At 44.7% G+C, this 975175-nt stretch overlaps 9 protein-coding genes and 4 long non-coding RNA genes across 31 annotated transcripts; 8 read left to right on the top strand and 5 right to left on the bottom strand.

Moving 5' to 3' along the window:
• Positions 1-1341: 1341 nt before the first annotated feature.
• Positions 1342-165377, bottom strand: UNC5B (unc-5 netrin receptor B). 2 transcript variants are annotated; one of them, XM_083441380.1, is made up of 17 exons: positions 164763-165377; positions 52776-52997; positions 42907-43050; positions 40333-40436; positions 34729-34909; positions 33671-33838; positions 32131-32295; positions 27635-27667; positions 22761-22955; positions 21371-21760; positions 20105-20192; positions 18618-18786; positions 17049-17282; positions 12872-13021; positions 11690-11854; positions 10505-10683; positions 1342-8155 (listed from the first exon to the last, which is right to left on the bottom strand). In XM_083441380.1, the coding sequence occupies exons 1-17, from the start codon at positions 164857-164859 to the stop codon at positions 7990-7992; spliced, it is 2850 nt and encodes a 949-aa protein (XP_083297506.1). In that variant the 5' UTR covers positions 164860-165377; the 3' UTR covers positions 1342-7989. The 2 variants fall into 2 exon arrangements, with proteins under 2 accessions (XP_083297506.1, XP_083297507.1); XM_083441381.1 differs by lacking the exon at positions 27635-27667 and having other exon boundaries at positions 164763-165344.
• LOC310678116 lies at positions 101410-564969 on the top strand. Its single transcript, XR_014511618.1, has 2 exons — positions 101410-101523; positions 563613-564969. It is a non-coding gene; the product is annotated as an uncharacterized lncRNA (long non-coding RNA).
• Positions 114335-522429, top strand: LOC310678124. Its single transcript, XR_014511633.1, has 4 exons — positions 114335-114397; positions 514982-516761; positions 517989-518114; positions 519357-522429. It is a non-coding gene; the product is annotated as an uncharacterized lncRNA (long non-coding RNA).
• Positions 150635-153247, top strand: LOC310678128. The gene is made up of 2 exons (XR_014511637.1): positions 150635-151067; positions 153024-153247. It is a non-coding gene; the product is annotated as an uncharacterized lncRNA (long non-coding RNA).
• Positions 550018-562698, top strand: PCBD1 (pterin-4 alpha-carbinolamine dehydratase 1). The gene is made up of 4 exons (XM_083441489.1): positions 550018-550287; positions 558573-558704; positions 560642-560722; positions 561992-562698. The coding sequence occupies exons 1-4, from the start codon at positions 550285-550287 to the stop codon at positions 562088-562090; spliced, it is 315 nt and encodes a 104-aa protein (XP_083297615.1). The 5' UTR covers positions 550018-550284; the 3' UTR covers positions 562091-562698.
• On the bottom strand, positions 563875-603374 carry SGPL1 (sphingosine-1-phosphate lyase 1). The gene is made up of 14 exons (XM_083441409.1): positions 602742-603374; positions 592297-592462; positions 590188-590255; positions 589791-589938; positions 588611-588690; positions 586809-586937; positions 573073-573161; positions 571704-571809; positions 571409-571507; positions 569297-569446; positions 567929-568167; positions 566863-567009; positions 566054-566174; positions 563875-565929 (listed from the first exon to the last, which is right to left on the bottom strand). Exons 1-14 carry the CDS (start codon positions 602742-602744, stop codon positions 565786-565788), a joined length of 1689 nt encoding a protein of 562 aa, XP_083297535.1. The 5' UTR covers positions 602745-603374; the 3' UTR covers positions 563875-565785.
• Positions 603375-609239: 5865 nt separating this feature from the next.
• On the top strand, positions 609240-631307 carry TBATA (thymus, brain and testes associated). 4 transcript variants are annotated; one of them, XM_083441456.1, is made up of 9 exons: positions 609240-609579; positions 616629-616868; positions 617554-617724; positions 619614-619702; positions 623091-623255; positions 625573-625654; positions 627660-627831; positions 628691-628743; positions 630362-631307. In XM_083441456.1, the coding sequence occupies exons 2-9, from the start codon at positions 616649-616651 to the stop codon at positions 630439-630441; spliced, it is 1032 nt and encodes a 343-aa protein (XP_083297582.1). In that variant the 5' UTR covers positions 609240-609579; positions 616629-616648; the 3' UTR covers positions 630442-631307. The 4 variants fall into 4 exon arrangements, with proteins under 4 accessions (XP_083297582.1, XP_083297580.1, XP_083297583.1 ...); XM_083441454.1 differs by lacking the exon at positions 609240-609579 and adding an exon at positions 610070-610209; XM_083441457.1 differs by lacking the exon at positions 609240-609579 and adding an exon at positions 610071-610209 and having other exon boundaries at positions 619617-619702.
• A 446-nt stretch (positions 631308-631753) lies between these two features.
• LOC310678066 (microsomal triglyceride transfer protein-like) lies at positions 631754-651429 on the top strand. The gene is made up of 18 exons (XM_083441388.1): positions 631754-632248; positions 633813-634000; positions 634725-634859; positions 636885-636992; positions 637578-637694; positions 638190-638329; positions 639108-639258; positions 639557-639714; positions 640523-640691; positions 641728-641835; positions 641965-642177; positions 642935-643149; positions 643842-643942; positions 644146-644267; positions 645748-645969; positions 646705-646829; positions 647410-647580; positions 651266-651429. Exons 1-18 carry the CDS (start codon positions 632182-632184, stop codon positions 651414-651416), a joined length of 2661 nt encoding a protein of 886 aa, XP_083297514.1. The 5' UTR covers positions 631754-632181; the 3' UTR covers positions 651417-651429.
• On the bottom strand, positions 650828-726334 carry ADAMTS14 (ADAM metallopeptidase with thrombospondin type 1 motif 14). 7 transcript variants are annotated; one of them, XR_014511593.1, is made up of 23 exons: positions 725700-726167; positions 722522-722943; positions 706917-707070; positions 704546-704742; positions 687859-687942; positions 686287-686443; positions 680277-680382; positions 679300-679443; positions 678898-679030; positions 677893-678006; positions 675464-675612; positions 674418-674593; positions 672616-672749; positions 670743-670866; positions 669814-669897; positions 667491-667654; positions 666776-666941; positions 664530-664662; positions 663278-663485; positions 661456-661585; positions 660881-660991; positions 657566-658510; positions 650828-650858 (listed from the first exon to the last, which is right to left on the bottom strand). XR_014511593.1 is itself a non-coding variant. In XM_083441378.1 (23 exons), the coding sequence occupies exons 1-22, from the start codon at positions 725785-725787 to the stop codon at positions 659317-659319; spliced, it is 3219 nt and encodes a 1072-aa protein (XP_083297504.1). In that variant the 5' UTR covers positions 725788-726334; the 3' UTR covers positions 656085-658510; positions 659301-659316. The 7 variants fall into 7 exon arrangements, 5 of the variants coding, with proteins under 5 accessions (XP_083297504.1, XP_083297505.1, XP_083297501.1 ...); XM_083441378.1 differs by lacking the exon at positions 650828-650858 and adding an exon at positions 659301-659357 and having other exon boundaries at positions 656085-658510; positions 725700-726334; XM_083441379.1 differs by lacking the exon at positions 650828-650858 and adding an exon at positions 659301-659357 and having other exon boundaries at positions 656085-658510; positions 686296-686443.
• A 31490-nt stretch (positions 726335-757824) lies between these two features.
• On the bottom strand, positions 757825-865276 carry PALD1 (phosphatase domain containing paladin 1). 5 transcript variants are annotated; one of them, XM_083441386.1, is made up of 20 exons: positions 864534-865276; positions 813730-813924; positions 812935-813037; positions 812134-812313; positions 810984-811148; positions 809271-809431; positions 807919-807994; positions 806326-806477; positions 805212-805308; positions 804212-804316; positions 801147-801242; positions 799602-799736; positions 798071-798187; positions 796719-796898; positions 794599-794796; positions 793539-793679; positions 792598-792669; positions 791445-791585; positions 770538-770693; positions 757825-758210 (listed from the first exon to the last, which is right to left on the bottom strand). In XM_083441386.1, exons 2-20 carry the CDS (start codon positions 813909-813911, stop codon positions 758061-758063), a joined length of 2607 nt encoding a protein of 868 aa, XP_083297512.1. In that variant the 5' UTR covers positions 813912-813924; positions 864534-865276; the 3' UTR covers positions 757825-758060. The 5 variants fall into 5 exon arrangements, with proteins under 5 accessions (XP_083297512.1, XP_083297509.1, XP_083297511.1 ...); XM_083441383.1 differs by lacking the exon at positions 864534-865276 and adding an exon at positions 856091-856883; XM_083441385.1 differs by lacking the exon at positions 864534-865276 and adding an exon at positions 853752-854410.
• LOC310678123 lies at positions 854488-860105 on the top strand. Its single transcript, XR_014511632.1, has 3 exons — positions 854488-854594; positions 856881-857052; positions 858486-860105. It is a non-coding gene; the product is annotated as an uncharacterized lncRNA (long non-coding RNA).
• Positions 865277-871281: 6005 nt separating the features above from the next.
• Positions 871282-893191, bottom strand: EIF4EBP2 (eukaryotic translation initiation factor 4E binding protein 2). The gene is made up of 3 exons (XM_083441480.1): positions 892590-893191; positions 882075-882251; positions 871282-879478 (listed from the first exon to the last, which is right to left on the bottom strand). Exons 1-3 carry the CDS (start codon positions 892741-892743, stop codon positions 879447-879449), a joined length of 363 nt encoding a protein of 120 aa, XP_083297606.1. The 5' UTR covers positions 892744-893191; the 3' UTR covers positions 871282-879446.
• Positions 893192-895661: 2470 nt separating this feature from the next.
• On the top strand, positions 895662-969111 carry LRRC20 (leucine rich repeat containing 20). Of its 5 annotated transcripts, none has more exons than XM_083441476.1 (5): positions 895662-896532; positions 901387-901502; positions 911077-911226; positions 927691-927858; positions 964381-969111. In XM_083441476.1, the coding sequence occupies exons 2-5, from the start codon at positions 901421-901423 to the stop codon at positions 964524-964526; spliced, it is 546 nt and encodes a 181-aa protein (XP_083297602.1). In that variant the 5' UTR covers positions 895662-896532; positions 901387-901420; the 3' UTR covers positions 964527-969111. The 5 variants fall into 5 exon arrangements, with proteins under 5 accessions (XP_083297602.1, XP_083297601.1, XP_083297604.1 ...); XM_083441475.1 differs by having other exon boundaries at positions 895663-896532; positions 901384-901502; XM_083441478.1 differs by lacking the exon at positions 895662-896532 and adding an exon at positions 896566-897421.
• Positions 969112-975175: the final 6064 nt, after the last annotated feature.

Below are 975175 nucleotides of genomic sequence, written 5' to 3'. Positions count from 1 at the left end.
TCCCCAAGAGCTTGCTGTGATATCTTTAACACAAGATCATTGCACTTAATATTGCAATAGTTGTGGCCAACTCTGATACATTAAGGAAGCAAAACTCTGATACATTAAGGATGCTTCTCAGCCTCTCTTAAGAAATGTCAGACCACACCTAATGTTAGCCAAAGTGTTAAGCAGCTGGGTAATATAATAAATGTTTAATAGATCTATGGCTGTGACTTCTGATCAAGCAGGAGCGATGGAGTTAGCCCCCTTCACCTTATCCCAGCATAATAAACTCACTGCAACTGATCAGTGGCGGAAGAGCAATGCTGCCACCTTATGGACCACTTGCATAATGGCAAACTGCAAAGTGCAATCGGATCCTCCCTGTTTAATGAATTAGAAGGGGAACACCATAGGAGCTGAAGATGATATAGTCCAGTATTCGTGTCCAACAATTCTTATGAGAAAACAGAAAAGGAAATTTTAAATTGCCTTGATTGAAGCATAAGTAAGAATGCCAAAGGAGAGAAAAGAAGGAAAGATAGTTGGATTTCAATAGTTAAGCTGGTTTTATTTATTTAGAGCTAAGCTGAAATTGCTCGGTTTTTTTAAGCAAACAATTTCACCAGTGCTAAAAACAATGTGTACAAGCAGAGTTTATTAGGAAGTTTCCTATTTGCAAAATCTAGCTGATTTCAGGAGAGGGAGAGGACTTGCACACTATCAGAATTCATAGTTTGTCTTTCCCTGCCTCCTGGAAAATCAAAATTGAAAAGTACTCAGAACAGTTCTAATAATGCTATTAAAAAGCTGCAGCCTTGAGGAAGTACCACTGCAATCCAGAGGTGACTTCATTGGAAACGACCTGTGTGAATGTTGGCTTCTGGGTAACTGTGGCTTAGCTGATAATTATATTGAACACCAACAATATGAATGATGACCACTGAGGCTGTTTAGGTGCTAATATTGCCCTCTACCTAAACATATGGCTCCTGGCCTGGATCCCTCAGCCTACCTGTCAGCACTAAAAGTGCCACCCAAGTCCCAAATCTTACCTGTGTAGCAGGGAGCTTTCTTTTTTCTTTTATTTTGACAAAGTATTAAAAATAAGAATAAAAATGTGCACCCCACACCTGAGACCATTCCGTTGTAACTATCCAACCTCCCAAAATTTCAACACCTCTTGCGATGGTTTTGACCCCTTTCCGTTTTGGCAGAACAAATTCTACAGACCCCTTCCATATCTCCTCAAAATCATTTCTCCTGCATATCCCCCATCTTACCTTAATCACACATATTAATTTATCAGGGAGCTTTTCTGTCCACTGGGAGCTAAACTAATGAGTCACACACAGTTGGTTTTAATTTTAAACTTTTTATTAGACTAGGAAATATAATTTATTGCATAAAAATTAATTTGTTACAATAGGAATGCTAAACCTTATTTACAGTTCTTAGTTTACAGAATAAACAGACACGTGTTTTGAGGATGCTTCCGGACCCCTCCCCCCACCAAAAAAACCCCCACCTGGACGTATAAATATGAAAACAGAATGGAGAGCAAGAGAATGAAGGACACTCTTAAGGGGAGAAAGGAAACCATGGTTTGCTTTCACCCAAACGATGGCATAGGCTGCCCATGTCACAAAGCTCAGTGTGACCACAGAGAGCACCTTAAGAGACAGTGGGGGAGGGAGAAAGACAGGCAGAACTCTCCTTTGTGTGAGCAGAGGGTGCTTTCCAGGCAAAAGGGCTCCCTACTTGGTCAACATACACTCTTCTGAACAAGAAGCAAAGAGAAAGAGGGTGAACTCTGCACACTTCCTGACGCTGCTCCCTATTGCACACCCACGGATCCCTAATCTGTTACATAGTACTGATCTCTCTCTGTCACCCATACCAGATTTCTACTTCTGAATTCTCTCTCTCTTACACACCTGAATGCACATATCTGTACACCCAGTATCCAATTCACACAAAAGCAGGTTGGCCTCTTAACAGACCACTCTCTCGCCACCAGCTCCCTCAATTTATATGGCAGGCCCACCCATGAGACAATGTGAGGTGACTGCCTCAGGCGGTAAGACCCACAGGGCCAGCAGATCCTGATGTAGATCTTCATTCACTCCTTCTTCCCTGGCAGGGAGGGGGATGCCTTTTTGTGGTTCGTCTCAGGTGCCAAAATGTCTTAGGCCTGTCAGTGCCAATATGAATTTACATCACTATGTGTACTACTGAGTTTCAGCTTCTCCACCCACCCATCCCACAGCCACACAATCGCATCGGCTTGCAGAAGATACACAGTAAGCAGGAGCTAAGCACATTCACCCCAGATTTGCGTTAAAGGTATTAAGGTACTATTCAGACATATAGAGGAAGTGGTCTGTTCGCTTTAACTGGTCTCTGGATTACTGCAGGGATATATGCTCAGGCGACTGAGAAAATTGTGAATTGGTAGAAACCTTCACAGATTCCATGTGGCCACGTGACCAAAGCAAAACAGGGACAACAACAGAATATGAGAAGCAATATTGGGTGGGGGGGGGGTGGAGATGCAGAGAGAGAGATGCACACACTTTTAACACGCTCTGCTCCTGGAATCTAAAGGCAGGTAATTTAAAAACTGATCAGCCTATTTCTACAGAAAGTAGTAACGTTCACTTACTTAACTAAACATTTCAAAGCCTAAGTGTCTAATTGTGTTTCCAGCCTGAACCTTTAACTTAATTGACTAAATGCAATTCTTAAACAAATCACCCTGACGTACACCAAGAGATCAGGTTAAAGACTGGAGCCTTCTTTTTAAATTTCTCACAAACTCCTAATACAATCTCCCCTACGGCCTCACCTTTGTAAGTGGAATGTGTAGACGAATTTCTTCTATTCAATTTATCAGCAAGCAGTTCAGTCATATAATATATAATATTCCAGCTAGCTGGAAATGTTACAAAAAAAACCCTATCGTGCTCTCATCTGATGCCATGTTGAAGGAAAGCAATGCCTGCAGCACTCCCCAAATACCTTGTGGTTAAATGATTACAGTATCTATTTTTGATAGAGGATTGATTTTCTTTTCTTTTACTGCCACACAGGAAGCAAGCACTAATAACTTCGCTCTAAAAAAAAAAACACACAAAAAAACCCCCAGATGCAATTCTCAGAAGGTTCATCATTTGGTTCCAAAAATCTGGATATTTTTCCAGATTTGTATATTGCATATGAGATCCCTGACAACTACAATGTGAGAAAGAAGAAAGTATGCCCTACCGATGGGTATATAAACTATACAGACGAGAGAGTTACGGACCCTGCATCAAGCAGGTCTAGTCCTTTAAATATGTTTGCCAGGTACGGATAAAGATACCCAAGGTCTCCAAATCCATGGTCACTAGAAGCGCCATCAAAACCCCCAAATACTGACATGTTCTATCTTGTATAGATTGCACCATACTCTTGAGAGACCTGAGCTGCAACAGGAATGTTGCTTTGGTGTAAAAGAATTTGAAGAAGCGTATAGTTTGGACTAGGAGGTTCCGTGCACCTGAACTCTACAAATGACACAAATTCACAAAACATCCCAACAGGGCTGCAGAGCTAGTGAAAAGGACTTGTTGCCTGAGGAAGAGAATGAGTGAAGAAAACTTCACACCTTGAAAACAGGCCCTGCGTTTGCAGCGCTTAACAAAACACACACACAGCACCTTCCCCCATGGATTTGCCTTCTGTGTAAATGTCCAGGCTCCAAGCAACAAAAATGTCTTCTTGAATTAAGAGTCCACGTTTAGCATTCTATTTGTTTTCTCACTGACCTCTAAACAATGGGGCTATATATTCTGATTAAGCAGGCATTGCCTGCAAACTATTTGTAGTCTCTGGGTTCCTGTATGAAATGTTTGCTGTCATTACGGGAACACGAGGCAGCAACTAGCTTTCGGCGCCTTCCTTGGGCACGTAGATAAAAAATTGCATCCTGAGAAACGACTGCAGTGATGGGGAAGCTGCTGCTTCCAGATGCTGTCTGGGCTCTCTGTGCCAAGATAGGCAAAGGTCGGGGACCATGAGAGTCCAGCCACATCTGGAGGGTCACAGCTTCCCCTTCCTTGAACTACTGGTTATCAAGCTGCCACATAAAGACATAACGTTCCCATCACGTTCCCGCTCCCTGAGTAGGTGTGCCATTCAATTTTTTGTTTGTCTTCAGCACCTGTCTTCCCCCAAGAGCATGCTACCGTTTAAGGAGAATGAGGTAATTGCGAGGGTCTTCTGGTGCAAGACTTGCTATGTCGTGCCATGTCTTTAAAGTTATTGCCTACGAACGTGTCCTCGTGGGAAGGGAGAAGAGTTAGGAATGAAAGGATCAGCATGATGAGGCAGTACTGCTCTTGGTGCCATGCTATGCTTTATGGAAGAAGACAATCTTTTTAAGAGGTAGTGACTATAAGAAAAATACCCTGCAACTACACAGTGCTTGCAACAACCTGAAGAATAACGGATAACCAAAGGCCAATGCAAATAGAAATATATACATATATAAATATATACGAAAGTAAGGTAATACGGGTGCATTTGCATTAGAATTTTATGCTGGAACTACCCTTATACTGCAAGGTTTGTATCCCTTAATCTTGGTTCTGTACCAAATCTAATTTTCTCATGGTGGAAAGATCTGGCAAAACAGAATAGGCAGCAATGGCGAAACTGAGACCTACATTCCTACTGCCAACTCAAAAATCTGCTCCCTATTAGTTGTAATTAATATCCGAGTACACTGCAGACGTCTAGCAAACACTGCCAGCTGCTTTCTCCTGTGATAATGAGGGCTAGAAACCTCATTGAAAGGAAAGTATGAAGAACTACCTGAACTGGGCACTGTGTGCGCAGCAGCTGCAAATCTTTAAAAATATTTCCTGCTAAGAGGAAATGAACTGCTGCTGCATTTCCACCTAAGATCTTGTTGCCATACATTTAATAAGGTTTTTTTTAATCATTACGCCTGGTGGCTGAGTTTATTAATAACTTATTTCAATCTGGGGCTATTCAAACAATATCCTTTCCTCATTTCAGTAAGCTATCACATACAAGGGAGCCATTTGCATTGTTCATGAATACTCATTTAACATTTTTGTTGTTGTGTAATTTACTTCTCTTCTAATAGAATGCCTGCAATATAGAGAAAAAGGTAAGGCACTGCAAAGCGTTACCGAAAGAAACAAAAATTATCACAACACCACCCATTATTAGCTTTGAGTCCTTGTGGAATTCTGTAGCTAAACTGTCCGGAATGAGAGTCACCTATAACAAGCTCAGAGATTCCAAATCTCCCTCCCTCCCTCCCCCACACGGATGGGCTGCCGCTGAAATTGCTGGCACTTTGCTCTTCTTCTCAGGCTGTACTGCCAGCAACCCTGGCTTGTCATATCATCCAAACCTGGGACAACAGTTTGTTTTCCTCCTAGCAAATCACAGACAGAAACCAATATTTGTTCTTGGTGTACTTCTTGTGGCTTGTTTGGAGGCAAGCAAACCATTATCCTGGGTTCCTATGTCAAAATTCAGACGGTGGCTTGTTTCTTGGCTGTGTGGTAGTAGCAGCAGCAGTGGTAGAACCAAGTGCCCACAATTTCAGCAGTGTAGGCTTGTTCACATTCGACTATGGCTGAATGTGGCATGCAAACCAGGTCTTTGAGATACTCCTGTGTAGTGGCTGAAACATTTTTCTCAGATTTTTTTTTAAAAATGTGACTCGAAACACAGCTCAAAACAAAATTGGTGGGAAGTTTCTGCTCCTCCAGTTTGAACTGTCACCATTAACATTTCTTATTTCTCTTGAAGAACTACACATTAGGCGTATCTTTGTTCAGTCCTGGATCCTGTCCTGGTCCTATCACTAAAAACAGTGGGACTTTTACTCATGCTTTCAAAAATTCAAAATGGATGTGATGCAGACACTTGCAGATAACTTTATCCACGAGTGGAAGCAGTAGCACACATTCATCTCACCTAGCAGGTGTCATCTGCTTGATGCCTATTCAGACACTGCAGGGAAGTTAGTACAGTGGTACCTCTAGTTACGTACTTAATTCATTCCAGAGGTCCGTTCTTAACCTGAAACTGTTCTTAACCTGAAGCACCACTTTAGCTAATGGGGCCTCCCGCTGCCGCCGTGCCGCCAGAGCACGATTTCTGTTCTCATCCTGAAGCAAAGTTCTTAACCCGAGGTACTATTTCTGGGTTAGCGGAGTCTGTAACCTGAAGCGTATGTAAGCCAAGTTACCACTGTACTACCTTAAACAGATACTATCTTTCCTACGAAGAAACCTGGAAATAAAGTGCCTCCTATTAGGAACAGGTTCAGAGCGCACAAGTTGTGTGAGGAATGTTCTGGGGCATATGAGAACATTGGCTGACATTCCCCAAGGAAGTGCCCGTGCGCACTAAGAGCTGTTTGACAGTGGAGCGGACTCCCTCGAAAGATGGTGGACTCTCCTTTCTTGGAGGTTATTAAGCAGAGATTCCTGGACTGCAGGCTAGATAACCCTTGGGGGTCCCTTCCAACTCTATGATTCTATGATTTCATGACCTGGATATGGCATTATGAGGTGGAATTTCACCCAAAATTAGTGACAGACTGAACACACCCTTGATTGCTAAGCCTTCGCCATCTCAGTTGGGATTTTTGAACTCCAGCTTCCTGGGCTGCATAGCATAGCAAGAGTCCTTGTCTCAACCCAACCCCCCCTTGGCCAAAAGTCATTCTGAGCACAAGAAAACCTTTTACACATTCCTCAATGGAGCTATCTTGATTCTGGCCTGAGACTTGTTCCTTGACTAACTGGACTTCATTCTACTGAAATGGCCCACACAAGGACAAGTAGGTTAAGCAAAGCAAGAATGGCTCCAAACACAACTGAGACAAGACCAGAAGCAAATACCAGTGGATATTTGGTCAGGCATATGTGGGCACTTCACCAGATTCTGAGGTGGGCCGGAAAGAGTGTGAAGGGTTTGTATTGGTCTGTCAAGAAAGCTCCCCAAGAAATTTCTCTCAGCTTCTTTTCCAGAAACAGGTTAGTTCTCCTGTGAGTGAATTTTCAGACTTATTCCCATTCATTCTGCTATAGTCAGAGAAAGAGATGCAAGCAAAATGTTAAAGAGAAGAAAAAGTTTTCCCTTTAAGACACATATGAGGCTCAAGTTCAATGATCAATCCTACCTGATCAAATTTCATAGGTTACCACATGAATTGATATTGTTTAATTTTCACTAAAACATCATTGCGTTTTCTCTCTCCCTCTCCCTTTCTCCGAGTGTCATGATACTCTTGCTCTCACATACATGAAAGATTCTTATTGAATTTTTAAAAAGGATGCATCCAAAGATCTGGATAATAAATTACTTGCGTTTCCTAAGAAACTGTTTTCCTTTTTTTTCCTTTTCCATTTTTTAAATGTGCCTTAAAGCTGTTTGAAGCTTTTGACAGGAGTAAGCAGTCTTTTCTAGATTGTACTCGACTCTTCAAAGCATAAATTGCCAGCAAAGAAGAAATAAAGGGAGAACAAGGCAGGGAATGGGAAGAGGACAGGAAAAGAAAAACAAAACAAAACAACCCCAACCCAGATTCTTAGCAGCCCTCAGAAGCCACACGAGGCAGCAGAAGCTGAGGAGACCACAACTGCCACAGGCTGCGGTCACGGAGAGCAATGATACATTGCTTTTGTGCCCTGGTTCAAAGGCTTTGAGGAGAAGGAGGAAAGGAGTCTTTAACACTTGGATTGCTTGTAAACTGCGCAATATGGATCTCTAAGGCTGATTGTGATTTGAGGAGGGAGGAGTGCGAGAAGGGAGAAGGAACCCCATTCCAATCTCTTCAGAGTTACGCTACGTCTCTGCTTCTTCCTTGCGGCCCTTTCCCCATCAGTTCCCAAAAGGGCTGCTCCCGCCATTTTCTCTCCCTCTCTCACTCCACCTTCCGCTCGGCCATTGCCAGAAGTCTTCTCGAGAGCTGCATCAGCAGTCCCCCTCTGTTGCCATGACAACCAGCATCTCGCTCTTGCCCATCTCTTCCAAGGCACTGGCCAGAGTATTAAGATCCCCATCATCTTGGTGCTGGGCTTCCCATAAGTCCAGGATGACTCCTGTTGGGCTGGCTTTGGTGGCAAAGAAATTCAGATACCTGTGCAGGAAAGAAAACAAATGAGGGAGGGAAAGAGAGGGAGAGAGATGGTTGGCGTCAGTGTTTTCCCATTAGATCTCTGTGATATCACGGGGCTCATAATAAAACTTGTCGATGTATTCCCACACGTGAGATTACAGATCCCATGAGAGCACAAAAGGCAGGGATGTTGGGCTTCCCATTAGCTCCAGCCAGCAGTCCATCAGCATCTAGAGAGCCACAGGTCCCCATCCCTGAACTAAGGGCTAGGCCTTTAGTGATGAAGAAGAAGAAGAAGAGTTTGGATTTGATATCCCCCCTTTCACTCCCTTTAAGGAGTCTCAAAGCGGCTAACATTCTCCTTTCCCTTCCTCCCCCACAACAAACACTCTGTGAGGTGAGTGAGGCTGAGAGACTTCAAAGAAGTGTGACTGGCCCAAGGTCACCCAGCAGCTGCATGTGGAGGAGCGGGGAAGCGAACCCGGTTCACCACACTGCGTATGACCAGTGGAAGGACGACGACACAAATTCAGAACAGGACTTGAGGGGGAAACAGAGATGAAGTGCCTGATTTTGGTGAAGCAGCTCCTACCAAGTCTAAAACATAACATGTAAACTCACACTTTTAAAAAGCTCTTTGGAGCAAGGTAGAGCACGGCATGATTGTCATTCACCTAAGGACACTGGCCAGAACACTGCTGAAGGAGGGATATTATGTACTTCTTTCTGAGTGGATAGCTCAGTTGGTAGAGGATGAGACTCTTAATGTCAGGGTTGTGGATTCAAGCCTCATGTGGGGGGGGGGGAACCGCAGGTCGTGGTCCCTTCCAACTCTATGATTCTGTGATTCTAAAATTAGGCACAACGCTTTTTTAAATAAAAAGAAAAGACAAACTTTTAGAGGAGCCTGGAATATACATGAGGAAACCAGGGGTCAGCAGGGTGGGGGGAAAATAGATCTGCTACCAATTTTTACTGACACAGAGGAGCTCAGGGTTTTTGCTGACCTAGTTTCTTTGACCTTTTCTGGGATGGTACCCCAAGGGCCCCCGATATCTTTAAACCAAGGCCAGTGACACTGACAAAGTCTCCGCAGGAAAGTCGCTCAGCAAATGAAGGCCGCTGCTTTAACAGAAAATGGATTCTCTGAGTTGCAGCAGTATGGAACTTACTGCTCACAGTGACCAGGGTGAAGCCAAGTGCCTTAGCTAGGCTACATGGTATAGAAGCCCTTGGCTTGGCAGTGGCTTCCCAGCTCCTACATCTTATTCTGGGGAACCTCCAACTGGCACCCTTTTCACTGTTTGAATGAAATATACATCCATGACAATGTTTCAGCAACTGCTTAGAACACCAGCAGACACCAGTCATTTGGGAACTGGCAAGGCACCCAACTGTTTGGGCACATAGCAAGTTCTATTTTATTTTATTTCTGCTCTGAGCACCTGGGCCTGAAGACAAATAACTGAATCAACCTGGGTGACTTTCCTAAGAGAGTGGCTGGGCTCTGCCTCCCCAGCTAGAGACAGCAATGTTTCTGAATACTAGTTGATGGAAACCACAGCAGGGGAGACTTGCTCCTGTGCTTGCTGTTTTCTCTCAGGCATCAGGTTGGCCACTGTGAGAACAGGATGCTAGATGGGCCATTGGCCTGATCTAGCAGGCCCTTCTTATGTTCTTCTATCCTGCCTGCTGGAAAACTCTTCTATATTTTTAGTAAAAGGTAAAGGTACCCCTGACCATTAGGTCCAGTTGCGGACGACTCTGGGTTTGCGTGCTCATCTTGCTCTATAGGCCGAGGGAGCCGGGGTTTGTACGCAGACAGCTTCCGGGTCATGTGGCCAGCATGACTAAGCCACTTCTGGTGAACCAGAGCAGCGCACGGAAATGCTGTTTATTTTCCTGCCAGAGAGGTACCTATTTATCTACTTGCACTTTGACGTGCTTTCGAACTGCTAGGTTGGCAGGAGCTGGGGCAGAGCAACGGGAGCTCACCCCGTCACGGGGATTCGAACCGCCGACCTTCTGATTGGCAAGCCCTAGGCTCTGTGGTTTAGACCACAGAGCCACCCGCATCCCCTATATTTTTAGTAGGGCAGTAAAAATGTTGTCTTTCTTATAGATATTCGATACAGGGAGCGTTTGGCTGATAGTTAATGTTTAATGTTATTTATTGTTTGTTGTTTTATGAGGTTTTCCCCCTCTCTTCTAGTGTATTGCACCATTCATTGTCTTGAGCAAGGATTTTGATCCAAGAGGCAGCCCACAGATACCAGAATAAAGAATTAAATAAGTGCAAACAAGCAGCTCCTTTGGCTCTTGTGTTTCCTGCAAGGATGGCTGACGGCAAAGCACTGAAACAAAACCCACCGGTCCATGGAAAGTTTCTGAGCAAGGAGCCGCCAGTCGTTTCCTCTGGAGTTGGGGGCATCAAGGCTGTTGCAGATTTTCTGTCGTATCGACAGAGGGATCTTGAAGGCATATGGCCCCAGCTGAGTCGTCAGGGCACTGCCAGGATAGGAACGCAAGGCATCAAAGGAGTTGGAGTTCTGGAAAACAAAACAAGGGCTTAGGCTCACTGGCATCTGTCAGATTTAGAGGCAATTTTTTTTTACTAATTAAGTAAATAAGTAAATAAGTTATAAGCTGCCTTTTAGGGCCCAATTCCCCTCCCCAATGTATTGTAACAAAATGGCAAATATACAACATACAGATAATCAACAACAAAATGGGAAATATACAACATACAGATAATTAGGCAACCCAGTATGCATGGATGGTCAGAAATAGAAACAATGGGAAAGAGAAGGGTAAATATCATGCCTTTGAAATATGTAACATTGACTTGCATAGTGGCATCACATTCTCCTGCTTCACTGAACCCAGAGAAAAATCACCCTTCGGATATCAACATGCATGCTTGAACAATAGCGGGTCTTAGAGAGTCAGAGGATGTAACCAGGACAGAAGAATTAGGTTGTTTGCAGACTGTTGTTATTTTGTGGCTGGGATTCAGTGGCAAAATCACACTGTGCAATTAAAATGGTCTCGGCAGTCTTGTTCTCTTGTGCAAAAGACCCCCTCCCCACAACTGAACTTTCTGTAGTAAGGGAAGTGATGGGGAAATGCACTGGAAAATGGAATAACGACTGCTTGATGCAACACTGTATAACCTCCCTGCAAACAAATCAAAATGAATGTTCAATAAGCAGTCGATGCCATATGGCTTCCTCACAAGTGGAAGGAAGGCTGCATTTTCCTGGGTAGGGAACTTAAATGTGTGAGATAATAGGGTCTGCTCTACATATTCCTGCAGACTACAGTGCCACATCCATGTCAGAGAAAGCAGGCAAGAAGAATGTGGCCTTCTTTAGCAAGTTCTAGGAGTGAGCAATGGCTCACAATGTGTGTCAGGGAAGATTTTGCCAGTTAATTCTAGCCAATAGCTCAGAGAGGCCACTGGGATTCCTGTTAAATTTTATTCTGCTCCACTTGTCTTCTACCAACCAACCACACAGCCTGCTTGCTTCTGCAGCCTGGATCCCCTTGGCTCACCTCTCCAAGGGTAATGTGCAGCTGAAATATCTGCCCTTCTCCTTCCACTTGCCGGACACAAATCTTGCAGGTAAGTTCCGTGGAAGCTGGGCTGTGTCTCTCCAGAGTGAAGGTGCAGTGAAGTGCCCGCTGGCTGCCACTCCAGATGTGATAGAAGGGGATTTCCTGCAGCAAATAGTAATAACAATAAATAATAGTAATAAGAATAAGAATAATAATAGTAACAACAACAACAACAACAACAACAACAACAACAACAACAACAATATGACACGTCAGCACACTGGATTGCCATCACACTGGAAATGTGCCAGTGGGTCACTGTGGCAATGGAACAAGTCTACACAACCAGAACAAGTCTGCACGCCTTTTGGTCCTTCAAGTGAAACACAGCCCACCAGCCAGCTCCTCAACAAAGCACTGATGTATCGACAAACCAGTTCCAGGCTGGTGGGGAGAAAATGGATTAAGGCGCTCCTGGTGGGCTGTATTTGTTTGGCTTGATGGTTCTTAAGTTATTGCCTTCCAGTCCTGCTTGTGGGTTTCATGGAAGCATGACTTTTGGTCAAGCAAAGCAGGACTCTTCCTATTCTCTTAAGATGTTCAGGCCTGTTCTGGAAAGCATTGTCGCCTAGTTACAATGATGTGTGCGTGTTTATGCAAAGGGGTCTGGCTGAGATGTTTTTGTGTGTGTGTGTGTGTGGAAGGAAGTGGGCTATAGGTGCTATTCAGATCTTTTGTAGGACTCCTAAGCACAGTGCACCCAGGGATGGGCCCATATAGGGTCTCCCATTCATAGGATAATTTGGGTCTCACACCTGTGTAGTTGGGTACCACAGGAGACTGGAGAAATGAAAGGATGCCAAACCTTCTGGTAGAATTCATGAAGTAAGGATGTGGGAGAGGACAAAGCAGTCACAAAGTCTTGCTAAGGTATATGAAATGTATCTTCCTGAAAAGCCAGTGGCATAATTATCTTGAGGTACCATTTCACCAAGGATAAATCTGCAGAAAATAAAAACTGGGGCTGGCCTTTCAATGAGTGTATGTGTGCATGCGCTCTTGTTTTGATGGTGGATGGAATGCTCTGGAAGAGAACAATGATGAACAAAAGCCGTTTTGCTGGTGGTCCCATTGAGGCACTCCCTCTGTTGCTGGTATGCTGGCAACTCAGCCACTCACCTGGTACTTGGCCAGGAGTTTGCTCCTCCAAAGTGAATGAGGGATATCATGGATGGAGAGGCGCAAGTTGTGATAACTGTCCTTAAACAGCAGGGGCTTGGGTTCTTCCAACAGGTAGCCACCAAGAGTCCTTTCTAATTCAAGTACTTCCTGTGAGACAAGAGGGAAGGGGAGGAGAGGAAGGACAACTGTGAGGCCCAAGGTCAAATGATGGCCATTTTACCGGCGAGCACCTCCCATGCTCCCAGATCGCCATATGCTGCCAGATGGGGCACTGGTAAGTCTCTATTTTGCACAGCAGCTCCTGAAGCAGAATTGCTCCTGGTCAGACATTGTCTCTCTTCCTTTATTACATTTACCTTTACCACCATCACTGCCACCAGGGCTGCTTGTCATGGGGAGGGGGGGGGACCACAGGCACTTTAAGCTGCAATACTAAATAGCACAGGCAACACATTCTGAAAGGAAGCCACTAGGCTCTCTGTGTTTCCAGGCTGCTTGCTGGTAGCTCAAGCACTGGATTCCCTGACACTCATAGGTCTAATGCAGTTTACCAGTCATTTGTGGCACAACCCCAGATGTATCTTTCTGGCTATGGTAGCTGGACTTTGCCAGCATCTGGGCTTGGGTGCCTGGAAGCACCTCGTGCTTTCCTTGTGAACGTCTCCTCTGCAGCCCTCTAGACACCGTCAGTAGGAAGGATGTGGAATTAGATGTAACATTGATTCAACCCAATGTACCGCTATTCCTTTGACTAGTGCCATAACAGGTTGCGACTGATTGGTGCTATAATTCAAGCCAATCAACCAGGAAAAAAAATCCCATCTGGAAACTCATACCCTTTTGACTTAAGTCATATACTCATCTCCGTTTTGGAATTCTAGCATTTCCCCCTGTATAGTTTTCTGCAGTGGTCCAGTATTTAGCAGACAAACCAGCTCAACAATTCTTTCAGCCCTCACAACGACATCTTGGGGGGGAAAACACCAACCTTCTACTTCCTGCACCACCCTGACAATAAACATGACAATGTGAGACGCAGAAATGCAGAGTTTCTTTCCCTATGATCATATCCTAAATCAAAACCTCAAAAAGCTGATTTCTAGAGTCCTCTTCTGGTTCTTTCAGTGTATGAAGAGAAGCTAGACACCAACCATGACATCAAGGTTAAAAACACACAATGCAGCAAGATCGCTAACACCAGCTTGATCACTGGAGCTAATCACTCTTGTAGGATGAGGGCAGATGGAGATTTATACTTCATTAAGAATGATGGGTCGCTTTCATTAGTCATGCAAAGCAGCGCTACTATTATTGATAGGCTTTGGAAATAACCTGAAAAATAGATATTTTTCAGATTGAGAGCAAGCAGGCAGTTTTCCAGTGGGTCTTTAATCCCTCATATTTTAACTCTGATTACAAGACAAGCTTGCATATGAAAAATAATGGGTAAGCCTCTAAGGCCTGCACAATTTCTGACCCACTGTCAGAGCCAGGCAATGCCACGCCTGAACCCAGAGATGCTGTCCTGATGAGCAAGTGAAGGCCAAAGGCCCAGATCCTAGTACCTGGACAGGCCAATCTGCAGGCTTTGTACTGCCTGCCAATCATACTGGGGAGTGTGAGTATATTGCACACCACTGTCTGGTTGTGTGGGTGAGGAGGGCTCTGAATGTGCGCAGCATGCTAGCAGCACAATTGCATGAAGGCTTCCTTGGAAGTAAGCCCCACTGTGTTCAGTGTCTAAGACTGCAGAGAGATAATTTGCCATAGCAGCAATAGTAGGGGGTGGGGGGGAAGCCCTTGTGTTTTATCTTCAAAACAGGGCATAGAACAGTCTCCTTCAGACACCCTTTCTTTCCCTCTGGAGACCTCCATTTAAAGCAAGGAGGCTGGTCTCTGAGGAACGGGTTAAGGGAACCTATTACTGAAACCAAACCGCAGGTCACTTTTCAGTGCATTGCATCAGGCAATTTTGCTCCCCAGAGCAACTCTTTTCCAAGTTGCATCGCACGCTACTTTGACTGCCAGCATGGCCATTTTGGGCAGCAGCAGTCCAAAGTAACAGCAAATGGGGAAGTCGGACAAGTAGTACTGAACATGCAACTTCTGCAGAGTTTTTCCCACCCTCTCTGAGGTATGGCCCCAGAGCAGGAAAACAAAGAGGCTGACATTTCTGTTAGCTGAAGTTTTATTCCTAGACACTTAAGAGGTGCGGATTCCAAAAAGGTAGGTCATGTTAGGTCTGGTTCCTCAATACCCTAGTGATGACTTGAATGCAAGGATGATACTACAGTACCAAAGAAAAGAATTTTCACACCACCTCAAACGCAACGCTTCTGAGTGGAGACAGTTCACATGTTCAGCTGCATGTCCCCAAGTGTATAGTCAGCGCAGAGAAATCAAATGAATAAGGTTTTAGTCTGCTGCAGCAAAGACAGCAAAGAATTCCAGCAGAGAATTAAAGATGAGCACACTTTTATTGTGAACTTAGTTTCAGAACTGACTGTTGTTAGATGCATGAAAAGACTAATGTCTATGACAGCTTTTTTAAAAGGTACTGTAGGATGTTCAGAGCAAATCTAGGCGTAAAATATAAAATAGGAAACTGCCGTATATGAATCAAATGACTGATTTAATCTAGCTCAGTACTGTATGCCCTGACGAGCAGCAAATCTCTAAGGTTTCAGAGAGTGATCTCTCCAAGCTCTGCCTGGAGACATCTGGGACCTTCTGCTTGAAAAGCATGCACCTACCATTGAGCTACGATACTACCATCATTCCAGGGAATTTCAAGAAACAAGGGTGGTTCAGACGTGTATGTATATCACTTAATGGGTTGCAGATGGATGCCTTAACAGCCCTCAGTGAAAAATACTGCTCTCAAAGAGGTATGGAAGCCTGGTCTACAATACTTATTTGGTGATGGCTATTTCACTTATGCAAGGCGCCACTTAACTGCATTACTGTCATCGAGTGGTGATTTCACCCTTAGACGTGCCAAAGGAGAAAAGTGCTTCTAGGAACCCTTTGTTGTTGACAACTCTGGAGCATACTAGAAACATGATGGGTGTAGCCAGGGCAACTGATGCTTAATTGGCCACAGGTCACCTTGTCTTTGCTGAAGCAAAGACTATAAAAAAAATGGTGCTGATTGCATCGCTGCCTCACGTCTGACCCTCAGTAGCCTATTCCTGTGACTGCAGTTGGTTGTAAATGGTTTTAATTTCTGAAAATTAAATTGTTGTAATCTACCCTGGGACCTGCTGGTGAATGGCAGGTAGTAAATTTAGCATAGGTAATAATAATAATAATAATAATAATAATAATAATAATAATAATAATACAAAAAAGAAACATGATTTTTTTTTTGAGTAAGTCTATGCCAAAGTCTCAGCTAAAGTGGAGTGATCACTGTGAATGTTAGGATGAGTGAATCAACATTCAGTGTCATGAAGGAAAGCGGCTGAGAGATTTTCTTATTGGGGCCGCGGAGTGCAATCTAAAGAGTAGGGCCGGGGGGGGGGGAAAGTCAGATGCAGTTTACATTCAAACCTCTCAAATTTGCACCTCCCAAAATAACATGTGAACTGAAATGCAGGCTTTCTTCAAGATTTGCACTTAAACGAGTTCTGTGCTGCACTTCTCCAACCAAACGATGTTTACAAAAATGCACATGTTAAGAGAAAGCATGCATAAAAACGAACATATTAATGAAAATTGGCATACAAAGATGCATTACATTAGGGGAAATGGCTTCCAAAAAAAAAAAGTATATATAAAAATGTGCTAATAAGGAGAAATTCACACTGCTAGAGAAATGCGGAGAACTGAATTTAAGATTGGTAAAATTGATTTATTTATGAAATTTCTATGCTGCCCTTTGTCTGAGGATCACAGGGCAGTTTACCATTCAAATAAATAAAACTGAAATGAGAAACCGAGAGAACTGAAATGGACATATTCCATTTCAACCCTACAAGAATCCCGCCGAATTTTTAAGTTAGGTTCCAAATAGCTACTGGGATCAAGGAGACTGTTCAGAATGGAAAGTTTTCCCATCAGAAAAAAAAAAAACTTATCTGCCTGATGAATGGTTTAATTAAGTATCCAGAAAGGAGGAGGAGTGCAAGTCAAGTGCAAAGAAATGCAAGAGGGGCAAACTGAGCAATGTTACCTTCAGGGCATCTGGTGTGTCTTCCAGGCAGTATACTTTGACATTGTATTCCAGCGAAGTACAAAGGGTGGGGGCAAAGATGGCGAGCTGGAGTCTCTTGATGGCCGACCGGGAGTAGGACTCTCCCACGAGGACGTATGTCCCAAGCTGGTCCAGCAGAACATGGCAGCACTTAGGTTCCAACTGGCAGTAGCAGGGCGTGTTTAAAGTCTCTTCATCCAGAGTTACAACTTCCTAAAGGAGAAGAAAGGGGTGGGCAGAGCAAAAAACAGAAGTAAATTTCTTCCCGGTGCCTACTTCCATTGGCTGGGGCCAGTTGGTTAGCATGTCAGATTTTTATTGTCTGTATTCAACGTCCATTGCAACGTAACACAGAAAAACAAAAACACCCAAGAGTAAGTTAAACAAAAAAATTCCAGAAATACAAGTTGTCAACATTTTAAATAGTAAAAGTCCCCAAATTATTTATATAAAAAAGAAAGAAATCCCATTGGGCAGTCAACACTGTTTTGGGTCAAAAGACAGTGACTTTCTTGCTGCTGGTGCACATGAGCAAAGCTGAAATTATTATTCAATAGATTTATCTCCCTGTTTACTAGCACCAGGGTTGAGGGTGCTCTGATTAACAAGAAGTAAAACTACAGTATGGTCACCTAAATTCTGAAATTCAAGAAAACCGAATCCTGCAGCTTGCATAAAAAGGTAAAGGTACCCCTGCAGCTTGCATAAACTATGCCATTAAGCAAGATTGTTTATGGCTCTTCATTTTTTTGCACAATATGTTCTGCAACTTTTAACATTATTTAACATTTTCTGAAATCATTTTGCCCAATTTATTCTGCTATCATCACTCACGGCAAGAAGGCGAAGGGCACTAAAGTTGTGATCTCTCGACGACTGGAAATCTATTGCTCATGTGAGTTCATCAGGCCCTTTCCCCACATTTTCAAGTATATTTTCACAACAATAAGGGTTAACATATATTTTTTTTTGTGTGTGTGAAAGCTGTGATTCTAGGCCAGTTGAATTCTATGGCTGGTACAACATTCCAGGCTGCAGCTTTTCAGCAGAACTGCCATCACACACACACAACCCTGATTTATAATACTTCCAGGAGGGCAGCAATGCAATACCTGCAAGGTCTCACCTGCCTTGCGTAAATCTGGTGCTGCACTGGCATACATTAGCTTTTTATCGACTTTAAAAATGCTGCTATCCTGACTTTTCACTTCTGCGTTGTAAACTTCCTAGATCTCATGATTCTAGCAATACGTGTTTAAAAGGGGTTTCTCTACCATACAATTTTTGAAGGGAAAGTTCATCATTTTGAGCAATGGGGTTTCTTATCAGCAGAGATTGATTGATAGGAGATGTTATAGAGTTGTGTGGGGAGGGAGGGGTGGACGAGAAAAAAACCAACAAAAACGTATCTATCTCCTTACCTTAAAATGCTTTATAACTGATAAATAACCATACACTTTTAAGTAATTGGCCTGACCCACAGATTGCATGCGGTGCCTTCACCAACGAAACAGCTGATTCTGTTCCCAAATCATTGTGATGCCTTACCTCCCAGTTTCCTTGGTGGGACTGGGTTTTCAGTTGCAGCATCCAGTCTGGGGAACTGACTTCTGCACAGTGGGGGACGGTGAGGATGACAGGGCGGCATAAGAGCAGCCCGGTGGGGCCACAGGTCACCATGGGGCTCAGCACCGTCTGTGTACCTTCGGATGGAAAGCTAGATAGGGCAAGGAGAAGAAAGCTAAGTTGCTTCCAGTGACACAAAGGAAGTCAAAGAACTGGGCTGTGGCATCTGTTATCTGGGCCTCAGAGGAAATGGATGGCTTGAATGAAATGGGGAAAGGCTTGAATCTAACCTGACGAGAGCAATATTTGCTGAATAAAGCCCCTGAATGCAGTAAATATTAAATTAGTTAGAATTATCCACCTGCCACAATCTCCCCTCCCTTTAACTTCAATGGGGTTTTAAGCAACCGAATGGTGTCCTGGATTGCTGCCCTTGACACATATAAAGAAGAAATACTAGGAATATTTGGTGTTATGTTGGAGGGGATGCCAGAAAACCAGGACTTATGGTTCACATGTGGTGGCGGTGTAATTATGTACTTTTGTGTGTGTGTGTGGCAAAGGGTGTTTAAGGAGATAACAGACATCACTCGGTTGAAGCTGATCGAAAGTCCCGAGGTAGCATTATTATCAATTTATGATGGGGTGGAAGGTTCACAGGCTATGAAGGACTTGCTCACAATTTTATTGACAGCTGCGTGAGTTATTATAGCTAGGAAGTGGAAGGGGCAAAGTGAATATAAAATGGAAGAATGGCATAAAGAGGTGTGGGATACACTATTAATGACAAATTAACATGTGCTATTAAGGGAAAATGGGGAATGTGCAGTAGAAATGATTTTGAGGAGATATGGAGGGTATTTGTAGAATTTGTACTGTTAAAACGGAAAGGGGCCAAACCATTGCAAGAGGTGTTGAAATTTTGGGAGGTTGGATAGTTAGAATGGAATGGTCTCAGGCGTGGGGTGCACATTTTTATTCCTATTTATTTTTTATTATTATTTTGTCAAAATAAAAAAATAAAATAAAATTGAAGAAATACTAATGGTAAGCAGAAGAGAAAATTAAAGGCCTTAGCTAAGATCCAAAGTAATACGTCCAAGGTGGATTTGGGTTGGATCCTGACTTACAGCAGAATCCTAACTGTGTCTACGTTGCTCTCTATGAAATCAATGAAATGCTTAAGTTGGTCTTGACTATCATGACACAGTGACTTCAATCAGACGTTAAGTGCAATCAGTGGAGTCTGGATGCAAGTTTGTAATGTTTCTTGAACGAAACACAGTTTGCTGAAATCAAGGGGACTAACGAAAGCAGACTGTGGAATGAATGGGAGTGGGGTGGGGAGTGGGGAACATCTTACACTGGGCATGCTCAAGCCTTTGACCATGCCTAAAGCAGCTCTCCTGGATAACCTCTGATAATGCAGGCCAGATTGCAAAACACAGCACGTTTTCTGCTTTACTTACAGGGTGTTTTCTGCTTTGTTGATCATCAGGTACATTTCGTAGAATTTCCCTTGAGGAATTGCTCCGTGTGGCACCAAGAGACTCACCCCTATGGACCAGAAAGGGGTGGTGGATGAGAAGAGAATGAATAAAGGGTTTTACTAGATTTAAAAATGATACAACCCTCAGCTCTGCAGTACACCTTCCCTTCTCTCTGATCTCTCTTCCCCCAAGTCAGTGTATTAGGTCGCAGGCACAGAGCTAATGAGAAGATGCAGGGGACTCACTCTGCATCACCAGCAACCCTCTGCAAAACTCCCAAGCAAGCTCATCACCTGGTTTCTCACCATTACCTCGAAAGCTGTGCCTAATTATTCCAAAAAGAAAAGATGGCCTCTCTGGACATTGTTTTAGTAACTGTCAATACAGTATATCACTGTATTGGTGCCCATTATCTGCTTCTGCCCAGACAATACCTGGGGAAGGTGCCCCTCTCACCCACTCTGGTTTTATTTAGCACCAGAGCTAAACCAAGAAGCTTCTTCTAGCAATGTGCATTATGCGTTCCTTTTTGCTCCCTCTGCAAGAAAGGTGCAGAAAGAGATGAGCCATCCCACAGCAGATGAGGCCCACAGTCAGGGATCTTCCCCTTGTAATAATTTAAGATGATTAAAAATTCCCAACCATTGCATCCTGGAAGAACATCTAAGTGAACAGGAAGCCTCATTCCTGAACGACTGCTTAAGGTCAATAATAGCCTGGATGGGGGTGAATAACTTGAAACTCAATATAGGCAAAGATGGAGATGTTTGTGGTATGTGGACTGTTGATGGCAATAAATATCTCTGCTCTGGACGGAATGACACAAACAGGAGCAGGTTCAGTGTTTAGAGGATACTAATGGATCTGGGCCTCTTTCTGGAATTCTAGGTGATGGCAATGCTTTTTACCAGTTGTGCCCCTTTCTAAAGTGCCTGGCATGAACAACTGGAGAGGCAACAGAGCGTGGTGCTCTAGGACAGATTAGTATCCCTTTAAGGTTCTCCACTCACCAGTGAGGGGGAGAAACCTGGAAGAGACGGTCACAACTAGCGAGTACATAGGATCTCAGCTGGGTTCCGACACCTCCCTGGAGCAAGGTGTCAGCTCAGAGCTGTCCAAGGTGCTGCAACCCCAGCTTGACCTAATACAGACTATGTTTAGGTCAGCCTGCCCATAACCTCTTGGTTCAATAGACTCTCAGATAAAGTCAGGACAGTAAAAATTTCCCTTCATGCTGACATTTACCTGTGCCAGGGATGGTGAGCCTTCCTCCCAGGCAGCCGAACGTCCCAGTGGCACTGTTCCCAGGCTCCCGAGGCAGAGTCAAGAGCTGCTGAGAGCCCATGGTCTTGTTCCTTAGGTTCATGAAGTGATTATCCCTGAGGTTCTCCCCTGGGAAGGTGCCTGAGGGCATGACTCCCAGCAGGTCTGTCCCCTCATGCATCCCGGGTGAGGATGATGTTGTGGAGGAATTGTACACTTTGATCTTGAGGTTAGGGAGCGGGTCAAGCAAGGGAGAATTGGTCATGGGGATCTTGTCAGAGGAATCTTGCAAGGCATACATGGGGCCGCGGTACACGCCGGCATTGGCTGTCAGGTCAGGCTGCATTGAAGGGTGCAGCAATTGGGGGGTGTCTGCAAAAGAGAAGGTGGAAAATGCTTAATGGTATGTTTCTCATAGAAGGAAATAGACACAGACAGCACGGCTACTCCTTGAAAGCTTTCCTGAATGGTTAAAAACAAACTTTAACATACACCAGAAAACATGCAGGGAGATTTTATTCCAAAGCGTGGGCCTCCACTTGCAATCTGAACGGCTTACAGTTCTACCACCTCCTCCTGTTGGATAATGTGTCAGATTTTGACAAATGTCTGCAGGCTAGCTGATGTAGCTTTCTTCTGAATTTAAGCCACTTCCTTCTATTTATTTATTTGAAACTTCTACAGTTTATTTCACACTTTCCATCTTGTTTAGTCTCACAAATGATTTAGTTAATTGAGAAAAAAGAAAGCACCCAGAGAGTTCCAGGCTATAATAATAATAATAATAATTTATTATTTATATCCCGCCCATCTGGCTGGGTTTCCCCAGCCACTCTGGGCGGCTTCCAAAAGAATATTAAAATACAATAGTCTATTAAACATTAAAAGCTTCCCTAAACAGGGCTGCCTTCAGATGTCTTCTAAAAGTCTGGTAGTTGTTGTTCTCTTTGACATCTGGTGGGAGGGCGTTCGACAGGGAGGGCGCCACTACTGAGAAGGCCCTCTGCCTGGTTCCCTGTAACTTGGCTTCTCGCAGTGAGGGAACCGCCAGAAGGCCCTTGGTGCTGGACCTCAGCGTCCGGGCAGAACAATGGGGGTGGAGACGCTCCTTCAGGTATACTGGACCGAGGCCGTTTAGGGCTTTAAAGGTCAGCACCAACACTTTGAATTGTGCTCGGAAACGTACTGGGAATCCAGGCTAGCCAGGATTTGAACCCAGATTGCCCTGGACCAAGTCTACCCCTTTCTCCACAATGGGTTCTAGCGGCCTTCAGTTCAAATGCTTGGTTGTATCTGTTTTCTCCTTCTGCCTTGTGAGGTTCAAGGACGTACGAAAATGGATGTGAGCCTTGTGAGTAAGCTGGGGTCTTACCATGTCTTGAGGTCTTGAAATTGACTGGGTGGAAGCCTCCTGTCAGAGCAGCGGAAGAGTCTGTTATGTCAGTGTCGAAGTCCCGGCAGCTACGCCTGTACACAACCACCCCGACAGCCATCAGGATAACAATGAACACAAAGATGGCAACCACAACACCAGCGTACAAGGCCACGTCACCGGTAGCCTCCAGTACTAGAGGGAAGAGAGAGAAAGATTAAAACAGAAATTGAAAAAAGAATTGCCACTTTCTGCTTGCTTCTTTATTTAAATGATGTTAGGATGCCTTTCAGAAATATTATGGGTACAACAAAGGCATGACTCTTCCATTCAGGATTCAAAACCAAAACGTTCTACCACATTTCCGCCAGCTATTCTGATTCCTCCCCCCTCTGTCTCAGGATTTTTGGAAAGGCAAGGAGGAAACAATAGAAAGTCCAGCTGAAGAGAACTTAGAAACAAAAGACAGAGATTGCCTTAATGTCTGAAGCTCTCTGGCCCTCAGGTTTTCCTTCAGTGACTCTAGTTAGGAAATGTTTGCTCAGGCAAGTCTTTGCTTTGCGGGACTTTGCATGCGACTGCCACTCAGGAATGTTATCTGTTAGTAGCATGTTCCCGATTGTCATTCTTTACAGCAAGGGTTGGACACACACACAAACCACCAAATGCCTTTCTCTTTAGGTTACGGAGATCAAGCTGGAAGCTTGACTGATTTGTAAATGGAATACAACACTGGGACAAAAGTTATGATGACATCATGGAATTGTAAAGTTGGAAGGGACCCTGAGGGTCATCTAGCCCAACCTCCTGCAATGCAGGAAACTTTTGCCCAATGTGGGGCTCGAACCCACAGCACTGAGATTAAGAGTCTCATGCTCTACCAACTGAGCTATACCAGCTACAATAATCACAAGTCCTTTTTTTCTTTTTGTATTGCTGCGTTGGGCAAGTGGTGGAAGAATTAGGCTCCTTCCCAGACAAAGGCAAGCTTATTTTGGTGGTCTGGAGAGGAGAAGATAGGCAGAAGCCAGAAGGAAGCCAAAAGGAAAGGAAGGTTAACAGCAAAGAGGGAATGGCAGGAAGCCATTATAGCAAAGCTATAATCTGCTGTTCAGGAAAGAAATTTAGAGAAATTTATGGTATCCAGAGCCAGGAGCCAATGAGGAGAATAATTTTTATTGCATTACTCCTTAGACCATACTAGCACAAAGCAAAACAGGAGCCCTTGAATTAGGATGGGGCAATTAGGGGGGTGCAATAAGGTCTATAGGGATGCGGGTGGTGCTGTGGGTTAAACCACAGAGCCTAGGACTTGCCGATCAGAAGGTCAGCAGTTTGAATCCCTGCAACGGGGTGAGCTCCTGTTGCTCAGTCCCAGCTCCTGCCAACCTAGCAGTTCGAAAACACGTCAAAGTGCAAGTAGATAAATAGGTACCGCTCCGTTGGGAAGGTAAACGGCGTTTCCATGCACTGCTCTGGTTCGCCAGAAGCGGCTTAGTCATGCTGGCCACATGACCCGGAAGCTGTATGCCAGCTCCCTCAGCCAATAAAGCGAGATGAGCACCGCAACCCCAGAGTCGGTCACGACTGGACCTAATGGTCAGGAGTCCCTTTACCTTTACTTTTTAATAAGGTCTATGGATCTTTGACTCAGTGATAAGAGAAATGATCACCAGCCACAAGGCTGCTGTTTCAAGATCAGCAAGCCTGAATGCGATATTCTTAATATACACCTGCCTATGCTTTAAATGACCTAGTCAGAAAACCTTGGACAACCTTAGCACAGTCGCAGACCCCTAATTAACATTGCCTCTGGAGCTATCTATTTATACATGACACGTGCTGTGACTCCTTGGTCTCCCTTGGTGCACAGAAAAGAGGACCGTGATAAAAGTCATCTACCTTGAACTTTTATAAATGTGCACACGCCTGAGGAGAAAACAACAACAACACTGCTGCTCTATGGGACTGGATGCACAGAGATGATCAACAGTCCATGAAACGAGTCAATCTCTCCTGTAGGTTCGTTTTGGTAGCAAACAGGTCCTAGATTGCTCTGGACAACTAGGCAGCATCAGCTCCTGAGTGGCTGAGCTCGCCAATGATGTTTGCTGCCTAGTGCTTCCCCCCTGCCCCCAACCTCTACTAACTATGTTGAGTTTCATCTTTAAGATCGCCCCGGCTTTATAAAGTTTATTTATGTCAAAAATTCTGGGCCTTGGATTCAACACTTCCAAAGTTCCGCAGATCAATTTGTTCAAACATGCCCAGGAAGACCTTTTTTTTTTTGGGGGGGGGGGGCGGGATGGGCGACATAAGACTATAGAAAGAACTGAAGCCTCATCCCACCACTGCCTCCAAAAGAAATGCTGTATGGATTTGCTAATAAAAAAGCATGGCTTTTTTCCCTCTAACATGCAATGTTTAGTTTTGTTTTTAGTTGCTGCTTTGTTACCAGTGTTTTATAGATTGTAATTGTTCCACTAATGCTTTGTTAATTATTCTGTATGATTCATGTTGTATTTGTGATGTTCTATTCTGTTCTGTTACTGATTATTTGTAAGCCGCTTTGGGATTCATTTGAATGGAAAGAGGCATAGAAATATATTCAGTCAAATCGAGAATTACTCCAGATATGCCAAGAGACTGGCATTTACAATGATCTCCTCCCTCCACCCCTGTCTTTGATTTAACTGTTTCCCTCTTCTCCAAGCTCCCCCCATTACCGTGCCCTGTTGTCACAGGTTCCTTCTTTCTGAAGGGGACTATGTGGAACTGAATCAAGGTGTTTCCCCCCCCTTCAAATATTCTTTATTGGTTTTTCAATTTCATACTCCACATACACATATTGTATTACATTTTACATTTATACTTGCTCTTAAGGAGTTGTTGATTTTAAAAATTGTGATTATATCTGGACTATGGTCAGGGGTCCCTTTACCTTTACCTGTATGATTGTGTGTGATCCCCTGGGAATTTCTTTCCTGAGGGCACTACCGGAAAAGGTACAAGGAAGAAATAACGGGGAATTTACAGGCTTTGAAGTATCCAATCAGCGCCATTTCCCAATCTATAGGGATTGCCAGAATAGACAGAGGAACGTTCCATGCCAAGCTTCCATCACTGCTTGCTACAGAAGTAATTTCCCTCCCTCTGACTAGAAGGTGAAATACAACAGCAAGGAATACTGCTAAAATAGTTAGGGGCTTGGGAGAGTTGACTCCCATGCTAATGTTATTTATCAAGGTGTCACCATCAATATGCATGGCACTTCAGAGCAGGAGCAGGAGCAGGAGCAACAGGGAGCCCCAGGGAGCTTGCAGCCTCAAGTTTGACAATGGAAATAAAACAGAAGGGAGGCAGCAGGCAAGGGATTTGCGTGACCAAGGCATGGAGGCTAAGGTGTTGAAATGCATAGGCTTTGCAATAATAGTTTTGAAATATCTTTAGAATTGAAGGGGGTGGCGGGGTAGGGTAGGGCATTCTGGGAGGTCATTGTGGGCATAAGGAGAAGCAAGGGAGACTGAGCAAAGGTCCTTTAAAACAGCAAGAGAATTTATAGGTGGCAGAGATCGGCAGAATTGGAAGAGTAGCAATTACTCTGCCACCTTTATCCTCCCTTTATTTGATTTTCAGTCTGCATTACAGAAGATAAGCTATCACTGATGAAGCTAATAAATATTCTGCACTGGATGCTACTCATGCAGAAACAGCTCTGCTTTCTATGCTTCACGTTCACAGACGTTATCACGTTTTATTGCCACACAGTGCAGCAACTGATGGCACACTGCCGCAAGGAAAAGGGAGGGATGCGCAACAAGAACACCCCCATCTCTGGCAAAATGAAAACAAAAACAAAACAAAATAACGTCACCGCTATAGCCCTATGTCAAGGAGTTACAGAAACGCCAACAAGTTACTTGAGGGTGAGAGAGAAAGAAAGGTGGGAGGGGAAGAGCAATGCTTGCACTGAGCAAAAACCGAAAGCAAAGCGTTTCTCTTTCTCGCTCTTGTAGATGAATGGATGAACTAGAGCTTTAATTTCCATTGAAACATTACACTGAATTTAGTCAAGGGAATAACAGGTGTTGGTGAAGTATAGTTTTTGATTTTATACAAAGAACTTTTATACAAAGAACTGATACTTTCATCATCATCATCATCATCATCATCATCAATTCATTCCTATGACCCAAAATGTTGTGTGTGTATGTGATATCCTAAGGTATACTGGGAGAACTGTAATAATAGGTCAAGGCAAAACTGAGAAAAACAAAAATAAGAATGGCCTAATATTAACTTTTTTACAGTTGCACGTGGCTGTCAGCCATCCCAGTGCGTTTGCCGCTGCTATCCGCAACACGAGGAACAGGTTTGTTTTACTGGGAGCAATTGGGTAGAAAATGGCCAGCACGTTTTCCATTATATCTCTGTAAACAAAAAGGCTAGAGAGCTTTCTTTAAAAAAATAAAAAAGCAAGCAAGCAAGCTGAGATGTTCAGGGAAGGAGTCCAGAACATCACATGCATCTCCTTCCTTCTGGAGGCTACAAAGCTTTATTATTTAAACCATCACTGAACTAAAAACCACCACAGTATCTTTCCTACTGAATTGGAAATAAACCTGGTTTGATTCTAGTTTCTAAAACAAACCCAGTTTGCTTTTCAAGGTCCACCAGGCCTAGCAATGTCTACATTCCCCCTCCCACTGGCTTTAGCTCCCTTGAGGCTGCTAGAGTCACACAGAGATGGTCCTCCAGGAATGTTTTAATACTGAGGTAGGGCAAATTTTCATGTACAGCACACAAACCTGAACAAAACCAAAAGCTTAAATGTACAACAAATGAAAGAAAATGGCTATGAAATGGAGACTTACGGTGACTTTTGGGCTCGCTTACAAATCTTTTATCTGTCGGGGAAAACAAAGTTCAAAAACAAAGGTTGAAAAATGAGAATGGCGACAATGAAGATGGTAACAAAAGAAAACAAAGGGCAGTTTAGCAGCTCTGGCAAACCGAGGACTAAGGGTATGGTGAAAACGTAAGCACAATGGAACAATTTGTACTGAAGTTACATGCAAGACAAAGCCACATAAACTGCAGTTGGAAGGGAGGGGGAGGAGGCTGGCATATTCACTCCACAAGCAGCACCTCTCAAATATCTGCACTGCTGTATCTGCCCACAGTGTCAGGAGAGTGCTTGCGAAATGTAAAACCAACATCATGGTCTGGGATGCTGTGCTAACATGCCTAAGAGCAGAGCAAGAGTCCATCTGGTCCAGCGGTCTGTTTCTTAGGTTGGCTAGCCAGCTGCCTCCAGCAAGCCCACAAGCAGGGCACAACGGCAATAGCCGTCTCCTGTGGTTCCTCCCCCCAACCACTGGTATTCATTGCCATACTTCCCATGACCATGGAAGCCCCCCACGGCTGTGTGGCCAGTTGGTACGAACCACCCTACTGCACTTCTATTGGTTCTTCACAACATGTGACCCACAAGTCCTCTCAGGCACAATCCTACAACCAGTGCTTTTTTCTGGGGGGATGCAGGGGTACGCATACTCCTAAACATTTTGTGAATCTTTGTACTTTTGTCCATTTACTGTATTTATTTTTCCCAATTTGAACTATAAAATGGTGGTTTTCTTGAGTCAAAATGAGAGTACCCCTAATTTTTCTTTTAGAAAAAAGCACTGCCTACAACTCATCTGGACAGAAGCAATGAGCTGCCATGTTTCTCGGTTGTCCTGTCCTCTGTTAGTGGCAGTTAGTTACCCCAATCACCACCAAAAACATCCCCTACCCCCCACCCAATCAACGTAAGAAAGTGCTGGAAGAAGGAGTAGCATCTAATTTATTTTCCTGTGGGGGAGCCATGCTGGTCTGTTGCAGTGGAACCCAACAGTGTTGTAGGACGTTAAGGATGAGCACATATATTACGGTGTAAGCCTTGAATGGTGCACTCCAGAGATCAATGGACTCCAACTCCCATCAGCTCCAACTCCTGGCATGGCCTACTGCCAGGAATTATGGGAGTTGTAATCCACCAAAACCTAAAAAGCGCCATGTTGACTGGCAGAAGCTTTCATGGGCCTGTGTCCACATCATGAGATGAATGAAGTACAGTGCTTTTTTCTTTTTTTAAGGGATACTCTCATTTTCCTACTCATATATGGACACATATGGTTGGGATGGTGGAGGAGGAGGAAGAGAGGAATGAGGGAGACAAAATGCTAAAGAAGAACAGACTAACTCCAATTCATCTTAAAGTTCTTCAAACTTGCTACATGTTGAAAGTTCCCATACACTGGAAAGGTACTGATCCTTGTTAGGCAATGGGGAGGTGCACAGAGCACAGTGTTCCTTGCCTCTCGGTGTGTTGCTGCTTGGTTTTCTTCTCAGTACCATTTGCCTGTTTAAGTGTTAACAGCCAGCAGCAGGCTGCCATGGTGCGCAGTTTGACTGTGCCTGCAAACTGCACCCGACCTCGGCTGTCATGATGCCTTAATTTTTCCCAGCAGTGAGCTTCTCCAGAGCCAGCAGCTACTGGAGGGAGGGGGAGATGCTTTTTCCCTTTTTCAAAAAATAAATTGCGTCTCTGTACAGGACTCCCCCTCATCTCTGCTATCTGCCAACATGGATCAATCCAGTGATTCCATTTAAGATGACACACATACATTCTCATGCAGCAGCGGCATGAGGTTAGAATTATAGCATTTTTGGGGGGTGAGCAGATTGCGGTGGGAGGACAGAATTCAGGAAGCAATATAAATCCAGGCAAAATAACAAGCCAGGAAGGTATCACAACGGAAATCAACATGACTACAGCAGGTGGCAGCACTGTCACAATTTTTATTTATTTATTTTTAAAAAGCAGGGCTGCTCTTGTAGCAAAGTTTGCTTTTTTGCTCATTAAGGCAATTTATTTTGATGCTCTAAAGCAGGCTTCTTCAACCTCAGCCCTCCAGAGGTTTTGAGACTACAATTCCCAGCATCCCTGACCACTGGTTCTGCTAGCTAGGGATCATGGGAGTTGTAGGCCGAAAACATCTGGAGGGGCGAGTTTCAGGAAGCCTGCTCTAAAGAGAGATGTAAATAGAGTAATTCTCCCCAGCCTTGCCTCAAGTTTAGAGTACAAGGGTTAAAACCAAACATCATCTGCCTCCTACCTTCCTGTGACCACCCAACGAGCACTTCAGATACTGGCTGAGCTACTGTGATGTCATGGAATGTTCATGAATGTACAAGCAGACTGGATTGAAGGTGTCAGCAAGAGAATACTGGCAGAGCAACGTGCTTTCCTGAGCTATCAAATATCCTAAAGGGCTGTAGGACAAGAGCTGTATTCTGTTGGCAAAATGACTCAGGCAAAGGTCCTTTGCAGGCTGCAGGACCGTTGAGCTAGAGAGCAGGTACACGTGGGGGTAGGGAAGAGGCTGATGGTTGTCATGTAGAGCCAAGGAAAATTCACTCTGCACTTGTCTAAATATATTTTTCTTCATTATTGCTTCTTGGCTTCTGGGGCTTAGTCCTAGCACTGAAAGTAACTTCTGTAGCCTGAGAGATCTGGATCAAGTTTAAGCCAGGTGTTCATGAAAGCAAAAATCCCACTGAGATACCACCAGGACCCATTTCTTTAAGGGACCACATTGTTGAACAAAATTCACTGGATTGCTTTCCCCAACACTAAGACAACTGATGGATTTCTGAAGGAAATGTCAATGAAATAGAGGATTTCTCTCTCATTTCAATGGGAAATGACACTATCCACAATTGCTTTACCCTGCCCACCTGTGTTCTCCTTTCTTGTATGAAGAGGAGACCCCGTTCTACTTCTCATAGTTTCACTCTTTGAGCTCTACAGGTGGCAGAGGGATCCTGCCATCATGGGTTCTGAATGACAGTTCGTCCATCTTCTTCAAAAGATTCACATTCAAGATTAGGACTCAAACTTCATTAAGGAAAGGCTGGCATTTCACCCACTAACCTTACCATACACTTCTCAAAATAGTTCTCTTGATCTATCTATCTATCTATCTATCTATCTATCTATCTATCATCTACAAAGGCAGCCAGCAGTTCATACAGATATTCCTTCTAACTGAAATATTCTGCTCTTCTGAATGATCTACATATCGTTTGAGTAATACAGGTGTCTACATCAATCAGCAGTCTCAAGTTGACTGTTGGCTGGGCAGCAGCACAACTGGAACCCATTCAGGTAGGCTGCAAGGATCTGTAGCCCATTCCTAAGCAGGTGGACTCAGAAGTAGCTTGCACCTCAGTTGGGTTTGCTCGCCACTATGCCCTAACGTGCTATCTCCATGCACCTCCAAGATTTGAAACAATTCACCTAGAAGGCTGGTACCAACCAGAGGCAGAGGGAATGGGATGATCTACACATTACACAGTGTCAAATGCAGGATTGCTATGGAGTGTGCACTCAACAGGGAGTGAAAAATAATCACGGTTCTGTGACAAGTGTACCCAGTAATTATGTGTGCAACAATAAGTTTGATCACATCCATACATCTTAGGTACAGAAGAAATATTTAAGAAATAAAGTTTATGGAAGGGAAGTTTTGTGTCTCTTCCTCCTCTCAGCAGCCCCCCTTGGTAATCCCTCCAACACAGTTCAAAAGGGACCCCAAGAGAGGCTTTCTGTGGGTCTCAGGTAACCACACTGAGGCAGAGCGGAGAGGAAACTTCCATTCCTTAAATGACCTTAAGTTAACTTAAGTTTCAAACTTGTGAATTTAGGTGGCCAGAGAACTTCATTGGGACTGGTAATAGAGCTGAAAGAATGCAGCCGGTGTTCTCCCCCTGCCATAGATATGTTGGCAAAAACAAACCCCTGTGTTGCAATGAGAACCAATCACAGAAACAAAGACACAACATGTAGGCTAATAACTGTTAGAACATATGCAATAGAATAATGATATCAATCAAAAAGTAGGAATAAATCTATTAGAGTTCATATATATAATGTAACAGATTAGTGGCGCAGAAGGTCTTCTGTTGAAACCTTTGAATGACCATTGTGAGACTGACCTTTGATGCCTGTCTTGAACGCATGGCCTTGACATTCTGCACCACTAGTCTGTTACATTGTATATATGAACTCTAATAGATTTATTTATACTTTTTGAATGATATCAAAAATATCATAAAATAGTATGATATTCTATTATATATACTCTAACAGCTATTAGCCTACGTGTTGTGTCTTTATTTCTGTGATAAGTTGGCAACAGAAGTTTGTCACTGGGTCTTACATGCCCACCTGCAGAGCTTTTTCAGTACAACTGAAAAACCTGCCTCCCTTCTGTCTTCCCTTTCCCCTCTGCTTCTTATTAGGCACAGCAAATTGACTCACTTTGCATACAGAGCCCATCGGTGCAGTTTTTGGAGTCAAGCAGCACTCCGCTGCAGTCTTTGCCTCCGTTCCTGGGCGAAGGGGCTGTGCATTCTCTGCTCCTCCAGTGCGTGCATTCTGTGCTGCAGGCTGACCACTTGCTCCATTCCGTCCAAGCTCCGTCTACTGCATTTCGGGAGGGAAAAGACAGTCAGGGACTAATCCATCACCAGAATCACCACCGTAAAGGAAGGAAACTAATTAGAGACGCACAGGCAGAAGGGGTTGGTGGGGGGAGGCAGGGAGAGAGGAAACAATTTCTTGTAGGACTAGCTTACTAACTCCTGAAAAAAGCAGAATGCTGGGATGCCCTTGTGAAATCACCTGCTGGCACCACCGTCCCCAAACCAAAAAGTAAAGTGATACTGGCTGGCAGGCAAGATCAGACTTAAAACACTGCAACCTTCCAACACAGGAAGCTATTCCACATCGAAAACATGCACTATCTCCCACACGTAAGTGTTTTTACACCACAATTTTGTTGTATTTTAAGTGCGCCTTAATGTGACGCATACTGATACAAGCAACTATTTTCAGGCGTGCATCTAGTTAGAATTTCTATGCTGCGTTTTAGCAGTCCTCTGAACAAGTCTGCAATGTAGATCAGTATCATTAACCCCATAATGCAGCCGGTGAGCTGGGGCAAAAGACTGTGGCTTGCTAAAGGTCACCTACCAAAAAAATCAGGTGACATCTTGAAAGCTGTAGGTTCTAACTACTACAGCAGCTTCCTCTTTTTAAAGCATCGCCTGCTTTCTTGCCACATCTGCCAGTTGTCATCCCAACCAAGCATAAAATGTAATTTAAAAAAACCTAAACTAAATGGAACAGATTTGACGAGCACATGCATTCCCAAATCTGCCTTTCTTAAGGTTCCAGCCTCCCATCATCACATGTATGATTATTTCTTTTTTGCTTTCTTTTGAAGTCTAAAAAGAGCAGCCAGACACAAAAGTACATTGAATTCTCACAAAACAACCCGCTTCTTTATTGTTTATCCTGTTTCGTCCCTCCAGGCCGCAAGTGTTAAGAGCATTGTTATTTTCCTCAATTCCTTGCAATAACACATCTTGCTGCTAGCAGATGCTGTGATGTTAGCAGTTCTTCCTGTAAATTATGAGTCTCACTTCAGTTGTGACTCAACATAAATATCATTGCACTATAATGTACACAGAACTTTCGTACAAAACGGAATATTGGATGCCTTTCCCCAAACCCTTGATATTTAAAGGTAGTTCTAAATAAAGAATGAGCTGTTTTAATAAGTGACATTTGGAAACTGGTGGATTGTTTTCTAAAGCAGATATGGCTCCCAAATGCTCTGCTGCCTGGCTCCTGCTGCTTCAGATACTCTAACGCTCTGTACAGGGTACTGAGTCTAAGTCAACTGGCTACATCAAGCTTTGCCATCAGATTCTGTGCTATACAAACAGAAACAGTCCTGTGTGCGAATACAGCTCACTGTGCAGAGTCCAGGAGTGGCTGTCCGAGATGTCCTCACCTGGGCACATAGTGCTGCAGGAGATCTTCTGCAAGGACTGTCCATCGCAAACGGAGCCACCGTTGAGAGGCGCAGGATTGGTGCAGCTCCGGGTGCGCTTTTGCCATCCTCGACCACAGCGGTTGCTGCATGGGGACCATTCTGACCAGGTAGACCAGCCACCATTCACTATGAGCAGGCAAGAGAAGCAAAGGATGTTAAAAACCATGAAAGAGCAGACAAGTGAGGCTATCTCCTCAATACCAACCTAGCTGACTTCTTTCTCCTGTAGCCACTTCTAATGTTACAGCTGCCCACACGAAATGTGCTGGGAAATGCCCACATCGTGTTGGATTCCTGTGGCAGCTGTAACATTCAGTAAGTCCTCACCACCATGGCTGTCCCAATCATGCCAGTGTTGCACATTTTTGGTGGAAGCTGACACCAGACTGGACACTCTCCATGTGCAATTACCACAAGAGGGAAGCCCAAATGCTGCATCTTCTCCATCACCAATCAATAATAAAAAAATGTACCTCTGTAAGAACACACCTATTAAGGAATATCTGCAAAATTGTAACACCTGTGCAGCAGACACCTGCACTGGTTGTCAATTAACTGCTCAAGGTGTTAACTATTGGCACTTACAGCCCTGAACAGTTCAGGGCCAGTTTATTTGCGAGATTGCCTTACAATGAAGCAACCTATAACTTCTAAGAAATCAATCAATCAATTGATGGGGAAACTGCAGAGGTAGGGACTCTTAATACAACAACAACAACTTATTATTTATACCCCGCCCATCTGGCTGGGTTTCCCCAGCCACTCTGGGGGGCTTCCAACAAAATATTAAATACAATTGCAAGTGCTATTAAATTCAGTGGGACTTCCTTTTGAACAAACATGCTTAGAGGATCAGGTTGTTAATTGCATTCAATGTGGATGTTTACATACTGCATGAACCAAGTATTTAATTATACATGCACACATATATATGTTGCAGAAAACTGTGTTCTCATCTTCTCCTTACCCACCATGTGAATAAGCCCCCTAACCTGCCGAAAACAAAAAGTCAGTACCATAGACAATGACGGTGGCTGTGGTGCTCCTCCGTTTGGCGACAATGTTCTTGGCCACACAGGTGTAGTTGGCAGTGTCAGAAAGTCTGGCTTGCTTGATGATGAGGTTATGGTCAATGGTTATCAAGAAGTTGGTATCCTGGGCAGTGTCAACCACATCATCATTCCTCAGCCACTCCACCTAGAGAGAGCCACGGGGGGAGAAAAACAGGGAGGAAAGGAATAGGGAAAGAAGGTGTTGGGACAGGTAAAAAAAAAAAAAATGAAGGAAGGAGGAAGAGGGAGCCACTGTTAACTACACACACAATACATGCAACATGTGATCTTCATTCCAAAGCCAGATCTATAACTATAAGTTTCTTTTTAAAAAAGTTGTAAGTTTCCCCAGCAAGCCATGGAACTTTGTCATCCAGAGCCTGGAATTCTGTTGGATAACCCTCCAGGGGTAGAGTCAAACTGCGGGAGAATCACAGTGCCTGCTGTGGTCGCAGAGACTGCTAACTCGTAACTGCTGCCTTCTGTGCTGTTTTTGCTTCATTAGCAACACCGAAGCAACCTCTCCAGGAAGCAAGCCTGGGCAGTGTGTATGGAGGTCCCGGGCTGACCCAATTACAAGACACCCCCCCACACACACTCTAGGCCTCACTGATGTAGTCCAAAAGAAAGCAGAGCAAAATTTGCCACAGGTACCCATGACAGAAAACTCCATTGGGTTCCTGTGGCATGTATACGTTTGCCCATTTGCCTTGCACTGGTACATGCAATATCCTACGTAGAAGTAATACTGAGTAAGCATAAACAGGCCTTATTTATGAAGTATCCTGAATCTTGTGATGTTCAACCCATTTTTTAAATAATAAACAACCCTGCCTGTCACCCCAGGAGGCCCTAGTACCATAATGCACCTGGGCTTTGCTCATTGTTCGAGAAAGGACAGACTTTCTTACAGATAACCTTTCTATTTTTAATTTTGTTCCCATCTGCCACACCAGCTGGATGTGGAATGGCCCAGTTCAACCACCTCACTGTTTTGTTAGCAAAAAACAAAACAAGGCCAGACAAATCGTGGATTAATTTCTTACATTTGTATCCTGCCCCAAGTTGCTGAGACCGACAGTTTTAGCCCGACAACAACTCTGAAAAGCAAGTTACGCTCTGAGAGTGTGAGGCTGAAGGCTTCAGGCCTCATCCACACTGGCAACAAAGTAAAATGGGAACGAGATTGTGGAGTCCTGAAGCGGTAGACTAGACTGCAAATTTCGGGCTGAAAGTGGTGTTTTGCCATTTCAGCGAAAAACACAAAACCTTGCACATAGAAAACTGGCTCTGAAGGGGCTGGACTAGGATATGCTAGCATCCCCCCTCCCTTTCTAAAACTTGCCAAACAGGGTTGTTGTTAAAACATATGTGTGCACTCAAAACTAGTACAGTATTTTGCACCTGCAGCCTGAAGCAGAAATATCCATTCTGCCTCCTCATTCACCTGCATGCATGGACCAGGCCTCTTGGTGTTCTAGAGGCAGAAACCAGGTGCTACCCTACAGGACACTATGGTCTACCTGCCCTTAGCTTGGATTGACCTGTCTCTCCATTGGCACTCAGTCGCCAGGTATATGCATGTGTGTGCTTGACTGCCTGCACTCCATCTAGACTGAGCATCTTTACACCCCAGGCACCTAACATTAGCTGCACAGCCATATGATGCTATGTTGGCAGCGGTGGCAGCGTTACCCTGCCACTGCAGTCACAAGTCGCTGGAAGCTTCCTGCGGTAGCAGCAACAGCAGAAAATTTATGTGCCTGGGATGGTGCCACACACCCAAACAACTGCTCTGGTATGCGTGTTCATATAGTGCCAGCAGGGAGGTGGCACTGCCCTCTGTTTGAAAGCATGCTGCACAACACTTGCAGAACCAGCAGATTTGGGGGCAGCTGTTTGCCACCACTTCTGTGATGCTCCCCAGGGGCTGCCTGAAGATGCAGCCTCACTCTGCCTTGTGACAAGGCTGCAACACCCTGAGAGCATCACGGAAGGGAGCCGGGGGTTGGAGTTTCCCCAAACGCAAGCTAATGTTCCAGCCGTTACACCAGTTGGGCCGTTTACACGGGAAGTACCAGGTCACAGGGTGTCAAAGGCTAAAGATGACCCCTGTGCGAAGTTCTGCCCCTGTCAGGGGAATTCCAGGAATGTTGATACGTCCTAATTCTAATTGCTCTCCCCCTCACTGGAAAACAATTCGTTCTGTGTTTTCGTTGCTAAATCCTGCGAGGAGTTAATGGCTGATCAGCCCATGCGGGAGGGAGGGAAGGCTGGGCTGAACAGGTGTTGAGGTTAAGTACATTATTAGGTGTCAGAATAACAGATCCGCTGCCTAAAATAAACACTTCTGCTGAATAATGAAAGCAGACGGCCTCGGTGCGAGGCTATCCATCACGGCCCCGATCCGGCTCCGGGAGCCGACTCATTTACCTCATGCACACTTTTTTCCTCCTGGCTGTAAACTGGCAATCTGCTAAGGTGCCAACACTCCCAGCTGGAATTTTATGGCAGTTGCTTGGAAGAAGCAGGCAGATGTGTGTGTGTGTGTGTGTGTGTGTGTGTGTGTGTGTTTCTGAGGTGTGCATAGTGGGGAGAGGGTGGCTGGGCAGATATCTGAGAGAAGTAACAGCTCCCCGTGATTTATTAATGGGCTGCAATGGGAAAAATTGCATCCTTGCCTACAATTATTCACATTCACGGTGTGCCTTCAGGGAAGGCGCAGATGTGCCCAGCTGTAGGAGGAAGGCAGGAAGTTTCTGGTTACCAACCGCCAGCAAATTTGGAGAGTAGTTGGTGGGTGGGTGGGTGGGGGACAGATATCTCAGCAACCAAAATCTATAAAACAAGTCTGCATGTCTGAGTTAGAATAACACCCTAAAATTGAAAAGGGGAAAAAAGCAGGAGACAGATATTTCAGGAGGCTTTTAAACATTTATTCCAGCATCTGTCTTATGGAACAGGGGAAAGTAATACATTTAATGGGAGGGCAGCAATCACCATTGGAGGCAGTGCTACAGCCCTAGCTCATGAATCTCAAAGCATTCTGCCAGAACAAGCCTGGTAGGAAAAGATATATATCACTGTCAGGGAAAGTGCTCTAAGTCTCCAGGTGCAATCTCAAACCTGGGTCCTTTTGAGAGCTGGTCTTGCTTAGCAGCCACCTCTTTCCCAAGCAGACCATGGACCTCCTGAGCACAAGTATTTATTTGTGACAGCTCCCTGTCACTCTTGCTGCCCCCAAGTAACTCCCCCTGCTTTCTTGCCCAAAGGTTTTGGGTGATGTCAGTTGGCCATTCACCACGTGATTTTATGCATGTTAAGTTGCACAGCATCTTCACCACCATCTAAGAAAATGTGGCAAGAAGAGGCAAGGAGTTTTTGCCACACCCTTGATTGTGTCTGATTGGGTGCAGAAGTGTGGTAAAGTTCTCCTCACCACCTAATAGGATACAGAGGGATAACTTATTGAGGGGCTATGTCAGGTGTGGGGAACCCATTTGACCCTCCAGATGTTGCTGAACTCCAGCTCCCATTAGCCCCAGCAGGCATGGCCAATGATTATAGAAGTTGCACTTCGGCAACACCTGGTGGGCCTAAATTTCCCAACACCTGGTTTGGGAAATGAACTCACACTTTAGACTCCATTTCAAGATGTACCCACTGTTGTGGCTGCCTCCTCAGTTAGTCTACAGCAACCTTTGCCAACATAGCTCCCCCCACAATGTTTTGTAGTACAACTCACTGCATCTCTAGATAGTATGGCTGCCCAAACCATCCATGGATCATCAACATCTCTGGATGCTGCCCTTTTGTCTGTTTGCAGGAATATTTGTCCCCATCATCGGTTTGCACCTACAGTTTGTTTATTGCATTCTTTCCTGCCCTTCTTCCAAGGAGCTCGGGTCAGCCTTCATAGTTCTTCCCTGTATTTCATCCTCAGAACAACCCTCTGAGATACGTTAGCAGAGAGAGTTGCTGAGGGTCACACATTGAGGTTTGTGGCTGTGCAAGGATGCAGGTCTCACCTGCCCTAGTTTGACTGTTTATACAGACACTCTCTCTCTCTCTCTGCTGTGGGCCTGAACTGTAATTGTGTCAGCCAGCTTTCTGCTCTGCTCAGAGAGGCTTGCAGCGTATCTTCTCTCTGCTTGTTGAGCACTGTGAGCCGGTTGCGCGTGTTGATGAAGTGGAGGGCCTGATCTGCTGGATGGATGCTTCCACCTTGCAGCGGGAGGTTGGGAACAGGATGATATTTGGGTGCTTTCCAGCTCTGCGTCTATGCCCTAGCCTGATAGCGGTACTGTAAAATAAAATGAGGCTAAGGAGAGTTATCTTCTGTGGCTTTTTGCATGAGCAGCCTTATCCTAATGGGTATTAGCAGCATCACACACTAATCCATGTACTTCTTGGCAGCTCTGGCTATGTGCCCAGTCCACAGCCAGCACCACCAGTTTCGAGGAGATACATGGTGCCAAGCTGAAGCGACCTCTTCAGAAACAAGATTCGCCCGCCTGCCTCACCGCAACCCTCACTGAAGAGTTCAGAGCTGTCTACAAGGGCAATTCCTGATCGGAAGCCATGATGAGCAGCAGAAATGCCAGGCCATAGTTGTTGTTGCTATTATGTTTTGGTTTATTTTTTACAAAGCGGAATAAACCTCACTCCACCAAGCTTCCTCCCCTTAGGAGAGACAAATATGCCACAAAAGCCTTGAAAACTGTTTGTAGGGAGTGCAAACGAGAATTGCAGCTGCCTGACCTCCATGTGACATGGATAAAACTGTCCAAAGTAACAGGATAGAAGAAATAGGGCCAAAGGCGACACTGAGGTTGGTGGCGACGGGGGTGGTGGTGGTGTAAAACAAATAAATCCAAGCTCAATGGCAGAAGTGCATTGGAAGGGTAAGATTCCTTTCTGCAGCTCAAAAAACCGGCTGACTAATGGAAGCTTAGTATTTTCACAACCAGGCAGTTGAAACAGGTTTGAGAACTCAAGGCTAGGCTTCTTTTAGGGCCTGCGTGGGCCCAACTAAAGAACTACAGAAAGCAAAGAAAAATTAAAGCACCTGTTTTCCCCCTAAGGGTGTGGGGTGGGGGTGTCAAAATGGCTAAAGTGTACAGTTCTCTAAACGGGGAACATCCCCAAAAGCCACGTAGCCTGGTCAGTGCCACCCTACACAGGCTTACTTGTGTAATGGTACTTTCTTTTGAGTAAACAACGCCCTACGCCTAGGACTGAAGTGTCAGTCTATTTTCTGCTAAGCAGGTACCTACAATGAGCCAAAGTGAAGGGAGACAGTTCACATTTATGGGCAGAGGAAGGAATGAAAAAAGCATAGAATGTTCTCTTTCTCAGTGATCTGAGATAAGCCCTGCACATCCCTTGGCACATGGGAAAGTGCTGCATGTGCGCTTTAATAACAGTGATGCTAATCATCACGCAGAAACACAACACGAGCTTGCGTCGTCTTGTGGGAATAATAGCGATTCAGTTCCGCAGGCTCCTCCCAGCTGGCGGCTGCTGCCACCAACGCGCCCCCCCCCCCCCGTGGCCTGCCTTGCTTACCTCGGCTGTTGGCACTCCTTCAGGAGGGCGGCACTGCAGAAGCACTTCATGATCCAGAGGAACCTCCTTCCCCAAGGGCTCCTGGTCAAAATTCTTTCTCAGGTCTATGAATGGGAAACAAAACAAGCACCAGGCATCAGTCTAGGAGTCACTTGCAGAGCTCAGTTGCCTTGTCATACCAGCTGAGAGAGGGCGGCATGTCAAGAGCTCAGCATGACCTTAGGCTGGCCCACAACCCTTGGAACTATAGTTTACACTTTAACAGAGCTACAACTGCAAGCGCCCTTAACCAACTACGGTTCCCAGGCTTCTTTGGTGGGAGAAATGTGCTAAATGGTGTTCCTTACTCGGCAAGACTGCCAATTCTTACCGAAATGAAGATGTGGAGATTTGTGGGGAAACGCACTGTTTAAAGGTCCTTGTGGTGCCATTCTGATGGTCTCGCAGATTATCTCAATAAAGGTTTTCAGAAGCACTCAGATGATCCCATCGAGGTAGTTAACGGAGGGAAGGACATGCAGAGTTTGTATTTTACACCCCAGATATATTTACTTGGGAGTAAACCACTTCTACTTCCAAAGATGTATGGGCTTGCAGGCAAAAGGAAGTCTCTGCTGCATGTGAATGTATGGACTGTATATCCCACAGATCAAATGAGTGAAACAGTTGAGAGAGGACAAGGTCTCAGAGCCCTGCGTAGCTGTTCTCCATAAAATGTAGGACATGATATTTTTGTGTGTCTGCTCAGGGCCTGCCCTACCATTAGGTGGTGATGAGCTGCTTCAAGCGGTAGAATCTGGGTGGGCGGGTAGCAGTGGTGAAGTGTTGGACAACAGAGCTATGTCTGCTGTACATCATGCCTTCCAATATCTAACTAATCTAACCCAAGTGCTGAAGTAGGAGACAACTACAAGTCCAGCTGGCTTTAGTATACGGTGTGAAGAGAGGACTTCACTTTGTGCTTGCTTCAGACGGCAAAATTTCTTGATCTGCCTCTGCCTCTACTAATTCTACTCCCAAACAAAATATCTCCATTCCCTACTATTCCTTCCCCATGCATCAAAACCTTTGCTAAAATGCTCTGAATTCTGTACATCAACATTAGAGAATGATTGTATCGCTTGTAGCCACAGGGAAATGGAATATATTAGCAATATTAAGCGGCTTTTCTTAATACTTGAATATTGCATCAGTTTCAAAGAACTTTGTGTGCTTAACTAAACTGTATCACGAGTGAACAAGCCCCAGTATTAACCAGTAGGTGGCACTAAAACCCACCTAATTTCTCTCAAGCAGTTTTGACAAACTGTTCCAATGAAAATAAATGCTGTCCAAAGTAATTATTTTTGAGGATGATTATGATGATGACAATGATGATAATTTGCTGTCTTGTTTTATGAACAAGACTTGATCGTTGTAGATCTTATCACAGCATGATCTGCTGGAACGAGAAAGTTCACTGGCTAGCATCCCTCAAACAACCACTGCTTCTAGAACTGCATATTGCAAGTTTATAGTGCCTGTTCGCACAAATTTCTAATCCTTGCATTTCTAATCCTTGAGAATACATTTATTTTTATTTTTTTGTAGCATGGGAAGGGAGACATGTAGAAAATAAAGCCACATATTTTGAAACTAGTGTGGAGTGCCCGGATATATAAGCACTGCATATTTTTTAGAAATAAAAATAACATTGTGCCGTTTGTGAGATTGGATGTGTCACACCCAAAAATGGGTGGAGTCAACCCAAAGTCATGTTTAGTCCGCCATCTTGATGCAAAATGACACCTGGCATCTGAACATTAACAAAAATTGCCACTCTCACCACGGGTGCCACCATGCCAAAACTGGAGATGCTATATTGAGAAGCAGCCAAATCTATTCTATGCTGAAAAACAGGGGAAGTCATGCCAAAGGGACATTGCGGTCTGCCAGCTTGATTAAAAATGGCAGCGAGTGTCCAAATATCAGTGAAGAGCACTGCTCCCACCTAAAGAACTCTCATGTCAAGTTTGGCAATATTTTTCCAAGCGGCATCCGAGCATAAAGACTACAAACTTCCCCTGACATCGAAATACCTTGCCTCCATCCTCGATTATTAAACACACAGTAAGGCCTAATCTTTGCCATTCTGATCCCACCGTCAAGGGCTCTCATTTTCCTCCATGAGAATGGGCTAGTAAGTATATGAACATATGTGAAAAGCCCACTGAAATCCTTAAATCAAACAATCCAATAAACTATGATGAAATGAATTCTCTTTTGTCTTGTTCTGCTCATTAAAACAAAAAAAACCCCACAACCATCACCAAGGAAAATGTAACATAAAATTCTCCTTTCCAACAAAGGGTATCCCTCCTTTTTTCTCTTACACACACTCACACACCCCAACATGCCCCAAAATGTATAGAACGGCTCACATTTGAGCAAACATGAACTGCTTACAATGTGGCTCTTGGGGGGGTATGTTATGTCCATCTCTGTCCCTACATACAAATAGACTAAGTACCTGGGAGAAATGCACAGTATGAAAAGTACCCGTGTGAAGGATGGTTAAACACACTCAAGACCTACATGCTATCCTGACGTAAGCTCTTCGGCTTTTGGTGGTCCCAGCAGAGCTCCATGCCACACACTGGCACCAGTAGTCTTCTAAGCCAAAGAGTTCTTCCACTTGCTGTCGAGAGACTTCAATCTGGACTTCTCTTACAAGGAGCCCTGGAAGAAGAGAAAACAAGGAGGAGGGTTAATGATGAGAGCCGGGAGGGGGGATGAGAAGCTAGGACAGTGGACTCTCCTTCCTTGGAGGTTTCAAAGCAGAGCTTGGATGGCCATGGGCCATGGATGCTTTAGCTGAGATTCTTGCATTGCAGAGGGTTGGACTCGATGACCCTTGGACCCCTTCCAACTCAATGATTCTATGATATGGGAGGATATGAGATTCTATGATATGGGAGAATATGGGAGGATACAGAAAGAAACACCTGCATGGAAGCGAGAAATGCATACACATGGCTGAAGCAAGGGTAAAGGGGGAAATGGTGGCCCTACACACCAGAAAGAAGGCATGGTTGAGTATAGCATCTATGGTTTCCTCACTACCTATGAAAAGAGCTTCAGTTGATTTCATGATAGCACTTGTCAAATAGGGGGCTGGGGAAGAGACTTCAATCTCAAACCCTGGAGACCTGCTGCTAGGCCATGTAGACGAGAGTGAGCTAGATGAACCAATGGTCTGACTTCAGTATAAAGCAGATCTCAAAGTCCACACATAATTTCTTTAATTGGCTAGGAGGCATGTACAGTCCAGGATAAAAGCCCAATATCTTGATGGGTCGTTGCCCCCCTTTTAAGCTATCTACAGTTGGTAAACAGTTTTCTTGGTCCTACTAGGCCACATACTTTCATGTGGTACTTTCATGTTATAGGGAAGATAAACTTCTACCAACCCTAGGGATAAAGTGGGGCAATAATGGTTGCCATGTCTGTCTGTCTGTCTGTCTGTGTCTGTCTCTCTCTGTGTGAAAAGAGGCAGTTGCAAAAAGAAAGAAGTGGAAGGAGGCGAGAATTTTAGACGATTAAGAACTGAGTACCAACAGGCTGAGCAAATGAAGTATGTTTTGAAAGAAGAAGCTCCTCAAGTCATAAGGGAGGCTGTTTCTGGTCAAATGAACTTCCCATCGAGGGCAGAACTCTATAGAGTCACCCAAGGGTGATAACTCTGATAGAGCCATTATCAACATTCAGCTGTTTTACGAAAGAGCCGCTATTACTACTGGCTAAGATATACCCCATTACTCCTCCTGTTTTAGTGCAACCTTAATCGCTTCACCGTCGCATTAAAAATCACAGCCTCAATTCAGCAAGGCACATAAGCATGTGCTTTAATCTTATTGCCTTAATATAGTAAAACCTCGCTGCCAATTGTCTACAAATGAAGAGCAGAGTGGATTCAGCAGCAGTTGAAGCAACTGTTTCTCTTGCCTTTTCCATTATGACAATTGTATTTCATTTGCTTATAAAACACACACACACACACACACACACACACACACACACACACACGGTGGTACTAAAGATATGCAACGCGAACTGAAGATGTTTATGCCCTCAATAAAGATGGCTGCTACTTTAATGAACATGGTAGGTAGAGACAGATAAAGGATTTAAGCCTGTTATGGCTGACATTTCCAACTGCTTTCTGTGGGTCTGGGAAGCTGCCATCTTATTAATAAGAATAGGTCTCAGAAGCCTCTTTCTTTATACTTTAAGGCATCTGCTCAAATTCTAAACTACCAGGACTGACCTGTTCTATAAGTAAATGGTGTATTTGCTCCATGACCTTCAAATCACTGCTGTTTTTCAAACCCAAACTTAATTACCTGTAGTGTTCATAAACTGAAGGGTGACCATGCTTCAATTGTTATATCCACAGACAAAGTTTGTTTACCCTTTCTGGTGCTCTTCCCTGGTTTTCTCACCAAAGAATATTGCAAATTGTAGCCTGCATGCATTAGTCTGTTCAGAGATCACTGAACACTCCTCACTGAATTCCCCGGGAAGAGGGCATGTCTGTTATAGCCTGGTGCTGCTGCTGAGAATCAACTTCTGGAGATCTCGACCCTCTTCACCAAACTACAATTCCCAGAATTCTCTTGAAAGACAAGATTGCTCATTAAACCCGTTTAAATCAGGATATAGTCCTTTAAAGCAGGATATAGTCACAGTGTTCTCTCATTCTCTCCTTAGACTCAGCAACTAGCCCAAGTCCCAGCTTTTGGAAGAAAGTAATTGGGAAGCCTGGGTTCAAATCCCCATTCAGTCATAAGTTCACTGGGTAAAGTGGGACCAGTCACTATAGGGTTGTTGTGAGGATAAAATGGGAGTGGGAAAACCATGTATGCAGGGCCGTTTTACCAATAGGTGCTAGGGGTGCGGGGCACCTGGGAGCCGGGCTCTAGGGGGCACCAGGCCGAGAGTCTGGGGCCTGAGAGTTGAGTCCAGGTAAGAGCCCGCCCGTCGGTTGGAGTGTCGTGGAGGGCTTTTCTGCTGTGGGCAGCTCTGCGCTGCAAGTTTGGTGGCGACCGAGCCAGCGAGATGCTGAGGTGGCTGGCCGGCTGGCTCCGGCCTCCTGCATACCTGGGACTGGGCAATCTGGGGGTGGGGGGCAGGTGCCAGGCAGATATTTGCACTGCAGCGCTGCATATGCTTAAGACAGCCTTAAGATGCATGTATGTCATCTTGGAGGAACAGCTGGGCACAAATGTAATGAATGATGGAGGGGGAAACAGATTTATGGGCAGGGATAGAGGCAGGCAGGCATGTGATAGGAAGTGGATCCTCAGAGGAAGCAAATAATAGTTGGGTAAGCTGAGAATGAGAGCAGCATGGGGAAGATACAGATAATTGTCACTCATCTAGGCCATCCACTGCCAGTCCTGCAGCTTATATGCCTCCCACATTGTTTTTTGACCTCTCTGGGATGCAAGCCTGGGCAGTGCACATGAAGGTCTTGGGCTGCCCGAACGACAAGACCTTGTGGTCCAAAGGAAAGCAGAGTGATACATGTGGCACCAGCTTGGCTGTAAGAGTTGCCAGAAGGAGGCATACAAAGTGCCATCTAACTATCTTAGGGATGCCACCAGCTCTGCAACTGGAGACTGGCAAATGGGTCAGTTTCAACTGATCTCTGACAAGAACACACTCTTGTGTGTGCTATTTACACTAATAACGCATGCGTTTTCATTCATGCTTTGTCCTAGTAGATGCATTTCTGCACACATTGGTTGCAAAGTTTGGAGAAGTGTGCATTTTGAAGAAGGGTTTCAGTCCGAGTAATGTTTGGGAAACGGCAAGTTATGCAGTTTCACCTATATATGCGAACGGAATTTAAATTCCCCCCTTCCCTACCTGCAACCCGAGGACAAGACTTACTTATTTTCTTGACAATTAAGTGCTTCTTGAATTCTGAACGTAAAGTAGAAATGGTATGATTGTGTGTGTGGCTCCCTACACCAAGTCCTTTGAGAAGGATGGAATGGTAGTCAGTTAAAATATTTAAGAAATGTTAATTCCTCCAACTTTCTCCTTTGCTGTTCAGTGCCTGTGGATCACATCCTAACATGTCTCGCTCCTTTCGCTGGTGTGATGGTAGCGCAGGCGGGATGGCAGGAATGTGTGGCAAGTGGTCTCCTGGGACATTAAAGCCTCTTGCCCGCCTGTTGCAAATCCATTTGCTATTCATGCTGGCAACCTCAATCCTAATTAAATAATTTAGCCCTCGAAGGCATTTAATGTGGACTTTTTGCGCGAGTTCAACAGTGCAGCGCGGACTTGTTTAATGGAAGCTTTAATTACAGTTATATATTCATTTAAAATTGTTTTACAAAGAGAGATTGCACTGAGCAAATGGGAGAGGGAGAGAGAGAAAAAAAGAGAGAGAAAGGGGGAAAAAGAAATATTTTCTGCCTGTTAATAATATACATTGCAACCATTTCTCGCTAATGTAAAAGAAGATGATGAGAGCCCAATTCATACCATGGCTTTTTCTTAAAACAAACAAACAAACAAACAAACAAACACCCAATACAGTGGTACCTCAGGTTAAGAACTTAATTCGTTCCAGAGGTCCATTCTTAACCTCAAACTGTTCTTAACCTGAAGCACCACTTTAGCTAATGGGGCCTCCTGCTGCCGCCATGCCACCGGAGCACGATTTCTGTTCTCATCCTGAAGCAAAGTTCTTAACCCGAGGTTCTATTTCTGGGTTAGCGGAGTCTGTAACCTGAAGCGTATGTAACCCGAAGCGTCTGTAACCTGAGGTACCACTGTATAGACAACCTCTTGCAAGATCCCTATCAGCATGACTAAGAAGGTGGGGAGTTTGTACAAGACACTGGCCCAGTTCATACATAATACTAAGGTTTGTTCTTGGCGTACCACTCATGATTTTTTGGGGGGTGAGACAAACCTGGTTTTATACACAACACTAAGCCAAACCATGACTTTTTGCTCTGGGTAGTATGGCAACAGTAGGACTGAGATGGGTGGGGGGAGGAAAAAAATTCTCATGCTGGGTACCCCATTCTTGCTCATTCATGCAAAACCACTGGGTGTTGGTGGGTTGGGACCCACTACTGTGGCCTGATCTAAGGTGGGTCACAGCAACAGCAGCATCACCACCATGCAAACATATGGCAAAGGAAAATCAACAGATGGGTCTCTCAAATGCATTTTTGGGTTGAAGGTGGGTCCTGGCTCTGAAAGGATTGGGACTACTATGCTATAACACAGTTTGGCTTGGCGTTGCATGTGAACCAGGCCATTCTCTTGTGGAGAAATTGCATGGACTCGTTGGGGAATCTTGCAAGTGCACCAGCTCAAATCGACTATTAGAGTTTTGTTTCTGTGGAATGGAGGGAACTTATCAAATATTAAGCACGCAGAAACACGTCTCCTCTAAGAGACAAGTCATGTGTGTGCATGGACTCTTCTCCTGTGATCATTCTTCGTGCATGTGAGTGCATTATACATGCTTATGGTGACTGTTTTTGTCTTTCACAGTGCAGGTCTCCAGAACGGATTCCACAGTTAACAGGGTGGGTAGGGTAGGAGGGTGGCGCTGTGGTCTAAACCAATGAGCCCAGGGCTTGCCGATCAGAAGGTTGGCAGTTCAAATCCCCATGACGGGGTGAGCTCCAGTTGCTTGGTCCCTGCTCCTGCCCACCCAGCAGTTTGAAAGCATGTCAAAATGAAAGTAGATGAATAGGTACTGCTCCAGCGGGAAGGTAAACGGCGTTTCCGTGCGCTGCTCTGGTTCGCCAGAAGTGGCTTAGTCATGCGGGCCACATGACCCGGAAGCTGTACGCCGGCTCCCTCGGCCAGTAAAGCGAGATGAGCGTCGCAACCCCAGAGTCATCCATGACTGGACCTAACAGTCAGGGGTACCTTTACCTTTGCGTAGGGTAGGCGTACTTGCTTGCAGAGAACCAAATCTTTTAAACCTCTAGTCCCACTACCCACTGCTATCCCTGAACCTCTTCCCCCTGTATTGGCCACTGCTGCTAATATACCTGCCACCAGTGCTCTGCTTTTTAAAAATTTCACCGTGGATGTACGTACATGCATTTGCAAGGGGCCACTTCAATACACAAAGAGAGCAGAACTCTAACAATTAAAGTCAGTACACATAGCAGACCATTTTGTTTGATGCTTGCACAAACTTAGAAATAAAAGTGATGGCAGCTGATGTATCAGCGAAGGAGGATGCCCGATACTGAGTCTGAATGTTGCTACATCTAGCTCAGCGATGTCCAGACTGACCAGCAGGATTCTTTCCCAGCCCTGTTTAGCGACGCCAGAGACTTAACCTGGGACTGTTTGCATGCAAGGTACGGGCTCCGCTGCTGAGCTACAGCATCTCCCAAACAAAAGGGTTGGGGAGCAGGAGTGAGGAAAAACAAGAAGGCACCACAAGGATGAAGGATCATGTAATGGAATTAGCAACACCTCTCTGAAATTACCAAGATGGCCACACCTGTTTAATCAAGCCTGTCCCTTGGCAAGGATGCACACTCAGCAGTATCAGACATTTACCAATAAGGGCAACCAGCCACCCTCTCAGTCTCCTCCGCAAGTTGGCTGTTGGTACTTGTTTGCCATTTCCAAAATGGATCTTATCTAGGGCAACAGGGCAGGTTATATTTGCACCTTCAGCACAGCACCCAAGTTCCATTGCTGATCAGTAATGGGGTGGGGGTGGGGAGCAGCTAAATGTGAAGCTGACTGTGTAGGTAGGTGAAGCTTTTTTGATATGTCAAAAGCCGCCCTGCATTTCCAAGGGTGCAGGGATTGCTCATTGCTCACAGAAACTATCCTTTGGCCAGAAAACATAGGCTGCGAAATCAGCCCTCAGAGATGATTTCATGAGATTTGAATTATGGTGGTGCAGGTCACACACTTTTCTGAACTGGTCATAAGTTGACTTTGTTTCTGACGTGTGTAAATTCAGTGCTTGGCCACAACGAACTGATCAGGCCTAGCTTGTCAAAGTGTCATCAGTACCCACACTAAGCACCTCAGAAGATTTACCATGTGCTATTACACTGCTGAAGCAATTAGCATACTAAGGAGCTTTTCTTACATTCTAAAGGAGCAGAAAATGCCCTCAGGTGGAAACCATACAATGAGCGACCTTGTAATGAGTTCTTGGAGTGAAACTGACAAGAGTAGTTTTAATGGGCAGAAGTTATAATGCTATTTATAAGTAGCTGGCACTGTATTAAAATCCATCCCAGATTATGCCACCCATTTAGCTACCTCTGTTTTTTAGAATATTTCCTCACTTAACAAAATGACCCAAACCCTAAAGACCTCATCTGGACCATTTTGTTTACAGGTCTGGCCCTTCTACTAGTGACTCCCTTTTCACAGTGGATCTTGAAGACTCCTCATCCATGACTGAGGAAACTCTAGAGAAGTGCTCTAAGCAGAACATGACTTAGGATCAAGCTGGGCTGAATATTCCCCTCTTTTGTGGAACCATTTGTCCTTCACAAGAATGGGGGGGGGGGCATATTAAGCAACTTTAAGACAGGGTTGGGGAGAGAGAGGCAGGTGAATGTTGAGATATTTTCAGACCTGTTTTTAAACATGAGATGGCTGAGGGGTTATCAGCTGAAGTGGTGACAAGTGTTTTTTATTATAAGAGAAAAGGCGGAGATTTTTGAAAGCTAAGATTAAATATTACTTAACATTTGCTCCACCCCCTGAAGTCAGAGAAAAATAGTACTTCAGCCCTGGATCGGTATGGAACAAGTACTTAAACTGAGGCCTACCAGAATCTTTCACATCTGCCTAACCATGCCTAGTTTGCCTGTGTGGGAAGAGAGAGAGAGAGAGAGAGAGAAAGAAAGAAAGAAAGAAAGAAAGAAAGAAAGAAAGAAAGAGACAGAGAGACAGAGAGACAGAGAGAAAGAAAGAAAGAAAGAAAGAAAGAAAGAAAGAAAGAAAGAAAGAGAAAGAGATCTCTCTCTCTAGATTTTAGTATGCTAGAATCAATCAGAAAAGTTGGTATGAACATATAGACAATACAGGATCCCTTACTGTATTTCAAAAGGTATAAGAACATAAGACTGGCAATGCTGGATCAGATCAAAGGCCCACCTCATCCCATCATGTTTCTGGCAGTGGAAAGTCAGGTCCCTCTGGGAATCCCACAAGCAAGTTACAGGGACAGTCAGTGCTAGTTTGGGGGTAAGCCAATTCCATGCACATGTAGCCCATTTCCAGGGTTGTGCTAGGATTCCATGACTTAAATCATGAAGCTTGGTACTGGGACATCGCCTGATGAGCTTGTTTCAAACAAGACTAAGACGCAGTTTCTCATGGCACTGATCAGGTGTGGGCACAATACCCTTGAACTGAATTTGAACCAGTGCGAGTTATCTGAGGATCTGTCTGTCACAAAGCCAAGGAGACCCAGTTCTATGAAGTTCAATCGCAACAAGGCTTCTAACGTCCTGAGGCAACAATCTATAAATCATTCACTTTGGTGGGCTAGCCCCATTCAAGTTCACAACAGAAGGCTGCTGGAGGATGGCTGTAAAATCCTTGAAAATCCCCCAACAGCATCTCAGCATAAAACTGAACTTTCAGTCTGGATTCTTGTGGGGAACCTACTGCTAACCTCTTGCCACGGTAAAAATTGACTATGCTTCCCCACTGCTTGCTTTCTTGTTCTTAGCAAGTTTCTGATCCATGGCAGAATTTTACCAACCCTCGCTTTTAAGATTATGTGATTTTCTTAAGAACCTCTTGTGAAACACTTTACTGGAAAATCTAATGAAAATATGCCTAAACAGTTGTTATTAAATACTAGCATGAATTTGCACGTTAAGAGTGGGACTTTGTTTCTTCCACCACAGACGTGTTGATACAATTCGCCCTAATAGGATGTTGAAACTAATTACACCGTGATTCAGTGTTATCAAGGGCTTATCTAAACAATCGGGTGTAGTACATTACTACTACTCTGGCTTGCAGACATTTTACCTCCAGGAAAACCTTTCTATATTAGTCTGCTTTCAGAGAACCATGTGAACTGCAGACGATTCTGGGGGTTCCCTTTAGAGAAAGAGCTGGCCAGGCCTGTTCATGAGCTGAGTGTTTCCCCTAGAACAGTATCTCTCAAACTTTTCAGACCTGGGACCCACCTTTAACCACAACAAACAATTGTAGATCCATGTGTGTCTATGTCTACCTCTATCTCTCACTCCACATATTTCAATGGTGGTAGAGTTGCTCTGTGGTTTAACCCACAACGCCACCCGACACAGATCCTAGGGCTTGCCAATCAGAAGGTTGGCGGTTCAAATCCCCGAGATGGGGTGAGCTCCTGTTGCTCGGTCCCAGCTCCTGCCAACCTAGCAGTTCGAAAGCATGTCAAGTGCAAGTAGATAAATAGGTATCGCTGTGGTGGGAAGGTAAACAGAGTTTCTGTGTGCTGCTCTGGTTCGCCAGAAGCGGCTTAGTCATGCTGGCCACATGACCCGGAAGCTGTACACCGGCTCCCTCGGCCAATAAAGTGAGATGAGCGCCGCAACCCCAGAGTCGTCCGCAACTGGACCTAATGGTCAGGGGTCCCATTACCTTTACCTTTAGAGTTGCTCTGCTTTTGTGCTGTTCTACTTTAGATCAGACTATGACCCAATGGCAGGTCTTGACCCACCAGCTGAAGACCACTACCCTGAAACACACCCAACATTATCAGGTGGCTGCTCATTTCAGGGGGCAACACTGGTGCACAAGCTGATTGTCAGAAAGGCTTCTTTCTGGTCTCCTCACTGAAGAACCTCTGCTAAGCTTTCATAGAGACAGGAGTTTGGAGAGAGAGAAAAATCACTTGCTTTGGCCCAGTGCTCTTCCTCTGACCAAGCATCCCAGAACTGCTCTGAATGAGAGACAGGCTAGGAGAACCTTTGTCAGTTTTAATTCTCAGCTATCAAAAGAAGGCAACGTATTTTTTAAAAAATATATTATATAACATATGGGGACGTGCTCTGCAGCATATGCCTCAATGGAGAAACAAAAATATAAGATATAAAATATCATACTTGAAGGGTAGAAAAGAAGAGTAGAGCTGACACATAGAGCCGGCCCAGGATATTTTGGTGTCTGAGGTGAAGGTATCTTTCTTCAGTACTGGCAATGGAACAGTGCTCTCCTCTGCACCTGAAGGCAGCAGGCTAATCTAGGGGGCTAATTTAGGCTGGTTTATGGTGTAGGCAGGCCCTGTGGCAAATACAGTTCTGTCCTCTAACTTCCTCACCACCGCTCCCTGATCTCCAAAATGTGCCGTCTGAGGCAGCTGCCTAACTCTACCTAGTGGTAGGTCTAGTCCCAGGTGGGCCTGAGAGATGGTTTGATCCTCTAAGCCTTCTCACCTGTGATTTCGTCCAAGCTCTCTGTGGTGATGTGATCGTTCTGGTTCACCCACTCGCCGTTGCACTTGAAGTAAATCTGGGTGGCAGGGTTGGCTCTGCAGATCAGTTCCACTGGCTTGTTCTTCACAATGTAGGCATCTTGTGGCTCCAGTAGGAAATGGGGAAGGGACTCTGCAGGAGCTGATGGGAAGGAATCTGGAAGCACCTCTCCATACTCAATCCCTGCAATGAAAGAGGAGAAATGCGGGAAATTTAGCTCCACGTGCTTCAAGCAGCAATGCAGACCTCATAACCTGACATCAGTTCTTGGCTTTGAGAGAACGGTGTCTGATGGACAACAACCTGAATTTCATAACTTTTTGACTCCTTGTCAGTTGCAGCTTCCTTTATTCTTACCCCCACTTCGTAACTTAATATATTTGCATAGTCATTGGCCCAATTCAGATACCGTATATATATACCGTGGTTTGCAAGCAAGGACTGTAGTCACTACCGTTTCCTGGTTTGGGATTCTTGCATTAAGGCACTCAAGGGAAAAGAAAGGGAGGATAGAGAGTGCAAACACAACTATTGTTCTCAGTGCAATGCTGCATGGTTTATTGGGTCAAGAATATCATATCTGAACCAGGTCATTGTCACTTCCTTTCTCTTGGGACACCAATCCTTAACAGAGATGCAAGCAAGGAAGCATACTTCTTAGTGGGACAATTCCTACAGAACCAGCAGAGCGTGCTAATTGAAGACCCATTTACATATGCTTGATAATAACTAAATCCCATGGACTTCAATATAGGTTACTCATGGGCAAGTCATGAAAGCTACTATAACACTGTGGGAAAGAGAGAGAATCTGGAAGTCTCTGGTTCTGCCATGGACCATATAGATGGCTTCAGACAAGACACTATTGCTCAGCCACCTTCCTCCTCCAACCAACAGTATGGGGATACCACCCTGCAGGATTAATGAGATATAAAGTATTTGGATGTCCTAAAGCACAGGTGGACAATCCAGAGCTATGGGGATCAACTTTAATGTAGGTAGCCCCCTATGCCGCCTTGAATCTGCCCCCGGTAACTGGTTAAAGAACAGAAAGCATAAAGTAGGGGTAAATGGACAGTTCTCACAAAGGACATGGGTTCCTCCAAAGATCAGTGCTGGGACTTGTGGGGTTTTTTTTTTTAAAGTTCTTCATAAATGATGTAGAGTTATGAGTGAGCAGTGATAGGGCAAAGTTTGCGGATGACACCAATCTGTTGAGGGTGGTAAGAACAAAAACAGGTTGCGAAGTGCTCCAAAACGATCTCTCAAAACTGCGTAAACGTGCATTAAAATGGCAACTACTATTCAGCAGAAGCACAGTGCGCACTAGGGCAAAATTAAAATAAAACCCCAATGTCATATATATGTTTATGGGATATGAACTTGTGGTGCCTGACCAGGAAAGGGAGCAGATCAATAGCTTGATTGAAATGTCGACCCATCGCTGGCATGCGGCCCGTGTCAGATTACCCCTGAGAGATGAGATCTTCAACCAAAGAAAAAGTTGCCCGCCCCTTTCCTAAAGCATCATACAGATGCTAAACATATTACTGCCAAGTGGAGGTAGGATAGCATCCTTCATGTGTTACAGCCACATGGCAGGGATCTTGACTGCACTCCAGTCACTTAGCAATACAGTGAGAGTTGCATGATAAAACTGGAGCCAGACTGGCAGGCCCTGGGAGACACAGGACACCCCGGTCTGGGTGCTTCGCTCCTGGCTTTGAGCCCTGAGGAGATATATGTACTCAGACTCTTGGGAAAGGGCAGCTGCATACACAGAAGAGAGTATGTAGGGGGAGATACATAATGTGTTTTCTGTTGGGGGAAAGACTCCAGGGGATATTCCTCTGAGATGGGCAGCCCTGAAGGATGAAGAGTGGGGAAAAGCCTCTTAAGTATAGAATATAGGACAGAATATAAGTAATAAGCATTTCATATTCAGAGAACATTCTCCACTAGGCTGTAGCAATTTTGAAAGGGATTACAACACAGATCGACCCTGCCTGCCAACTGCACCATATTTCTCTCTCTCTCTCTCTCTCTCTCTCTCTCTCACACACACACACACGGTAGGCACTGTGTGCTGCTATTAAACCCTCTGAGTACTGGCAGAGCTAAGGCAAGCATGGTGTTCCTATGATGTTTCATGGTTCAAGCATGCTTTGTGTCCAGCCTGCTTGGCACTGCCAAGGGTCTTCCTGGGCACTGCAGGATAAAGACCAAAAGTAAACAAACAGTTGCAACGAAGCAAAAATTTAGGATTGAAAGATAGCAGGCAAATCTAGGCAGTCTTGGGGATGAGCTTCCAAGTTACAAAGAAGAAATGAGGTCTTGGATAATATATTGCCTTCAGCTGCTGGGTCATGCCACACAATAGAGCTGCACAATCATTCTCTCTCTCACACACACACCTCTTTTTAAAAGGGGGGTTTATTTATTAAGTAAAGAAAGAAGAGAAAGTCAGAAAGGCAAGAATGGAAGAAAGAGAGCAGGAGAGCAGGAGAAGGAAGATGGGCATATATTGTAATAGTTGAAAAGTGGATCCCATGGTACAGATTGAACTTGTGAGATTGGACTAAAGGGAAATGCATTGGGAGTAGGGTTGCCATATTTTGAAGAGCAAAAAAGAGGACACATTTGCCAGTTTCTGCTTTTAACTATGGATCACTATGGCGACTCTCGTTTTACACACCCATGAAAAAGAGGGCCTGCCCTGGAAAAGAGGACACATGGCAACCCTACAACCCAAATCTACAAACCCAGCCAATCTTGAGATTGCCCACAAATCACCAGGGCCTGCCATTTTGAGTCCTTTAGAAAACAAACCCCGAAGGGAAATAGGCCCAAGGAAGCCAGAGATGTATCCTGAGGGGGGGGGGGGGAATCAGCCTGTGAAAATACACACACACAAACACACACACAAGGCTGGCCATTTAAAATCCATTTAGGAAAATTGACTTTCCATTTCCATTTTAACACAGCACTAGGGAAAGCAGTAGGACATTTGTCATAATCCATTAACTGCTCTTTTGGAAACAACGAATTAAACTCCAGGCTAATCTCTCTTTCTCTCTCATGCTCCCTGGTTTCTTTGGTGCTGCTGCTGCTGCTGCTGCCAGGCATCCCCTTCCTAATTTCATTTGCAGGTCTGTAATTTTCTCAGCACCCGACCAATTGCACAGGGATGCAGAGTGTAATTAGGGCACACAATGTCCTCCTGGCGAGCCCTTGTGAGCCTTTGCACAGCTGCAGCCCAAAGCAGTTCGCTGGGTACCCAGGAGCACCCCAGAGCGGAACGGAGGAGGCAGGAAGTTGCAGGGCAGGCAAGATGATGGTTTTGTGATGAATGGGCCTTTCTGGAGCTAAAATTGAAAAAGGCTCCAGTCCAAGATGATCATTTGGAATAAAATGCCCTGCAGTGTAGGTCCCATAGCTTAAAGACAGCCGAGTGGTGATTACAGATTGTCCTCTCTGACCGCCTGTTGTTTGATCTTTGAATAAAAACCATTCACACACACAAACAAAAACAACCCCCAAAACAGAAGAGAATGCCCTTAGCAGAGGAAATAACTAGCATTCAAGTTTGATGAAAGCCAGGATCATCAGAATTCACTGGTCCAATGAGAACAAGCATTTGGAGATGGGGAAGACACGTTAGATTTGAAGGTTTTGTTATAAATAAGGTGCCCCCCTCCCAAAAAAATTGCTCGTGAATATTCTTGGACAATTTGGGCTCAAAGCAGCCTGTACTGCCACATCTCAAATATTTCCGAAGATATCATTAGCCAGGACAAAAATTAAGCATCATGCTTTTAAAAAAGATGGGGCAACTTGAATGATTTTTCTAAATCAAAACCATTTTGTGAATCAATTGTCTTATGCTTTTGAACCCATCAAACAAGCAGCTAAGAAATAATGCACGTGGTTGATCAACAGAACAACCTTCTAGAACATCTCAGATGTTTTTTTGCAGCAGATGCTGCAACCACAACTATCTAATAGCTGTATTTGGCAATTCGGCCTCAGATAATAAAATGGAACCAGATGGTGACGCAAATCCCAGGGTCTGGTCTGAAGGCATGGGAGTCTACCACCTTGCTGAAGCTAAGCAGGTCCAGGTCTGGTTACGTCCTGGATGGGAGCCACATGTACACCACCTTGGGGACCATGGTGGATGAAAGGCAGGATATAACTGTGATAAAATACAATAATAAATGAATGTCCTCTGGCCCAGGGGAAAAGAGGAAAAAGTGGTTGTGGTCATCAAAGCAAGGGAACTCCATAAGTGACTCTTGGCATATGTGGTTCCAGACATGCCACAGGCACCTATCAGGAAGTGGTGGTTGTGGGAAAAAGTCTCAGGGCCAACCCCAGAGGTTGGTAACATACCTAAGCCTATGCGCCATCTCCCTGACTGCACCACGGAAACACAGATAAGGCCCATAAATATTGATTGCTCTCCACTCTGCCTCTCCTTCATCTGCCTGAGGAAAAAGGCATTTATGCTCTATGCCTGAGCTGCAGGCTGTTTTTATGACTTTGTTTTACAGCTATAATGCCACGATCATTTATAAAGCAGGTTTGTATATAAAGAATGTAAACATTAGAAATCCATTAGTCTCTTAAAGTGCGTCTGGCAAAGTTCTTCTCCCCCAAGTCACTCCTCTCCCTCCGCCCCTTTGGTAATCTCCACGTCCTCTCTCAGGCTGGGCTGAGGGGAATTTCAAAAGATTACAAGTACTTAAAGATATATTATCCCTGGCCAGGGTTGTAACACAGGCCTGAAGCTACCAATTAAGTTTTCTCGTTGCTGTTTGCTTGTGCTGATGTGTTTCTGTTGCTGGAGTTTTTATGTTGTTGCTGGCATGTGTGTGTGTGTGCGTGCACATAGCATCCGATTTAAACCCCAGGATAGAGGACTAACCTCACAGCACTTTGCAAAGGAAAAATGCCCGCACCTCTGCCATGGAAGAGACATCTGGAAGGAGAGCACAATTCATCTTCCAGCTCCTGACATTCCTTCATTGTCAGCCTCTAACTCAGGGCACCTGAGCTCATGCTGAAAGATGCCCCTCAGCTAAAGGGATGTCCCTTATTCCTGAACATGACAGCTCCATCGGACATAATGGATGCCCCGTATTTCAGAAGCGCCTTGCTCAATACGTGGCACTTCGCAGAGCAAACTCTTTGCTGCTTTTCTCAGTGTTAGCTGCTGTCTTGGTCCCAGAGAACAAGGCTCACAGAGCCCGGAATGTCAGGATGTGTCAGGATGGTGCTGGGGGCTGCTATCGAAAACAGCAGCAACACCTCCCCACCCCATGTTAACATCTGGGTTACTCAATGCATGTTGCAACATCGTTGTGCTGTAAATTTCCCTGAGTCTGTATCAGGCAATCAATGAAGCGCAGACAACGCTTGCAACATTGCAATGTCATGACCCTAGATGTTATGGGGCTGAGGAGAAGGAACCGCGGGGCTGCTGGTTAGGACAGCACCCCCCACAACTTCTGTAATCTCTAGTTCTTGCCTGAGGTGGCACATTTTACTTAAAGCGTTCAAAATGTTTGCATGAAACATTGGAGTTACAATGAATTCACACTTTGTGCCCTCCAGATATTGTGGAACTAAGAATCCCCAGCAAGCAGGACCAGTGGGCAAGGATGACGGAAGTGACAGCCTGGGTAAGGTTGACTTAGATGCTCAGATTGTGGGAGGGAAAGAGGGAAAGATTGATACTGCACTGCTAGACAGATGAAGTTTGAAAGAGAAGAATCCTGCATTTACTACTATTTATAAAACATATAAGGTTGATCTTTTATTACAACAGGGTGCTACAGAACTGTAAGAACATAGAGCAAGTCAGACACTCTTCACCTTTGCACTAACTAATGTTTAAAATGCAAGGTCTGGAACCATAAAAAGGAGTGCATTTAATTAGTCTGGGTTTCTTGCAGCTTCATAGCACCTCACTATTTTGGGACACTTGATTTGCCAATGCTATCATGAATGTCCACAGGACAACACCCCAGGTTAGTATGCAGTACTCAAAAGCCTGCTTTCCCCCAGCAAAATAGTTTAACACTACTGGGTAACTGCCCACACTCTCTGTTTTATAGGTATAATAATGATAGGCTTAATCTGCTTTGGCACTGACAAGGTAATTTTTTTAAATGTATACAAACTCAACTACTCTAGATTTCTGGATGTCTGAATTCTTTTTTTATTAGGGAGCAATCACTTCTACACTAGGTAGAGCAGCATGAAAGGCTTAAAAATTAACCAAGTTCCTTCTATAGACAATGGACGTTTCACTCTAGGCTTCTCTTTGGCTAATTGGCTTTTCTAAATGTCAGTAATTACTATGAATTCTTTCATTGGCTAAGAAAATCAGCCCTGAGTGGTCACTAGAAGGACAGATCATGAAGCTGAGGCTCCAGTACTTTGGCCACCTCATGAGAAGAGAAGACTCCCTGGAAAAGACCCTGATGTTGGGAAAGATGGAGGGCACAAGGAGAAGGGGACGACAGAGGACAAGATGGTTGGATAGTGTTCTCAAAGCTACCAGCATGAGTTTGACCAAACTGTGGGAGGCAGTAGAAGACAGGAGTGCCTGGCGTGCTCTGGTCCATGGGGTCACGAAGAGTCGGACACAACTAAATGACTAAACAACAACAACACACTGAAAGGAAGGAGCAAGCTGGTTTCTCACAAACAAATGAGCAGAACAGTGACTCCATATTTTGCCACATATATTGGGTTCTACAAGGGCTAAATGCTTCCGAAAGAAAGAAAGAAAACTGGTAATCTAGAGACTATAGTTTATGGTGTTTGTGTGAGCTGTTCCTTCTTGCACCTTTTCCTTGACACTCATGAATACTCTCCTGAGACCTGTGGAAGAGAGGAGGTCCATTTGCAAACAAGAGTTTATTCACATAGCTATCAGGAAAAAAATGTAGAATTTTCCTTAAAGAATTTTATCTCCAAGTCCTGACTCGCCTTCAGAATGTGAAAGCTTCCTGCATGTTGATGCTACCCCACAAAAGGAATAAAACTAGCACACACTGCCATGTAATATGGCTGCAGAAAGTCACTTGAAATAGCCGGCTCACTTGTTTCGCCAAGCAGGAAAAGAAAAAAGAAGTAGGTGACAGACTGCTCCACTTTTGCACAAGGCAATAAGAACAGCCTCCTGCGGGGGTATGTCAAACGCTCACTATTAATCTAAAAGAAATCAAGGCCATTTTCTTTAGCCAACTAGACACTTGCTGCTTCTTTGCTGATTAGAATTAAGGCTATCTGGTCATCAGAAGTTGGGGTTCTGTGCTCTCTCTCTCGAATGGAGAAAATCACAGATGAGTCAGAGCTTAATTTGGAGAAAATTGTGGGCTTGTGGGTTCATTCCCAATTATGGTTTTCCTTCCCCCTTGGTGATCTGGATCCTTCTCTTAACATTTCTATCTGTTCAAAACTCCCTTTGGACCACAGGAAGAGAGAGCAAGCTCCTAAATAGGGATTGATGAGAATGTAGAATGGTTCCCCGGAAAGCATGGCATGGACTCTTGAGATAAGGCATCATTTCTGCTCTGGAATGAACACCAGTCTTCTAAAGTGAGAACATAAAAGAGGATCAGACTCACTTATGGAGGACAAGGCTATCAATGTCTACTAACCATGGCATTTAGGTTCCACTCCACTGTTGGAAATCACATGCCTATGTTACACTAGTTGCTGTAACTCACAAGTGGGGATAGCGACGTTGCACTGACGTTGTGCTTTGGGGCTTCCTATAGGTATCTGTGAGAACAGGAGGCTGTACCAAAGGGGTCTTTGGGCTGGCTCAGGAGGTCTCTTCTCATGTGCCAATGCTATTAGCCCTTCATGCCCTTGCTCAGTTCATAGTAAAGCTATTAAAAATCACTGCCAAACAGGGCAATCAGCTCCCCAGGCTTTTTCGTTTAAAAACATGCCCCTGTTAAAACAAAATAATAATTGGCTGCTGCTCAGGACCTTAAGCTGACCAAAGGTTATCGAGGAGGCAGCAATGGTTGCCTTTTTTCTTCAAAAAAAACCAAAACAAACAACTAAAATACTAAATACTGCCTGGTCCAATAATGCTGTATAAAACAGATGAAGCGCTAGATGGATAATAGAAGTGACAACGGGGGCAACGGGGAAAAATTGCCTCTGCCTTGCAGGTTATGCAAGCTGGTGTTCAAGTGAATCATGGGCGGGGGGGGGAGAGAAAGAGATGTTGGGCTGGAGAAAGAAGGATTTTTTTTGGGGGGAGAGGTGGGGGGAAGTAACACGCAGAGCACATTTATCATAAGTAATCAAAACAGTCTTTCAGACCCCTCGTTCCCAACCCTTGCTCATTCCAGCCAGCCTGACCACCCACCGCATGGGAAACCTCTTGCATTTTCTCCACTCAGCTGATGCTCTCAATGGGGGGAAAACCCCATTTATTATTTTGGAGTTGGGGGGGGGGGGTTGCAATGCACACAAAACAGCCTCTTTCTCTTTCACACAAGTTGCATTGTAGGCGAAGGGATTAATGGTCTTGGCTTTTCTTCATGGGGGTGGGGGGAGGAAAAGCAAGAAGCAATCTCTGTTAAGGGGGACTTGCATGAAGGAAAAAATAAAACAAAATCCAGTATCAAACAAAAGCTGATGGTATTTTTTTGTGGGGGGGGGGGAGCAGTTGTCACAGTGGGCGACCCCTTATGAAGAGATGGAATCCGTCTCTCCCACCAACACCAGATAGTTTATGGGTCCCATTCAACAACCTGTTATTTTCAGCTGGTTTAGCGGGGGACATACCATTGCCCCATGCCTTTTAAAATACATTGGAAGTAGCATGAAGGAGAAGAGAGATTGTCAGAAGGAGTGGGGGAAAGGATGGCAAAACAGAAACAAAACAAAAGGCAGAGCAGGTGCAGGGCACCCAGACCACACCTGCACAGCTTCAACCTAACAAGTCAAAGCGAGCCTATTAGTCACGTTTGCCCATGGCCCTACAAAGCCCTTGCCTGCTACCTGCTGGGAACTACAAAAGCAGGGATGTGGTCAAGTTCCTAGTCCGGCACAAGGCATAGCTGGTGGGTTGTGAGTTGGGTAGGCCTGGTCTGAAAATACTTTAGGAGAAGCTGCACAGAGCAGAATCCGCAGTTCAGTGTTGGGGGAAGCGCAGAAATTTCTCAAGAGAAAAAGCTTTAAGGAACGCAGCAACAGTGAAAATATATTTGGGGGGGGGAGGAGATGTAGTCTGCAGTGTAATCAATTGCAATTTCAACCTGAATTCGTCCAAAGGATCGTCCTTTTAATCTTTCCATGAATCCAGCCCCCACCAAGTTCTCTTTGTCCCTCGACCAATGTGTGCACAGACACACATACATATACACACTGAGGTATACTTTCACACAAACACACAGAGGGCTGGAATGCTGCCCTCCTGCTTGTGTTGCTCTCCTTGTGCTCTATTCCACGGCAATTGAGGTTGCAAAGAACATGCCTGGAGAATGAGAGAGATTCTGATACACACACACACACACACACACACATACACGACAAGCGCTCCCTATGCTTTTTCAGATGCACAGCATAAAACTATTTGAGGCGGCACACACTATCAAGTATTGCAGACCACAGAGGGTCAGAGCGCTTCTGTCCTGATCTGAAGAAGTCACCGCAACATTCTGTAATTTCAGTCAGATAACCAAGAAAGTAATGTCTGCCTTGTCATCGTTCAGCCCTTGGAACTCTCTCTGTCTCTCTCTGTCTCCCCACACCCTCAAAATGGTGTAACTGCATGAACACAAAAATGTGTACCCAATCAAAGACATCAAGAGTGAAGGGCAAAGTCCTGCAAGGACACAAGCCGGTGGCAGTCAGCGAAGCTGACTGTGGGTCACCTCGTGACAGTGCAGTTCTGGGAGAATAAAAACACGTCCTTTCCTCTATCAGGGTAATCCTGTGTTCTCAGGCTTAACTTTGTGTTTTGTTTATTTAATTTATAAGTCGCTTTGCCTCTAAACATTTTATTTTTTTCCTGTTTCATAAAATGTATACACTACTTGATTGTTAAAAAATATCCTCAAAGCAGTTTACAACGCCCCCCCCCCAATAAAATCAGGGGGGGGGGAATCACAGCCATACTTTGAAACATGCAAAAGTTGAAATACTAAAACAGATTAAAATTGCCTTAACATTCTAAGCATCTGGAGACAGTTGGTAGAGCATGAGACTCTTATTCTTTGGGTCTTGGGTTTGAGTCCCACGTTGGGCAAAAGATTCCTGCATTGCAGGGGGTTGGTCTAGATCAGGCATCCCCAACCTTTGGCCCTCCAGATGTTTTGGACTACAATTCCCATCATCCCTGACCACTGGTCTATTTAGCTAGGGGTCATGGGAGTTGTAGGCCAAAACATCTGGAGGGCCGCAGGTTGGGGATGCCTGGTCTAGATCAGTGTTTCCCAAACTTGGGTCTCCAGCTGTGTTTGGACTAGAACTCCCATCATCCCTACCAAGCAGGACCAGAGGTCAGGGACGATGGGAACTGTAGTCCAAAAAACCCAGTTTGGGAAACACTGGTCTACATGGACCTTGGGATAACTCTACAATTCTAAGTTTCTATGGGAAGGCTTGTCTAAACAATAATGTTTTTAGCAGGCACCAAAAAGAGTACTGTGAAGGTGGCCTGCTTGATCTCAATAGGCAGGGGGTTCCAAAGTGTAGGTGCTACCACATAATGAGACGCAGAGCTGGTAGTCTGTGTCACCTGCAGAAGTGCCAGCTCCACCAACATGCATAGTGGACGCATGTGGGTTAAAGCCATCTCATAGGTAAACTGCTTCCAAGTTGTTGAGGGCTTTATATGCTAATAGTAACACCTTTAATTTGACCCAGTAGCCAGCTGGCAACCAGTGTAGTTCTCTGAGCACAGGTGCTGCATGCTGACAAGGCTTCCCTCCTGTCAGCAATCGTGCTGCAGCATTCTTGTGTTCCTATGTGACCCATGGAGTTCCTTCCCTCCCCCGGCCACACTACAGTGGTACCTCAGGTTAAGAACTTAATTCGTTCCAGAGGTCCATTCTTAACCTGAAACTGTTCTTAACCTGAAGCACCACTTTAGCTAATGGGGCCTCCTGCTGCTGCCGCGCCGCTGGAGCACGATTTCTGTTCTCATCCTGAAGCAAAGTTCTTAACCCGAGGTACTATTTCTGGGTTAGCGGAGACTGTAACCTGAAGTGTCTGTAACCTGAAGTGTCTGTAACCTGAGGTACCACTGTACTCACTTGCCCTGCCTCAAACCAGTAGTATTTCTGCCTGCCTGGAATGCGTCTTTGAATTCTGACAATGCCTCCTGCTTGCCTGGATGAAAGTTAGAGAGAAGAGTGCAGAAATCTTTATAGTCACCTTTATAGGTAGCTCTGCTGGCGGCACTCATCCATTCGCTGGAGAGACAAATGGACTTCCCTAGCAAGAGAACAACTTATAGGGTTAGCTAACGAACGCTAAATGCCAAATAGCGGTCTAAGCAGAAACGAAAGTGTTCGAACAACCTCCGACTCGAAGCAAATGCAGAGTTTAGAAGGAAAGACAAGTGGCACCAGGTTCCTACCCTCTTTGAACTCGGTGGGATTTTCCTACTTAAATCCCGAGTGCAAAAACACAGCCGATCTATTTCTCAGCAACTGTCAGAAAAAAGACCCCTACACCACAGCCATGGGCCCCCTCTTCTCATTGTGCCGAAATAAAGCAACACCATGTGCTCGGGTTAATAACTTGAGTTTCCAAGATAATAAACCGTTCCGCTGAGTCAAAAGAAATTGTTCCCTCTCCTTGTCTTCCTTCAGGACTAGAACAATGACTGCCTAACATGACTAGGGCTTAATAATGTATGGGACTTAATAATGCACGACTCGGCAGACACCCTGCGATCGCGCTATTGAGCTCGTTTTCAGGCATCACCAGAAAGTGGATTCATGTGGCTTCCTATCTCCCAACTTTGAAAAGCCGCAAAAAAAAGGGAGAAGTCTTTTTTTAAAAAAAACATTTGCTTGAATTTTTGGCGTCATTTCTTTGCAGATAAATAACGGGGTTAGGAGGGGAGAGGTGATAAAATAAAAATAAAAAAAGGACAGAAAGTTATATTCTTCTTCCCCAACTCACCAAATCTTTCCACACTGGCTCGCTCTCATCATACGCACAGCTATTGAGCGAAAGCTAAACGATGACAAAGGCCCTCTGTAGTTGTGAAGTGCTTGATTGTTTTGCCCTACACTGTGTTTTTGCATGGCTAGCATCCATGGGTCAGGGCCTCCATCCCCCTTTCGCCTGGCCCTATTCAGCACACGGGACAATTCCCTCAGCAAGGGGTGTCACAGAAAAGAAAAGAGAGAGATAGAGAAAGCGGGGCATCTCCTTCAGGGCTGCTCTGAGGGGTGGAGAAAGGAAATGAAAGAGGGAGAGGGAGAGAGCGTGCAACAGATGAGAAGCAGGGAGCCAGGAGTGAGGGAAGGAGAAAGTAGCTCAATACATGACACATATCAAAAGACAACACAGCTCAGAGCTTTCTTCTACTTCTGGTGATTTCTCTGTGATGACAAGCCTCTTCTTGCCTTACCAACATGTTCAGCGACCAGCTCTAAAGGACAAAAAGTGCAACACTCCCTTCTGCCAGGTTACCTCCTCTGCACACTCCCATGCTTTCCCCTCTTTGCAATGGTTTCGACTTCACCATCACCCTGGTGCCATGAGCTTTCCAGGATGGGATGGAGAAACGCCACGCCGCCAGACACAATGCACTGCAAAACCAATACCAGACTGAGATGGAGCAAGAAGCAGGCTTGAGAAATAGTCCTGTCTCCGGTCTTCCCAGAATCAGTTTCTTAAGGTACCTACCCTTTGCGAAAGAAAGAAACTGGGAGCGCTGGAGGAAGGCTAACAAGTGCTTTTGCCCAGAACTGGGCAATGAGCTTTGCGTATTATGCAAATCACTTGCTAATAATGCAAACTGGGCACATTCATTGTTGCGCTGCCTACCAGTTGCTTTGTGTCTGCCCTTGGCAACCACCTCAAAAAGTTGGAGAAGGGTTCAGAGGAAGCATCTCATTCACCTGCCTAGTGGCTCCTGCCAGGATCTGCTTAGGCATTCTTCTCTGACAACAGTGAAGGGTTTGGGGGAGAGATGCAGCCAGACGATGTGTCCCATTGTCTCTGATGCGGTTGCTCCTGTATCACATGGGTATATACCCAATTAATGGGCAACTAGCAGTTACATGCGTGTGTGCTCAGAGGCAGGAGCAGGCTTGTTTTGACAGGGCACAACACAGCTTTCACATTTTTGCTCCTATCTCCAAATCTGCAAGAGCTTTTATTTTAAGTGCATACTGAGACTCTGGGCCAGATAGCGTCCCAGATAGGCAGCACAACACAAGCAAAATGTGGTGATTTGGGTCACATGGCAACCCTAGACATAGACAAGCATGAGCCCCCTTTCAGCAGATAACAAAGCAGTTAGTAATATAGTCACATAACAAGGAAGTTCGACTTAATTTTTTTGTTGCGGTCAAGTCCACTGTAGAGTTTACTTCTCCTTGACTTGGTCCCCTCTAAGCAGCATGTTATGGAGCTAGTCACTTCTGTGCCATCACTCTCTCAGCAGTTTATGAAAGATGCCCTAGGTTTCCAGTAATACCTAGGACTCTCAAGACAATATAAATCTCAGAGAAAGATTGCCGCTCAGTGGGAGAACATCTGCTTTGCTTGCAGAAGGACCCAGCTTTGGTCCTCAGCATCTCTAGGCACAGCTGGAAGACACTCCTAAATAAAATTCTGGGAAGTTGCTGCCAGGTACTGTAGACCAGCCTTTCCGAAACTTGGGTCTCCAGCTGTCTTTGGACTACAACTCCCATCATACCTAGCTGGCGGGACAAGTGGTCATGGATGATGGGAATTGTAGTCCAAAGAAACAGCTGGAGACCCTTGGTTTAGATTATACTGAGCCAGATGGCCTGACTGCATATAAGGCAAACCCCTTTGTTCCTATGATCAAGCTGTCATAAATGGGAGGCCATGTCCTACATTCTTTTTCTGTTAGCGCTTTTCTTTTTGTTACAGCATCTTGCTAAAGAAGGATAGCTACAGAAGACAATGCTGCTAGGTCAGAAGACCATTCCTTAGCAGGATGGGCAGGACAGAAAGGGAACTAAAAGAAGGGAAAGCCACTCTTCCTCCTCCCCACCCCACCCTCTTCCAGAGAGTCGCTTTTTTCCTCAGACTTGAAGCAGGAAAATGGTTAGTGCACAGCATATTTGATGGGATGCATTATTACACATTTTAATCTGATGTTCTTGATCCGGATTACCCACAACATCTGTTTCCCAGTGACTTATTTGCAGATGTCTGCAGCTAGCCCTCTCGACTTGTAAAAGACGGAAGACGTAGAATGTAACAATGGGATAGAATGGATTTTTTTTTAAAAAAGAAGAAGAACCCAACAACAACAACACTGTTTAAAAATAAAGGCACCGACGTAAAGTATTTCTCCTCACTCAAATCCTTGGCCTATCTGTGGTGCTATATTTATAGTAACTGTCACCTAGCCACAAGCCATATATCTGCAGAAGAGGCATTAAAAATCCCCTCTCCTGCAATTGTTTCCCATCAGAATGTCAGAGCATTAGCAACCAAAAGACTGGGAGTATTAGTAAGCATTAGAGACCAAGATGGGTGCTGGGGAGAATAAACAACATTCATTCCTCCATTCCTATGTACACAGCTTACATATACAAAGCACCCACAGGTCACATCCGTACCATGCATTTAAACACACATTTAAAGTACTAGGCTTTGCTCAAAGAATCCTGAGAACCACAGCCTATTCCTCGCAGAGCTATAGTTCCCAACACCCTTAACAGTTCCCATATTTTCTGGCATGGGGGGGCGGAGAGCCAAGTGCTTTAAACATGTGTTTAAATGTGCTGGAAATGTATTGTGTGGATGTGACCACAGAGAGAGCTGGGGTTCTGAGAATGCACCTAGCAGTCAAGGTAGGATGGAATTGCAGATTATAAACACACACATGTCATTTTCACTGGCAAGTGTAAAAATTCTGTTCAATTTACCCCATGTTCAGGTGCCATTATGATTTGCATTTGCTCACTCCTTTCAGTGGCAGCAGAAACATTCACCAGAATGCTGCTTTTTACAAAGGGGAAGGATTGGCAGAGTAGCTCCTTATTCCATCTAGCAGGCTTCCTGCTAAGGCCTTACATGCACCAAACTCGTAAGTTTGGGTTTGTGTGCCATGCTGGGGTCAGGGATGGTGCTACACATCATTCCCTCTATACCAGCAACTCGAAACCTGCTCAGATATTATAAAGGCACAGGCAAAAGGGGAGCCCAACTGAGCTGGTACTCTGGGGTAATATCTAAAGTGACATAATTTCAGGCTTGGGGATCTCACCATGTTGACTTTACAGGGAAATGGTGTGGAAAGCAGAAGCCGGAGCCGGGCATTCCAACTGGAACTTGAAGCCAGCAAGTAGAAACTGCCATTTGGCCCAATAACAGAAGTGTAAGACCTATTGCTCCCTGGGCATGCTATGTGTGAATGCAACTGATGTTTGAAAACATGTGTCCCAGGGAGATGCATTGCATCCAAGAGCCAGGGTTGGCTGCAGCTTCCTGCCATGCTTGCTGCTGTATACTGTGTGAATCGGCCCCATAAGCATCATCCTGGGGTTGGCAAGCACCTCAGAAGGCATTTTCCCCCCACAGTGCATGCTGAAGGAAAGTCTGCAGCACAACTCTCACCTGTTCCCCTACGCTTCCTCTAGAAGAAACATATAAACAGGCTCATTTGTGGATTATTGCTTGCTGCCATACGTGTCACAGCTCGAGCAAATTATAGTGGGGAAACCACCCATTTCATGTCCCCTGCCTTCTCCAAGCTAAGCCATTGTCTCCGAGGGAGACAGAGACAGATAGAGCCACCACCATCATAACACAAAGAGACACTGCTGTGGAAAATAAATGCACACTGTTTAGTGGGACTTGGGTTACAGGTCCAGATTAGCAGTATGGACTCAATACCAAAAGGGAAGCCGCAGGGAGTCAAAGGAAGTAGGAACTGGAGTCTTTTGTATGCATGTTTTGGGATGTTGCTCCAGACAACAGAGCCAAGGAATCCCATCAGGACCAGACCACACCCACAACTCTGCCGGTGTTCTCCAGGCTCGTTTCCCCCCATGGAGTTGCACACAACAAAACCGTGTGGTGGGAAGCGCATGTGTATTGCTAAAGCAAACTGTGCCATATCGAAAAATGGAATTTCCAAGAGCATAAAAGCACAGGCTTGTCATGCAAACTTTCCAAGGGCATCCTGCTTCCACACTGGGATAACATACACCTGTTTCTTCATGCCAGCATGAACTCTGTCTGCTGACTACTCTGTCTGCTATTGCTTTGTGGAGGCTAGGGATTGAGGATAAATTTTACGCACTCAAAGCCAAATCTATCAAATCTGCAGGTTTCTGAAGCAATATGCAAACTGAAAATGGCTGTTCTTTGAACGTCAACACTGATCTGAATTTAGCAACCGCTTTGGGTTTTTCTTTCTTTCTTTCTTTCTTTCTTTCTTTCTTTCTTTCTTTCTTTTTCACAGGGAAGCAGTGTATAACTTTTATGAAAGAGATAATAGTTAAATACACAGTGTTTACCAAAATGAATATATCAGAGGAAAGCATGCACAAAAACGAAACTGCATGCAAAAATGTGTTTATTAGGCAAAAGTTTACGCTAAAATGCTGAGGAATTTTCATGATGATTTTAAAACAAGCAAATAAACGAACAACTGCAAATTGCTGCAAAATGTAGAGAACTGAATTTATGACTACCTTTCCCCATTTTCCCCACTCCATATTACCCCCCCATAGCTTTCCTTCCTTTGGGGGGTTTCCTTCCTTTGTGGGATTTCAAATGTGTGTGTTTTCTCTGACATTTGAAAACGCACAGAGGGAGAAAACCCAAGCGGGTGATTTGGAGCATGGGAATAGCAGGGCACCTGTTTCCTCACTTCCAATCTCCCTTGCTAGAAGCAGCTTTTTCCTCTTCGACAATGGCCATTTAGCTACCAGTAGATGCATTTGTGCAGTGTGGGATTCAGAAACCGAATAGAAACCAAAGTGATCCTAACTATGGTTGCCACATGCCGAAGGGAGAGGAACAGCCTGGTGCCTTTAATAGAAGCTTGACGTGCCGGAATTAGTAAGTGCAGCTTTTTTTTCATGGCACAAACCTGCTGTTTGTTGCAGTTACTAAAGCAGGAAGCTGAGAAGTCCCCAGCTTTGACATATTTGCTTTTGGTGCTGCCCACTCCACCCAGCGCTGGAAATCCAGAGCGCAAGTTCCCAGCCTCCATGCGGAGCGAGGCTGATGTTGCCTACAGGTCTGATTTTAGGACCCCCTCTCTGCATTCAAGCCCCCTGCCTCCCATCATCTTCAGATTGTGTTAGAAACAGTAGCTAATTAATGCAGGCATCCCCATTCATCCCTCACCTTCCTCACAGGGGTGTTTTGAGGCTTAATTAATGTTTGTTCAGTGCTTTGAAATCCTCAGATGAAAGGCCTTATAGAATTGCAAAGTGGTGTTGTTAGACTCTGCTAACCCGCAATGTTCCCTGCCCCGTAGGCAACACCTATTATGATGCCATCCTGCTGAGACATGGCAGCATGAAGTGGCTCCTGGGAAATTTTCTGAAGCTGAGCCCACAGCTGCTGGGAGATTTTATTTTCCAAACACACAGAGAGAGAAGAGAGAGAGAACGCATGTGTGTATATACATGCCAATAGGCAGCATATATAAAATGTTTATGGACCCTTTCCTTGTTTATCGGTATAAGTTGTTTAAACGTATCCATACTTTGGAAACCCTGAATGCAAAACTGAGCTGTGTGAAGCTGCCTGCATGCCATACAATGGGAGTGTTTGAGAGAGAATGTGTGTGCGCAAAAGCAAGGAGGCAATGTGTGTGGCATTTGGAAGATAAAGAAATTATTTATTTAAGAAGAAATTGGGACTTTTAGGATAGGATGCCGGCTCTACAAACATTTTAAGAGAGACAGGGTGCCTCAAGAATGTTGCACACTTATTCACATCCCCTGCCTCACTAAAGGGGCAACTTGGCTTGGTTGTAAACTAAAGGGTGGAAGTCAAAACTCAGCATGATGGCATTCTTTTTTGTGCTCGTTTGGCTGGGCACGGCCTCATCAAACTTTGACCATTGCTGGGCTGCGTCTTTCAGCTTCTATCTTTCTCATGCTGTTGCCTTAAGGGTGACTGCGAACTGTATCTATGCAACTCAAACTCAGAAGATGCAGGCAGATATTTATGTGCTTCTCAAAAGCAACTTGCCAGGAGGCCTTAAGTTGCTGTTGTTGAAACTGAAAGAAGAGAATTGGTCAAGGAATTGAGCTTTGGGAGTTGCAAGCAGACCACTACCTTGCATAGACTTGCAAAGCCCCATGCGTCAGTTTTGCCCAAAGTTGCAAAATCTCAACAAACTTTTTTTTTGACCTCTTTTTAAAGGAATTTCACCAAAATATACACTTCCGACATGGGTTGCCATACATCCAGATTTTCCTGGACATTTCAGCATTTCCACTCAGACACTGTTTCTGACTGCCAAATCCCATCAATGTCCGGGAAATTCTGGACGTATGGCAACCCTACCTGCCATCATGTCTGATTCCTGCAACAACTGTGTACTTCACATTGTTGTCTGTAAGGAAACCCCAGTGTATAAGCTTTGGGTGACAGACCCGCTGCATACAATCAGGGCCCTTCACATAGCTGCCTTTTTACAGAATACTGCAGAGGAGCAGCTGTGACATTGGGGGGTGAGGCTGTCAGCCCTGCTCCTGCCCTACACATGAGTAACACGTGCCTCAGGCTCGAGAGACTTGAAGCCAGAAAGTGTTTGCAGTTATTGGTAGCATAAACGTGAGCTGAGCATGCTTTAACATCAATCTCTATAAGTTGCATCCTGGCAGAATAAAGAAGACGCTTACAAAAGTTTATTGCATTTGCAACTCTCCTGTGCCTCATTAGATTTTGTATTATTATACATCCACGATAATGCTTTGTTTGTTTGTTTGTTTTTAATTACTTTGCCCCTCGTGATTTGCACCAACGCATACATTTAAATGGACAAGAATAAACGCTTTTGGTCAAATGTTGTAACGCACGCTTATTGGCCTACTTTTTCATGCACCTCTGGGTGAGAGTCAACTCGGTTTACTCAAGAGTAGACGCACTGAAATTAGTGGACTCAACTTAAGTCATGTCCATTAATTTCACCGTGTCTCTTCTGAATAAAACTTAAGTTGAATACCACCTTCTGTTTCTGCTTCGTGGTTGGGTCACACATAGAATTTTTGCCTGCAAAAAGTATCCTTGCCTGGCTAGGCTCTGAACTATGCTCTCTGTAGCCTTCAGGGTTCTGTCAGCGTTAGGGTGTGGTTTGGCAAGAATCCTTTTGCTACATGGTCTGGCGCCACTGAAGTGTTGCTAGCAGCGGAGCTCATGGAGCTATTCTTAGTTCTCACAGCCAGGGAGTATAAATAATGAGGGGAAGGTTTATTGATCTTCAGAAGAGCTTTGAGTGTCAAGAGGAACTTGAAGTGTAACTAAGAGTTTCAGTCCCTGATTGGAAAGAGAGTAGACAAGGAGGAGGAGGAGGAATGGGAGTGGCAAGCACTGAGATCCCATCTAGATATATCAACTACGCAGGTGTCATGAGGCTTGAAATGCAGGAGAGGAAGCATCATAGCAAAGTTAAACTCCACAGATGTGCCTTTTCATGCAAAGTATAACTGTTTTGCATTGGACTGAATTTCCTTAGATTCTGACCCAATTGACAGGAGATGTGTGAGTACAGCCCCTGAATGGTCCCAAATACTTTTGTTGCACTCTGTGGCAACAACAACAAAACCCTCCAGAGTTTCTGCAGTTAGGAAAGTGACAGGGAAATGCATTTTTTAAAAAATGGGATAAATGACCGATTAATAGGCAAAAGTACAACCTCTACACAAGCAAATCGAGATGAGCACTCATTTTCGTATAACCTCCCTGCAAACAAATCAGAACAAATGCTCCCTAAAAACCAGATACTGTACAGCCTCTACATAAGGAAAACAGGACGAGTGCTCAATAAACATGGCATCTGGAGGGGGTGCCAAGTGGTGTGATGTCATCAGACATTGCCCAGCCCTGCTTCATTGGCTGCCACTTGCAGGTGGGTGGAAAATGCTAATGCAATGACATCATGTAATGTACCTGTTTCAAGCATGCATCAGGAGGGTTCACACAGAGTCATCTATGCACTGAAAAGAGCACAGGCCAGGGCTGCACTATCTAGTATTGCCCACCACAGTTTGCAGTAACTCTGCTCTCTGTTGCATGGCTGCTCCTGGGTTAAACCCTCCTAATAGGCAGAAAGTGGGGCTATAACATTAGCACAGCGTTAAGGTATTTAAAGGCAAAAATGCACTCTTTTGTTAAAGGTGCCACTGTCCCAGAGGAGGAGATGCTAACAACTTTGGTGCTGTATAAGTAATGGCTTACTTCTGGGTAAATTCAGAGAAGCCTCTTCTATTTTCAAAAGCAAATGCAGGCATCAGGGGAAACCTGAAATCAAAGAGCTGGCATTTTGCAACTAACTTTAAGAATATTTTTTTTATTAAAAAAATGCAAAGTATAATATGCATCTTTAGTAGAGCAGGTACAGTGTAGTGGTTAAGATGAGTGGGGACTGACATGTACCTGCTTCAGTCTTACCTCAGCCACAAACTGACCAATTGGTAAGTCTCTCAACCCTCTGGGGATAGTACTAGCATACTATGGGATGCAGGTGATGCTGCATGTTCCATTGCGCCAGTAGCAGTTTAGTCATGCTACATGACATGGAAAGCTGTCTGTGGACAAATGCCAGCTCCCTTGGCCTGAAAGTGAGATGAGCACCAAAACCCAATAGTCGCCTTTGACTGGTCTTAACCGTCCAGGGGTCTTTTACCTTTTTTATTTTTAACCTTAGTACTAGCATACCATGCAAGGCTTTAGTAAGGACATCTGAGAAAATGGATAAGAAGTGCTTTGAACACATGACAAGTGCTATAAAAAATAGATTTTTTTAAAAAAGTGCTATAAATATGCTAGTGAACAATGAATCATTTCTTGAAGTAGGATGCTGGAATATTTACTTCCTCGATTCTGCAAGTTCACTTTTTGCAAGAATAGTGCATGACAGCACACCCAGTCACCAGTTTTAATTTTAACAGCATTTAATATGCACAACCGAGGAGTGAAACAATACCTATTTAAACAATAGGCGCAGAAATGTTATGTTAAGAGACTCGCCGCGGTAAACTGTGAAAATACATAATGAAACAGAGTAAGCCAGAGTTGGCTGTGAAAATACACAAAGTAAACACTCTCAAACCAATGAATCCCACTCACATTTCCTATTCATTCAGTTTTAAACAATGCGGTAATACGTTCCTTGCAGAGGATTAATTACGTTACCTGTCATACATTTCCCTGATTTTCTATAGCCCTTTCCCTTTATGTTTGCCTTTGCAAGCTGATGCAATTGGCGTTTACTGGTAAAAGTAAAACGTTAGAACTTCTCTTGTTGTTGTTATGGAAGAGGGATATTAGTGTATATATTTTAGCGCTGGCAATTTTCCTCTTCGAAATAAACACCTAGCAGATCTTGGAAACAGAAGGCAGACACGTAAGTACTCTGAAGGTGTGTCCACAACCATCTTATTTGGGGGGGGGGGGGCTTTAGAGTTGTGGTGGTGTTTTTAAAACAAACAATGAAAGAGTTTTCATTTACAACACTTTGCACAGAATGAGAGAACCCCCGCCAAAGAGAGTCCAAGTTACTTCCTCCTAGCATGGCATCCCTAGTTATACCTGGGAAAAACAACATGTACCCAATTATGCATGAATGATGGTGAGCCTGTCCTTTTTGGTACACTTCCCAATGCATATATCTGGACAAAAACTAGGCACCCAGGAGTGGCCATTCACAAATCACGAGGCGTGTCTTATTGTCGTTTTCTCTGAGGGAGAGGGCAGGGAGAGTGTGAAATTGCCATATGACCATCACAATGGAGAGTTTTCCCATTGGCCTGGGAAAGCGTTATCTGCTATGAATCAATGCTCTTATATTCACCATCATTTAATGCTTGTTAAGTATTCATAACTGGCCGACATCGAAACACAGTGCAGGTGCTGTCCTCCCTAGGAATAGACCACGAGAGCGGAAGAAGGAGCAACGAAGCTCCACTGTGGTTGGTTTCCATCTTGAATGACCCAGAAGCAATCTGGCCAGGGCTGATTAGGCCTGCTATAAGAGAGGCACAATGAGATAAACGCCCTGCTTTTTCATAGTTGGGAAGAAAAGCTCAAGCGACCTGGCTTACTCTTTCTTTTACTTACGGCATTTCCACACACCCCACTGGGTGGTATTCAACTAGATTTTACTCAGAGTAAACTCAATGAAATGAATGAACATGGCTAAGTTAGGTCCATTCATTTCAATGGATCATACCCATTGTTGAATATCACCCATGGGGAAAATAGATTCCATCTTCCCCCTCCACTTGCCAAGTCAAAAATATGAAGCTGTGCATATTCCCCCATCAGCAACCGTTGCAATTTAATACCAACTAGCCTGCTCAGGTTACTCCACCTTTAAACTTCGATCTGGCTGCAAACCTGTTGCCATCTATGGTATGGATTTAAGCAGCCTTAATGCAGGCAAGATTGCTGCCTTTGTTGAATATCCTTTCAAATCGTTCAGGCCGCCCCTGAGCGTGTTGACTCCTAAAAGCCAGCCCCATGGATTTCAACAGGAGTTATTAGGGACTAAGCTATCTTAGAATTTCCAGCCAGAGTTTATTTCACCAATGCAGGCTGCGAAGCAAATATACCCCGCTTCAGTCCTGCTAGAATTCAGCGATAGTTCTGTGTCTACTTGCACCCCCCCCCCGAGTACATGTGCCATCTCTCGCACACGGAACATAAGCCGTCCCAGTTCAAGAACGACTTGGCACAACTCTTGTCCTAAGGACTGGGAAGAGAGAACACCTCTCTTTAGCAGGGCTGAAATGCTTATAAAGCCGCCTCGCAATGGTAAATCACAAAGCTACAAAGCAACAAAGCAGCCAATTCCTCTCTCTATCCTGTGATTCCAGCTCTGCGGGAAGCTTGGAAAGCGAAAGATGCTAGGGGTTCGCTTTTCTGCCAGACTTGCATTTGGAAAGCCAAGCAGGGTGAGAAGCGATTGAGGAGGCACGGTAAAGGAAAGGGCAGCAACCGGCAGGTTTGTTGGTGTGCCTTTCTTATCCTCTTGATAAAAATCAAGTTCTGCCAAAGACATGACAGCAATCTCTGAATGGGCAAAAGGGTCCAGGACGGACCTGTGTGTGTGTGAGAGAGAGGGGGGTGGCGCTTGACCCCGTTCATTGATGAGAAGGAGCTGCAAAAGGCTGATGCAAGTTGGAAACAGTCGATGAAACCGAGACACAGAGGATATAATGGGGCCCTGTCAGCGGCCTCCTGGGACGGCTGCTGTTACTTGCTAGCTGCTGTTTGCAGCTTGCTGATGTAATCCCTGGTCCTCATTAACTCAGTGCGCGGAGTACATTAACCTCTTTTTCTAAAGTGAGGAGTGGGAGGGCAGGGAAGGGGGGTGCACACAAGGCAGCGACAACAGTGTCTTACTAGGGTAAACAGACAGGCCTGCATGACAACCGGGGTGGGGGAGTTGGGAACAGGAGAGTCACTGGAAGTTTGGCTGCCAGTCAGAACCACATGTGCACTGCAACTGGTAAGTTCTCAATGGAAGAGAATTAACAGGAGGGAAGGATGTGCGGGGGACGGGGGCAGAAGAGAATTGTTGCAAAAATGCTTGCAGAGTCATGGCTGACAGCGCATAGGAGGGTGTGTTTGTGTGTGTTGAAGGAGCTGTGCTTAGATCGCCCTGCATACATATTTATACCACACTTGTCACCATAGCACCTGAAATACCTTGGTGTATATAAATGTGTGCGCACATGTTGCACCAATTCCCAACGCTCACGAGGCCTCCATATTTAACAGGAAGGCAGCAGGGAAGGAGATAAGCTGGAAGCTGGGTTGAATGTATTTCTGATGGCAGCCACCATCCCTTTCAAGCTTTCGTAAAAGGAAGGTGGAAAAAAACGTTCCAACGAGACGTTGCCCTGAATGAATGTACTTTCGAGACCGCAGCACAAAGAGAACTGTATCGTTTTCTGTGGCATCAACAAATTGAGTTACGCTGGGGTGAATCAGGGATGAATCAAGGCAGAACCACATGTATTTAAAACTGGCCTTCAAAGTCTGTGGCCAGAGACTGGTGCCACAGAACAGACCTACAGACGTCTAGCAGGCCTAATAAGTAGGCCCTGTATGTCTCTGCATGATCTGACGAATCCAATAAAAAGATGTCACAGCTTCGCTTCACAACTGGCGTGGGGGACCAGCAGATGCACCTTTTGTTTTCTGGATGCCCTCATCTTCCCTCAGCCATGAAGGTGAATTCCCACCATGACCACACGGCAACTTTTCTCAGTCGCCCTACAGTGAGAGCCAATGGAAACGGGTTTCTGCAAAGAGCTCAAATGGCTTTCTTTCCACTGCGTAATAAGACTTTTAAACTGGATATCAGAACGCCGTATTAAATTCAAACATGTTGGCCCAGAGGCCACAGAGAGCAGGCAAAAATTGCACAGCAAGGGGGTGAAAATGTATTGTGAATCAGCCACAAAAGTATATAAAATAAAATAGCAACTTTGCCAGGCAGTTTTGTTGTGGGAATTGCTACTGTGGGCAGAGTCACTCAGGAGAGAGTGGGGGATTTTTAGTGGACTCCTCTTCCTTCTAGCCCAAGAATAAATAAACCCCATTACATCAATTAGTTGCAATGCCTTTGCTTTCAAGGCTTTCCAGAGCTCCAGGGAATATTACTGGAGGTGTTCCATGTCTCAGGGAAGAATGCACAGGCAATCCTTCCCAGTAGACAGGGGTGGGAGCAATGAGAAACTTCAGGTAGTGCTATTTCTTTCTAAAACAGTTGCCATTGTTTACGTAGCCTGATCAATGCACACATAATTGACACAACACCATTAGGGTTAGAACAGTCTTCCCCCAAGCTGGTGCCCTCCAGATGTTTTGACTACAACTCCCATCAGCCCCAGTATTATAAGTTGTAGTCCAAAAACATACGGGGAGCGTCAGGTTGAGACGATGGCTGCTTTAGAGGGTAACATAAAGCTCCGGTTCTAAGAAGCTTACAACCTAAGTTTCTATTTGTAGTGGGATAAGAGAATCAACCTTGCTCCATACCAACCTGCATAGCTTTTTATAATGGGTTCGTCCAAACAATTTCCCCAAATGGCTTACAAAAATAGGGAGATGCTGAATTAGATCATTTGTCCGTCTAGTTCAGTACAGTCTATACCAAGAGGTGGCCAATACGGAAACCTCCAGATGTTGGATTGCAACTCCCATAAGCCTCAGCAATTGTGGCCAATGGGCAGGGATGTTGGGAGTTGTAGTCCAACAACTCCTGAAGAACCACAGGTTCCCCATCACTGTCATAAGCCTGGCCTTATAAGCTGCCCGATGTAGACTTGCACAGCATGTGAATTGAAGTCTGCAGACACCTTAAGGATCCTAGATAAAAGGCATTCTACAGCTGTGCAACAATAGCTATTTCTTTATTCAGGTTTTCCCCCTTCCTGCAGGCATTCCTGCATCAACAGTATCTACTCAGAAGTGGTAGTTATGGGAAATATGACTGCCAGGTCACACAGCAAAACTAGCAGGTAGGATCTTGCACAATTCAGCCACTCAAGTAAAATGTTTCAGCTTCGCTGCGATTAAACATTCTGAAATTTCACTCTCTCAAGCACATGTGTTCATCATTTTGTAAAAGCTAGATAGAGCCACACAGAAGTGACTTTGTTCATAAATGTGGGTTTGCAGATAAATACATGATATCATAAGCCTCAGATACTATTACATACTCTCCAGAAATATCACATTTCCTTATCTTCAAGGCTAACTCACTCAGTACCCTGAATAATGTCCAAGAGGGTTTTGTGTGTTGTTTTTTAAAGAAAACAACACCATATTTGCTTTAAGTATGAAACACTACCCCAGAACACCGTTCCCTACACATTGGCTAGTTTTGTGTCCATCAGTTGCCTTCCTCCTGTGTTGCGTTTCTTTTCTTGTCAATGGCCGATTCTTCTAGCTATCTGACAAGCTCCCAGGTATATTAACAACTTGGGTCCAGGGTAGCTCAAGGACTGCCTAATCCCTTGTATCCTTACCCAATCACTGAGGTCTTTAGGAAGGGGGGGACTCAGATGCATGGCTAGTAGTAGTAGAAGAGTTTGGATTTGATATCCCACTTTATCACTACCCTAAGGAGTCTCAAAGCGGCTAACAGTCTCCTTCCCCCTACTCCCCCACAACAAACACCCTGTGAGGTGAGTGAGCCTGAGAGACTTTAGAGTCTAGCCCAAGGTCACCCAGCAGCTGCATGTGGAGGAGTGGGGAATCGAACCCGGTTCACCAGATTACGAGTCCACCGCTCTTAACCACTACACCACATCTGATCCTTCCATGAGAATCTGCGTGGCACCATCCAGTACGAAGGCTCATCCTTGGACACCTTCCCTCCAAAGAACGGAGGGAAGTACCCATCAGGAGCCATGTGTGTGCCCCATTTCATGGCAACCCTTCCAGTTGAGGTTAGACAGGCTCTCTTCCCATCCTCAAAGCAGAAATCTCTCCCCCAACCTCTTAGCCGTGGCTAGAAGATCAGCAGCACTATAACTGCAATGGGCAACTGCTCAATGGTAGAACACCAAAGCTCTGCATGCAGAAGGTCCAAGGGCCTGGTCTCTGGTGGCTAACAAGGCCTGAAGCCCTAGGGGGCCATTGCCAATGGCCTGATCTGGTAGAAGGCATCTTCCTGTGATCCTATATTTATATTGGGATGGGACACAGGGTATTTTGCTTCTTCCTACCTCCTATCTTCTTTCAAATACTTTCCCTAAAATATTTGAGGAAACATTTTGTTCTTCTCCTGTACCTTGCTGACATCAAATAATATGATCATAATAGCAATGAAATAATCCTGAGCAGCTGTTGCTAGGCTTTCCCCTGTTTGCTCTGGGTCATTTGGGGCCCACCACAGCTACAAGTGTGGGGTGATGTGAACCAACACTCCACTAAGGCAGAGCTTTCCAACCTTTTTGTGTTGGTGACAGACTTTTTGGACATGCATCATTTCGCAACACAGTAATTCAGTTTGACTAGCAAACCGGAGGTTAAGCTAACCCCTTTCCAGCTCCGGGAGGAGCATGGGGAGCATTCGCACAACACACCTACACACTGCAGCCAACACACTAATGTGTCGCAACACACAGTTTGGAAAGCTCTGCCCTAAGGTTTTCTTGGCAGTCTATTTGGAGCTGATTAGAGCAGCAAAGGGTCCCAAGGACACCTAGTTATTCCATGGCTAAACTGGAATTTGAGTGCACATGAAGGTCAATGCTGGATCTCCATTTCAGGCATTATCCAACTTGTGCTGAAACCTCATTGGGCTGTCTTTGGTTTTTCAATAGTGCAAGAGTCCTTTCGCACCAACTCATTCCACTATGGCACCTTGATAATGCACTAGTGACAATTTGCCTGCGCTGTAGCTTGAGGAAACTGCAAACAGAGAGCTCCTGTCTGAACCCCATGCTTTTCTTTATTTAGGGTTGCCATATTTCAAACGGTGAAAATCCAGACAGGAAAGTTACTGGGTGTTTTGGGAGGGGGGCACTGCCAACATGGGCTGCCATACATCTGGATTTTCATGGATATTTTGCTGATTTCCGCCTGGACTGCAGTATTCCAGATATGTCCAGGAAGTTCCAGACGTATGGCAACCCTACTTTTATTCCTTTCCTTTCATGCTGGGCTGTAAGAAAATTATGGTTGCTGTTAGTGACCTTTCTGTTGATGGGATAACTTACTCTGGGATACATTATTTTCACCAGTGTGGAGAGTCATCTCACAGCTGGAATGTTCTCAATAACGTTTGAAAGGTTTTCCCTTTCCTTTAGCCCATGCTTTGGGGACTCTGGGGGGCTTTGCTATTTGATACATATTTGCTATTTAACTTCCCATGTTACCGAAGACGACTCAGGAATAAGAACTCTATGGTATGGTGCTCTGAGAGATCACGATAAAAGGATCTATTACCATCATAAAGGTAAACGTACCCCTGCCCGTACGGGCCAGTCTTGACAGACTCTAGGGTTGTGCGGCCATCTCACTCAAGAGGCCGGGGCCCAGCGCTGTCCGGAGACACTTCCAGGTCACGTGGCCAGCATGACATCGCTGCTCTGGCAAGCCAGAGCCGTACACGGAAACGCCATTTACCTTCCCGCTAGTAAGCGGTCCCTATTTATCTACTTGCACCCGGGAGTGCTTTCGAACTGCTAGGTTGGCAGGCGCTGGGACCGAACAACAGGAGCGCACCCCGCCACGGGGATTCGAACCGCTGACCTTTCGATCGGCAAGCCCTAGGCGCTGAGGCTTTTACCCACAGCGCCACCCGCGTCCCATTACCATCATAGTATGTTCCAAATTTGCCACATTGCAAGTTCCCTGATGAAATATGGTCTCAGCAGAAAACGTGGGCATGTGTGTAGATAGTTTGCCAGTAATAAATGTGCTCAGGATTTGTTTTTTTCTGTGATCCAGTTGGCTGAGAACTGAGGGAATACTCACCTCCTTTTTTTCAGTAGATGATCCTCTGGCTTTTGAGACCCAAGAGCAACAGATCCCTTCCCTTTGCCCTCGCCTGCCTCCCCCCTCCCCGCAGCTCTCCCTCCCTGCAGCAGACAAATGCTGTAATTACACAGCATTCCTTCCAGGCTCCGGTAATGAGGGGGTGCTTTGAGCCAGCAGTAATTATACAGTTTTAAAATAAGCAGATTCTTCTCCAAGCAAAATTAAAAGTCTGCAGACGGACTCCCTTGCTGTGCACCTTTATTAAACAGGGACTGAGATGCAGAGGAGGAAAAAAAAATAGAAAAGGGAAGTCTATACAAAGAGAGAGGGGGGGAGAAGCGGGGGTGGGGGTGGGGGAAAAGAAACTTTCATCAGCCAAGCAGGGTGGGATTTGGGGCTTAGCAATGCCGGCTTGTGTGGTGGCCTCTGTTATTTTATTGGGTTGAGCTCTCCCCATCTCACTTACTTTTAAGAGTTTAATGCTGAGCTAAGCGAAGTGTAGATAATAAGAATTGCAGTGGAGCTTGGGCGGGGGGGGGGGGGGGGCTTGTCTTATCCCCTCCTCACTTGCAACAGGCTTTTGTGCATGTAAACATTGTGCTAACCGAGGAATGCGGTGGAAATGTCTCCCAAGAAAGAAGCTAACACACACACACACACAGTGCGCCACATAACAAGATTCACTCTAAGTACTGCCAAGGACACACTCCCTGCTCAATAGAAAGTAAAGGTAAAGGGTAAAGGGTAAAGGGGACCCCTGACCATTAGGTCCAGTCGTGGCCGACTCTGGGGTTGCGGCGCTCATCTCGCTTTATTGGCCAAGGGAGCCGGTGTACAGCTTCCGGGTCATGTGGCCGGCATGACTAAGCCGCTTCTGGCAAACCAGAGCAGCACACAGAAACACAATTTACCTTCCCGCTGGAGTGGTACCTATTTATCTACTTGCTCTTTGATGTGCTTTCGAATTGCTAGGTTGGCAGGAGCAGGGACCCAGCAACGGGAGCTCACCCCGTCACGGGGATTCGAACCGCCGACCTTCTGATCGACAAGTCCTAGGTTCTGCGGTTTAACCCACAGCGCCACCCGCATCCCAAAGGTAAAAAAGAGAGAGGTTTGATTCCGGGGCATTAGCAGTTCTCCTCCTTTCCCAGCCCTGATGCCTACTCGTTTCATATCTCTGCATTAATATCTTTGAGTCCCCCTCCTGCTGTGATTTTCTAAAAACAAACACCTCCTTTAGCAATTCAAATGGCACCTTCCAATCTCCAGCTGCTCCATTTTCTAGAAACTCTTTCGTCTCTCCCCCCCCCCCCCACGTCATTCTCCTTTCCCACAAGTGGTGTATTAAGTTTCACTGAAGTCTGAACCAGCCCAGTAACCAGCTTTCCTCCCACACCCAGCTTCTATATTATCCATTTCCTCAGCTCTCCTCTTTGTACACTTGCCTCCCATCCTTCCCTGCACTGCTTTCTGGATTTCTCAGGTGTGCCTTCAGGTAAATTGTAAGTCAAATGCAACACACAGGGGAGGGAATTCTGCTTCCTGCCAAGGCTTCTCCCATGATGCCACTCTTATAGAATCGAGGGAGAGAGAGAGAGAGCAATAATTACAGGCAGCTGAGAGGAGATGGAAACCATGACTTGCAAAAGGAGGTAGTATTCATATTTACATATGCACAGTAACACAGTTAAAAGCTTTTTCTATGTGATGAGCAAGAACAGCCTCTTCTTACGTGAACAGCCCAAACAGTAGTTAAATAAAACACACCACGGCTTAATCCCTTTCACTGCAGCATTGTCCTGCTGAATTGTAGGAACTTGGTCTGCTCCAGATTAAACAGCGTGGGGGCTGCAGCCAAATATTTCTCTGTAATAGTAGCCATCGTAAGACAGTAGATTAAGCTTGGATTCCAAGCATGTTGTAAAACTCTCCAGCTGCCTTGAATGCCCATACGGAACAAGAGTAATAAACATGGCAGAAATACTACTGCTGTTATTAATCAGCACAGAACATTTGTGCAGTTCTCGGTACACAGTAAAGAAGGCAGACACGAACGCTGCCCAGAGATCTCTCCTCTGACTCCCTCTCCTCCTTGACGTTCCAGCTTTTCTAAACAAGTCGGTCTAGCAAGCATCCGTGTCCGAGGTTTTAGAAACAAAATAAAAATAGGGAAACAGGAAAAAAACAAGGTAGCTTGATGAGATTGATCCTGGCTTTCAAAACCCAGTAGTAACGGGAAATGTACAAAGGTAGGGAGACAAGTCTTGCAGAGGTCATTTATCTAAATTATAAGCTGAGCTGTTCAAGATGGCCCTATGAGTCAGCATCCCTGGTCAAGGTGAAATTGGAGCAAGTTGGCACCAGGATTACCTGGTCAAAAACATACAGAAGTTGGGGAGACGATGGAGCTGCAGAGTCTTCTTTTCAGATTTCTACAGAGCTAGTCAAAGGAATACCTACAGCTCCCGAACTCTTACAAAGTGTGGTTTTCGACCCTCAGTGTTCTTTAACTTCAATCCCCAGAAGCTGCTGAGGCTACAATTCCTATCTTCACTGACAACTAGCTAAGATGGCTGGGGATGATGGGAGTAGTAGCCCAACAACATCTGGATACCCAAGGTTGAAAAACACTGGTCCAGACTATATAAACCAGGAAAAGGTGGACTTTTCTTACAGGATCTACTTTGCTTTTTGGAAAAAAAAAAACCCACAACAAGCAGTTCCTGGTGGAAAAGATGTAAACACAATTAAGGAATTATTAGATTTTGTGTGTGTGTGTGTGTGTGTGTGTGTTTGTTTGCTTAACTTTTTCATTTATTTCCCATGTGATGTGTAAGAGTAAATCACTGATATCCAGTGCAGGAAAGTTATGCAATGAGCATACAGCTGTAAATGCTTTTATGGAAGCAAACATATACTGTTGATATTTTTTTTTATTAACTCTGTTTTATCTTATGCTCTTCAGCATTTTATCTTATGCTCTTCAGGCTGGTTTTTCCGGCTGGGTTGTTATGGCGGTCTGCTAACATAAAAATAAACTTTCATGTGACGTTGTGGTTTACTTCTCCCACATACAGGGTTTGCTCACAAAGTTTCTCAGCATGGGAAGTTTGAAATGTTGTACATATACAGATAGCTTGGGGCAAAAAAAAAAGAGTTTAATATGAGAATAAACAATTCTTGTTGGTGCAAGTAAGACACATGAGCAGGTGTGTCCAGAAAAAAAGGCAGATGTAAGAAAGTCTGGCTCGGGAACCAAAAGCGAAGGGATTGCAATATCCAGCTCTCAAACAGTGAAAGGTCTTTCTCCTACATGTGACCAATTTAAGCCTAGAGTCTGACCTTGTTTTGATTTCATCCTGGGCAGGAAGAATAAGCAGTGGCTGTCTGAGAGCCTTTTGTGTTAATGAAAGGGGTATATTGATTACGTATCATCCGCTGTGCCCTTTTATCTCACCTTCCCCCTCCCCAGCAAGCCATTAGCTATTAACCTCTCCAGTAGCAAAGAAGTACCTCTGCATCCCCCCCCCCCCACCATTGCTGTAGTTCTAGCCAACTTTCCAATGACGTTCTTCTGCCAAACATCAACATGAAGTCATGGGGCTTTAAAGATACCGGGATAGGGGGTTGCTCCCAGAAATAACTTACACCTGTACCTTTCACACTCATAATAAAGAATGCAATGTGGTCATGAATGGCCAAAGAGGGAAAGGGATAGACATTCTGCTTTATAGAGTATACATCTCTCTTGATCCTCACCTACAAAGCAATCAAAGTGGACAGAGAGATTAACATTGCAACTCCTAACCATGTCTACTCAGAGGCAAGTCCCCATTAAACTCAAACTGGTTTTACTTTTGAACAGACAAAGCAAAGGATTCCACTCTGCCAATACCAAGCAGTGCTATATGATACCACCGCTTCCTTTCATTTGCCTTTGCTTTTGAAGCAGTCTAGGCATAAACATTTACCAATCCGTAGCACTGATTAAACAGGAAGCACTGTCCAACTGATGTGATCAACTAAGCATGATTTGAATATCTGTGGGCAACCAAAACAGGGATCCTACAGCAGGGCATGATTACTGGCGCAATCATCTTATTAGAGTCAGAAAAACTCTATAACGGTATTGACCAAAACCCCAACAGAAACCCTGTACCATGGCAATTAAAATTCCTCCAAGAAACCTGAATTGCATGACTTTTATATATTGTGCAAATCTGAAGCAAACTTGGTTTTATTTGCATGGTTTATTTTGCAATTTTTACTGTTTACTTGAACTGGCACTAAAGCCCTGCTTCAATCATGGGAAATCTTACTCCACTATCCTGCTGGTTTCTGGGGTTTCAGCAGAATTGTAGAGTTGGAAGGGACCATGAAGTTCATCTAGTCCAACCCCCTGCAATGCGGTAATCTTTTTGCCCTATGTGGGGCTCGAACCCACAACCTTGAGATTAAGTCTCAGGATCTATTCACTGAGCTATCATCACCCTAGAAAGCAGTATGGAGACATGCAAGTGGCCTCACCCCCGTTCTCCCATTCACCCAGTTGCTCTGAATTCCTGAAGATTGTGTCTGTGAATGTCCTGCAGCAGTAGGAACAATTCCCACAAACCTAGAGTGGGTGCTTTTAGAGAAGGGCTGGCTAACTTGTAGCCCTCCAGTTTCAAACTCCCAGCAGCCCCAGCCAGCATCACCAACGATGAGCAGCAACTGTAGCCTAAGATCTGGTCAGCCAACCCTGATTTACTGCCAGGTAAGCTTACCAGATAGGGATGCGGGTGGCGCTGTGGGTTAAACCACAGAGCCTAGGACTTGCCGATCAGAAGGTCGGCGGTTCAAATCCCCGCGACAAGGGGAGCTCCCGTTGCTCAGTCCCTGCTCCTGCTAACCTAGCAGTTCGAAAGCACATCAAAGTGCAAGTAGATAAATAGGTACCCCTCCGGCAGCAGCAGCAGGCAATGCATTCCTTGGAAGCTGGATCTGCTGACTCTATGGATCCTGCCGCCCAAGTCAATTGCCTCACCTTGCCTCATAGGCAAGCTAGCCCTGACAGCTGTGGAACTGGATAAAATATGCTGGTCTTATAAACTCTCCAGCCTTGCTGCCATCCATAGGCACTGAAGTGCCTCCAAGCATATATTCCCAGTGCCTACTGCTTAACATCTTGAAGTGACATGCTAGGTTCTATGAGACACAAGAATTGGCAAACGGCATCCCTAGCAAGACTCTTGAGAGGAATCTTGGCAGGAATCGGAAGATGACTGCATAGCCGAGAGACCATATAATGGTCTTGCCGCTACTTAAAAAAAGTCTTCTTTGGACTGGAATCGACTTCACCTTGCAACTTTGTCCTTCCAAGCTTCTATGTGCCAAGCCAAAATAATATCCAACTGGGGATCCCCCCCCCCTCCTCCTACCTACAGCTTTGACCTTCATTGTTCCAGGACTTCCAAGCTACATTGAAGGACAACACAATAAACTGAAGAACTCAAATATAGGTTTCCCCAAAGATTTGCGGGGGTGGGGTGGGGAGAACGGAAACTAGAAATCAGCATGTGATTTCTTTTTACCAAGCAAGTAAAATGCTTTCCTCTGATGAGCAAACAAGATACAGCAGTTTTGAGCAATCCCCAAAGGACTTTTTTTCTTGGCTGATCCCAGCTTGTTGGTGCATCCATCTGTATAACATACAGGTTTAATACCTTGTATTTTCTTGTGCTTTCTTCACGTGTTGAAATTACACAAGCACTTTTTTTTTGGCCACATTAGGAACATGAATCAGATCGCAAATCCACGTATCTCAGTATCAACTACACCAGATGTTGCAAACCTTGTGTCCTCCATATGTTGTGGCCTACAATTCCCATCAGCCCCAGTTCACATGGCCGGTGGTCAGGGAGGTATAGTTAGATGTAGCTAGTGTCCATTAGGACGGCAGGGCAGAAGTCAGGGAGGCCAACAGCAGTTGGTCAGAGTCAACAAATGGCAGAACCAACTAATTTAATTTTGTCCCCATCTTCTACCCTGCCGAGTTCTGCAAGGGTGACATTGAGACTAAGGAGGGGAAGCTGACAGGCAGTGCCACCCTCTGTGGTTGGTGGAGGGGCATGGTCCCCTATTCACCTGTAAGGATCAGTGTATACCAACCTGGATGGTTTTAAGGATGAATTCATGGAAGATGGGTTATCAGTGGCTACCAGTCACAATGGCTATGTTCTACCTCCACTTTCTGAGGACCAGCTGCTGAGAATCTTAAGTGAGGAGAGAGCTGTTGCTCTCAGGTCCAGCTTGCAGACTTCCCTCAGGCATCTGTGAGAACAGGACATGGGACTAGATGTGCTGATGTCTGATCCAGCAGAGCTCTTCTTATGTCTACAGTTCCCTATAGCACCCAAAATAGGGAACGGTGGCTTCATGTTGGGTTTACAAACCAGGATCAAACTGTGCTTTCAGAGACTGGTTAGTCAACTGACATTAATCTGCAATTCCCCACTTTGGATGTAATGGGAAGCTGTGGTTTAGACTCCAGAATCACAGGACCAAAGTCAATGTGTGATAGCGAGGAGCAAGAACCCCGGCACCCTCTCTCAGAACAGCGAATGACTCTGTGGGTTAATCTAGTGAAAATATTCCTCTATAGTTCCATATTGACACACTGGGAGCTAATAATTGTGATAAAGGAATGCATCCTACCTCCAAGGAGCTCACAAAAGTTAACAGATTTTAGCCTAAGTGTTCCGCAAGCTAGGTTAGACTCAGAATGTTACTTGTCATTGTTATTAAATTTATATACTGCTTACACCTCAAAATGTTTTTTTAAAAAAAACATACCTGAAGTCAGCCATGTATAGAGAATTAGTGTTTGATGTTTTATTGTGCTTAATGTTGTTATCTGTTGGAAGCCACCCAGAGTGGCTGGGGCAACCCAGTCAGATGGACGGAATAATAATAATAATAATAATAATAATAATAATAATAGGAAGTGTATGAACCTGCCATTCAATCCTGACTTCATGGTTTTAGAATAAAGTTGCAGTGTTTGGGGGCAGAAGGGAACTCCAATCCCTTTTCATCTCCTCTTCACTTTCCCAGCTACATCCCTTCCTCCCTCCCACTTTTACCTTTCATGTTTTCTGCTGTCATCCAACACGCCTTGATGGGAATTATCTCCTCATGGCTCTGTGCAGCTTGCCCATTATAACATAAATATACATCTGGATGGCACCAGTGGGGAATAAAAGACATCAATAAATCACAGCAATTCTATATTTCCTCCACCACCACTATTGATAACATGAGCAACTGCACTGATAGCAAAAGAAGGTTTATCCCTGTAGGTGCTCTTCTGCAGCCCGGCTCTCTGGTGTGGAATAAATGGAACACGTGACACTGGGCAGCACGACAGTCTGCTAGCTCTGCTGATTTTAACAGCTACCTCTAACACAGTGTTTCCTAAACCTCTTTCAGCCAAGGCGTACTTCCCCACCCCTTTCCAAAATTAACAACAGAGGCACACTTCGCTCTTGCAGGTTTTACTTTTAGGACACACAGGGGAAAGAAATTATCCTCCATCAGAGAAGCAACCCCTTATGCTTATGTACGCATTGCTGTTCCAGAGCTATCTCCTGAATTGAAGGTGTGCAGTCCAGATCAGCAACTCACGCAGAGATGCAGCTCCCCTAGAGGACGGGCGAGTCTGCTCATCTGAAGCGACTGAGTTATTTCATCCCACCTGATGCTGACATATAACAGAATAATCGGTTTGCATGCATTGCCATGCACAGGATCTGACTTTCAGCACATTTCACCCAGTGCTTGAAAAAAATAATCAATGTTTACCCTGCCAGACGAAACATTCTAGTCTTCATATCATTCTGGGTGGATGCACACGACCAGCTCACCACAGGCTCTTCCAGATTTTATCCTGTGGTTACCATGTGCCTAACTGTTGTGTGAACAGGCCCCGAAAGGGGCATAAATGTGACAGTGATGATGCAGCATTCTTCCTACATATTGTTAAACAGAGAAGATTGTCCAGTACATAACAAATGCTTTTGCAGAGTTTCATGCTGCACCTCCCATCTCCTCCCTTGTTTCTCAGCCCTTCATAACTGGTCAATGGGATCAATCCATTCTGATGGATTTACATGCCAAGAAAGGAAGAAAGGAAGAAAGGAAGAAAGAAAGAAAACTGCTTGGCAGGTGCTAAACCTCCTGAGGTGCTATTCCTAGTGGACATTTTTTCAGGCCTACCTGTAAACATTTAGTAACAATCTTTGAGGATGACTTATGCTGAATGATTTAACCCAGGGGTCGGCTAATTTTTTCAGCAGGGGCCACCTTGTGGGAGGGGCAGACTATATTTTTTGGGGGGGATGAACGAGGGACAATGAGCTTCAGAGGGAGGCTGCCTTAAAAGGGCTCCAGAGAGGGGCTGCTTTAAATGGTGGCCGCTTGAGAGGGGTGCTCAGCCAACTGTGGCTCCTGTGTTTTGTGAGCGGCAGGGGCTGGCGGCGGTGGCGGGGGACGATGAGCGGCACGCAAAAGGGCTCCGGAGAGGGGCTGGCACCAACAAAGCCCAGCCCCCTTCCTCCTCTAGGCAGGGTGGGGAGAAGTCAGGAGGAGGGAGGGAAAAGGCACCGTTGCGGTGTATGTGTGTGTGTGTTTGGGGGGGGGGAATGGCGCAGCCCGAACGATCAGAATCAGATCCACGCCGATCTACCCGGACTGTCCATAAGCCAGATCCAGAAGGCAATTGGACCAGATCCGGCCCCTGGGCCTTAGCTTGCTGACCCATGACTTAACTGGTATTCAGTGTTGGCGAGCCTCAAACAAGCTAAGAGGGAAACTCAGCTGAAATTGGAATGATTCAAAGTTCAAGGTTGACTCATGGAGTTCGAATATTAAAAAGACACAGAATTCAGCACAGTTGGCACAGTTCTAGTTTAAACGACAATACAGGCTTCTGAAAACTAAGCATTTAAAAAGCAAACCCACAATGTCAAGGTGACCCCCCATCTTCCCTGATGTAGGTGCAACACTCCCAGACGATCATTTAGGAATTAAAAGCTAGCTGTTACATTATAATATGCTGACAATGTTAATATTTAGTCTACATCACATGTACTAGCAGACTATTTTCTTTCGCGCATATATATATATATATATATGATATTTTTAAAAAACTAAAATGAATCAGGAGGCAGCCACGTTAATCCCACGAGTTCCAGGAGACATAATGTAAACCACGGCTAAAATTGGTGCAGATGTAATCTTTAATCACGCTTAAGGCTGCAGGGAAAAGGATGGGGAGAGATTAATATGTGAGAGAGGGAAGAACGTATGACCCCGAGGCCCACCCCCCAAGCTGTTGAATCATGGATGCCCTGGACCACCCTCCGACTGAAACAGGGGGGGTTAATCTGTGGCCTTCTCAATTCTCTTGGTCTCCAACGTCCATCAGCTCCAGCCAGAACACCCAATAGCCAAAAGTGACAGGTGATGGGAGTCCCAAGAACTGTAGAGTTGGAAGGGACCCCCAGGGTCCTCTAGTCCACCCCCCTGCAATGCAGGAATCTCAACTACATGACAGATGGTCATTCAACCGCTGCTTACAAGCCTCCAAGGAAAGAGAGTCCACCAATCCAGGAGCAATACATTGACCGAATTACTGTGCATCTATAAACATGTGCATTACTTTTCCTGGAATTACTGTGTTTCCCATGTTATACCATTGTTCCTTAGAAATTTTCTGAACAGCAGCATATTCTAAACAGCAGAAAGCTTATCCTGCTTCTCACCCACCTGCCCCTCCGGGCACTCAGAGTTATACACACGCACACACCCCTGACTCTGGGGCTGGCTTCATCCCCTTCTCTTGGCTACCCCATACATTCTGCCGAAAAAGCTGGTTTCTGAGAGAGCCCAGTTGCACCTGCCACTGGAAATCTCATGCCTTGCTGTTATTGATGTTTTCTGTTTGTTTGCAAGACAGAGGAAGCGGATGAGAAAACCCAAACGTTTCAAAAGGAAAGGAAATCGACATTGAAAACCTGACCCCTTGCCTCCCCTCCCATGCCCATTCACTAGGAGCCAGTCACATCCTCCGATTCTCCCCTGTTTGGTGGGAAACCTTGCAGATCTCTCCCCACCATCCCCTCCGCTCCCACTGCTGTCACACTGCGTTGCCTGGATCCTGCTAAGTTTCCTCTGGGAGTTTCCTCAAATTGTTCAGGATGCATTCGCGGCAGGCGACTCTCCCCTCCCCTCCTTCTCGCCCTCCCTGGGAGCAGCTGGGCGATACGTGGCGTCTATGCTTTCACCATGTATTATTAACACTTACAAACAGGATCTGACTCCAGGCAGTGCTTGTGCCACTGGATTACTTCCTAATCCAAGCAGTAAAGGGATACCCCTGCCTGCTTGCCCCATTTTATTATTATTTTAGACAGAGCAAGCTGGTGTGTTTTAATTGGTGATTTTCCAAATGACTGCCTCTATTCCTAGCCTGCAAAAGAAACATGCCTCTTTAACCAGTATCAATAACCCTGGGTCCGGCTGCAATCCTAACCCCAATTTACTTCAGGTTGAACCCAACTGAATTAAACAGGATTTACTTCTGAGTAAAACATGGTTAGTATTGCACTGTTATTGCTCTCTTGAGTTTTCCTTCAGGAAAACAACAACAACAACACATACACCTTTTTTCTTTCAAAATACCCTACACTTTTCCTCTGTCGATTCTTTTTCAGTATTCCCTAAACTATTTCTGGTATCTGTGAAACTATTTCTTCTTTTAAAGTAGCTTTTTCCCTGAGCTTTTATGAAACACATTTTCACTTGGACTTTTCGAAAAGAGCTGCAACGGATATTGCCACAATGTGAAATGACAGCAACCACAATGAGGATTGTGATGATGATGATGATGATGATGATGATAATAAATAATCTCCGCTGTGGATTGGGAAGGGGAGGGAAGACAGTGATATTCCTGGGAGAAATTAGGCAGTGAGAACCAGGAACTTGCAGACAGCATCCCCAGCTGCAAAAGAGAAGCACGTGCCAACAAGACAAGTGTGTATATATACACACACACACCCTATCACTGCACCATGAAAAATGTCATCTCCATTTGTATATTGCAGCACAGGGTGTTTGGGGAAAGGGGTGTCATTCAATATGGGGCAGCACCAGAAGCAGATAACAACCCCCCAGATATTCATTTTATGGGACACAGCTACTGTGTAGCCTCAATGTGAAACTATAATCCAGTTCACATAAGATTCTCCAGTGTGTGCTCATGGAGGATAAGGCTATCCCACATGGATTTGAACTGCTTGTGAAACACACACACATACCAATCCATTCTTCAAGGAACTTAAGATGAATTATGCCCTGAAAGGTATGGCACCGCCACCACCACAATGTGCAGGAGTTCTAGCAAGTATGGAAGTGCCATGCATCACCACTGCCACGGACTCCTGTGGAATTATTAAACACACCTGTCCTTGAACCATAGCACCAAATAATCTCCACGTGCAAATACAAGAGCAGCAAGTTCCTGCCGGTACCGATCAGCCATTCAAAATGCATCTTCCACCATCCATCGCCACCACCCCGCCGGGGGCTGTAATAGTGTTCTTTAATAGAGCACTCTGTACATAAAACTGCAGGAGCCCTTTTACTTCCTAGAGGTGCACTGTAGGTAATGAAGCTTTTGGAACCCCATGCCTGCTGGGCTCAAATCTATGCCAGCTCTGTGGAATGACACTCCAGAGAGTGACTGAGGACAGGAAATGCAGGCTCTGGCTTTCATCCATGTCATTGCAAGGAATGAACATGATGGCATGACCATGTTGCACTTGTGCCCAATAATTCTTCTGCACACCCACCCACTCACCCTTGTTCTCAATCAGGTTTTGTACACTCTGATGCTTAAATGCTTCCAAGCTTATAAAACACGAAGTAGCGCTGGCTACTGTAATATAACATAATGGCAGCAATCACAGCTTGGGAAACGTGAGTTAAGAGGTTTCTGAAGGGCCCATCAAGCTGGCGAGGTTGCTATTTTCACACTACGCACAAGGTTACCAGGAAAAACAAAAGCAGCCCTGCTCTGGCCTTCTCAGGAGCCTAGCATAACATGAAAGTAACCTTCCTCCAACTCCCTTAGGAGTGCAAAGAGAACAGGGGAAATGGGGTGAGATTTCTCCCATCCCACCGGGAAACTGGGAGATTGTAGGAGTGTGATGCAAAGGTGAGGAAGGGTGCTGGGGCACCTGGAAGGGATAAATAAATGTCCTCTCTCCCTAATAATAAGAATCCTGGAACCAGCCTTTCAGTTTCATAAAGGCAGAACAACATACTCCAAAGCCAAGGACTGAGAAGCCAGCAGATTCCTGGACAGTTTGGGCACAATCAAGGTTTTGCTTTTCCTTGGCAGTTTGAATGTTAAAAGGCTTTCCAGCCCATGGTAATGAAGCCAGCATTTGGAAACCTACGTGATGAGGAGATACATAGCCATACCTTCAGCAGAGACTGAAGTAACATAAAATAAAATACACACAGTAAAAGGGGAAGCAAAGCTGCCTGTTTGCTGCAACCGGTCTCACTGGCCAATGCCTGCATTTGGAGCCTTTTACGTTACTGTTGCAGATATTGCCTGCACCAAGGGAAGAAAACCAGGCTGCCAGGCTGGCTTCTGCCCATCGTTACTCCACATTGCATCAGTAGCTACACCTCCCAGAAGGGACCGTTTCACGCTACCAAAACCACACAAGTCTGGTCCAAGGGATTTACTAAAGGGTGCAGATTCCCATTTCAAATATTGCAACTGTATATTGCAAGGATACAGGAGAGAGGTGGCAGAATTGTGGGGGAATAGAATGGATATCTACCTCGTGGCATAAACTGGTGCAGAAACATCCAAACCTTTTATCTAGGGTTCCATCCCAAGAGCTTCTTAGCATCACAGAGCAATTGCAAGGTATATGTCACATGCCCTTCCCACTAAACACACCAACATTTTAATTGTGTTCTGCATGAGTTTACTGCTGCTCCATGAAATCTGCATGCTATATGTTATGTACTGAGTTGAATAGGATCCAAAATGCAGCAGTTTGCTCGGTCCTAGAACAATAGGCTTCAGAATGCAGCAGACTGATTGGTCCTAGAACAATAGGATCCAGAATGCAGCAGTCTGATTGGTCCACAGGAGCTACCCAATCCAGCTCCAGGTGGAAGTGAATCCGCAACCTTATTGGCCTACAGGAGAATCCCAGAATTAGCCAATCATGTGGGGCCCATTGTGTAAATAATGTATATAAAGCAGACATTCTGGGGGGGGGGGGGGAATTCCATTCCTCCTCACCACTATGAGCTGAATAAAGGGCATGAAATCCACTCTCGACTCCGAGTATGTTTCACTATACTAGCAGAGGGTGCACGGGCATCTTAATTTGACATGGCAAGTTAGCAGCTGTCCATGATGGGTGGGGTTGCATCTACGATGCAACATTAACAAAGAGCAAGGCTGAACATTTTTTCATCTCGGATACAGATAAGGGGGAAGCAGGTATGAACTAATTAGAGAACACTTCTTTGATTAAATGAACACCCACCCCATGTTTTGCAATTATTATTTTTAAACGAGAAGGCCAGGCTTCCCATTTGAATCTCGGAGCATCGCTAAGCCATCTGTCTGCATTTATCCAAGGCGCTGCTGACTCAGTGCCTGCCACTCTTGATGCTTCCCGTTATCTGCCTGCCTACCCAGCTTCACTTACACGAGTCAAAATTAAAACGGGTAAGTGTCCCAGAAGGAAGAGGAGGAAAGACAAGCCTGATGACAGACACATTCTTACATACAAGCCCTATCTGGTGCTTGCATCCTCTCCCCCAGCACACATGATGTCCTTCCCATCAGCACTTAATAATAATAAATCAGAGGTGGAAGTGTGGGGTGGAGAAGGAAGGGGTGGAGAATGGGAAGAACAAACCTAGAGATGCCAGATGTCCCGTAATGCATTGGGCCAGATAACTTGGCAAAAGCAACAAAAAGAAAACAATGAAAATATGAGGATGGTAGATCCTAGTCCAAGAGAGAGAAGAGCATCCTTGTATTGCAGTCTGTGGGTACATCTCTGCATTACTTGACCATCTGTTCTGATAGGGTGGCACAAGGAATCTGTGGCTCTCCAAATGCTACTGGACAACAACATACCATCCTTCCAGACCACTGGCCATTTGGGCTAGAGGATGATGAGAGCTGGAGTCCAACAACATTGGGAGGTCCACGGTTTCCCCATCCCTGAAAACTAGATATGAGAAAGTGTTTTTCCAACCTAGCCTTCTCCTTGACATATTAGCTTTCTGAAAGTGAGGACTGGTTTTATTTTTTTGGTATGGAGACAGGGATGATTGGTTCTGGCAATTTCTAGTCCATGCAAATTTTGCATCGTAAGTTCTGTTCCTGCATTAAACTGCATTTAAAAAAAATCCAAACAGAAAATAATATTTAAATACTTGTCTATCTCAATGTATTAGTTCCAAACTTAATTTATCCTAAAATATCCGTGTTAGGATGTTAAACACATGCCTGCGTATTTTTTTGAATGGAGAACTGTATTGCGAAATTCAGACAAATGAGAAATCCAAAGGATAATTGTGCTTCAGTCTGCAGATTAGGAGGTGGCGATCATGCCAGTTTGCCTTGGAATTCACAGGAAAGTATTTTCTCAAGCACTCCCAATGTGGAGGAGCATGGGGAGGCATGCGAGCTCCCACCCACCTGAAGTGACATACATTTCACACTTGGGCCAAAGGTTTTGCAGAATTTTTAATAGCCATTCAAGCATTATTGATTCAATAGTGGGGGTTGTTGTTTTGTTTGTTACTATGGTATGCATTTATGTGTTTTTATATTGTACGCAACCCCGTGATCCTCAGATGAAGGGCAGTATAAAAATTTAATAAATAAATAAATTTCAAATGCAACAAAATTGCATACATATCTGATTTGTTTTTTACCACCTCCAGATCAAAGTGATCATGATAAGTTGATCAACAACTTGTTATGATTTTATTTTATTTTATTTTCAGAACTATAAACAAACTGGACAGTGATCAGTTTTGCAGTAAAGTATCAGGAAGAGCAGAAATGGGGCTTGTAGAATAGGTTCAGGTATTTATCATTGAAGAGCTAAAATACCTGGGACACGGTCCAAACAACCTTCCCCCACCTTGATATTTTCCAAATCCTTCTGCCTACAATGTCCAGCAGTTCCAGCCAACATGGGCACGGATGGTGGAGTGTGCGCATTTTCAAACATTTTTGGTAACTGCATCTATGCACATTGTTTAGTTGAGAACTGAAAACGGTAATACGGTTGTACCTCAGAAGTCGAATGGAATCTGTTCTGGAAGTCTGTTCAACTTTCAAAAAGTTTGGAAGCCAAGGTGCGGCTTCCGATTGGCTGCAGGAAGCTCCTGCAGCCAATCAAAACCCATGGAACCCGTGTCGGGCGTTCAGGTTCCAAAGAACATTCACAAACCAGAACACTCACTTCTGGGTTTGTGGTGTTTGGGAGCCAAAACATTTGACTCACAAGGCGTTCGACTTCTGTGGTACGACTGTACACTCATTCTCCTAAAATACAGAATGCTGTGATTTAACTTTCTCAGGCTCATGTCTCTGGATTCAGTTTTAGCTCCCATGTGAATTCAGGCCTGTGTGTGCCCCTTCTCTAACAGGAAACCTAATTTGGACCAGTCTGCCTGCTCAGATTACAGCCTGTGCCTGCGAGAACGACAATAATGAAAAGCCAGCAATGGTTGTCATTTTCTAGTGGACATTAGCCATTAAGATCTAATAAAAGGTGATTTGCCAAGCTAAATCTGCCTCCATAGAGACAGAAGTCTCTGTAGCAGTGAAATAATGGGTGACTGGCAAGTCATGAAATTGGGTGTTAGTCCGTGACAGCGAGGAGCCTGTCAAACTAGGACTTCATCTCACAATCATTCATATAGTGAAGAAGTCAGGTTAGGAACTAGATAACATAGATGATTTTTTTAACACAAGTTAGCAAACTCTCTCCAAAGGAAAAGGAAAATTGACCCTGGCACCGCAGAACTCAGGAGAAGCAACATTTTGATTTGGTTTCATTCACAATGGCTGCAATTTCCAGCAAGCTGACATGTCCGCGCAATGCAACAGGATCTAACCGAGGGCAATTTTCTGATGTTCTATTCCATGCCAAACCTTGGTCTAAATCGGTGTTCCAAGCTGGGGACTTAAAAAAAAGCAGTGGATAAATGGGGACAAATCAACCAAGATGGATGCAGGGATATACAAAGTATCAAAAGAATCAATCTGCTCAAACAATGTCTGGCTTCTGATCTTTTTCTCTTTTTTTAACTACCTGCTGCCCTAAGAACTAGAAATATATTTTTGGAAGTAAAAATAAAAGCGGAGGTTTTTCCAAAGCCCAACTTTGTGCCAGACACATGGGATGGATGTTTGTGGTCCAGTTTGGAACCTGCAAAGTTATCCCTGCTGAGCATCCCAGTGGAAGTGGTCGCATGGAGGAAGCAATGTCTGACTCAGAATGACCACACTGATGGGTGTTTAGAAGACTCAGTATGGAAAACATTATAGCATCTGAACCAAGCCTATGAGCCAGACAGTTCAACTCCTGCCCCAAGGCAGGATACCCTCTATTTAAAGCAGCCACCTAACATTTACGGCCTCCCCCTGCTAAAGCCCACAATGGCCAATATTTGCTTTCTTCAGCATGGCACCCTTTGAAGCCTATAACTCTGCCGATCTGTTTTGAGACGGAACGCAAATGGCACCACAGAAACCTCATCCTATTTTAGCAGCCTCTCAAGGAATACACGAGGCCCCATTTCCTCTGCTAATGCTATAATCTGGCTGTGGCTGTATGACATCGTATTGATGGCTCTTGATCCAGAATGCTGGGTTTTATTGGAAGCATAAATGCTGATTGGCTGGAGCTGAGGTTTATTTTGTGTGTGTGGCGAAGAAACTATTACTGCTGGAGCTGAAAGCAGGGCCAGCACCATGACAAAATGGCCCAAGTCATAGGTTGTATATATATATATATGTATATATTTATTACAGGGGGACACAGGTGGCGCTGTGGGTAAAACCTCAGTGCCTAGGACTTGCTGATCGTATGGTTGGCGGTTCGAATCCCCGTGGCGGGGTGAGATCCTGTCGTTCGGTCCCAGCTCCTGCCCACCTAGCAGTTCGAAAGCACTCTTAAGTGCAAGTAGATAAATAGGTACCGCTTTATAGCGGGAAGGTAAACGGCGTTTCCGTGTGCTGCGCTGGTGCTGGCTTGCCAGCTGCAGCTTTGTCACGCTGGCCACGTGACCCGGAAGTGTCTTCGGACGGCGCCGGCTCACGGCCTCTAGAGCGAGATGAGCACGCAACCCTAGAGTAGGACACGACTGGCCCGTACGGGCAGAGGTACCTTTACCTTTACCTATTTATTACAGGCACACAAAGCTTCTATCAAAGGCCAACTCAGTGCCAGTTCTGTCTAAAACTGTTTGCAGCAAGAATATACCTATATATCAGAACACACATGCATAGCACTCTTTGTCCCCTTTGAAATATCGAAATATCATAGCCACAATTTTCCAGGCACATAATGCCCTATAGAAAGGAAATTTGGGATGACTGTACACACAGACAAATAAGAAGTAGGAATGAGAATGGTCCTCAGTGTGCATGTGTGATCCCATTGTTTGGTTTATCCCCCCCCCCCCCCGTTACAGTATTAGACACCTTTCTGCAAAATAAGCTTTTAAAGGGACTTACAAAAAACAATACAAAATTTACATGCTCCTCCCATGTTAATTAACTTGGGCTCAAGCTGCTACTCTTCAGAGGCCTCAGGAGGAACAGCCAGCTGTTCAAGGAGTACCCTGACTTCCTAGCTCTTTTGGAAGGTGGCAGAACCCAGAGAGTCACTTGCAGTCTCTTCAGCTGCCTGAGGTTGAATGCCTGGCCATTAAACAGTCATGGAAGAGAAACGCACATCGTCCTCAAATAAATAGTTCTCAGCTGCAGATGAGAAGAGACAGACTGGCAACCACTCTGGAATCTAATGAGCACGAACGAAATCACTTCACTGCTGATAACACAAGCAAGCAATTATATTAATGAACAAACCAAAAAGCCAGCCCCGACCTCCTGTGGTTTACACGGCACCGGAATCAGCTGTGTTTCACAAGCTGCATTGAGTAAGTCCCTGTCACACTCACACACAAAAAAACATTTCTGTTTATGGTTCCATTTCCCAGTGTGCACTTCTCCTCTGCTCTGCTGACCTGCTTCTGTTCTATTCCCATCTCCAGCTTTTCTTCTTCAGCTGGTCCTCCAATTATCTTCAACAGACCTCTTCTCCCTTTACATTTTCATAACACGCGTCCTACGATCTCCCATGAACATGCATTGTGTACCTCTTCATGTAAGGACATTCTGGATCCCTCCTAGATCAGACCAAAGGCCTGTTTAGTTCTGCATCTTGTTCTCATGGTGGCCTTATATGTTGCCTACGGGAAGCCCAAAATTAGAGCTTGAGTGCAACAGTGCCCAGCAACTGCCTCTAATAACTTCCTTGACTTTGCTTGTTAATCATGCTGCCTTTTTCTTGGCCCTGCAGGGACCTTTCCTGATCAGTGGTATACATTACAGCTGAGTTTCAATAACTGTGGTTTTGACCAAGCATTCTGGAGATATAATACATGTCATCCTGGCAATCTAATGAGACCTTCCCCAATATTTACTCTTGGACCTGGAACACCTTTACCCCAGTAAAGGTGTTTTTCACAACTCTCAGATGGTCAAAGACTCTGTGGATTCGTTTGTTGGCCCCATTAGATGTTCCTTCCTAGATGCCTCTTGTTCTACTGGCATTCCATCTTTTTCCTTATTGGCATTCCACCTGAGGTCACCTTCTCCTGAAGGCTTCTCTCACAATCCCTTTTGCAATTCACCAAGCTCCTGCCACGAACATCCATCAGCCGCCTTGCCCCTTTGTAGGCCATTCTGTACCATCTCCAGCTGCCTCTCTACACTTTCCTCTCTGGTTCTTCTGCACAACTCAATTTTAATTGTGTCTTATATTAGTTTGCCTGTTTTATTGACCCGTTAGCTGTCCTGGGAACAGCAGTGCTGAAGGGCAGCATGCACATTTAATGCATAAAAAAACCCCTGGCCTCTCCAAACTCTGACTCACCTCTGCAGCATCCAGCTGTCAGTGTGGGGATGAAACACCTCAATATGCCACCCACATGTAAAATCTACTGCATATAGGCTAGGAAAAGATCTGGTAATCAGCTTCCTCATTTTGGCCTATACAGATTGGATTTTGCAAGCAAGGCCAGTTTGAATGTGATGTCCCCCTCCATGTTGGTAGCTCGGGTTGTGGAGGTGGGTCCAGTGTGCTGGTTAGGTGGGGGTGGGGTGCTTGTGATTCCCAACACACGATAGGTCCAATCAGGGTAAAGCATCATCCAATTCATCTCTGTTATATAAACAGAAGGATATACAGTGGTACCTCGGGTTAAGTACTTAATTCGTTCCGGCGGTCCGTTCTTAACCTGAAACTGTTCTTAACCTGAAGTCCCTTTTTAGCTAATGGGGCTTCCTGCTGCTGCTGTGCCGCCGGAGCACGATTTCTGTTCTCATCCTGAAGCAAAGTTCTTAACCCAAGGTAATATTTCTGGGTTAGCGGAGTCTGTAACCTGCAGCGTATGTAACCCGAAGCGTATGTAACCCGAGGTACCGCTGTACGCAAAAGAATGCACAATCAGTTTCCTTGTTAGCCTAGAAACAAGGAGCCTGCAGCAAGCAAAGACCTCACGTGCCCTGTGGAGACATTAAAGTTCTGAGGCTGAGTTTACACAAGGCCTGTATATCTGTTCTTCCTAACCCTGAAAGGGTGCCACTGTTTCCATGCTTAAAAAGTAGAGACCAAGACCCAGCTCTTGGCCAAGATTAGATAACACAAGGACATCCATTCAACTCATTGTTTTCTGTAAAGCTCACTGCAGAGCAAGGCACACATATTTACACAGCAAAGGAGGGTGGGCCAAGATTGGGGTCAACAACACAGAACACAATTTCCCCTACCTTATAGAAACAACTTAAAATATAGGGATGTCTTTGCTTCCATTGCTAACCAAACTTTAAATCTCCAAATACAATTGGGTTAGTATAGGACAAGGTTTGATAATCTGGTGCCCTCCAGAGGTTTTCAACTACAACTCCCATTATCTGGAGGGTGCTAGGCTGCTGAAGGCTGGTATAGGAGAATCAACTCCAGTTCTCCAGTGAGAATTAGGTTGGCTTTCAATCCAGGCCTTTCCCCAAGTACTTGAAAATCTGCCATCTTTCTTTGTGAAGATGAAGATAAGACTACTAGTCTGTTTTTCTCTCCCACCGCCCCAACACACACACTTTCCCACTCCTCCTCTGCCGCTGCCACTGCATGGAAAGAGCTGCTACAGGCAATTAGAAGAATCTCAAGTAAGACGGTGTCAAAAGCAGGCAGGCTTCCACTACATTATAGCTATAGAATCGCTGTGGCAGAGATAGCAGATGACACACAGGCGGACAGGATGTCAAACAAGGACACTGCCCAGAATGAGGCTTCCTAAGAGCTATTTACCGAAAGCACAGGAGCCTCTGGAAGGCATTGGCAAAAGCAATACCTGGAAGGCAGTTCTTAAAGGAGCAGCTTTAAGATTAGGATCCTCAGAGTGAAAGAGGCAGGCATCCTCACCAGGGACCTGGAGAAGAGAGGCACTGCTTCTTCAAATCTCACCTTCCCAGGCTAAAGTATCTTCACTGGATAGATTAACTTTATTCTAATCTGTTTAAGGGTCAGACAGGATGATAACACTGGCACAGTATCTGTGCCCTCAAGTGCAGGGTTTGGTGGTTGTTGTTCTTTACTAAAAAAAACAAACTCAAATTGTCAGCAAAAGTCCCATGATCTGAATCAGGACCACAGTCCCAATCAGTCCATTTCAGCTTCTGCCCATTTCTCATTTTTCCAGTCTGAAGTTCAGTTCCCCACATTCCCATGCCAATCAGAGAATTTGGTTTTTAAAAAGAAAGAAAGAAAATAAGTCCCTGCGAAAATTCACCATACTTTTGCAATTTCCCCCAAATAATGTATTCTTGCATGATAGTGAAAACATGATTATTATTTTTTAACAGTCACTTTACCCGATTGACACACATTACTTGGCAATGTAGAACTGCATTGCAAAATTCAGAGAACTGCAAATTTTGAAGGATGGCTGTGTTTTGGTTGTATCGTGTGTATTTTTTAAGGAACTATGAATGAGGTAAAGGGACCCCTGACCATTAGGTCCAGTCGTGACCGACTTTGGGGTTGTGGTGCTCATCTTGCTTTATTAGCCGAGGGAGCCGGCATACAGCTTCTGGGTCATGTGGCCAGCATGACTAAGCCACTTCTGGTGAACCAGAGAGCGCACGGAAACGCCGTTTACCTTCCCGCCAGAGTGGTACCTATTTATCTACCTGCACTTTGACTTGCTTTCGAACTGCTAGATTGGCAGGAGCTGGAACTGAGCAACGGGAGCTCACCCCATCGCGGGATTTCGAATCGCCAACCTTCTGATCGGCAAGTCCTAGGCTCTGTGGTTTAACCCACAGCGCTACCCGTGTCCCATGAATGAGGTAGGTTGCCTTTAAAGATGAATGGAATTGAATTTCTCACACATCCCTATCTCCCCTGCTGAGGCACTGATCTAAATCAGGCCTCTCACAATGGCAAATCAAGTGCGGAAGAGGGTGGAACCCTGAATAACTTGTGTACCTTTAGCATCTCTATACTTGTTTTATTTATTTCATTTTACTCCCAATAAAACCCGTTACCTGCTTTTCAAAATCCAAGATTTTATCCAAGGTGGCCTACAACATCTGATAGCTATTGTTGAAGGGACACTGTAGCATTATGGCAGAAAACCCCCTCATCTCTACACACAAAGGCCAAGGTATCCACCTTCAATCTGAAAGCAGACACTTTCCTCTGAAAAACATACCCAGCCCCAGAACTACCTACTGTGAAAATTTAAACACCAAGAAAAAGCTTGCCACATGAAACTTCAGCTATCCTTGTTGGGCTGTCCTGGGAGAAAAGGAACGTGGAGGAGTTATTCCATAAAGCAGGGGTTGGGGAACCTTTGGTCCTCCAAATGTTGGCCCATCTATCATTCCTGGCTATGGGCCATGATGGCGGGGCAAGCCACACCTGCTGAAATCTCTTCCACACAACCATTAAAGGTACAGGAGCCTTGTCTTCTTTTTCGCCTGACGACCCTTACCTATAGTTCAAGCAAAACCAGATTGGATGGGCCTAGCAGACCACTGAAGCCCCCACCCTCACTGCGATTTAGATTCCTTTTTTAAAAAAAAATACTGAAGAAGCAATAAATATCCTCTTCTTTGCTGCCCCTACTGCCAAGAGAATGATCTCAAGGCCTGCAGTGGACTGATGAACAGGATGCAGTTGTCAGAATTTGCACATGAAATAGGCAGGTCGAGAAAGATGGGCTGCAGGCTTTCTAAAGGGAATGTTGAGAAGGGGCCTTTTCTGTGCAGCACAGTTGAAAGTGCAGGCGCCTGACGGCACGACACAAAACTTGAGAATATGAGTGTGAGAGAGTCGAGGGCTCTTCTGCGTTTCATTATTCTCCATGCACCCATTTGTGGAAGCAACAAGAATGCAACTGTGCACTTGCGTGGCACGGAGGACATGCAGCCTGCACATGCTTTTCAATGCACAGGCTGGTGTGCGTGTGCATGCAGCCGAGTGCCTATCTGCCTCGCTCTCTCTGTGTGTGCTTTAAAAAGCTATGAAGGTGTAAAGAAATGGATCATATTCCAGGAAAATGCACAGCAGTGTGGCTTCTGCCGGTCCACTGGGGCCCATTATACTAACAGCGTGTCCATTCAGTCTGATATATAAATTACTAATGTAAATTAATGGATAATTGAAGCCCTTTAGTCCTAAATATTTAAATAATTTAATGGGCAATTAAGAGAGGGGAGGGCAGGAACAAGGGAGAAAGAGAATCTTTAACTCCATAAGTAGAAGATGCTGTCTTGGGGTTGGAGGAGAGAAAAACAGCTGTCACATGTCTTGAACGGATCCTGTCTGTTGGCATGCTGATTGCCAGTTCTGGAAAAAGCATCTTGCACCAGGGTTGGAATTTTAAAAAATAAAATAAAATAAAAATATTTAGGAGCTATTCAATGAAACCACACTGAAAATAAAACTGTATGCTTTTCCTAGGCACCAGCAGCAGAGTTTTAGAAGCATACACAACCAGATAGTGGGGGTTTGTTTCTCTTGTGAATAATATTCAGCTCCCTCTGAATAATAATAAAGATCCCATTCTGCACACAGAGAGAAGTTTGGCAGGTGCAACTTTCCTCACAACAGCAGCAGGATGCCGTGAGAACATTCACCTGTGGCATTACCCTCCCTCTTCCTGCTTATGTAGGAAGGTCTTTAAGAAATGGGAACACTTTCTGGGATGGATCCAGCCCTCATTATACATACACTTACTGCAGCTCTGTTCACAGAACACATTTCTCATATTTGTTAGCTCCTTTTTATTATATTTCCCCCCCACCTCCCTGTATTCTGCATCTAAATCAAAATAAATAGGCGGCAGATCATATTCAAAGCGCTACTGTGACTTGCGATTCATTTTCTGTATCGTTTCCCACCCCCCCTTCTGTTCACCACACACAAAAACACACACATTCACTACCACACTATGAGCATACAGCGGTCTGTTTTGCACACTGTTAACCAAGCCATTTATTCATTCAGAATATTCTGATGTCCTGGGCACATTTTTGTATACATAAGGCAGTGCTAGATACTGTACATGCTCATAACTGCACAACTACGTAATTATAAATCATGAGTGTGTGTGTGGGGGGGGAGTGCTTCTTATAATGTCAATCTACAGACCTCAGAGTGCTCTGTAAAGGGAGGAAGTTTTGGTGAATGTGCATTCGCTTTGCACACACATACACGTGGGCTGGTCACGTACTTTCTAAAACTAAACCTGTCTCTATGATGCTGCCATAATTTCAGAATTTGTTCCCAAAGATACAGCATTGGGAGTGCTCTTAAAACCCTGGGACACCCACAAAAGGACAAAAAGAAGCCCTGTGTTACCTGGACACTGAGTGAACAACAAGGCAATGTGTCTCTTTGTGCATTTCATACGCACCTGCACACCAACGCAGATCACTGCAATAGACGCAGATCACTGCAATAGACATTACCTACCTACCTATAGACCATGGGTAGGCAAACTAAGGCCCGTGGGCCAGATCCGGCCCAATCGTCTTCTCATTCCGGCCTGCGGACGGTCCGGGAATCAGCATGTTTTTACATGAGTAGACTGTGCCCTTTTATTTAAAATACATCTCTGGGTTATTTGTGGTGCATAGGAATTCGTTCATCCCTCCCCGCCCAAAAAATATAGTCTGTCCCCCCACAAGGTCTGAGGGACAGTGGACCAGCCCCCTGCTGAAAAGGTTTGCTGACCCCTGCTATAGACAAACACAGGCACGCACACACACCTTGCCTGTCACTACGAATGATATTTTCCCAGTAAACAATAACTAAAGCTTTTGTTGACTAACTAACTAGTCAATGCTTACTAATAATAATGCACAGGCATGTGCCATTGGGGGGGGGGCAGTGGTCGGATGCAGCAAAGTTGCTAAAGTTTCTGCAAACTCTGCTGTGGGTTTTTCGTTTGAGAAACGCTGCACTACGCCATTCCCAGCCTTTCACCGATGGCTGGAAGAGATCACAGCAAAGGCCTGGTGACACAATAAGAAAACATGTAATGGTGTTGTTTGGGGGGGGGGGGGAGAAAGAGAACAGAAGACATTTAACAAAAGCAGGGGGGAGAGACACAATAGTTCCTCAATAGTATACAATAGTGAATAGAATTCAAATTGCATCCTGAACGATCTCTCTTGGGGAAAGGATTATAAAAGACACCCCCTCACTTTTTGTTTTTGTTGTTATTTCTTCTTTATTTGTAGTCCAAAGCAAACATGTTCATTTTTATATTCTAAAAAGGCTAAATGTGGAGGAGCCAGACAGGAAGCGAAAACCATATGGGAAACATCTGGCGCTGCTTTGCTGCAAGACATACAAGAGCAGTAGTTCTTGAGATACCTGCTGTTGTCTCTACAAATTAGGCAGGGAAACAGTATTGTCAAATGTTTGGTGTTCCTCTCCGCCCTCCCCCCTCCATTATTCCCCCCTCCTTACTTTACTTTCTCTGAAAATGCTGCTTTACACAGGGCTCATGGCTAATTTTCCTTTTTCTTTTTCAACAGGGACTATCCATATCTTACGCTAAAGAGCAGAGCAATTTCCAAGAGAGACCTGGAAGTGTACAAGGTTTCCCTTCCCATACTGCCCCCCTCTACCAAAAAGCTCTCATTTTGCCGTACTAAACTAGAAAGCCTACTGGGCTATAAACACACACTTGCCTGCACCTGCAGAAACATTTTCATGCACGAAACAACAGCAGAGGTGAATGGCAACATCAGCCCCCCCCTCCCCGCCATATTGCTGCAGGAGCCAATGACAATGGATCCATTTCCCCCACCTCTAAAATAACTCATCCCAGCAACAGCCCACAGGAGACGAGAATGAAAGGCATAGGGTATATCTGTAGCAACCAGAGGGACCCCTCAGGACGCTTCAGGCAATTGCGACAGCTCTGCGGTGGCCCAGCTGAGAGAGGCAAGCCACATGCATCGCCTTGACAAGCAGCCTTAAATTCATTGCAATGGTGCAGGTAATGGGATACAAGAAACATATGTGCCTCTGCGATAAACCGAGACGGCTCTAACTATGGCTTTTGAAGAATGCAAGGTCCGCACATGGCCTTTGTATTAGCACAATTTGTGCGCACCCATGCAAAGCACCTCAGTATTCTGTTTCCGACATTCTTTAATGTGAGGCATACGAGGAACTGAGGAAACTGGAAGGAAGAGAAAGAAGGGCCAGGATGCATTTTGTGTCCCCACTTTCATTAATTCCCACCATGGTTCTTCTGTTCACATGCGACTGCAGTTGTGCGGGATTGGTTTTCCCTGGGGTATCACAGAATCATAGAGTTGTAGAGTTGGAAGGGACCAGGTGGGTTATCCAGCCCAACTCCCTGCAATGCAGGAATCTTTTGCCCAACGTGGGGCTCAAACCCATGACCCCGAGCCTCAGGCTCTGCTGACTGAGCTATACAAAGCAAAGCAATATTACAGCAGCTGTGGCTGGAATGAATTGCAATAATCTTCTCTGCTTGCAGGACCGTAGCTAGGGGATGGCGAGGTGGGCCCCAACCAGGGGTGCAGACAATTGGGGGGCGGCAAAATTGGCTTAAAAACATGTCCATAAATATAAATATTGATTATTGCCTCACAAGAAATTGTTTTAAATAGAGGGTGGACTGAATGGACAGGGGTGGGGTGTTGGAGGATAGGCAGAAGGAAGAGCTAATTTGTCCGTGACTAGGGGGTGCAATCTGGACGGTTCTGCCAGGGGCGCAAGATCACCTAGCTACAGCTCTGCCTGCTTGATCGTCACTCAGTCAGGAGAAAGAGTAACAACTGAGGGGAGAGAGATGCAAACAATTGGTTCCCACCAGCATGGTCCCAATATTCACATACATTCTACAACACTGCGGACCGGTACAACAGGGAAGGCAGAGCCTCTGTGTGTGTTTGTGTCTGAAGGAGGAACAAACTTCAGCTAGCATGTTGGGTAAACACATGGTTGGGTAAACACCCAGGGACAGGTGTGCTGGCTCTATTCACACATCACTGTTCTGGTTGTCTCCCATCGTGTGGAGGATGACCACATTCAAGAGGGGACTGCCCTGTAATCACAAAGGTGTCTCACACTTCGCCAGGTCCCCTTCATTGGTTGGAAGGTGTCTGGACTCGGGAGCAGAGCTAGCGCACCGATCCCTGTAACTCCCCATCATGCACTCCCTGAAGATGCCCACAGAATGCCTGAAGCTGCTCTCAATTATGTGCAGAGCTACCACCCTCCTTGAAAACATCTCAGACACCAGACCCTGAAGACACAGGGAAATTGCTATTGGATGGGAGAGGAAATGCCACGAGGGGAGCACCAACCTTTTAGGGGACAAGAAGGGGCAGGAAATCAGGCCTGCATACCCCCAAATTCTCACCAGAGTAGGATTCCTCTCCAGAGTAAGCCTAATTTGGACAGGCCTTAAGTCTCTTAAGTTGCCTCAGAAATCCTCCCTTCCCACGCAGCTACTTTCCTGGAATTTCTCTTTCAAAACTGTCCCCCATATGACCTTAATTTCTTAAGCTGTCCCTCAGTATTATCCTCACAGAATCCCGTATTCTCCCTGATGAGCAGCCGGTTTGCCTGCAGCTGTGACTAATGGCTAATTGAGATGATTGTGCGGCCTGCCAAACCAGTAGCAAAGTGGTCTCCAGCCAACTGTTCTCCCCGCAGAGATCCAGGGAAGGGAGCAGCCTGGAAAAGGCAGAGAGGAGGGAACCAAAGGGCACCTGTAGCACTGAGGTAGGGCAGGTGGGAAGGATCCAGTACCAGGCAGGTTTAGTCACCCAGCGGAACAACTGCCTGTGCTTAAGCTCAGCATCGGCCGTCTTTCATTCCATGGCACCGCAGTGACTCCACTTTGGGCTTTGACGTTGTTTACCCTCCACACCCTAGTAGGGTGTGTTGGATTTTTCAACACTCCAGTTCCAAAAAATGAGGGTTGCGTGTGAAATTGCATAGACATCACTACAAACAATTGCCAGATGGTGGACAGAATGAGAATTAATTGCCTCTTCCTGCTGTTTGGCTCTGGCTCAAGCTACTGCTGGTCCTCCTGCTTTCTATCCTACCATTCCCAATGGACGTTAGCCAACATGGCAGAGAAACTGCACATACCCTCCAACATTCCTCCGATGGAAATAGGGGTGTCCAGTGCTATTTTTCTAGAAAAAGAGGTGCCAGAACTCACCATGAACATTTTCCTCGTTCTCTTAGAATGGCAATGGTGCCCACCTGAGATGTGCTGGAACTAAGTTCCAGTGAGTTCCTGCTGAAAAAAGCCCTGCCAATAACTTTTGAAAGGCAACATGTCCGATTCCACACCTTCCAACATTTCTCTGATGAAAATAGGGACGTCCTAAGGAAAAGCGGGACATTCCGGGATCAAATCAGAAACCGGGACGGCTTCTATAAATGTGGGGCTGTCCCTGGAAAATAGGGACACTTGGAGGGTCTGACTGCACTCCCTTCATGCCTCATAGTATAAAACTTCCATATTTCACACCTTCATTGTGCTTTCAAAATCTTGAATTGTCAGACACTGTGCCATCAGGTTCCCTTCTATAAAAGTCCTTAGCCCAGGGAAGGCGATGGCCTCTTGGAAAGCTCTCTCCCAGACTGTCAGAACAGCCAGCAAGGGGAAGTCAAGAGTTGGCTTGATGTCCCCTCTACTTTGCCTGCCCCCGACTTCCTTCTTTGGAGGAGAAGATCCTGACCAGAAGGTCCGGGGGCAGAGCTTTAGGGTTTTGTTTGTTTTGCTAATCTCCATTAGCTCTTAACATTTAGACACACCATCAGAAATCTCTGGCTGCTGTGGAGATTACGGACCTGATTCTTGGGCCTGTTCCCAGCGGACAAAGCATCCAGCAAGCTGGTTTATCCGGCTCGCAGAGGATTCCCTTTCAGTAAGGGGAATCCCCAGGTGGCAGCCAGCCAGCTTACTGTCAGCGTTCAGAACATAGGAGATGCTCCACAGAGAGCGAGAGCCGAGATGGACAAGTTGCCTTCAAAACTGGGGCCAATCTGTTCTCCTCAAGAGTCAGGTTCCAAGACAAAGTCTACTGAATTGTTTCACAATTCGAACCATGACGTAAAGCCAGGCTTGCCTCGTGTGAAGCCTCACAAATACACTTTATTTCCTACAGGAAGACATAACCCATTTATTCAAGTCAAGTCACAGGTCTGAAGTAGTTCTCAGGGCCTGGGGATTAGCAGCAACTGAAATCAACTGGGGCCAGAATCTAGAATGGGGATAGCTGACATGGCATCCTCTCAAAGTTGCTGGACTACAACTACCATCATCCTTGGCCTTTGCCCATGCTGACAGGGGCTGATGGGAGTTTGAGTCCAACAACATCCAGAAGGCCACAGGTTCCCCATCCCTAATCTAGAGAACCAGGCAATTCATTCCTGCCTCGTAGTCGTATTGACTATGGAAATGTATGTTATTATGTCCATGACGTCACTGACAAAATTACACACACAATCTATCCAGTAGAAAGTAATATGAAAGACCCTGGAGAGCTGGTTTCAGTCAGAACATGACATCCACACCATATGTTTAAAGCATATGGCTCCCCCCAAAGAACTCTGGGAGTTGTGGTTTACTATTCACAGAGCTACCATTCCTAATACCCTTTAAAAAACTAAAGTTCCCATGATTCTTTTTTTTTGGGGGGGGGGGGGAGCTATGCACTTTAAATGCATGGTGTGGATGTGGCCAAAGCCCAGGTGGCCAAAGAGTCTGAACTGGTGGAAAACAGTTTCCGGTATAAACAAGCAGCGTATAGACAACTGAGGCCAAGGACAGTGAGTGCAGCAGAGCAGCACAGAGGAGAATGGCACTGAAACAAACCTAAGCCTGTTTGCAATGAGTGCAGGAGCAAGTTTCTGACAATTCTGAAAGTGAACAACGGGCCAAAGAAAGTGACGGGCCGAACTGCCACTGACGCTCTAACCCATGTGTGTTGTTTCTAAATGTGTGTGGTGCATGATCACTGCTTGTGGCTTATGAGCACATCCCAATTATACAATCTGAGGCAAAGGAGAAAGTGGGGGATTTGTAATGCACTCTTTGCTTCGTTTAAATTGGAAACCAAATTACAAACAATTCAGCGGATCGAACAAAGGACGAGATTATTTCAAATCAGCCTTGTTGGATCAATTCCCTAAAAGCATTTTAGAAATGAACCACCCACCCCCATATCTATTTTCTGAAGTGGGAGAGGTTTTCCACTCCCTCTTAAATCTGGAGATTAGGGCTCTGCATTCCCTAACAGTGGAGGGGTTCTCTCTCTCCAGCTCCTTCAGCCACAGCTCTGCTGGACCCAACAGGTGTCAAACTGATAGCAGCTCGCCCGGACCACGGAACATCTGGTGTCCTGCTGTTCATTTGTTAATGCCTTGCATATGTGTGAGGGCAATGGCTACTTTAGGCTTCTGTTTACAATACTCAGAGTATTAGCACTGCAGGCTAGCTGGCAAGCTCTTCTAAGACAAAAGAGGTTTTATAGCCCTTGACACGGGCTCTCTCCAAATCTTAGCAGCTGGCAAATCTGGGGAAAAATGCACATCATCAACCTCTCTGGCTGTGTACACACCATACATTAAAAGCACCCCTCTCAAAAGAACCCTGGGAACTGTAGTTTGCCCCCTCACAGAGCTACCATTCCCAGCTTTCTTAAGAAACTGCAAATCAATGGGTTGTTTTTTTTGGGGGGGGGGCGGGGGTGCTTTAAGAAAAGTTCACTGCAGATTGATTCTGTACACAATGGGAGAGGGGTATATCCCACACCTGACCCATAATGTTGTGAGTATGCTACAAGTTGGAGGGACGTGGGTGGCGCTGTGGGTTAAAGCCTCAGCACCTAGGGCTTGCAGATCGAAAGGTTGGCGGTTCGAATCCCCGCGGCGGGGTGCGCTCCCGTTGTTCGGTCCCAGCGTCTGCCAACCTAGCAGTTCGAAAGCACTCTCGGGTGCAAGTAGATAAATAGGGACCGCTTACTAGCGGGAAGGTAAACGGCATTTCCGTGTGCGGCTCTGGCTCGCCAGAGCAGCGTTGTCACGCTGGCCACGTGACCCGGAAGTGTCTTCGGACAGCGCTGGCCCCCGACCTCTTTGAGTGAGATGGGCGCACAACCCTAGAGTCTGTCAAGACTGGCCCGTACGGGCAGGGGTACCTTTACCTTTACCTTTTTATGCTACAAGTACCATTTTGTTCTTCATTCACCTGGGCCATGTAATGGGACAAAAAGGCATGGGCAACCTAATTAAGGGGAGCATTTTCAAATGCATATACAGTAACCCCATGCACTATTTGGGGTGACAGAACCTAGACTGAAAGAGGAATGTTGAGGATGAGCATGAAATAATAATAATAATAATAATAATAATAATAATAATATATTATTATTATTATTATTATTATTATTATTATTATTATTATTATTTATACCTCACCCATCTGGCTGGGCTTCCCCAGCCACTCTGGGCGTCTTCCAACAGAATATTAAAATACAATAATCTATTAAACGTTAAAAGCTTCCCTAAACAGGGCTGCCTTCAGATGTCTTCTAAAAGTCTGGTAGTTGTTTTTCTCTTTGGCATCTGGTGGGAGGGCATTCCACAGGGTGGGTGCCACTACCGAGAAGGCCCTCTGCCTGGTTCCCTGTAACTTGGCTTCTCACAGTGAGGGAACCACCAGAAGGCCCTCGGCCCTGGACCTCAGTGTCCAGGCAGAACGATGAGGGTGGAGACGCTCCTTCAGGTATACTGAACCAAGGCCGTTTCTAGCTTTAGATTCTAGCTTTTGAAAAACCACACATTTTCACTACAAATGAGTTAGTGTGTATGTACACAAGAAAGGATTTTTTTTGTGGGGAGAGGGGCAGAATGAAGAAAAAAGCTGCACCAGGCTACATACCAGAGGAGAAGGAGCTTTAGTAAAACACAACAAATTGAAACAGTGACTGCTAACATGCAACCGAGAGAACAGATGGATTACTGATGCTTTTAAAGACTTAAAGATCAGAATTTTCCAGGAGAAACTGGAGGGAGTGGATAGAGCACCATGTGAATGGGATTTCAATGTCTAAAGTCTGCAGGCACTTTGCAAATCCCTGCCTAAATATATGCATTTTATTTTTTTCCTCTAAAATGAAATGCCAAGCTGATTATAAAGAACAATGCAAGCCAGGAGACGGAGGCTGTTTCTTTTTAGCTCCATTGTAGAGAACCTTTCAATTTATTAGGTCACACATGTCTGTCAACGCACAATGAAAACGGCCTCCACAGGAAGTGGTGCGAGCTCCTGGGACATGTAAAGCTAGCTGGGACAAAGCGCTAGAACAAATGTATAATCCCACCAGAGGTAATGGAGACTCTCTAACAGGTCTTTTCTGATTCACCCTTTGCCACCCTTTTAAAAATACAGGCTTGTGGAAAGCGGTCCCTACAAAGTCACTGAAAGAAAAAGTTCGACTCGATTGACAAGTTGGAATCTTAGTTAGAAGTCGGTTCTGACAAAGCATTTCCACGCTGGGAGTATTGCAGGGTCGATTCTTTTGGAAGAATTAACATCATGTTGCAAACTGAAAATCCACATGGATTGAGGCAGTGAGAATAATTTAAGGTTGAATACAGTGGTACCTCGGGTTAAATACGCTTCATGTTACATACGCTTCAGTTTACAGACTCCGCTAACCCAGAAATAGTACCTCGGGTTAAGAACTTTGCTTCAGGATGAGAACAGAAATCGTGCTCCAGCGGCACGGCGGCAGCGGGAGGCCCCATTAGGAGCCTTAAGACCCAATCCCCCCTATCCCCACCATCTGTTGTTGTTGTTGTTGTTGTTGTTGTTGTTGTTGTTATTATTATTATTATTAATTTATATACCACCCTATTTGTTACATTTATATGCCACCTTTTCTTCCAAAGATCTCAGTGTGGTGTACATGGTTCTCCTCCTCCCCATTTCATCCTCACAACAACCCTGTGAGGTAGGTTAGGCTAAGAGATGGTGACTCGCCCAAGGTCACCCAAGGAGCTTCATGGCTGAGTGGGGATTCAAACCCTGCTCTCCCAGGTCCTAGATCAACACTCTAACCCTTTTGCCACAGTGGCTCTCACTGTAGCATATTAGCAGTTTGAAAATCTTTGGGAGGGTATGTACAAGAAATAGTTTTTAACTATGTGAGCAGTTTTAGCAGAACAACCCACAATTCATTATCCCAGGCTTTTAAATGTATTATTTTAACGTGCTGTAACCAAATTATGACTTACTTTGATCCCTGAGCTTTATCTTAGTTTTGTCAGCTGCCTTGGAAACATGAAGGGCAGAAGAGAAATATTTTAAATAAAGTGTTCTTTCCCTGTGGTTGCAAGATTGCATGGGAATCTGCTGCAACTACAAAATCCCAACTACAGACCTAGTCCTTATGATCATTTTTGATCACCAGGGGAAAACTTAAGACTTCCAGAGGCCCATTTCTGCATGGGTGCGGAAATATTAAAGAAGCAACAACTCTCAATTTCTTGTCACTGCACACCTGTTGCCATTGCAGAAAGAGAACAAACTAAAGTCCTGAACTCTGTGCAGTTAAGAAATTGGCCCCTCTTTACAGCCGTTTGCCAATTACAGTGCCCCAACTCAACAGTTGCCTTCTGCTTGCATTCCAGCGTCCCCTTCTGTGGACCACTCCTGAGTTGTTGTCTTTTGCTTTTTAAAACCTGCTTCTTTTTGCAGGTAACAGCAGAGAGAGAAAGCTCCAGAACAGCTGTGCGAAGCAATCACTGCTGGCCTTCCTGGGGAAAAGTGTGCATGCATACACCTGGGAGGGAACCACGCAGCAGAAACCCCATCTCAGAGCACATCATCCTTAATTAAGTCATTTTACCTTTCCATTGCCGTGCATAAAAATCTGTCTCCTCTCCCCCTCCTCTTTCGGGTTAATAAAACAAGAGAAGCTTCAACTTCTTCAGTTAGTTATTTCAATGTGATGCACATGATGGCCATTATTTTCTTAAATGCTGCAGAGGATTTAATTGTGGGTACCTGAGCTTCCTGCTGCAGCACTTCTGTCTTGCCACCTCAGGAATACCATTACATCCAAGGAGTCACCCTGGCTTCCTTCACATCATTCTTTCAACATTTTCTAGAGCCCAAATTGGCCTAGGATCTGGCTATGAATGGCCTTGTGGCTGCTCATCTAGCCCTGTTCAGTGTCTGCAAGTCACATCAGTTGCCACCTAGATGTTTTTTCCCCCCATTCCATGAAGCCTAGACACGTTACAGATGATTATGGATTCTCTCTTCCATAGCACTAGTACTTGGAGATGTCCAATGAACAGTAGAAGATGCCACACAAACAAAAAGGATCTACTTCTTCACACAGTGCATATCTAAATCACAGAATTCAGTTCCACAAGAAGTAGTGATGGACATCAACTTTAACAGAGGGCTAGACAATTTCATAGGAATCAAGGCTATCAATGGCTACCAGCCATGATGGCACTGTTGTACCTCTACTGCTGGAGGCAGCATGCCCCTGAACACCAGTTGCAGGAAATCACAGATGGAGAAGAGTGTTGTTGCACTCAGGTCCAATGTTCAGGCTTCCTCTAGGCATCTGGTTGGCCACTGCGAGAGAGCAAGATGCTAGGCTAGATGGATCCTTGGGCTTGATCCAGCAGGCTCTTATATATCCTGAGGTGCACACTCAGTTCAGATACAGCACTCCTCGGGCCTTGTTGAGCCTTGCCTCTGTCTTGCTCGAACTCAAAAGAGTGTGGCTTAGGAAGAATGGGAGTGCTTGGCAAGCTCTCTTCCCAGGAAAACCTGTCCATCATGCCAGCTATTCTCATTCAGCTACCCCTGCTATAAACCTCCAAGGCTGCCCAGGATTTATCAGAACACAGTTGGCAAATCGTAATTTTGTGGGCAATTACTCAGCAAAACCTGGAGTGATCATCTACACCTGTCCCTCCAGCTGCACATTTATAACACCCTGCATTGCACACACAACCGCTTGCCAAGGGGCGAGAAGAATTTTAACACTCCACTGGTCCTCAGCATTTCTGCTCTGGAGTGGAAGTCTGGTAAAAATTCTCCTTGTCACTTGGCATTTTTATCCCTTGGCACACAGCTGTCTATATTCATCCATCTTGTTTTGCATTTCTAGCATAGGGCAGATTGCTTTCAATGTCTCTTGAACACTTGGCCTTGCCTATGCCCAAAGTCTACCCAAATCACCATCTGGCCACATGTCGCGTGGGTAATTAGTTACACTTTGGTCACATAATTTTGGGTTGTAGCCACTCCATCGTGAGCCAATCCAGGATCCAATGACTATAGCATGGGAGGAGCCTTAAAATCTAACACCCGCGCCCCGTGTCCAGCGTCAGTGCAAGATACCTGTAAATAATTAACCATTAAGTAGACAGGAAGATAATACTGCTTTGGCAAAACGTACAGACAGGCGACAAGACAGAGCCCCATGGGAAGTTTTCCTTCGACGCAAACACTTTATCGGTCTTCCTTATTTATCCGAATGGTTCCCTAATTTCCAAATGTCAGAAAGTTATGAGCGGCAGAGCCAAGTTAATAAAGCGCCATGATGCCAGGATTCTGTGCCCTTGCTTTTGGTTCCCACCTCTCCTTGCACAGAATAAGTAAGTGAAGGCTGCCTGTCGTAATTACTTACAAGACCGTAAAAACCCTAAACAGATTCGGAAATCAAGTTCCCATTAAATGTCCCACCTTCCCAGCCTCTTCATCCCCCATCTTCTCCTCCTGCTCGCTTGCATACATATAACCCAGAGCTCCAAACTCACTGTAATTAGGAAGAACTAATCTAATTTCAGTTTCTAGTATCCTTTATCACTCTAACACAGGCACTAAAAACTTTATTAAGAAAGCCAAAGCCATCATTACAGCGTGTAGGGAGGCAACAGCAGCCATAGAAATTTCTGAACCAATCACAAGGAGGAAAGGAACAGCGATAGGAAGGGGGTGTTTTGATAGGCATTCTCTTTTAATTCAGCATGCAAGCACAACACTCACTGCGGCGGCAATCGTTACTTGTGAGTAAAGTCCACAGAAACATGCTCAGCATTTGGCTGCATGGTTGAAACCATATTGATTACATAGACAACTAATGAATCGTTACTGTAGGGCTGCAACCCAATCTAAAATGGGGTCTGGCTGCAATGACACTGCTATTTTTTTGTGTTTTAATAAAAAGAGAAAGGAGAGGGAGGGAAAGTGAATGATAGATCTATTGTTCCCCCCTATATTTGCAAACATGATAATTTTATGTGCAGACATGTTTGGCAGGAGAACATGGAACAACCACAAACCAGGAGGGTTTTCCTGCCTGCAAGGCAGAAAAGAATCCCAAGTTGTGCGGGGGGGGGGGGGGAATCAACAATTGCTCCTTGTACAAGAGGCCTCAATCTCACAGAGAAAAGCATCCTGGAAACAAGTGCCACTCGGTTGCTTAACCTCAAGGACAGCCTGTCCCTTGAGCTAGTTGTTCTCTGCAAAGAAACCTCAGACCTTGCTCCTGCAGAGAGAAACATTAAGTACGATCCCTTAGCAATGCTTCAAGCCTATCTGGATTTCAGTACTCAGTGAAGCTTCAGATGATTGTGACTAAAAGTGTCAGTGCTAGAAGCTGCATCACAGAGTCATTACATGTTACAGGCAAAGCAGTTGTGGCCCTTCATACAGATGGAAGTGGAAATGGAAACTGGAAGGGGGTGGTTGGGTCTTTATTGATAGATACAGCCAGTAACAAATATCCATTTTCCCTTTCTCCATTGGGAAGAGCTGGGCCTTTGAACAGCCTACTTGCCAAGAGCCAGGTCAGTGTTGCTTCCCATTTTTCAGATGGGGAACTGAAGATTAAGGGTTCAAACACTGATGTAACTCAAAATTAGTTCATAAGATGAATCTACTACACTGTTGCCCAGCTTTGGGTTCCCAGATGTTGTTCAACTGCAACTCCCATAATCCATGACCACTGGCTAAACCAGCTGGGTCTGGGGGGAACTGTAGTCCAGCAAGATATGGGGACCCAAGGTTGAAGAACACAGATGTAAGTAGGTACATAATTCTCAAATGTACGACTAGCCCTGACTTTTGGTGAAACAAACTTTCAATTTTTTTTGCAATTCAAACCGAGATTAATTGTGAGTTATATTTCCTGTACTTGTGTGATGTGTATGGTGGGCAGGATTCAGCGGCCAAATTCTACCACCTTTGTGCATGCTTGCCTGTTTTCTGCTGTCTGAACGAAATTCAAAATGTACCATTTGCAAGGCACGTGGAATGGTTTTACTTTAACCCTTTAGCCTTCTCAACAGCACCAGCAACATGCAGATTCCTGCAATGAATAAACAGGCCTTTTTGTTGCTGACGTTCGGTCTGCTTCAGTAACCACTGCCTCCAGCCATTGCTCCTGCTCCATGTGTATCAACTATTGTAAATAAAACACATGTGATACCAGCCATAAAAAGGATGCGCCATGATCGTATTACGCCTGCCAAAATATTCTTAACATGCACTTTGGTGATGCTCAAATGCAGAGTTAGTTTGAAATTTCGTAGTAAAAAAAGGGAATGAACTTTTTGTCCCGGTTGGACTTGTAACTTGACAAGGAAGCTGCTAATGATGACGGGGTCATCACTAGTCGAGAGAGATATTTTGTGGGGCTTTAGACAAGCAGCAACCCATCCATGGCAGTGGTGGAGCTCAACCCCAGCATCTGCTAGGTCCAAGTACCTCTCTCCATCCACTTGGCCTTGAAGGAAGATGCTACGGTTTTTTCCAGGATGCAGAGGCACCTAAATCCCAGGGCCAAGGCAAAACTGCTGCTAAGGAGAAACATTTACGATCTTCTGAGCCGGAGCCTGCTGACAGCTTAATGACCATTTTGTTTTTCAAGCAGTGGTTTTATATTTACGACCTAAAAGGGGAGAGATATGTGGAGGCAGGCAATCAGAAGGCCATCAGCCCTTTGCTCCTGACCCACTGCTGTCCAACTGCATCCAACAGCAGCTCCAGGAAGTCATAAAAAACGATTTTGTTTCCATTTCCCCCCCAAACTTATTTTTTGGGGGGAGGGGGCAGGAGGAGACGGGGAGGACAGAGGGACTGTATATCTTGAATATTCATCCCAGGAAACAGTATCAAATATTAATGCCAGGAAGCGTCACAAGAAAGCACACCGGAAACCAGAGACCATGTATGTTTGCAGTCTGTCTCAGAGGAAGATGTCCTGCCATAACACATAAGTTTTTCCCTACTATTTGGACAGAACGTAAGTTGTTTTCAAGAGGGATAAAAGGAGTAGCCTTTGGCAAGGGATGCAAGATGGGCTTGCAACAATGCTCTGCAGCCTAGGGTTAACTTGAAGGCCTCATTGGTGACTTTGGTGCTAAAAAGAAATATTCTTTCTGGGCAATAAGCAACAACACAGTGGGCATATCAATAGGATTTAAGCTTTCTATATATAAAAAAAAGCTTGGCCCCCAAATGAGTGAACTTAATAACTTGGGGGATTTTTTTTTTTTTTTGAGGTGGTTGGTTGCAGAGTCTCATTCTGAGGATGTTCATCAAATAACGTTCCATTTAAAATATTCATATGTTGGGACATCTGTGTGAAACAGGCACCATGCGCTTCAACTCCATAAATGCAATGTCCAGTCTTCATAAATGCTTCAGATAGGAAAAAGTTTATTTCACAGTAGGACATTATATTATAATTATGATTGATTTATATCAATGCACAAAGTAACATTGTTTCTTTATTTCAAATATATATCTATACGCCACTTGGTTGTAAAAACAAACACACAGACAAACTCAAAGTGGGTTTACAAAAGGATAAAACAATAAAATTGATGAAAAATTCACAGCCGCACTTGAAAACATACAAAAGTTAAAATAACTAAAAATGGATTAAAAATACCTCAACATAAGCAAAAGAGAAGGGAAAACCCTATCCCAAAGGAGTTTACAACCTCAAGTTAAACAATACAGACAACAACAGGAGAGAGGAAGAGGAGACAAGGATAAAGAAGGGATGAAAAAGAACAATTGTGTGCAGACCACATCACTTATTTAAGAACTTCAACGGTTATGGGCTCCCACAACGAATCTTGGGAACTGTCGTTTGTTAAGAGGTGCTGACAACTGGAAGGAGATACCTCACAAAGCTACAGTTCCCAGAAGACAATTCCCAGCTCCTAGGACTCTTCGAGGAAAGACATGGATGTAAATGTGCTTTAAATGCTTGGTGTGAATGTGACCAAGTTGTGGATGAAGATGACTAAAAGGATGGAGAGTGATCAAAGAAGTAGGCTTTGGGGATCAAAGGGAAAGAGCTGGCACCATGACTGTGTACTGGAAGCAGGTGTTCTAGGCCTAAAGGACAGGGAGGGAGAACGGGTCCAAACATTTAAGACCACCAGAGATTTGTAGCTGACGGTGGTAGGGTGAGTGGGGAGCAACGGTCATGGGGCAAAGATATGACATGAAAAGCTTTGAACTGAATGGCCAAAAGGGCTTTCTGTTGCTTGAAGAGGAATACGTGAGAGTCAGCATAGCAGGGATGGCACACTTACAGCCTTCTGGGTGTTGCTGGGTTCTAGCTTCCATCATCCCTGACCACTGGCTATACTAGCTGGGGCCGATGGGGAGCTAGAGTGCAGACATTTGTAGGGTCACCAGATCCTCATCCCTGTTAGTACGGGGGGCTTGAGGAGGTGTCACCCCCATTGTCTGAGAAGCCCAGAGGTACAGGTGAGTGTGGCAAACAGTAAACAACAGGGATACCCTCGAAACTTGCTGCCCCCTCCAAACTTAGGCTACTGCCACACACTTTTGCTAGCAGGTTCTTTTGTGTACCAGCGGAACAGTGGCAATTTAAGCAAAAATATATATTCATCTTTGCTACACAGGTACTTCGCAAAACTGCTTCAAGGCTTCGCTGGATGGAGCTGTATTGCAGGTGAAATAAGAAACTGAAAGAAGCTCAAGGCATTCTTTTTATCAAGGGTTACATAAATATTCATTTAAAGCAAAGAACGCTTAAGAATCAAAAATGAACAAACATTAAAAAGGCATGCCCAGCATTTCTTTACTACGACAACAACAACGTGGCTCCAAGACAATTTCCCAAATGTCACAGAGGTTTTCTCTGGGAAGCAAATTGCAACCATTAGGGGTGGGGTGGGCAAAGAGAAAATATCCTCCTCTCCCTTAGCTTGTGTTGTCGGTAGTCCGGGTGCAGGAGATGAAGACAGATGGTCTTCAAACACCCACGCTTCCCAAGATCCAGTGTGCCTACAAAGTGCTTCCATTGGTCTTCTTACCCGCCCACAAGGATTTGGAAATCTGAGCTGGATTTTGTCCATCTGCCACATCAAGAAGGGGCAAGGCTGAAAAGGGACAACACACGATACCCAACCCACAAAGGCTCTTTCAGGGGAAAGACAGTACAGCACACCTAGCCTTCACTAGAAGAGGGGGAGAGCACACCAACCCACAGTTGAAGGGGGGAACTGCATAGAGTTTAGAGCGCAGCTTGATGGCCGAGAGCTAAAATCTGAAAAAGAGAGGTGTGGGGAAAATATTTCTACTGGAGCTTTTAAGGATTCATGCCACCCATTCCCACCTTTTCATCAAGAGATCGACATGCAGAGAGAGACTTAACAATAAATAATTTGACACTATTTCTGAAGCTATGCATAGGGCAGGAGGGGAGATAGAGATGGGGCTGTGACAACAACGGTTCAGATCATTCCTTGCAAGCTCCAATATTTACCATTGCAATGAAGTACTTGGAGCTGGAAAAGCATTCTGGTTATTAATATGCAAATGAGCAGCGGTGAGCGGTGGGTTGGGGGGGGGAGAGAGAAAGGCTCCCTTTGCTGCAGGGAACAGAACTGTATGGGCTTTAAATAGCACAGCACAGTTAATGGGTCAGGACTCTGCGCACAGCCAGGGCAAGGCCAGGGAAGGGCCTGCCAGCCTGGCTCAGCACTTTGCCCTACAGCAGATGATGCAGTGAAAATATATACAGACTGGCCTGGACTTGCAGCCTCTGTGCCTGGTGTTTATTTACCCAGCATGAAGATGCGATTGCGTTTTACAACTCCTGGAAGCTGAATTACAATGTATTTAAAAACCAGCTCCACCTTGGCTTTGGTTAGAATGGCACTCTCTTCCTTGCCTGCAGTGTTAGCCCTGAATTTGGGGGGGAACAGGGGTTGGGAAAGATGCATGTTTTATGTGGTCTTTGAGAGGGAAATCTCAGGGGTGCTGGGCTCCTCTGGCTGCTGCCGGACTCTAGCACCCATCATCCTGAGTCACTGGTTGTGGCTGATGAGAGCTGGAGCTCAACCTCGAAAGAACCATGAACAAGGAGAACAGACAGTATCGGGCTGGACTGACCAACAGTCTGACTCAACAAAAGACTCCTGTGTTCACACTAGTCTCTCTCGCACACAAAGAGAGAAAGAAAAGCCTCAGAGAAAGCCTAAATATTACATTGCTGGCTTCGTTTATTTTGGTCCGACTTCAAGGGAACCAAACCAAACCCACAAAACTGCAAACTGGTTTGAGCAGCTTTCACCACATTGTTGAGATTCGCCATTTGGAAGCCCCATGAGCAAGTGAGCAACTATTGCCTGTACAATCCTCTCTCCCTCTCGACTTCCATGCTGCAACAACCTTGCATTCGCTCACCTGGCTTTCCTCTCTGAGAGTTACACCAAGCGATGGGGTGGGGTGGGGGGTGGGGGTACCCCAAAGGCCCCTCTCGGCCCGACAGATCTGAAGTCCCTGCGCTGACGGCAAGCAGTCCAGCAGCTGTCTCTCATTAGCACGTTGGTTTCCTCAGTTCCATCATGGAAGAAACGGCTCAGCAGGAGAAAACTGGACAGTGTTACACTTTTCTTCTGCCTTCATTCCACGACTTAATTTGATGAGGGAGGGGGAATGCTTCAAGGGACGTCTTTTGTACTTAATAAAGGCATTCATCCCACCTAGGCCTTCCCCAGGATTGCTGCCCTCTCATTCCACCCCCTGTTTTGATCACCGCTGGTGAAGCCGGTTAAAACTGCTCCTTCTAACAGAGGTGAACTCCCCGCCCCTCACCACAGTAGCGGCATTAATACATCCCAGTAGGGTTTTGTCCTGCCCCAGCGAGCAGAGCAGACAGGCCATGGGGGGGGGTGAGACTGGCTGTGGCTGTGGGCCTGAAGAATGCCTTCCTTCTCTCTTTATCTGTTGCCTCGGGCTCTTCTACCAGGGCGTCTGCAGATAATCAAGGAGCAGATTTGAAACCCAGGCGCCAGACAGGATCTTTATCTCCCTGTAAAGAGGAATTGGATCAAGGCAACAAGTACAACTCTCTCCCTCTCTCTTTTTTTTTTCAGAAGGAGAAACACACCCTCCAAACAAACAAAATGTAATAGGAGGAGGAGATGGAGGAGGGAAGCTGCTTTCTCAGTGGGTGAACATAGCCAAAGCTGTTCATGCTACTGGATAGGGAAATCAAGGGGGGGGCACTTAGCAAAGTTACCAGAGGTGGGCCAATATGGCAACTGCAGCAGCAAGTCCATTCCCTTTTGAGTAGCATGGCTTCCTTCCATAACTCCACTTGCGTAGTATGGAGAGTTCTGCTGTAGGAAGCATATTACGACCAAGTAGTCTCCACTCAACAATTCCCCTACACTTTTCCCAAATCAAATGGATTCAGATTCCTAATTAGGCATATCCCAATGCAATTGGCTTGTGGTACCAGTTTAATTGAACTGAACGGCGATTTGTTGGCAATATATATTCTGCATATATAACTCCACTCTCCCACAAGGTCTTCTGCCTTGTCCCTGGGGGTTTTCTCTTTATTTCCATCATCTCCCGGTCTTCATAAGGTTTGCAGGGACATACATTGCACAAGTCCCAGTGCCTAAACATCCAGGGAGCATCGTGAATCCCAAGTAATGCATCTGGTCACAGTATAAAATTCCCTGGACTCTTTGAGCAGCTATTTTGCTACCTTGAAGAGGTGTCCCTCCAGTATTCCAGATGTCAAAAGGTGTCCCTCCAGTACTGAGCCCAGTTGGTAGAGAATGAGACTCTTAATCTCAAGGTCATGGGTTCGAGACCCTGTAGGGCAAAAGATTCTTCCACTGCAGGGAGTTGGATTAGATTCTCCTCATGGTCCCTTCCAACTCAACAGTTCTGTGATAGAAAGCTGCCTTTCACTGGTCCACCTAGCTCAGTAATGTTTCCACTGACAGACAGTGGCTCTCCAGGGCAGCAGTCTCTCCCAGTCCTACCTGGAGATGCTGGGGATTGAACCTGGGATGTTCTGCATACAAAACAGGTGTCCTGCTCCTTTGCTATGGCCTTTCCCCATGGCCTTGATGCACCATTCAGACACCAAACTCCCGCCTTCGTGCACCAAGCTTTAGTCAAGCTTCTTCCTTTTAAATAGGTAAGTAAATTAAATCATCAAAGGTTGGTGTAGAAATGGGACAGACGGACTTACGGACACATGTGAAACTGGCATGGACTAGAAACAGGTGGAGCCATCCCTACTCCTGCATAAACATGCCCTGGGTGCCCTGTTGGAGATGGAGTAAATTAAACAGGTTTAAGGTGTCTGAGAGTAGAGAGGGAAGTTAAACAATCTGGGAAACTCAGTAGCTCGATGGAAGAGCACATGCTTTGCCTTTAGAAAGTTGTGTGTTCAGTCTCCCAGCATCTCCAGATAAGGATGGGAAAGACTGCCTGAAACCCTGAAGAGATGCTGCCAGCCAGCGTAGGCCAAAGGGTAAAGCATCTTGTGGACCACTTTCCTTCATGGTTAATGATAGCGGTGGGCAGGGACAGTGGCAAAAGCTGGTGGAGCATCAGATGAGACTCTTGGTTTAGGCAGTAAGCTACATACAGTCGCAGTCTATAGTACAGGTAATAATGATAATACTGATAATAGTTGACTTTGACTAGTGGGACCAAGCCAAAGAGTTGGAGGTGGCGCTGTAGAGTTGGGGGCTTTCTTCCCATTCCAAATTGTAAGCACAAGGTGCTTGTAAGCCACTGTGGCGGTGGCAAAGGGTTAAACCTCTCCTGCCCACTGTGCCTTGGTCCCCATATGATTCAGGGTACCCTGTGCTAGATTTTGGTTGAAGAAAATCCCGGTACTCAAAGGCAAACTATGACACTCCAGCATAGTGCTAGGCTAGATGGACCAGCAGTGTGACAATCTGCAGAAACTTCCCACGCTCCTTCTGAGTCCCTGGTTTGGTGTGTTTAATGCAGAGACGGCAGAGGCAGAAATGAAGAGCTGGAAGTATTCTGGCAGAGGAGTACGTGACTAAGTTCAGAGGTAGAAAACCTCATCGACTGGTTCAGAGACTCGCATGCCTGTACATGCCCAATGGGTGTGAATTAGGAAACTGAGCATTTTTGGATGTATGCAAAGTAACGTGAAACGAGGGCAAGGAACTTTCAGAATCTCATATTAATGCTCTATGCAAACACTTTTGCAGAGAGAGTGTAAAGTTCTAAACAATTTCTGCAGCTTAACCTTTTTGGCACCTCAATTCAAACCCAATTTATACATGGAGCGAGAAAAGTCAGAGACACTTTTTTTTTAATAACAAACTGGAAAATATGTGATGATTATTACTTTTAATTAGAAACCGAGACCTTTAACCAGCTTTGCAGGAGCCCATCACTCTAACACATACAGAGTGTATTTATGCAGGTGATTCATTCATTTCCAGTGCTATGCAGAGGTATTTAGATACGCTGCTCCCGTTAACAAGACTATCTGTTGCCCAGTCCCAATTTGTGTTAGCAAATGACTGTGCAACAAATCTATGTGTTGCTGGGTTTTTTAAAAAACCACACACACAAAAGAAGCCAATAGACATGTTAGTGGATTTCATGCAAATCATTCTTTTAAAAAATAATTTAAAAAGAAAAAAAAGGTTCTTATCTGCGCTTTGGGACTCAAAGGGATTTTGCATTCAATTAAAGGGGAATTTGCTGAAATAATGGAAGGATGATGAAATTTGGCAACTTCAGATATACTCAGCATAGCAGGTGCTTCAGTAATGCTTTAGGTATGCAGCATGTATATATAAATTGGAGAAAAGGGTGGGGGGAGAAAGTAGCCTGTTTTTGAAAACATTTTCTTTTTTTGAAACTAAACTCCAGTGAATTAAAGGAAGATGCAATCTTACTGCAGGATAAAAGGAAACTCCAGGGATTGAAAATAAAAGGTTTTCTTAAATGCCCAAAGGTATAATGCTGGAAGGCCACAAATTGAGAAGTCCTTTATATAGGACCATACTCAACTTTCCACAGTGCTAGACAGACAGAAGAAAACAAGCAAGATAAAAATGGACCAGTGGGTTCTAAGGCACACCTCAGTGAAATATGCTTTCTTGGCTAAGTGCACTCCACTGAACACTCCTTATAAATTGAACTCTGGACAAGGACGTTAATATCCTATAACCAGCATCATAATCATCAGCCTACTACTACTACTGTTATTATCATTATTCATTCATCACCACATATTCAAAAATGGTGATTTACAACAGGAGTCACAAATTGCACTCAGTTATATCTACAAGCGGTGGGATGTGGGGGCGCTGTGGGTTAAACCACAGAGCCTAGGACTTGCCGATCAGAAAGTCGGCGGTTCAAATCCCTGTGACGGGGTGAGCTCCCGTTGCTCGGTCCCTGCTCCTGCCAACCTAGCAGTTCAAAAGCACGTAAAGTGCAAGTAGATAAATAGGTACCGCTCTGGCAGGAAGGTAAACGGTGTTTCTGTGTGCTGCTCTGGTTCGCCAGAAGAGGCTTAGTCATGCTGGGCACATGACCTAGAAGCTGTACAACGGCTCCCTCAGCCAATAAAGCGAGATGAGCGCCGCAACCCCAGAGTCGGTCACAACAGGGCCTAATGGTCAGGGGTCCCTTTACCTTTACCTATATCTATATCTACAAGCAGGGGCTGTTTCTTGTTACAGAAAAGCATGGTTGGTGGTATCCCTGCATCTTGTAAGAACATAAGAAGAGCTCGCTGGATCAGGCCGGTAGCCCATCAAGTCCAGCATCCTATTCTCACAGCAGTCAACCAAGATGCCTGTGGGAAACCCTGCAAGCAGGACGTGAGCACAAGAGCACGGTTCCCTCCTTGTTTCCAGCAGCTGCTATTCAGAAGCATCACTGTCTCCAACTGTGGTCATCACCTTCATGGCCCATGGAGGAAGAGCATAGCCTCCATTGTGGGTAGCAGCCACTGATAGCCTATACACTGTGCGAATTTGTCCAAATCTCTTTTGAAGCCATCCAAGTAGGTGGCCCATCACTGTTCCCTGTGGGAACGAGTTTCACAGATTAACCACACGCTGCATGAAGATGTACTCTCTTTTATCCGTTTGGAATTTCCCAATGTTCAGCTTCTTCGGTTTAGGTATTATGAGAGAGAAGCTTTGGATCTATCCATTCTGTCCAGTCTACTCTCTCAAGAAACTACAAGCATGCAGATTCCCAAACTGTGGGCTGGGGGCCCCAGGAGTGTATTTGTAACTAGGGAGGCTGAAATGCACCATTAAAATTGTATGCCACCCATGTTGAAGTTTAAGTCCTCTGGAGTGGAAAGGCCCTGTGCAGAACTGATTCCACCATGCTACTGGCACCCTGCAATGGCATCCCCAATGGAAGAGGGATGAGCCAAGAGGCCTTGGTGTGGCCCAGGGTACGCCAAGACGCACGGAAGACGCACTCAGCTACCGCGAAAGGAGAGGTCAAAATGCTGGATACAGTATTAGCTGGGTTACCCTTTGGTGGCACAAATGATTGCCATTGTTCTCTAGAAGATGATCAAGAAAATAGGATTGTATTTTCCTGAGTGCAGGAATAAGATCCGCACCCCAAGTTTTAATCGGGGGGGGGGTGCCCTAGGTTTGGGAAATGCTGACCTAGCTTTTCATCAGATGCCACTGCAGCTTCTTAGCTATGTCTTAAGAGCATTTAACATCCCCAATTAAACCCGTTTTGCTAATTGCCATTTGTCCCAATTCTCTGCACTAACGTGGGCTAAAATAATGGTTGGGGGGGCAGGGAGCCAAACAAACAGACAACAAGTCAGCAGAACACAATGGGCCTGCAGTGATTTTGTTTCTGACTTATTTATTGAAATGCGATTTACAGATTAACTTTCTTTGCTCGGCATTTATTATCTTTCCACCAGCCTTGAAAATGGGAGCTCCAGGCACTTCAGTTAATGAAATAAAAGGCTGCTTTGTTTCTGCAGAAACATTATTTTGTACCAATGCCCAACGAACCGCAACAGCTATCACTCTGGTCTCCCATGGAGAGAGAGTCAGGTGTGTGTGCCAAGTCCCTCTGATGCACTGTTTCAGTTGCCACATTATTACCTCTAAAATAACACCAACAGGTGTTCTTACTTGGGCTTTTCGTGTTAAACAAATAGGCCAAATATGCTTAATTTTCTCTATCATATCTTCTTGAATGAACATTTCAAGACTCACTTTCTTGTCTCCTTTACTCTGCCCTTCCCATCTTCCACTGCTGCATTTTTAATGTTATTTTTTTTAAAAAATGCCTTGTTTTTAATAAATCTTTGGTATTAGAGTGGACATTTGGAAAAAACCAATGCAAGCATCACTAAAGAGTATGAAAGTTTTCATCATCATAAGGAATGTAGGTTCTCGACACTAATCCACATCAGGTGACTTTGGCATCAGCCTGAATAAGAATGCACCTAGCTAGGCTCGAAGAATTTTGTCAATGAAGCACAGCATAGCTACACATGCACATTCTCAACAGGCAGAGTGATCCAAACTGCTGCAGCCTGGCAACTCATGCCAGCTGTGGAAAGGAAGGTGGGGAGGCTGATTGGTTTGATCCCTGTACCAATTTCAGGATGGTGCAGCAATCAGGTTGGTACCAGCTGTGAGAACAGTCTAGGATTCACTGGCTCCCAGGCTCACTCAGGCTCGCTGGGAGACCCAATTTGGAGCTTTCCATTGGACTCTGCCAGCAGAGATACCAATGGCAGGCTTTCCACTTGCCCATTCCACATGTGGAGGGGGTAGTTCTGCACTGGCAGAGCAACACAAGCCAGCGGAGCCAGAAAAAGCGAGCGGAAGGATGCCTATGCCCAATCCAAACTGTCCACAGCCTGGCATATAAGAGGGGTTTGGATTGCAGCCCAAATTCCCCACCATAGCTGAAACTTACAAAGCAAACTTAAAAAAAAAAAATCCACAGCAGGAAACATGGAGGAAGCTGAAACTGGATACACTACACCCCCCCCCCCTTTTTGCAAGAAGAAGTGTTTTCCAAGTGCATCAGACTCCTTGGGCTGAAGCCAATATTGTTTGCCCCTTCAAAGAGTTTGAAAAGGAGACAGCACATGATGTTGAACTTTTGCGGACTATGTGTATCTCCCCCAAACTTTAAATTATACCTTTAGGCTTTGGGAAGCTCTGAAATCCCATTTCAGCCCAGAGTATGTGTTTTGGGAGAGCACTTGTTGTTCATTTACTGCACTACTTTCCCATTAACAATTTCAGATTGCAATTCTATCTTATCACTGGCGTTCCTATAATCAGGCCAGTGAAAAGGGGAGACCGATTTTCTCAGTAATTCCACAATGAACATCCATTCCTACCCTTTCTTCCCCACCATTTCCTGGGCTTTAAGTAACAATTTTGTTTTGTCATTACTTCTCCATTTACCATAACTAGGCAAGCTCCAGGGTTTCGGTGCCTTTTGTGTCCTGTCCCTACCAGCCTCTCTGCCTTTTCCATGCAATTTCAGCCAACAACCATTGTTCTAAACACACACACACACAAAAGTCTGAGAGGTTTATATCGTGCTTTTCTTCCTCTGTCTCATTTCTGGAGTTATTTTTGGTCTAAACAAATCGAATCAGATTCTTCGCTGTTGTTTAAGAAATAACAGTGCTGGGTTTTTCTATGTCTTTATCTGCAGTATTAAGCCAAGTGTGAGAGGAAGGTTCAATATTGGATGGGTCCATTTATTTTCCCTTTTGAGTTCCTCTCAAGTATCTGTGCACTGTGTTCCACGAATGCTTTACCAAGTCTCGCTTGCAAAACTTCTGAAATCAAAAAGTGTGTTGGTCATGAATGGTCCAAAAAAAAGAAGGGGGGTGGGAAAGAGGGAGAATCAATTTTCCATCGCTTTCCTTCCAGTGGTCCCAAGCAACTGAGAGGTTGTTTACAACAAGCCTATACAAGCAACTATTCCATGGAAGCTCAGTGACACTTGCTTCTGAGTCGGAAGGATCACAACTGAAAGGTAGCCGGACTTGCCATTTCATAAGCTGCAGCCAGTTAAGGGCAAATTGGAATTGCTGGTAGGAGACTGCCATTGTTTTTGTAGAATATCTTCAACCACAAGAACAAACAACCTTTTGTACTTATAAATTTGTGCCCCAGAGGGTTTTGCAAAGAAAGCACAATGTGTTAGCATAGTGAGCAGGGAAGAGCCTTTGGTCCCATAACAGTGAAAGGAGGGAGACTTGGCTCGTGGTCCTTGCTGAGAGAATAGGATTGTCACAAGTTACACATGAGCATCCCTCCAGCTATCCTTGTGCTGGGAGACGATGGAATAGCACAGTTTAAGCTCCAATGAATCTGTTATACGGTCTGCTTTACCAAGAAGCTACATGAAAGGCTCTCTTGTGCCATGGATTCTGGAGACAGCTCTTGCTTCTGCACCTTCAGGTCAACAGCTGTGTGCTCATGACATTTAGAGCAGTTCCAGTCCACAGCACATAGAAATAAACCACCGGAGGAAATGACAGTCTTGACTTGTAGTTGTCTAGAGCAGTTTTCCCCAATCTGGTGCCCTTCGGACATTTTGGACGACAACACTTTTCAGCCTTGTCTGTTGGCCATGCTGATGGAGGCTGATGAGAGTTGGAGTCCAAAGCATCTCAACTGTACCTGGTTGAGAAAAAGCCTGATCTAGAGGATGAAGCCTCGTTTCTGCCTGCAGTGTAGGTGCAGAGGCTGCATTGACCATCTGAGAGAGAACACAAAAGAGCCATGAAAGAGCCATGGAAGTTGGGTTAGGAAGCAGAAGGCTGCCTTTGTAAGAGTTTTTGTGTTGGAAAAAGGTACTGCATTTGAGATGTTTTGAATGTTTGAGAAGGATCTGCCTCAAGAAGTCCCAGCTATCTCCTAACTAAAACCACTGCTGGAGAGCAGATGACAGAATTTTTGGAAGCTTTAAAGGGGGGCTGAGGGGTCACGGTCTCCATGGTTGTTGCCTGAAGACAGAAAAAAACCTAGAAGAAGTAAAAAAACAAAACCCTGAGAAATGTATCCCTCTTCAGAGAAGACTCAGTGTGAGCAAACAATCCATTTTTAAAGAGCCAGCAGTGGGCAAATTACCTGCAGTGAGAAGACAGAAGGATCAAGATAACTCATGAGGAACTCTCTCTCTCTCTCTCTCTCTCTCTCTCTCTCTCTCTGCTAAACAGAGATGGTGAACAGAAAGCTGAGATCCTAACCTTGCAGTGGTGGTTTCTAAAATCTCCAGACTGCAATTCTAGGTTGTGCCCTCAAACACATTCCAGACTGTGTGACCAAATATTTATTTGTTTTATTTATTATAACTGGCAGCTTCATACCTCGAGTTGCTCAGAAATTATGAGAACGCCCCCCCAACAAAATCTGTCCAGTTATAAAACCAGCAGTGAAAATCAGTGCAGTTATGAAATCAGTCATTAAAACCAGGGTAGCTTTGACAGGTTTGCAATTCAAAACTGCGTCCAGATGTGTTCAAACATTGATTAAAGCCTGCTCCTTGGTCTCAGGAACAATCATGCAAAAATTTGGCTATGATATCGTAAGAGGTGTCCAAATGCATATTGAACATCCAAACAAACTTTCCAAAATATATAGCAAATTACATTTATACCCGATATTTCCTCCAAGGAGCTTCTCATGTCATCCTCACAACAACCCGTTGAAGCAAGTTAACTGAGAAATGATGATGTTGGGCCCAAGGTCAGCCAGTGGGCCATAGCTAGTGAGCTTAATGACTGACTGGGGATGCAAATCCTGGTCCCCCAGGTCCTAGCCTAACACTCTAGCCCAGGCATAGGCAAACTCGGCCCTCCAGATGTTTTGGGACTACAACTCCCATCATCCCTAGCTAACAGGACTGGTGGTCAGGGATGATGGGAATTGTAGTCTCAAAACATATGGAGGGCCAAGTTTCCCTATGCCTGCTATAGCACACTTGGAGGAGGAGAACACCCAGGTTGCTGTGCTACCACCTGGGTTGCTGGAACAACTCGCTTGAAAGAAACACAGCAGACCCTGAGACACCCAGGGGAAAAATAAATAGCTCTTATACTGTAGTAATCTAGTTTCCTCTTTAACAGGCAGAAGAAGTAAAGATATGGTTGATATTATACACCCTTGGTTTGAAAGCGGTGCGGCAAGTTGTCCAATCATAATTGGTTTTTTGTTTTTCAGGGGGCGATTAGGTCAGTGAGATGGGGGTGCAGGAAATGCTCACTCTCAATGAGCCCAGACCCTGGGTGGCCCAAGAATGACATTCAGTGCAATATGAAACAGCGCACACAATTAACTGAATCAGATTCTCCCTTAAGAACCATTGTTTACTTTGCGGCGGCAATAGGAAGATCCTCTAAGGAAGAGGTCATATACAACAAGATTCTGTTTCTTGTGATGTTTCCGTTTTCGGCAGTAATCGCAGCAGCAGCAGCAGAGAGAGGCAGTAAAGCTTTTTTATGTACTGAAAGATTTCTTCGCTCGCCCCATCCTGAAGTCTTTGGGAAAGTAACAAGCGGAACAAATTTAACGGCCACCAACCAGTATTATCACCGTTCTTCTTAAAATGCAAAGAAAGCATACCTCTGTGGAAAGCAAAAGGGAATAAGACAGAACTTGGTTTCCTTTGCCAGCGGTTTTATGTTCATGCTGATTTCTTTCTAAACAGGCGTCCATGAAATTTAACTGCACCCCAAATGACATCAAATGTTTCTGGCAACACAAGCATAATTCTTTCCAACCTTACCTAATGTTTTTCAGCTTGCAAGTTGGGTTTTGTGTGTGTGGTTTTTTTTGTTCCCATTTCCTTGTCCAAGGGTAGTGCTGGGGAAGAGAACAGGGGACTACAATTCTTGCTTCTATGCAAAAGGCACTGACCAACAAAAAAAATGAATGTTTATTAGCTATCCTACTTCAAAGCTCTACAGGTTTTGTCCTGGCTCACAACACCCCAGAATTATTCCATTCTATTTTGTTAACTGTTCCCCACCCCCTTTAAATTTGGGTCCAAAATCACTCTTGGTTTTCTCACTGCCTAAAGTGGGAAGAATCAGTACAAGCTCTTTACAGAAATCAACACAGCCAGAAATCTCAGCTTTAAAACACCTTGAGGTCGGCTCTCAAGAGTTACTGGCTCTCTCCCCTCCCCATGGCTACACGCCATGCACTAAATAAATAGCATTTTAGCATTCTTTCCTTTAGACTTCATAACCTGGCATCCTTCTTAAAGAAAGTTTCTCAAAGAGTTGTAGCGCACGACCATTAACATGTCATCTGAACCAGACGATAAGCTTACAATTTAAAAGAATCTGATATACTCAGTTTTATACTATAAGCAAGGACACTAAGTACTCTGTAGGAGAAATTTCGCTATCTCAGCACACAAACTCTTAAATTGTTTCCCCTTTCTCATATACGTATTAGGTATAAACATTATTTAAAGGGCTGGTTTTCTGCAAGTGCACACTCCAGTACATTTGAGACAGGTTAGTTTTTCGGGATCTTCTCCAGTCTCCAAAACTGGTAGTGCTGAAAGGTCTGCCAAAGGTCCGAGACACCTGTGCCCACCTACTTTCTGTGCTCTCTGCTCTGTCATAATACTATAATACAAGTAATCCTAGAAATCAAAAGGACCAAGGTCCCCATCCATTTTTCTAGAGTAAAATGGGAATTAGGTCAGTTGAGAGCTGTGTCACACCTATAAGAGCGATGGATCTGAAAAATGTGGTTGCCTTATACTCAAGTCAGACCATGGACGCATCTAGCCCAATATCAACATAGATTGGGATTAGTCATGGGGGAGAAATTTAAAGGCAAACCCACCTAATTCACATTTTCTGAAACAATTCACAACCCCAAAACACAGACATCATCATACCCCATGTCTCCAAATTTTGCAATGCAGCTCTCCAGCCAAATAATATGTTTTTTAAAAATGAATTATTTTAGGGTAAAGTGTCAATAAAATGCAAATATTAGTGAAAATAACACAGAAACATGCATTTCAATAGGGAAATTGCTTTGCAAAAATATATATTGGGGGGGGGAATCATACTAAAATGCTGGTGAATTTTCATGAGAACTCTAACTTTAATTCCTGTCCCCCCCAACTGATATGGGAATGTGGAGAATTGAATTTAAGACTGAAAAAACCAGAAATGGAAAGGGTCAGATTCATCCATCCTTATCCAGGATCCTTTTAACAATGGGAAGGAATCAAACCTGAAACTTTCAGAATGCAGGGATGTGCTCCACATCCCTGAACTATGACCCTTCCTATTTTGGTGTGTGTGTGTGTGTGTGAGAGAGAGAGAGTGAGAGAGAGAGAGAGAGAGAGAGAGAGAGAGAGAGAGAGAGAGAGAGATTAAAGAGGCATTTTGTGTCTGAAGCTAGAAGACTGGAACCAGTCCATTGAAAAAATGCTGAAAATTACATAGAGAAGTGGAGTACTGGATGACAATGCAGTAGTTGAAAACTAAATTCTATAGAGGTTGACAACACCCAGGTAGGTGTGTACAAGATTGCAGCCTAAATGTGGCAGCTTTGGTTTAAATATAGAATGAGATCATGAAAGGCAAGACAAATTAGACAAAAGAATAATTTCCTAGAATTGTCAGAACAGAGTGAAAAATTAGTCAAGCCTAGAAAAACATTTATGGATTTCTGTGACAAATACATGAGGGAATGGAGGGGGAGCTATGAATGCCTGGTGTTGAAACATGGGTGGCATCCTTATTTGAACCACAGGAGAGACACACTGCAGCAGGTGCAACTTCTCAGCACAAACTCTTGATTTTCTGGATCAGATGAATGGCCCTGAATAATTCTGATGGAAGTTTACATGACAAAAGCCTAATTCAAGAGACCCTCTGGCAGAACACTACTCTGATGATCCATTAACCACTCATACTTCCACAGAGATGCTTAAAAGAGATCATTTCATTGTATTACTTTTCCCTTCTTTGGTAGTAAGCCACTGAATATTGCTGAGTGTCAGGAGCAAGCCAGCAGTAAATCACACCGTTCACGCTGGAGATAAACTCTTTATTAGCAAAAACACAATATGCACAGAGTAGGCGGAATGTCAGGCCTAATGGGCACAGCAGCTCATCCTCGGTAGGTCAGTTGCTGAGACCTCACCTCTCCACAGCCATCAAAGTTCCCTCCTCTCCAGAGCTTTTCCCAAGCAATCAGAGATTCTGCATGCATGAACCCTTCCTCTGCCCTTTTCATGCCTCTTCTGGTTCTGGGAGACCAGAGGGGAGTAGAGCTCATCACAGCAGGAAAGGGAGACACCCTTGACTCTTCACCAGCCTGACTCATCTCTGCCTCCTTGACCTACCTCCTTCTTTAATCCTGTTTCAGCTTCTGCCTCTGATTCTGGACTCCTCTCTGCCACAGACTCTCCCAGCTCACTAAGCCCCATTACATCCTCAGCTTCCAACACCACCTCCTCCCAGTCTTTTCCCTGTGACCAGTCATCATTGTCCCACCACCACTCCCCAGGCTTCTTCCCTTGGGGGTTCCGCAGCTGGTTCCTCCCACCTTTCCTCTGCGTCCAACCAGTCCATGATACCAAGGCACTTCAGGGTGTGCAGGCTCCCCGGTTCAGCTCAACTCCTACCCTGCTTCACCTAAGACAAATCCAAAACCCCTCCAGGCAACGTCCTCCACTTCCTCTTCATGGGATTCATACAAACCCCTGAACACTCTTGACTGTTCTTGACCCACTTAGTGGGTCATATTATGTCCCACCAAGCGCCAGTCCTGTTCTGCTGAGACTGTTCTGCTCCTGGCTACCTGCATCCCCTGTACAGATAAGTGCAAAACCTGCATCAACTGATGTGTTAACACTTGATAACCAATGGGGATTCCTACTACAGGTTTGAATCCAAGTCATGGTGCACTTGTGAATGCACGCTGAAAAATGTATTTACCTCCTTTTTAAAAAAAAGATATGATATGCAGGCTGTACTCTGATTCATATTAACAGCTTGAACAGTATACGCAGCAGAGTGGTTATTCTGTATTAAAATTAACCTAATAACTTTCTCAGCATTTTTTTTTCCAGTTTCCCTCCACTTAGTATCGACAACACATTATTTTTTTGTTGTACTTAGTATTGGCAATATTTTGATTGCACATGCCTTCAGAAATGACAGGGGCTGCAGCACATCCATCAATATTTATGGTTACTTTTACAATAACCCAACATAAAGCAATGGAGCACCATTGATCTTTTACCTATAAGTGGGTTTAAGAAGTGTATGTTGTACGGCTTCCAAGGATGGAAGATTCTTTCCACCACACCCACATGACCCACGTCTTAAGTGGCAGTGTTTACTAAAAAAATAAAAAATTATTGCATGATTCAAACGTTTTCTTTCCTTCAATATTACTATTGTTTTATTCAAACATTTTGAACTCTAGTTTCAAGCAGAGTGCCTTTGCCTTATCCTAAGTTTCCTTTCTAGAGGCAGAAAGCAGAGCTTCAAAACCTGGTGTGGCTTCCAGGTATGTTGACAACCTCAGTATCTTACACATTACAGAGCAATTCTAAACAGGTTTACTCAGAAGCAAGCTCCTAGTAAGAATGCTGGGAACTGCAGCCTTGGTGCATTAAAAACATATTATGAACGATGGAGAGACTGTCTGCTTTTGCACATAACGATGAGCCAGACTTTGTGGCTTACTGTGGTTTACTGTGAATGAACTGTGTGTGCTTGAGTGCTACAGCTTCACTCTTCCTCTGGTGCAAGCAGGAGAAACAAGCCAGGAATCCTTGGATTCCCCTTTACATCTGAACTAACAATCATGGTTGTTGCCACAACCAGCAAACCAACAACAAAGCATGGCCAAGGTTGGCTAACCACCATGCTTCATTAAGGGTAAACAAATTCATGGCACCTAGCTTGGAAGAAACAGAACTCAAATTGCCCTGGTTTGTTTATCCTGATTATACCAGGGACATAAAGTGGGAGCAATGGGTCAGCATACACCAGCATGCTGTTTCTTGAAAGTAAAGTCTAGCTTACCATCAAGAGCTGCTAATAAAGAGAATACCTCTGATGCATGTGGAACGTTTTCACCAAACGCGCCAGCCACTCTTGAAAACCAATGGTGGGCAAGGAGGAAGCTGCTCACAAAGAAGCTGCCAAGATTATTCAAGCACCCTTTATTCACCTATCCAGATCATGGCTGACCCTGTGCCTCTTTCACTTGCCGCTTACAGGAGGAGCTTTCTTGAACAGAACAGCATGTTCCTTGCTTCAGTGGCTCTCAAGTGGAGACTTTAGTCTTGCCATTATGAGAGCTTTGGCAGTGGGTCACTAGGTTGCCAACAAAGGTTGTGGAGACGAGAGAGACTTACGTCTCTTAAACTAGGACAGATTCCCCCCTCCCTTCCTTTGGGGCTGGAGTATGTAATGGCAGAGGATGGGGGTGAGGAGGAAGAGAATCAGAGTGATTCTGACTAGGAGCCCTGTTCTAAAATAATAGTTGTGCCAAGAATGCATGACTATTTAGTGGGATCCAGCACGGCAAGGCAAATGCAATAAGCCGTTACGCAATGAAGGAGGCAGGCAGGGCTGTCAGGCTGTGAGGGGCTTCCTTTGGTAACCTATTCTCAGAATAAAGAGCAGCAGGGATGCCTGGCATTTAAAGAGGGAGAATGGGAGGTGGCTGCTGCTTTAGAACGCTGGGCTCTCTGGCTGCAAAAGGTTCTGGCCAGAAATTTGTGTCCGCTGGCTTGAAGGCCTCTACCTCTCCACCCTGGCTCCATCCAGCTGTCCTGTGGCCAGCTGGAGCCAGCACCTGTCTCCACAGTACCTAACAAGCCATCCCAGTTTGCTCAACAGTCCCAAGTTCCTCCAAAAATACCAGTATTTCCGCGTGACATACTTAACAACTGCAACACGTTGGAATATAAAAATGCACATATTGCTAAATATATCATGGTGCAGGGTAGCCTGGGCACGCAAGTCTAGCTAAGCAGCAGGAAGTGTCTCATTTTCCTCCCCTCTTTTAAACTGTGCAAGCAGAGCCTTGTGGGAGCCCACTTTGCATCCCATCTTCGAGTCTATGTACACACCGATATATTTCTTCCCCGCGAAAATCATACACTCATCTCTTTATATCACTCTCCAAAGGCATAAGACAGACTGAGGCAGAATTAGATGGAGAGGCTGGCAGTAAAACTCCTCAGCTGAGACTACTAAGTGGTCTTGGCTATTGCATGGAGGGGTCATTAACAGCCAAGCTGGAAAGACTGCATTCCCTTACAGCTAGTACATAAATACTAATGAAAACAGACCCAATATGTCATTTGTATATACAGAAACAAGGACAGGCTAAGTGAATACCAGATGAAATACCTGACAGGCCAACATCTGCCCTGAACACTGAACTCCAGCTATTTACAAGTTCGCTAATATATTACTTTTAAAAAAATGTATGTGTACTTGTAGTTCTTGGGGGCGGGGAATAAAAGGCCCTGACCAATACCAATCTAGGACACAGATCAATCTCCCGAACCTGTAGAAGTTATATAGCGATACAAGGATAAAGACTGCTATTTGCAATATTTGGACATTCAAGATATACAGCAGTGTAGGTTTTCATTTATTTACAGAATCACAAAGTGGAAGAAGCAACTGCTCAGAGTGCAGTCGCTGCAACAATCTCTGCTTTCATATGCACGATTAAGGCCTGTATCCAGCGCTGCTGTTCCACTCGTGTAGCAGACTCCCACTTGCGCAATGGAATTTCCCCCTCCTTACTTCTGCAGCTCCCCTTGCACCCTCAAAATCTGATCCAAAGAGCTGATTTTGAGAACTCTTGGGAAGACAAAAGGAAGACGTCCTGTTGCACATACTCTGCTCATGCAGCACTGGGTAAAACTCCAAGGCTTCTTTTTAAATTTCTCTAAAGCCTATTTGACTGAATTATTTGAATTACTGCCTGCTGGTCATATTCTGGTGTTGCCCTGTTACTTTAATTGTATTATTGCTGGTGTAATAATAATAATAATAATAATTTATTTGTACCCCACTCATCTGACTGGATTGCCCCAATCACTCTGGGCGGCTTCCAGCATATATAAAAACATAGTAAAACATTAAACCTTTTAAAAGCTTCCCTATACTGGGCTGCCTTCAGATGTTTCCTAAACGTTATATAATGACTCATCTGCTTAACATCTAATGGGAGAGCATTCCACAGGGTGGGCACCACTACCGTTAATATTTTTTCCATACTTACATATTTTATACTTTTTTTCTGTGCACCACTCTGCTGCTTTATAATGTGTTTCATAAATATTTTAAAATAAATAAAACAGAAGAATTCAATGCCAAGAAGCCTCCAGAGAGCTTTGACGTGCAGAATTTTCGTAGAACTAAACGACAGCCTATATTACAGTAGGCATATCCTTAAGCTGTACAATTACATCACTGCTGCATCATCACTCAGATGTTACGCAGAGTGAAGTTAGCAACAACCTCCATGCCATTCCAGGCTTCTCCCCACTGCAGCTGTAACATGTAGCGTTGGCCATTGGCCCATCCTGGTATCTGGCGTGGAGACATTCTGTGCTCATGCTATTGGTAGTACTTCTGGTTGACAGGCAGCAAACACTGGCATGGTAAAATCATCAGTGCCCAGCACTGGAATGACAGTGTACGGTACTGTACGGTAAGTTATGACCACAGCAGGTGGCATTAAGCTATCCTGCCTATTCCCAAGCATCTGTGGTTGTATCTGCAGCATAGCCAAGCCAGCTCGGGGGAGCAGGGTGTGATGAAGGCTGGGTTAAAAGCATTTACCGTATTTTTCGCCCTATAGGACGCACTTTTTCCCCTCCAAAAATGAAGGGGAAATGTGTGTGCGTCCTATGGGGCGAATGCAGGCTTTCGCAGAAGCCTGGAGAGCGAGAGGGGTCGGTGCGCACTGACCCCTCTCGCTCTCCAGGCTTTGCGCACCTCTCCGCAAGCAGCGGGAGCCCAGCACTGGGCTCCCATGGCTTGCAGAGAGCTGCCTGTTTGGGGGCTGGGGTCGGGGGAAGCTCGGGCTTCCCCCACCCCAGCCCCGCACCTGGGGAAAAAAATGTTTCCCCCCAAAAAAAACCTAGGTGCGCCTTATGGGACGGTGTGTCCTATAGGGCGAAAAATACGGTAAACAAACACGCTTAACCTGGCTACTTTTATTTTGGTGAAAAAGCGGCCTAATGCAATTTAATGCCCAATGCTGGTTTACTGCTGAAAACTGTCCCATATTCTACTTACCCTTAAAGGGGCACTTTCAGAATCAAGCAACAAAAAACAGTACGGGACCCTAATCTGGACACACAAACATGAATGTTTTTACTACAAAATAGAAGCAGCCAGGTGAGAACCAGCTGACATGCGAAAGTGAGGTGCAAATAGTCAATTAAGCTAAACTGTATCCAGCAGTTGGAAAGAGGGGAGACTAAACAAATATTCCCCAAAGCAATTCATGATATACATATGAAAATCAACAAAACTTGCATAAGGCCACAATAAAGGACCAAACCCAAAAACAAGCATATCCAACCCACTTCCCAATGATCTGCTCCTTCCCAGATGTAGTGGTTCGAGAGTCGGACCAGGACCTGGGAGACCATGGTTCAAATTCCCACTTGACCATTAAACTCCCTGGGTAACCTTGGGCTAGTCGCTGCCTCTGAGCCTAGCCTACATCACAGGGTTGTTGTGGGGATCCAGTGAAAAGTGGGATATAGATGCAACCAACCAATCAGTTGTAACCCAGGAAACAGAAACAGGAAAGAGAAGATGGAAAGTGAGCTTAGGGAAGGGAACTGTGGCTAAAGCTGGGCAGCAGTTCCAAGTCTCTTATCCAACTAAGTCTAAAAATCACATCTAGATCCAAATCCAGGGTACCCCATCTGAATATATTTATTTTATTTGTAGGTCAAATGAAAGTCCTCTGTTCCAAGTCCTGCTGTTGGGACTTTCTTAGGCATTCAGTGTTATGATTATACATTTAGCTACCAGGGCAGCTTTAAAATAGTATATTTTTCATCATATTCTGGGAGGCCCTAAACTGCGGGGATATGGCTCAAGATAAGATGGTTGAAATGCAGAATTAGGTTAAGCTTAGGTCTGCTGCTGTGAGGCGGACTTCACTGCTGACAATCCTTTTCTAAAATTGTATTTGAACCTGAAATGTATTGGTCAATTGATTCAGCGGCTGAGTGGCAAAAAAAGAGCTCTCTGGTCCTGTTAGACTAGAGTATCATGTCACAGCATCACCTTAAGGCTACAAGTCAGTTCCCCCTTTGTGGGCAGGAATCCGGGTCCTTGCAGCAACCCTGAAGTGGGCAGAGTATTGCAGCAGGAAGCCCGGCTGCTTCACGCCCCCTGGCCGGCCAATCGGGTTTGCCAGGAGCGTGGCTACGACAGCTTAAATTGTGGCACGGCCAGGTAAACAGCCTCTTTTGCCTCCATTCTTGGGATTTTGCTGCTTGCCTCCGAACTTGGCTGCATTGCTGCTGCTCGCTTTTGCTTCTGATGACCAAGAAGAGGAAAAGTATTTGCATTGCCTCACTTTACCCACACAGTGGTATTTTTGCACCTTGTTAAGAGAAGTATCTTCAAAAGCATGTGTGAACATCTTAGCCATCCCTTAGTCTTCTCTCATGGGACTTCAGCCATCTTCTTGCAAACTCCATCTTCTTGCAAACTTCAAAATCGTACACACAATCACACAGATAAGCAGTAGTTTGAAAGGCTTAGAGGCAATTTCCAGCCTTTCAAGCTAGTCACACCGCATGACCCATGGAATCATGGTTTTGTTTACACTGCAGCTTGGAAATCTTTCACCAAGAGGGGCATGCTGACAAGCTTAAAACATATGTTCCTTGATAAGACATAACAAACAGACATTGCTGTGTAACACTCATGGACAACATCCATACTACTTTGACATGCTATGGCTTTGGTCCTTTATCGTTTAGAATGAGACAGAGATCAATTCTGGGATGCCAAAAGGACTGGAAGCCCATGAGGGGCCAGCACAGAGGAGGACCCAGGAACCAAAAGCTGCCAGGTGAAAGCTGCCAGGGTAAATGAATGACCCAGGTACCATAGCTGCTTGCTGGGGATAGGGAAGAAAACTGGTACCTAATTTACACTTGCTCCAAAAAATATGCAACCCATGACCTATGAAATCCAAACTTCTCTGAATGTTGTGGCAGGAGTTTTCCAACCGAAAAATGTGTATTAGAGGAATTTGTATTAGAGGGAATTGTTTGTTAAATTGCATACAGAAACGCATTAGAGAAAACTGCTTGCAAAAATGTATATATAAGGGGGGGGGGGAATACTAACTAAAATGTTTATAAATTTCCATGAGGACTTTTTTAAAAAGCAAGCAAGCAAGCAAGCAAGCAAGCAAGCAAGCAAACAAACAAACAAACAAACAAACAAACAGAAAGCTGAAGTGAAAAGCTGAGAAATGGATGAAGAGAAAAAATGAGAAGCTGGACATGACAGATTTATCTAGCCTTAATAGCTACAGTTCCAGACTGTTCTGAAGTCGCTACAGAATTTCATATGACTGTCTAAATTCTCTCATTTAAGAATATCCCTAAGTCTCATGGTATTAATAGTTAGGTTAGAATAAACTGATCACCCAGAAAGGTTATATTTTTAGTGTGCACTACATGTATATTAGAGACAGTGTGGTATAGCGAGTAGAGCAAATTACAGTGTCTGCTTAACTGAGAACCTCAGGCGTGATGGCATGGAAGAAAGGTGGGATATAAATGTGACAGGATGCATAATTTATTCAAGAGTGAATGAGGAGAGTAACCCAAAAATGCCAAGTGGTGAACAGGATGAAATCAGCAACTACCTTCAGACCAGCTCCCAATAGTAGATCAAATGCCCACATTAGTGAACCCACCATCCAAACAGGAGTTAATTAGCATGCTAATTGGGAGCTTTAGCAAAGAGTGGTCCACCTCCTAACCCTACAGGTTGTCCCTCTTTGGGAAGTTTGCACAAAGGCTTGCTTGTGTTACAATCCCCCCCCCAACAGCTTGAGGGACACAATCTGCTACTTTCCCAGGGCAAGGTACGCACTGTCCAGTTGTTTGCCTGAAGCACACATTCTGGTTTGTCACTGCCATTAACGCCACCAAGTAACCAATATTTTACAGCGAGCAGATTGCCATAGCCAACACTTGAGCAATCTTGCATCCCAGAGTATGGGTTGGCGGACAGGCTGGTATTCTCTCTACGCACCTCTTCAAGGCTGTTTGTACGAAAACAAGCCGCCACATCTGCTGCCTAAGCCAATATTGCCTCCCCTGTTTTGTCAGTGTATGCTAGAGCCTAGTCAGGTTTAAAGTGCAATGGCCATGTGGATTTTGATCACGTTTGAACCCTACATGCCTCCAAAGAGTGCAAAGTTGTACGCATGGGATTATCCCTTTGCATTCACACACTGGGCCTGTTAACTGTGTTACCAGCTTGTGACCCTTCTTCTTCTTCTTCTTTACAGTTTGCAACTGCAGTGGGAGACAGTGCAGCAAAAGTACCTCCTACCTAGTGCTTACTCCCTGGTTCTTCTCCCCACCTTTTTCCTTTGACTTCCCAGCAAGTGAGACACTCAAAAATGCCCTAGAGCAGGTAGCATGGTGAGTGGCAGAACTCGTTCTCCAAGCTGCAACATGGCAGCCATACCTGTGAAGTGGATTAGGCACAGTGAGCAATGGCGACTTGCCCAAGGCCACCTGGTGAGCTTCGTAGATGAGCAGGTAACTCAGCTTCAGAGCTAGCTCAAGTATAGTTTCAAAATCCCACACCTGAAACTGAATTTAAGAGCACATGCGCAGGTTCCACCTCATACCCAGATGAATGGACTGAACCAGGGTATCCCAAACTTGGGTCTCCAGATGTTTTTGGACTACAATTCCCATCATCCCTAGCCACTGGTCCTGCTAGCTAGGGATGATGGGAGTTGTAGTCCAACAGTAGCTGGAGACCCAAGTTTGTGAAACCCTGGACTAAATCCTTAGAGTGATCACGTGAGAATACAAATGCCCCATAGGTTTGCTTATTTACAAGGTGGCGCCAAATTCCATTCGCAGGTCATCTTTCTCGATCTAGTCTTTCCACATCAGTAGCAACATCTTGGCTTATCTTGCCGACACCGGTGGCTGCCATTCGACACAATGGAATGACTGTCTTGGTACAGAACAAAGTCACAGGATCTCTGTCTCCCGCTTTGATAACAAAACAAAAAATCCTTGGCTCGACCAAGTGTTTATTTGCCCACCCATCCCAATCACCTGCACCCTGAAGTTTAGTACAATACTGCATTGAAGTCAGCAGTAGGTGGGAGAGGCAAACATTTTTATGACATCAGCGCCTTTTGTTTTCTGTATTGTTTGGAGACAATAATGTTCACCAAACATGGCCGTGTTCAGTTATTCATCGGGAATAGTGAAATCATGAGAAAAAAGCTCTCTCCCTGATCCCAACACCACCGCTACCTCATTTGGTTCCAAGAAGTGTCAAATGGAAGACCAAAAGGAAGAAAAAAGATGGAACTGAACTAGGTCAAATCAAATGAGAGGATAATTGGGGACAAGTGGAAAGGTGAACAATTGTTGCAAAGCTGAGTCATTCACAAGCCCAGCACAGGGCGGGCAGTCAAGCTCAATATCGAGAGAGGGGGAGAAAGGGAGGGAGAGAAGGGATTCTGAGGGTCCAACCCCTACAATGCAGGGATCTCAACAGAGGGCCATCCAACTTCCAATGGAAGAGAGTCCGCCACCTCATATCCACTGATCCATGCCTTTTACTATCAGAAAGTTCTTCCTGGTGTTTAGCTGCAATCTCCCTTCTTGTAACTTGAAGTTGTTGGCTTGGGTCTTAGCCTCCGAAGCATTAGAAAACAAGCTTGCTACAATTCCAGGAGACTTGCAGCCAACCCAAAAAACCCAACCATGTTTGGAATATAAAACAAAGTTTGATGTTGCTTGAAATATTCAGATGACAAGGGGTGTGGGGGTGTAGGTGGTGACCAAGTGAGAGAAATTAACAGGACTCACGTTTGGCACCTGACATCCTAGGTGTGAAAGCATGTTGCTTGGGACCTGAATACTGAGCCCAAATGCTTTATTTATTTTCACTTCAAGAACAATTATCTTGTGAACATCTTTAGCTCCTGTCATTGGGTGCTGGTTATGGAACGCTGTAGCCCCTATGCCCACCCCCAAAGGAGTAAGCCCAATTGAACATATGGATTGTTTACTGTCAAGTACAAGAGTGGGCTGACAATCTTTTAATATATATATATATTTAGATTCAGTCTAACGTACCCCTTTCATATACCTAGCTTTCTTCTGGAGTGACAACCACCTCCTAATCTATTAAAGTATTCCACCTGCCAGATTCTGTTCTCAGATACAGAGTTCTACTTGAGCTCATGTGTTAACTGGCAACAATCAGAAAATGTTTGTGCTTTGATCACACCTTTCACCATACTTCTCATTAAATTATGGTGCAATATAATAGGTCAATTCTTGAGTAAGACCAAAACCTATGTATAATCCCGCCCCATATGTGCAATAAGTATCAATTGATTATAAAATTACCTTTCTGGACAAATTGCTAATCTTATAATTTATAACTTTCTGATCAAATTATATAAAAAATCTCACTATAGTAAACACCAATGTGGACTATTCTTCAGATTTTTCCTGAATATCACTTTACGGGAGGGATCGGGATCATTTTTTAAAAAATATGTCATCCTTAAATGATTTCAAAAAACATTTAACTTCCTTTAATGAATAACCAAGTTAATAAAGGAAATCAACTAACTATAATTGATTATCACCAGTAAATACTAGAAAGTTCTTGAATCAACATCTCTCTCGTATGAAAAAGTTATCAACCCTTAAAAACAGATTAAGGGAATCCTGTGGGATAGCTCAGTCGGTAGAGCATGAGTCTCTTAAACTAAGGGCCGTGGGTTCAAGCCCCACATTGGGCAAAAAGATTCCTGCGAAAGGTCCTCTCCAACTCTCCAACTCTATGATACTCATCTGTTATAATGTAAATGCATTGTTCCTTGCACACACACATCATTAAAGAGACAGGAATAGCACAATCCTAACCATGCCTACTCCTAAGTAAATTCCACTGAATTCAACTCTCAGGCAAGTGGGACTAGGACTGCAGCCTCAGTTAATGAAACAATACTTTCCTACCCATAAATGGCATATATCTTTGTCTAAATACTGCTGTAGGGTTATGCTTTGAAAGACTCATGGCAAATGAAGAGGCCTACTTCTCAGGAACTACAATTCACTTAAACCGTTGTGAGATCTTTTGCCCACATTACCTCTCACTGAAGAGTGGTGTGTGTGTGTGAACATTTCCCCTGTCTCCATCTCAGCCCTGTGCCTGTGTCGGATTATTATTGTGCTGGATTCCGGAGGTCTCTCCTTCTCCTCTTTTCGTGGCCTCAGCACCAAAGAAAAAGAGAACTCGCCCTGGAGGCAGATGGGTCTAATAAGCATTAAACTTCTCCAAATGAGATTTTTCACGCTCTTTCACAAGGAAACAATCCCCTCAGTTTTGGTATTCATCAAATGCATGTGAGAAGAGGAACAGGGAAGAAAAGGATCCTTGACACATACATGCGCGCAAACACACTAAGAAAATAAAATAAAAAAACATACACCCCCCACCTCACCGCCCCGGAACACCTTCTGCCCTGGAAATCTGGCTCTTTGTTCCTGGAAGGATGGGGGTTTTTTTTTGTAATGGCCTTCCCTTCTGAGGGGGCTGATTTTTCTCTCCCAGCTCCTCCAGAGGGCTTGCTGCCATTGAGATGCACACTCTGCTTTTAAGAACCGAACAACTAGCGTGAAAGTCAGCAGAGGAATCTTCCTGCAAGGGGGCCTTTGGAGAATAGAGTGGGGTGTTACCATCTGCAGAAGACAACCGATCACTTCCCACAGCAGGTTTTGCTCTGGATGGAAATGCCACCATTCATCCCAGAACAATGCATTCCCCCCCAAAACACACACACACAACAACAACAGCAGGCCTGTTGGGTCGAACTCAAGCCTTCCCCAATCATGGATAATACAAAGGGCAGGAGCACGGTGGCCCAGTTTTAAGAACAAAAAATACTTAGTTGGGGAGGAGAGTGAACCCTCCCCTTCTCCACAGCTTGCCTTCCCCACAGTCCATTGTCTCTGACCTCTGCCGGGCTCCTTTCCAGCATCAGAGGCAAGATCAGAAACGGGTGGAGATGAATGGCGTTCTAGCGATGGACTCTGAAAAAGAAAGCTGCACTACAGGGGAGATTTTAGATAAACTCTGGTCTGCACATCCTTTCTACACTTAAAGGCATTCCCCACCTGTTACTTTATATGGAAAGTGGCAAGCCTAGCTTGATACCAGGTGTGGTGAATTCCAGTTTCCAGATGTTGTTGGATTCCAGTTTCCACCATGGCCAATGGGGTTTTCATATTGCATTTTGATGTTGTGAACTGCCCTGAGAGGGCCACAGAGTTCTCCACCATTTCCAACCAGTAAGTACTTAATGTCTCACTCTGTACCTTTGGGAAACCAATGGAAACGCTTCCTGTTTCATTGATTATATATAGTTTTTCTTTTGCTTGGCCTGCATCAGAGATCAGGCTCTAAGCAGCAGAGATGGGGGAAGAACTTCTTCCTTTCTTTTATACCTCTGCAGGTTTGATATTTGCTGACAAAAGAAGCAGAACTTGTCCTGGAAGAGACAGGGACAGCGCAGATGTGCTGTCAAACTTATTTCACAGCTTACAGAGTCATACATGCCAGAGGCATTTCAGATTTTTATAGCTAATATGCAGCTCGTTGTGCTACTTTTAAATGTGTTTCAATCCACAAATCCTGCTGCCATCCAAAGTTTGAGCCCACCCACCTTACTGAAAAAACCAGGGTTTAACTCTACTGTTCCCGTGGGTGGAATAAATTCAGTTGCCGGTCGGAGGGAGGAAAGGAGTGGGTTCAAAGTTCTTTAAATATATTACCCCAACTGAGCTCACCGCATTTAACTAGCTGTCCCAGTGGTTTCCCATGATATTAGCTGATGATGCAGCAATATGGCAATCTGTCTTTGTGGTCTCCTCCTCTTCCAAGTATTCTGTTCACCCTGCTTCTCAATGTACATCTGGCCAATTGGTCCTGACTTGGGGGACAGGCTTCGTCACAAGTTCCCTGGCTTCCAGTGGCTTAACTGCTGTGATGTCATGAAAGGACCAACCAGGTTGGAGATTGAGGACTGTGAACACTCAATGAATTAACATGAGAATTTTAAAATTCTGGATTTCAATATTCAGAACCAAAGGTCTTATTATACATGCCTTCAGTTATCTGCAGATTCCTTTATAACAAAAACCCATCTCAAACTTATGAGGTTCTCAGAGTAGTTTTCCATGTTCTTTGTGAACCAATAATGCTTGTATTTTGTGTTCTGGCTTTCCAAATTGCACTTTAATAGTTCCTCCAACATTGAGAAGGTAGCATAAGAAGAAGAACAATAATTCCCATAGCTTAAGTAGGTTCACTGCAGGCCTATCAGAACATGATTAGGCAAAAGGTGATTGGCCTCTATTTAGAAAAGGGTCAGGGAGTGTTTTTTGTTTTTTCAAAAGCCTGCCAGTGATGAATAAAATAGGCTTCCCCAAACACAGAACACCCAGGAAACTAAAGTGACCCAACAGGATAGGATAGTGTAGATTCCCAGACTATAATATCAGGCTCACAGGACATTTGTCACAGTTAATGAGAGGGTGTGGATTTCCGAGGGTCAAAAATAATGGGATACTAAAATGGACAAGCTTGTGCAAGGAAACATTTTAATACTCACATAAAACTTGCCCTTTCTTCCTAGTTCTCTGTTATTGAACTTGTCCAAACCTTGATTCTCTTTTGCCTAGATTACAGAATTCCCATTCTGCTGGGGTGGGGATCCCACTAACAATATCAGCCACTTTTTTCAATCCTGCAGTCGGGATACCAAGTCATGTCTTTGGTAAAGGATGCAAAATCTCACCCAACCCGGCCTCCCTGTACAGCTAAATACACCTCCCCCCCCCCCAAGACCGACACTGTACAAGGTGGTAGTGTTGGCAGCAGAAGGGCTGGAGGTGAGCATGCAATAAAAATGCCTTTGGACACCTCTGTAATGAATGATGCTAATCATAGGGAGGGGAGGTGACCTCACAGGAGGGGGCGTGTACCCTGAAACACCTGTTGGGGCAAGAAGCCGATCTGTCACACAGGAAACTCTCCTGGCCTAACAGCACAGGGCGTGGGGTTCCGGAGGAGAGAAGCGAAGGCAGAAGAGAACAAGGGAAGGAATTTTAAAAGGCTTGCCGCGGCAGACGACGAGAAAAAGCACAGAGGATTAAAGTGACTCAGTAACATAGGGCGATATGGGACAGCCTGCAACAAACCCAGAATTAAAGGCTTAGTTTTATTCCTCCTCCCCCTGCTTCTTCCTCCACTGCACTTATACCACCCACCCCCGAGTTTAATCTTTTAGCTTCGCACTAGATCTTTAGGCCATAACATTAAGTGCTAGTGCGCTAGTCCTCTTCAGCGGCAGGTCTCTGCCCAGCGCCCGTGCCCACGCATGCCCGGAATCCCCAAATGGAAGGGAAGGAGCTGCAACATATGGCTGGGGAAGAAGAGGTGGGAGACTTGTGTGTCGGCTGCTACCGTGACCTATATCACAGCCAAGCAAGCTTCCCCCGTGGCTGGGTTAGCCAAGTCCTGCATGAGCCGCAGAGGCAGGAGCAGTGCCAACGGGAACCCGGATGTTCCAGCAGCACCAGAGGTTGACAGCAGTCCCTGGGTCAAATGGAAGTGTGCTTTGTGCCCAGCCTTGCCAGAACCAGTTGGGAAAACAGCGAGTCCTACAAAGCCCAAACTCCCTGCACCCAAAGCGATGATGGGTACTGTCAAATTATATTTTATCATCTCAGGTATGCAGGATCCCTGGCAGTTCTGCGTATTCCAGAGGCTAAAATATAAGGTCACTTCACTTCCTTCCCCTCCAAGTTATGGTCCAGGGATATGTTTTACCCCTAAGGCATCTTTGATGGTTGTGAGCATCTTTAATCCCAAAAAGCGAAGAGAAAGGGTGGGGGAGAAATACTAGAGGGGAAATGTCCAAATTAATGTATTTTGCCTTACCTTTTTTAAATATCTAAATTTTCTCTTTTTCCCCTCAAGTTCGGTTAAAGACCAGACAAGCCGCCAGACAGCAGAAGCCTAGTTCCGGCCATGTCAATGCAAATTACATTATTCATACGAAAATATAGCAGGTGAGATATGCAGGTGAAAGCTAGGGCTGCAACTTTGGCTAGTTGGCCTCTGGTGCCTTTGGCATGTTGATTTCTCGATTTCTGCATCTCAGTGCCCTTAAAAGCCTGCATCTGCTGAACCTCTGCCATTCAAACAGCTGTTACAAAGCATAGGAGGTCCAGTAGCAGCTGAGGGGATACAATAAAGGCAGCATCATAAGCAGGGAACAGCGCTTGAAAAGCTTATCTTCCCATATTATGCATAGGAGAGCCCCTCTTAAACCAAACCCTAAATTTCTACAGAGCAAAGTAAAAAACACAAGGCCTCATTAGAGTTCATTGCAGGTGAAGGAATTTACAGAAGTCAGCGAGAATCACAAAGGGTGGGGAACTGCTTGGAAAACTTTATAATGATACTGAATTTTAAAAGCCAAAACTGCAAAGGGGACCTTTGGTCCCATTCCATCCACCTTCCTTTACTGCTGCATATTCTCCTCCTGTGCTTTTATTTTATGGTTGTGGTGGGAATTTCCTGTTTCCTCTTTTTGCAGAAACTCGTGTGTGTGTGTGTGTGTGTGTGTGTGTGTGTTCTCCCTTGCATGGCAGCCAGCGGAGGGGTGTCAGTTTAATCACGGTGGAACCTAGAAAAGCCTTTGGGGGAAACAACCTTTTTTGGGGACACAAAACACAGGTTTTCATTAGCAATCAAATCAATGCGATAGCTCGGCCTTAAACTGGCAGAGTGAACAGAAATCAAGGTCTAGCAAGGAGGGTAGGGGAGAAAGGGAGAGAGAGAGAGAGAGAGAGAGAGAGAGAGAGAGAGAGACTCCTGCTCGCTCAATACCAATACTTCATTTCTGAAAAAAATGCCACTTTCAAAGTGCAACCCTCAACCTAAAAAGAAGCTGCCATCCCCTGGGGCTATACAAGTTCATTATTTTTTGTTTATGTTCGTGTATAATAAAACAGTTATTGCCATAATGGTCAAAGCGAATGAGATACGTGAAACAGAGAAGGTGACATCTTTGAATGGGCTAACTTCTGTTGGCGGTTGCAGCATCCATGCTGCTGTGTTCCTCAATGGCCCTTTGTTTAATGAAGAGTCCTATTGAACTAGAAAGCTTGCATACTCCTGCACACAGAAACACACACAAAACCAGCCCAATAAAAACTTGGCCTTAACAGTTTTATGCTGCCTGTTTTATGTGTGTGTGCGTTTGCCTTTTAGATTATGCGGTAGAGAATGATACAAGGTAATCTTATAATTGAAGATCAGAGCATAACATACTGTTAACACTAAATAATTAGTGAGGAGGAGCAGATTATAAAGAGGTGTGGTCATATGTAGGGAGGGGGTGGTGGCAAGAGTATCTTTTCACACTAACATTTTACAACTTGTTTATGTAAGCGCCCCACTCCCTTTGGATTTACATTTCTTGAAAGCAAGATTGGTGTCAAATCAAGTGGTGAAAGATAAAATGGTAGTTGTTTCCATACCAGGAGAGCTAGCAGGAATAGAGAGCAGGAATGGTTCTCCAACAATTTTTGCAGTTGCCTGGAGCACCACTAATCTAACCCAGCATCCTTTAGTACCAGGATGAAATAGTAATTCGCTACTTTTAAAAAAATCACCAGGCAGCGCATCATCATCATCATCATCCCACACTACTCCAAAGTTACAAGGATTGCACCACCAGATCTTAGAGGGAACAGAAGTCTGCAAGCGTGCAATTTTGTGTGGTGCAAAGGAGTCTGCTTGGGAAGATGGGGCAGTGAGTGTCAAGAGGCAGAAAAAGCCTTGCAGAGTGTAACAAACTAGTGTTTGCTGATCCTCACTGAATTAAATCCACAGTGCTAAAGAGATGCTAATGAAGTCTCTTTTGTTTCAAGGAGGTTTGGTGGGGGGGAGAGGAATGTGCTGGGTTGCCAGTGATTCCCAAGTGCTGTTCTATGGGAGTGAAGAAAATAGGCAAACAAAGTGAAAGAGAGATAAGAGAAGGCAGACAAGGAATGTGGGGGAGGGGAGGAGACAAGAGGGAAAGAGGACTGTGATTTATGTCTCCACTTCAGCAAATGTTTTCACTAACATTAGCATTGCTAAAGCCTAAAGGATGTAAGTGAATAAGAAACAGCAGGAACCTGTGGCTTTATGGCACTAACATCTGCTCTAATGAACTCCTTGCAGACTATGTGCAGCCCTCTCCATCAGTGCCTCCATGCTCAGGGCTTCCTGCCAGTTCTCCAGACAGACTTCCAGCAAATCATGGAACCCAAATAATAGCAGTGTGGAAGGACCCTCCTGCTTAAAGGCATCAGCCCACCCAGTAAGCCAGGGAGACATTAAAATACAGAAGTGCTTGTGCCATATTGTTTCTAAAGACTACATGGGAACGGCTGTTGGGTTGAAATAAACAAACGCTCAACTTTTCCCCCCTCTCACTTTTAAACCATATTTCTAGCCATCCTTGCTGTGGTCAGGTGAATCGGAACTGCAATGTTTGAGCCTGTGTCCTTCAAATATCTGCTTCTCTCAACACCTCCAGTCATTATTTTTTACCAACTCAGCCCATGCAATCCATTTATCTTTTTGCAGCAAGCAGCATTATTCCTTTCCTCCACCACCCACCCCAAAAGGGACCAAGAATCAGCACCTACTCAAATGTCAGGTTCAGAATAAAGCCCTGACACTGAGTAGCAAGTTCATCCACGTCCGTTGAATTAAGTGCAAAATCATCATTAGTAGCACCCTACTGATATGGAATCAGATCTCAATAATCTCCTCTGGATATGCTGAGACAAACCACTGCTAAGCTAGTGTCCTCCGTAAAGCATTGTTCTAATCAAAAACGAATGTTGGGGTTTGTCCATTAAAGGAGTCACCATCTGCAAGAATGCCTGACCTATGACAGTCTAACAGAACGATTCCTGTGAGCCACCGGCTGCTTGTTCTGTAATACTGAAGAGAGTAGGTCTCCATCCAGTCAACCCTTGACAAACAAATTAATAAGACCATCTCTGAGGATTTATCTGCCGAAGCAATGTCATCTGATGGACCAGGTATACTCAAAATTACTTAAGAGCTGATCTATATATAGATCAGCTGTAAGTAGTCTTGAGTATACCTAGTCCACATACACATAGGGATTAGCATCCTTGTGTTTCATTTCACACACATACATAGCTATATTGTTTGGCACAAATCACTACATATATGGGAGCTACCATAGCACAGTGAATTTCCTTGTACATGACATGCTCCATGGCAACATTATTTGCTAGTAGAGATAGGGAAACTCATTAGGAGCAAGCTGCCCTAAATACTGTCAGGAGATACCAATTCCCAGGGTATGTGTTCAAGAGCAAGAAAAGCTCCTCCCCACCCTTGCTTTCTCTAGTCTTAAAATGATTGCATTGATTAGTTTTGCCAACTATGTCATGGACACAATAATGTGTGTCTCTGCAGCCAACAGGGTGAAGAGGCAGGAATGAATTGCTTCGTTCCCTTGACCAGGGATGGGGAACTTGTGGTCCTCCAGATGTTGTTGGACTCCAGCTCATATCGTTTACTAGACAGCATTGTGAATGACCAGGGATGATGGGTGTTGGAAGTCCAACAGACGCTCTGGAGGGCAAACTATATTGGCACAAAGTACAAGAATAAAAACACAAGATAATGCACAAAATGTATAAGTTGATGGAACGAATGCCCTTAATAAAGGTTCACTAAGTCAGAGGTAATCCAAGTTACACTGTTTAAAACAGCATACTGTATGTCTAAAAGGATACAAGCATGGAAAAATACAATCAAATTGATAGCAAAAGTTAGCTTTCCAACGAGAACACCCCACATTTTTAACCTTATGAAAATAAGAGTGAGTTCCATATCTACAACCGGTTGTATTTTGTCTTGAAAATTAGTATTCCATGAATTTATAAACAAGGCCCCTTTTCAACAAAACAGTTAATCTGTTTCTTTGGGCAGCATTTCGAAAAGTTAAGTCAATTTTCTTGATAATGCCATTCCTCAATTTCTTTTTATCCAGTCTGAAAGTGTTGGAAGTGTGTAGATTTCCAGTATGTCACTACATAGCTTTTATCAGTGGTTAATTCCAGATCCACTGTCTCCATTATATTAAGATCAGCTCTTAGTGCAGATAGATAACCACCCTAAGCTGTGCTTGTAGCAAAAGGCTGATTTATGATGGATTTTACCCACCCTTTGCAGGTATGGTAATGAATACTCCAGGATTCTTGAGAGTCTGATGTTCAAGTCACACCTCAGCCATATTTTGAGTGTCATCAACCACCATCCTTGGTTCCCAGCTTGTAAAATGGGAGTAATAATGATTTCCTACATAGGTTTATGGTGAGGGAAAAGCATAGTAACGTGTATAAAGAACTCACCAAACTGAAACAAGTACCAGTGATTCCAAATAAGGAACTATAGGGCATGAACGAATGAATCATGGAAGTCTCAAGGATGGTAAAAAGAGGCTTTGGTGCCTCAGATACAAAACCCTGCAAGCCAGGGCTGTCTGGGGATGTGTTGGCCATCCATCTTCAAATGCCAGTGAAGGATCCTGGGGCAAACATTTCTAATTCCACGCTGTTTTACCAGTGTCCCAGATATTGCTGTCACAGCTCCCAAGCAACTAGTTGAGTTTCGTGTGCAGTCATCAAGTCAGCCCTACTGCCAAAGCCACCTAGCACAAGGATGGAGAACTCTTGGCCCTCCAAGATGTTACTGAACTACAGTTGCCATCAGCCCCAGCCAGCATGGGCGAACGCCAGGGATGATATGGGTTGTAGTTCAGCAACATCTGAAGGGCCAAAGATTCCTCACATCTGATCCAGCCAGATACAAGTTTCGCCTTTCAAAATAATCTATAGCTGGTGGCACGAAGACAAGCAGAATCTGTGCATCATTATTAATTAGTAGCAATGTATTATTATTACCGTTGTTGTGGTTAGAGCACGTTCCCAGAAGTGGTGAACAAGGAGAAAGTGGGCACATCTCCAGCAGCAACACATACCAGTGTGCAAGGAGTACTTTAAAGTTCTGACAATTATGGTATATAGGAAACTGTTTTATACTAAGTCAGACCCATTGCTCCATCTAGCTCAGCAGTCTACCCTGATGGGCAGCAGCTCTCAAAAGTTTCAGGCAGTGGACATTCCCAGCTCTACCTGGAGACACTGGTGATCAGACCTTGGACTTCTCTGAAGGCAAAGCATATGCTTCAGCACAAAGTTGCAACCTTTGCCTAAGAAGTTCCCTTCTTGGACCGTTTCTGACCACACAGGTCATTCTGGTTTCCTTTGCTGACATGACGGCAATGTGAAGGGAGAGGCATCCCTGTTGGATTCACATGGATGGACCTAGGGTGCACTAATAGGAGATTCCCTCACCAGTTAGTTAGAAATGAAGCTGGCAGTAGACCGTGGTAGGTTCCTTCCCCAGCCACTTGCCCACATGCTGATCTCTTTGCCCTGGGTTGCAGCACACTGCACCAACTTTCAAAACAAGGTGGTGATGTAGGGTTAAAAATAGCAAGTTCCTAAAAGGAAAGCTGTATCTGAAGTCACAAAAACAAGTTACCTCTTGCTGCCATTTCATCCCCAGCTCCCCTCTCCACACACCCAATTCCTCCTCAAGCAGGCCTTTTTTTCCATTTTATTTTTAAGCCCACTGCACCAGCCCATATGTTCATCAAACACAAACAAGAGTACTGCTTTGTAATCAGCCATCGCAGGTTCACACTTCCTCTGGCAAAAGCATGTGCACTGCTAGTCACATTCACAGCAGCATCCCATCCCAGATTTTAACAGCTGCTCAGGCAGCCCACATGGCAGTTGCCAAGGTGGGGAGGGTGTGATGGGAGGGGAAGGCGAGAGAAGGCAAAAACAAGAGAGGCTGTGATCCTTGCACTGGGCTGCTTCGCATGCCACTCTTAATAAGAAACAAACATGGAATCTAATCAAACATGCAATCAAATCAGCAGCATGGCAGAATGGCCAGGGACTCAACTCAAGCACAAATCGTATCCCAGGAGGTGAACCCCAAAGACTTCCCTGCTTCTAAACAGCATCCTGCCACACTAAGCTTGGAAATCTGAAGTTTAAACACAGTGTTTGGGTAATAATACATAAACATGTGTCCAAGGGATCAGACAACTTGACTACATCCCTGGAGTTTGTAGGTATGAATCTCAAAGGGGTAGGGTCACATCACACAGGAGCCCAGCTGTTTGTTAATGGAAGTTGAGACCCCTTGTGTCAAGATGTTAATGAGACCCTTAGGTGATAATTATTATTATGCTTTCTTGTTTGGCCTGATTTGTCTTCATGGTTTATTTAATCTTTTTGTGGTTTTATAAATTTATATGTTGCCCAAGAGCCAAAGTATCTCACACTAGTTACAAAGTTGCTATGATAAGTTATCAGTCTTCCTAGACTAGCTTTCCTTTCCACCTATCCTCTGCTGATATTGCTCCTAGCTATTCCTTATATAGTACCAGGCATGGAGAATCCATAAACCTCCATCTGACAATAGGTAGGGATGAAGGAATTTAGAGTCCAACATCACCTGTAAGGCCACAGGTGCGTCATTCCTGTTATATAACTTTCAAATCCACATCTCAAATCAAAAGAAGGTTACCATCTCCCCCCTCTTCTAACAGCTGTGTAACAAGTAAAAATGCAGTTGGCACAGCTTACTCCATCCTGATATTTCCATGGCAGGGAAAACACTTTTGCTTGTCCCATAATTTCTGGAGGCATATAACCTCTTCCAGGAGAAAGGTGGTCGCCCAAATTTCACATCAGAAAAACCCTGTACAGCATTATTATGATAATGATGATGATGATGAAAGTGCCATTGACTTTTGCAACTTTAAGTATTCCCAAAGAAAGTCATTAACTTTTAAAACAGTCCCCTCCAGTTACTTGTCTCTCCAATTTCTTCCTACACAGAGAGAAGGATACCAATACAGTACTTCAATAACAGGCTCCTCACATGGAACAATTATTTTCTGGTATCATCCTTAATAACAATTTATGGAGTGGATTCAGTTGTCAACAAGTAAAGTAGCGATTTGGATGGACCGACATGTTTGCAAGCTTAAAGCTACAGGAAACCAAGGAACTTCTTGCACACCCAAAAACAGCATCCGAGGGGCAGACCAAACTAGGATCCATTCGGTGTTCAGTCATTAAATGCTCAGCTTGTACACTGAAGTAGTACACATGATTCCCCGGCATGTGTAAATCAGCCTCAAGACCACGAACCTTATCCTTTTCGTACTCTGCACAGTACCTATCCCTATACTGACAAGCAGATGAAAGTAAAAACAATAGAACCGGCAGCATAGTGCCCCCAATGAGTGCTACAGACGCATACAAAAGTGAACAGTCCAGACCTATTAGCTCTTTTAAGTTCAACCAGCCAACAAAGCAATTATCTCTTTGGTATCTCTACTGTCCCCTGCTTTCCTTACTAGGAAATGGCAGGAAGGAAGATAATTTTAGGATTAATCATTTCAGTAGCAACGGACTGCAAACTACAGGAGCTGAATTGGTAGCCGTGAACATTAAACATGGGAGGGAAAGATTCAGCAGTTGTCAGTTACTATTTCCACACTCTGGTGCACACCCAGTTTTGGGATAATACCTGTGCTGAAAGCATTTCCTAAGCAAAGCATGATATATAGCTAAAAATAAAATAAAACCACCCTTCCCATTACAACAAGAAGACAGACGATAGGAAGCTAGGAATGTGGAGCTGGGGGGGGGGGAATGCTGCTGATTGAGGCATGTCCTATAAGCTTTTCCTGAACTTTTAATTGCACTGTAAAAAAAATGAATGCCTCCCATCAACATGCTTGCAAGGCATGCTTGCCGCAAGACGCTTTTGGCATTGATCAAACAAACGCCACAGGCATGCCTGGTGACACATCCCCACACCTAGTGCATTACGCAGGCCCCCTCCAGCTTTACAAGGTGGAAAGAAAATGACCAGTTAAGTTAAAGAGGCTTCAAAGTCTTTTTAAAAGGAAAGCTTACAAGCAGACTTGCCTGTCACTGCCTGCCGGGGCACTCCAAGCCCCTAACAGTTTATAGCGATGATCTTTCCCAAACTCTGCAGCCATCAAACTTTATGGTTTCCTGACTCCTGAGATGCGCAGCTAAAGACATCTCTTTATAACTGCACTTAAAAGAGGGGGAATGTCTCACCGGCATCTCCATGTCTCCCCTGCTGGAGCTTGACAATGGATATATGGGACAGTATCCTGGATAAGAAGAAGGGAATTGGTCTGAAGCCATGAAAGAGTGCTTTATCTCCAGTGCTCTGCTTATTAATCCCAGACATGCATAAAGGTAAAGGGACCCCTGACCATTAGGTCCAGTCGTGGCCGACTCTGGGGTTGCGGCACTCATCTTGCTTTATTGGCCAAGGGAGCCAGTGTACAGCTTCCGGGTCATGTGGCCAGCATGACTAAGCCGCTTCTGGTGAACCAGAGCAGCGTACGGAAACGCCGTTTACCTTCCCGCCAGAGCAGTACCTATTTATCTACTTGCACTTTGACGTGCTTTTGAACTGCTAGGTTGGCAAGTACTAGGCTCTGTGGGTTAACCCACAGTGCAAGCAGCAAAAGAGAGAGAGAGAGCATTCTGCATGTGCTTCAGGAGCTCTGTTAAAGTCACAGGGCTCAGCTGTGACACTGAAACTAGGTTCTCAGGTCATGTCTCGGCTGAAATAATACCTCTCCCCAACAGTGAGAAAGCTGGTGACGTTAGGAAAAAAGGTGTATGTGTCACCCCACCCCAATGCATGAATTTATGTGGGTGAGGCATGCTCTTTGGTTACAGCATGGAGTCACAATTGCACACCAGTTTGGAGTAGTGGAACCTCGAGTCCAGAGGTCAAATGTGGCCCCAAGTCTCTCTCTATAGAACAGGCATCCCCAAACTTGGCCCTCCAGCTGTTTTGGGACTACAACTCCCATCATCCCTAGCTAACAGGACCAGTGGTCAGAGGTGATGGGAGTTGTAGTCCCAAAACAGCTGGAGGGCTGAGTTTGGGGATGCCTGCTATAGAATCTTCCCGAGGTGGGATAGCTCATTCTGTAGAAAGTGACACTCTTAATCTTAGGGCAAAAGATTCCTGCGGTGCAGGGAATTGGGAATAGATGAGTCTCATGGTCCCTTTCCAACTCTTCAGCTCTATGATTCTATAATTCTTTTCTCCCCACTCCTAACCCATCACCAGTCCTTCCTTGTGCCCCAAGTGCCTTGCCTGGCTGGAATGTATCCTTGAACCGTGATGATGCCTCTTGCCTGCCTGGACAGAGGACAGACAGTGGTGTATGTGTTTGTGTGGAGAAAATAATGCACCCTACCCTGCTCTGCCCACTTTTGCTCCTGGTCCCACGCTCCACTGTTCATTTATAGACCACCTTTTTCTTCCAAGGAGCTAGAGGCCGTGTACATGGTTGTCCTCCTCCCTATTTCATCCCCACGACAACCCTGTGAGGTAGGTTAGGCTAAGAGGTGGTGACTGGCCCAAGGTCACCCAGTGAGCTTCATGGCTGAGTTGGGATTCAAACCCTGGTCTCACAGGTCGTAGTCCAACACTCTAACCATTACACCACCACTATGCATGCAGCCTTCTGAAGTTTGCCCAGAAGGGAATACAGTATGGCTCTTGCATTGGAGAAGGCTGCCCCACCCTTGGTGTAAAGGGTTTAAGCTTCCATATCACATGCTCACCATTACAGTTTCTCTTGGCTGCACAAGGAAAACTGCTGGAAAAGGCTAAGGAGACCTACAAGCCTGTCCCTACCTATTAGTTCACAAACTTGGAGGGAGAGCAGCATGGGGCGGATATAATTCAAGTCAGTGTTTGACGCAATGGCAGGGAACCAAAAGGTCTGCAATTAAAAGGTAATTCTCCGAGTTGAGATGATTATTACCTTCACTCATCCCATCATTCCCACAGTACGGAGCCCCCACGCCTGAACTTTTAAGCCGCACTTCCAGCTATCATGGTTATTAAATGAAAGAATGGAATCCTCAACAGGGTTATCATTTGCTCAGCTAGCAAAAGAGAACATCAATAAGATTCAAATGCAGCGCAAAGCTGGAAGTAACAGCGGGACCAGCTAACAGCTTCACTCCTACCCTCAGCTGGCTACCAAACTACACACACACACACACCCCACCCTCCCTCCCCGCTGGTGCCTATCTCTAAACCATCACATTCAATGCAATACAAATTTGCTATAAATATTATTATTTTTGCAAGACGACAGTTCCTACTTCAAACCAGGGTCTCAACATATTTTCATTGCACTCTCAAACCTTCCTTTATTCTAGCAGATGTTCGGAATGCTTAAGGAATGCAAAACAGTGCCCCTGCTTTGGAAAATTCTGCTCCTTTGGTTGAGTCCTCTTTAATTTTGTAGCAAAGCATATCTATAAATGTACTCTCTGAGAAGCCCTTCAAGCAGCGCTCCCATTTCACATTCCAGAATCCCTTTAAACAATGTCCTCTGTTCACTATAGGCTCTTTCTCCCCTATCATTAACTGCAACTTCAAAATACATCTTTAAAGCGCCAGACTCTGAGCAAATTATAATTTGATTCTGGTTAATTACAAGCAAGCTCTTTGGAATGAGAGCATACTGCACCCTAAAAACAATGCACTCAGTGTACTTATTAGTAGCTGCGCAACATACAGAGTTGCTATTAGCAATTATGAGCATTCTGATCCATCATCAGCTTTCACCCAAATCATCGGATACCAGGTTCTAAGGTTTTGGTTTTGCATTGAAAGGGCCACCCAAAATAAATCTTTGGTTTTATTTTTTATTTTTTAAAAAAATCTTAGTTCAAATAGCACTGTCCTTTACAAATCTACACAGCCCCTGCTGAGTTTCAGGAGGACTTGCAGCAAGCAAGGATTACAGAGCTCTGTCAAAACAGCCAGAGATAAACAGGAAAACATAAAGGTGTGTGGATTAGTTCGCCCTGTCAGGCCTGGAATGCAGCAGGGGTCTGCTATGACAGACCCTAAAGCAAAAGGATATTAAAAGAGGATGGAGTACATGAAAACAAGTATCAGTCCAACAGAATATATTTAGGCCACAACTCTCCAGCCAAACCAACTGAACAGGAGACTCTTCCCAGGGAAGGCGGTGAGTGTGTTTTTCCAAGTAGAAATCTCTCCCTAATAAACACATGATTACGGCTGCACAGACCACAGAAATACTTAAGAATCCTGAAGAAAGACAGAAGCCCACATTACCCTCCTCAAACCAGCTCAGATGTCTTAAAACTTCAAGGGTTAGCCCCAAACACACATGCAGACCCCCTTGCAGTTTCCTGTTAGAGCCTATTTTGACAATTAGAAAGATTCTTCTTCTTTGACCTTTCAGCTTTATCCTGGAGAGAGAGAGAAAACCGGCCCGATAATCACTCTACACTTGATTCCCCCTTCCTAAATGCGCTACATAGAAGTCCTGTTGAACTCTGTGGAACTTGTCTCCAAATAAGCTGGTCAGGAAGATAACCAACACCTCGCTCTGGCTTCCTCCTGCTGCAACAGATTACTACAACATATCCTAAAGTGATGTGTGGAAACAGACAATCAACAGGGCTTACTCCCCGATATAACCTATTTCAGATAGCAGCTTAACAGCACAAACACTATGGTGTTAAATTGGAAGCAAGCCCCACTGAGTTCAAAAAGACTTCCTGCTGAAGCGAAAGGGTGCATTAGGGATGGAGTCTAAAACAGTAAGGCTGTGGAAGAGAGTTCATGCAGGAGTCGCCTCAAATTAGCAGCCAGGTTTGAAGTAGGTGATTTACTTTGAATTGCAGTCTCTCAGGCCAGCAACTTACTCAGATGCCACTCAGGGAGGGGCGGTTACATCCCAGTCAGTTAGTTCCTGTCGCAGGAGAGAATCCAGATTGCTTTTGCACAGATTTTTTTTAAAAAGCATTGCTTTCCAAGGGGTAATTCATGCACAGTGACTATTCAATACAGATAGTCTCTGAAAGAGTCAGGCACATTGCTTTAGGGCTCTGACAATTTACTTTTTTAAAACGTTCAGATTTCCACCATGGGCACTCATGACAAAGATTCAGAGCAGTATCACCCACTTCTGCTTGAATTAGGAGTGGAGTCAGTCAACCCCCATCACCTGGCAAAAAGTATAAGAGTTATTGCTGTCAATTAACCAGGAACCTGGATTTCAGGGGAAATGTGTGCAGTTACTTGCATATATATAACAGATAAGTGCATTTACTCAGGTGCAAGTGTAGGTTCCATGGGGTTTACTCCCAGGTAAGCACGCACTGGCTGCCAACCTAACGCCACAAACTTATGCACACATGCATCACGACCCTGCAGAACTCACTCCTCCGAAGTGTGAATCCCAACGCTGCCTTCCTCGGAGTAAGTGAAACGAGGAGGCTTTATTCCCGAGTTAACCGTACACAGAGGACGAGCATCCTTCACATGCACCTGCCCCGAGAGCGGGGATCCTGCGTCCCCCTTCCAAGCAAACCCTTTTTTGCAAGGTGGACTGGGTTATATATTCACCTTTCTGGGAGGCAAGAAGAAGAAAGAAAAACCTTTCCTAAGGAAGCTTGGAAAACGCTCCTCCGACCTGCACTCAGAGGAAAGGCTGCGCCCTGAGCGCTAGTGCAGCTACTTCCGAGCATTGAGGGGGGGGGGCTGTGTTTGGGAACTACTCCCGATGCACTTGTGGAAACCTCTCCTCTTTGGGTCCCCCTGACTCAGGCAGCACCACGACGACTTCTTTCCCCCGACTTTCCCCGTCCCTCAGACCGAGGCAACCGCGCCTCTCCGCCACCCTCTCTTCAAAACCGCGGCGTCTGAGGAGAACAGCGGGGGGAACCGTCCCGTTGTCCTACCAGCGCGGGGCAAACTCGGCCAGCCGAGGCCCCCGCCCTCCCCCGCTACGGCTACCGCTTACTAGCAACGTTGTTTGGGGTGTTCGATTACTAAAAGAGGGGTGGGGGAGAGCGAGAGAGGGCGAGAGCGCAAAACAATTATTTTCGTTTCTTTACTGCCCCCCCCCCAAGTAATCCAGCTCCCCTTCTCGACGCCGCCGGAATAAGCGCGGGCAGAAGAATCAATATGCACAAGCGGCAAAGTGGGGAACGGGCTCGAGGTAGGGGTGTGGGGCTGTTTGAAAGTCTGAGGTAACTTTTAGGAAGCGGGTGGGAAACCAGGAGAGGATACAAGTCTCTCTCCACCTCAGCAAAGTCCTGAAGAGACGAAGCAGCGCTACCCGCCTTCCCCCCCCCAGCCCCTCTCGCGTTCCCACGAGCCGCGCCGAGTCTTACCTGCGTGGCAAAGCCTCAGGTTGCAGATGCCCCCCAGCAGCAGGAGCAGGACGATCCCGCCGGGGCCAGAAACTCCCCGGCTCCAGGCAGGAGCCATCGCTGGGCGCGGACGAGGCTGCCGCGTCTGCCGCTCTCCTGCGCCTCCTCCTGCGCCGCCGCCTCCTCGCCCTCTCCAGAGGCGCCCTCCTCTTCTGCTTCTTCCCTCGGCAGCCCTTCCAAAACTCCAGCCTCCCCGCCCGGCGCCCCAAGACTGCCCTGCTCCCGCCGCCTCTCGCAGCCACGCTGTGGGGACGGGGGTCCGCGCAACTCTTCCTCTGCCCACAGCGGGGAAAGGGGAGACCCGCCGCCGCCGCCGCCGCGCGAGGAAGAGGGTCGCCGGTGCCGCCGAGCCGCTCCTGCGGTGCCAGGCTGGGCAGCTCCTCCCCGCTCTCCAAGTTGGTAGGAGCGGCGCTCAGAGGGGCAGCCACGGCTGCTGCTGCTGCTGCGGGGCTCTCATCGCCGGAGGCTCCTGTCGCTGCTGCTGCTGCTGCCGGCGCGGCGCTGCTCCTCGCATCCTCCCCGCGTCCAGCCTCCTCCGACAGTGCCAAGGTGTCCCGCGCGCAGGGGAGCCCAGCCGCGAGAAGGGGACGGGCTGGCGGGAGGAGGAGGAGGGAGAGGAGGAGGGCTCCGCGGGAGGGGGCGGGCGACAGCCGCAGCGACAGCCGGAGCCGGGCGAAGGAAGGGGGGCGCCGGGGAGCGAGCGACGGCCCACAGGCCGCGCGGAAAACACGGCGGCGGCGGCGGGGATCGGCTCCCCAATCACGGAGCTGGAGCCTCTCCAGACGAGTTGGCGGGAGGCCGGAAGAGCAGCCGCCCGATCTCGTGCACGTGTGTACTCAGAAGTTTCAGGCTGCTTTCCCCCCTCTCTTTTGTAAACCGCTGTGAGGTTTTTAAGGTGCATAAATGTTATGAAATGGACGGATACGCGCTGCCTTGGTTGAAGAGCATTTCCCTTAACGCACGACATTCTTGCAATCCCCACTTTTAAGTTATTTCTGCAGCAAAGCTCCGGCGCCGTGGACCATAAACGCGCGCTCTTAACCACCGGTTCAGAGTCACTCGGGACACGGGAAATGTTTGGATTTGGCGCGTCAAAAGAGGTTCTCCGAAGGGTGGCGATTGGCGAGCCTCTCCACTGAGCCTGGGAAGCAATAGGTCCCGTTGGTACCTAAGGACTGGCTCCGTGTGTCAGGCTCTTCCCCTTCACCCTACGTGCCCGTGTTCCGTGCCTGATGCTCTGCTTCCTAACTTGATTGAATGTGGCCTCCTCACAGGTAAGAGATCCCATTGAAAGTCAATTTCACTTCCAAGCATAGGTTGAGGATTTTGGTACTGTTAGTTTGGCCACTATCCCTCTGCACCTTCACTTGACTAGCTTTTCCTATTATCAACTCTGGTGCTAAGGTAAAAGAGAACTTATTCGCAGGTAAATTTAAGATGTGGGCTGTGAAGGTGACAACATGGAGATGGAATTATGATTTTTACCTTTGCATTCCTCCTCCCTGACTGAAATCACTGATTTAAAAAAAAAAAAAAATTAAGGAAGCAGTGCCGATAATTCAGAGCTATGCCCGTCCTGTGTAATATGAGGCAATGGTTTCCAAAAAATGTGATCCCTGGGCCAAATAGCTCAATTGGTAGAGCATGGGACTCTTAATCTAAAGATCATGGGTTGGAGCCCCATACTGGGCAAAAGATTGCTGCATTGCAGAGGGTTGGACTAGATGACCCTCATGATCCCTTCCAACTCTACAATTCTATGAATTCAATGATATACAAGTGTCTGGTACAGTTTCAAGGGGACCTTGAAACTATGCTGCAAACAAATGTTTCTTTGAATTTTCCACCACATGCTAAAGAGACAAGCCACTTTCCAGTTCCAACTTTATAGAGTGGTTTGCCTCTTCAGCTGTGCAAGTGACTGTGCAGCCTTAAACTTCATTGATGCAACTCAATAACCCTGTGATGGTAAACGCACTGAAAACTCTCCCTGCTGTCAGCAATCCTTATTTCTAAGCAAACATAGGATTTCATTGCACACGGGTGCTATTGTCATTTGTCGCACACTTTATGAGCGGGTGGGTCGTAGAATCATAGAATTGTAGGGTTGGAAGGGACTACAAGGGTCTTCTAGTACAATATTTTGCCTAACTTGAGGCTCAAACCCACAACCCTGAGATTAAGAGTATTGTGCTCTTCCAGTTGAGCTATCCCAGCTGCTGTCACTTCTGCTCTATGTACAGCACCTAACACAAGGATGGGGACAGAGCCGTCTTAAGTATATTCGGCACCATGGTGCAAAGCTCCCTCCGGCGCCCAGCCCCCTGTTTCCCAGAGTTTTTTTAGGGAGGACGGCGCTGCCAGCGGGGCTGGAGGAGGCAGGCAGCAGCTGGAGGGCAGCTCCTCCAGCGGGGAAGAGGCAGAGGCTGGATGCGGCACCTCCCAGCTCAGCTGGCCACTTCGTGCCACGGTGGCCACGGCAGACGGAGGCTCCGGGCGTGGCACTGCTTTGATGCGGCATGGCGAAGGCAGCAAGCTGATGCTGGGAAGCACCGCGTCCAGCCTCCGCCTCTTCCCTGGCGCCCTCCAGAACTTGGTGCCCTGGTGCCCCGCTCCACTAGCCTCTATGGGTAAGATGCCCCTGGATGGGGAACCTGCCCCTTGGCCATGCTGACTGGAGCAGATAGGAGTTGGACTGCAACAGCAGCAGAGGACCACAGCCCTCCACCCCTGATCTAGTATGTAGATGCTAAAATAAACATGAAATACTAGTCATTGTTCTTTGGCTTCACTGTACCAGTCTTCTTGAGGGCTGATCTATACATAACCTGAGCAACTGCTTCCACATGTGGCAATTTTCAACTATCTCTATAACATGTAATAGGAACTACTACCTACGTTTAAAAACAAACAAACAGTGCAAGAAGTTTCTACGTCACTGCTGGGTGTACCGAGAAGAGTATGTCACTGGTGTGGAAACTTCTTTGGGTCATCGGGAGTTGTTGCCATGTGAGGAATGCTGTTGAACCACAGGGAAAATAGCTACTGCACAGATCAGGTACTATGTAGATCCGCCCTGTGATAATGACACAATCCTTAAATCAGTGAGACTTGTTTTTAAATGAAGTTGTAATCTTAAGGAAGTTAAGAAGGAAGTCACGCCAACAGACCTAGCTGTGCTTAGAAGGGCAGCTTTTTTGTGCCTTTTGCTGCTGGAAACTGATAGGGTCAGAACAGAACTCTGTGTAACCTGGGAGCCTGCATGGTTTTCCTAGCAGCAGAAGTGGATGTACCATTCTACCTCTTCTGTATGAAAGGACTGGTTTTTATTAAAGAAGGGCAGGCCTACAAAATTAACTGCCTGCAGGGGACTGCTAACAGGGCTGCCTCACACAGGGCACATTTCCTTCAGTAATCTTAACGGCTGCATGCAGAAAAGCACCAGAAAATGTTCTTTGTTTGTCATATGTGGAAAAGGAGACAAGAGGACTATCTCAACCCATTAATGTTCAATATCCCTAAATAAACATTCCCCTCCTTCCCCTTCCCTTCTCAAAGATGAATTATGAGTACAGGGCTGAAAGTGTACACTTCGCTGGCTGCTCCCCATTCCCTGCTCCTTTTCTGGATGCTGGGCACCCCTCCCCCTCCATCCCAAGCAAGTGTGCGTGTTAAGGAAGGGGGATGCAGAGACCACAGAGGTCTCAAATGTCCAGGAAGCATCGCTGGTGGTTCTGATTTTTGTTTTGTCTGTGACAGATGAAAGCAGGCAAGATTAGCCTTAGAGGGGTGAATAAAGAAATAACCCCCTTCCTACCTCTCCACAGCACTGTTAACCCCCCCCCCCAAAAAAAAAACCAGCAGCACCTGATAATCTCAAAGAGATAAGGAGAAAAGATGGACTGTTTGCACTCTGCTGACGGTTTTTAATGTGTCTTTCCTCCTGTCTAGAAAAAAGGAATTATTGCATTTTTACAGAATGGGATTTGGACAGTGGAAGAGGCAACTCCACTCTCCACAGCTCTGCGCACACTTTTCCTACCTACTTCTGATGGTGGGTGGGTCAGAAAAGCATACAGCCTGCTCCATAATGTCCATTTGTTTCACCTATATATAACCCACTCTGCCTCCAGGAAGCTCAGGTCCAATCTGTGTGGAAGATCTGCAAGAATGGCCTGTCTTGAAATGCAGGTATGTGAGGGAGAGAGTGCCAGCAATTTTGGCCATAGTCATGGCAGTGGTGTTTGTGTGTGTGTGTGTGGGGGGATTTTATCCTTCCACTATGGCGCGTTTTCAAACACCTCCTCCCCAGCCCTCAAGCTGCAGTTAGCTTGCTGTTTATTTATTTGTTTGTTTGTTGCTTTTCTAGTCCACCTTTTTCTCCAAGGAGCTCATGGTGGTCTACATGGTTCTCCTCATTTAATGTCCACACGAACCTTGTGAAGTAAATTAGGCCGAGTAGCAGACTAGGCCAAGGCTTCATGGCCATCTGGAGATTGGAACCCTGGTCTCCCAGGTCTTAGTCTGACACTTTAACCACTACACCACACTGGCTCTGTAGGCTGCATGGGAGGGCTGCAGGTCACATATTACCTCAGTCACATTGGCAGCCCTCGCAGCTGCATTTCAGTAAGATAGACTGAGAGGTCTAATCATGGATTTACTGCATGAAGCTTACTTTGGCTCACACAAGGCTCCCGTGGTCTCTCACTCGGGCAATGACCGTGGCCACCATTTGCTTAAGAACAGCATGCACCAGTGCATTCTGGGTTGGCATTTGGGGCAAGAGTCTGTGGCCCTGTGCAGTAGAATGAACAGGAGGACCCCCAAACACAGCTTACCATTGCAAAGAGTGAAACAATATACATTCCTATCTAACCAAGTGGAGTCCTTCAGACCATCAAGTCCAGAGGCTTAAATTAGCTTTATGCACCTTTCATGGATTGGTTGGATGAAGAGGAATGTTGGGAGGAACTAGCTGGGGAACCCCCAAGGGAAGAAAGCTCAGAGCCCAGGGATTGGGGGTGGGACAACAGTGAGAGGTCAGAGGGAGAAACTGGAAGAAGGTGTTGGAAGCTGAAGAGGTAACAGAGCTTAGTGATCTGGGAGAGTTTGTGGCAGATTGAAATGCAGCTGCCATTACCCCTGGCTATTGACCATGCTGGCTGAGGCTGATGGGAACTTGAGTCCAATAACATCTGGGGGGCACTGTGTTGCCTATCCCTGCTTGACTATAAATGAAATGTTTAGCTTCATGTCATAAATTCACTCCCAAGGAGGGAGGGAGGCAGGGGGGAGAGAAACACACAACTCTATCAGCATAAAGTATGCAAGAAAGTATGCAAGCGACCAGCTCTCTTTTACTGCCCTGTCCTGAGATTTAGTAGTGACCAACTGGACTAGAGGCTTGCACATCGTTGGGAGGCAATGGGGTCTTCAGATATGACTTCCACCATAAAGTTCTCAACTCCACCACAAGCACATTTCTCTCATGTGATCAATGAGAAGTTATTCAGTGGCTGAGTCCTTGTTGTCCAATGAGTTTTGAACTAGCATTCAGCCATGAACAGCAGCAGCTGTTCTCCCGACCAAAAAGAGGGAGTCAATAATGAGCAACTTCACAGGGTTGTTTTCAGTTGACCAATCAGGGGTGGGAATATCAGCCCAAGAGACACTTCAAGGGCAAACTTCAACCACATGATGGTGGTGGGCAGGGTCAGAAGCAAAAGTGGGCGGAGCTCTGGATGAGCCGCGTTGGACATTCCAGCCATGCAAAAGGGCAGAGGGTGCTGCCCCCAGCCACCATCTCCCTACCCTCCTCCAAAGCAAACGAGGCACTATCACAGTTCAAGAATATGCAGTCCAAGAGCAGAGGAAGATGAGCAGGTGCAGTCTGGAAGCACATGGGCTGGGAGAGCCCTGAGGGGCAGACAGAGAGGCCCAGAGGTCTGCATTCAGTCTTTAGGTTTCTCTCCCCTGCAATAAGGCAACTATAGCACTGCGCAACATTGAAGATCCATGCAACCATATGAGTGAAGTTAACCATATAATAATCATCTGGCAGGTGCAGCAACCACACCTGCCAGACGTCTCTGTTTTAATAGCCCCGCGACGATTAAAGAGGGCCTGGAATGCTTCAGGCCAGGAGAGCAGAGTTATCAGATCTGCACTGCCTAGGCCTCCTCCTCCAGGCGCCAAAGATTGCACTGAGGCACCTTTCTTCCTGGGTGGCTGTATGACTTTAGTGGCTGGCAAGGGGATCACAACCATCCAGCTCATCTGTTACGTGCAATCTGAAGCCTTTCCTTGATATCCCTTCAGGCTTGACTATGGCTGCTTTTGAGCTGGCACCAATGGGGCAAGCGCAAAGGGAAGCAGGCAGGCGGTCACTTGGCGATGTTGCTTTTTGACAGTCCCATTTGTAGAGCGCTTCCACAGCCTACTCCTCTGTGCAGTCTTTGTGGATGGGGGGGAACACCTTTCATTGTGTTGCTCAGGAAAAGAACACCCTGCACTGACCGTGTGAAATTGAATCACCATCACCAGCATTATTTGTATACCTTTATGCGCACAAATGTCATAGCAAGTTACAGTCGGGTCGGGGAACCTGTGGCCCTTCAGAGGTTGCTGCACTACAGGGTCCCTGACCATTGGTCATGCTGGCTGGGGCTGATGGGAGTTGGAGTCCAGCAACATTTGAAAGATTCCTCAACCCAGCCTTACAACAAGCCTGCAAGGTATATTTTCACTTGGAAAACCATGTTAGTTTGCTGCAGAAAACATCTGGCAAAAGAGTCCCATGGCACCTTAAACACTAACTAATTTGGCATAAGCTTTAATGGACTAGACCCCACTTCACAGATACAAGATGGTGTGGCTGCTGTCACATTTTGACAGCTTGTAGGAGCCACAGGTGAGAGCTGAGGGCGAGGACCAAAGGTGGACCAACTATCCCAGAAGGAGCATAATGTGTTCCCCACCAGAGGTACTATCCGTCCCCTAACATTATAAACTTCCAGTTAAATCTTTCCACAACTTCAGTACCAGTCTAACACCTGGAAAAGATGTAAACTGTCTTCATGCTTGCCCATACAAGGAAAAGAGCAATGTTAGCATCTAAGGCTCAGATTGCTTTTTTCTCAGGTGCTGTTTCTCGAACTTCTGAGCTACACCCTAGGGAAGACAAACGAAGGCACCTTCCACTGCCCCAAGGCTTTCCGCTTGACTCCAGCACTGATCCTTCACACACTGTATATGAAGAATGGCAGCAGAGCACATTCTGAAGCTTGAGGGAGACTGGTATAGTTCAGGCTCTGAAGTAACAACTATATATTATGTAGGTACATACCTAATCTGACCACCTTTATTCTTTTATGTGTGGGGAAATGCAGCCATGGGCCCCATAGCAGGAATATGCTCCTGATACAGCACTAGTTTCCTGCAGACAGTCCTCCACCTGTCCCCAGATGTGCTGGTTATTGCAAACAGCACATTGAGGTGCAAGTAGCAGCCAGGCAGGGGGCAATTTGCACCAGGAAACTGGTGTGAGTTTCTCCATTCTAGATCAGGAGCACATTCTGGAGCAGGGGCCCACAGCCTTTTTTCCATGAAATGAAAAATGCCCTTAAAAAAATCATTATAAAGTCTAAACCTAAATTGCTTCTATAAAAAAGCACACCCACCATCATCCTGAAATGGAGCATCCTCCTAATCAAATTTATTCAAAATCTCCTTCGTACACCAGATTTGTTTCTTTGCTTAATGTCTGAGATCAAGGCTGTTGTAAGCAACAAACCAGGCTTTAAAATTGAATGTACGTATTATTTCGGCCCTCTTTTTTAAATCATGTCATGGTTCTCAAAGTGGAGTTCACCGAACATACTTTAATAATGCAAACAGAATTCCAAGCAGAAAGACAACATGAGGCTAACATGATGAGCCTGGCACCAAAGATGACCAAACATTAGCCACCCAAAGCCTGTCCAAATGGAAAGGCAAGGGGGATGGGCTTGTTTCTGGTTCTGTCACATAGAGCTAAGAAGCAAATAGAGAAGTTCAGGGGCCAGCACCAAAAAGGTCAATTCAGTTGTAGCCACTACTTAATAGAAGGCCTTCCTAATCAGAAGCCTCTTATCCCTATATCTTGGTCTTCCTGAAAGTTCATCTGGAGCAGGGTTTCCAACCTTGGGTTTCTAGTTGTTGTCAGTCTACAACTCCCATAATCCCTAGCCAGCAGGATCAGTGGTCAGGGATGATGGGAATTGTAGTCCCAAAACAACTGGAGACCCAAGTTTAGGAAACTCTGATGGCTTAAAAAGCAGGAACTTCACTGCTGGACTACATTCCTGACTGCTGGGCCATGCTGACTGGGGCTGAGGAGTGTTGGAAACCAACAACTTCTGTTTCTTGCCCCTGCTTTACAGGAAAACGTAACTGATCGCTGTGACAATGGCTGACTGGACAAACGTCACTCTGAAATGCTGAAAGCTATTATAATGCTAGAAACAAATGCTGAAGGTTCTACGATCCCCATTTTTAAACAAAATCCTCTGCTACTTTACAGATTGAAAGATACTACTCCCATGGGCACCCACAGGAGTTTCTCTAGGGGGTGGGGGAAGTAAAACACTGAAAATGGGGAGCAGGCTAATCTGTCGGGGGCGGGGGGGGGGGAATGAGAATAGTGCCTGTACGTTTTGTCTCATATTTCAGGTTCTACAAATGATAGAAATAAACTCTAACATAAAAAAGCTGGAAATTATGGTTCATCTGAGTGGTGAGCAACAGCCCCCTTCCTGCCCCCCCCATGGGTGCCCATGATTCTCCCTAAATCTTGCTCAGATTCATTTTTTTGAATCCTATATACTATTAACAATCTCATTCTGCAAGTGTGGATATTTACGTAGCCCAAACAGCACCACTTATATATAAGAAGGAGGGATCAATAGGTGGAATGCCAAGGTCTGCAGAAGTAAAAATAAAATAAAATAAACCAGCTCAGTTGGTTAGAGTGTGATGCTGATAATGGCAAGGTTGCAGGTTTGATCCCTGTATGGGACACCTGCATATTCCTGCATTGCAGGGGATTGGACGATCCTCAGAACACCTGTGGGGAGGGGAAGACCTCAAAGCATGCCAGCGAGGACTGAGCATGCTCATTGGCCATAGAATGTTGCGTGATGAGGCCAAGGAAGAACACTGGGAGGGATGGAATGGAATGGAGTATTGGAGTGGGGGGAGAGACATGGCAGACTTCCTGGAACTACAGAGCAACATGTTGTTGCAGATTCTGCTTTCTTGTTAAAATCCCTTTTCTGCATTCTTAACAGCAAAACCCTCTTTCTATCCTCTGCCCAGTATTTCATGCTGCTGCAACGTTATGCAACGTACAGATTTTTCAGTGCTTTAGAAATAAGCATCTTCCCTCCTGTTTAAATTCTAGCTCCATAACATTTTGTTCTGATTGCATATGGGGTGGAAGTCGTTAGATTAGTTAACTGCCTAGAAACTCCCGGCGTCGATGGCTAGTTTGGCATCGCCGTTTCTCATTCATTGCTGTGTTGCAACGGGGGTGGGTGGGGCGGAATTCCAGCTCCCTTTTAAGCTTCTTGCTTTCCTCCGGGTTCTTTCCTGACACAGTTATTAACGAAACACAGAAAACAATGATGGACCTGAATGATCAATGGAGCGTGCAGGGCCAGCAGCCCCCCCACCCCCGTCACACACACACACACACCGTGCTTTCTGTACTGTGCTACTTCAGTTTAACCAAGCCTCAACTGCAGGAACAACGGAATTTACTGCTCAGTTAAAAATAAAGGGGATGGGGTGGGGAATTCGACAGAGGAAATAAACGCCGCTTTAAAGCTCCAGTTTCTCCCAAACTGTCCTGCGGCAGTAAAACAAGCGAGCACAAGGGGGCGCTGTGCAACCTTAGCCTCAGCCAGGCTAGGGACACAGCAGCAGCAGCTGCAGCAGCAGCACCCACGACCACTGTCTAATTAAGATCTCTTGTTACAAAACGCACACTTGCTTCCTGGTGACCTCGGAGGAAAGTCAGGGGGTGGCTTGGCCGCGTAACCCTCAGATGCCCAGCAACGAAAGTCTTAATCAGCAGCAAAGCCAAGGCTTGGGATGAGGCTGCGGTCAAGCAGCGGCTCACGCTGTCAAGCTCCTAGGACGTGCGAGGAACACCAGCAGCCCGGAAGCAAAGGGTGTGAATGAGAGCCTGGGACTTGGGCAACGGGGAATCGGCCCATCAGCAGGAGACATGGAAAAGCACTCCTAACACCCTACAGGTTTGCCTCAAGTTCCTCTTTTAAGAGCCTCTGTTTGGCTAGGACATGCCCTGGGGAGATGGCAGAATGATGGTGCTCCCCCCACTACAGAACATTAATTTATTGCTTCATCCTCATGTATGCCTAGCAAAGTGCTTATGAAGGGGAAACGCGACTGGTGGTGTGCTTTTGTTTTGTTGTTTTTTTAACACATTAGACCACGTCAGTCTCTCTCTCTCTCTCCCCCCCCCCTTTCCTATCATTAGTTGATGTTAGCACCAATGGATTAGGGAACGGGCCATTAATTCTCCCAAGTTTTGAATATCCTGGCAGTTAAGCAAACAGAGGAGCCAAATCAGATGCACGAGGATGTAAGCAAGTCCAGTCTGTTTGTCTTGTTTGCTCAGAAGGAAGGCCTTCCAAGTTCACTGAGACTCAACTCTCCAGTTGGTTTGCTAGGACTACACTTTGTATTTTCGGGTGCAATCACAGCACCCAACTGCAACTCTTCCACAGTTACCCCAAGGCCTTTTCTAAGACAGATCTCTCATGCATAGCTGTCAAGCATCCCTTATTTGAAGGGACAGTCTCTTATTCCAGTGCCATGTCCCGCTGCTGTCCCTTATTGATGGATGTCCCTTAAATGTCCTTTAAATGATGTCCCTTAAATTTCAAAAGAAGCAGCTCCTCTCCCTCCCTCCTTGCCTGCCAGGGAGGAGGGAGGCTCCAACTGTGTTGCTTGGCTGTGTTGCTCACCCAATAAGAAGTCTAAGAATGACTGGGGGGGGGTAGAGCTTGCATGCCTTGTGCTGATCAAATTGGCTGTGTTCCCTGGGGACTCGCCTTTGCTCAGTGCTTCCCAGTGGAGAGGTGACGGTGGTTTTCCTTGAGGCTTCGTTTGGCTGCTGGCTGGGCTTTCTCCCTTTGGCTCAGAAGTTGAACATACCTGTGCTGAGTGCTCGGATCAGAATCGGATGGATACGTCATCAACGGCCCACTCACCCTTGCTGGCGAAAAGGTCTGTCTGGAGCGGGGGCACATGGTGGGGGAACAGGAAAGGAGATCTCGTGGAAGGGGGGGAGGCTGTGTGTGTGTGTGGCTAATTAATGCAAGCTGAGGGGGTTTTTGAATGCTGGGTGCCATTTTGTTGCACGTGCTGCTGCAAACTTTGCAGTGCAAAGCCAGGCCGGGGAGCCATCTTAAGTTGAGGCTGCATAGGCCTTGTGGTGCATGTCATTCAGATTCTATTCAGTTGAACCTCTGGTTACAAAGTTGTTTGGACAGTGTTCTCGAAGCTATCAGCATGAGTTTGACCAGACTGCAGGAGGACAGGAAGACTGGAGTGCCTGGAACAGGTGAGGCTGCAGGTCCCTTATTTTCAAATCTGTAAGTTGACAGCTATGCTCATGCCAAGAGACCGGGTAGCACAGACTATAGGGCAGGGCTGCCAAATTACTGCTCCCTTTTTTCCTGCACCGGAGGATAAGTCGCTTCAGACCTGGCTGGCTCCTTTTTAGAATGCAATAAATACAGAGAATATTTCTTTCAAGGTTTCCTTTTAGGCCGCCCGGAATAAATGTCTCTGGTTGCTTCCGTTCTCACAACCACGTGCGACGGATAATAAACACAATCTGTAGTCTGCTTTCAAGCCCACTCGCCAGAAGTTAGTGACCCTCAACACACTTGAACCATGCACTTGTTCTTTGGTAAAGACGAGAGTTTTGCACTCTCCTGATGAATATATAAATGGGGAGAGGCTTCACAATCCAGTTATGCTCTGTGTCATTTATTCTGAGCATATTAATTGTTCGCATTCATAAAAGCCCAACAGAGAATTAGACTCTTTTTAATGGCTCTCTGAAAGACTGAAAAAAAAGCCAGTTCTTTAATTGCTCTCTAGCAACACCAGCCCTGTTATTAGGCAGAGGAAGGCAGCTGCCTCACGCAGCAGGTGTTGAGGGTGGGAAGTGTCAACAGGTGTTGAAGGTCAGAGCTGTGTGTGCCATTGGGTCTGCTCTGCATCACCCAGGTTCACGTGAGCCTTGAGATGCTGCCCTGTCACCAGCTTCTATATGTGAACTGGATGGGGGAATGCGATCTTGTCCTTCATCTTAGGCTGCAAAAGGACTTGGACTGGCTCTGTTCTTTAGCCATCATGAATGGACAGATATTTTTGTTTATTTATTTAGCAAGAATATTTACCACACACACACACACACACACACAAAAAAAAACAAACAAACTTGTTATAGAATAATATATGCTATTAGATATATAGATGATAATGATCTATTATTATGCTATTATGAATTATAGGTAATTTCTGCATCACCTTTTACACGTGTGCCAAGGCAACTTACAAGCATATCAGAAGCACAGTTAAAGTAGTTCTAAAAACAGCACAGAAATAACCGAATGTTCATTCTGTGTTGTTTTTTTAAAGCCAAGGCAGAGATATTTTCTTCCAGCTGCTCTTATTTCTGGAAAGTAGAGATAGCGGGAACCTGCTGTTCCATAGAACCCCACTGAAAGCCCTGTTCCGAGTGACTGTGGAATGGGCTTCTGATATTTTGGGCGCTTGCTGGATAAACCACTTGCAGAATGTAGTGGTTCATGTGGCATGTGAAGGATAAGGTGGTCCCCCAAGCAGCCTGACCTTGAGCTGTATAGGGCCTTAAATGTTAGTGAGAAAAACCTTGAACTTGGCCTAGTAGCAGATTGGCAGCCTCGGCGAATGCTGCAAAAAAGGTGTTATATGCAACCTAGCAGTTGTGTTCTGCAGCCTCTGAACCACCCTCAAGGGTAGCCCTAGATAGAGTGCATTGCAATGATCCAAGCTTGAGATTACCAGTTCATGGACAAGTGTGGCCAAGCTAACCCAATCCAGGAACAACTATGTGTTAAAGAGGAAGGGAGAAATAGTTTTCCAAGTGCTTCTTCAAGGCTAATTCTCATACACACACACACACACACACACACACACACACGCTTCCTTTCTTGTTTTTTGTAATGGCTGCGCTAATGCCCCTCCATCTTTTTGTATTTGTTGGATGCAGATTGGATCCCCCAACATGTCTATTAGAGGATAAATAAAGCAGATTAGCACAGCCATTCCCTTGTTACTGTATATTATATTATATTATATTATATTGCATTTGCATACTGAATATTTGGTCTGTATGTGCATTGGGGGTTGGTCAGCAGTTACCTGTTTAAAGAAACCTGAGGTACCTTGAGAGGATTCATAATATCATTGGGAATGATGGGAGTTGTCGTCCAACAACTTATGAAGGGCCGAAGGCTCCCCAGCCCTGGTATAAAATATTGAAAGTAGAGAAGTAGTTTCATGCGGAAGTAGTGAAGTAGTTTCATTCACTACAATAATGAATAGCGAAGATGAAGTACAATGCAATTAATAAAATGATACCCAAATTACCCAGTTATAATGTCCTTAGCTATAATAAATTTGTTGTCAATAAAGTGGCCTTTAAGGCTGTAGTTGCCTTGAAATTAGATGGGCTTTGCTAAACTAAATGCAATAAACTGTAATGGCGATTCTCTGATATCATCAACTGTAATGGTTATTCTCCCATATAACATGCAATAAGTAAAAAAGATCCATTCGCTTTGATACCGGCCAGGGTATTTGTCTAGATATATTTTAGCTTTGTTCCTTTCCGTGTTCCTGTTGTGATGACCTTCAGTCTGAACAATTTATGACTGACAATAATACTCAGCTTAAAAATCTGCTGTGAGACTGAAGTCCAACTGTGATGAAATCCACCTCAACAGGAAGTCTCTGCAATTGCCTGTTTCAGCTGATATTATAAGCATTCAAGTGGAGGGGAGGGGAGAGAAATAATGGACACTCCAGACGAAAATATCCATAGTGCAATCACAGATTGCCTTTATATAACATTGGTAAATCTCAATACATTGGCATGTGTAGCAACCTTCAACCAGTTTCTTAAAAAAACCAAAAACCACCAACCAACAATTTTGCCACGTTTCATTGTTTTCCTTTTAAGGAAAACACTCCTCATTTTTTTAAAAGTGAATCTGAATAGGAAGACAGATCAGGAGAAATCTCTATTGTTGGCATGTTTCAGATCTTGAAGAGTTCAGTTTTAAAAAGGAACTAGTTCAAGTTCAACACGTCTCAACAGCAAGTCATTCCAATTCACATTCATCCCTTTACAAAATGAATGAGTTCAATTCATGTTCAGTTCACAGTTCTATTCAGTTCATCCAAACGATCCTTGGCCATTCCCCCCCCCCCAAGTTTTCAGGGATTTTATGTGCTTCAGAATCTTAGTCCAGAGATGAAAGTTGGACCAATGAAATGAGTGCACAGACTCTTAAGAAACAATAATACCTACTCTCTGGAAAACAACAACAATCTATTGTCTATTTCAAGTCTGGGTATGCACAGCACCTGGTGGTCCTTCTGTAACATGCTTTGGTTCACCCAAGCTTCTCATTATGAAGCTTTTAAATCAATGGGTTATCTTTTAAAAAATGGCTGTTTCCTCATTTTCTGTGATAAACTCAATTTAGTGCACCTGCTTGGTCTGCTTTCTGATGCTCTAAGACAGTGTTCCTTAAAGTTGGGTCACTAGCAGTTGTTGGACCAAAACTCTCATCATCCCTAGCTAGCAGGACCAGTAGTCAGGGATGACCAGAACTGCAGTCCAGCAACAGCTGGAGAACCAAGTTTGAGGAACACTGTTATCTAACAGCATTAGAAAAAAGGAAAATGGCACTATGCCTATTTATCTTTCTGCAAGAGATGCATCTTGCTTTCTGTGCAAGCCCATGCTGTACTAGACGTCTCTTAGCCTGCTCACTCTCTGCATGAGTCTTTTTATGTCTCTCCCCACACTTTATGCAATGCTGCATAAACCAACAATGCTCTGAAATCCACAACAAAATCAGACCAGAATAAATCCATTTTTTAAAAAATAATAATCATGAGAATAAAAAGCAGCTGCAAGGTTTCAAGGACATCCATTGTTTGATTCAAAGCTGGGGCAATGAGTTCTTCATCACTGTTGAATGGAATACTTGGCTTCTTTGGAATTAAGTAAAGTATACTTAGCCTGGAGACAGAAGATAGTTTCCGAGAGAATCGCTTCCCATGAAGCAAAAGCAGGATGAGTATGGACACCACTGGCAATGATTCCTCTTTCAACCCAGCTCTGTGAAGGAAGGGGAGGGGAAGCAATCGTCTTCAGCTATAGTTGTGTAGAATCATAGGCTGCTTGAGTGAGACATATCAAAACCAGCCCCCAGCAGGAAAGAGCGATCCTTCACATTTCAACTGCTGAATCATATTACCCATATCTTGTGTCACAAGCAACACCACACTGCACCACGCAAAAGATGCCTGCAATGCAAGGTTTCGTGTTGAGGGTTAGAAAGCGTAAACAAGGCAAGGAGGGCTGTGAAACAACTGAATATATGACAACAAGACTCTCAGACTTGCTCCGGCTGCACAGAGGTCCCACCCAGCTTCTAACTATGAAACCTTTTGCCCTTCAGATCCTTGAAAATAAGAATGGTGACCAAAGAGATTAACCGAAAGAGAATCATGAGGAAAACATCTTCCCAACGAAGCTATAACAAGTAGCTAAATGCAGCATTTGGGGGGTCAGAGAGCTGCAATCCCATTGGCCATGAAGAATCGCCCATCCTATCTAATCCTCTCTCAATGGTGCAGCAGAAAAAGGGAGGTGGTTTTTTTTTTGGAAATCTGCATGCATGATAGCACCACAGCACATTTTAATCTGCCCATGACAAGTCTGTTTTCTTGTGCCGTGATACCACTGCTGCAGTACTGCTTTGCTGGTAGGCTAGGGTGAGCGTGGTGACTCGCAAGGCTATGACTGACAGTTTCATTAAGCAATTCCATTGAATTTAGGGCCATTCACGTAGCCACTTTCGGGTGCAGTGACCCATTTGTCAACTTGCAATGGCAAGTTCAGCCCTCCCTGTGTAACATTCCGAAATGAATGGTGTGGTTGGTCCAGCACGTTCCACCCAAACTGTGCTGAATGACAACCTTGTTGTCTCCGTGTTGGCCATTATTCCCTGCATTCCAGTAAGCACCAAGGTAGTTCCATCAGATCAGCATTGCTCGAGGCTGAAACGTGCTCCTTCTTCTAAGCAACAGAGGCTGGTCCATGGGTGCAAATGAGACAAATGGCCCTCACAGCCTCAACCAGCTCTTGGCTGCCTGTCTTCTTACTTATGATGAGCAAAGGGATGACTGTACCTGTCACTGACTTCACCTCTTGGTTTCTCTGTCTTCTCCACTTCCAGTCCCTACAGGCTGAGGTCTACTATACTATACCTCAAATACATTGCTCTGCAATAGCTTTGTGCTACCATTTCAGGAGTATACAGAACCGTGCATGGATCTATTCTTTATGAATTCACTTAAAGCTTTTAAAAAAGCAAAGTAGATGTTGGCCATCTACCGTTTTCAGCAACGATGCACCCGGATCCCCTTCCCGCCATGTAAGATCTTGCCATAATTACCCATGTCTCAAAACCACATTCTGCATTTGTCTGCTCCATATCTTTGGCTGTGTGAATGGGGCAGAAATGTGGGACAAAGGGGCACAGAGTCAGTTCTACTAGACATTACTGCTGCTGGTACTGGACAGTATTGTAATGCTGTGGAATGGACATGTGGCTGTCATTTTAGGGTTGTTCAGTCGTAATCCCCTAGTTGTCATTATTAGGGTTGGTTCGGTCCTTAGATGTCTTAAAAAAGAATTAGACAACATTATGGAGTATTAATCTATGACATGCAATATATTTCTGACTACCAGAAACTGGGGTCAAGTTATCTATCTATCTAATTTATATTTCCACCTCTCCTTCAGGGAGCTCAAGACGGTGTGTACACGTTCTCTTCCTCTACATTTTATCTTCACAACAACCCTGTGAAGTAGGTTAGGCTGAGCGACTAGTACTGTGAAACCCAGTGAGTTTCTTAGCCAAGCAGCGATTTGAACCCTGGTCTCTCAGGTCCTAACCCAGCACTTTATAACCACTAGGCCACACTCCTCTGTGGGCTTCCCAAATGTATAAAGGTGGGGTATAAATAAATATATATATAATAATAATGTATGTGGCCAGCTGCTGTTAGACTGAAAGAAGTGGACTCAGCAGGCTAAGAGAGCCAGTGTGGTGTAGTGGTTAAGAGCGGTAGACTCATAATCTGGGGAACCGGGTTCACGTCTCCACTCCTCCACATGCAGCTGCTGGGTGACCTTGGGCTAGTCACACTTCTTTGAAGTCTCTCAGCCCCACTCACCTCACAGAGTGTTTGTTGTGGGGGAGGAAGGGAAAGGAGAATGTTAGCCGCTTTGAGACTCCTGAAGGGGAGTGAAAGGCGGGATATCAAATCCAAACTCTTCTTCTTCTTCTTCTTCTTCTTCTTCTTCTTCTTCTTCTTCTTCAGTTGGTTTGATTCATCATCGACGGTTCTTACGGATCAGAGTTTTCCTTTGATTCAACGGGGTCATGGAATGCAATGATACAGTACTAATGGGCATCACCAGGACCAGTGGAGCAGTAGTGCAACTGAAAACTGCAGTACAAGAGAGAGCTGGAGTTGGATTTAATAGCCATACAGCGCACCAGCCTATTATATGCAAGGACAGTTAGAACGAATCCAGCCTCACCTGCCTAAATCTTGGCTGGGGAAAGGATCATGGTGTTGTTTCCTGCACATCATAGAGTCCCTGCCTCGCAGGGCAAGCACAATGAAGATTGCAGAGTGCTTTGCAAATCAAAATACAAGAATCAACAGCAGCTTAAATTGCACCAAGTGCCCTAGCTAAACTAGTCTGGCTGGTAGGTTGCAAGAGCCCTGCTGCTTGAAAATGTTGAAGGTTGCACTAGACAAAAGCGTTTTAAAAGCCTGATACTGTGTTTTCTGCTTCTTCAAACAACCACTGCTTTTTCCCCCCTGGCAGCCTCTGTCTTAATCCAGTTTATCACTTCAAGATGCGACTGATGGTTCTCAGGGAGATTAGCACACTTTGGATTGTTATTTTCAGCCCTGGTCAACATGGAAGGAGCCTTCGGTAGGGACACACTAGGTTAGCTAGAGGCCCTTGTCCATTCCATTCCGAGGCTGCTTTGGTCTTCAAGGCAATCTGCATAAATTACGCATAACTACACTATTGTGTCTGACAGTCACTCCAACCTAATTAGGAATTTGCGAGGTGAAGGAAGAAAAGGAACATGCGCTGAGAGAGTAAAATGGAAAGGCTAAGTAAAGATATTGATACGTTCTATGGCAGCTACATTTGGAATGGATTGGATAAAGAAAATGACTCCCCAAGAGTGTGTAAAAGTGGCACAACGTAGGCATAGGCAAACTGGCTTCAAAACCTCCCTTAGCTTTGAAGCCTAGGGCGAGTCACGCTGCCTCTCTCAAGTTTGCTGTGTGAGGCTAGACCATCGCTTTGAGGTCCTTGGGTTGTGTATGTGTAGGGGAAAGGTGTGATACAAATGAAAGAAGCCAATTCCATAACTCTTGTAACCAGAGCAACGTCCTCCACAGACTCTGGTTACAAAGCAGTCGCTTGGTTCACTGCCCCTTCCCCACCAGATCAGTACTGAGGTATGGCATTGACTTATGGGCAGACCTACCAACCTAAAAAAGCCATCTGCTCACATAAATGGAGACTGGAACAACAATAGGACAGTAGCTCAATGGTAGAGCATCTGCTTTGCATGTAGGGGGTCCATGGTTCAATCCCCAGCATCTCTTAGTAGAATTTCTCTTTTCTGAAATCCTGGAGAGATGCTGCTTAGACAATACTGATCTGGGTGGACCAATGGTCTGAGTCAGTATAAGGCAGCTTCCTGTGTTCCTGTTATACCGCTTAGTAGAGTTAACGTCAGATATACCAAACCCAGACATGACCGTTCTTCAGCCTATCAAGTACTTATTTGAGTCACATTGAGTCCTGTTCAACCAGCTGGTCTGTCAGTCCCACCATCTCTGTTGCTGGGGCCTTCAAACAAGGGTTGAATCACACAGAACTGAGAGCAGTCTTGTGGAGGTTCTGACACCGGTCAAGATCATACCTCAGCCTTGGGAAATCTTTAAAACATGAATGGGGTGGACGGGGACCTGTGACTCTCCAGACAGACTTCAGCACCCAACAGACCCAGCCAGAGGATTATGGGACTTGTGGTCCAGCCGCATCTAGAGGACCATAGTTTCCTCATCTCTGCTTCAAAGAATAGTTTGGGCCAGAGGGTCACCAACAGTGGAATCCTGTGCAGGTTGACTCGGAAGTGGAGTTCACTCCCAAGGAAAAGGGTAACAGATTGTAGCTAAAGCCATTGCTGAGGAACATTCTCACCAGTCATCCCAATTCCACTCCTCCCCCATAACGTCAGCTTGTGATGACTTCATGCAATTGCCCTGCGAAAGATGATCATCCAAACTGTCTCTGTGTCATAAAACCCACATGGACAACCCACATCTTCCTGGGAGGAGGAGAAAGAGGTGGAGTCATATGAGGCCTTGGCACGCACCATGACTGCTAGAATAGGTATGCGACCAGCAGGGTGAGTGTCAGAAGACAGACTTTGCAAATGCAAATGTTTTGGAGTCATAGGAAACCCTGAGCTGACGCTGTACTCTTGCCAGAGGGTGCCACCTACTGGGATGAAAAGGGAGGGCGTACACATCCCCAGCATAGATTTCCTGTCGTTCTGCATTCTGCACTTCATGTCTGCAGCGTGGGACTGTCGTTCCAAGGAACGTTTTGTATGGTCGAGACATTTCTATCCCGTTCTTCATCAAGGATGTTCAAGCAGTTCATGATACATTTTAAAATACAAATAATATGCATTAAAAATGATATCAATAAAACAAGCAGATTCTCTAAAATTAAAGAGAATATTGTAATGACCTAGTTACATTTAACTCAGCATTTCATAGCTGGTTGCCCGCCCCCCCCACTTATCCCTGTGGTTGTAAAGGGTCGCTGTGTTTATTTTGCAAGCATTCTGGCGCTAATTGAATTGTCGCTATCTGCATTTTGTTGCATTTCCTTTCCTTTGGACCTCCCCCAAGGTGTGTGTGTGCGTCTATCTATCATCTATCTATTTATCTACCTATTTATCTACCAAATCCCCTGTAACTGTGGATTACACTTCAGCCAACTGATGGATTCTAGTCCATGAAAGCTTGTCACAATAAAGCCTTTAAGGTGCCACAAGCCTCCTTATTGGTTTTTCTGCAACAGAATAACAGAATGCCCATTGGGAAATGACCCAGGACAGTCAACCACTCTCCAGGGGAAATATTCATCCAAGTAATAGTGGCTTGACTCGGTGCCTAAAAACAGGAAAGGAGGGAGTCAGGTGTGTCTCATGGAGAAGCCAGTTCCAAAATTTTGTGCCGCTACCAAGAAAGACTCTTCATATGTACCCACCCAATGCACTTCAGATGGCGGTGTGACACTGAGCAAGGTCTTATCTGAGAATCACAACACATGGGTTGCTTATAGGCAAACATAGTCCTTTAAACTTTTGTGATAAGGATACATGACCACTTAACAGAAGGCACTGCAGATCAATGCACAATTACTAGTAATGAAGCCCCAGTGAACACAGTGGACTTTCATCCAAGTAAACACGCACAGGTTCAGGCTGCAAGCCTAGCAGTTTTCACTTTATTGCATCCACAAATTTACAAGGAGATGGAGGGGGGAAAAACTTTTAACATCTGTAAATGATTACCGCCAGACACAAAGCAAGTCATTAGATCTGCAAAGTTCCATCACATTCTAACTCTGAGGCAAACCCTCTCCAAAGGAACAAAACATCAAGGAAATAATTTTCACTGTGTTTTATCTGTCGTTGGATGACATAAAAGCCAGTGGTTTAGCCAGCTGAATGCAGTAGAGACTGCATTTAACACACTTCTCCTTGGAAAAGGGCATGACAATAAATTCTGGGGCTCATAACTTGACCCAGAGGAAAATTCTCGGAGTCAAACTCTCCCTTAGTTCAACCATCGAGGCGCTCCAAAGTACTCTGGGAACCTTCAGATGCCTTGTGCCTAAAGGCATCTCTTCCAGCCCCCCTCTTTTTTTTGATGAGAATCTAGAGCTTATAAGCTTCAGCACAGCTGAAATTCTATGACCAGATCCAGCAACAGATACTCTGTGCGCATTTGAAAACACTCTCTTGAAATAACCAGACCCACAGTCCCAGTATCTGACATTATGACTTCCTCTTCTCTGCATTACAAAATTTAATTTGACGCAATTACCCAAGTTTTAATTTGGAAGAAAATGTGATGCTTCCGAGATAAAACTCCTTATCTCATTCACCTGTGCAGTCATTGTCTTTCACCATCCCTATCCACTGTTTTATTCACTCACTTTGGCTTCCTTTTCTCTGTTCGTTCCTTCAAATGAATTATATCATCTTCAGCTAAATGCAAACCTGGGTATTAATATTTCAGGTTCCCCCTGACTGGCAGATCGAGACCCCAGAATGTTAAACCCAAATGACTGGTTTATAAAAGCACAGTAAAGAATCGTGGGAATTAATGGAATTTCTAAGCTTTCTCCTTCCTTGAGGCTATCATTGTGTAGACAGCAAGAGCACTAGAGTTAAAAAATAATAATTTTAAAAACTGACACCCCACCCCTTTCTGTAATCCCTCCCCTTTCATCCAACCATTTTTCACCTTCTGCAAACATGGCTGTAAATAATACAGTCCCTCATTCTTCCTTTCCCCTTCCCACCATCTAATCTCATCTGTGTGCTTGCTTAAAGCACATTCAGTGCACATTGAAAGCACACGGATTCCCCCAAAGAATCATGGGAATTGTAGTTTGTTAAGGATGTTGAGAATTGCAGCTCCATGGTAGCGGTAAGTACCATTCTCAGGTTACTTTGGGGAAATCCATGTGCTTTCAGTGTTTCTTAAATGGTCCTGGCATTGGGACACATGATGGATTCTGCAGGTATATTGCCCACTTCACTACCCAGCAGTCTTCCTCCCTGAGCTGGTCTCAGAGGCAGGGTTGAGGACTTGCATGCACACAACATGCAAACTGAAACACAGTCATCCTTCAAAGTTCGCATTTCTATGAATTTTGCAATACAGTTCTTCAGCTGAGTTTTGTGGACAAGAATGCATATATTATGTTAGCATGTGTACATACTTGCATATATCAGTATGGAAAATATTTTAAAAACTCATTGTGTTGTGCAAAAATGCTTTGCAAAAAAGTGTATTTTAGGCACAACTGTGTAGACTAGAAGAAATTCGAACTGAAATGCTGGTGAATTTTCATGAGGACCTTTTAAAAAATAAACTGCAAACCAATGTGGAAATGCTGGTTCAGAACCATGGTTAGTAGCTGAGCAGCTGAAAGAAGAAGGACAAGCCAGGTTTATCATTTCAACTAGGTAGTAAAAATGGAAGCCCTGTGCCCAGATTGGCTAGTGAAAAGTTTGGAGCCTTTTTCTGCAGCCACCGGGTTTTAAGTGGGGTTTTAAGCTGTGGAGAGAAAGCTGCTCAAGGCTTTTCTGATCCTCCGAGTAACCCGTGGTCCAGTTTTCAAGAAGCTTTCAGAAGCATCCCTCAGGGTTCAGGGGACAAGTCGCAAGCTCTGATGCCTGTGGATTCACATGGGTAAGGCCAGGGAGTTGACCAGCTTCTCATTTGTAAGACTTTGTACTGGCAGATTCGTAGTCTGGGGCCGTGACACCAACTTATTGAAACTTGTGCAGAAAAATAAAATATCAAATATTTCCTTTACGCTCTTGTTTTCCTTCTTTTCTCCTTAGGTTGCTATGCTATCCCAGGTGTCAGTTCTGTGGCCCCAAACATTTTGAACAGAATAGACTCCTCGCCCCCACCGTCCTCCCAGGAGCAGCACCTATAATTGCCTCCTGGCTCTCAATGCACCAGATTCTCCCAGTCTGTTTGTCCAGGGGATTTGAGACCCCATTCCTTTGGCCAATGCGGCATTTCCAGATTTCTATTTACCATGAGATTTGGCTGCCAAATTGCAGGAAGCTGAGCTGCAGAGATCAAGGCGAGGGTAACGTAAGGCAGAGAATGAGCAGCAAATGCGTATGACTGGCTGCTTTTCCTTCTCTCAAAGCTTGTTCATGGTGGGAAACAAAATCAGAAAAGAAAGGGGGAAATTATATATATTTTTAAAGAACCCAGGAAAGGGTAGGAGGGAGTGGTTTGCGGTTCAGTAACTTCAGAGTTCTTTCTGCTTTGCAGAGCTTCACAAGTGACACTAGCGTGTGATTCGATTAGGGAAAGCACTTCACTTTCTACTGATTCCAAAAATCTATTTGGCTTTCATTTGAGATGATGATATAAATCCAGTTCAACAGCCGGCGAGAAGCAGAGGCTCTTCCTCCCTAGATCATTCCTGTAAATCCAAGATCTGTGCACTTTGCTTTCCTAAGATAGCTGACCCCATGGAAGGGTGACCGGTTGACAGGGAAACATACATCAGAGGGCACTGGGATCCCCCAGCATCACAAGAAGAGCCGTAACTCAGCATCTATAAGGGCAGGAGAAGCATCCTTCTGTTGTGATACTTGCAGTTTTACGCAGGTACGTGTGTCGGAGAGGAGGACTGGAATGAGATAAAGTCACGCAATAAAGAAGAAGAGTTGCAGCTCTCCTATGTAGGCCAGGCCTGAAATATATTGGTACCTGAGATGGAAAATCCAAATGGTGCTCTCTACCAACTTCAGGAATTATACTGCTACACAGTGAAGGAGAATATATTTTCTTTGAATGGCTGCCCCTTTTAATAGTGCACTCAGTGGCTGTTTCACTCTGCCTAATGGTAGTCATGGTAATGGCCTGGTTGTCTTCTTGACTCCACCCCTGAGATCATTCAACACAATGCTCAAATTATTATGCTCAAATCTGTTCTTCCCACCCTTTGACATCCCACTCAGCCCACCCCCCCCCCCATTTTGGGCTTCTGAAAACAGCAGCTTAGGGGGCTGTCAACAAATAGTATCCCACCCCCTTGTAATTTGACGACCGATTCAGTGGGCTTCTTTGGAAAACAGATGCCTTGAAGAGAGAAGCTGAGGAAGTAGGCCAAGAAAGACATAGATGGCCTGGGTTCAGGAAGGCAATGTCTAGGACTCCTTCAGTTGATCTCCTTTGGGGCAAAACCTTCTGAAACCCAGCCAAACGGCATTCTCCTTCACAGAAAATGTCTCTTAAGATGACAAGGATCCAGCCTTGACGTCCAGGGAGACGTGCCATCCTATCAGTAGCTTGATGTGCTGTAGCTGCTGCTGCTGCAGGGTAACACTTCAGGCTGCAGGTACGAGATGGAAGGTTTAAACGCCTCCTTGCAAAGAGCAAATAAACCCCAAATGCCCTACAAAAACAACATGTCAGGGGGAAGGGTTTAATGCTGACCATTCACTTCAGAGCCAGCAGATCTAAGTAGCCATTTCATCACACACACATACACACTCCAAAGAAAAAAGCAGAATTTGGAGAAAATGAGGAATGTGGGGAAAAAGATCCTCTTTTGTATAGGACCAGGTCAACAGAGGCACAGGACAGTGGAAAACTGTATGCATTGTCATAAAGGGACAATAGTACAGAGACTATAAAGTGACTTATATAACTGTGTAGAGAGCTGAACTCCATGCTTTGGGCAATAAGCAATCAGCACTAGTTACCTGTTCCCTTTTGAATCTGATGTGAAGAAATGGGCTGGAACAAAACCGCATAGAAATAAGGTTGTGCTTTGATTGCACTTGAAGAACCTTGTGGCCCAGATCTGGCAAGGGGAGTCCCCATGCACAGCTGATGAGCATTCGAACATCCTTCTGCACTGAATGCTCGTAATGGTCCCCACTGGATTTAATGGATGAGTCTGATGAGGATGAGGTTGGCACCTCCATTTGGAGTCACTGGTGACATGCAAGGAAACATGTCTAGAGCTAGATTAAGACCAATATCCTTGCCACTGTTTTGAGAAGAGGTATTTTATACCAGGGATAGGCAACCTTTTTATGTTGTGGGCCACATGCTGGCAGTGATTGGAGCCCGAGTCAATGATGGATAGAGCCTTGGTCAAGCACTATTTTGGATTAACTCATCCTGAATAAAAAAAAACTACCCTGCTTCATGATAGGTATAATGAAAATAAATAGAACAAATGCAAGCTATTGCTGACTGCAGGATGCAGAGAGCCCTACTGAAAAGGGAGGGCTGGAAATAATAAAAAAGGCTTTAAGAAATGTTGTTTAGAAGAGGGAAATATGCCAATTTATAAGGGAACCAAAGAACATAAGAATCAAGTCAGACCAATGGTCCACATGGACTTATTTGGTGCCTGAGTTGCTTAGGCTTTAAACCCTATTGTGAATTTGTCTGGAACTGAACTGGGAGCCACTACAACTGTTTTGAAAAGGAGTTCTGTGTCATCTGATTGTAACCCCAGTCAGTAATCTGGCTGCTGTGCTTTGGACCAATAAAAGTTTCCGAGTCATCTTCAAGGGCAGTCCAACGGAGAGCACATTGCAGGAATCAAACCCTTACGCGAACTGAATGACTTAGTAGTCCTTCAGTTAGCACAAGGAGTGCTAAGTAGTGTGACGGTTGCATCCACACCACACATTGAAGGCACATGGCTTCCCCCAAAGAATCCTGGGAACTGTAGGTTGTTAAGGGTGCTGGGAATTGTATCCCTCTGAGGGCCAGAGTGCAGTTCCCAGGATGCTTTGGGAGGAAAGCCTTGCACGGTGTGGATGTGACCTTAGCACTATATTGGATCCAAGCCTTTGTGCTTCGTTCCGTGGTTGTGAGCATTGGAGAAAATCTCAAGCTTCTCCACTTCCTGGCTGGTGTTCTGCTCTTCATCTTCCACTAATAAACACAAATAACCGGATCCCTGAACCGGAATTCTGTTGGATGCTGGTTGCCTGGGACAATGGCGTAAACCAAGGCACTGCGATCAAAGGTCATGTTTTAGGCACTATCAACACAGCCCTATAGGTGCCAGCTCTGAACCAAGCTCAGTGGGGCTTACTCACACAGGTAAGTGCACTTATCATTGCAGCCTATCTACATCTACATTTGACCTGGGAATGGAGTCTCATGTCCTGGGGAGGTGGGGAGGAGAAAACAACAACCCGGATCTGCAAGCTGTAAACAGAGGCCACAAATCCCTGTCAGTATGTTACCTAAATTATTTATTGTCCAGAGGGTACAATAACTATCAAAAATTCATTGGCAATAATGTTCTACAACCTCAAACTGACAGTTCTGCTATTTTGAGTGTGTGCAGCCTTCCTGGGGTGTCAGCTCTCAAAAGTTTGCTTCACAAAAAACACGCACAAGGCATAAGCACGACGACATGGAGACTTGAGGCCCTGCTTTCGTGTAGGAAACGTGACACCAAACTACTGCTTGGAAGGGAGCGATTCACTTATTTATAGCCCTCCTGACTTATGGCGTTTCCATGTGACCTCTTTATTTGGCATTCCTCCTCTGGAGGGAGATGAGAGGCTGTCTTTAATTCTGACCTGTTTGCGAGGATGTTAGATGACGTTATGTCAAAGCAGGCATTACCAACACGATTTCCAGAACATTTCCCCCTGTCACTTCCCTTAACACAAAAGTCCCGTCTTTGGGGAGGTGGGTTTGTTGCTCAAGAGCTTTCTAATCAGCTATGATTGTAAACCTGAGTTTGGTAGTAGGAGACTGAATCCGGCCCCCCCAAACAGTGGCAGTCTGGAAGTCCCCCGATGGTAAGGTTCTAACAATGACGGCTTATTGTATTTCACCAGGTCTGCCGAAATTTCAGAACTTCAGTAAACACTGCAAAGATGTCCAGCTTTGACCTGCAATGCAGTGTGCACACATGCAGGCAAATGGACGAGGCACACTCCAGTTGAGGGAGCACCCTAATGAGAAAACGCTCCATGCCTCGCCTTTGTTGCACGTTGGGTTTTTATCCCCACCCTTCAGTTAAAGGAAGATCACTCTGGGTCTTCTCTCTTCACATATGCAGTATAATGCCTGAACAACAGCCATCTGCAGCTCCCCCAGAGCCATTAAGATTTAACACGTAATCTGACAATCAACGCCATTTTGCAAACACTTCATGGGCTGGCCTCATGAATGGAGGACTGAGTGGCAAAATCGACTGCAGCACTTCAGAGTATGGGTGAGAAGATGCTTAAAAAAATAAACACCTCCCTTCATTAAAAACAACAACAACTCAACAACACAGCAGATAAAGGACTGAACTGGAGCTTCCCCTCATAATGTGGAAGTTTCCAATTTGTAGGCTTTCTTTTAATGCAGAAGGACATTAAAAAGAAGATCCCCTCTACTTATGTTTATTTGTTTAACGAGATTGTCGTGCCGATTAAATCAGCAAAACCTCTCTAAATGGCTTTACATAAAGCGATAAGAAATATTCAATAAGATTACAGATAAAAATCAAACCTAGGAAACAAGTTGATCAAAATGTAAGCAGTTTTAAAACAAGCATATGTCCTAAAAGTACATGTGGAAAAGTACATGTCTGGGTAGGCTTTGCCAAACAATTCTCTCTCTCTCTCTCTCCCTCCCTCTCCCTCCCTCTCCCCCCCCCCCTCTCTCTCTCAGGCATCAAAAACAATGCAGTTTCTAGGGCCCTGTCTAATATTAGTGGGCAGGGATTTCCAAAGTGTAGGTGATACCAAACTGAAGGTTTCATTCCTTGCAAGCATAGAATGAACATGACATGGCACTTGTGAAAGGAACACCTGTATACTCCACCCAGGCAGAGGGCAGAGGGCCTTTGTGGTAGTGGCGCCCACCCTGTTGAAGGCCCTCCCACCAAATGTTAAGGAGATGAGTAATTATATAACATTTAGGAAACATCTGGAGGCAGACCTGTATAGGGAAACTTTTGAAGGTTTAATGTTTTGCTATGTTTTTATATATGCTGGAAGCTGCCCAGAGTGGCTGGGGCAACCAAGTCAGATGGGTGGGGTACAAAAAATAAATTATTATTGCTATTTCTGCTGCCTCAGTCGGCTTTAGGTATAGACCAATGCCTTCTTCAGATATTCATTGTGGACATGAGAAGGTAAAAATGTGCAGAAGGAAAGAGGTGCAGGCCTTAGCCTCACCCTCAATATTGTGGGGCTCAGCTCTTCTACTTGCAAGTTTTGCATGTTTAGTACATTGGTCTGAAGGGGGCCTTGTAAACAAATGTGCTTATAAGCATCTTTGTGATCATGTGCTAAGGATGCATGGAACTGTCCATCTCAGTTCTCTCAAGTTCCCATTTCCCAGTGTTAAATCTAGTTCTCTGCATTTTTGCAGTGATTTTTGGTGTGTGTGTGTGTGTGTGTGTAGCGCATCTTCATCAAAACTTCCCTGCCTTTTAGTGAGAATTTATCTTAATAAAGACATTTTGTATGGCAATATACAGATTTTTGTAAAGACACTTTCGTTAATGCAATACACTTTTTGATTATTTCCCCCTATATATTTTATGCATAATTTCCTCTCCTAGACACACTTTTGCACACGTTATGCGGCTGGAAATATGCACTGCAAAATTCAGAGAAGTGCGAATTTCATGGGATGGCTGTGTATGGTTTCAGGCAGTGTGAGTTTGGCAGGTGCCTCCTTCAGTGTGAGCTGAATCAAATTTCTCCCCCACCAGGAACCTTGCTTTACCAGGATTCTCAACCAAAAGGAGACTTGTAAATCCATTCAGGCTAACCTCAGAAACCCCTACCAAACCTTTGTGCTAAATATACAAAGGTTAGGGACTGAATAGATACACTGGGGTGTGTGCTTGATGCATGTGTCCCCATCCTTCTACACGTTTGCCCGCCATGTGCCCATGCCATGCCTGAAAAGGGTGCACGCTTTGTGGAGTGGAAGGGAGATGCTACATGCGTTTGTGTGTGTGTGTGTGTGTGTGTGTGTGGAGATATGAAGATTGGGTGAGAAGAATGGCAAATCAGGATTAGGAGAAGCAATGCAGGCCAGCCTTTGCTAGCCTGGTGCCCTCTGGAGACTTTGGACTACAACTCTCATCAGCCCATGCCAGTAGTGGGCTGAGGCTGATGGGAGTTGTAGCCCAAAGCATCTAGAGGGCACGAGGTTGGCAAAGGCTGCTGTAGCCAAAGATGGAAAGGCAATAATCCGAGCCATGCACTCTGTGTGACTACAGTAAGGCAAATCTGCCTGTGCCTACAGTTTGTTGCAGGAAATGCCCTTTACGAATTCATTGCATTCTTTCCGAGTGGCTGTTCGCACAACCGACACTTAAATCATTTTTGCCGTTTTCCACATTGGCACATCCCTTTATTCTAGAGCGGCGAAATAAATCAGCAGTTGATTAATCACCGAGAGCCAATGCTAATTGGGGAGGACAAATTTTAATTGGTGGATCTGTGAGTTAAGGGCACACTTGAATTTTGCTTCTGGGGCTTTATTATCAAGTGGGAATGAAAAAGCCTTTTAGTAAGACACAAAATTGGTAGGTTTTGTTTATTTGTAAGTTAACACACCTCTTTTAGTAACTGTAAAGCTATTTGTTTTAAGGCTTTGGTAATATATGCAGATTTTATTTTTTTTTGCAGTTAACCGTTTGATTAATTAGTTAAGGTGGCAGTCCTATACACAAGTAGCAATAAGTCCCATTGAATATAGTGGGACTTGCTTCTGAGCAGGCATGCATAGGATGACACTGTATACATCTCCAGTTAGCCGACAGCCGCACTTAATTCTTAAATCAATGCTAACATCCAACTCAGAAATGCTCTACCTTGAATTAAAGACATTTAATGACTGAAAACTTACCACTTCCCATCTAGAAACAGGGATGGAGAGCATGCAGGCAGGAACAGCATAAACAGGGTTTTTCTACATGGTCTGGGGCACATGCATGGTCTCCAAGGGATTTTGAAGGAAGTGTGCAAATGGTCAATGGCAGTTGGGTACTCAAGAAGAGCCTGCTGGATCAGACCAATGGCCCATCTTGTCTACCAGCCTCTTCTCACAGTGGCCCACCAGATGCCTGCAGGAAACTCATGAGCAGGATCCAAGCACAAGGGCTCTCCTTGTAGTTTCCAGCAGCTGGTATTCAGAAGCATTTACTGCCTCAGACTTTGGAGGCAGAGCTTAGCTATCATGGCAGGTAGCCATTGGTAGCCTTATCCTCCATAACTTTGTCCAATCCTCTTTTAAAGCCGTCCAAGTTGGTGGCCATCACTACCTCCTGTGAAAGGAAGTTCCATAGTTTAACTGCACTGAATGAAAAGGTACATTCTTTTATCTGTGTAGTAGATTCTCCTTCTCCTTCTCCTCCTCCTCCTCTCTTCACCCTAAGGTCCCTGGGTTACAAAAGCAATTTAAAATACTATGCACTGCATAAAAAGGTCCATTCATTTATCTGTGTAGTAAGTCTTCTTCCTTCTTCTTCTCCTCCTCCTCCTCCTCCTCCTCCTCCTCCTCCTCCTCCTCTGTTCACCCTAAGGTCCCTGGGTGAGTTACAACAGCAATTCAAAATACAACATGAAAAGCAATGGAAAATCTTACAATTAACAAATACAATCGCAGAAAATAGGATGGTTCCTGAAAATATACATGTCAGGTATGAAAGGCCAGGATAAAGAGATATACAGTTGCCAGTCAATATACATATCCTCCACTGAGGGACAATGCAAATTGCCCAGGTAGCGTACAGAATTGACTTAGAAGCTACACATATTAACTGGTCCGTGTACAAAAGGTATTCTGCAATCACTTAGTTGGCTTATCCGTCTCTGTTCACATTCTCCATACCTTCATACCTCGTGAATCTTTGTGTGCTGAACCTTTGTTTGGATTCTGTTCTAAACTGATCAAGCTTAGACTTCTGTCCTCCAGATCTTGCCCTGCCTTTGTTCAGCGGATCAAGCCCTCTCGGCTCAGGTTTTGATTCAGCCTGTGCGCTTGGACTCTGCGACAAGGCATCCCTTTGCTATTTCAGAAATTGCCCTCTCTCTTTCCACTCCCCACCCCCCCCGCCCAAGCAGCTTGAAGAATCGCTGAACTGCAGTTCAGGGCATCATCACTCAATCACGGCTGAACAGCTTTTGATCATTTCCAAAACAGACAGACTAGGGAGCGCATTTGACCACAGGTGTGACATCACTGATAGGCAGCCAGGAGGTTTCGCGGGTGCAAAGCCCATCTGCCAACCGTGATGGCTAGTATGTCAGCACAGGATGTCTGCAGATATGAAATACATCACACAGCTGGGTGTAAATCAGCACTGATTGTGTGCAGCTGAGATAGGTCCTATGCATGGCACACAGCAGGAGTTCTTCATCAGGAAGAGATATTACGTGGCCCATCTAATGGCAAACTTTACAGGAGTGCAGGATGCATGACAGATGGTTCAGGTGGGAGTTGGCAAGTTCTGGGAAATATATGAAGGAGCAAGGGAGGGCTCAGGCAGTTAGGAAAATGGAAACGACAGCCAAAGGCACGTCCAGGTGGTATCGTGTTACACTGCTGGTTTGTACCTTTAGCACAAAACCACAGAGATGGGAAGCCAGACCAACGACAACAAAAAGAAGGACAAAACTGCAGGATACTCTTGAACTGTGCCACCTCCACTAACCCTATTAGCATCCAGTATAGTAGGTATCAGATAGTAAGTATCACCATAGGGATCTCCACATCCCTCTTACAGCTTGTGACAATGGAGCTGGAGAACATGCCACATCCCACCATTCCCATGTCCTCAAGCTAGATACATCCAGTTCAGGGGTGGGGAAACCTGGTGTCCTCCAAATGTTGTTGGACTTCAATTCCCTTAAACCTGAACAAGCATGGTCAATGATCAAGCATGGTGGAAACCCAGTCCACCCATCCCTGATCTAAGTTATTCCTTCTTTACCATCAAATTTTCTACCCCACTTCAATATAGAACGATCAGTTATCACATAAATTATTTTGTTGCACCCTCCCTGCAGAGTACCTACCACCTGCCCTCATATTGCTGTAATTATTGCCCCCATATTGCACATAAAGAGCTGAGAGCATAGCAGCTTGCTGAAAGCTACCAAGTGAATTGACGTCTTAGGCAATATTTGCACCACACTCTTTGCTCATACTCTTAGCTGCTCTGCCACCGAAGCACAGAGCAAGAGAGCAGTCAGGAGATGAATCGCTGGAAGTGGTAGTGGAGGTGGGTGGTGATGTGGTCTAAATCACTGAGCCTCTTGGGCTTGCAGATTGGAAAATTGGTGGTTCGAATCCCCGCAATGGAGTAAGCTCCTGTTGCTCGATTCCAGCTCCTGCCAACCTAGCAGTTTGAAAGCACGCCAGTACAAGTAGATAAATAGGTACCCCTGTGGCGGGAAGGTAAATGGGATTTCCGTGTGCTCTGGCTTACATCATGGTGTTCCGTTTCACCAGAAGCTGTTTAGTCATCTGGCCACATGACCCAGAAAGCTGTCTGTGGACAAACGCCAGCTCCCTGAAAGCAAGATGAGCACTGCAACCCCATAGTCACCTTTGACTGGACTTAACCGTCCAGGGGTCCTTCACCTTTACCTTTTTATTCAGGATGTCCAGGACCAGCCAACCACACCCACACAATACATTTAAAATACATGGCATCCCCACAGATTCCTCAGAAGGGTAGTTTTCCCCTCACAGAGCTACCGTTCCCAGCATCCTTATAGTTCCCAGGATTCTTTGGGAAAAGTTGTGTGCTTTAAAACTGTGGTGTGGACATGACCACAGAGTAGGATTCAATCTACACCAGTTCTGTTCTGTTTTATTGTTTAAAGACAGATGGGCAGGAGGTTTTCTGAGGAAATGCAAGGACAGCTGCTGCATCAGTTCCCCAGCACCCTTCCAGACTGATTTTCCTAAAGGGAGTTGGGATTAGTGACAGGATGATAATTGGCAACAATTCCAGAATGAGCAGGTATTTCCCTTTGTGCGCAGAGGAGAGAGTGTATGTGGAGTTCATAGATGTTCTTTCCCCCCCTGGACTTTTTCTCTCCTGTCTCTCTAGAGCTCATCCTGTTTTTGCATTGACACAAACCTATTAATTAGATTTGGGGGGCTAAAAAAAGAAAGCATTTAAAGTTACTGGGCTCTAATGCCAAACCGGCATTCTCATGTCATAATAAATCACGGCTACAAAGATGTCACTTGACGGAGCTGTGTGAAATTCCCCGGGCAGATAAAGCCTTTTTCCCTATGAACGTTATTATAAATAAGAATCGCTCCCTCTGTTCCAGAAGGAATCCATTTGAGGGAAGAGCTTTTCAAAAGTTGCATTCAAAATAAAGTTCAAGCAATGCAGATTTCTCAAATAAACAATCAAAACATGCAGAGCAGACAATCCAGAGGGCAACCTTGGGCTATCTCTAAATGTCACTGAAGAGCATTAGGCCTAATGCCTGCACAGATACATCAGCCTGGCCTCTCTGCCACTTCCCCTCTGGTTCCTTGCTTTATTTCGGAAATGAATTGCAGAGGTGGGTCAGACCAAAAAGGCCAGTTAGCCCAACTCGGGACTATGAGGCAGAACTATTCACCAGTCATTCAACCTGCACAATCTAGATCAGGGATGTCCAACTGGTCGACCATGATCGACCACTTGATCCCCAAGAGCTAGTGGTTGATCGTGGACTCTTCTCCCTTCGTGGGGGGAAAAGGAACTTCTGGCCCTGCCCCTCACTTTGTCGTTCATTCGTACATAATCAGAAAAACAGAAGACGGAGTTATCGCTGCGAGGTTTCTTCTTGTTTCCTGAGCGATGGATCGGTGACCGACTTTCCCCTGGCCCCATATAAAAAGCTCCACAACTCTCACCAGGCCCTCTAAAAAAAAGCTTTAAAACTTCAATCTGGGCCCTCCCCAAAGCTCAACAACTTTGACTTGCCCCCCCCCCAAAAAGCTCAACCACTTTGGGTCCCCCCCCCCAAAAAAACCGCGTAGATCACTGCCAGTTTTTTATTCTGGGAGTAGATCACAGTCTCTTGGGAGTTGGACGTCGCTGATCTAGATTACAGAATTTCACCAGCCAAAAAAACAAGGCTATCAAATGAGGGGTACCTACTGAACAAGGAAGACTCAAGCAAGATAACTGAACCATGTGTTAAAACAGTGGAAGGTAAACTCTTGCAACAAGCCACTACAAGTAACTTACGTCTGACACATCATAGTCTTTCCAAAGACTACAATGCATGGAGAGAATGATGGTTTGAAAGTACCTCCAAGTCGAAATCTCCTGGCAAATTGAAAGCTAACTCATCAGAGACATGGCTTCTTTCCCTGGGTGTATAATATTCTTCCATGTTTGTTCAGAGGTGATACCATCCCACACGAAAGAGTTGTGCCATGGATACAGCTTCCCATTGGGACCAGCTCTCGGATCCTGAGTGTGAGCAAATTAGGGCAGTTTCTGGGAAATGGGGGGCGGATCCAAAATAAAAAGTGGAGGAGTGCGACTTTTAAAAAAACAACAACTGGAAGTATCAGGAAAATCAAGTACCAACTGAATTGGAATTGAGTGAGTGAATGAATAATTAAAGAATGAATGCAAATTTAGCTTGTCCATATTCCTCTGGGATGATCAAAGCCAAACTGGGATGTGAACAATGGTAGTTCCTTGTCAATTACATTTCTTCCATGATGATCACCATTATCAACCAAAGGATCTGATAAATGTTGCAAGCTTGAAATAGGTAGAGTAACTAACTGATCCAATACCCAATATTATCCAAATTTCATATTTTATCTCTAGGGTCTGATATATTGATATCAAAAGGTATTGGCTCAGGGTAGCTACAGAGCCATGGTTCTCAGTTTTCATGTACCTCTGTTTACATTCAGTTATGACCAATAGAAACACACACACACACACACACACACTGGCTTTTTTCCTGATTCCTCTCCAAAATCAAGAGTTTGTCATGACATATATATAGTTCAGGGAAACATGAATTTTAGCAGCTCTGAGACAAAACCATTTGTGTGTGTGTGAACAAAATGTATCAGCAGAGACATCTGCAAATGGATATTAAATATCACATGAGATTATAATTCAATTCCACCTTCACCAATAGGAATTTGTTTTTTGGTTTGTTTTTTGGTGAAGATAAATATAATGTAGAAACTAAATCACCCCTAAACTCTCTTTCGTACAACACTTACTGCCTGCCTTACAAACAAATTAATAATTATGTGTAAACACACCTTTCAAGGTTATCCAACACCAGATTTAACAGAGATGCCACAAAACATGTATGGCCTCTCCTGAAATATTAATACACCACCATCAATGTTTCATCAGTTTGCTATCATATATCACCCTTGACAAACTTCAATCATTTTCAACCAGTTCATGAAAAATAGATATGTTTTCTCGCACACCATACCAAAAATTTCTATACACTGCTACCTTAATTAATATCAATTATCCCACCCAAATAGAACGTTCTTTATGATTCCTAATCCAAAAGCATCCCTATGCTAGAAACATTTATAACAAATGTGGCTGGAATACGAATGTCAATTTGAAACATGTCAAATACTGAAAGATTAAATGGGCTCAGGATATTGGAGGAAACAGAAATCCCTGGGGAAAATATATCTGGGTCCCTTACATTCAGCGGTTAACAACTCCATTTTGTTGTCTGAAGAAAAAGAAAAGTCTGGAAAGGCCTTTGGGCCCAGTTCCGTTTACAAAGACAACAGGGGAGAGAAAAGCTCTTTAATGAAAAAGTAGTTTTGAACTGTAAGGTTTCTGCAGCTCATATGGCTAATTGGGGTTTAAGAGGCTTCCCTCCCTTTTAAAAAGAAGGATCCAAGGTATTTTAAACTCTCTCAGACTGCAGCCTTGGTGCAATTCCATATTATGTACCATTGCCAGACAGAGAGGGAGATGGAGGGAGGGAAAAACAAAGTGCCTTTTTACTTTTAATTGAGTCCTATAAATGTCAATCTTGTTTCTGAACTCTCTGAAATCCCTTCTTTTAGTGTGGAACTCCCTCTGGTTCAGGATGGGAATTGACTTCTTGTCACGAATAAGGTAATTAGTTCCTTCTTATCAGCGAATATGGCATTTTTATCTTATTTTTGGCTTGTTGAGAAACAAATACTCTAGGCCAAATTAAGCAGGATGGCAAATGTGACAGCTGCTACTGGAGAGAAAGGGGAAAAAACCCCACAAAATAGCCAGGCAGCTAGCTCTGGAACACCCAGTAGAGTTTACCTCCAGCATCTCAGTGACTGTCTCCATTTGCAAAATGTGTACAGGTCACAAAATTCTGATCTCCTCCCCCTTTCCAGCCTGGGATTCCCCTCTGATTTGGTGATTCCAACCTTTGTTCTACTGGCAACATAGATAAGGGGCTTGTTCACACTTCCACTTGCCCCTAGAAAGCATGGTTCGGAGAGGTTTTCTGCTTGATCTGTGCTTTCTAGGCTGAGCAGTTTCGACCTTGCCCTGCTCTTTTCCCAGGGAAAACCTGCTCTTTAGCTCTAATCAGAGCAATCGTCAATCCAGAGAAAACCTGAATTGCCATTCACTCCGATTGAGCACTAAAGAGTGTCTTTCCATGCGGGAAAGCAGTAAGAGAAGAGAAAATGTGGATAAGCTCCTGGTCTATTTATGTGGCAGAATGAAGTGGTAGAATCCTGAGATAGTTGAATGAACTGTGCCACTTTGGGATGCATGGGGGGGATTAAAAAAAAAATCTAGCTATTTATATTGTAAAGGATCACTGTAATAAAGGGTGCTGGCTCCATAATGGGGCACATGATTTGCACAGTTTCAGGGTGCTCCTGGATCCAGCTCTGAAGGTGCAGGTACCTTTGGTGGCTGGGAACATCCTTTTACCAACTTCAGTTGGCAATGCAGTTATGGCTGTTCTTAGATCAGGATAGCTTGACTGCAGTTATCCATGCCTTGGTAGGATTACTACAATGCAATCTATATGGCGCTACACTTAGAGTTGGTCTGGTGCCAAATGCAGGACCTAGGTTGCTTGGGCGGGTGAGGAACTGCCAGCATATAACACACCACTTGTTGGATTGGCACTGGCTGACAATCTGCTACTAGGTCAAGTTCAACGTGTTGGCGTGAATATACAAGGCCATATACAGCTTAAGACCAGGTTACTTGAGAGACCACCTTATCCCTTACACACCCAGGAGATGGCTGTGGTCTCTAGGAGAACTTCTCCTGAAAGTTCCAAAGATCTCAAAAGCTTGCTGCACTGTAACTCAGAGAGCAGGGCTTTTGATACGGCTACCCCATTCTGTAGAATAGCATCTGTGTGGAGATACGACTGGTGCCCGCTCTCTGCACTTTCCAGAAACAACCAAATATATTTTTGTTCTGACGGGCTTTCCCCAGCTTGATGAATGGGCCTTTGGCATGGGCCTTTGGCATCTTGTAGGGTTTCCATTTTGTTTTGAAATGTATTTGTGATTGGTTTGTGTCCCATACACCTAGCCTACCTGGTGGCAAGTCAGTATGTTGATTCCCTAGTCCAGGGTCAATCTATGTTGCCCAAAGTGCAGTCCCACAGAGATCCAGGTGCACCCAAAGTGGGCAGTTGAGCAGACACAACAACTTAGCTCTGCATCCCTTTTGTACTTTGCCTGCTGATTGCAGCATCCGGGCTTGAAGAGGCAGGTGACTCTCATCTGTTCTGGCCAGGTGGGGCTCACTAGCTCTGGGAGGAAGTGTGTGATTCCTCAGCTGGAGTAGGCTCAGAACAGTACATTATACATAATATCTTCTCATAAGGTTGCAATTAATCCCCCCCTCTGCTTAATATTCCAAAGTTCTGTAAACATTGCTCAATCTTGTTCAGACTTATTTTTCTCCCTGTTAGAACCAAAGGATCCAGGTGATCTTACTCAAAGTTGCTAGTACCCATAATTTAACGTACTATTCTCTTCAATGGTGAAGTCCCTATCTGTATGCAACAACTGGACAATTAAACGGTTAGAATTAAAACCATATAAAATCTGTTTAAAATGCTTCCCCAATGGTATTTCTAGATATTTATTGGAATGGATATCCCAACAATCTCCTCTTATTCTGGAACATAATTCTTGGGGTGATTGCCACACAAATAAGTAGCAATTTCTTATATTTTGAATATATATTTTTGTGTGGCAAAGCCACTTATCCCCTTAATCCTTCTCTATGGCTCCTGAGCCAGTAGTTTAAGAAATCTCTAATTTGAAAATATTGATCTAAATTGAGCTGTATATTCCTCAAACCTCACCTCATTTGATCAAGGGTCTTTACTTGATTGTTAGTAATCCAATCAGTGAATTTCTCGATTCCTGCTTCCTGCCAGTTAGAAAATTGACTTATAGTGCCAATTTAAAAAAAGTAAACTGTGGATGAAACAAGACTGGGGCAATAAAATCAGTTGGTTCACACAAATTTGTCCCATATTTTCTAGATATACAGCTAGACCCGTTATCTAATATTCTGTTTCCATCCATAGCAATGCATTTGGTGGAATCCTCACAAAGCATTGTTCTGGTTCTCTTATATAATCTTGACTCAACTCATGATACCAGTTGGCAACGAGGAAGAAATTACCGTATTTTTCGCTCTATAACACGCACCCGACCATAACACGCACGTAGTTTTTAGAGGAGGAAAATCTGTAGGCATGCCACCCATAGGCATTCCCTCCATAACACGCACAGACATTTCCCCTTACTTTCTAGGAGGAAAAAAGTGAGTGTTATGGTGCAAACAATACGGTAATTTAGTTTGCATAGGAATCTACCAAAGTCACACTTCCCAAACTAATACATAACTTACCTTCAAAATTCGTAACATTATGGTGTCCGTTCTCTAACCAAGGAATGCACAAGGAAATGTGCATATTGGTGTAACCTGCACAGAAAAGAGCATATATTAGCAAAAAATTGTAAAATAAAATGCCTTCTTTTAGTGGAAGGTTGTTTGCAAAAATGTGTAAACTAGTGGAAACTGTATAGAAAAGTGTATGTGTTCCTGAAAATGTATATCACTTAAAAGTTTGCAGAAGTATGTGGAAGTGTAGCAAACTGAATTTAAGATTGGGAGAATGAAAAACTGAGACAAACCAGAATTGGCAGATTTTCCACTGCTATTCACGACAGTTTTACCTGTCTCAGGAGGAACAGCCAATGCTGCTGACCCTTTAGGCCTTCCTTAATCCAAAATAAGTGCTGATTTTGACCTTTAAAGCCTTAAATGGCTCGGGACCACAATACCTCAAGGACTGCCTCTCCCCATATGGGCTGACGTGGACTCTGCAATCACCATCTGAGGCCCTTCTTTATGTTCCTCCTTAATGAGAAGTTTGGAGGGTGGCAACGTTTTCTGTCATGGCGCCCTAGTTGTGGAATGCTTTCCCCAGGGAGACTCACCTGGTGCCTTCATTACATCTCTTTAGTTGCCAGGGAAAAACATTAAAGGTTACAAGGCCTTAACTTTGACTTTGGCTGATTCACATATCTTTCTAAATGTTTTTTTTTTGGGGGGGGGTTATCGGTTTTATTTTGTTCGTGTTTTTGTTTGGTCCGTCCTTTTGTTGTGTTCACGTTTTTTGTTCATGTTTCTGTTCTCATTTTGTATTTTTGTCTTGTGAACCGCCCTGTTATCTCTGGAGGAAAGGCAGTATACACATTTAAAAAACAAAACAAAAGAAAATTTTTGTTCCTTAGCATGCCCCCTGACTTCCAATAAAATAATAAGAACTTCTCAACCATGGTCATAGTGAAAACGGTTGTTGCAGCTGATCTACTATGCCAGCAAGAGTTGTCAGTGCAACGGTGCAAATTACATTTGGGTCCGTTGTCTTCCACCATCCCTGCCTGGGGCCTCTGCAGAAGCCAGCCAATTCTCCTCAGCCCTGATATGTTATATCCATGCTATTATATTCCAACAGACCTCCTAGGAGGAAAGCAATATAACTGAGCTTATTTAGTTGTGGGTTTTTTACACTGGGAGCCTCACCAGCCTCCACAAGGAATTAAGTTGAGAAACTAAACTCATTTTCATTTGTAACCAGACAAAATTGGAAGCCCGTTCTCCAGGGTGATGAAATAAGTACATTAACCCTCCCCGCCATTCACCCCCAAGTCGTACCATTTAATGTGAAATCTACGTTGGGCCTCTGTCCGCGGACTTTCTCCATCCTGCTCCCTCTGGTCCTTTAGCTAGCGTTGTTGATCACATACTCTACGCAATGCATATACGCCACTGAATTGCATCCAGCCTCTTACACAGAAGAGGAAGCTGGTGCCCAGAGTAATGAAGTTATTGCCTTTTGCGTGGTTAATTTGCCTTCCGTTGTAATGAATGCTGAATAGGGTAGCTCATCAGTAATTAAGCTTTCTATCATTTTGTTAGTAAAAGTGTTTGGAGAAGAAATCGAGCAATTTAAATTAATATTGAGGTTTTAAAAGAAAAGAAAACCCTGTGATAAGGGAGAGAGAGAAAAAAAACACATTTCTGGTTGCTGCATTCTTTGGTAAACAGTGAGCAAGAAAATATTTCCTTATTCTTCAGCTAGGAGAAGAAATAAATTTGTTCCGTTTGCAGTTTGATGTACACCAACACAGGTGACCATAAAGAATAAACAGTAACACAGTCAGGCACAGAGTTATGGATTTAAAATTGGCCATAACTTTATTGAATAAGGCTAAGCTATAAATCAGGGCTTGCCAACCAAGTGCCCACAGGTTCCAGTGTACCCATGGGTACTCCTGGGCCATGCTTCCATGCTCTGAGCTTTGTGTACCCATTGGTACTCCTGGGCCATGCTTCCATGCTCTGAGCTTTTCCCTTCCAGATCCACCTCTGGGAGGAGGTTGTCCTTAAATGCCATCTAAACCCTTTGAATTGTGTCCAGAAACAGACAAACAGACAGTGTAGCTGTTTAATGAACTGGCGAGGTGTGTTCCTTTCAGCTGTGCCCACATAGCAACTTAAACTGAAGTTTCTGATAAACCTGAAAAGGGAGCCCCACATACAACATGTTGCAGTAGTCAAGTCTAGAGGTTACCAGACACCGCAGAGCAGCCTTTGCGTATGAAATGATGCCACTTGGGCCTCTAGTGACATAGCTGAGTTAACCAGAACCTTCAGATTGCAAATGTATTTCAAGTGGTGCACACCTATATCCATAGCAGGTTGAATGTCACTTCTTCAGTGAGACCAACCACACTCCAACAGGAGATCTGTGTTGCTTGCATTGAGCTGACATTTGTTGGCGCTCCTCCATTACTGATCCCAGAAACTGAATAATCAGACACGATATAAAAGCCCTATTGGCAAGTCAGTCATTAGCTTTGCTTCGTTTATGAACTTGACTCTACTCCTCCTGAACCACTGGTGAGTTTGTGGTACTCACAAGAGAACATAGTTTTCTCCACGGTGCCAGCTTCAATAGAAATTTGAATTGGAGTGCTGTGTTTAGATAGGAGTGCTATCAAAACGTGAGTGTGACCCAAGCACACTCTGCAGCTCATACCAGTCTGACTGAAACCTGAGTCATGCAGTGAGGATCTGGTATGGAAGCAGTGCCGGTAGAAAACATGGAGTAGCAAGCTTCAGATAACCGAGAGATGGAGATGAGGTATGCAGAGTCTTGGAAAATGAGGGGGACATGACAGAGGTTCATAAGATGGTGTAGATATGGAAAAGATCTCCCTTCCTCACAACTCGAGAACTCAGGGGAATCCAAAGAAGCTAAATGTCGGAAGATTCAGAAAAACCAAAAGAAGTTCTTCTTCCCACAGTGCGTAGTTCAGCTATGGAATTCACTCCAACCCAAAGTAGAGATGGCAGCCAACTTAGATGGCTTTGAAGGAGAATTAGACAGATTCATGAGTTGAAGACAGTCAATGACTATTAGCCATGATGCCAAGGCTGGGAATCACAAATGGGGAGAGCTCTGTTGTGCTCAGGTCCTGATTTAAGGCTTCCTGTAAGTTGGCCACTGGGAGAACAGGATACTGGAGTTGATGGGCCTTTTATGTAGCCTGCTGCTTGCTCTTCAATGGCCTGATCCTCCAGTTCTTGTTTGAGTTCTTTACCACAGTGTGAAAAATGCAAAACTCTTTCTTTCCCTTCTAGCTGGCTGGTAAAAAAGGGGGGGAAATCCACATGGCCTTTGTTCTCTTCCATCAGAAAACAAAAATAAAGCATTCACTATTGATCTGAGTACTACTCAGGGAAATGGAAAAAGTATTCCATTCCCTTTTTGTGTTTATTATTTTGCTAAAGGGGGACATGAGTATGCTCCTTTCCTTGATTAACTGTCAACGTATCTGCAGTAAACAGCCATCAATATTCCTCTTACCAGGAGATCTGAATTCTGCAAAGCAGTGTTATCACCATCAAGTAAGCCCAAATTTCCAGATTAAATTATTGCATGGTTTTCCACAAATAGTTACATATGATAATATCCTGAATGAGGCCTGACTCCCTTTCTCTGTCTACCATCGGAGGCCCAAGTAAGTTCATTACCTAAGAGCATTTCAAGTTCACAAGCAAAGCTTGCCCACTTCTTAGAAATTTTAATGCTTCTCTCCATTTCTCTTGATTCAGGGCTCTCTCGGTTTATTGAATTTTCAGCATTTGTGAACTGACCAGTAACAAAAATTCTCTAGGAGAATATTTATTTTTCTTTTTTAAAAAAAAATAAATAAAATACAAAAATACAACATGAGAACAAAATCTAAAGCAGAATAAAACCAGCTGCAGATTAAAACAAGACTAGAAGAATGAGTACAACAGATATAAAAAGTGCTAAAAAGCTATTTAAGAATGAAAAGCCTGGGAATTTTTTCAAAAAGGTCTAGCTTTTATTTTTAAGAGTTTGCTAGAAACACTGGCTGTGCTTCTCATTCTAACTCCTCAGGTGCTGCAAGGGTTAAGACAAGCCTATCCTGTTTCCTTGTTACTTTGTCACAGATCTAATGGCCATCGATAATAGTTGAATAAGAATTGATGGAGAGATAGATTTAATTAACCCTGGTGTCAGCAGCCGGCATTGCCGCCTGTTTGTCTGTTAATGGAGAGATGCGGAAAAAAGTCCTCCTGAGCTTTGCAAACGGCTCAGCCGGAGGCGAATCAAAAACAGTTCTCTTCATCAGCATTGCCTCCCTGGTACACCCGGGTACCACTGTGTACAAACCGCCAACCTCCCCCCCCCCCCAAGGTACAAAGCAATCACCTAACTGCTTGCAATCACATGCCGCTCTTTGCGCCGTCTGCAAACTAGCTGGGGGGAAAGGAAAAGGAAAAGAAAACAGACCGCGGCGGCACCTTGGAGGCTGAGTGTTAGCAAAATGACAGGGAAAATGAAGGCAGCTGCCAGATGCAGAGAAGAAGCCTGGGGAAGGTGGCAGAATGGGTCAACGTGAAGAAACTGGATGTGGAGGGGGGGGATTTCTTTATTTTTATTTTTATTTTAGTTTTTTGCTCATAATACCTATGCCAGTCATGAAGACTAAAGGCCTGCATATGTGTGTGTGTGTGTGTGTATATATATATGTATATGTATATGTATATATATATACACACACACACACACACACTCACACATACACACACTCTCTACATGAAAGTGATATTTGTGTAGAGAAATCGACTCACGCAGAGCAACCCAGAGTTTTCTGAAGAATCCGTCCATTTGGGACTCTCACTTTGACTTCATTCTGAACACATGGAGGCAGGCAGGGTGGCTTAACAATCTGCTTAATTGCAGTTGGATAATGAGTCCGGTTTTATTTTTCATCTTACTGGCTTGTGCCTGTTTCCCATCCCTTTTGAGAACTCGGAAGTAAGGCAAAGCGATTCAGCAGGAAGGGGCAGAGCTCAGCGGAAGAGTCCCTGAATTGCGCTTCTCCTGCCAGCCCTTCTTAGGCTTAGCAAACCAAAGTCAATGTAGAACACAATCACAATGACATCTTGGTCCTTTGTGGGCTGCATCTTAGCACAACTATAGAGTGGATGCCGTTTGTGGATGTGAAGGATTGTGGTTGGCCCAAGATATTTTGCTGCCTGAGGCAGAGCAGTAAATGCCCCCACTCTAGCAAGGTGCATAATACCCAAAGCTAGTCAATATGTTTTGGCACCTGAGCAGAAAATCCCACAAGTGCCTCCCTATCAGTAAATGTACTTTCACGACACCCAAGGCACCCACCTCTCTCTGCCTAATGGTAGGGCTGGCCCTGTAAAGGATTGCCAGTCTCAGCTTGGCCAATAGCAGCTGCACAGCTACAGCTTTCTTCAGCTGGCTGGTTAGCTGAGGAAATACTAGGCTTTCCCGGGGGAACAAAAATAAATCGGAACATTTCTGCTATGGAAAGTTACAGGATTTCATCAGGACATGCACTGGTTGGAAACGAAGTAGTATGACCACCCCAAATCTTTTGCAGACACCAACAGTATCGGAAGCAAGATCGTGTGTGACTGCTCCAAAAGCATCATGAAAGCACAATAGAAAGGTTGCCTGGAGGAGCTCTGTGCTCCAGGGCAACAGAAGAAACAGAGGCACTATGGAAGGGCCCTGAGGGACTGCAGAGGAAAAGGAGGTCCTCTGTATAGAGCCTTTGAAATCCTGCTTATATCGGGGCCTCCCCAAAGCAGAGCATTTTCAGAAGGGGCCTCCTTATGCTCAAAAGAGTTTAGTGGAACACCATGTCCAAGCTGTGCTCTCTTGCCAACGTGGAATAGGGTTCTAATGAGTTAACACAAGATATCCTTAGTGCTGCTACAAGCCCTGTTTTAAATTTAATAAGACAGGTGCGAACAGGCTTACACAGGAATGGAAATGTGCAATGCCTAATAGATCGCGAGCCCCCCTGCCTGATCAGTTCTTATGGGGTAATAATAATCACTCTTCCTGATCAAGAAAGGAGATCTGGTGATTCAGTGGCAGGAGAATAACCACAGAAGAACACAATGCAGGACTATCATGGTGGGGACAAACCGACACCATCCAGTCCTTCTTCACACCTCATCTTCTTTTCATTTGCAGCTGTGATTGGTTTTCTTGTTTAAACACATGCCCCATTCTTTTGTCCTTGACCAGAGTGATGGATTCCCTGCCACTCAAGGTAGTTCTGCCTGGCATGCAAGTTCAGATCTGTCCTCTGCATTGTTAGCGGCAGAGGGAAGAATGGATGTCCCCGTGTACATTTTTGTCACTTATAAAGATGGGTAGATTTCCTTCACCTTCATTACAGAAAGAGCAGTGCGAAAGGACTTGCACCAAAGCTTGTGATCTCTGAAAGCTCCACCAGCAGGCAAGTGCTTATGTTTGCATTTTGGAAGCCAAGTTCAGTTCCACAACAATTTTCACTTAAATTCAAAGGTCATAGTGACACAAATACCATATTGGCCCAAATATAAGCCACACTCCCCCCCCCCCCCAAATTCCAACAGTGAATTAAAGTGTGGCTTATATTCTCGACCTTATGTCACCAGCAAAGCAGTGCGGCTCCCCCCCAGAGAGCAGCCCAGGAACGTGGGGCAACAGCACTCAGCCTGCCCGCTGCTCCCCAGCCTCCTCTGAACTGCCTAAGGAAGGGGGAAGGGGGGGGAGGCCGCTGACAAAGTGTTGCAGCTCCCCCCCCCCCCAGGAAGCAGCCTGAGTATTGTCTCCCCCCTTCAATTTTAGAGGTGCGGCTTATTTGTGGATGCGACATATTTGGACCAATATGGTAATATCTTACTTGAAACGGGCAAACACTTCCACATAATTTTAGAGCCCCCCCTCTTTTTTGTTCATTAAATTGCTTCCATACAGTTAACATGAAAAAACACCCTTTCAGCTCAAGGCACTTTCATGCTGTCACTATTTTGGGGTAGGATACAATCACACACCAGCAAATTAAGGTGGCGTCATTATAGTTGATTAAGTATTGCGCAAAACCCCTACTTCCCTCCAAAATCAGACTTTTTGCAGTAAGGAAAGTGAGGGGAAAGTGCAATGGAAATTGTGGGGGGAATGCTTGCTGTGGCACAAAGTCATCTAACTGCCCTGCAAGCAAACCCAGACGAATGCTCATTAAATAGCTAATGTCATCTAAACTCTTTGCAAGCAGATCAGGATGATTGCATAATAAAGAGGTCAACTGGAAGCAATTTAAGTCTTTAGTACAAGGGATAAAATGTATCCACACCAAATGCTGTTAAAAATACACTGGTGATTTTTTTTTAAAAAAATGTATTGATTTCCCCCTCTTCGTTCTGTTTTTTCCTTTCTTAACAGCAGATGTATAAAGTAAGCACTTGAACAACTTAACCTAAGAACCTAAGAACAAAGAGAGAAGAAGAAGAAAGAATACACAGGGCAAAGGGAGTAAAGGGAAGAATTTCAGGCATCCTACTTTTTAGTGTTAGATCAGCGTAAGAAGAATGAGAGCAGGGATGAGCATGCTAGCTCCACTGCCCCATCACCACCCTGCCATCATTCACAAGCTGTAGAGTGGCTGTCTGCAGAAGGGAGATTGATCTACTTGTATAGGTGTAAAACCCTGGGAACTCAAGTTTCTACATTGCAGGAGCAAGTTGTACTGCAGCTTGTAGATAGCAATGTGGAGAGTGAGTAAAGGGGCACTAATAGTCTTATTTCCTATGAATCCTCTTTTGAAGCTTTGGTTGCCATCTTTGTCTCTTGTGGGAACCATTTCCGGAGTTCAATTATGACCTGTGTGAGTTTTCTTTTGTCTGCGCTGAATTGTGCAATATTCAGCTTCATTGAACATCCAGGAGTTCTAGTGTTGAGAGAGGGTGAAAAACTTTTTACTATCCACGCATCATGCTATACACTTTTGCGTCTCTTCCTACTTGACTTTTCTCTAAACGAAAAAGCCCCCAAATTTTGTAACCTTTCACCCAGTGCTATTTTTCTAGAAAAAGAGGGGCCAGAACTCACTATGAACACCTCCCTCTTTCATTTAGAATGGCAATGGCCCCCACCTGAGAGGTGCCAGGACTGAAGTTCTGGTGAGTTTCCCCTTGAAAAAAAGCCCTGCTTTCACCAAAGAGGTGTTGCTTCACCCCATTATCATTTTGGCTGCCCTTTCCTGAACCTTCTGAGGCAACCAGAACTATACACAGTGTTCCAAGTGTGACTACGCCAAATATTTGTATAATGTCATTATTATATTGGAACTAGAAGTAGATAAACCACCCAGAGTTGAAACGTTTACTAGATAATATGTTCCAAATGGCTAAATTTAGCAGTGGGGGTTGGGGGGGGAATGAGGACAGATATGGCATATGTTCTGTGATCAGACATATTTTGACAATTCTGCTGAAAGGGCTGACAGAGTTATGAGCCAGGAGGAGGAATAACACAGACAGGGGAGTGTCATCTCCCCTCTGCCTCGATTCAGGCTGTTCTGCTAACAATGAGAGTCACTGCCCAGTTCTGGGAAACATCCTTTCGTTGGCGTCTCCAAGGTAATGCAGAGCTTCCTGATGCAGCAATATACCTGCCAACAGCAATGACCAAAAGCAGATGAAGCCGATTAGCGGCATCCACCAGAAATGCCAGCCCTGTGAATCGCAGAAAGGGGAAGAGGGTAAATGTTCAGACCACTCACTCCTCACCCAAAGAGATGTTGACCCCCCCCCCACATCCTCCACACCTTGTACCTTGTTTCTCTCACTCAGCACAATAAGGAACCTGAGGTCATTCTGTACTGTTTCCAGCGAAAGCCGCAGCTAACATTTCCCACTGATTTCATTGGGACCCGTTCTCTCTGAACCAAAGCAATTATATTCACTGAAAGTGTTGTGCTGTCTCCTGCCCAACCAGAAGAAGGCCCTTTTGGGCACATTATGAGGTGCCTTCTTTTAAATTATTGGTTCACGTGTTCTGGGGTTGGGTTGGGAAACCTCTGACTCATGGGCATAAGTTTGGTTTGGTCCCTGAAGCCATTTCCCCAAATCCATGCCCAATTGTCCCACACCTGATGTCATATGGGATATCATCACAGGTGGGGCAGGTAGAGATGCTGTGGATCCCTGCATAAAGCAAGGTTGAAATTACCACTCATCAGCTGGTGGGCAGGGACTCCAAGCCTGTTGCATTGGTTGGAACTGTAGGGATAACCCACTTTCCAAACACTGTGACATCAGGTGATGGGTTGGTGGGTTGACTTTCTCAGCATTCAAACCTGGCCAGCAGGGTTGGGTAAAAATAAGGATCGGGTTGGGCTAAAAAGGTCCCCCACCCCTGTTCTAAGGTTTGAACCATGGCACTGTAAGCAGGTCCCATTGCTGAGGAAACCTGGACCAACTGAAGCCCAGACCATTTTGATCACTGTTAACTACTATTTAGTATTTTGTGCTAACAGTGCCAGGCACTGTATGGTATAAAGAAGCAATATTCAGCTAAGGTTTATTCAGGCTACACCCATTGGCATTAATTAGTTAGGCTCATTGCTTTCAGCCAGTCTACTCTGAGTAAAACTTAGTTGAATACCACCCAAAGACAAGGCTGAAGAGATGTGTTTTCAGGATGTGATGGAAGCTAGGCACTTCTGTGTGGAGGATATTCTGCAACATTAAGGACTGCCACAGACAAATCTAACTCCCAGGCCGCCATGACCTGTACTTCTGAGGGTGGTGGAGCTACGAAGAGACCCTCTACCAATCTTAACACCTACAAGCATCTGCAGGGATGCAGGCAGTTTTTCAAATATTTGATTCCCCTCTCCCAAACCAACCATATGAGGTAGGTAGGTATGTAAGGAGGCAGCAATTTCCTGGGGTTCCATGCCATTAGTGCTGTTTTCCTTTCACTACGGTTCAGCCTCTCCTAAAACAAACATTGTTCGTCTCACCATCAGCTATGGCTGAAACGTACACAATTAATCATGTGGTTAATTTCAGTGGAAAGGAAATGCCGAGAAAGATTGAAAGCAGTATAATGAAATTAATTACGTTAACATTTGCGAACTGAAACACCAACAATAGTGAATACTGCTTGTGCTAGCTTGTGTCATTTCTGTTCCTGACCTTGGGCAAACATGTCGTTGGTCTGGATTTCTAGTCCTGTTTCTGCTTCTGTCTAGAGGTTGGTGAGGCTGAGAGACGGCGACTGGCCTGAGGTCACGCAGTGAGCTTGAGAGTTGAGGGGGGATTGGACCCTGGGTCTCCCCAGTCCTCACCTGACACTCTAACCACTGCACCATACTGGCACCCGGCCTTTTGAGTGAAGAACAGTGTGACAATATTTGTGGGCGAAGACAGCAAAGGGCATTGAGGCTGGCTGAGGGGACTGACACAGGAAAAGGCAAGACAAGGAGTGGACGAACCAGAGGTTGCCATGGGAGCAGAGAGAGCAGACAATGGCTTCTTCAAGGAAAGCTTTTCCTCGCCAGCCAGAACATCAGGTGCCTACTGTGGCCATAGCAACACATTTGATATGTGTCATCGGAGTAACCTGGCTCTATTCACTGGACCATTTTTTTAAAAAAAATATTTAGCATTGAAGTCCCCAGAAGTAATATCTAACATCGTTGTTGTTTATTAAAAAAAAAAAAATCATTTCTAAAAAAATCTACCAGATGGATGCAAACACATTTTCGAGGTAGAAAGTCATCTTAACCTCCACGGAACTTATTTTTTTTAAAAGGTCACTTAATCTCACAGCTTCATGAAGCTGATAGAGAAGTTAAAGGGGCACCACAACTCCTACCTGGACCAGTAGTGATGATTCCTTAGGAGCGCCTACATTTCCATCCAGCGCATCACCATTGCAATCCAACGACCCCATGACCTCCAACATTTCTCTGATGAAAATAGGGACGTCCTATTCCATAACAACAACAACAACAATTTTATTTATACCCCATCCATCTGACTGGGTTGCCCCAGCCACTCTGTGTGGCTTCCAACATATATAAAAGCATAATAAAACATCAATCATTTAAAAAAATTCCCTTTTTTGTTGAATGTGTTTGGGTTTTCATGGAGTCAGGCTGGCAGCTCCAAGTCAAAACGACTTTATGTTTGTGCTCAGTTTTTAGCACAATAAAAGTGCACAGGTTACTAGATGAGTTTACAGCCAAGTAAGATGTAACTTTGATTTCAATTGCAAGTCTCTGTATGTCACTATTGGCTCCCTCCCCTTTCCCTATTCATTTCCCAAATAAACTTCCTTTAAATACATGCCCTGCAACTCCAGATTCATGTTGAAAATCCTGCACTTCCAATGCATCCTGTTGCCATTTCCCATAAGCCAACATCCCTGTTGAAAACATGTCACTCAGCACTGCATGGCTCATAAAAAAGAAAATCCTAGTTGAAACAGGACATGACTTCACTGATCTATACCTCGTGAGTAGCCAGGCCAGGACATCTGTGCAGACAGCTTGGGGAGGAAGCCGAAAGGATGAGTCAAGCAGAATCAGAGTCTGAACCAAGAGTAATGATAGAGATGAAGTATGGATTGAGGGAAAATTGGAGGTTGAATTGTCCCACATCAACATGCCGCACCCCAATGGGAGGTAAACATGGGGTCCAGCTTTGGATCTGGGCTAAATATTGCTTTGCATAGGGGCTTACCCATCACCTGCTACTCCTTCCTCCCTGCCTCACCTCACCTTACCTGATGGCAAGATAGAGTGGTAGTGGGATCAAGGCCCTTATTCCAACAACTGGATTGCTGCAACAACAGTGTACCTGTTGTAAGGAACTCTGGAAAGTGTAGCTTTCCAAATCTCCTGATATTGCAATAGGGATTCAGAGGCCCTCGGAAGCCACATCTCTTCCTAGGTTATGAATGGCCTGGAGAGAGTGGATAGAGAAAACCCCTCCCCCCCCCATTCATAACAGTAGAAATTGCGGACATTGAATGAAGCGGAATGTTGGAAGACGCAGGCTAGATGCAAAAAACGGTTTCTTCATTCAGTTCATAAAACTATGGAACTCACTCCTGCGGGATGGCTTTACAAAGAGAAATATGTGGAGAGCGAGGCTATCAGTGGCTACTAGCAACGGTGGTTCTGTTCTGTCTTGACTGCCAGAGGCGTCAGGTCTCTGAAGACCAGTTACTGGACACCACAAGTGGGCAGAGTGCTATTGTCCTCATGTCCAGCTTGCAGGAATCTGGCCAGCCACTGTGAGAACAGGACGCTGGACTCAATGGGCCTTGACCCAGCCGACATGGCTTAGGCCATCATGTGCTTTTACCTGCACGTTTGCGTTAGTGACCGTGCCAACAACAGCTGGCCTGTAAAAGCTGCCATGGCTTCAAATATGAAGAAGGTCGTTCAGTATGGGCACATGCCAAGGGCTGCTTCTCGTGATTTTCAGCTTTGAGATGGAACTTGGGTTAGTCTTGGATTGCTGGCACAAGCCAAATTAATTGCACCCAAGGGAAGTGGGTGACTCAGACACTTGAGACGAACTTTTCCATTCCCCTATACATGCGTAACCCCATACAAATAAGGTCTGACTCGGTCCCATCAAGTGTTAATTGGTCTAGAGGAAAACACATGCGCACACAGATGCGGGGAGCTTTGCCGTTTTTACAAAGCCCCCCAACACTTCTTTGCTGTTGTGGGGGATTGAAGGCAGCCTTGGTCCTATTCATGCTCCACTCTTCATCAGCTGCTCTGCGGGAAGCAGACCCTGTTAGGATGCAAAATAATGTAAAGATGCAGAAGGGGTTCTGGCTGGTTAAACAGAAGACGCTTCAGTGAGAATTATCCAATTAAACCTTCCTACCCCCCCTCAACCCCCCCCCCCGCTCCCACATCCCCCTATTTGCACCAGGAACTCTATCAGCAAAACCAATATAAACCAGCCCTGCTCAAATGAATAGCAAATGAAGTAATCATAAGGTGCAATGCACATCCCCATATGGTGCTCGCTGTTGGGGACTCTTGCTGCTGGGCTGCTGGGGGAAAGCAGCAAGCGCACAGAATGAACCTTCACGGGGCCGTGAACTCCCTTAACGCTATCAGCAGAGGCAACAAAGGGGAACCGAGTGAACACGGGCAGGTGCCAGATGCCAATATGGCACTCTTTAGCAGGGATTGTGCGTGCAATGCAGAAGGAAGATGGAATTCTCATGGGCTAGGAAGGGAAACAAAGGCAGAGGGGCTGCCTCCAAGTGCCAAACCATGTTTGGGTTATACCTGGGGTGTCACTTTATGGGGTATTTCTTGTACTTCCTAGTTCATTGCTGCAAGTCAACCTGAATGCAGTGACTGCAAACAAACAAACAAACAAACAAACAAATAAAAACACAAAAAAACAGGTGGGTTCAGAGTGCCTCAACTTAGTGGGTCTTCCTTAGTCTTTAGAGCATGGGTAGGCAAACTAAGGCCCGGGGGCCGGATCCATCCCAATCGCCTTCTAAATCCGGCCTGTGGACGGTCCGGGAGTCAGCATGTATTTACATGAGTAGGATGTGTCCTTTTATTTAAAATGCATCTCTCGGTTATTTGTGGGGCATAGGAATTCATTCATTCCTCCCAAAAAATATAGTCCGGCCCCCCTGCTGAAAAAGTTTGCTGACCCTTGCTTTAGAGGCAGCCATCTCAGTCTAAATTTTAACCAATGAACTTTCCCCAGTGAGAGTCCTGTGATTTCCATTCAGATGAGCAAGCACTAAGCTTGGCATGAGATTTGGCATCTGCTGCAAGGGAGAGATTACAGTCTAGTAGGCAACCAGCCACACACTTCCCAAATGCCTTTGGGAGGGCGGGGGCTGGTCTTGCTGAATGTTGGCACTGATGTTTGCAGAGAGTACTGATGGCATGAGATGGAGCAAGCTGCCCAGCCAGTAACTGCAGAGTGTTTGCCACAGATATTCCTCTGCCCATGTGCCAACAGATTTTTCTGGGCATTAGGCAGCAGCAGCGCATTCTCTGTATTCAAAGCCTAGGGATATGGACTGACAAAAGAATCCAAAGGGAGATACTTTCAGTTTTCAAAATGTCCGCATGGAAATTCCTGTGCAGATCCAATAATCTGGCCTATTCACAAGGCTGTACCAAAAGATATCAAAATTTGAGCTGGATCTCAGGTTTCTAAACTTAGAGCAAAGTTTGAGAGGTGGAGAGGCTTGTGATGGGCTTCACTGTTCAGGAATTTTTTGGTGGTGTGTGTTTTCTGAAACTCACACATAAAGTTTGCATGTTTTTAAACACCAGCCCTCTGGGTATAGGGTAGTATATAAATTCAACAAGTAATAATAATAAGTAAAAAAGCATTACATTGTGCGGTGGTGGTGTGAGGGGAGAGGGATACATGCTATTTCACTATGCTAGTGGAATGACCACTGTGCCACTTACATATTCAGAATCAGGAGAGGAAGGGAAAACACCCTGCTCAAAAAGGTAAGAAAATGATGCAAAAATGGCATACACATCCCCAACTTCTCTGGAATCACCAATACCCATCGATTAGGGATTATGCAGACAATGACACCCACATGCTGCCTACACAATGAGCCCACAACACACAAAGCACTGTTACAGAGACCCCCTCTCCCCAATCCATCAGCCCCAGTGGCTTAGCCAGCAACAACCCCAGCAAGGCATATCCCCAGGTGATCCTACAGACAGGGGTTCAAGTCCTCTTATGCTCCTCATAAGCACTGCTTTGGAGAGCAACATGTATTGGGTGTGTAGACATGCATGGGGCTGTACTATGACCTCTGGTGGGCCTCTTGTAGAACATTCCTAACCTCTTATTTCAGTAAGGCTTATGCCCGTGATTTTGATTTCGTTGGTGGTCCAGTTTCTAAGGTTGCATCCCAGTGCTTCCCTCTTTTGGCTTCTCTGACCTTGCAGAACAAAAGAGTGGCTTCTTTCTCTTTCTAATGATGACTGACTTTGCTGATTTTCCACACCTGCAGCTTTCGTCCACACTGCTGTGAACCCCAAGAAGTTTGCTTTTGTTTTCTCCATTGGAGCATTTAACATAGGTTGCATTCGTGTACACGCCTTCCTGGGAGTAAGTCCCATTGAGCTTCTTTCTTGAGTGGATATGAATGGGATTGTGCTGTGAGAGGAGAATTTGGCCCACTTAGACTGCTTTCTCTCTGCATGGCGATTGCATCCCACCTCTGACTTTGTCCTGAGTTTTTGCAGTACTTATCTCAAATGTCTATTTCCCCCGCAAAGTGTTTTTCTACTGTATTGTGGGTTTCGAGCAAAACACTAGCAAAGGAAATCAGAGCAAATATGTGGTTGCCAGACCCCCTGGAGACCAAAGTATAGACTTAGAGATCAGCTGGGGTTTATTTTATTAGACATAATACTAGGCTATCTGAAAAAATAGAGACTTTAAAAGTGAAAAAAAGAGTTAAATACTATTGACCCATTTAGATACAGCCCCTCTCCGATATAATAATAACACACCTGAAGGACTATCTAGACAGTTTTCTAGTCAACGCAACAAAATTACTTTAAGATTATGGAAGTCCACTGGGGCATTGTGTATGGTAACTGACATAAGTTCTATGCATTTACAAGATGTAGGGTTGTATTATGAGAGGAGACATTGTTTCCAGGACACAATCATGTGACACATAAAGATTAAATGTCTGGATTGTAATTGCAGAATATTACTACTACTACTACCATGAAAACTGCACCAGATGTTCTTTTTGTTTGATTTTTTAAAATCACAAGTATTGCAGTGGGAATATATTTTATACCAACCCCTCCCCCCTTGAGAGAAATTTGTTGGGTTTTTTTTAATCCTGCTACCACAATTGTCCAGGGCATATGTTTGCATACATGTTCTCACTTTACTTTCAGACCCTCCAAGTGTCCCTATTTTCTAGGGACAGCCCTGGATTTTACAGAAGCCATCTCAGTTTCTGATCTGATCCTGGAATGTCCCACTTTTCCTTATAGGGTGTCCCTATTTTTATCGGAGAAATGTTGGAGGATGTGGAGTTATGTGACACCCCCCCCCTCCAAGCCAAGGAAATAAGTAACTATACAACCTTTAGAAGACATCTGAAGGCAGCCCTGTACAGGGGTGCTTTTCTAATGTTTAATGGGTGGCATATAAACAACAACAACAACAACAACAACAACAACAACAACAGCAACAATGGGATGTCTCTATTTCCATCAGAGAAATTCCATCAGGGTATGTACTTTTCCAAGTTGAAGGAATCAGAATCTGAGTGACTGACTGAGGGAATCCAGCTCAAAGGGTGTGTGAGGGGAAATACATCTCACTGTGACTGCAGACTCTATTCTGGTGGAGAACAGGTTATCGTCTGTCTGGGAAATCTGGCCTCAAACCTAGCACTCAAACCAACCCCCAGAGGATCCAAGTGTATGTAATCTTAACCATGCTTACTCAGAAGTAAATGCTATTGGATTAAATGGAGCTTAGTCCAAGCTTCTGCCAACCTAGCAGTTCGAAAGCATACCAGTGCGAGTAGATAAATAGGTACCTGTCAGGATGCTGCCAGAGGTTCCTGACTCATTGCACAGGAAAGTATAAAGACAAGGAAAAGTTTATTACAGTCCTTTTTTATTTCAATCTTTACACAGAGAGGCTATAGAACCCAACCTCTTGGATAATGGCATTGTCCCGAGTGAATCTTCACCTCCCATCTCTCCCACTCAGGATGCGGAGGCGATCTCCACCATTCCTCCTCTGCCCAGTCCCTGGCAGTACAGTGCCACTATGGCCTTTCTGTGTGCTCTATCACAGTGTCCCATTGCACCAGAAGCGGTTTAGTCATGCTGGCCACATGACTCAGAAAAGCTGTCTCCAAACGCTGTCTTCCTTGGACTGAAGCAAGATGAGCACCGCAACCCCGTAGTCGCCTCTGACTGGACTTAACTGTCCAGGGGTCCTTTACTTTTTTACCTAGTCCAAGGCATCTCTCTCTGCCTGCCTTCAGCCAGCCAGCCAAGATCATTCTTCCCTTACTTCAGCTATTCCAAGTGCCTTGCCAAAGGCCCTGAACTCTTCCTGTGACATCTAGCCCAGTTATCCTGGCAACCTTCCAAATCTCCTGCCTCTGTTCCACCTCAGGGCAGTGGGGAAGGACAACAGCCCCCAATGCCCTTGTACTGTTTCTTAATGGCCAGGTCGTTTTGTATAGGCTAGCCCAGAAATTCTTCTGCATCTTGTATTTCCCCTTCCTATCCCAAATAATCAAAATCCTACAATTTATTAATTTCTACTCTTCACTAAGAGATTCTGTTACTTTATATCTGTAGCAATATATATGTATAGTACAAGCCAGCGTCCTATGTTTCTCAGAGTTGAAGAGGGAAATAAAACTATTCTTCTTTCAGATTCTGTTCAGCAACCAGAGAAAGTGAGTAATGATTCAGAAGGAGAGAAGCTCAACTGGGACTCTGAGCAGAGAGGCCTCATGGACCCTGAGCGAGGAGGGAATACTTAGGAAGGAGGAACAAGGCTCAAAAGAGGCTTGTGGGAAGAAGAGAGACCTAAAGAGGGCAAGCATTAACTCAGGGGAAGGACACTGTGGAATTCTGGCGTGCCAAGAAGCTTATAGACTCTGAAAACACAAAAACTTTGTTGAGCAAAAGGGCAATCCTGGAAGGGAAGATTTCCAGGTGGATTCCTTAACAACAGTGAGACATCTGGACTTGCAGTATAGTGTACAGTGCTTGTGGGAAGAGACACTTGAGGGGTCAGGGTTGCCTACTGGTCATTAATGAGGTGGCACAGTGAGGGTTTGATTATATTAGAACTGGAAGGTTTTGTGGCTGTGGAAATAGATCTGACCCACATTTGGGTAATTAACAAAAGAATCAACAGGGTACCTAGATTCAACACGCAGGGCTTTGCACATTCTCCAGCAGGAGAGAGCCCCCAGCAGAGTTAAATACATTCTCAGAGTTAACCAGCAGCACAGCGTGGAGGTTAGGTTGTTTAACCCTTTTGCATATTCTGTTTAATTTGCTTTAAAACTCTTGCCTGCCTTTCTCTACCCCTCTAGCAATGAACAGACCACATACTCTTTAGTAAGTTCAAAATGTTTTAGTTACTAAATCCAAAGGTCTGGTTTATGTGTTATTCCATGCAGCAGCAAGGAGAATGCAGGTAGATTACTCTTGGGTGCAAAATACAGGTCACAGTTTCAAACATGAGGTGGATTACATGGCAAGAAGAGAGAGTGAGGAAAGGAAGAGAAGCAGCTTCATTTCCTCCCTCATGGAGGTAAGGGGGCATGACCTAGCTGAGTCTAGGAACAGAACTCTCTGGTCTTAACCCCTTCATGAACTAACTAGCATTTATGCATAGCTATGTTTGGCATTAACAAACTCCAGAGTTTCCATGCTAGCTGAAGAGAAGGTGATATTCCGTTGTCCATGTTGACAGAAGCTTGCAGTGAGAAACTTACAGCACAATTTGCCCTGGTCAGCTTTGTCTCTGCTAACTCAGCCTCCCTGGCACAATGAACCTTTCTGAGCTAATGCCCTCATGAAGAGAAATATTGAATGGTGTTGGATTCTTGCTCTCTGGCCATATGGCATTCATTCTGCATCATTTCCTGTTATTTCTTCTTTCTGCTTCCTAGAGATCCTAGCCAATCATGCAGTGAACATGATGATGTCACTATTCTGCGCAACCAAGTGTCCTTGGGTATACCCCAAGAGCAATAGGCAAAACATTTCACCTGCTTTTCAGGCCATCACTAAACTGCTTTGAGGTTTGTTTTTACAACCAAGTGGTATATAAATTTTAATAAATAAGCTTAATTTTAAAAAACCACCCAAAATGGCCAGACCATTTTTTAATGCTGAAAAAATGTTTGCAAAAGACACACACCCTCCTCTGATAACTGCCTTTCTTCTTCTTCTTACAATAGGCACAATGTATGCGAAGCACCTTGAACACTTAATTTGTGCAATATAAATGCTAAGTTTTATATTATCGCTATCATCATTCTCTCTGGAGTGGGAAGACTGAGAGACGGGATTCGCTTTTCATTACTTTTGCAGCTGAGTGAACACTGGGTTACCAAACTTGTTTGAACTGCAAGTTGTGTTGAATTAGAAATTCTCAATGGGTTTGGAAAAACCTGCCTTTGTCTGGGTTCCCCACAGGACGTACCTGCTGGGTTACAAATACTCTCTTTCTCAAAGGTGAGAGCCTGTGCCTACGGCTTTCCCGCATTCACATTTTCTCTCTGTGTGCCTCTCTCTTTCTTGTTTTGTTATTAATACAAATCCCTCTCCACTCAGGAAACAGGGCTGCCTGAGAGAGCAAAATTAAGTTCTAGGCGGGGGATTCCCCCTATCGCCGAGGCCTGCTCTCTCCAGCATCCATTTTGTACCGCCGCCAGGCCTCCCCCTGCAGCCACAGTTCACTCCAAAGGGAAACCGGCAAACGAAATTGCGTTAACCTCATAAGCCATAGTGTTAATTTGTTTCCCCCAAGGCCATCTGACACCCTCATAAAAAAAAAGAAAAGAAACCCGTCTAGTCCCTTTTGGTGGCAGGCACAACCTGTGGGGAAGAAGGAAGGGCCTCATCTCAAGCAGAAGATTTGTGTCTTGCATCTTTCCCTCCAGAATCGTTGATCGCTTTTGAGCATTCCCCCAGCCACAGATGGGGAATAAATTATGCTGAGATGGAACTTCTGATGGTCGGTGGGCCTTGTGATTTAAGGCTGATTCATTGAACATAGATAAGGAGAGAGTTCAGTCCAGAAATAGGCAAACTCAGCCCTCCCATCATGTTTTTGAGACTACAATTCCCATCATCCTTGAACACTGGTCCTGTTAGCGAGGGATGATGGGAGTTGTAGTCCCAAAACATGATGAGAGGGCCAAGTTTGCCCATGCCTGGTTTAGTCCTTTGCTGGTCACAGAGCCACAAGCACTGTATCCGTGGTTGTATCTGGAAATCCCTGAGTCCGTGTCCGGTAGGTTCAGATAAGGTGTCCATCTAGGCCCAGCTTCACGGTCTATTTTGAATATTAGGAGTCAGTTCCAGAACATATGAAACGATAAAAATGGAATCTTTGAGCATGCACAGAGCGTTCGTTCTCACTGTTTGGTGGCAGTTCACACTCAGGTGGTGTGATGGGACATCTAACCCCACTTCCAAGCAGGATCGAGCCTTTTGTGTCTTATAGAATTTAACCAGAGCTAGCAGCTTCCTCCGTCTGCACAGCCTGCTGGGTTTTGGTAGCCAGTGTATCCCTATAAAAGCTGGAGCTACATAGCAATCATGATGCTCAAGCGTGGGACACATTAACGGGGGCATTTGCAAAGCTGTGCAAATGCAACTTCTTTGGGATGAATGTTGTGGAATTAGGATGAAAATGGAAATCATTGCCAATATCAGAATCTTTAGGGCACTCATAGAATCACAGATTTGGAACGGACCCCAAGGGTAATCTGGTCCAACCCCCTACAATGCAGGAATCCCATCACCTGGTCCACCTTCCATTTTGAAGCCATACCAGGCCCTGCTTAGCTTTGCAAATGTGCTAGCAGTTTTATTGCTGCACCAGTGGGAGCAGAAACTGCCAATTCACTGCTGTTGTTGCTTTCAGTCAGTAAACAATACTTAATCATATTTGCATTGCATTTCCCTTGCACTGAAATGAATGGGGTAGACTAACATAACGGCAATGCAATCTGCACAGTTCATTATGCAAATTGTATAAATTTTGTAACATTGCAGCGGTGGGCAGTGAGATTGAATAATAGAGTTTTTGGTGGAAGATGGACTGCAATGGAATGGGAACAATGCTGCATGCAATAACCGGGCTGTTGTTGTTGGTCGTTTTACTCAAAGCAACTTACAAACACAACAGAAATACTAAAACCAGCTACAAAAAGCACATCAGTACAAACCTAAGAAACGCACCCATCTATACAAATAAAAGAGAGGTTCAGCAGTTCCTGCCCTACCATAAGAGGCAACAAATACTTTAAAAGCCTTCATACTAGGGGCCAAAAGCCTGGAGAGAAAAAAGGAAAGTTTTTGCCTGGCATCTCTAAGTAGACGAAGAGGTGGCTCATTCCTCAGGAAGCTAGATAATTCACTCCTAATTAACGGCTGCAGTAATATGTACCCATGATGAGCAATATAGCTTTCCTATACACAACTGAAATGGTGGCCTCTTCTCACAGTTCTTAGGAACCTGCCTTTTATGAGTCAGACCATTAGTTCTGTTGGGAAATTTCTATTCCACCTTAAGGAGCAAACATGGAACTGTTACGTGTCACATGTCTGTTTACATTCCAGCACTGTTTTGCTGGTGTTAGTGGAACTTCCGCTGTGTTATTGCTTTTGCCTCCCTCGCCAAGAAGGCAAAGAGAGAGATGACATGTTTCTTTGTCCTGATTTATGATTAATAAATCCGTAGTTGTAGTATGCGTCCACAAGCCTCACACCTATTCTGTGCGCGCAGTTTGCTCTGCTGATATAGTGTGCCCTGGCTTTGAAGCCTGGGTCGCTGATTTACATTGGAGCAGAGGCTGATGGGTCTTTGCAGCGGGACGGCTGGAAGGAGATGACCCAGCTGGGGCTAGCCAGCTGGCCTTTCGCCCCTTTGCATGCTGACAACTTCCTCTGGCTTCCCTGTTGACTAGCAGCTGTTCTTTGTGGCTTCAGACAGAGGTCTTTCCCTGGGGGTCCTGGGGTGGCATGGGGGTTGAACCTTGGACCTTCTGCATGAGAAAACATGTGCTCCACCACTGAGATGGAAGCAAGCCAAACAAACAAGTGGCAAAGTTGCCCACTGTGTATGAAATGTGCAGATCCAATGGGCAGAGTACAGCCCTGGTTGGAAAGCACAAGTGATGAAAATTCTGCCTCCCTCATTATTTCTGCTCTATTTGTAGAGATCTGCAAAGGCACCAAGAGAGTGTACTGTGGACCCAGGCTGGGATTATGTAAAGAAAGAGCTTTTGCATCAAATGCCCAGAACCTCCTGAAATTCAAGGGGATTGTGACTGGCCGCGTTCCCTGCTGCTCCACCCTGAAGAAATTGAGTGCTGAAATATGGCCCCCCTACCCCTGCTATTATATGTGTGTGACTTTTGTTCTAATTACGTGGACACTTCAAGAAAAGCACACGATAAGGCTTCCATTTAGTTCTAAGTCTGTCCAAGGAAATTTCGTAGGTCCCTCCCTTCTTTGTGAGCTGTAGGGTTCGTATGGCAACAGAGAGATTTTCTTCCTTTAAAACAAAACAAAACAAACAAACAAACAAACTGGGGACAGAAAATAAAACGAGAGCCAATTCCTTCCCCCTTAAAATAAACAGTTTTAATAATATTGTTCCAGGCAGACAGGGATCAAAAAAATCCATTAAGCAGGAGAGTGGCTTTTGCCATAGGAAAAGCGCTGGCACTTGTCCCCTTCTTGTCACTGCCTCTCCTGCCCCCCTGAAGGGTAACCTTTAAAAGACACACTGCCATGTGGTACTTAAACCTCTGGCATTTACCTTCGTTTCTGCCTGGCTTTCATTCCAAGCAATGGCGAGGAGGGTTTTCTAATGTGATAAACAGGTGGCGGGGAAAGGGAGAGAGAGAGTGAAGCACTGCTTCTTGCGGCTTGACAATTCCCTTTCCTCTGTGTCGGGATGCTCGCTGCCTCGGTTAGCGCTCAGCAAATGAAATCCCTGCTTGCGTGCGCCCTCGTCGTGTGGCTTTCAGATATCCTTGTCCCAAGCCGCTGGGCAAGGCGGGCTCCTGTCTGAACCGGAGAGGGTGGGGGGAAGCAGCGGGATATGAGTTTCTGTGGATGGTATTTGGACAGCTTTAGAACACTGAAAAAGGAAAGGAAAGAACAGCTCCTGACTAACAAAACCGAAGGATTTCATTGTTTAAGAAATAGGCAGACTGGTACAGTGGGATGGTCATAGTCTCTTGGCAGCCAGCCCAAAGCTGTTAGATCCAAATTTCACCTATAATTAAAGGATAAAATTACCAGCATCACTTTTCAGGGCTACTGTATTGGAGATAGCTCAGTTGGTAGAGCATGAGACGCTTAATCTCAGGATGAGGGGTTCGAGTCCCACGTTGGGCGAAAGATTCCTGCATTTCAGGGGGTTGGACTAGATGGCCGTCGTGGTCCCTTCCAACTCCACAATTCTATGATTCTATGTGATAAAGTCTGTGGAACACACACACACACACATACATACACACACACACACACACACACACAGAGTGATTGTTCCTTGGACCCTGAGAGACATCAATGGAGGGAAAGCTTTCCATCCCCTCTTTCTCCCAGCAGCTGCCAGCAACCTCAGAAGAAACATCTCCAGAAGATCAGGGGGCCCTCTTGAAAAAGTTTCACACCTCTAGCCATGAGAACATTGGCTAGAGGTGTGAAACACCAGCCATAGTGGATGGTGTCAAGGCAGCAGGAAGGTTGGTGTGGTGCAAATGCACCGGCAGATCAAAGCTGGCAATCCTGGTGGTGCAATTTCACCTTGCTGACCTCCACACTGCTACACCTTTCCCGCTCTTCTTGCTGGTGAGCAGCATTGTCTCAGAATGCCACTGCGCCACCATGTCATCTGCTGCTGCTGAATGGCAACTCTGAATTTCAAAGGAGGAAGACTCCTTTCCAAGTAGCTGAATGGGTGGCTGAACTGGACCTGAGAATTATTAAATAACACAGAGGAGACAAGATGAACTAGGATATAAAGATGAACAACAGCATATAAACACACTCTTAAGAGGAAATGGATACTATTTCAGGCAATCAAGATCTTCCCATGAATGTTCTTCCAAATCTTGGATTTGGAAAGCGAAGGCACCTTTCATGCAATTTGTGTAAAATAGTGATATTTGGGCTACTGTGTGAAAGGCAGCTCTATCAAAATCCATGCTTGAAACGGTTGTCTGCTTGCTTGCTCAGATAGCAGCTCATTGTGTACCCTGAAGGAGGGTAGAGTGGGAATATGCTCAGTGTGGTATGTATTTTTGTTACCCAGTAAGCATGTATTTACTTGGCAGGAGAACTGTGTTGCAAAATTTGGAGTGAACATTTGGAAAGATGGCTGCATTTCAGTTCATGTATCATTTTTGGAAAGGATCAATTAGGTGAGTTCACATTTTAATTGCAAACTGAATTGTATGCCACTGCCCTCTATCCCTACTGATTATGCATGAGTAGCTCAAATATAAACTGGTGCTTGGCCCAATAGGCGACTGAGCAAAGCTAAGTTGGGTCAGAAGTACCCAATTCAATCCATTTCAAATGGACTCTTCCTCCATCCCTCGTCTCAAGACAAGCTTGACTCTCGGCAGATCAGAATTCCGACCCCCTCTTTCCTTCTGCCCAACCACCCAGCTATTGCAAAGGCCCCCTCAGTGAGTCTCAACCAAAGAACAAGGGTAGTATACTTATCTCTCTCTGCACTCAGCTCTCTAAAATGTGGGTTAAACAAAAAAAAATCAAAGGGCTAAACTACTCTGCTGGCAGCTCAGAAGAACTCAAAGTTCTCAAGTTGCTGAGAAATATAACTAGGTATGACACTTGTACTAAAGACAAAAAAAGCAGAAAAATGAGAGAACATGGCAAGCAAGGATTAAAAGACCTTACATATAAAAATAAAGATGTCAACCCTCACACCTTATTTATCAGAGATAAATAACTGCTGACTACTTTCCACATAGCAAAAGGCTTTAATCTTCATTCGAGCGTCAAGGCAAAATTAAGGGAAAGACACAGCTAAGGAAGAAGATGAGAGAAAGGTTATCCACATGCCTTATACTTTGGGAATTCTTATGCTCTGGGATAGCCAATGTTGCTTGATAAGTTAAAGCAAACTTCAAGATCTGTTTTGGCAAGTCAAAATGACAAGACATCACCATGGCCTCTTTCCCTCCATGGGAATGGGCCAGGAAACATCTCTGAGTCCCGCCCGCCAATATTGACCCTTCAGTCAGCATTTGAAACGGAACAAAATGGGTGTTAAGATTACAAGGACATATCTGAGGAAAAGAAAAGGGTGGGGCACAGCAGCCCAAGGTGGCTGGTTGAATCATGCTGAATCGTGCTCTACCAAACTGGGTTTCTGTCAGCAACAGTTCTACTGCCATTCAGATTTGGGTTCCTAACTGGAAAAGCTGTGAAATGGAAGGAGAAACAGAAGTATGTGCTGTTGGCCACTCCCCACAAATCCTTACATAGTCAGACTTGCTGGTTTTGTGGCATCAGTACTGGTCCTACTGGGAAGCAGCTTGTGAAGAAACCTGTGGGCCATACCACTTCAGATTGCAGGTGGGGGAGTCCGTGGGTGGGATTCATCTAACTGGATCAATCAGCAAAAGCCCTGTGCAATGACTTCTGCTTGTGCAGCAGGGCTTTGCTTCCCATCAAATGTCTCTTGAAATAGGCTCGGTGTGTGTGTGTGTGTGTGAGAGAGAGAGAGAGAGAGACAGACAGACAGACAGACAGACAGAACACCCAGAACAGCACATTGGGGAGGAAGTGTCATTCCATTTGGCAAGTTGGAACGCTTGTGCAGACAGAACTGGAAGAGGATTATATCAGAGTGCAAGGCAAGAGGCAAGGGGGACAAATTTTGGTGTTACACAGGGCACTGCTGGAATTTGAGACCCCAAGGCCTGCCACTGTTGACGTTGAATTCCCACCCTGTGATCGCTTCCCTGTAGAGAAACCATTCTCTACACATTGCAAACTAAGCCCAAGAGTCCTTGACTCTCTCCTTTCCCCTAACTTGCTAGTTGTGTGTGCAAGAATTTCTTTTCTTTCTTTTTTTAGAAAAGGGGACATGTAGAATCATGCAGTTCAACACTGGTGGTTTGAACTGGGCCTGAGAAAGAGAAAGGAGCATGTCAGGGTTGCCAGATTATCTGTTTGGAGCCTCACATAGTTTAGGATTTTGTTTGGAATTCTTGAAGGGAAGGGAAGAGATACTCCAGCCATCGGCTCCTCCTGTACCCGTTCTCTTTTTCCTCAGAGCAACACTGCCTTTTGGGAGCAGCCCATCGACTAACATTCTCTAGCAACTTCCCCTTCTTAATTCAGGCATTAGTGACCATATCAGTGAGTAAATCTAATGCAAAGTAAATCTAATGCCTGTCCTTATAGGAATGGACGAACCTGTTGATTCCTCATTTCTTCCACTCTTAAATTCTGCTCTAAATTTCCACATCAGTTTGTGATTTATTTATTTTTAAGTCCACACGAAAATTCATTAAAATTTTGGTTTGGATTGATCCTCCTATACACAATTCTGATGCAGTGTTCCTCAATATGCACATTTTTGCAGAATGAACTTCCACGATGTATGTACTTTTGCATGTTACTTTAAACTAAAATATGCATTTATATGACTTGGCTAGAGAAGAGCATTGCAAAATTTGGAGAAGTGCAAATTTCAAACAATTCCTCAGCTTCTGCTTGCTGGTTGCTTTCTAAAGTGCAGAATAGGCAGGTTTGCCTTTAAATGCAAATGGAATCCAATTTCTGCACCTGATTTCTATGTCCCTGCCTCTGCTGTCTTCTCCCCTCACCCACTCCTCTCTCTCTCTTGCAAACAGTGACAACGAAAACCCTCAGCCTCTTCCGCTTCCACTTCACTTCCTTGGCAGCACTGCCAGAGGAGAGAAGCTGACCATAATCTGCTTTGACAAACAAAGGAAGAGAGAGAAAGAGGGAAAGAAGCCTCTGCCTTCAGAGAAAGGAAATCCTTGACTGGAATTCTCCTTTGCACAACAAATCATCCCCAACTGGCCAGCAGAAGGAAAACGGGCTGCCCACCAAATTCCTCTCCCGCTTGAGGCTTGCTGGCTGCACATAAGGAACTGCTATGGTTTCCTCCAAGTTAGTGTTGCACTGTGCAAGCTTCGGTCCTGATGTATTTGCACACCAGAGTTGCAAAGCAGTTCATACACTGTATGGAGGTTCTTAATTCCCATACATATACAATAATTCTGAAAGTTCCACATGGAGCCATGTGGTTCTTGTGATGAACAACAAAAGTTGCCAGTCACTTGTTACACAGAAAGGTCTCCACGTGAAGGACTGTAGCTCAGTGGTAGAGCATCTGTACAGTACAGAAGGTACAGAAGGTTCGAGTACAGAAGGTCCCAGCTTCAACTCCCAGCATCTCCAGGAAGGGCTGGGAGAGAATCCAGTCTGAGATCCTGGAGAGTTGCTGAGAGTCAGTTTAGACAATACTGAGCTACCGTATTTTTTGCTCTATAGGATGCACTTTTCCCCCTCCCCAAATTAAGGGGAAATGTGTGTGCGTCCTATGGAGCGAATGCAGGCTCCTTGGCTTCAGCAAAAGGAACCCGAAGCCTGCAGAGTGCAGAGGGAACTCCCGCTGCGCTCCGAAGGCTTCAGGGATAGCCGCACGCAGCCCCCCAGCAGGGAGAGGCTGCACGCGGCTATGGCTTCTTTAGCCCCGCACAGCCTCTCCCAGCTGGAGAGGTTGCACGCAGCTAAAGAGGAAGCCAAGACAGCAAGCGGGATCCATCCCACTCGCTGTCTTGGCTTGTGCCATAGCCGCACGCAACCCCTCCTAAAGAGGAAGCCAAGTCAGTGAGTGGGATCCGGCAGCCTGTACGCTGCTCTTTGGGGCTGGGGGGGGATAATATTTTTTTTCTTGATTTCCCCCTCTAAAAAACTAGGTGCGTCCTATGGTCTGGTGCGCCTTATGGAGCAAAAAATACGCGGTATATGGGTCTGACGCAGGGTATGATAGCTTCCTTGGGACGTGGGTGGCGCTGTGGTCTAAACCACTGAGCCTAGGGCTTGCCAATCGGAAGGTTGGTGGTCGGTGGTTCGAATCCCCACGAGGGAGCGAGCTCCCATTGCTCTGTCCCAGCTCCTGCCAGGGGTCCTCTACCTTTTTAAAACCTTTACCTATGATAGCTTCCTAGCTGATTTACAGCATATTAAAAAACTTAAGCCTAGGTAAAAGTACATAGACTCATGCACACAAACACACACACACTTCATGATAAATACATAGCACAGATACCTGCCCCAGCCCCTAAGAGCAGCAAAAAGGTTTAGCAGCACACTAACCACCAAAAGCGTGGGAAAAGGTAAGTCTTTACCTGGTAATTTTTAATCCATACCTATAGGATGCTTGAACTGATACATTTGATCAGGGTTTCATTTAGATGCAAGTTTTTCCATGGCTTTTTATCTCCAGGCATTGGTTTGAGGAGCAAAGCAAAAAATAAGATTGAATAAGGCAATAAAAGAAAATCCTTATTAGCAACACTTACACTAGGCTTCCTCAAACTCGGCCATCCAGATGTTTTTGACCTACAACTCCCATGATCCTTACCTAGCAGGACCAGTGGTCAGGGATGATGGGAATTGTAGTCTCAAAACATCTGGAGGGCCAAATATGAGGAAGCCTGACTTACATTGTATGGGTGAAAGTTCATGTTAGTCATACTCAGAGTAGATCCGTTGAGATCAATGGGTTTAAGTAACTTTATTAATTTCAACGGGTCTTCTCCGATGACTAATGTTGAATGCCATCCTATGTGTCTCCTTCCCTCCCTCTCCATCAATACTGATTTAAAAGTGTCCAGAAAAGCGGTAGCAATTCTGAGGTGTTATGGATTTTTGCAGCTTACGGTAGAAATGGGTGATTATTTCACAAACACTGAAGTGACTAGGTGGCTAATGTTTCTATATCTGAAGAGTCTGACCTTGTCCTTCTGGTAAGCTGGGATTTACCTGTGCCTATGGAAGTTAAAAAGTTGGTTGGAAGAGTTTGTATTAGTCTGCCAATGATAAAACAAGAGTCAGTCTATGTGCAAACAGTGATAATAACATTCAACAGTAGTTTTTCATCCACCTGGAGTGGATTGAAAGTACATTTTTAGGGACAGAAATAAGAACTAGGGATAGATGGATGGATTAGCCTAGTTTCATTCTATGTTTATGTCATAAGCACTCAATCATAAGCCTATTCTGTCTCATTTCCAGCACTTAAAAAATCTCCAGGGAAAATGTTGCATTTAAATTGTACTCCTTTTTGCATTCACTTCCCCATAAAACACACATTTTGTATGCTTCTCTGTGTATCCCTTCCTGCAATATGCATTCGTTTGCATTTCCCCATAAATACATTTCCCCTGTAAGATACACATTTTTGTCCACATTTTTGAACCGAAACTTGAGCAGAAAATTCAGAAGTGCTCAGTCTGATTGTTAATCATGTTTCTGATCAGCATATAAGCTTGGGAGCTGCAAATCAGGTCTGTCCACTTAAAAAAATTCTCCTTCATGCCTAATACTGCTCCCTCATGTTTCAATGAGGTCTGGTGTTTCAAAATTTCAAAGAATTAAGGGGTGCTGGGAGGCTATGAATCTCTGTCTCGTGGAGCTTTGTGCTAACTACTGCAAAATGAAAGAAAGGGGCATCTATTATGTTTTGTGGGTTGGAATACGCAGCACTAAAGCTTTAAAAAGACTCTCCTCCCTGAAAGAGAGGGGAGTGGTTGTGGACGGGAGCCTGAGCACCGCCCACAGCAGGGGGCTCAGCCCCCTGCCTTTCTGTTCCCTGGCTGGCGCTCCTCCCACCAACCGGCACCCAATCGGGTGCCGCTGGGGGGTGTGGTCAGCCAAGTTCAAATTGCAGCGCCAGCCCTCTCCTCAGCCTCTTTCCACTCCGTCTCGGGGTGCCTCTGTCTGGAGACCAAGCAGGGGCTAAGTGGCAGCCCTGTTGGGTTCATCCCATAGTGTATGCCATAGTGTGACTCCAGAGGCAGAGCTAGCTGCTCTGGCACCCAGAGTGGCACACATGGTGGGGTGGGGCTAGCTACCCATGGGGCGGGGCGAGCATCCTTTCCCTTACTGACTTCTGATTAGTAGAGTCCTTCGCGGTTAAGGAGCCAACTACTAGGATTCTAAAACCCTCTGAGAAACCCTTCCAAAGATAGGATGCTGCACTTCCGTCCGGATGGATGGACAAGTGTTTTTTTTTTTTTTTTTATGGTTTAGGAGGCTTGCGTGCGCTCATTGCTTTACTGCTTTTAAAAATCCAGGTTTGCCTTGCAGCATCCTATCTTTGGAAGGGTTTCTCAGAGGGTTTTAGAATCCTAGTAGTTGGCTCCTTAACCGCGAAGGACTCTACTAATCAGAAGTCAGTAAGGGAAAGGACGCTCGCCCCGCCCCATGGGTAGCTAGCCCCACCCCACCATGTGTGCCACTCTGGGTGCCAGAGCAGCTAGCTCTGCCTCTGGAGTCACACTATGGCATACACTATGGGATGAACCCAACAGGGCCGCCACTTAGCCCCTGCTTGGTCTCCAGACAGAGGCACCCCTTCCCAGACCCACCCCCCTTTTGAGATTATTAGGCAACCAAATGTATCATTCCATAACACCTCATACAGGAATTATTTTTTCCTGGGGAGCCTGCCTTTTCTCCCAGATCAACTACAAGAGCAAGACCACAGCTTTAACAAAATGACAGCCCAAACAGGAAGACACATGGGAGCTTTGAAGTGTTCCAGATCCATTCCTGTTCTCCCAATGAGCAGGGCAGCTGTGGGCAAAATTGCAAAGAAGTACAATAATGATTTTGTCCTCCGTCCTAGAATCTAGTAAGCCTTTAAGCCCAACAGTCGGAATCGCATAATTTCAGTCCGTTAACCATATTAGGGAACATGTATAGTTAGTAAACAAATTGCTAGTTTTGTGAGAAATAACACTTCACTGAAGTGGATAACGCTTTGGCTAAGAGCTCACCTTTGGCAATCTTCTAGAACATGTTGCATATGTAGCAGTTATTTCTAGCTAGAGTGAAACTGAAACCTGACATTTACAGTATCAAAACACACACACACACACACACACACACACACACACAAAAAACCCACACAAAAAACAAAACAAACAAAAACAACAGCAGCAACAACAACAAAAACCCTTCCCAAACCTGCATATATCGCCCTTGGGCATCGTGCCGAAGAAGAATCCCGGGGAATTTCGGCTCATTCACAATTTATCCTATCCGAAGGGCGGCTTAGTAAATGACGCCATTCCACCAGAGTTATGCTCGGTGAAGTATGCCACCTTCGATCACGTGGTTAAATTGATCAGGAGTTTTGGTCAAGGGGCGCTTTTGGCGAAGTGTGATATTGAATCGGCTTTCCGCCTTTTGCCGGTGCATATTTCAAGGTAAATATTAGGTGGATAAGGCCATGCCAATGGGCTGCTCTGTAGCCTGTTCGGCTTTCGAAACATTTAGCACCTTTTTGGATTGGGCCTTAAGATTTAAAACAAATTCCATTGGGGTTACGCACTATTTGGATGACTTTCTCTTCATGGGGAGGTCCGGCTCCGGGGAATGCGCCTCACTGCTGGAGGCCTTTGCGGCCTTAGCACAGGACTTGGGTGTTCCTTTCGCAGCGGAGAAAACAGAGGGACCCACTACTTGCATCACGTATCTGGGCATCGAGTTAGCTCAATCCTCCCGCTTACGTAGGGCAAAAATTGACAGCCTTAGGGAAATAATCCGGCCCACCCTTCTGCTAAAAAAGATTACCCTTCGGCAGATCCAGTCCCTATTAGGTCATTTTAACCTCGCTTGCAGGGTGATCTCCCCGGGACGCCCCTTCTGCACCCGCTTGGCCAGGCTGTCAGTAGGCCTCAATCATCCGCACCACAGGGTTAGACTCCCAAAATCGGTCAAGGAAGACCTGGAGGTTTGGGGGACCTTTTTAGATAATTATAGTGGAGTCTCGCTATGGCAGGATATTCTTAACTTAACTTCAGATTTTCAGGTCCAATCAGATGCGGCAGGGTCGCTAGGTTTAGGTGTGTACTTTAGGGGGTGATGGTGTGCTCAGCGGTGGCCAGCAGGATGGCAGGGTGAGGCTATCACGCGAGACCTGACTTTTTTCGAGTTTTTTCCGATAGTGGTCGCGGTGCACATCTGGACGCAGGAATTCCAAAACCATCGGGTGTGCTTCAAAACCGACAACCAGGCGGTGGTAAAGATTTTGGAAAGGCAGTCTTCTCGATCTTCAAGGGTAGCGGCCCTTCTGCGGTCGTTCGTCCTCCGGTGCCTTGAGTATAATATAATCTTTTCTGCCAAATTTGTACCAGGAATCAATAATAACATTGCGGATGCCTTGTCTCGCTTTCAGATGTCTCGCTTCCGGTCGCTGGCACCTGGAGCGCAACTGTTGCCCGAACCCTTTCCGGAGCACCTGTGGAACGTTGGAGACGCAAAGTGATACAGGGAGTATTAGCGTCCGTCTCACCATCCACCCTCAGGTCTTATAAGAAGGCCTGGTGCGATTTCCTGGGTTTCAGGTCCGGGTCATCGGGGCTTGCTCCTAGCGTGCCACCGTCCTCCGACGACGTCTTAAGATATCTTTCTCACCTAGACGACCTGGGCCGAGCTCCCAAAACCTTAAAGATTCATGTAGCTGCCATTAGTTTCTTCTCCAAAGCTACATTCTCCTCTGACCCGTGCAATGACTTCTTAGTCCGCAGGGCTATCGAGGGCTGGAGCAGGCTTCAACCTTCACGGGCTGGGGGCCGTAAGCCGATCTCTTATGCGCTATTGTCCAAAATCCGCACAAAGTAAAATCCATCTGCTGGTCCAAGTATGAGGCCCGCATGTTTTCCGCCGCCTATTCGATTGCGTTTTTCGGCGCCCTACGGGTGGGCAAGGTTGTAGCCGAGGCTGGCGCAAACGGCTCAACGCGCGGCCTCTTATTGGACGATGTGCAGCTATCAGAGGCGTCCATGACACTCAGGATACGCCAGTCAAAAACAGATCAGGCCGGCAGGGGGGTGTTTGTGAAGCTGGTAGCTTCTGCGGAGTCGGGTCCATGTCCGGTAAAGGACACCAGACGATTTCTCTACCTCCGGCCTCCCGGCCCAGGTCCTCTTCTGGTCCACCTAGACGGTTCCCCGCTTCTAAGGCATGAATTCACGAGGGTGCTCCGCAGAGCCATTGATTCCTGTGGGTTACCTGCCCAAGACTACGCAGCGCACTCCTTTCGGATCGGCGCTGCAACAACAGCCGCTCATTTGGGCTTGCCAGTGGATAGGATTAAGGAGATGGGCCGGTGGAAATCTGATGCATATAAAGCCTATATCTGCTAGATTACATTACATTAACCCCCCCCCCCACTTACCTGTCGCTTTCTTCTTTTCATCCTCAGCTGCTGCCAAAAAGATTGTGTGGATTTGCGGCCACAGTATCGTCCATTGGGCCCGTGCAAGGGCGTGTAGTTCCGGCCTCACTGTTAATCTTGGCCTACATCCGGGAGTCCGCTGTTTCTGGTTCATGAAATGGGGCATGCGTTGGCAGGAGCTTATGCCTATGTTGCGGGAGAAAGTGGCCTTGTTCGGCCCCCCCGACATCCTTATTGTCCAGCTAGGCGAGAATGACCTCGTTACCAGGAGTACGGCGTACTTGTCATGGAGTATAAGAACTGATTTGGGCGAGATTGCTGTCTTGTGTCCTGGGACTACCGTGTTTTGGTCCTCCCTCCTGAAGAGAATTGTGTGGCGAGGGGCGAAGTGTTGTATGGCCGTGGAGAAAATCAGAAAGACTTTGAACCGGGCCGTGTCCCGTTGGGTGCGCTGTCGGAATGGCCAAGTTATTGTGCATGATCGTATTCGGATTGGCAACATGGATAGAGATGACGGGGTTCATCTCTCAGACCTGCGGAATGACCTGTGGCTTGACAGCATCATCAGTAGCGTCAGGGATTGGTTGCAGCTGTGAGGGTATTGGCGGCGAGCCTTTGGCTCGGGTGGCGGTTAGGCATTGGATTATTGCGTTATGGTGTGTGGGAAGGCTAGGTGTGGCCATCGGCCTAAGCCTTCAATTTTGGGTATTCCGTTAAAGGAATCTGGGGGTCGTGTATTCCGTCCGATGCCTGCTTGGCGGGAGGCCATGGCACGACCCCTGGTGACGTCAGGGGAGAGCCTATAGTTGTATTATCATCAACAGGCTCCGCCCCCCTGGTGATTCAACCCCTGTGGTGGACATCCAATGCCTAAGCCAATACCTTTTTCACTGCTGTAACCAATAAAGTTGTGGCCTTTTCATGCCCATAAACCATATATCACGTGTCCTTGTGTGTTCATTTCCACGGGGCGGGGGTCGGGTCCTCGAACCACAAAGACTCTCCTCCCTGAAAGAGAGGGGAGTGGTTGTGGACGGGAGCCTGAGCACCGCCCACAGCAGGGGGCTCAGCCCCCTGCCTTTCTGTTCCCTGGCTGGCGCTCCTCCCACCAACCGGCACCCAATCGGGTGCCGCTGGGGGGTGTGGTCAGCCAAGTTCAAATTGCAGCGCCAGCCCTCTCCTCAGCCTCTTTCCACTCCGTCTCGCCGAGAGTCACCCACCCTCCACTCCCTTTAGCTTAGGGTATTGGCCTTGCTATGGACCTTAGGTTGGTCGCCCTGGTTAGTCGGGGGGCCTGGTAGGAGTTTTTCCGCATGGCAGTAGGCCATGAGGTTTTTTCGCCTACCTCGTAGCAATCGTCACAACTTTTGTGGTATTGGTGGGTAGGTTAGGCATTGGATTATTGCGTTATGGTGTGTGGGAAGGCTAGGTGTGGCCATCGGCCTAAGCCTTCAATTTTGGGTATTCCGTTAAAGGAATCTGGGGGTCGTGTATTCCGTCCGATGCCTGCTTGGCGGGAGGCCATGGCACGACCCCTGGTGACGTCAGGGGAGAGCCTATAGTTGTATTATCATCAACAGGCTCCGCCCCCCTGGTGATTCAACCCCTGTGGTGGACATCCAATGCCTAAGCCAATACCTTTTTCACTGCTGTAACCAATAAAGTTGTGGCCTTTTCATGCCCATAAACCATATATCACGTGTCCTTGTGTGTTCATTTCCACGGGGCGGGGGTCGGGTCCTCGAACCACAAATAAAAAAGTTATTTAAGGATCACCGTTAAAGGTCCTTCACTTCTCGTCAGCTGCTTTAAAAAAGCTGTGAAGATTAAAGGCACAAGTAAATTCTAAGCATGTATATTAATCTCAGGTTTATGGTGCCCAAGGAATGAGAGTCTGCCCCATAGAAAGTGCTGCAGAAAGAAGCCAAAGAAGGAAGTGGCTGGGCTCCTGCCCTCTGATGTGGTTGCCTCATCTGGCTGATGTGTGGGCTGACCCTGCCTCCAGTATTATTTATGGTGGCAGTCTGAAGACAGGGGAGGTGGAGAAGCAAGCCAGAAGCTACCACCCTTAGTGGACCAGTGGTGGCAGAAACCTTCTTGGCAACAGTTGAAGTGGAGGAAGAGAAGAGATGAAGGTGGAAGACAGGTGGTGGGAGGCAGACAGTGGAAGAAGAAACCTGCCTTGTTTTACTGCATGATTAGCGGGGAATTGGCAGAGCGGGAGAGACAAAGGCAGAAGGGAGGTGGAGTCAGAAAGAGAGATGGAGGCTGAACAAAAAGGCTAGGATGGAGCTGGAGTGCAGCTTCAGCTTCTGCCTGCATCTCTCTCTCTCTATCTGCCTGCTTTTGCCTTCAGCCTTTGCTTCTCTCCCACTGCAGATTCTCTACTGGCCTTGCAGACGAAGGAGCTGGGTTACTTTTTCCTCTGTTTGCCTTCTGCCTCCCTTCTGCCTTCATCTCTCCTTCTCCTCCGTTGTAGCCAACATACCAAAGGCTGCAGCTGCCACCACCAGAGCCAACCATGTGTAACTGAAATCATGCAAGTTAAATGTGCATTTGATGCTGCTACATTGTATAGATATGTCCGCTTTCAGCAATCCAAACAAAAAGCTCTGAGCAAATAATTTATGGAATCTGTCAGCAAGCCTGCCAGTGTACCCACTATTTGAAAGGATATATTAATTAACTGCTACAAATAATTAGGATTTTCAAAGTGCTCAGAAACCACATCTAAAGCTAGAGCCTGATGGTTTCAGGTGTGCACAACATACACCTTTTGTTTTGCTGGTTGGGTAACTTGTTCAAGTGAGAGTGAAGTGTATTTCCAAGCAAACTGTGAGTTTCAAATTCGAAATTAAATTTGCAAATACCATCATTATCAATTTACAGCTTCCAGATTGTTGGAAATATCACATTAAAGAAAATGCTTGTTTTGAGTTGGGGCAGACATCTATAGTCTCTCCTACATATGGTACATGTCTTTCATGCATGCCTACGGATGATTTGGATTTTTTCAGTGCCTACTAGTTATTTCAGAATGTTAACATCTACCTTCCTTGATTGCTTTCTCAAACATCATTGATTTCCATCTGCCTTTTTGGCAAAGTACAACAAGAGTACCAGTTATTGCCAGCAGCTCTTCTTATTGCCAGCAAATGTTCTGCTCCCAAGATTGTGCACTGTCACGGATATAAAAGCACACAAAAGATGGAACAGCGGCTTTTAGCTCCATGCTACAGTAAGACGAAGTAACAGATAGCTTACAAAAGCCCATGCTTGTTCTGTAAAATCATTTCAGTGAGCCTTAAAAGTCTAATCTTATTTAATAACTTTTCCACACTTCCACTTCTGCAGATTTCAGTGGGGATGGGTAAATCCGTCCAGTTCAGTATTCTTCTGGGGTAGTTTGTCTACCTTTGGTCCCCACCCTGCACTCAACTTTCACCTGTGACTCCTAGGGGTTGTCATCATGTGACAGCAGCCACATCCCGAGAAACGGCTTCAACTGGCCAGCTAAACCAGATGAAGGTAGCCAATGGGTCTCACACCTTTGGTCTCACACCTTTGGTGAGTTAGGGACCTCCCCTGCATGTGAAGACAGGCTCTGGTGGATGGAGCGGACAAGACCAATAATGGCTCCAACGGTCAAGAAGGCAAGTGCTGTAGAGGGAAGTGAGGGGCAGATGGGGCTTGTCAACCTGTGAAGGTAGCTCATCTAGGAGAAGGAAAACTCTGATCCTAAACCTCTGCTGCCTTGCAGGACATATTCGGGAGAAGAAAAGGAGTAAACCTCACACAAATCTGAAGTGGAGTCCCTAAGGCAGTTGGATGGTGCCTCATAACCTCCTTCCAGCAACTCCTGCAGCCAAGCTGGTGCCAAACGTATTGCTCTGCTTTCCTTTGGACCACATCAGTGAAGATGAGAAGGGGGCCTCATCATCTAGGCAGCCCAGGACCTCCATACACACTGCCCAGGCTTGCGCCCTGGAGAGATCACTTTGGTTCTGCTAATACAGTAGCTTGATTTCACCCCAGAGGAGCACTCCATTGTCTCTCAGAGGTCAGCAAAGACCTTAGTGGAGGAGACAGGAAAGGAGATGGGATCTACTGCTTTAATTCTAGTAGTAACACATGTGGTGGGGCAGTGCCATAGCGCCACCCCTCTTAGCACTGACACCTCTGCTGCTTACCTGGATGAGGGTGGGGCATGCAGCAGCAGGTGGGCTGTGTGAATGCATCAGCGGCAGCAGTGCTGCCATTCTGTGTTGCATACCTTTCCCCTGGTTCTCTGTACATGTGTGTGCACGTATATATTTATCTATATCTATCTATTGCATGGTATGTATGATTAGCTGTTGCTGGAAAAGCAGAAGGAAGCCCTTTTGTTTGCAGCTCATAATTTCCATGGAGCTGCCTGATCACCCCCCCCCCCCTCATCTCCTTTTAACCTCCAAGACACTCTGCAGTCTATCTCTTTAGTCAGGTTTTTCCTAAAGGGGCAGATTAAAAAGGGAATTGTGCTTTCTTCCTTTTGCAAAAGAAGGTAGTCCTGTTGGATTACGGCTGGCCTGCTGCTTCGGATGGCTAATGCCCCAGAGATTTAAATTTTAAATATACCTAGGCAAATGATGTGGCTGCATCATATAAGCAGGGAAGGAAGGGAAGGAAGTAAATAAAACATCCGCCCCCACTGGAAACTGTGGTTACGAAAGCATTTTGCGAATGCACATTCTAAATGACGAAGATTACTGGTGGTGGGATTAAAATATGTAACCAACCAGCATAAAATATGTAACCAACCAACACTTTGAAGGGCTGAAGATTTGGCACAGAACTATGGGATCGCTGCAGTGATTATTTTACCTGTTCTGGAAGTAAAACCCTGGGCAGCTGCAACAATTCAGAAGCCGGAGACAGACAACCATCCTTTCTCTTCTTCTTTTAGAGGGCTGAAGGCATCTTTGCCCATGAGGGATATTTATAACACCAGTTTGCACTTGCTTTAGTGCCATTCTGTCTTCCCAGAAACAGTACTTCTAGAGTCTTTCCAGTGTCTACAGCAAGCTAAAATCCCTGGATTATTTGGGAGGAACCGTAGTACAGTCGTACCTCGGGTTACATACACTTCAGGTTACAGACGCTTCAGGTTACAGACTCCGCTAACCCAGAAATAGTACCTCGAGTTAAGAACTTTGCTTTAGGATGAGAACAGAAATCGTGCTGTGGCGGTGCGGCGGCAGCAGGAGGCCCCATTAACTAAAGTGGTGCTTCAGGTTAAGAACAGACCTCCGGAATGAATTAAGTACTTAACCTGAGGTACCACTGTACTTGATATATGTTCTTGGTGTAGCAGCCTGTGATAGGTACACTCAAATCCCACTTTCATCCATGTCCACAGGTTTTTTGCAAGTTTAGGTAGCGCTTCAAAAGCCTGCAAAATCTATTTAACCTGAAGTGTCAGGTGGGACAGTATTATTCTAGTTTGGGCTCTTTCATAGCATCTTGAACCACACAGTAGTCCAACGCTTGCAGCTTTGCATATAAGACGTAAAAAAGAAGAAGAAGCACTATTATCTATTTAATTTATTCATTTCACCACCTCTTTCACCCCTGCCCCGGACCAGTTTTAACATCTGTGTAGCATGATCACAGCTAATGGAGTTTGCCTCATCAGTTCCTGCTTCCTTCATTCCCAAAGATGTCCCTAGAGGGAATTGCCCCCCCACCCCACCCCTACCCGATAAAACAGCATCCAAAAGCCAGATTAGCCATTCTCATATTCTGTCAAAGCAGACTGGCACCGGAGGACAAGGGGGGGCAGCGGAGAGAGAATAGGCAAAGGGTGGGGTTTGGTCAGCCGCAATTGTTTGTGCTCCTTGGAATGGTTTAAAGGGATTACAGGCCGCAGGCCTCTGGGGAAGATGTTGGGGTGGGGGTGAGCCCCTCAGAAATAGATGAGATTCTTTTTTGTGTGTGCTTTATTTCTTTCCATCATGCATGCCCAGAAGGGCTGGGGAGAGCAAGATAGATAGAGTGGATAAGAGGGCAAGTGATTAATTCAAATTTAAACCCCATTTCATTTGCTTTATAATTAAACCAGCAGGCATGTTTCAACAACTGATTATCTGGCCTGGACAGTTGTTTATATTCTTCTTCATTTCTTGTTCACAGTGTCTAAACTGATGTTAGTTTAAATTTAATTTTTTTTTATTTTGAACATTGGTTGTCTTCTTCTTCTTCTTCTTCTTCTTCTTCTTCTTCTTCTTCTTCTTCTAACTGCAGGGAGCTTGCTACTATTTCTTTGCTACTATTTTGTTCTCAGAGAAAGAGCCTCTGCAGTTCATCTGGGAAATAAAATGGGCTGGTATTTGGAAATGCTGCTAGGATGTGGGAATGGGAAAGCAAATCGCAACTGAAAAGGCAGGATGAAGACTTCAGCCCAGAATGTTAACACTTTTTCACTCACCAAAGCATTCAACCAGGTTTTCCATCACAAAAAGAAATATTTAATAAAAAAAACACATGTTTCATGAAAATTAATGTTAAACATTATCCTGATGTCTTATTTTAAGCAAGAGATACATTTTAAATCTTGTATGTGTAAGAGACATCACCTTGCCAACAAGCAGAGACATCACCTTGCCAACAAAGGTCCGTATAGTAAAAGCCATGGTTTTCCCAGTAGTGATGTATGGAAGTGAGAGCTGGACCATAAAGAAGGCTGATCACCGAAGAATTGATGCTTTTGAATTATGGTGCTGGAGGAGAATCTTGAGAGACCCATGGACTGCAAGAAGATCAAACCTATCCATTCTTAAGGAAATCAGCCCTGAGTGCTCACTGGAAGGACAGATCCTGAAGCTGAGGCTCCAATACTTTGGCCACCTCATGAGAAGAGAAGACTCCCTGGAAAAGACCCTGATGTTGGGAAAGATGGAGGGCACAAGGAGAAGGGGATGACAGAGGACAAGATAGTTGGACAGTGTTCTCGAAGCTACCAGCATGAGTTTGACTAAACTGCGGGAGGCAGTGGAAGACAGAAGTGCCTGGCATGCTCTGGTCCATGGGGTCACGAAGAGTCGGACATGACTAAACAACAACAACAAATGTGTAAGAGAAATGAGATCTGGAGTGGGAAATTACAGGGGAGACAGATACAGTGCCCAATGTAATTTTCTGCTTCCATTTTCACTCACTAGAAACAGCGATTGAGCACAGGGCTACCATTACATGCATCTGCATGGTGTAACATGCACTTTGTGGCCTGATATGGGTCACCAATGTTCCCATTTTACTAGTGCTAGGATAGTTAAAATTTTAAAAAGAAGCTAGCTCTAGTTCAGTTTCATCCTGTCCTAAAAGGCACTGGTTCCTGTTCCAGTTTGTCCTTTTTATAAAACAAACTCATCCAAGTTTCTTGTCCACATTCCTCCCCCCCACCCCCGACAGAATGTTGACTTGTAAAACTTTCCCCATAATTGTATCTCCACGCTAGAAAGGCTTGCCCTGTTTAATTTGTGCCACCCAAACAGCTGTTAAAAGCACAACCCACCGTTCCTTTTGTTCCTGTACTGGTACTTCTTGCTGCAAGCTGCTCCTGTTGGAAAAGAGCAAATCTCTTCAGCAGGGAAGATGGAGGAAATGCCTCACATTCCTTTCTTCCAATTCCTGAGCAACAGGGATTAAGTGACGAAGCAACATTAGCAACAGCAATGCCTCTGCACCTGCCTAATACACCTTAGAATGTTGCCTCCATGTCCCCCCCCCTAACTTTATTTATAGATGTCTGACGGACTTACTCTTTAAAAGAAAAGGCAAAAAAGCAAAGAAAGCTGTTCTCCTGCTAGGGTAGTAGGGGGGACAGAAAGCGAAAATGAACTAGAAATTATGAACTTAATCCCCCTTTAGTTCACCCGGCAATTACAGGAACAACTTTCAGGTATAGTTCAGAGATTTCTGAAGCACTCATTATAAAGAGTAAACTCTTTTGTACAAGCTCTCACATTTAATATGCTTTGATCCCAGTGTGAGTGGATACTGTCATGCCAACCTCCAGATCTCATTTACTTGAAATGTTGTTGTTTAGTCGTTCAGTCGTGTCCGACTCTTCGTGACCCCATGGACCAGAGCACGCCAGGCACTTCTGTCTTCCACTGCCACCCGCAGTTTGGTCAGATTCATGTTTGTAGCTTCGAGAACACTGTCTAACCATCTCGTCCTCTGTCGTCCTCTTCTCCTTGTGCCCTCCATCTTTCCCAACATCAGGGTCTTTTCCAGTGAGTCTTCTCTTCTCATGAGGTGGCCAAAGTATTGGAGCCTCAGCTTCAGGATCTGTCCTTCCAGTGAGCACTCAGGGCTGATTTCCTTAAGAATGGATGCGTTTGATCTTCTTGCAGTCCATGGGACTCTCAAGAGTCTCCTCCAGCACCATAATTCAAAAGCGTCAATTCTTCGGCGATCAGCCTTCTTTATGGTCCAGCTCTCACTTCCATACATCACTACTGGGAAAACCATAGCTTTTACTATACGGACCTTTGTTGGCAAGGTGATGTCTCTACTTTTTAAAATGCTATCTAGGTTTGCCATTGCTTTCCTCCCAAGAAGCAGGCGTCTCTTAATTTCGTGGCTGCTGTCACCATCTGCAGTGATCATGGAGCCCAAGAAAGTAAAATCGCTCACTGCCTCCATTTCCTCCCCTTCTATTTGCCAGGAGGTGATGGGACCAGTGGCCATGATCTTCGTTTTTTTGATGTTGAGCTTCAGACCATATTTTGTGCTCTCCTCTTTCACCCTCAATAAAAGGTTTTTTAATTCCTCCTCACTTTCTGCCATCAAGGTTGTGTCATCTGCATATCTGAGGTTGTTGATATTTCTTCCAGCAATCTTAATTCCGGCTAGGGATTCATCCAGCCCAGCCTTTCGCATGATGAATTCTGCATATAAGTTAAATAAGCAGGGAGACAAAATACAGCCTTGTCGTACTCCTTTCCCAATTTTGAACCAATCAGTTGTTCCATATCCAGTTCTAACTGTAGCTTCTTGTCCCACATAGAGATTTCTCAGGAGACAGATGAGGTGATCAGGCACTCCCATTTCTTTAAGAACTTGCCATAGTTTGCTGTGATCGACACAGTCAAAGGCTTTTGCATAGTCAATGAAGCAGAAGTAGATGTCTTTCTGGAACTCTCTAGCTTTCTCCATAATCCAACGCATGTTTGCAATTTGGTCTCTGGTTCCCCTGCCTCTTCTAAATCCAGCTTGCACTTCTGGGAGTTCTCGGTCCACATACTGCTTGAGCCTTCCTTGAAGAATTTTAAGCATAACCTTGCTAGCGTGTGAAATGAGTGCAATTGTGCGGTAGTTGGAGCATTCTTTAGCACTGCCCTTCTTTGGGATTGGGATGTAGACTGACCTTCTCCAATCTTCTGGCCACTGCTGAGTTTTCCAAACTTGCTGCTACACTCAATATGCCAGCAAGTTTGGAAAACTCAGCAGTGGCCAGAAGATTGGAGAAGGTCAGTCTACATCCCAATCCCAAAGAAGGGCAGTGCTAAAGAATGCTCCAACTACCGCACAATTGCACTCATTTCACACGCTAGCAAGGTTATGCTTAAAATTCTTCAAGGAAGGCTCAAGCAGTATGTGGACCGAGAACTCCCAGAAGTGCAAGCTGGGAATGGGCTTCTTTTAAATGGGCTTCTTTTAAATGGGCTTCTTTTAAATCTTTGAAATGGGCTTCTTTTAAATATGAAGGCTATAGGACCAACTTTTGTGAAGTCAGCCTAGTGTTGTCTACTCTGGCTGTTAAAGCTCTCTGGGGTCTTAGCCAGGGTTCTCCTCCTGCCCTTCTAGCCTGCTTTGATGAAGATTCTGGGCATTCAAAGCATGTGCTCTTCTACAGAGCTATTAGGCCCTCCTGAAAGAGGGATCATTTCTTTTACCATAGCACACAAATTATTACAATCCGTTGCTGAAATTGAACTTTTTCGTAATGGCTCATTATGGAAGAGACATTCACATGATTAATCAGGAATTTGTAGTTAACATTTTCAATACCTTTGGAACAAGGCTGAAACGAAGCAGCCACAGCCATAATTTCCTCCAACAAATCTTCCACTCAGGTAGCAGCAAAAGAAGATTCATGCCCGTTTTTGACTTTGTCGAAGAAGAAAAAAAGAATGTATGCTTCAGAGTACTGAACTTTGCATTTGGCACGGCTAATAAAGCAGGAACGTGTGCGCTGCTGCTTTAAAAGGAGGTTGACCAGGCCAAACCAACTCAAGGAGCTGTCACCCCAAGTATTCGTCTGGTATACCTTGTTCTACACAGCAACAGCTGGTCCACCAAGCAAAAATGTGCAGAAAGAACCAATGAAATATTGAAAAATATTAAGGAATTGAGAAGCAGGACATGAAGATCCCATTAAAACTACCACAGGGTTCCGAGAGAATAAAAATCCTTTGCAAAGGTCACTTTCAAAGTTCACTAGGCATTTTTCAGCTTTCCATAGGGTCATCACATCTTGTCCTCCGACAAATCTTCTGCTCCAGTGGACCTAGTGACACTGCCCACCACAGTACCAGAGACATGAGCAACCAAGTAGTTGACCGTCTTCCAGCCACTTATCTGATATTGTATCCCTTTTCCTGTTTCCACCTGGATAGTGGTGTTGTGTCCTGGGAAGAATTCAGATCTCTCTGCCAACTCACTCAATGTTTCAAGAAATTCCTGAATGTTCTATACGTGATTTCACTCACTGCATTGCATGAGAATTCTTCAGCTACAATCATTTTGCTTACTATGATCCGTTCTACCATAATCTTGTTCGAGGATCAACCAAACAGAGGAGTTGCATATTGGAGGCTGCTTTGAAAAGACTTCCAAAAGTTGGATACTTCTGTTTTCAGTACAGTGGTACCTTAGTTCTCAAACTTAATCTGTTCCAGAAGCCAGTTTCAAAACCAAAGCGTTCCAAAACCAAGGCGCACTTTCCCATAGAAAGTAATGCAAAATGGATTAATCTGTTCCAGACTTTTAAAAACAACCCCTAAAACAGTAATTTAACATGAATTTTACTACCTAATGAGACCACGGATACATAAAATGAAAGCAAAAATCAATGTATTGTACTATAAAATAAGTAAGACAGTATTGTAGATGATAAAAATTAAAAATTATTATTTTTTTTAGCTGCACTGATGATAGTCACTGGGGGGCTTTTATCCATTTCCACAGTCACACAATCAATCAATCAATCAATCAATCAGTAGCTGAACTGGGTCCCACACAGTCACAAAAACAAATTAACTGAAAAAGCTTCAAAAACAAAAAATGCAAAATAAATAGCAAAAACAAAAGCGCCAAACTTAATCCATTCCAGAAGTCCGCTTGACTTCTGAAATGTTTGAAAACCAAGGTGCAGTTCGGATTGGTGAAGATGCCCCGGAAACAATAGCCGACAGCGGCATCGGATGTTCAGCTTCCAAAAAATGTTCGAAAACCAGAACACTTACTTCCAGGTTTTCAGCATTTGAAAACCAAGGCATTTGAGTACCAAGGCATTTGAGAACCAAGGTACCACTGTACTATATATATAAAGGTTGCGACTTTTCCATGTGTGTGTGTGTGTTAAAAAAATCTTAGTTAAAAACACCTAGCACAATAGCCCCTGGACCTATTTGTCTGAATTTTGGCACTTTTCTTGCCCAGGAGCACATCCCTCATGTCCTCAGTTTTCCAAACTGATTGTCCACATAAAAACTAGGGGAGGGAGTGTGAGTTTTGTGTTCCTACTTTAAACAATGGTAAAGTCTGCCCTTTAGGAGAATGGCTGTACTTATCATCCTCTCAGGAGGGATAGCCATCCCTGTAATTTACATCCAATTCTGATAGGGGGGGGGGAAATGGCTAGACACTTTTCCTGAAGAAAAAACAATTAAAAAACCCTGCAGAAACCCTTGGAGATGGAGATGCATGTCTTGACCCTCACTGCCAGATGAAAAACTCAAATTCCCAGCTAATGGGTACAAAACTGCATATACAGTCATATCTTGGTTTTCTAACAGCTTAGTTCTCGAACATTTTGGCTCCAGAATGCCGCAAACCTGGAAGTGGGTTTGCAAAATATTTTTTGGAAGCCGAACGTCAAACAGTGCTTCCATGGCTTCCGATTGGCTGCAGGAGCTTTGTGCAGCCTATCAGAAGCCGCACTTTGGTTTCTGAACGTTTTGGAAGTTGAACAGACTCCGGAATGGATTCCGTTCGACTTCCGAGGTACGGCTGTACTAAAGTAAAGTGTACATATAGATAAATGCAGATGTTAGTAAAAATAACAGACAAGAAATGCATTACATTAGGGAAAATAGCTTTGCAGAAACATGCAGATTCAGGAAAATTGCACATAAAAATATGTATAATAGGAGAAATTCACATCTTCATTGTGAAATAACTATCTTGCACACTTTGGCCATCCCTGGCACAGTTCACAATGCTAGAAAGTAATTAGAAACATAAGAGACCTAGGCTACAGGATCGTCCACATGCCGACTACGGTTTTTCTGTAGCTAACATTTAAACAACTCTTTTGTTCTTTTCTCAACCACTGCTTTTCACCTTTTGGTCCTCAAGTGTAGGGTTGACAGCATGCACTGCCTTAGCCAAAGAACACAATCAACGCCTCTTGCAGCAATATAAGCTGCACTGCGTGACCCTGCTAAAGGGTCAGCACTCTGACCTCAAGGAAGTACACGGGTGGTCTATTTTCCATGCACATTCAGTCTGGTGTCTCCCCTGAGGCTGCCAACAAATATAGTATTTAGTGGCTATTGTACAGGTGTCGTTTCTAAAGTGGCTGCAGACCCATTAGACACTGGAATGAGTCCAACAGCTCTCTCCACGCAGATCCATGACATTATATTGTTAATAACACGGTGGTGATGGAACTCACACAATATGGTGATCATACTTGGCCACTCGAAACATGGGATGGGTTTCTACCGCAAACAAATTTTTGAGTAAAAAGGCCTAATAATCATGAAAATAATATTTGCAGTTACTTATGCAGGGCTCACACACACTATCCTGTAGTCTTGACAGCTTTACCTATAATGTAAGCTAGCATTATTGGCTTCATGTACCAGATTGTTGGCTGAAGCTAAGAAAGTGTGGCTTCCCTCAGAGCCAAAGTAAGCAGGAGATCTATGGCTATATGATCCTAAGGATTTTTGAAGTATCAATGGGGTTGAGGATATTCTGTCGACAATGACAGGAGAGTGAATTATTTCCCTCAGTGCCACTTGGATCATTAAAATCCCCCAATGTACCATTTCCATTGTGGAGCAAAACACACAGGTGTCTTAGCAGCAGCAGCCAACGTGGCAGGGCAGAACCACCCTCCCAACACTCACAGCACTACAACTTACCTGGACGAAGCTGGGACAAGGTCAGGGATGTGTGGACACAACCCAGTGCTCTCGCTGGTGCACCTGTGTGGTTTCACCATCACTGCTACCCTGTCCTGCCTCGGGTCTCCCCAGGTAAGCTGAAGCGATGGCCATCTCAAGAGGAGGGCAGTTCCTCTGTCCCACTACTATGTCCACTACTGTTATATATTTCACCCCAGGTAGCAAATGTGTGTGTGTGAGAGAGAGAGAGGGAGGGAGGGAGGGAGGAAGAGAGAGAGAATTAAAATGGGAAAATGTCACAGGCAAAGAATTGAGCATCTCTCCCCTGGTACCCCCTCCTAGATGAGGGCCTCCATGGGTGATGTCAACACGACAACCAACAAATGTGGGAGTTCCTATTTATGGAGGGACCTCCCAGCATCATGCTTTACTGGACCCTTAGGTCACCAAGTGAATTGACCAGACAGGCAGTATGATAAGCAGGACTCCATTCATACCCCAGCCACTTTGCCACTGTGCAATGCCAGTGATTATACTGAAACAATGTTTTATTTGAAGCTAACTGCTAAGCAGTTTTATTCAGAAATGAATACTTTGTGTGACCTCTGCTTACATTGACTGCAAAAAGCTTCATCTCTCAAAAGACTGCCAGAGCAGCACCAGCGTCCTTCAGAAGACTGAGATGTATTTGGAAAACAGAATTTCACAAGTGCACATTTCTCCACAGTGTTTACTGAATTTAGAAATCCCCCTTCTCAGTTATTTCAGCTCTAAGAGTCACACCAGACCAACTGCATAGCTAGCAGACATGTTCTGTTCCCCCACTTTAATATCAGGCACTGGGAGGAGGATTTTCACTATGGGGAGGGGAGGTTTAACCTTTTCCCTTATAACCTACAATCCCAACAAAAGTCTTCCTGTGTGCCAAAACCAGTGCTAGAAAGTAATCTCTCGTTGGCATTCATTGTACACAGTACTTGGCTGAACAAGTGCATTGCAATATTCAGAGAAGTGTGGGGTTTTGTTGTTGTTTTTTGGAAGGATTTTGCTTTGGTTTGCATGTTGTTTCGGAAATGCAAATTAGGTAGGTTCGCCTTTAAATGTGAACTTAATTTCTCCTCAATCCCTAATCACAAGACAGTGCCAAAGAAGGTCAAATGCTTACTTCCAGGCAGCCGGATCAGGCTGCTCTGCTAATCCCACTAAAAAGGCATCTTTGTAATTAGGAGATTCTTCATTTGTTGATGACACTTTTCATTACAGCCCCATGCAACAGAGAACTAGCTAGGCTGCTGGTTTTGTCTCTTGGAATTGATGGTATCAGCTGGCTAGTGACTATAATATATCTTTTGGCCCTTCCAAGTCGGTGACATAGTTACGACCTGCGCCAGCCTGTACAGTGACTCCAATCACAATAAATACATATACAAGCTTATATATATGTGGAATAAATGATCTGAAAAAACAACCAAATAGCGCTGCGTTCAATTGAGTTCTGGATCCTCTGCGGGATGTAGTTAATCACAGGAGTTATAGGTGAGAAAGTGAGGGACAAAACAGAGATAAGCTTAAAATTATTTAGGTGGATGTTTTGCCCTTCCGCCTTTGTCAGTAAACACAATGCTGCTGAGTTTCAAACTAGGCCCAGAGAGAGCCAAAATGATAGATCTAAGAAGAGTGGTAGGAAAGATTCTCAGGAAGGTGAAATCTTGCATGAAAGTAGACAAGCAAGGCTTAAAAAAAAACTTCCATAGGTAAAAGTTTACATATTAGCCTCCAAGGTGTGGGTTGTTTTTCCATATATTCAGAAGTTCTTTCTAGTTTTTGGCACCTTGGGATTAGACTGTTTTTTTTCTATTTATTTCCATTCTGAAAGGTTGCAGTGAACCAGATTGAAATGTCTGGCAACAGGTTCCTGATGTTTTTCTTCGTATTATTCACTGATCTGTGAATTCCTAAATTGGTAAAGAGATCTGTTTACCCAGAATTTTGCATCTGGCATCTGGAGTATTCTGGAACGCATTATATGGCCGATATTCTCCTTAATTAAATAGGTTTATCCGGCCATTTTATTTTGGAAGGGGATGATTTCTCTTGGATTGGCACTTCAGCTCTTGCAAGGAATCTGCATCGGTTTGGAGGATGGAAAGCAATGAGAAAGGAAGCTTGCTGTTGGCTTTTGCATGGTGGAATGAACTGGCTAGTCAACTGTAGTGAATTGCAAGGTGGTAGTTAGAAGATGCTGAATCTTCCACCAAAGGGATACGATGTTCCTTGGTAATGTCTTCCTCACCTTTGTGGAAGAAAGATTATTTGAACAAGGATAATTTATAAAGTTAAGGACATGAGGGACATCCTCTGTAGAGAGTCTGTTCAAGTTTTTGGGTTAAAGTTGAAACAACTTTTCTTGTTGTTCCATTTGTGCTTAATTCTGAGGGCCAAACTGCAAGTGATATTACTCTTGATATGCTGAGGATGTGAGGAATTCCAGTTTCAACAAATGGGAACATCAGTTGGTTTACTGTACAGATTTGACACGATCTTCTTTTGTTCAGTGGAAGGAAGATTATCTAGTAAAGGGATATGTGGATTCCCTGTGTTCTTACTGATTGTGGAGTGGACAGAGTCTATCTGGTTCTGCAGTTGTCCCAAACTTTCCTTTACCAGTAGTCCAGATTATATATATAATCACACTCTTAATACAATATGCAGGGAGTTTAAAAACATAGGGAATGGTTCTGAAACTACTGACTTCCAGCAGGGAAAATGAGAAGCATGCAAAATAGCCACCGTGTTATGAAAAGGTTTCGTTTTCATGTCATTTTGCAACAAATGGGATGCGACAGTTCATAGTTAACAAGTCCAGGAGGAATATAGTTAAAATATAAGGTGTCATGCTGTATTGTTTAAATATCAGGAGAAGGGGCCAGTTCAGAAAATTTAATAGCTTGTGCTTTGAAAATACCTGAACTAGGTTTCAGGCTGTGGTTAACAAATCTATGAAATATATGGATTTTCCGGCATCCTCACTCAGACTCTGTCTTATCACCCACGGGAAATTTCAAAGGCAAAAGTGGAAACATTTGGGTTTCTTTATGTGTGGTTTTGATGTCAGGTTTTGCAGCAAGCAAGACAGCTTGGGGAAGCGGGAGTTTTGGACTGGCAGCAAGGACGCCTGCACGTATTTACGAAAGGACTTTTGAGTATTCCAAGGCAGCCTGCCCACAGGCATCCATCTTGGCTCAGTCTACCTTTCTGGATGGCATCGATCTTCCTAGAAAAACACTGCTTTGGGGGATGGGGAGAATGCCCTAGCCGTTTTTGTTCTTAGCAGCAGAAGGCAGCTTTGGGTCAACAAGGGTAGGGAACCCTCAGCCCATGGGCCTAATTGGGCATGCCAGGTCTCTCCCCATTTTGCCCATAAACCCATTTCAGTTAAACCACACCCACCTGTCCTCCACCTGATGTCATATATGAGGTCAGGTAAAGGGTAGCTAGAAATGGGTTTTTGTAGGCACGACTGCTCAGCTGAGTGGCACTGTATGCAAACCCCCATTGAAATGCCTGTGAAATACAGTGCCATCCCAGTTTGAGACACGGCCTTGATGGAAGCCATGCCCTCTCACACTCAGGCCCTGTACCCTCTCTCCTAGCTCCCTCCCTTGGGACTCACCACTTCCCCCCTGTACCATTTCACTGATGGGGCCTTATGCAGCGTTCTCTGCCTCCACAGTTTCCTTGGAGAGGAAGTAGGACCTCCCAGAGGATGTGCACACTGCTGGTGATTCTGAGGATCCACTGCCCCATACCAGGAAGGCTTCACACCTGCTGCCTGGGTTTCTGAATGGCTGTCAGACCTTCCCTTGTCTCTCCCAAGGCAACTGGAGCAGAGTAGACAGTGCTCCAGGTCCAGCTAGCTGCAGGTGAAGCAACTCAGGAGGAGGAGGAAGAAATGCATGGAAGGCTTCTTCCCAGAGCTGGGCTGTGAGCCAGGAAGTGAGGTAAACCCTCCAGCTGTTCTATAAACTCCCAATCTGAGCTGCTTCATTCCTGAGGCAACAGCTCCCTTCCAGGATGCAGCCTTCCTGAGCTGGGGAAGTGGACAGCTGTTGCAAAAGATGGGCATCAGCTTTTGTACTGACGGCAACGATGAAGACAGATGCAGAATTTCCCTACGAAGAATTAAATCAGAAGGTTTCCCCCTCAGACAATCGGATAACAAAGACCTTTCCCTCGCAGGAAGTAATGTTTTATGGATAGCCTCCTCCTTTACGAGGTGATATTTGTAAGAATTTAAAACACAACATGAAATCTTAAAGCTGACAAGGGAAATTTAGTTAGCAGAGCGTCTGTTGTGCCCAATTTATTACTCCATTGGAGAAGTCTATAGGCTTAAGGGCTGGAGGAAAAGTGGCGATGGGCGGGCAGGGGGTGGGAGGGAGAGAAGACACCCAGATCCTCGCTGAGTTATGATTCACAATTTATAAACTATTATGTGTGGTGGATTTCCAGCGATATTTATTGCAATATGACTGCTAGCGGTTCAAAAATCAATTTGGTAAATGTGCGGGGAAAGGGTACAATTATTGTGTCACACATACACACACGAACTTAGCCTTCCCTTGCAAAGCAAATGGGAGCCTGCTATCTCCCCGCACCCCCCCTCCCAGGCTCAGTGCCGAAGCAGGGGATTCGTCACCTACGCCACTCTGCTTCCCTAGCAAGGGCAATCCTGGATTGTCTCCAGTGCCTCTTGAACAAGCCTCCCGACTTTAGAGCAAGATGCTCTGTTTTCTTGGATGTCAGCACTAGGCAAGAAACAGCAAAGCAAAGAAAGCTGGAGGTGGCTGAGTAATTGACTTAAAGCTGCACTCCGAGCAGGGAATCTACTGGGTTGTGATTCAGCTCCCCTCTGCTGGGGGAATTATTGCTTAAAATAGAGTCATGGCAAGGTATCGAGAAGGCCGTCATCACGCCGTATGGACACTGTAGAGCTACCGTTACTTGGAAAAATCTTGGCCCTCGCCGCAGTGTCTTGTGATGAGAAAGAGGTCACACGCAGACCCAGTGTAATGAAAGGGTAGGAAAGCAAGACCAGGTTTTGTGTAGCGGGAGGAAGTAATGGACAGAAGGAAAGGAGATGTGGAAGGTCTCAGCGTGCAGCACGGAGAGGCAAGATAGCCTGTAATACAGATGGATTACTGAGTCTAGGAGAGAGGGGCATTTGTGTTATGGGATTACTGAGCACTCAGGAGTTGGGTGGGTGAAGATAATTGACTATGTGGGATGCAGGAGGAAGGAGGATTGCTAGGCTTGTGGAATACTGAGAGCAGGGGGATTATATACAACACAGCAGACGCTCATAGCACTGGCAACATTACTCCAAAGAGGGGTTATAATGAACGACAGAGGTGGAAATAACACTGCCAAACACAGCGACGGCTCTGACAAAAATGAACTGAACCTAAGGTAATGACAACATCCATCACCACAAATGGGGCCCAGGGTGATTCGCCACTCATGAAACTTGCCCTCCAGGTGCTCAGTCATCTCCTCACAATTGTTATGTTGCTATAACGAGATAAATCTCAGGCAAGGAAGAACCCGGAGTGAGGATGACCCGGTGTGTTAGCAAAAGCCGGAACTGGTCATCTTCTGTTCCAAAACACACATGACCTGTTACAATAGACACACGGGTCCACTGGAATGCTCGGTCAGTCATTCCGGTCAGGTCAGCCTAAGTTCATTGTCATTCCAACTGATGGAGAGCAGCACTAGCACAGGGAGCGCTGGCAGAGAGAGGCACATGGTCAATGAGTGAACTGTGATAAGCTAATTGCTTGAAAGTCATCATGAAAGACAGAGGGGAAAGTTGCCAGTGAAAAGAGGGGAGTGTGAGGCTTCATGGGGCAAAGCAGCAACATGGACAGATGAGGCATGGAGGAGAATCAGCAAGGAAGCAGACTATATTAAGCAAGCTCTCTGCCTGATGCCATACATGCAATCATTGTGTTAGATTGGAGACAGCAGGATGTGGCTGAACAGGTAACAGGACACAGCCCAAAAGGTTTGCTTTGTTTTTCTAGACTTAGCCAGATGGTCATCAAATGCATGCCCCTATTGCAGACAGTTGTGGCAAGAGTTGACATTCTAGGCTTAATAGACAAAATAAAAACTTCTGGGTATGGATTGTAGCCACCTAAGGGTTCTTTTAAAAAAACAACCCCCAAAGGTGAAATTGCTGATTTTCTAACAGAAATATGTAACTTGTCCCTACCTGAGGACTGGAAAACAGCTAATGTAACATCATTTTTCAAAAATGATCTAGGAGGGAACCTGGAAATTACAGTCTGGTTAGCTATATGTCTGTCTGGTTAGCTAAATGTTTTCCTAACTGGTGGAAAGTATTGCTGAAGATAAAATAGCCAAGCATATACAAGAACAAGCCATGCTGAAGCAGAGTCAGCTTGGCTTCTGAAGGGCAAGTCCTGTCTCACATACCTATTAGAGTTATTTGAAGGTAACAACAAGCATACAGATAGAGGTGATCTGGTTGATATAGTGCACTTGGACTTTCAAAAAGCTTTTGACAAAGTATCTCACCAAACATCCCTGAGTTAGCTTAGCAGTCCAGGAAAAAGAGGAGAGGTCCTATTGTGGATCAGGACTTGGATAAGTTGCAGAAAGCAAAGAGTGGGAATAGATGACATTTCTCCAAGGGGAAAGATGTTGAAGGTGGATTCCCCCAAGAGTCAGAACTGGGACCTCTTCTTTTTAATTTGTTGCTGAGGATACTGAATTGTTCAGGGTCATTAAAATGAAAAGATTGTGAAGAGTTCCCAAAAGACCTCTCCAAACTAAATGCATGGGCAGTAAAAGGGAAAATGCAATTCAGTGCAAACAAGTGTAAAGTGATGCATGTTGGGGCAAAAATTATGCTCATGGGGTCTAAACTGGAGGTGACCGACCAGGAACAAGACCTTAGGGTCATAGTAGGCAGCTCACTGAAGATGTTGACCCAGTGTGCGGTGGCCATGAAAAAAGCAAATTCCATTCTAGAGATCCTTAGGAAAGGCATTGAAAATAAAACTGCTAGTAACATAATGCCATTACAGTGGTACCTCAGGTTACATATGCTTCAGGTTACATACGCTTCAGGTTACAGACTCCGCTAAGCCAGAAATAGTGCTTCAGGTTAAGAACTTTGCTTGAGGATGAGAACAGAAATCGTGCTCTGGCGGTGCAGCGGCAATGGGAGGCCCCATTAGCTAAAGTGGTGCTTCAGGTTAAGAACAGTTTCAGGATAAGTACGGACCTCCGGAACGAATTAAGTACTTAACCTGAGGTACCACTGTATACAAATCTATGGTGGGACCACATTTGGAATACTGTGTACACTTCTCATTGCCTCATTTCAAAAAAGGTACTGTAGAGCTAGAAAAGTTTCAGGAAAGGTCAACCAAAATGATCAAGGGGGGTGGAGTGACTGCCCTATGAAGAATGGTTGCAGTGTTTGGGACTTTTTAGTTTAGTGAAAATGTGAGTAAGAGTCAACATGATGGCATGCACGGCATGGAGAGTGCTTTTGTGCTCAGATGCTGCTTAAGGGCACCAAGCACAGGCATCTAGTTGGCCGCTGTGAGAATAGGATGCTGGACTAGATGGGCCATTGGCTTGATCCAGCAGGCTCTTCTTACATCCTTATGGATTATATCTCTTTCACAATATGTCTCAATTCAAAGATAGTAGTGAAATACAGTCCACATTGTGAGTGTGAAGATATTCTAAGAAGAGTCCTGCTGGATTCTAGCCTGCTGGACTCATCTAGCCTGGCATCCTGTTATCACAGTTCCCAGCCAGATGCCTGGATAAAAAGTAGCAAAATAGGGATGAATGGGGTATCTAACTTCCATGGTGGCCCAATATTTCTTACGTTATTGATCCCCCTCCTGATTTTCATCTGTTGTACCAAAGACAGGGGAAAATAATACGTTGGGGACAATAAACACAGCCCTTTTCTTCTTGTTGCCCAACGCGCACACAGAAAGTATTGTCAAATCAAATCAGCAAGTTGTAGCTGTTCCTTCACTTTAAGTCTCATAAGTCTGGGTGACCAAGCAGAGTACTCTGGCAAATTGTTTTCATAAATTACAGTTATGTCCGGGCCAATGAGGAAGAGAAAAGCTGCAGTAAATGACAAAGCCGTATTACTTCCAGTGACCTTAATTTGTTCAACTGAAGCCCGGGCTAGTTTATCAGCCATCTCGCCTGTAAGGAGCACAGAGCCAAAGATTTGGGAAGGAGCAGAATTGCTGCAACATCTGGAGCTAAGTAAAGGTGATGATGTTTGCAGGTACCTGTTTGACAAGGTGCAGAGAATGCCAGTTGTTTCTTGCAGATCGGCCAACATCTTGTACTCATTTCATGCAGGTGCAAAGGATCTACTTCTGTATAAATGAATGTAAATGTGGTCTTATGATTTCCCTAACTAAATCATTATTACTTCAGGGTGGAAAACAACTGCAAAAGAAGGGGAGAAGGTGTGTGTTTGTGTTTAGGGGAAGACACATGTATTCATCTGAAAATTACCTCTTCCCTCCCTACCCAGGGCTAGGTTTACTCCATACACATTGCCCAAAAGGGGGACACAGATTTGCCAAAGCTTATTTATGTATATAGATGCAAATTCATAAATAATTATTATAATTTAAGCGATCTTACTGTGGTGAGAAAGATTGTGACCAGATGATCTCCTGTCCAGTTAATGAGAAACCTTAAGGCCTCTGGTCTCCATGCTTATGGTTCTTTCTAAACCAAATTTGGACCAGAAAGCCCTTCAAACAGAGGACTGTCCTCTATCCCCAACTTGCACCTTGTTCACCTTGTAGGTGTCAATGTGGACCTCGGGGGTGGCTACTGTAACATATTATACAGGGGACAATTTCGAAGACTTTTTGAAAATTGCAGTTAGTTTTAGAATACATCCCTGAGGCTGCTCACTGGAACCACTTGTTAGGACAATGTTTTGCTAGTACTTCACATATCATTCTACGTGCTGTGCTTAACCTTTAATGCCGAGGTCATTTAGCACCTGAAATTGACTCCCACTTCAAAGGCTGTCCTCAGTGCCTGAACTGAGGATCTTCTTGATTGCGGCCCCCTCATTTAGAGAAGGCTCTCCCCAGGTGAGTACCTCCTGTAGTTGCTTTTTTTTTTAAGTGGCAGCAAAGAACATTTTTTAACATTTTTAACACCTCAGGTTTCTCACCATGGATTATTATTATTTTTAATTCTGCCATTTTATATGGCTCTTTTTGATCATTATTTCACAGTTGCACCACATTTTTATCTCTTTGTTTTCATGTTGGAAGTGTTTTGCATTTCAAGGCAGGATAGAAATGTATAAAAAGAGTAAGCAAATAAATCCTATAGCATGCCTTGAGTTGAGTTCCGGAACTCTGGAACCCAATCCTAGAACTTATTTGAAAGCCTCGGCTTCAGAATATGTTGCCCCTTTCTGCAACATTTAACTTGCGGAGTTGAAATAAGCATTTCAGAAAAGGCAAGGCATGCTCTCTCCCAGAGCAAATAGAGCCAAACATACAAAGCAATCACCATGCAGGGATTTCAGCCCCATCCTTTGCCTTCCTTGATGTCAATACATCAGTGCCCAGCACTGCATGCCAGTTGTTAACCAGAACAGCAGGCCAGAATTTTCCCTACCTGCTCCTCCCTTTCCATCCCACTGTCGAGGCTGTGAATTTACTAGGGTCTGACATCATGCATGCCAACTATCAAATACAATAATATCAAATACCTCTGCATATCTAGGAAAATATAGTTGAATGCATGTCAATGATCAAATATTGGCACTCCCATTTCATGATTAGGGATGAGTTGATCTGCCAATTTCAGTTTGCTTAGTTTCTCAGTTTTCCAGTCTTAAATTCAGTTCTCTGCATTTCTGAAGCAATTTGCATTTTTAAAAAAACTTTCATGAAAATCTGTCAGCATTTCAGTGTGAATTTCCTCACAATAAAACCCAGCTTTGCTTGGTATGGACATTTTTGCAAAACATTTCCCCTTAATATCATACATATATGCATGTTATTTTCACTTTGCATGCTTTAGCCTAGCATGTGCATTTTTTCTTACACATTCCTTGGTGGGAGAACTGCACTACAAAATTCAGAGAAGTTCAAATTGAGAATGAGGGCTGCGGTTCGGCTTGTGTCTTGTTTCAGAAAGTGCAAATTTGATAGGTTCGCCTCTGAATGCAAACGTAAATCAGATTTCTCCCCCATCCATACCAATGAATGAAATACTGAAGTCAAACTTCCCATTTATTTTCGGCTGCCTAATACTGACCCTAAAATATCGGACGTTTGCCAAGCGTTACGCAAATGCCAGTTGACAGTAATGTTTTGCAGAGGAGGATATTGGAAAGATTTGGGGGAGCAAATCCATTTTAGCTCCAGTACCTTGGCTTGCTTGCATGAGGCTTCAAGCTATTTGCTTTGGAAGTCCCCCTCCAGCAGTCCATCTGTTCTCTGTTTGTGGCCAAGATTCCAACAGTTGATACGTGAGGGGTTGGTAGGTTGATGCTGCAGACTTACAGCTGGGGCTTTAATTAGATGGCCTCTCCTTCCAGCTCTTTGTTTCTGTGGAGTAGTAGCGAAGAAGAAAATGCCTCTAGGCATAAGCAGAGTGACCTCCCAGCAACAGTGAGTTTCAGTTCTTCAGGTTATTTAAGGAGGGATTTCCATTTTGGGTGCACCATGCTCATGAAAACTGATCTGGTATTTCCAATGAGTTTGGTCCCTTTCAGCTCTACAATCCTATGATTATAGAATTTCCTTCTGATTTTTCACTGATCATAAGAATCGACTACTCATGCGAGTAATTAAAAGCTCAAATAATGTAATCCAGAGCCACAAGGCAGTTGTTTGAGATTAGAGGCTAGACATTCAAAATATCACTTTGTTTTATACTTATATGAGACTACAAAACCTATGTTGCAGTGCTACCTACAGCGGAACAAGAACGAGCAAGGCTTGTTAATGCAGCCATAGGAATGCAACCAATTACAGTTGGGTACATTGTGCCCTCAACTCAAACATATGCATGGGGACTTCCACAAAAACATTCAGGGGCTTAAGCAAAATTTGACAATAATAAAAGTTTGCAAGACCAATAAAACTGGTCCTAAGTTGGTCAGACAAATAAATTCTCCACAGGGTTTTACTGATTTGGAGTTAGGAAGCAATATTATGCATATGTATTTCAATACGTGTCCCATTGCAACACAAGTTTTGTAGTCTGAAAGCTGAATAAACACACTTCTCCATGCTCATGGATGTGCTTTTTGTACTAGTTTGCCCTGATATGAAAGGATTTAGGCTGCAAACGCAGGCATGCTTACTCCCTAGTACTTACTGAAATGACTGTTACACACAGTACTTAAGAACTTAAGGACATAAACCTTGCTGGACTACCTAATATAGCATCTTATTCCCATGGGGGCCAATCAGATGATAATGAGAAGCCCACAAGTTGAACATAGCCATCATGGTTTGAAGCCACTGATTGCCTCATTCTTCATGATTTGTCAATGTTTATTTAAAGCCATCCCGGTTGGTGGGCATCACTATTTCTTGTGGGATTGCATCCTAGAGTTTACTTTCGAGTAGCTTGCACGGAGATGGTTTGCAATTCTTGGCCTGTAAGAATTTGTAACAGGGTTGCTATAGTTGTAGATTTCCTTCCACAGCAGGGGATTAGAAGATGTAATCTTTGAGGATTCTCCCTGCACTATGATTCTATGGTATCAATATAATAAATGCAGTCCTGTGGGGAATATGGAAGGAAAGCTATGAAAATACGTAATATTCTAATTTATGAAAGCCTGGCAAGAATGAAAACTTCCTGGGTCAATATGAACATGGTAGGCGGGAATTTTTGGAGCCAGATTGAAAAGTCACAGGATCTCATTATTTGACCTGAATTCAATTTTCTGCATATTCTGGCTGAAAGCCTGCTATGAATTTTTCACTGCCAGATGAATTTTTCACAAATAGCTAACAAAAAAATAAAAAAAGCTACACTTCATGCGCCTACCAAGAGACTAGAAATCATGGACATAATTTCCTAAAAAATCATATTTCAGTTGCCTTGCAGCTCATAGATTTAATGATTTAACATGCTTGTCCCACGCATGGCTAAAAATGATCCCACACGTAATATATAACGTAAACTACAAGAAGAAACCGCTTCACCTTCATTGATGCCAAACACGGGTAATTGCTTAACAACACATGGCAGCCAAACCCAGCAGCTTTTGAGAAGACAAGCATATCCAATTGAAGCCACACAGGGGAATCCATTCAATTAGAAATTGGCTGGTGTTCAAACACACCTCTCTTTGCGGGTTGCCACCCCCTGTCTCTCCCCTCCGCTGCAATTCGCAGAGCAGAGAGCTGAATTGAAATAAACAAGGGTAAATATTTTCTTGGCCTCTGCTGTTTAAAATGAATTAACAAGTTTCTACTGTAATTTGTTTGCCACCAGTGAGGTTGAACTGACTGACAGTTTGGGACTGGGGGAAAAGGGAAGTTGCTTCTCCCCCGCTCTAATCTACATTCCAGCAGTCCTTGGGAAGGAGGGGATAGACTGTGGCTCAGCCCCGCTAGCCTCACCCCCTTCCCTCTCCAAGTCCTGAGCTGATAGCATTAATTGAGTTCGCAAGATATGCTTGTTTGGAGAATAAGGCCTAGGCTCTGCGGAGAGTCAGTAAGAATTAGGAACACGTTTTCTAAAAAAAGGGATGCATGACTCTGAGAGAGTGGAAACAAGCCCAAAGCTCAAAATTCACTGGATGGTTGGGTTATGCTGCTGTGGCTTTATGCTGCTGTGGGTTATGCTGCTGTGGCTCTATGCTGCTGTGGCTTTCATAGCAACCTGTCATACAGGCATGCAACAGAGCCCAGTGCCTGTCCCCACCCCATCGAGGAAGAAACCCATCTCCAGAGGGCAGGATTTTGAGCAGAGAAAGTGGGGAATTAGGGGTGACTGCTGATTTTTCACTTCCAAATCATTCTCTCCAGCTGCCCACTCCTGGCTTGGTCTGAGAAATATTGCTGCCTGAGCAAGTACAGAGAAAACGAATCTCGCTTTAACCCTGATGACAAGGCAGAATCCTCTACCATACCTGAAGGTACCTTTGGAGATGCAGGGCAGGTTGCTTTGCACACAACACTGCCACTGCTTGCCGCCCAACATCTGCTGCTTGAGCCTTCCGCCTCACTCTGTCTAATGGTAGAGCTGGCCCAGACCAGACGCCTCTTTCAGGCCCCAGGTGGGCATTTTTGATGCTAACATCTGCTTTAGCCTTCCGTGAGACTTACACACATCTACTCAGAAGTAAGGCTCACTGACACAAATGACTTACTCGTGTGTAAGAGTGAAACCCGCCTAGGATCAGGCTGCAAAGTTTTAATATAAACTGGGATTTTAATGCTTTTTTACTCCCCTGTTTCCAAACATTTCCCTTTCTCTGCACAAATATAAAGCAGCGGCTGGGAAAAGTAGAACAGAAAACAAGAAAAGTATGCTCTGTATAAAACCATGATGCCTGAACTTTTGTGACATTTATCTTCGCTCATCAAAAGAAATGGATGTCGCTGGTGGCCAGTTTCACCTGGGCTGTCAAGTTTTCACTGTTACGCTTAAGCCTCGGGATGACAGCTGCATTTTCACCAGCTAAGGCAGCAGTTCCAATACTGTGGCAAAAGGCTGCAGTACTGTTCAGGCCAGTAAAAGATACCGTGCAAGCCAGCTTCGCCTGTTGCCAGTGGAGGACAGGGACCCATTGTGCCTTTCCTTTTCGGTGTGCAGAAAGATCACCCATTTTGCAGCCTGAGGCAAAGGGCAAGATGGTGCCCATAACTCACACAGAAGCCAATCAGAGTGGCAGGTGAGTTTTATCTTGGTGCTGGCGATGGAGCAGCATTCTTCACATCACCCAAGGGCAGCAGGCCTGTTTAGTGGCTGCAAGGCAGGCTGCGTGGTCCCCAAACACCTCATCGCCACTCCGTGCTTCCAAGTCTTTATCACCTGAGGCGACTGCTTCTCTCTGCCTAATGGTAGGGCTGGTCCTAAGAAAGGGGAAAAGTACTTTGGGCAGGAAATCCCATACCTGCTGAAAATCTCTCTCCCAGAAGCAAGGCCAAAGGAGCCCTGTCTTCAGTTGAACCTTGCAACCTTCTTCAAAGGGCACCTTTGCTTTCTGAATGGAGCAGTGGTGTGAAGAATTAGGAAGGGGATTCCTTTTCAATTCCCAAAGAGAAATTATTTCGTACTGTTATGCCGCTAAAGTAGCAAAAATCCCCACACAAACACTTGTCTGCAAGTAGGGATTTGTGAGTCTGTCAATTTTGGTTTTTCTCTCAGTTTCTTGGTTTAAGTTCAGGCCACCACATTTCCACATTAGTTTGCGTTTTTTTAAAAAGTCACCAGCGTTTTATTGCAAATTTCTCCTAATACACATGTCAGTATGCAATTTTGGCTAATCTACACATTTTCGCTCCCGTCGTTCGGTCCCAGCGCCTGCCAACCTAGCAGTTCGAAAGCACTTCCGGGTGCAAGTAGATAAATAGGGACCGCTTACCAGCAGGAAGGTAAATGGCGTTCTGTGTGCTGCGCTGGCTCGCCAGATGCAGCTTGTCACGCTAGCCATGTGACCCGGAAGTGTCTGCGGACAGCGCTGGCTCCGGGCCTATAGAGTGAGATGAGCGCACAACCCTAGAGGCTGGCAAGACTGGCCCGAACGGGCATGGGTACCTTTACCTTTACCTTTACCTTACACATTTAAGCAAAGCAGTTTTCTCCAATATAATGCATTTTTTATGCATTTTCCACTAATGTAGCACACCCTAGTATGTGTATATATAAAGTATAACTTTAACCCAGTGTGTGCATTTTTGCATATGTCACTTAGCTGGAGAACTGCATTTCAAAATTCAGAGAAATGCAATTTTTGAAGGATGACCGTGTTTTGGTTCATGTATCATTTCAGAATGTGTGAAATGGATGGATCTGAATTTAAATCCAAACTGAGCCAAATTCCTCCTTTACTACTAGTTGCAAGAAACTTGCACTCTTGGAATGCTCAGTGAATAAGTGGCAAACAACAAGTAGGGTTTTCAGGAGCTTCCTTCTTAACATGTTATAACATAACATAACATGTTATAAAAAGAACGTTATTTTTACTGTTAGCCACTCTGAGCCCAGCTTTGGCTGGGAAGGGTGGGATATAAATAAATTATTATTATTATTATTATTATTATTATTATTATTATTATTATTATTTGTTGCTCTAGGGAATAAAGCAATGGCAGCTTCTATCTTAACATGGGACACAGTATTTAGATTTTCTTTTTGCATGCTCACACATCCCTAGAAATAAAGTGAAACACACCACCATCTTCATTTCTGCATGCCATGTCTAGGACACCCAGATGGACAAGCAGAGATGGAGTCCTGTTCCTTAGCTTTATAGAAGAGATTTTAGCAGGTGAGGCTTGCCATGCAGCTCTAGAATTCAGAGCATGTTTAAACTGGTTGATCTCAATAGGTTTAAAGTGAGCATTGCAGTAACTTCCTCCAGATTTCATCCTGGGGCTGAGGCCCTCTTTGGAATAATCCTATTGTTTACCACGCTTGGCAACTGTTCTGTCACCAACTTTCCCCCCCTGCTAGAGTTCCTGAGCAGTTTCACGACACACACAAATCAAGCAGGCTAATCTTTCTTCATCATTGCAACCAGAACACTGGAGATGGGGATGAGCAATGGCACTTGCAGAGTTTCTGCTTCTACAGCTGTAGAAAGACACAGGTTCCTTGCCACCTTAAGTCCCCAAAACCTGCTCTTGGAGCCCAAGAGTGCTCTTCTTAAGGATCAGGAGCTGGCAATTTCCTGCGGTGTACATTGCTTTCGTTCTGCTACCTGACACGGCATCATACGCCGCAGTAAATGTGCTTTCCAATCCAAAGGTGCCTAGAAATGGAGGAAGCTCCATTCTCCCCACACAGCCATTTTAGTAATGGAAGGTAAGTAGCCATCAGTTAATTAAAGGGCCTAACTGAAAGGTGACTCACCTTCCTGAGTGCTTGGGAAAGAGCTAATAAGCATCAGTGCACTAATGGCAGATCGCAGGGTGGGAAAAAAGGGTTGACACTCCAAAGCAATGCCTCAAAGTGCAATTTCTAATCCAATTCACCGCATTAAAGGAAGATAAAACAGCAGGAGGAAAAGCAAACATACTGGGGCTTCGGAAGTGGGCACAGCTGTGTGGTTATATCATCCCCAGCGGTCATTAGCACTGGCTCAGAGATCTATTTCATCCCATCGTTGCAACATCTCACAAAAGGAGTTGTGAGATAAATGAAGGCAGGTGGTGGACAGAAGAAAGGCCTTTATGGACCAGGCGAAGGATCCATCTCATCGAGTGCCATGTTGCAGTCAATGGTCACTAGCTTGATGCCTCTGAGGAACCCACAGAAACTCAGCCTTTGCCAACCCGTTGCCCTCCAGATGTTCTTGGAACTACCAGCAGCTCTGAGCCAGAGAGCACAAAGAGCTCACTGACTCTTGTGGCCTCTATTTTGCCCTTGGCAGTAAACAAGTAAAGGTAAGGATGAGGAAGAGTTTACATTTTGCAAACCTATCTAATCCACACTTCCCTGACCAACAAATGGACCAAAATGTGGCAATCCTTCAAAATCTGCACTAAATTTTGCCACAAAATTCTCCATCCCCTCAAATGTGTACAAAAACGGAGACAATGTCTACCAAAATCCATATATTACTGAATACAATGTACTGTACAACAATGCATTAATTATATATGGGGAAATTGCCTGCAAAAATGCTTTCATTGTTCAAAACCGGTGCATATATTAGGAAATATGCACACTTATGGATTTCCATGTAGACTTTTAAAAAGATTCACAAATGGATGTGGAAATGGGGAAAACTGCACTTAAGAAACTGAGATGAACTGAAATGAATAGATCTGTCCATCTGTAGCTAGGGGTTCCACACGTCTAGTCAGGCAGAGTCATTTACAGTCATACCTCGTGTTTCGTTTGCTTCAGGTTGAGTGTTTTCAGGTTGCGTCCTGCAGCGACCCAGAAGGAAAGAGTTACTTCTGGATTTTGTCACTCACACATGTGTAGACGCGCAAAATGGTGTCACGCGCATGCGCAGAAGCGGCGAATCGTGACCCACGCACACCCAGATGCCCAGACGTGGGTTGCATTCTGCTCATATTGTGAAGGGGCTCTGGAACAGATCCTGTTCACAACCAGAGGTACCACTGTACCTGTTTTTAGTGAATATAACATCTGGACATATGAGACTGGAGTTCATGCCCCAGCTGAGTCAGAGGCCCATGAAGTGGTCTGGAGGCAAGACAATAGACCACTCACCTTGTCCACATTGGGGAGTGAGGATTGCAGCTCCATGTGACTCACTGCTGGGCTGGGCCTGCCTTTCAGGCCCAATATGGCTGGTGGAGGACATTACTTCCTCCTCTGCCCAACAGCTCAGTCGGACTATATGTTCCCTCTTCAGTGTTCCAGGTGGAAACTGGAAGAACTGCCCCTGCCTTCAAAGTGTCACTGCAATTTTGAATGGAAAAATAAAGAAAACAACCTTGTAAATTACATTGCACACTGGAAGTGGTATGTAAAAGCAGTAATCACAGTAGCAAACAAACATTATCAAGGTAGGAAACAACTATCCTATTATGCCCAAGATTTATTCTCTACCAGTTTTGTCCTCCTGACTCTAACTGCAGGGATGTTTCATGGGTCTCAACCTACGGTGTAAAATCCTGCCAGTCACCCATTCACATACAGTGACTTTGGATTCCCTCCTGAAGACCGTGAAGGAAAAACCCTGCTCAGGGAAATCTCTAGCACAGGATACACGGAATAGGAAGCCGGGGGCTGCGTTTATATATACTGTGCATCTGATAGCCTTTCATAATGAAGAGATGTTTTCTGCTTTGTGAGTGTTGCAACGCACCTCTGCTGCACACAGTGCATGAATCAATGTGTTTGCTTGAGGATTAGGAGTTATTCCATTTTCATACACCGTGACAATTTCTTTTTTTAAAAAAAGCAAAAGCAAAAACACGCTACCTTGACTAATTTCCTTCTTGTAACTTTCACTTGAATAATTCCCTGCCTGTGTTCCCACCAGTAAGTGTACAGAACTGACAACTGCAAAAGTATTGATCAGCTGCTGAGTCACTGCTGTGCATGTGCAAGCATTTGGAACGCAAAGTTGGGGGTTGGGGGGAGGATAAGATCTCCAAAGAAACAATCTGTTTAAGTAGTAAAAGGAAACGAACAGAGAAAAGGCTCCTAGCGTCCGCGTTCAATGCAATTCCTGCTAGTTCCATAAGCCCGCCTTCATCGATCCCTCCAAGGTGCACAAATGTAAAAACTATTAAGCGGTATCTACAACTCACAAGAACCTTGAAAGATTCATTCAGTACAAAGTCAGTTTCAGTTTGCTAGGCTTCCTTCACCTTTCTGCTTTGTGTACTAGAAACAAACAAAACTCCCAAGACATTAGATTCATATGCGACCAATTTCTGTATGTCAGCTAGCAATGGACAAACCTGTCATTGCTGGTTTCGCTCTCTGTTTCTCTCATTTTACCATCGGCTCTTCACATTTCTGGAATTAGTCTAAGGTTAATTGGTGTCTCCCCCCCTCCCTGAGCCCTGATGAAAATTTGTCAGTATTGTTGCGGGTTTGCAGGAGCCAAGGACTCCCTCAAATTCCTAAGTGCCAGGTTCTCCCCATAATTTCTGAAATTTCTGAAATCTGAAAGTATAGGTTTGGGATATTTGTTGAACCACAGAAGTCCACGAACCAGAACTTCTTGGCAGGTAGGACTTAATATGACCAGGGTTCCTACTTAATAAATAAGTAAAAAAACTGTCCCTCTGTCTTTTGACAGTAGCATGATTTGAAGATGTTAGCAGATGATGATGCTTCTCTGCATGCCTGCTGATTTCTGAAGGCCCAATTGCCATAAAGAGAGAGCAGGCAGAAGGTCCGCTGTAGCACCAACAGCTTCCAAATCGCTGCTTTGGCCCAGATTTTGTGCCATATTGCCATGGCTTGCCATTTGCTGCTCTGCAAGGCACTGAAAATGCTTTGATTGTGCTATATGTTCGCTCTGTATTCTCTGCTGTCTCTCTGTATGCACAATTCAAAACAATTCAGTTTTGAATTGTGTGCTATAGTGAATACTGCATTTACCCCCTTTCTGTACAATTGCATCTCTCTGTTTGCAGCATCTGGGATTAGGAGGAATGAGGCCCAGGTGAGGTTGCCAAGTTTTGAACCAGCCCCTGTAGCTGCACCTTGAACCACCATATGATCTGCAGCAAATTATAAGGACTGGCTTTGTGGGATGAAAAACTTAGCTCCCCACCCCTGCCCAACCTCGGTTACGCCAATTCTGGAGATTTTTTATTGACCGGCTTCAAACTTTAGTCCCATATCTAATAATGAATAAGGCTACAATCCTAACTCCTACTGGGGCAGAACTGTGAATGATTTCTAGCTCATCTTCAATCTTATTCTCTTCCTTGTTTTTTTTTTTTAAAAAAAACACTTTAGACTCTTTGTGCCTTGGAGAAATAAACAATTCACATTGTATGTGTGTTTGAATAAGAGCATTAAAAAGAGAGAGAAAGGAAAGTGGGGGAAATAGAAAGAGAAAATAAAGAAGTTCAGAAATGAAAGAACTTCTGATTCTTTGTCTGGCTCTCATTCACCTCAACTACTCCAGCATAACACCTTACAAAGACACTTTCTATAAACAAACATTATCTTCCACTCTCAAATCCAAATGTCATTATTTCTTTTTACTTTTTCACGCAAAGAAAGTATACGAGAGGTTTCCTGACATTGTGTGTGTGTGTGTTGTGATGTTCTCTCAGCTTTCTGTTATGCCAGAGCCATCTACTGAGTCCTGCTAGTGGAAGCCAGCACAAGCGAATGCCAATCCAGTGCTCCTGACGCAGCGTCCGTTCCATGCCAGGTTTCCTGTTGCCTTGCCTTTTCCCCTCTCAGTCCCTGGCAGCAATGCCTGTTACTGGTAAGGCAGGGGAGCAGCGCAGACCCACTGGATCTGCCTCACCGGCTGCTCCTGTGGGTAAGCAAAGCCCGATCCCATCTCAGAAGCCAAAGGAGTAGCTGAATTAGATTCCTGTAGGCCACATGCCAAGTTCCATGCACCCATCTCAGGACTAGTAGAAGCAGAATGAATAGAACAGCAAAACAGCAGAACCTAGGAACATGTTTTATGCTGACTGGGTCCAACCATCCAGCCTAGTATTGTGACATTGACTGACAGTGGTTCTGCAGCATTTCTGACAGGGGTCTCTCCTAGTCTTGGAGACGCCAGGGATTGAATCTGGGAGCTTCTGAACATATCCTCTACCACCAAGCAAACACTATGGTCCTTCTGAAGTTAAGACCTTCCCTCCAAAAAGTGTTTTTCTGGCCTGGATATAAAGGGAAGGGAAACAGGCTGGTTGTTCCCATAGTCAGGATTAGGTAGTGCACCTCAGAGGGGCAGATTCTGGTGCCTCGTTAAAGCGCAGTAAACTGCTAGTTATCTAGTTGGTGGCTATGTTTCACTTCCATGCGATGTGCCCTTTGGGTTTTTGAGCTGCCTCAGGTACCCAAAGGTGTTGGTCAACTCCTGGCATCACCTCCCCAATTCTTCCACTCCAGGCTACTATAAAAGCTGTGGGAGCAGAGCCAGTCAGTTAACAAACAAACAAATGGCAACTGCGTGAGGCAAATTTGAGAAATGTTCTCATGGAAGGACCGAGCATTTTACATAGATGTAGGTAAATAAAAATAATTAGTTTAGTGCCGGCAGGCAATGTACCTTGGAAATGGGAACACAATTAGTGAAGCATTAAATGTCACGAACTCCACAACGCCATGTGTGTTTATCTGACACGCCGGATTTTTTTAAAGATATATTTATGCCTTCTGTAGACTCTTCCCCAAAAGCACAATAGCAAGTTTCACATTGTATTACATGGTGCATCTGTTGACGCTTCTCAGTCAAGACTTCCAAGCACACAATATCCTTTTGACTCAAAAGCGGTGCATAATTTGATTCTTTCATTTCTGTTTCCTGCTTGCGTTTTTATGGAACACGCTGGGCAGCTTTGCTTTGTAATGCTAAGCGAAGTGGCAACAGGATGGGCAAATACCCCCTTCGAATATGAAAAGGCTCAACTTTCAGCTGGTGTTTTTCCTTCCCAACTGCAGTTGCTCACCATAGTATCCATGGGAATTTGGAAGCGGGGATTTTCATTTAAAGGGGCAATGGCATAGCTTTGGGTTCAGCAGGGAGAGCGAAGCAAGCCTCTGGGTCTCTTCCCAGCCTGGTTCAAGAAGAGCCTGGGCCCTGCACTGTTGTTCTGTTACAACCATCACCTCCAGCCAAGGGAGGAGCGATAGTCTGCCACTTTTAGCTTGCCTCCTGGAAGCATCTACAGCTGGCAGAAGTCGCTTGCTCTGTGGGATGGAGCCACTATGCTAGCTTTGCAGCAGGTGAGTCGCTGTTGCTCACTGGGAGGCAGATGGGCAAGGGGTTGGGGAGGTTGGCCAGATACAAACACACTGGAAGGATTCTCAGATTGGCTCCACCAGTGTGTTTTGCACCAGGCCAATCTGCCCATTGTATCTTTCCTGGTAAGAAGCAGTGACCCTTCTGCCAGGAAGCTAGCCCACACTCAGCAAACTGCTCCTGCCAGCTAGTAGTTTCTGTGGCAACCAGTCACACAAAGGGATATTTGCTCTCCAGTATAGGGTGACCAGATGCAAAAGGGGATGGAGATCCTGTGCCTGAAATAGTTGCGCTGAGGATGTAGTTTGCATAGCAAAGCTACAGGGAGAGCAGGATGTACAGGCTTCTGGAGAGGCGCCATAGGATGTGGTGGAGTCCATGCTTTGTATGCAAAAGGTTCAGCCCTTTGGCTAGATGGAAAAATATTAGTTTGGTCTGGTATATGGTAGATCTTAGAAGAATTGTATCCCTCGTTGTTGTTTTTACACATCTCTCACCTGCAAATGATAAAGAGAATGGATAAAAAGTGGTGGTAAAATGTGAGGTTTTTTTTAAAAAACTTTGAAGATAAAACCTTGAAACTTATACAGCAGGAAGGTGGTCTAAGTAAGGATGGGTGAACCTTGTCAATTTTGGTTTCTCATGGTCTCCTGCTTAAATTTACCTCTCCACATTTCTGCAGCCATCTGTGATTTTTTAAAATTAAAAAATCAGCGCTTTGATGCAGATTTGTGTGCATCACTTTGTGTGTGTGTGTGCAGCTTTTGCTAATGTACACATTTTGCAGCCGGTTTCCCCAATAGAACACATTTTTGTACATCATTTCACAAAGGTACACATTTTTGTACACGTCTCACCTAGTTACGTGCATTTTTGCACATATTACTTGGCTGGAGAACGGCACTGCGAAATTCGTAGTAGTGCGAATTTTTGAAGGACAGCTTTGTTTCAGTTTGCATGTTGATTCACAAAGTGCAAATTATGCGGATTTGCCTTTAAGTGCAAACTAAACCAAATTTCTTCCCATCCTTAGGATGGCCGCATCAAGTAGCCTCTTGTGACATAATACTAATTACTATGCTGCTGTGACACGCTTTACAAATGCTAGTCAGTACGATTACTGCCACGGTTGTTATTCGTGTAAATTAAGTTTGTTTGTTTGAAATAAAGTTTATTTGATTAATTGCACTTGGAGAGGTCCAAAGAGTCCCTCTCCTCCTTTTTTATCAGTTGGGAAGGCCCATTGCAGTGAAGCCTGACATTCTCTCCCGGAACTGCGCTGCACAGCGAGAGCCAAGGTTGGAATGGCAGAGGTTGTTGGAGGTCAGGAATGTAATGAATTGGCACAGATGGTTGAGGAGTCCCTCATCCGGAACGCAAAGTGGCTGGTCAGGGACCAGCCTGGAGAGTCTTGGCAGCCCTGCGAGACATGGGATGCTCCCAGGGTCCGTTCAAGTGTGACCGCCACTTAAGATTAAGAAGCAGTGTTGGCAGAGAGATCTGAACAGGCTTCCTGGACTGGAAGGACAGGGACCACAGAGACGAGCAGAGGAAAAGTGGGGGTGGATAGAACAGGAGAAAATATAGTTGGATGTGTCAGGGTGGAATGAAGGCTGCAGTCCTCATGGGAATAAGCAGAATTCAAAGGGGCTGACTTCCAAGGAAAAGGGCATTGGAACAAGCTATGAGTCTTTTTCCCCCCTTTGCTTTTCCTAAAGCAAAGTCTTCTCTGCACAGATGATCTCAGGATTTGATTGTGTCAAACACAGAAAAATATATGCATTTCTTTCCCTTTTGCCTTAGCTTCACCCATAGTACAGTCATATCTCGGAAATCGAACGCCTTGCGATTCGAAAGTCTTGGCTCCTGTATGCCGCAAACTCAGAAGTAAGTGTTCCAGTTTGTGAAAGTTCTTTGGAGCCCGAACGTTGGAAATTCCTGCAGCCAACTGGAAGCCGCACCTTGGTTTCTGGACATTTTGGAAGTCGAACCGACTTCCAGAACAGATTCTGTTCAACTTCCAAGGTACGACTATAGAAGTCAGCAAGGGCGGAGACAAGAATAATGCATTCATCCATTGCTGCAGTCAGTAAACTGTTGCAATGGAAGAATCCTTCCTCCTCTGAACCTGTCCTTAGTGTTGCCCATGCTCTGCTTTTCGATGGGGGGTGGGGGTGGGGAATTGACTCCTTGGCCAAATGCAGAACTTTCAGGAGTATTCAGCCAGGGGTGGGTTTAGGAAGCAGAGGGCTGCAGCTCAATGGTTGAGGACCTGCTTTGCATGCAGTGAGGACCTGCTTTGCATGCAGAAGGTTCAATTCACAGCATCTCCAGGTAGGACTGGGAAACAATCCTGGCTGAAAGCCCTGTGAGTTGCTGTCCTTCAATGCATGTAATACGGAGTTGCATGCACCAATGGTCCCACTTGGGACAAGGCAACACTGTATGTTCCTAAGTCAACAAGGCCATTGGCCAAATACTTGCCCATGTGCTGTTCATGAGGCAGAAACAGTGACCAGCTTTAAACACCTCCTAAACATGTGTCTTTATAAGATGCACTGATGAGGTTAATCACATTGTTTTCTGCTTTATTATTTATTGATATTTCATTGAACCTTTGTGTTGATGGATTTCCTGTTTTTACTGATTTATTTCTGTGTGTATTTTTTGTTTGTTTGTTTTAAATGTTGTACAGCGGTACCTCGGGTTGCGTCAGGTTACATACGCTTCAGATTACAGACTCCACTAACCCAGAAATAGTACCTCAGGTTAAGAACTTTGCTTCAGGATGAGAACAGAAATTGGGCTCCGGCGGCGCGGTGGCAGCAGGAGGCCCCATTAGCTAAAGTGGTGCTTCAGGTTAAGAACAGTTTCAGGTTAAGAACAGACCTCTGGAACGAATTAAGTTCTTAACCCAAGGTACCACTGTATATGCACTTTTCTTTTCCTAATTATCTTACTGCACTTTATGTAAACTGCTTAGGGATTTTGCATATTAAGCGGTATATAAATATTATTGATGAGGATGATATGGGAAAAGCTTGAGGGAAGTGACAAGTTTTAAAATGGAGGATTTGCACTAAAAAAAGAGTGACACCCACAGTTGTTGTTTTTTGCAATGACACCAGGGAACCTCTGCTATTTTGCCACAAAGGGCAGTGCTGGAAGTTTCACTGGAACTAAATTGAGGGTTTTGGTTTGCAGGAACACCCCACAGTTTGGTAAGATTAATCAAATCCTTTTTAAAAGATGTATTTGTATGTGTGCATGTTCAGACCTCAGGAAAATGTCAAATGGAAGGCGGAAGGGTGTGGGTACATCATCTGTCAAGACCAACAGGATTTTAGCAGCTCATTGTGACATAGTAACGGGGGGGGGGGGGACTTGGAACCACCACCACCAACCTTACATAGCGCAGCATGAGAAATGATGAGACGGAGGGCCCCAGGGAGGGGAAGGGAGGAAATAAGTGACAAGAAGAACAGATCCATGGGAGAAATGGATGAAAATGAATATTTTCTTGAAGTTGCTCAAATGTCAAGAGTCAATATTGCATATTTTTACACACACACACACACAGAGAGAGAGAGAGAGAGAGAGAGAGAGAGAGATGAGGGAGAACATAGTAGTCAACTCCTATAGGCAGAGGGGGCTTCAGCCCCCACAAAGTTGATAGGCATTCCCATTCAAATGGTGTGTGTGCACTGCATCTTGTGATCAATCATGCGGGGCAGGGCTTGCCTGGGCTCCCCACAATATTCAGATTGGCACCCCTGAGGGAGAGGGTGGGTGAGAGGTAACAGTGTATAATCCCCACACCCCAAATCCTCACTCCTGACAATCCTCGCTTCCTCACAAGGCCCTCACAAGGCCCCTGTTCAAGGCTGTCTGGACCCCTGAATGGGAACACCCCATTGAAGACAGCGGAACAGATTCCCTCAGAAGGTGGTGCACTCTCCTTCGTTGGAGGTTTTTAAATAGAGGTTGTACAGTCATCTGTCAAATCCTTTAATTCCTGCGATTCCTGCATTGCAGCAGTTGGACTAGATGACCCCAGGGTCCCTTCCAATGCTACAGCTCTATGATTGTTTCACAGCTGTTGTGTATGCAGCACTGTCGTCTCATTCAGTATTCCATGGGCCCATTGCAGAAAGCCATGGCTGTTGAATGGGCTGCATCCTGCTGCCCTCCCAATGCAGATGCAGACTTTTTTACATAGCCCCCATCCTTGCAACAGCCTCTCACCCCATCTCCTCCGCTGAAAGTTCCTTCCCTACTCTCCCTCCAGGTCTCTCTTAGGGCTGCTTCTGATATTACTTTGTTAAAGGTCACATACATTCACAGTCACTCAGTAACAATAATTAAATTATCTCCATAGACCCCAGAGGAACCAAGCAGAGGAAGTAATAGGATGGGAGGTGGGGGGAGTGAGTTGCTATAATTGGCATCTGATAAAAAGTAAGTACCTGCGTTACCAAAGCTCAGATCATGTAGGACCATGTAAAATGGCAAAATGCATGGCTGAGCTGCCTGCAAGATGTTTTGCTTCCTCTCCTTGGAATAATATGCTTCTAAGCTAGGAGACTCTCATTTAAGGGCACCTCCAGGCTCTGGCTGTTTTGCAGGAGGGATCCAAGGGCACACCAGAACTTTAGGTTTGCACAATGAAAGTGGATTAAATGTCCCTGTTCCCCAAGCACAACAAATCCACTTAGAAAATACAGTGACTTTTTGCAGTTTTTGCTGAGTGAGGTATCCCCGTCATTCCCACTGTATCCAGTGGCTTACACATAAGGATGGGAGGTTCCCCTCCCTCCTTAGCCACCCTGCCACAATGGCCAATGGTCCCCATTAGCAAACTGCCTCTCCCACTACTGCTGGCTAAGAAAATGCAGAGCATCTCCGTAAATATGGCCATCATCCTTAGGTTCTGTGTATGTTTGGATTAGACAGGAATGGGGAATCTGTGGCTCTGGATTAAACATATTTGTGGGGGATTGCTGTCTCCTTGGCTAGTAATAGCTACAGTAAATAGAACTTTCATGTTTAGAAGCAGTGTATACCTGAACACGAAAATGCTCAGAGTAAACCACAGGGGACAGTTGTGGATTTCCTCCCCTGCTTGCAAGCTTTCCAGAAGCACCAGGCAGACTCCTTTGAAATAGAATGGCGGTGGGCTAGAAGAATGAATCTTTGGTCAAAAACATGGAGCAGCGGTCAAAAAATTTTTTAGAAAGGTTATCTGGTTTAGAAATAGGTAAAAAAGAGAAGTCAAATATTTGGGAATCTGGCTGACAGCTAGGAACCTCATTTTTTTTTTTTTAATAATTATATTAAATTGTGGAAGGAGGTTAAGCAAGACTTGGAGACATGGAGGAGGATGAAACTTTCCCTGCTAGGTGAAAGTACGCCCTAGCTTGCTGTTTTTATTCCAATCAGTTCCAATTGTAAATAATGCAAGCTGCTTCAAAGAATGGGAAAAAGATATATATGGCAGAGGAAAAAGCCAAGAAGTAAATATTTAATTTCGATAGATACAAAAGGAAGAGGGGGCTTTGCCCTGCCAGACTTGCAATTGTACTATGAGGCAGCTTGTTTGTGTTGGTTAAAGAAAGGGATTGTATTGGATAATGCAGATGTTTTACACTTGGAAGGCCGTGACTTAAAATCAGTCTAGCATGCATGTTTTTGGTATAGGAAAGCAAAAATTTATACGAGTTTTATGAACCACATTTTCAGAAAGAATTTGTATAGAGTCTGGGAGAAATATAAAAATCTGATAGAAAGAAAAACACCTTTATGGGGATCCCCCATTGAAGCAATTACAATTAAGAGAGTTAATGTGGACAGACAATGGGCGACTTACAGGGAATTGCAGGGCTTTTCAGGGGGTGAACCCAGACTGAAGTCTATGGAGAACCTAAGAAGCCAAGTTACGGATTGGTTGCAATACCACCAGATATATGATATGTTTAAGGTAGACAAAAAGGGGTGGTGGTGGACCAAAGCTCACAATTTGAAAAAGAACTGTTACAAAATAAGGACAAACTTCTGTCTAAAATGCATAATTTCTTATTAGAATGGAAAACAAAAGATGAGCTAGTTAAAGCATCAATGACACACTGGGCAATAGATATAGGACACAATATAGACCCGGCATCACCAATGTGTGGCCCTCCAGATGTTTTGGCCTACAACTCCCATAATCCCTAGCTAACAGGACCAGTGGTTAGGGATGATGGGAATTGTAGTCCCAAACATCTGGAGGGCTGAAGGTTGGGGATGCCTGATATAGACCTAAATCTCCAGGAGAAACTTTGGGAAAGTGATTTGAAATTTACTGTTTGTTATTCTCTGAAAGAGAACTATTTGAAAATGATTCATAGATGGTATTTAATTCCAAGTAGGTTGGCTAAGATGTATAAAGCAGAATCAGATATGTGTCGGATATGTAAAGAAATGGGAGGAACTTTTTTCACATGTGGTGGACATGTACAAAGGTGAAAGAATATTGGAAAATTATTTATAATGAGTTGAAAAAAATGTTTACATTTACCTTTCCCAAAAGACCAGAGTCCGTTTTGTTGGGAATACCCCAGACAGAAATCCAAAGGTGCTAGAAAAGTTTATTTATGTATGCAAAAACAGTGGACCGTGTTCTGTTAGCCCCAAAATGGAAAGTGAGCGAGGTCCCATGTAAAAAGGATTGGCAACTTAAGATGCTAGAATATGCAGAACTTGCAGGTTTAACACAGAATAAGAGAGCAAGAGGAACGTATATTTAAAGAAGAGTGGAAAATATTTATTGAATATATGGAAAATAATTGTACACAGCTGAAAACGCTGGCAGCATTAAGATAAATTCAACAGAGTAAACAATATTTGATTGTTGTAAAAGTGGAAAATTGATTTGAATGGTTATAGTAAAATATGCAGGAAAGTATGATTTGTAATATGAACCATGGAAGGAGAAGAAGGGAAGTCACTGGCTATTGTAAAGCTTGTAAAATGTTTAAATTGAAATGTAGAAAAATGAAAACTCAATAAAAATCATATACATATAAAATAAAAATAAAAATGGATCTTCTGTCCAATCCATCTGAGCTCTTTTTAGCCCTTGCGCTAGGGTACTGCAAGGAGGAATTCAACTATCTCAGCAGATTTCTGAATATTTAGAAACTCATGCAATAAGTATCCAGATGGATCACTTGCTCACAGTCACCATTTGGAGCCTGTCCATCACAGGGCGTTCAGAAGAAACCCTCCCACCTCCAGGCACTGAAAGAACACATGAAAGTGCTCATGGAGCCATGAGGACTAGTCACATGCCACGAGCCACACATTCAGATCAAACAGAAGGGACTTCATATGTGTACTGATTCCTGGATAGCTCAGTTGGTTAGAGTTGGTGCTGATAACACCAAGTTTGTAGGATATGGGGCAGCTGCAGGGGGTTGGACTAGGCCAGGGGTAGGCAACCTAAGGCCTGGGGGCCAGATGTGGCCCAATCACCTTCTTAATCCAGCCCGCGGATGGTCCGGGAATCAGTGTCTTTTTACATGAGTTGAATGTGTCCTTTTATTTAAAATGCATCTCTGGGTTATTTGTGGGGCATAGGAATTCATTCGTGTGTTTTTTCAAAATATAGTCCGGCTCCCTGCTGAAAAAGGTGGCTGACCTCTGCACTAGGCAATCCTTAAGGTCCCTTCCAACTCTACCATTCTATGATTCTATGTGTGCAGCAGTCTTTCATGTGTGTGTGTGTGTGGGGGGGTGACCCTGTGTCAATCAGGGGCCACATCCCATCAAGGAGTTTTATGCATGTAACCCTTGCTATGTGCTCCATGATAGACTGCATGCTTTTTTCTTCTTCAATGCATGGAGGGGGTCACCTGAGTCTTCCAGTAGGGCTTGGCTGAGCTGTCTAGCAGAGGCCTGTGAGCTAGGCAGAATGTGTCTGCCTTGGCACTGGAGAATGAGCCTGGGGAGGAGGGGTTGAAGTGCCTTTGAAAATAACAGGCAGGGGCTGAGTGAGGCAGCAGGCCTATAGAACAACTGGGGCCCAGGAAAGCCCTGGTGTTGAGTTCATGGAATCTCTAGTTTTGATGGATCTTAGGTACCAGAGTTGGAAGAGACCTCTGACTAAGAAAGGGGCAGGGGAAAATGTATGGCCTTATAAATGGCCAAGGATGATGGGAGCTGTAGTCCATCAACATCTGGAGGATCATTTCTTATCTCAGACTTTGGAGTGCTGCTGTTTGTTAAAGCAGACAGTCCTGGGGTTAGTGTGACTCTGTGTTTATGGCAGCTTCATACCTTCATAGAAGAACTAGTCCCTACTCCAGATGATAAAAAATAATCAGTGTTAACAGGATTAGGAGACGAAGAACAGAAACATTTTTTTTCTCAGCGACATGGCAAAATGCATCAATTTCTAGAATCAGAATTTCTATGGCTTCCGGAACAGCGTCGATGATGTAACACATATATTTTGTTATGTTTTAATTTTGCTTCTTCCTTTCAGTTTAAGAGTAGTGGAATTAAAAAGGGAAAGGAAAGCGAATTCTTGTTTAGCTTTCTTAGGTCTGTTTTCCAGGGGGCAAAAGTATTTTGGGAGGGGGTGGATGTCACACAATGCCACTCACAATCCCCAGAATTGCTTCTCCCTCACTCCAGACATTTTGGTGATGCTGAGAAATGTCAGCGGCTCCAGAAATGTCACCCTAATCTCATCCTGCTCTACCAGCTAATTTATCACATACTGACTCTTGTCATGTAGGATTTCGTGTTAGAGTTAAGCCTGGCATGGGGTTTTATCTTTTCTTTTTTTCTGTGGGTAGGCAGTGGGGGGAGAAATAGCAAAAAGTAGTGGTGCTTCCAGAGAGGGAAGATGTGAACCACAGTTCTTCATTTTTACACAAAACATAATGCGTTTTAACAAGAACAGCACTTGGAGCCCATGATGAATGCAGAGGTTCCCACCCCCCCAGCACAGTGTGTTCATCCATCCTTTCCACTGGTCAAAAGTATTTGTAAACTGGAACGAAATGTCACAGCAAACATAGTGTCACCACCCAACACAGCTGCTTCACTGTGTCTCATTCTCCTGATCTCTCAGGTAGGTAGGGATGGAGGGACCTGCTTATCCCAGATTTGTCCAGTCTTAAATTTAGCCCTCCACATTTCTGCAGCAGCTTGTGAATTTCAGTTGTGGGAAAGAGGGAGAAGTAGAGGAAACAAAAGCAAATGGGAAGAAGTTGCCGGGTAGTCTAACATTGTGTGGAACAAGATTCTCTCTGCCCTTCTGGCCCAGCAGACAGGGACTTTCCATGGTAGGCTGCCTTGCTGACTAATGCCCTCTTCAAAGCTGTGCTCCTTTTTCTCCCCCCTCCCCCCACAGGGCCCTTTCAGTCAGTAATTACAGCTGAAGTGGGCAATTTGTCTTTTTTGTTTTTAGGCCTGATGCGCTGCCAATGATCATGACATTGCAGACACATGGAAACCTGTGGCAAATGCAATGAAGACTCACATACTCTGAAGGTTGCTGTTCAAGTACTCTGACAGCAAGTGTACGCTGCATGTACTACATGTAAGTGGAGCCTCTCTCTATATGACTAAGTGCATTTGTATGTTTCTTTCCAGGACTGATTTCTGTGTGCCCACTTATTCACAGAAAATGCATTCATTTTCTCTGCTTGCTTCCGGGTGAGATGACAAATTGTAATACCAGCTTATGCTCCAAGTAAGAAGGAGAACCTTTTTAAAAAATATATATTTTCCATCAGAAAAGGAGAAGAGGAAACTCTTATTTTAATTCTTTTAAGTGGGAGGAAGTTAGCTACCTGTGCTGTTTGCATGACGAGCTCTTATGGCATTGCTGTGCCCCACTGGGTTTTCTTTAATCTGGAGAACAAGGAAATCCTTGCCCAGCTTGATCATCTTTGTTTCTTCTTGCAAACAAGCCTACAACAATGTGATGTGCTCTGGTGCGGTGAATGTGAAAGGGCCACTTTCTTGCAGTGGGGTGAGGAGAGGACCAGAAGGGCAGAGTTTCCTGTTGCTGCGGGGACTTGCCCAACCACTACAGCCACTCAGAGGCTTCCTTCCACATTAAGTCAATGTGGGGGGCAAACTTATGAACCAGGGCTCTGTTTCAATTTTCCACCAAGAGTCTCTGCCCTCCCCAATTCATCCGATAAGCCTTGCTGTATTTCAAGGAAGTGACAAGCCTTACAAAGACGGAGTCGTATCGACCACACAGATGTGACCTTGAAGGAAACGAATGCCAGCTAGCACAGGAACAAACAGAACTTGTGGGAACTGAGAAGCAACAGATGAATCCGCCAAATGAAGGCAGGGGATGTGCTGGACGTACAGCAAAAAGCTGTGTGGTAGGAGTCACTTCTGAAGAGCGCCATTCTTCTGCTCCTACTCGCTCCTCGTGATCCACCGTGCCGTGCTAAATGGCATGGTTAGCACTTAGCAGGGATGCTGGGTGGATGCACAGCTGATGATAAAGCAAAAATATTGTAAATGAAAGATGGGCCGGAAGCAGTGGGATAGGCAGCTGGGTGGGGAACAGGGTAGCTTTGGCTGGGAGGGAAGAAATTCAAAGCGACTGTCTTTCCCTTACGGGCAAGTTTTATGTTTTATCTTCTTCCAGCTCAACAAGGCGGCAGAGCAACAAATAAAACTATAATCTTGCGGTTAAGGATTTCTAAATGGAGTGGGGAACGGGGGGCGGGGGAAGCAATTCCTCCCCCTTGCTTCCTTGTCTGCGGAGTGCTGCTACCTCTATAGATCAAATGTTTGCCAGTCTCATTGGGCGACTGGATTTGCTATTCCGGTTATTATCTCACGATGGCAAAGTCCCTGTTCCCTGCACCTGCATCCCCAAGGCTGTGATTAACTCACAGTTCTGGTGAAGCTGGGATTGAGATCTGTCATTGCTTCAATCCATTATGGCATGGCGCTTTTCATGGAGTGTGGCGCCCATCAAAGTTTTAAAGCATAGGCCCTCTTTCTGTGCTTGCTCATTCTCCCAGGACCTTTTCAGCACCAACTATGTATCTGACCGGTAAATGTGCAGAGACCTTCGTGTGCACATCCTAGCATTTCTATGCTGAGCAGAGAGATCTGTGGTTTGGGGCGCAGAATATTAAGTACATTTTAGCTAGAGTGCCACCTACTCTATTTTTTAGTACAGGTATGGAGAACCTGTGGCCCTCCAGACATTGCTGATCTACAACTCCCATCATCCTTGGCCATTGACTATGCTTGTTGGAACAGATGGAAGTTATAGTTCAGTAACATCTGGAGAACCAAAAGTTCCCCACACCTGCCTTAGTGGGCCACTCTTGTCCTTCTGCTTAGCAATCATACTTCTCCAGCATTAAACATGGTTGGTGCTTTGCTTGTTCTGGCCACTGGAATCAACCACATAGCAGATCATGGCATCTTCTGGTGGGTGACTGATGTAATGTTTTCCATAGGATATGCAGAGAAACTGTCAGGGGAATGAATGACTTTCTGTTGGAGGGTCAATGAAAGGGAGGGTGAGAGGGCATTTTCTATCCTACAAACTTATTTCCAATGTTCAGGCTATGAGGCCTGTTGCTTATGGAGGCAAAAGAAAACCACCCGTATGCACAAGAGATGCGCACGTAGGTTTGTCATCCGTTCTAAGAAAAAACATTATTGTTCTTTCTCTCTTTTTTTGAGAAAAGTGTCAAGTGTCCTGCTTAGACTTCAAATGGGACACCTTTTTCCATGGGATGTGGGCAAAGGGTGGGGCTGAGAGGAGGAGTCAGAGAGAGAGAGAGTGTGTGTTTTTGCGCAGGCAGGAGGGGTGGGTCATGGAGAGCCAAAAAAAGGGGGGGTTGCAGCTCTGGTGCCAGTGGAGAGAGCTTTCTCTTTGCTCATGGAGAGGGCTCATGGTGGGTCAGACTTGGAAAGTCAGAGGAGCGCAGGTTGGAAACTGACTTGCTGTGGTGGAGAGCGGGAGAGTTTGCAGTGCATGGGCAGCAAAGAAGGGCGGCCGGCCTAAGAGCAAGATTGAAGGAAAAAGAATTCATAGAGTGCACTCAGTGCAGCTTCTGGAGTGCAGCGGAGCAGCTAAAACATGAGGGCACTTGCTCTGAAAACTCCTTCCTCTCAGTGGTGGTGGTGGTGAATCGGGTGTAAACTGTGTGTGCCATTTGAAGTCATTTCTGCAGCAGGCAAAGTAATTTTTAGCCCCCCAATCCATGCCAAACTGCACTGTACAGTATTTTGCCCAACCTGTCCTTTATTTTGCCTGACCTGACCAAAGGTGGCAAGCCTATACGCATACTTAGGGAGACTTCTCCCTCCTTGTGTGGTTCACACATGGCTATAGCAGCACGGTACCCACCAAATAAAACTCCCCAGCCATGGCTTGGTTTTGTGGTAACGAGGGACATCAAGTGAGCATTCATCCTAGGTTGCTACTGCTAAACTCTGGTCAAAGGAAGGAAATACAGGCTGGCCAGACAGACCGGCAGAAAGAAACTTCTCAGCAACAATAAGGCAGCACAGGTCATGATCCTGACCTCCTTCCTATGAAAGCTGCTAGGTCAGGCGTCCTCATGAGCAACAGGGCGGGTTTCTCCTGTTGTTTCCCCCAGTTCAGATTCCCTTTACAGTTTCCTAGTCCTATTGGCATAGAACAGGCTGCAATCCTGACCATGTCTGCGCAGAAGCAATCCCTACTGAATTCAGTGAAGTTTACTCCCAGGTATGTGGGGTTAGGGCTGTAACCCCAAATTCAGCAGGGGAAAGATCCCTGCACTCACAGCTACACATGAGAATGTCTCTCAGTTGAGCTCCATACCATTCGGGAAATGATTTAATTGCTAAGCTATCCTCATAGCAAATGGCACTATCCAGCTTTAATTATGTGTACGGGTGAGCCGAATCCAATACCACTCTTTTAATTAAAAGAAGTTATTCAATCTTACAGAGCTGCCGGCCTAATATGTAAAGGTAACAATGGCAGGTTATTAAAAAGTATAGGAGAAGTAATACAAAACTAATGTGATCAAATCGGTGTCATGATTAGATCAGAATAACTATTGCTATTGATTAGATTACTAATATTCATGCTGCAACAAAAGATCAAATATAGTGAATCAGAATGGGTAATTTGTTGCTTTAGCCATTTCCTGCTTTCTCAAAATCAATTGCCGGCAGCAAAAATACTAGTCACAGGCATGTATTTTATACCTTCTCCTGTTTTTTTAAAGGTTTTCTCTCACTCACCTTCTTACAACTCTCATATTCAATCCATTTCTCTACTGTATTCAGTCCTTTTTTTCTGGGGGTACGCAGGGGTATACATACCCCTAAACATTTTGTGAATCTAAGTTTGGCCTCATTGAGGGGCAGCATTTCAATATGAGTAGTAAAATGAGAGTACCCCGAAACATTTTTTAAAGAAAAAAAGCACTGGCTGTATTTAATGTATTTCTTTTATGCAGGGGTTGTGTGGCGGGGAGAGACTTCAGCCTTACAAGATAACAAATGGCACCCCCCTCTTTTTCCCCTCCCATGCTACGGCCAAAATTAAGGATAGTCAACAGAAGATGTCGGGTTTTTCAAGGTGGAATTAGCTGTTGCGCTCGAATAGGCTGCCCCTGAAAATGGCAGCCTTGTGTCAGCTCCTTCTCCTCTCACCCATAATATTTCGGCCTACATCCATGTCACTGTACTCTCCGATTCACATGATTAGTTTCTGCCAGGGGGCAAGGGGAGGGAGGGAGGGAGAAAGAGAGAGAGAGAACCTCATGCAGCATGGTGACATCACATGGCTAACTATCTAAACGTTACAGGAATTACAAAGAAGCTGATACATGACTGCCATTTTCAAGTTCCTTTATTTGCACGAGTTAGCAGCCATTTTGACATTTCTTTTCCTGTTTTGTTGGAAACACCGGGTTATTTTATTTTACAAAAATGCATTGGTAGCTTCTTTCTTTGTTATATAGCTGCCCCATAACAAGAAAGCTCTGGGAAATTCACAAAACGAAACAAAAATAATAATTAGAATTCAAAACAGTAAAAACTACAACAGCCATAATGAATTAATTAAAGTTGCAGTCCTAAGGGTGTGGAAGGGGCAAGGTTAGAAGGTGAACTTGAGGGCCTGGAAACCAAGCCTTATGATAAACAGTTCAAGGAGCTAGATATGTTTAGCCTGGAAAAAAGGAGACAGAGAGGAGATAGGATAGCCATCTTCAAATATCTCAAGGGCAGTCACAAGGAAGAAAGAACAAGTTTGTTTTCTCCTGCTCCAGAGGGTAGGACTCAAACAAATGGCTTCAAGTTATAAGAAAGGAGATTCTGATTAAATACCAGGAAAAACTTCCTGACAGTAAGAGGTGTTTGACAATGGAATGGACTCCCTCAGGAAGACATGGACTCTCCTTCCTGAGAGGTTTTTAAGCTGAGATTGGATGGCCCTTTGCATTGGATTCTTTAGTTGAGATTCCTGCACTGAAAGGCATTGGAATAGATGACTCTCATGGTTCCTTCCAGCTCTACAATGCTATGATTCTATGAGCACTGTGTCCTTTTGCTGACTGATTGCTGTAGAGGTAGGGTATGGAATGGAGAACCCTGGAAGAGGTCATCACAGACTGGCTGGTACCCTAAATAGGAGCACTCCATAAGGCAACATTTTGTTGCAGGCCCCTTTGCTATCATTCTGTTCCAGAATCATAAGCCTAGTTGATATATCTTAAGCAAAGGAACTACAAAAGTAATGCAATGCATCATTTTTAAACATATATAACCTCAGTACTCTTCTTGTAATTTAGTTTAAAACCATCCTGGATGGTTGACCTGAGGGGGAGGCGGGTGGGGAGACTCAATGAAGCACATCAATTATAGATTGAAAAGGCCTACCCTACTGCCATAGCGTGATTGTTCCCAGCCTAAAATTATTTTTTAAGATAAAGTTACGGCCGGGAATATATTAACCTTTAAAAGAGCCGTATTCAGATGTTATATAACTTTTAAAATTATCTAGAAGCTCAAAACTGGGGAAATTTGCAATTCACTTCTCCATCTGGGAGAGTAGGCCCTCAGGAAATATCTGCAAGTCTTACACAATGAAAGTGCTTCACTTTGGAAATCTAAGACCGCTATGTCAACTTTGGGTGGAGCCACACATAGTACATGTTGCTTGCCCAGGAAAACTGGTTGCAAACTCTTGTTTGAGGCCCATCTACAAATTCAGAATTCCTGAGCATGAATTAATTGCCTCTTATCACAGTTTATGCCATTCTTACACTCACACAGCAAAGGTGATCTGAAATACAGTAGATTCCCCCATCTCAGTACTTGTTTACTAAACAGGGAGCCATAGCTGTTTCATGCACTTCCAAATGTGTCTCTCACACATGGCTGTTTACAGCACAGATGCTTCTTTTGTGGCGGGTCTTTGCAAACAGATGCCTCTCAACATTACTCAGCTTTCTCTTAGAAGTCATTCTGAAAGCTGCCCTATAACTCTTTGGATTTCTCAAAAAGTAGCAACAGCAGTCAAGTTTCATTATTGCTCAAGTGGGACCTCTTGAAAGGAGCTCCACTTTCCCCCAACACATTTTCCTGGTGCCTAGCAAATCAAACCACCACCCCTCTCCACAAAAAGCCATCTCTTCTTTCAGATTGGTTCGGCTTCCCTCCACGTGTTCAATGAACGTGCACAGGGTGATGAGCATCAAGCTGGCAAGCTCTGCCCTCTCTGCTATAGATTTGTCTTTTTGTTTATCACATGCATATCCCACTCCTCCAAGGAGCTCAAGATGGAGCGCGCAGTTCTCATCCTCCCCATTTTATCATCACACCAAAACTGCAAGGGAGATCAGGCTAAGAGACTGCGACTGGCCCAACCTCACCCAGTAAGCTTCACACTCTTGGGGCATGTCAGCAATGGCAGGGTTCTTGGTGTGCAGGGGTGCAAAATTGCCAGCAAATATGGATGCAGCTGCATAATGCATTTCAATGGAGTGGCCCAAGCATGCTCAAACAGTTCGTGTTAACACTGAAGCACCACAGCCTCATCTCCTTTGCTGGCCCTGTATGTGGAAGAGGTTGCATTTCCTTTTCAAGGCCTCCTTGATGTTAGGATTTTTTCCCGTGCTTGCAGTCATGGGATTGGTTTTATCACATGACGGTGTGTGTTTTCATTCCACGTTGTGGGAAGTGACGGAGACAGGATGTTTGTATTACTGTGTTCCGTGATGTAGGACTTTTGTTCCTTTGTTATTTCTCTTTGCTGTCTGATGCTGAAGAGGAAAGAGCTGAGTTATGATGCTCCAAGTGTATTATATGTAAAGAAAGTGTTTTAGCCAAAGCTGTGCTACTGAGTCTGTTACATTGACTACCAATACTCTGCAGAATACTGAAGTGCGCTGATGCATCTTGGTATCAGTCGCTGTGATGTTCGGGCTAGAGAAAGCTTTTGAAGCTCCCAAACAACCGAGGAGGGAGAGAACATGCCAGTTGGGCATGTGTCTCTGCTGGATTCCTACTCATGTGTAGGATGCTCCTGACACTCCCAGCCTCTGCTCCACATTTATATGGATGTCAGTATGGTTTTCAATTGATGCTGGGCATGTAGAAACAGACATGTCAGAGCATGTCATGTTCTGACCAGGTCACATTATTGTACAGTTTATTAATTTATTTTTTAAAGTCCTCCCCCCGCCTCCATTACATTTAAGTACCCTCGTACCTTGGTTTTTGAACAGAAAGTGTTCTGGAAGTCCGTTCAACTTCCGAAATGCTCCGAAACCAAGGTGCAGCTTCCAATTGGCTGCAGGAGTGCCCTGCAGCCAATCAGAAGCCACGGAAGCCAGTCTGAATGTCCGGCTTCCAAGGCAAAGTTCGCAAACCGGAACATCTACTTCCGGGTTTGCAATGTTTGGGTTCCAAGTTGTTTGTGAACTAAGCTGTTTGAAAACCAAGGTATGACTGTATACATTTTAAAATGATTTTTTTCTTAAAATACACATTTCTAAGCAGACTTTAAAATTGCATATATATAAAAATAAAAAATAGCTGAGCACTGTATCAGAACATTCAGGAAGGGCAAAAAATATTTAATGGATTATTTCCTGTCTGCACATTAGTGCAGGAGGTGCACATGCAGTCCGTTGGTACCAGAATGTGCAAAGATCCAATTCCTCAAGGATCCTCCTTACACACACAGGTATCATCAAGCTGGTTTGAGTTCATGAGCAAGTTGATGCTATACACGTTTTTATGCCACTTTGTAGCATGGCCATTCCTTTTCAACTTATTCTACAAACTCAGAGACATGGAGATATACTGTTATTACTCTGTGTTGTTGCTGTTCATAAGGCTTTATTGATTTTAATAAAAGGAAAAATAGGCACAAGGCACCCATCTAGAAATGGTCATCCTAAAAACTGCATCATCAGGCTGGTGTATATATATCTCGAAACATATAGCAACATAGTTCTCTTGTTTCAATTTACTGGATTGCTAGGCACACTTACTTGGGAGTAAGTCCCATTGGTGCATTGGGGGCAGGCAATGAAGAATTTGTTTGAGAGATCTAGGGCATTGACTTCATTTATAGAGGTGATCAAATATAACACCATAAAGAGTCTGTATTTATATATCATTACAGTTAGAATTGCCAGGTCAGGAGCATCCCAGACGCTGAGATTCCCAGGCCCAAACCTGAGGATTAGGAGAGGCCCCTGGTGAAGGCCCAGGGTGGGTCCCGGTGACGTCACAAAGCATGACACATTAAGCGTTAATTGCAGCTGCTGAGAGCATGCTGTTCAAATAAAAAACACAACGCCTAACAAATAAACAAACATGACGCTGGTTGGTAATTAAGATACAAGCTTTAGCTAAAGAGGGTGTTCTCAGCTTGAGCTCAAGTGAGGGGACCATTATTTCACTGTGCTTCCTCCCACCAATGAACCATGGAGATGGAAGTTAATTGGGAGAGGGGAGGAGGACAGAGACTCCGTAGAGTCTATGCAATGGTTTGCAGCTGGCTCCTGCCAGGCTGAAGCTTGCAAACTGCATGCACAGTCTTCTTATTTTCTTTTTCTTTTTAAGGCACTCTCATCCATTTGGAGGGGGCCCTCCCATGCTACTTGGAGGGCGCCAGACAAACCTGGAGACTTCAGGTCCGGCCTAGAGATGTGGCAACCGTAGTTACAGCACACTGAGAGGAAATTAGATGAGGAGTTGCAAAGTTTTGCCAGATAGCAAATTTCTGAGACTTAAAACTCAGATGAAAGGGGCAGTATCTACCAGTATTATTATTATTATTATTATTATTATTATTATTTTATTATTATACCCAGAGGTCTCAGGGCAGTTCACAGAATAAAATCAAAATACAAAACCACAAAATACATAATCAAAATTAAAAACAACCACCCAATAATCCCCCCAAACCACACCTTTTAAAAGGGCATAGGTTGGCAATCAAATAAAAAAACAACCCGACATTTTAAAAGGATGTCAATCAAATCAACCAAAGGCCTGGTTAAAAAGACATGTTATGGTGTATAATGAAGGCGCCAGGCGAACTTTCCTGGGGAGAGTATTCCACAGATGGGGAGTATAATGTACTGAGCATGCAGTATGTAGTACAGAAATTAATGAAGTGGTTCCACTGTCAGCAAATATAGTTGAGTTGGTTTTCAACAGAACTATTTTCCTCCCTGAAAGCGTCCTCAAATCTATCCAGTATAAATGCCGATGTCCAACCACTCCCACTTAATAGTGAAATCACGTGTTGAGTGCCAGACAAAATGCAGTCAAAATGGGACCACTGAAAAATAAGAAGGGGGGTCATGCTCAGGGAGACCTTGTGGATTGCAGAAGTCAATCCTAAAAAAATTACCCCCCCCCCCAAAAAAAATCTTTCTACCCAAGGAATACCAAAAATGAGCCCAGTGTGGGTTGAGCATACTTAGAAGTCATGGAATGACCTGCATGAATTACTTACAGCCTATATAGTACATTGGATGAAGGCATGGTGCTGAACACCAGCAATCCTTTTAGAAAGAAATGATACAAGGCAACACTATGTTGCATGTTACACATATAATCTCTGAATTTTTATACTGATGCAAAGAAATGTCCTATCCTACTTGTTCCTTTTATATATAACTCAGACAAGTTGATCTGCTTGCATTTCCAAAGTTTAAATTTGGGGGCATGAAACCTGATTCATTATTAAGCCCTGTTGTTGTTGTTGTTTAGTCGTTCAGTCGTGTCCGACTCTTCGTGACCCCATGGACCAGAGCACGCCAGGCACTCCTGTCTTCCACTGCCACCCGCAGTTTGGTCTGTTAGACTTGGTAAAAATTAAAGTATGAAGTGCTCAAATTAATGATTTTGCAAGACCTTTGCACTGCAGAAGGGGTTTGAATATGTTCAGATGAATGCCGGAGGCAGTCAGCCAGCTCTGGACGTAGCTCCGGATTGATACGACACAATGTAAATTACCACTAGATCCTCTTGCTTTGTTATGATTGAAAGCTATAAAAGAGGTTATACCAGTTGACGACCATGAAGTTTCATTGTTGGGGTGATCTTTGTACAATGCTAGGAAGCGCCAGTTGTTTTGCTCAAACAGGGACGGTTGGGTAAAATATTGAAAATACTCAAGATGAATGAATTAACTGGATCTAGAAAGACAATGGCTGCAACTCTACGCACACTTATCTGGCTATAAGCCCCACTGCACACAATGGGGACAACTTCTGAATAAACATCCATTATGTGATCAGGCTCGAGGAATGGAATGAGCAGGCAGATATCCATGGGCATTACATAATGAGGTATTTAAACCTGCATTATCTAATATAATATGTCAGCTTGTATTATTTAAAAAACGATCTGAGCACTCACTTTCTCAGAAAATTTATACAATCTCTTTGTAAGATTGTGATTAAAGGAAGAAAACAAAAGCAGGGAGGAGGAGAATGGTTTTCTGAACTACGGGATGGAATGAAAGAAACAATTCCTTAACAATAACTTTGTCTTTTTCAGGCTTAAGAGTCTTCCGTAGGCAAGCGAGACAGAGGACAAGTGCAAGGACCTCTTGCAATGCCTGCCTCAGACATTGATGTAGCAGTTCATGGTGACAGAAGTACCAACCTAGCATACCCAAATATTGAATTTATGTTTCCGAACCCCGGGAAGTTTAGATAGTCAACATCGGCAGATGCCTCAGGCATAGAAATAACCTGATCCATAAGCTTTGTGTTGCTCATGATTGACCCAAAAGAGCATGGTATTATATAATAGAGTTATGTAGAGATCATCTTTGGCTATATACTGAGGGAGATATGCAGCTAGTGACATAACTTAACTCATTCCGTAAATTCAGGAGGCAAGGCTTGTTAGACAGATGTTTATTCCACAAATGTTTTTATCTCCTTGATAGGTCCCAACAGTATTTCAAATGCTAAACTGCTGACAATGCCCATTTTCTCATCTCAAAACAAGGGAGGAAAAGTGATCACGTGCTCTTGGTACGCTCTCCTCTCACATCCGCAGTCGTGCGTTAGTTTGATGCGTGCAAAATGGCCACTGCCTGTACTTGGCGAATCCTGTTACATAGTGGCTTCAGATGTTCAACAAGCTGGGTGTCCTTATCCTTCCACCTGAATAGACATTGCAGGATAATATAGTGCTACATAAAGCACCATGTGGAATAATGGCTTTTATTGCCCTTTCAGCTGATTGTTGTTGTTGTTTAGTCGTTTAGTCATGTCCGACTCTTTGTGTCCCCATGGACCAGCGCACACCAGGCACTCCTGTCTTCCACTGCCTCCCGCAGTTTGATCAGACTCATGTTTGCAGCTTCGAGAACACTGTCCAACCATCTCGTCCTCTGTCGTCCCCTTCTCCTTGTGCCCTCCATCTTTCCCAACATCAGGGTCTTTTCCAGGGAATCTTCTCTTTTCATGAGGTGGCCAAAGTATTGGAGCCTCAGCTTCACGATCTGTCCTTCCAGTGAGCACTCAGGGCTGATTTCCTTCAGAATGGATAAGGTTTGATCTTCTTGCAATCCATGGGACTCTCAAGAGTCTCCTCCAGCACCATAATTCAAAAGCATCAATTCTTCGGTGATTCAAAGGCATCAATTCTTCAGCTGATTACAGAAAAGCAATGCTGCAACAGCGCTAAAAGGCCCAAGTGCGGATGCAGCCTCAGATTAAAGGATTACCCTTCATTAACATGCAGGCTCTGAGAAAGACCTGTCTGTCTTGCCACTGATATTGTGTCTTTTCATCGGCAAATTGGAGCATAGAGGGTCCAAATTTATTTCTGACCTATGAGCAGAAGTATGGGGTACAAGTAATGATGGCAAACATATGGCAAGGGGAGAAAGATTTAAGAATACATTTGTTGGAAGGGTGGAGAGAGAGAAAACAACAACCAGGGAAGTTAGCAGAGGCACAAAGAACCAAAAGAATGAATGACCTTCCGTTAAGAAAGACAATTAGCCACATAGTATAAAAATATATGGAAGGACTTGGAGGAATCAGAAGTTTCAGACAGCAGAGACCTTATTACAATAAAGACGTTTTAAAAAGAGCTGGCACAACATTGACCATAGGAAACAAAAGGCATGAAATGAATTAGGCAAAACCTTTTGGGGGGTGGGCAGGGGGAAAATTCAGTTGAGGAAAACGGACTCTTCTATGCCACACAGAACAAAAATTCAAATCACTATCCACTTTATGTAGAGCAAGTTTGTTTAGAGATGCACACCAAATAATGCCCTGGTGGACTGATATTCTTTCAGGTTTGCACCATAAACAAGCTCAAGTCCAGAGCATGCTGAATTGGAAGTAAGGCCCAGGGAACTCAAATGTAGCTACTTATGAGTAAATATGACTGGAGTGGACCATAAAACATGCATGTATGAAAGAGGTGACATGATAGAAGTTCATAAAATGGAGAAAGTGGTTGCAGAATTTCTTTTCTTCCCCTCTCATAACATTAGAACTTAAGGTCACTCAGTGAAGGTCAAATGTTGAAAGATTCAAGAAAGAGGAAAGAAAATACTTATTCACGCAGGACATAGTTTAGCTATGGAACTCCCTCCCACAGTGTGATGGCTTGTGTATGCTCTTCGCAATCAGCACCTCTGCTCACTCAGAGATATTTACAGTTCTTTATTTTACATATGTACAAGCAGCACAATACAATTATGTGTCCGAATCATCCGGTTCAGATTCGGGGAATGGTTTTCTCCGGCTTCTCCTCCAACAGAAAAGGTGGGGAAGTTTCATGGGACGTCTCTCCTCCCTGCATTTTAACCCCCTCCTCTCCTGTGCAGACAGCACAGGGACCAGCTCTCCGTCTGTTCCTGAGCTCCCTGTGCGGTGCTGGGGCTCTGTTTCAGCATCAGTGAGCCTTTCCGCCTCTTGGCTCTCTCCCTCTTCCCCATTCATCACTTCCTCTCTGTCTCCCTCTGCCACTCCTCAAAGGCATTCCCTGGCAGTACTGTGACACACAGGAGGCAGCAATGGCCACCAACGTGGATGGCTTTAAAAGAAGATTAGACAAATTCATGGAGGACAAGGCCATCAAAGACTACTAGACATTATGGCTGTGTTCTACCTCTACTCTTGGAGGAAGCATGACTGCGAAGACCAATCGCTGGGAAGTGCAGTTTGCAGGCTTCTCACAAGCAACTGGCTGGCCGCTGTGAGAGAATGGGAAGCTGGATCAAATGGGCCATTGGCTTGATCCAGCAGGCTCTAGGCTCTATCATCTATCTATCTATCTATCTATCTATCTATCTATCATCATCTATCATCTCTACACACACACACACACATGCAGTTCTCATTTGCAATAGCTCTTAGTACTATAGTACTCAGTACCGCAGATATTAAAACAAATCATGCACCAAAAAATGACTAATGTACCCTATCAACTGCCTTGATGAGAAAAGAGCTAGACAGCTAAATAACACACAGCTGGACCATGTGCAGTGTGGGAGGAGACACTTGGAAGAGGACGAGTCTGATTAAGGGTCAGAGCACCAGATGGAATGTAAGCAAAAATGCTGAACTATTCATACCCTGTTTTTGAGCTTGGCCAGTCCACACGCAGAGAGCCAAGAATGGAGAATTAGGGTTGGAGACAGACTCTACAAATGTTAGAGACCTCTTGTGCTTGCTCAAAATTAGTCAGGGTAAAGCCTTCTTGAAATGTTTAATCAGCGGTTGGCAATTGCATCTGAGGCCCAGTATTGAGCTGTGAGGAGGATAATGTCTAACCTGCTAACACTTTACCTGATTTCAAGACATCCTGGTACAACTATCAATTGTCACAGCCATGTCTCCTCCCACCAGGAACCCATCAGAGCTTCAGACTTTGGTGGAAAATGAACTCAGTTGATTAAAGATCAGAACTGACATTATAAAGTGATTTCTTTAGAACTTTGTGCACTTGAACATTTTAAGTCTGGCATACTATGGGCTGGAAATGAAGAATTTATTCTTGTTTTGGAATTTAATAAATATATCCAAAGGGGGGGGTGTATTGTGCATTCTGGTAACCACTTTCCCAGTTCGCAAGACTGGATTGAAGGGAACTGAAGGTAAACAAAGCAACTGCTTTTGGAAAGCCTTAGCAATCCATTTAGCAAAAGTGTGGCGCTTGAAGAACCTACTGCATGTTTGCTTGAAGAAGTCCAACATGCAGATGGGATCGCCAAGCACCATCCAACTTACAACTCAGCTCCAGATGGATATCACCTATACGTTTCAAGAAGAACCTGCAACATAAGAAGTCCACCAGATTTACCACAAGGGATTAAATATTGCAAGGCTATTTTCTGTTCCTTCATATCCTGCCAGCATCAATCATGTTTGGCTGAGACATGGGCCATATAGTTTTCTCCTGGAGTGTGGAGCTGCCTTCTGGAGGAAGTCAGCCTTGCCTCTTCCATAGTCACCCTTCTACCAGCTCAGAAACACTTTTCTCATCAGGTATTTGACTCACCAAACTGCTTTCTTTTGATCCCTTTTGTGGCCATATCGTGTCTGTTTCTTGTATTTAACAACAACAACAACAACAACAACAATTTATTATTTATACCCCGCCCATCTGACCTGGTTTCCCCAGTCACTCTGGGCGGCTTCCAACAAAATATTAAAATACAATAGTATATCAAACATTAAAAGCTTCCCTAAACAGGGCTGCCTTCAGATGTCTTCTAAAAGTCTGGTAGTTGTTTTTCTCTTTGACATCTGGTGGGAGGGCGTTCCACAGGTTGGGTGCCACTACCGAGAAGCCCCTCTGCCTGGTTCCCTGTAACTTGGCTTCTTTCAGCAAGGCAACCACCAGAAGGCCCTCAGCACTGGACCTCAGTGTCCAGGCAGAACGATGGGGGTGGAGACGCTCCTTCAGTTATACTGGGCTGAGGCCATTTAGGGCTTTAAAGTTCAGCACCAACACTTTGAATTGTGCTCGGAAATGTACTGGGACCCAATGTAGGTCTTTCAAGACTGGTGTTATGTGGTCTCAGCAGCTGCTCCTAGTCACCAGTCTAGCTGCCACATTCTGGATTAGTTGTAGTTTCTGGGTCACCTTCAAAGGTAGCCCCACGTAGAGCGCATTGCAGTAGTCCAAGCTAGAGTTAACTAGAGCATGCATCACTCTGGCAAGGCAGTCTGCAGGCAAGTAGGGTCTCAGCCTGTGTACCAGATGGAGCTGATAAACAGCTGCCCTGGACACAGAATTGACCTGCACCTCCATGGACAGCTGTGAGTCCAAAATGACCCCCAGGCTGCGCAGCTGGTCCTTCAGGGGCACAGTTACCCCATTCAGGACCAGGGATGCCTCCACACCTGCCCGCCTCCTGTCCCCCCAAAACAGTACTTTTGTCTTGTCAGGGTTCAACCTCAATCTGTTAGCTGCCATCCATCCTCCAACTGCCCCCAGACACTCACACAGGACCTTCACCACCTTCACTGGTTCTGATTTGAAAGAGAGGTAGAGCTGGGTATCATCCACATTTAACTGTTGCCATAAGTTGCCTTGAGCATTTTAATAGTGTAAGGCTGGGTGTAAATTTTTTTTTAATAAACACACATGCAAGTTCATGAAAACCCAGCTACGGAAGAGTAAATAAAACTGGTCCACAAATAGAAATGTGTGTGTGTGTGTATCCTGCTAATCTGAGTTAGAAGTGCTTTATTTACTTCTGCTAGAACAAATGTCAATAATCTTAAGTATTTACAATTAGCCGTAGGGTATAAAATAACTAGCTAATCTGAAAAGGAAGCACACTGTCTGTAATCATGGGGGGGGGGGGTTATTAAGTGTGCTGCTCCAATCATTCCCCTAGTCCCAACATTGTAGTCATTAACTTCTGATATGTAGAATAAAAGGGAGGTGGGGAAATTAAAAAGTTTCAAATGCAGACCAAAATTATGGATAAAGTTATCAGATTGTCGAACTGTGTGCAGAAAGAGAAGTTCAACCACTGTGCACTCAAAGCCTGAAGAAAACAACCTGACTTTAAATAAGAACTAGTTTATAGATTTGGGGGGGGGGGGAGGTTCATGTCTATATCTGAATAAGCATTGGGCATAATTTATCAAAATGTCTGTCTGCTTAATTCCTTCCCTCCACCCTCTGCTTCTGGGTTTTGTTGTTTCACGATGTCTTGGACAATGTCATAGGTTGGCTCTTCGAGCAGAATTAATCAATGAAATTCCCACGCAACTCCCCTCCCTACACAACTCCGTAGGTTGGCAAAAACTGGAAGACCGCGATATGCAATTATGAAACAGCAGCTATATAAGTAATGCAATTGCTCCGGGATTTCTCTAATAGCACATTCATATATAAAGGGCATGGCAGAAGCTAGACAGCCACCTGAATACTGGCAGTGATTTTCGGAGTCTACTCACGGTGCCTACGAAACCTTTGTGCCCTGACGAAGATTATTCTTTGTATCTGGCATTGGTGTCTTGATTGGAAACCTGTGCCCCACATTATATGCAATTAAAAACCCAACAGTGCAGAATATTAAGTAGCAATCGTTCTCTCTTCCGCTCTGGGCTCGGTATCATTTCTGCAGTTTGATTGCAGTGTGGCTTACAGATTTCATTCATGCAAGCCCTGGTGCTGCCCACTTTGACCAAACCGATTATGCGCTGCTGCTTCCGAGCCTAGAAACGGGGGGCGGGGGGAGGGAGAAAGAGAGAGAGAGAGAGAGAGAGAGAGAGAGCATTGAACGTGAATCAATCTGTATATTGGAAGAAATTCTGTTCCGATGACATTGTTGCCCCCAGCAGCACTTGTCCATGCTCTGAAGAACAGGGGTGTTATAATGGAAGCCATTATAGTTAGCTGTCAATATGGACATATCCTTTGGGTTCCAATAACAACATCACTGTTTGTCTGTTCCCTTATGCAGAGTGTTCTCTTCAGCAGAGCTTGCTTGGAGGCTGTTAACTCCTGAGCACTTCAGATTTGACCTTCTGTCTTCATCATCATACTTTCATTTTATTGCTTCCATCTCTTTGCACTTACTTTGCAAAGATCCCACGTTTCTATTTTAGGATGAGTTGGGGACTATGTAGCAGGAGAACAAAAAAGTGCCAACCTTTCTTGTGAATGCACACAGTCATGACAGATTACCAATGTGATCATTTCTCAGAATGTGGCAAACTGCACATTTGGCCACATATTGTTAACAGAGAGGAATTCTAATCAGTCATATGAACATCTTAAAACATATGTATGGTTGTACAATCTTTATTTTGATGTTTAATCTTAATTTATTTCCGGACAACTGTATATAAGGACCCTCGTACACAATATATATTTTTTGATTGAGTTTTTAGAATACAGAAAGAAAAAGGACAATATAAGAGTCCACAAATACAGTTGCCCAGAAATAAATTTAAATTATTATTAACATTATATTCCAGGAGGAGAAGGAGAAGGAAGCTGAAGAAGTAACAGGGTTTAGTGAGCAGGACAATGCTGGGGAAGAGAGTAGACCAGAATCAGAGGCAGGAGAGGAGGAGGGCTAGGAGACAAGATAAGGCAGTCTGCTGAAGAATTCAGGGAATCTCATCCTTCTGCTGCAACCAGCTCTCCTCTCTTCTGGTATTCCAGAACATGCAGAGAAATGAAGAGGATGCAACAAAGAGAGACAAGACAATGGAGCCTTAGGCTGCTGGGGAAGGAACCCAGGGAGGAGTCTTAGAGATTCGTGGGAAGGCAGGGACCTTCAGTCTTCACAACTGCCTCATTGGGGCAAGACCTACTGGGAAGAGTTGCTGGGATCACTAGGCCTTCACTGTTTTCTTTTCTTTGAATAAACAGTTAGCTTCACTGACTCCTGAGGGTTTTAAAAAAATTGCTGACCGGCTTCTGACTCCGGCTCCTGACAGCAGCCCTGAATATGTTACTAGGCTACTTCATTGAGCAAAATGTTCCATCCATTGTAGGGATGGGCAAAAAAAACCAAAAAAACCATGGAGAATTTTGTTGGAATTACTGGAACAGTAATGTTCTGTTATTTTAAACTGCTGATCAGTTTAATACTTTTCTGTTAACTTATTGGAATGTTTCCTGGTTATGCTTTTAAACTGCTGTGGTTATTTATTTATTTATTTGGTAACTGTTGTGAGTTTTGTTTTAAGATTTTTTTAATGTGCTTCAGTTACGCTGTGTGTTGAGTTAGCTGTTTCAAGAGGACTGGGTCCTAAAAGGCAGCCTAGAAATACTTGGCTAAATAAATAAAAATAAAGATATTTTGCGTGAGAAAGAACACTGATGTTCAATTTGATTTTTTTTTGTACCCAGCCATTCCTATGACCCGGTCCCCTCTGCTCTTTAAGAAGTGCCTCAAGACATCTATATTTTCTTTTGTCTTGCTAAATTAAGAGGGGTCTGTCTTCAGCATGTTTTATCTTCCTTCCCCTTTATTTTAGTGTGTGTGTGTGTGTGTGTGTGTGTGTGTGTGTGTCTTTATTTAGACTGCAAGCCTGTGGGCAAGGGATTTTTTTTAAATTCTGCTTTTATAATACAAAGTACATTGCCACCACCCCAAGAAAGAGACAACACATCAAAAAAAGAGGGCATAAGAGGAAGCAGAGCTGCATAAAATTTCAGGTGCTAATTTGTATGCATAAATGCAAATCTAGAAATAATTGCTGTGATTTAAATAGGAATAAATTTCACTGTAGTGGGGAAGAGTGTGACCAGGTGACCTGTTTGGTCTGCTGTCCAGCTGCTAACACTTGATGGGCGACTTCAAGGCCACTTCTCCCCATCCTTATGGTTCTTTATCTTTAAACAGAGCTTGGACCAAACAGCCCTTCAAATAAGAGACCTCATTAGAAAAGACACCACATCACTCATTGTAGATGAGGCCACACACACATGGCCATGTACCACAGTGCTGTCAGACAAAAATGTCCAGAATCAACTCTTTCTTGTCAAAAATACACTTACAAGTTAGAGAAAGATACGTCCATCCATCCTATGTCTCTCAGATACCTCTAGGTGTGCACTTGATGAGATAGTGGCTCTATCCCTTACCATGGATTATGCCCCTCCTCTAACTGAGCTGCACACAAGCAGACAAAGACTCCACCTGCATGTAACCATCTGTTCCTCCCTCTTCAGTCCTGTTCTGGTCCTGGGAGACAGTGGAACAGGAGAGGTGGGGGAAGGAGGAGGTGTAGATTACCGTGACTCTACACCAGCCTGATCTGTCTCTCCCACTTCCTGCAGCTGTTCTTCACTCTCCAATCCTGCAGCTTCTCATGCTTCTGACTCTTGTCTCCTGGCTCTTACAGGCTCCTCTAGATCTTCTTCCAAGCCAGTCTCCAACCCTGCTTCCCCCAGGGCCCATTCCTCAGTGTCCAGCAAGTCCCTGACACCATCCTGCACTGGTGGAAGGAGAGCTGTTTGAGGTGAAATAAGACACAGAAGAACACAGGTAGATCCTCATCATCTGCATTTTCATGCAGATGGGGAACTTAATATTGAGTTATCGTTGAGGAAACAGTAGACATCTGTGCATCTTATGGGGTAGTTTCATCACATTTCAGACATGGGGGGGGGGGGGTCACAACCATGTGAGTAGCGTACGGTGTGGTGGCAACTTCTTTTCCCTGAGCAAAAGTTGTGTGAAAACATGTCTTCAAAGCAAATGATTCACAGGTCTAGAAAAAAACACCAATACAAAGGAACAGCAGCTTCCCATGAGCCTGATGAGTAATAAGAGCATTTAATTAACACTTCAAAGTATGTCTGGAAACATTATCTCCACAGCCTTGCAGCAAGCCCTAAAACGCGCATCAATATTATTATCCTTATATTGCAGGTGGGGGGGAGTGAGGCAGAGAGATAGCGGTTTGCCTGCAGCCGCCAAAACCATCACCTGGGAACATAAAAAGAGCCCTAGTGGATAAGCCCAACAGCCTGCCTAACGCAGCATTTTGTTCTCACAGTGGCCGACTAGATGCCTGCGGGAGGCATGGAAGCGGGACCTGAGCACAAGAGCTCTCTCCCATCCAGCAGTTCCCTGCAACTAGCCTTCAGAGACAAACTGCTTCTGATACTGGAAGTTTCGCACATCATTACCAGTAGCCACTGATATCCTTATCCCCATGAATTTACATCCTTTAAAAAGCCATGCAAGATGGCTTCACCCTTATCATCCAGGTGGGGCAAACAAGTGCACTGCCCTTCTTAGAGTTGTGCTTTGCTCTCCCACCCCAGGCAGTGGTGTGCGGTCATTGGACTAAGGGGACTAGGCTAGCCCCCCTAAATGCTTCTCCTTCCCAAAGCCCCAGAAAGCTTCTGCCCAGCTTAGGAATGGAGGTGTGAATCTCTGATGGGTCCAAGATGCATCCTGCCATCTTCCGAAAGCCCATCCAGCTTTTGCAAGGAGGCAGGAGGGCTCCAGAATCCTGTCCGAGCTCTGGCATCTCCTTTGCAAAGCCTGGGAAGCTTCTGACCTGCTTAGGGAGGCAGGTGCGATGCTCACGTGCGTGATATCAAGACGTCACAGTGTCACATGCATGACATGACCCTCCTATCCCCCTCGCAAGCTAGTGCTTCTGGCCCTGTTTCCCTATGAAAAAAATTCATCTTACGCCACTGACCCCAGGATTTATTTATTTTTTAATCGTCTTTTAAATTTGTGACATGACAGACAGTGGCAGTCTCTGCTGAAAGAATGGCAGCTTGATTTAAGAACAGGAGCAATTTAACAATGTTGTTGTTTAGTCATTTAGTCGTGTCCGACTCTTCGTGACCCCATGGACCAGAGCATGCCAGGTACTCCTGTCTTCCACTGCCTCCTGCAGTTTGGTCAAACTCATGCTGGTAGCTTCGAGAACACTATCCAACCATCTCGTCCTCTGTCGACCCCTTCTCCTTGTGCCCTCCATCTTTCCCAACATCAGGGTCTTTTCCAGGGAGTCTTCTCTTCTCATGAGGTGGCCAAAGTATCGGAGCCTCAGCTTCAGGATCTGTCCTTCCAGTGAGCACTCAGGGCTGATTTCCTTCAGAATGGATAGGTTTGATCTCCTTGCAGTCCATGGGACTCTCAAGAGTCTCCTCCAGCACCATAATTCAAAAGCATCAATTCTTCGGCAATCAGCCTTCTTTATGGTCCAGCTTTCACTTCCATACATCACTACTGGGAAAACCATGGCTTTTACTATACGGACCTTTGTTGGCAAGGTGATGTCTCTAATTTAACAATAGGACTCTGAAAAATTCAGTGAGAAAGGCAAAGCGAGTGCACAACAAAAGCCTGATCCAGAAGGGTCACCAAAACTCTGCTCACTCAAGACTTTCCTGACTGTGGGTTGATTTTTCATGAACACAATCACCTTATAACACATAAGGGATTCTTGAAAACCAGCCTGTAACAAGACCCTTTGAAGAGCTAACTCTTAGAACTATCAGTATTATGGTCTAGAATTAGACTCCATCTCTTGCCCTTTGCTCTGCTTTGTCGTTTCAGTTGTGTTCTCATCCCAGCCAGCAATAAAGTAGCATGTGAGAGAAATAAACATTTGTTTATTTTGCAGTTATGATGATGATAGGGTGCTTACTGCTAACGGGTGCAATAAAGAGAAAACTAATGACTTTTTGGGGGGGGGGGGTCTACCCTAGGTTACCTTTACTCTTTTAAAGCAATCACTATACTCACAATCATAGCGGTTATTTATTCTTCGTTTTCTTGAGTACTTGATGGCAAATAATAGAAACACAACTGTGCACACTACAGGGGACTGGCTGGTCACCTAGGCTGTAACTCAGGCCTAATTTCTGATTTTCCCAACATGTGCAGCTTAGCATGAGGTCTTTTCAGGGTTTCTGGGCAGAAAAAAATCAACCCGGCAACCAAAGAATAAAAATTGCTTCCCACAGTTAGTTTGCAATCACTTTCTTAGTCCTTGATTGTCCAACAAGAAGGAACAAGACTAAAGGTCAAGAACAAGACTAGAAGTTAACAAACACATCCTGAAGTATTTACCATTTTGTTTCAGCCATTCCCCAAGCTTGTAGTAGGGCCAAGTTTGTTTTTCAGGTGGAATCTAAAACTGAATTGCCTAACCCGGTAACTGGGTACAGTTGTACCTCGGAACCCAAACGGAATACATTCCAAAAGTCCGTTTGACTTCCAAAACATTCTGAAACCAAGGTGCGGCTTCCGATTGGCTGCAGGAAGCTCCTACAGCCAATTGGACCCCACAGAACCCACATTGGATGTTCGGATTCCAAAGAATGTTCACAAACCGGAACAATCACTTCTGGGTATGCGACGTTCAGGAGCCAAAACATTCGACTTGCAAGGCGTTCAACTTCCGAGGTATGACTGTATGTCTGAATGGCATATATAGATCAGATTTTGCACAGAAAATGACCTGCCCCAATGGATTGTGTTAATGGCTTAAAAGAATGCTGCAGAACATTTGGGTTCATAAAATACTTTCTCTTGGAACTCCCACTTTCTGTGGGGCCTTCCATGTACTATGGAAATGAAGCCATTGCAGTTTCATTTCTTTTCTTTAAAATTTAGGTAGACAATTTCACTGTACTTAAGGCTCAGGGTAAATACGGCATTAACTGTTTTTTTGCCACCTCTTTCTCTCCTCCCAACTAGATGAATAAAACAATCAGAAACCTTTACTCAGGGGTCTGGGAGGTTCAGTTTTCTGAATCATTTTGTTAATTCAATCCACGTTTTTGTAAAGAGAGCAGACCTAGGTCACAATCAGTATTCTATTTTAAATAGTTAGAATAAAGCACACATTACTTAAATTAATTTCCTCATTGTTTCATAATAGGCTCCCTTCCCCACTCCTCCATTTGTTCCTTTCCCGCTTCTTTGTTGCTATATAAGATCATGCAGAGAGATAGTTTTATGAATGAAATCTTTTACCATTCCTGGACTCCTGAATCTTCTCCTTTGTAGTTTGGTTAACAAAAGATCCCAGAGATTTCCAAGCAGTAAGAGGCAGGTTTGAAATACCCGACTTGGTCTCGTTGCCCATAACATCCACCATTATAGGATTCATAACTATTTGTAATTATGTTTCATTTAAATCCAAACCCATTTGGATATAGACCAGCAGTAGGTAAATTAGATTTCATGGGGTTTGAAAAAGTCATAGCAACAGAGATTATGGGAAAGCATCTGAGGCGTCTCTTAGTTTAGAGGAAAAGGCAACCAAGGGTTGGGAGAACATATCAGAGATTTATGAAATTAAAAACAGTGTGAAGAAAGAGACACTTTCACCTTTCCAGTGTTACAGTGGATGATTCATGAAGCAAGGCTTCTTCTTTCGTAGCAGGGACAATGAAGTCTTCTCCAGGGGTGCTATACGCCAGTCCTTTTCATGGCAAACAAATAAGCTTTTCTCAGAGAGAAACTGACATTAGTATTCATGGCTAAGGCCGAAACTGCCACTTTTGTTTTGAAACATTTCAAAGTCTCTTTATTATGACCAACCCAAATGTCACAAAGTCATGAGCAAACGTCTGAGACTCCCAGAAGTCTTCATCAGACTTAATGTTAATCAAAGCAGTGGTAGGTGGAGGAGAAGACCAGCTGGTTTGGTACTGAAAGCAGAATCTTTGCATTGGTCAAAAATTCATATTTGTTATTTGGTCTTAGAAGGCTATTCGGGGTTGTCATGAACAGCAGCTGCACTTCCAAATTGACCACTGCTCCACTGACCCTCACTCTCATAATGCTAGAACTCAGGAAAAACAAGCCACTTCTTCAGCATCACATATAATTAACAGAATTAATTGCCACCAGATGTAGTGACAACTGCTTGCTTAAAAACTATGCAGATGTTACCACCAGTGGAGGTCGTGTGTGCATGATGAATTTGGCCAGTTTCACTTTTTTAGTATACCTGGCACCCATATGCTAGGCATCAGTGAGATTTTGGGACTTCCCTTATGTGCACCTTAAGATGACATGCATTTCCTTTACACGGAATGCAGAGAGACGTTATTTCGGTCCCAAACCAACCTATAAAGATCTGCAGGAAAGCGTGTGCGCCCACCCACCCACACATCTCGGTTAGTTTGTTGGCATGATGGTCCCTGGTCAAAAGAGATCCCCAGCACTGCATTGTGAATGTGAAATCCCCACCACACCGCAATGTGAAATTCAAGGTAAATACTGAAACAAAGGGAATCCAGGGTGCATTTTTCTAGAAGCACACCAGCTAAAGAAATGTTACTGTTCCAAGACTGGTATGGGCGCTATAAATATTGGGAGAGGGAAAGAGAAATTTGTATGCATAGTTGCTCTTATTAAATAAAATTTCACTTTCCCCAAAATATACAGCAGGCATGTTAGCTCAAGGCAACATTTTCTTAAAATGATTATTAATGGTGGTGTACTTCTTCGTAATGGGAATGAATGAGCCCCCTGTAACTCATGTACGTATTACTGCCGTTCCTTTTGCTCCCTTTCCATATGCTTTGCAGCCTCTCCTTGCACATAGCCCTGAAGTTACAAGCTATGCATCCTATAACTTTTAATGTTTCTTTTTTCCTGGAAATGAAACAATAACAATAATAATAATAATAACCCAAGCCAATCAACTGGAATGAAAAATAAGGTATAAAATGTACAATGTACAAAAAGCAATGGTGGATCTAGTGGGAGAATTATTATTTTTTAATGTATGCTGTATTTAAACTGGACACAAACAATCCATCTACCTTAACAGCCCCCACCATTTTCAAATAAATTACATTCCCCACCATGGTGGAACCATGTGGTGATGCAGGAGAAGAAGCGAATAACTCAGGAGGAGGAGGAGGAGAAACTAAGAGGCACAGAAGGAAGCAGGACCCAGGGGCACAGCAAGTTCTACCGCAAGGGCATATAAGAGAAATAAATGTTGTTGTTGTGTGTTATGCTCTTGTGTTGCACAAAGGAAAGAGATGGTTTTCTCCTCGGCCTAGTATGTGGGTGGTACCTGATGATGGGCATGACTGGGCAAATGGGCAGGTCATTCTCTGTGTTTACATGGCTGCTTTTCTCAAACTAGAGATGGGCGAATCTGTCAAGTTTGTTTTCTCCACATTTCTCATATTCCCAGTGTTCAATTCTCCTCATTTCCACAGCAATTTGCACAAAAAATTAAAACAAAAATACTCACGAAAGTTCACCACATTAGTGCAAATTTCTCCTAATAAACATATGTGATTTTTTTTTTTACTAATAGACACACTTTGGAGAGCAATTACCCCTAATATAATGCATTTTGCCTGATTTTCTTAAAAACCAATATGTGCCTTATGATGCACATTTCCTCCTAATATATGCATTTTTCTACACGTTGTTTGGTTGCGGAACTGCATTGCAAAATTCAGTAAAGTGCGAGTGTCAGAGTATGCCTGCATTTCAGTTTGCATATTGGTTTAAGAAGTATAAATTAAGTTTCTGCTTTGTTTAAGTGCAAGCAAAACTGAACTTCTTCCCCATCCCTACCTACCTCACTCACACTGTTCCAAATCAGGCAAAGGATAGTATGGGCTCCTAAACTGCTATGACTAACTTGGTTATGCCAACCAACTGATTCCTACCAGGCTAGGAACTGAAGCCATCATCTGCCTGAACTGGACGCTTGTGTGAAAGGAGACCTGAAAAGCAGCAGTGTGAATTGGGCTTGTTATATTTAGTATCTGGGGGAATTGGCTAATGCTTCCGTCAGTCTTGTACTGTATGCTTGTGAAACATGGACCACTTACAAACGCCATCTCCAATTTCTTGAAAGATTCCATCAATGGTGTCTTTGAAAAATCTTACACATCACTTGGGAAAACAGGTGAACTAGTATCAGTGTACTGGATGAAGCAAAGATCACCAGTGTTGAAGCAATGATTCTTCAACATCAACTTTGTTGGACTGGTCATGTTGTGCGGATGCCTGATTATCATCTTCCAAAGCAACTACTCTATTTCGAACTTAAAAATGGAAAGCGTAATGGTGGTGGTCAACAAAAGAGGTTTAAAGACTCTCTCAAGGCAAATCTAAAAAAATGTGGTATAAACACCGACAACTGGGAAACACTGGCCTATGAGCGCTCCAGTTGGAGAACAGCCTTTACCAAAGGTGTCATGGATTTTGAAGACACTCAAACTCAGAATGCAATGGAGAAATGTGCTAAGAGGAAGCACACTTGGCAAATCCACACCATGATCAACTCCCGCCCAGAAACCAATGCCCCCACTGCGGAAGGACGTGTGGATCCAGAATTGGCCTCCACAGTCACTTACGGACTTATTGTTAAAACCGTGTTTATGGAAGACAATCTTACTCAGCTATGAGTGATTGCCAAAGAATAAAAAGAAGACTGCTTAATACCTCTCCTCAGCCTGCACAACAGATAATGCCCCAAAACACACTTAAAGGCTCTCACCAGTGCTTTCTTCTCCAAAGGAAACCAACAGTGTTAAGGCCATAACAACCCATCAACACACACTTTCTGGGAGCAGGGTGAGTGGATTCTGTGTTTTTGTTTGTTTGTTTTGTTTGACCATCTCTGTAGACAACAGATTGTGGGATTTTGGTAGATTTTATGCAGCTAATGCAAACTGAGGTCTCCCTTGTGCAAATTCAGTTCCCAGTAACTCTTAGCAAACGACAGTGCCCACAACTCTCTGAGGGAAGAAAGCATTTTGGATGTGCTTCATAGTTATAGTGTGTACGCAGCCTAGGAGAAAAGGGTGCTGCTGCTGACTGGAAACCCAAACCAGCCAATTCTGCCTTTTCTGCACACACAAAAATAGCAGCTGGTTTGAACTTTCATCTTAACTGTCAGCCGATAGACCAACACTTCACTTCAGTAGAGAAGCTGGCTTCTACTTTTGGCACATGAAGCGAAGTAATGGAAGAGGAGGGCAAGAGAGGTGAGTTATGTCGCATGTATTCCAGTTTATAATCAGCACAGGGAAGGAGAGTACAAGCTTTGTACTCATTTGAATCCCACTGAATCCTGGCACTTCTCTCGGCTGGGCCTGCCAGCAAAGGAGGGTGTCAATTGAGACCATTGCTAATGGGGGATTTGGGGATCTGGGCTGCTGTCTGCCAAGAACAGGCAAAGAGGACCACTAATTCCTTTACAAGGATTGCTGAACAGTTGTCAGATAGCAGCAGCACCGTTTAGGAGCTGGGCAAGATAAATCCAAATCAATCCAAGCACGGAAATGACCATCTCCAGATAAAAGTTTGCACAAACCGTAGGATGAATCCCGAGCTTGAGCAAAGAGGAAGAGCAAGTAAGGCAATCTGATTTTAAGTAAGGGTGAGTGAATTTGATGATTCACTTCTCAGCATTTCTCATTTTTCCAGTCGCGAATTCATTTCTCCAGATTTCTGCAGCTATTTGTATTAAATGAGAAAAATTCATTCGTGAAAAATTCATTAGCATTTTAGTGGGAATGTCTCCCAATAATCACAATTTTTTTGTACGAAATATATACACATTTTGCAATCAATTCCTCCTATTTTCAATAGTATTTAGTTTCACTATTATCTGTTTTCAATTCTATTTGTATGCTTACACATGCTGGACAATTTTGGTCCACATTGTCTGGACAGAGAACTGCACAGCAAGTTCTGGAGATGTGCACATGTCAAAAGAATAGCAGTATTCTAGTCAGTGTGTTGGCTCAAGAAGTGCAAGTTTGGTAGCTTCATATGAAAGTGAAAACAAAACTGAATTGCTTCCCTATCCCTACTCTTCCAAATATGGCAAATGATGGCTTTGTGCATGCGTATGTGTGTGTGTGTGTTTGTATATACATGCATGGGAGACCCAGGATTTGCTGCTGCCTTCTGTGTCATTCCTCTCCCTGCCAGCTCAAATGATGACTCAGGTGAGCCTGAAGGAATGGCAGCAGCTGTGGAGTATTGTCCAGATGTTTACAGCAGCTGCACAAAAGGCGGCATGCCAGCATGTTGGGGAGATGTCCCAGGGATAAAGAAAGAGAGAGAGAAATGAGAACAAATGGATAGCTGAAGGGGTACAGACCTCAGACAGGCTACAGAGCATGGAAAATTAGATAGAAAAACTCAGAGAGAAAGAGGGGGATTGCAGGGAGAGAGAAAGGTACAGTGGTACCTCGGGTTAAGAACTTAATTCGTTCCAGAGGTCCATTCTTAACCTGAAACTGTTCTTAACCTGAGGTACCACTTTAGCTAATGGGACCTCCAGTTGCTACCGCTTTGCCGCTGGAGCACGATTTCTGCTCTCATCCTAAAGCAAAGTTCTTATCCCAAGGTACTTTTTCTGGGTTAGCGGAGTCTGTAACCTGAAGCGTCTGTAACCCAAGGTACCACTGTATTCCTGAAGGGTTGGGAGATCCTCAGAAGCATATTTTATAGGAATGTGCAGAAAGAGGAGAGGAAGTCACACAGTGTGAGTGGAACTCTGCGCCTGCCGGGTTGGGTATGACCTCAGGTAACAGATTTTTAGCAATGGATAAAATACTAAAAGGGTGTGAAGAAGCAAAGTATAAAGAGAAGCAAAGGTGGTACAGAATTATTCAAACCCTCTAATTGCAAACGTTGCCTATGCAATTTAACGTATTTACCTGTGCAGCTGAATTTAACTGTAGGAGACCAACAGCTAAGAAAAGTGAAGTGAATATGATCAAGGGCTTGGGGAGAAAATGGACAGGTGTTTGTGACCCTCACATCATGCTAGAACTTAGTGTCATTCATAAAATTGACCGGGAACAGACCACGAAAAGAACTTTTCCAGGCAATGCTTAATTCACTTATGGAATTCCCCATTACAAGGTGTGATAAGGGCTACTAGCTTGGAGGCATTGAAAGGAGATTTCACAGATTTGTGGAGATGGAGGCAGAGGAGAGGTCCACCCATGAACATTATCCATGGCAGCTATATAGAACCTGCAGCTTCAGAGGCCGCAAGCCACTGAATACCACTTAAGACAGGGAGGGGATATTTCATACATCAAGATCATTGGAGAGTGATCTTGCTCTCCCCACTCCAATGACCCAAACGCAGCCAAGATTAGTGCTCCAATCAAGGATACAACCACAAAACAGAAGCAGAAGAAATTCTACTTACACCTTTAACATTTTGCAGTTTTTCTTCTCAGTTGTGTCTCACCACACAAATACATGTGTCTATTTATTTTCTCTCTTGCACACAAACTCACTCTCTCCTGTATATATCCTGCCTCACACAATATTTGACTCTCTCTAATGCCTTCACACTTGATACCTCTTGACTACCTAACTTCTATGCCACCAGCAAGTGATGTCACAAGTGTTAGGTGTCAAAGCATCCAACCCCCACAGTAGGTTGCCAGGAATGGGTGAAGAAGAAGAAGAAGAAGAAGAAGAAGAAGAAGAGGAGTTTGGATTTGATATCCCGCCTTTCACTCCCCTTCAGGAGTCTCAAAGCGGCTAACAATCTCCTTTCCCTTCCTCCCCCACAACAAACACTCTGTGAGGTGAGTGGGGCTGAGAGACTTCAGAGAAGTGTGACTGGCCCAAGGTCACCCAGCAGCTGCATGTGGAGGAGTGGAGACACGAACCCGGTTCCCCAGATTACGTGACTACCACTCTTAACCACTACACCACACTGGCTCTGGATAAGTCAAGGAAAGTTCTTACAACTGCTTTTTATTCAATATTCACAGAGAGAGGCTTAGAAATGCAGCCTCTTGGAATAATGGTGTTGCCACAAGTAAATCTCCCCTTCCCTCCCACTTCCTCATTCATCATCCCTTCTCTGGGTGGCAATGAGAGCCCCTTGCTTCTGAGCCCTTTGGTCTCCTACTTTAAAGGCTCACCACGTTCTGGGAGATGGTGGGTCTGGAATGCTTTCTAGTGGTAATGTGTCTAGTGGCCAGCTGCTCCAGCTCTGTATCCTCTCCCATTATTTCCCAACCTTTCCCCTCATCCCCTCTGAGCTGTGATCTCCCTCAGACCCCTGTTGTAATTCTGAACTGCCTTCTTCTTCTCTGGAAGGGTCAGGCTGGGGATGCAGTCTCCACCATTCCTCCTCTGCCCAGTCCCTGACACAAAGGAGGCCATGTAATTGTTACTTTATCAACCAACCTACCTTTGTTCCTCTAGAGTCCAGAAGTTCTCCACCCCACCCCACAACACTGAAGTGCCTGCTGTTCTTTCTACCAGGTTGCTGAAACAACTCTCTTGATTTTCATTTCTCCATTTAGGGTGACCATCCTAACCTCCTTTTAAAGATGGTAGAAAGGTTGGAACTCCCTCTACGTTGCCTTTTATCCAAAGGCAAGCAATCATCTTCTTCACATGACCCGAGGAGCCATTCCTTTATTTAACATACAATATAGAAAAGGCCTTTTAAAAATAATAATGCAAGTAGAAAAATTCTGAATATAAAGGGAGGGAAACTTCCTAGTACTTACAATAAAGTCCTCGGCAGTACAGTGTGACCTGCCCCGATGCTCAGTGAAAGAGACCTTTTTTATATAATTAGTTTTTTCATCTTGTATAATAATAAAAAAAAGCTTTAATAAAAATTATGCAAAAAGAATGAAAAGGTGAACTGGGGCTGCACGACATTCCTCTTATGAGGCATACGCTGTGTCATGCACAGTTCAGGCGTGAACACTAAGAGAAAAGCATGCTGCTGACTTTAACACAAAATAAGCTCCAAATTCTGAGCTTTCTGCAGGCACAAATTTTGCTACTTGCCCAGAGGCCAGAATTCCTATCAAATTTGGCTAGAAACTTTCATCTTAACCACCAATCAATAAGCAAATACTTTTCATCAGGAGATAAGCTGACTGCTTATTTTGACATAGGAAGCTAAGTATTAAAATAGGGCAATTGAGGTTTGGATGTGTGCTGCAGTTTGTAGTCCTGTGTATAATCTAGGCAGGGAGGAAAATACAAGCTTTGTACCAATCAAATCACCTTTAATTAAGATGTGAAGTCGATTGAATTTATCCCTTATCCCTACATGTGTGTGTGTGTGTGTGTATTCTCAGCTCTGCGAAATTTCAGAGCCAATCCATGCCAAGAACTGGACCACTTTCATCAATGCCAAACATAGTAGCTGTGCACCCCTTGGAGAACCACAAAGTTGAGAAGTTGCTTCAAGAAATTTATAGAGCCATCAGATGCCCAAGCATGGTGCACTTCACCATAATTGCAAAAGCCAATAGCTTGCAACTCAAAACATTTGTAAATGTAACACACTGTTTTGGGAGTACAGCAAACTGTAGAGTTTCTTTTCTGCTCCTCCAAAGAGAGTCCTTTGCAAACAGAAAATCCCATAAAGAGGGATACCCAGTATAACAGAGGGCCAGAGCTGTGTGCCCCCTCTTGCTGGTGTTGGGAATTTCTGACACACCCATTCCCTTGTAGGGGCCTACTATCAAATTAGGAACAACTCTTCAATAAACTGCTGGCCATAAAGTTCATTCTTCCATTGATGGCTGGACTGATGCAGGAGTTTGTTACAGAATAAAAACAATAATACCCATCACCATTTTTTTCAGGTTAGGTGAGTGTCTGCACAACAACTCAACAATTTCCATTGATTCCTAAGGTGGAACTTCTAATGCATTCCTAAAGATGAAATTCAACCCCCCCCCCCCAAACAAAACAAACCTTCCCCCACCTACATCAGAAAATCTAGGGAGAGGAGAACACTCTCTGATTTGTCTGATTGCCTTTTGCTGGTTGGCTGAGGAACAGAGGGAAAGGGGAGCAAACAATAACCTTAAAAATGCTCTCTGTTCAGATATCTGAATCTGCAGTGTACATAGTAAGGTTTGGGTACTAATTCATTGTGTTTGGATAAGGGAATTTTTGCATAGCGAATGTTCATAAAGTAAGACCTGCATGTACTTCAAACAGTAGCATACCTAAAGGTTCAGTGAAGGCCTGCAGGCCTCAACAGAGTGATCCTTTTCAACTTTTCTAATAAGAGGCTTGGATCCTCTTGTCTTTTACAGATTAATCTATGACTGCTCCTATGGTGCTGGTGTGTGTATGTGAGTGGGATCCTAGCTTCTTCTTTTTCAGAGCACAATGCACATTTTCAGCCAAATTAGAAATGTCCCATCGATTAACATTAGCAGAGTCTTTCCTTCTGCTGAGAGCTGGGCTGTCTGAGGACAGGGTGGCCATTTCAGCATCACCATGAAAAGAAGTTACACTTTGCAAAAAAAAAAAAAAAAAAAAAAGGCAAGAGAGTACAGATTTGCGTAGAATCTGCAAATGCCAATTAATATGTACAGATGCAAATTTAGAAAGAATTGCAATAATTCAAACAGAAGTCCATCAGCCACAAAAACATTTCTCAGCATTGTGGGGAGGCCTGGGAGCATGGGACAGAGGTGTCCATGTGGATTTCATTGAAAAGCCTACTCTATCCTGTTTCAGTGTGAATTCTTTTTTTCTAGGTTATTATTTTTTAAAACAAACAAACATGAGATGGTTTGAGAGCTGACTCTGACACACACACACTTGTATTTTATTTTATTTTTCGCAGTTACTAACCACCTGAAGCAGTGAGAAAGTGTGACTCGTGATGTGCCTGTTGAAAACAAGGCTGCATTCCCCCTGGGAGCAACGGGATGTGATGACGCTCTGTCACTCTCAGGGAGTTTGTACCTATGGGGAGAGGCATTTTCCCTCAGCGCCGCCACCACCCCATGCAATTTCCCTGGGAGTGGTGGCATGTTATCACATCACCTCACTCCTGAGGGAACTGCTGCCACAATTTCAATGCAAGTAACAGGAGCCGTGCGCATGCCAACCGCTCCAAGAGGCTAGCACTTATATATAAAAAGAAAGAAGAGCAGAATCAAGCCTCATGCCCTACCTAGCCTTGCAATCCAGTAGGATAATGGATTGGGAAGTAGGTCAGGCACATGCCCGATCCTCACTGTTATATGGGAGTTATGTGAAACAGGCCATTGTCACATTAGTCCAGGAGTTTCAAATCTGGTGAGTCTGTTTTGCAAGTCAAACTCACTGAGGCATCTCTAGGTGAAACCTCGTCTAAATCGTGCTGCTAATAAAGTTTACGGCATGTAATGCCTTAAGAGAAAACATAATGAAAATGATTTACAGATGGTACATGACACCAGTCAAGCTAGCAAAAATTTACCATATGCCTGATAATAAATGTTGGAAATGTAAAGAATCTGAAGGTACCTTTTTCCACCTTTGGTGGACATGCCCAAGGATTAAGTCCTTCTGGGAGATGATATATAATGAATTGAAAAAGGTGTTTAAATACACATTTAGAAAGAACCCAGAAGCCTTTCTCCTGGGTATGGTCAACCAACAGGTTCAGGTGAAGGACAGGACATTTTTTATGTATGCTACAACAGCAGCAAGAATGCTCATCGCACAGTATTGGAAGATGCGAGAACTACCCACGCTGGAAGAATGGCAGATGAAGGTTATTGACTACATGGAACAAGCAGAAATGACTGGCAGAATCAGAGACCAGGGAGAAGAGACGGTGGAGGAAGATTGGAGGAAGTTTAAAGACTGTCTACAGAAACATTATAAGATAAAGAACGTGTGAGGACATCAGATTGAATTTAAAAGAATATTAGCATAAAAATTTAACAATTAAGAAAGATTAATGTTTTAAGACATATCGAAATATAACTATGTTAAGATATTAAGTCAATTTGAACCGAAGATATGTCAGAGGGAAAGAATTTACTGTCAGATCATAAGATCTAGAATATAGAATGGGAAGGTTTGGGGAAGTCGCAGACCCAGGTTAATGCTAAATAATGTAAAGACACAATGATTGTTTTTAACTTTTTCTTTTATTTTTTCTTGTATTTCGTATTTTATAATGTTTGTATGTGTTGTTTTTACACTTTTTTTGTGTATTTGTCTGTTTGTATTGTTTGTTTACTGATTGTTAAAATAAAAATATATCATATATATATAAAAAAAAAATCGTGCTGCTTATCCCCACATTCAAGCCCACCACCAGTTGCTACACACAAATACTCATAACTATTAGTTCACTTGACCGTCGCAAGCCCTGGGCTAAAGCGCTATCTGTATATCTGTATATTCAGTAGAATGCATGACTCTTACGATTTAACATTTATTAAGTTCCAACAGCGGGCTGCGGGCTGCAAGATGCAAATGAAAGGCAGCGACACTTTAAACATTTCAGTGAAAAAATAAAATAAAACCCAGCAACAATTAATATTATCTGGCTTGGGTCTCTGCAGTATTCCACAAAGAGATACGGGCAGAAGCATTAATGAGGCAACTCCGGTCTTGTAAGCACTGTGTCCAAAATATCCTCCTATTTAATCAGATACAGTTTAGATCTGCTTTTGTTTGGCCACCCCTGTTTGTGGCAATCATTTTCGGAAGATCACCAAGGGAAAGGAGTCCTGGCAGGCAGAATCCCTGACTCAGTTTAATACACTCCTTTATGGAAGCATTTGGTCTGGTTCCAATGTGACTGGCCTTATTGAAGTGTCACTGGAAAGCTGTTCGTGGTGGTGGCAACCAAGGCAGAAATGGACTTGAGAACCAGCTACCTGCAGGGCTTCCTGTCAGGACTTGATCTCCCTTTATTAGCCCTCATCCAGGGCTAAATTAGATAAATTTATTGTTAAATTTATATGCCACTTACTTGCCAAAATGGCTTCTACTGGTTCAGCTCCTGCATGGCCTCGCCTGACTCTGATGACAAAGAGAAGTAGAGCTTACTGCTGACACCTTGCTCCAAATACTGTGATGGCCTCATCCAGTGGTTTCATAAAGATTGGGGTGGGGAAACTGGATCCAGTCAGTGGACCAGATCCTTATTTTTCCCCACCCCTCATGGGTCAAATTTGACAGGTGAGCAGGATCACTCACCTGCCAATTACCTGATGTGGCAGTGAACTAGGTGGCAGGTTTTTCTCCATGCAAGCCCTGACAATCAACTGCTTTTCAAGGCTTGCAAAGAACTAAGCATGGCAAATATTAATAGACAAGATAGGCAAGGGTAGACAGGTAGTTGGTTGGCCTTTTCTCTATCACCAATCCCACACAACCTGACAAGACACTGTGTACATGTCCCTAGGATCTGTAGTAACAGCAGCATCAAATTCAGTACAAATTCAATGAATTTAGTCTTCAAAATGCCTTGCAAACTTGTCACAACAAGCTTCTGAGGGTTCTATCACTTCCACTCCTGGGTCAGATTTAAAAGCCCTTTCAGCATACGAAAAAAACTCTGTTAGATGTCTATTCAAGGACTCGGTTGCAAAGTGAGCTTTATTTGCTGCTGTCACTGCCATATAGTAGGCATGATAATGTGCTCTTACCCATCTTTGGTTGCAGTCCCTGTGACACTTTTGTCACTCAAGCTGTTGCCCTGCTTGTTTCATCACCTGGAGAGTTCCTCAGAATATGAGAGAGTTGAACAGATTCCACCATGCTAGAGAGGGTGCTTTGGGGTAATTGTCTAGCTCACTGTTCCACAGTGATAGACTAGGGGCTTCACATCTGCACCACATTCTAGGGGGCAGACCATATTAATTGGTCCCCCGCCCCTGCAGGAGTCAACTCAAATCTTACCAGAAGGTAGTCTGGCTATGACAACAGAGTTACTGCATTTCCCTAATTCCAGACCACCAACTCCTTGGCCAGTTGCAAGGACCCAGTACAGAGCATGACCTGCCAAACATGTTGGGCCACTGATGTACTGAGACACCTTCATGGTTGTCTTGGTGACCATGAAGTCCTGAGCTGCCAGCCGTGACATGAACATTGAAGTCCCTCAGGACAAGTTCCCATGGGTTCTCCGGCATGACACACTGGACAGCATCTCTGCCAGCTTGCTCAGAGCTATTGCAGGGCAGAAAAGGTTGTGGTAGACGAGCAACAGCCCTATCCTGTCTCTCTAACCCAACATCAGATGCAATGCTTCACATCCAGTAGGGACTGTGAGCAGACAGGTCTGCTGACAAGGGGGACTGAATCTCAATGGATTATTGTGCCTCCCAGAAACCTAGCTTATACTGGTGCTGAAGTGACTACCAGGATGGACAAAGCTGTGAAAAATCAATGCCACCCCACTCACCAACCCAGGTCTTAGAAATATGGAAGAGGTCAGTCCTCTCATTAACAAAAAGATCATGGATGATGTGAGTCATATTACTGACCAGCTCAGTAATAGCACCAACAAGCTAAAGGGCTGGTTGATACAACCATGAAGTTGGTTGGTGCTGTGGCTAGACGAGGCGGTACCTGAAAGATGTCTTTCCTCTCTCTTCCTCCTCAACACTCTCTGACCTCCCATGCTGTTTCTTCCTCTGCAGACCAGTTTTTTAATCGCCTCCCCCTCTCCTGCTGCCCTGACACATATCTTCTATGTAATAAATACTCGCCCTTCACTGATGCACCCACAAACAATACCCCATAGCAATAATATAACTTACAGAAATATAATTCAGTAATGTACAAGTGCAACAACATTAGCAGTATCACGACCATCAATATAAATGTGACGACATAAATAGCAACGGCAATTGATCTTAGATGCACTGGTCTTTGATTGTACAAAGTGCCGTGCAGAAAGAGAAATTGATCTCATATATATATATATATATATATATATGCAGGTTTTGGTGTCCTCGGGTGTCTTCCCGTGTAAAAGTTGGGGTGTCTAGGCGACGTTTCGACGAGGTCTCACTCGTCATCTTCAGGCTGGTGCTTTCGGCTTCTTGTTACTGGAACAGAGCAGGATCTCAGTGTTTGAGTTCCTATAAATACTGTTGAGGAGGTGTGGTGTATAGCCTCCAAAGTTCTGGGCAGAGAGGAGGTTCCCAGGCTAGTGTGCCTTTTCTTCTTTTGTTCCTTAATTACTTGAGGGATATCTTGAGTGATTTCTTGAGTGATTTCCTGAATCCCACTTAGGTGGGTCATTAGGTGTGGATTAGTTGCTAAAGCCTTCGTGTCTTGAACTCTTGAACTTTGTGAAGAGTTTTTCTGAGAAGATGGCTGTACTGGGCCATTATATATATATAATCTGTGATCTTATAAGAATTATGTGAGAGACTTACATCTGTGATCCTCATTTGGATATACTTTGCTTGTTGGTGTTTTATGTTACTGTTTACTGGAAAATAATTTAAAAACCTCTTTCAAAGAAAAGAACCATCTAGTCTAGCTTTCTAACCTCCAACAGTTGCCTTGACAGATGACTTTGGGTACTCAAAAGCAGGGCATGAAGGCAATTGCTCCCTAGCAAATGATACTCAGAAGCATACTGCATGCAGGTTCCATTTAGCCATAACTGGATAGCTCACTACAAAACAGCCCAATAAGGATTGAGCAGGCTCAGTGGTGACAGGTTGACTGTTGAGGATGGGAAAATGGGGGATAGGGGATGGGGAATGGAATGGAATCATTTACCCTGAAGAAGGGCTTGGCTGGCTAGCTAAAACTTTGCACTGCAACTTTTGCTGCAGGCCCCACTCATCATGGCTCATCGTTTTTATTGACAGGCTATCCTGCATGTATTTGTTCTGTCCTTAAGTGGGGGAAAGGGTAGCTATTGGCCTTCACTGCATCCTATGGCAGTGCTTTTTCAGTAGTGCTCACACATAGGACAACAATGTTTCAACTGATGTTTAACATCCTCTACTATTTTTGGGCTGAGAGAGAAGGTGGCACCTCTTTGATTCTCTCCCCTTGCACTGTTTAAGGATGTCAAGGCCCCCTATTATTGTTTGCATTCATTTAGCATGAAATGCAATGCACATCCATTTATAACACCCAAAGTCAACAACAGGGGAAAGCGTGGGCCCTCTTTTCCAAATTTGTTGAATATCTGTCAAATTTTATATGGTGCTGAATGGTACATTTTGTGCTTGACCGTCCCTAACATGCACCCAAAATGTGAAGTAAGGGACCAAACTAGATGGAGATTCATGATCAGATCTCCCACTTATTTACATTTTAGAACCTCCCCCTTATGCTGTTTCCCCAGTAATAATTACTACTCTTATATACCCCACCATGGTAGCATGACCCCTCTCTGCCCCTGCTGGTGCTGCGACCCCAACCCAAACTTCCCCATTGATTCCATTTTACAAAAATGTAACTAGAAGGGGAATCCAATCATGAATCTCCAGAATCCCATCTAGTTTGCTAACTATCAGCCCTTAGAGCGACCAGGCAGGCATGAATTCACATATCTTCCTAGGCTGGGTGCACCTAGAACAGCTCCCTCAAGATCTCAGCAAAAGAGGTCCATGTGCTGCCATAAATCATTAAAAAGAAGTCACTACAGACCCACAGAGGAATTACATCATCTTAATTCAGTCACCTCTTTTTTAAGTTGCGTTGATATATTGTCATGAAGCCAAACAATCTGTCTGATGCCTTTAATATACACACACACACATCCACCCCTTTGTACTCGCAAACAGAGAGGGTGCATTATTCAGTATGACATATGGCTATAAAAATCAACTACTCAATCTCCATCTCCATCTCTTTCCAGGGACATTGGTTTATTGTGTGACCGAGACGGCATCATGAATTGCAAAAATCTGGCTTTCAGCACAGAATCGGGAGCATCCATCAGACACGTTGAGAGCCATGCTTTCATTTGTTAAAGACAACAACAACAGGTTTCTAGCCCTCATGGTAAATGGGAAAGACACAGAAGGTTAAGAGAGTCTCTGCTATTGTTTTTTTTTTGGAGTAGAAGTGTTCTCTGAATAGTGTACCAGGGACTAGGAAAGGGTTTACATAATAATAATAATAATAATAATAATAATAATAATAATAATAATATCAGAAGTTGCACCCATCTTAATAAAGTTAAGCAAGCCCAGGTCTGCTCAGTACCTATGAACACCATTTACCCACCACTGAACTTCATGATAGAAGACAGGTGAGATAGAAATCAGAATATAATTTGTCTATCTGCAACAGGTGTGGGGAAGCTTTGGCACTCCAGAGGTTCCTGAACTCCAATTCCCATCATCCATGACCCTGGTCATGATTATTGAGACTGATAGAAGTTGTAGTTCAGCAACCTCTGGAGGGCCAAAGGGTTCCCCACACCTGATCTACAATCTGACAGAACTGATAACAAACATTTGATTGATCAGATCAAACCATTTGATTATTTTTTTTGCATAATTTAATTGAGATTTGCATGGTGCTCTCTGAACTCCTCTCCACCTCTCCGCATAGTGAATTTGCTGAATATCACTTTTTTTAGTTGGTTGACTAGCAGCACACCAGTTTGCCTCTCCATCAATAGGAGTATTTAAGATTTTAGATGGTTCCATGTCTTCTTGACCCATTCTTGCACATCACATTTCAAACCTATAAATGCCTTGCATGCGTATGTGTGGTTCTCATATCTGCGTGGTCGAAAGCCCAAGTGGAAGCATTTCCATTGTTTACCATTTTTGGCATCCTTCTGTCTCAGGAGACAACAAAGGAGTGCACCTTTGTAGAAGACATCTGAAGGCAGCCCTGTATTGGGAAGTTTTTTATGGTTGATGTTTTACTGTGTTTTATATATGTTGTAAGGGATGCGGGTGGTGCTGTGGGTTAAACCACAGAGCCTAGGACTTGCCGATCAGAAGTTCAGCGGTTCAAATCCCTGCAACGGGGTGAGCTCCCGTTGCTCAGTCCCAGCTCCTGCCAATCTAACAGTTTGAAAGCACGTCAAAGTGCAAGTAGATAAATAGGTACCGCTCCGGCGGGAAAGTAAACGGAGTTTCCGTGTGCTGCTCTGGTTCACCAGAAACAGCTTAGTCATGCTGGCCATATGACTCAGAAGCTGGACGCTGGCTCCCTCGGCCAATAAAGCGAGATGAGTGTTGCAATCCCAGAGTCAGTCACGACTGGACCTAATGGTCAGGGGTCCCTTTACCTTTATATATGCTGTAAGCCACACAGAGTGGCTGGGGGAACCCATTCAGATGGGCAGGGCATAAATAATAAAAGTATTATTATTATTATTATTATTATTATTATTATTATTATATTAGTGAGGTTGGAAGGTTACCACGCCTTCTGTGGCTGTAGGGACTGCTGTGGGAGAGACATGTTTTGTTGCAGCTGGGGCAGATGAAGGTGTGCGGTTGTGTTGCTGCAGATGCACCATGGCATTTATTCTCCCTGTACTCCTCCCAGCGGTCATTCTTCCTCTGGTCACTGCTAGGAATACATGATCTGATTGTACCTATGTATTAAAATTAGGAGATTAGAAGTACATACTAAGGGGAATCTGTGTTTCATGCTGTCAAATTCATTGTTGCAATCTTGAGAGCTAGAGACTAGAGAAAAAAAGGAGACTATGGGGTTGCGGCACTCATCTCGCTTTCAGGCTGAGGGAGCCAGTGTTTGTCCACAGACAGCTTTCCAGGTCATGTAGCCAGCATGACTAAACCGCTTCTGGCACAACGGAACACCATGATGGAAGCCAGAGCACACAGAAATGCCATTTACCTTCCTGCCGCAGCAGTACCTATTTATCTACTTGCACTGGTGTGCTTTTAAACTGCTAGGTTGGCAGGAGCTGGGATAGAGCGATGGGAGCTCATTCTTCCATGGGGATTCAAACCGCTAATCTTCTGATTGGCAAGCTGAAGAGGCTCCATGGTTTAGACCACAGTGCCACCCGTGTCCCTTTTACCAACCTTAATAAAATAATGGAAACTGGAAATTCATACAATTCTAATAACCTGAGTTTGTAAACCTCATAAAGGTGCTTCGGAAGTACATCATGGGGAGACATTTGCTGCTTATGCTATAACATTTTCCACATTTCTTGTGCATTCATGACAAGAAAATTGGTCTTTCAGACACATGTTAAATGCTTGTACCAATACACATGCACATTCAAATATTTTGCAGTCATTAAACTAAAGTGTTCGTCATTCTAAACATGCTCTGTGCCTTCCTCTTACGTCCTGCCATGAGCCTCTGTTTAGAACAACTCTCTACAGACAACAAATGTTATGTCTTACCCAAGATGTCCAGAACACTAATATTTTAGTGTGCCTCTGAGTATTAAATATGCATAGCCAATTCTGAACACATCATGCTTGATGTGGGCACCCAGATAGTTCTTCTTACATAATGATCCTGTGTGTTTGTGCAGCAAATTGATTAGATGCTTACAACTTAAAATGATTTATTTCTGAACAATGTAGTTAAGCCCGTGGATAATCTGTCTCGCAGAGACAGGTTCTTTCCCTGAAGGGGTCTCAGTCTCAAATTAGACAGTCACATTGCATTACTTCCACCGAGTTAGCAGCCAAAGCCTCTCTCCTGTCCCACCAAGTGGATGGGACAGCAGACACACTGATCTACGTAGCACGATCCGGATTGTCCCAAGAGCTGGGTCCCAAATCTCCCAAATCAAAATGGCCCGAGGTGGGAAGTGGTTGAGGGAGCAAGGAAGACGCAAGCAGACGGTGAAGCAAGACCGTTCTGAATGGTCCAAAGTAGTGGGAATTCGTCACTCTGATAAGCTCTCTTTCTCCCCCTCCTCTCTTTGAGCTTCACCATAGAAATTCCCTAGAGAAATTTCACCATGTTCAAGCTAATCTTCTTACAAACATTGTTATTTATTTATTTTATTTTATCTGACATGTGTCAAGCAGGCCTGCTAAGCCTATTAGATCTCTAGGGAGGCTGGGGTCCCCCTCCTCCGCTCCCCGCTCCGCTCCGCACAACCGCCTTAAAACTGCCTGTCTTCGTGGTTGGCTGCTTTGGACATTTCTCCATCACTGAGAACAGACCAATTTTCTTATAATTAGAACTGGGCCTTACTGGGCTTAGAAGTTAAAGATGGAATAAACACCCACAACTGTAGCTGCTCCTCTGGATGGTTTGAGTGGAATGAGTGACTTACACAGTGCAATCCTAAACATTTTAAATTAATTCATTAGCATTCTGGCTAGCTGGCAATAATGAGATTCACCAGGCAGCTTATAGCACACCAAATATCAAAATACTAGAATTTTGTAAAAGAATGTACAGAATTAAGAGGATGTATACTACAACTCAGTTCTTTCTTTCTTTCTTTCTTTCTTTCTTTCTTTCTTTCTTTCTTTCTTTGAAAAAGGTGGTGTTACTCACCTCAGAGTTGTTATAGTAAGTGCCACACTTCTAACATTTTTAAAAAATGTGCTGGTACTGCATAACCTCGAGTACTCCCAGAAAAAAACACTGCTTCTACTGATTTGAAGGCTCCTTTGCTCATGCTTGTGTGCAAGCACTCAACTCAAGTGCAAGAGAGAAGGACCAGCAGAAATGGGGCAATCCTAAGGTCTGCACAGTACAGTAACAGAAAGAATCATCTCCTTGTATAGGTCACTTCTAGGTTTCCACTGAAACCTTCATTTTGATGAAGATGTGTCCTTACACATCAATAGGTTCCTTTTTATTTTAACATAGCTGGGATTGTGTCTCCAACCCTGTCCCACCCACCCCAAACAAAAAATTTAGTGGCACAAAGAACAGATCCTGTCCTTTGTAATTTGGTTATTCGCGTGAAACATTAAGAAAACTCATCTAATGCAAATTCTGAAGGAAATGCGGCATCAACCTTTTGCAATTCAAAATGGAGGAGGAAAAACAACAACGAATCAGGCCAATGAAGACTAAGCATGCAAACCGAGTGTTGAACATTGACTGACTACAGAAGGGGTGGAGGTGTAGGAAACCCTTTGGAGAGAAGGCATGAAATGGAGAGATTTGGATCTTGAACTGAAGCACTTAGCACAGCAGTGCTTTGTTACAAGGCCTCACTTGTTCTAATACAAAAGTGAAAAACTCACAGCCCACTTGATAGCATTTAGTGGCCCACTGGTGGGGGCGATCTGCTCCTGCCACCTTTTTTTGCACTCCAATGGCATCTCACTGAGAAGTGCCTACAGAGTAGCAGACCTTGATAAAATAGCTCTATGAGTGGCACTCTTTTAAAATACTTTATGACAGTTTAAGAGGCGGCATGAGGGGAAGCAGAATTAATGGAGAACATACCATAATGTCGCATTTGTCAACCCTGTATGCTGTAGACAGTGGCGGAGTTTGGGCTCTCAATTGTGCCCTGTGCCTCTCATGCTCCATTCCACAGCATTGTTTTGGTGCCCCATGCAGCACAGCGTCAAACTTGTCCTTGCCTGATCTCTGAAGTGGGCAAGGCTACCAGAAAATATCTGCATGTCCAGAAGTACTGAAATGTGTTGTTGTTGTTGTTTTTGAAATATCCTTACCCTTTCGTGCTGTACTAAGAGGAGATGAAAAAATGTACAGTCAAGTGTTAAAAAACCCATTGACACCAGTTCTTGTGGGTTCATCTTTCATAACGGCTCTGTGATTAGATGTGGGAAGATAGATGGGGAGATGGTTGGACAAGTGAGCAACATTCTGCTCCTGTGCCAGGGACCTTTGTTTTCTTATTAGTGTGCGCACAGGGTGTGGATGAAGAGATAAATTGTTCATTCTGGACAGAATCATCTTGGACAGAACGAAATTTATCACTGACCAGAGGAAGGGACAAGATGGAGAAAACGATTCTTTAAGTGGTCATCTTGCAGAGGAAATGTCAGGTGATCACCCTTTAATGGAAGATTAGAAATACAGAAAGAGTTAATGATAGATGCACTTGCGCACACACACACACACACACACACACACACTGCTTCGTACAAAAAAAAATCAGTAGGAGCTTATCGGGCTGCAGCAGAGTTGGGACAATTAAACACATGCCACACAGCCTCGCAGTTATTGAATTTAATTTGGGAGTTGTTCTGATCAGTGCACGGAATAAGGAGACAAGGATCTCTCTAAGCTCGAGTTCCCTTATGGATGAAACAAGCAAGGAAGCAACAATAAAACACTAACCATCTATTGCCAGAGTAAAACCTTTCTACCTTTTCTGTTTACTGCTGTGCCTCCACTGTCCTCTGCCACCTAAATGCCTACCAGAGTCCATTATTCATTATGGATATATTTTCGAGCCAGGTCTGAGCCTGCCTGCATCCTTTGTTTAATGTTCATGAATTATGTTCAATGGTGCTGATGATTTGGGAACTGTTTCTTTATGTTTGCTAAGCTATTATAGCCTTAGTCAATCTTTTAGAACTTGGTCTTATGGGCAATTGTTTCTTTTCAGTTATGTAGGGACTGCCTGTGGTTCTGAACCAACTATGTACGTACTTAGTTGGGGGAGCTATGAATACTTTACAGAGGACAGTCTTCTGTTTGAAGGTGTCCTCTATTTGAAGAGCTCTCCAGTCCTAGTCCTGTTTAATGAACCCTAGGAAGTGAGAGCAGGGACCTTGAAGTTGCCCGTCAACAGTTTGCATCAGCGGTTGCCTGCTGACAATCTTTCCCGTTACATATTTCTTCTGTTTGGTGTGTTTCTGTTTGAATCATCACAATTCCTTCTTAATCCACATCCATCCAAAGGATGATGTGGCCGTCCAATCCGGACGGTCCGGGGGCAAGGCATGGGCTAGTTAAACTGCCCACGACTGAGGACTCGCCCCTGTTTTCTCCCTGCTTGGTCAGTTCTCCCGCCCTCCTGCCCTCAGGTTAGGCTCTTTATTTCTTGACCTTGCTATGGACCTTGGTTGGTCACCTTGGTTGTCCAAGGGGCCTGGTAGGAATTTTTCCCCACTTGGCAAATTGGTACCAGCCATTTGTTTTTTCACCTACCTCGTAGCAAATTCTCACAACTTTGTAAGTTTTGGCGGTTTGGCATTGGAGTATTAGGTTGAAGGGGAGGGGAGGTAGTGGCCATCACCTACCCCTCCTAATTCAAGGGTATTCAGTTAAAGGAATCTGGGGGGCGTGGTCTCTGTCCGAAGCCCCAGATGGGAGGCTAGGGCCATGGCATGACCCCTAGTGGTGATCCTGGGGGAGTTCCTAGTTGATGTGCATCAGCAGGCACCTCCCTGCTGGTGGTTAACGCTTCCAAGACTCCTGCAGATGGGTTGGAGTCAGATATAGTCTTGTGGTTTCCAATGCCTAAGCCAATACAGCTCACATTCTGTAACCAATAAAGTTGTGGCCTTTTTCACCCATTAACCTAAAATGCTGTTTCATGTGTCTTTATTCCACTTCCTGGGAGGGTTTGGGACCTTGCCACGCAACATGGGCAGCTGGGAAAGCTGCAGAATGTAGACAACCAGAAAAATGACTTGCAAAACTCTTCAACCACCTCAAAAGTAAGGAAAGCACAACAAAACTCCTACACCTACCCACGAGCATTTCATTGAAATCTTCCCTCCCCCTTAATTTCTTCTGCATGCGCTTTGTTTTCTCATTAGCTGATGGAGAATGGTTAAAGAAATGCAGTAGAAAATTTTGGCAGGGCACTCATATTTATCTATGTAGCCTATTTAAGCAAGGGGAGCAACGTTTGCTCCTTTTTATTTCAGGTAACTCAGCTGACATTGTTATTGTAATACAATATTATAATTGTAATACAATCAGAAATAGCCTTTCCAAATGATATACCTTTACCTGGAGCAAAAGCAAAGGGGGGGGGGGGATCCAAGAGAAGCATTTTGCTTATTGTGAGCATAGCTTACAGCATCTCTGGAGCTTGCTGAGCCATCAACCAAAGCCAAGGAAACTGAAAAGATGTAAAAAGAAACCTTTACAAACAAAGACTGGCCATTGCTAAGCCCCACTTGTGCCTCTATTGAGCAGCTGTAACAGAAAAGGCTGAGAAAATCTGATCAATACTCGACAAAAGTGTGTTAGAATTAGAGAGGCTCACAAATGCCCACTCACCCTGATTTTCTCCATGGGAAGCAGACTCGAGCAGCCCATCTTCCCCTGGTAATAATACAACCCCATAAATAAGTGGCACTTAGTTGCGGAGTAGCAAGAAGCCAAATGGCCCAGCTCTGTCCCTGCACTTAATCTCGTAGTGTTTCTGTATTGCCTGTAATAACTCCTTCTGGGGGGGAAAAGCCTGTCTCTCTTGACTCTCTCCTTTTTTTGTGCCTATTCGCTGCTCTCCCCCCACTTTGGGCAGAGTTCAAAACACTTTGGAGTCACAATCAAGAACCCTTTGCATTGCCAAAGCATTGGACAGGCATTAAGCAACTAGTCATAATGGACATCAGTCCAAACCTGGGTAATTTTTTTGCTTTATGGTCCAGCAGGCAGATCTGGGTGTTGAGTGTTGGAGTTTTGGCTTAAAGCCACAACTCAGCTAGGAATGCTAACTGGATAGGCTTGGTCAAGCGACTGACTCTCTCATTTAATTCACAAAATGTCTCACCAGACATGATATCTGATTAAACCATGCTGATTAACTAGGAACAGGGAACTCATACAAAAACTGCTTCTTTTCCTACTTGTGCTTTGGAAATGTACGCAGCCAACCTTTGCTCATTTTCTGGCCGCTGCAAAACACTTTATATACAACAGTACAGTAAGAATGCCCATCTTTGTAAGGACGTGGATTGCTCTAGAACTGTTCTCTAAAGGCTACGGCCCTTCAGCCAGACCTTACCTAGATTTAGAGGTTAGGATTCCCTCCTGTACAGCACAGGAAATACTTCCAGCAGCATCTGTGGACCACAGAGTTTGGGCTCTCCAGCAGTATCTTGTAAATAGCCAATGTTAGAATAAGGGTGACTCTCCCTGCTCCCAGTTCCCCAATTCTCTCAGGTGGGGAGAATTCGTTACCTTTCAGTCAAGATGCAAACAAATACTAATTGTAGTCTACCATTGTTTCCTACAGACCAAAAATAGTTTCCTCCTCCTTTCCTCTACTAACTAGTCAAGATACTCTAAATGTTGAGAGAGGCCTCCATCTTTTCTTGCTGTTTCTGAGGAACTCTCAGAATAGCTCGAGGAAATGTGAGAATTGGAAAATGGCCTTTTCGTTTTGCCACATCACCTTGCCACATCACCATCTCTGATCATTCCCACACGACAAACCTGGACTTCTGCATCCATTTTCTGGCCGGTTCTCTACTTGCATTCTTCAGAACCTGAGTTAAGATAAATTAAGGTCACAGCCAGCTCTTTAAAAGCCATTTAAATGTGGACTTGGGGGGGAGGGGAGGGAAAGTGTAAGCTTAAAATCTAATTTATCTAATTGCCTGGGATGCGGAGGAGGAGAAGCTGTGGTATTTCCCTGTGTCCTGATCTAAATAATAAATTATGGTGGCAACAGGCCAAGCAAGAGCGCTGTAATTCCCTGGAAAGGGGCATGATGAAACGTCTGGGTGTGAGGAAGCTCCCCTGGGAAGAAGCTGAGTTGTTATCTCTTGTCACTGTGCAAAGTCAGCCCAGCCAGTTCCCAGCGTGACCCTGCCTCCTCCCTCGTCACAGGGTGGCTTTAATCAGGGAGGGCAAGAATGCCAGCAGATAAAATGTGTGCTCAGAGGCCTGATTTCAGCAACTCATTAAAGGCTTGGGTCTCAGGGTGCGACCAGGGTAAGACTAAAGATGGGAGGCCATGAGGGTGGGGGGAGGAGATAAGAGCAGGCAGGCTTTCCCTTAATTAACCACAGCCCAGTTATCAAGGATTTAATGCAGGGGGCAGGGGGGAGAAGGGGGGGCAGAGGTGCTGGAGGAGGCAGGTGCAAGCATTATCACTGGGGAACAGTCTTATAGATATGATTGGAAAATCATTGGCTGGGTTAACGCTCTTCTTCTTAAAAAAATAATAATGTTTTCTTGAGCAAGCAAGGATCCTTTAGGGCCTTAATGGAAAAAAAGAGAAAGAAATGAGGAACAGCAACATCATCTTTGCTTGGTTGGGAGGTAATGAGTTCTCGTTGTTACTTTACTAAAGGGCTTGCCAAACTCAGTGGGAGGGATCTAGAGCACCAGTCCTTTGTCTGCTATTCGCTGTTCTTCTGTCTGTCATCAAGGCCATTTCAAACTGGCTACCCCACTCTCTCCCTGTTGTCCTCCTGCTGGCAGGTGAAGACTGTCTTATTCCAACAGGCTTCCGGGAACTGATTGTGTTTAAGGTTAAGGACAAAGGTCTGTATAGTTAAAGCCATGGTTTTCCCAGTAGTGATGTATGGAAGTGAGAGCTGGACCATAAAGAAGGCTGATCGCCGAAGAATGGATGCTTTTGAATTATGGTGCTGGAGGAGACTCTTGAGAGTCCCATGGACTGCAAGAAGATCAAACCTATCCATTCTTAAGGAAATCAGCCCTGAGTGCTCACTGGAAGGACAGATCCTGAAGCTGAGGCTCCAATACTTTGGCCAACTCATGAGAAGAGAAGACTCCCTGGAAAAGACCCTGATGTTGGGAAAGATGGAGGGCACAAGGAGAAGGGGACGACAGAGGACGAGATGGCTGGACAGTGTTCTCGAAGCTACCAGTATGAGTTTGACCAAACTAAGGGAGGCGGTGGAAGACAGGAGTGCCTGGTGTGCTCTGGTCCATGGGGTCACAAAGAGTCAGACACAACTAAATGACTAAACAACAAAACAACAACAACAAAGGTTAAGGAAAAGGCTGGTGTTGTGGTGCTTATGCGCTCTCTCTCTCTCTGTGTATAGATAGATATAGATATGACTTCCCCTGCATGCAAAGACAGCTTCCTGTGGATTGGGCAGATGTGGCCAACAGAGGGTCCAATGGTCAAGAAGGAGGTTTCTTCACATGCTGTAAAGGGAAGTGAAGGGCAGATGCGGCTCCTCAACCTAGGACCCTAGGAAGGTAGCCCATCTCAGAAAAGGAAAACTCTCATCATAAACCTCTGCTGTCTTGTGGTTCCCTTCTTCATTTGTGAAAAAGGCTTCGAGAGTAAATTGTATGGAAAAATCCATACCCTCTGCATTGCAGGACATCTTGGGGAGAAGAAAAGACTAAGGAGTAAACCCTGCACGAATCCAGGGTGGAGTTCTTAAGATGGTTGGATGGTGCCTTGTATGCCTCCTTCCGGCAACTCCTGCAGCCAAGCAGGTGCCAAATGTATTGCTCTGCTTTCCTTTGGATCGCATAAGTGAAGCCGAGAGAGGAGTCTTGTTGACTGGGCAGCCCAGGATCTCCATTGCCCAGCAGCTTGACTTCCGCGCTGGAGGCACACTCCATTGTCTCTCAAGAAAGATGGATGCCAACTACGTGTGTGTGTGTGTGTGTGTGTGTGTTTACATTCTATTAGTTTAATTGGGTTTTTTTATTATCCCTCCTCATTTTTTCAGTTGTTTCTATTTTATCTGTTGAGTTCCTGTCTGTAGAAAAGGTGGAATATAAACAACAACAACCATTTTAGCACATGGTGCTCATAGGAAGTGCCTGATGACCCCTATCAGCTCATGGAAAGACAAGTGAGATTCCAACACCATGAGATGCAGCTTTTGGCCAGGTCACCACACATACTGAAAAAGCAGCAGCTGGTGGACAGGTCTAAAGGTAAAACAAAACAACTCCGAGAGGAAATAGTATAGACAGGCTATTAAATAAATAATATCTAGCGCTGTTATTAAGACATTTGAAAGGTCACATCCCTCAGAATGGATGAAGACCTGGTTGTTAATCTGTTAACAATAGCAAAGGTGGCTATTGTGCAACCCTGGAAAAGTCCTGACCTTATTTCCTTGAATAAATGGCTTTCTAAAATCTGGGAAAGGGCAAAGATGATGATGTTTGAGTAACTCTAAACTATTTGAGTACCTAGCAAAGGACTAGATCCTTCTTGTGAGTCAGCGCCCCCTCCCGCACCAAGAGTGGTGAGTCTTAGGCTTGCTCTTTGCATTCCTTACAGTACAATCATAGGCATGTCTACCCAGAACTATTTCATAGAATGGTAGAGTTGGGAGGAACAGAGTTGATCTAGTGACTAGTCCAACTCCCAGCTCAAAGCAGAATCTGCAATGCAGGGTGCAACTCAAATACAAATAATGCAGTTGTTTTCCTTCAGAATTCAACATCTGTGCAACTTTGTCATCTGAAGTAATGGAAGTTGTATCTAGGACTTGCTTGGAAGTTTGTTCTGTGCATATTGGCTGCATTTCCTAAATGCAAATACTTAGACATTTGCTTTACTATTTTCTGGCAATGTTTGTCCAGCTCTGCTCTTGTCAAATAATCCTTCCCTCGTTTCCCTCTTCAGTTCTGCTTCCCATGTCCCGTCTTCTGCAGCTCAGCCGAAATGTAGCCTTTGAGAACGGCTACTGCATTGTTGGTCTCACGCGGATCATAGAGATGATACATTAAATGTCAACACTCATTGTTTCATATCTTCTACACTCCTAATTAGATAATTAGCAGAATCCTATATTTAAAATCCTCAGAATCATCTACCCTATTATTTCCATTGTCAGCTGTTTCAAATTGCTTAAACTGATAATGGTTTTATCTTTGGGGGTGAATTAAAGGACTGGGATGGAATAGGTAAGGGAAACCATGACCGCTATGTCTCTTACTTCATCTGGGAGTTTAAAGTTATTAGAGTGCAGATGGAATCTCCACATTGTGATGTAAAGGTAAAGGGACCCCTGACCATTATGTCGAGTCGTGACCGACTCTGGGGTTGCGGGGCTCATCTCGCTTTATTGGCCGAGGGAGCCGGCATACAGCTTCCGGGTCATGTGGCCAGCATGACTAAGCCGCTTCTGGCGAACCAGAGCAGCGCATGGAAACGCCGTTTACCTTTTCTGCCGGAGCGGTACCTATTTATCTACTTGCACTTTGACGTGCTTTCAAACTGCTAGGTTGGCAGGAGCTGGGACTGAGCAATGGGAGCTCACCCCATTGTGGGGATTTGAACCGCCGACCTTCTGATCGGCAAGTCCTAGGCTCTGTGGTTTAACCCACAGCGCCACCCGCGTCCCTCTACATTGTGATGTAGTGCCAACCTTATCTGAGAAGAGCTGAAAAGAGAGCCAGTGTGGTGTAATGGTTCGAGTGTTAGACTAGGACTGAGGAGAGCAGGGTTCAAATCTCTACTCAGCCATGAAGCTCACAGGGTGACCTTGGCCTGTCCCTGCATCTCAGCCTAACCCACCTTGCAGGTTTGTTTGGAGGATATAATGGAGGCGGGGAAGAGAACCATGTATGCCATCTCAAGCTCATTGAAGGAAAGACAGGATATCAATTTAGTAATGAATAAGAAGTGTGGGTTTTTGTGTTCCCCCTTAACCATTTCAAGTCATGCCTGTCTGGATGTAGGAATTGAAGGCTGAAGGCTCAGAACCAAACTAGGCAGGATGCTGAGAGGCATTTAACAAGGGTTTGTTTTGTTATATATATATATATATATAACCCCTGAAGTGAAGTAATGACAGGCAGCAAATCTGATCAGCAGTGAAAGGGATGCTTAACCCTTTCTCCTTGAGTCTTTTCAGCAATGAAAATCTCTCTTGTGCATCCCACTCCAAACTGCTTCCCTGTTTTCAAAGAAAAATGAATATGGGGTCTTCCTGGCCCAGTGTAAATTGGTGCACGCAACCTAAACTTAGCAGCTCCAATAAAGGATGATGGAATTGTGTAGCTGTGGATATGTGTGTGTGGTCAGAAACTTGGCGCCTTGTTTGTGTATCTCTTGCTGCCCTGCCAACCTCCCTCTCATGCCAATGAGCCAGAATAACTGAGCCCCCCTCTCTTCTGCTGTTTATCAAGTGTCACTAATTAGGCCTGATGTAATTCAGAGGGGAACTTTTTCTCTACATGTGGTTTAAACCCACATGTGGCTGTGGAGGCTGAGAAACTGGCATATCTTGGCTGTGTATCAAGGGAGCCGATTAATTATAGGAGCTAAAGATGAAGCAGACGAGAGTATGAGGAAGAGAGGGAGAGTGAAACTGGAGGAGGAGGAAGAGTGGGACTTGGCATTGATATATGACCCTAATGCATTGACCCATTGCATGCTGGTGTAGAGAGAGCTATTGATTCACCACTGCAGTCTGTTTGCATTTTGTTTCCTCCCAATTCCAGTCCGACACTTTTAATTTAAAATATATATATATATATAAGAAAGTGGCTATTGATTTCATGTAATTGATACGGTAGCAGCTCATCTTATTCTAATCAGCGTCAAGGGTATTAGATGAAGATATAAGTCGTGTGTGCTTGCAGAGGGGGGAAGCAACGGAGTGATGTAAAATGGTTAATCTTGGTGTCATCCTTGTAATTCAGAAATTGGGTTTCCATTAGCAACTGTGCCGTTCTGCACTTGGGAAGAAAAGGCCCCAGCGAGCAGCCTCTGAGACCCATCTCCCTGTCATGAGTGGGACAGAGTACCCTAGAAGGCAGGGACCGCTTGAGATGTCCTCAGCCTGGACTCATAACTAAGAGCACCATAGATGGAGACGTTCATCAAAGGCTGTATTTGGATGGCCTCCCCCCCCCCCCATCCTCACGACGTTGCCTTACCTATTCATCTTTGCACTTTATCAGCTCTTTCGCAATATATAAAAGCCACTTCTGGAAATCTCACGGAATCTTCTGGAAGTTTAGCCCCCATTTCCATGTTGTTTGGGGGGGGGAGGTCTGTTTGCAACCCCATTAACTTGGAAAACTGTGTGAGTTTTGCGTTGACAAAATTTGGATGTTTGTGCTTTCAAATGAACTTTTCAATGATATGGCATACACAAGCTCTTGTGATTTTTTAGTATTGTGTTTTTAGTAAACCAGTTTAGAACTTTTTGTTGTGGCAAGTGGTATATGGTAAACCTAACCTTCACACATGAGTACAAAACTGCAAAACTGAGTTACTGCAGACCAGAGATTCTAGTGCCTTATTTGGGGTGGAAGAGAGCCTTTTTGTTACACAGTAGAATAGTGATCAATTGTATCTTGTCCAGAGATCTGCCAGTAGATCCTGCATGTAGATATCCACTTCTGACAAAGGAAGTTCACCATCCTTCAGCAACATGTTGAAAGAGGAGATGACTTTACCTGGCAGAATCTGGACAAAGATTTCACTAGCCATTTGCGGGGTGTTTAAAGTGTTCAGAACGGGTGTACTAGCCACAGGCAGCCTGTCACTGAAAACTCACTGCCAAACAAAAGCCCTGTTCAGACCCAATTCATATCATTGCAAAATAGAAGGGGCGGAATGCGAATGAGATCAGAATCCATTTGCTTTTATCAGAGGAACTGTGGAGATGGGAGCATTAACCAGAGATTCCAGATGGTCTCTGATGCTTGTGACTTTGTCAAGAGCGAATTTCTGTTTAATTATTATTTGCTGATGTTTTGAGAGTTAATTTTATTGCATACTGTTATACTCTAATAGATTGTTGAATATTACTTTATTTGATATAAGTCATTGCATTTTAAAGTTATGCTTGATTATGGCTTTTTGTATTGGATAAGGCATGTTCTTTGTTGCATATTTTGTACAGTAATATAGAAAGGCTGTATACAAATGAAAATGAAATGAAACCAGTGTATTTTACAAGATGCATGCAATAAGGGAGAGAGTGACCCCTGCTTTTTTTCCTCAAGCAGTACTCCTGGCATGCGTCTGATGGCGCCTTTACAAAGGACGATGTCAGAAGCATACAGGAGTGTGTGAAATAAGCTTCTTGCTTCCCCAAAGTTCAAAGGTAATCCAATATTATTCAGAATGGCTCCTGCTGCCCTTTAGCTGTTTTTGCCACCCAGCGTGTTGGCATAGCATTTCCTTCCACCAGCTGCCTGACGGCGAGCCTTACTTTGATGGCTAAGCTATTCCCAAAATATGACATGACAAGGTAGGAGAACAATCTTCTCTTTGGGAGGCAATATCGCAGTTCAATATGTTCTCTGTTTAAGACCTTTAAAACCAATAATTTCTCCTGTGGAATGTGGAAGCAGCAACACAAGGGCCGTCGTTTCTGTTATTGTACACTCTAGCTTATGGAATATGAGATTGACATATAGACATGGTTTCCTTTTCTAGCCTCTAGTTCTTGCCCAGAGCCAGTGAATGTGTTATGGGAGGGGGGGGGGAGAGTGCTGGACACAGGGCCAAGTTCCCACACTGCACATTAATCACTCTGCAAACCCCAAGTCCACAACGCACACCTTATGTTGAAAGTACTCATTACACCACATTGAACAGTCGAGGCTTTCCCCCAGAGAATCTTGGGAGCGGTATGTCATTATGGGTGCCAAGAGACCCCTGTTCTCCTCACAAAGCTACAATTCCCAGAAGAGGAGGGATTGACTGTTAAGCCACTCTACAAATTGTATCTCTGTGTGGGTAATAAGGGTCATCTAACAACCGTCAGCGTCCCTAACAAACTACAGTTCTCAGATTCTTTGTGGGAGAAGCCATGACTGGTATAAGAGTGCATTAAATGTAAGGGACAGATGTGGCCCAAGTGATGACTTGTTGGATGTAGTAAAAAAATGTAGTATAAAAACTGACAACTGGGAAACACTGGCCTGCAGGCGCTCCAATTGGAGATCAGCCTTTACCAAAGGTGTCATGGGCTTTGAAGACCCTGAACTCAGGATGAAAGGGAGAAAGGTGCTAAGAGGAAGGCATGCTTGGCAAACCCTCACTGTGTTCAACTCCCACCCAGAAACCTATGTCCCCACTACGGAAAGACGTGGGGATCCAAAATTGGCCTCCACAGTCACTTACAGACTCCCTGTTAAAACTATGTTTGGAAGACAATCTTACTCAGCTACTAGTGATTGCCAAAGAAGGATGTGAAATACCACCTCGTGTTTAACCGCCAGTGGGTTGTACCACATTATCCTGCCTTGGCCAGACCACACATGGAGTACTGTGTCCAATTCTGGGCACCAGAAAGACATTAACAAGCTGGAATGTGTGCAGAGGAGGGTAACCAAGATGATAAAGGGTCTGGAAACCAGCCCTTATGAGGAACGGTTGAGGGAGTTGGGTATGTTTAGCCTGGAGACTGATAGGAGATATGATAGCCATCTTCAAATATCTCAAGAGCTGTCACATAGAAGATGGAGCAAGCTTGTTTTCTCCTGCTCTGGAGGGTAGGACCCAAACCAATGGCTTCAAATTACAAGAAAGGAGATTCCTATTAAATACCAGGAAGAATTTTCTGATGGTAAGAGCTGCTTGACCGTGGAATGGTCTCCCTCAGAAGGTGGTGGAGGTTTTTAAGCACAGGTTGGATGGTGATCTGTCATGGATGCTTTAGTTGAGATTCCTGCATTGCAGGGATTGGACTAGACAACTCTTGGGGTCTCTTCGAACTCTAAAATTCTATGATTCTATGAGGGGAGAGGGATGGAAGAAGTGGCATCTCCAACTGCTGGTGCTGTGCTCTTTGTGAAAAAATGGGGTGATGTTGGAAGATCTCTGGGGTTGTGGTGGCCTTGCAGGTGCACCTCACCACTACTGCCTTGCCCTGTCCTATCCCCATCCTATGAAAACAGTGGCACAGGGAAGAGGCTATTGCCTCTGTCCCCTCATACAAGTCACCACTGCAATACACCAGAAGTGGCTAACTTTTGGAGCTCCAGATATTTCTGATCTACATCTCCCAACAACCCCTAGCCATTGCCCATGAAGACTGGGCTTGAGGAGAGTTAGAGTCCAGCGTTTGGATGTCCACAGTTTAACCCCCCCCCCACACACACAAACATTAAATAATACAAACGAAATCACCACAAACCTAACGATTTCATTGGAGCTGGTCATCAAGTGGTGATTGTGTTTAGGGAAATGTTAACTCTCCTCTTAAATAAAATATTCATATGGTGGGAGCAATGACGTAATAAATAAACCAATAGTTTTATAAAATAGCACTATCCAACAATGAACAGTAAATATGAGGGGGAGAAATGACTGTGAACAGCCGTGGCAAACGGTTATTGCAGTTCTAGCTGGGATATGATCCAGCAGTTGAAAGCTAATTGCAATGAAAAGGCTTTAATGTTCACTTAGGTGGACCAAGCTTCTGGATCTGTCAGATTTCATGTAGGACGTGGTTCTACCATCTTGGGGACATAAAAAGTATGTACTGTCCTGGAGAACTGGCATCACATGCTCTCTCTAACCAGCTTTGCTGCTGGTGGAGATACCCAGTTATGCAATGGTAAATTTCGAATTTCTTGTACAGTGGTACCTTGGTTCCCGAACTCAATCCATTCTAGAAGTCCATTCGACTTCCAAAACGTTCGCAAACCAAAGCATGGCTTCTGATTGGCCCCAGAAACAATGCTGGCAGCCGAAATGGACGTCCGGCTTCCAAAAAATGTTTGCAAACCAGAACACTTACTTCCGGGTTTGCAACGTTCGGGAGCTAATTTGTTTGGGAGCCAATTTGTTTGACAGCCAAGCTACCACTGTAGTCATCATGACAGCCCTCATACCCATGCCCCAAGAGTAAGAAAATGCAGACCTCTGTCTGTCTGTCTGTCTGTCTGTCTGTCTGAGTAATTGCTACACATGGCAATTAGCAGTTCATGGCATAATGCCTAGTTTGTTTGGGAATCTTGTAAGTCATTGACTAGGGTATGTGACTGCAACATTCATAGTTACCTTGGAGTAAGTTTCATTGAACTTGATCATGCTTACTTCTTGTTGCAAAGGTTTAGCTTTAACAAAAGACTTTCATTCACCTGAAATGCCACCTTTCCCTTCTAGAGGCCTTCCCTGATGCCCACATGTCCCCCCCCCCTGCTGAAATTAGGCTGGGAAAGGGGATAGAATATGCTGTGTAGTGTGCTTGCAATATGTAAGTACTATCCACAAGTTTCCCCAGTTTACAAATGTACCCACAGGCCCCCAAAGTTGGCAATCATCGTTTTAAACTTACCTTCTTAGCATGTCAGCTCTTTCCTTTCTTTCCTGATTCAAGAACTGCAAACGCTTTCTTTAGTTTTGCAGGTGAATTTTGGGTGGCCATGCTCAAATTGCAGATGCAGGGATACACACATACACACAGCCCTTTAAGTATCACTTACAAAAATGGCCTAAACATTTTTTATTCAGTGACACCCTTTGATCCTTCAGAAAAGGTTGCATTAAAATAAAGGGAACATGGATTCTCCATTAACAATTCCTCAAAGCCAGGAGGGAAGAAAAGAGTTTATTAACGGCTAAAGAAAAGGTTTCCCTTCATAATGAGCCTTCCTCTCGTATTGAAGAAAAGCCATCTCTTTCCTCTCCTTTTCTAATAAATGGCTTCTTCGGGGTTTAATTAACTTCTCTCCACTCTCCCTTTGTGGAGAAATGTCACCCTAACCACAAGACAAACTCTGTTTGCTCCTGCACCTTGGAGAGCCGCAATGTCAGATAACTGGTAGCTGTGCTGGAACCTTCCTATCTAAACACAAATGATAGGATTAGGGATACAGGGTGTTTAAAACCAATAGCAATGTCCAAGCCAAGATTTTTTGTCCCCTGGTTATTGCTTTTAAATGCTGTGTGCTGTAGGACCTTTGCCTCCTGCTTTCATATGCAGCAGGGAGCCTATTCCATCCCTTGCCATTGGGATTTGGGCAGAAATGGTGACTGTGGGGCAGCTGAGGAGATAGATTTGGATATTCATGTATCACATTCCTCCTCAATGCTTAGGGGCAGGGCAGGTTGGTTCTATTAAATCCTCACAACACTTGTTAGGTAGGTTAGAATCATAGAATCATAGAGTTGGAAGAGACCACAAGGGCCATCGAGTCCAACCCCCTGAGGTTAAGGTTAAGCCAAAACTAGTATTAATGTCCCCCAGTGCGATTTTTCTAGAAAAAGAGGTGCCAGAACTCACTATGAACGCCTCCCTTGTTCTCTTAGAATGGCAATGGCGCCCACCTGAGAGACACCGGAACTGAGTTCCTGTGAGTTCTAGCTGAAATAAAGTCCTGATGTTCCTCATCTGTAAAATGGGTCAATGTTTTTGAAAATTCATCAAATGCTTATTAAGTTGGCTAGGCAAGCACATTATATATTTGATGGGACATGTACTCTGCACCTGGGCACAGCTGCCTCTGCAATCTGCTCTGCATGCAGTTTTCGTTCTTGTTTTGTGCTTGTGGCACAGTTTTAGTTTGGATTGTGTTAGATTAATCAATAGTGCTTGTACAGTATATCATCTGTAGGGCTCGGCAGCAGGGGACTTGTAAGCACAGGCAATAATTGTACGCTTTTAGATTAAAAGTGCATTTTCTTCAGGCTCTAAGCCCAGATCCACCAGGCTTATGTTCAGAGTGTAGGCTGAAGTCCAAACCCTTTATTGAAGGAAGTGGAGGTCTCCCTCTACTTCCTCTACCCAGCCCCAAGCTGCCTTTCTCCCATGGGGTGATGCTGGGGGTCACTCGTCCGGGGCAAGGCTCCTCATTCCATCAACAGAAAGTGCAGGAGTGTAGAAGCACTTCCATGGGAATTTCCACTGCTGGTAGTCCATGGCCCTCAAATGGGTGGTGGTGGTACCAAGAGAGGGAGGGTCTGCGCCCAGCCCCCTTGACAATATTGCATTCAATCCAGGTCTGACTGCTGCACCAGCTCTAGGCTTGAAGGGCAGAGCTGTGGATATGATAGCAGCTATGCCCTTCCATCATAACCCGCTATTGCTCAGCCAGGGTTGCTCTAACCCTGCACCCTGGATATGGAATCATAATGGTTAGCCCTGGAGACACACAGTCAGGTTGTGTATCCATAGCAGTGACCACAGGAAAAGGAATGACCCCTGGGAGGAGCGTAAAGAGAGAAAAAACGCCATGGTTGTATCTGCAGCAGAACAACTGGATGCCTTCATCTGCCTCAGCTGCAACAAAACATGCCTGTCCCATATCGGTCTCTACAGCCACAGCAGGCGCCGTAATTCTCCAACGGCTTGACTTCAACCCTGATAGGCACACTCCTCAAAGACAGACGGATGCCAACTTTAACTAGCCCTTGTGTACATGCTAGTGCAGTGGACCCTGATCTGGATCATAGCTAAGGCATGGGGGGGAGGAGGATTCTTAAACCCATTCCCCTGAACGAAGTAAGGCCTTCCCAATCACCATCCCCACTCAATGTTGCCTGTTTATGTTTTCAAAAACCATGTACATCAGGACTAGCATCATGTCTAGCTTGGTCCTTACCTGCATAAGGTCATTTTTTCGCTCTATAGGATGCACCAGATGATAGGACCCACCTAGTTGGGGGGGGGGAGGAAATAAGGGGGGGGGGATTCTGAATCCCGGAAGCCAGATCAGCAAGAGGGATCTGGTTTCTGGGATAGCCTCTTGGTGTTCTGGCTTCTGGGATAGCCGCTGGGATAGCTGGTCTAGCTTTGCGTGACACCTCCGCAGGGCACGGGGAGCCTTCATCCCCATGCCCTGCGGAGGCTTCTGGGACAGCCCGCGAAGCCTCCGGAGGGCAGCGGGATAAAGGCACCCCACTGCCCTATGGAGGCTTTGCGCTGCAAACCCCGAAGCTATTACAGCAAGACAGAGCGCTCCTTCTCCCTGTTCTGGCTTCTGGCTTAGCCGCGCAGCCTGCATTCACTCCATAAGATGCGCACACATTTTTCCTTACTTTTTAGAAGGGAAAAGGTGCGTCTTATAGAGCGAAAAATACGGTAGGTTGATATTACACAGTTCTCTTTGGCCTGGATCAGGCCAAAATCTCCTCTCTCTTTTTTTCTTCTCAAAGTCTCCCCTCCATTCCCTTGGAAAATACATTTTCTGTGCTTTCAGGAGTTGAGGCTGTTGCTGTTTGGGTGTTTTGGTTTTTTTAAAAAAAATCCTTCTATAAAGAAACAATCAATATAAGTAAAATTGGGTCATTGCATTACTGAGGAGTGAATTGCAGGCAACAAAGCTAACATCACCTGCACTTTATTGTCGCTGCTGCTGTCATCCAAAGGCAGCAGGGAAATGGGCAGTGGGGAGGTATCCTGCTGTCTGGTTCACAGGGACTAAATTGGGGCTCTTTGTACCTCTGGTATGCAGGATAAAGTCCCATTCATATTCCACAGTAAGAGAAAATTAGCTAAATGCGAGAAAATGTGTCAGCCTATTGCACAGCAGGCCTGCATATTTTACCATTCTCAAGTTAGAGAAAAAGTGCCAGCCGGCCAGCACTGGGGGTTCCTAATAAAGAACCTTATTTTGCCTCATTCTAAGTGCAAACCAAATGGCATGCAGATTGAGCAAGGCAGTAAACCTGCACACCGAAGCTCATGCATGAACCATGTACAATGTTCTTGGGGTATGAGACCGAGTTTGTCCATTACTGGCTTGCCAGGTTAATGTCTGTGTGGTGTCTGAGGCATATTATCCTCTATCACACACCCGATGTGCATATGGGTGTGTGTCTTGGCACCCCTTTCAAAGCTTAGGAACATTTAGTGAAATGGAGGTGCACACAGCCTGCTCCCCTTCAACCTGTTTGAATTCATTTGGCCCATGTGTTCCTTGTGGGGGACAGCACAAGCACAGACTAATTCTGCTGGTGTAAGCACAATTGAGTTCAGCTGGAATTTCATATTTTGTGCATTTAAAAACTCCAGCAACCTAACGAAGAAAACCCCAGAAACTCTGGACTGTCCCCAAACAGGTGAATTGGCTCTGAGTTTTGATAAGAATATGTCTTGTTGATGATCAGAAAACAAAAGTGGCAAACGCCGGGTGGACAACCTGCAAGGACAATGACATTATTAGCATCCCAGAGCAGCAGGCTCAAGAAGATTTTGTCCACGTGTCCATTCAGATTCAGTCAGTGGGGTTTTCAGCAACGTTTTAGCAACTGGCTGGAGGAAGCCTGAGGCAGATTCTAATCTCCAGCAGTTAGCAAGAGGGCTTGTTTACTCTGTTCCCTGCCAGAGTTATCGACTGCACAATGACTGATCGATAGCTGGCATTGCTGGGTGCAATTTTCAATCCTTCCTCAGTGGGCTTGGCACCATTACTCTGGGAAAAAATAAAATAAAAGAGCACTGAGGATCGCGGAATGCTAAAGCTAACAGAATGGGCCTCTTTGAAGAATAAATTCTCTCCTGCTCTAAAAGGGAGTAGCACAGGCCTGAAAACCCTGTCTGCATTTGGTGCCTATTAGATGCCTGTCAGAGGGAGAGAAGCATCGAGGTCGGGCAAGGTTTGCACATTAGAAATACCACTAAGAGAATTATCAGTAAGCTCATGCAAGGGTACTGCCTTATTTGCACTTAGAGCATATATGGTGGTGAACTTGTCTAGACTGCTGCAGACTGCAGATGAGGGCTCATGCAACTGTGTGCCTCTTGATATGGACGGGAAATATCTGCAGGTAGGAAACTATCATGTCTTGCAGAAGGCTAAGATCATACAGCTGGAGAGAAACCTGCATCCTATAAAGTCTAACCCCCCTGCTAAAGAAATGCCTGACCTGCCTTGAAGACCTTCAGTGAAGGAGAGACAACCCCCTCTTTAGGTCAAAGGTTCCATTGTCCAACAGCTCTTGCTGCCAAGGGAATATCCAGTCAATCTCTACCTTCATGTAGCTGGAACTTATTCAATCTACTGCTTTGTAGCAGCAGTGAACGAGATTCAGTCCTCTCCTATGCAGAAGGCTGTTAGGCATTTGAACCATGCTACCATGCTCCTAGGGATGCGGGTGGCGCTGTGGGTTAAACCACAGAATCTAGGACTTGCTGATCAGCAGGTCGGCGGTTCGAATCCCTGCGACGGGGTGAGCTCCCGTTGCTCAGTCCCTGCTCCTGCCAATCTAGCAGTTCGAAAGCACGTCAAAGTGCAAGTAGATAAATAAGTACCGCTCCGGCGGGAAGGCAAACGGCATTTCTGTGCGCTGCTCTGGTTCTCCAGAAGCAGCTTAGTCATGCTGGCCACATGACCTGGAAGCTGTACGCCAGCTCCCTCGGCCAATAAAGCGAGATGAGTGCCGCAACCCCAGAGTCGGTCACGACTGGACCTAATGGTCAGGGGTCCCTTTACCTTTACCTTTACCATGCTCCTACTGCCCTGCCTTCTCTTTTCCATTGTCAGTTCCTTCTCCTCCTCCTCACAAGGCTTGTTTTCCACACTCTTGACCATTTTGTTACCCTCCTCAGAACCCAGTCTAGTTTGCCTACACTTTTTGTAAAGTGTGGCTCTAAGACAAGTTGTTCTAAATGACTAATGTGTACTAAAGTGGAACTGATCTTTAAAATCTTTACTAAAAGCTTGCTTGAAAGCCTCCTCCTTGATATGCTGGTTTTCTATGTGTGTGGCAACGCGGTGGAGGCAAATCATTTGAAGGCACATTTAGTCACACTAGTCCCCACCTGCAATCTAAAATGGTACTGTCCAGACCCATGGGGGTTTTTTTGTTCTGTGTATGAGAACCAGCCAGCTACTTGCAGGTGGAACTATCCGACCCCTATAACGCTCTCAGTGGAACTTGTGATGGGCATAAGTCCCCCATCCTTGGCCTCTCTCCATCTTTAACAAGCATAGAAAGGTTTGTCTGAAGCAGGAGAGAACTTTCTTTAACCTTGTCCAGGCTATATATATACTGTAAATAATAGTTCTGTACATGAGTGGAAGGAATCATATTGGTTCACTGTAAGCATGTACCGGCATGCTTACACGCCTGATAAATGAAGCTTTCACACCAATCTATTGTGCTTTGAGAAATAATGGGAAACTAAAAACCATCTATCTCATACTGTATTTAAGACTAACATTTAAAATAGAAATGTCTCGGGGGAGGGGGGGAAGAAACCAACAGTTCAGTTGGGTAGCTTGATAAAAATTCCTTCTGTTATGGTATCTTTGGTTTGCATCATGCCACATCTTGGTAGGGCGCTATCAAAGAAACCCCCCTACATAATTGCCCCAGCTGTGTTTCTTTGACTAAGATGAAAAAACTATACAGTCCTGTTGGACTAAGTGCTCATGTTGCAATAGTTTCCAATCAATCCAATATGAAGTGCCAATATCCTGTTCTATAGCTATTGTGACAACAGCTTTTCTCTCTAATATATAACATTGTAAGGATGTTGTCACGCTTTAGTCCATCTGACCATAGGCAGGTGGAGTTGCGAACTACAGTGTGGCAAGCTGCTGGGTTGTTGGGTGGTGAGTTTGCTGGACCAAGTAAGGAGGGGAGGAGGGATCTGGAGGACAAAGATGCAGGTCCAGGTGAGGTGAGGAAGTGGGAATTAGAGGATGAAGAAGTGGGGCAGTGGTGCTCACCTGACCTGAGAGAGGGGTGAAGAGGTCAGCATGCTGCAAATGCACCAGCAGAGCCAATCTGGGACTCCCTGCCACTTCACCACCCTCTCCTGGAAAGCAGCAGAGACTCAGCTGTCAGCTGCTAACTAATCGCACTGATCCCATGCAGTTTAATTTCCTGAAACACTGAGAGGTTGTTATTCTGTATGCTATATGGCATTGGCAGGGCAGTGGCTCTGTAGGCGTGCATGGTCTTATGTAGAGAAAAGTCTGGCAACAATGGAAGAAGAAACTCTGAAAAAGTAGTGCCAAACTGTTTTGGAACAAATGTAGGTTCTTTTGGCAGCCCTAACATGACTTGACATGAGCTTGATTTCCTTGCTTGAGTGATGTAAACTCTTGGCTTCAATTAGAAGTCCATATATCCACCACACTCCCAGCTCTCTGGTCTAAACTAAGCATCAAGCCACCCAGCTTCCTATTTTTCACGTTGTTTCAAAGCCATTTCTTCGGCACTTGACAAAGTACTTGCCTCGAGTTAGTCAATATCAATTAGCATACTTATTAAATGCAAGTATTTGTTAGCAATGGCTTTCTAATTGCCCTTGCAAATGCGACAGTGGTCTCTGCAAATGGCGCAGGCATTGCTTTCAAGCAGTAAATTGAACTCGGGTGACTGTTAAGGGTGAGGAGCCAAAGAGACAGATTTATTAAGCAAGATGCATTTATTCAAATTTTGCTGTAGTTTTATTATGTTTGGGAAGCTGTAAAGAGCATCAGTGAGGCTTAGTCCATAAAGGTCTGCAGGATGAGTTAGACAGAGGAACCTGTCACTAAGGGCATCAGCAAAGGCTGGATTAATTATAGACTACAAGGGCTAGTTCCAGAGACCCCATTTCTCTCTCACATTGCCTTCCCCAAAAAGAAGTGTTCCCATTTCTCACATAACATCAGAAACACAAAAAGAGGAAATTCACACACTTGTGTACCTTCTCTCCTGCCAGAGGCAACCTGGCTCTTAGGAAGATGGTACTTTTAATGGGAAGTAGTTAGTCATAGATAGATAGATAGATAGATAGATAGATAGATAGATGATAGATAGATAGATAGATAGATATAGATGATAGATAGATAGATAGATGATAGATAGATGATAGATAGATAGATAGATAGATAGATAGATAGATAGATGATAGATAGATAGATGATAGATATAGATATAGATGATATAGATATAGATATAGATATAGATATAGATATTTGTTTCTGTCCCACGTACAGAGCAACATGAGATGCCTAAATTGTTGCACTTCCATAAAAATGAATATTTATATATCTCTCCTGCTTTATAAAGGATTGCTGGTACTTGCCCTTATGATGATGTCTCCTTCTGGGTATGAAATCAATTAATCTCTTATTAGTCAAGTAAGGCAATTGAGGTCTGCACCTTCCCTTACCACTTTCACTTTTTTAATGACTGCATAATGTCATGGGCTCTGCTTCCAATAAGTGTGGTCAATGAGCTGCTTAACATTCTGAGCAGTTATCGCTGTTCCATGTGCTTGTATTATACCCAGCAAACGGTGTTTAATAGATCCACACACGGTGTGCGGCAAAACTGGTTGCTCTGGGTTGTAGGAACAACCCAGTCTTAATAACTTTTGAATGCTACCCACTGCGCCTACCTGTGGCTAGTGAATTCCCCCTGCCCCCAAAACCAAAGCCTAACATACCCACCAACTATTACTATTCTGTATATTTGGTATATTCAGTATAGTGTGGGTCTCCTTTGCCTTCAAACACTGCATGTTATCAGGGACAGCTAAACCTGTGGCCTTTCAGATGTTGTCAGACTACAAATCCCATAATGCCTGACCATTGGCCATCCTGGCTGGGGCTGATGGGAGTCCAGCAACATCTGGAGTGCTACTGACATAGACGGAAGCATTTCAACCAAAACACTAGGACTGGAAAAGCTGCAGCCAATAAAGAAAATTATTGCTCCACCAAAAGGAGAGCCCATAAGCAGGAGAAGGGTAGTAATTTTAATTGGCTGTCTGGATTTGGGTAGTTAAGCCTATTCTTATTGTGCCATTTAAAAAAAAATAATGTTGTTACCCCTTAGAACTTTCAGGATGGAGGCCGGGTAGACATTTAAGTAAGAAAAAATTGAATGAATGAATGAACGAACACAGATCCAGGGAAAGGGTTGGAGCAACCATAAATCATCTTTCTGAGCTTAATGAAGCCTCTGCCAATACATGTGGTTAAGCATAAATGAGAGTTAATCAATAGAGTAAGTTAATTAAGGGTATCTGCATTTTGTAGATGCCTATATGTAAGGGGTGGTTGGGGAAGGGAGAGAGGTTAATGTGTCTTTAACGGAAAGACTCCATAAAATACGGCCTAGAGACTGATCAGCTGCAGAAAGAGAGGCTGCAGGAGAATAATGAACCTTCTGCTGTTACCAGCCCCACCGTTCGTCTGTCTGACAGAGCTCGTGACAACAGGCACGGCTGCCTTTCCTCCTGGTTTCAATAGGGGATTTAAAGGGCAATGTCAGCAAGGAGATGGCACCCGTAGTAGTTGGAGACAGGGGAGAAATCCAGTTATGTTCTCACTGTAATTCAAACCTATCGAATCTGCTCTGCCTCAAATGGTAGGCAAACTCCAAAATTCGCACTTATGTGAATTTTGCAATGCATGTCTCCAACCAAAAAATGGGTGCAAAAATATTGGGGGAGGCATATTCTATTATATGTGCTATATTAGGGGAAACTGAGCCAGATCAGGCCCATTTGGAGGTAGGTAGGTTCAGCCCTGGATCAGGATGATCTGGGGCTGTCAGGGAGTTGGAGTGTGAGTCAGGAAGGAGCAATATGGCATAAGTGAGAAGAAGGCTAAGAAACCACAAAAGTTCCTGTTTCAGTCTCTGCCATGAACTCACTAGGTGGCTTAGACAAACCTCTCTCTCTCTCTCTCTCTCTCTCTCTCTCTCTCTCTCTCTCTCTCCAGCTCAGTCCTCCAGTATTTGGGGTATTAATACTGACTTATCAGCAGTGCTTCCTGAATATTTTGAAGTGGAATCTGTCTGTAAACTTACTTAGCCTTTCGGAATCCACTTGAAAACTAATTTCTCTGTCAGAAAGTTCTTCCGTATGTTTAGTTGGAATCTCCTGCCTTGTAACTTGAATAGATATTCAGATATATATCTGAATATAATTTAAGCATGATACAACTTCAGAAACACTGGCCAAGTCTGCATTTTTCCTTTCCCCTCCCTATCACCATTCCTTTAATGTCATGTAGTTTAACAGTATAAGATGGCAGGGACTGTCTTAACAATGACATGTGCAAGCCACTTTGGGACTCTGAGCCTTTTTAAGCCATAATAGGATAATAGAAGGAGGAAACTGTTCTCTTAAAGGGGCCATGCAACATTAATGGTGGTTTGTCAGTTGGATGAAGGGGGGCGGACCTCTGGAAATGGTGGGGTGGATGAGGAAACCTCTCATTGTGCAACCCACTCAGAAACCCTTTGGGGCCTCCCTATAGATTGTGACCCCCTCACTTTGAGATACACTTCTTACAATGTTCTCATAAAGGTTTATACCAAGATTACGAATGTAAAGCCCTTGGAACCTTTGAAAGTGAATTTTATTAAAAGAAGGCATCTATTTGTGGTGTCTGATTAATTGTGTAAAAATTACCGCATTAAAGTTCAATAGTGCACTTTTCATCCAAAGAATGAAGGACATTTCCTGCGGTGAAAGCAAATGTGTTAAAATTCCGTAGTGTTGGCTCAAACAAAAAGATCTTGTTTGAGCCAAGCTTAAAGGCCACATTTTGACATGTTCTTTTTCAGCATAGGAAATGTCACTCCATTTGTGTTTTGTACCTGTACTATCCAAAGGGATGTCTTGAATTATTCATCCCTTGCATTAATTCTACTCCACATCAAGTCAAATGTAACTTATGGGGAAATTATCTAAACATTTGCACGTCTATATGAAAGCATTAAAACTAAGCTCTGTAGCCAGGGGTGGGAATGGCAAGCTTGTGAAGTAACCATGTCATCATTTGCTGATACAGAGCTCACTTCTCGTAGATTAGCTAAGCCTGTTTACTCGGAAGTAAGTCCCATTCAGTCCCAAGTACAGGAGTGTGGGATTTTGTCTGAGAGAATTATGGGTTAGCTGCACCAGTGCTTATCTCGCTCAGACTAATGAGCAATAAAAGTCATTCTGCAGGAGCAGGATCATGTCCAGCATGCTGACACTAGGTTCATGCACATCTGCACTGAAGATGGATCCAATAATGGTGCAGAATATTTGTGAGCATATCTGAAGGTCAGATGTGCATGGAAGTATATATTATTTACTTACCGCAGTTGAAATACAGTGGTACCTCGGGTTACAGACGCTTCATGTTACAGACTCTGCTAACCCAGAAATAGTGCCTTGGTTTAAGAACTTTGCTTCAGGATAAGAACAGAAATCGCACAGCGGTGGCGTAGCAGCAGCGGGAGGCCCCATTTGCTAAAGTGGTACCTCAGGTTAAGAACAGTTTCAGGTTAAGAACGGACCTCCAGAACGAATTAAGTTCTTAACCTGAGGTACCGCTGTACAGGTGTCTCCCCACCTATGTGGGGGTTACCTTCCCAGGTACTGCACATATGCATGAAATTGCATATAGTGGGGAACACCATCTGAAAAACCTTGCAAACACCCTCTAAACCTTTGGCAACGCTTGGAAAAACCCTTAAGAAACCGGCAGCACTTACCAGACAGGCACAAATGGTGGCTCGTCGCTGGAGGATGATGTAGAAACTCTGCCAAACTCTGCCAAAAATCCACAAAAATCCTTCAAACTCCACCAGGATTGCTCCCACCAAACCTCCTTTCTCTGACATCTCCAGGCCTCAGAGGCTCCTGGGATTGCTTCCCTGCTCTTTTTGCACCAACCCCCCCCCCCCCAGTTTTTCTGCTGTTTCCGGGCCATTTTTGCCCTTTTCATGCCTTTTTGAAGTTTAAATCGGTTTACTTAATTATTTCCTGGTGCTGCGCATGTACGCAAGTGCGAGTCAAACGTGCGTAACTGGAGAGACCCCAACAACAATTTAAAAGACCATATAAAAATCAAATCACAATATCAATCAATCAATAAAAGCCACAACCCTGTGCAAATGAACAATCACCAGACGGAAATATTTTAACCATCTTAGGAACCTGGGAAGCTGCCTTATACTGAGTGAGACCATTGGTCCAGCTAGCTGACTGCTAGTGATATTCCAGGATTTCAGAGAAGTGTTTCCCATCCCTATCTGGGAACAGGAAAGCAGGAGGTGAACCTGGATGCTCTACTTCATGCTACAGACCTTGCTCAACTTTTTGAGAGTGCCCCTAGGGGCGTAAGTAAGACAGCCCTTTAAGGAGAAGGGAGAGTCTAGCACAGAGAATGGTCAGCTGCCTGTTCTAATTTAGGGGACTGTGATTTTGTACAAACTTACACGGCAAGCGCAACATGCAAGAAGCCCTTTTTTTTAAAAAAAAGAGGGGATGTTATGGTGTCTCCTTGGTTTATCCCTTGCATGGACGCCCTTCAAACTTCTGATCACAGTTCAGTCAAATACATATTTGGCTGCACAATCTACACATCCAGACAGTTTATTTTCTATCTTCTATTATTTTATTTATGCTTTTCAGGTTTCTACATTTCACTAATTTTACAAACATTTTAACATTTCAAAATTTGACTTCCTTCCCCCTCTTTCTGCAGTTCCTTAAATTTATTTTTAATATCTTCTGCATATCCAAATTAACTTGATTTGCTCATTTATTCATCTACTTTAAATATATACTCTTATAAAATTGCAAGTTTTTAAATAATCCTGCCAATGTTCTTATCTGTTTACAATTTATCTGTAAATATTCAATAAACCACTTCCATTCTTTTACCTTGTTACCTTGGTTTCTTATTCTTCCAGCAATTTTTTGCCATTTCTGCATATTCCATAAGTTTTTGTATCCATTCTTCCTTTGCTGGGACTTCTGCTTCTTTCCATTTTTCAGCGAGTAACATTCTTGCCGCTGTACATGAATAAGTTTCTATACAGTTTCGGTAGTTCTGTCCCTATAATTCCCAAAAGAAAAGCTTCTGGGTTTGTTTGTTTTTACAAACGTTATTTTAAACATCTTTTTCCATTCATTATATATCATTTCCCAGACTCTCTCAACAATTAATGGGTTTCTACTTAGGCTATTTTATTCTAGTGTCCCACAAGTTTATCTATTAACAGACTTAAGACTGCTGCAGTTTGTGACTTTTCTTTTTCCCTTTATTACGATCTTGTTGTACAGTTATTTGTGTTTTTCCTTTTAAAACAAAAACAAACCCCCTGTTTTTTAACTTTATTTCAAAAATAGGATCCCATGTTTAAAAGGGAGAGAGAGAGCTATTCTTCACCATCAACAATTGGGGGAGAAGCATAGGATGCTGTCCACCTGGTTATAGGTGGCTATAAAGAGTGGTTCAATATAATGCCCTTTTCTGTCACTTGGAATATATTTCCGCTTGCTTGAGATGACCTATTAACCTGCTTGTGTCTCTGTTTCACTTAATAGCCACTTAATCGGGTCAATGCTAACCTGTGTAAGTGTATGTTTTTGTGGGGCTTTTTTTTAAAGAGAGGTCATTTATTTGTTCTTTTGTTTTTGAGCTTGGAAACAAATGCAGCCCGTGGAAGTTGATACTGATTTATTTTTATTATTTTTTTGCTGCAGAAGAGCATTTAAGTGTAAGAGCAGAGTGCATTCCCGTGTTTTCAGGAGGCAAAGCCTCAATGCGTAAATATTTCCAACTTTTTTTGAGTCTACATATTGGTATGTTGTAGGAGAGAAAGGGGTGGGAGGGGAAGAGCCAAACAGACCTGTCTTATACTCACTTACCTTGAAGTAAGCTCCATTGAATTTAGTGGGCCTTGGAGGAGAGATTTTGACACAGTGTTCACTACAATGCTGTGGATGTAGCCTATCTTGACTTAAGTAAGGCTTTTGACAAAGTCCCCCATGATATTCTTGCAGCAATACTGGTAAAATGTGGACTGGATGAGGTTACTGTTAGGTGAAGTTGTCGCTGGTTCACTGGCTGAACCCAAAGAATGCTCACTAACAGTTTCTTGTCATCCTGGGGGAAAGTGACAAGTGGGGTGCTGCAGAGTTCTGTCCTGAGCCCATAGTTGTCCAGCATCTTTATAAACAACTTGGATGAAGGAATTAAGGAGGTGCTCATTCAATCTGCAGATGACACCAAACTGTGAGGGGTAGTTAATGCCACAGAAAACAGAATCAGGGCTCAAGATGATCTTAACAGTTTGAAGAAATGGGCCAAAATTAACAAAATGAATTGCAATAGGGAGAACTGTAAGGTTCTGCACTTGGGCAGGAAGAACCAGCTGCAAAAATATAACATGGGTGACATCTGGCTTGCCAGTAGTACATGTGAAAAAGATAGAGGGGTCTAAGTAGACCAAAATGAGTCAATAGTGTGATGCAACAGTAAAAAAAAAGGATAATGCTATTCTAAGATGCATCAACAGAATTATAGTGTTCAGATCAAGGTAAGTAATAGTACTGCATGATCCTGCCTTGGTCAGACCACACCTGGAATACTGTGGCCAGTTCTGGGCACCGCAATTCAAGAAGGATACTGAGAAGTTGGAATGTGTGCAGAGGAGGGTGACCAAGATGATTAAGGGCCTGGAAACCAAGCCTTATGAGGAATGGTTGAGTGAGCTGGAAAAGAAGAGCCTGAGAGGAGATATGATAGCCATCTTCAAATATCTCAAGAGCTGTCACATGGAAGATGGAGCAAGTTAGTTTTCTCCTGCTCCAGAAGGTAGGACCTGAACCAATGTCTTCAAGTTACAAGAAAGGGAATTCTGACTAAACATCAGGAAGAACTTTCTGATGGTAAGAGCTGTTTGGCAGTGGAACAAACTCCCCCGGGAGGTGGTGGACTCTCCTTTCCTGGAGGTTTTTAAGCAGAGCTTGGGTGGCCCTCTATGATAGGTGCTTTAGTTGAGATTTCTATATTGCATGGAATTGGACCTCAGCGTTCCTTCCAACTCTATGATTCTATGATTCTACAAAATTCAAAACTGGTTTTAATTTGCAATTCATGTGTGCTTAAACTGGAAAAACGAATGATGCTCCCATTAGCAAATATATACATTTGAAGAATAGTTGTGCTCAGACAGGAGAGCTCCTTAATCAAGACTAACTGAACGTCCTCATGAGATAATTATTGCCAGATCAATTCCTTCCTCTTTTAGTGAGCTAATACGCAGATCCCACCCCTGTCACTCACATGGAAACAAACAGGGAAACTTGGTCAGGTGACCAAACCCCTCAGATGCAGGTTTGCGCTGGGAACCATTTGCATTTTGAGTTTTCTGCGTGACAGATTTGATTTAATATGAACACAGGATTGATAGACTTGATTAATATTAATTAAGAGAGGCTTGTTAGCCTGTCCATGATTGATTAAAATCCACATGTAGGCTTCCAGTGGGAGATTAAAGGGAGATCGGCAGATCCATTCTCCCCTCTTGAAGCCTCATTTGTAAACAAGCCAGCACAGAGCCTGCTATGGACCTGGGCCAGTGCTCAAATTACTCTTCTCTGCTCTTCATATGATCAAGAATGCCCCAGGGCAATGTAAAGATGAAAACATGTCCAAACCTCCTCCCTGCCCTGCTCAAACCAAGTCCTTGATATAACTGACCTTGAATGAAGTCAGGCTCTGAACTCTCCCATGGATCCTCAGCGGCCAGCTGACTATTCAGTGCATACCCCAGACAAGGGATGAGGTAAATAAAAGAAGAAGGTAAAAGTAAAGGACCCCTGGACGGTTAAGTCTAGTCAAAGGTGACTATGGGGTTGTAGCACTCATCTTGCTTTCAGGCTGAGGGAGCTGATGTTTGTCCACAGACAACTTTCTAGGCCATGGGACCAGCATGAGTAAACAGCTTCTGGTGCAATGGAACACCATGACGGAAACCAGAGCGCATGGAAATGCTGTTTATCTTTCCGCCACAGCGATACCTATTTATCTACTTGCACTGGTGTGATTCTGAACAGCTAGGTTGCCAAGGGTTGAGGAACCCTTTTTCAGCCCAAGAGACACATTCCCACCCAGACCATCTTCTTCAGGGTCATATGCCGGATGGTCGGGGTGTGTGTGTGTGGAGGATGTAATTGTGCAGCAGACTATTTTCCACCCATGCAAAACCCAGGGGTTTCTGCACACTCTACCATGCTTGTATCCCTCCCAGGCAAGCCCAATCCACAATAAAATGCTGACAAACCTTCACAAAGGAAAAAGGGAAAACCACAGATCCCTGCAGAAATGCGGAGGTATCTAAATGCGGAGGAAAACATAAATTTAGGTTTTCAAAACACAGAGAACTGACATCAACTGATTTCTCCATCCCTGGATTGGAGAGTGGGAAAAGGTTCAGAGAGGGGCAAGCGGAACAATCAAAGGGATGGAGAAACTCCCTCATGAGGAAAGTTGGCAGCATTGGGGACTTTTTAGCATAGAGGAAAGGCGAGCAAGAGGTGACATGATGGAAGTTTATAAAATTATGTGTGGCATGGAGAAAGTGGACAGAAGAAATAAAAGAAAATATTAAGAATATCATATAGTTAAAAGGCCAGAGGCATTCCTTTCAGGAATTTTAAATGATGATATTCCAAAAGACAAAACTATTTTTTTCTTATACGCAACGTCTTCAGCAAGAATCCTGGTTGCTAAGTACTGGAAAGGGAATCAGTTACCCACTAGGGGAGAGTGGCTATGTAAGCTCTCAGAATACTTAGAATTAGCCAAATTGACAGACGTAATAAGACAAAAACCAAAAAGTGAAGTAAAAAAAAGAATGGGAGTGCCTAAATGAATACCTCAAAAGTCAAGGTTCGAGAGCAGAAATCTGGCTGAGTCTGGAATAACCTTGTGAAGTGAAAGGATATGAAAGAAGGATTTATATCTAGATGTTAGGATAGAGATGATAGAGAAAACAGGAAAGACACAATGAGAGATAAAAGAGGTGCTGTGGTATTGGTGGAAGTCAATGTCTTGTTGTTGTTGTTTTAGTGTTTATAAGATATGGATATGGATTTGGGTTTTTTTGTTTTTTTGTTTGTTGTTTTTAGTTTTCGAATGTTGGTTTTTGTGTGTTGTGCATTGTTATTGGATAGTGGATAGAATGAAGCTGGATGCTGGAAGATCCAGGACAGACAAAATGAAGTATATATTCATGTATTGCATAGTTAAACTATGGACCTCTCTCCTATAGGCCACCAACATGCTTGGCTTTAAAAGAGGATTGAACAGATGCATGGAGGATGAGGTTAGCAATGGCTACTGGCCCCGGTGGCTATGCTTTGTCTTCCTGGTCAGAGGCAGAAATGTTTCTGAACAGCAGCTGCTGGCAAGTACAGGAGGGGAGAGTGCCTTTGCGCTCCCCTCTCACCTGAGAGTTTCCCACAGTCATCTCAGTGGCTACTTTGAAGACAGGATGTGGAACCAAGATGGGCCATTGGCCTGATCCAGCAAACTCTTCATGTATACTTATATAGTAAGTGGATCTGTTCCATCAGTATTTGGACTTATTGAAAATAAGTCTGGAAAGGGCATAATTAGCAACCTCAAGGTATAAAAACCATATCTTTCTCCTTGCTTAGAAGCCGCCACTGCAGAGCTCACACTTCCATCTCATTTGGAGGGTTTTCCTCTCAGCAGAAAAATGCTTTATTTTATTTATTTATTTATTTTATAAAAAATGAAGGGCGAGATTCTGTAGAATCTAAATACGCCATGTGGGTCTCATAAAGGCATCAAGCAGGCAGGATCCAGCCAATGTGGGAGGTATTTGTCACCTTTGGTATGGAGCTTTTAACTGAATGGCCCCCTTGGATTATTAAAAGGTCACCAGAGGCAGCTGAGGTCTTTCTTTTCCTATTACAAAGTGTGGCACAAAAACACATTTGTAATAAATTCTTGACAGGTGCTGCTATGCATAGAGATCAAATAACAGGCAGCTGTGAATTATGAGGCTATAATTTCTATAGAAGGGTTCAAGTGACATCATAAGTGAAGCTAAAGCCACCTTGGAATAGAGCTAGAGATCAACCTCATCCTTCAAAATGCACCTGGCCTTAAAAAATATTTAATATATTGGGCATGACTCCAGTAGATGGAGAATGAGAAACACTTCCTGCTCTGTTGTGGCTTTAATTTTCAGTCCTCCTGGAGCACCACAATAGCCAGACCATTGGAGAATAGTCTATGTAGGTATGTAGCTCTGCATATTTATTTTTTAAACCGAATACAGGAGTATACAATATCACACGCTGATACTACAATCAGACTAGGTGGTATCAGCAGGTAAGTTTTGAAGCCATTCAGAGACAGAATACTGTAGAGAGTTGCACTTCTGCAGCAAGAACCACAGGAAACATGGAAGTCCACAGGGCTTGGTGGTGTCTTATTGAAGCAATGAAAGGCTAGAAAGGAGTTTCTTGCAGCAGGTGGGCAGGCAAGGATTCACGTAGTCCTGGAAGAGTAAGCAGCAGCAAACTCCTGGAATCCAGAGGACACGCCATTGTCCACCAGCCTTTTGGGGCCCAAGAGCACATTTGTCAGGTGCATAGAGGGCCATGTGGACCACAAACACACACATAATCATGCGTATGCCACAACCTGTTCTGTTTAGTACAGTACAGTGGAAGGCTTTGTTGAAGCTGAATTTCAGCAGAGCAGAACCAAGGATTCTGCAAGTTCCAGGGAGAGCGTCCGTGGCTGGATGTACATCGGAGGTGCTGCATTGGCAACTCCTGGTTTGGGATACTCAGGTAAAATATACTTTCAACCAGAGAGCTGTCCATATGGGCACTCCTATGGGTTGGGCTCCGCTCAAAGTCTGAATGCTTTCCATAGCAGCCGGATGAAGTGCGTGTGTGTTTCTCCTCATCACTATTCATTTAGCTCTGTGACAGAGCATTCTGTTCATGGGCAACACTTGTGTTTATCCAAATGCTTTAAGTGTGCCAGCTTGTCAGTTCCATGGACGCAGCTGCATATTGCATTCATTTCTCTTCCGTCTGCCCATTTCGCTGAGGCCTGTGAGCTGACCTTTAAAGTTTCACTTCCTAGAAGCGTTCTGTAATGGCCGTAGCCGGCTAGCACCCTATCATCTCAGCAATTTAAAACACACAGTAGCATCCATGAATAAAATGAATATATGCTTGCTTGGTTTGCGACAAACCTCACCGTGACATAATTAGGAAAGAAATGCTCTGAGCTAAAACGGTGGCCTTGGTGATTTTTCCCAAAGGCAGGCCTGAGGCTCCTTCCCTTTCTTACCCAGGAGAGATGGGCGTCTCCTTATGGATGAGTGTCTGGAGATTGGGGGGGGGGCGGCTGGCGGATCGTATTGCATTGTGCCGCCTTACGTTCTCGTGGCCCCCTTAGCCTGCCTTGCTTTGTGATGTAGCCTAACATGATGTGACACCCGATAATCAGCATAATGTGATGCCGCTCACTGGAAATTTAAAACAATAACAAAACAAAAGAGGACTTGATTGGATCTCGAAGATGAGCTGCAGCTGGAGTTGAATGCACTGTGGCATAGATTACAAGGAGCAAGGGCTGATGAACCAGACATGCTTTCATAACAGGAAAAAGGGGGAAATTTGCTTCCTTGCTTTTCTCATTTCATTTTTTTTAAGACTTCAGTATATTTCCACTCCTTGAGGAGCATGGGGTATAATTTACAGGCCGAGGCAGCTTTGTGTCTGTTAGTGGACAAAAAAAACCCCCAACCTCCACAAAGGCAATAGCTCCAGTCCAGCTAACCATGAGTGAGCCCCATTGAAAGCAATGACACCTATGTTCCTCACACCAAAGTTGGTTTACATGGCATGTGGAGTCCAAAGATATGTATGTTTTCTCAAAAGTAAAGTTTCTCCATGTTGGATGAAGGTTTCTCAGCCCCAAGTGAGGTTGCAGCCTTACAGTATAAGCCTAACCATGTCTACTCACAAGTAGGTCCCACTGAATCAAATCAGGCTTACTTATGGGTAAGCAAGGTTAGAATGGCAGCCTTTGCCATGGTTAAATTTTGCTGGGTTAGGTCCAATGTCATTGAATAGAACTTGAACTGACACAACAGGCATCAAAGCTCAACTGGCCAAGGACAACATGTTCTGAAACATGACTACCTAGTACGGGTCCCATTGTAACAAGGACTGCCAGCTTTTGTTTGATTCTGTGTTGGTGTCAACAGAAGAATGGATGAGAGCATGTCTGCCCAGCTCTTTCTTCAGGCACCATATTATCCATTCAGGACTAACAATGGTCACAGCCTACCACATGCAGGTTTTCAACCTGTTTACCTCATGATCTTGGCATTTGATGTTGAGGGACAATAGCTGGAGGCAATAGCTGTGTTGCCTCCACAATCTTGGGAAGCAGTGGCTGAAGACTCGTGATAAAGTCAACTGAGACTACCCCAACCTGTAGGGAAAATCTGTAGGGGACAAAGTCCATGGTACCAATAAGGATGTCTGTGTTTCACCTCTGTTCATTGCAAATCAAGTCCTTCACAGATCTGAAAATTGCAGTCCCTGAATGGCACGCCTGAGTCACGCTGCAGATATCATAAATTTTGGTGGGCACCTCATTAGTAAATAGTAATGAATATGTAAAATGCTACAAAGCATTTGTAGTCCTGAAAGCCTAGTTAGGTGTCTTCATTAATTACCGTCTCTTTGGCAGCTAGAGTAGAGAGGACCATCAGAATATCCTCTCTCTTTACTTCCACATCCTTGCAGAATCAAAGAAACCAACTTTACATTATTCCCATGAGGACTTACCTGGGTTGTGACTGCTACTACTTTATCGAAGTGCTTGTGTTATAGCTGCTTGATTAGAGCAACTGCTGAAATGTCACAATGGATGCATATTACGGATGAGGAGCCCTTGCTAGGAACCCCATGCTCTCCTCCTCCTCCTGCAAGGGATTGGAGGGGGAGGCTGCAAGGAGTCACAGTATATCAAACTAATCAAGAAGCATGTCTAATCTACTGGAGATGCCACTGACCTGTTCATTGCTTAGAACAAAACATATTCACCATTACAATATAAAGGGGGCATAGTGGCTGCAGTTACATGAATGGGAGAATGTGCAAAGATTCAGAGGCTGACTCTTTGAGGTATGGCCACCATGCACCTAATCGTTCCAAGACTTCTTTGAGAGTGATCACAAGGCTGGAGATACCAATACATTTCAAGCCATGTACTCAAACCATACAAATTAACTTGCGCAAATAATTCCTACCATCGAATTACAGCTTCTAGTTTTCAGATTTATTTATTTCATTTCCGATTTAGCATGGGATCCATAAAAGTATGAATAACTCTTGCAGACACCTCGGGATAATATGCATACTTTGTCCTCCTGTGTAATAATAACACAGGCAATCCAGGGTTCACTGAATACATACGGCACAGGCAACAACACAAATAACCCAGGAAGGAACTAGGCTTGGAAATTAATCTACTTTCCCTCCTGTCCATGCAAATACCTGATATGCACATACTCTATCTGCAAAATTAAGAGCATACAGCTGTGCACACAAAAAATGCACATGGCTCTTTGTCTTCAGCATGCTGATGCTCCATCCCTTAAAAACGCAAACATTAATTATACAATTGCATGGCCTTTCAAGCTCTAGCAGTCTTGGGGCAATGGGTCTTATTTAGAGAAAAGGTTGCCCTATCTTAGAGGCAGAATTTATTTTCTTTCTCTTCCAGCGCTGAATGCTGTCGTATAGAAAGGTATACCAAACAAGAAAAGCCTTACAGATCAGATGGGACCAGGGTGAACTGGCGCTGCCTACAATATCAAGCTGGACACCTGAAAAGTGGGGCAACTATGCTAGCTGCAGTTCAGTTTACTCAATCTTCATTTCACTTCTCACTAAAAAGTCCAGAAGTTATTTATAAACAGGAGGGGGGGGTGGAATACAGGGCTGAATCCAACAAAGTTCCACTCAGAGGAGACCCACTGAAATGAATGGACCTAACCACGCCTATTTATTTCCATAGGTCTTATGCTGGATCCAACCTAATATAATAAAATAACAAAGTAACAACAACCCATCTGGCTGGGTTTCCCCAGGCACTCTGGGTGGCTTCCAACACATATAAAAACATAATAATGTCAAACATTAAAAACTTCCTGACACAGGGCTGCCTTCAGGTGTCCTCTAAAAGTTGTGTAGTTCTTTATCTCCTTAACATCTGATGGACGGTGTTCCCCAGGGAGGGCACCACTCCCGAGAAGGCCCTGTAACTTCACTTCTCTCAGTGTAGTTAAAACAGATGATTGTGAAATGATATGATATGATATGATATGTTATGATATGATATATGATGATACGATGTGGTTGTGTGTAGAACTATGAGTCACTATCTGGAGTGATGCTCTGTGCACCACCTCTTTCAGAAGCTAGGGACAGGAAGCTTAAGGAACTACCTTATATCAGGTCAGACCAGTACTGACCACACTCAGTACTGTCCACATTGAGGAACAATGACAGGCCCTATGCAGTGGTGGCCCCCAGGGTAATGGGAACTCACTCCCAAAAAGAGAAGGCAGGGAGATTGCAAAGCACAGACTACTCATGAGATGATTTGCAGAACAAAATTAATGGAACTCGCCAATGCCCCTCAGCCACCTCCAAAGCAAGCTAAGTGCATCAAAAACCTGGCAGCCCCCCCCCCCCCCTGAGAATTTCACCAGACTTTTCTTTCTCCCTTGGGTGATTTTCAAATGCAATTTCTTTTCTCATTACTTGTTGGAAGCTGGTTAAATGCAACACCCTCCCCACAAAGTAAAATCCTGGCACCGTACTACTGCAGGACAGATTTCAATGTTGGGTTTTGAGAATTTTATTTTTCTCAGTTATGGAAGGAAAGACAGCTGGAAAGTCCCCCATTTATCTTGAACAGTGTTATTCAGGGTCAAGATGCCATGACAAAGCCTCATAAACATCACACAATGATGGAGAGCGACAATACAGCATCTTAATATGCTGCTGGAGACCTGGGTATCGAGCTCCTAATAGCAACTTGACATTATTATTTCATCCTGCATTATAAATATATGGGAGGCCAGTAGAGATAGATATATATATATATATATATATATATATATATATATATATATATATGAAGTTGTATCTATAATGCTAAAAGCAGCCTTTGCTGTGAGAGAAGAGTGAATAATTGTTCTCTGATCACCACTTTACTTGGGACCTACATCAAATTCCCTCCCTCCGCAGGATGTAAAAGCATTGAGTTTGGAAAGCTGGCAGCTTCACAATATTGCCTTAAGATTTTTCAACAGGGTTTTGCACAAGTATCCCTCAGTGTCAAACCTCAAGAGCAAAAAATGGAAAAACTGGAAACTAAAAATTCTTAAAATTTGGCTGTGTCAGAAAAACTAACAGAGAGGTTCCATTCACTGAATAATACAAATGATCTAGATGATTTTGTTGAAATGTGGCATCCTCTTATAAAACACTTTACTGATAGCTCTGAAGAACGGCAACCACTGAAATCACAGGCTGGATTTTGGCAAACTTAAATAGACTGATTTGTCTTGGAGAGGGGAAGGGGTATGTTGGGATATAAGTTGGGATTTTGCATTTGTGTGTTTTTTCTTTTTTTGTAATAGTTATATATTGGAAATCAATAATTCTATATTTAAAAAAGGAAAAGTTGAACAAAGCTGGAGGAAAAAACAAAAACAAAAAACCATTTTCTGAGAAAGTTGGATACGATTTGCTCCCATGGACACACCTTCTGATGCAACAGGGCCTGCCAAATTTCAGAATGATACCTGCAATGGTTCTTCCACAAGAGCAGACTTTACTGTTTAGGGGTGAATACAATAAGAATCAGGGGTGCACATATCCCCAGGAGAGACTGAGATGGTGATTCCCCTACTATCTCAAAGGTCTTTGATGGTGGTGAACTGAGATACAGACTGTTCTCCCTGGGAGAGAGAGATCTCCCCATTGACTTGCATAGGGGAGGACATAGATCCATGTGAACAAAACATTTTTAATCCCTCCCCCTAATCACTGTGATCTTAATGCCCTGGGGAAATAATTCACTGTGAATAAAAACAAGACCTGTCTGTCAGAATGGAAGAACTCCCCACCTCTCCCTTCTCAAGCTCTCGGTGTTTCCCCAGCCAGTTTTGTTTTGTTTCCCAGCGTTTTAAAAAATGGCAGTGTGCTTTTCCAACAGCTGCAGTCTCCCAGAAGCTCAGCAATTCCTTAAGAGACACCGTGTTAAACGATGCAACATGACTTGGAAACACGTGTACCTTCCCCAAATCAATCTGATTTGCCTCATAATTTGGGGTACGGACAGAACTGATGCGTGCGACTGGCAAATAAAAGAAAGATGGCTAAAGCATATGGAGGGAGGGACAAAAAAGCTCCTCACCCCCACCCCAAATCTACCAATACTCTTTACAGACGTAAAACAGGCAAATCCAGCCTTTAACGTTGTGAGGATAAACTACTCTGAGAGTCCTCTTTAACTCTCTGTTCTTCCAAGCCCCCCTCTTGTCTAACTTGTCGATAATTCTCAGTGGGACATGGCCTTTTCTTTAATCCTCAAGGCAAGAGGGGTGAGGGAGGATGAGCCATCAATTGATCCACATCACTGTTAGCTGCAAGTTTGGGTTTGGACAACAGCCACTCGCGCTGAGCCTGACATGTTCGGAGCAGCTGTGCGTCAGGCGAGGTGAGGAAATGAAATAATGTTATCAGACAAGCATGTGGGCCAACAGCCAAGTAAGGCAGACAAGATGTGTGTGGGGAAAATCCATATCCCATTCCACCTCATCTCTTCATTTACTGATGGCTTCCCATGTTGGTGCTTGCAATGGGGGAGAAATGTGTAGACATTGGGCTTGTTAGGTGCTTGGCTTGTTTTCGTCCGTAGCGGAGGGAGAGAAATGAGTTTCCATTGACTGTAATCAAGATTGGCTGATTGACATCCAATGCCCTTTAAAAATGGGGGGGGGGTTATTGGGCTGTTTTTGTTTTGATTATGTGTTTTGTGTTTTTATATTGTGATTTGATCTTGTGAACCGCCCTGAGACCCGTGGGTATAGGGCGGAATACAACTTTAATAAAAATAATAATATTTCAAGGTGTGTATATTGAATGGTTGTTTTTTTCTGTGTATAGTTGAATGTGTAATAGGTTTTTAAAATAAAAAAATCCTATGTTTTTAACTGTTCTCATTATTATCTGTAAGCTGCCTTGAGTCAGGGGGGGAAATGGGATATACATAAATATTATAATAATAATGTAAATAGACAGAAACTTGCCACTTTCACCTTTCCCAGTTTATCTCAATCTTCAAACATATCACCTTGGAGATCTTAATTCTATGCTGTTTCAGCCAACAGCAGACTCTAGCAGCAAACCACCTCTTCTTAAATATATGTAACGAAATGTGAAATATCATTGTCTATTCCAATACTGTTTACAGGGACTACCAAAAGAGAAGTTTAAATTTCTTATAGCAAAATGTTTCAGCTTCCACCCTCATCAGTCGCTCTGATAAAAATGTTGCTGTTTTCAAGGTGGAAGTTCTAGAGCTTTCCAGAGGGAATACTCAGAAGGCCTTCATTCGCTGAAGTTAAGCAATGCATGTTCTGATGCTTTCATTACTCTCTGTAAAGCTTTCATGGTCCACCTTTAAGAGTTAAAACCTTCTCAAGTAAGGATGGACAAATCTGTCAATTTTGGTTTCTTTCAGTTTTTTGTTTCTTTCAGTTCATTTTGCTCTATTTCCACATCTGCATGAAAATCCATACACTTTTTTTGGGGGGGGAAGGTGGGACATTTATCCTAATATATACATTTTGCAAGCATTTTCCACTGATATAACACATGGCTGTGCATTATTTTCACTAGTATCTGCATTATGCACATTTCCCCCTATGATATGCTTGTTCGTGCACAGCTTCTGGTCGGACAACTGGACTGCAAAATCTGGAGGAGCTCAGTTGCCAAAGAACAGCTGTGCTTGGGTTTGGGGAGTGCACGTTTGGCGGGTCCCTATGAAAATGCGAACTGAACAAATTTCTCCTCCACTCCTACTCCTGAGGCAGCTTTCTGTCGTAAAATATTAAATACAACCATCCAGCCTACAACTAAAATTCTAATGCATAGCTACAGCCAGAGACTCCTATATTTACAGCCAAAGCCTGTAATTGCTTCCTTCTCTTGGTCTGTGCAAAGGATCATAAGGCCTTGTTGTGTGTCATTCAGAAGACTCACAAATCAATGCAATGTGTCCCATAAAGTCTCTGAAGGGCCTTGATCTCCCCACATACCCTTAGGCCTTAAAACAGTCAGCATAGACTGACTGGAGTGGGGAAGCTTTTTCAGCCTGAGGGCACCATTGCCTTCTGGACAAACTGCCAGCAGTGTGTGGTGGGTGGATTCAGAAGCAAAAGTGGGCACAGTCGTGAATGCCAATTTCACCTTTGTATAGTAGCCTAGTTTCTACGTACACTCATATGCCCATCTGTATCTCCCATGCAGGGAAGCAAGAGTCATTCCCAAAGCTGTGGAGAGGTTGTTTGGCTTCGGGAGAATCCCAAAGGCCAGAAAGAGAAGCCTAGGGGGCACATTTGGACTCCATGCCTGAGGTTCCCCACCTAACAGGAGCAAGCCAGCAGGAAATCACACCGAACAAGCTGGAGTTAACTCTTCATTAGCAAAACAGGATCTGCACAGGAGTGTAAGGCCTAAGGAGCACAGGAACTCATATCCGGTAGGTCTTGCCCCATGGATCAGTTGCTGAGATGAAAGATTCCTGCCTCCCCACAGCCAGCTATGTCTCCTCCTCTCTAGGGTTTTTTCCCCAGTCAATCAGAGACTGTGCCTGCATGCTTATCTTTGCTCCGCCCGTTTCATGCCTCTCCTGGTCCTGGGAAACTAGGGAGGAGGGGAGCTTGTTGCAGCAGGAGGGGGAGACACCTGTGCCTCTTCACCAGCCTGACCCATCTCTTCCTCTTGACCTCCCTCCTCTTCTGCTTCAGCTTCTGTTTCTGGACTTTTCTCTGCCCCAGCCTCTTCCTGCTCACTAAACCCTGTTGCCTTTTCAGCTTCCAACACCTCCCTGCCCCCCAGTCTTCTCCCTCTTTTCCCTCTGACCACTCATCATCTTCCCACCACCAATCCCGGGCTCCGAGCCTTCTTCCCTTGGGGGTTCTGCAGCTGGTTCCTCTGCGTCCAACCAGTCCACAACACCATCCCTGACGCAGATCCTTTATGATCAGAAACAGAGAACAAAATTAACTGCTTGGTGTTTCGCAGGCTCCAGCGGCTGATGGGTCTAATTAAAAATCATCATAAATCTTTGGTTTGACATGTGCATTATCGTGGAGGAGGCAGTGGAGGTGAAGCAGGAGATACAGCTGGTCAGCAGAGGGGGAAAGCCACAAAGACTTACGGCTTACATGCCACTTGGGAGTGGGGGCTGGAAAAGTTTCTGGAGGCTTAGGCTGAAATTGAAATTGCCAGAGAAGGCCTGGTGAACAAAGATGAAATGAAAGCAACATGCTCTCTGACAAGCCCCAGACCTAACGAGCTGATTACTTTATCCCAGTAAGTGGAGTAGAATGCAATTAGTGTCCCTTTCAATTTAGCCCCCACTCACAAATTAACATCACCCAAGCAGCGAGGTTGGGGAGAAGGAAGAAAAGGGGGAAAGGAGAGGCATTGATTTGGATACATATATTATCAGATGGATTTAATTGAAATAATGCAATTTGTGCAGGCTGCAAAAGAAAAAAGCCTCGACAATAGCAATGCCCCCTTTGGGTTTGTACATGGGCCAGCTGAGACTCAACCAAAACGTAGCTGCTTCTCCTAATCAAGGCAAGCCCACTTTTAATACTCATATGCAAGGCACCACTAGGAACCCAGGAACCTAGTCATGAAGACTAGGCTGCATCAAAAACTGAACAAGATTAACATAGAATTGTAGAGTTGGAAGGGACCAAAAGGGTCTTCTCAACCCCCCCCCCCCCAGCAATGCAGGAATCTTTTGCCGAACGTGGGGCTGAAACCCACAACCTTGAGATTAAGAGTCTCATGCTCTACCAAGTGAGCTATCCCTGACATGATAGTCACCACCAACGTCATAATTTTTAAAGCAGTTTCAGCATGGAAAATGCTTGTCAAACTTACTGCAGGCCCCCTCCAGGCATCCCTTTTATCATGCATGATGGGATAATTTGTACACATCATGGTAGCAGGGCAGTCATACATGGTCCCAATTTCAAAATGGTTTGCACTTGCACAAAGTTTGGAACAGACTTATTGCTTCATTCCCAGTCTCCCATGGTGTCATGCTGAAATCCCTTAACTTTTCATACTCAGAAAGGTCCCTTTTATTTGTGTCCCACTTTGGTTGCATTAAAATGCAAGAGTGCCCCTCCAGATGGCAATAATGCGATAACAGTATTGCAGGACAACTAATAACATGGAATGATGTGCGGATGGCCCAGTATAAATCTGATACTAATACATTATTATTGCATCAGTGGCATGCTGCAGAACACACTTGCGAAATACAACAAAGAACATCACCACTACCACCAGTCTGGAGGGACCCAGGGTCACTCTTGCAATCTTTTAAGTAAACTAATTCTAAGCTGCTAACCGTTGAATCTGGCCCCATGACAAATCAACAGTCAACTCAGATCTCTGAGTGGAGGTGTAGGATGCTGACTGGGTCTCTCGCCTGTCAGCAACTGTACTGCAGCATTCGGCACTAACTGCAGTTTCTGGGCCAAGCACAAGGGAAGCCCCATGCAGAGTCTAGAAACAATGGCCCACTAAACATAGGAAATGGAAGGTAGATAAAAGATGCCACTTAACAGGGGTTTGGAGCTTCCATTGCTTTTGTGCTGTCCTTCCTGTGCCAGGTCTGCAGATCTTGCTAGGTCCTTTGCACTGTTAATCCTAATACTGGCAGTTTTGCTACCAGACCCTCTTACACCTTTAGTAACAGTCTGACATATAGATTTTTAGCAAGTGGCACATTTTCCCTGGCACACAGAGAAGCAGAAAATGATTCACCTGCTTTTTTAGTTCTGGGGGGGGGGGTTTGGGCCACAGCTTTCCCAGCTGTGTGTTGCAACATGTTAGTGTGCTGACTGCAGTGTGTAGGTGTGTCACACGAGCACTCCCAGAGCTCCTCCCGAGGCTGGAAAGGGGTTAGTTTAACTTCTGGTTTGCTAGTAAAACTGAATTACTTGAAAAGTTTGGAAAGCTCTGCACAAACACACTGCTTGGCGTAATCCCCTGTTTGAAGGATTGAACAGAGCAACCCGCAGCAACCACTGACAAAATGGGTGATGAACAGCCACAAAAGATTACCTAGAAGTGTTCTGGCTTGCGCACAGCACTCTTCCCAGGAGGTTTCAGTTTTAATCCACATGTCTTCACATCCTGGCCCTCTTGTGTTGAAATCAAGCAACTATTCTGAGCACAGGACCTGCTGTAGCTTCCGGGAGGAGAAGTATTAAGAAACACCAGTCTGGAGCTAAGACAGAACCAGAGATGAGGGAGAAATTTGATTCAGTTGGCCTTTAAAGGCAACCCTGCCAAATCCATACTTTCCAAATTAATAAACAAACAGAAACACAGCCATCCTTCAAACTTTGCACGTCTCCAAATTTTGCAATGCTGTTCCTCAGGAAAGTAAAGTGTACGAAAAATATACTGTGGTAGTATCCATAAGTAAAAAGAACACCCCAGGAAGAAAAGGTGCTTTGCAAAAATGTGTGTATAGGGCAAAATTACATACAAAAATGTGTACATTAGAATACATTTTAAGGAAATTTTAAAATTGCGAACTTAAACACGCACACACACACACACAAGCCAATGTGGAAGTGTGAAGATTTAATTGGAAGAATGAGAAACTTAGAATGCCCGAAAATTGACACATTTGCCCATTCTGAGAGAACCTGACAGCAAAACTGTATCTGATGACGTTCTTAATTCTACCCCATAAATTATGTTCTATACCTAGCCAATACATGGGAGTTTCAGAAAGGAAGTTTTACATATGAAATGTTGAAGCTGCATTTCTCTCAACCACCCCCCCCCCCAAAAGATGACTGAGAGAGAGAGAAATGTTGTTAACTGCTGCCTGCACCAGAGGCTTCCCACAGAGAACAAACTGCGTTAGGAATTAAGTTGTGGCTTCTCTCTTTCCTCCCTGTACCTTTGATATCAGAAGTGTGTAATAATATCCTGAGGTGAATGAATATCACCCTAGGTGGATTTGACCTTTGCATCCAGGCCTTTAATCATCTCCTCATGTCACGCTGCAGGGGGATTTTTCACCCTTCTGTTTGCAGCGTACATTTTGAAGGGTTTCGTTCCTGTGAACTGATGCTCCGGGCATCTGGAGCCAGCCACCAACCATTTCAAGGAAGCCCTTGCAGGATGTTTTGCCTCTTCAAAGAGTTTGTGAGGAGCTCCGGCTGACAGAAATGAACAAGCTGATGTGCTGGGGCAGGGGTATGTGCAGCGTACACAGTTGAAACCTGTGTATTTAGCAGTAAAGAGGGTGAGCTATGACCTAGAAAGCCCCTGCAAGAGAACTCACAGAGCCCCCATCTGCAAGGTAGAAATTATGATGGTAATGATGTAATGGTTCTTTAAGTAACACCTCCAACCAATAAATCACGCTGTAAAGGTTTCTAAGGGGTTGCTCGTGTGTAAACAGGCAACTATCTCCCTACTTCTTCCAGCAAAGAAGCTCCTTAACGCCTAGTCTTCGCCTACCCTCTCTGCGCGAAAGCCTTCTGCGCAAGGAGGGCGTGGGCAACGGAGGACCCCTACTCTCCCCGCTGGTCCCAGGCAAGGAGTTATGGGACCGCCTCGCCGCTTCCCCCATCTGCCCCCCTTCTCCACTGGTGCTACACTGATTCTCTTCCCCAGCAGATGGGCTGCTTCTCCCGATCCCTGGACGCTCTCTGGAATCCCTCTGGCTTTTGCTCTCTCCCTCCGGCACTGATGGCAGTTCCCTGACACATGCTTTTCCATGTCCTTAGTGCTTAGCTAAGGTGCTGTATCTTCTGCTTTGAGATGGGGTGTGTGTGTATGAGGAGGTCTCAAATACTGCAGATCTTTGCTGCAATCCTGTGCCGCTTAGCAGTGTATGTCATGAAAAAGCTGGTGTTTCCTGCAAGTGTTACAATAAGAATATGCCTTGTGGAGCTGTTATGTTAGCTCGTTTAAATGCATTCCCCTCATTTGTACTGTCTGGAAGGTCCCCCGAAATACCCTTCCAGAATAGACTTCGCTCTTATGGTATGAATACACCAGATACAATATATATAGCATATAATTTCAGACTGCCATCTCTTCAACACTCTTCAGAGAGAGACCTACGGGTGACTCCTTTGAAGCTCAAAGTATCTATTTGCAAAGAAACTATAATCCAATATCTGCTGAGGGGTGACAGTCCTGAAACTACTGAGATTCTTTCAGGATATTTAGTCGAGATTTTTAAAGTCAAATCTAAAACTACTTAATCTTACTTAATGGTGGCTACTGAGCCTTTTATATGTTTTATGTGTTTAATGTGCCTGGAGCACCAATGTTTTAGGGGTGGTTTTTTATGCCTCTCCTAGTCCTGGGAAACCAGCGGGGAGGGGAGTTTGTCACAGCAGGAGGGGGAGACATCAGTGCCTCTTCACCAGTCTGATTCATCTCTGCTTCTTGGCCAGTGTGGTGTAGTGGTTAAGAGTGGTTAAGAGCAGTAGTCTCGTAATCTGGGGAACCGGGTTCGCATCTCCGTTCCTCCACATGCAGCTGCTGGGTGACCTTGGGCCAGTCACACTTCTCTGAAGTCTCTCAGCCCCACTCACCTCACAGAGTGTTTGTTGTGGGGGAGGAAGGGAAAGGAGAATGTTAGCCGCTTTGAGACTCCTTAAGGGGAGTGAAAGGTGGGATATCAAATCCAAACTCTTCTTCTTCTTCTTCTTCTTGCTTCCGCTTCTGATTCTGGACCTCTCTCTGCCACAAACTCTCCCTGCTCACTAAACCCTGTTGCCCCTTCAGCTTCCAACACCTCCTCCTCCCTGTTCTCCCTCTGACCACTTATTGTCATCCCACCCCCACTCCCCGGTCTCTGAGGCTTCTTCCCTTGAGTGCTTTTGCCTGACTGAGATGTATCTTTGAACTGTGATAATGTCCCTTGCTTGCCTAGATGGAAGATGGAGAGATGTTGTAGGAGCAGGTGTGGAAACTTCTGGCTTTTATGTAGCTGGAATGTAGCTTATTTTACAAAGGAAATAGTCACATCTCTTGTTCCACTCACTTTCCTCCTTTGCTCCACCTACTCCCCCCATTCATCCTACTCACCAGTGGCATGTGACCTTCAGAAGGTTCCCCATGAGACAATGCACCACTTAGGCTGAAAAATGTCTCCCTGATCAAAAGAGAGGGTCCTCCATAGGCCTGTTTAAGTCCAGAGTCTAAAGATCACATAATTGCAGTTCTGTGTATAAAAACTTAAAATGACTTAGCCTGCAATTCTCTCTAATCATATCTTGTGCTTACTAAAAACCCAAAGATTTGAAATGCAAATCTACGCATATTTACTCAGAGGCAAATCCCACCAAGTTCAATGGGACTAACTCCCAAGGAAGCATATATATAGGATTGGAGCCTGGGTACACAGAAAGAGCTCTAGCAAAAATGAATCTTCACAGATTTTTCTCACATCTCACATTAAAGGATAAATAAGAATCACGGGGAGGGAGAAGCTGTGTGGAAACGACAGTAATCCCTGAAAGATCAGAATGTGGAATGCCACAAAGCATCTTCATAAACTTACCTATGCTTTCTGGCTTTGTTTGCTACAGGAAGAAAAAAAATATGAATATTTCATGCAGTACATGGTTCAAAAGAGCATTAATATTGCAATCCGTGGGAAAACGATGTACTAGACAGACAACTCCATTTCTAGTTGTAAAACTTTTCAACTCTTAAACATTTCTGGAGCTTCAAGTTTCAGTCTACTTCTTATCACAGCTTCCATTTCTGAAAATAACAAAAAAAAGTCATTTGAATGCATTGGGTGTGCGTGTGCTGAATTCAGGGCAACCAGAGGACAGGACAATTCTCAGAGTGGTTTAGCAGACAACTTCTCTTCCCTGGGAAGAGTCTGGGAACTGTAGTACTGTGAAGGGAGTAGGGGTCTCCTAACAACGCTCAGCACCTTTACTAGGGTTGCCATAAGTCCGGATTTTCCTGGACATATACGTAATACTGTAGTTGGCTGAAAATCCAGGAAATGTCCAGGAAAATCCAGATGTATGGCAGCCAATGTCGGCAGTGCCTTTTTCCCATAAAACCCGGCATTTTTAAAAGTGATTTTGTCCAAAAAGCCCAACAACTTTGTTCAAAACTAAATAAAGCTCAAAAAAAACACACCAACTTTGCCAAAAAAAACAACTGTGCCCCAAAAAACTCAACCACTTTTCTGCCTGGATTTTCACTGTTTGAAATATGGCAACCCTACTTTAACAAACCATAGTTCCCAGGATTCCTTGGGAGAAACTGCTACAGTCCAGAGTGGTGTGATACTGCTTTAAATATATAGTGCAGAGGGGCTAAACATAACGTCAAGAAACTTGAAGCTGGTCTTGTACTAGGCTGTGGATGCAGAATAAAAATTGTGAATGTATGTACAGTAATTGCTGTGCCTGAATAGCTCATTTTAAAAAACATGCAGCATGATCGTGAGCCTGCTACAGGTACTAATGGGGAAGAAAAATCAATGCAGTTCACATTTAAAAGTGAACTTATCTAATCCACACTTTTGAAAAACAATATGTGAACTGAAACACTGAAAATTGCACTTCTCTGAATTTTGCAGAGCAGTTCTGCAGGCAAGTAATGGGTGCAAAAAGTGCATATACTGGGCTAAAGTGTGCACATAACTGTGTGTATTAGTGATAACAACATACCAAAATGAATTAGGGGAAATTGTTTTGAAAAAAAATGTGTATATTGGGCAAAATTACATAGAAACACATGCACATTCAGAGATATTTGCACTAAAATGCTGATTAATTTCCATGAGAACTTTTTTTAAAAACCCACATTTGCAAGATGGTGTGCAAATGTGGAGACTGAAATTTAAGACTGGAGGAGGAAACCGAAATGGACAGGTTTGCCTATCCCTGGCTATAGGAGCAGAACGTGCATTAGTGAAAGTCAGCCGACATCCTGTTTCTTGGTCTGGCTGCACTTGACAGCCAGGCTAGGCTGTCCTGAAGGGAGATGCACTGGAAGAAGGGCCTGTCATGCTGGAAGAATCCATGAGTCCAGAGAGACTTGTGCTCTAAGCATAGTTAGCTGCTCCTGCAAACTGAGAGTGGCCCCATAGCTGTGAAAGTGCAGTTCTGTGGCCCCACAGTCCTGTAACAACTTGGAGTGGGCATGCGGCAGGTCTCCCCCTGTAGATCTGAAAGAGTGGGGAGGGAAAGGGATGTGGAAGGAGATCTTTCCTAAGACACACAGAGGCTGTAGGCAGTAGAAAGCTTGAAAGATAATCGTCGACACTTTGGATTGGTACTGGAAGTATTTGGCTCCACCTCTGTAACTTTGGGATATTCCAGAAATGACAACTGCAATTCTGATCTTTAGAAGTCTATTAGTGATGTCTGTGCCTCTTCCTGGTTATACGATGGATATGGATGAGTCATAGATGCCCACGCTGATTCCGGTACTTGGAGGAAACATCTCTATTTGTAGCCTCTATACATTTTCTGAATCAGTGGCTTGGATTCTGACGTATGGAGTGTTTGTTGTTGTGCTGGAACAAGGGAGGCTTATGCAAGCAAAAGTCTTCCGTGGATGCAGAGAAAATCTCTCATTATTGGAGAGTTAAAAGGAAAATGCTTTATGAAGCCATTTGCTACGCAGCTCCTCTCTCTTCATGGATGAGTCATGGACATTTAACGTAATCAAACATCTCTGACCAACTCGGAGTCTCTTTGTTCATGCTGTAACTTTAAGCCCCCATCCAACAAGCAGCAAAATGCCTGTGATCTCAAAATATATTCGAAAGCCGTAATGAGTAACTAGCTAATTAAAGAATCTGACTAACCAGTTAGTGTATTTTATCAAAACAGAGATCTGGATGACATGTGTGTTATGTGTGTGTGTGTTCAATTGCCCATTAAGCAGAGTTCATTTAAAAAATCCTTCAGCTGGAGCACTGTCCATGGTTTCCACAGGATTTTAAAAGATGTTAGGCCTGCATCCAAGGCATAACTCTCGCTCACAGACTACATGAAAGGGAGGAGCTATACCTCAATAGTGGAGCACATATTTTTCTTATGAAAAGTCTCAGGTTGAATCTTCAGCATTCCTAGGAAGGGCTAGTCAAGGCTCTTATCTGAATCCCTGAAGAGCTGCTACCAGTCACTGCCAATGCTTTTATTCTAGAAAACAATGCAGGTTGCCGGAACTCACCATGAACACCTCCTTCGTTCTCTTATAACGGCAGTGGCGCCCACCTGAGAGGTGCCAGAACTGAGTTCTGGTGAGTTCCAGCTGAGAAAAAAACCCTGGTTATTGCAGGGAAGAAAATGCTAAGCTGGCTTGGCCAATGTCAGGGCTGGGAAACCTGTGACCCTCCAGATTCTTGTTGGACTACAACTCCCATCATGCCTCATCATTAGCTGTGCTGGCTGGAGTTTGATGGGATTGGAGTCCAGCAACTTCTGAAATGTCGCAGTTCCCCCCAGCTCTGGTATATGTGGAAGAGAAAATCAATATCCACTCTTGCCATTGCAAATTTTGCATTGCATTTACAGGCTGGTTTTAAGGGAAAATCCACTTTAATCTCTTGTATGAAAATGTGGTTATTTTTCCTCTGACAGAGAGAGAGAGAGAGAGAGAACCTCAGCAAAAGAAATTACATTTGATAAAGAATTCCTAGCATGAAGGGGGCGCAGGAAGAGCTTCTTTCCAAATTGTGTGGCAATTGTGTGGTGGGGCAAACAGCATTTTTTTCTAAAAAGGTATTTTATGCAGGGTGGAGCATAGCATGGTCCTGCAAAAAGATTGTATTTCCACCTCTGCAGGTAGAATTCTGCTCCCAGAAGCCAACCCTCCCTCCTTTCTTTCTTCTGTTTTCTAAAAACATCATTGCATACGTATCTCCAGCAGGAACATCATGCTGATGTTATTACTGACAGAAAAGACACATGCACAGCCCTCAATCAATATTTGTGCAAAGGGAAGGCTCATGCATCGCAGAGCTGCAAATTAACCTCTCGTCACATTTTTGCACTCGCAGACAGGACCTCCAGGAGCATTTTGCTCCCAAGGGGGAAGGCTGGGCACTAGTTTCCAAACCCAGAAAGCAGCACCTCCCAACTCCATAGCTCCTTGTTTTTCTCTCTCAGGTTGGGATGGCAAGGGGAAGAAAATGAATGTTGTTAATTAGCACCCTCACTTTTTCCACACAGCTTCAAGCGTGTCAGACAGCAGTGTGAAAGTAGCACCACTGAATAACAGCAGTGGAGAAAGGCTGCAGCCCTGCACATGCTTACCTCGGAGTAAGTTCCAATATTTTTAGTGGCACTTTTTTCTGAGTAAGCACTGGTAAATCCAAAGAGGATTGGGTACCTCCCAAGTAGTTGATGAGGATACAAAATAATTATTTTTTAAAAAAATAAAAGAAAAAGAACTTATAAGGATGTAGCCACTGAAGTCCAAGAAGAAAATGTTTTTAAAAATCCTGATGTCTGACTAGAAAGCAACTTCCTTGATCCATGAAGGCATTTAAGGTCCACACATTTAATGTCTCCCTTTCCTCTCTGCACGTTATCAAACTTGTTTTAGAACTGGGTGTGTGAAAACCCAAGAACCATCAGTTTTTAGAGATGGGAGTAGGGATGGAGGAGGAATTCAGTTAAGTCCACATTTCAAGGTGAACCTACCCAAATCACACTTTCTGAAACAATATGCAAACTGAAACACAGCCTTCCTCTGAAAGTTGCACGTCTCTGAATCTTGCAATGCAGTTCTCCAGACAATTAATGTGTGCAGAAATGCTTATTTTAAAAAAACACGTTGAAAAATACAGATTTTTGTGGAGGGATGTCTACAATGGTGTGTCCAATAATATGTCTAATAATGCACACAAATCGAGATGCACATTTTTCATGACTATTAAAAGAAAACCCTGCACAAAATGGGGTGGGATGGACCTTTGATTGAATGCCAGCAAAAATGAAATGGGACTTAGCTTGTGTATGTAGAGCACGTGTAAAGCACACACCTTCAAGAATCCCAGGAATCATTGTTTGTTGAGGGACCTGGGAACTGTAGCTCTGTGACGGGTAAACTACGGATCCCAGGTTTCTTGGAAGGGGATGTGTGCTTTAAATGTATGGTATATACAGAGCCTTAGGCCATCCCTAGAAGCATGTGGCCTCACCTTGTTGACAGCTGTACAGACAAGGTGTCTCTTGGTGAAATGAGGATGGCTGGAAGTTTTTATCCCCCTCCCTCCATTCTTATGCTCATCTTGACTTGCTCATCTTCCCTGCACACCAAGATTCCTTGTCTTTGCCTCTATCTCAACATCCATCTCATCACAGAGGTATCCATGCAGGATTTGTTGGCAGTGGAGATAATCGTTTACATACTCATCCAAGAGATTTCGAGGCAGGGCAGTGCCAATTAATCTACATTAAAGAGAAATTAGCCAAATATTAAAACAATAGAAGAAGGACAAGAGGGGGGATATCATCCCATAATGTCCTCATTAGCCAGAGTGGTCTTGATGAGTGTTCCATCATGTGACAGTAAGTGTCTGGTTTCACTTCATTAGCAATGAGGTTAATTACAGGCAACAAAACAGGTAGATTTGCTGTCCTCCCCCTCTCCCACCCCTAACCATTGATGGGTGGGAATTCAAGCTCCTCTTACCAACTAATGGCTCCTAATGCTCCTCTATTTGTAAAGGCAAGACAGGTAGAACCAGGCCATTTGTCAAAGTGCGGTGACAAGAGTGCATCCCATTGGGTGCTGGGGTTCAAAACAGAAGGCGCAGGGGCAGGCAATCAGCTGCTCTTCAAATACCAAGGCAGTTGTGGTTCTAGAGGAATCAGAGAAAGATCTTGAATTTACACCTGGTGATAGAGCAATAGATAACTGGTAGCTGGCAAGAGGATTCCCCACAAGCAGTTCTGGGCTTCGCTGGGTTGCTCCCTGCAGCCAACCCTCAGAGAGTGCCCCCCTGGCCTGGTTCTGATGTAAGTGCCGTGGGCTGATGGAACAATGGAGCTGGATTTCTTATAAGGGTGCACACTTGTTCTCCTTTGATTTGTGCGTACAGGTGAATCATTGGTCTCAGAGGAAGGGAGGGTCAAAGGAGCTGGAAGAAGAAACTGAAGAACATCTACCCTCACTGAATCCGCTGGCCAACATTCCCAAAGCTGATCACATTATTGTGTTGATTCATGTACCTTGTTCCTCCTCCTCTAAAGCACCTTCTTTATATTAGCAAAGCCACTGAAATAACTCAGATGGAACCCCGAGAGAAAAATCTCTTTAACATTTTACTGAGCAGAACTAAGCAAAAACAGTGTATAATTTGAGGAGAAAGGGACAGAGAGGTTTTGCCTTAGTTTAGGTTTTGTACAAAGCAGGAAGTCGTTCAACCAAACGTATGAAAGAAAAAAACCCCTCAGAACTACACAGCCAATTGGGGCACATACTACCTCAGAGAATATCATGCAACCCTGCTTGGTTGCTAAGCAACCTCTTGGCTTGTTGACTTTAACACTAACGGGATTAACCCTTAACTTACAAACTGAATGAACCCTGCTGTTGCACTTCCAACAATCTGTTGGTTCTTAATCTTCAGATCCTGCAGAATATGCCGCTGCTAGTTCCTTTCCAAACATAATCAGGGTAGGATTTCTCACCTAGGTTTTAGAGTAAAGATATTTCTGACCAACTATCTTTTAGCTACTCCAAAACACACATCTCCCACACATCTCCCACTCACAGTCATTCTGTCCCTAAGCTCCCAATAGGTTTTGTCCATGCCACAATTTCTACTTATCATCCTCTTAACATTCATCTCAACATTCAGTCTAAGAAGCGCTGAGCTAAAAAATTGGCAGAATCTTTGTGCCACTCTTCCCAGAGTGAACCGGTTCATATTGAAATTCTCCCTGCTATTTAAGGAATGCAAAATCTTCCTGCACAAAGAAAGCTAGCAGGTGATGTAAAAGGGTTTGAGCTAGGCCTTCCCATTGACATGCTTCTTTCATATGGTGGCGCATTCAAACCTGGTATCTCTCACTAGCAGTCCAATTTGATGCAGAGCTGAAACATGTGATTCTGCTGATCATGCCACTCACTCAAGGAGGGGGAGATTCAATTTGCTCATGCAATGTTTGGCAATTTATTGTAAATGTATGTGAATTTAGTATTTCCTCATTGCCTAGTATTGATCTGAAGTGGGGGGGGGGGGATAATGGCCTCAAGGAGAAAATATTGGTGAATCTAAAACCAGGATGTGGCAACACCACTGAGGTCGCCCATCGCTTTCATGTGACTGTGAGTGATCTCAAATATTACAAAAGTATTTTGGGCATTTCTTGTAAGGACAGTGCTTCTATGCCTTGATCATTTTGGTTGCCCTGCTGTGTGCTTTTCCAGCCATCACATAGAAACTCACCACCAGATTCGTTGTCCATCACTCAAATGAAATAGATTTCACTTGGAAGAAAGCTTCATTACTGTGTGCTTAATTTGAATTCACTCACACACAGAACAGAACAGCTCTGATTAATGGAAGTAACAGTTCATGTGATGGCATTCTTTACCTCTCTCTCTCTGATGTCTACAATGCTGTTTTCAGTGATAGTTTAAGTGTATTCTCTCATCTACTACTGTTCCATTTAATTTATTTTGCTAAGCATGAGTACTGTGCTGAACATTCTCCAGTTCAGATTTCCACACTGAAAAACAGTGCCAGGCAGAAGAGAGAGATATATAAATATTTCCCAAAAACTTGTGATTGTGGGACCATTCAATTTTTAAAAATCCTGTTTGATGCTATTGTTTACCTTTGTGGATACGGCAAGATTCCTCCATCCTATTCTCCTGACCTTTCTTTCTAGTTTTAGTTACCTGACTGATCTCAGCCAATAGAGGAGATGATGTAGTGAAGGATATGTAGCCAATTGGATTTGGCTGTGTGATGACATCATTGACAGCCAACGAAATCAGTTCAGAGAGGATGTCAATGAGCAAGTGAACATTTTTGCAAGCCAAGCTATACAATCATTATTGTATAGGTGCATGAATTTGAACTGTGCAGAAAATGTTCTAAATAACAGGGAACCTTTGGGCTTCACCCTAGCTGCTAACTTGACCTGAAACTTTTTTTAAAAAAAAAATACTTTTTTGCATGGTCAAGTTTTGGTGGTTGTTTTTAAACCACTGAGTGTGTCTGCCAAATCTTAGAGACACAAATAATCTGGTTTATAAGTGAAAGAAGTGGCTTTAGCAAGGAATGCCAAATACTGTAGAAGAAGATAAAATGCTCCCTTCCATTTTCTCTCAAAGTTTCTGACAGAGATGCCTCTGGGCTGAAAGGTAGAAAAGAAAGGATGCAAAAAGCAAAAGACTCCTATGATATGTGGTGATATAAGAGCAGTATCAAGGGATTGCTCCAGTGATCTCAAGCAAGAAATGCAAACTCTGCATGCAAACGCAAGCAGGCACCAATCTGGGCATCAAGCTGACCCCAAGGTTAAAATGTAAATAGTTTAAGCATGACTTGTAAAAAGGACCCTGAGGGCCAGGAATGCATTTCCCAACCCATTAAAACAAACAGAATCAGGAGGGCTAGTTGCGTGGTGGTGCCGTTCAGTGGGATTGCCTATGCCCCTGAAAACCTGGCTGATGCCTTTGGTACATTGCAATCCTGCTGTTTGCACATGCAAAGCACTTGTTATCAACTAGAGCTGAAAGGAAACACAACGAAAGCTTCTGCATTCAATGGATTTGCCCCATTCACCATCACTGTCCTCTAATTGTGGGAAATGCAAAACTCACATATCGGTATGCAGAAATCAGATTTTTATTTGTGACCAGGTTTTTGTGAGATGCACAGGTGCAAAGCTGCAGGTTTGCATGCAGCGTGCCTGAATTTGCTCTTCCAAATGCATATCTCATCCTCTCTGTTTTGAACTTGCATAAGGCAGCTTCCAAAGCTCCTGTAGAACTAGAGGGCTCAGGTTTGATTATTTGCCTGTGGCCTAGAAGATGGACAATTCATGTGATGGGACATGTTCAGCAACATTTCGAGGGCCAGAGGCTTCTGCTCTAACGAGACATAATTCTGCCAAACGAAAAGCATGCAAAGGACAAGGTTTGTATTCTGTCTTAAGCTATAGAAAGGTAGTTGCAAACCAAGAAGCTTTGATGCAGTTAATGTGCATACCTTGTTCCAGAAATATATGAATTTCAAAACAGAAAGTTGATTAAGCTCAATAATTCAAATCAGCCTCATCTCCTTTACAATTGAAACCACTGATTTAAGCTAGTCCCTGCTGATGAATGGAAAGGCAAATGAGAGCAAACTGACCAATCAAAGGATTAATTCTCTTCTGCCAATCCTAACCAAGGTACAGCGAAGTTGTGTGGCTTAGTGCCAGGTATACAGCATATCCGCCCACCTGCATCTGTCATATGGAGAAGAAAACCATCGGGAGGCTGCCAGTGAGAGGGCTCAGCATGAACTTGGCCAACTACGGTCAAACTGACCAATCAGGTGAACCAGTGGCCATGTATGTTTCTCGCCTTATTGGAAGGGGCTGAGTTGTGCAGCTGCAGGAATGCTATTAAGCGAAGGCTGCACAGTTAAGCGGGGAACAAAATCAATGTCTATTGATCATTTTAAAAGTCCTTATGGATCATTTTTAGGATGCAGGATGTGTTCCAGCCTGCACAAGAGGCAGCAGTCACAATACAAAACTCATGCAGTAACCTGCCAGCATGAATGAACATGTCCACGATCCAGCCGTTTTCATAAGGAAGCAAATCCTCCCTCTGTGCTCAATACATGAGGTACAAAACACCCCTGGACCTCAGGACATAAGACAGATAAATATGAACTCCTCAGATTTGCCCCCAGACTTTTCAATCTCTTGGAATGCAATTGGAGGTACAGTGGTACCTTGGGGTAAGTACTTAATTCGTTCCGGAGGTCCTTTCTTAACCTGAAACTGTTCTTAACCTGAAGCACCACTTTAGCTAATGGGGCCTCCTGCTGCTGCTGCGCCGCCAGAGCACGATTTCTGTTCTTAGCCTGAAGCAAAGTTCTTAACCTGAAGCACTATTTCTGGGTTAGCGGAGTCTGTAACCTGAAGCGTATGTAACCTGAAGCATATGTAACCCGACGTACCACTGTACACTTAGCCTTACACTCAAAAAGCTGCATATAGATTTTCTCCATCAGCTCCCAGAACAATGAGCCGGCAACATCCTTGCATTTGCAAAATGGGTCTATTAAATTGCTTTCTGGCAAGGAAAAGTTCTTTGATGTATTCAAAAATTAGATTACAAAAAAAGCGGAGCATTTTAAGAGCATTTGTTGTGCATCTATTTCAATTTCTCACAATACCCATAGCAACACCATGGACCCAAGTCAAACTACTACCTGTTTTTAAATTTTAAAAGTGTGTGTCATGGTATGTCTTATATACATTGGTCCGCAAACTTTTTAATGACAATAATCACTGAACGCTCTTCCCGACTGTCGCCGTTTGGGGGAGAATTCAATCAGATACCAGCAAATTCAAGCCACACAATTATAGTTGATTGGGAGGCCTTGGGCCTCAAACCCCAAAAGACTGGACCTGAAAGAGACAAGACTAGGTAAGTCAAAGAGCTGATTGGTGGTTTTTAGATGACAACAGCATTGCTCTCTCCCCAGGTATGCCACCTACCTGTTTTTGCAGTGATAACAGCACTCATAGCCTGCATGCAGTAGAAGTCTCTCTTTCTTTGATGAGTGAGCATTTCTCTTGTCTGACCCAGCGCACAGTCATCATTCCTTTGCTCGTTTTACAGCGCACTGCCTCATGCTGAGTCAGTACACATGCCCTTCATCCAGTCACTGTGTCCTTAGCATAGTCCGCATGGCTACAGTGTCCTTCAGTCCCATGTTTTCTTCCTCTATCCAATTAGTAACTTTAAGGATGGCTTGTTTAATGCCCCTGCCAGCAGCACGATTTATTATTGCAGAACAAAAGATCAAAGTGCAGCAACGCCACCCTAGAGCTTACTTTAGAAGCGTGGGAGATTTGCAGTCCAATAGAACTGTGCATGATTTGCTAGTTAGCATATGAAGGGGCTAAGGACCACAGAGACCTACTTGCTAGAGCAGACTCCATTAGGTCATGCCCCTTCACCATCGTGGGGGAGGAACTGATGTGTTTCTTCTCTTCCTTTCCTCATTCTCTTCTTCACGATGCAAACCGTGGAGGAGGACATACCTCAAGATACCTCCCAGCTTCAGATACGTGTCTGAAGCTATCTTTCTATATTTCTACCCAGGAATACTATGCCTGCGTTGTTTTTATGATTGCATTGACTAGTGCATGAATCGGACCTTGGAATATGCAAGTAAAGCATTTTAAAACTTACTTTGTTGTGTGTGGTCTGTTCATTGCAGAGAGAGGGATAGAAGGATTTCAGCTGCTATGTGCTATGTGCAGCGGAAATGGGATGAAGAAGCTTTAATAGCCTAAATTTCTATGCTTCACTAAACTGCATAACACTGCTAGGGGGTCTCTCCCATCAGAGAGTCTATTCAGCCCCACACATTGAATATAGGCAGTAAGCTGATTTCTTTGTTTCTTCACCCACACATGTGGGTATCTAAGATTCAATATTATTTATGATTCATTCCCCATGGAGGGTGATGTTTTCCTTCCTCCCCATTGTGTCTTTATCAGAGTCTGAGTCTGGCCTGACTCAGAATAAAGCAGCTCCTACTCTGATTGCAAGCTGACTTACAAGGAACATCCCTGTTTATTTGATGACAGCAGATGTCACATCAAGAGCACCATCATTTTTGTGACATATTTAACTTTCAAGACTGTACTTGATGACCAAAACTTGCATCATGCAGCCTGGCTGTGTTAAAGAACTAGAACAGGGGTGGGGACCCTCAGGCTCAAGGACCAGATGTGACCCTCCTTTCATCATATCTTCTCTAATTAAATGTGGCCCTCCTTGTATCTCTATCCAACCCTCAGGACTCTGTACAGACCTGACCTTCTCTCTAGACTTAGATCTTGGGCTTCCCGTGCTCTGCATGTATGTGAGCAAGTAGGCAACTGGGTGGCAGTGGCAACGACACAGGGAACATGGGAAGGCCTGCCTGGGCCACCCACCTACCTGCTGGCTCACTATGTCAGCCTGCTTCACTCCCTTACCCCGCCCGCTGTTGTCACACTGCAGTTTGTGTAGCCATGTAATGGCAGCCATGCAAATTGCAGCGCGACAACTTTTTTCTTACAGATAGGTTGTATTGTTACATGCCACCCCCATCTTCTAGAGGTGGGAGATTCCAGGGGCTGCAGGCGCACTTACCCAGGGTTCATGTTTCCTTTTGGAAATGAGGCACAGAGGAGACTGTGCTGGATTTATGATATATGGTTATATATACATATATACAATCCGGGTTTATGATGGAGGGGCTCCCAGCATTACACTCCAAGAGGGTCTTGCCTCCCGCATAGGCACAGTCTGAGATCCAAACAGACATCAACCATGGCTCCGCTCCTGCTTTCTGCTTGTCACATAACTCCTTACTCTCAGCTTCTGGTCCACCCTGTTTTCCTTTACCCTTCTCTAACCTAAGCCCTTTGCCATCTCTCACTGAGTTCTTCTGATGCTCTCTTGTCTTCTTAATGGCCCATCCCCAGGCTATCCCCTCACAAGGAAATTAGCCTTGCTTCATTAGCCCTTAGCACATGCTAATTCCAGAGGATCAAAAGTGTCTAGTTTAATTAGCTTTTGACACTTGTGGATCACAGGATTTAGAAGTGTCAAACAAACAGCTTAATGCACACAGGTCTGTCCTAATACACACAACTCTAATACACGTGTTTATGGCTATTTCTCAGTTTCAACACTCCAAGCATTGATTAAGTTCTAACACCTATTAGGCTCAGGAGTTCAGGGTGTCAGAGCACCCACAAGCTCATAACACTATGGTAAGATAAGATGTACAAAAGTAACATCCACTTTTTGCTTCTGGCCCCATCCACCACTGGCATGTAGCCTCTGAAAAGGCTCAGTGTGACCCTCAAAGGCTCCACACTCCTGAACTGTGGGGCGGGGAGGAGAGAGGAATTCCCAGCCCCATCTGAAGATCCCCGGGATTAAACCTGGGACCTTTTGCATGCAAACCATGTGCTCTATCACCAATCTACGGACTTTCTCTATAGTGAAGCTTCATTGAACGAGCTAGGCCTGTTTGCAAAATTGAGTGCCACCAGAAAGCACCAGTCTGCTTGTTTTATTTACCATTCATAGGCTCCATGTGACCTCAATCCAGTTGAAAAGAAGGGCACCTCTATTTTTCACTTCCTGCTTCCAAAATGATGTCAGAGAGTAATGGAGACAGTGCAGAGGTCATGATCCATACCATGCAGATGCCTGAAGAGTGCCTAGGACAGGCTTCCTCAACCTCGACCCTCCAAATGTTTTGAGACTACAATTCCCATCATCCCTGACCACTGGACCTGCTAGCTGGGGATCATGGGAGTTGAAGGCCAAAAAACATCTGGAGGGCCGAGATTGAGGAAGCCTGGCCTCGGAGGAGCAAGGGTTCTTCTGTCCCAGATGGAATCTGAATGGCAGCCGGCCCTGATTTTGCCCATCATCCCTAATTTATTGAAAGCCAGTTGTCTATTGATGTATTTTTAAAGAAAATATCAGGATCCAATATCACTTCAATTGTCTTTATAGTCGTTGTTTTTTTTGCCTAGATCTACATTGTTTCCAACGGGCATTGTGCCCTCAAAACACAGCTCTGAAATGGCTGTTTGAATTCCAGGCACATTCCTTAGCTTTCATTTCATTTCCCTTTCTCTCAGTGAATGTTTCATCTGAACCCATAGAAATTAATGGGCTCTTGTCTTGTGGCTGATTTTAATCGCAGCTTTTCTTTTCAAATGAATGTGTCTTCATTGTGTGTGTTGGGGGTGGTGGTATTTTTCCCTCTCTGCCAGTGCAGTCCTAGATTAACTGTTACCACTGGCGTCTACAATGACTTAAAACTGCATTTGAAAAGTTCTTATAGACATCAAACTAGCTCAAATCAGTGAATTGGGTGTGTTTGTTGAGATTATATATTAGTGGAGCTGTAGGATGAGCAATCAGAGAGCAGCTTATTTCACACGCAGTCTTTTCAGAGGCAGTGAAAAGTAACTCCCATTGTAACATTAGTTTTTTTATATTGTTCATCTGTGCCTCAGTGTACCTCATGGTACAACAACATCAGTTCATTTATGGCCCAATAGGCAAACGAAGGCTTAGTTTATATGTTCAGTATAATGAAGCGGTAACACTGTTTTAGGCTGTACCATATCAGACTGTCGGGACGCGGGTGGCGTTGTGGGTTAAACCGCAGAGCCTAGGACTTGCCGATCAGAAGGTTGGCGGTTCAAATCCCCACAATGGGGTGAGCTCCCGTTGCTCGGTCCCTGCTCCTGCCAACCTAGCAGTTTGAAAGCACATCAAAGTGCAAGTAGATAAATAGGTACCACTCCGGCGGGAAGGTAAATGGCGTTTCTGTGTGCTGCTCTGGTTCGCCAGAAGCGGCTTAGTCATGCTGGCCACATGACCCGGAAGCTGTACGCCGGCTCCCTTGGCCAATAAAGCGAGATGAGGGCCGCAACCCCAGAGTCGGCCATGACTGGACCTAATGGTCAAGGGTCCCTTTACCTTTACCTATATCAGACTGTCAATTAAGATGCTGTGTTTTTAAGCACTTCCCCATGGATTAAACCCCACATGCATAGAAAAGAAGCAGGTTGAATGATGAAGGGTTTGATGAGCCTTCTGTCTGACATACTGACTTAGTATGTGCAGTTCCTTTGACTCACAGTGAGCAATTTAAACTTGTGATCCTACCACCACCCTCAGCCTAAACTGGTACAGTCCAGGAAAAATTAACCACTTGATTATACAGACCAACCTAAAACCTTCTGTGCTTCTGTGGCTTCACTCCCCTTGTGCCTCCGGTTCCACCCACCACTGTTATGTGGCCCTCAGAAGCTTGCTCTTGAGAGAATGTGGCCCTCGTGCTAAAAAGCCATGCTGTTCTGCTATGAGGAGAAGGTAAATGGTTCTTTCCAGATGGGGAACCTGGTCTCTCCAGATGTTTCTGGACTGCAGTAGCCATCACCCCATACTCTATTCTGGCTGAGGCTGATGAGGACCTTGAGCATTAAGGGGCTCTTCCTTGGCTTGCTGTCAAGCCAAGGCTTGTTGTTCTTTCCTAGCTTTAGTTCTGGGGCTGCTTCACTGCAGTAACATTTCTGTGGACTAAGGTTTCATTGCAGAAACGAAACAAAAACATTGTTAACTGTCTTTCTCTCTGCATTTCAGATGTTTCCTTTCTGCCTGGAACCCTTTGAAACCTAATGACAGCCCCATGGATAGCTACTGGCCCATGGAGAAGCAACAGAAGATGGACTATTGACCCAAGCATACAGGGCAGGACCCAAGGGAAATGCATGTACCAAGACTGTCACAGCAAATGTGCACGTGTTGGAGGGACCGCAGAGATTCCCATCAGACAGGAGTGAAGATGATGGATGGGACTCCCACCCACCCCACTGGCTTTCACCTCCAACTGTCTCTGCTAATATATGGCTCTCCTATTCTGTTCACAAGTCTCTTTCAGATTATGCACTTAGAGAAAGAATCATCCACAATGAGAGGATTTACATCACTGGTTGAAAGTGTTCCTCATTTTAAACTGTCGCACTTCAAGAGAGACGGGGCTCTGGAAAAGGAAGGAAATTTTGAAAACACTCAAGGGTGCTCTCTCTCTCACACCCACACACCCACATAAACACCAAATAACAGGGCCGGCCCAAGACATTTTAGCACCTGAGGCAAACCACAAAATGGAGGGCTACACCACCGCCAGGGAAGAAGGGGTGCGTGAACATCTACATCAGGAACAAGTGGAGGGTAAAGATCTACATTGGGAACAAGTGTGGGAGGGGATCAGCAGAGCCTATTCACCAAGAGGCCACTGTAGAGGTGGCAGGAGGGGATGGCTGTGCCGAGAAGGAAGCAGATTTGGCCTCCAAAGAGTTTGCCATGACTGTTGCTGTCACTGCGGCAGTGGGTGCTGCATTCCTTGGACTCCAGATCCACTGCCCCAGTGGATCCTGTCACCTGATGCAGTCACCAGTGGCATAGCTTGGGGGGGGGGACACAGAGGCAGTTGCCTCGGGTGCAAAAATTGTTAGAGGCACAAAATTTCAACACTCGGTGTTGCCTCAATACAGCTGTATGCTGTTGGAGATTCATTCCGTGTCTGCAGTCATGGGATTGTTGTCTATCACATGATGGTGTATGTTTTCATTCCACAGTGTAGGAAGTGACGGAGACAGGATGTTTTAGTGCTACTGTGTTCCGTCAAGTGGGACTATTGTCCTTTGTTCTTTCTCTTTGCTGTCCGATGAGAAAGAGGCAAGAGCTAAGTCAGAATGCTCCGAGTGTATTATATGTAAATAAAGTAGATTAGCCAAAATGCTGTGCTCTTGGTTCTGTTACACAAACTGAGAAAACTCTGCGGATCCCTAAGTGTGCTGATGCTTCCTGGCATCAGTCGCTGTGATGTTCGGGCCAAAGAGAGCTTTTGAAGCTCCCAAACGATCGACCAGGAGGGAGAGAACATGCCAGCTGGGCATGTGTCTCTCCCAGGGTCCTACATGCTGGGCTCCATTAAAAACAACTTCTCCATGTGAGCCAAGAAGTGACACCTCCAGACAATGGAACAACTCCTCTCATCTCTGCAGCTGTGATCTACTGGGTGACGCAGATGCCGTTACTGCAGCCTATCATTTATAATAGAATACTTTCCTGGTTCTCTTTTAAAACAGCAACAACACTACGATTATCGGAAATTTAATAAAAGCTAGCAGTTATCATGAGTTGCATATTGCTCACTTCTTAAGGCAGGCAGGAAGGCTCTCACACATTCAGATGCTGCTCATATGCTAAAAAAGGAGCCTATATGCGTGGAAGAGAACAAAATAGGAAGGTTGAGCAAGGCTCAGGCGGGGTGTTGGTGATTCTTTTTGTTTTGCTGGATGTGCTTTGCTTCTGATTTCTTGACCTGTAAGCTCCTGTGCTTTTGCAGCGGAAGATGTCCTCAAGGGAATAGGAGAATGGCAATGCATTTACGTACTAGATGTGTAAGTGAGGAAGGAAATAGTGGTCACGTGTTCTTGTGGCATAAAGGGGGCCGGCAGAGTTACTTCTAAGCATGAGCTGTCATGTGTTTATTCTCTAAGAAGGGCTGTCTCCCTAGAATAATTTCATTTGACACACACCTTGAAAGAAAGATATACCCCTTAGAGGGTCTAGTCTCATTTTCAGATTTTTTAAAAAACTAGATGTGTCAAGGGATAGCTGCCAGGGAGATGGCTGACCCTGTAGATTTGCTGCTGGGGACAGTTTTGTGGGTTGTGCTGTATCAAATTATCATCATGGTGGAATCAGCACTGTAAAGTTAGAAGGGATCACAAAGGTCATTTAGTCCACCATCTGCTCAATATTCTGCAGTGCTTTATAGTCTGCTTCTTTAATATATAGCAGCCCATCAAAGCTTGGTGTTATCCTTGCCCACATTCTGATAGCCTTTCACATAGGCTGCAAATGGCCAGCTGAAGGACCTCCTAGCCTGGTGAAAGAGTTCGCATTTCACATGCGGGAGCTCCCAGGTTCAAATCCAGGAAGTGGCCTTGGGGAACAGCTGGGAGGGCTCTCTCCACAGAAGCATACCTGAAAGACTGTGCTGCTTGAGCCAATCAGGGGGAGTGGTTCAGCATCCAATAGCCTGGCTCTTCTTTGGTGTTGGTGCTGACCTTTAAAGCCCTAAACGGCCTCGGTCCTGTATAGCTGAAGGAGCTTCTCCACCCCCATCATTCAGCCCGGACACTGATATCCAGCGCCGAGGGCCTTCTGGCGGCTCCCTCATTGTGAGAAGTGAGGTTACAGGGAACCAGACAGAGGGCCTTCTCAGTAGTGGCGCCCTCCTGTGGAACGCCCTCCCCCCAGATGTCAAGGAAATAAGCAGCTCTCCTATTTTTAAAAGACACCTGAAGGCAGCCCTGTTTAGGGAAGTTTTTAATATTTAATGCTGTATTGTTTTTAACACTCAATTGGGAGCTGCCCAAAGTGGCTGGGGAAACTCAGCCAGATGGGCGGGGTATAAATAATAAATTCTTCTTCTTCTTCTTCTTCTTCTTCTTCTTCTTCTTCTTCTTCTTCTTCTTCTTCTTCTTCTTCTTCTGGCCACTGAGTCCTTATAAGATTGTGGTATAATAGCAGAGCACACAGATTGTAAGGAGAAGTTCCCAGGTTCAATCCTGGGCATATCCAGTTAAAAGGATTGAGTAGCAAGTGATGGGAAAGTCATACTGAGATCCTGGGCATCCTCTGTCTACCAGAGCAGACAATGCTGGGCTAAATGAGTAGCAAGTGATGAGAAAGTCATACTGAGATCCTGGGCATCCTCTGTCTACCAGAGCAGACAATGCTGGGCTAAATGGTCAAATAGCCTCACCTGGTGTAAGACAGTATCCTATGTCCCCCACAGTGGCAGCATAGATGATCTATTCAATCAACAAACACACATCTGGCTGTGGTCATTTCTGCCTTAGAACTTATTGGTAAGCCAGAAGGGAGGGACCAGCCTCCAATTTCCAAAGAAACCTAAGGCACCCATAAGGAAGGCGTAGAAGTTTTTCACTGTAGTCTTTTTAGAATTGGAATTTCAGAGCTATATCCAAGTGAGGAAGTCACACCATGTTTGAGCTAGGTAAGGACTCACAGGATGCAATGCTCCTCTACAATATATATGCATATATCTATTAAGGCATCAGCAATGCACAGAGGCAGACCAGCAAGATGAATTAGGGTGATTTGAGAATTCCCTCTCTCTCAAGTCAGGGCCCCACAAAACCTTAAGTTCTGTGTTTACCTTTTCTGCTTTACATTTCCCCACATAACTCTATGTTTTTCTAGGTCCATGGGCTTTGCAAGAAATGAGGCTGTCCAAAATGTTGCACGCAGAATGATTGATATCTTTGTTTCTTAAATACAGCAGCCGAGGGTGTTTTAAAAGTGAAAAGCCTCTTTTAAAAAATGCTATGCTTCCCTGATCTTACAGCAACAACAGCAAAGGTCTGCAGGCCATGTTCTAGACAGCCTCACATTGTAAGGGAGATCAGAGACCTACAAAGGTCTACCAGGAGGCTTGTAAGATCTATTGGAAGACACAAACAACCACCGGAAAGAAAGGCCGGTGTGAAGCTGCCAAGTTTATAAAACTAGGCAACCTCTTCATTATTTTAAGGTAAGAAACAGATAAACCTCTGTTCCACCCATTAAAAATTAGGGAGCAATGTGAATTCCATTTATGCCCCTCTCAAAAAGCTCCTGGAGTTGCCTGTAATTTGGCAGACTTAATCTCAATGCATTCTGGAGGGTTTGTTTGCCTATAAATTTCATCCACTTTGGCCAAAAAGGAGGCAATTACAGATATTTTTAGCTTCACCATTGTACTGAATGAAGAAGCACAGAGCTTCATTTTATTCAACGTAGCTTGGAACTGGAAACACAGATTGAAGCAGGGGGAAAGCGAGAGCACAGAGTATCTCAGAAACAGATTGCAATTTTTTTTAAGTGCACAGATACAAGGCAAATCTCAGGGCCTCTTGATCTCTCACCCTCAGATATATATAGTACACACACACTGCCTACCTAGACATACACAACAGCAAAGTCTGAGGAATGTTTTCCTAGAACTCCTTCTGCTGCTATCGAGAGCTTTTTTTTAAGTGCAGAGTTTGTTTTTGTTTGTTTATTTGTTTGACCAGAAAAGGATTCAGCTACTAAGCTCATTCCTGCCATCTGAAGAAGTTCATCCGAGGCACAGGCTTGCTGCCACAGTTGAAAACAAGTCCTGGGAGAAAGTCCCACTTAGCTGGGGTGTATGTGTGTGTGTCCCCTTCTCCCTTGCTCTCTGCTGACGGTGTCAGCTGTCTCCTCTGAACTCCATATCAATACCATGGTTAATTTACGGGGCAATAAAAGTTAATTAATGCTGTAGTTACAAAGCCATTACAATGTAATTATTGTTTAATTGGATTATAACTTATGTAATTTCCGACAAAGTGCTTATTGCTTGTGTAATAAAACAGAAGATATTTACAAAGTGATTAATTGTCACTATCAGCAAGCAGAAGGAGCTGCTTAGGAGAGGCGAGGGGAAACGCCGGCCTCTTTGCATAGAAGGTGGTACAAAACTTCCCAACACCAGGCCTGCAAAGACCACTGGCTCAAGCCACAAGTCAGCCAAGTGTTTGGATGTAGTCTCTTGGCATCAGTTTGAATTTCCCCCATTTTGGTAGTATTGGCAGCCTCTTCTCTCTGTCTAGGCTCCCTGTGTACTGCCGGGAAGCCTTCACAGTGTAGTTCTCCCCTTATCAAGACAGGTTCTTTAAGTCACAAAAAATATTATTTTTTGAGAGGGGCAGGAGAGAACTTGTCTTTCTATAACTTGACATGTATTTCCAATGTTCCATCTCTAGCCTGACCAAGAAACAGGAACCATGAAGTGTGGGCCTGTGCAGATGACGGGGCTAGCTTGGTTCTCTCAGGGCCAAACTAGACATGCACTTAAACACATGGCTACCATTGTGTTTTTCCAAGCTTGAATCCTGACAAGATGGAGGCACTGTGGGTAAGTAGCTCCAGTGTCCAAGAAACCAGCCAAACACCTAACCTAGAAGAAGGTTGCACTCTTCCTGAAGGAGCAGTTTGGGGGATGCTTCTGAATGCAGCTCTGTTGCTGGAGGCTAAGGTAGCCTCAGTGGCTAGAAGTGCCTTTTGCCAACCGTGACTGTTTTGCCAGCTATGGCCATTCCTGGACCAGGGGAGCCTGGCCACAGTAGTTCATGCACTGGTTGCTTCAAGGCTGGATTACAGTGGTACCTCGGGTTACAAATACTTCAGGTTACAGACGCTTCAGGTTACAGACTCCGCTAACCCAGAAATAGTGCTTCAGGTTAAGAACTTTGCTTCAGGATGAGAACAGAAATCGTGCAGCGGTGGCGCAGCAGCAGCAGGAGGCCCCATTAGCTAAAGTGGTGCCTCAGGTTAAGAACAGTTTCAGGTTAAGAACAGACCTCTAGAATGAATTAAGTACTTCACCCGAGGTACCACTGTACTGCAATGCGCTCTATATGGGGCTTCCCTTGTGCTTGATCTGGAAGCTGCTGTTAGCACTAATGCTGCAGCATGGTTGCCAACAGGAGTGAGGCCTTGTCATCATGTAATATCTGTGTTCAGAGGTCTGCACTGGTTGACAATCTGCTACTGGCCCAAGGTGTTTTGGTAGCAGCATATAAAGCCCTTAATAACTTGGGACCACTTTACCCCACATGCACCCACTCGACTGCTTTGTTCAGCAGAATTTGTACCTTTACAGGTGCCACATAACATCTGTAATAACTCAGTTGTTCAGTGTGGCAGCCCCAATACTTTGGAACTCCCTGCCTATTGATATCAGGCAGGCACCTTCGCTAATTTTTCTTTTTGGCACTTGCTTGGAAAATTTGTGTGAGTTTCCATTTGTTTGAGTTTATTCTGCTGTGGTTTAAACTTTCTGTATGTTTTAAATTATGGTTGTAAATGTTTTAGTGGTTGTTTTGCTCATGGTGGAGTGTGTGGCTCTCTTCTCCCTTCCATATTATCCTCACAATAATTCTGTGAAGTGCCTTAGACTGTCTGAAGCTTACCCAGTGAGCTTCCTGGGCAAGTGGGGATTTGAACCCTGGTCTCCCAGGTCATCGTCCAACTCTTTAACCACTGCACCATACTGGCTCTCAATTTGCAACTCCTCCCTCCACCTTTCATAATGCCTGGATTTTTTGTTTCTACTTGCTTATAAGGCTTGACTGACAGGGGTTATGAAATGGTTAGGTTATTTCCCGAGGAGCAGTAGGGCCCAAGGAAATTTTGGTACATGTGTAGTCTGAGACATTTCCAAATTACTTGGTGAAAAACCTGAAATGATGACAATTGTAATTCTGTCCCTCAAACAGAAGACTTAAATCTCTCACTCAAAATGGGGAAGCTGGCTCGTGGTTGCTTCTTTTATATTCTTCTACTGCTCAGATTTACCAAGGGATAAAGAAAAGGAAACAAAAAGAGGTGGGAGGGATACTTTGATTCTTTGCAAGTGCCATTTGATTTCTTTATCTCTCTCTTTTTTTCCCCCCTGATGAAACTGGAATGAAGGAAAATCCCTCTGAAACCAAGTAGAATATCAAAACCAGCACACGGCTCACCCAGGTTGCCCTTTCATGTTGAATGAGACTCATCAACCATTACACAAATGTCTTGTCTTGTCTCCCCTTACACCGAGCAAAAAGGAAGCTTTGGGAACGAAAAGGGCATCAGGCACAGATTAGCACCTGGGGCTATGGATGACTTTCATACTAAGCCACAGGCGCAGAGGAATTAATTCGCTCCTGATACGGCTGCGTGGCCTCAGTACCTCTCCCTCTGTGCCACAAGACTCAGGACAAGCATTATCTGTGGGCCGTATTTGTTTGTTTAAATATTTATATGACACGCTCCTTGTGCAGAAAAGTTACAGGTGGGGATGGGGAAGAAATTTGACCCTGTGATCCTCGGATGAAGGCCGGTATAGAAATTTAATAAATAATTATCGTGAAGGAGAGTCGTATTTCGAAATCTGTGATTCGCCAAATACCGCAGTGCAGTTACTCAGCCAAGCAATGTGTACAAAAATGCACATGCTAGGGTAAAGTGTACATATAAGTGCAGACATGCAATGCAAAGAATTGAATACATAGGCTTAAATATTCTTTCATATCAGTTGCAGTTCTTTTCCAAATTCTAGACAGCAACCAAAGAGAGGATAAAAAGCTATACAGTTTAGGGGTTTGGGTCTATCTTGTCTTGTCTCTTTGCCTCATTTCTTTAAAAATGGGGTATCGTTCCTCAAATTAATATGATCTTTTATTTGCCAAGATTGAAATATATTTTTGATACATCCATTTTTAAAGGACCACCCCCCTGAAATATGTAAAGAATTGAATACACAGGCTCTTCTCTCTCCCTTCCATTTTGTCATATAGTCCTCTAACCTTAAAATAATTTCTCCTTGCTCAAAACGCACAGAAAGCCACCAAGTGGCTGCAAAGTCTAATGAATCAGCACTGCCAGGGAGAACTTGCAACTCATGACTTAATTTCTCCAATAGAAACAAAACATTTTAAAACCAATGGCCTGGACAGCAAATAAAGGCCTTCTTCCACCTTTGAGCAATGACCAGATGGGTAGCACCGAAAAGGTGAAGAATTACGGTTTTCCATTATAATAAAAGTCAAAATATAAAACCTCTCACATTCCTTGGCCTATGTAATCAAATGATCAGTATCATGGAGCAGCATCACACACACATTAAACTTACACAAATTTGAACATACATGCTTAGCAGGGAAAGCCCACCATAGCAGGATGTCTGCTGTTGCAGCTCCTGCAAAAATGGCAAGGAACACTTTGGGTGTTTTTCTTCCTCCTTTCCTCTACTAGGATCCCATTTGCCTATTTAGGGATTCACTGCAGTCTTTTTCTTCTGCCTTCGCCTCTCTCTGCCTGATGCCAAATGCCTCCTCTGCCCTCCAGGCTCACACATGGAGGAGTGGCAGAGGAGGCGCGAATAAAAGGGCAAGGCCTCCCCATGTGGCTTCCCCTCCCCTTGCCAGCCAGAAGTCAGTGACTATCATGGTCTCATCATTCCCCTGCTCTACCAATTCATCCAGATCCTGCTCAAAAACCAGTGGGAGTGCCTTGCACTCAAACAGGGGAGATAGGCTGAGTCAGAAGACTCCTTAGAGCCCAGGGTCCCCTCCTTGATGACCTACCATTCAGAAGGCCTTACGCACTGACTTTAGGTCCTTACCCCTGCATAAGATGTGACTGCTGTGCTGCTTACCTGCTCCTTCACTGTATCAACTTCTTCCACTCATCTTTCAGCTCCTGAACTTCATGGATTGTAACTCCACAGTAATCTATATTTTGTGTAAAAATCCATAGTTAGTTCAATAATACGGATCTCGGTCTGTATTCTTTTGTTGATTGCATTTGTCTTCCATTCTAGTTCTTTCCCCTCTTCTGCAAATATCTTATAAAACCCATCTGACAATCTTTCTAACTTTTGAGAAAAGTAGCTCCATTTTTTCCGTAGCTGAATCCTGATGTTTCTGCCTGTCTCGTTCCTTCTTGACAAATCTTGTTTCCATACCTGGACTAGGTTTTAATAATGACCATCAATTTCTTTTGTTTTGACAAAACTGAACAACCTTCACAGAACTAAGTGGCAATCACATTCAAAATTACCTAGGAAGAGGTCCCGTTTAACTCAGCAGGGCTTGCTTCTGAGTAGGAATGCACTGAATATTCTTCCATTTTTCTTTTACACTTATTGTGCTATATCTTCACAATGCTGTATAGGGAACAGGGTGGTCCAACTTTTCGTACCAAGTGGGCCACAAGAGTACTTCAGCATGGAACCAGCAAGCAGCACACTGCCTTGTTGCATGGGGTGGGGTGGGGAGAGCAAAGCTAAAACATGACACACACATCCCAGCCCCCATGCTGCCTTCCCAAAGCTGGATAAGCAAAGGCTTTGGGAAGGATGTGCAAGGCTCTGACAGGGTCCTAGAGCCCTCCTGCTTCCTTCCCAAAGCCCAGCGCCTCACTTACTTTGGGAAGGCAGCATGAGAGCTGCATGTTAAGACCACCCTGTTATAGACATTTTACAGATTTCTCAAACCAAATGAAAAAATGCTTCACAGATGCTCCATATCATCTTATAAATATTGTACAAGTGATCTGAAATGCAGTGGATAATCTGGCACGTACAAGACACATGACGGTGGTGTTGGTGTATGCCCTCCATAATGAAGTTAGGTAATTTAAGCTCTGGTCTCCCATGGCTTTAAGAAAGGGGTAATATGCATTGTATTACTTCAAAAGTAATCAGGCAACCTTGCTGTTTTGGTGGCCCTTCTGCTCATTCTCCTATGTGGGGAGAAGCCCCCAAGCCACCACTGCACACCCTTGTAGTTAAGAGTCATTTTCATCAGATAATATACTTCCTGTATTAGGCAGCAGCCTCGTCAGTTTCTCCTCACATCACTAATCTGAAAGCTGCCTGTTAAGGAAATGATTCGGCATCTGTTGGTCCTGATAGTCATGCAATGCAATGTATTGATTCCAAAATGGTTTGTGTGCTACTGGTGGCTCGATGATGAGTCTATGTTGCTGTCCCTCCTGAAGGATGAATGAGGAGAAGTGTCTCATTTCCAGGTACACATTGACATGCCGACACACACCTGGATGCACACCTGTGCTCAAAATACACGTGTGCTTCCCAAACTAGTAAAGCACAGCATGGACCACATCCATGCCTACAAATGCAGCAGGAGGAAGAGCTTTGCAAGAGTTACTCCACACATAAACCCCAATAATGGAACACTTCCCTTATCCTTTTGCTTTGTCAGAATGTGTTAGGAGCACGTCAGGTGCTTTCCTCCCCCGTTTCTTCCTTTTCAATTTGTGTCTGCCCTGTCAGCAAATTGGCTGCTCTTTCTTTGCAATGACAACTTGGATTCAGCATCAACATCCTAACAGGCTCCAGGAATTACTTTTCCTTCCTTGCTCCCTTCCTTCCTCTGTTTGTTCCCGGACTGTCTGACTGATGATTTTGAGCCAACAGAAAAGGAGCTTTACTGATGCGTTGATGAGCAGAGCCTGATACCGAATGTGATATTCACTCTCTTTCTCCTGCTCTCTCAGTGATAGTTCCTTGTGTGACAGCAGCAATCAGCAAGGTATTTGATTCTTTTGCAGGCACTGATCATATGAGCAGTTCTGGTTCCATGGAAAGGAGACAATGAGGGTCTTATTTTTTGTAGGTGTCAATAGGTCAGTGTCCAGTGACCTCCTAAAGAAACCCTTCTTGATGGCTGCAGTATCTTGTCTTCCTTTGGCTAAAGACCAATGATAGCTTCTTCTTCTTCTTTTTTAAGAGACAATTGAAGGCAGTATGAACAATAAATTTTTATTTTTATTTTGGTGCTGTGCACATCTTCTTCTACAAAAGTATTTGGATAAACAAGTTATTATGGCTTGGGCAGTACTTTAAATACTTAAATACTTACACAACTAGTGTGACCAAAGATCTGAGAAGGAAGGAAGGAAGGAAGGAAGGAAGGAAGGAAGGAAGGAAGGGTACATGTCATTGGAAATACTGTCTCCATTGTGCCACAATTCAACTCTCTTAAAAACTATTGTTGGCATTCAGCCTTAAATGAATGTAATTTCAATGCTGGACCAGGGATTCTTCTAAATGTTATTCTTCAGCATCCTAGGTGGAAGGAACGATCATTCTCTGGACCAGAGCTTGCATTTCCAGGAAACAGTAGGCAGAACAGTCTGCTCATAAGATTTCATCTCTTTCTGACACTTCCCCAATGACACATGTGCCTGCTCCAATTCCTGTAAGGCTCTTTGTCCCTTCCCTTCTCACACCCCTGCTTCATATAATTTTAGTTTTTAAAACAACTTTTTTTTTCAGCCTCTTCATACATTTCAATGTGATGCTTTCTTTTTTATAGCCTATGTGGGTTTTTGAAATAATACTGGGGATGGAGTGCTGATGGGTGGAGAGGCGGGAAGGAGGTAGCTTTGTAACTGATGCAGCAGTCAACCAGCCAACCAACATTCTGCACAGCCAACCTCTCACTGATGCAGGGAGGACCAGTTGCTTCTGGCCCCAATTCTCTTGAATAGCTGTCCCCTGAAACTTTAAATTCACCAATGCTTTAGAAGGTGAGACAAAAAGTGGGCACTCCCAGGCAATTCTTCTTTATTCCTTAAGTCCCACCTCTGCTCTGTGCCATTTCTGAAGTCCTGCATGGGTGGTCTCCAAAGGCAAAGGTGAATTAAAATCTTCAGTGAAAATTTCTAGTTTCTAACTCAGCAGTATGAGCCACCGAACATAAATATTCTGTTTAGCTCTGCCACTATCAACTTTGCTCGTAGCTCCATCTTTTACTGGGTCCCACAGGCAGCAAGAGACAATGACAGAGTGGGTTTGCAGCAACTTTTGCTTTTTGCAGTTCTCAAGATCAGTATCTTTTGGCTGTGCATCATCACCTCCACTACCTGGCCTACCCCTTAGTTTGCTGGCGAGTTCTCTAGTGAAAGAAGCAAGGAGATTGTTGGAGTTCAAGTGGTGTAAGACAAGGGATGATCAAATTTGTCAGTTTCAGTTTCTCTCAGTTTCTCATTTTTCCAATCTTGAGCTCAGTTTCCCACAATTCTGCATCAGTTTGTGAATTCCTCCCCACTCCAGCCCTCATTAAAATTTATCATCATTTTAGCCCACATGTTTCCCGATATACGCTTTTTTGACAAGCAATTTGCTGTATGTTATTTCCATGAACATCTACTTATGTACACTTTCCCCTAATATACACGTTTTTTGTGCACTGTCACTAGGTTGGACGAATGAATTGCAGAACTTGGAGAAGTACAACTGTTAAAGAATAGCTGCATTTCTGTTTGTGTATTATTTTCATTACAAATGAAAACCAAACTGAATGTGTCCTCCATCCCTAGGTAGAATTTGTCATATGGATGACCAAACATGAGTAAGGGCACATAATTGTGCCAAAGAAGGCCTGATTTAGTGCTTCAGACAACTGTGCTGAAAGAACTGCATGATTAGCTACCAAACTATGGTTTTGCTGTTGGATACCTAGCAAATTTTCTCCTGCATTCACCCCTTGCTAACTGCTAAGATCTTTATAGGTTGCCTTGCAGACTTTCTTAGTGATGGCACCCGCCCTCTGTAATATCTTCCCACATTCAAAAGTTGGAAGTTGTAGTTACATTTTAAGCACCTCTTGAAAACACAACTTTTTATGCAGGCTTTCCCTGGGTTAAATAGTTGTACCATACCCAAGTCTGGCCCGCCCATGTGGTGGTAGGATCCACAGGGGCAGCAGATCTTGATGTAGATTTTTATTCCACCTTTGTTCTTGATGCAGATCTTCAATCTCTCCCCCCCCCCCACACACACACTTCATACCTGGTGGAGAGGGGGAGCCATTTTGTGGTTCCCCTCAGGTGCCAAAATGCCTTGGGCCAGTCTGACCATACCATTCTGTTTTTATTGACTTGTGTATTAACAGTTTTACTGTTTTCTTTTGTAAGATTACATATTCATAGGTTGTGTAAACTGATTAGGGGCCGTGCATGTTATATGAAGCACAAAACTCTTCCAAGAAATCCAGTGTCAAAGAGGTTTTTGTGCCTGAGATGTTCATTTTGAACACCTGGTATTCTGCAAGCACGGAGTTCCTTTGCTCATCTTGCTGCCTGCATTTTTTATTTTATTTTTTGCATTGTACCTGTACTCTGACTGCTGAAAAGTAAGCTGGGAAAGAGATAAGTAGCTGGGACAAAAACAGATCAAGCTCAGACAGAAATAATGTCATTGACATTCATTAAATCAAGTGCTGATGCCATGCTTGAAAAGGTTTGCTCTGGGATAACCAGGGATTATGGGCTCAGTGCAGAAGTTAAAGCTAACTCCTGGAGGCAAAATCTGGATGCTCCTCATGTTTGCTTCTGGACTTAGCAACCTATGAACACATCAGTCCCTTTCACATTAAGGAAATAGCTCAGGTCTGCTGCTTGTAATGCCTTGTCATTCTTATCATTCAAATTCTGTTAAATATATGTAGGTAAACACGTTTTAGTTTTGAAAGCCATTATCTCTGACAGGTCTTGCCATGGGCAGTCACGGTCACTATCTATATAGTATGCTGGCCCCAAAATTCATCACTTTTCAGATGCAAGTTTTATTGACTGAGTCTACAGGTTATTTGTTAAATTAGTGGATGGATGGAGTGAAGACAGTTGTCCATTTAAATAACCTCATTTATCTTCCTAAATAACTCACAGACACCTGGATGGCCCGCATGCCAGAAGAAACCATCTTTCTTTCTTCATGCTTCCAGGAGAATTTTTAGGAATTTATTGTTCAGTGCTGACTATAAGATCATAAGATCATAAGAAACGAAACAGAGCTGTACCTGATTGTTGTGGTTTCCAAACACTTTCCTTCCTCGGGCTGTGGTGATGGCTACTAACTTAGATGGTTTTAAAGGGGGTGGTGGAGACAAACAGAGGATAAGTCTATCAGTGGCTCCTAGCCATGAGAGAGGGGACTTGCTTCTCATTGAGATTAAGGGGCAAGATGGGAATTAGGGGGAAAATGTGCAGATAAGGTTGACATGGAGATTTCAGCAAATTCCACCCTCAGTACGCATGATGAACCGCTGCCATTGCTTAGGGGAGCTAGGGCCATTTGGAAACTGCACATTCATCTCCAAAGAAGAACATTATGGATTGTGGAAGACCAGTTTGGCCCCATCCATTGGTCACAGGAGTAGCTGTAGGCACTGGAGGCTGGTCCATAAGAACAAATGGGGAACTGCCCCACCAACCTCAATCTGTCCTCAGCCAGCCCCCACTGACATGCATTGTTACTTACAACCTGTCCAGGGGGTGGCACAGATGGCCAGCTTCCTCCTACATAGTCTCAATGTTTCCCTTGTGGAATTCAACAGGAGGGGGATGGGGACAAAAGTAGAATTATCCGGTTCTGACTGCCAGTGGCTCTGCCTGTGCCTGTCAATGGTGCTTTGGTGTCCTTCTTTGCGCCTTGCCTGTCCCACTGGAACCAGCTGCTGATGGCTTCAGGGAGCTCTGCTTCCTCAACCCTGATGGAAAGACACAAGCCTCCAACTACCAATTGCCCTGAGACTTCAGAGCTGAAGTGCAGCACGCACTGGTCTCTGCCATTGGTCAGGGAACCAAGATCTGCTGGGTTGTGTGGCTGTGGGTTTTGTTGATAGGTATCTGCATGTTATGGCAATCTGCTGTAAGCTGCCTTGAAAGTCATGTCACAGAAAGCCTGACATATATTCTCTAAGCAATAAATAAACATTCTCCCTCTCCTCCTTCACCCCCCATCTGTTCTGGGGGTTCCCGGGTGTGCATGCTGGAAGGTGAGCCCCATTGTGCAAGCCTAAGTCATTCTGCTCATGCAGTTTTTTGCTTAAATACCACCCTAAATTCCTGCCTTGACCCTTCCTCCGAATGGAGCACAGGATGGCAAACAACAGAAGAGAAAAACAATACAATTGAAACAAACGATTAAAAACATCTAGTAACATTTAAAAGCAGCTAATACTTTCAGCGTTGCTAGGAACAGGGTATTTCAGCTGTCAAATGTCTAGGTGAACAGGAGTTTTTTAAATTCCTCCTCGTTGTTCATAATGAGGGAGACAGAGGCATAAATGGAGAATTGCTACAGAGGAGGCCCCATTTTAGTGCCTTGTTTAGCTGGAAGTGCCAAGTCTAGTTCTCAATCAGATGGCAAAGCTCAGTCAAGAAGAAAGGTTCTAATCTAGCTTTCTTCTTCCCATGTTGGTTTTCTGTCTGCAGGAATTCAGCCCCCAACACCTGTGGCAGAGCCTGCCATCTACCTGCAGCCTGAAGTGGTACAACTCAAATGCAGCTTTGCCATCTCAGTGAGAACTAGGTCTTGGTGTGGTCTTGCTCAGGTGGCACTGAACCTTTGTGGTAGAAACTAGGGATTGGTGAGAAATCTGATTCATTAAGAGGGAAACTTAGCTAATTTGTATTTTCTGAATCAATGGGTGAATTGAGACACAGCTATCCTTTGACATTCACACGACTCTGAATTTTGTAGTGTGGTTCCCCAGCCAAGAAACGTGTACAAAATACATATGCTAGGGTGAAGTGTGCAGTTGCATATATTAGCGAAACTAACATGAAAAAACGTTCTCTAGTAGGGAAAATTGCTTTGCAGAATTATATGCATTAGCCAAAAAATTGTTTCTTGGGGGAAATTCACACTAAAATGCTGGTGAAGTTTCACGATGGTTTTTTTTTAAAAAAAAAATCCACACCACAAATTGCTGCAGAGATGTGGACCCTATTATCAGGCATCCCTGAGAAGCAGATATGAAGAACTAAGGATGCTTAAAAGCCTAGGCTGCTAAGCCTTTCCTGAAGGCATCAACATGCAGGAAACACCATCTCAGGATTTATTCAAAGTTCCCAAAAGAGCTGTTTGGGGGGGGGAATCCATTTTCACTTTGCAAAGGCTTCTTGGGCAATTTGTAAATTTAGTCAATGGGAAATGAGAGAGAGAGACAGAGAGAGAAGACCAATTTCAACCAGCTTTTTCATGCTCAACTGGTTGTTTATGCATGTGACAGTTGCTTGCAGGGGGGAGAGGGTGTTCCCCCACTGGCAGAAGTACAGGCAAAGGCGTAAAATGTTTTGCCTTTGGGGAGTGAAGCATTTTACAGGATGCCATCGCTGGATGTTTAGGCTTGTGGAAGACAGAACTCCATTAAAGGTGTTACGGTCAAAAGTGTATACAAGATGACTTCGCACTGGATAAAAGGATTTAATAGCTTGGCAGGAGTGGGCTGAGGATGACTGGCTGCTAATGGGATCTAGGAGCCAACAGTTCAAGTCTAGGCCAGGTGAGCTGCCACTGAAAGCAACAAAAAGACAGCTACCTGCTTATCAAATAGCTTATAAAGTTGCTGCCTTTGAGGCTAGACAGGTGCTTTTTGCTACTGCAGCAGGAAAGACTGCAGCCTCTCCCATGGGGAGAGGAGGGAAGCGGATCCACCATCAACTCTGCAGAAAGACCAGCTGTGTCTGGTTCCTCCTCCCACAATTGTTAACAAGAGACAGTCAATCTAAATCGGTGGAAGAGAAGCAAAGCAAGCAGGGCTGCTCTATCTGTAAGGTGGCCATGTGTGCCAAATTAGAGGACAGTCATTGTTTTGATTTGGGACGCGGGTGGCACTGTGGGTTAAACCACAGAGCCTGGGGCTTGCCGATCAGAAGGTTGGCGGTTTGAATCCCCACGATGGGGTGAGCTCCCATTGCTCAGTCCCTGCTCCTGCCAACCTAGCAGTTCAAAAGCACATCAAAGTGCAAGTAGATAAATAGGTACCGCTCTGGCGGGAAAATAAACGGTGTTTCCGTGCGCTGCTCTGGTTCACCAGAAGCTGCTTAGCCATGCTGGCCGCATGACCCAGAAGCTGTACGCCAGCTCCCTGTTTGTTTCAGTCTCATTATACTTAGGGATGAGACCATATGCTTTCAGGTGGGGTTGGGAATGGGTCCTCCTGTCTGAAACCAGGAGACTCTGTACAGCAATTGCCAGTTAGGGTCAACCATATTGAGCTAGTGCAGGTGAAAGCTGTGATGATTCACTGGGCAAGAGATATTGGCCATCATATATTGCTTATCAAGAATTAGAATCTGGGTCTACTATGCTCAAACCAACCAACCTGTCTAATAGTGATTCTATTCTGACTCATGTTATGGCATTTCCCTAATACAAAATTAATTAAACTTCAGTAGGAGCACCTGTAACACACTATACCAGAGTTACAGGTTCTTAAACTCTTTTATTTCAATGGACTTCAGGAGTACATAACTCTGAATTGGATTGTGTCCAATGGCTCTTAGGATAGTCCATAAAGGATCTATTATTACCCCCAGGGAAGTGGCCGTGTCTATCTGCTGAGTTCATATTAACACTCTTCCAGCATGCTGCATCATCAGATTTATGTTTTAAGCATTCGTGTATAGTATCATTTTATTTTATTTTTATTTTTTCCCCCTTTCAGAAAACAAATTTATTAAAGGAATCTTTCAGACGGCTCAAATTAAATAATGTGGCATTAACAAATAAAGTTTTATATCTTGGGATGCCACAAGAAAGGAATTGCTGTAATACAAATAGCTATTTAATGCTATAACAGAAGGGGAGAAAGTCTATTTTTCATCAGCTCACGACAGCCATTTGTTATCTCCCCCTGGCCTCGCCATCACAAATCATCGCAGAACCCTGGAGCAAAAATATCACAAATGTAAAGCAATATAATGTCATCTGTTCCCTGAGATATGTAATAATGCATTTCTCTCTCACACAACAACAACAACAACGCCCCACCCCCCAGCTACCCTATAAAGCCCCATATCACATTCTAACCCCACCTCACCCTCCAACTCCGCCCCAAATCCCTCTTCTGTCTCTCATGCTTATTTTAGGGAACTAAAATAAGCCGCTCTGAGCCCGGCCTTGGCTGGGGAGGGCGGGGTATAAATAAAAAATATTATTATTATTATTAAAATAAAATAGTTCTGATTCGGGGAGAAATAAAGAGGCAAAGAGATGGTCTGAAGAGGGAGCTGGAGAAATGTTTGCAGCTCAGTTGCAGACAGAAAGAAACCATAGTTGTGGCTTAAAGCAATTATATACAGACAAGAGACCTGCAGCCCACAGTCTGGGTTGTACTTTCCAGTCAACATGTGAAGGTCAGTCTTCTTCACCTCTGCAACTCTCTGTCATCTGCACCTCTCCTCTGTGCTCATTCTGGCTCTCCATTTGCCTATCAGGTTCCTTCTTTTCTGGATGTCTCCTCCACCTTCCTGTGCACCATCCCATCTTCCAACCTTGCCGTCTAGCCTCACTTCGGCTTCCATTGGCTCTTCCTTGTGCCATGCTACATCAACCTCATGTTCTCAGATCTTATGCCTGCCCTGTTTCTCCACAGGATCTCCACTGGCCTTTTGCCTAAATGATACCCACAATACACACAACAGTCCATTTAGACAAGAAAAAGCTGTTTCTGACATGTGTCTGCATGGGTGTGGGGAAGGAAGCATATGCATCTTTTTTTGTTGCCTGCCATTTCCTTGTTTCATATAGCTAAGTACAGTGGTGGCTGGTGTTCACTGGGACTGAGACAGTGGAAGGCAGGGAGACCAGCAGTTGTTGAAGCCCCCAGTCAATGACAGGTGGAGCCAACTAATTCTAGGAAGGTAACAGTCAAGTGCCACCCCCTGGACTAGTTGTAAGTAAGAAGGCAGGCAGCTGGGGGTTGGCTGAGGGCAGAGCGAGGTCAGTGAGGTGGTGCTCCAGTCACCCTATTAGGCCAGCCTCCAGTGGCTATGTAGCTTCTTGCACCACAGAAAGTTTCAGTGTGGGGAAACACACATTAAAAACCCCACTGTAGACAGATGGGATGAAAGTAATTTGGGAGATGAGTTTGAGCAAGGACATGGCAGGTGAGGAAAGGGTTAAGTGCCCCGCTTCCTTGCAACTCCCCTTCTGATCACCCCACCAAACTTCTCTGAATCTAAATAGGCTATGAGGCTTTTACAACATATATTTGCATAGCGATAGGATGCATACATGCAGCATGCATCGTTTTATCTGTACACCTCCTTTCCACAGTCAAAACCATGTTCCGGGCAGCTCGCAACATGGAAAGAAACTTAAACAATTCAGAACACAGCAAGAGTAGTCATAAACAATAAATAAAACACCCCAAAGTGCACAACCAAACTGAACATTTTCCACATGAATAATAAGATACAAAAGAGCAATATCAATAACAACACCCCAACAACGAAACCTGAAAAGCAACACCCAGCCCAAGAGTCTGCTCAGCAGCCTCAGCTTTTGTAGCTGGAGTCAGTCAGGGCCCACCCTCCCAAGCTAGGTGGTAAAAAGCCAACAATGCAGGGAGCAGGTCTTTTAGAACTCACGGCCAATATGGTCAAAGCCAAGGATAGGTTGTTTGGTAAAAGTCAAACCAGTTCTTCCTCTTCCTTGGAGCTGTCCCAGGTCCTGAAATACTCCATTTGGACCAGCTATGTGGAACCAGGTCTTTGTTCATTGACTAGCACTCATTTCAGGCCCTAACAAGCCCACAACCAGAAAATAAGCTGACTGCTTATGTTAGAAGAAGCCAATTGTTTCTGATTGCCGACAGTGTTCTTTGGTCATCATACTATGGGCTGGAACCATGCACACAGGTGTGCCAACACAAGGCACACCAACAGCAAATGAATATGTAGCATTCTGCTTCTTAGCTCATTTTTCTCCTGCAAAAACAGGATCATTAAGCTCAACACAGGCCAGTACCCATTTATGGCAGACTACAAGGTGCTCTTGTTTAAAAACAGGATAATTTCCAAGCTCCCAGAAGGTTGCAATACATAGTTGGTGAGCTGTGTTTGACTGTCAGTAGCTCTGTAAGGTCTCAGGCAGAGAGGTTCTTCCTCAACACCTGCTACCTGATCCTTGCGACTGGAAATGAATTACATAGCATGTCTTCTACCACTGAGCTACTTTGTCATCTGTATGTATCAGAAAATTTGCAAAAATCATATTAGGTAATTCATTGAGGTCACAGGGATAATTTGCTACCCAGATACTTTCACATTAAAAGCCAATTCTTACAATATCCTTACAATATTCATATCTTATGAAATATCCTCAAGAAAACACAGGCTCTAAGGATCTTCACCCTCACAGTTTCCCATGATCCTCTTCCCCTGATTTCCTCTGATACTGTGCACCATCTCTGCTTTTCTAAGCACAAATTATTTGACACCACACATAACCCTCTTTTCAAGAAGGAAAGAGAAAGGTACATTTATCTCTAGAAAAGCCTCCTTTTTATTACAGTTTGTTCACACTTTTTGCCCTCTGAACAGGTGTAAATCTCAGAGAAATAAAAGTTTGGTGTTTCCTCTCTTTCTTCTTTCCGATTTCTCTGTAACAAGTCAGGCAGACACAATAATGATACCCTTTTACACAGTTTTTCCTTTTTCACTCCCTCCTTTTCATGGCAACCACATTGCAAACCTACAAGAAGCTTGTGTTTCAACTCTTCCTCAAGGAATCAGCCTTTTTAATCACAATGATAATGTCGAAGGTCTGCTTTCCTAGGATTTTCAGGTTGTTTAGAACTGATGGTGGGGGTTTTTTCCTCCCAAAGCTCTAGATCTCCCCTTGCTGCCATTCAATATTTACTGTGCAAAAAAACCCAAACCATTACTACTTTGAGAGAGTTGCCTTCACATCCTCCACTCCTGTTTTGCCAATGTAGATCTTCTGTCCACAAAGTTAGCTCAGTTAAGAATTTGCAATTGCTCTGGATTAACCTTGTTGCTCCTTCTCAGAACTTCAGGTTCTGCCTCACATACAATGACATCACAGTCTTGTTCAGTCACTGGTGCTGGTATAAATTGGAGGTAGCCTATTGATGGGTCCTTCAGATGTCTTGGACTACAGCTCCCATCATCCCTGACCCTTGACCATCCTGACCTGAGCTGATGAGAATTGTAACCCAAAACATGTGTAAGGTACCACATTTGCTACCCCAGTTTAAATGAAAGCAGGAAAGTCAGGAAAGATACATGTGCTGGACAAATCCATCAATTTTGGTTTCTCTCAGCTTCTCATTTTTCCAGTCTTAAGTTCAGTTCTCCCCATTTCGGCATCAGTTAGTGATTTTTAAAATTTATTTTAAAAGTCTATGCAAACATTAGTAAGCAAGCGCTTACTAGACTTTGAGAAGGAGATGGGAAGGTCCCCTCTCGGTTCAGTGCTCTATGCGGAGGAACTAGTCACACTGTCCTAAGTCCACTTCTGCATAAAGAGCAGAATGGTTCCTTTTTCTTTTCCTACTGGGCTTCTAGTATGACCCAGTGGGAGAATGAGGGGCAGCAGAGAACATCTTCGAGCTATCTTGCTGATTTTGTGTGCTCTGAAAAGCAGAAGCTTCTCTCTTATGGAACCACCTGATGTCTGGGAATAAACATTTTCAAACATGAGACTGAAAATGGGATTTGCTTTACATCAGCTTCTAAAGCGGAGCAAATCCTGCATTTTCTCAGGATTTACATTCGATTTCTCTTCCACATTCCTTTCTGGACTGAGGGTGTCTATTTGTGACACACACAAAATGAGAGAGGCCCCAGGCACGCTTCTCAGCCATATGTATGGAAGTCAACCTTATTTGTTTTATTTTGAAATATATAGACTGGGTGTGGGTGAACCTTTGGCCCTCCAGATGTTGCTGAACTACAACTCCCATCATGCTTGGCCATTGGCCATGCTTGCTGGGGCTGATGGGAGTTGTATTTCAGCAACAACTGGTGGGCCAAAGGTCAAAGCAACAACAAAAGAGGTTTATAATGCAAGTACGTCAATATAAATCTTTGCAATGAAACAGTTTTAAAAGCACCAATAATCACAATTAAAACAAAAATAACCCGCAAACCCCAAATCACCAGATGAGAGGGGATCCAACTGCTGATGGCCAGCACAGAATGGGTTGAAGAGGCGATTGTTGATACAGACCTTTAATAGCACTCTGAACACACAAACCTTGTTCAGGGATGGGGAAATCACTCTGTGGCCTGGGAGATAGGAAGTCCAGAGCACTTGTTCTTTAGATACCCCTTTTATGAAGAGGCACATAGTAAGACCATTGATCCCCTACTGGTGAGGCTCTCTGACTTCCCAGAAAAGCAAAAATGTGACCTTTTCCTCTTAGGCAAAGATCAGAAGACGACCCGGATGGTCGCCAGATTCTGTGTACAGATCTGTAGGCGCAGATGATCTCCCAACACAAACTAGTTTGTTAAGAAAATCCCCATACTCGGTTCCATGGGTGACTCTGGGTCAGCTCACTGCGGTAGTTTATTTCTGTACATTGTTTCTGAATTTATTATTGTACATTGTTTTAATTGTTTGTCTTCCTTCTGTGACTGTACCCCCAAGTGTGTTTTATAAGCTGGTCTCCGACCGTAATAAATTATCTAATCTAATCTCTGTGGCCCACTGGTTGTTGGACTTTTAACTCCCATCAGCCCCAGCCTGGCTGGTCAAGGATGATGGAAGTTGCAGTTCAACATTAGGAGGGTCACAGGTTCCCTTCCTTGGCCTAGTAATGAGAACAAGAGTAGCCAGTGGGGTGTCCTCCAGATGTTTTGGACTACAACTCCCATCAGCCCCAGCTAGGATGGTTGATGATCATGGATGATGGGAGTTGTAGTCCCAAACATCTTGCAGGGCACCACATTGCCCATCCCTGTGTTGGATCAGCTCGGGCTTTATACTGAACGCAGTGGAGACGCTGTTTCCTGGGTGGCAGTTGTCTTTCTCCCTTAGTTGTCTTCCATATGACCTCTACCTGCACATATTGTTGCTTCTTCCACAAGTCAGGGCTTATCCACATTTATCTTTCCTCCAAGCTGTCCTGACGTGATCTGCACTTTCAAGCTCTGTGTCTGAGTGCTTCTTTTTAAAATTTATTGCTCCTGAGCTTTCCCCATGAAAACCCGCTCTTCAAAGCTGAATTGGAGCAATCCGCAGAAAACCCAAATTGCCATTTGTTGCTTTTCAGCTTTGAAGAGCAAGTGGAAACTGTTTGTTTGATGGGAGACTATCCCTACATAGGGAGACTGCAAATATCTTCACTATTACCTTCTTCTTCTTCTTCTTCTATAAAATAAAATAAATAAAATAAAATAAAATAAAATAAAAAAAACAAAAAAAAAACCAAATGGCTAGGATTTGGCCAAAAAACATTACCACGGCAATTTCTGCCTTCCCGTCCGCATGACACATTCATTCTCCACGGCTTCTCCCTCTCTTTCCTCGAACCATTGTTTTATTCATCTCCTTCCAGCTGGGCTCCAGCAGCGAGAAGACGCTCTCCTTTGACTTTGGCGTGTTAGAGTGTAAAAGAGCTGACCTGGCCGAGGATCAAACTTGACCCTAAACTGTTGGGGGAAATTTGCAGACAGTCTCATGCCTCCCTTCCCAACCTCTCAGCTCTTTCACAAGACCTGAGAATGTTACCTCTGATCTCTTGAAGCAAGAGGCTGCTGCAGGGGGAGGCGGGCTTCTGAGTGACTGTGATTTGCAGCCGGTTGAGCCAAACATGAAGGGGCAAGAGACGGACAAAAAGTGGGGATAAATCTATTCATAGTATCACGAGGAGGGGGTTTTTTTGGGGGGGGGCTTTCCTGTTGTAGCAAATTCTGACAGGTGATGTGTGCTGATCAGCAAATAAAGGACTACCCTGAAGTCCTTGCCTTTCTTCTTAAGCACACTGGCCTAGCAAGACCATCTGAACTTGGCCAGAAATTGTTCTGCCTCACTTCTCTTCCCTTGTATCAAGAACACCACATTTTTAAAGAATTGGCTGGTTTTGCTTTAATTATAAGGCTAGATGTGGCGAGTGATGCAGCAGGGAGTGGTTGGGAAAGGGAAGAAAAACACATCTCATGTGCATGCCTGCCTACTTAGAAGCAAGCCCCACTGAGTTCAGCGCATAGGAGCCAACTCCAAGGGGCCAAGGGGTCTTTGTCCCCCCAGTAAAATATTTAAGGGGGCTGCCCCCCAAGTTGATGGCCATTGCCATTCAAATGGTGTGTGTGCACCATGTCATGTGATCAGTTACATGCCCACCCCCATATTTTGTTCAAGTTGGCACCCCTGGTTTCTCCTCCTAGGAGTTCAGCCTTAATTGCAGGACAAACCAAGCCAGCCCAGGCCCGAGTAGTTGCATAAACGTTCTTGAAGCTCCTTAAACCTCAATCCTATCTATGCTTTCCAAGAGCAGTAGGTCCTATTGAAGTCAATAGGGGTTATTGCAGGGCAGATAAGTATAGGACTGCACCGTTTGAAGAGGAAAGGCAGGAGACAAAATTTGGCAAATGAATCAAAATATAAGCAGACAACTATAGGGCCCTTTCCTCGTTTTCTAGGAGTCAGGGAGAAAGAGCTCTGCCAATCAGCTCCATAGCAGTTTGCACATTCTGTACTGATATAAACAAACAGTGCAATTCTGTTCATCAGGTGTGGGGAACATTTGATCTTCCAGATGTTTCTGGGCTTCCAGATGTTGCTGGACAACTCCCATTGTCCCTGGATGTTGGTCATGCTGACTGGGGCTGATGGGAGTTCTAGTTTGACAACACCTAGAGGGCCAAATGTTCCCCACTTTTTATTTATCTATTTATTTAATTTATTTATGCTCTATACCTGGAGGTCTCAGGGTGGTTCACAGAACAATTTACTCAAGAGTCCGTCCCACTATACTCAGTGATCTTTTTCACTCATAAACCAATTACAGCCAGTGATGGCCAAACTTGGCCCTCCAGCTGTTTTGGGACTACAATTCCCATCATCCCTGACCACTGGTCCTGTTAGCTAGCGATGATGGGAGTTGTAGTCCCAAAACAGCTGGCGAGCCAAGTTTGGCCATCACTGAATTATACCATTGCAGTCTTAGGCTGCAAGCCTAGCCATGTCTGCTCAGAAGTAAGTCCCATTGGACTCAATTGGCCTTACTCCCAGGCAAGCAAGGTCAGCACTGCAGCCTTCACCTCACACACACAATGAAATGTTAACGCACATTGATAAAATGCCAAGCGACAGCGTGGCTGTGAAATACGAGTATGGATATGAAAAGACCAGCCAGAAAGTTGAGACTGTTCCATTAGGCCCTGGCCTAGGGAGAAGGGCACCCCCTTCGTGGCCAGTATTTCCCATGTTGCATTTGGCAACCTGTGTTTCTGATAATCACCATTTTAATCAACACGTGCTCTATCTGCATGTTTCAGGCCAGGACAGGTTGTGGGGTTGTTGGGGTTTTTTTGGTCATCAGCCCCTTTCCTTGCAGCTGGGAGGTGGGAAGTGAGTGGGAGCAAGAGAGCTTTAGACCCCGACCATGTGGGTCTGTTTCCTCCTCATTATCTCATGGTTGCCGTTTCTTCGCTCTCTGCACTTTTCAAAGGACCCCATTATTTCCAATCTCCTTCACTTGTCAAAAGTAATTTGGGGATTTATTATTATTATTAAGACAACATGGCCCTCGACCCCCTCGGTCTCTGTGGGGTGGGGGTGGGGGGGCTGCCTCTCTCCTTTCAAACCTTCACCTTCCCATTTCCATTCACACCCCCTCCCCACCCTGCAGGCCCCTCTCCCTTCTCTCTGGACAAGGCTGCTGAGCTCACATTCAGCAAGCAGAACTCCAGTCCCAATTAGCAGCCTTCCCAAAGGGACAGGAATTTTAATTAGTAGGCCGGTCAATTATATCAATGGACAGTCTTACCTTTCATTCCTTTCCGCAGCATTCTGTTTTTGGTCCCTTAGCAGTCCTTTTGCCCCCAAGCGATTGGTCTTCCCAGGAATGGCTGCCTCCAAACCACAAAAAATCACTTGGCTTTTAGATCCTAGCTAAGGGATGGAAGGCTCTGTCCGTTTTTTGTTCTCTTGGTTTCTACGCTTTTACATCCAGTTCTCTGCAGCCACCTGTGAATTTTGTCATTACAAATCCTTGTGGAAATTCTTGAGCATTTCAGCGCAAATTTCTCCTAACAGACAGATTTGTACATGCAGTCTCAACCAATGTGCACACTTTTACAAACAAGAGTTTTAAATGAGCAGCTACTTCAAAGAACGGTGCTGTCTCCACTGAACTGTCTCCACTGAACGGCTAGTCATTTCCACTGAACTGAGAGTAGAGTTTTCAACATTTTTTGTATGGACAGCTGACCTCCGTGTCCCATCAGATATGGTACAGTGGACGCTCGGGTTGTGAATGTGGGCCATGCGGGATGCACGTTTACAACCCACAGCATCCGCAACCCACAGCTGCGCACGCGCGGGTTGAAATTCAGCGCTTATGCGCAAAGTGCATTCTAGCACTTATGTGCATGCGTGGCCGCCGAAACCCAGAAGTAACCTGTTCCAGTACTTCCGGGTTTTGGCGGTCCATAACCCGAAAAAACGCAACCTGAAGCGTCTGTAACCTGAGGTATGACTGTATTTGACAATCCACTCCATTACAAAGACAGTTTGCCACGTGCTACTGAGGGGCTGGGGTGAGGTAGAGGAGATCAAGTCTATCATCCAAAAAACTAGTTGCACAGTTCTTTGGATTGTGGCCACAGTGACTTTTGGGGCCTTTGGGGGCCAGATATAGAAGCCTAGGCATGTGGGAACTAATAAATAGAAGATAGCTCCTCCATGCACAAAGGCGTGTTTCGATAATGCTGAACAAGGAGACAAACCCTCCAATTCCACCTGCTTAGTCATCTCAGAAACTTGTTTCCCATCCCCGCATCTGAGTGGTGTTGGAGCGCCGTAGCAACTCAGTTGACAGAGCAGCTGCTTTGCAGAATCCCTTCGGGCACCCGAGTCTCGCCAGACACACGAGGCATGAAGCATCACCCTCGGCCCCGAATACATTGATCTTGGTGCGTTATTGATCGAATAAATCTGACATTTGAGCTCATTATCGTTAAACGCGGGTGCTTTACTACCCTTTCATCATAAAGACGAACATCAACCTCCCCCTCCCTCCCCGAAAATTTACGTTCATATAACGATTTTCACTTTTCAGGCTCAGGGTATTGTGGCATTGGAATTGCTTCATTTAGGAATTTGCTATTGTAGCAAATTCCGACGGCTGATGGATGCTGAACTGTAAATAAATAAATAAACTGAACTCCTTCACTTTTCTTCTTTAGCACACAGAGCTAGCTGAACTTGACTGGAAATGGCTCCCCATGCCCCTTGTTCCCCCACTGCCTCTTGCATTCCTATTGACATGGGCAATCTTCATATAATTACAAGGCTAGGGGTGCTACGGACAGCATCTGCCCGCTCCTATATGAAAACAAAGTGTGGGTGGGTCTGCACCAGGGGTTTCCCAAACTTGGGTCTCCAGCTGTTTTTTGAACTACAATTCCCATCATCCCATACCACTTCTCCTGCTAGATAGGCATGATGGTAGTTGTTGTCCCAAGAGCAGCTGGAGACCCAAGTTTGGGAAACCCTGATTCTACATTTTAAAAGGAGTGGAGTTTTGGGGGAGGGGAGAGAAAGGAGCTCACCTCTTACTCCACATTGACTGATTGTACTGTACTGCCTTGCAATGCCAATCCAATAAGGAAGCCCCATTCAGTTCAAAATGGGACTCACTCCCAGTTGAGTGTGTACAGGATTGCTGCTTTGAGCAGTTTCCTTCCAGTTACCTAATAGAAGGCGTTAGGCTGGAAGAAGACTGGAACATAGGAAGTTACCTTATACTGAGCCTGACCAATGGGCTATCTAGCTCTACTCCTCTGATTGACACCAGATCTCCGGGGTTTCAGGCAGCCATCTTTTCCCTACCTGGAGTTACTGGGTGGACTGAACCTGGGACCTTTTACATGCAATACGTGTGCCACATCACTGGGCTACTGTGACCCATCTCAGGTGCTTAAGGGGACAGAACTAGAGTAGCCAGATGCAAATTAAGAAAGAGTCCTGTGGATAAAAAAGAGATTCCTCAGATCAGTTCCTAATAATATATTTCCAAGCAGCCTTCCACATGCCCCTTCCACATGCACCTGCACCAATTTTCCTCCAGCCAACTCACCTCTTTACTCAACTTTACTTTTTTTTAAAAAAAAAAAAGTCTTCTGTGGAGTAACACCGCCCCCTTCCGAACCTGCTGGACAGATGTTTGTTCGTTTGAAGGAGGGGTAGTGGTTATGTCGCTCAATAAGGGAGCTGGTTGCAGAGGTCACCCTTGAAAAATGGATCACACTAACTTACACATTATAAACTTTTAAATGGTCAGTTTTGTCTTCCTTTTGTTTTTATTTCTACACACATTGGGTGCCTCCAGACTGTCACTTTTTTTTCTTTTGCTAAGTCTTTCCTACGTGTCCAAAGGCAGTTGATTGATGCTTCAGGCTCAACACTTGACTGGACCTGAAGCCGGAACAGTGAGCTTTGCTTAACAGTTTGTTTACGGAACAGCGTTTTCTTTTTCACTGTGGAGGAATCCAGGACTGCACAGGCTTGCAGCTCGCCTCTCCTCCTTGCTGAAGGCAGGCGGTGAACCGATTGTTTGTTCTGCCACTGACATCCTGTGGTCACAGCTGCTCACACAAAGATGAACTGGATGGAGGAGGGAAAAGACAAAAGAGTGAAACTTCCCTTTCTTACCGCACCTACACTTAGTTTGAACCTATGCTTTAGGGATGCCACCTTGGCGACAGGCCCTGCTCTGTTGCATTTGGCATGCAGGGATAAAACAAGCATCGCCCTTTTTCCTCACTGCATCTCAATATAAAGAAACACTTTGCTGCTTGATTTCTGCATGTGAGTGCAGAAGCAAAACCAGAAAACGTGGCAACTTTGTGGTGATCGGATTGCTGCTTTTACGCTGTATTGACTGATTGGTACAGGTCAGAGCTGGCCTGAGACCTTTTGCCACCCGAGGCAAGATGTGCCAATGATGCTCCCACTCCCGCACTGCCACAGATCCTGGCCCATGGCCCATTGGGTTGGAAAGAACATGCTGCCTGAGGCAGGTTGCATCAGGTCACCTCACTGCTGTGTGCCGGCCATGCCAGGGCAGCCATTTAACTTTGGAGCTGCAAGGCAGGCTAAAGGGCACACCTTTCTATCCACTTTCTGCCCCTCAGAATTTGCTGACTGAGGCAGCTGCCTCACTCTGCCTGTCCCATCCTATATCTTCACTATACATTTAAAGCATTATAATATCACTTTAGGCATTCATGGCTTCTCCCAAAGACGGTTGAGAGTTGTTGAAGGTAAAGGTAAAGGGACCCCTGACAGTTAAGTCCAGTCGTGAATGACTCTGGGGTTGCAGCACTCATCTCGCTTTATAGGCTGAGGGAGCCAGCGTTTTTCTGGGTCATGTGGCCAGCATGACTAAGCCGCTTCTGGAACAAAGGAACACTGACACCAGAGCAACAGAACACCATGATGGAAACCAGAGTGCACGAAAACACCGTTTACCTTCCCGCCGGAGTGGTACCTATTAATCTACTTGCACTTTTGGTGTGCTTTCGAACTGCTAGGTTGGCAGGAGCTGGGACCGAACAATGGGAGTTCACCCCGTCGCAGGGATTCGAACCGCCTACCTTTTGATCAGCAAGCCCAAGGTTTAGACCACAGTGCCACCCTGTTTCTCTCACAGAGCTGCAATTCACAGAGCAGTTTAGCAATCAATCCCTCTTCCCAGGGAACTCTGGGAACTGTAGCTCTGTGGGGAGGTCTCCTGACAACTTTCAGCACCCTTTACAAACCACCCTTCCCAGGATTCTTTGGGGGAAGCCATGGCTGATTCAGGTTGTGTCATAGAGAGTGCTTTAAATATATAGTCTGGATGTGGCCCCGCTCTCTAATAACTTAGAACAGGGCTGTTTTGGTTTTGTTTTTAAACCCATTCTTTTCAATGGTGTGATTTCCCCCCCCCCCCCCGTATTAAAAATGCAATAACTCCCTCCACCGTCTCCCTTCCTCACTGTTTAAGCATTCTTCAACCCAAGGAAGAAAAGTAATAGTTTGCCACCCTGTTTGTCCAGCGGCGGCTCAAATTACAGCTCAAATTACAATTCTCACTCGAATCATGAAAATAACAAACTTTGAAAACTATATTTTCAGATAATGAGTACATTTCAAGGCAATCATGATGTGTTTGCAGCTCTAAGGAGGAAATGAAGACCAAGCCACCGGATAAGTTATTCACTGTGAAATATTTCCTTGGTTCTGATAATGACGTTATCCAAGTGTCAATGGATTTAGAGTCACAATCAAATATTCAATGGCTTGTTTCCCCAAAGGTTATCTGAGACAGGGATGCCATTTTAGGTTTCAGTAATGGGAAGGCAAAGATTGCTTCACTAACACAGACTTTACTGGAAAGTAAAGTGTCTTTCTCTACACTCCCTTAATTAAAAGGAGGGATGCTCCGTTCAGCAGAGCCCATCTGGTCCAGCATCCCATTCTCATAGTGGTCAACCAGATGCTCAATGAGAAGTCCACAAGTGGAACCTGAGCACAACTGCACTTCCTCCACCTATGAATCCCAGCAAATGTTATTCACAGTGGAGGTTGGGCATGGTTGTGGGATAGCAGCCATTGCTAACCTCATCCTCCATGAATTTGTCTTCTTTTAAAGCCATCCATTCCACCTATGGGACCAAATTCCACAGTTTAACTATGTACTGAGGGCAGATCTATACTCATGGTTTCTAACGTTAAGGAGGGGTTAAGGAATGGTTTTCATAACATAGATGGGCACCTGACGTCCTACTTTTAGCATTTATAATGCATTATTAGGGATGCGGGTGGCGCTGTGGGTTAATCCACAGAGCCTAGGACTTGCCAATCAGAAGGTTGCAGTTTGAATCCCCACAACGGTGTGAGCTCCCATTGCTCGGTCCCTGCTCCTGCCAACCTAGCAGTTTGAAAGCACATCAAAGTGCAAGTACATAAATAGGTACCGCTCCGGCGGGAAGGTAAACGGCATTTCTGTGCGCTGCTCTGGTTCTCCAGAAGCAGCTTAGTCATGCTGGCCACATGACCCGGAAGCTGTACGCCGGCTCCCTTGGCCAATAAAGCGAGATGAGCGCCACAACCCCCAGAGTCGACCACGACTGGACCTAATGGTCAGGAGTCCCTTTACCTTTATCTTAATGCATTATTAAAATGTGACACCAGAGGCTACTGCAGAGGAACCAGCTACTGGCCATAGGGAAATAGCATTTTGACAAACAAAGGTAAGAAATGCTTTTAATTTACAAGTATGCCCTGTGATGTTTCAGAACAGTATATCTAATAGCGTTCTAATAGCATTAAACAGACTAGTGTAGATCCAGCCTGAGTGAATAAGTACTTTATTTCATCTGTACTGAATCTTCCAACATTCAGCGTCATTGGATGTCTAGTGTTATGAGAGATGGATAAAAACTTTCTACATGCCGTGCATAATTTTATTAACTTATATATATATATTACCCCACTTTCTACTTGCCATGCATAATTTTATAAACTTCTAACATATCAACTCTTTCTCTCCTTTTCCCTCGACTAAAAAGAAATCCCAGATGCTACAACCTTTTCTCATATGGAAGTAGCTCTGTCCCCTTGATCATTTTGGTTGGCCTTTTCTGAACCTTTTTGAACTCCACGAGATGCTTTTTGAGGTGGGGTGACCAGAGATGTAGGCAAAATTCCAAAAGCACCATAGATTTGTATAATGGCATTATGGTATTGACGATTTTATTTTCAATTCCTTTCCTAATGATCCCTAGCGTCGCATTTGCCTTTTTCACAGCTGCTGCACACAGGATCGACATCTTCATCAAGCTCTCCGCTCAACCTCAAGGTCATGTTCCTTGTTAACAGCAAGGTATCTGATTGCCAGTCAGCGCAGTTCTCTTCGCACAGGTGTCGTATGTGTGTGTCCTGGTACTCCACTCAGCCACCTGGCTGCAGTGTTCTGCACCAGCTGTAGCTTCTGGACCAATCCCAAGAGAAGCCCCACATAGACTGCATTACAGTAATCCAATCATGAGGCTATCAATGCATGAATCACAGTGGCCAAGCTATTGCTCTCCAGGGAAGGGTGTCTAGAACCAGTGAACTCAATCTATGGACCTAGGAACTGTTCACCCACAAAGTCTCAGTCTTACTAGGATTCAGCTTCCATCAGTTGGCACCTCATCCAGCCAACCACTTCATCCAAATCTGCCACAGTCCATGGTCTCTCCTGACTAAGGTGTTTTAGAAATCATCAGCGTACTGATTTCTGACATTGTATGGCTGCTTTAGGCTGTTTTGTGAGGATTGCTATTGTTATCATTAATAATAAACCATGGAGTTGTTCTGCTTCAGTCTTTTATCTCGGGATAACAGAAGTGAGAGAGTTAATTTTGCAAGGATTCAAACGAGGTTTTCTGTTGATGGGTGTGTTTTTTCCTTCTTCTTCTTTTTCAACTTATTCCGAACTCTAATTCATCTCTCCAACGTGTAATATATCAGCAGTTAAGGGACAGCTTTCCCAGGAGAACTGATCATGTAAACAAATGTGTATTGTGCAACTTGCACAATAGAAAGGATTTTTTCCCCCTAAGGGTCATTATTCATACTTTAGTTATTATCCATCAAAATTCAGCATACCAAGATCTTAAAGCACAATTTGTACGTTGCACTTGGATAGCCGCGGAGAGGAGGAGCTGCACAATCTGTGGGAATTTCTTAAATTTTCATTAACTCTGCAACAGCTGGCTTTGCAACGAATCTTTAAGTGATGACAGACACCAGATTTTAAAGAGCTGTTGCAGAAGATCATCACCCACAGAGTGAGCCAGTCTTTGCGGTTTGCATTGTGAGCAGACATATCAGAAAGCTGAACATCCCTAATTCTCATCCCTCCTCTTACGAATCAGGAGAGCCCTCTGCCTTTTTTTTTAAAGACAGTCTATGTCAATCCAGTTGTGTGTAGACCATGGGTAGCCAATGTGGTGCCCTCCAGATGTTTTAGACTACATCCTCCATCATCCCTAGTTATTGGCTATGCTGGCTGGGACTGATGGGAGTTGTAGGTCACAACGGCTAAAGGGCACCATCCCCTATGTAGACATTTGTCATCAGGTTAAAGTGACCTGCATGTCACCTGGGACAATAACTCTGCTAGGGTCTCCATCACCAACTGGGGGAGGCATCTGTAAAACTATTGAATACTCTGACCATTGGACAGTGGAGAGAGAAAGCAGCAGCAGCTGAGATTTGCCAACACCATTCAATGATGGAAAATGACCATCGCCACCCCTACCTGCCATTCCATGATCCCTTCAACTCCTCCTCCTACTTACCTTAACATGACATACCCCAAGGGATCTTTCAACCAAATAACAAATCTCGAGCATGATTCATTGCAAAAGAGTGGCCCAATGACAGTGTTGGCATTAGTTTGTGCTGCAAGACCTTGTCTAGCTGGCCATGTGCGCCTCCTTCCAGACCTGGCATTGATTACAGCTGATAATTGTCTTCTAATTGGCCTGCAGCTGCTTATCTACCTCAGATAATTAAACTGAAGAGGAAAAAAAGGAAGACAAAACAAGGAAAGAAAGGGGAACGTCTGTTCTTAAGCTCATTGACTATTCTGATCAATGGGTGGGAGGTCACTTTGGGCAGAGCTACAACAAAGAGCTGTCCTTGTTGGAAATGCACATATTATTGCAAGGTGGGTGTTTACTTTTCGTTCTTAAAAATGTGGATTAGTTTTCCATTGAATCCACAGGACGTACAACCCAATAAGGGTGATTAAAGAAGGGTAACAGGTATCAAGTTGCAGATAGTGTGAGGCTGAGCTATAGCACGGTGAATCGTCAGTTCCGTTGCTACCCCCGATGGCGGCCTCATTTCCTGTCATGGTGTTTCCTGAGTCTCAGACGGAAGCTAGCATTTAATGTGTGAAGCAGGAGTTGGAATCTAGCACAGTGATTGGTCAGTTTCGTTGTTACCACCTCCGATGGCGGCTTCCTTTCCTTTCCCGATATAATGCATGTTCTTTGTACTTTTGTCCATTTACTGTTTATACTTTTCCCGATTTGAACTATAAAATGGTGATTTTCTTGAGTCAAAATGATAGTACCCCTAAAAAAAATTTTAAGAAAAAAAGCACTGGTTACAACCAGGCATGTTGTGCTGCCAATTCAGGGACGTTGTTTTCCTTTCTTTTCCTCCTTCCTCGGATTTAATGATGGAATTCCCCCCCCCCCCAATATAACTTTCTGGAGGACTTGGGTCTCCAACTCTCTTGAACCATGGAGATAATAGTCCTTTCCTGAGTCGATGCATCTCAGTAGCTCTACATGCAGAGACAATGCATCTAGCTGTCATCTTCCACTGTGCTGTTACCTCCCTGCATGCCTGGATTCCCCAGTAAAATAAACTCCACCTGGCTGACAGGGAAGCTTCCATCCATCTCTTTGTTTGGGGCAGCAATTAATTTTGGGCTCTTTAGTGTTTTGGACACAAATAAATAAGCCACAGAGGAGACGTCCACCAACCTTGAAAGTCAAGTGCAAATGGGACGCATGGAACCTTTCAAAAGAAAAGCTACAGATTCTGAGGGAGGCAGCAATTGGCTGACAGCAAGGGCTTGCAAGGTCTGAAGCCAACGGTTAGATCCGTGTCATTAGTGAAGAAGACAATGATGATCTGTTCTTAGTTTCCTTTCCTACCACCCAGAGTGATGCAACAAGGGTCGGCAATCAGTAGTGCTCCTACAATGCATTTTGAATAAGGTAATGGGAATGTTTGGGGGTGTTATTGGTGAAGGGGTTAGATCCATTGGTGGATCCATGCCCTGGATCTTTTTACTCAGTGCCCCAGGTCTGTTGGTGGCAGCACAGGATGGCAGTGGCAGCAAGATATAGACCGACCACTGCACTGTCAATCACCTGTGCTGTTCACAGCAGCTGCAAGAGTGGTGGGAGTCAAGTGCTGCATATTAGCATATGTAAATGTTATGCAAATGTGGTTATCTATGCCCCATACCTTTGACTCATTAGTAATACCCATGGGCATACTTGGAAGGGAGAAGGCTGAGAGTTGAATTCAAAATGTATTGTCATCTTTCAGTGACCCATCATTCAGCAGCCTCACCTTGGCCTTTGGCTGAGATTTATGTAACGACTCCAGAGTAAATGGCCACAAAGTCTTATAAAGGTTCCCAGTTGCCTGATCTTCAGAATCAGCTTCCCAGTTGCCTGATCTTCAGAATCAGGGATAACAAGTTCACAAAGGGAGTCCAACATTTTTCACAGGGCCTCCATGGTTATAAAATAAGGATTGCCAAGATGGTGTCCTTTAAATGGTTTGGACTACATCAGCCCTAGCCAACATAGCAGTCAATGGTCAGAAATGATGTGAGTTGTGGTCCAAAAGATCTTGAGAGCACCATGTTGGCTACTCCAATTATGGTGTGTCTTTCAACCATGTGGCGCCTAATTAACAGAACATAGTTGGTTAAAGCACAAGATCTTTCACCCTCAGATGCCCTCACTGATTGGCTACCAACCTTTGCAGCAAAAATAAAACCTCACAAAAACTGAACACGCTGCTGGTATAAAATGCCCCCCCATACAGACCTGCACTTGAAACCTCAGTACCTGTGTGTGTGTGCATTGGACTGGCTATGCAAAGCTGGGGAAAACAAATTTCTTGTGACCGCTGGTGTGACTTCCTCCTGTTCTTCAGAGATTTTTACACAGCAATTCACACAGGCACTTTGAAATGCACCGTGTGCTTAAAAGGTACTAAAATTGTACAGCTTCCTAGTAAAGCACTTTGGGCTGTCTATAAACGCTTTTCAGAAGTATATCATATTCGGGGGGCGGGGGTTCTTCCCTTCCCCCATTGCAACCCTGCATGCAAAGTCTCCACGTAGGTACCAAACTTTATGTTTCTGTGCTAGACTTGCTCCTCTATCCTAATTCAATGAAGGATTTTTGTTGTTGGACAAACAGCGAAGGATGGATGATGGGGCAGGAATTGAACTTGAGGGCTTGGAACAAATTGATGCCAAACGAAGTGTCTGGGCCTTGGCGTGCTGGACTCTTCTCCTCTCTTGCCTCCTTGTCCCAGAAGAACGTTGCAGGCAGAGATAACCCTCCTTTCTCCCATCGTACAATTTATTAGATAATCTGTTTCTAATCAAGAACTAATTAAAGGAAGGGAATGCTTGGTTGGAAACGGGGATTAAACATGGAAATTATTATAAATGCTACATTTCTTGCTGCACTCAGGCTTATTCGTTCCCTGGAGCTTTCTCCCTCACCTCTTGCAGGCTGTTCCTGATAATCGAGTGTGTGTGTGTGTCTTGCTTCTACAGCCTGCAATTCTTCATTTGGTTTTGTTGGCTAATGTTGCGTTTGTCCAAGGACATTAGCACAAAGTGTTTTCCTTCTTCTTGCAAATTCATTTGGGCGGCTGAAACAGAAGGTGGGGAGGTGTCCAGATGCACACAAACTCAAACTCTACAAAGCAAAGCTTATGAATTATTTCATCCAATGTGGACACGGCAAACTTGCTGCTCTTCTGCCAGCAAGAGGAATTTCCTTGGGATATTTTCGTCTTTCCTTTGTCTTTCCCCTCCTCCCCTTTACTCTCCATGTGCTAAAGACTCTCCTGGTGGAAGATATTGATGTACGTGAGAGCAGCTCCCGTGTGATCCAGCCTCACCATCTTCTGCCTCACCTGCTAGATGTGTTGCCTGTGGAATAGTCAGGTTATGGCTCTAAGATGGTTATGTAAGTTACACCTACCCAGCTGAGGTCCACAGAAATGTTTTAGAGTCCTGGACCAGGCACCATTTGGCAGGAAGGCAAAATATCGCCACGAGCTCCTGAGAAACAAGTTGCTTTTAGCCTAAGGAAACGGCGAAAGTTCCATTTCTGGAAAGAAGAAAATTACCCAGAAAAAACAAAGATTCATTAAAAACAGAAACCCAGCAACCTCGTTTACATTTATGACTTCTACATTTAGGTCCTTTAAGCCTGTCAGAGAACTCATTGTAGCCACAATTTCTGTGGAGGCAGATTTATAAAAGCTAATAAATATGTGCTTAGCTTGTGGCTTTTGTTTTAATACCAAGAGCTCTGTTCTGCTCACTTGAACGCACAGTACAAGTTCATTTATCCAGAGTATGGAGCATTCAGTTAAGTGGATGAATAGTCAGATATGCCATCATTGCCGTTGTTGGCAATGACCTGGTTCACACATAATGCTGAACCATAGTTTATGTTAGCCATAGTTAATAAACCATAGTGAAAGCTGAGGTGTCTGGCAGGTGATTACTTAAACCTCAGAATATCATGTCACAGAGCAGCTGAGCCTTAACAGACACTTGAAATTTTTGCTGCTCTCTTGGATGGTGGCATCCCCTTAATGATAGTTGAGAAAGTCTAGGTTGGCACAAAATGCTAAGCTATGGTTAACATCAACTAAGGCTTATAAAACAACTGCAAACCTTGGTTAAATAGCACTCTTTAACCACAGTTAATACCAGAGTTGTACTGCTTCACTGGGTTCACATACCCTATTCACATACCAAGGCATGGTATAATAAACTATGGTTAAGCAAATCAAGCCAGTACAAAAGCTATCACAGAAAACTTCCAACACCAGATGACTTGAAGCCAAGTTATGCACACCTACATGTGTGTTCCTTTATCTGGATATTTATTTTTAATTAAAAAACAGTTGTGAATGGCTGCAGCCTTGACTGGAAAATTGAGGGTGGAAACATTAGCAGGGAAGCTGAGACGTTTAACACATTTCTAGCAGGAACATTTTGTACTCACAGTTCCCCCCCCCCCACTCCCCCATCACTGACTCAGGGCATTGTGTGCCACACTATATGAATCCTACAGTCTTAGGTGCATCTGATGACATTGTAAAACTATACCAAACCCTTGGGGAAAAGGTAAAGAAATAGTCCCAAGAGATCATGGTGGGTGCACTTAGATAGATGCTGCAGGGAGTACAATGACTCCAGTAAAAATGGGCACGGCAGAATAAATAAATGTAAATTCTTTCAAGTCCCTCAGATTGTGATTGGTTTAGAAAGTTCTGGAGCGTCATGATCATGCAGTCTTGCGCAGCTCCTATTCATTACAAAAGGGCTTGCTCCAGAACACAGATTGCTTACAGGATATATAATAAAACAGGTGTCAAAACAGATTTCCTGCGTGGCCTTTAGCAAGTCATTTAATTTCTTTCGAGGCAATATTCTTCTTCGGGGGATGTATAGTGAGGATGGATTTGTCTCTTGCTCTTTCTAATTTTCTTTAAAAAAAACTTTTAAAAAAACAGGACTAATAAAACTTGTCCACTTGCCTTGCAGGGGTATCGTGTGGATTAATTAGTTTGTGTTTCCTCGATGCTTTGGAAATGTGAAGCAGTGTATGCATTAAGCACGAGGACCCCCAATACATTACATTTTAAAAAATAACACAAACAGCGCCATATTTCACAAGGATGTATATAACTCCTGCACTCATAATTAAATCTCTCACTCCACTGCTTGGGCTCTGCTTTCACATACCTTCCTCCTTCTAAGGGGGTCTAAAAGCCAACATCCCCTTGAATAATAGGAGAGGCAAGGAAGCCAGGGCAGTGATTTATATAAAAGGTGACATCTTCACAAAGCCCAAACTTCAAAGCGACAGGCTTCAGATCCTGACTTCTCCTTTTGTTCGAACCTCCCCAAGGTCAGCGTCATTATTTTAGAAACTGCAGGGACCTTGCGATCCATCCAAATGGCAGCCCAAGTAGTCAAATAGACTTCTGCATGTCAGGCAAAGTGTTCCATGCCATCACCTGCATCCCACAGAGACTCGGCTCTTAAAGGACATGCGGAGGTGAAAATAGCCAACGAGCCGGTGCCCAGAAGAGCATTAACAAAAACTGTTTAACAAGGGTGTTTGGAGGGGTCAGTTGCTAGGCTGAAATGGGGGAAATTCTGTCCCCTTTGACTTTGCAAAGACCTTGCAGGAGTCACAACCAGGCAGCTGTAGTGACTGCAGGAGTCAAGTGTAAGCTTGATACTGGCTGGCAGCCAATCTTGAAATTGTTTTCTGTTTAGTAAAACAAAGTTACGAAACCCACCAAAAAAACCCAATCCATCCTTTACATTAAGTCTGTTTTATTCTGCAATCCTCCTCTCCCCAGACCCTGCAATCAACATCTGAGGCCCTTCTTTCCATGGTTCCCCCATGTTACCCAGAGGGGGGGTAACATAAGAACGGCCTAATTAAACAATCTATGGCCTTTCAAACTGTGGAAGAGTATTGTTTTCGTTTGTTCATCTGCTATGCATTTTTTTGCTTTTATATGGTAAACCACCCTGTGATCTCTGGATGAAGGGCAGTACAGTACATTTAAAATATGATGATGATGATGATGATGATGATGATGATGAGGGAGCAAGTCACATTGAACTCAGTGGGATTTATTTCTGAGCAAGCATATTTGTTGTTGTTTAGTCGTTTAGTCGTGACCGACTCTTCGTGACCCCATGGACCAGAGCACGCCAGGCACTCCTGTCTTCCACTGCCTCCCGCAGTTTGGTCAGGCAAGCATATTTAGGATCACGCTTAAATTTTACTTTTCTTTTTTTGTGGGGGGAGGACCATACCTCAGTGGTAGAGAAACTGTTCTGTGTGCAGAAGGTTGTATGTTTAACCTATACCCATACTGAATGAGTAGCAGAAAAAGATTGGCTCTCAAACTGGTCCATATACACACACTCTCTCTCACTCTCTCTCTCTCTGTCTCTCTGCAGACTGAAGGGTCTGGAAGATGGGGAAAGCAGGGATTTGGCCTGAAGGACCATTTGCTGAGACGCTAGGTGATGACTATCAGGTGAGGTGACCTTCTCTGTATTGTTTTGTATGGTTTATAGCAAGAGATGTGCAAAGTTACTGGTATGGGTGATTGAGCAACCCAAAGTGCAATTTTGCGTGGACAGGCGGAGTCCCCAGATCCTGAGCAGTCCCCCCGTCATGTGGAATAACGACTCAAGACAACGTGCTATGGGATTAAATTGGCCACAACTTTATTAAATTTCAAATGTGGGTAGACCTTGGCTCAGGCATTGGGCATTCTCCCTCCCCAGTCCCCAGCCAGGGACCTATGGAGCATCAGGGTTATCCAGTGTGTGGGGGGGGGATGGGCCGGCTCTGTAGAACATATGTTCAAGCAGAGATAGCCGCCCCCGTTACGCCGCCGCCGCAGGGGAGAGCAATGACAACCTTTCGGCGTACGGTCAAAGACTCCCTTCAGAAACCCCTTTAACGGGGAACCCTGGTATCGCCGCCGCAAAGAGGAAGATGGACTAAAGGATTCCGCCCAAGGCCTGATACCCCCAAAGTTGTGACGTTTTGCTACGGGAAAGGCAAAACCTGCCAATGCAGGGAAATTCCTTTCCGGCCCTTTAACAGCGACCTTAACGTAGCAGCGCCCGCATACCTGTGCACACACACACACAAATATATAAAGCAGAATATGGATAGATATCTTTTCAAAATGAGGGCAAGAACACCAAGTGAAAATGAGGACAATCCCAGTGGCGATCCAGAATAACCGTTCGAACAAAGTGAAAGAGAACACTCGCTTATAATTATATTTTGGGAATGATTCATGTTCTTATGTAGCTGCATTGTTTTATACTTTCTGAATGTCCCATGATCATATTATAAAGTAGTTGTGTTCTGTGCTATAAATCAAGCACTGCTGGGAGCTGTTTCTTTTTGTTTTCCAATACATTTCTTATCATTGGATAAACCCAAGCAAATTTTTATTCTGAAAGTGTGGCCCAGAAAGAAAGAAAAAGTTTGAGAACCACTGGATTAGCTGGTCTGTTTGAAGATGACATTCCATGGCTGGAATCACATGAGTGATCTTCTGGGTTGATCTTCATGGCTGACGAGATATCCCTGTTATATAGCAACAAAAGAAAAGAATTTAATTGATCGGATTATTCCAGAAGAGGTGATGCTGAGCATAGCAAGATCAGCGAGAGAGGGGCATTTGTGTGTGTCTGCAGTGTGTGTGTGTGTTTAATGTTGCTTAAGAAATGTTAGCAAGCCGCCCAATTCTTCATTGGCAAGAGACTTCCATAAGACTTTCTTCAAAACTGGTTCCATAGGACCACATAGATCATTAGGCACAGTCAACTACAAAGAGATGGCATGAAAGGCATGATAATCTGGGACCTGACAGATTGCTACTGCATGATCCCAACCTCCCCAATAGAACTCCCTTCACCTGAGTCTCACTCCCAGTTCCTAACTTTGTAAACTGGATTGCTGTGTTCTCTGGGAAAACTTGAGGGAATGTTGTACTTGAGAGAAAACAGAGATTGGTCGTGTACTGATGGGCCATTTGGGGGTGGGGTTCAATGCACATACAAACACACCCACGCACAAACACAAACACACACCTTAGTGCCTTACCTGCAGAATGGGAAAAAATGGGGAAAAATAACTTCATTAGTTCAAAGAGAATAAGGCTAGGCCATGACTTGCTATGAATAAGCACGAGCTGCCTTCTGAATGAGTTGCTGCTGAATGTCACAGACTGTCCCGCTCTGCTTCTTCCCTTCTCGGCAAGGAGAAAACACAAATAGCAATTCCCTTGACTCACTTAACCCAAAATCATGGAACTTTGTGGCTCCCTGGGGAAAGCTGACTCACGCGCCTAAAAGGATACGGATAAATGTCCACTAATCGAAACAGAGGTCACTCACGTCATTTTAGATGCTGGCTGTGATCAACGCTGGGCAGTGCTTTTTCTATATATAAAAAAAAAATGTTTAGGGGTACTCTCATTTTGACTCAAGAAAATCACCATTTTATAGGAAAATCAGGAAAATGAATGCAGTAAATGGACAAAAGTACAAAGATTCACAAAATGTTTAGGGGTATATGTACCTCTGCGTACCCCCATTAAAAAGCACTGACACTGGGTATAAACGGATATGTGAGATAATGGAGCATGTAACTTGAATTCATCACCTACTTCTCCAAATTCTCAATACAGATGTTGCTGTTGTTGTTGTTTAGATTTCTATACCACCCTTCACCTGGGGCTCACAGGCCAGTTTGGAATATAAAAAGACAAAAATACATAACACCCCTACATAAAATAGTAACAAACAAAAACAACAGAGAGAGAGAGAGTTAGTTTAAAAGGCCAAAAAAAAGTTTAATTAGCCAAAGATGTGGGAGAAGAGGCATGTTTTTGCCTGGTCCCTAAATATATATGATGAAGGCACCAGGCGAGCCCCCCTGAGGAGAGCATTCCACAAACAGGGAGCCACTACAGAAAAGGCCTGTTCTTGTATCTGCATGTTTGGCTTTGGGAAGCAGACACATGGCAAGCAAACACAGCTTTAAATCTTTACTTCCACATCCCTCTCACTGTGATTGGGCTGCCCTGGCAAAATAATTCACTGTGACTAACAAGAAGACTCCCTGGAAAAGACCCTGATGTTGGGAAAGATGGAGGGCACAAGGAGAAGAGGACGACAGAGGACGAGATGGTTGGACAGTGTTCTCGAAGATACAAACATGAGTTTGACTAAACTGCCGGAGGCAGTGGAAGACAGGAGAGCCTGGCGTGCTCTGGTCCATGGGGTCACAAAGAGTCGGCCACGACTAAACGACTAAACAACAACAAAGCTTATACTAAACGACTAAACAACAACAAAGCTTAGACCTGCCCCACAAAATTAAATATCCTTGCACCTCCCCATACAACACTCAAGTTCAGGGCATTTATGTTTTCAGCTTGGCATTTGGTTTTGTTTTTTAACGCAGCAGTTCAGGGGCACCCAAGTCCACAGAGCTACTTGGACTTTAGGCAGCCCTGGTCCAACTCAAGATGCCCTGTTAACAGGGCATGAGGAAACCTCACCTGGCTCATCCCTATCTGCTTCCTGATTCAGGAAGTTCAGAGCGCCAATGCACACCCTTCGTGCCCACTCTGTACTTCCTGATTCTTCTAATCTTTGTATAAATTTGCCATTGACTTTCTTCCTTTTCCTGCTGCTTTGCTCATTTTCTATATTCCTTTGGAAGCAGATGTCAGAGAAGGCTCCATCCTTTATCTAACTCCCATCGATTTACATGCGACCCCCTCTTGTATCACGGGGAGGATGAAAAGGCACAGCACAGCAGGCTCTTTCTGCACTGAGGGTGCAGCAGGTGTGCAACTCAATTGGGAAGCAGGCACAATTGAGTCGAGTGCACAGAGGATGCGGGAAGAGAGTTCCCATCATGGAAAGCAGGGCAAGGTAGAAAGACAAATCAGGGATGAGCGCTGTAAAGAGGCATCTAATCTAGCTCGGCTAAATGCATCCCCCTCATGAAAGTCAATGGTATTAAGCAACAGATGCACATGGTTTATATACAGCAGACTCTGTTGCAACATTTTATTCACAGTCTATAATAACTCTGCGGGAGAGGCAAGGTTATATCAGGGCAAAACCCGGGTGGGAATCAGAGCTGGCTTCCATAAATTTTCCACTCTGTTAGTGTTGAAGGAGGAGAAATTATCCAGTGGCCAGAGGTCTGGCAGGCAGCATATGAATCCATGGTCAAAACATTAGCATTGGCGTACTCTCCAATATCCCACTGATGAAAATTGGTACGTGGGACCCCCAGATCCAATTCGTGGAAGGGATCACACTTCTGCCCCGCCAGCCAGGGGGAAAAGGAGCAGGGGGGCTGAATTGGTGATGGGGCAGGCTCCCCATACCCCAGGCCAAAGCACCAGGCAGGACTCACCTTAGGGGGTGCACAGTTTCAGCAGTACGAAGGCAAACAGGAGCTAGCGGGCATCAAGAGCCGATCTGCTCCTACCTCCAGTTCAAATCCCCACTCCTGCCACTGTTGGGCACATGTCCACACACACACACACCACCCCAATGCAAAAACACATCTTTGGGTCCCATGCTCTCATGCGAACCAGCTGACTCACACAAGAGCATGGGACCAAAAGTCTGGACATTCAGTCAGAAGCCGGAATGGCTCCTCTAATACCAGGGTGTCCCGGTCAAATCAGGTATGCACAGTAGGTGGGTATGTTGCCTATCTACCAGTGAGCTAGGTTCAATGGTAATGGCAAATGACAGCAGCAGAAATTGTTCCTGCAGCCTGACCACCATGTTGCACCCTCCAGAACACCCTGGGGCATTGTAAGAGGAATGGAAGCCACAGTGTCTGCACAAAATGGTAGAAGACATATGGACACTGGTGGAGGAAGGCGGGTGCAGAGGGTGCGGTGCACACCATGTGCCAGCCGTGAGGGCGGGTGACATTGCCGTGCCACCGTCCCCGTTTGCTGTGCGGGCATTGCCACCGGACGCTTACCGCATGAGCAGTGCCCCCAAAAGCTCGCTGCATGGGCAGCAGACCACTAGGGACAATGCTGCCGTGGGCAGCTGGCGACTGCCCTCCTGATGCTCACCGTGTGGACGGCAGGCGGCTAGGGAAGCTCGTTGCATGGGCGGCAGGCGGCACCCCCCCACACACTCGCCGCACGGACAGTGGGCGGCTAGGGATGCTCGCCATGTGGGCTGCTAGCCCCGCCCCCACTCTGCTCTGGGTGCTGGGGCAGGTAGCTCCGCCCCTGCATATGGAGCAAATTCTGTAGAATTGCCTTTTTATTATGCAGCGAATAAAGGAAAAAATATTGGAAATCTCAGGGATTCTGAAAAATTTTGGCTCAGCTCTATTGGGAATATCTGTGAGGGTCGGGAGGAGATGCTGAAGATATAGAAAGTGAAAGTCAAGCATGACTGTTCCCCATATCATTGGATGGCGCTCTGGCCACCAGCACCGTTGTAGTTTTGCTTGAGCTTCAACGGAAGTGCACAATTTAAGTGCTGCACCAAGTTAGAAGCTTCCACCTCTTATAGAGGTTATTTGCAACTGATAAAGACAGTTCAGTTGGCTAGGCTGATCGCCAGTCACCCTCCCAATGAGAGCTTGCCAAGACTGGAGATGCCATCTTAATGGGAAAAGCATTACGTGAATTAGATAACGCATGAGAAGACGTGAGATCAGCAAAGATCGGAGCCTCTCTTGCTGAGTTATGACAGAGATATTGACTCAGCACTAGAGATGTAAGATTTCTGGAAATGCTGAAGCCATAGAGAAAATACCACCCTGCCTAATTTCTGCCCTGCTGCCCTCCCTCCCCAAATAGCCCATTTGGCACATGTATTGCATTTAAAGGTATAAGGGTACAATACTGAAAACTAGTCACGGAACAAAAGTTTTAAAAATATATTTTATTTTTTGCAATTTTCAGTTGTACACACATTAAAATCAAAAACAGCAAAAACAGGAGTATCTGTGTGGTGTTTCCCTTGTTTTACACTTCAGTTTTATCAGTGAGACTCGATATGCAGGTATGGAAATGTTTGGTCTTTTGACATAGTTCTGTACAGGGCTGTGTATAGAATATGACCCCCTGTTTTAAGCTAGTATGATATAATGCAGTCTTCAGCAATTTGGTACTCTCCAGATGTTGTGGACTACCACTCCCATTGACCATTGCTGATGGTCAAGGATTATAGGAAGTGTAGTCCAAAAGTATGGAGGACACCAAGTTTGGAAAGCTGATATATTGGGTAGCTGGCCTCTGACTGGAAAGACCTGGGGCCACATCATGCATTCCATTCCAAGATACACCTAAGATGTGTTAAGTGAACATCCAAATATGAAAAGTGTGAATAAAACAAATGTATTTGCAGACCATAAAGAAGGCTGATCGCCAAAGAATTGAGGCTTTTGAATTATGGTGCTAGAGGAGACTCTTGAGAGTCCTGTGGACTGTAAGAAGATCAAACCTATCCATTCTTAAGGAAATCAGCCCTGAGTGCTCACAGGAAGGACAGATCCTGAAGCTGAGGCTCCAGTACTTTGGCCACCTCATGAGAAGAGAAGACTCCCTGGAAAAGACCCTGGTGTTGGGAAAGATGGAGGGCACAAGGAGAAGGGGATGACAGAGGACGAGATGGTTGGACAGTGTTCTCGAAGCTACCAGCATGAGTTTGACCAAACTGCGGGAGGCAGTGGAAGACAGGAGTGCCTGGCATGCTCTGGTCCATCACGAAGAGTCAGACACGACTAAACGACTAAACAACAACAACATTTGCAGACCTGTGTCTGGTATAGGTAGACACATCCGAGAGTTGTGATTGGCTAATGCTCCCTGTTATGCACACACTTGGTGGTATTTCAAGCAGCACGATCCTAGGCATGTCTGATTAGGAATAAATCCTACTGAGTTTAAAGGGAGCGTAGCCTTTAATTTCCCTTTGTGTAATCTGGAAAGTGACTCTTAGTCATGAAACTCACGGGTTAGGTTTGGCAATATCAGTGTACCTCAGTCTACCCTAAATGGTTGTTGGGGGCATAAGAAACTATAACCCTATAACCCCATGCACCCCTCTCTGAGCTCCTTGAAGGAAGGGCAAGGTACAAAGGCCACACACACACACACATACACTTCATCAGGAAAACACAACTTCTGAAAACCTTTACAGCAAATATGTTTACCAATTTATTCAGAGTCTTAATCCCCCACCCCACCCCCTATTCCTGGAACCTCAGGGCAGATGAGAACATTTGGAAACAAAAAGAAAATATCACCTAAATTAACATCTAAAGTCACAAATCTCTGTGATGGAGGAGTCATCGGAGCAGAGTCACTGTCATGTTTGCAGAGCCGGCCTCCCTAGGAAAGCGCAGCTTGGCCGGGAATTAAGCCTTGTGTTCATATCTCTCTTCTAAATGAATCAATTGCTCAAACATTTTGCAACACAAACTCTTCCACTCCAGTACTTAAGGAAAGGAGCAGTTTGCCTTAACAGAAACAAAAAGGAATCCTTTCAACAAGATGAAAAATTGGGCTTGACAGACACATTTTGCTTTCATGTTCAGCCTCCAGCTAACGTCGTATTAAAGATTATGGGTGGGTTTATTTATTTATTTGCCTCCCTGGTGTCATGGATTTGTGACTTTCGGTGTAGGGGGAAGGGATGCATTATCCTTCAGTGTATACCTGTGTGGTATAGCTCACTTGTTTAAGGCACCTGAGTGCAACTTCTTAAACGTATTCCTTCTTTCACTGAACAGTCAGGATGACCCTTTGCTCTCTCCTTGCAGCAGTATAAACTTTGGTAATAGGCTGCCTGCAATAAGTGCTTAGAAAAAGGGATTTTGCCTAGTGGTCCTGTGAGATGCTACACAAGCTGTTTAGGGCCCAGGTCTGGAGATCTCCAGGCAAATCTGGTCCCCAGGTGAATGATTCCTGACAAATAGCCACTGCTGATTCAAAGAGAGTGATGTAGTGCAGTGGTGAGGAGCCTCCAACCTCTGGGTTTAATTAGACCTGCCAGGCCTCCCGGTTTGGCCCATGAGGCTGCTTGGAGTTGGCCAAACCCACCTGTCACTCATCTGACATCAGCTGCAAGGCAATGGGAGCTCACCCCGTCGCAGGGATATCAGAAGTTTACAGTGACCAACCAGATGGCTTCGGGAAGCCTGAGAGCCACAATGTTCTTCTCATTTATGGTTCCCAGCATACTGTCTCTGACCGTGGAGGTAGAACATAATTCAATGCTCATGAAGGGACAGTGTCCTCCATCACACCTGAGGCTGACTAGTTTAGGAAACATGCGGTTTATATTGCTCTGTCCAACAGCGGTGAATGACTTGGGGTGGGGCCTTATGAGAAGCAGCGATCATCTGCCACCTGAGGTGGGTTCTTCACTCTATCTTATACTAGGTCTGACCCTTTCATCCAGTTCATAACTATTTTCCAGGGAAATGAGAAAGCACTGAGATCCACCTCTGCCACTGGCAAGACAACACAGGAAAGTTACTACTTGGTTGTCTTGGACCATTTTCAGTCAACACTGCTTCCATATCAGGAGACACTTGATTCAGGACTCATGGAGTGGGCCTCTCAGAGGCCTATTTAGAGTGAAAGAGGAAGGACTCTCTCAAAGACTTCCTTTGGAATGGAGATATTCAGGTGTGTGTATGTGGGCAACCATACCATGACATACAATTTCTTATTCCTTCCCACAAAGAACAGAATTGTGGGGGAGTTGCTTTTGGTATTTTTTTGTTTTTAAGCCCAGCTATAAATTTCTAGAAGCTGGAGGTTTTTTCACTGGACTTTATCTTTCTTTCCCAGTCTCTGCATCAGAGAAAAGAAAAGGCCTTTGAAGGCCCCATGGTCCAACATTTTTCACACTTGATTCCCTCCCTCTGTTCCTCTCTTATTTTTCTGGCAATAAACAACAGCTTGGCTTCAACATCAAAACTTCCGACGTCCGGTTAGTAACACCATTGCCAAGGTTATTTCACATCTTGTATGAGTTACCCTGGGATGGTGGCTTGGGTTGGGGGATATCTACCTTTAGGCAATAGGAATTCAAATACCATATTATATATAACTGAGTGAGCCAGTGTAATGCCAGCTGGTTCTCTCTAATGATACCATATATCAGAAAGGACTTACACTATATCACCTGCTATGTGGTGGATGTAGTCATTTGCTACAGAACTTGGAGAAACAAACATCTGAAAGGCCAGCAGGAATTCTAGCCCAGTGGCTTTCATTCAGAAAGAAACCAGAGGAAAGAGGGAGGGAGGGAGGGAGGGAGGGAGAGACCTGAACGACTTGGCCAGAAACTTTAGTTCCAGCAGCTGCCCACAGCCCCTAGCAGAGTCCCATCACAGCTCTCTCAACACCACCAGCTCTCCTTCCAGAGGTCTCTGGCTTCTTCTTGGCCATGGTCAAAAAATGTGTGGGGTTGGAAGGTGCCTCTTCATTGGTGGCTGTGGCAGCTGTTGTCACTAATAGCTACAACAGTCATCGAGGCTTTTCACCAGAAGGAGGCTCATTCACGGATTCCTATGTGAACCAGGGCTGTGAGGGCTGCCTATTTCTTAAGCTGGGCTGCTTCTGAGCAGCAGGCCAAACCTTCATTTTTAAGGAGGAGTAAATACCTGGCAATAATTTAGACACAGAGCATTTGCCTGCCCCTTAGCTTCTTCTGCCTTTCCTTTGCAGTACTAAGTTCCAGATGGTCTTTTTTTTTTTTTAATCAGCCATAGCTCACTAGAAAAATGTACATTTTCTAAATAAGGTTTAGATGTGACTGTAAGGTGTAAAATTAAGTGCATTTTCACTTTAATGTGCATGTGTAGAGGAGAGAGAGAGGCTGATCAACTCTGTGGTCTGTGTGTTTCATATATACATAAAAAGCAATTCTTATGTGTGAATTCCTTCAAAAATGATAAAATTATTCAAAACATAAACTAAAAGTAAAATATCATCAGAAATTTATAAGATATAACAAAAACTACTATTTGTAAAACTGTGACCCTCAAAGCCCAGTGCTTTGTCCCTCTGAGGTTTGTGCCCTAAACAGCTGCCAAGTTGGCCTAATGATAGCACCAGCCCCGTCTTCTGGGAGACTTTTGGGGGTCCATTTGCCAGTGGTGGGTGGGGCAATGAACATAAATGTTATGTATGCTAGTTTCTACACCAGAGCTTTCTAAACTTTTCATGTTGGTGACACTCTTTTTAGACATGCATCATTTCACGACACGTTATTTGGTTTTACTAGCAAACCAGAGATTAAACTAACCCCTTTCCAGCCCTGGGACACACCTATACACTGCAGCTGGTACACTAACACGTTACGACACACAGTTTGGAAAGCTGTGTTCTACACTAACATACCTCTCTGTACTTCATTCAGGGAAGAAGGTATTACCAGAGGACAGATTCCAGCCAGGCAAAAACACTTAAGGAAGCTATGAAGCAGGGCCAATTTAGGGGTGGCTTGGGGTCAGAGTGGAGGCTTGGGGAAAGTCCCAAGAGCCAGTTGAACTGGCTTGCAGGACTGCATTCATCCCCTGAGTCTAAGGTTCCCCACCCCTGTTGTCAGAGGGTGGGACACCCATTCTGGTGGCTTCATCCCTGTGCCTCTCAAGTTAGAAATTAAGCTCCAGCTGTAACCCACGCAACTGTATTCTGTTTGTGTTGGCAAATAAGCTGAGGCAATTTCCAGGGTGACCTTAGCGGCAAATTGCCCCAGAAGGAAGAAAGGGGGAAAGAAAGGAGGATAAAAGAGCATGCAGACAATATATGTATTTATTTCTAGGCTCGGGATTATTTCTTGATTAATTTGCAACCTGCTGCTCATTTGCTCCTATTCATTTCCTACTTAGCATTTAGAGGAGTGTGCCTGACGAGGAGAACTTTCAGCATGAAATTTGTGTGATGTTGGGAGCGGGCGAGTAATTGGCCTGGAAAGAGCAAAACAAAACAGCCTCCAGGAAAGAATATGAACCTAATTTGAAACCTTTTAAAGACGGAAAATGGATGTAGATTCCCATCATCACACAGCTAAAAGTTGCACAACATAATAAAGAAGCATTACGAAAGCTGCCGGGTGCTAAAATGCAAACATTATTTTTTTTAATAATAATGTAAAAAAAAAAAAAAAAAGCTCCACATATCAAATACAGATGCAGATAAAGACCTAAAGTAGCCTTGCAAATTATAGGCTTTCATATCCCTCTATTTTATAGTGCGATATCATCGATATTAACAGGACAATATATCATTACAAGAGAGGGTTGGCTAGCTGCCTTGAAGGAAGGAGCCTCAAAACTGTTCAGACTGCATTTATCCTGCAGCAAATTGTAATGGAGAAAGGGGAGCTGTTAGGTGTACTGTTCCCATGGCAGAACAGATAACTCCAACCCTAGGTCACCTATATATTGTGCCCAGGTGGGGAAGATGGAGCCTGCAGTTGACTGGTGGTGCCCTTCCCTACTGGTGCATAGGCCTTGGCAGGGGGCCAAGTATTCCAACCACTAATGCCAGACAGGGGCTAGCGCTATTTCTTAGTGGCCTCCATTGAGTTCCGCAAGGCTAAGAAAACTGGCTGTGGTCTCAGAAACAATTAAGGTATGAAGTGAGGGTATGATGCTCACACAAACCGGTGGGAGAAACCAGGAAGAAAGTTTAACCTCTTCCATAAAAATAATTTCCAGTTCCCTTTTCCCTATTGTTGAATAGAGACTGCGGCTCTGGGGAGCAGGCAGGCTGGTGAGGCCCCCTAGATTTAGAGGCACAAGTTGTCCTGCCCTCACATGAAGTATTGGGTTTGCAATTTTGTGAGAGGGGAGACTGCAGCACTGGGGAGCAGGCAGGCTGGTGAGGCCCCCTAGATTTAGAGGCCCTTGGCACTGGTTCTATGCACCTTATATTGAGGTGTCAGTGTTCCTAAAGCAGCAATGTGCTGCATAATGTTTGGTATTTTACACATTTTCTTTTTTAAAAAGAGTTAAATTTTTTTAAAAAAAAAAAGTTGAAAGGAAGTGTTCTTGTATTGATTTCATTCTGCATTTATTGATATTTACAGATGCCCCAGAGTGAGACGTTTTGTCGAAACCCTTTGGACAATGTATTTTTTGAAGTAATAAATTATCCTTCAGGCATTAGTTTGAGGTTTATCTCCCTCTTTTTTGTTTTTCTTCTATAAATAATCTAAATTAATTGAGCCTAGATATATATGTCATGATCATACCCAGGTCAAAAAAATTTTTGCTTGTTATTGTATTGGGGGCTGTTTGTTGTTGGTTTTTTTATGACTTTGTATGGTTTTAAATCTTTGGTTACTTTTAAAAACTGTAAATATTGTAGATGAAGATATTCATGTCTAATATTTGTACCCTGCTCCTGAACTCAAAGGCTCCCAAAGACATTTACAGAGAATAAATTAAAATGAAATCAGGAAGTGAGCTGGGGGAAACAAACCCATACCAATCAGATATTATTATAAAGTTCAATAATCTCTTTGAGATCTTGAAAATAACTCTGGCCATATGATGAGCTACCTAAGTATGCATTAGTAGGCAAGTGGAATGGCATCGTTTACATTATAAACAAATTGCAAAAAAGAACAATATTTGTGTTCTTGTTTATTTGACAATTCATGGGTTTCACCCAGAATTGTGCACATATTGGCGCAAACATAATATGAGCAAAACCATATGTATTCACTGGGACCTGACCATATAACAGAATGTGGGGAGATCTCATCTCAATTTATTATGATTATGTAAAGCAGAACTGAGGCAGCATAAGGAAGCCATATTTGCTGCAACTGCCCTCCTGAAATGTACCAAGTCGGCTATATTCTGCCAACTCGGTTAGAAATATAAATGCAACTCATTAAACTTTTCAATTCACTTGCTGCAACTTTTCAGCAAAACTCTTCTACAATTTCATGAGACCTACCAGACCACCAGCCTGTTGGGTGGCTTAAACAGGGGTCTGCTCCCCTCACATTTTCCAAAGGTACCATGGTACACCTGAATCAGCACAACTGAACACCTGCATCACCCCCCAGTGACAGCAAAATATGTCTCTCTTCCATATTGATCTCTACAGTCACAGCAGGCGCTGTAATTTCCCAGTGGTTTTACTTCACCCCCAAAGGCACACTCTTCCATTGTCTCACGAGACAGGCAGATGCTAACTATTTTGGAAAGTTGCTTGTTTGCTCTACATTTGGATACCTTTTAAAGTATCCTAACCAAATTCTACATGATCAAGGAGCAGGTTTCATCTGTGGTTGGATACAATTGGGTGCCATTTTCAATCAAGATGGCGGACAACTTTTCATAGCTGCACTGATTTTAACCTCTGATGGCGCTGATTTGGGAGCTTCTTAGAATTCCTAACAGCAGGTCCTGCAAATGATTTATAATTTCAATTTTCTCTGCAGTTGATGTTTTGCGGAAACATACAGTTATGGCCATAACGTGCCACTTAAATTTCATTCCCTCACTGCAGTAGCTGGAATGGTCATGAACATAGAAATGCAGAGAGAGGATATTCTTCTGCCATAATGACCAATGCTCAGCTGCCCCTTTGTTGTGGTCCCATCAGTTGCCGCCCTTCTCAGAGCCAACCAGAAACAGCTTCACCACATCAGGTTGGTTTGGCCGAGCTTAAAAGGTGCTCCTTTTTGAAAAATTGATTAACAATGACACATTTAAAATGATAGTGCAAATTAATTTCTGAATTACACCATTAGTATGTAATTAATTTCTCTGCTCTGTGAAATAAAGATATCACTGACGGGCACCCACTGTCTAAATCTATAAAAGAGAAAGGATGCTGAATGAAGACTCCATTAATGTATAAATTGATTTTTCCATTTAGCTTCTTCTGAGGGATTTCTCCACCCCCCGGTGCATTTATTTTTCCCCCTCCAAGGAGGGGGGGGGAGTTGAAGAAGCAGCCTAATTTATACTTCCACTGGTAATCAAAAGATCATGAATGTTCATTTCAACCAAATAATGTCATTATCAAGGCTGTTCGAGCCGGTGTTGCCGTGGAAACGTAAAATACTGATGCTTCAGGTTGGACATTCGAGCTCTCTTGTGCAAGCGCAATAATGAGGGGTGAATGTTACAGTGCCAGTTCTGGGGTGAGTGGGAGGGCCGCCACAGCCACCCCGAGTCACGTGGGTGCCTCATTCATGCACCTCACTACTTCAAACTACTTGAAACGTGACCCTTCCTCTCCCTAAGATGACCTGTTTCCTCTTTAGAACATAAAAGGAGGGATGACCTTGAAGGCTTGAGAAAAGGAACACAGGTAGAGCATCATTAATGCAGCTTGGAAATTAACCAAACTATGCAGCCGAAAAGTAGTAAGAACCGAAAGGTTGGTTTATTTTTGTAAGCCACTTAATGAGAAACAGTATTGAAGCGATGTACATAAAACAGTAAAAGAAGGATCAATAAGATACAGAATCAACAACATTTAAAAACATAATGATGTGCCTGGATACACTTGCTGAAAGTTTGTATTGGACATCTGAAGCAATATATAACAACGGTCCCTGCCTAATGGTAATAAGAAGGGAGATCCAAAGAATGGGGGCTGCCATACTGTGGAGAAAAATGCTGTTCGGCACGTGTGAAAGGGCAAGCTCTGTAAATCGAAGAAGGCAACCCCTCAAGCAAACTGGTCCCAACCCATTAAGGGCTTTACATACTAATAGCTAAACCTTGAACTTGACTTGGCAGCCAGCACAGATCTTTCAGCAGAGGTGGAAGATGCTGGCTGGATCTCACTCCCGTCAGCGATCGTGCTGCAGCACTCTGCACTAGCTCCAGACTATCCACAAGGGAAGTCTCATATGTAGTGCATTGCAGTACTCTGTTATTACCAATGCCTGGACTACTGTGGGCAAGGTCTCCCAGTCCAGGAACAGCTGGAGCTGTTGCACCAGTCAAAGTTGGTGGAACGCATTCCTAGCCACAGAGGTCATCACCTAGGCCCCTGATGACAAAGATGGATCCTTTAGAAAAAATGCAAGCCCCATACAGAGTTGGCACCTTGCCAATTTCTTGGACACAGGAGGCACTCACCTACAGTCCTTCTGTCTTGCCAGGATTCAAGGTCAGTTCATTTTCCTTCTTCCAGCCCATCACAACATCCAGGCTCAGGGCCTGCACAGCCTGTCCTCACCCAAGTATTATGAGCTTAGTGACATCAGCATACTGATGGCACTGTGCCCCAGAGCTCTTAATGACAACTCCCAATGGCTTCATATAGATATTACCATATTTTTTCATGCATAACACACACACACCATGTATAAGATGACCAATCTAGTGAGACAGTCGCTTCCTCATTCCATTCTCAATCAAAGTAATGTACCAGGGTGACCAAGATTGATTTGGCCCCCATAAATAGGCCTGAACCCAGACTGGAATGGGTCTGGGTGATCAATATCATCTAAGAATGCCTGAAGTTGCTGGGTTGTGACCTTCTCCACCACCTTTCCTTAAGAAGGGGAAATTAATTTTTGACTTGTTGGCTGTTAGTCCAGAGACTCCAGATCAATGGGGCTGGGGCTAGCAGGGAGCAGGTGCCCCATGGCTTCTTTCGTATCATTGCCAGAAATTTGCTCCAAGGAAGCAAAGTCTTGTGGCACATCACTCAACCATCCCAATTAGAGTGGGACATCCTGGAATTACAGAAGTCATCTTGGCTTGTGATTGGATCCCAGAATGTCTGAACTTTTGGTCTCACACTCTCACATGAATCAACTGGCTCCCTTGAGAGCTCGGGACCAAAAAACAGGCATCCTGATTTTGATCAGCGTGATGTTGGAGGGTATGCATCACTTATCACAGGTGATTCTCTCCTAATGGGAGAAGGAGGTCATGTAGCTGAGGTCAACAGCCGACTGGCTGTGCCCTGCTGCTTACCTTTATTACTGAACCCACTTGTGAACAAAATCTTCCCAGTGGGCTTAAGCTCCAGGTCCTGAAACTGGTGCTACACGGCCAACATCCATATTTATAGTTGTGCTGTGTCATTTATGCAGATGATCCTTTGACTGATATGCAGCATTATTTTAACGGCAGCGAGCTATTTTAAAATATACATGCCGCTCTAGAAATATGCCCGCTCTCATCGCCACCAGGAGAAGATGAATGGGAATGCTTTAAAGAGAAACCAGGTACTCCATCTTGTCGGAAACGTTGCTTCGCACTTGCAAAAGTGCCGATCAGAAGCGCCGGATCTTTTGCAGCTGATGTTCTAGCAACTGAAGCGAACCCCTTGTCCCTGCTCGCATCAGGCATCCTGCCCTGCAGATCTTATGGAGGGAAAACAGTTAGAAACCAGGTCCAAAAAGGAAGAGGAATTAAAAGAATAATTTAAAGCAGAGGCGGGAAAACCTTTTTCATCCTGAAGGCCACTTTCTTTTCTGAGCAACTTTCATGCGGCCACATGCCAGGGGTTGGTGGGGCCAGAGCCAACAGTGAGAGAAGCAATGAATGCAAATTTTGCCTTTGTACAGTAGACTAGGGACTCAGCTATACAGCTGCAAATAGAACGTTTTAAATGTGTTGTGAAGTGCAATATACAAATGTGACACTAGATGGCGACAGTGAGCTATGCCAAATTCAATGTATTTTTTGAAACGTTCTGGGGAAAAACATTTTCAAAGTGTTTTTATATGTGTGTGGATTCCACCTAGTTTCTTCACACACTCACACAACTCTCTCTATCTTCCCTCCAGGCAAGCAAGAGTCATTATCAGAGTCCAAGGGCACTTTTTCAGGCAGGGAAAACATTTAAGTATGATGCAAAACCAGGTCAATGAGTGATGTGACCTGGGGAGAGGAAGTGTAGATGTGGATGGGGTGAAGTCCTGAAGTCCCCCCCGCTCTTCTACATTCTTATAACTCTTGCTTAGTACAATGAGTTTTATACACAATGCCTTGATAGTTCCCGTAGCTCACTGCCAAAGCTATAGGCAATGCATCTCCACAATCCAGATTTGATTCTCTGCCTCGATGGAGAGCCCTCTTCACCACAGAGCCCCCAAAGTGATGTCACAGCAGACTCTGGTCAGCTGTTTCAAGGTTAAACTGTGTAAGATTCATTGCACTTACTTATTTTATTATTTCATTTCATCTCTTTTGCTCATTGGGGAAATGTGCTTGCCTTTTAAAATCTTAATAAGATGTCCTGTCGGCATCTGTCTGTCTCGATGCATCTTTGAGGGGTGAAGTCAAATTGTTGCAGGGCCTGCTGTGGCTGTAGAGATCGATAAGGGAGAGACATGCTTTGTTGCAGCTGAGGCAGATGAAAGCAGCAGTAGAGCAAGCCGATCAGGTGCCTGGGGCAGTGCGCGTGCCCTGCGCCCAGGGGCAGGGCCAGCCACCCACGGGGGCGGGGCAGCCAGGGCAGGATGCTCTGCAGCGCCTCCAAGGAGTCTGCCTGCCTCCTCCCACTCAGCCGCCCTACAGCTGGGGGGGGGCGGCGGGCAGACCGTTTGGGGCAGCACGGAGCCTGCGGGCCCCCAAGCCACCATGTCACTCCCAGGAGAGACATGTGGCTCGGGTGCACTGCAGGCCCTGCCATGAGTGCCGTCCGGCATTTTGTCACACACACACCCAGTGGTGACATCCGAGGCGGCTTGCCCTACCCCTTCCTCCGCCCCTGGATGAAGGTGCCCAGTTGTGCTGCTGCAGAGGCACCATACATAGCTGTCAACCTTCCCCTTTTTTGCAGAAAATTCCCTTATTCCAGCGCCGTTTCCTGCTGCTATCCCGGATTGTTAGATATCCCGTAGACTGTCCCTGGGACAGGTGAGACTGCTGGTCCCTTATTTTCGAGGCTGCTGATCCCTTATTTTCAAATCTGAAAGTTGACAGCTATGGCACCATAGCGTTTCATCTCTCTACACTTCTCCTGGCGGTCATTCCTCCTCTGGTCACTGCTACGGATGCACAACCTGTCTGTCTCCAGGCACTGTGGTCGTCTGCAAGGGATTCCCACATGTGTCAATGTTGCCAGCCTTCATGTCACATTTGCAGATCTCTTTCTAACACAGAGTTGGTCTGCCAACGGGCCTGGTGCCTGAAGCCAGCTCCCCATAGACGACTTCCATGATGCATAGAGGGGCTTATCCTAAGAGGGTGGATAAGGTCCCCTCATTAGTACACATGCTGGAACTGGCAATCAGAACCACTAACAAGTTTTTGTATTTATGGTCATGTAGGCCATACACAGCATTCGGATACATCGTTTGTCTTGGGCGCCTCTTTGGCAAAGCCCTTTTGCCTGGCACACTCAGCTCTGCAGAAGTTGTTCCCCTCCTAGTGTTCTGAGCACGAACACAAACAGCCATTCAGAACAATAGTTCAAAATTATTCAAAAGCAATCACGCACTCCGCTGAAACATTTTGCCCTGGCATCTCCGCCAGCTGCTCATTCCAGAAAGAAAAAAAGGGCCTGCGTTGATTTATTATTTTATATTATTTATATCTGGCTTCTACAGCCCAAAGGGCTCCCAGAGTGACTTGCAAATGAGTTAAAACATGGCAATCGATTTCAAAGCGCAAAAAAACCAACAACTCCACAGCAGAGAGCAGAGAAGAAACAGAGACCTTGAAGAGATCTAAAATGCCTGGTCAAATAAAAAAAAGTATTTATCTGGCTCTGCAAAGGCATCAGATTCAGTGCTGGTTGAGCATCCGCAGCATGAGTGTTTCAGAGTCAAGGCACCACAACAGAAAAGGCCCTGTCACTGGTCACCACCTGCCTCACCCCATAGGTGATGATGACTAAACACAATAAACAGCCATTCTAAAAGAGAGGCCTGTTGGCCAGCTTTGGTTTGTCTTGAGAGCCCATGTGGTGTAGTGGTTAAGAGCGGTAGACTCGTAATCTGGGGAACCGGGTTCGTGTCTCTGCTCCTCCACATGCAGCTGCTGGGTGACCATGGGCTAGTCACACTTCTCTGAAGTCTCTCAGCCCCACTCACCTCACAGAGTGTTTGTTGTGGGGGAGGAAGGGAAAGGAGAATGTTAGCCGCTTTGAGACTCCTTCGGGTAGTGATAAAGCGGGATATCAAATCCAAACTCTTCTTCTTCTTCTTCTTGATCAGCTCCATGATGTGCAGACATGCTGTGAGTGATCGTTAATTCCCGTTGTTATACTCTTGTTAAACACATAGGACCAAAGCCGGGGGGGTTAAAGTAGCAATCCTGTCCTTCCACTCTGCAGCTTTTATGGCTGGAAGGAACCATGCATGAGAAGGCAGTCTGCTTGGAGGAGCAGAAGCCTGGGCTTCATTCGGCACTCGAAATGTCTTGAGTCCAGTATGCCGTGGAGAGAACTCCCCCTTCCCTCAGTCCCATTGCAATCCATATGACTGATTGAAAGTGCCGCCTTTGCTAGTTGCTAAATCTGCCATGAACCCACACTGATTAATGGCAGCAATTCGAGTCAAGTGCCTGTTTTTTTACTGAGGCGAAGAACCATTTGAGCCTGTTTGGCTCACTAGCCTCGTGGAATGTAGAAGATTTCCTGGAAATCGGGCCCTGGGACTGCGGCCTTCAGGCACCTTTTAGAACTGGCTGTTTGAGGTGGCAAGGAGAGAGAGAGAAATATTTCTAGAATGCCAGTGTGTCAAATGTGGGTCCAGGCTTTGAATGGCTTAGAAGAGCCCTGCTGTTAATAACGGGAGAGAGGAGTCATAGTGAGGGGTATAGTCCCATGACACTGAGGCCTTGAGGTGCAAAAATGGGATCTATGCTAGTAGAAAGCTTGAAGGACATGAGGAGATGAAACAAAGGGGCAAACTTCAGAAGTACGGCAGGCACCTTCACAATGTATTTTCTGTCATAGGCTGAGGGCCCATCCCTTTGCTCTAGACTTTGAAACTTGAGGTGTACATTTTTAAGACCCTTATCCTGTTATTGTCATTGTAATCAGTTTTAAATGATTTTAAATGTTGTGTTGTAAATGGCATTGACCTTAATGTGAAGGGCAGGTTGGTAATAATAATAATAATAATAATAATAATAATAATAATAATATAATGGCAACAATAGCTATTGTGGAGACCTTCTACTGGTGGCCATGCCTACGAGTAATGAATAGGTGCCAACTCCCTTTCTTCCTTTGGAGGACTTGGGTAGCTAAGGCAGTGCTAGAGGGAAGGATGTTCCCATGAAGGGAGTGAGAGAGAAACCACCATGCACAAAGTATTTACAATGAGCATTCGAAACCTTTGACAAACAAAATCTCAGGTGCTCGCTACAACAACCCTGCAAGAATTATTACCCTCATGGCAGACTAAGGTGGAGAGATGGGGGCATGCTTAAGAGCTTAATGGAGGCTGTAGTGGAATTTGATATGTGTTCTGCTGGTCTCATAGTCTTCGCCACTGCCCTCCATCATGTGTTAGGAGGGACCACGATGTCGTGCCACTGCTCACTCCTCAACATCATGCACAGCATCTCCCATAGTTGCTCTTGGTACTTGTGTAGCATCATTTTAGAAAACCACCTGGATTGAAATGGTCTGCCTGGCTGGCAGGGGGTGATGCTGGACCACCACCCAGGAAGAGCATATTGCAAAGTGGGTGTTGGAGAAATATGCGATTCCTCCGAATCCATAATTCCTCCTAAACAGTAGTCATCCAGATCCCACACAAATGAACAATAACTGCTTGTTTTGTGCATGTGATAAACCTATCATCAAGAAAGGCATTAAAAGTAACAAGGGATGCAAATCTAAGTAAATATTCGGTCTACATGGTAACCATTTTATGTTCAGAAGCAAGAGGATGGATAGCCCTTAATTTCAGCTATATCAAGGCAGCTGTGCATGCTATTGGTATCCATCTACAGTATCTTGAAACATTTTTTTAAAAGGGTTGCTTAGCCTTTTTCAGCACCACAGAGGAAATTACACACTGTGATTCCCTTGTCTATTATTTCGATTCATTTTCATGGCTTATGTGGAGTCATTTCTGGGACGGATTGGGAGATGCTTCATGTGTTGTGGCAGACACACACACACACACTTTTATGGGGTGTGTAAAATGTATATATACATAATTGCATATATAATTATTTTCACAGATACTTAAAAACAAATCAAGCTATTACAGCATACACATTAAAAATAATTGCTACTTACTATATGGCCGTGTTTCTAAGCATTCCTGCTTTTTAAGCCGGGCCAGCTGCTCTATCTTTTGACTGTTTAGAACACACACAAACCCTTCTTCATTTTTTAAAAAAGGAGTGCCCCAAAAGCTCTCACACAGCAAATGTAACTTTTAGCTCTTCGTTCACACTTGCATGTTCAACACATGATGATTGCATTGCCTAGTACTGAACGAAGTACACTGTTACAGATGAAACGCAGCAGGCAGGACTTTCATATCACCTCACCTTAAACACAGTGGAGTCAGTTCAGACATTCAGCTGCCAATCATCAAGTTTACAGGGATCCAGTGCAGTGCACATGAATGTGTGAATGAAGATTTCCATTCAGGCTGTTGCCCCTCTGTTAAGTGATTGTTAATTGTTTAATTGTACGTTGAAATGGAAAAATAACTCTGTACGTGTACTGCTAAAGGCATGGTATGGAAACTTCCACTGAAGCTAAACAAAGGAGTTGCAGAGAGCCTAATAGGACTTGCCGATCGGAAGGTCGGCGGTTCGAATCCCCGCGACGGGGTGAGCTCCCGTTGCTCGGTCCCTGCTTCTGCCAACCTGGCAGTTCAAAAGCACATCAAGTGCAAGTAGATAAATAGGTACCACTCCGGCGGGAAGGTAAACAGTGTTTCCGTGCGCTGCTCTGGTTCGTCAGAAGCGGCTTAGTCATGCTGGCCACATGACCCGGAAGCTGTACGCCGGCTCCCTCATCCGATAAAGCGAGATGAGCGCCGCAACCCCAGAGTCGGCCACGACTGGACCTAGCGGCCAGGGGTCCCTTTACCTTTAATAGTTAATGATTAAGCAAGAATGTATCTTTGCTGACTCTGTCAGGAGGTGTTTAACTTAGATCATATGAGGCATTCCATTGCAGGTCTCCATTTGTGGTGTGTTAGTAGCTCCTTGTTCTGAAGCACCAATGAGAAAGGATGTGCAAATGAGTCTGTCTCCAGGAACACAGTCTTGGGCTGGAACACAGGTTGTTTGGAGAGGCAGAGATTTGTCTTTCTAGGATATTTTGCCTGTGCTGGGATCAGCACATGATATTATGAAACTTTCTGGATGCAGCTTTATTTGTTATGGTAGAAGTTCTGTTAGTCAACCTTTTGAACCATATTTTTGGACTGGACAATTTTTATTTCAGGGAGAGTCTGTTTTTATTCATCCTATTGCTTCCAAATGTGCAATATTAATAACCTTAATATCACCCCGCAGCAGAAACCCAAGTTGCACATCTCAGAGACATCCAATGACCCCTGCAGGTGAGTTGTGCATTGAATGCCTGCAACCTGGTGTGCCACAATGAATGGCAGAAGTGGGAGGAAACAGGCAGAAAATATTTCACTCAATTTCATCGCCAACTTTGGAGGGAAAACATGATGCGCTTTCTCACATAATATGGTGCCTGTGCCACAAGAGGAATGGTGCTTGCATTGGTCTGTCACGCGTCATTCCTGGGAGGCCCCACACTGTTGCCTCTCATTGTAAAAGAGAAGTTGCATCATCTGAACATTCCTCCCATGACATGATTCATGTCCAGGGAAAAGCAGTGTCTATGGACAGCGCTTCTGAATTTCAAAGCTATTGCTGTTTTCACTGCACACAGCACACTCATTCAAAACAAAATCCATTCTGAAAAAGGCAGGACTTCTGCTAAGATTTATCCTCCTCCCATCTGCGAAGAGTTCAAAATTAGCCAATGATCCTGAATTATCCGAGTCACAAAATAAAGTTCGTGCAGCAAAACTTTTCCTTTCAGTGGAAACTTTTCTTCCCCTCACTCCCTCTGGTTGTGCCTCTTTCAAGCCTGCCCCTACGTCTCATTACCAGCTTTGGTGGCAGCTTGGAAAATGATGAAGAGATGAAGGTGGAATCTAAAGTGACAGGAGACGGATGAGTCTAGGCTTCGCTGGAAGTTAGGTTAAGCGAGGTGCTCGTTCTTTCCGCCACGGAGCCTGTCTCTACAGAATTGCCTTGGAATCCCTGCAGGGAATCTAATGGCGCTCTTTACTCCGCTCACTGAGCAGGAACCGGCAGCACCCAACAAAACCCTTCTTTACTGCCGCCAATAGCAAACGCATCCAGGCTACGGCTAGCCCACTGGGATAATCCCCATTGTGAAAAATCTTCCCCGGGATAATACAGTAGCGTCTCCCAGGGAGCCCACTTTGCAGCCGCAATCACAATTTGCATAGTGCCATCCATTATGTCCTGCAGCGCGTCTCAGCTTTACAAAGCCTGCGTTTTGCTGATGGGTTACTCTAAGATGGCAATATCATTCATAGTCAAGGCTCCTGCGTCTTCTAACCATAGGCTGGCAAATTCGAGCCTGCAAGTGTGGTGGCTTCCCCCGCCTTTTTGTCTTAACAAAGGCTGGGCTTCTCTCCTGCTTATAGGTTTCTTCAAACACAGTGCGTACACATTTTCATGAGGAAATATAGGTAGGTAGGTAGGTAGGTAGGTAGATAAATAGATAAATAGATAGATGATAGATAGATAGATGATAGATAGATAGATAGATAGATAGATGATAGATAGATCGATAGATAGATGATAGATAGATAGATAGATAGATAGATAGATAGATAGATAGATAGATGATAGATAGATAGATAGATAGATAGATGATAGATAGATGATAGATAGATAGATAGATGATAGATAGATAGATAGATAGATGATAGATAGATAGATAGATGATAGATAGATAGATAGATAGATGATAGATAGATAGATAGATAGATAGATGATAGATAGATAGATAGATAGATGATAGATAGATGATAGATAGATAGATGATAGATGATAGATAGATATGCACAAAGTGTTATGGAAATGAGGAGAATTGAACTGTCAGATTGGAAAACTGAAAAAACTGAGAGCAATGGCAATGGGCAGATTTGCCCATCTGTAGGTCTCTAGTGATGTCACAGCCTATGGCAGCCTTTGCCAACCTGTTTTGGACTTCAACTCCCAGCAGACCCCAGCCAGGATACAGTGGCTGGGGCTGATGGGAGTTGTAGTTCAAAACATCTGGAGGGGCCCAGGTTGGCAAATGCTAGCCTACAGTTCCCCACTCTTAACAAGAACCTAGGATCCTAGGCATCCCAGTATTTTTATTTATTTAGGGCATTTATTGTACAATTAAGAACTTATAATTTAATTAGTTAATGCAATTAATCAAAGTGTTCCACCGCAGAGGAAGGCCATGAATAATTTCCCATATTACACAGGGTGTAATCTGAGTACATATACTCAGATTATACAGTGGTACCTCGGGTTAAGTACTTAATTTGTTCTGGAGGTCCGTTCTTAACCTGAAGCACGACTTTAGCTAATGGTGCCTCCTGCTGCCGCTGCGCTGCCGCTGCACAATTTCTGTTCTTATCCTGAAGCAAAGTTCTTAACCTGAAGCACTATTTCTGGGTTAGCGGAGTCTATAACCTGAAGCATATGTAACCCGAGGTACCACTGTATATGTATTCCATGGTTGGCAACAGCAACAAAACTTAAGCCATATATGTGTTTCTTTTTTCCTGTTAGCAAAACCAGAGGCTTGTCTATGCCTCCCTTTTGCACCGCACTTTCCAAACGCAAGTCTGAGCTTTAAAGCTCTGTGTCCAAGCAGTGTGGTTTTTTGTTTGTTTTTTCTCCCAGTGCCCGGGGGGGGGGGGGGAAATTTACCACTGAATTGGGGCAAATGGTACTCCACTGAAAACCCGATTGATGTTTGCTCTGATTCAGCAGTAGACCACTTTTTCTTTTCTTTTCTGGGGAAGAGCACCAGGACAAAGAAAATTAAAATACTCAGACTAGAACTTTAAAGCCCAGACTCATGCATAGAAAGGTGGCACAAAAGAAAGTCAGGATGAGCCCCAGGTTTCAGACTAGAGACACAGGAATGCAGGAAGCTGCCTACACTGAGTGAGACCATTGAGCCATCTAGTGTTTTTTCCAGTCTTATCTGGAGGCACCAGAGACTGAAGGTGGGCCCTTCTGCATGAAAACAGATGTTCTACCATTGAGTTAACTGACAACAAACTCTTTTAAACAGACACATCAGTAACCGATGCACATGCCTTTTAATAAATCTAGCCATGGTTTTTTTATTTGTGTACAAGTGTGGCAGTGTGGTGTAGTGGTTAGATCAGGCTGCCACAACCTCGGCCCTCCAGATGTTTTGAGACTACAATTCCCATCATCCCTGACCACCAGTCCTGCTAGCTGGGGATCATGGGAGTTGTAGGCCAAAAACATGTGGAGGTCCAAGCCTGAGGAAGCCTGAATTAGAGTTCAAAGGCCCACTCAGCCATGAAGCTCACTGAATGACCCTGGGCCGGTCATGACCTCTCAACCTAACCTACCTCACAGGGTTGTTGTGAGGATGAAAAGAGGAGAGGGAGAAGTGTGGGTGCCACCTTGAGCTGCTTAAAGGGAAAGTGGCATATAAATGCATGAAATGTGTGAGAAATAAGAACTGCAAAGAGCATAGACGGAATAATATCTCTTCCCAATATTCTCAGCTAAGGCAAATATTGGTAATGTAGACCTTGTGTGCTTAATTGAAGCTCCAGCTTCTGCATCCCGCGAGCCTTTCCCAAACAAGCTTGTGCTAGCTTTTAGGTCAGGGTCAGGCCACTCCATTCAAGAGACCACACGCCTTTAATATATATGAAAGGGGGATATAAATCCAGATCCATGCTCCTCAAGGTTACAGGGTAATTATAACTTTTAGACCCATTAAACGTAATTAGCGAGTACTGGAGTCTGCAGCAGGAACATATAATTGCAGAGTATGAAATAAAGATGGGCAACCTCAAGTGTTCTGAGTTAAAGTGATACGGGAGCTAATTCCATTTTTAAAATAAAAAAATTAAATTTGATTTGGTGTGAACCCAGTGCCAGATTTAGGAATAAGCTAAACAACCTATAGCTTAGGGCCCCACTCTCTTGGGGGGGCCCAAAAAAAATTAAAGGGGGGGGGGGAAACTGGATGTATATTTCCAAAAATATAACAATTACTTTTATAAAATACATATTTTATTATGTGCAAATGGCTTTAGATACCTTTTAGGTCAATAAATTACCATATAGCATGTATTCAACACAAAGAACAGCAACAATTTGTTGTTGACAAAGGACAGCTGGACATATAAAGGGCCCCATTACCTTCAGTAGGGGACGCGGGTGGCGCTGTGGGTAAAAGCCTCAGCGCCTAGGGCTTGCCGATCGAAAGGTCGGCGGTTCGAATCCCCGCGGCGGGGTGCGCTCCCGTTGTTCGGTCCCAGCGCCTGCCAACCTAGCAGTTCGAAAGCACTCCTGGGTGCAAGTAGATAAATAGGGACCGCTTACTAGAGGGAAGGTAAACGGCGTTTCCGTGTGCGGCTCTGGCCCCCGGCCTCTTGAGTGTGTCTCCGGACAGCGCTGGCCCCCGGCCTCTTGAGTGAGATGGGCGCACAACCCTAGAGTCTGTCAAGACTGGCCCGTACGGGCAGGGGTACCTTTACCTTTACCTTACCTTCAGTAGCTTAGGGCCTCATCAAACCTAAATCCGGCCCTGGGTGAGGCTCTTACTTTAAAAAACAAAACAAAAACCACAATAGTTGGAAGTGTCTTCCTGACAAAACTTTGGTTAAAACTGCTCGCCTCCCTTTGAAGACTGAAGACCGTAGTTGATCGATGAGGGGAATTGCTCATGATGTGGTCACAGGAAGCACTGTATTTTTCGCCCTGGCTACTTCCTAGTTCAAAAAGCAATCTACATGCTCAGGCAAGATTGTGTGGGGATCCCAAAACATAACTAGGAAAAATCATCCCGTTCTCTGGCCCCTGTTGAAATTGGTCAGATCCAGACATTTCTAACAATATTGCCTGTGCATCAGCTTAGAACGATTCTGCACATGTTGCAGACAGGAATCCTCAGTGACTGTCCTGTTACAACTGGGTGCTAGGATTGATGGATCCGTATCTGAAGGGAACCCAGGATAAGCAAAACCTGCCCTGTGTTGGCGGGTGCGTGTAGAATGCTAATATCTGAGCAGCAACTTAAAGGGAGATTGTCACCCTTAAGCATATCAAAGAATGAAAAGCTCCACCAATGGTATGATGGGGAAAACCATCCTGGGGGAAAGGGATGTTCAACTCAAAATCTCAACCTGGAAGCCTGACCTGGTGCCCCAGCATGAACATTTTTTGGAAGAAGAAGAAGAAGAAGAAGAAGAAGAAGAAGAAGAAGAAGAAGTGCTTTTCTTCTATTAAAAGAAAACAGTGCCGGTACTGTGTACCCTTGAGTACCCCCAGAAAAATCACTGGTATTATCATTATCATTTTATTTCTACCCTTCCCATCTGACTGGGTTGCCCCAGCCTCTTTGGGGAGCTTCCAACATATATAAAAACACAATAAAACATTACACATTAAAACTAGTAAAAGGTCTTCTATACTAGAGCAGATATTTTGGTGACTAGGATTAACGTGGTGGTGAATGCTTTAATATTAATAGAAAATGTCAAGTAGATAAAACCTGTGGAGGGAATTCAATGTCAAACTATTATGATGGTTCTCTCAGCAGAAACATTTCTGATTGGCAGGCAGAATGATCTCCCCTCTCTTCCCCCACCCAGGCTGCTCTGAGGGGTTGATCCATCTAGCTCAGTAATGTCCGCACTGTCTGGTAGCGACTCTGTGCTGTTTCAGGATAGGATTTGCCCGCCCTGAGGCCACACTGTTCCACTTACTGAACTTCTGCTTCCGTGGGTGTTATGTACTGAAGTTCTCACCCTGAGCCAGCAGGGGGATACTGTAGATAGTTATGCAAATAAGGGATCAAAAGTGACGTTCAGTGATTGGATAGTTTTAGAAAGTTGTTACAGTTACATTGTACTGGAGCTCTATATAAGCAGGCTGACTGAACCCTTCAGTTCAGTTCTGTCCTGGCCTGTGAATAAACAAGAGCTGTTTGAAGAATCGCTTTGTCGTCTGATATGTTCACCCACAACTTAACAGAGGAGCTCTTGAAGGGACAGAAACGTTGTCCTTTTCGGAATATAGTTATAATTACGTGAAGCCCAGCTGATCTTTAAACCCTTTAAAGAAATAAAGAGTAAGACTTCTTCACAAAAGCATTTCATTGCATCTTTAAGTCAGCTGGATCTTTCCTTTCCCAGCTTTCTACTTATAAATGTGGTAAACATGGTGCTAATATTTTTTCTTTTCTTTTAAAAAGACAAATCTAAAAGGAAGGATACACCAAAGAACTTTTCACAGTCCTCTTCCTCCTGCAAGGATGTTACAGCGTCAATGCCAAAAGATGATAAAATGGGTCAGAAACAAAAGTGCTCATTAAAGCGAGGTGTTACTGGAGTCAAGTGTGAGGTGAGTTTACAGTATGTGCGCACTTCTTACGTTGACAGAGCGTCTCGCTTCTGACATGCTGGCCTCCTTATTAGACGCAAGGCCCTTGTATGCATACCCACCTCAAGAGTTTTGAGGCCAACATTTCAGAAAGAAGAAAAATCCCTGCTAACCTTACCGTATGCACACACACCCCAAAATACTGTCTCTTATTTCAGCTCTGGTCCTGATACCTCATTCAGACTTCTCAGCATGTGTGAGGTTCCACCAGTCTTGAAGAGCTTACTCCAAGAGACATTTGAGTAGGGATATCATTAAAGACCTGTTTGCTTTGCACCTAACTGCTGCTTTCAAGGTAGAGAAAATGTATTTACCAATATTTGTTTACCTGCGTAGTAGCTAGCCCTCTGTTTGCTAGCTCAGGAATTAACAGCAGCAACAAGCAGAGGAAGAGGCCCAAGAAAAGCCTCCATTTCCCATCTCTGCTGTAGCCACTGCTCAACAATAACTACCGGGATCCGAAAGGGTGGTGTGTCTGGCCTCCCAAGATCCTAATATAGTCACTCCAAGTACCTTGATAGGCAGCCTTAACTCCTGAGTCTCTGTGAATCCCAAATAAGTCGGGAGTGGACTGGAACAGCATGGTCATGTTGACTAAGGTTGATGAGGAGGATACCATGTTGGAGAAAAAGAAAAAGCAGCAATCATGCTGGCGATAACATCCCAGAGTTGCACTGATGTCAGATAGGTACACTCCCCTTTCCCAAATGATTAACTGACAATTACGTCCAGCTCTTAGCTTCTTCTCAGCCTATTTACCAAAAAGTCAGTCTGTCTCTGCAATCTGCAATCTGCAATCCCACCCCCACAACACCCATATATATATATATATATATATATATATATATATATAGGCTTGCTAGTTGCCTGAGGGAACATTTCTTGCCGTGTGCTAACTCTCTTGAAAGCCAGCACGAATTTGCCACTAATGACATCTCTCAGAAATGCAATTAGCCCTCATTCATGGCAAAAGTGCATTAGAGGTTCACAAACTCCAAGCGGGCTGTGATTGGGTGAGCGCATGAGGCTTAACACACTGAAAACTGCATTATATAAAAAAAAGAGATGGCCAAAGACAAGGTTCTAATATTACTTAATTACCCCAAGACATCCTCAGATGTAATTGAGCTTGGAAGGCTAAATGAAGGCTGCATGTGTGATATTGCCTGATGCATTCATAATGACACCACTTTGCGAGACAAACTGAGCCTCTGGCAAGTGGGTGGGGGAGGGAAGCAAGAAATGCCTGAGGAAAAAAATCTTTCCGACGGTCTGCTTTCTTTGAAAAATATATCCTGCTTATACTTCCACTTTGGTAAACTGGGAAATTTGAGGACCCGGCCTTCCTGAACACTGGGCCGAGCAGCCCCAACCAACCTCATGACTGATCAGAGATAATGGGAGTTCTAGTCCATAACAACTGGAAGGCATTAGGTTTCCCTGCTTGGTGGTTTGCTGGATTTTTAGTCTAACAATGGTGGAGGGAAGCATGCAATAAGGCGCAGGAATTAAAAGCAACCATTTTTACTCAGGAAAATAACCCTGGGGTTCTTGACAAAAGAACCAAACCAAAGGGAAGCACAAATGCCACAGGAGTAAAATTATGCAGATTGCGGCAAAATTACGCCTAAGGAGTCTGGACCAGGAAAGAGAGCTGGGGTGGCTGACAGAGTGTGGAAAACATTGGTGAATTCCATGTTAGAGATCGTTAGGGAAGGGACTGAAACAAAAATTGTCAATACCATGCTGTTATTATACAAATCTCTAGTGTGGCCATGCTTGTGATCCTGAGCAAAGTTCTGGTCAGTTCACCTCAACAAAGGGTATCTTAGAAAAGGTGCATAAAAGGGCAACCAAACTGAAGGAGCAACACACGTCTGAGGAAAGGTTGCAGCATTTGGGACATTTTAGTTTAGAAAAAAAGATGAGTAAGGCGTGACATGATAGACGTGTATAAGATTGTGCATTGTGTAGAGAAAGTGGAGAAAGAACAGTTTCTCTCCCACTCTCATAATATAACTCAGGGACCTCCAATGAAGCTGACTGCATGAGGAGAGAGTGCTGTTGTACTTCTTGCAGACTTCCCACAGGCATCTGGTTGGCCGCTGTGAGAATGGACTGCTGAGTTAGTTGGGCCTTTGGTTCAATCCAGCAGGGCTCTCTTATGTCCTTACAGATACAGGATATAAGCAGTGTGGGACCTCCAGGCCACAGGCCTAACTAGACCCACCAGGCCCCTTGACATATGAGGCAATTTCTGCCAAACCCACCTACACCTGACATCATATAAGGTATCAGGTATAGGGCAGGTAAATTTGAGCACGGTTGAGAGGAAAGGAAGTTTGCAGGTACGCCAATGAGTTGATCGACAGCACCTGCAAAGTGCTGTCCACTGGGCTTCCCAAGCCCCAATGATCAGGTGATCACCTGCATTTTGCAGGCTGTGCTTTAGCCTGTTTGATTTCAAATGCCATTGTATTGTCAGGTGGGTACCACTGCCCACCTGTTAAACTTGGGACATAGGTCTGGGGAGGAACAACAACCTGGCCTCATATTGTTCCTCAGGTCTAGTCCCTCCTCCTGCAGTGTATAGACAACAGCATTTTGTTTTGGCATCAGCTGTCAGGTTGTCAGTAGCTTAATAAATGAGCTTAATGATGCCCAAGAAGGAAGGCATAAGGCAGCTGTCTGACTAAGGTCTTCCATGGACAATATAATCTTAAAGCTATTGCCATGACAATCAGTAGCCTCAATGAGAGGTCTTGGTACTGACTCCAATGTTTACATCAACAGCTGTTTTCCTGAGATACGTCCCAAGAACAGCTGGTGTGTGATGCAGCACTTTTTGGCTTAGAACCTCCAGGTTCTGTTACAAGGAAGCCATTAAAGGAGTGTTGACTTCCTTCCAACATCCGACATCACAAAGAACATTGCCTGGCAAACATATGCTCCTTGAAATGTCAGGATGGGGTACATCTCTTCGCAAGTAGCGTTTTGACCAGGGAGTTGGTTCCATAACTCCAATGTTTAATGGCTCCATTCATGAATCAGTTCCCTTGCCTGCTGCATGAATAGCAGATCATAGTGCCTGTCCATGAACAGACATGCTCAAAGTACAATGGGAACTGTGACAAGCCTACGGTCGGGGCCCTTGCAAGTAGATCAGCTACAGGTGCTGCAGCCTGCCATGTCATGACCCTGGAGTGGCCAAGACACTGAGTCAGAGGCGCCACCTGAGGAGCTGGATGGAGTTTCTAGCTTTGAGACTGATGCTGCTGATCAGGGGCATGGTGGAACTGAGGCTGGTAAGCAGGAGAAAGCCAGACCAGATCCCACAACACCAGATCCCATAAAACCAGAACTGGGATCCTCATTGCCACCTTCCTCAGGGCCCAAAGAACTGAGTGCTCCTCACACTGTCTTGCTAGCCCAACAGCATCAGGAGGGAGGCTATGGAGTGTAGGAGAGCTGCTCTTCTGCCTGGAGAGTTGACTCTTTATAAGGCTCTAGCTCCATAACAAAGTGGCAGAGCAAAGGAGGGGTAGGCTGGAGGCAAGAGACTCAATATCTCTGTCTGCTTCCAACCCCACTGGAGAAAGTTGCTGACTAGGTGCTCTCCTTGGTGCAAGATGTCTCATGTCAAGGGGCAATTTTGGCTTCTCTATCAGTTTTGGCTTCTCAGTTTCCCAGTCTTAAATTCCATTTCCCAAATTTACATATCAGTTTGCTAACAACAGCAACAACAACAACTCCAGAAGATTCCTCAGACTTTCAGTTCACTTTTCTCTTAATATACACAGTTGCATATTCAGTTTTGTCTCATATAAACATTTTTGCAAGCAACGTTCCCTAACATAATACTGTTTTGCATGTTATTTTCAGTAGTAGATGGGGTTTTATGCACACACACCTTTTTTGCACACATTCGGGGGATTGGTGAACTGCATTGCAATATTCAGAGAAGTGTAAATTTCAAAGGATAGCAATGTTTCTGTGTATGCAATGTTTCAAGAAATGAAAATTAGGTAGTCAAACCAAAATCCTCCCTACTCCCAAATAAGCACTCCCAAGTTATACTTCGCACAGTAGGCTGGAATGGTTCCTTGCAAGTAGTTCCAGGCCAGGTCTGCTGGCAGTGGACTGATGTGCTCAAAATAGCATCCATGTGTTTCATCAGCCTCCCTAATCTTATAATGCAGGCGTATCTAACATGGCACCTTCTAGATATTGTCAGAGCAACATGATCATTGGCCAGAACAGCAGAAGCAGCTGGAAAGAGAGGAGAGGAGTTCAGGGATGGTTTTTAAAAATAATTTAATAAGTTGCTTTTCTCCATTTGATCCTTTTACTTGGTTTTGTATGCATTGTGGTCATTTATGCAATGTGGTTTGCTGTTATTTTTATTGATTATAGTTTAGTAATTATTCATTGTAATTACTGAGACTGAATTTCTGTTTCATTATTATCCGCTGATATTTAATTGTATTGTGTACTATTGTATTCTAATGGATGGTTGAATATTACTTTATTTGACAAATGCTGTTTATTTTATTGTTATGTTTTTATTATGGCTTTCTGTGTTGGATCGGATTGTTATTATGTTTGTTGTTTCTTCAGCTTGTAAACCGCCTTGTGCATAGCAATATAGAAAGGCGGGATACAAATTAGAAGTGAATGGAAAAATGAAAGAAAGATGATGGAGTTCAATAACTTCTAGAGGGCATCAGTTTGGCCACATCTGCCCTGATGTTTCCACCAACTTTCCCAGGTTCTTTCTCTGCTCCTCCAGGAACACATATTCTTATGCAACAAAAATAGGAACCCCAGAAGACATGGGAAGCAGAAGTGTAAAAATAATGGAATGGACAAAATTCCTTTCTGGCATAAGAAAGAAGAGAGACGGCTCATCTGAATTCTGAGTTAGCATTCTCTACATTTCACAAAAGAAGGACCAGTAGGTTCCAAAATATGCAAGACTTTATTGTCTACCCTCTTGGTTGGTTGGGTTTTTTTACTTCCACTTCCAGAAGCTACTGTTGGGGAGAAGGGCTCACAACCTGGTGGTGTCACAACAAGGGTACGTGTGCTTAAAGCTTATGGGGAGAGAGGGAGGCCATTTTCACACGTCAAGCACCGCTCTAACACAAAGAAGAATGTGGAGACATACTGAGACCAGAAAGGCCAGCTTGCTGCTTTTTTCTCCTTTTTTAATTGTCTTGGAAAGTGCAGCATTATGGAGCATGCTGGTGCAGACACTATTCAGAACGCCAGAAGACAAAAGCCAACTCACATGGTTGCCCAAGCCTACATTTACATACTGTGCAGAAGGAGACGTTAAAATCCAAATGGCCTGTAATAATTAACTCTCATTTAAACATTATGCTGTTTAACCATCACTTGCAATTCTACTCCGCCTGGAAGGGGGCTGGATTGTTGGGATTTTTTTTTTAAAAAAATTATTTTAAGCATAGTAATAATGGAGCCTACTGGTTCTATATTGTATAATCTTGGTTGTCTCGGGACCAGCCCTTCCATGAATGCGGCATGTTTTGGGGCCTGCTGGAATGAGAACATTTAATGTCTGCTAATTGTTTCACTTCTAATAATTGCTGTGAACAGTCACCACAGGAGAGAAACAGGGTTTTTTTGAAGACATAATAGTAGAGAGGGGGAGAGAGAGAGAGCCTGCCTCTGGCACAGACATATTAACTGAATACTGTTCTGTTCATGCTGTTTAAGCACCACAATGGGTGACAAATAGCTATTAACATATAGTTCCTTGTCACTGGAGAAACGAGCACTTTTGGAGGCCAAGGCTGCCTTAGGTGTGAGCAAAATGCATTATTTATCACCAATTAATCTTCCTTTTTTTTCTTTGTTCACTAGCCTCGTAGACGCAAGAGGGAGGTGGGTGGCATGATATTGCCCTAGACACCCCCAGGAAGGTGAGATGGAGATGAGGAGACTCTCAGGACCACAGTCGTCATCCTCACAGTATTAAATGCGATGGCCAGGGAGAGGGTCCCTTGCCACAGTTGTTACATATACACCTGTCCTGTAACAAGAGACATTATACACTGTGGTGGTAGATTTAAAGGGGAACCAGAATTCCTCAGGAAACATGGAATTTTGATATTTTTCTTTTCTCGCCTCCCTGCAGGTATCTTGCTGAAATGAAGGTGGCACAGTTACCCAGAAGCCCTTGGGCTTTGGGCCAGCGGCTGAAGTCAAGCTGTCCTTCCTTTCACCTCTATTTCTGCAGAGCTGAAGTGGAATTGCTTCTGGGAGGGGAGTCAATATAATAGCCCTGCACCCCCGGACGTGTTTTGGACCGCCTCATTCCTCATATCTGCAGTGTGACAATAAAAGAATCCAATATAGTCAACAACACACGTTCTGTTTAAAAACGCCTCCGATTTGCTTGGTATCCCTCAGTTGACAACATACATGCCCCGCATGCAAAAACAGCCTCAGAGACGTTCAAAATTGGGAGGGGGGGAGGTTTTTGTTGTGAAAATGCCTTAAGGGAGAATGTCCTCCAACAATGATTCCAACTCTTGCTGTTGGTAAGCCAACCGCATTGATCTTCCTACCGTCTGCCAAGACTCCATGACTAATGAAGAAGAGAAACATACCACCAGTGCTGAAAGGTGACTGTGGATGGGAGCCCTGAGGCATAACAAAAGCAGATGGCTTCCTTGGCAAGGGCTTGCTCTTGTCCTCAGCACAGGGATGAGTGGATCAAAAGGAAGGCTGTGTGTGCATGTGTGAAATAACAGCTACAGAAGTTCACAGCAAGTTTCATAATCCGAAGGAAGGAGGGAGGGAGGGGGAAAGATGGCAGCCTCATTTCCCTGCTCTGCATGACAATTTGTGCTTGGTCACAGAATCATTGGAACGGACCACAAGGGTCATTTATTCCAACCCTGTGCAATGCAGGAATCTCTTGCCCAATGTGGGGCTCAAACCCACAACCCTGAGATTAAGAGTCTTATATTCTACCAACTAAGCTTCGCTAATTTAGAAGGGTTTGCAGAATACTTTTTGTTCGCTTGTCATTTGCCAAAATCTTGGGTAAGCAAAATCGCAGAACTTTCGGGCAGTCATGGGTTCCTTTAAAGATGGGGGTGGCTGGGGTTATTTGTTCTCATTTCCCCCTCACAAGAAATGGATAACTTATCTGAGCAGAATTGCAACTTGCATACTTCCTCTTTGAATTATTAGAATGCTGATGGAGACAGATTGAAAGCTGCACCTAGCGCAGAATGCAGCAGCGAGGCAGACACTGCCAATTCACCACTGAGCTCAGTTTAAGGATGTTGAGCTCATTGATCTATAAAGCCCTACGTGACTTGGGCACAAAATATTTGAAGAAGTGCTTCCTCCCACATTAACCTGCCTGGGTATTAAATTGGCAAAGGAGGCCCTGTTGGGGGTGTCTCCACTCTCTATGGTTTGAGGGGCAGAGGAGTGTGAAAAGGCCTTCTTTGTGGTGGCCTCCAGGTTGTGGATGTGGAATGAGGTGCATCTTGCACCATCCCTGTATCTTTTTAAAAAAAATATTATTATTATTATTATCATCATCATCATCATCATTGATCAAGTCAAACCTCTTTATTTCCTGTTTTGTGCTAAAGGACCCCGAGGGTTAAGTCCAGTCGCAGACAACTCTGGGATTGCAGCGCTCATCTCGCTTTGCAGGCCGAGGCAGCTGGTGTTTGTTCACAGACAGTTTTCCCTGGTCATGTGGCTAGCATGACTAAGCCGCTTCTGGCACAACAGAACACTGAAACCAGAACAGCGCACGGAAACCCCATTTATCTTCCCACCGGAGCGGTACCTATTTATCTACTTGCTCTTTTGGTGTGCTTTCAAACTGCTAGGTTGACAGGAGCTGGGATGGAGCAACGGGAGCTCACCCGGTCGTGGGGATTTGAATCGCCAACCTTCTGATTGGCAAGCCCAAGAGGCTCAGTGGTTTAGACCACAGCACCACCCTCTTTGGTTGTTCTGTGGTGTTATTTTATTATTCTGGTGAAACTTGCACTTGTTCTTAATTGTGGTATTTTTGTAGCTCACCCTCTGGGACCATTTGATGAAGGGTGGGTCAGACGTTCAAATGGGAAATAAATATGGATGGATGGCTGGATGGATGGATGGATGACAGGACTCTTGCATATAAGAGCTTTGCCAAGAACCCCACAAATGAACAAACAAAACATTGCACAGAGAAGCCTGTGCTTGTACTTTTCTACCTAAAGACTTGCCATGCCAACAGCTTTCCTGAAATGTGCATACTAAATAGGATGTTCCCAGCAAGGCTGGCTTCGCTTCTCGTCTGAAAGCAACGATGAGTGGAGACGTCACAAGGCAATGATGCTGGAGAGACCATTGCTTTCCTTCTGCCTGGTGGACCATGCCGAAACACCTGTCTCTGCTCTTGAAGTCATTTGTATCTGTCTCTGAAGAAGGACAGGCAACAGCAACACAAAAGCAGCACAAAATTAAGTTAATTCCGATATTTATCCGTTGAGAAGGAGAATTAAATGGAAGTATAAATATCTAACCAGCTTTGCTTGTTTTCCATTAAAGAATGAAAGATTTGCCATAGACCTTTGATTATTATGCATTTTTATAGGCTTCACCTTTTTCCCTGATGGGACTCAAGGTTGCTTACAGATAATGGAGGTCCCAGCTAAAGAAGAGTTGCAACTTAAGTTGACAGAATATGCACAGCTTGCAGACTTAACATATAGAATAAGAGAACAAGAAGAACATGTGTTTAGAGAAGATTGGAAAACATTTATTGAATATATGGGAAACAACTGTGTACAGCTGAAAACGCTGGCAGCATTAAAATATATTGAACAGTGTATATAAGTTATGATGGATGTAACAATGGAATACTGAATGGTATAGTTTATGTAAAATATGCAGGGATTTATGATATGAAAAATGAACCTTGGAAAGAGAAGAAGGGAAGTCACTGATATCTTAAGGATGTATAAATGAGTACTTTCAAATGTAAAACAGAAAATTTAATTTTATATACATATACAGACAGAGAGAGAGAAATAAGAACCTCAACAATCATTTAAAAACTGTTAAATATGAATTTAATTAAAAATATTTACATATATAAAATCTACCAAAACCATAGCAATAATCACAACAAAAACAGCATGGGAAAAGCCCTTTCGTTGAAAGCGGTCGGTTCCAAAAGTCTGCTGGAACAAAGAGGGAGCCTGTCTAGTTTCTCTAGGAAGGGAGTTCCAAAGTCTGGGAGCAGCCACCGAGAAGGCCCTCTTCCACATCCCTACCAAACATGCCAAGAGAAGGGCACCCCCTGAACATCTCAAAACCTGGGCAGGCTTGCATGAGGGTATCTGGTCTTTCAGAGAGTTTGGACCTAAGCCATGTAGGGCTTAACCAGCACTTTGATTTGTGCCCAGAAACAGACCAATAGCCAGTGGAGCTGTTATAACAAGAAAGTCGTATGCTCCCTATAACCATAATAGACCAACAACAAAACAAAAAAACCAGAACAGATACATGTTTATTCTTGCAGATGCTTCTTTGTGGGACAGAAATGCTCCAGCTGATGATAAAGACACAGCTGGATAACTCTAGGCAATTCTTAACTGATGAAGTGTAAACATCGATGTTTTCTGTTGATTCTTACAGGCGTTTCCCCCCCTCCTGCAGCCATACTCCAGCAGAGCTTGATGAAAAGCAGCTCCCCACACCTTCCTGACATCTTCCACACTTGCCACCCACCCTCACAGATAAGGAAGGGGATGCTCCAAATGGGTTTTGAAGGTGGATTGCCACAAGTTCATGAGATGAAGAGCGGAAGAGGAAGGCACGTATTCATCAAAGAGCACAGAGAAACTCAGCTAGTGCAGAACGGAGAGGCTATATTGCAGATGGGGGCAGATAGCCAATAGCACACCACACGTCTGCTAAAACTTATGCCACAGGGCCAGGTTCAAAGCTCTTGTGATTATACGTAATGGTATTCTTGTAATCAGTAGAGAACAACCTATTTCAGGAAGCATACAAATATTCACTGTGTAAAACAGTTAATTTTTGCGTTTCTCAAGCCATAGACCTCCTTGGGAGAACAGAGGATGTAGCATTTTACAAAATAAATCTTTGCTGTGCAGCTCTTGAAACGGGTTGTTCTTCACTGTTCTAGGGTGCTACTTGTTCTTGGCTGCAAATATTTTCTCCATGAGAATTGGTTTGTTTTCTCAATGTATTGTGTTGACATTGTCCAGATAAGGGATTTGGGAGCAGGGTGTTTCGAAGAAAAAGAAATAACTTCAGAGAGATTGAAAGTAAATGCAACTTCATATTCCTGCATGGCAGGGGGTTGAACCAGACTGCCCTCATGATCCCTTCCAGCTCTGTGATTCTACAGGGATTGCTTGACAGCACCCAGGGGGGAAAAATAAAGCAAGAGAATGATTGGGAACCTTGGGGCATCAAAAACACATTTTTTTTTGGATCACAAAACTGGGTATGGCCCAAAATAGATCACATTCTGTGCCACACCAGAGGGACGGTGTTTGATGTAGCAAAGAGGAGACAAGCAGACAAGCAGTGGACATGCAGTGGGCTGCAGGACCATGACTTGTGTTTGTTGCATGTTTGGATAAGTGTTATCTTTTCTTCACACCTCATTTTTCTACTTATGCAAAAATCAGACAGTAGGTGAAATGGCTCTGGGATTGTTGCACTTCTAATTAACACGCTGCATTGCTAATTGAGTAGCCAACTCCAGGCAATGGGCTTTGTGGAAGATGTTTTGGCTTAACACCAGCGGTTCCAGTGGTACATTCAAGCAAAATCTCTTTGCAGCCACGGAATAGTTCACATGGCACAGCCAAACAAGGCCATGAAATCCGAGTCCTGGGAAATTATACCAGAGTTTGCAAGACATGTGAGCTGCAATAATATATAGCAGGTGCCTTCATAAAAAAGTTAGGGACAATTCATACTTGCTACTTCTTCCCTGTCCATGTCAGACTTTGGGTAAATGCCATGATGTGCTTTAAAGTGAGTCTGAATTTAACACACTCTGAACTGCAAAGAGGCTGAGTTGGTATTGAGCAAATATCATTGCATATCCCAGCATGCTTGGGCAGTTTTCTTTTGGCCCTCAAAGCAGCAGCACGGCAGACAGCATTTAACCTTCTAAGACAGTTGGTTTTTAAGGGGGGGGGGGGAACCTCACACAGATCTTAGCAAAAGCTCATATTCATAACCTTTTTGAAAAAACACCATATATCTTCATTTCAAACCCCACTCCTCACATTTCAAGTAAGCAGCAATCCCTAGCCTACAAGAGTAAACCTGAATTTTGACTTGCCTCACATTAAATACCACACATGGCTTGTTAGATTTGCTGAAGCCATTGCTTTTCAGCAGGCGCCGTTTCCTCGCTGTTTAGAGCTTCACTTCCAGATTGTTTCTTTGAAAGACTGGATGTTGCAAAAGAACTGCAAATCATCCTTCGGTTGGTCTGACATGAAGTCTCATACTGTCCCTATTTGTGGACACATTTCCTCCTCTTCCCTATCAAGGCTTTATTTTTATTTTATTTTATTTTTTAAAATGCCATGGTGAATATGTGTCATGGAATCCACCCACCCATGATTTCACCTGCTCATTTCTTTCAGGCTGCTCCAGCAACTTCATGACTGTATTTCAAGCTTTGTCGCTCTGTGGAGGCAGCTCTACAAATTGAATGCTTAAGGAAATACAATCCGTGTCCAAAATAGACATTAATAGAAAAGGTGAGGAGATTAGTACAATTGTATCTTGGATCCTGAATGCCTTGGTACTTGGGCGTTTTGGCTCCCCAGCGCCGCAAACCCGGAAGTGAGTGTTTCAGTTTGTGGACATTCTTTGGAACCCGAATGTCCGACGGGGCTTCCGCTGCTTCTGATTGGCTGTAGGAGCTTCCTGCAGCCAATCAGAAGCTGCGCTTTGGTTTCTGAACATTTTGGAAGTTGAACAGACTTCTGGAAAGGATTCTGTTCGACTTCCAAGTTACGACTGTACAGGATAAATACAACATATCCATGTTTAGATTGTGGAAAGGGCTTCTGTCAGAGCAGACACCTCACTTCCTGCCAAAGAATTCATACAGGGGGGGGGACCGTTTCAGTGTATGGAGTGTGGGAAGAGCTTCTGCTGTGATGGTACTTACACTTCCCATCAAGGAATTCATGATAGAATGAAACTATTAAATCCCAATTCCGTCTTCTGCGGCATTAACTACTCCTCCCGGTTTGGTGTCATCTGCAGATTTGACAAGCATCCCCTCAGTTCCGTCATCCAAGTCATATATAAAGATGTTTAACAACAATAGGCCCAGGACAAAACCCCACCACATTGGACAGATCAGTCAGTAGAGCATGAGACTCTTAATCTCAGAGTCGTGGGTTCGATCCCCACATTGGGCAAAAGATTCCTGCATTGCAGGGGGTTGGACTAGATAACCCTCGTGGTCCCTTCCAATTCTACATGTTAGATTACTGTTATGCCCATATTGCAGAGTAATAGTGGGTGGGCACTGAGAAGCAGCTTACCTATATAGCCGAGCAGAGATTTGAAGCAGAAACATTCTCCATGTATTAACTTCAATGCTAACTAATTTTTGCAGATTGTTTCTCAACCAGACTTGAGCAGCAAAACAAAACAAGAGCAAACGAAGCGCAAGTAAATGAGCCTTGACATCATTCTCTTATTGCCCGTTCCTTGCTGCTTCGGAGGACCAGCTGTCCCCATCTTCCTCCTCTTTTCTGGCACACTCTTTCCTTTGACTTCATCAAAGGTCCCCATGACATTTGTGTCACTGGCCTCGATCAAAGTTGTACCTATAGATGCAGCCCCAGCATGGAGCCGAAAGCGAAGATGGACCAGATGGTCTGGATATGCCTGGGCTGGAGGAATTACTCATCCAGAAATGAACTTTAATTGAAAAAGTGCTTAATGCTGGTATGAAGAAGCCTAGCATAATCCAGGGGAACTCAAAGGGGCACTGAGTGCTCAGTTTCAGCACACCAAAGAGAGAGAGAGAGAGACTCTCTTTTTATTTACATTATCTAGATTGTCACAACAGCCATGAAGATGGTTTCTGGAACTCCTCCAACACCTGGAGAAGTGATGAAATAAAAAAAGCAACAAGGGTTTTGCTTCATTATTCCTTCCAGTAAGGGTTAAGAAGAAAAGACCCGTCTTATCTGATAGATCCTTTTCCATCTAATTGAATTGTCCCCACATCTCGTTAAGGTATGAAATGCATCTTATTCCTGAGCCTAATCTCCATTAGACATTCTGTCAACAGTGTGGAAGAAAGAATACACAGCGTACCAGAGGTAGACAGTCCTGGCACCCCTAGAGGAGACCGAGACTTACCTTTGGCTCCGCAGGTCACATTTAAGGTTTTTTGGCAGACGTGCAGAGCAATCCGAAATTGCTGAGAGTCTATGACAGAGGATCTGCCAATTCCTCAACGCTGCTGGCTTATGCTATCCAAGGTGGAAGGAGAGCTGGATTCTCTCTTCGATATTTTCCCCATTCAGCCTTTCCGCTTTTCCCATTTACACTAAAGGAAGAGGAAATAACTACGTCAGCATTGCTTCGATTTTCCTAAAGAAAATTTAGAAAGCCGGTGTGGTGTAGTGGATAGAGCAGGCTTCCTCAACCTCGTCCCTCCAGATGTTTTTGGCCTACAACTCCCATGATCCCTAGCTATCAGCACCAGTGGTCAGGGATGATGGGAATTGTAGTCTCAAAACAACTGGAGGTCCGAGTTTAAGGAAGCTTGGGTTAGAGTTTCCGGCTAGGACCTGGGAGACCAGGGTTCAAATTCCTATTCAGCAATGAAGCTCACTGGGTGACCTTGGGCCTGTCCCTGCCTCTCAGCCTAACCTACCTCACAGGGTTGTTGTGGGGGTTCAAAGAGGAAACACGCACACCACTTTGAGTCCTTGGAGAAAAAGGTAGGGTACAAATGCAATAAGAAAAAAAAATTAGGATGAAACAATTGAGATTTGAAGCAGTTCTGTGAGAAATTCACACATGGGTTCTTTGCAAGATTTTGTTTTTTATCACAATAAATTGCACTGACACAGCTTTAGAGTGATTTATTTTATTTTGCCTTCCGCCCTTAGTTCTTAGCTGGCAAACCTGGCATCACTTAAAGCCAAGCCACTTAATGGAAGGCAAAAATGGGCAGACAGCTATAGCATCAAACACTCTCTGCTTTGGGGCATTTTATCAGCACCTTACCACTCCTTGCAAAAAAAGGGGGGCAGACTTCTTTTTTCAGTGGAACCGGTGATAAGAATTTCCGTGAATTAGGACAGCAATTTGCTGCTTTTGCAAATTAGTTGGTTGGCCCGATTTCAGTCTGAACTGGCAAAAAGAAATGACTTGAGAGACGCCTACGAAAACCAAGCCTACACCCTGGCCCATCTTAGCTTTCTTCTAAACAATGTGCGCTTTTTAAAACACTTTTTTTATTTTAAGTCTCCCCCCACAGTAGTGGAACATCTCATTATGCACATATCTTGTCCTTTATGTGGCAGCAAGTGATGGAGGCGAGAGGAGGGCCAATGGGCTGTAATTGCTCTAAAGGTAGTGATTTTGATATCTTTTATTATCAGGGTGCCCAGATGTAAAATGAATCTCTGTAATATTTATAATGTGTCATTTCTTATAATAAGTAGTCTGATGTGACAAATGGAGACAGAGTCAAAGGTGTCAATTAAGGGGGAAATGTCACATCGTACTCCCCCCCCCCGCATTGCAGATGCTGCCTTCTAGCTACCAGGCGCATGGAAAAGAAAGGTTCTTTGCCATATTTTAACCTATTCTTCCTGAGCAAACTCCGCTAGATAATTTAAGGGGATGGTGACGTCAATCCACCCAATGCGCTATTTTAAGTTACAGTGCCACGTTTACCTTCAGTGGGACTTACCTGTGCTTCAGTGACTGAGGTGCTGCAAAGGAAAGTTTGATAAAAAGTATGGAAAAGGGTTTTGCAATCCTCCTCCTGGTGGCACAACAGGTCGGTGCGCCTTGCTGTTAACCAAAAGGCTGGTGGTTCAAGCCCACCCAGGGATGGCTGTGGGCAGGATTCGTGCATTGCCCAGGGTTGGACTAGATGCCCCTTCCAACTCACCATTTCCATGATCCAAAGCAAAGAGCTGTTAAGAATAGCCCTACGCTGCTGACCACTCAGTGAGTTCTCCAGGAATAAGAAGAGCCCTGATGGATGAGCCCATAGGTGTGTCTAGTTCAGCATCTTGTTTCCCACAATGGCCAATCAGATGCCTTTGGGGAAGGCATTCTGTCTCCAATCCAAAGTGGGGAGTGTGCTGTTATGCTCAGGTCCTGCTTGTAGATTCTTCATAGGCATCTGGCTGGCCAATGAAAGAACAGGACACTGATCTAGATGGGCCATTTGCTTGATGATGATGATGATCATAAAAATTATCATTTATACCCTGCCCATCTGGCTGGTTGGCTCCCAACAGAATATTAAAAACATGATAAAACATCAGACATTAAAAACTTCCCTAAACAGGGTTGCCTTCAGATGTCTTCTAAAAGTCAAATAGTTGCTTATTTCCCTGATGAGAGGGTGTTCCACAGGGCGGGTGCCACTACCGAGAAGGCCCTCTGCCTGGTTCCCTGTAACCTCACTTCTCACAGTGAGGGAACCACCAGAAGGCCCTCAGAGCTAGACCTCAGTGTCCAGGCTGAACGATGGGGGTGGAGACGCTCCTTCAGGTATACTGGGCCGAGGCCGTTTAGGGCTTTAAAGGTCAGCACCAACATTTTGAATTGTGCTCGGAAACGCACTGGGAGCCAATGTAGATCTTTCAGAACCGGTGTTATATGGTCTCAGCTCTTCTTATGGTCTTACGGTCTTGATCCTGGACACTGTGGGTGGGTGTATTGGTGGGAGAGGTAAACAACCAGTTCCTGATTCTATTCTACCAAGCAGTATCCTGCCACATTTCTAATTCACACAATTATTTGTTATTAGAGGTGAGTTGCCCATTACCAGACCATGTTGCAATTTTGGAGGGAGCAAAAAGTGATAAGGCTACCAGCAACCATCTAGGTTTTAACCGAAATTACACAGCAGACATTTTGTCTAAGAAATTCGTTGACGCTCTGCAAAATGTCCCCCAGGTATTCTCCCTCATTCTCACCCCTACCATGCATGTCTACACACACATGCACATGCAGTATCCAAGAATTAGACCCAGCGCATTGGAGGAGACAAAATGGTGGCCAGGTTGCCAATTCAGTTGTTGCTACTGTGAGGGGGGTGTGGAGAAGTAAAGCCTTCAACACAGCTAATGGTGAGAAACTTGGAGAATTTCTCCTTATCCTGGAGACATTTAGTGGAATGTTCCTCCCAATTTCTCTACCCACCTACATTCTGTGGAACAGTCTCTCTCTGTCTCTCTCTCTCTCTCTCTCTCTCTCTCTCTCTCTCTCTCACACACACACACACACACACAGTTGATTTCAAGAGCAGGAAAGCCAGTTGCAGATCCCTAGTGCATGCTGAATTCCTCTGCTTGCTCAGAGCTTCTTCAGATCCATACATTTGTATTAAATGGTCTGTTAGAGATTTGCTGGCACTTTTCAAGCTCTGACAGTCCTGTTTTTATTTCAATTGCCTTTAAGCCAATTCATGAGATTTTCATATATAAATATGGAAATATGCAAAGTCCTCAGATTTATAGGATCTGACATTGTGGTTTAAACGAATCCCAAATGATCTGGTCTCTTCCTTACATATTCATTCCATTCCGTGACACGGTCCCATTCTTCACTCAAGAGCAACCCCTGCTGGTGCTCCGGAAGCAGAGCTTGTCCCTCGAATGTTGCCTCTCCTCTATTCGCCATCCATCATTTAATTCACTTGAGAATTTGCTTATCTTCCAAATGAGTCTGCTGATGGCATGCTGGGTTTGACCTAATATTATTGCTGAAGAAATGTCAACTCTGGAACAAACAAACCTGTGGAGAATTTTACATATGTTAATGAAATTTGTCATTTAATTCTCCCTCTCTCCTTCTTCCTCTTGTTCTTCATGTCAGTCCCATGCTGCTAGCTATATATGTAGCTATCTACCTAGCTTCGTACCCACCTATATATTTCATATTTTTTATCACTCTGTTTCTCCAAGGACCTGGTTGCTTCATGCATGTGATCATCCCATTCCATCCTACTACAGCTCTGAGATAGATTGTTCTCCTCCAAGGAGGTTCATGGCAGAACATTAGAGGGGTTCCTGTCCACGAACAAAGGCAGATGGTGTCATGAGGAAGGAACATCTTCATTCGGGAAGAGCTGAAATGAAGTACCTGTTCCTTAGAGTACACAAACTGATCTCAGTCAGCCCATGTGCTCTAGCCAATCCAAGTTATGCACACTATCCACTACACATGATGGGGTAGAATCGCAGGAAAACGCAACCATGTCAATGCCATTTCCTTGTCACACAAGCAGCTCTGCTATGTTATAAGTGTGGGACATGTGTTTTGGCAGGCATATATTTAGATTGGCCTTCCTCAACATGGTGCCTTCCAGATGTTGGGCTCCCAACTCACATCTGCACAATCCAGCATGGTCAGCGATGGGTTGATCCCCAGATGTTCAGCAACATCTGAAGGACCCAAGGTTTCCCACCTCTGCCCTGAAGCTGCAAACCCCAGAGCACTAAGAGCAGGCTTCCTCAATCTGGTGCCCTCCAGATGTTTCGAACTACAGCCCTGCAATATGGGAATTGCATTCCAAGACATCTGGGGGGCACCAAGTTGGAGAAGGCAGGAGAAGCAAATGCATCTGTCAAACCAATTCATGCTCAGCAGCAGGGATGGGTAATCAGCAGCTCCCATCAGCCTCCAGCCAACATGGTCAACAGAAGATGGGCGGCCAGCAATATCTGGAGGGTACTGCATTGCAGAAGGCTGGTTTAGAGAATCTTTGGGGCTGCTTCTGCTGTCATTGTACTTCCTTGTCCTTCCCATCCTCCCTTGAGTCACACAATGTCCTCTTTAATGAAACCTCTCCTGGAAAAGAATCGGCAGTGATGAAAGAGAAGCTGCAGGTGCCATCAAAGGCAAGGGCAGGCTGACATTGGTCAAGGACCAGCTTTGCAAAGGAAAGGAGATTCTTTTCATCCCACTCTTGGGGGCAAGCATCCAGTACAGGGAATTAAGCTGCACAGAGGTGAATTCTCAGTGACACAACGAACACATGGCGCTCCTGAAAGCTCTGCTTTGAGAAAGGGTGTGTGTGTCTCTACTGCTTGAAAACCTCATGCCCAATAACAGCAACAGCAGATGATGCAACACCTCTCCTCTCGGGTCCCCAAGGCTCTTTTTCTCTTGCTGAACTTGCTGCAACCTCAACACACACACACACAGAATGCCCTTTCTAGTTAGCAAATGGAGCGGCACAGCTAGGTGGCTGTCACATTTCCAGAAATTCATCCACCATCTCAAGGATGCCAAGAAATGAGCAGGCACCAGTGTGAAGTATGTGACCATGCCAGGTCTCCAGAAGAGCAATGTATTCATCTAGATGTCTGTCGGAGACCCTTTCCACCCAAAGCCCCCGTCCTCATTCTGCCCCTTTCCGCCTCCTACTCTGTAAAGTTCAAGCTCATCAAGTGTGAAGGTGGAGCCTGATTGTCATCTAGAGGAACAGCGATGAGGCAGCTTATCAGCCTAGAGAGCTGTCCCTGGCAGAGCCACGGCAGCTAAACCTAGCGGTGCAGCAATAAAACTGCGAGCATGTTTGCAAAGCTAAGCAGGGCCTGGTATGGTTTCAAATTGACTGTTGAGATTCCTGCATTGCAGCGGGTTGGACTCGATGACCCTCAGGGTCCCTTCCAACTCTACAAAAAAGGTTTTAAGGAAATTCATCAAAATCTGGACTTCCAGCATGGGTTGCTGTACATCCAAATTTTCCTAGCTATTGCAGCAATTTCTGGACAGACACTGTTTCCAATTGCCGAATCTTGTCTATGTCTGGGAAATTCCTGGTGTACGGCAGCCCTACAATTCTGTGATTCCATACTTTGGCAATTAACCTTCCCCTTTTCTCTTACCACTCAAATACAGAAAGCTAATGTTTGAGCTGCACAGAGGCCGCTGGCAACAAGTCACACTCCACACATGGATGAGAAGGCTCTCAGTGGGCACTGGCCATAATGGCTAAGCTTTGCCTCCACAGTCTGAAGCCCTGGGGAGCTTCTGCCAATCAGTGTGGACAATTTTGAGCTTGATGGAGCGATGGGTCTGACTGGGTATCAGGGAGCTTCCTATGTACAGGGGGGGAAGGCAGTTAACATGATAAAGGAGTTGCAGCACCTTCCTTATGGGGACAGGCTAATGCTTTGAGGCTTTCATAGTTCAGGCAGCGAAAGACAACTCAAGAGCTTGTAAAATTATGGATGGTGTGGAGAGCCACATTTTTCTTTGGGAAGACACAAGGCTCCCATTAATTATATTTATAAGAGCAAAACTCATACAGATAAGGAGAAGTGGACCGAAAGTCTTTTGCATCCTCCGCATCTCTTAGAATGCTCCACATTATCCAATAAAGTTGATTTGCGGTAAGTTGGGGAAAGAAAGACAAAATGAAAGGACTTTTTAACACAGAGACACACACACGGCACAAACACCAGCCTATGAACTCCACCGGCATAAGACATGGCCGTGGCTGCCGTTGGCTTAGACAGCTTTTGTGAAGGGTTCGATAAATTCATTCAGGATCGGTCCTGGTGACATTGACAGCTATATGGCATTCCATGTTGGTGCTAAAACACTGTACTTCTGGACACAAGATGCATTCAGTGGAGAGATGCACTTCCTTTTGTCTGTCCTGAACCAACTGCAAATTGACTTCACCGAGTTGATGTGGATGATGGAGGAGGCAAGATATGATTGGACCACTTGTCCTTATCTATTCCTACGGGTTCGGCTCTTATAAATATAATTGATGAGCACCTCTCGCCTTACAAAGGAGCAGTTCCCAAGCTGCCTGATTCCAGACCCCTGGCTCTCCTTTTCCTTTCAATGGAGCTGCAAAGCCCGTTTCTTGTAAGGCACGGCACATTCCGCAAGATCAGCCCGCGTGTAGCTGCGTGGTGACCCCCCCCCCTCCACACACCCTCACCTCCTTCCCACCTTTTATGCAGTGCCTTCTTCCACTTTATTCCTCAACATGAATCATCCTATTATTAACTTGTGACACCATTAGCTTCTGCTGTCACCAGAGCTGACAGTTCAAAGGCCCCCGAGAGCTCTCTGCAAAGGCACAATAAATGAGATCTCTTAATTAACACCTCCTTTAACTAAATAAATTAATTTTATGCAACTGATATGTCATCTTCTCCATTTGAGGGTGACTGAATATCCTGTCTGGCTTCAGGTTCCTCCGCCTTGGCTAGCATCGCCATCTCTTGCTAAGTCTGCAGGTGGGGGGAGCGTTGCTTGGCAAGCTTCTGATAACATGGGACTGATGTGCTGAATTGATCTGCCCGATGGCAGCAGCTCCCCTAGCCCCAGCTCCCGGGTGCTAAATATGAGTTTGTGCAAATCATCTGCAATGAGTGGAGGCTGCTATTTTCCTCTCCCCCCCCCCCCCCGGCTGCATGTCAATTACAGGGGCTGAGCAATGTGTGGCTGAATTACTCATGGCAAACCACTCCGAAAGCCTGCTTGGCACAAACTGGGAGCCACTCTGAAAAGCAGGGGAAAGGCAATCTGTATCAATGGCCCCATAAGCAAGAGGCGCACTGCACTGGCTACCGATTAGTTTCCGGGCCCAATTCAAAGTGCTGGCTTTAACCCATAAAGCCTTAAACAGCTCAGGACTGCCTCTTTCCATATGAACCTGCCCGGATCCTGAGATCATTTTCTGAGGCCCTCCTTCGTGTGCCTCCTCCTCGAGAGGTCCGAAGAGTGGCAACATGAGAACGGGCCTTCTCTGGTTCCCTGTCTATGTGAACCCCCCTGAGACCTCCAGGTATAGGGCGGTATATAAATTCAATAAATAATAATAATAATAATAATAATAATAATAATAATCTGATGATTTGTCCATGTGAGTCTCCAACTGGGACAAGCCAGATGTCCCCAGGAAACACATGAAAGGAGTAGCTGTCTTCTGTTTGTCCACAGCGCCTGTGTATGCCTGGGCATCGCTCTGAACAGGGATGTTCCACTTTTCACTGTGGCAGCTTAATAAGAGGCCCCTGCAATCAATGTCACAGTGTTGAATTTCAATCAGAGTTTACATGCCAAAGCTGGAAGTGTGGATGAATCCTCTGTATTGTTTATTTGCATGTTTCTCCTCTCAGCGTTTGAGGAACCCTGGAGAAAGATTCACCTGATATGTTGATTTTTATTTCATTTTATTGCATCACCTCTCGAGAGTTTAAGGTGTCAACAGCACTCTTTGTCCAGCGACAGCAAAACTCACTATATTAAAAGAGCATCTTGTCTAGACTGTGGGGCAACACTGGATATCTTGCAGATGTTCTCTTGACAGAAGCAAGATTTATAAGATGTATTTTGTCCTGAAAGATGGTTCCAAGAAGGGGGGTGGGTGGAATGGTAACTTCATGGGCATTAGATATATATTAAGGAGATAAATAGGGACGCGGGTGGCGCTGTGGGTAAAACCTCAGCGCCTAGGACTTGCTGATCGTATGGTCGGCGGTTCGTGGTGGGGTGAGCTCCCGTCGTTCAGTCCCAGCTCCTGCCCACCTAGCAGTTCGAAAGCACCCTTAAGTGCAAGTAGATAAATAGGTACCGCTTTATAGCGGGAAGGTAAACGGTGTTTCCGTGTGCTGCGCTGGTGCTGGCTCGCCAGAGCAGCTTCGTTACGCTGGCCACATGACCCGAAAGTGTCTTCGGACAGCGCTGGCCCCCGGCCTCTTAAGCGAGATGGGCGCGCAACCCCAGAGTCGGTCACGACTGGCCCATAGGGGCAGGGGTACCTTTACCTTTAAGGAGATAAATAATAACTTGTAATTGGGTGTATGGGCTAATTTAAATGAAACTGCAAAAAATGTGAATAAGGATGTAAGACTTGCCAATGCTATATTAGACAATGGGCTATTGAGTTCAGCACTCTGCCTTTAACAGTCGTCATCCAAACATCCCTGAGCAGTTCGCAAGTCAAGAAAAGTGAATAGACCATATAGAGAGACACTATCTTGAGCAAGATGGTCCAGTGGTCTGATTCAACATAAGACAGTTTCCTACTTTCTCATTTGAACAAGGGTCCAAATGGATGCAATGTATTATTGCGTGTAATTTGTGAGGATTTGAAATATTATTGCACAGCTATCTCTCAAGTGTATGAAAGAAGACATCAGTTCGGCCTCCAGGCCATGGGACTTGTCTCTCAACAGCTGCCCTAAATCTGCAAACTTAAACCTTTCACAGCCGCGAGGAAGTGATGGCTTTAGTTGCCTCTGGCTTTTGCCCACATGGAAAACTGTGACCCATATTTGCAAACATGTAACTTTAAAAGCCAGGATTTCAAGCAAGCAATCCTAGGTGCAGTTTTAGTTAATCCTTCTCAAAGGGGATATAACAGAGCTGGAAAGTGTGTGGAAAGGGGCAACCAAAATGAGCCAGTTGTCGGAGCACCTTCCTTGCAGGAAAAAAATGGTTTAAATGGGTTTTTGAGGTGCGTGGCACTTCTATACTGTCATTATTTTGGGGGTGGGATTTGACCAGAATTCAGGCTGCACAGTTGGAGTTTGCATGGAGCACTTGCACAACAAGCCCACCCACTGGACTTTTTGTGAAAAGGGAAAGGGAAGGGGAACTACGCTGGAGTGGCATTTGACTGGCACAATGTCATCTAACCTCCTTGCAAACAAGTCATAATGAATGCACAATAAATAGCCAGGGTTGTCGAACCTCCTCACAAACTTTGTGCGGACAAGTCAGGGTGAATGCTTGATAAACAGGTCATCTGGAAGACTGGAAAAGGAGGAGGAGGAGAAACATGGTAGAGGTAACTTTAAAATATTTGTGCATTGTATGGGAAAAGTGGATACAGAGAAACGTCTCTTCCTCTCTCTAGTGGTAAGATTCGGAATCACCCAATGAAAATTGACCAGCAGGAGATTCGACACAGCAGCACAAAGTCCTGCAAACAACAACAAATTCACTTCTGGAATTTGCTGTTAAATGATGCAGTAATGGTCACTAGTTCAGGTGCCTTTAAATGGAGATTAAACAAAGGATTTGTCTAGTAAATACTTATGGGAGATAAACTGAACCTTTATGTTCAGAGATAGAAAGTTTCTGACAGAGGTTTGCTGCTTTCATGCTCTGCTTGTGGGTTTCACAGAAGCACCTGTTCACCGTTTTCTGTGAAAAGATGATGAGTTAAATGGCCCCTTGCTCTGTCCAGCAGGGCTCCTCTTAGGCTATTACGACAGGGGTGGGGAACCTGTGGCTCTCCAAATGTCGCTGGACTACAACTCCCATCATGCCTGACCACTGGCCATGCTGTCTTGGGCTTGTGGGAGTTGTAGTCCAGCAACATCTGTAGGCTTGCATCTGTGTGTAAAGCTCTTGGTTCAGTTCTTTCTGTCTGGAGATAAAAGAGCTCACCTGTGAAAGACTCTTACATGGTACCTCGGAGAGATGCTTTTAGTTGACAAAGACCAATGAAAGTGGAAGTTATATATAGTATAGTTATAATTTAATTCCACACACATACACACACACACACATATATACCCCTAAATAATTAGCTGAGCTGGCAAAATGATAAGAGCCTTTTGATCTAGAAAAAAACCCACTTGAGATCATTTATTTATTTATTTGAAACGGTTCTTTTACACTACCTTCTTTCTACAACTGCAATTAAGGCAACCAACATAATAATTAAACACACACAATCAAAAGTATTGAGATTTTAAAAGCCAGTGCAGAACAATGAGACAAAAATTTTAATGATGGGATAAGACTCATAGTACATCAGCATGAGAGAAAGATGAGTATACAGGAGTTTCTTCAGTCTGCATTTATTATCAGAACTGTAGACAGTCTTATTAATACTAATGATCCAGGTTCCCTTCACAGACAGACAGACAAGCAACAACACACACACACACACACACAGAGAGAGAGAGAGAGAGAGAGAGAGAGAGAGAGAGTTGTGCGGAAGCAGTTTCCCCATAAAGCGCTCCAATATCACTGTGCAGAGATGAAGGACCCACATATCTGAAGATAACAAGATCTTGAACATTTGCTTGATGTAATAAACCTCTTTTCTGGGTTCAGGAGGTGATTGCAAGCCACACCTGGGTGATCCCAAGTCCCTTTCTTCGAGAATATTTCCTTTTATTGTCTTGTCTCTGTTGATCCTTGACTAGAGCAGGAACATGTGAGGGGGGAAATGGACAGTTCTTTGTATGTACATAGAAGCCACTGGCTTCAAGGGATTCATATATCAAGATTAACCTTGAAATATGGAGCAAAGCAATTGGGAGAGGTCACTCCACAGATAGCTCACTGAAGCTTCAGGTAGCTTCTTAAATTCCACTGGAACAATCTTTAGAGTGCTGTAGAGGGGGATTCAAGGCCTTGGTCTAGCTTATGAGAGGGAGAGATAGAGAGGGAGAATGCAAAGAAGCCTCATCAGAAAGCAATGGATCTAAAATGGATCTAAAATAATGGCGATAAAAGCACTTTTGAACACACATACATTGGGCGGGGGGGCACAAACAAAGAAATAGACCCAGTTTCAATTCTCTGCCATCCATAAACCTTAAGTTGTTGTTGTTGTTTTTTAATTAGGGAATTGATTTGAAATCAAAGCCTCTCTAAAAACAAATCAATTCTTCCTTTCCTTTTCATTTTTAAAAAAGCAAGAGCCACTCTCTTGAGTCATGCCTTACTAAGCAGAAGAGCGGGAGGACGGGTGGAATAAATGGAGAGCTGGCAGCGTCTGTAGCTGCAAGGTCTGCTGTTTGCGAACAGCCTTAAGGAAGTGTAAGATTATTGCTCGTCTCCCTCCAGACTTCCATCCTAGAAAACGAGGGCACAAATCCAGCCCAAATTCAGCGCGTGATAAGAAGCCCTGGCGGTTTCATTGGGTTAGCTGAGCACAGCGCTGTTTCAACTGCGGCTGAATCATGCCCTCTTTAGTTAATTTCAATTGACAATATTATGATTTCCCCAAGAGCCGAGAAGGCATGTTTGGCATTTAAGCTCGGGGTTTGTGGGAAATGGTTCCAATTCTCTCTTCCATTTTTCCCCTCCACTGCCAGTTCCTCAGACATCCTGTTTGTGAGGCAGCCATACAACGAAAGCCTGTCACATAGATCTTTATGGCTCTGGCGACCCATAATTCCGTGGCCACCTGGTTTAAGATAGGATTGGGCCTCTTGATCATCTGGATCTATCTATCTTCTCTGAGGGTGTCTTTATGTGGCACAAGGGTGGGGGATCTTTTGGAGCCTGAGGGCCATGACTCCTTCTTTGCAAGCTTTCAAGGTCCATGTGCCATGGGGCCAGAGGGGAAAGTGGGTGGAGCTGTGGATTAAAATTTTACTTTTGTACAGTAGGCTGGTTTCTACACAACAGGGATGCCAACTCCTCCAGACGATTGGGGGGAGTTAGAGGGCAGAGTCGAATGCCCTCTGAACATTGAAGTGGCCCTGCCCCCTAAAAAAAAAGTTGGGGGGGCCAAAAAGCCTCAGCCCTTAGTCAACGCCCATCCAGGCAAGGGACATTATCAGAGTAATAGCAGCCAACTCCTAGGGCTTGAGGTCCCTTCAAGGGCACCCCAATAAAATATTTCAGCCCCTTCCCAAAGTTCATGGACATTGCTATTCAAATGGTTTGTGTGCGCCATGTCTTGTGATCAGTTATGCAGGGTGGGCCTTACCTCCACCCCCCCACACACAAATATTTCATTCAAGTCAGCACCCCTGGTCAGAGTTCAAGGTCACATCCCAGCCAGGCCAAAAAGAGACTTGCAAGGTGTGATACGAAGCCAGTGAGGGCTGGGGCCTTTGGCGGAGGGATGGCGCTGCACAGTCCAAATCTGGTTTTGAGCTGAAGAATCCTAAGAAGGGAGAGCAGCCTGGACCACCAAGTTGCACCTGAACAGCGAAATGAGCAGATACACCAGACACACCTGGTCACAGTCTTCCCCACTAAAGTGAGATGTATTTAAATCACAATTATTTGTATATTTGCAGCTATGCAAATAAATTAGCTTATGGAAATATTATGTGAATCACTCCCATCTTTTGTGTGTGGGGGGGGTTCCTCTCCTTTTTTTTTTTTTTTTTTGGTGATTCATAAGTGGCCCCTGAGTACCATCAGGTTTATTCCAAGGTGGAATAATCCAATGCATTTAAAGGGGAGGATCATCATCGCTGCTGCTTTTCGGTTTCAGTTTGGAGAATGGGTTTCTCAGTGCCTTTTCACAAGAATGTAGAAATGGTGCGGTGTCAGTTGGATTCCACATTCCCTTTATTCCAGCACTTTCTTAATTCAAGGCACGATTAATATTTTCAGCTACCAACCCATTTTAATGGAGGGAGATTTGGAGACGGTCTCGGCAATATATACATTAGTGCTAAATTAATGTACCTTTCTTTAACCTGAGACCAAAAAAAAAAAGAGCCAAAATAAAGCCTCCAACTTGGCTTGTTAAATTTTAATACCAAACTGTTCAATTAAAAAAGTAAGCAGCTGCCATCTGCTCCACTCTGCGAGAACAAACCAAGAGCAGTGCCGCTAAGAGAGACCATTTCTACCAAGCCACTTTTACAGCTACTTCTTTGTTTTCCTGCCAACAGAGGAGGGAGGAGGCGGGTCACTCGAAAGACTGGCCTCCTCTCCTGACTCAGAGTCAGCGAAACATCTCACATGATGCACTGACCTGAAGCTCCAGAGAACAGGGAGTCTGTTAGCCTGCAGTCATGTGAAAAAGCCTTGGACGTGCCGCTGTTCTTGACCAAATATTAATCAGCAGAGAGAATGCCTCAAAAACAGAGGCAGGGCAGAGGGACAGCAAGTAAGGATAAGAGGAGGGATTCGATTCAGTTTGCATTTAAACGCATTCTGAAACCAATTGCAAAACAGAAAAACAGCCACCCGTCAAAATCCGCACTGCTCCGTGTTTTGCAATGCAGTTCTCCAGCCAATTCATGCTGGGAATTACTGTAATGGGAGTTTCAACGGCGTTGTGGTTAGAGTGCTGGACAACTGGCTTACATCTTCTACATAGAATTAGAGAATTGTTGAGTTGGAAGGAACTCCGAGGATCCAGCCCACTGCAATACAGGAATCTCAACGAAAGCATCCATGACAGATGGCCAGCCAACCTCTGCTTAAAACCCCCAAGGAAGGAGAGTCCACCACATCTTGTGAGAGAGTGTCCCACCGTCAGAAGGTTCTTCCTGGTGTTTAGTTAGAATCTCCTTTCTCGTAACTGGAACCCATTGGTTCAGATCCTAGCCTCTGGAGAAGGAGAAAATGAGATTCCTCCATCTTCCATGTGACAGCCCTTGAGATATCTGAAGATGGCTATTATATCTCCTCTCAGTCTCTTCTTTACCACACTAAACATACCCAACTCCCTCAACCATTCCTCATAAGACTTAGTTTCCAGACCCTTAGATGGGCAGGCAGGGGGAGAGAGGAGTTTTTAAATTCCTTTAAAAAATCAGAACTGATGGAGCCAGACATCTTTCTCTCAGAAGGGAATTCTATCGGGCAGGACTCACCACTGAATTCTTTGCTTTTTCAGTTAGTTCCTCAGGGAGGCTAGACCCAGGGCTGGCCCTACCATTAGGCAGAGTGAAGCAGACAGCTTTGGTGGCAGATGTTGGATGGACAGCAGTGATAGCCCATCTGGATCTGTGTGTGCCTCCCATGTGACCACTAAAACACTCTGCTGCTCTCAGATATACCGCTCCCCGCCCACTGTCAGAGTGCCATTTTCCATTCTACCTTGGGCAGCAAAATGTCTTGGCCTGGCCTTGCATACACAAGACCCAAAGATGAGTGAATACAACTGGCAGTGGCAGGGTGGGGCATAGGCAACCATGACCAAACCAACCAGTACAGTTATTCTCTTCCAGTCATTGGAATTTTCTCATTTATAAGGAGCCTAAACCATAGCAGGAAACACTATTCTTTTCAGCAGCGTATGTGGATATTGATCAGTGTGCTAACTCATCTTCAAATTCTCCCTTTCTTAAGGAAGGGGAAAAAACCTTTGTTTTCAGAAGCTTTCGTTGTTTCTTTTGCCACCATTTCTCCAGAGCGACACTTTGGGTTCACTCAGAGGCTGAGGTGACCATCCGGCTGTAGGAGATTGCGGTGCTAATCTCTGGCTAAATGGCTTTCTTTTTTTTCCCATAGGAAGAAAAAAATCTTTTAGCAGTATCTGCAAGAGGGTGCCAAAAGCTTCTAGTCTTGAAAGAAGTCTTATTTCTCCTTCCTTCAAGTGTTATGCAAAAAGAACACTGCCTTCAGAGTCTCTGGTGCCTGCCCGCCTCTTTTCAATGAGGGCAGCTAGGTGGGATTTATTTAACAGGCTTCCAAAAAGCCTGAAATAATTCTATTCAGCAATATGTTCTGCTGCTTTCCCCACCCTCAGCTCAGAACTGAGCTAACTTTTATCTCTGGCATTCTTGAGGAGAGATAGCAAAGAGAATGTTGGATTGTGACTACTGAGGAGGAATTTTCCCCTCCATTCTGGAGTTGGTCACGGATGAACAGCTCAAATCTCTCAGAGGGTTACTTTTATATTTTCCTTGACTCAAGAGAGCGATGTTGGTACATTAACTGTAGAAAATATATATATTTTTCCTTGCCATTTTAATTCAGTGTTTTATTTTCTCTCAGTACCAAAGACCAGCATCAATTCCTCATCAATTGGCAATTTACAAAACAAAGCGTAAAATGTTGCCCTACTTTTTGAAGGCATTTGGCCGCACAAAACATACCGTATTTTTCGCTCTATAAGACGCAGCAGACCACAAGACGCACCTAGTTTTTGGAGGAGGAAAACAAGAAAAAAAATATTCTGAATCTCAGAAGCCAGAACAGCTGCGCAGTGAAAGAAGCAATCCCTCTTGCTGTTCTGGCTTCTGGGATAGCTGCGCAGCCTGCATTCGCTCCATAAGACGCACACACATTTCCCCTTACTTTTTAGGAGGGAAAAAGTGAGTCTTATAGAGCAAAAAATACAGTACATTTTTACTCCAAAATCTGCATTTTGAACACATTTTGTAAGTATTTTAAGCTAAAATCCAAATTTTGGGACTTTTTGAGTCAAGAACTGTGTAATAAAAAGTGAGAAGGGCAAAAGTGGAAGGATAGCGGATACCTTTCATCAGGGTCCACGGTCACTCATAGGGTTCTACTTGTGTTCACAAGTAATTGGTTCCTGCAGACCTTACCCACCAGGTCTCTTCATATGTTTTGGTGTAGAGTGCCTCAAGTTTAAGACCCACCCCGCTGGCTCACACTTGCCCACACTTGAATTTGGGCTTGTTCCCCATCTCTGCCATCTGCAGCTGGAGAATGTGAGGCTTGTAGGCCCCATTTACCCCCTGACTACAAACGCTGCCTTCTCATCTTCTGCCACTTCCCCAACACTCTTCCCTAAGGTTTTTCACCCGTGGGGTAAGTTGGGAGACATGGAGAGGAAGGTGGAAGAATGAAGTAGGCAAGGAGGAATAGAGAAACTCAATTGTTCAAGTGGAACACTAAAAACATTCCCCCTCAACTGTCCCGATTTGAGCGGGAAATCCCTGAATCACAGAAGCCATCCTGGCCTTTGATTAGTCCCAGAATGTCCCATTTTTTGGTCCAGCACTCTGAATCGAATCAACTGGCTCATGCCAGAGTGCCAAACCAAACGACATTTGCTTTTTGGTTTCATTCTCTCGTGGGAGTTAGCTGGCTCCTGCGAGAGCTCAGGACCCAAAAAACAAGTGTCCTATTTTGATCAGCAGGGTGTGTGTAAAAAAAAAAACCTCATTTAAAAAGCACACCTTGCAGGTGGACAGGAAAAGTATGGCATGGGGAGTAAGCCCACCAGCAAGCTGCCAAGATAGATCCCCTTTCTGAATATTCTGTTTTTGTTCTCTTTCAAACTATGAGAAATACATCATCATCAGTAGCAGTGGTGGTGGCAGCAACAACAACCACTCACATTCCTGTGAATCAGGAAACGAGAAATGACTTAATTTTACACAGCGGAGCTCACCACCCTTCCTTTTGGGTTTTGATGCTCCCTTTTGTGACTCTTATCCCCTAGAAGGAGCAGGAGCCAACAAAATTTGAAGCTCGTCATTTAAAAATACAAGAATCCCCTTTAGATGTCAGCCCTAGTCACAACTGCTGAGGAAGTCTTTCAGCTGAGTGTTTTCTAGACAGAGATTTCTTCAACAAGGTGTTCTGTATTAATGAATAACCCCAGCCATGTGCTGCAATACATTCCCTACAGAGGGCTGTCACCAAAGAAAGATGCGTTCATTATTTTCCGAGGGGGAGAGAGAAAACCCCCTCACAATCTCACCTCATGCACTAAATTAGTTTAATTAAATAGCTTGGGAAAGAGGGGGGGGGAGGAAGAGTCCTGTACAATAATATTCATTTGTCTGTATGTTTAAATAGGAGGTGAATGCACGGTTTCTACAGTCGCTCAATGAATAAGATGTCACTGAAAGATACTTTTTTATTGTTATTATTATTTGGGTTTCTTTCTTTTTTTCCCCCTGAGGTGTCACTGTTAGAAAAGCACAGATCCAGTGCCTGGTTTTTAATTACAAATTTAAGATTTATGGCTTCGGATCATTTTAAAACTAATAGAATAGCCACATGCAAATGAATCAGGAAAGGATGAAGGCGGGGGAATCGCTGGCTAATGGATTGTAATGTATATATGCTGAGAATTCGTGGTGGAATCTCCTAATTTCTTTGTCAAAAAGCAGCTGGAGGAGAGGAGGTTCAGTCCTCAGCCTCTCCAGGTAGGGGGTGGGAATATCCCGTATCCAAAACCCTGCAGAGCCACAGCCAATCAGTGTAGACAATACTGAGCTAGCTGGACCAATGGCTTGACTCTGTAGAAGGCAGCTTGCTATGTTCCTCTGAGGTGGTATAGATGAAGGCCACTGTGCTGCAACGATTGGTGAAAATGACGTACAAAACTGCATTATATTCAGGAAAATTGCTTCCCACTATTGCGTCTATTCTGCATGCAAAAATGTCTGTTTTATTTAGGAGAAATTCGTGCTAAAATGCCAATGAATTTTTAGAAAGGTCCGACGTAGAAATGCTTGTGTTGGAATCAGCTTTCCTATTCGTAACTGGAAAATCCTCTTATGAATCTGAAATTTTGCATTATTTCATCTGAAAAGACGTTTGGTGCTCCCAAAGAACTGGCACGCACAAGACCCTGCTCTGCAACGGTGAATGGTTTGGAGTGCAATGGGCAGGTGGGTTGGAGGCAGCTCTGTTGTTAGTATCACATATTTATTTCTTTGTTAAAAACATGGTGGCCACACAATGCCCATGCAGCACAGCAGGTCTCCAATTTGATTGACATTATCATTTCTGAAATGTGATCAACAACATACTAGCCTCATCATCACCCAAGTGCTGATGACTGGAAACCTGTGGGCCTCCAGGATATTATTGGACTACACCTCCCATCTCCCCTGATTGTTGACCATGCTGGTTGGGTCTGATGGGGTTATGGAGTCCAGCAATATCTGGAAGGCCTCAGGTCTCCCAAGCTTGCTTTAAGCCAGGGTTTCCCAAACTCGGCCCTCCAGCTTTTTTGGGACTACAATTCCCAACATCCTTGACCACTGGTCTTGCTAGCTAGGAATGATGGGAGTTGTAGTCCAAAACAGCTGGAGACCCAAGTTTGGGAAACACTGGTTTAACCAATGAGAACAATCTAAGCAAGGAAACCCAGCCAGATGGGCGGGGTACAAATATATTATTATTATTATTATTATTATTATTATTATTATCTGTTCAGCCCAGTTTACAATGGAAATCAACACATCATTTCCCTGCCCTACACACATTTACACACACAATAGAAAATGGAGGTGATGGTGAGCAAAAAGAGAAAGCCTGAGAACAGGACAGGAATTCATCATTCTTTTGAGCTAATTTGGATTGAAACCATTGCAGTTCAGAAGAACAAGTTTGCTTTTGGATGAGCCAGGAGGCATTTTCTTCCTCCCTACTACCCCAAAGATTGGAGATGTTTTTTTACGATGCAGCCCTTACTGATGAAATGGCCTCTCGTGTCTTTCCCATAGGAGGGGACAGGATGACTTGTGATTCCTGGCTCAGAGTCCCAAGGCTGAGTTTACAGAATATTTTCTGACAGGAAAAGGGCTCTAAATGGTGACTTTTCCCCTGCCTGTCTCCCCTCCACATGGTAACAGTTATATTTAGCCATGTTTTGAAGTACTTTGTAAGATGGATCGGGCAGTGGTGACAGAAAGAGGAGAGAGTGCAATTCAGAAGGCGCAGGAATAAGGCAAGATTTGAGGTCTCAGGCTGCCAGTCTGAGAAGGCATCCTGGTTCCTGGAAGTCTCTCTTTCCCCCCCACCCTCAACCTGGCACGGATCCTGCACCCTTCTGCATGCATATTTACATGGCCAATTGTGCCATTTAAATGGGCTTCAAATGCACCTCGCAACTTACGTAGAGGTTTTACATAAGCAGTATACATTGCAAGACATTTTTTAATGTGAAATAACGAGTTGCATGGCTTTATATTTCTCTAACCAGTGACTGGTTGATTTGGAACTTGGACAATCTTTTTTTTTTTCCCCTCCCACTTTCCCAAAGCAAATGGGCAGATCTACTGAGAGCAACTGGCATGACATGCTCCAGAGCCAGCTTCTCAGTGTTCACACTATTTAGGAACAAAATAACCCAATGTCCCAATGTGAAAGCTTCATTCTGGGGCAACCGAGCGCAGCAAAGTTGTTTGCCAGGTGGCACAGTGCCCTGTAGCAATTAAGATAATGCCCCCTTTTTTTTTAACTGAACATGGGGCTGTGTACAATGAGAGAAAGCTGGCCTAAGTAAGAATGTGGCACATATTGTAGATTCTGCAATATTTTTGGACTGTCTGTTTTTTATGTTATTTTTTGCATTTCTTTTTATGTGATTTCCCCCATGTTTTCTTTTCTGCTGCTGCTTTCAAGAGGATCACATGTTCCTCTGATCACCAGAAACTTGGGTTTCTGTGCCTCTTCTAGCTGCCTTCCAAAAATCTCACCTGGCCATGAATACTCAAGAGCAATATCAAATTCAACGAGGCCCTTGAATTTGCAGTCTTGTAACTTCAAGCTCAAAATTATTTTCAGGTGTGCACATTTTGTAATCACGGATCACATGGTGCATGTTCTCCCTTTCCTTATTTTTCTCCCCTAAGTATTTGTGGCCATTTCAACTCAGTTACCTTTAATTTCAATAAACTGAGTGCAATCACAGGGGGGGAAATATTGCCCTAAGGATTTCTGACTTTGCATACTCTGTCATTCCCTCAGTGTGCTGGCAGCCATATGCATTATTATGGAGTGCCCAGGGAGTAGAATGGATAATTTTCCCTATTGATGGTGAGCTGGAAAAGGAGGAAATTGCAGAGAAAGCCATAAGAGATTACAATGGTGGTGCCTTTCCCCCCCTGGAGAACTCCATTCCCTTCAGAGCAACCAGCTGAGACAAAAGTCTCTGACCCTCTCCATACTCTAGCCAGGCGAACAAAAGACTTTATCGGAGTTCAAGTACACCTTCCAAACCAGGCAAAAGCATTCAGGAAGAGTTACAAGCAGGACCAGTAAGAGGTGTGGCTTGGGAATAGGAGGTGTGGCCTCAGAGAGAGATCTGTGGGCCACATAGAGAGGGCTTGAGGGCCACATTCAGCACCCAGGCCTAAGGTTTCCCACTCCTGGCCTGTGTCATCAATGCATTCATCTGGCCTTGGCATATTTTCTTGGCTTGTTTTCTGGCAGTTCCCTGGTTTAGCTAGTACTAGGGAATTCTGGCTTAATACAAGTGAAACTCAGCTCCAAAGTGGCAAGGGGGGAAGATGAGGGGAGGTGCGAGGGAAGAGCACTTTGACCTGATGTTCATGTTTAGTTGACAATGAACTGCTGTTTAAAATGAAAGTTTAAAATGAGGAAATGGCTAAATGTGTATTGCTTTAAAAAAACAACAAGAAGTATACTGCATAAAAATCTCTGCCGAAATTCCAGGTCAGGACAGTGCTTGAAATGAACTTTTTGGGTTTAGCTTTAAAATATCTGTACTACAGCTGAAAGCAGTTCCCATAATTGCTGAGTGAACTGAATATGAATTAAGTTTGTTTGTGGTGGAACTTGGAATGATTTCTGATCAAGTTCATCCCTTTGCATGTGAATTGCTCTGAGATTTAAGCTTAAAGGTTGTAATTCTTGAAGAAAATGAACATTTCACATCTCACTGTCTCAGCGTTTTGATGTTTTTGTCATCTTCTTAAGTATATTTTATACTTCTGCACAGCTGCTTCTAAAGAGTCTGAATGCTGAGGCGGACATGCCAAGGATCATTTGGATGAAGTTGAACTGTGAACTGAATCTGAATTGAACTAGTTTGTTTTGTAAAGCCATGAACATTAACTGGTATTAGTTCCCATTTGGACATGTTGAACTAGAACTAGTTCCTTTTTGAAAAATGAACTTTCCAAGCTCTGGGTCACAATCAGGAATGTTCACACTTATCCTTACAGAACTAATTTGCCCATCTTTACCTCTAGCTCAGTAACAATCCTAGATTTCAAGAGAATGAAAAACCTTTGCATAGTTTTTCCCTAACTCAGCTCCTGCTCTCTTCTTCAATCAGATATCTCTCTCCTTTTTTTCCACTTCGTTTCACTATGATAAGAATTAATCTACAGCTGCAGCGATAGAAAAATAAGTTAACTAAGTTCTATAAAAGATTGCTTTTAGGAAGATCTGAACTTTGTGTCTTTCAGATATAAAACAGTAGACTGGAAAGTATTGATGCCGAAGCAGCTTCCAGAGTTTGAAGGTCCTAACTTGGCTACTGGAAAATCTATATTCTATTTCTGAACCTACCAGGTTGCATGTAGATGCAATACTGAGGCAGGACCACACCAATCTGGAAGAGCATTTAAAAGGCGATCAGTAAACACACAGTAGTGGACTCAAGCTGAGGATAGGCAGATCCAACCGGTTCCAATCACAAAAAGATTTGACGACCCTGTATTCTACATTCTGCCTGTAGTACAGGTACCCAACATGGTGCCCTTCAGATGCTACTGAACTACAACTCCTATATCTTTGACTATTGGCCATGATGGCTAGGGCTGGGGGGAGCTGGAGTCTGACAACATTTTGAGGGTACCATATTGTAATGGTTCTAGGGGTTGCTCGTGCGTAAGTTGTCGTTACTCCTGGCTAGGTTGCCTGGTTGAACCCTTTCTGTCTGAACAGCCTCAAGATCCGTGGCTGCCCCAGTCACTGGCAGAATCCGTCAGTGGGTGTTTCTTAAACCTCTTCCAGCATAGAAGCTGTTTGACGCCCAGTCTCCTCCCCCTTTGCCTGCGCGGAAGTTTTCTGCGCAAAGTGGGCAGCGGAGTACTCGTGCCCTCTCCGCTGGTTTCTGGTGAAGAGTCCTGGAGCCACCTCTCCGATTCCCCCATCTGCCCCCCTTCTCCACTGGTGTTACGCTGATTTCCTTCCCCAGCGGATGGGCTACCTCTCTCCCTACTGGGACCCTCTCCACCATCCCTCTGGAGCCTCCTCTCCGCCTCCAGCTCCAATGGCAGTTCCCTGACACATATTGAATACCGCTGGCCATTGTGTACAACAGATCCCCCACTTCTTTTGATCAATGTATCAAAATCTGGCATGTTTCAGAAATAAGTGGGTCCAGCATTTCCAGAGGCTTACTAAATCTTTGAGGCCAGTGTTGAGAAGATGCAGAAGTCCCCACATCAGCAGTGGTACATCATGCCACCATTAGATGCACAGCTTACGTCACCAGGAACCCTCACCAAAACCCACCATGATCTAATAAACTGAGACTATACTCTGGTTTGTTATTGCAGTGGGTGAATCTCACATTCCATCCCGAGTTGAATTTGGCTGTATCCTTAGCTAGAAATACTCTTCAGTCCAAAATTTCACAGGGCTCATTCAGGAATGTAGGGACATGTTTATGCCATCAGTTCACCTAGTTCCGTTGACTACAGCTTTCCAGAGCAGCAGGACAAGGGTTTCAGATAAGGGTAGCTTGCAACCTACCTGAAAATGCCAAGAATTGAACATGAGACCTTTTTCATGCAATGCATGTGGCCCTTCTCCTGAACTATCCGCTACCAAATTGGATGGATGTCGCTTCTGATGTGCATGCAGATGATCATCACCATTGGGAGCCACCAGTCACTGTATGCATTAGGGACCAGGGACTAAAACTGCATTGGGAGCTCAGGTGAGCTGGAACTTCTCCCCTGGAGAGAAATAATAATACAAAGATAACAGCTACGTTGTAGGAAGTGCCATTCAATGAGGGTTCCCCACAAGTCCCAGTGGCAAGAGGCTAAATCATCCCTCTAACCCAGGCATCACCAATCTTGGGCCCTCCAGATGTTTTGGACTACAATTCCCATCATCCCTGACCAGTGGTCCTGTTAGCTATGGATCATGGGAGTTGTAGGCCAAAATATCTAGAGGGCGGCAGGTTGGGGATGCCTGCTCTAACATATAATCCACAAAACTGGATCACACACACACACAAAAATACTTGCACGGATGAAGAATCCATAGTTGGCTTGAATCTCTCCTTCTCCAGGGGCAGTTCCTATGGCATTTTCTGTAGCAAACATGTAACATGTAGATAACAAATATGAGTACATGTGTCTGTTTAAACACATTTAAATGTGTGCATGTGAAACTAGGCTGAACTCAGGTTTCCAGAAACACGAAGGCTGGTGCTAAAAGTTGTGTGTGCACTTGTGTGTAACAGCCACACATTTGCTGTTGGAAATGCTATTGTACCACTTGTGTTCACTGCAGCAAACATATGTGTGGAGCAGCCCTTGATCGTGGTTGGCATGATGGCTAGACCAGTCCTCCTGCGATACGCATCTGGCCATGCATTTCAAGTAGTGACCAGACCAGACAGGTAGCATATCTGCCATTCTGGTTCAAAATTAATAATCTAGTTTTTGTGGAAATGCAGTTTATAGGCAGAGTAGGCAGGCACTATACTTAAGGTTGTTGTTGTCTTTCACTTTTACAGTCTGGGAGAATTCATGCCTGCCCATCAATACTGACAAGAAATCCTCCTCCCTCTCCACCACACACAAAAAAGAGGCGAAAGAAAGAAATCTAAGCTGAGCCACAGAAGGAGTTGACCGTCTCCTAACCCTTTTTATAGAATGTTGCCAGCAACCGGCAAAATTGCCAGCAAGTTAGAACACAAAACAAAGCCATGTTCAATCACACGATCTGTTAGAAGTGCCTTGACACAATGTTTGGCAAAAGGAGAGAAGTTGACAGACTTGGTACCAGCAAATGTGATTTCAAAGCAATCTGCGTTGTGATTTGCAAAGGAGTGGACATTAATGAAAAAGTGGTTGACAAGTTTTCGTTAACGCAACTCAAATGTCTTGTAATTTTCTTTCTCGGCACTCTTTTTAAAGTGAGCAATTTGTGTCAAAGAGAAAGTAAGAGGGAGGGAGGGCAGGAGGGAGGGAGGCATCAGCTATTGAAAACTAAAGGGATGGTTCTAATGGGCTTTCATGTGGATGAAATGAAAGACGATGGAGGGAGGCAAATCTTGTTGATCTAGTTTTGACACCTATCGACCACCCATTAACAACATCCGCTGCGCAGTTCACTCAAAATTCAAAAAAAATAGTTATAAATGACAGCGGCATGTTGTGTTGTTGTTTTTTTAAAGTAAAATCCTCTTAAAAATCAATCAAATTATCCACATTAAATATATATAAAAGCACAAGCAGCACAAAATCATTCTAAAACAGCAACCAGGTAAGAGAAAAAAATGTCTTCCAAGAACTAAAATAGACAGAGCAATCAATTCTAAGTGGGTTCGGGGAGAGGAAGTGACCAGGTAGAAATATCTCCACAGCTTCACGCTGCCAACTCACACCAACCAGGGCAGGGACTGGGGCCTTACTCTTTTCCATTATTTTCCTGTTTCACTACTCCAGCTCCTGGCTGCTACAGCTGCAGGGCTGGAGGACTGAGCTCAAGGTGTGTGATTTGGATCCAGTTAATCCATGGTTAGGCAAACTAAGGCCCGGGGGCCAGATCCAGCCCAGTCGTCTTCTAAATTCAACCCGCGGACAGTCCGGGAGTCAGTGTGTTTTTACATGAGTAGAATGCTTTCTTTTATTTAAAATGCTTCTCTGAGTTATTTGTGGGGCATAGGAATTTGTTCATTCCCCCCCCCCAAAAAAAATATATAGTCCGGCCCCCCACAAGGTCTGAGGGACAGTGGACCGGCCCCCTGCTGAATAAGTTTTCTGACCCCTGAGTTAATCCAGAGCCACTGCTGCCCTCCTCCAAAAGCTCAGGTTTGCTTGCTCTTGCAAGAGGGAGAACTGTCATTGGTCACTTTCTGGGCAAAGCCATAGCCCTCCACTGGGGCAACCCTCCTACATTTGTGATGCTGTTCTCTGGTGTCAGAGTGAGGCCCCTAGGTGCTGTTTTAGCTGCCGCTGCCACCCCAGACACTAGGGTTAGGATTGTGCTCTAGACAGTGGTGGCTTGTCCCCACTTCTGCTACTCCCGTGCCTTGAAAGCAGAGGTCTGAGTGGTTTTTTTGTTTGTCCTGTGCTTCCTGGGCATGGGTCTGAGTGGTTTTTCTTTGGCTCTGTTGCTTTCCCTACTACTACTACTACTACTAATAATAATAATAATAATAATAATTTATTTATACCCCGCCCATCTGGCTGGTTTCCCCAGCCACTCTGGGCGGCTTCCAACAGAATATTAAAATACAATAATCTATTAAACATTAAAAGCTTCCCTACCACTGAATTTGAACAAACATCAATCTGCAGAAAAACTGGATTGTTCAGATTCAGTGGTAAGCAGTGGGTTTCCCTGGGGGAAATGGCAGAAGCGTGGGCAAGCCCTGGGACTGGTAGGACAGAAGGCAGAGAGGCCAACCATAAATGGAGCCGGAACAGGCAGAGTTTACTCCTTTTGCCCCCATTGTATTCTACAAAGGCAAGACTGAGACCAAGCAGAAGGGAGGTGATAGCTGGCTGGCTAAGGGCGGAGTGGAACTGGTGGGGCATTGCCCCATTTGCCCTAATAGATCAGCCTCCACTGGTTCTAGAGCAAGGTTCCCAAACTTGGATCTCCAACTGCTGTTGGACTACAACTCCCATCATCCCAGAAGAACCAGTGGTCACGGTTGATGGGAACTGTAGTCCAAAAACACCTGGAGACCCAAGTTTGGAAAACGTTGCTCTAGTCTAGAGCATTATCTGGCAGGACAGGAAAGTCCATACCTGGTGCCAAAAGGATCTGAATGTAGGCACCACTGAGTGAATCTTGCTGGCACCAGCATTCCATAATCAGGACACCGTCACTGAAAAGGCCCTCTCCATGATGGCAATCCCTGTCACCCTTTTATGCAGGTGTACCTGGAACAGAGGGACGCAGGTGGCGCTGTGGGTTAAACCACAGAGCCTAGGACTTGCCAATCAGAAGGTTGGTGGTTCGAATCCCCACAACAGGGTAAGCTCCTGTTGCTCGGTCCCTGCTCCTGCCAACCTAGCAGTTCGAAAGCACGTCAAAGTGCAAGTAGATAAATAGGTACTGCTCCGACGGGAAGGTAAATGGCGTTTCCATGTGCTGCTCTGGTTCACCAGAAGCGGCTTAGTCATGCTGGCCACATGACCTGGAAGCTGTAGGCCGGCTCCCTCGGCCAGTAAAGCGAGATGAGCGTCGCAACCCCAGAGTCGGCCACGACTGGACCTAATGGTCAGGGGTCCCTTTGCCTTTACCTTTACCTGGGACAGAACCTCTGCTGATGTTCTTGCATAAATATACAGTCATTCTATTTGATTCCTATTTGCCTTCAGCCTTGTACAGAAGGAGCTGCTCGGCTTTGTCCCATTACAGGAGGTGGGCGCATTGCCATTGCAAGCAATTATCCCTTACCGCTGGCCAAGGGAAGGGGCCCAGCCCATAAGCACCCTCATTAAACCGGCTGTGCTTACATGGAGCACAGCAATGACATTCAACAGGGCTCCCTTGGCCCCCTTCGTCTCTCCGATCCCTCAGGGCATTCTTTGGGCGATAAAGGCTGAATTCAATCATGAGGCTCCTGCTGGCTCTGGGAAGCGTTGGCAAAGAGGGAAGCTAAGATGGATGGCCTGCCTGGGGCTTGGGGGTGGGTGGCTGGGGGAGAAGTTAAGAGAGGGAATGATGATTTCCTGGGTGATTGATTTAACTAATTAGCACAAGTGTTTAAGGGGAGTACAGAGTGGAGGTATGGCGAAGGTGGGGGCTGGGAGAAAGAAGAGCACTTCTTGGCTTTTAGCTAAAGAGTGCCGTGTTTTGTGAGTTTGCAGTTGCCTCCGCTAAACTCTCCTTTCCGTTAACCAGGAAGCTCCTTTGCTGTTCAACAGTAATGGTCAGGAGGTCAGGCATGGCGGGTGTTAAGAGACCAGTTACTGCATTATTTATCTGTTCCTGCCATTTATGGGCTGACCCATAATTCGCTGAGCAGCTTACAATAAAAGCTTGTTAAAATACGATCCAAAGCCTTCGTGGTTATCACAGGAATGATGACTGCGCAACTGTACCTCGACAAAGGCTAATTTAGAGGGGAGTCTGGTAGGCCTGGTTCTTTGCCCAGCAGTTCTGTTTTCAAGGGTTTTTAAGCTGTAACTCTGTGGTAGAGCACATGCTTGCATGCGCAAGGTCCCAGGTTCCATACCCTCCAACATTCCTCCAATAAAAATAGGCACGTTCCATTCCATAATGATAATTTTACTATTTTATACATCTTATTGGGTTGCCCCAGCACTCTGGGCAGCTTCCTGCATATATAAATAACATAATAAAACATTAAACATTTTTTAAAAAACTTCCCTATACAAGATTGCCTTCAGACAGCTCAGGGGTTGGATAACTCCATAACCTCCAACATTTCTCCAATGAAAATAGGGACATCCTAAGGAAAAGCAGGACATTCTGGTATCAAGTCAGAAACCGGGACGGCTTCTTTAAAGCAGGGATGTCCCTGGAAAATAGGGACACTTGGAGGATCTGAGGTTCAATCCCTGGGATCTCCAAGGAGAAGAAGAGTTTGGATTTGATATCCCACTAATTTATCACTACCCTGAGGAATCTCAAAGCGGCTAACATTCTCCTTTCCCTTCCTCCCCCACAACAAACACTATGTGAGGTGAGTGGGGCTGAGAGACTTCCGAGAAGTGTGACTAGCCCAAGGTCACCCAGCAGCTGCATGTGGAGGAGTGGAGACACGAACCCGGTTACCCAGATTACAAATCTACCGCTCCTAACCACTACACCACACTGGCTGGGAATGCCCCCTGTCTGAAAGCCTACAGCAGGAATGGGGCACCTAAGGCTCAGGGCTGAATGAGGCCCTTCAGACTTCTTTATGCAGTCCTCAGGACTCTTCTCAGGCCACACACCTCATTGGTTCTGCTCGTCATCCTTCTTCACTGTTTATGCCTGGCTGCAATGCGCCCTTGAATTCTGACAATGCTTGTTTTTTGCCTGGATAGAGGCCAAAGGGGACATGTGAGTATGTACAGAAACAAGCCTACTGAACCAGGTGGGAAATTAACATTTGTTGCTCCGCCCATTTTGCTTCTGGCCATGCCCACCACTGGCACATGACCCCCTGGAGGTTGCATAGAAGGGAATGTGGCACTTGAGCGGAAAAATGGTCCTCAGCCCTGCTGCCAGTCAGTATAATGGATACTAAGATAGATGGATTGGTGGTCTGACTGGGACCAAGGCAGCTTCCTTTGTCCCTCTAATTTAGTGTCCACACAAAACTGGGGCTTTGGGAAGTGCTCATGCCACATTCAATCCAAATGTGCCTTTTCCCACTTGATATCGAAAGCCAGCTCAGCACATTTGCAGCAAAAAAAAAAAGACACACCAACAACCCTGGTATCACAAAAGCCATTTTCCTCTTTCAATCCGCCACTTGAAAACCTGGAGCAGTTTGACAACTGTTTTGAAAATGCATCCCATTAAAAACACTGAAAGTGTAAGATATAAGTCAGACACTTAAATGCTTTGTTTAAAGATGGACAGTTCACCTGAAGTGTGATGTAACTGACCCAGATTTCAGCTTGATGGGATCCACAATTACCATGTGAATTGGGAAGATAGAGGGGACCTGCTCTAATTTCCCTTTGGTGTTACATCTTTCTTCACTCATTGTCTATAATAGAAGGTTTATGGTTTAGGAAGACGAATGGCATGTGAGCGGCAGCTATGGCAGGAAACATATTAGATCCTGTTTTAGATTAACCCTACACTGGTGGCAGCATCAGCTGCTGCCCAACCCTCCTCTGTTTGTAAAACTCCAAAGCGGATCAGTTGACTTTTTTAAAATAAATAAAAAATTGTGCTATTTGCCAGAGTCTCAGAACTACAGCAGCTCTGTTGACATGAGTTCTACCAATAAATCCCATTGGCCTTGGTTCAGTGGTAGAGCTAGGCCCATGGATGCTCCTGCTTCTGTCCAGATGTGCAAAGAGCTAGGAGGGAGGCAAAGAAAGATACAGGGCAGACAAAAGAAAGCACTCATTCAGTCAGTGCGTAGTTGAACTATGGAATTCTGAAGACTTCTGAATTTGATCTTGGATAGCCTAGTGGCTGGTACAATGGGAGAAGACCTATGCAAAACAGGTGAGGCCAATGACATTTCATAAATCAAACTAATGACTGGTTGCATCCAGTGAAACTGTCCTGTTTGCTCAAGGACCTCCAATTATACAACAAAACTTCCCCTCCGATCCCCATGCACCACACACACAGCCAAAATCCAGTTCCAGAAGGTTGGGGAACCCCCAGAATAGATTTGGGGTTCACACAGGGAAAGTATGGGGGAGAAGAAGTTCTGTTGCACAAGCAAAAACCCTTGTGCGAATGGGATGGCTTTGTGGAATACAACGCACATTGCCCAAAAATATCTTGTCGCTTTTTCTCCTTCCAGAATTTTTTGAGAACTCTGTGTGGTAGATTGATAGATATAGTTATCCTAGGCTAATTGACCAAATATTTCAACAGAAACACACTCTGGAGCATTGTCTATCAATGAGAAATGGAAGTGTCAGAGGGCAGATGTTAAAGGTGAAACATCTGCATCCAATGGATCTTTTGCAATAATTTCAATTCCCTGCTAGACAAGGAGAGTAAAATAGCTTTGAAACCCCTTAGAGCCACTCTCACACTTTCCTATTTCTTAATATTGGGCCCTTTCAATATATAGGGCAGGTTGCTTTTGCTTTACCACCAAACCAGCCACATCCTTCACTTTGATGGCGAATAAATAGGCACTTGGCTTAATATGACAGCATTTCTCCTGTGAACTCCCGAGTAGTACTCCCACATCAGTTGAACTCTCCAGGGTCTGACATTCTCTCGAAAAAATGCTCTGTTGGCCATTTTTCATCTTGGCATATTACCACTCCAAGCCCAATCCATCGGTTTCTAGCTTGGGAAGTGATGTGTGCTTTATAATTGGGCGTGTATGTAGGTCACCGCTAACTCTTTGGACCCAGAAAAATGTTGCTCACACAAGAAAGGAGCCAGCTTCCCACATCCCAGGTGGACCACCTGGCTGGGTTCAACGGGTATTGCTTCTGAGACTGGCATCTGCAAGACTTTAAAAACCTCGAAAGTGTGCATAGGTTAGTTGCCTGGAGGAGCTATGAACAACAGCCTGTCTAACCGATGGTTTCAATAGTGCCAAATAAAGCATTATGAATAGGGGAGGGGAAATGGTTGCTCAGCTGCTGTAAAAAAAAATCTATTTTAAAAAATAGCTTTCCTCCAGTTTGCATAGATCCGATGTGAGGAACCTTTGTTCCTCCAGATGTTGCTAAGCCTGAAACATCCGCCATCCCTGGTGATTGGCCCATGCCTGCTGGGGCTGATGGGAACTGTAGTTTAGTGACATCTGGGTCACCTAAGGTGTTTCACATCTGGTGCTGATGCTGTGTGAAGATGTGGGTGTGTTTTTTCCTTAGTAGCACTTCTTTTCGTAAGCAGATTATTTTTCCCCAAGGGGGAGGAATGTCAAGATCTCACTAGCAAGAAACAAAAATTGTCTGCTGCAGTAGACATGAAGATACCCAATAGTTCTGGAAATCTGAACAGGAGCCCTCTTGTTCTTTTGCAGGGTCCACTTCTTCTTACTCTTTCTTGCAAAGGGTGATATTTCAGGAACCTAGCCAAATGGGAGCCCATCTTTTAAGACAACAGGTAATGACTGGCAACTTCTCTGCCCAGACTCTGAAGCTAAAAAAGTCCTCTTAACTAGCAGGAATGTGTTTCCACTACCTCCCAGCAACAGACAATGCTTTAGAGTTCATACAGGGATTTCTTGTCAATAAATTGGATCTCGGGGCTTTAGTGTCCTCATTCCAGATGAGTGGGGAGGGATGGGGAAACAGTGTCAGTTATACAAATGGTGAAGACTGGAGATAATAGCAGAGATTCCGGCTGGTTGGCTGGGAGACACAATGCAAGGGAGCAATCTGAACAAGCCCAGGGAGATAGCAAGTCAGGAGAAAGGATATTCATTTCTCATCCAGAGACCTTTTACAAATGATGTCCTCTTGACTTTCTCCCTTCCCACCCCTGATTATCAGAAAGCTTTCCAGGCTGCATTTGTGAGAGTGTCAAACTTCAAGGATATTCCAAAGAAACCTACAGCACCTCCTGGGCTCAAGTCATGACCAAAATGAGGGCAAAATTCAGGGCCAACCCAAGATGTTTTGCTTCTTGAGGTGGAGCAGCAAATGACATCCCATCCCACCTCAAGTCAAAGTGTATATCTATAGTACCTAAGGCCACTCACATTATTATCCTGGGTGAGACAGCATCTTCCAACTTTAGTGGACAGGGGCCACTAGGAGCTGTCCAGGGTCCTGATCTGCTTAAAGAGCCTTCGCTGATTCTGTGTGTTGCCTTCTCCTGGGAGCCCTGCAGAACAGGATAAGAGCTGGAGCATCTCCATTATATTCTGTCCAGCCTTTGCCTGAAGACCTCCAGTGAGGGAGACCACACCAGCCCTCTAGGGCATCACGTCCACTGTTGAATTTCTCTTACCATTGAGAAGTCCCTCCTAATATTGAACCAGACTATACCTCCCTATAACTTAAGCCCACTGGATCAACTCCTGCCCACCAGGCAGCAAAGAACATTATTTTCACCCTCATCTACGGACAGCCTGTCAGGTGTCCACAGTGTACTGTCCCTCTAGGACACTCTGTAGTAAGCATGGGAAGCCAGCTGTAGAGACTTACTCAGCCCAAGACAGACCCTTTGAGGCGCAGGGATCAGTGGAAGCTGGAGTAGCTCACATATCTCGGTGGTGGAAATTGGAAGCATTAAAATAGATCCCAATTCCCAGAATTAAAGCAGTCTGTGTGTGCCCACAAAGAGGCCATGAAATGCAGAGCAATCAAGGCTGGATTGTGAGTTAGGAGTTTTGCCATGGGAGGATAAATCTGTGAAGGTGGCACGTCAACCATCACGTGTGACTAACCTATACATGTGTGATTTGCTGCAAGTATGCATGGTTCCTGTGCCGCCTCCTAGCAATCTACGGATGGTTATCACCCATGCAGGTTTCAGGTGTAATTTTCTTTCTGTGTCAGGAAAATTGAAACAGGAAGTGTCCCCCAGTGACAAAATACATTGAAATGAAGGGTTTGGAGAAGAAAATGGAGCAATGTTTTGTGGAGAAAGAAACAAATGTTTCTCCTGGGGTCAGTGTTAGTCCTTTGGCACTTTGCGGAGCCAAAGGATGCTACTATATGGAAGGCAAATGTTATGATATGCAATTATTAATCCTGTTGAAAGTATGGAACACTTGCTGTCCAACTCACACTTACTTTTCGAACTTCGCTATAAAAATGCCCAAGTTTAAATAGCAACACTCATGGGCACGCAGGGTACATATGACCTCTGCAGTGATCACATTCTCCTTTCCTGATAGCTGCTTGTTTTCTTTACTAAAGAGAAGGCCAGTTATTTAAAAACACCATCCATAATCAAAGGCGGATTTTACTGAGACAGGCTGGTAACACTGAGACATTCACGCTGGCAAAGCTGGCAAGGAAATCACGACATAAGGCACAACTAGTTCAGCTTCCAACACCAGGATTTGACATGCTGAGGATGGAAACAATACTTATTAGATGGATATACATGGAGAATTTGGAAAGAAGCCTCTGTTCATTGGTGCTTCTTTGGTGCACAATGGTTAACTTTTTTAGATAGTGGAAAATTATGCAAGGAAAGTGTCCTGTTCTGCTTAAATGAATGCTGATTTTGAGGGAGGAAGATGCTACAGTACCATCTCAAAGACTTCCTGGCTTTTGTTTTATCTCATATAGAAAACCCTTTCTAACATACAACTGCCAGGCCTGCTGTATCTTCGAGAATTTTCTGCCGAACTTCTCTCATTACCCCAGATCACGTTGCATGATGCTAGCACAGACCAGCTGGGCCACTTGTTCCCTGCCACTCCTGAATTTAAAAGATGGGTTTGTTTCCTGAAGCTTTTCGAAAAGGACCTTCATCTTGTTTTTCTGCCTCTTGTTGTTTGGGTGTGATCCGAAGCAGAACATGGACCAGAGCGAAGCAGACAGCGCTTCCAGCTCTCCCATCCTTCTTGACATTGTAAACCTGTCTTGTAAAAGTAAAATTAAAGGCCTGAGTGCTGGCCCTGGAACTCTTGCTCTCTGGACATGTTTTAGCTACGAACAGCTCCAGCTCACAATGGCAGGGATTGCAGAAAGGAGAGGGAGGATAGCCAGCACTAAATTCCTTTTATATAAATCTGTTGATGGCATTTTATCATTTCCTGACAGTCTTCTATAAAAACCACTCAGCTACATTTACAAATTAAAAAATTAGTTTTATGAGAAAGATCCAGCTAATGGTGTAACTAAATCTAGTGAGCAGAAAGATTAGATACTTCTTCCTTTCCACTGCAATAAATTTATTAGGTAGCATCTTACCAGGGGGTTGGGGGGGGGGAGGCAGAGAAACAAAGAAGTCGAGTTGAGTGGCACTTCTCAAGGGTCAGCAATGCACCAACCAGAGACTTCTTTGCAGTGATGAAGCATGATTGGATGGGTTAGGGATGTACTTACACTTTATAGATCGCAAATATACTGCCTATAAATAAATGAGTGCCGAACTGGAGAAGGAGTTTAAGTACATGGAGCACTGGGCTGAATGCTGCGAGGAGAGACAGAAGGAATGAGCAAAGGGCTGGGGAGAATTACGGGGAGTACATACAGGCACACTCTCAGATCCTGATTTTTTTGGGGGCAGCAGGGGGCATGGACAAGATGCCCTGAGGCCAGCCCCCCCCCACCCTTCTTCAAGGAAATGAGGTCAGGCACTCAGAGTTAGAAGGGAAACTAATGTAATTCTAGGCTGCATCAACAGAAATTATAGTGTCCAGATCCAGGGAATTAATAGTACCACTTTATTCTGCCTTGGCCAGACTGGACCACTGTGTCTGGTTCAGGGCACCACATTTTAAGAAGGATATGGACAAGCTGGAACGTGTGCACAGGAAGGCGACCAGCAACAGACCACCATATTATTGTTTAACATCACCTTCAGCGCTTCAAGCCACCAAAACACTTTATTCTGTTGACTGCCATTTTGGCTATGTACTGCTTTATTTTAACCCAAGTTGGGACTCGGTGGTTTTTGGCCAATTTCCCCTGAAGCAATTAAAGGGAGCAGAGCCACAGTGCAATATCCCACAAGGCATGCAACGAGCTACAAACTGAAGATCTCTGGTATTATGCCTCTGTGGCCACATGTGGAACTCAGGAGTTGATGTAATACATAAACAGATTCATGCAGACTCCAGAGCCAACTTGGATTTCCGAGCAAACTCCCCTCTATCTATCTAATCTATCTATTTCACAAGATTTATATACCACTTAATTGTAAACCTTGAAGCAAGTTTGCAAAAAGAAGAAAACAATAAAATTATCAGTCATAATAGCTAAAAGTAGCTATTTAAAACTTTTTATAAAAAGAACAATAATAATCTAAAAACCAAATGACAACACATCTCAAGATTTTATGCATCTAGATAAAACAAAGATGTTTTTTAGCAAGTGTTGGGAGGGAAATACAGTAGTACCTCAGGTTAAGAACTTAATTCATTCTGGAGGTCCGTTCTTAACCTGAAACTGTTCTTAACCTGAGGTACCACTTTAGCTAATGGGGCCTCCCACTGCCGCCACACGATTTCTGTTCTCATCCTGAAGCAAAGTTCTTAACCCTAGGTACTACTTCCGGGTTAGCAGAGTTTGTAACCTGGAGCATCTGTAACCTGGAGAGTCTGTAACCTGAGGTACCACTGTACAGTGAAGGCACCTGCATCATGTCAATAGGCAGGGAAATCCAAAGTTTGTATTTATTATGACCAGAAAACAAGTATTACACGGCATGTTCTCTGCCACTTTGCAGAGAAAAATATCTTCTCCTGCCTCTCAAGCAACTGCAGTGTCTAAGGACGACCTAAAGCAGCCCCTCCCCCTCCCATTGTCAGATTTTATTACAAAGCAGAATGTGGTCCAGATTGTGGCAGAGAACCAAAACTGTCAGAGGGGCTCTTAGAAAGGGTGCTTTGGAAAAGGAGCTGAAGCAGCAATGGCTCACACTGAGCGACATCTTGTTTGGGGGATCATCCAACACGAGCCTGCAAACATCTGCACGAAAACAACAATGCCTATGTTTATTTCTTAGCTTATTCCCTGAAAGTTTAGTCTTTCCATTTGCGGTCTTTAAAGATTACTCTGGGATGGAGAGAGAGAAAAATAATACGGCATAATGAATCAAGGCCTTAAGAGGCAGATAAGCAGCGGGCGGCTGGTTGGAGGAGAGAGCGTCTCCTGATTTAATTAAAGTCTTAAAAGATACTCCAAGAAACAAAATCCATTCAAGCCATCAATGTGATAAAAAGACTGCGAGTTTCCATCTACTCACCTGTCTGCCTCATGAATCTCCTTGCTAGGAAAAGTAAAGCAAAGATGTGGTCTTCTTTCATTTAATTCTTCAAACCAGCAATTTTCTTGCAAGCACTACAGTTTTACTGCTCCCTGGAAACACTAATGGGAGCAACGCATGAGCAGTGAGAGGAGGAAAATGCTTCAAAGCAATGCCAAGGCCAAGGTGCATCAAAGCCCTGAGAGGTAATTGAAGACATGCTATTCGTCGGAGGACAAGGCATGTGTTCTGATCTAAAGCTTCAGAGACGGGGGAGATTACTGAAGGCAGTGGCACTCTGCCAACCAAGTTCACTCCGGCGTAACTGAGAACAGATATACACACTATGCAGCTCACACAACTTTGAACACGAGCTTGAGGCTGGTGCCTCCGGACTAAATCCCTCCTAAACATCTATTTGGCTGGATGTCTGGAGTATGTCAGAAGTCTGTTCTGCAGGCCCCAAATAGACAGGTTCTTCCAGCTTTCATGCAAGGGTGATTTTGTTCAAATGATTATATAACACGAGCAAAAAAAAGGATGGGTGGGAATAGGGAACCTGGGTTTTCTTTCCCCCCATCTCTTGCAATGCCAGAAGGCAACAGATATCATGGCACAGGTTAAGTGTCATCCTAGAGACCCTTGTTTACATTCAAGTCTACGAGACGGACCACTCTTTCTTGCCCAGCCTGCACCACATTGTTCAATAGTAACAGTGCACTCTCAACCATGCCTACTCAGATGTTAAGCCCTGCTGAATTCATTAGGGCTTATCTCTATGTCTGCATGGTTAAGATTGTGCTGAAAATCCATCTTATCTGGTGTTCCAAGATTTCTGCATTCCCTGCTGATCACAGGAGCAACATGATAATATCTCAATAAAAGCCAGCTCCTGTCACATGCTGTCATGACCAAGAAACTGAATCTAGAGTGGATCCATCCATGCGAGATGTCTGGACTCTGCTACACAGAGGTTTGCTTGGTTCCTGGTGGCTCCCACTCAAGGGCCAAGAGCCATAGCTCAGTGGTAGCTTGCCTGCAGAAGGCCCCAGGTTCTACGGTGGTACCTTGGGTTACAGACACTTAAGGTTACAGACTCCGCTAACCCAGAAATAGTACCTTGGGTTAAGAACTTTGCTTCAGGATGAGAACAGAAATCTTGCTCCAGTGGCGTGGCAGCAGCAGGAGGCCCCATTAGCTAAAGTGGTGCTTCAGGTTAAGAACAGTTTCAGGTTAAGAACGGACCTCCAGAACGAATTTAGTTCTTAACCTGAGGTATCACTGTATCCCTAGCATCTGCAAATAGGCCTGGGAGAAAACACCACCTGAAATCCTGTGAGGGCCACTGCCAGTCGATATAGGAAATACTAAATTGGCCAATGGTCTGCCTCTGTATAGGGCAGCTTCCTATGAATTCTAAATGAGAAGGTGAAGAATGGAGCAAAATTTGCTTAGCACATTAGACACTCTGCCAAGAATCCCCGATATAGGCATCCATGTATCATTCGCCCTCGGATATTATACCAGTAGGCATGTATCTGAGTGTGCTAATCTGATGAATGAAGCCAATGGGATAAATGGGGTTCTAAAATTATCCTGCGGATCACAATAGGAACAGTCAAATAAGTCACTGCTTGGCAGGATATGCAGAGGGATTCATTTCACTGATCGTTGTGATGTAAAATTAAACTGCAAAAAATAAATAAATCACAAGGTATCTTGCGACCAATTAATTCATAAATAGATGAGTAAATTATTCAGTGTGAATTTTTCACTCAGATTTGTTCGCTCTGTTTACTTTTTTCACGCTTGGTGAAGACTAAACTGTGGACGATAGTTAAGTGTTGTTGCTTTTTTACCTTTACCCGTGTTGCTCTTCGTTGTGCCACGCAATACGATGCATGTTTAATCAGAAGGAAATTAAGTTCACAATTGCAGGGCAGTAAGACCATTCAGCTAAAGGCTTATTTCTGAAAAGGCATGTATAGGATTTCCCTGTTAAGTGTGCAGTCGTGTGGCCCAATCCCATGCATTTTTTCACAGATGTGAATTTCATTTCACAATTACATTCGCTTGATGGCTTCATGCCCACTGTCTCCCTTTTCTTCACCCAAATCCAGAAGTGCTCCTTTCAGTCGAGTGCATATTTCCCTCTCTCTCTCTTTTAAAGTTTCATTGAGAAATAAAACCAGCAAGAATGGAGGCTCCTCAGGATCTGACGTAGTCAATTTCCACACACTGTATGGAGGTTGAGGAAGAAACTGGAATCAGGAGTTTGGAGATTCTCCAGTACACTTTTTTAACTTTCCTCATTTATTCCCTGAGTCAAACCACCCATTGACAAAGTCAATGCTCAAGCATCCAAGCATGACAGATGTCTGAAGAGTTTCTTTTCTGTCTCCCACCACTTACTGAAGGATTATCTGCAAATAGGAAAATGTAATGTGTAAAACAGCTCTCGGAATCCATATAGTTTTGGAACCCATCTGCAGTACAATCAATATCGTGAATCCATTTGCAGCCATGCTTTTGAGTAGCAAGTCTGGATAACAAAATGAATCTAACACGCCATCTTGTCATTGCAATATGGCGGGCTCTGTTAGTTAGAAGCAAAAATGTCTAAAATTGTTTCATTCCTGCTGGATGCCCATGTAAGCTGAGTGATGGAAAAGGTACCACTCATTCTGTTCAGAAACTATGTGCAATAAAAGCAACGGTTGGGAGCAATCTGATTCTATAGATGCAGTCCATACATCCACCACAGACCTTTTCTACAAGCAGCTCTGTCAATTGCTGCCAAATCTCCATCGCTGAATTTGAACATGCTAGTGCACCTTGGTTTGATCCCTGCTGCCACCTAGAGGTAATAAATATAGAAACCAATCTGCCTTAATTAACAGAACAAATGGGAGAATATTAACAAGATGAGAAGAACTCAGCAGGAAACAGTCAATTGGTGCTATTTAGTAGTTGGCTCAATATGTTGTTTTCTAGATTGTGAGCCCCTTGGGGCAGGGAGCAGCCCTCACTTTCTCTGTAAAGTGCCTTGTATATGGGTGGTGGCGGCAATCGTAATAATTCTTCACAAAGATCACAACCATTACCAGCAGGGCTGATATTCTAATTGGTCGATTCATAATGTAGACAAAACATGATGTTGATATACCCACCTAGACTGTGATGTACTAAGGTCACGGATGCTCACGCAGAATGGAAAGAGGCACTGGGTGGCACAGAGAGTGGGGAAGGGACAGAGAAAGTGAGAGAGGGAGAGCTCTTGCATTGATGCAAAGCCCTTTCACTTTTGATTCTAGCTCCATCCTCCATCAGCTCAGAATACTTTTCCCATGAGTCTTAAGGAAAAGGCTCCTCACTCTGGTTTAGTGCTATGCACACAGATAGGAAGAAACTGCTGTCAGTCTTTGGTTCACACACACACACACACACACACACACACAACCTTCCTCCTCCCACCTTGCCAGGGGGGAGGCTTTGGCAGAGCTTAGTTTTACTTTGCATGCAACCTGGCTCATCCCTCTGGCATGTGAACCCAGTTTCTAAATAAAACAACTTCAAACCACGGTTTCTGAAGCCGGCTTGTTTCACTCACCAGCAGAAGCTCTCCAGGGTTTCCAACAATGGAGATCCTGGGTATTGAACCTGCAAAGCAGATGCTCTACCACTTGAGCGATGGCCCTTCATATTACTATCTAAAGTGCACACACACGTCATAAGATGATTAAGTTCAATCTGCAATTATCTAACTGCACTGCTGGAATCCAGGGCAAAACATACTCTATTTACTTAAGGTGCACAGCTTTGTATTGGGGTGGAAGAAAGACCCTTGCCCTCATTTCTTTGGCCACTGGCCTCAATTTTGCCATTGGTTCATTACCCGACCCTTCACATATTTTTAATGTTAAAATCTTAATTTAAATGAATTTGCGTGTGTGACACACACATACATGCCTATTCCTTTCTCTTGTCATTTTGGGTGGTAAGGATGCTTATGTGATGGGGGTTTGGCATGGCACTGCTTTTCAAATGGCATTTTAAAGTGACTGTCTCATTTTGTTAATCCTGCTTTAAATAGAGCTTGCGTGTAATCCCCCAGGTGGAAAGGTGCATCGAACATTACAATGGATTATGATGTGACAAAATGTGGACCAGTGAGATAACTGCCACAGTTAATTTCCTGCCTTCTCTATGTAAACCTCACCTTTGGCCCTTCTGTCTGAGTGTTGACTGTTTCCTGTGCTTGAGTGTGCTCAAGAGATTAGGATGCTCTTCCCACTGCTGCTGCCCCCCCCCAAAAAAAAAACTCTTTGGGAAAAATGCATATTCCTACCCACCCCAAAAAAAGCATCTGGTGCATGGAGGTGTGATTTATATAATCAGTTCTGACTTTGAGAAAAACATGTCACGTTGCACATTGTTCAGAATGGTCTGCTTTGTGGGCCAATTCTCTTGTTTGCAAATATTAATAATCAAACACTTCCCATGGTGCTAGTCCTGTCTATGCCTCCATTGCTTTTGAGAGACTTCCCCTTTAGTGGAAGGAATTTGTAATGTGTTAGTTCTCACTGGGTACCGGGGAGGAAAAAATAATCCCTAAATAAATTAACCAATGAAAAGTTGCCATTTCTTCCCCTCAAGGAACACGCTGGATGAATAAGGTTTGATCAGTTTTACATGCAGTCTGAGACGTTGCAAACATTTTTTTTCCTCTCCCCTTCAGATAAATTATTTGACAAATCTCAGCATCATTCATCCAATGTATTCACTGAGTACTATTTGACCTGCTCTGTTTTACATCGGAATTAGACTGCGAGGCTTTCCCAACTCCATGAGAATAATTCAGTGAGCCAGCTTCTGTGTTTCTTTCTTGACCCAGATCTCTCTCTTTTTTTAAGCCAATTATAAATAGTGAAGCTGCAGCACAACACCTGCAACTAGTGGACCAGTGATATGAGGAGGCTGGCGTGAATAAGAAGGAGCCTCTCTGCCCCCATTCCTCATCTGATGGGAAGGTTCAGCTGGCAGAAAGAAAGACTGGTGCCATTCTACATGTTTGACACAGTCAGTACAGTAGTGGCAAGTTCAGAAGTGCAGGACCTTTTTTTTTTTTTTTTTTTAGAAGAAGAGTTTGGATTTGATATCCTGCCTTTCACTCCCCTTCAGGAGTCTCAAAGCGGCTAACATTCTCCTTTCCCTTCCTCCCCCACAACAAACACTATGTGAGGTGAGTGGGGCTGAGAGACTTCAGAGAAGTGTGACTGCCCCAAGGTCACCCAGCAGCTGCATGTGGAGGAGCGGAGACGCAAACCCGGTTCCCCAGATTACGAGAATACCGCTCTTAACCACTACACCACACTGGCTCTCTGCAGGACCTTTTTATGACAGTTGCAGCCATGCCCTCTCACAGCCAGATGCCCCTCTAAGATTATTCAACCTTCTAAGATTATGCAGTAATAATAATTAGGGATGCAACAATCGATGCAGATCTCCATGTATTGCCTTTCATCTAGATCTAATATTTTCTGTGCAGGAATGCACAGGCAAATGATTTGGAGTGCTCCAATATCTTCTTTTTGGAGTGACTCAAGTTGTGTTTTCCACGAAGTTCCTTTGTAAGTAGCAGAACTCTCGCACTGTTCTTGTGAAACTGAATAGTCCCTTGTGTTTTCAGTGTTCCTAAGTGGTTAGCATTGGAGCATAGAGAACAACTCTTCTGTGTTCTTCCCACACGCCTTCTCCAGAATGACCCTAGGAAACAATCCTCAGTGGTTGACTCACCTCCTTCCACTCAGTCAACCCAAAGGGTGAGAAGACTTTGGACTAGATGGGTCTTTGGTCTTATCCAGCAAGGTTCCTGTTATTTTGGTTACATTCTTAATATACACACAAACTACATTGTCTTATGAGAAACGCAGTAATTCAATGGTAGGAGCACATTTAATCCCTTGTGTCTCCAGGTGGGGTAGAGAAACACTCTTGCCTGGAGACCTGCTGCTAGTTGGTGTTCACAATACTGAGCCAGAGGGACCCATGGCCTGACTTGGCCTAAGGCAGCTTCCTATAGCTCAGTCGGTAGAGCATGAGACTCTTAATCCTGTGGGCTGAGGCTGTTTAGGGCTTAAGAGGTCAACACCAATGCTTTGAACTGTGTTCAAAAATGTACTGGGAGCCAATGTAGATCTTCTAGGACCAGTGTTATACGGTCTCAGCAGCCACTCCCAGTCACCAGTCTGGCAGCCACATTCTGGATTGTGGTTTCCAAGTCACCTTCAAAGGTAGCCCCATGTAGAGAACATTGTGGTAGTCCAAGCTGGAGATAACCAGAGCATGCACCACTATAGTGAGGCAGAGTGCAAACAGGAAGGGTCTCAGCCAACAGACCAGATGGAGCTGGTAGACAGCCACCTATGTTCCTATGACCGCTTTGCTTAGCTGGGATCACCTCCTGTGATGACAAACAGAGATCTCTAGATATCAAGGCACTATCTTCTAACAGGTAGGTAGCTGTGTTGGTCTGCCGTAGTCGAAACAAAATAAAAAATTTTAAAAATCCTTCCAGTAGCACCTTTCAGACCAACACATGCACACGAAAGCTCATACCAATATCAAACTTGGTTGGTCTCTAAGATGCTACTGGAATGAATTTTTTATTTTGTATTTTGTATCTTCTAACAATTAGCTTCCTTTGGAGAAACATCAACCAGCCACCCTTGGCCATTAAAAAGCAAAGGAATGGTCCCAGAAGCCAAAATAGTATTTATATTTCATTTCCCCTAAGTCCTCAAAGCTCTTGCCATATATTATCTTGTTATCTTTACATCAACCCTGCAAATACATCCATAATTCAACCGCTCATATCTTCACTATAGGACAAAAAGGGCTGGCACCCAAGGGAACAAGTCATAATTGACAGATCAATGTCTTTAACGGCTATCAAGACCGGGTGAGAGAGACATTCCAAAAATCAGATTATTATTACTTTTCTAAAAGGCAATGAGCAGGCTTGCACTTGGAACAATCAGGGCAGCTGAGAGTCCAGAGGCAACCTAGCGAAACGACAGTAGAGATTAATAAGGGTTGAGAGAAATGTCAACATGTGGGCGAAAGGAAGCCTCCTAAGGTCTCGCAGAACTCCACCCTCCAAGCCAGGCTATGGTTTATTAAGATTCAATGAGCCAAGGGTTTATTAAGCAACATGCTCAATCGCTGAATCTACAAGCATCATCAAATTTCATTGGAACAAACTATCACCGGCTGATGCCAAGGGCACATTTCTGCTTCCAGCCATGTCTTTAGGTTCTAAATTAACCTTTTCACAGCTGCCAGGCACCACAGTGGCTGTGTTTTGCTTTTTTAAAAAAAAAATAGCAAATTAGATACACATCTTTGCCTCCTGCGAGACTCGGGATGCAAGAACCCTTGAAAATTGCTGTGTCCACTGCTGCTGCAACATAGCAGCCATTCTTCACAAGTTTCTGGCTGGTTGTTTTCCTGGCTGTAGGCTGCACCTGAAAGAAGAGTCAGGGTGGGATGGGATGGGGTATCTCGCTCCTTGTTCTTAGCGAGGTCAGCCTCTTGATTGACAAGTTGACATGTCCAGCTGACAGATCTGTCGAGGGCTTTCAGTGGCCTCTAGCTAAGCAGTTTCAGTGCATCATTCACTGTGCTCATTTGATTCCCTGCAAGGGAAATACAAGCCACCTTCTGATATACTAGTAGATATTTGAGAATAGTCCTTCGCTTTCCTTCTCAACTGTGTGGCGTTCGTACAGAGCCCCCAGTCGTCTCACGGACTATTGACCCGTACACCACTAATCCAGGGAGAACCAACCAGGTTCTCCCCAGTAAGTCACTTAGTCTCAGTCGGGTTCTCAAGTTAACAACGGAGATTGTAGTTTATTGCAAACACAAATAAACTTTAAATGCATTCGAAACGCTGTTAACCTTTACCCTCTTAGTCTTATTTTATCCCATCTCTAACTCTTCTACCTCCCCTCACACAAGAACCAACTGCACTAACTGTCTCTCTGCTTCCATCTGTTTTCCAACTGCTTTCTCAACTGCTGTTTCCCCAACTGTCTTTCCCCTACCGTCTAAACCTCTGGCTAAGCCTTTTAAAAACAGGTAGGCTCCACCTCTGGGCTTTCTCTCCCCCTGTACAGGCATTTCCAAAAGAACGGGCAAACAAACTGTTACTTATTTTTATTTGTGTCAACGTTGTTGACTGGCTAAATAATTTTTTGCTGTTGATTGATTAACACACTGCCTCTGGTGAAGTCTGCCTCTTCAGACTTTCTGTTGCATTTGACATCCAGTCTGGTGGAAAGTTCTAGCAAACTCCAAAGGTTGCACATGACTTTGCGACATTCTGGCTGTTCCTAATCAAGGTGTTATCATGCTGTGGCTTTGGGGGTTGTTGTAATGGGCCATCAATTTTTATGTGCCTTGTACTATGTTGTCCTGGGCCTTGCAGGAGAGGGAACTTTAATCCAGAAGGAAAATATCTTCTGAAATAAGAAAGCAGCGTAACTTGGGGGACAGTTAGCATGCACACTAACTTTTTTCTCACCCAGTTTTAATGTATTTATGTGGGTGAAGGGATGATTGGTTGCAAGTCACTTTGGGTTTCCTTAGGCAAGAGAAAGTGACTAAAAATTCATTAAATAACAATAACTTTCCCTTCCCTCTTCTTTCCCTGTGTGCCCCACATGCCCCCTAGCCCTGGAATCTGCTGTGGGGGGGGGGGGTTGAAAAAACAAACCCAGAACCGATTTGGACAACACAGTGAGAAGAGGAAGTTTCCTTGTGCAAGCAGACATCATTGCAGGAATGGAAGGACTTAGCTGGATGCAAGCCCTCTCTCTCCACCGAGATGGCATGTGCACATCTCATAGCAATCTCCATCATGTTGTTTGTTGTTTTAAATGTGCTTTTGGCTTTATTCTTAATTGTATTGCTTTTCCCCTTTGGGAGGAAGTGTGGGATAAAAAAATATTAATAAATAAGTGGAAGAATCTCAATTAATCAGCAGGCAGATTTCCTCTTCCAATGTAACTATTTTCAGTATGCAGGTGGATGGCACTATCTTAGGGTGTTCCCAGGAAGCCTGTTTATTGTTTGTTTGCTCTGATTTGTTTGCAGGGAGGTTAGATGATGCTTGAAAGCAAGTGTCATCCCACACTTTCCAATTTCCTGTCACTTTCCTTATTGCAAAAAGGCTGGCTCTTTGGAGAGGAGGGTTGTTGCACCAGACCTCCCTATGAACTATAATTGTGTGACCTGAATTTGTCCATATGTGATTGGGTCCCACCTGAAAATACCAACACTCTGGAAGCATCCCTTTGGAGATGAATTCTACTCTCTCCCTCCCCATGGATCTTCTGAGAGGCTGCGATTCTTTTATTCATCTACTGTTCAGAGGAATATTTTCATTTGTTCTGATTTGCAATAGTTAAGGAATTATATTGTTTGTTTTTGATGTTGTGAGCCACTTTGGAGTGTAGATCATCCCTGACAAGTGGCATGATAGATTCACTTATTTATTAAATCTTATTAGATCTTCTAACCCTTAGAATGGGAAATGAAAGATGAGCCTGTGAAATCATATATGATTAATCTGGCAAGGGATGTGGGGCACAATATTGAGTTTACACTATGGGAAATGAACCTGAAATATACTGCGTGTTACATATTGAAGTAAAGCCACATGAAAATGTTCCACAAATGGTATTTAACGCCAAGTAGACTAGTGAAAATGTTTAAAGCTAGGACAGGCAAATGCTTGAAGTGTAAAGAGGTAGAAGAATCATTTTACCGCACGTGGTGGTTCTGTAAAGTAATCAAGGAATTCTGGGAAATGATTCATAACAAATTAAAAATATTTCAGAGAACAGTTCCCAAGAAACCAGAAGCTTTTCTTCTGGGAATAGTAACAACATAATTCCCCCAATATGTTTTTGGTTTTTTTAATTATGTATGCCACTACAGCAGCCTAAATTTTGCTTGCACAAAAATGGAGAACAGGTGTAGTATTGACCATGAAGGAATGGCACTTTAAGTTGTTGGAATATGCGGAGCTGGTGGGTCTGACCAGTAAGACAAGAGAACAAGATGGTGAAGAATACAAAAAGGACTGGAAAATGTTTGTAGACTGTTTTAAAAATCAGTATAAACAAGTGAAGAGATTAGCAGGACTTGAATAAATTCAGCAGTATAAGTGGAAGTAGGAGTAGTAAGAAGAGTAGAACTTGGTAACTTGGAAGAGAGGGAAAAGAAAATATATCAGAGAAGGAGAGGAAGGGAAATCCTTAGGTGTTTTGTGTTGTGTCCTTTGTTTTTCGTGGTTTTGTTTTCATTTTTCTTCATTTATTCTTTACTTTCTTTTTCTTTTTAATTGTATGTAAAAACACATAATAAAAATTACTTTCAATTAACCCAACTGATTAATTGACAAAGCACTGCAGCTGCAGGAGGAGCTGCCGAAAATGTCAGGGCAGCATTGCAGATGGTTTTATGGCACCGGGGAAGCAGAGAAAGGTAAATCAAAGCTGGCTTGTGAAAGGTAAGTGGTGTTCCATTGAAATATCAGTAGGCCTGTGCCAAAGAAAGCAGGCGCCATTGTATCAAAGCACGGCGAGCTGCCTTTTCCCCTTCCTTCCAAAGAAAACCAAGCTCCTGATCCCGCAATATTAAAAACAAACAAACAGCTAGCTCTCTCAGGTACCTTCCTCAGAGCAATCACATATTTCACCCTTCCATGTATAATAGCTTTTGTTTCAGCTAGCCAATTCATAATGTGCTTTACCTTCCCAGAACTCTGTTTTTGTGTGTTCCCATTTCTAACCACTCTTCCGGGTATTTGCAAACCCCTCTCTCCTATACCTCTTGAAAGAATTGCTTTTCAGTGATTGCAAAGCATGGGGTGGGGAGCCTCTTGTGTTTGGAAGCGGTGAGAATCAGTTCACTTGAGAAAACATGCTCAGCAGAGAAAAGGGAGCTTGAGAATCCCTGGATTCAGTTCAAGCCAAGCCAGGGCAAAAAGTTGGCATCAGACAGTTGCTAGAGCCAATCCCCAGCATGGTTGAAGCTGACTTGGTGGTAGGGAGGAAGAAAATGCCTCCTGGCTCATCTAGAACATGGTTCTTCTGAACTGCAACAGTTTCAATCCAAATTAGCTCAAAAGAACAATGAATTCCTGTCCTGTTCTCAGGCTTTCTCTTTTTGCTCACCATCACCTCCATTTTCTATTGTGTATGTAACTTGAAGAGCAGGGAAATGATGTGTTGATTTCCATTGTAAACTTGGCTGAGCAGACGACCTGCTTATATTGTCCTCATTGCTTAAACTTGGGTCTCCAGCTGTTTTTTGGACTATAGCTCCCATTATCCCTAGCTGGCAGGACAAATGGTCAGGGATGATGGCGACTGTAGTCCCACGTTTGAGAAACACTGGTCCAGTTTCTGGCATTTGCTCCACAAGGAACTGGCCATGGTGCTGATTTCCTGCAGTTAGGTCTGCCTTCCGCTGAGTTTCACCAGCACTCCTATAAGGTCCTGGTCTGAAATACAGATAGAGAGAAACACACATACAGCAGTACCTTGGGTTACATACGCTTCAGGTTACAGACACTTCAGGTTACAGACTCCGCTAACCCAGAAATACTACCTCGGGTTAAGAACTTTGCTTCAGGATGAGAACAGAAATCATGCTCCAGTGGTGCGGCAGCAGCAGGAGGCCCCATTAGCTAAAGTGGTGCTTCAGGTCAAGAACAGTTTCAGGTTAAGAACGGACCTCCAGAACGAATTAAGTTCTTAACCCGAGGTACCACTGTATCATCATCACCAGCACCACCAACACAGCAGTCCTTTTGCTAGTAATAATATAAAATAGATTCCCAACAGATGAGGCTGTTTGGTTCTGATGAGGTGGCTCCCGCCTTCTGACATGTCGTTTTCCACTGTCCTTTGCAATCGGCAGATATCTTTAACCTTCTGGGGTTGCCATGCTCTGGCACACAGTTCCTGCCATGTTTTTCCCCCCTCTGCCGACAAACAAATCATTCTGTGACTGAAATCACCGCTTGAGCATCCTTTCGAAAAACAAATTGCCGAGGAGACAGTAATCAATTCTGTGTCTCCATGTTATTACAGCTATAACCGACCCCTAAAAATTAACCTGTCTTTTGGGAATGCCCTTCAGCCAGAAGTGAGCAAATCTTATAAGAGAAGATTCAGCCTTGTCCCAGTCAAAGCAAGGGATGAGGTTCTCCACTCTTCCTGCAAAACGAGGAGCTTGCAGATGGCTTGCGGTGCATCTAGCAACAAATCTATGCACGTCCAAATAAATCCACCTGAACTTTAAAAATGAGGAGGGGCCACCACTGAACAGGACAGCGCCTGCTTGCATGCAGAAGGCACTAGGTCCAATCCATGGCATTACCAGCATTAAGGGGCAAGGGAACCCGGCCACAGCATCTGAAATCATGCCTGAAACTATGGAGAGCTGCTATCAACCAGAATAGGCAGCACTTTTTTAATCACAATTCTATCCTGCCTTTGCTCCAAAAGGAGCCTAGGACAGCAAACAACCAAGCAGTGAAACAATGCAATAAAAAAAAAGTTAATTTTAAAAATATTGATGGCTTTTGATAAATATACTGCAATGGTGTGCAGAAATAAATAGTCCAACGAGACTGCTGTTTGAAAGGATAAAGAAAACTTGGGTATAGGTTTTACATGTGGTCAAGATGGAGCCAAGTAGTTAACACGAGCAGAAGCTGACTCATATTCATAACCAGGCATCCCCAAACTCGGCCCTCCAGCTGTTTTGGGACTACAACTCCCATCATCCCTAGCTAACAGGACCCGTGGTCGGAGATGATGGGAACTGTAGTCCCAAAACAGCTGGAGAGCTGAGTTTGGGGATGCCTGCTCATAACAGACCTTGGAGAAGAAGCAGAAAGGAAGTAAGCCTGAGAGGATGTGATCTACTTTACCAACAAGCATACTAAAAGTGAGTGGATCAGTGAGCAACAGGTTGCCTGTCTGTCTATCACCCTCTACTGGCTCAGGTACCTAAGTGCAAGCATTGCTGCTTTCCTTGCCTCACCTAATAGATTTAGCTTTGGACAAGGCAGCAGAGGACAAGTCTTCAGTTATCTTCTCAGCAGCTGTGCAGGGTTAGGCCAAATGCTGTAATGTGGAAGTACACGGGCAACTGCAAAGGAAAGCCAAAAGGCAAGTGCTTGATTTGTAGCTTTTCATATATGATAACGCAGGGGTGAGATGCTGGGTGTAGTTCTGAAGATGTCCACCACTATTACTGCCACCAGCATGGCACACACACGCTTGCCTTCTTCCCCCAGGTCTCATGCAGGGGTGCTTGGGAAATCTGAATCATGTCCATCCCATTGCAAATGGATCTTACCTCTGCCTCCTGGACTAATGTGCGGATTGGAACATAATTATTCTTTGGATTTCACACTTCTCCAAAGGGTGCGTTGCTGTTCTTGATTCAGAAGAATGTGCCAATGTGCATTTAAAATGGGTATTTTAGGATCAAACACATTTAGAAATGCATGCACTGAAACGCATTTATTCGTTCCTTCAACTTTGAAGTGTTTTACCGGAAAGAGAATGGAGTGATGTAGTGGGTGTTAAGGAGATTGGTGAGCAATTCCATACTCGGAGGTTGCGTGCTTAGTTTTGTGCAGTGCGGACGTGTGGTTCGGTGTGGTGTGAATATGCAGATGAATGATTTTGGTGATCATACTTTGTTGCTTTAAAAATATATTTATGATATGTTTAGGGTGTTTCGTTGCCTGTTGATGTTCCCTGGACTGTTACATTTTGCATATGGTTACATTGCTTTGAGGAATGTATTTAATGAAGTTACATGTGGGATTGTCATGATTAATAGTGGCCATAGTAAGGTAAAGGGACCCCTGACCATTAGGTCCAGTCGTGGCCGACTCTGGGGTTGCGGCACTCATCTCACTTTACTGGCCAAGGGAGCTGGCATACAGCTTCCAGATCATGTGGCCAGCATGACTAAGCCGCTTCTGGCAAACCAGAGCAGCGCACGGAAACGCCATTCAGTGGCCATAGTAGTTCTACCTTATTGTGTTTCAGTTAAAGGTTTTGTATTGCGTTTCTTATGTTGAATGCTTTTGGGTGGGTTTGTAAACTTATGAGATTTCTGTTGAGAGATTTCTGTTTAAATATGAAGCGGTGTATATAAAATACATACATACCTATTTAAATAGCATGCTATAAAAAAATTCAATTTAAATACAATTTGTGTGCATGTTTTTCCACCCTTTTTGGTAGATTATTGCAGAAATAGGATGGAACGAATATATGAATAAACAGAGAAATAAATAGACTGGTTCATCCATTCCAAGTCCCTGGAATACAGGCCATAGAAGTTCACCATCAAATTGAACCACCTGCTCAACAATTTAAAGAACAACTCTTCCTTCATGCGTGTGCTTGACATTTGCCCCCCTTTTCCAGCTTTTCCTCCTGCTGTTGTATCTCCTCATCTAACCAAAATATTCTTCTGAGTAGAATGTGAGCCAAATAAAGCTGACAAAACTGGGGTAAATGTATATATTAGGGGAAATAGCATACCAAAAAAAAGGGTGTATAGTACAAAAAAATGCACACTAAAATGCTGGCACATTTTCATTTGGACTTTTTTAAATAAATAAAATAAACCAGCATTGGTGTGAAAATATGCAGAACCAAACTTCAGATTGGAAAAGAGAGAGAGAAACGGAGAGAAGCCAAAAGTGACCCATTTCCCCATCCTGAATCACAGCAAGCACCACCTGGACCTCTTGAGGAGTAAGTGCCATATTTTCAAGAAGTGAGACATGCTTTCCAGTTTAGATTACGGTGCTGGCTCAGTGTGTAGAGATGCACAACTATTTCATTTGCACTTCATTTTTAAGCAAACCAGCCTGAATCACACTTTCCGGACTAATACACTAATACGCTGATGAGGGGGGAAATGTATTTTAGGGCAAAAGATGTATCCAAAAATGCTAATTTTATGCAATATAAATATATTAAAGCTCAAAGTCTGCACCTTAATAAATGTAAAATACATGATTTAAAATAATAATAATAATGGCATAATGATGAGGCAAAATAGTTTACGTATTATCTTTATATCCTGCCTTTCCTCCAAGGAACTGAAGGTTGTGTGTGCATTTCTTTCCCTCTCCATTTTAACCTCACAACAACCTTGCGAGCAAGGTCAGGCTGAGAGATACTGATGGGCCTCATTCAGCCATGAAGCCCAAGGTCACCCAGTGAGCTTCATGTCTGAGTGAGGATTTGAACCCTGGTCTCCCAGGTCATAGTCTGGCACTCTATCCATTACACCACACTGGCCCTTAGGAATGAACACGTGTGAAACTAACAAGAACTAGAAGAAGAAGAAGAAGAAGAAGAAGAAGAAGAGGAGGAGGAGGAGGAGGAGGAGGAGGAGGAGGAGTAGTAGTAGTTTGGCTTTGATATCCCACTTTATCACTACCCGAAGGAGTCTCAAAGCGGCTAACATTCTCCTTTCCCTTCCTCCCCCACAACAAACACTCTGTAAGGTGAGTGGGGCTGAGAGACTTCACAGAAGCGTGACTGGCCCAAGGTCACCCAGCAGCTGCATGTGGAGGAGCGGAGATACGAACCCGGTTCCCCAGATTACAAGACTACCACTCTTAACCACTACACCACGCTGGCTCTAGGAAGAGACTGGCCTGCCCATCATCAGTTGTGTTCAGTGAGTCCTTGGCACCATACGCAGAGCTGTTCAGGCAGCCTAACTTTACAAGGATCGCATCCCACCTGAGTCACTGTGCAGTGGCTCTAACAAGGTCACCTGAATGGTGCTTCAGATTGTCACCACAGTGCACGGAGCCTTCCTACCTTTTCTTTTTAATAGGCACACTTGTAGGAGAAATTAACAAAAATGTGGCCGGTTGGGGAGGGGGTGGGGAAGAGAGAGATGAGTAAAGGTGCTATTTCATTAGATGTCAGGTTTCCTTGCTCTGAAAGCACTTTTGCTCTGGCACTTTTTTCCTGCAGGCGATGATAAAGCTACTGATTAAATTTTAAAGAAACTGTCTTTGAACAAGTCAAGAGCTGGAACTGTAGGGGAATACATTATTTAAAGGAGAGGCCACGTGACTTCCAGGCTCCAGCACAGATAGCACTTGTCCTGAAAGTCCCGCGCTGCAGAGTCTCTCCACCACATAACGGCACTACCTCCAAGTAACGAAAAAGAGCCCTGAACTCTGATATATGCTGAAATAACTCATTTATTGCACCCTCTGACTGTAACTTTAACAAGGCTCTGTTTTTATAGCTAATACTCTGGAAAACTATAAGTCCCGCTCTTTACGACAAAGCACAAAACTCTGCAGGAAAACGGGGGCAGGGTGTGTGTCACATGAGTTCATCTGCCCTTATCCATCAGGGCCCTAAACAGATTTTCCACATAAAAATATATATCGCATGATGCCTGTAAAAACAAACAAACCCAGCTGTAAATGGCTAAAAGCCAGCTCAATGGTATGACGCATTTGTGTGTGTGTGCAGATTTACGCAGCAAGATGACCGACGGTGTCACGGTGATTGATAAAACTCTTCTGGAAAGTTAAAATTGTGGCTGACGTTGCATCTCTTGTTAGGTGTGTTTGACCGTGGATTTGGATTGTTTGAGCCAAAGGAAAGTAAGCCTAGGTGAGTTTTTAGGTGCGTGCTGGACCAGGCCAAGATCTGGACCGGGTGGAGATTTGTCAAGGTTGAAAGCCTATAGCACTTGGCCTCAGTGAAGTCTGGAGCTCATTGGGATTGGTAGGGTGGAAGGTAGGGAGGTCCAACAGTAGGTGGCGCAAGAGCAAATGTTAGGCAGAGCCAAGGAATTCTGGTTTTGTTCCTTTCCTCAGTGAATTCAAAGAGGAGGAAGCTGGCAGCCATTACCACTCCTTAGATTGGTTGTAAGTATAAGGATGTCGATAGGCTGGCTGAGGGCAGGCTGAGTTCAGTGCAGAAGTGACCCATATGTCCTAATGGACCCAACTCCCACAGCCAGCCCTACCATTAAGCAATTTGAGGCAGCCAGCTCAAAGTGGTGGTAACTGAGCTGTGTGTGTCCTCTGGCTTGCCCCATCCCCTCAACTCCCCTGAGGTGTGGTGGTGGTTGATATCCCATCGCCAGTGCTGGAAAAAAATTCTCAGCCACCAGCCTAGTTGGCCTCTGTTTCTAGAATTGAGCAGTCACATCTTGTCTTTCATTCCAAGTAGCAAATAACAAGCCCTGCCAGTAAAGCAAGGGTGGGGACCATGTGGTCCTCCAGGTGTTGCTGGACTCCAAATCTCATCACCCACAGCCAGCTTGGAAATGGTCCGGGATGACGGGTGTTCAAGTTCAACATCATTTGTCGTTCCACAGGCTTCGCATCCCTGTTGTTAAAGGTGCTGGATGTAGCCTTATGTCTCTCTATCCAGGGGAGAAATAACCCCTGCCAGTTGCCTGTCAGGAATTTGCTCCCTCAAGACGTAGTGGTGGCCACCAATGTGGACAACTTTAAAAGTGGATTAAACAAATTCGAGGAGGAAAAGGCTATGAATGGCTACGAACTTTGATGAATATGTTCCACCTCCACTGTCAGAGGAGTATGAACACCAGTTGCTGGGAGGGAACTGCACTTGGATAACGTGGTTGCACTTGTGTGCTTCTCATAGGCATCTGGCTAGGTTCTGTGAAGAGAGCACTGGACTACGTAGACTTATGTCTTGTACTCTTCTTACGTTCTTATTCCTCGTGGTCACCTGGCATGCTCCCCAAATTTGGGAGGGTAAGTCCACCTTCACCAGCACAGCCAAGTCAACAACATGAAGCCCAAGTCTCATAAAGCAGACCTGCTCAAGATGTGACCCACCAACCACACCAGACATGTTCAGCGGTCGCACCCAGGGGGTTAATAAACATCCCAGGCTACACCTTCATCAGAAGCTGTAAAATCAAGAAGTTAATTGAGCTACTAATGGATTGCATACATGGCTAGTGGTGGGTAGTGTTCAATTTGGTGGGTCATAAGCTATGGATGCTCACTGTAAAATCCCTGCATACCATAAAACCCTATGCATAGAATGGGGATGGGAAGGAAGGAAGGAAGGAAGGCAGGCAGGCAGGCAGGCAGGCAGGCAGGCAGGCTTCAGTGGGACTGAATGGGTTAGCAGTATCCTTGCTTCCATTGCATTTCCCCCACCAGTTCAGACTTTTAAATCTGGATTCCAAAACTGGAAAGACACTTCACAAAATTACTGTCACCTTGATTATTTTCAATCTCTTTAAAGAGTGTCTACAGAACAGCAGGGTTCCGCTATCAGTTTTCTGGTGCCAACCTCTACTAATTTTCCCCCCTTCAGATTTTTCAGGAAAATGTATTTTCCTTCCCAGAAATTGGATCAGATTGAAACTGCAGAGTGAGAAAGCAAAGCGGGCTTCTCAAAATGCTGTCGGCATCTCACAGGACTTTATTTATTTGTTTTGCATTTGGAAAGGCTTCAAGACATATTATGGCTCGCCTTGGCCTCTTCTTCCTTTTAATTTGAAGTTACATTAAGGTGAAAAAATAATGTGATGTTTACATTTTTATTATTGTTGGCACCCTGCAGTGTGTAAAATAATCATAATCAGGGGGAATGATTACATCTGTAACATTTTGGTCAGAAAAGTAATGAGTTTCTTTTAAACCAATGAAATGGCTGCTTGATGTAGCTGGTTATTATGGAGTGGAGTGTAAAGCATGAATCAGTGCAAATCCCACGGATTAAAGGGGGTGCTTGTTCCTACTGTGGACCAATGGGGAGAGGGGAAGGATCATGCCAAAATTCAGTTTTTTTCTTGTGACTGTGAATGTGCTTTAAATGTATAGCATGGTTCTGACATGTGTGGTGCTGATTCAGCATCACCTAGTCTGTGCAATCCACCAGAAAACCATGGCATGAATCTCTTTGAACATCCCAGTCTCTGCACATTACAGGTTGCAGAAATTCCAGGGGCAGACACAGAGAACACAGTCCAGGCTGGGAGATGTTGCCATGTGTATCATGATTTGTGAATCTTGGTAAGGTTAAAAAAAAGGTAAAGGACCCTTGGGCGGTTAAGTCCAGTCAAAGGTGACTATGAGGTTGTGGCACTCATCTCGCTTTCAGGCTGGCGTTTGTCCACAGACAGCTTTCCGGGTCATGTGGCCAGCATGACTAAACCACTTCTGGCGCAACGGAACACCACAATGGAAACCAGAGCGCATGGAAATGCTGATTACCTTCCCGCCACAGCGGTACCTATTTATCTACCTGCACTGGTATGCTTTCAAACTGCTAGGTTGGCAGGAGCTGGGACAGAGCAATGGGAGCTCACTCCGTCGCGGGGATTTGAACCACTGACCTTCTTATCAGCAAGCCCAAGTGGCTCAGTGATTTAGACCACAGTGCCACCTGCATCTGGTCCAACACTTTAGGAAGCTTCGGCCCTGCTGATGGACAAAAGGGATATTGACAAACATTGCTGGGAATGATTTGCCTGGTGCTTGAGAGCCAGTGTGGTGTAGTGGTTAAGAGCGGTGGACTCGTAATCTGGTGAACTTGGTTCGATTCCCCGCTCCTCCACATTCAGCTGCTGGGTGACCTTGGGCCAGTCACACTTCTTTGAAGTCTCTCAGCCCCACTCATCTCAGAGTGTTTGTTGTGGGGGAGGAAGGGAAAGGAGAATGTTAGCCGCTTTGAGACTCCTTCGGGTAGTGATAAAGCGGGATATCAAATCCAGACTCTTCTTCTTCTTTCAGCTGAACAACAGCTATACTAACAGCAGTAAATAATAATTACAATTACAATTACAGCAGCATACATTGCTTTATTGTGTTTAAAGCACTTCACATATTTCACCTCTTTGTAATACTTACAACAATCCTAAAAGGTAGATTACTTAACTGTTTTCCCGATATAGCAGAAGGGGCTAAGGCCAGCTAATGGGTTCATGGCATGCGTTCAGACCAGGACCCATCTCTTATTCCCTCTGCTTCTTTAGCATCTCCAAGGTGCTGGAGGGGAGCCCAAGCTCCCTGAAAGCCCAAAATAAGCAGAGTTACCGCAGAACAGAACAAATGGATTTGGAAGCACTTTTGCTTTCGGCTCAGCAAAATGACATGGTTGAATATGCGACTCCTGTCTCATCTTCTGCAGGCGTGGAATGGATTTATTAAGAAGATTTTACCCCTTTCCTCCCCTCCAACCGCATCTGCGCATCATAACTTCGGTATGTTGCTTTCCAAGGCAAAATATAAAGGCGGTCTCTGCCTCTGCACCCCTGCCCCCAGTTCCACATCATCCCTCCATGCAATCTTGGAGCTCCTTCATGCAAGGATTCTCTCTGCCCATCTTGACATTGTTAACTCTTAAACTGCCTTCAGGTGTTACAATAAGGTAAATTTAAGCATGTGAGGGGGAGGGGAGGCAAGCACGATAAATTCAAACCTGCTGCAGCAGCCATTCCCATTTGCCTTCCTTCTCAGGGTAGGCAAACATCTGCAACAGGGATCCTTTTGTGTCTGTGGAGGCTCCCTGCTTATTTTAGAAAGCTAGAGAATTGGGAAAGGAATGATGATGATGATGATTTTATTTTTTATACCCCGTCCATCTGGCTGGGTTTTCCCAGCCTCTCTGGGCAGCTTACACCTCATATAAAATTGTAAAATGTACATAGCTGTCATACACAGGTGACTGCAATTATTGGTCATATATATATATATATCAGGGCTCATCCACACTTTCGCATGTGCTGTGCCTAGAAAGCACAAGTCCTGACCATTTCCTGCTTGACCCACGCTTTCTAAGCATGGGTCCAAGTCTTCCCCTTGCCCAGCTCCTTTCCAAGGGAAAACCCGCTCTTTAGTGATATATCAGAACAAATGGCAATCTGGTCAAAACCCAAATTCCTGTTAGCTCTGATTGAGCACTAAAGAGCAGCTTTTCCCCAGGAGGGTGAAGGAAGCAGCAAAACAAGGGGAGGTGTGGATAACCCAGTCTGTATATACGTATGTCTTTATTGTGAAATCACTTTGGGAATTGGGGCAAAAGCTTTAAATATGCTGTAAATATATGCACAGCCTCAGTATATGGGAGTTTCCTATGTTCCTGTCCCACGTGATGTGATTATGTTAGGCTCTTCTTCTGTTTTCATAAAGTTCTGCTGAACTTTGAAAATATTTGTAAAACTGCACGAAGTCCTTGAACTGCAAGCACAGGGCATTTCATACTATGTGCTGGTATACTGGCTAAGGGTGAGCTGGGCAGAGAAGATGGCAAGGAAACGAGAGGAATTAGTAAATGAACAGATTGAAGCAACTGATGTTCAGTTAAGGGTTGAAATGAAAATGAAGTGCTTTTACTGCCTTGACTCCAAAGAGCCAATATTCTTAAATAACGCTGGTGCCTGGCTGCTGTATAGGTCCACTAAATCAACTTCATTTGTTTTAAGCAAAGCTGTATCTATCTACTTACTTAACCAAAATCTACCCTAAGCACAACTCATCATGCAGGCAGGGAGACGCTGCAGTGAGCTGAGAAACAGCTAAGCTGCAAATCTTGCAGGAGAAGGAATGGCGCGGCTGATCGAAAAGAAATGAAAGTTTCTGCAGGCAATGGAATCGAAACAAAATAAATGAGGTACAGGACACATTCACACTACCAAATTTCAATGTTGTTCCCGTTGGGGGAGAAGTCTGGGGGGGTGAAAATCTTCGGCAAAGAATTCTTGTAGTAGCAGCAATCCCCAGATTTGCAAAAATCTGACACGGGTTTTGAGGGGCATTTTGTTTATCCAGTAGGGTACTGGATACTACTGCAGCTGGAGGCGAAGCAAATGGATGAGGAGCTGAAGTATGAGATTAATTAGGCCATATGCACACTACCCCAGCGTAGTGTAGTTGTTAGGGTGTTGGACTAGGGCCTGAGAGACCAGGGTTCAAACCCCACAGTCACAGTCTCCCAGCTTAACCTACCTCACAGGACTGTTGTGAGGATGAAATGAGATGGGGGAGAACCATGTGTGCCTCTTTAAGCTCCTTGGGAAACTGCTCTGCTTTCCCCTCTACTCTGTCTTTCCTTCAGTGTTTTGTCTAGTTTGTAAGCCTGATGTAAGCAGGGCCTACCTTTCCTGTTTTTATTGAATTGAAGTGAGCTGCTTTGGCAACTGCAATTCTAATGTGGCAACTGCATTTCCAAAAAACTGGTTCAGTGGCAAAAGTGGACTCAGCCAGCAGGCAAGCCCATTCCTCATGGGCAACATTTGACAGGTGTGTGGGTCCACTCACCTGATGTCACAATGGCATCAGGTGACCCATTTTTCCATGAGCAGTGCACTCTGAAGCCTGTTTGGTCAGATGATTGGCAGGGCTTCAAAGCACCACACACAGATCTATGCAAGCGCTGACTATCAGCTGGTCAAAGGGACTTCAGAACACATAGCCACTGTGAGCACTGGGGAAATATTAGCCCTCAGAGCAGTAGGTTAAGTTTCAGGCCAGCACAGCCTGTTGTCTATCATCACCACTATTTAGGCACATTGTTTAAAAAGTCACAAGTCTGTTGCATGTTTCTGCACTAAATTAAAACATGAAAGGAAGGGGAAAGAAGGGAAATTTTAACTGAGCAAGTTTAATTGAGTAACACTCCTTGGCATAAGCTGAATTTGCACATAACAATAAGCCATGCTTTGTTTGTGTCATCTAAGCCATGTTTTAACCATGTAACTATGCTCATTTTGCAGAACAGCAAATAAGCCCCATCTTCTTCCACCAAATCATGGCTTGCTCTCACCCCATGGTGGGTGTCTGGGAAACCATGGTTAAGAAAGACAGTTGGGTTCAAACACAATGCGAAACCATAATTAAAACAAGCTGCAAATTGTAAGCTGCCAACAAACCTTGCCTTCACATGATGGTTTTATTATTTATTGACAGAAAGAAAACCATAGTTAGTATGCTGGGCTAGGTACACACGCTCAAACCAACCATGGTTTGGTTTAACAAACCATGACTTAGCGTTGTGTGAACCAAGCTGATGCAAATCAAGACTAATCTGTGTCGTGAGAACATAAGGAATGAATAAAGTATACAACAAAGAGAAACAAGAAGGTACAAAGTTATAAAAAGGAACAGCTATAGTCACAAAACAATAGTGAAGGAGGCACCATAACAATGGCTAAGAGGGCTTGAATGGTTTGCTGCTATGGAACAAAGTTTTGTGTCAATTGCATTCCAACCCATTGTCTGCTGGGGGAAATCAATGTCATTCAAAGACTCGCCCTTCAGTTTCCTGTACTCCCCCATTCCCAAAGGGTTCTTCTGAGCTGTGACCTTCCATGTCAGGAATTAGAAATGTGCCACTCATCACTCTCGGCCCAGAAAGGAAACAAACACGTTATGTGCTAGTCTACTTCTCACCCACTCTGTTGGTGAGCACATCTGACTTCCCAGGCAACTGCAGGGGGTGCCCTGCTGGACTGTGACAGCGCAGCAGAGAGCCGCAAACTCCTTTACACCAAATCCTCTTCCACTTTAGAAATGCGCTGCAATGGACCACAAAACCTGGAGGGATGGCAACGGCTAGGAAATGTCACAATCTTCTTTGTAAATGTGACACAAGCTGACTTGTGGGCAAAATTAACACAACTGGAAGAATTTGCTCAGCCTTGTCAGTGTAATGAAATGTGATCTGTGCCGTCAAATGCTGTGGCGTGGGCAAGTTTGGACCATGTTAGAGCAGCCGTGCCCTTTGGACAAGTGACTTCCTTGCAAAATTTAGAATAACCTTTGGAATACCATATGCCTCATAAACCGAGGCATATTATTATTTATTAAATTTCTATAAACGGTATGAATAAGCTGTATGAATCTCATATCCATGCGAGGGAACACATTTTCTTTCTTTCTTTCTTTCCCAGTTTCTCCGCTGCCTGTCCTTAATGCTCGAGGCAGCTTGTAGTCTGCAGTTTAATGACATCTCCGTTTAAAACAAATTAAAAGGTATGTTATAACAGGAGAAACATAATCAAGCTAGGACTTCACCAAATGTTTTGTTCTTTGAGAATGTTCACCTTTTCTCTGTTGCCAGGGCTCACTGCCATTGTTCCAATATGCTGTGATGTTGGTGCTATTCCTCCACTCTTCCAATTATTGCATATTTTCTTGCTCAATTGATCACACTGGCAAACTCAACCAACTGGAGATCACATAGCAGGGGTCTAAGCGAGCGCCAACACTTTGAGGAGCACCCCAGCTCCTGTTGAGTTGTGAGACCTGTGGCACGGCAGAAGTGGGGTGGTGAAATGGGCTGGTCCACCCCAATCATGGTGGTAAATAGCCAAATGGATTTGAGTATGTTACCAAATAATCGAGGGCAAATGAAGTCAACTCAGAGTGAGGGCAATGTCTCCTAGGCCGGGCTGCAATCCTATGCATTTAAGTGCATTCCTTCTACCGGATAACCCAAACTGTTAGTAACACAACTTAGGACTGTGGTGTCGTTGTTGTTATAATGTATGGATTTTTACCTCAGGCGTGTCTCTTTAAAAAGAATTCCACTTATACCGTCCCAGCACAACGTCTCCAGAAATCTCCTAGATTTACTATTTAATCAGAAGGAAATAACAGCAGGAGAAAGTCTGTGGGAAATTAAACATACACAAACATTAAGAAAGACAGTAAGTGATGTATACTGCCCAATGAAACTTTATAGTTTGTGACCGATAGCTGTATCTGGAAGTGTGATTTACGAGTTTGCATTAAGAGCTGGAATCTTTGTCTAAGCCCTATAAATAACACGTGCCAGTAACTCTTACGGAACATTTTTCAGCTGGGCGCTAAACAGGCTAGGTAAATATTTTGAGGCAAAAGAGGAAAATAAACATACATTTAAGGCACAGCCAACACATATTTAAACCATCTGACTTCCTCCAAAAGGATCCTGGCAAGTGTAGTTTGTTAGGGGCACTGGGAATTGTAGATCTGTGGTGAGGAAACTACAGTCCTCAGGACTTGGGGTGGGGTTGGGGGAAGAGTCATGTGTTTTAAATACGCATTGGATGTGCTTTGACTGTACCTGCTGAACTTTCCATTGGCAAAATACTTAATGGGCCTGATATCCTCCCCAGCCCTCCCCGCCTTTTGCAACTTGCGTGCGTCTGGCAGAAATTCAATAGCTGCCTTTCGGCCTGTACTGCTGCAGTTAATGGCCACCAGAAAAGAGATGACAGCCTTGATATCTAAGCAGGAGAACAATCATGCTCGGGAATCAGGAATTGTTACCCTGGGAACACCACTGTGTTTTGCTTGTACAAAGAGACAGCAATTAAATGTTCGTGGCAAACAGAAAAACCTCTTCCACCGCAAGGACCTCCAGGAGTGGCTAGTTTGTCTTTCTTACGGTTGCGCTAAGCCAGGAGAAAAAAAAACAACCCCTCAAGTTTCAAGGTCACTTCCTTAAGACGCTCTGGGATGGTTCGCCACTCTTATTCCTCAAAGCGCATGAGAAGGTGGCATTCTCTGCCGCTGCAGCGTCACCCACGCCGACGAGTCTCTTTGTCCTTCTGGCTCTGGGGACATGATGGCACAAAGACTAGAGCCCGGTCGAAAGGACAGCTCTTCACCCAGTGAGCTGTGTAAAACTTGGAGTGGAAGACGGGGAGATATTTCTGCCAGTCTCAGAATGAGAGCCTATTTCACTGCACGGCCATAAAATGCGGCAGTTCCTACCCTGCCCTTCTGGGACTTTGTGCGCATGAGTCCTGAGGTCTACAGGGTTATTTCCCAAGCGAGTTCTGCTAAGCAAGTGGGGAAGTCAATTTTTAGTCCGGGAGAATAGTAATTCATATATCAATGAATATTGATCTCCCTTCTTGACCTAGGAAGGCATTCTCAGATTCCTTCCAAAACGAAGGAAACTATACATTATTTATCCGCCTCTTAAAAGGCTCACTGTCCATTCTCTTCCTCAAGCCGCACACAGAAACCTGGCCAGAAGGAGCGTTGGAGATGGGGAGGGAAGGAGGCACAATAATGACCTTTCCGCCTCCCTCTTTAATAATAATAATAAACTCCTGCATTTATATTGGATATGTTTCTCATATACCGACATAGGAAACTATGCCCTATGCCAAGTCAAAGAATTGGTGCATCTAGTTCAGAATTCTCTGCTCACACTGAGTGGCAGTAAGTCTCCAGGAATTCAGACCAGGGGCTTCACCAGAGTCCCAAACCTGCATATCTGGAGAAACTGGGGATTGAACCAGAGACCTTCTGCATGCAGATGATCTGCTACCGAGCTTCAGCCCTTCCTTTCCAAAAGTCAGATTCGCAATCTCTATTCTGTTCCTCCCCACTACTCTTCATTTCTTTCTTCTCTTAGGAACCCCCCCCCCAAAAAAAAACCCAGAATCCCAAACTTTAAACCAGCAGCTGAAGAACCTGATGGAAAGGGAGATTAGGGGGTTGTTGGCGATCCTAATTAATTTAGAAACGACACATTATGTACCAAAAAAACACACTAAAAAAACAACCAAGTTGTTCATAGGAAGATGAATAGAAAGGGGAGGAGCCCAGGGAAGAATCTCCCCAATTGGCATTGGCCAGTCATGGGGTTCTGAGAGTTAATGAAGACAGATGAGCCCATCTACACTGCTGGCCTCTCGTTGCTAATGAAAATTATTTAATAGTAAAGCGCTGTCACTGGGAGGGCTGATTAATTAGCAAAGGAAGTAAGGAGAGGAGCTCTAATGGCATATCAGCTGCTAATAATAGAGATCCAATCAAGTCTGGTAGCCTATGTGTTAAAAGAGGAAGATAGGACAGCGCAGCTTTGCAGCTCACCTTCTGCACCAGCAACAACGGTGGCAGCAGGTGCCCTCGTCACCACCAGCGAGCAGCTCTGACCTCCGAATGAGAGGGGCACGGCCAAGATAAATCGCCGTCTTCTCTGCAATTAACTTTGGCCTTGGATCCCAAAATCCATATGGCTCAGCACTTGAATGAAAGCGCCGGGAGAGGCGCAAGGGTGCCTAGAAGACTTTGCGTTGGATGGGGCCCAACTGCATGGGAAGTCTGTCATTTCAGGTGGGTCCCTCCAGCACGTTTCCTTTGCCGATGGAAAACAACGGACTGCTTCAGGAGATGGTGCACTCTCCTTCACAGGAGATTTTTTTTTCAAAGTAAAGGCTGGTGGGTAGCCATCTGCCACAGATATTGTAGACGCACCCTGCATTGCAAGTGCTACATTGAGCAGAGTGGACACTGGACCAGATGTTCTCTATGGGATGTTCCAGCTCTTGATGATTTTATGAAAACATCACTATGAGAGGAAACAGTATCTGGATGATTCATTGACACAGCACCATTTTTCTTGGCCATTCTCAATAGGATGCAACCTAGCCCAAAGCCTATGGATTTGATTGGGATTTAAATATCGATGACACCTCTAGGATCCCCAAAATGCGGTGAGATCTTCCAAAAATTGTCTAGCTTAAAATCCAGTATTATGATGGATCTCAATGGAAATATGAAAAGCCACAGAACAGATTGTTGGTCCACATTGCATATAACCAGGAGCGGTAAACTGGAATAATAAAATAGCAGATGAGAACAGATCAAGAATCTGGCTTCTAATTTTATAGGCTGCTTTTATAAGAACATATGGAGAGCCCTGCTGGATCAGGACAAAGGCTATTCTTGTCTAGCACTCTGTCCCCTCAGGGCCATCAAAGTGCCTCTAGAGAGCCCACAAGCAGGACATGAATGCAATAGCCCTTTCCCCTCTTGTGATTCTCAGGGACTTTCCTGGCTGGCATGAAGGCATGGCAAGCCCCAGACTCCTTCCCATTGGCCTGCTGGTAAAGTCTGCTTTGAACTGGATAACTTGAAGCTGGGATGGGGAAGCTGTGGCCCTCCAGAAGTTACTGGACTACAAGTCCCACTATCCCTGACCCTTCAACACACTGCCTGGGATTGATGGGGAATGGAGTCCAGGACACAGGTTCACCACCCCTGATCCCATACAAGGTTAAGGTGTGCTTAAGTGGCACAAGCAAGCCAGCAGTAAATCACAAGTTGCAGTTAATGCTTCATTAGCAAAAACACATTCTGCGCAGGAGTGTCAGGCCTAATGAGCACAATAACTCATCTCTGGTAGTTCTGGCCCTCATGAAGCAGTTGCTGAGACTGAAGGTTCCCATCTCCCCACAGCTTACTAAATCACCTCCTCTCCATGGTTTTTTCCCAAGCAATCAGAGACTGTGTCTGTGTGTCACCAATCTCTCCTCTGCCTTTTTCATGCCTCTTCTGGTTCTGGGAGACCAGCGGGGAGGGGAGCTTATTGCAGCTGGATGCCTCTTCACCAGTCTCTGGTTCTTCGCCTCCTCTGCTTCAGTTTCTTCCTCTAGTTCTGGACTCCTCTCTGCCACAGACTCTCCCTGCTCACTCAGCCCTGTTACCTCTTCAGCTTATGACACCTCCTCTTCCCAGTCATCTCCCTCTGACTGCTCATTGTGGTCCCACCATCAATCCCCAGGTTCTGAACCTTCTTGGGGGTTCCCCAGCAGCTTTCTCCCACCATTCCTCTGTGTCCAATTAGTCCATGACACTAAGCCTACTGAAATAATGCAACTGAGATTTTCTTCTTGATTTCTCAAAATAAAGATAATAAGTCAAATTTTGACTTATTTTCATTCAGTTCACCTCTTTCATAACCATCCATTTTTCTTTTCCTAGACCCAGAGAACTATGGAAGAAGAACAAGCGGGGGAGGGGGCAAGAAGAGAAAATATATTGTATTTTCTTCTGTTTTCATTGAGGCATTTTCACCCTTGTTGACTGTGGGGAGAGTTTTGTGGCAACGCTGAGAAGTGTTTAAATCTTCCGAAGAAAATGTCATCCACTTCTAGGATATGTTGGGACCAATACATCACCGCAGCCTCAAAATACTTAAAAATAGGTTTTTAATAAGCTATGCATCGCCTGCGCTTTTAGAAGTCATCAGTTCAGCAGAGCAGTAAACCTTTCAGTTAATCCATATGGATTCCAGATTTTATTTGTATTTACTTGATTACTTGGGGGATAGCTCTCTCCAATTGTATGTGAGGCTCCCTTCAAATATCACAAAAGCAGCTGGTTAATGAAACTTCTGGATTTTAGGCCTGCTGCTAATTCATATGAACAGTTGTCTCAAGCTGTTTTGAGCACTGTGTTTTAATTGCCGTAACCTGCCCAGTGACTTTAGGGTGAAGGGCAGGCGAAGAAGGATTTTAAAATCCTGCGCATGATTTCTGGCTAGTATTCATCCTTAGCAACTGCTACAAATGCTTCTTTCTTGCTAATGCCTCAGGCAAGGATAGGGAGTATTCGTGCCAGCTCCTAGGGAGTTTCAGACCCTCCTCAACTTATCCAAGCCTATCAGTTAGCATGGCCAATGGTAGGAGGTCAGGGATGAAAGAAACCTATGAGGGCAGGTCTTGACTAGAGCTGCTGGCATAGGTAGTTTGCTGCCATGGGTCCAAAGGCAAATCTACACTGGTTGTTTATAATGTTAAAAATGAGTTATAAAAATGTGACACCAGAGGGCGCTGCAGAGCAGCATGGAGAGCTATATAACTTTTTTTAAAATAGCCTTTCATAGCGTTTTTACAAATCAAATGTAGATCCAACTCAGGGCAAGGGGCAGCAGATTAAGAAGTTGGAAAACTGACACCCAATGGAGCAAAGAAAGATAAGCTAGGTCCCTTTTGCCCACAGCCCCAGCCCACTCCGGCCACGTCACTAAGGAGGAATCCTGAAGGGTCAAAAAAAATCTAGGAAATGACCATTCCAGAATTTCAAGGACGAAATGAGATTTGATCTACCTCTTCCCCCCCCTCCCAAAGGCGCAGCAGAGGAATAGCGAAGCCTTTAGTGTTCCACTCGCTTAAACTTACCTTTTGATGCTGACAAAAGGAGAGGTCTGAAATATTTTCTCTGCGTGGTGGGGGACATGTCTATTCAGCCCGATTTCCCTTTTCTACAATCAACCTGCTGGGTGCTGCTCCACAGGTACATGCACAATATTCTGCAGAAACACAGTTACCCTCCAGCAGCAAGTGTACGATTTCTTAAAATGAGAGAAAGAAAAGACCTGAGGACAAAGCAGAATGGTAGCGGTCATAAACACAGCACAAATCATTACCTCTGACAGTTTTTTCCCCCCTTTTATTTCCTTCCACTACCTATTTCCAAAGCCATTTTCCCACAATTTTTATTTATTTTTTATTTTGACCTATTTCGGCAGTTAATGAGCACACCACGCAGTGCGGCTGCAGGCGCAGATTTACGCACAAGTTAAGTAAACTACAGTTTAGGGCTTCCGATTATGAAAGGTCTCAACAATTTTCTTTTAAGAAAACACACTAAATTTCAGTGACGTCACTCTTAAAAAAAAAAAGCACAAAAGAATGTGCTTTTAAATGTTATGTCATGTGCAAAACACAGTTGTGTTTCTCTGTAACTGTTCCCAGGTTGCTGCCATGAAAAGCTCCCATATATGCTAACTAAGAAATCATAAGGTGTTTTCATTTAAAGGCAGTGTTTTTTCGGGGGGGGGACGCAGGGGGATGCATACCCCTAAACATTTTGTGAATCTGAGTTTGGCCTCATTGAGGGGCCAAACTCCTAGGGCTAGGAAAATGAGATCACCCCTAAAGATTTTTTTAGGGGGGAAAGCACGGTTTAAAGGCATTCACAGCTTATTGCAATATATAGGTTTTAATTAGATTGTAATGTTTTAGTTGTATCCCCACCTATGTGCAGGTATAAATGCAAATATAAAAGTATATTATTTCTATTTTCATTGCCTTCTCTGTTAGAATAATGCACATTTTGTTTTGCAATACAAACCTGACCAAGCTTAGGGCCTCAGCATGTCTTACTCCAGCCCTGGGGTGCTGCTTTCAACATATTACTTGGTTCTACTTTCCATGCAGGGTGGAGAATTCAGGGCAGACTTCGCTATACATTGCAGCTGACCCAGTCTGCAGCTGCTACTTCCTGCAGTTTCCTCTCCTGACCCCCCCCCCCACCCAACAAATAGGATGAAAAGTTGGTGACTGGTTGCAAGGGAGCAGAATGCATGTGTACCTTTAGGAGTAATATAAGGGTAAAGGGACCCCTGACCATTAGGTCCAGTCGCAGACGACTCTGGGGTTGTGGCGCTCATCTCGCTTTATTGACCAAGGGAGCCGGTGTACAGCTTCCGGGTCATGTGGCCAGCATGACTAAGCCGCTTCTGGTGAAGAAGAAGAAGAAGAAGAAGAAGAAGAAGAAGAAGAAGAAGAAGAGGAGGAGGAGGAGTTTGGATTTGATATCCCGCCTTTCACTCCCTTTAAGGAGTCTCAAAGCGGCTAACATTCTCCTTTCCCTTCTTCCCCCACAACAAACACTCTGTGAGGTGAGTGGGGCTGAGAGACTTCAAAGAAGTGTGACTGGCCCAAGGTCACCCAGCAGCTGCATGTGGAGCAGCGGAGACGCGAACCCGGTTCCCCAGATTACGAGACTACCGCTCTTAACCACTATACCATACTGGCTCTGGTGAACCAGAGTCATATAGAGCGACTTATTTCAATATACATCTATAACAATACAGTGGTAACTCTGTTTAATCTGTTCCAGAAGACCGTTCTTAAACTGAATCCATTCTTAAACTGAGGCACGCTTTCCCTAATGAGGCTTCCCACTGCCAGTGTTCTTCCACTGTTTGGCTTCCATTCATAAACCGAGGTAAATTTGCAAACCGGAACACTACTTCCGGTTTGGGGAGTTCATAAACTGAATAGTTCTCAAACAGGACTGTTCATAAACTGAGGTACCACTGTAATAGTAATAATAGTCATCCTTGCATTGCAAAATGACGGTGATGGCTCTTTTCTCCCTCCATTGCCTCTAAATACCAGCTGCTAGGACTCACAAGTGGAAAAGAATGCTTAGATCTTTATTGCAGGCTTCCCAGAGGTATCTGGTCAGCCATTGTGAAAACAAAATGCTGGACTAGATGGGCATCTGACCTGATTCTTATAGACTCATATAACTGTAAAGGGACCCTGATTGTCACCTAGTGCAATGCAAGAATCTCAGCTAAAGCACCCATGACAGATGGCTATCCAACCTTAAAAACCTCCAATGTTCTGATGATGGTGGTATCATTCATACTTTTGTTTTCCAGCTTTCTTCCAACATGGATCCCAAAGTATGATATATGTGGATTCCAATGGGTCTCAAATCTGGACCCTGACTAGACCAGACCCATATCTCCTTAACATTCAAGAAGGTGATGGTCTCCTGTGCCTTAAGAACATCCTCAGCATTTACACAAGACTTCTTCATTTATCCTTATCAAGATTATTCATAGCCAACCTTTCAGTCTAAAAGGTTCTCAAAGCAGGGTACATTTGACATTAAAAATGTGAAAGCTGCAGATAATATTTGCTATGTTGGCCTTTGGAAGCTTTGGATTATGAGCAACCCATCCATTTGTTGTGATGCTTAACCCTGTGGATTTTTGTAATCATTCACTGATGTGTGTTGTCATGCATTATTTGCTTAAATGAGATTATAATGCTACTGAGCATCTTGCAAAGTGCTTCCAAGTGTTTGAGGCACTTCGCCAGCATTACCTCAGCGATGCTTGCTTACAACAGTCCTACCATTATCAGATGGGATGAGGGGCTAAGGAAAAGTCACTTGCCTGAGATGGTAATCCCTGTGCACTCTTACCTGTGAGTGAATTCAGTGAGACCTACTTCTCAGCAAAGGGACGCGGGTGGCGCTGTGGGTTAAACCACAGAGCCTAGGACTTGCCAATCAGAAAGTCAGTGGTTCGAATCCCCGCGACGGGGTGAGCTCCCGTTGCTTGGTCCCTGCTCCTGCCAACCTAGCAGTTCAAAAGCACATCAAAGTGCAAATAGATAAATAGGTACCGCTCTGGCGAGAAGGTAAACGGCGTTTCCATGCACTGCTCTGGTTCACCAGAAGCGGCTTAGTCATGCTGGCCACATGACCCGGAAGCTGTACGCTGGCTCCCTCGGCCAATAAAGCGAGATGAGCACCGCAACCCCAGAGTCGTTCGCGACTGGACCTAATGGTCAGGGGTCCCTTTACCTTTTTACTTCTCAGTAGCTATGTATAAGATTGCCTGATCATACCAGTTGAATTTGTAATAGAAAAAGCCATTGCTTGATTCACTCTGTCCCTGAGAGACAAATCTGATCTGTTGCAAGTTCTGTCATTAAGATATCCCATAATGACGTTGGTTTTGTTGGAGGTAAAGATAATAGCAGCCACAGATGGGGGTGGGCAAATGTGATCAAGTTTATGTATGGTGCAGAAGTGGGGGGGGGGGCTGTTTGCATTCTGATCAGGTCTTTGATAATGGCATGGTGACTAACCTTTCTCCCATGTTATTTTCCCTAATTAACATTGCTACCCTCAAGCTGCAACAGTGGTACCTTGGTTCTCAAACTTAATCTGTTCCGGAAGTCTGTTCCAAAACCAAAGCGTTCCACAACCAAGGTGCGCTCTGCCATAGAAAGAAAGGCAAAATGGATTAATCTGTTCCAGACTTTTAAAAACAACCCCTAATACAGCAATTTAACATGAATTTTACTATCTTAGAAAACCACTTATCCATAAAATGAAAGCAATAAACAAAGTACTGCAGTCACACAAGCAATCAAGCAATCAGTAGCTGAACTGGGTTCCACACAGTCACAAAAACAAAAAAAAAGATGCAAAAACAGACAGACCTCAGCATAACACTCAAATTGTCAGTATAACACTCAAAACGGAAGCGTGGCTCTCAAAACGGAAGTGCGGCACTCAAATCGGAAATGTAACACTTGAAATGGAGCAAATTTGGCTTCTGAAAAAAGTTCGCAAACTGGAACACTTACTTCTGGGTTTCCAGTGTTTGGGTTCCAAGTTGTTTGAGTACCAAGGTACCACTGTATTTGCATCCTTATGGAGCAACGCTTACAGGTATCATATGGGCACTTCTGTGGGAGGGGTAGGGAACTTGTGACCTTCCAGAAGCTGAATGACTCCAACACCCATCTTCCTCAGCCAATGGAAATGGATTGTGGGAGTTGTAGTCCAGTCTGGTGGGCCACAGCTTCCCAATCCTTGCTCTATGTTTTGCCGTGGGAGCAAACAGTTTCAGGGAGGCTATTTTCATCAGGAATTGGGCACAGGAAGGGAAAATTAATCACCTATTCCCCTCCCTCCAGTGCCCTCGGCTCTCTCAGCTAGTGGTGTGCGAACTTTAGTTTAAACCTAGAGCAGTCCCAATTGCAGATCTCCAGCATCACATCCAATTTGCCCTACAACCTGCTATCTGCCTAGAGTCAGATGATGTCCAAACCCTGTGAGGGTGCCTGACAGCCATCTGCAAGATTAGTACAAACTGGGAATCTTTTCTGCCTCCCCTGTGCTTTTTGTACATGGCAGGGGATTTCTTTCAAAGGTACAGTCTGCAGACGCCCTGATCTCCACGTGACTGAAGGGTCGGAAAACGTGGATGCAATGCCAGGCCTGCAAGCCTAGCACAGCGAAGGACAGCGAGCCTGGCGCAACATTGGCAAGAAATGTCCAGTACAGAGCATTGATAACAACCCGGCAGCTCACGCCACCTCCACTGCAGGAGTAATATGATGTAACAGCCAGAACATGATGTTTCCTGGCTACTCACAGCAGGCAGGCAGAGCCTCCGAGACTCTGACTGCTGAGCAAATTAGAGCGTCTTGCAGCCTATGCTTACCTACTTGGCAGAACATCAAGGGCTTGAGGCTACACACACCTCTCCACTTTGCCATGTGTAATTTCTGCCATTCATCAAATCCAGTGGTTTACCTGAAAGGGTGCGTGTTGCAGGCAGGAAGGGGAGTTACCATGCATCTCCCCCCCCCCCCCAATAACCACAAATAGACCCGTTTTCTAAAGTCTTTGTCTCACTTGAGATACCCTGGCATTCCCCAAAGGCAACTTTTATATAATCTCTGAATCCAGCCTCTGTTATCCAACCAACTCTATGTTGGTTCACACAGCATTAAAAAAAAAAAAAAAAACCACAACAACAAAACTTGGAAATGAGGTTTTCAATATCCAGAGCAAGAGATTAGGGCTTGAGTTTGTTGTTGCCACAAGTGGTAATAAGAGCTTCTCATGTGTCAAGTCCTTGGAAGATAAAGATGGTATATAAATTAAATAAAACATTGACAGATGGTCTGGACAGAAGAAGGAGTTTGTCATTGGGCCATATGTCTTCCAGGTATCCGATTCCTAGCTAACACTGGGTTCTGTCTCAAAAACCACCTTCTAAGTTGCCTGCACCTGCATTTTGGGGATATGGGTCACATGACGTTTCCACCATCTGCTTGACATCTCAATTTCTCTAGCGCCTAAAATCTGCTTTTTACCTGACCATTAGTAGCATGAAACGTTGTCTAAAATGGTTATATTCCACTGGACCGTGCAATGTGTGCTTGGCATGTCAGAGTTTGGGGCTTATATGGGCTATCCCTGCTTTCAGAGCCCCCCCCCCCTTGCCTGTGCCCACAATCATGTCACATTGTACTTGCATTCTGGTTTGCTCATTGCTTAAACATGTGCCAACGGCCTCCACTTTCCCCACCAGCCCATAATGTGCTCTTACACCCACACACACCCCATCTTATGACTGGGTGTCACAATCTGGCAAAAGCTTCACCACCAGAAAGCAGCCTATGGCAGATCAGCTGAAGCCTGATTCTGTAATTGTGAAAGCTTAGCCAGCACATATCTAATATAACAATGCCCCCTAGCAATCTAGCAATCTAACAATGCCCCCCCCCCAAATGCATGGGGGTAAAAGGGAAGCAAGCAGAGCACATGCATCTTTCTTCTTTCCACCGGAAACAGAAATCAGTGGGTTTTATGCGCTGCTTATGGAAAGTTCATTAGCAGGGGCTCGTGATCAATAGGCGCCTAGATGTGAAATACAAATTAGGCAGAACATGTGGTTTTGGTCGAACAAACTGCAAGAACAGCAAACAACCAGCACTGGTATGGAAGCACAGAGGATTACAATGCACAAAACTGATTTGGGAAACGTGGGTTTTCAAAAGATACACCTGATCTTTTAGAAACTCTCACTAGAACATGCTCTCCAGTAGCTGTTCCCTGACCCCTAGTGGCAGGCAGAGAACACTGCATTGCAACATGTTCATAAATGGCGCAGCCAGTCTCCACAACTTGGGATTCAACCAGCCTCATGCAGACCGTCAGCTAAGACAGGCAGCCAAATCAGGAAGACTGAGACCTGGCTAGGCCACAATGCATATCAACATGCTGCATTTGGCATGGAGGGCTCCGATCTTGCAGGCCAGTGACAGAGAACCCTTTTTTACTAAGGATTTGTGGGCTGCTTCACATATCCTATTTTAACAAGAGTGGCTGGGGAAACCCAGCCAGATGAGCAGGATATTCATCATCATCACCAGTGCACCTGAAGTGTTTTGTGTGCCCATGTGTGGGTGCAACAGCATACATTTCAGAAAATGCATATTTGCAAAGTTACATGCATTGAAGCACAGGGATTGGATGTGTGCCTGAACCACCGTGCAGGGTGTGAATAAGTTCTAAGCAGGGACATAGTGTGGGGGGAGCCGGGGGAGCCGTGACACAGGGGGCGCACACTTTTGAGGGGGCACAAACCAAGGGTTTCTCTGGGCACCGGAGCCTGGCCTGGCCTTGACACCATGTCTCCAGGCCCCTCAGTGAATGGCCACCTGGCCAGCGCTTGCTCACTCCTCGCTCAGATGGTGAGCGGGGATTTCCCCCCAAGGGCCACATTGGTCAGGCAATAGGTGCTGTGTGGCCCCGCTTGGCTATGGTGGCAAGGGCTGGACTGTGAATCCTCTGCACCCAACCCCAGGCACACCAGCAAACGATGCAACGTCGCTAGTTCTAAGTTGCTGTCAGTTGCTGGGCAGAGGAGGAGGAAGAGGAAGACAGTATAGATTTACAACAGGGGTTTGAGGGAGGTTGCAGCTCAGAGGCAGGTGAGGGGGAAAGCTGGGGAATTATGGGAGAACAACACCTAGCTGACACGTTGTCATTAGATAGCATTCCAGACCCTCCATCTCCCAGAACCCGGTGAGCATTAAAAGTAGGAGAGCAAAGAGCGTGAAGACAGAGGGCACGTAGCAGCAACCGTAAAGGAGACTATAAGAATGACGAATGGGGAAGTGGGGTGGAACGAGGGGTGGAGATTCACTCGGGACAATGCCATTATCCAAGAGGCTGGGTTCTATGGCCTCTCTCTGTAAAGATTGAAATAAAAAAGGACTGTAATAAACTTTTCCTTAAATTTATAATTTCCTGGACAACCAACCAGGAGCCCCTAACAGCACCCTGACAGCTGCAAATACTGATTTCTATTTCAAGAAACAACCTAGCCCCAAGGCAATCAGTCTTGTAGGGGCAGTTCTACTAAGGTCCATCTAGTCCGGCCTTCTGTTCTGACAGCGGCCAACGAGGTGCCCATGGGGAAAACAGGCAAGCCGGAGCCAAATGCAACCGTCTTCTCCTCACTTGCAATTTCCAGCAGCAGATATTCAAAGGCATACTGCCTTCATTGGTGGCACTCTCACTCCTCAGCAAGGCCCCTTTGTTTACCATCTCCATTCCTTGTTTTATACTTGTCATGGTCAACATCCACATCAACCTCAACTCAAGCAACAACCTGGTTCCTCTTCCAAGTCCTATTCACAGAGAGGGACTTTATGTAAGTGTGTGTGGAAGTAAACCCCACTCTGCTCATAGGCCTTACTCATAGGTAGGTGTCAGGGATTTGGGGGGAAAGAAAACGTAGTGGTATGTGCCCAGTGGTATGTGATTATAATTCATGCACAAAGCACTACACACCTGTGCATTTCCTTCAAGCGTGTGTGCACACTTTCCTGTTTACAGTCACATTCCATGACATTTAGAGTAGGAAAGAAGCCTCAGAACTGGGAATTTGACAGCACTAATGCAGAAAAGTGTTGCAAGCTCCACACATGAAGTATGGACTTGGGGGGGGGGTATTTGGTCAGAATCAGGGGTTCTAGGGGAACACGGACAACTGAATTTACTTTTCAGGTTGTTTACTTTTTACGTCACCTAACATAATACAACTTTTGGCATGGCTTGAATTTTTGAACTGCCCGAATATTCTTTTTGTTCTGCCCATTTGGAGTCGGGCTGCCCATTAAAAACAACGAGCCCTGGTAGGTGTGCACAGGATGATGGCCTTAACCTTTGTCTTGGTTCCTGCCTCCGCTCAAGGTATTTAAATTCATGTGCGCTTTCCGCAGTGATTTATTCCCTTTCTCTTAAAAAACAATTTGGACAGAGCATAAAAGATTATGACTATTCTCCAACCCTGTTACAACAGACTGTATGTCCTAGAATGTATTTTCAATGTCAAACTCCTATAAGTCCAGAGAAGTGAACTTGGACTATTACCACCTATGGCAATGGGCCAGGACGGAATATTTTCTGCCATTCAAACGGTTTAATATAAGAAGTAGTCAGGCTGTGTTAAGGGGCCTTAAGAACATGAGTAAGGGGAGTCCAGGACAGGGCTTACATATGTCTGGAATTCCCACCCACCCACTTTTGTGTCAGGATTCTCACTTTTTGAAATATGGCAACCCTGCCGCAGGAAGAAAAGCCCCTGCGGTGGCACCTCCAAGGAGTCCCTGGTCCACAAGAAGAAAGCTCTGGGACATAGATGCATCTCACTGATACTGAGATGGGGAAGGGGACAGGGACAGCCTTGGCTCTACAGGATGCAAAGCCCCCTCACTCCCAAACAAATACACCAGTAGCCAAGTTAATTTTCCTCCATTGGCATCAATGGGAGATAAAAAAAATTAAATGAGGAAAATAGAAGGAGGAGGCATACAGGACCCACCCCCCACATACCTCAGCTGATCTGTGCAGATCTGTAGGAGAGCCATCAGCCCCTCCTTGCTCATGAAATAATCAATCTGATTTGCATTCTCAACAGGAAGGGATGGGAAAATCTTGTCAATTTCAGTTTCTCCAGCTCCGAGGGCCTTCTGGCGGTTCCCTCACTGCGAGAAGCCAAGTTACAGGGAACCAGGCAGAGGGCCTTCTCGGTAGTGGCGCCCTCCCTGTGGAACGCCCTCCCAGCAGATGTCAAGGAGAACAACAACTACCAGACTTTTAGAAGACATCTGAAGGCAGCCCTGTTCAGGGTTTGATGTATTAATGTTTGATGTATTAGAGTATTTTAATATTTTTTGGGGAAGCCGCCCAGAGTGGCTGGGGAAGCCCAGCCAGATGGGTAGGGTACAAATAAATTATTATTATTATTATTATTATTATTATTATTATTATTATTATTATTTCTCGTTTTCCCCAGTTTTAAGCTCCCTTCTCCGCACTTCCATATCAATCTGTGACTTTCTCCTAATACACACGTTCATGCAGTTTTACCTAATGTACACATTTTTGTAAAGCAACGCATTTCTGCCGCGTTTCTGTTCTCGTATTGTTTCAGAATAATTGGGGAGATTCGCAGCCTTTAAATGCAAACTGAATTGAATTTTTCTCCCACCCCTAACTGCAACACACAACCCAGTGAGAGTTGTTCTGCCCATTGCATTGGGGGGGGGGGGCTTTCGCTTGCCCTGACAGCCAACTGGCCGTGCACCTGCTCCCCCCCCCCCCCCAGTCCATTTTCCTCCTTCCTCTCAAGCGAATGAGTAAATGAGTCCTCCTCAATGACTTTGGCACGGCAACACGACAAGGCCGAGCCTTGCGCGGGGGATAATTAATACTTGTTAATAATTCATCCCTGTTTATCTGGCTCTTTAGTCAGTGTAAAGGTTGCCACAAATCCACTAAATCCAAAACACTAAACAAGGCTTTTAATTAAACCTTTTGTGTGTGAGAGACAGCGGCAATGTTATAAATACTGACGGAGCTGGAAGAACCTGCTGCAGTAGGGATTGCAGTGATGCCAGCAGAGCCTGGCAGAGTAGAGAGAGGCAGCTCTGGTAGGTGAGTTGGGTGGGGGAGGGAAGCAGGCACCTTTGCCACCCAAGCTATAACTTAATCCCGCTGGCTTTGAAACAGCTATTCTTAGCCTGATTATTCAAAATGTCCTCCCACGGAATTATGCATATGCACACACGTACATGCCAGTCTTTGAAATCACGAAGTCACTTTAATTGCCTTTCTTATAATTAAGTAAGCACGCCTTTTGCCAATGCCTCCCTACCCCCAACCAACCAACCAACCACTCCTTACTAATGGAACTCAAAGGGATATCTAAAGTACAACCTTCTCCCTCCGGTGTAGAAATGGCTGGTCATACTGTTGCATTCCACCCCAATCTCCAAGCGGTTTGAGGTGACAAGGGTTCCAGGAGCTTATCCAAGGTTTCCATTTCCTTCAAGAATGAGGCACAGCGGAGACCATGGAGTCTTTATGACATATGGTTTATTTGCACAAATATACAACCTGAGCATCCGATGCAGGCGTTCACAGCATCACAGGAGCCAACTCCTAGGGGCCAAAGGGTCTTCGCCTCCCCCCCAATAAAATATTGGAGGGGGCCACCTCCCCCCAAAAAGTCAATGATCATTGCCATTCACATGGTGTGTATACACCACGTTATGTGATCAGTTATGCAGGGCGGGGCTTACTTGGCTCCCCCCCCCAATATTTTAATTCCTGTTGGCACCCCTGCACAGCATGAACACCCAAAAAGAATCTCGTTTCTCCCATAGCTACAGCCTGGGATTCAAGTGGAAATCAAACTTTGCTCTGACTCTCTCTCTCTCTCCAGCTTGCTGCTTTACTTATCACTGTCCAAGCTCTCAGTTCTCAATGCTGACTTTTGTCCGCCTCACTACTTGCGAGTTGAGCAAGCAGCCCCACACATTTGTCGTCTCCCACCGAAAACCCTTCCCTTGTTCCCCTTGCTTCCTGGCTATTCCCCTTGCTAGCCTGGCTATTTCAAGAATGAGAAGCCTTGGTTAAATTTTAACCTTTGCTGGATCCAGGGATTAAAGGAGTCTCTGCATACAGGCCACTTTTCACCCTCTGCCAAACTTATAACAATACTGTAATGAGATCTGGTGGGAGGGGGGCGGTTGTACGATCTTTCAATGCTTCCCCTCCCCAGTCCTATGATTCTGATCGTAAAAGGGGACTGCTAAAGGGGTCAGACCATTTGGAAGTGGTAGAGTATCTGAGGTCTCAGGTTCAATCCCTGGCCTCTCCAGAAATGTCCCGTCTGAAACCCTGACGAGCTGCCAGTCGTGTTGACAACACTGTGCTAGATAAGCCAATGGTCTGTGCAAGGCAGCTTCCTGTGTTCCTAGGACAAGCTTAACCTGGCAGAATTGTTGGGAAGAAAGACCTTTGCATGACTAAAGCAGATCTGGCCAAGTACAGGTGGAGGCAAACAAGCAGTTGGGATTTTGGAAACAGAATAGAATTGCCCTTAATCCTTCCTGCAAATGCTGGAACTTTTGGAGCCAATGTTCCAGCTTCGCAAGCAGTCCCATGTGATAGGAATTTTATGGTATTAGATATATGGTAATGTTCATAACTGCACATGCATAGATCAACACAGGAAGACCAGCCTGGAACCATTTTGATTCTTAAACTGACCAAATCCTTTCTCTGCAAGGTTAAACTGGAAAAACCTCCCCATTGTCTCCTGTCTCACAAGATATGTCTGTTTGAATAAGGTGTGAGCCTGTGACCTGGCCCAGGAAATAAGTATTTTAACACTACAAAAGAATGGCCAGGCACCCCAGGCAATCCAATCAAGTAACTTGCCAGACAAGAGATAAACTGTGACAAGGAGAAAAACAACATTTAAATTTCTAATGTAGGTGGGATGTATCTGAGGGGTGGTCTTAGGTTACACCCCTTCTGTGATGTATGCATAATGTTTCTGGGGGTGGTCTTGATCTACAGGATGGAAAATTCAAAGTCTTTATAAGCCCTTGCACAGCAATTTTGGGGGTCCTCTTCCTCTCCTGCGTGTGAGGGGAGCACCCTGTTGCAACAGATCAATAAAGATCAAGCTTACTAGCTGCTTTGCTTCTCAATATTCTCTGGTTGGCCTCTGTTATTTTCTCCTACCAATAGGGAACCTATGTAAGGACTCTATATGGGCTCTTGGATACCCCATATGGGAAAAGGGCATATTTTTATTTACAACACCCATAAGGGCCCCTGTCTGTCCTTTCTCTGGCAGAATCTCTAAATTCCCTACAGCAAGGATGGGAAACCTGTGGCCCTCCAGATTTTGTGGGACTCCAGCTCCCATCAGCTGCTGCCAGCCTGGTCAATGGTCAGGCATTATGGGAGTTGTAGTCTAATTAACATCTGGAAGGTCACAGGCTCCCCATCCCTGCCTATTGCTTTTGTGTAACAGGTTGGGCATATTCAGGTCAGCTGGAAAACACTTGTGCCATGGTACCTCTGCAGGCAGCAATCAACTCTCATTATGGAGATTTGCAAAGCACAGGCTGTTCCATCGCTTGTGCAATGCAAGCAATTATCACAGTTCTTAAGTAAGTTAGGCCTGATGCAACCAATAGATTTGCCAAATGGTGCTCCAGCAGTGTGTGGCAAGGCAATGTTAATCTCTTGAGAATGGTATGAGTTGTCCAGTAAATCTTTTATTAAAGCTGTAGCCCATGTGCCTATTTCCATTGCCAGACTCACGCATACACACGTCCCTGCCATCATATTTCTTTCAAATTTAATTTTGATTTGTGAAAGTTCTATTTTAGCAAACTGCTGACAAATGGCAGCTGAAGGGAACCATATATTATTGAAAAGTTATCCGGCAATATAATGAAGTGCTTTCCTCGGATCAGCATTACTCCTGGAATGATTGCTCTGACCAAAAAAAAAACCCAAACACCATTCTAATGAACCAAGATATATGCAGTGTGCTAGTTCACAAAGGCGTCGCTGTTAGTGGTCAGAAGAAATGGAAATAAAACATGGACAATCACTGCAGCAACAACAGCCAAGGAAGACCCCCAGAAGTGATGCCAGAGACTCAGAGTTATGGATCCCAAAAGACTCATATAAACAAGTGAATCTCACCAGAAGAAGACAATTGCTAGACTTGCTGTTAAATATCAGGGAGTGTGGGACGTGCTGGGAGTCAGGTCAAGTATTGCGGTTGTGCCCCTTCTGACTCCTGATCTTAGCGTTCTGACAGCCATTCCAAAATCTTTCATGCTTGTGATGAATCGACTTATGTGAGTCACACAAGCATTTTCTTTATTCTTGTAAGAGCTGCACTCTTGCAAACTTTTCCCTCCAGAGTTACAATTCCCAGAGTTCCCTGGGATGAGGGATTGCCCGTTAAACCACTCTGGGAATTGGAGCTCCATGAGGGGTACAGGGTCTTCTAGCATCTCACAGCATCCTTAACAAACCACAGTGAATCAACTGCAATCTAGGAGGCAGGCAAATGTTGTCCCTATCTTCCAAAGGGGGTTAAAGGAAAACCCAGGTAACTACCAACAGGTGAGCTTGACATCGATACCAGAGAAGGTCCTAGAACAGATAATTCAACAGTCAGTCTGTGAGCATTTAGAAAAGGATGCTGTGATTACTAAGACCCAGCATGGGTCTCTGAAAAATAAATTGTGCCAGACCAATCTGATTTCTTTTTTTGATGGAATTACAAACTTGGTGGATCAGGAAAATGCTGTGGATACAGTGTATCTTGACAAAGTTCCCCATGATATTCTCGAGAGGAAGCTGGTAAAATGTAGGTTAAATGGGGTAACTGTTAGGTGGATTTGTAGCTGGTTAACTGGCCAAACCCAAAGAGCACTCATTAATGGTTCCTTGTCATCCTGGAAAAAAGTGACAAGCTGGTGTTGAAGGGTTCTGTCCTGGGCCCATTGTTGTTTAACATCTTTATCCTTGGATGAAGGAATTGAGGGGGTGCTCATCATATTTGCAGAGGACACCACAGTGGTAGTGAATGTCGCAGAAGAGAGAATCAGAATTTAAAATGACCTTAACAGATTGGAGAACTGGGTGCAAGCGAACAAAATGAATTTAAATAGGGACAAATGTAAGGTTCTGCACTTAGGCAGGAAGAACCAGACGCACAAATATAGGATGGGCAAACACCTGGTTTACTAGAACTACATGTGAAAAGGATCTAGGGGTCTTGGTGGACCACAAGCTTAACATGAGTCAACATGTGTGTGATGCAGCAGCAAAAAAAGCTAATGGCCATCTGTGGATGCTTTAGCTCAAGATTCATGCATTGCAGGGGGTTGGACTAGATGACCCTAGATGGGTCCCTTCCAACTCTATGATCTAGGGGCTACCCAGAGAATGTTGTTTATTATGCCCACCAGCCAGCATAAGAGGTACCCGGAGGAACTCTCCTTCAGGTAAGAGACAGGCAAAGGTCAGACCAGCTCACCTGCCCTTTTGAATTTTCTACTTTATCTAGGAGCATACAGAGGATAATTAAGAAGCACTGGCAACTTATGTGAGCTACCAGGATGTAAGGAACCCCCTCTGGAGGTTCTAGAAGGACAAATTCACTGGGACATACTAGTCCATAGAGATGTATATTCATGGCATCCATCTGTCTTGGGAGCCAATGGAGGAGTACGCCTTTGGAAGTGAAGTCAAACCGTTGGAGAGTTACAGCGCCTGCTGTGGCTGTAGAGATTCAGGAGACACATGTTTTGTTGCCGCTGGGGCAGATGAAGGCGTTCTGCTGCAGATGCACCATGGAGTTTCTTCTCTCTGCCATCCTCCCAGAGGTCATTCCTCCTCTGGCCACTGCTATGGATACACGACCTGGCCTGATCCAGCAGGCTCTTCTTAAGTCGTTATTGATAGATATATGTTGATACAGGCAAAATGTATGCAAATTTCATCATCTTTTTTTTGATGAGGTGGTCACACCACACACTGTTCTCATTTCTGTTCTCCCTGCTGCTAAGTCCTCCCTTCCTGGCCCTTTCTTTTTTCTAAAAACAACCCACCTGATAGGTTTCCTTATTACTTCTGCCTCTTGAGGCAGTCACAGGCAGGCATCTCGGCATCCAGACCCTTCTGGTAACATCTCACTGTCACTCTGTGCTGCAACCGTTTCATTCATTCAAGGCTGTCTCTACTACTGACTCAATATTTTTGGTACCCTGCAGACCTTTTCCATTCTGTTCTGCAAGCTGGGAACAATCAGGTCATCAGTCCGAACCACAAATAAAATGGTATTTGTTGTCCTATGTTATTTTTTCAGATCTCCACATCCTGTTTTAATGGATTGTAAGCAGGGCTGCAATCCTGACCCCACTTATCCAGGATTTCACTTCTATGTGCATTTGAATGCAATGGAGCCTTGGAATAGGAGCAAAGCTCTGCTCCCATCAGCAGTTGCTGCCCATTTTGTTGTTGTTGTTTAGTCGTTTAGTCATGTCCGACTCTTCGTGACCCCGTGGACCAGAGCACGCCAGGCACTTCTGTCTTCCACTGCCTCCCGCAGTTCGGTCAAACTCATGCTGGTAGCTTCGAGAACACTGTCCAACCATCTCATCCTCTGTCGTCCCCTTCTCCTTGTGCCCTCCATCTTTCCCAACATCAGGGTCTTTTCCAGAGAGTCTTCTCTTCTCATGAGGTGGCCAAAGTACTGGAGCCTCAGCTTCACGATCTGTCCTTCCAGTGAGCACTCAGGGCTGATTTCCTTAAGAATGGATAGGTTTGATCTTCTTGCAGTCCATGGGACTCTCAAGAGTCTCCTCCGCACCATAATTCAAAAGCATCAATTCTTCGGCGATCAGCCTTCTTTATGGTCCAGCTCTCACTTCCATACATCACTACAGTGGAAAAAATAGCTTTAACTATACGGACCTTTGTTGGCAAGGTGATGTCTCTGCTTTTTAAGATGCTGTCATCGCTTTTCTCCCAAGAAGCAGGTGTCTTTTTAATTTCGTGGCTGCTCTCACCATCTGCAGTGATCATGGAGCCCAAGAAAGTAAAATCTCTCACGGCCTCCATTTCTTCCCCTTCTATTTGCCAGGAGGTGATGGGACCAGTGGCCATGATCTTCTTTTTTTGATGTTGAGCTTCAGACCATATTTTGCGCTCTCCTCTTTCACCCTCATTAAAAGGTTCTTTAATTCCTCCTCACTTTCTGCCATCAAGGTTGTGTCATCTGCATATCTGAGGTTGTTGATATTTCTTCCGGCAAACTTAATTCCGGTTTGGGAATTAAGCCTTTCACATGATGAATTCTGCATATAGGTTAAATAAGCAGGGAGACAATATACAGCCTTGCCATACTCCTTTCCCAATTTTGAACCAATCAGTTGTTCCATATCCAGTTCTAACTGTAGCTTCTCGTCCCACATAGAGATTTCTGCCCATCTTAGAATCATGGAATTGTAGAGTCGGAAGCGACCCACGCGGTCATCTAGCCCAACCCGCCTGGCAATGCAGGAATCACCGCTAGAGAATCTCTGGCAAATCACACAGCATCCTCTTGCGTTGGCGGAGTATTCCCTCCCCCACTTCGCTCACCCTTAATCTGGCCCGCCCCCTCGCGCGAACCCTTGTTCCATTCAGGATCAAAGGGCCGCTTCGGAACCTTGCGCGCCTCGAGATTCCACCTCCGCTGATACGTCACTGGTTAATCATTGAAAAAGCTACTCCCGCTTCTAGTGAGCAGCCTGCGGACAGAGGCCCCGCCCTCTTCCGCCAACGCAAGGCCGAGAGCGGAACGTCCGCGAAGCGCCCGGGCGGTGCTATGAGCGCCCGCCCGCCCGCCCTCCTGTTGCTTGCACAACCCGGCTGCTAGTTAACCGGCTGCAAGCATGGTAAGTTAGAGAAGGTGCTTTCTTGTTGCAGGTTCTTTGCACGGTGGCTTGCAAAGCTAGCTTAAGAGATCCCTCCCGGTGCAAAAGCGGCGGAGGCACTGAGGGAGGTGGACCCGCTCAGGTGAAATAGGTGGACGAGTTAATGCATAAGCCAAATTAAACGCCCTGCCCTTCTTTAAAGGAGGGGCGGGGCGGTGGAAGGGTTTTGTGTGTGTGTGCTTAGGCTCAAGACTCGAAGATGGGGAGAATCCCAATGTCTTAAGGTGCCACTCTCTTGCATTTCAACGGATCTCTTTGAAAGCTGTAGTATTTCTACGGCTACGACAGTTGTACTCTTGTTAGGCACACGGACAGTCATAAAATACGGTGGTTTGGCGTCCTAGAAGAACCGTGGCACCTTTGAACCCAGCAGAGCAAGGGGGTGGACAGTGGGGGGAGGGAAGGAGAGCGTCTGGCATTTTCTGTTTTTAGCTAGGGGGTGAGGAGGGGCTAGCCAGGTTCCCCCCCCCCCCCAGGTGAAGCCTCCAGAGGGGCGCCATTGAGGTTCCCAGCATGTGTGTATGTGCGCGCACAAATGCACGGGTGAAATAAAGCCTAATTTTGTCCCTGGCTAGGTGTAAATGTTGCTTTAAGAGCCTTCAGCCTTGAGATTGCTGCTCCTGTTTTTGGGAGGGACTGAAGCAGACAGGTGAAAGAGGCATTGAAATCAGCCTTTCCCAACTTTGGGTCCCCAGATGTTGTGGGACTCTGTTGTTGTTGTTGTTTAGTCATTTAGTCATGTCCGACTCTTCGTGACGCCATGGACCAGAGCACGCCAGGCACTCCTGTCTTCCACTGCCTCCCGCAGTTTAGTCAAACTCATGCTGGTAGCTTCAAGAACACTGTCCAACCATCTCGTCCTCTGTCGTCCCCTTCTCCTTGTGCCCTCCATCTTTCCCAACATCAGGGTCTTTTCCAGGGAGTCTTCTCTTCTCATGAGGTGGCCAAAGTATTGGAGCCTCAGCTTCAGGATCTGTCCTTCCAGTGAGCACACAGATCTGATTTCCTTAAGAATGGAGAGGTGGGGCTCTAACTCCCATATACCCTGACCACTGGTCTTTCTAGCTAGTTGGGATGATGGGAGTTGTAGTAAAAAAAAAAAAAATCTAGGTACCCAAGCTTGGAAACATCTGGTTTAAAGCACACACACCCTCCCAAAAAAGGACTCTGGGAACTGTTGTTTGCCCCTTATAGAGCTTCAATTCCCTGTATCTTTAAATGAGTTCCCAGGATTCTTGGGGGGACGTGTGCTTTAAATGGATGGTGCATACACAGTCAATGTTTCATGTGTGAGTTTTGGGGGAGTGGAGGATGTTGTTGCCTTTTGGGTAATACATTTTGCAACTTTTGCCATCCCCAGCTGAAGCCTGAAAGGGAGTTTGCTATACCTTTTTAAGTTCCAAGTAAGTAGACAAAGTAACTTCTGTTGTATGCCTGAATTAGCTTTTCATGCATCTGTTGTTTATAACTGGGTCCAGGAAGTTAGAAAATTGCATTTGTTGGTGTGACGTTCCCCCTCAAACGCTTTCGGCAGTCTGCTGTAATGAGAAGCATGTGGACTTTAATGGTTTGTGGAAAGCATGTGGAAAGCGTTTTTTGTTTCCTATGTTGGAGAGGAAAGGGGGGGAAGCACATCAGATCTGTGAGGCATTCAACATGCACACCCACAGCCTAGGACTCATGGCCAGAAGCATTAGAGAGGGGGAGCAAGCTGGCAAGAGGCATGATACTCAGTGGGTAAGGAAATGGTTAAAGCTAGTGGCTGTCAACACCAAGGATGAAGATTCCTAGTAATAAGTTTACCCATAAGCCTGCAAACTAAAGTAAAACATCATAGGTTGGGACCAGTTGTGTTGAAGTCCCACTGCAATCAAGGGGGCTTGAGTTAGTCATGACTAACTTAAGCTCAACTGATAGCAGTGGGACCTAAATGCAACTCCTGCAGTTTGGTTCCAACCCTTTGTGACCTTTATAAATAGACAATTGCCAAATGAATTGGAAGCTGTTTACTTTAGGACCTAATTACAAGCAGCAAAGGGATTGCTAGTGGATACCTTGTTCAGACTTACCACAAATGCATGCTATCCAGATATTCTGGACCTCGGCTGCTCTCTCCGTTCCTAACTGTTGGCTAAACTGGCTAGGGATAATGGGAAGAGGTGTCCCACCAGCATCTGCAGACTTAAGGCTGAAGGACACTGTCCTCCACCCATCATTTGTGTCTTCTGAATGTCTTCATGCTGAATGCCTGCCATTTTTAACAGTGGCACAACATCACAGACCCTGCACAGGGATGGGGAATTTGCTGAACTCCAGCTCCCAGCAGCCCCAGTCAACATGGCCAGTGATCAAGGATGATGGGAGATGGGGTCCAACAAGATGCTGCAGGTTCTCCATCCCTGCCTTAGCAGGTGAGACCTTCTCTAGGCTTGTCTATGAGACTTCTGTATGCATCCTTGATGTATGTAATCCCTCTCCATTTCTAGGCAGCATCTGAAAGTGGGGCAAAACCTGCCAAATTAAGTGTGCCAGGAAGAGAATGTTGTCTTCAAACTGAATAGATGAAATCAAGGAGTGTCACTTTAAAATCCCATTCTTGCATTGTATGGCAAGGTTGCATAATTAAAGTGTTGATTTGTTTAGCCTATAAAAGGGTGGTTCAATCCCTCTTTTCCCCCCATGTAAAGAAGTGGTTTTTTTCCATAGGACTGAAAAGAATTGATTTATCCTTGCTTAGTCATCACTACCTTATCTTGTTTTTTTGTCATGGCCCAGGATTTGCAAGAGTTGTGGCACAATCCCACTCCCAGAGACTTACCCCTTTCAGGAGTGGAGAGCCTGCTTTTTGCAGTTGCCTTATCCGAATTTGTTTTTAACCTTCCATTAATTGCTGGAGCACTAACCACTTCAAGGATAAAGTGGAAGAACCGCACCAGTGTGTGCTGGCTGCCTTGACAGCACCGACATCCATCTTAAAACTGAATGTGAGCTCTTGAACCATCCATTCACATGATAGAGATGAACCCCTGTTTTCCTTTTCTCTGGTCAGTTGCCTCCTCCCTTCTAGCAGGCGGTTATTGGAAGAGCAAAAAGCAGTGGGCTCCGACAGCCTCCCTTCCTTCTGTCCCTTCTCCTTTATTGTTGCTAAGATACCTTGTGCCAGCTTATCTACTGATCTCACTCAAAGGGCAAAGGCTGGAGCTTTATTGCACCGAGCAGTGTTTACTCAGTGCAGCTGCACTTCAGCAAAACAATTGGCTGAGATGAAAATGGGAAGAAACCCCTTTGAGTGACTCCCTGAATATTCCCTGCGGGGTATAGGGGTCCTGCGACCCTCCAGATACTGTTGGATTGGAAACTCCCATCATACCTGACTGGTTGGGGCTGGCAGGAGTTGGTAGTCCGAAACATCTGGAAGGCACCAGGTTGGGGGAAGACTGTTCTTAGCCCTCCGTGAGCTTGCTGTATTACAGTAGGGTGGCTCTCTAATGGTTGTTGAAGTGCATCTCCAGCCATACCTGACCATTGGTTATCTTGGTGGGAGCTAAGGGGAATAAAACAACATCTGGAGGATCAAAGGAAAGGCCCCACCCTTTGGGGGATCCCAGTCTTGTGAAGGTTTCTCTTCCTCAACCTTGGCCCTCCAGATGTTTTGAGACTACAGTTCCCATCATCCCTAACCACTGGTCCTGCTAGCTAGGGATCATGGGAGTTGTAGGCCAAAAACATCTGGAGGGCTGAGTTTGAGGAAGCCTGCTCTACACACTAGCAGTGTGAGTTAGCTCATACACGACAGAAGCCTCAAGAACCTCATATACATGTATGTGTGTGTGTTTATATATGACCAGAGTCTTGGAACAATCCACATCTTCAGCTGGTTTGTAAGATGGTCAAAGCAGGAACCTACCAGACATCGCCTTAGTGATGCTTCCCTGGTCTAATATGAATACTGTTTTCATAGAATTGCAAAGTTGGAAGGGACCCTGAGGTTCATCTTATCCAACCCCCTGCAATTCAGGAATATGCAGCTCTCCCGTACGGGGATCAAACCTGTGACCTTGGCGTCATCAGAACCACGCTCTAACCAACTGAGCTATCCACAAAAGCTTCTTTGTTGTCCTTTTAAGAAACCACCGTGGCATCTAGTCCAAGCAAATTGCCCTGACGGGAAAGGCCGGCTAATTACAGAAATATTTGATATTCAGTAACTTATCTTAAGTATTGCATGGTGATGCAAAGTTGTGGTTGTGTTATAAAACCATGTACAGTAAGCCCACAACTTACGCAAGTTTAACTTGTACTCATTCAGCCTTGGGTGCTTGGCAAAAACAAATCCTTTGCTGTGTTTTAGTTGTTGAAAAACACAACCCACCAGCATAGTGCTGTGAACTCATGAAGACTGGTCCTTTAGGGAAAGTGGGGCACTGCCAGCCCCAGCCCCCCTTAACTGCCTTCCTACTTGCAGGGATGAAATTGCCTGCCAGCTTCCTCAGCCTCCGTCTTGCTGTTGGAGAACTCTGCAGAGATGAGGATGTGGTCCAAATTAGACTATGTTGGCTCTGCCTGCCCTAGGCACCAGCCCCCCCCCCCTTTGGTGCTCTGCTAGCCCCTGTTCTTGAACAGAGCCCATCAATGCATTGAGGGGACGACAAAAAAGTGGACAGATGTCAAATACAGTGGTACCTCAGGTTAAGTACTTAATTCGTTCCGGAAGTCTGTTCTTAACCTGAAGCACCACTTTAGCTAATGGGGCCTCCTGCTGCTACCGCGCCACCGGAGCACGATTTCTGTTCTCATCCTGAAGCAAAGTTCTTAACCCAAGGTACTATTTCTGGGTTAGCGGAGTCTGTAACCTGAAGCGTATGTAACCTGAAGTGTATGTAACCCGAGGTACCACTGTAGTGAGCCTGGACACACAAGAGGCTTTACATAAGGAAACAGGTTGACAAGGCTTCTACAGCCTTGTTAAATGTTCCAAAATGTATAAAATTTTATTAGAATGGTCAGTTAAAGATGAGGAGGTAAAATCCATCATGGTAAAGTGGTCAAGAGATCTAGGTCATAACATACAACTCTCAGATTGGCAAAAACTGTGGAGGGAAGACGTTAAGTTCACAGCATGTTATACTATTAAGGAAAACTATATGAAGATCTTCTACTGTTGGTACATAAAACCGAGTAAATTAGCAATAATGTACAAAAATAATTCAGACCAGTGTTGGAAATGCAAGGAGGTGGTGGGATCAATGTGTGGCTTATGTAAGGCAGTGCCGTCAGCAGGAGGCACGATGTTTGGTGGAACTGTAAAAGAATGGGGGAATTTTGGGGTTTTATTTATGAGTTGAGAAAGATGTTCAAAATTTCATTTCCCAAAAAACCTGAGGCATTTCTTTTAGGGATCATCAGGAGGGAGATTCCAAGAGACTTAAAGAAACTATTCATGTATGCCACCACAGCGGCGAGTGTTTTGATTGCACAGAAACCATACCATAAAAAAAAAGATTGGCTGATTAAACTGATGGAATATGCTGAGATGGACAAACTGACAGGGCAGATAAGGGATCAAGCGAAACAACAACAAAAAAGTAAAGATTGGAATATATTTAAATAATACCTGATAGACCACTGCGGAGCACTAAAAATTTTGACTGGTTTAGATTAACTCTTGTAATGGGAAACATTAAATAGTAATAAAAGTCTGTTACCAACAACCTAGCTTTATCATGATATGCACTCAACCAAGAACTTTAAAAGACCCAAGTAAGAAGGGCAAGGAAGTCAGAGGTAATTAGAATATCAATGAATCAAAGGAATAAGAATATATCTTTGTTTTTCTTTATTATGATTTAGAATTACATGTTTATCAACAAGAAAACTGAAATTTTACATTGTGATTTCATGTTAAGAAAGCATTTCTGTTGTAAAAAAAACCAATAAAGATGAATGGGGGGGGTTCCCTAGTTAGTGTCCCTCCTCTTCTGTAAAAAATAAAATAAAAAATGGAGATTACTTTTGAGTAGGTGCCTTGTGGATCTACAGTCCCATCAGAAATTAGCACAGGATGGGAATAGCTGGCAAGCAGCAAGTATGATACAATTAGTAGGCAGTGGGCTGTGTTGGGACACTCAGTCTCATGACCTTATCAAAGACCTTGCAAGGCCATGGCTTGGCAAAGACTGGTTGTGCCTCCTGCTGACGACACTGCCTTACATAAGCCAGCCTATCCTTGGATCGCCATGGATTGGGAAGCTTGTTCTTGCATAATAATGGTGTGGTTTTTCTCCACCTTCCCTCCACCCCAGCAGTAATAGCAGTTATATAAAATATTACCCAATGTGGTTCGATTTATTATCCAAATTCTGGTTCAAACAAAATCTGCTGCAGACTGGGGAGGGGTTCATTGCATTAGAGAGTCTGCTTCCAGTAAGTTACTGTGCTATGGACAACAGTACTGGCTGTTCCAGATTTGCCGCTCTCTGTCCCTCCAATATCCAGGCGAGTTTAAACGGCAGAAGAAAGTAATGCAATAGCTTTAACCATTAACCGCAAACAAGCTGGTTAATGTGAAGCAGTGCTTCTCTCTGCCTGCCCCCCTTCACTAGGAGTGTAGTGGTTAAGAGTGGTGGACTTGTAATCTGGGGAACTGGGTTCACGTCTCCACTCCTCCACATGCAGCTGCTGGGTGACCTTGGGCCAGTCACACTTCTCTGAAGTCTCTGAGCCCCACTCACCTCACAGAGTGTTTGTTGTGGGGGAGGAAGGGAAAGGAGATTGTTAACCACTTTGAGACTCCTCAGGGCAGTGGCGTAGCGTGGGTTGTCAGCACCCGGGGCAAGGCAAGTAATTTGCGCCCCCTAACCCGTGGATTTGCGCCCCCTAACCCTACCCCCCAGATGTTGCGCCCGGTGCGGCCGTCCCCCCCTGCACCCCCCACGCTACGCCACTGCCTCAGGGTAGTGATAAAGCAGGATATCAAATCCAAACTCTTCTTCTCTCTTCATATGAACATGGGTGCATCCTATTTCCCAGAGAATAATAGCCGCATGCTTTAAGAAAAGCTTTCCCAAAGACAGAAAATGAACTGCAGCCCAACAGTGCACGTAATGTGACGTTGCAGGTGTGTGTTGTGGTGCAGTTTAGGAGAGCGTCTAATCACAGACACCAACTGCATGAGGGAAAAAGCCAAATTGATAGCAACTTGTTGACAGTGAAAACGCCTAAAAGCAGGATTCCGTTGCTAGTGGATGGCGCTCTTTTCTGCAGATTCCAGGTAAAGTTGCCAAGCAGTGTGTACTGTTGTGTCTTCAAATCGGTGGTTCTCTCGTTCATAAGCCCTAGGTATATAGCCTAGCATAGCTGGTTAACTGCTGCCAAGATAGAGCCCAGTGAATAGGGGATACGGAAGGGCTTGCAATTTAGCCTGCTGGCCAAAGGATGGGTTCAAACACCTGGACTTCAACTCCTATAAGTACTAGAAAGCATGGCCATTGGCCAGGGGTGATGGGAGCTTTGTTCAACCACACCTGGAGAGCCCCATTCCTCACCTCTACTGTAGGTAACATATACACTGGGCTGTTCCTAATGGCATATTACATTTTTTTTGTGGGGTTTCCCACGAAGAAAGAAAAAAAATGTAGCAAGACCCAAACGTTGTGAGTGGTAGTTGAAAGTGGGGCAAACATCTTGTCACATGTTCTCACCCAGATGGTTCAATTGATACAGAATAACTCTGAAACTAGCGAAGTATGAACACCTTACCCTAGGAATGGCCACACTTGGCCCTCCAGATGTTTTAGGACTACAACTCCCGTCATCCCTAGCTAACAGGACCAGCGGTCAGGGATGATGGGAATTGTAGTCCCAAAACATCTGGAGGGCCAAGTTTGGCCATGCCTGCCTTACCCTATCAAAAGGCTTGTGGACAAATCCCTTCCCACACCTGACCTGCTCCAACGGATGTTCTTTGGTTGCTCATCTGTTGCTCAGCTGCAAGTCTACTCGCATGCATGGAACAAACCACCCTCTGAGCTTTCAGTCCAAATTACTTTTTCGAGATGGAGAGTTCAGATGTTTTGCTTTGTCGTTCGCACTAGTTTGTCTCTTCTTCCAAGACCGGTTGTCCTGCTTTCCGCCCCAGTTGAGAGTGTGCATTCCAAATGAAGCTTGTATTATGAAATTCTGAAGGTGATTTTAAAACTCTTGCGGCAGTTCCACTTTCTCTCTCTCTCTCTTGCTCTCTTTCCTAGGCAGGAAAAGCCCACAGACTAAGCGGCGAAGAGAGAGAACAGCTGCTGCCCAATCTCAGAGCTGTTGGATGGAATGAGGTGGAGGGCAGAGATGCCATTTACAAGGAGTTCCACTTCAAGGACTTCAATCGGGTACAAAAAATAATAATATCCCCACATCATAGTTCTTTTGTCTGCATTTTATTCCAGGGAAGCTCAAGCAGGTACCAATGGGAGCTTCAACCCGCTCCCTGCCCCACTGCAGCCCTCTGTTTGCTGTAGGACATAGGTAGGCCCAATCACCTTCTCAGTCCAGCCTGCAGACGGTCTGGGAATCAGCGTGTTTGTACATGAATAGAATGTGTGCTTTTATTTAAAATGAATCTCTGGGTTATTTGTGGAGCATAGGAATTCGTTCACTATTATTTTTTCCAAAATATGGTTCAGCCCCCCAACAGTGGACTGGCCCCCTTCTCAAAAAGTTTGCTGACCCCTGATGTAGGACTTGGCTAGGGGTGCAGCTGTAGCATGACATCTCCATGGAGAGAGGGAGGAAGAGATGGCCAACCCATCAGCATTCTATGACCAAGGCAAACAGCTGTGTTGTGTGAGTTCAGCTGTATCATCCAGATAGAGCTTGCCAGGGTCAAAGGTCAGGGCTTGCCACTGCTTCCCATTGGAGTGCTTCAGGGTCCCCTGCAGAATGGCAGAAGTGTATGCCTAGGCAAAGGAGCTGCTGCTGCTGCTGCTGCTGCTGCTGCTGCTCAAACCTTAGAGATCTTAACCTAGCACTATCTCTGAATGTAGGTTTTTTGTGTGTTGTAACTTCCTTTTTTACTGTGTTTATAGAACCCTGGAGGCCAAATATGTGTTTGCCCTTAACATGCAGAATTTTAAAAATAAAATGCAAATAGTTATTGTCTTCTCTGCCACCATCTCATCTGATGCAAACAGAATTGTAGAGGCTGTGGAAGGCAAATTTAACCCTATAAACCTATATTCTCATTAGGAACACACACACACATTCCCAGCAAAAGGGGATTTTCCTCCGAGTGCAAATAGCAGTTTGGCATTTTTCTCAGGAATGCGGCAGAGAATCAGCTGTGATCCCGATATATAGATCTATCTACATCACACACACAAGCTGCTGCTATTTGAATTTTTAAACAATTGTGTGTGTTAGTGCCATATTAGTCTTAACATTTATTTGCACTTAAGTGTATTTATTTGATGGAACAGCACCATGTGTTGAAAGTGTTCCCTAACACTTCCAGGGAAAAGGAAAGAACTACTATTGACTTGACTGGTGCTAGATTGCACCCCATCTTAACTCTTACTCCAGGCAGCAGGATATTGTTTATGCCAATTCAGAACTTTGAGTCATAGAAGGGTTGGAAGGGACCGCAAGCATCATCTGGTCCAACCCCCTTGCACCCAACATGGGGCTTGAACCCATGATCCTGAAATTAAGTCTCATGCTTTACTGACTGAGCTGTCCCCCAGGGCAATAAAGGTAAAGGGACCCCTGACCATTAGGTCTAGTCATGGCCGACTCTGGGGTTGCGGCGCTTATCTCGCTTTATTGGCCGAGGGAGCTTCCGGGTCATGTGGCCAGCATGACTAAGCCGCTTCTGGTGAACCAGAGCAGTGCACGGAAACGCCGTTTACCTTCCCGCTGGATTGGTAACTATTTATCTACTTGCACTTTGACGTGCTTTTGAACTGCTAGGATGGCAGGAGCTGGGACCGAGCAATGGGAGCTCACCCTGTCGCGGGGATTCGAACCGCGACTTTCTGATCAGCAAGCCCTAGGCTCAATGGTTTAGACCACAGCGCCACCCGCGTCCCCCCCCCTCAGGGCAATAGCTTAACTTAAATCCAGTTTAAGCCTCCCCATGGTAAACCCTTCTCTACCAAATTATTACATTGTGTACAGTACTGTGCTGTCAATCTGTCCATTCTTTTGAACTCTGTAAGAGTCAGTGACAAGCTTGTGCAGAGAGAAATGAGTATTGATATTTATGAAGTTCATCATGTGCGAACTTCCATGTGTGTGCTTTCCTAACTCGCCCTTTGCATCTTGTGAGCAGGCCTTTGGATTTATGACCAGAGTAGCTCTGCAGGCAGAAAAACTGGACCACCACCCTGAATGGTTCAATGTCTACAACAAGGTAAGAGAGAACAGTTGGCTGTCCAAGCTCAGACAAAGCGGTCTGCGGCTCCAGTCTTATAATATACACCCTTCACCTGGGAGTAAGCCCCGCTGAGCTCAACGAGGCTAACTTTTTGAGTAGACATGAGTAGGATTGATCTGCATGTGATTAAATGCTACTGGCTTAAGATAACCAAACGTGCTTTCCATCTCCCCAATTTCCATTGTTTCCATCCCCCCTTAAGCATATCCCATTGAGGAGCCTAGAAGGGGAGGGGTATTAACCCTCCCTCCAAAATGTCACCTACCAGCTACATTTTACCACCTGCCAGCCAACTTGGGCCTGTCCTCTTTCTTTCAAAGGTATGGTATTCTGTAGGGACTTGACAGGGGGCAGTTAGAAATCCAGGAAGCTGCCTTAGACAGAGCCAGAAGATGGGTGCAACTTAGCTCAGTATAGTCTACCCTTGACTGGCAGCAGCTGTCTAGGTGTCAGACATGGGGGTCTTCCCAGCCCCGGCTGCAAATGCTGGGACCTTCTGCAAACAAGTCAGATTCTCAACTACAGTCCTCTGCCTGGGTAAACAACTCTTCATTTTCCAATGCAAAAGAAGGGGAAGGAACCACTAGGGCTTTGCTATTTATTCCTATAGTGTACTGTAATTCATAGTCTTCCTCTTAGGTTGCATAAAAGGAGGATCATGTTCCTTGGCCAAGGCATCAGTATTTCTTTTTCCCACTTTAAAATCGGTGTTTCGCCAGCAGTTAAGAAGCAACAGAGCTCTTTAGAATTCCCCTAGATCCAAAGTGGATCTTCCTAATGTATGTGGCATAGATGAAGCTAGAGTTTTCCAAACACTGTGTTGGCTGCAGTGTGTAGGTGTGTTGCGCCAATGCTCCCCACGCTCCTCCCGGGGCCGGAAAGGGGTTGGTTTGCTAGTAAAAACTGAACTACTGTGTCATGAAATGATACAAAACTGAATTATACAGTGTTGTGAAATGATGCACGTCTAAAAAGCGTGTCACCAACATGGAAAGTTCTGGATTAAGCCTTAAGTTGTGCTGGTGTACTCTCTGGGGCCAAGAGTAAGAGGCACTTCGTACTGCAGTACTGAACTTTTATAATGTGCCCTACTGCTCTAGGGTGCTTGCAAACTTGATGTGTGCTTCCTCTATTCCCACTCAGCATTATGACTACATTTTTGTTTTTTGTATTTGCAAACTTGATGTGTGCTTCCTCTATTCCCACTCAGCATTATGACTACATTTTTGTTTTTTGTATTTGTAGGTTCACATAACCTTGAGCACCCATGAGTGTGGAGGCTTATCGGAGCGAGATATCAACTTGGCCAGCTTCATAGAGCAAGTGGCAAACACGCTGGCTTAGAATCTGCCATCCTTGCCATCTACAGTCTTCAGTTGGCCAAGGCAATGCCAAGGGAGAAGTGTGAGATGTTGATGCAGATAATTATTTTTATCCAGTTGCTGAAAGAGCCTTAGTATTAGCCCAGTGCATGATGGTACCCTGCCATTTTAAAAATCCATGCCATTGCATTATTTTGTTTTTTAGTCAAAGCTGTCTCGTGGCATGTTTATTGCCTCTCAGAATTCAGTGTTGCTACTCCGTAGTCTGTTCAAGCAGTATTATACCAGCACAGTAAAAAGCTACCTTTGGGGTAGGCGAGATATCGTCCAAAACTGGTTTGAAGTCCATATTGTGATATCCGTTTCATAATTTTTGACCTGCCGATATATCGTGAATCATGGTGTATGTTTGTGCTATGCAAAAATCACACTGTGGGGACAACCGTGAAGCCAGCCAGTGCCTCTACATAGCTCCATCCTTTATTTCAGACATTGTGATATATCGGTCTATTGCAATGTTTTTAGCTGGTGATAAAACCAGGTATCGCCCAGCCCTGCCTGCTATACAGTTACAGTCAACCTGGCTTGTGACTTAAGCAGTTTACAATAAACTTATCATCTGTCCCGTTACCCGAGTCTTACCTTCTTTCTGCTAAAGGCATATTCTAGAACACCAATGAGCAGACTGAACTCAAACCAGGCATTTTCTCTACCAGGGCACGATAAATGATTGCATGCTTTTTAAGAAAAGCAAGGGATGTGTGCGTGTGTGGGATTTTGAGGTAAGCCTGCCACCTTATCCAGCATCCTATTGGGTGGAGGAAAGGCACAGGACTGCCCTCCATTGCCATGTCCTCTTTTCAGCTTTACAGTTACTTCAATGAGCATAATTAAATGGTTAGTGTCGACCTGGGAGAGCAGGGTTCAATTCTCTACTTGGCCATGATGCTCACTGGATGACCTTGGACCAGCCACCATTTCTTAGCCTAACTTACCTCCCAGGGTGGTTGTGAGGATGAAATGGGGTGGAAGAACCATGTACACCACCTCGAGATGCTTGGAAGAAAAAGCTGGCATATAAATGTAATAAAATGTCTCTCAAGTTTGAGGTGGGTGGGGTAGGGAACTAGGATGACTTTCGGATCCAAACCATTTCTTAGAATGTCCCATTTCTGGTTGTACCATGTCAGAAGGGAGAGAAATCCCTTGCAGAGGTCCAAGCTGTGATGTCAGAAGGACAGATCCAGTCTATGCTCTGGCCCCTGGGACCATAGGATCGCACCCTTTAGTAAACAACATCTGTGAGTGTTTGTCTCAATACAGTGGTACCTTGGTTCCCAAACGGCTTAGTTGTCGAACAAATTGACTTGCAAACCCGGAAGTGAGTGTTCCAGTTTGCGAACATTTTTCGGAAGCTGACCTCCCTCTGCAGCTTCCGATTGAGTGCAGGAAGCTTCTGCAGGCAATCGAAAGCTGTGCCTTGGTTTCTGAATGGCTTCAGGAGTCGAATGGAATCCCGGAACGGATTAAGTTCGAGAACCAAGGTACCACTGTACCTGAAAAGGAAAATGGAATGCACTCTCACATTTTACACTTTTGTAAAACCAAGTTAAAAACAAGTTTGGCAGCAGACCTGCATTTGTAATAATACTTGATAATTTGTGGAAGGTTGTACAGTACTTTGGAAGCATAGGTGAGTACTTACTCTCTTAATTTGAAAAAAGTTTACCGGTGAATGCAGCTCCACATTTAAAAATCTTATCTGCTAAATGGAAAAGTCATCCCAACAATATTAAAAAACAACTATTTTTTTCTGCCCTAGAATTTTTTTATTTTAAACCTGGAATTGTATACATGATGCATGATAAAGTAAACATGGATTATGCGTTCAAAATAAAATAGTACCGAGACAGTATCCTACAGGATTTTTTTTAAAAAGTGGTATGCAAACACATCTTCGACTTCCTGATTGGACTGCAAAACCCAACTCATTTCTTGCAGAAACTGACAAGAGTTTCATTCCACTCTAAAACATAATCAGAACTACTTGAAACACATTTCTGGGTGAATTATGCACAAGGATGTGATAGTCAAATGTTTCCCTTTCTTCAACAATGCAGAACTGTCAACTTGGTGAACAGCACACAGTAGTAAGTTATCATGAGCTCTGTACAAGTCCAAGTTGTATGCAAAGCATTCTGGTTGGACTGGCTAGATTTAAAACTAAATCAGAAAGATGGCTATGGAGGGCTAAGCCAATATTCCCAGAATTCACAATAGTCAAAGGGGAACATGTCCCGCTGAACAAATCAAGCCACAAAAAGGATTCTGTCATCATGGTGGAAAACAATGTGCTTCACAAATCTACAATTCGGTAAATTCACATTTGTGCTTCCTTCAAAGGAAGCACTGCTACCAAGTAGGAGGTAATGAAATATTTCATGAGACTGACCCAGTGAAGTACTTAGTACTGAAAACTCTGCTTTCAGCCTCACTTCAAGCCTTGGAAGAAGCTACTGGTGCCTGCTTTTCTCAGCTTTGCGCAGGAATTATAGCTGTTTTCTAAAAGCAAACTGTATACAATCAGAATACAAGTGAAGACCACTCCTCCTAGTCAGCAGGTAGCCCAAAACACAGTTGTGAAGTCCTGTTCTACCTATAAATAGGAACGGGGAGAGGAATGTTTTCATTATACCTGAGGCTGATTCACCACTGAGGTTATTTTCAGTGTGGTACCATAAAAGAGTTGATCACCTGTTGACTGACGGTATTCTGCTCCCTTCCTGGGCTTCCCAGGGGAAATCTATCAACATTAAGGCAAACCTGTGAGTGCTCTTTTTAGAAATGTGCCTTACAGTCAACGCAGCACAAAGCCAAACGGAGTCCGCTATTGTAAGATTACATTTAAAACAAAACAAAAAATTGATGTTAGCGCTCTCCACTTTTATAAAAGCTCACAACCAGTTACAGGAAGGAGAGCAGAGATCTGGACTTCTCAAAATCCAATTCTGGCACCTAGGAATCGCAAAATCGCTTTCTAACACTGCTGAGAGTGAATTATTTTAAGCTGGAGCAAAACATTCAGATAACTGAATAAGTGTGTTGCCCTTGAAGCTGTTCCACAGATACGCCACGACTCAATAGGGCTGTGGGCGGCACTGTAAAAAAATCCAGAGAAAAAGGAAAGCAGCAAGGTTGTACCATGGGGAAAACGAACAGAGTTAAGTACCTCGTATCTCCCTTTCAGTGCAAATCCCACACCTGGTGATTTGGAAAAAACAAACAAATGAGTTTCTCCTTTCTCCTCTTCCAACACTTTCAGTTCTTTTCCCATGGCTCATCATTCAGCACAAACAAACAAAGAAGCGAACCAGGAGGAAGGAAAGGAATGTATAGATTTTGAACACCTGAGAATGAGGGGTGTAGAATGGAGTCGTAGTGGCCATAAATATAGCTGTTCTGTTGAAGACTAGTAGTAGCAGCAGTGAGCAAGTGTGAAGAAACACAAGGAGTTAGTATTAGAAAGAAAGTGGGGAGGGAAACTACTTAACTCTGAAAACTCACATAAAGAAAATGGTGAACAGAGCCAATGCTTATCAGAAAGAGAGATGGGACAAGAACAGAGATCAAGCTGCCATATGATCTGCAGGAAGACCAACATTCCCTTCCCCTGGAATTCTTTAGAATACCATCCATCAGTGGGCAAGGCACACAGAATCAGTGGTGGCCTGGAGACCCATTCACATGTGCTTCAGACGAAGGAGACATTTCCGTGCTGTACAGGCAGTCCAAGTAAGAACCAGCAATCTCTGAAATCATATTCCTGTCGGGGATGGCTTGGGCCATGCCATAGATAGCACCCTATAAAAGTCAAAACAAAAAGAAAAGTCAGTCAATGCGTCCAAGCTTTTTTTTTTGCAAACGCAAGACACTCCTGCTGAAATTCAACCCAAAGCATCCCCTTTGAATTTGAGAGTCGTCTTACCAGGCCAGTGGTCTTGCCCTTGGGGAACTTCATAATCTCATGGACACATTCTTTGATGTCGCTCAGCAGCCGCTCAACCACCCCAGGCTTCGTGTGCACTTGGGTTAAGCAAAAATGAATACTAGGGAAGGAGAGAAAACGAAAAAAATTAGCTTTGTTCCCAATAGTGCTGTTCTGTTTCGCAGGCATTTGTACATAGCCTTTCTTTTAGTTCTAGAAAACTGCTGGTAGATCCGAACAGCATCTTTCATCCATACGCGATGCTCACCTGTGCAGAATACAGCAGCTGCTTTGGGTTTCGAACACAGACTGGAGCTGGCTGTAAATTTACATGAATGCAACAGCAAGCGCTGCTTCTCTGTGCTTCCTGTTCCTCTCGAGAAACCAAGCTATTTGTTCAGAGCATTGTGAAGTCACAGAACACCCAACGAGTCAATACCTTTTTTGCTCTGCTATTGAAATGCAGAAGCCATCTGTGCCAACACTTTTTTGGTTTTAAAAAAATAGTTAAAAAAGAAAGCGTCTTTGCGAGATCAAATGCCGGAGAAGCTTCCCGTCCTCGTCGCATCGTGGCGCAACGGCATGTGAATTCCTTTGCCCTTCCTTGCCATGCCCTCTCACTCCAGACACTTTAGAGTACTTGGCTCACGTAAAATGTAGTAATTTCTAATGTGGCTATTGCGGTAAATAAATTTTCTTTGGGGGGGGGGGGCGCCAAAACAGCTCTTTGGACTGTTGCTCATTCTCCTACCTGCTAGGTGATCATCAAAGCACTCAGCCCACAGAGCCCAAAATCACAACGAGCTCACCTTGGAGGAAACTGCAGAATGTTCAAATTCCAGCCTCTTGTTATTAACATGTTTGACAACCGATATATGTCAAATGTGTCCGACCCCAAAGCAAGCGCAGACACCTCGGGATTTCCAAAGATGAAGATGTTGTCAATTTTCCGCAGCCTTAAAAAGATGCAAGTTTATAAAATTTACACTATTATTATTTATTGAATTTATATACCGCCCTATACCCAGAGGTCTCAGGGCGGTTCACAAAACAAAATCAAAATATTCCTATTGGCTTTTGATACTGACGGGGGGGGGGGGGGAATGATGCATACACCCTAATTACATTTAATTCTGATAATATTGTTCAGATTTTTATTATCGTCAAAGGCTGGTTTCCCTCCCTCTAAATTCAGGGACACCCTCCATCTTCCCCTAAAAGAGCACAAAAAGCGGTTACTGATCAGTGTCACCCTTCTTCCCCTCTAGAACAGCTGCAAGGAGCAGTTCGGAAGCTTTCCCATTGTCGCTTAACCACAGTTTCAAGTTGGCTCATTTCACACAAACAGAAGGTTGACGAATACGCCGCTGTCAAAGGGAAATGTAAGCAAACACTTCCAAACTCCTTGCAGCCATGCTGGCTGGAGAAGGAGAGGGCAGCATGTGAGCTTTAGGCTTGCACAGGCCTGTTCATATCACACTAAACAATGGTTTGTCTCAGTGGTGGGAAACCTGCGGCTCATGGTCAGGGATGATGGGAGCTGTAGTTCAGCAACATCTGGAAGGCCATAGCTTCCCCATCCCCTGTCTAGCATGACATCTTAATGAGGCCAACGTTTTCTTAAGTTTTCATAGAGTAAGTCTTTGTGCCTCTCTTCTTCAAGGAGCTGCCACCACCTGCTATCCCAAGGATGGGGGGCTCTTTTAGCTTCATGGGCCATGTCCTTATCAGGATCAGCCTCATGGGCCAAATTTGACAGGTGGACAAATTTCAACAACATTATGATGCCATGAATGGCAGAAGGGTGGCCCCAACCATCTCTCAAAATCTCTATTTGAAGCATCTGGCTTTGTCCCCTATAAACCCCGCACGTACTCTGCTTCGAGGAAGCGCGCAGCTGCAATTATCTTCCTGGTGTATTCCACGTATCCGTCTTCTCCTATGTGCATCATGGTTGCCCAGCAAGCTGCAATGAGGCCACCTGGCCTGGAACCAGACATGGTAGGGGAGGCGTAGATACCTCCTGGCCAGTCAGGGGCAATGAAGAACTGATACTGCCGATATCTCTTGCTGCTGTACAGGATCACGGAGGAGCCCTTTGGCGCATAGCCGTACTGCAGAGGAAGAGATGGGAGTCCAAGGTGCAAAGCAATAAAAAGCAAGCATTTAATACAAGTCCCCCCGCACAAGAATCTGATGGAGACTGAATTCCACAGACATGGTCAAACCTCTTCTGCAGGGAATTGCAGGGTAAAACCAGCAACTTAACGATTCCATACTGGCTTCGGTGATTTTTAAAATGTTAAGTGTGGGTTTTCTTTTTTCTTATAAAGCATTGCAGCTGCTGAAAGTCTATGAGCAGGTGAGAGCTCTGCCAGATGAGGCCAAAGACCCACCTACACCAGGATCTCGCTCTCATCATGGCCAAGCAGATGCCTATGGGAAGCCTGCAAGCTACTTAGAGTGTCTCGTTCAAAAATGGGGCGTAACAAGGGGACAGGTGTTAACTTGTTAAAAAGACAGAGGATCACATCTGAACCCAGTTCCAAACATTCTGAAGATTATTAATGTATTAAAGCATTTAGTCTTCCATTCAAGTCCACTCCTTTCTTGCAAACGTAAATTCTCCTGCCATGTACACATCTGCCATCATGCTTATATACCCTGAACCTAAACAAGTTTACTCAGAAGTGCAGTGAGATTTATTTGCAAGGACTTATGTTTAGGATTAAGGGACGCGGGTGGCGCTGTGGGTTAAACCACAGAGCCTAGGACTTGCTGATCAGAAGGTCGGCAGTTTGAATCCCCGTGATGGGGTGAGCTCCCGTTGCTCACTCCCTGCTCGTGCCAACCTAGCAGTTCGAAAGCACGTCAAAGTGCAAGTAGATAAATAGGTACTGCTCCGGCGGGAAGGTAAACGGCGTTTCCGTACACTGCTCTGGTTCGCCAGAAGTGGCTTAGTCATGGTGGCCACATGACCCAGAAGCTCCCTCAGCCAGTAAAGCGAGATGAGCGCCGCAACCCCAGAGTCGGTCACGACTGGACCTAATGGTCAGGGGTCCCTTTACCTTTACCTTTAAGTTTGGATTGCAGTTTAGGGCAAATGTCCAGTGGCAATGATCATAAAAGTATTTCCGTACAAATGAACCGGAAGCAGAATTAAAGGAAGCATGCCTGATCCAGTTTGGAGAGTGGACAATCGACTCAAGCTAGATTTTCTCCATTAAACCTGCTTAAACTCACCTTGTGGGTATCTGCAGAAATGCTGGTGACACCTTTCACTCGGAAATCAAAACCCTCCTTCAGAGGGTACCCTGCCTTCTCCATGAAGACAATGAGAAAGCCTCCCAGGCAAGCGTCCACGTGGAAGGGAATCTTGTATTTCAATGCAAGCTGTGCCAAAGGGGGAAATCAACTTAGTTTCTCCAGCTAAATCAAAAGCAACGAGACGGAAACTTCCTGCCAAGTGTGAACCTCAAAAGTATCAAACCTATTTACATTGTTTGAAAAGACGACTGAGCATTCTTCCCCCAAAAGATGCAAAATTCACCATTCTACAAGCAAGGAGGCCCTGACCAGTGGCTTCAGATTCTGGTAGTGTCTACCAAAAGTCCTTCTATTTGTAATTTCCAAACTGTTATCCGCCCTTTGATCCTCATGAAGTCAAGGAACAGGGAGATCTGTATCAATACAAGGTTGCTTCAAATCCAAAACTGATCCCAAGGGACGGACCTTGTGAGGGACATGTTTTGATCATGTCTTTTTTTGCTGGCAAAGTCAAGGTCGCTCCAACTTCCAACTAAATGCTTGAACAGCTCATGCTTGGTATTCGCACTACAGGATACTTAAGCAGTACGAAATGTAGGGCACTGCCTTATACCAAGTCAGATCTAGCTCTATATGGACTGGCAGAGGCTCTCCAGAATTTGATGCAAAAATCATTGCTGTTCCTACCTAGAGATGCCAGGAGGTTGAAGCAGGGGTATTTGGCATGCAAAACATGTTCACCACCACTGAGCTGAAGCCCCTCTCTTAAGGTACAGCCTGACTCCCACCCCAATGCCCAGGGCAGGATTTGGAGCATAAATTGGCTACATAAATTTGCACGGTCAATGTAAATGTATGCTTCTAACCAAGAGCCACAGCTGACACATGCCAGAACATACAGCTCTCTCTCTCCTGAGCTGAGCCCCCACAGGTATCTGCTCAGCAAGTCATACGTTTTGCTAGAGCGGGTGACACTTGGTGAAAACTTCCATTGCAGCAAGGAGCAGGGAGCAGTTGAAATGCCTAAGTCAGGGGCCAGCAAAGTTTTTGTGGCTTCGGCTGGTTCACGATCCCGCAGACGCCACAGTGGGCCAGAGTTTGCGCGCATGCATGTGCAAACGCTATTTCCAGTGCTCCTTCCAGAGCGGAGGAGGTGTGCGCAGCTTCCCGTTGGCTGCAGGGGCTTCCTGCAGCCAATGGGAAGCCGGCCAGCGTCGCGGAAGGCGGTCCCTGTTGGGAAACTGTGTACGTGCAGCTACTCACACAGAGTAAGCTAAGGTTTGGCAGACAGCCAGAAGATCATGTGAAGGAGTAAGTCTGCCTGGTGATAACAGAGACAAGGAGACAGCTCCCTGATTGATCAAGCTATCTCAAGGGAGTGATAATTAATGGCCTACTAACTGGAATGTGTTAGTTCAGAGTTTGGAGTTAGAGTTCTGTGTGTAGGAGTTGTGAGTCGTGTCAGAGAGAGCTAGCAAAAGATCCGTGTTCTGTTCCTGTAAATAGGCCACTGTATGTAATAAACACCTAACTACAAGTTCCTGGTTCCTGCTTCGTCTATCCTGTCTGCAGCCAAGTCGCCAATTGCTTCCGTGGATTCTGCGTTTACTCTGCTAGGTCTGGCTAAGGTCCTGCAACTAGTCAGAAAGTTGCGAAACACCAGTAGGTTTTGCCAATAGTCCCCACTCTGCTCAGCGCTGGTTTAGCACAGCACACAGGAGCCGACCAAGCGGGCAGTGGGGGTCCATGGGCAGCTTAAACGATCCCCATGGGCCTTAGGTTGCCAACCACTGGCCTAAGCCCACAGAAGGTATGGTAATAGAACCGTTTGCAGCTATCTTCCAAAGATGTGGAGCTGCACTCAGCTACATCAGGATATTGCAGTCACTTTGCAAGTGATGTGAGTTTGTATTTATGGACACATGGTGCCATGCAGGAGGCCAGTTCTGTACTTGCAGCTGGGTTTTCCAGTCATCAGCTATTGACCCGGGGGCTGGAGGGATAAACTTTGTGTGTTGAAAACAACTCTCCCCTGACCTTACAGGAAGCAATGTATATCTCAGGTTGAAGTATCACAAAGGTAGTTACCTCTGCGACCTCCTCAATTGGGTCCATGACTCCATGAGGAAACTGTGGTGCTGAGCAGACCAGCATGGCTGTATTCTTGGAAATGGCTCTCTTCATTGCCTGAAAAAAATCAAGAGGAAACGATCAGGCAGTCAAGATGCTCTATTAGATACCAGTCTTCAGAATGGCACATCAGGCCTGCAACTATGATTGGAATACAGGGCCTTTTGATGAACCCTGTCCTAGGAAGCCCAACGATGTTCAATACTTTACAGAGTCACTATTGATAAGAGGTCTGAGAATATCTGAGCAATACCTTAACATCCACTTGCATCGTCTTGGTCAATGGAATGTGCACAATCTTCATCCCAAAATAATGAGCTGCTTTATCAAATGCTGCATGGACACTCACAGGAACCAGCCTAGGGAAGACAGATATAGCAAGATGTCTCAGAAAACGTTTGCAGTTGCCCGTGATTTGTATCTTTCCTGTTTCATCCCCTCCTTGTCTGCACAAAAATAAACTGATATATACCTGAAAGCCTGGGAGATGTGGGGGACTTAAAGAAATACATGCATCACATGGACCTCTGATAAGTTGTTTTTGCTATTAAAAAAACAGCAACCACACAAGACCACAGTTTGGAAAACTGCACAAGTTATTCTGTATGCCCAGTGGGGCATTTGGCTTGTCGCAAACAACAGTCACCACCCTCTGCATGGCAGGCAGCTTTTGAAATGGACGGGCTCGGGGTCGCTGATTCAAGCCTTACATTGGGCAAAAGATTCCCACATTGCAGGGGGGGCTGGACTAGATGATCCTCGTGGTCCCTTCCAACTTTGTGATCCTATTATTCTGCCTCCACTGACAGTTTATTCTTCCATGAACAACCACCAAACTCCAAAGTGCTCCTAGATAAGCAAAAGTCTTTGGGGGGGGGGGGTTGCATTTAGAAGAGGTTTCAAAGTTGTGCTTTTTGAATTCTTGCCATTCTGCAGTGAATGCAGAGTTTAGTTCAGAGTATGACTAACGGTCATAGGGGATGGTAGTTGGGAGTCCAAAAAACATCTGCAGGGAACCATGTTTGGCTACCCCTCCCGTTTAGTTTTGGATTCCATTATCTTCGGTATAAAGTATTTGTCAGTACGCCTTTCAACCGATGTCAGCGACTGGGCTCAATAACTGGTTCTGCCCCGATGGGGCTAGGCAACTGGAGCACTTTCAGAGACCTTCCAGTCCTGGAAAGCAGGTCCCAATACACTGGACCCACAACTGTGCATTGTGAGCACCAGACTCAGCAGAGTATAAATAACGCAGAAGCTAGCTGTGAAGCATAACTCCTTTTATTTCTAATAGCTACTACAAACTAAAGAACTACTGACTTGCATGAGTGTTAGATCTCCCACTCAGCCATCTGGTCACTACATAGATAAGACTGTCTCCACACACAGGCAGTCAGGAGCGGAAGAGTAGAAGAGCAGTTTCTGCCCCCTCCTTTCTCAAAACATCAGATCAGGAGATTCTTGCAATGGGAGGAGTGAAAATATAAACAGTATTGGCCCAGCATATGAAAAGCTAAAGTAAGTAAAGATGCTTAATGAAAATAACCTCCTATATTAAGGGTGTAATTAGTTACTTTGTTGGGGGGAGGGGAGGGGAGAGAATGGGCTAATGGGCTACATACATTTCTGGATGCTTGATTCCTTTTTCGTAAGCCAAATTCCTGTAAGCTTTACAGACCATCAGGATGCTCTCAGTCCCACCAGAGGTCATCTGTTAAGAATGAATTAAGAACAGCAGACACACTTAAATGACCACATACAAATGGAAGTACCGTCTTACACTGGAAAGTGAATTATAGTCCCTAGTTATCAGAAACTCTGAAAGAGTGTCAAGTGCGCGCGCACACACACACACACAAATACAGACACCCACGCACGCACATACACACATCACAGGAGAGGATGTAAGTGCCACAGCAACACCGAAATCAAGCCAAGGAGATGCAATGCCCTGTCCTAACAACGGAAGAATTCCACACACACAAATTGCACTAACAGAACAAAGGGACTATCAGCATGTTAACTACAAAAGCTCCTGTAGGCAGCAGGTCTTTTCCAACTATAGGGATATATATATTCCTATATATATATGCTTTCGTAGATTTTCACGGGTACAGGAATGCAGGTTTTGGTGTCCTCGGGTGTCTTCCCGTGTAAAAGTTGGGGTGTCTAGGCGACGTTTCGATGAGGTCTCACTCGTCATCTTCAGGCTGGTGCTTTCGGCTTCTTGTTACTGGAACAGAGCAGGATCTCAGTGTTTGAGTTCCTATAAATACTGTTGAGGAGGTGTGGTGTATAGCCTCCAATGTTCTGGGCAGAGAGGAGGTTCCCAGGCTAGTGTGCCTTTTCTTCTTTTGTTCCTTAATTACTTGAGGGATATCTTGAGTGATTTCTTGAGTGATTTCCTGAATCCCACTTAGGTGGGTCATTAGGTGTGGATTAGTTGCTAAAGCTTTCGTGTCTTGAACTCTTGAACTTTGTGAAGAGTTTTTCTGAGAAGATGGCTGTACTGCACTTGGTTGTGCTCTGGCTTGGCTTCGTGTATAGGGGCGAGCTGTGGTTTTGTGGCCTGTGCCAGCCAGATATGTGTAGGGATTGCAGGGGGGTGCAGCATCCGGAGGTGCCACCCTGGTTTGGCTACTGGATGGTGTCTGTAATTTATCTGTGGAGAGGGTCTGGGTTTGGGTCTGGTGTGGTTGATTGGTGATGGCGTTCTGTGTGCCTCTGGATCTGGTGTCAGATTTTGTGGGGAGGGCTAATTTCCAGATGTCTGGCAAGCGGGATGTGTCGTCACGCTTGTTCATGTTGTGAGGGTGTTTCTCTATCTCGATGGCTTCCATGATTATTCTCTTGTGGTGGTGTTCCATGTTAAAGAGCAATTTGGAATCTGCAAAATTAATTTCGTGTCCTGTTTCTTTCATGTGTTGGAAAAGAGAGGAAGTTTTTTCTTCTTTTTTGACGGCATTCTTGTGTTCTGCGATCCGTGCATTTATTCGTCTGTTTGTTTGTCCAATGTACGTGGCTGGGCAGACTTTGCAGGGTATTTCATAGACCCCTTGGTTTTCCAACTGAATTTTATCCTTGGGGTTTCTGAGGATATTGGCTATTTTTTGGTTGGTGCAAAAGGCTGTTTTGATATTGTGTTTATGGAGGATTTTGCTAATTTTATCTGTAGTGCCCTTGATATAAGGAAGGAGGGCTATGCCATTGTTTTCTTCTGTGTCTTGGTTTTTGGGGGGTGTTTCTTTTTGGATTAGCTTCGTAACCCTGTTTTGCTGGTATCCATTGGCAATTAACACATTTGAGAGATTCTGTAACTCAGTTGTCAAGTGGTCTTCGTCAGCCAGGCGTTTGGTTCTGGAGATGAGAGTCTTGGCTACGGAGTTTATTTGTGCAGGGTGGTGGTGTGATTGTGCATGTAAGTAGCGGTTGGTGTGTGTTTTTTTCCGGTAGATAGTGTGTCCTAGGGAGCCATCAGGTTTTTTGTAGATTAGGACGTCAAGGAAGGGAAGTTGGTTGTTGGCTTCTATTTCCATAGTGAATTGTATTTTGGGGTGTAGGCTGTTGAGATGTGTGAGGAAGCTATCCAGTTTTTCCTTCCCGTGTGGCCAAATTACAAAGGTGTCGTCAACATATCTGAGCCAAAGTTTGGGTTTGTGTTCTGACTTGTCTAAAGCATTGGTTTCAAAGTGTTCCATGTACAGGTTAGCGATGACCGGTGAGAGGGGTGATCCCATAGGTGCTCCTTCTATCTGTTTGTATCTTTGTCCATTGTGGATGAAGTACGTGTTGGTTAGGCAGTGGTTGGTCAGGTCCAAGATGTATTCGGGGGGATTGTATTTGTTTTGAATGGCTGTCAAGGCGTCATTAATGGGCACTTGTGTGAAGAGAGATACAACATCGAAGCTCACAAGTAGGTCATTGGGTTGTAGGTTTTGCTTCTTTATTGTTTCTATGAACTGGAAGGAGTTTGGAACGTGTGAAGAGATGGATTCTGCATAGGGCTGAAGTTGCTTGGCGAGAAATTTAGCGAGATTTTGTAGAGGTGAGCCTATGGAGCTGACTATTGGTCTGAGTGGTGTTCCTTCTTTGTGTATCTTGGGGAGGCCGTAGAGTTTGGGGCATCTGGCATCCCCAGAGAAAAATCATCCAGATGCCCCAAACTCTACGGCCTCCCCAAGATACACAAAGAAGGAACACCACTCAGACCAATAGTCAGCTCCATAGGCTCACCTCTACAAAATCTCGCTAAATTTCTCGCCAAGCAACTTCAGCCCTATGCAGAATCCATCTCTTCACACGTTCCAAACTCCTTCCAGTTCATAGAAACAATAAAGAAGCAAAACCTACAACCCAATGACCTACTTGTGAGCTTCGATGTTGTATCTCTCTTCACACAAGTGCCCATTAATGACGCCTTGACAGCCATTCAAAACAAATACAATCCCCCCGAATACATCTTGGACCTGACCAACCACTGCCTAACCAACACGTACTTCATCCACAATGGACAAAGATACAAACAGATAGAAGGAGCACCTATGGGATCACCCCTCTCACCGGTCATCGCTAACCTGTACATGGAACACTTTGAAACCAATGCTTTAGACAAGTCAGAACACAAACCCAAACTTTGGCTCAGATATGTTGACGACACCTTTGTAATTTGGCCACACGGGAAGGAAAAACTGGATAGCTTCCTCACACATCTCAACAGCCTACACCCCAAAATACAATTCACTATGGAAATAGAAGCCAACAACCAACTTCCCTTCCTTGACGTCCTAATCTACAAAAAACCTGATGGCTCCCTAGGACACACTATCTACCGGAAAAAAACACACACCAACCGCTACTTACATGCACAATCACACCACCACCCTGCACAAATAAACTCCGTAGCCAAGACTCTCATCTCCAGAACCAAACGCCTGGCTGACGAAGACCACTTGACAACTGAGTTACAGAATCTCTCAAATGTGTTAATTGCCAATGGATACCAGCAAAACAGGGTTACGAAGCTAATCCAAAAAGAAACACCCCCCAAAAACCAAGACACAGAAGAAAACAATGGCATAGCCCTCCTTCCTTATATCAAGGGCACTACAGATAAAATTAGCAAAATCCTCCATAAACACAATATCAAAACAGCCTTTTGCACCAACCAAAAAATAGCCAATATCCTCAGAAACCCCAAGGATAAAATTCAGTTGGAAAACCAAGGGGTCTATGAAATACCCTGCAAAGTCTGCCCAGCCACGTACATTGGACAAACAAACAGACGAATAAATGCACGGATCGCAGAACACAAGAATGCCGTCAAAAAAGAAGAAAAAACTTCCTCTCTTTTCCAACACATGAAAGAAACAGGACACGAAATTAATTTTGCAGATTCCAAATTGCTCTTTAACATGGAACATCACCACAAGAGAATAATCATGGAAGCCATCGAGATAGAGAAACACCCTCACAACATGAACAAGCGTGACGACACATCCCGCTTGCCAGACATCTGGAAATTAGCCCTCCCCACAAAATCTGACACCAGATCCAGAGGCACACAGAACGCCATCACCAATCAACCACACCAGACCCAAACCCAGACCCTCTCCACAGATAAATTACAGACACCATCCAGTAGCCAAACCAGGGTGGCACCTCCGGATGCTGCACCCCCCTGCAATCCCTACACATATCTGGCTGGCACAGGCCACAAAACCACAGCTCGCCCCTATACACGAAGCCAAGCCAGAGCACAACCAAGTGCAGTACAGCCATCTTCTCAGAAAAACTCTTCACAAAGTTCAAGAGTTCAAGACACGAAAGCTTTAGCAACTAATCCACACCTAATGACCCACCTAAGTGGGATTCAGGAAATCACTCAAGAAATCACTCAAGATATCCCTCAAGTAATTAAGGAACAAAAGAAGAAAAGGCACACTAGCCTGGGAACCTCCTCTCTGCCCAGAACATTGGAGGCTATACACCACACCTCCTCAACAGTATTTATAGGAACTCAAACACTGAGATCCTGCTCTGTTCCAGTAACAAGAAGCCGAAAGCACCAGCCTGAAGATGACGAGTGAGACCTCATCGAAACGTCGCCTAGACACCCCAACTTTTACACGGGAAGACACCCGAGGACACCAAAACCTATATATATATATATATATATATATATATATATATACGCTGAAGAATTGATGCTTTTGAATTATGGTGCTGGAGGAGACTCTTGAGAGTCCCATGGACTCCAAGAAGATCAAACCTATCCATTCTGAAGGAAATCAGCCCTGAGCGCTCACTGGAAGGACAGATCCTGAAGCTGAGGCTCCAATACTTTGGCCACCTCATGAGAAGAGAAGACTCCCTGGAAAAGACCCTGATGTTGGGAAAGATGGAGGGCACAAGGAGAAGGGGACGACAGAGGATGAGATGGTTGGACAGTGTTCTTGAAGCTACCAGCATGAGTCTGACCAAACTGTGGGAGGCAGTGGAAGACAGGAGTGCCTGGCGTGCTCTGGTCCATGGGGTCACGAAGAGTCGGACACGACTAAATGACTAAATAGCAACAACAATATATATATATTGAATATATATATATTCAACAATGAAACCCTTTCCAGTAAAGAGGAACGGATGACAGCAGTTGTGGTAAGGACTTTTCTGCAGCCAGACTTGTTGGTACACATAAACCCAAAAAGACATTGAAGTAATCTGAGAAAGGGGGACAGTTGAATGAGAAAGCTGCTTAAGAGACTCGGCTGTTGTTGTTGTTGTTGTTGTTGGCCTGGTGTTGTGGGATCCAGGATCCAAGCCACTCTTTCTTAACTTCTTTGTGCAAAAGCGTCTCCAAACATTCCAGCTACTGTGCACATCAGAAAAGAGCAGAGTTGTGGTATTTTGAAGATTATGACCACTCTTCATGGGACAATCCAAAATTTATAAGCAGTAGAAATGTAAATGAGAGTCTAGTCCATTACTGAGTGAGGTTGTGAGCGCAATTGCAGAACTGCCATGTTCAGACCCCTGCTTAAAGCTTTGATGTCAACTTTAGCCTATATAACACTGTCTTGGTTACCTTCCAGTGTAGACTATTATCTCCTTGAGACTGTATGAATCACTGTCACACGACATTCATTCTGATTTTTGCAATATATTGGGCAGCTGGCCAATGCCAGGTGACTCAGCAACAGCTGACAGCCTTTTCAAGCATGTCTAGCTGACTGACTTCCTCTAATACAAGGGGGAAGCTCAGAACATGACGAGCGAAAAATGAAGCAGACAACGTCTGGGAATATCTTTCTAATTCTGTATGCAAAAAAAAAAAAAAAAGCTGAATGCATTATCTCAAGAATTTGACTATTTTAAGGGAAAAGGAGAGATGTCTTATCACATATATTTAAATATACACACACACTTTCTCTCGAAGGAAGTTTAGCGGGTATAACTCTTCCTTGCTAATCTGTCAGTTCCACTACATATAACATTGGCATTCCACAGCAAAACAACACCCTATTATGATTATTTTTAAGCACCTCTAGAGTACTTCCTACATGGCATATGAATAAACAAGAACCATTTCTATGAAAGGAGAGGGAGAAAGAGCCTCATGCAGCAAATCTCAAATTCACTGTTTATGGTACTTGGGCGACAGTGGGTATATTTACACCACAAACCAGTTTAATATTAACATTCCTCTCCCAGGAATCCTGGGATGTGTAGTTCTGTGTGGGAATTCTCAGCAGACTACACTTCCCAAGATTCCTCGGGGGAGGTTATTACAGTTGAACTACCCACAACTATGCCTCAGCTGTGGAAACTTCATGAAAGCACAATGCCAGTACTGAAGGTCAATGTAATAGATTTAGTGCACTTACTATAAGGAAAGGTGAATGATATGTTTTTAAAAACAATAATAGAGGCACATATATTGTGGGCGTATGGAAAAAAAGAGTGTGTGCCAGAAGTAATAACTCGCACTATAAAAAATTACTTGCAAGATGAAACCACAAAGTCCAACTGAACGAGTACTAATTTAAATCAGCTCCCTGCCATAGAATTGCAGAACTGGAAAGGACCCTGAAGATCATCTAGTCCAACACCCTGAAATGAAGGAATATGCCACTGCCCCATGCAGGGATCGAACCTGCAACCTTGGCGTTATCAGCACCATGCTCTAACCGAGCTATCCACCTATGGCTTATTTGTGAAACCTGTAATTCCCTACCAAATCTCAGAATCACTGTAACCCCCTTGGAATATATAGCTCACAATTTGTCAATGTAAGATCCTACATCCTTTTGATTCCTCTCCCTTTAAAAAAAAACACAAGCCAAGAAAACAAACTGTCATTGCACAAGACAATACGTCACTCCCGACCCTGTCCCTCTAACAAAGAAAGAACAGATGATGCACTGTTTGTTTTTAGCAGAAGCCGGACAGCTGTGAAAACACCCAACAAGGAATTTTAAGCTGCTCAGCAAGATTCTTAGATATTATCCCAGTGCTGTTGTTCTTCCCAAGTGGGATTTGAGTAAAGCAGTGGCGAATTTCAGCATGGCATGTGTCTGGGAAGAAAAGGCTGGGCTTATTTGCAAGTGAGGGAAACATGGGGTGTCATCTCCCCACCCCCAAATAAATAAAACCAAAGATAGCATTTCCTATACAATAAACTCCTATTTTATTTTATTCTGTCCTGTTCTGTGCAGGGAAATTACTTGACAGGAAATCTTCATACTAGCCCTCCCCAACCTGGTGCCCCTTCATATGTTGTACTACAACTCCCATCAGCACCTGCCAGCACAGCCACTGATGGAAGCTGTAGTACATACATCAACATTTGGGAGGGAGGGAGGGACGTTCTGCTTCCAGTGCATATCTAGTTATTAAACCCCCCAGAACAGCTGGGCAAAAAAAGTGGCCTTACTCATTTTTCCTTTTCACTTTGTTTCTTGACAAGATTATTCTGAATGTTGCCAGTTTGAGCGGGGAAAAGCACATTTAAGATGTACATTTCTGAAGTCTGCAGAAGACAGAAAGGGTGTGTGAGAGACCAAGAGAAATATTCTTTGATTCAGGGATTAAAGATCGTGGGTAGTTTCCTCGTAATAGTGGGAATGGTTTGGCAAGCATAAGAGGCAATGTCAAGTTTGTTACAATGGTAGAGCAGTACGACAGAAGCATGTAATCCTCTGAATTTGGTTGGAAACCCACAAGACGGCAGCACATCTATGCCCACAGACACAGCAAAACTGGAGCGACACATAGCCTGAACCTCTGGTAAAAACAAAATGCCGCCGCTGGCAATTAATTCTTTATGGGTAAGAACAGAGGGACTGCTTGTATGACTTGGCAGGCTTTCACCAGAGGTTCAGACCGTGCGTTGTCCCTAATCTTTTTCTCACTGTTGCAATATATTTTGCATTTGAAAGTCAAGTGGAAAATTGGCTCCGTTACAGGCTGGAAGTGCCAATAAGGCCTAGGTGCATGGCCTTTGAAAACTGGAAATAAATCAGAGGTGGCAGGCAAGGGAGGAGACTAAAAATGAAAGCTCCCCATTTCACAATGTAAAACATGCCCGGGTGCAAGAGATGTGGCAAAGTCCCCCTGGAATTCCTTGGGTCAGGCAATAAGAATATTGCTACAGCTCTTCACCACATTTAGTTTCTTGGTATAGCATAACAGCTCAAGAACCTTCTTTGAAGAGTAGTAATAGGTAGAAGATGCTTGGGCTCAGTGGCTTTTGATGAGTGGCGGGTGCTAGCAGATTGCAAAGGCAGCAGAGATTTGCAAGTTTTAATTTCAGGAAATTAATTACAAAGGGTTGGGATCATATTGCATCTCTCCCTGTTCCTCCTGCTCTTGCACTGACACACTTCTGCAAGCATTCCATGCCTCTTACAAACATTTCATGGCAAAATCTCTGGCATGTCTTACCTCTTTAGATTAACAACTAGAGTATAGTCGGTGAAGGACACAGAAGTATGGGAACTTACAGCTGGCTTGCAGCGGCAGGGGGAGATCTAAGGGTAAGTTGTTTGGTTTTGCGGGGGTTGGCTGAGGTAGGTTTCTATGATGCACCTCCCCCAAGGGGAGGAATCATAAAAAGGTTGTTATGTAAACTTGCTGTGAAGTGAAACTCCGTGGGCTTAAAAAAATTCTGAAGCAACTACAAAGGAAGTAGCAAAGAAGGAGCTCCCCAGCATGCATGTATTAGGAGGACCCGAGTCAAAAGGTAAAAGGTAAAGGACCCCTGGACAATTAAGTTCAGTCAAAAGTGTTAGAATTCCTGCTCCATGACTGCAGTCATGGGATTGTTGTCTATCACATGACAGTGTATGTTTTGACTCCACAAAGTGGGAAGTTACGGAGACAGGATGTTTGTGTTACTGTGTTCTGTGAAGTGGGACTATTGTCCTTTGTTCTTTCTCTTTGCTGTCTGAAGTTAGAGAGGGAGCCATGTTGCAGTGCTTGGTGTGTGTTTATATGTAAATAAAGTAAATTAGACAAAATGCTGAGTTGCTAAGGTCTGTTACACAAGCTGTGAAGACCCTGCAGATCCCTAAGTGTTCCGATGTCTGTTGGCATTGGTCACTGTGATGTTTGGGCTGAAGAAAGCTTTTGAAGCTCCCGAACGATCGACCAGGAGGGAGAGAACATGCCAGTTGGGCATGTGTCTCTGCCAGGGTCCTACTCGAGTGTAGGACGAGCTCCTGACAAAAGGCGACTATGGGGTTGCAGTGCTCATCTCGCTTTCAGGTCGAGGGAGCAGGCGTTTGTCCACAGACAGTTTTCCGGGTCATGTGGCCAGGATGACTAAACCGCTTCTGGTGCAACGGAACTTCGTGACAGAAACCAGAGCACACGGAAATGGCCTAATTATGTTTTCATTAATCAGGCATCATTATTAAGCCTCAGGATAAACATTTGCCGTGCCCAAGCACTGAGGTAGGGCCTTGAAACTCAACAATTCTATACTGCGAGAAAATAGATCAAGAAAAACATTTTTTAAAAGATTAGGAAATGGAAGTATCCGTGCTCTACTCTCAAGTAAAAAACAAAACAAAAAACGGACACTCAGAATTCCAAAAACACATTTTATCTTCCAGAAATTTACAGCAAGAATAAAGAAAGAGGAAGATATATTGACAGGCATGGAAATAATCAATTAACAAAGACTGTACCACTTTTTAAAAAAGAATTGTTAATTGTACGTAAGCCTTTTTCTCTCTATAGTGCAGAAGGACCCATTTTATGTTGCCAAAAGTCAAACAGAATTAACTAAGCAAATAAAGGCTGCACTGGTGGATCTAGCAAATTAAGTCTGCACAGATTCAGTTAAATGGCTCTTTTGAAAGTGTGGTGTCAGTACGTTTGTGCAAAATGGAACTGTGGCTCCTAAGACCTAATGGGGCTTCGTGATTAAGAGAATGAGCTGTGATGATCCCACCAAGCTGCCGCATTACACACACATCTGTAACAAGAAGAAGGCTACTAGCCCGTCTTACAGGGTAGTTGTAAGCATTCATTGAGAATATATGTGAAGACCTTTAACCCTTGAGAGGAAATGCGAAGTAAATGCTAACCACCAACAAATATGCAGCTATTCAAGCAACTATTCATATCATTGAAGAATTCTTTCTTATGCCACACAGCCTCCTCAAAACACCATGTCGTATTTTCTGCTCCAAGTGAGTTCTATTAACCTCTAGCCATACACCTCTGAGTCCTTTGAACTGTTAACCTCCTTCCTAAGTTTCACTGTCTGTGGGCAGCTCCTTCCCTACAGGATTGCAAGGCGATGCTAACCCTGCAAGACGAGTTTGCAAGAAATTAATTTTAATAAGGTCTCCGAGCACACGAAAGTACAACCCTCGCTTCCTTACATCACTGCCTGGGAGCCTGCTGCTTCTTTAGCAACAATGCCTTACCCAGCATAGGTCACGGCTGGTGACTGGGCACTGAGAGCAGTGGTTTCAGTGCGCCACTGCTTAGTTGGAAGCACTCTGCCTCAACTGGTGGGCAAGACTGCACAACAACAGTCTCCGGTTCAGCCCCACAGACATAAGAGGACCAGCCCTCCTCACAAATAAGCTTCTTTCAGAGAAGTCACTTGGCAATTTTCATCTGCTGTTGGACAAGAGCAGCTGCCTCAGTACTTAAAACTGGAATTTTATCCTTGATCTCCCATTCAGGTCCTGTATACCTGAAGAAGTGTCTCCACCCCCTGAGGTCCAGCGCCGAGGGCCTTCTGGCAGTTCCCTCACTGCAAGAAGTGAGGATACAGGGAACCACACAGAGGGCCTTTTCGGTAGTGGTGCCTGCCCTGTGGAACACCCTCCAATCAGATGTCAAGGCAATAAGCAACTGTCTTACTTTTAAAAGACATCTGAAGTCAGCCCTGTTTAGGGAAGGTTTTAATGTTTAATGCTGTATTGTGTTTTTAATATTCAGTTGGGAGCTGCCCAGAGTGTCTGGGAAAACCCAGCCAGATGGGCGGAGTATAAATATTATATTATTATTATTATTATTATTATTATTATTATTATTATTATTCACCCCACACTCACATTCCTAAAAACGTACATGAAGCACAGAAGCACCTGCGAATATGGACAATGTACAGAAGGTATTTTTGGATCAGCGCAGATGACTGTGAAAGGCAAACTTAGGGCATTATCTACATTAATCACTAAGATGTATTGCATTTTATTCATCGTCGCTTCCTCAGTGATTCCTGGGAAATGTGGTATGGTGAGGGTGCTGGTTGCAAGAGACCCTTAGCCTTCTCTATCCCTCGTGAACTACACTTCCCAGAGTTCCCTGGAGAAAGGGGATAACTATTGCATAAGTCTAAGTCCATAGCACAGATGAGCATCCTAGCAGTAGAACTCTAGAGGCTGGTTTCGTTGTTCATAAGGAACACAGTGGAGGCTAAAGAAAAACAGATTTTTTTATTCTTGGTAATTTTTCTGATAGCTTTTATTTACATGGAGTTAGAAGATTAACACCATCCAGCATATTGAATGGCAATATTACATCTTGCAAGTTCATGTACGCCCAGGAACTGGAAACGGTATTGTGAACCTGACAGTTTTACTCTGGGGAAACGTCTGGAGAACATAAATATTGACATAAAGATGTTCATCTCTCTTGGTACAAAAGCAAATCAGTATACTTCACTTAAAGTGCATCATTATTATTTCGATTATTACCTACCCTTCATCATCAGGCTCCAGGGCAGTTACAACCATTTAAAATTCAGTATTTAAAATATGTAAAACAAATTGCAAGAACCGGGTAGGTCCTGAATACATGCATCTCATGTATCAAAAGCCAGGGTAAAGAGATGATGATTTAACTTTTATATGCTGCCTGTCTGACTGGGTTGCCGCAGCGACTCTTGAGCAGCTTCCAACAAACTATAAAACCACAGTAAAACAGTGGCGTAGCGTGGGGGGTGCAGGGGGGGCCGGCCGCACCGGGCGCAACATCTGGGGGTTAGGGTTAGGGGGCGCAAATCCATGGGTTAGGGGGCGCAAATTACTTGCCTTGCCCCGGGTGCTGACAACCCACGCTACGCCACTGCAGTAAAACATCAAACCCATCAAAAGGCAAGCCCTTGACCTAGTACAGATGTGTAGTCAAACAAATGTCCAGTTGGTTTCAAGTCCATCTATGGCATCCATTCTCTCCTCCCCATCCCCTCTTGGCATAGGTGAGATACACGGTTTCACAGCTTTGAAAGCCAGGGTTCCCAGATCCTGACCCACATACAATGCCTCTTGAATTTAACAGACTGACACTATGCAGAGGGTGACTGTTGTTGGACTACAACACCCATCACCCCTAGCTAGCAGGACCAATGGTCAGGGATGATGGGAGCTGTAGTCCAATAACAGCTGGCGACCCAAGTTGGAGAAACACTGTTTATAGAATGGGACGCTGCATTGCTAGGGTCATAAACCCTAGGCTAACTGCGACACAAAGTTAAAATTAATGGGGTTAAGCATGCCTAAATCTCTGCTGGATTTAGGCCTCTCATCCCATATCTTCATTAGCAACATTGGGGAGGGGGGGGTGTTTCCCGCTACCCCACCCCTTATTCTTGCAAACCTTGCAAGTGGCTGCAGGAGAGGGTCACTGAGTCAAACCGCGGGGGGTGTTTTTCTAGGTCTAAAATGAAACGGTGACGCTCCCTTGTTCTTTTTGCTATTGAATGCTGCCTGTCAATTAATCTTGTTTTATTTACAGTATTGAAATGTGGTTATTTTGTATGTTATTTTTGTTTTGCTAGGTTGTTATGAAATTGCTATCGCGTTATTTTGCTATGTTATGAAAGTTTTTGCAATGTTTGCTTGAAATGCATCTCTGCTTCTTTGTTGTAAGCAGCTTTGAGAAGTGTGTGTGTGTGTGTGTGTGTGTGTGTGGAAAAGCAGTATACAAATAAAGTGAGTGAATGAATGAATGAATCTTACTGACCCTGAACTGTTCCAGCAACAAACACCATCCACATTAGATCCAAAAGAACTCCTGCCTAATCACTCACCTTCTTGGCAACAGAATATAGAAGATGCTGCTACTAAACATATGAGTTGCTGAAATACCAACCACAATTTTCACCCAACATATTTATTACATACAACTTGCTCTGATAACACACACACACACACACACCTGGGGGGGGGGGGAGAACACAATTCTCTTTCAATTTTGACTTTTTCAAAAACTGGACACCCACAATTCTTGGTGTTGTCCTCTTTAGAAATAACAAGGCTTTTTACATTTGCAAGCAAGTTCATTGCCTGCCCAGGTCAACCATCAACATTATGTAAACAAACTAGCCAAGCAGCGTGCAACTTGGAAGAGAGGTTAATGAATAGGACTGCATAACTACCAAGGTATTTGGCAAGCTGTCCACAATTTCTTAATTACCTTTGTTGTCCACTGTGCCACCAGTTTGCCAGCACAGCTGTTAATTGTCAGGATAGCTTATATATGTTCTGCCTACACAGACATATAATTTAGCTACCTATATTTTAGCTACGTAAAATTTGTTTTCAGACTTTAACAAAATTTAAAGGTGTTTCGTTTCTCAACTGTTTTGTGGATTTCAGCTGTGGTTTGTCTACAATTTCATTTGTACACTGCTTAGGCAGCTCTTTCATCGAGCAGGTTATATACATATTCTAATAAATAAAATAACAATTTCATTAGAGTTGGCTAGACCCAAAGCAAACACAGCTTCCCTTGGAAACAAGGCAAAAAAGACGCACACTTTTTTCTGTAATGGATCTTTTAACATTTACACAAATACACTGGCTGCAGCTAGTGGGACTCATGTCGTGTTACTTACTGTTCCACAAGATTCGGGCCCTCCGTGGAAAAGCACACAAGCCATTCTCACGACCTCTGCTTCCATCTTCCTCACGCCCGGAAATATATCTGGATGAAGTGGGTTACTCCATGCAAATTCCTCATAAACCTTCAGGGAGAAAATTGGCACAGGTGAGATAGCTCCTGGAAAGTAAACCCCGAAAAGGTGATGCTGCACTGTACAGGAGAAAGTCACCTCACTCCCCATCCATCAAAGATGACTGGTTTCGGAGAAATCACAGGAGGACCCTGCAGAGTTTTCTCTGCTATAAAGTTAGTCCCAGAATGCTTTGCATACTGTCATATCATCCAAACACCGAGTTCTAATGCCGCAGAAGCTTTGAATAGGAGTTACGTCTCACGTGATGGTAGCTGTGTGAAGCGACGAGTGGAGCTATGCTTGGTGGCCTCAACCTCACAGACCCTACCTGTTCCATGCATTGGCCAACATCCACACCTTGGCTGCAAAGTCTGAAGCAGGGACCCCTGGCTAAATCATGTGAGAAGCCTACATGCACACACAGAGGCGGCTTCCCACCCAAGGCATGAAGAGGCGTTTTATTTTCAACTGTCGCCATTCATTCCTATCGTGGCTGGGGGCCTCAAAACCTAGAAGCAGCCCAGGGTCCCTCTGAACCTCTGAGGGGGGCCTGCAGAGGAGTGAGGAAGTAAACACAGCCCTGCTCCTCTCCTGCAGTTCTAATCACGTGGGCCTCAGGTGCCTCTACAAAGCTAGCGTGACATTTCTTCCTACTTATTTTCTATGGCAGAAGGAAAACAAGTTTTAAAAGAGATACAGAGGACTGTTTGGGAGTCAAGCAGACTATTGAACACCTTTCTTTTTTAACAAGCCTTTTTAGCGGAGATTTTGTATCCCGGCCTGAAGCTTGAAATTCTTTTTATACATGCTTTTATTGCAGAAACGCATCAGTTTGTTTCACGGGAAGCGATTGGTGATGAAATAATTTAAGTAAATTCCTTGTAAAGTGACTGTGGCAGAGGTAGGGACAGTCTACCAAACTCTTCCACCTTTTCCCTACAATTCCTATATCCATTGGGCATGGGAAGGGGGAAGGATAGGTTTAACTGAATTAATGCTTGGAAGTCACAGCATGTGGTAGCCAAACAACACCTTACAATTATGAGCAAGACACATTAATACATTTGAAATGATTCACAGGGCATAAATTCAGGGGAATTTCTGCTTCCAATTCCAGTATGTGTGATGCCTAACCAGTACACCTACTTCACTGGCCTGCCTGAACCTCATTTACTCACAAGTGGGATGGGGGGGCGGTTTCCCCTGTCACAATTTGCTTTCCACTTCACATTCCTTCCTGTTCCTTCAAAATAGAACGCCTCATTACAGGGAGAATTAGTTAATCCGTATTATTTAATTTGTACACCGCCCTTCACCCAAAGAGAGCACAGGGCAGTTCACAACATAAAAAATACAAAATGAGAACTTGCTTCATTTAAAATAAGTCATTCAGTGTGGTGTAGTGGTTAAGAGCGGTAGACTCGCAATCTGGTGAACCGGGTTCGCGTCTCCGCTCCTCCACATGCAGCTGCTGGGTGACCTTGGGCCAGTCACACTTCTCTGAAGTCTCTCAGCCCCACTCACCTCACAGGGTGTTTGTTGTGGGGGAGGAAGGGAAAGGAGAATGTTAGCCGCTTTGAGACTCCTTTGGGTAGTGATAAAAGCGGGATATCAAATCCAAACTCTTCTTCTTCTTCAACAAACAGAAGGATAAACATATAGCTTTTACCACACTGAATTACCTTCACAAGCAGATCCGTGAGTTTCTCATCCCCACTGTACACTGTCCCGGACACTTTCCCGTCTTCCCAGTTTACTTCACCTGAAAGCACGGAGACAAGAAACCGCCCGTCATATTTAAAAGCACTTTGCCGATCAAAACTGCAGTTGATTGACTGTTCACACAACGGTCTATGGAGACAACATTAAAACTACAGTCTAGCACAGAGCTAGGGAACCTTTACTCTGCATGCAGGATTAGGCCCAGCAGGTCTCCCTTTCTGACCCACAAGGCTGGTTTTTTTCTAAGTCACACCCACCTGCCGCTCGCCTGACCTCCTTTCAGGCATTGGGCAGATAAAAATAAGGCAATGTGGGGTTTTAAGACACCCTTTGTCAGAGACAACTATCAGCAGATAGGCAAGGGGGTTTTTAAGCACTTGCAAACAGCCTGCCTCTTTAACTATTGTTAAAAAGCAATGATTAACCATGGAACTGTAAAGTTATTATTTGCTGATTTTACTGTTTACTATTGGATTCTAATGGATTATTGAATATTGATTTACTTGATCTATATGACCAGGAAAGCTGTTTGTGGACAAACGCTGGCTCCCTCGGCCTGAAGCGAGATGAGTCACCTTTGACTGGACTTAACTGTCCAGGGGTCCTTTACCTTTAACCTATATGTGTTGGAAGCCACTCAGAGTGGCTGGGGCAACCCAACCAGATGGGCGGGGTATAACTCACAATATTATCATTAATAATAATATCCGTATTATTACTACTATTAAAACAGCCGGTGGCAGGAATTCATGCTCCAGAATGGGACCCAAACTTATAATAATCTCTTTCTGGAAGAGAGAAATGTCCAACACTTGTGAAAAATACATGGCAAGGAGAAATCTTGAAAATCAGGTTTTACATCCCTCCAAACCGAAGCTCTCCAAACTTTCTAAGTCAAGTTAGTATTTCCTCATATTCATGCAACTAACAACATTACTTCGTTTTTATGAGACAGTGGCAGGATTTTTATTTTGTTCTCTTCTCCATGAACTATGCTTCCATCATTAATTGAGAATGAAGGCTGAGTATTTGTAATACACAGCCCTTTGCTGCTGCTTATTAATTAACATTGGCACTGGAGCAGAGCAGAGCAGATGCTGAAACTGATTGACACGTGCCAGTATGCATTCAGACTCATACCCATAGAGCTGTATTCTTTCATCTTCTTCAGCACATCTGGTTGGCTCAAGCCTTTTGCCGGCAGGATTTTGACATAACCCGTTTTGTCTTTCAAGAAACTTAAGCTGCTGGCCATATCTTCCATAGTCTTATTCATCTGTTTCTTTATCTGTTAGGATAGACAAACACACATGCAAATATAATATGAACAGATTCTAATCATGGGGATAATTTAATTGCAAATTCCTTGCAAAAAAATAGTTCAAGCCTTGAGTTCAATTTTAAACAAGCTGACCTCTTTTCACAGGTATGCTTTTAATTCCCTCCCCCCCCCCCGAGCATCAAATGATAAAGAGCAATAAATATGTTTCCTCCTAGCAAATTAAATAGGTAAGTAGCTCAATGCTTAAAAACTTACAATAGTACCAATAAAGGGCAATTTGCGTAAATTTCTGAAGAACCACTTTTTAGATCGTGATGTTAAACCTAGAAAGAAAACATTAAAAAATATATATTATTATTCAGCCCCAAAATTTCTAAAAGTATTTTTTTTTATTTGCCAGGGTAGAGAAGAATCCCTGCTTCTTGATTACAGAAGGCTTCCTGCTTCAGAAAGCTGCCTTCTACCCCCCCTCTTGCATGCTTACCTGCACTGCCCTCTAGCCATCAAAGTTCCCAGCAATTTGTTGCCAAGACCTTTGCACTGCCCCTACTGATCCCAAGCACATCTTTGGGGATTGCAAAACCCTACATGTACACAGAAGGCTGGCATGCACGAAATTTCTGAGCTGCGAAGCTTCCCCAGATGCTCTTAGACCAGAAGGGGCAAGGATATAAATGAAACGCATGCCTGCTTCGCGAAGCTGGAAATGCTCTGAAGCCTTCTGAATTCCTGTCTGTGCATAGCAATGGGGGTGGGGGGATAAACTCAATCCAAAAGCTTATGGATGGAATGAACACAGAAAGCAGCACGGATCACATTTGGACATGTGCTGTAGGAAAAAACACTGATACCAACAAGGGGGTGTGGAACCTAATGAAGGCCAAAAACTAGGCCAAAAACTAGAACCAACTTGTTGCCTGTGTTATCAAACATGTCTGTATTTAAAATGCTCCCTTTCTTTTCTCCGTCAAGGACACATGTGCTCACACACACCCATGGATATCAAGACCTATCACACCCTACAACAGAGAGTATAACATTTCTTCAATACCATAACCCTGAACTGCAGAGGTGATGGCTAATTTATGAATTTGTTGCATTTGAGTACGTAACTTGTGCACACACTCTCTCTCTCTCTCTTGCCATGAACCCTATCAACATATAACTTTATTTGGTGGACCTATTCTACAATACCCAACTGTAATGGTTCTAGGGGTTGCTCGTGCGTAAGTTGCCGCCACTCCTGGCTAGGTTACCTGGTTGAACCCTTTCTGTCTGGACAGCCTCAAGTTTCGTGGCTGCCTCAGTCGCTGGCAGAATCCGTCAGTGGGCGTTTCTTAAACCTCTTCCAGCATAGAAGCTGTTTGACGCCCAGTCTCCTCCCCCTTTGCCTGCGCGGAAGTCTTCTGTGCAGGGAGGGTGTGGGCAGCAGAGTACCCGTACTCTCTCCGCTGGTCTCCGGTGAGGAGTCCTGGAGCCTCCTCTCCGATTCCCCCATCTGCCCCCCTTCTCCACTGGTGTTATGCTGATTTCCTTCCCCAGCGGATGGGCTGCCTCTCTCCCTACTGGGACCCTCTCCGGCATCCCTCTGGAGCCTTCTCTCCGCCTCCAGCTCCGATGGCAGTTCCCTGACACCAACTTTGAACATTTTCAAGCCAGCTGTTCAAAACGAAACCACAGTTTAGCCTTTTATTTCTAGAAGTATTTATATATGGCCCGGTCACGTTAAGTATCAAGGCAGTGGGCATCATAACAAAATATAACAATAAAAACAATAAAAAAATAAAACAATGTGGGAGTCCCAAGGGCTATATAGGGAAGAAGCCCCTGCGTCTGTGATCCCAATCCCTGGAATGAAGCATTACAGAAATGGACCTGAGTGAGCCTCAAGCTCACACACTCCCATCTCTCCTGGCTGAGCCACAGGAAATTTGAAAGCTTCCATTTCTGTTTTAGATCAGCTACAGCTTGCTCATGCAAACCGTGGTTATCCTTAACTCTGATTATGTACACAAGCCAACTCCAAACCAGGCTGGCTTGTTTCCACTAATATGAAGGTTAAACACAGTTTAGGATTTGGACAACACACCAAACTGTGGTTAGTCTTAAAGAGAAATGGAAACTTCTGCTCTCCTCCTTGAAGCTGCACTGGAGGAGAAGCCAAGTTCTCATAAATTATAGTTTAGTCTTAGGGCCAAACACAGCCATAGACGTGGAAATAAAACAAGATGAAGAGTTAGTTGGGACTTTCTAACCTCACCTCTTTGCTACCACGAAGGTCAGGGGCTTTAAAAAATGAAATCATGCTACGCAAATGGAGTGGACCCCCCAATTCCTCACATCGGAGACGCACACAGCACTTACTTTCTTGTTGGAAGAAGAACATGTATAGCCAAACAACCAGGAGGGTAGCCCCAATTGTGGATGTTACCAGTTGCCAGGGCTCAGCCCCAGCACACTTTGCATTCACGGCATTTCTTGTGTCGTTTAAATATTGCAGAAGGATTTCTTTGTAAGGAACAACTGCATCCTAGAAAAGAAGAGAAAGCACCCATGAGGCAGAGGGCAAGGCCAAGGCCAAGGCAGAGTGAACAAATGAGGCTATAAAGTGAGGTTGATTTATTTGCTATGAGTGTTTTAGCCCCACCTTCCGATTCAAAGAAATGCCCAAGGCAGTTTGACCATGGAAGCAAAAGTAACGCCAACAATAAAATACAAAAAATTAAATCGAGAAGAAAAGAGGCAGCAAATAAACACATCAATTAGCATGTCAGAGAGGTGGTACAGTGGTACCTCGGGTTAAGAACTTAAATCGTTCTGGAGGTCCGTTCTTAACCTGAAACGGTTCTTAACATGAGGTACCACTACGATTTCTGTTCTCATCCTGAAGCAAAGTTCTTAACCCGAGGTACTATTTCTGGGTTAGCAGAGTCTGTAACCTGAAGCGTCTGTAACCCGAGGTACCACTGTATTTAAAAACCGGGGAGGCAGCAAATTGAGTTACCAACATCCAAAGGAAGAAGGATAATTTCATAACACTTTGGTTCAATTTTATCTTGTTTGTAGATAAAGAGGGCTTTATGATTCTGCTTTTGATTTCAGTTACGATTACTGAATCCAGATTACAGCCCTAACAAACTATTATACACCTGTGGTTTCTTTGTGTTTAAAGAAATTGTTATTGTATGCTTTGCAGTTTCTTTTGTGTATAGATAAGAATGGCTGTTTGTTTGACATTGCAGGATGCCTGCAGGATAGCTCAGTCAGTAGAGCATGAGACTCTTAATCTCAGGGACATGAGTTCGAGCCCCACATTGGGCAAAAAGATTCCCACATTGCTGGGGGTAGGACTGGATGAGCCTCGTGGTCGCTTCCAACTCTACAATACTATTGTTGTAAAGTTCTCAGCTACAATATTTGTGTATTGCGAAAACTAATAAATATTATTTACCCCAAAAATGGACAGGCAAAATCCTTGCTCAGCAATAAGTGATGTTGCACAGAGGTGGAGTCATCAAAAAGGGATGAGGTGGGCTTTTCTCAGCAGGAGATTCCAAGGTCAAGATGTGGCCACAATGAAGGTCCCAACCAAGCACAACTCAGTGTCCCAATCAAGTGTCCCAACCAAGCACAACTCAGATATTGAGGGAGATGCAGAAAAGAGCCTCCATGGGAAATATTAGGGAGATTTTTGGCTCAAATGGGACGGCAGCTCTGAAGGTAACTGTGTCCCAAACCATTTAGCATAGGGTTGGGGAAACTGTGGTCTTCCAGATGTTGCTGGACTACAACTCCCATCATCCCTGACCGTGGGCTATGTTTGTTGCACAAGAGCACTAAACCAACCTCAATTGTGCCGCCTGACTTTGCTGGCATGTGAATGAATCCTATCTGAAAACAACAACCCTCTCCATCAGTCCCCGTTAATCCAAAATAAGAACCACCAGCGCACAGGGATAAATCCATGTTTAGTGTCTCCCGCTAAAACTAACCGGTGTTTGCTGTTCTTGAGACTGTGTATTTTGTAACTGCTTTCGTCATCAGCCAAGATTTCCTCAGGGTAAGTTCTCCCTGTGTAAGTTTAAAATTACAGCTCAACAGCAACACGGAACATCTTCCATCAAAGTTAGCCTCCCATTCATTTCCACAGGGCTGTCTTGCACCGCGACTTTTGAATGGCATCAATGGACAATGCAGCATCTGCCGTATCAGCTTGAGGTTCCAGAACTTTAGCCCCACAAAGGACAACTCTGGAATGCGTAGTTCCTTAAACACAAGCTTCCTTTATTTTTCCTAACATCTTTTGTTGTAAGTAGAAGCTGGGGGAAGACCTCTGCTGTAGCAAATGCACTGAAGAAAGGAGCCTTTACAGTCTCAATCTCAATACAGTGGTACCTCGGGTTACATACGCTTCAGGTTACATATGCTTCAGGTTACAGACTCCGCTAACTCAGAAATAGTACCTGGGTTTAAGAACTTTGCTTCAGGATGAGAACAGAAATCGTGCGGCGGTGGCGCAGAGGGAGGCCCCATTAGCTAAAGTGGTGCTTCAGGTTAAGAACAGACCTCCAGAACGAATTAAGTACATAACCAGAGGTACCACTGTACTTGATGAGTGTTGCTTCCTACCATTTCCCCTTTCCCACCTCACTGTGTAACCTTGAGCCCATACCCCTTAAAGAAACCAACCCTTGATATTTCAAATTCACAGTTGCGGTCCTTTGTCAACCATGTCTGTCATATCCAGCTCCCAATCTCTTAAAGCCACGCTGCAGAAAATACAAATTTTCATGGCTGCACTCTGCTCCTCAGACCTGTTCTTCCACATCCAACTTTTGAAACCTTCTTCTGAGCAAGGTCCCTACCAAGGTGTGGCGATTTCGCCTTAATTGAAATGCACAATAGCAGAATGCAGTGAGTAAGCCTGTGGAATCCTGCTTGTGGAATTTGCATAGGCCACTATGGGAAGCAAAATGCCAGGCTGGAGATGCCTCTGGTCTAATTCAAATGAGCTTTTATTTTGCATTAATTAATTAATTAGAATAGTTTTATTATTTGTACCCCGCTCATCTGACTGGGTTGCCCCAGCCGCTCTGGGCAGCTTGCAACATATGTAAAACATAATAAAACATTACACATTTTAGGGCCATCCACATCATGAATGCAATTAACATTTGCATCCCCAGAAGCGGAGAAGATGGGAAGTTATAGAAGGACACCCTTGACACCTTAGATGCCTGACACATTTATTGACTAGCAACTTCTGATAGTTGATGCCACAACAACACAGTGGCCCTACAAGGAGCCACAGAATGGTTTTATTCAAAGGGGAAATAATTTGAATTGTGGGAAGAGTACCCAACAATGGATAACTAATATGAGACACATCACGTGGGGGGGGGGAGAGAGATTCACTACTCTGTCGCACCAAACATTATTGTAACCAGGTGTGCCTGGATAGCTCCATTGGTTAGAGCGTGGTGCTGATAATGCCAAGGTTGCAGGTTCGATCCCTGTATGGGGCAGATGCCTAGTCCTGCATTGCAGGAGGTTGGACTAGAATGATCCTCAGGGATCATTAATATGATACCATGAGCCATTATACATTCCAGCAGCTGTTCTTCATTCTCTACTCAACACATCCAGTTCCTGACATCACCAGCTGGCAAGATAAGGACTGTCCAAAGCTTTGGAGAGCCACCGGTAGTCAGTGTTGACCAGGGTCAGGGAACCTGTAGCCCTCCAGGTGTTGTTGGACTCCAACTCCCATCAGCCCCACCAACACGGCCAATGGCCGGGGAGAATGGGAATTGTATTCCAGTATCTGGAGGCTCACAGGTTCTCCACCTCTGGTGTAGACAATGCTCAGCAAGATGGGACAATGGTCTTGACTTGGCGGACAGCAGGTTCCTATGTTGCTAGCATGCCGAAATACAGAAGTTTCACAACTCCCCTCTTCCCCTGCCTGCCACTTCAATCCCTATGCATTTGTTTACTTGCAGATGCATATTTGACTTACCGTATATACTCGAGTATAAGCCAACTTTTTCAGCACATTTTTTATGCTGAAAAAGCCCCCCTCGGCTTATACTTGAGTGAGGGTCCCTTTCGGGCTGCTCCTTCCTCCTCCTCCACTGCTGCCGCCACCAGCCTCTCGGCAGCACCCTAGGTAGCCAGGGGGAAGGGAGGGGCTGGGGGGGAGAGAGAAGCCCCTTCTGCCGTGTGCGCATGCGCGTGCACACACACACACACACACTCCGGCCCACCAGGAGGTTTGTGGTGTGGTGAACCAGCTTATACTCAGTAAGTTTTCCCAGTTTTTTGTGGTAAAATTAGGTGCCTCGGCTTATATTCGGGTCGGCTTATACTCGAGCATATACGGTAAGTAATTTCTACTTCCATATCAATGCATATATACATAAGCCTGCTTTATTAGGCAGCAGCAAGTAAGCCGCATGCATTTTTCATTATCCGAAGCCTTTCGAAAGAGGAACAAAGAAAGCCAGCCAAGCAATCCCTTTTTTAGAGCTGCTTTTTATCCAAGAGAGGTTCATGTTCCCTTTTTTTTACAGAGGTTTGAAGTTCAGCATGAACTGTTCTATCTGCTCTTTATCAGGATGCTTATATAATACGGATCTGAAGATTAGAACCAGCTAAGCTTGTGTCTTCTACCAGAGTACAAGAGATAACAAGCCTCTACTTTGCAGCTATGCTCCTTGACGGGACCCCCCCTAGCTTTTATTGCTCCTTACACCACTATTACACAACAGAACTGCTGATGGCATGCAGAAAGCAAGGACACACTTCCACCTGTTTCTGGACAAACTCCCAAACCATCTCCCTGGGTATTCCAACTAGCAATCAAAAGTTAATCCTCTTTAACATTTGTATGAAACTGCTGGGATAAGCTACTCAGGGACACAGAACAAGGTGTTGCCATGTATGCTGACAACACCAAACCCCCTCTCTCTATTGTTTTCAGGGTGTTCAGGTAAGGCAAAGCGAGTGTGGAACAAGTATGTGAAATCAGTAACGGTCTGCATGATAAAACAGGGGTCAGAAATGGGTTTGTTTGTATACCCAGAAAGGATCAAAACTGCAATCTGGGGGTACTCTTTGACTCAACTTTGTCACAGAGTCCCTGGTAGCCTCTGGGACAGTAAAGTGCCTTTCATCAGCTTATCAGCGCTGTGGCATCATCTAGATCAGGGGTCAGCAAACTTTTTCAGCAGGGGGCCGGTCCACTGTCCCTCAGACCTTGTGGGGGGCCAGACTGTTTGCGGGGGGGATGAACAAATTCCTATGCCCCACAAATAACCCAGAGATGCATTTTAAATAAAAGCACACTTTCTACTTATGTAAAAAACCCCAGGCAAGCCCCATAAATAACCCAGAGATGCTTTTTACATAAAAGGAGACATTCTACTCATGTAAAAATACGCTGTTTCCCGGACCGTCCGCAGGCCTGATTTAGAAGGCGATTGGGCCAGATCCGGCCCCTGGGCCTTAGTCTGCCTACCCATGATCTAAGCAATATTGATGATTACGTACTCTCTTTACTAGTCTTCTAATTTGAGGACATCTTCTGTATCCCCTCATACTACTCCAACTCTTATTAAGAGCAACCTCAACTCCAACAGTTGCCTGTACTTTTGTAACAAAAAAAGAACTTGTCTAACAAGAGGTGTTTCAGTGGTTTGTGGAATTAGCAAGTTGGAAAGAGTTATAACCAATGCCTGGTTTAAGAATGCAGATACACCCTGAAGAACAAAGACAGCTTCTGAAGATCCAAAATTCCAGAGGCCATTAAAGTCCCTGCTCTTCAAATGCAGATTCTTCAGAGAAATGAAGTTCTTACCAAAACAGAAAACCTGCAGTCTGGGCTGTGCCATTTTATCACACTGTAAAGTATATTCACACAAGAAAGTTCAAAACAAAGAAAGCTGACCTGTCAGGGAGAAGATTTATGTTAGAACTCTTCACCCTCGTATGCTAGCATTCTTTGTGCAGGGAAATATATATTCAGCTCTGTGAGCCTCAACTTGAAGACTAAAGTAACACAGTCCATAAACAGGTTTGCTTTCTTAGTGACAACGAGATCACTGTAGATAAAATTCAGGGCACGGCTGCTTTCTTGCTCAATTCCTATACACCCTAAAGGAACCTTACTGCATTTTTGACCTACAGTATGAAAAATCAGCCCAGACTGGTAGGAGTCTGTGATAAAAGAATGTTGCAAACGTATAATTTGTTTTGTTTTTCAATGATATTTAGGCAAGCTGAAGACCCGCAATTCTGTGTACATTGTGTGGTGCTCCTTGATCTGAACTGCAAGCTCATATATTCCTGAATAGATGAAGAAACTATGTAAATTAACAACAAACCGCAGTGGGAAAGCTTTGAGACAGTCTGAAATTAAGACAAACCACATGAAAGATCCATGCATGCAGGCATCAGTGAACACTACAAATGAAAAGAACTGTAAATGAGGACTAATAAGAGAGGAGATCTCAAAAATGAGTATCTAGAATAGGATGGGGGGGGGGAGAAAGAAGGACACATGCTTGGAAACAACTCAGTCCTACTGATTTACAAAGCCAATTTGTGTGTTTTATCTCCCTTAGATGTTAAAGATCACTACTGAGTACCGAAAATACAGTCATTCTGGATCTGATCCCACATGCAGCCAACACAGATGCATGTCTGGATTCACACCACAACACTCATCCATGTCCCAATAAATTGGCTGGATGTATATTTTGATACAGGTATGTTCTGCTTATCCACTAGTTGTTGCATATCCTTCACTGTGCGGGACTTCAGCTACATCCATGACTAGATACTTAAAGTGATTTCTTTATCTAGTGTTTAGAAAAATCAGAATAATGAAAAAACAACTGTTGCTTGTCCAAGATGTCTCAGTGTTCACTCTTTTTGAGGTCTACCCTGAAGCTGAAAGGGAGGGCATTTTGATTTAGGGAAGATCGGTAATGTGTGCCACTTCTGCGCATGACGTCATTTTGAGCGACTGCGCATGTGCAAGCGGTGAAACCCAGAAGTAACCCTTTCCGGTACTTTCGGGTTGCCGTGGAACGCAACCTGAAAAAATTTAACCTGAAGCGTCTTTAACCCAAGGTATGACTGTACATTCTTTCTGCAGTACCCCTGTGGGGCTCAGGAGCCCAGTTATGTTGTCACCCCTTGCCTGCAGAGTTTTTTCAAACACGTTCCCTTGTGGAGTGCTTCCTCAGCCTCCTCTCCTTGAGAGTCCTCCAGGCAGCCACTGCTGCCCCCCTACTCCAAAGAGAGGTGACTCCTCACACTGCCGCACAGGGGCCTGGGACTTTGTCCATTCCCAACAGCAAGGGCTGGCAGGCAGGCGGGCTAAATCCCTCGCCTGCTTGCTTGCTTGCCTGCTCTGAGGCTGCCTCAGCTCCTGGCAACCAGCACCCATGGCCAAGAGGCACCATTCATCTGGGGAGCTTGTAGCCAGGGCTGCTGCAACCAACAGCTCTGCAAGCCTTTGAGAGACACAAGAAGGCATCAGGAGGGAAGGAAGGAAAGAGGGATAGAGGCCAGGGTTGCCCACAGCACCCCAGCCATCATTCAAGGCACCCCAGTGTGCCATGGCACACTGGTTGAACACCACTGCTCTAGAGAGAAATCTAATTTCTCATGTTTATTCTACTTGCCTTTATTAATCAAAGCTAAAAGCACTGAAATGGCCAAGCTAACCTAATATCATATTTTCAATTAGTATCCATTAATTGTCACTAACAAATTTATAAAAGAGGGGGGTGTCAAATTTTCCACCTCACATCACTGGAGCAAATTCATGCGCCATTCATAAACTTTTAGGCACTATTAAAAACAGATGGTGAGTCTCATGAGCATGGATTGTATCAGGGTGGATTTGATTTAAATTACAATTTAAATTTAAATCACTAGTCAGTAAGACTTGATTTAAATCATTTTTTTTACAGAAAGACTCATTCTTGCTGGTATAATCTTAATATTTACAACCAGATGAAGGTTGTATTATTCATTTTTGGAATAATAAATGTTCAGAGTAGTTTTTACAGTTATATCAAAAATTACTGACTTGGTTATACTATTAGAAATACATAGACAGATAATTATGAAATTATTGTGAGAGTAAGTTAACTGTTTATATTTGGACAACTTTTCTGCTATACTTTATTGGAAGGAGAAAAATAATAATTTCCTTAGTAACAATTTAAACAATTTATTTAACTAAAACAATAGCATTATAGCATATGTATCTTTGTTTGTTAACTGATGTGGTTAAACTATTTAAAAAAACCAAAACAACTTAGGCTGAGTTTTAGCACACATGAAAAACTTAAAACAAATCCTTATTTCCTGATGAACAGCCGTTGGACTATAATGTAACTTAAACAGAAAACTATCTTTAGAAAGATTTTTCCTCCAAAAGCATTTTATTTTTAAAATCCGATTTAAATTTTTTTAAAAAAATCCGATTTCTTTGATTATTATTTTTTAATTACTGATTTTTATCCACCCTGGATTGTACGCAACAGTTGGACAGCATGCAACTGCCACATTTGCAGTGTGGAATGATGTGATCACACCTCTGCTCGACCATCCTTCGCCACAACATGTCAGGCTGCATTTTTAAAAAAAGGATTTCGACATAGGACAAGGCCTGGATCATTTTTACCACATGCCCAAACTCAGCCCATATTCGAGAACTGCTTCACATATGGTCGGTGTCCTCCGCAGGTATCACCTCTGGACAAGAAAACCTGTGTACACGGTCACATGTACCAAATGCATGCAACCATTTCCCCCTGCATACATGCAGTGGGAAGCTACAACTGGCAACATAAAACACTCAGCAGGACTTAGGATCGATGTTGTGTTTGTTTGTTTGTTTGTTTGTTTGTTTTTTAAAAATCCATTTATTAAAAAGTTACAGTACAGTTTTGTCCACTGCCATAATATCACATAATGATCAATGTTAATTCTCTATATTCACCTATGGACAACCTTTGGGCCTACAGGTGAGAGAAAAGATGTTGCCACGCCCACTTTTAGTTCTGGCCCCACCCGCCATGAGCTCTGCCCACTGCCAGCATGTGAACCCTGACCAATGGCCCCCTAGGCTCTTTGGGGGGGGGGGTTGCCTAATCCTGATGGATGCAATCCTCTTTGGGCACTCAGTCATCTGAGGAAAGAGCAGTGTGTTGAAATTTATGGGTACACTCTGCCGTGATTTTTCTGGGAGGGGACCAATTGATACGTCAAAAGCAGGAATCACCAAAAGTGCAGCTGCCGTGCTACAAGTTCACACAATAGACTTTGCTGTACGACTATGGAGAAAACAACCCCAAAAAGAATATGAAAAGCAGCCTTTTTATTTTCTACCAAGTGCCAAGCTGGGCACAATAGTTGGTTTTCTGCCCATGCAAAAACACCAGTTTCAACCATCAAGCCCTTAGCCTTTGTAGGGTAATAATCTCTGCCTTTCAGCCAAGCTTTTAGAATGGAGCAGGGAAACCAGCGTGGGCTAACTCAAGATATTCCCCAGAAAGACTCTCTTGAAAAGGATACATTTAAAGTATTGTTTTTAAAGGATTTTTAGGGCAGGCCACTTTTATCTGCCCGCCCCCCCCTTCACTTCCTGTTTTGTAAACTCTCTACTGAGAAAGTAATCTCTGTTCCATTCCATTCTCCACTCACTAGCTTTTGTTTTATTACCAAACGCACGCAGGGTGCCCATCTAACCACTTCCCCAGTCTGGGTACTTTCCTATTTACCATTAGGTAAGGGGGAAGCAGATGGAGTGGGGAGAGGGAGGGAGGGAAAGAGAGAGAAAGAGTGAGAGAGAGAGAAAACAGGAAAGACAAACAGGGAAGTTATCCAGAGATCTAAGAGAGCAAAGAACAAAAGCATTACGGGGAGCGAGTTCAGCAAGGAAAAGCTAACGCCAGGCTTTGAGATCAATCTGGAAACAGGGAGATGAATAAGACCCATGGAGAAGTCCAGTACTTTGTTTTATAAGGGGAGAGGGTGGGCGGCGGGAGGAGACCAAGGATAGGGGAACCTGTGGCCTTCCACATGCGAGAGGACTACAAATCCCATCATCCATAAACACTGATGGCAAATGCAGCCCACCAAAGGACCACAGGTTCCCCACCCAGCTCCTCAGACTGATCTGCAAAACATAGGGATGGGGGTGGGGAGGGTAGGTCCTGAGACTGGCTGAGCTTATGAACAGATAAGACTGAAAGACCCCCAAGCAGAAAATCCGTACTGGTTCCCATTCGATGGGGGGGGGGGGTATCCGACGACGTCTCGCTCACTTGCCCCACCATCCCAACCTGACCTTGGAAAAGTTGGTTCCTGGCTTGGCATTAATTATATCCCCCTACCTACCTACCTAGCGCCGCCACCTCGGCGCATTGTTTACAGGAGACGGCCCAAGCGCCTAGTGGTTGGGCTCCTTCTCTCCCGACGCTCCCCTCGGCGCCCCACCACACGGGTCGATCCCCGCGGGCTACGCGTGTGCACACGAGAGGGTGCCAAAGTGCCGTGTCTACTACTCCCGGGAGCGAGAGGGGCTCCGGAGAAGTTTACCCTGGAATGGGGGAGCACGGGGAACGGGGAAAGCGGAGCGAAAGTTTGACGAAACTGGAGCAGGGGACCCGAGAAGTGATGGAGAGGAAGGAGCCGCGCGCGCGCACCACCACCCCCTCGTCCGGCGGGTCCCCCAAATAAGTGAAACAAAACCAGAGAGGAGCTGCGGGGACGACACAAGCACTCACCATGATTCTGCACAGCCTCTCCGGGCAGCCTTTGCACGCGCGAGGTCAGCGAGGGACGCTGCTGCTGTTGCTACTGCTGTTGTTTGTGTTGCTCAACTAAATCGGCCTGAGCGTCGGGCGGAGAGCTGGGCTTTGCAAAAAAAGGAGGAGGCGGAGAGCGGCCGCCCGCAGATCCACCCCAGCCTGCCTCTCTTTCTCTGCGCGTGACTGGACAGAGAGCGAGAGGGAGAAGGAGAGGAGGGCAGGAGAGAGAGGAGTCGTCGCCGCCGCCCTCTTTCGCTCCGGCGCGGCTGTGATTGCAAGAAGCGCCACCGCGCGTCTCTCCGGGTACCGGCCCGGAAGCAGGCCTAGGCGCCCTCGCAGCCTCCGCCTCGAGTAGCTCGCTCGCTCGCCACAGGCCTTGGCAATCACAGCGCCCTCTGCCGCAGACCCGCTGGGTCCAAAGGCCGCGGAGCTGCACGCTCGCTTTGCCCCTCGCCCGGGCGAAAGCGAAGCGGGCAGGGGACGCAGCTGCAAGGGGAACCTTTGGCGCGCGATGGGAAGCGCTGGCTAGAGCAGGACGAAGACACATCTCACCGCGGCCTGCTAGAGCCAGGGTAGGGTAGGGGTTAGAGTGGGTCGGAGAGAGACCCGGGTTCAAAGGCTCACTCTGCCACGAAAGCTCACCCGTAGGCCGGTGGCTGCCTCTCTTCTCAGCCTACCCCTCATAGACCTGTCTTATTTCGAGGATAATTTGGAGAGTAAAGGGAACTATGCTCCCTTGAACTTCTTGGAGGAAAAGTGGGGTCTGAATACAATAAAAGGATAATAAACAAACATGACCTGGCAGCAACAGCGCTTGCCCCCACTCGTGAGCATGTTTTCCGATACTGGAGGTTGTGCTTGGCATAACCTTATCCTCCATGATTTGTCAATTTTCTGCTTAGGAAAGTGGGGAGAGGTGATGACCCGAAATGCTAAAGACCACACTGCATGCACCTGACAAAGTGGCCTCTCTGACCCAGGAAGACATGCTCAAATAAACGTGAGAGGGTTTAAGGTGTTAGCAGACACTTTGTTGGTTTGGCTGTTACAGGCTAACATGGCTACTACCACCATGAATGTTGTCTTAAGTACCACAGAGACTCCAAAATTACCACTACAGTACTATCCTTTTGCCCACTTCAGACTAACTACTGTATATAGTGTTTTTCAAATGCACCACCATTTCCCGCATTAAAAAAGGAAAAGAGGAAAAATCCACCATCACTCTAATGAAGTACAGTGGTACCTCGCAAGACGAAAGAGTTTTTTGTTTTTTGAGTTGCTTCGCAAGACGAATTTCCCTATGGGCTTGTTTCGCAAGACGAAAACGTCTTGCGCCTTTTTCTTAAAACCACCAATGCATTCCTATGGGAAATCGTCAATGCATTTCCTATAGGAAACCGTGCTTCGCAAGACGAAAAATTCACAAGACGAAAAAACTCGCAGAACGAATTAAGTTCGTCTTGCGAGGCACCACTGTAAATACATTTCTGTTCTTTACTTCCAAACTCCCTGGAGTATGCCACTTATTCCTTTCTGTCGACTTCATCCTCTTGGCCTGTTACTAACTAGCTTCCACCCCATGCAACTCCCCAGAAACTGTCCTACCAATGATTATCCATTGCAAGCCACCTTCCACCCACTGCACCCCACAGAAACTGCCCTATTACCAATCACCTCACTTCCAACTCCTTTTTGTTTTGTAAGGAGTCTCTGCTCCAGAGATACTTTGACTGTCCCTTGCTGGTTCTTTTCCTACCTCTTTAATTGCTCAGTGATTACTGTCACCACAAGGTGAAACGTTTTGTAGTTTCATCCTTTCCATTAGGAACTCTTAGGATCTCTTCTTAAGGATCTGTTCTGCTTTCTCTTCTCACTACACCTGGGGGACAACATCAGAGTTTGTGGCTTTCCATACCACCTAGAGCTTTCCACCAAATCTTAGATCTCCATTTGTGTCTGACATTTGTGTTCAGGTGTTTCATTGACACCTGAAATCCAGCTTGTCTCTGACCAAACTTCTCTTTCCTCCTAAGTTTTTCTCTGTTTTCATCAAAGACATCACAAATCACCCTGTTGATCAAGCGCAAAGCTTTGGATTCATGTCTGAGATTTCTTTTTCTCCCTGTATTCAGTGACGCAAGGAAAAAACTCAATTTCTTGACACCAGCTGTATGCACAAATATTCTCTTGAACTGGAGGTTCTATACAATATTTGTTACTCAGGGGTCAGCAAACCTTCAGTAGGGGGCCGGTCCACTGTCCCTCAGACCTTGTGGGGGGCCAGACTATATTTTGGGGAAAAAATTGAATTCCTGTGCCCCACAAATAACCCAGAGATGCATTTTAAATAAAAGGACACATTCTACTCATGTAAAAACACACTGATTCTCGGACCATCCACGGGCCAGATTTAGAAGGCAATTAGGCCGGATCCGGCTCCCGGGCCTTAATTTGCCTACCCATGTGTTACATGCTTACTCTTTGGTTGTTCAGAGGGTCCTCTATTACAAAGAATACATGCTGCAAAATCTTATGAGAAATGTTTTAATGCAATTGACGTTGCAGGAACTATGTTGCCTTTTCCCACTATTCCTATGCAAGAGTGCCTATGGTTTAAGGTTTTCAGTCATTCAGTGTAAATCAATAAGTTTTGCATGTGCAAAACTCATTTTCTGTTGTAGGAAGCTAACTTGAAAGGAGTCCTACAGAGTTAAGCTTGTCTGTCAGTAATGCTACAGGAACCGTAGGGCTAAGTGTAACCATATCTTCCCATTGCTTAGATGAAACAATTCAGAAGCAAGACATAAAACTAGAATTTCTAGTCCTGTGATGTTTATTTGGTTAACTGATCAGAAGATCAGTGTAAAAATTCTTCAGGATCTACAAAGCTGCGCCTGATAAACAGGCCAATATATTTTAAATTATTATTATTACAATGAGTAATAAAACCTGCTGATGACATGCACTGCCTTCAAAGAGATGTTCCCTGTGTGTGAGAGAGAAATGAATTATTCTAAGCTGATACCTGTTGTAGCACATGAGTACATCATCTAAAAGTTACCTTTTTAAAAAATGCATAAAAGGTAAAGGGGACCCCTTACCATTAGGTCCAGTTGTGACCGACTCTGGGGTTGCGGCACTCATCTCGCTTTATTAGCCAATGGAGCCACCGTACAGCTTCCGGATCATGTGTCCAGCATGACTAAGCCGCTTCTGGCGAACCAGAGCAGCGCACAGAAACGCCGTTTACCTTCCGTTGCAGGGATTCGAACCGCTGACCTTCTGATCGGCAAGTCCTAGGCTCTGTGGTTTAATCCACAGCACCACCCGCCCCCCTCCCCCAAAAATGCATATTTGTCTATATTTATGCAGATGGGCAGAACAGTCCTCCTAACTCACATTTAGAATCATAGAATCATAGAGTTGGAATAGACCACAAGGGCCATCGAGTCCAACCCCCTGCCAAGCAGGAAACACCATCAGAGCACTCCTGACATATGGCTGTCAAGCCTCTGCTTAAAGACCTCCAAAGAAGGAGACTCCACCACACTCCTTGGCAGCAAATTCCACTGTCGAACAGCTCTTACTGTCAGGAAGTTCTTCCTAATGTTTAGGTGGAATCTTCTTTCTTGTAGTTTGGATCCATTGCTCCATGTCCACTTCTCTGGAGCAGCAGAAAACAACCTTTCTCCCTCCTCTATATGACATCCTTTTATATATTTGAACATGGCTATCATATCACTCCTTAACCTCCTCTTCTCCAGGCTAAACATGCCCAGCTCCCTTAGCCGTTCCTCATAAGGCATCGTTTCCAGGCCTTTGACCATTTTGGTTGCCCTCCTCTGGACACGTTCCAGTTTGTCAGTGTCCTTCTTGAACTGTGGTGCCCAGAACTGGACACAGTACTCCAGGTGAGGTCTGACCAGAGCAGAATACAGTGGCACTATTACTTCCCTTGATCTAGATGCTATACTCCTATTGATGCAGCCCAGAATTGCATTGGCTTTTTTAGCTGCCGCGTCACACTGTTGGCTCATGTCAAGTTTGTGGTCAACCAAGACTCCTAGATCCTTTTCACATGTACTGCTCTCAAGCCAGGTGTCACCCATCTTGTATTTGTGCCTCTCATTTTTTTTGCCGAAGTGCAATACTTTACATTTCTCCCTGTTAAAGTTCATCTTGTTTGTTTTGGCCCAGTTCTCTAATCTGTCAGGGTCGTTTTGAAGTGTGATCCTGTCCTCTGGGGTGTTAGCCACCCCTCCCAGTTTGGTGTCATCTGCAAATTTGATCAGGATGCCCTTGAGTCCATCATCCAAGTCGTTGATAAAGATGTTGAATAAGACCGGGCCCAAGACAGAACCCTGTGGCACCCCACTAGTCACTCTTCTCCAGGATGAAGAGGAACCATTGATGAGCACCCTTTGGGTTAGGTCAGTCAGCCAGTTACAAATCCACTGAGTGGTAGCATAGTCAAGACCGCATTTTACCAGCTTCTTTACAAGAATATCATGGGGCACCTTGTCGAATGCCTTGCTGAAATCAAGGTAGGCTACATCCACTGCGTTCCCTTCATCTACCAGGCTTGTAATTCTGTCAAAAAACGAGATCAGGTTAGTCTGACATGACTTACCGTATTTTTCGCTCTATTGGACGCACCGGACCACAGGACGCACCTAGTTTTTAGAGGGGGAAATCAAGGAAAAAAATATTATTCCCCCCCCCCCAGCCCCAAACAGCAACGGACAGGCTGCTCGCAGCCTGTCTGCTTCTCCCAGAGCTTCTCGGGGCTGCGGGGGAAGCCCGGGTTCCCCCACCAGCCCCAAAGAGCAAAGAAGCCAAGACAGCGTGCGGGATCCATAGCTGCGCAACCTCTCCAGCCAGGAGCTAATCCTCTCCAGCGTGGCTAAAGAAGAACACAAGGCAGTGAGCGCGATCCATCCCACTCGCTGCCCTGGCTTCCTCTTTAGCCTTGTGCAGCATCTTTAGTCTACCGCAACGGGATGGATTGCGCCCGCTGTCCACCGGGGCTGGACTAGATGACTCCTAGGGTTCCCTTCCAACCCTGCAATTCTATGACCTTGGAAGGTGTTTGGGGTCTCCACCACTGGAGGCTTTTAAGCAGCGGTTGGGGGACCATCTGCCTGGCGTTCTTTAGCTGTGATTCCTACATTGTGAGGGGGCTGGGCTAGATGACCCTCGGGTGGCCCTCCCAACTCTATACTACAGTTCTGCAGCAGGAGATCCACAGCCACTTCACACAATGCCCACTCCCAATTTTCATCTGAGAGACATGTAGCTTCAGTGTCTAGGTAGGTACCCCCCTACCTGCCACACTTCCCCCACCCCACTTAAGCTGAGGGAGTTACTGCCCAGAGAAGCTCCCAGGTGAGGCAAGGATTAAGATCTACCTCTGGTAGATCTCTTGCGGCTGGAGAGGCGCGCAAGTCTAAAGAGGAAGCCAGGGCAGCGAACGGGATGGATCTCGCTCCCTGCCCTGGCTTCCTCTTTAGCCTTGCGAAGCCTCCCCCCCCCCCCCCGGCGCGCAAGTCTAAAGAGGGAGCCAGGGCAGTGAACGGGATGGATCTCGCTCCCTGCCCTGGCTTCCTCTTTAGCCTTGCGAAGCCTCCCCCCCCCCCCCCAGGCGCGCAAGTCTAAAGAGGGAGCCAGGGCAGTGAACGGGATGGATCTCACTCCCTGCCCTGGCTTCCTCTTTAGCCTTGCGAAGCCTCCCCCACTCCACCCCCGCTGGAGAGGCGCGCAAGTCTAAAGAGGGAGCCAGGGCAGCGAACGGGATGGATCGCGCTCCCTGGATCTCGCTCCCTGCCCTGGCTTCCTCTTTAGACTTGCGAAGCCTCCCGCGGCTGCAGAGATTGTGCAAGGCTTTTCTAGAGGAGGGAGAAGGGACTGACTGGCGGTGTCAGTCCCTTCTCCCTCTTGGGGAAAAGCCCGCAAGAGCCGCGCGAAGCTTGTGTGGGGCTCTTGGATGCTTTTCCTGCCTGCCTCCCCCCTGCATTCGCTCCATAGGACGCACAGACTTTCCCCCTTAGTTTTTAAAACGGGAAAAGTGCGTCCTATGGTGCGAAAAATACGGTATTTTTCAGAAATCCATGCTGACTATTGGTGATCAAAGCATTCCTTTCTAGGTGCTCACAGACTGTTTGCTTAATGATCTGCTCCAGAATCTTCCCTGGTATTGATGTCAGACTGACTGGGCGGTAATTATTTGGGTCCTCTCTTTCCCCCTTTTTGAAAATAGGGACAACATTTGCCCTCCTCCAGTCTGCCGGGACTTCGCCTGTTCTCCAGGAATTCTCAAGAATAATAATTCTCATGACTTCACTGACAACCATGGCGCTGGCCTTCAAACCTGCATGCAGTCAATATAAATAATACCAGTAGTACGTACAGTGGTACCTCTGGTTACGTACTTAATTCGTTCTGGAGGTCCGTCCTTAACCTGAAACTGTTCTTAATCTGAAGCACCACTTTAGCTAAAGGGGCCTCAGGCTGCTGCCGCTGCGCGATTTCTGTTCTCATCCTGAAGCAAAGTTCTTAAACAGAGGTAATATTTCTGGGTTAGCGGAGTCTGTAACCTGAAGCATATGTAACCCAAGGTACCACTGTAATATATCTCAGAGTCTTCTCACTCGCATAAGCAACACTATACCATGCCCTAGGAAGTGATCCAGTGCTGTTTACAAAGACATTACTGATGTCAGCATGGAAGCCTGAAAATGCAAGCGTGTCAAAAGATCTTATCAAGCAGCAGCTTGATGAGATACATGATCTCCAACTTCTTCTCTTCCACAAGGTGAGTGCCTGTCATAAACAAGTTACATGAACCCCAGTCTCTTGAGCGGTGAGACCTTTCAGGGACTTCAAGCTCACACCCGGGCTATTTCCCCTGGAGTGAAGGTCACTGGAGACCAATGGCATTTCTGTGCGATATGGCTTTATTGGCATATATGTTCAGGCTGAGCCTAGCACTGGGTTCATCACAGAGTGCAAGACAAGTATGTGTGAGATTGTTAATGGAAAAGGAATAAAAATAAAATGGAAAAATATCTCAATCTTCCTGTCTCGATCGTGATGAATCCACGTCTCCTCCCACTGCTGAAACAAAATCGGATTTAAACAAAAAACAAAACTCAATTTTCTTAACTGGAGTTTGCCTCTGGAGGAAAAAAAACCAGGAGTTGACTATATGGTTGGGGGGGGGAAGGCGAAAAGAAAACAGAGCAGATGAAAGGGGAGAGGGGTAGGAGGGACAATCGTTGGCTGTTGTCAAGAAAAAGTGTTACCTAGCAACTTTGACACAGTCGGGACAAAGAAGGCAGACTTTTGTTATGTACAGAAGTGAGATTATTTTTGCAGCCTTTGGCCAGACAGTAAGTCAAAAGGACACCCCACTCCCCACATGGATGTGGCAACAGATTAAATGGTGAGTCGCTCCTTTATAAATATTGAATAAGAAGCACATCTGGGGTTTGTTGTTGTCTTTGTTCAAATGCCATAGCTGCAGGCCAAATTAGCTTATGCAGATCCTTTAAAAAAACTATTGCTTTCTGAGAACTCAGCAAGGGGGGCGGGCAGAGAAGAAAGGGAGTGAAAGCAAGAAATATACTACCTCCTATATCAAATTTCCGTAAGTATCCTGCAACGGCTTTAAAAACAGTTGAGAGACAAGAGCACTTTCTTTCTGCTTCTTACTAGGCATTTAAATTAATTGCATACGGCTGTTGACTACGGACCACCTTGATTTCCAAGCATATGCAGTATATTTTTTCTTGTTCTGTTTGACCAACTGCTATAATTTCTTTTCGCGTCTTGTCCCATATTCATCTCGGAGACTGGACATTTTATGTATTTGTTGCATATGTCTATTGGATGGTGGCTCAATTAGGGGCCCCTCCAGACCTGTTTTATCACAGGTGTATTCTGCAACGCTTTCTTGACACGACAATAGTGCATTAGTTGTGAACTTTTTCTGCTCTTCTCTGTTCTGGCTGCCCCAACGCTACCACACTATTGCTGTCTGGAGGGGCTACAGTGCAACAAAAGTGGACAAAAACAAACGGGAACATGTATGTTTTAAAAGGTGGTGGGATTTCAGCAGGAATTTACAGGCTATGCCCTGACGGGAAGTGAAGCAGCTTAAGCACCCCAAAAGTTTTGCAGCTTCAAACACAGTATTCAAAGCAGTATAATGTCTGACTGCCCCAAAAGCACCATGAGCAGAAATCGTCATGAGTGTGGAATAAAAAGGAAGTGCCCACAGTTTCAACAGCCCCCCCCCCTTTTTTTGCAAAATATTTTTTTTTGAGAAAGTTTTCAACATAAAATACAATAAAAACCTATCTAATCTAAAAAAAGAAAAAGAAAGAGAGAAAGAGAAGCGAAAAGAGAGAATAAAAAGCAAGAAATAGGAAGGCGAGAGAGAAGAAAAAGAAATAAAAAGTACGGTAGTTGCATCATATCCTTTATCCATATACAGAAAAGTAGACCTTCCTAGCTCTCACCTGAGAACTTCTGTTTCTTACTCCAGCCTCCCACCCTAGGAGATCCTTTCTCCTCTGTCTCCCACACCAGCCAGTCATGTGACCCTTAACAAAGAAAAGGAAGTACAGTGGTACCTCGGGTTAAGTACTTAATTCTTTCCGGAGGTCCGTTCTTAACCTGAAACTGCTCTTAACCTGAAGCACCACTTTAGCTAATAGGGCCTCCTGCTGCCGCCGCGCTGCCAGAGCACGATTTCTGTTCTCATCCTGAAGCAAAATTCTTGTTGTTTAGTCGTTCAGTCGTGTCCGACTCTTCGTGACCCCATGGACCAGAGCACTCCAGGCACTCCTGTCTTCCACTGCCTCCTGCAGTTTGGTCAAACTCATGCTGGTAGCTTCGAGAACACTGTCTAACCATCTCGTCCTCTGTCGTCCCCTTTTCCTTGTGCCCTCCATCTTTCCCAACATCAGGGTCTTTTCCAGTGAGTCTTCTCTTCTCATGAGGTGGCCAAAGTATTGGAGCCTCAGCTTCATGATCTGTCCTTCCAGTGAGCACTCAGGGCTGATTTCCTTAAGAATGGATAGGTTTGATCTTCTTGCAGTCTATGGGACTCTCAAGAGTCTCCTCCAGCACCATAATTCAAAAGCGTCAATTCTTCGGCGATCAGCCTTCTTTATGGTCCAGCTCTCACTTCCATACATCACTACTGGGAAAAGCAAAATTCTTAACCCGAGGTAATATTTCTGGGTTAGCGGAGTCTGTAACCTGAAGCGTATGTAACCTGAAGCATATGTAACCCGAGGTACCACTGTACAAACTTTCCATTATGGGTGAAATTGACTAGATCAGAAGCTGCTTAGGATTCGGTTGAGTCAGTTTCCCTATTCTTTTCACTTCCATAGGACATGAAGAAGCAACTCCAAATGCGAAAACCCTAACCCATTGCCACAAATTACATTGATACATTGACCAGCCTACAGAAGCTGGATCAAGACCAGTGCCTCCACAGGAGATGGTGGCAAATAAAGATTTGTCAACACAGTCTGAGTCAGACTGTGAGTGAAGTAGCTACCTCTTCACTGTGTCCATTCAGTCAACTCCCCTTCCTCCTTGCAAATTCTTCCTCAAAATCAATTCTCTCTTACAAGGACTTTCCTGGTCCACCACAGGCTCACCTGTGCTTCCCTGGATGGTACGGGCCCATCTGCACAACATAAACCCCTCTCCATGGTTGCCTTTTCTGTCAGAGGTGCAGGCAGAGAGTGATGAGAAATAGGACATTGTGTCAGTCCCTGGCATGGCCTTGAGATATTACACTGCATTGCACTAAAACTTTTGCAATGCCACAAAAGGAGACCAGCCTGTTCTCAGCACTAGGTGTACTACATGTGTACAAGCTCATCAGAAGAACTGCTGGATCGGTTCCACATTGTGTCTTCCACAGTGGCCAACCAGATCTTCTGGAAGGTCCATGAACAGAGTGTGAAGGCCAACCACTATGACTCACTCCCAGTAGCTGGTACACACTACCACACTACTTTTGAATCAGGAGGTTGAATGTAGTCATCATGGCTACGAGCCATCGAAAGACTTCTCCGTCAATTTCTCGAATTGCTTTTTAAAGCCACCTGAGCTGGCCATCATCAGAACCTGGCAGTAGCGAATAGTATTAATTGTGTCTTATACGGAGAAATCCTGTCTTTTGTCTCTGCTACCTCTACTTTTTTGAATCTGCTATCAACCAATTTCTGTGGCTGACTCCCAGATTCTAGTAGTATGAGAAAAGGGGATATATGTTTCTCCATTTTTCCCATCTATGCATAATTATATAAACCTCTATAACAGCCCCACTTAGTCATATATCTATTTTTCTAAGCCAAAAGGACTCTGGTGTTTTCACCTTGATCATTTGGGTTTTTCTTCTCTGCCTCTCTTCCTACTCTATTACATCCTCTTTGAGATGGGCAACCAGAACTGTACACAGTATTTAGAATGAAAGAAATGTGATGGCATCTGCCCCATCCATAAAAAACAAAAGCAACTACCTTTGTTGCTGAGACAGTTCGCTGTCATGATAGGATGGTGAAATTTGTTTTTGAACTGAAGGGTGGAGGGAAGTATTTACTTTCAGTAACAACGGCACAATCTAACCAAAGCATCATTGATTTCTATAGAAGAGTAGTAGAGCATGTGCTTAAGTCAGAGGTTTTCAACCTTTTTGAGCCCACGGCTCCCTTGACCAACTACATTCTTTCTGTGGCACTGTGATGCCTGGGACTTGGGCTCAGAACCAGAGGAGTCTTAGTCCGCACTGGATCTTTTGCCTCAGTCGGCATCTGAACCAAGTCCGGGGCTTGATTCTGAAGAGCCCCAGTCTGCACAGGTTCCCCTGCAACAAGCACCAGCTGAGCCAAGTCAGGGGCCTGAGCCTGCCCTGGCTCCAGATGCAGGGATTACCTTGTTGCCTTCGGCTGGGCAACCACTCACAGCTGCTCTGCTTCCAGTTGGGTCAGGAGAGGCTGAGGCAGCCCCTGGGTCTAGTAACCCACCAATATTTCCGGAGCTGCAGAGACTAAGGTCTGAGAGAAGGAGAGGCCCGAGTGCTCGCCTTCGGGCAAGACAGGGAGTTGAGTCACCAGGGGATCAGGAATGGCCATTACCCCAACAAAGATAAAAGGCTGCTGGACCCCACCCCAGATTGCGGGACCAACATTGCTGTTTGCCAGAATCTGCCTGAGACCCTGTGCCTGACCTAGCCTTGTTTCCTGGTGTCCTGCCTTGGCCCTGTCAGACTGACTCCTCATGGAAGCCTTGGATTCAGGACCGGACCTGGACCACGTTGCTCAGGTTAACCCCCGGGCCCAGCACAGACACCTCTGTGGGGTCAGGGGCCCAGTTATGGCACCCCTTGCCTGCAGAACTGGCAGTCTCTTACCCTTTTCCAAACAACCTCCCTTGTGGAGTGTTTCCTCAGCCTCCTTTCCTTGAGAGTCCTTCAGGCAGCTGCCGCTGTTGCCCCTGATCTCTGTGCTGTGTCCCCACCCCACCAAAGAGAGATGCCTCCTCACACTGCCCCACAGGGGCCTGGGACTTGTCTGCTCATTTCCAACAGCAAAGGCTGGCAGACTGGCTGTCTGGACTTCCTTGCCCACTTCCTTCCTTGCTTGCTTGCTTAATCCGAGGCCGTCTCAGCTCCTGGCAACTGCACCCCCTAGCCAGCCACAGAGGCACCATTCACCTGGGGAGCTTATACCCAGGGCTGCTGCAACAAAGAGGTATACAAGCCTTTGGGAGGCAGAGATGCGAGAAGGCATCAGAGGAGGGAGGGAAGGAAAGAAGGACTGAGGTCAATGTTGCCTGTGGCACCCCTGGCCACCATTCAAGGCACTCCAGGGTGACATGGCACACTGGTTGACAACCACTGGCTTAAGTATATTCCATTGAAATGGGGGTTTCAAAGGTCTTCAGATGGATGATTGCATCTGTTTGTAAACCAAAAAGTGTGAGGGTTCAAGCCCACCTGGAAGCTGACTGAGGAATCCTTTCACCCAAAGTCAGAAATAGGAAGAGCAGCTGCAGGGAGTCACTGGTAAGAGGGGACAGACTTCAGAGATAACACTCTTTTCCATTTGGCTGGGAAACGGTGCTGGGTTACACTTGATGTGGGAGAGCCAGGTCCCCAAACTGAACAACGGGTTCAACAATAAATTCCAGGCCTGGTGCTGCTCAAATCAAGAGCCTAATTGGCAATCACATTTCCATGAGCCTAAATGGTACATGCAATATCTTTCCTTGAGTGAAAAACGTATATCAGAGGTGGGGACACTACAGTCGCCCAGATGTTGATGGACCCCAACTCCCATCAGTAACATGTAGGGATGATGGGAGTTGTAGTTCAGCCATATCTAAAGGGCCGCAGGTTCCCCATTCTTGCTATGTATCATCATTCATGTAGAATAGGAATATCCCTGCCCAGGAATGGTAGCAGCGTTTGAATAAACAGGACCTAGCAGGGGCTAGTTAAGATTGCAATGCAAGTTGCATGATCACCATTCACAAATTCTCATTACTATCAATGAAGAAAGATTCCAGCATTCACCTCCAGTAATAGCTGTTGGCTCTGTTCACCTCCGTTAGGCAAACAAAACTTTGAAACCATAACATCTTAATGTAATTAATTAGCTGCTTTCCACATAGCACATGCTGTACACAGGCCTAGGTGGAAACATCATCAAAGTCAACTTAGGCAGCGCTGTGGGGCTTCAAGATAGCATCATTAAACTGAGCTGTGTTTCTGAGTTTGTTTTCGTTTTGATAAGATGCTTCAATGCTTCTTCACACTTGCATCTCTTTTATTGATGCTGACGGTGCAACGTGTGTGTGTTGAACAGCACACAATCCTTCAAGGCAAAGAGCTTGCTGGGTCTTCAGAATATGATCTCAGCGGCACGGCCAAGACTCCAGGTCACCTTTCAAAACTCTCAGAAGGGAGGGTGTCTTTAAATGGCCAGTTGTTTTGTTCTTCAGCAGACCTGTTGCAGACTCTGTTTCTCAAGTTCTCGTTCATCACATGACTCAGGCTCCCTGTCATAGAGTCTCTGGCTTTAAAACCTTTCCTGCACACCTATGCGAGATTGTTCACATCATCCTTACTTGCGGCAGTCTGTTTAAGAGTGGCTTTTAAGGTTAGTACAACATTTGGGATTATTGACTTCTTTATAGAGAGAAAAATACAAGAACTCGCCAGCGTTCATCTAGACATTGGATTCAATCAAGTTGGTTGGATTCCCTGGAGTGTAAAAGATAACGTGTAATAGGCCAGATCAGAGCAAAATCAATATATTTTTAAAGGCATTCACTTCAGTGGGAGGGAATAGAAATGTTTTAAACTGTATTGGCTTCCAGACAATGTGTTTTTATTCAGAATTTATTCAGATTTGCTTGTTTATACAGCATCATGTCAAGCAATTGTTTTCCCACGCTTTTTCACTGCTTTTCCATTGCCTTCCTTGCTGTAGAAAGTCAGGTTATTTTTGAACCAGGCTTAATGCATAAGAGCACCAGATCCAAAATCATTTTAATTGCACAAGCTGAATTTGCTGCAATTCTACTTGCAAACTCGCCACAGTCTAGAAGCGCCCTGTCTCACTAGAAACGTGGGTGTTTGCAATTATTTAAAGTTGTTTGTCAAACTATTTTTGCATGCCTTTGTGGATTTGGAACAAGGAGCCTGGGTACTACGTAAGCAGCCAAGGGAACCAAATTTCACTGTTTTCCTAGGAGAGACATCCTTTAGGCATCCGTTGCTCTGCAAGTTGTAAAATTGTTTTGTATAACTTTGCCTCTTCTCTTTTTACCCAGGAACATCTACGAAAGAGGAAATGGGGGATCTGAAGAGTCCATCTGCCAGCCCCTTCACAGGCAAAGACATCACTGTTCTGGCAGGGAAGCTTAAACACATGGCCCTGAATACCCCACTCCGTTTCAGCGCTCAGGCCTTGAGACCCCATTCCAAGAACAGCGCTCGGTTTGGCTGCCTCAGCCATCACTCTTTCTTCTCACGGCACAATCCCCACCCTCACAGAGTCACTCATATTCAAGGTAAACACACAGCAGTGCCATCCTGTACAAATCTGTTCAGAAGTAAAGTTCAGGCATGCTTTTGTTAGATGATGAAAATCCGAAAGCACTTAAATAAATAAATAAAAATGAGCAAAAGTTGCAGCACAAAATTGCTGCTTATAGCTGTAAATTACAGTGGCATATTTATGAGCTTTGCATGCAATAGAATGCAAAAAGTACAATGTGTGACAATTCAATTAGCTCTTTAAGGCATGCAACAACAACAACAACAATTCCTCCGGTAATTAATACCCTAATGTAGGCTCACCACGCCACAGAAAGAGGCTGTGCATACACCATACAATGAAAGCACATGACCTCCCCCAAATAACACTGGGAATTGTAGTTTGCCAAGGGTGATGGGAACTACAGTTCCCAGGATTCTTTGAGGGGTGTTGGGTGCTTTCAATCTATGGCGTGTACATAGCTGGAGTCTCACCTTTCACTAAGTTTGAAGGCAGAATTGGAGCCTTCAAAATCCAAAATGGATTCCAGAAGGGAGTTCTAAAGACTCAGAAGGCACACAGGTGAAGAATCTGAGTCTAGGAAATCCTTTCTGAAGCAGAACCAGGCAGCTCCTCCAATCTCTAGTTTAAGCCAGTTTTCTTCTATAATGTGGTTCTTTCCTGTGCAACTTACCCATGGATGCCTTCTTCTGTTGCAGGTTTGAACGGTGCTCCTGTTTGCACAGTTAATGACGAGTGGTGCGAGCAGACCATTCTGCCACCTCACCCAATGATAAAGAGTCAGATTCGTGCTTCTATTTTGGGGGCGCCTGGGGCTCAGATACCCATCGGAGACCCACAACCTGTTCCAGTCCCCTGGCTATCGACAGGTTAGTACGCAACAAGAATATTTCCAACACAAGCGCCACACTCAGAAATGCACAACTTTCCAGGGGTGCACACTGGCAATTTGCAAAACAAGAGTTTTTTTGGGGGGACACCTCCCATTCACTTCAAAATGAGCTTTCCCCCACTATGCAAATAGCTCACAGGGGCCTTGATCTGGATTGGGGCTAATAGTTAAACCTTCTACACACACACACACATCTATTCCACAAACATGCTAGGATCTCAGTCTGGATCATGTTCCTCATGCTCAAAATTTGTGGGATACACACACACACACACACACACACACACACACACACACATGGGTAAAGGTAAAAGACCCCTGGCCAGTTAAGTCCAGTCAAAGGCGACTATGGGGTTGCGGTGCTCATCTCACTTTCAAGCCAAAGGAGCCAGCATTTGTCCACAGACAGCTTGCCGGGTCTCGTGGCCATCATGACTAAACCACTTCCAGCGCAACGGAACACCATGATGGAAACCAGAGCACGCAGAAACGCCGTGTACCTTCCCGCCACAGCGGTACCTATTTATCTACTTGCACCAGCATGCTTTCAAACTGCTAGGCAGGCAGGAGCTGGGACAGAGCAACAGGAGCTCATCCCCTTGTGTGGATTTGAACCGCCAACCTTCTGATCAGCAAGCCCAAGAGGCTCAGTGATTTAGACTACAGCACGACCCACATCCAAATATCTGTGCATAAGGGCACAGATCTGGAGCTGGTGTATTTTGTAGCTTGGTGCTTAGATCAGATACTGATAAAAGTCTCCGGGTGAAGACTTTTTCCTGCCTGTTTGGACAATTACAAGGAAGCCTGCCTCCAAAGGAGAGAGAGAGCTGTTCGCACAGTCCTGATAGTCGTATGAAACAGGTTTTGGTGTGTGTATGATTTGTTGCCCCGTCTTACGATACCACAGAGAGCACTACTGTCAAAAAGCTCAGCTTAGCTTCCTTCCGAGATCCACTTCACCACCTGCAATCTATCCTAATCAACAAGGGTTGTCAATGCTATTATATCACAGACTGTGCCATTAAATATCATCATGATGAATATGCCTCCTGAGGACACGGTGATTAATAGCACCCGCATTAAAGCAGAAATGGGGGGGGGGTGTGTGCTTGTTTCTTGAGCTGCCTCACGTGATCTCAGCAGGCTGTAATTTGGTTCTCAGCTGTTTCTGAATCTGCATCAAATTATTGCCAGGGGTTTAACAGATTCCACTTGGGTTCACACCCATACCAATATATACAAAGCATTCTTATACCACTTTCTTATACCATTTTCAACAGCCATGCCGTTTGTTAAGGGTGCTGGGAATTGTAGCCCCGTGAGGTCAGCACCCTTAACAAACAACACTTCCAAGGTTTATTTGGGGAAATCCATGGCAATGACAGTGGTAAAAGAGTGCTTCATATGTATGGCGTGGTGGTAAAAGAGTGCTTCATATGTATGGCGTGAATGTGGCCTCGTTTCCGATCTGTTCCCGAATGTTCATCAAGTTGCTGCTGAATGTTCAACAGCATTTGAAACAATGATCTTCAGTCGTAACCCAAAGGCCAGGATGCCTCTGTCAAAACTAGCATATAACAAATAATAAAATGGGCATGCTAGTTTTGAATGCACAAGGGGTTTTTGTGTAGTGGAACGTTCAGTCTGCCTTCTGAAGTGGTATAGTCCAACTCCCTGCTATCAATATATCACACAAGACTGCCAGTCATGTGTTTTGCCTGTAAGACTGTTCCACACATTACGCACAGAGGCAAGCTCAGGGAGGGAAGCTGCAGCCGATCCTGGCTCCCGCATGACCGCATCCCAGCCGCTTTTGTTTTTATTTCGAATTTGCCATCTTCCTCATTCCTCCCCTCTCTCAAGCAGGTTCTTTGTCCAATGCCTGGCGAGAAGAATTGAGGGAACTTGCTGCAAGAGTCAGAGCCGCCTCGTCCACTGAGAAAAAGGAGGCAGTGAGTAGGAAAGGGTGGCGCATTGTGATCCCATACCTTGGGGCTGATTTGCTAAGGAAGGGGGTGAGCCCAACACTGGGAATGAAAGTAACCAAGTACAGTGGATGGGAGCAAAAACAGTCCAGCACAATTATTTGTCCAGATAATGAGGAAAAATAGCACTGCTGTTTCCCATTTTGTAACCTTGCTGAGACTTGGGCCGTCTTCTTTAGTGATTCTTTCAGAAGATGACAACTCCTCATTTTGTTCATATCAGAATAAATTACTTCTCATTCAAAGAATACCCAAAGACGAGTTAGTGGGATGCTTAACGTACAGGTAGGGGGTGATAAGCCCATGGTACAGTGGATTGGTGTGTCTGACTGTTAACCAGAAGGTTGGTGGTTTGAGCCCACCCAGGGATGGCAGTGGGCAGGATTCCTGCAGTGCAGGGGATTGGATGAGATGGTCCTCGAGGTCCCTTCCAACTTTACAATTCTATGATTTTATGATATAGTTACATGATGGACTTCTGTTGAAATGAATAAGCATAAATAACACTCCCCTGCAGGGGGCAAGGAACCTGCAACTTCTAGATGTTATTGGACTCCCATCATCTCTGTTGGCTAGAACTGATGGGAGCTGGAGCCATCATCTGGAAGGGAACAGGTTCCCAAACTCAGCTCCACCATGGGCTGGGCTGAGACTGAAACTCCAAGAAGATAAGAAGAGCCTGCTGGATCAGGCCAATGGCCCTTCTAGTCTAACATTCCCATAGTGACCAACCCATGAGATCTAAGCAACCTCCAGATTTAGGGATGTCAATACTCTAATCCAGCTTACTTCTCTGAATTCTGAGGCTAAGGTCCAATATCAGAGGGCAGGGCACTGTGGAAAGACTGGGGTGGTTCCTAGGCAAAGAATGGCATGCAGTTGCTAGCCTTCCCAATGTTGAAACTTTGGCTCCAACCGACTTTCTGGGGCAGCTGCCTGGGCCAATTCTCAATTAAATATTTGTGGCCGGTTACACAAGGCCAACCAACTACACGCCACCACCATCATCTCTAGTTTTGTAAGGGTTGATGCTGAAACTCTACCAGAGGTCAGAATTGTGGAGCAGTAGAAGACTAGCACAACCGAAATTTGAGCTTTTCCTCAAATACAGACAATACTGGGAGCAGCTTGTTCCAACCTAACCTGGATGATGGCTCAAAAATGAAGTGCTGCCCTTTCTGGGAGGAGTTTTGTTCACCCAGCTCAGATTCACTGAGTGCTACAAACCACTCATATTTAGAAACACAAGATTCAAGGCTCTGTCTTTCCATATCAATTGTTTAAAGCCACAGCTCAGTGGTTCATTCACACACACACACACACACACACACACACACACAGATGATATAGATATAGATATAGATGATATAGATATATAGATATAGGTAAAGGTAAAGGTACCCCTGCCCGTACGGGCCAGTCTTGACAGACTCTAGGGTTGTGCGCCCATCTCACTCAAAGAGGCCGGGGGCCAGCGCTGTCCGAAGACACTTCCGGGTCACGTGGCCAGCGTGACATCGCTGCTCTGGCGAGCCAGAGCCGCACACGGAAACGCTGTTTACCTTCCCGCTAGTAAGCGGTCCCTATTTATCTACTTGCACCCGAGAGTGCTTTCGAACTGCTAGGTTGGCAGGCGCTGGGACCGAACAGCGGGAGCGCACCCCGCCGCGGGGATTCGAACCGCCGACCTTTCGATCGGCAAGCCCTAGGCGCTGAGGCTTTAACCCACAGCGCCACCCGCGTCCCAACGATATATAGATATAGATGTAGATATATACAGAAAAGTTGGGTGTCTCCCCCTCTCTCTGCCGAGCAGTAGCAAAAGTCCATAAGGTTCCAGGCACTCGCCCAGGGTTTGGGCTCCTTTGGAGAACTGAAAGCAGCGGAGACCATTGTAGCTTTAAGAAATATGATCCCCCCCCCCACACACACCTATTTAGTCTGCATGGATGGGGTCCAGATTTTATAGCATGGTCATCTCAAGAGGGTCAGTGGGGCACTCAGTCCAAGGCATCTCTCCTAATTATACCTTCCTAAAAACTAAGCCTCCTCTATTCAGTTTCGTTCTTTTGATGCTTTGAAGTACTCATGGTTAGGTTTCACCTAACAAAGGAGTTCCCCTGCCTTGTTGATCAACACTTGTTGATTGACTAGGATTAAAGATTGGTAAGCACTTAGAACATTTACCTCTTTCCATGCTAATTGCTGATGCTCAGAAGTAGGTACACACGTTCCAATACACATGGATCTTGATTATATTCTCGACATTGGACACAGTCTTTACAAATAACCTCTGATTAAACCTCTTGCATAACCCCTTTCTAATGCACATTGAGACAGTCTTGCAACATATCCCAGTTATAACATACAAGTTCTAATTACATTCTTTTCATTCAACCTAAACATTTAGCACCACAGATCAATATAGATCCATCCATCCATCCAACTATACACACACTCACTCTCACATGTACACATCAATCAATCAATCGACCAACCAACCAACCAACCAACCACTACATCGTGTTTAACTAAAAGTCATTACAAATCTTTCACACACATATACCCTGTTGGCCACCAGTAGATGGCTCACAAGCCTCAGCTATAAATAAGGATGGCTTATTTTGAGTTCAACATCTAGTACTTTCCCCATGTCATATTTTGGAGTCTTACGTAAATTTTCTTGATACTGAAAGGCCACAACTTTAAATCACTATTACAACATTTAACCGTTGTGGCTTCCCCTAAGGAATCCTGGGGACCCCTATTCCCCTCTCAGATTGATTTAACAGTCCATCTCTCTTTCCAGGAGACTCTGGGAACTATAGTTCTGTAAGTGGAATAGAAGTTTCTTAAGGACTTTCAGCACCCTTAACAATCCACAGTTCCCAGGATTCTTTGGGGGAATCAGTGACTGTTAAAGTGGTATGAGGGCACTTTAAATGGCTCCAAAATGCATTCACAATGGTTTCTTAAGAAATGTGTTTCCTTTACTGGAGCAAAAATAGGCTCCTGAGTTTATGTCTAAATTAAAGGTTCCTTATCAGATCCATAATCAGAGAATTAATTTGCTGTAATATATGCTAATAGTGAATATGGGGCAGACTGCAAACTCAACTCAGCAAGATCAGAGCATGCTCAGTAGACATGGAATGCTGATTGACAGATGAGAGCAGGTGGGAAAGGAAAACCTGGGCAGGAGGGGAGGGGAATGGAATGGAATGGCGTATCCTGAAAGAGGGTATGGCTGGCTTACTACAACTCTGGACAGGAGCACTCTACATCGCAATATTTTGTGTCTGACTTGTTCTTCCATGTCCAGTTCCTCTACTGTAGCTTGTTGTTGTATTTTAAGGCAGAAAAGTCTCGGAGGGAGACGCAATACTCAGAAGAAACAGGACGTCTCATCCCACCTCCCTCTCGAGCTACAGCTTGCCATTCGTCCCGCCGTTTGCACAGGAACAATGCCAGGAATAAAGGCAATGATGCGACCCTGCTCTTCCGGGACCAAGAACTTATAGTAAGCCATGCATGGGGGGGGGCAAACAGACCCTTCTTTTCTTTTCTTTTAACCTGTACCCCAAACCAATTACAACTATTTTCCTGAAAATTAATTGATGGAGTAGTAAGAAAAGTTTCTGCTCAAAGCTGACTATAAATTAAATTTGATAATTGATGGAATAATAAGAACAGTTTCTGCTCAGAATGGATTAAAAATTAAATCTGATAAAGCAGATAATTATCACACACAATTGTTATGTTTCATTTGCTTTGGGGAAAAAGTTAGGAAAGCAGCAAAGTGCCTGGAGATGTTTATCTTTTTTAAAAAAAACAAAAACAAAATTTATATACCATTTGGTTGTAAGAAATCTAAGTGGATTACAAAACTATCAAGTAAAACATTAATTTAAAAAAAACCAGTTAAAAACAGGTATTTAAAAACATTCAAAAGATGATTAAAATGAACAGTAACCAAAAAAGAGATAAGTACATGTAGTTTGCCTAAACAACAATGTTTTAAACAAGTTCTGAAAAGAGTACAGCAAAGGAACCTGCCTGGTGTCAATAGGTGAGGGGGTCCAAAGTGTAGATGCTGCTGAACTAAAGGATTGATTTCTTACAATTGTGGAATGAGTACTTTATGGCATCAGTAACAGCGCCAGTTTCACAAATTCAAGCAGCTGCATGTGCTTATATGGATTAAGGTGATACTTCAGGTAAACTGGTCCCAAGCTGTTAAGGGCCAATAGTAACACACTGAACTTGGCCCAGCCCAGCAGCAAATGGGCAACTAGTGCAGAACTCTTTGAAAAGAATAAAACCTGGTTCTAAATAGCTACTGTCTGAATGCCCAAGTAGAGCGAGTGCCCAAACAGACCGGAGATTCATATGACACAACCGTTGCTAGGCTGTGTAACTCAGGCCTGCTGCATGCTAACCTGCCTGTTTAAGATCTTATTCTCAACCCCCCCCCCCCCCGAGAGTTCATGTCTCTCCTCTTGAATACACAAATCGATTTTGTCTGGTAGAACTGGGGAAAACTGGCCTTAGTCAACTTTTCCATAGCCCATCTCCCAACTTCCAAAAGATGTTGAGGCATCTCCCTGATGGACCTGACTGACTAGTTATTGGCAGGCCACAACCACCTGTCAACCAAGGCCCTCCAGGATCAGAAACCCTTTCAAAGATTACTGTTGCCAGTCCCTCAGCATTACTGCTACCTTATACCTTATATTGGTATTAGGGTCCTGGGCATACTTCTGGCCAGACTCAAAAGGGATATTTCCCCTTAACATGCCTAGATCCACTTGGCTCATGCTGCATGTGTGCAGGGTTTGACAGAGAAAAGCAAGCTATACCTTGGGCTCTGGGCTAGCTCTGTCTCCTCATAAGTCTTGGACTCTCAGAAAGCACACCTGTCTACGGATTGAGGGGTCCTAAGGGGAGTGTGGTGGCAACGGGGAAGATCTCACACAGCCCATGGCATTAGGTTACTCTCCAACACCAAGTAAAAGTTCCCAGGACCTTTCCTGGAATTCCTAAGCATTCTAGCGTTGCCATATTTTGAAGAGCAAAAAAAGAGGAGACTATGACAGCCATTCAAAGCAAATAAATGCAATGTGACTCAAATTATACCCCTGAAAAACAGGGAAGCGGGTGGCGCTGTGGGTTAAACCACAGAGCCTAGGACTTGCCAATCAGAAGGTTGGTGGTTCGAATCCCCGCAACGGGGTGAGCTCCCATTGCTCGGTCCCAGCTCCTGCCCACCTAGCAGTTTGAAAGCATGTCAAAGTGCAAGTAGATAAATAGGTACCTTCCGGCGGGAAGGTAAACGGCGTTTCCGTGCGCTGCTCTGGTTCGCCAGAAGCGGCTTAGTCATGCTGGCCACATGACCCGGAAGCTGTACGCCGGCTCCCTCGGCCAATAAAGCGAGATGAGCGCTGCAACCCCAGAGTCAGCCACGACTGGACCTAATGGTCAGCGGTCCCTTTACCTTTACCTATACCCCTGAAAAAGAGGGTGTGTCTTGGAAAAAGAGGACCCTAATTACCCTAAGATAGGTCTCCATACCTTGCTGCCTGCAAGCTACTAGGTATAAATGGAAGCCCACCAAGGGTTTGACCAGCGTCCTCATTCTGACCCCTGCCTGGGACTGTGGGGAGAGGCGTGGGGAGATTGCACCATAGGAACAACGAATGGTAAGGTAGGGCAAAGTTCTCACCAGCATAAAAATTACCGAGATAAGCCTGTGTGTATACCCTCTTGACCCTGTTGTTTCAATGTCACTCCGACCCCGGTTGTGCTGACACTTTCCCACTGTCCTCTTCTGCCAACAGATTTTGGAGCTGCTCTGTCAGATCCTGCAGACAGATTCCTTGACTGCGATCCAGCAATGGCTGCTCATGGCTGCGCAGAGGGGTAAGGTGTATGCAGAGCCTGCAAGGAGCAAAAGCCTTTGGAAATGTGGATTATCTCTACTTTGTTATCAGCTATCTCCCCCTATTAACACCCGTTGCAGCTCAGTGGGTTATTGTCTAATGCATCGAAACACTCAGGGCATGCAGCACGTTTGCAATGCCACCTTGAAGCATAGGCCTTTCCACACATTACAACACAGCAGCACCCAGGGGATTGCAGCAGAATGTGCAGCTGACAAGTCAGTCCTGATTTTCTGGTCATTGTTTCCAGCTATGTCTCATTTGCATATAGCCCAGCCAATGTGGTCCATGAGTCGGTACCCTGCATTACTGCAATGCACTCTGTGTGGTGCCACCCTTAGAACTGGCCTGGGAGCTGCAGCTAGTGCAGAATTCAGCAGCTCAGCTGTTGAGTGGGCTGGGTCCAGTGGCAGAGCAAGCCAATGGGGCAGCCTGGGGATGGGGCCAGCCACCCGCAGGGGCGGGGCCAGCTGGAGCAGGATGCTCCACAGGGCCTCAGAGGGGTCTGCCTGCCTCCTCCCACTCAGCTGCCCTACAGCTGAGGGGGAGGCAGTGGGCAGACTGTTTGGGGCAGCATGGAGCCTGCGGGCACTTAAGCCACCGCATCACTCCCAGGAGAGACGCGTGGCTCAGGCGTGCTGCAGGCCCAGCGGTGAGTGCCACCTGGCAGTTTGTCACACACACCCTCAGTGGCGACACCCAGGGCGGGCAGCCTGCCCTCACCACCCTCCCCTTCCTCCACCCCTGGCTGGGCCATCGAGACCACACACATCACCTCTGCTGAAATATCTGCCCTGGCTGCCAATATGCCAGCAGGCCAAATACTTTACCTGCTGGACCACCTCACTCCATATAGCCTTGCCAGACCATTAGATCATTAGGAGCAACACCTTTGCCAGTGGTGCATGGTGGAACTACCAGGAATAGGTCCTTAACAGTGGCAGTGCCAAAAGCATGGAACTCCCAACTGATATTAAGCAGACATCTCACTATTAAGTATCGGACACTTAAAGCTTTTTTATTCATTCAGGTATTGTGACTCGGCTGTGTTCAATCTGCATATTATGAACAGTTTTCTTTGTTTTATTAATTTTATGTTGTTTTATTAGTGTCTTAGGCACATCACCCTTTTTGTGACTTAGCAGTATATGAACCTGCATGATGAATAAACATAATAAATTAGATTCCTAGATATGCACCTAAATTAGCAACATAGGAATAATTCCTAAGTGTGGTTCAGGCATGTTAAACCTGTACAACGCCTTCCTCTAAGGAAGTCCCTAAGTGACTTTACAGCCAAAGTGAAAATGCAATAATAAAATCACATAAACGTTATTAAGCACAGTCCTATCACCAGGGTTGCCCAAATGCCTGGGGAAACAAGTATGTCTTTGCCGGATGCTGAAATGATGACAAAGTTTGTGCCAGTCAGGCCTCCCTGAGGAGAGCATTCCATCAACGAGAGGCTACTACAAAGAAGGCCTGTTCTCTCATCACCAACCCTCAGAATCTCCAAAACTTGGGGCTCCAGCTGTGAATAAAGACTGGGCCCTATTTGTATCTCATATGCATAAAATGTTTCTTGGATAATATTTTCACAATGCGCCCTTTATTTGCATCAGTGTGTCCCAAGCGTGTGTCTCTAGCTGTTTTTGGACTACAGTTCCCATCATTGCATACCACTGGTCCTGCTAGTTAGGGAAGATGGGAGTTGTAGTCCAAAAACAGCTGGAGACCCAAGTTTGGGAAACCCTGCTCTATCTAGATCCCCCTCAAATATCTCAAGGTCTGGGCAGGTTCATTTGGTTATTTACACACTGATAGTTTTATATGGGAATGATAACTTGTGGGCTAATTCTTATTTATATGTGAAATTGCATGCAGGGAAAAAAGAAGGGCAGCTGGAACAAACCTATTTATTTTACCTTAAAACTGTGCAGGTGAGATCTTTTGATTCCTAAACATGTCCTCTCCTCTCCCTGCAGAAAAGGACCTTGTCATGGGATTGTTGCAGACGGCCACTGCCAATTTACATCTTGATCCTCAGGAGCTGACCACAAGCATGGAAAGTGATGGAAAGCATCCATCACAGTTGCCCCCAGATACTTCAGGATTTGCCCCCAAACAACGCAGCCTTGGGAGAAATCATGTGTCCAGGTGCCCTCTTTGCAAGTCCTTTGAATGTTTGCTAAAATGAATTTCTGTTGCATATTACAGAAAATAACTAGACACGTTATGGGGGAAAGTACTTCTTGACACAGCACAGACTTAAATCATGGAATTTGTGCCCACAAGAGGTAGTGGTAGCAAGCAACATGGATGGTTTTAAAAGAAGTCTAGACAAATTCATGCAGGGTAAAGCTATCAATGGCTTCTAGCTGCCCAGAGTGGCTGGGACAAGTGGCTAGGATGGACTACAATTAATACATTCTCATTATTGTTATCATCTTCTACTTCCAGTAGAGCGTCAAACCCACTGGTTATATGTTATATAAACACAGGGCTGGATTTAGGTTTGATGAGGCCCTAAGCTACTGAAGGTCATGGGGCCCTTTATATGTCCAGCTGTCCTTTGTCAACAACCAATTGTCACTGTTTTTTGTGTTGAATATATGCTATACGGTAATTTATGGGCCTAATAGGTATCTAAAGCCATTTGCACAAACCAAAATATGTATTTTATCAAAGTAATGGTTGAACTGAAATACAGTTAAGAAGAAGTATATTAATAGTGAAATTGGGGGTGGGGGGGACAAGAGAGTGGGGCCCTAAGCTATAGCTTGTTTAGCTCATATGTAAATGTGGCACTGCATGAACATTAGGGACACAGCCAGCGGACTGCTAAAGCATCATTCCTGCTGGAAAGAAACCATTTAAAGGGCTATGCAAATGCTGAAGATGAACAGATTGTCCAAGATGATCGCAAAATGACAAAAGTAGTTTTCATGCCAGAAATGTTGGTCAAGGTGCGTAGCTTCTCTTATAATCATGTTGGCCCTGGTTTATTTTGTTGCAGGATGTCTGTTATGAGACAAAAACAAGAACCTATCCCAGAAGAAGAAAAGCCAGGTAAAAACAAAAACAAAAAAAAACCCTGTAGAAAATGCTGTGTTTTCATTGGAAAATGCAAGGCATTAATTAGGTGTCCCTGCGGCAACCAGTGGAAATGTGCTGTGTAGGGATCTTAAGCAGGAAATTAGCTGCTGGGTGTGCTTCAGGTGGGTTGAGACTCAGACTCTAGACTCAGAATAAGCCAAGGGCAGTGCCTGATTACACAGCTCAGCTTCCAACATGTTCCCATCAAACTATTTCATATGAGGCCATCTGCGCAGGGTATGCTTGCTCCTTAGGCTCAGTGAACTACCCTAAGGTGGAGGAGCAGGACTGCATATGTATTGTGTAAGCACTTAATGTGGAATTATGCTTCATCCCTGCTTTGTGCATGCTGAACCACACAGAGAGCCAACATTGTGCCCTCCTGACATATAATTACAGCAGGACTTATATAATTACAAAATGGATGGCACAATTGTTTCCTGTAATTCTAAAGAAGGAAGGTGTTCTCACCTGGGGCCTATGTGAAGTCAAGCCTTTGGTGAGCTGCATCCAGAAAAGCGAAAGATGCTGGCACTTCCTCAAAAAGCTTCAGGTTTATCAAAGTGATCTTTGACTTAAGCAAGGTTTTTCTGTTTGCGTTTTCTGTCGTGGCAGTGGGCCCAGACCAAATCAGCAATGCTCCTAGACATAGGACATGACTTGATATTTCGTAACCAGCAACTGGAGAAAGAAAATTAGCCATGTATGCTTCCCATGGGACTTGATAGATATTTGTAATTAACATTCCTTACTGGATGACCAGTGAATGTGACCTGTTTTTAAATAATAGGCTCCCTGATCCTTCATTGAAACAAATTGATACTTTACTGTACTGTGGCTAACAAAATTTCTCCTGCAGATTACTTTTCATGAGCGCTTCCCAGCATTTTGGTCTCAAATTTAGGTTTTAGTCCGTTCCGGCCTTACTCTTAGACAGTTTGAGGGGACTCCTTCATACTTCATATATATTTTTGAATACCATTAAAGGGGTGAAAAATTCTCTATTACTATTTCCCCATCCCCACACACAACTGAGTGGGCCTTTTTGATCTTTGACCTCAGGCACCAAGTTAACTTGGATTATCTTTCCACTTTATATTTGTATAACCCTATTGAATTCTCTGCTGATTCTGGCTTACTTCGGTGGATGCAAGCAATCAGCCATCATTCATACCTATGCTACCTAGTTGCCCAAAGGAGGTTTGGAAGTCTGGTGGTATGCCTTTATAGTGTTTAGGGGAGCAAATCTGGGCAGGGGGTTTACAAAAATATGGCCATAATCTCTGGTTCTCACTGTTAAGTTGTGGGTGAACATATCAGACGACACAGCGATTCTTCAAACAGCTCTTGTTTATTCACAGGCCAGAACAGAACTGAACTGAAGGGTTCAGTCAGCCTGCTGATATAGAGCTCCAGTACATCGTAACTGTAACAACTTTTCTAAAACTATCCAATCACTGAACGTCACTTTCGATCCCTTATTTGCATAACTATCTACAGTATCCCCCTGCTGGCCCAGGGTGAGAACTTCAGTACATAACACTCATATCCACATTAACCAAACTGTCTCATTTGTGTTTTCCATTTTCAGTGCACATGGGCTCTGCAGAGGTTCTCCAGTTTCACCCCTCTGCAGATGAAAAGCAAAACCATTCAGACCAAACCAATTAGAAAGAATCCTTCCTCCTGATGCGACTACTCTTGCTGCTCCAGCTTGTAGTGATACCGCTCCTGCTACTCACCCAATGGCAACAATGCTGCAAGAAAAAGGGCTTCTTTAGAAAGACCCGACATCTCAGAATGTGCCTCTTGGATTGAGGCCCTGCAGTCTTCAAGGGGGATGACATTTTGAGATGTTGTTCAATGAGACTCTGCATAATTCTGAAACCGTTGGAAGGACCCATTCCGCTGTGTCCTCCTGTGTCCCAGCTTGGTATTCAGCATGATTCAAGAGAGGAATGCCAAGGAGTTGCAGAATGATGAACATGGAAGGTGCACCTTTAATGGCATGGTGCCTATTGTAGGACGATTCTGAACTTTGAGACAAGGACTCAGAGCCTTTCATTCCTTCTTTGATAGTTGGTAGTATGTCAATTAATTATTTCCTCCCTTGGAACAATTTGCATTCCATCCCCACACTGCTGTTTGCTTGCTTGCTTTTTAATGACCATAGTAGGAGTGCAATTGAGATGTTACAAAATTCTGCAGCTTTGTTTTTTAAAAAATAAAAAGCTAGTTGTTTGAGGCTGCTGCTTAGTGCTCTGAATTGTCCTGGGTGTGGAGGAGCTGAAACTTTTCCTAAAGAGCTAGGCTCTAGTTACCTGTTTGGGTTGTGAAACTGACTAGTGTGAAGGGGAGAAGACAGAGAGAAAGATTCCTCTTGCTCAGAAATTTGCTGATGAAATTCATGTATATTACGTGAAACAAGGATTTAATCGTACGGAATTGTTTTGTTGTTGTTGCTGCTGCTGTTGGGTTTCTAAAGTCAGCCTGTAGAATTCTCTTTAACAATAAATCTACAATGAGCAAAAACATTCGACACATGCCTCTGCCTGCCTCCAGAAGCCGTTCAGTTCTTGAGGCGAAACAAGGATGCAAAGCGCTTGCGGTTTGCACATTCCTCTGCAATGGAAAGCCTGTTCTGCAAAGGGACTCTTCCTCCAGTGTCAGGGAAACACCTAAACTTTCTGTGCCGCCATGTGATCCCTATCAGTGATGCCAAATTTCATCCAAGCAAAGGAAGTATCGGGTCTGCCTTTCATTCACTATGAATGATTTCCTCCCAAACAATTCAATTCAGCTTGAGGGAAGCCTTCATACAAGCTAGAATGGATCTCGTCTGGCTGTGCTTGCGCATGCATATGCATGTGTGTGCTCGTTCCTCCAGAAGCGCATTCACAAAGCCAAGCTTCTTCCTCCCTCCCAGCCTGCCCTTGAAGTAACTTGATCTTAGAGGCTGGAACACTGAGCCCCTTGATGTTGGTAAAGAGGAGAGAGGAGAGACGCTGCCTCTTAGTGCTATGCCTGCTTCCTCCACGTCAGTTTCCCTCTGGAGGAGGAAGGTGAAGGGGGCCCCTTTGCAGAACTTTCTTACAGATGGGGGCTGATGGGTAGTAATAGAAAGGCTGCAAAACAGGCAAGCAGATTCCAAAGGCTCCGCTTGAAACGTCCATTGCAGCATTCATCCCCAGAGCTTTGGTAAATGTTGATCCACCACATTCCAGGCCCTGAGTACCTTTTGCTGCTGCTGATTAATCATTTGCCTTCCCGGTGATGTGTAATTTGGGGATAGGAAGCAAGTCAGGGCTGGCCGCAATATATTGTGAATGTCCGCTTGAGGGGTCTTTCCCCACCCCCTTTTTGGATTCACTGCCCATCCATGCATTTTGATTTGCACACACAATCTGCACCATGAACTCGCCGGCAGCTTCAAGATACTGCTGGCTGCTTCTCTTTTTCTTTTCCTCTGCAGCAAAAGGTAAGAGAGACAAGGCACTGGAAAGTTCAGAGGGAGGGCATGAAATCTGAAAAATATCTCACTGAGGTGAGTCCTGGTTAACTTATTTGCTCGTTGGGATTCTGAAGCTCAAAGGAGGGAAGCTGTGAAAAGGATCCCCTTCTCAGTCCCATTCATGTACAATTTATTGGCATGGCAACCATCAACCAGTGGATCCTGAGGGGCAGCTCTTTGTGACTCAGATTCAGGCTCCTGGATCCCAGAGCCTTGCCTGCAAATTTCCTTGAGCACCTGTTGTTTTCCACATGTTCGTGGGAAATATAAAATTAAGTGGCACAGAAAGTATTTAAACGTGACTTAGCTTTCATAGTACCAAACGGTCAGTGGAAAGCTGATTATGCTCTCCCCCCCCCCCACAACCCATAGCTGTCAACCTTTCCCTTTTCTTGTGAGGAATCCTATTCAGAATAAGGGAATTTCCCTTAAAAAAAGGAAAACGTTGACAGCTATGCCCCAACCCCATCCTTGGATCTGCTATGGACTTTTTGCAGAATTAAGGATGCCAAATCAAAATGGGTTATGAAATGTAACTACTTGGTTGCTATGAGCATTCAAATGGTGTGTTATATAAAACAACGATCATTTTAATAACACAACATATTGGACCATCCTAGCGTTTGGCAAGGAGGATCTTTGAACCCTACAATTTACGGTGGCTTAAATTGGAGAGAATCCGTATTAAGACGATTCAGATGTGGCACACCTCAACCAAAATTAAATACATTTTTAAAGCTATTGGCAACAGGGGGATTGAAAATGGTCAACTCTAACTGGACTGGGCTGATTTCCCCCCACCCCCCATTAAGCTCTGTGGCTGAAATTCTAAATATATTTTATGGAAGTCTCATCCTATTCAAATCATTGGAACTTACTTACCTGGTGTGGATCAGGAATAACAAATGTCCATTAATATCTGTAATAGTGTCTAAGAGCATCTTCCTGCAGACATGGTAATATCCCAGCAATGATTGTTACCTCTTCTATTTAAAATAGGGGTGGAGAACCTGTGACCCTCTAGAGCCTGCTTGACTACAATTGCCATTATCTTTAACCATTGGCCATGCTGGCTGGGGCTGATAGGAGTTTGAGTCCATAAAAACAGAGGGCCACAGGCTCCCCACACTCTATAGGAGTGAGCATAATAATTGCACTGCCCCTCCAGAATATTATGATACTAATCAAAGCCTATGACAGATAATCACACAGAACTATGCTGATCTAGCTGTTCCATTTTCTGCCATCCAGCGTGACTTTCTCCTACCTCTGTCCAGCTGTTCATGGCATGAGAAGGAATTACAGTGCACATGATAAGAGCTTGATATTCCATCCTTGGGGTGATGTAGGACCAAGCCACATTGCCTTAGCAAACGGGGGTTGTGAGGTTGGTGGGGAAACTCAACTGGTCAGTATTCTTGGCGTCCAGCACCTCCAACAAATCCAGCCCTTCCTTCTCACATGGACCAGCTGAGACTCAGCATCTTATTTAAAAGTGTTCAAGTGACTTCAGTGTAGGACTCTTTTATAGAGAACCTGGAGGCACCATCTTTCAAGTCAGGAATCCTATACCAGTACCGCTACTCACTGGGTGGCCAGCTAAGATATCTGTCAAGGCCATCTTTGCAAGGAAGCAAGCTGCAGGCTGAAGCTGTGGTTGATGTGCATCTCGTGTGGAGAAATCCCAGCAATGCCGGGGAGCACCTTCTCCAAGTCCAAGTTGGTGACGTCTTCATCCTACAATGGGTTTTAAACGATTGAGAGGGGAAACACTGGTTTTCCATTACTAACCAACGCCGGAGATTTCTTTAAGCATGTTCAGATTGTATGTTTCTCCTGCTACCGCTGGGCTTCTGTTCAGCACTAGAACTGACATTGCTCACTTAGAATGTTCACCTAGTTTGACCAATAACTCAGGTTGATCTGGAAATGATCATCCTCAGCTAACAACCCTCCCCGTTCCCTGCCAACACTATCTGCACAGACATCGAGCAAAAGAACGTTGCATATTATTTTATACACTGCAAGCACATAGTTGAACTATGGGATTCTTTGCCAGAAGGGGAGCTCATTTCCACTAACTTAGATGGCTTTAGAAAGGGATTGGACAAATAATTAGCATTGTTATTAAAAGGGGAGTAGAGAAATGCAGGTCTTTTTCCTCAGGCTAGCCCTGGGTACATAGAATAACCAATGGATACTTCTCTTGGAGACCTGTTCTGTTTATAGACACTTAGCCCCACTGCTTTCAGCTGGGAGAAGAGAGGGACATCACGGTGTGGTGCATTTACAAATAACTTGTGGGATGGGAAAGCAAGAGAGAGAGAATGAGAAGGGGTGCCATCTTGTCCCCTTCAGACCACCTGGCCCAAAGGTGTAACTCTGAAGGACTGGGGAGGTGGGCAAAAGTCTTAATTTTCTTCTGCTCATTTTGGGAACTTAGATGCATGGCCTACAACTCCATCATGATCCAGAACAAAGTAAGAGTCAGACGGATAACAACAATCAACCTTCCCAAGTTTCACTGAACACTACAGAACTGGAGCAGCCCGTTTTCCTGCATTGGAAAAATGGGAAGGTATGTTAATATGAGGCAGACCTTTTGGGGAAAAGGCTTCCTCACTTTTCTCTCCAGTTTCAGCTTCATGCAAGGTAGCCAGCATCGCCAACAAGGATGTTTATACTTTTCATTGTCATTAGAAAGCAATTAGTGGCGGACAATTGTCAACGTTTGCCTAAGAGGAAGCTCCCTTCAGAAACCACAAGCACAGCTTTCTATGGACTAGTGGCAGTGCCCAAGTAGTATCAGGTAGTATGCCAGGTATTAATACCACTAATAATGCACTTGTGCAAGCCAAGGAGGAGATGGGAGTGACTGTACTACCCAGCCTGCTTCAGCCAGATATATTTCACAATAAATATAGGATAGAACTAATATTGCGCAAGGACACAACAGAAGCCTGTGCTTTCATATTCCGGTGTACATTTTAAAATGTTCCAGTTCTCAAATAACTTTTAATCTATTTGTCTACCTTTTCTGAATCTTACCGAATTTCTGTGTTCCGGGGTACAATGTCCCATACCTATGCATAATGTAACGATTTTATGCGTAGTGTTGCTTTTTGAGACTCATGGAATTGGAAGGCACCTCAAACATAATTTAAACCCTCTGCCAATGCCAGGTGCAGAGGTGATGCAAGCTTATTTTGTAAAAGGGTAATAAAATATAACATGAAATGTAAACCTATTTTTCCTTCCCACAAAAAGAAAATTAAAAGTATAGGATAGGGCTAATGGTGACTACAACACATTGATATTGACTAGAGGCTAGTAAAGGATGGTGCTCTTTTAATGCCGTAAATTAAGTTAATAGAACATCTCAGCTTCACCCTTACTGTACATACAACTAGAATGTTCAGCAGCGTGAACAACACTTTCTGGAAGACATGCAGCTGGCTAGATCTGCTTTTGCAGATATTGAATAATTGGCCCTATCACCCAGCCCTATCACCTTTATAGCCATGTATCCTTGGCTCGACAACCACCACGCTGATGGGAAGGAGAGAGAAACCAGATTATAAGGTTTGAAGCCAACGAAACACATGAAACCACAAGATGCACAAGGCCATGATGTCTTTTTCAAATGACACAGGTTCACATTAAACCAACCACACTATGGGAAGGTTCACACCTGCATTTAATGGAACTAGAGCTGAGCCAAAAATGGTCAGACTGCATTTTTCTAAAAGCATTTGAGACTCTCTCTCTCTCTCTCTCTCTCTCACACACACACACACACACACACACTCATTCACATCCACAACACAGAAAAAGAATGGTACTCTGGAGAATTTTCTTCAAACACTTTTCACTATTTTCTTTTGGGCATGAAGATAGGTCACTAACCTTTCTTCACAATTCCTTGGAATGATACTAGGTTCAGGGAGCTCAAAATGGTGACTAAGTTGCCACTGCTGAAACTTGAAGTGGGAAACACCGGGGTTGGGTGGGGGCTTTAGATAGGAAAAAATAACTTGTTCTACTGCCACTTCAGGTAGAAAATCTCCCTCTTGAGAAACCACTGGAGAATTTCTCCTCACCCTGGAGAAATTTGGTGGAGTACTTAGCCCACCTACTCACAAATTTCAAGAAGTCGTCTCCACACAGCTCTGACTTAAATGCTTGATAATTAGCAGCTGAAGTGTGTGGATTGAGTTTGCTGGAAAAGCATTCTGTTTTGAGGAGGTGCGTAAGTTCTATCCGTGGTGTTGGACCTGGGATGGCCTGTTCACCTCTGAGAGTCACAATTCATCCTTCTGTTGTCTGAAACGTTGTCTGGGATACTCCAAAGGTTCCCGTCATTGCTTTGAGTTTGGGGCAAGTTTCATGGAACCAGATTTTCCTACCATTCTTATGGGTGCCAAAAGAAGCAGCAGCAGCAGCAGATTTTCCTACCTCATGCTGCTGTTACTCATTATCAAACTACTGATAGCCCACGAGGAAGAGAAATGATGACCATTTAATTCATGCACCTCTTTCTGCTATCCTTGGTCACTTTTCCCCTCAGATTCCCTCTCACCATGGCCTTGCTTTCACTTTGCAGGTTGAAGGCATCTATGAAGACCAAGCTGGAAGCCCCTTAACTTTGGAGCTGAAGAGAGGCCTGGTCAGCCTTCTCCAGTTTCAGACCCACCCTGGGACAGTGACTGAGGTAAAACAAGGCTTCTTTCTTTCTTTCTTTCTTTCTTTCTTTCTTTCTTTCTTTCTTGCCACTGCAGCAGCAAATATCCTTGTACTCTTATATAGCTGTAGTACCTAGCACCTTTTACGTCTTCTAAAAAGTGCTCTCACCCACCACAAAATAAGGCCAATGATTAAGGAAGCGCCATGAGGATTTATTTCATTGTGCCTCAACTTCATAATCGGCCAGTTCTGCTCATATAGCCACTCCACTTTTTACGTTTGCAAAAAATCAAACACCAAGTGCTTTCAGCATTGATAAAGAGCGTTTGTGCATCTTGTGTAAGAATCATGGAATTTGGAAAACATCCTCCTTGCCCTTTTGCAATGGTGGATGGGAGCCGGAGGGCCACAGATCCCCCACCATTGTTACAGATGAGTCAACCCACCAGAATCCCATTTATTGCATCGTCTGGATGGAGTCTGCAGCATAGTCAGAAAACATCTGATCCAGCCAACTCCATCACTGGAATAGTAAAAAAGACATTTGAACCAAACACAGGACTAATTTAGCATCCACTATTCTACTCCTAACTTTCCCATTTATGTTGTTTAGGATGACATTTCTGGGAGCTGCCCAGTGACCTACACAGTCTCCAAGGATTCTGTTCTGAAGACAAAAGACCTCCATGGATGCAAAAGAACAAAGTTTGGATTCAGCTCTGTTAACAAGGCAAGTTTGATAATTGCATCTCTATCCATTTTCCAGCTTTCTGTAACCACTTTCAAAATACCAGTCTATCCTGGTTTTGATATCAAAGTCCATGTAGAACTACTTTTCTTAGGCTGATTCACTGTGCAATATTTGATGAATGCCATACATAGAGTGCACATTAAGTTCTCTCCCTCCCTCCCACATGTTTGACATTTTATTAGGTTTTTATATGTGTTGGAAGCCACCCAGAGTGGCTGGAGCAACTCATCCAGATGGGCAGGGTATTATTATTATTATTATTATTATTATTATTATTATTATTAGCGCTGAGGCAGCAATATTATTTTCCCATAGGCAACCACTTACTGGGGTCTGACTTCTCTTTGGAGGAAAACCATTGGAGGCTAATGACACTTTATAATATTTAATAGCAACTGGTTGATTTTAGTTATCTAGTTACCTGAAGAGGTGGAGCCAGGGTCTAGTGAGGAAATATTCATCTTCTTTTTACAGATGTTTGGAGTCCTGTGGCAACCTGTAAGTAAAAGTCTTTATTCTGTGGAAGGACAGCTCCTCAAGTCCGCATTGTCCGAAGAAAGTCATACAATCTCTCTAAACCTGAAGTCTTCCGTTGGAGTCGATATCACCTCCAGGTTGGTTCTGCGCTGCTACATTCAGTTGGCCTGGCACACTGGGGGTGGCAAATGGTGCCTTCTTTGGTCAGAATTAGAAAATGGCGTCCTGTGGAATCTTGATTTCCTTGGAGTTGAGGCCAGAGTATGAGGAGAAACCTATAAGCCCAAAACAAGTGGCAACAACGTAGTATTAATGGCCTCCTCACCATTTCTCAAATGTCTTCATCTATTTATATCCCGTGTTTCCTTCAAGGATCTTAAGGTGAGCATACACAGTTCCCCCTCCCTGTTTTATCCTCACAAACTTGTGAGGGAGGTGAGGCTGGGAGACTGATTGTCCCAAGATCGCCCAATGTTATTCAAGGCTGAGTGGGACTTCAACCCTACTCTTTCAGGCCCTGGTCCAGCACCCTAACAGCACTGTCTCTCCCATTTGCACAACCTGCAAAAAACACCAAGGAGTTCACCTGAATTCATATCTGTTTCATTCTACCACAGTAGACCACTGTGTGTCTGGTGGAGCTGCTAGGAGGTCATGGGAGTGTGGCCAATGAGTGTTAATGAGGACGTGCCCAAGTTGTTCTGGTTTTCTCCTCTTGCAAGGATACTGTGGACACTTGAGTGTTGCATTTTTACCAATACTTTGCACCTAAATAAACTTAAAAGTGCCTTACTTTGGTTCAGAAGGGGTCCTCGCTGCCATAATTTCAAATGTGAGTCCATGCCACATAGTAAGTTATGTTTGTGATATTTAAAGATGGAGGCCCTTATCAACAAGTGTCTTTTCACTCCCCAGGCAACACCTTGAACTTGTGACTCAAGTGCCTGGATCAAAAGAATTACCTGGGGAAAGCCCTCAGGAAGCCCTGGCGGCTGTGCTGAGGAAACCGCAACCCATTAACATAGTGAGCGACCCTGTCAAGAGGACCAACACCCAGTACCCATCTGTGAGTGGAACAGAAAACTATAGCTTTTGTCTAGATTTACCCATTTTCTATTTAAACTTCAGTGTAGAGGAGGCCCGATCAGGAATTATTTAGAGCTTTGAGACCTCATCCCTTGGTTTCTTGGTTCACAAGGTGTGAAAATAGCACATAGCTTGTGGAGACTGTTTGTCAGGAAGGAGTTCTGCAAATTTCCGTTTTTGGAATCTATATCAGCATACACTGCTGATATATATTGTTATGAAGGAGGATGTTTGTGTGTTTCAATTTCTTTCTCTCTCTCCTCCTCTCTCCCTTTTAGCTCAAAACCTACTTGAAAACACTGGCTAAAAAGAAACGCAGACTGGACCTCTCTGAGGCATCGACCACTTGGCATTTTTGCAAAGTTGTCCAGATGTTGCGTGATGCCAAGAAGAAAGACATCCTGCTGCTGTTGAAGAAAGCACCAGAAGAGATGGCGTAAGGAAAGAGATGGCAGGGCAAATGAAGAATTACTCTTTCTCAAGAGTAATTATTTGTGGAAATTATTTGTGTATTTATTTTAAAAATGAATTTTTTACTCAGAACCTTCTAAAGGGATGAGTCAGGGTGGTCTGCAACAATTAAAATCAGATGACCTGTTTGCTAAGCACCTTTCCTGATTTGTTTGCACACAGTTTGTGGGGAGCTTCAAGGACACCTGCTATTCGTTGAGCATTTGTTCTGATCAGTTTGCAGGAGGAATTTTGTGGTACATTTCTCTATCCAAGCAATGGATACAAAAAAATGCATTTTATTAGGGTAAAGTGTGCATAAAAGTGAATATAGTAATGAAAGTAATATACAATTGCATTATATTAGAGAAAATGGCTTTGCAAAAAAATAAATTGTTGGGCAAAACTGCATGCAAGAACATTTATATTAGGAGACATTTGAATGAAAGTGATTGTTTTTTCAATTAAAAAGCCCAGAAAATTCACAAACAAACCAACAACAAACTGATGTGAAAATATGGAGAATGGAGAATATGGAGAAAATATGGAGAACTGAAGAATGGAAGGATGAGAAACTGAGTAAAACAAAAATTGACAGATTTGCCCATTCCTTGCTGTCACACAGTGTGTGGCGCTGATATTAAATTTTGGGTCACTTGATGTCAGATGCCCATCTAATTTATATACCGTATCTATAATTTGCACCTGTCTAGTTAATCCTGGGTTCTCTGCAGGTCTCTTCCTTTTCTTCCAGCACACCTGATCCTTTCTCTCCACCCCTTCCCACCTTTTAGGTCCTTCTACGTTGAAGCTGCAGTGGCTGCCCATTCTACAGCTTCCTTGATGGCCCTGTCCGAATTTCTCAGTTTCGGGAGCAAAAAGAATGCCGCCTTACTGGAGAAGTTCTTCTACGCTGCAGCCTTCTCCCCTCGCCCTTCAAAGGAGCTCTTGCGTCTGGTGGTAGTAAGTAGAAGGCACTGTGGCTTATTTCTCTGGGCCTTTTCTTGCGCTTTACTTCACCCCTTTTATTTATGAATGGATGTCCCTGTGACGTAGGATGGACAGAGATTTAGATCTGGGTGTAGTTTGACCTACCTACCTCACAGGGCTTTTGTGAAATTAAAGGGGGCAGACTGCTCCCTTTTTTTGCTGCCCTGAGGAAGGAAGGAATTTGAAAATGTGAAATGCATGAATGTAACGTTCTGGAAACCTAGAATTCACTCTAGTGATTTTCTTGGGCTTGTTCACACACCTGTGCACTGTACTTGAGTGCTCAGCTCATGACGACTCTCAGGTGAATGTTTAAGCTGGCTCCATTGAAACAAGTGATGTTGATTCGATATCCATTGGTAGCTAATATTGGCAGTGATTCATCAGTGGTGGCTTCTTCATATATGCAGGTTAACACTCAAGCTAGGGGTGGGGGCATCTCTGTTCCGGGAGCTGAATACAAGACTCTATCTGGCCCATAGGACTATCCCCAGACCACACCCCCTCTCCCTAAGCCACGCCCCCTCACACATCCTGCTTTGCACCCTCCTTAAGTGATTATGCCTAGCTGAAAGGCAACCTTGAACTTAGATAAGGACTCTTGCTTGTCTGGATGGAGGATACAGAGAGATGTGTGAGTGTGTAGAAACTGGTGTACAAAAGAAAACAATCATATTCGTTGCTCTACCTACTTTTGCTTCTGGCCTTGCCAACCAACGTTTCTCATGCATGTGTGAAAAACCTGCATGAAAGTCCATGCTCACATAGGTATTTTTGAAGACGTTTTCTCACATAATAGGCATCTCAAGCCATCTTCCGATACATTATTTTTTAAAGGCAGCAGCTCAAAAGGCTTGTACAGTGCCAAGGAAGGCTGTGTTCTGAACCTCCCGGTACTCCCAAGAGGTGTGGATCAGGTCATCCCCGATTGGAATTTGCAAAAACAAATAAATCAAATCAAATTTCTCAGGCATCTCTATGCTATGACCGGTCTTCATTCCTCTTCCAGGATAAGCTGAATGGAAAGAAACTAGAAGCAGCCACCTGGGAAACAGGGAATATTGTAATCGGCAGCCTGATTGGCAAGCTGTGCCAAATGGAACTGTGTGGTCTTCAAGTGAGTTGACGCCCGTCCAATGCTGTGTTCTACTCCCACCCACCCACACCTAGGAAAGCTCAGATTGCGGATGTTGTCGATTTAGTGCCCACCTCCCTTTTTCTTGTGTCTCCCATGTCAAACAAACAGGAAGTAAGACTTGAAGTAGACTCCATCGTGCAAAGGCTCAAGAACACCAAGAAGGACTCTGAGAGGGTGATTTATCTGTTGTCCCTGAAAAGTGCTCTGCTCCCAGAATCCATCCCCATCTTCCTGCATTATGCAGAAGAGGGCTCTGCCACGGTCTCAGCCACAGCGCTGAATGCACTACAGAGGTATTCTGCACAGCACATCTCAAGCACGGTATGGCACAGTCTCCGTTACTTAAAGAGCATTTCCCAAAAATATATCTTTTTTTCCCTATGTAAGCTTTCATCAATGAAACATTCTAGGTCCTCTTGTGCCAAGAAGGGCTCAGTTTATCCAACAGAAAATAATTTCACCAACCCTCTGTGGTTTTTGGAGGTTCCTCCACTTCTGCTTGAAAGGTTATATTCCTCCTTCTTCTCCATCCCCCGCTACTGGTGGGACCTGGAGATATTCTGAGGCTGGACTTTGAGACAGACTCCCCTTATTTAGGGAGAGTCAAGGGTCACTTCCATACCATACATTGCGAGCACTCTTATAATACTTTAGCAGTCCTGGCTTCCCCCAAAGAATCCTGGGAACTGTAGTTTGTTATGGCTAGGAGACCCCTTACAGGCCTACAATTCCCATGATTCTATGGGTGAAGCCATGACTGTTAAAGTGGTATAAGAATGCTCTCAATGTATGGGTGTGGAGGTGACCACAGTGGGTATAAATATATCACCCTGTCAAAAAAAGAAAATAAATAGAGCATATGGTATAATCCTCCTGTGACTATACCACTTCACAATGCAATTAAGGGATTACATGACTGAGAGCATGGGGGAGACCCCTACATGTAGAAAACTAGCATGTCAGGGTTAAAATTGTAGCTTGGAAAGGTATTTGGTTTCATGAATGACCTCTGTACAAACCTAGTTGCTGAATGTCATGCTAAAAACAAACAGACTGTGTTCAATTTCTGCGTTGCCAGGTTAAAATGGCAATGAAACGCATATTCCATGAAGTGCACAGACGCTATCCAAAAATTTCAAGGCTGGCTGCTGCAGAAATCCTGTTGAACAATGATCCCTTGCCAGAGGACTTCGCCAATATCCTGTTGGCCACCAGAGAACTTGAACCAGAAATGTCAAGATTTCTGCTGTCAAAAATCCAAAACATCGTACACTCCGGTCATCATCCAACCAGGTAAAACTATCCTTGTATGATAATATTCAGTTTGGGCTTGGGGAGAGATCAGAACAACCCCACTTTCAAACTGGCTTTTAGGAACATGGCAGACATAGGCATTCACAGGGTGTGGGGCAAGGGGAGGCAGCCCCATCCCAATGAATCATAATCCCCAGATTCTCAGATTTCATTTTTAGGAAAGTGTAAGGGTAGGACTCAGTGTTGCGCTAAGTGAATGTTTCTGTCAGTGAAAGGATTTCTGCTGCTCCCCCTCTTCTTGCCCAGTGTACCTCATAAATATATTTTAGGGGTTCCCCTAACAATCTGGAGCAAGTTGGGAGAGTGTGGGCGCCTGCACAAGAGGAAGTCCCATTGCACAATCCTTGTGTTGACAGGATGCGGTCATTTCTAGCATTTGTAGCACCTGAACTACAAGGCAAAATGTACTAGCACTGTTCTTTTTTTTTAAGTGAGAAATTAACCTCTCTGCCCACCCCCACCCCCACATTGTGGGTGTCCATGGTCACAGATTTTCTATATTATTCTAAGGAATGCACTCCTCCTTCGCTGCATTTACCATATATTTCACAAATCAATTTAACCTCTTCCAAAATGGCAGCCAGGTTCCCCAAAACAGGTTTACTCTCCTTTGCAGACATAGTCCATATCACACACCCCTTCCTGGTTTTTTTGTTTTGTTTCCCCCACAGGAAGGTCGCTAAAGAGGTTCTGAATGACCCGCAGATAAATAATTACTACTTCCTCTCCTCTGAAGCTGGCAGCTCCATCTCCTTCTCAGGACCAGTGACAGGTAACTTTTTCCCCTCATGCACTAGACAGCCATAGTCTCCTGCATATTCTGGGGTCAAGGGGTCAGACCACATGTTCAGACAGATACTTCCCATGTTGCCACGCTTTTATTAAAACCTTTGGAAAGCTGTCTGCTCCTCTTCATGCAATATCCCTTGACCGTGATGTGAAGCTATGTGTCTCTTTCTCGGATCTCCCTTTCAGCCACCAATGACACTCTCTCTACCATTGGCCTGGATCTCCTGTTCTCAGACATTGGCATTTTGAGGAAGAGCACCACCAGTTTCAACATCCTAAGCCATGGCTACCAACTCCAAGCAGCTCAGGTATGGCGCTTCCTATTGCGCCATTGTGGACTCGGCTACATTAGTAAAGAAAAAACGTTTTATATGCGTTATGACACTGCGACACCAGGTGGCGCTGTGAAGTCCCAACTTTCGCCAACGTGGCTTCCCACTTTGAGGTTTACAACGAGTTTTCCTGAAATGCTTTTTTACATGTCTAGATCCAGCCCATATTTCATTGTTCTGTTGTTGCTCAAGACAGTTCTGAATATTTTTTAGGTCTCACCCTTGCCTTATGGGCAATGTGTAATTGTCGTCCAAGCATACCCTTTAATTTTAAACAGATTTCTCCCTCTCCCAATTTTTATTAGCGGTATTCGTCAATTTATACAAAAAGATGCGTCCCAATTTGCTTAGGCAGTGGCCCCCACTCCAAAGGAGGAGGAGTTTCAATGGCCAATAATGCTCTGGAAACCAAGGCAGGTACTTGGCATTTTCCTCACACCAGCCCAAATCCTGAAGATAGCTGCTGAGTGATAACTGGCTCAATGTCATAGTAGAAGACCTGCTTTAGGATGAGGGGGTGAGGCCTTGCTGTGTGGTGTATAGAAACATCTTGACTTTTCCTCCCTTTATTTAGGAAAAGGGAGCTCTCTTGTTGGGAACTAGGGCGGAGTGGGGAGTACACATCCTTTAAATATCTGAAAGACTCTTTCCCTAAGATAAGCAGGGGGGGGGCTCTTGGTGGTTCCACCACCCTTAGAGGTTCAGGTGGGTGGTGGTCCAGGAGAGGGTATTCTCTGTGGCAGCCCCTAAATTGTGGAACTGCCTCTCCATGGAGGCACACCTGGCAACTTAACCATACAGACTTTGGGGAATGCTGAAGATGCTCCTGGCCTTTACTCTAGCCTTTGACACCTGAGACGTGCATTTTCAGGGCCCGTCCTTTTTCAAGTGTGATATTCTTCACCCTAAGGTTTCAGGGCATACAGTAAGTAATAAATCAAAATAATAGTAGTAGCAGCGTTAATAATAACTACTACTACTACTACTACTACTACTACATAGAAAGAGGAGTACAGTGGTGCCTCGCAAGACGAAAAGAATCCGTTCCGCGAGTCTTTTCGTCTTGCGGTTTTTTCGTCTTGCGAAGCAAGCTCATTAGCGGATTAGCGCTATTAGCGCTATTAGCAGTTTAAGGACTATTAACGGCTATTAAAGGCTTAAGGGATTAGCTGCTAAAAGGCTATTAGCAGCTTAGCGCTTTAGAAAAAGGGGTTGGGGAGCGGAAAAAACCCTCAAAAATCGCAAGACATTTTCGTCTTGCGAAGCAAGCCCATAGAGAAATTCGTCCTGCGAAGCATCTCTGAAAACGGAAAACCCTTTCGTCTTGCGGGTTTTCCGTCTTGCGAGGCATTCGTCTTGCGGGGCACCACTGTATGTTCTGAAGTGGTGGTCTAGTGCTGCAGAAAAAGTAGTAGTCCTGAACATCACACAGACTTTCCCATCTCATGTATCCTAGGTGGCCATAGAAGCAAAAGGATATGAGGCCATCCTGGGAGGCAGCGCAGCCGACGGAGAAGATGAATTAATGGCCGGCATGTCTGCTGCTCTGCTTGATGTCCAGTTACGGCCAATCACTTTCTTTGAAGGATACACAGATCTGATGTCGAAGTTCTTCACGAGCTCAGGAGAACCCACAAATGTGGTCAAAGGGAACGTATTGCTGATGGACCATCTACAGGTACCAGCCCCTGCATACCCGTGTACACTGATGGCATAGAAGGAATTGTCATGGTGGGACCAGCCCCCTTCCCTACTCACACCCACACCCACCACGCTGCATTTGTTTAAGCCATGTTGGAACCAAAGCACCAAGAACAGGTCCTCCCGTGACAGTTGGTGCATTCAGGTAGAACACCAAACATTCCCAGTGCCTGTAGTTTGATATATTAGCCTAAGGACATCCACCCTTCAACTGACAACATTGTACATCTGCATTAGCTTTCCAGTCACCCATGTGCATCTAGAGTACTGCTTATGGGAAGAGGTGAAGAGCTGCACCCATAAGAACATCCCATTTGCTCCTGGTGCCACCACCTTTGGAGGCTAGCTTGGTGAGCTACAGGAAGCAGGACTTCTTTGTGTAGGGCTATTTAGCGGGGCTCCTTGATCAAGGGCTCTTATTCAGTCCAGTCTTTGACCATTTGCCATGTTGGTTGGGGCTGATGGAAGCAGCAGCCCAACCCCTGCTGGAGAGCACCACATTTAAATCCCTGATTTAGAGAAAGATGGGCTAGGAATGTGATTGCAATTATTACTGTTTTGAAGCAATGAGCACCAATTGTCCCCTGCAGACTAGCTGGGGGGGGGGGCACTTGTACAGACAAGATGTACCTTACTCAATAGTAAGCCCCACTGATAAGCCCATGATAAGCGCTTGAACAATCCAGTAAGTGAATGTTACTGTGCTGCATAGGCAATCCCACTTCAGTCTGGTTTGCAAACTGTGATCACTCTCCGAGGAGGACTTGGGTTAGATGTTTCAGCTGACGTCAATGTGAATTTGTGGGAGCAGGAGTTCAAAACAGGCGTCGAAACCAGGTACGTGTGAGTAAGAAGTGGATTCATCTCCTAAGTGTGATGGACCCTTACCCAATACTCTGTCAAACACTGGAAAATTCGTAGTGTTATCCCAACTCAATCAAGCCCATAAAATGACTATTTGATTGTCCAGCATTGCTCTCTGCATTTCAATCTCCATCTCCACATGCAAATTGCTGGACATGCTTTCTATGCTGGGACAAAGGTACAATTCTGCATTGCCCCTTATATCAACCATGCTAAACATGAACTGTTTCAGACCCATCCCAGTTTACTTTCATGTCCAAAATAGCACCTCTGGTCTTCAAGCCAAAGCAGCCAGATATGTGCGTCCTTTGTTTTCTGGGGCCAAGCAGTTGCATCAATGCTACTCAAGAGTCATAGCATTTCAGATGATGACTCTTTTGCTAAGAAGTAGCAGACATCAACTGTTACATTGTGGGGGGGGGGGACACCTGAAATAACTGATCAGAGACAGCAGGACTTGGTGCAAATCAAGGTTAAAACCAGCTTTCCATTGCCAACAATAGTTAGCCAACTTCCTTGAAAAACAGTGCTCATTTTCCCTCTCCAATTACAGGGGCGCACTGACCATTGATTTCCAAGTAGAACTGGATGCGCCATTTTTTCAAGCCACAGTCAAAACCCAAACAGAAGTCGAAGTGGCCACAAACTTCAATACAGCTGGAAGAGTTTCTACCGTGCCCGTGCTCATGTGTCTGCAGCTTACAGAAGAAGAAGTCGCTTACAGGTGAGCTGTAGATCTCAAGCACCTTCCATAGCTATGGAATCCAAACCAAGGATAATGTCAAACGTTCTCCAATTTTACAACACCTAACTTTCTCCCAAGTCACAATGGCTTCTCCATAAGGGGCACTGGAGCAGGTGCTGTTCTTGACTCCCATATATCCACACAACCGGAGCCCTGTCCAAGAATGCAAAACTCAACGACCTCAACATTAAGGAATCACTTGCATGGATAACAACCACCATAACAGGTCAAATACAGAGAAAAGTTCAACTCAGCATATCACACATTTTGTGCTAACCATTATTCAGAGTCCACCTCATAGTCTGAGCTTCCAAACATATAACATACCAACCACAGTTTGGAGCGAGGGACACTTTTCAGTCCAAAGGCTGCATTCCCTTTGGATTACCCTTGAGAGCCACATGGCCAGTCGTGCGTGGGGCCAGAGCAGTTAATGTTGATTAAGGCAACTTTCTACACACATAAGAGGCATTGTCAGGGTTCAAGGAGACATTCCAACCAGGCAAAAACACTCAAGGGGAAGTGTTGCTGGAGAGAATCCAGAGAAGTCTGGGGGGCTGCATCTAGCCCTCAGCCTGTGGTTTCCCATCCCTGAATTATAAAGTATGAGTGGGCACAGTAGTCCTCCATGTCTGTTGGCCATCATTGCTGTTGATTCTGTTGGTCAACATTGCTGCTGGTTAATACTGGAGTCTCTACCAAATCCCTGGCCAAAGGCATACCTAGGGTCCCTTGCACCCCCAGTAAATCTGCCCCCCAAATCACTTTACTGTGGTGCAAGAAGGACAGGAAGCTCCTCCCACATTGCATCTCGCTGTGAATGCAATGTCGTGTCACCACACGCATATATATCATATCCTCCATAGTCTGATAGGCACCTGTCCTGAACCCCTGGCCTACCTGGCAGCAAGTCAGTATGTCAAGTCCAAAGGTCAAAGTCCGGGGGCCAATCCACACAAACAGAGTCCAAAGGTCAGGAAACACAGTCCAAGTAAGCCAAGTCTGAAGTCCAGCAGTCAGAATACAATCCAGAGTCAACCCTGGAGGACCAGGAGCCTCCAAGCCAGGGCCCAACCAACATGAGCAGTTGAGCAGACACAGCACCTCAACTCTGTTTCCCTTTTGTACTTTGCCTGCTGATTGCAATATCTGAGCTTGATGAGGCAGGTGACCCTCACCTGTTCCAAGCCTACTCCAGCTGAGGAATCACAACCCTCCTCCCAGAACTAGCAAGCCCCACCTGGCCACCTAGGGAGCTGGGCTGTGGGCCCTTGCCTGCCTCGGCATCTGGGAGTGTCCCTCCTGCTGCTCGCTACACCTCAGAGCCTGCTGTGTTGGGTCCTGCTACTCTCGTTCCTGTGCATGGACCCCCATCCCCATGCTATCCTCCATCACCCTGCGAGTACTTCCTTCCCCACCTGCTGCTTGCCCTGGTGTGCCCCAGTCCCGGCTACACACCTTGCCAGGGTTCTCTTCCTCCTTCCCATCGTCCTGCCAGTTCATGAGAGTGCCCATGAGGGGACTAGTTTCACCAACCCCTAGGTATGCCTCTGTCCCTGGCTACTGCAGCGCTTTGGTTCAACTATGCCATGAGCTTCGCTGCCACTTGGGCTTTGTAAAAATGCAGAAGCAACAGGCCGAGGGAAGCTGGGGTAGCCTCTCCTTTTAGAGAGCCAAATATTTATCGCCCTTGTCTTCAGCAACAAGCGATAATGAGTTCCGTACCCACCGTTTGAGCTGAAGCTGGTTCTCTTAAAATAAATCCGCCATCTAGGAAGGTTGCCGGGAGGTTAATGGAAGCCTTGGGCAATGCCAGACTAAGGAGCTTTAAGAGGTGCTGCCCAAATACAAAGAATGCAGGCTTATCTTTTACAGTGTTATGGCGATAAATCCCTTCCTTAGGACCATAACTACCGCATCTTGTGCCAAGATTGATTTCCCACCAGACATAACATCACTGCTCTCTTGTGCTCTCGCCGATAAATCTTTCATGGCTGCCTCTTGACATAAATAGACCCAGAGCAGGTTTCGGGTGCTGTGTATGACATCCAGCACAGATGCACTTGGCAATGTTCCCAGGCTTCACCCAAGCTTGTGAGACAGAGCCTTTGCTTGTGTAGAAGAGAATGGTCTTGGCATATCCGTCTAGTTCGGGGACATGAGACAAACTTTGGGACAAACAGGTTTGGAATTGGCACTAGGGAGAAATCAAAACTATGTCATGTCTTCCGCCTCTTCCATGGAGGTCATATGCTCTCAGGTTTTGATATTGTAGAACTCATTTGTAGAACTTCCCCAAGGGCCAAGCCTTCAGCCTCTTTGCCTGACATGCTCCTACAAAAGGCAAAGTGCAGATAGGTTCCAATCCTATATACACTAATGGCAAGCTCATTCTCCAATTGCGGACCTTTGGGCAGAGAAGGTAAATGCGATGCCATCCACATTGAGAGGAGAGCTTTCCTAATTCACGCTTTCTAAACAATACAGAAACTGAAACACAGCATCCCATACGAAAAGAAAAAAACTTCAGTGATTTTCGCAAGGCACTTCTTCAGCCAAGTAATATGTACAAATCTGTGTAAAAAAAATTAGGGAAAATAACATTTACAAGTGCCTTGCCTATTTGAGTGTGAAAGGCAAAATTTCAGACAAATGTGGGTATATTTTTTATAAAAAAAATTTGCACTGATGAATTTTGAGGAGGAGTTTTTGCAAAATTGTATAAATATGTAGATTTGAATCTGGGAAAATGAGAACCTGAAAAGAACCAAAATAGACACTCCTAGCCCTATCCTGGAGTAGCCAAAACAGCATCACTCATGCACAAGAGAGTAAAATCAACAGGCATGGAGGAACTCCAAAAGTTTGCAGAAATACAACAAATATTTAGCGCAGAAACTTGGGGGGGGGCATAAACTGTTCGGTAAGGAATGAGCAATGCTCAGTAGGAATGGAATATTAACTGGGAGGATAGAATGCAAGGGGAGGGGGAAATGGAATGGAATATCCTGGGAGAGGGCATGCATCTCTTGAACATGTGCTTTCTAGGCACAGGGGAAGTGGAAGTGTCTATGACCCCTTAAGCTGGTTGGCTAGGATCCTGAACAAGAGCACATTTTGTTGCAGGTCCCATATGTTGTAAATTACTGGGAGTTCTTGAGAGTTTTCAAAGATTCTACTTTTCCTAGTATATTTGCAGAGGAGGTAGGGAAACTGGGAAGGCTCTGTGTGTGTGTGTGTGTGTGTGTGTGTCCTGTCTAAAGGCTTAATGAGGCTGCATTCACCATCTGAGGTGGGAAAAGTACATTTTTAAGAATCCCTCCAAAAACTATTTCGTAAAGATGTTAAGAACCAGCTATTTTTACATACAATGAATGTCTCCCACAGCAAGTCTTCCGGGAGCATATAATGTGAAAATAGTTTACCTGAATATGTTTTCTTCAGTACCAGTTGGTTTAGGTAATATTGTGGAAAGGTGGTATTTTCAGGCCATAGGGACATATCTAAAGTTAGTTGCATGGATGACTTGTCCTAGAGAAATGTGGGGGGTTTTTTGTATGTCTGTACATGCGCTCATTGAAATCCCAGAAGCCATCCTACAGATACTAAACGCTAGGTCAGATTGATTTCACTGTTTGTTGGTTGTGGTTTTATTTCCTCACAGAGAAATCTTCTCGGTCTCAGAATCCTCTGCAAATCACAGCACCACTGTCCGCAAAGGGAGATGGACCACCATCCCTGGGCGTGAGCTTTCCTTTCACAGAGCCAACTCTGAAATGTGCAGGATCCTGCTTGCAGAGACAACGGAACAATAAAAAGCAGCATCCATATGTTGTCACCTTATACTTGCTGTTCCTCTTTTCCCACGCACATCTTCTACCTAGGCCAAAGTTTAAAGTGCGCAAGTTCCTGGTCCCTTTTTTCCACTTACATTCTTATTCTGACAGAAGTTTTGGATGGACCAAAACAGTACATCACAGACAACCAGGTCGCAAATCCTCCACATTTCCAATCTCAACGAATGCTGTTTTGTGCCATATTGAGTTGCTAAGGCGGTAGTTCAAACGCGAGAGTCAAGAAAGGAACTCTCGCAAAACATTTTTGATCATTTCACAGCTTCTTTCATATCAGCCCCTTTACATGGGATAGCTCAAGTTTGGCTCACCCTGCTAGCCCATTCTTTGAAATGTTCCCCTTTGTTCTTTTCCAGCTTCTGCTGCAGGGCATTGGGGGAGAAAAGATTGTGCTTTGCTGTTTGCTATCGGATCACCTTTCTGCAACAATTGCTGGTCCTCTGCTTTTGCTTCTGAATAAAAAGGGCTGAATAAGCTTTCAGATAATATGGGGGGGGTGATTCCGAGGTTTTCAGAAGTATAAACAATAATTAATTAAGGAAGGGGAGAAAATTTCAATTTTTAATGCTGTTCCCACTAGAAAGACACCTCTATATTAGAGCCCTATTTACCGTATTTTTTGCTCTATAAGATGCACCAGACCACAAGACGCACCTAGTTTTGGGAGGAGGAAAACAAGAAAAAAAATATTCTGAATCTCAGAAGCCAGAACAGCAAGAGGGACCGCTGCACAGTGAAAGCAGCAATCCCTCTTGCTGTTTTGGCTTCTGGGATAGCTGCGCAGCCTGCATTCGCTCCATAAGATGCACATACATTTCCCCTTACTTTTTAGGAGGGAAAAAGTGAGTCTTATAGAGCAAAAAATACGGTAATTGCTAAGGCTGCAGTTGACAACCATTTGAATCACTGAGAGACTTTGCCACTGACTTTGCCAGGACCTGGTCTGTATCCTGTTGCATGATCATCAAACAGCGTTGTGTCTCAATTCCTAAAGGAGCCTGGCCATTAGATCTTTCCAAACTGCTGACATTGAATTCAGAAATAATAAGTCCAGGAGTGACCTCTAGTGGTTGCAAAGTGTATGCAACTGAACGAGTCCCTATGAACTAAAACAAAAGCCCTTGTACCCAAAGGAAGGATGTCAACTTCTTTTAACGATGAGCAGGGGGTGGAAATCTCAGTAAACCGTGTGGACATGAAACCCCTGCTCACTCACCAACAATTTTCAATGGAAGCAAAAATGGCGAAGGAGCGAATGCTAATGTTTTTTTAAAATAAACCACAGAGCTTTAGAGAACGGCTGACTCCTGTCTGCAAAATTCCAGTATCTACTATGATGGAAGCATCATATTAATATCTAACCTGCTACTTAAGTTTTGGTCTTTCTCATGCAACAGTACCTGGCTCCTTTTATTATAAGGATAGGGAAAATATGTTCAAATTCTTGAACTGGCTATACGTTGCCTAATATTTCCCATCCACCAGAGGAAGCAGCCCAATAGACTCAGTGTGCAGAGGTGTACAATACTGTATTCACTAAGGCCCAGAGTAAAAATGACCTGTGACTGTTTTACCACCATTTAGAGAGGCAGAAAATGTAGACAGAACATGTAGAATGCATGTGCTACTTCTATGAACATTATTGGGGGGGGGGGGTTGTTAGGCTGAGGCCCAAGTCCCACTGACCTGAGATTAAGCCCCATTAAATTCAGTAGGACGTGCTTCTGAACATGGACTGTGCCATTAGTCAAGTTACAATATAGTTACTGTGACATAAACTTTAGTAGATTAGAGCCCTAGATCAGATGCACAATGTATGATCCTCAGTTACATGCACATTCATTGGCAGATATAACTGGGTATAGAGGGAAGAAACTGAAAAATAGGGGGGGTTAGCAAATGGCTGCGAAATGTACCAGGGTAGTGTTTATCGCCCCCGCCCCCAACACTTCAGTCATCTGAGGAAGTTCTACTCCCAACATGTGATGACACAATTCTGTTCTTCTTTTAAGATGCCACGAGACTGTTTGTTTTCATAAAAAACACTGCTGCCCAGTCAACCCTCACACCATTGTCCATGGCCACTTATTCATCACTACAGAGTGGAGTCATGCATCACAATCCTGAGCAATGTTTGCTAACTTCTGTTTGCTCAGAGGTCCTACTGAGTTTAGCGGGACCAGTTCCCAGGGACATGTTCTTTGGACTGCGGCCTGAGGGTCAAGGTACATAATTATGCAGCGGATCCATGGATTCATCTCCTTGCTTGACCTTTTCACTGATGGTGGGTGGTCAGTTTGGTGAGGGGGGCAGCGGCAGAGAGGGAGGGAGGAGCCATTAACTTTCCTTCCTCGTTCCATTTTCCAGATTTGCCTTTACATGCAAACTGAATTAATTTCTCCCATGCTGAGCAGATGCTCAGAAGCACCATTCTGTAGCCTTTCTGAGCTGACTTGCAACACCATGTTCCCCAAACCATGCCCATCTGATGTCAGGTATGGGGCAGGTAGAGGCAGCTGCCAATGCACAATTGGGAGTCTTAAACTGAACTGCCGATGATGCCTTTGCAGGGGAAAACAGGCTTTGGCCCTGCCACCCAGCAGCTGTTGAGCAGGAAAGCTGAAGCCTCAGGAACTTTGCAAGCCCCACCCAGTTCCCTGAAGCCCCAACTTGAGGACTTCAAAGCACCCAAACACTTTGTGTCATTCTGACATCAGCTGATTGACCCACCTGCCACATTTGATATGTTTGGGCCATGATCGGATAAGGTTCTGACCCGCAGAATCAAGAAGTTCACCAGGCCTGTTCTAAAGGGATTAGGACAGTCTCCCTCCCGCTGTTTTTAGACTCCCAATCCCACCAGCCCCTTCCAGCATGGCCAATGAGGATGGGAGTTGCAGGTTAGCCACATCTGGAGGAACACAGGTCCCCCAGTTCTGATGTACGTCAGAGATGCTTGATGGATGGAGAGAGTAATACACCTATATGCATTCTGTGATGAGTTCATCATTGCAGGCTAAGAAGGCCCTGTGCTAAGGATAAATTGTGATTATTTGGAGAGCAGTTTCAGGAGCAGTGGCATGTAATATAGGTGATTAAAGCGAGCCGTTCTGTATCATGGGAAACAAAATAGGAAGCCTCCGGTAGACAATTAGTTAAGCTGATGCACAAATACATTGAAAAACTAGGCAGGTCTTACAATCTTATAGGGGAAATGGTTGTCCATCAACACATTAGAGGAAGCTATGCTGTAAGAACTGACCGTCACCAAATCATTGCAATGTTCTGACTTCATTATTTATGTGCTTATTCCAGCTTAGCTGCATTTAATTAGAAGGAAGACAGCAAAGCCAGAAGCAGCTTCTGGTGGTGTTTGTGAGATTTGTTTTTTCTTGGTAGGAAAAATCTAGTTGCAGTGACATGATTTGTATAAAATGGCTTTCTAGTATAAAGCAAATGGTGATTTAAAAAATGAAGTAACTTAATTTATTAGAAAAGACTGTCATGTCAGTGACAGATGAAGCAAGCCTCTGTGAATGAACTTTCAGCAGGAGACGAGAACGTGATAGCTATATTTATCATGCTGCAAAACTGTGATGGGCTTCAGAAATGCAGCTATCGTATTAGCAAAGGTACAGTCCCCTTGCATTTGATCAACACTTTTATATTTCCTTGAATTCAACAGACTGGACAGCTGAGCACCCTTCCAACACGTCTCTCAGTGGAGGATTTCCAAGTAGAGCTACACAAATCCAATGAGTAGATCAGTGTCTAGAGCAAGAAGGGAAGCTAGCAGTGCCTTTGCTCAGCATTGAAGAAGAAGGGTTTGGATTTGATATCCCGTTTTATGACTACCCGAAGGAGTCTCAAAGCGGCTAACATTCTCCTTTCCCTTCCTCTCCCACAACAAACACTCTGTGAGGTGAGTGGGACTGAGACTTCAGAGAAGTATGACTAGCTCAAGGTCACCCAGCAACTGCATGTGGAGGAGTGGGAAGCGAACCCGGTTCACCAGATTACAAGTCTACCGCTCTTAACCACTACACCATACTGGCTCTCTGGAACTGCCTGCTGGATCAAGCCAATGGCCCATCTTGACTGCTGTTCTCAAACACTGTATACATATGTTTCTCACAATAGCCGTTTCTGCACAGTCCCATGAAAACATGCAACGTGGAAAGTATAATTTGAGGGTGTTTTTTTTATAAACAATGAACTTCAAAACATGCAAGTCTCTTTCTGCAAATGCAAACATGCGGCTGCTGAATCTGTGCCCTATACTTTCCAGATATTTGCCCTGCTTTCCTTCATCTCTTTTTGCCATGGCCTGGTGTGTTTTTGTCTGGATACTAAAATAATAGGACTTTTGTCTTTTCAGAGTAACATAGGAAACATCTCCCAGACACAAAAAGCAGCACGAGTGATCAATGCGGTCGGTGGGCACCATCCAAAGCCGTCATGATCCCTGAGACTACGCTTGTGGCATTTGCAAGGTTCTAGAAAGGACAGATAACATGGTGCAAACACAATTAAAAGGGGTTGCCAAAACAAACCCACCAGCAAACCAAAATCCAAAAAACAACCAACCCCACCACCAAACCCAAATTCAAGAAAAGAGAGACTCAAGTGTGTTGTGTGTAGGGGTGGAATGGGGTGTCCATTTAATATTAAACCAGCCTTTCTCCCCAAAAGGCAATTCAATTATTTGCATAACCTTACATCACCTCGATCTTATTTAGCATCCACTGTTGGCAAAACACAGCTCGTATCAGACAGTTTCAAAGCTGCCTATTGCAGCTCATGTTGTTGTCCTTGGGTAAAAGTCACTCCAGAGTTGTTGTTTTTAAAAACGCACCTGTTACCTAACTTATTCAGAATTCCTGTAGTGGGCATATTTTATTAAAACTGGCGTCACCTCCCATCACAAGCAGAGTTCCAGAACAGCAACCTGCCAATGCAAGAGAACACCTTCAAACTCAGAAGTGACATAAACTGCATTGTGGGGAACAAAAGTGGCTTTTCAGAGGGAGAAGAGAGAGAGAGGGAGGTGTGGGGAGAGAGAACCAGGAAGCCCACAACATCCTTGCAGTAATAACATTTTTTTAAAACACAAAGCATTTGGTAACACGCTTGGGTATCTGGTTCCCTGGTTTGCTCTGAAAATCTACTCATTCTGAGGGCAGCATACCGCTGACGACCACTGGGGGCAGACAAAGAATGGCTGAAAAGCAATCATGAATTGCTTGCGGGCGTCTAGCTGGCCACTGGCACAAGCAAAGTGCTGGAACAAATGGACATTGGGCCCAGTTAGCAAGGCAATCCTCACGTTCTCATATTCTCCCTGCTTTTGATTAAGAATTGCCACTGCCACGGTGAACAAAAAGGTCATAAAAATGGTTTTTAAAGACAAGGTGTTCATTGCTCATACCCTGTTCAAGAGACACTCCAAGTGAGCTGAGGGGGGGGGGTGTTTCAACACCCCTGTCCCAGGACTCTCAGCACACCAGCTCAGCATTGCAAGGAGGCAGCTGGCTTGCTGGCTCAGGAGCCTGTTAGTCCAAACCACACACACTTTCCTGGGACTGGTGCTCCTCGTGCATGCAAGGTTTTGGCAGCATCTACACGGTGCCATCATCATCAACAACAAAAAAGCCAGCCTGCATTTCTCTCCCCACCGCCAGTTTTAATCTAAATTTGCCCTTGCCAAGGTAGAAAACAACAACAATAACCTGTTGCCAACAACCCGTTTGCGCTACTTGTAAGACCCGTTTGCAGTATTAAGGCCTCCACCTGGAAGCACCCCAGGTCTCCTCCTCTCTCCTGACACAATTTCAGTCCGCATAGCGTGCGGTTATGGAGACACATCAGGCTCGCTGTCCACAGTAACTCGGACTGAAACCATGTCCCTTGCAGCACCATTTCAAGGCTCCATCGGATGGCTGGGATAGCAGCAGCAATGAGTGGAAACTGAGGAGGGGAAACAAGGTCCTTGAGCTGGCTTGGCTCTGTCTTGCCTTATTGATTGAGAAATCTCTTGTTAGCAACCTTGACGGAAAAGCCCTCACAGGCGACCTAACCTGGGCTACAGAAGCACTGTGTGTGTGTCCAACCTCAGCAGTTTCAATTTGTTTCCTTCACTGGGTTTTTCTTAAATATATATATATATACATATATATTTCTAAAAAGTGCCACAGAACAATGGTGAAGTCACCGCCATTGCTAAAACGAACGTGGTTGCGTTGGAAATGGTTACTCCTTCCATTTTGGAAAAGGGCCCCGGATAAAAACAACAACATGGTGGCTTTGCCGCTCTGCTCCTCTGCATGTAAACGGTGTAGAGAGACGTAATGTAACCCTCCCCCCCCAAAAAAAAATAAGAGAGGGGTTTCTGGGGGGGGGGGGAGAAAGCACCACCCCCACTCATGTCACAACAGGGGAGGAGGTCCTGAGAGTGGCAGCTGACTGTTTGGGCCCCACGCTGTCCTTTCTCCACCCTCCTCCATCTTGAGGAGGAGATGGGCCTCCTTTCTGCAAAACAATGGAAGGCTTGTCCAAGGCGGCAGGGAGCCACTGGGACAGCAAGCTGCTCCGATGCTCCTCGGGGTCCCACCCTGCTGGAGCCTGCCGAAGAGGAGGAGGAGGAGGAAGAGGAGGAGGTAGTAGCATTGACGTGCCCACTTTCGAAGTGCTATTGTCAGGGCTGCCCTGAGGCTGTGAAGCAGCGTTAACCTGGCAGGTGCCAATGGCCGTGGAGCCGGCGAGAGTAGCCAGGAGGCCACGGGATGCCTCTGTCTCTTTCGGAGAAGTGCCCTTCATCCTTTGCAGTTGGCTCGTGGCAGTGGGATGGGGAGACAGTTGTGGGAGAGGGCCGGGAAGGGCAGCGCCTCCACGGGTGCCAGTCTCAGAAGCTCCTTGGTCAACGGCGGGAGGCTGGCTGGTGGGGACTTTTTTGCCGCAGGATTCGCAGCAGAGCTTGTTATAGCCAGGGATGGAGCAGTAGCGAGCCAGGACTTCCATCTGGCAGAATATGGACTTGTCTCCAAGGCACGGCTCCTCTGCAATGAAGGGAAATTACGGAAAGTTGGCATGAAAGTGGCCCTGACTTCAGACGACTGCACGCAAGAGAACAGTGCTACAATGCAGTCTAAGACTATTCTCCCAAAAGGCTCATGGTTAAGCCATGTCGACCTAGGCTACAACACTCTTCTCGCCATAGAATAGCATCTGTGGCTGCCCAGGTGTGCCTGGGCTCCAACTCCCATCATCCTTGATGGGTGGGTCTCGTTGGGGTTGGGAGTTCAACCTCTGCACAGCCACGGGCTTCCCCACCCCACCCCGTGCCATAGAAGGAATGCTCCGTATCAGTTACACAAACAATACATAGCAGTGATACCAGAAGCGGCATCAAGCAAAGAGAGAAACAGAAATAAGAATAGACAAAAAGGAGGAGGAGAAAGAATCACAGACCCCAGTAGAGTTGTGGGGCAATCACAACCTCAGGCAAGTGGCAACGAGTGTCAATGATATAGGAGGGATTGGTTCCATCCACATTATGATCCTGGTTGCATATGGTGGTTTCGATCCAGAGTTAGAAATTTGGGATTGTGGGTGTGTCACTCTACCTTCCCTTCTATGTGAAAATCCCAGCCCCTGTGATACAAAGACTGAAGAACTGCAAGACTCAAACCATATTTCTAAAGAGAAACAGTGCTGAGGGGAGGGGACTTGGGGGGGAAACAACCATAAGTGGTGGGGTGTGTCTGAAGATTCAAGATGATACATATATAGAGACAACCACTGTATTATTTACTCTTTACAGGAATCAAGTTGCAGAAAAGCATGTACCCAAACGCCATTAGGCCTATGGATATGTCAGCAACTGCAGAATGTCAGCAGGGGAGCCTAAGAGGAGAAGACAAAGAGAGGAACGTAAAAGTCAGTGAGATGCAAGTGTACAGACAGCTGAAAGAGAAACAGTCAGACAAACAGACAGGCAGGCAGGCAGGCTGAAGCACCCACACAGGAATTTGTATAAACATCCCAGAGAGTCAACACTAGCGAGAAACACCTGCAGACGAACGCTAGAGGGCAGTGATTCATTTTCGAACAATGATCTCAAGTGTCTGCAATTACTTACCTGTGAGTAAGCCCCAATAAATTCAATGGGACCTGCTTCTGAGTTGAGCTTGCACTGTAAGGCTCTTGGATGAGCATTAATCCAAAATTAATTCTGAACTGGGATCATGCATCTAGGGATCCATATAAACGAAGCCTTTCCACTTTATTTGGTGTATTTTAAGGTGCAGAAGATTCTACTGGGCATCTAAGCTAAATAAGGTTGGCCTCTTCCTCCCAGTGATTGCTTATAATTATAAGTGCTCTCAGCTTAGGCTATATAGTCACATTGGTAACAGCAGCAGCAGATCCACTTGTAGTTAACCTTTTCTGCAAATTATTTATGTTTCACCATATGTGATGTTACAGCAGGCCTGCACAACGTGAGAACCAAACTGTGGCATGGTGGCCCACTGAGAACTCAGTAAATATGCTTCCAGCTGGAGCTGGTCCAGAAACCTGGCAGATGGGCTGTACTCAGCTTAGTGGGTCCCCAGTTGAGTAGACCTGATCTACAGAGTACAACAGAAGTCTGAATTGGGATGCGTCGACTTCCATGTAATGGCCCATGGCAGGGGTGGAAAACCTTTCTGGAGCCCAAGGGCCACATTCCCTAATGGGCAGCTTTCCAGGGGCCAGAGGTGGGTGAGGTCAGAGGCCAGAGTGCGTAGACCAATGAAGGTACTCTTTACCTCTGTGCCATAGGCTAGTTTCTACATACTCACCCATCCAATGCAGGCAAGCAAGAGTCATCAGACTTCAAGGCTACGTTCCAGCAAGACAAAAATACTCTAGAGGTTGTGGAACAAGGCCAGGGAGGGTTTACGGCCTGAGGAGAATCCCAAAGACTAGGAGGAGAGACCTGGCAGCAGTGGGGGGGGGGAACATCTGGCCTCCAGGACTGAGGTTCCTCACCTCTGACCTCTGACCTCAGAATTAGTGTATTTACTCACTTGCAGAACTGGACAGTGAACATCTAAAGTTTTCATTCTTCTCAATTTCCCAAGGGTAAGGGGAGGTCCCAGATGGCGGCTTCCCGTTCTCAAGCACACAACAGCCACCCAAGAAGCATTCCAGGCAAAGGAAGGTTTCTTTTTCCTTGGATTATGCCCCTACACCAACTTCCCACCCATTAAAGTCACGGGAAGTCAGCTGCTTGACCTGTACAACCTGGCAAAGCCTCAACAACTGTTATAATATTCTACAAAACCCATCTTTTCTGAGCAGTGTCCGCCATTTTTTAAAAAGAAATCAAGAGGGGAACAGGTGATGATCCCAACTGCGGAACTCAGAAGCAGGAGGGCACTTACTTGATGATATCTTGGTAACAGGATTTTTGGCGCTCTCCTGAGGCACCCATTGGACCTTAGGAGTCACATGATCGCTGGTGCCTGAGTTTGTTGTGACGCTTGGTAGGTTTCCTGGGGGAACGAAAAGGAAGGCAGGTCAAAGTATCTAGATCACAACAGTGAGACAAGTTTTTGTTTTGTTTTTCCAGGGCAGGTGGGACACCAGAGACTTTCCTGTAATAATGGATTCAAATGGTTCGAAGAAAATAAAGTGCACTCTGGCATTCTAGAGACTAACAGGATGCCAGAGTACCCTGGGGGGGGGGGTGTCATTAGCTATCACGACTCCTTAGGATTCTACACATATATACAATACATGGTACAAACCACCCTGTGATCTTGGGATGAAAGGTGGTATAGAAATTCAATAAATAACAACCACCACCACCAAATGACCCAACAAGCACAATGCCACACACCCATGGGCATCACCATGTTTCGCTTGTGTGTGTGTGTGTTTTAATGCTGCATCTATTTCATTCACTTCGCATGCATTTTTTCTTTCATTCCTACTGCAACTGCAGCTCTTCTCTTACCTGGGCATGCTGCCATTTTGCAAACCTGGATGGTCTCTGGCTTCTCGCTCTCGCACTGGCCGAGGTTGTTGTCGTTGGACTTGCAGACCACCTGGCGCTGCTGGATGCCTTCTCCGCAGCTGACAGAGCACTGCCACAGAGGAGGAGGAGGAAGAAGGAAGAAGAAGAGTTTGATATCCCACTTTATGACAACCCGAAGGAGTTTCAAAGCGGCTAACAATCTCCTTTCCCTTCCTCCCCCACAACAAACACTCTGTGAGGTGAGGGAGGCTAAGAGAAGTGTGACTAGCCCAAGGTCACCCAGCAGCTGCCTGTGGAGGAGCAGGGAATCGAACCTGGTTCACCAGATTACGAGTCCACTGCTCTTAACCACTACACCACACTGGAAAACCCATCTATCAAGGCTAAGGGGAAATGAAGGGCTGGAGCAATTTCAATGCACTCCCCCGATATACCCCCATGAAAAAAGGGCTGAGCCGGCAAGGATGATCTGCAGGAAGTACGTGTCACTGGAGCAGGGCAGGTGGTCCCTCTGTCTGGATTCATACACCCAAAACAAATGCGATTTCAGTCACCGCATTGGGTCGACCGCAAACACATAATGTCCTCTCCCCTCCAACAAGTGGCTGACTATCAAAGCTGCCGTCAGAGGTTCTGGATGAGGACTGGTATGCATTTGAGAAATACAAATAAAATGATTCTTTTGACTGCAGTGTAACTTATCCCCTCAACCTTGAGGGAAAAAGAGAATGTCAATATTTTACATTCTACAACACTTCGCTTAATCCATCTATCTTCACAAACTTGGCTGCTCCCAAACTGTTATAACAAAGAAAGAAAGAAAGAAAGAAAGAAAGAAAGAAAAGGACCCCCTCAAAACAACGCCAGTTTGTGTCTTGATACACAGATTTAGAAAAGCACTAAAAAGAATGGGACAACTTCAGTAATTACATCCTTTAGCAGTTTTTGCCAGAGATATTTTCGAACTTCTCTATAGCTGCAAGGTCTAGGATGTTCAGGATTCTGACAAGATCTCCCAGGCAGCTCAAAAGCGTCTAAAAAGCTGAATCATAACCACAATTCATTCATTTGCAAGCAGCAAATGTCATTGCTCTGACACCATTCTCAAGCCATGTTTTTCCTCACCCAATAATATCAGTGGCACTGCTCTGTGCTCGCTTTTCTTTTCTTTTCTTTCTTTCTTTCTTTCTTTCTTTCTTTCAGAAGCATCCTCCTGGCACAGCTAAGGCTTCTCAAATCCAGCCCAAATAAGAAAAACAATATTGCCATGTAGTCTGAGCTATTTGGCTAGGCTCTTCCTTAACAGCAAACCCAGTAAGACAGGCTCTGTTAAGGAGAGGGCTGTGGTCAAAGGAAGGACAGGTGTCTACTGGTATCTTTTAAAAAATAACTCCTAGCAACAAGCATCATCACTGGGGATCCCGGCTCCCAAGCTTACTGTCACCGAGCGAAGGGCATATGAGACTGTGGATTAAGGTAGGTCAGTGGCTTTCTGGTAGAACATATGCTCTGCATGCAGATGGATCCAGGAACAACTAGAAAGACGTCTTTCCGAAACCCTGGAGAGCGGCTGTTCATCAGTGCAGACAATGTCAAGCTAGATGGACAACTGTTCTGCCTTGGCATTAGGCAGCTGCCCAAGGTTCCTTCCCCAAAAAGTCCCACTGTGCTCTGGCACGTCATAGGGCTCTGGGTCAAATCAAGGTGCTCCGTGATGCAAAGGGTCAATATTTTCCTTGCTTTGCTTAGGGCACTGAAATGCTGGCTGTGGCAAAGTAGCCAAGTGGCGGCGGCCCCTTACCTGAGACCAGGCACCTGTCCTCCACTGGGCAGGGCACGGGACGCGACTGCAGGGCCGGCGTGCATCTGGCTTGTCTCCTGTGCAGTACTTTGTGTGCACGGTCCTGTTTGTGCCATTGTGTAGGTGCTGGGTGCACTGCACCACTCTGACTTGGACTCCCAGCTTGCCGCAGGACTTGCTGCAGGCCCCCCACTCCTCAGCCCCCCAGCTGAAAAGAGAATAGCAAAACCAGACACTCTTAACAGAAAGACTCGTCAGATCAGTTCCCACTGAACGGGATAAATCTGGGCTGAGCCACTTCAGCCTGCAGGAACAAGCTCACAAAACAAATTCCCTTTGCAGAAAACCAAGGGCGTTCCACAAGGCCCTCTGCCTGGTTCCCTGCAACCTCACTTCTCGCAGCAAGGGAACCGCCAGAAGGCCCTCGCAGGTGGACCTCAGTGTCTGGGCAGAACAATGGGGGTGGAGACGCTACTTCACGTATACCGGGCCGAGGCCATTTAGGGCTTTAAAGGTCAGCACCAACACTTTGAATTGTGCTAGGAAATGTACTGGGAGCTGTAATGGCTCTAGGGGTTGCTCGTGTGTAAGCAGGTGCCTATCTCCCCGGCTGGGTGCAAACACCTGGCTGGGTTGCCAAAGTGAACCTTTTCTGTCCGGACAGCCACTCACCCGTGGCTGATTCAATCGCTGGCAGAATCTGTCAGTGGGCGTTTCTTAAACTTCTTCCAGCAAAGAAGCTCCTTGACGCCTAGTCTTCTCCTACTCTCTCTGTGCGAAAGCCTTCTGTGCAAGGAGGGCGTGGGCAACGGAGGACCCCTACTCTCCCCGCTGGTCCCAGGCAAGGAGTCATGGGACCGCCTCGCCGCTTCCCCCATCTGCCCCCCTTCTCCACTGGTGCTACGCTGATTCTCTTCCCCAGAAGATGGGCTGCTTCTCCTGATCCCTGGACGCTCTCTGGAATCCCTCTGGATCTTGCTCTCTCCCTCCGGCACTGATGGCAGTTCCCTGACAGGAGCCTTTCAGGACCGGTGTTATATGGTCTCGGCAGCCACTTCCAGTCACCAGTTTAGCTGCCGCATTCTGGATAAATAGAGCGATCTCAATGGTTTTTCACTCACTTGAGATTTTATTACATATGGCTATTTCACAAGACCACGATACCGTGGTAATATTGAGGTGAGTTCTGCACCTCAAAAATGGTTGTGTGAATTGGCCCCTGGAACTTTAAGAGAATGAAAAAATCACTCACAAAGGCTGGGTGCATTCCTGCATGTTGCATCTCCTACGGATGGGTTTTGGCTTCTTCCCGTTATCGCAGAAGTTCCGGTGCACCATCCGGTTATCGCTCTTCCTCCGGCAACCATACTTGGTATACTGTATTCCTGCAAAACAGCAGAAGCAAAACTACAGCTATGAAGGAACCAGTATGCCTAGATTGCTCAAGGCTTTTGGGGGGTCCAGGAAATGGTCTGAAGGCACCTGATGTACTTTACTCTTGTCAACTAAGTGGAAAATAGGTCCAGACAATATATGGAGATATATGGAGATAGCCTGGGAGCCCTATGTAAAGACACTGAAAAAGTGTCATGATGCAACAAATACGTTAAAAAATAGTGCAAGTGAGCTATTTGGAATCCTGGTGTCACAGTGCCCAGCAGGGACAGATAGGCAACTTCCATGCGGCATAAGAAACTACTTTTGGATGAATGCCACCTGATAAAATCACTTCTCTCTTTTCCCGCCTCTGTCTCTGGCTAACACAGGCTCATTGAGGCAGCTGAAATCCTCCCCCTTCCCCTCCCCATTTTTGTTTCCGCTTTCACACCATGCTCATTTGCATACTAGGGCACTTCACTGAACAGCCATATTACACAGATAGCACAGCCATACAGAAAACGTGCCCATTGAAAAACGGACTTCAATATACTACAGTATTTATGTGTGTGACTTCTGCTTCCCATTCACATCTTTGCATCACATGAATGAATGAATGGATACTACACAGCTGCTGCCACCACTAGCTCCTTACTGCTCTGAGGAAGCAAAGGTGCAGGAAGCACTCTGCATCGCAAACGCAGTACAAAACGGACGCTGGGTCTTGGTGTAATCGGCAGCTTCGGTCTTTCAGGCTTGGCTTTCACTTTGTAGGATGGCCCGCAAATCAGCCTACTGTGATTGCTTGGCAACCCCAAGGCAGCACAGTGATTACTTGTAAAACACCCCAGTCTATGATACAAGTGTCTACAGATCAGAGCACCTTCGCTCAAGTATTTCCATTTGTTTGGAGAGATGCAGGCTGCAACCCTTGCCTTGCGCAGGGAATTTCTAGCCTAGCCAGTTTTCCTAGCGCAATCCCTCCTTGTAAGGTGCGGAGCTGATCCATTACCCTGGACTCAAGTGCAACTGAACAAGGTCAGAATCCAACAGCTCCATGCATGGGTGAGTGGGTGGGCGTGGGTGGGGCAATATTTCTGGTACTATCTGCTGAGACAAACATAGATAGGGGAGGACCAAGGCAGCTGCTTTGATGTGTTACTCACCTTCCCAGTAAAGAACAACACAGATATCAAACCCTAGACACCAACACAACTTGGGGTGTGTGGGGTGGACGTCATCATCTGCTCCCAGGACATATGCCTGGAAATGCAGTTTATGCCACTCCAATGTTAGCAGGGCAGGCTTGAGTCAGCAAGTTCTGCCCTGGCTTTTCAAAACCCGCTTTGTGTATTTAAATGCTCTGAACAGAAGCTTGTGTTGATCTGCTCAATATTTATTATTTCACTTCCTTTCAAAAGGGGCACTGAGAAGAACTGTGACCCCCATCTAAAGTTTGAATTCATGCTCTCTTAAAAGCAGCTTACTTGCCTCACAAACGCAAGAATATTAATATTGCCTAGGGTTTTCCTTTTCTCGTATTGGTAACATCAAGAAACTATAGGGAGCAATCCCAGCATATGACTGATGCCAAGATTTAGGAAGTGAGAGCACTTAAATGTGTACCAGGGGATGTCCTGATTTTCCCTGCAGTGCCAGTAACAGTGTGCAAAAAATATTGCTCCTTTTAAAGCGGACTGATTTGGGCTGAAGTGACACTCAACATGCCATTCCTAGGCTGGAACCAGAATTTCCACTCGCGTAGACATTCATTTTTAAAGAATTCATGTTTAACACTAAGCAATGGAAACAAACACCTAAATAAAACCTGTCAAAAGCTTGCAACAAGGAAGGCACTCTTATTTTTCTCAAGGTTTCCAAACACAGCAGCTAACAGCTGGTTTCACACATGCAGGTTCGTTACTTGAAAGACTGACTACAAAACCAAAAGTGATGGATGAAGTACCATAGAGTGGACACCTCGAAAACACTGCTTTTCAAGAGTCAGTTCATGCATGCAGCCCTGGGATAGAACCAGACCTCTGCAAGCAAGGAGCATTCCATACACTTGGAAGTGCATCCGAGGCACTTAAACCAAGAAATGCAGGGAAGGGGAAATACCTCCTCCACAAGCTTTTGAACACTGAGACCAGCTCTTAAGGGCCCACTCATAGGTGTCCATTTCTTCCAGGAGGACATTGTTGTTTCCGATGACAGGAAGGAGATCTTCGTGGATGATGTACTTGTACATCAAGCTACTCTTGGATTCATCTTCTTGCGGGATGACCTAGGATGCAGGGAAAGGGAAGAAAGAGCAATGAGAGACAAAATGACCTCTCCACTTGTGAAGACACAAGTCTTCACAAATGTATAGTTGTGCGCACAGTTCTTCAGTTTTCTGCTGGGTCTACCAGATCCAGGCTCCCAAGGGCTAAAGCCAAACTAAAGTCTTTTATAAGATGCTAAATTTCATAAGGGGAAATATAATAGGGCTATTTTTTCCCTCTGAAACTCCAGCGGAAATTTTTAAAAGGCACAGGTGTGGCCCAGTGAATGGAAGGCGAAGGGGAAAGGACAGCTGTGTTTCAACCTGAACCCAGCCTCTCTCTCTCATTCTCATGTGCAAAAGAGGGAAATGCCAACTTTCCTATTTTTTGCATGGATTCTGCAAACAACACTGGTTGCGTGAAGTGCTCTTGAATTAGTTTATGCATCGAAATAGTTTTGTCTGGTGCAGTTGAGCAAAAGGCTTAAAGGGCAAAAGGGAGGGAGAGACTGCACATGTGCTGTTGAGCATACACATGCATGCATGCATCTATCTCTCTCCAGGACTCACCAGGACGCTGATGGCTTCATGCAGGGGCCCGCTGGTTTTCAAGCTTTCCTTGCCGTTCTCAATGGCGTACTCCCATTCCAAGCCCATCTCCAGGAAAGTGCTGCTCTTGGCATCTTTGCCCTTGGGATTAAGGATGATGTTGCCAGAGGCTTGGTTCTTAACAGCTGTGGGGGAAAGTAGTGCACAGGGTCATCTCCTCTCATCAACGTCCTTTTACATGCAGCAGAATTTGGGCAATAGGCAATTAAGCCTGTTTTCTTTTCTTTTTAGTGTATGTATGTGGGGGTTTTGTGTCAGTGTCAGTTGGGTAGGTTCTCTTTCTGTTCCAGGGCAAGAAGCATGACACTTCGCCCCTTCCCAAGGGGATCAAGTTCCCCTGTAGTGTGCATACTTGATTTATGTTTACCTTTTTACTATATTGTGTTTTAATTATGTTATGGAACCATTGGGAGAAAAGCAGGCTATACAATTTACTAATCAATAAAATAATTTGGCACGGATGGCGTTTTTTGAGATGGTTTAAGATAACTTTTAAAATTGGATCCATTTGCTAAATCACGCTGAGTGCCGAGGGGCTGAAAAGTCTTCCAAGTCTGCACTAAGAAACAAGCCCCAGGGTGCAGAGAAAGGGAGGCAGCCGGGGTAATCATGAACCAAGCTTTGTTCCCATTCCAGTGGCGTCCCTTCCAGCTCTACCGGTCTATGATTCTACGACTCTCCTGTTTGCTCCTATGGAGGGAGGAGGAGTGCTGTGCTTGGGATACTGACGCAATGAAAGCAAAACCTGCTGCTGCACACATATGCATACATACAGACATGCAAAACACCCACGCACAAGCCAAGACCTCTTGCAATATAACGGCTCTCCTTCTGCACACTTCCTCATCCATCAGTATGACGGACATTTTGCTGCAATGTAAAAAGAGTACTCTTTTAAAGCTAGACCTTCTGCAATACGTTTGCCTCTCTTCTTGGGCAAAGGTAGAAAATAAAACCCCAATCTATCTCCCCTCCGTCTTCTTTATTGTTCATTTTCATTTTGCTCGGCTGGTTTGTAATCAGCTGGCACACTTAAATCATGCCTGGCATTCCAAGTCGTCCTCTGAATTAACAGAGCTTGTAAACAGAAAGGGGGGGATATACTCTCTCTTCCCCTTCCTCTCCCCCTATGAGCACGAGAGATTTGGCTTCTAGTCTGGACCTCTCCAAGTTTGTACAGCGCATAGAGGAGCATTGTGTGAGCAGCAATAAAGGATCACAGCCAATTCCACCAGAAGTCTCACAGATTTTACAGACAGCAGGACGTGAGCTGCAGACAGACGCACAAGAGGGAGGGAAACTACTGCTTCACATTATCTACCAATTGATCAATTCCTGCCACCCACACTTCCTTGCATCATCATCATCATCATCATCATCATCATAATAGAGGTTTGATATCACGTTACTAAGCACATTGGTGGAATGCAATTAAAAATGTCTACTGTGATGCTGCAACGTGTTACAAAAGCTGTCAGGTTCAGAAGGGCTAATAAGGGGCTTAATAGTTGTGTAATGATGATGCTGAAAGAACAGAGGGAAACAGGAAAGAAAGGTGAAGGACAAGAGAAATGAAGATAAATATGGGGGAATCTGTTTTAGTTTAGTTTCAGACCAGGGTATGGACTAGCCTGCCATTTACTCCAGATTAAGCACTTATCACGTGCAGTAATTGTGGAACAGCCCTTCAGCCCGGTGGGTATTATGTCAATTGATCTGGAATAGGCTTACTTTGTAAAGTTTTGCACCTCAATATTTTGAGTTCGGTGAAGAATTGTTTGTTAGGAGATACTCCCATGTAGTCCTTTTCTCAGAGTACACAACATATACAAACACACAAGCCAAGCCTGTGATGCTTATTTACAACACACACACACACACACACACACACACACACACACACACACACAATGATTAATGAAGCTGGCACAGGACGAGAAACAGGAAAAACAACTTTATAAATACTAATGTGCATCTGACATGTGGTGTTAGCAATGTGTGGCCTAATACCCAAAGTTAGCTTGCTGGAGATGGGGGAGGGGGGTAGTGAGATCCAGCCAAAATTTAAAACCCCACTTATTTCATTGAGAGAGTTAAACATCTTTAGTTTGTTTTCTCCTGTTCAGATGAGCAAGGCTTTAAAGTGCTTTAATGCTGACTGGACTGAACCCTGCAAATGTCTTTAACAAGCTCTTCTTGAGAACTAAACTGTTAAAAAGACCTTTGTGTAAAGAGTGTCAGGCAAAATCGACCCTGTCTACCTAAACCCATTTTCGGTTCTTACCAATTGTATGGGTTGCTGGCTCCATCTCTTCAATCTGCACATGCCTGGCGCCGGCTGGAATCTCAAACATTTTCAAAGCACCCACTGAAAATCGCGAAGAAAAGAAACCATTCTTAAAAATGGGTAGAGCTACAGTCAGAGATAAGTTCCACGAAACATTCGCTTTTAGACTCTCTGAAGCTGCAGGAAATAACAGGCTTTGAAAAACACACACAAGTATTTTTCTCTTTTGACTTCTGCTACAGCTATGTTTATTTAAGTATGTGTTTGACACCCTGGGGACACCTCCGGCACAAAACCACATTGAAAGTGAATGGAGATGTCCCCCATGGACTGAGTAATCCAATCCAGTTCTGCGGATCTTGAGTACAGGAAGCCAATTATATCATTTTTTTGAATAAGGAAATTTGTACTTGTGTATAAGAAACACACACACACACACCAGAATATGCCCAGATGGAGAGCATAAACAGGAAATTTCAACCCATGTAGCTTTCAAATGACATTGGAGAATATACACAAAATTAGAGAACAAACAGGATGTTCAGCGCATTGCCTGGTCAATATATACAAATGGATGGAATCCCTCGGATGAGTTCATATCCTCAGTCACTCAGAGACTATGGCTACTGGGAAGGCAACATCCAGAAATTCCCTGCTGATCGTGTTCATTGGTGCACACTCTGCATGTCGTCATATAGATACACTCCATCACCAGTGTTTATCACACTAGATACAGCTCACATTAACTCCAATATAAATAGTTTTCCCCTCCAATAATAGAGGTGGGGAAAGGGCTGCTGCGAATTTTGGCAGCCTATATAGCTTGTAAGGAAAATTTAAAAAGTCACCCTGTCTTGGAAGCACTCTAGGTCCTTGCCCGCCCCCGCCCCCCGGCCTTTGAGAGAAGTTTGTCTTCGTACTCTCACCTGCCTGCTTTGGGGATTTGACCAAAGTCCCCTTCACCGTCCGGCAGTGGGAATTATCACCCCCACAAACACCACACTTGTCGTCCTGTTTGAGGGAGCCGATTTCTTTGTCGCACCCAACGTGCTGTCATAAGAAGAAGAAAAACACAAACACAGAGAAAATACATACACAGGTAGAGTTTTGCTTCAGATTAGATAGAGTCTATGTATCACCAGTATCATTAAAACAAAGTTATGATCCCAAGTGTTTTTAGGAAATGTTTGGTGTGGGTGTAATGGTATTCAAATTGCTTTGGATCTTGCAACACCACACTCAACCAAAATCTTCCTATTATCCTGGAAGCAATCAGTATTGTCCAGTGTTTTATTCTATATCTAGCAAGCTCAGCTTTGGCGACTGAACAGCGCGCTATAAATACTGAAATAGTAAGCCAGAGGATTTATTGCAATCACCACAATTACAGCACTGTGTGTGGTGCGAATGAATAGCAGAAACACACAAAAAGCCAGTGCGGTTGTCTGGTGAGGAGTTCTGGGTTTGTGGGAGCAAAGTTCAAGCCACTTGCTCAGTTACGAACTTGCTGGGTGGCCTCAAGCAAGTACGATCTCTCGTGGATTGTTTCCCCCTCTGCAAAATGGCAAGGCATAGGCCTGCTTTGCAAGGCTGTAGGAAACCCATTCCTTCAGGGATATTCCCTTCCATGCAACCTAAATAACAGTGAGGAAATTTGGCTAAAGACCCAAACAACAAAGACTTGATAATAATAATAATAATAATAATAATAATAATAATAATAATAAATAAATAAATAAATAAATAAATTTTATTTATATCCCGCCCTCCCCAGCTGAAGCCGGGCTCAGGGCGGCTAACAACAATAAAACAGTACAAAAGTACAACACAAACAACACTCTAAAATCATTCATTATAAAATTAATTCAAATCAAGCCACTGGCAACCATTGGGCCAGAGCTCCGCGAAGATTGCCGAGGGAGGGAGTCAGGCTGTGCCCTGGCCAAAGGCCTGGTGGAACAGCTCTGTCTTGCAGGCCCTGCAGAAAGATGTCAAGTCCCGCAGGGCTCTAGTCTCTTGTGACAGAGTGTTCCACTAGATCGGAGCCACAGCCAAAAAAGCCCTGGCTCTAGTTGAGGCCAGCCTAACCTCTCTGTGGCCTGGGACCTTCAAGATGTTTTTCTTTGAAGACCGTAAGTTTCTCTGTGAGACATACCAGGAGAGGTGGTCCCGTAGGTAATATCTCTTCAAACCAAAATGGCAACATGAAATGAATTTTAAACTAAGACTGAGCTGAAATTACTCAAGTTTCCTATTTTGTGAACATCAAAAAAAACCCTATCACTTTTGGCGAGTTTTCTGCACTTGTCACAAACACATTTGCCTTGTTCTGATGCTTCCCTTGTTCCTTGTTCCCCTTTTCCATTTTTCTCAACCTCACAAAGTCCGGTTATAAAACTATCCTATGGGTTATGACTGCCCATGTGGTTTGTCAATGCCATCACAGACACTCATGACAAAATCATGTGCGTCAACTCAAGTGACGAGATTCAAAGCTGCGTTGGTAAATGAATCTCAGGATTACATGGGCAAAGGAGAAGGAAAATGGCACCTAGAAGCTGGAGAATTGAAAGGATGCTGAAATTACTATAAGGTGGGGCCTTTGGTGCACTAAATGTGCTACTTTGGAAACAAATATGAAAACTACAGGACATCTGGCAAAGCCCTGTTCAATCCCATTCCAGAAAAATCTACCAAAATCTGTGAAAGTTCAACCAACAAAAAATAGCTGTCCTCTGCTCTTCCTTTTGACACAAAACGTATAGGAAAACAGATGAACCAGCAAGTTAAATTACGTACCACACACTCTCCCCTCACACAGACACTGTATGGGTCTCTATAGCTGCACCTTGTACCATCATGAACAACTTGATTCATGAATACCACGTCTCCAGTTTCCTCAGACTGGCAAATCAGCTCACACTTCTGGGCATCTGCAGTAAAACAAACACACAGAGGCATTTGGTACTACGTGTGTGGATTTCAGACAAAAGTGAAACAACAGGATTTTATAGGGCTGATCCGATGTTCTCAGAAGAGGTTTATTTTTTATTTTCCTCACCCTCCCAGAAAATGGAGAATTTGCAGAATTTTTCTCTGGATATTCTCCACCATTTCCCCCACACAATGCACCAGAATGACGCTGGGTCCAGACCTTGTGGAGGATGCAAAATGGCAACCAGGCTACACACGCAGTAGCTGCCGTTGTCACTTTGCCAGTGGCAAAACACACACAACACCCTTTGCTTCAGGGAGTGGAGGGGGATAAAATCTGCTGCCACCACCGTCAATGGTGAGCCCCCCTCCCCCCAAAAAAAACTGCTGGAGGGGAGGTTGGTGTGAGCCATCTGCATAGCACCACATTAACTACTCTTGAGTTGAAGTCCACCTTGCCTTCTGCTCCTGGAAAGCTTTTTTCCCACCTATCCAAATGGGATTTAAGTGCCTCTTGAAGCCCAACATTCTGTAGTACCATATGCGAACTTTCTTGCTCTGTACTAGTCAAACATCCCTATCCCAAATGTTTTCCCATAGGGCATCTAAATCAGGAGGTCACAGAACACATGTGTACCATACTTTTGCCTGTGAAAGAGCTTAGCAGGTTTGGGGTGCATTTCATATCCTCCATTTTGAAACAGATTTTAAGACTTTTCTTGATACACATATAGGAGGACCTTGGCTCTGACTTAAAGAATAAAAAGGCAAAGGGACCCCTAACAATTAGGTCCAGTTGTGGATGACTCTGGGGTTGCGGCGCTCATCTCGCTTTATTGGCCGAGGGAGCCGGCCGCTTCTGGTGAACCAGAGCAGCACACGGAAACGCCATTTACCTTCCCGCTGGAGTGGTACCTATTGCACTGCCCGATTGCGGTGAACAACCCCAACCATGGTTAACTTCGAAAGCCAACATCAAACTGTGGAGCTGGTAAAACTAACAGCAAAAATAAGAAACCAAAATGACAGACTATTCACGGAAGAATGGAAGCCCTTTTTGGAACAGGTGAAAGAATATTATAATCAGGTGAAATCGCAAACAGGATTTGAAATATGAGAATCAGTAGAAGATTGATAATATATTAAATAGAAGAAAATGTGTTAGGTGAAATGATTATTAGAATGCAATATGTAAATGGGATGGGATTAAGAACAGCATGGAGGGAAAGGCAGGAAGCCAAAATTTAAAGAGAAATGTATGACAAATTTGAAATCTGGATTATATATGTTAATACACTGATTTTTAACAAAAACTTGACTATGAAAATTGGGGGGGGGGGCAGGAGGCAACATCAAACTGTGGTTGCTGAAGCTGGCTTGCTGAAGCTAACCATAGTTTGCAATAACCACAGTTCCAGGTTCAAATGACACAGTAAACTGTAGCCAACTAAAAGCAAAAGCTTTCAAACTGCTCCTCTCAGCCACTTGGGAGGATAGGGAGCACATAAGGCGGAGGCGCCTGCGCATGAATCACATCTAAAATGTTCAGCTAGTGTGGAAACAACAGTGATGATAAGAGTGAGTTGATCTCTCTCCTAGCGTATGAAGTCAGGCCAGTTCAGTAAGCTCTCAATTCAGGGTGGATCAGCAGTGTTTACCAGCCTTACCATCATGGTGTTCATAGGGAAGCCAAGTGTGCTTGGAGTTCTGGTGGGTGTAGTAAGAGTTCCTCTTGGAGCACTGCTGGGCACGGAAATCCTCATAGGGACCACGGCACTCTTCTGTATTGCAGACTTGGTACTCATACGTGGCACCTGGGCAATGGCGCCCTCCGTAGGCTGGGCTGGAAAACAAGCAAGCTGCTGTTTAGGGAGCCCTGCATTCATATCGCCCCAAAAAAAACTTAAAGAGAAATTGCATTCACTTCCATGCTTTCTAATCTTAGCACTTTCCTTTCTTTGCACCAAAATTTTTGCATCAGAAGCTCGGGCAAACCCAAGGGAGCGTCTCCACCCACATTGTTCAGCCCAGACACTGAGGTCCTGCACTGAGGGCTTTCTGGCGGTTCCCTTGCTGCGAGAAGTGAGGTTGCAGGGAACCAGGCAGAGGGCCTTCTCGGTGGCGGCATGCACCCTGTGGAACGCCCTCCCATCAGATGTCAAGGAAATAAACAACTATCTGACTTTTAGAAGACATTGGAAGGCAGTCCTATTTGGGGAAGTTTTTAATGTCTGATTCTATTTTTAATATTCTGTTGGGAGCCACCCAAAGTAGCTGGGGAAACCCAGCCAGATGGGCAGGGTATAAATAATAAATGATGATGATGATGATGATTGGTAAAACAGAGTGCGGTCCCTGAAAACTGCCAGAATCTCAGTCCAACTAAGCAATGCATTTAAGTTTTAAATATAGAACCATGCATATGAGATAGCTCATATCTGTGGCATAAAATGGTAAACCCAGCAACTGAAATATCGCTCAAGGATACAGATCACATGTTTCGGTTGTTACTAGATGAATTTCTGCTTTGTTTTATTGCGATTCATTTATGACTTGTTCTACTGTTCCTTCACCTACGATTTCCCCCTAACTCTCCTCCTGCCTTTTTTGTTTTTCAGTGACCCAGATGCATTAGAAGGAAGAGAGGCCCCTTCTGTCCCCTGCCAGATGCGATTTCCCAAAATGGCGCTCCTAGCGGAAGGGCCAAACTTACGGTGGGTTGTTGCAGTTCCTGCTGCGGGAGCGTACCCCACCCCCACAAGTCCTGGAGCAGGAACCAAATTTGGACCAGGAACTCCAGCTGCCATCCTGGCTGTACGGTTGTTCTGAAGTCTTCCAGATGCAGTGACCCTTGAAACACCACTGGAACAGGAGAAGAAACAGGGGTTACCTGAACACCTGCCTCTTCATTACTGTCCAGTGTTAGTGAGGAGATCAGTTCTACAGCCACGGAAGCACCCGGCTTTACAATAGGGTTCGGAATCTGTTTCTCCCACTCTCATTGGTCAGGCGGACAGTGACGGCTGTGAAGTCACGAAACCTTAAAGTAATAAAGAAAGGTCTCAGGGGGCCTGGGTGGCACAGTGTATTCACGAACAAAAGCCTGTCACCTCTGCAGCACCAAGCTAATCCCCCTGGCACAGATTGCAAACGTGAAACCACACTGAGGTCGGCGTTCCTGTCCTTGCCCTTGATTTTTCCACATCAGAACTTCGCAGTATTTACACTGGAACGGCTCAAAAGACCGGAATGGGAAGGGATGGAATGAACCTCCTGTTTTCCATGACTGCACTTGAACACAAAGCGCAAACACCCAATGCTTGTTGCTAGAAATGCAGTGGGCATACACCAGGGAGCTGCTGGTAGTGAGGATTTCCTGATGTGCGGCTCTGAGTATTTAAGGTTGCACAGCTAACCATCGTACTCTACTGTGGAGACCACCAGAGTAAGGCCAGCATAGCCTTGGCAAACACAAGTTACCAAGTGGAGCAATGCAGACCTAAGTAACAGTCGGCGCTGGACCAAGTACCAGTACCGTTAGACGTATGCATTTGCTCTTTATTTAAATTTAGGAGTTTGCTTTTCCACCAAAAGATGCTCAAAGAGGCATACAACAGAATTAAAGCAAGAATCATGAAACTTATAAAATAGCTTGATTTTTAACAGTCTCGTTTTAAAGCCAGCAGTTGACAGCACTGGAAAATAACCGAACCAGATTTAGAAACATATGGGCAGGCAGAACAAATGCTTCTTCGCACTAGGTGTCAAATGACTGCAATGGGACGTGTCTGGGTGGGCTCACCTGGGGAGGGAGTTTCATGATCCAAGAGCCATCACTGTTAATATATTGCTTTCTAGTGGCATTTAACTTCATGCCCAATGTTGGTGGACTCAAGAGCATCATCTCTTTTAGAGATCTCAACTAGTCTCTGTGTTGCAGAGGGTGGGGTATTCCCTGAGACAGCAGTAACCAACATGGTGCCCTCCAGACACTGTAAGACTGCAACTCTCATCAGCCACAGCCAGTATGGCCAATAGTCTGGGATTATGGGAACTGCAGTCCAGCAATGTCTGGAGTGCGCAACATTGGCTACCCCTGCTCTAGATTATTTCTAAGCTGGTCATGATAGGGCTTTGACAGCACAAAGAATTTAGCCTGTAAATAAACTAGCAGCAACAGTTGCTGGTGCTTCCAGGAGTTAGCTCCTGACACAAGTCTTGCTGCTGTGTTCTGGACCATCTTTTTCTCGGGAGAAAAGATGACAGAAAGAGTGGCAACACAGCCTACATGGAAACAACCACGTCAGCATAACAGAAGTGAAGTACTTTTCTGCTAAGTTAACGTGCGAGTAAATGAGCGGCATGTAGGTACAAACATAATGGTTTTCATGGTGGAGGATGGAGAGGTGAAAGATTCCTGATCAATGCCTCCATTCACCTTTTTCTATAAGTCCATGGCAAAAAGGTAAAGGTAAAAGACCCCTGACAGTTAAGTCCAGTCACGAATGACTCTGGGGTTGTGGCTCTCATCTCGCTTTAATGGCCGAGGGAGCCAGCGTACAGCTTCCTGGTCAAGTGGCCAGCATGACTAAGCCGCTTCTGGCAAACCAGAGCAGCACACGGAAACACTGTTTACCTTCCCACCAGAGTGGTACCTTTTTATCTACTTGCGCTTTGACCTGCTTTTGAACTGCTAGGTTGGCAGGAGCTGGGACCAAACAACGGGAACTCACCCTGTCGCGGGGATTCGAACCGCCAACCTTCCGATCGGCAAGCCCTAGGCTCTGTGATTTAGACCACAGCGCCACCCACATTCCTTCAAGTACTTTTGTACTAATCTTAGGAAGCTATTCTCCAAGGTGCAGAACGTTACCGAGATCTCAGGCTTGGTTGTTGTTTTCAACCACTGCCAATTTTGGGCAAAGGTGTGGACATACACAAAGCATTTTAATGTTCTAGGCGAATAAAAGGTACCTGCGTAATGCTGCCCAAAGAGATACACACAATCCCTACATATTCCTATAACAAGGCATGGTCTGGGTGCCCACATGCTTTGTGCAAAAGGCTTTGGGCAGGGGTGGAACACGCCAGCCTTCTGCCAAGGATGAAACCGTCCAGTATCAGATTCAAGAGCATGGGTACCTTGCCTGATGCACACTCAGTTCCATCTAAGGGAGGTCCTTTCTTTGTCTTACAGAAGTAGGGGTTGTCAGGATGGCTGCACCACAGTTGTTTGCATGGGTCAAAGGTTCTGAACTGTGAAGAAGGAAAATACAATGCAGACAAAGAAAGGACTCACTCTGTACATTTAAGCCAACAGAAAGTGCAAGTAGCTTGTTCCCACCAATACTTCAGCTTACAATTTAGTGAGGATCGTGTATGATTGTATTATAACACCCAGGGAACCATCTATTTAAATGAGGAAACTTTGAGGTTAGAATGTCACTTTTTGCACTGCCCCTACTGAAAATACAGAACTTAAGGCAAGTGAAGTTTTTTCCCCCCATCACATTATTCTTTTACACAAGAAAAAGCTTCACCTGCTAAATTATGTATGTCGAAGTACTTTCAAAACCACATTAAAAAGGCTTGATTTTCTCTGTTTTTGAAGGAATCCAAGCCTACATGGGTCTAAGACACACACACACACAAACCCTTTATTTTATTTTATTTCAAATATTTTTATGCCACCCTGCTAGATTTCAGGACAGTTTTCAACAGCAGCAGCTATCCTGACACCATTACCGTGAGTGCAGAGACTGCTCCTGCTTCGCTCCTTCCTAGCAGAAGGAGCAACAAACAAACATCTCTGGCTTAGCTTTAGGTCCAAACAACTTTTAACGAGAATCCAAGGTTTTGTTCTTGGCTTACCAATCATGGTTTGTTTGGAGGCTAATGCTACTAAGGCAGAGGTTGCAGAGTGTTGCTTCTTCTCTTGTTAGGGGAGAAGTGAAGCTGGGGCAAGACATGGTAAACTATGATTTATTTATCACAGGGGTGGCCTAACCCTTTATTCACCCAAGGCCAACTTTCCAGGGGCCACACGGCAGCCCAAAAGCGAGTATGTGGGACATCCCTTTCATTTACACAAGAGCAGGACGGGGAAAGTAGCAGCAGACCCCCTACCAACAGGGTTCCTATACTCACAGCTGTGCATGTTTTGTATCCCACACCAAAGTCGAAGCGGCATTGCTCATCCATGGAGTAATTGATTCCTGGCAGCTCTGGCAACTTAGGCCAGTTGTGCTCAAAAGGGTCGTCCAAGAGGCAGTCGTAAGAACTGTAATGCAAGACAATAAAGAAAGCATGCTCAAGGTTATTAGGTTCCTTGCCACTTTAGCATTTTTTCTTCAGATACCCCACAGGTCCTTGTTCTCCTAAACAGCTGGGCATTCTAGATTGGATTTCACCGTCTTAATTCAACACGGAATTATTAATATCTATTCATTCAGTGTGCATCCCTCCTCACCCATTCATTCTCTCCATAGAAGACAAAAACAAAATTTCAGAATAGCTTAAGAGCCCATGACAACAACAACGTAGACCTACTGTATGTATCGGTTCAGCTCTTGCTTGCTGCATCGCGACCAGTGGTAACGGTGGAAGGCAGCTTGCACCAGTGGCGCCATAATGCTTCCCATGCTGGTTTCATCGGCACATCGGTTACCTTGGCCATCGTGTTCCATACCTAACCTGTTTAAAAAGTCTGTAAGTGGTGTTCCCAAGCACTAAGGCATATGAAACAGTGAATAATGGAACAGCAGAAGTTTGAGTGCCACTGCTTCAGTTCCTATTTGTTTATTTGCCACATGTACAAAACTGGCGTTAAAGCAATCCTAACTATGTTTAAACTGCTCCGACTTACCACTTCCGACTCACCCCCCTCCCCTTGCTCCCATGGCTAGAAACAGACCTGGTGGGAGCCAGTGTCCCTCATCAACGTGACCCACACCTTTCTAGGTCACAGAAATTAAATAACAACATGGGAGCACCTCACTCAACACCATGTTTGCAGAAGCCCAAATATATGCGCTGAACTGGACTTGTGACCAGAATTTGCGTACGTCCATAGAGAGACCTTCTGACCATATGGTGGATGACATCTCATGAGTTCTCTTTGTGATTACCCTTACAGGAATGAGTTCCACAAGGGCCTATCAGGTTCCATAGCTGAGTCATCAGCCATCAGTGTCAGTGGCATTAGAAGCTACTGAATGGTCTCCGGGGATCAGGAGTGTACCATTTCCCTTACCTTGCCAGCAATTGGCTGGCCCAGGCCCAGGCTATCTAATGTCCTCTAACGAGGTTGCAGGATGACGAGCACTTCCACAATCTTACCCAAAAAGGGAAGGTCGAAAGACTCGTCGGAGAATCAACATCAAAAGATGCGGGGGATGTTTCTGCCCAGAGCATGGCATTAAAATTTATCATTAAGCCAGCAAACGTTTAAGAGCAGCTGAAACAAAGGGCACCCAGGCATCAATCACTGCAGAGATACCAGTGAGAAACCTGCCCCGACGACTTACACGTGTCCAGTCTCATGAGCGACCACGAATGCCGACGAGAAGCCATCTTCGTGATTGAGGGTGCAACTGCGCAGAGGGTGACACATGCCTGTGACAGGAGCATATCCTGGAACAAAGCAGAGGAATAAGGGAGAGAAAACGAACCACGACAGGGATGGGGGGCATGTAGGAAAGGGGGGGAATTAAGTACTAGAGCTGTTTCCATCAAATTTCACACCCAGCTCTCTTTGGAGGGACGTGAGCTTCACCGGGAATGCAAATGAATCGTTTTAAGAAGTTCCACCACTCAGATTTCATGAAAACATATATGCTTGGAAGGTCCTAAAATCAAAAATTGTTGTTTTTTGAAAAAACGTTTAAATTTTTTATTTTTTACCAACAACCAAAACATAAACAGTGAAACCCCCCAGGTGGCTGATACATTGGGTATACATAATCAATAACAACATATTCAAATCGACCATATGTACAATTTTATATACGTTAACACTCCTCCATCCACAAGGTTTATTTAACTTTTGACATTTTAATTGCCCCAAATTGTTCAAACCTACGCAAATAATCCAATATCTTCTCAAACCAATCCGCCTCTTTCTCACTAACCTTAAACCCTTTCATTCTGTGTATCTTCACTGTTAGATATCCTAAAATTAAAATATTATTCAGTTTTTTCCTCCACTGGTTAACCCCTAGCTCTTCTGCATTTTTCCAATTACTCTGGCTGCAGTTACCATCAATTTTACCCATTTACATTCCTCTTTTGTTTTTAACTTGGTGCTACTTAGACTAATAAGAACCATTAATTTAGATATTCCCACCTTCTGACCCACAATTCCCAATATTTCTATACCAATCTGTTTCCAAAATTCATTAACTAATGCAAAAATTGTTTTAAATCTCAGCACACACACATACAGTAATTTACCCACCACCACATACATTCGTGATCGGCATTGTGGCAATGACACAGCAGGGAAAGCATTCAGACAAACTAACAGAAACTAAATGCCAAGGCAAACGCAGCCCAGTGGTGTAGCGTGGGGGGTGCAGGGGGGGCCGGCCGCACCGGGCGCAACATCTGGGGGTTAGGGTTAGGGGGCGCAAATCCACGGGTTAGGGGGTGCAAATTACTTGCCTTGCCCTGGGTGCTGACAACCCACGCTACGCCACTGACGCAGCCCAGTAAGGATGTACTGTGGGGGCCTTCTCCATGCTTGACAAGGCCTCTGTTTCTGCAGCCTGAGGCAGGTAGCAAAAGCAGGACGTTGGTTGACTCTCTGATGGGCCACTTTAAATGTACAACCATGAGCTGCCTTTGGTTTGACGAGCCACAAGTTGTGCAGGCTTGCAATGGGGACCATTAGCAAGGAACAGAGTGGGAGGTAAAGTGATATGCACCTCATAGCCGTATAACAATTTTGTGGATCTTTAAGCTTGTACACCAGCCATCCCTGAAATAGGCTAATGGGAAATAGGGTCAAACTCTCAATAGATCTGTCATCAAATGCCATAAGGTCCAGTTCCTGGCATTTAGCACCTAGTGACTGGTTAGATCGGAGTGGTGAGGGCTGCGATTCTCCTCCTGGCTGTTGCTGGGCTTCAAACTCCTCTCACAGCCCTAGTCAACATGCCCAATGATCAGGCCAGCAGCAGATGGAGAGCCACAGGTTCTCTGTCTCTGGCTTAGATGTTTATTGTGCATTATTTGTATATGGCATGGCATGCAGTGGTGCTGCTAAGTTTATTTGTTCATTTTTTTAAAAAATAGCTATAAAAATGATTCCCTCGATACAGATTTTTCTCCATTTAGATACTTTTGAGATGTTGAATACAGGCATTTAATTCTCTTTCCCATTATGCGACTGGCTCCATCCCAAACAACAATCTTGCAAATGCCTTGGACAGGTAGATTTGGGGGCTCTGGTGTTTTGTTTTCTTTTGTTTTAGAATAGATCCCACAATCCTGAAATTTACTGGCCCCTGAGAAAAATGGTTCGACCCTCGTTTAGTGACATTACAGCTTCTCCCAAGAGGCAACAGCTACATTCACAGAATCTGTGCTTTTTTAAAAAAAACACTTATCAGTGACAAGCCATTATCCTCTTATTCTGCACTGGATCACATAGTCAAGAGACAGGAAAAACTCAACAGAAATGCCGGCTGTTCTACAACACAAAGAGGGTGAAATAAACACGACCAAGGAAGAAGCAGAAACCCAAAAGACTTTGCCACATACCTCAGCTGGCCAAGTGTTTGGAGAGCAGCCAGCAGGGTACAGACTTCATTTCCAGTGAAGTCATCTTTGCTTCTATTGCCAAGGCCTAAATTTAACATATCTCTCTGTGTGTGTGACACTTTACATTCCTCACTCTTTCCATGGTTTAATGGCAATGCCCCTTGACCAATCAGATTGTGCTTTCAGGTAGCACCGCCATTCACTTTTGTCCTGTTTCCTTCTGGAGACAGGAGGAGAATTTGTACCTTTTTCCTGCCCAACCCTGTGTCAAGTGGGCTATTATCCCCATAAATGGATTCAACACAGAATGGAGACAAAAGGAAGAGAAATGGCGCAATGCAGACCATTGATATGATCCAATTATAACATTTAGCAACGCTGGTCAAGCATGAGACTCTGAAATCTCAGGGTTGTGGGGTGGATCCTCAAGTTGGGCAAAAGGTTTCCTGCATTGCAGGGGGCTGGACTAGATGACCCTTGGGGTTCCTTCCAATGCTACATTTATAATATTCTATGAGCCTATGATTTCCACTGTGGCATGCAAAAAACAACAACACAAAACCAACACAAGACGCTTCCACAGGGTGGCTGTTATCGAACTACTTTTGCCATAGAAACTTCACATAAACAGCTATGGAGGGGTGGGGGCAGAAATGTCTCTTTCCCATGATTTAAAAAAAAAAAAAACCTACCACACACAACCCCGAGCACTACTTTCTGCACAAACAGAGGCCTCAGCATTTTAAAGCAGGCACGCTTGCCAAATGGAACTGGAAAGTCAGGGACCCCTGCCAAAGTCATGAATGGCCACCTTTGTAACTTTGATCTTTCGTTTACAATGCACTGCATAGCTATTGGCTTTAAAGGCCCAGAGCAGCTTCCATTAAAGCAAATGGTTTTAGCAGGATCAACGTTAGACCCCTTTTGAGAAGGCGGGCCACCAGCGTGCGCACTTTAATTACCGTTTCAGTTTTGCTGACTACCTCTCTTGGCTTGTATCCCTGTGCTGAGCCAAAACATTATGGAGTTGCTGCGTCCACCCGTCCACCCCCCACCCCCATGGAGCTTGAGACTTGCCCTGACCTCAGTGCACTGGGCGAGATCTTCCCATGGTGTTCATTCCAGAGATACCCAGCGGAAGCAGAAGAATTAAAATGAATGGATGAGGCACTGGGCTTTATAAGCGCAAATGTGAGCGTGCTGAAATGTATTTATAAACTAAACGGTTGGGTGGAACTGTACTAAGGGTAATAAAACGAGAGGAAAATATAAGAGGAAAATATAAGTCACACTCTCATTTAAGAATCCCTCACACTCTCCATCACAACAATAGCTGTCATACTTAGGAAATGCGTTTTATTGAAAACCACGTACATCCCCTGGGCTTTCTCACCGAAAAGCATGTCCTACCATATTGCCCCAAATAGCTCTAACTCCCCCCCCCCCCCCCCCGTTAGACAGAAGTGAATGAAGCCTGTCAGATTACAGACCAATTAGTCTAGGTTTATTTGCCTTTTTAAGGGACGCAAGTGGTGCTGTGGGTTAAACCACAGAGCCTAGGGCTTGCCGATCAGAAGGTCGGCAGTTCGAATCCCCACAACGGGGTGAGCTCCCATTGCTTGATCCCTGCTCCTGCCAACCTAGCAGTTTGAAAGCACACCAGTGCAAGTAGATAAATAGGTACCGCTCCGGCTGGAAGGTAAACGGCGTTTCTGTGCGCTGCTCTGGTTCGCCAGAAGCAGCTTAATCATGCTGGCCACATGACCCAGAAGCTGTATGCCAGCTCCCTCGGCCAATAAACACAGACCTGCCTTCATATAAATTTGGAGGGGAAGCTGTAACACTGTAGAATTTATTTTTTAAAACGTTCGCATTCGTGAATTCCGCTTATAACACTTGAAAGGCAACTGTTGGTTGTTGGAAATTATTTTGTCGGAATGGTTTTTACGATCTGAGCATAACTCGATTCATTAATTTCATCATTCTAATATTTTGGAGTTCACTCATGCTAAATGTTAATGAACATGAAGATAAAGACTGCAACGGACACAGTGAATTAATTGCAATTTGCTCTATTTCTTAAAGTCTATTTCTCAAACAACCATCAGAATTGGAGCCATCTGAATTTAATAGTCTTCCTGGAATAACTGAAATAAACCCTTCAATGAGTAAGAACTTCTGTGGAAGAAGAAGTTCCTCCGAAGACAGGAGAGTTAGAAGTCCAAGTTAGGTGTTGTTTACTGGACTCAAACGCATTGCAGACAAGGAACAAATGTTGACTTGTCACAGTTGCAGAAACTTTGTTCTTGGGGCGGGGAAAGCAGCAACATAGGCTAATACTTAAGATTCTTTTCAAATACCTCACTTCTTTTGCTTACAGCAAAAACACCAGCCAAATATGAACACATATTTTTAGGCCAAGTTTCAGTCGCTTTGCTATTCCAAATGACTTTTCTTCTACAAAAAAAATATCTCAGACTGCACAATCACAGATACAAAGGCATGGAGTTAAAACAGCCTATAGTTTTACCTTGCCTTACAGGAACCTAGAATTTGGAAATCACATGCTGAACTCTTATCAAACCCAATTATGTGTTTTGTGTGCAAAATCCTTCCCCCTTTCCCTCCACCCTCTAGGGCAGGCATAGACAAACCTGGCCCTCTAGATGTTTTGGGACTACATTTCCCATCATCCCTGACCACTGGTCCTGCTAGCTAGGGATCATGGGAGTTGTAGGCCAAAAACACCTGGATGACCGAGTTTGCCTATGCCTGCTCTAGGGCAAAGCCACGTGATAGAAGGGGGCAAATGAGTTTCCCAATACACCAACCTCTCATCATGCCAATGCAGGGCAGATTGAATTTGTAGAGGAGAAACTGCAAGGGAAGTAATCCTCTTCCTCAACCACCAGTTTTCTCCTTCAAATCCCCCATTAAAGAAAACACTATTTCCTCTCCCACACCTGTAAGACAGACTCCAGGACCAGAATGCAGAGGAGATCAACTTGTGGGAGTGGCACTTCCAGAGAAGAAGGAATTAAGCATCCCCTCTGGGGCTCCTCCTCTGCAAGCCCCCCCCCCCCATTCCAGGCTCTACATTCACGTGATTTTGGAAACCCCCTTGCAAATATAGTTTGCTGGACTGCCCTTCCTTTAAGTGCTCTCTGAAGACTGCAGTTTGAGCTTGTTGTTCTAAATTCTTGAATGAAGTGCCGATGGGCGCAGCTTGACACCAGCCAAGTCATGTAAAATCCCATAGCCAATAGAGCAGCTGTTCTCAACCTGTGGGTCCCCAGATGTTGTTAGACTACAACTCCCATCATCCCTGAGCTCTGGGCTTGCTAGCAAGGGGTGATGGGAGTTGTAGTTCAACAACATCTGGGGACCCACAGGTTGAGAAAGACTGCAACAGAGGCTCAACAAACCCACTTTTGATCCCTGACCAAGAATACAAAAATTGGGTGGCAAGGGGTTAATCAAGCACCCAGGAGGTCACACTGTATAACTAAGGGGTTGCATTTAGCAAGTGTGAATTAGCGCTACCTCTATACATGCATGGAAGCATGCACAAACAATTCAAAAGGATGAACTATACTTATATCTGTCTTCCATCTTTCCTCTTAAAATCCCAACTTTTGTAAGCCTTTTTAAAAACTTTAAGGGCAATCAGTAAAAGGAAGCTCTTCAGAAGGTCATCAGACAATGCTTTTGAACTGGAAGGCTCTCTCCTGTGTCCACCAAACTGCACATACCTGATCGAGATAAATACAGTACCTTGCATACCTGCGGGACCAAAGTCTTGCCTGGTGAGGAACACAGCGTGGTCGTGGTATTCTGCGTGTTCTGGGTCCGAGCGCTGCTGAGAATGGGCCCAGCGGCAGACCTGCTCCAGGCTCCGAGACGGGTTCCCTCGCTCTATTAAACTGATGGACTACAGGAAACGAGGAAATGAGAAATTCATTCAGGATGAGTGAGCCTGGCCAGAATTTAAAGTGGGGCTTCATAAAGTCTGTTTCAGAAACTCTAGTTCAAAAATCATACTCTTGAGTCAGAAATATGGCATGAGGCTTGCAGCTGATTGGAAATTTGCCTTCTCATAATGAGTCAGCGGCTCAATAATAAATGGAGACCTAAAAAGGAATTCTTCCATGAGTGACAAAACCCCGTAAAACAACTCAAAACATGCTGTTCCGTGGAGACAAGTCCCTACAACATTTAGGTAGCTAACCTGTGGGCCGAATCCTGGAAGCCACAGCATTATCTCCCAACCTCAGTGCTATAGCGCTCGAAGCTGAGATGGGGAGATAAAAACTCTCAGCCTGTGATGAGCAAAAAGCAACTGACCATCGTCATTCCAGGGCTGCAGTGCAGAGGGGCGGTAACTGCTCTTTACTCAGGAAAGCCCTCAGCTGTAAATTTGATGTGCGTGTGTTTTGAGTTCTTCATGGGTGATGCATATGCTGTAGGTGGCCTGTAGGTGTGATGAGTGAACAAGTGAGCGAGGTGTGTGTGTCTGCGCGAGTGCGCATGTGCACATGCATGGACTCATGTGCAAGTATGCATTGGCCACACCCATATGATCCTCAAAGAGGGGGCTGACCATCTATGCAGCCCTTGGCCTAAAAAGGACTAGCCAACCTTCCTGCTTGGCAGGGGGTTGGACTCTTCCTGCTTGGCAGGGGGTTGGACTCGATGGCCCTTGTGGTCTCTTCCAACTCTATGATTCTATGATTCTATGATTCTATGATTCTATGAACCTTGACTTAGATGGATGGACAGAAAATGAAGGAGATCAATTAAAAGACTGACAAGCCATCTCCACATTTATCAAGTCTTCCCCTAGCATCTGAGCCCTACGTTTGCTCAGTCCTCTCCTCTCCTTTCTATTTTTAAGAATATGGATAACAGCCAACACATTAGATGCCCTACATGTGGCCTGAAGTGATAAGTTCCTCCAAGGCTACAACATGTCAGTTCTCTGAAAGTGCAGATTTCCATTAAATCTGTTGCTGTTCTCTCTACCACCTCCCCAATGCCCAATCTACCCAGAAGAGCAGGACTAGGGAACCTTTGGCCCTCCAGAAGTTTTTGGACTACATCTCCCATCATCCTTGACCACTGGCCATGCTGGCTGAAGCTGATGGGTACTGCAGTCCAATAACACCTGTATGGCCAAAGGTTCTGCACCCATTATTTCTGGCACGAGGGATGTTAACGCTTGGCCAATTAGAGAACAGCTAGTACAGAAAACCCATGTAAACTGGTTTGCAAACTTCTTACTTTCTCTGCCTAAAACACAGGCCTGCACACATATTGCATTAGAAAGAAAAGCTGCTATTATCTTACCTGTCTGTATCCCACCATGATCATTCTAACTAGCACAATGTTGATGTGGACCCCCAAGGATTCATCGTGGTAAATTTCATCTACCTAGGGAGCCAGGGGGAAGGGGAAGGAATACAAAAACAGCCACAGGTTAAAAAGTATGCATCACGTTCTGAGTATGAAGCATGCTTCAACCCTCACCTTGTTCATCCTCAAAGCAGCACAGTGATTATTACCTACAAACTCAGCTCCACTTGTGTAGAAAGCAACCCCCATTTCTACCTGAGTTGCGGTTTTGACCTGGTTTCCCTTGGTCTGAATCTAGTTGTAAGGAAGGTGACTGGGGCCTTTGTGAGAGAAACTAATAGAACAAATGAAGCAGCAGCAAAGAGGCCACCCTAGGCTGAAAAGATATTAAGTGTGTTTCCCTCTCAGGACATGGTAGCTTGGTATCTTGTCACGCAAAGACACATAAGGCTGCTTTAGCACATAAATAACAATAAAGAAATCACCCTATAATGGGCTCGTGTGGGAAGAAGGGCAGGTTATTAATTTATTTCTACTACTACTACTACTACTACTACTAATAATAATAATAATAATAATAATGGCTTATCCACCAATGGTGTCACGCAAAGAAGAAGAAGAGGAGTTTGGATTTGATATCCCGCTTTATCACTACCCAAAGGAGTCTCAAAGCGGCTCACATTCTCCTTTCCCTTCCTCCCCCACAACAAACACTCTGTGAGGTGAGTGGGGCTGAGAGACTGTGACTGGCCCAAGGTCACCCAGCAGCTGCATGTGGAGGAGCGGAGACGCGAACCCGGTTCCCCAGATTATGAGACTACCGCTCTTAACCACTACACCACACTGGCAAAGTGGCATCTTGCACAGCAGAAAGGGTAATGTAGACCAGTGTTTCCCAAGCTTGGGTCTCCAGCTATTTTTGGCCTACAGCTCCCATCATCCCTAGCTAGCAAGACCAGTGATTGAGGATGATGGGAATTGTAGTCCAAACGCAGCTGGAGACGCAAGCTTGGGACACACTGATAAAAAGAAAGGGCGCATTGTGAAAATATTATCCAAGAAACATTTTATGCATATGAGATACAAATAGGGCCCAGTCTTTATTCACTTACTTACACAAACACAAATTTTTGTATCACCTTCCGATAGAAATTTCTGTGGTGGTTTACATCTTTCCACTTTTCGCACTCACACACACGCAAACAAATTCCTGCCATCAATCCTGGATCAAATGCTGAGTAAACATGGAATGACTTGTATGCCGTCTCACCAAAACTCTTTCTTCTTTCTGCTTCTTTCACTGCCCCCCCCTTGCCTCTTCTTCCCTGACCTGATACACATTTAGTATGTCTCTATAGGAGTCCTCCATTTGTAAGCAGGAACCTAGCATGCACTGTGGGAATTGCAAAGGGAGAAAGGTGAGAATAATCTTCCATTAGCATCACTGGACGAGGGAAAACCTGTTATATTAGAGCAGCGATAGTCAAGGCTGTGCCCTCCCCAAAGATTGTTGGATTCCAGCTCTGGCCAGACCCATCCAGCATGGTCAATGGTCAGGGCTGATGGGAGTTGTAGTTCAACACCCTCTGGAGGACAACACATTGGCTACTCCCGAGTTGAAAGAGAACTTGCCCCAACTACCCTTACATTAAGAATTTGTGCAATAAAGATTAGCCCTCCCTGTGCTGGACTTCATTCCCTTGCTGCCTATCTCAAAACACCCATGAAAATGTTTCTGAAAGATTACAGGAGGGATTGCTGTCTTCTACAGAAAAGGAAGTCGAGATGTAGCAGGAGATAAATATTTAACAAACAAATACATTGGGGGGGAAATATTCTCAGTAGCAACGTGTAAACGTTGCTAATAATTTCCCCTCTTTCCCTGTTCTGCCCCTCTGCTACAGTGCCAGGTGCTGAAGGAACATCTTCTGTTACCATAAAAGACCAATCTTGAATAAACAAAATGTTCAAATAAAGGCAGAAAGCTAGATGGTGCTGATGATATCACCAAGTGGAACTGAGAACAGCTGGATTTCCCACTAGGAGTTCATCAGCCATGAAACATCCCGCAAACATTCAGCAGATTCAACAAATGGCCAAAGAGTGGGTGGAATTCATCCAGCTAAAAGGAAAACGTTCACATCCAAACACATTTGCACCTCACAGAGAAACTGGATGTCTACTAGTCATTTTGGAGGGAAAAGTCCAAAGGAACATGAATCAGGTTCCCGAACCACCCCTCAGCACCATCACTGGTGGAGCGGATGAGAAAGAGGATAAATCTTTCCCTCTCTTCTCACACACATGTATGTAAATTATTTCCCTACATCAATTATTACCCTATTGCCACACTCTTTGCCACACGGAGATGCACAGATCAGTTGCTCCTACAGTAATGGTGGCTAACCCACCCACCCCGTAAAATGTTTCCATGTGAACCCCTCAAACCCCCATCCCCCTTTCCCACAATTCGCCTTAAAAAATGTTCTGGGGCCTATAGCCATGGCTGAGGGACAAGCAACACACACCGGACAAAGGAAGCCAAGAATTCAGTTGCTGAGCACAGATCAGGCCTTCCTCAGACAACACTGAGGTAATACACATGCCCTGTAGGACCTCCTCCCAGTCTGTTCCCTTAGCTGTCTAAATGCAAACAGACAACAGAGAGTTCTAAAGTGGACCAATTTAGTAGGGTTTTTTTTCTTCTTCCAAGACTACATGATATCATTATTTACTACCATATCATATGTAAAACAGAAATGTGGTTTTCCATTTTTGGGAAGGGAGTCACGCTTAATAACCAACAAGCAAACAAGACGATTGAAATATTTTCCAAGTATCTGAGACAGAGATATTTTCCCTGTACACTATCATAATTTCCCAAACTATGAATAAATATGTGAACTGGATGCATTTCGATGGTTGAAAAAGTATGCACAAAGCGGAAACCCAGAACCACAATCTTCCACACCCCCTCAGTACGTATCAATATAAAAAAATATAGAATAAAGTTCAGACTCTAGCAGTCCTCTTGCTGAAAGGTCTTCCTAATCTAGGAAGGGCTCCATTTCCTATGCTACCTTAGCCAAACTCATCCATATCAAAGGAAGTGCCTCTGAGTACATAAATGGTGTAACAACCACTACCTCGGTACAGTTCTGTAAGCTGTCCAGAGTGGCTGGGGTATAATAATAATAATAAGTACCCCTGCTCGTACGGGCCAGTCGTGTCCGACTCTAGGCTTGTGCGCCCATCTCACTTAAGAGGCCGGGGGCCAGCGCTGTCCGGAGACACTTCCGGGTCACGTGGCCAGCCAGACCAGCACAGCACACAGAAACGACGTTTACCTTCCCGCTATAAAGCGGTACCTATTTATCTACTTGCACTTAGGGGTGCTTTCAAACTGCTAAGTGGGCAGGAGCTGGCACTGAAAGACGGGAGCTCACCCCGCCGCGGGGATTCGAACCGCCGACCATGCGAGGCACTGAGGTTTAACCCACAGCGCCACCCGCGTCCCTTGAATAATAATAATACAGATCCACAAATAATAATAGAGATGCACAGATCCAGAGAAGATGATGCATATGCACTCCTTGCTTCCTAGAATGGAAAATGCATGGACAAAAAAGGTGCATAAGTCCCACTGCTGGATCACTGCATCAGAAACTGGGACTGCACACACTGTTCCTGCAAAAACTGTTCCTGGCACTGGATTGGGAACTGTGTGTGCAACTCCGAGCAGACGGCCAGCTGTATCGGCTGAGACAGGACCAATTGTGATTTGGAGGGAGGGACGGAATCTAGACTCTCCATCTCTTCTTCCTCCAAAGGACTAGCAATGACAAAGCTGGCATTAAGCAGCCAATTGCTGTCTGTACCTAGATGCTAACAGGTGCGCCTTAAAGCAGCATGTCGGTAGTTGACAGCTCTGCTGACATCTTTCTGGGTTAGGGTTGGAGGCTACAGCAGAAGGTAGGCTGGAAGCAGTTCCTAAGGCATGTGAATCCTTCAGTAGCTACCCTGCAGCAGATGCTGTCGAACTCCAGTTCCCATCAGCCCCAGCCATATGGCAAATTGTTAGGGAAGAGAAGAGTTGTAGTCTAGCAACATCAGAAGGGCATCGCATTGCCTACCCCTTGCACATAGTTATAGAGAGAGAGTTAAGAATCCTGCTGAATAAAATCAGATACTTAGCAATAGAAAGCGTTAGCACAATGAGTCTGGCTACAATCAGTAATAACTATTAGCAGAAAAAGCATACGAGCAACCTCCTTGCCTTTGAGATACAAATTTATTGTCTGTATGTGGAGAGGGAATGTCACTACCAAATATTTCACTAGCAGTGAGCATGCCAGCTCGTCTCTGAACCAGGCAGAGCTGACCTGAAGTGCCTTCAGCATGACTTTGGCAGCTCACAAACAAAACCTCAAGAAAATGGGTTGGCCTCAGCCCAAGTCAAGGAAAGGGGAAAAGAATGAGGACTGAATGAGAGGGAAGACAGGAGAGAGAGAGTGCAAAACTATGTGCCTTTAAACATTAAGCAAAGCAAACATAAGTCAACTGCCAAGTGGAAGAACTTTGTCTTGCTCAGAATTGTTAAGCAAATTCCTTTCCTCACCTCTCCAAGGGGTTAAGTCATTTGTTGTACATGCACACAATCTGAATTCAGTCTGAAGCGGAGTTGGGTGGGCGAAACCAATCTATGCCCATTCTTCCCCCAGTTAAATGGGAGAGATAGTTACGCACAGAGAGAGAGATCGCAAAGTGTTCTGGAGTGTGGTCAAGCCAGCTCTAAGTGGAAGAGCAGAGCTGTTTGTGCTGGCAGCAACAAGTTGTACACTTGTTCCTATTCCACCCAGATGAGATTTTTTTACTGGTAGGAGGGGAGATTTAATATATCTGCTGCTATATGTAGACGCAGGTAGCAAGGCAACATCTGCGTGTAACAAAGAACTGCTCCGTTCAAGCTTTTTTTTTTTTTTTGCTTTTTTTTTTTTTTAAAGGGCCAGACAGCATGGAAACAGATGGCGTGGAAACATCACTCTCGGGGCTTTTGAGACAGTTTGTGCATCCAATGCTTCCAAGCTCCTGACAACGGAAGTGAGGTTTCTCAAAAGCAAGGGAAAGCCCTTTCTCATTCTAATTCTGAGTCACGGTTTCAACAACATGAAAGAGAAACAAATTGATCTACACACAAAGAGGTGGACGAAGAACCACCAGCGAGTCTCCTAAGACTGTAGTCTGCCAAGGACCAAAAGGAAGTTTCGTTTCGGAGGCAAGGACTGGAACTTGCAGGTGGGTCTCAAGGAATGACGTCAAACCACTGATGGGTCTCTACATTAGTCAAAATCCTCACGTGGCATGTAGGTGTTGGGTAAGCAGGATCAGTGCAATGGACACACGGAAAGAGGGGCATTTAGAAGGTCTCCAAGAGCCACTGATCAGAAGGACACACCAACATTATTAACTCCGGCATCATCATGGGCACCGTCCATCTGTTCTGAAAATACATTTCTAATCAGGTTCCACTGAGAAACAAAGCTTAACATATACATTAACTACCTAAATCATGATTACAGATTGCCTTCAAAGCAAGACAAGCTTGGTTTGAACTGGCTTTCTTATTAACCATGTTTAAGTTTCCTCTTGCAAAACAGCAAGTTGGAAGCCAGATATTGGTTGCAACCATGACAAGGGCAAATGGTTAAAGCAATGGCATAGAATAAATATGGAGGGTTGGTTTTTGTTTTGTTTTTTTAAATGGTTGAGGGTACTTCCAAATTCTACCCCAGATGTGATCTAGCATTATCTGGGGGTTTCTGGCCCTTTGGGGTCTTGATTTTGACAAGGACTATCTGGAAGCTGCAGTGGGTCCCATCAAGTCCCTCTCTGCACCAGGTCCCACCAGGTCTGGGCTGAGCATTGAGCAGCTGAAACAAGGGAGAAAGCAGTACCTCTGAAAACAGTGCAACCAAGCATCAAAATGCAAATTACATTAACTGTGTGGCTAGCAACCGCATCAGGAGCTTTGGAAATTTAATCCCAGGTACAAGTAATAATAATAATAAGAATTTATTATTTATACCCCACCCATCTGGCTGGGTTTCCCCAGCCAACCTGGGCGGCTTCCAACAGAATATTAAAAACAGGATAAAACATCAACATTAAAAACCTCCCTGAACAGGACTGCCTTCAGATGTCTTTTAAAAGCCAGATAGTTGTTTATTTCCTTGACATCTGGTGGGAGGGCATTCCACAGGGTGGGCACCACCACCGAGAAGGCCCTCTGCCTGGTTCCCTGTAACTTTGCTTCTCGCAGTGAGAGAACCACCAGAAGGCCCTCGCAGCTGGACCTCAGTGTCCGGGCTGAACGACGGGGGTGGAGATGCTCCTTCAAGGGCCAAGACCGTTTAGGGCTTTAAAGGTCAGCACCAACACTTTGAATTGTGCTCAGAAACATACTGGGAGCCAATGTAGGTCTTTCAGGATCGGTGTTATACGGTCTCGGCAGCCACTCCCAGTCACCAGTCTAGCTGCTCAGGTTAGGGCCCAATTTTCCTAGAAACAGCAGCATATGTGGAGGTGAGCTTTACTCCTTTCCTTCCCAACCGTGATCCTGGGGATGGGGTGGGTTGTGGACCCTCCCTTCAAAACACTGCAGTTGGATTTAGGGGGGAAAGCTAACTGCATTGGCACCAGTGGGGGGCAGGACTTTCATCAGGTTCGTGGCTGGAGGCGGAGGAGATAAACCTGCCCTCTTGCCTTGGTTCCAATGAAAATTGGAGGGGGTTGCACCTAGATTAATGCTTTTATTTATTTTTTAAAGATCCCATGGTATGGCTATGAGCCACACAATTTATGTAATGTGTAGCTTAGTCCTGAGCGAATTACATCTGTGCAAAGATATTCAGACCTGTGAAAAGCTTCACGTGTTGTTTCACGGGGGCAATTCATCACTCCAAGGTAAGGGGAAACTTTGCGCTACACAAAGGGGGTAAAGTGGAGGTCACACAAGTAAGGTTGGAGGGGAAGTTGCACTCCAGAGCCAGCAAAACCGTTAATCCCCACTTGCAGTAAGTTGAGAAAGATTTGACTAATGAATCTACTTGGCACAAATCCTTCTAACGAACAGATTAAGCTCACACACAGAGAGAAAAGACATTTAAGCTTTAATAGCAGAATCCAACCAACAAAAATGTCACAAAGCCATCAAGATCTCCAACAACACTCAATAGCTAACTAGGAGAATTTTCTTTCATATGGAGAAAAAAAATGAGATGTAATTTTTAAAAAATTACAGTGGTACCTCGGGTTACAGACACTTCAGATTACAGATGCTTCAGGTTACAGACTCCACTAACCCAGAAACAGTACCTCGGGTTAAGAACTTTGCTTCAGGATGAGAACAGAAATCGTGCAGCAGCAGCGGGAGGACCCATTAGCTAAAGTGGTACCTCAGGTTAAGAAGAAGAGTTTGGATTTGATATCCCGCTTTATCACTACCCTAAGGAGTCTCAAAGCGGCTCACATTCTCCTTTCCCTTTCTCCCCCACAACAAACACTCTGTGAGGTGAGTGGGGCTGAGAGACTTCAAAGAAGTGTGACTAGCCCAAGGTCACCCAGCAGCTGCATGTGGAGAAGCAGGGAATCGAACCCGGTTCACCAGATTATGAGTCCACTGCTCTGAACCACTACACTACACTGGCTCTCAGTTTCAGGTTAAGAACGGCAAATCATTTTGCTAGAACAGGGTAGAATGATGGGGGGAGGAAGAACTTACCTTATGTCACAGGAATAAGAAAAAATAATAGATCTTATGACTGACTGGGAAATGCTAAAAAGATATTATGACTTACTCCCTTATTGAGAACAGTACTTCCCATTTCCTGAAGATACTTGTAGCCCCGTGCTGCTGGGTCACTTTCAAAGATGGCTTCCATGGCACCAGAATGAAACATTCAGTTGTCAATTAGCCCTGGAAGCAAAGCCACTTGGATTGGCCAAAGTACTGGAATATTATGCAACCTTAAGCTGATTTAATAAAAGGAAGGTTGCCTGGCATACAAACTACTTAGTTTATTTCATGGCACATTACCTGACCCCAAGATGCTATTATGGAGGTTCTCATGAAGCATGTTGTGATGTGTCCCTGATGAAGTGAGGCTCCTACTTACAGTAAGTGACCTCTTCATCTCCAATTGGCATGCAGCGACCCTTTCCCTTCTCTCTATTCCACTCTTGTACAGGCAATAAAAGTTATGTGCCTTGGGGAAGGATGAAGATAATTTTGGGAGAGTCTTGCAAATTGTTTCAATGAAACAATTAGCTAAATAAACAAAACTTACAACCCAGCTGCTAAATCCATTGTTCTAATGTCCCTCGGCTTGCTACATAAAAGACACACGAACCAACCCCCCTCCCAAAAAAAAAAATCCAATTCTGTGTTTTTTCCCCTCCCTCTTCCTTTGGCAGCAGCAATTTCATCTCCACTGTAGCAGCCAATACCTGTTCCTTGCCAAACAAGGTCTTGTGCCACACATCACGCAGAGCATTCCCCGTCTGGAAAATATCGCTAGCTTTGGGATTAAGTTGCATTTTAACATAATGCGGTATGCTTTTAATCCAGGAGCTTCTTATTTTACCTAACCCGTCTCCTCTTAAACCAGTTCTAAATTCAGCTCTTTGCTGCTCCCCAGCTACCAGCATTTGCGGTGGGCAAAAATGGTTCGGGTAAAGGCATTTTGTTGCCTAAACAATGCACATTTGGTGTCAGAATGGAGGGGGGAGGGGGGAAACACCCCAAAAGGTTTGGGGGAAGGCCTGCCTATTTTTGCTGCCTGCTGTGCCTTTAAAAACATATATTCAACTTGTCTGGGTGGGGGAGAACAGTCTTTCCAGGATGGCCAGCTACCATTCCGTCTCCCACAATGCAGCAGTCAGCACATCTATATCAAAACATAGCAGCCATTGCCTTCTAGGAGGAAAAATGATGCCATCAATCCGTACACCGTGGTTCTTTTTCCTACAAAATCCAGAAAGCTTTAGCAAGGGTTGTGGTGGAAGGAAGGTCCATCTCTGAGGAGAATGAATAGCAGAGCGGGGCGGAGATAACGCAAGACAGAAGCACATATATTTTACAGAATGAGGACAGAGAACAAGGAACAGTGCAACAAATGTTTGCAGGGGATTCTGTGATAAGTGATGTGATATTGTTTGATATGAAGGCCCAAGAACAAGGAGTCAGCTGTAACTGATGAACAGAAAACGTAATTGTGTACCCAGCTGTTTAGAAGAAGAAAAATCCAACTCTGGTTTGACATCTCTTTTCTTGAACATATGGTTCAAGAAAAAGCCAGTCTTGTTTTTATGGAAAGCAGGCTATAACTGCATTTGACAGGCATAGGCAAACTCTGGCCCTCCAGGTTTTGGGACTACAATTCCCATCATCCCTAGCTAACAGGACCAGTGGTCAGGGATGATGGGAATTGTAGTCCCAAACACCTGGAGGGCGGAGTTTGCCTATGCCTGCTTTACACACACTGCTCCCTTGAGACCCCACAGGAAGATATCCAGTCCATACAATGGTGAAAGGGATATCTTGGTGTATGTGCAGATGTGTCGCCACAAAAAAGAGGGGGGCACTAAGTGTATGCTCTAGAGCACGGGTGTCAAACACAAGGCCCGCGGGCCGAATCCGGCCCGCCAGACCTCGTCATGTGGCCCGTGTAGCTGCCGCCGGCCGCCAGCCTTCACCTTTTATTCTTGCCTTTTTTTTTTTTTTTGGACACAAGAAAGCCGCCTCTTCAGCACATGCGCGGCAGCCTACAAGCCAGAGAACATCTGCCCTCTAGCGGCGCCAGCTGTTCTACACAGGAAACCTCCACTTTACATGCATTCAGGAAACCTCCACTTGAGCGCATGCCATCCTGTGATGTGACAGATCCAGCGGCTGCCTGAACCCTTCTCTCCTGTACTGTAAGTACATATGATGTATAGTCCTACAGATACAACTGGCCCTTTGAGGGTGACCAAACTGCTGATGCGGCCCCCCAATGAATCTGAGTTTGACACCCCTGCTCTAGAGCCTGAACGTGATTGCTTCTCTGCAGTGGGGAAACATCCTTTGCAGAGAATCTGAGCTGGGCATGCTAAAATAAACCCACTAATCTGGGGCACAGAATTATTGATAACAGAGGAACAAATTGATGTCTCCAAAGATCCAGTATCACAAAGTTTACAGTGCAGCAGTAGTTTTCAACCAGTCCGTCATGGCACCCTGGGGTGCCTTGCATGATGGTCAGGGGTGCTGCAGGCAACACTGGCCTCAATCCCTCTTTCCTTCCATCCCTCCTCGGATACCCTCTTGCATCTCTGCCTCCCAAAGGCTTGCACAGCTGTTTGTTGCAGCAGCCCTGGCTATAAGCTCCCCAGGAGCTGGGCAGGAGTTGCTTCCCAGACCCCTGTTAAGCAGTGGGAGGAGGCCCCTGTCTTTGGGGTAGGGGTGGGGCAGCTCAGAAACCAGAGGCGGCAGCTACAGCTGCCCAGAGGACTCAAGGAGGAGGGAGAGAGAGGAGTCTGAGGGAACACTCCACAAGGGAGAGTGTTTGAAAAGAGGTAAGGAGCTGCCAGCTCTGCAGGCAAGGGGTGACATAACTGGGCTCCTGAGCCCCACAGGGGTGCCGCAGAAAGAATGTAGTTGGTCAAGGGAGCCATGGACCCAAAAAGATTGAAAACCTCTGCAGTACAGGGTTGCAGTTTTTTAATGTTTCTCATATTTATTTTATAAAACCAACAGCGACTGCCATTTTAACTAATGTCAGCAGAACCAAGCCAACAGGAGCGTAATATATTCTAAGTGCCTGCATGTAACATTCTTCCCATTGCTCTTGGATAGGTCTCCAAGCATCTCCAAAGCCAATGTTTGGGCCACAGTAGATAATCAGGCCACCTCATTAGTGCCAAATGGTAACTGTTACAGTTCTGAACCCAGCTCGTTGTTAGAATATGGTGGGAAGGATTTTCTCCCTCTAATCAGATTAAGGTGGCAGGAACTAGTGAGTCCTCCTCATGAAAAGCCAGCAGGCTCACAGACAGCTGCCTCAAGGGCCTCCCCCACCTTTCAGCCCCACGTAGAGGATCACTGGGGGAAAGAGCTTTGTCCTTTTTAAGTGCCGTGAGCTTAATATTTCTTAACCGTTCTGGCGGTTCCCTCACTGCGAGAAGTGAGGATACAGGGAACCAGGCAGAGGGCCTTCTCGGTAGTGGCGCCCCGCCCTGTGGAATGCCCTCCCATCAGATGTCAAGGAAATAAACAACTTTTAGAAGACATCAGAAGGCAGTCCTGTTTAGGGAAGTTTTTAATGTTTTGTGTTTTATCGTGTTTTTAATATTCTGTTGGGAGCTGCCCAGAGTGGCTGGGGAAACCTAGTCAGATGGGTGGGGTATAAATAAATTATTATTATTATTATTATTATTATTATTATTATTATTTATTACCAGCAAGGAGAAGAGTAACCATTGGGACATGGAAGCAACCATCAATGACAAAAGCAGCACTGCAAGGTTGCAGATTAGGAATCTTTTGCACTTTCTATGAACGCAGTGGTTCTCAAACCTTTTCCCCTGGGCCACACTTTCAGAATAAAAATTTGCTCGTGCCACACCTAATCTTTTATCGATAAGGAGTACAAAATTGGAAAACAAAAAGAAACAACTCCTGTCAATGCTTCCTTTGTTAACACATGAACACAACTACTTTATAATACGATCATGGGACATCCAGAAAGTATACTGTAAAACAATGCAGAGCTACATAAGAACACGAATCATTCCCTCTTGCTCTCATTTCGAGAAGATATCTATCCATATTCTGCAAATAAAATAAAACTTTGGCACTATCCTATACTACATTAGACTGGAATGTTTAAATGTTTCTTCGGTTGTCCTTGAATCCTCCTGCCACCCTTGCCACCACTCTCTTTGAGAACCACTCCATAAACACAACAGATGAACAAAAATGTCCAGGGAACATGGGGAATCTACCTTACACCAAGTAAGACCATTGGGTCCAGCCAGCTCAGTACTGTCTACACCAATGGGCAGCGATTTTCCGGGATTTCAGACAAGGGACACTCCCAACGCTACCTGAAGGAATATGGTAGGTCTTCTGCATGCAAAGCAGTTGTTCTACTGCTAAAGTGCACCTCTTACTCCACCCCTTGGGCTTTGTAGCCAAAGAATGCAGAACTCCCACAAATTTCTACCCACTCTGTTCCAACACATGCTAAGGCTGTGCATATGAGTTGCTTTCAGGTTTGAGTTAGAATCTAAAAGAACCTGAATGTTCATGTGGCTAGAGAATCTCACTCGTCTTCCGGCTTTCCTTACCTCCTATGCACATTCACCAAATTCATGTCCCATCTAGGGTGCCCATGAATTCAATTTTGAGACTCCACACTTTTTTATAAGGCTGGCTTTTAAAAGCAATTAACACATATGCACATACTGTCCATGGCCTCACATATTCAGCCATTTGATATTTTGTGTGCTCAGTCTTGTTCTGTATCATTGCATTCATGATGGCTAGAAACTTCCTTTGTGTTGTTATTCTTTATAAAAGAACGCTTGGATCTTCAGAATTCTAGAAAGATGAATGAACGAATCAATTTATTACAGTCACAGACCAGAAATAGAATTCTAGGGAGATCCCAAAAACTGAACAAAATGTTTTTTTGGGAAATCTGTGCAGCCAGTGTAATGTTTATGTTGCAAACAGCATAAGGCACTTTAAATGGTTTTCATAAAGTTCAATATATCTGAATGTTTACTTGGTTTACATTTCTTACAGTGCAGTCCTGCGCTTGTTTACTCAGGAGCAAGCTCCACTATGTTCAACGGTAGGTGTGTACAGTATTGCAGTCTTAAAACTGCGCTAACAGGAATACACTTTATTTTTAAAGCCAACTTTTTATATTATATCATCACAACAGCTTGAACTTAAATGATTCATTGACAACCTAAGCTGCTAAAGAAACAAATATTGTTTACAATAATAAGAGGAAAATGAATCCATGGCAACACAGATGTACACGAGTATCCAGTCATCATCCTGTCCTAAATATAGACTTCATTTCCACATAAACAGCTCATGGGCAAAAGACACACTTCATCCCTATGTTGATAGAACTGTTTCAATATAGGGAACTTCCGTTTTCCATTAAGAAAACGCAATTAGGATACATCTTACAAACAACTGAAATAAGCTCAACCCTTTAAAATCTCAGGGCGTTTATAGTTGAGGAAAACAGCTCAATTCCATTCAAGGCAGCCCTATATAAGAGTATATCCCATGCAGGATTTAGCCCTTGAGGGCTAAAATAATACACAGTGTATTGTATCTCAAACCTGTCAAAAGACTTCTGAGACAGACTTGGTTCTCCCTTAAGCCCTGCCTTGCTCTCTCTCTCCATTAACACTGTGGTCTCTCTACTCACCCAAGCTACCAGTTCATCAAATCCTTTCTTCTTACAATCTGACAAGAGCTTCGCCAAGGCTCTCCCTCTTCAGCCTTGCCTTGAACTAACAGGATTAGTGTTCATTTGTGTGGTCTTGGTCGGGCTGTGATTTATAGCTGCTGGCATGGCTCCCTTTTGTATTCCTTCCTGATGAACTCTGAACACCGCCTTGCTCCCCCGGGTCACCCACCCCACAAAAGCACAAGGGCATTCTGCTCAGCTGTGCATTCCACTAACCTATTTCCGATTTAAGAAGCAAACAGGCTGCTTTTGAGTAGAGCTAACCTGCGGCGTCCTCCCATCTTCCACTCCACACGTCGAAGTCTCCTTCCTGCAATGGCTTCTTTCTCTGCACACAAGACTTCAGCATTTGCAGGACAATACAAAGTATCCAAAGCACACGAAATTTTTCCATCCCACAAAAGGGATGCCTCGTAAAAGACCAAATGATAAGACCCCCTTCCCCGCTGGCAACTAAAAATGCAAAATATCCAACTACACAGCAGCTAAAAGCAGTAATAAAACAAGTCACAAACTGTCAGCAGTTGGTAAGAAAATTCGGGCTCACTGTTCCAAACACCCATTAAAACAAAAGTTTCCTGCATTCTTTTCACAGCAAAGACCAGCTCCTCCAGATAAGGAGGTTCACAGCCTGGTTGCCACTCACCAGCCTGCCCCTCTGCCAGCTGATCTAACCATATCAAACAAAGGAAGAAACTTGAAGCTGTGGGAAAGAATACACAGAAGTATTATTGGGGAAGGGCCTTCGCTCAGAGAGAAGAGCACATGCTGGGCATGCAAAACATTCTAGGTTCTATTCCCAAAATCTCCAAGTAGAGCTGGGATAGATTACCCTTCAACCAATCAATATGCACCGTACTGAGCTAGATGGGCCAATGGCCTGCCTCAGTATAAGGCAGCTGATCTACCTATGTTCCTGTGCCGTGGATGAGTTGAGAGTTAATATTTGCAGCAGGGAGACCGCCTATAGAAGTGTGGGAAGAAGCAACCCCTTGAGGTTAAGATGGTTGTTGGCTGTTAGCATACTGAAAGAATCTGGTTCTCAGTTGTGTTGCATTTAAAAAATAGAAGGAAGTTGGCTTCCCACTTATTTAGAAAGATTTATAGACTGCTTTACCACAAATATCTCCCAGCGATGTACATGAGGTTGTAGGCAAAAGGCAGCTAAAAACCCACAAGACTTCTTGAAAACAAATAGTTCTCTTACGCCCTAGGGAGTTTGCTTGCATCCATTTAATTTTATTCCCCCTCAGCCACATTTTGGGACTATTGTAACAAAGAAAGCGAGACTTGTCAAATTGCGTGTGGGGTGGTGTGGGGTGGGGGACTACTGCTTGGGAAGCGGTCTAGGCCAAAACACCTTTTGAAGTGAGAGGCCCCCCTGAGTGGCATGGTGGCGCGGTGGGAGTCCAGTCTAAAGAGAAGCCTCTCAAAGGTCACCAGCAATGATGGATAACTAGCAGGCGAGGCCCTTAAATGGTGGGTGTTGCTCACCAAGTGCCAGGAGACTTGACAAGGGTGCGAAAAGAAAGTGTCAGAACTAAAAGAAGGGACAAAGAGGAAGGAGAGAAAGAGGGCCTGCCTGGAGGCTGGCAAAGGAAATAATGCTTTAGCAAGCTATTCGTTTTGCATCTTACCCACAGAGGTCATGTTTTCTCCTTTTTACAGATCTTTTCTTCTATCTCATTAAGCTCTCCAATGGGCCTTTTTCCATCTGAAAAGGCAGCTGCCTCTCTTCCACTCCTCCCCGCCCCCCGCCGCCGCCCCCCCAGCCCAGCATCCTGAACATTCACAGAGTGAAAAGCGTTCCCTGCTGAGTATAAACCATGAAATGGGGTTGAAAATGAAGCTTTTGATTAAACCTGACAATTTCAAGCTTCTCATGCTGTCCCCTAGAAGCTGGGGGAAAATGACATCATGCATGACACCCAGTTGCGCAGGAGGGGCAAGCGAAGGGTCAGGGAGTGGCGGAAACCCCTTCAATTCTCTACAACTTGGGTTCCTTTAAGGAGCAAATTGGTGCACTTGAAAGGGGAGGGCTTCCAAAGCACCTCATTTAAAACATCAAGTTTATAGGGAGACGAGACGTCTTTGCATTTATGTTTTGCCATGTGACAAAGTTCCAATTTTAATATTTTGATGGTTTTTCCCGTTTATGTTTTTTTGCTATTGTTTTACGAGTTCTTGAATGATTTTTAGCGCAATGTATTGTTCTTTTTATCCTGTGCTTTGTGCCCTTAAAATGGTTGTAAGTCACTTGTAGGATCCTTTATAGGGCAAGCAACTAATAAATTGACTAATAATAATAATAATAGATGAACCAATAGCAAACAAACCATTCTGCACATGTAGAAACACATCGTTTATGCAGAGTAGTTCTAAAACACAGCTGGCGGATAAAATGGCGGATAAATCTGAGGGGCAAGCCAAGGTGAATGCTCAGGTCCCTAATATGGCATGGAGTTCATATCCCTGGCAAACATTAATTAAAAGCATCCATCCTAGCAGCACGATGACATCTGTTGTCATTGTTGATGCTAGGATAGAACCTCTGCTCCAAAAAGGGAACCGCTTCTTTTGAAATCACTCCAAAGCTGCTCTGGTATTTGCTGAACTGCAAGCAAAATGTCTTTTAGCTGGTCACTTCTGACAAATTTCATTATATATAGCCAGAGTTTTAAATGGGGCTTCACATCATCTGAAAGCTTTCACCTACGAAAACAGTAACTGAGGTGCCAGAAGGATCTGACGGTTGGTTACTACTAACTGTTGATCAGACAAAGGAAATCAGAGTCATGATTTCCTTTGTAGAGAATCTGAGCAACTCCCTGCTTCAACAGCCACTTTCCTGCCCACCCAGCCCATGGAATCTGACAGGGAAATGTCCATGGAGCCAATCCAACTATCCTTCGCTTAGGTAGGCCCCTCACCTTCGAACACAACATCAAATGGCATTATAAGACATGAAGGTTTCACAACATGCACCATCAAGGTCTCGCAGACTTCTAGGATACGTATGTGCGCTCGCACAGTGAAACTGCGTCATCCGATGCAAACAGCAGATATCCACACTCATGTGACTAGTGGATACGCAGCCCTCCCTTCCAGTCCCCATCTGTAACAGTTAAAACAACAGAGAGCCTCACTATGTTCATGAGGGTGAGGACGTAATTCTGGACGTGTTCCTTCCCATGGAATCGCACAACGGAATCGTCCACGGCCAGCAGAATCTCTATGTTGTAGTCGTCTTTCTTGGCGTGGCGCCTCTTCCGATCTGCTTCGCCAACCTGCTCTTCAATTAGGTTCAGTGTGTTTGGGAGCTGACCTAGGCTAAAGCCTGGAACTAGGAAAGTTGAGAGAAAAGATAAAGGGGTTAAAAAGCTATTGCTGGCACCATTGTGAAATTTCAGTAGTTATTCTGGTCTCTAAAATTCATTATTCTGCAAAAAAACAAAATAACCTCGAAACACATACACCACAAGCCAAAGCATGCACTGAAACATATATGCAGTAGTGTTTGGACGATCTTAATTGCTGTGAGTCGAGCTATCACTATAATCTGTGTCTAAAGTACCGTCTTTTTTGCTCTATAAGATGTACTTTTTCCCTCCTAAAAAGTAAGGGGAAATGTGTGTGCATCTTATGGAGTGAATGCAGGCTACGCAGCTATCCCAGAAGCCAGAACAGCAATAGGGATTGCTGCTTTCGCTGCGCAGTGATCCCTCTTGCTGTTCTGGATTCTGGGATTCAGAATATTTTTTTTCTTGTTCTCCTCCTCCAAAAACTAGGTGCAACTTATGGTCGGGTGCGTCTTATAGAGCGAAAAATACGGTGCTACCTGTTGGGGACCAAGAATTGGATCAGAAAGTCTGAATGCCCCTTAAACAGGGAAAAGGTAGCCATGTTGGCCCATAAGAAAAAAAAATCCAAAATACATAGTAGGGCCAGACTATTTATTAGGTCAACCAAAATGTCAAATCTTGAACACTATTTTGTGACATTATGGTTGGCCTAAGAATAGGTATTGCCCTGCCATGTATACTGGAATTTACATTCCTTGATGGCCTTAGCTTACAGAATTCAACCATTGTCAGTTTTGAAAGGGCAGAGAAACAGCTAGCAGCAGTTTTGCATTCTGAATCTGGACACAGAAAGAAGTGGAAAGACCTGAGAGCTTTGAGTTTGGGTATAGCAGATGGAAGGGGCACAGGGGTCCATGCTGCTGGTTGAGGCGCCTGGGGCAGGATTAGCAGTTGTGCTGTCAGCTTTTACTATGCTCTGCTTGCATATTTGTAAATAAAAACCAGTTGTTAGACAAAGTAAATCTCCAGTACTCTCTCATGCAAAAGAACGCTAGACCAGTACTTTCCCTAGACCTCTCTCCACCCAGAGGGAGTGCTTAAGAATACGAGTTGCATATGGTTGGGATTTTATGGTTGCAGAATTCTGGAGCATTTTTGTCACACACACACAAATAAATCTCTTTTGTGTATGTGCAACAACTTCTTGGTGACTGACAGAGGCAATCTGTGTTTCTCTTTGTCCTCCAGGAAAGAAGGAAGCTTCTCCCATCATAGTGTGTCAGTCCTGGGGAAAACTGTATCTGCTCAAAGATGCCAGGCCCTGAAGCTCTTAAAAGGAGAAGAAGCTATGCCTTTTTGCTTTCTATATGTAAGCATGTAGATTGATTGATTGATTGATTGATTGATTGATTCATCCCCCCAATACAAAAATAGCATACAATAAAAAAGTTAAAAATAGAAATCCTCAATAAATAAACAAGACTATAATCATATAAAAAAAAATCAACAGCAGGAAAGACAGCAGTACAGTCAAACATTGGCTTTCGAACATCTCAGCTGCCAAACATTTTGGAAGCCGAACGCCAGAAACCCTGAAGTAAATGCTTCCATTTTTAATGGAACAGCTTCCACTGAGCTACTACTGTATTTTTCTCAATTTTCTCTGTAAATTTGCAGACCGCCCTTTGATCCTTGGTTTTCAAATGTTTCCTAAGTCAACCGGACTTCCGGAATGGATTACGTTCAAAAACCGAGGTTCCACTGTATATGAGCTACGATTCACAACCCACAAAAACAGACAATATGCAAAGCAAAGAGCAGATAATATGAACATAGAGTTAGTGGTTGCCTTTCTGGGTCTCCCAAAGCATCTGGAAGGTTTAAGAGGGAGAAACAGAGTCTCCATATAAGAAAGAGAAAATGTGTGTTTTCCTAGTAAGGGACAAAAGCAAGCTAATGAGCACTAGGTTTTTATTTGCAAGCAAGCAAGATTCCAGCTCTGCTTCCTGTGGAGAAATGGGGGGTGGGGGTTGGAAAGGACAACATTTCAAACACCACCTTGGCAAGAGTCCCTCTTCAGGCATAATGTTTTTTCTGTCCTGGAACTGTTACGGAAGCAGATAGTGCCTCCGTGTCAAATCTATCTGGAAATGGATGTGTGGGAGCCATGAACACGGTGCTGAAAATGTGCATCCATCTCAACAGGAAGACTTACCTTCATTATGATGGTCCTTGTATGCTTCTGCTCTCTGTTTGACAGTAGACCTACGGTAGACCACATGAGCTCTCCCATTCTTTTCTTTCTCCCACTGTCCTCGCTCCAAGGGCTCAATAAAAAACTCGCCGCTGTCTGTACGAATCAGGCCTGCCTGGAGAGCCATGGAAGAAAACGGCAAAAGAAAAATAAGGAAGTGTGTATTGGTGATGTCAGTTTGAAAGCCATGTTTGGCCCCTATGTATTCAGCAGTACTATTGACATATCCTGGAACCTCCCAACTTCTGGAGCGAAAATGCAGAACTTCAGTGATCTGCAATTTATTCTATTTGCAAGGCTGGACACCACAAATAGTTTCTCTTGCTGATAAAGGAGTAGCAGTGTTGTGATTTTCTTGCTGTATTAAACACTATAGCACTGGGAATTTGTGCATATTTCCATTAGAGACAAAACACAACAAATCACAAGCCAAGACATCAGGGGTCCGTAAATGCAAGCAAATATCCAGAATAGTAGAAATGGCATGTGGGGCATAGCTGGTAACATAAACATCGTTTCAAGACACCAATATGTGCCATCAAAGGTGCTATTATGCACTTTAGAGTGACATTAATAACAACAGTAGTTCTGGTGCTATTAATAACTCCTGGTGATTGTGTGAACTTTCCTCATTTGTGCCATTACAAGTTTTGCTGGATCCTCTATACTCTTTCCAACTAGTCTTCTTAACGTGCAACTTGGCAGAGAACCCGTGTCAACCCCTCCATTTTCAAATGCCTCCCTGGGTTTTGGTTAGTCACAGTTCTGATTTCAGTTCACATGCTACATTTTGAATGCTTCAGGAAGAATCTGCCTTAGAAATGCAGAGCATCACACTGGTGAATACCCCCAGCCCAAGGAGTTGCTGCACGAAATCCTTGCGATACCAGATGTCTTTACTCTGAAATAAGTCTTGCGCTTCCAGTAAATCTGCATTGAGGCCGCCCATCAGTTTTATTCTGAAACTCCACCTGATTAAGGCTTTGGACAATCAAAAGGAAATCAAATCACACACTGCAGACTGACAAGATTTTGGCAAGGATGTTAATATTGACCTAGCGGTCACTGACTTTCCCTAATCACCACCCACTTTTTTCTTCATCTGTTGGCTATGAAAAAGCTCTTTTGTAACACACATCAGCGGTATCCTTTGAAGCTCTGCAACAATCCAGACTATTTTTTCAAGAAACATTTTTGTCCCTATTAAGCCAACAAACGCTTTGGGAATTCGAAACTAACACCGGCCATGTTACCATATTTGGTGGCCTCTAGTCCTGGATTAATTCGTTGCCGCAGAGCTGCCAATACATGCCAGTCTGTCCACACTGGGAAATAAGGCCTGAGAACAATGGGTGATTTGCCTGCACTGCCAGAGAGTTGGAAGAGTGACTGTAGTGCTCTCACATTGACTGTGCAGTAATAAACTAATTTTGCACGTCAAGCAGGCAGCAGTTCATAGGAATGCACTGTAAAATCACTTACGTGAATATTAAATGCTCAGCGAGCTTTGCCTGGGGTAAACAGCTGGGCAGTAGAGGTTTATGTAGTACAGGTGGAATGTAATTATATTAAACCAGCCTTCACCCATCTGCCACCTTCCAGATGTTTTGGCTGCAGCTTGCACCAGCCCCAGCCAGCACGGTAACAGGTTGGCAAAAGTCAGTCTAGACTATACACACAAGAAGGAATATTGGTACCATAAATTTGCTGCAGCTAGGGTGAGCTCAGAATGCCTTATATGACCATCAGTTTCCCTTCTTCTATTTTCTACAGTTATAAACGTGTGCAAACTGGTTTCTATACTGTGCTAGCATCAATGAAGAGAGCTCAATATAGGCCTATCACCGACCACCACCTCCAAAACCTCCCCGCCTTTCAATAGTTTACCCATCCAAAGCAGCACTAGAGCTCCAAACTGCAGTAAGTGGGAACAAGGAATAGCTCCCAAGGGTTGCCCTGTCTCCTCTTTTTCCATGACATGTCCTCTTTTTCAGGGGTGAAATTTCTGTCTGGGTGGATTTTTTAAACTTGCCAAAATATCTCTGGCTATACTTTCTGGATGAGACATAGGCACAACTGGTGGTTGAAGACTTACTTTCCTCTTCTCTTCTCCTGCCAGACCCCTCTCAACAATATATCAAAGCTTCTATAGCCTACATATAGTAGGGGTATTTAAAATAAGAGTCATCATAACATCCTCTTTTTTGCTCTTCAAAATATGGCAACCCTAGATCTCCCCCTCCCTTCACTGTTTGCAAATCAAAAAGGAGTGCACCCTAGAGTGGAGGGGGAGAGAGACCAGATCTCCCTTGATCTCTTTTAGGACCTCCACACCCATGAAGATTCAGGAGACAAAAGAAAGCTTTACTTTCACACATCACATGCTTAAACTACAGAAGCTGCTTTCACAAGATGGCCACAAAAGAGGAATAGACAAATCAGATAAGACTATCAATGGCTACTAACCATGGTGGTTGTGTTCCACCTCCACTGTCCAAGGCAGCACACCCCCGGACACTGGCTGCTGGATATCACAAATAGAGAGTGTTGCCATTACCCTCACGCCCTGTTTGCAGACTTTCCAGAGGCATCTGGTTGGCCACTGTGAGAACAGAATGATGGACCAGATGGGCCTTGGCCTCAACATGGCTCTTTCTGGGTTTTCCTTACTACATCTGGACACTGTCTCCATTGGCTAGTACAAATGACTTCCAAGTAACGGTGCATAAGGATAGCCAGCAGTGTACTGATCTGGTTGAACACTTTCTGGGACCTGATGAAGTTTGATCCCATGCTTGCTTACACGGAAGTAAGTTCCTTACAGATCTCAACTGGGTTTAAGCCCAAGTAAGTGTGCTCATGATTTGTTGCCTCGACACTGCCTGCTCCTTTGCATTTCTGCAAGAAAGGATCAAGCAACCCTTTCTTAAGACCTTTACATGGAATGCAGAGCGCAGGTTGCACGTTACACACTTGTCAGCTTCCTGGGATGACTGAAAAAACAGTCTAGACAATTGATTCTAATGATCTGCTCCCTACTGGGCAATCTATTTTTCCATGTTATAACGCTGCCTTTGAACAGATTAAGGTCACCGAACTGCAGGTGGCACAGGGCCTCTGCTAATGAGTGGACCAACGCAATGTTGGTCCTGAACCTAGAATCATACTTTTAGAAAACAACACACACACACAACCTCTAACCTTTGCAATCACCAAAGTATTCTTCTGAAGACCTGCCTCATTTGCACTCCCCTCTCCTGGGCTAGGAATAATAATTACTTCCAGGGAAAGGGCTCACACTGACCCCACTGTTCAAGCCACCCTGAGGAAACAAAGCTACATGTAAACCTTTTAAAAATTATGTATCTGCAAGAATGAAAGGGAGTGTTGAGGTCATGGGCTTGTGTACAGTTTTTGCTGTGCTGTCCAGGAAAGAAAATTCAGTACCGAGCTATGAACATGCATGGCTTTAAAAGAGGATTGGCAAAATTCACTGACAATCATTGGCCTCTAGTCTATTTTACCTCCACTATTGGAACAGGCAACCTACTTCTACATTAGTTTATGGGAATCGCAAGGAGTGAGAATTGTTATTGAACTCCAGTTCTGCTTGTGAGTTTCTTCACTGGGACAATAGGATGCTGGACTAGATGGGCCTTTGGTCTGCACCAGCAGCGGCTCTTCCTATGTCATTAGGCTCCCAAAAATCATATTTAAATGACACATCTTGCAGTAGTTCTTTTTAAAAAGGGGGGGGTAAGCATTTTTAACTAGATATAGTGAAATTCTGATGTGCTTTCAATTATCTTATTAGTCAAATGTTCATTTCAGTTAGTTTGTTTTTAGTTCTAGCATTTTTAATTGTATATCACAGGTTCTTTTTTTGCTGTTGTGGCAGAAAAAAAGCAATTTTAAAACAAACAGGTCAATGCACTAACAGTGTGATTGCCTGCGCAGCCTTCTCAGGAACAAGCATCACACAGTTCAATAGGGAGGCCTACTCCCACATCACAAGGTCTATAGTGTCTATAGTGAAGTGTCCCAAACTTGGGTCTCCAGCTGCTGTTGGACTACAACGCCCATCATCCCTAGCTAGCAGGACCAGTGGTCTGGGATGATGGGAATTGTAGTCCAAAAATAGCTGGCGACCCAAGTTTGGGAAACCCTGGTCTATAGCTTCTTCTACTGCATATGTCAAGGCAAAGGGAGAAAGCCTAAGAAGTCACCACACTGTCAACATAACAGAGCTTGTTCAGAAGACAAGCAACAACAGCAAATTGGGGGGGGGTGTTAAAAGTTGTTCTATTGTCTTATTTCTGCCTCCTTTTCGGAGGAGGGCTAAAGGTGCAGACATGGCTACGAAATGTCCCAAAATGATCCCATACAGGAGCCTAATCCCCCTTATTTTCTCTTCTCCCAATGGGCCTGGCACCAGCCTTTTCAGCCAAGCACGTTTCTCCGCTGGAATCTCATCAGCTGAGCAGCTCTGGAGTTGGGAGCCAGCCCCAAGCCAAAGAGAGACTGGCTTGGCAGAAGCTCCTGGCAGCCCCCAGCACGGCAGGCTAGTAGGCAATGCTTCAGTAGACCCTGCCAACCTCAGCACCTCCCTGCCAGCTATCTTGGTAAAGTTGGGTCTCAAACATTTTAGTTGGCTTGGAGGTGATGAGCATATGACTGGACTCCAGCCTCTAGGCTGACGCGGGTTTTCTCAACGTTACACAGTAAGATAAAAACCCTGAAGCGTTCTGTGTATAGTGGTACTTCTGGTTACGTACTTAATTCGTTCCGGAGGTCCGTTCTTAACCTGAAACTGTTATTAACCTGAAGCACCACTTTAGCTAATGGGGCCTCCTGCCGCCGCTGCACGATTTCTGTTCTCATCCTGAAGCAAAGTTCTTAACCTGAGGTACTATTTCTGGGTTAGCAGAGTCTGTAACCTGAAGCGTATGTAACCTGAAGCATATGTAACCCGAGGTACCACTGTACACACAAAGCCAGTCTAAATGTTCAGAAGCAGCATGTGGTGCAGAACTGCATTTCTGATGGGTCTCCATATAAAAGGTCAGGGGGTGGGGGCAGTGGCCTAGCATGGGTTGCTGGGGCTGTGCAAAGTGGGTAGGAGGGAGGTACACATGTGCATTCAACTGCCTAATAACGTCCACGTCACCCAGGAGATCGCAGCCGCAGAGATAAGCAAAGAAGAGTTGTTCTGTTGTATGGAGACGTCACTTCCTGGTTCGCATGGAGAGCCGTTTTCAATGGACCCCAGCGACGGAAGCATGCAGCTGAATTGAGGAAGCATCAGATGTTGAAATTTTGTGCCCCTAGCAATTTTGCGCCCAGGGCAACCATACCTTATTCTCTGGCTTACCAAATATCCACCATCTGCATGGCCAGCAGATGGAAGTAAATATCTTCCCCCACTCATTCAAGACAGGGTAGGTCTTATTTTGAATACACTGAGCTGTATTAAACTAACCTGTTCTGCTAGCAGAAGCCAGCATGAGGGCTCCCCTGCTAACACAACAGGGCTTTCCCCCCTTGTGCACCCCCCAAAAAAATCCACTCTAGGGGCTTGTGAGAACGCCCCCCCCCCCGAACAATGTGTGGAGGGAGGCGAAATGCTTGCACTGTAGGAACAACCTCCTTAGCACCACATTGAATTCTACCCAGTACGACCAAAAATTAAGCACAGTTAGTCTTTGTTATTTCGGATTACATGCTTGATAATCCGCCCTGCCGCCCCCCCCCCCCCGGGTTTCACCCACTCTATTACAAGTGTCTTTATTAGTCCATAGGCATAAGGGAAGGAAACTCTACTTCCTGAAGTTTGCATCTTAGACAGCTTCCATTACTACCCTACTTTACATAACTTTCGCACTGTATGCCTCATTAATCCACCCCAACAACTAAGCAGAACTTTTAATGCTGGCATTCATTTTCAAATTGGATCCAGATCTAGATAAGTACATACTGAATCACAGGTCAGTGTGGCCCTGCCAAGGAAACATCAGAATGTGGGCAGGTCAACTTTAGGTGGAAACAGCTTTTGTGGTAAGCATTCCTATCCACACACACACACACACACACACACACACACACACAAATGCTGGCCCTCCCCCTCCCCAGGAACCAACAATTTATTTCAAGAATTGGCACCCCCAGGGCCAACAAAAGACAATGTACAATGTACATATCACTGCTTTTCCTATGTGTTCATTGAATGATCTTTCAGCAGCTTTGGTATGTTTCATATTATGGAAATATTCCCCAGCCTCCTCCAGCACATTGCATTCTCCCTCTTTGACACCACAGCAGCAGCAAATCGTGGGACATTTCCTTCTTAACCAATTCCAACCGATCAGGACTCGCGTGGCATGTGAGATGTCACAGGGCTAGCAAACCGAACAAGGAAATGAGGCCAATGCTTTTCCACCTGCCACTGTCCTTCCATTCCTGATAGGGAAGTCTTGCAAAATTGGTGAACATTTCTACGCTCTTCATTATCACTCCCTATTGCAGAAAGCGTTCCTGAAAACCAGAGTCCCATTTTGGCACATCCCAAGAGCGAATAGGATTGAGTTAAAACAGCCACACATACTGAACATTGTGTAAGGCAGTTATTAAGCAACATCTGTACCAGCAGCAGACACAGCAATGTTTGTAAAGGGCCGTGTGGAAGTTAACTGCAACCTCCTATCCCCATCCATTAATCAAACTCCAGCTAGTTCCCATTACACTGTAAATGGAATAATGACTGGTGTGCACTTTTCACTTACAATGAGAGTATTCTAAAAAAGCAAAAAGACCTCAGAGCAGCCCATTCAATTCCTGCCAGGGAAGTTGGGCACTTAACATTTTGTAAGTATGCCCATTTTAAAGAACGCTAGCTTTATTTGCATGTTTTGCCAGCTTGTGCACAAATGAAAACAAGAAGAAACGAGGCCGGGAGACTCAACAGTATTCCTTCAGAGTGTTTCTCCAAGCTCGATCCAACACCAGGAATTCAGCAAGTTAGGTACGTAGGAAGTTGCCATATAGACTAAGACTAATGGTTCGTCTCTACACTGTCTGGGTCTCAGACGGGAATCTTTCTCAACTCCACCTGGAAATACTAGGGATTGAACTCAGGATCTTTTGTGTACAAAACATGCATTCTGGCACCAAGCCATGGCCCCCTCCCAGCTCTTATTTCCATCCTCCCGTCACCAGGGATGTCAGAATTCCAACAAAAATGGAAAAGTAAGCAGAGCTTGTTGCAGTTCACACATTTCTCTGTGGTCAGGATTGAAAACCAGTCCAGTGAATAAAATCTGTATTCATTTATGTAGCTGCTGTTGTTTTTTTGGTCTGCAAATGATACATAATATAATTATAGTTGTTGTTGTTTTACACTGTTTTGCCATTTTCTTTACACTAAATGTTATATAGGAAATGTAAATAGCCACATAACTTATGCAACTTATGTGCAGCTAGATAAACAAGGTAGTATTTGGCAGAAAACAAACTATGGTGGAAAACAAAAGAATGCTGACTGCGATGAATACAGGTTGGAACAAAAATAATAGAATCATAAAGTGGGAAGGGATACCAAGAGTCATCTGCTCCCACCCTCTGCAGCACAGGAATCTCAACTAAAGCATCCATGATGTAGAATCATAGCCTTCCTAGATACTTGCCCATGACACTAGATGATCAAATGATAAATTGCCATTTCAGAGGCTTTCATCAGAGGTTAGAAGTGTTAAGAAGATGCAGTGATCAGGATCGCAGGACACTCCATGCACTCAGTAACAATGCTAGCAGAGTTCAAAAATATCCAGTATTGAATACAAGTTCCCTTTGCCCCAGAAAATAGTTTTCTGCTCATAAATTATGAACATTAATGCTCATGTGCCCGTTTTTGTGCCTCCATGGTCTACTTTCCTCTGAATTTAAGAGCTGTCACTAAAGTTGGTTAGGGAGGAGAAGATTTCCCCAATTCTGTCCCTCCTCTTTCCTTCCACCTGAATTTCAGTGTAGCTAAGAGAACACCTAAAACCAATTCTGGAATTTCACTTGCTTCATCTTGTTTGCACAGTCCCCTGTCACCACAGTGCACATATACTTCGATGAAACATTGCAAAACAAGAAATCGTATGATTGTCTGAAAAAAATATTATCGTGTGGTTTTCCACTGGTACATCAATGAATTTCTGGGCAATGATAAAAACACCACACAAAAAGAATCTTGGAGCAATTACACATACCATCACATAAAGACTGATAAAAAGCACTGTGCATCAGTTAAGTATTGCAAGGGGAAGAAAAAGAAACTCAAGGAACTAAAAGCTGCCATATACTGCACAAGCACCCTACCGTGTTCAAAATACACATTCATTCATTCATTCATTCAAGGAAAAAGTGGGAATTCCAAGTGTGCTGGTTTTTCCTTAGAAGCAAGACTGGGTGACTCAGAAAATTCCAGAGGATATTTGGATGAGATATTCAGAAGCATCCCCAGCATTTGTTGATTTCTGAAACAAAGAGTTCGACTTTGAGTATGCAGTTAAAAATAATAATACCCTGTCTCCTAATTTGTGATTTGAGCAATCAGTTTGGCTTGGAATTTCCTTGTTAGGAAAAAATAATAAACCACAAGTGCAGGCACACACATGCAATCTCTCACAAAAGCCAAATTGGCTGTTACCAAAAAATAAAAAATAAAAAATAAAACTCTAAGTCTGACTATTTGAAAAACACAAAACAAAACCCTTGCATCATGAACAGCAGACCAATGAACCGATTTAAAAGTTAACCTAACAAGGCAATCAATGTAAAAATATTGGCATGTGCCTTCCAGTTTGGTCTGCTGGTGCAGGTGACCTACAATAACCAATCATGCAGAGGGGGAAAGTCACCAGTATATAGCAGCCTGGTGGATTTTAAAATCCCAGCCTTTGCCTAGGCAATGTTTTGCCATTCCCCACCAACACTGAGAGAGCATGCATAGATCAGAAAAAAAGTTGTGCATGTATAATTTGTGGGGGGGGTTGAAAAAAGAAAAGATCCAAGTGTTTGCCAATGCTGATCATAAATTGCCAGATCATTTCTAATTGAAGCTGAGGAGACTTTGCCCACAAGGGGGTGGGAAGCAAAAGCCCTCTTCTGTGCCAACATCATCTACAATGGAACCAACACCAGAAGCAAAGCATGCAGTCACTTAGGGTCAGAAATCTCTTTAGAGGTGCTGATGAAGCTGTTATGTACTGAAGTTCTCACCCTGGGCCAGCAGGGGGATACTGTAGATAGTTATGCAAATGAAGGATCGAAAGTGACGTTCCGTGATTGGATAGTTTGTATGCAAATGAAGGATCAAAAGTGACGTTCAGTGATTGGATAGCTTTAGAAAATGGCAACAGTTACATTGTTCTGGAGCTCTATATAAGCAGGCTGACTGAGCCCCTCAGCCAGTTCTGCTCCAGCTTACAAATAAAGAGCTGCCTTGGAAGAATCGCTGTGTCGTCTGCTATGTCTACCCACAACTTAACAGAAGCCATGTGCAATCTGAAAAGTGCTTTCCTCACAAGCACTTGCACTATTCCAGTGGATCTCAGGGCACAACTTTCCACACGGCCAACGATTATGCCACTGAAATGATTATGTCTGTTTCTGGAGGTTCTCAATTGCCAGTGTGTTTTGGACGCAATCCCAAAATAGAAGGTGACAACAAGGACCAGTGCAGCCTGTGATGCTCTCCAGGCTGTCTGAGCTCAATTTTCACTTGCCCTTCTAATATAATTTGCATGTGGGCCATTAAAAAGCCAATACTGCAATATTTTTCTTTTGTTCCCCCCTCCTATCCTTAGGGAAGGAAATAAACCCAAAGCCTTTATGTTTGTAGTCTTATCGACACCAACGTTTCCCTTGTCCATGCCTAGGGAATGGGAGGTTTAGTCTTTCAAATACTGTAGATACTGTCACTTGAGAGCCCAGTTCTTTCATCTTTCTCATCTGAACAACATGGCTCTCATTTAGAAGTTTTTTTAAGCCAATGTGTGACACAGAAAAGTTGCTGTGACTGAGGATACTTTGGGAATACAACTCAGTGATTCGTATAATTTGAAGCAGCTATCTGAGACGCTCAACAAGACAGGCACTGCCAGAATGAACTCAATTTTGTAACAGAAAGAGGCAGCACACACGGCTGCTTCATTTGGAAAACGTTAAAATAAACTTATCCAAACAAAACGGAGAGGTTTTATGGAATGAAATGACTGAATGGGTGGATGGGGGTGTTTCAAACCTCCATTGATAGTCTGTTTCGATACAAGACAGTGGAATCCACCAAGCTGGAAACGTGCCAGTCGTTTAATGAAAAGTCAGACAGTTTGGCACAGACATTACACATTGTGCCATGGATAAAATTACTGCCCTCTCTAGTGTTTCCTCAATAAATCAATAGGAGGGGAGGTAAAGAGGACGACACGCCAAACAGGACAGGAAATGCTGACAGTGAAATACGAGAAAACTGATAAAAACTGCTACTTGGAGATCATAAGGCAAGGAATGCAAAAGAACAGTCCGCTGCAACTAATATTTCACTAAGATTAAAAAAGATCTGGAAGGGCACCAGCCAAGAAGAGAGGCAATTTCAGGCAGAGAGAGATAATTTATATTAAGCACTGCAAAAAAAACCCAAAACCATAGCAGTTTGCAACAAAAATTATGAAATGGCAGCAAACTCTGCCTGCAAATAAACCCACCCATCTGGGAAAGCCTGTAAAAATAAAAGTTTTCAGCATCAGACAAAATGCATACAATGTTGGAGCCTGTCTAACTGCATTGGGCAGCATGATCCACTGAGCAGGGGGCACTTCAGTGAAGATCCTAGTCCAAATCACTGCAGAATGAATCTCTGGTATAAGTGGCGCAGCAAAGACAGTCCCCATAGACAACTACAGTGGACAGATAGATACATAGGGGTATCCTGGTCCCCAGTTTTTTAGGGCTTTATATGCTTAACAGAAAAACCTTAAATCTGGCTGGCTGGCATATTGGGAACTGGCAATAGATCCCTCAGCACCAGCCCTACATGCTGACAGAAGGCAAAGCTGGCCACAAATTGGCTTAAAAAAGGTAAACGACCCCTGACAGTTACCATAAGTCCAGTCACGAACAACTCTGGGGTTGCAGCGCTCATCTCGCTTTACAGGCTGAGGAGCCGGCATTTCTCCGCAGAGTTTTTCCAGGTCATGTGGCCAGCATGACTAAGCCGCTTCTGGCAAAACCAGAGCAGCACACTGTTTACCTTCCTGCCAGAGCGGTACCTATTTATCTACTTGCACTTTCTGGCGTGCTTTTGAACTGCTAGGTTGGCAGGAGCAGGGACCGAGCAACGGGAGCTCACCCCACCGTGGGGATTCGAACCGCCGACCTTCCGATTGGCAAGCCCAAGAGGCTCAGTGGTTTAGACCACAGCGCCACCCGCCTCCCTCACAAATTGGATACAGCCCCAATAAGTGAGGTCACCAGAATACGTTTCTATGTCCCAGTGGTGAGGGACTGATGAGCTTCCCTCCCACCAGCAGATGGGAGAGCAATCAAACCTTCCTGGATGACATTGCTAGGGTAGTGTGGTGATTAAGAACCTGGGGCTGAAATCACTTGATTTAGTTAATGTACCCAATTCAGTTAATGCATATTATTACTGCTCACAAGTTATGCTGATCCTCAGGGTCCCTTCCAACTCTACAGTTCTATGATTCTGTGACTTTCTATGATTCCCCCACTTTAAATGTCACTACACTCCTTCCAGTTAGTTTAGATACAACATTTATCAGAAATATTTATGAACTCTAAGCTTCGTAATACCACCACAGAGGTATACAAAAAACAAAACAAAAAAGTTTTAAGCAAGTAAAAACAGGTAAAACAGTTCTCGAAGGATATCAGTTACTGCCCACAAATAAACTCCTCCTTCTGGAAATGTCTGGGAAAACAAAACAAAAAAACCTTTTCCTGCATCTGACAAAATATATAGAATGCGGGAGCCTGTTTAATGTCAGTCACAGGCATCTCAAGGTACAAATGGGGAAGTCAAACCCTAGAGAATTCTTGTACTGAGCTCAATTGTCTGACTTGGTTCCCCCTTTAAAATATGGCTACAATTCTAAACATTTAGCAAGAATGCTATTCCCCACGCCGTCCCCCAAATACCACTTGCTTAGGCTATAGGAAATCACCATCTTTCCTTTCTGCAAATCATGGGGCAGGGGGGAGAGAACTCAGCAGACATCTGGACACTGAAATGAAATATAGGGGCCGCAAGGGAAATTTAGGGCTCTGGCCAGATGAAGACTCCTGGGCATCTCCTTAGTTTGCTTACTCACTTGCCTAGAAAATGACAAGCAGCTGGCTGAGGGGCATATGAGCTACAGCTGTAGTGCTGTTTGCAAAATGATACAAGACTGAGCTTTTCAACTCCATGGTAATTAGAACTTCTAATTTCCTAAACCACTTCGGAAAATCGGATCCCATGTTCATAATTACACAGTTGAGAAGGACAAAAGCATTCTGATGTAAGGGACTAAAAGCATCTGGAGGTGTTCATTCCTACATATCCTGCAATTATTGTTGGTTTTTCACCTGATCTTTTATCTTCAAAGGGACACTGCTCTGTCTTTTTACTTATTAAACACGCCGTGCCCCTGCAGGCTCAGGGTGAGTAAAACTAATTGGCAGGTTTTGGAAATTCCACAGCAGACCAAGTCTGTATCTAGATCCTTGCTAGGCATGGATGAGTCCACCAACGTCAATTTCTCTTACGTTTCTCAATGCTCCAGTCTTACCTTCAACCTGTCTTGTCTTCTGCCCTCTGTGTGAGTGAAAACTGTAACTAAAACACTTGGCTACTGCAGTGTGATAAACAAGGGGCAGGGCTGTGGTAAAGATGTGCCAACTTCAAGGCCTTTGAATTTGGGCTTAATTCTTGGAATTATTCTGCAGAAACAGAAATGACCTGCAGAAATATTACACAGGCGGCAACTATTTTTTTGTGCATGACTGCTGGCATTTGGGTCCTTTTGGACTGACAAGAGGGCAGAATGGGGGTGTAACTGGGGGGGCAGAACGGGGTGGGGTATAAGGAGGGCAGGGCAGATTTATGTGTGGTCTGCTGACATGCACTGAGGCCAGGAACGGAACCCCACGCAAAATGGTCACCACCTGTATATACCAGAACTCACGACCCTCTTCATTGTAAACTGACCCATGCATTGGGATAGAACTTCATCAATTCTCCCATAGCCAGCATGGACAGGCGTTTCTATCACCGAGCTATTCAACTATGCCATCTCAGCTTTCGGAGGGGCAATATTATCAGATCCCTAAGTATAGCCTAACACTTAGTACACATAGGAATAACCTTAATACTCCACTTTATCTGTATTGCTCGTTATATTCTGATGCAACAAAACTCATATTGGGACTAGCAGAATATTGAGGGGGGATGTCTCATTTCCCCCCTTCTCTGAAAACAAAAATAATAACAATAAACGGTTAAATGTAAGGAGTACTGGGCTGTAGAGAGGACCTACAGGGAAGAGCCTTACTACAAGAAGCGGGGCCAAAAAAAATAATATATCAATTTCCAATTCAAATCCAAGATGGTATTGGCATGCAAAACTGAGCCTCTGTACCCACTCCTTTGAATTGCCAGTAAGTATGGCACATAAGGCCATACAGTCTAACTTGAAATCAGTGATGACGAAGAAGCAGCTAACAAATAAATACCTTCAAAATTCTCATATATTTGGAAATGTGCATAAATAGGTTTGCTATTGACAAAGATTTCAATTAACATAGGATATTGTTACTAAAACCACAGGACTTGGTACATTGCACAGTGCGATTGGTACACTTTAAGACCTCCACAGATGTTCAGTCAAACGTGCAATGTTAGGATGGCACTGACTCGACCAACCCTGCATCTGTTTGTTCAGCATCAAAATTGCACAGAGACCTGCCAATTTTGCAGTATACAGACACTTCAAACTAGGGCTTCATGGGCTGTACGCCTACTGGTCTCATCTGTGACACTCAGTGTACAGGCACTGGGTGGACCTGATAGTAGTAGCCCAGGAAGGGGACAGGGCAAGCCTTCAGAACCCTAATATGCACTCTGTGTGTGTGTTTCAGTACAGAAGAAAATGGCATAGATGGCAACAGACCATTAAACACTTGAATATATTCTCTAAAAAAAACTTTGTTTAACGTAAAAGCTGAAACTTTCAGGATGCTGAATTATGTACCAAATATAGAATTCTGCACTTGTGTGATGCATTTACAAAGCTCCAGAATACATTTGAAACTAGCTCTGAGAGTGCAAGTGAACTTTAGAGTTGTTTTACTCCAGGCTTCCTCAACCTCGGCCCTCCAGATGTTTTTTGAGACTACAATTCCCAGCATCCCTGACCACTGGTCCTGTTAACTAGGGATCATGGGAGTTGTAGGCCAAAAACATCTGGATGGCCGAAGTTGAGGAAGCCTGTTTTACTCCCAACAGCAGCAGCCCCTGCCTCATGGCAAACTAAGCTGAAAACTGAGAGTAGATTCAAGAACTGTTTGTGATATGGTACCCAGGGTTAGCGGTTGAATGAAGGTCCCACGAGCCATGAGGCCAAGCAGGTCTTTGAAACCTTGCCAGACTTAAATATTTAGGATTCTGCAGGTGACTTGGAAGCATTTTCCAAAGTTTGAAAATCAACTCAGAATCCCTGAAGTCATCATTGCCTGCAGGTGCCTCGACTGGTCCAGCAGTGGTTCATGCAGGCTACCATTCTCTTTAAAACAGCAGCTAGGCTGATGCTCACAGGAATAACCTAAAGCTGGCAGCATGTGCTTCCCTGAGATTTATCTATCAAGACCAATAGTTGCAGGTGAACCTATCCTATCCATTCTGCAAGACACTCTAGTTGGCAGAGTTACCTCTTAACCAAAAATAAAGTCCAGCCTGGCTAGTAGCAAATATTTTGTGCTGCGTAAGAGCCAGAAGTCTGATAAAACGAACAACAGTTCTTGAGTAAAGCTCTTTTGTGAAAAGCAGCGTTTCCCCTGAGCCCCACTAAGGCACAAGACTAGTGAGATAGCTTCATTGTGCTCTATTTCACCCACTGCTGAATGAGAAACTGAATTGTGTTCTTACTTTGCATCCTGCCAGCACAGGTGCTGCTGAAAAGCAGGGCTGCTGAAGATCAAAAGGAGAACATCGTGATGTCAGCAGAACAATGGGAATTTCCTTCACACCCACTTACCTGCTGGTATTCCCCTACCCTGATCTGCCAGATCTTCAAACAGGAAACAGAAATTTTTGAAATCTGAAGTTGGCAACTTTATCCCCTAATATCCGTAACAAATATAAGGTGAATTCCAGAATACACACTCATAGCAAAAAATTATTTGCAAGGCTCAGAGGGGCTTAAGTAACAAGGCAAAGACAGTCCGAAGGCTGGGGAAACAGGAGAAAGGGGTTCATCTCTTCTGTGGACAAGAAGAAGAAGAGGAAGACTCAATCCGCTTTTGCTTACCAGTCCATCACAATTACTGATGGCCACTGCGGCACCTGGCATGCCCGAGACTCCTCCTGTAAAAGCACAGTCCTGTTGCAGCGGTTCCCGAAAGACTTCCCGGAAGTCCTCTTGCCACTCAGTCAATGCGCCAGGTGACACCAGCCGCCGGTTGGGCTTCAGGCGAAGATGCAGCTCCTTTCCAAAAACAGTAACATTGAAGTAGTACAAGCGATTCCCAGGCACGCCTTGGTTCAGAAAGGAGGTGCTGCGGGCAACCCTGCGCCGGCCTGGGTGAGGTGGAGGAGCGGGAGGGTGGGTGGCTTTGCCCCTCCTTGCTGCCACCGAGCCAGACACCACGTGCGAGAGGAACCGTCCCTGGCAATCTGCACTGAAGGGCACAATCACACCATATTCACTTAGCTTTCCAGACAGGAGCAGCTCTAGTGGAAATAAATACAGATAGACATACTTCAATACATTCAAAGCAAAGCGGGGTGGGGAAACCCCTTTTTCGTAAGCGTGTGTTTGAAATGCCTTTGCTCCTCTCAAGATATGCACACCTGCGGCTCCAGCCTCACGGGGCTTAGTCCTGCAGTTAGCCATTCATTGGCCCATGGCAAGTCACACTACTTTCCAAGTGAACCACCTGAAGGATCTATCACACAAGGCATCCAGTAACAACACAAAGGCAGAGCTGTATGAAGTCTGGACAAATGTATACATAAAAATTCTACAACCAAAACAGACGAATTCTGGCACCCGAATAAATTAATGCACATAAGACACATTTGCAAAACCCATTTCATTGTTTTAAATTTATTCTGCAATTTCAAGTGTTTTGCATAACTTATGCTGGTTTTGCTAACCATGTGGGTGGATCAAGGAACTATGCAGGGCACTGAAGTCTTCTCCTGCCCAGTTCTTCCACCACCACCACCACTACACCAGACACAAGTTCCAGGAGGCATACTTTTTTAAAATCTAAACTTACAAGTGTGTTTTCACCAATCCAAAGAGTTAGAAATTTGTTTATAACACACACACACAAAGGGGCTGTAGCCAACGAAGTTTGACTCAAGAGTAGCCCCACTGAAATTCAGGGGCCAACGTTTGTCACATCCATTAATTTCAGTGTGTCTACTCAAAGTCTGACTACACTCCCCTATAAGAAACTTGTTTTATAAATTAAAGCTGAGAATCTCAGGAAATTCAGGCTCCTCATAAGTGCTTTATGGACTCTCCCCCTCCCCGTGCTCATGTGGAACTGCGGAACACAAACAGAATAGACACAGGTGCTGAGGGCTACATATCTGGGTGGGCTACTACATAATTGTGTTGGCCTGCAAAGGTTGTAGAGACATTTTACTTTTTACCTAGATCCATCCTTCACCCAGTTTTTTTATAGTGGTTCTTAAATTTAACTACAAACCTTCACACTTTTGTTTCAGAGTAAGCCAAAAGAATGATGGCTGCAAACCTTGATATTTCTGGAGAGGGGCAGTTCTGTTAAGTGAGAAGCTATTGCTCTTCTTCCTCCACCTGCAAAACCTTTATGATTTCCCCCTCATAAACTGTAGCTCACAAAGCGTCAACTGGGCATGTTCAACACAGCAGAAGAAATTCACACTGACACGCCCTTATGCTTCTTGCATGCCCAGCTAACACCAAGCATCCAAAGTATTCATTGTGTGCAGTTTCCATGTCACACTGTTCCTCTAAAGTAGAGAATCCCGCTGAACTTAAAAAAAAAAAAGTGTGTCAGCATTGTAACACACTTTGGCAAGGCTTGCAAAAGAATCCCATGTGTTAGCTCTGTATTCCAATTCCTCAACAGAGCTTAAACAGCACTGTTTTAGCTACTGCATCAATTGTCAAAATGAAGCTTTAAAAAAATGCACTACGGAGGTGAACAGCACTGCCATCTTAAAAAAACAAGAATCTTTGAAGTGATGCACTCCTATTCCTGCAAACTGTTTTGCCTTACTGACTGCCCATCTCTGCACCCTTCAAATGCAGCAAAGGTTTTAAAATGGAACCTGTTTAAAAACACTTGGGCAGCAAGGTAAATGGAAAGAACTCTCAGCCTACCCATCAAATGTCATCAGTCCAGCTGAAATCCATTAACCTGCCTTTGGAGGAAACATGCTTAGGATCAGAGGTATAAAGCTAATTTGGAAAACCTGACTCATAGAGCCAAAACACAGTGATAAGTTTAATTCTGTGTTCAGGGCTTGCCATTTGTTTCAGGGCTCCATCCCAACTTAATAAGGAACAGGGGTGGGGGCTGTGAGTTTTTAATTGGAGTTCTCCCTGTCCTGGAAAGAAAACATGTCGCTGGTAATATGGGAAATGCTGGATCTCCCCTTCCATTTAAAAAAAAAATTTGTTTTTATTAAAGAGTTTTGGGGGTTGTTTTGTTTGAAGAAACAAAATCTTTAAAAGCCAGGAGTGGGGAAATCAGAGGCACCTGAAAATGGCTCCCAAAATCTGCCTCTCTTATCCTGTCCTAAGGAGGATTAGCCGATAGAGATCTCGAATGTCTAAGAGTCAACATCAAAGAGTAGTTTTTGTTTGGATTCCGCCCCCCCCCCCGGCCCACCTCTAAGGTACAGTCAGGGGCAGGGCAAAGGGTGCCTGGAAATGTGAAACCTGGGTGTTTCGCAGCATTTGGTGCAACACTTTGGTACTTGATCAGACGGACGACAGATGACCGGCCAAAAACAAAACAAAACGCCGAACTGCACTTCCGCGCGATAACCAAACCAGCATTTCCATCTCTCTCGGGCCACTGGGTCAGCTGGCGAGAAGACGCATTTGCATTCATTCCTGGTCGCCGTTTCACGCGGCAGCAAGAACCACCGGCGCCCAGTGGAACTTGCTTGCCGGTGAGGATACAGAGACTGGGCGGGGGGGCGCGCGGAATCCTTCCACGTTTTGCCAGTCAGAAAGCCCTGAATTCAGCGAGCCTTGCTCTCCGGGAGCGGGCAGCGCTGCTGGATCGCGGACCGAGAGCGCGCCTCCCGGACCCTGCCTCCTGCTGCTTGCCCACCCAGGAAGCCCGCAGGCAGCGGGACGCGAGCAAGGCGCCCAGAGAGATGCAAAGGCGCGCGAGGCGGGGCGGGCAGGTTGACCCGCTTCCCTCCCCCCCCCCCCCCCGCCGCCTCTCTCCTTCCCCGCGCCGCGCGCTCCTTCCTACCTTGGGCTCTCGCTCCCCTGCCCGCGGCGAGCCAGCAGCTGAGCGGCACCAAGCAAGACAGCATCGCATAGAGAGGCGGGTAATCCATTTGCGGACGCTCGCCCGGCGCGCCACCCGGGGACTCCAGCGCCCGGCCAGCCCCACGCAGCCGGGAGGTGGTGAGGAGAACGAGGAGGACGGAAAGTTGCTCCTTCGGGTCGCCTGAGGGGCTGCTGCCGGGGAAGCCGCGCGCTCCCAGCCTGGCGCGCTCTCCCTTCTCCTACCTGCCTGCCGCCGCCGCCTCCTGCTGGCCCGAGCAGGGCGCTCTGTCAGCGGGCGAGGCGCCGCTCCTCCTCCTCCTCCAGCCGGCCCCGTCTTTGCGCTGCGCCCGGCCCGGGACGAGTGCCCTCCATGCACTGCGACGGGGCAAGGCGCGCAGCGAGCGGCCGGCGGAGCGGAGGAGGCGCTTCCCGCTCTCGAGGCGGCTGCCAGCTGAGGAGAGCCGAGCCCGCGGGGGGGCGGGGAGGGCCGTGACGACGGCGACGCCTCTGAGTGACAGGCGGGCCGCCGGCTGGAATGGGATACAAAGGGGAGGGGGCTGCACACAGCCCGCTCGCCGCCGCCGCCTCCTCTCCCGCGGGAGGCACTAGCAGAGTGGAGAGAGAGAGAGAGGACTTTCCATTGCACGTGGCGCTTCCAGCGCTGCGCCACTTGCCATTGGCCGGCCCCGGAGCCAAGCCCCGCCCCCCACTTTCGGCGAGGGTCGTCCCATCCCCGCCTCAAGGGCTTTTGCCGATGGCACCCGAGAGAGGCGCGGCACGCGTGCACGTCGCCACGCAGCCTGGGCGCGAGACGCGCTTGCCCGTCTCCTGGCAGACTGGCGAGGCGAGGTCCCCACCTGCCCGCCTGGGAGGTTTGAAGCTGCTGCCTTGGTCCAAGCCAAGCTGGTTGCAGCCCCTCAGAAATGGGATCGCTCACCGTTTTCATAAACGGGCAGGGCGTTCCAAAGTTTCTGCCAGCCTGGGGATGCTAGGACTTCCTGCAAAAGTTACCGAAGCCCTTTCAAGAGGGAGGGGTGTTGCAGTCATCTACGTCTCTGAGTTCCTTCAGTGCGTTTCTATACATGTGCTACTCAGAAATAAGCACCGTTGAGTCCCAGGAAAAGATTTGTTTATGGCAGTTCCTGCTTCTAAAAAATCCATCAGGTGGCTTAAAATATAACAAACCTTTGGTGTTGTTGTTTTTTTTAAAAAAAGCCAGTATGAGTCCAGGTAGCGTCAGAAGTAATCGCTCCTCACAATTCTTGGATCACTGCAGTCTGCTCTCCCTCTAGGATGCAAAGCATTTGGTGTTAGAATTCTCCTTGGGCTCATCCTCATCATGACTAAAGTGGTTGGTAGCCATCTCAAACTTAATGGCCTTTTGAGCAATATATATACAGTGGTACCTCAGTTACATATGCTTCAGGTTACATACACTTCAGGTTACAAACTCCGCTAACCCAGAAATATTACCTCAAGTTAAGAACTTTGCTTTAGGATTAGAACAGAAATTGCGGTGCAGTGGCAGCGGGAGGCCCCATTAGCTAAAGTGGTGCTTCAGGTTAAGAACAGTTCCAGGTTAAGAACGGACCTCCGGAACGAATTAAGTACTTAACCTGAGGTACCACTGTATGTCTAATACTCAAGTGGCGGTCAGGGGTGTCAGGATCCGGCACATTGAGCGGACGAGACCAATAGCGGGTCTGGTTTTGGAATGGGGTGGGTTCGGTAACCCTGCTGGACGATCTTTGCTTAGAGATGGACGGATGGAATGTTATTTCTGCTGCTCTTACTGTACTTCTAACCAACTTCTGACACTGTGGATCACAAAACACTCTTAAACAGTGTACTCTATTACATCCAGTTGTTGGTGCTTGGATCACAGCATGCAACGAATCTTGGAAAGACCATCTAACCTAATTTGCTGCTGATGCAGAAAACCCAGCGCTGAAACGGAAGTGATTGAAGGGAAAGTGAAATTACTGAAGGCCGCATATAGCATACTATTAGAATGGGAGACGAAAGATGAAGAGGTAAAATCAGTTATGATTAAATGGGCACAAGATGTAGGTCACAATATTAGGATGGAGGATTGGGTTAAATTATGGGAAACTGACTTAAAATTTACAGATTGTTCACTATTGAAGGAGAACTACATGAAGATGATGTACAGGTGGTATACAACACCAGTGCAGCTAGGGGAAATGTACAAAACTAGCTCAAACACGTGTTGGAAGTGTAAGGAAAAGGAGGGAACATTTTATCATATGTGGTGGGATTGTAAAGTAATTAAAAAAATTTGGGAAATGATATACAATGAACTGAAGAAAATGTTCCATTTAACATTTGTTAAAAAACCCGAGGCATTTTTGTTGGGGATTGTAGGGAAAGACCTGCCAAAAAAGTTGAAAAACATCTTCATGTATGCGACAACGGCCGCGAGAGTTCTAGTAGCACAAGGATGGAAGACTGAAGAAATCACAACTAAAGAATCATGGCAAGAAAAATTGATGGATTATGCAGAACTGGCAAAATTGATACATAAACTATGGGACAAGGATAACTGTGACTTTAAGGATGAATGGGAACCTTTCACAAAGTATTTGAAGACGCAACAAAGTGAACTGGACTCCTTGGCGGGTTTTGAATAAACGTCCACAATTTTTTACTGATAATAATTAGCTAAACAGTTGGAGGATCTATACAACTCTGTAACATGCAGAAAATAGCATTATTGGAGAAACCAAAGACTGGAACTGAGGGAAGTCAGAGGGTGGGGTGGGGGGATGGGTTTTGTGGGGGGGTGGGGGAGGAAAAAATGGGAATAAGGATATGGTTTTGGAAAATATGTTTTGATATAACTTTTAATAAAAAGAAAATTTAAAAAAAGAAAACCCAGTGCTGAAGCATCCCTAACATCCAGTCTTGCATGCCTCCTGCTGAAAACAGCAGCCATGCCTCTAGCTCTAACCCTTCTAATAGGTCTGTGCTGTGATATCAGGCACTCGGCATTGCACACACAGCAGCCTGCAGCAGCCACTGCCAATGGTGTGCACAGGCAGGAAAACGCATACCCTTACGACATCAGAACAGATAGAATTACTACTAGACATTGCAGAAGGGAAGCTTAAAAGCACAGAGTTGCCATTTTCAGCAGCTTCTGGTCCAGATTGAGATTCTGAAAAAGTGTGCCGACTTCTGCTTCCCTGCCATTTATTTTCAGTTTGAAACATATAAGAACAAAGGGAGTGACAGCACCCAAAAAAGACCAGTGGCTTTTCATTTGCAGGAAACTCACCCTTCCGAAGGCTGCACTGAACTTCCTATGACTTGGGAAAGAGGGATCAAAACACTTCTCTAAACTTGCCCTGGAGCAACATTGGCTTCCACAATGAACCCCGGATTTTATTTTTTTTTAAAAGAAACTTCCTCAAAATTGCTTTTAAACATCCTTTTTCTTTTATATGATGAAATCAATCTGCTGCCGATAAAAAAAATAAACAAATGCATGCCCACACAAAATTCTGTATCCGATATGGAATGAGGCACTTTGTTGCACTTGTAAGTTACAGCGTATCTCAAGGTGCTAACCAGGCTTGCGAAACTATGGTACAGTAGTTAAGGTTGCAATCCTCTGCAAGCACATGAACCTGGGAATTTCAAGAGGGTGGTCCTAAGCATACTTACTAGGGGAAGAACCCCACCAAACTCAACAGGCAACTTAAGTGTTACATGCAGGAATTTTTTTCTATTGAATCCTACTGGAATCTTTTGCATATGCCAATAAAGGTCTGAGAATCTGAAGTCAGCTTAGGATTGTGCTGTAGTGCACATGCATGTTCGGTTGGGCTGCATCTTGGCTTCCTGCATTTTGCCCTCTCCCTGTGTGTTTGGATAGTTGCAAGGAAGGGAAATCCCCTCCCCTCTGCCTCAGTATGACAGAGATCTTCATTTTCATGTACAATACCGTGATGAGACTTTACAGCATCTGTTCTGCATGATAAGAATCACGAGCAGTAAAGCACAACCGCCATATGATCTTAAGTGCAAACAGCTGTCTGCACAGGAATCTCCAGGGGGGTCCATGAAATCGCAGCAGGAATCTCACAGCGATTACTGAAACAAACACTAAAAAGGGGGGAGGGGGTGGAGAGTGATATGGAACCCGGATGATCTGACATAAGGCTCATTGAGCACTCGAAATATCTGACCCACCCAGAGGGCATCTGTCCTTCAAAACTGAAGACTTTTAAGTGGCTGAGGTAGTTCCACAAGGCCTGGAGAGATGAAATTCAGTACACATCTTGTTCCAGACCACCTAGAAAGCTACAGAACAACAGTGTTACTAACCAACATGGTAACAACTGAATGCTGCCCAGTTGGCTTTGACCTGCAGCAGGGCCTTCTTGGTGGTGTTTCCCTGTTTACAGAATGCCCTCCATGGTGAGGTGTGTGTGTCTTTCTCAGTACTAATGTTGAGGATGAAATTTTTTAACGTTCCTGTTCAGCCAGGCATTAGGTGGCTGAAAGATGCCGTTCCTGGCAAGCCTGAGATTGTTTCCTCTTGTGCCAGCAGAGAGGAAACAGAAACACACAGGGGCTGTGGAAGTCTTGTTGCCTTCCACACTCTTGGATCAGTCTGGAGAGAATTTCCAGGCGTGTCCCGGAATGTGAATCTTTGTCTGCAGAACACAGACTTCCCCACACATATTTTGGTACACGCCCGTTTTAAGCACTGCTGCCATACTCCAGGCTTACATGTGCCTTTTGTCCTCAGCCCTTGACTCTGTTTATAGAAATATTGTTCTATAAATATTGAGCCCTTTCTCACTGAAATTTCTACAGATCACATGTTACGGCATTGCAGGAAGGTCTTGAATTTGGGACATCTGAACAAATGCATATCCCGAATGTCTGCTGTAATGCATTCTGCACATGCCACATTAAAAAAACACCCAAAAAACCTAAGACCTATTTCAGAAATGTTGGCGAGAGTTCTAAAATAATTTTAATTGGTGCTTTTTTCAGCACCCTCATCTGTAAAATCCATGAGCTTGAATCTCTGCAAGACCAGCTGTGCACGCCGGAAAGAACGAATTACAGAAGCCTTTCTAGCAAGGACAAAAATAGATTTCTGACCCGGAATCATCTCATGAATATGAGCCAATATATTGAGACCTCCAAGGTGAGAAATGGAAAATCTCTCATTGGTGAACATGATAAAATAATGGTGTCCAACTGCTGAAGCACAGCTGTGTGTCTCACAAAGTTATCTGTGTACTACAAAATGGGTTAATTGTAGTTGATCAAATTCTGCTACCTGATATGTCACAATCAACACAGACCCAGGCAAGCTTTAAGTTCATTGGTTTCAGTGAATTTAAGCCTACCTAATTATGTCAGATTGTGCCCATTTCTCTATATTGGCCCCAACAGAAGTGGAAAATGGCAGACACTCTTCTCCCTTTTGCCTTGACAGCGTCTTTTCTACACTGAACCCTCTCTAGTTAGCTGTTTGGTCCAATTTATATATTGAGCTTGTGGCAGCCAAGCATCTGATACTGCTTAGCAAAGCTGGCGTGGCAGCAAAGGAAGCTCAGTTGTTGAGGGAAGTAAACTGTAGTCCAGCTTCTGAGAGGGAGGGAAAACATCAGTTTGGCTGGGATCAAAATCTCATACAGTGGCAGGTTGATGGTTGGGAAATGTTCTGGGACATAGGGAAGATACGAGACAGGAATTCCAGTGGCAAGGAAGCTGAAAATAGTTATAACAGCCAATGGTCTGAGAAAGAGGAAGCTGAAGGGTTTGTGGAGGGCTTGGGGAAAAGGGAGCGATGTAAGACAGGAGGGGCAGCCACAGAGCAGTTAAGAAGTGTGGGGTTTAGGCAGAAAGCAAAGCAGCATAGGGAAGCTGAGAGGGCATCTAGAAAAAGTAGGCGGTGTCCTGGGACACTGACCAAATTCAAGGAGTGCTCACTAGTGGTTCCTCAACATCCTGGGGGGGAAGTGACAAGTGGGGTGCCACAGGGTTCTGTCCCATTGTTGTTCAATGTCTTTATGGATGAATTGGGGGGATGCTCATCAAATTTGCAGACGACACCAAACTGGGAGGGGTAGCCAACATCAGGATTCAATATGATCTTAAAAGTTTGGAGAACTGGGCCAAAACTAGCAAAATGAATTTCAAAAGGGACAAATGTAAGATTCTACATTTAGGCAAGAAGAACCAGCTGCACCAATATAAGATGGATTGCCAGTAGCACATGTGAAAAGGATCTAGTGGTCTTAGTAGACCACAAGCTTCACATGAGTCAGCAGTGTGATGCAGCAGCACAAAAAGCTAATGCTATTTTTGGCTGCATCAACAGAGGTATGTGTATTGTCCTGATCAAAGGAAGTAACAGTACTGCTTTATTCTGCCTTGGTTCTGGGCAACACAATTAAAGAAGGATATTGAAAAGCTGGAGCGTGTGCGGCTATCTTAAGGCTGGCTGAAGATTTAGGGTGGGGTGTCTACAGTACAGTACCAAAGGAAGTGTCGCAGCCCATCTGCAATGAAAAAAGTTTGGAGGGTATGATTGCTGAAGGTAACACAACTATTGAATCTAAGACAGAGGAGCATGTTCCAAAAAAGGTCCAGCAGACAAGGACCATGCTCTTCTACCGCCTTATGAGGAACGGTTGAAGGAGTTGGGTAAGTTTAGTCTGGTACAGAGGAGACTGAGAGGAGGTATAATAGCCATCTTCAAATATCTCAAGGGCTGTCATGGGGAAGGTGGAGCAAGCTTGTTTTCTTCTGCTCCAGAGGGTAGAACCTGAACCAATGGATTCGAGCTACAAGAAAGGAGATTCCAACTAAACATCAGGAAGAACTTTCTGGCAGTAGGAGGTGTTTGGCAGTGGAACAGTCTCCCTCCGGAGGTTGTGGACTCTTCTTCCTTGGAGGTTTTTAAGCAGAGGTTGGACGGCCATCTGTCATGGATGCTTTAGTTGAGTTTCTTGCATTTCAGGGTGTTGGATTCGATGACCCTCAGGGAGGACCCTTCCAACTCCACAGTTCTATGATTCTAAGAGGAGAGCATGCTATTTTGGAGGTTGCTAGCAAGAAGCAGCCCTGGGGAGCCGCAAGTGTGTGCCTGTTTCTTTGGCAGGAACTGATAACTGCAAGACTTGTGTATCACTTATCCAGGTGCTTGCTTGCTTGCTTGCTTCCACCAGCTCAGCCTGTACGTTTGTCAACAGCCATTACAGACACATTACAGATTCCCTCCTTGCAGTGAACTGGACCCCGTAAAACGAGTGCAAAGCAAATAGGTGAGGCTTTAACACTAATGGGTAAGGAGATTATCTTTGCTTGTCGAATTCTCTTGTGGAAATTATCCGCGTGGGGTTACGTTCAACTTCCCTGCCTCTTACTGATTTCTCTCTCCGGTGCTTGTGGTCCCTTGACAAGCCTAGTGCCGTGTCCCTCCCGAAGGGACTAAAGCGAAGCTGCCAGCAGTATCCCCGTGAATGGGGATGATCTCATCTCCCAGACGTGCAGAGCTAGGATTATATGAGAACAGAAAATATTTACTGCTGCACCAACTGGGTCCCATATAAAAAAAATGTATGTGTGCAAAAAAAAAAAAAAAAGGAGGGGGAATTAAGTGCATGCTAGTCATTTAGGGTGGAATTTCCATGCATTGATCACTCACCTTTTAGGGATCCCACACATCAACCAACCATTGTCATCCTATTATTTTCCCTGCAGTCTTTGCATGGGCTCCTGTAGATTCCTTGTTTATTGAGCATTCATTCATTCATTCATTCTGATTTGCTTGCAGGCAGGTTATACGACAATGACAAGTCATATATAAATTGTATATATCTTCCTCTTCACTGGTCATTTATCCCACACATTTTTACTGCATTTCCCCATCAGGTCCCACAAAAGGTCTGGGTTTTTTTCCCCCCTTTAAAAGTTGATTTGTTACAGCAAAGCAACAGAAGCTCTCTAATCTGCTTTAATTGCACAAACCTAAATTTCCGGATGCAATTGAATCCCTCCAGCAAAATACTGACAGTCTGGAGATGGCAAAAAAAGTCGTCTGACTTTCCTCCTAGCACAATCTCCACAGGTGTAGATATTATACTTCCATGTTTTTTAAAAAGGGCAGGGTTTGGACTTCCAGACTGCCAAACATTTGCACGGATCTCTTGCCCAGTCAAGTCAGCGTATGACTGTTTACCTTCCTAACCCACCGCAAAGAATGTGATAAATAGCAATGGCGCCATAGCACTCTTGGGCAACAAAATAACTTAATAAAAAAAAAAACGTAAGGCCTTTTACTATAAAAAAGTGACCGAAAACTAAAGAGGACAGCACAAGATAACAACTTCTACACAAATTCTGTGAAAATAAGCCAGGATGATTGCTCAACATCCACGTCATCAAAAAGCAGTTGCGGTCAGCGGCATAATGAGCAGATGAACCTATCTCAGATCTTTATAACCTTAGCAGTGGGCACAGTTTTATGATCCAGTTTATTTTCTTTTGATCGAACTTTTAATTAGTGCTCTGCTAAAACACTTTTCTGGCTTGCCTCATCCAGTCACAACCATCAACCAGGTTGCTGAAATGCTGCTGACCGGAAAAGACACCAAATACAGTGGTACCTTGGGATGCGAACAGGATCCGTTCCGGAGCCCCGTTCTCATCCTGAATGGAACATAAGACGCGATGGCGCATCTGCGCGTGACGTCATTTTGAGCGTCTGCACATGTGCGAGCGGCGAAACCCGGAAGTAACATGCTCCGTTACTTCTGGGTTGCCGTGGAGCGCAACCCGAAAGTGCTCAACCTGAAGCACATTCAACTCGAAGTATGACTGTACTTCTTTCTTTCATAAAGCTATTTTGTAAAAAAAAAAAAAAATACTGTGTCCATATGGGTTTTAACTGGCATTCAGCAGGGATTAAGCTTGTTTTAAATGGCATTGGGTTGGGTTGATAATGTACTGTGGTTGATATATTTTCGTGTTATGGTTGATATCCTTTATTATGTAATGATGATTTTTGTGCAATATACGGTATTTTGCATGTCACTTGATTCACAGTTGTATTTTAGTGTCTTACAGAAGCTGCCTTGTGAAGGGATTTACTCCAGAAAAGCATCCGATAAATATTGTAGGTCTTCATTTATATATTTTCTGTATTCAGCGTTGCTGTTCTCAACATATTGAAACCATCTGTGACATATAAGATGACAGAAACATAATCTAAAACAGAATGCTGCATCTATAAAAAAGGGAAAAGGTACATCACCTTATCCACTATTTAGCAACAGCAACACGGTTTTATCCACAAGTTGTCACCTGGACCTAAAAAAGTGCACCTAAATAAAGTTTATGTGTCTGTGGGCTTTACTTATTTCCACCAATGTTGGATGTTATGCTAGGGCAGCTGATGGGCAGGAGGTGGGGACTTTGACCACAGTGGGAGGCCTGGGAAGTTGTGATGAGGCCATGGGTTGACTGTTCTGATCAGTCCATAGCAGATGCCAGCAAGGCAGCACCATGGAGAGCTCCTAGTGAGCCACTTACTCCAGGGTGGACTGGGGCCTTATGATCCCCTCTACCCTTCCCAAGCTTGTCCTTCCTGCCTGGAGAATATGAATTCTTAATGGACCATCCATCTGGCCTGAAGCAAGCACTTTCCTACCTGTGGCCTCCCACCTGACATGTTGTTTGCAATGTTTGGGCAGGCATAGTAGTGCAAGAGATACCTGACCCCTGAAGGAAATCGGGCCTGGGAGGAAGGTGTCCACAAAGGTCCTGGCTTGGGTTCCACAAGTTCCTGAACCACCAGCCTGAGGTTCAGAATCAGGAACATCAGAAAGCCAGTATGGTATAGCAGTGCTGGACTAGGGACCTGGGAGACCAGGGTTCAAATCCCCCCTTCAGCCATGAAGCTCTTTGGGTGACCTTGGGCCAGTGATGGACCTACATTTGTGGGGGTGTGGTGGACCTGAAGCTTGAACTGATATGGGGGCCCCTCTGCAACCAGCAATGAGGTCTGGGCAACCACTGTTGTCTTCTTCAGTGGGTTTGTTCCATGACAGGTCACCATAATTATTATTTTTTAAAAATTAGCTATTGCATCTCAGATTTTGATTAAAATTGCTATACTTGATTATCTCACATGTCAAAGGCACTAATGTGAATTTAAAAAATCCTGCACCTTAGAGATTGAGTTAAAGCTCAGTTGGTAGAGCATGAGACTCTTAATCTCAGGGTCAGGGATTCAAGCACCATGTGGGATGAAATATTGGACTAGGTGGTCCTTGTGGTTCCTTCCAACTATTCTATGGTTCTATGGGGGAATGAAAATTAGGGAAATGTTATGTGCATGCATGGTGCACTTTTTAAAGCTTCTGCTTCAAGATCTCCAGCAAGGGAGAACCCACCACCCCTCTGAGTGTCTGATTCCATTACCAGGTTCCTCTTCTCATCAAGAAGTTTCTCTGAATCTTCAGCCAAACTCTGGCCTCTTGTAGCTTAAGCCTATTAGAGAAAGTCCTATTAGAGTTAGTTCCCCTCCAGGGAAGTGGAAAACAAATATTTGCCTTCTTCTGTGTGGCAACCCTTTGGGGACTTGAAGAGTCCTCTCATGCCCCTCTTCGGTCATCTCTCCTGCAGACTAAGCAACCCCAGCTCCTTCCATGGTTCCTCAGAGGACTCAGAAGCTATGGTGCAGCCTAAAATAACATTTGGCTTGTTTGCTGGTCAGCTTCTCCTGAAGAGCTTGTTATTTCTCCCCAGCGAATCTGTTCCTAGAAGGAGAGTAAGTCTCCCTCTTCTCTGCACAACTCCTGGGCTCTCTCATTAGCTGTTTACAGTAGAGCCTGGAAAACGTCCCAGCTTGTCAGTCTAATTCCCAGTGACCTCGTTTCAGGATGTCTCCCTCTGCAACCAAGTTTCTGATTAGTTAGGGTTTGTTTCCACACTTCCTTGCATTACATGCCCCATCACCAAGAAGACCTCCTGTCTTTTCTGCTCCAGTCCCTCTTCAAGTGTTTTTGTTCATTGCTATGTCCCTTGAAGCTGGAAAGGCAAATTGAAGTCATGGTTACCTGTTGATCAAGGGCTACCTCACAGAGATAAGTGGATTCAGAATCATTAACCTCTCTGAATTGTTAGCGAGTTTGGCTGCTAAAGTCCACCTGAGCAAGGCCCTGATTCTTACCTGCTACGTGCATGTAGTTTGCTGGTTATATTTGTTCGCCCAGGACCCTTTGCAACATCCACCAAGGGAAGCAACTGCAAAAGGCCACACTTTGCTGTCAGCTGCTAGTTGCATGCCCATTATAGAGGGAACAAAACTGGGAATGAGTTAGGGTGGGAGTTGGGGAGTGGGGCCTGGCTGCAAATTAAAAACAGCAGCAATGACAACAACGAAGCAAGCCTCAACTCTCTAGTTAGCTCAAAACGAAGGAAGGACACCATTAAATTATGACGTGCAATGCAACCTCAGGCTGACTAATAAAGTCAGAGAGGTTTTATTGTAAGTTTTAATTCACGTTGTGTTAAACAAACCAGCAATGGTAGGTGAGCATTTCAAATTACAAAGAGAAAAAGGAATGGAGTCATGACAGATTTATCTAGTTTTCAGTCTCATCACTTGAGACTAGGCATATTTATTCAGAAGTAAACCCCATTAAGTTCAATGGAGCATACTCCTAAATAAGTGTGCATTGAATGTCGCTGAGAAGATCTAGAAGACTTATTAAACATGGGACTTATGACTAAGTAAACGTGCTTAGGATTCTGCTGCTGCAAAAATAACTTTGCTCATCCTGTGGCTCTTTTGCTGAGAAATAAGTGTTGGTCCAATTGCTTAAGGGTTATTGCATTCAATTTCCCCTCCTATTTTTGGTAAGAAATTCCAACTACCTTTTTAAACAGTCAAGCAAACCATTTCCCGACGATATGGATTGAAAGATTCTTAGGTAGTCTCAAGATGAAGGATATATAGTTTATCTCAACAGAGCTCTGAGGAGAAGGGAGAGCTGACTCCCTGAATTACAAGCTCAAAAGGCATTTCCAGGCCAAACATTAATAAAGTTGTTGCAGATACTGTATAATACAGAATGGCGATGCCCATTGTGAAATCCCTCTGATCCCATGCATGCATACACTGAAATAATGAAACTTCCAAGTAAGAGCGGTAGGATCATAAGCAACTTGACTTGGCAGCAAAATTCCAATTTGGAGTCGCAGCTCCACAAATTCATTTCCTGGATCATGGCACCTGCGTTTGTGGTTTTCAGTCCATTTTGCTATTCTGCTTCGGTGACCTCCTGGTTCTTGCTTCAATTGACGATGTCAGCTGAGGACTGTGAATGCTTGAAACCAATTTACCTTACTGTAAAAGAAGAAGAAGAGAGCAGAGCTATTCCGGTTGTGCTCTTTCTTCCTGTATTTGTAATACCATTAACCAGGACTAAGCAGGCCAGAATAATGATTTCACTGATTACATGCCTTGGTTTGTTTGTTTTTTGTAAATGCAGCGTTATGCCTGACCAGGGAACATTTTGACTGTGGCCTCATAGCACTGATTCATGTCCAATGCATCTCCCACCATGAGCTAAAACTATTCTGTTGCCCTTTTCTCTTTGACTCTCCTGCCCCACTGCTGTGCCCCCCTCACCAATCCAGTATTTGTGCCCGTTGCTTGCAGTTCAGCCCCCAGGCGAACCTCTTACATGAGTCGTGATTTATTTATATTGACCCAGTTTTTCTCATTTATGAAAAGCTATTTATGCTAGGGGTTTTAATCCTGCTGTTATCTTCTCAAGAATCCAAGATCCCTCTTAGGTTTGTACCAGCCACAAATTTGATCAGCCCAATCTCCAGTCTACATTCCTTGACACTAATGAATAAGGATATTGAACAGCAGCGGACCAGTAAATGAACTTCTGCGGAAACCTGGTACAGGAACCAACCTCCAGCTGGGCTCGTTTTGCTGTTGGTTGCTGAGGAGCAGGAGCAAAGCAGCAATGGGGATGCTGAGTCATCCTTGAGTCATCAGCTCCTAAAACCATAGGTCAACCAAGGGACAAAGATTTAACAGCACTGCAAAGTTGGGCAGAGTGTTTGGTACATTTCAACAGCTGGGGATTTTTTGGTACAGTGGTGCCTCAGGTTACATACGCTTCAGGTTACATACGCTTCAGGTTATAGACTCCGCTAACCCAGAAATAGTGCTTCAGGTTAAGAACTTTGCTTCAGGATGAGAACAGAAATCATTCTCCAGCAGCATGGCAGCAGCAGGAGGCCCCATTCGCTAAAGTGGTGCTTCAGGTTAAGAACAGTTTCAGGTTAAGAACTGACCTCCAGAATGAATTAAGTATTTAACCCGAGGTAGCACTGTATATACTAGCCCTATCCAAGTCTGTATTTCTTAGGGGAGAAATAAGGAATGTGCCTGTAGCAGCTAACATGGGAGCAATATGGAGCTATTGCTAAAGGTAAAGGTAAAGGTACCCCTGGCCATTAGGTCCAGTCACAGACGACTCTGGGGTTGCGGCGCTCATCTCACTTTACTGGCCAAGGGAGCTTCTGGGTCATGTAGCCAGCATGACTAAGCCGCTTCTGGCGAACCAGAGCAGTGCACGGAAACACCATTTACCTTCCCACCGGAGCAGTACCTATTTATCTACTTGCACTTTGATGTGCTTTCGAACTGCTAGGTTGACAGGAGCTGGGACCAAGCAACGGGAGCTCACCCCGTCACGGGGATTCAAACCACCGACCTTCTGATCAGCAAGCCTGAGAGGCTCAGTGGTTTAACCCACAGCGCCACCTGCTACCCATTCACAAATCTGTTCCACCATGCAGCACATAGTTAAGCCATGGAAGTTACTCAGGTAGGAGGCTGTGATGACCACCAACTTGGATAGCTCAGTCAGTAGAGCATGAAACTCTTAATCTCAAGGTCATGTGTTCGAGCCCCTTGTTGGACAAACGATTCCTGCAGGAGCATCTCTCAGGGTCCTTTCCAACTCTACAGATCTATGAAGATTCCACAAATAAATCAGAACAAATGTTCAATAACGACCAGGCATAGTCTAAGCTTCGGGCAAGCAGTTAAAGACAAATCTCGCTCAATAGGTTGTCTGGAGAAGCCCACAGCAGCCTACAATCAATTTGTAACAATTATAACGATAATTGCAGGAAATTCCTTGCTTTGTCAAAATGGTGGGCTCAAAACAGGCCTCATTATGAGACTCCAGCGGTGCTTTCATTTGAATACCTCCAAAAGAATGTTCTGGGTACAGATGGCCATCAACATCTTCCATTTGACAACAAACTTACCATGTGCATATAACCATCTGCTGATGTGGCGAAATCTTCTTTACCACTTGGCAGGACGAGAGAGATGACTAAGCGCCCCAGGGAGAGAGCAAACACCCCAAGGTCATTAGGTCACTTCGGTTCCATCCTGCCAAATAGGAAAGCACAGCGCCAAACAGATGACCAAGCTGCTAGCCCAAGGAGAGGGAGTTCCCTCTTGCATCTTTGCTGTGCTGCCTAGGTGGTGATGGGCCTGTAAACTGGGGGGGGAAGCCCTCATAAAATACAGAGGTTTTATGTGTCCCAGGTCCTCATGTCTGAGAGACGGGAAGATGGCCTGCTATGGACAGGATTACTATCCCTTGGAAGCAGCAGGTCTGCAGTGTTGGAGCGCTCCTATCACTGACTGGAGGTTCAAGTGACTTGCAATGCCTTTTTTCCAGTTACAGCTGGTTCTCCAGCTACAGCCCCTGCTGGAAGGAGGTGACTTGGCCCCTGTGCTCCACGCTCCGGCAACTTCCAGATTAGGTTTTTATAATGTGTTCTACAGGAGGCTGTCCTTGAAGATGACTCACTTGGTCCAAAATGCAGCAGCTAGATTACTGGCAGGGGTTCTTTTCAGATCTCATGGAACTCCTGTTTTAAAGCAGCTTTACTGGTTGCCAGTTCATTTCCCGGCCTAGTTCAAGGTTTAAAGCCCCAAAGAACTTGGGTCTCAAATACGGGAAAGGCCTTGTTCTCTCCTACAGACCCTCTCAGGTGCTAAGATTGGTGGAGGGTGCCTACCTGGTTGTTCCACCACCCTCAGAAGCTCAGGCAGGAGTGGGCAAGAGAGATCATTCTCGGTGGCAGCCCCTAAGTTGTGAAACTTTCCACAGAGGTAGGCGTGTCTGTCCCCTTCATTATACAGCCTCCTACTGACTCAGACCCTTGGCCCATCTAGCTCAATACTGTAGACACTGGCAGGCAGTTTCTCTCAAGGATTTCAGACAACGAGTCTCTCCTAGCCCTAACCGGAGAGGCCAGGAATTGAGCCAGATTGGTTGCTCTGACCCTTCCTGTAAAGAAGCTTGCACGAAGTAGCTCTGAGTTGTCCTCCCATTCTTGTCCTCCATTTTGGCCTCTCATGGCTGCTGTGCTGTTTACTGAAGTAGATGAGTTCTTTCACTGGGCAGGGCCCAGATACACTCATATTTTTCCTTCCTTGAATGCATGGTAATCTGCTTTTTAAAAAATGCTTGGGGTACTGCCTAGATGTTGTAGAAACCTTGCGTTGATCACAACCACCATGGGATAGAGATATCATCTGAAAGCATCCACCACTGAAACACACACACACACACACACACACACACACAAAGTGAATAAATGATTGAGGGTTCTGTGAATTGCAGATGTCGGGGCACTAACATAAATTTCCTCTGTTTGCTTGTCAAGCCTTTTGGTTAGCTCATTAGGTTGTCAGGACTCCGCATCTTTCCTGAGATATGAAAATAAAACAGACATTGGCATGCAAAAGCCTTTTTGGTGGTTGAGCTGACACCAGCCTCCAGAGTTTGAGATGACTCAGAAGTTTGGGGGGGGGTGTGAGCACATTGTGGTTAAAAAACAAAGATCGGTCCAGACATAGACATCTCCCCCCCACCAACCCCCCGCAAAACCTAATGGCGTATTTGCAGATTGCTGTTTTCCCTTCTTGTGGTTATTGCTTATCAGAGAGGGATGAAGTACACAGAGGGGTGACTAAGCTGAGAGCTGAGAGCAGCTTAGCATGGCTCCTGCCGGCTTGTGCAAGGCTTTCTTCTATCCATTTAGGATCTAGGTCTGGGAAGATATTTAACTGCAAAGTAGACACATTGACTTTCAGAAAACTGTTGACAGAGAAACATGACTTGCAATGGCATGAGATCACTAGAGAAATATGTCATATTTGGGAAAGTAGAGAAGACTATTTCGACCGTATTGTTTCAGAAGCCTTCACACACTATGGGATCAAAATCACCATAGTCATAACAAAGATGATTATCAATGCCCCACAGCTGCCCGCCTGTTATCTCCTTGCAAACTGCTTTGTCAGCGTGGGCAGAAGAGGACGCAGCAGTTATCACAGAATAAGAGGAAGGTAACAGAGTGCGGTTGCAGATCATACAACCCTCCATTTATGAAACAGCCCTCACCTTGTGGGTACAAATTACTGCTCCAAGAAGCCATCAGAACCTATGTGGTAACTTCAGGCATTGTACCAATTCTCCTTCTCATCTCACACCTTTTTGCATGTGTAGCAACCAAGACTACTGTGCCTGACAGATTCAGAAGCAGAATTCAGAATTTGGGTATGAATATGGGCATGCAGCCAGGGACGCGGGTGGCGCTGTGGGTTAAAGCCTCAGCGCCTAGGGCTTGCCGATCGAAAGGTCGGCGGTTCGAATCCCCATGGCGGGGTGCGCTCCTGCTGTTCGGTCCCAGCGCCTGCCAACCTAGCAGTTCGAAAGCACTCCCGGGTGCAAGTAGATAAATAGGGACCGCTTACTAGCGGGAAGGTAAACGGCGTTTCCGTGTGCGGCTCTGGCTCGCCAGAGCAGCGATGTCACGCTGGCCACGTGACCCGGAAGTGTCTCCGGACAGCGCTGGCCCCCGGCCTCTTAAGTGAGATGGGCGCACAACCCTAGAGTCTGTCAAGACTGGCCCGTACGGGCAGGGGTACCTTTACCTTTATGGGCATGCAGAGGAGAGTGGAAAGCCTCTCACTAGCCCTCTCACGCAGCTCCAGCCTATGTCTGCTGCCAAATATCCATCCGTATCACTACCATTGTGTGGATATCTCATTAGAAATCATCATTATGCATTCACAGGCAAACTTTGGAGGAACTTCTGCAAGAGACTGTTCCTTCAGCCCACAGATCCTTGAGCAAATCTCAGCATGTATTCATCCAGAATTGAGGGTCACACTATTAGCTTGGATAGCACTAATTGCACACTGGGAGAAGGGGGAAAACCAGGGCCCTGCACCCCCTCTCCCCAAGATGATCAGCACCATCACCTGATGGGAAGGTGAGAAAGAAGCGCTTTGCCAACCCTATGTGCAGTTCTTTCTAAAGAACTGGGCATAGAGCTGGCAACACCTTCTTGTGCTGTGGTTCCCAAGTTCCATCCAGCTGGTTTTCAGTTGGGAACCCCATGCACAGGTTTTTGACGGGTGTGATGCCATGTGATTGACAGGTGGGTTGCCCTGCCCACCTGTCAAAGTCAATCCACAGGGTAGCCAAAAAAGGTTCCCCCACCCATATTAAAAGCTGTGTGCTGCTCCCCATGCCCGATCCAGCACAGCCCAGACAGTGGCTGTTGGATTTCTTAAATTCTTGTGAGCTGTGTGTCTAAAAGCTAATCCAGAGGGCAATCTGAGGGGGTCTTCATTCCGTTCATTGATCAGCCATGTCGGATAAGGGCGGAAGCTCTTGCATCTACCCCTTTTGGGCTCCCTTTTGGCAAGGCCAAACGTTAACATCTTTATTCATTGCCTCTCTTGGTTTTCTATTGCAGGAGAGGCCACAACTCCAGGAGGAGACTGCAGACGCTAAGAGCCTTAGACAGAAACAGACCGTCATCTTTTTCAACTAAGTGGTGTTCCCGCACTCCCTGGGTCTGGTGAGCAGATAACATCTCAAGAGTGTCTGCTTTTCCATGCAGAGGCTCATCTGTGCAGGAGGCAAATTTCTTCAGCTGTCCCACTTTTTCTTTTTCAGGGAGGAGAATCAAGCACATCGTACTCCTCTGGATAAGGCTGCCTATGTAAATCCCTCGGCTTACATGTGATGTTATCTGCATGATGCAAGAAAGGAGCTCTCTGCTTTTGGCATCAATGAAAAACTCGAATACAGTGGTACCTCGGGTTACATACGCTTCAGGTTACAGACTCTGCTAACCCAGAAATAGTGCTTCAGGTTAGGAACTTTGCTTCAGGATGAGAACAGAAATTGTGCTGCGATAGCGTAGCGGCAGCAGGAGGCCCCATTAGCTAAAGTGGTGCTTCAGGTTAAGAGCAGTTTCAGGTTAAGTACGGACCTCCGGAACAAATTAAGTACTTAACCCGAGGTACCACTGTACTCTGGGCCAGAAAACACTGAAGTTTTCAGGGTGGGTTTCAGGTTTCAGGGGCAAAGTAAGAGTCAGTGCAATGACTCCTGGGTTTAACTAACCACCAGTGAAGTTTCCCACCGTGATTTAACACCCAACCCCTCTTCCCAGGGAACCCTGGGAATTGTTAATCCGTGAGGGGAAGTGGGGGAGGTCTCCTATCAACTCCCAGCACCCTTAACAAACTACAGCTCCCAGCATTCTTTGGGGGGAAGTCACGACTGGTTAAAGCGGTAGCGTGGCACTTCCAATGCATGGCGTGAATGTGGCCATTGTGTCTTTTTAAAAGCGTACCTGCTTTCTGACCCAGGGCAGTCTCCGGATTTTACTCCCCATACACTGTGAAATGGGGAAAAAAATAAGCTGTTTAATTTGGCAGAGATTAATTATTGTGGGAAGGGCATAAAGCAGGCTGTTGTGGGTGGGGGAGATGCTGGAGGGGGCACATGGCTGGCAAAATGGGGGCTGGGGGAGAGAAGTGAATGAAGCTCGGAGGTACAATGTCTCATGCAGAAATTGGTTTTATTTTTAGCCTCCCAAGCCCTGGCTCCACCACGGTTTCTTAATTACCATATTATTTCGCTGCTCAATGAAACCCAGATGGCTGTTCTGTGCTGTGGGCCAAGAATTTAATAGGGCTTCATGTATGGTGGTACATCACAGAAATAAAAACATGGAAATTGTTTTTTAAAGAACAGCAGCCCTGCTGGAAGGATACTGAGTGGCCCGGGGCCAATGGGTGCATTCTGGGCAATGATGGGACGTTTTCGTTCTGAGCAGGCTTCTTAATGGCAAAGATGTACTTTGGAGGAGCTGCCGTGAGCCTAAACATAATGTTTAGAGTCCCCATTGGCGCTGTGACACCTCATCAAAGCTATCAAAAAGGGTAAGGGAGGAAGTTGGAAAGTCCCCAGGGAGACACCCAAAGCATTTTCCAAAATGGCAGGATGCTGGTATGGGGACATAAAGGTTACCATGTGGTGCAGCAGTTAGAAAAGGTGTGAAGAACTTTTTGCCTTCCAGATGTTGCTGAACTACAACTCCCATCAACCCTCGACACGGGCTTGCAGGGGCTGATGGGAGTTGGTAGTTCAGTGACATCCAAAAAACCACACTTTCCCCACTCTTGAACGTTGGACTTGGCAGACCCTGGCTCAAATTCCCACTCAGTCATATGAAACCCACTTGATCTAGTATGTTCTGGGTGAGCAGACATAACCCACCTTCGAGTTAGTATGTTATAATGTTGTTATGGCAAAATAAGTTTCTGCTGGTTCTCACCCACTTTCTCAGATGCCCACAAACAGCTGAATTAGTCTGGGGGGGGGGATGGACAGACAGACTGAACTCTCTAATAGAGCTGTCAGCCAATTGCAGCATTTTTGCCAATTAACTGCTTTCGAAAAGTTACAATAAATGACTGTGGAAAACCTTAATTGGTCGGATTAATTTAAACTAATTGCAGAACGCAAGAGAGTGGGGCAGATGTCCCTGACAACAGGTTTTAGTGTGGAAAACATTGTTGTAAACAACAACAACAAAAACAGAGCCTGGGCCAGCTCAGTTCCACTTCCTTCCTGCCTCTGGAAAGCTCTGTAAAGGAATTCTAAGATGAATTCGACAACACCAGCAGGAATCCTGAGCAAGACCTTCACACCAGTAGAGTCACACCGTTGTCACTTTGCAGTTGGAGGCTGCCAGGAGACCAGCAGGGCTGGGCAGTGGGACACACATACATACACACACTAGCCCAGCACAAAAGGGGTTTTGTTATTCCCTAATGTGCCACAAGACTCTCGGTTCTTTTTGCTGAGTTGGACAAACAAGGCTACCCCTTTGGAAACCCTTGCAAACAATTTAACCAAGAGCACCTCTTAATTTGGTCAATCGCCAACTAACCAGTCGGGACGGGGAGGGGGGAATGCAGGAGAAACAGGTGTCTGCAGTTATTTTCTTCTGCTCACCAGAGCTTTTATGTGCTCAGGGGTTTGGCAGCTATTACATGCAACAACCCTGAGTGTGAAACCATACGTTCAATCCTTGGCTGCCTCCTGAGTTGTCCCTGTATGATACATGTTTCCTCCCACAAGTTTTTGTCTCATTCAGCCACATTTTTAAGCATTTGCTTCAAGAATCTTAGAGGTGGTCCACCAGGTGTAATGGATGAAGACGTGTGAGAGAGCCAGTGTGGTGTAGTGGTTAAGAGCAGTAGACTCGTAATCTGGGGAACCGGGTTCGCGTCTCTGCTCCTCCACATGCAGCTGCTGGGTGACCTTGGGCCAGTCACACTTCTCTGAAGTCTCTCAGCCCCACTCACCTCACAGAGTGTTTGTTGTGGGGGAGGAAGGGAAAGGAGATTGTTAGCCGCTTTGACATTCCCTCGGATAGTGATAAGGTGGGATATCAAATCCAAACTCCTCCTCTTCTTCTTTGTATCCCCTAGCAATAGGGATTCCATGAGCAGGGAGGGACTTCCTTCCTTCCTTCCTTCCTTCCTTCCTTCCTTCCTTCCTTCCTTTGCTTGAGAAAGATTTCCACCAACACCCTCCATCTAAGGTCCAACTCTACATGAGAGGTTTTGGAACTGGCAGGTAATGCCTCCAAGGATCTCAAGGTAAAACGTATCACTCCTCGTCATTTGCAGCTTGCTATTTGTAGTGATGAGGAATTGGATTCCCTTATTAAAGCTACTATTGCTGGGGAGGTGTAATTCCTCACATCCACAAGTCTCTGATTGGAAAGAAGGGGCAGCAGAAAACTCCATGGAGAGGAGTTCTAAGCAACCCTCTTTTTTTAAAAAAAAAAAAGTATCAGCACATCCCCATATTTCTTCTGTCCCAGTTACAGTACGACAGAAGAAATATGGGGATATGCTGATATTTTTTTTAAAAAAAATAGTTAAATGGAAGAGCATAGACAAATGATTGTAGACTTAAAACATTTGTATGTTCTTTAGATTCAAAGTTTGACACAAAAGTACCTTGTTATGCAGCAGCAATTTATGTGTTGATTGGCTAGGTTTCTCCCATGTGTTTTATACAAAAATGGAACTGATAAAACCAATTTATTTATTTTTACAAAAAAGGGGAAAAAAGAAAAGTGAAAAGGCAACCATCTATTCCTGTGCTGAAAATGCTTGACAACAATTCTAAATATAAAAGGGGAAACCAAACAAAAGGGTCTATTTCTCAAAAGAAAGCAGGTGACATCATGAAGGCACATAAAAGAACAAAAAGCAGTCCAGAAAATTACACATCACCCTTTCAGTCCCCCTCCCACAAGAGCTTATTTTAACCATTGTTATTATAATTCAAGCATGAGCTCAACTGCTGTCATTTTACGGTCGAGGCTCAAGCATCCACTGATGTTAAAGACAGGGAGGAAGAGCACAAATATCACAGCCGGTCAGAAACCAAGTAGAAGTCATGAGTCTAGACAGACCACAAGCAGCCCAAACAATGCACAGCAAGCACACTGGACCCACCCCACATCACCCGCCTGTCTTTGCTGTGCTCTATTTAGCCATGGCACCACCTAGATAACACATTTTAAAATAACACTACATTTCAGAAAGCTCCTCCCATTCCGTAGAAATGTGTATGATTTGTGTCGGTGTATAATTGTATGGGGTAGGATCCAAAGAACCACACAGCTGTGCTCCAAATGCTCAGGGGTGCTCTGGAGTCATGCATGCCACAGACACAGCCAACCATTTTGGAAAATGAACATTAGTTCCGCGATATGGTACAAAATAGACTACTGGCCCATCAAGCTCAGAGGTGTCTGGGGTTTCAGGTAGGGATCTTTCCCAGCCCTTTCGGGAGATGCCAGGATCAAGCCTGCATGCAAAACTGATTTACAGCCCTTCCCGTGCTCCCACAGTGTACGTGGGAAGGCAAGAGACTGTTGCAGTAATAAAGAAAAGTCAGAGATTCCACCAGGTATGCAGAAATCCTTGGGCACACCAATGGTAGCCATTTGCCTCTTGGCCGTAATGGCTAAGTGGTAGAAGGAAGGAAGGAAGGAAGGAAGGAAGGAAGGAAGGAAGGAAGGAATCTATCCAAACATAGATCAATAAATTGGACCATATCAATGTGACAATACATTCAAGTAATCATGATAGGTAATAAATATATTCAGAGTAAGTGTACGACAGGACAAGTAGTTCCAAACCCGTTTTCCTGAAACACAAACTGTCCCATGAGCACAAAACCAATTGCTTGAACCAAATTGCTTAAAGCATTAGGATTTGTAGTATCCTTTGAGAATCAACTCTCATCTTCCCAGACCAACTTGGCAAACCCAACATGGAAGCACCTGTTTCAAAAGGGAAAGAATGGGGGACCATGGACCTCCATGTGAGAAAAGGCCAGATGTTGCACCTAGTCCCTGATGGTTACGCTGATCACCTGGGTGAGTAGCTCCTGCCCTCAGGAAAATCCATGAACCAACCTTCTGCCCAGGATTCCATACTCCCTTGTAGATCCTTGGCTGAAGTGACAGCAGGCCTAGAAACAGAATACCATATGTGGACCTCTTGAAGACCTAGTCACATCCCACTGAGGAGAGGGGCTAGGAAGGCTAATCAGGGCCTTTTGGTCTCTGTAGCTCAGGGGTTGCAAAGCTTTTTGAGTCAGTGGCCATATTTGGAATTTTGAGAAAGTGTCAGGTGTGCCTGTTACAAAATGGCTGCCATGGAGCTGCGGCATAACACAAAATGGTAGCCACATCTGAAAGATCAGAGAAAGAGGCAAAATGACGGGGCATGCCTGCCACCAGTGGGGGGGGGGGAGTCACTTACATTAGCTACTACCACACTTGTTCTTTGAGAGAATCTTGCACACATTTCCTCTGTTCGGTCCTGGAATCCAGCGAAACACAGGCATGTTTAAGAGGGGTGTTCAGTGTAGGAGAGATTGAGGCAGGGCAAACAGGAATTGAACAGGAAGAAGAAACTGATTTTTGAGGTAACGATTACGGAGACCTTCCATGGGCGCTATAGGATGCACTCCCTCAGGTGCCACATTGCCATGGCAGCTTGTGGGCAAGCAATTGTCCGCTGCCCCTTAGAGAGTTCAGGGTCTGACATATCCGACGTCTGACTTAAGTCTCTTCCCTCATTATCTACCTTCTTCCTGCTTCCTTTGCTGACCATTAGCAGCAACTGCTGTTAACTCCCAACAGCCAAAATAGGCCCAGCAGACTCCGGCCAGTACCTGCAGGTCCCAGTCAACCAAAACTTGGACCAGCTAAACAAATAAATCTCTCACATACATTGGAAGGAACAAATCATACCAAAATTAGACCAGTCTGCTGCTGAAAAGTAAATACAGTTATAGCACATTAAAATTATATAGAATATGGCTGTGCGTCTGTTTTTTAATGTCTTCTACTTTTTCTAGAAGTTGCCAAGGCAGCCCCTACAATTTTATCCCTTCACAGTCATTTCTGTATTTAATATTCTTCAGATTCCTTCAAACACATGTGCCTGGTTCTGTATTTATTAAATTTAGTGGCGATGGAGAGAGAAAGAGAAAGAGAAAGAGAGAGAGAGAGTCATAGGATCATAGAACTGTAGAGCTGGAAGGGTTCCCTAGGGTCATCTAGTCCAACCCCCTGCAATGAAGGAATATTTTTATTGCAATCAAGGTAACCTTCACACGCACACCCCAGCTAATGCTATGACATAGAATATGGCTTTCTTTACAAACAGGGGAAGTCATTTTCATTTCTTAGGGAACTGTGATGATTAGGTTCAGAGATCTGCTATGACCCAGTCCCCCATTACAATATGGTTCTCATTAGTTGACCTCCTGAGGAGAAGCGAGTGGAAATTACTGCTAAGAAATTCAGTTAAATAGCAACCTGAACACACAGTACAGCAATCAGATAACAGCTTTGTTTAGTGCTCATATTTCTTGCCTGTGCCTTTCCTTTTACGTTTCCAAAGCCACACATTGGTTCTGCGAATGGCCAGGAGGAACTTTTTGTAAATTTCAGTAGGATGCAAAAAGACTTCATTGGTGGTACAGGAGAAGATTATTGGTGAGATCTGAAGACCCACTTTTGCATGTAAGTTTTAAACTGCAAGTGGATTGCAAGGACTTTGAAATGATTATTGACCCGGTCACTCTTTTCAAAGCAAAGTTGGTATTAAGGGAAAGTTTGTGCATCCGGAGATTACGCCAAGTATACAGGTCTGTATAATTGTTCCTAATTTCCAGATCCAGATCCAGCAAATTGTCCTGAAATGCAGGTGCTCCCGAATGTTGATCACATGAGGTCTGAATCCCAGGAAGGGGTCAGTTTGGTGGGGAGGCTGACCTTATCATCTTTCTAGGATTCCAGCAAGTTAAGGTCAATTTCATTTGGTCCACCGCAAGCTGTGTCCCTGATTGGTGAGTAGGAATTGAAAGTCTCCCTTCAAAGACCGAAATGCCATTTCACAGCGTTAAGTGCCAAGCTCTGCTTCGGCCTTAAACATGCCGTGCTGCATATTTCTGAAACAAGAGCTTCTGTCTGTTTGCTGTTAGGAAACCTCCTCTTCTCCTCCACCATGCTTCAACTGTTCCTTCTGGTAACAACCTCTCCTTGGCAAGGTCCCAAATGCCACGTCAGGGATTGAGAACTAAGACAGATGAGCGGATGGAACTTCGAAAAGCCAGTTTACTAATGCTGCGACAATGAGAACTATTCCTTTTGCTCCAGGTCTCCTGTTCAGCTCCGAGGGCACACTTTGGATACAGGACTTTGTCAGTGCAAGGGCTTCTCCATTCTAACCAAGCTGAACACTGGAATATGCAAACAAAGGAAGGAGCTATTTGGAGGCAAAGCTTTTTGTGACACCATTGAGAAACCAGAACTAGTTTCGGCATACCTTTAATTAATCATTTTTTTAAACCCACCTTCGAAGCTGTGGGTTGTTCATTAAATCTAAGAGCCAGTGAAAGGCAACATTACCTTGTAACAGAATTGAGTAAATCAACTTGCCCCTGTAATCTGAAATGGATTTGGGCATAGTTCTTTCTTTCCAGCATTTCTTGGGTCTGAAATGGCAGAAACTAACCGTATAGTTAAAGCCATGGTTTTCCCAGAAGCCATGGTTTTCCCAGTAGTGATGTATGGAAGTGAGAGCTGGACCATAAAGGCTGATCGTCGAAGAATTGATGCTTTTGAATTATGGTGCTGGAGGAGACTCTTGAGAGTCCCATGGACTGCAAGAAGATCAAACGTATCCATTCTTAAGGAAATCAGCCCTGAGTGCTCACTGGAAGGACAGATCCTGAAGCTGAGGCTCCAATACTTTGGCCACCTCATGAGAAGAGAAGACTCCCTGGAAAAGACCCTGATGCTGGGAAAGATGGAGGGCACAAGGAGAAGGGGACGACAGAGGACGAGATGGTTGGACAGTGTTCTCGAAGCTACCAGCATGAGTCTGACCAAACTGTGGGAGGCAGTGGAAGACAGGAGTGCTTGGCGTGCTCTGGTCCATGGGGTCACGAAGAGTCGGACACGACTAAACAACAACAACCAGGAAAGAAAATATGGAAGTCATTCATGCTGGATGAAAATTTTGACCTAGTGGGCAACAGCTGAGAAAAAGACAAATTGCATGCTAGGGAACATTAGGATAAATAAAACTGCTGATACTATAACGCCTTCTACAAATCTATGGTGCGACCACACTTGGAATACCGTGGACAGCTCTGGTCAACTCAGAAAGGGTATTGTAGAACTGGAAAGGCTTCAGAAGAGGACAACCAAAACAATGAAGGGAGTGGAGGAACTCCTTATGAAAAACGGTTACGTTGTTTGGGATCTTTTTCGTTTAGGCCAAAGGACTGCAAGTGCTGGTGGTGGAGACATGCTAGAGGCATATAAGATTATGCAATGTGTGGAGAACATGGATGAATCAAAGTTCCTCTCTCATAATATTAGAAATTGGGGGACATCCAATGTTGGAAGGTTCAGGATAATCCTTCACACAGCCCATAGTAAAACTCACAGAGGCAAAAACCATCCAGGGCTACTAGTCACAATATGTTCTACTTCTTCCGCTTTTGAAGGCCGTATGTTTCTGGAAACCACAGGGGGAAGAAGAGTCCTCTTACACTCAAGTCCTGCTTGTGTGCTTCTCAGAGGCATCTGGCTGGGCACTGCGAGAACAGGATGGTGTAAGAACAGCATGGCCCCGATCCAGCAGGGCTCTTCTCAGGTTCTTATAGGGAAAGCCAACTGATCAAAACTGTTTTTCTTTTAGGTAAAGTCAACTGATCAACTATATCAAAGCCAACTGATTAGGTACATACATATATACTGGATTATGAGCTCTTACCTACACTTATTGCCCTGCTACTTGCCCCTGGAAAAACTCAAATATTTACCGCTGAATTGGAGCAAACGTCAATCAGGTTTTCTCCAGATGGATGTTTGCTCCAATTTAGCACCAAAGAGTGGGTTTCCTGGGGAAATGAGGAGGGGCAAAGACAACACCACTCAGACGCTTGCCTCTCGCACTGGTGCCATCTGTGCATGGAACAAGCAGAAATGTGGACGAGCCCTAAGTGTTTCTCCGCCAAGGGAACTTTCAACACGCATCCTGACCCTCCATTTCATCTGCATAGATGCAGATCTCCTCTCTGTCTTCCACAGGCTCTGTAGGTACACCACTTTCCCAGTCATTCTGGCAAAAGGGATTTTCCATTGTTAGCAGAGAAGCTGCTGGCACACACAAGATTGTCGTCCACCACCACAGAGGAGGGAATATTGCTGGAGCATTTTCACCCCAAATTCCACTGCTGATGAAAAAGATTTGGTAAGAAGGAATCAGGGATGCCCTCCTTTTCCCCCTGGAGTAATTGGCGCTTGCAGATTTTATGAGCTCTTGCCTGGGTGTGGGACATTTGGCAGGAGCGGAAGTTGCTTCCTGGCAGTTATTTGCGATGCAAGTGATAAGCAATTCCCCAAAGAACTTGGAGGCTGTCCGATGGGCAAGCTGCTAATCTAGTGAGTGAGATCACGTTATTCCACTTGGAGGTTATTTTTAAAATGGATTTCGTTCAGCCAACATGTGGCTATATATAAACATTTTGGTGTTACGGGGGGAAAGCAAGCGAGAAAGCTAGCAGCGTTTTCGCTTTACACAAACATTGCAGTGGAGTTTAGGTGCTCTCTCTCTCTCTTACTCCTTCCATCTACTTCCTAAAACTCCCTCCTGAACTAACTGGTTTCATTTATGCTCCTCCCCCCCCCCCAAATCCAAAGAATTGGCTGTTTGAAATTAGTAACATAGCAAGCTGCCTTCTCCAGAGTCAGAACATTGCTCCATTTAGCTCAATTCTGCCTACACTGGCTGGCAGCAGCTTTCCAGGGTTCCAGACAGGAGTCTGCCCTAGCCTGACTTCGAGATGTCAGGATTGAGCTTGGGACCTTTTGTGGGCCAAACAGATTCTTTCCCACTGAGCTACGGCTCCTCCGCTTTGTCTCATTAAACTGCGTTTTAATGGTATAAATAAAATACCCTGGAGGGAGAGGGAAGCTGAAAGTTCAAGAAAGGGGACTTATCAAAGCCACCAAACGCTGTGGGTCTGGTGAATGAAGAGGAAGCCTCCAGGTGATGTCATCCCAGCTTTCCATTTACACCGATAAGATCAAAAGCGTGGACTTCCGAAGCAATTACGGCTTAATTAATTGCACAGGGAGGCTAGAGCAAGGCTTCCAAAGATCTCTGCTGAGTGACAGGGGCATGGCTGGAGGGGAAGTGGGTAGTTATTTCACAAAAGGGCCATTGTTGGGAAAGTTTATAATCTGCTCTTTTGTTTAATTCAATCCTCATGCATCATCGCCATCCTCCGTGGCCTTCTCTTCCCCCACCCTCCCCGGAACAAAAGATCTCAAGGCAAGCTGCAGGCTCGGGAGGTTTTTATTCATATCCTTAACCTCACTAAGGTCCGATTCTAGCATATGCTAGATGATCTGCGGCTGAGGCTGGGGTTTTGCTGCTGTTTTCGCTTCGCAAGTTATCACCATAGCACAGTGGCCCAGATGCAGCGAGGCAATTTTCGGGAAGTGATTGAGATGCTGCTGACTACCTTGACACAGGCTGACTGCAAAGTAGTAGTAGCATCTGCAGGAATGGGTCTGTACCACCCGGTGCCTGTGAAAGGGAAAACCTTTAAAGTAGGGGTGGCTAACAACCACAGTTCAGGGGTCTGATCTTGCCTCTTAAGCACTGTTTTCTGCTCCCCTCCCCTTCCGTTCCAAGAGCTCACTGATTTTGACAGCGGCAGGAAAAACTCATAGCACCTGAACTTGGAGACAGCCAATGAAGCTGAATGTTGTTGGAAGGTTCACAGCAAAAGAAAGTACTTCTTCACATAAGGGAAAGAAAAAGGTAAAGGAACCCTGGACGGTTAAGTTCAGTCAAAGGCAACTATGGGATTGTGGCACTCATCTCGCTTCTCAGGCCGAGGGAGCCGGCATTTGTCCACAGACAGTTTTCCGGATCTTGTGGCCAGCATGACTAAACCGCTACTGGTGCACAGAGGACAGTGACAGGTGCTAGAGCGCACGTTTACCTTCCCGCCACAGCGGTACCTATTTATTTACTTGCACCGGTATGCTTTCAAACTGCTAAGATGGGACAGAACAACGGGAGCTCAACCCGTCGCGCGTATTCGAACCGCCAACCTTCCGATCAGCAAGCCCAAGAGGCTCAGTGGTTTAGACCACAGCGCCACCCATGTCTTCACATAGCACGTAGTTAAAGTAATACAGTATATAACAGTTGCCTTGCAAAGAAATGCAGGCTCAGTTCCACATTCCAGATGGTGACTAGAGAAGCAGGATAAGCAGATTTTGCAATACAAACCAGAACTGTGTGCACACAAGCACACCCATGTACAGTGCACCTCTGTAAATATGATACAGCAGCTTCCTTTTATTCCCGAATTACAATATATCTTCTGACAGTTCACAAGTGTCTACGGGAGTAAGATTCTAGCTTTTGGACAGTTGCATTAGAAACAGATAATAGAAACGGTCTGCTACATATTGTACCAAGTCCATTATTCAGTGACATCACCTGTAAATTATTCAAATGCTAAAAAACAAATATTTAAAAATCCCACTGGAACAATAAAATTCTGCATCAGATGTTTCACATTTGAGAAGGGGAGCCACGCTGCTTCCTTCCCAGAAGCAAGATATTTGGCACATGGCTTTCAGAGTTTGTAGTTGTGGCAGAGCTTACTCCAAAGTGGGGCGGGAACCCCAATATGATTTACACCATTGGTTGTGGGTATGATGATTGACATCCCTTCTGTTTCCCATTATTCTAACCCAAGCTTTTGATCCTGCCTTTCCATTCATGTATTGTTTGAAATGTTGTATGAATTGTCTTTTTTCGTTACCATCCGCATAAAATTGCAATCCTCCAAATTCATAAGGCAGGGTTGTTGTTGTTGTTTTGCAAGTACCTGGTTTCCTTTTTCTGTTGCACCTCACCTAATTTCCAACACAGCTGGCACTACTTGTTTAGGTAAATGCTGTGGAACCTGTGTTCCTCCAGATTTAAAGCTGAAACTTCTTCAGCTTGAGCCAGCAAGTCTAAAGGGCAGAAATGATGGGAGGTGCATTGAACCAGGATGGAACCACAGCTTCTCTGTGCCCAATACAGGCGTTAAAAAGCAAGAGGATTAAAAGAGAGAGAGAGAGCCACATGTAAGAGATAAACACAGAACAGAATTCAGCTTCTTGGGAATCTCTGTTTTTTATTTTTTTAAGGCATCTTTCTGGTTCTCATGGGCGCAAAAGTATGCTTGGGAGCATCCTGCTGGGCTTCTAGCAAAGCCAAAATCAAGCATGCAAACACTGGAGAAATGATGCAAATCTGATCACTAAGTCGCACACTTCAGACTACCTGGGCAAAGAAATTTCTTTTCTTTTTTTAAAAAAAGCATGCTCTGTGCAATGCAATGGGTTTAAGGCTTTGGAAGAAGGGAACTCTGTTACATTCTAAGGCAGGAATGGGAAACCTGTGGCTCAACAGATGTTGCTGGACCACAACTCCCATAATTCCTCTCCACTGGATATGTTGGCAGGAGCTGGTGGGAGTTGGTGCCCATTGACATCTAGAGGACCAAAGCTTCCTCCACTTCTCGGTTCTGTGAAGACCCCTGGTTTTAGGAAAGTGGGCGTTCTCTGCATCTCTCCATGAGGACCATTTGAGCATCACAGGAGCATCCTTACAGACTCTGTGCTGCGCCATCTGCAACAGCCCCTCAGTACAACATGAGGCTCAGACATTGAAACAGGAAATCTTTAGTGCACCAGAATGAACAGAAATGGGCCCAGCTGTGCACAGGTGGACCTTTACATTTAGACCCTTCAGTTGCTGCAAATTTCTTCTCCCCGTATTTGACAGATGCTCTTGCTTCTTCTTTTTATGTCAGATGGACTGTTGCTCAGTGGCAGAGCACTGGCTTCATATGCAAGAAGGTCCCAGGTCATCTGCAGCTGGGATGGAGAGAGCCTTCTGCCCAATACCTCATAGAGCCGCTGCTAGTCAGTGTGGACAATATTAAGCTAGATGGACCAAGGGCCTGCTTCATTATCTGTGTCTCCTACTACATTTCCTGAAATCAGATTCTTTATTTCCAGCCCCCCCACCCCCGTAAAACAATTTTTAATGGCCAAAAGGATGGACTGTTTACAACAATTTGACACACTTATTCACTTCTGGCTGCTCAGACATGCCTTTTTGCAAATCAGGGTCTTTCTACTCACTGCCCCAACCAGGTCCACCAGGATGGTGTCACTTTACTTACCCTGGTCCTCAGAACCACAAGCAGAACCTGCACATACAATGCTCTTCCCCTTCCTTCCAACAGGGCAAGTGTGTCAAAAGTGCTTCTTCTGTTATGCAGAACAGTTCCCTCTCTCTAGTGCCCTGCATTTGCTTGTGAACAGAAAGATGTTCCCTTAATGGCCAGTCTAGTCTTTACCTGAACCAGGGATAGGTACCTTGTGGCCCTCCAGCTGTGGTTGGACTCCACCAGCTCCCATTGGATCCAGCCAGCATGGCTTAATGGACAGGGATGGTGGGAGTTCTGGTCCAGCATTATATGGAGGACCATAGCATGATCTAGACTGAGATTAGAAAGCAATGTGTGCACAGCAGCCTTCCGCTGCACTCAGTGGCCAGATGAAGAAAGCACCACACATGAACAAGCATCCTATGTTTTCTCCATCCTATGTTCCATGGGAGAGATATGCAGAGGGACACCTCTGTGGACCTCTCCCATTCTTTGTTCTAGCCAAACTCTCTAACGGCAGTAGCTTCTTGCACCATCAAAAAAGGGTACCATACAAATTGAAATCCCCATCATAAAAAATATCAAGAGGTTCACGTGGAAGAAAGATTGAAACGATCCCAAACTGTCCACTTCCAAACGCAGCAATGCCACGTATATTTTTCCTGCACATGCATATTATTTAACACATTAAGTATACATCAGACCTGTAGGGGATAAAAGTCTTTGGGGGTGGAGGTAAAAATAAGGCAGGACAGCTTCCATTTTAGAGGGACTTCGGGGGGAGGGAGAGGGAAGGACACACCACTTGCTTCGACACTCGTCTGCAGTTATCTTAATTTATTTTTATTGTGTCTGAACGAACCCTACGAAAACGTCTTCAAGGCAGCTTAATGTCTTCTTCAGTTCACAGTCCTCCCTTAAGACGTATTTCTCCACATTATATTTATATATAAAAAAAAGTCTTTAAAAAAAAATCCACCTGGAAAAGCAAAGAGAGTGATGCGGCCGTGTGGGGAGAAGCGCTGCGATCCTCACTGTGCTTTGGAAAAGGCCGGGTCCTAAACAAACTCTCCCCGGAACGGCAGTGAACTTTGGCTCTGCTCCTGCCAGCGGTAGCGAAGCTGGGAGAGCGGCTTGTCCTTCAGCTTCTCAAATTCGGCAAAACCCAGCTGGTTCAGGATTTCATAGACGCCAGCCTTGGCCGCCACCTGGAAGCAGGGAGGGGAAAGAAAAGGAGGGAGGGAAATATGCTCTTAAATTCCTCCATGTATACAGGTGAGCAAGTGTCCACATTGCAGAGGTGGCATGCCTCGTCATTTTGCTGCCTGGGGGGACGGGATGAGACGATCATCCTAAATAAATGACCAGCATATGCGGCGGGGGGGGGTGAGAGTGGCAAGGAACAGCAAGGCAGCTCTGGTTCTCTGGAGAGCAACAGCAAAGTCATTTGCAGAGGGCAGGAAAGGAGGAATGGTCTAAAATGTCCTTTGCAGCTCTTGCAAGAACTGCTTGTATGCATGTTGAGGAACACTGCCATATTTTCCTTCCATTTCAGACATGTCTGCAGACAGGTAAGTACTGTTTGTGTGCACACCTAGACCCTGCTCCAATTCAACACGGCTAGTGTTCGCAGGTGTTTCCTGCAAGCATCACCTCTGCACTCTGCAGCACTTCATCTTGGGTTTTGTCCTATAGAGGAGGGGCTCCCTAGCCTAAGGGATGGGGCTTCATACAAAATGAGCAATTCATAGGCTATTCTGAAATCCTTTCCCTTCTGGCTATTGAGACTTCCCCCTGCACCTCTATGCTATCATTTATTCATTTAAAGAATTTCTATCTCTCTTCTGCCACATCACCTTTAAGCATATATATATTGCTTGTTCCTTGCTGTTGTTCCTTGTCCCCTTCCCACATCAAGCTTGGACAACCACCCTAATCGGTGCTATTTTTCTAGAAAAAGATGTGCTGGAACTAATGGCCAGAAAACCTCAAATTGGCTTTACACTTAGAGAGAAAGCACGAATGCATCTGTTTCCTTCTCTGTGTTAACATAAGATTCAGATTGTGGGAAACGTATGCTCTTGCCATTACAGTGGTGCCCCGCAAGACGAATGCCTCACAAGACGGAAAACCCACTAGACGAAAGGGTTTTCCGTTTTGGAGGTGCTTCGCAAAACGAATTTCCTATGGGCTTGATTCGCAAGACGAAAATGTCTTGCGAGTTCCTGCGGGGTTTTTTTCCTCCCCCCCCCCTTTTTCCCAAGCCGCTAAGCCGCTAATAGCGCTAATCCACTAATGGGCTTGCTTCGCAAGATGAAAAAAACCGCAAGACGAAGAGACTCGCGGAACGGATTCTTTTCGTCTTGCAAGGCACCACTGTATAAAGTTATTTCACAACAAAAATGCATAGGAGTCAGTATTAAGGAGGCTGTGAGGAGGGGGGGCAGACTGATGGGTTATGAAACCTAAGGAAATGCTGCTCCTGGAACATATGGGATGTCTCCCTGACCCACTTCAGATACATGCAAGAGGAGAGCCCAGAGACTCGTTCAGAGTATGTTTCATCTACTTCTGCTGCAGCAGCAGTGGATTAGGCAAACATCTGCTTGGTTTGTGTTCCTCTCCATGCTTGTTCTTAAGCCAGAACTTCCTATCCAAGCACTCCAGTTTCCCTGAAACTTTCATTCATAACCCCCAACCCAATTGCCCGTCCGTTCATCAAACCTTCAGTTGACAGAGAATGACTCCAAGTAGTACAAAATGTAATATAAGGAAATGCTATCTATCTCGGTGGTATGAAAACAGATTGAGTTAAACACACACACACACACACACACAGAGAGAGAGAGAGAGAGAGAGAGAGAGAGAGAGAAAGAGAGAGAGAGAGAGATTATTTCATTATTTTCCTCCCTAAGAAATTATACTGCACCTTTCAGATAACCAATAGACTGGGATTCACCGCAGAATCTATTTTCACTATTATCCATGCTTGGTAAAGGTAAAAGGACCCCTGACCATTAGGTCCAGTTGCGGACGACTCTGGGGTTGCGGCGCTCATCTCGCTTTATTGGCCGAGGGAGCCGGCGTACAGCTTCCGGGTCATGTAGCCAGAATGACTAAGCCGCTTCTAGCGAACCAGAGCAGCACACGGAAATGCCGTTTACCTTCCCGCCGGAGGGGTACCTATTTATCTACTTGCACTTTTGACGTGCTTTCGAACTGCTAGGTTGGCAGGAGCAGCGACCGAGCAACGGGAGCTCACCCCGTCGCAGGGATTCGAACTGCTGACCTTCTGATCGGCAAACCCTAGGTTCTGTGGTTTAGACCACAGCGCCACCCGCGTCCCTTATCCATGCTTACCTATTAGAATAGTTCATCTAAGGCTACGAATCTTGCTCCATTTGGGTTTGCCTTTCCCATTTGCAAGCCTGTTTGCTTTTGAAACGTAAGAGATTAGATACGAGACCTGGATACAGGATGGAGTCTTGGAAATACATTCCTCATGTTAATGCAACCTTAGTCATAATGGGGAATAGGAATGGTGAAAGAAGGACAAGGCCTAGAGTCAAACAATGCATGCATGGCCGCTGACGTTCTTTAGAGCACCCTTTGCCAGCCAGGTGCTGTGCAGATGTTTTGAACTACAAGTCCCATCAGCCCCAGGCAGTGCAGCCATGCCACAGCTGGCCCCGATGGGAAATGTAGCTGAAAGTATCTGGAGGGTTGCAGCTTGGCAAAGGCTGCTTTTGGTGAAGTCAACATGTTTGCTGCTGGGGTTAGCGGAAATTTCTAAGCATTATCAAATCAAATGTGGCTTAAATAACTTTTGGTCCATCTATTTGGGACCATTTGCTCATAGCCAGAAGCTCTTCGTTCCTTCAGGAGGGCCTTCCTGTTAAGGTAGTGTGGTGAAAAAACATTTAACCGTCTGGCCCACTAAGATTGACTCATAACCTCATGTTAACCCCTGTGTCTAGTGATAATTGGCCAAGCAAATAACAAAGAGGCCGTGGTCCTAGAAAGAAAGGTGTATTTCATGAGAACTGGCTTTGCTTTATAAAATTTGCGGCTAACAAAGAACATGATTGGGCTTCTCCTTTGACTCATACCTCTCTGTGGAGAGATGTTTGGAAACGGTTTGTCATTCTTTCATTGTATAACAAATTTATAGAAAAACTATTTTTCAGCCTGACTACTATTAGATAAACATCGTGATGTAACACACATAGAAACATCTTTTTTAATCAATTTCTTTAGAAGCAGGACAACGTATGTATTTTATAGGGAACACTTACATAAATTTGCTCTATGTGTATTCATTTCTTCTGGATTTTTTTGTTATGTAATGTGCATACATTATTAATTTTTAATAGAATTATTTTTTTATAAAACCCTCTGTATTAATTAGAACAATTAATTTTCTAAAAAAAGAAATCAGTTTAACTTATCTTTTGATTTAATTGTTGAGAAGTTCTTAATTTAGCAGTCTCTAGGTTTCTTCATGTGGGTGCTCTTAATTTTACGGAAGAAACTGCAGCTTTTACAAATTTAACTCTTGCAAACATCTAGTGACTGATGTTTGAAATGATCGGCAAAGGCTTAAAAAAACAAACAAATTAGGAATTGCATTTTTTTTTAAAGTCACCTTTCCTAGGCCTCAAGGTAAGTTACTGATGGATCAGGAGGCGCCAAGCAGGGCTTGGAACTCCCAGTGCTTATCATTGTTCTCAGTATTCCTAGAAGTCTAAACATTATTCGATCAGTTTCCTGGTGCAACAAACTCCCTTGGATGGTATTTGCCTCTACAAGATGGAGTGATGGAGCCTTCCTGATTCAAGGAAACTTGCTCAAGGCCGGAGTAAAGAGTGAAGCTGAGCCTTCTTCCCGAGGGGAATGAAATAAACAAGGGCCACCATCTTTGACTTATCTCAGTTCAGCAAGAGAGCACATTCCAGCTCCATTCTGCTTTCTAACCAAGCACAAAGTGAGCTCGTGCAGATAATATTCCTTCCTTCTCTCCCTCTCTGCTTCATGCTGTACATCGATGGGACACCGGTAATGTTTCTCCCCGCCCCCCCCCGGTCATTTCCCCTCCAGCGCTTCCTCCCCACCCCCCACCCCAGACATGCATGCGGGGTGAATGTCGTTTTCCAGCAACCAAGAATGGCCGGGGCTCTGATTGTAACCGCATTTGGCAGATGCCCCTTTCATCTCTCACCAAAGAGATCAAACATGCCAATATGAATTAGCAAAGCTAATTGAGACGGAGAGGAGCCGAGGCTTTCCCATCACACACCAGCCAGCGACTCCCCACTTAGAACTTAGAGCTGACACAAACAGGAGAGGGAGAGAGGCTCGTCTCAAGGACACCAATAAAATGAGCCTGTTCCGACACCCACACCGCTTTCCTCTGTCTGCACAGTTTTCACCTTCTCCTGTCACCGAATGGTTATTTTGAATCGCGGCACTTTTGTTGTGCAATTCCACTCATTTTTTAATTTTATTTTTTACCACTGGAGCTACATTTGCAGTGCAGTTGTCCATGCTAAGTGGTGTTTTGAAACATGAAAACACCCTGTCTTTTGAAGTAGGAGGTGGCTCTTTGGAGACTATTCAGTGAATGACATATTGGTCTGAACACTGGCTACACTCCTCTCCCCGACCACCCCAAAAATCTGGCTTGTAAAAGAAACCGAGTGTGGCCTATAACCATACTCTTCTAGGATAGAGAAGCTGTGGTCTCATTTCAGAGGATGGCCTATATTCCAAGCAATAAAAGATTCAAAATTCAATGGAAGTTGACAATCACAGATGCATTCTGCAACAGCAGCATTACCAAATCAACCCTCAGCTACTATTTTTTTTAAAAAAAATCAGACCTCCTACTCCATCTTCTGCACCTGCCCTTTCTACAAAAGGAGCCGTGGGGGGGTACATGCTTTGTAGGCAAAATGTATTTGGTTCAATTCCTGGCATCTCCAGTGTCAATGATCTCAGGTAGGTGGCGATGGAAAAGACCCCACTACCTATTAAGAGAAGACAATATTGGACTAGGCGCACTAATAATCTGGCAAAGTCTAAAGCAGCTTCTTAGTTTCTTTTTCACAAGGCTGCAGCCACCGCCACTCCTTCCACACACCCTTCTTTTACTTCTTGGAAACTGGCGTACAGGCCAGATTCGGCCTAGGAGCTGCCAATCATTGGTCCAAAGATCAGCAGACTTGGTAACAGTAACTGGAATCCTCTTTTTCATTTTGACTTTGCCTCGCTTGAGTTTTAAAACACGCAGTCGAAGAGACAGGGCACACGCCGGCTTTTCCAATAAGAAATTTGTATCTTTCGCCATACGAAGACAGATTTAGAGTTCCAGAATTATTCTTTTAACAAGCCTCCCGGCACCTGAAAAGGCTTAACAAATGATTACAGCACAAGCCTGTGTAGAACAGAGACCACTTCATCTGATGCAAGGTGTAATCCTAAACTGGCAAGCATATGTACACCTTCTGAAATCACTTGGAGGTTCTCAGCTGTGATCCACAGACCCCTCCACTCATATAGGGCTCTTCTTAGTGGCCTGGCTTAGGACACCCATGATTTTCATAACATGCTGATGGTTTGATCACAATGCTGGCACGGAAGGCAAACAAGGGAAGACCCCAAATATTTTAGAGTGGCTGGGGTGGAGGGGGAAACGTTTGAGAACTGCTGCCTGATCATGGTTTCCAGGTGCATGTTTATGGGTATCTGCAAACATGGGAGATGTCACCCACATTCTGCATACTGGTTTCAGGAAACCCTGGTGCTGCACACCTGCATAAACATCCCTGTCATGTAAAACATGGAGCTGTCGTTTGCGTCTCTTACCAAAGAGGCTAATTGGAGGGTTAATTTGTTGCAGAGGGGTGTCTTGGAAGGTTCCTTTCTACTGGAGCAAAAGAGAGAGATGGTGCTCTATCGGCCAACAGTTCTCCAGGCCTCTCCCATTCTCATGCACACAAAAAGCTCTCATTTCCAAATGGAGAGAGGGCGAGAGATGGATGAGGGGACCACCCCAGCTCAATCAACATTGCTGGCTGCCTCTACAAAGCCTTTCAAGTTGCAGCGCTGGGGCAACCACAGCACAGGCAGAGGGCTGATAAAATAAAATAAAAACGAGAGAGGGAAGGCCAAAGGTCCAATGAAATGAAAGGCCTCGAAAACCCTTTTGTGCCTGGGAATAATAGGGCGAAGGAGGATGCTTTTGAAGGGACAGCTTTGATACCTTATGAAAGAAAACAGGGGGACTCTGTGCCTTGGTGGCAAACACTGCAATGGATTGCAGTTGGTCTCCCTCACTTCCTCAACATGACCTCATCCCCTGGGAAGAGCAACTCAGCCCAGCTTTGAATATAGTGACATGGCTTCCTATTCTGCTTCTACGGAGATGTACAGAACCACCATGCCACCTCACACCAAAATAATTCCCAGAAGAGTGGGCATGAGAAGGAGGTTAACTTTCTTTGCAATGGACTTGTTTTGTGGGTAAGGAAGCAACGTGGCTTGTTTGAAGTAGAACAATGTACCTGCAAGGATCCATTACCTAAGCAGCAGGCAGACACAAAGGAGGAGAAATATTCCCCTAGGTGGAAACCTACTTCTAAGACAAATGGCAAGACTATATCCTCTTGAGATGGAAGTCTGCATGCCATGCTTTAAACATGCATGAGTTTTTCAGATACATGTGGAATCTGGGGAGTGTTAATGGACATTGCTTGTTCTCTATTACTGTACCAGAGAAACGCTCTGTTGTGCGGCTAGGATTTCTTCTTGTGCCCAACTGTCCCGTGCAAAAAGAAGTAAAATAGATTACAAAACCTGTCAAGAAAACAGTACTCTTCACAGTGCAATCTTGTACGTATTAATTCAAAAGCCAGTCCCCCTGTGTACAGGGATGCGGCCTAGGAAAACTTGAAAGATGTGTTCACACTTTGGTCTCTCGGCACAAGCTGCCAAAAAAGAGCAGGCATTACTGTAGGTAGGGGAGTCTGGGAGAGTTTAATATCTCCTCTTGCAATCCTCACCAGCACCCCAGGTTTATCCAGCAACAACATTCTCCTCTTGCTGTCACTAAGCTCTCTTCAGCAAAGTGGGGGTGGGGAGAGAGAAGGGCAAAACAGCGTATCGAAGTGGCGAGAGCTGATGAATCAGCTGTAATCTGTGAAGAATGCACATGAATTCCATTCCCTTCTGTGTATGTCCATCTGACCAAACCGCATGGAGATTAATTCGCCAAGCCACAGACACTACGAAACCTCACTTGTGGAAAGAGCAGAGCTGGAAACAATAGGGAGCCATGACATGCCGGTACATACATACATATATACATACATTCTTACAACAAGGGCAAAACGGCCTTTTCCTCTGTGTCTTCCGCCCCGCCCCCTTCCCATGCTCCACAAACAAAAAGTGGGACATGGTTGAAAGTTTGGTAGGAAGTGGCAGAGAAGAGGTAGGGTGATGAAGAGGTAGGAAGATTCAAGGGGGGGCAAGAAGGAGAAAATATGGGAAAGGAAAGCAGACTGAGATCTGGTCCTGGGATATGATACACAGGCTCTTAACTGAAATTGCATATGCCAAAAAGTCAAATGCGCCTATTTCTCCCCTTTTTGGGAGTCTCTCAGCAAGTGACAATGAAGCTGTATTATTTTGGAGAAGTGTAGAGGTAGATGCACACTTCTGTGCTAGAAAAGCAGCAGTGCAGATTTCACTCCCCTTCCCCCATTCTTTCCATCCCTGCCCCCCCCCCATCACGCTGCAAGTGGACAATATTCATTTCACTTCTGCTATTTGAAGCAGGAGAAACTGACAAGGCTTTTTCACAGCATGACACAAGGCAAGGAGGGTCCCATTTGAAGCACGTATTAAAGTAAGGATTAAAAGCTTCTAGAGCAGCCTTTCTCAACCTCAGGTGCCCAGATGTTGTTGGATTATGACTCCCATCATTCCTGGCTATCAGGACCAGCGGTCAGGGATGATGGGAATTGTAGTCCAACAACATCTGAGGACCCAAGGTTGAGAAAGTTTCTTCTAGAGGGCATCATTTCTGCATGCCAGGAATAGGGGGTCCAATCCTACAGACTGGTGTCTTTTTTCAGAGTTCCAGACGATGTCCAGGAAATGAACCCACCCTAATTTCTGAAGTGTATTTTATAAGCCTTTTGTTGCTCTTGTTGATGCTCAGGAAGGGACTTCTGAAGATGCCTATGATTTGGAGTCCCTTCAGACATCCTTCTTATTATGCATTCATGATGATTTGGGCTCAGGAGGATACTGCAGAGGTTATATGTGATCCCACTTTTTATACTGTTTGTGCCTGCAAAAGTTTTGGAGCGGATGAACGGTTTCATTTCCAATCATTGTACGTCCTCATAACTTCCTGACACCATAACACCATGAATGCTTCAGTTTATTTTTTGTTCCACCTTTGCTGCACTATAGCCCCTCCAGGAAGACCAAGGAAGCAACGCAGAACAACTAAAAAAGCGGAATGAGGTGTGGACGGTCCAGTATAAATCCACCACTAATACACTCTAATTTCATCGATGAGATGTTGCAGAATACACTTGCAAGAAAACCAGCAGCCTGGAGGAGCAGAAAGAGAGACAGAGACGAAGGAACAAGAATCACTCAAAACACACATATCTTCTTTAGCTGCTAAGTGTAGCAGGTTAGCCCTGACAGGTTAACACAACGATATTCCATCTTCTCTAAGCTGCTTGAGTGAAAGAGTGGGAGAGCAAAACAGAGAAATAGCAGGGAGTTCATCTACGGACAAACCACAATTCTTTCTCTCCAGGACAAAATTAGATCTTGGATGTGTGAAACTGAGGTGCCTCTCAAAGACTGGCAGGAGAAAAAACATAATAGTATTTGTGGGAGCTCTGGATAAACCAGGAAAGGACAACCATGTGGGAGGCACAAACACACAACACAGAGAGAGAGAGAGAGAGAGAGAGAGAGAGAGAGCAACAGAGAACGGAACTGGGAGTGCAGTCAAGGAGGAAGCACTAAACGAGACCAATATTTGGAGGGGAGAACATGACAGGGTAGCAGCATGAGACAGAGAGGGCAAAATGCCTAGATGTATTTGCGTGGACTCTTCCAACCCCAAATTTTTCTATTTAAGCACAAAATGGGTGGCTTTAAACATAACAAAAAGGTCAATGAGGCCCCTCAGTCTCCTGTCTGAATGACTCACTCTAAGGCAGCAGCACTATGGAGATTCCGGGAAGGTTTCTCCTAACATGCCTCATCCTGTGCAAGGACTTCCACCTGTGCACTGGGGCTTCCCTCCCCTCCCTTGTGTGCCCCCCACCATTGACCCTGTGGGGTCAGGAGGAGCCCAGAACAGCAAAAGGAGGGAAGGAAGGGGAATCATTCCCTCGGCAAGTAGAATTGCAGAATTCGACCCTCTGCCGCAATGCAACTTAAGAGCAACCATCTTGCCGCTATTCTGGATGGCGTCTGATATTCAGATTTCCTTTTTGTTCAGCTCCTCAAATATTTAATGCATTCTTCAACCTGCTGAGAAGAAATTCTTCCGGGTTGCCAGCTGTCCTGATAGTCACAGGACTATCTAATCTAATCCCGCCTCCCTCCAGCACTCAAATACTAGGCTACTATTCTGTACTCTGTCCTCGCTAGAAAATCCCCAGTCCATTTTGTTTTGGGAAGCCACCTCCCACCAAAGCATGAGGCTACCAGTTCCCCTTTCCAGTGAATACTTATATCAGTGGGGAAACCCAGTTCTAGAATTTTACTTCTTCCCAGATTCAAATGAGGTATGAGCATGTGACAATGTTCTCCCCACCACTCGGCAGAATGATACAGACAAGTGGTTGCATGCGGTCCTCACTAAGCTGTTTGTTAATACCTGCTCATTTGTATTTACTGGTGGAATCAGTCGAACTGGAGAAAAAGGAATGTCCCCCCCCCCCCCCGCTCCTCCACTGCATGCCATGCAAAGTTTGCTGGATACGGTGGGGAATTTAGATGAGGCGGCTTAGTATGTGAACTGGCCCTTAGCTATGTTATTTCATTTGGGTCACACATGGCAGAGGCACAGCATCTAAATATCTGGAGGGTCGGGGAAAGCTCAGATGAAGCATTTCCACGGGTCATTTAAAAACTGGGTGCTTTCCGTGTCAGTACACTGATTGAAACATCCATATTGACCAGGACATATAGCTGCTTTTAAAGCGCCTCCCTTCCACTTACTCCTCTGCGCCTTCACAACATTCCAAAGTCACACACTGGGGACAGAAAGTCATACCTGTCATCATGTGGGGCAATATATTTGGCTTCTATTTTCCATGCAGTGCTTGGCAAAGCTAAACTGTTTGATCCGCTGATTAACCTATCTTCCCCTGCTTTCTGCACCTTCCTTTCCTGGCATTACAACACTTTAGCATTCCCCGCCACACCACTATAGGATTGCAGTATCCCTTTTTCATGTATTACCATACTTTTCAGTGTATAAGACTATGGTTTTTTCCCCCCTTCAAAAATCATGCTAAAAAAGGGGGGGGCATCTTATACATGGATAGTGCATAGGGTGGGCGTTTGATTGGTTGCTGCCACAGCTGTCAACAGCTATTGTGCGTGTTATTGGTTGCTGTGTCAATGGCAGGTGCTGATTGTCTGACGCTGCGGCAGTTGGGCGGGAGATTGGCAGCTTCTGCCAGTGATGGTACAGACAAGAGGCAGATTTTGTGACACGTGCGGGTGAGCGATTTTTGGCAACCCCCCAACAACTCTGTGCCATCTCCCCCCCATTTTCTTAAATTTTAGTCCCCCAAAATGTCTTATACACAGAAAAGTATGGTATATTTTTTATGGTGAAGTTTTTTGATCTGATTCTTAACGCATTTTTAAAATTTGTGTTGCGATGTTGTCTGACCACAACTCTCATCATCTGCACCCAGTTTAGTCAATGGTCAGGGAAGATGAGAGCTGCAGGACAACAACTTTTGAGGTTGAAGAACACTGGTCTTGAAGACTTGAAGACTAGGTTAGCAGGTAACTAAAGGTAAAGGTAAAGGGACCCCTGACCATTAGGTCCAGTTGTGACCGACTCTGGGGTTGCGGCGCTCATCTCGCATTATTGGCCGAGGGAGTCGGCGTACAGCTGGTCATGTGGCCAGCATGACTCAGCTGCTTCTGACGAAGCAGAGCAGCGCATGGAAACACCATTTACCTTCCTGCTGGAGCGGTACCTATTTATCTACTTGCACTTTGACGTGCTTTCAAACTGCTAGGTTGGCAGGAGCAGGGACCGAGTGCACCCCATCGCAGGGATTCGAACCACCGACCTTCTGATCGGCAAGTTCTAGGTAACTAATGTTAGGTAGGTTCCTTCAGCAACTCCCCCCAACTCTCCCCTCAAAGTGGTGCTCTCACAGAGCCACTGGCCGACCAAGAGCTAGGTCCTGCTGAAGCTGTGAGCCTGCCGCCAGAGCATTTTGACGGCTCCTGGTCAACTGAAGCCGCTCAGATGAGACTTGCTCTCTGCCAAATATGCTTACTAAATAAAAAGATACTCCGAGGACAATGAACCAAAAATAATAATAAAATACAAAAACAGCTGTTTTCCATGGGAATCAATCCAGAAGGAATGCAACGGCAGCAGGCTATGTTTGCTGTGCTTTTGTTTTTTTCCAGGGCATGGTGTGATGATGGGTGGGGTGGAAGGCTGAGAAAGCTCTCTGCGACAGCTGGGTGAACCGCCAGCAGCAGCTATGAGCAACTGGTGAAACTGAGAGGGAAGAAATGTGGGCTTGGAAAACAAAACCCAAAGACCCTAAAATGCTGTTCCCATATAGATCACCATCCACTGCACCATTACTGAACAGACATACAATGTAGACATTTAAGGCAATGGGTCTCCCAACAGCCTAATAACCATCTCATCATCCCAGTACTGCAGCAGTCGAGATGACTGCAGTCAATCCAGCTGAGCAAAGATATTGCGCTTTGTGGCTAACACATTGGACTTAAACAAGAGTCCGTGGGATATGCAACAGAAACAATACCTAAAGCTTCCACAGCACTTTCATGTAGCTTATGATTTTGTTAGAATCTAGCTCTCTCCGGCGGTCATTTTTTTTTACATACCGAAAAGCATGGCTGCAATTTATTTTTTTATAAGGATGCCAATGAAGCAGCAGGGGCTGGGAAAACACCCAGCAAGTTCAAAATGTAATAAAACAAATCAGCGAACTTTACAAATCTCAACATCTGTTAAATGGCCAGTGTTAGTGCTTAGCATTTGGAGTTAGCAACTCAGTGGTTTGTCTATAACAGTACAGATGACCAATGTCGCATCGCAGGCAAACGGCAGTATAATGACAAAAATGAATTTGCAGTTGTTTGAATGGCAAGCTGCTCACCAGACAAAAGCATACATATTGGCGTGCTTCCTTCCAAATTAATATCTGGGCTTTTTCAGGGCATTGTTTGGCACAGTCAGAAGTGAATGGTGTTGGAAAAGCGCTTACCTCACGCATCCAAACACTGAAAGGCCTCTGCCAGGAGTCCTTTTTCCCCAAATGCAGGTATGCATTGAACAAGATGAGATAGATATATCGTTCCAAGTACTGGAGGCTCCTCAGCTGCAATGTCTGCATCTCCTTCTCCTCCTTAGCTGTTTTCCCCTGAAAATAATAATAATAATACAATTGTTTAAGGACCAAGACTAGATAGCAGAACTGCCCTGCAAGTCCCAAAACTAGGGCAGGCCATCTCGCATTTTATCCAAGGAAATGCCGCTTCTGACATGACCATGGTGGAATGAGAGTTGCAGTGGCATGGCTCCTCCTTCCTGTGCTAGAACTCTGAAGCTGCCCGTCGGATGAGAGGAGTGCCGTAGAAAGGTTGTGAAGGGCCAAAGCTCTTTGGTGGAGCTCATGCTTTGCATTCAGGTGGTCGTAGACTGAGTCCCAGGGTAGGGCTGGGAAAGACCCTGGGGCCTTAAAATACTTTTGCACCTGAATCCCAACTTCAGCACCATAGACTGGGGAGCTTTGGTTTTCCTTGGGGGATGGGGGTGGACTTTGCTTTTGCAGACCACAAATGGAAGGAGATTAAGACTCACCCACCCTAGGACCTGCCACCCAAAGCGGGGTACTTTGTGGCATTTCAACGAAAGGCTGGGCCTGCCGCTATGTAGTTGTTTTCAACCCTAGTTCCTCTTTGACACTTAAGATCACTGTGGGATGCTTCAGTCACAGGAGTCCCTCTATGGAAGCAGCTCACAAACTGCTTCATATAGCGGTGTGCCAAGAATGGAAAACAGCCTTGCCAGCAGCGGACTGATGGTCTGGAGAACCTCCGGGCCAGGGCTGCACATTATCCAAAGGCTACCAAAGGGACAATGGGGCTGGTGTGGGAAGAGACTTGCAAACGTTACAAATCAGTGCATACACATACCCAACACACACACTCACACAATTTCTGCAACCATGGGGGGGGGACGGGACTGTATTGTGGGAAACTTCCCTTGAAGACTCTGGCTGCGGTCAACTTAGAATGAACCGGCTTCTCATGCCAGGAGAACCGGCAGGGTTTGGAAGGTGGCTAAAACAGGGTGGCATTTAAACTTGGCAGCCCAGGCTCTCATTAAGGCAAATGCTTTCCTTTTTTAAACACAAAGACCCCTCCGAAATAAGTGTGGTGTTTTTTTAAAGCAGCATTGTATGCATCTACTTTCACGTACACATGTGCATTAAAAAAAAAAAAAAATCATACACACACACCAAGCTATAAACGGTGCCATTATTTTATATAGTGCTTCTATTCCTGAAAGGCTGTGGTGACCAAGAATTAGTCCCCTCCTATCGTCTGCCCCTGCCTTGACCTCAACTGAGTCATGACCACACAACAGCAGGCCGACCAAGGTAGAAGCCTGAGGTGTGTTAGGGGTTTTATTCATAGTTTCTGGCCAAACACGGAGACCAGCCATCTTCCAGTTCAAAACGACCTCTTAAGCAGCTACTTTGCTATAAGTAGAAAACACCAATTAAAGCTTCATAGAATAGAAACACCACAAAACTGGAAAGGAAGAACCTGAGGGCTTGAGAAAACAGGGCCATTAACTAACACCGTATAGCTGCAATCCTACACATATTCCTCAAGGATTAAGTCCCCACTGGGCTCAGTGGGGCATCCTTCTGAGTTGAGGTGCATAGGACTGTCAGCTACAACCCTTTAGAAAAGTCAGCTACTCCTCTTTTAACACTTCGCTCATTCAGGGTTTAGACGCAACTTAACTTGCTTTTAACTGTATCCAAAGCATCCCAGTAAATAAACGACAGCAAATAGCGGCAAACGCTGCCATTATTTCCTTGTTTTGATTTGGCAGTATTTCACAACACGCCACTATTTTCAGTTTTAAACATCGCTTTGTTTAGATTGCAAATATTAATTGGAGAGGCGGGCGGGCGGGAACGCAGCCGATGGAAGGTACAGTATTCCAAATGCTAACAAACTGACCAAATTTTGGACTCAGCACAGCTGGAAAGCAGGCTCCACTGACAGCTACCCAAACTGGCAACAAACCAGGCGCTCAAGAGACATTTCGTTCTAATTAAACACACGTGCAACATACATATATATATATATACACACACACACATACACACACATATATCTATATTCCAACTGCAGCACTGCAATGCAACAACTTTTAAGAATCCAAAACAAAACTGTTCGTCTGTGATCTCTTGTCTTGAAAAATTAATGGACCCGTGGGATAGCTGCCAGAATATTATCATAAAGAATCGGAGGAAGAGGACATGAAGCTCATTATTAGTAGCAACCTGATCTTACTGTGACTTTCCCCATTTCAAACGGCTGCCAGGTCCTTCTTCCACTACAGCGTCTATCTGCCCCGAGTTCTGCCTGGCTTTTAAATCATTATATTTCAGCAATCTTGTAAACAGCCACTCGTTTGTGGTGAGTAAGAATTGTTTTCAGGCAACCAAGCAGAATATTTTTATAAAATAGTTCTTTTTCTTTCTTCCTGACTACAAATTGATTAACCTTTGTGTGAGAGAAGTGGAGCTGGTAATTATTTTTTTTTTTTTTTTTTTTTTTTTTGGTGGGCTGGTACTTTTCATTCATTTGGACTAATTCCTTGTGTTTCATCTATCTCCAGCACAACATTATTCACTGGCTGCTATTCTTCATTTTCCACTTTTATTGCCAATTTCCTGTTTTGGTAAATTCATTCATTTATTACACACACATATATAGATGTATATCCTGGCAATATATATATATATCCTGGCTTTTCTCCGCAGAGCTGAAGGTGGGGTACATGGTTTTCCACTCCCCAGTGCTTTTAACCTCATGACTAAACAAGCAGAAGCCGCCCTTGGAAAAAATGCAGGAGGTATGCAACCATTCCAATGCCATTCCATTGCGGAATTTCAAACAAACTGCAGAAAGATGGTTCATGCCAGAGCTTCCTACACATATTAAGTGCAAAGTAGGTTCTGGTGCAAATTGGTGAGCTTCTGAAATGGTTCATTCTTGGACCTATATCCCTTGAATCATCTGCAGCTGATTAAGGTAAAGGTAAAGGTACCCCTGCCCGTACGGGCCAGTCTTGACAGACTCTAGGGTTGTGCACCCATCTCACTCAAAGAGGCCGGGGGCCAGCGCTGTCCGGAGACACTTCCGGGTCACGTGGCCAGCGTGACATCGCTGCTCTGGCAAGCCAGAGCCACACACGGAAACGCTGTTTACCTTCCCGCTAGTAAGTGGTCCCTATTTATCTACTTGCACCCGAGAGTGCTTTCGAACTGCTAGGTTGGCAGGCGCTGGGACCGAACAACAGGAGCGCACCCCGCCGCGGGGATTCGAACCAACGACCTTTCGATCGGCAAGCCCTAGGCGCTGAGGCTTTTACCCACAGCGCCACCCGCGTCCCTGTCAGCTGATTACCAGCAGCCAATCATGTGTGAATGCCATTGGGAAAAGCATACGCTTTGAGTACAAAAATCAGTGGTGGCCATTGCAAAATCTGTGAAGGTCATCTGCATGTGCATATCGAGCCTAGAGTTGAGGCATAAAGTGATCCCAGGTAAACCACCTGGGTCACCCAAAGGCACATGGGATGGCACTGGCAGAAGGCCTTTTTCAGTAGTAGTGCCCTCCTTGTGGGATACCCCCACTTCAGATGTCAAGGAGATAAAGAACTACACAACTTTTAGAAGACATCTGAAGGCAGCCCTGTACTGGGAAGTTTTTTTATATATGATGTTGTATTGTGTTTCATATATGCTGTAAGCTGCCCAGAGTGGCTGGGGAAACCCAGCCAGATGTGTGGGGTATAAATAATAAAAATTATTTTTATTATTATTATTTTTAACTGCCAATTTAGAATTCTGATTTGGCTTCGCTAAACATCAAAGTGAAGATCTGCTTACTCTTCCTCTGCCCTGTTCCTTACGGTCCACTGCCCCAATGACTGTGAAAAATACACAGCTTTTCTGATGAGCCAAATGATCTAAACAATCTATGAGACAAAACTAAATGATTAAGTAGAGTGATACTAAACTCTGTATTGTCTTGAGATAAAATGTGCCAGTACCCAAAAGGAGAAAACCATTAGATCAATTTTAAGGCAGAGTTAAGGGACTTTGGAAGGCAATTTATATGACAGTTCACAGCATTCCAAAGCTGCTCTACTTACACGTGGCGAGACCTCAGAAATGCGATCTGCCAAAGAGGTATCTCTAGAGAACATCCCAGTCAGGTTGGTGGTCTTAAAAGGCTGATGGTTTCTGGCATATGATGGGTTGGCATTTGGAATATGGTTTCTCACTATTGCTGCAAGTCCCTTCTTCCCAAAATAACCAGCACATAAAAATATTCCCATTTCCCTTCAGAAGTCACACTTACTTCATTTAATGTTATTCATTCTCAGCAAAGAGAAAAGCTTATCAACTGGGGTCCAAAAAGAAATCCAAAAAGTTCTCATCAAAAATACAAGGAATGTGTGGACAGTCCATTCAGTTTTTTCCCTAGGCATAGCATTTGTGAGCTGTTAATCACAGTGGTATACAGCCTAGAACATGTCACAATTAACTCATTTGATTTTGATTGCATCCTGCTTATGATTGGGACATTCTTCTTTGGCTATATCCAAGCAAAAAAATAAAAAAGTTGAAAATGTGCAGCCTCAAGTTCTCTTTTTTTATTAAACTTCATCATAAACCTTTAACATTAGCTGCTTCTCAGCACTTGAAAGAACAGAACAGTATGCATTCAGATTTAAAGTCTTTCCATGGACACAAAGAAATGCTTTGCTTCCTTCCAAGCAATGCTTACTACTCCTTATGTCTCTATGGTAGTATGCTCTTAGCTGTGTAGGTAACCCGTCTCCCCGCCCCCAAAAACCCACTTCCTGACCCAAATATCCTATCAGCTATGTATTTCCCCATGCCCTTTGGGGATCTGCATGGTTAAACACACACTATTGCTTCAAAAGGGTCTAAGTGATAAAGGTTTGATTTCTCACACACAAAAATGCCAAGAAGGAAGTCCATTGAAAAAAATATGGTTTCTGTGCCAAGCAAAAGCACAGTTCTGACATGCAAAGCATCAAACTTTAGGGTCACAGATGCAAGTATAAAATTTTCCTTACATTTGTAACATCGGTTTTTTAAAAAATAATAATGAAGGGATATTTCAAAAAGAGGGAATGGTTGAGGAAACCATCGTTCTTGTTTGTGGGTTTGTTCAGGATAGAAGGAAGGAACTTGCAAGGACACTCAGTATGCTTCACTGTTAAGAAGATTTCAACTCGGGAGTCCATATCCCACCCAAACCCAAAGGTTCCCCCTTCCGAGATTGACCAATATTCATTTAAATAGCCAGCCACATTTAAATAGTGTGAAATGACATTAACTTGGGGGACAAAATTCCAATCTACAATGGGGGATTTACTTATGTAGATACTATTACTTTCCTTCTCTTCAACCAACCTGGCTCTAAGTGGCGGATGTAAAAACCAGAGAGACAATTTGCACCATAAAAGCAACAAACGAAAACAACAAACAATGAGAACAGAAGGGCAGGGAAGCTAAATCCTGCATTGAAGTAATCTTCTCTATAAATAATAAACAGGGAACTCTCTCTCTCTCTCTCTCTCTGTGTGTGTGTGTGTGTGTGTGTGTGTTTGTGTGTAGCTGTATAGTTAAAACCAATCTTGATCCGCAGTCATAAAACTACGGCATTAAAACATGTTAATAGAACTTGGATCAAAGTAAGTGGAAGTTCAGTTTGATGTTAATTTTCTGTGCTTAGCTGATTTTTCTTGCCCAAGGAAAAAGATCTACCCAAAGAAGATTCTTACAACTTAATTATAAATAGAAAAGTTAGAGGATTTATTTAAAGAATCAAAAAGGGTGGGGGCAAGTCAGGCAGAGAAAATTTAGGGCCTGTACTTAGTGTCTTACTATTATTTCTGTCTGCTAAAGCCATTTGTTTCTCTTAGCAGACAATCTGTCTGCTACATACTAAAGTTATATATCTCGCTCTCTCTACTCAAAAGGGCTGGAAGCCATTACAGTCCAGTAAGGGCCTTACGTCTCCCCCTACCAACGAGGCCCTCCCATCTATCACTCTAAAAGTACTTTAGGGAAAGTGTAGCTTTTTATGCCTTATCCACTAGCAAGATAAAGATGCTTGGTAAAAACTTCTCCAGGGAACAGTATATTTTCCATGTAAGCTTCACACTTGATGCTGCTGAAAGCTCCTACTTGAGTTAGAGCTTATTCAATACTTCGGCCTGTTTTCTCAAAAAGCGCTCTCCCCGGCCCAGAAATATTAGGGGAGGGGAGGAGAGAACAAAGGAAGAAAATGTGATGATCTCAGCCAAGCTGCGGTATGTGCCAGTAGCTCAGATGCAGCTAGACAGGCTCCAGATGCTGGTTGAAGATTAATACCCAAGTTCTATTTGGGTTTCAATGTAATCGAGGCAATAGGTTTCACCAGCAGTGTTTCTGCAGGGCAATGTGGTGTCTGTAGCTGGATTAGCTCTGGCGTGTTGATTTTGCACAAAATTCTCCGCTCTTCCAAATAGGAATGCTTAGCTTTACATAACAGGGCTTATTCTCTTCACTCTGCAGGGCCAGAGGTGGTCACTCGTAGCCAAAGAAATCAGTGTGGAGTTAGCAGGCAGCAGACCCCTAAAGAGACAAACGGACACCTTCATATTGCCAGCCTGGCTAGCTCTGTTGGTTAAAGTCTGGTGCTGATAACACCAAGGTTGCAGGTTTGATTCCTGTATAGGACATCTGCATATCCCTGCATTGCAGGGGGTTGGATCGAATGATCCTTAGGGTCCCTTGCAACTCTGCAATTCTATTCTGTATGCCACCCAAGCTGGACACCAAGGTTTGCATCCTCCATGGTACCTACGACCAAAGAAGTCATCTAAACAACTGGCACCATCTGTCTTGCAGCAGCATCCTGTGCCACTCCCCAAAATGCTTACTGTCCTCTCATCTTAGATGGGCATTCTCAGAAACTTGCAGTGGGTCGATGATGAATGAAAGCCCCGAGTTGTTGGGATGTGCCAAGAAGTTCCAAGACCTTTGATTTGTGGTAGCTTCTCAATGGCTCTCTTCATCCAACGGGTGATATCTGTAATGTAACTTGGTTTGCTATGCAGGTGTTTGTTTTTGGTGTGCTACAATCATTTTGATGTATCCTTACAGCACCAAACAATTTATAAAACTCAAAGAGTTTTACCCGTCGACAGCTGGGCTGGGGGCTGCTCCATCTTCGGATGACGTTTGGATTGGCTGGGGTTCTAACTTGATACTTTGCTATTTCTTCCTCTCCCAACAACCACCTTGCCTCATCCCTACACTGGTCAAGACCGCAGCCCCACCCACAATTGAGAGGCTTTGGGGGGGGGGCACTGATAAACACAGAGGGAAGGTCAGGACAGGAAAATTGACTCCTTCAGGTAACCTATCTTCATATCCAAGCAGGGAGTTTCCATCACTTTTGTAAGTTTGGCTTGCCTGTAGCCATCAGATAGGAAGCAACCCCCAAGAGAAATGGCACACAGCCACCATCTGCTATGCCAGTGCATTTTCAGCACTGATTGCAACGGCTGGGGGTTCCTTGCCTGGCAGAAGGCCAATGCAGAGTTTACATTTGAGGATTAAAATTGGTATCGGTAAGACATTCCCCCGATAAGCGCTTTAAAGTGAAAACAAAGCAAAAAGATGTGCCTACAGCTGTATGAGGGGACTGTGTTTTCTATGACCTGGGGCCCTAGTCTCAAAGTCCTGCAGGCGCTGGGGGCATGGCCATTTCCAGCTGCAGGTGCCACACAGTAAAGGTTTATGGAAGCAGACAGCATGCATAGAATTTGGCTCAGATTTGCAAGTGGGGAAGGAGGATGCCACAGCAAAAGTGGGCCTGGCGAGCGTCCACAGCACCGCGCTAGACGCCAAACTGTGCCAGGTTTCACACAACCATTATGAGGCACCTGGAGGTGGGAGTCACCTCTCATCGCTGGGTTGTAGATAGGGAGCCGAAGTGCGAATCCTGGCAGGATTAGAACTAGAGATGGCCACATTGTTGGGATACCGTAGATTCATAGTTAAGTCAGCTGCAGGCTAGGCTCCAAGTCAAGAATCTGTTGTGGCCTTGGCCTCAGAGGAGAAGGAAACAGCCACGTCTGGGTGGACTTGGACCACGTTCCTGATTCTGGTGTTTCAGAGCCAAAGGTTGGTGCTCACAGAACCAAAGGCTGGTGGTCTGGAGTCCGCAGAGCCTGAGCCAGCACAGATGCTGTTCTGTGATCTTGACTTATCGGAAGAATCAAGCGCTTCCAATGTAACCGCACCTGATGAAAGTTGCAGGGAGCATGCCAGAAGGGAGGCCACAGAAGGTGCTTGTATGAAGGTTGGGCTCTTTAACAGCCACCATCTCTTTAGGTTCAGGGGCTGGACCTCAGGAAATGGGGGCTGGAGGAAGTGACTTAACAAAGCCTCCATTCGCTTCTAGCCTTCACCAGGGCAAGTTGCTCGTTTGGAGCTATCCGTGGTGCTGCAACCAGTAAGTCTGCCTTGTTCTCATGGGTACCTGGTACATATAGATCGGAAGAGTGGGGCTGGAACATGACTCCAGGTACCCAGGAAACAGCACAAGGAAGTGCCCTGATGCTGGCAGACCAGGAAAGCAGCAGGCAGGCAGGAGCAATACTACTGTGCCACCCGAACAAGGGCACAGTCGGTCTGTTGCCCACACAGTGCAGCAGGTCTCACCTGGAAGTACTCTCTCTCTCTCTCTCTAATTTAATTTATATCCCTCACCTCCAAGGAGGCATACATAGTTCTCCTCATCCCCCTCTTTACCCTCACAAGAACCCTTTGAGGGAGGTTAGGCTGAGAGTGAATGACCAGCCAAAGTGAGCTTCACTGCTGGTGGGAGGATTTGAACCCTGGTCTCCCAGGTCTAAGTCCAACCCTCTAACTACTACGCCACCCTGGCTATTTACAGGTCAGGTTAGAAATGTTGGGGTGCCTGGAGTGGTGAAGCTATGCTGGAATCTGGGAGAACATTAATGTGCCACTGGTCTGTTTGACTATGTATCTTTGTATGGCTGACCTGTATGCTGCGGCTACTGCGGTCTAAGAATATGGTCTAAAAGGCTCAGTATTTTTTGCTCTATAAGACTCACTTTTTCCCTCCTAAAAAGTAAGGGGAAATGTGTGTGCGTCTTATGGAGTGAATGCAGGCTGTGCAGCTATCCCAGAAGCCAGAACAGCAAGAGGGATTGCTGCTTTCACTGAGCAGCGATCCCTCCTGCTGTTCTGGCTTCTGAGATTCAGAATATTTTTTTTCTTGTTTTCCTCCTCCAAAAACTAGGTGCGTCTTGTGGTCTGGTGCGTCTTATAGAGCGAAAAATATGGTATTTATTATGGAGATCGGATGGACACAGCTGAGAGAGGGTTGCTTGCAAGGGGAAGAAACAAGGGCACCACCAAGCTTTCTGGATCTGAACAGCAGCTGGGGATAACTTAAGACCAACACAAGTGTGGGGAGACTTTAGATCTGCACGATCTACTTTACGCTTACTACAAAAACCCTAAGGTCTATTAACCAGAGCCAAGTGGCAAGGGGTGCAGCCAAAACCCACCATGCCATGAGATGAGAGGAGCTGCAAATAAACATGTAGAAATCATCACCTTAAGCTACATCAGGGAGTCTACAATTTAATTTGCAGGGAAGAAGGAAGACTGTTCATTTGCTGAGAATCAGAAACTCTTGCAGATTAACAATAAATCTACCAGTACTTCCTGACCTGCCTTCATCTCACCATTAAACTAGTTTAAGCCTATCAAAAGCACAAGGTTTCACCAGCCAGCCTGCCAGTTCTCTTTTGAGCTTTACAATTCCAAAGCAGAGATTCTCGAAAGGATAAGGCAGCCCCCCGTGTAGACAATTCCTTGGGAGGAGGGTATGAACAAGCCCCCTCCACAGCCCAAATTTTGCCTGTGGCTTGACTGAAATATGGGTGGTTACATTAACCCAACCTTCCTTGCATCAAAATGGAACCAAATTAAATAAAAGCCACATGGGGTTTATATGTACTTCTCACTTACATCAGCTCCCCATTTTATAAAATGTGAGCGAATTTTAAAGAAGTTACATAAATAAAGCGTATCCTGTATTCAAAGAGCTCGTGTCCAATTTGTCATTTTCTTGAACAGAAAAGTCAGAGGACTACATATAAATTGAGATCCAAGCTGACAGGAAGCAGATGACATTAATGTACAAATTATGTTTCAGTTTCATCCTCCCAGAGAGTTATACACAGATGTCAATGAGAAACTCTCGTTTAATTATGCCTGTCTGTCCTGGTGTGTGGCAGGAGGTTTTTTTGGGGGGGGTGGATGAATCCCTCCTACTTAGAACTTAGGAAACTTGCCTGATGTGGAAGTCCAACTCAGCAGGGATTAAAGGGGGGGGCACCGAAAAAATGACATTACAACCTAATCTACAGGCATGCACAATAGGAGGCATTCAAACTATGATGCTGATCAATTGCTCAATCAAACCCGGCAGGAGGTTTGCCATCAATAGCAATTTGAGATCAGGATTGTGTTGCAGACCACTGCCACAGACACCAGTTATTCAGCTCTGTCCTGTGTAACTGAATAGAACATGCAGAAAGCCGTTAAGAGCTTTATTTTTAGGACACTACTTTAAAAAACCCGAAGAAACCCACATCCTAAAAAAAATATCCTAGAAGCCACCGCAAATCCACTTCTCTGTCTAAATCTACCACTTAAGTTATTATCCAGCTACACATTATAAGCTCTGTGACAGCCCAGTTTCCCTGCATAGTGCTCGGAATAAATACAACTGCTAAAATCCGTTGCCCGGTTCACAGAGGAATCCATGAATGAGCCCATGCGCATTGAGAAGCCTCCAGGTGGCTGCAATAGCTACCAAATATGACAGCTGCCACAGTCAGTTGACGATGCCCCCAGCCAACTCTTTGCCAGTGCCACTGGTTGCTCAGCCTCCCTCCAGCTTCTTCTTGGATCGCAAAGAAGACAATAGCTGCAACATCCTTATTCTCCTCTGCTGATCCAAGTCAAAGAAGCCACCAGGTGTTGACTTGGAAAGTGAACTGACAGATGGGTCACTGAGAAAACATTAGCCATCTGCACAGAGCTACGTGGCTTACAAGAGACTTGAATGCTCATTTGTAGACTCTGTGTAAACTCGTCCTTAAGTTGAGTTTCTTCTCTTCACCTACCGTATCTGAGTATTCCAATACTATTACAACATTTTCTTGCTGGGACAGTGGGGTTAAAAAAAGAAAGAAATCTATTTAATATGTTTTTTTTTAGAAACACACATGACACACTTTCCCCCCTCCAATACCCCCACTGGAGCCAGTGTGTTGTAGTGGTTAAGAGTGGTGGACTCGTAATCTGGTGAACCGGGTTCGCGTCTCCACTCCTCCACATGCAGCTGCTGGGTGACCTTGGGCCAGTCACACTTCTTTGAAGTCTCTCAGCCCCACTCACCTCACAGAGTGTTTGTTGTGGGGGAGGAAGGGAAAGGAGATTGTTAGCCACTTTGAGACTCCTTAGGGTAGTGATAAAGTGGGATATCAAATCCAAACTATTCTTCTTCTTCTTCCCATTGAGTTCCCTGGGTTTTAAAACATGCATAGGCGCTACCAGTCAACCTTGAGGAAACTGCTCACAACGTGGTGAACAATAACAAAGAAAAAAATGAACAAACTTGTTAACAGTGATATATAAAAACAAAAGTAGTCGACACAAGATTACTGAGATTTAGCCTCTAGCGCAACAGTAGGAAACAAACCCACCAACTCAGCCCTCTCCTTCAAGAAAAAGCCTGTGCAGAAAGTTAAGACTTCAAGCTGTTTCCGGAAAGCCTGCAGGGTACAGCACTGGCAGGTAAGATGTGCCGTTTAGGATCTGCAGGGAGGAACATGTCGTAACCCACCTGCGTGGGGTACCTTTTAATGCCTTCATTCAAATGCTAGGGATTGGAGTAAAGCTGCTGGACAAAAACACAGCAGTTCCATTACCCTGGCAATAACAAAAACAATCCAGACAAGATGAAGTAAGCTAATCCAAATTCACACGCAACCTGGAAATCGTGCTCATCTGATGAGGAGCCTATTCAACAGCAAGCTCTTCTCCTGCCAAAGACACACCTAGTGCCTAACCAAACACCTCTTGCAACTCTGTGTGGCCAATATTGCTCTTGCCACACAAAAGCAGGCAATATGAACCTAATATGGGTGGAAGAAGTAGCCAGCATTTTATTGCAAAGTTTCCTTACTAGCAGCTTCTTGGAAGGCTCGTTCCCAACGTTCCCATAGATGAACACCATATGCAACAAGATGATCCGCGTGGCAATTTATTTCTCTCCTTCCCTTTGCAAGTTTTGATGGCATGGGCAATGCCTGCAAAAAGTCACCCAACCACCACTTAGGCATCGTGGCACGTGAACCATGAGGTTTACTTGGAAGGAACGAACAAGCATGCATTAAAAGAAAGAAAGAAATTGACATAGAGACTTGCAAACAGGTTATGACGAACCGGGAATATTCTCCAAGGAAATCTTCAGCAGTTTACATGAGACAAGAAAAGAGGAGGGGTAAAGCGTCGTTGTTTCTAATGCGGCAGGCAAGGTTGAAGGGGCCACATCTGGCTGTGATCAGGTCGCTGGTACAAGTCGCGAAGAAAGCTGGGAGGACCTTGATGGAGACTGAACCTTTGAGCAAGAGCCGGTTTTAGCAAGAGAATGGTAGAGATAACAACTGCACCCACCTATTACTGCTTTGGATGAATATTTGAAAGCAAGTTAGCAGCCAAAGGCCCATTTCCCTGACGACCTTTTGCTGACCTCACTGGGCTAGAGAAAGGGAGCTTTGTGCCAATACCGTGGCAAGGCTCAAAGGCTGCTGTTTTGGAATTTTGGCACGTGGTTTTAAAAGGCACCTGAACTTGCGTTAAAAACAAAGTGGGGTGGGGTGTGGGGAGACCTTTAAAATCCACCAGTGTTTTAGGAGAGAGCCAGGGGCACGGCATTCTCCTCTGTCACCTGGAAACCATTTAGTACAGAAAAGAAAAAACACTGCTGTGCTAAAAAAACACACACAACAACCCCACACATTCCAGGCCCCAGAGTCAGTTTTGCTTGATCCTTGGGGTGAAAACAGCAGCACTTGAAGAGTGCAAAGACAACCCAAGGCAGCCTGATTGGAGCAACGCCTCCCCTGATTTAGCACTGGGCAGACGTTAAACATTTCCACATTTGTACATAATAAACCACATTAAGTCTCACACATCGCTTCTTGTCATGTTAAGTATCGAACGGAGGCTTAAAATGCTTACAGAAACATCCAAAGCAGGGCTGAACCGAGAGCACTTGCTTTATTTCAGAAACCTTTTCCACCAAAAAGCACACAGCTCTCAACTATTTCCCAGCAACAGTTGTAAACAAAGGTTCACCTGGTTCATTTACATCGGGGAAGTTGAACTTCAGATGCAGGGGCCAAATGCTCCCCCAAGCCCCTCCCACCTGGCCCCTGGGACACTCCACAAGCCACGCCCCCTTCTCCCCAGCCACACCCCCTCCTGGCCCTGCTTTGCATCCTCCTTGAGTGGTTTTGTCTGGCTGGAATGTTATCTTTGAATCCTGCTTCCTGCTTGCCAGGATGAAGGACATGTGTAGAAACTACCCTTCTGTATAAAACTAAATTTTACACTCATTCCTTCTGCCTCTGGCAATTTCCACCGCTTGCATCTGGCCCCCAGAAGGTTACTCAGAAAGCAGCGTGGCCCTCCAAAAGTAAAAGGTTTCCCACCACTGATTTACACTGTCCTTTCTTCCTCAACTGGCTTTACTTCAGTGATATCATCACAGTCAACTCCAACTGAGCAGTAACAGGTCTGTGATGCCCTCACGTGTCACTCCATCGTGACATGGTCTCTTCTGTGTTAAACTCAGAAGGAGAAAGAATCAGTATCTAGAGAGAGACAAAATGCTAAAGCATTGGGGAACAGGATGAGAATAAATGGTGAATATTCTCAAATGCAAAAAATTGTTTTCCCTGGGAAATATTTCCGAACACAGTGCCACCCAGAAGCAGTATTTTTGGACTGAAAATGACAACAGGATAATATTTAGAGCAGCCCTACATACAAGTCACCCTCTACCAGAACAATCACGGATTCACTGGGAGACCAATCTTGTCTATTACACATATGATGTGGAATTTAAAAATTCCCTGACCTTGGAATACTGTCATCACAGCTGTGGCCTAAAAATGGACTACTGGATGTAGCCAAGAGCAGCAATCTATAAATTTTGGGATGGAGGCTACACATGAGGTTGAATCCTTGGCGCTGGATTCATAACATCCCAGTTAATATTCATTTTGATTTCTAGCCCGTACTGATTTTAAGGTAACCAGTAAAAGTTGCCTCATTGCTTCCGTTCTTCACTCACCAGAAGGAGCATCAAGGGCTTTCCATGTGACAGAAGCAATTCCAAAAAGATACCCCCCCCAAAAAAAAAATGAGCATTGGTGTAACATATGAACTTCCAAGGGAGCCCTTGTTAAGTGACAATTCCCTTAGACTTGGCCACACACCTCGGCTGCGAAGCAGTAAATTTAATTTTGATAACAAAATTTAATTTTGATAAGCAGTAAATTTAATTTTGATAACAAAACCATTTTATCCATAGAGTTCCTTCCTGAAAAGAAGAGAGTCAATTTTCTCCACTGTTTAATCAGAGTACCAAATTCCATATAAAGCTATTCAGAGTCATTTGCATATAGACTGTCCATTTTATTTGATATTTTAATTTCAAAATATCGTATTGGCCATGATTTCCAATTATAGCAGAAAATCAACTTTGTCTTTCTTTAATTTGTTGTTACACTAATGCCTATATATATATATATATATATATATATATATATATATATATGTATATGTATATATAAAAAGGTAAAGGTACCCCTGCCCGTATAGGCCAGTCTTGACAGACTCTAGGGTTGTGCGCTCATCTCACTCTAGAGGCCAGAAGCCATCGCTGTCCGCAGACACTTCCGGGTCACGTGGCCAGCGTGACAAGCTGCATCTGGCGAGCCAGCACAGCACACGGAACGCTGTTTACCTTCCCGCTAGTAAGCGGTCCCTATTTATCTACTTGCACCCGAGGGTGCTTTCAAACTGCTAGGTTGGCAGGCGCTGGGACCGAGCAACGGGAGCGCACCCCGCCGCAGGGATTCGAACCGCTGACTTTTTGATCGGCAAGTCCTAGGTGCTGAGGCTTTAACCCACAGCGCCACCCGCGTCCATATATATATATATATATATATATATATATATATATATATGTTGCTTTCTTATTCACTTTATAGCCTGCCAATAACCCTTATTCTACTAGCAGCAATTCTGTCACTGCCAAGATAGTTCATGGCTCACTGGCCAAATTCCTGGTGAATTGCTTAGTGCCGGCTGGTTGCTGACCTAGATTGGCCTTGATCTGATCCAACAAAGCAAAAAAAAAAGTGCATACTCAGGATCACTTAGCACAGATTAGCTATGCATTAAGAGAGTCCAAATACGCACTCTTAATTTGTAAATTAAAAAACAAAACATCAGCGCATCTTGACATTTTAGTCCTAAGAAAAGCCTAAGGAGAAAGAATAAAAATATTTCTTCTGTATTATCAGGGGTGGGGAACCTGATGAGACTCACCAGATGTTGCTTGAGACAACACACGCGTCATCCCTGACCATTGGCCATGCTGGCTGAGGCTGATGGGAGTTGGAGTCCAACAACATCTGGAGGGCCATAGATCCCCAACCCATATAAATGATGCTACTGGTACCTCTAACAGAACAGAAGTCAAGCCATGTCACAGCCACACTGGAAAATCTAGGAGACACAAATTTCTGATAACATAGTCTGTAACTGAACAGTTACAGGAGCTGGGGAAAAATATAATTTTCCGTTTTCCGTTGCAGGCTGCATGGTGTCCATGCAGACACCAATCCCGAATACTGAGCCCAGGCTGACATTTTTTCCCTGCAAAGGCCCTGGGAGGTATATGCTTGTTATTTCTGAAATGTTTCTGCTTTCCTTTTTTCCAAAAACACCATGTGGTGCAGGGTTGATTCGAGGTCACTGGAAAGAGGACTCTTTTCACGAGGCGCAGGAGAAGACTACCTGCTTATGTCCCACGGCTCTGTATTTACATTTTATACCGACCAGGAAAACCTGAAAAACTTAAAAGGCACCAGTGCTCCCAGCATTGGTGCGGCAGCAAAGAAGAAAAACCTGGGTCTAAAAAAGTGTGTATTGAAAGATATGCCCTCATGAAGATTATAAATCCAAGAGGGAGGGGGTAGGCTGTTTTAAAACCCATTTTTTAAACAACTGTTAAGTGTTACTAACCATACCAGAGACTTTCATATGTAAAAAAAGACTCTGGCCTCCTGGTGCTCTGTTCCCTTTGTATTCAAGGGGATAATGCCTTAGCTGGATCCAGCCTATCTACTTCATCGGTAGTGGTAATTCTAGGAGCTCACAAACAACACTGGAAGGTGACAGCCACCCCATTATTTTTCCTGCCCATTGGATATTCATGAGTATGCCTTTTAACGTGAAAGTTTCTTTCCGTTGCCACGGCTGATTTATCTGTAAATCTGTGGAACTGCCCTTCCTACGATGGCACTGACCTTTAAAGCCCTAAACGGCCTCGGTCCTGTATACCTGAAGGAGTGTCTCCACCTCCATCATCCAGCCCGGACACTGAGGTCCAGCTCCGAGGGCCTTCTGGCAGTTCCCTCACTGTGAAAAGCAAAGTTACAGGGAACCAGGCAGAGGGCCTTCTTGGTAGTGGCACCTGCCCTGTGGAACGCCCTCCCAGCACATGTCAAGGCAATAAACAACTATTTAACTTTTAAAAGACAACTGAAGGCGGCCCTGTTGAGGGAAGTTTTTAATGTCTGATGATGTATTGTTTTTAATATTTGGTTGGAAACCGCCAGAGTAGCTGGGGAAACCCAGCCAGATGGGAAAGGTACCGTATTTTTTCGCCCCATAGGGCGCACCGCCCCATGGGATGCACGTAGGTTTTTGGGGGGGGAAATAAAGAAAAAAAATTATTTCCCCCCCAGGTGCGGGGCTGGCGCGGGGGAAGCCCGAGCTTCCCCCGACCCCAGCCCCCAGAACAGCCTGCTATCCGCAAGCCTACGGAGCCCGGCGCGAAGTCGCGCCGGTCTCCCCAGGCTTGCGGAGAGGTGCGCGAAGCCCGGGCACGCTCTTCAGCGCGTCCCAGGCTTCGTAATGTAGGCAGCCCCGCGCAGCCATCGGGAGCCTGGCGCGACTTTGCGGCGGGCTCCAGATGGCTGCACGGAGATGCGCGAAGCCCGGGCTCCGGAGGGCTGTGCAGAGCTGCACGAAGCCCGGGGCTGCAGGCGACTTCGCTCCGGGCTCCGGATGGCTGCACGGAGCTGCGCGAAGCCTGGGGCTGCAGGCACCTCTGCGCAGCCGTCGGGAGCCCAGTGCGACTTCGCGCCGGGCTCCCGACGGCTGCGCAGAGCTTCCTGAAGCCTGGAGAGCAAGAGGGATCGGTGCGCACCGACTCCTCTCGCCCTCCAGGCTGCAGCGAAAGCCTGCATTCACCCTATAGGACGCACACACATTTCCCCTTCATTTTTGGAGGGGGAAAAGTGCGTCCTATAGGGCAAAAAATACGGCATGTATGTATAAATAAATTATTTATTATTATTATTATTATTATTATTATTATTATTATTATTATTATTTGCATTCAGAGTGTCACACTGTAATGGCATTATTGTCAGGAATGGTTAACAGACATGGTGTGGTTTTTTCTAGCAAAAAAATAATAATGTAAAGCCATCGTTGCATCTTTGTGGCATTTCCACCTATTTCACGTGTTAATTATGTGTTACAGACCTTTAATGCTTTCGGCCACAGAGATCGTTGATAAAGTATTAGTCATGCATGAATTAAATTAGCCCCAATTCCACAAGTGCAATTTGGGAGTTGAGACACGATTACACGTATTGCTCTCCAAATCGGACTCTGCACAAGTCAGGAAGAAGAGGCCATAGCTCAGGGGAAATCCTCTGCGTACAGAGTCCTCTACATACTCAGGACTGCACAATAGATATCCTAATTTAGGAGATGTGTGCTACCCACACACTAGTAGACCATTGGCAGCTGCTGCCAGCTCTGACAATTTGCTCAGGATTAGGCAAGGAGAAGCCACCTTTTCCCTCCTTTCCAATAGTTGATTAGAAATCAAAGTACAAACCATTTGCTAGGTGAGGAAATGCCTGCACACAGCCTAGCACATGCAAGGATCAGGTTCATTGCTAGTTTTAGCAAGTCTTGCATGGACTGTGCTACCAAATGGGGAAATCCTCCACCAGCTCTCTCTGAACAAATGTGTTGTTGTTGTTTTTTTAAAAAATGTTAAATATGGAGATATTAAAACAGTTTGTTTGCTTTTTAAAGAAAAGCAGACACACAAGATTGACAGTGAGATTTTAAAACACACCCTGATAATGTGGTCTTAAAATTAAGGTTTTGTTGTTTTCACTATGTCATGCAACAATGCTGTGTTCGTAGCCTTTGAGAGTGCTTGGCTGTTGAAACCTGCCATCTAGTGGGATTTTCCACTCACTAAGAACACCCAAAAGCTTCACATGATGACAAAGGCCCACAGCTGTAAAAGGGAGAAGAGCTGTATTCAGGGATAAATATTAGTTAGGATGCTGGATTTCATTTTTATTAACTGAAGGAAAGACAGAGGGTAAGTATCAAAGCAACAAGGTCTTCAACAGGACCAAGATCACCCACCTCCACATTTAAGGCCCTTTTCACCCCCCTGCCAGCTATAGGCTCTTGCTTCTCATAAACCTTAGGCACACTAGCGGAGGTCAATGTGATCTCTAAACTAGCCCACATCTGTCAAGAACCACAGTTCCCCTAGAGCTTTGCGGCTGAGGCAGGAAAGCCAAATTTCATTCATCTTGAACTGCTGGGCTTTTGATAGCAGGGAAGTCAAACAGGTTTTTCCAGACAGGGTAATGGGGAAAAAGACAAGCCAGTGAAAAAGAAAAAAAGACACACAGGCTCAGTTCTGTGTCTGCAATACTGCACAAAGTCTCTTTTAATGACTAGCAGAAACCACCCTATATGCAAACAGCTTGAAGCTGTGTGTTGGGTCTGGGCAGTGAATGCTCCCAACATTGGCTTCCTAAGCTAGATCTTGGATCCGATTCCCATATGCATGTATGTTTATTTCACTACAGGAGGCAGAATAACCATGGAGAATGTTGAAAAAAATGACTGAGTTTGGGATTGCGTTCTGAGACAACATGAAATTTCCCTCTGCGGTGTTTACATATATGAAGTAAGTAATAATGGAGTAAAATAAAAATAATTTCATGCATGATGGGTCATTCACACATGCAGGGTATCAAGCAGCAAACACGGAGATGTGAGCCATCTCTAAACTGGAAGGAAAATGACTGTCACACTGACTCAGTATCCTGAGCTTTCTAAAGTAGTATGCGATTCCTCCCATTATTTTTGTTTGGCTTTTTGCAGATTTCAGAAATGCATCTATACATATTATCAGAAAATCCAAAGGCACTCGGCTGCCCTCTGTTGGCTTTGGGTAAATAATGAACTCTGTGACCTGAAGGCTAGTTATTCGGCTAATATATACTACTGTTGCTCAGTATATCAACAATTGCAAACAGCTTCCATGCAGGTTAGGCTGTCACGGGACTGGTGTCATGTTTGCAGACAGTGACCCACATTGTTCAGCATTCTGTAACTGGTGTCAGAGTGCCTTAGGCTTCAATGACTCCAGGGAGGCAGTGGTGCTGGAATCAGTGATCTTTATACATTAGCATCACGATTCAGTTATGTATGTGATAGCATGTTTTTGTTTTGTTTTTAAAGAAGCTCCTTTGCAATCCATGAAATATCATGCAAAGAAAGCCTCACAAAAACTTGTACGCAAGAAGTGCCTTTCCAGATATATTGTTGCAGAGGATGTGCACATGTCTGTGGGTGGGTGGGTGTTTGATAGCAGTATGATGGTGAGCACTAGCGCTGGTGCACAGGACTGCTGTAACCGACCAGCAGCTCTGGTAGAAACTGGCAGGCTTTGATGTCCTTTTTATAGACAATGCAAATCAGGGCACGTGTCTTACAAGGAAGGATAGCTTCTGGGTAGATAAGAGAGCTCCTTGCCCCCTTTCCCATGACTATAAAAGCCAAGAGAGACAAAGCAAAGCATCACTTGGAGAATATACTAAGCTAAATATGAGAAATTATTTAAGCTTGCTTAATGCTTATAACTGATAAAGGCCACAGAATTTCTTACAATCCTGAACACAAGCTCGGCATAAGGTTCTGCAGCCGGGGGCCACACCCTCCCTGCCTCAGGTATAACAACATGTGGATCAGTCAAAGACAAGCTCTCTGAAACTACAGGTAAACCATTTCCAAACAAAACTACAGCCCGTTCCCCATTGACTTGCGCACTCAGCTCCTGAGATCAGCAGTTGATCTCTATCTAATCTGAACAGACCGCAAACACCCTTTGCTTCTTGATGTCTCTGTCCTCTCCCTGTTGCACACCTCCCGCCATCTCATTTGAACATTCAGCCCTGCCCATTGAAACTAATCACCAAGTATAAACAGACCTATGTCTGTCTTAACAGCAGAGCGAAATGGCAAAGAACAGAGGGAGCCACCAAAGGTGTGCGGAAATTCAAAGCAACATCCATGGTACGTGTTTGCTAGGCTTACCTGTCTGTAGGTGCATATGATGATTTCCCTCAAGTGATAGTGCATGGGTGTCATCGTCTCACTCACGGTATCCAGTGCCATATCTACTTCCTTCTTCATTCGGTGTCCCTCCGGCAACATCTGAACCACCTTCATGACCACCTGGCAGACAAAAGCAAAGGCCCAGCTTAACATGAAACCTTCCCACCTGGAATGTTCTCTTTCACAAAGAGCAAATGCTAAGTCACTGAAATTTTCTTCTGGGGGAAGTAAAGAGGGAAATAGTTTGCCCCCCGTTTCTGGCATTCCGTTCCCTACTAGTTTTGCAAAAACATCACATAAGGGACACAAAAGTACCTTCTGACAAGCGCAAATGCCAGTCTCAAGAATGTTCACAGGAATCAACACGTCACACTTAGTTCCGACCCTTTAGATCCCTTTAAAGCAGCCTTGCAAATAAGCCCACAAAAGTTACCAGCCTGCAAAAATGTCTTACTGACCTGCTGGGTATGGCAATACAAACCCACCCAACAGCATGGAAGATGTGGATCATGCCAGATTCACATCAGCACTGACAAAAGATTCTGTTCCTCAATATTTTGTTTTCGTCCCTTTCTTTTCTGAGCTGCAAACTAATGCAGCGGTGCCGAGTTGTGCCCAATATTGGGGGGGGCCGCACGTGCATGCATAATGTCACATGTGTGATGCCCCCCACCCAATCCAGCCAGGCCCATCCACTGCCAGCCACCTTACTTTTTTGAAAAGGATGCGTAGGAGAAGATGCTTCGCCCTGCATGTCCCTGGCAAAGATCGCCTGTGTGTCTTCCGGGAAGGTGGGTCGAAGTTGCTTCACCTTGCCAGGTTCCTGGCAATACTCAAAAGGATATGGCAGGGCTAAACATCTTTGTCCTGGTGTGTACACCACATTTGGGGAACCCTTCTTGAAAACATGGGGGAGGGGTCCCCAAAATTCAGTTATTGCAGAGGCAGCGGGAGAGATGTGGCAGAAACTGATGTCAGCAGCAACCGAGCAAGATGGAAGATCACCTGTGCATTCAAATGTGTTCGTGGTGATAGTTCTGATTGATTTATTTGGGGTGGTTAAGGCTGCCCTTTCAGAAACATTACCTTAAGAATATTCTGTCGCCTAATTTTAAAAGTAGAAGATACGCACCTCAAACTCTCCTTTGGTGTACTTGGCATCTGGCACGCTCACAATTTCATCTTCAACCATCTCAGGGATTCCCTGAAGCACCAAGAAGAGGAGTCTTAGGTTTGATTATTGAGCAACACAGGAGATAAACAACAGTATCACAGAATTATTACTGACTGCAATATATGGCTGCTTATGAAGTTAGTAATATGCCATGTTAAGACACAAGGAACTGTGAATATTGTAGAATTCTGGTACTTTTCACTTTCTATATTTTAGAAAAGGTATCATTCTTTTTAAAATGTATCCTTTATCCATTATTTCTATTTATGTATCTTGCCTCGGTTTAGAAAATTCCTTAAAATCCCAATCAAAAAATATTAAAGTGGTTTATGTATGTAACAGCAGCAGATAGGATTCTTTATGCGCAGAAGTGGAAGCAAGAAGTTCCCACGAAAGAAGAATGGATAAGCAAGATAATGGACTATGAAAAACTGGGGGAAATTAACAGCAAAATTAAGAGAATCTTTTATAGAAGAATGGATGCCTTTTTCGGACTACTTAAAGAAATATTATAGTACGATGAACTCACGAGCAGGATTTGAGCTGTGAGAAACAGGTGTAATCAGATTATAATATTGTAGTTTTGATTTAATAGATAGAAAATAGGGTGCAGTGGAAGGGGAGAAACAACAACTCCATGAAAAACGGGGTGGGAATCAACAAAAATAAGAGAAAATATATTATTGTGTCTTGATTGTATATGTTAAAAAAGTTGAAACTTAAGACTAGTCCTTAAAATTGTTCTGCAAAAGCCAAGAGACTTTTAACACCAAGAAGATTTAAACCCTGGGCACTGCACACATTTCAGGAAGGATTTTGCCCATAATATCAGGTACCCCTCCCTGCAGAATCCCAGACCCCTCACAAAGTGGGACACAGGTCTCCAAATTAGTACATACGTTGAAATGCCAGAGGGTGAGGACAGCAATGACCATGGCTGTGGTGGTTCTTCCTCTGCCACTGTGGCAATTGAACACAAAGGCTGTGCGGGAGTCTTCAGCCAGAGCACCCTTCATGGCTTCCAGCAGCTGGTCAAAGTCCTAAAGGTGGCACACAAAGGGCATTTGTGAGCAACCTAGTCTTTCTCAGGTGTGTGTGCGTGCGTGTGTGTGATCTTCACATGTGCTCAGTACTGTACTCACAGCATGTGCCAAATGTATGTTCTGTCCCTCATAAGGCTTTTAGGTGGCAGCAATGCCCTGATGAGGCAAATCCACTACAAACAGACCAGATTTTAATCACACTAAGTTGCTGCAAAGGGATTCTAAATAGCACCTAACTAATGCATGTTCCAATGCCTCTTTTAAGGAAACGTAAACCGGGTTTATTGGGGGGGACGGGCTCGCCCCCATCTAGGGGCTGAGCAGCCCGAGACTTTAGTTGAGTCTCCTTCTTTGGTGGTCTTTAAGCAGAGGCTTGACAACCATATGTAAGGAGTGCTCTGATGGTGTTTCCTGCTTGGCAGGGGGTTGGACTCGATGGCCCTTGTGGTCTCTTCCAACTCTATGATTCTATGATTCTATGAGTCATGTGAACTGTGTCACATAATTTGGAGAAGTGCAAAAAACCACAGGACAACTGCATTTCATGAAGCACAAATCAGGTCTGTTTACTTAAAAACACGAAGACTAGACAAAATCCCAGGGGGCATCCCTATTGCAAAATCAAGTGGATGGGGTGAAGGGGGGTGGGAAAAAATAACGGCTCCTGGTTTTTGTCTAGCTGAAAAAATGGTTTTAGGACAAAGCATTATGTGCAGCTGTGCAATTTTCCCCCCACAAGAGGCTTCACTTCCCTGCCCCCACCCACCCAAAAAAGAAAGGCCCCCACAAAAGGCTGGACTATTCAGTAGAAGACTAGCAAGTGGAGAGAAGGGTTGCTTAAGTATCAGCCATCTTAAAATTCTCCGTGTAGAAGAAGGTAAGGGGCGGAGATATGGGGTCCCTGTGTTGTGTTTACCTTTTCCTTAGGAGCACAGAAGTCTGGGATTGGAACCCGTTTATACACCAACCCCTGGCAGGTGCTTTTGTGCTGGTTGAAGACTTCCTGCATGGTCAGGCATGTCTTCAACATTTTCATCTGCTTCTCCTGTTCCAGATAGACCTCGAGCCATTTCTGGGATTTCAGCAGGTCATTCTTCACAACAGATTCGAGTTTCTGAAGGAGGGAAGCAATGAGGCCAAACCAACAAACAAAAGGGCTTATGAGGAATTACCAGAGTTAACTATGCAATTATCACTTTTCGTTTCCCTCTGGCCTCACTCACATACAATTCCCCTCCCCACCATCCTTGTGTGCCAAATTTTTGTAACTGCGTGAATCTGACAAAAAGGAATGAGGTCTATGGAAGCCGGTGCCATTAATAATAATGAATTTTAAAAGATGCTTAAATTGGTGCTCCCCCCCCCCCAAAAAAAAAAAAAAACCCCAAAGCCTTGTTGCTAGGGATAATTGGGATGGAGGCTCCGAAGAAGCTGACTATTTGTTTTATGTATGCAACAACCGCAACCAGAATTCTATATGCGCACAAATGGAAAAAGGATGAGATTCCAACCCAAAAAGAATGGCTTATAAAAGTAATAGATTACAGTGGTGCCCCGCAAGACGAATGCCTCGCAAGACGGAAAACCCGCAAGACGAAAGGGTTTTCCGTCTGCAGAGGTGCTTCGCAAGACGAATTTCCCTATGGGCTTGCTTCGCAAGACGAAAAATGACGAAAAAATTTGAATTTTTTTTCGCTCCAAAACCCCTTATTTTGAATCGCTAAGCTGCTAAAATAATGGCAAAACCGCTAATCCCCCACCCCTTAAAAAGCCGTTTTTAGCCCTTAAAGGGCCAATAGCGCTAATTGCGCTAATCCGTCAATGGGCTTGTTTCGCAAGATGAAAAAACCGCAAGACGAAAAGACCCGCGGAACGGATTCTTTTCGTCTTGCGAGGCACCACTGTATGCTGAAATGGCAAAACTGACTGTAGAACTAAGAGACCCAAATGATGAACTGTTTATGGAAAACTGGAGGCCTTTTTATACTGCTGAAGTATTATAGCGATATTAAATCGTGAGCAGGATTCGAGATATGAGTGGTGGTGGGGAAAATATAAGATGGAGTTGTATAATGCAGCAACCAAGGATAAGAACAAAAACACCAGAGTGGGAAGTCAAAAAGAAATATATAAGAGAATGGCATATTGCATGCGAAGTAAATTTGTTTAAATCTTTGAGGAACAATAAAAATCAATTAAAAAAAAGAAAGAAAGCCGATCAATTTAAGGCTCCAAGGTGGAATTAAAAAAATAAATGGAGTGAGCCAATAATACTTTCAAACTCAATTCATCTGATAAATAATGCAAAGGGAGAACAAGCAAGGCTGGCATCTGTTATTACTAAGAAAGATGATCGATCAGCTCCATATGGAGACGCAAAGGTTAAATCTGGAAAAGACAACAGGCTGAAAAATGGCCTTTGTGATGAGCATGCCACCATGGATGTGTCCCCCTTGTTCACTCCTGCATCATAACAGTTTAAAAACCGGGGCTTGGGGTGGGGGTGGGCGGTGCGACAGTTAGCCTGTCACACCAATACAACAACAGCCACAATGAAAGATGCAAAGTGCCATCAAATGTCAACAGATAGTAAGAATCTCCTTGTCAGATACTTTTTAACTGCATAGCATCCTTAGAAGCCACCCTAGAAAAACACTACAGTGGTGCCTCGCAAGATGAAATTAATTCGTTCTGCGAGTGTTTTCATCTTGCGAAGCACCACTGTGCATTGACGGTTTCCCATAGGAATGCATTGACGGTTTTAAGAAAAAGGCGCAAGACGTTTTCGTCTTGCGAAGCAAGCCCATAGGGAAATCCGTCTTGTGAAGCAACTCAAAAACGAAAAACTCTTTCGTCTTGCGAGTTTTTCGTCTTGCGAGGGATTCGTCTTGCGAGGTACCACTGTATCATTTTTTTCCAATTCCTGCAGAGTGGCTGCCTGTAGTGAAATGCTAAGTGCCCCGGATCAACTCAAAAGTTTCCCAATACTTACCTGGCAAAGGAAAAAAGAGAAGTTAAAAGCGCCTGAGCTCTCACCTCCAGCTGTTCAGGTGACGCTGCAGGCACTGTAATCTGCTGCTCCAGGTTGCTAACCTCTCGGACGGTGTAGGTTTGCTCGTTCCCTTCTAGGACCACATCTTCGCGAAGATTGATCCACAAGATGTGGGAATACTTCCGCTTCGTATCTGTCAGGTAGCTCAAGACATTCCCTATAGCCTGAGGAAAATGAGTAATAGTGGTCTTGTAGTAAGGTTAACACTTTCTGTGGTACTTCGGGTTACATACGCTTCAGGTTACAGACTCCGCTAACCCAGAAATAGTGCTTCAGGTTAAGAACTTTGCTTCAGGATGAGAACAGAAATCGTGCTCTGGCGGCACGGCAGCAGGAGGAGGTCCCATTAGCTAAAGTGGTGCTAAAGGTTAAGAACAGTTTCAGGTTAAGTACGGACCTCCGGAATGAATTAAGTATTTAACCCGAGGTACCTGGGAAATGATATATAATGAATTGAAAAGGATGTTTAAAATAATGTTTGTAAAAATAAAAAAAAACACCAGAAGCTTTTCTTTTGGGAATTATAGGGACAGAACTACCAAAACTGTATAGAAACTTATTCATGCTACTACAGCTGCAAGAATGCTACTCGCTGAAAAATAAAAAGAAGCAGAAGTCCCAGCAAAGGAAGAATGGATACAAAAATTTATGGAATATGCAGAAACGGTGAAACTTACTGGAAGAATAAGAAAGCAAGATAACAAACCCTTTATAAAAGAATGGAAGTGGTTTATTGAATATTTACAGATAAATTGTAAGCAGATAAGAACATTGGCAGGGTTGTTGTAATGACCTCCAGTTTTATAAGAGTATACATTTAAAGTAAGATGAATAAATGAGCAAATTAAGTTAATTTGTATACGCACAAGATATTAAAAATAAGTTTAAGGTAATGCAGAAAGAGGGGGAAGGAAGTCAAGTTTTGAAATGTTAAAATGATTGCAAAATTAGTGAAATGTATAAACCTGAAAAGCAATCAATCAATCAATCAATCAATCAGAGAATGCCTGCATTTAAATGCCTGCATTTAAAAAGATTTAAAAAGCAACAACCCTACAACTGGTTAGTTGTGTGACTGTTTCTCAAGGGCTCTCAGTCAGCTTCCTTTTGTTTCCACAACTTCGCTGGGTTTCACAGGTGTGGGAAATCTGGAAACTCCACTGTCTTTTTATTTTATTTTTTTAAGGATCAAATTCCTGTTTCGATTTAATAATAATAATAATAATAATAATAATAATAACAACAACAACAACAACAACGCCTGTTTTTAATCCGAGAGCTCTCTGGCCCTATCTCAGTCTCTCTTCCCAGAAACTACACAGCATTGTTCGATTACCTTGGCGTTTGGCTGTGCCATCCCATACACAGGCATCTTGGGGACTCTCCGGAAGTTGGCCACGCTCATCTCCTTGACCGTGCTGAGCACATCTGGAGAAAACCTTTCATCCACCACCTGTGACAGAAGCAGAAGAACTCTGAAGGCTGCGGCAACCAGCTAGGAAAAGCTGGACATTCGTTTTGCTCATGCAGTTCCCCGAGACACTTCCTCAAGCACTTCCTGCCTCGGCAAGATCATACCGGGAAGGACAGCAGCTCTGACACCAACAGCCTCCTTCCAAATCCCACTTAAACTAAAAACCTAATGTGGTGCCTTTCCAGATGAAGCCCGTCAGCCGCAGCCAATGTGGCCGGTGGTCAGGGATGAGAAGCACCGCAGCCCAACAGCATCTGGGGGTGGGCACCAGGTTGGGGAAGGGTGGCCTACAGAAAGAGCAACAATAGTCCCCAAATCTCATGAATGCGATGCAGATCTGAAATCACCCAAAGCATATGCAGGTACAGAGGGTAATCCGCCCAATGGGTGGCATTCAACTATATCCCACCCGGAGCAGACCCACTGAAATTAACGAACCTAACTTAGCCACAGGGACGCGGGTGGCGCTGTGGGTTAAAGCCTCAGCGCCTAGGGCTTGCCGATCAAGAGGTCGGCGGTTCGAATCCCCGCGGCGGGGTGCGCTCCCGTCTTTCGGTCCCAGAGCCTGCCAACCTAGCAGTTCGAAAGCACTCTCGGGTGCAAGTAGATAAATAGGGACCGCTTACTAGCGGGAAGGTAAACGGCGTTTCCGTGTGCGGCTCTGGCTTGCCAGAGCAGCGATGTCACGCTGGCCACGTGACCCGGAAGTGTCTTCGGACAGCGCTGGCCCTCGGCCTCTTTGAGTGAGATGGGCGCACAACCCTAGAGTCTGTCAAGACTGGCCCGTACGGGCAGGGGTACCTTTACCTTAGCCACGTCTACCAACTTAATGGGGCTACTCTGAGTAGGGCTAGCACTGAATGCCACCCAATGTCCACTGGTGCTCAGGCATGCCTGCACACACTCAGTTTAACAGAATCCCTGGAAGAACGTGCTGTTACGTTTCATAAAACCTGACTGCATCCTCAGAAGAAGGCTGAGCATGTAGGGGTGGGGGAGAAAGGGGATATAGTCCAGCCCTTTAACAAGAAAATCAATTGCATCACAAGCGGGAGCCAGTGTGGCACAGTGGTTAGAGTGTTGGACCTGGGAAACCAGGGTTCGAATCCCCACTCAGCCTCAGCCTAACCTACCTTACAGGGTTGTTGTGAGGCTAAAATGGGGAGGAGAACTGTGTACGACACCTTGAGCTCCTCGGAGTCAAAGTGGGATATAAATGTAGTTATGGTAGTAATAAATAATTATTATTATTACAGAAATGTAATAAAATGCAGAGCTGCTGTCCAAGATGGGTGTTCAAGAGTCAGGCAGTGTAGGCAGGCTGCTCAGGGTAAATATATTTAATAATAATAATGACAACAATAATAATAATAACTCAAAATAGTTGACTCACCAGCACCCGTGCCCCCTTAGTTATCTGCTCCCCTGTGACCACAAGCTCCGACAGGTTCATGTTGGCCTGAAGCCTGTATAGTTCAGAGTGCCTGCACATCCATCGGCTGAAATCTAGGGCAAAAGCAAGGGGGTACTTCCAGTCCAGGAAAGGGAGACAAGACAGACAGGGACACTGTCAGAAGCAGGCTGCAAGCCAATGTACTGCACACATCACAAGTAATCATTAGAAAACATGGCATCCTGTTGGCACAAAAAGCACTATCTTCTCCTTATGGAATAACACGAATTGGCTGAAGGTGCTGCTAGTTGAGGCCATAATCTTAGCAGCGGAGAGAATTATGTAAACATTTTGTTGGGCATGGAAGACACAAGGCATGGTGGCCAAATCTGCTGTCGCAGTACAGGATATAAGGTTGTCCTTTTCTCCCTTTCCTTTCCTGCAAACCAGTGTTTCTCAACCTGACCGCTGGTGTTGCTAACTAGGGATGATGGGATTTGTAGTCCAAAAACAGCTGGAGACCCAAGTTTGGGAAACACTTGCTGTACACCAACATCGCAAATTATCAAGGGGTTTTTTGCTTGATTTGACTGAGCTGAAGGTTTCTTTTATTACAGGGCTCGTAATGTTTTCATCATAGTGGCCACTGAGAGAACGGTAAAGAGCAGTGGGAATGACAGTAATACTGACAACAGCCAACTAGATGCCATCGCCTTTGGCTAGCGCAATAAATGTTTATCTAACACAAGCCATCTCCCTTTACAATTTGATCTGACCAGAAACTCCCAAGAGCAGGCATAGGCAAACTCAGCCCTCCAGATGTTTTGGGACTACAGCTCCCATCATCCCTGACCACTGGTCCTCATCCCTGACCACTGGTCCTGTTAGCTAGGGATGATGGGAGTTGTAGTCCCAAAACGTCTGGAGGGCCGAGTTTGCCTATGCCTGCCCAAGAGCTTGCCAGCAGAGAAACTTTCGATGACTGGTTGGGTTCAACATTCACTTCAGTCTCTGTGGATTCAGCATTTCGCAAGGACCCCCATGTGGGTCTGCTCAGTCTTCTCCCACCCCACAGCTGTGGTGCCTAGACTGTGGAACACCCTTCCCAACAGAGACCCTGTCTGACTCATTACTTTTTGCTGTAAAGTGGAAATGGGCTTTTTAAGAGATGTTTTGGCCTGATTTAAAAGCTTTTTTGTTTTTGTATGTTTTTGCCTCTTGCAGCTTTTAAGGATATTTTTACTTCATTTTCAAGCTTGCTTCCCCTCTTCCCTCCCATTTCATTTTCCTCCTGTGTTTACATGGCATTTCTTAGGGGGCAAGGGACCATATTGGATCTGGCTTTCGTAAGCTGCTCTGAGAGCCTTTTTTTGGCTCTGAAGAAAGAGGCTTGGTGTCTGGTTCCTACCCCCCACCCTCGGCACTGGAACATCTAGTTCCACTTTCCCTGACATATGTAAGATGTCTGCACCCCATCACTGGGTACACCCGGCAAGGGTGGGAAAATGCACAGCATCGTTTAGGAGCTCAGGGAAGAATACTCACCTGTTCGTGAAGGTAATAGTTGAAAGCTATCAAGTAGAAGTAGCGCTCAAGGCTCTGCAACGTCCTCTGAAGGAAATACTCTTTGGTGCTGTTCCCCTACAATGCAAACACACAAATAGAACTATTAATAAGAGGCGCTTGCCATTGTTGTTGTTGCTATTGAATTTGCATCCCACCTTTCTTCCCAAAGAAGCCCTGGGTAGCAAACACCAAGTGACAAAACAATAAAAACATCTTAAAAGCAATTCCAAAACAGACACAGACTGGGATAGATCTTAGCTTAAAAGTTTTGTTGAAGGTGGATTGTATTTGGTAGGCACCAAGACGACAGAAGCTGTGTTAATATTCATGGGGAGGGGATTCCAAAGCGTAGGTGCTACCACACTAAAAGCCCATTGGTGCAGAATGAACATGCTAATAAGAGGGTATCTTCAGGAGGCCCTCACCCGCAGAGTAGGGCTAGGCGATATCTGGTTTTCAACACTTTGATATTATCACCCAGGGAGTTCCATGGTTGAGTGAGGATTTGACTGATTTCCCCTGTCCAACTACAAAACTAAACCATACTGGCTCGCCATATGGAAAATGTAGAACTTTAACATTTGACTCTATTTATAAAGGGACTGCATTCTGTTTTGGGGAGGTGTGGCGGGGGGAGAGAAAGAATTTGGCAAGCAGTCCACTGGAAATCTGCGACATTACATAATTGTCTTTCATTAATATTTACTTGTTATCCCCTTTAAGAGAAATCCGGCCACAAGTCATTTATCAAAAAGATTAAGGAACATGCTTAGGACTAAACTGAACATTCTCCTGCATGGAAAATATGCAGCTATTCGTTAAAGGGGGAGAGAGAAGAGATAATGGGCACGTGCCACATTAAAGTCTCCCTAATTATCTGTGGGGTGAAGGTGAGGCAAGAGTTTAAAATTGTGACATACTTTATGGTTGCCCTCTAACATTCATTTGTCGAGTGAGCGATACCATGTTTTTTGTTAGCGTAAACTTATATACAAGCCTGTTAAACAAAACGGTCCCTTCTTGCCTTTTCTCAGTGAAAGAAGACTGAATGGTGCTGATATCAGATTTATATGTGATTTATCAAGACAAATGTAGCCTGCCCAACCACTGTGGCCTGCCAGGTACTGGTCAACCTTTCCCATTTTTGCAGTTTCAGATTGGGGATGAGGGAAGGTGAAGAGAGGGATATTTAGCCACTATATAGCTGACAGCCATTAGCGGCTTTTGAGATGGAATCAAGAGATTTACAAGCTGGAAAGGCATGGTATACACTATAAACATAGATTTACAGAGACACACATCGCTCTTCCTCCATGATGCATTTTGTCCAATGAGAACATAACCCTAGGAAATTTTTCCATTGTTTTAAGAAGAGCTGTTGCTGTGTTTGAACTTCAAATAAACAGTCCTTGTGTTTGAAATGTAGAGCGGGGTCCAAAGGCTTATTTCTCAGAGCCGCTGAAGACATACGCCAGCCGCATCCTGCAAAGGCCAAACTGAAATTCACCCTGACAGGAAATCCAGGGCTGCATTCGCAAAATGGCTGCTCCAGAGCTCCATTCGCAAAATGGAGTGGTTCTTCCCCATTCTTTTTCACCTTATGAGGTAGATAGGGTTGTGATGAGACAGTGTCTGGCCCAAGGTCACCCAGTGATCTTCAAACCTGAGTCTCAGAGCTGGGCCCTATTATGAGGCACAGTAAGGTAGCTGCCTCAAGCAGTGGGTCAGTGCTTGGCACACCAGCCAGCTTGCTCCTCTGCAAGCAGGGCTTACACCTGCCACCCTTTAAAAGAATTCAAAGGACGTGCTTAAATCAGGTATGGGAGGGAAAGAGTTTTGATGAGAGTTCAGCCCTGCCACCACATACACATTGCCCCAAGGGATGTAAGACAGTTTCCTTGCAAGTGCAGTTAAGTCTCCTTCAGCCAAGCAGGAGGTGGCGCAGAAGATAAATCCCTTCTGGTGTGAGCCTTGGCACCACCCAAAGCCTGGACCCTTCTTTACAAATGTGATGATAAAAAACAAATAATAGCAAGTGCTTTTATCTTCAACGGCAAGTGTTCTCTTGAAAAAACAATATATCCTTCCGGTTTCCTGAATAAACATTTGGAAAGCTTTCTGACTTTCAGTACAAACTGTCCTTGTTTATAGCCATAATTTACACCTGAATAATTTTATAGTCTATCCTGTTTATGTCTTTAGGCACGCGGGAGGTGGGGGGGGCAGGGAGGGCAGGGGAGAGAGGCACCCAAAAGGAAAATTGAAGCAGTGTGTCCCCTGTGCTCATCTTTCCTTTTTCACATTTCTTGTCAACTTTTAGGAAAAAGCTGTATGTCAGGAACGGAGAGAGCATTTTCTCAAAAAGTGAAACAAAAAATCTAAGAAGCAGTAAGGACATATGAAGCCGAGTCTCGGAACTATTGAGAACTGTACACACTAATTAACAACAGTGGGTCCAATAAGAGGTAACACATAACACCGACAATGAACTGGTATGCAAAAGGAGAAAATGTCTAATGAAGCTTGGGAGAACTAATGAGCAAGTGCAATTTCTATAAAGCGTGTTATGCTGAATGGGGCTACTGAATGCTACTCTATGGCCCTTGGAAGTCCTTGGAAGATTTTTAATGCCTTACATAAAATGCTAAGAATAATATTTATTTTTAATATTCTAGACGAATAGGGGCTTCCTAACAACTCTTGGCACTTTTAACAAACTACAGTTCCCAGGATTCTTTTGAGGGAGCCATGACTGTTTAAAGTGGTATGACATGGCTTTAATGTGTAACACAGATGGAGCCTAAGTTAAAAGGTGGCCTTTCTTCCAAGGAAACATCAGTTGTGAGCTGAGGTAGACGTACATTAAATATCCCAATGTCCCTTAGAAAGGCATAATCATAACATGGGTCAAACCCAGCTGCGGACGCCACTTTAGGAAACTTAATAATGCCATAAGCTTAGGTCAAGATTTTAAGTAGTAAACTAATTCAATCATTAAATTAAATGCTTAAAAATTTAAGGAGGCGGCTCAGCCCGACCGATACCTGAATCCGATAATCTTCTCCAATCCCTTCCAGCTTCTTCTTATTCTCGTAGATGGCTTCCTTCATGTCATGCATTTCCGAACACAAGGAAATAGCGGAATCCACCTGAGAAAGCCCAAAGCCAAAAGCCAAATGTCAATCTACTCAAGAGAAAGAGGATTCTGTACCCTTCAATCTCTCTTGCATGCTACATTTGCGCACACCCCCATTGGTCTTATCGCCTGGAAAGGCACTCCCCAGTTTAACGGCACAGTTCAAAATTGCGGCCACTTTCTGGACAACCTTCAAACTTATCAAGTTCACAGGTAATCGAAAAGTTTCTAGCGTAGATGCATTCCCTTTCTTCATTGGGGGGTTGAGAACAACTGGGGAGAATAAACAGCTTTGGTTTTGACTGTGCTGTTCTCTTAACCAGGTTTTATTAAATTTGTTTCACTATTCCATGCATTTGTATAGAACCCCCCAAAACGGTGCTGGTAGGTACAACCTAATTAAAAGAAAGAAAGTCCATCATCAACCCTCCAACATTAACCATTATGCAAATAATGCTAAAGGAGCACTGCAACCAGTGTGTGCTCCCCAAACATTTCATGTTGGTGACACACTTTTTGGACATGCATCATTTTGCAGCACAATTAATTCAGCTTTACTAGCAAACTGGAGGTTAAGCCAACCCCTTTTCCAGCCCCAGGAGCTTGGGGGGTGTTCGCGCGACACACAGTTTGGAAAGCTCTGTTCTACACCCTTGACTAGCTGTTGTGAAGAGAGCTTTGACAATCACTTCTGAACAAGTGGTGCCCGATAACACCATCTTAGCCTTAAAGAGATATGGCGTGCTTGGTTCTACATCAGTAGCTGCCACGGGCAAGGACTTCAGACAGCAGAAATGGAGGGGGGGGAGAGAGAAAGGGAGTCAAGAGAAGGACAAGGGAAGCAGGGGACGGGTGTCGTGGACTTTATTGCCAAGGCTCCATCTGCAAATCAATGCAAATTTGCTTACCTCCTCAACTATCTGCTGGCCTTTTGGTACTATGTCAATAAAGGTCTGAATAATTCGAAATCGATCCCTTGGCAAAGACTTAGTGGGCTGTGGAAGGCTGTAATTGGAAAAGGTAAAAATATGATTTCTTTAATGTGAAGTGAACTCTCTCTCTCTCTTTCTTTCTTTCTTTCTTTCTCTCTCTCTCTCTCTCTCTCACACACACACACACACACACACACACACAGCTATGCCAACGTGAGAGCACAATTCCACCCATTCAAAAATATCCATCAGATGTAATCCCCTGCTTCATATACCAACACCCTCATATAGACACACACAAGCCATGGTGCTTATTACATCCACACTCAATGAAATATCATCCCGCTTCAAGAGCTGGCCACTTATATACTACTACAGGAGTCAATAATGTCTCCCAAACCAATTATTTCATAATCCTATTTTCCTGTTCTGCATTTTGGTCATCTACATGCAACATATAAAATCATAGAATCAAAGATTTAGATCACAGAATTGCAGAGTTGGAAGGGACCCAAACAGTCCTCTAGTCCAACCCCCTGCAATGTAGGAAGGTAAACAGTGCATGCTTTGTTTTCCCAGGATAATAACCCTAGAGCAGCCTTTCTCAACCTTGGGTCCCCAGCTGTTGTTGGGCTACAACTCCCATCATCCCTGACCATTGGTCCTGCTAGCTAGGGATGATGGAAGTTGTAGTCCAACAGCAGCTGGGGACCTAAGATTGAGAAAGGCTGCCCTAGAACGTCTAGGGTTCCCACAAATGCTTCCCCTGTAGTTTATGGTGTGGCTTAGTTACTTGAGACACAACTATTTGCACTGTCATACTTGCTCCCACCAATCCGAGTTATAGCAGCAATGGAAAGTGAGACACTGTGGACCAGGGTACAAAGACTGATCCGCAAGGGAGAGTGGTGTATGGAGGTGAAACCTAAAAGAGTTTTCTATCCCCTTGAAACTATATAGTTCCAAATGGAGTACAGCCCCAACATTTGGATGTAAGGGAAGCCAGAATCTCCAATGCCAGTCAAACCAACACTCCTCCCTCTCAGCTTCATTTCCATTATGCTAGCTCTGGATGAAAAGGTATACTTACTCTTGTTTCTGCAGCCCACCCTTGCGGTGATAAAGCACCAGAGTGCCCAAAACCATGGCTAGGTTGGTCCTTCCGACTCCTGTTTGGCAGCTGAAGAGCAGGGCGGGAGGAGGCCTGCTGGGGTCTTGGAGAAGGAGCACATTGGGACTTTCCTGCAGGACAAAAATACAGTGCAAGGACATTTCTTGGGCTGCCATTCCCTCAGATTGACAGCTGATGGGGCCAGAGGAGAGGTCTCTCTTATAATCTGGGAAATAACAGGCTTGTATTGCTGAAGCACAGGAGGGAGAGAAGGAAAAGTACATGGCAGAAAGAGGAGAGCGGCATTTCTCCCAAACTAGACCGCCATCTCGTTTGTTCTGCTATCGGGGGGTTGATAGTTATGTTGCTCATGTCACATATGGCTTAATCCAGGGATGCTGAACCTGTAGCCCTCCAAATGCTGCTGGGACTCCAATTCCCAGCATCCCTGACCTTTGGTTGTGCTGCCTGGGGCTGATGGGAATTGCAGTCCCATGCCATCTGGAAGGACATAGGGTTCTGTATCCCACCAAGCACACAGGACTTGCAATTGATACCTCAGGCTAGATTGCAAGCTTTGGGGGGAAAGAAACTACTGATTTCAAACAGAGTCCAACACACAAACTTATTCGGGGCTTACATAAAACGTACAACTTCAGTCATCTAATCAATCTCTAAAGTGAATCTGGAAAACCAGAATGCCTCAACTCCCAACTTACACTGGAGTGGTATAGAGGATACAGTTGACCGGGTGCCTTAATAAATAAACAGAAGAGTTGGCAAGAAGACAAAAAGTGATTGATTTTTACATGCTGTTGCTGTTTCTTTTACTACTGTTTGATTTCTTTTTTTATGATGTACCATTAGTTTGTTTTTAAAATGAGCTGCCTTGAGTGCTCTTTTTTGGAGTGTGGGATATAAAAATGAACAACAAAAAAGAGAAACATTCCAAAATGGCTTACTGTCCCCCAAAGCCAGGAAGATCTTCTTACCCCCCCCCCCCCGGAAAAAAAAAACCTTTCTCAAATTAATTTCCTATATTAAACATGGTTGAAAACTCCTTGGAAGGCAGAAATATTGAAAAACACGTTTCTATTTCTTGTTATCAATGGAACAATATCTCATTTCTAAAACAATCTTATGCTTGCAGTTTCAAGCCACACTGATTTCAAATGAAATCAATGACACTTTTTGAAAACTTCTGGCTGGGTCACACACCTTTTTTAAAAAAAAACAAGAAACCTGTGTGGGTGGACATTTGGGTTTTTCACATCAGGCATCCAAACATGGTCGCGAAACTCCAGATACGCTCTCAAAGTGATTATAGGTTTGCCAACAAATGCATGTATTCAGCTACAAGCTCCAGGGTGCCAAAAAACAGCCACCGCTTTTAGCTGTATGTGCATGGCAGCAGCAGGCAAAAGGAAGGAAAGATAAATCTTTCACCAACCAATGGCATCCAACTTGCGCTACCTTGAGCAGCAACAGCTTTGCATGTTGCCGCCTGTTTAAAACAGAGGATGCTACACTCAAGACAGCTTGTAGACCCTAACATTCGTTGGCAGCCCTTACCCTGAGGAAACTGATGAAAGCATCAAGTTGCACTTCCAAGGGGGCTCCTTCCATAGGCAAAGGCAGCCGGTGGTACCTGCAAAGAAAGGGGGTGTTACTGGGAGCAGAGAGGCAAAAACAGCCAGGATCAAAACTATAGGCGTGTGTTTTTTAAATACTGCATTGTCAATTCCACTCACCCAGCTCAGTTGGTTAGACCATGGTGCTGATAACACCAAGGTTGCAGGTTCGATCCCTGTATGGACCAGCTGCATATTCCTGCATTGCAGGGGGTTGGACTAGATGATCCTCAGGGTCCCTTCCAACTCTACAGTGCTATGCTATGCTATGTGCTAGAAGTTAGGTTAATTCAATGTGCCAGCATGGAAAGGAGGAGGAACCCACATACGATGCCTGTGGCAACCTGCTAAATTCACTCCACTCGTCCCCCAACTACAGAGGTTATAAGCCTCTGTAGTAGGGCTGTGTTTGGTTCTTGCCATTGTTGTGTGCCTCCGTGGTGTAACGGCCTGCTCGCTTTCTGAACTTACAAGCTGTGCGCAAGGCTTCCCCTCTCAACAAAAAATACTTTTATTCTTTGAACACCACTACCATTATTATTACAGGGGTACCTTAGTTCTCAAACGACTTAGTTGTTGAACAAATCGGCTCCCAAACGCTGCAAACCCGAAAGTAAGTGTTCCAGTTCGCGAACGTTTTTCGGAAGCTGAACGTCTGGTGCGGCTTCCGCTTGAGTGCAGGAAGCTCCTGCAGCCAATCGGAAGCTGCGCCTTGGTTTTTGAATGGTTTCAGGAGTCAAACGGACTCCCGGAATGGATTAAGTTCGAGAACCAAGGTTCCACTGTATTATTGTTATTATTACCTGTCCTGACAACAATTTGAAATTTAGAATTAAAAACAGTTAAAACAAATTACAGTCCCAGGAATATGATGGATAGCCCCGAGAACACACATCTCAAGTGTCAAAGGCCATGCTGTATCTAATACCAGACACACCTCTGTGGGGTGTTCCACAACTTGGGGGGGGGGGCCTGCCACAGAAAAGGCCTCTTCCAGGCTGCCACCACTTCTGAAAGCAGAGGAATACTAAGGGGGACACTACTTCTAATCTAATCTATTTACAGGTAAAAGGTTTGTCCTTGAGGAAAGTACAGTATGTTTTTACAGTTCTATTACCTTATGGGGGGGCACGGAACCCTTAGTAATACACACACACACACACACACACACACACACACTGCGGAAAAGGAAGATGAAGATGGGCAAAGAACATTTGAAAAGAAGAGACAGCCAAGTTAACACGAATGATATAATCAAGCAGGGACCATTTTGTTCTCTCATGGAAAAGTTACCTGTAAGATGGCAGCAGGAAGACGGGCCTCTTATAAACTTCTTCTGTCACGTGGATGTCTTCTTCATAGCGGATTCTCACCGAATGGGGCTCGTCTTTGAAATGCTCGATATCGTTGTAGACGTAATACGTGTTCTCCTTCAGCTGGGCAAAGTCGTGTATCTTCAACAGATAAATCCAATAAACCAACCTGAGAAGAGCCTTGCTTTATAAAACACGCCTCCACAACTTCCCTACACCTACACCTACACCTACACCCACACCCTCCCAGAGAGTACCCACTGGCCTAATATTTTACCACAGAGACATGAGAGCACCATGATAAATTTCAAGTTAGAGGAATTAGTCCATTCTACCCACTCACATGGTTTATCCAAGTAGGACCTGTGCCACTGAACCAAGAGGTACCATGGCAGATATCTGTGTATCCCACTGAAAACTTTTGCAGTAATGGCCAAGCATGACCCTCCAGCTATTTTGGGACTACAGTTCCCATCATCCCTGACCATTGGTCCTGTTAGCTAGGGGTGATGGGAGTTGTAGTCCCAAAACAGCTGGAGGGCCATGTTTGGCCACGGATAGGTCGCCATGGAAACCTGAGAACCACTTCCTATCCCTAGCCCAGTCCTATCCAGTAAGGCAGATGCTACTGAAACAACACTGGACTACACTATGACAAAGGAGCTCACAGAATGCCATGCTAATTAATATACCTGTCAGGGAACTGCCATCGGCTCAGGGGCGAGAGGGGGAAAGGCGGATGGATTACAGAGAGCCCCCAAAGGTCGTGGTAAGCAGCATTTCCTCAGCGGAGGAAGGAAGCCACGCTCTAGCGGGGAGGAGATGCAGGGCTCGGAGGATGCAAGGTGGTGCCAGGACACCTTGCCTGAGCAAAGTGGGGAGGAGGGAGCCCCCTTTACCCAATCCTTCCTTGCGCAGTAGGCTTTCACACAGAGAGGGGAGGTGTAGGCTGGGGGTCAAGAAACTACTCTGCTGGGGAAGGTGTAAGGACCGCCCACTCTCAGATTCTGCCAGCGAGTGAGCAACACATGAAATAGATGCGCTCTGCCTTTGTAAAGGTTTTAGCGCCAATAATAAAGGTTTTGAAAAGACCAGCGAGGCATCTTCCCTGATCGCTCTCGAGCAACCACCCGATAGCCATAACAATACCTATTTGTCCTCTCAGCAGAATATGAAGTTGTCTATAGTATGGCTTCCCAGTTCTACAGCACAGAATTATCAGCGAATGTACACACACATACTGACTTCCCATCAATAAACTACATGACCAGCTCAATAATTTAAGTGCATACCTACCATCTAGCTATATTTTTAAAAAACACCCCCAAAATAAGCCAGAAGATCTGGAATAAAGGTCACACGTTACGTGCAAGGGGACTCCAGTGCTGCTAGTCCTGAGCTAGATAGATCAGTGGTCTGACTTTAAGAAGATAAGGCCCAACTAGCCCAGCATCCTGTTCTCGCAGTTGCTAGCCAGATGCCTGTTGGAAGCCCTCAGAGCAAGATCCGGGCACCACAGACACTCTCCCCACTTCCAGTTCCAGGAACAGCTACATGGAACAGCTTCCTATGTCTGCTGTAGTGGAATTAACTGGCAAGGCACTGAGACAAGGAATGAACGGACTATCCTATCTCTAGCAGGTCCCACGGTACTGTGCAACCTCAGAACACTCAGGACACTCAGAAAAATCACCTCTTTCCGAATAGAGAGCTCCAGGTTTTCGACTTTGACACCCCTGTGCAGGCTGTGCAGGTTTTCGTGCAGGTTCTCCTTTCCCCTGGGAGTGTAGGGCATGAAGTCATTGTCCACGTGCAGAAAAAGCACGGGTTCCTCACGGACACAGAATACGATGCACTCCTGCTGCAACAGAGAGGAAAGTGTTGGCTAAACCGTGTCGGTAAGCTAAGCTGCAAGTTGATATCAGATAAGAGCCCATTTGACGCATTGGCACTTTCCTATGGGTCACCTCTTTTCTTTTTAACCTCTAGCATTTTCTTTTTGACTCTAGAGACCCTGACTAACTATACAGACTATGTGCTACATGCACAACAGCTCGAGGCAAAGCTCCCAGGTGCTGTTCCGAGAAGAAGAAAAGATTGTCGCTACATCACGGTCTTCATGTACATATTAAAGTGGAATCTTTTTGTTCTGCTCCCACTCAACAGCTATATTTGGATTCATCAAACACATGCACACATGGGGGAGTGGGAGTAGAAGAACACCACGCACATATTCGTATAGTTATAGGGACACAGAAGCATGAGGCTAACGGCACATCATAGCTGAAAGCAGATAGGAACTTATGACATAATCAGAAGCATGCAAAGGCACACACAAAATGCTTTGCTAACATCTCAAATGTAGAAACGGATGGGCAACGAATTTCAGTAGCGCCTGTGCCCTCAATCTGATAAAACTGACAGCATTTACTTGGACTTTTGTTATTTTGACTCCGGTGCAACTGCTCATCGCACTATTTCATAGTTGGTTTGCCTTGTAATTTTTGTAGGTTGTTATAATTGCACTCCCTGTTTTATACGCATTACAAAATGAAATAACAATAATTAAAAGTTTACAAAAATTTGGGGGGTCATCGTGCCGGTGCCCAATGATTTATTTATTCCTTGTTTCATTAACATGTATGCACCCCATGGTTGTTAAAAACAACAACCTCAAAGCGAAAAGCAAATAGGATTTTTAAAAGTAAAATGGTCAGCAGGGGCTTCACATGAACCCCCCTTACGCGTTGAGAGAACGTGTGGAGGGTTGTGGGAGTAGTGAACTGTTGTTCCCGTTCGCATTCTGAGTTGTGCATTAGCTTGACTTCCATGCCCGCACAGACCTTGTGGCCGTCGCTCTGCAGTTTCTGCAGGACCTGCTTGAATCCGTTTAAGCTGGGCTGGCCCATCCCAAACACAGAATATCCCCCTTTGGCCTGCCGAAAGTTCGGAGCACCGCAGCTGCTGGCAGTGTTGAGGACATCTAGCTTGCTGTATACGTCACGGACCATAAAGTATTTCCCCTGTAATAGGGAAGGGAAAAAGAAAGTAGAAAAAGTATAATGCATATTTCAACATGGAAAAGAAGGCAGGATGCTATGGGCCTGATTCAGCTGTTAAGTCCTGCTAGCAGAAGCCAGTGCAAGGTTTTCTGCTAGTGCAATGAGCCTTTTTGCCACCATTGGGCACCCAAACCCCACAAACTTGACTTTGGGAAGGTCAGGGGAACCTCCAAAACAGTGTCCAGGGGAAGGAAAGGGGAGATCATTCCAACCAAGAAGCTGAAACGCTCACACTGGTGGAACGATCTCCAACCAACTTTTTCATACAACACATAAATCGGTCACAGAATTTGCTGCCGCAAGATGCAGTAATGGCCACTGGCTTAAATGACTTTAAAAGGGGATTGACACAGATTCATGGAAGATACGGCTGTTTGCTGCATTGGCTGGAGGGAACCTCCTACTCAGAGGCCATTTGCCAGATGGGACAACAGCAGGAGAGGGCAACTGACTTCATGCTCCGCTTTCTCCAGCAGCATCTGGCTGGTCACAGCAGGGGGGGAGGGGGGAGAAGCTCTTCTTACATCCTTATGCCTCAGTCCCTGAATGCTGGATGCCCCGAGGAAAGTCTACGGTGCTCACCTGTACAAGGTAATGCTCCGGAGTAGACTCTGTAATCCGCCCCACAGTATAGCTGGCCTTCAATAAGTCATCATGAATCTGAAACTCTTCTTTGCAATTGTAGCTGTAAGAAGCACATGGAAGAAATTCATAGCGGGGTTTTCTGCAATTAAATAGGGCTTTAAATATGTGCTTTTCTTTTTTTAGCAGTGTAACAAATACTGCAAATCACCCAAACATCTGGCAGTAGATCCCAGTCTACTTTCTTTCCACCCCTAGTTAGTTTGGAGCACTGAGAAGGGATGAAAAGAGGTGTTAAGATGTTAGAAGTCTGTGCAAACTGCCTCTTCTACCAAACTGCACAGGCAGAATTACAGAGGGGGCTGCCTTATACAGAGTTCAGATAGCTCAGAATTGTTCACACTGGTTCGCAGCAGCTCTCCAAGGTTCTGGGACACTGGGAATTGAACCTGGCGCCCTCTGCCTGAAAGCAGATGCTCTACCACTGAGCGATGCCTCTTCTGCCAACAGTCTGGTCTACATCTAACCTTTGATGCAGGAAGACGGGGGGAAGCAGACACATGCATTTCAGAAGAGCATGGTTAGAGAATGGTGCTGGTAATGCCAAGGTTGCAGGTTCGATCCCTGTATAGGACAGCTGCATATTGCAGGGGGCTGGACTTAGATGATCCTCAGTGTGGGTCCCTTCCCACTCTATGATTCCATGATCTGCGATTCTAAGACAACGGTTCTCTAAGCTACCAGCACAGAGGTTCAAGAGATTTCAGGAACATCACTGGTTGGGGGGCAACTCACGTGATGACTACAGGTGCCACCTTATTGGTGATAATCGACTTGGCCTTGTTGTTGTGGAGGCCGACCGTCTGGAAGGAGTGGATGCTGAGGGAATGGCGGTCTTCCATCGTTCCGCTGCTGCCGTGGATATTCTCAAATGTTGCCGTCGTCGTCTGCTGAGCTGTGCTGGCAGTTGTACCCATAATCCACAGGCAGCTGTGCAAAAACAGAAGGTGAAGAAGAGATACACGGAAAGATCAAAAGACTGCTTTTTCTGGAGTGAAGAGGAAGGAATACAAACATATCCAGGAAGAGGAAATTTGGATTTGACACAAACATACATAATCCTTTCAGAACAGCGGTGTTTTAAACCGTTTTCAGGGAAACCCTGGACCTCCACGGAAGTTTACTATTACCTCCTCAACAGAAAGGTAAGCAATGACTGACAAGCTTGTCCACCACCACCGATCTTCCCCTACGGTAGGTATGCAATTGTGATAGAGAATGTTGCACACTCGCTTCAGGAAAGGAAGATCAGACAGGCCTGGCCTGTGCCCTTCAGAAATGAGTGGTTGTGCATCTCCCAAAAAAGCCACTCTGCAGTGCTGGAGTTCTGTGGCAGATGTGCCAAGCATCCTTAGCAGATGAGCTGGTGCTGAAAGCAGTAAGTCTGAAAGCCACCCATTTATAGTTCCACCAGTTACGCTTATCTTGACATTTATAGATGGGTTTTGTTGGCTTCTAAGCATTAGTGGAGTACAGGACTAGTTTGAGGAAGTGGCCATATTCTCCGAGGAATACGCAGGATATTTTTGCACCGCCTACTGCAGTGGCTGGATTCCACTACAGACTTCCCCCCTCCCCAAACTAATCCCAGATATATGGGCCTTCTTTCATTACTGGGAAAACACAGAGAGATACATCCTGAGTGCTACCTTCTAGGTCCCAAGGTCAATAAAGATTCGATTTCATTAAAACTCTTGGAAACTAAGTCTGGTTAAGCTGCAAAACGCAGGACACACACCACACACAGACTCCAGCACCGAAGTACGAAGCTGAGCCCTGTTTCTTCCTAATCCTATTCATAAATAGCTTAATAACATTCCAGCTCTCACAGGAACTTGGACACCCTTTGTATCTAGAGAGCTTGTGACAAAGACAATATTTGAACTGGAAGTTTGTGGCTACTACAGTGTGAGCCAGTATCCCATTTTTAATTAACGGCCTGTTCTTCACCCTTTCCTCCCCACAGCATCAAATCCACATAGGCCTTGGAAGCAGTGGCGTAGCGTGGGTTGTCAGCACCCGGCGCAAGGCAAGTAATTTGCGCCCCCTAACCCATGGATTTGCGCCCCCTAACCCTAACCCCCAGATGTTGCGCCCGGTGCGGCCGGCCCCCCCTGCACCCCCCACGCTACGCCACTGCTTGGAAGCTTCTCTTTATCTGTCACCGTAATCTATTTCCCCATCTCTCTCCAAGTTCACATACAGCTATACAGAGAGCATCAGGAGTGCCACTGCCTTCATGCCTGGTCCCATGCAGAACCACGTAAATATTTGGAACGCAACACACCTAACCACGTGTCTAGCATGCCTCACAGGCAATACTTGGAAGAGTCATATTTATTGTCAGGTGTGCATGCAGGAGCCAGGCCCCATACCAATAGGACTTTGCAGGACTGGGCCCTTCCTAAGTGTTTTCTGAAGAGGCAAGGTGCGGCCCCAGAGGTGAGGCCGATTGGTAACTCACAGCACCTGGTGGCAAGAGCAAGGAAGGGTCAGCATTTCCCTTTGGCTTTTTGCCACAGCAGCACGCTCCCTGCCTTGCAGCGTTTGGCTTCGTGCTTCCTGATCCTTGAACCTCAGCTTCTTGACTCCTTGCTTCTTGATCCTCGGACCCCTGACTTCGTGCCTCCTTGCTTCCTGACCCTCGGACTCTTGGCTTCCTGACTCCTGGCTTCTAGACCCCCATTCCTGTTCCCACCCTGCCATCTTGCCCCCCGTCCTGACGTCCCCTGCCAGGACTTTGATCGCCCGTGAACTGGACCATGACATTTATCTGTCAACCTCTGGGGATCACAGCACCCGCAGGCCTCCCCATTTTGCACCCACCAATGTCATCTGCCCCTTTCAACTTTTAAAATAAAATACTTTTGATGATCGCTTGGTTGGGGGCTGTCTGTTCCTTTGCGGGGGTGACTTCCCCTTTGTTTTGAGAGTGGGAGGGAGGTTGTCTATTGTTTTGGGGACCCAAGCATTACCAGTTTTGTTTGGGTTGGTTTATTTATTGTATTTTGAGGGGGCTGTAAACATGTGCAAAATGTTCAGCGCCCCCCCCAACCCCAGATACACCCCATCTATTTTTTTACTTGGGCAATTCCTAAGGCCAAGCTCTCTTGCCACCTTGTAATGGCAGTTTAACAAACGGTTGTAGCTCAGCAAGGGTATTGTGAAGCAGAAACAGAGCTTGCTGTATTGCTGCAGCCTAAAGCTGCACACTGCAAGCTACTTAAAAGGTAAAGGGACCCCTGACCGTTAGGTCCAGTCGTGGCCAACTCTGGGGTTGCGGCACTCATCTCGCTTTCTTGGCCGAGGGAGCTTCTGGGTCATGTGGCCAGCATGACTCAGCTGCTCCTGGCAAACCAGAGCAGCACACGGAAACACTGTTTATTTTCCCGCCGGAGCGGTACCTATTTATCTACTTGCACTTTGACATGCTTTCAAACTGCTAGGTTGGCAGGAGCTGGGACTGAGCAACGGGAGCTCACCCCGTTGCGGGGATTCGAACCGTCAACCTTCTGTTCGGCAAGCCCTAGGCTCTGTGGTTTAACTCACAGTGCCACCCGCGTCCCGCAAGCCACTTAACTATGTGTATATTGCTCTATGTAGTAAGGCTTGTGGACTAGAAAGATGAAGAGGAATGACCCTTGCCTAAGAAAGCAGCTTATGCCACTATCAATGCCTTAAGTCTTTGAAATGTCACATGATAAGTGTTTTAACTGCTGCTGCTTCAGCAAAAGACCACCCCTGCGACTCCTCCTAAAATCTAATGGTACACCTTTTCGTCTATTAACCAATGGATAGTGAGAAAGGGGGTGGGCAAATTTGTAACTGACCCATCTTGAAGCCTCATTCTAATGAGAATTTTGCTGTGACAGATGCAGCTTTTTTAAAAAAAAAAAAAAGCATGGGAAAGAAGAACGAATTTCCATCAAAGGGCCCAAATACGTTTTTGTTTTTAAGTCAGTCAGCAGATGGCGCACCTGAGCAAGTGGGTGAATGGGCAAGTAGCTGACAAACAAAGAGACACACCCTCCTCCTGCAAAATTCCAAAGCAATTAAGTACAAGCCAGCATATCATGATGCTGATTATAGCAGGTGGGCTTGTGACACCCAAAGTTTTGTTTTCTAAGCACACTCCATAAAATATCTGCATAGCACTTTACCCATCACAAGTCTGCTTTTGAGCAACTGTCTTAATGACTTCTCCAGACCATTCATTCTTTCCCTCTTCTCCCCATTTGTTGGTGTTTCTAAACTGTAACTATTTTCAGATACGCCACAATCACATACTGGCAAATTCAGAGTTAGGTAGGTGGCTGTTTTGGTCTGACGCAATCAAAATATATTAAAAAATAAAATTGTCCAGTAGCACCTTAGAGACCAACTAAGTTTGTTCTTGATATAATAAAAAATATAACAACAACAACAACAATAATTTATTTATACCCCGCCCATCTGGCTGGGTTTCCCCAGCCACTCTGGGTGGCTTCCAACAAAACACTAAAATACAATAACCTATTAAACATTAAAAGCTTCCCTAAACAGGGCTGCCTTTAGATGTGTTCTAAAAGTTTGGTAGTTAAAAAAGGCACTTTAAAAAAAAACACCTCATGAAAATTACAAAATATATATATGCAGTGGTACCTCGGGTTAAGTACTTAATTCGTTTCGGAGGTCCATTCTTAACCTGAAACTGTTCTTAACCTGAAGCACCACTTTAGCTAATGGGGCCTCCTGCTGCCGCCGCGCCACCGGAGCCCGATTTCTGTTCTCATCCTGAAGCAAAGTTCTTAACCTGAAGCACTATTTCTGGGTTAGCGGAGTCTGTAACCTGAAGCGTATGTAACCCGAGGTACCACTGTACTTTTTAAAATTTTGGAATACTTTCTACAAACTTGTATAGGCAGGGAATTTTTCTTAGCGTCTTTTATTTAAGGAAACCCTCTTCTAAAAATAAAAAAGGTATTTCTTCAACTCAGCTCCATTTAAAAAGTGGGAGACATCCTCCCTGCCCCCCCACCCCACCCCACCCCCACACACAAACCACTGTTCTGCTTTTATAGGCTACTCAGCCCTCTCTCCACCAAGGAAGAAGTGTGCATGCACACGAAAGCTTATACCAAGAACAAACTTAGTTGGTCTCTAAGGTGCTACTGGACTATTCAGGTTACACAGTTAAATTGATTTGGACCTTTTGCGCCACAGACCTACTCCTCCCGCCAAAGAAAAAAGAGATTTTTTATTTTTTTATTTTTTTGTGATAAGAAAAGCAATAAGAAAACTCACCAGAAACCACAGAGTAACATTTGCCTGGGGTAGCATGTACACAGTACGTAATGAATTAAATTTGGAACCGAATTAAAAATCACCCAAAGTTCCACTGCCAAAGGAACTTAATTCATGTTCAGTTCACCTAGAAATTCTATGAACTACTTTCAGGTGCAGTTCAGAGATTTTTTTAAAATTAATACAGTGAATTGGTTAATCTGAATCAGTTCATTCCAAGCATTGCTCAAAACCCACCTCTTCAATGAAACTTTTAGCTTACCCCTACTCCCACCCTAAACAAAGCCCAAGCATGTGCAACTTCATTTGCCTATCTTCCTCTCATGTACCGTAATCCTTGCCTCCAGTCCTGCCACTCATGGTTAAAATTTTGCAAGCACCTTGGGGCAGAGACCAGGCTTTTTTTTTGCTAATAAGACCTGACTCCAGTCTTCCCCCATTTAAATAGAACTTAACCAGAAGCACCCACAACAACAGACCCACAGCTATTTAATTAGTATTCAATTAGATATTCTATAGCAGACTACAGTAACACCTGGCCCAGCACACCTGGTGATTAAGACTCAGGAGATGCTAGGCCTAGTAAGCGTTTGTGTGACTATATTCAGAAGTTACTGAAACGTTTTAAACAAGACTTGGCCTCTGTTTGTATAACTGGCAAAGTCTACTTTGTCAGACTAGTTTATAAAGAGTTGTTGCTTTCCATAGGAATGTGCTGTCTTCAAAATTAGGGGAAAGCCTCAATACATCCCTTATAAAGCACTATTACATGCATGTTCAATGGCATTTCCTTCTTCCTTCAGGCTGTACACAGTATACATGGGGAAACAGAGAAGAATATTTAAAATTGGAATATTCCTGCAGGACGCCAATAGGTGGAATAAACTGTGTGTCAAGGAAGGCTGCTTGGGTGTGGCATCTTTGCCCAGGTGGGCTCTATAAGGCTCCTCCTACCTTGTGAACTGCAACACCAGGCCTCTGAAAAGCCTGCTCATATTGTTCAGCACATTGTCCCCCTCGTGTGTAGCCCACAGGATTACTGTTCCGTAATCCCAGTAGCCCCTCCACATTATTGGAAGGCTGAGGAAATCAATGGACTTCCAGATGCTAGACTCCAACCACCACCATCCCTTACTACTAGCCCCCAGGGGGAATCATGGGCTGCAAGTTTGTCATCCTTACCTGTGACAAAGCACTTGAAGGATTTAGACTGGAGGTAAAATGTTGGACTGAGTTCTGCACAGGTTCACACACCAGTTTGCTCCAGCTCAGATATAGCATGGGTGGGGTTCTCTCCCTGACTACCTGTCCCAGTACTTCCTGTTTCCTTACTGGGTCCTGATTCTCTCTCCCACTTAGGTCTATTGCTCATGATCAACCCTGTAACTAACCCAAGTGCATGCAACTGAAGCAATCCTGTTTTCTGCACATGCTTCCATTTCCTCTCTTGTTCCCCTGTGCCTATTTTAGATTGTAAGCCTCTTGGGATAGGGACAAGCCCTACCTCTTTTTGACAAGTGCCACCAAACAGATGGTGTTATACGAATGGTCTATAATAAGACAGCTAGAGGGGGGGGCAGGAGAGAACATCAGAGCTTCGTTTCCTTGCCTGCTTGGATCTTTCATTAACAAAATGCAAACCTGGCTGCATTCCCGTATCCCTAATTGGTCTGTGTTTGGCAGAGCAGCAGACCAAGAACTTCAATTAAGCCAAGAAAGCCTTTCTCTTGATCAATTACCTCCATTCCTACCCCACCCAAACCCTTAAAAAACCATGGGTCAAAGGTTATGAGTGGGCTACAACATGCTTCTGTTGTGTTCTAGAGGTTTTTTTAGTGAGAATGTTAGGACGCAACATATCGAAGAAAGCCTTATCATGGATGGCTTCAGACCTCCATTTACCCAGCGATAACTTGCACACAGCCATTTGATTTATCTGCAGCATCCTGCCAACTGGTAAAGAGAATTTTACTGTTTCCCCAGACTTCTAATCGGGTGGCTTCATTGTATGATGTAATTCTTCTTGCCATCAAGCAGGATGCTGCAGCCTAACCAAGTGGTCACATCCACACTGTATATTTATCCCGCAGTGGAGTGGTTCTTTGCATCATTAGAGCAATGGAGGGATGTGCTTTCGTTACCAAGAACAGCAAAAATGAAGTTGTTGTCACACTGAAAACTGTGTGCCACCTTAGAGGAGGAAAATAATTCTAGGAATCAGAGAAGCAGAGACTCTGTTCCTGGAAGTCAAGAATTCTGCTAGCAATTTCAGACACACCAAATATAGACCCACCCAGTCAACACATCCTGATTATATTAGCATGGGAGTGGGCACGGTTGAACCATGAAATGTTTTCCTGCTAAACAGCCTTGGCCACAAAATTACTTTTCCGAAGCTCACTTTTAGGTGAAAGTTTTAGCCGCTTTATTTGTTTATTCCCAGAACTGGTGACTTTTGAGTGAAGGAGGCAACATTTCCTTGGAGCTCTCTCAGTTCCCAGGAACAACACGCTCGTGGTGACGTGTTCCAGCTGCTCAAAGCAGCTGGCTGCCTTCTAAGCAGCAGAGACTGATGTTTACAGCTGAAAGTTCGGAAAGCCAGTCACACGAAACTCCGACGGTGAAGTCTCCCCAACCCCCTGGCTTACACTTGCTGCTGTAACTCAGCCAGTCGAGAACAACATACTTGGTAGAATCAATTTTCTTCCCTACCCTGTTCACTGTTCACTTTTGAGTTCTAGTGGAATGGTGTGCAAATGCTCCCATAAACAACAGCCCCATCTCTCATGCGCCTCTTTTGCTGGGTCACCCAAGACACACGACATACCGTCGTCATTATTCTGCAGGTTTCCCCAATTTGAACCTGCTTTGTTAGTTGCTTCTTGGGCGGGAGAGAGAAACACGCAGTAAAATGACACCACATGTTCCATATTGCTAGGGGTAATCAAGGAGGATGATACACAAGTATTCCCGCGGCAGCTTTACAACCGCCTTAATGTCTAACTCCAACCTGAACTTCCTCTACCACCCCAGGATCAATTGCAGCAGAAGCTAATCTGGTCCAGGCCAATTGCGATGCACTGATTCACAAGGCTTCTGAAGCAAAACATGACAATAAATATCACCCTGCTTTCCTATCTCTGTGTTGGAAGCAGCCAAAAGCATCTTGCGACATGTGGTTCATGAAGGACAATACACAGACCGTCAGCATCAGGGTGCTGCAAGATCTCTTTCTCAGTGGGTTAAATTTTAAAGGCTATGAACTGATGAGAAAGGCATATAGGAAATACCATAGCAAGAAGCACAACAGAGGAAGATTAAAGGCAAAGGCACTGAAATTAAAGAGGAATCCTAGAATGAATTGTTTAAAAGCAATGGTGGTGGGGGCTTTAAAAAAAAATTACATATAACTATAGAAATAACCGTAGGGGACACGGGTGGCGCTGTGGGTTAAAGCCTCAGTGCCTAGGGCTTGCTGATCGAAAGGTCGGCGGTTCGAATCCCCGCAGCGGGGTGCGCTCCCACTGTTCGGTCCCAGCGCCTGCCAACCTAGCAGTTCGAAAGCACCCCTGGGTGCAAGTAGATAAATAGGGACCGCTTACTAGCGGGAAGGTAAACAGCGTTTCCGTGTGCGGCTCTGGCTCACCAGAGCAGCGATGTCACGCTGGCCACGTGACCCGGAAGTGTCTTCGGACAGCGCTGGCCCTTGGCCTCTTTGAGTGAGATGGGCGCACAACCCTAGAGTCTGTCAAGACTGGCCCGTACGGGCAGGGGTACCTTTACCTTTATAGAAATAACCGTATCACAAATATTAATATGAGAAGGTCCCAAAGTATTTGATCTTCCTAAATGACCATTTAGGACTTTACTGACTGGAGAGACAATCTACTTCAAAAGGCTGGTGCAAGATTTAACTGTTTGTATTGCACTGGAAAATGGTAAATGCAGAAGTAACTTGACCAGATTGTATCTCAGCAAATCAATTGAGGTGAATAAGTGGCATAAACATTCTTGCTACTATGCAGGGTTATTGCGGAAATTAACCAAAGGACGAGCGTATAGCACTTTCAAACAGGACTGAACAGCAGGCTATAATAGTGAATTGTAAGTTGGTGTACTGTTGTGGCAGTAATTTCCCCAAGAGCAAACCGAAGTTCAACATACGTAATCTTCTGAACGGCACCAGCGTCTATGGGAAACTGTTACCATCTTAGACCCAGTTGATACAGAAGGGGGGGGCATGTCTTCTTCACCTCCTTCTTCGCTACAATATATCCATTTATTTCCAATTGTCAATGTCAAAGGGATTAAAATCTATAAAATTCATAGAAAATCAACGTGCCAATTTGCTCAATTTCTCTAGGACTCCATGACACCTCCCCTGTCCTCCATAATCCCTCAAGCAAGGTGTCAAGACCCTAATCCTGTCAAATCACTCTGCCAAGCCTTCCCAGGGGCAATGCCAGGTGGCAGACTATCCATACATGGACCATTGTCTTCTCATCACCGATACTCAGGATGTGCTTATCAGCACATATCTCCAGCTCTGCATATTCCCCCCTCCCTCCTCCATATGTTAATCCTGTGTAATCCAACCTCTTCTTAATATATTAATGATGTAATCTGTGTAACCCAACCTCTTCTTAATGTATTCATGATGTAACTGGGATGTCTTTTGCACTGTATTCTGGGACATGGAGGGAAGTTTCAAAAGTTCATGTCACCCCTTTCTCGCTGTTCAATCTCGCCTTGAACCTGTTGCGCAATAAACTTGGATCTTCTGCAGTTTGCTCCTGTCTCCGGTTGAGCTCATTTTCCTCTGCAGGGACCTGCAGACTTAGGTCCGACGAGCTGGGTGGCAGAGCAGACTCGCACCCAGATTTTACCATAACACAGTACATTAAAAACAGCCCACAGGAGAAACTGGGCATACCATATACACCATCCAGCCAAAAATTGCTATACACTTAAAGGAAAACAGCCAATGTGGGAGGATAACTTCCTACACAGCTAGTTTTCAATAAAGTTAATCTGTAAATCTTTGATCTTAAAAACGCTGCCATTTGTGATAGCATTTAGTCGTGTTTTAATATTCCTGGCCGCCACCACACATAAGAAGAAATGCTGCACAAGGGCAATTGGCACATCATTAAAAAGAAATGGCTTTTTAGAAGGCAAAACAACCCTTCGGCCACAAAAACCTCAAATTCTCTCTTTTAAAAGAAGTTAACTCCAGATGTTGCAAGAAATAAAAGAGTTGTTGCCATGTATGGGGCAGTTTCCCCCAGTCTCTCCATTCTTTTTAAATTGCATCCTATTTCTATGAAGAAGGGCATTATTTTCCTGTTGTTTGAACCAGGCAGAAGATGACGTTAGTGGTCTCCAAAATGCTGCCGCACTAAGTAGCAAAGAGCATGCACTGAGATGTAGTCGCTAACCCCAACCTTTCTGTTATTTTGTTTAACAAGTTTTACAGACTGCTTACGGTAACCAGGAAAAACAAATCTACAGAGTTTACATAAAATAGTAGCAAATATGCGTAAGAAAATGACGATATGAACAGACTTTAATCACAAGTCGACATAGCAGAATGATCAAAATATGGATAAAATCAACAGAGTTTAAGAATACATGTAATAGAAGAACGTGTCTGGGTATAATTCCAAAACCTGCTTCATCCTTTTCAATCTACTTCTTCAATAGGTCTAAATACCTTTTGCTCGATTCCCATTCAGAGGATCAAGCAGGAGGCGTGTTTCCGAGAAAACATACATCCCATTCTCCCTTGGTTGAAAGGGGCTGTGCAGGCACAAACATTTAGAGGCGCACAAACATTTGGATGGGATGTTCCTCGCTCCTAGCTGGGCAAGTCTCATGCTACTCCCCCACCTATAGGGTTGCTTTGTTCACATTCATGCTCAGCCCACTTCATGGGAATTTCACTACAGGGAAGAAAGTCCCAAGCAGTTGTGGTGACATGGGAAGGGGGCAATTTGTGACCTAGTAATTGGAGAAGGAGTGCATTTTTTAAAAAAAAGTGCAAACAGGAGAAGAATCACAGGGAAAGCATATGGGCCAGTGAGCTCATTGGTTTCCCATTGGTTTCCCATATAGCTATGACCCCCTTTGAATACAGAACTGGGGCTAGGGGAGGAAAGGGTTGAAGGGGTTCTGGTCAAGGTGCATAGAAGGTCAATGTATTTTCCACACCTGGGACAGGAAACCCCACAAGCGCCTCTTTACTTGCTTTCCTCACACAGCCTCAGAAAGGGCAATTAAAGATATCAACAGGCCTCAAGCTGCATTAAACCTGGCCCTTGGGCCTCACCATGTGCAGTTCACCATGTGCAGAAGCTATGCGTATTCAGATAACAGCCGTGTTTTTGAGAAGGAATAATGGCCAGACTAGTTGTGACTGGTTTGGCAGGCATAGCTTCATTATTTTCTATGTTCCGAAAGAAGAGCAGGACGGGGCAAGGGGGATGGGAAGCAGGGGTTCCGAGGGGCAAGTAAGCCCCACCCCCCATAACTGATCGCAAGGTGTGGTACCCACACACCATCGGCCCCTAGGAGTTGGCTCCTATGGTAGGAAGCATCACTCCTGACTGGCAAACACTATGCAACGCTTCAAGTGGAGAGCATCATCTCCAATCAGCAAAATTTTGATAAAGCCTTTTTCCGCTGGGAAAGCAAGTGTCATCACTCTACGAATAGTCCTCCTTGGTTAGCCGCATTTACTTTCCAAAGAAGAAAATAAGATTTCTTTTCTGCTGCCAAACATTTCACCGCAACAGTCTCAAAGAGACGTAGGAAAGCTTGGAGGAGACAGATGGAAACGCCGCTCTCAGAGACGGCAGCTATATTGTCAGGATCTGAAACATGAAGGAGTTCGTAAGGGCTCCTTCCCACAGAAACATGATGTCCTTAAAACGACAGCTGACACTTCAGAGAAAGCGGGGGGGAATTCTCTTCAGAGGCGGTTCTGCTTCTCCCTTCCCCTCATTTGTTACTATAATGGGAGTATTTTTATTTTTTAAAAAAGAAATGCTGATACACATGACAGAAGGAGAATGTTTATTTGAAAGATCTGGTTTAACTTTTCCTGTCAAATATGCTTTTGAGTCAGCACAGTGTTGTAAAACCTGGATTCAAACCCACACACAACTCTGAAGGAGATTTTCGTGCCTTATTTCTATTTCTCAGCCTAGTAGACCTCAAAAGTACTTGAAATGGGCTAATAGCCCCTTGTATGCCACCCCTTGCACATTTTTATCTCCAAACCAATAAATACAAACAGAAACCAGGAGTCACAAGGCTGTTCAATGTTGGACTCCCACCTTCTCCTCTACACCAGTGTTTCTCCAACTTGGGTCCATAGCTATTGTTGGACTACAACTCCCATCACCCCTGACCACTGGCCCTGCTAACCAGGGGTGATAGGAGTTGTAGTCCAACAACAGCTGGGGACCCAAGTTGGAGAAACACTGGTGTAGAGGGAAAGTGGGACCACATTTCCAGGCCCTACCCCAACATTTCATACCCCATAGCCTCCGCCATACTCCCTGGCATCTGGTATCTGTGCACATACAGATGCACCCATGTTGGAGCTCCTTCACATGAACAGGAACATCCAGTTAGTCACAATGGTCTCCTTTGGGGAGTCAGCCTTTCTGGCACTAATCTGCTGCCTACTCCTGGGCTGAGGAGTCCAGGGCAAAAGTTCCATATACCTCACAAAAGCAAGGCTGTCCCGTTTTGGCCTTGACTTCTGCCACACATGCCAAAGAGCCTCACCAACCCTATCTGACTAAGCTAGCAATCTTGAAACACACATACACACACACTTCCTAGAAAGCAAGCCTCTATCAAGTTCATTCGGAGTTATTTCTAGGTAAACTTGCTTTGGGTTTTCTTCCAAGTTGTGTTTGGAATTGCAAAATTATATTGAATTCACAAGCTTTTTCATAATTCCCCTCAACAACGTTCCAGACCCTCTGTGTCTCTATTTTCCAGGGCATCCCTGACTTAGAGAAGCCGTCCCGGTTTCTGATTTGATACTGGAATGTCCCACTTTTCCTTAGGATGTCCCTATTTTCATTGGAGAAATGTTGGAGGGTATGGAGTTATCTGACTCCCAAGATGTCTGAAGGCAAACCTGTACAGTGGTACCTCCGGTTGCGAATGGGATCCGTTCTGGAGCTCCTGCCGCATCCCTAGGAATTCGCAACTGGAGGTGTCACTTCTGCACAGGGCGTGTTTTAGCGCTCTGCGCATGCGTATGCGGCAAAACCCAGAAAGATAATTCCAGGTTTCCCACATACATATCCCAAAGGATACGTAACCAGAGGTGAACGCAACTAGAGGTACCACTGTATAAGGATGTTTTTTAAAAAAAAAAATGTTTAATGTTTTATTATGTTTTTTATGTGTTGGAAGCTGCCCAGAGTGGCCGGGGCAACCAGGTAAGATGTGTGGGGTATAAATAGTAAAATTATCATTATGGAATGGGATGTCCCTAATTTATACGGAGGAATGTTGGAAAGTATGATGTTCTTTTATATAGGAAAACAGAAGCTAACATCAACCACCAATGCAATGCCCAACTATGTAATGTACAAGAATGCTCTTCCAGTAATGAAATCTAGCATTCATCCTACGATTTTTCAGAAGCATGCAAAATTGAACACTAAGACACTAGTTTTAGCTAAGATTAACTGTACATACATTTGCTGATAATGTGCATGAAAATACCTCCACACACACACAATAAACATCATGCTGTAATCATGCAAAACAAGTGTCTGTATGTGGGGTGCATGTAGAAAAACCAGCAGAGTTTTTGCACAATTCATCTGTGTCCACATCCACAGAAGAAAGATTAATAAGCATTTGAGCCTGCCAAACATACACCAGCCTTTCACTCTCACGGCATCACCAGGAAATCAGCTGGTTTTAAGCATCAGTGCTCTGGCCTGGAGAAAATGGACCTTTAGCCGGCCTCATTTGCTACAGAACGCCGTTTCATTCAGTGAAGCTCCCAAACAACCAATCCAAACTGACAGGCTAGAATTATGCCGCAGCCCCTGGACCCAGTTCCAGGGAAGATGGCAAATTGGCACACAGAGCATGCCTCAAACAGTCCTCCAGTCAAGACAAGAGAATGAATGCATCCCATTTACATGTGTATAGGAGAAGGGACAGCTATGCCCCAAGCCTCTCTGCAAAGAAACAAGAGACATTCTCTTCCCAGCTCTCTCTCTCTGTCTCTTTTACTCTCACTCCTTCAAACTATGCAGGAGTTTCACTGGAGGCAAAGGTAGTGGGATAATATTATAGAACAACATCTGAAGTGTGTGTGGTGATGGTGGGGTCAAGCAAAGAAATGGGGCAGGGGTCAGCAGGGGGCCAGTCTACTGTCCCTCAGACCTGGGGTGGCGGACTATATTTTGGGGGAAAATTTGAATGAATTCCTATGCCCCACAAATAACCCAGAGATGCATTTTAAATAAAAGCACACATTCTACTCATGTAAAAACACACTGATTCCCGGACCGTCCGTGGGCCGGATTGAGAAGGTGATTGACCCCCGGGCTTTAGTTTGCCTACCCATGAAATGGGGGTGGGGGTGGGAGAAGAATTTCAGGCTGTTTCTTACCTCTTAAATTTACCTGTTTGGCTAAACATACTTTAAACTACCTCATCGGCAAGTTATTTCAAAGTTGGCCAAGCAAAGTCAGAAAGCTATGTTGGGAAATGAATCTTATGTATGTAGAAAACTGAATCTAAAGCCTCTCTCTTAAAGGGTGGAAACTTACTCAATTTTTTACAGAAAGAAATATTAGGGACTGTGCATTCCTGGGGACTGTGCAGGATTCCTGATCAAACGCAGAGAGAACCTATGGTCATACAATCTGATGCAATTTTGTGACTGGTGCAATTCTATGGAAAGTGTTAGGGAGCGAAAATCACCCTGCTTGCTTTTCTTTCTAATGCTTGAAATGCCTGCATGTCTTGTACCTCGTTTCCACAGAAAGCAGCACCCCACAAAACCAACAGTCTCTGGCAAAAGACCAAACCTTCAGCTCTTCCAGAAGAATGTTGGGGGCAGCAAATTAAAAAAAGGGGGGGGACAGAGGCAAAGGGGAATGAAAGGAGTCGAAACAAAGGGAAAAGAGAATAGGGGCTTCACAACTGAGTGAACAAACACAGAGTTCCTTTCCAGAATGGCCAAACAACCATCCAAAGAAATAACCATCTGCCTTTTTCTCCCCAAATAAAAAAAAACACTTTTTTTTTAAAGGACTCATAGTCTTCCAAGTGGTTTTTTTTAATGGATTAAGTCTGCTTCCTCTCTGCGCCAAACGTCTCAAGGAAAGGGCTCTCAGATTGCAGCTGCAGCCTCAACTGCTGAGTCAGCGTTTGCTTTTCATTTTATTCACTAGAAAGCGTACACGTTTGCCCGCCCCCTCAATTGCGTTAAACATGAAAACCCGCTTTCAAAATCCACCAAATCCAGGCTAACCCCAATCACTATCAGATCAGATGGCAAGACTGCTGCAAGAACTTGTCTCTCTTTACAATAGGTCACCCAGGAGTTAGGAACACGCAGGTAGCTCACATGTACTCCCAAGGAAGATAGCTCTCCAGATTCATTGGAATTTACAGCACACATCTTTTCCTTGAGCTCTCGTGGCTCCAGATTAAAGAGATGTGCTTGAAAAACAACGCAACAACCCAGTGCCGAAGACACTGTGTTTCTTTTGAGCAGTGGTCCCCAGTTAGGGGTCCGGGGACCCCAGAATGCACCCAGGGGGTCCGCGGCCCCATCCGTGCCTCCCACCAACTACATTTTTGTCACAAATTTGATGGTCTGTTTTTGCACTGTGCGAATATTCAATATGTTGGCCAAAATCGGTTTCGAATTTGCACCGTGATAACGATTTTGACCCAGAAATACGCAGCAATATGTCGCTCATCGCCCGAGGGAGAGTAGGGCAGTCGATTTCAAGAAACCGTTGATATCGCGCCATGATCTCAGCCGATAACGCTGCTGATCTGAGCTGCCTTCCCACCTGCTGAGGGAGACTAGGGCAGCCGATTATGAGGTGCTACCTTCCCCTCACACTGAGGGAGAACAAGACAGCTGATCGCCCTCACTTCAAGGCACTGTGGAAAAACCTTCCCCTGGCACTGAGGCAGATCAGCTTTTCTCGGTCAGCAGGAAACCCCACCTACCAGATCTCCTTGATTGCTCCTTCCCTCACCCCCACGCCTGATCTCCAATTTCAGACATTGCGATATATCGGAATATCCTGATATTTAGCTGCTGACATATCACGATGTTGAAAACCAGATATCGCTCAGCCCTAGTCTGGTGTGGTTGTTTTTTTAGTATATCTAAAAACCCTTTGCTTATTAGGGGCTACTCCACATTTGGTTCAAAAATTTGCTTTGCAGAGTTAACTACCATAGAAATAACAAAATCCTGCACCAGCCCCTCGCATGGGAGCCTCGTTCCTTTCCCTGGGTTGTCCAGCGCCACAATTATTCACACATCTTGAATTTACATTCCACCAAAGCAGCGAGCTTGGCAAGGAATCAGAGAGACAAACATAACAATGGAACTAAATATAGACAGTGTGTCTATCGGGGAGGAGAAAAGAGGCCCACAGCTGCAGGATACATCTGTCCAGGACTGGGCTCGTTCAATGGATGTATCTTTTCATCCATTTCTTTCTTTCTCTTTCTTTCTTTCTTTCTTTCTTTCTTTCTTTCTTTCTTTCTGAGCTGAGAGAATCAATGCAAAGAAAAAGGGAGGGGGAAAGTCTGGACTCACACCCTCAAATGCCCAAACACGCAGGCACCCATCTTTAACCCCAGGAGCCTCTGTCCAAGTCACAGCCAGTGTGGCACAATGGTTAGTGTGTTGGACTATGTTCTGGGAGACCAGAGTTTGAATCCCCACTGAGTTCACCTTGGGCCAGTCACTGTCTCTCAGCCTAACCTATCTCACAGGTTTGTTGCAGGGGTAAAATGGGAAAGGGAGAAACCATGTCAAACAACCTTGAACTCCCTGGAGGAAAAAGGGGTATACAGTCGTACTTTGGAAACTGAACGCCTCGGCTCCCAAACAATCGAAAGCCAGAAGTGAGTGTTCCAGTTTTTGAACAATTTTCAGAAACTGGACATCTGGCATGGCTTCCGTGGCTTCCAATTGGCTGCAGGATGCTCCTGCAGCCAATCAGAAGCCACACTTTGGTTTTTGAATGGTTGCGAGAGTAATAATAATAATACTAATACTAATAATAATAATAATAATAATAATTTATTATTTATACCCGGTCCATCTGGCTGAATTTCCCCAGCCACTCTGGGCAGCTCCCAATCAAGTGTTAAAAACAGTAAAACATTAAATATTAAAAACTTCCCTAAACAGGGCTGCCTTCAGATGTCTTTTAAAGATAGGATAGCTGCTTATTTCCTTCACATCTGAAGGGAGTGTTTTCCACAGGGTGGGCGCCACTACCGAGAAGGCCCTCTGTCTGGTTCCGTGTAACCTCACTTCTCACAATGAGGTTGTTGTTTAGCCGTTCAGTCCGACTCTTCATGACCCCATGGACCACTGTATAAATGTGATTAAAAAAACAACCAGCGAGCTAGACAGCAGCGCCATGAAAATTCTTCTTTTTCCACCCACCCCTCATCCCATTGCATCTCAAATACTGGCACTTAAATGCCTTCTAGCACACCTAAGCAGAGAAGATACTCACAACACAAGTGGATTTCTACAGACTCATGGCCTTCTTTGAAAGCCAGTGAAATACTGGTGGCTGGAGTGTTGGACTTGGTCAAATACTTCCATTAGCCGCAGAACCATAGTGGTCTCAGCAAATCACCGGCTTTTAACCTCTCTTGTTAAATATACTACTGCTCAGTAACAGAACTTAAGGTTAGATGCACATTAGCAGCTTAAAACACAGCAAGTTCCCCTCCACCCCAGCTGCGTTTCAAGCTATGTTCACACACTGTTGTACACAGAGGAGATGGGGATGCCTTAATGCTCATTACCTGCTTGGTTTTCCCATACTTACAACCCCCTTAGCTCTTGTTCATGAAGCTGTCATCTGCGCATGCGCAACAGCTGGTCTCAGATATGTACACCTCAGCTCAACTACGAAGTAAATGTGGCTTAAGCTTTCAATTTGGGTTGAAGGTGGTTTGAAAGAAGGAACGCATCGAACAGCACTACAACAACAACAACAACAACAAAACCTTTATTGCATTAGCAAACTGCCATAGCAAAATAAGACAATACAAAAAAGAAAAAAGACAAACTAGAGACAAGCAGCCCAGCAAAATTCAGGTGTTTTGGCTGGCGTAGTGACATTTAAGTTACCCGAAGACAATAATGCAAAGATATAATAGCCAGCGCCCAAAAACTAGTGTGCGGGTATATATAAAACACAAAATGGCCCCAGAACAGACTCAGCATATTGAGTTAAAAGTAATAAAAAGATTAAAACAGGTCCAGGTCTAGGGCACGCTACCCTGTCAGAGTAGCCCTGAGTTTCAGAGCCTGCACTATGAATATTGCCACCCCACGTGAGATTTGGGGATTTGCGTCCACAAGAAGCGATTTCAAACAGTCTTCCTTAGATGTAATGGTGGACGGGATCAAAAGGAGGAGCTTAGATCTTATTGGCTCATAAATAGGGCAGTAGAAAAAGAAATGTATGAAGTCCTCTACTTCATTCATTGTGCATGGACATAGACGCTGGGTAATAGGGGTCTTAGAATAAATCCCCTGCAGGAAGGCCGTGGGTATAGAATGGAAGCGGGCCATAGTAAACGCTCTTCTCAAGTTGGGCTCCGTCAGGTCTATCAAGTAGGTGGCAAGTGATCTTACCACTTTCACTTTAGGGAGCCACATGGAGAGGCGAGCTGAGGTGGACTGTGCCCGGTCCATGGCCTCGTCTCTTGTAAGAATCCAGGCCCGGATTTTATGTTTGTCCCAAGAGGACAGCGAGTCAAGATTTGGGAGAGAGTAGCGTGCAGTAATAGTCACCATGGCCTTGGACCATTTATTGCTTTGAGAACACGTTAAAAAGGCTTGCCTGGCTAGTAGGGGACCTGGGGCATTGATTAATTTACAATAAAAACTAATAATTCTAATGTGGGCTCTCGCAACAATGGAGGGGAGGCCCAGTTCTGTTCTTAACTGTGCTGCAACCGAGCCCTTGGGGAGACCCAGTATCTTCCGTGCAAAAGAGTTTTGTAGAATCTCCAGCCGTTGTAGTGTTTTTAAATTCCACCCCCAGATTTCAACCCCATACAATAACATCGGGAGGACTTTGCTGATAAATGCTTTTCTGATTGGTGGAACCAGCTGGCCGCCTTTTGCATAGTAGAATTTCTCCAAGGCTTTGATGGTTCTGCGGGCAGCCAGGATGGTTGTATTTAGGTGAGCTGACCAGCTAAGCCCATGCTGAAAAATGATACCCAAATACTTGAATGCTGAACAATGTTCAATAGAATGGCCCTCAAAATTCCAGAGTGACTTCCGAGTTTTCATGCCAAAAGTAAGAATTTTGGTTTTGGCGAAATTAATTTTAAGGGAGTTGGTATCACAATATGTCATGAGCCCTCTGAGCATGTTGTTTAAGCCCAGCTTGGTTAATGACAGTATCACCATGTCGTCCGCATAGAGTAATATGGGGATCTTGAGCTGTTGTAAGGAGGGGGCAGGTTGATTTAGGGCCTTCATAGTTGTGACGATGTCATTGATATAGAAATTGAATAGAAAAGGGGCCAAGAGGCAGCCCTGTTTGACCCCTTTATTCAGAGGGAAAGAATCAGAAAGAGCTCCCAGAGGGCCGAATTTTACTCTGGCCGATATGTCATTATGAATTTCCATAAGAAGGAGGAGGAGTCTCTTATCTATGCTGGTATGACTAAGCTTCTGCCATAGCCTATCTCTGGGAATGAAGTCAAAGGCGGAGGTCAGGTCCACAAAAGCCGCGTGTAGTTTGCAGTTGAACCTGTTTAGGTATTTATCAATCAGGGTAAGTAGAACAAGACATTGGCCAGATGTGCTGTGACCTTTGCGGAAGCCAGCCTGTTCCGAATGGAATAGCTTTGTTTCTTCTGCCCACTCAGTTAATTTCTCTAGCAAGAATCTAGAGTAAACCTTGTATGATATGTCCAACAGGCTGATAGGTCGGTAGTTGCGCGGATCTTGTGGGTCCCCCTTTTTATGTATTGGGATAACTATGCTCTGTTTCCAGTTAGGTGGAATCTTAAGAGTAGCATTAATGGTGGTAAAGAGAGATGCTAAGATAGGGGCCCACCACGACTGGTTCGATAAGAATACCTCAGGTGGTATCATATCCTCCCCCGGGGATTTATCCCCTGATAGCATGCTAATTAGTTGAATACATCTCTCTGGGGAGACTGGCTCCCAGGTGGGCAAGGCAGATGCTGGAAGGGTGGTGACTACATTTACGTCAGAATCTGAGGTGGAATACAGCTGAGCAAAGTGAGAGTGCCAGCTGGCTGCTGTGATGTTATTAACAATGAATGAGGGGGGTCTTAGACCTGCATTAATTAAATTCCAAAATTTCTTGTCGTCACGGGTTTTAATGGCCACTGACAGAGCCGACCAGCGTTCTTTCGCAAAGAGCAATTTCTTATGTTGGAGCAGCTTCTTATAGTATGAACGAAATTGGGCTAACTCCCTGATTTTGCTCTGAGTGCTGTCTGCTTTCATGTCTGACTGGAGAAATCTAAGCCTACTTCTGCACTGTTTGCATTCTTGGTCGAACCAGGTTTGATTCTTCCAGGATAGAATCGCACGGGAAGGTTTCGTAAGCGAAGGGAGCAAGTAGACTAGAATTTGCTGGAAATTTGAGAAATGATTCACATTCGTTGTTAACAGCTGAGCTTTCAGGGCTAGGATCTCAGGGGAATTTAGGAGGACTTTTATGTCTTGCTCCAGGTAGATGTCCCACTTCTTGCGTCCGGGGGCAAGGGTCGATGGATCCTGGGGGTGTGGTGAGCTGGGAGGCCCCAGCTGTGTGTGGTGAAAGGAGATGGCAATTGGAAGGTGGTCACTTTCGGTTCTGTTGAACACATTGAAACAGTATGCCTCATCATTAAATGCTGAGGAGGACCAGATGTAATCTATAACACTTGCCCCTCTAGATCCTAGAAAAGTATAGTATCCCCCGGACCAGTCTTTGGGTGTGCCGTGCAAGCTGTGCAGCCCGCAGTTTATAGTGAACTCCAGCAGTATGATGCCAGCCCTATTAATGGTCTTGTCCTGTGAATTCCACGTAGGAAACCACTCCTCTTCTATGAATAATTGCGACTTATCGGTGAATAAGCTTATATCTGCTCCGATTCTGGCATTGAAGTCCCCCATTATAAGGATCTCTGACTTTGGAAATTCAGCCCCAGATTTATCTAGAATAAATCTTAAATCCTCCCAAAGCTGATTTGAGTGAGAGGAGGAGTAGGTAGATGGATTGTACAAGTTTACACATATGAATTCCCCAAGCGAGCTGTTAGTGATGTGCAAAGTTTGAATGTAATTACTCTCTAACCAAAAGATAGGAGAGATATTAAGCTGAAGCTCCTGCGAAACAAATGTTACCAGGCCTCCACTAGGGCGCCCATACAAGTGTGTTTTGGTCGCAGGAATCACAAAGGCGTCATAGCCCGGTAGGGATGGGGGGGGTGAAGATTCTAAGCACCAGGTCTCTTGTATACCCATAATCTGGAATTTCGCTAAAAACTCTTTCATATCCCCGTCATCCTGTTTGGACGTCCATCCTGCCACATTCCAGGATAGCACATTAAAGCAATTTGAGGAGGGACTAAGTGCTAGTCAATTGCTCTGGTTGCTGGTGGGAAGGACATTGCCAGGGGTCTGAGACAGCTCCAGGCGAGGTACTACCGAAGGTATCGAAGGGGTGGTGAGTTGATTGATGTGACCAGCAGGGTCTTCAGTAAAACCTAAGTTGTCTCTTTGCACAGTGGGTTCCTTAACGTTTATATATTGGCTTGAAAAGGTTGCGGATAAATGAGGTTCTACCAAAAGAGGTTGACTGGCAAAGGACGAGGATATAGAGTCATTTGACTGGACCGCACTGAATGAAGACTCCAGGTCAGGCATAGAAGAATAGGACATTGACAGATTACCAGGATGAGGTGTGTTTGGCGCGTTACTCTTTAAGGCTCTCCACAGATAAATTACAGACTCTCTCCACAGATAAATTACAGACACCATCCAGTAGCCAAACCAGGGTGGCACCTCCGGATGCTGCACCCCCCTGCAATCCCTACACAGATCTGGCTGGCACAGGCCACAAAACCACAGCTCGCCCCTATACACGAAGCCAAGCCAGAGCACAACCAAGTGCAGTACAGCCATCTTCTCAGAAAAACTCTTCACAAAGTTCAAGAGTTCAAGACACGAAGGCTTTAGCAACTAATCCACACCTAATGACCCACCTAAGTGGGATTCAGGAAATCACTCAAGAAATCACTCAAGATATCCCTCAAGTAATTAAGGAACAAAAGAAGAAAAGGCACACTAGCCTGGGAACCTCCTCTCTGCCCAGAACATTGGAGGCTATACACCACACCTCCTCAACAGTATTTATAGGAACTCAAACACTGAGATCCTGCTCTGTTCCAGTAACAAGAAGCCGAAAGCACCAGCCTGAAGATGACGAGTGAGACCTCGTCGAAACGTCGCCTAGACACCCCAACTTTTACACGGGAAGACACCCGAGGACACCAAAACCTGCATATATATATATATATATATATATATATATGCATTTTAATGCACACTTTACCCTAGTATTTCCATTTTGGTACACACTATTTGGCTAGAGAACTGCATTGCAAAACTCAGAGAAGTGTTGATTTTGAAGAATGGCTCTGTATCATTTCGTGTATTGTTTGGAAAGTGCACATCAGGTAGGTTTGCCTTTAAATGTCAACTGAACAGAACTGCTCCCCTATCCCTACCTAGCAGTCAAGCGTACATTCACCCAAAAAGGGACAGAATGCAACACACTCAGAGCCACCTCTTTGTCAGAGGGGATGCCTACCAGGAGAACTAACCTTGGCCATCAGTAAGACATGGGCTATTGCTGAATAACCATGCATCATGCTGGTCCATGATTCTCTTCCACCCCTGTATGTACAGCAGGAGCATGGGAGTTGGGAATAAAGGGATCTCGAGCAACTAGTTTTGCATGGCATCTCCCCATATCCTCCTTCCCCAGAAAGGAAGAGGATGCTGAAAAAGTCTATGTCATAACCTTTGGGAACCAGAGCTCAGAACATTAATAAAAGCCTACCTCCAGGAATAGAGGGCCCATCTAGACCATTGCTAGGTAAAGGGACCCCTGACCATTAGGTCCAGTCGTGGCCGACTCTGGGGTTGCGGCGCTCATCTCACTTTACTGGCCGAGGGAGCCGGCGTACAGCTTCCGGGTCATGTGGCCAGCATGACTAAGCTGCTTTTGGCAAACCAGAGCAGCACACGGAAACACCGTTTACCTTCCCGCCGGAGCAGTACCTATTTATCTACTTGCGCTTTGCCGTGCTTTCAAACTGCTAGGTTGGCAGGAGCAGGGACCGAGCAACGGGAGCTCACACCGTTGTGGGGATTTGAACCGCCAACCTTCTGATTGGCAAGTCCTAGGCTCTGTGGTTTAACCCACAGCGCCACCCGCATCCCTTAGACCATTGCTAACCCTTAGCAAAAGAGCGTTCTAGTTTTATCTCCACTTTATTGGTGTTTCCTTTTTTAAAAAAGAACTTGTTTTTTAAAAAGAATTGCACCTTTGCTGACACAGTCTGTTCTGAAAGGGCCTCACTTGACAGGAAAGAGAGATCATTCAAGGAAGACAAAGATATTTCCGTTTCAAAGCTCAGCGTGCAAATTCAGAATCACATCTGCCGATGACCTGAACCACGGGAGGAAAATGGGACAACAGCAACAGGCAGTAAAAATGGAAATGTTATTGTGGAAGAAAGCAGCAGCTAGCGCTCTGGAGAACAAGGAAGGAAATGACTTCATTGAGCAGGTTGTCTTCTGGCATTTCCCAGTGAACATCCGGCACATCCCATGCATTTCTTTTCAAGTCCTCTGTCAAAAAGTTAACAGCATTTTTAAAGTCAATGGTGCGTCCTCTTTCCAACAGAGATGGTTTTGATGACACCTTATCTCTGTAATTGCAGCCACCAGCTTGCACTCCTTGTTTTGAGCGACCTTAAAAGCAGCAAACAGTACTGGATAAGGCTTGTTGATGAAATTCAGACAGAACGAAGGGGTGGAGAGGCAAAGGGCATTTTAAAAGGATTATGTTTTGCTTGCAGAGGTGGACAGCACTGAGCAGAAATGGGAAATTTCTGGGAATTTTGAAGCCAGGGAGGGAGTGGGAAGAAGAAAGTAAATAGGCTCTCTAGGGTTGTCACTTTTTTATAAAAAGGAAAAAAAACAACCCCAAACTTTGTGGAGAATTGAACCACACCCGAAGGTATTCAAATGTGTTAGTTTTGGCCTTTGGGAAAATTTAGGGGGAAACATACAGTGGTACCTCGGGTTACATACGCTTCAGGTTACAGACTCCGCTAACCCAGAAATAGTGCTTCAGGTTAAGAACTTTGCTTCAGGATGAGAACAGAAATCTTGCTCTGGCAGCGCAGCAGCAGCAGGAAGCCCCATTAGCTAAAGTGGTGCTTCAGATTAAGAACAGTTTCAGGTTAAGAACAAACCTCCGGAACGAATTAAGTACTTAACCCGAGGTACCATTGTAGTTGAAAACAATCAAGTTTATCGAAGCTCAGAAACTGTATACAGATAGCAGTGTCATAGTGAAGAAACAGAGCAAACTCATAGGTCTGGTTTACATATAATGCTAAGCCATGGTTTTTCGTAAGCCATGAGTTAACTATGAGTTGTCCTACAGACAATCAAACAGACCCTGTTTGTCCAACATTTGTCTTGTTCTCCAGCAGCTCTTGCCCCATGGTTTTTTAGTTTAGTGAGCATCTGGCATGGGGTGGCCGAACACACTATGGTTAAGGAAGGGTGCTGGGTTCACACATAGCACCAAGCCATAGCTGAAACAAAGATTATTTAGCCAACAATCAACTGTGGCTTCAGTTCATGGTTTGCTCGTAGCAATCAAACCACAGTTAGGTTTCTGGGTAGGGTTCACACATAACACTTAGTTATGGCTTAATAAATCTGGTGTGTGAACCAGGTCATACTTTTAGGAGGGAGGAGACTATATAATGCAAAAAACATTTTTTGCTATATAAAGTAGCAAAAAACAGAACAAAAAAATCAGTTAAACTTTAGAACGTTGAACTCTTCAGCAGCATGCAACCACTTTAAAACAGAAACAGAATTAGTGCACTTATTCACAGCTGAGTGTGAATATGCACACTCAGCTGTGAATAAGTGCACTAATTGGATTTGGATCTTAGTGAACATGTATAGGATCTGGTGACATGTATCATAGTTGACTAGGTAAAATGAGTTATCCTGAATCCCTGTTTATTTATATCCTACTCAATCTAAGTAAATCTTGCTGAAACTAAGAAATTTGCAAAAAGTATGACATGGATGCTACAACATTTTAAAGCACTGCTCTACCTGAAAGTAGAATTTTGTGCACATTCATTCCGATGGAAGGGATGTGTGCCCCTCCCAACCCCATTTTAAGGCCTCCTTTGGATAAAAGAAAGGTGAGGAATAAAGTCCCATGGACCACAATGGGACTTACTTCAGAGTAAGCATGCACAGAATTGGGCTGCAAGTGGGTGGGGGGAGGGTCCCACTAAGTTTTATGTAAGTTAGTCTGCTTTTGCTTGTTATGGAGGAGAGCAAGGAGCACTGGAAACCTTATTCAGCCCCAATCAATTTGCAAGTCTCCACCAGGGACTCAGCTACACTGGCAAAGAAAAAACGCTTTACATGCGCTGTTTATGCATTCTAACACTGCGACACCAGATGGCGCTGTGGAGTTTGGTTTTGGCTTACCCAATTTTTCATACAAAGTATGCAACGCGTTCAACAGAAACGCTTCTTTGATGTGTGTAGATCCAGCCTAGATTTGTTACCTGCCATGCACTTGCAAGCCTCTTTCCTCCGGTCTATCTCTTTTTCTGTGCATGGTAAATGGCAGGCAGCTTTAGCTGAGAAGCTAACCCAGTTTGGTTGAAGCAGTCAGAAATAGCACAAGCAGTGCTGTTTCTGAGACAACTTGGCATAGCTTCGCTGAATATGTAAACAGAGGTAGTCCTGGTCAGCACCCCCCCCAACCCATGACCATGTATGGTATGATATATTTCAGCAATGAGTAACAGCCAGTCATCTTCTGTTTGGTTTCAGATGTCAGCTTTTCTTTTCTTTTTTAAGTTTTTTGGCAGGTAGGTGCAATTTTATGTGCCAGTTTGTCTTATGTGTTCTAAGTCTAAGACGATCCTGTATTCTTGTAGAAAGTTCTGTTTTACTTTTTAGATATTTTCTGCTATTGTTACAATAATAATAATAATAATAATAATAATAATAATAATACTTTATTTAAAAGACCCTGGGTTTTATTCAACAAAATGCACCACCAAAAAAAATTATATGTGGGAGACACACAAATGGAAGAGGAGGGTAATTTCTGTTGTACAAGCAGAAGTCCTTGTGAAAACAGGACATCTTTATTGGGCACAACCTGTTTTATTTGCCTAGGCATTTAAAGCCGATTACAGTGGTACCTCGGAAGTTGAACAGAATCCGTTCCGGAAGTCCGTTCAACTTCCAAAACATTCAGAAACCAAGGGGAAGCTTCTGATTGGCTGCAGGAAGCTCCTGCAGCCAATCGGAAGCCGCGGAAGCCCCATCTGACGTCCAGGTTCCAAAGAACATCCACAAACCGGAACACTCACTTCCGGTTTTGCGCCGTTCAGGAGCCAAAACATTCGACTTGCAAGGCGTTTGGGATCCAAGGTACAACTGTATTGTTTAAGCTGCACTATTGTTTTCAGCTGCTGTATTTATTTGATTATATACAGTGGTGCCTCCGGTTGCAGGTGGGATCTGTTGTTTCAGAGGTCCGGTCAGATCCCGAGTTTTCCGCAACCTGAGGAACGCTTCTGCACATGCGCAGACCACGTCTGTGCATGCACACATGGAGAAACCCAGTAAAATGCTTCTGAGTTTGCCGCATGCGCATCCCAAAGTTTACGTAACCATAGGGTTACGTAAACGGAGGTTTGACTGTACTTTATTTAATACACATTGCTATTTAATACGTATTCTGCATCCCACCCCTAGCACCTGTACAGAAGAAAAGCAAGTAATGAATATTTTCAACAAACAAAACAGTAAGGCTGTCCCAATGAATTACACAGTATCTCCTAATTGCGCCGTGGTTTGCAGCACCTTGCTTCCTCAAGGCTTCAAAACAGAGGTCAGTCAAAAGCCAAAGGGTCAACAGTGACAGGAGAGATACATGAATTGGAAAAAGTAGCCCACTTTTTGCAGAGGGGGCAAACTTCGCCAGGTTCCTTTCAGCACAAGGGCTTCCTTTGCAAACCAACTGAAACCAAAACCTCTTGGAAAAAGGAAGAAAGGGACTGGAAGCAAAAGCAGCCTGCCCCCTTATAATTGCCGGAAAGAACATTAGGCACGCAGTTCTAGGAGGGGAGGAAAAGGTTCCTGTTTTCCCCACTCAAGCCAAGGCAGCAGCTTTTGCGGGCTGTTTAATTAAGCTCAATCCGAGCCAAGAGACACTTCCTGTGCAGCAGGAGAGGCCTTTTTTATAATCGGCAACACCTCTTCGTCTGATCTCACCCTACTCCTAGAACATTTGTGGCCCTGTCGCTCTGTGGCACATCAACAAGCCCTGCGACCAGGGCTCCAGCATGGAGACAGTTCAAATTTAGAGTTCCCTTGCAGGGCTTATTAAGAGTCTTCAAACCATTAATTTTCAAAGTGTGTTGCTAGTTTCAGTGGGACTGTAACCTAGAGTGATTGTGCTGAAGACTGCAGCCATGAGGACCTATACAAAGCAGGCAAAAGCTGTCATCATCTCACTGACAAACAGGCTATCCAAAAAAGAAAAGAAAAGGCCTAGGAGTTTTAATTCTTTATACCTCTTTTGCAGCACAGTTAACACTCTGGGACGAGCAACATTGCCGTGTGGATATCGGCACTGCGGGGCAGAGGTGCTCCATTTCATTCCCACATTAATCTGTGGGCCTGTCTGTTTTTTGAATCATCTCAAAATATTTACATGTGCACTTTCTGTCAACATACGCATTTAAACGCGTACTTGTAGAGCTCAACTAACAAAAGCTATGTTGCCACAGCTGGAGAAATAGAAAATAAGCATGCTGCTGTTAGGAAATATCCTAACATTCTCCCCCTCTCCGTGTAACCTGTAGTACCTGTGGTTCAACCCAATTGCAACCTCTGTACATAAACCTTAAATTGTTCTCTGTTAACAATCTTAGACAACAGATCAGCAGGAATTTCATTTCCTGGCATGTAGGACACCTGAATGAGTCCTTTTTGAATGCACTCTCTTGCACGATGTAGCTTAATCTGCAAGTACTTGGTTCTTTGCTTGCAACTGAGTTCAACAAAGCCAAACAGAATCTATTGTCTTGATACACTTGTATAGGACATTTCACAGAAACTCTGATGTCCTGAAACAGTTGCATCAACCATTCACAATCCATGAGTGAAAATGACAGAGCATTGAGTTCTGCTTCACAGGAACTTAGGCTTACTGTCGTCTGCTTCTTGCACAGACAGTCAAACAGACAACCATTGTACGTGTAGCATACTCCAGAAGTGCTTGTACCATCCGTGGTGTCACTTCCAAAACGAGCATCTGCAAAGATTTCAAGACCACCAGTCTTCTGACTGGTGAACCTCAGCCTGTAGTGCAAAGTCCCTTTCAAATAGCGGGCTATGCGCTTCAGAGCTTTCCAATACTTTAACAGCTGCTTCATTGCCTAGCTACACTTTAGAACATGGTCCCAACAGCTATGTTCCGACCCGTGCGTTATAGTCTGAGAAGAGCAGATCAGGTCTTTTTTCAAAGCAATTTGCAAAGACCAAATTCCCCGAGTCTCCCTAGAGCTCACATCTGAGCAGGTGCTGTTTTGCACATGGGGAGCTCTGTGACAAAGCAGGGTCTCCCACACAGAGACCCTGCTTCATCCTACTGCACTACGCTTAAGTCATGAAACTCTCACATATAGCAGATGCACCATAATCTTGCAAACGGAGAATAGAATAAATGAAGAAGAAACTAGTCAACAGCAGCCAAGACCTCTTAAACTGGGCACTAAGGGGCTTTCAGACTGTGCAGCACAGAAGCAGAGTCTGCCTGGTAGATGAGCTGAGTGCTTTTGACAACAGCAAATCAGGCATTAATGAGACTGAAATGCCTTACAATAATCCTTTGTCTTTGGTAAAGCAGTCACACATTAAGTATCCTCCTCGTACATAGGCTCGCAGCCCAGTAGGTCACACGTTAAACCTTAGAAATTTCACTGAGCCATAAATTAATTGAGAATTACCTTGACTGCACAGCAAAGGAAATTTTGCACAGCTGCAAGATAGTAGAGGTTTGTTTAGTTGTTACTCATTAGACCAATATATATGTTATGTACTGAAGTTCTCACCCTGGGACAGCAGGGGGATACTGTAGATAGTTTTCACTCAGGTCCACATATACAAATAAGGGATTGAAAGTGACATTCAGTGATTGGATAGTTACAGAAAATGGTTACTGTTGCGTTCTAGTGGACCTCTATATAAGCAGGCTAGCTGAACCCTTCAGTTCAGTTCTGTTCTGGCCTGTGAATAAACAAGAGCTGTTTGAAGAATCGCTGACATGTTCACCCACAACTTAACAATTTATATCCCTGAAAACCCTCCAGCCTATATACAGGGCTGAATTCACCAAATAAAATCCGCAGTGGAGGCTGTCAAGCAAGGCTCTGCAATTGCTGGGCTGAAATTAAAAAAAAAAAACCATGCTGTTCTAGTTGCCTTGAAGAGAAACATTAGGGTAGAACTTGGGAGTTATTTTTTCACGTTTAAAATGACAATAGAGTGCATGCAGTTATTTCATACTATAATAATATGTCAATGGGAAGAGAGACTATCTTATGGGGCAAGTCTCTGGAGGTGTGGGTTTGAATCCCACTGCTGCCAAGTGTTCTTGTGGCTGGTATAGCTTGGCTGGTACAGCATGAGACTCTTAGTGTCAGGGTCGTGGGTTCAAGCCCCAAGTTGGGCAAGTAATACCTGCATTGCAGGGGGTTGGACTAAATTATCCTCATAGTGCCAGTGGTGGCCAAACTTGGCCCTCCAGCTGTTTTTGGACTACAACTCCCATCATCCCTAGCTAACAGGACCAGTGGTCAAGGATGATGGGAATTGTAGTCCCCAAACAGCTGGAGGGCCAAATTTGTTATCCCTTCCGACTCTACAAATTCTGTGCTTCTAAATTATTCTAAACTAAACTATATCTACCAGTATAACTGTACTGGGCAACTTAACTGAAGCAGCTATTGCTTCAAGATGATAGAAGGGATATCGCACAATGATAATTGGAATTGTGAACTAACTTAACAGAGGCATGCACTGCTGAGGAAATATTATTAACAACATCTGTTTTCAGTGTAAGGAGAAATGGTGGAAACCTAGACATAACAGATATAATTTTCATCAAATATGTGCAAAGGAAGAAGCTGCTTGCCAAAAACCAAGGAATCTAGATGGCTTATTAGAATGTCAGTGTGTTTACATGAAAAGGGAGATTAAATTTCTTTCCCCCAAATTTATTACTGTTATGCACAGTGAAACATGAGTACTTAAGCCAAATGGAGTTTTAAAGCCTCGATTTCCAGTAGCTTCTCCAAGCATCCATTAAAATATTGTTCTGAAGCAGGCTATTGCCCACATTTTTAAAAGGAACTAATGGTCTATTCCTAAAACTTGCTTGGGGCCAATTTCAGGGGTTGCAATAGGGATCCTATAAGCCCAGAATTCAGTTTTATCTGAGAAGCATCTGAAGCCATGCAATTAGCAGCAAAAATTGAATTGTAAGGGAACAGAGTAGTGGGTAGTTGTGAACAGCTTGATTATTCTGGGATAAATTTAAAAATGGATATTTTTTCCCCCATGGTGGAGACAACCACTAGAGTTTTTGGACCATAAGTATTCTTTTAATAGGAGAGAAATACACGTTAAAAATTGACTTGGGCCCCTCTAGATAGGTGGGTTTTTTAAGGTAAATTCTGCAGCATGCCACTGATGCAACTGCAATAATTCGTGGTAGTTTCATACTGTATTATCCACACATCATTTCATTTCGTTATTTGTTCTGCTATGCTCTCCCCCCAGTGTTATCACATTATTGAGGTCTGGAGGAGCACCCTTGTGCAACAAAAGCGAGACCAAAAAACAACAACCTGGGGACGTTTGCAGTATGAAAAATTACAGGATTTCAGCAGGAAGCCACAGGGCACGCACTGCTTAGAAATGAAGCAGAGTGTCTGCTCCCAAAGCTTTTGCAAAAGCGAACAATTTTGAAAGCAGGATCATGTATAATCTACCCAATACTATCACATGAACAAATCATCATGAATGCACAAATACAAGGAAAATTTGGAGAGGCCCCTAATTATGGTGTCATAACACAATAAATAGCGGGCTGCCATTTCTTTCGTATCTCACTGCTCCTCTAAAGAGCTATGGATGGCATGCATCTTATCACCCCACAATCTTGGTGATGTACTTTGGGTCAAGAAAGAGAGGGTGTGTGTGAAACCACAAAACTGGGTTTGGTGTGTTTTTGCTCATGTTGATTCTACAGGCACCACATCTATTGATGCCTCTGCATAAAAGAAGAAGAATGAAGTGGTTATCTATAGCTGCAAAGAACTGCTCTTCATGGTGACCAGAAATCTCTTTGTACAGAAGCCAAGAGAAGGGAAAGAACCTAAGGATCAGTATGAGGTTTTCGACCCAGTATAAGAGGAAACACCCAGGCAAAACCCAAACGCTACATAGCACTTAAGATAACAAGAAACACTCATGTGTAAGCTTTGGCCTGGGGAAAAGCACACAGCATACAAAAGGCTGTATATTTGGAAACTCAAGACTATGATTTTGTTCTATTCGTAGCAAAAACCACCATTCCTCCTGCCAATTTAGAGAATCCTGAAAACAGCAACGACCATGTTTACAAGACACTCATAATATTTCCACACTGAAAGAATTAAGACACCTGAGAGCACAGTCTGTAAGGGGGGGGGGGAGTGCCCTGCAAAGTATGTTTCTTAAAAGCAAAACAAAAACCATTGCCTCCCCCAGCCTGCTCATTCCCCTGTATGGGATTCTTGATCGTCTATGGCTATGGGGCAAGTTATTAAATGCGGCCATTCTAAATACATGAATACAATACTTTACAAAATAGAATTAAGCCCCTGATCCACCTCTGGTTGTGTTTTATCCTATGTGACTAGTAGCACTAGACCAGTTAATGGGGACCAGATGAACATCACAAAGCAGTTCGGCAAAAATCTCCCTCCCTGTTTTAGGGCAGGGGACCCTGGCGCTCTCCAGTTTTGCTTGGAGCTGCTGCAGTGCAATCTGAGGTTAGCCCAGAAAGGCAATATGCTTATTATCGGAAGGCTCTCGTCAACTCATAGAAGTTGTTCTTACCCATGGCCAGATTATACACATGCAGCCTAGCAACCACCCAAATAAAACTTACTTCAGAACCATCTACCTGCTAGTAACTGGAAAGGGAGCAGCACGGAGAGAAATTTGGGGGTGGGAAGCCTGACCAGTTCTGTTTCAGTTCCACTGTATTTGGAGGTGCGAAGAGAGAAAGGGAGGGGGCTTCTGCCTTTCCCTGTGACACACAGCTTTTCTGTCACCTACAGCCAATCGTTCCTCCAGCAGCCATAGGGGTACAGTTGCTCTCCAAATATGGTACACCACAACCTCAATCTAGGTGTGTCACAGGCAGGAGGGGATGTGTTGATGGTCTGGCCTTAAAACAGAAGACCAGGCAATCTATGCCCCTTTCACTACAGTTTTTTTATTCCAATACCTAACTTTGGATTTACCTTGGAAGCCGAAAGGAAGCTGTTCCGGAAGTCCCTTCGACTTCCAAAACGTTCAACTTCCAAGGCGTGGCTTCCGATCGGCCACAGGAGCCCCGCCGGATGTTTGGTTTCCGAAAGAACGTTTACAAACCAGAACACTCACTTCTGGGTTTGCAGCTTTCAGGAGTCAAAACGTTCAACTGCTAAGGCATTTGTCAACCAAGGTACAACTGTATTTTTGTCAGATTAACAGCCTTTACAGGAGAGATGGAGAATCTGTGGTCCTCAAAATGTTGTTGGAATGCAACTCCCATCAGGACAGCCAATGTGGTATAGTGGTTAAAGTGTCAGGTTAGGACCCAAGAGGTCAAGAGTTCAAATCCCCATTCTGCCACAAATTGGCCATTTGCCCAAAGTCTCTCAGCCTTTTGAGGACAAAATGGAGATACAGAGAACCATGCGTGTGTACCCCCTTGAAGTTCTTGGAGGAAAGTTAGAATATAAATGTCAATAAGGTTTGTAGGCGCTATGAGCATGAAAGAAGGTGAGTGAGGTGGAAGAAGGCCAAGACTTGCCATGGAAAATACGAGCTGGCCAGCAGCATATAACTGCAGGAGACAACAACTGAAGTCCTTGTGAGCTTCCCAAACACCACGTCTCATTATGTATCTCTCTGGGAGCTGCCAAAGCACAAGGGCTCTTTAACCCTGCACACCACACTGCCCAGTGCAAACAAAGGTTTTAGCAGACGTCCCACTTTACACTCCACAACTGTTTGTGCTCATCTCAAAAAGACAACAGAGATGTTTAGGTGCCACCACAGAAAATACACAATTCCTACCTTGCACAGAAGAGATATCCTAATGGGTATTGCTGGCAGGAAGGAGGCCCTCCCTTGCAAAGCGCAGTGATCCGTTTGGTATACAAAACACTGAAATGGCATTTCCAACAATTGCTATCCAATTGCTTTTGGGAAGATGACAAGCAGGGTCTGCCTGTGATGATGGAGGATTCTATTTAGCTATCAAGGCTAATAGCAGCCAATCCTCCATCATCTGCCTCATTATTATTATTATTATTATTATTATTATTATTATTATTTTAAACTATCTATCCTAGCAGACAATTCCACATTTTGCGACACTGAATGCCATAAAAACGTCAATCTCCTTAAGTTGAGCATGCATCTAATGCAATCCCATACATGTCTACTCAGAAATAAGCTCCACTAATTTCAAGGGATCTTGAGGGAGGTTGCAATCCTGCACTGTGCTGTCTTATATGCAGGTAAGATTTCGTTGAATGCAATGGGGCACATATGCATAAGGTCGGGAATTTATGTAACTAGCATGATTTTACATGTATTGTTTTCATTGGGTTGTACCTATTCTGCGATTCTGGGAGACGAGGTTGCTTGAACCAACAGGAGAACAAACAGAAGAGCAGAGATTATCTTAGCTGATCCATCCCCATTGCCACAGTCTCTGCCAAAGCAGAGGGGAAACTGGCAAAACAGAGAACCAAGTCGATTCCTCCCAATATTTATTTTTCCTGGTTAAATAGCATTTGGGGCGCATACCCGATTCAAAATCATGAATTACAAACACTTCTTTAACGTTACATAATAGATTGGAAACATCATGGTTTCCAAAGTCAAGCATCCATTGAGATCATATTTGTAAATAAAAGAGAAACACCATCAATTGTTTGCTTTAGGAGTCTTGTAAAGGCATATGTGCAAAGGCTTTCTCTGATCCATAAGACTGGACCCTGTACCACTATCTCTGGTCTTTTATTACATTGTTTTTATTACTATCTCAGCTTTTATTACATTGTTTTAGTGTTTTCGTTTTACAAATGTTTAAAATGTTATGCAGCTTAGAAATACATTTGTATGTAAACAAAGTCTGAATTTTTTAAAAATGCAACCTATGCCACAATCCTCAGTCTACTTGTTTCAGTAACAGCAATTTTCAAAATGACAGCAAAAGTAAATAAGTGGATTTGACAGCCCCACCTTGTGTTAATTTCTGTACAGTGTTACCTCGGGTTACAGACACTACAGACACTTCAGGTTACAGACTCCACTAACCCAGAAATAGTACCTCGAGTTAAGAACTTTGCTTCAGGATGAGAACAGAAATCGAGCGGCGGCAGCGGGAGGCCCCATTAGCTAAAGTGGTACCTCAGGTTAAGAACAGTTTCAGGTTAAGAACGGACTTCCAGAATGAATTAAGTTCTTAACCCGGGGTACCACTGTACAGTGAATTAGGGCTGTGGCTGAATGTTTGAACATTCTCAGGACAAAAAGAAAGTTGTGATTTTGGAGGGGTCAAATGATGCCCCCCCTCATCCTCTCTTTGCCCAGCTGTATACTTTGCAGTATACATTTCTCAACTTTGCTGCCATTCTATATACCTCCTTGAGTAATTCCACCCAATCCAGGATCAGGCAAGGAGCAAGATGAAGTCATGCTTGATATCATATTTGGCCATGTGGGGTAATACTGATAACAAACAGGGCTACCCCTGCCCTGCGTGCAAGGGAGTACCCCCACCCACCCACCCACAGTGGGATGTGAAACACATAGCAGTCAAGTTCAACATTCCTAGAATGGACATGCTAGGAGATGCTTTGTACCAACCAGGAGAAAACTTACTGTTTCCTCCTGAGCTGGGACAAACTTCCTCTGCGTGTGACTAGATGTGGGCGTGGCCTAAACTGGGTAGGGGAGCACACGCTCTTCTTTTGCTCCTTCTTCTCAGTTTTGTTTTTCTACATGTTAGCAGAAGTGACTGCCTGCCACTGCATGCACACAAAAGCTTATACCCAGAACAAGCTTAGTTGGTCTCTAAGGTGCTACTAGACAATTTTTTTTATTTATTTTATTTATTTTGACTGTGTCAGACCAACAAGGCTACATACCTGAATCCCTTATAGGATAGTTCCGCATGTATATATACTTTTGTAACCTGAGTCTGCCTTCAGGGATCCAACTGTGAACTGAATGAATGTGAGTAAATTACTTTTATATAGACTTTAATAAGATTGTCATGTCTATTCTTTTAAAGAGGGACAAGAAGGGATCTTACCAGGAATTTTATATAGAGAGGTACAGATGAACCTACAACAAGCAAACTGCTGTGAGTTTAAAGGGGAATGTTTAAACTCTGCTAAGACATAGAACTTGCTAACACAAGTTAGGAAGGATATCATTGAACAATATATCCTCTCCTGCCTCCCTGAATATTCCCACACCCACTGCCAAGGAAACAGAGAAAACACGGCGGCAGTTTACCTGGCCATCTTCTCTGCAATACAGCAAGGGAGGGATGGTCAACCTCATTGTCTCAGCAACAGGGGCGTATTTCATACTGCCCCACACATTTTGTGTGAAAGTGATCTTTCACAGGACACTACAAAAAGGCCAGCAAGACATGACCCCACTCCTCCCCACTCCTTCAGCAAGAATATCTAGGTTCTTTTTAGCACATGTCCTAGATTTAGATAACAATCTTAATTTTTTAAAGGCCAATTACTTTTCTGGCGCATGCGAGCTTAAGATTGCTTCACTACTCTACCAAATTACTGAAAACAAGACAGAAAGACATCCAGAGGCAGACAGACAGACTGCCTCACAGCTCCTTATAAGGCCTCTTAACAATAGTTCTGTGACAAGGCATGGTTTGGAGCCGGGTTAGGAACAAAAAGGCTGATCCCGTCAGACAGCTGGCAGCACACCCTCCATAATAGACACGTCTCAGTGCTTGCAGAAGTGTAATTTTAGAGTCCAGGGCTTAATTTGAGCCAGACCTGATACCCATTACCAACATCAAGACTTAGCCGAGGCACGCATGAACCAACCTAAGGGTCTCTGAAGATGCAGGCTGCATTCCCACCTCACAAATCTAGGTAGGGCTTGCAGATCAGGCAGAGGGAGGGCCATAAAAGCCCAAATCCCAGCACCCCGCTTTTCAAAAATTAGACCTGCCAAACACAAACAAAACAGCAGCCCCGTAGACATCGTTCAGGAAACTTCAGTTCCCCAGTTACCTCATCCTTTTTTTCCTACCAGATATTGCTGCACTCCAGCTCCCATCAGTCCCATCTAGCATGGCCAATGGTCAGGGATGATAGAAGTTATAGTCCAGCAAGATCTTCAGGGCACCAGTTAGGGGAAGTCTGAGTTCCTAGGCACCATTCTTGGCTGCCTGGTTACAGAAGCCAAAAAACAACATAGGGACCAGAGCTTCCTCTTGTTAGCTGTGACTTCATTGTTCCAGTTGGCCGACAGCAAGGGTAGGAAGAATCTATTTGCTCAAGGTGAAAGCATCCCGTAACGGAACCCCAGTGTAAAAAGGTAAAAGGTAAAGGACCGCTGTATGGTTAAGTCCAGTCAGAGGTGACTATAGGTTTGTGGCGCTCATCTCGCTTTTAGGCTGAGGGAGCCGGCATTTGTCCACAGACAGTTTTCTGGATCATGTGGCTAACATGACTAAACCGCTTCTGGTGCAACAGAACACCGTGATGGAAGCCAGAGCGCATGGAAACTCAGTTCCCCTTCCTGCCATAGCGGTACCTATTTATCTACTTGCACTGGTGTGCTTTCAAACTGCTAGGTTGGCAGGAACTGGGACAGAGCAACAGGAGCTCACTCCATCGCAGGGATTCGAAGCTCAGACCTTCTGATTGGCAAGCCAGGAGGCTCAGTGGTTTAGACCACAGTGCCACCCGCGTACCAGTCCACAAGGAAGCCGCAGAAAGAATGTAGCTTGTCAAGAAAGACGTGGTCTCAAAAAGGATGAAAACCACTATCCTACTATATCACATGCATCAAGTGTTTGCTGGGATAGGTCCATTGTCCTACACACATAGTTGCTTTTTTTCTCCCATACAAAAGGTAAGCCAAAGGTTTGAGCAATACAAGAGAGAGTAGAAAGAGAACTATTTCAAACATCTTTGATGGGGTTAAGTTTCTAGCCCACAAAAACTTTGGGGTCACACCCGTACCACACATATGAAGCACGTCGCTTCCCCCAAAGAATCCTGGGATCTGTGGTTTACCCCCTCAGAGAGCTACAATCCCCAGCACTCTTCATAAACTGCAGTTCCCAGGATTCCTTGGGGGAAGCCATGGTGTGGATATGATTTGCATATAACACAGTAAACCAGCTGCAGGTTGCTTTTGCTACAGCAGACCAGTGAAGCCACTCCCAGGACACAAACCCATTTCAAACCTTCCCGTACCCTCATTCTGAAGGTTTCAAACAGGCTCATGGGCTGCACATGGCTGTGCAAAATGTTCTGTTGCCCTCCGAGCTAACTAACAGCACAATCCTATAACAACATATTCAGGTATAAGCTCCACTGCGTTCAATGGGGGCTTACTCCTGGGATACACGATTGCAGCCTAATTAATAAATAATAATAATAATAATTTATTTATACCCCACCCTTCCTGGTTCAGAAAACCGGGCTCAGGGCAGCTAACAACAAATTTAAAACACTCAATTGTAATACAACATAGAAGCAGCATAAAACACAGTATAAAAGCATGAATGGCAATAAAATCCAAAGTTCAAAAATCAATTTGGGGGAAATCCATTCAATAAACATTAGATAGTCACCAGGGCTAGCTGGCTGAATTAGTCCTACATGGGCCAGCAAGGAGGCCAGGTGAGAATTAGCTGTGAGGTCCCAGAGTGGGTAATCTTCATAAAAGGGGAGGGGGAGGGAAGAAAGGGAAAATAAAAGATCAGGCTGAATTCAAATTAAAGGCCAGGTGGAATAGCTCTGTCTTACAGGCCCGTAGGGCCCTAGTCTCATGGGACAGAGCATTCCACCAGGTTGGAGCCATCACTGAAAAGGCCCTGGCCCTAAGTCCATCTCTTAAAAAAATCGGCATATAAAAGGGAGAAAACAGATTTATATATGTATGAAAATTATTGTTTCATGAAACAATAGGTTTATTAGAGTGGAAAAATTGGGAAAGGACAGGAAGTCAAACTTATTTACTAAATATATTGTAGGAGGACTTATATTCTTTTGTTGGGTTTTCATTTTGATAAAACTGACTTATGTAAAATAAGAAAGATATGTATTTGATGTACAGATGCAAGTATGAACAATCAAGCATTTAAAAAACAAATAAACCATTCAGCATAACATCACACAAGGCCTTTCCTTCCCCTTTTCACCACAAAGTGCCTTTAGCCTCTGCCGGGGAAACAATGGGTTCCCCACCCCCATTTGCTATAGTATACTGTCTTGAAAACCGTTAGGCTTACAAACAAGCCATGGGAGGCACAAACAGACTTGGGAGACTGCCAAAGAAACTTGCTGCATGGGAGTTTTCCAAATCTGGCACGAGAAGAAATAAAACTATGGCTTTAATTCTAAGCGCACTTGGAAACGCATTCCACTGTCAGCAGCATTCACTTCCAGATCAGCATGCTAGTCCTTAAGAAAAAAGAAAAGAAAAACAGAGATAGCGAGGATGCATTACATACTGCCCACCTAGGGCCTCGCTGACATTTTTTATTATCCACAAATTAGAATTCTCAGAATCCTAGTTTTAAAAACAATAACTGAATGGGGGGGGGGAGAGTAGTCCCTCCTTGATTACAGAGAGAATAATTTTCTATTCCACAGATAAGCCCAATATTCATAACTTCCTGTTGGTCATATATCAGGGTTTTTATCTAGATAATACATTGAACAACCTAAAGCTGTATATAAACGTTACGTATTGATCTGCTTGCTTGCTTTCTTTTTTAAAAGTCTAGATAATACATTGAACAACCTAAAGCTGTATATAAACGTTACGTATTGATCTGCTTGCTTTCTTTCTTTTTTAAAAGTCAATCTCCAGTTTGTGAAAGATTACTTTTGTTTCATATAGCTTAAAAAAAGGCACATTGGTGCAGAAAGGTAGCAAATTTTTTATGTTTCCAATGTGCTCCTCAATCCTCAAAGCAAATTACATTTCAACAGCATCAAGACAACATGCAACACCTAAGAATGTAAGGCATCTTCCACAAACCTGAGAATTAAAACAGAAGATCCAAGGGCTAAGCACCTGACATTTCTGATTTGCTTTTAGAGATATATAAACAAACAAACCTACTAAATAGCCACAGAAATCAGTAAGTGAGGAGCTGAGATGAAGAGGGACCTGTTTAAACGAGGCAAGCAAAACAGGTATCAAAGATTTTACATCCATGGGAGAATTGACCCTTTTTCCATCCCAGAGTGTGGGAGGAAAGGGTTTCGAACCATAAAAGAGAACAGCAGAGAGGAGAAAATTCCAAAGGTACCTGGCTTGAGGAATCAGGGGAGCGCATCCGGTATTCTTTTCCTGGTGCACTGAAGAACAACAATAAATAAATATATAAACTTCGGCGATTCAAACGATACCGCCCAACTTTCTCGGGAGCGATTTAAAAGGGAGCTTCTTCCCTCCTTTCTCTCTGCAAATTTTCAGGACGTTCCATCAAAGGCTTTGCTGCTGCTGCTGCCACTGCGACTTCGGTGGCTAAGCAGTTAAAACCATCTCTGGCGGTGGGGGGGGGGGGGGCAAAACAATTGCTGCAGCAGAGTCTTCTCAGCCGAAGCCGAGAGACTGTAGCACTTTTGTTTTCGAGAGATCAAAAATCCTATCCCGTTTGCCAATGAAAACAGGGGCCGGCAGAGCCCCGGGAATCTGCACACTCTGAGCAGAACAGCCTCGGCTGTCTGTGCGCTGGAGGGTGTGGGGGGTGGGCTTTATATAAAAAGAGGGCCAGCTCAGTGGGCTTCTCTGCCAATGAAAAGCTTGGGATTCCTGGCAACCAAAGCCACAAGGCACTAGGAGACCACAGGCCATAGAGACTGCCAAGGCAGGACAAGGTTTCGTACAGACGATGAGGAAAGCGCAGATTTCTCGGCTCAGGAATCGAACCGCTGGACAGGCTTCTTCTGCACCTTTGAGAAACATCACCATCTCCCCTGACAGGGATGCTTTTCTAGATGTAGCTTTCTGCCATCATTCGCTTTTCGCGTTTATTCTCCTTTTCAGGAGATGTCTCAGCAACCACCAATCCAGGAGGAAAAGCAGAATCCGTAAAACAAGGAATCGACTGCTGGTTGTTCTTTCGTTGAAATGCTCCAACACTCTCAAGGTAATTACTAAAATATTTTATTCCCACCCAACTATCAGTACATAAAATTAAACAGGCAGGGACTGGTATACAATCACATAAGAATGTGTCATTATCTACTTCGACTGGCTGGCTTTACAGGGGCTGCATACTGATGTCTATGGTTTTCATCGTGTTTTTCAAAAGCATAGGCAGCCTTGAGTATTTGGAGAAGTGAGGAGAATTAATAAAAGCTTCTCTCTTTGAAAAGGGAGGTGCTAATGGAAAATAGCCCACGTGCAACTGCACTCGATTGCATTCATTCAACTTCATCCTAGCCGATAACTTTCCTACATATCCCTTATCACTTCCGCTACTGTTTAAAAATCTAAATTACAATCTGCTTGGAGCAAAGACTCAAGACTCATTTCTTACGGTGTAGGTCGGTGGAAGCACCAGAAATTGCTTGATTTAGTATTAACCACTCTCCTGGCAGGTAATATGAGGTCCATTAGTCTTAACACGCAACAATACTTCGAGTCAATTTTTAAAATATATCCATCTTATTGCACTGAACTGCTAATCATTTCCGCAGTGAACCAGGTCCTGAGATGGCTGGCACAATGTTGACTCAGCAGTTTCATAAGGAACTGTTAGCTCCTTTCTGGCAAGATGTCAGTGTTCCAAATGTGCATCACTTTGCAGAAGAGACGCACCCGTTCTCCTTTCGCGATACCTGGAAGCACGTCAGTTGCGCATCCCTTTCCCACGATTTCGCCGAATGCACGAAGCAGCCCCAAGCTTATTACTCCTCGTGTCTCATCCACCATCCATTTTCACCTGCAGTCTGTAGTTTTGCCCCACCCAAAAAAAACTGAAACAGAGAGCAGCACCATAGCACAAGGGAAGAAAAGCAAAAGCTTCCAGGTCCAACTAATATAAATATAGAAGTTCAGTTTCAGGTTTCTCTTTAGATTCAGCTGCAGACATCAGGACAGAGACGGAGAGAAGGTACACACACACACACACACACACCAGACCCAGCAAAACAGATCTTGCCCTGCCTAAGGAGGCCTCCCAATGTCATAGCCTTTTGCTTTGGTGTTTCTTTTGCAGAGTCAGCCCAATACGTTTTCCTACCTGAGGCAGAAATTCCAAGTGCCCTCCCCCAGTCAAGGTGTGCAGTACTCACATTTTGGCCCCCAAAATGGAAAAAAAAAATCTCACAGGCATCTCACCTTGGGAGTGAAACAACATCAAAACAGTAATTTGCTATTATTTCATGACACCCAAAATCAGCTTCATGAGGCAGTGGCCTCACTCTGCCTAATAGTAGGGCCAGCTCTGCTAGTAAACAGTTGTGATGTTTTTCACTATTGGCTTCTAAAACATTTCTGTGGAAAACTGTTTAACGTCTGCAGCTAGCTCAGTCGTAGAGTCGATTATTTGTAAGCAGGTGATCGCGGGTTCAGTCCCTGGCAACTCCAGGTAGGGCTACGAAATATCTTTGCCCACCCTAACATTATCACATCCCTCACCTTTCGGAGTCTCTCTCTACGGTCAGCAAGTTTCGTCTGAGAAAGCATTGGATTAAGTGGCAACCATGCATAAACGAGACACGCTCTTTAAATATTATGCTTCCTCCTACTGCGACGCTGCCAACCTGCACTGCAGCTGCCAAGCAGAAGCCAAATATTTATAGGAGGCCACTGAGCCAAAGGAAAAGTAGTGAAAAGGCATTCAGCCCAATAAACATCAGGAGGAATGTAAAGGGAACCCAGGCAGTGCCCGAAAATGGTAAGGTTTGAAGCCCTGGAAGGCTGTTAATACAATGCTCATGCTATGGATGTTAAGATACTAGCCAAACTACACTGGCTTCTTACAAGCTGGCATGAGGAATTCATCTTACTTTGGCTTGGCCCAGGAACTCCTTGCTGGCCAAGCTGCTGAGTGTGCTGTGGCCTGGGTTTGCTTTCGATAGGCTTAAGCATACGTCACTCTGAGCACCAAGATAAGAAAACTAAAAGGCATGGCATAAGAAATCAGAAAATTTCCCCTGCAAGGAATGTGTGGTGGAGATTTACAGCGGTCCTTTCAAACAGATAAAATGGGCAAGACACAGCAGGCCAACAAAGGAAGAGAGCTAAAAGTTCACATGATATTGCCCCCCCTTCTTTTAAAGGCAAAATTCAAAGCTAAGCAGAATTTTGCAACAATCGCGGGTGGGGGGATACTTTCCTGTTGTTGCCAATTCTGCCCAGAAAATGGATTTACAGTATTTTCATTTTATTTTCTCTTCTCACCCCCCCCCCCACTTCTTCAAATGAGGACTGTTGCCAAGCTGTTTCCAAGTGGTGGAGATTTCCTTTCACAGATCTTTGTTGTTAACTCTTGCTGCCACAATGCTATTTGTGAAACCGGAGAGCTCAAGAGGAAAGGGGGAAACAGCTCAGCATTAACTTTCCTAAGGAAAGGAAGCCTGCAAGAGTTCTGTTCCGTGGTGAGAGAGACGCTTATGCTCTGAAAAACAATGTTTGTAAGGAAACCGCGCAAAATTGCTGTACAGGCACCAACACCAACCTAATATGGGACAATCCTCTGCATTCGTAACCATTTTAACTTCGGTAAAGGTCGAGTAGCCCCAGGCCTCCATTAAGTCCCCGGAGTGAATGGGTTTTGGGATTTTAAAAAGCCTGCTTGTTTAAAAAGTTTTAGAAGATGGTTGAAAAAGATAATGCAAATGGGGGGGGGGGGTCCTGCCAAAATCTCTACCACTGGCCTTTCTCCTTCAAGCAGTGCAAGTTGTTTGATGTTGTCATTAATGTGCCATCTTCCAAATAAGTAGCTGCCTTAGTCGTTTGCCACAAAAAATAAAACAACTGAGATTTGTGGCACCTGGTGGCGCTGTGGGTAAAAGTCTCAGCGCCTAGGGCTTGCCGATCGAAAGGTTGGCGGTTCGAATCCCTGCGGCGGGGTGCGCTCCCGCTGTTCGGTCCCAGTGCCTGCCAACCTAGCAGTTCGAAAGCACCCTCGGGTGCAAGTAGATAAATAGGGACCGCTTACTGGCGGGAAGGTAAACGGCGTTTCCGTGTGTTGCGCTGGCTCACCAGATGCAGCTTTGTCACGCTGGCCACGTGACCCGGAAGTGTCTCCGGACAGCGCTGGCCCTCGGCCTCTTGAGTGAGATGGGCGCACAACCCTAGAGTCGGACATGACTGGCCCGTACGGGCAGGGGTACCTTTACCTTTAACACATTTATTGTAGCATATGCTTTCATGCACCAAGGTCCAAGTGCACCCTGATGCATAAATGCTTATGCCGTAATAAATCTGCTCCGTCTTTAAGGTGCCACAAGCCTTTTTGTTGACATAAATATGGAAGGTTAAGATCAGAAACACTATTTTTACTTTCAGGTGCCTCTGGCATGGTACATGCCATTAGGTTCTCTGTGAATTATAGGGATGCAAGCTGATATATGAATGAGCACATCTAAGAATGGTTGGTAGAGGGACGTGGGTGGCGCTGTGGGTAGAGGGACGCGGTTGGCGCTGTTCAGCAACATCTAGAAGGTCAGTGGGTTCCCACCACTTTTCATCCACAATCATTTGCTGTTTTCCTTCCACACCTAAAGCTCATTTCTAAACCACTTCATATTTTAAAAATCTCTAAACGGTGCACAGCAAAGCCATCAATATGAACCACAAAAGTCAACAGCTACTTTAATACTAGATCTATACCTTTTAATCATTGCTGTATTATTTTATTCATTACCATCACATTTAACACCAGGACAGCTCGGTCCTATTTTTATTTATAGCTTATCAAAAACTTCAATAAGTTGTCAAATGGGGACCTCTTCTGGCAAAGTAAGGCATTCCCATACAAACTGCTTCCTTTAAACCAGAGCTTACCAAAGCTCTCTCACCACCAAAGGAACACAAGCGAACAGCAAAGAACCTGCACAAGCAACGCTCACACCAAACCCTACATATAGTGGGTAAAATAGAAACATCGCCACCCGACCCCACCCCCACCCATCTTTCCCCTCCTCCACCTCTTTCCCCTTTTCTTCCTAATGTCTCAACAAATGAAACTGATTTGTAAAAATGTTACAGGGGAAGAAAAAACACGAGAGAGAGATACTGTATTGCACACTTTTGTAAATCAACAAAATCTTTAATAAAACAAAAAACCAGAGCTTGCTCCTACCAGGGCTGGAAAGGGGTTAGTTTAGCCTCCTGTTTCCTAGTAAAACTTAATTACTGTTTCGCAAAATGACACATGTTTAAAAAGAGTACTGTATCACCAACATGAAAAGTTCAGAAAGCTCTGTTTGAAACTACTGTATTGGGAAAGGTTTTACAGAAATTTTTACCCATTTACACGTGGTGGGCAGTTCAACAACAGAAGGCAAACTTACAAATGACATATTCCTAAGATCTGGAACGTGGAGCAGGGCTCAGGTACTACTTCACACCACTGACCCACATCAAACACTTTTCAAAATATGTTTAAGCACTACACGTTGTGGGGTGTTTTTCCCCTACAATACACAGGGCTATCAGCTGATTAACTACCTCCTCTTGCTTGGATACATCTGCATATTATTAAAACTACAGGAGAGTTACCTTTTTGAGATACTGAAGGAAGTGCAAGAAAGCTTTGGTTTATAAAACTGCAAGTTGCCATTCACAATCCTCCTCTTCTATAAGCTAAATGCATGCAATTGCACTTGTTCATTTTCAGACTCTTTGAAACCCTTTGCCTCTGTCTCCACATTGCAAGCAACCCCCCCTTTTTGCTTAAGTTTATCTGTAAAGAATGTAACGTATGTATGGCAATTTTATATAAAGCAAACATAATATGTCGTTAGAAGGAAATGCTACCTTCAAATTCTTAATTTGTATCCCCATTGAAGTTGGTCCTCAGCAAACAGCTATAAAAGCTTGCAGCCTTAACAACACAGGTCTTGTGTTTGTTTACTGAGCCCTTGTGCAACGCGAGGCATGCAGACTGGAAATTAATTCCAAAACTCTTCTCTAGACTTTGAAACTATGTGCAAAATGCCTGCCACTAGACAATGCACCGTGAAGATCATATATGGATATACCTGTTTCAGACACCAGTCTTAATGACTTGTGCATTTTAATTTGCTTCCAGGACATTTGCTTATGCTCCCACTTTCAGACTTATGCCTCAGATATGCATCCACAGTGAATGGGAGGGAGAGCTGGACTCTCCCTACGGATGTGCCTGTCTAACCCCCTTCCTTGGATAAAACTTACAGGCTGCAGACCCATCAGATGCCAGCGTGAATGACTGCAAGAACAAGATAATTGCAACCTGTACTTTTCTACTAGGAAAAAAAAGGTTCTGGTACTGCGTACCCTTGAGTACCCGCAGAGAGAGAGAGAAAAGCAGTGGTTGTAACTTCATAATAAGAACACAAGATTTTAAAAGATGCATGGATAAGAATTGTACATAACAATTGGTGACGGGGTTCTGTGGCTTTTTTTGCGAAAAAGCAACAAATAAAGGAAGTCTAATGATCCACTCTGGACCATTCTGGATTTGTTTGCAGAGCACAAACGCTCAAGAAGAAACCCTAGTAATTCTCTATCAACAAAAACAAATTTCTAGAACAAAACTGTCATCAACAGGGCAATCCTATACATGCCTATTCAAAAGTAAGCCTACACTGAAATTTAAGGAGAATTATTCTCTGGTAACTGTTATAGGTCTAAAGCCGAAATTGTTTCTAATATTTTGTTAGGAGCCACCCAGAGTGGCTGGGGCAACCCAGTCCGATGGACTTACTTACTTACTACCACTACTACTAACATACAGGCATGCAAAGGCTCCATAACCCAGTCTAAGCAAGGGCAAGACATTAGTAGCTCCACATTTGGAGCGCCAAAACACCAGAAGCCCAGCTGCTCTCTAGGATACCCTTGCAAGCTTGTGACTGCTGTCTTTTATGCACAGGTGTAGCTAAGCACACAAGGATTTCTGCTTCAGCAAGCAATGAGTAGAACAAACAACAGACAGTTTGCCAGACCAGCCGAGAGCACCCACTTGATTATGCCATTGATGAACTATCCGCATGACAAGAGAGGCACTCTTAGGTGGGGATAATGCTGAATTTGAACACCCACAGATGCAAGGCCAGTAAAATATAAACTGTATGCTACAACAACAACAAAAAGACACATTCCAACCGCAGCCAAAAGATGGGAGAAGCTTTGAGAGGATTGTGAAGGGGTGACATTACAGCCTCTTTAAGAAGAACATAATAAGCAATCTTCTATCAAAGCCAGTGCAGTATTGTCTAATATTCTGACTGGCAGTGGCTCTCCAAGGACAGAAAAGGCCTCTTATCAAATGTCTTTCAAAGTATGTGTTCTGCCTGAGATCTGAGTCCTTCCCTTTCCACAGACAAAATTAACACGGAGGCATAGGTCACCAGGCACATAGCAGCAACAATGTGCGTTCATCAAAAATATGTTGTTGTTTTTTTAAAAAAGTCTATGATAATAAAAGGCAAGTGTTTGCACATTACACTAAGCCATTCATTACGGTTTAGTAAGCTAACTTGTGCACACAGTCCAAGCACCGCTGCTTTGCTCCTCCACCTTGCACAAGCAAGTAAACAACCACAATGGAGATAGTTCAGCTGCATAGCCCGGTATTCAAATCCAGAATCTTGGTTTGTTTCACCCTATTAAGCCACAATCAAGCACAACCATGATCCTGGGCTTGGACGTCATGCTAAGCCATGGGTAGGCAAACTAAGACCCGGGAGCCAGAGCCGGCCCAATCACCTTCTAAATCCGGCCTGCAGACAGTCCGGGAATCAGTGTGTTTTTACATGAGTAGAATGTGTCCATTTATTTAAAATGCACCTCTGGGTTATTTGTGGGGCATAGGAATTCGTTCATTCCACCCCTCAAAAAAAAAATAGTCTGGCCCCCCACAAGGTCTGAGAGACAGTGGACCGGACCCCTGCTGAAAAAGTTTGCTGACCCCTGTGCTAAGCTATCCCCATCATGGTTTGTTTACCCATTTGTGCAAAGACAGGAGCAAAGCAGGAGTGCTCAGGACAGTGCTTGTGCACATTATGGCTTACTAAACCATATTTATGGGGTCCCCAACATTATGCCCTTGGGCACAATGGCACCCTTGAAGACTTTCCCTGGTGCACACAAAGCTACTGCACACACTCTAATGCTCGTTCTTCGCACTTCCTGGTGAAGGGGCAAGGGTTACCTTTCTTCTTGTGAAGCACATGGAGATGAAGGCAAGCATGGGAAGAGTGGTGCTCTTTCCCACTTCCTCTTTCAGCTCTATATGCTTCTCAAGGCCCAGAGCGGCACCTGAGCAGAAACTGGAGCAACTAAGAAGGGCAGGAGAGAAAGGGTTTGAGTGGCTGGGGGGGGGGGGGAGGAAAACAGTGATCGGCGGGGAGGCAAAGAAGACAAAGCTGGGTGTTGCAGGAGTCAAGAGGGAGACAGTGCCAGAGAGGGAAAAGAGGGAACGCCAGAGAAATAAGGCAGGCAAAGTAAATGGAATAATACTGAAATGGAATAATCTCCTCATGGATCCTGCCTCCCCTTCATCCCCACCAAACCATCCTGAAATCACATCTCCATTGAATGACCTGCAAAAACATGGCCCTGATACATGAATCCTTTTGATCCTCATAACTTTCATTTTTACAAGGGATCCACTCAAAACCTCTGTTAAATCATAGGTCTCTTCTATTGTCTATGGATGACTTCTGTGATTTGTTGATAGTGTTGCTGCCATCTTATGTCATGAATATCCAGGAGGATCAAATTTTTTCCCTTGTTAATAGCAGGCACAGGATCTACAACACCTTACCACCATTGTAAACTTCCATTTTGTAGTGTGCTTTTTGGAGTCTCCTTGTAAAGTTATGCGAATTCAAGAGGATTTGTTTTTAATTCCACAGGATCCTACTTTTACCTGGACCCCAGTTGTACCCACACCTTCCCCTACCTATGCAAAGGAAACCTCTTTTTCTCTGTAGGGGGAACATGAACCCGGGGGGGGGGGGGAGAAAAGCAACCAGAAGGAATATTGCCCGTGACACTCTCTCAGAACTCAAAGGTGCCCACAGGCTCCAAAAGGCTGGCAGATGCTGGCTTAGCATTATGTTCAAATACTGCCAGTGGCTGGGAAGAGGGGAAGCGTTCAGAAAGACTGGTCCACAACAATTGCAGTAGGAGCTCTATAAGGAGAAGCAGGTGCTGCTGTGAGAAAATTCACTTAGAAAGGAGCAACAGTGACATGTCAGGGGATGGAGGGTGGGCAATACATCACAGGTCTGGATGCACCCATTTATACTGTATTTAAGTAAAAGCAGAAGCCATGCCATGGAAACCAACAGCAGCCTGTGCTGACTCAGTAAGGGTTTTCTATTATGATTGTGTCCATTTGTATCTTGCACTATAGCAAGTGAGATGAAGCAAAGAAATTACAGTTGCATTTGGAGAAGACTCATGCAGTAAGCACACAATGTGGTTTGGTACATGGCCAAGTCTAGCAGGGAAAGCCTTGAAAATGCTAAATATCGCTCCCAGTCAGTGCAGGCCTTGTAACTCCCAAGGCAAAGCAAACCTATTTCCTTCCTAATGGAAGGAACTGCCTCCTCTGGTTGCAAGCCTTTTGTGCTAGACTACAGAGTACTGATTCCATCAGGGATCCCATGGGGAGATGTGGAATGTTTTCTTCTTTTTTCCCTGAGGGTATTTTTGGGAAGATATACTGTATATATTTTTAGGGTAAAGGCTGAAGAGTCAAAATGAAAGCAAATGAAGCAGAGAAGGCTCAATTTTCTAGGAAGGTGGGTCGTGTCCCCCCCCCCCCCAGTTAGCAACATTGTGGATTATCAGGCTGTTGCAGAGAAATAAGAGAGCCCCATTGACAGTGTGAACAAAGAAGTGCTTAAAACAGTAGGCATGAGACAAGAGATCAGAACAGAACAGGGTGGCATTCCACTAAGTTTCACTAAGAGTAGGCCCACTGAAATACCTTATTTTTCGCTCTATAACACGCACCCGACCATAACACGCACGTAGTTTTTAGAGGAGGAAAATCCGTAGGCATGCCACCCATAGGCATTCCCTCCATAACACACACAGACATTTCCCCTTACTTTTTAGGAGGAAAAAAGTGAGTGTTATGGTGCAAAAAATACGGTAAATGAACACAGCTAAGTTAGGTTGATTAATTTCAGTAGGTCTACTCTGAGTAAAAACAACAATAATACATGTGTGAATTATTTTAGCCATGCACTAAGCATGCACTTAACACACTTTAAAACTGATCCTAAACACACATACAAAAAAACCCCCAGATCCTACTGAGATTCACATTAGTTATTTCTAGATGATGGCCACAAACTAACGCAAGAGGGCTGTATGTAGGAGAGTGCCTAGGTTTTGAACACAGGACCTTTCGCTCTGTGTCTCTTACAAAGTGAGGCTCACACCGTCTATGAAGCCTTCCCCAACCTGCTGCCCTCCAGATGTTCTGGACCACAACTCCCATCACCCCTGACCACTGACCCCCCTGGCTGTGGCTGATGGGAACTGGTACTCCAAGGTATCTGGAGAGGTCAGGATGGAGATGACTGCCTTAGAGACCCACACAGAGAATTGCACCCACACCTTCCCCTACCTATGCAAAGGAAACCGTGGAACAATACCTAATTTAACAATGCCTTTTGGTATCCGACCAGGAATGGGGTGTTTGGGGTTTTTTTAAAGGAAAAATATTGGATCGCACACATGCTGCCCATTCAGAGTATGCATGCATGCAATAGGATACGAACCCAATTCAGTCTCACTGAAGGAAACTTATTTCCGAGTAAACATGTATGGATCGGCCTGCTGTGAGGCTGCAACCCCAAGCACCCCTTCCTAGGAAGCTGCAATGAGCCCCGTGGGGTTTACTTACGAGTAGGCATGAAGCGCGCCGGGATGCCAACGCGAGGTTCCCTTCGCCCAGCCAGCGAGCGTCTCGCATCCAAGAAAGTCCGCAGGGGCGACGGCTGAGATCTTGCCCTTCAGCCCCGACAGCTGCCCTCGGCAGGGCCGGCCTCCGATCCCCGGCGGGCTGCGGGAGTCACGAGGGCTGGGGAACTCAAGGCGGCCCCTGTTGCCTCTCCTCCTTCCCGGTGGCTCTTAGCGGTAAACCGGTGCATGGAGACGAGACTCAGGCAGCAGCAGCGGCAGCAGCAGCAGCACTTCCTGCCAGCTCGCCAGGAGACGCGGGGAGCGAGGGCGGCGGGACGGACCCAAAAGGCGGAGCACCAAAGGAGGGGACTCACTCACCGGAGGGACGGCATCCCCTGCCGGCTCTGGAGAGAGGAGCTGCGCCGAGGGGCGCCGCCTGGGCCAGCCTTTTGTTCCTCCTTCTCCGCAGCGCCCGGGGCGCATCCACTGCCGCGCGCGCCTCTCGGGGCTGCCCGCCCTCCCCAAAACAAGAAGCCGGGCGGAGTTCCTGCCTCTTGCCGTAGCTCCAGGTTCCGATCGCCGCTTCTTCTCCAGCGGACGGAACCCCCTCAGGCTCACCGGCCGCCCTCGCTTGGCTACAAATGTGCGCACAAAAGCGCCGGTGGCGGAGGGAGGGACATGCGCAGCCGGCTGCGCTTTCCCAGCTGCTGCAGCTGTTTCCCGGCGCAGACAGATGGCTCTTTTCAGCTACTGCTCTTGCGCCCGTCCCAGGAAAAAGCAGCACTCGGCCCCGCCCCTCCTTTCCTCTTTTCTTTCTTTCTTTGCACACACCTCATTACGCAGAACTTAAACCTAAAGCTCAGTGCATGTTTTGAACCGCCGAAGGATGGACGTGGCTTCAGAAACTTGGGTGTGCAGATTTACTCGTTTGCCAGAAAGCATGTCGTTTAGTCGTGTCCGACTCTTCGTGACCCCATGGACCAGAGCACGCCAGGCATTCCTGTCCTCCACTGCCTCCCACAGTTTGCTCAAACTCATGCTGGTAGCTTCGAGAACACTGTCCAACCATCTCGTCCTCTGTCGTCCCCTTCTCCTTGTGCCCTCCATCTTTCCCAACATCAGGGTCTTTTCCAGGGAGTCTTCTCTTCTCATGAGGTGGCCAAAGTATTGGAGCCTCAGCTTCAGGATCTGTCCTTCCAGTGAGCACTCAGGGCTGATTTCCTTAAGAATGGATACGTTTGATCTTCTTGCAGTCCAAGGGACTCTCAAGAGTCTCCTCCAGCACCATAATTCAAAAACATCAATTCTTCAGCGATCAGCCTTCTTTATGGTCCAGCTCTCACTTCCATACATCACTACTGGGGAAACCATGGCTTTAACTATACGGACCTTTGTTGGCAAGGTGATGTCTCTGCTTTTTAAGATGCTGTCTAGGTTTGCCATCACCTTTCTCCCAAGAAGCAGGCGTCTTTTTAATTTCATGGCTGCTGTCACCATCTGCAGTGATCATGGAGCCCAAGAAAGTAAAATCTCACTGCCTCCATTTCTTCCCCTTCTATTTGCCAGGAGGTGATGGGACAAGTGGCCATGATCTTCCTTTTTTTGATGTTGAGCTTCAGATCATATTTCACCCTCATTAAAAGGTTCTTTAATTCCTCCTCACTTTCTGCCATCAATGTTGTGTCATCTGCATATCTGAGGTTGTTGATATTTCTTCCGGCAATCTTAATTCCGGTTTGGGAATTAAGCCTTTCGCATGATGAATTCTGCATATAGGTTAAATAAGCAGGGAGACAATATACAGCCTTCTCATACTCCTTTCCCAATTTTGAACCAATCAGTTGTTCCATATCCAGTTCTAACTGTAGCTTCTTGTCCCACATAGAGATTTCTCAGGAGACATATGAGGTGATCAGGCACTCCCATTTCTTTAAGAACTTGCCATAGTTTCCTGTGGTCGACACAGTCATGGAAACTGATAATTGTAACAATCAAGCAACATCTGGAGGGCCAGAGGTCCCGCACCTTGCTTCAAATGCTTGGATCTGGGCAGCTGAAGGATTGCCTACTGTCACACCACCCTGCCTGTGAACTGAGGTCATCCTCAGAGATCCTCTTTGTGTGTCCCTGCCATCTAAAGTGAGGCAGGTGTCTATTGAAGAGACATATCAGTGGTGAACCCCTGCATGTGGGATGCTTTCCCTAGGGCAGACATCCCACCCAATTTCCACTATTTCTGACACCCCAGCAAACCCCTTGTTATTTTCCCAGGCTTTGCTTTTTAAAAAATTCAGATTTAATTCTACAATTTTCTCTTTTTGTTATATCTGCTTGTTGTTTTATTGCTTTTATTAAGAAGTGTTTGAAGCCCTAAGAATATTTATATTAAATGGTGTTATTATGTAATAATTAATAATGTAAAGTTGCACCCTGAAAAGAAATTCAAAGCTACGGAGGGTGTGAGGGTATAAAGTGAATCAGAGAACCATGGAGACTGTGAGGATGAGTCAGGAAGGTATTATTTCTTGCTATGACATGCAGGAGGATCTGGAGAAAGGGAATTTGGTGTGGGATTGGAGAGATTGTTGTGAGAGTTGTGGTTAAATTACTTATGGTGATAACAGACTTCTAGGCCAGGAGGAAGACAACGCAGGGAGTTTATTGCTAAAAAGTTGAGAAATGTAGGCCTGTGGCACAATTGTGAAAGATCCAAGGTGAAGGGAGTTTTGAATCCGTAAGAGTGCTTGAGGCAATTCTTGAACATAAAGCTACATACAATGATTTTCACCTGGAGTTCAGGTGGGAAAGCAGCAATAGAAGTTTGTGAGCTCAGAATTTATGAAGGTGAGATATTGTGAGGAGAGGGATTATGGAGGAGGCATTCTGAGGGCATCAAAGGAGGGTGCTAGGGAACAGAGGATTTGGTGCAGGAGGAGACTGTGGTGATAAATCCAGGGATGCTGAAGAAGGAAAGTAGGGCCTAAGTAAGGATCTCAGCCAAACTCCTTACTTCTCATTCCCTGCCCCCAGGTGGACCTTGGTAATATGGCACCCTGAGCAAAGACAAAATTTGGTACACCCTACAAATAGAGGAGGAGGATGTGCCCCCTGGGCTTGTCCTGCACGGCCCTAAATCCAGCGCTATTCCGCAGTCAGCTCACATTCGCTCAGTCCTCATTGGGATGACTTAAAGGACTCTACATTTTTTTGTCTTTACCAAATGGGTCCCGACAACTGTTTGGTTCCCTCAGACATGGTTGGTGCCATAGGTTTTTATAATGCATATGCCTTGTCTTTGCTAAAATAAGGAATAATTACGCCGGGACTGAGGCAGCCAATGACGCAAGCGATATTCGCGAGGGAGGCGGGAGGGCTGTCTGCCTCTCCGCGTAGGAAGAAGTCGAAGAGTCCAAGAGCAAGTTGATGATATTTTCAGAAGCTGATAGGTGGGACAAAAATGTATTCGTCGTCTCCGTTTTGGTGAGAGTCTAGCCTGCTCTCCCCCTGTCACTGTTTTGCTGCACCCCACGCTCCCCCTCAAAGCCTGCAGACCTCCAATCCTCCCCGCTTTCCCCTGTGCGCTTTCTCCCCTTTCAGTTTTGGCGCCTTGCGCGCGTAGCTCCTGCGCTGCCCGCCCTTTTCCCCGGAGCCCGCATGGCCGGCGAAACAGAAGCTGCAAGTCAGGGCAGGGGAGGCGCCGCCGCCGGTCAGCACGACCCTGGCAATCCTTGCTGCTGCGGAGGAGCAGGAGGAGGAGGAGAAAGCGGTGGCGGCTACACCTCTCGGCGGGACTGGCGCAAAAAGTGGCCGGAGGAGGAGCCCTCCGAGCCCCGTGAGGCTGCAGGCCAAGCAAGGAAGGGAAGGACGCTTCTCCTTTTCTTCCCCCTCAGCTGTGCTGTGTATAGGGGCCAAGGTCCCTTCAGCCCCCCCCCCCAAATATTTGAGGGGGATAGAGCCCCCCAAAGTTTATGGACATCGCCGTTCAAATAGTGTGCATGCACCATATCATGTAATCAACGACACAGGGCGGGGCTCACCTCCCCCCCCCATTTTTATTCAAGTTCTCCTCCCTGATGGTGAGCCTTTAGTGGGGCGCCCTTCCCCAAAAGTGCCACCACACAGTAAGCAAATGTCATCGTCTTGACTGGGCGGAAGTCCTTGGGAAGAAGGAGTCGGACAAGGCAAGGTGATGGTGCCAGGTGAAGGGCAGGGGTGAATTAAGGTGAGGATGGGTCTCTCTCTTTCACCTCTCCTTTATCTCCCCTTCCCACACACACACTCCACAGGCACCTGTTCCTGTTGTATTTTACTTAGAGAGTAAGCAGAATAACTGAAGCAGGAGCTGCTACACTGAGTTTGGCAAGGGCACGCTCAAGTTGAGACCACACAGGATGTGCTCTCAGTTCAGTGCAGTAGAAAACATGCCAAAGCACAGGAAGCGTCATTTGAAGGGCTTTTTCTCCCCTGACAACATGCCAAATGTGGAAGTTCACTGTTAGCCATGCAGACACTTTCACTGAAAGTTTCCTAATTAATAGCTGGAGACTGAGGTGCAAAATCAGCATAGGTGATATCATCCTGCTGATGCCCACATCCAAGTCCCAAAATAAGCAGCGTTCCGTCTGTCAACACAGGGCATCAATAATATTTCTCATATACTGTACATGAGTGGGGATTTGAGCTGCTCACTGCATTTTGCCTTATTCCTTCTAATGTGATTCATGTGACCAAGAGCAGGCAAACTTCTCATCCATCCAGTCTATGGAACTGCCCATAAACAGTCTTTATCTGATTTGAGCTTCAGTTTGTTGGCTCTAATCCAGTCCCATTACCAAGGCAAGATAACGGCCCAGCATATCCACTGCCAATATGTTATGCAGGAGACCCCAAAAGTCACCAAGAGGCAAAGGCACAACAATAAATAACTCAGGAACTCTCGTTTACTGAACTTGAAAGAACTGGAGTTCCATGAAAGAGTGGACTTCAATGTGAATTTTGAGGAGATAGGCAAGAGTTCCTCAGTTGTATACCCCCAAGCAATACAATGCCTTCTACCATGAGGGACTGTTCTGCCCCATTGAAAGAGGGATTCCAGCCAACAAAAAACACCTACATGCTGGTAAGTAAGCCAAAAGTAGCACCCACCAAATTTGGAAGAAACTGGATCAAGCTCGGTTTAATACCTTCTCTAAGGAGTTCAGAGTAGCATACATATCATTCCCATCAAGGGGAGGCCTGGAGGAAGAGAATGAAAAAGGACACGGTTCCTTTTTGCAGAAACCTTCCCACTATGCTCACCACTATTTGGCAATAAGCAGCTCAGGTCCAGGGCTAGCATCATGTAGTACTACAGTGGAAAGTTTGCAGAGAGTAAGAAAGTGAAGAAAGGGAATACTGTCCTTATGCTTTCCAGAGAACTTCCTCACCACTTCTCAGAGCCCTCAGCTCAACATGACTATAAAGTTCTTGTTCCAGGGTGGTTAAAGCCCAGGAGAAAAGCCCACCTGCACTAAGTGGGGGATGCATTGCAACATTCTGTTGCAGGTCCTCACATGAGCTAAACTGAAAACAAGTTCCCAAAACGTACATAAAGCAAACCATCCTGTGTCCTCTCTAGAAGACAGCTCTGTGAACCACACCCTTCTCCTCTTCCCAACCTAGACATGCCACCCCAGCGCCACTGGTTTCCTTGAATCTCCTCCCAATCCCAGTCAGGCAAAAGCAGGACTTTTGCTCTGCATTCCCCACTTCCTCAGAATCCCAGGGCTTCATGAAGCTAAATTTGAGGGTGTCAGTATTGAGAGGCAGCCAACTGCTGTTCATTAGTCCGCCAGTTTTTGCAAGACTCATACTTTTGAGGCAGATATCACACTTCTCTAATTGAAAGACTGGCCCTAGGTAACACTTTTCATTGAAAACAGTTTCTGCTTATGAATGGCTGTAGCCAAGTAAGAGCATCACTCCAATGCCATATGTAAACATTCAGTAGACTGTAAATATTATAACTGGGAGCTGGTATATGGACTGTGGATACCAGAAGTTATTACATTCTGAAGCTAATCGAGTGTGGACCTGACCACTAATTTGAGAGACCACTGGGAACTCCATGTAAGAGCAGGGTATCTTGTTCAATAAATCAGCATTAAAATTCATCTATATTGTTACTCTTGATAGGTAAAAATTATGCAGGAAATCATCCTCATGTTCCTGAAAGAAGAAACGGGAATAAATGAGCAAACTTTTATGGCAATGACGATGGAGATGTCTTTGTTTTGGTGAAGAGGGATGGACTTCCTCCTAAAACAAGATCTAAATGTTCTGATCCAGATTTAGGTTCACAAGAAAATATCCAAGAAAATACAAGCCATTGATTACTGGTATTCTTCTCCCATCTGTTGGGAAAAAAACAGGTTCTCAAAGTGAATGGCCTATTGCATTATTCAGTACTACCAGTTGTAACATAATAGTTAAAGGTAAGGTCAGCCTATCTAGCAAGGACTTTGTGATGATCAACAAAATGATGGATGTTGAAGGTCTCTTGGTAATTATTATATGCTATGCTATATAATATGCTATATAATATTATATGCTATATAGTAATTCACTACAAATCCAATTATTGTCCATTATTCTTTATTTCTATCGAGTTTTATTTCTTCAAGGAGAAATGTGCTCAGCTCTGGCTTTTGCTATCCTCAACCCCATGTTTTCTTACTGATTCAATATGGAAAAACACGCAACACTGCAGCTTGATATAATCAAGATCTTTATTGATCTCATGGTAACAGCAACCATTGGTGAGAGTGTTTTCCCTAAACACCTGTTTCAGTAAAAACCAGATTTGTACAGAAGTAGCCCAAGGATTGTTCAGACGACTTCTGTTTTCTTTTAAACCAGGATTACATTTAGACAAAGACAGAATATGGAGGGTGAGGAAGGATGTGTTCAGTAAATAGGAAGGAGACAGGTATAACCAATTAAAAAAAAAATGTGTCAGAGACATTCAGTAATTTTATTGGCAGCAGCCTCCACACTTTTCCCGAGGAGGCCACAAAAACCCAGAAAACAAGCTGCCCCACAAATGTTAATAATTCTTCTCCTGTCTAAGGTGAAGAAAGGCACACTGGATTACCATCCTGCAGAGATGCAGATTGACATGAGAGAGGGAGATTGCAAGAGGAGGAAGGGAAGTCCTGTTGTGTTCTTGATGTAAACACAGACCAAGATGCTGATGAAATCTTCCACATCTTATTTGACTCGCACACATACTTTTTATACCTGGTTCCTGCTGCATTTGCATTTTGGGATCAAGATAAATTATCCTTGGATGTTGTAAAGCTGGTTTTGTGAAATATGTGCTCTGCTAAACCAGGTATTCCCTATGATCAGCCCTAAGTAAAATTTCTCCCTGCATTAAAAGGATCAACACAGTTCTTTATTTCTCTAAAAATTCATATATATATATATCTATATATATTTATATATATTTGTGTGTGTGTATAAGCATCCACCCACATACATATTTAATTTTTGCACTCACCCTTTCTCCACACAATAGATTTATAATTTTCCACAGTTACCCAATTTTGCTGATGACTATCAAAAGCCAATCTTTCAACCTCTCAAGCTTTCTGTGCAGCATAACGTCAGGATGAAGGAGACAAAAAGAAAAGAAAAAGGCAAGCAGATCAATGCCACACAGAATGTGCATAAGGAGCAGCTAATTTCTGTAAATCCATTTTATGAACTGTTGCGATCAAGTTTATGTCGCAGGGGCATAAACAAAGTTTACTTCTTAAAATGCCTATCAAGGTTTCCTATACGAACTCTTTTACCATTATGAACAATTACGGAAATGCAGAAAGGACTATTCTCCCAGCCCAAGGAGAGAAAGAAAAATTGAGTTAAAACTCATTGCTACATCAATCAGCCAAGTACATTTAGAGAGAAATAAAATTAGCACAAATGAAATGAAAAAAAAAAAGGAGTGAAACATCTCTTCATCTTTGACGCCAAAATATCCCAAGTAGAAAACTACTCCAGAATGTTTTAGCACAGTCCTGAGACCCAAAGTGAAATACTGAATATAATCAATGGCTAACTATACTAGTGGAAATAAAACAATCTATTGAAATTTCAAGGACAGTATCATCAATGGTTGAGAGGCACCGGAAATTGCAAAGGGCATTCAATGGCAGCAGGTACCCAAGGCTGACATTAGAATGTCACTCCCCGGTGTGAAATTGGTGCTGGTTGCTTGAAGGGATCTAGGACAAGAAATGGCCTACTGATGTGAAATCTCAAACCTTCCATGGGTCTCTTAAGGAAACTAGCAGTGCCTTAGTTGATTTACAATGGTAAATCCCACCGGCAACTTACATCCTATGTACACAACCAAATACCATAGAATGTGACTCTTATAAAGTAATAGTGACTGTGATTTTTAATTGGGGTCTGGAAACATTTTTCATTGGTGGAAATACTTGTACAACTTGATACAACGCTGTGCTAGTGATCTTTGGTGACAGTACGAAGAACTCCACCACCGATTTGGCCAACTTTTCCAAATGTGGTTTCTGTTCAAAGTCAATAAACGTGGTACTCCAGCATAACACAGAACAGATTCCAAGGCCACATTTAAGCATCCATTATGTTGCTGTTAGTTCAGTACGCTAAAGGTGTTGCTAATACAACAGAAGTAAGTCACAGTAGAAGTTAAGTACTTGAGTATCTTCAATTCTAGTCTATGTCACAAAAACTGGTGATCTGTATGAGTCGGTGAGCTACCTATCAGGATACTTATCATGGGGGAAATTAAGCAAAAGTGTAACTACATATTCCTGATAAGACTCCTGATTCCAGACCATCACAATCATCCCCCTTTAAAATGAAATACTGACTCGGTTCCCAATCTTTCTACTCCACTCGACTCATCTGCACCAAACCCTTGGTTGCGAGAGCCAGCTGTGGTTCCCCAATACAAAGGTGTAGGAACGAAAGGCTTACTAAAGTGACAATTCTTGAGGGCTGTAAGGGTTCTTACAGGTATCGCAAGCCCTAATGTCCAATTTTAGCTAAGGGCCAACAAAAGTGCTCTTTGAAAACCTGGGATCTGACTTGTTATTGCAACAAGAAACTCACGATGCAAGATTTAATGTAGAAACAAGGACAGCCAGGTGTTGGAGCTTGAATACTCTTGTATAGGTAAGGAAGGGCGTTGGAAACATAAGGCATAGTAGAGGCTCAGGTTTTCCTTTCAGCGGCAGTTATGTCAGAAAGCTGGAAGTTTAGAAGCCAAGTTGAAGCAGAAAACTGCCTACTCCAACCACAGGTTTCAGCCAATGTATGAACTACATTTACCATTTCTTTTTTTGCATGGCGTTTTGTACATGTTCTCGGTTATCTCAGAATGAAGGCACACCCAAAACGCATGTTATCTAGGTATTTCTGGCAACATGCCCCCAAATCATATACCACTGTGCCATGTCATTGGGTTTCTTTTTCAGTGGTGGTTCCCCCCTGCCCCACATCAGATGTCTCGTCGCAATGTTTGAAGCCACAATTTGCTTCCTTACCACACTAGGCGATAAGGGCAGCTATATTCCTTCTTCCAGGGTAGCCTCATAATTCCCAATCTTCCAATACTGTATTAGCTAGTGGCCCTAATGTACTTTAATCAAAGGCATAGTAAAAAGTATCCTACAATTTCAGCACTAATGGGGTTGTGGGGGGGGGGGGATGTTTGCAAGTGGGGTAAGCAAGAGATACAGTTCATGCTACAACTCTCTTTGGCTTTTTGCACACAATGTCTGGGCTCAGACACAACTGCGATGTCCCTTTACTGCAAGATTGCCTGGCCATCCAGTTTGGGAGGCAAAGCACATTTCTGGCCTCCAGAACAGCCACAGAATACAGACATTGGCCATCCCTGACTCATCACTTACTGGTGTGAATAAAGACAAGCTAATACAGACTGATCAATAAGGCTGTCAAGTGATTAAATAAATCTTAGCTGATGGTTAAGTTTTCGTCAGGTAACTAATTAAAACTGCATGTATTTGCATATACAATAGCTTAAAAAAAACCCCATACCAAATAAAGGGTAACATTGCCTTAAAAGATATATTACCCATTTTCTCTCACAAATGGAGGGGCTGCTCTAAAATGGGTGTTTTCACTGCAATTTGTAGAAGTACTTGTATTAAAGTTTATTTTTTCAATCTACTGTTCCTTTTTTCTGCTGACCAAAATGTTTGATAGACTAAATATTGCAGCCCTGTTAATCTAAAGATTGATAGACTAAATATTGCAGCCCTGGTAATCTAAAATGACTGGTATAGATCAGAGTTGTCGCAACAGCACTTGGGAGTCTCAGCCAGCCAAAGATGCTTTTAAAAAGCAAGATAAAATGAAATCTAAACACCCACCATATAGCTTTGGTGGTGACATCGTGAGGAAGACACAATATAAGAAATTGCAGTTTTGAGTTTGTGGGGGTAAAAATACTAACTTGCTGTCGGGTTCTTTTTTGTTAACTTTTTACTCACTCAGCCATCAAGTAGAAATCTTTCAAGTAACATCATTACAGCATAAAAGCCAGCAGCAAACATAATTTTAAGTGACTGCCGAGGGTTAAACACCATTCCTCAGTGCAGTTGCAGAAAACTGCACTGTTGTTGTTTTTAAAAACAAGTGCAACTTTCCATCTTAGTATCTTGGAATCAGGATTAATAGTAATGGGAAAGGGCAAGTTCGGAGTGCCTGTGTGTTCTGTCGTCTTAAAATGGCAAGCCACTGAATATGTATTTGTGATTGTTCAGTCAACACAACTTATAACCTGATGGGGAATCGGTTTGATCTCTTGCATAAACCGGAGCACCACTTGGAAGCACAGGATGCAGCAAGAAGACTGTACAGAGAACTGCAATTGCACAGGCGTTTAAAGGACTCTCCCCCCTCCTTCAAACTAGAGAGCCAGAACTATAAAGGCTGCTGTGTAGGCTTAGTGTTCAGTTGGCTCGGCTCAGCACTGCTGTATGCTAGAGAAGTGATGGGCGCAGCTGGCAGCCCAGGGCCCTTTCATATAGCTCCCCCAATCCTTATGCTGTGTTATCTCAGCCCTTTTCTTCAGCATGGAGCAGAGTCACAGGCAAAGGGCTTTCTGCCATCTCCCCAGAAAAGAGTTCTCTCCTTGGGCAGCTTGGCTACTCACTCCCCTGGGCAGGCCAAGACACAGGCAAAAAGGGACTGGGCAACTGAAATGCACAAGGGGGATAAACCTCCGGTGCAGAGGAAAGGCACCAAGGAGCCCTTAGCCCATTCAACTCTCAGAGCAACTGTTGCTGGCCCTTCAACCATTGTTCCATCAAAATGATGCTCTCTTAAAAACTAAGTTGTTCGCCATAGAGAAATAATCCAGGGGATGCTATCAACCTTTCTTCTTTCATGGCCACGACTGAATCACCTGGCTGGGTATTAAAATAAATGTAAGATTTATTGGTTTCTTTGTGGCACTCATGCCCGGGGTTGGTTTTTTGGGGGGAGTGCCTTACAAATATCTACCAATTTATCCTCACAACAACACTGTGAGGTAGGAGTCTATTGTCCCCATCTTAACAAGTGGGGAATTGAGGCACAAAGAGACTTGCCTGGAGACATGCTGGAAACTTGCTGCAGAACAAGAAAGAGAAATGTGATCACCTACACTGAACTATTCAAATAGCCTTTCTTTCCTTATCTTTGTCCAAAAGATCACAGAGGCAACAGCAGCAGCAGCAGCAACAACAACTAAACTGATTGTGACACATAGAAAGCCCTGATGCATTTCATGCTAAGAGATATACTTTCTGTTATGAGGTGGAAGGAATGGTACTACCAAATGTCTTTCGTAGTATGTAACCCCTTGGAGATTTGGGAGAGTGTGCAAGTTTGAAGCCATTCCTTTAGTCCAAGAGAGTTTCTGAAAAATACTATTAGAAAAGTGGCTGTCAGCAACACCTAAAGTACAGCCCTTCTCCTCCTCTTCCTCCATCTCACCAATTAACAGCGCATTCCTAACAATGTCAACCCTGAAGTCCTACTGAATTCAACAGGGCTTACTCCCAGGTAAATGGGGTTACGACTGCAGCCTAAATTGGCTTAGGTCATAGACAAATCCGAGTTCCACTACTGTCAGCACTGCAGAGCAAACGGTCTCTGTTCTGCCTCATCAACAGAAAAGCCGACGAGGTTCCAGAAACAACTGCTGGCAATTATGCAAGAGGAAGGATGGAAATTCAACTGTGCCCTGACTCTGGGCTGGACTTAATAGTGCACTTCAGAACTACCCTGACCAAAAACAAAGCAAAATCAGGAAGTTTTGCAACGCGGCTAAAGAGCATCCCCTCTGCTTATCACAGCTTAGTTCACTTTTGCACCACCACCACTTTTAAGGGGCAGTGTTGCCTTCTCCAGAAACATTGCAAGCAGAGCCTATTCCTGAGAGATCAACAGTTACAAAGCAATTTTGCTCCTATATTCACATTTTAGTGCAGGCAAAAAAGAAAAAAAAAAGTTACTAAACCCTCCCTTTTAAATCACAAGAAAAGATCTTTGCCAATTTATAGAAGAGATGTTGGGGCAGAATTCTATTCCAAGGGATGAGTTCATGTGTTGGAAGTTTTCTCTGTTACCAATGCCTATTCATTTGTGTTCAGCTTAACTCCCAGGACCGATTCAGAAGTTACAAGTATAGCGTGGCTGCCACTTTCCCTGAGGCTGGGGTACCGTGCTACAACTACCAAGCTACAACCGAATGAAATCCTTTGGGGGAAATTGCCACATCACACTGTGACATCCACTGTGGACCATACGATCCATTCATCCCATTTGCAAACACTACCAGAGCAGGATGAGATCCTGCCCCAGGAAAAAGAGGCCGCCACGGCATACTGATACCCAGTGCTTTTTTTCTTTAAAAAAATGTTTAGGGGTACTCTCATTTTCCTACTCATATTGAAATACTGCTCATCAATGAGGCCAAACTTAGATTCACAAAATGTTTAGGGGTATGCGTTCACCTGCGTCATCGTCCCCCCCAGAAAAAAAGCACTGATTATACCATATGAACCGCTGCGACCATCAACCGCTTAGTACCTGGGAGAAGGCTGACATCTAAGCAAAGGAACTTTAGCAGCTGTCTTCTTGAACACGCTTTTTGTGTGTTCCAAGCTGGACTTACTTCCAAGTAAACATGCACAGGAATGTGATGTAAATCAACCTACCAGCTGTGCATATTAAGAAAAATTGTTTGCAGGGAGGGAAACCTAACATACCTGGCATATGATGCATGCCATGTTTCATAAGCAGCATCATATTCAAAACATTCCTACCTGTTATGTCTCTTCGGCTGCCTCCATGTAGGTTCTGCTAGGTACTCACACTAAAAATAGTCAGATTAAAAAAGGTTTGTTTTACTCGAGAAAATTGGTTTTAATGGATCGATCTAGCCAATTAAACGTGACAAAATATTGCAGCCTTAGGGAGATGCATTTTTACACAGTTCAAGTTATCAGCTAGCACCGCAACCAAGGCATGAACTCATCCACTCTCACAAAGTAGCCTGACTGCCTTATAATTCCCATGATGAGTGGGCTCTCTGCCTTTCAAGCCCAGGCAAGCAGTTCACCCATAAGAATCGAATGAAGTTGGGCCATCAGCAACTAAAGGGTACCTTGCTCACCCAGCTGATTTAGTAATGTGTGAATTCAGGAAATGTGCAAGAAGATGGGTGAACAGGATCACAGCTGGGTGGTTTTGCTCCAATAGGCTTACTAACTTTTTGATTGCCCGCCACCCCAAGTCACGAAATCAGAATGGCATATTCCAACAGCCCATTAAGTAAATCTTAGGGTGTCCCAAGCCTATGCAAGAGCACTAGACTCTTGCGAAGCCTATTCTAGTCAAGCACAGCCAGGGTGTTTCAATGAATCCTTTTGGCACAATAGTAGACTTGGAAAGAATCCGGCAGATGTTAACAGCAGCAAAAATGGGAAGAGTAGACTTGAAGACAAACAGTCCAGAGGACCATCAAGTATGGTATTAAGTCAGAACGAAATGTGGTTCTCCTTTAACACTGATGGGTTCAAATTAGGAAGCTGAAGAGAGAAGGGTTGTTTTTTTTTGAAATGGGGAGTTTCTAGCAGGCACTAGGAGGAAATATGATTTGAGTGGTGGCTCTTTCTAGGTTTCCCACCTGTTCTTCGGAACAGGATGGGAACTTATAATTTGGAAAGGCGTCACAGCAAAGCCCTTGTACAAGACAGAACCCCACCAAGTGCCGAGAAACACTAATTAGTAAGGAGATGCGGAAGTATCCGAGTGAGTGCACTGCACACACAAATGAAAGATACACAGAAACAGGTTACCAAATGGGATTAAATTGACAGCAGTTAAGGAGAACAACGGCAGTGTTGTGTCCCTTCAAGCATATATCCACCCCTTCCGTGGCCCCTTTTTTGTGGTGTTGTTGTGGTTTGCAATAATTATCCAAATGCTGATGGAGGCCAAGTTCTCGCATGTGCATGATTTGAGAAGTTGTCTCTAAAGTGCGAGAAGCCAAGGGACACTCCTTAGCTCTATAAATTTATCATGGGTTTCCATTCAGTCACAAACCAGGGATATGAAAGGGTTAAAAACGAAAAGTGGGGGGGGGGAGCAAAGGAGGAGGGGTGAAGCATTGCATGGCTAATGGGAATCGAGGGGAATGGGGTAAATAGTCCTCTTATCCTTTGGCACTTCAAAAGCTGAAGTGAAGATTCCAGTGGAAAACAGCTTCTTCTTCTTCCATCCTTCAGTTGTTGATCCTGTTGGCCAAATCAGATGTGCACAGGTGATCAGGAGTTGCTGTCTCCCCATGGTTGCCCCTCATGGAAGATCAGATGTCCATCTCAAACTGAGCATCATCACCTGGTTGAAGGACAAGAGGACGCAAGTCAGTATGGGGTGGGTTGAGGAAGCATCACACATGTACAGTTTTAAGTGTCCTCCTAAGAGGCACGGTCAGGGACGCGGGTGGCGCTGTGGGTAAAAGCCTCAGCGCCTAGGGCTTGCCAATCGAAAGGTCGGTGGTTCGAATCCCCGTGGCGGGGTGCGCTCCCGTCGTTCGGTCCCAGCGCCTGCCAACCTAGCAGTTCGAAAGCACTCCCGGGTGCAGGTAGATAAATAGGGACCGCTTACTAGCGGGAAGGTAAACGGCGTTTCCGTGTGCAGCTTTGGCTTGCCAGAGCAGCTTCGTCACGCTGGCCACGTGACCCAGAAGTGTCTGTGGACAGCGCTGGCCCCCGGCCTATAGAGTGAGATGGGTGCACAACCCTAGAGTCTGTCAAGACTGGCCCGTACGGGCAGGGGTACCTTTACCTTAAGAGGCACGGTGAGTTTCTCTGTCAGCCCTCCATGACATTTGAGGCAGGCCTCATGAATACATATAGGAGACAGGGGGGTGTGCTGTTCAGATTGTCGTTGTGGGGTGCACACGCGTGCACGAGTGCAATAAAAAATAAAACGAAATTCCTTCGAAGTAGGAAAACAGCACAGCAGAAAGGATTGGTCTGGAATCGTTTCCAGATAGAGTATGAAGCTGCTGGTGTTTATATATGCATGTATAAAATTCATAATGTGGAGCAAAACTCCACATTTTGTCACTTTTATTTACACACAGAGAGAGAAAGAGAGAGAGAGAATTTAAAAAATACAAAAAAACCCCAACAATCCATACAAGTCTGTATATACTTTTTGTATACTGAAGTGATAAAATTTATTCTACATCCTCAAGATTGTGCTACTTCATTCTAATGAAGCGATGAGGAAAATGTGGCCCTGTGGACGTTTCTGGACCACAACTAACCACTGGCCATGCTGGCAGAGGCTGATGGGAGTTGTAGTCCATCAACGTATAGTAGGCCTAAAGTTGCCTTAACTTTACAAGGCTTTTCTCCCAGGGATGGGGAATACTATTTGTTTTAGTTCATTCATTGCAAAAAAGAAAAAAGCGTATCACTTACATACTTTTATCCCCCCCCCCCTTGCTTGAAATAACGTGTGTTTCTCTTTTGTGATTGGTGGTCAAACCCTCCTTTTTATTTTTTATCTTGGCTCCAATTTCCATCCCATGAACCCTAGCCACCATAGCCAATGATCATGGATGATGAAAGTTGTAGTCCAACAACTTCAGGAGGGCTGCAGTTTGACAATCCCTTTTCCAGGCGCCAAGTGAAGACCTTTCTATTTCCCAAGACTAGTCAGCCAAGTTGCTTTTTATTCTTTGCTTCTGCTGTCCTATTTTTAGATGTCTGCTGTTTACCAGTTTGTTTGATCTGATTTTGTGTTAATTATTGTTATCATCACTGAAGCAGGGGGCATAACTTTAAGTATATACTGTACTTTTCCGTGTATAAGACAACTTTTTTTTTCATGTAAAAATCATGCTTAAAATGGGGGTCGTCTTATACATGGGTAGTGTATAGGGTGGGCGTTAGATTGGTTGCTGCCGTGGCTGTCAGCAACTATTGTGCGTGTTTCTGGTTGCTATGTCAATGGGTGCTGTTGATTGACTGATGTTGCGGCAAGTGTGCAGACAATTGGTAGCTTCTGCCAGTGAGGGGACAGACAAGAGGTGGAAAAAAAGCTCAACAGCTCTGTGCCATCTCCTCCCATTTTCTGAAACTGGGTCCCTCAAAATAGGGGGCGTCTTATACACGGGAAAATACGGTATACAGTACATACGTATAGCATGCTCTATATTTGTTTCTGGAGTGAACTTGATCACTATCTTCCTGATTATCATATGCCTGTACATCACAAAATCTACACATTTATTACCCTATTTAAATACAAATACCAGTAACTCATGTTTGGGACCAGTCAAATCATATATTAAAATGCATGCCAGATGCCACTTGCCTCATTTTCCCCACTATAGGTTTGCTGTCCAACTCCCATTTAGCCTAAATATATGCTTGCAGCCAACAGTCCTAATGGATGGCTTGAAATCTAGCTCTCCTAATGGATATTTCATGCTCCAGATAGTCTATGTGAGCAAGTTATGTTATCAAAACCACACGGGGGTGGGGAGGTGGAGATCGTGTCAGGAAGTGGGGATTGTGCGACCTACAACCTCATACGTCTGGACTTGAATTTTCACCACACCATCCGAAATCCAAGACAACCTTCAGGTAATTCACCAGTGTTAAATAGTTATGACAGAACAGGAGGCAGTTTCCTGTTTGTCAATCAACTTATGCTTTTACAGAGTTTTTAATAGCCTAAGGGCGATAATTCAGCATATGAGCAACCCACACAAGATCAGTGCAACGGTTCATTGAGTCTGCGCTCCATACGCAGAGGCTCCTTAACGACAAAGAAAAGCACTATATCCCACAACTTTGAAATAAAAAGATATATGCTGCACTGAGGAAAGAAATGACATGATTTTGAAGCAAAACTTTACGAAACCCTAAAAGTCGATCATGGAAAAGTTATACAACAAAATGTGCCATGCTCTTACCAATTATAGGCTTCCCGTCATGATTGTTCAGATTGTTTACTTCCACTTTGGAATCCTCAGTCATTGCACCAGGGCTGGTAACTCCTGGGATATTTGGAAGGTGGCAAGGAGGAGTCTGAGCCATGGGAGAATTCCGGCGATCTAACAGAAACTTGCGGTCATAGATGATTCGGGTACCTGGGGGCGGAGGAAGAAGATAATTGGCCTATCAGAATCATTTTCCAATAGATGAGGTTACAAACAATACTCATATAATAACTCAAGTAAGGCCCAAGTCTTTATATACCATAGATTCCTGCATATTAGGCAACTGGGTGTATAAGACGACCCCCCAAATTGGCAGCTGCCAATCTGGGGGGTCGACTTATACGCCCAATCTTATACAGGACAGCTTCGCTGGGCAGCGGGCTCTGTGCCGGGAGGAAGCTGCCTGGTGAAGATGCCAAGCGATGCTAAGCCGGCTTGGCATCGCTGGGCAGCTTCCTCCTGGTGCGGAGCCTGCCGCCCACTGTCGCTGCCCAGCGAACCCATACCTGGTGTATAAGACGACCCCCGACTTTTTAGAGGATTTTCCAGGGTTAAAAAGTCGTCTTATATGCCGGAATCTATGGTAAGGTCATCAGTTTGCTAATTAATTTGCTGCAAATAATAAACTTATTTACAAGGGAATAAATCCCAATGAATAGGGCTGCCATACATCCAGAATTGACGTCGGGGTGAGGGGATTTCCGAAAGGTAGTGCTTTGTTCTAGATCTTAGGCATTTCAATTGAAAAATCATGTTTATTGTAAAACAACTCGGGGGTTCATCTAAAGAAAGCTCAACAACTTTCGGGCTAGCCTAGTTTTTACTTTTTGAAATATGGGAACCCTACCATTGAACGAACTAGGGCTTAAATCTGAGTGGACAAGTAGACAAGTAGAATCAATAGACTGCCATTTTCACGCTGTGTGGGTATGGCTCTTTATTTTCTTTTTAAAGAAACAGCATTCACTGACTATGATGCATGGATGTCAATTTCCTAGGAGAGATGAAACCCAGTTTTCACATCTATATATTCTAAAGGTGACACATCTGCCTACACGTGTAGCATGTAGATATAGATGGGGACTCCTCATGCTGCTTCCCTGCAGTCCTGTTAAAGGTGCATGTGGTTTTCACATCAGTTCAACAGGAAGGGATGCTGGGAGGCAATGTGCCTTGGAATACCAGGTGCCGAGGGCAACACAACAGGGGAAGAGACTTGCTTTAATGCCCTGCCTGTGGTTTCTTGATAGTTTCAGACATCGACCACTGAGAGAAACAGCACGCTGGACTCAATAGACTTTGGTCTCAAATCCAGCAGGGTTCATGTTCTAATCTGAGATGCCTGGCTAGCTTAGTTGGTTAGAGCATGGTGCTGATAGCACAAAGGTCGCAGGTTCGATCCCCAAATAGGACAGCTGAATATTGCAGGCAGTTGGACTAGATGATCCTCAGGGTCCCTTCCAACTCTATAATTCTATGAATACAAGGAGAAAACAGAGAAGTTTGTGTCTCTGACCAGGGTTTGAATTTAGCAGGGTGCCAGACGCATTTTGCTCCATTTGTGAGCAATTCAAAAAGTCTAGCTGCTATTTTTTGCATCTGGTTGACACTCAAAGATACATAATATGCTAAGGAGTTTAACAATAAAGAGTAGAGTGTTTTGAAAACCGAAGTATGGTACCAATATTTTCATTGTAAACACCAAATTAAACATGCACTGACCATGTCTGCTAAAAATGTGGTAATAACAATGTGTCATGTGAATTACGTATTAATTCATGCTTATCAAAAGAATAAATAGTGCTGCCGACATCCCCCCTCCCCCAAAGTAGCGACCAAACATTCTGTTTTGGCGCCCACAACCCAGGTCCCGGGAGCCATTTGGCTCCTAGTTTTCTATCCCAGTTTCTAACACTGTCTCTGACAACATGTCACATAACAACAAAACTCTGGTGACTGTATATTTACAGGAAATGCTCGTGGCCAACCAAACAAGCTGTTCTTCTCTGTCACCACAGAGCTCCTTTCGGAAGGCAATATTATGAACTCTGCTTCATTTCACACTAAGAGCAGAGCTGTAATCTGAACAGCAGTACTGTATACAGTGGTGCCTCGCAAGACGGAATTAATTTGTTCTGCGAGTTTTTTCGTCTTGTGAATTTTTTCGTCTTGCGAAGCACCACTGTGCATTGATGGTTTCCCATAGGAATGCATTGACGGTTTTTAAAAAAAGGCGCAAGACGTTTTCGTCTTGCGAAGCAAGCCCATAGGGAAATTCGTCTTGCAAAGCAACTCGAAAAATGAAAAACTCTTTTGTCTTATGAGTTTTTCGTCTTGCGAGGCATTCGTCTTGCGAGGTACCACTGTAGTTTAAACAGCAGTTATCTGGTTGTTTGGTTTGAATGAAACCCTAGAGGCACCAGTCTGGAATTAATTCCATCTCTGTATGCAAAATGGAGAAAAGTGAGGCAAGGCTGAACACTTCAGAAACAGGAGGAGACTTTTAAAAACTTAACAGGGAGGAAGGGAAGCACATGGAACACACTTCTATTCCAACCCACCCACTCTCCATATCTGGTCACACTTCTTAAATCCCATCTTCATCATTTGGCTAAATTCCTGTGATCTGACCATCCCTCCCATTAGGGTTGCTTTGTTTTTGTGGAGCTATACAACTGAGCCTCCAGTTTCCTTTTGCAGTCAGTAAACAAAATGGCTTGAGTGGCTGCAGAAGTACTACAAACAACCAAACTGTGTCTTTTACTGTGGCTTGGGCCCAACACAGGTAAGCAACTGCTTCCTCCCTTACGATGAATCATGCTCCACTAAGATTAGGAGAGCGAAACCCTTATAAGAGCACCGTTTGTGCACATTCCTAGGATGCAGAGGTAATACAGAAACTGAACAACCCAGGCTTGTAAACAACCACTCGGCCAAATCAGCTGTGAAAGGTAAGCAATATTTCTAAAGGAACAGCAAAGGAAACATTTGTAAACCAGACAAGAATTGTTCCTCGCACTGCCAACCTTTCCTTCAGGCCACAAATGCTACAAAACTGACTAAAGGTGGGTATTTAAAAGGTACACAGGATCAATGCTTGAGGGATAGCAACTTTTGCAGACCTATTTACAAGATTAAAATAACACGCACAAAATCCTAACAGCTTTTTAATAGGAGAAAATACTGGAAACGTGTAAGTCGTTTCAGTTTAAGAACCTAGAAAGAAGGCACTTGAGGTTTCCAGCAACCACCTGTTGCTGTCGACATTTAGCACATTCCCAGGAACCTATTCTCTCTGCTTGGTAGCCTTTTTTCTGCAGCTCTCCCATTTTTTTTACTCTGCAGTATTTATTCTAAAACCAGCTTACAATAAATCAGAACCCAAAACTCCCCATTTCTGCAAGAGGAAAAGCACAGCAAGTATAAAGGATTACAAGAAAAATTATGCAATTTATACATTTTGTTCCAATTGCTGGACTTGAGCTCAGAGGTTTCTCTGCTGAAGAAGGAGTAAAGGTAAAGGTAAAGGGACCCCTGACCATTAGGTCCAGTCATGGCCGACTCTGGGGTTGCGGCGCTCATCTCACTTTATTGGCTGAGGGAGCCGGCGTACAACTTCCAGGTCGTGTGGCCAGCATGACTAAGCTGCTTCTGACGAACCAGAGCAGTGCACGGAAACGCCGTTTACCTTCCCACCAGAGCGGTACCTATTTATCTACTTGCACTTTGACGTGCTTTCGAACTGCTAGGTTTGCAGGAGCAGGGACCAAGCAACGGGAGCTCACCCCGTTGCGGGGATTCGAACAGCCAACCTTCTGATTGGCAAGTCCTAGGCTCTGTGGTTTAACCCACAGCGCCACCCGCGTCCCCTGAAAAAGGAGGGGCAGGCAAAAGCATGGCCAGGAGATATACCGTATTTTTCGCCCTATAGGACACACTTTCCCCCCTCCAAATATGAAGGGGGAATCTGTGTGTGTCCTATGGGGCGAATACAGGCTTTCGCTGAAGCTTGGAGAGCGAGAGGAGTCGGTGCGCACCGACCCCTCTCGCTCTCCAGGCTTCAGGAAGCTATCAGCAAGCCTGGGGAGCCCGCGGGAGTTCCCGCAGGGCTCCCCACGCTGCGGATAGCAGCCTGCTGCCTGGCGCGCGGGATGCCCTGAAGCAGAGCGCCCCACGCTTCAGGCAAACATCGGCCAGCCCCACAAGCTCGGGGGACAGCGGTGAGGCGCAGCGCCGCCATCCCGCTGTTCCCCGACCTGGTTTTTTTGGGGGGGAAATAAATGAATTTTTTTCTCTTTATCCCCCCCCCCAAAATTAGGTGTGTCCTATGGGACGAAAAATACGGTATCAGCCTTCCAGTAACTTCCATTAAGATGTCTATTCTGTTGCCTTCCAAAGTTGCTAGCTGAGCCAGCTCAGTCTTGCAATCCAACACTTCAATCACATTTATCTTGGAAAAGGTACCACTGAGTTCAAGTAGTAGCTTAACATCTGCATAACAGTCATCATTATATGTGAAGGCACTGCAAGTGATGGAATTTAGACGCATAACTTGTCCAAAAAGTCTACTGGAAGGAGAAGGGCCGGCTAATAGGCAGCTCTGTGGGTTCTGTTATGTTCTCTGCTGACAGCAATACAACCAACAGATGCTGCGGTTGACACTGAGGAACGAGGGCGAGTTTCATAGTCATTTTTCTGGTCATTAACCTCATTAAAATACAGATACAAAAAGGAAAGTAAGCAAAGGCATTTGAAACTAAGAGGTGCATGTTAGAAGGGTTAGAAGCACGTATTAGAATAGCTGATCACTTGGAAATACTATTGAAAAAGAAGCTGTTAAATTCTACCCATAAATAAACTGAAGTTATACTCCATAAACTCCCCCCCCCCTGCCCCAGTGTGGTGGCTTTATGAAACTCAAACTTGATATACACAGTATGTGTAAACTGTAGCTTTGAATAAGTAAAATAAAGTACAGGGGTAAAATACCCTACCCCACTATGGTCCAAGATAAGCAATAATACTGGGAGAGAGATGAACAACTCGTTTGCAATGCTGCATTGCAATGTAAGGGTTTTCCTAGCCAAATCTGCCAGCTCACTTATTCCACCATCCCAAACCGAGATCCCAAAAAAGCAGCATAATGCAATTTTGCCCCCGTTTTCATTGTTCATTTCAAATGTCTCACCCATGGGCGGGCTACTTGGCAACAAAAATACTTTGTATCCTGTACCAAAAGAAAAGCCCCTCTTCGTGTTTGAACAACAGAACAAACACAAGACTACAAGCTCAGGGGAACTGAGGTCAACAAGAACCATTCTGATACTGTAGCCTACCTCTCACCCCAAACATGCACACAAAGTTTATTTTTATGTGCTAGCTTATCAGTTTATCTCTGCGCCTGAACAGTCTCGGAACTCTGGGCCCTTGTTCTTGACCGCCTCAAGCAACGCAGGAGTCTGAAACTAAGAAGCATTTGCACACGTATCTTGTGTTTTGCAGCTTTAATCCAGAGGGAATAATGAGCCTGAAGACTACTTTCCCCCTTGAACTTGAAAACAGGGTGGTGAGGCCTATTGTCACCGAGCAAGGATTGCCTGTAGTGATTATAAATTAAAGGTCTTCTTAGCAGCTACATATGGGGAATAGGGGAGAGAAGAAACTACAGTGGTGCCTCGGGTTAAGTACTTAATTCATTCCGGAGGTCCGTACTTAACCTGAAACTGTTCTTAACATGAAGCACCACTTTAGCTAATGGGGCCTCCTGCTGCCGCCTCACCGCCAGAGCCCGATTTCTGTTCTTATCCTGAAGCGAAGTTCTTAACCTGAAGCACTATTTCTGGGTTAGCGGAGTCTGTAACCTGAAGCGTATGTAACCCGAGGTACCACTGTACTGGCACAAGGAACAGTCATTGCCTCTCCAAAGCACAAAGCTAGAAATGCTATTGGAAAACCCTAATGGTTTATATTGATTTTTTTATTACGATTGTGATTATCTAGTGGCAATATTCTTTAGTTCTTGGAAAATAAGCAGGCGACTCGCCTGAATTGGGGACGGACGGACACATACACTGTGGGTTCGAAGTTTTCAGCCCACAAGGCTCCTAAAAGGCCTGCTGAGAGGTTGCTTTTCAAGGCAGGTTTCAGCAGAAGTGTTAATACTTGAACATTCATGTCTCTTTGCTCCTGGAACCCATCTAATCCTCACCCCCCCCCCCCCCGTTGTTGACCTGGGCAACGTTCCAGTGTCCATGGCAGGTAGTAAGGCACACTCAGTGCTTTCAAACGAAACAAAACAAATTCAGAATGAGCATGGAATTTGTCTTCTAACAAAACAGAAGAAACTCTGTATAAGCTGGGGAACCAATCCAAATGTTGCTAAATTTCTGTGTTTTTTGTGCCCCTTCTCAGTTCCTCATGACTGCTGGCACTCCTAAGAAGCAAGCTGATACTTTGTCCTTCTAAGTTCCTTCCCGTTTACACATCTACAGCTACACTCAGGAGTAATATTCAGTTTCTGATGCTTGCTATTTTGCTCCAATTCCTGGAACAGTAGAAGTGGCCTAGCAAAACAAGGCCCCCGGGTTCCAAGAATGAAAATATGAATGTTTGGAGATCGTAGAATCATAGTATCATGCACCTAACATTGTTTTCAAAACCAAATTGCAGTCAGGCCAGCTTGATCTGCAGGCTCTGTCCTTTTTCATGATTATTTCAGTGTAGGAATGACCTAGGCAGATTCAGTAAGATGGGGGTAGGTCAACCAGTTTAGCATGGCTTACCTTTAAAAAAAAAAGGAAGGAAAGAACCCCTTTGTCCAGTAAAGAATTTTAAAATGATAAAGCAAGATATTGTATTTTTATGGATTTCTTACGTCTTTATAGACAAGTGATCCCAAGCATGCACTTTTACTCAAGAATGCAAGTTATCTTGCTGGAACAGAGCAAGGAAAACCTAGCCCAATTTTTCTTACAGAAATCCTCCAAACCAACACTAGAATCTAGTGCAGCCTTACCCAACTCAGTACGCTCCAGATGTTTTGAACTACAACTCCCATCAACCCCAGCCAGCATGGCCAATGGCCAGTTATGATGGGAGCTGTGGTTCAGCAACATCTAGAGGGACAGAAGCTCCCCAAACCTGTTTTAGAGAACAGTAATGTTATAGATGATCTCCCTTGCTCTGCATGAGCTCTACGTGTGCACAAATAAAATCTTACCATTATAACTGAATTAATCACTGGAGGACATTTTGTTCCAAGTGTAGAATATTAAAAGGCTATTTTAGGGAAGTGTATGAACGTGTCACTGATTTTAATTAGTTAAATCTCCAATCACAGCAAATTTGGATCAAAACAGAATAAAATAATTGCAACCTGAAACTTTCTATGCCAGGGATGGGAAACCTCAGGTCAGGAGCGCAGATGCGGCCCCCTACGCCTCTCTACTTAGCTTCTGGGGCTCTCCTCATAGCAACCCCCACTTGGCACCCTCATTTTTGCCTTGCAGGAATGTGCCCTTGAGTTCTGATAATGCTTCTTGCTTGCCTGGAGCAACGATTTGTGGGGGGAGGACGAGTGCATGTTGAAACTAGTACAGTGGTAAAATTTACATTTTTTGCTCCACCCACTTTCACCTCTGGCCTTGCCAAGCAGAGGACTGTGGCTTCTAGAAGGCTGCTGTGAAGGGGGTTGAGATGAGGTTCCCACCACTGTTATATGCATAACACCCCTTCTTCATTCAGCAGGCAGCCTTCGCAGACACACAGGACAGCAAATTAACATGTGTCAAAGAAACAGACGAGTACTGCCCAAAATCACGAGTAATTTGGAATGATTAGATTAAAAGAGGAAAAGCAGAATACACAGGAAGCAATGAGTTCATGAGGGAAATCTACTATTGAAAAAAGGAAAGCTGCAACTCCTTAAGAAGGCCTTCTGAAGGCTCACAGGTAGCCTCGTTCCAAAGAGGCACAATTTTAGCTGCATGCAAAGGTAAAATTAAGCACCTTTTTTAAACCTACAAGCCTGCCAGGACTCACCAAAGTGGGTAGCAGGCAAGGCTGCAATTCTGTGTTATAAAAGTTGGGTGCCTCCCCCTTTCTCTGCCAATTGGTGGCAAAAGCCCATGGGCTTCCAGGCACTCTCCCAGGGTCTGTGTCCCTTTGGAGAATTGAGACATAATGGACTGTTGTAGCTTTAAGAAAGATGGTTTATTCACACCTTCATTCTGCATGGAGGGAGTACAGATCTCACTGCACTGTCATTTCAAGAGAGGCTTGTACACCAGAGAAGTGCAGTCCTGGAGTGCAAGACATCTCTCCCTGTCAGCTTTGCAGCCAGCCTGCCCAAAGATGGATTCCAATCTCTCTTCCTCCTTCTCCTTCCCAGAACCCCTTGCTACCAAGACTCCCTTTTCCTGACATCCCAAACACACAGTTACCCTGGCAACCTTCCAAACCCCTGTCTCTGTTCACACCTCAGGGCAAGGGGGAGAAGGACAGTTGTCTTGCATTGCTAATGGCCCTCAATGGTTTCTTAATGGCCCTAGATTGGCCAGGTAGTTTTGCATAGACTAGCCCAGGAATTCTTCTGCAGTTTCCGTTTCTCCCTTCACATCCCGAATCATCAAAATCCTACCATTTATCAATTTCTAGGGTTTAGGGGGCCCACAATCTATAATGCCTATGTATGCACAAATCAAAGTAGCATGTGTGCATGACATGAATAGCAGCCAAAGGAAGGCATGAAGGATAAATTGGGAAGAGAACAATGGTATGGATTTGGCACAGTGTCACCATTTAGTTTATGAAGAACATTTTGACACCTTAAACATTAAGGCTTAAGGACTTGAAAGATTTATTGTGTCACCTGCTTTTGAGGTCCAGATCCAACTTTGTTAGCTGCAATGATTCTAATGCCATGAAAGCCACATGCCACCATAATTTGCAATTCAGCATTTCAAGCATATATAATGAAAAGAAAGGTGGACAAAGCTGCTAATGCCTGCCTTTTTAAGTGGCTGGAAACTAAACTAAGCTTCAGGCCAAGTCCTAAAGTCTAGGCTACAGAGAAACAGCAGGTTCCAAGCCCTGGACATTGTTTTTGTCTTGTCTTTCAGAAAGAAACAGCTCAGAATGCAGGACCTACTTCCACATTTTTCAGCAATGAGCTTTGGGCTGTGAACCAGGAAAAGTGCAATGCCTACCCAGCTAGGGGTGGGGGGAGGGGAGTGAGAGAAACCCTGCTCTGTTCTGTACATAATCTCAAACCAGCTCTCAACCAGTAAAATGAGGAATCTTGCTTGCCTTGCCTTCATACCTTCGTTCTGCCAGTACAGTATTCAATGCATGTAAAACGCCACAGAATACAGCATTTGTAAATTATTCAGGGTGGAGCAAAGGAGTTTATTTTACTATAGGGCCATGTAGGAGTGGCAGAGACCCTTTATGCCTCTTAAAACATACAAGATCGCAAGGGGCGCTGGCGCCCGAGCCTTTTAAATTTTAAAACAAAGTCATTCAGGAAAGCAGCAGCAAGCTGAATTCCCAGGGACAGGCCTGAACAGAGGAAGCTTCTGCAAAACGTGGCTGGCACAATCCGTATCCCCGGTAGCTCTGCAAAAGGGTTATCCTTTCTTTTGGTCGGGATCCCTCGATCTCCCCCTGTCTTGGGAGGCTGGCCGACCCCTCGGCGGAGCCGGCGCTCCGTCTCCCTGCAGGGGCTGCAGCTGTCGGAGAAATCCCCCGCCCGCCTCGGCGCTCCTCCCCTGCTATTGTGCAACCATCACGGGCTTTTTCCTCGAGGCTCCTGGGCCTTGTTTACAAATAACTGGCCGCCAGCAGCCCCGCGCACCGGGAGCGCGGCCTAGCTAGACCCGGGTCGGCCCAGGAAAGCGGCAAGGCAAACTAACGACGGGAAGAGGGGCGGGGAGACAGGGAGAGAGGGAAGAGCCTCCCCGTTAGCTCTGGGGGCAAACTCCCCCTTCCCCACCATGCTTTGTACACCAAAGCAGCTTCCCCTTTCGAGCAACGAGGGGGAAAGAGAACCACCTCGCCGCCATGCGTCGGGGCGCGCGCCAACACGCGTCTTTCTTGCGGGCGCCCTGCAGACCCGGGCAGAGCAAGGCCCACCGAAGGGGGCTTCCAGCATATGGCCTGGAGACTCAGCGACGTAGCTTCCCAACTTCCTCCTCAATCTTATTAAGGGTGGGGGGGGGGAGAGAGAGAAAATTACACGCCCACCCCGCCGCTACATTTATGATTGACGGCCTCGCCTCTGGAGGCCTCGTCCCCCTTTTTAAAGCCTGGCTGGCCATGCTCGCTGGCGCCCCTGCGACGTCTCCTTTTCTTCCTCCCTCCTCCCCGACCTATAGGGCGCCCGCGCCCCCTTTTGCAATGCCCGCGAGCAAATGCACAACGGACAGCTCTCGGCAAGGCCCGTGTGCATCCAGATGAGGAGGCTGATTATTATTACTGCTCTGATGTTACCTCCGGGCGTGGTGGAGAACAGCGTCCCCCCGGGCGTGGTGCAATAGTCATGAGGTAGCTGCGAGGAGTCGTTGATGAGCACCGTCCGGGTGGGAATGGCGCGGCTCTGGCTGTGCTGGTGGCCGCCGCCGCCGCCGCCGCCGGAGGAGGACATCTCCCTTGCTTCTATTGTCCCGGGCTGCGGGGAGGAAGAGACGCGAAGGGGCTGCAAAGGGAAGCGGAGGAGGAGGAGGAAGGGGGCGGCGGTGGAGCAAATGCACACAAACACACACACACGGAAGGAAAGCGGGAGGAGGAGGTGGTGGGGGCGGCGGCGCTGCTGCGCTTCCTCCGCGGACGAGGCTCGCTCCGGCTGCGGGGCGCTTCTTGTCCTCCGTCCACCGCCTCCACCGCCACCTTCTCCCTCGGCCTCCGCCAGCAGCAGGAAACGAGGGGGCCGCCAGGGGAGGCGGGGACACGCGGCGGCGGAGGAGTGGCCGGGTGGGAGGGCCGTGCTGGCTGTTGCTGCTGCTTCAGGCAGGAGCGGCGTGTCAGGGGACGGAGCGGTTGCTTGGGCGTGCAAAAAAGCCTTAGCGGGCTTTCCTCCCGTGTAAACACAACGCCTGGCGTCGGAGCGAGAGGGTCGGGCTCCGCTCGGGCTGTTTTCTTCGCCTCCCAGGCCGCGCCGGGGGCAGGAAGGCGAAGCTGGCCTCGTGCTCTGGAGCCACGGGCAAGCCCTGCTGGAACGAGGATCTGCGATTGCTTCTGTTATATTTCCCCCTTTTTTGTTTTGTGATGGCTCTGTACTCCAACCTGTTGTTGATCGTATCTTTTCTCTCCGTGAATGTGTCAAATGCTTCTGTAACTGAAAATCAATAAACCAAAAAAGAAAACCGAAGATCTCGTTTACATTTTTTGATACTGCGCACAACTGCTGGATGAATTCAGGCATAGGAGCAAAGTCCTAGGGGCTGAGGGCCCTTCAGAGGCCCCCCCCCCCAATATTTGAGGGGGTCGAGTCGCCCCCCAAAAGTTGCTGGGCATTGCCATTCAGATGGTGTGCATATGCCACATTTTCTGCGTGATTATGTAGGGTGGGGCTTACCTAGCCCCCCCCCCCAATTTTACTCAAGTTGGCACCTCTGAATGCTGGCATCCTTTGGTGGCTCAGTTTTGCACATATTGTAAACAACAGCCAGCTCCTGTGTGTCTGTCATATTTGTGTTTACTTGAGAACAGCAATTTAGGATTGTAGTCAGCCAAGTTTTTTCTCAGAACAGACTCACTGAGATTAATTTTTTTAGCAAGGTTCATTAATTTCAGTGGGTCTGCTCTTGAGTCAAACATGGTTCACCACCACCCTTCTGTGGGGCAGGGATAACAACCATGTGCGCGGGTCTTGGGCAGAAAGTCCCATTGAGCAAAGTGGGGATTTACTCAAAAGTAAGTAGTAGTCTTGGGCTCTATTGAATAACATCTGATTTTGAAAAGACCCTTAATAGAGCATGAATGCAGGCTGGTTTATTTATTTTTCTCTATTACGTAATTCTTCATCACCACAGGTAAAAAAGAATGAATGTTTCCTTTGGCACACATGGCAACATACTTAATCACAAGGCGGAAAGTCAAATGTACCGGATAAACTTTATGCTCTTGACCTTGAACAAGGCAGTTCCAGAAAAGAAATCATATTTTGCTGGAGAGTAATAGAAACCTGTATATCCTGTGTCACACCTGGACTCATTGGTGAGTTTAAGTATACAGTGGTACCTCTGGTTAAGAACTACCGTATTTTTCGCCCTATAGGACGCACCGTCCCATAAGGCGCACCTAGTTTTTTGGGGGGGAAATAAAGGGAAAAAATTATTTCCCCCCCCCGGCGCGGGGTTGGGGAAGCCCGAGCTTCCCCCGACCCCAGCCCCCAAACAGGCAGCTCTCTGCAAGCCGTGGGAGCCCAGTGCTGGCTCCCGCTGCTTGCTGAGAGGTACGCGAAGCCTGGACGCGCTGAGCTCAGCGCGCGCAGGCTTCAGCATGCAGGAACCTCTCCGCCAGCAGCGGGAGCGCTCCCCCTGCTAGCGGAGAGGTCCGCGAAGCCTGCATTCGCCCCATAGGACGCACCCAGATTTCCCCTTCATTTTTGGAGGGGAAAAAGTGTGTCCTATAGGGCGAAAAATACGGTAATTCGTTCTGGAGGTCCGTTCTTAACCTGAAACTGTTCTTAACCTGAGGTACCACTCTAGCTAATGGGACCTCACGCTGCTGCCACACGATTTCTGTTCTCATCCTGAAGCAAAGTTCTTAACCCGAGGTACTATTTCTGGGTTTGTGGAGTCTGTAACCTGAAGTATCTGTAACCTAAAGCGTCTGTAAACCGAGGTAACACTGTACCTATGCATAGGATTAGCCTCTAACCGAGCACAGAAATTTGCAAATCTGCTTCACACTAACAGTGCCTCAGTCTTATCTGGAATGAGCTCTCATCCAGTCCCAAGGTCCTGAGAAGTAGAGCTGTGTATCATCAGCATATTGCTGACAACTTACTCCAAAACTCTAAAGGTGACATGATTTCTAGCTCCTGCTACCTCCAAGGAAACAAAGCAGTTTTTTGTAGCATGAAAAATCGCTGAAGGGAAAACAGAATTGCCAACAAAATCAAAGTTTTCTACCAGAAAACAATTTAACCGTTCCCTCGTTCCTTTCCCACAAGAGGACCTTGCAATGTCACCTTGCAATGACCTGTCAAGTATTTTCGACACTTGAAGCAGAACTTTTTATTTTACTGTTGTTGTTTTGTGACATTAAGAACACGAAAAGAGTCATTCTAGATAAGAGCCAAAGGCCCACGTAGCCCAGCATCCTGTCCTCACAGGTGCCAAAGGATGCCTAAGGGAAGTCTGCAAGTAGGATCTGAGTGCAACAGCACTCCCCCGTGCCATTTCCCAGCAAGTGCTATTCAAAAACAAAGAGAGACAATGAAGGTAGAACATAAGCATCATAGTACATTTTAAAATTATTATTATTATTTATTTATTATATTTCTACAATGCCCTTCAGGGCAGATTACAGTATAAACACAAAATAATACATAACATAGTAAACTAAGCGGTAACACCCACACCCAGTTCAAAAGGTCACCCAATTGTTTAATTAGTCAAAGGCCAGGAAGAAGAGGAATGTTTACGCCTGGTGCCTAAAGTATGAAGGCACTAGGCGAGTCTCCCTGGGGAGAGAATTCCACAACTGGGGAGCCACCACAGAAGAGGCCTGTTCTTGTTTTGCTGCCCTCTGGGCCTCTTGTGGAGAAGGCACATGAAGAAGGGCCTCAGATGATGATCCCAGGGTCTGGGTGAAGAGGCCGCCCTTGAGGTACTGCAGTCCAGAGCCGTTTTCTATATAACTCTCCTATAAACTGCATTTACTTTGCTTTTGTAACCCACCCTGAGACCTGATGGCGAAGGGTGGGCTGGGCTATAAACACGAATAGTAAAACATACCAACATGCAAGGTGGGCTACTGAGTTTGTTCCTCACGCACACTAAACCCCCTAACGCACAAAGGAGTAGCATTCAAGCGCTTTCTCTGATCGGATAGCTTTCTAACCGGAGGACTGAATCAAAATGCGACCACGGTATTCCGCAGTCTAAAGTTGGCCGGTCGCTCCCGGCACTAGGCTGCCCGGGGTCCCTTCCTTGCAACAGGGGAGGGCGCTCTCTCACGGGGAGGGAACTGGGTGCCTGCTCCCTTTTCCCTTGCAGGCTCGCAGGCCTCCTTGCATCGGCTCCTGCACCGATTGGCTCTCCTTTGCTCTGCCGCCGCTTCCCCCTCCGGCTCCCTTGTGTTGGATTTCCTCCATCCCTCCTGGAAGGGGAGAGGCAGCTGTTGCTGCTCTTCACCATGGTCTGCCCCGCAGGTGCGTGGAGCTGCAGCGGCGGCGTGCAAAGGACCAGCTCGCCTTAGCTTTCCGGTAAGAGGCGCATCTGCCAACCAACAAAGCGGAGCTTGGGGCGGCGGCGCCGGCGAAGGAGCGCAGGAGGCTCCGCGGCTCGTGGGGAAGGAACCGAGCGCGGCGCACAGCTCCCACTTCCGGCTGCCATTCAGCTGCAGAGCGGAGGACGCGAAAGAGAGGGTCCCTGGTGCGACCCTGAACCACCGCTCCCATCGTCCCTGGCCATCCGCCGCGGCAGGGTGGGCTGATGGGAGTTGTAGTCCAAGGCCTCGTTTCCTTTAACAGGCCTTGAGTGGAAACCCCTATTAAACACAACATGGGTGTGTTGTGGGATGCCTTTTCTGTCTCTCTGTTTTGCAGCTGCCTCTGCTGTTCTTAGAATGTAGGGATATCTTTCCCCCGCCCAAGGAAATGAAGGGTTTTAAACCAAAAAAACTGGTGGAGGGAATCTTCTCATGGAACAAGATCGAGGTTCTGTTTTGCGTGTTGTCTCCAGTTTCAAGTTAGATTTATAGCTTGTTCCCTAGGCAGTGGCTCCAAAATGCCTTCTCGGTGAAGGCTCGACTGCAGGCACGATGCTATCTCTTTAAAACACATTAATTTCCCCCAAAGAATCCTGGGAACTGTAGTTTCTTTGGTTTGGTTTGGTTTTCTTGCCCATTCATTTTTATTGATCCCCTCCCCTCCCATTTTAAACAAATGGAGCAAATTTAATGGAACTGTACTGTGTGTGTGTGTGTGTGTGTGTGTGTGTGTGTGTGTGTGTTTTAAAGGCTTCTGGGAATTGTAGCTCTGTGAGGGGCAAACTACTCCGCATTTGGGTTGTGTATGGAAAGGGATGTGCTTTCAATGCGTGATGTGCACACAGCCTTAGCTGGGTCCCCTCAACCTGACACATCCTGAGCAGGTCAGTTCTGTTTGGTTGTTGCAGTGCTTTTTTCCTGGGGGGACACAGGGGGACGCATACCCCTAAACATGTTGCAAATCTTTGTACTTTTGTCCATTTACTGTATTTATTTTTCCTGCTTTGAACTATAAAATGGTGATTTTCTTGAGTCAAAATGAGAGTACCCCTAAACATTTTTTAAGAAAAACAACAACATTGGGGTGTTGGCTTGTGAAAGTAACATTTTGGGGGAAGTGCCTGTTTTGTGTGTTGGTGTGCAGAGCCTGTACTCAACAATCCTCGCATAATTGTGGAGGGCAGTGTTATACCAGACTGGAAAATATTTAGTGGGGTGGGGAATGATTAAAAACAGCTACAAGCCTAGTGGTGGAGCGAGAGAGTAAAAGGCAGAAGTCCTTGCCCAGAATCCAGGCTAAGTGTGAGAGAAATGTGACCTTGGAACATGAGAAGGGCAGGTTGCAAAGTACTGTATGTTAGGGCTGGGCGATATCTGGTTTTCAATATCATGATATATCACCAGCTAAACATCACGATATACCGATGTAGTGTGATAGGAATTTTATGGTATTAGATATATGGTAATGTTCATAACTGCACATACACAGATCAACACAGGAAGACCAACCTGGAACCATTTTGATTCCTAAACTGACCAAATCCTTTCTCTGCAAGGTTAAACTGGAAAAGCCTCCCCATTGTCTCTTTCCTCACAAGATATGTCTGTTTGAATAAGGTGTGAGCCTGTGGCCTGGCCCAGGAAATAAGTATTTTAACACTACAAAAGAATGGCCAGACACCCCAGGCAATCCAATCAAGTAACTTGCCAGACAAGAGATAAACTGTGACAAGGAGAAAAACAACATTTAAATTTCTGATGTAGGTGAGATGTATCTGAGGGGTGGTCTTAGGTTACACCCCTTCTGTGATGTATGCATAATGTTTCTGGGGGTGGTCCTGATCTAGAGAATGGGAATTTCAAAAGTCTTTATAAGCCCTTGCACAGCAATTTTGGGGGTCCTCTCCCTCTCCTGTGTGTGAGGGGAGCACCCTGTTGCAACAGATCAATAAAGATCAAGCTTACTTGCTGCTTTGCTTCTCAATATTCTCTGGTTGGCCTCTGTTATTTTCTCCTACCAATAGGGAACCTATGTAAGGACTCTATATGGGCTCTTGGATACCCCATAAGGGAAAAGGGCATATCTTTATTTACAACAGTAGCACAATATCTGAAAGAAGATGGAGTTACGTCGAGGCGAACATGGTAATGTCCTGGCAACTGCTACTAAGTGGCAGGTCTAAATCACCACACACTGATGAAATCATCAGCAGGCGAGCCAAAATGCATCCAAACAGGACTTTGGTTGGGGGCTTGGATACCAAATGGTGGTTTTCAGGTCCAGGATAATCCAAAATACAGTGATGAGTCACAGTGAATGCAACTAATCAGGGAAAATGTTGAACAACAGCAAACTCTAAGTTTGATGCATATAATTATAGGAAAATTAATGATAGCATGCTTCAACTGAAGATTTCTGGAGAATATAGTAATGTTCTATGCAGTTTTAGGGGCAAATTTAAAATTTACAAAAGTAGTAGATTTAGCAAAAAATAATAATTAAAATGGCAGTAAAGTCATTACAGGGGGAGAGAAAGACTTCCCCCATGCACACACAGGTAGAAGGGGAGATGGGAGTAAAGAAAAAGAGTTAAATAACAGGGCAACGTTTTTTGTTCTTACTCTGAAGAAAACAACCTCGGTTTCTTCTTTCATGGGGGTAAGGAAGGGCTGCAGAATGAAAAGAAACAGAGGAAGCACTGGCTGGCTACACAGTTTTCTCAAAATCGCAATGTTTGCCAGATAACATTTTATGAAACCGTTACCGTGCTGTGGACTTCATAACTGATTTAGAAAGATATATTGAAAAATCGCCCTATATGTAGTCATCTTCAACCATAGAAATCATATAGGCTGGTATATGTAGTCATCTTCAATCATAGAAAAATAATGCAGCGCTCACAAATTGTAAGCTTTTTCAAATGTTGTTAAAAGGCTGCTGTCCTAGGCATGCTTGCTTAGAATTAAGTTCCCTTTGAAATCAACAAGATTCAACTACTGTGCCAGTATGTAGAAGCTTGTGGCATACATGCTGGTTGAATGCAAACAATTACAGGCTGCAGTGCATGGTAGCGTTGAGCTTGTGTGTTCTCCGCTCCAACACAGTTGTGGTCGGCAGATGGAGGCTGTGTTATACTCCTAGCTTTGTACTCTGAGATTTGTTCAAGGCATAGATAACCCCCAGTCCCAGACAGGTTTAGTATTACTTGTTTGGCAGTGTCCCTCAGCTCAGCAGATTGGTTTTCCACCACTGGTCCAGCATTTTAATTTTGCTATTCTGTCAACTAAATATAGGACCAAGCTGCTGGGCTGCTTTTGCGGTGGCAAGAAAAACCTCTCAGTATTTCTTTGCATGTATCTTTACTAACTTAAAATGCCAGCAGAATGCACTAACCATTGTAGACTGGAATATGCTGAGCATTGGGCAGTAAACGTTGGACCAGACCACATAGACGGGCCGGAGTCTGACATTTTACCAGCATGTAAGTAATCAGATTGCTCCAGAAATTGCTGGTAATAGTGACTATATTCCTATTAGACTGAGAAAGGGCCTTCTCAACAGTGGCCCCTCCATTGTGCTTGTTGGCCTGCCTGGTGCTTGTTTTAATGTCTCTTGAGTGCCTTTTTAGTCTTCCAATTTAATAATGCCTGTGGAAATAATAATGGGCAATAAGCAATGTAGCCTTGAATATTTTTTGATTTGGGTTCTGTCTTTAATGTCAAACTGCATGGGACCTTCTTCTAACTTTTTATATGTAAAGGGAGGTATTACTCCTCTCTTCCTTATTTCATCTTATATCATTTTAAATTTACCCACTGGGATTCACACAAATAGTTTTATATCGTTCAAAGGTGGGGAACCAGATGCAAGCCTATTGATTTCAGTTGGATTTCCTTCCCATATGTATGCTTCAGATTTGAGAAATACTGTTAGGGTAAACTGTTTGTATCCCTGACACTGAACAAATAATATCTGTAGTCTTATAGTTTAACCTGCTTTTTTGTTTGGGACTGATAGAGCCTTCCTTGTTATAAATTATCTACAGTGGTACCTCGGGTTACATATGCTTCAGGTTACAGACACTTCAGGTTACAGACTCCGCTAACCCAGAAATAGTACCTTGGGTTAATAACTTTGCTTCAGGATGAGAACAGAAATCGTGCTTCGGCGGCGCATCGGCAGCAGGAGGCCCCATTAGCTAAAGTGGTGCTTCAGGTTAAGAACAGTTTCATGTTAAGAACGAACCTCCAGAACGAATTAAGTACTGAACCTGAGGTACCACTGTAGTTTCTTTGATAGCTAGAAGTACACAGAAATAATTCACAAGGATTTGGTAGTATTTCACTCCCCCTCTTACTCAGATGTTTGATGGTGAGATAAACTGAAAGATGACAGAGATCCACTTTTAATATGTTACGGAGAAAATAAAAGAAAATGACTCCCAACTTTCCTGCAGGCTGCTGACGAAGAGCGGTAACTTCTACAAGCAGAGGCTTAGCCCTTTTATGTCCACCTGTATGTTTCCCACAGATTGAATTCACATCTACTGGCCAGCTTCTGCACTGCAAGATGTATTTTCCTCTTGAACTCATTGCATGTCTCAGGCAACACCAGTTGCAAAGAACAAAAGGGGACTAATGGACAATATTTTCTTAGAATTGTCCCAGTTATGTTGTCTCTTGGTAAGGATTCTTGGGGCCGGGGGCATCCTGGCAGTTGTGGTCGATGCTGAATTTTAGCTGCATGTTGGTTTTAGAATAAGTGCTATTTGTCTGTCTTTAAAAAAGGTTTTGAAAACCCTTATGAAGCAGTAGTACAATGGCATCTATTGTTTGTTTGTTTTAGCAGCTCCCAAAGTGTTTTCTTGGTGGGACGTGACTGCATGGAGAAAAAGATGGGAGAAGCAGTTGCCAGAGTAGCCAGAAAAGTGAATGAAACGGTTGAAAACAAAGCAGATTCGCTTGGTAAGTGAAATAAATATTTCAGAGGAAAGCCAAAGTAATCCACTTATCAGTTGCCCATCAGTGCCAGTTCTCTAGGTGACATAGAAAATAAAATGAATTCAAATCCACAGTTTCTCTAAAACTAGAATTTGACAGAGCAGGAAGTGAAACGTGTATAAAAACAAGACAATTGTTTCAAAGCAGTGAGAATCACAGCAACAACAAGTTAATACACCCTAGTTCTACTCTAAGCTGTTTTAACTCCTCTAAGCAGTTTAAAAGTATGTAAACAGCGAATATAAAAACAAACAGAAATTCTTCATTATATAAAGCACAATAAACTACTAAATAGAAGGACCTCTTTAGTATCAAAGTAAAACACGTAACTATCAGCCTCAAAAATATATGGAAAAGTCATAGTAGCCATAGTAAACAACTAAACAAAATAAAGCAGGAAGCAAAATATTACAAATGAACATCATCTAAAAAGTATATAGGCATTTTAAAAATAACATGATTGACAATTAAGGGGGGGGAATCCACTTCACAACCACAATACCTGAATCAATCAAATCATTAAATGAATTGACTGCTTGACAATGAGAGGTGGTGGACTCTCCTTCCTTGGAGGTTTTTAAGCAGAGGTTGGAGGGCCATCTGTCCTATATGATCTAGTTGAGATTCCTGCATTGCAGGGAGTTAGACTAGATGACCTTTGGGGTCCCTTCCAGCTCTACAATTCTTTGATTCTATAATGCAGTTAAATTCCCAGTCCTCTGTACAGCAATAAACACAATCTAGCTACAGCTAAGAATGTTCAGTTTCATTCAAGCTCACCATTACATGGTCAACACACATCCATCAAATGCATTGATACTCTAAACCAATATACACAAACTTACTGTTTTAGCACATATTACATTCTCCACTCTATCCAATTTGGGATGGTTCAACCTTAGAAGATGAGAGTGTAACCCTCTACTTGCAGCCCTGATTTCTCTTTTAAAAGTTCCATTTTTTTATTCACTTGACATTTGAATAATGATTCAAGTAGTGCTCAGAGGAGGAGGAGAAGGTGAAGAAACACAACTCTTGGTCTGATGCTTGGATCAATCACTGTTACAATTCCTATGGTGCTCTGGCTATAAAAGATACTTTATCATGTTTCTCCCCTCTTACAATACCTTGTGAGGTTGGTCATTATTACAGGGAGGCTGTGATTGACAAATTCTCAGAGTTCCACTGGCAAAAGCTGAAATGACAAAGGAATTTAAGAAGATAGGAAGTAAAAATAAATCCATCAATTCATTTTTCAGTTACAGGTTAGAAATGTAATGGCTAATCTCATCTTTACCACTCTGCATAAGTTTCCAAGTCTGATATAAGTTACTAACCCACCTTTTCACTAGTTCACTTGCACATTTGTTAGCTTAAAAGAGAGTAGGGGAGTGAAGAGCTTTTGCGTAGCTTCCTTTACCAGGCCTCCTAGGGATGCGTTTTTTACTCATTGCATGTGACCTTTTCAAGTCTGTGCACAATCTTCTCTTGGAACAATATAGTAACAAATACAGTGGTACCTCGGGCTACATACGCTTCAGGTTACAGACTCCACTAACCTAGAAATAGTACCTTGGATTAAGAACTATGCTTCAGGATGAGAACAGAAATCATGCTCTGGCAGTGCGGCAGCAGCAGGAGGCCCCATTAGCTAAAGTGGTGCTTCAGGTTAAGAACAGTTTCAGGTTAAGAACAGATCTCTGGAACGAATTAAGTACTTACCCGAGGTACCACTGTTTATATTAAACATGCAGGCTGGGTATTAATTTCATTTGTTAAATCACGTTACTAAGGGATATAATAAGGGATGCAGGTGGTGCTGTGGGTTAACCACAGAGCCTAGGGCTTGCCGATGGTTGGCGGTTGGCGGTTCGAATCCCCACAACAGGGTGAGCTCCCATTGGTCAGTCCCTGCTCCTGCCAACCTAGCAGCTCGAAAGCACGAAATGCAAGTAGATAAATAGGTACCGCTCCGGCGGGAAGGTTAATGGAGTTTCCGTGCACTGCTCTGGTTCGCCAGAAGTGGCTTAGTCATGCTGGCCACATCACCCGGAAGCTGTACGTTGGCTCCCTCGGCCAGTAAAGTGAGATGAGCACTACAACCTCAGAGTCATCCAGACTGGACCGAACAGTCAGGGGTCCATTTACCTTTACCTTTAAGGGATATAATGGAGGATGAGACCAACTCTTGCAAATAATTATTTGTTACACCTGTAATCCTATCCAAGGAACTGATTTGCTTAGTGTCAGCAATGCTTTTGCATCAGTTGAGCCCAGATCATTAACTGGGCCTCATGAGATCAACACTCATAGTTATATCTATGATGTTGTAGTTTATGAACTCTTTATTCACTCTGACTGGACATCCAGCAGGTGGAGTTGTTGCACTGCTAACTAAGAAGCAACTCTCTCAGTGCACTGATTTTTCAGCTCTGGGGACAGTGAAAAAATGAAAGTGCGAGTCACACTATCTCTTATTCGTGGGCACCTTCTGATGGCACATTCACTAGCAAAAACGTAGCAGTTCCTTTAGATTTTCATTAATTGTGCAAACATTGGTTTTAAAAAACCAAACAAACTTCAAGCAGTGTACAGTCATACCTCGGGTTACAGATGCTTCAGGTTGCGCAATTTCGGGTTGCGCACCGCACCAAACCCGGAAGTAACGGTACGGGTTACTTCTGGTTTTCGGCACTTGCGCATGCACAGAAGTGCTGAATCACGACCTGCGCATACGCAGACATGCGGGTTGTGGGTTGCGAACATGCCTCCCTCACGGATCAGGTTCGCAACACGAGCGTCCACTGTACGTTCACTCGTTGGAGTGATAGTCAGTCTAAGAGAGCCAGTGTGGTGTAGTGGTTTAGAGCGGTAGTCTCGTAATCTGGGGAACTGGGTTCGCATCCACATGCAGCTGCTGGGTAACATTGAGCTAGTCACACTTCTTTGAAGTCTCTCAGCCCCACTCACCTCACAGAGTGTTTGTTGTGGGGAAGGAAGGAAAAGGAGAATGTTAGCCGCTTTGAGACTCCTTTGGGTAGTGATAAAGCGGGATATCAAATCCAAACTTCTTCTTCTTCTAAGGTGGTGAGTCAGTCAGCTTTTTGCCATAGCTGCTCCCCTTCCAAAATGAAACCTCACTGTCACTTTTAATTTCTGGGAAATGTTTTCAGACAAAGGGCCCCTCAGGTAGTTGACTGAGCTGAGAGGTACCTGGTGCAAAGAAGGTGGGGAAACACACAGATCAATCAGCCAATCAAGTATTTACTATTATCAACTCAAGCATGAAAGAAAGTACAAAATATTTTAAAAAATACAAAATCACAGCCTCTAAAGAAAAAGGTGGAAAGTTGGAAGCTAACAACATTAGCAGGTCAACATTCAAATATTCTACCACCTGTTCAGAAAGGGATTTATTAGTCTTCAAGGAAGATCTTCAAAATGGTCAGCACCTGTTCTTGAAGTTAACTTTAGCAAATCTGCCATCTATAATCCTGGAGGGTGAAATGTTAATACGTGCCAACAAAACTGCACTTGAGTTTTGTTAGAAAATAGCAATATGGCAGGTAAGGAAAGCATTTGTAAGATTATTACAAAGAGACAGCAAGACATCCTTGCAGATGCTGACTCACTGACGTCAGTCCCCGTAGCAGGCAACTTGAATTTGATACGGTCTCTTGCTTGTCATTAATACTAATTTAATTGATGGACACAGTACATATGGTTGTAGGAGTAGTGAATGGTTTTACAAGAAAGCAAAAAAGATAGAAGCACCCATGCCTGCAGCTCCTTGTTATGACAATTTGGATCTGTGCTATAAAGTCATTATAGATTTAATTTAAAACGTAATGTGGTATCGATTCACACTCTTGACTATATAAAATAATGCAGTGGAGTAGAAAAACTGTGGTTGAGAATGAAGCTGATATCTGGGAAAACATTTTTATATTTAAAATGCGACCTTTTTCGTTTAGTGAAATCCCTTGGGCTTGCGCTTAGAGGAATATCTCTTGAAGGGTTAAAGGAAGAATATGTGAAGAATTAAATACACACAGGAATGACACGTGTAATCGAAAAGGCCTGACCTAGCTTTCAGTAGAATCATTGGAAAGTTTTCTTTATATTATTTAATTTATTAAATAATTTTATACCTCATTCTTCAAGAACAAGAAGCCTCCCAAGGTGGCTTCCAAAAATTAAAAGCAAGAACTGTAATTTTAAATACAATTAAAATCCACAAAAAGCTGTATTAACAATAAACAACCAAAGGACATGGCAAAGAAGAGGCGAAGTTGATTTTGAAGTTTTAAAATGTCTTACATATTTAAGGTTTTTGTGTGTGTGTATGTGTGTGTATGACATTAACACTTACTTCTGAACAATATGTTTAGAATTTAACATCCAATGGCATATGTTTAGGGTTCCAATTAAGGGTTTGCTCAGTACCTGCAAGAATGGGAGTTTAGTGGCAACTCCGGGTGTTTCAAAGGAAGAATTGGGTATATTAATAAAGTAACAAAAACCATTAAGAAAAAATGGAATTGATTATGGGTTTTTTGTTTTATAAAGCAGAAGTACAACACGAGCAAATGGGAACGTAGTTGTATCTTTAGTGCAAAGTTTCAGCTCCATCTTGAATTGAAACCCACTCTATGCTAAGGCTCATTAATGAGAAAATGTTGATACGATCTGGCTTCTATCAGGGAACTTTGCAAGGCACCTCCCAATGTGATTAAAATGTTAATTACTGAAAGTATTGATGCATGCAGGCCCAAAAATACAGCAAAAAGCAATATAAGTATTTCTTGAAGTGAATAAATTGCATCTCCGTGAGTGATCTAAATAACTATTCACAACTCTTCGTTGAGTAGGAAATGCTTTCTCATTGGTATATTGTAGTCAGTTTCTTACTGGACATTTTGGGTCTTTTGGTTGTTGATCCAAATGACTGACACAATAAAATTAGGTTCTAGTCCGATCTACACATTGTTCAACGATTTTTGGTCTGCATGTCGCTGCTAAGGCAGATCGCACCTAGGCCTTGCGACATGATTCAAGATGGATGTTGAGGTGCTCTGCCAGTGGGAAAGACACTGGTTATGACACCAGTTCATAGAGAGAGGTATGACCATAAAGCAGAGGTGGAGAACCAATGGCACTGCAGCTGTTGTTGGGTTCCAACGCCCATCAGCCCCAACCAATGCAAACAATGGCGAGGGATGATGGGAGTTGTGGTCCAACAACAACATATGGAAGGCCACAGCTGCCCCACCTGTGTCATAAGGAATTTATCCACAAAGTATTTCCACAGGGCAGCCTTTCCCAACCTGGTGCTCCCCAGATGTTTTGAGTTCCTCTCCTGTCATCCCTCCATGCTGGCTGTAGCTGGCTGGAATTGGAATCCAAAACATCTGGAGGGCAACCAGGTTGGGGAAGGAAGTCATAAAGAATGGGAAATAATTGAAAAATCCCCAGGTATGGAAGCCTGATGCACTCCTTGGAAGGAGGGGTGTGTCTGGCTTGCACGATCAAGCCTTATCCAATCAAGTTGAGGATGTTTCTCATGGGGCACTTTCCTCCCAACACAGATTGTGTGTGGGGGGTGTGTGTGTGAGAGAGAGGGGGGGGGGAGGAGAGAATAGCACCACATGTGAAGAATTGCACACACGGGTGGATTTAGTTGCAATTATCCTTGTATGAGCCACTGGGGTGCACAGCAATAAGACAAGGATATTCATGAAATGAAGATTTAATGAAACGCAAAAACATTCCAATTGTAAGAGTAACTGCCCTGCAGCGATAATCCCACAAGGGAGATGGGAAAACTAGTCTTCTGCCCACAGTACATAAGATCATCCTGGGCATAGCATTGGCAATCTATGGGGCTAACTGTTGCAGTTTCTTTGAGCACTCTCATTGCGCAGCATTGATCTGTGTCATAAGTAATGCACGTACCAAAGCTTTGTTTGACAGGGGAAAGTACGGGTGAGCCTAAATGAACTAGCCTAATTGGGTGGGTGGGTGGGTGGGTGTAATGAGCATTACTATGTTGTGAACAGCTTTATTATTTTATGGTTTATTGCAGAGGTTTCCAACCTTTTTGAGTCCACAGCTCCCTTGAGCAACTATAGTCATACCTCGGGTTACTGATGCTTCAGGTTCTGCGTTTTCGGGTTGCGCACCACGCCGAACCCAGAAGTATCGGAACGGGTTACTTCCAGGTTTCGGTGCTTGTGCATGTGAGGAAGCACTAAATCGCGCTTTGTGCACGCGAAGAAGCGCCGAATCATGACCCACGTGTGCGCAGACATGGCGCTGCGGGTTGCGAATGCTGTGGGTTGCGAATGTGCCTCCCGCACGGATCATGACTGCAACCCGAGTGTCCACTGTACATTCTTTCTGTGACACCCCTCACCCCTTTTCGAACACCCTCCCTTATGGAGTGTTCCTTCAGCTTCCTCTCCTCTCCTCTCCTCTCCTCTCCTCTCCTCTCCCCTTGGGAGTCCTCTGGACAGCTGCTCCTGCTGCCCCTAGTCTCTGCACTCCCCCCTCCACAAAGAGAGGTACCTCCTCACACTGCCACACATGGGCATGGGAAGCACTCCTGGCCAGCCCCAGAGGCACCATTCACCTGAGGAGCTTGTAGCCAGGGCTGCTGCAACAAACAGCTGTGCAAGCCTTTGGGAGGCAGAGATGAAGAAGAAGAAGAAGAAGAAGAAGAAGAAGAAGAAGAAGAAGAGGAGGAGGAGGAGGTGGAGTTTGGATTTGATATCCCGCCTTTCACCTCCCTTCAGGAGTCTCAAAGCGGCTAACAATCTCCTTTCCCTTCCTCCCCCACAACAAACACTCTGTGAGGTGAGTGAGGCTGAGAGACTTCAAAGAAGTGTGACTGGCCCAAGGTCACCCAGCAGCTGCATGTGGAGGAGCGGGGAAGCGAACCTGGTTCCCCAGATTACGAGACTACTGCTCTTAACCATTTCACCACACTGGCTTGGATGCAAGAGGGCATCCAAGGAGGGATGGAAAGAAAGAGGGACAGGGGCCAGTGTTGCTCCGGGCACCCCTGACCATCATTCAAGGCACCCCAGGGTGCCATGGCACACTGATTGGAAACCGCTGGTTTATTGGATTTTATGTTGTAATAATAATAATCTGCAGTTGGTCAAAGGCTTTTGTAACCTGTGAGGGTGGTTGCTGGTTTTCCCTTTGCCCTGTGCTCTCCTCTCACCCAAAACATCCATTGGGTTGTGTCCATAGGAATGTAGGAAGCTGCCTGATGCTGGGTCAGGTCACTGGTCTGTCAAGCTCAGTACTGTCTATACTGTACCTGGGGCAGCCCACGTGGGGCCCTCTGCTTTACACTTCCCATCATCATTGGCCATACAGGCTGAGGCTGATGCAACTGTAGTCCAATAACATCTGGAGGGCACCACTGGCACCTGATCTCCAGGGTTTCAGGCCAGGGACATTCCCGGCGCTGCTTGGAGGTACTGAGGATCAAACCTGGGACCTTCTGCATGCAAACCATATGCTTTGCCACTGAGTTACAACTCTCGGCAATCCCCCCAAAAAAGCTTAAGAGCTCTGGGCAATCTCCCCCCATTTCCTTAATTTCGAGTCCCCAAAAATAAGGGTCGTCTTATACATGGGGGCGTGTTATGCACGGAAAAATACAGTATTTGCATTTAGTTCCCATTGAAATTTAAGTGCCCTGAGGTCCCCATTAAATCACTAACTTAAGTCTGGACCTAAGTGATTGACCTCACACTGCTTCCTGAGCTGGAGTCGCATAACCAAAAACAACAGCCCAACCCAATAAGTGCCCAGGTATAATTCAGCTGAAGGCTTTGAGAGGAGCAAGACATCCAGCAAGCAAGCTGTTTGTTGGCAAGAGAGAAGCTGTGCAGTGAGGTGGTGATTAAATGTTTGGATATGAATCACTGGGAAATGCAGGACTGAAGGTGGTCACTATTTTGCAAAATGAGAATCTGACCCGTTTTTGATGTGGAGGCTGCAGAGGGAAGTTGCACCGAGCCAGAGATGAAGAGAGCACGTTCCATGGACCAGGTGGCTTGGAGGATGAGTGTTGTGGCTCATCATCCTGTTTTGATTTCCAGTGGATCTGCACTACAGTAATTGGTTGCAGATAAAGCAAGTTGGATACAAAGGTGATTCCAGAAGAGTAATATAGCATCCTTCAGTACATTTCAACAATAGCCTCCCAGCACAGCTTCACAGCATTTTCTGGTGACTAATTCTAGGGTAGTCACTGTGTTCTTACAGCAAAGGCAAATAAGCGTCTTACGGCACGTTAATTTGTTACCGTGTAAGTTTTTGTGATCCAGGTGCTTTTAATGAAGTTGAGCTCTTCTAATCTGCAAAAGTTTATGCCTCACCATAAATTTATTCTTCTTTAAGGTGCCACAGTGCTTTATAAGGCTGTGTCTGTGCTCACTCAGTGAAGGAAGGAGATGTGACTAAGCAGCATGGATTTATGAATGCCTCTTCTGCAGCTTTGATGATTGTAGAATAAAAAGCCTTCGTACTATTATTCCAAAATAGCAGCCTTTTGCTTCCTGGAATTTTAGTATGTCCGATTTTCATTTTGCATGAAAGAAAGAAAATCTTTCTGGGGCTGTTGTGTGTGTTCAGTATTTGGAAGAAATTGCGCAGGGTGCTCTAATATTTGCACACTCACACAAACACACGCATGCAAAACACCTCACCTTTATGTACATTATTTATTTATTTTAAAAATTGGAATTAATAGCCTTGAGTTATAACTGCAGACCATAAGAACATATGACTGAATAGGGATTTTAATTATGTGATTAATTAAACTAAAGCAAAGCGATTTCTCACTTGGAATTAAGTCAAAGCAGGTGTGTTTAAGCAGCCCTTGTTTGTCCCCATGCCAGCTTGTTGTGCTTTATTTTGATCAATGTGACATTCTGGCATCTGGAGTTCAGATCCAGGGTATTTCTGAAATGCAAATTTAGTTTAGAGAGAAACGCTAGAGGTGTTAGGCAGAGAAATCCAGTGCAGGGAAAAAAGACTTGCATGCTGACCAGTTTGCTCTCATTCCTGCATTTTACAGTCGGGAAAAGAAGTCACTTGTAAGGCTTGAGGTCCAAAACTCCAGCAGTTCATTTAATGCTATCTAATTCACTTTTAATGGGGTAAAAGCGTGTGGTTTCTTCATGGAATGTCTCAGATGATCAAAATGGCTTTGCTCAGGTTTTTCTGTCCTCCTTCGCCCAGAGTGGCTGGGGAAACAGTTAGGCAGGGTATAAATAATAAATTATTATTATATAAATTATGATGTTAGGAATGTATTGTCGTGGGTGTTGAGTGGGGACCAGACACAACTGACAATCTGACGGAGGGTCCCAGTGAGGTTGGACCGACCATGCCAGAGCCTCGGGGGGATTCGCGGGCGGCCAATTAAAATGTGATGTGTTGGAACACAATACATTTTGCCTGGAAAACTGAACTCACTCTCTCGCCCTCCTTTCCTCCCCTTGGTGTTTCGCTGTAGATCTGGCAGATTGCAAACTGATGACGTTCCCCATTGCCCTTTACAAAGTCATGAGGCACGTCTCGGAAGGAATCCATCTCATCACTCTGGCCAATAATGAGCTGAAGTCTGTGACCAGCAAATTTATCACCACCTTCAGCCAACTGAGAGGTAGGTGTTTATCTCTGAAGGAAACCATGGAATTGAAGAGGCAGTGGCATCTTGATCCTTCTTCCAAATGTTATCTTGTGTTTCAGACATCTGTCATTTTTTTTTAAATACTGGTACTTATTTTATTTCTTGCTTCTCCTCCAAGAACCAAGGCAGTGTATAGCCATACATAAAGTTACAAACCATTAGTAATAATAAAAATTATCAAAATAATATCGGCAAACCTGCACTGAAAATCAGCAGCAGCACTAGACTCTTAGGGCACCTTAGACACTCTCAAATGGTTTGTGAATAGGTGAGGCTGGCTAATCTAAAGGTCAGCAACAACAGACCTCTGTAGGGATAGCATTTTTGGACTTTTAACTAAGTTTTCTTGCTTCAGTGATGTTTCAGTCTTGGACCAAAATGGAGATTTGCATTCCCCACAGTTCTGTATACAATTCTACAATGCACGTTATCAGAGCACACATAAGCCTGCCCCATTGCATTTCACTCTGCCCCCATTCTTCTTCTTCTTAATTATTTATTGAATTTATATATTGCCCTGTACCTGGAGGTCTCAGGGCGGTTCACGGAACAAAATCAGAATATAAAACAACAATATATATATAATCAAAATAAAAACAATAACGCCCCCCCCAAACCCCACATTTTAAAAGGGCATAGGAGGTCAATCAAATCCACCAAAGGCCTGGTTATAAAGGAACCTTTTTGCCTGGCGTCTAAAGGTTTATAATGAAGGTGCCAGACAAACTCCCCTGGGGAGAGCATTCCACAGACAGGGAGCCACTGCAGAGAAGACCCGTTCTCGTGTTGCCACCCTCCGGACCTATTGAAGAGGAGGCACACAAAGAAGATGATCTCGGGGTCCGGGCAGGTTCATATGGAAAGAGACTGTCCTTGAGGTATTGCGGTCCTGAGCCGTTTAAGGCTTCTGCCCTCTTCCGAGTCCAAAGGACCCGCGCGTCCACAATCGCACATCAGTTGGGCATGCCTAAAAAGGGTCGACCTCACAGGCACACTGCTTTCTGCCTTACCCATATTTCCCTTCAGTTTTGGAGCGTGATTAGTATACACCCACAAACAACAGCAATGAAATAATTCCATGCCTTTTGTCTAAGTGAAAGCAGAAGTTAGCTTTAGGGGCAGGAAGGCAGAGTTAAGTGTGCTTTATATTGATGTACATTACCAGTTCTTTATAGCAGCACAGAACTGAGCTCAGGGAAGCAATGTCTTGGGAAGGACTCTGGCTCAGCGGTAGAGCACATCCTTTGCCTGCAAAAGATCCCTGGTTCACTCACCAGCTTATCAAGTATGGTTGGGAGAAACCCCTGCCTGAACTCCCAGAAAGCTGTTGCCCATCAAGAGTAGACAATAGTGAATTAGATGGAGCGATGATGCGCAAGGCAACTTCATACATTTCTTGCTCGGGGGCGGGTAGGGAGAATATTGATTTCTCAAACTTCTGTCTGCTCCTGACTTGGAGAGGTAGAAAAGGTAAAGGATTAATAGGGAGCACACAGTGGAACTGATATCATATGCTGTAACGTGGATAAACGATCGCCTGGTAAAATTAATTTCCTCTCCAAAGTTGCGGTTCCTAGGAACAAAATGAATTTTGCGATCTGATCAAGTTGCTGACAGGCGTTGAAAGAGAGTTTGAAGGGTATACGGAACACTGAAGCATTAATAGAGAAATCTTATTCCCATTCAGCGGGCTGTAATCCAACGGCCGTGTATAAATAAAATAAGCATTAGTGAAAAATGACGCATCTAGATGGCGAAAGTAATGAAACTTGAAGTCCTTGATGTAATTTAATAGGGACATGAAAAAGCAAACAACCCACACATGTTGATAAATGGACCCTAAGAGACACAGGGTGATTGAATAGCTGAGTTAATGATAGCTAGAGGCTTGAAATCGGTGGGGAGGTAATATATTTTAGCAGTTGTAGCAAAAGCTTTGTAAGGTTGGGTGAAAATTAGCTGTGGGAAATGCTAATGTCCCTCTACCTGGTGTAACCTAAGTGGTGACGCTCATCACTTGTTACCTAAATGGTGCCCACTTTGCGGTCTGTGGAGTTGTCTTAGAAATGTTGAAAGTAATGCTTGATGATGCTATTCTACAAATATTGGGTGAGGTCAAGAGCCAGCTTAGCCCAAGGAGGTCTCTGCTCACACCAGAAGGCTTCTCCCTTTCCCTTTCAGCCCCTCAAGTCTGCTTTGAGGGTTAGGGGGCCCTCTGGAGAAGATTTGGGGTGCATAGGGCAGCAGGGCAAGGAGGAAAACCAGAAACCCTGTTGTGCAAGTGAGTTCCCATTGTGCTAGCAGCCAATCGCCGTTGGATGTTGCCAGTTGAGGATTGGAGTAGTGTTATGGCTTAAGAGTGTGATCTGCAACACATGCAGGGAAAGATTTCAATGAAAACCAACCTCATGAAGATTCAATGGTGAGTGCAGGGGCCGTAGAGATGCTTGCTTCTTTCTTCATCCACTCATATTTTCACCTTCCAATCTGCTTCCCCCACCCACCTGCAGGATTCTAAATGCATTTCCACCCTGGCAAACATTCTCTTCTCCCTCTTCTGATGCAGCTAGGTGTAATGGCTGCTGGTGGAGACTGCTCAGGGAGACATGGGAGTTGGAACTCGCAGTTTAAAATGCATAAACCTGGCAGGATAACGAGCAGGACTCTCAATTGAGCTTGCCACCAGTTCTTGTGGAACTTCTGCCTAAAGCATTTTGGGCTTTTAAGCCTTTTCAGAAAGCAGCATGCTTTTAAACAAAATATTTTAGGAATTACAAACGCTCCGGCAGAGAGAATCATTTCAATAGCTTTGGAGTCAGAACAGAATGCATCATTTCATTGGAAACTAGACTTCTTATGCTTGAGGGAGCCAGGCAGGGTTTCCACACAACATGATACTTATTGGCACTGTGTTCTTTTTGCCTCTTTCTGCGGAGACTTACTATGCCTGCTGGTCGTGTACTGTAGGGAACCTGCTGAGAGAGACTGATAGGCAAATAACTACTACCCATTCATTCGATGGAAAGGGGTGTATTTTTAGGGGCTGGGAAGGGCAGATAACTGTTCCAGTCTGTTTATGAAAGCATTGGTAATTCAATTAATGGAGAAGATTAATGAGTGTTAATCTGTAAGCAGGCTAACTTAAACTGGCCTATCATTTTGTGTTTACACAGTAGCTACCAGTATTTATGCGCAGAGTGCTCTTTTGTGTATCAGTTTGGGAGAAGTGAAAGATGTTAGCAGCATGCTCTAATTTATAGATGAGGCAGGAGGCGGAACAGGATAGTGTTAGGGGATGATTATTTGGAGGTTGGAAGCCCTTTCCGTATCTTTGGAATGGCCTAATCCCAGGGGTGGGTAAAAGGTAGAGCAGGATCTGCTGATGGGTCTCTGGCTGGTTTGCAGCAGCTCAGCAAGGAATTCTGATACCCAGTTAACAGCAGCAGCAGCAGAACTATTTCCCCCGCCTAGGCTGCTGAAATGCAGTGAGTGGGCCTAACCAGGAATGGACTTCTGGGTGCAAGGGCTACGAGCTCACTCCAGTTCTGGTTCTGAAAACAAATTTCTAGGTTCAGAATGTGCTCAGAGGCACCCTGTTATTTAATTCTAACTCTATCACATTTGCATTTGGTTCTGGTTGGTGGTTCTTGGGTTTCCAGTAAAAAAACACAAAGCAGATCTGGGAAGCCTGAAGTCTGCCCATCCCTGGCATAAACTCTCAAAAGTTGACGGCTTCCAGTGGGGTGCATGTGTTAATCTGTTGCAGCAAAACCACCCACCCTTCTTCCTGTGAATTTAAGTTGTTTTTAAACTGTTTTCAATATTGTGTTCTAATTGTTGTAATCCGCCCTGGGGCCTTAGGGTGAAGGGCAGGTGAATATTGTCATCAAAATTGTCATAGTAAAGACTTAGCAGATTTAGAACAGGAACTTACTTCATCTGTTGCATAAAGTGCCCTTGGCACGGAAGATGGGAAGTTATAAACAGTGGGACCAAATCATTAGACTGCAAAAAGCACGGCCTGTAACCATTCTTTGTAAAGTTTAAGCTAAGCAGAGCAACCCCTTGTGACAGCAGTTATTGGTGATAGCACAACCAGCTTACCTTTGACCCTGTAGTGTGGAACAGGAAACCATTGTCTGAATTGAAGCCCAAAAGAATACCACAAAATTTCTAGTGTGAGCCAGGTCTTTATCTCCCCACCCCTTGTGGGCCACATTTGACAGAGGCTGCACATTTGACAGCCCTGCACTGCTCTTTAAAGCGCCTGTTAACACAGGTAATAATAATAATAATAATAATAATAATTTATTTGTACCCTGCCCATCTGGCTGGGTTTCCCCAGCCACTCTGGGCAGCTTCCAACAAAGATTAAAAATACATTAAAAAGTTTCAATGAGCAAAGTGGGGCTGTTTGCAAAAGCACTTTCAAACAACCCTACAGTTCACTTTGAAGCAGCACCCCGCAGAACTGAAGTCTCCTCTCAACAGCTGTGAACCGAGACTTCAGTCCTGTTCCCTATCTTTGAAACATTTTCTGACAACTGCACTGTTTCATCATACATGTATATATGATGCAGGAGATCTGTGATCAAATCTCTGTTGCTCATAAAGCCCAACGTCAAAGACCTGGTGAGGCTACTGAAGATTTCCCCCTCCCCTTACACCTCTCTCTCTCACACACTTTTTCTTCTGTGTAGGAACACCATGTTTGCCCGAGTTACCAACTTTTTGTGGCCCAGGCTGGAGAAACTATTGCGAGCAGCACACAAACACAACGCAATCAAGCACACACCACAACCTACCTTATGGGCTATGACAGAATTCTTCTTCCAAACCTAATTTGCAGGGGGAGGAACCTATGAATGTCTAGGAAGGTCTCTGGGGGTGCGTATGCCCCCCCCCATGCTTGCGCCCCCTGGTTCAGGTAATCAAAGAGTGTTCACACACACACTCATTCTACAAGGTATATACATTGGTCTGCCCAATGCTCATTAGCCAGTTTATGAATTTAGAGGAAGAGGAGGGAGTGGAGTTGTGCCATACATCTCATGTTGCTCCTGGTGAGCGCAGAAGTCTTGTCTTCATCCTATCAAAAGATGCTGCCTTCTGACCGGGCTCTCATACTCTTCCCCAGATCTCAGGAGATCGGTTGCTCAAGGCTACTCCTTCCAGACTTTTGTTTTCCTGACCACAGACTGTCATCACGTGGTCAGAGAGGCCTTGGTCCTGTAATCCTGGCATGGAGAGATGTGCTGATCTTGGGCTGCTCTCCTTGGGCTGTTTGCACACTGCCAGGGGCCTGGCTGAGAGGTGTTCCTTATAATTCCAAAGGGATTAGGCCTCAACCAGTTTCGTTTTGCAAGGTTTGTAGCAAATGTTCCTGCATGGTATCTTCAGGCAGCTGTGAAATGCCAAGTTCTGTAAGGAAGTTGGTGTCACCTTGCCTGTTGCATCTTTCCTCACAGCTGAGTGGCAAACAGTCTAAGCTAGAAGAAGAGGAGGAGTTTGGATTTGATATCCCGCTTTATCACTACCCGAAGGAGTCTCAAAACGGCTAACATTCTCCTTTCCGTTCCTCCCCCACAACAAACACTCTGTGAGGTGAGTGGGGCTGAGAGACTTCAGAGAAGTGTGACTAGCCCAAGGTCACCCAGCAGCTGCATGTGGAGGAGCTAAACCTTCACTTCTCAGCATCACAATTTAGAACGGATTTGTATTATGCTGACGGCATTAAAAGACTTGAGGAGGTTGAAGGTATGCTGTTGTAGAAATGTAAAGGCAGCTTATAAAGAAAAGATCGAAAAGCTTCTGAGTTGAGAAGCATGACTACAGGCTTCTCCTGTGTACTCTTGAGGCAATCTTTATTTTGCCTCTGAGTCTGCTGTTAGCCCTTTGGGGAAAAGGCAGGCAGGACTAGTAGCAGACTTTGTGCATTAGACCAGGAAAAGTACATGGGGAGAAAGGGCAAAATTAGCAGTCCTCCGCAACTGTTGTGTATTTAGGAAAAGGCTGCTGAGAGACCAAAGCACACACCCCTCCCATGTAATGTTTAGCTTGGCCCTGAGGTTTGCTGTCCAAACCAAAGTTTGTAAAGTACAAAAGCGAAGTTAAAAACAACCCAGTTATATTCAGCTGTTAAGGCAAGGAGTCAATGAGGAAAGAGGTTGGATGCCTACTTTCAACTTCTGTGATTAAGGGGAAGTCAGACAGTTTCCCTGCTGGGCCCCTGTAATTAACTGTAAGTACCTGAAACAAATTACCTGGAGGCCAATGCAAGATGTTAATACACAAGCACTACTTTAATATCAGATCGTTTCTTCCATAATTTAAAAGCTATCCAGGGCAGAATTCTGCATAAGCTGGGGATTTGAAATGAGGATCTGTAAAGCTAATGCTGTCTTCGTTTTTTTTGCTCAGAATTTCCTCCACTTCTTTCATTACCATTTCCGTGCTTCTAAACCAAACAAGGTAGTTTTCCTTCCCAAATGAGGAAGACCCAGACAGACCTAGAGCTGGATTTGGTTTGTCAACTTTCAAGATTTACCTTTTCTATCAGGATCTTTCAACCACCTGGATGGCTGATTCATTCAGCCATTCTCACGACCATTTTATTGGAAACTTGTATTTTTAAATTTTATTTTATAAGCAATACTCTTCTTTTTCTTTCTCAGTATAAAACCATGCTGTTCAGTAATGTACTCTCTGTTCTTCCCTATTTTCATTCCCCACCCCCATGGCTTCAGACTTTCTGGAGTTTTCTGATTCTGTCTACAGTCTACCCTAGCATTACCTACCCTACCCAAACTACCCTACCCTACCCTACATTTCAGGTGCGACACAGCCATTTTGGCTGAATGGTTTTCTGGTGGTGAGATAGCAGTGGCGGCACAGTCTGTGGTCCTCCCACGCTTAGTAAAGCTCCCAATTCCTCCTCCTGCTGAGAAGGTTGCTGGTGTTCCCACTCTGAGTTTGTCATTTGACTTCAGCTAAGTTTCCTTCACAATGAAATTAAATGTTGCTTCTGTATTGCCTTTTCAACAAATGCGAGCCGTGTGGGAAGCCGCTCCAAGGTACATCAGATATTGGAGAAGAGAGAAAAGACTAGACTCGATTTGCGATGGTGATAAATCCCGTATATATGTGGATTCTATTTGTTGTGGAGAAACATCAACCTTAATAACCGTTTCCAAACAATTTCAGTGTAATGGGATCCGATGACATGATGTGTGAGATGGATGTTCCTAGTCGCTGTTTTTGCGAGACACTTGTTGCGTGTTGTTGCTTGCTGTGCTCCTTGCTCTGCTTGAGAGAGCACATCATTTATATGGATACCATTCACTCCTGCTTAAGTTAATTACCAAGACCATGCTGGACAAAGAATGGATGTGTCAATCCATGGCTGCTTTGTTATTTATGCCTGGGTGCTTTCCCATCAGTGGGTTTTAATGCACATTAATGCAGGATTGGGTTGGACGATAACATATTAAAAGAAGAGAAAATGTGTTTTATGAAAGAAAGGGGAGTTTAAGGTAGAGGTCCATCTTGTCGCTAGGGTAGATTGTATCTTGAAAACTATGGGAGTCTGATGACAATCAATACAGCTCCTCGGAGTTTCTCACAATTAAACAGATGTCTTGGGGCTGCTTCAGACACTTTTCCTACACAGGAATGCATGGAGGTGATTGGTGTATGCTATCATTTGTGAAACTATTCTGTCTTGTGCTCTGCAGCTTTTAAATTGGTGCATGCAGCAAAGTGTACTTTGCACAACTGTTAAATAGCCCACAGCACAGTCCCCACCCCAATGCCCTGTATGCTGGCTCTGTGTGAAGCATCCTTAAAAGCAATGCCTTTGAGTGCAGTCCACAAGAGGGCAATATTGGTGTCTCCAGTACAAGCAATGAAAGAAACAGAAGCAGCTGTAAAGCCCGAAGGATTTTGGTGGCACTCCTTGAGAGATTTATCAAATCATTTGTCAAATCATCACCTCTGAATACCACTCCTTGGGAATTGTAGGTGGCGAGAGCTGTGGTGCTGAAGTTCTGCTTGCGAGCACCCCATAGCCATTGGGTTGGCTGCTGTGAGAAAAGGATGCTGGACGAAATGGGCCTTTGGCCTGATCCAGCAAGATCTTCTGTTCTCATCCGCTCTGGGATGTTTTTCCTCTGAAGAAGAGAAGATTCGAAGCATGCCACATAAAATGCAGACGGTAACTGCATTTCCCAGTTCTCAAAATCAACGAACGGTGAGGTCAACCTGCGCCTTGATTATGCCACTTCCAATTAAATATGGGGAGTTCACATGAAGATAAATTCCCCAATTAAAAACAAAAGAAAATCCTTACAAAATGGAAATATAACATGTTGGGGAGAACCCATCTCCTTTATATCTTATTATTTACGTGCACATTGTTGGTGGGGTAGCGGTGGAAGAAGGGGCTACTCCATCATGTGAGTGAGTCCCATTTTAGTAGTCTGAAGTTTAACAGTCTATTAGGCACAAGGTTATCTCGCTAGCCGCTTCGTGAGCACTAGAGCTATCAACGGCCTTCTTGAGGTTGCTTTTTTTTGTTTTTGTTTGGTGCATTCCATCTGTTAACATTTTCCAGTAGATTCTTTTCAATCCATCAAGGTTAACAATGCATACAGTCCTCTGAGTTCGTACAGGACTCTCTTCGCTCCGGATTCTCCCACCACAAGCACATGCAAGGGAATTATTTGGCTTGTGCTGCGAGGTAATGGAGAGAGATCTAGAATTTTGCTCCCAGTGGCAGCTCAGCTGAAGTGGGTACCACTTAATTTTCTGTTGAATTGCTGTGTAGGAGTAGTTCTATTTCTGTAAGCCACTTGGCTAGGGCAGAAGAGGCAGGAGATGAATGGTGATATATTTATAAAGAAATACATTGAAAACCACAGACACGTGCTGGAACATGATGTGTTCATAATCTCTCTGCTGATTAAGAACAATGGATTAAAAAAATTTATATTATTTATACAGAAGGAAAACCCAGAACCTAGATATGTTGTGTGCTGGGCTTTTATTTTAACATGTTTGTCTCTCTGATTGAACTCTAGATCAGCCTTCCTCAACCTGCTTCCCTCCAGATGTCTTGCATTGCAACTTGCATCATCCCTGACCATTGGACATGCTGGCTGGCACTCTTGGGAGATGTGGTCCAAAATGTGTGGAGGACACCAGGCCGGGGAAGGGTGCTGTAGATGTTCTTTAGAAATCAGATTGCTCTGGGAGGAGGAGCTTCATTTGATTCTAGAACCACTTTGTAACATCAAATTCTATATCCAGGATCATGCTGATGTAATTCTACTGCAAGCATTCATCATCATGAGAAACAAGATGGTCTTATAATCTCTGGTGTAGTTAAATTTTCATGCTCCGTGCCAGGACATGAAAGGAACCCACATAGATTATGGAACACAGTTTCAGTAAATAGCATTCTTCTTCATTCAGATCAACAAAGACTTCATCTTTGATCCACTTCCTTGTCACAGTAAAATTGTTCCAGCACGGGGAGATAAATTCATTAGCAAATTGGTGGATTTGCTGGTGATATCTCGTTTAGCCTTTATCTTTGGCAACAAATATATTCGCCTTGACATCAAAGGCATCCAGTCTGCCCAAAACTTTCTTACATAAAAGAAAATTGCAAAGGAATGGGGAAGCTGATCCTCTGTCAAACTGTGCAGAACTTCTTTAATTTCTTACCTTTTCAAAGCCCAAGAGTGTACTTCTGCTTGTGAATTTTGATCATCTCAGAGACTCTAGGCTTTTTACTGTCTGCTTTTTGTTCTCGCCCAATACCTTGAAAGTGGAATTGAATGTAAGAGTGTGTAGCGAATTGGCAAACAGCAAAAAGGCCAGCCTATACAAAGTACTGAGCTTCTCCAAACTTGGGGCTCCGCATCCTCAATTCCCAGTACAGTCAGTGTTGTCTTCAATGGCATTTATCACCATATGGCAATCGGTTCCCTGGAGGTGATAGAAACTCAGCATGCTTCTGTTCAAATATCATGCTGACAGTCAAATATTATGTTAGTTGGGGCATTCTTTATTTTTTTAAGATACACAGAACTGTTCCTCAGTATGCATGCTCTCCTGATTAGCTAGTATTTATTCCACTGGGAAAAGTAAGAAATCAAGTCGTTGTCATCATCATCATCATATTTGTACCCCATCCATCTGGGCAGCTTCTAACAAATATAAATGCCTAATAAGACATCAAACATTAAAAATTTCCTTATACAGGGCTACCTTCAGATGTCTTCTAGAAGTTGCATAGTTATGCTTTCCACAGGGCGGGTGCCACTACTGGGAAGGCCCTCTGCCTGGATCCCTGTAAAAGGCAGGTTCAGGGGCAGTGCCCCACTTCCCTGAATGGAGCAGCCTCCACTGGGTTCCAGCATTCTTTGGAGGAAGCCATGGCTGTTTAATGTGGTATGATCCTGCTCTACCTGTACAGTGCAGATGGGCCTAGATGGTTTATGGCTTCACATATTGGATAGCGCACCACTTTGGGATCATTTGGATATGAAGTATACAGATTTTGAAGCACTCACATTTTGCTTGCAGGCTTGACCCTTGGTCTCATCCAGTATCCTTTTTCCCTTGCACACTGTTGACAATAACAGTGCAGCCATCTCTCAAAAGTCCTAAAATTTTGGTGCAGACAAAAGGAAATATATTGCCAAATTGTAATGCTGTAGGTGCTTTCAGTGCTGAAACTTATTTCATGAGTTCATAGTTTTAAAACCAATGTAGTGTGTGCACACTCAGAGGATGACCTCCAAACCATCCTAAATATCTTCACAGAAGCTTACGAAAAGCTTGGCCTATCGCTAAACACCCAAAAAACAAAAGTGCTGCACCAGCAAGTACAAAACAACCCCTCTGCAGCGCCACAAACCCAAATGAACTGTGTAACGCTGGAAAATGTCAACCACTTTTCCTATCTGGGCAGTTATCTTTCCACAAGGGCCAACATTGATGCCGAAATCCAGCATTGCCTGAGCTCTGCAAGTGCAGCTTTCTCCTGATAGATGTGCAGAGTGTTTGAGGACCGGGACATCCGCAGGCAAACCAAAATGCTTGTTGAAAAAGCTACTGTACTACCAACCTTACTGTATGCTTGTGAAACATGGACCACTTATAAACGTCATCTCCAACTCCTTGAAAGATTCCATCAATGGTGTCTCCGAAAATTTTTACACATCACTTGGGAAGACAGGCGAACTAATGCCAGTGTACTGGAAGAAGCAAAGATCACCAGTGTCAAAGCAATGATACTTCAACATCAACTTCACTAGACTGCTCATGTTGTTTGAATGCCTGATGATCGTCTTCCAAAGCAACTACTCTATTCTGAACTTAAAAATGGAAATCGTAATGCTAGTGGTCAATAAAAGAGGTTTAAAGACTCTCTCAAGGCAAATCTTTTAAAATGTAGTATAAACACTGACAACTGGGAAACACTGGCCTGTAAGCGCTCCAATAGGAGAACAGTCTTTACCAATGGTGTCATAGGATTTGAAGACACTTGAACTCAGGACAAAAGGGAGAAATGTGCTAAGAGGAAGGCACGCTTGGCAAACCCTCACTGTGATCAACTTCCGCTGGGAAACCTTTGTCCACATTGTGGAAGGACTTGTGGATCCTGAATTGGCCTCCACAGTCACCTACGGACTCACTGTTAACACTGTGTTTGTGGAAGACAATCTTACTTGGCTACGAGTGATCGCCAAAGATGAAAACAGTCCTCCCTTACAAGATTTCACTCCTCATATTGATAATAATAATAATAATAATACTGCTTCATTTAAGAAAGGCATCATTTTTAAAAAACAAACAAACATTAAATTATAAAGCATGGAATTAGAACTACTTCCTTGGAGAGAGACTGTTCCTTCAGCCTTCTGCTTGCCAAATAGCAGGTGGTGCAATTCATTATGGAAATGCACCCCAAAAAGCAATCATTATTTTTCATATTATCTCCGACGAGATCCCTGGCAGACAGGTTAACAGGTGGGGAGTGAAATAATTCAGAACCAAGCAAGGTAGGCTCAAATATGGGACATGTATAAAATATGTATGAAATGATTTTTTTTTTTCTTTTGCAGGTGAAAAACCGCTGACATTTCCCCTGTAATTTGAATAATGTGTACTGTATGCACTTTTGCTTTCCTCACTCCTGTTCATACATTTTTAACTACTGCTGCACAAAGGAAAACTTTTGCTGTCTGGCCCTGCCAGCTGAACCTAAGAGTTCTGCTAACTATTCACACACAGTCATAGCAGCATCTTGGTGTAAGATGGGCCAAGGGGATGCCGGGGGCAAGATAAGTGCCATAGCCAGAAATAATAAACTACAATGCACTTTTTGTATCCAGCTCAACTGGTAACACTTTCTGTCGCGCAAACAAAATTGATCAGGGGTCAGCAAACTTTTCCAGCAGGGGTCCACTGTCCCTCAGACCTTGTGGGGGGCTGGACTATATTTTGGGGGAGGGGGAAATGAACGAATTCCTATGCCCCACAAATAACCCAGAGATGCATTTTAAATAAAATCACACATTCTACTCATGTAAAAACACGCTGATTCCCGGACCGTCTGCGGGCCAGATTTAGAAGGCGATTCGGCCGGATTCAGCCCCTGGGCCTTAGTTTGCCTACCCATGATCTGGTTGCTCTTGTAAAAAGCATCATTCACCTTGATGTATGGTTTGTGGGGGTTTTGTTTTTCCATTTCTTATACTAATTCGTTGTACAGTATTAGCAATCTTACTCTGTGACGTGACGAAACCTTTCCAAGCGCCCACCAGACTGCAAAGGCTTATTGCCTGACTGCCTACCCTTGTCATTTATTGAGTGTCATGCACATTACAGCAGCTGGAGAGCTCTCAAAAGCAGACACCTCGCCTTGTGCTCCCAGCAAGGCGTCCATCTGCACTGCAGGCAACATTGTGGGGGTAGTGTTTTCCTTGCTGGAGAGACAAGCAAATTGCTGCTCCTGCTCCTTCCTTTTTTGTTTGGCAGCGGCTTCCTCTTTCCACTTGCTGCTCACATAAGAAGATGGCAGAGAATAGGCTGGGAAATTAATTGTAATTAGGTGTTCACAGCATCTCAAAAAGGCTATTGTGGAACTGGAAAAGCCCAATCAAAATGATCAAAAGCTGCAGCAGCTCTGTAATGAAGAAAGGTTACAACATTTGGGGCTTAAAAAAAGCTAATGGGGGGGGGGGGGATAAATTTCCATGGTATGAAAAAGTAGAAAGTGTTTTTCTCCCTAATCCTAGAACCCGGGGTCATCCAATGAACTGGAGTAGTTAGCAATCCAGGATAGACAGAATTGTTTCACACAGCATGTAGCTGAACAGCGGAATTGGCTGCCCTAAATTGTGGTCACGGCAGCCGACTTAGCGTGAAAGGGGATTAGAGAGATTCCTAGAGACTAAGACTGTCCCTGTGGTTACAGAACCCAGGCACAGGCAAACTTGGCCCGCCAGATGTTTTGTGACTACAGTTCCCATCATCCCTGACCACTGGTCCCGTTAGCTAGGGATCATGGGAGTTGTAGTCCCAAAACATCTGGAGAGCCGAGTTTGCCTATGCCTGACATAACCTCTAGGGCAGAGTTTCTCAAACTTGGGTCCCCAGCTGTTGTTGGACTACAACTCCCATCATCCCTGACCACTGGTCCTGCTAGTTGTAGTCCAGCAACAGCTGGGGACCCAAGTTTGCAACCAACTGCTCTAGGGTTGAGAGGCAATACTCTATTGGATACCATTTGCTGGAGGACATCTGCAGAAGGTTGTTGTCCTCATGTCCTCCTTTTGGGCTTCTCCTTTGGCACCTGATTGGGAATTAGGATGCTAGACAAGATAGGCCTTTGCTCTGATTCAGCAGAGCTGTTATGCTGTTGTTTGACTTTAAAGAAGTTGTGATCAAAGTTGCTGATTTTACTGTTGGGTTGTTTAAGAGGGCATGTAGTTGGTGTTGTGTTAACCAGTGCATTTGGGTGTCTTCTAGTTTGCCTTGTATTTCTTGTGTTGACAGAGGTATGTTATTTTTATAAAAGTCTATTAGGCGATATAAGCCTTTGGTTTGCCAGGTTTTTATCTGGAGGTTTTTTGCTGCATGGTGGAATAATGGGCGATTAGTGGGAATGGGGTTGGGGATAGTTTGCCTATTTGGAGGTTGGCCCTGTTAAGAATTCCATTCTTCAGACAAGGAGCTTGGCAGAGGCTGATAGGGCATTATTCAACTTCAGCCGTCTCTGGAGCAAGTTGCTTTCAAGGAGTTGTGATAATACAGTGCCTGCCCAATTTGTTGGGTTCAGTTTGTGCATTTTACAGTATTTGTTTTTAGTTCTTACTTCTACGTAAACTGCCTTAATGCTAAGAAAAGCATGATGAAAATAACTTGTAAATATATGGCACAACATCACACAGCAAGGAACACTTGCTTTGTTTCTGTTTTTGAGTGTGAAGTTTGCCTCTTGCCCTAAAATGGGACAATGTGGATTTCTTCATATTATTAAAATGTTAAGAACAGCTGAAGTAGGTTCTCCATGATATGTTGCCTCAAAATCTACCGCTTTCTAACTGTAGGCTAGAAAGAGCCCCCTTCTCTGCTTTCGTCCTCTTTCTTTTTAGTTAATTGTTCACAGAAAAAAAAATTTCACACAGTGGGCAGGCATGGTACTGCCTGGTGAACTTTCTTCAGAGCCATGCTTAATAATGAATGCTTTTTGCATTGTATCAAAAGCACCGTATCTCTTCAAATTGGCCTGTAGAGATTTCTGTGGATTTCTCATTAGAGAGAATATTGAATGAAGGCTCAAGTTATCTATCTAAAAAGTCAAGGTTTTGCTCAAGAAATTAGAAGTCTTGGAAATAGACCAAAATCCTGAAACTTTCCAACTACATATTGGACCCAAGTGAACCATAGATTAATTAAAACCCAAATTTTAGCATGTCTCTTTCTTCTATGCCACCCCCACCCCACAATAACCTAAAGTGAAGGGGGGAAATGGAGTTCCATAGGGAGAAATAAATTCTGATCTCTTACAACATAAACCAGACATACACTGAGATCTCTTGCTCTGGAGATCTGTTCTGAGAGGAGTGGTTATTAGCATGCTTTGTAGTCTCATCCCGTCCTTTATGCAGTGCTTTGTTCAGGTGTTAAACCAGGCTGCCAGTCTGCCTTTTGAAGACCTCATGAAGACTCAGTTTGTGCAAAATAAAGCTGCCAGATTTTGACTGGGCCAGCTTTCGACAACTGAGATGTGTGTGTTTTAGGACCCACCATATTCATCTGAATAAAATCAGTTTAAATAAATTACAAACCTGTTATATATATTGCTGTAACCTGTCCTGGGACCTTATGGTGAAAGGCAGGCAAGAAATCCAATTAGTGATGATGATGATGATGATGATGATTTTGATGATGACGGAATAGTTTCACTGGATACCTGTTTGCTTATGAGCTCATTTCAAAATTCTGGCACTTACTTGTTTTAAAGCCTTGAATGGATTGGGAATCTCATGAACTGCCTTTTTGCATGCCATTCTGCTTGAGCTCTAAGATAATTCCTGAGGCCCCCCTAGCCCCATCCATGGTGAGGCTCAGTCACCTAGATACAGAGGGGTTGTTTGTTTGTTTGTTTGTTTGTTTGTTTGTAGCATTGTGGAATACCCTCTGTGAGAAGACTCTCCCGGTACCATCTTGTTGACTTTTCTTTGTCCTCTCAGTCATTTTAAGTATCAGTGTCTTGTCTTTCTTCTTCTGCTTGCTATTAATGTTCTGCATTTTAATCCCCTAGCTATAGTTTTAGTTTTTATAAACCATCCCGTAATTTATTCCAATGAATGGAAGTATATTAAAAATATCTTAAATCAGAGACAGGGAACCTGTGGCGATCAGGATGTTGTTGGGCAGCAACTCTCAGCATCCTTCACTGTTGACCATGCTTGCAAGAGCTGATGGGAGTTGGAGTCCAAAAACATCTGGGAGGCCACAGCTGTTCCATCTGTGTCAGTCTGCAAAAAGAGGCATCTAGAATTCTGCAGAACAGCTGCATCCTCCCCACCCCACCACAAAAGAACCCAGCTTCAACCTTTACTTGAGAGTTTTAGATAGACAGAAACGTCTTCTCCACTGGCACATTCTCACAAATGTGTGAGAAATAAGCTTTCCACATGTGAGCTAGATCACAGAAGCTGGCTTCTGTTGTCAGGCCTGTTTTGTTAGCAAGAGGCCAGCAAGCATTGACAACTTCTCTCCTTCAATCTCTGTTTTGTTTTTTATTACTTGTCTTTAACAGCAGGGCCACTCACTGCCTGAAATAAAGGACAGTTTGGCCGAATGTCTTTCTGAATTGGCCAGGTTTTCATGATTTCTCACCCTGCCCAATTGCAGAACTTAATCTGGAAGGGAATTGTATCCACCGCCTGCCAGAAGAGGTCCGAACCCTGCTGCACCTGAGAGTCATCAACCTGTCCAGGAACAAATTTAGTCACTTTCCAGAACAGCTGACCTCTTTGCCAGCTCTTGAAACAATCAACCTAGAAGAGAATGAGATTGCAGGTAAGAGACTGCACTGTATCTGTGCATTCAAGGAGTTCTCTGTTGCAACTGTGGAGTAGCGAAGATCTTGCATTTAAACTTACTCGGATGTTCAGTGCAACCTTGTATTTAAGCACTAGCCTGGTAGCCAGCCGTGAAGAGGAATTGCCTGCAAGCAATAGTATTACTGTTGCTATTATTGGGCTCCATATCTTCCAAACTCTGCCATGAGCAGCTTTTCATAATTAAGCAATTTTGTGAGTTTCATAGGACGTCTCATCACTTAAGAGAATGCTTTGCATTGAACTTCGCCTGCGATTGAAGGGTCTGTCCTTGCTAAGGAAACGGCACTTTTGCTCAGCAATAATATTCTCATCACTGTTTTTTTCCTAACCTGAAAGCATTAGAGCTACACTTTCAAAAAAGAAGTTATGCTATTTGCATTCATTAATACTGTATAAGTATTTCTCCTTTTACTTTTCTGTGCTATTTCAGCTTTCCCCCCTTTTTTTGAAAATGATTCATAATCATTTTTTAAAATGAAGATTCCTTTGAAGAGCAAACTAAGTCTAAGAAATTGGACCCCCTCAGGTCACATGCTTCCCTTTGGAACTGAATAATGAGCAGAAGATGCTGCTCGTTTTTATTTTTCTGGAAGCGAGTCATCTTTTAGAAGACTTTTTCCCCCTTTGTCAGCCAGGTGTAAAAACTGTTCATTGCACCTGTACGTTTTCTACTGTAGAACTAATAGGAGCTTCAGGATAGGTATAATGGGTGCATTTATGTAAGAGAAACGAACAGCTGCTCAGTTAAATTTGGAGGCCCTTGTGACTGCTCTTAGATAATAATAATAATAATAATAATAATAATAATAATAATAATAATAATAATTTATTATTTATACCCCGCCCATCTGGCTAGGCTTCCCCAGCCACTCTGGGCGGCTTCCAAAAAAATATTAAAATACTGTAATACATCAAACATTAAAAGCTTCCCTAAACAGGGCTGCCTTCAGATGTCTACTAAAAGTCTGGTAGTTGTTTTTCTCTTTGACATCTGGTGGGAGGGCGTTCCACAGGGTGGGTGCCATTACCGAGAAGGCCCTCTGCCTGGTTCCCTGTAACTTCGCTTCTCGCAGTGAGGGAACCGCCAGAAGGCCCTCGGAGCTGGACCTCAGTGTCCGGGCAGAACGATGCGGGTGGAGACGCTCCTTCAGATAAAACTTAAAGAGATCTCCTACAGGTTGTTTGGTTAGATCCTGAGAAGATTTAGTGGAATACTAGAACTGGCAAGTCTAAATTGAGGCTATAATAATAATAATAATAATAATAAAGATGAAACAGAAAACTTAGATGATGTCATTGTTGCTTGCTGCCATACCAACTTTTCATGCTTTCTGCACATAATCATTGGATGCGTTGTAGGCATGGGGGGGGGAGTTTTAGTTGTGTTCATCATATTAATTACTTACAAGCTTATGTCTAAGTATAAGGCTCTTATAAACTTGGGCTGCAGATCAGAGCACTCCCAGGAGCTTCTGTTACAAGCCATCATTCAGCTGTGCCCTGCAGGGATGTTTATCCTCAGTACCAAATTCAAGGATCTTGGATTTGGGTCCGGGGTGGGGAGCCTGTCCCGTGCATCCTTTTAAAAAAATTCTCTCCATTCCAGGTAAAGCTTGCAACAGCGACCTGCCTACAAAGACAAGGAGTGCAATACAAACAACCTAGAAATATACACAGACTGCCCCCCCCCCCGCAATTTCCTCCATGGTCAAAGGAGCAGAAAAGATGAGGAGCCAGGCAGGAGCATCAGAGCTGCTGCTGTAGTGCCCATCTTTGCTGCACGTTGAGGCTACATGGTAGGAGGAGGAAATGCATAGAAACCTCTGCTGACTGAGAGGCAGGAAGGGGTTAAAGCTCCAAGCTGTTATATATGCTCCCCATCAGAGCTGCTTCATTACTGAAGCACCCACTCTTATTCTAGCTTCAAGCTCCAGGGCAAGGGAAACATTAGACATTTGTGAGTGGGGTGTTTTCCCACCCCCCTTCTCCCCCAAGTACTTGCAAACATCCTGGAGCATTTGTGAGTACTGGAAATAAATGCTTGAACCAAACGCAGAGGTGTCATTTGCATTCCTAGCTGGGATCTAGGATAGCTCACTGTGCCGTGCTATCACTACAGAGATAGACTTCGATTGATATACAAAAGCCCCTGGATATTGGAATAGCTGCTTAGATAAACTGGAGATTTCAGATGAGGAACTTTACTGCACGTTAATTTTGTGTCGGTGGTGATCTACTCCTTCAGCTGTGGGCGGGCAGTGAAGCTTGACTTCCCCGTTCTCAGTTTGCCGAATGTTTTTATTTTATTTTGGAAGTATAAATTAATGAACTAATTAAATCTGAGTTGTTGGTTTTTTTAAAAAAAAGGGAGAATGGGGGGGAAATCATCTTTATTGAGCTTGACTGGCTGCTTGAGGTACACTTAGTTTTTTCTGTGTTTTTTCTGTGTCTTTTTTTTTTTTTTTTTAGTTTCTAAACACGGACACATCTTTAATATCACAAAACGAAATCAGCTGGCATCTCAAAATGCCAGAGAGAAGTGACAGGCAATTAATTCATAGATTAAAGGGAACAGGGACTTGTCAGTGTGAATTTGAAAATAAATTGGTCTCAGATGTAGCATAGGGATGATCAATACCAAAATGTTTTCTCTCCCGTTTTACTGATAACAGAAAAATATATATTGGCAAAGCTGTCTGTCAGGCTTGTATTGATAAAAATGGTCAGGAGGCAGTAAGAAACAATAAAAAAGTGTGTGTATGTGTGTACACGCACAATAAAGCATCATTTTCAAGTCATTTTTTGGTTGTGCTATATGGCAATTGTAAGCATGAGGTATGAATTGGTATGCCCTAGTTAAAATCTCAGTTCATACATGAATTTACTGGGCAGCCTTTAGGCAAACCACTATTTTTTCGACTTCCCACATGGCATGTTTGTGGATTAACACTGGCCTAACTCGAGCTTGTCTTACAGGCATCTGGTGACTTTTAAAGTCAGTGGGTATGTGGATCATGTCCTTATACACCAGGAATGGGGAACTGGACCCAAGTCCCACAGTGACCTGCCCTTCAGCTGGCAACCTGTATGATCCCAGGTGTGGGACAGGTGGCTTGGCCAAAGCCCACTTAGGCGTCCAGGTTAGAGGTTCCCAACCCCATAATATAATGTAGTCACTAGTCGGCCCTTGTAGCTGCATGAAGTTGGGTGGTGGGGTCCTGTTCCTGTTCCCTTCCCTAAGTCAGTACAGTTATTGTCTAGCTTCCTGACTGGCATGTTCTCTAAGCTCCCAGAGCAGCCACTGCCTAGTCCTCAGGAAGGTTAGGAAGGCTGCAGGGCGGGGCTCAGTGATCTGTGCCATTGAAGAGCTGGGCTGTCCTGTCTGTCAGTGTGGTGTAGTGGTTAAGAGCGGTAGTCTCGTTATCTGGGGAACCGGGTCTCCGCTCCTCCACATGCAGCTGCTGGGTGACCTTGGGCTAGTCACACTTCTTTGAAGTCTCTCAGCCCCACTCACCTCACAGAGTGTTTGTTGTGGGGGAGGAAGGGAAAGGAGAATGTTAGCCGCTTTGAGACTCCTTCGGGTAGCGATAAAGCGGGATATCAAATCCAAACTCTTCTTCTTCTTCTTCTGTCCAATACCACTCCACAGTGAGACTTGGGTGCATCAGCAAGGTAAGCTGCCTTCTCTGGGGAGGGGAGGAAGTGCAGGCTTGCTCTTTGCATGCGGGATAAACTCGCAGCCCCTTCTGCCAGGGCGGCTGCCGCTTGGTCACTCCTGGCAAAGTCCATCTCTCTGCCTGGCTGCTACAGCTGCCATGAAATAAACTCAGTGGCTTCTGTGCCCAGGCTATGTAGCTGGCTGGAGTTCACAAATTAGAAAGTGACAAACTCCACACTTTCTCCACTCCAAAGAAGAAGAGAAAGGAACATTTGGGACACACAGCAGAGGAGGAAGAGGTGGCAGTGCGCTGCGGCAGGCGCATAGGGGCAGGCAGCAGGTGCGCAGTGGTGGTGGTGGAGGAGGAGGCGGCTGACAAGGAGGCGGCAAGTGGCACACTTCTTGGAGGCCCGATCTGCTGCCTCTCCCAGCTTTCCGGAACCTGCCGTCCTGAGGCCACTGCCTCGCCTTGCCTCATGGTTGAGCCAAGGGTTTCCATTCTGTGGTCCATGACTCTATATTTTCCTTTTGGCCTCTTTTTATTCGTCCATCTCCGCAGGTGATCCTGACATGGGAAGCTGGTTTGACCTGTATATGAACAGGCCAAAGGCAGCCTCTGGCAGCCCGCCGTTAATATTCCAAGCATTGATTCAATTCTAATACTTAATAAAATCCAGGAATTGTGGGTGTCTTGCACCCACAAGCCCTGGCTCCCACGATCTCCTAACAACAGTGATAAAAAGCCCCGCTTGACAGTGTTCATGGTCACATTTCCCCAGTGAACGGCTCACATTTGGAAGACCCGGTTGCTTTCCCGAAGAACAAGGACAGCCACGTCTCATTGTGATGAGAATATTTTTGACTACATTATCTGGCAGTGACTAATTGATGACCTTTTCCCTCCCACCACTTCAGCTTAATAATTAAACAGCAGATAACCTGCTGGGCTGACAGTGGCCTTAAAAATATTTATTAAAAAGTTTTTATTTTTAAAGAGACGTTTTTAAGGTTCCTGCCAATCTAGCAGGCTATCTGCTGTTTAATCATTGATATGTCTTATTAATCTAAGCTTCCGAGAACCCAATTTAAATTTAGTTCAGTCCTGGGGAGAGAGGTCTGGGATCAATATTTGGAACCTCTAAGGTTGAAACTTTGCCCAGTTCAGCAGGAACTACTTGTTGTAGGATTTTTACATAGGAATGCAAACAAGGACCCTCTGAAGCTCTGGAAATGCTCAAGATAGCAATACCCTTGATTATAATTAATCAATGCTGTTGTTGCTGGTGTTTGTTACATCACTGTGCACAACACTTTCCAGAGTACATGAATATAGGACCCTCCGTATACAGTCTCAAGTTCAACACAGGGAAGGCAACAGATGGAAGAGATTTGGGTATTTGCTTATTTCACATGATTAAACAAGCATGCTTCACTAGACCATTTGTTTTTTGAGGAAAAGCTCCCATCCACTGAAAACTGGTGCAGGTCTTCACTTCAGACCAGGGTTGTTCTGGATTGGGGGCCCCCAACTGCGTCCTCTCCAAAATAAAAATAGGCTAAGCATATTTGTTTATACACGTAACTGAATGCACATGTGTTTTGGCCCTCAATGACACTTGCACTAATTTGGGTTTAGTTCAGTGAGGCAGGCAAAGCCAATGTAATGCCCACCTCAGGTTGTTGGACTACAGCTCTCATCATCATCATCATCATCATCATAAATTTTATTTATATCCCGCCCTCCCCAGCAGAAGCCGGGCTCAGGGCGGCTAACAACACTAAAGTAGTGCAACATTATAAAAATTAATTAAAATCAAAATTGATGGCAACCATAAACTAAAGTTCTGTAAAGATTGCCAAAGGAGGGAGTCAGGCTGCGCCCTGACCAAAGGCCTGGTGGAACAGCTCTGTCTTGCAGGCCCTGCGGAAAGATGTCAGGTCCCGCAGGGCCCTTGTCTCTTGTGACAGAGCGTTCCACCAGGTTGGAGCCACAGCCGAGAAAGCCCTGGCTCTAGTTGAGGCCAGCCTAACCTCTCTGTGGCCTGGGACCTTCAAGATGTTTTTATTTGAAGACCGTAAGTTCCTCTGTGGGGCATACCAGGAGAGGCTGTCCCGTAGGTACGAGGGTCCTAGGCCGTATAGGGCTTTGAAGGTTAAAACCAGCACCTTAAACCTGATCCTGTACTCCACCGGGAGCCAGTGCAGCTGGTATAGCACCGGATGAATGTGATCTCGCAGTGAAGACCCCGTAAGGAGTCTCGCCGCGGCATTCTGCACTTGCTGGAGTTTCTGGGTCAGTCTCAAGGGCAGCCCCACGTAGAGCGAGTTACAATAACACAGTCTGGAGGTGACCGTCGCATGGATCACAGTGGCTAGGTCAGGGCGAGAGAGGTAAGAAGCCAACTGCTTAGCTTGGCGGAGATGAAAAAATGCCGCCTTTGTTATAGCTGCAATCTGCGCCTCCATGGAGAGGGAGGTATCGAAGATTACACCCAAACTCTTAACGGACGGTGCTGGCACTAATTGCACCCCCGCAAGAGATGGGAGTTGCCCCCTCAATCCCATATCTTCCCGTCCCAGCCAGAGGACCTCTGTCTTCACAGGATTTAACTTCAACTGGCTCCCACGTAACCATCCAGCCACAGCTTCCAAGCATCTGATCAGTGTGTCTGGGGCCGAGTCAGGATGGCCATCCATCAACAGATAGAGCTGGGTGTCATCAGCATACTGATGGCAGCCCAGCCCAAAACTCCGGACAAGCTGGGCGAGGGGGCGCATAAAGATGTTAAAAAGCATCGGGGAGAGTATCGCACCCTGGGGCACTCCACACACCAAGGAGTGGTGTGATGACAATTCCCCCCCAAGCGCCACCCTCTGTCCCCGACCAGAGAGAAACGAGCGCAGCCATTGAAGGACTGTGCCCTGGATCCCCATGTCGGCAAGGCAGTGGTCCAGGAGTTCGTGATCGACCATGTCGAAGGCTGCTGACAGGTCTAGAAGGTCATCCCTGACCTTTTGCCAGGTTGGGGCTGGGGCTGATGGGAATTGCAGTCCAAGAACATCTGAAAGGCTCCACATTGACCACCCAAGGGATGTCGTTTTGGCAGGGGGACATTCCAAAAGCTTCACAGAAAAGGTGACTTTGGAAGAACTGAGAGAGGCAGCGTCGCACAGGTGTTCTGAGAGGCAGCTGCAGACTTAAAAGGCAGCAAGAGCAAGGGGCAAAGTCCTTCGAAGGAACAGTCTGCTAAGGTGGATGAGCAATTGTCACAGGCAGGGAATATGTCAAGATATGAGCAGAAGGAAAATGGAAGGCACTTGGATGGTGAACGCAAGGAGTTCGTTCTTGAGATGTGGCAGATGAAAAGCCAGTGTAGGGATTTCAGGAGAGGCAGCGATGGGAGGGTTGAATAACATGGGCGGTATTGTTGTGGACAATGGACCAAAGTGAGACTATAGAAGACCAAACACTACAGGATTGCAGGAGTCAAGGCAAGCAGTGATCAAAGCATGAACCAGTAATTGTGCCAAGGAAGAGGCTTGTATTTTTGCAGCGTTGTAATGGGAGAAGTGGCACGACACTAAAGGACTACAAGAAGCACCTACAAATATCCTTCTTGCGTATGGCAGACTTTCTTAGAAGTATGATGAATACCCAATTTGCTGCCTCAAAGAGAGAGGATTGGACATGGTAGTCCTTTTTCCCCCCAGTTCATTGTATACAGTAATTTTCCACTGGGCCTCCAGTGCTCTGAGGCACAAAATACTGGATGTGATTGAAGAAGACAAATCAAAGTATGGTATCATTTTGGGACAGCAATTTTTCTGTCTGTATAACTCCTTTCATAATGTGTCCATTGCTATTTTAGGTTACTTCCTGCTTTTATGTAGTTTGATACCTCAGAGGTAGTCATTTAGAGAGACTTTACTATACATTAGATTTCATAACCGAGTATCTCAGTCTGATACCTTAATAGTAAGCTAGATTTAAAAAGGTGTGAGGATAGGATTAATGTCTCCCCTCCCCTTCCTTTTTGCATGAATCAATTCATATAGATGTGCTAGGAGGGCGGGTGTATTGAAAAGCTTTAAGATATCTTCCTGCAGCAGATATAAATAATGTCGCAGATAGAACAATAGGCCTAGTGTGATAATAGTGTTTTATTCCAGGCCCAAATCACAGTTATTTTCTGTATTATCTGCAAAACAACGTAGCAAAAAACAACATGGGAGGCAGCAGCTACGAGTTACTGTTCTCTGCAGCTACAGCAGGCACTATGATTCTCATGGTTTGACTTCACCCCCAGAAGCGCGCTCCATCAACACTTTTATCTTGATAATTACATTCTGCACCAATGTCAAATAACCAGGCACCACCAAGTTGTTTCAGAACTATGAAGTGCTGTTGGTACAGCAAATCAAAAATATGATCTATAACAAGGAACAATTTTGATAACACGTTGAGGTTTTGAGGCTGGGAGGTGCAATCCCCAATCCATGGGGATGCAGGAGGTACAGTGTTACCTCGGGTTACAGACGCTTCAGGTTATAGATGCCGCCAACCCAGAAATAGTACCTCGGGTTAAGAACTTTGCTTCAGGATGAGAACAGAAATCGTGTGGCAGCGGGAGGCCCCATTAGCTAAAGTGGTACCTCAGGTTAATAATGGACCTCCAGAATGAATTAAGTTCTTAACCCGAGGTAGCACTGTACTCTGAATGAAAGCAGGATTAGAAGTTGAGCATAGTGGCCGTTGCGCATACATTTAACTGCAGTGTTTGGCTGCACATTCTACAGTGGCCCCTAGAGTAGTAGAACACAAAGCTCTGGGCAATAGTGGAGGCCAATAACAGGTTTCATCATAATCAATTAGGAAGTCAGTTCTCTGAGCATGCAAAATAAGTAAGTAAATAGCCAGTTGGTGCTTATTATCTGCTGATCTGATTGAGCATTTATGGGACTTCAATTGCATTTGGTTTGATGTTCCTTCTTTTGATGCTTAATCACCTTATCGACTCTCACCACATTCATTTATTCATGCTGTTAAACTCTTCCATCCGGTTACACAAGATCATCAAGGAAAAAGCTACTGTGAACAAGGCTATATATTTTGGGGACTGCCTGGCAGCCATCTCCGTGATCACGGTGCATTGCACCATTTCCAACCACTAGGATCAATGAGATTTTTGCCAACTTCAATGTCCCTTGCTTGATTGACACCAGGTTTCTCACGACACTGTGCATTTGGCAGTGCAAGCTAGCAGTTAAATGTAATTGTGAAGCCCTGGTTCAGCTTAGCTCCTCCGATTAATAACATGTTACTTGGACTTGTTGGCATAAAAAGGACATCTGCGATGTTAGATTGATATGTAAGGTTTGCACACAGCCTGGAAGCTTTCATCTTGCGAATCCTTGGTAGGAGAATAGGCTGACCTTAATCCGTGCACATACACACACAGGAAAAATAGCAAAGATGTTTATTCTTGGAAACACATACAGTGGTACTTCGGAAGTCAAACGGAATCTGTTCTGGAAGTCTGTTTGACTTCCAAAACGTTTGGAAACCGAGGCGCGGCTTCTGATTGGCTGCAGGAAGCTCCTGCAGCCAATCGGGAGCCGCAGAAGCTGTGTCAGTTCCAGTTTCCAAAGAATGTTCACCAACCGGAACACTCGCTTTCGGGTTTGCAGCGTTTGGGAGCCAAAATGTTCGACTCGCAAGGCGTTTGGGATCCAAGGTGCGACTGTACTTGGATAGGAAAGTTTCTCTCGTTCTGAGTTGGGAGTGCAAGGGAGCTATGCTTGCTCCTTTGTTCTCAGAGATCATTCCAAGATGACTTCTCCACAGAGGGTCTGAAGAAGTAGAGAGGAAGAGGGGGTTGCAACCTAAGAATATCAGTCTTAAGATCAAAGGGAAAGAGGAGTGAGATGATGCAATAATTGAGGGTTCCCTTCTCTGTCCTCTTCAACCCATGCAAACCTCTCTCACCGAGCTGAGTTGCACTCACACTTCCAACATGTGCCAGAGGTGCATTTATTGAGTTCCCCCCTTCTCCCCTTTTAGAGGAGTAATGGTGGAAAAGCCTTCACTTTCCTTTTACCTGCAGAAGCTCCAGCATCCCATCCCATCCAGGCCCATATTGGGATAGTGACCAACAAAGACGCTATAGCAGAAGTGCAGCTGTTGGCTTGGCACCCAGATGTGGCTGGGAGGAACTTAAGCTGTATGAACTGCACGTGAACAGGATGAACTTACTGTGTAACTTCCAACGGGATCTGCGGCATTAATTTATACCTGCGGATCAGGCCTTAGGTACCAGGTTGGGTGTTTGGCAAATGACACCTGCATGCTAGAATTGCTTAAGCCAAGGAAGTCTCCTCCTAGTCAGACTGGCCTGCATCATAGCTCAGCTTAGTGGTGAGCACAGACTTTGTATGCAAAAGGACCAAGGCTCAATACCTGGTACCTCTGGGTAGGGCTGGGAGAAACCCTTGTTGGAATTGCTGGAGAACTTCTGCTGGTCAGGGTAGACAGTGCTGAACTAGATGGACAAACCTTCTGGGAATTTTTTAATTTTTTGCTGCTTGCCTAGGACCACAAAAATGGGAATGATAAAAAAACCTGGTAAACTGCAATGCATTGCTGCTGGATTAAGTTTGGTTTAGTGTGTCAAAATGGTTTTTAACCATGCGTAGGTTTTTAAGCAACTGCACTGTAGGAACATTGGGTGTCTTTTTTTCTTAATTGAGTGGTGCTTCAGTTGGTTTTGAGAGTGATGGTTGTGCAATTGCCTGTGCATTGCCGCCATATATGCCACCCCCAAAAGAACTTAACAACCATCTGCTCCATATTTATTCAAATGGTGCCAGGTGACACAAAGTCCATTCAGAACAGCTCGTCTTGTCTTGCCTTTTATTTTATTTTTCACGAGCAGCTTAGGCCAATTATGTGATGCCTGAGAGTGCTTTAACAGTGTTATTAAACAGCAGGGAACTGCGAGGCTGCGCTGGTAAACATCACTTAATTATTTCAGGAAGCTATTCAAGCCTAGCAAAAATAACTTTCCACTCCACTCTGCCTAAATGCAGGCGTCGGTTTAGTTCTGCTCCATGTAGCTCAACTTTCTCTTGGGTATTGTCTAGGCTATACAGGTGGGACCTGCAGCAAAATGTTGCAGAGATTAGTCCTCCTGGCCATGATTCCCAGCAGTCAGCCATGCCCTTTTCTTGGTTACAACATTTCACCACACCTGGTTTCCCAATGTCCTCCCCCAGGAGAAACTGGTGAAGATATCTGTGGACCCTCCCCTGCCCAGAGAAACAAGACAGAGCTGCAATACCATAGTAGCACCCTTCCCATGCTCTTAGTTGTGTCCTTGATTTCCTTTCCAGACATGGGCAGTAGTAGAGGTCAAAGAATCATCTATGGATGCTTCTTTCCCCAGAAAGAAGAGGACATTTTGAGATTAGTGGCCTTCCCCTCATTTACTCACATCTCCAATTATAGGCGTGGGGAGGAGACTACTTGGGCCAGATTTAGGCAAGGCAGGTTTGCTGCAAAAATGGGCCTCCAGACACCCTTTGTGCTCATGATGGCATTTGGGGGGGGGGCGTTATAGGTGCTCCCACATCCAACACTCTTTGTGCCCACAAAAGTTTTGGGTCAGTCATACTGCTTTATAATCAGCTGGTGCATGAGCCATACCTTCCTTTCTGACACCCCAATACTTTTTACATCACAAGCGTTCCCATGTTATTTTATTGTTTTCACCCCACTTTTGTTGTACTGTAGCACTTGTGCCTTAAGGCGTCCTGGCAACATTCGTGAATTAGGTTTGGTTCACACAGTGGCTGTAGAAGATGCCAGCATTCCTGTGGGGTTTTGTGCTGCAAGGAGTGGAGATTTTAGTGCAGCAGCTGCAACATGAACATAAAAAACTTCAAAAGTGTGCAAATGGAAGAATGGTGGCATAGCAGCATAGCACAAGTTATATGTGCTTGGGGCAGACGGAGGGACATTGAGGATGGCATGAACATGGACAGTGGAATGAGTGGAGTTAGAATGTGAATGCAGTATTGTAGGAACACTGGGGAAGCATCAGAAGATAACTGATTTTGGTGTGTGGACAGTTCACTGTAAATCCACTTCTAACACACTGTTAATGTATCGACAACATGTTGCTGTATGTATGCACAATAAAACAGCAATCTGAATGGCTCCTTGGGGAAGACATTGATTCCTGCTATTGCAAAGGTCCCAGAGGGTCTTTGGCTACCTTGTCATTTTGCAGCTGTTCTAACAATGCTTGATAATTACTTCTTCTTTTTTCCTTTAATCTGGTGGATGGGCGGACCATGCCGTTCTTTTCCATGCATTTCCAGCCTACCTTTGTTTTCTGTTTGTGCCGCAGCTCCCCTCACGTCTTCCCCTTGCCATGTCCAAGCCACTTCATCTGAGCCTCTGTAAAAATTAGATTAAAGGTGGTTTTGTGAAGACGAGGAAGGTAAATAATCAATTGTAAAGTATTTTGCATACTATAAAAGCATTACATGATAAAACAAACAAGGACTGGCTCTCTGAGATGGAAGAGTATTTTTGGGCAGAGAGAGAGAGATCTTGCATCATTCCTAAGGAGTCCTAAGACAAGTAAACTACAGACTATTTTGTTTTATTTGTACCAAAGCTCAGCAACACACTGAGATATTGTGATGTAATATGGATCTAACTTAGAGAACTTGGAGAGCTAATACAGATATTTTTCTCCTGTTAATTGTGCATATGAATAAACTGTGTACATGTCTTGGATAATGAATTAAAACATGGATAGGCAAACTAAGGCCTGGGGGCCAGATCCGGCCCAATCGCCTTCTAAATCCAGCCCACAGACGGTCTGGGATTCAGCATGTTTTTACACGAGTAGAATGTGTCCTTTTATTTAAAATGAATCTCTGGGCTATTTGTGGGGTATAGGAATTCGTTCATTCCCCCCCCTTCAAAATATAGTCCAGCCCCCCACAAGGTCTGAGAGACAATGGACCGGCCCCCTGCTGAAAAAGTTTGCTGACCCCTGAAAACTGTAGAGATCAGGTGATTCTTTTCTGCAGATTGCCTAGGCATCAGTCTATTGTCTCACAACTGTGCCGTATAATAGTTTAGAGGCAGAAAATAAATCTGAATAAATTTGTTCATGTCCCCAAACACAGCACAATCTCATCTCCCAACGAGTTGCAAATTACCAGTTTCATCACAACTGTGTGTGATAGAGTATTTCAGTTTACATTGGTAATGCTCTGTTGATTTGATACATAGGGAAATTTGTGTGTTGTGTATTTCAAGAACTCCAGCAGCCCCTGGTTACCAATCTCAATCAGCTGCTAAAACATGCCAGTCTTAAATTTTAGGTTGGTAAGCGCCAACAAACAGGTACACCTTAGAATGAATGGAATATAAGTGACTATTGTTAACAAAGAATCTTGTAATGGAAATTGCTTAGCCTTGGTATATAAGACCCCACTATTTAAAAAGCAATTTTTCCAAAATTACTGCAGAATCAGTGGCATTTTCTAATGGCGGTGGAAGCAGTATTTGAAGTGAGACAAGGTCCTGAGTTACCTTTTCTATCTTGTAATATTTCCCTCCACCCCCAAAAAAGGCATGGAATGAAGCCACCACTCTTGTAAATAACCTGTTAGTGTCTCACCCAAAGTCATTGATGAATTTAGAGGTTCCTTTCCCGTTTTTCACAAAATGCCACCCATCTTTCATTCTTACCTGGGCTCTATAGGGATTTCTCTGTATGATTTATTGCACTGTGAATCAAGTTAAGCAGTCTGTCGTACAGCAGGTCTTATTTCAGATTACATCATATGTTGCCTGCTACGTGACACCAGAGCTATTGCTCCTAATCAGGACGAGGAGGAAAAGCATGAATGCTGTTGCGATCCATACTGAAGAGACCACCTTCTGTCTAAGCTACTGTGCAACTCCACAGCTTAAAGTGGCCAGTTAATGTTCCCATGACCCAGAATGCAGGCCAGCTGTTGCCAAACAAGCAAAGGCTCATTTAATGTCCCTGTAGTTAAAACACTATGTGATGCTGGGCAGACTGCTGGTATATGACAATGGCAAAAGAATGAGCTGTATCTGAAGAGATTTCAGTTCCAATCTTACCACTGTTATAAGATCACTGGTTTGCTTTTCTCTTTCTCCTCTTGCCACTGAGCTCTTGGAATCTGTGTGTCCAAATAAATTACACAGTAGGCAGGAAAGATCCTAGTTATATCTAACTAGGTTCGAGAGGTCTTTAAGCAGAGGCTTGACAACCATATGTCAGGAGTGCTCTGATGGTGTTTCCTGCTTGGCAGGGGGTTGGACTCGATGGCCCTTGTGGTCTCTTCCAACTCTATGATTCTATGATTCTATGAGATGCAAGGAGCCATGCCTGCTCTATGTTCTCAAAGATGTCTCCTCTCCCAACATGAAGAGGAAGAAAGAGGGGGAAAGTAGTGAAGACACCAACCCTGAAGATAAACTTCAAGGACTGCCTCTCCCCATATAAACAGACCTGGATCCTGAGATCATCCTCTGAGGAGCTTCTTCGTGTGCCTCCTCCATGTGAGGTCCAGAGGATGGCAACACGAGAACGGGACTTTTCTCCAGTGGCCTCCCATTTGTGGAATCCCATCTGAGGTTCATCTGGTGCCTTCATTATATATCTTTAGGTGCCAGGCAAAAACATTCCTCTTCAACCAGGCCTTTGGCTGATTAATATTCTACGAACAGGCTTTTCAATGTGTGTTTGTGACAGGGAGTGGGTGTTATTATTTTGTTGTTTCTGTTTTAACTATTTATTTGTACTTCTATCTTGTGTTTTTATCTTGTGAACCTGTCCTGAGATCTTTTGTTGATGGGCAGTACATAAATCTAAGAAATAAAATATCAGTCCAGCACCTGAGGGAAGGTTAGCACAGGGCACTTTTGGAGGTATTTCTCTGTCTGCTTTCTCCCATGAAGTCCAGCCTTTGATACAAGCTGACTTGCATCCCAACACTTCCAACACCAGCTGCATCAACAACTCACGTTTCCTCCTGCAGCTTGTGCAGATGGCTTTGTAGGTGCTTTTGTAAGGCTCTGTCTTCTCTTCAGTGATCTGGCGGGTGGGGGACAGACACAGAAGGAGCAAAGTTCAAGGCCCAGGAGTGGAGCAAGGAAACAAAAGTTTCTCCTTATTCCGGTACTGGAAGGGTTGTACGCCAATACCACCCTAAATGCCATTGTTTAATTCTTATATAGTGGTACCTCTGGTTACGAACTTAATTCATTCTTAATCTGAAACTGTTCTTAACCTGAGGTACCACTTTAGCTAATGGGGCCTCCCACTGCAGCTGCGCCACCATCGCACGATTTCTGTTCTCATCCTGAGGTAAAGTTCTTAACCCGAGGTACTACTTCCGGGTTAGCAGAATCTGTAACCCGAAGTGTTTGTAACCCGAGGTGTTTGTAACCCAAGGTACCACTGTACTTAACATTGGCTCTGTTGAATGTAAATGTGAAAGGACCAGTTTCTGACAGTGATAACAATCCCCAGTGCTCAGAGCTGTGCATCGTGCAAGAACGGTGCTGACTGAACTAGCTCATCCCTCTCTGGCTCTTGTATTGCCAATGGCGACATTGATTCCCACCAAGTAGATGCCGATTATGTTGCAACACGCTGCTGGGTCACAGCAAAGCTATTGAGAAGCAACACCCCAGCTTCTTCCAAGAACTCAGCAGCAATTAGAATATTTGCTTGTTTAAATTGTTTTCATGCTGTGATACATAAAAGCAGAAAAGATCAATAGAACTGCATGAAGAACAGAGAAGAAGGGATCGATTCTGTTGCAAGCTGATCTCTCTCTCTCTCTGCTTTTATATTCCTCTCAGTGGCAAAGATTAAAAAAAAAAATTCAGCACACACAAGAAAGTCTGTTTATTACATATAATCATTCCAGTGGTTGGCAGGTGTTAAAACTAGATTGCAAAACTGATAACAGTTGGGATTTTGGTCCTGTTGACTTGTATTTGTCAAGTTTGTTTCCAGAGAACAAGACTCAGCCTGTAGCTCTTATTTTCGACAGGGTGCCACCTAAAGACTGCTGAAATCCCTAGGTCAGGGGTGCCTAGGTTTCTGATCCTTGGTCCTGCTTAGCTTGGTGACGGGAGTGTCCCAACCTTACTGATTTGGGTAAAAGATGGAATTCATCAGTTTCTTAAGTAGATAAACCATGCTTAAACAAGGTCATTACTTCTGTGTCTCATTGATTTAAGATTCTGCCTCATTCTGACCACTGCAAGAACAACGTTTTGCCTCCTTCTCTCGTTCTCTGGTTCACCTGGCAGTCCTTGAGGAACACCCATAACTCAATAGTAGAGGATATGCAGAAGGGGAAGGGCAGGTGCTTTTCATGAAAAAGGTCCCACATTCAGTCTCCGGGATCTCAAAGTAGGGTTAGGAGAGACCCCGGCTTGAAGCCCTGAGAGCTGCTGCCTGCTAGCTAGCTGGATCGGTGGTCTGGTTCTGGAGAAGACAGCTTTCTATGTTCCTTGGCCCCATTTTCAGTCCCCAGAAACTCTTAATATAAAAGTGTCTCGAAAAGTAGGGCTGAGAAGAGGCCCTTGGAGAGCCAATGCCATTCAAATTATGCAATTCTGGGCTCCATGGTCTGATAGTACAAAGCTTCACGTACCGTACTTGCTTCACGTACTTGCAAAATGTCTTCTGACTGCCGTTGTACTTTGTCCTGCAACTCTGCCTGCCCAGGACTTTTGCTATCTATTTTTCCATTGTGCTGCCTGCTACTAGGGATCTTTATGGGGCTTTCTGCTGCCAGGATCCTCAGGGGTCAAGGATTGCCACGGGCTTGATGCGTCCCTAAAGCTGAAGTGGAACAGCAGCCTTAATGGATGAGACTTGGGGACCATTCAGGACCATTTTGCCTCGAATGGTATTGTTTTGCTCCTTGATGTCTCTGTTAGCTCTGCATAATGAGTGCTTCTAAAAGAAGATGGGCAGCAGTGCATCGCTGATAAAACTGTTTACAAGCCTTCTGTGCAATTAGTCTGTTAACCTTCACTGTAGAATTGCAAGCAGGTCCCGGAGAGAACGCTTTTGAAGGCAAGAACATAAGCAGGAACATAAACAGTTGTGGAGTTTGTCTTGCAGGAACACGTTTGGCTATTTAAAAAAGATCATTGAAAAAAGCTGGGATGGGATTGATTCTCAGTACCTTGGGTGGGGTGGGGGATGCTCTTTCTAGGAAGCACGTAAACATATCATTTGCCTCTAGAGTCCTCAGCAGTTTGCCTCTAGAGTCCTCAGCAGTTTGGTATGACTAGATGCCTGCAAAGCACATTGAAAGCTTTTTTAATGTGTTCAACCTCCCATCAACTGTGTGAGGTAGGAATATTTATTTCCACGTGAAAGATAGGGAATTGAATCTACTAGAGCCTGTGAATTGCTGAAGTCAGGCCATCACATAAATGTGGCTTGATCCCTGCTCTCCACATTCTCACTATCACGGTCTAGTTCATGGGCAGTCAAAGTCCCAGCTGGGTACGTCGGGACCGGGGGCAAGATGGTGGGGTGGGAGCAGGAATGGGAGTCCAGAAGCCAGGAGTCAGGAAGCCAAGAGTCCGAGGGTCAGAGAGCCAGAAGTCAAGAAGCCAAGGGTCCGAGGGTCAGGAAACAAGGAGTCACAAAATCAAAGGTCCGAGGATCAAGAAGCGAGAGTCACAAAGTCAAGGGTCCAAGGATCAAGAAGCAAGGAGTCACGAAGTCAAGGGATCGAGGATCAAGCATCAAGAAGTCAAGGAGCCAAATGCAGCCAGGCAGGAAACGTGTTACTGTTGCAAAGAGCCGAAGGGAAATGCTGACCTTATATCCCTTCCTTGCTCTTGCTACCAGATGCTGTGAGTTACCAATCGGCCTCACCTCTGGGGCCGCACCTTGCCTCTTCAGAACGCACTTAGGAAGGCCCCAGTCCTGCAAAGTCCTACTGGTCACAGGGCCTGGCTCCTGCACGCACTCCTGACACTCACATTCTTCTCTTGGCTACTGGGGCACCCTGCAAACAGCCAAAAATAGGAAAGCCTAAGGAGGATTCAGCTTTGCTTGTTTTTCCTCTTTAGAATTAGAGTGACACCAATGATTTCACAACTTATAGAGTTGCTCTCTATGCTTTGGCAACTAAGAAAATCAGGGCAAATAATTTTGATAAATAACCCTTTAATTATAAAGGGAACTCAAGAGATCTAATTTGCACAATCCATATATGTCTCTCTTCTATTTTACCTGTCCTTGCAAGAAAGGTTTCTCTTAGATTTGGTTGCGGTTTTATTGTCTGTTTAGTGTTTGCCAATTTTTATTTATTTATTTATGAATTTCAGTTGTATGAATTTCAATAGTTTTAACATTTGCCGACATCTACTTTTAGCTATGGATCGCTATGACGACTCTCATTTTAGAAAAGAGGACGTGTCCTGAAAAAAGAGGACGTATGGCAACTCAGAGACCTATAAATTCACGCAAAACCATAATGTGGAATATGCTGTGGTTTTCATACAGCGAGGGTGAGGGGTCTCAGGCCCAGGAGACAATTGAGGTCCTTCAGACCTTTCTGCCTAGCCTTGGAGCTCTTCCCCAGACCACATCCCTCACTAGCCAGGCAGTGGGTCGTACTCTTGAATGCTTTTGCTTGGCTGGCATTTGTCCTTGAACTCTGATGAACTTTTGCTTGTGGGGGATAGAGAGAAGTGTGTACATGTGTGTAGAAATCAGTCCAGTGTGCAGAGGTAACATTTCAATTCATTGTTCCACTGGCTTTTGATTCTGGCACCACCCACCACTGGTATTTGCCCTGTGCAGAGGGATTGCCTTGAAGAGACTGTGGCTCTCGGGCTGCAAAATGTTCCCCGCTCCACCCTGCTGTTTTATTGTTTGCTTCAGTGTTTGACAGTGGAACATTCTCCCTCAGAAGGTTGTGGACTCTCCTTCCTTGGAGGTTTTTAAGCAGAGGTTCGATGGCCATCTGTCAGGGATGCTTTAGTTGAGATTCTTGCTGGATGACCCTTCCAACTTGGCAATTCTGTGATGCTGTGACTCTATGACAGCTCAAAGCATCTTTTCAAAACAGTGTCTCATTTATTCCCTGACCAGACTTGAATCTTGTTTGACAGTATTATGCGCTCTCAAACCATTTTCTGGGTGCCGGGTGCCACAATCACATAAACTGTCACCTGTTTATTTCAGGCTTGGAACTCTTTCATGTAGGAAGAAATAATGTATTTTGTGTGCTTTGAAGTCTGGTGCAAAAGTTCTATTTTTTTGCCCTGTGTACTCTTGGTAAAAAAAAAAAATAGCAGTTGTGTATACCTTTTCAAAGGGACGCGGGTGGCACTGCGGGTTAAACCACAGAGCCTAGGACTTGCCGATCAGAAGGTCAGGAGTTCGAATCCCTGCGACGGGGTGAGCTCCTGTTGCTCAGTCCCAGCTCCTGCCAACCTAGCAGTTTGAAAGCACGTCAAAGTGCAAGTAGATAAATAGGTACCGCTCTGGCGGGAAGGTAAATGGCGTTTCCTTGCGCTGCTCTGGTTCACCAGAAGCGGCTTAGTCATGCTGGCCACATGACCTGGAAGCTGTACGCCGGCTCCCTAGGCCAATAAAGTGAGATGAGCGCTGCAGCCCCAGAGTCGGTCACGACTGGACCTAATGGTCAGGGGTCCCTTTACCTTTTATACATTTTCAGACTATGGATTTTGTTTTCCTACATGGAGAAATGCTTTCTGTGTTTGAAGTTGTGAAGCTTGGCTCCAGGATAACCTGTATTTGTTCAATAAGCCTCACAGAAGGAATATTATATTTCCCAAAGTGTATTTCTGCAACTATCAATACAGTCGTACCTTGGATCCTGAACGCCTGGCTCCCAAACAATCGAAACTCGGAAGTGAGTGTTCTAGTTTTTGAACATTCTTTTGGAAACCAAATGCCTGACGGGGCTTCTGTGGTTTCCGATTGGCTGCAGGAGCTTCCTGCAGCCAATCAGAAGCCACACTTTGGTTTCCAAACATTTTGGAAGTTGAACAGACTTCCAGAATGGATTCTGTTTGACTTTCAGAGTACGACTGTAGTTTTATTTGCGAATAACACTTAAAAATGGTTTCTACTGATGAAGAACATTTATTCTGCATAGAACGTTTTCAGATTAGGGGGGTTCTTATGTGAACAAAGAATTGGCATCCAGAATTCATTCTTTGTGTTCCATTCGAGTTCTGTAAACTTCAGGAACCCACTGAGTTTAAAAGATCAGGTTTTCCATGCAAGAGAAGTTATTCTGCATCCTATGAATGAAACTAATTGGCTTAATTATGAAACAGTTGTGTTCTTTTTTTTGGATGACTTCTGTTAAATGGCTCCCCACTGTATACGGTAGGTGACTAATCATAATCTATTTGACGGATCAAAACTTTACAAAAAGGGACATTTATTTCTGTTTCCATACATAACATGCATGACTCCACACAACTGTAGGAGGAAGTATTATATTGTGAACGGCAATTTCATAATGCTAATTCGACTTTAAGACATTTTCAGGAACAAAGCTCCACTTAAGTTGTTGTTTGTGGAGGCAGGAGTTAAACAGTAGCCATGGTGGCATTCCATTTTTCAGTAGTAACTGAAGGCAAGGACCTTTAGTTTATATACTAATGAAACTGTCATAGAATCATAGAGTTGGAAGGGACCCCAAGGGTCATCCAAACCAACCCCCGCTATGCTGGAATCCTGCCTATAGTCATCCTGGGGTGGGCTTGAACCACCAACCTTCTGGTTAACAGCCAGACACACTTAACCCATTGTGCCACCTGCCTGTCAGGAGCCATTGACACTGATGACTTTGTGTCAATAACAATAATACAGAGCCCCAGCAGAAATGAGACAGTTGCAAGATTCTTGACCAAGCATGTCCCTCGCTTTGTGCTTTCTACTTGCTTCTAGCCATGCACACATAATGATCATTGATTGATGGATGGATTGCACCTATACCCCACCTTTCCTCCAAGGAGTTCTGAGTAGTGTACATGGTTAACCATTTTATCCTCACAACAACCCTGTGAGGTAGGTTAGGCTGAGAGGCAGTGACTGGCCTAAGGTCACCCAGTGAGCTTCAGGGCTGGGTGGGGTTTGAACCCAACACTCGCAAGCACTACACCACACTGACTTTAATCAACTAATAGCAAATTCAGATTGCAAGTTCCACTGAGGAACAGGAAGCAGGTATCAGCATTCTCAGAGGCAATCCTCAGCTTTGCAGAGTTTTGGTTCCCCCTCCCAGCAAAAAACCCCTTTAAAACTTCCTAGCGGGGCATATTTGGTAGTTGTGGAATATTGACAATTGAAAAACAAAAATGGGAAATTAATGGGGGTGGGATATGATGTCCCTGGGGAAGGGGAACAGCGTTTTCCCTGCTTTGGGGAGGAGGTGGGAGGGCACAAGGACCCTGCCAGAGCCTTGCACCTCCTTCCCAAAGCCAAGTGCTGAAGGCTGGGGTGGGCGGCATCAAATTTTGGGCTTGCTGCCCGTCCCCATGCAACAAGTCCTGTGGGTTCTGTGTCAAAGTACCCTTGTAGCCCATTTTATATGAAAAGCTGGACCGCCCTGGTAGGTGGATAACACCTAAAACCAGTGTGCCACTTAAAACAAACGAATAACCAGTGCTGGGAGTAAATGTCAAGTACTGAATACCCTGTGCATAAACAAACAGAAGCCAGGTAATTTCCGGTACATGATGGCATTGATCCCATTAGGAATGCTACATGCTTGGCATATTTCTGCATCAGTTTCAATTTGCTTAAGGCGCGATTTGTTGTGAAGAGCGCTCAGCTCTCAGTGGAATGTTGATTTAAAGGAGGAGGGGGAGAAGAAAGAAAGAAAGAAAGAAAGAAAGAAAGAAAGAAAGAAATCAGCACAAAGAGTTTTTCCTGCCGCAGTGATTCAACTTCTTTGAGTCACAAATGTGCCCAGTTTTCAAGGGTGTGTCACGCACAGTCAAACTCTGCATGCTGTCTCATAGACACACATGGCACATAATCCAGGGAATGGGGAACCTGGCGGGGCCTTCTTGATGTTGCTGAACTCCCAGCTGCCATCAGCCCCAGCCAGCATGCCCAGTGGTCAGGCATGAGAGGAGTTGTAAGTCAGCAACACCTGAACCTCTGCACTCTGCGGGCGAAGGCTTCTTGCAGATTCTATCTTTTCAGGAGCTCCATTAACCACAACGTAGGAATCGGGCCTTTAGTGTGGTGGCACCTACATTTCGGACTTCCCTCCCCTTGAATATTAGGCGGTTGCACCCCTGCTGTCTTTTTGACACCCAGTGAAGACCTCCCTCTTTGGACAAGCCTTTTGAGTTCTCCCCCACTTCTGCATCTGTACTGGAATTGCTCTTAAGCGACTTTCAATTTATTTTATGTACTTTTATGTACAGACATGCTTGTCCCCCATTCCATTTTACCCTCACAACCACCCTGTGAGGTAAGCTAGACTGGGAGATGGCGGCCAGCCCAAAGTCACCCAGTGAGCCTCATAGCAGAGTGAAGATTTGAACCCTGGTCTCCTAGGTCCTAGCTCAGCACTCTTACCACTGCAACACACTGACTCTCTCTTTATTTATTATTGCTTTATCATTGGTTTGCCATTTTGGGCTCCTTTCGTAGGACATGGGTTGCGGGTAGCGCTGTGGTCTAAACCACTGAGCCTATTGGGCTTGCCAATCAAAAGGTTGGCGGTTTGAATCCCCACGATGGGGTGAGCTCCCATTGCTGTGTCCCAGCTCCTGCCAACCTAGCAGTTTGAAAGCACGCCAGTGCAAGTAGATAAATAGGTACCGCTGCGGCGGGAAAGTAAACGGCGTTTCTGAGTGCTCTGGTCAGTGTTCTGTTGAGCCAGAAGCGGTTAAGTCATGCTGGTCACATGACCCAGAATGCTGTCTGTGGACAAGCGCCGGCTCCCTCAGCCTGAAAGCAAGATGAGCACCGCAACCCCACAGTCGCCTTTGACTGGACTTAACTGTCCAGGGGTCTTTTACATTTATTTGTTTATTTGTTTATTTGTTTACTTACTTACTTACTTATTTATTTACCTACCTACCTACCTACCTACCTACCTACCTACCTTTCGTAAGAAGGGAACAATCTAATACAGTGGTACCTCAGGTTAAGTACTTAATTCGTTCTGGAGGTCCATTCTTAACCTGAAACTGTTCTTAACCTGAGGTACCACTTTAGCTAATGGGGCCTCCTGCTGCCGCTGCACACATGCTGCTGCGCAATTTCTGTTCTCATCCTGAAGCAAAGTTCTTAACCTGAGGTACTATTTCTGGGTTAGCGGAGTCTGTAACCTGAAGCGCCTGTAACCTGAAGCATCTGTAACCTGAGGTACCACTGTATCTGAGGGGCCACAGGTTCCCAAACCCTGACATAGACAATTTAGTGTGTACTTCAATTTTGCATGTGTGTGTGTGTGCAATCAGACTGAGGGAGCACACATATCTGTATGTACATATGCTCCAACTCGCACAGATTGTCTCTGCACCCTGGAGGAGGTGGGTGAAAGCCTGGTTCCCACACCCACACTGCATGGGCACATGGCAGCATAGGAAGAGGCCTTTGGGTCAAAAACCATTCATGCCCACAAGAGATGAAATTGCGACCTCCAACGCCTTCACCATATTTCATGAGGATACCTCGATGTTCAACAGTGGTAGTTTGATTTTGCTCTAATGTTGCAAGCTGCCTTGAAAGGGCACCTGTGCATCTGACCCCCACTCGCCACTGACATGCACGCCCCCCCGAAGGTTGCCCACAAGGGAATGAGACCCTCAGGTAGAAGAAAGTTCCCCACTCCTGGATTAAACCTACACGTCCCTTCATCTGACTAGTGAGCATGGTTTGGATGTAGTTCAAATGATGTATACTTTGCCAAAGGGGAGAAAACAATCTTGGACTCAAGTCCTGTGAAGGCGATGTGGAGAGGGCCTTTCAAGGAGAATTTTTGATCACAATGGCCTTAAGGAATATGTACTTAGAAGTTCCAATATTCTTCCAAGAGCAACGGGCTAGGGCAGCAACATTTTGTAGCGCCGATTTTACTAATGAAAGGCAGGAGCCTCTAATGATTGTTCAAGGCAGGCAACCTCTGCGCTGCTGCTGCCCACTAGACAGGGACAAAGAAGACAGCAATTACCTTAATTTCATCCCAGGCATACAGTTCTAAAAGACCTCTGCATCTGCTGCACGTTCCACCCAATCTCTCCTGTATAACAAGTATGTGTCACCGTTGCGAGAGCACAGGCATTGATCTGCTCCTTAATTGTACATATTCTGACTTCTGTTGCGACGCTGTCATAACCTGAACACCAACGGAGCCCATTAAACAAGAAAAGAAAAGTGTCAAAAGAGCTAATGTCTTCCATGCATCAAAGGCAGAAAACCGAGACAGAAACACAATGAAGCTCTGATAAACAAACGCAAGATAAGAGAGCAATTGTGAAAATTCGATAGAAAGACTGTATTCAAAGCCCAGAATATATCCTCTATATCAGTGGTGGGGGACATGTGGGGGCTCCCCTAGACATTGTGGACGGACTCCATCTCCCTGACTGTTGAGCATGCTAGCAGGAGTAGAGACGATGGGGACATCTGGGGAGCTACAGGTTCCATATTTCAGCTATAGAAGCATAGAATTATAGAGGTGGAAGTGACCCCAAGGTTCGTCTAGTCCAGCCACCCTGTAATGATTGATTGCATTTTTACTTGTCTTTTCTACATGATTTTGCTTCTAAGATTTAGAATTGGAGGATGCTGGGATGGATGTGGGGGACGGGAGGGAAAGAGCAAAGGAAGGGATGATTAGTATGTCTATAGGCATGGAGGGCAAAGAAGAACAGCAGTCAAAGAAACACTTCGGGGCACCACAGCCAAGATTCTAAAATTGCCAAGTTCTGTACTGATGCCACGTTCCATGACAGAACAGCAGACCCATGGCTATGTAAAATGCACGCCGCCTTGGGAATCCTATAGAAGATTACTATTTGGGGGAACCTAAATTGACTTTTGGAGCTTCTGCATTCTTCTTATTTCGTAATTGGCCAAAGTTTTTACCATCTGCTTCCAGTAAGTAGTACCCAGTGTCTACCTGGTCTCCAGAGTAATTGGAGTACTTAGGTCACAAGTCTACTAACCAAGATGTTTGACATAGCCCATCTACAGTGACTCAGCAAAGTAAACTACTAGGGACAATTCTTCCCAGAGAATAGTATGGACTATATATTGGCTGGGGATGCGGGTGGCGCTGTGGGTAAAACCTCAGTGCCTAGGACTTGCCGATCGTATGGTCGGCGGTTCGAATCCCCACGGCGGGGTGAGCTCCCATCTTTTGGTCCCAGCTCCTGCCCACCTAGCAGTTCGAAAGCACCCCTAAGTGCAAGTAGATAAATAGGTACCGCTTTATAGCGGGAAGGTAAACGGCGTTTCCGTGTGCTGCGCTGGTGCTGGCTCGCCAGAGCAGCTTCGTCATGCTGGCCACGTGACCCAGAAGTGTCTCCAGACAGCGCTGGCTCACGGCCTCTTAAGTGAGATGAGCGCACAACCCTAGAGTCGGACACGACTGGCCCGTACGGGCAGGGGTACCTTTACTATATATCGGCTATTGTTATTTAAATTATGAGGGCACCCTTTTAATTAAAAGGTTTTCTTTCCACTCCTCTGAAACATTCTTGTCAAAGAAGAATACCTTTTGTGCTTAGTCAAAACACATCAAGGCAAACCATTCATGTGCTCTAAAGAAAATACCCGCATTTGGACAAGGAAGCTTTGGGCTTGAAGAAGATCAGAAGTTTTTGTTTCTGATTTCAATTAAGCACTGTTGAGTGTTATTTCCAAACCCTAAATTGCGCTTAATCTTAACTGTAGTGTGTTTGAAACAGGCCAGCTTCATTATCCATGGTTTGAAGCTGGCTTGTTTCAAAACCACAGTTAAGATTAGCCACAGTTTGTTGGGTTTTGATGACATGACAAACTGTGGTTAATTAGAAACAGAAGCAAAAGCTTCCAAACTCCTTTTCATGGCTGTGCTAGTAGAAGAGAGGGAGGAGGGGCTTGTCTAAGCTTGTGTCCATCATGATAAACCATGACATCTGAACACAGGTATGGAGGACGACTTATTGCAGCTTGTAAACTGACCGGCATGTTATTTACTGGGTTCCCGGATAAGTGTGGCATTCCTGCTAAGTAAAAGTCGGTTTGTAAGTTTTTCAGTGGTACCTGCTGTGAATTGTGTTACAAAAGAGCATTTCTCCTTTCCACTCAGAAGCTGAACTAAAATGCAATTGCTGTTTAGCTGTAAAAATCAATCAATGTCTTGCTGGGGAACCATTCATGGGTTCTTTCATCCTTGGAGCTTGCCATTGCTTCATATTACCATTGCTGGTAATTGAAGATCTTACTATAAAGTGATACAGAAGCTTCCAGTGAGGATCTTACCACTGTTAAATAATAAAATAAGCCATTGAAATGACTTACTGGCTGATAATGGAAGGAAATCTCTATTCAGTTCGTTGTGATTTATGAAGGCAAACATCTCCTGAAACTTTTGCCAAAAAGCAAGAAGGAAAAACTTGCTTTTATGCTACCTCATTACTAAGACTTTGAATGGCACAGACTGATTTTATTCCTGCTTCTGCGTCCGTGTGCTAGAACTTACTCTGTGCTAGCGAATGGAAGAGAGATGGAGAGTAGAGAGGGAAGTCGCTTAAATTCATAATCCTCATTTCATCAGTGCACCTGGTCCTTGTATAACTGAAGTCTAGTTTGGCTACAATGCTGGTTGCATGCGCTGCTACCAGAATCCCTTACCTGTGTAAGAGCTCTATGCCACAGGTGTCATGCTTTTAAAAAGTCCTACTGTCCTGGCCCTCACCAGATGAAGAACTCAAGCTCTCAATTCTGTTTCTGCCCAAGACTTTAATGAGTAAATCAGATCGGTATGTAGGAAAGAAACTAGTTGCAAGGTGTAGCAGGTACAAGAAAGGCATGGTGAAGATGTGAAGAGATTGATGAGTGATGTGCCCCTTCCTTCCTTCCTTCCTTCCTTCCTTCCTTCCTTCCTTCTTCCACCTCCTTTTAGAAGATTAGGGCAGGCTCAGCAGCTGGAGTGTTGAGACTGGGCAAGCAAATGGGCCCTTCTTTACTCATAGGGTTGTGCCTATGGGGTTTGTGATCGAGGGAGTCAGGAGTTGGATTCAGGGAAGGGACCAAGCGGGTTGGCTGGCAGAGAGGTGTTTGGCCCATGTTAGCAGGCACTCCTAAGTCAGGAACCTCCTACTAGAGTACAGTTGCTGCCACTACTGGCTGTCAACTGGGAGTAAGCCAGATGCTGGCACTGGCGCCACCTCCATAGGCTAGGACACAGAGGCACCAGAGGCTAGTGCTAACAAACCTCATCTACTATGACTTCAAGTCCATGTGGCTGGGCTGAAGTGGCAACAGTGAGCTGTCTGAGTTTAATTCTGTTTTGGATATTACTGTATTTTTTTATGAGACAGTACAGTGAGAGAGATACTGTAAATGCCAGGCATGAATCATCAGCAGCCCTTTCCGTCGCATGTACTTTTTAAATGAAAGGACCTTCACATGGATGGATATTGTCAAAGGTGGACAACAATAGCCTTTTACTGTATTTTCCTAATGCTTGGACTGCAGGCTCCCATGCGCAGCCCAGAATCCTCTATATTCTCCAGTGGTGGATCAGAGCCATACTTGGACATGTGTAATTTGGTGTGTGCAAAAAAAGAGAGGCTTGTTTGAAACTTAAAATACTTACGTTTGGAATCACTAACTCTTGTCGAAACATTAGGTTTTCAAATGCTACCGGCACGGCAACATTACATGCCATAAAAAGCTGGTACTTGGGGAACAAGTTGGCTGTGTTGCCTCTGATCCTGGCATCCCTAAAACTGTCTAAAGTTTTGTTGCGGTTGAGTCTCTCCCAAGAGTTTCAGAAACTTGGCTCTGGAATCCTACCAACTGGCAGACACTGAAAGTAGCTGAACTTCCTGACTTTGGGCAGCTAAGTTTTTTTTCTGCTCGTTAGCATCATGAAGCTGGTAGCCTCAGGCCCTTGTTGCAATGTAGGTATGTGATTCAAATTCCCTTCATTAGGTAGGATTCAATTCTTTCAAACCCCACACCCACCCACCCCAAAAGTTTGTTGGCCTCAGGCAAGTCTGTCAGTCATTCTGCCATAGCTTAGAGGATGTAAGTGCAATATTTTGCAAAGGGCTGAAAAGGATTGCAAGGCAAATATCATTCAGGAAGTCAGCATCTATTGCAGTGTCTCAAAACCCATCAGAATTCATTTATGTCCTCTTGTGTGTGACCTCACCATTTAAGGGCCTTTAGTGGAGGATGAACATGCACAGAGAGACAGACCGACGAATGCCACAGGATGAATAAATAGTACATATCTGGGTTCAGTGTAGAAGGGGGTAATTGTATTATGTGCAAATACACTTAAAGGCACCGTGGCTTATTTAATTTTTAAAGAAACACAGCCTTGGGGAGGGCAGTTTTTAGAAGAGAAGTTGCCAGTGGGGGCAGGTACTTAGCCACTTAATCGTTTTTCTCTTGTTGCCCTTTCCCCATTCCAGATTCCTTGCATCCCAAAGTTTTCTGTGCTACATTTTGAACCAAGGGTGGTTGGGGAGGCAATTTTGAACAAAGAAAACGTGATAAGCGCCTTCTTCCCTGCACTGCTTCTTTGCTCAAAATTGTCCCCTCCCAAAGCTGTTCTTCTTTCCAAAAGGATGGCATTGATTCTCTGTTAAATGTATTCAAATCTTGTAAGTTTTGTTACAATCAAGCTGTGTCAATTGCCATTTCAAATGAATAATCCAGACTGGCCAAAGTGGGGTGATCACCAGTGCTTATTTTTCTGGGAGGACTCAGGGGTACGCATATCCCTAAACATTTTGTGAATCTAAGTTTGGCCTCATTGAGGGGCAGTACTTAAATATGAGTAGGAAGAAGAAGAAGAAGAAGAAGAAGAAGAAGAAGAAGAAGAAGAAGAAGAAGAGGAGTTTGGATTTGATATCCTGCCTTTCACTCCCCTTCAGGAGTCTCAAAGCAGCTAACATTCTCCTTTCCCTTCCTCCCCCACAACAAACACTCTGTGAGGTGAGTGGGGCTGAGAGACTTCAGAGAAGTGTGACTGGCCCAAGGTCACCCAGCAGCTGCATGTGAAGGAGCGGAGATGCGAACCCGGTTCCCCAGATTACGAGGCTACCACTCTTAACCACTACACCACACTGGCTCTCGAGTAGGAAAATGAGAGTACCCCTAAACATTTTTAAAAGAAAAAAAGCACTGGTGATCACCACACATTATCAGGTGTCTTGACAAACAAGGGACAAGCCACACTCTCAAATTTCTGTTGTAGACATCCTCTGTCTGTGATGCATGTGTGATGCTTTGGGGTTGTCTTTAGCCAAGGGGCTGGGCAATTTCTAAAATCTTTAAAAGTTCTTGCATGCCTTTATTCTGGGTCATCACCTCCTTGGAAGGGGGGGGGGAGGTAACTCTGTTGCAAAAGGAAAATAAAGATCTTCATTGCTTTCCTTCTAATGGTTCCTGCCTCCATCCATTCTTCTCTGACTGATCCATGGACTTAAGGGACTTCTTGGGGAGTTGGGCCACAAAAGCAAACTCCAATTTTTTCTACAACAAATCTAAAGCCAGCAATCCTGTATCTGTTTATTTTCTAATTCATTTTTGTAGTATTTTAAGTAAGAAAAACCTGAGGGGGGAGGATAGTGAAAGCACTTGGTTTTATCAAAGCCATGGTTGGTTTGCATGTGTTTGTTGTCCGAAAGCCCATTGGCATAATTTACTACAAGGAAAATGTGGGACTTAATCAAGTACTGTTTATGCCACGTAGCCTATCTAGAGTGATCATCTACAATGCCTATGGGTGCAGTCAAACTGACATGACCAGAATGAGACAAAAACCTCGAGAGAGAGCATTTATGGATTTCTTCCTATACAAGCAACTAGAAACATTTCCCAGCCCTCTCTGCCTTATTTTCCACTGTGGCATTGAAGAAACAACAAACCATCACCTGAGCTCTGTGCCTTAATGTGCAAATTTGTCCTTTGAAGGAGCAATGAAAGGCCTGTGAAGCCAGTCATCTGTCCCCTCCCATACTTTTGGGTGCCTTCAAATTCTTTATTTTATTTTGCACTTGAAGACGAAGAAGAAAGAAAAAGAAGAAGAAGAGCTCCAAGGTGCATTTCATTGTGTCAACTTAGTTGTGTCAAGGTCAATGAGATGGTAAAAGCACGTTTTAAAGTTAGCCTTTGGACCTTACAGAACTGGCTCTTCTGAGAAGAGGGAGCAGGGATACTGGCTTCTTCTTTCAACCTCCCTGCAGGGCAGACTCTCATTGGAGTTTGGGGAGGGCTGTGGGCAGCCAAGGGGGGAGGCAACAGAGGAGGCAACAGGGAACAAGCAGAGCCTGAACGAGAGGGTACAGTGTTGTCATCTAGAAGCAGGCACTGCCTCCACAGATGGGAGCCAAACCACCACCACCACCTCAGAGGAGCACACGGTTGTAATTACACTATTCCTACAAAGCGAGCAAGTCTCACGAGTGAAGCATCTTCTCTTTAGAAACCGGGTGTGGAAACTGTTGGGACATCTTGGTTATTTCCACCCAGACCTGAACACCTTGTATGCTTTCTGAACTCTTGAATCGTGACTCCTGAACTCCATGTCTGCTGCTAAGTCTGTAGCACTACTTTCCAGAATAAATATCTCTTTCTTCATTACAAGTAAGTTCCTTTGCCTGTGTGTGTTGAGCATGAGGCAGGAGAGTTGGAGGAGTATCCATGTGATGGACCACCAACTTCTCAGCAGACGGCCTTGTTTACACTTAGTAATTGTGCAGTCCTACTCACGTCTATTCTTTGCTGCCAAAGAGGCTTACTTCCAGGTGCATAGAGGACTGTAGCCTGCATCAGCCAATGGTCTTTCCCCTAGTGCCTTAACTGTGTTTAAATTCAGATCTCATTGTTAGAATACTGGGAGATAGCAGAAGCGGTAAGAAATTAGCAAGTCTAAATAGATATCTGAGTACAGCCAGAGGCTATATCCTCCTATATACATAAAAATGTAAGGCTGTTATCACACAGCCCCCCGCCCCTGGGGGCAAACCTGTGCAGATTGCCCTGGGCCTCAGAGGCACACTTAGGGATCCGCAGAGTCTTCGCAGCTTGCGTAACAGACCTCAGCAACTCAGCATTTTGGCTAATCTACTTTATTTACATTATAAACACACACGGAGCACTGCAACATGGCTCCCTCTCTCTCTAGCATCAGACAGCAACAAGAAAAAATCAAAGGACAATAGTCCCACTTCACAAAACACAGCAACACAAACATCCTGTCTCCGTCACTTCCCACTCTGTGGAGTCAAAATATACACCGTCATGTGAAAGACAACAATCCCATGACTGCAATCACAGAGCAGGAATTCTAACAGTGATGGACCACCAACTTCTCAGCAGGCGGCCTTGTTTACGCTTAGTAATTCTACAATCCTACTCATGTCTATTATTTGCTGCCAAAGAGGCTTACTTCCAGGTAGGTGCATAGAGAACTGTAGCTTGCATCAGCCAATGGTCTTTCCCCTAGTGCCTTAACTGTGTTTAAATTCATATCTCATTGTTAGAATACTGGGAGATAGCAGAAGCGGTAAGAAATTAGCAAGTCTAAATAGATATCGGAGTACAGCAAGAGGCTATATCTTCCTATATACATAAAAATGTAAGGCTGTTATCACACAGCCCCCCGCCCCTGGAGGCAAACCTGTGCAGAGGGCCCCGGGCCTCAGAGGACTAAGCAAGCCAGGGATACCTGCTAGGGACCAGCTGGTTTTTTTCTTTGAAAGAAGCTCTGCATGGGTCTGCCTGGAGGATTTGTAGTGCCTCATCACAATCCTGGATTTATGCATGAGGTTTGTGGGGTGGGGTGGGGAGAGCAAAAGAGAAGGCAGCTTTTAAAATGGCGGCTTCACCCAGCTAAAGAGGATTGGCAATTTAAGTTGACAGAATATGCACAACTTGCAGATTTCGCATATAGAATAAGAGAGCAGGAAGAACATACATTTAAAGAAGATTGGAAAGCATTTATTGAGTATATGGAAAATAACTGTGTGAAGCTGAAAGTGCTGACAGCATTAAGGTAAATTCAACAGAGCAAATAATTCTTGACGGATGCAATAGTGGAAAACCAATTGGAATGGTTATTGTAAAATATGCAGGGATGTAAGATATGCAAAATGAACCATGGAAATAGAAGAAGAGAAGTCACTGGATATTTTAAAGTATGTAAAATGTTTATTTGAAATTGTAAAACAGAAAATTTAATAAAAATTATTAAAAAATAATATAAAATGGTGGTTTTAAACAACAACAGAGGTTTGGATAAAGGAAGATGAAAGCGAAAAGGTGGGGCCATTTTAAACAATGGCAGAGTTGTGAGTAGAATGAGCATGGGGTGACAGTGAGAAGGTGTGAGTGACAGCTTGAAACAAAGTTTGAGTACCGTGAGAAGTGAGCTGGGAGAAATTTCAAATATCCCATAGTACCTTCCCACAATCATGCATTTCACTCCTGGTACCATGTGTTGCCTTCATCATGATGGGTTCTATGTCGTATTTTAGAAGTGATGCTTTGTTAAGGAGCAAACACCTGTGTACGTATAGCATCCTCCACCAGCTGAACCAAACCTTCTCTAACTGGGCAAGCTACACCTGACAGGTTCACTCTTAAGGGGTTCGCAGTCACCTTACAGATACAGGAGGGTATATCAACATGGGGAATGTGTGTGTGTGTGTGCAAAGGGGACTGCAGAATAGGAGAGAGGGTCAGGCATGGAAAGAAGGGTGGTCTCTGTGCAAGGGAGAGTTGAGAAAAGTGAGGAGGTGGGTGGAGGGGGGCAGGGGTGCCTGGGGGCCAGAAGGATGGGAGTTGGGTTGAAGACGAAAGCAGGGGCATGGGGAGAATCTGGTGAAGAGGAGGGGATGCCAGCTACATAGCTGAATCGAAGGTGACAAGGGTGCTTAGTAGTTGTGAGAGGAGGAAGATGCAGGAAGTTACCATGGGGACAATTTGTGTGCAAGGTCGGGGTGTTGCTCTTGCGCCTTTTTTTTAAAACCGCCAATGCATTCCTATGGGAAACCGTCAATACACAGCGGTGCTTCACAAGACGAAAAAACTCACAGAACGAATTAATTTTGTCTTGCGAGGCACCACTGTATAAGCTAAACAAGCTGTAGCTTGGGGCCCCACTCTCTTGGGGGCCCCCAAAAAAATTTCAAGGAAAAAACTGGATGTACATTTCCAAAATATAATATAAAAAACAAATAAAATAAAACCTACATACAGCAGCAGTGGCAAATGGCTTTAGATACCTATCAGGTCCATAAATTACCATATAGCATATACTCAACATGAAAAACAGCGACAATTGGTTGTTGACAAAGGACAGCTGGACATATAAAGGGCCCCATTACCTTCAGTAGCTTAGGGCCTCATCAAACCTGAATCTGGCCCTGGACGTGGGCATAGGGGTGATGGTGAAAAATGGCTGCAGAATAAGAGAGAAGCGGCTGCAGATATGGGGGTGGGAAAGCGAAACCAGAACTTAGCAGTTGCACGAAAGGGGAAACTCTAATGACCAGGAGTTAGTGAGTGGAGCAAGCAGGGGCACAGCCCTGTGAATGTGGGTGGGTGTATCTGATATCCTTTTGAGCAAAAATGTGGGGGAAAAGCTTTAAACATGCATGTGGGGGGATATTAAATGTAAAATGAAAAGCAGTCCTCTGGATGTACCTCTGGAGGTAGGTATTTGCAGGAAGCTGACAGCAACCCACTCATTATAACACGTATTTTTTCTCTCTCTCGGTGATGTGAACCTTTTCCTTCACTTGCCAGACTGAGTCTGCTTTACAGCAGCAGATTTATTTCACAGCAGAGGGCTTTGCATCCCACGGTGCTGGAGCCACATTAGCCAGTTTACTTGGTTAGTTACTTTTATTTGTTTACTTCTTGCCGGGCTGTCAATGCAAGTGCAGACAGCAGGCTCTTTCCTTTAAATATGGACAGAAATTGTATAGTAGCAAAAACTGGCTAGATGAGCTTCAGGTAGAGACGCCTTGATTGAAAAAGACTTATGAAATACTGGAATCAGTAATATACTGGGTGACGACCAATAAACTGAAGCTGAATTTATTTATTTAATCAGATTTATACATGGCTTGATTGTAACAACCACCACCACCTTCCTTAAAGTGGTTTACTAATTCTTCACAAGGCAGGTGCTTTGGACTGGTGGTTCTCAGGTCTGGGAATTGGATAGATGCCCTGTTCTGGATGGGGCTGCATTTTTCTCGAATGAACAGATACATAGCATGGAGGTACTTCTTCTTTTTTAATTTTAATTTTTATTGGAAAATTTATTTACAACATAACACAAACCCCCCACCCCCCCCATACTGAAATACAATAAGCATAACATACAACAATACAAACAACCAAATAAAAGACTTCCTTTATCCTGCATCTAGCCTCCTTATTTACTTCTTATATATAAGCTGTTTCCTTTATGAATAATTATTAAGATTTTTCTAATTATAACTGAAATATCTACAAAGTCTCCTGCAGACATTAATCAAAACAAGTTCAGGTATGTATTTTAGGGCACTGTTTTGCGATGTATTCTCTGCATTTTCCCCATGCTTTTTGAAACTCTTTTTTTTTTTAATGATATTTTATTAGGTTTTACAATAAGTATAACATGACAAAAAGAAAAACACATTACAACATATAACAGAAAAATACAATAAACACAAAACAACAACATATAAAAGGAAAAAGTAAAAACAATTTTTATCTCATTATAATCTTAGCATTAACTTGTATCACCGACCTCCCCAGACCTTCCTTCTCTGTATTCCAGATCTTATATTCTGTCAGTAAATTCCTTCCCTCTATCATAATTTAATTTTGTCATAATTTTAATATCTTAATATAATTGCATTTCCATATATCATAAAATATTAATCTTTCTTAATCTTTAAAAAGATTTTACTAATAACCTTTTACATTCCATCTGGTGTCATCAAACATTCATTATCTTATAGTGTTTCTGTAAATAGTCTTTAAACTTCCTCCAATCTTCCTTCACCGTCTCTTCTCCCTGGTCTCTGATTCTGCCGGTCATTTCTGCCAATTCCATATAGTCAATAACTTTCATCTGCCATTCTTCCAGCGTGGGTAGTTCCTGTGTCTTCCAATACTGTGCGATGAGTATTCTTGGCTTTTTGAAACTCTTGTCTAGAGTGATCTCTAATTGCTTCTGTTATTCTAGCCAGTTCAATATACTCTAACAGTTTGTCTTGCCATTCCTTTTTTGTTGGCACAGTTTCTTTTTCCCAGTTTTTAGCAATTAGGATCCTTGCCACTCTGTGGCATAGAGGGATATTTTCTGATCTTCTCTTGTTATACCTGTGTCCATTATCCCTAGTAGAAAAGCTTCTGTATTTTTCATTAAGTTATACTTAAACATTTTTTAAAGCTCATCATATACTATATTCCAGAAGCTTTTGATTTTTTCACAGGTCCACCAAACATGTATAAGTGTCCCCTCTGTTTTACCACACCTAGCATGGAGGTACTTCTTGATCTACCTTTGTCACTAAAGGCCCAAGTGGCATCGGTGGTAGAGAACGCTTATTTCCATCTCCAGCTGGCACACCAGCTACAGTCATTTGTGAAGGAAGAGATAGAGCCTTGCCACAGTACAGGTCTGGGCTAAAGGTGGATCCCAGATTTGAAAACCTTGAAGACTACAGGTGATTCTTTAGTGTTTCAGACAGACGCCTTCGTTAGCTCTGCTTGGAGGCACTGGGGAACGAACTTGCAAATCCTGTGTTGTACCACCAAGCTGTAGCCCTTTGTGCCAATTAGTACATCTCTCTGCTGGGACACAGGTGGCTCTGAACCCACAGAGCCACCTGCGTCCCAGCAGAGAGATGTACTAATTGGCACAAAGGGCTACAGCTTGGTGGTACAACACCTGTGGTTTAACTCTGTGGTTTAACTCTGTGGTTAAACTCTGTGGTTTAACTCTGTGGTTAAACCACAGAGCCTAGGACTTGCTGATCAGAAGTTCGGCAGTTTGAATCCCTGTGACGGGGTGAGCTCCTGTTGCTCGGTCCCTGCTCCTGCCAACCTAGCAGTTCGAAAGCACGTCAAAGTGCAAGTAGATAAATAGGTACCGCTCCAGTGGGAAGGTAAACGGCGTTTCCGTGTGCTGCTCTGGTTCGTCAGAAGTGGCTTAGTCATGATGGCTACACGACCCAGAAGCTGTACGCCGGCTCCCTTGGCCAATAAAGGGAGATGAGCGCCGCAACCCCAGAGTCGGCCATGACTGGACCTAATGGTCAGGGGTCCCTTTACCTTTACCTTACATCTCTCTGCTCCGTTTAAATAAATCAATATTGTGAATACATGCCTCGTTTTCACAGCATTTGGCTGACCAAGTGTCCAATCGTATTTGTGTTTATTTTATGGTGATTTAATGGCGGATATCCGCTATTCATGTCTAACATGCTGGTGGCTGGCATTCAGGCTCGGGTGTTACTGATGTCATCCCTCTTTTCCCTTGCTACAGATGTGCCTGTCGAGAAGCTGGCCACCATGGAGTCTCTGCAGAGTGTGAACCTCAAGTCAAACCCTGTAAATGACGAGATCCGAGTGATCGCCAGGCCTCTGATCAAGTTTGACCTCCTGACATCTCCAGCTGCCCCCAGAGTCTGACACGCGATGGCCTTTGGGGCATGTAGTCGTAATCAGGCATGGCTGTGAAGGAAAAGAGAAGGCAGTGTTTGCTGAGCTAGGATGCTTTCCTAAGGCTGCGCTGCTCCTGCATGTGTTAGGTTTCTTGGGCTTCCAAAGGAGCAGGAAGCATGATGTTCCTGCCAAATCACAGTGGTCCTTGCTGAACCAAAACTCTGCTAAACTGTGAATAGACTGAAAGCACATCGTGCCTGCAAGGAAAAATGGCTACCTTTCTCAGCTTCCCTAGGACATACAACAGTCTCTCCAGTCCTGGACTGACAAAGGTGTGAACAGAATACCTTAAGGGTGGAGAACGTGTGGCCCTCTAGATATTGCTAGACTACAAGTCCCATTGTCCCTGTCCATTGGATAAGGTTGATGGCAATTGCAGCCCAACCTGTTTTTAAAAACAGTTTCACAGCATTTTTTTATACAAGTCTAGAGTCCACCTTGCTGACCTGTGCAACGTGAAAGCAGATTCCAAAAACTCTTGAGTGCTGTATTCCTTCTGCATCCCATTCTCTCTCTCTCTCTCTCTCTCTCTCTCTCTCTCTCTCATACACACAGTATGCTGAAGGGGTTTAATGTTGAGCTGTGAATGGCTGAGTACCCCCTTGCTTATACCTTAAGCATGGGGAAAGGCTTGCTATGTGCTTGTCAGTGGAAAACTACCAGATTCATCCTTCCTCCACTTTTTGTTTGTTTGGTTTTGAAAGAGCCCTTTAAAATGCTGCATGTGCTCAGTTTCTGGTTTTGATTAGTTGGAGCATAGTGGCTTGACCTTAGGTTGCAGCTTGGGATTCCTTTGTTTTCTTTCTCAGCACTATAGCCATGGGATTTTCTTGGAAATTATTTTCCTCTACTGCAACCCTACCCCCAACCCGGAGGCTATTGTTCCCCTCTCCCTTTCAGCGTGTGATTGACAGACTTCTTGCTTTGGCAAATAAACGGCCTGATCCTCTGAAATCCAATCCACTACAAGCTTCATAGCAATAGATGAAGAAGTACTTTGCAGCACTGGGATGGCTTTGGGATTTGAAAGGCGGGAGAAACGGCTGCATCTCTACCCTGAGTAGTTTTCTCTAAGTCCACACGGGTGCCCACCTGTTTACTGAGATGATGGCTGGGGATGGAAGGCTTAAACCTCCCCTCCCTTCATGGTACAGTGCCAAGTAGTAACAATCAGTCCACCCTCCTCGCTGCACCTGTTTGCAATCTCAAAAAACATGATTCACTGTTGCATGGTTAACATAATGTGCTGTTAACTTTCCCCTGAGTTAGCTTCGGAGCAATGTCATATTACGTAAAGGTAAAGGGACCCCTGACCATTAGGTCCAGTCGTGACCGACTCTGGGGTTGTGGTGCTCATCTTGCTTTACTGGACGAGGGAGCCAGCATACAGCTTCCGGGTCATGTGGCCAGCATGACTAAGCCGCTTCTGGCGAACCAGAGCAGCTCACGGAAACACCATTTACCTTCCCGCTGGATTGGTAACTATTTATCTACTTGCACTTTGACGTGCTTTCGAACTGCTAGGTTGGCAGGAGCAGGGACCGAGCAACGGGAGCTCACCCCGTCGCAGGGATTCAAACTGCTGACCTTCTGATCGGCAAGTGCTAGGCTCTGTGGTTTAACCCACAGCGCCACCCGCGTCCCTTTTCATGTCATATTACAAATGGCCAAATGGACAAGGATGGGGGAGGCATTCACACCGTTTGCATTTTCATGCAGCCCTATCCAATCCATACTTTCTGAAAATGAGGAAGCAGGAGAAACTGACAGATCGGCCCATCCCTAAAATGGGGATAGTAGTAGTAGTAGTAGTAGTATTTATTTATTATACCTTGGCCATCCAACTGGGTTGCCCTAGCCATTTTGGGAGGCTTCCAAGTAAAACACAGCATCAAACATTAAGAGTTTCCCGAAACAGGACTGCATAGCTGTCAACTTTTCCCTTTTCTTGCGAGGAATCCTATTCGGAATAAGGGAATTTCCCTTAAAAAAAGGAAAACATTGACAGCTATGGGACTGCCTTCAGATTTCTATGAAGTTGCTTAACTCTTTGACATCTGTTGGGAGGGCATTCAACAGGGCGGGTGTGACTACCGAAAAGGCCTTCTGCCTGGTCCCCTGTAATTTCACTTCGCGCAGTGAGGAAACCGCAAGAAAGCCCTCAGAGCTGGACCTCATTGTCTGGGCTAAACGATGGGGGTGGAGACGCTCCTTCAGGTATATAGGGCTGAAGGAGTGCCCCTCGCAGTGCTCCTTAACCCTGCATGCTTTCCTACCCCCCCTCCAACTTTCCCAATACTCCTTAATTGAAACAATACTATATACTACTAAAGTAATAGTGATAATGCAGATAGATAAAGAGCTGATCTGGGTGGAGGCATCAGAGAAGGAAAAGCTTCAGCAGAGGTTGGGGCACAGCCAAAAGGAGAAGTGCAAAAACTCTAATCTTTCATCAGATAAACAGCTTCTCTGTTTGCAGTTGGGGGGTGTACATAATTTATCTCTCAGTGCTTTATCCATTATCTTGGCTTCATGGGGGCTGACTGCCGCTTTGCTTGCTTTCCAGATCAGATACCAAGACTGTTTTGACTGTGCCAATAGAGGAAGCATTAACATTACATTAGTTCAGTTCTGGGAAAGATCGGCATGCTTTAGAGAGGAGCTCACGGCTACTGCTCCACTTCCCTGTTTTGCGGGGGGGGGTCTTCATGTGTACCTTTGCTTCCTCAGGGACATCTCAGGTCTGGAGGGCCAAGTCTATCCAGCGCTCAGGAAGCTCCGCAAGCTACAACATTTCTCCCCCTGATTTTACTGGCTCTGTTCCACACTCTCCTCGAGTGCTTTTGCCTGGCGTGATTGGGTCCTTGAACTGCGGCAATTTTGCCTGCCTGGAGGTATAGAGAGAAACCTCTGGCTTTTGCAAGCCTACTGTACAAAAAGGACTGTATTGTAGCCTACTGTACAAAAAGGAAAGAACCACATCTGTGGCTCTGCCCACATCTGGCTCTGACCTTCACACACAGGCCTGTGGTCCCTACAGGGTTGCCTTCAAGGCAATGCAACCCTTGGGCTGACAAAGGTTCCCCATCCCTGTTGAAGGTCCTTCATCAGTTATGTTGCTGCCGGAGAGGAAAAGTTAATTGTCTATTGTTTTTTCTGGTTGTTTCCCATTTGGGAGGTTTTTCTCTAGGACAATAACAAACAAATTGGGATAAGGGGGCCAAATGAAGTACTGTAAACACTGAGGTGATAAGGAAGATTTATGAAAGGTAAAGGACCCCTGGACGGTTAAGTCCAGTCAAAGGCGACTATGGGGTTGCAGCACTCATTTCACTTGCAGGCTGAGGGAGCCAGCGTTTGTCCACAGACAGTTTTCAAGGTCATGTGGTCAGCATGACCAAACTGCTTCTGGCACAAGGGGACACTGTGATGGAAACCAGAGCGCACAGAAATGCCATTTATCTTCCCGCCACAGCGGTACCTATTTATCTACTTGCACTGGCGTGCTTTCAAACACACACAAATGTATAAAAATGGGATTACTGAAGCACACAGATATTCTCATGAACAACAAAGTGCTGTGCAGCATCTGACTAGCAATTTTCATCTCTGCATAAGTTTTTGTGGGCAGAAGTCCACTTAATTAGCCTCATCAAGGGTGATCCTCAATTGTCACATTTATCTTTTTGTGAAGTATCCCACTGCCACCCCCTGAATTTGTTCTTGGAGGCTCCTCCAACCTTCTTGAGAAGATTTGGGGATAGCGATGGGGGGAAAAGGGGTCCTCTTGCCCTTAGTACAATCCTTGCTCTAGCGCAAAAGTTTGTTGAATATTGCCCATTATCTGTGACAGTTCAGTTAATGTTTAAATATATGCCCTTTACAGCAGCGGTAATTTGCGACTACTGATAATGCTGAGGTTCTTGTGTTATTTAATGCCTGCAGTAGAAAAGGAAAACCATTGTCCCCATTCAGACACAAATGAACAGAATCGAACTTCGAAAAATGCATATATTCTCTGGAGTGACTTTTCAGAGACAGTGCAGTATGCTAGCCCTATACAGACATTCAGACTCTTACCACACAGTGCAGAATTGGGATCTCACTGGGCCACCTCAGATTTCTGTGCTGAAGGTACTGCATTTGAACTGGGCCCTGTCTTCAAGGGTGCCTAATGAGCAAATGCCTCATTCCTACCATTTATAGGACTTGATTTTGCGTAACACCCTTTGCCCAAGTGGAGTCTATAAATGTTTCATCTTATACGTGCAACCCCTGGGCAAAATGTTTGCTGCAACCTGCAAATAAGCCCAGTCTTCCACAGCACAGTGAGTTTAAACATCTGCTGGAAACAACTGGTTTTCTACTTCCCACCATCAATAGTCTTTAGTTTATTGAGGGTTTTTTTAAAAAGAGATTTACGCCAAGAGTTTTAACAGTGTGCCATTGATTTTGTGAGCTTTCTGTAATTGTTATTTATTGTTTGCAAAAGAAACTGCGTAAACTAGGCACTGTACATAAACCGAAATAAAGCCACAAAACCAGAAACAAATGCCAGGGTCATTTCCTGTTTGGTTAGCATTCATCCCGATTGGCTAGCACAAAGTTTGCAGGGAGATTATTCAAGGTCCATAGTTTACTGAGCATTATTTGGCTTTATTTGTGGAGAGGTTTACGCTGTCAGGTCAAGCAATTGTCACCCCATCCTTTGGTTCTGAATTTCCACCCATTAAAATTTGACTGTAAGGACTTTTGCTCTTGAGTGCTTTGGTGCTTTAGAAAATGAGCATGTTGGAGATGCACTTCAAGTTTAAATTGCACCCTCTACAATTATGGGGTGGCATCTGGAATGAATGAACCACTATTAACTCCCATATCTAGTGCAAAGGTCAGTTTTACAGGGTGAAGAACAGCTGAGGGGCAGCAGTGTAATAATAAACATCTTTTAGGTTAGTTTTCCACCATCCTTGCATTTTCAGAATCACTGCTCACTTCTCAGCCATTCTACAGCTTGTAATGTGTGGCCAATGCAAAAAAAAAATGTATTAAGAACATGGCAAGTAAGGCCAGGCCAAATTATATTCTTCAGTAAGTATATTTGGTGTGGAAATATATTGGAAGTATATTTGGTATGGGGTGTGCAAACTCCCAAAATCCCTGCTCCCAAAATGTTTTTAACTTTTCCATGACTGGTCCTGAGGATTAACAGCTGCTCTCCAATTGCTGACCATGCTTCATTTCCCCTCCTTCACTATGTCTCAGAAACTGCGAATTCAACCATTTGGTGAATGAGATGGCATTGCTGCACTATGCGGACAACACAAGTAGGCTCTGAGACAGTGTCAGAGCTTCCTTCTCTCACTCTGAATTGGCTGTGGTGATGTCACAAAGCTCATTCGGAGTGAGCGAGTGGAGCATTGCCGTCACTCAGAGTGGGTGAGGGATCTGTGCTGCCAGCACTGCTTCCCTTTCTGCAGACCCTTCCCACTGAGAAATTGGCAAAAAGGGAGCAGGTGCCTTTCTTGGCGGGTCATGGGCTCAGGCCTCCCTAAGTTAACCCCCAATTGGATGCAGAGTCCTCAGACAGCAGGTTCAGTCCCTGAGCCAACAGCACCAGCCTTTCCTCATCTCCCGCGCTCCTGTCTGTATGCAGGCAACAACTTTTACCCCAAACTCTACTCTTATCACAGAGGGAACTTAACTCTGCAGAAATACTGAAAGTTCTTGAGGAAATTATTCTTCCTAGCCTAGACAAAGCCCCGCAAAAGGTCATTAATCAGCAGTCGTACTAGGCTGCTCACAACTGGCATTTCAAAAGCAAACTAGTTAAATGTCAAGTTAACCAGCAAGAAATCCACTATAGAACTTCCCATAGTGCGTGTTTTTTTGTTTTTTGTACTGGGAAAAACACAGCTACATGCCTGATGGACGTACAGTATTCATCTGCATTTCAGCTGCCTAGTACACCTCTTGGTCTTTCAACTGATGACTTGCAGTTCACAAGCTTACCTAAGGTGGGTCACACCTGTGGCGAAATGGCCATCTTTTGGAGAAGGGGTGGGGCTGAGACTGGAGAGTTAGGACCAAAGTAGTTGTGACATTGGTCATGTTGCTTGTCCTTCATGCCCATGGAAGCCGCCTTCTTATTGCAAGAATGAGGTGAGTGGAGGGTGGGATTCTGATCAAAACTGAAGCAGCAAGAACAAAGGATTAACTGAGCTATCCTGCATTTGCAGGAGGGCGTCTGAACATTCATCTGCAAGCCGCTCAAGAGACAAGAGGACTATCATCATCATCATCATCATCATTAACCACCACAATAAGGGCCTAGGCCAGTTACAGCATAAAATCATAGAACTAGAATTAGAAGGGGATACAAGGGTCATCTTTTGCCCAACATGGTTCTCAAACCCATGACCTTGAGATTAAGAGCCTCGTGCACTACCAGCTGAGCTATCCTTGGGGTTAAGAATCTCATGCCCTGCCAATGCAATGTAACATTAAAAACCAGTTGAAACCATTTACCATCAGAAGAAGAATAGGGTGGGCCCTAAAAATAAGTACAGTGGTACCTCAGGTTACAGACACTTCAGGTTACAGACTCCGCTAACCCAGAAATAGTACCTCAGGTTAAGAACTTTGCTTCAGGATGAGAACAGAAATTGCGTGGCAGCGGGAGGCCCTATTAGCTAAAGTGGTACCTCAGGTTAAGAACAGTTTCAGGTTAAGAATGGACCTCCGGAACGAATTAAGTTCTTAACCTGAGGTACCACTGTATCTGAGTTATCAAAGGCTTGGGTAAAGGGTGTGTCTTCAGCCGATGTCAAAAGCTATATTATTATTAAATATTATTTCATTTTCAGTGAAGATGCCAGGCGCGCTTCTCTGGGGAGAGAAAGCCACCATTCAGGGGCTGCCACAAAGAATGCCCTCTTCTGGATGCCCCCTGTCAACCTTACTGAAAGCAGAATGATGTTTGCCTTTAGCAGCAGAACAAGAAGGGATGGCATTCTGCACTAACATTCCACAGAAAGTGCATCATGTATGTTTATGGGTCTCTGGTGGAATGGAAGCCGTCTTTGGGGCTGACAGATGTTAGGACTTAATATTAAACTGATCTCTTTTAACATTGTTGTTGTTTAGTTGTTTAGTCGTGACTGACTCTTCGTAACCCCATGGACCAGAGCACGCCAGGCACTCCTGTCTTCCACTGCCTCCCGCAGTTTGGTCAGACTCATGTTTGTAGCTTCGAGAATGCTGTCCAACCATCTCGTCCTCTGTCGTCCCCTTCTCCTTGTGCCCTCCATCTTTCCCAGCATCAGGGTCTTTTCCAGGGAGTCTTCTCTTCTCATGAGGTGGCCAAAGTATTGGAGCCTCAGCTTCACGATCTGTCCTTCCAGTGAGCACTCAGGGCTGATTTCCTTCAGAATGGATAGGTTGGATCTTCTTGCAGTCCATGGGACTCTCAAGAGTCTCCTCCAGCACCATAATTCAAAAGCATCAATTCTTCGGCGATCAGCCTTCTTTATGGTCCAGCTCTCACTTCCATGCATCACTACTGGGAAAACCATAGCTTTTACTATACGGACCTTTGTTGACAAAGTGATGTCTCTACTTTTTAAAATGCTGTCTAGGTTTGTCATTGCTTTTCTCCCAAGAAGCAGGCGTCTCTTAATTTCGTGGCTGCTGTCTTTTAACATACCCACAAATAATACCCTTTCATGCTTGCTCCACTCCACCCCGCAACACGGCAGACATTTGGATATTTTGCTGTGTTTTTAAAGTTGCTGGAGCCCTTGCTTGGTTCAGCAAGATCAGCAACAGCTCCACAGATGGCAAATTATAGCTTTCACTCGGCTCCTCCCTCAGAAATCTGAGTTTCATGCTAATGAACCCTTGGGCAAAACATACAGTGTTCACATCTGAGTAAATTTGCACATGCAGTTTGCCTGCTTTGAATAGCATATTTAGCATCTTCCCGCCAGTTTTAGCAAAAGAGAATTTGTGTTTGCTCATGGGAAACTGGGGACAGAGGCGGTGAATAATGGAGGAGAGAATAAAGTGCAGAAGTTTCACCCTCTAGTCCCTGCAAGGCATTGCCCACTCTGAGCCTTTCAACTGCTGAGCCTTTCGAGAGCTGCTACATGCATATGCTGGGCCGACATTATGGGTAGACATTGAGCACTTGCAAAATCCCACACACCACTTCAGGGTCCTCACTTCCGCTCTCTGAAGACTCCTAGTCCTGCTGCACATCCTCTTTACCATCCTTGCTGGTCTTCATCTGCTGGCTGTGAGCATGCATGCAGTGACAAGTGTGAGGAAATGCATTTCTATGGTTTGGGCCCAGAAGGAGAAGGAAAAGAAGCAGGCAACAGTGTCTTGGAAATGCCCATTGGTGGGGAGGGGAGGGGCTTTGCTCATAGGCCTCATGAAACCTGGAGCCAGCACTGTGTTCTAAATATTTTCCATGGCCATGAGGACCAGAAACATGAGCTGGCTTTGTTTTTTCAAAGGGACATGTATCCCCAGCCCTAGGAAATCCTGATTTCGTCGTAACCATTTTGGAGTGTGAGGGAAAAGAATACACAGCGGACCCCTTAATTAAGCCTTTAGATGATAGATGATAAATGATAGATAGATAGATGATAGATAGATAGATAGATAGATAGATAGATAGATAGAGATAGATAGATAGATAGATAGATAGATAGATAGATAGATAGATAGATAGATATAGATAGATAGATAGATGATAGATAGATGATAGATAGATGATAGATAGATAGATGATAGATAGATAGATAGATAGACAGATAGATGATACGTAGATATTTTCATTTGGCATGTAAAGTTGCTGTGATATGCATCCAGCCACTTATCTGATGGGCTTGGCTGCTTTACAGCATAAACATTGGGCTGGCAGTGCAATGGGCCAAAACGTACCTTTAAGGCAAATCATCTGAATGCTCTTATTCAGCAGCAGCAAAACAAGCCAGATGCAATTAATCGGTTCCCTTTGCCTTCAGGTGCAGAGCGGCGACTGGCTGCCACAAATATTGGTTTTGCCTTGAACACAATGTCCGAGAACAGAAGGAAAGGGAGGCCAGTAGGAGCTCTGGTGATGGATGTCATGTGTTACGTACCTGGCCCAAGTGCCATGCCAGTAATTGCAAGTCATAAAAAGATTTATAACCAGGCTGGGTGATCGGGACTCTGGCTGGGAGAGGTGCCATTGCAATCAAACTTGGGGCCAGTGTTTATCCTCTGAGCAGTTATGGGAGCCTCCAGTCAACTAAATCTGCCATATCTTATTTTATTGTGAGATTTCTACCCCCATCCCTGAGTTTAAAATATACTTTTAATGGAAGGGACCAGGGATGATGGGAGCTGCTTCCCAAGAACATCTGGAAGGTCTGGGATGATGGGAGATGGAGCCCAACCACATCTGGATGGCCATGGGTTCCTCATTTGTGCCCAGGCTGATCTTCAAATCCCTTCTTACCACAAACTGTGTGGTTGTATTTCACCTACCCGTATAAGTAAAGGCTTTTAGTTGGTGCCTTTTAATGTGTGGCTGTTCCAGATTTCTTTGAATTTGTCAGTTGTTATTCCCAAGTGCACAATTTGGGATCAACATATGAATTTGTGAGTTGGTGTCAAAGAATGAATCGGGAGAATTTAAAATTCGTTCTCATCTCCAGCACACAAAGGAGCATAGGGAAAACAGTTTTAGTAATTAGGAAGAAAAGAGAAAGAAATAGAGACATTCTGCCTTACCCTGAACGGGAGGCCTAGCAGAGATGGCACACGGTTATTTATCATCATGACATTAATAGCATCAAGAGAAGACGACCCACCCTGCCAGGAGGAACCTGCTATGTAGACACAAGCTGGAGCTGATCCCTCTTCCTGGAGGTCTGTATAACACTGCAAGTCCTGTTTCTATTTCTTTGTGTGACTTTCTACATCCAAAATAATTTCAAGGACCTTTGGAAGTGCAAACAGCAGAGATGCGAAACTACTAGAGATGATGGGCAGACTCTGCCAGATCTGCTTTGCATTGTTTTGGCCGACCCTAAAACATGTTTAGTTCAGGGCCAGCTCCTTAAAAAAAAGATACAAAATCTGATCCAAGTTCCTGTACCCCAGAATAGGGTCTATGTCTATAGCAGCAGCAGGGAACCTCTGGTGGGCTTTGCAAACCCTGCCTCTCAGCCCTGTGCCTTTCCCCATGTGGTTTGATATCAAGGACACGGACAAAAGAAAATGGGTCACCTGACATCACTGTGATGCTAGATGATTGACAGGTGGTGGTGCCACCCACCTCTCATTCAAACCTTGCCGGCTGTGGGGCATGGGAAGAGACAACGACCCTGCCCCACTGAGCAGATCATGTGCAGTGTGTCCTAGCAAGCCCACCAAAGGTAGCTAGACCTCTCTGCAAACGTTTGAGTTCTCTAGTGTGGCATGGAGTCCTATGACATCATGACCCCATGTAGGGACAGAGGACTCAGAGCAAGCAAAACAAGGCTCAATTGTGGCAGGAAAAACACACACCCAAATTTGCACTAGCAGATCTCAGGTCTGTGGACTGAGCAGACAAGGGGAAGAGT

The sequence above is a fragment of the Podarcis tiliguerta genome (assembly GCF_965153285.1).
Source record: "Podarcis tiliguerta genome assembly, chromosome: 5".
Lineage (NCBI taxonomy): Eukaryota > Metazoa > Chordata > Lepidosauria > Squamata > Lacertidae > Podarcis > Podarcis tiliguerta.
This window is presented reverse-complemented; position numbering and strand designations above follow the sequence as displayed.

Excerpts from the sequence above, each read along its gene's own strand:
- UNC5B (XM_083441380.1), bottom strand. The coding sequence starts at position 164,859 with ATGGCTCCTGCCTGGAGCCGGGGAGTTTCTGGCCCCGGCGGGATCGTC. Across the intron at positions 17,283-18,617 it reads CCCACCAAGGAAACTGGGAG|GAAGTTGTAACTCTGGATGA; the intron begins GTAAGGCATCAC and ends CTTCTCCTTTAG. Across the intron at positions 10,684-11,689 it reads TGCACATTACCCTTGGAGAG|AACTCCAACTCCTTTGATGC; the intron begins GTGAGCCAAGGG and ends TTTGTTTTCCAG.
- PCBD1 (XM_083441489.1), top strand. Across the intron at positions 558,705-560,641 it reads ACTTCAAGGACTTCAATCGG|GCCTTTGGATTTATGACCAG; the intron begins GTACAAAAAATA and ends TCTTGTGAGCAG. Across the intron at positions 560,723-561,991 it reads GGTTCAATGTCTACAACAAG|GTTCACATAACCTTGAGCAC; the intron begins GTAAGAGAGAAC and ends TTGTATTTGTAG.
- SGPL1 (XM_083441409.1), bottom strand. Across the intron at positions 571,508-571,703 it reads CGATGCAAGTGGATGTTAAG|GCAATGAAGAGAGCCATTTC; the intron begins GTATTGCTCAGA and ends GATTTTTTTCAG. Across the intron at positions 565,930-566,053 it reads AGGGCAAGACCACTGGCCTG|GGTGCTATCTATGGCATGGC; the intron begins GTAAGACGACTC and ends TGACTTTTATAG.
- TBATA (XM_083441456.1), top strand. The coding sequence starts at position 616,649 with ATGGGGGATCTGAAGAGTCCATCTGCCAGCCCCTTCACAGGCAAAGAC. Across the intron at positions 623,256-625,572 it reads TCCGGGACCAAGAACTTATA|ATTTTGGAGCTGCTCTGTCA; the intron begins GTAAGCCATGCA and ends TTCTGCCAACAG. Across the intron at positions 627,832-628,690 it reads GGGAGAAATCATGTGTCCAG|GATGTCTGTTATGAGACAAA; the intron begins GTGCCCTCTTTG and ends ATTTTGTTGCAG.
- LOC310678066 (XM_083441388.1), top strand. The coding sequence starts at position 632,182 with ATGAACTCGCCGGCAGCTTCAAGATACTGCTGGCTGCTTCTCTTTTTC. Across the intron at positions 636,993-637,577 it reads ACCCTGGGACAGTGACTGAG|GATGACATTTCTGGGAGCTG; the intron begins GTAAAACAAGGC and ends TATGTTGTTTAG. Across the intron at positions 643,943-644,145 it reads CTTCTCAGGACCAGTGACAG|CCACCAATGACACTCTCTCT; the intron begins GTAACTTTTTCC and ends TCTCCCTTTCAG.
- ADAMTS14 (XM_083441375.1), bottom strand. The coding sequence starts at position 725,787 with ATGGATTACCCGCCTCTCTATGCGATGCTGTCTTGCTTGGTGCCGCTC. Across the intron at positions 678,007-678,897 it reads GATACAAAACATGCACAGCT|TTCAGAACCTTTGACCCATG; the intron begins GTGAGTATAGGA and ends CCTTCTTCACAG. Across the intron at positions 669,898-670,742 it reads CAAATCCCCAAAGCAGGCAG|TGGGTGCTTTGAAAATGTTT; the intron begins GTGAGAGTACGA and ends CGCGATTTTCAG.
- PALD1 (XM_083441383.1), bottom strand. The coding sequence starts at position 856,161 with ATGCATGGTTGCCACTTAATCCAATGCTTTCTCAGACGAAACTTGCTG. Across the intron at positions 812,314-812,934 it reads CGGAGCATTACCTTGTACAG|GGGAAATACTTTATGGTCCG; the intron begins GTGAGCACCGTA and ends TCCCTATTACAG. Across the intron at positions 804,317-805,211 it reads GCCAGCAGATAGTTGAGGAG|GTGGATTCCGCTATTTCCTT; the intron begins GTAAGCAAATTT and ends GGGCTTTCTCAG.
- EIF4EBP2 (XM_083441480.1), bottom strand. The coding sequence starts at position 892,743 with ATGTCCTCCTCCGGCGGCGGCGGCGGCGGCGGCCACCAGCACAGCCAG. Across the intron at positions 882,252-892,589 it reads GTTCTCCACCACGCCCGGAG|GTACCCGAATCATCTATGAC; the intron begins GTAACATCAGAG and ends CTCCGCCCCCAG. Across the intron at positions 879,479-882,074 it reads TGACGGGAAGCCTATAATTG|GTGATGATGCTCAGTTTGAG; the intron begins GTAAGAGCATGG and ends TCCTTCAACCAG.
- LRRC20 (XM_083441476.1), top strand. The coding sequence starts at position 901,421 with ATGGAGAAAAAGATGGGAGAAGCAGTTGCCAGAGTAGCCAGAAAAGTG. Across the intron at positions 901,503-911,076 it reads AAACAAAGCAGATTCGCTTG|ATCTGGCAGATTGCAAACTG; the intron begins GTAAGTGAAATA and ends GTTTCGCTGTAG. Across the intron at positions 927,859-964,380 it reads AGAAGAGAATGAGATTGCAG|ATGTGCCTGTCGAGAAGCTG; the intron begins GTAAGAGACTGC and ends CCCTTGCTACAG.